This window comes from Lepus europaeus, chromosome 2 (assembly GCF_033115175.1).
Source record: "Lepus europaeus isolate LE1 chromosome 2, mLepTim1.pri, whole genome shotgun sequence".
NCBI lineage: Eukaryota > Metazoa > Chordata > Mammalia > Lagomorpha > Leporidae > Lepus > Lepus europaeus.
Window position 1 is genome coordinate 105,865,083 of NC_084828.1, and position 1,153,433 is coordinate 107,018,515.

General features: G+C 37.0%; 1 protein-coding gene, 1 non-coding gene and 1 pseudogene across 7 annotated transcripts; 2 read left to right on the forward strand and 1 right to left on the reverse strand.

Moving 5' to 3' along the window:
* Nucleotides 1-10,701: 10,701 nt before the first annotated feature.
* On the reverse strand, nucleotides 10,702-752,558 carry NLGN1 (neuroligin 1). 6 transcript variants are annotated; one of them, XM_062177868.1, is made up of 7 exons: nucleotides 752,066-752,558; nucleotides 751,569-751,628; nucleotides 536,192-536,251; nucleotides 527,662-527,814; nucleotides 17,121-17,306; nucleotides 12,640-13,429; nucleotides 10,702-11,524 (listed from the first exon to the last, which is right to left on the reverse strand). In XM_062177868.1, the coding sequence occupies exons 1-7, from the start codon at nucleotides 752,556-752,558 to the stop codon at nucleotides 10,702-10,704; spliced, it is 2,565 nt and encodes an 854-aa protein (XP_062033852.1). The 6 variants fall into 6 exon arrangements, with proteins under 6 accessions (XP_062033852.1, XP_062033870.1, XP_062033861.1 ...); XM_062177886.1 differs by lacking the exon at nucleotides 751,569-751,628 and having other exon boundaries at nucleotides 17,094-17,306; XM_062177877.1 differs by lacking the exon at nucleotides 536,192-536,251 and having other exon boundaries at nucleotides 17,094-17,306.
* Nucleotides 752,559-826,382: 73,824 nt separating this feature from the next.
* Nucleotides 826,383-826,443, forward strand: LOC133752838 (U7 small nuclear RNA). Its single transcript, XR_009864981.1, has one exon. It is a non-coding gene; the product is annotated as a U7 small nuclear RNA (small nuclear RNA).
* Nucleotides 826,444-947,597: 121,154 nt separating this feature from the next.
* LOC133752466 (U2 spliceosomal RNA) lies at nucleotides 947,598-947,769 on the forward strand (annotated as a pseudogene).
* The last annotated feature ends 205,664 nt before the right edge of the window (nucleotides 947,770-1,153,433 follow it).

Genomic DNA, 1,153,433 nt, shown 5'->3' on the forward strand with positions numbered 1-1,153,433 from the left:
CATATTAGTAGTAAACTTAGTTTGCGGCTGGATATAAAAAAAATCTCTGGGTTACATCCTTCAGTATCTTACATATGCTATTTTATTTTCTTCTGGCATAAAGCACTGCTTTTACGGTCTACTGATAATCTAATTATATTGTGAAAGAGTTTCCATTTTAAAGGGACTTAGTCTTTTTACCTGAAATTAAAGGCCCAAAGGACTTTATTTTTGTTATTCAATAATCCTATTAGAGTATGTTTTGGAGTTGGTCTTTTTTTTTTTTTTTTACTGTTTTCCGAGATACACAGTATGCCTTTTCACAATCGAATATCAGACTTTTTCTAATACAAGTGTATTAGGAAATATTTCTTGCATTATGGATTTTGCTATACTTCTGTTCTCTTTTCTTTTTTGATGATTCCATATATGCATGCTGCGTCATCTATGTCTATCTTATCACTGATGCTCAAATTCTTTCTCTTCCACCCTCCTCCTTCCTCCCTCTTCTCATTTTTGGACTTTTTCTCCATCTTCTGTTTCTCTTCAGGAATTTTCTAGGTCTCTTAAACCATTTTTTAGTCTTCTGTTTATTTCAGTTTATTCTTTATTTAAAGTTTTTTTCTTTTATTTATAATTCTTGGTATTTATTAAAGTATCTTTCCTAATTCTTATTTATGTTATTTCATAGATTGTATTGCATTCTTAATGTTACTTAGTTTATCTAATTTGTGTTTCTAAATACTTATTAGAACTTCTTTATCCTTTTATATCATTTTTGTTTTTATGAGTTTATACATATTTCAATCATTTTCTAATATATTGTGACAAAGGGAATGAAAAGACATGTTTTCAGTTCACAATATTTAATTAGCTCCACTTTTATCATAGGTTTGTATTGCTAGAGTTTTCTATCTGACTCATTAATTAATCTTATATTGCTTTTATATGCTGTACATATTTACTTCCAATTCGTGCTTGTCATCATTTCAAAACTGATGTATTGAGTTTTTAATTTCAACTTATATTTCCTTTTTTAAAAAAACACATTTATTTATTTTATTTGAAAGTCAGAGTTACACAGAGAGAGGAGGAGAGGCAGAGAGAAAGAGGGAGGGAGGGAAGGAGGCAGGGAAGGGGGAGGGGGGTCTTCCATCTGCTGATTCATTCCCCAAGTAGCCACAACAGCCTGATCTGAAGCCAGGAGCTTCTTCTGGGTCTCCCACATGGGTGCAGGTGCCCAAGGACTTGGGCCATCTTCTACTGCTTTCCCAGGCCATAGCAGAGAGCTGGATCAGAAGTGGAGCAGCCAGGACTCAAAACCGGCACTCATATGGGATGCATGCCAGGGTTTTACCCTCCATGCCACAGTGCTGGTCCCATCTTTTCCATATTTTTGTTTTTAAATTTATTTATTCACTTGAAAGTGTTACAAAGAAAGAGGGAGGGAGGGAGGAAGGAATGGAGGGACTGAGACTGAGACTGGGTCTTCCATCACTGGCTCACTACCCAGGGGGCCACAACTGCCAGGACTGGGCCAGGCTGAAGTCATGTGCCAGAAGCTTCTTCCATGTCTCCCATGTGAGTGAGAGGTACTTGTGCACTTGGGCTACTCTCCCTTGCTTTTCCCAGGCCATTAGCAGGGAGCTGGACAGAAAGTGGAGCAGCTGGGACTGGTGTTCAAATGGGATGCTGGTATTGCACACAGCAGCATTATCAGCTATCCCACAATGCTGGACCCCCTGTTTATTTTTAATGCTATTTTTTGCCTTGTTAAATAATTTTTTCTCACTTTAAGGGCATGATATTTTTCTATGTGTTCTAAAAGACTTAAAACTTGCTTTTCTTATTTATATTTTTAACTTACCTGGCTTAATTTTTATATGGAGTATCATATAGGGTAATCGCCCCACTACCAATATAGCCATTTTTAGGTAGCATTTATCCTTTCCTCTTGGTTTATAACACCTTTTTAGCATTCACCAAATTCCCTCTTCTTAATATGTCCTTTTATGAGTTCAATACTGTTCTCCACTTTATTCTTAGTGCATTGATCATTGATTCCATACTTTTTAAATTATAGTAGTTTCATAGTGATTAATGAAATATGGGAGATGGAGTAGTCCCTCTTTATTATTTTGATTCAAAAGTATCTTGATTATTCTTGACCCTTATACATTTATGGTTTGTAAGTAAACAAATCCTGTTGGAATTTTTATTAGAATGACATTGAATTTAAGGTAATAGGAAATGTCTCTGGGGAAGAAGACTAAGGGATTGGGATCTGAAATGAGAGAGGTATTTACCTTGCACTGTAGACTATTTTTATTTTGTGCATGTTGTTACTTTCTCCAGCCAGGAGCCTGGAACTCCTTCTGGTTTTACAAGTGGGTGGCAGGGGCTGAAGTGCTTGGGCTATCTTCTGTTGCTTTCTCAGGCATATTAGCAGGGAATTGAGTTGAAAGTGAAGCGCCCAGGACTCGAACCAGCATCGATATGGGATGTGGGTGTCATAGGTGAGAGGTTGGCTTTGCCTGCTGTGCCACACTGTTGGTCCTAAGAGCCTTCTTATAGTTCCTTAATAAGTCTCTTTAAAAAAATCAATTAGTAGAGGGAGATGTTTAGTACAGTACATAAAATATCAGTTAATATGTCATATCTGGTATCAGAGTACCTAGGCTTAATACCTGGCTCTGGCCCCTGACTCTACCTTCCTCCTAATGCAGATCCTGGGAGATAGCAGTCATGCTTCAAGAAATTGGGTTCCTGCCAGCCAGTGTGCAATGTGGATTGATTCTCCTGCTTCCATTTTTGATTCAGTTCAGCCCCAGCCATTACATATATTTGTGGAATTAACCAGCAGACAGGATCTCTTTCTGCTCAAAGATTTAAAAAATTAATGGTGAATAGGAACATCAACAGGGTTAATAGATATTTTGAGGATTGTGTGTAGTGGTTTGTTGAGGGTTGTGATACAGAACCTGAAAGATAGTAAGTGCTCAGTAAATGTTAATCATTGCTTTTCTCTGTATTATACATACAATCTGTGCCACTATTGCTCTATTGTCTTCAGCCTGATTCTGCATGGCATTTTTTTTTTTTGGCTAAAGACTTGGGCAAAGACAGAAGAGACATTTCTCATTACTCTGAAGTAGATAGAATGGTCTGCCTATTCTGGAACAATGTGCTGATGAGGTAGAATGAGGAAGCATTTTATAGTATTTAATATCCTGAACATAAGGGAAAACTCTAATGATGAATGGTAGAATGAAGGCAGAATTTTCTTAATAGCACACATTTGGAATTTTTAAAGAGTTTTAAGAGGAAGTAAGTCTCAATCTTAATTACTAGTATGCTGTGACCACAAAATATGTAACAGTATCATATGTTATATTAAAATAAATAGTTTTCACAATGAGAAAGCTGTTTGTGGTACTAAATTAGGTAGATATGAACTGTACATGCTTATTATGGTCAATCTAGACATTACGCTTCCTAAGAAATTCAGGCTTGGGAGTATATTAGAAGAACAATAATCGAAATGGTGAAAGCATTCAGCTATTTTGTTTTTAAATGGAGATTTTTTGCTTTGAGGAGAAAATGACACATGGAAGTTAGGGTAGCTATCTTCAGATATGTGAAAGCAACTTGGTTGATAGAGATTTTAGGAACATCAAAACAAAAAATAGAATAATCAAAATAAAGAAGAAATTCAAAGCAATTAAAGAATATAGCCAGCTGTTATTAGAATTCCATACCCATGTTGATGTTCAATGATAGGGTTCACAGCCACATTTGGGATTGTGACAGAAGAATAAAAAAGCAGTTAAGGTGCTTGGATCAGATGAACTTGGAACTGGAAACTTTATTTCCCTGATTTATGTTGTTACAGTTAAGACTTCAGATATGGACATATTCTTATTGGGTTAGATTGTCCTTCCTATCTTGATTGATGGGTTTGCTTAATAGAATTCAACTAATATGGCTGTGAACTCAACAAATACTGTTTTATGTTTGTATTTTAAGACAAATAAAATAGTCAAGAGAATTTTGTAATGGTTTGCTGTAGCATATAGTGTGCAAAATGATCTGAATGAGTCAAAGTGTGAATCTATTCCAAATTTGGCAATACTTGTATATTAGTGGCTAAGTCATAGTTGGCCCTTGTGTCTACCACACACCATGTTAGCAGACATATGGTGGGCATCATTTGTTGAAGGGATGAATGACTAATTCCGCTCATTGCTTGATTGATGTTCAATCACTTCTAACCTGCTGAGGAACAGAGAAACCAATTCTCAAGTTTCGGTTAATTAGATCATCTTCTAACAATTTCCTTAGAAATTCTATGCCCTTAGAGAAGAATGCATAATAGTAATGAGAGCAGTAACTGAAAGAGAAGCTGCAGTAACTGGAGAGAAGTTCCACTGTAGTACAGAGGAAGGGAGTTCTGAGCATGAAATTGAGTACAATTAGAACAGAAAGAAATGTTTATAACAGATATATAAGGCAATGCTCCCAAATGGGGGCAGTAGGAAGTACATCAAATTATACTCCTTGAAAATATGGTCATTTGCAGAATATATTTGAGTCTTTTTTAAATGCAGAAATGCCCTTCTGTAAGCCGTAAGAAAATGCAATTTTGTAGTGAAAAAATGTAAGCATATTAAATAAGACTAAATGTAAGCATATCAAATAAGACTAAGTCCTATAAAATATCAAGACCCTTCTATTCAAAGTGCAACACCCAGAACATGTCTTTCAATTGGTTTCTTTATTTGGTACTGATGGACATATGTAGCCACATTTTGCAATTCTGAAACACTGATCCTTCAGCCATGTATGGGGAAATTCTATGAAGTCCTATTTGTTTGCTGTGGTCTTATCGTGGGCTCTATGGAGGAGAGATGGCCATACTTCATGTGGTATTCTCTAGCACTGTTGATTAGATAGTAGGATAGAAATAGATCACTATAGGTTTTGTTTTTGTTTTTAGTTTCCCAACTTGACCAAGACTTGGATCAAAGGTTAAATTTATTATATTTTCTTATATGTTATTAATCACTTTCCAAAATCAATAGATTTATGAATCAAATGGATTTATTTAAATCTCTTTAAAATATCACACATCTCCATTAAACCTGATTTAGAGTAAAAGATAACAATACAGAACTTTTTCTTCCTTTCTTTCTCTCTCATTCCTTTCATATTCTATTCTTTTATTTCTTCTTCTTTTCTATCTCTTTTCTGACAAGCTGTTCCAAGCTCCCAAACTCCACAAATCTTTCCCTGCATTCACCAAGAGATGAACAGACCATAAAATATCATTGTTTCCATCAAGTCAGAATTGTCAGCACATGTGTGGGCAATAAAAAGAAGCTTCAAGAGAACATTCATCTTAGAAATGTTTTCATGTGTGCCAAGCAGAGAAGAAATTATTTCCGAGTTTAAGAATAGTCGACACAATTCGGAAAACATAGTAATATTTATTCATGATAATAAATGCACTTTAATGAAAGCCATGGATGTCCAAACACAAACTGAATCATGACTATCCAATGGCATTTTTAAATAAAATCTAGGACCTATGTCCATTAATTTGCTAAGTGAGGATTATGAAGAAAGGATGAATCAAAAATACTAAAATCCTTTTTGAAATACCACGTACTATAGATATTATCCTTGGAAATGCCATAAGAAAGTGTTCCTTTGCTTTAACTTCATCTGCTGAGTTTTTGTTACTGTGCCTTCACACATTTCTATAAACAGCAATTGTTATCATTCATTTCAACATAATATTCCTAGCACTTTGACTTCACTTTTCATAGAAGACTAAATTCAGTCACATTAGCACATAGGTAGGGAATTATACAAAGTCAATACAAGGGTCTGAAAGAGCTACCATTAATATCCTATAAATCAGACAGTAAATATGGTCTATGTACCATAGAGTAGTTACAATGGCCAGCTAGAACAAATGATATAGCTATGTTATTTATGTTTGCCTCTAACAACTTCATACTTCTTTTAAGTAATACTTACCTATTTGGAAATATTTTATAGTATGTTAGAGATTTCACTTTCCATTCTTAAGTACTATCAAATAAGATGCCTAAAAAATTATCATTTTCCAAAAGTCCACAACATTCTTTCCCAAGAGTTATTTGCACCTATTTGTTACCATACTAAAATCAAATTAAGTATAAGAATTTCTAAATAAATTTTTCTATTGGCAATTTATAATAGAGTCATCCTATGCATTTTTTAAATTAAAAGATCAAAATCTGAAAATTGAAAAATTTTAAAAACAATGATAAGTTTTATAAATGAAATCTCAGTAGGAAAAGGCACTTAAGCCCTGCACATAATTAATCAGTCTGTATTCTCCACAACTCTTTTCAAATGAAATTGCTTACTGGCCTGCATGCAAATATAGAAAAGTGCCAGAATAAAACCAAACCCAAGTGCTTATGAAAAAGAATCAAGTTGATCACCAATTGTTGCATGTCTGTAGGAAGTTTCTTTAGAGACTGCTGATGGAAATCTGAAGTGTATGTTGTTACATTTCAAGTGCAGGAGAGGTATAAGGCTATTGGAGAAATTCCCTTAGTTTATTGACTAAAAAGCCCAAACAATTGTCATAACAGTAAAGCTTGACAAGGTAATTAAATGAATGATAACAAAATCTCAGCAGGGAAGTGCTCATTAATTGAATTTATTTGGGAGCATGTTTTCACAAGTATAACCAAATTATCTAATTTTCACTCACATTAAAAAGTGATAGTCTATAACAACTAATTACTGGAAATGAAGGAAAAGGCCAGTACTTTGAACCAATAACACAGAAGAAAACAAAATTACTAACATCAAAGGACTGCCATGATATTTGACAGCTTCCTAAAAATAACATTCATCATTTTGTCCTGTGAAAATATTGCAGTGAAACTCGCCAAATAAAAGAATCCCAGTAATTTCTATGTAATAGTGTTTTTAAAGCTGGAACAGATTTCCCACATTCTTTGTATCTTTTCTTGTTATTAATATGTGTCAGTATGAGTATACCAACAGGTAAAATAACTGTGGCTAAAGAATATATTACAGATATAACAATTGAATTTTGGCATTTCTTTTCTTTAAGGAACAATTCCATCCTGTTTTCTACCTTGGTATTACATATGATGGATAGCTAATTTTTTTAACTGCTTTCACGTTGTAGAGATCAAGAATTGAAGTTTCATTTTGGCTTTTAATTTTGAAAAGAAGAATGAAATAATCTATACTCAGATTTTTTGCTTGGAGTTGCCAGCAAGATATCTTCAAATTGATATTGTTCATGTTTTACAAATCTAAATTCTGATATGTTTAAAAGTTAATGCTGAACATGTTAATGTACTTGTGATTATCAGCTAAATTTTGTTTACAGTCCACATGTTCATTAGAAATTTAAAACTCTGAAATTTCTTTTATATTTCCTACTACATAATCTAAAACAACATTAACCTGTTGATAAACATTTTGCAAAAATTTATTAATAGCAAAACAATGGATCAAAGTTTATTTTGGCTTAATGTTTATATAAATTCTAAGCAACCTTGCCTACTTATAGCTTAATTTGAGACAGAAAAATTTGAATTAATTAATAAATAATGCCAAAATATTCTTTAAATTTTGTTACTTACATTTGCATAAATATATCTTAAACATGGTTAAAATTTAGTGACAATATTCAAAATTTCTTGCATTTTTAAAAAGTACGTTTCAGCTTTAAAAACAGTTCTTAATGTTCTGTTTTATGTGGGACATCATCTTACATTCAGAATATTAGAGGTTGTAATTAAAAAGCTAGCAACTAACACTCATTCACAATGACTTTTTTACATGACTTGGGAACAGTGATAAAAACTGGCTGCTTTATTTTTGATGAAGTTAATACTAACTTAATTTAGAGAGAATAGGGTTATGTTTTGCTTTTCTAAATCATTTCCCTAAATTAACATAAAGTAGATGTCAGTTAGGGTATAGTTAGGCAGGTTGATAGATAAATATAGAGCAACAGATGGGTAGGTAGACAAAAATACGGGCATCATTAAAAAATAATAGAATATCTGATTTTGCCAAGTGAAGTAATGCTATGAGAATACTAATTCATATCTTATTCTGTTGTCAGTTCTTGTTTTTCTGTTTGTTTACTCAATATAGTAGAAGACAGCTTTATGATTAAACAATATTTCAGATGCTAAACAATTGTTTTTACTGGTTTATGTTGGCAGTTCACGGTCTAAAAGCATAAACGCATCAGGCAGAAATTGCATGTAGACCACTCTGGATTTTTGAAGACTTTTTGTTTCTAACAGAGGCTTTATTTCAGATTTTGGAGTATCTATATTTTACTGATAGTTAATAATTGGGAGGGGAAATTATAATAAAATATATTTCTTAAAACAGATTTTTATCTTTTAATGTTAGTTTAACGGCTTAATACTTTTAAGTCTCTTAGAAGGATAACTTTATATCCATTACTTTATGATAAATTAATCACTCTTAGATTGTGAAACTAGGTATTTTTATTTCATGAAATATTTCATGTTTGTTTCCAATAGAATTCTCCCTTGATTATCAGAATTGGAACCCGTGTTTCTAAGTAAAAACAATTGGCACTTTGTTTCTACAACACTTTCACATGAGAGGTATTTAAAAATACAAAGCTAATATTTTTCATGAGTTCCTGGAGATATAAATTCAAAATGTTAAAGTTCCATGAGCTCCATAACTGATGAGACTTGCCTTCAGATACATAGTTGTATTTACTGTAGGAGTTACCTCATGTCTTCAAAAACCCGACTGGTCTAGAAAAATGACTCTTTGAGACAGTCATGTTTCTTTTGTTGTTTTTTAAAAAAAGACAAAACAGCAATAAACATTTTAGCTCTTTAATGAGCAAAGATCATGTCTCTTAGCATTGGACTAATAGTCATTATCCAGATTATCTTTATTTCACGCAATGACCAGTGACATGGCCAAGATGTACAAAGTTGTTTCCATCAAGTAGTATACAATTGTTTTTCTTTTGTATAATAAGCTTTCATTCTTGAAAAAGAGTAACTGAAAAGAAAGGTTTCTGTTACTGCAGTTAGTTTGTCAGAGAAAGTTCTTTGCATTATCTTACAAACTATCAAAATTGCTAGTCATCTGAAAAAATGTAAAAAAAAATCACATAACTTTAGTCTAATAGAAATATAGTACACGTAAGAGAGAAAGTATTTATCAGGATGTGCTCTTTAAGTCCATCTCATTTTTTTAATATAAATTTACATCTGATTACATATACAAACATTTGGAAAGGTCTGTGATATACTGTTACTGGTAAACAGGGGGATGAAAAGTTTCCTGCAGTCTCGAAACATTCATTTAAAATCACACATATGTGGAAGACTAACATCCTCCAGGTGTTGACTCTCCTAGGTTCTGTATCTAAGTCGTACTCTACCGAGATTGCGTGAGTAAATTGCAGTGAAAGGACCTCTGTGAGAAAGACAAGTGATGTGAAGAGGGACATAACTTTATATTGAATTACTATTAGTAAACATCTTGTCATGCAACATGAGTAAATTAACTGAGAACTGTGATCAGAATGGTGATACTGGGGCATCCTCATATCATAAAAGACTGTTCAAGTAACTCTTTGGACACACTTCACCTTACCAAAAGGAACAACATACAGAGTAACAAAAACCACAGCAAATTATAGATCCTGTAACACATGTCCAATTAGGGTCTATTTCTCTAAATTATTTAGATGGGAATGAAAAGAACATTAAAAACACAAGAATTTTTTTTTCTGGGATTCATATCCGCGAGTATTCACCACTATACCTATAGTTTCTTCAAATACCTTTAATAACTAATTCCTTCTATTATTTAAACTACTGTGGATTATTTTATTGTAATTACTTTTGCCCCTTAAAATCTTCTTTAGGTTCTGCCAATTGATAGAGGAAGCTTCTATTAAAAACTCCAATGGGATGAGAGGAATTTTAATTACGGCTTAATCAGCAGCACAGCCACCAAGCATATAAATTATCATGCACATCGTGCTAAAAATATCCAGTTTCCTTTATCCCCACAACTTTATACTGACAGCACTTATGTGATAATGTTGTACCTGCCAGTCTTTAAAACTTGTTTGTTTTACTGGCAAATTTCAGCATGAGCCTCTGCTAAGGCCATTAACAGCATTGGTGCTTTGTGTACTTATCCAAATATGTAAATATGGTCTACACAATAAAACGGCTCCAAATAAAAACTGGTGAAAATTATCTGACATTCCATTGGTGTGTCCCTTGTGCATATTCATAGTTGTTTTTTATTTTTATTTTTTATATTTCAGACATAGTTCTTTCCTGTTTGGTGTTCCACATGCCTAATTCCATTATGTAACTTAAATCTTCAAAAAATTAATTCTTGAATGTGAATGAAAAAGTATCATTCAGAACAATTGCTTCAAGCAATTGAAATTTGTTTTTCAAGTTGATTTGTGTATATATATATTTATATATATACAATTCTTTTTTTTCAAAACCCCCAAAGTTCTTGATATGTATATTCACATAATATTCCTTCTTATTTAAATAGTAAGAGTCTTGTAGCTTGAAAGCCAAGGAATCTTCAGTAATCTTTTACTGCAATCCATCAAAAAAAAAATAGTTTGTTTCTCTTATCTGGCTATACCCTGGTTGTTGAATGTGAATGGGGGTGGGGATGGGGATGAGGCAGAGTATTGTTCTGTCCTCCAGTAAATGTATTGAATGTGTGTAAGGGCTGAATCCCTGGTATAGTGTTGGGAATCATTGTGATGGTGTTGGGTGTCATTAAGGGAACATCATCAGGTGACCGCCTCATAGCTAGTGTGTAATCTGGGGGGCAGGCGGTCCGAAGAACCACCTCATGTGGATGGATGGACTCACATTCATGATCCAAATCAGTGTGCTTCATTTGGAGGGACATGATTTCCTCTTCTTGTGCATGGGTCAGATCGTTGGTCGTAGTGCGCTGAGGGCTGCATCTCCTGTGAACATCATGTCTCCTCTTATCCTTTTTGTAGTACAGGGCTGCAAAAGCCAAGATGTTCAGAAACAGCAGTGATGCTCCAACTGCGATTGTGACGCTCAGCTCTGTTGAGTAGTCCCTTTGATCCACAGAAAATGGACTTGGTTGCTGTTTGGGATCATCCTGCTTGGCAGTGGGAAAGGCTGATGTGACAGGTACGGAATTTTTTCTTGTAGGTCTGAAAGTGATGTCCGTTGATGGCACTTTAGTTGTTGTCGAGGTATACTGAGAAATGTCATTGAGATTATGCAGATGGGGTACCAGCTCCAACCAGAGGTTTACCTTATTGGCTCTGTAATGTTCTTTAACTCTTGGTTTTAATCCAATATGGAGATAAAGTTGATCCTTCTGTGAATATCTGGTCCATGCTACCTCTTCAAAGCGGTTGGGTTTGGTATGAATGAATTTTGTGTCTTGAGGAACTGGTTGATTTGGGTCACTAGGAAAAAAAAAAAGAAATTATAAGGACAAAATCATTTTATTGATTTTTTTAATCACAATGGTATTGGTTTAACATCTCATTGGAAGATTTTGTTTTAACATTATCTCAAGTTAATTTAGAAATTTAAATCTCCTAACAGGTAAATTGTTAGATGTAATGCAAGTAAGTCTCACATTCTTGTTCTCTGTGCATTTCGGATGGCCTATGTTCTACCTGAAGATTTGAAATCATTTAAATATTCATAAACATATGAGTTAGCTCATACTCAAAGAAGCAGATTTAGTATTGGAGAGTGGAGATGTCTTGGAATCTGGAATTGACATAATAAAGATTTGAGTTCTGGAACTACTGTATACCAAATACAGATATCAATATGAAACTATCAAGGCCTCAGATCTCTGTAAAATGTGGTTAATAATTGGGGCCGGCGCTGTGGCACAGCGAGTTAACACCCTGGCCTGAGGCGCCAGCATCCTACATGGGCGCCGGTTCTAGTCCCAGCTGCTCCTTTTCAGATCCTGCTCTCTGCTATGGCCTGGGAAAGCAGTAGAAGACGGCCCAAGTCTTTGGGCTCCTGCACCCACATGGGAGACCCTGAAGAAGCTCCTGGCTTCAGATCAGCGCAGCTCTGGCCATTGTGGCCAATTGGGAAGTGAACCATCGGATGGAAGACCTCTCTCTGCTTCTCCTCTCTCTGTGTAACTCTGACTTTCAAATAAATAAATAAATCTTTTAAAAAAATACCTGACATGTCTACTTCACAATGTGCTAGAAAGGACCAAAGAGCATACAGTATTATAAGTTGGAAAGCACTATAAATTAATATTTGTTTATTATTAAATAACAAGTCCAATGTAATTAACAAACCAATACCATATTTAATTGTTGAGTAATGCAGTGGGAATATGAATATCAACCTTTCTCAAATGTCTAAAAAGCAAGAACTAAGAAAGTCTTGAAACAATAATATATAATTAATTTTTAATAAAGGAACTTAATATATTGCTGGTATTAATCCATTAAATTATTTGAGCATAAAATATGAATGTTTTAAAATACTTATGAGGGTATTTTTATTAACACCACAGCCAACATCATTCCTTGGTACATACCCAGTTTTAGCAAAATTTGTCCAGTATGTCATTACGACTGCACTCAGCATCACATCATTTTTGGAGAAATTGCAAGGAAACAACTCTGTAGGGCCAATCATGGGAATTCCCAGTACATAGGGAACCTCATCTCCATGGGCTGCATCAGCCCAAGCAGGAACCTGATCTGTTTGGCAGTGATGGTAAAAGGCATAGAAGTATGTAGGTGAACCAAAATTTGAGTGAAGATCTGCTGTAGCTACAGCTGGCGCCACCCACTGATGGTCTGTAAACAGAGCCAATAGTGTCTTCCTTCTGGTTTCGGGGTTATGACGGTCAGCCCAGTCAGTGTACATGAATTTAATGGTTTCTCTCAAAACATCTTTGCCTTCAGGATATCCGTATAAGTTATCAACAAAATTGGAAACAGCAAAGTCAAAATCACTAGCTGATATACCATCATCACTATCTACTATATTCTCCACAAATTTTAACCCTTCCCCTTGGTTAACTCCTAGCATTATATCATAGTTGAGAAACTCTCCTTGCTCCATCAATATCTGAGGGTCATCTGGAATTACATCACCATCAATCACAGGTCCAAAGGCTATGTGGTATCGAGCTGGTTGAATATCTTGGTCAACAAGTTCTTTGTAAGGCTTCTTCTGGAGGCATTCCACTAACTCTACTGTATCTGAAACATTGCATCCAACTTTTGTGGCCAACATTCTAGCATACTTTGCAGGTTGAAAACTGACAGCCCAGCTGGAAAGGGCTGTTCCACTTTGAGCTATTGCTCGTTGGAAAAGTCCTATGGAAAATCACAAAGAGTTTCAGATGACCTTTGAATAATGTGGCAGAACAATAACATCTGATAGTTTAGACATGTACTCATATATAAATTCCCATACACAACTCAATAAACAGGAAGATAGAGACATTTTGCCTAAGAAGAGATACACAAAGTCATCCCCAGGGTATAGTGAGTTAGAGAAGTGGACCTAAGTCTGGTGCTTTGAGTGGCATATATTTTAGGGATCAAGTTGGTTAAAATTATACTGAGTCCCAAAGGGGTAAGAAGCAAAAAGAGGAAGAAAAGGCATAAAAACTAGTGGTAAAAAGCTCCAAATATTTTTTCAAGGAGCTCATAAATATTTATATTATCATCTGTGCCAACCAAATAGAGCCAACGCCCTTGCCTTCAACAGATTCATATTGTTGATTTGGGATATATCTGTCAATTTGACTGCATCTGTCTTATTTCAAAATGTTCTCTATATTTTTTTAACCAGATAGTATCTTAAAAAGGATGATTGAGATTTTACACACCTACCAGGGCTAGGGATTTGTTCATACCCTGGGGATGGACACAAAACAGAATATCACTTTAGACATACTCTTTCCAGATCTTCATGTCAGACATAGTATGTTGAATATTCATCTTTCAGAGGAAGACAGAATATCTGAAGTGCCTTCACTAGGTTAAAGAAAAAATCATCAGCAGAAGGATTTAGTGGGGAGTGACTTTCCACTGTTAAATGTGTGCTGCTATATTTATCATAAAATATGAAACATACATGGTCCATTGCTTTTCACTTAATTGCATTTAGAACTGTAAATTATGGCCCCATATACAATTTGATAAGGCCTGTATGTCATTCAAATTCATAAATGCACTTTATCTCCTTATTACAGTATTTTCTAAATTCTTTTTTTAAAAATATAGTTTGCCTATTTTTAAAAATTTTATATTTGTTATCAGTTTTCAAATACAGTTATGTAGTTCAGTCATTTAAACACATGATTAATTATTCATGTGTGCTAATGCGATAAGAACTCTTGTTGGCCGGCGCCGAGGCTTAACAGGCTAATCCTCCGCCTTGTGGCGCCGGCACATACCGGTTCTAGTCCCGGTTGGGGCACCGGATTCTATCCCGGTTGCCCCTCTTCCAGGCCAGCTCTCTGCTATGGCCCGGGAAGGCAGTGGAGGATGGCCCTGCACCCTCATGGGAGACCAGGAGAAGCACCTGGCTCTTGGCTTTGGATCAGCGAGATGCGCCGGCCGCAGTGGCCATTGGAGGGTGAACCAACGGCAAAAAGGAAGACCTTTCTCTCTGTCTCTCTCTCTCTCACTATCTACTCTGCCTGTCAAAAAATTAAAAAAAAAAGAACTCTTGTCATAAAGGTGCCAAAGCAGTAAATGAGTGAAAAGTAAAGTTTTAGATTTTCTTGCAAACAGGCATATATATTAAAATGTCTAAAATGTGTTCCTAGATCATTCTAAAAATATTCAGAAAGCCAAACAATACTTATATGAGTTTGGTTTGGTTTTCAACATCTTTATAAACATATTTGTAGTTTGCAAGAGCAGAATATGCTACAGAAAATATGTAAATAGTAGTTTACAAGATTATATGGGCTATTGGCCAACATTTGCTCAAAGAAATATTTTCCTAATCAAAAATTTTACAAGTAAAATAAACTTAGTGTTTTCTATAATATTATTTATCATCTCAGGAGTTCAATAACATTAAATATACCTAGAAGATATTGGTGGGAAATGTACATTATGTTAAATATTGCCTGAAATATGCCATTTAACTTGTATTGGGAAAAACACATATCTTATCACAACTGAGCGATTTTGTCCTGTGTATATGGTATGTACTGAGTTGTGGTTTATTCAGGACTTAGGGCAGCTGCACACCTGATGGAGTTGACAGCTTTTAAAGCCTGTCTGCATTTGAAGCAGAATCAGTCTGATGTTTTCAAGCTATCTTCTGAGCACCTCCTGGTCTAATCAGGCAGCTCAGTCTGGAGATGGGGTTAGGACTAGACCCAGCCTGTGTTTATGTTTCTGGCCAGAGGCAGACAGATTTTCCTGAAGAGTATGATGGAATATTAAGTTTTCAACTATTTTTGTAACTATTTGCCACTATTTTCCACAATCTCAATTAATGAGCAGCAATGTTAGTCAGTGAACAACCTAACTTAACACTTCATCCAATGCCAGCTTGGTACTGGTAGAAACTAGCAGTCATGCCCAGTTACGATCAAATGACCCTGAGATGTCTATAAAGATTGCCTAATGTAAACCTAGCTAAATATTGGCATTAGTATGGTACTCAGGCTAGAACAACTTAATCCATTAAACTAAAAACAAAACCAAACAAAACAAGAAACAAGCAAAAAAACCCAGATCTTATTATTTAAAAATAAGTCATTTCAGTACAAACAAAATTATCTATGAGATTAGAAATATTCTCATCTCTGTCATTTTGTTGTCTTGAATTAGAATGCTACTAAAATTAATGAGATGATATAAAGTAAATTAAGTCCATAACAATACATGATTTGCCCAGTATATAAGTACTCATTTAATGATTGACGATTCTTTTACAGTTCTGCATTAATGTATTTTTGACATCAAAACCAAGTATTCTAAGTCTGGTTCTCATATGATAAAATTGTTTTACAAATTAAGGTGCTGCATGAATTATATTTGACAGAGTATACTTTCTTCATATGTGTAAAATGACAACAAAAAAGCAGAAAGTACAAGATGGTCTGTGTCGCTGCTTACTTTCTGTCTTCCTCTCTATTATATATAAATAATGGAGAGAAAGTATTTGCTTTACAGACTTTAACAAAACTTCTTTTGTGGATATTTTAAATTAATAATGCAGTTAGAATGGGTGATTAAGCACATGGTAAGATGGAGTCCATAAAGAACAACATGGTGAGCCTTAGGCACTTTGGAAAAAAGATGTCAAAGCCACAAAATGGAAACAAAGAATTTTTATGAATTTCTGAAGCCTGAGTGCTCCATGATGCTTTGCCAAACTTTAGGGGGTGGGAAGGGAAACACCTTTGGCGTTACAGATTGAAAAAGAATGAAATCAAAAGTATTTTTCCTTCTAATAAAAAGTTCCACTAGTGACCTTGATGCTTTGACAATTTTGGATCATGCATGCAAAATAATCAATATCCATTCTCTACTCAGACAACAAGTGAAATCACAAGTTTCCAGACAAACTACCTTAAGACTGTTTCATTAGCTTCTTACTAATTAAGGGTTTAAAATGTCTATTATCTTAAAAATAGATTTTATAGAGTCCCTGTGATAGTCTTGTCTTTGATTTTGATTACTGAATAAACAGATGGCAGAACTGTGAATGTCTTTGTCTGATTTACCTGAAATCACCCATTGAAAGCAAGAAAAGCAACTGTAATGCTAACTGTTCTGAAGTGTGCTTGAAAGGGCATTCTTAAACCAAGCTCCACAGGAGACAATGAAAAGAGTTTGACAAAAATTTAAACATGCACAGAAAAGCTGAAGAAACATAGTTTTAAGCAATTATTGAGTTCAACCTAACACTCAGTTTGAACAGAGAGATAGTACAGAGCATCACATACTACTGATGGTGGTGGCATGCAGACACCAAAATTGTCAAAATTTGCAACCTGCATAATACCTTTGGTTGAATTGCTCCAACGGTTACCTTCAGAATAATGGGATAAAGTCAGCAGATTGACACATGAACCCCCAGCGCCAGATCCAAAAACAGTGATTCTTAAGGGGTCACCACCAAAGAATCCAATGTTTTCACTAGTCCATCGTAAAGCCTGTATGAGATCAAGAAGTCCATAGTTTCCCTTGGCAGCCTGATCCCCTGTACTCAAGAAACCTGAAAAACAAAAATGAAAATACACCTTTGACACTCATTTGAGTTGACATGAATCAAAGAGATATCAAGTTTAAGTACAAATGAATCCTGTGTTAATGAATGTAAGCACAGCCTGAGTTCTTTAGTTAAAAAAAAAAAAATCCCCACTAGGATAAACAAATTTTCTTGAGGAAGAATAGTAGTAGATGAGAGCTATAAAATGACATTTCCCTTCCCCCAGTGCTTCCCAAGTTATCCAAGTAACAGATGACAGTGGACAGATAAGGGAGAGAAACATTTGAAAAACCTCAAGGAAGACTTTCCAGAAGCCAAGTTACTTGGTGGAGACATTTGTTTAGCATCATGTGGCATAGGAGAATGTGTGTTTTACATATAGCACCATCAGATTTCAAGTTGTTTACGGCTTAACATGGTTAAAATTCAAGGTAAATGTAGTAGAGTGGCAGGAAATAAGTGTATGGTGGGTTATTTTTCTAAGTCTTGAGGAAGAATGGCTTTTTAAACTGTATATTAAATTATACACAATTCTTTGCATATATATATATATATATATATATATGCTCATTTTTAAAAATCAAGTGATTGCCCAAGATTAAGAAAGAATCACTGTCTACAGGTAATTTGGGGCCATATTTTAGAATACCTTAAAAGAAAAACTGGTAAGAGTTGCTCAATTAGCAAATACTGTAGAATTATTAAAAGTTTCTTAAAAATTCAGGCTCCTATCATTTTTGAAATGCTTAGATCTTTGCCTTATAGTGACCTGGATGATCATGAGGAATAAATGTAAGATATCAGAGGAAATGGAGATAGAGGAGAAGTTAAAGGATCTAAAGAGAAAGAATGTCAAAGGCAGTTGAAAAAAATAAATGCTTAGGAAAAAATATTGTGGCAATAAGAGCTAGGTGACTTTCTTACATATGAGCATGGAAGCTGAAGAAGGAAGAGTCAAAGATTCTATTCTAGCATATTCTAAAATATTTATATTTAACATGTACATTAGCATACTACTTTAAACATTCAGTCATGTTGCTGACTTAATACCTTTTATAATATTTCCGCATTTGGTATAAATAGAAAGGCAGAGGTGTTTCATAAAATATTCAATTTTATGAACTATTCATATATTATATTGAAAATACTTAGGGCCATATTACAAATAACTTGATTAATTATACTAATATATATAATTTTCATTCTGAAGTTTACATAACTAATTTTAGAGAATTCTCTTATTGCATTCTACTGAAGTCCAACATAATGAGCTGAGATGTATGTGATAAGATTATTTTATTCCACTTGAAATATACTTCTATATTTTATAAAGTAAGCAAGGAATGCAATTGCCTTTAAGTCAGACTATGATAATAGTATTTATAAGCGGAGTATTTAAATATGTAGTCAAAATGAGTATGAGGACAAGAAAGTTTTTGGGATCATTATAAGAAGCAATAGATGAAGAAAAATATTCCTGGATGCTTACAAACATTTTTAAGAAATCAGTGCTTTCTTCCTTATTTTCTTACAAGATCAAAAAAATACTTACAAGGCCTAAAGCCCATCGGATTATTATCAAGCCCCTTCTATCAGGTTCTATTTGCCTCTCAATCAGAAAACTTAATTGTAGCTTAGACAGCACCTTTCTTAGCTCCTCTAATAATGACTCTGTCCTTTGTTCTAGACCCTGTCTAGCGTACTAGGGCCTCATTTCTTTGTAATCATAACCTCTACTCTACCACCAATGGCTCTACTCCCAACCTGTGTGTACTGATGGTCCTCTTACCCACTTAATGCTGTATAATTGTTCAAACCTGGTAAATGCCACTCTTAGGATCATTGGTTACTATCCTCACTCTGTCTTTTATGACCTTGTCTAAATATGATCAGAGTCGGCAAACTTGGAAGGCTTCCATAGCCTTGGCAACTCATGACAACAGCCTAGGGTGGTTACTGGCACCATAAACTAGAGTGTCAATTTGTTGGGTCAACAACAAGAGCCACTGTGCACTTGCTCCTCATGTGGGATCTCTGTCCTTAATGTGCTGTACATTGTGATTTAATGCTATAACTAGTACTCAAACAGTATGTTTCACTTTGTGTTTCTATGTGGGTGCAAACTGTTGAAATCTTTATACTAAACTGATCTTCTGTATATAAAGATAATTGAAAATGAATCTTGATGTGAATGGAAGGGGAGAGGTAGCGGGAGAGGGGAGGGTTGTGGGTGGGAGGGAAGTCATTGTAATCCATAAGCTGTACACTGGAAATTTATATTCATTAAATAAAAGTTAAAAAAAATTTAAAAAAAATTCTAAAATTATACAACTTCTACTCCACTGTGTGTGTGTGTGTGTGTGTAAGCCATCTTATATATGGAAGCATTTTCAAATGCTTAATCTTCATGCAAACTGGAGCATAATAAAATACAAAACAAAACATGGCAGAGTATCCTTAACTTTATTTGCTATTAAGTGGAATTTGTATAAGAAAGAACCTTTAGCTTAAATTCCTTAAAGGTTCTATTACAAATAGGCAGAATCCAGACATGAATCCTGAAAACAATATTATGGAAGGATTCCCTGCGCCTGAGAGAAAAAGGACTTTTGAAGAATAAAGGTGTAAGGAAAAGGTATGTGTGTGTACACGTGCATGAAACAAAGAAAGAATGACAGAACAAGAATACAATATTATAGCTATTCCATATCACAGGTATACTCAGGAAAAAATCTATTTCTAAATATAGCATGTTATTCAGCAGAAAACAAAGATTTTTACACATTTAATTCTTCTTGAAATAACATTAACTCAGTTGTATCCAAATGACTCTTTACATCCATACAAAATTGCTGTGCTAATAAAATAACTATCATTCAATTTGTAGCACATGAACAACTATCATAATAAGGCAATTAACTCTAAATAGTATTCCTTCAATAATTCCAGTTTTAGTTGTACTATTTTAATCACTATTCAGTTGGTAAAATAGTTTTATGTTTAACAATACTATCTGAAACACCATGGGTGCTGGTGTTGTAGCACAGTGGGTTAGGCCACTGCTTATAACAATGGATTCCCATATTGGAGTTGCAGTTTGAATCCCACCTCTTTGACTTCCTATCCAACTTACTATTAATGTGCCTGGGAAAACAGAGGAAGATGACCCACGTATCTGTGCCCCAGTCACCCACATTGGATACCATAATTGAGTTACTGGCTCCTGGCTTAGGCCTGGCTCAGACTTGGCTTTTACAGCCATTTGGGCAATGAACCAGCAGATGGAAGGCTGATAAATCAATTGATTTATTGATCTATCTATCCCTCTGTTGCTGGGTCTTTGAAATAAATAAATCTAAAAAAGAAAATCTTGTAGCATTTAAAAGCCTACTTTTAAACAAAATCAATTCAACTCTGAAATTGCACTAATAAACCATAGCATGGAACATGGAGCAAATCATCAGGTAAAAGTTATTCTGTAATATAGTTGCAATGTCAGATTACTCTGCCAAGCCCCATTTTTCTCTCCAGTGCTGAATTGTCCTCACTGTTGATTCTATTTCACATGTATGCTGAAGTCTCTCTCTCTTACTCTCGCTCTAATGTATCTGAAACCAACTGATAATTAGAGTGAATTCAGAGAACCATTTTGAGTTTTATATTAGGGAAAAAGGATAGCAACTGTCTTCTTTTTAAGGCCAACCAACCAATGAAATCGTATTTTTTCAGACCTGCTAAGTTGATGCATGCTTGCCTGAATTCTTTGATTCCTGGTACTATATTCAAATAACATTCCTGTAGTTCAGTGAAGGGCTAAAATGAAGGAAGTTGAAAAATTGCTACCCTAAAAAGACAGTTTGCTAATGGTCCATTGGCAGCATTCTTTTACCTCACTGTCCAGTGAAGTATTCATTTAAAGTTATCTTTTAATTGACCTAGCTGCTACCTTCTCCACAGCACAATCATTTCAGGACAGTGTTGCCACAACTTTACATTGAACTGCTCTATGCTAGTCTAGCCACAGGAAAACTCAATTTTGTTGTCCTGCTTTCCTTCACGAATACTTTGGAAAAAACAAGATTATTTCCCTTACGGCCACTTGAATCATTTTTGGCAGATGGTAACTAACTTCGGCCTTTCCTGGCCTTCACTGTAAACTCCAATATGAGACTAATTGATAACCTAATGTTAACATATCATTTTTGTTACACAGAATAATGACTATCAAGGCAAACTCCTTTTTTCACAGGCAAGCAGCAAAATTTTCCAGTAGAAAATTCAGCTCTTTAATTTACTTGACTCATGAATATAAAGCCTTAAAGAAACCAGTGCTTTTAATCTGAAAGGTAACTCTCACAATTCAGTTATGCTGAAAATTATTTCACTGTTTCATGTATCTAGGACAACATCATTCAACTATTTGCTCAAATAGTTGAACAAATATCATTTAATAGCATCCCTGCCACCTAAAAACTCATTCAATCACCAAACATTTCCAACTGTTGTTCCTACATGGAACTACTAGTTCTACTGGTCTGATTAAATCTACTGGGCCAACTTAGCTTCAATTCGCTATTTACTGAATCTGGCAACTGTGATTACTTTCAGGTGTTACAGAGAAACTAGGCAATTGAACATGGATCCACAGGCTCTAGGAAAAGAAAATTGAGATCTGGCCTAAAATAAATTGGGCAAGGGGAAAATAAATAAAAGCAGATAATTACTGTAGCAAAGGTATTGACTTGAGCTGCTGATGGATACCAAATTCAGCTATCTCTCTGACAGGCAGGCCCTAAGTTGTGTGGGTGGAGTTAAGTCTAGTTGCCTAGCAGCAACCTTGTACAGTTTTGGTTGTTCTAATCTCTATTCAGGTCTCTTATAAAACAACAATATACATATCTTTAGAAAAGATAGAAGAAAGGAAGTAGGGTGCCTCTTAGAAAGAAAAATCTAAAAGTGTTCAGGGAAGAAACACATTACACAGAGTGTTTACATATGAGATGACATCTAGAATGTCAGGAATTTGTCAGTGATTCTGTGCTGTGGATGTTCTTTCCTCTTTTTAGGCATGCCTGAGGGCTACAGTTCATTACATTTATAGTGCTTAATTTCCAAAAACTTTAAATACAGCAATTTTTTGGAGTTCACATTCTGGAATTTAGGCTATAAAGAGATAAGATAGGCCGGCGCCGTGGCTCAACAGGCTAATCCTCCGCCTTGCGGCACCGGCACACCGGGTTCTAGTCCCGGTCGGGGCACCGATCCTGTCCCGGTTGCCCCTCTTCCAGGCCAGCTCTCTGCTGTGGCCCGGGAGTGCAGTGGAGGATGGCCCAGGTGTTTGGGCTCTGCACCCCATGGGAGACCAGGAGAAGCACCTGGCTCCTGCCATCGGAACAGCGCGGTGCGCCGGCCGCAGCGCGCTACCGCGGCGGCCATTGGAGGGTGAACCAATGGCAAAAGGAAGACCTTTCTCTCTGTCTCTCTCTCTCTCACTGTCCACTCTGCCTGTCAAAAATTAAAAAAAAAAAAAAAAAAAAGATAAGATAAAAATTTTCAGTATTTGTCAATATTGCTGCCTCATAAAGATGACTGTGTTGGCTCTTTGAGTCAAATTGATAGTTACTTCAGAATAGAGGCCACATGAGTTTTAAAGAACCAGGATTTTAGATATGAGACTTTGAATGATAGTGAGACAGCCTTCTAGGGCCTAGGGAATATGGATCAGAAAGACAGCTCATTAAGGTTTTTACATCTTTCATGTGGAAGGATTTATAACTGTAGGATTAAAACCTCACATCCTTCCAACTAAAAACTCCAACTGGAAGTCCTGTATGCTAACTCCCCCTTTCTTTTCAGAAGCTAGATCCAGTCAGCTCCTCCTCTGTGCTCTATTTCCAATTCCTTCTTTAAACCTCAAGTCACTGACTTATTCTAGGTTCTCTTCTTCTTAAACTCTCGAAATCCCTCTAATTGCCTATTTAACCTCCAAACTTTCAGCAAATAAGTCTATGTTAAAAGCTTTCCTTCTAATCAGGGGATGGGAGGTAGTAGCGCGGCTATTTAAAAATAAAACCCTTATGTTAAAACTGGGTAGTTTCCCTTTATTTTTTAGTTTGAGTAAAGATTGTGTAAAACATGATGTTTAGGAGTTGGTACTGTCTATTTAAGTTTTCTGCTCATTTTATAAAATTTTTATTTATTTAATTTGGAAAAGGCAGAGATCTCCCATCTACTGGTACAGTCCTCAAATGTCTCCAACAGTTAGGGCTATACCAGGTTGGAACCTAGAGCTTGAAATTCTATCTGGGTCTCCAAGGTGAGTAATGAGGACCCAACCACTCCAACCATCAATTACTTTCTCCAAGGTGTGCATTAGCAGGAGGAGAGCAGATCTTGGACTCAAGTCCAGAAACTGATATGGGATGTGGGCATTTTAACTGCTCCTGCACACATGTGGGAAACCCAGAAGAAGCTCTTGGTCCCTGGCTTTGGATCTGCTCTTCTCCAGCTGTTGTGGCCATTTGGGGAGTGAACAAGCAAATGGGAGGTGTCTCTCAGCCTTTCAAATAAATAAATAAATCTAAAAAAATGATGTTTAAAAATTCTCCAAATGGTATCTATGGTCAAATGATTCTCAACAATGGTACCATAACTGCAAGGTGGGGAAAAAGGACAGTCTATTCAAGTGATGTTGGGGAAACTGGATATCGACATGCAAAAGAAGGAAGGTGGATCTGTGATTTACCAAGATTAATTCAAAATGGAGTGAAGATCTAAATGCTAAGATGTAAATGCATTAAATTCCTACAATAAAACATAGGAGAATGGCTTTAGGGTATCATATATATTAATGATTTCTTCTATAATACACCAGTATAATTTGTCCATAGTCTATCTCTTTCTGGGTTGAGAGCTCCAGTCACTGTACTTGCTCCTAAAGAGCCCCTTAATTTGCAGAGTTAAGGAAATCATTAATGTTACAGTTCTCTGTTGCCATGTGGAGATCAATATGAAAGGAGTCTACATGACTTTCCTTGATGGCAGCAGTGAAGCAGAAACTTAGGATACAAACATCTCAGCTGCCAATCTTAGGGGAAAGTTCTGTTGGTCCCAGAATGGGTGGCAATAGCTTTAAAGAGAGAAAAAAGGGCAGCCCTTGGCACACATGGAACAGCAGCTTAGGCCAGAATACTGGGCCAGGACCATAAAGTTTGAGAGACTTTTGCACTTTCCCCAACAATGTGCCTTATGGAAACAGCACTACACCTAGGACAACGTGTGTAAGCAGGTCACTGTGTGAGCTAGTTGTAAGTCTCTGAGTCTTGTTTTCCTAACAGAAAACAACAGTACCTGCCCTACAGAATTATCATTTTTAAAAGACATAATGTTTTTGACATACAAGAGGGCTTAATATGTGTTGGGCTGAAGTACTTTTCGGTTAATCCACTAACTTTGACATATTCCTCACTGCCTTCTATTTTATTTTAAAAACTTAAACAATTCTTGTAGTTTTTATTCAAAAGAGTTTGAATCCAAAGAGTTAAAAGGAAAATATTTGAAAAAAAATGTTTAAGTAAATATGCATAACATAAATAACAGGGTTAAATTTATTACAGAGTTTTAAAACAGTTCTATCTAGAGTACTTGGAAAGACATTTCAAAATACATGTTACCCTCTTAGTTTTAACTGGAGTGTTGTTATAACATGAGCAAATTTAAGAAATCCTATTAAGAGTAAAGAGCATGTTTGTATTCATGGTTGGTAGTTCCTTGAAATAAAAAAAAATTAGGTTATATTGTCATAGCAACCATTTTATGAGTCAACACTTATGAGGATGAAGAAGACATTGTGTCTTGATTTGCTGACAATTCATGATTTTAGAATATTTAACAAAATTGCCTACACACATTTTTAGAATATAGGAGAATAGGAAGAAATAGAGAAAATGAGAGTGAAATTTTGAGAGAGATGTCATATGAATAATGTGACTATTGCAAAATGGGCTGCAATAGTCAACTGCACATAGCTGGGGTTGAGGGGGATGCAGAGGTACTGCGTTCTTTAATCTCATACTAGCTCTCAGTGAGTCTGTACTCAATATGTCTTTTTGTTGTTCTCATATTCTGATCAACAAATGCTAACTATTGAGCATGTGACTAACCAGAGTGTGTATTCAAACAAATAAATAATGCTAGCTTGTGGCCGGCGCTGCGGCTCAATAGGCTAATCCTCCACCTTGCGGCGCTGGCACACCAGGTTCTAGTCCCGGTCAGGGCACCGGATTCTGTCCCGATTGCCCCCCTTCCAGGCCAGCTCTCTGCTGTGGCCAGGGAGTGCAGTGGAGGATGGCCCAAGTCCTTGGGCCCTGCACCCCATGGGAGACCAGGAGAAGCACCTGGCTCCTGCCATCGGATCAGTGCGGTGCGCCGGCTGCAGCGTGCCAGCCACGGCGGCCATTGGAGGGTGAACCAACGGCAAAGGAAGACCTTTCTCTCTGTCTCTCTCTCTCACTGTCCACTCTGCCTGTCAAAATAATAATAATAATAATAATAATAATGCTAGCTTGTGAATTCCAGACACTGGTGTTGAGAAAGCAAGCTGAAGTTGCAAAGTAATTTGGCCTTCCCTGGTCAGTATATCCAGAGGATTTAATCTGTTGTAACAGATTGTAATGGGGTACAAATCACTAAGGGTATAAGCATAGACTCTAGGCTGAGTGGGCCTCATCTCAGTTGCTGAAACACTGAAATCCCTTAACACAATACTTTTTGCTTCTTTCACATCCCAGACACATAACATTTTGTAGCTGCTTCATTGTGCAGAACAACTTTCTATGGCCTCCTCAAACCATCAAGAAAGTCAAACCATCAAGAAAGTTTGTCAAGGAACTGTGTTGCTATCTGAGATTGATAAGACACTCTGTTATCAAATTCTAAACCAGCTTGAGCACCTGTCTGTCTACTAGTGACTTGCTATTAGTCACATCCTCAGGAATCCAACCTCCCTGTTGCACTCCTTAAAAGCCCAAAGCCACCCTTGCTGAGCAGGATGGTGGTTCTTGAGAACCCCAGTCTGCTCCTCTCTTCATTCATCAGTGGGTTGACCATCTCTGTTATCCTCAAATCGTTCTTGCTCTGATTAGGCACTGTTGACAAGGACTGGACTTTCAGTAACAGGAGAAAGACATATACAATCAAAAGAGAGCAATAGGAAATAAAGTCTGGGCAATAAATACAATGACAAGACAGTTTAGCCAATTTCAATGGGTATATTGATGAGACTAAATTATTTGTTTAGGATTTTTTGAGATGATAAATATCACCCTAAGGTATGAGCAGTGAAAATCTGGTTTTCATTAAATGCTGCTTTATCATATTCTTCTCTATTTTTTTTTTTTTACGGTGGGGGCAGGGTGCTGCTGCGCTTGCTACATGACTCACAGCATAACTTGTTGTAGCCTGGTATAGAGCAGTACCGAGCCAGCACCTCCATTTGACAGAATATGGACTTGTCTCCCAAGCATGGCTCATCATATTCTTCTCTATTAAAAAGCTAATCTGACATAGTGAATTTAAAATTTTTTAACTTTTGAATATTTTCTATATTACATAAATATTTCAAAAATAGCACAAAGGACAACTGTATATGCGCTTCAACCAGTTCTCCATCATAGTAAGTTTCTATTCTATTTCTTTCTCTCCTCCTTTTCTTCCTTCTAACAAACCTGAAATCACATATTGAATTCAATTTTCTATTTAATTGTCTAAATTTTAAAGTTTGTTGATCTTGTATTTCTTGACCTGATTCTTTTGAGAAAACTATGTTTTGTCTCATATCTCTTCCTGATTTTATTTGGGTCATGAATTTTTGGCAAATGATCAGGGAAGTAATATAATGTCATCTTAATTCTTCTTAACAGCAGGCACATCATGTTGACCAATTACCACTTGGTTAGGGTGATAATTTGCCAGGTTTCTTCACTATTAAATTACTGTTTTTCCCTTTGATGAGAGTAAGTATAAAACAAACAGATATAATGAGACTGGGTAAACATTCTGTTTCTCATTGCATTCACACACTTATTTCAACATCTTTTTGGTTCTTACCTCAACAAATATTAATTTCATTATTTGTGTTATTAGTTGGCTGGACCAAAAGCTTTTCCTCCTTCTCAATTTTATTCACTCACCCATTCATTCATTTCCTTCATTATGGACTTATCGGTTGCTATTTTATTCTTGAGGTTATAATCTTTTACTGTCATTATTTAATTTGCTGCTTAACTTGTCCCATATTTGCCCACCGGGAGCCTCTCAAAGTGACTCTAGTGTAATTTTTTTTTTTTTTTTTTGACAGGTGAGTTAGATAGTGAGAGAGAGAGACAGAGAGAAAGGTCTTCCTTTTTTCCGTTGATTCACCCCTATGTGGCTGCCATGGCCTGCGCGCTGCGCCGATCCGAATCCAGGAGCCAGGTGCTTCTCCTGATCTCCCATGCGGGTGCAGGGCCCAAGCAGTTGGGCCATCCTCCACTGCCCTCCTGGACCACAGCAGAGAGCTGGACTGGAAGAGGAGGAACTGGAACAGAACCGGCACCCCAACTGGATCTAGAACCCAGGGTGCCGGCACCGCAGGCGGAGGATTAGCCAAGTGAGCCGTGGTGCCAGCCTCTAGTGTAATTTTTATAGCCTCACCTTAGAGAACATTCTTACTTCTCTTTGGTATGATAAAAACAGCTTTTTACAATCTCTAACCGGAATTTGAGGTCTTTGCCTTTACTTCATCTAGTTACAATTTTCCAATGATTTTCCATATTTGATTTCTGAATTTTTAGTTATTATAAATTAATTACATTTATGAAAGTAATTGAAAGTGCATACATAAAAATTATAGTCATTTCAAAAGTGATTTAAAAAATTTAGTAATTACAAAAAAGCACAATCTTATTTGTAAATTATGTCAGATATCTCAATTTTAAAATAACAGTATAAAATAGACTTAAAACCACTAATCTGGAACAACAGGAAATAACTTCTCAAACACTATAAAAAGTACCAAAGGTACACACACCAACACACCAGTACACACCCACAAATGCAGATGTATGTACCAAACAGGACCAGAAAGCAATAATAAATCTGTAACTCATTCTAACTAAAAACATTTTAGTGACTTCAAGTCTGTGGATTATGCAATTAATATGATGAGTTATCTATATGATGCCACAGATGAAAAGAAAGATAGTGAAAGTGGCAATGAATATTTCCTTCCTTGAATGCTTCATATATTCTCTGAAAACTAGGAAAGAAGAGAAAGATGTAGATAAAAGTATTGGCTCTTAATCTTAGGGTTTGCCTCCATCTGAGCTTTTCACATATTTGTCTGTCTCCTTGAACAAACAGAAGACATCTTTGAATTTCTGACACAGTACTTAGTTACCATCAAATAAAGTATCCATGCACTATGTCAATACATTTAGAACTATTGTAATTATTGAATAAAAATTCTCAAGAAAGGGCCCAAGTGCTACAACAATCTCAAATACAGATAACCCTCACTTTGCAAAGAGTTGTAAACCCCATGGTAAACCAACTGCAAGCTGAAAATACTAAAAACCAGAAATATATTTGAACACCATTGCTTAGCAACACAGCGCAGTCTGTATCCTTTTTACTTAATTATTTGAGAGACAGGATATGAATGAATGAATGAATATGAATTTCTGCTGGTTGGGGTTGGACCTGCCAAAACTGGGAGCTGGGCACTTTATCTTTATGCTTCTGGGCCTAACCGGGAGGTATGGCTGCCATCGTCTAATATAGCAAGAGAGAATTGTATTACTAGCCTGGGAAAGATCAAAATTCAAAATTTGAAGAAATTCTATAAAATGTCTATCACTTTGGTGCCACTATAACACTGAACAATATTAAGATGTACACTATATTCTTAAATTTCAAAAGTCATCAGTTTAGTCTTTGCAATGACAGACTGGCTAACTGCATCATTTCATCACTCTCATTCACAGACTTTTCTCTGCAGCAGGTCAGTGCTTTTAGGTTTGGTTAACTGATCAACTCCGCCCCAGTCTCTAAAGCTGAGCTTAAATGATGTTGTTCGGAGGACTTTAAGCACAGTTATCTCACCTTCTGCTGAACAACCAGTTGAATCCATTCTCTTATAAGGATGTATAGACACTGATGTATAATTATTTGTTCAACTCTAGCCATAGATGGAGCACAGTTCCTCTCATATAGTAGGGTGTATAGTAAATGCATATGGAGCTAAAGGTAGCTATTTCTAAGCATCTTGATTCTGGAAAAAGACTATATATATATAATATATAAATAGATATATCATACATAAATTTAGTTAATGACTTATTTCTGTGTACAGCCTAAGTATGCATGTAGATAGACAATCTTGTGTTTACAGAAACCAGAGGAATCCAGAACTGTTCTTAACATTTTGTAGATACAAGATAATAGGTTTATATTCATTTAATACAATTATCCATGGTTATGGACACAATGGATACATTCAAAGGTGAATGCCAAGAATAGTACAAGTATTCTGTAACAAATGATCTAGAAACACACATGCAGAAAAGCATCAGATTAGGTAGTAAATACTATTTCAAAGAACATTTTATTAAGCTACTTTTGAATAATCAGATCTCTGATGAAGCTTGAATAATAATTCAAGTTTCTCATCCTCCAGCTCCTATTTTATATTACAAAGACATTTGAAAAAAAACTTTTCCTAAGAAATTCTTACTTGTAGCTCTTAAAGTATAAGTGTGTGGACCCTCTATTAGGGCCATATGGTATGCATTAGGGTGCAGCTGCTAAGTGCACATAAAGTCCCCTGAATAGGAACTGAAATATCCTGAGGCAAATGAAAAATTCCAGCCAGTATAGCAACATCCAAGCTGGCCTCAGGAAATTTTATTGACTGATGCCAAAGGGATATATGATAGCTCTGAACTAGCTATTAACAATCAATCAAAATGATATTGAAAATTGGAATACATTTCTGCTTTTGAGTTTCCTCAAGCTTAAGTAACAATGTGATATTGGTCCCTGCAAGACACTGGAAGGATTGTCTGAAGCCCCAAATCTATTGCTGTGTTAACTAGTGAAAGTTCACCAAGCAGAAAATTATTCATGTAACTTGGCCTTCAGTTAGAGAAATTCTTCAAAAGTTTTTGGAGCTCTGCAATTCCTGCAGTAGCTAATATGGATCTTCAGCTTAGAGGGTCATGGAATGCTGTTCAATAGCGAAGGAAATATTGAAACAAGTAGAAGGTCAATTTAAAAGAAGCAGTGATCTGAATCTCCCCCAGGGTGCCCTCGCATTAAGCTCAGATTTGTAATTGAAAATAAATCTTTCATGTCCGGGTGACAACTCTGAGGTCCTGTCCTGGGTGCAGTTTTCACTAAGCATTATATTTTCCAGCTTGAAGTCACTGTCCTTTTCAGCTGATGTGACCTGTAATGCCACAGTTGGATGTTGGCTGCCAACTGATTAGCTATTCAAGAAAAAAGTGAAACTAATCTCTGTATTAATATACATGAGGTGAAATGAGAAGGAATCTGAGACTCGAAGGCACAGAGATGGATGTTGCAAGCTGTGCAGTGAGGCATACTCCCCCAGATCCAGTAGCAGAATCAAACCCCAAAGAGGAAGGGTGACATTTGGCAGAGGTGATGCAAGAGACAGCTGTGGGTTGAAGTGACAGTTTGATTTGCTAGCACTTTAATGTAAAGAGTGAGTCCTTTTACAGAGTAAAAAGAGCATCCTGTTATCATGGCACTTAGAAAACACATATAAGAGCAGAATTCCATTTTTTCTTTTATATTGAGGACTACTGGGGAGCTACGATAAAGAGAAGGCATGATTTTGGTTTTCTAAGTTGCCAATTTTATGAAGCACTTCTATAACCATTTGTAGCTGCTGAGGAATATAGCCTATCTTCCTTCTGTTAGAACAACTTCCTTCTCTTAGAGAACCTTGTAATGAAGATCAGTTAATATAATAACTAGGGAAGAATCTTTCAATGAAAAATTGTTCATGAAATAACACTGGTTTGGTATCTACTTTTCAACAGGGCCTCTGCTAGTGACTCAACCCACAAAGCCAAATGAGAAACATGCATTGTTCACTTGAGGGTTAGGTTACATTGCATTGTTCCTTTCATTTTTTAAAAGATTTATTTATTTGAAAGGCAGAGTCAGAGAGGGAGAGACAGACAGAGAGAATTATTCTATCTGCTGGTTCACTCCCCAAATGGCCACAATGGCCACAGCTGAGCCAGGTCAAAGTCAGGAGCCCAGAACTCCATCCTGGTGTCCCACCTGGGTGCAGAGATCCAAGTACTTGGGCCATCATCTGCTGCTTTCCTAGGCGCATTAGCAAGGAGCTGGAGAGGAAGTGAAGCAGCTAAGACCTGAACCAGCACCCATGTAGGATGCTGGCATTGAACACTGACCCCTCCATTTTTTCTTAAATGTATGCTGTTACCTTCCTGCAATCTCACCATGGAGAGAGAGTGTGAAAAACAAGTCTTTGGATCTTACCTACTTTCTGGAGAGGTTCTCATTCTCAGAATCTCTGGGGCAGAATTTAGACTAAGAAACTGCCAGGTGATTTTGATGTACACTGAAATCTGAGAATCCTGATGTCTTAAAGAATTTAAGGAATTCCTTCAAGACATGATTAGGATTGGGGGGAACTTGAGTAGCTAGAGTGACAAAATAATTTCAGAGATGAGTCAACTGAGGATCAGAGAGGAAACATAAATTACCTGATGACCCACAGCTGGTTAGAACCCCAGATTTTCTGTCTACTAGTCCAGTGCTCATAAAGGGAAAGAAATAGGTTGTGGATTTTGTTACTCAAATAATTCACTGCACTTTATATATTCCTTCCCCCTTACTTCACTAATCACCTGTTTCTCTATAATGATAGTGTGTGTTACAGGACCACAATGGCGAAATGTTGGTGTTTAAAACTACCTACTCTGTTGAACTTTTATCCACCCTTAACTGTTGTAGACAAGCAGGGATATTTTCAGTGCAAAAAATCCATTCTTCCACAACAAATGAATGTGTGAGGCCTATTCTATATACCTCTATTGATTTTTCTTGCAGTTAAAAATGCTGATTCTATCTACAAATTATCCTTATATCTCTAAAGTATAAGAAAAACTGGATTTGAATATGTGGGCCAAAGCAATTATTAATCTTGGTTTTAAGGTTCTATCTACCTTGAGAAAAAGTTCTCTTATAAATTAATTTCATGATTTTCACTGCTAGGAAATTCTTCCAAGAGTTTAAATATCAGTGTAACTTAAGCCAGTTTGCTTTTTTTTTTTTTCTCTCTTTTACTCGGAAAAGATAGAAAACATCTGGCAGCTTCCTCTGGCAGGATATTCAAGGAATCTACTTTCTTTACTCTTTGGGCAAAACAACCTAATTCCTTTTTGTCTGCATTGTATGGAACTACCCTCCAAATCTTAAATGAATGTATAAAAAATGATGTAGAAATATATTTATTGATCAGAGCCAAGTTATAGTAGTTTAATTTGCAGTTTATTTAAATAAAGTTAATTATAACAAAAGCAATGTTAACATTTCTACATAAAATAATGTGCTCCTCAGGGTTCTTACCTGTGATCCCTGCCAAAAGAAATATCATTGTGTGGCATACTAAAAAACTTCCTCGTTATCTGGAAGGGGAGTTCTATATTACAACCGATCAGCTTTGTCCAGATGCTATAGGGGAAGTCAGCCTACAGGGGGTGCTGTTTTCTAATTTGCACAGTTACTTCATGCATTGATGGCAGCTCACCTAGAGGTCAATAACATGCTTCAACCACATGTTCAGGATTAAATTTTCATTGTGCGTTCAAGCTTAGAATCTTTTTTCAAGATGCTACAGGAAAGCAATCCAATTATTTCTTACAACTACCAGTTATATATTGTACATTTCAAATCAGTCCAATATTAAGTGAAGATTATTTGGAAAGCTTTCATTTCTTTTTTATGATCATTTTAGAGTTATAAATTAGCATCTTCCTACCTTTATTCATGATTTCTTTTTTTAGTTAGATATTTCAACGATCAAAGCTGAATTCCACCAGAGCACAGTTGGTGTGTTGAGTGATTAAAAATGGTCAAGCATCAGCAAGGTGCAGTTTTGACAATCAGAGCAAACCTTGATTTCCTACTGAGCTGAGCTCTTACAGTTATACTGTACTTCATGATAGTAAAACAAAGCATTTCCTTATGAACACAGCGTGGCAGACTCTGCCCTGAGAAATCTCACTTGGAGGAGCAAGTAAGACTCCAGGGGTAGAAAGAGTGATCACTATTTGGTTATCTATGTATCCTAGGTAACAGATGCTCTTTTCTCCCAAGCTGGGACATGGTTCTTAAATGGTTAATGTCCAGGAGTAAAGGATGTTAACTTCTCAGACTCAGCTTAAATGTCCAGCGTTAGTCTGTGTCCTTAGTACTCAACATCAGGGAATCTCCCTTCTGTTTCCTCTGTCTTTTTGATTCAGGCAGGATAGACTTTGTTACTTCCTTTTCCAGACCTGAGAGTTTTCCTCCGGGTTTCCCATTATGCCTGCATTCTTCTACTTTTCTCCCTTTGTCATCTTAAAGTTCCTCTGCATCAGCTTCTCACTCCTCTGATTATTTTTTTACAACCCTTTTCCTCTCAAACACAAATATCTTAAATAAAATTCAAATAAAAGTGTTAATATATACATTTCTTACCCTTTCCAGAATAAAAAGCCATTACATAATTTTAGCAATGCCCATTCTATTATATGTCAATTAATCATTAGGAGGATTGGGCTAGTGGCACGGGACTTCAGCTGCTGCTTGGGATGCTCACTCCCATATCGGATTGTTGGTTCAATTCCTGGTGATTCTGCTTCCAGTCGAGCTTCCTGCTAGTGTGCCTAGGAGGCAGCAGACGATGACCAGAGGACTTGCCTTCCTGCCACCTAGTTTGACGAAATCCAGGCTTCTGACTTCTGCCAGGCCCAGATCTGTTTGTTGCATGAATTTGGGGAGTGAACAAGTGGATGGATGATCTCTCTGCCTCTCCCTCTCTGTGTAGCTCTGCCATTCAAATAAATAATTAAATAACACAAAATAATAATACAAATGAATTTTATGAATATAACTAGAATTGTTGAGAGCTTTTTCTATGCTTGGCACTTGGCTAACTACTTTGCATGTCATATTTGATTTAACCTGTATAATATCCCTGATTAATAGATAAGAGTTTGATATTACCTAGGCAGTTAATGACAGAGCAATATTTAGAAATATCTGGTACTGAAAAAAATATACACCTAATTTTTAAATAATGAAATGTGGCTTTTATATAGCCATTTTTAAAAACAATATATTCCGCCGGCGCTGCGGCTCACTAGGCTAATCCTCCGTCTTGCGGCGCCGGCACACCGGGTTCTAGTCCCGGTCGGGGCACTGATCCTGTCCCTGTTGCCCCTCTTCCAGGCCAGCTCTCTGCTGTGGCCAGGGAGTGCAGTGGAGGATGGCCCAAGTCCTTGGGCCCTGCACCCCATGGGAGACCAGGAGAAGCACCTGGCTCCTGCCATCGGATCAGTGCGGTGCGCCGGCCGCAGCGCGCCTACCGCGGCGGCCATTGGAGGGTGAACCAACGGCAAAAGGAAGACCTTTCTCTCTGTCTCTCTCTCACTGTCCACTCTGCCTGTCAAAAATTAAAAAAAAAACAAAAAAAACAAAAACAAAAAAACAATATATTCCTCTGCTGTAACAACTTAAAAGTCAGCTTTGCCTAAACTCCTAAGCAGCTCCCTTCTGAACACTTAACTTTTTTCTTCCTTAACAAATCATTCAGCCTACAACCTTCTACTCCTTGATAATACAATCTTCTCTTCTCCAGAGGTCACACACTGGAACAAATCCATGACCCATTTGCGACAATGAAACACAGCAGCCTCCTTCTTATAATACAAAGGCACAATCAGAGAAGAGAAAAATAACTAAGCAAAAAAAAAAAAAAAAAAAAAAAAAAAGAAAGAAAAAGAAAAAGAAAACTCCCCTGGTCTTAAACATAACTCAATAGGAAATTTGTCTTTCATCAAAAGTATTTCCAGGATAATGACTTGTGGTTTCTTCAGCCATCATTTTAGTAGAATAAGACCCACTTTTCATAAAGTAGGTGAGTGGATTAAGTACTCATTCAATTCTAGATTAATTTTAAAGGGGATGTGAGCTAGTTTCAGTTGCCATGAGCACTCATCTCAAAGAGAGCCAGCTGTCAGTTACAGCTCCTGGGGACAGAAATGTCTAGTGTTACTTCAAGACTGGGCCATGCTTCTGGTCATGCAACTTAAAGAGACTGACATTGGATCTTTGTCCTGAGTGCTCTGTTCTTCCTGTCTTCTGCTGGTATTGTTTATTTCTAATGGGGATGGATGTAAGAACTCTCTTAATTACATTCAGAACTATCTTATATTTCAAGTCAGTGGAAAGTTTACTGGCAGCCGGTGACAGGCACTACCCAAGAGAATCATGGGAAATAAGCAACATGTGAATGAAAGCAATCATAAGATGAAAGGATAAGTGCAATTCCTGGCTTATCACTATCTGTAACTTAAGTGGCAATATAGTATAAATAGTGAGGAAGGAGCAGAACCATAATAGGAAATTTTTTTAAGATTTACTTGAAAGAGCCATGGGGTGGGGGCAAGAGAAAGAGTGAGAAAAAGAGCGAGAAAAAGAGAGAAAGAGGTCTTCCATCCACTGGTTTGCTCCCCAAAAGGCAGCAATGGCTGGAGCTGAGCTGATCCAAAGCCAGAAGCCAGGAGCTTCTTCCAGGTCTCCTGTGTGTGTGCAAGAGCCCAAGCACTTGGGCCATCCTCTGCTGCCTTGCCAGGTGCATTAGCAAGGAGCTGGATCGGAAGTGGAGCAGCCAGGACTCGGGCTGGTGCCCATATGGGATTCCAGCACTGAAAGCTGAGGCTTTAACCTACTGTGTCACAGAACAGGAAGGTTTTTTTTATTTTTATTTTTATTTTTTTATTTTTTTTTAATTTTTGACAGGCAGAGTGGACAGTGAGAGAGAGACAGAGAGAAAGGTCTTCCTTTTGCCGTTGGTTCACCCTCCAATGGCCGCCGCGGTAGGCGCGCTGCGGCCAGCGCACCGCGCTGATCCGATGGCAGGAGCCAGGTGCTTCTCCTGGTCTCCCATGGGGTGCAGGGCCCAAGGACTTGGGCCATCCTCCACTGCACTCCCTGGCCACAGCAGAGAGCTGGCCTGGAAGAGGGGCAACAGGGACAGGATCGGTGCCCCGACCGGGACTAGAACCCGGTGTGCCGGCGCCGCAAGACGGAGGATTAGCCTAGTGAGCCGCGGCGCCGGCCACAGGAAGGTTTTTAGTATCTTGAAAATAGGACTTGAGGTGTGGATCATTTTACTCAGCCTAAAGCTGTATCACTAAAAGACAAATGCACAATAGTGACATTCCCTGGAGTGTTCTTTCCAACTCTCATCTGAAACTTTTACACATAGAGAGGAGAACCATAAACCTGGTTGTGCAGAAGCTACAGATTAGGAGGCAGAGTAGCAAGAGTGGAAGATGACAGTCTTAGAAGTAATGTGAATAACTCTAATATGAATTCTGAATTGTGTTGTAATGCCCATTTTGGGTTCTGATCTACTACTCTATAATACACCATACAGTATTTATTTAGAGTTCTTTATTATATAGCGTGTCCCCAGCAACCTTCCTAACACATAGAAAGTGCTACATAAATGTTTGATGATTGGTGACTATACATATTTACATTTATGCATGTGTGTGACTCTGTTTCTTATTAGAATATAAGCATTTGAAGAGTATGAGAAGAGGGTAAAATATTTTTCCCTATATCTCCTGTCACCTCTAGTATGCTCTGGGCTATATGAAAACATTCACAGAGTAAAAGAATACAAAAGTAAATCTGGTATCATTTCTCCTAAACTAAAGTGTCATCCCCTCCACAGGCCCACTTATGTGATTGTGATCTAACTGTGCTCCATTTGCAAATCTGAAGGTGGAGGTAGAAGTCTGGCGCCTACCACTGCCTAGCTGAACTGATTGCACAGTGAGCCACATAAACAGCTAACACAGCCATATGAATGAATTAGTCATGCCTGAGGTGCTTATTTCTTGAGTACAGACGCAGGCTAAAAACATGTCCTGTCAATTATTGTTTCTTTCAAGAATGTGTAGTTCACATACAGCACACATCTGCTAAATTTCAGGCAGATTTACAGACACACAGTCTTTATTGCGATGAGATCAGACACTGAAATGAAAAAGAGAATACCCATCATTGTAGAGCCTGAGAATGCATGGTCCTCACAGCTGGGGTGGTTACCAGCTGAGAAGGCTGTTAGTGACTTCCTGAGATAGCTGTAATGAACTTCTGGCTTAGGCTTTCTATCTCATCTCTGAGTTCAGAGGCTTGATTAGTGAATGATGAATGCAAGTTTGTCTGGCTGACAGCTGTCAACTACCAAGGAGCTATAGATAACCGTAAGTAAAGTTGAAAGACTGAAGATTTAGCTACACTGATAATATCATTTAGAGGAGAAGTCTGAATAGGAGGTAGAGTAGTGAGGGATATCAGAGACAAGAAAAACCTATCATAAGGCCATCTGCAAGGGTTTTAAGAAACAGACTCTTAGCAGAAAAATGGAGGTGGGTTTTTCTATCACAGGAATTCAGATAAAGAAGAGAACTGATGTTCAAAGTGATGAGCCTGTTGAGGTTCAGGACTATTTTATTTTGATTCCAGGAGGTGGGTGTCCTAGTGATGTAACATATAATAGTCATTCAATAAGCTTATATTAACTTCAACTGAAAATAGACAAAGTTTTGTGAAGGCTTGAGAACGTACTTTGATGTGGTTTCTGAGTAACACCATAGACAATGAAGACTCATACATTTTTTCTTGGCATTATAAAGAAAAAAAAATCCAATTATACAGGTACCTGTGCTATTCATTCTTCCTCAGTTGTGTATGTCTTCATGACCCACAACATGATGAGGCTTAGGATCAATGGATGTTTAGTTGGATTAGCTGAATTTACTGTTCACTTTCCAACAGTAGACTACTTCTTCTCCCTTTGGTTTATGGTGATTCAGTCATCAGCAGGGTCATCTGCTGATTATCAAGACCCATTTTTCTCAATTGCAAACCACTAACCATCTATTCATTCATTAATGATTCACAAATCTATTTCCTCCAGAATCCAGAAGATGGCCTTATTAAAACTGGATTAAGGTCATTCTAGTGAGTTTTTCCTTTTTCCTTTTAAAGATTTATTTATTTATTTGAAAGGCAAAGTCACATGTGCACATGAACATGGGCAGAGAGAGATATTTTTCATCTGCTGTTTACTCCCCAAATTACCATTATAGTCAGTGCTGGGCCAGGCTAAAGCCAGGAGGCTGGAACTCTCTATCCAGGTATCCCATGTGGGTTGCAGGACCCAAGCACTTGGACCATCCTCCATTGCCTTCCCAGGCACATTGGCAGGAAGCTGGATCAGAAGCAGAGAAGCTGGGATTCAAACTGGCCTCTAATATGGTATGCCACTTTCACAAGCAATGGCTTAACCTACTTGTACCACAATGCTAGTCTCTTAAAGAGATTTTTCTAATGAAGAACCTTGCTTACTCTTCCCACAAAATCTTGTCTGTGTGGTAAACTGGATGTGCAATGATAAACAACTGGATTTGGAGATAAGAGCGTATAAAGAGTCACCAATATACTGAGAGATCAATGATTTAATTTTTATTGAACTTGACTTAGGCAAGTTACTTAAGTAAAATATGGTGGAAATCTTGCCACTTTCTTAAGATCTTTCTGCTTGCTTCTATCTTCAGTAATTTCCCATTGCTTTTCAATGGGTCAATGCTACCATTTCATTTACAGAATATTTGTTTTCAAACTATATAATCTGACTTATATGAACTTATGCTAAATTACTATTGGATGAGTAAGGGCCATTTATTGTATATTCCTAGGACTTGTCATATAATAGGCACTCAAAATATGAAAATAGTTCTGTCAAGTCTAGATAATCATCTTTTGCTATAGTCTCCAAGTGATGCCAATTTGGTTCTTTACGAAATTATCAGGTTATCATTGCAGGTAATATTTTTATCTAATATCAGAGGTTTGGTGACAACATTCAGGACTGTAGGTCTTAAGAATGTGAAAAGTAATTGGGAATAATATTTAGCTAAAATAAATTTATTAATTTTTATTATAGATGCCTGTAAATTTTATTTTTAGAAAATACCTAGAGTTAGACATAATCATTGATACCAATAATATTTGATAGTAATGTCAAGAATTGGGGAAAGTTTCATCAGTACTTTATAGTCTTGGTGGGGGTCATTTTACCTGTACATGTTCGGTTACTACACCATTAGAGAATAGTACTTTTCATGATTTTTAATTCCAGGTAAAAACCAGTAGATCAGGAATATTTTCATAAATTATATTTATTGAAAACAGAATAAAATATTTGAAATCAATTACCCATTAATATTTGATAGCTATGGACAATATGTTCTTCTAACAGATCTTAGAATTGGTAATGAGGAATACACAGTAATCAGTTTACTCATATTTCCCCACCCCATAATTTAGACAAAAAGCACAAGTCATCCTATATATATTAAACAACAGCATCTATGTAGGAGAATTAGTTAAAAAAAATAATAAGGGTGGTTGCCTTTTAAATTAAAAATCACAGAGACTAAATGCCACTTTGAAAAAAATGAGTGCTATTAATCTCCACTTCCCAAATGGATTTTGGGGAGATTAAGCTACTGCTGGCTGCACATCTGTTACACAAAACAGCTGCATAAAATGGGTATAGATTAAAATAGAAATAAGATTGTGTAGATGCATTTTGGCTACAAAACACCTAGTCACACACAGTCTCCCTCTAATTTTCCAGCAACAATTTAAATAAATACAAGATGTCAGACAATAGTCCCAGTTCAGGGAAAAAAGGGCTTCAATTCCACCCAAGTTAATTGAGGCTAGAATCATTCCTGCGACATCTATGGCAATTTCACATTGGTGCACTTCAATTAAGGAATAATAAGAGTGCAAAGTAATTTATACTCATAGATTAGATGTCGTCTGTGAAAAATTACCGATTAACTCAAAGGCAGCCTCTGGAGTGCTCACCAAGCATTTTAATGGGGGTCCCTCTGTCACCTCTTGTCCTCATATCTGGTCAAAAACTAGCAGTGCTCTAAATTTGCCTTTCAAAAGATTCAATATACCTATTTTACACATCTGTGACTTCCCCTTTTTAAAATTCTCCAAGCCACAACTGTTTCACAGTAATAATCAATTTTAACCATCTCCTATTTTTCTATTATTTTGCCTATAATTTTTTCCTTTTATTTCAATTCTTGCACTTAGCATTAAAAAGCATTCTGTTCAATAAAGTAACAATAAGAAGGCATTTTAGGGGGATAATAATGTTATTCAGGTGTTCTGCATTGTATTTCCACCTCAATGAACACACATAACTCTCAACAAGGAGAAAATGTAGTGTTTGTATTTAAGAGAGAACAGATTCTTAATTACTGTTTTCCCAAAACTAAAATTTTCAGTCTTAGTAGATGACAAGCATCATGTGGAAAATTGTGTGCATAATGTTTGACCTTTTTAAACTCTCTGCAAATTAAGCAGGAGGATTATCAGTTGATTACCTGTTCTCTAGTACTTTCTACTTTCAGTGTCTAGCAGACATTGCTAAGAAACAGTATATTTTCAAGAAAATACAACTAAAAATAGGTTTATTGAAACTATTACTCTTTTTCCCCTTTAGTTACTAGCAGAAGAAAAATGAACTGGAACATAAAGAAACCCACATTTATTTTATGAAAAGGAAAATAGTCTACTTTCAGTATGAGTTATTTATTCTTAGTGATGAAAGACCAAAATGAAGCACAAGTGAAGCAAGTTCAGCTTTTTCCCTTTCTTTATAAAGATGGAAGTGTCTGATACCCTGGGCCTAAAAAAAAAAATAGAATATCCGAGTCCAAATGTGAGTTTTGTCCCCAGACATCAGTGTGAATTTTGGGTGAATTTTTGACTTCCATAAAATATTGTTCTCTGCAGAATGGGGCAATACCTCAACAGCTTGCTCTTAAGAACCAACTGTGTTAATATGCATTGACTCTGTATACTCAGGGCAGTTGTCATCTTTGTAGGGTACCATTCAAATTGGACTCCAGAATTCTGGATTCCTTTTCTTAATAGTAAGGATTTATATACAGTTATGAGTCACTTAATAAATGGGATTGGTTCTAGGAAATATGTTGTTAGGTGATTTCACCTCTGTGAAACATCACAGAGTGTCCTTGTACAAACTAACTTGGCTATGACATCAGTAGGTAACAAAATCTCATGGGACCACCATCACATATGTATATGCTGCCTGTCATTGACCGAGATGTTCTTCTGCGGCACAGGACTATCTTACCATTGCTGAGAATCTGCAGCATGAGTGACTTTCTTCAACTTTCAGAGAACATACTAGAAATATTTAAAAGGAAGTTAGAATAGAAAAATAATTGCATGGCGGGAGATTTTAAAGAGATTTCAAGAAAGAAAGAAGTCCATAAATAGGAACTAGTTAATTTAATAGTAGGTAAAAATTTCTGAGCTTGCAGTCATTAAACTGTGGTTCTGGGTTTGGTTTGGAAGCCTTGCTTTGTGGCAGCAGCTTATTTATATTGCTGACAATGTTTATTTAAACCTGTCATTGCCATGGTGACTAAGTCTGGAGCCTGCCCACCCACAAGCCTGAAAAGCCACCTTAAGTCATTCTGTGAGCCCTGGATCTGAGAAGTAAGAAATGTTTGAAAGGATGAATTTAAATATGATCTCCTACTTCCTTGAAGCAAAGGGTTATCAAAGCAGTAGGCATACTTAAGTCATACTTTAGAAATATCTATAAATGAACATTTAAATACACAGAGTGGGGTGGGTGTGATTAGCCACCCTATTCAGCTTTGCAAGACTTGTGCTTAGAAAAGGTACCCAAATAAATAAGCTCAGTAATGCACTGGGCTCTCATCTGTGCTGGGAAAAAGGTAAAAAACACAGAGAAAATATAAAGCCTGAAATGACAATGAAAATCAAGGCTGGCAGTTAAACTATGACAACAATCTTTAAGGACATGAGAGTGATCTTAAAATTGATTATGCTGATTTTGTTTAACAACTATGGGTCATTTATAGTGTATCAAGCAGGCTATGCAATAACAAATGCAGATTCATTCAATCCTGATTAACCTCATTAGGCTATTATTATTATTATCCCCAGCTTAAAAATCACAGAGCTTGTAAATAGTGGAACCTGAATTTGAATCCTGACTCAGACTCTAGAGTCCATGCCAAAATCTTTTGTCCTATTGTCTTGAGAGACTAGGTCAAGGATTACTTTATAAAACAGTGGCCTTGATATTGAAAGACTTTTGGGAATAAAGATCATGTGGATATTTTTAATCTTATGTGAACTAAATACCAACTAGGTACTCTTCTTTTTGTATGGATGAATAAGTGCATGCCTAAACAATAGCTAGAAATCTACTTCCAAGTCTCTTGGCTCAAAAGTGTTAACTAAACACTTGGTTGGACATTCATTTTTCTAAAAGCTACCTTTTAATAAAGTCTATTACTTTAACTATAAAGAATTAAACTAATTAAAATTTGGAATGAAAATAACAGTAAAAATATAAAACATAAAAATTACTCCTTTCACATCAGAAAGAAAAACTGTTGTGGACATTTGGCATAACAATTAAGACGCAACCTGGCATGCCTGCATCCTATATCAGAATGCCTTGTTCAAATTCCGGCTCAGCTCCCCATTCCAGTTTCTTGCTGTATGCATCTTAGAAGGTAGCAGGGGATGACTCAAATAGTTGAGCTTTTGCTACCCATTTGGGAGACCTGGATTGAGTTCTGGGCTTCAGGTTTTAACTTGTCCTGGCCCTGCCCTGACTGTTGTGGGGATTTGTAGATGAACATCTCTATCTCTTGCTTTGTTTCTTTACCTTTCAAGTAAATAAAATTAATTGAAAATTAGAAAGAAAAACAGTGATACCGTTTATAAGACTCCTAAGTTGGCTAAAGAGGGTGCAGATCCACTAACTTCAGCTGCTCTGGGATATGAAAACAAGAAAGGAAGGACCAAATTTCCAGGGGTTTGATTGATAGAAATTTTCAGCCAAGAAGTAAAAGAATGAAACAAAACAAAACAAAAGGACTCTGTGAGACAAGAGAAAGGAAAAGAGAAACACTGTTGCAGTTAGCAGTAAGATGCACCCAGCTGCTGGCTGTGAGCTGCCATTTTACCAGTCAAGGTAGGAAGAAATTACTGCACACCCCGCCACTCAGTTTTAGTGGAGAGGGAATTCCACAGTCACCCCCTGACTTTTACCTCGGCCTGGGGAGATAACTGGGGTCTCAGCAACCGCTGAGTTTGCAGGAAGGACGCTGCCTTGCTTCCTTTTTCTCCCCTATTCCTATACAGCACCATCCTTGGCAGGGAAAAGTTGGGTAGTCAGGAGAAAATGCAATCTTATTGGAGAGAAGTGAAAGAAAGTGGCACTCTTGATATTGTGTCAGGGAGAGTGTTGCAGACCACACTGACTTTGAGTCCAGCCTGGAGCGCTAGTAGGGGGCAGGGTGCCAACTAACCCCATGAAGGGAAAGAAATTGCCTGCTTCACATCCCCACCACTGGCAACAAGCAGTGCCGAGGTGCCATCTGATAAGGGGAGTGCAGGAGGCAGGCAAGGCTCTTGTACATGCAATAGGGGATTTTATCTGACGGAAAAATCTGTGGTCCCTATTGACTTTGAGTCTGGCCTGGCCTGGAGGATTGGCAAGGGGCAGGGTACCCAGTTAAGTTTGTGATGTGCTCCCCTCACCCCACTCTATCTCAAACTGCCAAGATAGGAATACTGACAGGCAGAAGGAACTAGAAACGTCTTTGCTCTCTCCATGGAGTGAATAGGCTCACAGGTCTGAGAGCAGACATCCTGCTCCCTGTGACTGTGGGAATTCTGTGACTACACAATAGAGTGTGGGTGTAGCCGGGTTGCTGTGCAATCACTGTGTGGCTTTGGAAACTCAGAGTTCCCTGAGTGCTTGGGGTAGGTTATTGCAAAGCGGTCTGTTTCACCCTGAGAACCACATAGATGTTTTGTGCAGTTCATACATTGGTGTAGGTAGGGTGTGTAGCCATTGTGGGCTTTCTCTGGTCATTGATCACCTTGGCAGAGAGGAGGTGAGGCAGTGATCACACCAGCTGATGTGATCAAACCCTCCCCCTTTGCTGATAATAAAGGAGATCTATCTTGCCCAACTTGAGTATCTCCCTGGACTCTTGCACTACTTGCATGTATCATCTGGAGCTCCCTGACCCCACCCAGCACACACTCCTGAATATCCACTCAAAGAGCAGACACTCTACTAGCCCACAGAGGTATATTTCCAAGAAGTCATCATAGGAGAAAACAAAAAAGTAGTTCCCACAATATTTTTAAATAAATATAGAAGTACAAGAACCATGAACAAGGAAGATAATATGACTTTTCCAAAGGAACACAACAATACTTCAGTATTAAAATGTGAAGACAGATTGATGAAATGCCTGAAAAGGAAATCAAAAGAATGATCATAAGATTACTCAAAAACACAGAGAAGTGAATACAAGAATTAGATAAATCCATAAACAACATGGATAAAAATTTTGCTGATACTGAAGAGAAATCAATATAAACTATTAGAAATTAAGAATTAAATAAGACAAATAGAAAATGTAGTGGAAAGCCTTAACAACAGACTTGGTGAGGCAGAAGAAAATATATCTGAGCATAAAACAAATATTTGGAAATTTCTCAGACAAAAATAAAGAAGAAAAAATTAGGAAAAACTGAAAAAAGTGTTTTAGACTTATATAGATATTATCAAATGACCTAACATACAGGTCTTAGGCATTTCTGGAGGTGTGGAAAGAAAGAATGGATTAAATTCCTATTCAATGAAATGATAATAGAAAACTTCTGTAATTTGGAGAAACAAAGGTCATCCAAGTACAAGAAACACACAGAATTCCTAATAGACATGACTAGGAAAGATCTTTACCATGACACATTACAGTCAAGAATTCAACAGTAATGCATAAAGGAAAAATTCTCTGATGTGCACAAGAGCAAAGCCAGATTACTGTCAGAGGATCTCCAATTTGACTGACAGCTGATTTCTCATCAGAAACCCTACAGGCTAAGAGAAAATTGAGAAACAAAGTCCAAGTCCTAAAAGTAAAAGACTGTCAATCCAGAATACTGTACCCTGCAAATCTCTCATTTACAAATGCAGGTGAAAGAGACCTTCCAAAACAAAGAGAAATTGAAAGAATTTATAATCACTTATCCAGCCTTACAAATGATACTTATAGAGATTTCACACAGAAACAGAGAAAGACATCATTATGAAATAATGTGAAGGCAGAAAATCTCCTAGTAAATGTACAAAGGAAATTCAAAGCAAACAACAGAAATATTTATGGAAAAATGGCAGGACCAATTAATTACTTACCAATAGTAACCTCGAATGTAAATGGCCTCAACTCTCCAGTTAAAAGATGCAGAAATGGCTGAATGAATTTATAAGCAAGATCCATCTATTTGCTGCCTACAAGAAACACACCACACCAACAAAGAAACGCACAGACTGAAATTGAAAGGACAGAAAAAGATATTCAGTGCTAACAGAAAGCAAAATCAGATGTAGCCATCCCAACTTCAGACAAAACAGATTTTAACACAAAAAATTGTTAAAAGAAACAAAGAATGGCATTATGTAATGATTAAGGGATTAATTGAACAGGAAGATATGACTATAATAAATGTATGTGCACCCAATGCCACGGTGCCTGGCTATTTAAAACAAATCTTAATGGATCTAAAGGGAGATATAGACTCCAATAATAATGAGTGACTTCAACACACCACTTTCATCAATGGACAGATCAATTAGACAGAATATCAACAAAGAAACAACAGGGCTAATCCACACTGTAGACCAAATGGATCTAATTGATATCTACAGAACATTTCCTCTCACAGCTGCAGAATAAACATTCTTTTCATCAGTGCATGAACTTTCTCTAGGATAGACCATACAGTAGGACATAAAATAAGTCTCAATAAATTAAAAAAAATTGAAATCATACTATGAATTTTTTCTAACCATAAATGAATGGAGCTGGAAATTAACACTTAAGTAACTCTAGAAAATATGCAAATATATGGATACTGAAAAAACATGCTCTTGAATGAACAGTGGATCACAGAACAAATCAAGAGGAAAATTATAAATAGCTGTGATCACATTTCCTGGCAGTTAAAATTATTATAATGGGATTTCATGACCTCTGCTTTTCTGGAAAGCCATAAAAATTTCAGAAGGAAAATCTCATAGTGTACTGAGCCATCTAGAACTCTTGAAACTTAAATTTTGCTAATGTTGGCAAGTGTTAGATGGAGCTGGTGCATGTTATTTTATGTGGTTATCAAATAAATTAAGAGAGACCATCTTCATGGTAAACTATAAGATGTGGCAAAGGGAACATATTTTGGAAACTGGTGAAGTGTGGAAGCAGCACAGAAAGAATGGGGAAAACATCACAGCCCAGTATTACCTCTTGGTTGTGGAAATGTCCTGACAGGAGGTAACACTCAGATTCCCGAGTTGGGGTTGAAGTGTGAACATATCTACAAATCCTCTTACATTTAATCTGTTCTTGAATTCTTACTTTGTTTTAAGGTCCTTGAATGTTGCAGAATAGAAATTATGTTAAGTGTAATATCCTTGGGTTGTGAGACTTTTACCTAAATCTTTATGAATATTATGTTGTTGCCTTCTGAAATGAAGTTGAAGAGAGGGCTAGGACTGTGTGACTTTTGTTCCTTTCTAGGGATTCTGTTGTTCATTTTATTTTTTCTCCATGAAATTTAAAAATTTATTGCCCAGATAATGAGAGTATGTGTTTATAATCAGAGCATTCAAAAAAAAAATTTCAAGATTTGCCTAAAATTTGGTAAATCTTTTTAGTCCTTGCTTATTACAAAGAGAGCTCTTTCAATCTGGACAATTTGACTAATTTTTCAACTCAAGAAAATTATTTCATAATATATTTCACTATACTTTCATTCAAATTTTATCTTTCTCTGAAAATGCTACTATTCTAAACTTAGATTTTCATGTTTTTATTATCATACCTATCATTTCAAATCTAATTTATTTTTTCCCACATTATGGGTAAGCTTTTTAAGTATGGCCCCACAGAGTGAATTAGCTTTCTACTGTATTAATTTTATTCTTTACAAGCATCAATCATTTGAATTTAAAATCTGCCATTATTATATATTTCTCTTGATATCCTTCCATGTTCTACCTACCCATTTTTTTATATCAGCCTGACGTCTTTTTATTTCAATCTATTTTCTTCAAGTTGATTTATACCTCTGTCTCAGAGATAATGTATTATTTATTCTATGAAGAACATCAATTTCTAAAATTATATACAGATATCTGTATCATTTTCAGAGGCCTGTTTTCTCTTTGATGATATTTTTAATGTTTTTCTTTTTCCTTAAGCATTTTATCCATACTTGGAGGCTGTCAAACTGTGAGACTAACTTATTCTGAATCCTACTAGGTCACTTGTCCATTGGCCAAACTCACCTGTTAGATCTAAGTGGGATAGCTGGTTGACACACACTATCTCTGACTCAATTTTTAACAGCTGTAGTTTAATTGAGTACCTGTCTTTTTAACATGCTAAAAGACACATAAAGGAGAAATAACTGTTTTGAACTGTTATTCTTTTAACTCCTAAAAGAGCACCAGTTCATAACTTGTCAAACAAACAAAAAAGCAACAATAACAAAATTACTTTTTGGGTCATATGATAATATACATAAGATGGCATTAGGCATGGCTCAATCCAGGTGTTCAAACTCTAACATCATGACCTACTCATCTGTAAACTGTAGACCATAGTGTGAAGAGAAGTTAAGTACAGTACAGATCAGTACACTGCAAGCCTGAGAAGTATAAACATGTGAGGTTCTCAGATCATTCTGCCCTTTGGCTTGTAGGTATGAAATAGGTTTCTGATCAGTTCCCAGGAAGTCAATTATCATGGCCAATACATGTCACCAACCTTATTGAAAATAAAACATGAGAGTAGATGAACTTTCATTTGAGGATAAGTAAATAAAACTAAAGATAGAAAATTATCTACAAAACTTAGAATGAGTACTCATCTCTTAAAATAATTTAGTTCAGGGATTGGGAAATACTATTTTGTATCTTCTGTAGAGTACAAAAGTACCTAGTATATGAAATCACACTAGGAATCATAAGGAAATCTGAACTAAAGATAGAGCCTATAAAGGGGGAATGGGAAGACAAAATTTAGAAACTTTCATAACTTGAAGAAAAGGGAAAAGATATGAAACTGAAGAACAGAAAGTGGGAATTTGGAAAAATGGATATTTAACCTCAGAGCTATAGCTACACATTCCAGTGGAAGACATCCTCAGGGTAATTACAAAGGATTCAATTAGCAAGTAAAATTAGCAAGGTCAAAAAGAACCAAACAAAATAACTCTTTGAGTTTAAAAGAAAACAAAGGAGTATAGAGGTTAAAAGAGCTCTCCTTATTCCAATGTACTAGTAGGAAAAGGTACAAGCAAATAGATGCCTCCTGGATCGAAATATTTGAGTCACAACAATGTCTAATACACCTGTCATTTACATTAGTAGATGACTGTCATTTACATTAGTAAAAAATGATTTCTCAAAAGAAATAAAAGTCGAACTAGAAACTGATTTCCTTGAGACACAAATATCTGGAGACAATGGAAAAAGTGTTACAGAGCTTTCAGGGAAGAATATGAAATCATGGCCTAGAAGTATTATAATAAGATATTTATTCAGATACGAAAACAGCAGAATGATAATTTCAAATATACTTGACTCAGAAAATGGTGACTAATTTGCAGGTATTACTTGAAGAGGCACACCATTTGAATGATGAATCAAAACAAAGAATTTAAAAATAGGGAACTTATGTCATTAAATTGGTGTGGCATACTGATAAATATAGTTGAGTCTAAGTATTTGTAAACAAATGAATAAAAATACATAGGACTGGAATAAAAGTTGTTTAATTTATAAGTAAAAATGTAAACTGTCAGCTCTAAATGTGTAGTTTTTTTTTTTTAACAAAGGTTTTAAATTAGAAGAGCAGGGAATAAAAGTGAAGACAATGTATTTATTATTCCTTCCATTAAGAAAGCAAAAATGGTGGCTTGCCTTGTTGTGTAGCAGATAAATCCACCACCTGCAGAGCCAGCATCCCAGCCAGGTACCGGTTTGAGTCCTCAGGTTTGAGTCCTGGCTGCTCCACTTTCCATTCAGATCCTTGCTAATGTGCCTGGGAAAGCAGTGGAAGATGGCCCAAATACTTGAGCACCTGCACCCACCTAGGAGACCCAGGGGAAGCTCCTGGATTTTGGCTTTGTAACAGTCCAGCTCCAGGCATTGCAGACATTGGGGAAGTGAACCAGTGGATGGAATATAGATAGATCTCTCTCTCCTTTTCTCTCTCTCTTTCAAAAATAAATAAGTCTTTAACAAAAGTAAATCAAAATGAATATAGTTTTGTTACTTCATTAAGGATTAATAATATGAAAGAAATCATTCCTAATCTAAAAACAACTAAAAACACAAATTTCACATTTTGTGATTTTTAAAACTTTTTATTTGTTTTACTCATTATTTGAAAGGCAAAGAGAAAGACAGGAGTGGGAAAGACAAAGACATATACAGAAACAGTAACAGGGAAAGGGAGCAAGAACTCTCATCTGCTGATTCACTCCTCAAATGGTTTTCAAGTGCTGGGGCTGGGTCAGGCTGAAGCTAGGAGCTTGGAACTCAATCTGGGTCTCCTAGGTGGGTAACAAGGACCCTAATATTTGAGCCATCATCTGCTGCCTCCCAGGGTAAACACCTAGCAGGAAGCTGGAGTCAGGAATGGAGCTGGGACTAGAATCCAGGCACTCCAAAATGGAATGTGGGCATCAAAAGTGGCATGTTCACTAGTGTACTAAATGCCTACTCATGCTTTGTATATTGTTCCCTGAGACATTTTTTTTTTTTGGACAGTTAGACAGTGAGAGAGTGAGAGTGAGAGTGAGAGAGAGAGAGAGAGAGAGAGAAAGATCTTCCTTCCGTTGGTTCACCCCCCAAATGGCCACCACAGCTGGATCCGAAGCCAGGAGTCTGGTGCCTCCTCCTGGTCTCCCATGTGGGTGCAGGGCCCAAGAGCTTGGGCCATCCTCTACTGCCTTCTAGGGCCACAGCAGAGAGCTGGACTGGAAGAGGAGGAACTGGGACAGAACCGGCACCCCAACCGGGTCTAGAACCCAGGGTGCCAGCGCCGCAGGCAGAGGATTAGCCAAGTGAGCCGTGGTGCCAGCCCCTTGATATATTTCAACTTCCTAAAATATTTCTTAATGCATAGCAGGTGCTCAATATATATTAGTGGATAAATGAATTAATAAACTTACTTTTAGAGTTAGAAGTATAATGTATATGTGTGTTTGTGTGTGTGTATGTATACTTGTATATTTGGAATAGTTATACTCACTGGGAAAATAACTTTAACCCACAGAATATATACAATAAAAATAAGCAAAATGATATGTTCAAACTAAGATAAGGAATAAAAAAACTATACAAAAGTGAGAACAGAGTATTGATAATAAATACAAATGGTAAATTTCTTCATCAAAAGATAAATTATTTCTAACTGGTGAAGAAACAAAATCTAAATGCATGCAGATTGAAAGCAACACATTCAAAACATGTAAAAATCAATGGGTAGAATTTTACAAGTAGAAATGCCCCTCAGTTCATGACAGGATTACTTCCTGATAAACTCATCAGAGGTTGAAAATAAAGTTAAATCTAATATGCATTTAGTACCCCTAATCTACTGAACATCATAGCTTAGCAACACTTAGGGCATTGGTTGTTCATCTTCGTGTTTACAGAATTGGCTGAGTTGTGTCTTACTGCCCCTGCCCAGCATAATGAGAGAGTACCATATTGGGTATGTACGGCTAGCCAGGAAAAAGATTGGAACTCAAAATATGAAGTATAGTTACTACTCAATACATACTGCTTTCTTACTATCATAAAGTCAAGAAATTGCAAGTTAAACCATTGTAAGCCAGGGAACATTTATGAAATAAAAAAATAAGTACTAAGGGCAATATTAAATTTAGAAAAGGTAAACCAAGAAATAGAAATGTTAAACAACTTAAATAACTGATTTCTAAGAGGGATATTTTTGAATCAGTATTACCATCTTTAATGAAAATAAGTCATAAATCTTTGCCTGGCAAAGAGAAAAACATTAAAACATGTAAAACAAAAGTGTATATACAATATTTTTAAAGTGATAAAAATAGAAATAACCTGCAGAAACATTTTAAATAACTTTAACATAATTCTTTGAGCCTTTGACAGAATATGTAGGAAAATACATGTAAGCACAGAGAATTTTGATTATATGATTTTAATTACATGTTGTTTGGGTTACAGGGTGAATGAATATGCCTATACTGAATCATTTTTTTCTATAGGGAATGTAAGTTATTTTCAAGCAACCATGCCATATTTATTAAAAACTCATTATATACCAGGCCTTAACTCTGTATAGATTAAAAATATTATTATCATTCATTTGAAAATCTATTTGTTAATATTTATTGAGGAATCAAGTGTCAGCACCATCCCAAGTACTGGAAATACAGCAATGAATAAGACCCCAGCTCCTCACTTTCTTGGAATTTAAATTTTAGGTGGAAGGAGACAGAAATAAGCTAATTGCAGTAAATACATTTATATCAGACAAAGTGCTACAGAAATAAAGCAAAAGATTTTGGAAGGGTTCAGCTTTATTTGGAAGGGTTAACTCTATTTCTTGCTTTTGAGAGTGGCAATTTCTCTCAAACCTACTGGAAATTTGTGCTATTTTTAGTTCCGTACTTTAAGAAGAATCTTATTTAGAATTAGGCTTTGATAATTTTTTATAAGCTATAACACAGAATTTAACAATCCATACTTTTAATAGAAAAGTATCAAATATAAATCCTATTTGTAGCAACATGGAACATAGATAAAATAATAACAGACCTTTAGAGAGGATTCTCTGCTTCCCATTAGAAAAGACCCTTTGTTTTACATTTCTGGTTGTTAAGAATCTGAAATGATGATTCACCTGACTAGTATATAAGAAAATCCTTGAGTGACATATATTTAAAAAGGTTTGTTAAACCACTGACCTAAAGTCCTATTATCTCACATAGATGTAGAGAAGTACTGGATTGTGAGCAAGTAATGGCACTCATAAATATGTGCTCTCTGCTGTTCCTTCTTCCTCACACCAGCCCCAATGAAATTAATTAGGATCACTCTTTAGAGCTGAAGCCCCAGTACAAAGGAAAAGTTCAGGGGAGCAGAAATGAGGAAAGTAGGAATTCTATACTTTTTAACCACCAAGGAAGGGTAAATATATGGCCAAATTATTTTCCATTCCCTGTTTCTTTGGATTAAATGTTCTCAGGAGTACATTTTAAAATAATTTTGGAGGATAGCTTCAAACTTCAGTACAAATGAAATCTGAATTCTCATCCCAAGTCAGTGACCAGGTTGAAAGAATGTAGGTAAACTGTTCTACACATTGGTTTGATGCTGCGTTAATATTGGGTAAAATGGCTATCCTTAGAATATTGAGAGCAATGATTCCCTACTTTATGAAACCTAGAAGAAAAGAACATAGAAACCTGAATCAAGAGGAAGACTTATAAAGAGAAATTACTAAAGCATTCAGGATATAAGATACTGCAGGGAAAAGAAAGATTTTTTATATGTTTTGAAATCGAGGTTATAAATTACATATTTTTATTTTACACTAATTTGGTGACACAGGCATAACTGACTTAGCAAGGAATGATTAAGCTGCATATTATTTCATTCATGTGAGATTTAAAGTAGGAGACTAAAAAGACCTATAGGAAATTAAAGTTAAAATGCTCACATAAAGAATAAAGGAACAATAAACTACATATCAACATGTCCTGCATATAACCAAAATAATTAGAAATTAGCCTGTAATACTGAATTTTCATTTTTATTGAAGAATTACATGGTTAGGAAGGTAATATTTGATGACTACTATTCAGAGAGCTTGCAGTCAGTGAGGTAAATTAAATGCCATCTTCACTGTACTACTTCTACTGAAACTCTCACATTGGCAAATCTTTCCTTTGGCTCAAGAAGACACAAATTTAAATGGGAGCTATGCCATAAAGTCAACAAATGTGCAACGTCATTATCATATAGTGTTTGTTGTAGCAGTTAGATGTTCCATGGGACCCCTTCATCCCACACTGGAGTGTCCGGGTTCAAGTCCTTACTCTACTTTCAATTTCAGCTCCCTGCTAATACATACCCTGGCAGGCAGTAGATGATATATCAAGTACTCATTTCCCTGCCACCTGCATGGGAGATGTCAACTGAGTTCCCAGTTCCTAGTTTTGGACTGGGTCAGCCCCAGCTATTTTGGGCATTTGGGAAGTGAACCAGTGATAGATAATCTCTATCTGTGTGCTTCTGCCTTTCAAATAAAATGAAAATAAATAGAAATATCTAGAAAACCGATCCAGGCTTAGAAAATCAAAACAATTCTGCCATATAACCCCCATGAATGGGAAAGCTTGCTGGGTAAAGCTAATATGAGAAAGGGAATGATTTTGAAACCCTATCAGTACTGCCAAGGCTGACTTGGCTTGGAGCAGAATTCCAGACTAGAGTTCTGGGTTAACAGAAAGGCATGAGAGCCCTACAGAAGTCATGAACCTGGAGACACCCAGATTTGGAAGAGTGCTGCTACACACAGAGGAAGTGCTAAAATCCACTCACTTTACCACTCCTCCAATGGCAGTCCTGATACCAATTTGCAATTTTGAACTCAGTTACAATGCTTTAGAAAATGAGTAGCCAGGATTCTTATGTTCCCTTGCTTCTTACCATCAGCACTTCTTATATATTCTGAACTAATCATCCACATTTCAGGCTCTCTCTCAAGGCTCTAATTTTCTCCATTCCCTATTGGAAACCCATCCTGAGCAAGCTGACCTATTAGACTATAATAAGCATCAATCCGAATTAAATGGAATTCAATTAAATATACATTTTGAGCAGCTACTCCTAAACACATGTGGAGTACAAGAAAAGTAAAATCCAGACTTTTCAGGTTAATAGAGACACAGAATTCTAACAAAATACAGTGTGAGAAGTAAAATGATAGTGTAGTAAACAAAGATGGCTCTGGGAAAGGCTTCCTGGAAAATAATACAGCTGGCTTTTGGAAGGAATAAAAATGTAATAATAAGGAAATCTAGCATTTATTAGGCATACTCTATGCCATCAGTAAGAGCCTTATTAGGAAGAATCACATATGCCATGCTCAAAAGCTTATCGTACAACCTGTTCCATGAGAATTTAATGCAAGGCTTTAAGATTCAGGGAGAAAAAGTTGCTATGTGGGTCTTAAACTAGCTTGCCAGCTGTATGTTTGGTGTGTTGAAGAAGTGTAAGGCTAGAAGTATGGAATTTATTTTAAAGACTATTGTATTATGCTAGTGTATGATCTTTCCAAAGACAAGCCATATTAGTGAGAAGAGCCATGAGTAGATTTTTACAATCTGTTTAATCTCTTTCACTTCAAAGTATATTTGCATGACCCCACAGATGAAACTTTTACCAAGTCAGGATATTTTTGGACCTTAAAGGGGATGCCATTAAAACTTATATGTAGGGAGCAGATGTAAACCAAGACTATTCCAGGTAATTTGGCTAAAACAGTTTTAAGAAGAAACTAGTTGGGGCCGGTGCTGTGGTGCTGTGGATGCGGTGCTGTGGTAAAGTCACCACCTGCAGTGCTGGCATCCCTTACGGGCACCAGTTTGAGTCCTGCCTGCTCCACTACTGATCCCGCTCTCTGCTATGGCCTGGAAAAGCAGTAGAAGATGGCCCAAGTCCTTGAACACTTGAACACACATCGGGTACCCAGAAGAAGCTCCTGGCTCCTGGCTTCGAATCAGCCCAACTCTGGCCATTTAGAGTGAACCAGTGGATGGAAGACTTCTCTCTCTGTCTCTATCACTCTCTGTAACTCTTTCAAATAAATAAAATAAATCTTTAAAAAAACACACTATAATGAAATGGGAAAAATGTGATGAAAAGTAATTTAAGGATTTGTCTGAACATTTAGTTCATTAATCCAGGATGAGTGCATTTCTCCTTAATGTCACACAAGAATTTGAGGCTCAACTGTTATGTAAAGTTAGCCTAAGGAATTACAATTCCCTTCCCACCAAAAGAAATCCTTTCAAACACAACTTCAGGTAATCACAATTACAATAAACTAGAAATTTATTTTATTCTCTTGCTGTATTCTTACTGTAAACTTCCTTAATTTAGTTCACCAAAATACTAATCATACCTTAAAGATATAGGAATTCTACATTTATGTGCTTGATTTTATTTTAAACCTTCATTAGCTGGAAACCTTTTCCTAAGACAAAGACTTGAAAAAACATTGTGCGATGCTTCAACCCAAGAAAACTAAAATAAAAATTATTATTTCACTTTATTAATTTGGATATGGTATAATTTGATGTTGGTACAAGTAATAATGTTTTATAAAATAAGAGTTTAAGAGTATGTGAAAGTGAATTGGATTAATGTGTATTATGAGCTATGCTTGATATGTATCTCAGTCTCATATTTAGATGAGAAACTGAGACTTGCAAATTTTAGAAAACTTATCTGAGATTATAATTAGTAAATGGTAGTATAAATATATGTATATTTCTTCCTGGCACCCAACTCCATGTTCTTTATATTTTAACTTTCTGCAAACCAGATTCTAGGTTCTTTAGAAATAGTATCCTATCGAATTTTCAATATCACAGTGAGAAAATTAAAACACTCAGAGTTAATAAAATTTTCCTGAGATTACATGGCCAGAAAGTAGCAGATTTGGGGATCTGGGTAAGAACCAAGCAGATAGAGACTAGGGTTAGTACACGTAACTTCAAAACCTTGTTACCCCATGGCATGGATTGGAAATGGATTGCATCACTGATCTAAACTTCAATGGGACACTGACACATAACTTAATTTCTACAAAGTGATAGTCTAGGAAATTATCAATTTCTATTTTATAATCAATATAATACAACAGTCTATTTACATGATGAATATTTGTACTATTTCTAGGTTTCCACAGAACGCTGCTAGATTAGAAATATCATATCATTATCTTGTCACTAAATTCATTTAAAAATGCTTATTTAGAGGTGGGACATACACTGAAGATGATTTATGAAAAGGATGGGCACATTTCATGCTGTAGTTTGAAATAAAACAATTTTTCATCTGATGTAGATAAAGGGAAAGTGGAATTTTATTTGCAGGAACATATTAATGTGGAATTACATTGGCAATTAGGTATTTGCCAAATGCTGAATAGTATCCATGTCACACTTATTTTCTAAAAGATGCCTGCTGCCTCCCCTACAGATTCACAATGCTGCAGAAAATGTATTGTTGCATCTAGTTTTATTTCCTTGGCCATTACCACCTAGTAGGCATCCAGCAAATACATGGATTTGAGGATGAAATGAAGTGATTTACAGTAACAGAACTATGATTGAACTCATAATTGAGCCAAATCTCTGTTATGTAGAGTTGCATGACATTTGATTTGCAAACGTTGTTCCTTCTTACTTTACAAGAAGATACACTGATGATGTATCATTTTAATTTCTTTCATGAGCACTCACTGGAAAAAAGCGAATGATGAGATTGTTTATTTGCTACAGTAGTGCTCCATCAAAATCAAATGAACAAAAGGTAATCTTAATTTCATGAATCAATTATCTTAATAAATACGTACATAATTAACTGAAGAACTCTCTTTGGAAGAGCCAAGTGAGAAAAATCTTTCAGTTTGAGAGTGTAGAGAGAGAAAAGCACAGTGAATTTGATCTAATATGATATTTTCTCAATACCATCAAATTTATGAATTTTTCTAAGTATAAAGAGATAACAAAGAAGGTTGCTATATAATGATAAAGAAATCAATTCAAAAAGATATGGCAATTGTAAATGTATATTCATCTAATGTTAGTGCATTCAATTTTATGTGCACAAGTATATACAAAAAAATCACTGAAGGGGGCAAGCATTTGATGCAGCAGTAAAAGACCACTTGGGAGTTTGCATCCCATATTGGAGTGTCTGAATTGAAGTCTCTCAAACAAATAAAACAAATAAAAAATAAAAATTCTTTAAAAAACTACTTCATTATATAGAATATGCAAACAATATATCTCATTCAGCTATTTGGACTCATATAATAGTGAATTTAAAGACAACTTGCCAGATTACATATTTAATATCGTTGGTATATTTATATAAGTAAAATAAATGTTATATTATGCTAACATTAACTTCTTTATTCATCATCTATACTTGAAATATACTGCCACTTTAATTAATTAAATAATGCTATTTAATAGATATTTGAGAAAGATTATGAAAAATCTAGGTCCCAACATGTGACACATTCGCTACCAGACATCTTTGCTGCCTTAGGAATTTCTTTGCCTCTTTTGGTAACAGTTTTACAATCTCTAAAATACAAGGATTGAACTAAACAAACCCTGATGCCTTTTTCTATTACAAAAATTATACAATACCTAAAACTATGATTACCATGACAATTATTAAATAGTTGGAAGGAAAAGCTAAATCATTATATTAAGTAGTATGTCTATTGTGTGATATAAAATATAACCAAGAAGAGATTAAAGAATTGTAGAGAATTGCTTGCATCCCTGCTGTCTCTCTTATGAGTGCTGTGATACTCAGTAACCTTTGTGAGCCTTATCTGTAGAATGGAAATGGTAGTAAAAACTCTATTTTTTTCCTTTACTACTTAGCAAAAAATAGCTGCTTTTCAGTCTTATAATTTCACAGGAACTAGTATTAATGAAATGAATTCATAGTTTTTAAAACTGTCATTAAGTGTGTTCATTAGCTAATTGTGCTGGTGAATAAGCATGGCTTTTTATTTTTCAAATAAAGTCTATATGAACCTGGGAAGCGAGTACAACAGTTACTCTTTCCCATTTACAAAGTCATGTAAAGTCTACATTACTCATCTTCATGACTCTTACCAACCCAACTATAATAAACCTTACTTGGCTGGGCCTAGAATTATTTTAAGTATCAGTATCTCTAAAAGTCAAGAAGCCTATGTCTATTGGCTTTCTTTTCTTATATGTTAACGACAAATAATCGGGTTTTTTAAAGACAGCTCAGTGAAACACAAGCACCCCTTTGCAGCTGGGACAAATGGGTAAAGTCATCACCTGCAGAGCTGAATATTTTCTAAACTGCCATTTTGGACAGAATGGCCATAATCAGGCAGCCAAGGAAGTGGGGAAAATATTCACAAAGGAACATTTCAGCAAGTCATTTTTTCATTTTAGTGTTGTTTTAAATTTTAGTGGATAGCATATAGCCCTTTTTAATTAAGTAAAGAAATATAGCCCCTGATTCTTACATTGCACTTAGAAAGTAGAGGAAGTAACAATAAAATTCAGTGTATGATGAGTCTTGTAAAAGCTGAGCTCAATGAAACCTTGCCTAAGAGCTTCTTATATATCGTTGTTAATAACAACACTATATTATAGCAATATTCAAAGTCATATATGGGATTATAATTTAGAAGTAATACTCCAGTGTGTATTTGTTAATTAAGCCAAATATACACATGCACACACACAAAACAACTCTGAAGAAAATCTGTTTTAAATGATAACCTATTTAACTAGAATTGGTGATCACAACAGTGCTTTTTAACTAGTAAGGAATAATAGTTAATAGTCTCTTTCACCCAAGACTCAATATGTGCTCTTTGCTGTTAACTATGTACTTTCTTGCATTCACAACTACTTGCTAGCTATGCTCATAAACAGCTTCCATGATTGCTTCATAGGTGAGACAGTTCCAGTCCTCTGCCTCTTCATTATTTCTTTGGTCCGATTTTGGTGCTCTAAGGCAAAACTGACTCTTGGTGGCCATTACCATACAGGAAATATCACATTCAGTATGTAAGAGAAAAAAGAAAAATCTGAGATTGTTTCTATACAATCTCTAATAAAATAAGATCGTGTATTTATGATGATGTTCTAGAAATCTTGCTTCTTGCAACTCTAGAGTTTTATTGTAATGGTACAAATGCAAACAAGTCCCCCCCCCCCCCCACCAAACTCAAAGAAGAGTTTCCTAATCTGCTTTACAACCCTTGTTTTTCTCCCTCCTTATACTCCTGATTTGAAAGAATAATCTAATAATACAGGAATAAAGTAATAGTATAAGTCACATTATATAGCTTTGTGTATTATTAAAAGTGGGCTGGATCGGGGGTGAACCAACGGAAGGAAGACCTTTCTTTCTGTCTCTCTCCCTCTCACTGTCTAACTCTGCCTGTCAAAAAAAAATATTAAAAAAAAAAAGTGGGCTGGACCAAATCCTGGCTGTTGGATTTTTTTTTTTCTTCCCTGTCTACCACAGAAAATAAATGTCCTATGACAGTGATTCTTCATATGGGATCTCTAGGGATGTTTATTCAGATCAGAAAACCATTTCAGTCATATTTTTATTTACCTGCAGGAACTAGCTATATTTTTTATTAACATTTCAGTCAGATTAAAAATTCCTATCCTTTTTTTTTTTTTGAGAATACTATACTGTAACCCACTTCTCTGGCTTTTCAAGGCATGCCTTCTGAACCCAAGTGTGGAATTACTAAGATACTTAACAGAGTTGTGTTTGTCTTTTACAGGAGATGGGAGAATAGGAGGGGCAAGCAAAGAGCCACATCAAACCCAACAAGAAAACATGATCTATTACTCTAAAGGGGTGAGTTTTCCTTTTGATTTAATAGCTGATGGGCTTCTGAATTTGGATTTATCAATTTGACCCCATCCTGGCCTCGGATTCCTCATCTCTTAACTAAGCATGCTGTACTCTATCAGCATTGTCCAACACTTGTTTCTTAAGGTCCTGGGGATTCTGGGAAAGTATTTCTATAATGTTTCCAAAATGAAGGACTAGTGCAAAAAACAGTTCAGTTTGTGTCCTTCACCCCCTAAAGTGAAAGGTAGACAAACAGAATGGCAAGTATATAGATTCATGCCTTCAAGAGAGTCACTTTAAGTTATGTTATGTTATTATTGTTCCTTTAAATTTCCATGACAGTCCTTCCTTGAGATGCTAAAATTATTCAAACCTCTGTGAGAATGTTTTCTCTAAGGTATGGGAATAGTTACCTTGTAGTTCTATTGTCTCTACTGGATTCTAAGCAATTCAGAAGCATTTTTCTTCACTATCCCTAAAACTTAGAAAGTGATTGCTATATGACGATTAAAAAAAAATAAGGTGATAAAAACTAATCTATGCATTAGTATGCAAGATTGATAAACATTCAAGACAAATGAGAGGTGAGCTGACTTATCTAGATTATCATGTAGTAATTGTCCATGTCCTTGCAGAGGGATAGAGAATTGGGTTTAAGCTAAGAGAGATTTAACAAGTAAAATTCTTGAGATTTGTAAACATCTTGGGGAGAAACAGTGGAGAAAGAAGAATTCAAAGTAACTTTCAGACTTCTATATTGGAGTCACATTAATCTAGAGAGAAAACTCAGAAGGAGGAGCAATTTGAGAGGTAATGATTGGTTAAATTTTTGTAAAGCAAAATAAGAGCACCAAGTCACCTGGACTTTTTGTGCCTTTTCATATACTTGGTTATTTGAAATGCAAAATTATATTTATCTCTGTGGGTGGCAGCCAACAAAGTTCAAAAAACATTTCTTTAAGAGGTACACCTAAGATACTTAAGTACAGTTTGTCAGCAAAGTTCTTGTTCTAGACCTCAGAGACACATTTAGAAGTCAAAAAAAGACATCTGACCACACACATTGGTATGAGAGTTGCCAGTGGGTAGATTTTAGTTGAATGCAGGAGAGTGGGTGAGATTAGCTAAAGGAAAAGTGAATTGAAAGAAATCTTAGAGAACATCAACCTTAAGGGACACATAGAGGAAAAGGAAATAGAAAAAGAGAGTGAAAAAGTATCTTGAAAGATGAGAAAACATTAAGCTTGTCAGAAATCTAATTGTGACACATCGGTTTGTTTCATACTATGAAATGTACAAAAACATGTAGTTTCTCTATAGGAATACATCAAGTAGCAAAAAGATACCAAAAAGTTTATGGACAATACATATTATGAAAAAACTATGCATGGGTTTCAATTTCTTTCGCAACAAAATAAACTTTATCTTTTAATTCCATTGTTACGAACGTTTTGAAAAAGCCTCATTGATGCAATTAGCAATAAACATAAAAAAGCAGAATTGGTACACTAGTTGACACAAACGGAGAGGAAGCTAGATAAAGTGTGTGAGAAAGGAAGCAAGGGCATGAAGGATTGTGGGAGTTGCTACCCAGGATCAGAACAACATGACACAGTCAGCCCTCCACTGCTCATTGTGCAAACCCTGTTGGGAGAAGGGAGAATATGCTCGGAGATTTACAGAAGAGACCTATAAAACCCTTGACAGTGAAGATTGGCTACTCCCCACTCTGGTAGCACAGAGCATGTAAACATCTAATGGAATAAATCCGAGGAAGTATGAGAATTGACTTTGAAAATGTGAAAAAATGATTAGTAGCACACTTTAAAAAAGTAAAATATAACCTCAGACTTGTAGAAAATACAGGAAAAAGTTACATTTTCAAATAAACACTTTCACTTATGTGAATTCAACAACTCCATACTGTGCATTAGATGCAAGCAGCAACTGGGATGGTGTAATCAACACCTGGGAAAAAAACAGAGGAAAGAAATGAACCAGGAGTGTGGAGAAGGAGATTACATTTGCATGTGTCTTATGAACCTGAAAAATAGAAGAGAATTGCAAACTCAGAGAAAAGAAAATTTTGCTTGTCCGAACAAGAATCTTATTTGGTCAGATATATTGATTGAGCCGTATCTAATGGTTCTTGTGCCAAGAAAAAAATGGACCCCAACCATACACCCATCTTTTATTCTAAAAATTAGAGACATAACAGTGTTCATTGAGAAAAAAATAAGTTATTTGCGTCACAAACAACATACCATATGTGTTTACTCTATAAAATGATGTGTTCATTGAATCAGTTTTCTAAACTGTTTGAATTAGATTAACATCTACTTCTCAAGTCTCCATACAGAGTAAAAAAATCAGTTCTTAACTATAACTCTTCTGAATTGAAATATCTGCAAAATAAAGTACAAGAAATATTTATATCATTTGTTTCTATTGTAACTATAAGAGTTTTCAAGTTAACAATGCTTGCTGCCTAAGTTAGCATGACATAAAAAAACAATAGATTGTGACTATGTATAGTACAATCATACAACGCATTCATGGAAGACTCATGACATAAATTATTTTAACATTCATGATTATGTATCTAAAATATTCAAAGGTTTATGAATATACAATTTCATTGTACCACTGAAATGAGTATTGTTTCCCCAAAAGAACTGCAGAATGTTAACTTATTTGAAAATAGTATCTTTGCAGAAATAATTAGTTAAGATAAGGTCATGCTGTATTAGAGTGGGCCCTAAATCCAATGACTAATATCTCTATAAAACAAACAAACAAATAAAAAAGAGGCAGCATTCAAACACCCAGGTAGGAAGTCTATGTGATTGATGGTTGCAGAGATAGGAACTATGCCTCTGCAACCCAAGGTGTACATCAAGGGTTACAGGAAGCTATCCAAAGCCAGGGAGAGTCAAGGAGGGATTCTTCTCAAGAACCTTACAAGGGCCTATGGCCCTGCCAACCACTCAATTTTGGACTTTAGCCTCAAAAAGTTTCAGAAAAAATAAATTGTTTTAAGCCACCCAGTTTGTAGCAATTTAGTACAGGAGACTTAGGAAATGAATGTGCAATCTGTCTAGAAAAAAAACATCTGTGTACGGTCTACGGTAGGACCCTTTATCCAGGAATCTGGTTTTTAATAAATGTCAAGGCTTGTTCATGACACCAAAGAGCTGAATGTCCCAATGTTATTTGGTACAGCTATCTTTGTTGTAATTGGAACTCAAAACCTGCATCTATTTGGAGTCTGCTGTAGTCACTGTCTCTTGCTGTCCCTAACTTTATGAGGATAATTCTATAGAAAAATGACTCCTGTAAATTCTGCTGTCACTCAGTAAGAACTGGCAAAAGGCTCACACTGATGGCTTTCTTGATTAGAATGCAGGGCAAACAGCCCTACACTCTGGCTTATAAAACAAGCTAAAGTGTCGCCTGCTTCCTCACCTCATCATTTCTAGAATGGTACTTATCTTTCAAGCCACAAAACAGTGCTGATGCCAAGGTCATAAAAAGTATTATATGGTGCCGCCTGCCATCTTTTCAAGGTGGGCTGGCAAAGCAGAGGACCACAGACAGAAAAATGGAGTAATAAAGTATAAATAGTAGGTAATAATATTAATCTGCTGTGCTGCAGTGCCGATTAAGAGATTGAACCAACTCCCTGCAGTTCTAATTGGATTTTCCTGTGTTTTCTAAAACCCTTAGGGCTCTACCCTGATAAATCCTATTTTTGCTTGCCATTTATTCTCTGCGAATGACTCTATGTAATGGACTTATCTGTAAAAACACACAGAATCTTGTATTGCAATAGAATTCTTTTTGTGGTTCTCTTTCTCTGGCAGGTTACTTTCTAAAAGGCAAATAATTAATATACTGAATCACTGGACTAATTGCTGTCTAAATATTTTATATGCATAATAAGATATAAGACTATAACTCAGGCACCAGGAAAGTACTACAATGTATAAAATGATGCCCTAGTAATGAGTATTATATTAGGACTAGGAAAATAGACCCATATATTCTTGCGGGTATATTAGAATCATCAAGTACAAAATGAAACAGGAGTAAAAGCTTACTATGCACATGTCATATGTACATCCCAAATCTGTAAGGTCATTTTCACATAGTCAATTCATCATTATTTTTTGGAATAATACTACCTTTGTATAAGTTTGCCTTCACATGTGTTTGTGTGTAGCCAAAAAATATTTTCATCAGGATATTATTCCAATAATAGCCATGTTAGCTCCAGTTACAAAACATTTATTTGTATATAATGTATATATATATAAATTTATATATATATTCCTAATACCAGATGATTGTATAGAATAGGGTCCCAAAAGGCAAACTTCTGCAGGATGTCTCTATACTGATCCAGAGCCAAAACTTTTATCCACTCTATCTGATTTCAGTATGGAACCAGGGAAACTTCTATTTCACGTTGCTGTATTTTGAGTTTTCTCTTAGTATAGTGCCACTCTTGAGACTCCCTGAATTTTCCTTCCAGTGTCCCAAGCACAGCCAGGCACTCACACGTTCTGCTGAGACTTTAGGGCAAGGTCTCTGTTCTCCAGGCTGTGGTGGCTTAACCTTTAGGCTTTGTGTGCATCTTAGTCCTGACTGCCAGTGAGCTGTATCATCTGGGATGCATGCTAAATCTTTAACATTCTGGGTCCCATTCCAGATTTTTTGAGGGATGGGCTCTAAGAATCTGCCTTAGAAAGCAATCCCTATAACTACATAACAGATATTCTGAGGCCTATGCCTGGAGAACTATTAACAGGAACTCCACAAATTAGATTTAATAATCCCCATTTTCCAAAGATATTAAGGGACTTGAAAGTTATATTACTTTCCTAAGTGAAGAGATTAAGAAGCAGGGTCCAAATCCAGTCTATGTGGCTTGAAAAATCCTTTCCATTCTATCCTTTGGAGAACATGTTACAGGTGTCTTCCATGAGTCCCTGGATTCAATGCCATTAGTATATAATTCTGGCAATAGCTGTTGCTACTGACAACATTTGGCAGTATTTTAGAAAATAGTGAACAAATTTTTGGATATCTTGACAAGTTGCCTGAAATATACTTGGATTTTTGTACTTATTTTGAAAAGGGAAGACTGAGCGTGAACAAGTATGATACAAAATGATCTAGGTCAGAATGAATCATCAGCTGAACATAAACCAGGATTGTTCCGTCAGAACCACAGGATCATCCCAATCTTGATAAATTGCAATAACAACCTGAGGCAATCCTCCCACTGGAGGGAACTCATGAAATGTCCCCAGACAATCGAAAATGGGCTTGTATCAGCTGAATTCCTGACCACAGTGGGAAACTTGGAGAATCAAAAAGCCAAGCCACAGTGAAGTTTATGAGTGAAAAGGAAGCTTGGGAAATGTGGGAACTTATCTGATATAAGGTTCAAAGAGTAAGGCCTTGGTGATACTGTTCTGATGGGCTTCTTTGCAGAGCTGTCTCATTTGAAGGATCACCTTGGTCCACATTCTAGAGATTCCTAAAGATGATGATACCTTGTTCTCAAGGAGGGCCACAGCCTGGACCCTGATTGCAATACTCATTATGAGGTGAGGTGAGGTTCTCAAGAACACAAAAGCTACTTATGGAAACAGCAACTTGTGCTGAGGCAAAGAAAAAATATTTGTGGTAGGACAATTTTGAACTAAACCAAGAAAAATCGATTATTGAGTGAAGTAAGGCAGCATTGTACTTAATTCCTTTCCTGATCATCATCTTCCTATTTCTTAACCTCACTCAAGGAAAGATGATACAGCATTACTAACAATAAAAAAAACAAACAAACAAAAACTGAGAACATTTTTATTCTCTGCCTTAAATTCTCCTTACTGCAATTTTACCTTATCATTCTTCCAAAGGTAAGGGGTAGTCAATGACTGACGTTACTCAGAGTTTTCTTCCTAAGCTAGAATCTCCTGGTAGCAGATTCTATTACCATGAATACTCTCCTTTTGACCTTGCTTGATTATTTAAAGGGAACTTAAGTGGTATGGATTCAAATTGCCTAAAGCATTATTTTTTCCCATGAAAAAAAATGGTATAAGCCATAAAAGTGTTGTGAGAGGGCCAAGACAATTTTCTGAGGAAATTATTCATTGACTTAATTTACTTTAAATTGCAAAACTCTGCTTCTAAAGTTCATTTATTTTCTGGCCCAGGCAAACTTATGAAGTAGGTGAAGTTTGTCTTCCCCAGTCCTCTCACTTCCTCTGTTGGCTTATCCTGTTGGTGCACTCTTCTAATACTTGATATAATTATTTAGTCTTCTGGTTGAGCACGGATTGCCAGCCACACTTCCCTCCAATCATCTCTCACCCTGACTCCTCCCTTCATCAAGTTTTAGCTTCCTCGTTTATCATTTGTTCAGGCTTCTTACCTCTTGATAGGTGAGGTTTAGCTGATTTGATGAACAACTTCATGTGTTAATGAAAATTGTAATTGCTTGAATGTCTCCTCCCAAAAGATTTGTTGAACTCCTAACTCCCATGCTATGGAGTGAATGTTTGCATCCCCCCAAAATTCATTATGTTGAAATTCTAGCATCAAATGTGGTATTAGAAGTGGCATCTTTGTAGGATAATGAGGTCACAAATGCAAAGTGGAAAATAGAGATTTCTCTCAGAGTCTTTTTTGCTATGAGTACAAAATGAGAAGGCAGCAGTCTGCAACCTAGAAGAGAGCCCTCCCAAAAACTCAACCATACTGGTAGAACCCTGATCTTATAATTCCAGCCTCTGATCTGTGATACATTCTGTTGTCTATGAACCACATAATCCATGAGTAGATTTTCACTTGGAAATAGGGTCATTGCAGATGCAAATATTTAGCATGAGTCACTGACTTAGGGTAGGCCCTAAATCCCATATGCCCATAATCATTGTAAAAGGAAAAGAAGGGACAGTGATACACAGGGAAGCACAATAGGTGACATCAGAGGCACAGACTGGAGTTATGCTGACATGAACTGGAGAGCATCTGAGACTACCAGAAGCTGAAAATGCAAGGAAGGGTCCTAGGCTGGAGGCTCTGGAAGGAACATGACCTGCCAGCACCTTGGTTTTGGACTTCCTGCCTCCAGAACAGTGAGGGAATAAACTTCTGCTGTTTGAGTGACCAGGTTTGTTATACTGCATCACAGCAGTCTTGGGAAACTAATGCAGAGACTAAATTGTAAAACTGATATTTCTGAATAACTTATACATATCTATTATAATATCTTCAGTAGACAGCGACCTAGCAGAAGCGGTACTGCTAATGATGCAGCTCAGGTACCTGACGGGTCAATAGGAAAGGTATTTTGAGATGGAAAATTGCATGTGGCACTCATCAAGTGCTCATGGTAGATCCCAATGTCAAGATTCTCTCAGCTGTCCCACCATTAAAGTCTGACATCCAAACTGTCCTGTTTGGAGCTTTAATTCCTAGGTAATGCGAATACAGAACAGGGCACCGCACAGCAGTTAGTTACTGATTGAAACTTGAAGTATCACTACTCTGGTAAATACTTCACCTTCTCCTCCAAGTTTTGCTTTTGTACATTCTTTTCCATCTTGGAAGTAGCACCTCTCCTTACCTAGTTGATCAAGGCCAGCGTAACTGGAACATGGAAGAACTTGGATGTTGCCCCTTTGAGTTTTCAGCACCTTGCATAGTTGATGGTATATAGCATACGTTTGAAAACTTATTTGAGGGGCCGGTGCCATGAAGCAGTAGGTTAATCCTCTGCCTGCAGCGCTGGCACCCCAAATGGGTGCCAGTTCTAGTCCCGGCTGCTCCTCTTCCAATCCAGCTCTCTGCTGTGGCCTGGGAAAGCAGTGGAAGATGGCCCAAGTGCTTGGGCCCCTCCACCCATGTGGGAGATCTGGAAGAAGCTCCTGGCTCCTGGCTTCGGATCAGTGCAGCTCTGGCTGTTGCAGCCATTTGGGGAGTAAGCCAATGGAAGAAAGACCTTTCTCTCTGCTTCCCTCTCCCACTGTCTGTAACTCTACCTCTCAAATAAATAAATAGAATGTTAAAAAAAAAAAACTTATCTGAAAGAATGGATGAAGTAATAATTGATCTATTATGCCTAAACTGGTTTATCCTTATGACAAGGAGTAACCATAGTTATGATTTCATAGCTGCTGTGCTGGGGGACACATAGTCTTCCTATTTCTCTCTCGCTCTCCCCCTTCCCCACTCCATCTTTCTGTTCTGAAGCTTTCTTTCAACTTGGAATAAAAATATATTTGTTCATGCCACAGTGTATAGAGGGTAGTGGTAAAGAGTAGTGAGAAAGTGTCCAAATTCTGGCCTTTGCTTAGCTACTAACTAGATAACCAAACCTAGAAAGGGCACCATTTAACAGGAGTTATTAAAGAACATAGTAATGCAATTGAAAGTAGATTGAAAATCCAGTAAAAATTGGATTTCTAATCTCTATACTGCCAAAAACTCACCCTTTGGGGTTGTCATGAATCTCTCTGGGCCACATTTTCCTGCTTGGAATATTAAAGAGATTTGACTATTTAAGAGAGAGCAAGCATAAAGCCATTTGGCTCTGCAGGATAAGAGGGGTAGAAGGGTGAAAGGAATGGAGGGAGGAGGATTGTCACAGTAGGAGGCTGCAGTAGAAAAGATAGAAACATCATTTTATTTGGAGTCAGTGATGAGTATGGAAATAATTTTCTTTTACTGTCCTCAAGTATATTAACTGGCAACACACTGCCCTTCTGTCAGATTTCCATGGTTTTCTGTGACCTACATTTACTGTGATGTTTTACTGACTCCTTCATTTGGATTAGCTACTTTTTCTGCATGCTTCCAAATGTCACTATGATTTACTGAAGCTCAAGAGCATCGATCACAGTTACAAGGCATATAAAAACTGACAATCATCACTCAAATATCTTCACTCCACCTGAAACAAAATTTTCTCAGTAGAAAATAAATACTTCCCCTCCTGCTGGATTAGCCAAGATTTATAATTCTAATATGCAAATGGCCCCCCAATTTTCAAATGAAGGGAGGCACTCAGCTTCTGAGCTCAGTAATGGCAAGAAATGTGACTTTAAAGAAGTACTTCTACTTTGAGCTGTGCCCACAGGCTTCTAGAAGTGTCAGGTTTTTGTTAGTGGGATAGCACGTGGCACTATACGTGCACAAATATTTCCCCAGAAAATTCTCAATTTATGTCTTAAGCATATCAGAGATAAGGAATAGTAAATCTGAACATCATTCATGTCTTAGGCTAAGAAGAATATACAAATGTTTTTAAAAAGAGAATCATAAATATATACAACAAATTGTAAAGTTACTGAAGTTTTAAAAATTGTTAATTTTTATTGTCATATAATAACTGTATAAGAAGAGCACCCATGAAACCACAACTTATAATAACTCCCTTTTGGGGGTACAGTGTGATAATTAATTGAGAATATACAATGTTTAATGATCAAATCAGTGTAATTAACATTTCAATGTCCTTAAATATTTATCATACTTTTGTGTTGGAAATCTTTGAGCTCCTCTTTTCTAGTTGCTTATAAAAAGTGAATAAATCGCTGTGAACTATAGTTATTCTACTGTGCCATAGAACATTAAAACTTATTCTTATATAACTGTATTTTGGTGCCCGCTATGCAATTGCCCTCTAATCCTCTCCCACCTACACTCCCAACCTGTAGCAATCACTATGCTACTCTCTGCTTCTGTGAAATCAATGTTTTTAGCTTCGCTATATGAACAGGAACATTGGGTATTTTGCTTTCTGTGTCTGGCTTATTTCATTTAATGTCCTCCATTTCTATCCATGAAAGATCACTAAATTTTTGAACTGGAAGATACCCAAGATACATTCATTGTTGAGTCAGAAATGATGATCTGAGGCTCAAAGTTTATGTAACTCAACCATGGAAGACTTGTTTGTAGCAGGTGGACCTGAAATTCACAAGTTTTGACTTTAATTTTAGCTCTGTCAATTCCACAACAGTTTCTAATTGTTTAAATAATTAAATATGTATGGCAGAAATAATTTATTACCACTGAGTATTAATTTTCTCTCTTGTTTCTGGATTTTATTCTGGGTCGCATCCAACCAAAAACAAAAACAAAAACAAAAACATTTCTCAGGTAGGTTTTAGAAAATACTATGTAAGCATTTGGTGAAAATTTCAGAAAACTGCTATCCTTGCCAATAAGATTGGCCATGAAGAAGGAACTTGGGCAAGGACTATAGGATCTTAGGTCACTGATGACATTAATTCACCCAACTGATCATTGTGAACTTCTTTTACTTGAGAAACTATATTCACCTATGGGAAAAAATGCTTTCATTTTGGGTTTTCTATAATATACATAGATGAATCTAATTATTTCTGCAGACTGGCGATTGCTATATTTAACACAAGCAAATAAACAGCAACAAAAAATAAGCTTTTCTAAAAACTAAATAATTGGATATTTTTGTATCTGCCATCATTATAGCCAAAAGCAGTACCAAAGGGACTTCTGAGTATGGGCTCATTTTTAAAGATACAGTCATTATTTCTGAACATTAAATATCTTCAAAAACATTTGTGGAAACTTTTTAATGATTAAAAAAAACTATGCATAGATTTCAAAAATTTTTGCAATAAAATAAATATCTTTTGATTTTGTTTTCCACAAACTTTTTGAAGTTCCCTCATACATCCAGTACTTAAAACTTTTAAGAGGAAACATTTTTGTTGCATAGACAAAGAAGGCTTTAAATTTACTAATAATTCTACTACAATTTACTAAGCAATTGAAAAAAATAATGCAAATCCACATAAATTACTGCATAATTTGGAACTACTCATGACAAACAAAGATTATAAACAATAAAAAGAGTGATAATGTTTAAATTCTGAGAATATTGCTTAATTTTATTTCTGATAATCCATATTCTGGTTTGTATTAATAAAATAAATTGCAAATATGCTAAAAAATAAGGCAATGAATTTAGAGTAACATCAAAAAACCTTAGAGTAAGTCAAAATTCTTTGAGTAGTAGTACCTTAAGTGCTTTATTGCTAAAGTGCTAAAACCACATTTCACTCCTGTTATCTTAATTCTTTGGAGAAAAAAAGTTCTTTAACCAAATAATTGTAAATTAGATACGGTAAAACAACATCATGACACTGGAGTTTGTTCCTAATCTTAAATTCAAGGGGAAAAAACTCTGAATTCTTCACTAAATTGCAACCTTAGAATCATGGATAATACCTAATCCAGTGATCTTACTCTTATAATTTACGTTAAAAATTAAGAAAAATTATTTGAAACTTGGAAATTAGGGGAATGCATGCAATTCTTTTCAACATCACTGTTTCAACAGATTGCTTTCTTGGATTAAAAAATTGTCTAAGAAAATGTACAATGCAGGCATTGTGAAATTACACTTTAACTAGAAAACTGGTAGAAAAAGTAAAGAGTTTTATGGTCACAGAACTGTAAATTGTTTTGGTTCTTAATATTAGCAAAATTATTTCAGCATTTCTTTAAATGATCATATAAATCACTGATCCTAATATACTCCCTTGAGCCAGTCTTACAATCCTGGTTCCATTGTTAATTATATTTAATAAAGTCTTTAACATATATGTATCAATCTTAAACTTAGAATCCTGATTTTAGCTTTCAGAAAATTACTCTTTAACAACAATAAAAAATGGCTATGGGTGTGGGCAACTAATTCAGCAAAATTTATTGACAACAAAAAGTTCCTACAACTCAAAGGATAACATATACTCCAAAATGCATACTACAGTCTTGGAAGAGAGAAACTTATACAATTTTTTCGTGTTGCTCCTGGTGGTAGGCAGAATAAAGGCCTCCAACAACGTCAGCATCCTAATTTTCAGAATTTGTACATATACTATAATTTTAAGATTTTATTTGAAATGCAGATTGGGATAGACAGAGATGCACAGGGCGGGGGGCGGGGAGGTGGAGGAGAAAGAGATCCTCCAACCACTGATTACCCCAAATCACTGCAATGGCCAGGGGTAGGCCAGATTGAAGCCAGGAGCCTCTTTCAGGTTTCCCACATGGGTGGCAGGGGCCCAAGCACTTGGGCCATCTTCCAATGCTTTCCCAGGTGCACTAACAGGGAGCTAGATTGTAAATGGAGAACCATGGGACTGGAACTGGCACTGGTATGGGATGCTGGCATCACAGGTGGTGGTTTTACCCACTAAGCCACAACTTGGCCCCATATTGTACTTGGCCAAAGAGAATTAAGATTGACAATAGAATTAAGATTTTTATTGAGTTGACTTTCAAAGGAGGACAATAGTCTGGATTTCCTAGGTCGTGTGATGCAATTAAAATGGTCCTTAAATGTCAAAGAGGACACAGCAGAGGTCATAGTGATGTGATGTGAGAAGAACCTAACCACCATTGCTGACTTGAGGAGGGAATAAGGGGCCAGAAGCCAAGCATGGTGGGCAGTTTCAGGAGGTGGAGAAAGCAAGGGGATGGGTATCCCACTAGAACCTCTAGGAGAGAACACAGCCCTGCTGATATCCTGTTTTATCCTAGTAAGACCAGTGCCAAACTTCTGACCTATACAGTTATAAGAAAATAACTTGGTGGCACCACAGCTCACTAGGCTAATCCTCTGCCTGCGGCGCCGGCACCCCGGGTTCTAGTCCCTGTTGGGGTGCTGGATTCTGTCCCGGTTGCTCCTCTTCCAGTCCAGCTCTGCTGTGGCCCGGGAGTGCAGTGGAGGATGACCCAGGTCCTTGGGCCCTGCACCTGCATGGGAGACCAGGAGGAAGCACCTGGCTCCTGGCTTCGGATCGGCACAATGCCAGCCATAGCAGCCACTTGGGGGGTGAACCAACGGAAAAAGGAAGACCTTTCTCTCTGTCTCTCTCTCTCTCACTGTCTAACTCTGCCTGTTAAAAGAAAAAAAAAATAACTTTATGTCACTTTAAGTTATTTCATTTGCAGTAACTTATTATAAAGAGACTGCTCTATATTTCAAAACTGTGACTCTTGATGAAGCCAGTAGGAGAGTACAGCCCCATGCATTGGAGATGAGGGTCAGTAGGAACAGGGAAAACAGGAGTAAGACTTTGTATCTATCCCTGTCCTGCTTATTAATGGATTGAAGATGTCATTTGTTGGGCTTCAAGATCTTTGCAGCTACTAAATTCTGTGGTATTTTAGGGTTTCAGAAAAATCTAAGTATTGTAATATGCACTGAGTCACTTCCCACCTGCTTTTGTCAACATTAATTGCCTCTATTAATCTGTTCTGCAATGCTCTTTGAAGGACTCATTTATTTACTCACAAATATTTACAGCATACCTTCCATATTCCAGGTACAACTCCAGATGCTGGAACAATACAGAGAACAGACAAAGGTACTGATTTCGTACATCTTTCACAGTGGAGAGAGAGAGAGAAATAAATAAAGCAAGAGTTTTCAAGCAAGGGGGATGTGACAGAGGAAAACATATCAGGTGGGAGAATAGGGTTGGAGGATATAGAGGATGTGAGTTTGATTGAAGTGGTGCTAACACACTCAAAATGTAGAAGGGGAGTCACCATGTGAAAGCCTGGGGAAGCCCATTCCAGGAAACGGTAACAGAAAGTCCCTAGGAAAGCTAAAGAATGCTGTTGTGTCTAAAAATTGATATCTGGATGAGGGAAGTGACAGTTGAAGGTAGAAGATGGACAGACTCCTGAGTATAGACTGGGTATAGACTATTCCAGTGTGGTGAACATCATTCTCCATAGTGAAAGTCAGTATGTCTATTCCAATGAATAGACTGCTCTATATTTCCAATTAATAGACTGTCATATTGTCATCTGACCTAACTACTTTATTAAACATTCACCTGCAGAAATTTGCTTGCCACTGTGTGCTGGAAGCCTAACTGAAAACTGAAAGATTAATATAATTTTAATATATATATATAATATAAATTTAAAAAGATTCATTTATTTGGGTCCAGGGCTGTGGTGTAGCAGGTAAAGCCTCCCGCTGCAGTGCCAGCATCCCATATGGGCGCCAATTCGAGTTCCCAGCTGCTCCACTTCCCATCCAGTTCTCTGCTTATGGCCTGAGAAATCAGTGGAAGATGGCCCAAGTGGTGCTTGGTCCCCTGTACCCACATGGGAGATCTGGAAGAAGCTCTTGACTTCTGGCTTCAGATCAGCCCACTCCAGCCATTGTGGCCATTGGGGGTGTAAACCAGCAGATGGAAGATCTCCCTCTCTCCCTCACTCCTCCCCCCATAACTCTGCCTTTCAAATAAATGAATCTTTAAAAAGATTCATTTATTTGAAAGGCACAGGTACAGAGAAAGAAGGAAAGAGAAAGAGAGAAGTCTTCCATCTACTGCTTCACTACACAAATAGCCACAATGGCTGTGTGGGGGCCAGGCTGAAGCTAGGAGCCGTGAGCTTCTTCTGGGTCTTCTGATGTGGGTGGCAGGGACCCAAGTACTTGGACCACCTTTTGCTGCTTTCCCAGGTGCATTAGCAAGGAGCTGGATCAGAAGTGGAGCAGCCAGGACTCTAGCAGGCACCTGGCACTGCAGGCAGAGGCTTAACCTTCTATGAGACAACACCAGCCCAGATTAATATAATTTCTACAGCTAACAAAAATTGGGTTAAAAAAAAACTTGCCATGTCCTTCCATACATTCATGTGAAGTATGAATAAGGTATAATGCTAAGGATCATAATACAAAAGACATAGAGTAATGTTGCAATCAGATGTAATGATGGAAGTACAATTTAACAAGTTAACCAAAGTAGCCATACGTAAGTTAAAAATACTGAATTACTAGTACCTGCGTATGTCACTAGGCTCTCTCACACACACTACTCCTTAATGCATGAATACTAAAGTTCCTCACAAACACAGTAAAAGGAAAAAAGATGAGCAAAATTTTTGACAGGCAGAGTGGACAGTGAGAGAGAGAGAGACAGACAGAGAGAAAGGTCTTCCTTTTGCCGTTGGTTCACTCTCCAATGGCCACCGTGGTAGCGCGCTGCGGCCGGCGCACCGCGCTGTTCTGATGGCAGGAGCCAGGTGCTTATCCTGGTCTCCCCTGGGGTGCAGGGCCCAAGGACTTGGGCCATCCTCCACTGCACTCCCTGGCCACAGCAGAGAGCTGGCCTGGAAGAGGGGTAACCGGGACAGAATCCGGCCCCCCAACCGGGACTAGAACCCAGTATGCCGGCGCCGCTAGGCGGAGGATTAGCCTATTGAGCCGCGGCGCCGGCCAGAGCCTTCTCTTCTTGTAGGTCTGCTGATAACTTCCTTTGAACTGATTTGAGAATCTAGGCATTGAGCTTACTTTCTGTGCTCTTGTGATTTATAAATTATCACTTTCCTTTTTCTCCATAATGGCATTGACTTTTAATAATGGTGCACCTTTGAAGGCAACATATGGATAGGCTGTCATATTTCCAAATGCAGCTACACAAAGCCAGCTGTATGCCAGCAATATGAGAAAGGGTTAGTGAACTTCCAATGAGCCTCTGCCCTCTCTGATTACAGACTTAGCTCTGTAAAGTTATGCTGATCAGATTTAAATTGAGTGTTTGAAATGGGGTTCATGTCAGCTACAGTAGTCCTGAGTCATCTACCATCAGCTACCATTTGAATAATTTGAATACCCACCTGTTGTGTCTTGTGTCTGAATAAATGCACTGTTAAGCTGTGGCAGCAAATCAGATAACCCTTACCCTTGCTAAGAGAAACAGAGTTTGACCTGACACAATTCAACCACATTTTCCCCATTCCACAGACTATTTTCTGTTCAAATTGGGAATGCACAGTCAGACTGCTGGTTTCCTTTGGGTGGTCTTTCAGGAAACATAGAAATGGAAGTGAATGATAGTTTCATGATGTGGAAATAATGAGGAACAGATGCCCTTTTTATATCATTCATCCATGTCACCAAAAGGCATTCTTAAGAAGTCTCTATTAAAATAAATTGATTTGCCTTTTGCTAAAGCCCTGTTTTATAATGTGTCAAGAGGTTTGAAAAATATAGGCTGCATTCAAAGAAAGTAAGGCAAATGCATGCAGTGCTTGCAATATTTATCAATTAAAATTTGGCAAGTGGTTTCAGTTTGCATATATTTGAATTAAGAGAAATTCATTTGTTAATCTCTAACAAGAATATTAATTCAACTTTTACTGAAGGCCCAGTTTATGCAAATTTCTGTGCTTGGCATTGTGAGAGGCTCAAAGAGGAATCTGAGATTTTAGTTTGGTGAGGCATTAAGATACACGAACAAAGAATTATTAACAGCTATGAAAGGTATAAGAAAATGTCTTTGGGGACAATTTCTCTTACTGTTTTATTTGGAGAATAGGATAACAAACGTATTCAGGGGCAAAAACATCTGAATAGTCAAAATGTCTCACAGCCTGTGGCATCCACATGTAGGAGCCATATACATTGGGCTATGACAAAATCCATTCAGGTCACACACTTGACTTGGCAAGAAAATGTGAATCAATTTCTTTATAAAAGAAAAAAATACTTTATTTCTAATTAAGCTGAGACCAGATGTGCATCCTGTTTTCTAGCACTGGTACACTCATTTAACAGATATGTATTGAGTGCTTCCTAAATGCCAAGCCCTGTGCCTGTGGCCAAACAACCTGCTAGGGTCTTGACCTGTGTAGGATCTGGACAGGGCCATTACATGGGATACAATGAGCAGGACACTAGCCAAATATCTTGTGTTTATTCTCTTCAAGCACTTTTTGTTCTGAAAACTTGCCTGTTTCCTCATGGATGAGCTCAACAAAACATTCTCCCTCACCCTCCCTGTCTTTAAAGTATTAAGAGATGTAGTCTGAGCACCCAGATATTTCCGGTCTTCTCAGAATCCACTTCATCCTTCAGAGGCACGAAAACTTAAACATGATCCAGTTTCAGAATCTTACTGCTCTAGAAAAGGAGAGAGAAAGAAACCCTTTAATAGCCCTTTTCATTTCTGCTACAAAAGGCCCAGCCAGCAGTCAACTCTGGGGCCAAGTGGGGCTGTCTTACCCATTGTGAGCCTTTGATTGATGCTGTGTTTCCACTGCAACACTGACACTAGTCTTTAGAGAGGGAAAAAAAAATGTGGGCTAAGGCAAGCACGCAGATGATACTGCAAGCTTCCGAACAGAAACACGTTCTCTTTGACAATCCAACAGAATCATACTAGATTTTGCTGAGTAAACAAAAGCATACACACTCCTGACTCCAGGAGTCTACCCACCTCACAATGATAGACACTTGCTGTGGTGCCGGGGTTCTAATACTCTTTTCCTCATTCCACACAGGACTTCAGAATGTCAATTATAATAGAAAGCACAGCGAGCTATTCTCAGCAAAGAACCTATCATAAAGCAGTTTAGTGGGAGCTAAAAAGAAAGCCTGGGGAGACCTGGAGCAGTCCCTTCTGGAGAACAGTCAAGTTTCTAAAGCAGGTGAAATGAATAGCAGTGGCATGCATCCACTGAGCTCCAGCACTCCGAGTGTGGCTGGCTCAGCGGACAGCAGTCGTGAGCAACAAAAAGTGAGCAGGGGCAGCGAATGGGCCAAGGGAAGTCAAGAGGAGCTTCTTCAGGAAAGAAGCAGATGCGATCGCCCATGACACACAGTGCTGCCAGGGACAGTGCTGCCTCCCTGGTGCCTTGGGCGATCTCCCTGAGAGGTGGCTGGAAGCTGATGTGCATCCTGAGCCCAGGGTCTGACTTCTCTACTGCTAGCACAGACACAAGGAAACCCAACAAAAAAGGAACATGATGCCTCTTCAGGGCCTTCAGAGGTATCTGCTCAGGAATTTATACGTGAATATTTTGAGAAGGCATGCTGCACTTTCTTCATGTGAAAAGAGAGCACATGTTCTTGGTCTTGGTTTGAAATATTATCACATGCAGAGTTTTGCCAGATTCACTTGGACTTTAACAACTGAGGCATTTTTTTTTTTCAGCTCATTAATTTACTTTTTATGTTCTCTACTGACCAAATTAAACACATAACTTTCATATTCACTTCCTTTATATTGATTAAAATATTGAGGAAAAATAATAATGGCTGCTGCCTGTTGGGCACTGGGGAACAGAAACTGCACTGAGACAGTTTACATGTAGTTGTCTCCGTGATCCTCAGGAGAATCTTGTAAGGCTGAACTTAGAAGATCTGGGTTGCCTTCTTTTTTCTTGTCTTTGTTTGTACAAACATTTCAAATAAGAAAAGTGTAAGGAAGCGCTCAGTAAGCAAGGATATATTTAACAATTTTTAATATTTTGTCATGCATATCTCATATACAAACATTCTACATTATATGTGTATATATACAAGCTATTTTTTAAAAGCAGCCATGGGCATATTTATATCACATAATGTGGAGTTTATGATACATATCATAAAATGAGAAAATAATGGTCTATTATTAATGTAAGGAGTATGATTCAGTTTAGATAACATAAGAAATAATATCACATGTACATATTTAAATGTATATATAAATTTCTAAATATGACAGAAATACATAGTATTTGTCTTTCTGTGCCTGGCTTATTTCAGTTAGCATAGTGATTTCCACTTCATCCATTTTGTCAGGGTTTCATTCATCCTCTCCCCATCCTGCCCTCCCACATACCTCTCCTTGGCTGCAGTAATGACTATTCTATTCTCTACTTTTCTGAGGTCAATTTTTTGTTTTCCACTTAGAAGTGATAACATGTGAGACTTATTTCACTTAACATAATGTTCTCCCATTACATCCATGTTTCTGAAAACCATAGAATCTTCGTTGGTTTTATGGTCAATGAGTATCTCATTGTGTATATGTACTACAATTTCTTTATCCATTCATCCATTAATGGACACCTAGGTTATTTCCATTTCTTGGCTATAATGAATAGTGCTGCAAGGAACAGCAGTGCAGATGTCTCTCAGACTGCTCTCCTTTCCTTTGTTAACATACGCAGTAGTGGGTTGGCTGGATCCTATAGTAAATGGATCCTATGGTAAATTTATGGTTTATAAAGAACATCTATCATGGTTTCCATAAAGCCTATGCTAATCTGTGTTCCCACCCACAGTATTTGAGAATTTACCTTTTCTCTATATCCTTGCCAATATTTGTTAATTTTGTCTTTTCAATAACATCCATTCTGGGGCCTGCACTGTGGTGTAGCGGGTTAAGCCACTGCCTGCAGTGCCCCTATCCCATTTGGGCACTAGTTCGAGTCCCTGCTGCTCCACGTTCGATCTAGCTCCCTGCTAATGTGCCTGGGGCAATAGTGGATGGCCCAAGAATTGGGACCCTTCACCTACACAGGAGACCTGGATGAAGCTCCTGGCTTCAGATGGCCCCTGCTCTGGCCATAATGGCCATTTGGGGACTGAACCAGTGGATAGAAGATCTCTCTTTCTCTAACTCTGCCTTTCAAATAAATAAATCTTTGTAAAAAACTGGCATTCTAAAGTGAGATGATATCTCATTATGGGTTTAATTTGCATTACTTTGATGATTAATGTTGAACATTTTTGATGTTGTTTTAATGTTGAACATTTTTTCCTTTACTTGCTGGCCATTTGTATATCATCCTTTGAAAAATGTCTATACCACTTATTCATCTGCTTTTTAATCAGATTATTTCTGCAGGTTTTGTTGTTGGGCTGATAATCAGCTCTATTTTCTTTTTTAAAAATTGAAATGTTATAATATTTAGCTTTAACCTTAGGCTAATTTTATTCTGAAAAGGGAATATGCATAATCAAAGTTAAAACCTCAAGTGCTTTGTTTTGAATATTTTTGTTTTCTTAAGAGGAAAATTTAGTACATTCCTAAGGATAGCATAACCACAATTATATTTTCATATCACTTGAGATATTTGTTGGACACACAATTGCTTTTTAGTTTCAATCATACTGAAGCTAACAAAAATGCCCCAGCAGTTTGATAACTATTTTAAGTACAATTACATAATTTCTGGATCAAGAGAATTCACGACTTCATGACCATGTGGTTAGTTTTCTAAGTTCTACTTCTGCCAACTCATCGCTGACTATCACATTTAAATCCTTCCTTAATAAACCCCTGCAGACTAGGATATGATATTTGGAAATGAGTAATCCCGAAGGATTTACAGGTGGCATCTAGAACAAAGAAACTGTTTGAAGTTTAGTTAATATGCATTTTAATGTTTCACCTGCCTATATATTCAAAAGTTGGAAAGTTGTGGTAGATGATATACTAAGCTGTCTCAGAGATGAAAGAGTATCTATGTTAACAACCATAGTTTTCATCTGCATGGCTTTTCTAGGGTATTAGCTACGGAAACACCACAATCTCTTATAATTTGCCATACATTGATATAAGCCCTGCTAATCAGAATACATTTTTTTTTTTTTACTTCTTCATGAGCTTATGCTGTCTCATGCTGTTTTACCCCAAACTTCATTATTTAAAAAATATGGTTAGTGGAGCAAATGCCTACAGAATCTGACACATTCAACTGGGAACACATAAGTACTTCAGTTATGACTTTATTTTATGCACTACATCAGTGACTCATGATCTGGTAGTTTCAATAGAGATTTCTTTACATGAACAAAAGTATAATTAATCCATGTTTTTGTATAAATTTTAAGTTAATTTTTGAGTTTCAAAGAAAATTTCTTCCTCTAGAAAGCAGTCTAGAGAATTGTAGAATGATAAAATACCTTCTCATTCATTGTTCTGAAAGGGCACCAAAATGACTTTGGCATTAGAAGTTGTCAAATAAAGAATGGGCACTTACATGTTAATTTTATGAAATTGGACAAAGCAAAATAAAAAAAAAAACACTGCATGGCTTTAAAGGAAATATTAGATATTTGGAAAAATGGTTCCTAGTTCATTAATAATCATCCTTTGACTTAATTTTGCTTATGTAGATACAGGTCTCCTACATTTAGTAGAAAAACATAAAATATATTTTTGCCATAAATTTCTTTCAAAAATGCTAATATTACACCGAGAAAAATATCTGTACAATTACTATAATTTTAAAATAATGACTCCAATAGAAGTTCTGTATTATGTGAATCAAATTACAATATCTACCCAGGAAATGTGTTTTGTGTCTATGTTGCTATGGAAATCGCATTTTTTTAAATCAGGAATCATTGGATTAAGTCTCTAATAATAAGATAGCCACAGTTATCACTCAAATCCAGAAATTCTGTAGAAGTATACTATATGCAAAATCTGCTTCTTTCCAAAAGATCCCACTTTCTGGAATACAACTCCACAATTCTTAGTCAATATTCACATAAGGTGGTTTCCTATGCTGCTGATACTGGAGGGGCAGTGATAGAAGAGTGTTCCCTGGTTGGTCATCCTTTTTCTCCACCTATTTGGGCATCCTGGCTGGATCACATCGCTGTCTGCCTTCTGAAATTGAAATAGCATGGTTTATGACAGAATAACGGTGCCATGGGCAAGGGAAGAAAGCCATCGGACAGAGCACCCCGCGGCATCAGTGTTTACAATGGATTCCTTTTCTCCTAAGATTCATCTGCCTTCAGGTGTCCAAGAACAAGCGGATACCAGCTCATCTGGAGTGGGGAATGCCTACATTTCACGCAGTACTACCCTCATTTTCTGCCCACCCCAAGGTGGGCCTTACAACAAGAATTTTAAATGCGTGTCAGAGAAGGAAATCTTCAGTAGTAAATGGAATAGGAACATTTGACAGACTGTCTAGGTCTCTGAAACTTCAGGGAATTTCTGCTAGTGTCAGGGATGGGAAATGGTGGGTACACATGGTCCACAACTCTAATGATCACAGAAGAAGAAATCTTAAGTGTGTGCTTCCGTAAGCATGCATATCACACAGACATATCTGTTCTGGTCAGATACCTTTCAGTGACATGTTTAACTCTGTCCAAAAAAAAAAAAAATACAGCAAGAAAAAGATTTTCCGTTTTATAGAAAAATAGTCCAAGATTTTAACAGAAAAATAAGGATGATTTACTTGACCAGCAAGTTTCACCACTCATCAAGGCTTATCTTCCTGCCTCCCACCACCTGTGTGCAGATCTGATTGCTGTTGGGGAGAAGAGTGTCACCCCTTATCATTTCTACTGCAGATGTTAAATAACAGATCTTTTGTATGAGTCATACACAGGTTCTCCCTCACTTCTTCCCCACAGTAAAACCAGAATTCTTTAGTTGCATATCTGTTGCCATGGAAAAATGAACATTATATAAAGCAAGCAGGATAACAAGTTCAAGGAAAAATCTTAATAGTATGGGGTAGAGAAAACCCAGGTTGAAAACATATAAATATCACATCTAATCGTACAGAAAAATGGTAACTGAAACAGCAAGAAAGTAGAATTCCATTGAGCAGCTTAACTTCTGGACAATATATTCTTAATTTCAAAAGTATTTTTCAGAATAGCTTTTTTTTTTGTTTGTTTAGTAGAAAAACACCCTCATGCTTAGGAACAAAGTAGCTGTGCTATTTTCACCACCTAGTACATGGCTGGCAGACACAAAGGCCATTGTGCACCAAACAGCAGATAATTGGTTCTCATCTAAACTGGGAACCTGCTAGGTCATTACCAGACTTTTAATTTGGACATAGACATGGCTCTTTAAGAGGAGCTGAGAAGAGAATGAAATACCACCCCTTCTGTGTTTAGCTTAGTTAGGCAAGAGGGTTTATGTTTGTATCTAGATTATTGTATCCCAAGTTCCTCAAATATCATAGGTACTCTGTACAGAGGACATCTTTCAAGGGAGAGAAATAAAAGGTGGTGACATAGGACGATATTAAGATGGAAAAAAAAAAAGATGTGGAGAGCATAGAGGAGAATGGGAAAAAAATTGGGAAGACAGGGAAGCTAAGAAAAGAATCATCAAAAAATAAGTAGAGAAAGAAAGTGAATGGGGAGAAATGAGAAATTTGAATGAAAAAGCAAAAACAAATCTACAACAAGAAACCACCTAGAAGATGTGGGCAGATTAGAGAAAGGAGCACCATGGCAAGAGGAAGGTGTGCAGTTGAACAGCACCACCATTCATAGATTCATGATACTGTCCCTCTACTTCTTTTACATCACATGCTACACATAAGCTTCCCTTGGGAAGAGATTCTGCTGAGAAATTATGGGGGCAATGGGAGTGGGAAACATTTATAAGAAATTTACTTCAATATTGCCCTCTCTTTTTATTCTTGGGCTCTGAGAAGAACTTGAAAGTTTTCTGACATCTTGATTCCTGGTACTGGTTAGAGCACATTCCATTCAAACTTGTAATGTCTGGATCTCCAGACAATAATTTTTAAGCACTCTAACCACGGGGTGAAAACGCTAAGTGACCTGTCATGCAGAGGGGAGGTGGTGTGTTACAATAAACAGAAGGTAGGGATGAGAGATGGGAAACCTGGAATCAGTCTCAGCAATGCCTCTAAGTAAAGGAGACTGTAGGAGAAACCAAGAACAAACAGACTACTCAGTGTAGTCTCTGGAGACACCCATTTTCTAGAGTCAGAGGAAAAGCTTAGCAGTGCTTTATACTCCATGTGATCAAAATATTTTGTGTCTGATTAAGGCAAGGAGAATAGAAAGCATGGTTGAACTGATCTGTTTGGGTCAAATAAGACAAAGTTGCCCACTCAATGTCTGGGAGGGCAGAGATTCATATTTAAAAGTAAAGGTGCAATATTATAGTCTTGATTTATATAGTTGAAATATAGGAAATTATCAATATACTTTCCCTGTAACCATTCCTAAGGAAGCCTTTACCACTTTCTACTCTGGGTTCAAGTTATTAATGGTCATGCATCATCTTATCTAATAGAGAGCAAGGTGCTTCAAAAAAAATTTTCCGATTATTCTTGGTTCTTTCTAAAGCACCTAGACAGTGCCTTGTGCTTAATGCTCAATTTACATTTGGTATATAAATAACAGCAGCTAGAAAGGACGTCTGTTGTGAATGAAGACTTAAGCTTCGGATTTATCTCAGAGCAAATTCTGGGGTAATTGAATTAATACAATTCAATTCAAGCCTTAGGAGTTGAGTGACTATTAATAATAACCATTAATTACTCATTGCCTATTCTGTGCTAGGCATTTTACAGAATTTATCTTTACTTCTTGCTTTAGCACTATTATTATCTCTGCTGTATAGATGAGGAAATATGGGATTAAGTCATCCGTCCAAAGTGATGAGGTGGGTAAAGAGCAGAGGCACAGGGTCTAAATTCAAACTCAGGGCTGCTGGGGCATTAGTGTTGAAATAAGGCCCTTTGCTGATCAAAACAGAAACTATGAAACACCCATTAAATCCAGTCTCCAGGGTGAGCTTTCCATACCTGGAACCCTTATAAGGCAATTGGCAAGAAAATGATGCCAGACTAACTTGATTGGAACTGTGGGCTTTTGGTAAATCACTAAGCTCCTATAATTTCTCCTTTGCAAATAATACTAATGTGCAAATCCTAGTACTTCATCTTAATGGGTACATTTATATAGAGAGTAGAAATGGAATGTTTGAAAAACTTCTAGAATTGTGCTTGGCACATTGTAAGTACCTAATAACATTTGAACCTGAATTTCTATATAAATTTGTGATACCTCAATGATAATGTGGAGAGAATTTCTTTCCTAAAGCCATTGGGAGCATGTATCTGACTACTCCTCCACCTCAGGCCCTAACTGCAAGACAGACCTCTTCTATCCACTATATACTTTCACTAATGCTGGTATCTGCTCAGTGAGAAGATCATCCTAAAAGGGACTCCCACAGAGTTTGAGGTCAAGGAGAACCCTTCCACCCTATCCAGACTGGTTTCCTTCCATAAACTAGCCCAGATTTCATATAATTAGAAAATAGTGGTTTTAAGAAAAGATTAGGTTGGCCAGATAACCACCCTCAGGTTTAATACCATTGTCATTACTACTACTGAGAGTAGCTAGCATTTTATCAAACATTGTGATTCAAATATTGTCCTAGATATTTTGTGTCTTCTTGCCCTTTTATGTAACACACACACACACACACACACACCGGCACCCCGGGTTCTAGTCCGGGTTGCTCCTCTTCCAGTCCAGCTCTCTGCTGTGGCCCAGGAAGACAGTGGAGGATGGCCCAAGTGCTTGGGCCCTGCACCCGCATGGGAGACCAGGAGGAAGCACCTGGCTCCTGGATTCGGATCTATGCAGTGCGCTGACCGTAGCGGCCATTTGGGAGTTGAACCAACAGAAGGAAGACCTTTCTCTCTGTCTCTCTCTCTCACTAACTCTGCCTGTCAAAAAAAAAAAACAAAACAAAACAAAAAACAAAAAAAAAAACACACACACACACACAAAAACAAAAACAAAAAAACATTCAATGGTCTTGAAGACAAATCATGTGCAGAAATAATAACCAAGTAAAAAATTGTAAACCATAACATTACTAGAATTATCTTATGAAATATTCATTAAAAGCACAGAATCTAGGGCTTGAGAACTTGGTTTTAAGTCCTGTGCCTACTACCTGCAAACGGAATGATCTTGGGGAAGCTGCTGTAAAATGGAGATAAGAACAGTTCCTTCTCATAGGATTGATGTAAAGATGAATAAGGTCAATATTAGAATAGAACTTGGCATATACTAAGTTATACATAGCTTCTATTTTCCCACATATTGTAGAATGTTAAAACATTAATTGTTAACAATTATTTATTATTTAACTGACATATTACAAATAGGCAAGTGTCATATGAACGTGTTAGGTAATAAATCCAAGGGTATTTTTGTGTGATTTTTGATCTATGATCACTGGAAATGTAACAGAAAAGGTCCATTCTGTAAGAATGTACCAAAATCCTAATGAAAAAGCATTTCTGTGTGGGAAAGTTAATGTTGTCCATGGTAGATTGCTGTAATAATTTTCTAAAAGTATGCTCATGTTAATTGATCGTACTATTCCTAGAGAGCATTCAGGGTGAACACAACTAAAAAGGAGAAATGTGAAACGTATATCAGCCTTAGTTTACGAATGAATGCACATGAAAATCTAAGTAAACATAATTTTGCATGGCTATTGGGAGGATCTAAGATTTAATCTTCCAATTACCTACACAGTAGAAAAAAATAAGAGAAAATTTTGATGAACAGACTTTCTCTCTGATTTAACTGTAACTGTAAAGTTATATTATCACAATAAAATTCAGTATGACATGTTCTGGATTATGCAAAATTCATATCCTACTGACATTATTGAATTAAATGATACTATTAAGGTAGATGTGTTCATCTACTGAAGATATTGCTAGGCATCAGTTTGAAGTTTCTTAGTGTCAGTATCTGTGTCTATAGTCTATCTATAGGTTACCAAGAGTCAATTTGCAAAGATTCAGTTTCTGCTACCTTTCTGGTTGATCTGGATCAATCCTGGCAGAGTTTTAGAAGCCGGGGCTCTTTAGTGACTGAAGTTTTGGGTTTAGTCTGTAAGCTTGACCCTTGATGAGCCTGGAATGAGCCAATGAAACTGTATCTTATACCCAAATTCATATGAATTTTTGAGCAATCTATATTAATAAATTTCCACCTTGACCTGTGATCAAACTTCATTTCCCCTAGACAAAGTAATTGTGTATAAACTTCAGCATAGTTGAATGATGTTTTCGAGAAATGGAACCATGATTCCTGTACATCCTTGCTTTTCAGTGGTATATCTCCCAACGCAGATGAAACATGTGGAATAAAGATGATGTGGCATGTCAACTGAAGGGTACTGTTCCTGCATAGACAATGGTTGCCCTGTACAACCAGTGGGTTGGGCCTCTAGTGATTTCTCTAATCCTCCACCAAATCCAAGTACAAATTCAGAGTAAATTTGACTTGAGGGATAATCTCATGTACACATTAGCCTCTAGCATCTGCAACTTCTTTCCTAGTTTATTAATATGTTTCTTTAAATTAGCTTTTTGGGATTTAATATAATGACACCTCAATTATTCATATGTTTACTGATACATTAATTAATATTAAAATGATGCCTTCAAAATATCATCAAAGCTATTTTTATAATATTCTATTTTCAGAAAAGAATCTTGCTTTTATTCTTTATATTGAACATAACTTTCCAAAAATTACTATATATGATGGAAAGGAGCTAGTGTAAAAGTCAAGACTTTTGTGTCTGGGTTGAGCTGTGACTGTGAATATAAAAGGTGACACTGAATGAGTCACTGAGCCTTTCTGGGCATGATTTCCTTTATTTTTTAAGTGAACAGGTTCACTTCATTTTCACTGATATTCCTTTTGGATCCAAAAGATAAAGTTATATCTCTATGTTTATATGTATTCTTTTCTTCTTAAACAATTGGCATTTTTTCAGAGTTATGTTTATCAAAATTTAATTCTTCCTCTCCAAATACCTTTCTAATTTCACAATCTGGGTTTGTATTACTTTAGACATAAATATAAATAATTTCAGTAACATGGAAACCCTGAAAATATATATGTGGAATATAAAATGAAAGGGGTTTTTCTCTAACTTTGTGTTTTTTTTTTCTTCTGTGTTTCTATATTTATTTATTTGTCAGGCAGAGTTAAAGACAAACAAAGAGACAGAGGCAGAGAGAGAGGTCTTCCATCTGATGGTTCACTCCCAAAATGTCTCAATAGCCAGGTGGAAGCCAGGAGCCAGGACTTTCACCCAGGTCTCCCACACGGGTATTAGAGCCCCAGGCATATAAGCAGAGAGCTGGATGGGAGGTGGAGCCACAGGACATGAATCAACACCCACTTGGGATGCCAGCTCACAGGCGGCATTTTATGCCACAAAATCCTGGCCTCTGTTCTTGTATTTTGATTAAGACTTTGTTTTGGGGAGAATTGTAGTGAATTTTACAGATTTACAGGTAATTTGGTGTCTTTAGTAATAAAGTAGCAAAAGTCTAGGAGTATCATGATCTAGTTATGTCACACACTCTCATTGGTAAATTTAGATGAAGGAAAATGACAAACTGTATGTTTTTGGATGACTATTAGCTTTTAAATTAATTTTAAAAAATAAATTAACAGAGCAAATGAAAAATGTTATAGCAGATACAGAGGATAATTTTCACTGCATGCTTTCTGGACCACCAATTAAAACTAGTAATTTATACAGGACAACACAGAGATGCTACTTGTAAAAAGAGGGATGGATAATCATTTTAATTTTCTCTTCGTAAAAATAATTATGTACTCAGTCTTCCCATATGGTCAGCAATAATACTTTTCATGGTAGGATGGAATCTTAATCATGACTTGTTTCCCATATAAAATCAGTTTCTTCACCTCTCATGGAAACATCAGAGGATTGAAAGGCCAGTGGGGTATTAAGAAGTTTCCAGATTATCTCATTGGGCCTCCGAGAAAGTTACTATGTACCTCATTTCTGCCACTGCTTAAAACCTCACAAATTAAAATTTCCTTCTTTGGTTTAGGATAACCTACACCGTTTGGACGCAAGCTATCCCAGAAGCACTATTATCATTAGACCTTAGATCATGGCAATTTTCACAATTTTGGTGTGCACAATTTTGAGGTGAAGGACTTTTGAGGTAGACAGTAGGAGGAAAAGGATCTTTGGGAAGTCTGAAGAGCAGAGGTCTGAGAATAAGGTAGTCAGCAGCAGCCACAAGACAGGATTAACCTACTAAATAGTATAGACATGACCAATTCTTAGACAAAGACTGAAACGTACTCATATCCTGTTAACTATTACACCACATCCTATACGATCCTTTGTACCAACTGCAAAGATGTCACCTTATAAATGTTTGTACACATGTGGCAGGAGTATTTTGACATGGTAATATGAATGAGGCTATGTGAAAACATAATCCGCCCATTTGTCAATAATTCTCTCCTTTGCCACCAATCCCCTACTCACTTTTTTCCCAACTCTACCTCATCAGTTATTCCATCTTTCAACTTATCTTGCATCAGGAGTGAGGGTCATTGATAGAGAGAGGATCAGTAATAAAATATGGATTTATTTATTTATGTATTTATTTATGAATGAATGAAGCAGAGAGTTTGCAGCATCCACCCACTGGTTCACTGCTGAAATGCCTTCAGTGGCCCAGAGGGAAGCCAGACTGAAGCTCAGATCTAGGAATTCGATCTGAGTTTGCCAAATGAGTGGCAGGGACCCAACTATTTGAACCATCAATTTTCCTACTTCCCATGGTGCACCTTAGCAAAAAGCTGGAATCAACCACAATGTCAGAACCCAAACCACCCTGATGTGAGATGCAGGGGCTCCATCCAGTGTCTTAATCGTTAGGCCAAATGCTCACCTCAGAATATATGTTTTTGTAGACTACTTGGTAAGTGAAAAAGCTGAAATTTATTACTTATCCTCTAGATTGCTTAAGCAAGACACTGGAATAAAAACAGCCTGTTTTGGGGTTGCCACTGTGGCGTAGCAGGTTAAGCCACCACCTGCTGCACTGGCATTCTATTTGGGCATTGGTTCAAGTTCTGGCTGTTTCACTTCTGATCCAGCTCCCTGCTAATTTGCCTGGGAAAGCAGTGGAAGATGGCCCAAGACCTTAGGCCCTGCACCCAAGTGGGAGACCCAGAAGAAGCTCCCAGCTCTTGGCTTCGGCCTGGCCCAGCCCCAGTCATTGTGGCCATCTGGGTAGTGAACCAGCAGATGGAGGATTTCTCTCTCTATTTTTCCTTCTCTATTTGTAACTCTCACTTTCAAATACATAAATAAATCTTAAAAATAAAAAAAACAGCATGTTTCTCATGGTGGCAAATAATAGATGCTCAATACATTTTTTTAAAAAAATGTATTGAAGGGTAACTATTGTGTTTCATAAAGTGGATTAAATTCAATACATGTTAATTGAATGCCTCTTAATTATTAGGCATTTTCCTGGGCACTATGGATTCAAACATAAAAATAAAGGAAACATACCAAACTTACAATAGCTTAGCAAAAGGAGCCGACAGTTATAAGTTAATGCAGTAAGTTTTATAATTGTGGAATTATTTTAAGTGCAATTTCTTCTGCTTGATTTTGAAGGAGGAGTTGGTTTGTGGGCATATGGATACAGGATATATTCTTTGAGCATAATTCAGCAATAGCGAAGTCCCAATATGTGGAAGTGCTACTCAGTGGGGAATAGTGAAAAGTTCTGTGTAGATAGAATGGGAGGTTTCTAGGGAGAGGGATTGTCAAGAAATGAAGAGAGGAGGATAGGTCATAGGGTGTGCTTCTCATTAGAAAATCTTGAGTTTACTAATCAGATTCTTTGTGGGAAACACTAGCATTTTTCCCAGATAAGACGACATAATTGTGGCCACAACGGCCGGAGCTGCGTCGATCCAAAGCCAGCAGCCAGGAGCTTCTTCCAGTTCTCCCACGTGAATGCAGGGGCATGGACTTGAGCCATCCTCCACTTCCTTCCCAGGCCATAGCAGAAAGCTGGATTGGAACTGGAGCAGCTGAGACTGGAACCTGCACACATATGGGATGCTGGCACTGCAGGTGGTGGCTTTAGTTGCGAAGCCACAGTGCTGGCCCCTAGATTCATGTTTAATATCTTGAATTTTTTAAAGACAAACTTTATCTACTGTGTTTCAAAAATCCTATTGCAGTACCTCCCAATCCTTTAACAATAAATCAATGTTTTTTCACCCTTCTAACACTACCAAAAACCAAAACAGATAACTGCTCTGGTTATGCTATAACATACAATGGGATGCGATGAAACTTCAGGTGTTTAGGCTTGATAGATTAGTTAAAATAGAATTTATTGAGGTAGGTGTTGTAATGTAGTGGGTATAGCCACCACCTGCAATGCTGGCATCCCATATAGGTGCCGGTCCAAATCCCTGCTGTAATGTTCAAACATTCATATGATTTTATTTTATTTCAATATAGATTTTTGAAACCAGAAGAAAATGGAGAAAAAACCCTGAGAATCTGAATTATAAATTTACTCCCAAAAGCTTGGGATTCAGAATCTGAGTATTCATAATGATCCCACTTCTTGATGAGTTGTTCCAGTTGTAATTTTGCAATGCAGACACCTGTCAGCACTTTCTTCATAGCTTGAACAAGGTGGCCTGTTCAAACAAGTCTAGGATTATGATCAAACAACATATGATTTGTAGTTTCATTTTGGCAAGAGACATGCTTTTCACAGAATGACAAGCCACAGAGTTGCAAGCTAACCTCCCTCTTTGATCTTTATCATGAACAAAACTGGGAGCAAAAATAACTTTGCTGGTTTGTCTTTGACTTATTAGCTGTACAAGTTGACTAACAGTTTAAAAGGAAATATAGTTGTACAACTCCACTATTACTAATAAGCAACTATCTGCTGTACTTTGATTACAGGCATAAGAGAACAGTGGCTGTGACATAAACTGCTAATTGCCAACAGAATGTGGAACTTTGATAGCGCAATTGTGTTAGGGTGATCACCATACAAATCTGATAATGCAAATAAGAAAATCTCCTTACACTAAACTTCTGGAGACCAGAGAGTGCTTTTCTAAGGAAGACGATCTGTGAATGGGTCTGAGAACCTCGGGTTCCTTTCACAGTGCATGCCATTTGTACCATATACAAAGGCTTCTGTTAACTGGAAGGACAATTATAATATATTGGGTGTCTGTAGGAAAATTTAAGTTACACATACACACTGCCAACAGAAAGAAGAAATAGACTAGTGTATCAGCCATTAAAGATCCCTGCCCCCAATCAAATAATTTATATTTTCCTTGGAAAGATAGATTTTCTAAAAATCCACTGGCTTTGGCTATATGCAATGAAGAGTAAAATATGACATTTCCTGATAGCAGTATGTGGAGAAGCCTCTGTTTGTGAACAAAGGAAGCATTCTAGAGTGTGTGGCTAACACTAAAGCGATAAGAACCTAGGAAGGGAACTTGTTTAGTAATGGCTATAGGCCGCTAAATTATGTATATATGCACAAACCAACATCTACACAAGAATACTTCAAAAGGTTTATGGGAAATGAATGTTACAAGAAAGTATTCATATATTTCAATTTCTTTGCAACAAAATAAAATTACTTTTTAAATCCATTTTTCCATTAACTTTTTGAAATAGCCTCATAAGTCATTGCAAAAAAAATTCTTAAATGTGCACATGCATAAATTAATATCTCATTTATTTGAGTAAAGTGATCTTGAACATAATCTATATAAAAATGCTGGTGTCTTTAAAATTTAGAAAGCTTGTGTTTTTATGTTAGATACATCTCAAAGGACAAATGTACTTCTCTAAGTAGCTTAAATGGTTGCTTATTTTCATTTATTCTAAAACTAAAAATGAAACACTGGTTGTCTTTTCTAATATACAAGGTTTCAAAATAGGTGTCATCTGAAGAGCAGATTCATGTTCTTTGCTTTTTAAATCCTATAAAACTCTGAGAGATGATATTGCCACACTTAATATGCCCTCTCTTTAAAAAATACAGAGCAAATACACCTTTGAATTCTCAAACACAAAGTATAAAACTCCTATTCACTGTGCTACTTAAATACAACTCAACAAAATAGGAAAGTACTTCCCAAGTTATATAATAATTCACTTTAAAAAACTGACTTGCAGCATAGCGCTCAAGCACTGTACCTTTCCCACCTGTAAGTCCTGAGTGGCATCATGTTCTTTCTCATTGATTGAATGCCCCTGATATTAAGTCACCTAGCTGTAAACTGGCTTCCCTCCCAGCCTAATAACTTGGAGACTTTTTGTAAAACAATTGTAATATTAAAATTCAGACAAGTGACCCAAAAATGGCCCTAGAGGGAAGGCCTGCAATTTCCTGATTTGCACTTTCCTTATTCCCTCATTTGTTAAGTTTCTCAACATCAATTTTTACACTGTTGCTGTTTTACCCTGGCCAAATGTTGTTGAATTTTAATGAACTGTCTCCCTTTGACAAATGAGTTATTGTTTGATATATTACATTAGGGATATAGAGAATAAACTACTTAGGGATACTAGATATTTGGATAAAATACATTTACATAATACTAAACTATTAGTGTAATAAATTTTATTAATTGTAAAACTATAATACACAGCAGATTTTGAGACTTGCTGAACAATGATGGACATATACTAATTTAAATCCTAGTACCTCAAATGAAATGGCAAGCATTTTCTCTTTATATAAGTTACTTTTTTTTCCTTATGCTGTTACAGAAAATTTCATCTTCATAGAATGTAGTTGAAGGATGGGGAGGCTTTCTGTGATAATTATGAAATTACACAGATAGGGTGGAAGTTGACTTTATTATCAATGAAATGAAATGGATATTGATGAGTAATTAAAGACATTGGAAACATGGGATTTAGTCTCCGCTTTCTCCATAATTCTATCTCACTGGAGAAATATTTCTTTTCCTCTCACTTAAGGTTTAGGATTTGAGTTGTTAAGAATATTCTTTGATCTTTTTTTCCATTCAGATTTAATTTCCAAATAATTTACCTAGACATCATGACAGTATTAAAGTAAACTCCCACATACTCATAAGTGGCCCAAATGTACAAATACCCACACTTTAAAAATATTATGACATGCTAATTAAGTTCATGATAATGAGGTACTTCAAGATTCTGAAATCCCTTCCTAATCATTGTGGAAAGATGAAATTATATTTGGTTCAACTTTAATGTCAAGTGTACATATGCTATTTTATTCTAACTATATTAAACACATAATCTGGATATAATTACCTCATTGTTAACATTGATAGAAAGTGGTGATTAAAATTCTGCTGCCTCTTTCAAGTGAACTTGTGTCCATTCCTTATTCTGTCATTTCCTACCTTTATAAACATGGGCCAGGAGCCAAAGACCATTTAGGCCTCAGTATTCTCATCTAGAAAACAAGATAATTAAGCCTTTGACATCCCATTGCTGTGTTGAGGATAACTGATAAAGAAAATCCAGGCCCTGGAACAGAGGATGGGTTTACAAATAGTGTCAGCTGTTGTTACTTAGGACTGAGAGGGCAGTTTAGTGGGGGTGGTTAAGAACATGGACTTTGATACCAGACAGACATGAATTACAGTCCTGGTCTTCTCTGAGCTCTATGTTTGAGTTTTCTCTACTGTATCAGCAACCTTGCACCAGTTTCTATTTCATAGGATTGTTAGGAGCACTGAGTGAGTTGATAGATGGGAAATACAGATTGCAGTGACTGGAGCACAGCAACTACGCAATGAATGGTAGCTCATATTTTCATCACCATTTGTATTATTCTCACTATGTTGTCTAATTTGTGCTGCTACAGCATGCACTATTACTAAATTGTCTATATCTTTTCATTTCTCCAAACATGCTGGGTAAATAGACATGATTTTAGACAAACTTAAATATTTTAGACAAATATAAAAGATACAAATCTAAAAACCAGGAAAAAAGTCCAAAAGAGCTACATAAGACTATAAAGTACTATACAAACATGCAGTAATAAAATCATGAATATTATTTTTATTATTAAAGTCATTTAGCACATGTTAGTTCTCTTAAAAACTGTATTCTCTTTAATAAATACCATTTAGTTATTAACATTATAGAACTCAAATAGCCATTTAAATTAATTTTGAACAGTCTTAATTGTGCTACTGAATAAGCTTCAGAATACATTAATTTGATAACCTGTTGCTTCATTTTTCAACTGCAGGGTAATGAGTGCAGTAGTCCCCTTTATCCTCAGATTTACTCTCAGTAATTTTAGTTACCACAGTCCACTACAATCTGAAAATATTAAGTCTTCCAGAAACAAACAATCCATAATTTCTAAATTGCATGCCATTTTGGATGGTATGATGAAATTCTGTGCTGTCCTGCTACATCCTGCCTAGGAAATGAATCATCCTTTGGAGCAGTGTATCCACATTGTATACACCACCTGTGCTGTTAGCTACATGGTAGCCTTTAGGTTATCAAGTTAACTCCTGTGCCATAACAGTGCTCCTGTTCAAGTAACACTTATTTTTCTTAATCATGGCCACAGAGCACAAGAGTTGTGATGCTGGAAAGTCTAGCATGCTAAAGAGAAACCACTAAAGTGCATCGTTTAAGCAAAAAGTGACAGTTCTTAAGACAGAAGGAAAATCATCCTATGCTAGGATTGCTAGTATCTACAGGAAGAACAAATTTTCTATCCTTGAAGTTGTGAAGGAAGAAAAAGAAATTGAGGTTAGTTGTGCTGTCACATTTCCAAATTCAAAAGCTATAGCCACAGTGCAAGATACAGAGATTGGGCACCTCTTGTAGCACTACCCCACACTTTTCCTTTTGTAAATTTAAAACCATGTTGAAATAAAATGTTTTTTAAAAGCCTGAAAATGCCTTAATTTCTGGGAAGAGGACATGAGCAGAAAATGTGTTCCTATTGATGGCAACATGTTGCATCAGAAAGCATTGAACCTCCATGAAGACTTTAGCAAGGGATCCATTTACTGCAAATAAGGGATGACTACACAGACTTGAGAATAAGTTTTAGACAGCCTAATACAAAAATTACTGTTGAGGCAGCATCTGTCATTGAAAAAGCTACTCACATTTCTGGCAGAGTTGTAGAAGACGATTAAGGAGAAAGGATTTCATCAAAAGCCAATCTTCAGGTTTTTTTTTTTTTTTTTTTTTTTTTTTTGACAGGCAGAGTGGATAGTGAGAGAGAGAGAGACAGAGAGAAAGGTCTTCCTTTTTGCCGTTGGTTCACCCTCCAATGGCCGCTGTGGCCGGCGCGTCTCGCTGATCCGAAGCCAGGAGCCAGGTGCTTCTCCTGGTCTCTCATGCGGGTGCAGGGCCCAAGCACTTGGGCCATCCTCCACTGCCTTCCCGGGCCATAGCAGAGAGCTGGCCTGGAAGAGGGGCAACCAGGATAGAATCTGGCGCCCCAACCGGGACTAGAACCCGGTGTGCCAGCGCCGCAAGGTGGAGGATTAGCCCGTTAAGCCATGGCGCCGGATGCTAATCTCCAGTTGTAATGAAACCTCATCCTTCATAGGTTTATAAGTATGTACATATAAGAAGAAAGCACAGTGTGTATGGGGTTCAGTAGTATCTGTGGTTTCAGTCATCTACTAGAAGTCTTGGCATGTATCGCCTGCAGATAGTGGTCATTACTGTCCTATTGTGTGTTGACAGTTGTGCATAAGGTAGAGAAGCTGCAGCTAACTAAAACAGTCCCTGCTGTCCAAGAGACCATGGTGCCAAACCCCACAGTATTACTATGACCAATGAAAACCACGGTCTAAATTAGAGACAGGGAATGATTTTTCAGGAACTCAACAAATCAAGGTGGAACTAAGAAAAATTAATCCCATTCTGGCTTCTGAAAAGTTCTCCATTAAGAGGATCCTAAATTCCTCAGGCTTTTTCAGGACTTTGTTGAATTTGGTAGACTGACTGCTTTGGTTGCTGACTTCCTTTAAGCAGCTCTGTGCATACAAATCTCCATTTCTCAGATCTGAGAGAGAAAACATATATCCAGAATGGGATTGAAAGTTGTTTTCCCTAGCTGATGATTGGGTTCCTAGGTGAGAATTAAGTGATGCACAATTAACCATGATAAAGGAACTGACCTGATTTGGGGTATTGAGCATGGTTACTGCCATACTTAGCTCTCACTGAATACTCTCCCAGTAGCACCTTTCCCTTTCATCCATCACTGGGACTAGTTTATGTTTTCTGTACTGGATCAATGACTGTTGTGAGGGTAGAAACCATTTCTCTTTGTGTCATTCCTCTCTAAGGCCACTAGCATGGTGCCTTATACATTGCAGGCACTCAATTTTTAGATCTATATAAAAAGAAAATTAATTTTCAATCTCTTGTGTTTTGAATTATTGTAGAGCCCATGCCCTTTTCCAGATATTTTATCTTTGCACTTCTTATATTTAAATCCTTCCAGTCATTCAATATCAGATGGACTGCATAAAGGCAAGACATCTCTCTGTCTGGATGTTGAGAACATTTTGCTTTGCAGCAGGCATTGGCTCAGTGTTTTATATGTGTGCCAGGGATATAACAATGTTGATATGAAAATGCTGGCCCTCTCTCACCCTCTACCAGGAGATTTAGTTTTATTCAGATCGTAGTTCAATAATCCAAAGCTAAAAAAAAAAACCAGTATTTTCTTCTGCAAATGAGGAAAACAGAACTCAGAGAGGTTACTCATCTTATTTAAAGTCACCAGTTCTCAATATGGAAGCCAAAAAAAAAAAAAAAAATTCAAGGTTGTTCTAAGTCATTATGCTATATTAGTAACTGGTGCTTTGTAATTATTGTATTCATTTCTTCCAGAAAAAGTCCAGAAAAGACTGTATTGTTCCAGATAAAGTTCATGAATGATGTATCTCTATGTCCCTCTAAGCATATATACAAGATCTTGCATAGTGAATACTCAATAAATGTCTTTGGAATGATTGAGTATAATTTAAACACCAACAATCAAGTAAAAACTTGCTTTCTTATCGTTTCCTGAGCTACCTGGGGAAAGGAAAAAAGATAAATATAGTAGCCAAACTTGGCATTTCTCAAAGGAGAAATAAAAACAATCTGTCTGACTTAATAGGGTAAAAAACTATATAAGAGAAGCAATACTGGCTGGCAAATAGAAACCAGACCCTGTAAACTATCAGAAATGATTAATTGGACATGCTATTCAGTGTGGTGGGTCTGAAGCAGAAGCATTAGGCAAAACGACTGCAATTTGTTCTGATTAGTCTTTTGTGACATTTTATACTTCTGTACTCTTAACCACCTACGATGAGAATGTAAGGGAAACTCCACAACACCCTTTTAAGGTCATGGAAATATTTTTTAAAATATAGTAGAAGTCAAAGAGGTTGAAATAAAATTTAAAACTAAGAGAATGTGCTGGCATTTTTGCATAGGGGGTAAAGTTGCAGCTTTTGAGGCCAGCATTTCAAATAGGAGTGCTATTTCTAGTTCCAACTGCTCTGCATTCAATCCAGCTCCCGAATAATATGCTAGGAAAGCAAGAGATGATGGCCTGAGTACTTGGGTCTTCTGCCCACATGGTAAGCCCAGGTGGAGTTCCAAACTCATGGTTTCAGCCTGCTCAGCCCTGGCTGCTGTTGCCATTTGCAGAGTTTACCTACCAATGGAAGAAAAATCTCTGTCTCTACCTCTCTCTGTCACTCTGCCTTTCTAAATAAATAAATAAATAAATCTTTAAAAAGAAATAAAAATTAAAACTGAGAGCAATGTATCTGTATAGAAGGATGTGTAAGGGTTAGGGAGAATAAGATACTAATGATTTTGCTTTAGGAAAATGTCAAAATAACAAAAACTTCTTAAACACCAAGTGTAAATGCACACATAAATCTAATACTGCAGGATAGTTTATTGTTCAGAGTATCTTAAGGCCTTTGCAAGAGCTATCTTTGTTTTTTGAACATGAGTTGTGCTAGTTTTATTAAATGTGTATTTCCTTATTTGTCACTCATTTCATTTATCCAATAAGCATTCACCGGGTTCTGTTGTGTTACGGGTTTATGTTAGAAACTGGGGACACAGTGGAAATAAAAGTCCATGATCTCAAGGAGGTCACAGTCTACTATGTAAAGACATTATAATGTAATGGGTAAAATGTAGTATAAAATAATGTAAAAAATACAGAATCACAATTTGAACATTTTTTGGTTATTTTCTAATCTAGGCCATCATTAGGAATATTTTTAAAAATAACTGCATTTATTCTATATTATTTTTCTCTTCTCATTTTTCAATGATTATATTTAAGTAGCATTAAAATGTACATTGTTACATTCTCAGATATACAATGTGATCCATTCAGATTTGGATCACTTTTTCACTCAACAAAAATTTATTTAGCACTATTTAGCATTGACCACAATTGACAACGTTCAGATACCTAGATGATAGCATACGATGTTTACCATCAAGAAGCTCAGAGTGTAGAACAGTACTGTCCAGTATGGTAGCCTCTAGCCACATACAGTTATTAAAATTTACTCTAAGTCCATTAAAATTAAATAAATATTAAGTCAGTTCCTCCATAATATTAGCCATATTTCACATACTTGGTAGAAACATATAGAGACTTTTGTATTGAAAAGTACAGAAAGATTGGCCGGTACCGTGGCTCACTAGGCTAATCATCTGCCTGCGGCACCAGCAAAGCGGGTTCTAGTCCCGATTAGGGCGCCGGATTCTGTCCCGGTTGCTCCTCTTCCAGTCCAGCTCTCTACTGTGGCCCGGGAGTGCAGTGGAGGATGGCCCAAGTGCTTGGGCCCTGCACGGGCATGGGAGACCAGGAGAAGCACCTGGCTCCTGGCCTGGGATCAGCGCAGTGCGCCGGCCGCAGCAGCCATTGGGGGGGGTGGGGGGGTGAACCAATGGAAAAGGAAAACCTTTCTCTCTGTCTCTCTCACACTGTCCACTCTGCCTGTCAAAACAAAACAAAACAAAACAAAACAAAAAACAAAAAAACAAAAAACAACAACCAAAAAACAACAAAAAAAGAAAAGTACAGAAAGATTAAATTTACTTCATCAAAGAAAGTTCTAACAGTCACAGACTGTATTAGAAAATGTGTAGGTAAATGTAAATTAGTGGCATGAAGATTATAACAATTATATGTAATTATGCATATGTAACTAATTACTAATAGATGTACGATGGAAAGTTGGGGATAGTGAAAGACTTCAAAAAGGCAGTAGTATCTGGATCTCAAAGCATGGAATAAAGTGAATTCAAGGTGTCTTATGACAGAACATGTTCAGAGAGCTATGCAGCAAACAGGGCCACTGAATATGGTTGTACAAATTACGCCTGTTGCAATTCTAAAGGGTCCCATTCTTAGTCGTGTTACAAGGGCCTGGTTGATTACTATATTGCATTCCTGCCTCTGGATTTGTGGTCATGCTTCTTCCTGAATCTGAAGGGTTTCACACCCCATCATGTATCTTCACCTTGGACTTTACTGTTTGTGTAGTTCCTCTGAATATCTTTTTAACCTTTGCATCCCCAATGCAGAACACCCTGCCTTAAGTTTAAGATTTCCAGGTCCCTGCAGCAGTTTCACTGTGAACTACATGATATGGCTTATTCAAACCTTTATTCTAAAGGCTCATGGAAAATGTGTATTATGAAAAAAATTTATGGATTTCAAACGTTTTTGTATCAAAATAAGTTTTTGCTAACTCATTATAACAGTACTGACCAGGATCAATTTCAATGCACTAAGGACAAGACATTAGTATGAAAAGGATCCCCATCTAAGCAACATGAGTTCGGCTCAAATTGGAGCAAGAACTACTATTGAATTTACGATGAACCTTAAGCGGATGAGTGGTGAAGTAATTGATGCTTTACAAAAAGTTGATGGGACAATGGTCACTAAAGAAATCAGGGATATACAAAGAATAACTTGTTTTAAGAAGGAAAAGAAAGGAAAAGACAATGTTGAAGTTGAAGGCCACAACAGTAAACCATTCACACAAAGTTGTAAGGAAAAAATTAACTTTGTTCATGCCCTAACTGAAGAGGGATGAGGATTTATATCAGAAACAATACTAACACCATAAATGTCTCAACTTGTTCTACTTTTAGAGTTCTGATTGAAAAATTAAAGTGGGCCCAAATTTCTCCTTAATGGGTGTCAAATCTGTTGTACCTGGATCACCTGCAATATCAGAGCTTTCAAAGAAAATTTTCAACAAGTGGAATCAAAATGCCTAAGTATTTCTTTGAAGAACTATAATGAAAATGAACCATGGTCTTACTAGTACAATCCTGAAGAAAAGCACAATCATAGCAATAGCAACAAACTGATGAAAATGGTTCAGTTAAAGCAAAAAAAAAAAAAAAAGGACAGTTAAGAGCAAAAGTCAACATTTTGGGCATTCTGGGAAATGCTGAAAGCATTTTGCTTACTGATTTTTTTGAAGATCAAAGAATCTGCTTATTACAGGATGTTTTAAGAAAGTTCAGCAATGCTTTAGCAAAAAAAAAAAAAAAAAAAAAGTCCTGGAAAGCCTCTCCAGAATCCTTTTCTAGCAAAAAAAAATGGCAATTTTGTGCGTTTTGATGAAAAATCATTAGGCATTCACCTTGTGAGGACTTTTCAAATAGTTCTTAGCAAGTGTTTATTATGAAAGCACAATGCATAGATTTCAAATATTTTGCACCTAACAACTGTCTTTTAATTCCACTATTTGCATAAAGTTTTAAAAAAAATCCCTGAATTTTTTTGAGGCAGACAAGCAAAGAGACACAGCCAGAGACAGATAGCCCATCTTCCGGTTTTCTTCCCAAATACTTGCAATGGCCAGGGCTGGACCAAGTCAAAGCCAGAGCAAGGAATTCAATCCAGGTCACACAAAGGTGGTAAAGACCCAACTTCTTGAGCCATTACTCATGTTTTTCAACATCTACATTAGTAGTAAGCTTGAACAGGGAGCCAGAATTGGGAATTGAACTGAGGTACTGTATTATAAGATGTGAGCATCTTAACAAGTATCTTAACAAGCTAAATGCTCATCCCCTGGCATAAATTTTTGAAGTATCCTTGTATGAAAATTTGGTACCTTCTGACAATTTTTTTGTTTTTTGTTTTCCAATCTTACAAAATATCTTTAAAAGGCACCCATTGTTATTCAGTTAATTATGTAAAGAAGATTGCATTGACACAGTTGAAATCAGGACCTTCAGTTCTTTGGAGAGTTTGGACTAAATTGTTGGTTATCATCACTTACAAAGGTATCTTAGCTTAATAGAGGTTATGTTGGAGAATACAATTTGTGTTTTTTATTTTTGTCTTTTAATTCTATTTTCCAAGAACTTTTTGAAGTCCCATAATAGACTGACTTCCTCATTTCCTCACTGATCCAGTGTTAGTTTTTTCTCTTGACTACATTTCTATGCCTAAGAGAGTAGACAGAGTTCATGTCCTTTTCTTCTGTTTCCCTCATAGTATTGCTGAATTTATAGGCAGATGTTCCAGAAATTCTAATAGAATTAATGACTAATAGATATGGTGGTTAATTATAACTCATTTGTATTCCACTTCAATATGTGTTCAACTTAGAACTTTGTAAGCACTGTAAAGTACTAGGGATAAAATGATAAACACAAAGGATGATTTAGGAACATATTATACATTTGGAGGGAGCTATTAAAGTTAAGTCCCATGGAAGAATGATTTAAACGGCCTGAAGTTATTCTGTATGTAATGTAATACTGTTCTTTTTGTTTATCTATCTATCTATCTATCTATGTATCAATCTATCTATTTATTTGACATGTAGAGTTATAGACAGTGAGAGAGAGAGAGAGAGAAAGGTCTTCCTTCCATTGGTTCACCCCTCAAATGGCCGCCACAGCCAGAGCTGTGCTGATCCGAAGACAGGACCCAGGTGCTTCCTCCTGGTCTCCCATGCGGGTACAGGGCCCAAGCACTTGGGCCATCCTCCACTGCACTCCCGGGCCACAGCAGAGAGCTGGAGTGAAAGAGGAGCAACCGAGATTAGAAACCGGCACCCATATGGGATTCTGGAGCTGCAAGCAGAGGATTAACTAAGTAAGCAGTGAGCCATGGGGCCGGCCTGATACTGTTCTTTAAAATATGAATAATTGACCATTGATATTTCTATTTACTCTAATATTTAGTTTAGTGGGTTTTTTTCCCCTGGGGTAAAATTCACTGAATAAATTAGTTTAATCAATTTATTCATAATAATTTTTTATTTTAATGGTGTGGTATTTCTGAGTAATAAGAATTCTGATAATGTAACTTAGTAACTGACAGGTAGTCTTTTAAACCTTTTATCTGTTTGATTGCTTGTTATTTTGTCTTGTGTTTTTTGCTTTTAATCTTTTTTTGCTACTCAATGGTTGAAAGAAAATTCTAAAGATATACTCCTCTTTTGCTGATATGATCATTTACTTAGTTGTCTCATAAGTTATTATGGGGCATGCTTTAGTTTTATTCAGAATCATTTTGGAATTGCTCCCTGACATTCAGGGTTGAGCCTCATTTTCAGTTGAAAAATAGTAATTCACATATGCTGTCTATAAGCACAGTTATGCCATGTGTACCTAGGCAGAACATTGACTGCTCTCACCGTGAGACCTTTCGTTTCAGCTCAATCCAGTATCCAAAACAGAACTCCTAGTACCCAGGCAAATAACGAAGTGTCTTTTTAGGGACCATTCACACTGCCCTGGCTTGTCTGCTGTGCTCGGGAAATGGGCTAACATTTGGTAGATTTTTAAATGAAAGTTTAAGTTATGAATATTGTGTGGGTATGTGTTGACGTCTGTGTCTGTTTGCACATCCGCACATATTTCATGAATTATCTAGGGAGCAGAAACCTAACATGTGAATAGTAAAAATCTGCTTTCCTCAATGCAATGTTTCTTAGCATATTCCTCCTCTATCACCTTTTTCACTTCCCTCTCACCTTGATATTGACTTCTGTAGTGTATTGAAATGTCATCACATTATGTATTTTATTTATTTATGCTATCGTAGATATTTAGCAAACAGGGGAGCTTGTGTAAATAACTGGTTAGGACTTATTATTTTAACCAACAGTTATTAAAGAATTCTCCATATTTTAAACATAGACTCCTGGATAGAAGATCCAAAGAATGATGGTATTCAGATCTTTCCAAAACAGAGGTCCACAGGGGAGTGGTAGAATCAGTGGAAATAAAGAGAAGAAAACAATGTTTTATATGCTATGGAACTCAAAAGAGAACTGTGGTTATGAGTTATGCCTGTTAGGTCATGGGATGCCCCATCTAGGAGAGCCATTTAAGTTTCTGTTGCAGGATGGGTGCACTTTGTCCAGCAGTTAGCAGGAATGGGGCAATCCTGGCAAAGGCAACAGCCTGTGAAAAGCAGAGGTGAAAAGAGTGTGGTGAAGGCTGGGTAAATGCAGGTTCCATGGGGTGGAAATGATGGAAAGTGAGGCCTTCAAAGTTGAAATTAAAATAGCAGGTATTGGAAAGAAATTACAGCACGTTAAGCCTAGGAGTGGCAAAGTCAGATTGGTATTTTAGAATGATCTCTCTGAATGCATTTTAGAAGATGAATAGGAAGGGTTTGGGAGTGAGAGCAGCACTAGTGGGATGGTGCCAGGAAGATTCAGGAGGGCTTTAGAGAGGAGGTGAGAAGTGAGCCAAGTATTAAAAGCTGACTAGGAACCAGGGCTTGGCTTGCAATTTCTCCGTATATATTATTCTCTCAACGTGGAGAATTATTTATTGCATCATTGGCTTCCTTCATGAAGCCTGCTCACCTTAGAATCCTTACTGTGAGCTACACTGTAAGGCATTTAATGGGTTTAGTTATCTTTCTACCCAAAGAGTGGTCCACAGACCTGTATCACCTGGAGAATTCAACAGAAACACAAAATTTCAGACTTCACTCAAGTTCTGTGAAGCTCATATTTTGGTAAAACCTTCAGGTGATTTGTAAGCATAAAACAACTTTGAGAAGCATTGTTTCACAGCTATCCTTGCACATAGTACATGTCCTCAGGATAAAATGGAACTTCCTACGCTCTGCTTCTCCTGACTCCCCCATAGCTCATAATAGAACATATTGTAGGTGGGAAGCACAGGTACTTGCTAGCTGATTTATTTTCAAAATAAGGAGTGTTACTTTAAGCAATCCAGCATTTCAATTTAATAGACATTTATTGTAACTGGGAGACCAGTTAAAAGGTTATTGCAATATTGTCCAGGTGAAAAATGAAGTCCTTCATTAAGGCAATGAGAATGGGGATTAAAAAGTGGAAATCGAAAAGAAATATTTAGAAAAAAATTGGTAGGCTCTGTTAATTAAGGATATGAAAAAAAAAGTGAGAGACAAGTACAAGATACGTGCGTGAAGAGCACACAGGCACCTACTGATTTTTTTTTTTTTTGTCTAGTTGAAGACTGGCTGATATTTCAAATATTAAGAGAACTTCTGTCTAAATTTTTTAAAGTTGCTTTTTCCCAGTCAACAAATACGGAGTCATTGCCTTCTATTGGGAAAGCTCTGTGCTAGGTGTTATAGTCTAAAAAAGGACATGGAAAACTAACCTGTAACCAAAACCAAAATTTAAAGTAAGTGACATGATAAAGGCAACAGACATGGGCAGTGTGGCCCTGAGGAGAAGTGATTAGTTTAGCTTTGAGTTGGGTGGCACCAAGCAATGCTTCTCAAAGACAAAACTCCCACAATGAGCCCTTGAAGCTTAATGCACAGCTCAGTGTATGCAGAAATGTTCTGGGTATAAGAAAGCAGGTAGGGGTAGACGTCTGGCCTGAAGGTCAGAGAGCCTGGGAATGTGAACACGTATAATTAGTTTAGTGACTTTCTGTTGTTCCTTGTGGCAATAGTACCTGGAAGAAATTTGCTATATTGGAAAAATACAACTAAATAATATTATAGAGTGTCTCTGATCTGGTTATTGCAGATCGAGGTACTTAGTAATTGCAACTTATGCCTCATACATGGATAGCCGGGAAAAATTATTACTCTTGCTCTGTGTCTGCAATGATGTAAATTCAATTTAAATCAGTTTTTTCCATACTCCAAACACCTGTATGCATCCTAATGCTCTTTCAAAACACATCTAAATGCCCCTCTGTTTTCCTCCCCCACGAAGACTGCATATCCCTTCAGTCCTTTCTAAGTTCCACAGCCTTTTGTTCCTCATTATTCGGGGATCGCCCTTCCTTTTCTCCTCGTCTGAATTTTCTACTTGCTTATGATATGCAAGGTGACAAGAATTTTATCTACTACTTAATAAACATCTTAGTTGATCAACCTTGGCACAGATTAAACATGCAAAGAACATAAGTGTCGTTTCCAAAAAATTAACTAAATTCTTAATGATTCAAAGTATTATTAGTGAAAGTGAGATTTAGCTTTAAAATAATGAATTCGAAAGTGAGTTATTTGTTCAAATTTGCTTCATATGTGTGAATCATTAGTAACACAGAACTAGAGTTTAGGGGCAAAGATTCACAACCATTTTGCCCTCATTAAAGCCATTTGTCCCCTATGAAATACTTCTGGATTCCACATCTGCTATTGCTATAATTACATGACATTTTTCTACAAACCGTTCAAAAATAAAATTGCACTAGTTTATTCGCTTTGTTAGGTAAATGCAATCAATCAGCTAGGTCAGTCTCAAACTAAAATGGACAGCACATTGTAGCCTACAGGAAAGAGAAAAGAAACTGATGGAGCTGCAACCCTTCCCTAAATTACTTGTTCTTTTTTGTGAGGGACCCATTGTGTGTAACCTTGGGGCCTTGATATTTTACTCTTATCTCTCATTTATGCTAAAGGCACTCTCATCTTTGCATTCTGTTTAATTTTTCTTTCATCTGGAACTCTTCTTTGACTCTTGCCTCCTTACTAAATTAAAGAAGAAGCTGAGTTCTTTTCATATAGAAATGGCAGCAGGGGGCATAAATAGTGCTTGACAGCTCTTTTATTTTGTTTTATTAAAGAAAAAATTGATGGTTGCACTGCATCAGTTTGGATTATATTGCAATAATTCTGCCATTTTTTGGAAAGAATGTCCCTCCCAACCCCAGGCACCATTGATGATTAACTATGAGCACAGATCAAAAGCTGTCACTGTGTAGTTTCTATGGACGAGGTCACAGGTTAAAAGAATTTATCAGAGGGTGGCCTTGTGGCTTACTTTTTAAAGATGAATTTCAAATTAAAGCTCTATTCTTAATTTATTAAGGACCTATTGAGAAAGCTGAACTCATATGGATAGGAGTCTTGGGGTATAAACCCCAAGAGATGTTCAATTTTTCTAGTGTTCAAAGATACTCATTGATCTAAAACTAAGTATACCATTCGAGTTTTGCAACAGATTACATATTTTCTCCCTTGCAGTCCAATGTTAACACAATTTTCTTTTTAAAAAAAATCTATGAAATAATATCTTATGCTTAAAAATACACTTATATTATAGTAAATTCTCTTCTTGTAAATGTTCACCACACAATATGAAGGTGGTGCAATCTTAGTTGGGAAATATGTACCATCAGACACCAACCAATGATGTTCCCCAACACTACAATATATTTTCTCTACCACTGCATCCGTTACTTTTTCAAACACACATTCAATTTCACCTATTCACTCTTTTCTGCAACTTCTCATGTTTCTAAATATTCCTACAGGTAAACATAGACCATGGAATTTTTTTGTTGTTGTTTTTAAGATTTATTTATTTGTTTGAGAAGCAGAGTTATAGACAGAGAGAGGTCTTCCATCCTCTGGTTCACTCTCCAAATGGCTGCAATGGCTGGAGTTTGTCCAATCTGAAGCCAGGATCCAGCAGCTTCTTCTGGGTCTCCTATGTGGGTTCAGGGGCCCAGGCACTTGAGCTATCCCCTCCTGCTTTCCCAGGTCATTAGCGAGGAGCTGAATCCGAAGTGGAGCAGCCAGGACTTGAACTGCCATCCATAGAGGATGCTGGTGCTGAAAGCAGAGGCTTAATCTATGCCACAGCATGGGCCCTAGAATTTTTTCCTACATAATCAAGAAAATCAGGTAACCTGCTATGTAGCCCAGAATTCAATTTAGTCTTAAATAATCTTTAACTTAATAGTTTGAAACTGTTATTATTTGAGGGAAACAATTCATTTTAAAATAAACAAAACTTTTCTTATTTTAATCTTCATCCAGTGATAGCTGGATACTTAAGGAATCCAATGACAACTTTTGTTTTAGCACTATGATTATCATAATCTTCAATGGTAATAACCTACTGACATAAAAAGATGATCTGGGGGTAGATATTTGGGGTAGTGGTTAAAATGCTGATTAAGATGCCTGTGTCTGGCATGACAGTGTCTACACTCAATTCTTGGCTCTGGTTTCCAATTACAGTGCTCTGCTAATGCAGACCCTGGGAGATAATAGTGGTTGGTTAGACAACTCAGTCCTGCCACCAGCATGCACATGCGAGACCTGGATGGAATTCCTAGATTTTGGCTTCAGAAGGCCCAATCTCAGGGAGTGAACCAGCAGATGAGAGTGCTTCTTCTCTTTCTCCCCCTCTCTCTGTCTCTCAAATAAATATTTAAAAAAGGGAAAAAAGAGTCCGAACAAAGAGGATGTGGTGGTTAACATGAGTTTGGATCCTATATTCTTTATTTTCTTCCCAGGGCTACCACAGAATGATTTCATAACCTTGGGAAAGTCACCAGATCTCTGTATGCTTCTGCTCTCATATCTTTAAAGCAAAGATAATAACTGCACCTTATGATCTACTTCAGTAATGAAGGACGGAAGCCTAATAACCATAAAAAGCACATCAGCTTTCTGGACTCAGTATAAATATAAAACATTTATGAAACAGAGCCCACTACAAGTTGGTAAATACAAAGAGGAAATTTTATAACACATCTTGAATAAAGGAAAATATATAGGCAAATAAATCATACTTCAATATTCAACTTTCTGAGGGACTCGGTGTCCACCATATCCTCTATATTATTCATCCAAAGGAAAGACCTGGGGGAATTTTTATGCCTTTGCACTTAGCATTCAGCTATGTCTTCCCATTGCTAGGCAGTGAAATACTCATCTTCTACTTTAAGCACGGGATTTACTGCTCCTAATGGGAGATTTGCATTTGTTCTAAGATTACAAATAACAATTATGCCAAAGCAATTACTCTTAACCTCAATTTGTAGCTCTTGCTTGCAGCAGGGCACTTTCATCTGTTCCATTTATTTTCATTCTCGTTTTGGCCTAGAGGTATTTTGAAATAAATCAATCACAGTAGATGTTGGAACAGGTCTATTGAATAACACCTAGGCTGACTACACACACTGTGTGGAGAACAGAGAAAATTATAACTATAATTCAAGGGAGAAAAAAAAAGAAAGCCTACTTCTGGGGTCAGTTATCTGAATAAATCAAGGGTAAAAAGCTTTTGCCCTAGATTAGCTGGATACACTGCTCTCCTTTCCACTTATTCTTGTAAGCACAGAGAAAGCACTTCACATAGCAAATAAAAAACAAAGGCAGCACTACTTCCTTTATAGATAATTTGAGAAGACCTCACAGAGTAGGCACAAATTGCCTTTATCAGTAATAATTAATAGCAATCACTATAGTATTGTAACCATAGCAACAGTTGATCTTCATCATGAACTTTCTACTGTGCCAAGTATTACTGAGCACTTAATGTTTGTCCCTATTTTAGAGAAGAGAAAACTGAGGCAAAGGAAGACTTAAGAGTTTGCTCAGATTCCTAGAGCTAGTTCAGAGCTAAGCATATGTATCAGGTCTCATTGCAGAGCTGTGTTCTCTTCACGTCACTCATCTGCCTTCCCCTGAGGAGGTATCTGCATCATCGAGAAGAGTTACTGTCCAGGTGATTATGACATCATGGATAAAGACTAATTTAAACATGAAGAATTATGTCAAAGTTTACTTATTTCTCAAGGAAAACAGAACACAAGGAAAGGCTACGAGTAAATGATTAATTATATGTAGGTACAAATGAATAAATCTGTTAAAGGGCCAGTGTTTTGGCACAGTGGGTTAAGCCACAGTCAATGACACTGGCATCCCATATGAGGTTCAAGGCCCAGCTGCTCTACTTCCAATCATGCTCCGTGCTAATGCAGCTGGGAAAGCAGTGCAAGTACGTGGGCCCCTACCACTGATGTGGAAGAGCCAGATGTACATTCACACTCCTGGCTTCAGTTTGACCTAGCCCTGGCCTTTGCAGCCATTTGGAGAGTGAACTAGTTGATGGAAGATCCCTTTCTTTGTCTCCATTGCTTTCTTGGCAATTCTGCCTTTCAAATTAATTAATTAATAAAATGTATACATGCTAATCAAAGAACTATTCCTTAGTTGGTGTCCAAATTATTTTCCTCTTTTAAAAATATTTTTCATTTTTTATTTGAAAGGAGGAGAGACAAGAAGAGAGGGGAGTTCTTCCATTGACTGGTTCACTCCCGAAATGCCCACAACAGCCAGGGCCAGGCCAGGCGAAAGCCAGCAGTGCAGAACTCCATCCAGGTCACCCACATGGGTGGCAGAAAATCAACTACTTGTGATCCATCACTGCTGCTTCCAGGATGGGTATCAGCAGGAAGCTGGATCCAAGAACAATTAGCTGTAATTCAAACCAGGCCCTCAGATATGGGATTTGGGTGTACCAAACAACAACTTAACCATTGTGCTAAATGCCTGCCTCCAAATTATTTTTTTCTCTTAACTTTAAAACTGAAAATAACTTTGTTCCATAAACTATTTAAATGTTCCCCCTTGTTAAAGACACTGATTTACAGTTATTTCTTCATATTTTTATACATGACATATTCAATATAAAATGAATAATGGAGCTCAGTAACAAAGGGATTAGGCAGAATTTATCATCAATCAATATAATCATTGCTTCTAATTAGAATACTAATTTTTCAGTAGATATTAAAATTGTGTACTCAGTCATTTGCTAAATAACTTTCTTCCTAAAGATTTATTTATTTGAAAGACAGAGTTACAGACTGAGAGGAAGAGACAGAGAGAACTTCCATCTGCTGATTTACTCTTCCATCTGCTGGTTCACTCCCCAAATGGCTGCAATGGCTGAGGCTGGGCTAGGATAAAGCTAGGAGCCTGGAATTCCATCTGAGTCTCCCACGTGGATGGCATGGGCCCAAGCACTAAGGCCGTCTTCTGTTGCTTTCCCAGGTGCATTAGCAGGGAGCTGGATTGGAAGTGGAGTAGCTGGGACTCAAACCAGTACCCATAAGGGATGCTGGCATCACAGGCAAGGGCTGTATCACTATATCACAATGCCAGCCCTCTAAAGTAGCTTTCTAAAACTTAAAATGTATGCCCAATATAGGAAATTGAGGAAAATCCAAATTCCAAAAGAAGGAAATCATCACCTGTGACATCTACTGTTGGAAAAAAACAATGGGTTGGCATATTTCCTTCCAAATATTCCCATGAATATTTTAGTAAGAAAAAGTTTCTCGTTTTGCTTATTTTGTAACAAAAACTTTAATCTCACAAATTTTTACAAAGCATTATCAATGTCAGCATGGAAAAATGTAGCACAGTAATAAAAATTCAGTTCTACAATATACCCTTAAACTGAAAGGATGTTAGTATTTATAATCTCAAATTTCCAAAAGACTGTTACAAATGTATCCATATACAGCAATCATATAAATAATTTATGACCTAAAGAAAAGATTAATTTTCCTGGAGTCAGCACTATGGCATAGCAGGTAAAGCTGCCACCTGCGATGCCTGCATCTCATATGGTGTTGGTTCGTGTCCCGAATCCAATATAGCTCCCTGCTAGTGGATCAGGGAGAAACAGTGGAAGAACGCACAAGTTGTTTCAGCCCATATCACACATGTGAGAGACCCAGATGAAGCTCGTGGATCCTGGCTCCTGGCTTTAGCCTGTCTCAGTCCTGGACATTGCAGCCATCTGGGGAGTGAGCCAGCACTGTCTCTCTGTCTCTCTGTCTCTCCCTCTCTGTAACTCTGACTTTCAAATAAATGCATAAACTTTTAAAAATATTAACTCTCCTGAAACTTACCAGATTTTATATCAGAAAAATTTTTCTTCTTGAATATGAATATCTATACAGCCAAAAACACAAGCATTTCCAAATTTTGAGTATAATGTATACATATAAGCACATTGGAATAATATCAGTATATTTTCTCTTCTAATTCAAAAATTGGTTTTTATAATAACTTTATTTAAAATTAGATGTTTAACTCTTCAGATTTAAAAAACTCTGTGCATCTAGGTCTAACCAGACAAGTCTTCATTTCATGTGTTCCACAGAATTTGGCACTGCACAATTATGAGCATGCGTGAATTAACTTTGAGGGTTATCAAAACTAAAGCCACCACTTGTTTGTTCCTTTCAGTTGAGGCAAGTCATACACATTATTAGAAACTCTATTTTCTCTATTTTCTATAAATATACACATAGTACACATATTTTATAGCTGTATTTATAAAACCAAGTGATTTGAACTGTGAGTGTGTATGAGTGTCTCTGGTTGTATGCACATACACTTAAAGATGTATGTTTCTGATTTTTAGGTCCAAAATAAAATGATGTTATTAGCGTCTGTTCTTGTTGGACAGCAATCTATAGTATAATCATTATGTACTGTTCTGCTTTGAATAATCAGAACAATTTACAATGCTTTCCATAAATATATACATATGACCATGCATACATACATACATACATACATGAGTGCTATGCTTCAGTGGCTCCTTCTTCCCCAAGGAGGCAGTTGGTAAAGAAAGGGACTCCCGCATTGATGGCCTGCCTAAAAGCTATTCATTGTAAATGCACAGCTCTATTGTTTCAACATACTCATATATCATGGTTGAATATTTTTAAAACTGCCATTGGTGATTTATTTAATTTGTATCTAGTAATCATACAAAAAACTGTAAGGATTTAAACACTTCTTGAAGAGTTTTATTGTAAAATTCATAAGTGTTGGTGTATGTAACAGGATTAGGGGAACTCTTGTTTGGATGACTCCTATATTTACTTTATATAAATATACTTGGTGAGTCCCAAATTACATACTCTTAAGGTAAAGGATCAAGAGTATTTTACAATAAAAAATGCAATTGTAGGCTCCAATTACCCAACATCACTAGTAAATCACTTAGTAAAACACAATGTTCAACAAGCTTAATTTTAGTGTCAGAAACCTAACCTGAAATCAAAAGTCAAGGATGCACATTAAGTGTAAAATCCTCCTACTGACATAGTCTTGAGCTGTGCGTGTATGTGTATGCAAATTTAATATGGCAAACCTAAACTAAGTGTGGTGAATGGGTAGCACAATTCTATTATTCGCACCATAGTGGGTGGAAGAGAAATGACCCAAAGACTTTAATAGAAGCATGCCAATGGTGAGCCATATAGAGTTAGGAAGTGTTGTTAGACCTCAGAATGGAGCCACCCAGAATTGCCATAGCTTTTGATGATACACCAAGATCATGTTTGTTTGGTCAAGTTTTTTTTTTTTTTTTTTTTTTTTTTTAAAGATTTACAGAGTTACAGAGACTTGGGCCATCCTCCATTGCTATCCCAGGCCATAGCAGAGAGCTGGACCGAAAGAGAAACAGCTGAGACTTGAACCTGTGCCCATATAGCATGCCAGTGGCACTCCAGGCCAGGGCATTAACCCGCAGCACCACAGCGTCGGCCCCTCAGGCAAATCTTTTAACATCCTTTGGGTCTCATTTTCCTCAGACCAGAAATTAAGAAAAAGTTAGTGTTATCTCACAATTATAATAAGTATGGAGATGCCTTCTAAATGGTAATGCCATCTGCAGATGTGAAGTGAAGAGGGTTCTTAGATGCTACTGGGTTCAATAAGTAGAATTTTAATTATTTTTCATGTAAGATACACGCCATTAGAATAGAAAATAGGGATTTTAAAGGTCAAGAAAACTGTAAGAGATATTTGGCATGCAAGACAAAATCTTGGTAAAAACTCTTCACATTCAAGTATCCAATGATCTGAGTTTAAATCCTATCTGAGGACTATTCAAGAAGAAATTGATTGATATTACTAAATCTTTTACAGTTTGAGTGTATTAGGATACCTAAAGTATAAAAGTATGATGTATATCTCTGGTATTATAAGAACTGAGCAAAAATGCTTATCAACTCGTACTGCCTAATTTTATTAGCAGGCTGAGAAACAAATTAATGACTTTTAACAATTAATTTTTCAGAATTAAAGATCTCTTTAAGACATTAAATGAGTTACAGAAAAGGGTAGAAACTAGGTTACAGTTCATACTCTAGATAAACTTTCTCTGTCAATATCATAAAGTGTGCCACTATTTAACAAGCAAATTCTTCCATTTGAAAATATAGCAGAAGGGGTATATATTCAGGATAATAGACTTAACAGGCTTTGTTCTAAAATTAATTTTGTTTATGAAGCTGTTTAATTTAGTAATAAAGAAGGACAATGCAGGCAAAATAAAATATGTGATGTGTCTTTTAAAGCTCATGTTTTCTCTAATCAATTATATAACTAGCTTTAAATTATTTTCTTTAGAGTTACATACTTACTTAATTTGTTTGCAAAAATATTTGACTTATTTCTCTCAAAATAATGACAGGCTGTATATTTCAAACTTTTTTTCCAAAGAAAGAAGTGAACTTAATTTTAAACATTTGCCTATCTGTTCTTTCAAGAAACTTATTAAAACTCTATTAAATGTCAACTATCAAATAAATAGATGATAGGGTTCATGATTGTTTTCCTTGATAGGAATGAAAAATTTCATTCCACATTTTTCTGAACAAATATGCAAATGACTACATTCAAGTTAGTGATAAGTCTAAGATCTAATGAAGATACAAAGGTAGAATGTGGTTAGTTTAACATTTGGGTTAATAGAGCAACAAGATTCATTATTAAAATATCAAAATGCACATTTTATAAAACCTACACTGATATTATTATATCTTTGTTTAAGTTGACCCCAAAATTCCTTCAGAATGTTGTAGAATATCGCAGTCACTGTTAAGCACATTAGCTGGTATTATACATTTAAAATCAAAAGAAAATTCTGTGTTGAGAACCAAGAACATTTTCATGGCTGCTCTCCCATGAATATAATTCAATGCAGAACTGAAAGGTATAGCGAATTTTCCCACTCATCCATACCCTTTCAAACCACTTTTTCTTTCATTAGGAGTAAAACAATTTATGAAAGAGGCCTGTTTGAAGCACTTTCTCTTCTGTCAGCCCTTGGGCTGATGATGTAATACAATAATCCATCACGGAGCCAGGGAGCCCTGCTGATGGATTACAGCAATGGATCACCCATGCACTGGTATGCTCTGTATAACACCATTACCAGGACACCAAAGTAAAGCAGCTGTAAAGGAACTAAAAATTCCAGGAAAAGCTCTGTTGGGAATTTTTTTCGAAAGATATCAAAAAGTGAAGGAGGTCTGAAATGCTGATCAGCTAACTGAACTCAAAGGATTCAGAGAAGGGAAAGCAGCAAGTTTTCTATGTTCTGATTCACATAGAAATTTGCTTTCTATGTTAAAGTATCAAGAGAAAGTTGATGAAAGAGGTAGGTTTAGAACCATCCATGAGTAGTGAATTACGAACTCACGAAAAGAGCAAAAATGTTAAAAATGAGTCAATTCCTAACATGCACCAAAAGGTTGATGGTTTTTTCCTTTCTACTTAGAAAATACTCTAGTCTAATAGATAGCAGTATCCCATGGTTAGTAATAACCTTAATATAGGCAGTAATTATTAATAAGAATTCTGTTAATAAAATTTAATATCTTCTCTAAGACAAGATTCAGGTAATCTATTAACACACAACTAACATATAGTAGGAAAAATTTGAGTCTCAATCTTTGGAACTTAAGCCCAGTTTAGTAGTATATAAAGAAAACAGATTTTTATGTATCTTCCTCTTAGGATGAGGTGTCAATAAAAAGTGATAATCCACAGACCGAATCCTGTGTCTAACAGCAGACACACAATTAAATTAATGTATTTTCTTTCTTCTTTTCCTCATTTTATCAACTTTCTCTTCCTTGAATCATATGCTATCATAACATACTAGGTAATGAACCCATGGAAAGTTCACATATTTATAAGATAAACAATCATGAAAATATTTTCAAAGTGGCCCATTTCTTAAAGTAAATTCATGGTCAAAATCCATAGCCAGTCTCTACTTGAGGGTGATTTAACAGGTTCTTCACAAAAGCAATAAAGACAAAATTTTAAAAGTCTAAAATCTTGATTAAATTTAAGAAATTGTATAATGCAGGTTTTTTAAGAAAAGATTTATTTGCTTATTTGAAAGGCAGAGTTACAGAGAGGTAGAGGCAGAGAGAGAGAGGTCTTCTATCCACTGTTTCCCTCCCCAGATGGCTGCAATGGACTGAGCTACGCCAATCTGAAGCCAGGAGCCAGGAGCTTCTTCCAGGTCTCCCATGCAGGTGCAGGCAGGAGTCCAAGCAACTGGGCCATCCTCTACTGCTTTCCCAGTCCATAGCAGAGAGCTGGATCGGAAGTGGAACAGCCAGGACCCGAACTGATGCCCATATGGGATGCCGGCACTGCAGGCAGTGGCTTTACCCGCTATGCCACAGTGCTGGCCCCAATAATACAGAATTAAACATAATTTAGTTCAAAGTAGAAGTAAAGCCAAAATGTTTTTATTGATCACTGTCTTAATGAAAAATTGTGAAGCAACTGCTTCAAAAGTTAACCAAAAGGCCAGTTTCTAAGGTTGTAGTCCAACCAAAGTCCACACTTGAACAATTTGGTTTGGGCTTGGATATCTTCTTTTTGCAAAATAAAAAAGTCATGTTACAGTCTGAAAATCATCTCATATTAGAAAAGGACAGAAGGGGGCTGGTGCTATGGTGTAGCTGGTAAAGCCACCGCCTGCAGTGCCAGCATCCCATACGGGTACCGGTTCAAGTCCTCTGCTATGTCATAGGAAAACAGTAGAAGATGGCCCAAGTGCTTGGGCCCTTGTATTTGCATGGGGGACCAGGAGGAAACTCCTGGCTCCTGGCTTTGGATCAGCTCAGCTCCGGCCATTGTGGCCATTTGGGGAGGTGAAGCAGCAGATGGAAGACTTCTCTCCTCTCTTCTCTCCTCTCTCCTCTCTCCCCTCTCTTCTCTCTTCTCTCCTCTCTCTTCTCTCTTCTCTCCTCTCTCCTCTCTCTTCTCTCCCCCTCTCCCCTCTCCCCCCCCCCCCGGCCTCTCTGTAACTCTGCCTCTCAAATAAATAAATAAATAAATATTTTTAAAAACTGGAAAGGAAAATTCAAGCCCAGAAAAGAAGGAAAAAAAAATGAAAGAGGAATATGAGAGCTGCTTTGTGTTTGTGATGAGTAGGATATAAACATGTTTATTTTGCTTAACAAGTCATAGTGAGGACATATGATCACAGTATTCTGAGGCACAAGACTGTTCCCCATTCAATAAACCAAACTGTTCAAAAAGTAGGTTTTGTTGCTTTTTAATATAACTCAAGGTTTCAACTCTCATTGTTGAATTAAATGCTGGTTGGCGATTTCTGAATTGGATGGATGTTATGGCCAGCGATCCAAGCCCTTCAACCCTAGAATCCTTGCTTTTGTGGGGACAGATGGAAGTTGAGGCTCACAGGATGAAAATCACAAATCGCAATGAGTCAACTTTTCCACAAACACATATAAGCACACAAGCTTGTTGAAAACATGGCAGGAACTCAATAAACATTTTTGCTCTCCTGATTCCCTCTGGAAACTTTATGTAGACATACCTAACTCTATGTGAAACCTAAATAAAATAACATTTTCCTTTGAGAAATACTGTAGTTCTGACTTGTGAAACTCTGACAATGAGTAATGGCTTTCAGGTGAATTGTTTTTGTTGTTATTGTATTTCTAAGCTATGACCCATTAGCCTAAATATTATTCATATAGATTTCCATCACAGAATTGGAACTGATTTCACTGTGCTTTACTCAACTGAATAGAGAAAAATGAGAAACAGAAAGAAAATGCAAAACTACATTATCAGGTTATTTAAAAATGGGTCAATATTTTCTTCATGAAAATGGAAGTGATATCAGTTTCAATAATTGACATTTTGTTACATTAACCCTTCAGGACACACTGTTTTTAAATGCTAGGAGAATGTTTGAAGATTAACTTTCCTCCTAAGAATTAATTAAAAACCAGAGATGTATCCCACATTGGACTTTATAGTCTTGAAACTATATTAACATTTAATGGATAGGTAGAATAAAATGAGAAATACATCTCAGTCAACAGGACTTCTTGATGATTTGAAAATGCTTTGGAAGATTGGTGTGTTTTCAAGTAGTGTTGGGTGAGGGTAGTTTGACAAAGTGATACAGAAAGATTGAATTGTAGGAGAGGTCAAGACTAGAGTGCTAATGCTACCATACAGTGATGATGTAAAGGGGCCTGGCCCCAGGAGATGGCTGTAAAAACAGGAACAAAAGCAATTATAAAATCAGAAATAATTTGGATAGAAGTAGGAATGAGGTGGCTGGGGACAGGAAGCAATGTTAATGGTCATGCCAAAATACTGATTTTTTTGTGGTTAAGATATAACCATGGATAGAAGTTGGAAAATCATAGCAAGGGAGGAATATTTGATACAAAATAATAATGGCAACTCAAGGGCAACGCTTACTATCAGCCTAGCATTGTTCTTTAATTTATTAACACATGTAATCTTCACAACAGCACTAGGTGGTAAACTTTCAAGTTGACAGGATTCAATGAAGTTAGAAATGCCAAGTGTTGTTCCAGATTTTGACATTTACCAAGAAAATTAAATGATTTCCACTAGATTCAATTATTAATTGTGTTACTATGTTTATGGAAAAGGATATGGAAATAAATACTGAGTGGAGAAGCAAATATTTTATATTCAAAGTCCACAAAGTATTTTGATGAATATCAAGAAATAAGATGGCAGAACTCAAGACAGCTCTTATAGAAAGAAAAAAAAATAAGTAATAAAGATGTTTATTAACTCTCCTTTTATTCAAATGAGGAATTTATTGTCAGAATATGTCAAATAATTTCAATAGCCCAAGCAATATTTAAATAAGTGATTACTGTGATTATGTATAAATGATTTTATTTTTCTTTTCTTTCTCTCTCCCTTCCTCCTTTATCTTCCTTTTTCTCTCTTCCTCTTTCTTCTTTGAGAGAGAGAAGACTAACAAAGCATTTAGGATAAAGGGAGCATTAGGATCTATGGGCATACAACTTCCTCACAAGTGGCTCAGTAAAAAGACAGAATGCAGGGGCTGGCGCTGTGGCGCAGCGGGTTAAAGCCCTAGCCTGAAGCACCGGCATTCCTTATGGGCGCCAGTTCTAGTCCCGGCTGCTCCTCTTCCGATCCAACTCTCTGCTATGGCCTGGGATAGCGGTGGAAGATGCACAAGTCCTTGGGCCCCTGCACCCACATGGGTGACCCAGAAGAATCTGCTGGTTCCTGGCTTCGGATTGGCAAATCTCTGGCTGATGTGGCCATCTGGGGAGTGAACCAGCAGATGGAAGACCTCTCTCTCTGTCTCTACCTCTCTCTGTAACTCTTTCAAATAAATAAAATAAATATTTTTTAAAAATGCAAATATGACAACATAGTAACATTTGAAAAATCTTGGTTAAATATTTTTATAATTCCTAGAACTCTTTAGTAAGTCTGAAACTATTTTAAAATATAAGCTAAAAGACAACAAAAGTAATAGATTCTGATTTTAGAGCTTTTAGGACTATGTGTGTGTTCATTTGAGATACTAGAGCTGGACAAAAGGAAAAGAGTCTATAGTGAAATCCGAAAATAAACAGATTGTATGCTTTGCATGACAAAGAAAACCTATAAGAAATGGATTTCATCTACTGTATCTAAGAGGTTGAACTCAACCCCTGAGGTAGTCGGTCATGGCATCTTGCTAAATGCTCACTGAAGTTTAAACATAATAAGAATAGTTGAAGTACAGTGAGTAGCAGATAATTGCTAAAAATCTCATTGGAATTTCAAAGGGTAAGAATAACTTTGATGACTGCTGTACAAATAAACTATGGAATTGGACCAGTCACCTAGCTTGATTAACACATCAACCTCATAGCCTAGGGAATGTGTCTCGTGCTGCCTCTCAATTTTTTCTGTTTTGCATGGTCTTCTCGTTATAAATACGTCTTGTCTCTCTCCATCTTTTAGAAAATCTCTTTCATTATAGGCTTCTTTTTCTTTTATAGCCTCAAATGTTTCACTAGATCCCGTTCCTCTTTCTTATCCATTACTGATCATAGATTCAGTATAAACTGTAGTTTATAAAATTGAGTTGTTGCACTCAGTGACTATAGTGATAACTATATTAAATTTAGAGCTGAGTTTTTAAAATATTTATCTCACTCAAAACCGCCCTCAAACTTTTCTTTCCATGGATTTTGCTTTTATTGATTTATATATGTATTTGAGTGACAATTAGTTCAAAGAACTGAATCAAAATTCAGCCTTAGTCAGCTAGATATAAATAAGAAAGGTAAAAAAAATCTCACAAATACCTTATTTCATACTTGGCTTTCAGAGTGCCATGAAGTCAGACAACTGTGGATGAAGAGTAAGACACCTTGCTTCTACAAAAGCACCTGTTCCCTAGGGATCTAGTCAAAGCATTTTACAACAGATACACTGCCGTTCAATGCACCCAGGAAGAGGATCAGTCTGGCTACTCCTGAATTGATCCAGGTGTTACTCAGTCAACCCCCTGTACCCTTTCTCTTCAATGACATTTTGCAGACTTCAAAACACAATTTTATAAAAGTGCACTAAGGAAAGATGAGGGCATCCTGTGATTGTGAAGAGCTATCACAATGGCTGGATTGACACAGGAGGTGATGGGAAAGGCCTGGAGAATGAATGCAGATGGGCTATAAGGTGGAGTTCATGAGAAGCTGATGTCTACAGTATGTCTGGGCTCTTTGTGTAATGATTTTTTTTTTAAAGGAAAGGGTTTATTGTCAGTTGGGGGAAGCCTGACGGGCCAGAGAGAGAGGGCAAGAAGGTAAGCTAGAGGAGGAGAGTGTAAGAGAGAGAGTATGTGTTCCAGAACAAGTGTTATTAACCTTTGCTGGGGGGAGGGGAAGCAGAGAAGTAGGAGCAGTGAATCCCATTAGGGTGGAGGTGGAGCTGACACCAGTTGTTGGGCCATAGGGCTCAGGACCTAAGCCTACTACGGAAGTAGCACCAGGCTGCCCTCCTGTTTTTATCACGGCCCTTGGATGCTCACCCAACACATTTGCACCTGCACAAAAATGCTGTTCTAAATAAATACTTCCCTAACAATAATGCACACACAAATTACACAAATTGTGAAAGTGCAAATTGTGATTCAATGGATTTCCGGCAGGGTCTAAGATTCTACTCTTAAAATAAGCTTAGATCGTGTGGCCCAAAGGCCATACTTTGAGTAGCAAGGCTAAACACCACAGTAAGTCTCTGATTAATTTCAATTATTCTATCTTCTATTATCTCTAATGTTTACGTAGTTGTAAACGTTGTCTCTCCTCATCCCCACATCTGAGATGTGTATTCTACCTACATTATATTCCCACATAACTGTGCATTAGAATTCCAGATATGTAGTATCTCTTCACATAATATTTGAATAAAAATTCTTCCATAAGGAGAAACTGTGTGAAATGTATTTGGTTTGCATCTCAAAATAAAAGTAGCTTACCATTGATTTGAGGAGAGAAAACACACTTGTCAAGGTAAGTGTGTACAGCACATACTGCTATTCTTTTGTTTCACTATAATGCCATTTAGACGCAGTGCTCTGTTTGGCAGATACATCCTCTCCCACTCATGAGCTTTCTGAGGTCCTATCACAGAAGCAACCAGAGTGCTGGACAATGTGCATTTTAAAGTGGTGCCAAAATCTTAGACTGTTGTTTAAAGCTTAAGAGTATTAAACAAAGACTGTGTATATGTAAGAACAGTATTCTAAATGGAGAAAGGAAAAGGAAGGAAGGAATCTATGAAAATATCTTATATATGTTTATCATGTTTCTATAAAATGTTTTCTCTCTTTCTGGCCCCATTGTTTTCAGTCTCCCTACACAACTCTTTATTTTAATTATTTTTATTTTTAAAATTTTCTAAATGATTTATTTATTTGAAAGGCAGAGATAGAGATATAGAGAGATAGAGAGATAGAGAGATAGAGAGCGGGGGAGAGAGAGAGAGAGAGAGAGAGAGAGAGAGAGAGAGAGAGAGAGAGAGAAAGAATGAGAATTTTTCATCTGCTGGTTCACTCCCCAAATGCCTGCAACAGCTGGGACCCGGACAGGCTACAGCCAGGAGCTTCTTCTAGGTCTCAAACGTGGGTGCAGGGGCCAAGTACTTAGTTCATCTTCCAGTGCTTTCCCAGGTACATTGGCAGGGAGCTGGACTGGAATTACAAAAGCCATGACTCAGCCAGTACCTTTAAGTGATGCTGGTGCTGCAGGTAGGGGTTTAACCTGCTGCATCACAGTGTCAGATCCTGCACAACTCTTTCCTCACTTAAACCCTAGGCATGGAGAAGAGATTACTGGAAATCATGGCTAGAATGACCTATTCACAGAACGTAAAGCACTTTGCGTTGTAAACCAAAATTTCAAGAATGCTTTCAAAGCTAAAAGAGACATTTGCAATTACCTCATCCAAACTCTTTCACAGTGAATATCTAAGGATTATTGAGCATCAGCAGTGCATTAGGCATTTTGTCTCCTTTTATTGAGAAATTAAAAGCATATATATTTTAATAGATTTACAAATTATCTAATTCTATTGCTAACAGGAAAGAAAATGTTGTTTCAAAACATTTTCAGTTCGAATGAGTGGTGGCTTAGAAGTAAAGACACTTGTGTCTTAGGGTTGGCATTGTGGTCCAGCAGGTTCAGTGGCCACTTGCAATGTCAGTATTCCACATGACTTTGGTTCAAATCCTGGTTCTCCACTTCTTATCCATCTCCCTACTTATGCACCAAGGAAAGCAGTGGAAGATGGCCAAAGTGCTTGGGCCCCTGCACCCACATGGGGATTCAGATGAAATTCCAGGCTCCTGGCTTCAACCTGGCCTAGCCCCAGCTGTTCAGGACACTTGGAATGAAGATCTCTCTCTTTCTCTCCCTCTTTCACTCACTCCCCCTCTCCCTCCCTATCTCTGTAACTTTGCCTTTCAAATAAATGAAATAAATCTTACAAAGATACTTTAGAGTACCTGGGTTTGATTCCCAATTTCAGGTCTTTACTCCAGCTTCTTGCTAATGCAGATCCTGGGATGCACTGGTGATGGCTTAAGTAAGTGGTTCCTGCATGCATGTGGGAGAAATGGTTTGAGTTCCCCACTACTGGCTTCAATCCCAGCCTGATCCTGGCTAATGCAGGCATTTAAGTCATAAACCAGTGGAAGGAGCTCACTTTCACTCTACCTCTCAAATAAATAGTGAATTTCTTTTAAAAAGTCTTTAAGCAGGACCAGGAGTGTAGTACAGTGGGTTAAGCTGCCATTTGGAATGCCGATATCCCACATGAGAGTGCTGGTTTGAGACTCAACTGCTCCACTTCTGATTCAGCTCTCTGCTTATGCACCTGAAGAAACAGTGGAGGATAACCCAAGTGCTTGGGCCCTGCAATCCTTATGGGAAATCCAGATGGAGTTACTGGCTCCTGGCTTTGGTCTGGCCCTTCTCTTGCTGTTGTAGCAACTTGGGGGAATGAACCAGCATATGGAAGAGCTCTCTTACTCCCTCTCTCTCCCTCTAATTTTCAAATAAATAAAATATTTTCTAAAAAAAGTAGTAAACCAACCATATTTATGTATGAGTTTTAAAATTTTTAGTAAGCAAAAGAATGTACATCATACAAAGTGTTATTTACTATGTAATTTTCCTTAAGTTGCTAATACACAACTGTGTAAAAGGACAAAAGAAAAGTATCTTAATATTACCAATTAAATCGTTCCTTGTATCTATGTTTGTAGTTAAATAAGCATCTTGTTAAGAAGCATCCTTGAATATAAATGATATCAAAACCTTGCTCACAACATTTAGGTCAAATTGGCTTTGCAGCAAAACATACATTTTCTCATGTCTACCACATACCAAGTGCTTAAGAATTTCTTGTCTTAATGTAATGTCTAATTAAAGTACAGGACATTTGCATTTTACTTAAGGAATATAAGATCCTTAAATATAACTACATTTATATTATATATAAAATTATACATACTCCTGAAAGAAATATATAGTTTAATTTTAAAACCCCTGAAGTTAAAATGAACCTTAAAAATGACAGTGAGATATTTCTAACTACTAGCAAAAGTGACACTATAGTAAAGAAATAGAGTAGTATACAATTAACTTGGCTGCCAAGTTAGCTTTGATGAGGTTTTAGATTGACATTAATTACAACTTTGTGTAAGCTTTTTGTTGATATTGTCAATATAAACAGCATTCCTTTTCACATTTGCATGCTAACAAATGTACTTGTTAAATTTTAAGTCTTCCTTAAGCAAACTCTTATGTTTTATGTTAGAGTATTTTTAAATTAATATCACTCTTAAAACAATTGCCATCGATACATTAGGCACAGACTCTTCTTATTCTCAAATGCACAATGTAATTTTGTAGGAAAACCTCACTCTTATTGATAAATGACTAATTATGTAAAGTCACTGAGTGAAAGGCATTTCTAAATGTTCCATCTGAATTACATCATCCTGCTTTTATTTTTAAAAAATGAGGAGCATTGAAAAACAAATCAAAGGAAAGCAAACATTAGGTCAAAAAGAAAACACAGGCAATGGGGAGAGCATTTTTCTGGGAGCCCAGATGACCCTTGCTCAAAAGTCTGCAGACAGCTTTCCCAGAGAAATAAACTGTTCTGGGAATAGGTGTTGTTAGTTAAAAACACTTACTATGGTACTGAGGCAGTCTACTGGCTTAGCTCATATTAAAGTCACTATCCAACAAATAACATATTTCAGCCACCTTTATTCCATATAGAGTTTGAAGCAATAAGAAGCAGAGGATGATTCTGTTTATTTAAAAAAAAAAAAGCAACTTTTCCTACTGCAGCTTTTTATGCCTTGACTGGTTAAAGCCAGTAAATTTTCTTTTCACAGCCTGTAGATGATACTGCTTTAAATAACCAATGTGTGCCTTCAATTTGGTTTCTTTCCAGTTTGTGTTATCACTGAAAGGTGTTTTAAAGTATTATAACTAGATTACAGATGAAGGCAGAAACACTTGTAAGGGGGGAAAATTAAAAGAATGACTTTCTTTTCTTTCTGTAAGGCATATAATAAAAGGGATTTCACTAAGATGTACTTTGCTTTCTGGAAACACTGCAAGCTCCCTTTACATCTCAAAAAAAAAAAAAAATGTGAACACATGCACACTCCACTCCATGCCACCCTTCTTGCTTTATTCATTTCATTTTAATACTTCTTTATTCACTTTGCATGCTCTTGCTTATTTTTGTCACAATTTAAGATAGATACTGTTTCTGCAGTATAAAGCAACGTAAGCCAGAGATACATTTGCTTTTGTCTGAAGATGAGAAGCAAATGGAAAAAAAATCTATTACACCTATTGTAGCTATATTATTTGACATGTCATTGAAACCTGCAAAACACACCAGTAAGATTTTTTTAGATTGTCTAATGAAAAGTTTGCAAGCATATTTCCACTCTATATTGTTCACAAGTGCTTCATTGTCCCCTGACAAATGGTCTGTAGCAAATCTCTAAAATCTTCTTGCGCAGTACTACAGCTTAAAAGATTCATACCATCAAACACAGCACCTCAAAGGCTAATGTCTACTCTCCAAATTTCAAATACTGTAGCCTAATAAAAATTTAAAGAGTCCGATCTCCTCTCCAGGGAGTAGCTGTCAAGCATCTCTTGAAAGAAAGAAACATAAACAGCCTCTACCTAGAGTACCAATGCCTTGTCTTTGAGAAAAGACATAGTAAGGGCAAGTATTTTTTAACAGAAAAAAATCCAAGTTATGCCATTTGATGTTCAAATTATGGGCTTTTGATCTCTCAATAACTATGTAACAAAAACATTCCAAATAGCTCAGATACATTTGTGGAGAGAAAATGAACATAATACACTTACAAATATGAATATAAATGCTATATATGAACACACACGCACACTTCATTTATGAGGCTGCAGGATTTTTTTTCTCTTTAACTGTTTTCATCATCCATTTTCTGTGCAAATGATTTATCCCGCTTACAGCCGTATTTTGTTGTCATGGCTGTCCCTGAGACCAAACGCAATTCATTTTAATTCAGTAAGATTTTATATTTTGGAGGCTGGTATTATGGCACAGTGGGCTAAGACACTGCCTGCAATGCTGGCATTGTATATGAGTCCTGGCTGCTCCACCTGTGATCTAGCCCCCTGCTAAAGCACCTGGGGAGGCAGCAGAAAGCAGCATCCATGTGGGAGACCCAGCTCTGGCCACTGCAGCCGTTTGGGGAGTGAACCAGTAGACAGATGGCTCTCTGTCTCTATCTCTCCCTCTCTGTAACTCTGTCTTTAAAATAAATAATTAAGTCTTTAAAAAAATTCATATTTTGTTTTTTTCTCAACAGTTTCATCAGTGATCCTTCATTGACACTTTCTGGTTCAGTAAAATTCCTTGTAGTAACATTCTTCCCTAAGAGCTTCATCTAAAAATTCTGTGTAGAAAGAATCAACCCACTGACTTTATGTTCCCTGCCAAAAAATTAATTTGTGTACAGAGCTCTAGATTTAATTGGAAAGATGGCCACTTGCTTAGACTGAAATGCCATCTCATGTTTTCTACTATAGTGTCTTCAAGTACATGGATATTCTCACCCTAACAAGTAAAATTTATTCAAAATTAGTCTATTATTGAAGTTTTTGTAAAACAAAATGTCAGTGATCACTTTGTGATCCATTTTCTGTCCAGGATGCCTTCTTATGACATCTACTTTGAGACTAAAATGCCTATTTTTAACAATAACAGTAGTTTTGACTATTTCCTGGTCCTCAAATAACCTAATATAATTCAGTGAAAATTGGTTGCTTTCCAAATTTTTCCATGGGACATTAACCACATATGGAAATGAGTCACATTACATTGTATTTTTGTTGTGTTGTGGTTCATTGCTTTGTGAATGGAAAAGATAATAAAATAAACAAAGAAAGAAAACTATGGACAGTTACTTTGACCTGGGCAGTGTTTGGAAAATTACTAACTGCTTAAAGGGAAAAAAAATCTGTTGAATTCACTTAAATAATTTGTATATATAATTTAAATGGATAAATTCATATCTGTCATAGGTCTTATCCAAATTATTTTGTAAGTTGATGGTGTCCCAGGATTATGAAGCATTAGAAGCCTGTATTCTTTTTTAAAATCTTTAAAATTTATACTTGTTCATTGGAAGTTTAAATGTGAATAATTAAAAAAATTTCAATTAAAATTTGAAAAGCGTTTAGGTTCAAAATGTAGCTAATTTTTAAAAAGCAGACCACAATATACTATGGTTTTATTCTGTAATGATGTACCAAATTTAGGTCAATTTAAATTCAATAGAACCATAAGCATTTCAAAGATATTTTGCATTTACAACTCAAAAAAATTAAGGATAAATATGAATGTAATTACTAGTTTCAGAGTTGTTAGAGACCAATAGTATTGAGGCCTCCAGCCAGAGTATATACAATTTTCAAAATTATTTTCTCTGTAAGCAAAATGCTATACACATCATACCTACAAATATTTAAATGTTTGGGAAAGTGAACATCACCATATCTACCTTTTTTAAAAAAGATTTTATTTATTTATTTGAGAAGTAGAATTATAGACAGTGAGAGGGAGAGACAGAGAGAAAGGTCTTCCATGCATTGGTCCACTCCCAAGATGGCCTCAATGGCTAGAGCTGTGCCGATCTGGAGCCAGGAGCCAGGAGCTTCCTCCTGGTCTCCTATGTGGATGCAGGGGCTCAAGCACTTGGGCCATCCTCCACTGCTTTCCCGGGCCATAGCAGAGAGCTGGATCGGACAAGGGGCAGCCGGTGCTAGAATAGGTGCCTATATGGGATGCGGGTGCTTCAGGCAGAGGATTAACCTACTGCACCATGGCACTAGCCCCACCATAATCTACCTTTATATCTGTTTCAAGCCTGAGATAAACTGAGGGTAAAGTCCTTGGAATATTACATTGCTTACGTTAGATACAATCATCACACAGATCATAGTCCTGTAACATAGAACTGTCATGACTTGGCAAAATTATAAATTATTGGAAGATCCATGGGGTATTGAGGAAGAGATGAATACAGGAGTGACATATTATAGCTAAGCCTCTTCAAGGAAGTGCCATTTAAATTAAGACTTGAGAACTAAGAAGTCAGTGATGGACAGCCTAGCTATTGGCCACAGAGAGCACCTAAGCATTGTTTTAAGGCTGCCTGGAGGATAGTGATAGGTGGGGACAGGAGGCAGGGGAGAAATTCATAAAGGCAGACAAGGGCTAGACCATGCAGAAGTTGGTAGAGACTGATGGGGAATGTACATGTTATTGTGAATACAAGAAAAGCTATTATATGAAGCACAGACAATATATGGCACCCACCCAGAAGTGAATGGTTTACCATTATTGTATATATGGTTTTATTAGTTGGAGGAAAAATTAACAAAAGTTTTCACTTTATTTTGGCAGTACTCACTGTATTCTCAATGAATACTCTATGTAGGTCTAAATGATATTTCCTTTAAACTAATATATTTGATGAACAAAGTATCACTAATACTTATTTTTATCATTTTATTGTATTTGAAAACATTTGCTTTCTCCTTCTCATGAAAAATAATTCTAAATATGCTATATATGTAGTTCCAGAGAATTATTTATGAGGATATATGGATAGATAAGTAAACACAGATACACCCATTTGTAAACTTTTTAAATGGACATGGTATGATATGGGATAATTCTAGGTGAAATTTAAAAAAATGTTTAGACTTTAAGTTTTTTATTTCTTATCATTGTATTTTGCAAATACAAAGCTAGACTTATTGTGGTTGAATCCCTTTGAACATGGTTTCTGGAACTAATACACATAGATACTTTTGCATCCATGCTCTTTCCCTAATGGCTATTTTCTATTCATAAAATGAAGACCAAAAAAGGTCTATGAATGTTCATAGTATTTTTCCTCATCTAGCCTTCAATATGGAAATAAGATTTCAAAATAGATCTTTTGTCCATCTGTAGTGTGGAAATCAGATAAAAGGCAGCAGAAGAACTCGACTTTTCTAAAGACTATAGAATTATCTGGATCTCATTTAATACACAAATGATGCAAACAGCACACTTGGTTGAAATCTATTACCCAGCCCCTAAAGCAGAGAACTTTGTAGAACTAGGTTGCACAGGCCGGCACCACGGCTCACTTGGCTAATCTTCCACCTACGGCGCCAGAACCCCGGGGCTCTAGTCCCAGTTGGGGCGCCAGATTCTGTCTCAGTTGCTCCTCTTCCAGTCTAGCTCTCTGCTGTGGCCCGGGAGTGCAGTGGAGGATGGCCCAAGTCCTTGGGCCCTGCACCTTCATGGGAGACCAGGAGGAAGCACCTGGCTCCTGGCTTTGGATCGGCGCAGTGCTGGCCATAGTGGATATTTGGGGGTGAACCAATGGAAAAGAAAGACCTTTCTCTCTGTCTGTCTCTCTCTGACTCTGCCTGTCAAAACAAAACAAAACAAAACAAAACAAAAAAACCAAAAAAACAGGTTGCACAAAAGAAACCCATCACCATAACAGAATGATCTGAATAAATAAGCACGAAGCTGTGCTTGTTTTCTGAAGGCTATGTAAAGGTTTACAAAGAACAAATATTCTAAAAATTCATGGGAACTTAATCTGTCTATGATAAGTTCTTATGAGAAGTTTATTTGCGAATCTAAGTACTCAGAGGCCTGAGGACAATTCAACTTTGCAGAGAAATGCAAACCAGTATTATAGCAGAGATGTCAAAAGGCTTAAAAATTGTGCCATGACCGACCAGCATGTTCAATGTGACAGCAACTTTTTTGAATATCTACAAAGTCAATCAGGAGATAATATAGGTAAAAAGTAAAATTTAAAAATGTTAACAAATTTAGATCAATCAACTGGTAGTAACATTCAATTAATGGACATACTAGAATTACAAAACAAAAACAACTCCGGTATAACTGACATTAATTAAAGAATTAACTTTTCTCATATAACTCATTGTTTCAAAGTGAGAAAGATAATTTTTGTTATTTCCATGTGTAAAGGCCACCACTAGGTACGCTACTAGGTGAATCATGTAAACAGTAGAGATGTTTCTGGACTTCAGTGAAATGTCTGTGATTCTGGGAATTCAAAGGCAGAATGTTCTCAAATTGGAAAAATGCTATTGAGGACAATAGCCTGCTAGATTGAGTCCTACTAGGTGTAGCACCTATATTTGTTGGTATAATTATTGTACTACAATGCAAGCATGCTATAGAAATTTTGCTTTAGAATTTTTATTAGTAAAACATTAATCTTGGATTATTTACCCTTTTCCTATGCTACTGTATTGAATTTTAGGACTTTCCATTCTTGCCACCCCTTTACATTTTGATCCAAATAAGAAGTAGTGATTTATCATTAGTTCCTAATGCATTAGGTCCAGAATTTCCTTTTTAAATATTTATTCATTTATTTGAAAGTCAGGGTTACAGACTAGAGGGAGGGAGAGAGGGAGGGAGAAAGAGAGAGAGAGAGAAAGAGAGAGAGAGAGATCTTCCATCCCACTGGTTCACTTTCCAAATGGCCACAATGGCCAGGGCTGGGCCAGGACTGGGCCAGGCCAAAGCCAGGAGCCAGAAGCTTCATTCAGGTCTCCCATGTGGGTGTCAGGACCCAAGCACTTGGGCCATCTTCTGCTGCTTTTCCAGGAGCATTAGCAGGGAGCTGAATTGGAAGTGGAGCAGCTAAGACTTGAACCAGCAGCCAAACGGGATGCCAGCATACAGATGGTGGCTCCTATATCTGCTGGATCCTGGACATGTCCTTTAACCATACCAGTGACTAGATAAGACACTTCCATATTCACATGGTATCACATGTTGTGTGTTTCCTAGCTCTGGGTCACTGCAGCCCCTGCTCCCAGCATACCATGAGCATACAGGATTGGCTCTAGAGCAGTGGTTCTCAAACACAAGCTACTTCCCTCCATATCAGATACATTTTTCAGTGGCTAGGGATGTTTTCAGTTGCTTCAACCCAGAGGGTACAGAGGTCAGCAATGCTGTCAAATATCCTACAGTTCAAAAGACAGATCCCCTTTCCCCATCCCCCACAACAGAGTCCATTGGTCATAAAATGTCAATAGTGCTGAGGTGAAGAAACTCTGTGCTAGAGGTATTTGTTTTCCATGGAGGCATTTGTGTAGCAATCAACTTGGCTGAAACACAATCATCTCTATACAAACAAAGAGGGACAATTAATTTTTGTAGGTATCAGTATATGCAAGTATTTACATTGAATATATTAACAATGCCTCTAATGTGGGCTTATTTCTGATACTGTAGGGGACTAACTAAATTTCTATTAAATTTTCTAGTCTATGTATGGTCTAAGCTATTAACCTGTATGTGTTTCTATATAATAGTAAACACATTGGGAATATTTTTCTAGTTTTCAGTTGTAGAATATAAAAAAAGACAAGTACAAACAATGCTTTTAACTTATACTGGAAAAGGGGGTAAAACATTAAAGATCATAAATATTGAAATTTATCCACTTGCTAAATATTCATGTCTTGAGGTTATATATAGGAAAACATGAATGTATATGTCACATTAGACAAGATGCAGCAACTGTACAATTCAACATGCTTTCCTTTTCTCAAATAGCTTTACAGAGGCTCTCAAAATATTTTTAATACTCAATCAATGATGTATTTAATCCCAGATTTCTCTGGTACCTAATTTTGTTTACTTTAATCTCTATTCTGTTTTATTATTATCTGTCATACTTTGTTTAGTTTTTAACTTATAAATCACTTCAAGTATTTTAGACAAAGTTGTTAAAATTTTTTTATTCAGTTTATCAAAATTTGTTCAGTAACTACTTCATTTAAACAAACTGGTGATAGGTTTGAAGACCATAAAGTAAGAATCTAACTGTCCTTATTTTCAAAGACATTTACAATTTTATATCCAAATAAAGAAATAATTATTTGGAAATAATTATTAAACAAGCAGAAAGCTTTGAGAATAAATGTACTAAATACATAATTTCCTCCACATTAGGAAGAAGAGTTTGAAAACTTCACAATGATGTTGGCTACTGAAATGTAGGTTCTTACCAGGTGGAGAATTCTAAAGCAACAGATTTCAAAGGAATGACAGGAGGGGAAATGTAGACTGAAGAGAGAGTGATTATGCTGGTTTACAGTAAGTGTCTTTGAGACTCTGTTGGTAGCTTACTGATGGTGACTTACTGGTGATGACTGTGTGACCAATTCTGGCCCATGAAACCTCGGGGGACTACTCCGAAAGTGTTTATTTTTTATTAAATGTTAAAGTATGAGAGCTAGATAAGACAATGCCTGCTGATTACGACTTAAGAAACTTGTTGTTTACTTGCAAAGCACTTGTTTTCTGTGTCCTTGTAAATAAAAAAGTGCTTTAATAGATAATTTGATCATTTGTGACTCCTCCATTAAAACACATGAAAGAATGGGTGATTATATAAAAAAGAGATTGTGTACTTTTGAAAAACATTTTGAATGGTATACTGTCACAGCTTATACTTCCTGTAGTATAACTGAGGGAGGTCTAAAATAGCTGAAGATTATAACTGTGAAAATGTGTAGTGCAAGTAATAAATGCTTTACTTTTTTTTTTTTTTTTTTTTTTTAGATTTTTTGACAGGCAGAGTTAGACAGTGAGAGAGAGAGAAACAGAGACAGTTATAGACAGTGAGAGAGAAACAGAGAGAAAGGTCTTCCTTCTGTTGGTTCACCCCACAATGGCTGCTATGGCTGGCACGCTGCGCCGATCCGAAGCCAGGAGCCAGGTGTTTCCTCCTGGTCTCCCATGAAGGTGCAGGGCCCAAGGACTTGGGCCATCCTCCACTGCACTCCCGGGCCACAGCAGAGAGCTGGACTGGAAGAGGAGCAACCGGGACAGAACAGTGCCCCAACCAGGACTAGAACCCGGTGTCGTATGCGGAAGATTAGCCAAGTGAGCCGTGGCACCGGCTAGTAAACTAATACTTATATTTAATTATGCACCTGTAAGTAACGAATATATCACTTAGATATAATTTCTAATGCCTTACTAATTCTACAGGTAATATAAAACTTCCATAAGATTTGTATCTATGACACATTGTGTCCACTTGTCAATGTAATCTAAGCTCCTGAAAGCTCATACTTTGAACAGAAAATTAACACATTTGTTAAGTGCTATTTTTTTTTCTAAAGCTCTCCTTGTTTATTTGAGACCAGAAAAATGTTGCAACATCTACTAAATGGGAAAACATCCATATTCCTAATCAACTGGAGAATGGTTAATGTTTGTCACTGACACAATTAAAAATTCATTGTGCAGTTTAGTAACTTGAAACTGTGTTCTTTCCCATTCTTTACCGAATAATACAAATTCTTTTGGAGATGTGTTCTTTTGCTAAATGCACACCAGAATGTTGGTAATTGGGGCATGCAAATTTGTTCTGCAACTTAGAACAAGAGGAGGATTTAGAAGTTATTTTAATGTGGTAGTACATTTATGTGTAAAGTATAATAATATTCATGTCATTATCATGTATTATTCATATGCAGTGTTTGAAGTGGAGGTCTTTCCAAATATATTAAGAACTCTTATTCACAATAATCTAATTAATTCCCACACCCTCCTTTCTTCTGGTTTTGGAAAGTGTGAATCTTCAAACTATATTACAGGACCTAAACTGGCACCTCATGGGCCACATCCAAACAGCCACGTGCTTTGTTTGGCCACACGGTTTAATTTTTAAAAATTATTTGCCAGAATCTAAAAATAGGGAGCTATTACACAAAAATATCTGGATTTTCAGCTCCCTTTTTAAAAAAAACAATAAATCAGAAGAGCGGTTCATAGCAAACCTCCACTTCTGCATAGCAACAAAATGATGGAGCTGGGAAGATCTGGAGGAGGGGCACAAGCACTGACTCCACACAGGCACCTGTGATGACCTGTCTTCCACTGTCCAAATAGGACTTCTACCAGTACAAGGAACACCTAAGATGCTATCTATCATGGCCTTTCATAAGCTCCTGTTCAACTTCACAATCTAGGCATTCGCTGCAGTACGGAATCGAACTAGGATGCCATTTCTGTAATGGGTTAATTAGGGAGGCTGATCTCAACTCTCAGGAGAATTCAGGGGTATTTTTATACATAAATCATAATGAAGAAAAGTTTTCAGCTCTTCTTGAAAAGTGCTTTTTTGACCTTGTTAAAGCACAGTTTTCCTGAACAGAATTTCCTTCTTATCATAAACCTATTTTATGTAAACAGTACTAAGAAAAATGGTATACTATATTATTCTTAACAGTCTACTTTATGATTCTGATTCAAGTCAGGTAGTTTATAACAAATTTTACTTGAATTATCTTTAAATTTTCAAAAGTTTTTTTTTGCTTTAAAATAAAAGTACTAACATTTTTACTGATGGTTAATAATTATTCAGCAGTCACTATTGATCATAGAGTTTTGCAGATTACTTTATCTTATTAGACATTATCTCATTTAACCACACATACAACATATAAAATATTCATTATTGTTATGCCAATTTTATGCTTAGAGATTAAATTACTTGCCTAGAGTTATTTTTTATCATATTGAACATATTTAGTTCACAGATAAGAAGTGTATATATTTAAGCTATACAGTGTTGTGATTTTATATATGTATACATCATGTTTAATGTCATATTCTTAACTATTTTAACAGTATGGAAGGAAGAGAAGTAGGGAGGGAGAAGATTAGATTAATGTAATAGATAATATCTAGGTACATTAATCTATCAATGGTAAATTCTGATTCTGAAATTTTTGATGCAGTTATGTTTGTGCACACGTTTTGAATGTGCACACATGTGCACAACAGTAATAGTAATGTAAAATAGTATTGTTAAAATGTCAAAAACAATTCAAAACTGCACTGTGGTACCTTGCTTCCTTATATTAGAGTATCTAAAATTCAGTGGGGCCAGTACTGTGGCTTAGGTGGTGAAAGCCACAGTCTGAAGTGCTGGCACCCCAAAAATGTGCTCATTCGAGTCTCGGCTGCTTCATTTCTGATCCAGCTCCCTGTTAATGTGCTTGGGAAACTGGAGAAGATGGTCCAGAGACCCAGAAAAAGCTTCTGGCTCTTGGCTTTGGCCTGAACCAGTGGATGGAAGATCTCTCTATACATATCTCTCTATTTCTCCCTCTCTTTCTTTGTAAGTCTGTCTTTAAAGTAAATAAATAAAAAATAAATAAATCTTTTAAAAGGCTTAATGAAATTCTGTTAATATATTAGGTAGAAGTGAAGTTTAGATTTAAATCTCTTTTTAAATACATCATGTTTCTTCAACTTTACACTGTAAAAATTCGCTACAAGTTATTGAAAATAATGAACAGGTTCTAGATGTTTAGTACATTTTATTTAGTCTTCTAAAAAGGAGAATTTTATTTGAATACAATCAAATGTGCTACAAAATGTAAGTAGCAATGTCAGGGAAAAGACGGATGAGTCATTTAAAGAAACAACATACAATATGTTTCTTCAGTGCCTTTTTGTTGAACTATTTTGTCTAACTATTTTATCTTAACAACCTTATTTTGTTTTATAGATACAAAGTGGGCACACTAATTAATCAGACAGCCTTGCTTTATTTGGTTTTGTAGATGTTGTTTAATCAGTAATTAATGTCTGCTGTAAAGAGTTTGTTAGCAAATCCTAAACTTGTGTCTTATGGAGGAAAATAAGCACATTGGAGGCTGCCATGACCAACCAGGGGATTATATTTAGACTGGACCTCTGCCGTACTGAGGAGAGCATTATGGGAGGGATTTTAGAACCCAGAAATTTCTGCCAGCATTTTACAAACTCAACCCTAAATAAACCAACCTAGCCTTTAATGTGATACAAGTCTCTTCTGGTTGCTACTTAACTAACCCGGACAAGACTCAGGCCTAGCACCCAGTGAGATCATTTGAAGTACAGAAATTATAAGAGGTGACCTCGAGGGAGGTAAGTTGCAACTTATGTTGGAATAATATTATCAAGTTATAGCCAAACATCAACCACAGCACCTTTGCTCTCTGTTATTCTCTTCAATCTTGTTTTGCAACTAGTAATCTTTTTTTTTTTAACTTTTATTTAATGAATATAAATTTCCAGTGTACAGCTTATGGATTACAATGGCTTCCCCCCCCCCCAATAACTTCCCTCCCACCCGCAACCCTCCCCCCTCCCGCTCCCTCTCCCCTTCCATTTGCATCAAGATTCATTTTCAATTCTCTTTATATACAGAAGATCAATTTAGTATAAAGATTTCAACAGTTTGCACCCACATAGAAACACAAAGTGAAACATACTGTTTGAGTACTAGTTATAGCATTAAATCACAATGTACAGCACATTAAGGACAGAGATCCCACATGAGGAGCAAGTGCACAGTGGCTCCTGTTGTTGACCCAACAAATTGACACTCTAGTTTATGGCGCCAGTAACCATCCTAGGCTGTCGTCATGAGTTGCCAAGGCTATGGAAGCCTTCCAAGTTCACCGACTCTGATCATATTTAGACAAGGTCATAAAAGACAGAGTGAGGATAGTAACCAATGATCCTAAGAGTGGCATTTACCAGGTTTGAACAATTATACAGCATTAAGTGGGGAAGAGGACCATCAGTACACACATGTTGGGAGTAGAGCCATTGGTGGTAGAGTAGAGGTTATGATTACAAAGGAATGAGGCCCAAGTGCACTAGACAGGGCCTAGAACAAAGGACAGAGTCATTATTAGAGGAGCTAAGAAAGGTGCTGTCTAAGCTACAATTAAGTTTTCTGATTGAGAGGCAAATAGAACCTGATAGAAGGGGCTTGATAATAATCTGGTGGGCTTTAGGCCTTGTAAATTCAGAGGCCCAGACCTATCTATCTCTTCACATGGGGTATATCCTAAGGGAGGTGTGAACCTCCTAGGGGAAGGCACTCTGTTGACTTTCATTACTTGGCTGGCCTGGGAGGAGAGCTGGCCAGGTAAAGGCAGGTGGCATCTCTAACAAGAAATTTACAGTTCTGCCTGCAATGTTGCTGACCCTACTTGACCATCCCCTCAGCTGCAGTGGTCACTTTGGAAGTTGGGCTGAGTGAAGGGCTTTTCAGCTTAGAGCCAATAAGATCTGTGGCTCTGACCTGGGCATCCGTCGAAGGATGTAATCTTTTTTTTTTTTAAAGATTTATTTATGGGGCCAACACTGTGGTGTAGTGGGTAAAGCCACCACCTGCAGTGCTGGCATCCCTTATGTGCGCTTGTTCAAGTCCCAGTTGCTCCACTTCCTATCTCTTCTCTGCTATGGCCTGGGAAAGCAGTTGAAGATGGCCCAAGTCCTTGAGCCCCTGGGCCTGTGTGGGAGACCTGGAGGAAGCTCCTGATTGGTGCAGCTTCAGCCACTGTGGCCAATTGGGGAGTTAACCAGCAGACGGAAGACCTCTCTCTCTGTGCCTCTCCTTCTCTCTCTGTGTAGCTCTGACTTTAAACAAATAAAAAAGATTTATTTATTTTATTAAAAAGGCAGAATTACAGAGAGGCAGAGGCAGAGGGAGAGAGAGAGAGAGATCTTCCACCCACTGGGTCACTCACCAGATAGCCGCAATGGCCAGAACTGTGTCAGGAGCTTCTTCCAGGTTTCCCATGTGGTTTTTATGTTTTCTTTTGTTTTTAAAGATTCATTAATTTATTTGAAAGTCAGAGTTACACAGAGAGAGGCAGAGGCAGAGGCAGAGGCAGAGGCAGAGGCAGAGGCAGAGGCAGGCAGAGAGAGAGAGAGAGAGAGAGAGAGAGAGATGTCTTCCATCTGCTTGTTCACTCCCCAGATGGCCACAGTGCCTAGAGCTGGGCCAATCTGAAGCCAGGAGCCAGGAACCAGGAGCCAGGAGCCAGGAGCCAGAAGCTTCTTCCAGGTCTTCCATGCAGGTACAGGGGCCCAAGGACTTGGCCTATCTTCTACTGCTTTCCCAGGCCATAGCAGAGACCTGGATCGGAAGTGGAGCAGCCAGGTCTTGAACTGGAAACCATATGGTAAGCCAGCACTGCAGGCGGTGGCATTACCTGGCCCCAAGCTCTTTTTTTTTTTTATAAGATAAAAATCTCCTTCTGTTCTGTGTAGTCTGTAGCAATATGTAGACTTTTTATTAAATAGTATTTATGTAACAATATTTAATTTAAATTATATTGATCTAAAATAAATGTATATACTTACAGGGTCCAATAATTTGGGATAGTGCTTAAAATCATTTTCTCTTCACCCTGATGACTCTTTAAAATGTCCTATAAGGTCCTATCTAATTTAATTCTTTCTTAGTCTTTAAATCTTTTGCTTTGTGTTGACTTTGCTACATACATTGTGATACATTCACATAATGCAATGGCATGTGTAGTATTGAACTTAAATGAATATGCACCTCTATGGATGAATGTCAGAAAAATAATTTAGACCCCAAAAAACCTGGCTACAAAAAACCCTATGATTTCATTCATACAATATACCAAACATACAAAACTAAACTATATACTATATACTATAAACTATTTTTAGTTTCAGATGTATGTGGCAAAATCATTAGGAAATCTAAGCAAATGATAAATACAAAACTGACACTGTGACAACTTGGCAACCTCTGAAGGAGGAGGTAGAGGGAAGTTGATATCAGGAAGGTACAGGTATTCACAGCCCTTAAATGTTTTTTTTCTTTCTTTCTTTCTTTCTTTCTTTCTTTCTTTCCTTCCTTCCTTCCTTCCTTCCTTCCTTCCTTCCTTCCTTCCTTCCTTCCTTCCTTCCTTCCTTCCTTCCTTCCTTCCTTCCTTCCTTCCTTCCTTCCTTCCTTCCTTCCTTCCTTCCTTCCTTCCTTCCTTCCTTCCTTCCTTCCTTCCTTCCTTCCTTCCTTCCTTCCTTCCTTCCTTCCTTCCTTCCTTCCTTCCTTCCTTCCTTCCTTCCTTCCTTCCTTCCTTCCTTCCTTCCTTCCTTCCTTCCTTCCTTCCTTCCTTCCTTCCTTCCTTCCTTCCTTCCTTCTTTCTTTCTTTCTTTCTTTCTTTCTTTTTTTACAGGCAGAGTAGACAGTGAGAGGTAGAGACAGAGAGAAAAGTTTTCCTTTGCCATTGGCTCACCCCACAATGGCTGCTGTGACCAGCATGCTGCGGCCAGTGCACCACACTGATCAGAAGCCAGGAGCCAGGTGCTTCTCTTGGTCTCCCTTGCGGGTGCAGGGCCCAAGAACCTGGGCCATCCTCCACTGCACTCCTGGGCCACAGCAGAGAGCTGGACTGGAAGAGGAGCAACCGGGACAGAATCCGGCGCCCCGACCGGGACTAGAACCAGGGGTGCCAGCACCACAGGAGGAGGATTAGCCTAGTGAGCCACGGCGTTGGCCAAATGTTTTATTTCTTAAGCTAACTTTTAAAAGCTTATTTTAGTTTTACATAAATAATAGTATTAAATGACACATTTTCCTGTGTTCAATATTTAACTTAAAAATTAAAGTCCATCAGTCCTTGTGTGTCACATACAATGTAATTTTGTCATAATTTATCACCATCTAAACTTACTTTATTAACTTACGCTGATCTATGTTTATTGTTTATTTCTCTTTCCTTCTCCACCAGACTGTCAGCTCCACAAAAATTGGTACCTAACCTTTTTGGTTCAATAAGAGAGTACCTAGCAAGTAGTAGACACTAAGCATTCTTATCTGCCGATGTAACAAGTCTCCAGTAGATATATATTACAAATAGACCTGCAGAAGATGTGAGATAGACACCTTCAGGTACATTTACAATTCAACTTAAGGATCTTAGATTTTAATTGGATTTCTTCAATTCTATGTTTTCAATGAATCGAACCATTTTCTTCTCAAACTGAGTTTGATATGTTTACATGCACCTGTTGCTCTTCCACGTATAGCTAACCAAAGACTGGTATGGTTTTATTTTCTTCACAGGAGTCACTTTTTTTTTTTTTTTTTTTTTTTTGACAGGCAGAGTGGACAGTGAGAGAGAGAGACAGAGAGAAAGGTCTTCCTTTGCCGTTGGTTCACCCTCCAATGGCCGCCGCGGTAGCGCGCTGCGGCCGGCGCACCGCGCTGTTCCGATGGCAGGAGCCAGGTGCTTCTCCTGGTCTCCCATGGGGTGCAGGACCCAAGGACTTGGGCCATCCTCCACTGCACTCCCTAGCCACAGCAGAGAGCTGGCCTGGAAGAGGGGCAACCGGGAGGAGTCACTTTTGTGAAGGCATTAAATGAAGCCTAATGTGACAAGACGAAAGATGAAGTACACTTCAGCCACCCTCTTCTCATTTATTCTATCACTGGATAGGAAAATCACTTGTAAATTTCCTGGAAAATGTAATCTTACTCCTGTTAACTGCCCGAAAAAATAATACACTTGTATTAACAAAATGTCTTTTTCTTGTTAATTTCTTAATTTAAAACAGCATAGAAACTATTATTTAAATGGCATAGAAAAGCCTGAAGTACTTAATCTAAAGGAAGAGCAGGAAGCGTTAAGTGAAGTGTAACAACAATTACAAAATGAGCTAAGAAGCCATTAAACAACATTTAACATCCACATTTTAAAATTTCACACTTGCTCAAATTGTACTTTCTGGTCTTCAATTATTTTAGAAATAACAAATGATATTATTTTAATGTAGAGATTAAAAATAAATTTCTAACATCATTCCCAAGAATTGAGTCATTAGCTAATATATTTTTTTCCTGAATCGCAGAGTTATAAAAAAAAATCATTCAACTTTTGGCTATACAATTTATGAATGACATAATTGGAATTGTACTTTTCCTCTTCAAGTCATTCCTCAAAACTTAATCTTTGTAAAAATCACTGATTTGTTTTAAAGAATACTAATCTGCAAAATAGTAAATTGAAGAATATCCTTTCAAGCAAGAGCAATTCATGAACTTTAATGTTTGGGAAAGGAGGACTGTGGCATATCACAATCTAGTATAAAGCATGAACTCCATTGAATCACAATGCTTGGGAACACCACTTCTGCCACCCACGCATAGGGTTATAAGACATTCAGAATTTATTTCATCTTTGCCTCATTTGTCATTCATAAAATAGGGAAAATAATAATACATTCCCTGGGTTTTCAAGGTAGAATTAAATAATATGTATAAGATATTTAACACATACCCAACATGTAGTATATACTCAATAAATTTTGTCACTATTGATTTAAAATATGGACCTTTCAGTGTAGAGAATAATCAACTTAATTCTTGTTATGTGTGAAAAAAAAATAATGGATGTCTTCAAAATATCTATTAAAACCTAACTCTAAGAGATGAACCTGCCTAAAGGAAATTTACAAAATATACTGGAAATATTCAAACAAGCACAGAAATTCACCTGACAAAATATCCTGGATAAGTTGAATATTTAGGGCCTTTTTTAACTTAAACACATAAATTTTATTTTTTCCTGGAAAACTTTTATATAAGGTATACAAACTTCATGCATTTCATAAATAAAACTTTAAGAACATAGTGATTCTTCCTACCCTACCCACCCTCCCACCATTCTTCCTCTTCCCTCTCCTGTTCCCATTCTTATTTTTACTAAAATCTAATTTCAATTAACTTTATACACATGAGATTAATTCTATACTACAGTAAAGAGTTCAACAAATAGTATGGAAAAAAAAAAAAAAAACACCTGTTCCTCAACAGTTGAGACAAGGATTGTTCGAGGTTATTGCATCTCAAAGTGTCAATTTCACTCCTATAGATTACCTTATAGGTGCTCTATTAGTTATCACAGATCAGGGCAAACATATTGTATTTAAGTTCAATATATAATATATAGCAAGGCAGCTTAAAGGTATAATATTTATAGATAAAGAAAAGTTTCTGGCTAAGAGGAGTGTGAGAAAATAGTTGCAAAAGACATGTCTGATAAAAGGCTACTATCTAACATATGCAAAGAAATGTGAAGCTCAACAGTAAAAAAAATGAACATGATTTATTAAATAAAAAAGCTTGAAAAGATACCTCATCAAAGAAGATACACAAATGGTGAGAAAGCATTTTAAAGGATTAAGGAATTACAAAGTAAAACCTCAATTAGCTACCACTGCACACCTATTAGAACAGCCAAAATCCAGAACACTGACAACCGGAAATACAGATGAGAATGTGAAGCAACAAGAACCCTCATTCATTGTTGGTGGGAATGCAGGTGATACCACTACTTTGGAAGACATTTTGGTGATTTCTTACAAAACTAAACATATTCTGACCCTAGGATCCAACAGTCAACATCCTATTCATCCAAAGTATTCTCCCAAAGGAGTTGGAAACTTAGGTCAACACAGAAGCCTGCACACAGACATTTGCAGCAGCTTTATTCATAACTGCCAAACTTTGAAGGCAACCTAGATGTCCTTTAGCAAGTGAATGGATACATTGCAGTACATGTAAACGCAGAATTTTATTTAGTGCTACAGAGAAATGAGCTATCAAATCATAAAAAGTCATGAAGACGACACATTAGGGACAGATCCCATATGGGGTGTAAGTACACAGTGACTCCTGTTGCTACGACTGGTACTGAAACGGTATTTTTATACTTTGCGTTTCTGTGTGGGCGCAGACTGATGAGGTCTTTGCTAATTATATACTGAAGTGATCTTCTGTATATAAAGAGAATTGGAAATGAAAAAAAAAAAATAACCTGGTGTTAAAATGGAAATGGCATAGAAAATTAATTAATTTGAAAAAAAAAATTCTGTAGGATCTCTGTCTTTAATGTGCTGTACATTGCTATTTAATGCTATAATTAGTAATCCAATGGTAGTTTTTTCACTTGATGTTGCTATATGGGCAAAAAGTTGAAATCTTTACCTAATATATACTAAACTGATCTTCTGTATACAAAGAGAATTGAAAATGAATCTTTACATGAATGGAAGGGGAAAGGGAGCGGGAAAGGGGAGGGTAGCGGGCGGGAGGGAAGTTATGGGAGGGGGGAAGCCATTGTAACCCATAAGCTATACTTTGGAAATCTATATTCATTAAATAAAAGTTTAATAAAAAAAAAAAAAAAAAAAAAAAAAAGTCATGAAGAGAACTTAAATGAATGAATGAAACAGGCTTCATAGTCTATGATTCCGGGAAAAGTAATAGCTATGGAGACAATTAACAGATCTGGAATTCATAGAAGTTAAGGAAGAACCATAAATAGGCAAAAACGGAATTTTCAGGTTAGTGAAACTTGTCTATATAGTACTTGAAGGTGGACATATACAATTATCCATTTGCCAAAATTTATAGAATGTACTTTTTACTACCCAAAGGTGAACCTAATGTAGACTCTGGACGTTGGTTGCTAATGATATGTCAGTGCAGGCTCATTAATTTTAACAAATGTACCACTGTTGTACAGGATATTATAGTTGGGGTGGTTATGTCTATATAAAGATGAGACTATATAGAAATTTCTGTTTCCGCTGCTCAATCTTACTGAAAAAAAATTCTAAAAACTAAAGTTTTTTAGTTAAGAAATTATCTGGGAGGTGGATATTGACTAAGCAAAATATAGTTAATAGAATCTAGATTCTAATTTTTCTACAAAACAGTCTATCTGTGTATTAAATGTATGCCTATACAAAAGAGTCTTCAAACAGTTCTTAGAAAATGTTTATTATGGAAAAACTATGAATGTATTTCCATTTTTTTTGCACCAAAATAAACCTGTGTCTTAATTCCATTTTCCAAACCTTTTGAAGCACCCTCGTATTCTCTCTAGCTATGATTACAAAATAGCCAGAGAATTAAAAAATTTCAAGATGTACTACCTGGAATTAATTTAAAAAATATTTTAAAATTCCAAATATACTACCTGGAATTAATCAAAATAGAGGATTTATTTATTTTTTTTTTATCTTTTGCATGTTTCCCCTCTTTTTTGCCATTTTGTGAACAGCCAAAATGGAGGAAATAAAGACAGGTAAGCGAACCATTATAGTCAGTATTTTATTATAATATCTAGACCTATAGATATTCGTAGAATGAACTATATCTTAAGAATACTGGAAATATGTAGAATAGAGAATAAATTTTAAAATAGTTAAAGTAAACCTTGAGAGGGTCAAACAGCTTTATTTACAATAAGTTGTATATATTTTGTAAGCAACATTTGTTTCTAATAACTTGAGGGGACCTACCAAGAGGCCCTGTTTGCTGGAGACAAAATTTCTATGCCAATTTTCAAGTAAATGCTGTACACTATATACAATGTACTAGAAATTCCACTGAGATCGAACATGATGTGAGAGTATTTACCCCAATATCAAGTTGTTTACATTTTACCTTAATCCTATATTAGATTTAAGGAACCTGAGACTTCCTAACGTCCAGAACTATGCCTATAGGTTAACCGATGAAAATTGTTGGGAAACAGTGCCAATTCTATTTTTTAATCAGATGGATTAGCAATGAAACCAGAGTGATCAATCTCTTCTATGCTAATAGTGTTAACAAGTAGAGTGACACTTGACCAAATGTTACCACATAAATGGTTTCTGGAACAGTTTGGGCACCATATGTGCAAATAAAGTTTGTTTTTGTTTCTTTCTAGAAATCAGGAGCTAGAATAGATAATATTGCCCCTTTCCATCCAATGAAACCAGAATTAGTATTTCTACTTCATACTATTTAAGTTTCCTCAAATGAAATGTAGCTGAAATGATACAGACTTAGGGTTATTTTTTCCAAAGAGATGTCAAAACTAATATGACCATGTTGATTCCTGACGAATATACAATCTTTTGTTATCTCTGATACTAAATGAGACGTGGTATTTCTGATACAGCATAACAATGATCCTTTGATGTGAAATGTTTAGTTGTTTTATATCTGTGATGTCATTTGAGATTTTCAATGATCCAGCAAGTTAGCCAAAATATATTTTAGCATTCTCATAGTGAAGATGTTAAAAATTGAGATTCATAAAGCTGATAGTAGCTTTCTCAAGGTCATATGGCTAATTAGTTAAGGAAAATATATATTAAAACCTACATTAGTAACATCCAAGCCAATGTTCTTTACTATAAAATTAGGTTGTATCCAATCCTGGTATTAGAGTTTAAAGTTTAAATAGCCTTAGGAACTGTCTAGAAATTAGAATAGATAGTTATGAATCTGTGTGTTTTGCTTGCTGATATATTTCATTTCTTGTAGATAAAAACAAATGGAAATATATTCTAGGAAACATGCAAAGAAATATAACGTATGAGAATGTTTCCAGAACGTATGCAACAGAATTCACATTCCGTGAAAAAAAAATTCTAAGTGTTTCAAAAGAAAAGATTCTACAACCAAGTTAATTCAGAAATCCTGGCCAATTAGCATGATTTAAACAGTAAATATACAAGTAAATTCAGCAAAAAAAGGTAACTTTTATACCTTGTTACATATTCTCTTTATATATATCATAAATTGATTTGACCATCAATTCTATTTATTACAGATTTGAATTAGTATATATTTGATCTTGGAACAGTTTGGTAGAGTTACTTCAGTGAAAATGTATAAGTTATTGCCAAGTTTTCTTTAACTTTACTTTTACTGATTAGAGTGTTGATCTTTTCTAGTTTTAATGATTAAATTGTCGTCACTTTAATACCTAGAGGGCAATGACTATATATTTCCATTCTGTAATCTCCTACTAATAATTGATAGATACATAGAAAGAAGTTTCATATGGAGATTATTCAAAAAGTTCATGGAGGGCTGGCATTTGGGGCACTGGGTTAAGCTATTGCCTGTGATAGTAGTATGCCCTATGGGTACAAGTTCAAGTCCCAGCTGCTCTACTTCTTCTTCTTCAAAAAGATTTATTTACTTTTTTGAAAGCCATAGTACAGAGGAGCAGAGAGAGAGAGAGCGAGAGAGAGACAGGTCTTCCATACACTGGTTCACTCCCTAGATGTCTACAACAGCCAGAGCTGTGTTGATCTGAAACCAGGAGCCTGGAGCCCAAGGACTTGTGTCATCTTTTACTGCTTTCCCAGGCCATTGCAGAGTGCTAGATCAGAAATGGAACAGCTGGGACTCAAACCGATGCCCATATGGGATGCCAGCGCTTCAGGCAGCTTTACCTGCTATGGCACAGTGCCGGCCTCTGCTCCACTTCTAATCCATCTGCTTGCTAATGCACCTAGGAAGGGATTGGAAAAAGGCCCAAGTACTTAAGCCCCTGCCACCTATCTGAGAGACCCAGATAAAGCCCTGGGCTGCTACCTGACCCTGCCCCAACCATTGTGCCCATCTAAGGAGTGAACCAGTGGACAGACTCAATCTCTCTCTCTCTCCCTCCCCCACTCTTTCTAGCTTTGCCTTTCAAATAAATCTTAAAAAAAAAAAAAGTTTGTGCACATGATCCTTTAATTACATTTTTCCCTAAATACTTTGAAGTATCTTTGTATGAATACAACTATTCATGAAGAAAATACCATTGCAGTAAGAGTAAACATAAATCTATGACCAATTTTTAGGAATTTTCGTAGTATCTAGTAAATTGATGATTAAGGAGAAAAAGGCTTGGGCTATGAAAACATTCTTCTCCTTTCAAATGGAAAATAAAAATGCATCCTGCTTCTTGACAGAACAAGAGAACAGCCAACAATGCCAATTCCTCTGTCACACCTCCACTTGAAACTAATAGGAACACTGGCTCCATTGTTGACAAGATCAGCTAGAATTACAGACACACACACATTCACACAAACAAGCACACACCCTCTTTAAGTAATAAGATGAAAGCAAAGGATAATGTATCACAGAGGGCAATGTATCGATTGAAGAATTTTTTTTTTTTAATTTTTGACAGGCAGAGTGGACAGTAGAGGGAGACAGAGAGAAAGGTCTTCCTTTTTGCCTGTTGGTTCACCCTCCAATGGCCGCTGCGGCTGGCGCGCTGTGGCCAGCGCACCGCGCCGATCTGATGGCAGGAGCCAGCGGCTTATCCTGGTCTCCCATGGGGTGCAGGGCCCAAGAACTTGGGCCATCCTCCACTGCACTCCCGGGCCACAGCAGAGAGCTGGCCTGGAAGAGGGGCAACCGGGACAGGACCGGTGCCCCGACCGGGACTAGAACCCAGTGTGCCGGCGCCGCAAGGCGGAGGATTAGCCTACTGAGCCATGGCGCAGGCCTGAAGAATATTTTATGATAAAATGTGTGTGGATCTTCAAATACTGAGTATAAAGTTCAGAATATCTTTATTATAAGTTTATCAATAAACTCTAACCTCCATGAAGACAGAGACTGCATTTTCTTTACCACACAGCATTTGGAAGTTGGCTGAGAGATAATATATCAATGAAGGAGGAATGAATAAGTGTACAGTTGTTCTTGCCCTTCTCAATATAATTTGATGAGTTTGTCGTTGGGCATAAAACTTAAGTGTTCTTTCACTTGCAAATTCCTTACTATTTTCATCTCATAGTTTGATTTCATTGAATAAGTTTGCAAAATAAGAAAATAAAATACTTTGAAGAGTTGAAAGCAGTGACTTAATGCACAATAATGTGCATCCAATTAAATCCTTGGGAATTGAGTTGCATAGGAAGATAATTGCAAGGATAGATCATCACAAGCTATGATCGTGGTCAGTCTGGGCCAGGTCCAGAATACTTGTTAGTTGCTATTGCCATTAGGAATGATGGCCCCTCTCTCGCAGCATCTGACTCTACAAGAGAGAGCTCAGGAGCCTAGAAGGGGTTGTCATAGCATCAGATCCCAGTACCTGGTTCTCAAGTATCACGCAGAATATCAGGCCTGCCTGCAGCAGACATGTTTTCCAATGGAAGAGGCCTGGATTACGCTTACTAGTTGTTTCTCTTGAACTTTGTGAAAAAATGTTTTGACAAAAATATCTCTTCCTTGTCTATTATAACCAACTTCCCAACTTCCTCTTGATAATCAAATGGTCTGTTCCAGGCATGCTTTTCTTTTAAAAATTAGAATTTGGTAATTTTCACAGTTAAAACCTTCTACTCTGCCCATCTCAATACCTGCCAAATTTCCTCGGTATCTTTCACAACTTTTTGGCTTCACAATACAATGACCTAAATCCAAATTTGATAACATTGAGACATATCAGTTTATGGTAAAAATTCATGAAAACAGGCTTGAATATTTTCTTAGACTTAGTTTTTTCTTACAATATCTAACATGGAGGTAAAGCAATAAGATTACATGTATGACTAGATTCATGTTAGCTTCCTACACATGAATGTCCTACATATTAATGTGAACATCCCAACTGATACATGAGCTATATATTTTTAGAGCTTATGAACATCTGCCATATGCCATGAGCTGCAGAATTTTCAGTTAATTGAAGACTATTCCGATCTTGCAATTTTTGAAGTATTTCCAGATGAAGCCACAAAGCTTTCCACAGGTGTGCGTAGCGTTAAATATTTTAGAATAGAAACAAAGTCATGTTTGAGGAGAAAACAGAAAGGGTAGAAGTTTAAAACTTAAAAACAACAATTTGCATATAACAGTCACCTTTAATTTTAATAAGTTTTTCCCAATCAAATAATCATTTCCATCTCTTTGTATCACCTGATTTGATCTAGGTCTGAATCTTAAAAATGAAGATTTTTCCCAGAAGCTGCTAGTTTAAGATAATTTTAAAATACTTAGGATAATTATTTATCTGTAAATTTTATGCTAATCATAGATAAAACAGCAGTTTCCATGTTAAATGAAGGTAAGCATGAAATAACAGTGATGATTGCACCACTGGGCTCTGGACGCCACAGCATCCTTTCAGGGTGTTTTTTTAAACCCTAAATGGACATCTTGTCCCATGGAAGATTTGGAATCAACAGAATAGATGTTTGGCATAGCAGTTAAGGAGCTGCCTGGGGTGCCTACATTTTATACTGTTGGAGTGTCTCAGCTCAAGTCCTGGCTCCACGTCCCATTCCAGCTTCGGTTAATGCACACCACAGGAGACAGTGGTGACTACTCAAGCACTTAGGTCCCCGCCATCCCCCCAGGAGACCCAAATGAAGTTCCACAGCTTGTGGCTTCAATCTGGCCCAGCCCTAGCTATTGTGGCATTAGGGGCTGAATTGGCAGATGGAATATTTCTCCCTATCTGTATCTGACACTTTCCTCTCTCTCTCTCTCTCTCTCTCTCTCTCTCTCTCTCTCTCTCTCTCTCCCCCCCCCTCTGCCTTTTAAGTAACTAACTAAATAAAATTTAAAGTCAAAACTGTTTGAAATTTAAATCCATTTACAAAAAAACTGAGTGATTAATGAAGTAAGTTACTTCAAAGCTTTATTTGGGAATCATCAAAACCTTCTGAGGATCAGAAAAATATTCGCTTCCAACTAGATACTGCCCCTCTCAGCATATTTAACATTGCATACCTTGAAATATGCCATACCTTCTCATCATCTGCCTGTCAATAGGATGTAACAAAAAGCAATCCTATTACATGCTTTAACTAACTACTCACGATTTCATTTAAAAGAAAATTAAAATAAAAATTTACTATATCCATTTGTTCAATATTTTAGACATATACCTAATCAACTATTAAAAATAAAGGTTCTGAGAAATATAATCTTTGTGAAATTGCCTCAAAAGCAGTTAGCTTAGAAAATCACATGTCTGAATAAGATGCTTTAGAAATCTTAAGAAACAATACTGTTGCAAGAAGGATGATCAGAATGATAGCTATTATAATAAAGACATTAGGGACATGTTTTAATAATCTCAGAACTTTGGCAGAACATTAAATTGCCTTTTCTATATCAGAATAAGCTGTAATTGGTTCTGAAAAGAAAGCATAAATATCGGGAAGAGTGCCAGCTGCTCCAGGAATGCAGGAGGAAATATGGCTGTACTTCCTTCTTGCACACTCCTCTGAGATTCAGCCTGATGTGTGAGCAGGCAGGATTAGACCCCAGCCTCTGCAATCAGCTGGCCCACCAGCTGCATCTCTACCATCTGGGTAGTATTACCCTGTGCATGGTAAAGGGATCCAACCTTCACTTCCCTGGTGGCACAGGTGGCACAATTTCCTCAAAATTGGTGGGGTCCATATCATCCAGCTTCAAACATTTACTTAGAATCTGCAGGTTCCTTTGAGGTTAGGTAGAAATATCAGGATGAATCAAATTCCTCTTTCTATTTTACATGCCTCTGTTTATGTAATGTCATGGGGCTGATGTCTTAGCCTCTTAATACAAGGTGAGGAAGGGGACAGTACATTTCAGTCAGAATCACAAAGGAATATAGAGTTTTTCTCTCCCTAAAGCCCTACATATAAATATAATTCTTAAATTTAATCTTTGACTAAATTGGTTCACGTACATAAAATTGCTGAACTGACAACCAGCCATGATGGGTCATGTTGCTTTTCCATTTCTTTCTCAGTTTCACCCTCAGATTTCATGAAAGCACCAGTAGTTTTCACCTAAACCATTCCCCATGAACTCATCACTCCTTAGTGTTTTGCAAACTGACTTTCACATCCATCATTTTATAAAATGATCCTTGGGATTCTCTTCTTACTCTGTTTCCATGGTCAGTCGCTCCCCAATTTCTGTTTTTAATTACAACCATTCCTGTTTGGTCTTATGGTTACAATAAAACACAATTTGTCCTCGCCCTTCACCTTCAAGGTCAGCACTGAGGAGGAGGAAGCCCTGGCCTAAGAATTTATGAGTGTTAACAGGGTAAGACCTTATTAGCTGTGCCTTCAAACTTGTCTAGAAACTGAGTAACGAAGAGTTATTCAGCTGTATTTCTCATTCTTAAAAAGGCTGAAATTTAAGAATATGTGTGTGTGCATGTGTATCCATGTGTGGGTGTGTGTGTGTGCATGTGCTATTTTTGGGATATGGAAGGGTAGAGATAAAGGAAAGGCACATCACTTTTTTATGTGATAACAAAAAATACATTTGTCCTCAGTACCCGCAGAGAACTGACACCAAGATCAACAGATGCTCAGGCTCCTTGTATAGGATAATATAGTATTTCCATTAACCTATGCACATTCTCCTGTACACTATAAATTATGTCTATGATTACCTAGAACACTGAACACAAAGTAAATGCTATGTAAATAACTGCTATGCTGTATTGTTTAGGGAATAATGACAAGAAAAAAGTTTGACATGTTCCGAACAGATTGAATTTTTCTTCAAATTTTTGCATCTGCTGTGGGGTACATTCAGGAATGCACAGCCCATGAATACAGAGAATCTCCTGTACTCCATTATGAGAAAGAGTGTCTTGCTAATTAAGAAGGCATTTAGGAAAATGTTTTCTCTCATGAATCTGGGCAATCCCTTCCAAAAATGTACTGTTTGTTTTGCAGAAATGTGTGAGTTTGCTCTCACAGTCAGAAATAATTAAGACTTTAGGTCACTTTGGAAAAGAAAACTCCAAGGAAACCAGAATGGAATATTTTGCCCACCTTGGACTACTTTGCATCACTCAGAGTGCCACAGCTTCTTTCCCAGCCTCTACCTCCTTAGCATGAGACTATCCACTTTGTTCCCAACAAAAGACAAAGCTGTGTCTGCTGTAAAAGTGGAAAATATCCATTAATTGACCAGTAGGTAACCAATCTAATAATTGAAATGGATTTCTAAAAAAATATTTATATACTTGAGAGGCAGAGTCTGTCTCACACACACACACGCACGCACACACACACACACAGAGAGAGACAGAGAGATCCTCCTTCCTCTGCTTCACTCCCCAAATGGCCACAATGATGGGTGCTGTGCTGGGTGCAGGGGCCCAAGTACTTAGGCCATCCTCCCCTGCTTTCCCAGGCACATTAGCAGGGAACTGGATTGGAAGTGCAGGATCCGAGGTTTGAACCGGCACCTGTGTGGGATGTTGGCACCTCTGCAGGCCTCAGCTTTAACCCGCTGAGCTACAGAGCTGGCCCCAAGATGGCATTAATTAACTTTAAAATAAGTCTATATCCTGAAGAAGAGATTAAATGGGTGGATTTTTGAGAAAGACATTGAATGTTTAGACGTCAAAGGCTAATCCTTTTTAAATACAGGCTTCACATGAACACAAGGAAATGGGTTAGGAAAGAAGCTTTCCATGAAAGAATGAACGACCTGTTAAGTTTTAACTTCTGGGCTAATTTTTCTGTGATTTTATTCCTCTCCCCTCCCCACAGACCATTGGTGTAATTGGCCAAATGATCACTCAGAAACTTTTACAAAGACAAAGTCCTTGTGGTTTCATCTGAAAAATCAATAAATGGGGCCAAGTTGACAAGGAAGAAAGAAGAACTCAAAGGCATTATGGAGAGATGACCATCACTGAATTTATTTACTGACAGTAGGTGTAAGTGGCCTGAGGTGGCCATAAGAATCAGTGACACCAACGAATTCAAACCACCTTTGGGAAAACAAGGGACTTTCCAAAAATCACCAAATAGGAGTTGAGCCTGATTTATCTTTGGCTGAAAAACAGGGTAGGACGAACAGTTTTTTGGATTCTATGCTTAGTAAACATTCCTCATGTTCTTTTCAACCTATAGGCCCTTTCAACAAGCTCACCTGCTCCTTTGGCAGATCAGTGAGCCTTATATCTGAGACATATTCAATTTACTGGATCAAATTTCCTTGTTGAGATCACATAAATAATCTCATCACTGGATAAAGAACAGAAGCATTCTGCTTACACCTAAGGCAGTGACCAAGTCTACCCTGAATACTGTTAAGCCTACCGTGACTACCTGAGTACCTTGAACTCTGGAAAGTGCTTAGTGAATGTTTATTGATGATTAACCCAAAGGGTCGCAGAAGCTTTACAAGAGGTTATAAACAAACTAAAAAAATCCATAAATCTCTCAAGTCAGGGCCAGACTTATTAGAGTATTCAAACTGTTTTCTTTGAAGCAATTTTATAAGAAAAAAACCATGAAGGGAAACTTCTTAATATCTTACCTGTATGATACAGGTTTACAAATGTAATCAGACTACCATGTATTCATATAGAGGGCTTGGCTGTTTTGTTTAGCCTTCTCTTTTCTCTTTTTTCATTATGAACAATTTCAAACAACAGAAAATTGAAAGAATAGTGAAATGACAGAACTTATATTGCTACCACCTCAATTCAATAACTATTAATATTTTTCCATAATGCATTCTCTATCTCTGCCATAGGCCATTTTCCCTCTCTCTCCCTCCCTTTCTCATTGTGGAAGGTAGCATTTGAAATTAAATTTCTCACATTTTTCCCTCAAAATCATTCAGCACTTGTCTTCTAAGAATAAGCATATTTCCTATATGACCAAAATATCATTATTACACTTAAAACATAGCAGTTCTCTAGAATCATCTGATAAGTTCATAATCGGTTGCTCTCAATTGTTTTTAAAATATTTTATAGCTGTATTTTTTCATCAAACCAAATGTAATAAACTTTCCTATCCTGCATCTATTTGTCTAAATCAGTCCTCTACAAATTTTTACTTCATTGCATTACTTTTTGAAGAGCCCACGCCAAGTGTTTTTGTACAATGGCCTACACTCCAAATTTCTCTGATTGTTTCCACTGGTATTAATATGGTCATCTGTCCTCTCCATCACTTGTGAACTGGAAGTTAGATGTAAAGGCTTGGTTAGGTGCAAGTTAAACATTCTTGGCAAAAAAAAATACTGCATAAGTGCTATTTTGTACATCATATTGCACAAAACAGAAGGTAAATAATATCAAGCTTTCTTACTGTTTCTGAAGTTAAATTTGATACTTTGGTTAAGATGGTTGTTACCAAATTTCTTCACAATACAGGTAAGTTTTCCTATTTGTAATTAACAACTAATTTGTCAAAGAATGTTTTGAAATCTTGCTATTACTTAGCTTTTCCCCCAGATTTTCACATAATGGCACTTGTAATTACTATAATAAACATATGATAAGTGATATCCCAGGGAATATAGGAAAAGAAAGCCAAAGTATAAGTTTTTCTTAGAGTCATTTGAAAGCTTCCAGGCCAGCGCCGCGGCTCACTAGGCTAATCCTCTGCCTGCAGCGTCGGCACACTGGGTTCTAGTCCCGGTTGGGGCACCGGATTCTGTCCTGGTTGCCGCTCTTCCAGGCCAGCTCTCTGCTGTGGCCTGGGAGGGCAGTGGAGGATGGCCCAAGTCCTTGGGCCCTGCACCCGCATGAGAGACCAGGAGAAGCACCTGGCTCCTGCCTTTGGATCAGCGTGGTGCGCCAGCCGCAGTGGCCATTCTGGGGTGAACCAACGGCAAAGGAAGACCTTTCTCTCTCTCTCTCTCACTATCCACTCTGCCTGACCAAAAAAAAAAAAAAAAAAAAAAAAAAAAAAAAGAAGAAGAAAGCTTCCAGATCAGTATTACAATAAATAGCAGATAGGATGTTAGCCATGTAGAAGGATTTCTTTGGAAAAAACATATGAAGAATCTTCAAAAAGTTGATGGAAAGTGGATATTATGAAAAAAATCTTGTTTAGATTTCAAAATTTTTGAATTGAAATAAACATCTTTTAAGTTCATTCACCACAAACTTTTGAAATACCATCACCTATAAAGTTTTGAAAGATTTAGGTAAGTTTAAAGAGGATAATCTCATATACCATGATGGTCTTTGTAACTTTTTACTTTCATTAAGAGAATCTGACACAGTTGAGTAACAAACACATTAGGTTCATCTTCCAAGAAATATAGGGGTCAGAGGAATGATATAAACAGTAGATACTTCAGAAGTTTGAATAATAAAATCCTGCAAGTGGCTTCAAAACAGTAAAGTAAATTACAAAGACCAAGGATACACGAAGGATAGGAAGAATCCTTTGATTTCCCTGGAGTAGACCATTTCCACCCTTAACCACAACTAAGAATGGAGTGAGCCCAAAGGAATGGGAGTTCTTTGAGTCATTAAAGAGCACAACTTATCTGAAATCCTGAGCTTGTGAACAAGAATCTCCTGAGTGGTTTTGTCAGCCAGTGATTCTATAAACTTATACATAATTAGCTCCCTGCTTAATTTTCCTTTGTCCAAATCTATTTATGTTACCTGAATCTAGTTCTTAGAACACTCTCTCAATATATATTATTTCTTTAGATTGTACAAAGTTAGAAGAAAGGTAGTTATAATGTCATTCTCTCTTGTCTAGTTGTTGGGTGAATATCTAAGCCTTAAGTAACCAGGAGCAGGTGGAATGCCATGCATCTCTGGGCTGCCAGGTGGTCTATTACAATGAAATCGAGTTTTAGATCAAATTCTTTTACAAAGATTAATTAACTTTTGGAGTTTTTCAGGAGAGAAGCAATGATGATAGTTCTAGAAAAATGAAGAGAGCATCGGTCCATAACTATTTCATATAAAGTATAAGCAGCATTGCATTTGGGCACATGAGAAGAAAGCAACCAATATTGGCTCCTAGCATTGGCTTTGAACAACAAGGTGGATAATGTTGCTATTCACCGAATCAGAGGCAATGGAGATAATGAATGGGCCTGTTGGGCATGAAAAATGAAAATTTCCATTTTGGACATATGACTTGGAAAACAATCCAGTACTGAGTCTGTCAGAGAGTTAATATTAATGAACATGAGGAATCAGCCAAGAAGACTCATAGGGAAGAGTCATTATGAAGAAGAAGAAGGAAAAAAAAAAAAAACAGGTGAATGGTGTGTCCCCCAAGCCAACAAAGGATATTATTTCAAGAAGTAAGACTATAAGTTGAAGACAAATAGCTGGCTGGATGTGGCATGGGCAAATTATTGGTGATGATGACAAGAGCAATTTTAATAAAGTGGTAGGGCTGAAACTGTGAGAAGTAAATGAAAGGAAAAAGGTAAAGATATGTGTAGACAGCTCTCTTGAGAAGTTTACTCAGACTGGGAAGGAGACTTTGCTTTTGTTTACGACAGGAAATATTACAACATACTTAAATACTATTGGTGATAATCTGGAAGGAAGTGAAATAAAATGATGTCAGAAATTCTGTCATCAAGGAATGAGGAACTTGAGAAGGAGTTCAGAGGCAAGGTCAGACTTTTGGAGCAAAGAGAAATAAAAAATTCTCTGTAAGGAAGAACTTGGACAGCAGCACAATGAAGTTTTAGATCTGGAGGAAATAAGATACAAAATCAATGTGTAATGATATTTTTTTCCTTATTTTTAGTCCAATTCTTCCAAAGAGTTTCACAGTTAATTCTTCATCATCCTAACTTGGAAGATTGGCTAAAGAAACATATAAAACACACATCAAAGGTAGCATTCAATCTCCACTGTGGCCATTACGTGAGAGATTTTCTCAGAGTACAAATGAATCATTATCTTTACAGAAAATTATCCAATATGCTATGATAGCACCTTAAATTTTTCTAAAGAAAATTATGGCCCTAATAGTACCCAACACACTTTTCTTTGCCACAGACATATCACATATTATCACACAAACATACATGATGGTTATCTGTCTCATATATTAAAGAAAGAAGCACATATTTTGTTTTTATTTAGTTCAATCTACCTAGATGACATAAGACTGCAATATTGTAATGTTGTTAACAGTATGGATAAGAGAGAGGCCATGTCAAAGTAAAAATCACATGTCTCATGTACAGGCATCCTATCAGTCAAGGGCTGAATCAACCCACTTTTCAGAAGGCCTTTCCCAGTGGTCCACTGTTGTATGAAACAAATGGGACCATCCCCCAAAATCTAGGAACCTTGGGTCCAGGGAATAGGGTGTAATATCCAAGAGGATAGGTGTGTGCTCATAAGATTAACCCTACTTTATACTCATAAGATTAACCCTACACTCAGTAGACTCAACAAATAGTAAGAAGAATAAAACCAATGTTTCTCCACAGCAGAGACAAGGGCTATAAACAATCATTAAAGCTCAAAATGTCAATTTCACTCTTATACATTATGTTTTTGGAACTCTATTAGTTACCACAGATCAGGGAAAACATAGTATTTGTCTTTTTTGAACTTGCTTATTTCACTGAGTATAATGGTTTCCAGTTGCATCCATTTTGTTGTAAAAAATGGGATTTCATTCTTTTTTTATGGCTGAGTAGTATTCTATAGTGTATGTATACAATTTCTTGATCCATGAAGATACCCTATATTAGCCCTGGGGAAAGACAAGTTCAGCATGCTGTCTAAAGGGCATGGTGATATTTAAGTGGTTTCTGCTGATCTGGAAGTTTAACCAATGAATGGATAATTAATATATTGATAACACTAATCTTTGTAGGTAGTGAGCATGAGGAATAAAAGTCACATGAAGATCTTTCACACACACCAAAAATACCTACATCTCTGTTACATGTATTTTAAAATATTGTCTCCAGGGAGTACTTTGCAGAAACTAAATGCCAGACACTATAAAAACACAGTTGCCAGTACGGAGTTTCAGAGTGTTCTCTGCTACTGACTGAAGGATGTGTGCATGCTTTTAATTTTCAGTGTAAAAAAAAAAATCTAATTTCTAAGCTATATTTTAATCCTATTCTCTCAGTTCTCTTCCCCTTATATCCTTTTCTTCTGCCATCCCAAATAACTGCAGCTCTCCCAAAGGACTGCTCTATTACTTTCCCTTTACTCTTGCTGCCCGCTCCACCTGTCTGACCCTCCACATGTGCCCTCCAAACCACCATCTCCCAACTAGTTCTTCTGTTTTTGTATTTCCTGCACACTGTTCTGCCTATCAAGCTCTTCAAAACTGGGTGGAATGAATAAAGCTATGAATGCATTTATTCATTGTATTGTACCTGGATTCCCCAGAGTTTAAAGCTGTCAGCAAGGAAAAAATCTGTTTGGGGAACTGGAAAAAGGTTTAGAAGCATGTGGGTGGGTCCAAAACAAAGTGATTTGATCTCGGGATAGTACTGTTTGCCCTCTGCCCTGATGTGCATTCAATCTCTTTCCTGTTGCAGGCCATAGCTGCATTCTGCAAACTAGCAACAGATGAACAGATGAGAGGAGTGGATTCAATGACCAACACAGCCCTATCAGTAGGAAATCTAAAGACACTGTCTACTTGAAAATTACACATTAACTTCCAGTGACAAATGTGTTACAGCAGATGGGGAAAAAGTATGCTTAAGACCCAGTTTACTTATATTTAGGTAAACTGTTTTAAAAAGTGTATTAGCTACATCATCATTGTAAGCTTTTTACTATGTTTATTTTTGTTTGTTTGTTTTGAGAGGCAGAGACAGACAGTTCCCAACTGTTGGTTCACTCCAAAAATGCCCACAAGGGCCAGAGCTGGTTCAAGGTCAAAGCCAGGAGCCAGCAACTCAATCCAGAGTCTCCCACTGGGTGGCAAGAATCCAGTTACTTGATAGGACATCACTGCCTCCCAGGGTCTGCATTAATGGATAGCTGGAGTCAGGATCCATAGCCAGAAACCGTAACCAGGTACTTAGATATAGGAGGCGGACATCTTATAAACTAGACACCCACTCCCCTCTATGATATTTAAAAACCATTTTTTTTTATTTGACAGAGTTAGACAGTGAGAGAGAGAGAGAAAGGTCTTCCTTCCGTTGGTTCACCCCCCAAATGGCCGCTACCGCCAGCGGCCAGCACGCTGCGCCAATCCGAAGCCAGGAGCCAGGTGCTTCCTCCCAGTCTCCCATATGGGTGCAGGGCCCAAGCACTTGGGCCATCCTCCACTGCCCTCCCAGGCCACAGCAGAGAGCTTGACTGGAAGAGGAACAACTGGGACTAGAACCCGGCGCCCATATGGGATGTCGGCGCCGCAGGCGGAGGATTAACCAAGTGAGCCATGGTGCCGGCCCTAAAAACTATTTTTAAATACAGATTTCCCTTTACATATGTAATGGTATGGATTTACTAAATTCCAAATACTAAGTTCAAGATACATTGTTTCATGGCTTTGGGTATGCCACCCAGCAACACAGTAGAAGTCTAACCACTGCAAATGTTAAAACGTCAAAGTTCTCAAAGAATCTAAGAAGCCCATCTTAATTCCGTATGCATATTAACTACTAAACTCACCTTTCCTGAACTTAGGAAAATTCTCAGCTTTTAGAAGAATAAATGCAGAGTGTGACCATCAATCTTTTCAGTCCCATTTACTCTTACTGGATACAGTGGAATGAAAGAATGTGTTTGTGTTGTATGTTTTGTACTCCTCTGGGGGGGAAGGAACAGCACATTTTCTGAAATATTCCACAAGAGCTGCCTGAAAATTTTATCTCTTTAATTTCTGAACAAAAAGCCAATTGCTTGGATTCCAACATTTTTAAGTCTTACACATAGAGGAAAGAACATTTCCCTGGTAGACTGAGACTTCTGCAATGATGTAAGGGTATCCTAGGGAGTGCCAAACATCCGTTTTATCTAATACTTATCAGCTTGTATTCAGTCTTTCACCTCCATCCTTGACAGTAATTAGCATGCTCAGAGTGTTTTAAGATTGCTAGAAGTAACGTCTAAGTAATGATCCCAAACACATATGTTGGTTTCTTTGCCCCCTCACAAGAAAGGACACTCTCTGGAAAGAATTTTTTCTCTGTCTCTCTCTCTCTAATTTCCTTTGTTTCCCATTTCTGTTTTGATTTCCTGGGTCTTCTGCATTTGGCAGGCAGAAACCCTTCCCAGAAGAGGCAGCAAGGAAGGCAACAATCAGGACATGCTTCATGATGTTCTTTTCAGGTTGCTTTTGCCGTACCGTGTCTAAAGAACCCAGCTTTCTTGAATGTCCAGGCAGGTGGCTCCTTTCTGAAGCCCACTGAAATAGCTTGTCCCAAAATGGACAACTTCCAAACGACCAACTGAGCAAGTGAAAACACCGCACTATGAGTTCTCTGAGGTTAGTCAGTCTGACTAAACGCACAAAGACGAGAACTATACGGAGTTGGGGCTGCTTTTAAAATGGGTCAATAAATAATCACCGTTCAATCAGAATAGCAGTTAAGAGATGGGACGGAGTCAAAGGCAGTCACTTGGAGGTGAAAACAGTTTTCTCCCCATTTAACTGGGCTCTTGTGAAGATCAAGTAAGAATTCAATTGAAAACGATTCAGAAAACGCTATTGGTAATTCCTATCTGCCCTATACGTTATCTTTTTTATTTTTTATTTTACTATTTTTCATGATGCCAGCCAGAGAAAGCTGTAAGTAAAATTTGAATTATTATCCTTTACAAACTTGTTATAAAAGACTGCCTCTTTAAAAAATGAATATAATGTGGGTCTCAGGTCAAAATGGTAACTTTCTTATTAAATTAAGAATTGAGAATGTGTACAACAAAATTTAGTATTTGTCTTTTTTGCTGAAAAAATAGAAAATTTGGCAGCAATGGTCTCTCATTTGGTGTTAATTCATTTAGTCAATCAAAAAACATGCAACAAATATTTATTGAGAGACACGTACTCTTTATGCATTCAGAAAACGCATCTGGAAAAATCTGGCAAAAAAAATCAGCTAGAACTAACAGGGACTGCTTCCCTATACCATTTTTCCATTCTACTTTATAACAAGCCCAGCACCCCTGTATTATATTCTGACTACCAAGCCTATTGCACTCCTTTTTTAAAAAATATTTTTAAAACATTTATTTTATTTATTTGAAAGACAGAGAGAGAGGGAGAAACAGAGAGAGAGTTCTTCCATCCTCTGGCTCATTCCCCAAATGGCCGAAATGGCCAGAACTGTGCCGATAAGAAGCCAGGAGCCAGGAGCTTCTTCCAGGTCTCCCATGCAGATACAGGGGCCCAAGGGCTTGGCCCATCTTCTACTGTTTTCCCAGGTCATAGCAGAGAGCTGGATCAGAAGTGGAGCAGCCGGGACTTGATCCAGCGCCAATATGGGATGCCAGCACTGCAGGCTGGGGCTTTAACCCACTGCGCCACAGTGCCAGCTCCTGTACTCATTTATTTTAACTGTCACATTCCTATACAAATTTGAGCTTGTGATGCCTGGAATATACTTATAGTGTGTACATATTCATTCATATCCTAGAAAGAGACTTTAAATGGACCTAATTTATTGTATAACTTATAGTATATGAAGGATTAAGTTGGGAAGGACATCACTGGCTTTTCAACTCAAGCCTCTAGTGAGTACCTGTTATATATAACTTCTTTTAGGGGACAGTATTGTAATTTAGCTTTGAAAAACTTAGAGTATCCACAGTTGAATGTGTGGTGAGGGTGTGATTTTCCAAGGGAGTGTAGAATAACCAGTGTGAGGTGAGAATATTGAAGAGTCCAGTCTGGCAGGAGCACAGGATGAGGGAGGGAGAGAGTATTACTCTTTCACAATCTTCACTTGATACAAAAGGTCTGCACCTGTTGATAATATACCCAAATATTTAGCTATTATAGGCAAACAAATCCTCTGGAAATTAACAGAAGGATAATATAGAATCAAGTGGTTTTAAAATATTATGCTTTTATGATGCCTAAATAATGTCTGATCACACTATCAAACAATTTGGAAGATTTTAAATATGCATATTATTTGATCTTATCAAATTTTATATACTTAGACAATATTCTAAATAAAGATTGCTCACATAGTACTTAAGCCTGATGAGCCATTATGGCAAAAAATATTTATTAAGCCTTGGTTTCAGTCTCAAACACCTCTTTAGCTTCTTCATGTGTCACACATGACCTCTGAAATCATATTGTTTCCATGACATTTTTGAAAAGGATGGTAAGATATATCTTATTGCGTATGCATATAAACTCTATATAACTCTATATATAACAAACAGAGTTGAGAGCAGTAGTTGAAAAGTTAGAATGCCATGCATGCAGATGACATTTTGTAGTTCAAGAAAGCAAGCTTCTAATGTCTTTGGAGGCCAAGAAATCTCCTCTTCATCAACATGAAATTTATTTATTTAATTTTAGTAAGTACTGTGTAAATACCATGTGCTTGGTGCTAGATTAGGTACAATGGAAATGGCATCTTAGAAAAATCACAGAACTTGTCCTCAAGGAGCTCATGATTTTCAGGGTCTGGTTTTCCAATGTGGCATTTGCACAGGTTTAAGGCAAAGGAGAGTCTCTCATTCTTTTATTTTCTCTGTCCCAGGGAAAGGCAAATTTTCATTACTCTGGATGGATTGACTCCTAAACTATATTAGCAATTATGATGGCAGCAATTAACTAATGAAGAATTTATTATCACTTACAGCATCCTACAAATTAAATCTGATAAATATTTATTCAATCTTACTCTCTGCAGTGCATTGGATGAAAGGAATACACAGAAATAATGAAACCCACTTTCATGCAACTCTTGCTCATCTGTACCTGTCACTCCACCAGACACTTCATGGACATTATAATTTTTAAACTATGACCCGAGTCTGTCAGGTTGCAAAGTCTATTTTCTTTCCTCTACACTATGCTCTGGTGCTTGCCCTCAATGAACTCATAAATCTAATGGGAGAGACAACACTACCACACATAAAGCAGTAAGAAAATAAGCAGAATCTAGTTTCATACTCTTGATTTTAATGGCCTAACAAACAAACAAACAGCAACAACAAAAACATTAGCGAGTCCAGAGAGGAGAGAGGTGATGGGGACTTAAGCAACAGAGTTTAGCTTACACAGATCCATCTTTGCAGCTACCTAAATTTGAAACTGGATTTGCCCCTTTCCATTTTCATGGATGATCTTGTACTCTAATGTTCATTTTCTCCATTGGCAACATGACGTCAACATTTACTGTATTGTGAAAATTAAAACAAGATGTAAAACATATTGACTGTGTCTGCTGTGTTTGTGTTAAATTTAATATGGGGGCTGGCGCTGAAGCCATAGCAGATAAAGCTGCCACCTCTGGTGCCTGCATCCCACATGTGCATGGGTTCAAGACCCTGGTGCTCCATTTCCAATCCATCTCTCTGCTATGGCCTGGGAAAGCAGTAGAAGATGGCCCAAGTCCTTGGGCCCATGCACCCACAGGGGAGACCTAGAGGAAGCCCCTGGCTCCTAGCTCCTGGCTCATGGCTCTTGGCTTCGGATCAGCACAGCTCCAGCCATTGCGAACATCTGGGGAGTGAACCAGCGGATGTAAGACTCTCTGCCTCTCCTTCTTTCTCTGAGTAATTCTCGCTTTCAAAATAAATAAATCTTTTTAAAAATTTAAAGCATATTTTCTATTTCATAATATTGGATTTCATGGTAGACTTCTACAAGGTGACTACTCTATTGAACTCCTCATGTTTGCGACCCAACAACCCAGTTTTTGAAGTTCCCCTGCTATCTTTTTGACTACTTCTTGATTTCTTTCAGGGCTCATCATGGAGTCTTACCTGCTTCTTTAATCACTGTACACACTCTGTTTGAATCATCATAAGATATACAGGTATATTTTGTCAACTCCCCAAGTGAAATGTCAGCCTTTGACTTCTCTGTTGAGTTCCAGACAGAAATATACAACTCTCCATGCCAAATCTCCACTCATTGTCTCACCAGAACCCCAAGAAGAAGAGTCCACACCTGACTCCCCGGATCTCACAACATGCCCCAACCAACTCCTTCTTTCTCCACCCTCCTCAGTGAGCTAGTGGCACCACCATCCTTCCAGTTATGCAGGCCAAGCATCTAGCTGTCATCAATAGTGAACATCCTTTCCTCCATATCCCAAACTATTTTCATGATTTCTTCTAACTATAATTTAAATCAAACCTTAAATGTAATACTCCCTTTGGGCATCCTGGGAAAAAACATTGACTCCAAACTGAACTATGGAATTAACCTTGTTTTTCTTTATCCAAATTATCCTAAACATATTCATCAAAGAGTACTTTTAAACCAAAAATTTACTCATACCAGACCAGTACTTTAAGCCTTTTAAGAGCTTTCTGTTGTTCTCAGAACAAAGACAAAAACCTTGAATTTTTCCCTAATTTTAGTTTGGCAATTGATTATTTCTCCAGAGTTAAATCATGCCATTATTTAACTACAATCAATATATTCCAGTCCAGTTAGTCTAGCCCCTGTTCCATTCTTCAAATGCCCCAAGATTCTTCCTACACTAGGTTCTTAGCATTTAATCTTCTACTGCTGCCTACTCAATACCCAAAATTCATGCATGAATTTTTTAAGATTCATTTATTTATTTTAGAGGCACAGTTACAGACAGAGAGAGGGACACACACACACACACACACGGTGGGGAGGTATCTTCCATTGACTGGTTCACTCCCCAAATGGCTGCAATAGCTGCAGCTAATCAGATTAGAAGCCAGGAGCCAGGAGCTTCTTCCAGGTCTCCCACATAGGTGCAGGGACCCTAGCACTTGAGGCACCTCTTGCTGCTTTCCCAGGCCATTTGCAGGAAGCTGGATTAGAAATGGAAAGTGGAGCAGCCGGGGCTTGAACTGGTGCCCATATGGGATGCTGGTGCCTCAGGCAGAGGTTTAACATACCATGCCACAGCACCTGCATCTCAGCATAAATTTTCTTAAAGAAACTTCTAGGAACCTCCATACAAACTTTTCCTATTGTAATAATTATTTTACTATCAGCTTTCATAGCTTAATAAGCTTTCAAAGCTTAATAAGCTTCCATAGAACTGTATTTCTCTGTCAAAACCCTCAGCATGCACACACATACACACTTTTAAAAACTTGAGGAAAGAAGATGTCAAAAAGTTCATAGCAACTAGAATTAAAATATAAACTTATTTTGGTATAAAATGTTTTAAAATCTATACATAAATAAGTCTTCAAAAAGTTCATGGAAACCATGGGCATCATGATACAGCTGGTTAAACCAGCCCTTCGGAAACCCTCATCCCATATCAGTGCTGGGTCAAGTCTTGGTGACTCCATTTCAGATCCAGCTCCCTGTTAATTCTTTGGGAAATAGCAGATGAAAGTTTAAGTACTTAAGTCCCTACCACCCACATGGGAGGTCCAGATGGACTACCTGGCTCCAGGCTCCAAGCTGGACCAGCCTTGGATGTTGTGGTCATTTGGACAACAAACTAGAGCATGGAAGATCTCTCTGTCACTCTGCCTTTCAAATAATAAATAAACCTTTTTTAAAAAAAAAAAGTTCATGGAAAATGTACATTATAAAAAACTTCCTAATTTTATAATTTCATATCAAAATAAATTTATTTTTTATTTTTTGATTAACTTCAAAATAAACTTAACTTTAATCCAATTTTTCCATGAGCTTTCTGAATTTCTCTTACACATACCCATCTCTCTCAGGAGACTGACTCATTCAACAGGGACTGTGGTGATTTTATTTACCAAGGGCTAGTGTATCCCCATTACCTAGTGTCTTATACAAAGCAGGTGCTCAAGAAATGTCTTTGCTTGGGCTGGCACTGTGGCACAATGAGTTAAACTGCAACCTGTAATACTGGCATCACATATGGGTGCTAGTTAAAGTCCTGGCTGCTCCACTTTCAATTTAGCTCCCTGCTAATGCACCTGGGAGGGCAGTAGAAGATGGTATAAGTGCTTTGGCCCCTGACACCCACATGGGAGACCAGGAAGAATCTTCTGGCTTCTGTCTGGCCTAGCCCCAGCTGTTGTGACCACTTGGGAAGTGAACCAGCAGAGGAAGATCTCCATTTCTTCTTCTCTTTCTCTGTAACTCTGCCTTTCAAATAAATACATAAATCTTTTAAAAATGTATTCATATGTATCAATATTTAAAGACTTGTTAGGGGCAGCACTGTAGCATAGCGGGTAAAGCTGCTGTCTGCAGTGCTGGCATACCAAATGGGCGCCAGATCAAGCCAGGCTGCTCCATTTCCAATCCAGCTCTCTGCTATTGCTGGGAAAGCAGTAGAAGATGGCTCAAGTGCTTGGGCCCCTGTACCCATGTGGGAGACCTGGAGGAAGCTCCAGGCTCCAGGCTTTGGATACACGCAGCTCTGGCCATTGTGGCCAATTGGGGAGTGAACCAGTGGATGGAAGACCTCTCTCTCTGCCTCTCTTTGTCTCACTGTGTAACTCTTTCAAATAAATAAATAAATAAATAAATAAATCTTTAAGAAAAAGAAAAATTAAAAAAATAAAAATAATGTTAGTGAATTAAAGTTCAATAAATGGTAATTATTAATTAACAATACTAGGGACCATGTAGCTAATCGCTTTGGGCTATCCCAACAAACACCAGAGCCTGGATATCTTTACAAAAGAAAGAGAAAACAAACTTACAACTGTTTGGGTAAAAAGAGCACCATAAAATTTAGATGGCTGTGTAGGGATTTTTTTAAACCAAGGAAGAGATTCCAAGGCAGGATTGTAAACACAGCAAGACAAAACAAAACAATGAATTGATGACAAACTTAGCATTGATCAGCTCTCAGGCAGAGACCTTTGCCACAGTGGCTGCATGGGCTCTCTGCTCTCTGCCTCCTGTAATTCACCAGAAAGAAATCCCAGTGCTCTGCTGACTCAGGTGACTATTATCATTATTATTATTATTATCATCATTATTGCCTTTTGTCTCTGGTTTCCATCTCCAAACCTACTGCAAATGGCTCTGTGCTCTTTGCTTTGGGAGTCCCACTTATGAATCCTGACAAGCTGTAGTCTACATGAGACAGCCTCATGCTAGATGAACTGACCTTAACTTAAGCACCTATGATTGTACTTGCCTTGCCCTCTACCTAAATGCATAACTGGTAGCATTGGCATCCACATCATGCTGAAATATCACACAATTCAAGCAATATATGCTTGCCATCTTAAAAAGCTTTCACTTATCTTATTTCAAAGCTACTTTATCTTCTTATTTTTAAGTAGCATTCCGCCAAAACAAATTGTACATTTATGACTGGCAACCAAATACAGGACAGATGTGTACAGCAGATCTAGATATGAGGAAAAAGAAATCCCTCTTGTCTCTGCTATTTAAAAACTATAAAATAAGCGTGAGTAGAAATGATTTTACATGTGTGGAGGAAGCCAGAGGGAACGATCTCTGCTTTGGGAGGTCTATCTCTGGGTATCGGCTTAAAAACAAAGTCATCGTTAAATCTGAAGGGCGAGTTTGCCACACGATGATCATGAGGATGTCGTAAATTGCACTCGTTCCTGCTCCCTGAAGAGGTTATTATAGAACAAGAATTATTTTGAAAATGTCATCAGAGAAGTGGAAAAAAATAATCTCCCCCTCTAGGTAGAAGATAATAAAAGACTAAGGGATCCTGGTGGATTTTCTGCTAACAGAGGGCACAACCCATCTTTCAGTTACAGCAAGAAAGGATGCAGCAAGGTTACATTTTCTTTGTATGACCCTGTTATTTTTACTATATGGTTATTAAGCCTTTCCTTCATGCTAGCTGTATATAGAACATGCAGAAAGTCAGCCTCCAAAGTGGATTAAAACTTTAAGTGAAAGATTTTGCTCTCAAGGAGGCTCCCTCCTAAAAAGGGTGGAGTTGGGAGGGGGAATAATTAAACAACATTTTTAGGGAAATTGAAAGTGGGTAGTATGACTATGCCTGGGAAATATGCTTACTCATTTTTTCTTTCATCTACTTCCTTAATTGCACAGGACATTTCAAGGCAGTATGATTGAGAGCCAGTCAAAAGGTGAGGGGATTTCAAAGCATGCAAAGAGAAGTCTTTATTTATGAAAGATGGGAAAATTTTCCACATATAAGACATAGGATAAAATAATAGATGGAGGAGAGCGTGGGTGTAAATTAGACGCAGAAAAATCTGCTAGATTTAAAGAAGAAAATGACAAGTGCAGGAATAGAGTTTAGTTTCTCTTATTTATATGCGCATGTAGGCTCTGCTCTACAAAGTAAAGAAATTAGAAACATATGTTCTGGCAGTGCCTTCTAGTTATGATTTTGTTCTCATAAAATCCTGTGTACTTTAAATGATGGGTGCTTTAATATATGGGTGTATGGTTCTGTTTGTGTAAGATCCTGGAAGTACAGGCATTTGAATGTAGAAACTAGTTGTTTATATTTGATGAAAAATTCAGTGGTGAGGATTGGATATTTGAGCATCCAGAAGTGACTCTTTTCAGAACTAAATTTTATTCTCATAACTACGGAGCAAAGGTGTTCTTTTTCTTCCAATGCTGTGCTGGAAGCCTACCTTTGAATTAATTTCTAGGGCTACTTGAAGCTCATGCCCAGATCACTGATTGCATTAGCTAATTTCATATACACGCCAGCTCACCTAGAATACAAATGTAGAGCAATGTGTCAGGGTTTACCAGACTACTACATACAGTATTTTCACACAAAGTACAGGTCACTCTGTTGGGAGGAAAAGAGTCAGGTCAGTGTTAAAAAAAAAAATAATGCTGCTGTAGACAATAGCTCTCTCAAGCACATGCATTCCACTTAGGACCTATGGACAGAGTGGAGGCCAAGTAGAGTTGAAAAGGTCAAGTGGCTCTCAGACAGAACTCACTGCTTTTGTTCTTTCACATGTTGTCACTAGTCACTGCTCTAAAGCAGCAGAAATAATGAGTGTATGTGCCTCGCCTGAACCCTCGATGTTTTACCAACTGTAGGGCACATGCAAGGCTACCCGGTTGACTCTAAAGGTATCACTCAAGTTGAACTTGAATTTCTCTGGATCTGAGATCATTTCTAGTGCCTAAGTTATAGGAAAGCTGCAGACTATTAGGTTACTGAAGCAAAGGGCTAACCCAAGACTTACAGCTCTGCAGATTCAAGTCTGATTACAATTTCTGGATCTCATTTTTGCCAAAGCCAGGAACACTGCAAGTTTACTAGTGCAGAGTGAAGCCTGGATTCAGGCTTAAATAGAGCTGAGTTCTAGTCTCGATTACACTGAGCAAAATAAAACACCGCTGTAGACAGTAGTACTGTTGAACACATTTGGTTGTGATATCTGGGACAAGGAATTATCCTTTTCAGACTTTAAACTTTGCCTTTTGGGGGCTTAAATTTCCTTTGCCAATCAACTTTCCCTACTTCTAATAAAAAGAGAAAGAAATGTTTTTCTATAAATGGACACTGCCATGTTGTATCTTGGTTGAAAATCTCCAGACATCTCTCTGTACCACAAAGTTAAATTCCTTTGAGAGGCAAAGTAGTAAATCTTTCTTCAGAGTCAAATTAAAAAATGAATCAGTGTGAAGACCAGGTAGGTGGAATTAGTAAGATAACTAAGCAATTTTTTGCATACTTGCTATACACTTATGCCATGTTAATTGTTTTACATTGTTATCTTATTTAACCTTACAAAAATCTGTTATTTCAAATGATATGTCTAGCTCTATTATTTTATATTTGAACTTTATTTTGTCAGTGATTGGTATTTCTCTTGTCAATGGACATTTTGTGTAATCTCTGAGAAGCCAGATTAGAGGTTTTCAAACTGCAAATAGGGGTATTCATGAGAAGCATCTATTACTTGAAAAGGAGTTTAGTGTTCATATTAAGAAATGTTAGGTAAGACAAAGGTAAATATGTTTCCTTAGTACAGGAACTTTCTGACCATTAATGGAAGTCAATGCACCATGAATTACAAAGGGAAATAAGGTATTATTTGCCAAAATAAATTCTTCATGGGTGTGTTCTTTGGCACATACCAGCTAATCCACAGAGCACAGTTTTGGTAATTCTGATCTACACAAATACTAGAGAGATAGCAAATACTCTGAAAGCATATCTCAAGCCTAAAGGGACTTGCTACTACCTGAGGGTGCAACTTCTAAGTAAAATAGTAATGCTGTAGTCCTTTCAGGACAAAAAAACCAAAAAACAAAAAACAAAACAACAACAACAACAACAACTTGATTATGAAGTAGCTTTAAAGCCCCCAGCAGTAGCATGTGGTATTGAACAGATTAGGTACATGACAAAGATTTCATGGAATCATATTAAGTTAAAACATTAAGTGGCCGGCGCCATGGCTTAACAGGCTAATCCTCCGCCTTGCGGCGCCAGCACACCCGGTTCTAGTCCCGGTTGGGGCGCCGGATTCTATCCCGGTTGCCCCTCTTCCAGGCCAGCTCTTTGCTATGGCCCGGGAGTGCAGTGGAGGATGGCCCAAGTGCTTGGGCCCTGCACCCGCATGGGAGACCAGGAGAAGCACCTGGCTCCTGGCTTCGGGTCAGCGCAATGCGCTGGCCGCAGTGGCCATTGGAGGGTGAACCAATGGCAAAAAGGAAGACCTTTCTCTCTGTCTTTCTCTCACTATCCACTCTGCCTGTCAAAAATAAATAAATAAATAAATAAATAAAATAAAATAAATAAAACAGTAAGTATAGTTTAATGGATTTTCACAAAATATTAAGTCTAGGGAAATTTAAAAATAAACTATTGTAAATCCAACCTATGGAGTATTTGAAATGATTAAAAAGAATGAAGCACACTCATATGGACAGTAGAAGTTGTCTGCGACATATTATTAAATGAAAAAGAAATAAATTGCAGGAAACACTATATAAAGACATCATTTATAATGCTACAAAGCAAGTACATCCAAAAATAAATAGGAATGGGTCTGGAAATACACATAACAAATTCACGGTGCCTAACTGATGAAGAGAGAGATTGTGGGATGATGAGTTGTGGGTTAAGGAAGACATTCCATTTTTACTCCACTACCCTCAGAATTTGAGATTTCTATATTTATATGTATTACTTTTATAATTATTTTATTTTAATTGAACCACACATATTTTAAGAATGAAGGGAAAAAACATATTCCATTTTTTTTTTCTGTTTCCTCTCTTAGCAAGAGATGAAATACCAATTATCATTGCTTTTTTTTTTTTTTTTTTGGACAAGCAGAGTTAGACAGTGAGAGCGAGAGAGACAGAGAGAAGGGTCTTCCTTTTCTGTTGGTTCACTCCCCAAATGGCCGCTAAGGCTGGCGCAGAAGCCAGTTGCTTCCTCCTGGTCTCCCATGCAGGTGCAGGGCTCAAGGACTTGGGCCATCCTCCACTGTACTCCTGGGCCACAGCAGAGAGCTGGACTGGAAGAGGAGCAACCGGGACAGAATCTGGTGCCCCAACCGGGACTAGAACCCGGGGTGCCAGCGCCATAGGTGGAGGATTAGCCAAGTGAGCCAAGGCACAAGCCATATCATTGCCTTTTAAAGAAAATAACAGAGAATAATGAAAGTGCATAGGGCCATTTGGTATTTCATTTTTTAAATTAAATTTTTATTTAATGAATATAAATTTCCAAAGTACAGCTTATGGGTTACAATGGCTTCCCCCTCCCAAAACTTCCCTCCCACCCACAACCCTAAAGTATCAGGCAATGCTCATACTCAGCTATGTGAACTATGAAAGTAAGGATGCAAATAGGAAAAGCCATATTTTGTCTTTAATATGGAATCCAAAACTACTTATATGTAACACTTCTACTCCAGAACCTGCCTTTCCTTCTTATGTCTCTTTTAATAATGAAGTTTTGAGGGTATAGCTCAGTGGTAGAGCATTTGACTGCAGATATTGAAGTTTGGCAAATTCTTCAATCTCCCTTGTTCCTGTACTTCAACTGACTCCTGACTCCCGAGGGACTAACCCATATCTGAGGATCCTTTAAGAATAACTTCAGGATTTTACTCTCCCATGGAACATTTCCTCACTACCTCCTCCACCACAAGTGAATGTGATACTTTAAAAAATTTTATACTTTAGAACTTATTATAATGCATTGGAATGGCTGTATAACCTTCATTTTATCTCTTCATCATCTCCCTCTTTTTCTTGTTTAAATTTCTAGAAGCTCCATACATCATTGTTCATCAATGCTCAATTAAGTGTTTGGAAAACAGACAGCTTTGGTCATAGAGTTTGGGTGTTAAATGCAAGATATTAAAATAAGTCTTCTGATGGCTCAGAAACTGATTCAGGCATGAATGTTCCACTACAAAAAGAAGTAAAATGAATACAAGTAGGTATAATACTAAGAAGCAAGTTGTGAAAGTTTGGGTAATATCAGAGAAAATTATTGCTGCCCACTCCTCTCTGAAAAACAACCCTGAATAGTAATGTTATGCCTAAATTGATCATTTTAAAATAAAAATAAATAAAAATGAAGAGTTTTTAAAGAATATTAAAAATCAAAAAACAGACATTACTAAAGTAAACATCAATGGCAGGACCCCAATTAACAAAGGAAAAATAATCTCCTTGTGAAACAATTTATTCCCTAGCATATAGGATTTCTTTGTTCTTTCTGAAGACACTGAGTAATTCGGATCCTAAAATAGAATATTGGATTTGAGTGTCTATTAAGATTATATGTTAAATACAAGACACTTGTAATGGACAATACAAGGGGAAAAGAAAAACACTATCCATAAAGGTGAAAGCAATAGAATTGGCGTCATATCTTTATGGGTTTCAGAGCTTCCCAGTTGGTGGGCAGCAGTACAATGGTATGTTGCAAAGAGGTTGCAAGTGTAGTAGATATTGACCTCCTGCAACCCTCATGGCCATTCCTCACCAGCCATAAGCAGGCTGGCTCGTTTATCCTAGTGATTTTCTTTCTGTGCTACAATACAAAAAAAAAAAATTGAGAAGCATTAATCTACTGTTACTTGAAACCTTCCTTCTTTCATATAAACCAACTTTTTGATTAATGCTTATTACAGATGGTAATGTAATTAAAGGGAATGATGATAAAATAAAATAGGATTTAAACTTAAAAATATCATTGTAATAATAATTACTATCATAATAATTAGTTATTATACTTAAAATTATCTGTGTTCTTGAAGAAGAGATTGAACATCTTTTATCCTTAGTTTTCTTGTTCATAAAATGTATAAAATAATATGTCAAGCCTACTTTTATGATTGCTTCAAATATAAAATAAAATAAAATAAAATAATGGATATGAAAGTGCTTTGAACCTTGTATATTATTAAATTATAAAGCCTTCAATGCCTGATATACTTGCCCACCCCACCCTTCACGGAATAGAAATCTCTTCACAATCATCAGTCTGTTAATTCTTCTAAGAATTGAAAAAGATAGAATAAATAAATGTCATTCAAGACTGAAATGAAATTTAAAATGAATATGGCTCATCAGCCTTCCATTTCAATTGCCATTATCTAAGAATATTTGAATTCTACACTTACACTGAGTTATTATTGAAATCTAAAATCAACATTCAATTTTATGGTAGGTGAGTGTATATATATATATATATATATATATTTTTTTTTTTGACAGGCAGAGCAGAGTGGACAGTGAGAGAGAGAGACAGAGAGAAAGGTCTTCCTTTGCCGTTGGTTTACCCTCTAATGGCCGCTGTGGCCGGCGCGCTGCCGTGGGCGCACCGCGCTGATCAGATGGCAGGAGCCAGGTGCTTCTCCATGGGGTGCAGGGCCCAAGCATTTGAGCCATCCTCCACTGCACTCCTGGGCCATAGCAGAGAGCTGGCCTGGAAGCGGGGCAACCGGGCCAGAACCCAGCGCCCTGACCGGGACTAGAACCCGGTGTGCTGGCGCCACAAGGCGGAGGATTAGCCTATTGAGCCACGGCGCCGGCCAGTAAGTATATATTTTTAAATGCTGTCTTGGGCCTGTGAGTTTTAAAACTCTTACGCTGCACAATTCACAGTGCAAGATATAGAACTGGTTTTCATAAATGTAAGATGACAGTGATGTTGATGATGATGGTGGTGGTGGTGGTGATTATGGCTAAGAGGATGGGGATGTTATGAGTAAAACTTGTTTTCCAAAACCCTATATTATCCAGGATAGCATTTATAAAGGTATGTTATGCAAGTTTGTAGAGGCTTTTAGTTTGGGAATTGATAGGTTAATATATATTTTTTTAATACTAGACTTTCCAGAGGTTTGAGATTCACAGAGGTTTTAATTGTGAAATTTTAGGAGGTTGATGCTACTTGCATAATTCTGTATGGGAAAAATTTACCCGATCATTCCAAAACATCCAGTGAAAAATTACTGCCTAATGGAATATATTTTGAGATACTCTAAAGTGTACATTGTATAGACAGAAGTCGCCTTGGTAGCAGAGGTAATCACCACCACATGTCATCTATCAGAGAAGTTAAATGAAATCTTTAAGGCTGCCCCACAAATTAGTACTACAGGACAAATTACAACCCAAAAGCCTAAACCTTAGAGTACTGTCTTGTTCATTATGAAATGCAGAATCTAAGACTATCTCTAGGCTTCATTTATTTCTATTCCATCATTAAGTTAACTCTACTGCCCTTTCCCTTGTCTCCTACTCCAAGATTCATTTATACCTTTCATTTCTTGAATCCAGATTCCTATGTTCTCCATTACCTCAAGGCTGTATGGTTCTAAAGATATTTCCATGGTCTGCATGAATCACTTAGCTTTATATGGATTGTGAAATATGACCTAATATAATATTTGACAAATGAAGAAAATAATATCCAGAGGTAAATTTGTTTATATTCAAGCAGCAGTCAATGACATCAAGAACCAGGGCTGCAGCCTAAATAGTGCTTGATATTCAGTCCTACTTTCTAACATATTTTAATTTTATAATAATAATGACTATTATTTATTGAACTTAGCTATCTACCATTATGCTTAGCTAAGTACTGTAGTTACCTCATTTAATCTTCTTTCTCATTTGCAAATGAGTAAACTCCAGCTGATTATTACTTGCCAAGATCAGAGGTGGCAAGCAACCCTACAGAATTTGAACTCAAGTCTAACTTCAATGTTTTCTGAAAATATTCTACTGCCTTTGATTTTTAATTTGCAAGTACAAAAATCAAAGTATTAGTTATAAAATAATCAGTCTACAATCACAAGGCCATCTTTCATTTCCATTTAGACAATAGTCCTTCCATAACTACAAAGCATGAATATTTGTATCAAGGTTTCAATCAAATTGTTACTTTTGACATGCTATATAATCTTAGGCAAATCACTCTGAACCTCAGTTCACTTGCCTTTTAAAGGACATTGATGTTTAACTAGGCTAATTCTATAAGATAGTTCCAAGATTAAGGAACTTGAAGAGTGAAGAGTCTTTAGACTCAGAACATCTAGTTTTTGGGAGAGAAGAGGAGATCTCGAATTCCTGCTAGGTAAGAGCCTTCAGCCTGAGGCAAAAATGAACCCTAAAACAGGGTATGGGTTTTCTGCGTACTTCCAAGAGGTAGATACTCAAACAATGCCTTGCAGATAATGTAGAAGAACATATACACTGTGTAGCGTTGTATAAAGATGGCAAACATAACCAAAAGCTACGTGAGTAAAATCATGTTCACCAAATATACAATTTCAGAGGAAATAGTGAAAGAAAGAATGTTCTTTGGTTTCTGTTTCTTTTGACAAATTAATTATTTCTGTGACTTGGTCTAGTTGAAACGTAAAGGATTTTTGAGTGAGCCATCAGATAAACTAGCATGGTGCATCTACTTTACAATATTTAGAGCACTCCTGGGAGTTTTGAAATTGTTTATATGCCATTTTAAAACTGGGGATTATGCATAATGAGGGAAGAGATCATTTTTACAACTTCAATCATATTACTGGGGGCTTTAACTTGATATTCATAGACTGGTATTTTAATGAATTGCATAAAGTCTCTCCCTTAATGTTTAGAACATATGTTTGTTACTACAAGCTGTGTTTCTAGGAACTGAAATGCCTAAATACTTCCAATATTCTAAAAGCCATGTGGGTAAAAACAGCCAGGAAATACAAGCAGGCTGCATCACATGGCATAAAAACTGAAGCCTGTTCACAACCCTGAAAAATTAACACCAGTTTTTCAGCCTAAATAAATATAATGCAGAAACCTATTTTTGCTACACAAGAGTAGTTTCATTTAACATATGTTGGACATTTCTAGCTAATCTTTGTACCACTTAATCTAAAAATAGAAGAGAGGGAGACAGAGAAGAGAGCTTCTGGTAAAATGAGAAACTATCTTTATTAGAGCAACCTCTACAATTGCTGTATTAGAGCGAAATTCCACCTGTGCTAAGGTTATGAATCCTTTTTTCTAGAGATTTCTAACATGACTATAAAAAGGATTGATACATATATTCTTCAAATTTTCTCTCAATATTTAAGTTGATTCATCTATGTCCAGGCATTCATAGATAACAATTTAATCATAGACTAATCAAACTATGAAATGGTATATAAATGATTTTCCCCAAGTATTAGGCACTGTCCAAAGATCCATGTAAGAATTGTTTTACTAAATCTATTCCACAGGTCTATGACATGAATGCTATTTGCATCCACTGTAAATCCAGACTCAGAGAAGTTTAGTGGTAACATAGCTGATAAAATGAAAAACCAGATTATAAACTCAGGAAGGCTGCCTCTCAGCTGCAAGTGTTTAGCTATGCAGAAATTAGGCTAATTAGTTCTGATTACCAGATCTGTAACATCACAGAGCATTTCCAACAATGGCTGCCATGATAATAATGGTTGCAAAGGCCCCAGGATAATGAATTCAAGTAAAGAAAATGTCAAAGTACTTACTCATGATACAGAACATAAAATATAAACAGTATAATCTGGTATGAGTGGTAGATTATTTTTACCTTGAATATGCTCTTCTTTGATTACTAACTCTCATTTTGTGATAATGAAAATATTCCTTGAAAACAGAAATGTAGAAATTATGGAGGATATTATATCCATATGAGTATATGTGTAATATTTATATTCTATTTTACAAAGAATTTATACCCATGCTTCTGATTAGTTATAAAAATTTCTGGTTTGTATGAAGTTGTCATTAACTCATTTGTTCAATGACTGCTTATATAGTACCTACTATGTACTAATCATTGTGCCAAATTAAAGATAAACCAATATTGGGCCCCAAATAAAAATAAGTCATATTTGTGTTTTATTCTGACATCTTTTAAAATGTGAGATTATTGGGTTATAAATTAAGCACTTCTAAATCATCAGATCTTCTAACTGAATTCATCATTTTAACAAATAAGCAGAAGTAATGAGTGACATTTCAAAATGTCTTTCAGTACAACTGAAGACATAAAGCAAACTCTGCATCTGACCTAGGCAGTTAATCTGTGTCATAGCTCTGTTGAATAGTGAGCAGAATAGAATGGCATTAGGAAGTATCACTGAAATGGCATTGAAAAAGAAAAAATAGCAATTGTTGTGTTTAGTTTGGAATAATAGCAATAGTAGTGAGTTCTCCCAAGTTTACTTTAATGACTGTACCCATGGATTTTGAACTCTAACTTTTGAATCAGTTATTATTTTGATAACAAAACTCTGAAGCATAAGGATTTTTATATTTATAGATAAAATAAAGGAGAGAGAAAAATTTGGATTCCATCTATCTATGTCTTTCTATTTAACTATTTCAATATCCAAGTGATTTCATTTTTATTTATTTATTTTTTTTGGCTTTGAAATTCATGTTTATTTTATTTTATTTTTTTTTAAACTTTTATTTAATGAATATAAATTTCCAAAGTACAGCTTATGGGTTACAATGGCTTCCCCCCTCCCGTAACTTCCCTCCCTCCCGCAACCCTCCCCTCTCCCGCTCCCTCTCCCCTTCCATTCATGTAAGGATTCATTTTCAATTCTCTTTGTATACAGAAGATCAGCTTAGTATATATTAGGTAAAGTTTTCAACATTTTGCCCATATAGCACTACAAAGTGAAAAAAAACTACCATTGGATTACTAATTATAGCATCAAATAGCAATGTACAGCACATTAAAGACAGAGAACCCACATGATTTTTTTTTTCAAATTAATTAACTTTCTATGCCATTTCCCCTTCAATACCAGGTTGTTATTTTTTTTTTTCATTTCCAATTCTCTTTATATACAGAAGATCACTTCAGTATATCATTAGTAAAGAGCTCATCAGTTTGTGCCCACACAGAAACACAAAGTATAAGGATAAAGTATTACATTCTATATCTAGAGTCAGGACCTAAGCTGATCAGGTCATTGTTTCTTATAGTGTCCATTTCATTTCAGCAGGTTTCCCCTTTGGTGCTCAGTTAGTTGTCGCCGATCAGGGAAAAGAAATGATATTTGTCTCTTTGGGACTGGCTTAATTCACTCAGCATGATGTTTTCCAGATCCCTCCATCTTGTTTCAAATGACTGGGTTTCATTGTTCCTTACTGCTGTATAGTATTCTATGGAGTACATGTCCCATAATTTCTTTATCCAGTCTACTGTTGATGGGCATTTGGGTTGGTTCCAGGTCTTAGCTATTGTGAATTGAAGTTCGAAATGAAGGTGAAAGTTGAAGTGAACCTTGTGAGTTTCCATCAAATAAAGCACTCATTCATTAAGACTCAGTTCTTACCTTGTATTCAGAAATCATTTTGAGCCACTAGAACTACTTGATTCATGTCCTATTGCCTACGACCTATATATTAATTTGGCAATGATGCAGATATTACTATGTGGCACTTTTTTAAAAATCAAGCATTTCTTTTATTTGAAAGGCAGAGTTATGGAGAGAGAGACAGAGAAGGGGGAGAGTGGGGGGGGGAGGGGAGAGGAGAGAGGGAAAGAGAAAGAGAAAGAGAAAGAGAAAGAGAAAGAGAAAGAGAAAGAGAAAGAGAAAGAGAGTCTTTCATCCATTAGTTCACTACACGATTAGCCACAAAGGCCAGGGTTAGGCCAGCCCCAAGCCATGAGCCAGGAGCTTTACCTGGGTCTCCAACATGGGTGCAGAGCCTCAAGGACTTGGGCCATCTTCCACTGCTTTCTCAGGCCATTCGCAAGGAGCTGGATTGTAAGTGGAACCACTGGGACTCAAACTGGTGCCCATATGAGATGCCAGCAATGCAGGCATGGCTTCACCTGCCACAATGCTATCCCTGTGACATTCTTGAGTTATTCTGTTGAACTATTATTTGTTTTAACTACCAACTTTTCATCCACAGAATCATCTTGCTGGCTGGGTCATTCTGTTAGAATAGAGGTAGAAAATTGCTGATTCCTGAACTTGGTATACTGGTAGATCCAAGAATCAATGTGTCTAGCTAAGTGTAATGTACTTTTTTAAGTGGATTTAATGTATATATTAATGACATATTCTTCTGATAAGTTCATGTTTGGCAATCATTTAATTGGGTCTCATTATAGTAGTTGTTTTTAATAATGTAATAGCATTTAGATATCCTCTATTTAGGACTATGAGACAGAGTTTTTCTAATAACCAATGCTTAATAGTTCATTCCTTTCTATCCCCCAACAAATAAAATTATCATTGTGTATCCTTGTATTCATTATTCCTTTTATTTTCCCTAGAGTTTCACTGCACGTACACGTATTCATTCAAAGTAGCTTTTTTTCCTTGTTTCAATATAGTACTGGAAGTTTTAGTGAGAACAATTAGGAAGAAGAAAGAAATAAAGCTAATCAAAATTTGAAAAGAGGAAGTCAAATTATTCATGTTTCTAACATGACATGATGCTGTACATGGAAAAACCTAAACACTCTACCACAAAGCTGTTAGAATTGATAAACCAATTCAGTAAATTTGCAGGTTACAAAATAACATTCAAAAAACAGCTTTTTTGTATGTTAATGATGAACTCACAGAGAGAGAAATTAAGAGAGAACCCATTTATAAAAAACCCACCAAAAAATAAATATTTATGAATAATTTAATGAAAGAAGTTCTCTACAATGAAAATTATCAAACATTGATGAAAGAAATCATCAAGGGTATAAAAAATGGAAAAATATTCCTTGCTCATAGATAATTAAAATGTCTATACTACCTAAAGTAATATAGAGATTCAATGAAATCCCTATCAAAACACCAATGCCATTCTTTACAGAACTAGAGAAAGGAATTCTAAAATCCATGTGAGAATCACAAAAGACCCAGAATAGCCAAGTGGTCCTGAACAAGAAAAATCAAACTGGAGGCATCACAATACTTGACTTCAAAGCATACTATAAAGGTATAGCATTTAAAACAGCATGGTACTGGCACAAAAACTGATACATGGATCAATGGAACAGAAATAGAGAGTCCAGAAATTAATCTACATACATACAACCAATTGATTTCTTTTAAATATTTATTTATTTATTTGAAAGGCAGAGTTACAGAGAGGCATAGGCTGAGAGAGAGAGAGAGAGAGAGAGAGAGAGAGAGAAAGAGAGAGAGAGATCTTCCATTCACTGGTAGACTCCCCAAGATGACCACAGCGGCCAGAAGTGTGCTGATTCCAAAACCAGGAGCCAGGAACTTCTTTCAAGTCTCCCATGTGAGTGCAAGAGACCAAGAACTTGGGCTAGCTACCTTACACTGCTTTCCCAGGCCATAGCAGAAAGCTAGATCAGAAGTGGAACAGCCAGGACCTCAAACATGCCCATATAGGATGACACCATCATATAGGATGCTGGCAACTGCAGGCATTGGCTTTACCCTCTATAATACAGCACCAGCCAATGATTTTTTGACAAAAGCACTCAGGCTATACAGTGTAGTAAGGACAGTCTCTCCAACAAATCGTGCTGACAAAACTAAATCTATATATGCAGAAGAATGAAATAGAGCCATACCTCTCACCATATACAAAAATCAACTCAAGATGGATCAAAGACTTAAATTTAAGACCTGACACTATGAAGTTGCTGAAAGAAAATGTAGGGAAAATATTCCAAGACATTGGTATAGGGAATGACTTATGGGATAAGACCCCAAAAGCATAGGCAAAAAAAGCAAAACAAATAAATGAGACTATATCAAGCTCAGAAACTTTTGCAGAGCAAAGGAATCAATATAGTGAAGAGACATCAAAGAGAATTGGAAAAACATTTCCAAACTACCTATCTAAAAAGGATTAATATCCAAAATATATCAGCAACTTAAAAAACTCAACAACAAAAAAACAACCAATCCAGTTGAGAAGTGGGCAAAGGATTTCAACAGACAGTCCTCAAAAGATGAAATACAAATGGCTGACAAATATATGACAAAATGTACAATATTACTAGCCATCAGGGAAATGCAAATCAAAGCCACAATGAGGTATCACCCTATTGCTGTCAAAAATGTCTAAAATCTAAAAACACAGAGAGTAACAAATTCTGGCAAAGATGTGGACAATGGAAATATTAGGGGAATGTATACTGGTGCAGCCACTGTGGAAAACAGTGTAGAGAGTTCTTAAAAAAGCTAGAAATTGCCAAGAGTTGGATCACTGGAAATGGACCTGCCCTGGAATCGAAGGATGCCCAGGTCAGAGCCACAGATCTTATTGGCTCCAAGCTGAAAAGCCCTTCACTCAGCCCAACTTCCAAAGTGACCACTGCAGTTGAGGGGACAGCCAAGTAGGGTCAGCAACATTGCAGGCAGAACTGTAAATTTCTTGTTAGAGATGCCCCCTGCCTTTACCTGGCCAGCTCTCCTCCCAGGCCAGCCAAGTAATGAAAGTCAACAGAGTGCCTTCCCCTAGGAGGTTCACACCTCCCTTAGGATATACCCCATGTGAAGAGATAGATAGGTCTGGGCCTCTTAACTTACAAGGCCTAAAGCCCAACAGATTATTATCAAGCCCCTTCTATCAGATTCTATTTGCCTCTCAATCAGAAAAATTACTTGTAGCTTAGATAGCACCTTTCTTAGCTCCTCTAATAATGACTCTGTCCTTTGTTCTAGACCCTGTCTAGTCCACTTGGGCCTCATTCCTTTGTAATTATAACCTCTACTCTACCACCAATGGCTCTACTCCCAACCTGTGTGTACTGATGGTCCTCTTCCCCACTTAATGCTGTATAATTGTTCAGACCTGGTTAAGGCCACTCTTAGGATCATTGGTTACTATCCTCACCCTGTCTTTTATGACCTTGTCTAAATATGATCAGAGTCGGTGAACTTGGAAGGCTTCCATAGCCTTGGCAACTCATGACGACAGCCTAGGGTGGTTACTGGCGCCATAAACTAGAGTGTCAATTTGTTGGGTCAACAACAGGAGCCACTGTGCGCTTGCTCCTGATGTGGGATCTCTGTCCTTAATGTACTGTACATTTTGATTTAATGCTATAACTAGTACTCAAACAGTATGTTTCACTTTGTGTTTCTATGTGGGTGCAAACTGTTGAAGTATTTATACTAAATTGATCTTCTGTATATAAATAGAATTGAAAATGAATCTTGATGTGAATGGAAAGGGAGAGGGAGCGGGAGAGGGGAGGGTTGCGGGTGGGAGGGAAATTATGGGAAGGGGAAGCCATTGTAATCCATAAGCTGTATACTGGAAATTTATATTCATTAAATAAAAGTTAAAAAAAAAAAGAAAAAAAAAGAAACAAATATAAACTTAAAAAAAAAAAAAAAGCTAGAAATAGACTTTTTGTATGACCCAGCAATCTCATTACTGGGTGTATACCCAAAAGACTTGAACACAAATTATCAGATAGCTGCACCATGATGTTCATAGCAGTCCTGTTCATAAGAGCTGAAATTTGGAACCAAGCAAGGTATCCAATCAACAGATGAATAGATAAAGAAAATGTGGTATATACACAATGATATTATTCAGGTATAAAAAAAAAAAAAGACTGAAACTCAGGGGCTGATGCTGTGGTGCATTGGATTAAAGCTTCAGCCTGCAGCACCAACATCCCATATGGGTGCTGGTTCGAGACCTGGCTGCTCCAATTCCAGTCCTGCTCTCTGCAAATGCACGTGAGAAAGCAGTGGAGGATGGCCAAAGTTCTTGGGCCCTTGCACCCACATGGGAGACCCAGAAGAAGTGCTTGGCTCCTGGCTTCTGAATGGCTCAGCTCTGACCTTTACAGCCATTTGGGGAGTGAATCAGCAGCTAGAAGACCTCTCTCTATGTCTCTACCTCTCTCTGTAACTCTTCAAAATAAATAAATCTTTTTTTTTTAAAAAAAAGAATCAAATTCTACCAGATGCAGTTAAATGGACACAACTGGAGGACATCCTGTTGAGGGACTTAAACCAACCCCAGAAAGCAAATACCACGTTCTCATATGTGGGAGTCAAAATTTAAAAAAAAAAAAAAAAAAAAAAGGGGCCGGCGCCGTGGCTCAACCAGCTAATCCTCCACCTTGCGGCGCCAGCACACCGGGTTCTAGCCCTGGTTGGGGTGCTGGATTCTGTCCCGGTTGCCCCTCTTCCAGGCCAGCTCTCTGCTGTGGCCAGGGAGTGCAGTGGAGGATGGCCCAAGTGCTTGGGCCCTGCACCCCATGGGAGACCAGGAGAAGCACCTGGCTCCTGCCTTTGGATCAGCGCAGCGCAATGGCCACGGCGGCCACTGGAGGGTGAACCAACAGCAAAGGAAGACCTTTCTCTCTGTCTCTCTCTCACTATCCACTCTGCCTGTCAAAAAAAAAGGAAAAAATATCGTGTGTGTCAGTATTGCTGTAAATATAGTTTTGCAAAACTGTTTTATACTTTTGTGAAACCAATGGTTAAGAATGTTATACTACTATAGTTTTAGTGATCTGTAATTACTTTAAAATTTACTGTATATGGATGAAGTGCTCATTTTTCCGTTTAATTATCATTTATGGCTGCTGTCTATAATCCCACTAAACTGGGGCCTTTTTGCTTTTTAATTTTTAAACTTATTATTTGGCAAAGTATTAAGCCTTTTTACTGTAATGTAAATTTAAAATGTTATCTCAAAAACTTAGAAAAAAAAGGAAAAGGAGGGAAGTGAGAGGAAGAGAGTAGGAGGGAAGGAGGAATGGGGATATTATTATGTTCTTAGAACTGTACCTACAAATCACATTGAGTCTGTTAAAAACTAAATTTTTTTTTTCTTAAACTTTTATTTAATGAATATAAATTTCCAAAGTATAGCTTATGGGTTACAATGGCTTGCCCCCTCCCATAACTTCCCTCCCGCCCGCAACCCTCCCCTTTCCCGCTCCCTTTCCCCTTCCATTCATGTAAAAACTAAATTTAAAAAAAAAAAATGAAATAAACAATAAAAATAGGTTTTGTAACTTTAAACTTTATAAAAAGTAATAGGTCAGTTATAGCATATTATTATTTTTCATTTAATATAGTATAAATATTCACATATATATCTATATATAGCATATTGTGATTTTTGATTCAATCATCCTGGGCTTAAAACCACATTAAAAAAAATGTTAACATTGAAAAATAAGTAGGGGAGCATTGGAGAGGAGAGTTCATGTAAAATACAAAGTTCCAGCTTCCTCTGAAACAGTTTAAGTTCTAGAGTTAGTCTGCGTTTTCACATATGATTCATCCAAGGACAGAAGCAATGCCTGCTTTCCTTGGGGACTGGGTTTTCCAGGCCACATCAGTTCTTATATTCCCACTCCCTGCCCACGCCACAAGTCTCCTAACTAGACTATGGAATAGGAGTTGGTACCAGCAGTTGGCTGATTAATAGTTCACAAAAAATGCAAAAACCTAACAGTTATGGAAACTACAGAATCTCAATTCTTCCAATTTTTAAAATTAAGGTGATAATTTAAAAATGGGTGATTCACAAGAGAAAGTTGATGCTGTTCTGTGCTGGGTGGTGCCACAGCATGTAAAAGAAGGATGGAGACAAAATATTTCTCAACACTTGCCTTGGGTATTCCTGCGTATGACCTTTAAAAAGCAGCAGTAAGTTTACAAAAAGTCACAGAAAGATTGCTCCCCAGATAATGTATTTCTTGTTTAGTGCTTTAAATTTGTTTAACCCACCTACATTTTACCATGGGACTCCTTGTATTAAAATGAAATGCTCTAAAGCACTATGTTTAAAAAGCCAAATATATTAAAAAAAAAAAAAACCTGAGACATTTATTCTGATAATTTAAGCAAACAGCCAAAATATTAGAAAACTAATTTCTTAGTCAAAATTACATATTTTTGATTGTCTGTTTCAAGCAAACATTTTCTCTTATAATTATTCATTTGTTGATATGTTAGAATGTTTTCTGAGGACGTATTATGTGCTAGGTATTGTCCTTGGGACATCCTATGTAACTCTTTTGATAACATTTACTAATTTTCACTATATATATACATATATATATACATATATATATATATATTTACTATTTAATTATTTATTTGAAAGGCAGAGTTACAGAGAGGCAGAGGCAGAGAGAGAGAGAGAGACAGGTCTTGTATCTGCTGGCTCACTCCCCAGATAGCTGCAATGGGCGGAGCTGCGGCAATCGGAAGCCAGGATCCTGGCTTCTTCCAGGTCTCCCACTTGGGTGCAGGGGCCCAAGGACTTGGACTATCTTCCACTGCTTTCCCAGGCCATAGCAGAGATCTGAATTGGAAGTGGAGCAGCTGAGACCTGAACCGGCACCCATATGAGATGCCAGCACTGTAGATGGAGGCTTTACCAGCTACGCTAAAATCCCGGCCCCTACGATATATTGAAACTCAAACAATTAGTTAGGAATAAATATATTTTACTCCCATCGGTTTCAGGTTTCTGTCCTTTTTTCTAATTGTCATATCCAAGTGATAACAGGTATGATATCTAACCTGACCTAAAAAAAAAAAAATGAAAATAAACATTCCTTTAAGACAGGTAGAAAGATATAAAACCCAGATAGGGTAATAATGTAAGTAACAAAACTGAATGCCATGATTAGCTCATTTAAAAGGTAGAGTTGTAGAAAAGTAAAGTAAAGCACAGTACTCAACAGAATACAGAATTAAATAAATACAAATCAGAGAAATGTTCTCCAAAGAGAAGCCATCCGAGTGAGCATCTGCAATTTCGAGCTTTAACAAGCCTGGGGAGGTATGCTTTGGCATATCGTTCACTTTTAAAGATGACAAATCAGGTGTTTACCATTCTGAAAACTAAAAAATGTAGAACATTCCACAGGATTCAATGAAGACAGCATTACAGCTTTCTGCAAGTTCTTTAATACGTCTTTCACTCACAAAAGAGCCTTTTCCTCCACTCCCAATTTGACAGCCCAAGTCAGACACCGTTTAGGAACTTGTGAACACCTACTGATTTTACTTTGGACAAGAATGCTATAGCATCCGCATACATTGACTCTAAATTTACATTTCAAAGGGTTTGTTCCATAACAGCAACACTAAACTTAACACTGGAAAGAATATTTAGATACGTAAAATATTTTCACATCTTTACTTATCATATTATTTCCATAAGGTATAGCATATGACTGGCTAATGCTTTCGTTTACCATGAGGAAAAATTCAACCAAGCCAAAATACAGAAGATTGAAAGAAATCTTTTTTTAGTGTGTTAATTTCTCTTTGGAGTCATAAGGTCAGAGATGGAGAAAAATATTATTAAACCAAATAGAGACAACTTGTTTGGTAATTGTAGGCCAAATAAAAATGTTGATGAAAGTTATGTTGGATAAAATATGCACTTGTCAAACAAGAGGATGGAGTCCTTATAAGTGAGGAACAGAGCATGGAAATTGAGAAGCAACTGCAAATGAGCCATAATAAACATTATGCAGTATATAATAGTGACTTTTTAAAGACTGCTAAATCCAAACTAGAAAGTTCTACCAAAGAAACCATGTACAATCAATAAAAGACCGAAAGTAGATACAGGAGAAAATGCTCCTGAAATAGATAAGAAAGCCTATGATGTAAAAAAACAAACCCAAGATGATAACTTGCCACAAAAGTATGATGTTAGCTTAAAATTGTTCTAAGGCATTTGTTTTTAGATTATATTATCCTATTAATTGTTTTTCATTCATTTCTTTCTAAATAAGCCAGTGAATTCTGTAAGTTTAGCAGAAGAAAGCTTTAGTAAAATGATTCACCATAAAAGTTATTTGAAATATTTAGCATAAAATTGTACAAATAGCTCTTTGAAATTTACAGTACATTTTTTGCTGTGAATAAATCTAATACATTTACCAAAATATATAAATTTGTTCAATGTTCGTGATACTGCTTACATTACAATATGCAAAAAAGCAATATATATAAGAAAGGTGGAGAGCAGGCATGCCAGCTGAACAAAGGAATAGTCCAGTAGGGACAAAGATGCTCTCCCTGACCAAACCTTAGTCAGGCTCTTTTCAACTTCTGCACTAGGTATCCCTTGGCAAAACTTGTACCACCTGTCTTTTTTATTTTTACTTATTTGACAGATAGAGTTGGACAGTGAGAGAGAGAAACAGAGAGAAAGTCTTCCTTCTGTTGGTTCACCCCCCAAATGGCCACTATGGCCGGCGCGCTGCGCGGATCCAATGCCAGGAGCCAGGTGCTTCCTCCTATTCTCCTATGCGGGTGCAGGGCCCAAGCACTTGGGCCATCTTCCACTGCCTTCCTGGGCCACAGCAGAGAACTGGACTGGAAGAGGAGCAACCAGGACTAGAACCCAGAGTGCCGGCGCCACAGGTGGAGGATTAACTGAGTGAGCCACGGCGCTGGCCCCTGTACCACCCATCTTTAGCCTGAGTCCTGCCAAGTTGTTTTAGCCAGAATTAACTTCTATTCCTGATGTTTCCTCTTAGTCACTTTCAGTTACTGACCCCTACCCTGCTCTTTGATTATAAATTCCTACTTGTCTATGCAGTACTCAAAACTGAACCCAGCTCTACTCCTGGGTTTCTTTTTCCCTATTGCAATAGTTGCTGAAAATAATCTACTTGTTTTGTTACTACTTTACTCTCTAGCTCTCCTTTTTTCTAACAGTGATGAGTCTTCTATGTTTTCTCTATACCTCATATTTTCCAGGCTTGTTGCTGAAAACATGGGCAACCCCCAAACACTGTGAAGCCTGGACAAAAACAGTCCCCCAAATGCCTGCTCTCTATAGTCAAAGGACCAGGAGAGGTACAGCCCAGGGAAGAACAGAAATTTCAGTTTTACATTGTATATAATATATTAACTCAAATTTTGTTGCTCACTTAAATGTAAAACTATGAATTTTTTAGAAAATATGTCAGGATGCGGGCTGAACAAATATCTCTTAGATGTTACAACAAAAACATGCATAGAAGGAAAACGAGATAAAACAGATTTTATCAGAATTTACAAATTTTACTCTATGAATGATCTAGTTAATAGATGAAATGACAAACTACAAATTGGGAGGAAATACATGTAAACCACATGTCTGACAAAAGATTAGAATTTAGAGTATGCAAATACAAAGAAATCTTAAAAGCAAATAATTCTACCAAAAAATGTACAAGAGGTACAAAGGTCTGTTTCACCAAGAGGATTTGTAGGAAGCAAATAAGCCCATAAAAAGATGTTCTACCATCATTAGCCATTAGAAAGATATAAATGAAGATGAAATATTACAACTGCCATCACAATGGCTCTAATAAAAGTCAAAACATCAAATACTGCTGAAGACACTGAGAAACTGGATCACTCACAAATGACTGGTGGAAATGTATAATAGTCCATTCAGGGCCAGCATTGTGATGCAGCAAGTAAAGCTGCCACTTGATATGCTGGCATCCCATATCTGAGCACTGAGACTTGACTACTGATCCAGCTCCCTGCTACTATGCCAGAGAGAGTAGCAAACAATGGTACAAATCCTTGGGCCCTTGCCACCTACATGGAGTTGCTGATTCTTGGCTTCAGCCTGGCCCAGACCTAACTGTTGAAGCCTTTTGGGGTTTGAACCAGCTCTTGATCTCTCTCTCTTTCCCTTTCTCTGTTACTGTACCTTTCAAGTAAGTAAGTAAGTAAATAAATAAATCTTAAATATGTATTTTATTTAAAAAAAAAGGTTCATCCACAGGTAAAAACAATATGGCAGCTTATTAAAAAAATAAACAAATCAATTATAGTATAACTCAGCAACTCACTCTTGGGAATTTTTCCTGAAGAAATAAAGACTTATGTCCACAAAAAAAATGTGCATAAGAATGTATTCAGCAAATTAACTTGTGATAGCTAAACTAGCACCCATATGGTATGCTGGCGCTGCAGACTAAGGCTAGCCTACTATGCCATAGCACCTGCCCCTGTGTTATTTCTTACAACTGCATGTGTATCTATAATAATCTTAAAATCAAATGTTTATTAAAATATATGGCATAGATAAATATGTAGCTTTTAATTACTTTGAATAAGTATACTAAATAATTCTCACAATCATCATAAAGTCAAAACAGAATATTTTGATGAGGAAGCCTAAGAATGGATGGCAGGAAGATGTTTATATTTGATTCTCAGTCCAGAGATTTTCAGAGAAAAGACTGAATAGAAAAGTTGTAGATTTAATTCACATTGGAAAAACGTTGGCTGGCGCCATGGCTTAACAGGCTAATCCTCCGCCTTGCGGCGCCGGCACACTGGGTTCTAGTCCCGGTCAGGGCGCCGGATTCTGTCCCGGTTGCCCCTCTTCCAGGCCAGCTCTCTGCTATGGCCTGGGAAGGCAGTGGAGGAGGGCCCAAGTCCTTGGGCCCTGCACCCGCATGGGAAACCAGGAGAAGCACCTGGCTCCTGCCTTCGAATCAGCGCGATGCGCCGGCCATTGGAGGGTGAACCAAGGGCAAAAAGGAAGACCTTTCTCTCTGTCTCTCTCTCACTATCCACTCTGCCTGTCAAAAACAAAACAAAACAAAACAAACAAACAAACAAAAAAAAAACAAAACCACGTTAACCAATCCTAAATTTATGAGAAAGTACTATATACGAGTCATAATGCCATATTCTTGGAGGAAAAAACAGCACATATGAAAGTTTTCCCTATTCTTAAAAATGTAACCATGTAATTTAGAAACTTTGCATTAGCTCTGGCTTTTAATATAGGTTAAAATCTGTGGCTCACTAGGCTACTCCTCTGCCTGTGGCACCAGCACTCCGGATTCTAGTCCCGGTTGGGACGCCGGTTCTGTCCCGTTTGCTCCTCTTCCAGTCCAGCTCTCTGCTGTGGCCTGGGAAGGCAGTGGAGGATGACTCAGGTCCTTGGTCCTGTACCTGCATGGGAGACCAGGAGGAAGCACCTGGCTACTGGCTTCGGATCAGCACAGCGCGCCAGCCGTAGCAGCCATTTGGGGGGTGAACCAACGGAAGAGCTTTCTCTCTGTCTCTCTCTCACTGTCTAATTCTGCCTGTCAAAAAAAAAAAAATTCCTTCTTCCATGATTCTAGTTGAGATTTTGATCAAATGATTTTGCCTTTTGAACTTCATTTTACTCACCAGTAACAGAAGGCTATGTTTCCTATCAAAGAGTGAATGAAATGCTTGGTTAAAAGTAGTCACTGGTCCAGGTGCAATACAGATTCTTGATCAATGGTACTTGCTACATTATTTTCAGGGATTCTAGCTTGTTTGAGTCCCTGCTGCTCTACTTCCAAACCAGCTCTCTGCTAAGGCCTGGGAAAGCGGTGGAAGATCGTCCTAGTCCTTGGGCCCCTGCACCTGCATGGGAGATCCAGAAGAAGCTCCTGGCCCCTGGCTTTGGATTGGCCCAGCTTTGGCAGTTGCAGTCATTTGGGGAATGAATCAGCAGATGGAAGACCTCTCTCTGTCTTCCTCTGCCTCTGCCTCTTCGTAACTGTGCCTTTCAAATAAATAAATAAATCTTAAAAAAAAATAAACCAACATTGCTGATAATATGTATATCCATGATCCCCAAAGTGTCTTGTATTCCAGTATTTTTTTGTTGGAGAAAGTGATATGAATTCGTTGAGTAAAAATGAAAAGGGAATTAATGCTAGATGAATCAGAAGGAATTATGAATATCCAAGCAAGAAAATAATCCCTCAATGTGGTGAAGACACCTGTTTAGAATGAAAGATCTGGGGTCACCGCCTTAATTTAACAAGAAAATCCTTTGATCCAAGTAGTAAGGCGAGAAACTCAGTTTCAATTCCACCCCTTCCCTCACCTTCCAAATCCAGGCAGAACTTAGATCCTATGAACTAAAATTTTCTAACTTACTTTTTGGTTTTTCTTTTCCCTTAGCACTACCATGATTGCCAAAACACAAGTATCTGTTATTCACACCTGCACTTAAGCAACAGCCTCCTCACTGAACTCTGTTGCAGCTTGTTTTATTTCCACAAACACCTATTAAGGTACTCATCCTTTCCTAAGCTTGCCATTGGCCAAATGCTGAAAACTCACATCAGCCTCCTACTTTTGTGATCAGAAGAAATCTTTGGTAGGTTTTCTTTGACTCCAGAACAATGTCTAACCTCCTCAACATGGCACTATACACTCTCTAAGATCTAATCTTAAAGTATTGCCTGCAATCTTAAAACCAAAAGGAACCAGTAACCCTGACTCTGCTGATTCACAGAAGTCCACAATCATGAGTGTCTCTCCACTTCCACCTTGCTTACCAAAACCCTACCCATATGCAACTTGGCACTCAAACACTATCACCTCCCTGAAGTCCCTTTTTATTCCTAACTTAGAACAACGACAACAAACAATCCTCAGCTTTTTCTATGCCAATACAGTTCATTAAATATATGTTTATTATATTCTTTCATCCTTATTTAGGTTATATTTAATTTTATGTGCATCTAAAGTATACTATATGTTGGATTTTTATAACATATGGGTATTATACTTCAAGGCAAGGTCTTGGCGTAATATGACAGTATTTGAATATCCAGCAGGCTTCTTGGTGTTAAGCACATACAGAACACTCAATGGAAAGATTTTTTTTTTTTTTTTGACAGGCAGAGTGGACAGTGAGAGAAAGAGACAGAGAAAAAGGTCTTCCTTTTCCGTTTGGTTCACCACCCATTGGCTGCTGAGGCCAGTGCGCTGCAGCAGGTGCACCGCGCCGATCCGATGTCAGGAGCCAGGTGCCCCTCCCAGTCTCCCATGCGGGTGCAGGGCCCAGGGACTAGGGCCATCCTCCACTGCACTCCCGGGCCACAGCAGAGAGCTGGCCTGGAAGAGGAGCAACTGGGACAGAATCCGGCTCCCCGACCAGGACTAGAACCCAGTGTGCCAGCGCAGCAGGCGGAGGATTAGCCTACTGAGCCGCCGTGCCAGCCTCGCTGTAAAGCTTTGACAGGCATTTTATACAAATGAATGAATGAATGCATATATTTGTACCATTGTACATATACACCCCAGTGCAATATATCTAATAAGTGCACAATGAAAGCTATTTTAGCAAAAAAAAAAAAACAAAAAAACAAACAAAAAAAAGCCTTGAGTATAATATTGTAAGATTTTTCATTGACCTGTGAACTTTAAAGTTATTACTGCAATACTTTTGAAACTCAAATAACCAAGCCATAGGACATGGATAGAAGGACAAATAACCAAATAACTGCAGAAGAAATCAGGAAATAGCAAGGGCTTAAAGAAGGATGATTTGTAATCTGCAGGAAGAAATGAGAAGCCATTGTTCAAGACTGGGAAATAGAAAATTGTATTACACATATTAGAGTAAACAAAAGATAAAGTAACCATCATTATTCTATGAGATGAGAAGAAACAGCCAGGTATTTTATCTTTCTGCCTTCGCACAAAAGATAAACTAGAAAATGTTATCATTAAACTATACGTAAGAAAAGAAAAACAAAAACAACAAATATGAGTTGTGTAAAGTACATAGTGTTGGTATCATGAAAAAAATGCAAAAGAAGAAAAGAAAGACATTTTATCCTGGCCATTTCCCCTCAAAATCTTAGGACATGTATAGATATTTAACAGGTAAATGCATGTCTGTGCCATGCAGTATAAATTAGATTCAAAAATGTTGGTGGTGAGAGAGGTAGGTGAACCCTAATTAGATAATAACATTTTTATATTTTACATGACTCTATACTATAGCAGTAACACACAACACAACAAATTGCCTCTGATTTAAAGGTGTATTTTCTTACAAGATACCACTGAATGACATTATTTTATTGTATTATAATGGTATATTTTAATAACTGTTCACTAGAATATTTAATTACCAATAAAAACCCATTCTCTCATTATTGTGTTTGTGAGGTGAATTCTGTGCCATTTCTGAAAATTCAAATGGGAAGATTCTCTAGCTCCATGTGATGATCTTTCATATCAGAATTTCTAACTTGAGAAAAAACTGATACTGGGATAAGCAAGAATAAACCCTTATCTATTAAATTAACTACTCTGAAATATTTTCAAAAAGGATGTTTAAAATGCTACTGAAATTATCACTCTTTAGAATATTCCCTTTTTCCATTCCAAAAGTTTTGAGGAAATTGCTTTTTATCTCTGATCAGTTTTATGCTTAATCAAAACCTTTCTTGAAACATTTCAAAATAATTGTGACACATCAGGAAGTTCTATCTAAAAAAATGAAATGTTACTCACTATAACTAACTTCCAATGCAAATAAACCCAAATGTCAAAACAATGTGGAAGTTATAAGTACAACTGCAAGCTGAAAAAAAAAATTTACAATTCTTTCTAGTCCCCCATTTATTTTATAGCTGCCATATGAGATTTTATTTCTGGATGAAAGTTGCATTGATAAAGAGGTTTAATTGTCTGTCAGTATGCCTTATGGTGAAGTTGCTTCATTTACTTCCAGTCTGAATCTCATTACCAGTTCAATTCTCCAGGCTCCCCTCCATCTTAAGGCTGTGCTTAATTAGTGTAGCTGTAGCACTGAAGGCTTTCTCTCTGTCTCCCTCTCAACCCCCCTGCCCCAGTCTCCTGACGAATCTAATAGACTATTGATTTTCCATCCGCAAATAGATCAGGCACCATTCAGTCATGATATGAGCCGTCCATTAACCTGAATTCTCTGTTTTCATGGGCTGTCAACACTATCAAGGCCATCCAATCAACCAATCAACAGCCACACAGTGCCTGCAACTGTAGATCTCTTTGAAAACCAAACCTAAAATTCTGTTCTTTGTTATTTTTCCTTCAGGAGATTTTCTATTCCTATCATCATTTTTCTTATTTAGCATTTGAATAAAGCTTTCATTTCCTAACAACTATACTTGCAAAGAGGTGTTTGCATTTTGAAAGGTTGATTGTGTTATCTGCCGACAAGCCATAATTTTACTCAAAACTAATTCTACCCCTTTCCCATATCTGTAATATTTTGAAAATTATCTGACACTATAAACAGTTAGAACTTGTCAAAGCAAGTATATCCTTCTAATTGTAGAAAAAAAGATCTTTGTTAATTTCAGCTGTGGTTTTAAGATATGATTATCATATTAGAAAAACAAAGGAGGAATAAATGAACACCTTACACCACCCCTGCCACTACCCCCACCACCCACACACATGTGAAAGTGCAAAGTTAAGACAGGAAGGAGAAAAAATGTCCTGCCTAAGACATTATAAAATTACACATCAACTTAAGGGGAAGCACACTCAATAACACTTTCTTGACTGAAAAGAATGGCAGCCACAAAGGCCTCTTTAGAGAATGGAATGTCTTAACTTCTGCACCTAATTTTAGAAAAGCTTTCATTATTTTTTAAAGTTACAGTACACATTATTTACTAAGATATTCATTGTACAGTGAAAATATGGTGATCGTGCAGTCTACCTGAGTGCCATTCCTTCTGACATTTCCTCCCTTGTTAGGCCCTGGTCAAATGCCAATTGCTTTATGAATATTCTGTGATGTTCCCAGTGGAAACAAGATGTTCCCAGTGGAAACAAGGGTGGCTTCTTTACTATTTGCTTTGCCCTTCAATTATTAGGGCACTTCTGACATATGGTATGCTTTTTTTTTTTTGAAAATGCTTTTCTTCCCTTAAGGACTGGTAACACATTTTCATCCATTCTTCAGTCAGTCAGTCAGTCATTCTCACAGCTATTCACCCTTTTGATAAACATTTATTTAAAATCTATAATGTGGCAGCTGTTGTATGAGGATCCAAGAAAAAATAGACTAAAGACATGTCTGTCTTTAAGAAGGAAGCAGTTAGTGAAGGAAGTAACATTTACTTATAATACGGTGCCATGATTAAGTTAAATAAATTATTGAATGCTCAAAAAAACAATTACTTGGGAAGCAAAGAGGCTGAGACGACTCCAGCATTTGGGGTTCTGATATAAGTAGACAAAATTCCAAATCAGCATAAAGATTAAAGCAAAAGTTATGTTTAACCCATCAGAAATTGCCAACTAAACTCAAACTAGGTATGTTACGGCTACTTTTCTCCTTAACCAATCAAGTATTTTCTTGGTCTGGTTTCTTCACATACCTCATAAAAGTTTTCCCCTGGTGCACTCTCTCTGTAGCTCAAATGGCTTGCAGTTTGATGCTGCACAATTCATGAATCACTAACTGCTCAAAAAAAGCCTTTAAAAGTTTAATGTGCCTAAGTTTACCTTTAATAAAGCCTACAACCTACCAGGCACTAACACACCAGCACAAGTTAGAGATTATGGTCTTGATTTTATAGGCAAGAAAGTTGAGGCCGAAAAAGATTCAGTAACTCTCTGGATTCAAATTATACAGTTCATATAGTTCATAGATGGTAGCAGTAGGTTTGGAAAGCAGACCTGGCTGACTCCACAACCGTCATACCCTTGGCTTCTTACCTGTTCCACGGAAGAGGCATTACCCAAAACAGAACAAGCAGCTCTATATTGTGAAGGAAAGAGTGTACACTAGCCAAATGAATGCTGAGAAAATAGATCTATTGGAGCTGTTCCTGGTAAGCCAGGGAAAATGGTCACTCTGTCTAGGAGAACCTTCCTTATCCCTTGCGGGGATTTTAGACAGTAGGAATCAGAAAGTGACTTCTTCAGTGAAATTGAAGAGTTTTGAAGAAAGAAGTGTATTTGCTTTCTAGCCTCATAAAATGATAAGTAAAATGAGAGCATTAGGGGTGCACATAAGACACCACTTGGGATGTCTGCATCTCGTATCACAGTGCCTGGCTTCTAGTCCCGGTTCTGCTTCAGATTCAGCTTTCTGCTAATGTACACTCTGGGAGGCAGCAAGTGATGGTTCAAGTACTTGGGTCCCTGCCACCAAAGAGGGAGACATGGAAGGAGTTCCTGGTTCCTGGCTTCAGCCTGGCCCAGCCTTGGATGTTGCAGGAGTTTGGGGAGTAAACCAGTAAAGTAGATGGAGTCTCAGTCTCTCTCTCTCTCTCTCTCTCTCTCTCTCTCTCTCTCTCTCTCTCTCTCTGTGTGTGTGTGTGTGTGTGTGTCTGTCTGTCTGTCTCTCAATCTGTCTCTCTGCCTTTCAAATAAAGTCAATTCTTTTAAACCATGAGAACATAAGATTATGTGGGCTTTAAGGAAAACCCTGAAAAACTTTCAAGATATTTTTTCTTTCATATTTTACTCAATAAGGAGCACACACTTCACATTCAATTGATGTAAACCCTAAATACACTAAATGATATCTTCCATACAATTTCCATAGAAAAGCCTGAGAGCTATTAGGGTCATAGCAACTTTCTGAGGCATATGTATAAAGAGGATGCCTCAAAAGGGACAGCTGCCAAAACACATCAGGATTGTAGCCTTCCAGATATTTAACAAAAGTCCATTGTCCAGGGGGATTAACTCCCTAGATATTTTCACAGCTTATAACTCTGAGATAGGGGAATAGACTAACAGTTTCTCTGCACAAGAGAGTCTACTCTATGCACACAACTTCTGATTTCTTTACTTTTGAGATTAACGAAGGCTTCCCTTGAATTTTTTTATGTCATTTTACTAAATGGTAAAAATTATGGCCCACATGTTGCAAGTTACCATAGTCCATGATACCAATCACTAAATAAGCCAAAATCACTTTCTGTAGCTTTTTACCCAGATAGGGAATTCCTTTCACTCCTTCAATCCCCAGAACTCCAGGGAAAGCCTTTAATGAGTACTAATAATGTCACCACACATTTAGATGGATTCTGTGCAGAGGGAAACTCTAAGCACATTCCCAGGTGAAACTATGGCATTTTCCAAAGTGTAATACTATTTGCAATTAACCACTTTATCCCTTGCAAATCTTAAAACCTGGAGATCATAAACAAATCCTGAGAAACAGCATTGGCACTGGCATAGCCTACATCATGGCCTGGTACCTGTAGCAGAAAGTCCAATTTCCAATTAGCAAATATCTTGGATATAAGTTATAAATTATTTCAGAATGCTTACATATGAATTGTCATGTTTAGGTATCATTATATCATAATATGAGATTTGAGCAAGGTATTTATCATTCTTAATTTATAAATAAAGAATTCTTATTCAATGACAAAACTGGGACTAAAATGTCTATTTCATAACTCCTAATGTTTTGCCTTGGACATTCACATTTTGATTTATACATTTGTTTTTAAAAACTGCTTTTAGTTTTAATGGAAATGTCCAGTTTTAATAAAGTAATTTATCTGAAATATGACTAATCCTGAGATTTTCACAGCAGGGAGCTTGATGTAGTTGATATCTTCATTTTACAGCATTTCATTCACTTAATGAGATCTTATTTAAGTTAACAAAACTAAATTTCCCCATAAATGTATAACCAGGCTCTATGTGATGAATTTTCTAATGGCTTGTGCATTTAAGGCATAACTCACATTTTGTTCTTTAGTTACAAGACAAATTTGCTTTATATGCAGATCTTTAAACTGGAAGTGATTCTTCTTGGAGTAGTTTAATACACTGTACCCTTGCTACTCTAAATGTAGTGGAATAGTAGACCAGTAATCTGTTGGGCTTGGATTGGAATGAACAGATAGATGCATACCTCTCGCTAGACTAACCAAATCAGAAGCCTAATCTTAACAAGATTCTCAGGTGATTTCAATGTACATAAAAGTCTGAAAAATACTATTTCTATACTCTATTTAGTGACTGTCTCCTGAGTAGGATTGCAAAAGCTGAGCCTATAAGACCCCCAACCTTTTATTCTCTTACTGCCACACTTGGGAAAACATTTGAGGCAGCAGATTCCCTGAATTTGCTAAACATGTCCTCCACTGCCCCTCCTTTTACCCTCAATACATAATTGCTAGGCAAATGGACACAGACATATGTATATTATATACAGAACATTCTGATCACGTGTAATTACTCTGAATTTTTTCCTTTTATTGTAAGAACAAATCTTTCATATTTGCAAAGCTGTGAGATGCAAAATAAGAAATACAAATGATCAAATATAATAAATACATAGCTACAAATGAAGGAAAAACGTTCAGGGAGTCAAATGAAACTCTCAATGGAAATAAGCCCAATCCTGGATAATCTCATTAAGAGCTTTACTGCAAGTAGCAACAAATTAGCCACATTATGAAGGTGATTTGTATGTAAATTTCCTTTTTATTTTTCCCATAAATGTGTTTCCTTTGGTCCAGCTTTTCTGGGGAAATACTTTGATTTTATCAGATGAATCTTAATACCACCTTAGTGATATGCTGCAGAGAAGGTACTTCTGAGGACTGACTGATGAAACAATTAATCCAGACACAGATTGGGAGCTACTTCAGTTCAACAGTGGGCAGTTATGCTGCTACCTATGTACCACTCACCCACTGACAATGAATCACCATCTTATTAGAGGGAATTGATATGGAGGAATAATGAGTGGGTACCCTTGTCACTGATTAGAGGCTTTGACACACCTCTGACCACTTTCTTCAGAATTTGATCTCTCTAGAAAACTCTAGGAGCTACTCCAGTAACTCTGTAACTATTTCCTTTGTAAACTAAGGGCAGAGATTTTCCAATTGTACACTACGTCTTACTCACAAGGACATATTGACTCCCAAAGTCTATATAACCCTACCTTGTATTGGTATCAATTGAAATAATTTTGAATTTAATGATGGACTATTCAGAAAGCTGAGTGAGTGACTGGAAGAATTATCTGATTTTAGCACAAACTTGAGAGAAATGACTCACAAATGTTATATTACTACATTAAAACAATTCTTTGCAGATCTAAATCCAAATAATTTTAAAGGCTCCCTTTGGGGCCATGAATATTCCATTTGGCAAATTACACTGATCAGATAAGTTGAACAACTGCCAAGTTTTCAGTTTGCTATTTCATGTTTGAACAGTCCAAAGTTATTCATGTCCAGTCTCTCATTCTTGTCCTGAGAGATAAATATGAATGATTCCTAAAAGTGATTTGAGTTTTAAGTAGAGTTATACATAAAATTCTTAATAGTTACAAAAATGAAATGAATAAGAGTTTGAAATTCCTTGCCCTGAATAGAAATTTCCCATATGCATATTAAGAAAACATTCAGAAAATTGGGTAATTATAGACATTCATATGTAGCTAGCAGCTTTCTCCAGTGGTACTCACAGAGCCATTGTCACGTAAGTCCATTAGCTCTCAAACTGAAGCCTTTCAAATATTCAGTGATGGAAAACTCAGAAGTCATTAATTAAGACAAAAACTGTATACAGGATCAGATATCTACATTTCTTTACATATCTATATGAATTTCACTCTCCAATGTTAACTCCAGAAATTTATCCACATTTGGAAGTTTCAGAGTTTATATATACTATTGTAATGGCTTCTACAGATTTACTTTCCTTTTAAAAAATTCTACCCAATATTCTTAGTAAAGAAAATGTTGATAGTGTATCCTAGAATTATATATTCCAATTAATTTCTCAAAAATGATCAGTTCTAATAAAAACTTAAAAACATAAAAAGATACCAGATAATTTTCATTGTTAAAAGTTATAAATTATCAATTATTACAATTACAAAATATTATCAAGAAAGCTTATCTCAAAGTTTTATTCTTAATAATGTTTTTTTTTTCAAAAAATGTAAAACTTATTCATTTTCCAACTTACCTCCCATCTACTTTTGTCTTCTATCAGTAGAGATACATTCATAGTCTGCCTTTGCCTCCCATTGGCACCTGGTATCCCAGGTAGGATTTATCCTGATTAAAACATTGCCTTTCAAATCATTTTTTAAAGATTTATTTATTTATTTATTTATTTGAAAGTCAGAGTTGCACAGAGAGAGGAGAGGCAGAGAGAAAGAGAGTCAAATCATTAAGTGCATGTTTACCACATAAATGAAGGAAACCTTGGTACTAAGCTATTCTGGTGAAATCAACATCTTATTATTAATTGTTGTGTATTAGTTTATCTGTTAAACTGACTCATCTGGAAATCAGCATTGTCAAAGAAAAAGAAAGAATATGGAAAAATAAGTGTGATGGCATGAAGGATCAATAAGTGGCTTCTACTGATGGTGGTTCTTAGGGACAAAATAGAGGAACTGTACCATCTGTTTTCCTGCTGTCTCATCAATATTTGAGGATATCATTTAATTAAAATTACATACATAAAAGACTAGTACCATCTTGTTCAAAAGGAATTTATTTACATATTTATTTGTCAAGAGTGCTATTTGTTGGCATAATCTGAGTTTACCCTTTCATAAATTAATGGTTCTATATTAATATAAAATGAAGTGCTTCTAAAGAACCAGAGTCTGTGCTAGATTCTGAGAAAACAGTGATGATCATAAAGAATCTCTGCTTTCAAGACATCTGTATTGCTCCAGGGACCCAGATACACTACCACGCAGCTCCTGGACCATGGAGAAGCACTATGATGGAATCAGCATTAGAGATATAGTTGGAGAAAAGAGAGGCATCTGACTCCACCTGGGGAAATCAGAACGTAAATAACAAAAGGAGATGGGAAGAGTTCCTAGTTTTATTAACATGATCAGGCAAAATTTCAATAGTTATCTACACTCACTTGGCTATTTGTACTCCACAAAGTAGAACAAATGATAGCAAACCAAGAGTTCCTAGATCTCTGATGGTTCTTTTATGTTCCAAGTCAGTTTTCCTAGTTTTTACTTAATACCCATTCACACAGGAGGTAGAGAGGAAGAAGGGAAGCAGTCCTTACAGTATCTAACATATTCCAGGCTTTTGTGAACAGGTTAAAGGAATTTCAGCCAAAGAATGCTGCAACCAGGCACTGCAACCATGCCAGAAGAAGTTAATGGTAATGATACATAGGAAGAGGGTTTTTTTTTTTTTAATGACTTCAAATTGTTTTTCTATAATCAATAATTTCCAGGAAAGGGAAACTTATTAAATAACTGCTATGAAGCAAAAGGAATGAATAATCAATATTCATGTCCAACTTTCATATTAACTTTGAAAAGTCACATTTGTATCTTTTTTCATAATGATGATGATAATTGACAATAATTATTCATCTTTGTCACTTCGGATTTACTTCTCATTTTCATAATGCTTACAAAAATACATTCAGTATTTTTTATTATGGATACATTTTCAGTATGGATACATTCAGTAGCCTTTCTTTTAGGATACCAGGATGAGGTACTGATAGCACTGATTGAGAAAAGAATTGAGGTCCAAATCTCAAGCAAGCCGCCCATTTTTCTACCAGCTTTCTAGAGCCACAGTCTAGACTACTTTCTCCCAGAATTCATCTTTGGAAGATCAGTAATGAATTCATATAAGGAAATCTCTATTGTCTACTTCATTTTTAAATGTAAGGATAATTTTCTATCGTGAAGCTTTTCCTAAGTAAGATTGATTCCAGGAATCTTCGAGTCAAAGTTTGGCTAGTTTGGAGACTGACTTGAATATTCTACTTATATTAGGTTTTCATTACTACAACTAAGTTCTTAAGACAATCTATTATGAAGGAAGGAAAGTTATTTTGACTCCCAATTCTGCATGTTCACGTTCCAAGATGGGGTGGCCCGATTGGTCTGGCATCTGATGAGGCTGGTGGAACATATGCAGAGGAATGATTACCTGATAAGCCAGGAAGCAGAGAGAAAGACTATTACATCTCAACTTTTATAACCAAACCTCTCATGAGAACTTCTTTCTAAGGCCATGACCTCAGTGACCTCAAGTTGTATCACTAGGCTTACCTAGACAACACAACTGGATTAAGTTGCCACCCTGAGTCCATTAATCATTAACATAAGTCTTTTAAGGGCCAAATTTTTAATACATGGGTCTTTCAGAGATACCCAAACTAATATCCAAACTTCAGATCACCATGTTATCCTTTTGCCTACTTACACCTTAATTCCTGAAGCAAAGGATCTTCCTAAATCTTGGACATGAGTCAAGGGATTTACCAAGGTACCTCACAAGGTTTGTGGAATATAGACTTAAAAGATGTTTATTTTGGTGCAAATCATTTTTGAAATCTATGCATACCAGAGGTCTTCAAAATGTTCAAGGAAAATGCATATTATCTAAAAATATGCAATGATTTAAAAACTTTTTTGTAGCAAAATAAACTTATCTTTTAATTCCATTTCCATGAGCTTTAAAAAAAAAGATTTATTTATTTATATATTTGAAAGGGTTACAGAGAGAGGAGCAGAGATGGAGAAAGATAGAGATCTTCCATCCATTGGCTCACTCTCTACATGGCTGCAATTGCCATGGCTGGACTAAGCTAAAGCTATGAGCCAGGAGCTTCAGCTAGCTCTCCCACGTAGATGCAGGGGCCCCAAGTACTTAGGCCATTTTCTGCTGGTTTTCCCAGGCCATTCAGGAAGCTAGATTGGAAGTGAACCAATTGGGACACAAACCAGAATCCATACGGGGTGCCAGCATCTCAGGCAGTGGTTCTACCCACTACAATAAAAGATTCCCCTTTGCTCTCCACCCTGTAATTTTGATGTACCAGAATATTTGACTTTTATCCTCGGGGTGTAGGTTATGAAACTGAATTATATATAATCTCCTTCCCAAATCTAAAGTGTATGCCAGTTTTGCCATTTGTACTTTTAGATGTTAATAGAAGTTTGCTTTGGTAAAATTTTCAAAGAACTGTCTATATGAGTGTTCACAAATTAATTCAATATAGATAACCACATTGATGAGCTTAAGAAAAACAGTACTCTCCTATTGTATGATTTGGTTTTCTTTTGTCTTCTCATTCCAGACTATTCTGCTTTGAGGTCAGTATGAACATACTGGACTCTGTCAGAACACCTGTGATATCTTTGTGACCTTTATGATGACTAACCCATAAATGACTATGTTGCCATTCAAGTTTCAGGAAGGAGAATTCTAATACCAGATGCAGAGAAACATTTTACCCTTTTCAAAAATAGATTTATGGATTTTAATGGTAGAGTTACAGTGAGAAAGAGAGATCTTCCACCTGTTTGATTCACTTGCCAAATTACAATAGCTAGGGCTGGGCCAGGCGAAAGCCAGGAGCCAGTAGCTCCATCCAGGTCTCTCACATGGGTGACAGGAACTCCAGTACTTGAGCCATCATCTGCTGCTTTCAGGTACATTAGCAGAGAGCTGGATCAGAAGAAGAGTAACCAGGACTGAAAGTAATACTCAGGTATGATATGTAGGCATCCCAAGTGAACACTTACCCTACAGTACCATAATGCCTACCCAAGAACCCCTTTTGATTTTAATGCCATGTCTTCCTAGAAACATTTACAATGATGCTAAAATCATTGTGATCCTTACTTTTTCCAAACTGCTTGCCAAATTTAACTCAAATAAAAACCTTTCCAAATTCAGTAAATCTTATGAATATATTTATTAACTTTCTGATTTGCTACTGCCAAAATAATGTAAGAGACATAATTTTATTTGTGGAATTAATACTTTATTAAGTAATAGCTCCATGATTATGTAGTTTGTTAAAAACAGTTTGCTATAAAAGTGTTTGAAAAATCCCTCTTTGTATATTGTGCTTAGAATAGTGCCCATAAAATTATATACATTCATTATATGTGTATTTCTTGTTGTGCAAGAAAACAACTAACCTATTATGAGTGTACAGTCTGATTTAGCTTACTTCATTCCAATTGCTAGTGACTTTCCAGGAAGATTATCTCCAAGGTGTTGGAGGACTGCCCTTAATTTGATTTTTATTGGCTACCTATTTGTTACCAAAATTAGATTTATTTTACTTCTTGAACTAAATCCAGCTTCACACCCACGAAATTTATTTTTCACAAAGCACCTTCTGACTTTTCCTTTTGAAACTTCTCCACAAGGTCACAATGTATCTGTCTATTTAACAGCTCTTTGGGTTATTTTACATCAGTCTGGGAATAAATACCTTGGGAAGGATGCTGAGACAGGAAAGTGCTTATCCAGCTCATCCACATTTTTTTCCCCATAAACGTTGCCAGTGCCCAGGACATTTGATATGGCCACTGCATGCCTGGTGAGCCCTTTGGCTTTTCCAGGGCAGAGAGGATAGGTTAAGGTGCTACCGGCAATCCTTCAACCAGCTTGATCCCTATGCTTCTTTCTAGCCTGATTAGTTCTGTCTCTTCAAAAGGAGTCATGGCTGTTCAAGTCCCAAAACTGCTGGAAAAAAATTATTTTTTCTGACTAGCTCATGGAGGCTTCCTTTTCTAGCTGGAAAGATATTCTTCAGTCTTCTTTTCTGTTTTGTTTGAAGGGCCAAGGAATGCTAAGCAGGAAAGCAATTTATTTTTCCTAGAAACATAGAGGAATATATTGACCAAAGTATAATAGGGTGTAACAAGTGAGCCCTAAAGAATAAATGATAGGTAGATACTGTTGTTTGATCCCTCAGAGCAGACTGCCTAAAAGAGAGAGGAGAATCAGGTTTTTCTATGACAATGAGTGATTACCAGATTATAGCTAAGCTATAAAAAAAGAATCTGAAGATATTTGGGAAGGCAAAAAGACAAACACTCACATTTCTTCATTTTTAAAAAAATTGTAATTTGGTTTTATAAAGATATATAGAAATGACCAAGTCTTGGGATATTCAATAAGCACTTTTAGTATGTATTGACCATCACTATTTTAGGAACTGTAAAAATTAACATAATTCCCACTGTTATGGTTGGTTTGTGTTTTGCCCTCTGAGGATATGCAAGAATCTTGGAAGCTTAGTCCCTGGTACTACAATGTTAGGAGGTGCTGGGACCTTTATTGGGGGAGGTGCTAGTGAGGGGTTCTTAGGTTACTGAACAAGCCTTTCATGGAAGGGATTATGGTACTTCTCATGGGACTGTGGTTAGTTCTTGTAAGAGGGTTGTTCTAAAAAGAGTAAGCTTGACTCCCTGCTGCTATCTGGGTTTTTGTCTCACATCACATCTCTCTCTCATATACGAACTCTTTCTAGGATACTATCCACCTTGTGTCATATCCAAGAAGGCCCTGATGAGAACCAAACCAATGTCATTGCCAAGTACTTAAACATCCAGAATTGTGAGCTAAATAAACATCTGTTTAAAATAAATTATCCAGCTTTTTTAAAGCAATAAAATCAGACAAATATAGCTACTCTTAAGATTTTTATAATTGTATAGGGGATAGAAGCATTTGAAAAAAAAATGGAGAAACTCAAAGAAGCATGGAGGCTAGTGAGAAGTTAATATAAACTTCCAGGTAAGCAATCAATGAACATGAAATAAGAATACATTTCCTATTTTAGAAGAGGAAATCTATTTGTACATATAGAGTACAGAAGATAAAGGACCTAAACATGATCCCCAAGATTACTCTTAGACTAAGAGATGGATGAAGTCAATACAGGAAACAGGCAGAATATAAGGATGAGTTGCTTAATTGATATTGCAGGGAGCTGGGGCCAGCATTGTAGCATAGCAGATCAAGCTGCTGCTGGCATCACAAGCATCCCATCTGGGCACTGGTTCATGTCCTGGCTACTCTACTTCCAACCTAGCTCCTTACTAATGTGCCTGGGAAAGCTGTGGAAGATGGCCCAAGTGCTTTGGCCCCTGTATCCACATGGAGACCTCGAAGAATCTCCTGGCTGCTGGCTTTGGCTTGGCCCAGCCCCGGCAGTTGGGTCATGAACCAGTGGATTAAAGATATTTTCTCTCTCTCTCTCTCTCCCTCCCTCTCTCTCCTTCCCCTTCTTTCTCCCCTACCCCGGTCTCTGTCTCTCTCTCTCTCTCTCTAATTTTGATTTCTAAATAAATAAATAAATCTTTTCCAAAAAATTGCATGAGGTATATTGAGTTTGAAAAGTTCCCAAATGTCTACAAGAAGATGTTCAGTCAGCAATTAAACACACCCAATGTCATTTTTGAGATGGTTATGCTGGGTAAATGACATTTACATGAAGATCCCTAAATCACAATTTCTCTGTTCTTTTTATTAATTCATTCATTTTTTCTGTAAGTTTTTATTGATTGCCTTCTATGTATTAGATGATTTGTTAGATACATAATGATGAACAAAACAGACATGGTAAACCTCTGTCATGGAGTGCACAGCAAATTGGAGGAAACCAACAACAAAGCAAGCAGATACAGAATTGCAAAATAATACAAATGCTTTACAAGAAAGGGAAGGATAGGAAGGGGAGAACCTGGTTTAGGATAGGTGGTCAGGAATATCCTCTTCAATGAGGTGATCTCTAATCTAAGATCCAAAAGATTAGAAGGATATAAACATACAAATATTATTTTAATTAAAAAGTATAGTATGTATAAAGATGTTGGGAGCTCACTTGGACTTGTCTAATTTAGGAAGTCAAGAAGTGTGCATTGTGATATGAAATTGACAAATAGGTTAGGTTTGCCATAGTAAACTTCATCTAAATGCAAATGTCAAGTATATGTCAGATAAGCCAGTGGCCACAAGGAGAAGAGAAATGTACTAATAATGGAGGTGGACTTTGAAAAGATAACATATTTTCTGGTTTCATTTAACTGACATCACATCGTTGCCCATTTTAAAGCATTTCAGTAAAGTACAGCAAAGGATTAATTGAAAAAAATGCAGGAGAAATTTTCATCATAAAAGTGGGTCTTTGCTTTGAGACAGGGAGAATGATGTGAATATGAACTCTGGTGATAGGAAAGGGGGAAGCCAAGTGGTTAGAAATATCACCTTTCAGCCAATGTGTATTTTTAGGATTTGGTATTTGTAATTGAGTGCAAAGTTTCAAGCTCATTATTTAAAACAGAAAACTCACAATAGAAATTTTCACAGTGATATTTGGAAGAACCAACATAGACCACAATTTATAAATTCCAAAGAGTTCTTTACACATCCATTTATTTCACACAACAATCCAGTGAGATAGATAATTATTTTTTTCTGTTTTCTCAAACTGGAAACAGTCTGGGCTAGCATGCATAGGACATCATAGTAGTAAAGGCATAAAAGCCAGACATTCCCAGACTCCCATATTTATTTCATGAGCCAGTTTTGTTTTATAATGAAAGTTTCCTGGAGAATCTCTCCCAGTGATTTACTGTGGATCATTACTTCAAATGTGTGCAACTCAAAGCAAATACTATGGATACCTATTCAACATTCATGGCAAATAGTGGCAATAATAAGTCCCATTACACACAGGGGGAAACTAAGGCAAGAGCCATGCTATAGTCTAGCAGGCTGCAAGACAGTGACTCACCCTATAGCTCAGGGCTCTACAATAGGTAAGAAGTCTGTAAAATATAATGTTACAAGCATGTTAGATGTAAAACAAAGGGTGAGATCTTTTTACTTATGCCTCAACACTATGCCATTTTGAGACAAAATCTAAAATGTTTTTTTGACCATCATTAAAATACTATAAAATGTTTGAGAACATATATAAAATCACCCTGTTACCTGTGTTTTGATTGAGGCCACTACTTTGCATCTGATCATACTCCACAAAACCTCACAGTACAGATATTTATTCTTTTGGCTAGTGTTCATATTTGCTGATTCATTTAATGAAGACAAAATTATCAAAATTAAATTTTGATGGAGGGGCTGACACAGTGGCATAGTGGGTAAAGCTGCCACTTGCAGTGCCGGCATCCCTTATGGGCGCCGGTTCAAGTCACGGCTGCTCCACTTCCAATCCAGCTCTCTGCTATGGCTTGGGAAAGCAGTGGAAGATGGCCCAAGTCATTGGGCTCCTGCACCCACAGGGGAGACCTGGAAGAAGCTCCGGTCTCCTGGCTTCGGATCGGCCCAGCTCTGGCTGTTGCAGCCAATTGGGGAGTGAACCAACAGATGGAAGACTTCTCTCTCTCTCTCTCTGCCTCTCTCTCCTTCTCTCTCTGTGTAACGCTGACTTTCAAGTAAAATAAATAAATCTATAAAAAAAATTTTTGATGGAGATGCTTTCTGTGTTTGAATTCCAAAATCATAATATTGATTTATTATATTTTTCATAATGTATATGGAGATATTTGGAAGAAATATCACCACATATAAAGAAAATTTATTAAACATTTTAGATATATTTTGAAGGAATACACTCAATCTTTATATTTGCAATAAATAGTATTAACTACATTATACCGACATTGGCTAAAAGGATTGTCTAAATATTAAGTGTTGACCAACTAGCAGGGAAAAAATTATATTTGGAGTATGAACAATTTAATTATGAGGACAAACTTGAGAAAGACATAATCACCTTGTCAAATTCACACCTTACGTAAGGGTTTCCCATGGTTTCATTTATATCCAATAGGTTGATAGGCAGAATTAACCTATTCCTAGAAACTAGCACTATTCATGCCCTTCTATATAGCTATTATTCAGTGTGCTTCAGAGAGATAAACTACCATTTTAATTCTGTTTTCCTAATATACTGAGATATGCCTTTACTTACTTCCTCTAAGTAAGATCTCTTGCACAGATTTGGTGTGCAATGCAGCTGCCTAGCTGGAAGCTATGTGCCTCTAAAATAGCCTTATCTTTTAATCCGCTATATGGGAACTTATTAAAGGAAGCACTATTCTGAAAATGTGTATCTTTATTGCTTGCACTTATTTAACCATAACTGGATCCCTGTATCTGGTTAAATTTATTTCATATAGGTACCACAATTCTTTCCTTGCCTTCTCTCTTAGAAAATTGTGCTTGCTGAAAAAAAGGCTCCAAGTTGGCACTATGCCTTTCTGGCTAATGCAAATAAATGGAAGATTGTATTCCTTTAGATCCCTGATGAGCCAGGCAAGGTTAAAGCTTCATTCTCATAAGAAAACTAAGCTTTTTAAAGCCATCCCAGAGTTTGATTTAGTCTTTGCATTCACTGTTGTTAGGTAAGGCCCATGGGACCAACTAGCTCAGGGGAATAACAATGAGCTGTGGGGTTGCTCCCATCTACAGTCCTGGTATGGATCCAGTTCATCTTGATAATGGCTTAGAAAATTTAAAGCCTTGATGGATTAAAGATTAGGGGGAAGGGAGATAGAAGACAGATCTGGAGTTAGAATCTATGGTCCACATTTGAATTGGCAACTGTCCATAACTTTTGAATAACAATAAAGTTGAATGCTAGTATTCTCCTTAGGGGCACCAGTAATGGACTGACTATACATCTGCATGTGGTAACCAGTATTCTCACGCTCCAAAGTGCTTATGTGGTAACAGATCTGGCCCCTGGAGACCTACTTTCCTCTCTAAAGTGAAATAAAGAAAAATAAGAAACATGTCAATGAATAATGTCACTCTTGGGTTGTCTCAAAAATGTGAAATGGGATTCTGTCATTGGTATCACTTCCATTTTGTTTTACTAAATTACGAATTGGCAACTTATTCTGATAGCAATTTTTAATAAGAAACAAACACAGCTCTTCGAGTACATATGGATAAATGATGCCTACTAATGTAGTAAAGTACTCTTTTCACCTCCCACATTTTCTCTTCTTTTGGTAATTGACAACCATTCTTATCTGACTCTATGATGTTGCCTATCTTCCACTGCTTTGTGAAATTATTCTCTCTTCTATTAAGCTTGTTCAGTTTCCCCCACAGGTCCCCATCTTCCTGTTTATGTCAGATGTCTCTTCCTGACTCAAAGCTTCTCCTTCCATTTGCCATTTGAGTAGTTTTACTTGCACAAGGAATCACCCGTTCTTGGTGGCTTCTCAGAACAACTCTATTTTATATCACACATCCTTAAGGCTAATAGGTATGAATATATGTTTCACAAAACATATTGCTTTAATTTCTCTCTTCATATACATAGTTATATTCTATGTATATTTATCATTGGATTTGAGGTATATTTGCCTCTCCTTTAGTATGATGAAAGATGGTTAGAGAATTATTTTTAACTTCTTTGCTCTAAGATTTCTTTAGTTCAGTTCTATTAAAATAGATTCAATAGATTCATTTGCTATTTAGGACTTAGCTATTTGAGCAGGCACATATTAGTGGCCAAATTATCAAAGTTTACAAAGAAAAAGTGTCCAGCGCCGTGGCTTAACAGGCTAATCCTCCGCCTTGCGGCACCGGCACACCGGGTTCTAGTCCCGGTTGGGGTGCCGGATTCTATCCCGGTTGCCCCTCTTCCAGGCCAGCTCTCTGCTATGGCCCGGGAAGGCAGTGGAGGATGGCCCAAGTGCTTGGGCCCTGCACCCGCATGGGAGACCAGGAGAAGCACCTGGCTCCTGGCTTCGGATCAGCGAGATGCGCCGGCCGCAGCGGCCATTGGAGGGTGAACCAACGGCAAAAAGGAAGACCTTTCTCTCTGTCTCTCTCTCTCTCTCTCACTATCCACTCTGCCTGTCAAAAAATAAATTAAAAAAAAAAAGAAAAAGTGACAGAGAAACAATTAGCAATTAATTATGTAAATTCTAAAATATTAATAGATAATTAAACATATTAACATACTTAACTATAATTGGGTAAATTTTATAAAGCTTTATAAAATTTTAAATTTAAAAAATCCTCTCCAAATATATTAATTTCACAATGAGTCTTTAAAAATTTCATGGAAAATGTCTATTATGAAATAAATATGCATGGATTTCAAATTTTTTGTACAAAAAATAAACTTATCTTTTATTTTCACCTTTCTACAAATTTTATACAGTTCTTCCTTATAAAACCAAAGTCACTGTCACAAAAATGCATCTCAGTTCCCCAGAAGAAAAATAAATGATTCATTGATATAGTTTAAAGAATGATATGTCAGGATTAAAAATCATAGTAACAACAGCTTGAACTTTTAGTCATCAGTTTTTTTGTTTTTGTTTTTTTTTTGACAGGCAGAGTGGACAGTGAGAGAAAGAGAGAGAGACAGAGAGAAAGGTCTTCCTTTTGCCTTTGGTTCACCCTCCAATGGCCGCCGTGGTAGGCGCGCTGCGGCCGGCGCACCACGCTTATCCAATGGCAGGAGCCAGGTGCTTCTCCTGGTCTCCCATGGGGTACAGGGCCCAAGGACTTGGGCCATCCTCAACTGCACTCCCTGGCCACAGCAGAGAGCTGGCCTGGAAGAGGGGCAACAGGGACAGGATCGGTGCCCTGACCAGGACTAGAAGCCGGTGTGCCGGCACCGCAAGGCGGAGGATTAGCCTAGTGAGCCACGGCGCTGGCCTAGTCATCAGTTTTAAAGAAGAAAGCACCATAAATGATCAAACAATAGCTCTGAATCTATTTTGGAACTAGGAAGGTTCCTAGCTACATGGAATATTACACTAACTAAATAAAATATTTGCCTAATAGGCAAAGTTTAAAATCAAGCTAATTATTAATTTAGGTTTTTCAGTAATTGAAAGATATTTATCAAGAATTTTTAAAACTTTTTTAAATTTATTTTTTTTAATTCACTGTGAAGAATAATCTCTATAACTGTTGAACACACACAGAAACCTGTTGGTGATCAAAAGCTATAAAAACAAATAGCTGTTTTTAAAAGGTTTAACTAGAAATGCCTAACACTTAAGCTCTTGAATCATCTATTTGCCAGATTGATTAGAGATCACCTCAAATTTCATCCTGGCTTCACAGTCCCAGGTTAATTTCCTGCAGGCACCAGGTCATCCAAGATCAATCACTGCTCTGGGCAGGTCAAGGCTGTCAGGTAAAGAGAAATTTGACCTCACAGCTTCAGCACTGTACTTCCTCAGGCTATAATGGCTGATGGTCTAGCAATGCATCAGTGTCACAATGTTATTTACAATTGTGCAAAGTCAGGGGGGGTGGAAAATATTTTTGAATGCAAAACATCACTTCTCTAACTTTACAGTGAGTAAGAATCACCGGGATGGATCAAACAGAGGCTTAAGATTGGCATTCTAACAACTCCCTACAAATGTCTATGCTGCTGGTCTGAGAATAACACTGAGTAGCAAGGGGCTAAATGATCTCTGGCCTTTCTGGGAGACTGTTATAATATTCTAAAAACAAAACAAACAGGAAACCTTGCTCTCTTAAATCTTAACATGCCTTTCATACAAGTGTAGGCACTTCTCTTAGGTCTTTGATTTTAACATACTAACCAGAATCTGCTTAACTTGATATAAAGAATTCATTAGAGTTTGGTTTTCAAATGACCAACTATCTCACCCCATTTTTATAGTTACATGTAGCATTTCTCCCTGAAATACCTCTGTGGTCCTTCTAGAAAAAAAAAAAAAGTTCCTTCCTTAGTCTGTTTCTTTTGTTCTTCTTTATCTTTAAAATTCTAACACAAAATAATTTTCATTATATAAATAGAATATCTTGCTAGTTCACACACACAAATGACATGATTACCATAGGAACATATGATTTGCTTTGAATAGGCAGTGCCTCTGAGCAGGTGGATTTTCCTCTACTTGTACAGTTCTGATCATTTTTTTTCCTGTCTTTACTTCAAAATTAATAAGTAAGTCTCTATGTTATGAGATAAATTGTGGTAGATCCTTAATAAAAAGCACATCATTATTTATTGAACTGCTTTAGACTGATAAAGAGTTATTAGGTTAAAGAAAACTATAATAAATTAAGTATACTGAATGTACTACCATAAAAAAAAATTTTGATCTGCCACATACTATCTTGAAAGAAAAAAAGTAGTCTATTTCTATAGTCTCCGAGGCAAGCACATGTGTTATAGAGCTTATTTTGCCCTCTGAATGCATTTCTGAATTTGTTATAGAAATTCTGGATGCCTATCAGGGAGAGAATTACTTCTTGAATTTAATTGGATTAAATGGATCTGCAGCATACTCTATGTGAATACTGCAGAACTCTCTTGAATGATTTATGGTGGCCTCACCCTGTATAATAAGACTAAAAGTGCTGCTGAAAAATCTTTTGCATTAAAATATATCACCTTTTTTTTTTTTAAGTAGAGGTTCATTCTACCTTAAAAGCTTATAGACACAAAAGGTAAGAAATATTTTCAGGTACTTGGGGAAAGTGTGTATGCTTATTAATTAATGCTATTCTTTAAGCATATGCAAATCTGAAAGTAAAATTTGTACCTTCTCTATTTTCAAATGAGGCTGCTGTTTTCGTGGTATCCAGGCTACACGTGCTTAAACCTGAGGCAGTGACCACAATTTCATGAGAGTCTGTCTGCTCAAGTTCTAGTTGAAAGAAGAAAAACAGTAATAAAGAGCAGGCTAGTAGAAGAGCCACACACTGAGAACTGCTAGATAAGTTTCCAGGGAAAATATTTCAAGTAAATGGCACCCAAGACAGGTTATATGTTTATTTATAGGAAAACCTTCCACATCTTCCATTATGCTCTGAAGTGAATGAATGCTGATCATGTTCCTGTCCCTGGAACTATATGCATTTAAATTAAAAATATAGAAAGTACAGTATACACTCAGGTGGGATCTATTGACTGTGTCAGTAATAGCAGCATTTTCATTTTTCCTTTTGTAATAGAAGTCATTGTATGTGTTCAGGATGAATTCTTGGTCTTTATTAATCTCAGCAGTGAGAGCATTTGGGATTTTAAAAGCTATTGACTTTTTAAGGGATTGTTATCCTTTTCTACCATATCTTCAACTTCTGTTTCAAATTGGTCATAGAATGGGTACTCTGGGCAGAAAAGACCAACATTTGAGATTCATTTGAGGCACTTCTTTAATATGTCTTGAAAGATTTGAGTTTTTTTTTTTTTTAAGAAATAAAGAATCTTGTTTTTGGTTAATGATTTTTCTTTGTTCTTTGCTCTTGCATTTCTTTGGACATTTTGATAAACAAGGCCCTCAACTGTGGCAATAAAGATGAAAAATAAGAACTTTTAGTATGTCCTCCATATGCATAATTTTCACACACCTCTTCAGTAATCTATTTTCCTCTTTAGACACCTTTTAATTTTCACTTGCCACTGAATCTTCATTCTTTTCTCTTGAAGTACCTGAACCTTTGTTGGCCCCTGTAATGAACTGCATTTTCTTCTTCAAATTCAACATTCACTTGTGTTACTAATGTCAATAGAAAATGAATCTTGAAGCAAAAATGGATCTTTTATACCATTATTCTATGATATTACCTTACTTTATTCCTTGATATTCAATGGAAAAACACAAAATACAATGAATGTGAAATATCTATCATGAAGCAAAACCTATTAAAACTTTGCTTTCATTCATAATGATTTAAAAGTCTCTGTTCTGTGGAGCAAATGGCATTATACTGCGGGAATACAAAGTAAAAAATGACAATAAAAATATTTCTAAAACAGAGAACCCATTGACTTTCCTTTTTTTTTTTCTTTTTCTTTTTTGACAGGCAGAGTGGACAGTGAGAGAAAGAGAGAGGGACAGAGAGAAAGGTCTTCCTTTTACCGTTGGTTCACCCTCCAATGGCACTGCGCTGATCCAAAGCCAGGAGCCTGGTCTCCCATGCAGGGTCCGAGCACTTGGGCCATCCTCCACTGCACCTCCTGGGCCACAGCAGAGAGCTGGACTGGAAGAGGGGCAACCGGGACAGAATCCAGTGGAGGATTAGCCTATTGAGCCACGGCGCTGGCCAAGAACCCATTGACTTTCTTTCCCTAACAGGTAACTTGGGTCTAAGAGATAGTCCCTTCCATGACCTTGATTTTCACTCATAATTAATTATTAAAATGAGAGTAGTATGGAGGGAGAAATTCTTATGATTAATTATGAAGGGTAATGTAAGAATATGAGCAAATATGTGCATATTACATTTTGTAGTGGCCATGGAGGTAATTGCAGCCTACAAGTTTACATTCTAAAATCCAGGCTAAACTCTTACCATTACAAAGAACATATGTGTATACACTTCATGACCCTAGTGGCTTAAGATAATATAGTTATGAAAGCAGAGTTTATGTATGCATTGTCAACTTTGTAATTTTTCCACTAACCATTCTAGAAAGGCTCATCAGCTTGCTCTTACTAGGATGGATATAAATGTCTAAGACAAGAGCACTTCAGACAGCCTTCCAAATATGTAAACTACTGCTTTGTTTAAGAAAAATATGATAGTGGACAGATGCTGGAGAGAATGTAGGGAAAAAGGGACACTAACCCACTGTTGGGGGGAATGCAAACTGGTTAAGCCACTATGGAAGTCAGTCTGGAGATTCCTCAGAAACCTGAACATAACCCTACCATACAACCCAGCCATCCCACTCCTTGGAATTTAACCAAAGGAAATTAATTTGGCTAATAAAAAAGCCATCTGCACATTAATGTTTATTGCAGCTCAATTCACAATAGCTAAGACCTGGAACCAACCCAAATGCCCATCAACAGTAAACTGGATAAAGAAATTATGGGACATGTACTCCATAGAATACTATACAGCAGTAAGGAACAATGAAACCCGGTCATTTGCAACAAGATGGAGGAATCTGGAAAACATCATGCTGAGTGAATTAAGCCAGTCCCAAAGAGACAAATATCATTTGTTTTCCCTGATTGGTGACAACTGAGCACCAAAGGGGAAACCTGTTGAAGTGAAATGGACACTATAAGAAACAATGACCCAATCAGCTCTTGTCCTGACTCTAGATGTACAATGTAATACTTTATCCTTTTGAGTATTTGTTGTTGTTGTTGTTCTAGTACTAGTGGTTGAACTCTGTAATTAACACACAATTATTCTTAGGTGTTTAAATTTTAACTGAAAAGTGATCCCTGTTAAATTTAAGAGTGGAAAAAGAGAGGGAGGAGATGTACAATTGGGGACATGCTCAATCGGACTTGCCCCAAATGGTGGAGTTAGAAACGTGCCAGGGGATTGCAATACAATGCCATCAAGGTGGCATGTACCAATGCCATCTCACTAGTCCATGTGATCAATTTCAGTTCACAACTGATGGCTCTGATAGGTCTAAGAGTCAAAGGGATCACACAAACAAGACAAGTGTCTGCTAATACTAACTGATAAAATCAAAAAGTGAGAGAAGGATCCAACATAGGAAGTGGGATACACAGCAGACTCATAGAATGGCAGATGTCCTAAACAACACTCTGGCCTCAGAATCAGCCCTTAAGGCATTCAGATCTGGCTGAAGAGCCCATGAGAGTATTGTAGGCATGGAAAGCCAAGATACCATGGAAAAGAAAAAAAAGAGAAGACCTAAATGAAAGATCTCTGTGAGTGAGATCCCAGTGGAAACAATGGGGCCATCAAAGAAGGAGGTACCTTTCTCTGAAGGGAGGAGAGAACTTCCACTTTGACTATGACCCTATCGGAATAAGACCAAAGTCAGCGAACTCTAAAGGCTTCCATAGCCCTGGCAACTCATGACTAGAGCCTAGGGAGATTACTGACGCCATGAACAGGAGTGTCAAATTGTTAAGTCAGCAACAGAAGTCACTGTGTACTTATATCCCATGTGGGATCTGTCCTTAATGTGTTGTCTAATGTGCAGTGATGCTGTAACTAGTACTGAAACAGTATTTTTACACTTTGTGTCTCTGTGTGGGTACAAACTGATGAGATCTTTACTAATTATATACTGAATCGATCTTCTGTATATAAAGATAATTGAAAATGAAAAAAAAAACCTGTGTTAAATTGGAAATGGCATAGAAAATTAATTAATTTTTTAAAAAAATATTATGTAGGATCTCTGTCTTTAATGTGCTGTACACTTTTATTTAATGCTATAACTAGTACTCCAACAGTATTTATTTTCATTTCGTGTTGCTATATGGGGGCAAACTGTTGAAATCTTTACCTAATATATACTAAACTGATCTTCTGTATATAAAGAGAATTGAAAATGAATCATGATGTGATTGGAAGGGGAGAGGGAGCAGGAAAGGGGAGGGTTGCGGGTGGGAGGGAAGTTATGGGAGGGGGGAAGCCATTGTAATCCATAAGCTGTACTTTGGAAATTTGTATTCATTAAATAAAAGTTTAATAAATGAAGAAAAAGAAAAATATAATAGTGGGGCCAGCACTGTCATTCAGCAGGTTATGCCACAGCCTGTGATGCTGGCATCCCAATCACAGTGCCAGTTCCTCTGCTTCTGATGCATTTGTGTCTGCAAAAACAGCAGATGACGGCCCAAGTGCTTGAGTCTGGGAGACCCAGATGGAATTTAAGGCTCCTGTCTTAGGCCTGTCCCAGTCTAGGATATTGCAGCCATTTGGGGAGTGAAATAGAGAGTGGAATTGATCTCTCTTCCTCTCTCCCCTCTCACCCCCAGATAGATCTATCTCTTCTTTTTCTCTGTTAATTCTGCTTTTCAAATTTTGAATAAAATAAGTAAAAAAAAAAGTGTTAAAAAAGAAAACATAACAATATCCTTTAGAAAAGATTTTATACCAGATCTCCATATTAATTACATTTTAGATGCTAAAACAGATTTGTATCTTGTTTTGGGTGATATACATATACATATATATTATGTACATATAATACATATATGTGTATATGTATACACACACACAAAGAATATAACAAGTTTAGAAAATGCAAACTGAGTTTTTAGAGATTCTGCTATTATCTTTGGATCTATGATAACAAAAAGTTCATTCTTATGTATTAATTTATGTTGCATCACTTATCTTTGAGGTGAGTATTTAGCCTAACAGCTAAGAAACCCACCACCCATACTGGAGTAACTGGAACTGATATCTAGTTCTGGCTCCTGACTCTGGCTTCTTGCTATTGATGATCCAAGGAGGCAGTGCTGATGGCTCAAATAATTAAGTTCCTGCCATCCATATGGAAGACCTGGATTGAGTTCCTGGCTCTTGGATTGGGCCCAGTCCAGCTGGTCTTTGAGGGCACTTGGGGAGCATGAATCAGTTGATAAGAGAGCTCTGTCATGCTCACTCTCTCTCTTTCTCCATCTCGCTGTCCCTGAGCCACTCAAATTTAAAAAAAATTTTTTTAAATGAAATATATAACATTTTGAATATTTTGAAAAGCTTTGTGATTGCTTTGGGTGAGCTAAGAGGGAATACATTCCATGAATTTTACCATAAAGTTATAAAGACAAATGTCTTAATTTTTATAGTAAGTATATGATTAATATGGTTATTTACATTGAGTTATACAATCTTTAGAGTTTTCCGAACTTAACATTATGCTATATTCACTTTTCTATGTTTCAATTGAGGGTTTTTATACTCTCATTAAAAAATATAATGGGTTTTTTGCACATGATTTTTATTAAGTCTGCATATTAAAATTATTAAAAATTAATGTCTTAAGGCTTAGAAAATAAATTAAAATTCATTGTTTAACAACTACAAAATATAATCTGAAATTGTAGAAATTCTTCTTATAGATTCTCATCAAGTGTTTCTGAAAGGAGAAAATAATTGTGGTTGCAGTATGAAGTGTGACATGATTGGATCATTTGTTATTAATGGTTAGAAATAAATTATGATCATAAACATGTTTTATTATTTCACTTTTTAAAAGTCATGAACAAATATTAGTGATTTTTATCCAATGAATTTCATTAAAAATTATAAAATTGATCATTAAAATCCATTGAAAATCATTAAATCATAATTAAAATGTTCTATTACAAGGCTTGTTGACTATGATAGGAGTTCAAATAATGTAAATTTAAAACTATAAAATGATTTCTTAAAAAAAAAACCTTGAAATTGGACTCTGATATATTTTTAAATCTATTTGCTGCCAAGAAATTTGATACTTCATTTTCTAAGAAGTTGTTTAGGAACAGATAAAAATGAGAATTTTACTTATTCAATTTAAAAACATATCATATATTTTCATTTATTTAAAAGGCAGAGAGTTAGAGAAACAGACAGAGAGATAGATGGAGAGAGATCTTCCATCCACTGGTTTACTTCCCAAATACACGTAACAGCCTGTGCTGGGCCAAGTCAAAGCTAGGAGCCAGGAACTCCATCTGGGTCTCCCACATAAGGGTGGGGTGGAGAGGGGCAAGTACTTGAGCAATCACCTGCTGCCTTCCAGCGATGTGTATTATCAATAAGCTAGATTGGAAGAGGAGCTGGAACTTGAATCAGGCAGTCCAATACAGGATTTGGGCATGCCAGCGAGATCTTAACTACTACTGTGTGTGTCAAATGCCTGATCATCACTTTTAATGCATACAAGAAAAACATGCCCTCTTTCCTTGCTTCCTTGGATTAATTTTTTTCCACTGTGTAATCCTCTGCCACAAAGGACAAAATACGAAGGATTCTCCCTTAAAATGTTTAAGTCAGACACAATGACCACAGTTCAAGGTAGAATGTAAAAATGCCTTACAGGGAAGAACTTACATGCCATGGAAATTCTTTGTCATAAGATTTTTTTTTACGATTTATTTTATTTATTTGAAAGACAGAGTTACAGAGAGAGGTAGAGACAGAGAGAGAGGTCTTCCATTTGCTGGTTCACTCCCCAGATGGCCACAATGGTTGCAGCTGCGCCGATCAGAAGCCAAGAGCCAGGGGTTTCTTCTGGGTCTCCCACATGGGTGCAGAGCCCAAGGACTTGGGCCATCCTCCACTGCTATCCCAGGCAATAGCAGAGAGCCAGATCAGAAGAGGAGCAGTGGGGACTAGAACCGGCACCCACATGGGATGCCGGTGCTTCAGGCCATGGAGTTAACCAGCTGTGCCACAGTGCCAGCCCCTGTCATAGATTTCGAGTACCAGGAAGAAGGGTGCTTCAATAAGACAAATGGATTAGCGTAAAATAATTTATATGACTTGTATTATCTAAGAAATAACTTTCACTTACACTCAATTTGTGAGGAAACAGCTTTATGAAAACATATTCACAGATGAGTGATAATAGAAAGATAATTCAGTGAAAGTAATTGAAACCCTAATAAGTGCTGTTTTGTTCATTACAGTAAGGAGTTCTTAACTGCTCTAAGAAACATAGCCTTCCCAACACATTTGTGGAAAATTGTCAAATATACAGAAAAATCAAAAGAATATGGTATGTTTTCATGTATAAAAATCAGAATTTTCATTTTATTACACTTGCTTTATCTTTTCATCTCCAAGAAGTAAATTTTAATGTGCAATTTTTATAATTTTATAATTTTTAAAAAATGAATCTCATTTAACATATATGTTTCGAAATGTGATTCTTATTTCCCTTTCAAGTACTGTTTCTAATTTTGTAACGATTCTTGAAATCAAAGATATTTTATAATTGAGGACATATAGTCTTAATTTTGACCAAAAAAAGAAAAAACATGATTCAGTATTTCTATTAAAATTAAAAAAAAAAGAATTTCACACAATATAAATATTTGGAGTTAACTTTATTTTTTAAAAAGATTTATTTATTTATTTGAAAGTCAGAGTTATACAGAGTGAGAAGGAAAGGCCGAGAGAGTGGTCTTTCATCCGCTGGTTCACTCCCCAATTGGCTGCAACGGCCCGAGCTGGGCCAATACGAAGCCAGGAGCCAAGAATTTTTTCCGGGTCTCCCACAGGGGTACAGGGGTCCAAGGAATTGGGCCATCTTCTACTGCTTTCCCAGGCCATAGCAGAGAGCTGGACCAGAAGTCAAGCAGAGGCCGATGCCGCGGCTCAATAGGCTATCCTCCACCTGTGGCACCGGCACACCAGGTTCTAGTCCCTGTCGGGGCGCCGGATTCTGTCCTGGTCGCTCCTCTTCCAGTCCAGCTCTGCTGTGGCCCGGGAGTGCAGTGGAGGATGGCCCAAGTGCTTGGGCCCTGCACCTGCATGGGTGACCAGGAGAAGCACCTGGCTCCTGCCTTCGGATCAACGCAGTGCGCCCGCCATAGCACACCAGCCGCGGCGGCCTGTGGAGGGTGAACCAATGGCAAAGGAAGACCTTTCTCTCTGTCTCTCTCTCTCACTGTCCACTCTGCCTGTCAAAAAAAAAAAAAAAAAAAAAAAAAAAAAAAGTCAAGCAGCCGGGACTCGAACCAGTGCCCATATAGGATGCCTGCACTGCAGGCAGAGGCTTTACCCACTATGCCACAGCACCATCCCTTGGAGTTAAATTTAGAAAGATATCATGAATAGGGCCAATATTGTGGCACAACAGGTTACTTTGCTGCTTGTGAGGAAGACATCTCATATGAGAGCCAGTTCAAGTTCCAACTACCAGTCCAGTCCAGCTCCCTGCTAATGCACGTAGAAAATCAGCAAAAGATGGCCCAAGTTGTCGGACTGCTGTCGCCATGTGGTTTGGCCTGGCCTAGCCCTAACCATTGTGGCCATTTGGTGAGTGAATCAGATTACTGGAAGAATCTCTCTCTCTCCCCTTCTTTTTCTCTCAGTAGTTCTGCCTTTCAACAAAAATAAATCTTTTACAGAAACAAAGATATCAAGAATGAAGTTCTTCATTCCAATATAAAAATATGAATAATGATTAAATTACAGAACAGTAGAATTTTATGGCATATAAAAGAGCTGGACAAAGATTACAGGAAGAATTCGGAACATTAAATATCAGAACAGCATTTTCTTAGGGAAGTTATTAACAGGTTGACATCACTATCTGTTCCTTTAGCCCAGGATAATCCCTTTTCAGGATTCCTTGATGTTTGCACACTGATAAATACAACCATAATCTCTCCCTTGTTTTGGTTATCAGGTTTCTTTTTTATGCTGACCTTTTAGAGTACAAAGAATGTAAAAATATCCTTTGCATGTTCAATCTGTTGATGTCCTTACCCATTTTTCACCTTGTAATACACTGTCAAAGAACAGCAAGGCCCATCTTTTTTTAAAAAAGTAAAATCTGGAGAAAATGTTCTATGTGAAGATATGTAAATTTCCATTGCAATCTATTCATTAATGGAACTTGTCCTTCAAGAACTATTTTATTTAAATTCATTCACTGTAGCTGTAATTAGAAAAATACGTCACATGAGAAATTGAAAAGCAGAAAATTTAAAAGGAGATTTGGAATTTCTATATTGGTTTTCAATTATCTGAAATCATTAAAGAATCAGCTATTTCATGCATTATTTCTTTCCATAGCAAATTCTATATGAAAGTACTAAATTAAAAAAAAAAAAACCTCTGGAAGTGTTTGAAAATATGTCTGCTTTTGAAATAGTAAATTCTCATCAAAACAATAACAATAATTTAGCCAACACATCACCTTTTCATATTATACTGCAAAACACAAAATAGTATTTTCCTACCAGACTCTGTCCCCCACCAAATGAATGACTCTTGGTTTTGTTGCCATTGTGTCATTTTGTTTTCATAATGCACAGCTGGCTGCATTTGTCTCTGCTATCTAGTGAGTGAACCTTGCCTCTAATGAGTGCCATCTTTCCTCCTTTCTCTATTTGTTGTGACTATAGAGGAAAAACTTCCCTATATGAGGATATTAGCACTGAGTGCAAACAAGCACAAATTGTCTGAGAGCATGAGAGTATTTAAAGAATGGATGACAAGAGCATCAGTCTAACTTTCTGACATCCCTTTTTTAAAATATCCAGAAGTAAAAAAAAATAATTTTTCACTATGTTCCAAATATTAAAGGATGTTAAGTGAATGATCTCAATATATCAGATGCTGCTGCATATTTTAAATTAAATCTGAGGGTTTAACCATGTATTACCAAAAAACACCAAATGTTAGATCAACCTAAATGTGAAATGTGTTTTTAATTATAAATTTAATAATAATAGGTAGAATGTATCAGCTATCTACTAGGTGCCAAACATTAGTTAGTTATTTTATATATATTAACACATTTGTTCTTCACAACAGATTTAACAATCTTAACTCAAAATTAATATTCTAAGTTTGCCCATTTTATAGATAAAAAAATAGAGGTATAGAGAGTTGAGATTACTTGCCAAAGAGGAAATGCCATTTAAGTATCATCAGTCTGAGTCTAGGATCTATGTATTTATCCCCTTTGCTATGTTATGCAATTTCATCTTATTATGTTCATTAAAAACATATGTGATTTTCTAGTATAAATGATTATGTTATATATAAAATTATATATTATTTAGCATTATTCTCTAATGTACACACTATTTAAGAATATAACCTATGTTCATCAAAGAATATGAGATAGAAAAAGTAGAAACAAAAGATCAGATATTCTCTCATATACTTGAAAAACATACCGCTAAAATTTTCATACAGTTGTAATTTTTAAAAACTCATAGCTTTCAAAGCAAAGTTACAATCTTATTTGATGATTGTATTCTTTACTAATACGCCTTCTTTACTAATATGTTTTCTCCAACAATTTGTTTTGCATATCTTTATTATTTTTATTGACTGAATAATATGCCACCAACTGATTATATTTAAAATGGTCATATTTTAAGACAAAAATTCTAGATAAATGACAGCTGAAGCTAATATCAATAAGCAAGAAAAACTATCTACCATCATTACTTTGTTTTATAATGAAATTTTCACTGGCCCAATGATCTAAATAAGGTCTAAGATAAAACAATATTAGAATATGCAAGTAGCCGGCACAGTGGCTCAAGGCTAATCCTCCACCTGCGGCACCGGCACACCAGGTTCTAGTCCCAGATGGGGCGCTGGATTCTGTCCCGGTTGCCCCTCTTCCAGGCCAGCTCTCTGCTGTGGCCAGGGAGTGCAGTGGAGGATGGCCCAAGTGCTTGGGCCCTGCACCCACATGGGAGACCAGGAGAAGCACCTGGTTCCTGGCTTCAGATCAGCATGGTGTGCCGGCTGCAGCGGCCATTGGGGGTGAACCAATGGCAAAGGAAGACCTTTCTCTCTGTCTCTCTCTCTCTCTCACTATCCACTCTTGCTGTCCAAAAAAAAAAGAATATGCATGTAAAGAGTGAGATATCAATACTCATCAAAAAAAGTATTGGGAATATTTGCGTGTATATATTTATACATATACACACACATCTCTTATAAATGTGTGGTTTGCCTCATCAGAGAATGCTCACATGGAAGGCTTTATTAAAATTGCTTCATGTTTTCTCTTTAAATAGAGAAGTACAAAAGTATACTTGTTAAAAAAAGGTTTATATATGTATTTGAAAGTCAAAGTTACATAGAGAGAGAAAGAGAGGCAGAGAGAGGGGTCTTCTATCCACTGGTTCACTCCCCCGTTGGCTGCAACGGCCGGAGCTGGGCTGACCCAAAGCCAGGAGTCAGGAGCTTCTTCTGGGTCTCCTACATGGATGCAGGGGCCCAAGGACTTGGGCCATATTATACTTCTTTCCCGGGTCATAGCAGAGTGCTTGATCAGAAGTAGAGCACCCAGGACTCAAACCAGTGCCCATATGGGATGCCGGTACTGCAGGGGTGGCTTTACCTGTTAGGCCACAGTGCCGACCCCACAAAAGTATACTTTGAATAATGAAATTTGTTTTTATCTTCACTCTAATGCATACCACCAGGTAAGCAATAGTAATACTGTAGCCATTGTGTTTTTTTCGGTATAAGTTGCTCCAGCTGAATATCTCATATTGGGATTTTCAAGTACCTTGTCATATGGACAAACTGGATAGCGGAAATGCCCTTAAATTTGATGAACTATTCCAAGGTGAGTGAAAGTTGGAATGCTCATGTCTTCTGCATACTACACATGTTTTAAAACCTAATCACCCATGTGATGACATCAAGTTATGGGATCTTTGGGTGTGATTAAATCAGAAGCGGGGAAGCTCTCATGAATGGGATTATGTGTTTATAAAAAAATTCCCCAAAGACCTACCTTTCCACTTGCTATTGAGCTGTGCTGTGTATTGTGCAGATTCGGGGAACTATGCTCACAAGTCATCATGGGATTTTTTTAAAAAATCTTTTCTCCAGAAGAGATGAATCTAACTTATCCATTAGTCATTCTCTTGCAATGTTTCATGCTATAAACTAATTAGCAAAATGACATCATACTTATGCTGCTTTCCTTAAAAACCTCACTAAGTTGTAGATTGTTTCTAAAAAGAAAAAAAATCAATCAAATCATCATTTAGCTGATTTTGTTTGTTTCTTTGTTTATTTGACAGGTAGAGTCACAGAGAGTAAGAGAGAGAGACAGAGAGAAAGGTCTTCCTTCCGTTGGTTCACTCCCTAAATGGCCGCCATGGCCAGCGCTGTGCCAATCCAAAGCCAGAAGCCAGGTGCTTCTCCCTGGTCTCGCTGCAGGGGCGGGCCATCCTCCACTGCCCTCCGGGGCCACAGCAGAGAGCTGGACTAGAAGAGGAACCGGGACTAGAACCCGGTGCCCATATGGGATGCCAGCTCCGCAGGTGGAGGATTAATCAAGTGAGCCACGGCACCAGCCCTTAGCTGATTTTTTTGAAATATTCTTCCTAAGAAGTTTATTTGTGGCTGGCATTGAGGCACAATGGGTAGAGCTGCTGCCTGCGATGCTGACATACCATATGAGCATCAGTTTGTATCCCAACTGCTCCACCTAGGATCCACATCCCTGCTAATGCTCCTGGGAAAGCATAGGAAGATGGTCCAAGTGCTTGGGTCCTTGCTGTGCTTAGGAGATCCGTATTAAGCTCCTGGCTGCTGACATTGGCATGGACCAAACCTAGCTGTTGTGACCACTTGAGGAGTAAACCATAGGATGTAAGATCACTCTCTCACTCTCACTGTCTCCCTCTGTATATAACTCTGCCATTCAAATATAATAAATAAATCTTTTAAAAAGAAAAGTTTTTGTAAAATTGAGAGTTTTCTCTCTTTGTAGCCAAAAGGTTATTTATCATAAATAGATGAATATTTAGCTGCCTGGTTTTGCTCTCCCATTTCCCAAGCCCAGGGGATCAATTTTAGGAAACAATACTGTAATTCAGGGTAACTGCACATCTGTGAGATTTATCAGGTTTTCATTCCCTCTAGAGAGCAAATTTTTGATATTTTCACTGGTACAGAAATGTGCCTTCCTTGCCTGGTTACTGTTACAAAGGAAATTGAGCAACAAAGATAAAGATATAAACATACAGACTTTCTTCACGTTGCCTGCATATTTTCTGAGCATCATTTGCAACTATCTATGCAATTAGTTTTGCATTACCTCCTCTATTTTCACAACTTTAAAAAGTAAACTACTTCCCTTAAATAAGACAAGTTTCACTTAAAAACCAAGTTAGTGCAGCTATTCCACAGATTTCAATGTGCTTGTAATGCATTAAACTCCTGTAAATTAGTCAGGGTATCTCGATTGATGCATTTGGATCTTAATGGAGCATCACTTTCTAAGTAGTGTAGTGCTTCATTTCATCCCACCATGTAGTTGACAGTATCTCATTTTAAAAGTGGGAATACTTTTTTTAAAAATATTTTTCCCTCTGTGATTTTTTACTTGATATGTCCATGACTATTGATTTAGCATCAAAATATGCATGTAAAATACATAAAGCAAAATCCCTCATGAGAGTCATTTTCAAACGTCCAGTTATTTAAACAAATTAGCATTTATGAAAGGCTGCAGAGAATTCTTTAGGTTAATTATTCATAAGCTGGATGTACCTGGAGTTGCTTTGGCTAGAAGAAATTTGACTTATGTAGGCAAGACTGTCAGTGATTTCCAAGGGCTCCAATGTCAACCACTTTAAAAGTAATGGGGACACAGACTATGTCAGCCTTTGGAAACAACCACAATGCACCATCATCTGTACAGAAGAAATTTTATTAAATAAGACATCTTGTCTCTCATGCTTCAGTTTTATTTTAAGATATTCTGTGTCCTCTTATAGCTTCCTCCCTGGTATTTTTCTCAGAGTGAAGCAATACTTTCAGCCACATTTTTCTCACAGTAAAATAATACTCTGAGCTAAGGTCATGTCTTTTTCATCAAAAGGGAGTTTGGTGGTCCTTCCTTATTGGAAATGAGGCTACTGGTAATCAACAAAGTTGTGAAAGGTATACTAACTCCAGGCTGAGTCTCTGCCATGGTTCTGCTTGTGAGAAAGAGACGACTGGGCACAATTTTCCAAAATACTTTTTGTGAGGGAATAAAAAATCCCAGTGATTGTGTGGAGATTTAAAAATTTTAAAAATATCACCTCTAGTCTTCCCCAAACTTTGCTAAGTTGATCCTCTTAACTGCCTTACACAATGTGAAACAAGATCAGAAATTTTGCATTGGTTAATTATGATTACACCTTCTAATAAAGCCTGGCTTAAGACTTGAACTTTGAATTTTGATCTCTCTGATTTCAACATGTTCCTTTTTTCTCTACTACAATCTTATGTTTGGGACTCCAGCAACTTTACCTTGTAAACAATCACATACAAACAGAAAACAACAAAACATGGGAAGAATTTTATGGTCCTCATAGGAGACCTCAGCAGGACCCACAGTGACCTTATTGAATGCAAATCCAATGCTAAACTCAATCCTAGTTCAGCGATTTAGTCCCTGAACTTTTATCACAGTTAGGAAAGAAAGGTTAGATTATGTGGGGGCGTGAAATTTAAACAAGTGGGGCACCACCTTTAAGAAACAGAATATAAATTTGAACTAAACTTGGTGTAAAAGAAATATTTACTTACGATGAAAAATAACAAATATCAAAGAAGTAAATCATGGGTATTCAACCGCCTTTCTTTGGAAATCCCTTTAGGCATCTTACCAGAAACAGTTACAGTGTATAAATCTGCTCACCCATTTCAACATAGAATACTATATATCTTTGGAATAACTCCCAGTACGCAAAAGGGCCCTGAATATTTGGATTTTCTAACATTTTGTACGCTGCCTTGGAGAGTAGATAACTCAAGTCTACATCAGTAATGTTGCAGGATATTTCTGGTAATGAAACTCTGGCCTGTCAACCTCCAAATCTACAATCACCCAGTAGTTTTAGAAACACAGGCAAGTACATGCCTGCATGCATGCACACACACACTATGCTACTACAGGAAAGGGGGAAAATTAACTCTCATTGGCAGCTTCAGAAAGTTTTCATGGAAGATAGCAATTAGATTGTAAGAGATGCACACAAGTGTTTTAGGGAAAAAGAATATGGAAAATCATTTCCAAGTGAGATGAACGTTTGACTAAGCATGGTGGAGTACTGTCTGGGCCTCTTCTGAGCCATTCTGAATCACAGGAATCTGGTGAGGATCTAGACCCCCCCACCGTGAAATTTTGTGAAATCTTAGAGGTTTCCATAGAATGTTGGGAAGAAGGCTGTCTTTATTTCCATATACAAATAAAGCAGCTAAAAAAATAAAGGGTCTGATGGTTAAGTGGCAGATCTTAAACCCATTTTAAAATTTAAAATTATGTAGCTGCCTGGGTCACTTTGAAAAAAAATAAAATTTATTTGAAAATAAGGTATTTTTTGAAAATGACAAAAATTGCTTTAAAAATTACTGCTCAAATTTTGAATATAAAATATAATATAATTAGCAAAATAATTAATAGAATTTATAATTAATTGAATTAGCAATTGCAAGCTAATTGAATGACATAGTTCGAGCAGCCATGCAAAATAAAGTACTGCTGCTTACTTTAATTACTAAGTCATGTCATTAAATGTACAGTGATTCTTCATAAAACAATATAAGATGTGTACTTTTAGTATTAAATTAGCTATTTCTATGCATGATTTGATACTGATAAAGTTAATTAAAGCAACAAAATTATAATATTAGTAGCTTATTTTCAGTTCCACTGACATTTATATCTAAATACTAATATTTGCCAAAAGTGATAATCTACATATGGATTATTTTTATGTCCTCTTTTTTCTTAAAAATAAATGTCTTTAGGTAAATTTTATTTTTCCCTAAGACATGTTTAGTATTGGAATGTTTGCCAGGCTCAATGTTAAAAATCTGAAGAAAGTTTCAGTAATTTGCAGAAATGTCTATTTTTATGTGGCTCCATCATACCCTTAATTAGAATATGTCATTCCTGGGAAGCCATGCTGTCAATCTGAGCATCAGAAGTAAATTCTGATACATTTTGTGACATTTTCAATCATGTCTGGCATTTACTTTAAAGGACCATTTAAATTATTTCTAATTTAGGAGCTCTGATTATCATTTAAATTGATGTGCTATTTATTGATTGATTAAGGATCACACTAACCAATATTATGTGATTCAAAATCATCTTCATGTAATAACTTACCCTGACAGCTTCTTTAAAATCATTATTGGTTATACCATAGGTTTCCCATATGTTATAAGACATGGAAATAGACTTCTTTTAAAATATTAATGAATCTTGGGACATTCAAGAGTGGACAATTAGAAGTTTATTTGGAATGTAGTGAACAAGATGACCATGGACCCTGGTAACTGTACTGTGCACTACACAAGCCCAATGCTGCTGAGTCCCTACCTAGCTCAGGTACATTTGGGCAAGCCTATAACCCAGAATGCTTTTTAAGACTAGACTCAAGTGATAGTTGAGCTTTCAGAAGGTCTGGCGTGACCCTCATTCACTGATAATCATTCACAATTATATTTTCACTAGTGACTCACCAAAGGAAGCCAAGAAATAATTTGCATCATATGCTTCCTGCAATAATGTTGTGGTTTCTTTGTTGACTGTCCCTTAGAAAAGTAACATCTTTGTCTGACCTTAAATATTATGACTTGTTCTTCATTCCAGGTGTTCAATATGTTCATAACCAAAATGTAAGCAATGCCCCAGAAATTAAATCCAGTGTTTTTTTTTTCAGTTAACTGGTAATAACTCTGAAGAACATTTTTGAATGAAATATTTCTTTTTCATGTTTATGTTTCTACTAAAATGAACATCATTTAAGTTAATATAAAACTATACTCACAAACAACCCCTAAAGAAGCCTAACCACAAATATTTTCATCTCATTTTATTAATTATTCTCTTAATTATTATTCTAGGCATTTAAACTGGGCCAGATTTTAACAGAAATGTGTGAATATTATCATTTATACCCTCAACCCTCCAATTGGAATCATACCTTGTATTTTGAGATGCTGTATCTACACTGGATTATAAATAAGTTTATTATGCAAGCATTCCCCAAAAAATTCTTCTCCCATTATTATTATTATTATTATTATTATTATTTTTGACAGGCAGAGTGGATAGTGAGAGAGAGAGAGACAGAGAGAAAGGTCTTCCTTTGCCGTTGGCTCACCCTCCAATGGCCGCCGCGGCTGGTGCGCTCCCTGGCCACACTGCACTCCCGGGCCACAGCAGAGAGCTGGCCTGGAAGAGGGGCAACCACAGGGACAGAATCCGGCGCCCCGACTGGGACTAGAACCCGGTGTGCCGGCGCCACAGGCAGAGGATTAGCCTAGTGAGCGGTGGCGCCAGCTCTCCCATTATTTTTACTCCTCACCCTGCTTTCTGCTAACCGATGAGGCAAAGTCTGCTTTTATGTTAGGTGGGAGCTGACGGTTGGTTTATTACTTCATCCCAGGCAATATTTACATTTATATCCAGATATTCTTAGTACTTCGAAAATAGTATTTACCATTAAACAAAGATACTAAGAGAATCATTTTATCATCCCCCTGTGGATGTTATGTTTTGAAATATCCTGACGATTATTTTGTGTTTTTGTAGGAATAAGCATTTGATGTGGGCAAAGTGCTGAGCAGGCATGTGGCTCAGGTAAGCGCATCTGCCCCATCAATCACATACAAGAAGCTTTGGTGATGTTACTTGTAGTCTGTGCTTCTGATTAGCATGAAATTAAGACTGTGATGTTGTCAACTCAATGTGAAGACTTAAGGTTTTCATTGGGATTCCCAAATACTGAAAATAATCTTTCAGGCTTTACTGTATACCTACTTCTAGAAGAAAGGAAAATGAAACAGAGAATCAGTTTCTTAATTTACAGGGACATTTCAAGGTTTAGAATTTTCTACCAGTGGAAGAAATTAAGCAAAATTCATGAGCTGTTCTGAGGAGATAAAGTCTTGAGTTTTTATAATGAAACTATTTTGATATTCTAATATGATTGCCAGGGTATGTGGTTACCTTGTTTACTACATCCTAAATAAACTTTTAATTTTCCACAATCTTAATCTCCCCAATATTACCCTATGTGGATCAAGCACATCCCTGAATTTGGTGCTGTTGAACCAGAACAAGGTTTGTTTACCCAGATATCTTGTGGGATGATGTTCACAGAATCTTGGATGCACTAGAGGAACTAGCAAACTGCCTTGCTAAAATTTCTGAAATTTGATTTTTAAAAAAGTCATTGAAATATGTGCAGTACAAACTATTAAACCTAATTAAAATATCCTGAAATACACAAATTTTACATATAAATTTTATGGTTAAATATAATATTTTTTGGTATTAAAGGAATCCCCACTGTATCCCTAACATGACTTCATTCAGTTTCTTTATTTGGAAATAATTGAAAGATTGGATTAAAATTCTCTAAGTGCAAGTCTGACAATCTGTGATTCTTGATGTCACTAAACCTAAATTTTACTTTTACTTTTACTTTTACATTACATTCCTGAGGAATATGATGGTTATGTTATGTACCATATATTAATACCACACAAATATAACATATGCAGTTATTTAGGTAATGAGTCACTTGGTACTTACAGGAACCTCAGCTTGAGAAAATCCCATGGAAGAAAGCTCTTTTTACTTATTCATCCAGTTTAAAAGGCAATGTGATGCTCTTTACTTTGGGAGTAGAAATATATCGTAGTGTGCTCATTTGAGTCAGTTATGCTTCAAGTCCACTTTACAGACATAAACACATCAACACTGGTAATGATCCACTCAGCCATTCCCTTATCACTGGTATACAATTAGCTTCCTCATGCACACTCTGCCCTGAACTCATTTTAGATTCCATGGTCAGTTCCCCCTGGAGATGTACAAGGCTAGTTCTTGACACTTTACCTCATGTTAAAGCAGCCCATACTGACACCTTCCTATATCAGCCAGTGCCTGCTTGATCTGTTTCTGCCCTGGACAGCACACTTCAGAGGAAGCAACCAGACAGCTTTACAGCCCAGACAGCCTGGAATTCATGCATGCCACCCTATTTCAACTCAGGCTTCATCACTGTATCACAATCCTGTTTTGCCATCAGTGCCCTTGATGTGCCCCTACTTTTGTAGTCTTATTAACATCATTTATAATCCCTGAATCTACATTTTCCAATTGTAATTAGGATGTCCTACTGGTACCTCTTACAAAACCATCTCAGAACAAACTATCAATCCTCATGCCAACGTTGGGTTCATTGCCAGTTTCTCGGTCCTCTTATAATACTCTCCTTCAGTTCACCCAAGAAGAAAATTGCCTCATCCTTTGCTCCTTCCCTAAAGGATTATAAACCCTCATCTTGGAATCTGGAGTCTTCACATCATACTTTTTGGTTAAACAATTTTAGGCAATCCATATATTCTCTGGTTCTCAATTTTTTGATGGCAGAATGGAAAGAGCAAGCAATACTTTGTAAGGATGTATGCAATAGTGCAAAAGTACTTTCTTACCTTAGACCTGCTTTCCCAAAATTCCCCACAATTTTGTCCTTTTCCTGAAGTCAGGTAGTATAATTACTTTTACTCCCCTGTTAGCAACTGTGCTCCTCTTCCACCTTTTACGCATTCTGGTCCGTTCCACGTGGAGAGAGAAATCTCTGCCTGTTAGATTCTTTCTTCCTGAAGGCACTCAAAAGCAAACTCCTTCTGGGAGCTTTCCTGATTTTGCAACTAGATCTCACCTATCTGCAAGCAACTTGAGAAAGAAAACTGTCTCTGGGCCCTTGGAAATACTTAGTTTCTTATCACAGAAAGCATGTGCTTAATAAATAATTAAAAGAATATTTCCTATCTACTTGAAAGGCGTTTCCAATGTCCATCTAACACTGTAGGTGGGATTTCCTACTTCCACACAACAAAACTAAACTTTCATGTTCCTCTGTTTGATTCTGCTTCCCTACTGCATGTGTCTTGTATATTCTATTATCATAGTGGACAAATGGCAAAGTAACAAAAACCTGAAAGCTGCCTTAATCCGCATTATTCATCTCTTTGATCACCAAATAACTCAAATGTTTTCCTATGTAGTTTAATTTTTCAAAAAAATTATGTCTTTTCCTTACCTCTTACTCTATGAGTACACCAACTGATAGTAATTTATCAGTAATTTCTGTTCTAACATTCTAATAAAATAGTTTTAAGCCCAAAGTGGTAATGTTTAATATATGAACTTTTATATTAAAATGTCATGGATTATGAGGCATATAAGTTATGTAGCAAATAATAACCAACTACAGTGTAGTTACAGGCTTTTATAACCAATTTAATAAAAAAATCATAGGTAATGAAATATTCTAAATAAGTTACCTATACTTCAGCCTTTCAAAGCCTTAGTTTTCTTCTGGAGATGCAGAAAAAAATAATCAGACTTTGAACACTGCTTGTAAGTCTCCCCATGCCATTGTTACATGCTCAGTTGGCCAGTTTGTAACTACACAATCACCACCACCATCACCACCACAAATATTTATTTCCTGACTAATTACTACTAGATGCCAAAAACTCCACTAAGTATTGTGCATTACCTGTCTCATTTAATTCTTACGATCACCCTACGGAGGTGCTCCATTCTTTCCACTTAAAGACAACAGTACTGAGATTTAGTATGAAGCTCTTCAACACGTAAGTTTTAGAGCTAGAACTCAAATCATGGTGTTTCTGACTGCAAAGCCTGTGTTAATAACCACTACAATATAGCTTTTCCAGAAATAACATCATGATTGTGGATCAAATTACTTTCCTGGCACATATCTGACATCCTGAGATGGCTTTTTTTTTAACTTCTTTTGACCTCTAGGCCAGAAGCTGTCTAGACAACTGAACAATCAATGAACTCCTTGCACTGTCTTCTGTGGTCTGATTTCACACGTCCATACTTTACTATCTATAACCCAATCAGCCAGCTTCTTCTCTACCCAACCTGAAACTGTTCTCTTGCTCTAAGAAATATATACTTAGATAACATTGGTTTTATTTTTATCATTCATAGGGGAAAATGTATGACATGCATCCAGCAGAAGGTCTCATTAATCACTTTTTCAAGTCATCTCCCGGGACAATCCCTTCCTCTTTATTTCCACTGTGATCTTCTGTCTGGTCACTGCAATAGCCTGTTTAACTGTTCTCCCTCCCTCTAATCTAGCCTGTGCATAGCGTCACAGCTACATTTCCAAAATACCACTTTGATCATATCACACCAAGATTCACAAACCACAGGACAAACCTTCAGTTATTTAGCCAGGCATCTGTGTTAATTAAGTTCTTCTGCACATTTAACCTCACTTCTCCATTATGTTCTGCTACAGATCACATAATACTTTTTTGATGCCTTTTGATGTTTAGAATCAGGTCTGTTCTGGCTTTTGAACCATGGGGCTTCTCCTTGCTCTTCCAGAAACATGAACCCCCATTCTTTATACCCTCTAGAGCCTATGCAAGTCTCCTCCTTTATAATATGACCCCCTTCTTTGAAATTCTGTTAACCATCCTTTACTCCTGATCCCCCTTAGTTTAGCACAGAATTACATACTGCTATGTATAATAGTACCTCCTTTTCCCCACTACTCACTTCTGTTCACAAGGCTTATTACAGGTGTTATAATTGTCTATAATCACTTCCCCCACAGTAATGTGGAAAATATATGTTATTCAATAAAATGTTTTCAACTTGAATTTATATTAAATTAAAATTAAAAATATGATTTTAACCTATTGTCATGTTAAAAGTTAAAAAATGAAGCAGTATGTGATTAAAATTGACTGAACTAAAATTGTGACCCAAATAATTTCTATATCAAATAGATGTTGTTTTTCAGGTATATCAACACTTTTAAAATCCATAATATTCGAAAGTAGATTTTAAAAACCTACAAATAAAATCAGTCACAAATAATGTTTTCCTAATTGTGAGCGCAAGATGAGTTTGCGAGGTACAAGTCAAGTGCATGTTTGGCTTAGAAAGCAGAAGCGTAAGAGTTCAGAATAGCTACTGTACTGGGCTCTTGGTAACAGATAGGAAGAGAATGGGACAAACTCCAGCTTTTCATTATTTGCCCATGAATTTCATATAACATTTGCATTTTCTACAATATTTTTGCTGTGCTACCCAATGGATTCTCAAGATTCTAAGGCCCTAGAGTGCTTAGAATCAGCAGGTAACTGTTTGTTGAACCTAGAGATTCTCTAAAAGGCTACTCAGAAACACTTTTCCTCTTAGCTATCTTCACAGTGTTTGAAATGCCAGTTTCCAGTAGTTAGAGCTAGGAAGCCCAGTTAAAATGCAAATACACATTCATTGCTGCAAGGAATGATACAAGAGGGAAAGAAACCTACTCAAACCTCACCTACTTCGGAGTTCTGCCTGAGGCCAGCCTGCTGAGAGGAAACCTTATAGAGCTTTAAAGCGAAGAACTAGGGTGTGCTATTCCTTGAACAAATACTGGAACACTTTTGTGTCTTGATACTCAAGACAATTCTCTGCACTTGAACATTCCACATTTTACTTTCCTTAATATTTATGCTCCCCTTGAGTTTCCCCACAAATGCCCCAAACTATTTTCTTCAAATAAAGGAAACTGATTATTCCATATTTTAAAGCATATCTGAGTATAGTCATCTGGGGGCCGCTGGCATGGGGTGTAACAGATGACTTATACTAGGAAACGGAGCTGGTCTGCACAGATTTATAACAACTTTGCCAAATGAAAATCCTCCCAGCGAACACTGGATGACAATCATAGTAGAGAAGACCTGGAAACAATTCTTTCCTTACAAATCTACTCAGATTTGCCTACCCTAACAGCAATTAAAACTTCATCTGACTCAGTAATATCACTGTGAGGAAAGGTAACATTGACCTTTCATGCAGACTTTTAAGCTGTACTTTCTAAACAAATGCCACTGTAAATCTCTTCTCCAATTTAAAACAGAAGAAAATCAATTCTGGATATTGAATTTGCAATTATTGATCTACCGTTTGCAAATATGCAGTAGAACTAAAAGTTACTACAGTTCAGATTGCCTGTACAACTGGCAATAATGCACCCCAAAATACATTCTAGTTTTACTAAATTCCCATTTGTATTTTGATTAATTTAATGGAGCTTCGGAGGGGGAAAGGTAAATTTATTAAACTGATTTCATTCTGTAAGCAGCAGAAAAACAAAGATCAAGATTTGCCAGCTGTGCCAAAGTATCATTTTACTTATTTTCCTTTCTGATGTGTTTCTGAATTTTCTTTTTCTTTAGGAGTTGCTTAAGGCAATTTGTCTTAGTGAAACAACGAGATAATTACGCTTATCAAGCAAAGAACTCAGAAAGAAAGGAAAGCAAAAGGGTCTGGGATTAAGTGTGTCAAATAACTTTCCCTGTTATATATTGTTTTCTGAGAGTATCACAGTTTGAAAAAAACACATTCCCTTCAGTGAGAATATCTGAAGAATTTCCTTGCTGTTAAATCTTTGTTTTATTAACAACAGAATAGACATTTGAACAGATTGCTGGTTCTGATTCTTTGTGTATAGGTCAAACTCTCCAACACAAACAAGTCATTTGGCCTGAAGCCACTTGCTCCTAACAAGGACTCATTTAAGTTTAGCACTTAAAAAAGGGTATCACAAAGACATGGTATTACCTGCAGACCTTATATTACATCCTGTTGACAAGGGAATTGACTTCCCTACAGTAGTAATATCTGTAACCTAAGAACAACCCAAATCAGAAGATTCAAACCCTCCCTTACCCCTCACCCCAGATCTGTCTCAGAATCCATCTACAAACTGCATTTAGATAGAATTAATATGTGGGTCAAAAGTGAAAACTAGATGGGAAGAGAAACTGCTTTATTTGAAATAAATTGACTCGACATCAAATATTCTATCTTGATATAACTCCAGGTTTTTTTTTTTTTCCCCTCTGAGCCAGATAGTTTTGGAATCCTTAGGAAAAAAATACAATTTTCAAGTTACTTTAATACTAGATCATCTGTTCTAAATGAGGGAAAATGAAGGGAAAAAAAAGAGAACTACTTCTGTAAGTTTGTAATAGCAAGACCATGAATAATTAGCCTACAAATCATTCGGAATAGTGGTGAAGTTGGCATTAAGTCTGTTGTAATGACCCTTTTAAGATCTTGAAAATGTCATTAAGGTATCTAGCTACTCAAATTTGCTTAAAAACAAAACACTCTTACAAACTCAAGTGCGTTAGTAATGGTGTGTAACAAATTAACCCAAAACTTGATGGCTTTAAACAATGATATTTACTATCTCCTAGAGGTGGTGGTAACCAATTCTAGAACTCCTTGGCTGGGCCCTCTGGCGCATTGTCTCTAACAAGATGGCATCACAGGTAAGAACCAGGGAGATCTGCTTCCAAGCTAACTCATGTAGTTGTTAAGGCTCAGTCGTTTGCAGTTGCAAACCTGAGGGCCTCCCATCTCCCTGACTATTGAGCAGAAGCCTCTGTTCCCTATCTCATGCACTCACCCATAGGAAAGTTCAATGCCTGGCAACTAGCTACTTTAGAGTAAATACGGGAGGAGAGTCCCACACACCGAGAGAATGTAAGGAGCAAGCCAAAAAGCTTACTTTTTTATAACCTAGTCCTAGAACTGATAATCACTTACCCACTTTCTGTTCACTAGGAATGATGTTCAGTAGGGGCAATGCTCACACAGGAGAAGTGGATTACACAAAAACATGAATACCAGGAGGCAGGCATCACTGGATGCCATTGTAGAAGCAGCCTATACCATGCCACACTGGAGGCTAAAATCCTTGCCTTACGATGTTTAAATCACACCTGAATTATTCTTTCATACTAAGAAAGTTTTTGTTCCAGAAGCCAAGGTTTAAGTATTATATGTCCCAAATATATTTCAGAAGACACATTCAAATAATGGACAAATGGTGAATTTGTAACAGACATTAAGATCATTTTTAAAGCTCTTTATTTTAGGACTAGGGATGTATATCATGCTTATTTGTCAACTATTTAGACAACTCATTAAATATGTGATTTTCTGTGAAAATGTTTTATAATACAATGCCACAAAATCTAACACTTTCAAGTATTTTCTGAAGGTTTAATGGTTTATTTACAGAGAGAGAGAGAGAGAGAGAGAGAGAGAGAGAGAGAGAGAATTTATATGAATCTTCCATCTTCTGGCTTACTCCCCCAAATGACTACAAAGCTGGAGTGGTCCAGGCCAAAGTCAGGAGCCAGGAACTCCCCCCTGATCTCTGACATGAGTGGCAGGAATCCAGGAATCCAGGTGCTTAGACCATCATCTGCCATTTCTCAGGTGCGTTAGTGGGCAGGTAGCTGTACCAGATGTGGAATAGCCAGGACTTGAACTGACACACTGATAAGAGATATGAGTATTCCAAACAGTAGCTTAGTTCATATACCTTAACTGTCACCCCAGTTTTTAAGTATTATAAGAGAGGAAGACTTCAAAATTTCACAGAAAAACTGGAATTAAAAGATAAGTATATATTAGTGCAAAAATTTTTGAAATTATATTTTCAAAGGTCTTTAAGAAGTTCATAGAGAATGCTTATAAAAAAAAACTAAGCATGAATTTCAATAGCATTTTGCATCAAAATAAACATCTTTCAATTTCATTTTTACAAGACTATTACAATTTTTAATTTTAATTTACTTACTTGAGAGGCAGAGAGAGAGAGAGAGAGAGAGAAATTGAGTGCAGCCGTCCATTGATTTACTTCCCAAATGGCCCACCACAGATAGGACCGGGACAGGTTGAAGCTGGTAGTTGCCAGCTCACCCCAGGTTGCTCATATGGGTGGCAGGGACCTAATTACTTGAGCCATTACCACTGCATCCCTGTCGTACATAAACATACTTATATCTTCCTTGTGAGTATGTGCATATATAGCTATTATAATTACTATCACTATAATCAGTAAGCATTGCAATTGAACTTATTAGGCACTAAGGCATAGTGGAGGGGTCAAGTAATACATCCAAGATGACCAGCTAGTTAGTAGTAGAGTCAAGGTTGAAACTCCAGTTATGGATCCTGCTCCAGAGTTCCTGCTTCAAAGTTCATATAATTACACAATGGGTTACTACTCAGAATTGTGTGCTTTCTGCTTTCTATTCTTCCATCTCAGGTTCCTGTGCATTACCAATCTATCCAAAAATATTTCACACCTGTTAAAGGGCATGTTAAAGGATCATGCCTTGTTTGTTTCTGTTTGTAATTCAAATTTACCCAGGTATTGATTTTTGGAAATTGCTATTCTTTTTATTTCTGACCCTTTTATTATTAAATATTTCAAAACTTTAGAAAAGTTAAAAGACTATGCAGTAAATACACATAAATGTTTTTCCCAAATTCACCCACTGTTAAAATCTCACCACAACTTTTTGTTTCCCTTAATCTGTTTCTGCCTCTCACTTTGCCTCTCTCTCTTCCTTAATACACACATTATTGCTTTTGCTTAACTATTAGATAACAAATTTTATTACTTTACATAAAATAGGAAAATCTCAAAGTATAATTTCATTTATTTTCCAACCCTCTGTGCTAATGTTATTTCATCTACAACATGAAAAAAATCACACAATACATTGTTGTTATAATTTTGAAGAGCAGTCTTTCAAAAAAAGTATTTATTTCTTCTGTTTATTCCTAAATTTGTCATTTTCAGTGCTCTTCATTCCTTTCTGTAGGTCAGAATTTCCATTAGTGTCATCCTTAGCCTCACCAACTTCTCTTAGCAGGTCTGCCAGTGATGAACTTTGTCAGATGTTATTTATCAAATAATGTATTTGAGGTAGGCATTTGGAGCAACACTTAGTGCCACCTGAGACCCCCACAGCCCATATTGGAGAACTTGGCTTCAAATTCTGACTCTATGTTCCTTCCAGGTTCCTGCTACCCTGGGAAGCAATAGACGATGGCCTGAGTAGCTGAGTCTTTGATACCCACATGGGAAACTTGGATTGACTTCTGGGCATTTGCCTCTGCCTGGCCCAACACTGAATATGACAGGCATTTAGGGAGTGAAATAGATTATTTTCTGCCTTTCAAAAAATGAAATAAATAATAAATGAAAATGTATTTATTAAACACTTAATTTTGATAGGTATTTTTACTGGAAATAAAATTCTGGGTTCAGTTTTTCTCCCTTTCAAAATATTTTAGGTATCAATCTGTTGTCAGCTATACTTTGTTACCTTGACACTGTCATAAGTTACTTAGATTTTTTTTCAAACTTGCTCTCTGTGTTCTTTGGATCAGCTCCTATCTCCCTTTATTTCCCTTTAATGTTTATATCATGCTTTAAAAACTTTTTTATTATATATTGACAAATTATATTTGTATATATTTATAGGGTACACAGTAGCATTGCAATTTTTAATACAAAGTGGGCAGCTTACACTAAATTAACTAGTATACTCGTCTCCTCAAGCATTTAATCTTTTTGATGATGGGAACATTAGAAAATTACTCTTAGTATACAGAAATGTACAGAACTTAATATTAGCCATATTCACCATGCTATGCAATTGATCTGAGCAGAATCATGTTTACTCCTGTCTAAATGAAACATCATGTCCTTTGACTATTATCTCCCCTCTCCTTCCATCTCCTGGACTTAGGAAACTATCATTCTACTCTAGTTTCATGAGGTCAATTATTTCAGATTCCACATATAAATAAGAACATATGGTATCTGTTTTTCATTTTAGACTTATTTAACTTAGCATAGTTTTCCAATGCTATCATGCTGTCACAAACGACAGAGCCCGGATAGCTCAGTCGGTAAAGCATCAGAATATTCTTCTTTTTAAAGACCATATACTATTCCATTGTGCATATAAACTGCATTTTCTTTGTCTATTTTTTACTTTATGAATACCTCAGTTGATTTCATAACTTGGCTATTGTTAGTAGTTCTGCAATGAATAGGAGAGGACTGACATCTCTTTGACACATCGATTTCAAAACTTCCAAATACATACATATAAATAGATCTGAAATACATAAATAATTATATAAATAAATTTCATTTAAATAAAAATGGGATTGCTGGATCATATAGTAACTCTATTTTTAGTTTCTCAAGGAAAATTTTTTTTTCCATAAAGGTGGTATTTATTTACATTCCCACCAACAGCAAACAGGGTTCATTTTTCTCCATATCCTCATCAACACTTGTAGTTTTCCTTTTGATTATGACTATTTGAACAGGTATAAAATGGTGTCTTATTGTGGTTTTAACTGACACCATCCTAATTATTAAAGACCACTTTTTCATATACCTGTTACCTTTAATGTGTCTTTTGAGAAACATCTATTCAGGAACCTTCCCAATTCAATTATGATTGAACTGGTATTTGTTTTCATTCAATAGAGTTGCTTGATACTAATTCTTTATGAGAGGTAATGGTTTACAAATATTTTTTTTTTCTCAAGCTGGAGGCCGTCTCTTAACTGTTATTTGTTACTTTGATGAGTATTGGGTGAATACACTCAATTGGTTTGTTTTCAAATTCTCTTTGTCTTCTGCACTCTATAATTTATTTTGATCTTATCAATTGATTTTTAAAACTTCAAATATTTGGCCAGCGCCGTGGCTTAACAGGCTAATCCTCCGCCTTGTGGCGCCGGCACTCCGGGTTCTAGTCCTGGTTGGGGCACCGGATTCTATCCCGGTTGCCCCTCTTCCAGGCCAGCTCTCTGCTATGGCCCTGGAAGGCAGTGGAGGATGGCCCAAGTGCTTGGGCCCTGCACCCGCATGGGAGACCAGGAGAAGCACCTGGCTCCTGCCTTTGGATCAGCGAGATGTGCTGGCTGCAGCAGCCATTGGAGGGTGAACCAACGGCAAAAAAAGGAAGACCTTTCTCTCTGTCTCTCTCTCTCTCACTATCCACTCTGCCTGTAAAAAAACAAAAACAAAAAAAAACCCCTTCAAATATTTTAAGTTTTAGTGTAAAATTTTCATCTGATTCTTTTTTTTTTTTTTAACAGTTTCTACCTATCTGCTAAGATTTCACCACAGATTAATTCATGGTGAACACACTTTCTTTTAAATCTTTGAATACATGTGCAATAGTTTTAAAGTTTAATTTCCACTCCAAAGTATGAGTCACCTAAGGTCTGTTCCTAACAACTTCAGTTTTTATAATGTATCATACTTTCCTGTTTTTTACATATTTATCATATTTAAAAATTTTTAAATGCTGATTAGTAGAGATGATGTATTGCTTGGAGTGTAGATTTTTTTTAATATAGAGTTTTTAACTTTGCTTTTTTTAAATTCACAGTATCTTCTGGAAATCATTCCATATCTTTATATTGAGATATCTCTCACTATTTTTCATGGCTGCATACTATTTTACTTTGTGAATGTATTATAGTCATTCATGCTTTGTTTCATAGGAGATTATTCATATTATCTATTTTTTTTACATTTTTTATTAAACTTTTATTTAATGAATATAAATTTCCAAGGTATAGCTTATGGGTTACAATGGCTTCCTCCCTCCCAAAACTTCCCTCCCACCCACAACCCTCCCCTTTCCTGCTCCCTCTCCCCTTCCAATCACATCATGATTCATTTTCAATTCTCTTTATATACAAAAGATCAGTTTAGTATATATTAGGTAAAGATTTCAACAGTTCGCCCCCATATAGCAACACGAAATGAAAAAAATACTGTTGGAGTACTAGTTATAGCATTAAATAAGAGTGTACAGCACATTAACGACAGAGATCCTACATAATATTTTTTTAAAAAATTAATTAATTTTCTATGCCATTTCCAATTTAACACCAGGTTTTTTTTTTTTCATTTCTGATTATCTTTATATACAGAAGATCGATTCAGTATATAATTAGTAAAGATCTCATCAGTTTGTACCCACGCAGAAACACAAAGTGTAAAAATACTGTTTCAGTACTAGTTACAGCATCACTGCACATTAGACAACACATTAAGGACAGATCCCACATGGGATGTAAGCACACAGTCAGTGACTCCTGTTGCTGACTTAACAATTTGACACTCCTGTTCATGGCATCAGTAATCTCCCTAGGCTCTAGTCATGAGTTGCCAGGGCTATGGAAGCCTTTAGAGTTCGCTGACTTTGATCTTATTCTGATAGGGTCATAGTCAAAGTGGAAGTTCTCTCCTCTTTGTAACATATTTTCAAAGATTTTGACAAGGTAGTTTCATGATATTTAGTTGCTTCTGTTTTGGAGGTATTAGATATTTCTACTTTAAAAGTTTTAGTCTCTTTTTTCTTGATCAGGATAGAAATGATTTAATTTGATGATATCTCAACACGCCTATCTTTTTATTTCTGTTTTTCATTTTATATTTAATTAACATGTGTCTTTTCATTATTTATTTCTTTCTGCTTTTAGCTTAATTCATTGTTGTTTTCTACCATTCTGAGTTGAGAAATTAATTTATTCATATCATTTCATACATATGAAATTTGATCATTGTTTTATTTGTATCACATAGGATTGAATATGTTATGTTTTAGCATTAATTGTTGAATATGCTGAAATTATTTGTGTTTTCCCTTCAACAGTTGTTTGGTAGTGATTTCTAATATTTTCAAGTAAAGAACTCTTTTAATTAATTTCTATTTTGCTGTGTATTGGTAAGAAAATGTTGGCACTACTGAAACTTCATGTAACATACTAAGATTTTCTTTATAACCTCTTAAATCATCAAATTTCATCAGTATTCCAAGCCTACTGGAAAAGTGTATATGCTTTATTATCATGATGTAAATTTCAATATATATAAATATTTATAATATCTACCATATTATTATTTTATTCTTCTATGTCTATTTCACTTGGGCCTACCTTAAAGTGAGATTTATATATTATAGTCTTTTACTTTGCCATGACATTTTATATCTGGAGCAGTATAAATTAAACTGAAAATCCTACGTGCTTCAGAAGAGTTTCTATAGTGAAATGCTATGAAGTTTTGTGGTGAAATTAAGCTTGCATATCTTTTTAAACTCAAGTTCAGTGTCTTCCTGAAATCCATACTCTAATATTGGATACCCTCACCAGGCCCTTTCAGAATATTAAACTAGTGTATTTTTCATTACTACTACTTGGATAGACTTGCCTTGCCAAACAATTCTCATTCATTGACCCAAGCTATTTTTTTCTTCTCCCTCTACTATTTCCCTTCAGTGAAATTTTCCCACTTCACTTAAGAATCTAATTAGTTCCTCTACTCCAGATTGCTAAAAGCATTAGACATAGTTTTCTTAAAGTATTTATCATACTGGATTGTAATTATTTTATGTCCTCTATTCTGTGGCCTCCTATACTTAGCAGCCAGCTCTGTGAAGGCAAGAAGTTTGCCTTCTTCACTTTTACCTCAGAAAAGCCTCATATAGTGAGTGGCACATTGAAGAACCTAAAAAAATATATATCTGTTGGGTAGTGGCCTCATTAACTTTAAAGGTCCCAAGTGGTTACTAAATAGTATACCTTTAAACATTCTGACTTCCTATATATTATCAAGTTCTCTTTTGGTAAGGACTCAACTTGCATACATGTACTACCATTATATACACTACCATGTTAGATTACAGTTATTTTCCTACATACTTGGTGCTTGGCAGGCTCACTGAATCTTCTTTCAGAGGAAACTTTAAATAGTTTGGCATGGAGCAGCTGCTCAGGGATTGCTTGTTGGCTGACTGACGAGACTGAATGAATGAGACAGGTATCATTGTGAGAGAGACTCTGATTGCTATTATCGATATCTACTGCGGTTATATCGAGGAGAAAACATAATAAAAACATTTATCTCACATAGATATCATTTTAAAATCATGGTTAAATTAGTAACCTTGGTATTCTGAGTATATAAGTTTTAATGTTTCTGGGCAATAAAAGAAAACAGATTAATAAATTATTATGCGTCTTTCATCAAAATGTAGTGCTTTCAACCATACTTTCATTTTGTAGAAAACATAAGAATGATAGTATTTTCCTCCAAAAATGAGGCTGTAGTAATGAATATGTAATATATAGCAACCATTCTAATTCTAAAAAAAACAAACAAACAAAAAAACTATCATGTAACATTCTAGTATGTAGAATTAGTGTCTTTTTTAGAAGGAATATTTCTAAAACACTGACTTATATGGTCTTTTTAAAAGATCTTTATTTATTTTAAAGGCAGAGATAATATAGAGAGAACAAGAGCAAGAGAGGGTGGGGTGGTGGGGGAGAGAGAGAGAGAATGAATCTTCAATCCGCTGGTTCATTTCCCAATTAGCTGCAAAGGCCAAGATCCAAGAGCTTCTTCTGGGTCTCCAACATGGCTATCAAGGGCTCAAGTACTTGGGCCATCTTCAGCTGCTTTCCCAGGTGCATTAGCAGGGATCGGAAATGGAGTAGCAGGGACTCAAACCAGCACCCATAAGGGATGCCAGCACTGCAGGTGAGGCTTAACCTTTTCTACCACAGCACCAGCCCCTGAATTATATAATCTCCACAGCTGACTTTTAGTCAGTCAGAATTTTTGATAAAAAATTAAGCCATAGTGGGAATATTAAATATCATTTAGAACAATAGATAAACTTGACTTGGCCCAAGGAGGAGGTAATTTAACAGGTGCTGATGTAGAAAATATATATTTTCTTTTTTTTAAACACTTATTTTATTTATTTGAAAGACAGAGTTACAGAGAGAGGTAGAGACAGAGAGAGAGGTCTTCCTTCCCCTGGTTCACTCCCCAGATGGCTGCAATGGCCAGAGCTGAGCCAATTCAGTCAAGGAGCCAGGAGCTTCTTCCATGTCTCCCACACGGGTGCAGGGGCCCAAGGACTTGGGCCATCTTCCACTGCCCTCCCAGGCCACAGCAGAGAGCTAGATTGGAAGAGGAGCAGCCAAGACTAGAACCAGCACCCATACGTGATGCCGGAGCTTCAGGCCAGGGCTTTAACCTGCTGTGCCACAGCATCTGCCCCAAAAATGTTCATTTTCAAAAGAAAGTGAAGTGCTATCTATTACAAATAGAAATATAGCTACTCCTCCTACCTTATAAAATATGCCTTAATACATTAACACTTGATAATATAACACAAGCTTAGAATAAAAATTATCAGCAATCCATTATCTCTCACTCCCAAATCTCAAAATCTTTCTAAAAAGTCTCTTATCTAATACCTTTAAAACAATCAATTTAGATCAGTGGATCTGAATCGATTAGAAATTCTTAGTAATAGCATTAACTTTATAAAGTTAATGCTATTACTAAAGATGTGCCTTAATGACTATCCTCTAGAACAAGCTTCATTATCCCCTCTTCCAACATACATACACCCCTTAAACCCATGTATGAATTCAGGAAACACGTGGAACAAATCTTGGGGAATAACTGGGTTTCCAATTAATTTCCAAGTAAAATTTATAGAGTCGACTAAAGTTAACAGATGGTTTGGGGCTTGTTTAAAGAAGAAATAATCTCATTCCATATGTAAGCTTGTGAGACATGCAATCAACTGCTGCACATTTACACATCATTTCTAGATTCCCATTTTAAGAAACTGAACCTAGGGAATATTCAATGGAGATCCAGCAACAGCACAGTGTCTGCCCAGTGTAGAGTAGCCAAGCCGTTATTAGCTTACCTTGCTGATCCTTTCTAAATGAACTGGCATGAGGCAGCTGCTATTTTCATGTTGTTTTTCTTTCAAATCCTTTAAATTAATTCTGTTGATAGCTATTTGAAGCATTTTAATTAGCTATTCTTACACCTCTGAACCACAGAAGCTCACATCCCTAAAAGAATTGAAGTAATCTCATAGGCAAAGTTCTTCTGAGATTGTTTTTCATATGGGTTGGCAGTACTTCTTATAATGGCAACCAAGTAGGCTGACATGCTTTATCCCTCTAGTTCTATTCTTCTTTTGGCTAGCCCATCTACAGGGCATTTACCAATTCCATTGGCTTTCCTGTGAGTGTAATGACTTTCCTTGTACTCTGTTAAAAATATATCCTCACAAATCAAGAAGAAGCAGATTCAGACTAAGTGGCTGAGAAGATTTACATTCTATTGCTAACCCAGTTATTACTCTGCTGAAAACCCCATAGCATCAATATAATGAATCCCTCAACTTCTGCAGCAAGCACAATTTTTCTTCCCAACCTCATTGGCTCCCAACTTTCTGCTTGACCTTTTACAATCTGTGTGCAGCAGAACTTCATTACAACCTTTTAATGATGCACAAATGGCACACAACACCAAGGTCACAGAAGATCCCAAGTGAAAACTTTTCAAACAGCATCAGAATAGATATTAAGGCTTCATTTAAGAGGCAGAGTAACTTCATGGAGAATTCACACCTTAGGATTCAGTACATTTCCCAAGGGCAGATAATGCAAAATATTGACAATGTGGTAAGTTGAATAACTACCCTCAACAAACCTTTCTTAAGAGGAAAAGAAGCTGATTTCCCAAGTTATAAATGGCTGAGTTTCTAAAAGGCTCCTTTGGTGTCCTATCTCCGTGCTCGAAGGATAATAGCTTTAGGATTCCAACCCAGACAGGTTTCATTATATAACTCACAACATTGATGTAAGCTCAAGAAGCCAACACTCTTATATATTTTTTCTTATCACCTTGAGCCAGCAAAAAGCACCTCAAAATCCCATTGTAACATAAGTTGAGGATGTGAAAAGCACAAAATTACAGCATGGCTCTTCACATGATTGATTGACTGGAAGTGGAGGAATCGTGAAAGCACAGGAGTAATAAGCAAGTTGAATTGTAGGGAGGGATAGGATGTGGCGAAAGAGAGGAAGGAAGAGTTTGATTCTGATCAGCAATCTCTTTTTTTTTTTTTTAAAAAAAAAAGAGTATTTGCTTGGGATGGAAGAGAGCAAATGGAAAGTTTTAGTTCCATTTGCTTTTAATTGTACTGGTCAAGGAGAGGAAAGAGATACACATGCTTCAATTCTTTTTTCAGCAGTTTTAAATTATTTCCTGAGAAGTTTCCCATTTTCCTTTTTCCTGTCCTACCACTTTTTTCTTTTTCCCTGTTTTTCACATCAGCTTGGAAAGGCCAAGTTTTTCATGGTTTGGGCTGTATGATCTGTTCACACATATGATGATGTGGTCTCTTCAGGTATAGTGGAAAGGAAGAAGCAACCTAATTCACTGTTCTCCCTATCATTTTCATCCTTAAATACCAGTTTTTTTTTTAATTGCTCATTTCTTTGACATCAGAGTTGCACAGATAGGGAGAATGATAAATCTTCCATCTACTGGTTTTTTCCTCATATACTCGCAACAGCTAGTACTGAGCCAAGAAAAAGTTGGGAGTAAAGAGTTTCTTCTAGGTCTCCCACATGGGTAGCCAGGGTCCAAGCATTTGGGCCATCTGCTGCTTTTCCAGCACATTAATAAGAAGCTGGAGCAGCCAGGACATGCACCGGTGCCCATACCAGATGTGGTGTCACAGGCAGCAGCCTTACCCACTATCCCACAACACTGGCACCCTCAATAAGTTTTTAAAACCTATTTTTTATTTAACATTTTTATTTGAAATACAAAGTATACAATAAGTACTATGTGGATGCACAAATGGAAGAAAATCTGAAGACTGCCAGTCGGACACTGTTGGTACCATGAAGATTGTCGTCAATGTCCTTAGAACAGCTAAATGATTTCTAAAGCTACCCCTCCTCCAATTTCCATATTCAACTCTAGTTTTTAAAAGGGAAAATATGAGAATCTATAATCTACAGAACTTGATTCCAAATCCATGAGGGCTTTGGGCTTATGTTGCCACTCACAGCCTAGTTCAAATCTCCAGTACTTAAATTTGCTAGCTGTGTGAATTTGGCACAATCACTTAACTCCTCCCATAACTCGGTTCCTCCTCATCAATGTGTAATAGCATCTAACTTGTGGAGTTATGAAAAGAAATGATACCATATAGGGCTTCTTGCATAGACATTGCCATTTAATTCATTTTTGGTAAATGGTTATTGTGGTCATTATTAGACATAGTTTGCTTCACATATTATAAGTCATGGATGTCCATTTTCACTGGTTTTCTCAAGGTTTCTTCAGAAAAGGCCATCTGGTTTAGCTTAACACACATGTTTGATAAGGACTAAAGTTGGGAACGGTGGCTTATTTACATGCTTTCTATAATTTTGATTACTTGGGTTCCTCCCTCCCTTCCCCACCACAAGAATTTAATCTGCAATTGTTTCACACTAAGCCATTCCACACCACTGGCACTGAAAATATTGTTAAATAGAATTCTATTACATGATCCTTTCATGCAAAGTTGTGTTTGAGTTTGTGACAACCCATGGTTTTATTTCATAGTCCAAGGCAATGCTGGGGACAAAGTGATCCATTTACGAGATTAACTAGCTTGGGTTGCCCAAGAAGAAATGCTACATTGCTCCATTTGCCCTGTCAGGCTCTCTGCCATGGGCTTCAGGGCCCTAGCAGTATGATGGCTGGCAGCTTTGGTAGTGAGCACAGATGGAGAATAATTGAGGTGCCCAGTTAGCACCAGGCTCATTGTGAAAGCTCAGAAAAGTATTAAATAGCAATGGGAAACCGTTCATATTCTGTCTACATACAGCTGTTACACACATTTGTGAATGTATTTGTAGATCAGATTACTCACATTTCATCCTCAAGCCTGCAGGGTTGAATGTAAAAGAACTGGCATTTGCTTTAAGAGTTCTCAATACCTCGCTGAAAGAAATGCTGAACCTTTGGCAATAGAAATTATCTATAGACAGGGAGGTACTTGCAATTTACTGCTTTACACATTTATGCATAGAAATTTGCCTTTTAAAAATCTTTAAAAATGATATACATTGCTATAATGAACAAGTTCTTTCATGGCAATTATACAAAGCTGATGCCTGATGCTGTACTATCCTCATATGTTCAGGCAGAGGTAGGTGAAACAAAATTAATAATAATGATTAACATTTTATTCATTTACAATATATATGCAGGTTGATTCATAACACAAATTCTTTAAGTAGTTTTTAATTAGCATTCATCTTTGTACTTATGATTATATATATGTATACACACATATATATTTTTATATGCACACACACATATACACCCAAGCTACTATGTTTCAGGCAATTTGATCGATACTGGAAAGTGACAAGAAGGAAGCAAGATGAAATATAAGAATTGCTAGTTGCATTGTAACATGGCATTCTTAATGTTCTTTTTCTACAATCTGTTAAGTGAAATTTATATACAATGGAATGGGAAGTGTGTCCAATTCATGCACTTTTATCTAATTTAACTGAAACAGTTACTCTCCAGTATAAATGCTTTACCTTGCCATAAAATTTCATTACAGAACGTGTCAAAACAATGTATAAGCAAATGGAGTTAAAGAACTTTGGTTTTCATAATTCTAAAAAGTCAACTGTGAAAGTAAAAATTGCCTCTCTGGTGAATTCCCCATGCACAGACTGCTTATACATGAATAATGACATAAAAGGCTATGAACTCATTCACTTGACAAAGGAAGCATAAAAACTACTGGTAAATATATTCTTACCTGCCTTGTTACCACTTACTATCTATATTGTTGCTGGATTTCTACAGTCATTTCATTGCAAAGAAATGATCCTGGCTATGACTGTCTCTTCCCTGAAAATCATAACCAATGCACTGAGAAAATGTCAATCTCAAATCTTATTTGCTTCCTTCTATACGTGACTTTACAATGACTACTCTTCAACGTCTAACATTATTTCTCGTCTACTGTGAAAGGAAGAGAAGGTCTTAGAAAATAAACTAAATGTATTTAAAATTACACTCTAGGAATACAATAGCTTGAATTTTCTTGGCTAAAGATGATTCCTGTTCTATATAAGAAAGTCTCCCATTATTGATCAATCTGGAGAAATGTGGGTGGAGGGTTAAGAAAAAAAGGGACCCCATCTAGTGGGTCAGATGAGCAAAAGCAACGCTGGAGAGCCAATGAGTGATAGATGTGGCAATCAGATGGTCCCTCATTCTCATTGACATTCACACCAAAGGCATGGCAGGCTCAGTGCTACTCAAAGCTTGAGCTGGCTACTGAGCAATAAACACACATATGGAATATTAGGAGACCTTATGCAGGGCATTTCTGAACTCTAAATGCAAAGCAGTTCATTCCAGTGCCCCTGTCTTGCTGCAGGCCTTGTTGACATGTCAAATACTGCTTCCACCTTCCTGTCTGGCCACCCCCAGCCCTGGGGCTGTGCTGCTAGTATGGGATTTCCGTGCTGCCAAATTCAGGCTCATAAACCTCTCCATAGATGCTGGTTTCTTTTCCTACTAAACATTACAGTAGCATTCACATGAGTCTAATTACTAGGAAGTTCCCCTTCCCCCCATCAAAAACAGAACCCTGCCAGATCAATGCCTCTAAATTTGTTGTGATAAAAAATACTTAAGTTATGACTTACTTCTCTTCTCCTCTAATTACAATTTAAGGCCAATTTAAAACCAATTAAGTTCTTGCGTTGCTTTTCTCCCCCCTCAGTCTGCCATTAACAGGCCCTAAATTACAAGAATGTAAAAAGCTGTGGAACATCAATCTACAGTCACAATACTTCCAGTAGAGTTGTCATGAAATTACAGAAGGATAACAAAATGATTGGATATAATCAGGTGGGAGGGGAAAAAAGACCCAACTCAAGTGTCAATCAGCAAGTAATTAATCATAATGTAGAAAAATGAAATATATAAATGTGTGTGTGTCTTAAAGTTAGATTGTAAAAGTGTATTCTCTAGGGGAATAAGAGCATCCAAAGATGAATTAGAAGATCTTTATTAATAATTTGATTGAGTTCATGTTCACCATGGTAAGTGACAAGGCTTTCCAATTTATTAAAATTGCCTGAAAGGAGAATGCTTTTCATAAGTCTGAAATATAATGCTTGTGCTTATTTGAAAATGACATACAGGAATTTAATGTTTTATTAAATGGTTCATTACAGCAAAATAAAAACAGAAATGGCCATTTATCTTCAATGAGTGATTATAAAATCTCATTAGGTATACCAGTTTCCGAGAACCTTTATGGTAAGCCTGCTCCAATGAGAAATTCAAAGTTCACTTATCTGGGGGCTGGCATGTTGGTTTAGTGGGCTAAGCTTCTGCCTGTGGTGCTATATCCCACATGGGCACCGGTTCCAGTCCCAGCTGTTCCTCTTCTGGCCCAGCTCTCTGCTATGGCCTGGGAAAGCAGTAGAACATGGCCCAAGTGCTTGGGCTTCTGCACCCACGTAGGAGAACCGGAAGAAGCTCCAGGTTCTTGGCATCGGATCAGTCCCACTCTGGCAGTTGAGGCCATTTGGGGAGTTAACCAGTGAATGGAAGACCACTTTCTCTGTCTCTGCCTCTCTAACTCTGCCTTTCAGATAAACAAATAAATCTAAAAAAAAATCCACAAAGTTTATTCATCTTACAAAGAAATTGTTATGCAGAGCTAGTGGGGAAAAAAATGAACAGACCTGTTTGTTAAAATCACATGAGCATGGGGGCCCCATTGCAGCACAGCAAGTTAAACCCCTGGCTGCAATCTTTGCATCCCATAGGAATACTGCTTTTAGTCCTGGCTGCTCCACTTCTGATTCAGTTCCCTAACAATGTGCCTTGGAAAGCAATGGAAGATGACCCAAGTGCTTGGGCAAATATACCATGTGGGAGATCTGCATGAAGTTCCTATGTCCTGGCTTTGCCCTGTGCCAGGCCCATCCATTGAGGCCATTTGGGGAGTGAAACAGCAAATCAAAATCTCTCTCAGTCTCTTTGTCTCCCTCTCTCTGTCACTTTGTCAATCAAATAATAAAATAGCCATTTAAAAAATGACATAAGCACAATTTTATATTACATGTAATTCAATAGAGAAATAATTATTTTGTATCCTGACCAAAGAGATTAAGAAGCTCTTCAAGCCTATCTTTCTTCTCATAAGTATGTAATGCTTTCAGATCCCTAGAACCTGTGCTTGAAAAAGAAAGAAAAATTACCCCACTCTCAATAAGAAAGCACACAGGAAGGAGAAAAAAGCATAAAGTAAGTATAAGGAAAATGCAGCCACAAGGAAGTTCACAACACAATCATTATATCACTAAAAATGTCTAAAAGGTATTTCTAGAAAAATAGGCTAGGTGATTTCATGATCAGGAACTACACTTCTTAGGAGAGATATGTGCTCAAATTCCCTTGGGCAAGTTACTTAAGCCCTCTAAGTGTTAAGTTCTTCGTTTTAAAAAAGGGGATGATAGTATGTGCCCTATGGAGTTGTGAATATTAAACAGTTTAGGTAATATACTGAAAGCCCCGAGCACAGTGCTCAGCATAGAAACTTCTCTCAAAATACATGACCTCTTATTGGAAATCACAAGTTATCTTACATTCTGCTGGAGTACAGAGACAATGGGCTATCATGTACTTCTAGAAGGAGCAAACAGAACAAATGCAACGTCCAGTTCTACTGGATAGCCATCCAAGACATTAACAATGGTATAAATTTCTTTATAAGATAAAGAAGTCAGATATGAACAATCATTGTAATTAACATTAATTGTTTACAATGAGCCAAGCCTTGTTTTAAGTGTTTTATGTGCATTGTCATTTATTTCTCACCAAAAATCCTGATAGGTTCCAGTGTTGCTTCTCCATATACTCCACTAGCTGTTTGAAGATAGAGATTATGTTATAGATGCAAGACTGAACATAGTTGTTGTTGATTGGCAGCTGTGGACTAAGCACATGAATGAATCATCTCCAGAATACCCAAAATCTAAGGATTTCACACATCCTACAGTCCAAATACCTCCCTCTCCAAATGTCTCTCCAATTAGATCCACCAGAGCTCCAACATTCTAATTACATAAGACAAGCTATTCTTTCTTGGTCAGATCATGATCCAGTATCTTTTATTTTTTCTCGATGACTTTTGTGTAGTCTGAAATATGTGGCTCTTTCCTATGCCTGTCAACTTCTTTCCAGGGATGGCTCACATACTGCTTTTTAAGTGATACTTCTCAGTTCCCTCAGCCAGAATCAGTGTCTCCCTCCTTTGTGTTACCATAGCCATTTACATGTGTTTCAGCTATTTGATGATTCATTTATTCAGTAACAAGATATTGAATTTCAATATTAACCATCATGCACTTTGAGTTACTAGAGAGAAAACAGATGCCTTGCCTTTAAAGAGCTCATACTCAGGAAAGTAGATACACATGTTCAGATGGAAGATATGAGTGCTGTGATATGTGCAGAAATGAGGCTTTGAATCATGTCTTGCAAAGTTTTTGGAGAAAGGGACTCAACTCTTGTACTGAATCTCAACAGATAAATAGGGGGCACAGTGAGGAGAGGTAGCCAAGGTCTTTCCAGGAAGGAGAAACCACAAATGGAATGTAGAGAACACCACTTGGTTTGCAAACTGCAGGTGAGTTAACAGTGTGTTGCTTCCACATGTGATATACCAACTCACTGACAGGCTGTTCATATGAGATTAATTCAGAAGTTGGGACAAATATTCAGAAACCATTATGGAAATCCGACACTGCTATGACATCAAAGACATGGTGGGCTCCTTATTGCTATCTGTGCAGTCTAGAGCAGCTTTTCTATCATCATGGGTATGAACACCACACCAGTCACATGAATGCTGAAGGGCCACGTGTTTTTCTACAGTGAACCAGAAAATAAGCAAACCAACAAAAGCAACTGGTCCCTTAACACAGTTTGAGCTGCACTGGTTTGGAACATCCAAAGTTTAGGAGGAGGCAGGGCAAGAAACTAAGAAGAAAGAAGAAAGAGGGTGATGTCTGGAAAGGCAATGTGGGCCAACACAACAAGTGTTTGTTAGAGAACTCATTTAATTCCTTCCCTTGAAACTGTAAGCTATTTGACAATAAAATGGCTTTATTATAGGTATCTTAGTATTCCTCACACCTGCCCAGTTCTTTACTGCAAAACAATTTTTGAGTAAACTTATTTGTGTGTGTATGATTTACTCCATAGCAAGAGTCTAGTTTGACTCCAGGTAGCAATTGAGGATTTCTTGATGTGTTCACATTGCTGTTTTGAAACACTAGCTTAGGTTTGTACCAAATCTGTTCATTCCCATTTTGTTTAGTTACTCCGAGCTCCAAGCTAGGGACTGGGGACATATTCATGAATTAGATAAGTCCCTGCTCTCCAATTTCTCTTTACTCTGTCAGTAGGCATACTTGAAGACATTACTCCTGCAGTGCACAGCCAAGGTATATTTTGCACAAATTAGCTTTTTTTTTTTCAATAGTTTGGCAAATTGTTATGTTGCTAAGACTATTTAAATGTTAGGAAATAGTACACCTTTGTAGTAGATAGAAAAATATTCAAGAAACTTGGCATGAATATATTTTCTATGATAGAATTTTAAGAATTTTTCAAAAAAGCCAAGGAGGCCAAATTTCTAAGGTGATCAACTTAAGACAATGCAGTGAGATTCTGTAATAATCAGACACTGAATGATAAGGTAGTAAAATGAAACTAAGGAGGAATTGAAGAGTATAGGTAGGTAAAAAGTAAAAGGGTTAGGGAATAGGAAAAGGTCATAGAGACCAGCTGGCACTAGCAAGGAAGAAAGCAGGGAAAGGAAGAGCCAGTCACAAAGGGAAACACACATTGTGAAAGTGACCACCTAGAGGTCCATGATCATTGAGCTTCACCCACTCAGTATCGCTGGTTTACAAACAGGCAAGCAAGCCAATGACAGTGTAGTGCTGAAGAATATGCCCACAACTTGAAGTAAAACAATTAGGTGAGACTCTTGCTTTTGGGACTTAACGTCATGGGACTTGAGGACAATCCCTCAATAACCCTGAGCCGCAGTGAGTTTGTAATAGAGTATGGGTTTAATTCTTGTTCTACTGTGCTCTCAGGACTGTTATGATGATTAAATATGATGATGAAGGTATAGTGACCTCCAGTGTATGTCAAGGTTTATTTGGAATAGTCCCAAACTAATATAAGTCCAGCAAAACCAATTAAAGTATAATTAAATATGGCAAAACAGTATATATAATATGGAGTCAATTTTCAAATGGTGCATTTATAGTTAATAAAATTATATATGCAAGATCACCACAGAGACTTCTAAAATATAATAATGGCCATTTGTTTATTGCCTCACATTTTACCACATTCTTTTATCTTCATCATCAAATTTAATTTATCCTAATATTCCTGAGACCTGAGTAGAACAAAAGAATTTTACTCCTGTTTGTTTGACAAGCACACTGAGGCTTTGGGATATTGATTGACTGGCCCAAGTCACTTTATGTTAAGTCTTGAAAGCAGGAGACTTGCCTAATTTTTTGCTTTGAATTCAACTTGTGGGCACTTTCTTCACCATCATACTAGAACACTAGAAAACCTTGCTCTAACACAACATATACACATAACACTAGAAAAGATAGCATTGCTCCAACAGAGGTAATAATTCTAAAAAGCCCATCCATGCATTTGGGGGATGGTACAAAGACAAGCATGGAGTGCAAACAACCTTGTTACAAGATGGCTGTCCCTGGCTAGGGCAACTATAGCACCTCTACTGCCACTTCTATTTGTTAGAAGCATTTTTGACAGAAAGAACATTGCTGCTACTTGTACAAAGAAGTTGGCACTGTAAAATAATAATCTCTACTGATTAAGGCAAATTGAGAATCCTCTTAGAAGTCTATTGATTGTAATTTTTGTTGTCAAATTTGCAGTAATGAAAATCACACAGGTCCTTGCCATTAGTGTCAGTGACAGACTATTGGATATGTTTTAATAGAAACACCTAATTACCTCACCTTTGTCCTACTAAAAAATAATATGATGAGAGTTTAAATAAATGATATAGTAAAATATTAGCCTCAAGGCTGCCATCACATAAATTTGGTTGGTTCCATTTTATTTTTACTATAACATTTAAATACACCTGTATATCACTCAATTATGTGCATTGAAATACATGCTACGATAAGAAATATGACTGTTCATGGAAATGTTTGCAAGTTTAAAAATGAGCAGATTACAATGAACTTTGCTTCATGGATTTTTAAAGTATGGACACTTATTTACTATAAATTATGCATTTTCAAGTATATTCCTTGCTTATTTAGAAACATCTCATCAATTGTCATGCTAACTGTTCAATGAAGTCTCTAGAGAATATGATTAATATTCTTATGAAGCAAAAGAAAAAGTAGAACAAACTCTCAAAGGGTCTGGGATCATCTCAGATCATATCTTACATATGTATTACAGATTGATGCATTGTGTCATTTGTTCCTATCCAACCCATGCCCTGCCTTTCTCCCAGATTGAAATAATGATCTCATTTTATATTTCCTACCAGGCACATTCAATAAACGGTGCATGGAGAAGAAAGCCCAATGACATCTCAATGTGAGTATGAGGCTGCAAGTAAAACAGGAGATTAATATTTCACTGAAGAATTGCTTGGAGTTTGTGAGCCCCGAGCTAAGTTTTAAAGCAGATTATGCTACATGAATAACTAAATTTTCCCATGAAGGAGGGGAAAGAGCCTTTTATTGGTACTGGAAAGGCAGAGAACTCAACTGTCTAGAGCTATCACTGTCAAGCACAGAAACCTACATCTCTTTTCAATTGTAGTGTATTTCATCTTTATTCAGACAAACAGAAAATTAGATACAGCAAAAGCATATGAGGCCCATTTGCCTGCCAGGGTTGTACATTTCACTTCTGGGTGGGTGGGGTAAGGATTTTAAAGGCACAAAACATAATTCTGCAGCTTTTTGAGGCTCTCACATAAGCTAACACCACTTGTTCATAAGAAACATCTGCTTTTATGAGTTTGATCCCATTACTCCCCACCCCCACCATAGCTCAGACTACCATTATCCCTCCCTTCCCCCAGTTTTTATCACATGCCCTCTTTTTTGAGCTTTTCAGTCCCATTCTTGTCCTCCAAAACCTTGAAGCACCCTCCAGGCAAGCAGGGAGAGTTGATTGCCATATATAAGGATTTGAGAAAGTCAGAGCTGTCCCAAATTCATTGTAAGAAATCTGCCTTGCACAGTTTGTACTGTTACAGCAAAAATCAATTCACAGAAGCAAATGGTATATGTGGCAGCTGACCCAGCATACAAAGGTGACAATGGAATGGTCTCATCAATGAAAACCTGGGCCTGGCAACCTTTCCAGTGTGTCATGCCAAATCTTCTCTTAGCCACTTTCATCAACTAGGGCTTTAAAATAGAGCTTACTTGGGAGTTTCTTCACAAATCTGCTGATAACACTTGGGGTGGCACTCTGGAATGGGAGACCAGGGGAAATAGATGAGTTTTGCCTCACTTTGCCTCCCTGAATCCCTATTACATTATCTGAGAAAACACTTTATAGGAGCAGAAAATAGAATTCCAAATATATTTATGCCTGGCACACCATTATATAAAACAGGTAAAAGCAAGGTTGTTATGGTAGAAACTGAATCAGGAAGCAGGAAGACCTTCTGCCTGGTCCCTTAGAAGCACTTGTGATAAGATCCCTTGGCAATGCTTCACTGGTTGTAGGATTTCACAGTGAGCTACACCTCTCCCCACAACTAATCTCTAGTACTCCCTTTTCTGTATGGCTCAAGTCATCACATTCAACTGGCCAGACAGAAACAAGAGATACTTCTTGTCCTCTTAGGAATAGTGCTAGTCTCCATTTCAACATTATAACTTCACTGCCACGATTCTAGAATTTTCTTCAGCATTCATGAGTTCACTTTAATCATACAGATATTGTCAGCTGACAAGACAAAATGCTTTAAAAGTTCTCGGTGGAAAGAAGCCAAGGAATTGTTGTAAAGTTCTGATAGAGGTGGAGGCAAGACCTAAAAGACAAATAGATGAAGTCTTTTCTGTATTCACAGCAGAGCCTCCTCTCTGTGCAAGGTCGCAGCATTTGTTATCAATCAGCAATGCAGTGCATTATATCCTTAATAATAGACTATTTTCCAAGAGTTTACCATAGACTCCCAATTTGTGGTACAAAATAGGTCAATCTGGCCCACAATTCTGGAGAAGAAAAGGAAAACAGAACGAGGTTTCAAAGTTTTACTTTCACATCTAAAATTCCTTATTTTAATGGATATTGATACAGGTATCAGCTACAGTCATTATCCTTGAGAGATTTCTTGGCTCTCCAAGTGTGTGTCAATACCACAGTGGCCCATGATTGTGCTCCTCATTTAATCCCTTGACAATTGTTCAATTCAATCACTTCAGTTTACATCTGTGGTGACTTTGCTCACTTTCGATGTTAATTTCCATATACACACCTGTATACACACCTGTTTTCACATCTCTTTTCATGAGTGCTACAAATGACCTATAATTTTCAATGTTTATTACTTCTTAATATTGAAAGCAAATTTTAAATACTAACTTTTCCTCTTGAAATCATTTAATGCAACACAACCCTATTTTATGTCTTAACTCTCCAGTGCATTATTCTCCTCCACTTATCTTCCTTTCACTCAGTATCCTTCTATCCATGTCTTTAGCCCTACACATTAAACACTGTATTGATTATCTAGCTTCTTCCCTTCTCAATATTCTTACATAGTTCTCTCACGTTGGCTAGGCACATCCATCATTCTGCATTTCTCTTTTATACATAATGAATAATTGTGCTTAGTGTCCAGTTCCAAAGAATTAAAGCACTTTAGATTACTTTGGGGAAATATGAGTAATCAATTCTGACAGCATCTCTTAGACAGGTAAAAGCAAAACACCATAATCCATTTTTACTAAATAAGAAAGATGGCACTGGAGATAGGGAATTAGCCTTAGGGCTCGCCGTCATTTACTGGTAATTACAAACTGACATTCACTTGCTGGCCAAGTGTGCTAGTCCTCTCAATCTACCAATTTCCACTGTGATGCCCTCAGTTTAGGCCAACTACTCTAATGCTTTGATTTGATTTCCTAATGAGGACACCCATCCCAGCTTCTTCTTTCTCTAATTCTGCTCTCCTTTGTCCCATCCATGACTGTCAGCTGTGGCCTCTTAAAGAATATATCTGATCACGCCACCCAATGGCTCAAAAAAATCATCAAGGCCTTTCCATCATCCAACAAATATAACTTTTCTTACTTCAGCATTTGAAGATCTCAACATAACTTTTTCAAAAATATCAATAATTGTTGCCTTACATATACACTATATGTCCAACATAGTTACTCTTCGTTCCCCAAAATCTTGAGTGTTTCCATTTCCAAGTGTTTGCCCACAATGTTTCTGAGGTTCAAAAATATTTGCCACTCTCTCCAATTCTGCTCTTTGTTCTTTGGGTATCATTTTGTATTTTTTACTACATTATGGATCTGTAATTTTTCCAAAGTTCAGAAACTTTATTTTTGATATTGATGTATGTATTTTTGTTTATATTTTGATATCAATATATACTTTGATTTTGATATACTAACTTGTTCTCTGGTTATTTTTTGCTCAGCACATTACTTTTATAGAATTTAAGTATTTTTAGAATAATAAATATATCAGTATTTTAAAACCTTCTCCAGTTTGTTTAACATATATAGTTACTTATTCAACAAATATTCATTATGGATTTAATCTGAAGTCACAAATTGCATTTCATCACAATTTTTATTGTATCTAATCCTCAAGTATCATTTTTTCATTTTAATTCATAAAAGTACCACTTTTCATTAAATCTTAAATTTTTGATCTGTTTTTCTTTGTCACTGTGTTGGTCCCTCTTTCATCTCTTGACCTTTAATACTGTAACTTCCCTACATATTCCCCTGAGGAGGACTGCTTTTCTTGTACCCCTAATTTGTGACACATGACCCTGACGTACAATTATTTGCAACTCAAATCACCCTTTATTGCCTTGTTTCCAACTGTCTTAATGTTTCTGCAAGGATGTCAACTTATCTATGAGCAAACTTAATATGTCTCCTTTGAGCTTCCTTGGCCATCATTCACACCAATGCTTTCATCTATCAGTGGTACTTAAACTACAATTTCTTGAAATGATCCACCCATTCTAATGCATTGACAGGGAGGAAAATAAAATGCAGAAAGTACCAGCATCTCATCCAAGATTATAACTGATCTCCAGATCTGATTAACATTAACAGAGTAGCCCATAGAGGGATGTTCTTAAAAAAAAAAAAAATCCTATTAAAACTTGTTTTTATAGTGATGATCTGTTGACGATGTTGTCTCCCAGACTGCTTTCTTTTTGAGCACAGTTACAAAATATTTTTGTCTTTTCTGAGTGCTGAGACTGGTGTGTTTCACCTGTACAACTGCTTTTAGGACATCAAAATGACAAATCTGATGAGATCTTATTGCCTTCTAGATAGCTCATATTCAAGTTTTTGATCTACCTATGGAAGTGGTTGAGATCTCAGAACACTCATTTTGAAACATAGTATCACTTTTGACTTTATTTTTCTCCAGAAAAAAAACTTCCTTCTGTTAATTTCCATAAATTATCATGGTCTTAAAAATACATGTGAACTATATATCTATATTTTGGACTACTGGGGGGATAAACCCAGGTAAAAATATTTAACCAAGCAAATAAAATAGTGTTAGAAACAGGACTAGATCTAAGATCCCAAGACTCCTAGCAGCACACGATGTCTTTTCTGGCTGTTATTTATATTTAGTTGATACATATTGTTATGTGTAACTGTAGGATGTGTGTATGTGTATTTAATATTTACTCATTTCTTATTTCTCCTGTCAAATTACAAAATCTCTAAGAAATTGTCTTCAATGCTTTTGAAATTTTCACAAGTAAATACAATAGTATGTGCAAATTGTAGCAATTCAATCAATGGATTTGGATGATCCTAAATCAATCTATTACTAAACCCTAATTCACATCTCAATTCTCAGTCACCATGTCACTCATATATAGAATTGTCTATCTGATCTATTGGCTAAAACACAGTCCCTTACTTGACAGAATAGGTATGAAATCTCAGGCATTGCTGTAAAATGAATTTCTGTTAATGGAATTTTGTCTTCTCAATAACTTGGAGAAAATGGGAAAGTGTACAATTCATAAAAATATACTTATAATGCCACCAATATTTAACATTATAGGAAAATAAGAATAAGCAAGTGAATTTAGTATTTATAATAGAAGCAATATTTTTTTGTGTTTAAGATAAGGATATAGTAACTATGAGCAGAGACAAATACAAGAATCTTTGCCCTAATAAATGTATACATTATTCCATCTTAAGTACTGATTTCACTGTGAATATAGCAATATTTAAACTTTTAGAAATTCCAACTATTCTTCATTAATAACTTCCTTTAATAATTTTAATTTTACAAAGAATATTTCTAATACTTAAAACCTCTTTAAAAAATTCCCTGAACTATAGTGTACAACTTTCATAGCTATTCAATAATGAGCCTAATAAAATTTGTTGCACTGGTGATATAGTACTAAACAAAATTAAGGAATAGGAAAGCAATTCCTTTTTTATCCACCCCCTGATACTTCAAAGATTTAAATTTATCTAAAAATTTCATTTGATTCTCACCTCAATTTTATAAAGCATGCTATTTTTAAGGGTATAGGTGGCCCCACTGTGAAATAGAAGTAACTGGTACTTCCTAAAGTATAATCCTTAGGAAGTAGATCCAAAGTTATGTTGGGACTCTTACATTTATTCCATGTGAGCACTGAAAAGTGTTGAATTTAGCAATGTGGAATCAAACACGGAGACTGAAGTCCAACAAATGTCACACAAGAAGGAGGTATTATTCTGCATATAAAATCAAGAGCAAATCTCACAAATTCATCACAGCCCCTTTCTACTGCATGATGTACGGCTATAGGAGTCAAAAACAAAATAGAAAAAAAAAGTCTGCTTCTGTTAGAGGCAGTATTGCCTATCTTTAATGAACCAACAAGAAATATATTATTTAAAGATCAAATCCTTGCATTTCAGTCCATTTGAGGAAATACAATTGTCATCTTCTGGTATATAAAAGCAATTTCAAGTTACTGCTAGATTGCCTTTAAGAAAATATACTATGGAGCCTCAAATTTTTCATGTTTTTGCAAAATAGTGGGTATAGTTTTCCTTACTAATATACTTGCAATAAATCTCACATGTACTGAGATAGCACCTTTTTCTTTAGGTTACTGTTGAAGCACTAAGAGTATAATGACCAAATATTTTCCAAATATATAGACAGGTACTTTCTATCCTGGCAGTGTTCTAAATTACAATACCTTTTTTTTTTTTCCAGACTTCTTGAAACTAAGAAAATCTTATTTAAGATGAGAACTGTCGTTAAAGAAATTATTTCAGAAAACTGAAAAGTCTGCTTCATTTCAACTGATTAGGGAAAAGAATTTTAAAAGCTTAGCTTTCCATACTTACTTTGGGATACACTATTTTTAATCACATTTGCAAGCAGATGTATTCAAATACTGTCACTAAAATAAAAAGCAAAGGATAAAAACATAAGTCACTAAAGACAGCGAGTTACCATTTGAGGAAATGTGGTTGGAAATTTGAGTTTCTTAAGGTTGTTTGCCGGTTCAGATGTGCACATTTTCTATGTAGTAAAAACAACCTTAACTAATGTCTCAGTCACTTGCCAGCAGGTAAAACATATTGGTACATTGATTTTCATTGCAGGGCAATATTGCACGCTGGTTGAGAGTGATTTTCAGATTCAGACAGAACTGGGAAAAATTTTGGTTTTGTCATCTATGAGCTATGTGACCTTGGCACACTATTTTAACACTCCAAACCCATTTCCTTACCTCTAAGTGGGCATCAAAAAATGTTTATTTAGAAAAGTCATTTTCAACACAGAATGAAAATATCTATGCTGAGACATTTAGCGCAGTGACTCCTAATTTTTGGTCAGTTTTACCATGTTTTCATTAGTCACAAATCCAGAGAGAAAACAAATGGTCTTTTCCAATGACATGTGAATTTGTGCTTCCTCGGCTTACTAACTGTAAAATCTTGTATGATTTTTAAAATCTTAAAGAGAGTCAAATCAATGCAATAGAGAAAGGAAAAGTCTTTCTAACAAAGGGTAGTAGAAGGGAGGGCATTGAGGTGCAGTGGGTATAATATGGCTTCAGATGCTTGCACTCTATATAGAGCAGGTTCTTGTCCCCATTGTTCCACTTCCTATCCAAGCTCCTTGTTCAAGCACCTGGGAAGTGACACATAATAGCTTCACACCTTGAGCTCCCACCACCTATGTGGGAGACCCAGATGTAATTCTTGGCTCCTATCTTTTGCAGGTATTTTGGGAATGAACCAGAGAATGAACCAGAAGATTAAAGATCTCTTTTGTGCTCTCTCTCACTTTTTTTTTCTGTCTCTCTCAGTCATTCTGCTTTTCAAATAGACAATTAAAAACAAACTAAATGGCAATAAAATAATAAGCTATCTATAAAAACAATCTCAATATCTACTACACACACACAAAAATTAATTTGAGCATTGACACAATTATAAAATCTAAAACACTAGATATTTTAGAGAAAAATTCAGATGGCTGTCTGCCTGAATTAGAACTAAACAATTTCTTAGACAAATCATAGAAAGCAAAAATACTATAACAAATAATAAATTAAAATGTAAAAGCCCGAGCACCAAAAGCACCATTAAGATAATGAACAGGGCATCTACAGGGTGAGAACAAACATTCGTGAAACATCCAATAATGAATAACTATCCAATATATAAGTAATTATAAAATTTGATAAAAGCCCAATAAACCAATTTTAATAATGGGCAAAATATTTGTGATCTTTCACCAAAAAAATATAAAAATGGCTAATAGAATGAGTATACAAATACACAATAGTACATGAAAACATACTCCTTAGGGAAATGAAAATCAAAATCTTGATAAGATGCAACTAGAAGCACCACCCAAATGAATAACATTAAAATATTTGTAATATAGGGGCCGGTGCTGTGGCTTAGCGTATAACGCAGCCACCTGTAGAGCTGGCATTCCATATGGGAGCCAGTTTGAGACCTGGCTGTTCCACTTCTGATCGAGCTCTCTACTATGGCCTGGCAAAGCAGTAGAAGATGGTCAACTGTTTAAGCCCCTGTACCTGCATGGTAGACCTGGAAGATGCTCCTGACTTTCTATCGTCTCAGCTCTGGCCGTTACAGCCATTTGGGGAATGAACCAGCAGGTGGAAGATCTCTTTCTCTCTGAAACTCTTTCAAATAAATAAATCATTCTTTAAAAAATATTTGCCACATCAATTTTAGTAAAAAATGTGGAATGACTGCAACTCACATATACTGTTTGTAGGAATGCAGTGGTATAGTCACTTTGGAAAAATATTTCACAGCAACTTCAATTCTTGGTGTTTATACAAAGTAGAAACACATATTTACAAAAGTGTACAACAACGTCATTATAATAAATATGCCATGCTATAGTAATTCAGTAGATACTACTAACCAATAAAAAGGAAAAATACTAACAATATGGATAGATTCAAAATATTTATGGTGAATAAAAGTTTTACAGGAAAAAGTACACACTGTGTGATCTCATCTCTAAGGACTTTTAAAAACCCAAAATAAAGTACATAATTTTTTAAAAAAATATAAGAAAAGTGACTGCCTCTTGGGGGATATGTGCTAATGGCTGGATTGTAGTATGATGGCAATGGCAATGTTCTGTACCTGAATGGCAGCTTGGGTTAATCAGGGATGTTTGTATTTGTCAAATGCAGTGAATAAACACTTAAGGTTTGTGCATTTTATTGTATACACATGGAAATACATATGTGCATATATATGTAAATTGGGAGAAAAATAAATCAGAAAAGATTGAATCCTAGTTAATGGTATGTTTGCTGTTGTACTGGGGAGAAATTTACTCATATCTGTAAATTACTTTGAGCTAATCAAAAAATAATATGGATTGCTGGGTGTATAGATGGATGAATATTTAATAAAGTAAATATAATTCAATGTTAATGACAGAATTCCATTAGTAGACATATAAACATTTACTGAAAATTCTTTCAATTTTCTGGAAAATTTTCATTAAAATATTGAAAAATTAAAGCTGTTTGATGTTCTCTTATATTCTAGAAAGAGAGGAAAACCACAATTCCCTTCTAGAGATTTTTCTGAGCTGAAATGAGACAAGGACATTTCAGATAAGTGTTTTCAAATACTTTTTCTCACCTGGTGGATTGCCTATTCATTTTCTCAGTGATATCTTTGATGAACAGAAGTTTTACATTTCAATATAATTTATATATTTTTCTCTCCTAATGTTTGAAATGAGGTGTCCAGCACCAAATTGGTCTTTGATGAGTGTCAGCTATTTTATTCTTTACTGTACCTACATTGGAGGGTACAGAAATTTCCTTTCAGAAGGTTCTAGTGTTCATTCAGATGCTAAATGAACTCTAATTTCTCATCCCTCTTGTATATAGGCTGGCTAACTGTTGCTTGCTTGGACTTTCTTATGAAAAGTGTCCTTGAAATAAGGACATTAGCAATAGATTCCTCATTTGGTCTCTCTCTCACAATGCGTAGAGCTAATCAGCAGGGCAGCCATGGAAGACATTCAGCCATATTTAGCCCCCAGCACCATTCCTTGAGAAAGGAGCAGGCAAAAAAGATGAACAACAGAAAATGCAGTATCCTGGATGTCAAATTAGAGATAATCATAAAAAGTGGGGAACTGGCACTGGATGCTATGAAACGTGGAGCATGACACTGGAATGTACCTTTGAATTATGAGAATCTCAAATACCTCGACCACAAAAGATCATTCTCAGGAGAGTTGTTGAGTATTCAGAGTAATGGCTTTATTTCTCTTCTGGGCTTATCGTAGCTCAATTTTAATAAGCTTTCCAGCAAACCCTTCCTGCAACATGAAGATCCTACTTCCTTTAGTTTCTCACATTCTCAGGCAGAATATTGTCACTCCTTGGTGTTCGCTGTCTTTGTAAACATAGAAGGCTCAGGCCTACACAGGCAACATGGACAAGAATGATTCCCACTGCCAATCCACCCTCAATGTCAGAAATCTAACTTGCCTTGTCTGTGGACAAGACTAGTGCTATTTTCACTTTTCAGGTGTACAGATTTTGTTCTTTGCAAGGAGTCAGCTCCAATAGCTTTACTAACTCACTAAGTAATATCTCCCTTACCTGATGCCTGTAAATGTCACATGCTCAAAGGAAGAAAAACAAAACCCTCGCTGAGAGCTAATGGAAAGATTTTGGAAACACAGTAATTAATCTAAGGATCTTGGACAGTCTTTCCTACAGATGACTTTTTTAGGTAAACATTGTGCTCTGACTGTAAAGGTAAAAAATTATAAAGTAACAAGGACCTAGTTTTTGATGCCTTCTTCTTAAAGGAAGTCTCTCTTGTTTGTTGATGCTCAAGGAGGCTCATGCTATGTAAACCAATTGGGATTGAAATTAGAGCTAGATAAATGAATTACTGTTATATTCAACAAGTAAATTTTGGTCTACAAGGGGTCCTGTGGAGCATATCAAAGCAAAATTCCACAGGTTGTTTCCTCAAGCGTATGTACAAGAAGCAATTAAAGAAAGACTCAGACCACAACTTAGCCAAGCAACTCCAGCTATGGTGTGTGTAGAAAGAAAGAGAAGGGAGACTACTTTGAAGAACATGGAAGAATTATGAAAGTATCACCTCAACACTCAGGAAATCAGGTGCATGATATTTAGGAATATCTTAGAATTGGAACATATTTTTTAAACATTTAACTCTTTATAGTAGCTAAGAAAGGAGTTTAGTTAAATGAAGCAGGGATGGTCTCAGCAGGTAACCTTAGGGGAAATGTTCCATAAGATGCGGCACACCGAGAAGCTTTCTGAACAGCCTTGTAGAAGGAATATTTAGGAAGTTTGCCATTGAACTTCATTTTTAGAATAGATTGAGTAATCCTAATTGGAAAGTCCAAAATCTAAAAATCCCCCAAATCCAAAACTTTTTGACTGTCAACATGTCACCACAGTGGAAGATTTCATACCTTGCTGCATGTGACAAGTTGTAGTCAAAAAAGGTAAGAAAACATCGTGCATGGTTACCTTCAGGTTGTGTGCATAAGGTATATATGATACATAAATGAATTCTGTGTTTAGATTTCTATCCCCAGGATTTCTCATCATGTATGTGTAAATGCTGAAAAATCTGAAAAACGTGAAATTTGAAACACTTCTGGTTCCAAGCATTTCAGGTACGTGGCCCTCAAGCTGTATGTACTTAGATGATCTCAAAATATCCTTAAGATAAGTTACAGACGTGACTTGTTGCTGAGAAAATTTTCTGATAAGGTATTTCCAGTAAAGTCCATGTCTCACAGCATGAGGAGACCCAAAAGTATGCATAGACTCCTCATCAATATGGCTGTGAGAGCCAAGCAAGCACAGGAATGGCTGATGCCTTAGTACAGCAGCCTGGACACTGAGTAATGAAGCTTGTCCAGTGACTGCACAGAAGCAGACATAACTTTAAGAAGTTTCAGTTTTGACCTAAACCCAACAGTTTAGTGGGGTAGTGAAGTTTCATGAGTCGCTCATAGAGACGAAGTGATATTTACAGAGTTGGAAAGGAAAAACCTGAGAATTGTGTTATTTGGATTCACACTAGCTGTCACATTCTCTTTTTATTACCTTATTTTAGTTAATATTCTTCAGGCAGCTTCATGCCTCATAACATTCCTTGAATAAGAAACATAATTTTCTAGATTTGCAAATATATTTGTGTCATAAAACTCATTCAATATATTTTTATCATTACCGGAGGCATTAATAACAGACACCATCTCTACCTTTACATTTGCATCAACAAAATTTTCTTTCATCCTATTAAAACTACAGTGTTCATAGCATCCTTCTTTGGCAATCTGTTTCACTACACTGTCAATTGTATTTTTTATTGTTTAAATTACCATCTAACGAACACACACAAAGCCACTGCCTTAACCTTCATCTATTTCTATTCACTTTCTCTTTTCTTGAGCTTACTTTACAGCAAGCAAAAGGTGCTATGACACGCAAAATAGCAATACTGGTATTGTCCTTTACAAAATTATTTTGAAGGCCAGTGATATGATTCAGTAGGTTAATCTGCCTTTTCCAATGTCAGCATCCCATATAGAAGTGCTAGTTTGAGATTCAGCTGTTCTTCCAATTCAGCTGCCTTTTAGGGTCCCTGGGAAAGCAGTATAAGATGGCCTACATATTTGGGCCTTTGCTACTCAGGGAAACCAGGGTTGAGTTCCTGCTCATGGCCTTTACCTCTCCAGCATTGGCATTGCAGTCATTTGGGAAGTAAATCAATGTGTGGAAGTTCGTTCATTCTCTCTCTCTCTCTCTCTCTCTCTCTCTCTCTTATGGTGCCTCTCAAATACATAAATTCAAAAGAATTTTAAAACTTGATCCTGAATTAAAATATAAAATCAAATCCACCCTTAACTATCAGCCTTAGCTAATGTCTAAATAACTTTGCTTGTTCCTTCACTGTGCATGTTAGTAAATTGTATTTTATGTTTCTGTCCTGGTTATATGTAATTGCTGCATGGTGCTTTACATTTTCATGGCTTTTGCTCAGAGGGATTTTTCAAAGCTAGTAATTTTGTCAATATTTTTGAAGTAGGCAGGCATACAGGTTGGAGTTGATCGGATTTGTGAACTGGAAGACCACGCCCCTGTGTGACCTCATGCTCCTACCTGATGCCTTGGCCACGCCCTTGTGTGGCTTCATTCCCCTACCTGACCTTACCGGGGTGCCCACCAGCCAATCAGGTTAATTGACCACTCCCCTTTGGAGGGGGTTAAAAGCCTGGGGCACAGTGTGCCCGGCCTGCTCTTTTTCCCTGGTGTCTTGCTAGGAAGGGGCTTGCTGTAGCCCCACGCCTCCAGGGCGCATGGCCTTCGGGCCACGTGCTCTAGGCTTCCTGGCCTAGATGCTCTTCCATGTGGCTGGTTCCTGGTGCTCGGTATGAACCCCTAATTACCTCTTTCTCTTAAATGAAGCTCTTACTCTCCTATGCACCTTTCTTACTAAATAAAAGCTTAAAACATACCATGCTCTCTTGTTTATCTGTGCCGGTATTTAGAATTCTTCTCTAAATATTAGGCAAGAACCCTCTTGGGCTTATTAATATTGGGGATTTAGTAATAAGCCCGTGGCGAAATTGTAAGGCACCCCAAATTTTGGTAGTACATATGGCACCCTGGCTAGCATTTCTATGGAATTTTAAGGGGCCACATTTTAGCGTGAATTTTAGGGGGTCTTGTCCGATATCATTTTGATCTCTAACATCAAAAGTTTTCTTCCATTTAGTCACAGTGGTAGAGAGCAGGCCCCTTGACAGTAAGGTGGTGCACTGTTTTCTGAATGGAACATACATAGACAACATCACTGTTAATACTTAGTTTTGAAACATAAACAGAGGTAAATGAAAGCATGCCTATGTAAAAATTGTTTGAGTTTTGGTCCTTAATTTTCTTCTCAGTCTTCAAGCTTGTAATTTAAATTTCCCATTCCTAGTAAATGTTAAAATTATACTTTTGATTTTCATTTGCATGGAAAGAACATGTTGAAAGAGCCAGCTGAAAAGTAAGGTTCATCATATAAAAGGAGGTATGGAGAGCTTTTCTCATTTTCTTTCTTAGTCAATGGTTTAGCCTGCATCAGAATCACTTGGAAACCCTGTTAGATCACACAATGAGCACTGCATAAAATGTGTTAAATGAACTCAAGTTATAACAATTTTGATGCAAATGATAGGATTTCATTCTTTTTCATAAACTTCATAGCTGAATAATATTCCATTGTGTAAACACACACACACACCACATATCACATCAGATTATCTTTATTCATTTATCCGATCACAGATACCTTGGTTGAATCTATATTTTGGCTATTGTGAACAGTGCTGTTAAAAATAAGGTTGTACACATATCATTTTGATACAATGTGATAATGTCTTTTGAGTATATCCAGTAGTGTGATCTTTCTATCATATGAGTAGCCTATTTCTAGGTTTTTAAGAATTTTGCATACTGCTTTCTATAGTGACTGCAATAATTTACATTCTCACCAACAGTATATAAAAGTTCCATATTTGCCATATCCTTGTCAGCATCTGTTACTTTCTCTCTTTTGGATAATATCATTCTGACAGGGATGATATGATATCTCATTGTGGTTTTGGTCTGCATTTACCTGAGAGTTGATGTTAAGCATTTTTTCATATATTTGTTGGCCATTTGTAATTCTTCTTTTGAGGACTCTCTATTCAAGTCTTTTGCCTCTTACTTAGCTGGACTGGTTGTTTTCTTGTTGAGTTTTTGAGTTGTTCATCTAGCGATGACAGAGTTAGACAGTGAGAGAGAGAGACAGAGAGAAAGGTCTTTCTTCCGCTGGTTCACCCCGCAAATGGCGCTATGGCCGGTGCTGTGCTGATCCAAAGCCAGAAGCCAGGTGCTTCCTCCTGGTCTCCCATGTGGGTGCAGGGCCCAAGCATCTGGGCCATCCTCCACTGCCTTTCTGGGCCACAGCAGAGAGCTGGACTGGAAGAGGAGCAACCGGGACCAGAACCAGTGCCCCAACTGGGACTAGAACCTGGGGTGCCGGTGCCACAGGCGGAGGATTAGCCTAGTGAGCCTCAGCACCAGACTATCTAGTCAACAGATTAATCCTTTGTCAGATAGGTAGTAACAAACACTTTTTCCCATTCTGTTGGATATCTCTTCACTCTATTGACTGTTTAATGTGCAGAAACTTCCAAATTTCACAAAATCCCATTTGTCTAGTTTTTTTGTTTGTTTGTTTCCTGTGCTTGGTGGTCTTATCCAAGAAGTTGTCCCCTACATTTTCTTCCAGCAAGTTCATAGTCTTAGACTTTAAATTTAGATTTTTGATTCAGCTTGAGTAGATTTTATATATGGTGAGAGGTAGGATTTAATTTCATTCTTCTGCATATGTAAATTTAGTTTTGTCAGCACAATTTATTAAAGAGATTCTTTTCTCAAATGTCTGGGCACTTTTGTCAAAAATCAGTTGGCTATGTATACATGAATTAGTTTGGAGGCTCTCTATTCTGTTTGATTGATCTATGTGTCAGTTTTTGTGCCTGTATCATGCTATTTCAATTACTATAGTTTTGCAACATGCTTTGAAGTCAGGTTCTGATTACTTTTGCTCAGCATTGCATTGGCTATTCAAATTCTTTCATGAGTCTATATGAATTTCAGAACTGTTTCTTTTCTAATTCTGTAAAGAAAGCCATTGGAGTTTTCATAGAGATTGCATTAAATCTACAGATCATTTTATATAGCAGAGACATTTTAATGATATTTGAAACTGCAGGCCATCATACTGAATAAAATAAGCAGGACACAGTAAGACAAATATCACACATTCTGCATTATATGTTGGAGCTAAAATTTAAAGAAATCAAACAGAAAGAAAGAAATGCCTGTGTGTATAAATATCACTGCAAATAGTTTTCTAAAATTTTATTTTATATCTGATATGAATCCCATATTTATATACTTTTAATGACCTGTGATTATTTTAATACTGTTATGAGTAAAATTGATATATTTTCATTTGGTTATTGTCTATAGCCCTAGCCTATATTCCTGTTGAACTGTGGTCTTTTTACTTTAACTTGTAGAACTCTGGAGGGGAACATTAAGTCTTTGACTATAATATGAAAATGTTATCTCAAAAATTAAAGAAAGGAAGAAAACAGATGAAAAGGTAAGAAAGAAAAGGAGGAAGAGAGAGGTAGATAGGTATTATATTCTTAGAATTGTATATATGAGCTATATTAAGTCATTTCTGTTTATATTAGTATCATAGCAAAATTTGAAAAAATAAAGTAATATGTATAAAGTAAGCTTTGAACACTAGGAAGTATGAGAGAGGACTTTGGAATTAACATCTATGTTAAACTACTTGTTTTATTTTGTTTTAAACTTTGATCTTGGGGCAGGTATTTTGCACAGCAGTTCAGAGGCCACTTGCAATGTCTGCATGCTATCTTGAAGAGCTTGGTTTCCAGTCTAGGCTCAGCTCCTGATTCCAGCTTCCTGCTAATGAGCACCCTGGAAAACAGTGAGTGATGCTTCAAGGAATCAGATCCCTGTAACTCACCTGGAAACCCGTTCAACTTTCTGGCTCCTGGCTACCAACTGGTCTTGCCCTGGCAGTTGCAGACACTGGGAGAGTGAATCAGCAAATGGAAGATACCTCCCCCCTTGGTATGTGTATTTCGAAAAAGAAAAAAAAAAAGGTGTGTTTAAAAGTTTGATTTTTAGTTTTACTTGCTAAGGTCCTCAGTTGATTGACAAGCTTTAAAAATAATATCTATGAGATAGCATTGATGCTTGGGTTTCTTGCATAAATTAATTAAATTTTACGTATATTAAATTTAAAATATAGCTCTTTCGTACAATACAAAAAACATAATTTCCTACATCAGACTAAATAATATTTTTGTAATTGGAGCATATATGTGGTTGGTAGTGTCATGTAAGGGTCACATAACCACACAGGATGTCTATGGCTTAATCACCGATATGCACAGTGGTGATAATCCATTGTGGAATTGTTAGCAGACTTCAGGCAGTTTCCCCAGCAACACTTTCATCCCTTTTTATTATTAAACAGAACAGTAGATCACTGGCAACAAGGCCCTGGATTCCAGCCAGCCCAGCAGCACTGAAGCCAGGCTCCCTCCAGCTCTGCTCTGCAGGATGAGATGTTTGTGGGTGATAAATGGTAGCAGAACTCTAATGCAGGAGCTGCCTTAAGTTTAGGAAACCCAAAGTTGGCAGGCAGATGAATATGCTTAGCATATACCAAACGCCACCTGAAGCCATGTGGAAAAGCTGTGAGACACTGGAAAGTAACAGGAATTGCCACTGGGATTGCCTGTGGCACAGACTGCAAGCATCAGTAGCCTATGAAATAAAATGGTCACAGATTACAGACAGCACTGGCTGATGTGAAAGGTTCTGCTGGCCACACGGGTTCGGGGATCTCCTGCCTACCCAGGAAAAGCAATGTAATTTATTAACGGTTGATTAATTTGTTACAGTGTAATATATCACACTGTTTTAATATAATTAATGGAAAGATTGATGCACACTTCCATTTTTCACATCTCAAAAATTTCCTTATACTCAAATATAGAGTAAATGCCACCCACCAGTTGGATTTTCATGAGCAATAAATGAGATAATGTAAATGAAAAAAATCTATCATGTTTTAGACACACAGCAAATGAATCACATGAAGTATCTTTCTTAATTCTCAATAATCTCCTTTATTCTGAAGTTAGCTCCTCTGAAAATACCATAGGACTCTTTTTTTTTTCTTTTTTAATTGTCTTAAAGGTAATTTGGGTAACTATGGCATATCTTTGCCCTCCCTACATTTTTTTTTCTTCCCTTTACTTTTAAGCTGCACCTTTAAAGTGTCTTACAGACACATATATTTGTCATTTTATGTTCTACCCTCACACCTCCGTCTATGATTATTCATCATGAGTCGGCATCTACCTAGCTTGTAATTCTTTCTATATGTAGACTCCACTTAAGATTTTGTCCCTATCCCCTCTCTACTTCCTCTTCTCTGATTTTAAACAAACATTTTATAGGATTCTGTTTTATCTCCTCTTCTAGTTTATCAACGTGTCTTTCAAAATTTTTAGTAGCTGCATAAAATATATTAATGTATATTTTAAACTAAATACACCTTCAAACAACATTATACTACTTTAAAAGCAGTGCTAGTGAATTACCACAAAGTATCACCCATTCCTCTTTCTTGAGGCTGGTGACATTGTTTTCAGTCATTTTCCCTATTCATGTGCTATCATTCAATGCATTTTTGCTGCTCTAAACAGTTCCTCTTTAGATAAATTAAAAATGGGCAAAATAAAAACCTATTTTATGCTCATTTTTTCTTACTCTGGTGCTTTCTCTTTAGGTAGATTCAAGTTTCTGGTGTATTTCAATTCCTCAGAAGAACTTCTTGAATGGTTAGATCGAAGATGGTGGAATAGGAAGGGAGCACATTGATAGTTCAGCAAGACACACAGGTTAATAAAAGTGGAGATACTGCAGGGTCAAGGAAGAGTAGGGGAAGAAACAGCAGCGGAAACTCTTCCGGAACTAGTGATTCACAGTGGAACTGCGTGGAGAGCGTGGGAGCCCAAGTTCGGGACACCAGTGGCAGACTCAACGCACCAGCGCTGGAACACAAGGTGAGCCGAACCTCAATAGCCCGAGACACCAGCGGGCAAGCGGAAAGAGGAGGCTAGAGGGAATGAGGCTTGAAACTCCGTGAGGAAAAGTTCACCAGGCTAACTAGAAGAGAGAGAGGGAAAAAAAAAAGTGACCGATACGGACACGAGTTTCTCTCTCTCCACTCACCTCTCAAAGGCGAGCAAGACTAAGAGCAGGCGCCATTTTGGACATACGTCATAAGCAGGGCGACCTCAGGTCTGCACCGACCCTGAGCCTAGCAGAAAAACCTGACTCTGGAGGGAGGGGTGAAATAACAGGAGATTAGGATCTAACTTGGCAACCCAGTGGGAGACTGCAGGAGAATTGGAGCCCACACCGAGGGCAGCAGAGATTCCCTGTGTGGTCCTTGGGAAAGAGCTTCTGATCTCTGGCTCCTGTGGGTATATCATTTGCCTGCTAACTACCTCCAATTACATTCAGCTGTGCGGAATTACTTCCCTTTTGAATAAAAAAAAAAAAAGAAAAAGAAAGAGAGATTTACCACGCCTAACCTGGGAGTGTCATCTTTGACACACCCTCAACCCTGAGGAACCAAACACAGCTCTCAGGCCACACTTATCTCAAGCCTCTAAGGCTCCACCTAAAGCAGACAGTCCACTTAATATGGAGCCATAGTGTAACAAGAAAAAACACCACAGTGAAGAAACCAAATATCTCCAACATGCCAAACAACAAACGCAAAAACCGAGGTAACAAGAACAAGGAAGACACTATGACGCCCCCAAATGAAAAAGACACCCCAATTCAAGATTATGAAGATGATGAGATAGAAGAAATGCAAGAAATGGATCTCAAAAAATTGATAAGAACATTAAGAAGTTCTCAAAAACAAATTTTTAACATTTCTTATAAAGCAGTTTACTAAAAATGAATTATCTCAGTTTTCACGTGTTTGAGAAAGTCTAGTTCTTTCTCCTTAAGAGAATAATGTTGCTGGCTATCGAAACCTAAATTGGTGTTTTTAATTTTAAATATTTTACCCCATTTTCTTCTGGTTTGCATGGTTTCTGATGAGAAGTCTTATGTAATTCTTGACTGGTTTTCTCTATATATAATTTGTTTCCCTGTGGATTCAATATTTTCTCTGTTTTTTATGTTTTGTTTTTTCAGTTTGACTATAAAACACCTAGGTGTTTCACTTATTTATTTATAGGCAATTATTTCTTTACTGGTATTTATCCTGCTTGGTGTTCTCTGAATTCTCTATGTCTGTGGTTTGGTGTCTGTCACTAATTTTATAAAGTTCCTAATCATTATGACTTCCAAGGTATCTTCTATTTCATTCTCTTTCTTCCTCTTGTACAATTACAATTATATACATGTTAACTCTTCTGAAATTGAAATTGTTCCATGATTTCTTGAATGTTCTGTTTTATTCTTTCTTAAAATTTATTTTGAGGAGGGAGAAACAGAGAAAGAAAGCTAGCTTCCATCTGCTGGTTCACTCTCCAGATTCTTGCAACAGCCAGACTGAAGCCAGGGACACAATCTGCACTCCCATGTGAATGGCTGAAATCAACCACTGGCGCCATCATCATTTCCTCCAAGAATCTGCATTAGTAGGCAGCTTGGGCTGGGTATTAAACCCAGGTACTCTGATATGTTACTTGGGGCATCTTAACCTCTGAGCCAAACACTGTTCCTGCCGTTCTTTTCAAGTTCTCTTTTCAATTTGAAAAGTTTCTATTCACCTATCTTTCAATTTTTTAATTCTTTCCTCAACTGTGTCATCAACTAGCAAAGTTATCAAAAATATTTTAATTTCTCATGTGGTCTTACAGATTTTAAGCATTTACTTTTCGCTTTTTTTAGAAGTTTAATTTCTTCATGCTTATGTTTTTCCTAGTTTTTATTAAATAGTGAAATAAACATTATACTGACATCATTTATAGTCACCAAACTATGCAATAAAATCCCAGAAGCTCTTATTCATATCTAACAGTAGGCTAGTATACATTAATCAGCTTATCCCTACCCTCCCTCCTGAGCCTCAGGTAATCAGCACTATATTTTAAACATCTGTAAGACCATCATTTTTAAAACTCCATTTAGGAGTGACATTATGTGATATTTGTTTTTCTGGGTTTGGCTTGTTCTACTTAATATAGTGGCCTGCAGTTCCATCCATATTGCTGTAAATGATAAAATTTCATCATTTTTTTACGGTTGAGTAATATTTCATTGTGTGTATGTACTACTTTTTTTTTAACCATTCACAGATGATAGACACTTCGGTTCCATTTCTTGGCTATTATGCCCCTTTATTTTAACTATTTTCTTGTATCACCTATTTTTTTTTGTCCTTAAGAGGAATTACTATAATAAGTTATTTTAAATTCTCAATCTGATCATTCCAACACTTAGGTGACATCTTAATCTTGTTTTGATGAATGGTTTATTCTTACAGTTCTCCTTTTTTCTGTAGGCATATCCTGTACCTTTTGTTCAAAGCCAGATATGCTGTATCAGGTAATAGAAACTGAGTTAACAGGTCTAGCATTAGGATTTGTGTTACTTTGTCCAGAGTGAGGGGTGTTTAATGTTTGAATGTGTTTTTGTTCACAGTTTGCTGTAGTCCATGCCAAAGCTTTAAATTTTTCCCTGCTTCATCTACAATTTTAACTTTTGGTGTCCCACCTTCTTTTCTGCAGCCTGGCTGGTGTGGTGAAAAAAAAGAATCATTACATTTCTACATCTGTATATATGAAATGTATGAAATTTTTATACCTTAAATAAAACTTTAAAAAACAATTCTTAGTCTGCTAGGGCAAGGGGCTGTGTCTCAAAGCTGTGATCTTCACAAGTGATTCTGCAGTGGATTGGAAGTTTTGCTTCCGTGCCCTGTTCCTTTCCTTGGCACCAACATTCCCAATCTTTTTCCTTGACTCTTGTGACTGTGCTTTCTTTTCCCCTTCGCCCTCTGCCCATGAAATGGGAAAGCTAGCTTGACCAGAGTAGGAATAATGGCCTTTCCCCCCTGTAATAATATTCTGTCAAAGTCTTTTACCCCAATCTGTGTTACGAAGGTTTGGGTGTATTTTGCAATGATTTTTCCTCCTCCCTCCTGCCAAAATCACAGGGCATCTTTCTTGGATCTTCACTTCTTAAAGTGGTTCCAGCAAGTAAAGCCCAGGAAAAAATTAGGGGACTTCTCCAGGACTACTGCTCCACAAGCTTTTCACTCTCACATTATATCCACACTTAGCCTCCAACCTAAAATTACATTGAAGTGTTTATACCTCTCTGGAGACTGTGTTTCTAAGAAGTCACCAGATTACTCTTTGTGTAACCAGTCTCTTCTCTAAGGGTTTTCAAACTGGTCTATATGTTGAAATCACCTGAAAAGTCTTGAAAAAGTTGATCAGTAGGCCCCAATGACTCACTGATTGTTTTGGTGTGTAGTCTGGTGTTTTCCAGAGTAATTCTTTTTTTTTTTTTCATGCCTTCTTTTTTTTATTTAACAAATGTAGATTTACAAAGTACAACTTTTGCATTGTTGTGGCTTTTCCCCCCATAACCTCCCTTCCACCCACAGCCATCCCATCTCCCACTCCCCTCCCATCCCATTCTTCATCAACTGAAGAATCATCAATCTTCATCAAGATTCATTTTCAATTATCTTTATATACAGAAGATCAACTTAGTATATACTAAGCAAAGATTTCAACAGACTGCACCCACACAACCGCATAAGATATAGAGTACTGTTTGATTAGTAGTTTTACCATTAATTCTCAAAGTACAACACATTAAGGACAAAGATCCTACGTGGGGAGCAGGTGCACAGTAACTCCTATTGTTAATTTAACAATTGAAAATCTTATTTATGACGTCAGTAATCACCCGAGGCTCTTGCCATGAGCTGTCAACGCTATGGAAGCCTCTTGAGTTCACCAACTCTGAACTTAGTCAAGGCCATATTACAGTGGAGGTTCCTTCCTCCCTTCAGAGAAAGGTACCTCCTTCTTTGATGGCCCATTCTTTCTGCTGAGATCTCATTCACCGAGATCTTTCATTCAGGTCGTTTTTGCCACAGTGTCTTGGCTTTCCATGCCTGCGAGACTCTCATGGGTCTGAATGCCCCAAGGGTAGATTCTGAGGCTGGAGTGCTTTTTAGGGCATTTGTCACTCTATGAGTCTGCTGTGTATCCTTCTGCCACATGATCATTCTCTCCCTTTTAATTCTATCCTTTATTATTTGCATACACTGGTCTTATTTGTGAAATATCTTCGACATTTAACCTATCTTTTTGATCAATTATGCACTTAAACTTATCACTTTAACAAGTGAGATGGCCACCATAATGGGATTGAATTGGAATCCCCTGGCACATTTCTAGCTCTACCATTGGAGGTAAGTCTGAGTGAGCATGTGCTGAACTGTATATCTCCACATTTGGAGATTCCTCAGAAACCTGAATATAGCCCTACCACACGACCCAGCCATCCCACTCCTTGGAATTTACCCAAAGGGAATTAAACTGGAAAAAAAAAAAAAAAGAGCTGTCTGCACCTCAATGTTTATTGCAGCTCAATTCACAATAGCTAAGACATGAAATCAACCTAAATGCCCATCAACAGATGACTGGATAAAGAAACTATGGGATATGTACCCTATAGAATACTATACAGCAGTAAAAAAAAAAATGAAATCTGGTCATTTGCAACAAAATGGAGGAATCTGGAAAATATCATGCTGAGTGAAATAAGCCAGTCCAGAGTAACTCTTTCTTTAAGATGTCATTAAGATACTGCCTTCTCAGATTCCCCTTCACATTAAACTGGATGCTTTTGGTCTCCTTCTATCGCTGGATGTTCTATTACTGGACCCTAGTTCTGTGTATTTCTCAGTTTGCCTTCTTGTGTTATTAGAGCACTAATTCTGGGCACTTCTTGCCAAAGAGTGCTTCTGAACTACATTTTTTAGGTTCTGTATATATAATATATTGTATTATGTATTTAATTACTTAACTATCTCAAATAACTGAAACTATGCCTGGCTATAGAATTCTAGTTTGGATGTAGCTTGTTTATTTTTACTTTGATTTTTTTTTTAAATTTTGCAGTCATGCTGAGGAAATGTGTAACAATTTGTTTTATTTTTGTTCATTTTTTGTATTTTCTGTAAGTTTTTATTTCTTCTATTTCTCTCTCAGTGCTTTAAAATTTTATAATAGGCCTAGATAGATACCTATTTTCATCCAGGATACCAGGTACTAGATGGTTCTTTTTAATGTTAAAACGTATATCCTTATATACTAGCAAATTTTCTTAAGTTATTTATTTGATGTTTTCTTCCATTTGTTTTCTCAGTTCTTTATGGGACTCCATTGCTAGACTTTTTGAAAAATTTTCTTAAATATATATTCTCAACTTATTAAATTTTTCATTTATTTATTTCAAACAATTTTTTTCCAAGTGGGATTACTCTATGAATTTTTTTTGTAGACCATAGTTGTTTTTGTTAGAGGATCATCATAATGTCTTTATCCTTGAAGATATCAACAAGCTTTTATGGTTTTCTTTTTAAGTTTCCTTCAATTTGCCCAATGCTTTTCTGTTAATGTGTTTATCATCCAGCCTAAACTCAATGTCTGTTGTTGGTCCTTGGCTTTCTAACAGTTACAAACAGAAAGTAAATGGTGCTAGAAAGGTCAGTGGGCTGACAACTATGGGCTTCTTTTTAAGATGTGTCACTTCAATGAAAAACCCCATGCTCAGTATCGTTAAGTCTTTTATTCTAGGACTCCTTAGATTTCCCCCAAAGTAGGGTTTTCCACTCTTCTCTCTGGTTAGGACTCTCATTGACTCTTAATGCTGGAAACAGAGCAAATTCAATGTCAGTTTTGGTAGTCTATATGTAAGCTTGCCCTTAATCGTCTTCTTCATCATCAAACAAGTTTTATACTGGGGGCTTGGATCAAAGGGTTCAGGTACTTTCGACACGTGGGAAAAGGAAAGCTTTCAAAATACTGTAGAGTTAACCAATATCTCCATTTATAGTTCCAGTTATATCCTCACTTGTAGAGATGCCTAGTTTGGTAACTCTCTGAGCATTCTGAGGATTCTGCAATGTAAACTGGGTTGCTTCCCAGCTTAGAATTTGGTTCCCTTTGTACTATTTAATCATTTGTAAGTTTTCCATCTGCTTCACAACTTCTAAAGTTTGGTGCTAATTGCTTCTAACCCGCTGCTCTCACCTCCTGTACCACCACCACCATATGTAGATTAAGCATTTCTAAAACTATTCCTTTTACAGTTACTTCAGTGAGGTTTTTTTTTTTTTTTTGAGGGATAATAATTAAATACAGGGTTCAAGGTGTCGTCTTTAACCAGAAGTCAATTACTTGAGATCAACAGTCAGAATATGATTAGAAGCACATGATTTGAAGTAAGCGCACCTTAAATGAAATTCAACTTAGCCATAAACTACCCAAATGTTTTTGGAAAAGGTACTAAGTCTTTATTGTCTTCTTCTACAGAATGTAATAAGAATACTTAGCTTAAAAGAATGGTTATTAGCATTAAATGAAATAATACATGCATCATCTAGTTTCGTAAAATTGTATTAATCATGATCACACCCAATATCCATTATCATTTCATCAAGAGTTATGCACTGATCCATGAGTTTTATGCAAATTGCTTATAGAGGAGGGTACTGAATTCAGGACCATATTCTCTCATTCTCAATTTCATAATCAAAAAAACTCTAAAACTGATCTTCTGAAAATTCATTTGAAGCAAAACTCAAGCCAATCTGAATTCATTTGGGAGCAAAGGTTGACCTGACCTGAATATCCCATATTATGTGAATATTTGTATGTTTTCCTACAGAAATAATAATGTATTATGTTTGCATTAGTGCTGCTCAGTCCCTTCAGTGGTATTTATTATGCACCAAATTACTTTCTAAAATCTGAAAATTTAGAATTCTGAATGAATTGTGGACTTGTGTATATGTGTGTGTGTATGTTTCCTCTAAAGCCTACCTTTGAACCTTGGTAATTAGTGTAGTGAACAGAGTTTCAGAGCTCAAAAATATTAAACAGTAGTAGCTGTATTGGGAAAAAGACAACCAACCAAATTTAAAAGTTGATGAAGATACGAGGGAGAAGGGTAGAGTTTCTGAGAGAGTTCAAGAAATCAAATTTTCAGGACAGCACCAGGATGGTAAAATTTTGGGCAGACAGATGAATAAAGAATATTTTTAGCAGTTCCTTCTGTGTTTTATACTATGGCAGAAACTTAAGTAAAGCCTTATATTGCTTTAGAGACTTAGAAAAGATGGATTTCTGTTTTCATGAGGTTTTTTTTTTTTTTCCCTTTGTTAAAGAAAAATAAATTGGCACTGAACTTAATTTAGCCCAGCCATATTTGGCTTATACTTCTAGCTATCTTTTCTTTGAACACAAGACAATGAATGTCTTGTACCAATTTCTGAAGAATAATGTATTTTCATTGAAGCACAATAACTTTTATAGCGTACATGAATTAAATAAATAGTACAAAAGCAATATGCAATAAAGAAGATATGATTAGGAACAGAAAATCTTGAACCTTTGCTTCAAGTTTTGCCTTTCCTGTTAACATGCTCTACAACCAAGTGTGCCTTGGTCTGTTGGAGTTCCAGTGCAGAGAACTGGGTTAATCCTTCCTAACAGTTCTTAGTACTTCATCATGATAAATATTCTAAAGGCCTGCTCAAACTTTATTTGTTGCCACCCTTTTATTCCTGACCCTCTCGTTCATTCAACCTCTCCTGATCTCACACTGTTATGCTTGATGTATGTCCTGAGTTATGCTCTTAAAAAATGTAGAGCTGTTGTATGTTCACTCAGTTTTATTTATATGAACAATGTTTGGGCCTCATTCTTCATTTTTATTGTTTTTTACTCACTTATTATTTTAGTTTTATCCATGCAACTCTTATGTATATGTGGTATATTAGCACTCTTATAATCATCTAGATTATTGTTTAATTTTCATATTAATCCAAAATTATTGATTGGCATCAAATATATCCAAAGCACAATAATGAACATAGTTTTCAGCCTCTAGGAATTGAAGCCTAAATTATCTATATTTGAAAACAGGAAATTCCTAATTTAAATTTCTAGTAAAGGGTTTAAAGCTACTGAAACAATAACCTCCTTTCCTTCTTTTGTTGTAAGAAAATATTTTTCACAAAATACAACTTCCTTGTCTTTGTGAATTTTTACTCTTATTTTTAGCCTTTGTTTTAGAGGGAGGGAGGTAAGAAGGGGGGTGGGGAGAGAAAGATCCCACCCACTGGTTCACTCTCAAATACCTGCAGAAGTTTGGCTTGGCTGGAGCTGGAGCCAAGATCTGGGGACTCATTCTGGGTCTCCTATATCAGTGTCATCATTTTGTTAGCTTTGCATATAATGTCCTTTGTTGAACAGAAAATTTTAATTTCAATTTCATCTTTGTTATTTTGTTCTGCCATTTTTGAGTCTTTTTTTTTTAAGATTTATTTTATTTATTTGAAAGACAGAGTTACAGAGAGAGGTAGGGACAGAGAGAGAGGTCTTCCATCCACTGGTTCACTCCTCAGATGACCGCAACAGCTGGAGCTGCGCTGATCCAAAGCCAGGAGCCAGGAGCTTCTTCCAGGTCTCCCATGCGGGTGCAGGGGCCCAAGGACTTGAGCCTTCTTCTACTGCTATCCCAGGCCATAGCAGAGAGCTGGATAGGAAGAGGAGCAGCCAGGACTAGACCCAGTGCCCATATGGGATGCTGGTACTTCAGGCCAGGGCATTAACTAGCTGTGCCATAGCACCAGCCCCTGAGTCATGTTTAAGTCATACTTTTGTATTTCTAGTTCAAAAAACTCTCAGGCTATAGACTTATCCCTTCATAGCTCCAGTGACCTCATCTGAAAAATTTATGATTGGCCTCAGTGTTTGTTAATCAGGCATTCAAAGACAAATATTTAAGAAACTCTAGATAATCTTACAATTAATCAGAACTGATAAGTATAGTGAAATAGAATAATATGACTAAAGCACTTCTAATTCCTGACCCACATTAGACATGCACTAAAGAGCAGTTGTTACAATTACTACTATTACAAATAATTAGCCAGAACAGCTATAGAAGGATCAGCCTGGGCTTATGAAAAATTATGGGTTTGATTTAGAGGAAAACATTAATTTTTATTTGTTTAGCTTGTGCAGTTAAATTCTGATAAAATTTAATGTGTTTATTTCCTATTTTAAGGATTTTAAAGTGAAAGAAGCCACAAAATCCAAATGGCATCACTACAGTGCCAATTACTTAATGATATCTAGATTGACAGTACAATCACCATTTTATGTCATCAATAAGCAGATAAAAGGATATAAGGAGTCACTGGTATTTATGAAACATTGTGCATTTTCTGGGGGCAATCTAACTTTTTACTTGCCTACTTAATGTTTCTGATAGAAGATTGCAAAGACCTCTGTGGCTCTGAATGATTACTGTTTCTCATATTATTTTACTTTTCCAGAAATACCTGGGGGGAGATCTGTGGGTGGACACATACAAATGACTATCTTGTGTACAGAACATTTTTCTCAATGGGATAGAAAGTTTACATCTGTGAGTTGTTATACATGGGTAATAAACCTGAAGTATTCCCAGATGTAGCTTCTTTTTCTTTCTTTAAAATATAATTGATTCTATCCAGCATATCACCTATTCTACTGGAGAGAGACATAGTATTCCTATAGTCCTCAGTGCTATATTACTCAAGTGGCATGCTAACTCTTACAGTATTAAATTCTTAATTATTTTTATCGACAACTATAATTTCCTTAAATAATCTACAAACTCCTTATTGGCAGAGATCAAGAAATTTTTCTCTAATTGCCCAAATACCTAACACTCCTAAAAACATAGGCTGATTTACAGACAGTTTAACTCTGGCCCACTCCATGATCTTTTTTTTTTTTTAGCAACACTAAGAAAACCAGGAAGATATGAAATAGATGTGGTGGACAAAGTCCCCATTCTCTGTTCGGATGCTTGCAAGGAAAGCTAGCTCTCTTCTCTGCACCAGCATCCTTGTGCCCTTTCTTGCACCCTGGGTTGTTACAAGTGTGTTGTATTTCCTAAGTATCAGCACAAGATGGGGTAGAAAAGGAGCAGGGAGATGCACCAAACAAACCCCCCTGAGGTGTTTTTGGCAGTCAACTCTTCCCATTTCTGGCTTGATCTGCCCTTCACATAAAATCCACAGCTGCTGGCTGCATGTCCTGTCAAAGTTACCGGTTCTGCCTCTTTATCACACAGTCAGCTTGACTTTTTTGCTCAATCAAACTTAACCCAACTTGGATTGTTCCATTGGAGTGGTCTGGTTGCTGCCGCTGCGATTTCCCAGCTATTAACATAGAAATTACAGTGCTCTAACCACTCAGAGACTGCAGCACCACAGACAGCCTGGACAGCGGCCACTTCAGGGAGATCTCTGACAGATGGCCATTTGCAGAGGGCAGAGAATTTAACAGCAGTGCCTCTCCACACCGCAATGATGGATTTCCACCTCAAAGGAAGCAATGGACATTCACACTCCCTTGCGATTTCCCAGCACTCATTCTCTGCCTCTCTACCCATACTGATTGCTCTCCCTTGCAAAAAACAGAGCCAGGATTTTGGAGGCCTGAGAAGAGGGAGCTCCTATGATTACCAATCCTGAGAGAAGCAGCTCTCTCCAGGAGACCCCCCAGTTCCTGGAGAGACTAAGTTTGTGATCACATAATTTTGCTTAAGTCCTAAGTGTATTCACCTTTAAAATGGAGTTGATGCTATATTCCTCCCAAGATCTGGGGGAGAACTAAGGGAGGTGTCATGCATAGAGCGCAGTCTTTCGGCTTGATGAATGAAACCTGTAGTGGGAGATGTAAAGTGGCAAAAGCAAATTGCTTTTCTTGCCTCCTTTTTGTCTTTTCTTCTTTGTCTCGCAGTGACTCTCTCTTCCAGTAACATCTGAACTGTTTTCTTTGGAATAGGTAGAATTTCCTTTTAGTTTTCATTTCCTTTAAAGTAAAATTGCATAACCTACCAGAGAAAAGTGCCTGAAATCTACATTTACAACTTCATGAAGTTTCACACAATGAAACGCCTGTGTTAACAAACCCGAGATCCAGCAGAGAACATTGCATACCCTCTGGAATCCCCTTTGAGTCCCCTTCCAGGACCTGTAAGGGTTGAAGGACAACAGTGAACAAGAGTGGGCAGATTCAAATGATCACCGGCAAGGACAAAAAGCATATCCCATATCAAATGAATGTTCTTCCAGAGGAGAAAATGTAGAGCTATGATTTTCCAAGATAATGTCTAGCTCTGCCTCAGTACTTGTCCACAGCTGTGTTTCAGCATCTGATCTCAGGACTGCCACCCCAGAGATTTCATGCCGGATTCTCCCAAGTCAATATTCCTGGCATTTAAAAAAGATGCTCTCTTTCACTTTCCCTAAGATATTCTGTCATTGGTGTCTTGGTACTGGGAAGTTTGTCATTTGAGAGGCAAGATAACCTACCACTAGCCAAGTCTGTTGGCCTCATGCCATTCATTAGACATGGATTCTGATGTGACAGTTTAAAATAGTTAAAAAACAAACAAACAAACAAAAAGTCTGACCAGCAGGATTTATTTGTGAAGACACTCTTAAGATTTTTATGATGGGTAGACTAAAATATAAAGACACAATTCTATTCAGTTCAATTTGAAATATGGTCAATAAGAGTGACTTAAAATATTAATTAATACTATGGTGCACACATCATTACCAGTTTGTTGTTGTCAGATTAAGGTAGATTAGAGAATAAATCTGAATGTTCAAAAATTAACATATTAATTGTTTGCATGCATATGCACAGATTTAAAGTGCTTCAAAAATTAGCTATCACTTTAATGATTGCACCTATTAATTTTTACATAAAAATTACTCATTTATCAAGGTAGAAATACATAAATTTATAATCAATTCTCTACCTGATTTACTATAAATTGTTTATTACTTGAATCAGAAGAAAGGAGGATTTATAATTTATCTGATTTAAAAATACTAGAAACATAGGGACTGTATCTCATTAAAAGAAAAATGGAAGGCAGGGAAAAGGAAAAAAAACAAGGTATATTTTATAAAGAATTTCCACATGATTTCATACAACTACAGTATATGAAAATAAGGTATGAAAATCAAACACTCCCATTATCCTAATTTCTATACTTTTAGTTTTTAGATAGTTAAATGCTTATGTAGTCTCTCTCACTTTGCAGTTCTGGGACTTAGTGTTTACATCACAATGGTAGACAAACTCACTCACTAAATTTCAGCTCTGCACAAAGCCAACTGGATAAGCAAAATAAGTTGCTTTATTCAGGTTGAGGAGCGGTCCAAGGTTTGTACACCAACTTCCAGGGAGAGTTAGACATTAAAAAGAGGTTTATTCTAAGAGAGATCAAACTAGCCTGCATTGAAAAACCCAGATAGATAAGAGAGTATCAGAAATTTGAGAAGACAGCATGGATCTCCACCAATTGGAGGCCCTCTGCAGAACACCAATGTGCAATGTCCAGGGAAGGGGAAGAAGCCACAGCTGAGCCCTCCTCTTAGACTTGTGCCACCTTAGCTGGGGTCACTCCTGTATCCCACTGCAGCCTTTGCTTTTGAAAGAAAATGCTAGAGCCAGCACTGTGGCGTAACGGGTAAAGCCACCACCTCCAGTGTTGGCATCCCTTATGGGCACTGGTTTGAGTCCCGGCAGCTCCACTTGTGACCCAGCTCTCTGCTATGGCCTGGGAAAGCAGTAGAAGATGGCCCAAGTCCTTGGGAGACCCAGAAGAAACTCCTGGCTCCTGGCTTCAGATCAGCACAGCTTCTGCTGTTGTGGCCACCTGGGGAGTACACCAGTGGATGGAAGACCTCTCTCTCTCTGTAAATCTTTCATATAAAAAAACAAATAAATCTTAAAAAAGAAAGAAAGAAAATACTGAAGGGCCTTTCACACAGAGCTGGAAGATTCCTTTTATGCAGATACTCTTATTTGTGGCAGAAAACCAGTGCATACTCTTCCATGCATAAAGGAAATGTAATAGTCTATGTAACTATAACCAAGAGAAGGCCGGCGCCGCAGCTCACTAGGCTAATCCTCCGCCTTGCGGCGCCAGCACACCGGGTTCTAGTCCCGGTCGGGGCACTGGATTCTGTCCCGGTTGCCCCTCTTCCAGGCCAGCTCTGTGCTGTGGCCAGGGAGTGCAGTGGAGGATGGCCCAAGTGCTTGGGCCCTGCACCCCATGGGAGACCAGGAGAGGCACCTGGCTCCTGCCATTGGATCAGCGCGGGGTGCGCCGGCCGCAGCGCGCCAACCGCGGCGGCCATTGGAGGGTGAACCAACGGCAAAAGGAAGACCTTTCTCTCTGTCTCTCTCTCTCACACTGTCCACTCTGCCTGTCAAAAAAAAAAAAAAATAGTCTATGTAACTATAACCAAGAGACAATAACAAACAAAAATGCGGTCACTTCTAGATATCTCTTTTTGTTTTTTCTGATTCTGTATGTACAGCTTTATTTTCTCAGATCTGCCTTATCCACAAAGTTAGGACCCCAGTGGCTGGCGTCTTTGCCTGGATGCAGAGTGGAACTGCCTTTCTTCTCTTGGGCACTGCTGTGTTGACTTCCAAGATTATTGTGCTTCTATAAAACAGTAGAATAACATAAACACTACATATTTAAGAGCTGAATCATAATTTCTCTTATTGCTTTGCCCAGAAGGCATATATATGTACATATGTATTTACTACCTGTTTATAAAATGATCAACCACCTTTCTTCTACCAACACTATCATTTTATTTTACAAAAGAATATCTGTAACTAAAAAAAGAGAGAACATTATAATCTGAGAATAAAGGATGGTTCCTTAAATTGAATATAGTCAGCTTTGTGAAAACTTATTACATTGCCCTTAGTTTTCCATTTCACCCATGAATGCATCATCATCAGTGCTATTCCTTAGAACTCATCTTTCGAAAATACTAAGACATAAAAGATAAATGTTGTAGGGACTTGTGGTACTAACAGATTTCTCTTTCCACACAATCTTAATTTCTCATTTTACCATCAGCCACCCTGTTCAACCCATGTGTTTACCAGAGACCTAGGCCAATATAAGTTCATTCAAAGCAGAAAATCAAGAAGACAAAGTAAGAATTGGGCAGTAATCAAGTAATACTCTTTCAAAATTATTTACAGGAATTCAATGAAACATCTCATCTCTTTCTAGTCTATGTACATTTAAGTTTTTTCCTCTCTTTGATTCTTCTACACACTATAAAAACCCAGGCCACAGCCCTAAATTTTTTGCTTTTAGCACCAAATATAAGATACAAAATTACATTTGGATTCCAAATAGTCATGTATGAATATACACTCTAATTTGTTTGCATTGTTTTTTAATTGCATTTTATTCATTCCTTCTATATATTCATAAACATAATGAGATCTCTAAATTGAAGATTTTTCTCTACCATTAAAGAGTGTAACACAAAATGTTCACTGAAATATATTCAGTCATTCAACAACAAGCTAAGCTTCCAAATTAGCATTTGCATTAGTGAATGACTCAAATATAATATCAAATTAATCCTTTACAAATTTATACATGCTTCCTCCAGCCATTACTGTAATACATTTTCTTATGAAAGCATATTTAATTACATCTTTTAGGGAGAGTAGTATATCAAGACCTAGACATCAATGTTTAAAAAATTAGGCATTTCTAATGAGAAAAAGAAAGTAAAAAGTCAAACAATACTAAAATAACATATATAACTTTTAGCCTTCACAAAGAGCTGATACACCCTCCCATCAATCACTTGGTGACAGTTTTGGCAGGAAAAAAATTTGTCCTTCCAAAGCAACGCACTTCTTGCTCATTCAGACCTCAACCTAAAAATTTTGTCTTTGACAAAGAATCATATCATATTCATTTAATTTCCTCAAGCATTTATTATAGAGAGAATCAATTAACAGTAAAGCTAATTGCAGACTATAAAATTGCTAATTGAGACAAATTACACATGATGGCTTTGTAATTTGGGTAAATGAAGGTTCAGATGGTTATGTGACCTACAGATTTATGTTATCTAAGATACTTGTCTTTAAGAATTCTTTTCAAAAGAAACATGTGTTTTAAAAAAAAAAGGAACAGCAGAATCTACTAGGATACAATATAGCAGAGGACAAATTCAGTTACAGGAAGTCTCTAGCCCAGAGGCTTTATTACTCCAAGTTCTAGGACCAAGTCATTGGATACTGCTAAACCTTGTGACATAGACCCTGAGGCCTGAATTACAATGACTGTCAAGGGACTGTTCCCATGGTTTCTATCACACTGGCTATTCATATATTATCATTCTAGTTACAAGTAATCTTTTGTTCCAGTGCATTCCTTTGCTTAGAGAAAATAAAGCTCTTTAGAGTATTTTCTCTTTGGGAAAGCTAACCTTTCCCATTCTCCTTTGGAAAAAGGTGATAACTTCCTTGTAGAAAACTGGAAGGATCCAAAAAAAAAAAAATCACCTGTAATTTTGCCATCCTGAAAGCTTCCCTCTTAAGATGACAGTGACTTTTTATTTCTCTCTTGCTGTTGTGGCATAGTTCAGCATTTGCTTGTAACAAAGTATCCCACTATAGAAATAATTTTATAATCTGCTTATGAATATATCAATATACTGGGAGTAAATCTGTGAGTTCAGCTATATATACATTTATATATATGAATAGTTATACAATTATTTAGTGGTCTTGAATACATGATTTCATTAATACTCCATTTTTTTTAGTATTCGGAAATTTCCATTTCTGATATAGTATTGGAACTAACACACAAAGTTCATATTGTGGTATCTAGCTTATTTACATAATGTTAGTCTACTTTAATCAAAGGTAATATTCATTTGTGTACTTTCTAGCCTGACATTGAGGTTTCAGGGGAAGCTAACTTATGGAAACCAATGGACATCACTTAACTGTTTCATGATCTTGAAAGGAGATCCCTAGCAACTAAAATCTTCTAAAGGCAGTTTCAGTTTTGACTGAATAATGTCTCTACGAACCTATGGAACCTCCCTACTTGAGAAGCCTTGTATTATCTTCTCAAGAAATTAATTCTAAAATGATCATAAACTTGACAAATCCCTATGCTTCTAGAGACAAATCATGTAAGTGGCTGCTAATTCACATGGAAGCAAAAACAGGCATCAAGGAAAGTATTTACTGTATACATATTAGCATTGAAGGTATATAAGCCTGCCTCATAAACCTGACCTTGAATAAAATGTTTAAAAAGCAACCAGTGACATAAATCCCTACATAATAGTGCAGAATAATCAACTCTAGACCCAACATCACGCAAAGGGGGAACAATGCTAAATACTGTATTAACAACTTAGAATCATAATATTAAATACATTTATTCTTCAAAATACAGTTTTTTATTATTTAAGGTAAACAGATTTCATGTATTTCATATATGCAGATTTATGAACACACTGATACTTCCTACCCTCCTCTCCCTCCTGCCCATGCTCCTGCCCTTCCTCCTCCTTCATTTCTTAATTTTACATTGATTTTATACTAACCCTACACAATGTATTTTACAATGATTTTATACTAACCCTACACAATGTATTTTACAATGATTTTATACTAACCCTACGCAATGTATTTTACAATGATTTTTTTAATTAAACTTTTATTTAATGAATATAAATTTCCAAAGTACAGCTTATGGGTTACAATGGCTTCCCCCTCCCAAAACTTCCCTCCCACCGGCAACCCTCCCCTTTCCCGCTCCCTCTCCCCTTCCAATCACATCATGATTCATTTTCAATTCTTTTTATATACAGAAGATCAGTTTAGTATATATTAGGTAACGATTTCAACAGTTTGCCGCCATATAGCAACACATAGTGAAAAAAAAAATACTGTTGGAGTACTAGTTATAGCATTAAATACAGTTTTACAAGGCCTCTAATATGGTGTAGCAGGTATGCAACAGTTAGTTGGCTGTTGATTAGATTTTGTCCTTGTTACATAGTCTTTCTGTAACATTAGCAATGATCATGTAGTCATGTAAAGAACCTAATCTTTTGTTCTTAGATTTTATCAACCATTTTCCCTGTTTACCACACTAAATCAAGTCATGTTGTAGCTTTTTTTTTTTTTTTTTTTTTTTTTTTTTTTTTTTTTTTTTTTTTTTTGCTTTGCTATCCTTTATCTTTCCCCTGTTGCTCCCCTTTCTAATCCAATTCAATGCTGCTGGCAAAGTAAAGCTCAGGAATGATTCCTCTCTCTGAGGCTCAGAGTCTCTCCTGCTCTTTGAAAGAAAGTCTTCCTGGCTATTACTTCCCCCTGTATTGCTAAGGCCTGCAATAGCAACAATCTTTGTGGTTTCTTCTGCCAAAACCAGCTGCTCACTTACATCAGTATCAGGAGAGAGTGCTGCCATTTCTTCTGGCATCTCCTTTGTCTGCTGATTTTGGATACCAAGGGTGTTAATCTCTAAGATGAGAGAACCAGCTCCAGTCATGGTTGTTAAGTCTCATTGCTGCTGAAGTCTTGTACATTCAATGTCCCATGGCATGGCCATTTTAATGAAACAGCTCTTTCTTAGATTTAATTACTCTTTCATTATATAGTTGTTGTTACTTGGGCATGAATTCAAAGGGAACTGGTTATAAGATGCTCTGAGTAAAGGTTGATGATCTGTGTTTGGACTTGTACCCTTAGATTCCAACCCATGTACATCCAATATCTTTTACTTTAGGAAAAGGTTACAACACAAAATTTCTCTAAATAACTCAAAATTTCCTCTGGCTAACCGACATTTCTTTTTTTTTTTCTTTTCTTTTTTTTTTTTGACAGGCAGAGTTACAGACAGTGAGAGAGAGAGAGACAGAGAGAACGATCTTTCTTCTGTTGGTTCACCCTCCAAATGGCTGCTATGGCTGGCGCGCTGTGCCGATCCAAAGCCAGGAGCCAGGTGCTTCCTCCTGGTCTCCTATGCAGGTGCAGGGCCCAAGCACTTGGGCCATCCTCCACTGCCTTCCCAGGCCACAGCAGAGAGCTGGACTGGAAGAGGAGCAACTGGAACAGAACTGGCACCCCAACCGGGACTAGAACCCGGGGTGCCAGAGCTACAGGTGGAGGATTAGCCTAGTGAGCTGCGGCGCTGGCTGCTAACCAACATTTCTATGCTTCCTATTAGCTTGGATCTTGCAGTAAACAAAATTTAGATACAAATGGGACCATTTGCTAGCTATACAGTTGCTAGTCATTATTCAGAACACTTGGGAACATGTTATTAGAACCCAATACAATATATTATTTTATTTTATTTTATTTTTGACAGGCAGAGTGGACAGTGAGAGAGAGAGACAGAGAGAAAGGTCTTCCTTTACCGTTGGTTCACCCTCCAATGACCGCTGAGGCCAGTGCACTACGGCTGGCGCCCCACGCTGATCCGAAGGCAGGAGCCAGGTGCTTCTCCCAGTCTCCCATGCGGGTGGGTGCAGGGCCCAAGGACTTGGGCTATCCTCCACTGCACTCCCGGGACACAGCAGAGAGCTGGACTGGAAGAGGGGCAACCGGGACAGAATCCGGTGCCCCGACCGGGACTAATACCCGGTGTGCTGGCGCCACAGGCGGAGGATTAGCCTAGTGAGCTGCGGCGCCGGCCTGAACCCAATACAATATATTCTAATAATTCATATGGTGTTAGATATGTTGTTGTTTTCTATAGAATGATGCCTCAGCTGCTATTCTTTCAAGGCTAATACTCTGTCCTGTATTCCAATCTCCTGCCATTCTGTTGAGTAACATTTTCAGCCACCTTTTTATTTTTTGTCTTCTAAAAGTTTCTGTTCTGTTTTCTTTCTTCTCCCTCTGCATATGATTTTTTTAGTGGTTTGTGCACATCTCTTTACTGCTATTTATATACTAAAAAAACTAGACAAAAAATCAGAATCTGAGTTCAACTTCAATCTTAACTGTTGATTGGTATTATGACCTAGGGCAAGCCATCTAACTTTTCTGTCTTCAATTTTCTCTCATTTAAGGTGATGAGCTTCAGCTATATGAAAACTGTGTCCCTTAAAAACTATAGTTATATAAGTCTGGGATTAAATATTCAAATCTTGCTATTCACATTGCTGTGGGACTGAATTATGCTCTCCTCAAAATTCATGTTGGAACCACACTCCCCATGAGATGATATTTGGAGAAGGGCCTTTGGGAAGTAACAGAGGCCAGTGCCGTGGCTCAACAGGCTAATCCTCCACCTAGCAGCGCCAGCACACCGGGTTCTAGTCCCACCGGATTCTGTCCCCGTTGCCCCTCTTCCAGGCCAGCTCTCTGCTATGGCTCAGGAGTGCAGTGGAGGATGGCCCAAGTGCTTGGGCACTGCACCCCATGGGAGACCAGGAGAAGCACCTGGCTCCTGCCTTCGGATCAGCGCAATGTGCCGGCTGCAGCACACCGGCCGCGGCGGCCACTGGAGGGTGAACCAACAGCAAAGGAAAACCTTTCTCTCTGTCTCTCTCTCTCACTGTCCACTCTGCCTGTCAAAAAATTAAAAAAAAAAAAAGTAACAGAATTGGAAGAGGTCCTAAGCACGGGGCTCTCATGATGGGATTAAGCTCTTAAAAAAGCAGAGACCTTGCTGTCTCTCACTGTCACAAGAGACACAGCATGAAGGCAGCAGTCTGCAAGCTAGGAAAAAAGCCTTTCCTAAAACTCAACCATGATGGCACCATAATTTGGACTCCTGACTCAATTACTGCAGTAAATAAACTTCTGTTGTTTGTATCACCCAGTCTATGGTATTCTATTATGGCAGCCCAAGTTAACCAAGATATGTGATATATAATTTGATAATATATGCTGTAAGAATATAAAGTGGAGTGGGGCCGGTGCTGTGGTGTAGTGGGTAAAGCTGCTGCCTGCAGTGTCAGCATCCCAGAAGGGTACCAGTTCATGTCCCGGCTACTCCACTTCCAATCCAGCTCTCTGCTATGGCCTGGGAAAGCAGTAGAAGATGACCCAAATCCTGGGGCCCCTGCACCCATGTGGGAAACCCAGAAGAAGGTCCTGGCTTCGGATTGTTGCAGCTCCAGCCATTGTGGCCAACTGGGGAGTGAACCAGTGGATGGAAGTCGTCCTCTCTCTCTCTCTGCCTCTCCTTCTCTGTGTAACTCTGACTTTCAAATAAATAAATAAATCTTTAATAAAAAAAATAATATAATGTGCTGCTCCTTAATTCAAAGTCATAAATTAACACAATGGTTAAATGTGCTTTTATCAGAAACACTATAAGAATAAATATATCAAAATATAATTCATCAAGGTAAAATCACCTGTAAGTGACACAAAATAAATAAGACTATGGTTTGGTCCATGTGAGAATCACTCAGATCTGTGAGTTGCACAGCTTCACTCCAGCTACTGCTTGTCCCTGTTGCCCAGTTCTACTTCCATCACCACTCAGATGGACTTGAACATGATCTTCCTTCCCAAATCCCTCCCTCAAGTGTAATGATCACTATTTATTAAGCCTCTGCTCAAGGTCACGGATGGTGCCCAGTGCTTTTACGTGGTATGCCTTTGAATTCCTATAATAAGCTTACGAGGAAGGTTGTCACAGTCCTCTTTCAGATGACCAATCAGAGTGTCAGAGAGACTGAATGCCTTGCTCTGAACACACCACTTACAAACTAGGATTCAAAATCCTATCTTGTTTGTCTGGCTCTAAAGCCTCTATCTTTTGTGACATGCTATTAGGAATAGAAGAGGCAGGAGGAAGAAGGGTGGGGGTGTGGGCAGGAGGGAAGGTAGGGTGGGAAGAATCACCACATTCCTAAATTTGTATATGTGAAATGCATGACATCTGCATACCTTAAATAAAATTTAAAAAAAAAATCATAAAAAATGAATAAGAGAGAGATGAAATGTGGTTTCTTTCTCCTGGAAGCTAACAATTCACTAAGTGAGATGTATGTCAAGTGTGCTGTGTAATCAAATGGGTAGATGGTAATTGATATGTAATAGAAGAAGGTAGCAAGTGTATCCAATGAGGGTAGGTGATTATTTATTTTTTAAATGATTTTGTGTATTTGAGTTGAAATGCAGAGTGAGAGAAAATGGAAAAAAAAAGAGAGAGATCTTTTATCTGAGGGTTCACTCCCTAAATGTTTGCAGCAAGCTGCTTTGAGCTGTGTTGGAGCCAGGAATAGGGAACTTCATCTCAGTCTCTCTCATGTCTGACAAAGACCCAAGTACTTGGGCCATCTTCCACTGCTTTCCCAGGCACAAGTAGCAGGGAGCTGGTTCCAAAGTGCCAGGACTCAAGGTACTTCAACTGGCACTCAAATAGGGGATGCCAGTGTGAAGTGGAGTATTAACCTGCTGTGCCAAAATGTCTTCTGATTATTTCTTCTTAAAGCAGTACCTTTTAAATAGGGCCTTGAAGAATAAATAGAACAACAGATATGAAACAGGAGAGAACAATACAGTTGGACCCAATGACAAGCAATTGCCAGATATGGTTACAGCTTAAGCAAAATATGGATGAATCTAACAAGGCAAGATGGGATGATATATTAAAAGATCAATAAGGGGCAGGAATTTGGCCTAGCAGTTAAGATGCCAATTAGGACATAGGCATCTCACCTCAGAGTGGCTGGGCTGGACTCCCAGCTACCTGATAATGCAAGAAGTAGTTGGGTTGGGTTCCTGCCATTCACAGGGGAAACCTGATTGAAACCTTGACTCCCAGCTTTGGCCTGGCCTAGTCATAGCAGTTGAGGGCATTTGGGGAGGAAACCAGCAGATAGAAGAGCATGCGCTTGCTCACTCTCTCTGTCACTTTGCCTCTCAAATAATAATTTAAAGAGATTAATATGTTATGCTAAGAAGTCTTGTGTTTATTATGTAGGGAAAACAGGAGCTCAATCAGATGTTTGCTTATGAACGTACATTAATGAAATTTATCTAGCCTAAGATAGTTGAAGGTTTTTTAATTATCTTTTAGCTTCTTTTTCTCTCTTTACATATTTCATAGTGTTTTGGTTTTTTTCTCCTTTTTCTTTCTTTCTTTTATTTGAAAGGCAGAGTTACAGAGAAGCAGAGATAGAGAGAAAGAGGTCTTCCAGCCCCTCGTTAATACCCCAAACAGCCACAACAGCCAGAGCTGAGTGGATCCGAAGCCAGGAGCCAGGAGCTTCTCCCAGGTCTCCTGTGTGAGTACTTGGGCCATCTTCTACTGCTTTCCCAGGCCATAGCAGAGAGCTGGATTGGAAGTGGAGCAGCCGGGACTAGAACCGGCGCCCATATGGTATGCCGACATCGCCCTGCAGTGTCTTTACTCGCCACGCCACAGTGTCAGCCCCTAGATTTTTCTTTTTTCAATGTCAAGAAATTTTATTAACTGTCTTGTTAAATCTTTGACACTTGCAAAATGTTGGAGGAAGTTTTAATTGGCTTGAACCATGTGATAGGATCAACCTTATATTTGTACTAGTAGTATCATTAGGAAAGAACAGATTTAAGATGAGAACAGAAAAATGTAAACTTCGTTGAGGGAGTTTGTCAAGTTTCTGTTCATGATATAATTTGTGCCTAGACCAGCGTCTGGCACAATATTAGCCTCAGTATTTCCAAATACTTGATGTCTTATTTCATTCTTCCCATGACTGTGAAGGTAGGTATTAGTATACCCATTTATAGATAAAGAACTAAGATGTGGAGAAAATAAGAACTGCTGTTTTCCCTACATTTTGAAAAAGACAAATAAGCAGAGTCTACACTTGAACCCAGATCACTTCTTTCAATTACACAGTTGCAACCCTTTCAGCAAAGCTATGCATCCAAGAAATAAACTAAAACTTGGACGATAACAGAAGCATTAAAAGTCCCCAATGCTAGTTTCAATTTTGTGATTATAGTCACTGTTCCCAAGGAAATGGAAATAAATGGGTCACATTCACTAATGTGCAATTGGAAACATTTTCCTGCAGTCAGTTAAAAAATGAAGGCACATTATACTCACACAATACAGCAAAGCAGGATGACAAAAGGACGGGAAAAGCCAACAAAACTAATGCCAATTTATTACTTCAATAAATGTCAGGGCAGTAATTGTGTGGGATGTGGATTAATACTGAAAAGAATAGATTTGTGTCATTCTTAAAATATAAATATGAATGCTCTGACCACAGAGTTAATAAAAGTATGTTGTCCACAGTGACTGGTAATTGATGTGAAACAGTTACCTTTACTTTATCCTACAAATGGAAGAAACAAAGCTTCCATAGAGGGGGCTATTCACACGTAAATTGTGTTTAATGGTTTCCTGTTAATGTGTTCTATTTCTATAATGAAAGTCTAGCCGAATTATAGGAGAGATGCTCTTAACTCCTTTACGGCTATCAAATTGAGCAGTAATTGAATCAGGCAAGAAATCTCTTTTTGACCTTGAAGGCTGAGATTTAGATTTTTCTCGTCTTCTCCCATCACCAAACCTGAGAAAGACTTAGTATTAATTTTTCAAGCTTCTATATTTTATATGATAACTCCACAGCACTAAATAAAATGCTTCCAGGTGGAAAATACAAATCATCAACAACTCCTCAATTTTCATGCAGAGGGGCTAGTGCTGTGTCTCAGTGGGTTAAAGACCTGGCCTGAAGTGCCAGCATCCCATAAGGGCGCCCGTTCGAGACCTGGCTGCTCCACTTCCAATCTAGCTCTCTGCTATGGTCTGGGAAAGCAGTAGAAGATGGCCCACGTCCTTAGGACCCTGTACCCACTTGGGAGACCTGGAAGAATCTCCTGGCTCCTGGCTTTGGGTTGGCTCAGCTCCAGCCCTTGTGGCAAACTGGGGAGTGAACCATCAGATGGAAGATTTCTCTCTCTCTTGCTGCCTCTCCTTCACTGTGTAACTCTTTCAAATAAATAAGTCTTTAAAAAATTTTTCATGCAAAAATAAGATATTTTGATGAAGTCTAACTATAATTTACCAATTCAAATTTTTCATTCAGCATTTTATCTGCTTTTTTTTTTTTTGGACAGGCAGAGTTAGATAGTGAGAAAGAGAGAGAGAGACAGAGAGAAAGGTCTTCCTTCTGTTGGTTCACCCCCCAAATGGTCGCTATGACTGGCGTGCTGCGCCAATCTGAAGCCAGAAGCCAGGTGTTTCCTCCTGGTCTCCCATGCAGGTGCAGGGTCCAAGGACTTGGGCCATCCTCCTCTGCACTCCAGGGCCACAGCAGAGAGCTAGACTGGAAGAGGTGATGCCCCAACCAGGACTAGAACCCGGGGTGCCAGCACCACAGGCAGAGGATTAGCCAAGTGAGCAGCGGCGCCTGCCTGCTATCGGACATTTAACAAATGAACAATTCAGATGTTATGTAAAATCTGTTACAAGAAGAATGGATTATATATAGGACATATAGACAACTAAATCAGAGAGAAATGTAATGTATACAATAATATTATATGTAGATGCCTTAATACAATTATTTCTGAAGCATGTCAATATTTAAGAAATTGAAAAACTTTCATGTGTTTGTATCATTATGTAGAAAAAATTTAAGAAGTCAAATATTTTAGAGGAAAAGTATGAATACTGGGGATTAACATGTTGTAAGGACAGTCCTTTTATGTAACTGAAGTGGTTTTTGGGCAAACATGATTTACATGCAATTGCCAAATTACAAGCTACATTAGACAGATCCACCCTCATTTTAAGGGAGCAAATGGCTAATTGCATTCATGCTCATTTGAACTTCAGAGTCAGAATTGGCCTAAAGCATTACAGAATTTGTCTTCAGAGGTATTACGTTTTGATTAAATTTTTTGAAGTACTGTTTTTAAGCCATCCTTAAAGCTCCCAAGCTGCCATTTCACATGACCTAGAATGCCCATAATAAGTTGATACTGATTTAGAAGGGAAGTATCTCCCTACTGTTTTCCCAAAGTGTCCAGATTATAGTAAGTATAGTTATTAAGGGCTTTTGTGACTCCAACCTTCTCTCTGACCTTCTTGCTAGCCTATCCTTTTCCTGCCATATCACCTAGGCCTATGTCCGGTTCCCTATGCATGGACACTTCTTTCTGACTTTGCTCAGGTGGACATGCTCTCTTCCTGTTGAAAACGTACTCCTTTATGCTCTGGTGAGCCTTTGACCTCCTACTGAAGGCTTCCCATATTCCCCTTCAGTTGCCCATTGGAACTAGTCACTCCTTTTCTTCTGTGGAACTCACAGTATAAATATAATAGTTTTGTTTTCTATCTTGTATTTAACCCACATATTTAGAAATTCTATCATCATTCATTTGCCAATTAGATAATATATTTCTTGAGGGAATATACCACTTTGTATACACACTAAGTGGTTATTAATGAGAGCTCGGAAATAAAGACCAGGATCCAAGCACCATCTCCACCAAGTTTTGACTGTTATATAGCTTATCTAATCTTTTTCCTCCTCCCTTCACACCTTTTAAGATTTTGTAAAGATGAAAAGAAATCATGGATCTCACAATGCATCAATCATAATATATGAAACATACTAAATAGCTATTAGATATTTCCATCATTACTTAGAATGGACTGAAGTTCATGTCTTTCTCAAATTCATGTTAAAACCTTGCCCCATAATGTGATGAAATCCAGAGGTTTGGTCTGTGGAAGGTTATTGGGATTACATGAGGTTTTGAAGGAGCTCTCATTAATGGGATTAGTGATCTCATAAGAATTATAAGAGAACTTGATTCTTCTTTCTGCGATTTGAGGATACAGTAATTGGATTAGAGTTCTGTCTATAACAAATAAGCAGGCCCTCACCAGATCTCAAATCTGTCAGTCCCTTGATCTTAGACACTGAACCTTTAGAACTGTGAGAAATACACTCTTGCTGTTTAATTCATCAGGGCTTGGTATTTTGTTGTAGCAGCTTGAATTGAGACAATAGTAATTTAGTACTGTTCATAGCCAAACAGTAACACAAGACAGATGCTTAATACCGTGAAGTAAATAACTGAATAAACACAATTTAAATCAATGAAAAAGATAGTCTTATTTGAGATGTTTTTCATTTCTTTCCAAGAAACACTGTATATCCAAGACTGTAAAAGGACTCTAAGTTTTATAGACATTTGCTTCTTTACACTGTATATGATTGAGAGCTTTGTCCCTGATCCTACTATCTTACATTACTGTGCATTTCTCCCTAACTCCACAGCACGATCTGTACTGTTAGCATGACAATTGGTCTTCTCAATACATTCTGGATGTGTTCTCCTCCTCCAGTGATGGGATTTTTTAAAGATTTATTTTATTTATTTGAAAGACAGTTACAGAGAGTGGTAGAGACAGAGAGAGAGGTCTTCCATCTGCTGGTTCACTCCCCAGATGGCCATCGCCAGAGCTGCACTGATCCAAAGCCAGAAGCCAGGAGCCTCTTCCAGGTCTCCCACATGGGTGCAGAGGCCCAAGGACTTTGGCCATCTTCTACAGCTATCCCAGGCAATAGCAGAGAGCTGGATCGGAAGAAGAGTAGTTGGGACTAGAACCGGCACCCACATGGGATGCTGGAGCTTCATGCCAGGGCTTTAACCCGATGTGCCACAACGCCAGCCCCCAGTGATAGGCTTTTGCTTGTATATACATACCTAAATTACTGTCTGAAGAGCCAAGGTTGAAGTACTCTTGCCATGGTTGGGCATGGGGCTAAGTTAAGAGCAAATGTAAGAGGATATGGAGAGGGAAATGATGGAGTGCAATGGAATGGGAACTTTGATGTCATCTGTACTTGCCTTAACTTTCATACATTTTCCTCAAAAGTAAGAAACTATTGATAAAGCCCCTCTCCCACCCCTGGGTGAGGAAAACTTAATTTTCAGCCACTGGGAATCAGGCTTGGCCATGTGACATTCTTGGGCCAGTGGGATGCAAACAGTAACATCTTCTACACCCAAGCTGAGTTTTAAGGATTATTGCTTGGTTTTTCATCGGTTTTTCTCCTCTACCCAACATTTGCCTGGTGAAATGAAGAGGAAATATATCAGAGACACAGCAAGACCACAACTTTTAATTTTGTACAAATGGAGATTTTGGATGTCATTTACCACAGCATAAGCTCGCAAAAGCAAAGTGACACGGAACTCTTCCAAGAGTTCCTTCTTAGGTCAACTATATCTTTCTACAAAACCATACAGAAGCTTTCCCTAATCTCTGCTCAAGCCTCCCCACCCCACACAATCACACAAAATCAATGAACTCATTCTGGAGAACTCAGTAGTTACCAACTGTTGCCCATCTAACTGGTTTCATTGTATTTGTTCATATGCACTGTGTTAAGGCAAAACTACCACTTTCTAGGGTTTACAATACTGATGAGGTTAAAGAAATGAAACCCTTAGAACATGAGATAGCAGTTCTCATTCCATTATACTAAGCATGCATTCTCTCCTACCACATGCTAATTATAGAAGACAATACACACACATGATGTTAGATGTGGCTCCTGTTCTCAAGAAGACATCTTACGTGGGAATATGAACGTACACACAATCAATTATAACCTATCCTAAGATATACTGCCAGAAGGGAGACTAAACCAAAGTGCTACAGCTGGTCACAGACAGACTGGGTTTGGGTACACCCTAACAGCCTTATTATAACTTGATCACTTCTTTAAAGATTCTTTAGAAACAGTGACATTCTGAGGAACCCATGGTTAGGGTATCAGCGTATGAATTTTGAACACAACTCAGTCTTCAACAACAAGAATAGATAAGATAGCATTTGATGGTAAGTAAAATAACTGAAAATCTGCAATCAAGAGAGGGACACACAAGTAGAACCAAGATTTAGAAAGAGCATGTCTGTGTATCAGGTGCATAGGAGGAGGGCAGACACTGGACAGAGCTTTTCAAATACAGGCAAATGATGACTTGACTAAAGAGAGTATCAGTGGGAAGGAGAGACAGGGACATGTAAAGAAGAAAATGTGAGACACAGAGAACAATTGTGGATGGGGCACTAAATCAATAACATACAACTACAACTAATTTTATTTTTGTGTTTAGATGACTAAAAGAGTAAGACTTTTGCAAATAGTAGAAGTGAAAGTCTGGAAAACAAAAGTAGAGTGTAGAGGATAGAAAGATGTTCTGGAGCAAGCAATGAAGTTGGAGAAGGGTGATTTTACAATCAGTAATGGAGTCTTTATGACTAACTGTTGGTGGGGCAGTGAGTTTGAAAATTTTGAGGACGATCATTGTATTTGGCAATCAGGGCAATAAATATTGGTAAAATTATCAAATAGTCCAGGTAATATTAGAGATAGGACCCAAAGAGAAAGAAGCCAGAGGCAGGAGATGGCAACATGACTGCACATCACAAAGGAGTATATAAGCAAAGTCTTAAAAATAATGGAAAATATAACAGTAAACTTAGTTTGATTATTCAATCATTTGATTTTTATGATACCCTAAAAGGTAAACACTATCATAGTACCTGTTAAACAGGTGGGGAAAATGATACGCATCTAGGTGATATATAGCTTTTCTACTTCTACATGATTGATAAATAGAGTTAGGTATGATTCCAGTTAGTTGATTCAGGAATACACATGTTTGATCACTATCCTTTTCTTTCTCTTTTTAAATGTAGTTTGGTAGAAAAGAATAAAATCCATTTAAGATGGTAAGAAAGCACAAGCGATTGCATGTGTAAGCATGGCCTGTGGCTGGGTGTGTGAGGGACTGGGACAATGAGCATGCTAAGATCAACACAAACCCAGCCAAGGGCTTAGGCTGAGTACCCAAACTAAGGGAGAAGACAGCAGATTGACAGAATAACTAAAGCTTAGCTTATGCATCTGAATTTAGGAATAGGAGACATTCCCTAAATGAAAGACTCATATATATTATACTTCACTGGGACGTTCCTTCAGTGAATTGTTACTGAATAAGTAGTCCATGCCAGACATTTACATCAGAACCTAGAGATATGATGGGAAACAGGGCAGGCACAGTCCCAGAACTCAAGTATTTTCCAGTTAGTGACACTTAATTGGATCATCAGCAGTTTGATAAATAATGGAACTAGCTATCTGATATCAGAGGTCATAGATTACAATAAAACCAGCTTCATAATTAACAGGATATACAATTCAAGGAAAGTCATTACACTCCTGATATCCCAGTTTGTCCATCAATGAAATAGAGATCAAATTACAACAGACTATAATACCCTTGGATAAAGGTACATTGGAGAGGCAAAGTAATATTAATAATGAAGAGAGCATATAACAGTATTTAATAAGAAGAAATCTTCATTTTATTTTCATTAGGAAAATATTAATTATTGGATTTAGCCCAAGCAGACTTGTTATTTTAAATATATCGAATAATCTTTAGAGGCTTTTATCATTTTCTCAAGAAGTAATAAAGGTATAATTTATAAAATCAGAAGTTAATCAAATAAAAAAATCTTACAGCAAAATGGTGTTATGATGGTGATTTAACATGAAAGCAATTTAAGACATTGTTATGACTCCCACAGTAACCACACCTGGCACCCTGCCTCCACTATAAATAATCTTTTAGTCTGGTTAAACAATAGATGCTAACACTTGTACTGAGATGTTCTGTGACAATGCAGTATTTATACATTTTAAAATCTGACAATTTTTATTCCATTGTAAAGGTTAAGTAGATAATTGTTTTTCCTACTGCTTATCAAGTTAATATTATTTACATTCAGAAAATAACAAACTGAACAGAGGAAGTCAACATAGATTCACACAGAACCTTGTTCTGAACTCAGTCAATTCTGTTAATATAGTTACTATGTTGTCAGAAACCAAGGATATGTTTATTTTAGCAGAGGATGCATATGGGTTTGAACATCTTGATCAGTTATTTAAATAAGTACAAAATAAGATTTTAAGCTGAAATAAAATGTAGAAGGACACCTGACATGATACATGACAGAATCAGGATTCAAATTTACCTTGACAAATACTAACAGGCTAATCTAACGCTAAACAAAAAATCACTCTAAATGATGGTAATAAAGAAGCAACAATAGCAGAGTTAGCAAGATTTTTAAGCTACACAAATCAAAGTGTGGGTTCCAGACCCCTGGAAATGGGCATTCCTGATGGGTCTGGTAATGGATTCGATTCTGAAGATTACATTTTAAGTGACACTGATAAGAAAAACTCCATCCACAGACAGGAAGGAATTGCAGGATTGGATGTGAGCTATTTTAGGTCACAAATAAAGTCTATTCCAGCCCTAATATTCTGTGATTCCATGTAACATATAAATTATGGGTAGCATGTTTATATTGCACAAATTCCATTAAATGCAGCAATATAATTTTTGATTATATATTACAAATACTTTTAAACCTGAGTTTGCATTTAAATTATTCTTATTTTGGTAAGTGCAAAACAATGCTAGTTCTTACATTAATTCAGGAGAGTCTAATTATTTAGGTTTTGCAGGAAAAAAAACAAGGATTTTTCCTAAAAAGTATAATTTTTCAACCAATTTTTTGAACAAGGAGAAATTCTATATTTACAATAAAATTTACATAGAGATATGGTACAATTTAAAAATATTATTTCCATATTCTCATATAAAACATCCATGGGATAAAAATATTTTAAAATTGTTTCCAGGATAAACAGGATTTAGAATACAAAATAGAGGGTTTCTACAGATCTTTTGGCTTGAATTTACATCTAGCATCAAAAGTTCAATGCCATAATTTAAGGCAGGGCTTCTCAAATGTTAATGTATGTACAACACAGCAGATCTGGCCAAGACTGACTGCACTTCTGCCAAGCTCCCAGGTACTGTTTTCAGCTGGTTCACAGACCACTCGTGGATTAGCAAGCATTTGAGTTTTGCTGGTTGTATCAATCACACTAAAACAATTCCCACTAAATATGTCAGTTAAAAGAAAAAGTTGTTTTCAAAAAAAATTAAAAAGGAGGACCTTTGTCATGTACATTTCCTTGCCAAGTCCTTACTGATTCCGATGCTATTTGTCTAAATGATGTTATTCCTTTGAATGTGAAGGAGGCCCACAACAACCTGGGATGGGCTGGGCCAAAGTCAGGAGTAGAACTCAATCCGAGTCTCCCATGTGGCTGTCAAAGACTCAAAGCACTTGATCCATCTTATGCTATCTCCTAAGTGCACATTAGTAGGAAGCTGAAATGGGAAGCATAGGGGGCTTTGAACTCAGCTGCTGTGTTACGGGACACAGGCATTCCAAGCAGTCTCTTAACCCCCTGTTCCAAATGCTTGCTCCTCTATAGGCCTTTGAGGCTGTCTATCTCTGTCTCTGATTTCCTTTTACTAAAGCATTGCTAGTTTGTGGTTAAATGAAGTACTAAAAAGACTTTTCCGAACCTACCTTAAATCCTTATTAAAAAACTTCTGTTCATTATGAATAGCTTCCAGGTACCTGACCCTAACAGAGCCATGAAGGAGAAAAATTGGAACAGCAGTATTCTGCTTGGCTACTTGTTTCAATTGGGGAAACTGACTTGTTTCAATTGGGGAAAGCAGAGTGATTGTTTTTTGGGTCAAAATATTCCATCATCATCACCATATTCATTAAGGCATTCCATAGGCTAGACACTTGTCTCACTGCTGTGTACACAGTATCTATTTCATTTAATCCTCAAAATACAGTTATGAGGCAAATGTATCCCTTACTGAGGTAACAGAAGCTCAGAGATTGAGATGGTATAAAAATTGTTAGAGATTCCAGTCCTGGATACAAAATACAAATTTACTACTCTTTATGTCTGAATAGGGAGACCGAGCTCTAATGCTAGGATCCTTATTATTATTATCTGAAAGGCAGAGTTATAGAAAGAGAGAAAGAGAGAAAAAAATCTTCCATATGCTGGTTCACTCCCCATATGGCCACAACAGCCAGAGCTGGGCCTATTTGGAGCCAGGAGCATCTTCCAGGTCTCCCAACAAGGGCACAGGGGCCTAAGAAGTTAGGCCATCTTCTGCTGCTTTCCCAGGCACATTAGTAAGGATCTGGTTCAGAAATAGAGCAGCTGGGACTTGAACAGGCGTCCATATGGGATGCCAACACTGTAGGTCACAGCTTTATCCACTATGCCACAGCACTATCTATCTCCAGCTACAATTCTTTTTATTTCATTGACTCCTTAGCTGATCCCTGAAACCTGCAGGTTTTCTGTAGCTCATCTTATAAGGACTTATCCTCATTCCTCAACACAAACTAGATACTGAGTTACATTTATCAAATTAAAGGGTGTCTAAAAATGAGTTTGTGGTTTTTATCCAAAATGTATCCCATCCCCAATTTTCTGATGTTTTCAAAGGTATCCTTGTCTTTTTATTTTATTTTTTTGCCAGGCAGAGTTAGACAGTGAGAGAGACACAGAGAGAGTTATAGATAGTGAGAGACAGAGAGAAAGGGCTTCCTTCCGTTGGTTCACCCCCAAAATGGGCGCTACAGTTGGCGCTGCGCCGATCCAATCCGAAGCCAGGAACTGGGTACTTCCTCCTGGTCTCCCATGTGGATGCAGGGATCCAAGCACCTGGGCCATCCTCCACTGCCCTCCTGTGCCACACAGCAGAGAGCTGGACTGAAAGAGGAGCAACCGGGACCAGCACCTGGCACCCCATCCGATTCTAGAACCCGGGATGCTGGTGCCGCAGGCAGAGGATTAGCCAAGTGAGCCACGGCGCTGACTGGTGTCATTGTCTTCTTCTCACTCTGGTATTGCATTGTCATTTGTCCTCCTGCATTCTCTCAATGTTCAGTCTATTTTGAAGCCCAAACCCTTCCTGGTGTCCATAGACCTGGGTTTTTCTGACAGCAATTTAACAATCCTCCCTGGTTCCTATGCTTTGCTCTTTAAACACATAATATAGTTGAATAAAGATGAATCTCTTTAAAGCCTGGATTTTAAAGTCATTAACTATCCAGTACCATTCATTCTACCATGACCTTTAAGGATAAACCAAAAATTTTTAGCCTGGCAGTTTGAAAACATATTTTAATTTTCTTCCATCTGCTGTTCCCTTTTTGTTCCATGGAAGATATTGGATTAACATGCTTTTCAAAAGTCTTTTGCTGGAAAACCCTCTGTACAATTAAATCTTGCTTTTTGTCTAAAATGCAAAGTAGAATTGAACTGTATGTTTATGCACATGTATGTGTGTATGTGGAGGGACTGACAGGTAGCATGTTTTCTGCTGGAGTACCACACTGCAGAAAACACACAACCAGTCCTGATGGGGTTCCTGGAATATCCTGATATTCAAGGGATACCAAGGGAAGGCCAGCAACCTTCCATCTCCTCACTCGGCCCAATTTAATTCCGGCCCACACCTGACACATGTCTGGATTTGTACACATTACCACATTGCTCCTCTCAGTTTGTTTCACTCTTTCTCTCTTCACCTTACATGTATACTTTAATACACCCATTATTGAGGTTTTGCTAACTCCCAGAATCCTTTTATAAACATCTCCTTTACATTCCTGTCCTCTGCATGTGACTCTTATGTTGGGCACTTAAAGACATTTTATGTTACACAAGATGCAAAGGTAATTTCTTAGTTAACATGCTAGAATTTTCATAGCTAACATGGATTTAACTAATTTCATTGATCAATCAAGCTAGTTATCTTTGTAAAACTAACTTCTTTATAATGCCTACAAAATGTGGGTAGTGGAGGGTGGTAGTGTTGGTGGTGGTGATGGATAAGATTCACTGGCCAGTGCCGTGGCTCACTGGGCTAATCATTTGCCTGCGGCGCTTGCACCCCGGGTTCTAGTCCCAGTTGGGGCGCCGGATTCTGTCCCAGCTGCTCTTCTTCCAGTCCAGCTCTCTGCTGTGGCCCGGGAGGGCAGTGGAGGATGGCCCAAGTGCTTGGGCCCTGTACCCGCGTGGGAGACCAGGAGGGGGCGCCTGGCTCCTGGCTTCAGATTGGTGCTGAGCCAGCCTTGGTGACCCCAATGGTGGCCATTGGGGGAGTGAACCAACAGAAGACCTTTCTCTCTGTCTCTCTCTCTCACTGTCTAACTCTGCCTAGCAAAAAAAAAAAAAAAAAAAAAAAATCACTGACTCACTTTTCACTTTTGCTTCAATAAGTGGAGGTAGTTGTATGCCAAACTACCTGACAATGGCTATATCAGTTGAATTTGTTTACATATGTAAATTAATTACTTCTAATGAAGTTTAATGTAAATGTGAATTGAAAACATCATTGTTCCAAAAATGAAGTTAAATGTTAGAGAAAATTTCTAGTTTCTGGAAATTAGGTGTGGAGGTATAACAATTAAAAACAGAAAAAGTTATTGATTGTATTTTTCTTTCAGATTTTGCTCCATTTAAATAAACAGAAGCTGGAAGTCTATAGTGAGAGTATTCTTGATGAGAAAGAATGAGAGGAATTACTATTTACAGATAGTAATAGAGTTCATAAAGGAAGGTCCTTGGTCCTACATAGAAACTTGGTACAATAATGTAGATTTACATGTCTAGGGATAATAAAATGCTTAAGCATCCATACCATTTTGATTCTGGTTCTCTTAGTAATGAGCTATTTAGCCATAAACTAGAGTATCAATTGTTAAATCAACAACAGGAGTCACTGTGCATTTATTCCCCATGTAGAATCTCTGTCCTTAATGTGTTGTACAATGTGAATCAACGGTATAACTAGTAATCAAACAGTACTTTACACTTTGCATTTCTGTGTGGTTGCAAACTGTTGAAATCTTTACTTAGTATATACTAAACTGATCTTCTGTATATAAAGATATTTGAAAATGAATCTTGATGTGAATGGATGGGAGAGGGAGCAGGAGATGGGAGGGTTGCGGGTAGGAGGGACATTATGGGGGGAAAGAGTCACTGTAATCCAAAAGCTGCACTTTGGAAATTTATATTAAATAAAAGTTAAAAAAAGAGAAAATGCACTATAAAAATTATAATAAGGATTGTAAAATTGACATCTGGTTGAATAGAGCCTCAATTCTTTCTTATTGTATAACACCATCTTAAAAATGTTTGACTCCTTAATTTTTACAAAGATTTTTAGAAGCAACTTTTTAAAATTCAGGAAAAATGTTCTGTTTCCATTTTTTTTTACTTTCATTGGATTTGTAGGTTAACATGAGGGAGAGACGTCATTTTCTTATTATGAGCCTTTCCATCCATGAAAATGATATATTGAGATCTACTTAATGCATGTGGTAACATTTTATAATTGTCTCCTTAAAGATGTTGCACATATCTTCTTAAATTTATTCATTGTGCTTGCTAAAAGTGTTTTTTCATAAAATATATTTTATTAGTGCAAAAAAAAGTAAGGAGCTGTGTAAAGATTTTGTCATACCAAAAAAGATACTTTCTGTTTATTCAAATTAGTAACTCTAGAAATTTAGGCAATTGCCACCTTGCTTCAGTTTTGCTTTGCCTTCACACTTTGAGTTGCTTTGCCCTGTGTACTTATTAATGTCATGTTTTCATTCTTTAAGGGTGGATTCAGTCCTTCGGAATCAGTTAAATGTTAACTGAAACTACTTCTGTGAATAAAGTAGTGATCACACTGGGTAATACCAGCTTTGGGCAAAAATGAGGTATACCTAGAAAGGAAATTGATCTCTTTGTCTTATAAATTGGCTCTGAGAGCAAATAAAGAGGGGAGTTATTAAGATCTTAAAAAGGGGAAGTGGTGGTAGGAAAATAAATGTATCCTTCAGCTATAGCTCATAAAAATTATATGAATTTTTAACCAGGGATTTCTTTGTCGAATGTATTCCATGTAATTTCCATTATTTTCACCATGTTATTCCCAGTAATTTTCTATTATTACAATATGTACAGTTGAAATTATATTTCTAACTTTTTAAAACACAGCTTCAGCAGCATCAAAGGAAAAATCATCTCCTGGAACCCATCTAATGTTATTTATGATCATGTACTTGAAATGAAATTCAGTCCTAGGATTTTTAAAACCTTGCAGGATAGAAGTTGGAAAAATATGTCATCTAAAAGCTTTTTGAAAACTCCTTAAAATCCCCTTTGGGGCATATTGTTCTTATATTCTGGGAAAACCACCAGAGATCTTCTGTTATGAGAATATAGGAGTCATCCTTTTTGGAAATAGATATGACTAGCTAATTGTAGTTCTGAGGAGCTCAATTGCTCTTGCAGATATCAGAGGGGTTATTTTATGGTGTATTCAGAGTTGAATTCCATTTCTGAAGATATTCATTCCTATAGAGAAAAGTTCCCTTGCATGAAGGAAGCATGCTATGTTGCTGACCCCTGTAGAAGCAAAGGCACTGCTGTTGGTGTGTGTAGCTACTCCTAAGAATTCAGGAGCTGAAAAAGAGCAGCAGCTGAAGGAACTGTTTGCAAAGGATGTTTAATAGAATGTGTTCTGGGTGACAGTGCTTTCAGATCCAACTGAGCGTGTTGGGCAGGGAATTGGAGGGAGCATGTCAGTGAATGATGCTCCTTTCACCTTTGTCCAGAGCCCAGAATCACACCAATCTCTCAGAGGTTGGCATCTTTGAGAGAACTGAAATCAGAATGACCACTGGTGTTGCAAAGGGACCAGGAAAGTCACTGACTTCCTGATGAGAATAAAATTGTGTAAGTAGACAGAATTCTCAACATGTCACTGTTCTGGAACCTACTTAACAACTGAATCATAGGTGACTAAATTCCTAGTGGGCAAGGAAGAGATTAAAGGACCATAATTTGCTTCAATATTTTTTTAAGATTTATTTTATTTGAACATCAGAGTTACAGAGAGAGGGGAAGAGACAGAGATAGATAGCTTTCACCCTCTGATTCATTTCCCAAATGACCACAACAGCCAGGGCTAGGGCAGGCCACAGAAAGGAGCCAAGAACTTCATCTGGGTCTCCCATTTGGGTGGCAGCAAGATCAGAAGTGGAGCAGCTGGGACTTGAATTGCACACGGCAGCTTTAACTGCTATGCAACAATGACAGCCCTAATAATTTTTTTTTATTTGATACACATAATCAAATGAGGCCTGACTCTGAAGTCACATTTTACAGTTTCTTAATCTGTTTTAGCCACTGGATGAAGGGGAATTGTTACATTATTGACTTTTAAAATACTTATTTATTTACTTGTGAATTACAGAAAATCGAAGGGTAGACAGAGAACATCATTAACTATTTCTTTTCACTGAAACACTCAAGACAAATGGAAGTTTTCTTCTAAGGTGTCTTAAACTTGGATAAACTTCACTTGAATGGATGAGCTGCCTATAAAGTATGCTATTATGATCCTAAAACCAATGTGGCAGTGGAGAAACTGGCAAATGAATCATCAGGGAGTGAAGGGCGTGGAATGGATGCTTCAGAAGCAGACTGGCTAGGTGCTAAAGCCTGCCTATGGATCTTACTCAGAAAAGTGCTTGTTGGGTTTTACTTTTATTCTCCAGAAATCTGCTAAATAAGAGTACCTATAAGGAATATTCACAAGTTGTGAATATTAGCCCACCCTTCAGCTAATCTCAAATATGGCTGAACCCCCAGAGAAATGCTTGATCTTTTTACATTGGCCACACTGCAGTAACAATGGGAGATGTTTTGTCAAATCGTTGTTCAGTTCCAAACACACTGTGGTCACAGTTTTAGTACTGGATCTGCCGCAATTACAGAGCCAGGTTCTAGTATTTTATTTATTACATTGTAAATGCCTGCTCCTTAAATTAAGTAGCTAGATTAGATCAGGATCTTTTAAGAATAGGTTTGTTTGTTTTGAGTTCTGGTGGTGGTGTGCTATGAGAAACAGCTATTTGTAATGGTTATGAACACAATCTGGATCCTTGGGCAATTTATTTGAACTAACTGCAGATCAGTTTCCTCAAGTGAAAAATGAAGGTAATAATATTACCATCTTCCTAGGATGGTATGAAGTAGTACAAGACTTACATTGGTGCCAGAAGCATGGGAAGAGCTCAGTTAACACTATTAGTCCTGGAATCCATTTGATAAAGGGATTTAATTGAAGCAGGATAAGGACCACAAGCCCTGGAAATCTCCATAACATTTTTAGGACTCTGGAAACATTGTTTAAAAATACTGTAACTGATTATTCTCTATGTTCTAGCTGGCTCAGAAGTGCTATGACTTTTGACATATTTGAAAGATGAAGGTTTCTATCAATTAACAAGGAACTCAAGCACATCTTCTGCTCCTGAACTAACCTCCAGGTTGACTGTAGGATGGGAATATTGTTTCTCCATCATTACCATTTTGTATAAATTTCTGAAGCTCCATCCCAACATAACCAAGTTTTTTTTAAAAATTAAAAGAAATACAAGAAAGGAAGAAGGAAGAAGAGTGAAAGTGAGGGAAGGAGTGTAGGGTGGGAAGTATCATTACATTCTCTTTGTCTTTTTAAAGATTTATTTACATTTGTAAGGCAGAGGCAGAGAGAGAGAGAGAGAGAGAGAGAGAATCTTCCATCCACTGGTTCACTCCTCAAATGGCTGCAACTGCTGGGGCTGGGCCAGGCTGAAACCAGGAGCCAGGAGCTTCCTCCAGGTCTCCCACTTAGGTGGCAGGGGCCCAAGGAACTGGACCATCTTCATCTGATTTGCCAGGCACACCAGCAGGGAGCTGGATTGGAAGTAGAGCAGCTGGGACTTGAATTGGTGTCCCAGTGCTTTGGGTGGTGGCTTAACTCACTAGGCTACAACACGCTAGTATTATTATGTTCTTAAAATTGCATATATGAATTACATGAAATTTGTTACCTTTATATAAATAAAATTTTGTAAAAAAAATTATCTCATGTGCTTTTAAAATTTATTTAATGCAGTTTAAATTTGTATGACCATGAAGTTTCACATATAATATTGCTGCTCTGTGTATAAGATTCACTCTGATACTATCTGCCATATTCCATCCAAGAATAGATGACATAATGTGCTAAGTTGATTTCATCACTCATTATGTTGCCTCATCCCACCATTTGGAAAATAGCATCATATAAGGATTTAGGACCTACACCCCATCAGGGTGGTTTTGCCTGTTGTCCCCCCAGTAAAATCACATTGGTGGTTAGTGCAGAAGTCATTTGTGATGATGCTTCTCATCCTCCTCTTGTTTCAGCTGAGAAAAAAATAACCCCAAGAGTCTAGTTTAGATTTTTTTGTGGCATACTCCATACTCTAAAATTTTCCCTTGACTCAGAGTGATGCCTTGTTTACATGGCTAAGCTGGCCCAGATAATGTTCCTAGAAATGAAGATAGAAGTTGGACCATAATGTTAAAGGGTATGCTTAGAGGCCAGTGGGATAGTGATGATGGAGTCAGTAAAGGGGTCTTTACAGAGAAAGTCAATCTCAAGGGAACAGTGGCTAGAACTAAGGCTTTAACATAGAGAATACTATTTCACTGGCCAAATTTAGAGGAGTTGGATTTAATTTTTATTTAAGAGAAAGGGCTCTCAAAGCGTGTCCAGGAATAGCATCCTCAGTACCGACTGGAAACATTTCAGAAATGCACATTTTGGGCACCCCACTCCAGACTTATGGTTCAGAAACTCTGGGTATCAGGCTGAGCTACATATGTTTTAACAAATTCTCCAGGTGACTATGATGCCCCGGAAAGTTTGAGAGCCACCAATTCAAAACACCAACATCTCTTTGTACTACATATATAATAAGGATCTTAAGACAGAAATAGAATTACAAACCTATGGAGTGCAACTACCACATAAGTTATAGATGCTGAGCCACAACCATTGAACAGAAGTAGAAATTCAGAATTTTCTACATGATACGATTTGTGACTGTACACTTTACTTTAAATTTTAAAAGGTGAAAATATACAAATACATTAGTGTTTATACTGACATTGAACACACTCTTCTTATTCCATAAATATTTCTTGATATTCTGAAACTAATTAAGATTATTTTTATGATTAAAAAGAAAACACAAAATTGTCAACCATTAATTGGGCACTTTGGAGAATTGGATCAACTCACAATAATATTTTCCTACTTCCACCTACACTCATGGCAGAATATTCTTTGCAGCCATTTTGTACAGTGGAATGCCATTTGGACACATTTGATTGGCTCAGGATAGACATCTGGCTTACTTAAGTTCAGTCTCCCTTTTAGGAATTTGGGATTGAGGTAGAGATTCATTCACTGTCCATTTGTGTAACTGGATGTGACACTTAGAACTCAGGAGCTGAGATATGGCCATGTGTTTCTTTCAGAAAGCTGATTGACAAAGAGAATGGAGATGAAAGACAGTTGGAGTCCCTGGCTCCAGAACAATTGCATTCTGGCCCTTAGGTTTCAGGACATCGGAAAACTCTGCTGGTAAGACATCTTCCCAGCCTAAGCCAGCTCTAGTTAATTTTTCTCATAAGCAAACATCGGGCACTAGGAGTTGATCATAAGACTTTTTTTTAAAAGGAATCAGGAGTAGAAAGAATTCTTTAGTCTAGGAGGGATCCCTAGAAGTAGGCACGTGAAGAATGAGGGACAAATACAAACAGAAATTTTCACTGAAAATCATTATTTTTTATATCTAATAGCCTTTGAAGGTTTGCTGCCTAACTCCGTTAGCTTTCATCCTCTCCTTAGGTTTCCTCTTTGCAAGGGCAGAGTTTCAAACATTTTTTTCTGGAAAACTGTTGATGTTGGCCTCGCCTTCTGCTTTGTATTACAGTAATTATTTGACATTTGTAAAGTGCTCATGGTGTTCCAAAACCTGTTCAAAATTTTAAAAACAAAAATATCAGTTCTCATCAGGCAAAGCACATGTCCCAGTTCTAACCTAAAGCCAGAGAATTAGAAGCTGGTAGAGAGAAATAAAGAATTAATGCTGTCACTAATTTTGCCTGGGTCTTTGCTAAACAAAATGTTTTATGGCAATGAATCATGCACAAGCTAAAAATTTTGCCATCAAATGTAAGCTCAGGAAGTAAATTTTAATGGATTTTTAAATAGAAGTGATTAGCTCCCCTTTTTGGCCTTTTTCAAGGTTAAAATGAAAATTTTCATGTGAAAGAAAATTTCTCTAGAAATATCTGCCAATATGTCATGTATATATTCACAATTTTAAGTTAATATAAACCCTTTGATCTTCCTAATTTATTTTATTTTTTCCATAAGAGTTAAATATTTAAAATCCTTATGGCAAACCATATATTGACTGATCTGAAATAGTTATCTACAATAGCATGAAACAAGACTGTTTGCTTTTAATTGGTTAACTAGTGATTATGTATATAAAAATATACACACACATACATATTTCACTACTAAAATTATTGAACTGAAAAATTGAACTATTCTTAGTTGGTCCTTAAACCCCCCACTCCCACTCTCTCCTCTGTCTTGAAAAGATCAAAGTATACAAAAAAAAAAAAAAAAAAAAATGAACCTGCCTGGGACCTGGAACTCCATCTACTGACCAAATATTACCTTGGCATTCCTAGGGACACACAAGGACACACACATTCACTCTTAACACTTGACCTAACTACTGGTAGCTCTGTTTATTTCAGGCTATGATAACCTCTGTCTGTTCTGCAACAAGGAGAATGAATCATACATCCAAATTCAATGTTATGTTTTGCTACAATACACTTAGCACAGAATGGGCCATTTAGTACACACGGTATAGCTTTTGCAAACCACAAATAGCAACGTGAATAAATGAATTGGTGAATAGCCTTGGTCACATACAAGGAAATCCACAAAGCACTGATCTTTAAGATGGTTTGCATGCTCCCATGACATGTGACAGGCATTTCAAGAAAATTTTATATCTCTGAATATGGAATTCTGACTATGCATAAGTCACTCATTATGAGAGTATTAACTGTGTCCCAATGACATAAAAAAGCCTATGAAGTGTCCCTTTTCTATTTATTTACAAATTTTAACAAGAAGCAAGGAAATAATAAATGAATAATGAAGAATTATTTATCCCCCTGGGATTGAATAACCTCTTGTTCTATTACGCCACACAATCATTACTTTTAATTGTTTCATGTTTATAACCTACATGGATAAAATTAAGAACCATTCCAATAGGAGAAAAAACAATCCACAACATTAACATAAAGACAAATCTCTTCCAGGTTGTTTTTTAAACAAATAAGTAGAAATATTGCTGTATTGTTTGGCATCAGAGCCTATAATAGATATTTAGGTTCATACATTGACTAGAACTAAAGACCATATCTGTGCTTTTCTCTTTTCTGCATTTATAAACATGAAAGAAAATATAACATACCCTGAGAGTGAGTTAAAACTATTCAATTTCAGCATGAAAAGTCACCACAATATCTACTTTTGGACAAATTCAAAATCATTCTTTAAAAAAGAGAAAACTATTTTACTGATGAAAATAATTCTTTCATGGGACATTTGTGTTTGATTTTGTAGCAGTTAGTCCATAAGTATGCAGTTCATTCTTGAATAGCTTAGAAGGAAAAAAAAAAAGAGTCACTGGTGCATTTATTGAATCAGAAATTTTTTAGCCATGGGGAGAGATGCTCACATCTTAGGGCAAGGTGGAGCAAAAATGACTTTTTTCAGTAATCTTTTCTGTGTCCCTGCTCTGAAAAACAGTGTGTAGCTTCAGAGTCTGAATCGTGACTATTGAGCACAATGTTTTTCACTTGAATTTTGACATATCATAGATTCATAAATCAATTAACTGTGTCATTTACAGTTTTAATCAATGAAACAAAGCAAAATATAATTTAAAAGGTCAGGGTTTACATAAAATAACATACATATATATGATCATATATATATATAGACTATATTTACCCACATATATATACATGCTTATATATGTATATATACTATATATTCATGCTCACAAATATAAAAAGTATTTCAAAAAGTTGTAGAAGATGGAATCAAAAGAGAAGTTTATTTTGGTGCCGAAACATTTTGAAATCCATGCATTTTTTTTCATAAAATACATTTTCCATAAGAACACCCCCCATGCATAAATTTCTATCTTCTAACACCAAAATAAATTATTTTTAATTGCATTTTCCATGAAATTTTCAGTGTACTCTTTTATATATGTATGCATGTGTGTGTTTTTACATGTATGTACAGAATAACAATAAATTGATCTATAGCTAAGTTGTGGATCAAAATTAAAAAAAAAGTCATTGAAAGTCACTACTAATCTAGTGAGGGAAGCTGCTTACCACAGTCCTTATGGATAAGCAGAGGAAAGAATTGAGCAGTCTTCAGATCTCTGTCTCTCTCTCTGTCTTTCTCTCTGTTATGCTCTCCTACTCCTTCTTTTCCTTCTTCGCCCCTTCCCTCCAGTCTGTCGGGTTTCTCCCAATAAACTCTTTCCCATTAAAAAAAAAAAAAAAAAAACAAGCCCTGAAAGAATTCCTTTTCTCTCCTCTATAGGTCCTTTTACATCTGTGCTACCTCCTACAATAACTACCTAGATATGACTATTTAAGTTATTTGAAACTTACTAAATTATGAAATAAATTCTCTAGTCATACAGATAACATATTAAGTGTGCAATGGGTGCGGGTGGCCAGTAACACTGTATTTAATAGGCCACACGATGAACACTTCCATCATAAATGCTTGATTGGATAGCCCTGCTCCAGAGGTTTTCAAGGAATCTGGCATGACATGTATGACCTTGCAAAAATTAAGAGTGAGAATAGGAGAAAGAAGAGGAAGAAGGGTGGGAACATGGATGGCAGGGAGGGAATGGTGGGAATTGTCACTATGTTCCTAATCTGTGTACATGAAATACATGAAATTTGTATAACAAATAAAATTTTGAAAATAAATAAATTAAATCCAAATCTTAAAAAAAATTGACCTTGAATACATTCATAGTAAATGAAGGATATGGGATCACATGTATTTATAAAATGTATGTAGATCATATAGGAAATATTTTAAAATCCATTTTAAAGATAGTTTATTAGAGTATATAAATTATTAGGCTATTTAGCATTTCAAAGTCACCAGGTAAAGAGGAGGGAGGAATGAATAGGTGGAGCAAAGAGTATTTTTAGGGCAGTGAAACTGCTCTTATGATACTATGATGCTGAATACATGTATACATTTGTCCAGAACCACAAAATGAACCCTAATGGAAACACGGACTTTGGGTGATAATGATTTGTCAAAGTAACAAAGACCACACTTTGGTGGGGGATATTAATTATGGGGGGGGATTCTATGGGAATTCTCTTTACCTTCCATTTGATTTTGCTGTGAGCCTAAAACTAAAAAAAAATTCATATAAGATTGAATGAATGCTTAGAAAAAATTTTAATGAAGTGTAAGCTCAAAAAGCAAAGTATTTTTACATTCTAATGCCATTACCATTTTAAAAAGTAACATCAGTATCCATTTTTAGGGTAAAATATTTATGAATATTCACAACTACATAGGCATATTTTATATCTAACCAGTGGTGAGTTGTTTACTAAGTTTCCCTTTAATTCTAATGACATTATCTCAAGAAGGCACATATTGCTTGAACTCCCTTATAATTATGGAATCATCAAGTTTCCAATAACTAAACAGTTTTTAGGATACTAGCTGCATCAAATAATATTCAAAACAGATTAATACAGTCCTAAAACTGAAAATTTGAAGAAATAGGACATTATTAATCGGAATTGTTATGCTAGTCATATACAAATTTGCATAAAGTTTCAAACCAGTTGCAACTTTAAGTATATTTGCATCAGACACAACGAATCTTTTGTTCCCTGTTGGGGGAAGTGAGAGGGGGTGGCCAATAAGAGTTTTTTAAAAATTTTAAAAACTTTTTCATTAATCTAAAGAGAACAGATTTCATGCATTTCATAGGTGTAGTTATAAGACAATCACACTTCCCTTTTTCCTCTCCCCTTCAATCCTCCTCCCCCCATCAGTTTTTGAAAAGACATAATTTTAATCCACTCCATATTCATAGGCTTAACTCAGCACAATACATTTGACCCATTCCAATTTTAAATGACTTCACCTAAGATAAAGAAAATTAGTCAACAAAATCTATGCGAGATAAAGGCAACAAACCCAACATAGTACATGGGGAAAATTGTGAGGCTGGTGAGCACTTGGAAATAAAGCAAGTTGCATATAGTCACCTAAGGGTATACCTATACAATCACCCAATGGCTGGTATGATGTGGCAGTAACTGTTGATGATCTATTTAATACCCATTTCTACTTCTTGCTTGCTAAAAGAACCTAATCCTCTATCACTGCCCAGGTCCATGTGCCTAGCTGCTGAGGATGGACCATGCTTATGCTAAGCCAGTTATGCCTATTTGGTTCTTCTGTGCTAGTCATTTATCTAGAGGTGAGGTCATGACCCAGGTCTGGCCAGGAGAAGTCAAGCGGAAGGAAGAGCATGGCGATTCAGGGAGCAGGAATGGTTCTGACAAGACAGTGCTTCAAGAACAAAGGGTCTTTCTCTCTTCCTTCACTTCTTGGTTTGTGGGTTGTGCTTCATGGAGCTAAAGTGATGAGAATTGTGAGATCCAGTGCCAACACTCTGAGCAGGCAAGAAAGGAATGGTGGGAAGGGAAACCCTATGATGAAATCCTTGAGCTGCTTGCTGCACCTGCCCTGAGACTGCAGACTTTTTTTTAAACATCATTATGGTTTAAGCCTCTGTGAGTGTATTTTCTGTAACTTTTGACTAAACACTCTACCCATTATAGTGTGTGATATCAGAGATATACATGCAAAGTTATCTTAAAGGTACAGAAGATTCCTAGAATAAACTATATCTTGAAAAAAAGAAGGTTCCAGTGCTGATGGAAGCTGCTCAAAGAAGTATACAAAAGGAAACAGCAGAGAGAAAAATAAACCTCGATTTTACCCACTTAAAGGCTGCCCATGAAAGAGGGGATTTTGGTGGGAAACTTAAAATATTATGATCCTGTTGTCAAAGCTACCTTTAGAGTGTACAATAGCTTTTCAAGCTCTCTTAGCTGAGGACCATTTCTTAAGAAACATTGACACAGGTTGCTTTCAGTTCAAATGTGATTTCCTATAGATTTGCCCAAAGGTACGGAATGTGTGAGTCATGCTGATGTCATTACAGCAGCTGGTATGGCTGTGAGGTTTCTCATTTTAAGATAACAACTGCCTTATAGTTCCAGCTCTATGGCTAAGTTAATGGGTGACAACATGTGAGAATGAAGTTAGCTGAGCTACAGCCTGGTGAATTCACTTAATGAAGTGACATCTCATGAAGATTCTTGCTAATCTTCTAACTGGTCTCTCTTACTTTATCCTTTTTTCTTCAATATCCTAAGTCAGAAACACAAAACTGGATTGGAGAAAGTGTGTGTGCATGTGTGAGAGAGAAACAAAGGGAGATGATTACATAATATCACAGAGACAGCAGGTACGGATGGCAGGGAGGGCGATAATAAAGTATTTAGAAGAATGCAATAATATAGAAGGGCAAGAAAGAAAAAAAGTTATGAATGTAATAGGAATATTAAGGTAGGATCAATCATTATAACTGAAAAAATACTAGATAAAAATAATTGAGGGCTAAATAAATAACACATTTTCAGAACAGGACTATTTGTGTAGGGAATTCAGGAGTTGAGCAGGGCACAAAAAAAATAGAGCTGAAAAAAAATAATTTCTGCCTGGAACAACAGTGCTTCCAGAAAGCATTATTAATAATTATTGGTACAAATATTAGTATTTCTCAGAGGTCATTATAAACAGCCTTTTTGAAAAACAGATAAGGCCCCTTCACCCCAATTCTCTCAGTTAAGGTCTGAACAATCTGGAATTTAGCAGCTATAAGAAACCCTAGGAACACACACTGGATTATTTCGCAGGATTGGTGATAAACTGAGCATAACAGAAAATTGAAAACTTCACTTTTCATCTGTTTTGAGAGAATGATCTTGTCCCTAAGCCAAACTGAAACCAGATCCAAAGAAAGAACATTTAAACTAAGACCTCCCATTAGTTGTAATTCCTCTCCTCTTCCATGGAGAGAGATGAAATAGGTGGCTTTCAGTCCCGGAGCCCTGACGAGGCTATCAGACCAGCCAGAATATAACTGATGGACTTGCTCCTGTTAACATTGGTGTTAGTGTCCCCAGACCTATTATGTCTTTGGAAATGAAATAATGTACTCAAGTACATAATGCTATATTTCAAAAATGAGCATATTCAGTAATGGGTATCTTTTCATTTTGGTGATAGAAAGAAAAAGTGAGATTTCCTAAAATGCAACTGTATAACTTCATCATTTTTCAAGATCCTGAATAGAGTAGAAATTACTGGTTGTAATATAATGAAAATACGCTTTGAAATACTGGCATTGATGAGGCAAGGCATTTAGAATATTTGACAGTAAAGCCACAACTATAACTGACTTTGATTGTTACTGTATGTGAGAATTAGGAAGATTTTCCTTTCTTAAAAAAACATAAAATAAAACTAAACCTTCTTCCAAATCAGACTGAATCACAGTATTTCACATTCTCAGTACCATTATAATCATGTGCATGTCTGAGCTCAGCCTAAACAGTGCCCTTTGCACAGGCTCAGGAGCCATAGCATTGACTCACTCTTTTATTGATGAAACTGAAGTCGATCATGGTGGTGGTGCAGATAATGATATTTTTCTATTTAGATGAGCACGATTAACAGATAAAGAAAAGAAGTATAAACGGGAAAAACAGCAAACAGTGGTGACAGTATCCACAAAGATTCAGAATCAGGTCTGGGTATCTTTTCATATTATGATTACTTCCATATTGTTGTTAACTCCTATGTTGAGATTAGTGCTAAATAGAAGTTAAACATGGACACTGAAATCCTTTTTCATCTACAAAATAAAATGGTGATCTAATTTTCTGTTATTGGCAGCATTCTCACAGTCAATTCCCTCAGATTTGGATTTCTTAATTCAATAACATGGCCAAAGTCAATTTGAAGTAACATCTGAACTAATTAGTGACAAGAGCAATTTGACTCTTTCCTTTGCTGCAAGTGCCATTTAAAGCTCTGACCTCTCAGTGTTAGGCTGAAGAGGTATAAATTGCATTAGGCCAACCCTCAAAGAACAATGGTAATGCTAGTAGTAATTTCAGGAAAGATTTGCTTCAATTTTCTGTATTATCTGAGTCTGACATCCACTTTAAAAATTTAGGCAGTGTAGCCAAAAATATTGTTTGGTAAACCTTACAGAACTGTGCAAAGTGGGTTTCAAAGTACTTTCATTGCCTTTTATCTTCCCAAATATTTGTAATTTTTATCAATCTTTGCTTATTATAGCTTATTATAGAGTAAAATACACTAGAATACTAAAGGAAGGGTCACCAAAATGTCATTAAGGATTCTCCTCCAGGACCCCCAGGACTTGAGCTAAAGCAATGATTCCAAGGTACAGAAACCTGTGAAGGAGGCCTGAGGAAGACTGCTCGTGGACTTGCTTTCTCATTCCGATGGGACCACTCAGGCCATTGGGGTTTGGAAGGAAGAATTCATCTAGCAGCTGGATAGTTATCCAAATAGAATCCAGAGTCCTGATTCCAACATTTAGAAGCTATTTAGTTTGCTAGGACTGCTAAAACAAAGCACCACAAACTAGGGGGATCAATGAATAGTTAGGTACTGTTTCACACACAGAGGTTAGAAGTCCAAAATCCAGGTGTCAGTCAGCAGGATTGGTTCCTTCTAAGGGCATTGTGGGTACAGGCCTCTCTCCTTGGCTTGCAGATTGGCCATCTTCTCTGCACATCTCTCCACACCACTTTCCTTCTGTGAGTCCAAATTTCCCCTTTTGTAACGACATCATTCATATTGGACAAGAGGTCAAGCCTGCTCCAGTATGATCTCATTTCAACTTAACTAATTATATCTGAAAGGACTCCATTTCCAAATAAGGTCACATTTTGAAGTACTGATGCATAAGGCTTCAACATATGAATCTTGAGAGGACACAATTCAACCTACAACAGTCCCTCTCTAAAAATCACTTTATTACCAAATGCATGACCTCAGGACTCCAAGAACTGTCTTAAGGAGAATTTTCTATATGGCATTATTTTGTGAAGGATGATGGTCAAAGGGAAGCTACACACTCTCTTCAAGTTACCTCCAGGCGTTCCCACCTAGGAATACATTCCTACCACCACAATAACATTCTCTTGGTCTGAACACCTTATTCTTTGCTCAGCTTATGAGACTCAGAACTCATCATGACAAAGCAGGGAAAGGGTTGAGCACATACTCTAATAGAAGGGATCTGATTTCACCCAGGATGGCAGCAAGCCTTGAGGATGGTGACAAGGGACTCTGAGCATGGAAAGCAGAAATGTTACTGTACAATAGTTCTCTCTTACTGCAGATACGAAGGCATCCTCATGAAACTGCAGAGTTTCAAGAGTGTCCTTAAAATACAGCACAATTTTGGGCCATCAAAACAAGATCACTTTGGGATCATCAAGTCCAATATTTCTCATTCTGAATTTTGTTGTACTGGGGTTCATAGCTGCTGCAGGATAAAAAATAAACTAAGGTCAGATAAACTTGATGAAACATGGGACTGTGAGCAGATTCACTTCCTGAAGGATTTTCAGTATTTTAAAACTGCAAATGTGTAATTTGAATCTGCAAGGAGAAATGGTAATTTTAATTTCCTACATTTTTGAATATGCAAGCTTTTGAGATTTTTTAGATTATTTTAGTGAGCCAATATTTAAGTTGTAATTAATTAGCATTTCTGTACAACCTAGAATGGGAAACACTATGTGGTCTCAGTCTCTCATTTCAGATACACAGAAATTTAGGCCCTGAAATTTAAAACATCTTGGTCAAGTGTCTGTATTCTATGATCTTTGGTTGCTTGAGGCAACAAAGACACATAATCAACTAACGGAAGCAATACGTAAAACCAAGGTCCTGATCTTAGCTCAATGAATTTTCACAAGGTCATAAGCTTTCTCAGTGTTCCTGAGTACTCTTGGGGGTTTCAGTTTGATATGACTTGCCTCTGAGAGGATCTGCATATCCAAAAGACCTGAAATCAACTGAGTTATCACATTGCTTTGCTTTAATTAAGAGATATGTGCTAGTCATGAGAAATTCTCTAACTTCCCCAAGGTGTCAAATTTGAGAGTATATGTTAGTCACCTGACTTTTGTTAAAATCAGTTATTCATTCCATAAGCATTTATTGGAGCCCTCTCTACAAATACAATGCACAAGGTGAATCAGGCACAGAAAAGCTCCTGTGCTGGTAGAGTTTCAATTTTATTAAAAATATACAGGCACTAATTTTTAAAAATCAGTCAGTGAAATGTGTCAATGCTAAACACTTTGATGAAAATAAAACATCTGAATGAGATAGAAAATGCTATAGCTTAGACCTGGAACCAACCCAAATGCCCATCAACAGTAGACTGGATAAAGAAATTATGGGACATGTACTCTATAGAATATATACAGTAGTCAAAAACAATGAAACCCGGTCATTTGCAACAAGATGGAGGAATCTGGAAAACATCATGCTGAGTGAATTAAGCCAGTCCCAAAGGGATAAATATCATATGTTCTCCCTGATTGGTGACAACTAACCAACCACAAAAAAGGAAACCTGTTGAAGTGAAAGGGACACTATGAGAAACAGTGGCTTGATCAGCCCTTGTCCTGACTGTTGATGTACAATTTAATACTTTATCCTTTTTAGTTTTTTGTTCTAGTTAATACTATTGGTTGAACTCTGTAATCAACAAACATTTATTCTTAGGTGTTTAGATTTAACTGAAAAGTGATCCCTGTTAAATATAAGTGTGGGAATAAGAGAGGGAGAAGATGTACAATTTGGGACATGCTCAATCAGACTTGCCCCAAATGGTGGAGTTAGAAACGTGCCAGGGGATTCCAATACAATCAAGGTGGCATGTACCAATGCCATCTCACTAGTCAAAGTGATCAATTTCAATTCACAATTGATCACACTGATAGGTCTAAGAGTCACAGGAATCACACAAACAAGACTAGTGTCTGCCAATACTAACTGATAGAATTAAAAAGGGAGAACAATCCAACATGGGAAGTGGGATACACAGCAGACTCGTAGAATGGCAGATATCCTAAACAGCACTCTGGCCTCAGAATCAGCCCTTAAGGTACTCAGATCTGGCTGAAGAGCCCATGAGAGTATTTTAGGCATGGAAAGCCAAGACATTCTGGCAAAAAAACAAAAAAACAAAAAAACAAAAAAAAAAAACAAACAACAAACCTAAATGAAAGTTCTCTGTGAGTGAGATCCCAGTAGAAAGAACAGGCCATCAAAGAAGGAGGTACCTTTCTCTGAAGGGAGGAGAGAACTTCCACTTTGACTATGACCTTGTCTAAATAAGATCGAAGTCAGCAAACTCAAGAGGCTTCCATAGCCTTGGAAACTCATGACTAGAGCCTAGGGAGATTACTGGCGCCATAAACAAGAATGTCAAATTGTTAAGTCAACAAAAGGGGTCACTGTGTACTCACTCCTTATGTGGGATCTCTGTCCTTAATGTGTTATCCAATGTGAATTAATGCTATAACTAGTACTGAAACAGTATTTTACACTTTATGTTCTGTGTGGGTGCAAACTGATGAAATCTTTACTTAATGTATACTAAATCGATCTTCTGTGTATAATGATAATTGAAAATGAATCTTGATGTGAATGGAATGGGAGAGGGAGTGGGAGATGGGAGGGGTGTGGATGGGAGGGAAGTTATGGGGGGGGGAAGCCATTGTAATCCATAAACTGTACTTTGGAAAATTATATTTACTAAATAAAAGTTTTTTAAAAAAGAAAATGCTATAGTGAAAACAGGGGGTTATTTTGGCTTAAGTGAAGTCTGGTCTATGGAGGTGACAGTTGAACTGAGACTTGGATGAGGAAGAACAACTACAGAGAAAAGTCAGAAAATGAGAAATGAGTTAGAGGAAGAGCTGTGCATGGCTCTCCAATGGAGAAATACTTGGCATATGTGAGAGACAAAAAGAAACTGGGGCAAAGGGACCAAGGGTGAGGCAGAGAGATGGCATTGTGTTGTGACCACCGATATTTTGATTCCAAAGTTCTGGAACAGACTCACGGATCTGTTTTCAAAGATTCATGTGTTTCTGATTCAGAAGTCCATGAAAATACTTAAGGAAATGGAACACTAGTCTTTTATGCATATATTGAACTGAACAGAGAAATTCAGAAGCTTTTACTGAAAAGAGCGGGGACAGTATTCTTTGTTTACACCTCATCTACTCAGGGCAACTTTGGAAAAACTCCCTAACTGATTTGGGAAAATACATGGAAAGGGTAGCTCTGAGTCATGCTATCCATAAAATAGCTTACCAGTTGCCTCTACCATAGTCATTTGACATTGACTAGTACATGCCAATCACATCCTGACATGCTCAAGTAAGACAAACTGATGTGCTGCCCTTCATTTAGGAAGATGAAATAAATGAAAATTAACAATTTTATGAGAAATATACTAAGGAGATTGTCTAAGATAATAAAAGCAAAAACAGGAAATAATGTTATTAAGTTTCATTATTCTGTATGTAATAGTAAGCGATATGAAAAAATATTTTATGAGGAAAAATGCAGAAACCCAACATTCTTTATCATGATGATGCACATTCTACCTGTCTAAAGAGCAATACTCTTGTGTGTTTTCCTGAATATGGAGTTGCATTGTGTTTCCATGCAACAAAGCAAAGATTGTTGGCTACAGGGAATGTAATGCACCATCTTGAATATTATAAAGTAACTCCAATTAAAGTGAACTTCAAAAAGAGATTCTAATTATTTATAAGATACTTTTATCATCTCGAGACATGTGAGCACTGTAGTCACTAAAATGTACAACCACCATAGATATAAAAACTGTACCAACCTTACCAATACGATAGATCACATTTTGACTCAGTAGTCAATACAGTGTATGACTGGCTGTGAATCTAAATCAATCCAGTCACTGGTTTTAATTCCTAAATTCTCTTATTGTTTAGAATGACCAATATTCCTTCACATTATAGAGTTAACTGTCCTTATTTTAAGTTTACTGTGTGTGTGATATCCTCTGGCTCTTTACCTGTGGGCTCTTTTTTTTTTCCCCTGGGGACCAGGTATTTATTGATCCAGGATAGAATAAGTGCAATAGAGCTATGAGTAGAGCTGCATTTTTCTCACCTAAGAAAATGTTCTGGGTTTTCTTATTGGGCTTATTCTTTGAAGGAAAAAAAAGTACATATGGAAATACTAAATATTGAAAAAATAATTTCTTGATTTCCTTCTCTTTTATCATCCTAGATAATACTCTGTCATGTTTCTCAACAGGATTATTTCTCAGGGACCAGGGTGGCTCTCTCTTGGCATTTACATTTATAATATCCAAAGAATGACACACATGAAAGTTTAGAGTTAATGATTATGGACATCATTTCTAGCCTTTATTTAACACTGTGTTCATATGATCAAAGAGAATATCACTGAATGCTTTGAAATCTAGGTTTCTTATCAATGAGTTAAGGATACTAATATCTGTTCACTTTTCCTCACATAATTGAAATAAACATCAAAAATTTTTTCAACTGTAAGAGTGAAGTTATTTCCAAAATCATAAATATGGTACAAAAATGTCAACTATTAAAATCATCTTATTTGGAGCAACAAAGAAAGCAGCATGGCAGTTGATCACTGTATTATGATTCTCATGTATCACTTAAGTCATGTATCATGCATTAATAAAACAGAAAATGAAGACTTCTAAAAGGCTTTTCTAAATTGTAAAGTACTATATAACTATGCAATAGTATTGGTAGAATATGAGTATACATAAGACAATATGTTTAATGTCATGATTACTTAGAAGAGGTATGCCTGCAAAGAACTGAGACTTTTATATCAATGTAAGTATCTATACTTATATGTTTTTAAGAGGCAATCCAAAACATTAAAATAACAACACATAAACATGCTTTTAAATAACAATATTAGAAGCAGGATACATATTTAGCTGGTGTCAATGAACAATACATGTAGCCCACTGGATATAGAAGATCTATGCTTCAATATAATAGAGAAATAGTTTGAATTATGTGGTATATCAGTGATAGCTCTGAACATTGGCCTCAACTCACGAGCACTTTATGCTCAAGCAACTTCACATGGAAATACATATTCTTACTAATTTTTTTTTTACATTTTAGCATTTTTCTCTGCTATGAAACCATCCAACTATGATTAACTCAAATATTTGGTGAATCTAGAAGAGGATGATAACAACAACAACAACAAAAATAAAATCAGTTATCCTAAGATGACTGATAATCTAAATCAGGAAATATTTGAACTTTGTTAAGTAAAATGCTTAAATATATTGTGTCCTCACACCACTGTCATACTTTCATTATTTTTATTCTAAGATAAGGAAACCAGAGGTTCAATTTACCAGTAAGAAAATCAGAGAGACAAGAGTTGAATTTCAAATGTTTCATGTGACTCCAATTCCCATAGCTTCAGCCTCTAAAACATTCTTAAGTATAACTACAAGGACTGATTTGATGTAATGTTACTTAATAATTTGGACATAATTATATATAATAAAACAAAATAATGAGGAAAGTCTAGGAAAAACACATTCATTATAACATATTTATTTCTCCAAAAAGAACTAAAACAAATTGAAAAGGTATAACTGATATTTCTCAAAATATAAATTAACTAATCTTAGATTTCAAACTTTAGAGGATTATTCACACTAATTTGAAATAATTCTCACCTCCATCTAAACAAATTAAAAAAGAGGTGCCATTCTATTTTTGTACCTGATACTGCCAATGATGAGTCCGAAGAATCAATAATTGTGGTATTATTTAACGGTAATTCAAAAAGTTCATGGGAAATGGAATTAAAAGATAAATTTATTTTGGTATGAAAATTTGTCCAAAATCCATGCACAGTTATTTCATAATATACAATCTGCTTCAGCTTTTTGAAGACCTCTTATACAACCTTTTGAAAACATATCAATATTCCTAGATTTTTATCTTTGATATAGTAATGCCAGTCACAGCTATATATCCTAAGGAAACAATTCTACAAGAAAGAACTATATTCCCAAAGATGTTCATTAAACTATTTTAATGAGGGAAAAATAGAAATAAACTAAATGTCAAACAAAAGGAGAATGGCAGAGTAAACCATAATGCATCGACCAGCAACATTTTGTGTAGGCATTATAAATTATAAAGATTATACAGTAACATGAAATGATTTTATGATAAAACAAAAAAGTGAAAAAAGATGTAACAGTTTATAATACTATGACTAAATAATAGAAAAGTATGAACAAAGGAAATTTTAAAAGGACATATTTTAGAGTAATTTTATTTTTGTTCATTATATACATTTGTTCCTTTTTGTTTAATAGATAATATTTTCAATTTTTAAAAGATTTCTGGGCCTGGGGTTGTGGCGTAACAGGTTAAGCCACTGTCTGCAATGCTGGTATCTACTAAGGGCACTGTTTGAGTCCTATCTGCTTCACTTGGATACAGCTCCTTGCTAATACACCTGGGAAAAGCAGCGAAAGACAGAACAAGGTCTTGAGCCCCTGTGCCTTCATGGGAGACCCTAGTTCCTGCCTTTGGTTTGGTAGAGCCCCAGCCATTGAGACTATTTGTGGAGTGAACCAACAGATGGAAATTCTCTCCTCTCTCTAACTTTTCCTTTCAAATAGAATAAAATAAATCTTAAAAAAACTTTTCTTTCTTTCTCTTTTTGAAAGGCAGACTGATAGGGAAAAAGGGAGAGGGCGGTCGCCGCGGCTCACTAGGCTAATCCTCCGCCTGTGGCGCCGGCACCCCGGGTTCTAGTCTCGGTTGGGGCGCCGGATTCTGTCCTGGTTGCCCCTCTTCCAAGCCAGCTGTCTGCTGTGGCTCGGGAGTGCAATGGAGGATGGCCCAAGTGCTTGGGCCCTGCGCCCGCATGGGAGACCAGGAGAAGCACCTGGCTCCTGGCTTCCGATCGGCACAGTGTGCTGGCCACAGCGTGCCAGCCGGAGCAGCCAATGTGGGGTGAACCAACGGAAAAAGGAAGACCTTTCTCTCTCTCTCTCTCTCACTGTCCACTCTGTCAGACCAAAAAAAAAAAAAAAAAAAAAACGAAGAAGAAGAAAGAGGGAGAGACAGAGGAGAGAGAACCATCTGCTGGCTCACTTCAAATGGCCACAACAGCCAGGGCTTGGCCAGGCCAAAGCCAGTAGCCAGATACTCCATTTTTATATTGAGTGAATTGGTTTGGAGAAGGGGCAATGCTACACTCCTTTTAAATCTTTGTATACTTAAGCCATCATGCCTCAACCTGGAAGGCATGATGGCAACAAATTTATGCTGTTACTATCTGGGAATTTAGCATCAACTGCAAAAGTGAAACCGCATTAGGGAGCTGAATGGAAAATATCCTCTCAATATATTAAAAATGCTGTGATTATTTTAAAAACAGTTTGGCATGATCAAACACAAGATGGAAAGGAGTGTTCTAGGAGCTCGTGAACTAGACACACTAAGAGCACTCAATAAGAGGAGATGGCAATAAAACTACCTTAGAGAAACAAACAAACACAAAAAAATGCCACGGTTTTATGGAGAGATAATGTGTCTCTCTGGTAACCTTGGAAAGACTTTCAGTTCCATGATGATCTTGGAAGACTCTGCAAATGCAACAGATGCACCAGGCTTAGCACCTGCTGTTACAATAGGACACTTTAGATATTGGTAGTTAATTACAGTAAGTGCAACTGTTGTTTTACTTACCAGGACCTTTACATTGGCCCTTCTTTTTACTTATTACTACTTTGACAATCCACTTTTCCTCAGTTGCTGTTGCCCCATTTCCTTTAACTTATTCCATTCTGCCTTCCTCCTCCCCACCCCTACCTATCCCTCTAGAATCCCAGTGGAACCACTCCTGATGAGATCATATGGTTGCTAACTAAAATGAATATTTTTGGTCATTTTATTCATTCTCATTTTTCTTGAGTCTTGGGAATGTTTGACAAGGTTGGCCACTCCCTGTTTCTTAAATGCACTTCTTCCCTTGGTTTAATTTCCCTTTTTCTTGCATGCCAACTTTCTTTAAAAAAAATTGTTTATTTTGAAAGTCAGAGTTGCAGAGGGAGAGGCAGAGAAAGATTGAGAGAGATCTTCCATCTGCTAGTTCACTCCCCATATGCCTACGACAGAGCTGGGTCAAGCTAAAGCCAGGAGCCAGGAGCTTGATCCAGGTCTCACCCATTGGTAGTAGGGGCCCAAACAGGCCATCTTCCTCTACTTTTCCCAGGCCACTAGTAGAGAGCTGGATGGAAAGTGGAGCAATCAGGATATGAAATGGTGCACATATGGGTTGCCATCATTGCAGCCACAGTGCCAGCCTCTTGAGTGCTAATTTTCATTTCTTATTTGTTGGCTATTCCTCCTGTGTCTAATCTTGCAGTCTCTCAATGCTAGTAACCAGGCCCTCTTCAGTTTCTTCATTTATTTTATAGGCAACTCCATGAGCTTTCAAGACTTCACTTGCCACTTTCTTTCTTTAATTCTAATTATCTCATCAACATCTGAATTTTAGATACATCACAAGTTTCTCAAGCCCAACACACCTGTAACCAAAGTAAATATTTCCTTCCAAAACTACCCTTCTTATATTACTTATTCTAGTGAATTATGCCAATATATGAGTGGCACAAGGTGGAGGCTGGGATCCATCATTAAATTTCCCTTACCTTTCATTCCCTCATCCAATTAATCACAGATTAAGATGGGGCCAACGCCAATGAAGGCAGTGGGGAGAAATGACCCTAAGTAACAGTGTGTGATCAAAGTTCATGTGATGCCAGATTTATGATGGACATTACAAATATCAGTAAATTCTACTGATTTGTTACTTTTAAAGCAATAAAGTCCTGATTTGTTATTTTTTTCTCAGTTTTCCATAAATGTTGATATCACTGATACTCTTTGTTCTCTTGGCTTTAAGACACATCTATCCTGGTTTTCATATATATTTGCTTCTTCTTTACACTATTGGCAAGTTCATCCTCCTTCCAGACATAAGATGTCGATAATTCTTCTAAGATTGCTCCTCAGCTCGCATTCTTGTTGTCTCACTTGATATTTTCTCCTTGGGTGATCTCATCTATGCTCACAGATTCAATTATCATCTAGTCATAACTGATTCATACAATTATATCTCTAGGCCATAATGCTCTTCTGTTCCAAATTGGTATAGCCAATTTTCTACTTTACATCTCCTCCCGAGTATCTCAAAGTCATCTCAAACTCAACATGCCAAAAATTAAATGCCTGATGTTCTTTCCTTCACTCTCCCAGAGTTTGAACTCTTCCCATTATTCCCACTCTCCATAACTAGCACTTCTAGACTTCTAGGAGCCTAATCCAGGTTTTAGAGGTCACCCTTGATACTTCTTATCTTCTAGCACAAAAACTTTAAAATCTCGCTTAAAACCTTCAATGGATGCATGTTTCTTTTGAATTTAAGAAACCTCTTAACATGGTATATGAGTCTGCATGATCCCATATCTATCCACCTTGTCAATTCATATAAAGCTCTCCTTGACTGTTGCACCTGCTAATTTCATTGTTACATTGCTGCATACTTTTCTATCCTTTGCCATGATCCCTCCCAATACAGATTCTTCACACATGCATACCCCCATCACCACTCCCATCTGCCATGCTTCCCTCCCCTATTAGCCAAATTACCATCTAGCCAAGCTTCAAATTTCAAGCTAAACATTATTTTCTAAGAACATCCTTTCTTGACCTACACAGTAATGTCAAATAGTCCTATCATAAGTTCCTCCAGCATGGGCACCTTTCCATTGTGGCATTTGTTAGTTGCAGCTGTGTATATGTGTATGCCTCCCCTCCTCTGAAAACTCTGTAAAGGAAGGAACTTTGCTATATTTGCCGGCCTAGGATTGAGCTGTATACTAGGTAGACATTCATCACATTTCGTTAAATGAAAGCATGCATGAAGAATAAATGAGTGACACAATTTCTTTACTGTTGTGCTCAAATGGTTGAGATCACAGCATCATGTTTGAACATGAACACAAGTTAGGAAATCCAGTATATACACCAGATGAATTGTCAAGTTGCTAAAAATACAAAATTATTAAGAGGTTTTAAAGGCATCTATGAGTAAAGATGAACAGAACTGTCAATTTTTACTTGAGAAAATGATAGTTAAGAAATATGAAAGGTCACAGATTTCTTAAGGGCACATGTTGGGGAAAAAAAATCATTGGCTTGTAGAATAATGCTCTTCAATATGCCTGGAAAAACTAACTGAAATGAAGAAAATCAGAGAAATCAATTCATGGTAAGATGTACTTACTTATGACACAGAAATACCAACTAGAATTCTTAGGTGTTTACAGTAGAATAATTGCTCAGTGAGAACCAGAAAACCTGGGTTCCAGTTCCAGCTCTACTGTCACCTCACAGCTTGGTTTAACACTAAAAATATGCTGCAGGAGATTGTCACTGATAGCTCTAAATTTTTTATTTTGTTTTTCCAGAAGAGTTTTACAACCAATTAGTCTATTAGCTACCGAAAGGAAGTGATTGTATCTTATTCTCTGTTGTACTCTGCAGTGTCTAGCAAAGAACATTGTACTTAAACAGGCTGTGTCATTAAGCCTCTTAAATATTTTATCCTATATATTAGGTCGATATATCTCTTATAAAAGTCTATGCAAAACTTATGTGTGTAGTTTGGATGTACATTTTTCATGAGAGCAAAAATTCTTGTCATGTTTTTCTCTCCTTCCTGTAGAACCCTTCCTCCAATAGTTGGGGAGGAAGGCAGCCAAAATGGAGTGGCAAACAGAAGAGACTGAGAAAAGATTCCGAGTGTTGAGCCTCATCTATCAAATATCCACATAAAGTCTCTCCATACTGTTCCTGAAGTCCCACACTGGTGAGATATAAACTAGATTATATATTTCAGAAGGCATCTAAAAGAAATGAACAATGTTTCATCTTCAGAAAGTGGTTACAAAGTATTTCCATGATGCTGACAACACTTCCAACACCTCCCCCGGAAACAGGTATATTCCATTGACCAGTGTTCATTATCCAGAGAGGCATGACCTTGGGTCACTATTATATTTTGAGCTCATTGAACCTAAAAGTAAATATATTCAGGGTGGCATGTGGAAATAGGTTTATTGGTCCTTGAATCAAAATAAGAGTTGAAGGCCTAATATTTATGATTTATAATCCATGGCTTTACTTCTAGTTTCATCCATCTAGGAAATAAGACAATGAGACTATAAAATAAAATATACACATTCAATTATAGAGATTATATACCTGGACTGACAAAATATAAAATAGGGCCCAGTCTGGGAAATATTGTAAAACAAAGCATCTATAAATTTGTGGAACAAATTCTCCAAACTCTTAAAACTTAAGGAGCAATTCTAACATTTTTGTTTAGAGTCCTCAGAAACATAACCACTTCTTCCCCTTAATTTTGCAAGTATTTTATCCATGTTTTTCTAAAAAAAAAATTCTCTCTCTCTCTCCACTTAGAGTCATATGGCCTTTTTTTTTTTTAAAGAACATACTTTAGTCCTCTACCAGAGTGTAATTTCAAAGGCAAGGATTTGTGATTGCTTTACCCCTTCACTATAGTTTTTATTTTGAAATTCATAAATAATAAGAATATTGTCAGATGAATGAATGAGTCGAAGATGGAGAATTGATTTGAATTAGTCCATGTGTTATAAAAAAATACCAAGACACTGTGAAGAGTACTAAAATAAATGTTTCTTAAGCAATGTTGAAAAAACATAAATTAGAATCCTCTTAAAAATTATTATTACATGATGAAAATGATTATTACATGATGAAAAATCTTTCTTTAGGAATGAACTAAATCTTTCATCAGATAACCTCCTAAAATTTTACAGTTTTATCTTTCGGCCTCTCTTAATCCTAATCGCACAATGAGACTTTTATTAACTCTAATTGCTCTTTGATCAGACTTTTGATTATTTACCCTGAGGCCACATTGTACATTCTAAATTTTTCTGCACAGTTGTAATTACCATATGTTTTCATTAATCTAATTCTGTTAGCTGGCTGTTTACTGAGTGGTCTTAGTGTCAATCAATTATCCTGCTAGCCCATGCATCAAAGCAATTAGAATAGGGTTTAGTTCTCAAGGTGTAGTCATTACAGTATTTCATTACACATTTGCAGCCTATTAGAGAGTAACCTGAAAAAGATAAATAGAAGAATTTAGTATGTGGTTTAATCAGTAATACTATACATGCACAGAACTACTTCAGACTCATCTATATGACTAACAGCAAATAAAAGGAAATGGCTTTTGGAAAATATTATTAAACACTTGAAAAACAAAGTCTTATAGATCCAAGTCAGTGAAAATATAATCAATATAAATTGATATTTCTTTCAAAAGCACTGGAAACATCTTTAGTAAACACAAAAATTGTCTTTCACCAAACTACTACATTTGATAGTAATAGTCTTCAAAGAAATACTGAGTATTTCCAAAAGTAATCAAAACATAATCCTATTTCTCAAAAATTAGTTACATTTTACTCTAACAGATTTTGACAAATTTTATATGTATTGTATTGTATGCATTATTTCAGTCCTCCCTGCATTCCTTCCTCTCTTCCTATCATCAAACATCATAGGCTACTGAAGACAGTAGCAGCAAAGGGAAAGACTGCAGAACTTCTGGACTAAAAAGTCAAATGGCAAGCAACTCAAACAATGAGTCTCTGCCACCATGTGGCCAGCTGTCATCGAGCATATCACATTAAACTAGTCAGAGTGACTTCTTACACATATGAGATGACTTCATAAAGTTCATGGGAAATGTGCATTATGGAAAATGTTATGGATGGATTGCAAAGGTATTTTATTTCAAATTAAACATGCATTAAGTCATTTTCGATGAATTTTTATAAAGTACTTTTGTATATTTAGCATTTTACTCCATTTCCTCATAACAATAAAGAAAAGTGGTTGAGTACTTTAAATACACCAGACTGTCCTAAACACTTCAAATGTATCACATCATAAAGATTTTAAAGAATACTCTCAGTAGATTATTATTAAGTATCTTAATTTAACAGATGAAGAAACATACTCACAAAGATTCAATCATTTGCAAAAGGCAATAACTGACAGTGCTGTTAAACATGGAATGTGTACTTTTAAACTGCTAAGATCTTCCAGTGGGTCTTAGCTCCACAGTGTGCCTGAGAACCACCAAAAAAGTATGTTAAAACAAAAATAACAAATTATTCTTGTTTGCAAATGACATGATCCTATGTGTAGGGTAACCTATTGAGAGACTATTGAAACTAATCAGAGAGTTTGGAAAAGTTGCAAGAAATAAAATACACACACAAAAATCAGCAGCATTCATATACACTATGGGTGTGAAAGAACTTGTAAGATCAGCACCATTCTCAATAGCTACCAAAAGATTTAAAAATCTTAGGATAAAGTTAACCAATGATGTGAAAGATCTCCACAATGAAAATTACAAAACATTAAGGAAAAAAATTAGAAGACACACACAGAAAAAATTGTAAGATCTTCCATGTTCATGGATTGTAAGAAATATCATCAAAATGTCCATATTATGCAAAGTAATTTACAGATTCATTGTTATGCCAATCAAAATAACAGATGTTCTTCTCAGATCTTGAATAAATGATGCTAAAATTCTTATGGAATCATAAAACAGCTAAAACAATCCTAAACAATAAAAATCTGGATGCATCATAATACCTAATTGTAAGACATATTAGAGGAAAGTTATAAAATAAACTGCCTGATACTGGAACAAGAATAGACATTTCAATCAATGGAACAGGCAAGAGAACCCACAATTTAATCCATGTATCTACAGCCAATCTCTGACAAATGAGCTAGAATTCACTCCCTGGAGCAATGCCAGTCAACAAATAGTGTTGGGAAAATTGGATCTCTGCATGCAGATATATGAAACAAGACCACTGCCTAACACTCTATACAAAAATCAGCTCACAATGGGTCAGAGATCTAGATCTAATCCTGAAACCATCAAATTATTAGAGGAAACCAGAGAGGAAGATACTATAAGACATTGGCATAGGCAAAGACTTCTTGGATAAGGCCCTAGAAGCATAGGCAATAAAAGCAAAAATAGACAAATGAGATTTCATCAAGCTAAGCAGCTTCTGTACAGCAAAGTAAACAGTCAACAAAGTAAAAAGATAACTAACAGAATGAAATATTTGCAAACTATACATCTGATAAATATCTAGGATATGTAAGAAGCTCAGTAAACTCAACAACACAAGAAACATTACAGTTAAGAAACAAGCTAAAGTCATAAACAAACAGGCATTTGCCAAAGGATGAAATACAAATGGTCAACAGACACATGAAAAGATGCTCAGGATCACTATTCATCAGGGAAATGTACATAAAAACCACAGTGAGATTTTACTCCACCTTGGTTAGAATGGTAATTATTCAAAACTCAAAGATACAGCAAATGCTATTTTGGTGAGGATGTAGGGAAAATGGTGCACTATTACACGGTTGGTGGGAATGTAAACCTGTGCAACCATTATGGAAAACAGTATGAAGACTCATCAGAAATCTGCATATGCCCCAACCATTCCACTCCTGTGAATTTACCCAAATGAAATGAAATCAGCATATGAAAGAGTTACCTGTACCTCCATGTCTATAGTAGCTGAACTCACAACAGCTAAGATATGGAACCACCCAAGATGTCCATCGACTGATAAAAAAAATTGTTATATACAATGGATTACTACTCAGCCATAAAAAAGGAATGCAATCCTGTCTTTTGCAACAAAATGGATGTAATTAAAACCATTACACTTAGTGAAATAAGCCTGTTCCAAAAAAATCTTAAGGAAATAACATATAGGAAGATAAAAGACTCAGGATACATGAGAAATGAGGACCCTATGCATAGGGAAAGGTTAGAGCTGCACATTGAAAGGAAGGTTTGAGAATTTTGTTTCTAATGATTCTTCCTCTTATAATCAATGGAGAAGATAACTTCATATCTTCATCATTACTTCTGCCTTACCTTAACAAGAGGTTCCTTATTGTCTACTCAGCTGTTCTGACACCACAAGGTGACTCTCATCTGCTCTGTCACCATAAAAGTCAACTTCCTCAAGCTATCTTTTCTGCCTTCTGCTTCTTAGCTCTCTGATGGTCTCAGATTAGAAATGAATAGAGAAATGGAAGAATAATAAGATCTGTTTTTAAAAGCCTAGAATCTTTGTTCCCAGTTCATAAGAAGTTTTCATGGGGAAAGGGTTTTTAAAAATGAATTTGGGCTTTGAAAATCAAACATAAGACTTTGGTTTTATAGCAAGATGAAGTTTAGAGTACATACTATCTGCCTTTGTCAAAAGAGCAGAATTTCATCCCACAGTCAGGCAATTGGTATATTAGGCTTAGTCTAGGTGTTAGGTGAGTTTTATTATTTCTGTATCTTCAGAGGCATTTTAGAAGTCATTGTGGGGAGAGGTCAAATGAGAAGCTTCTTTGTCAAGTGCCATTTTAAATTGGAAGCCCCATAAAGAGAGAATTTCACCCTCTCTTTTATAATACCATGTATTAGGTCAAATGCCCATTTCAGGCTGGGCTTAGTCACCCTGAATGTATGCTTGGTGAGAGCCCTACCGGAGGCTGTCACATTTTAGTTAAAGCTTTCAACATGGACATTTCATTTCTCTCTTTTACATGAACACATTTGAACTTAGTTGTGAATTCTAAAATAAATGTGACAGTGACTCAAATACTTCCTAGTTATTTCTTATTGAAAATGGGATATTCAGTCCCAAAGATTAAAGTTATGAAAGGATAGTGAATTTACTATGTGGGAAATTTTCTATTAATAAACAGATATCAGTTCGTTTCATGAACTAACAGTCTTGGATTTGAGTCAATAACTGCAAAGTTATCCTGATACAGAATAGCACAAGAGTATTTTCTAATTAAATTTTGAAAGGTGATGTTCAGTATGCCATATCTGTCTGCAATTCTATGGTAAACTGGAGTATCTTATGTTGTTAGTCTATAACCTTTCCTTTCACTGCTATGTAGTTGAAAAACATACTAATTTAGAAAATCAGATCACGTTCAATAAAACTTATAGCTTTAGCAAATAAAGTTAGTGTTGTCTGTAGTCTAGTTGCAATTTATACAACTTCATAATCCTACTGGTAATAAAAATAATAATTCCAACAATAATAATATTGTGTCATTTGTCACACCCCTGCTGTGTTCAAGGCCTTTTAGATGTATTATCTCATCTGACTCATAGCACAACTGTTTGAGGAAGTTATTGTTTCAATTCCACAGTTAAAGCAGCTGAAGTTCAAAAAAGGGTAATTTTAACTAAGAAAGTATTAAGAGACAGGGCTTTGAGTGATTGAGTGAAAGGGGCAGTTAGAAAAGAGGATTCATTAATGAGCTTATAAAATGTCTTATGTAACATTTCATACAGGTTTTTAAATTGCCGAACTAGTACACATGTTCTTCAAATGATAAGGAAAGATAAAAAAGCACACACAAAAAATGACCAATTCTACATTATATACATCACACTTAACATGAGTTGGAGACTTCCAGAATCTTCCTACCTGTTAGATATAGGGGTCTGGAGTCAGGAATGAGGTCTGGGTTATAGCTTTAGAAATCATCAGTATGATAGAAGCTGAAGTACCAGGTGTGAATAAGACATTTTGAAAGAGCTTTTTAGATTGAGAAGAAGTAAGGAGAAAAAAAATAGGATTTTAAAGAACATTGATATTTTAAAAAAGCAGTGACAAGTAGAGCTGAGACAATAATCAGGGCAAGGTATTATTACTGAAACTAATAGAATGGAGAATATACAATATAAGGAATGACCAAAAATGTTGACTTCTGGGATCAAGTAAGATTAGACTTGAGAAGTGTCGAATGGGTCTTCCAGTTATATGGAAACAGCAATTCCATGTGCACAATGTGGAGGTAGGCATGCTGGAAATTTAGTACTCAGGAAGCAGCAACAGATGGGTAGGTAAAAAAGTGAATAGGAACCCCTAGAAGCCAGGCTGTGTAGAGATTAAGAGGTCAGTACCCAGAATTCAGGAGAAGGGTTTTATTAGAGAAGTGTAAACACGTTTATCTTTGGAGAGAGAGAAGACAGAGACATAGGGCAGGAGGATGAAATGGGAATGAAGTCTTGAAGGAAGTCTGGTGCATTTGTCTCCACAGGCTATTTGGGTTGGGCTGCTGCAGATGGGTGTGTGAAGAACTAGGAGGAGGGGAGACAGGATGCTGAGGTCCGACCTGAGACTTGCTTACCAAGTCAGCTTAATAAAGAAGATGGTGATTTTTTTGTTGTTGTTTTTGTTAATAGTCCCACCAAACTAGACATCTTTATATATTTGATCTACCAGGAAAGGATATCATTTACAATTCATTTTTTCAGAAGAGATTTTTTTTTTCTAATTTGCACAAGTACTTGCTAGTAACAGCCCAAACTTACACGTTAGGCCGCCACTGGGAGACAACACAAAGATCTGCAGTTCATCTCATTACCATACAATACTGCACAATGTCAGTAATGGAAGTGACCTTAAGGTTATTTACTGCAGCCTGCACCTGTTATACTTGAGCAACTGAGGAAGAAAAGGGCTGTGCATGGTCAGATAGCTTCTCAGGGACAGAGGGAAGACTAGGATTCTGTTCTGATTTCTATTTCAGTGTTATTTCCAGTACACCAGAAAACAAACACTAAAACTGATGCTTTTTCATTGTTGAATGTCAAAGCAATTCTTGACAACATCCTTTGTATTAAATTCATCTTTTATAAAGTGGGAACTGAAAAAACTGATTTTTCTTGCTTTCTAAACTTGCCATACTGCTGAAATCTGAAAGAGCATCTATAAATCTAACTTTAATCATTAATAATATTTCTTAAGGTATACTAAATTAAAACAGTTTGATTTTGCATGATATACATTACTGTACTCAGATCCAGTTAATATTTTTTTTAATTTTTTTGCCAAGAATCTTGAAAAGGAAGAATAAAAACTAAACATTTTCAGGTAATACATAAAGATGGGATTGGAACTCACAGAAATTAGGGTTTTGAGGTTTAGGGTTTTATGCAAATTGTTCAGATGGAGTCTTCAAAGCTTTTTTAAATAATTGTTTATTTATTTCAAAGGTAGAGTAACAAAGAAAAAAGGTAGGAGAGAGCAAGCAAGAGAACAATCCCCCTTCTGTTCATTCACTTTCCAAATTTGCCACAACATCCAGCATTGGGTAAGGCTAAAAGCCAGGAGCTCCTTCCCAGAGGGGTAGTAGTGACACAGGTATTCAGGCCATTTTCCACTGCCTTCCCAAGAGCACTAGCAGGGGGCTGGATTGGATGCAGAACAGCTGAGACTTAAATTTGGGATGCCAGTGCTGCAAGGAGCAGCTTAACCCATTGAGTAAGAACATACAAAGCCAGAGAGGGCATGCATGATGACTCTAAGGAGCGGTGTCCTGATCTTGGTTGACATTTTTCATCTCTATTTTTCAAGCTGTGTTTTCTGTGTTATTCATAGGCCATTCTCTGAATAAAGAAATCTTTGGTCAAATGGTACCATAGTTTTAATGATGTCATCACTGTCCCTATTTGAAAATTTATAAAACAGTTAAAGGCCTAAATACTCCTATAGTCAGAACCCCCATTAACTGCTTAATTCATGTTTTGCAGGGTTTTGTTTTGTGATTTCTCCCTCCCCCCCCCTCCAGATTTCCTGAAACATCTGTTATCATCCTAAAAATCAATGCATTTAGGTTGTGGGAGAAAATTTTCTTAGGTTATCCATCTTTTTTATAATTGAATTTTGAACATAAATGTCTATGTTCCCCTGAAGTAAAGTTGCATTTGCTGCACTAACGTACCAGTTAAGCTAAACAGCTAGAGCCAATGTTGTGGTGTAGCCTATTAAGCCCCCACCAATGATGCCAGCATCTCATATGAGCATAAAGTCAAGTTCTGACTGTGCTTCTTCTAATCCAGCTCCTTGCTAATGTGTTTGGGAAAGCAATAGAAGACCCAAATGCTTGGGCCCCTGCCACCAACAATGCAAGACCTGGATGGAGTTGTAGGCTCCTGGCTTAAGGCCTGGCTCAGCCCTGGCTATTGTGGGCACTTGGGGAAAGAACCAACAGCAGGAAGCTCGCTCACTCGCTTGTTCTCCCTTTCTCCCTCTCTTTCACTCTGCCTTTCAAATAAATAAATAAATAAACAGATAAACAGATAAATAAATAAATCTTTGGGTAAAAAGCTGAACAGCTAAAGAAAAAACAAGACTGGCTACTAATAGTAAATATTCATTTTATGAGTTTTGACATTGTAGAAAATTTTAAAATCTACAAATTTTACATTATGCATGTATATGTGCATGTGTATGTATTGATGTCCACATACTGAAGAGCAGAGGATATCTGTAGAACTATCTGACTTCTAGTCCTATTTATGCATATTTGAGAATGCTTTAATTTTGTGAAGCTTATTCATATTCACCTTGTCTTCTTTATGAGAATGAAATGTTTTAACTTTGGAAGGTATCAACAAAACTTCAAGATAAATATTATTTTCATAACAATTTTATTTCTTATGCCTTCCTGTAACAATGAAGCCATTGACTTCTTGTCTAAAATACCCATTTTCCATGCTTACTATCTGACCCAAAAAGAACAACAACAAAAAGATCCACTGCTCTACCTTTCAAATCTCACTTCGGTACATCTCTCCTGCTGGTGATTGCATGTTTTCCTGAATCCTAAAACTATGTGACATGTGGCAGGTCTAAAACTGCCAACAGGGATTTCCTTGCTTTTGATTTGAAATGTTACTGTGAAACAGAAGGTCAGTCTTTGGAGACTCTATAAAATAGATATTATTCTGTTATCAAACAAAGGGCATAAAGATAATTGAACAGTAAACTAAGAAGGTACATGGACTATTTCCACCATTCACTGTTTTCCATTACACAGAACGTAGAAAACTGTGCATATGAAGATAATGATGTTCAGATGCCCCACCTTGTTGCTGAAAGCACATATACACTCTACATGCTGACTTAATCTGCCAAATATTGCCATTTACTGATAACATTTGATGAGTTGTAATTTTTGCCTACTCATCAGTTATCAACTTTGACAACTTGATAACTCTAAAAAGATCATAGTTAAACAGGGAATTATATAAAAATAGACAAAATCATCCCTTAAAGTATTGTCACTCACCATAAGTCATTACAGACCTGGTCATCAACTTTGGTAAACCCCCAAATTGAAAGGTATTTTGTGCATCACAATGCAGTTTGGGAGGGAAATACCAAGTCCATGACATGAACCAAGCATCTAAGTTTATTCAAAGAGAAAAGTCTATAGCTAAATAATAACAGTGCCCAAATTTCTTTGGTAGATGAATTGAGAAATAAAATCTGAAAATAAATATATAGTTTCTGGAACAGTTTCATCAACTTTGCCTACAAGTCATACTTAGCATCTAATGGCAAGACAAGGTCAACAGCAGCAGGATCCTGGGACATCAGCACAGAAGTCAACTCACTGAAATTCAGATTTACTGGGATGGACATGTATAGAAGATGGATAACAGCAGGGTGGTGAAGCAGCTGATAGACTAGCTGAAATGAAGTGATTGTAAGCACAGTAGGCAAAAGAAGTACTCTAAGGCCTTTAAGCAATGTGGTGTAACTTCTAACTGCTGGACAGTGATAGCAGCAAACAGACCATGCTGTTGCACAGCCATCAGAACCTGTGTGGCTCCCTTCCAGTGACTGCGCTATGCATTCTCTAGGACTTTGCCTGAACTGTAATAAGGTAACTCTGTACAGATGCATAAAGGCATGTTTCCTTTTTTGAAATAGATACAGCTGAGTCTTTATGGCATTGATATAAGCACAATTAATATTTTCACTGAAAAAAATTTTTTTCCCAAAATCTATCTTTCTAATATCCTCACAACTGCCTTTGTTTCACAGCTAATTAGTTACCCGAGACTACCTTATACCTTCTGGTTGTTTTTATATTACAACATAATTCAGTTTCTCAGAATTGTTTATTCTATTTAATTATCACCCTCTTTATAACCTTGTTATTTTTAAGATCTATTATTATTATTCTCAATTGTCCCAGAAAGCATTTCTTCTCATTTCTTTCTGCTTAATCCTGTTGATGGATTTGTCAGTTTCATGAACCTTCACTTTCGTATGAACTAAGATAGAAATAAGAGCTCCAGTGAATATATACCTAATTTCACCCACACTGTCATTTCCTTTAATACTTTTTTTGCTTACTTAGAAACTTAATATAAAGCTTAGCACCAGCATAAATTCTTCCCAACTAGCAAACTTGATTTGAGTTTTTAAGCTTAGCTTTGTTCCTTAAAGGTTATATAGTTCACACTTAGGTTTGTTTTTCTATCAACTTTAATTAACTGTGATTTATTTTACAGTCCTTGAAAATATTTTGGAGTCCTTCAGTTGTAGTTTTAGAATAGTTTATGTAGCCCATATTTTACATTGCTCAAGTCCTCAACACTTGATCTGGTTTAGGTACTATCAAGAGCATCTTTTCACCCTACAGAAAAATGAACCTTTTAATAATTACTGAATTTTTAATTGCTGTCATACCTTCCTCAAAAGCTATGTGATTATTGGAGTTTTGCTTTTCAGAAACAATATAACCTCGTTTCTTTTTAACCACTGATATTAAATGTATCCACATCTATACTTCTTTCTCCCATGAGTGATTATGGATCTGTATAAAATTTTAATAGTTCTAAAAAATGGGTCAATGGAAGTTGTTACTTTTTGGACAAAATACTGCTAGTCATTATAATAAAATATTAAACAGAAAAATTAATTAACAACCAGATTGTATACATTTTTGAATGCTAGGCTTTCTGGCAAATTATTACAGCATGAACTGTGATTTGTTCATTTTCTATAACATCCCACAACTATTGAAAATAACCTTTAATGTTACCAGATTGTTATTTGAATAAGACAAGTATATGCAAGGAGATTTTTAAAAGGAAATTTGTTTACTTAGTGTTAACATGTTGACATGTATTTTTTCATTTTTTGATTTTTATATCTTACTTATTGTCTAAAAGAAAAAAGCTTTGGGACTGAGTTGGACATCCACAATGTGATCAAACAAAAAGAATCAAAATGAATTAGAACAGGTTTTGATTTTCCTGCAATTAAACTACAAGCACAATGTACCCTGTAATAGGATTTTAATCGTTTGATAAAGGAGGTATATACAAGTTCATCTGGGAGGCAGACTAGTTTCCAAGTACTGGATTATACATGGAATTTATCACATGAATCTACCCAAAGAGTTTTTAAGCAAGAAAATTGTCAAAGCATTTTGCAGAAGAAGGAAAAAAAAATCTTCAGTTATTCTAATATCAATAATTTACAAATGCCAAGTCTTAAAGATCATTAGTGAATATATTTGACACTATTTAAATTTTAGAAAATATAGATCCTAAGTTAATGCACTGGCAACATACAGAAAACCAGAGCAAGAATCAGCCTTTTCCTTTAGCTGGCTGTCTCAAATATCCTTGACTTGAGCGAACTTGTTTGAAGAGCAGGGTACAGTCAGTTCATGACTAGATTCTGCAGTGTGTCTGAAGGGTAATGCTCTATTCTGTTGATTGAGTAGTGATCCACAGTCCTTAAATGTGAGAGAAGTTAGTGGCAGAAGTAACATTTTGTTAATAGAATGTGACAACTTAATTTTTCTTCTCACCACATTTGCATACATATGTGTCTAAAGGTAGAATCAGAATCATAACCAAAAAGATTTTTGAGTTATCCCAAGTAATTGGCCACTTATTTATCTGCAATCTCAGTGTTCAGCTTCATTAAGCATGGAGAAGATATTTGGGCTTAAAGAAATCTAACCATAAAATAAAACCTTTTAATTGCCTATTTTCATTACATCACTATAATGTTTTAAGTGAACTATATACTATTGTGTTAGTGCATTAACTAGATGCATAGCAAGTGTTGCATTTTTGACAGTCACAGTTTCTCTTGTAACTTTTCATATATTTGGCATCTGAATCAGAACAATTAAGGCTGGTATTTTCCTAATACAGATCAATAAAAAATGTTCTGTGGTTTATTGAACACCCACAATATGATAAACACAGTCCTTGTTGCTAAAGGCTACCAAAACATTTGTTTAATGGAAGGTAACACAAGTAAATATTAGTAAGACTAGTTCTTTTTTGTATTAAGTGCTATAAGAAAACATCCAGGGTGCTTTGTGAGAGCAGAGGAGGGGCATTTGGTTGTTGGTCAGGTGAAAGGCATTCTAGCTAGAAGAAAAGGCATTTGAAGGAGAGTTGAAATCAAATATAAGAATTTCAGTGTGGCTGCCATCCAGATGTTTTATGTGTAAGTAGGAGGAGACTAAGTAGGAAGGGGTACAGAACCCAGATCGTAAAGGCTTTGCTTACAGTGGAAATGAATCTGCATTTAATCCAATGTGATAAGGCATGAATTAAATCTTGAAGATTTATAGAAGGGATAGATTCCAGAGCTATTAGAATACAACACAGCAAAGTAACTAAAAGGACCTTCTAAGACCTATTGTTAAATATTCACCTTGAAAACCAAGAGTTATGTAGTTTGGGCAAGTCATTTAACCTCTAAACCTAAGTGTCCTATCTACAAATTACCTGCCTGATACATTGTTATGGTGTAATAAATGGTAGTTGTTGCTGTTGATGCTGGCTACTACTTTCACTTCTTGAAAAGTGGAATTGAAGAAGTAATACTGGGGGGAATGGAGGAATGAGTATATCACTACTAGAGAATTGTCTGAAAATAGAGGCTGAAAAGAGGGTTTGGAGTTTGCAGTTCTAGACATATTGAATTTGAAATGGGAAGTGCAGAATCTGTGGAAACTCCCTCAATTTGTGAGTTACTGGCATTGTTGTGTCGAATGGGGAAACTAAATGTGAATGTCAAAACTGTCTAGGAAAGGGATATAGCTGAAAATATGTCCAAAATAAAAACCTGGGATACTAATATTTGAAGAATGTTATGGGAAAAATAAAACCTCAGAATGAGAGAAAGGGAATCAGAAATGGAACTAAGACCAAGTGATGTCACAAAAATGAAAGGAAGAATCTCAGTAAAGGAGTTTACACCACTGATTGCCAATGAAAAGTCAGTTTCGATGAGGCTAGAAAGTATCTATAGGTATGAGGAAACAGGATGTCAACGGCAGCTTCCAGAGGTAAAAGGCTAACATCAAATTTCAGTGAGATAAGAAGTGGTTGAGACAAGAAGAAAAGGATAAGAGTGGAAAGTTTTGGCTGCAACCAGATAGACAGGTCTGATGCTGAGAGGGGAGGTTGAGGATGAGTTTTTTTGTTTGCTTTTGTTTTTGTTTTTGTTTTTTGTTTGTTTGTTTGTTTGTTTGTTTTAAGAATATTTTCATCCCACAGAGAAAGAGCTGATTAAGTACTCAAGTAATGCTGAATAATTTTGTATCACATTTTTGTTGAAAATTTACCCACAGTCCCTCACTCCCAAAAAAGTAGATATGAAGTTTTAAAGCAAGGATAGAGAACCTTGTTTTCTGCCGAGGGCCGTCTCAATATTTATAACCTCATTCATGGGTCATACAAAATTACCAACTTAAAAATAGGCTGCTATGGATTCGTTGAATTCCAAATCGTACCTGTGGTTGCCTTTGCATGGCCAAACCAGATGATTTTGCAGGCTTTATCTAGCCCACAGTAGATATTCTGCACCCCTGCTCTAAAGTGAAGCACCAGATCATAAAGATGACTGAGGCTTCAGGGGCCATGACAGGGGTTTCCTGGAGGCACAGGGAGGAGAGGACTGGCACCTAACTCAAATCAAGAAAGCTGAGACTTCTATGTGCACAATTGGAAAGGATGTGCTCTTCCAGAACTTTCCAGGAGCAAGGGTTTGTGAAGATTTCCTCTGAACCAGAGATGAGCTACAACCCAGAACTGCATGGAGTTCTTCTAACTCTTGCTCAAATGGATGGCCTGCAACACTTAATGAAACAGAGGGGTCTGTTGGAAGTGTGGACTTTCAGGAAACCAGAGGAGCAATTCAAGCAGGACCAATCATTGGCCACATCATAGAAGAGAACATGAATGTTGCCAGGCAGAGGAGCTTCTGAAGAACTCACAGAAGTCTCCATGAAGAAAGAGTACATTTCAAGCATGGAACAGGGCTAGAGAGCATTAAGCATCTTCAAAGATCCTTAAGCTAAAATGCTCAACACTCCCTTTTTATTTTTTGTAGTAGAGAGAAGTGGAAGTAAAATTCCCATCCCTGAAGATAAGAGACCTCACTGCTTGTTCCAGGGCCAGCTTTAACTTGAGTAAAGATTCAGAGTATTGATGATTATTTTGGCTGCTGCATTATTTTGTGATTTATAATATGTGATTTAAAGTGATTGGGTTTTTCAGCTGCCTATACGTGACCAGAAAAATCACAGGATTGCTTGGGTCTCTGTGGCGTTGGTGGTGGAGGGTAGGAACTCCTCCACTGAATAAGAGAATGAAAAAGTTTAATACACAACAACCCATTCTTAATTGTTCACAATAATAGATATGCAGTTGAATGAGATCTCATGGGAATGAGTGGATATTATGTACACTTAGGAAAACTGACCTTAAGTAGCAAATTCAGACAAATGAAGGAGAAGAGATAAGACTGAGAGAAGAAAATCATAAGATTTAGTTTGAGGTGTAGATGAACACAAGTACATTAGGGGAAATTCAACTTGCTAGGACCTATTTTCTCTGGGACTGATAACCTTTCTTCTGAGAGCTGAGAGTAGTAGTGAAGTGGTGATTAGATTGGAAGGCTGAAGAGGCTGATAGAGGTTTGCAATCAAGTAGACCAGTGGTTCTCAAAGCATGGTCAGAGACTAGCAGCATCAACATCTCCTGGAACTGCTAGAAATGCAGATTCTCTGGACCATCACTGTGGCATAGTAAGTTAAGCCACTGCCTGTAGCACTGGCATCCCATATGTGTCCCTGTTTGATTCCCGGATACTCTACTTCTGATCTAGCTTGCTGCAAATGCACCTGGGAAAGCAGCAAGAAGATGGTCCATGTCTCTGGGACTGATGTGAGAGACTCAAAAGAAGCCCTTGACTTTGTCCTGGCCCAGTTGCGTTCATTGCAGCCATCCGGGGAGTGCTAGCAGATGGATGACTTCTCTCTCTCTCTTTCCCTTTCTCTCTTTCTCTTCCTCTCTTTCTCTCTCTGTCACTCATTCACTGTCTCTCTCCCTCTATCTCTGTATCTCTGCCTTTCAAAGAGGTGCTAATAAGGCCTACTGGCTTATAAACACTAGGGGTAAAGCCCAGTAATTTGTGGTTTTCTTTTTTTTTTTTCCCAAAGAAAAAGACCACTGTTCAGGAGCAATGCAGACTATAGGGCTATAAACAATATTCAAATCCCAAGATATCAGTTTCACTCATATACATTGTTTCTCTTTTGTACTCCATATACTAGTTACCATAAATTAGAGAAAACATAATATTTGTCTTTTGGGGTCTGGCTTATTTCATTAAGCATAATGGTTTCCACTTGTATCCATTTTGTTGCAAATGACAATAGCTGCTTAGCTATTGTGATTGAGCTGCTATAACCATGAGGGTACATATAACTCTTTCCTATGCTGATTTGGGTCCATTCTCAGGATTGGGATGGCTGGATCATATGGGAGATCTATTTTCAGGTTTCAGAGAAATCTCCATACTGTCTTCTTTAATGGTTGTATCAGTTCACATTACCATCAACAGTGTAATAGATGACACTTACATCCTCACCAGCATTTAAAAAAAAAAAAAATTTGATGATAGCCACTCTAACTGGGGCGAGGTGAAATTTCATTGTGGTTTTTATTTGCAATTCCCTGAAGTCTAGTTATCCTGAGCATATTTTCATATGTCTGTTGCCCATTTGTATTTCATCATTTGAAAATGCCTGTTTATGTCCTTTGTCCATTTCTTAACTGGATTGTTTGTTTTGTTGTTGTTCAGTTTCTTGACTACCTTATATAGGTTGGGTACCAATCCTCTATCAGATGCATAGTTGGCAAATATTGTCTCCCATTCTGTTGTTTGCCTATTCACTTCGTTGAGTGTTTCCTTTCTGTGAAGAAACTTCTTAACTTGATGTAATCCCATTTGCCTAGCTTTGTCTTTATTTCCTGTGCTTCTGGGATCTTACCCAAGCAATATGCTAATGTGATGTGTCACATTTGTTGACTTGTATGTGTTGAACCACCCTGCATACCAGAGATAAATCTCACTTGATACTGGTAAATGATCTCTCTGTTGTATTTTGGGATTCGATTAGTTAGTATTTTGTTGAGGAATTTTGCATTTATACAATTTAGGAATATTGTTCTATATTTCTCTTTACTAAACTAATATAATTCATATTGATATAAATAACCTAAATGAAATGATAATGAACTGAATTTATTAGAAAGCTAATCATGAGGGATTATTACAAGATTGCACAATGTTCATTTATTGAAAGTTAGAATTCAATATTCAGATAATTCTTTGTATCACTAGGTAAAGAAAAGAAGTCTGATTATATAGACAGGAAACAAAACTGACAATCTAGGTTATAAGGAAAAAGTTTGCTTCTCACTCAAGTATCAATGTAAATATTATTAGTCTAGGATTCAAATGGTAGCTCACAGGTTGGGGGACCTGGATCATGCTTTTCTTTTTGCTGGGCAAAAAGCCGTTGTTTCCTGCTTCTGATTGGACAAAGGTGCTGACAACCACACCCACATTCATGCCCACAGGAGGAGTGCCTAAAGAACTGGGGAGGTGTGTCCCTTTATTAAGGGCTCAATTCATAAGCAGCACATGACACTTAATATTTTTGTTCTAGTAGACAAAAAGCATGCATGTTCCATTTAAAAAAATGTGCAGCTTTCTAAAAAGGATTATCTAGGAGTTTAATAATTTTATTTTATAATAAAAATTTCTAGCTGTACAAGAAGGAAAAATTGGATATTAGGGAAACCCAGTTTTAGATTTTATGCTTCCTTTGTATTTCTTTATTTACTTTTGCCCAGTGAGAAGAGAGTAAATACAGAAAGATATTTCAAAATTACTCAATAGACTATAGCTATCTAAACTATAATAAGCATTGATATTTATAAGTACATTATAATTTGCAGAGTTTGAGCATATGTTTAGGGTGGGAAAAATTTATAATTTTGGCCCTTTTTGCATTATTATAGACAACAATTAATTAGTGATGATTTAATATGAAAAACCTATCAATATAAGTATCACATTTAATTCTCTCAGAAAAACATATTTTTAATGCTACAACATTTTAAATTTGGTTTAAATAGTATTTGATTCTTGTTAAATCACTTTACTTCCAAATGGTTATTTTTTCTGTAATTTTTAAACTAAGATTTATTTGTTTGAAAGTCAGAATTATGAAAGAGAGATAGAGATAGAGAGATGGCCACAATAGCTGGGGCTGGGTCAGGAGCCAGGAACTTTCCTGAGTTTCCCATGTGGGTGGCTGGGGTCCACTTTTGGTTTTCCCAGGCCATTAGCCAGGAGCTCAACCCCAAAAGGAGCAGCCAGACACAAACTTCACACAATTGCCTTAAGTCACTGCTTCATGATGCTCGCAATATTATCAACTCATTTAAAAACAAGCAGCTCTGTAGAAAATAGCAAACTCTCTGATGGAAAGAAAAATCTGCTCTGATCAATGGGGAAAATGCATTCTCCCATCTCTGTAATAATCTGCGAGCTGTTTACTCTGCAGAATTTTACTAATATTTCTTAGTATGAATGAACAGGGAACCATACTTAATGTTATTTATCAATAAGAAATTTCAATGCTGAGTCATATTGCCATACTTTGTTTTATTGAGAAGGTTTACACTGGCAACTGTTGAAGAATGATCATTTTAATAAACATAAGCCATAACTTTATTTAGAAAGTCAGGAGTACTCAAATATACAATCAGAACAAGCAAGCAGGACTTAATGTTTCATAAGATACAATTTAATTGATAGCAATAACAATTAAAAAAACTTAATGAGCTTATTAAAAGAGCAGAGCAGCAGTGGAAGGAGGATGAATGAGAGAAAATTATGACAACAATGAAAACCCTTTGTGTCAGCTGGAAACATTGTGATTTTCTTTCCTCAGTTAATAAGCTGTATTTCTCTTGTTTTATTTGGTTTCAGTATATTGTAATACAAAATAGTGGGTATCACTAATTTTCAGGGTAATCTTAAGTAAGTAATTTTGTGTATCTGTTAATTCTTGGTTCTAAAATAAAAGACTTGGTGAGAACACATAATGTTATGCAGCATTCAAACCCTACATTCTCAAACTTGGGTGCTTTTATTTTAACATTTTTTAAGTTCTACATAAACTCCAGAAAACTTATTTTATGTAATTTTAGAAAATAATTCACTCGCAAACACATGAAAATTTTATTTATTAAAAATAATTAGTATTAGATTATGATTTCCTTTCTCATATGGTAAACTATTTATTCTTGAATATTTTGGATGGTCTCTAACTGGATTCAAGATACTTAGATATGTAATGGTAATATATTCATATGAACTATCTGATTAAACAAGAAATTAAATGATATAATTTTTTTTCCAAATTTCTTTCTCTCATTTGAGCTCATATCTTGGCAGTTACAGAAGGAACAATTTTAGGATAATTCCTAATACATGCAAAGTTGGTATTATCACTTCTCTTAAACTTTTTTTTCAGCTAAAGTTTAAGTCAAACAATTATCTTCCAGTTCTCTGTTTATATTCTAAATTCCTCTCCATCTGCCAAAACTGTTATTATGCCCAGACATCATGTCACACCTATCTATAGTATTACTTGATTGGCAAGAAAGCTGGTTACACATGAAACTGATATCTCTGCATAATAAATCATTCTTCTTACAGTGTGTTTGTCATGGACGATATGTAAAAACTAATTAGAAATTGCTGTTTTTGTAGTTTTCCTAGTACTGTAATAACCTGTATTATGCCAGGAAAGAAAAAAACTATACTACTTCCTTTCAGACATGTTAACAACTACTTTGAAACCCATTGAGGAAAGCTACCTGAGTGTCACACACAATTCTTTGTTTTCTTACTGTTAGGGAATAGTATTAATGGCCGATGCTAGGAGTCAATAAAATATGGCGTGCAGCCAAATGCAGCACATAACATGGCTTGTGAATTTAGAATGCTTACCATTTTTTAAAAGGTTTATTTATCTATTTGAAAGTCAGAGTTACACAGAGAGAGAAGGGGAGGCAGAGACTGAGGTCTTCCATCTGCTGGTTCACTCCCCAAATGGCCCCAAGGGCCAGGGTTGGGCCAATCCAAAGCCAGGAGCCAGGAGCTTCTTCTGGGTCTTCCAAGCAGGTACAGGGGCCTAAAGACTTGAGCCATCCTCTACTGCTTTCCCAGGCAATAGTAGAGAGCTGCATTGGAAATGGAGCAGCTGGGACTTGCACCAGCACCCATATGGGATACCAGCACGCAGGCCACTGCTTTACCTGCTATGCCATGGCGCTGGTCCTGCTTATTGTTTTTTAAGAGGTTGAAATAATTCGAAAGGAGAATTTTATCTCATCACTTGTGAAAATTCTATGAAAATTACATTTCAGTGTGCATGAATAAAGATTTGTTGGGACATAGCTATGCCCATTTGTTAACATTTTTTCTATTACTGTTTTTCTATTACTATGGCAGAGTCAAATTGTTGCAGCCATGATCTTAAGTTCCATACAGTGTAAAACATTTACTATCTGTTTTTTTACTTGGAAAATTTGCTGGTCCCTTTTGTATGATTTTTTTCATACTTAAGGGAGAGTTCACTGATTCTATAAATATTCAGCATTAATCGGGGGCTAGTCTTGTGCTGTATTGGGTTAGGCCATAGCCTGCAATGCCAGCATCCCATACTCGGGGCACTGCATTAGTTCAAGTCCCTGCTGCTCCACCTCTGACACAACTCCCTGTTAATGCATCTGGGAAATCAGCAGAATATGTCCCTAGTGCTTGGGCTCCTGCACCAAAGCTGGAGACCCTGGCTTCTACGTGGGAAGCTCCTGGCTTGTGCCTGTCCCAGCTCTGGCTGTTGTGGACATTTGGGGAGTGAACCAGTGGAGGGAGGATTTCTCCCCCTCTAGCTCTGTTTATAAAATAAATAAATATATCTTTAGAAATATTCAGCATCATTTTCAGGTTAATAGACAATTCCAATACTTACAAGCTAGCCCATTGTACGGGAGTGTCACAGAGGGGTCCTCAAAAGTCGGTGGAAAATTTATATCACTGTGTACTTACTCCTCATGTGGGATCTCTGTCCTTAATGTGTTGTCCAATGTGAATTAATGCTATAACTAGTACTGAAACAGTATTTTACACTTTATGTTCTGTGTGGGTGCAAACTGATGAAATCTTTACTTAATATATACTAAATCGATCTTCTGTATATAAAGATAATTGAAAATGAATCAATGTGAATGAAATGGGAGAGGGAGTGGGAGATTGGAGGGGTGTGGATGGGAGGGAAGTTATGGGGGGAAAAAAGCCATTGTAATCCATAAACTGTACTTTGGAAATTTATATTTACTAAATAAAAGTTTAAAAAAATTTATATTGTGAAGAATTTGTGCATGGATTTCAAAAAATTTGTACCTAAATAAACTTATCCTATAATTCCATTGTACAAAATTTTTTTGAAATATCTTCATATGTATATGTGGCTATATTAAGTAACCCAAATAAGATTATGAAAATAAATTAAAAAGGAGAGTTTAGAAAATCAGCCTTTTCTATGGCCGTACCACCCTGAACGCACCCGATCTTCTCTGATCTTGGAAGCTAAGCAGGGTCAGGCCTGGTAAGTACTCGGATAGTAGAAAAAGTAGCCTTTGTTCCAGTTTGTCCTGTGTGTCTGACCCTATTAATGGCCATATGAAAAATAAATAATTAATTCTAATTCATTAATAATTACTGGTTGCTGCTCTTATTGCTTCAGAGATAGATTGTGTCGACTGAAAGAACGTTCATGATGAGGGTGTGACACATCAAAAACATCAAGAACCGTCACACTGAAAGGCTGGCGGACAGAGTGAAATGCTGATTTTACTTGAACCTCACAGTTTGTTCAGGAAGTTAAGAATGAAATTCATTTTGCAATGCAAAACCTATAAATTTTAAAGGCAAGCTTCCCAATGATAATGGTTGTATTTCTTTTTGTTGATGTTGTTAGTGTGCCGATAATGGTTATATTTCTGTGCACTTCAGTGATAATGATAATATTTTATATTTCTTTCAAGTTTTACAATTTAGAAAGATCTTCTTAGTAACGACTACTGATGTAAATGATAAGAGAAGCATGTTTTACCTAGCACAGAATTGTGCTAAAGGATGCACTGATGCATGTGAACCGGGTACTCCCTTTAACGATTTGATTCCAGTACTTTGAAGGTGAATGAATAGAGCAACATTCAGCAATAAGCATATACATTTCTTTCATTCTCTTTGTCAGTAAATTATGGTAGTACAATGAAAATAATATTTAACATTTTACTTTAGACTTTACATATTTTTAGATACTATTTGTAGTTACACAGTATCTGTCATATACCTCATCTCTTGGCAAAGGGCTGCTAATTTATCACTGAGCCCTTTTTCTTTTTCTCATTTTTTTTTTTTGACAGGCAGTGTTAGCGAGAGAGAGAGAGACAGAGAGAGAGAGAGAGACAGAGAGAAAGGTCTTCCTTCCGTTGGTTCACCCCCGAAGTGGCCGCTACGGCTGGTGTGTTGTGGCCAGTGCACTGCGCCAATCTGAAGCTAGGAGACAGGTGCCTCCTCCTGGTCTCCCATGAAGGTGCAGGGCCGAAGCACTTGGGCCATCCTCCACTGCCTTCCTGGGCCACAGCAGAGAGCTGGACTGGAAGAGGAGCAAGCAGGACAGAATTCGGCACCCCAACCAGGACTAGAACCCAGGGTGCCGGCGCCACAGACGGAGGATTAGCCTATTGAGCCGCGGTGCTGGCCTGAGCCCTTTTTCTTTACCATTTGGTTTTCGAGCATATTTACTGGTCATATATGGGTGACTAGAAATTATTTTCTCAAAATTAAGACACTTTTGAAAGTAAAATAGAGGTCTACTATTAACATCAGGAAAACAGGTATAAATTTAAATGGTTCCAGGTAATCCAGGACTTCTATCATTAACCAGAATATATGGACATCTTAGTTTCATGTCTGCCTGGATGATCAGCAGCTCTAAAAGTTAATAAAACTTAATTATCTTACCACTTCAAAATGACAATTTTTTTTCTTTTCAGTGAAGCTCTTTCAGTAAGACAATAAGTAGTATATTTTTTCTCATACAAAGTCAGTCTTTTGGAATAAATAACTTAAGTAATGACAATTCATTGGTAAGTGCAATAAAAAAAAACCTGTGATATGTTTTAATACAGTCAATTGCCTTCTATTTTTAAATAAGTCAAGCTATTCTGGATTCTAACAAATAGAGTATATAATGAAACATTAAATGATATTGAGGTTAAAAATAAATTTTAACTGTTTTAAAAATTAGTACTAAGATAAAAAATAAAATGAAGGAAAGCAATAAATACTTATAGTTTATCCTAATATGATATACACATGGGCTCTTTGAAACTAATTCCACATGACTGTACATACAGGAGGATTTCTGAAAGGAATATTATGGCATTTATCTATTTCAGTCTCTGATTTATAGGTAAAATGACCACCGCACAGATTACTATTTTAGTTAGTCTTCTTTCAGGTGCCAGGGATATAAATCCACGACAAATAGGCTTAAGCAAAAATAAGGCCATTTATCAGCTAATACAACTACAAAAATTAGCAAAGCCTTAGATTAAAAGTTGGTAGCATTCAGGAATCAAGGATGTCAAAACACTATACCAGGTTCCATCTCTTTTTTCCATTCTTGGGTAAGATCTCTCTTGAGAGTCAGAGCACTTCCAGCAGCTCTAGGCTTACATTTCCCATCTCAGTGATGCAATGGAAAGATCAAAGTCTGAGACTCAAGGCTCACAGGCTCTGATTCAGAACTGGGTTAATCCTCAAACCTCTGTCTGTGGAGTAGAATGGACTGATTGGGAGGTCTATGACACATGTTCATCTGTGGCCTTACAGGAAGGAGTTTGCGATGCCTGAAGATATAGCCTGGTGAGGTGCATAAAAGAGTATTTTTTTCTATCTTCATCTTCAACTCAATCCCAGACACAAAAACCATGTCATAAGAAAAAGAAAGGAAAATAATGCCAAGGACAATAGAAGTCAACCACAATATACCCTTGTTCACAGACTTGCACCTTCTGTCTCACTGTGTACAAATTATATTGTGAAAGAATTGTGAAAGATGGTTTAACAGTGACCCAAGATGAAATCATGTGAATATCCAAGGACATACACTATAATTCACAGAACTGCAAAGAAATATATAAATGAAATGTTTTTACTCTTTGAAGGACACTACAATATAGGATACAGAATATAAAGGTAAGAATGATACCTGCTTTTACAGAGGTTACATCTGGAACCAAGAGGAAGATACAAGACTGATTGTTGTGGCTTCAGGATTATGAATATGAGGGCATCTCAAAAATTTCACGTAAAATGAAATTAAAGATAAGTATATTTGGTGCAATAAATAGAAATTCCTGTAAAATTTTTCACAATGCATATTCTTCATGAAGCTTTTAAAGACCTCTTATACATTAACAAATACTAATCAACACTGTTAAAATGCTGAGCAAAAAATCTTAGCTATAAACTGATTTTATCAGAGACCACATGCATGCATTTGAGTTATTTATATATTTTAATTTTATCTTATATGAAAGATAGAAAGAGAGATGGGATAGGGAGAAAGAGGGAGAGAGGATCACTCTCTAAATAGCCACAGAAGCTAGGACTAGGCTAGGCCAAAGTCAGGACAGAACTGAGGACTCAGTCTAGGTCTCCCACATGGGTGGCAGGAACGCAATTTCCTGAGTCATGGTCTCTGTCTCCTAGGATTTGCATTAGCAGGAATCTGGAATCAGTAGCTAGAGCTGGGAATTGAAACCAAGTATTCCAATACAGAACATGGGTATCATAATCAACATCCCGAATACGAAGCCAAATGCCAGTCCTTTGACTTCTTTTAATGAACCAAACGACTACCAAACAAGCATCCAAAGAAAATTTTCTCCATTTTCATTGTTTTCAATTACACAAAAATTTAATTCCCTTTAAAAGTCAGGAATATAATTAATCACATCTTTTTGTATTATATCCTTTTAAGAATAAGTTGTAAAATTAGTGTATTCATTCAAATTCTCTTTTGCACAAAAGCATATTTATGTAATAAGATTAAACTGATATGTGCGTGTGTGTGTGTGTGCGTGTGTGTTTAAGCATTCCAGTACTGGATTTATTTTTTAACTATGAAACAGTGCATAGTTCCTAGTAATTATATTTTTATATCAGCTAATGCTTACATAATACTTTTAAGTGAGACAAAATAAACTTGGATAAATTAAAGTTTTACATTCACATAGACAAAATTTCAAAGTATTCCCAGTCATTGGGTCATAGTTTAAAAGTTTATTCATTGTTCTTTGTAACATTTAAGAATAAGGAAAAGCAACAATTTTACCAAACTCCCTTATTTTTCCCAGCTATTTAAGGATACGAAGTTTGAAGTTTGAATACAAAGTGGCCATATGGTCACAATGTTTGGGCCATAATAACCACACACCAACTTGTTCTATCTTTCAATTGCTCACACTTAATAAGTACTGTGTTGAGGCATTTTTCAGGTATATAATTAGAAATCTCTTTAGAAGCAGATGGTTAAACATCCATCAAACTTGGAAAATTTATTAGAAGCCACAATGGTAATTGATCCAGCAATCCAAGACATCATCATTTCCGCCTCTGACACCTTAAAGTCTAGCACTGCTGGTAAGCCCACGAAAATAAAATCCTATAAATTCTAGTTTTATTTAATTTTCATTTTAGGATCATTAAAATGTGATGCTTCACTTTTGATATAATATTACACAGATTTTTTTTAGTACCTTAAAACTGAATGTTTATTGGATGTGTTCATTTTTTAAGACTTGGTTTTCCCAATTGAAGATTATTTGACAATTTATCATATTCAGCAGGAAAGTAGTAAAGACAAGGTCTGTAAAGCTCAGCCACATCCCACTTTTACCCCAGAGTCTATAAATCGTCATTCACAGCATTGGCTATTAGGAAAATTTTTCTGAAAATATAAATAAGCAGATGTAGAACTTGCAGAATGCCCTGAGTCATAGATGAAGATAAATCTTTCTAATTATGTCTTATTTACAGTTTTGCTCCTTTCCTCCCTGTAGATTAAAAAGTTTTATATTTCTTAAATGTATCACTTTGGCTAGGAGAGAAAAATGACTAAAGGCTGCATCATATATAAAGTCCCTTTTTTTTGGCAGCCAATTACTGAAGTAAAGAATATACTCAGAAAAAGTAGGTATAATTATTTGCAAGTATAATAAAAGGCATCTATAAACATACTATCCATATATAAAGGGAACTGTGGGTCCAGAAAATACTCAGCAGTTTTTGCTCCCAAATGTCTATTTATAGTTATTAATTGTTTAGCTGTTTCTTTTTATAATCAAAAAAATTATATATAATTTTTTTACATAGGTCAAATATAGTTAGAACACATTGAAAAATGTAAACCTTTTTGGGGATCGAAAAACATTTTAAAAACTTGACCCAACTGTTCTCCAACTTTTTTTTAAAAGTCTTTAATAATGTACTATTAAAAATTTCCCCAAATCCTTTTATTTAAACGAAAGGCTTTCTAAATTGCCACTGAATTTGAGTTTATCAAAATTAACTCAAACTTCCAGTCATAGAATAATGCTAAAATAAATGTTTGGAAATAATGAGGAAGAAAAGCATGAATGCTTAACTTTCATCAGTACAAGTCCTGCATTTGAGAAAAGTTTAAAGAAATGTAGTAGTTTTTCATGCCACCATGTATATCCACTGTTTGCTTCCGCTCCTCTTACTGTAGTGTACATGTCCCTCTTCCTGTGTGCAGAATCTGATTTCTTTCCATGCCCTAATCACTCACACTATTTTAGGTCCCATCTTTCTCTTAAAATTTTCTACTTCTGTCTATTTACTCACTCATATTCTAGTGACCAATTATTTCTCAAACTCTAGTCTGTCTTCTGAGGTCCAGGCAAACAAAGCTACTTGTCTTTTCACCAACTCTAGTTTCTTGGTTCTGCAAACACCTTAAAATCAATCTTGGCACATCAAAAAAAAAAAAAAAAGTATGTTAGATGATCTGGCATTGTCTCTTGTAAATTAGCATATGAAAGACTTATCTGTACCCATATGTTTGCAGCTCAACTGCCTATAGCTAAGATATGGAATCAACTCTGATGTCCATCAAGTTATGAATGGATAAAGAAATTGAAATTGTGGTATATATACATAATGGAATACTACTCAGCCAAAAAAGGAATGAAATCCTATCTCTCACAACAAAATAGATGCAATTGCAGGCCATTATGCTTAGTGGAATAAACCATTCCAAAAAACACAAACATGTTTTCTTGCTTTGTGGTAACTAACATACAGAGTACAAAAAACAAAAACAAAAACAAACCAGAAATGTAATGGGAGCTTGTGCTGTGGCATAGTGGCTAAAACTACCACCAGCATCCTATATGGGCTCTGGTTCGAGTCCTGGCTGCTCCACTTCTGATCCAGCTCCCTGCTAATGTGCCTTGGGAAGCAGCAGAAAATGCCCCCCAAGTACTTGGAACCTTGCACCAAAGTGAGAGACCCAGAAGAAGCTCCTGGCTCCTGGTTTCAGACCAGCTCAGCTGTGGCCTTAAACTCAAATCTTGGTACATCTGACCCATGCACTCAAGTGGGAGACCTGGAAGAAGCTCATGGCTCCTGGCTTCGGATCAGCCCAGTCTATGCAGCCATTTGGGGAGTGAATCAGTGGATGGAAGATCTCTTTCTCTTTCTCCCTCTCTATGGAAAGAGGTTGGGAGCATGGGCCGGAAGGAGGAAATGGTGGGAAGTATCATTATTCTCTTAAAACTGTAAATATGAAGTATATGCAATTTGTTCCTATTATATGAATTTTTAAATCAACAACTAACACTTGAATTATGTATTTTGTGTTACATACCCTATGCTACAATCTTGATCTTCTTTCTCACTTAATTCAAAACATTAAATATTAAGGTAAATACCTTCATTTCATAAATAGGTCATTACAGGTAGGTGGTGTTCTTAAGCTGCCACTTGGGATCCCTGCATTCTATATCAGAGTACACGGGATTGAGTGCTGCCTCTGTTTCTGATCCAGCTTCCTACAAATGTGTACCCTGAGAAGCAGATGATGGCTCAAATTCTTGGATCTTTGTCATACATTTTGGAGACCTAGAAAGAATTCCTAACTCTTGTCTTCAGTCTGGCCCCATGCTCTCACAATTTTGGGCATTTTGGTGAGTGAACGAGCTGATAGCCAAATAAATAAAAATAAACTTGAAAACAATAAATGAAGAAATTAGGAGATGGAACATTAAAGGAGTATCTTCAGTGCCTCTTACTTTAAGAGGCAGATCTCAGCTTTGATGATAGGTTTTCCTGACAATAAAGTACATCCCCATATAATTTCCCACATTGTCTCACAGAACCCTATATGTTGATGCTCATGATATGAAGCAGTAACTCCTCTCCATTTAAGCCATGTATTAGGCCACTGAGAAACAAGGAGACATGGCTAACTATTTTGTCTTTCAGTTGTTTGTTTTGTTTTGGCAGCAAGTAGTAAAATTGAGTTGAATGGAAAAAGAATCATAATTTTTTGGTGACTACCAAATGGATCACCTATAGTGTTCCAACTAGCTAGATTTTGCTTGAACTGTATTCTACACTTCACTTAATTTCTTTATCCCAACTGGAGTAATGCATATGAAAAGGGATATTGGCACTTGGTATTTTAATAACATATTTACAAATCAAGTTTCTAAACATCAGCCTCATAATTTTGTGTTACATTAAGCTAAAAAAATTCTAAATTGCTAGTTAAATATTAAATATCTATATTGGATATATTAGAAGGATTCTACATCCATGATTTGAAAATGGTTTGATATAGTTACTTTTCATCCATGACAATTAGATCATGTGCTCTTTTGGCAGCACACACCATAGAAAAACAGAATAATTACAAAAAACAACAGTTAATATTTACTGAGGGTTGGCATCTACTAAGCCTTGTGCTAAGAGCTTTAAATACAGTGTAAAATACAGTAAAAGTTTTCACATACTTAAAGTGCTAAGAACAATGTTTGGCACATGTAATTACTTTGAAGATATTCATACTATTATTGTTCTCACCATTACTGTGTGTAAGGATTTGTCAATTCCAACAACTGCTAGATTAACCCAAAGGCACATTCTACTATTGACCACATTATTTATAGATGGGTTGAGACATTCTCATGCCACGTGACTTAGAGGAAATATTGTGAGAGACCCAATCATCCAAGCCAAGAGAAATCTCCTATAAACATGACACTGAGATGCTTCCTAAGTTGGGTTTTCCTTTCTAACTGAAATAACCATTGAACATATGATAAGCATTTTATCTTGCTAATGTAAATTAAAAAATTCTACATTTCACTTGACATTGACAATGATTAAAGATAATTAGTCTCACCGAGTAGGGGTCAGAACATAGGTATTGTAAGAATAGGTAATCTTTTTGCAGGGCAATTTGTGTTTGACATGAAAGATCCAACACGTACATAGTCTTTGATGCAGTAATTCTATGTCTAGGAATCTGTCCCAAAGATATTATCCAGGTCATTCACAGAAACATTTTATAAGGGGCCAGTGTTGTGGCGTAGTGGGTAAAACCACTGCCCGCAATGCTGGCATCCCATATGAGTGCCGGTTCAAGTCCCAACTGCTCTATTTCCATTCCACCTCTCTGCTATGGCCTGGAAAAGCAGTAGAGGATTGGCCCAAGTCCTTGGGCCCCTGCACCCACATGGAAGATCTGGAGGAAGCTCCTGGCTCCTGGCTTTGGATAGGCACAGCTCCAGCTGCTGTGGCCAATTGGGAGTGAATCAGCGGATGGAAGACCTTTCTCTATCTCTGCCTCTCCTACTCTCTCTCTGTGTAACTCTGACTTTCAAATAAATAAATAAATAAACTTTTTTTTTTAATAAAGGAAACAGTTTAGGAAAAAGACATTGAGAAATAAGCTAAGAGGCATTTAATAGTGGAATGGTTCAGTATGTCACTGTGGGCATGAGGGCAGGTGCTTGGTGCAGCAGTTAAGTTGATGCTTTGGAAACTCACATCCTGTAATGCAGTACTTCGTTCATGTTCTGAATACATGGCTTTCAATACAGTTTCTTGCTAATACAAACCATGTGAGGCAGCAAGTGATAGTTCAAATACTTGGGCACATGAAGAAGACTTGAATGGTGTTCCTGGCTCTTGGCTTCAGCTTGGCCCCATTCTGTCTTTTGCAGTCATTTGGGGAGTCAAACAGGATGAAAGATTACTCTTTCATTCACTCTTTCTCTTGCAAATTAAAAAAAGAAAAATTGAATCATGCTGTCATAACGACTATTCATACAAGAAATGTTGATATGCTATTCCTAAATAAAGATGTGTGCTACGAAAGTAATACCTAAAATGCTATTTTTCTGTGGATAGAATGTCTTAGTACACATACATACACACACACACACACCATATATAGACTATATAAATCCCTAAAGGAATGAACAAAAATATTAAAGTGGTTGCCTCTGAATGATGTTAACAGGTGATTTTTGTATATTTATAAATGTTTTTGAATCATTTACATTTTTCCCATTGTATATATTCTATGATTAGAAAAAAAATGAAATTGTTTCTATGTGGGTGCAAACTGTTGAAATCTTTATTTAATATATACTAAAGTGATCTTCTGTATATAAAGAGAATTGAAAATGAATCTTGATGTGAATGGAAGGGGAGAGGGAGCGGGAGAGGGGAGGGTTGCGGGTGGGAGGGAAGTTATGGGAGGAGGAAGCCATTGTAATCCATAAGCTGTACATTGGAAATTTATATTCACTAAATAAAAATTTTAAAAAAAAGAAAAAAAATGAAATGTTACTGTAGAGAAATCCATTTAACAAGTGGGAAAAAAAAAGTTAAGTAGGCTCTTTCCTATTCTACTCAGGTGGGTCTATGTGGAAGAAGATGCTGATTTCTCTAAGGAAAGGAGCAGATGATATAGATACATCCATATGTGTTCCACATCAGTTTATAGCACTAGTCACAAATCCTATTGGGTATGACTCCAAGCTGTGGTGCTAAGACCAACCTTGACAGCCTGGAGATGCCTCTCTTAAGAAGCAGAGTACTTTCATAGGGAGATTGCAACCCATCCTGTCCTTTCCTTACAAATGCAACATGTACAGTAGAAGACTGACAGCTTGTTAAAAGCTAATTAGGAAGAATAGGAAAGAAGCAAGCCTTGTGCAACCAAGTGGGTATATTTTCCTCCCTCAATTATGCTGAAGACTAAACCTCTGGTAAATTCAAGGGCTGAAAAAGTACACTTTACACACTGAACATGTAATGTTAATATCAGTTAAGAGTAGAAATCCTGGATTCAGAAAAATAATATATGTGCAAAATAAACAACTTTTCTTTGGCATTGAAAATATGGGCATATTTCTTACAGGGGGAAATGGCATTCCAGCTCATTAAATTATGTCAAGAATCATAGCTAAAATTCAACACAGACTGTCACCAAGCATCACACAAATAATATGGCAAGGGTTGGCAGCTGAGTACTACAGACTGTGCAAATAATGACAAGGAAAGCCTTTATTCCCAAACCACTTACTGCTGATTCCAGCCAGTTCTGCATACTCCAGAGGCATTAACATTATGCATAGAGAAATTGGGTTTACACCCACATCAAAAAATGTATTTGTTAGGTAGAGGTGGAGGATGAAACACTGATAATTGCACAGACGCAACCAACATCACCAGAGTGCAGGTTCTGTTTCCTTGTTCCATCCTGCCCTCCTAGATGAGCCTGACATGATAGGAAACACCCATCCTTTTTAAAATTTCCAAAAGACTCCAGAAATCAAGCAGGCGAGGCATAGATTACAGCCTTCTATCAGACCATGGCATTGACTTTCAAAGCAGGTCAAATGAAGCCCAGATTGGATGAAAGTGATCCAATCAAATTTCCATTTAAGTCCAGGTAAAGGGGGCTTAAGGGCCTAAATTATTCAGAAAGTGCCCTCCTTCTCATTTTCTTTTCACCACCAAAGTTTTCAAATATAAGTCACCCAAAGAATTCTAGCCAGACAGCACAAATAAAAATCTGTAGTCAAACTCTTCTCTCTCTCTCTCACTATATATATATATCTTTGACTTTACAAATAATGTCTATGAAATACCAACTTTGGCAGACCATTTCCTTCAAGCATCCAGCAGGGTAAACACCGATTTGAAACAGGTAGCTAAAATACAGAGTGTCAAAATGTCATATGAGAAATCAATGGAAAGGAACAAATATGTAGTCAAATAGGCTAGTGATGATGTGATAGACAGGGGAGTTTCACACTTTCCTGCTGCATCTAAACTGATGATAGGAAAAGACATTGAGAGACCTGATTGGAAAGCATCTTCCTTTTCAACTCAAATCATAGCCTTCCCTCCCCTTAGCCTCGCCATCCAGACTCCACCTTTGGCAGTGAATATCCTGGGTGTAGGAGAGCAATATCTGCTAACATTTCATTCCCACAAACCTTTCCAGGACCAGAGTAGGCAGTCCCTCCCAATTTCTCCATATAGTGCCAGCACAGAGGATCAGGTATGTGCCTCTAAGAAGGTTTCTATTGACTTCACCTTGCCTGTGTAAAAAAGGCTTCAGGTAGAAGCTCAACTCTTCTCCTCTTTTAGTGTGGTACTTCTTTTCCATAGGCACATTCATGATTCACTTTAAATAGGCTCACTTTGCAACTAACATTAAATAAAACATGAACATAAATGATATTATAAGGACTAATTATTTTAATTTCCCTTATACAGGGACCAAATTTTTCAAATACAAACTGGACATTTGAAGTCAGTTTTGTTATCCAAAATTATAACATGGCTCTCTTCTTTGTTTTGCATTTTGCTTTGTCTATACTGGCTGGCACACTTGTATATTTCTGTCAAATAGTCACTCATTATCTGTGTTTTTTGTCACTTCCCTTGGAAAATATAAGCAAACATTTATTTCTAATGATGTTAGGAAAAGATTGACTTCCCTGTTTTACTACTTAGCAAATAATTCTTTAGCAGCTGCAAAACATTAAATGTTAAGTAGAAACACAGCGTTGCTTCCTGAAGTGGTTCTGAAATAACAAATATCACAGCTTCACACTTGGGAAGCTTTGTTGGGATCCCTTAATGCTGTTCTCATTTTATAGGCAATAATACTAGGAGATGTGAAAAATATCAGATGATGGGAAGGAAATTTGCCTATGAAACAAAATCTCAAACTACCCAACCCTCAGAAGCCCAATGTATCCAAAAGCTTTTTTTGGCCCATGATCAAGTCTTAGGGTTCCCTAACAACAGCAGATGAAACCAAAAGTTGACAAACTCAATGGGGGAGTGGAAACATTTCCAACAAAGAGGAAAACACTCAAATGTAACCAACTGGGATGGACAGTCACTGACGTTGAAGTTCTAGATGCTGAGTTGGCTTGTTATTCAGGTCAGAGCTGTGGGCACTATAATGGAGCCTAAAGAGCTCTTGGGTTCTAAAACCCAAAGAAATACATGGCTCAATAAGCATTATATTGGTGTTGTAAAAGAGTTATAGAGATGCATAAGGTCCCCATAAAAATGAATTGATACGGAGCAGGCATTTGGTACAATGGTTAAGATGCTTCCTGGTATACCCTCAACCCATACAGGAGTGCCTCACTGGCAACCTGGCTACTACACTTCCAATCCAATTTCCTGTGCTGTGCACCCAGGGAGGCAGCAAGTGATTACTCAACTACTGGAGTCCCTGCCACTCACATGGGAGAACTGGATCAAATTCCAGGCTCTGGGCTTTGGTTGTTGCAGGTGGTTGGGAAGGGAATCAGCTGATGGGAGATCTTTCTCTGTCTCTCTGTTTTTCAAATACAATAAAAATAAATAATAATAAAAAAAAGAAATTGATACTGAACTGCTCTCAAAGGACAAATATGCAAATATTTGCATATTTTATATCATTAATAACTTTCAGAACTAACACTATGTTACACTTCTCAGTCCACAAAGAGAATATAACATCAATAAAGTGCATTTTCAATTATACATTATTTAATTTTGTCAGTTACTTATAAATCTGTACTTTAACATTTCCTGTGTCATGAATATTATTATTTCAATGGAAAATTTAGACACGCAAAATACTATTTGAAATTAGTATAAACGCTAAAAAAAGGAAAATACAAAATCATTTTTTGACTGCAATTTGCTCTTAATGAATAAAAACATATTTTCCTCCAGATTGAAAAAGAAACCTTGAAACTAAACCTTAAGCTATATAATTCATACCAGATTTTCAGTAATTGTTGGTGAGATTTTGCAACTAAGATATATTTGCTATACAGTAAAATCTCAATCATATCACAATTATGTGAACTAGCTTGAGGTGCATTACCCTCATGCAATAACAGCTACTAAGCGCATCCCAACTGAGCAATTAACTACAGGTTTACATTTTGAACCTGCTTCAAGCCAACTGCATTAGAGTGTGTTTCTGTTTCTGAAGTGACTTTTATGAGTTAATTAAGCAGATGTGACTTTAAACTTGACTGACCATAGTTCCCGGCTCTAATAAAACTGTAAAGCAATCTTGTACTGCCAAAAACACAGGCATGGATTTATTATAAACTGCCAAAAATGCAGGTCTGGCTTTCACACATATTTATATATAGTTCTCCCAATATTTTTGACCATGATGTTTCTTTGGAAAAAGTTTCCAGTCCCAAGAATATGCTTAGTAGTAGACAGAGGTCATCAACAATCTATAATTGGGAAGAAGTGGGCATCTCTGTGAGAATCAGTTTTTCTAACCAGTGTCCCACAGCATCTCCAAGTGCCTTTTCTATAAGGAGAATGTTTTTAAGATGGTTAATGTATATGTATCCATTGGTATGGTGTACTTAGAAGCTCATGATGGTGAAATAGTCCAAATGGGAGAGACAAAATTCTAAATAATTCAACTGAAGAGTTTGCTCTGAATAATCCGAAGATGACTGCAGGACAGTTAGTTCTAAAAATTTCAGCTTGATTTCCTTTGAAAGAAATAAAGAAAAATTCTAACAAGGCTGCACAATCCCAAATACTTTGTAAGCAAAACAAAATGAACTATCTATCTATCTATCTAATCCATCCATCTACCTACCTACCAATGTCCATCTAATAATCTAAACAAGCCCTCAAAAGCATTTTGGCTTTTGTTTATTTGAACATCCAGCATAATAATACATTTTGATGTGCTTAATGTAGTGCATGGAAGTAAAAGTCATATCCAGTCAACCTTTTAAGTCAATTGTTTTGTTTTAGGCTCCAGACCATTGTGGGGTCCAATAGGATGATCTCAGCTGTCATTCTAGAACATTTAGAGATGCCTAATTCTAATTAAGCATATCAACTCTGATGCTTGACTTCAATGAGACAAAGGGTGCCATCAATTTGATAAGACTCTGCTAAGCAGGGTTTAAAATTAATTCATAATTTCTTTTATGTTTGTCATGTGTTGTGAAAATGAACTGCCATTCAATTTTTCATAAGCCATGCATAAACAGAAGATTTAATTTCGGTCAATGTTTTGGAAGGCCTGGGATTTCATACTGTGATCTTTGGATCATTGGAGCAGCAAGGAAAATGCTCTGGCTTTTGCAGACACTGATATTTACTCTCCACGTTTATACACATGTACACAATTAGAGGACTTCTATCTGTTCTTCCCTCATACTTAACTCCTGAGAGCCCCCCTATAGCCCCCCTATAAAATTGTATCCAAGTAGCACTTAAAATATTTTAAATTTTCTCTAATTATGGAAAGTGTGATAAAAGTCACGAAGTTCCAAAAGCAGAGAAACTAAATAGTGACTGGAAAGCAATTTATAGTCAGCATTCATATAATACTCATATGGTATAAGTTGGTATTTGCTATTTAGTCATAACCAAATGCAGCTGGTATCAACCCTGTTGATAAATGCATACAAGATTTAATCACCTGAAATGACATCTAAGAGTCATGTCACAATCAATATCACGTAAGAAATTATAAGGCAACTTTTTGAAATCAGGAAATAATAGGAACTGACTATTGGAAGAGCACAAGGACTTTCCAATGAGATACGCCAATGAGATACGTCCTTGTTGTTATTGGGACTTGGAGTAAAAGCTTCATTTCAAAATTTAATGTTTTTATGTCAGATTTTCCGAATAAAGTATATCAAATCTACAGTTTTATGTAAGTTCTAAAGGTTTCAGGACAAAAGTCAGGAAAGACAGTCATGTTGATAAGGTTAATGGGTTCCATTATTTCCTCAAATGAGAACTATATAAAATATACACTATACACCAAGAAATTTACAAGACATAAATACTGGAGTGTGAAAAACTATTTTTTTTTAAAAAAATCACTATTTAAAAAGTTTAATATTTATATTTATTTGAAAGCCAGAGACAGCGAGCAGAGAGAGAGAGAGAGAGTGATCTTCCATTTGCTGATTCACTCCCCAAGCACCTGCAGAAGCTGCGGCTTGGCCAGGCTAAAACCAGGAGCCAACTCTATGTGGGTCTCCTATGTGGATGGCAGAGACCCAAGAACCTGAGCCATCACTTGCAGCCTCATAGGGTGTGCATTAGCAAGAAGCTGAGTTGGAAGTCAAGGTGGAACTGGAACTCAATCACAATATGAATGCAAGCATCATAATCAGTGGTTTAACCTGCTACACTTCAATGACTGCCCCAAAGTGTGATATTTTTAAAGGTGAGTTTTAATTCATTCATGGTTTTATTTTCTGTTCATAGTCCAGTGCCTGAGATGTAAGTTTAAAATATATTGTGCTTTATTATAAGCAGTGTGCATCTGTTTAAGACCAAAGGATTATTTTTGAATTGAAGAGGCACTGAACCACTCTCAAAGATCCTAAGCTAAATATCATCCAGTTTCTCTTAGATGCTAAAAATGATCTCCTGGCTGGATACTTTAGGCATTAGCACAGAAATAAAATACCAGCAATATTTCAAAGGTGACAAAAGGTATGTGTCATGATTATTCGGGCAAATTTGCAAAGCAACAATTTAATTCTCTGATAAAAAGAAATCTTGATTTTTTTTCATTTTTAACATATTATAGTGCAACAAGAAAAGTGGATATGAAAACCAAATGTTAAAAACATTTTTCTGCCAGCTGGAAACCCTTATGTCTGTTTTGACAATCCTATCACACATATACAGGCTGTCACAAAGGGAAAATCTTTCAGTTTCCTCTCAGGAAGATCATTATGAGCCTTTTTTATTGATTGCTTCCTGTGGTATGTATAATCCTCCTTGTGGTTTTGTGCTATCCAGGGAACATGTTGTGTGTAAACAACCACAGGTGATTAGCGATCAATGAATGATTTTAACCTACGAGATAAATGCAACAGGACACAGACCTTCACGTGAAAGGCTGTTTAGTTTTCTTTCCCAACAGATTTAACTTGATTCTCTTCAGCTGAATGGAGGAAACATGGAAAATCAATGTTGCTGGTTGAGTGCAACACAGTTGAGCTGTGCTCATGAGTCCTCTATTAGATGGACATTTCCAGCTGAAATTTTACTTTATGCTGCAGACAGTAAGTTTTCTAACAAGTATATACTTGGCATTTGGGGCATGCTTTTATAAAACTTTATAACATTCATTTACATAAACCCATTTTGCATAACACACATAGTCTTAATAAAAATGAGAGAGGCTAGCTCGATGGCACAGGTTAAAATCCTTCACCTTTGGCACCGGCATCTCATATGGGTGCCGGTTCTAGTCCTGGAAGCTCCTCTTACAATCCAGCTCTCTGCTGTGGCCTGGGAAAGCAGTAGAAGATGGCCCAAGTCCTTGAGTCCCTGCAACCACATGGGAGACCCGGAGGAAGCTCCTGACTCCTGGCTTCAGATCGGTGCAGGTCCAGCAGTTGCAGCCACTTGGGGAATGAACCAGTGGATGGAAGACCTCTCTCTCTGTCTCTGCCTCTCACTGTCTGTAACTCTAATTCTCAAATAAATAAATAAAATCTTTAAAAAATTTTTAAAAAATGAAAGCACAGAGATCTGAGGCCAAAGTTGCTTAATGACAATGATTAAATAGGTGGTAATTGTTTGAAGAACCAATAAATATGCCATAATTTTATATTTTTTGTGGACAAAATCTTGGAATCACAAACTCTTAGAGCTGAAAGGGATCTCTCAGATCACCTGTGACACGAGTTCCCAATAGGACTGATCACTGAAATTACCTGGAGAGTTTTCTAAATACAAATATTTCTGGGGTTCGCCACCAGATATAGTCAGTCATACTAGTAAAGAACCAGTAATCTGCATTTGTAAAAGGTCCATATCTAGAAAACTATTAAGAAAAATAGGCCGGCGCCGCGGCTCACTAGGCTAATCCTCCGCCTTGCGGCGCCGGCACACCGGGTTCTAGTTCCGGTCGGGGCACCGATCCTGTCCCGGTTGCCCCTCTTCCAGGCCAGCTCTCTGCTGTGGCTAGGGAGTGCAGTGGAGGATGGCCCAAGTCCTTGGGTCCTGCACCCCATGGGAGACCAGGAGAAGCACCTGGCTCCTGCCATCGGAACAGCGCGGTGCGCCGGCCGCAGCGCGCTACCGCGGCGGCCATTGGAGGGTGAACCAACGGCAAAAGGAAGACCTTTCTCTCTGTCTCTCTCTCTCTCACTGTCCACTCTGCCTGTCAAAAAAAAAAAAAAAAGAAAAAAAAAAAGAAAAATCAATATGTATAGAACTATTAGATACAAGCCTATTTTTGAAAAAAAAGTATACACTGTACACTTATGCACACATACACATATATGTCTCTCCATGTACTATAGACCTATATATACACATTGTACATTTCTAGAAACATGCAAAAACTTTTTATACTAACTCTTTCTTGGATTAAGCCTTACAGTGATATGAGAAATGATTTGTGGTTTCTATTTTGTAATCTTTGGGTACAGCTTGCATTGGTCTCATGGGTCCATTAATACCCTAAAATTATTTTAGCATTTGAAATAGGTTTCTTGGGCCATTGCATTGACCAGCTAGGTTTGAGATATACTGATTTACTCATTCCACTCCCCAAAAACATCCCTGACTCCGTTAAGAGCCAGACTATTTTGAGGAGAGTAGACCACCGACACTATATTTTGTTACCAAGGGCCTCTCTTGTACATCACTGACACTGGGAACCTCTGACTTGATGCCTAATCTCAGTATTTCTCTCTGTAGGGGTTGACCAGAAAAATATGCAGAGTAGAAAAGGAGGGATAGGAGGCTCCCCCAATCTGGAAGGTTTTATTCTAGGCCCCTGGTCAAGACAATGGAATTACAGAAACCCAGTTAATGGTTTCTCATTTCATCCCATACAAGCTGGAACGGAACTCTCAATTTCCTCCTTTGCTCTCCTTGACATTTTGTATATAACAACATTAACTGTCAGCATGGGCTGATATATACTGTAGTGAAAAAGAACACCCAAATCTCAGTGGCTTAAAACAACAAATACATATTTCATGTTATGCATGTGAAGTACAGATATTCAAGTTCTCTTCTCATTCTGGTATCTGTGGCACTAAAACTGGAGGTCCATGCAGACACACATTTCAGTGTTCAACATTGACAATGGGAGGAAAAAGATTGTTTTGAATCCTACAGTGGCTCCTGAGTTTTCTGCTGTGGAATAACACTTACTCCTAGCCAGCTTAAGGAATTCAAATGGTCACACCCTACTACAAGGGTCTGGGGTGTGCAATTCTACTCTGAGGCTGGATAGAGAACTGGAATTCTTTTAATTTTTTTTTTTAATTTATTTGACAGGTAGAGTTGGACAATGAGAGAAAAGTCTTCCTTCCTTCCTTCCCCCTAAATGGCAGCTACGGCCAGAGCTACACCGATTCAAAGCCAGGAGCCAGGTGCTTCCTCCTGGTCTCCCACGTGGGTGCAGGCACCCAAGCACTTTGGGCCATCCTCCACTGCCTTCCTGGGTCACAGCAGAGAGCTGAACTGGAAGAGGAGCAGCTGGGACTAGAACCCGGCGCCCATATGGGATGCCAGCGCTGCAGGCAGAGAATTAGCCAAGTGAGCCACGGTGCCCCGAGAACTGGAATTCTTATGAATGGCAAAGTGTCTACCAAACTCCATGAGACTAGACTCTAATATAAAGGGTTTTTTTTCCTCCTGTTTTTCATGCTAGAAAGTTAGCTGCTCCTTAAAGACAAACACCTTCTCTCAATCATTTTTGTATCTTCAGGGTTTGATTAATTAATAGTTGCTCAATAAATATTTTTTTAAAATTTATTTGACAGGTAGAGTTAGAGAGAGAGAGAGAGAGAGAAAGGTCTTCCTTCCGTTGGTTCACTCCCCAAATGGCCGCCACCATGGCCGGCGCTGCGCCTATCTGAAGCCAGGAGCCAGGTGCCTAACCCTGGTCTCCCACATGGGTGCAGGGGTCCAAGCACCTGGGCCATCCTTCACTGTCCTCCTGGGCCACAGCAGAGAGCTGGACTGGAAGAGGAGTAACTGGGACTAGAACCTGGCGCCCATATGGGATGCTGGTGCCGCAGGCGGAGAATTAACCAAGTGAGCCACAGCACCAGCCCCTGCTTAATAAATATTTAATAACAGACTATTTATATTTAATTGCTATGTTTCATATTTACTTAGTGTGAACCCAAGAAGGATTATATTTAACATCAGAACAACTATATTATTGGATCACATTTAGAAATATTACATGTAAAGTTTTAAAATTATTAACAGAATATGTAGGTTTAACTTTGTAAAATGTAAACACTAATATATCTTATTACAGAATTTTTAAGAGAAACTACTGTAAAATTTTGATAGACGACATTGGCCTCTACAATTTCATGTTGAGATAATCATATTTTAACAATGCAAAAACATGTTAGAGTGATATAAGTGTCTGTAAACAGACACTGCATATAACACAAATCACTTTGCAAGTAATCAGTAGTTATTCTATTAGTTGCTTAGTAATGGATATGGAATAGATAAATCACAGATTATATGCTTTTTCCTGTATGTGAGCCCTTTTCATTCAAATTAACTTTAAAAATTCACAAAATTTGGATACTTAGAATTCTCAGTATTAGATCACCTGCAATATAAACATTTGATCAAGTTAAACCTGTTGTTTATAGTAGCATCATTTTCTTGACTCAATGATAAGTCACATTTCACAATGTGTGCCATTACTAAAGTTCACAAAGTGTATTGATTTTGTTCTCTTAGCCATTACATTTGTTTCTTTTGTACACATCTCAACACTTTTCATTGATAGATGAATTACTTTTAAAACTCAGTAATATGAGGTCCAGTTTATAGTTAAGAAGGAAACACAAAAAAGTAAGTTAATATAGTCACCAAGTTCATTAACTGAAGATTTGTGCTCATCGTTCATGCCCTTATTCAGAATCAGTGTGTTCTAATTTTGGTCATATCTCTAACAATCTTTTTGGTCTGGCTGCTCACCAAAGAGTCTGGAAGCTGCATTATGGAATCAGAGGAAGCAGATGGAAATAGAAAAATGAAAGTTATTAGTTTCATCATTTGAAATTTTATATTACCAGTTAATCCAGGAAACTGTCACTGTGTTTTCATATATACATCCCTGAGATCACATGAACTTCACTTTATATAGCTTTATAGCTTCCTTCTTTAGTTAGAAAAAAAAACCACTTATTTACCATTTGGTTTTTAAACAATGAAAGAAGATATATTAATCCAATACAGAGACAGCAGAAGTAGAGACATTTCAATATCCTCTAGTTTGTTAATACAAGTATATTCACTATTTGGCATGGGAGTGAGTATTAAATCAAGAGTACAAATTTTAGAATGAAAATATAGGTCAGAAATTCTCCCTTTGCAGGCTTTAATGTTATAAGAGCATGGTACAACAAAAGAAAGGATATACCTTTTAGACCTCAAACATGATAGAATCAATATAGTAATTGAAGAACTTCCAAATGTTATTTCATTTTAAAGGTCCTCTCTTCAATCTTGTGGTACCCTTTCAGCTGAGAATTTCAATTTAGAAACTTGTGAAGATGTTATACAATAACAATAATAATATCCATTGGTTACCATCTGCCACTATAATACCGGTCATCTACTCAGATTCACAATGGTGTCACATTGCTTAGAAATGATTACTATTATAATGCTAGGGAAATAATGAGAGAAGTTATTTTTCATTGTGTTTATTAACCTGAAATGTCTCTAGTCTGTGGGGAATCTTAAAAAATTAATTAAAAATGTGTTTTGTGAAAAAGATTTTACATGGATTTCATTTTTTTGCACCAGAATAAACTTATCTTTTAATTCCATTTTCACACAAACTGTTTGAAGTACTCTCATGTAAGTACCTGAAATAATGCAAATTAAACACACTGTAATAAACATGAAATGCATGGTACTTACAAGGAAGTGTAGGAGGTAGGCACCTATATGACCAAGATTAGTATGAAAAATGGCACCCTTAAGAAGAAAGCAAATGTAGAGCAGGATTTATATACAAAAAACCGAAATAATGTTTGAGATATATAAACACAGTATGAAAACCAACTACTTATTCTTTGGCAATGCTCTATGAGCTTTGGCTACATAGAATTCTAGATCTGATTTTAGGCTTAAGACAACTGAGAGCCCCCTCAGTATTTGGGTAAACACAGAAGGCAGAGATTAAAATGCATTGACTATTATAAGCTAGAATAATATGTTCAAAACTTAACTCACTATAAAATATACACTTTATAACAAACCCAGGAGGTTGCTATAATTACCTCCATCCAATGTTTAAAACAGACTAAATATCTCATCCAGGAATTTGAGTCAAAGTTTATATTCTTTGGATTATAACATGCACACTGAAGAAGAACAACTTGTTTTCTTTTAAAAATAAGATTTCCACCTTTTAAAAAGCTATATAGGAAATTTTGTCATCTTCAACAATAGAAAAGGAACTGGAGGGCATTAAGTTTAAGTGAAATAAGCCAGGAGCAGAAAGATACATACTGTTTGGTCTCATGTATATATAGGATTTAGAACAAGTTTCACAGAAGAATATAGAAAAGCGGTTACCAGGAGTTGGATGGGGAAGGGTAGGGATGGAAAGAGAAGATGTTGATCAAAGGGTACAAAGTATCAGACTGGTGGAGAAAGTTTTAGAGATCTGTTGTACTGCATGGTGATCATAATTAATAATAATTTGTAGTACGGTCCATTTCAAAAATGCTAAAATCGATTTTTAATATTCTCACACAAAAAAAGATCAGTGAGGTTATGGGGTATGAATGGGTTTGACTGAATCTATGATGGATACACAGATCACAACATCAACTACACATATGCTATTTTTCTCTTTTTTGTATTTGAAAGACAAAGATGCAAAGAGAGTGGCACAGAGAGCGAAAGCTAAAACAAGAGCGAGCAATCAATTTTTCTGTCTGCTGCTTTATATCCAAATATCCACAACAGACAGGACTAGTCCAGGCTGGATCCAGTAGCCAAGAATTCTGCTCAGAGACAGGGACACAAGCATTTGAGCCACCTCCTGCTGCCCTCTTTGGTGTGGCTTAGCAGGAAGATGGCAGAAGCAGAGTAGCCAGGACTCAAACCAAGCACTCTCATATTGGATGCAGGTGTCTCAAATAGCAACTGAACCTCTGCACCAGATGCCTACAGCACTATTATTATTATACTCTCTAAATGTATACAATTATTGTTTGTCAATTAAAAATAGATTTTAAACTATGAAATTTCCAGAACCACTCATTCAGCAGAGACCTGTGTTTAGGAACTTGTACTCTCAAGAAAATTTTTCTGGAATTTAAGTGTAATAATCTTGATGGCTGAAGTTGAGAATATTACCAAACATTCATGTGCTGACCTTGAAAGATTTTTGACACTTGTCAAAGGAGATTCATATGTATAATAAAAAGGAAAATTTAATTTTCTCAGCTGAACATAACTTTTGACGACTTGAAGATCATTATCTTAGATCAGGATTTGGCAAATATTTACTGTAAAGGTCCAGAAACTGAATGTTTTAGGCTATCTGGGCCATGGGTCTCTTCTAATCACTCAGTGCTACCACTGTAGCTGAAAAGCTTCCATAACCAGTAAAAAGACAAATCAACAAGGCTCTGCTCCAACAAAATTTATGTATCAACACTGATATTTGAATTTCATATAAGTTCACATGTCTTGACATAGTCTTTTGATTTTTCCCCCTTTTTCCTTTTAGTTTGAGAGCCATAGAAAAACAGGCATGAAACTATGTTTGGCCTGTAGGTTGTAGTTTGTCTTGATGATCCTTCTTCTAAAATGTCTGTACCAGTTGCAGGTGAGAATTATAAAAGTTTAAAAAAATAAGTGACACAATGAAAAGAAACCATTTCTTGAAAAGAGTTACATTTCTGACAATAAATACTACACTAATAATGGCATTTTAAAAAGCTAATATTAATATGCATATCCAAAATCTTTACGAAAACAGTTATAACTTGCACAATGGAATCCATATCTGTGAGAAGTTTTTGTAACTAGCTTAATATTCTCTATAAGGTATTATCCTTGAAACTATACTTAAGAATTTTTGACTTGCCCTGAACAGTTTATGCTGTAGGCCTTATACTGTCCATGGGGATTGGTTTGTCTTATAGTCTCTATTAGCTAGCAACTTCCTTCATGGTATAATTGAATATTTTCTCCCGTTTTTAAGTCCTAAGAATTTTTGAGTATCAGTACTTAAAACACTGTTTATTTTTATAAAAATCAAAGACTAAAAGATACATACATACAAAATAAAAATGTAGACAACCTAGACTCAGCCTAGTCTAGATGGATTTTCTTTCCTTGTTCTCAGTCAAGTTTAATATTGGTGTGTGTATGAGTGTAAGTGTGTGTGCGCACAAGTCCATCTGTATTCTATATTCGCATGACAAATTGTATTAGCCACTCTGAACTTCAAGGGACTGACACTTGGCTAACTTTGTGGAGGAGTGGCATTATTGGATTTTTTGTTTCTCTTGGATTCCAATAAAACTGGTATCTATTGACCTTCAGGGCAAGGAAAAAAATCTATATTTTCATGCAAGACTACATAAAAGAAAAGTTTTAGATTAGACCTTTATTATTGATTCTTGTTCCAAGATTTTAACTAAGAATTGTATCTTTCATTTACTATGTGGCCAATAAACCCCATATTTGGTATTTTTAGCTATTTAACCATAGGCAAGTCCCTTAACCTTTGTGACACTCAGATAGTTTAACTGTAAATTAGCTGACATGGGCAAGATCACAAAAGGGTTTGCTTTTTAGAAAAATGTGTTAGAATTGATGCAAAATGATGAGGACCCGAGCTCAGGCAGGGCGATTACAACGAAGAGGACTGCAGAACTCCTACAAAGATGGATTTGGCATAAAATTTATGGACACTATTCAGTCAGAAAACCTATTTTGCTTGTAAACAATGGAATAGTCAAGGACAGGCACAGTACCTCTATCACCTTCTGTGCAATAGACAAACACCTACCTCACAAGTTTGCCATGAGCACTCAAGGAAATCCCAAAACAGAACACCTGGCATAGGAACTCTTCCACTGGGGAACTTGCCATGGCCATGCATAATCTCTGTCTTTATACAGGTATCCCTGAGCTCTTAAATCAACCTCAGCAGCTTTTAAGTAGTGATGTGCTGATGGTAAAACTATGACCTCAGTCAGCCTTGTGATTTGACCCTTTCTTAAAGGCTGCTCTTGTGATCCAGATGGATGTAAGAGGTTTTCTGAGAAAACACTCTGCATAAACTGATGAGAGAGACAGACATTCATTTATTGAAAATGTTTTCCAGGGTGTAAAATATAGGAGGAAAATCTTTGAAATAAAAATAAAGTGTACAAAATGATCTCTATTTAAAGAAAAGGCAAGAAAACTAAGGGGTCTGGATGAGAAGTGAATTGCTAGTTGAAGTAATTTGTATCCTACATTTAAAAAAATTCCCAATACTGTAACATTAATGCAACATGTGACTGGCATGAAATCAACAAAAATATTTGCCAATAACTCAATGCAAGTCTTCACTATTAACTTTTCCTTAACAACCATTTCATTAAATAGCAATGTGGAATGAATATCTTAGAAATTAAGTGTTTTATTTATCTGCCATAGGACATAAAACATCCATTTTTATATTTAATGTTTCTGAAAAATCAGATGTTATTTAAAATTGTTCATTCATTCATAGATGCTTACCTGTACACGTGGTTTTTCTCTACTTACACTATACAGTTTCAAATATAATCTAATATATTTGCACTACTCTTTACACTGATAATTGTGTTGTACACCATTCAGATCTTAAACAGTTCTTCAATGAGAATATTTGATTCTATTAATATTCATAAAACATCCTTGTCCAATATTACATATACTAGTATTTACAAAAAGGACTGTGATCTTACAAACACCTTAAGAAAAACAATCTATCAAAACTAAGTGAGGCTTTGAGATCTGGAGATTAAAGAAGAGGTTAATATTTATGGAGTTCCCTGAGAGTAGGCTTGATATTACTCAGAACCCAGAAATAACTTAGCAACTGCCCGTCACAAGTGGGATTTGTGTCTAACTGAGGGACAAGTAAATAAAATATTATGAGAAAGCTCAGATGATTTACCTGATAGTCATTATCAGTTCATCAGACATTGCTGAGAGAGGAAAAAGAAAAGGCCAGAAGAAACAATAACTGCTCCTGTCGACCTCCTCCCAAAGTGATCAGGCTCTTTCCAAACACCAGTGGATCTGAGTCACTTGTAATTTTGTGGCTAAAAAGCCTGCATCTTCAATCCTTGCTATCTTTATTCATCACCCAAGATGGCCATTTCTCTGGTCATTTTTCTAACCTCTTTTTTCTGTTGCACTCTCTCTAGAATCTCCATCAGTCACCCTATATCCACACATCATTTTCACTTCTGACTTTGACTGACGTGTTTTATTGTGAAGTGTTGCACTAGTGGAGGCTCATTTTTACCTTACTTGAAGATTTGGAGATGGTAACCAGGCCCCTCTTTCCACATGAGGCTTCTGAATTATCACTTTTCTAACCTCCAGGCTCCTACTTGGAGCACCATCATCACCAAAGACTTGAGTGCCCACTTCCTGGTCCTTCCTAATCCTAGCACAATTTCTCTGATCGACTCCAATATCTCAATGTTTCTTTCCTTTTTCAACCTTCTCATCTCACAGTTGAGTCCTGCTTTTCCTATTCAATCACTCATTGACTTCTAAGATGTGATTTTTCCCATTGGAACCTCACTGAGACCTCTTGTGGTTATGCCTAAGATGCCCTGAGCTTCCCTGCTGCCTTTCTCAAGGTTTGTTGTTTCAGACTTGTGATTCCTGGAGCCTCCCTCCAATAAATCCCACCCTCATCTACCACCACAGCCACGTTTATGTTTATCACAATGTCTTCTGATTTCAGATGACTTACACCAATAGACCCTAAGCAGACACTCCCACACTTACACATGAGCTAAGCTATAACCCAGCAGCTTCCCGAGGCAGGCAGCATCTGGGATGAGTCACATCTACCTGACTCATCATAAATGCAAATCAATCACTCCCTGGCCCTCAGCCAGTCACCCAGACAGCCTTGCAGAATGCTAAACTCCTTAATTCTTTTTAGCCTCTGAGACATTTTGTGAGATCATCACTCTAGTCAACACTAACACAGAGCATTTTGTAACTCTTATCAGTTTTGCAGAAATCCCCCACCATATACATCCTCAAAGACTCTGTTCAGACAGTAATCACCTCAGTTGCCATGAGTGATGTTATTATTAACAAATCTCTTGGAGCTAATTGTTTGTTTTATTCTTTTCCCAGATTTAATTTGCAAATACACCTTACCAATTTTTTTAAAGATTTATTTTATTTATTTGACAGGCAGAGTTACAGAAAGAGGCAGAGATAGACAGAGGTCTTCCATCCGCTGGTTCACTCCCCAAGTGGCTGCAATGGCCGGTGCTGTGCCGATCTGAAGCCAGGAGCCAGGAGCCTCTTCTCCCTGGGCCATCTTCCACTGCTATGCCAGGCCATAGCAGAGAGCTGGATTGGAAGAGGAGCAACCAGGACTAGAATCTGGCGCCCATATGGGATGCCAGTGCTTCAGGCCAAGGCATTAAACCGTGAGCCACAGCGCCGGCCTCAGCCTTACCAATTAAAAAAAAAAAAAAAAAATATATATATATATATATATATATATATATATATATATATACTTTCCTTTTCTCTTCCAGATAGATTTCTTAGTTGACAACGGATTCATTTTCTGGTTAAACATAATTCATTACTCTCCAGTATACTTTAATTAATCATAACACAATAGACTATGCTTCCAACACCTATAGTTTAGTGATAAGTAACAAAAATGATAGAGAAAGAGGAGTTATAGCTTCTTATTAATCTACTTAAAGATGAATCTATTACCACAGTGATGTGATCAGTTTGAAATAGTATCACCTTTAGTTTGAAAATATTAGGAAAAGGACAACTTACTACAATAACTGGATGAAAAGAACTCATCTAATGTTACCTGTGTGCCCACATGTTTACTCAGATACAAATACATTAAAAGAAGAAAGGAAAACACAAATCTAACAAAGTATTCTTTCAGTAAAGGAAACACAATCCTTCCATTTCCCAGGAAAAAAATCCCTGGAGTCATTCTGATTCACTTTTTCCATCATGTATGAACCTTCAAAGACAACTGAGACTCCTAATAGTTCCTGCTCCTCTCAGTGCTACCACCCCTTCCCTACTTGCCATCTTCTCACTTGGATTACCACAGTAGTCTCTTCACTGGTCTCCTAACTCTTTTCCACAAGTGTCAGATGCTCTTGTTAAAACATTGGTCAAAACTGTCACATGCTGTCTCCGCACCCTCAGGTGATTCCATTCCATCAACTCATGCAGGTACCTATGAGTGTGGTATCTGGTCTCCTACCTTCTGACTCTATTTTTTCTTAAGATTTATTTGTTTATTTGAAAGTCAGAGTTACATAGAGAGAGAAGGAGAGGCAGAGAGAGAGAGAAAAAGAGAGAGAGGTGCCTTCCATCCACTGGTTCACTCCCCAGTTGGCTGCAATGGCTGGAGCTGCACTGAACCAAAGCCAGGAGCCAGGAGCTTCTTCTAAGTTTCCCACAGGGTGCAAGGGGCCCAAGGACTTGGGCCATCTTCTACTGCCCTTCCAGGCCATAGCAGAGAGCTGGATTAGAAGTGGAGCAGCGGGGACTCGAACTGGTGCCCATATGGGATGCCAGCACTGCAGGTGGCAATATTACCCGTTATGCCACAGCACTGCCCCTCTGACTATTTCAAAACACTCTTTCTCTCATTCACCTTTTTGAAATTCCTCAGGTGTTACTGATGCTCCCATAACATCCAGGACACATCCATACCACAGGGGCTTTTTACCTGCTATTTCCTCTACCTTGAATGCTTTTACCTACTTAGCCATAGGACTTGCTTCCTCACTTACTTCAAAGTAGTTGCAAAAGTTATTACCCTCTTGAACCTTCTGTGACCAATCTCTTGAAACTGTAATACCTAGCACCCCTCAATCTCATCATAGTCCATATCCCTTATGCTACCTCCACTTCTCACCACTAACAATTTCATTTTTATGTAGTTTTTTATGAGGTTGCTGATTTCCCCTATTTAGAATATAGGCTTCATGAAGAAGGGTCATTTTGTCTTGTTTATTGACTTTTCCTGGGCCCTTAGAATGATGCTCAGGATATCCTACGTTCTCATTTAATATATATTGAGTACATGAATTTATTTTTAATCTATTTTTTTTTCAAGAAAGAGAAGAAGGTAATGAATGTAAAAATGTCAATGTAACTGAGCAATCTTGGAGGTATGAGCTAGCCTCGCTAAGTATACTGAAATCAACTCTAGAAAATTACAGCCACAGAGTGTTTATATACGTATAATTTACAAAATACCTCTTTATCAACACACTGTTTCCTTAACAAGCCATGTCACTGAAGAGGTAGTACCATTTTCACTTTCTAGGTAGGACACATCAGAGAGCCTAGAGAATTATCTGAGTCATGCACAGATTCTAAGAGGGAGTCCAACCTTGAATTCTTGAAGGATGGTATCTTTTGAAGTGGACATTTTACTACCCCTTCCCAAGGAACTCTTTGAACCTTCAAATCAGTTTGAAAATTCATATGATAGGCCTTTTACAAAACATGTATTCCCCCTTACTACAAAGAGGACTTCAGAAGCACCAGGATAAACATGACAATTGAATTAACACTCCAGTTTCTTGATTTGTATTTTGAGGTACAAAAAGGATGCTCTAAACTCCATTCTTCTTTCTTAGATTATCTCTTTCTATCCTGTTTCCTTAGATGAGGTGAAATAGCTGTTCACCTCCTTGTATTGCATTACCTTAAGTACTCAAATTTCATTTTCAATGAAACCCCGTTTAATGAATATTTATGAGTATGTCCCTGCAGTGTTCATTCAATGCATAGACTTCCCTTCACAGCAGGCTGTGGTTTTACATTTTGCTTTTTATTTCTAAAATGTTAGCTATACAAATCAATGGTACTTAGGAAATATGGAAATAACATGTTCTCACAGCAACTTAAATATTTTCCCCAGAGTCACCAACACTGATGGTGCTAAAAAATTAATAATAATTACAATAATTGGCTGTAATCTGGAATAATGTACATTTTTGATAGATGATATTGAAGTACAAATCTTCTAGTAGATGCAGTTTCCTGGTTAAAACATACATCATTTCTAAAAGTGTTGAGTGTAGACTCTTACGTAGATTCCCTCTTCTCAATTTGAGTATCATCTATTAGTTTTGTCATCAGGGGAAGTTCTAGGGAGGAACTGATTTGAAAAAGTATATTGAGTAGACAACACATTTTTGAAGAGATATCTTCCTTCCAGAAAACATTTGGGAAATTTCATTGCTCTTTTTTTCTTCTTTTTCTTTAAAATAAATGATAGTGATCATCTATAAAACATCCCCACATCCCACTATAACTATGGAATCAAAAGTCACATAATACCTATATACTCAGCAAAGGTAATTCCAATTAAAACTCTCAGTGGGTGGTCTGACTTCTGATACTGTGTGGGCAAATCTGACAACCTGCCATCTACTTTGAATTCCTTTACAGTGAACATACAACTTAGCTGGTAATTTGCAAGAAAGAATTTGCAGGAATGCAAAATAAATGACATCAACCATATGGTACTCAGATTGAAACCCCTGATGACAAGCAGATAGCTGATCATCTTGCAACTGTTACATGTCTTTGTATTTTTTTTCCATCAGAAGCCACCATGAACCATTGAATTATCCAAGGAGCATTTTGCTCCTTCAAATCACGGAAAAGTTAGATCGTTGTTTAACTATATATGAAAGCACATTAAATGGAATGTATTTAATTTGCATTGAAATAACTTCTGAAAATTGGGTTTATAGGACTTGACCATGTCACCTGAAAATTTATAAAATTTTAAATACATGTTGCTGTAAGAACGGGACATAAAATAATTGACCTTTTCTTTAAAAACTTTAATCTTCTCAAAAGTTAACTATGTATCATCTATTTAGCAGTATCAATTAATGCACTTCAATGATGAGAGTCGGAAGGATTGAGAGAGAGAGAGACAGAGAAAGAAAAGAGTGAGAAGGGTTGAACATTTAAGTCCTCTTATTTAGATTTGGGGGATTCAATTTAATTCAACCAATGTTAAGTACCTTTTATGTGTTATGCACTGTGTGATATAGTTCCTGCAGTCAGGTACAGTAAATCATAATTGTCCCAATAAGTCTGTGAGGCAGGTATTACTTATTTTATTTTAACAGGTAAGATAATTGACACTCAAAAAGTTCAAGTGGTTTGCCCATGATCACAGAGAGTAATGCACAAGTTAGCTGGGGCTCACACCATTCCTTTCAAAGTAAAATGGAAAGTTACCCAGGTTCAATTGGCTTAATTAAGAGGCTGTGGTGATGGCAAAGAACAGATGTGACTCTGGGTGGGTGACTCTGGGGAAATTAATGAACTTTTCCAAACCTGGGTATCTACATATAAGAGAGAATATGAATATGAAAACTAGCTAATTTGCATGGTTAACAGTAGGGAACTTATAACTCATGAGGTAAAATCAGACATTTTATATTAAAGTTGTTCAGAATAATAAGTCCTTCGTGATCATGGAGACCTATCTACACGTGCCATGTTTCTGAAAGTCTGTATGACACTGAACGCTGGAGAATTTCAACTACCCAGGAGTGGTTCTACAATTCCTATGTACAAGGTACTCTGCTGGACATGACCAGGTCTTCAGAGAAATGTGAAATTCTTGGGGGATGCGCTGTGGAGCAGTAGGCTAAGACTCTGCCTGTGGCACCAGCATCCCATATGGGAGCTGGTTTCAGTCCCAGCTTCTCCTCTTCTGATCCAGCTCTCTGCTTATGGCCTGGGAAAGCAGTGGAAGATGGCTCAAGTGCTTGGATCCCTGCACCTGTGTGGGAGACCTGGAAGAAGCTCCTGGCTCCTGGCTTCAGATTGGCCCAGCTCCAGCTGTTATGTCCTTTTGGGGAGTGAACAAGCAGATGGAAGATCTTTCTTTCTGTGTCTCCCTCTCTCTGTAACTCTCTCAAATAAATAAATAAAAATCGAAAAAATGAAAAAAAAAATGTGAAATTCTTAGAATCCCTCTCTGTACCTCTGCAAAAGCTGGGTACATGGACTTTTTTTTTTTTTTTTTTTTTTGACAGGCACAGTGGATAGTGAGAGAGAGAGAGACAGAGAGAAAGGTCCTCCCTTTTGCCGTTGGTTCACCCTCCAATGGCCTCTGCAGCTGGCGCATTGTGCTGATCCGAAGCCAGGAGCCAGGCGCTTCTCCTGGTCTCCCATGCAGGTGCAGGGCCCAAGGACTTGGGCCATCCTCCACTGCCTTCCCGGGCCATAGCAGAGAGCTGGCCTGGAAGAGGGGCAACTGGGACAGAATCCGGTGCCCCAACCGAGACCAGAACCTGGTGTGCCGGCGCCGCAAGGCTGAGGACTAGCCTGTTAAGCCACGGCGCCGGCCAGTACATGGATCTTGTTGGGCAGGGCCCCTCAGCAGTGGCTCCTTGGTTCAGAATGAAGAAAGGCAAATACTGCATGTTAGCTGCCATATGCAGCAATTTAAAATAGTCAACTGGAACTACTAGTAATGATTAGTAGAGGCTGCACAGGGTTGAGAGGAAGGAACAGAGGAAGTTTAGATAACAGGCACTAAAACACAATTAGAATTTTCTAGTGTTCCACAGCTCAGTAGGATAACTATTATTCATAATAATGCATTAAATACTATATACAGAAGTGGGAAAGATGAGCTGGTATTCTGAAAACCTGAACAGAAGAAATGGGAATGCTACTGGCCCAATTTAGTCAGGTTATGCTATATATATCTATAACACTGCACACCCAAAAGTACATGATATACATAAAATAAAATTTTTAATAAGAAAGGAAGGAAGAAAGGCAGACAGCCTTTGACATTTCTGTGCTAAAGTGTTTGTCTATAGATGCATCTGTGTGTGCGCTTCTGTGTGTTTATCTATGTGTATGTACGTGTGTTTTCAACTGCAACAATAGAGAGTTGAGGTCAAGGACCACCCAACAGTCTCCACTGTCTCCACCAATCCTAAAATGAGGATATTCTTTAAAAATATACATGTTAACAGTGCCAAAATAAGTCTAATTTCATGCCCCTTTATTCTCACTCACTTGCTCTTTGGAAAGAACCAGAAGTAGCACAGTCAATGAGGAGTGTTGTGCAGCAGCCAGGAAGAGCAAGAGAGAAGACTACCTGTGTCTTGTTTAATCCAATAAGTTGCTTATAAAAGGCTTATTTTGGAGGTTCACAGTGCAAGATTGGTTTGGCCATCTGATGAAGTCATAGGATGGCAATCATGGAATGTGTGTAAAAGAATCATCACATGGCCAGCCAGAAACAGAAACACCAACCAGGCTCAACTTGGCTGTTATAAGAAAACTCTTACAGATCTACCTTTCAAGGACTTGCTCCCAATGACCTAAGGACCTCCCCTAGTCCCACCTTAGAGACACCATAATTGACTGAGTTTCAACCATCTTAGTATCATCAACTTATGACATTTGGATTTAACTGTCTGCCTGAGTTCAGGAGTCATATCCTACTCCAACCATGTCATGTTCCCACTCCCCTACAAGTTTCTAGGTCAGGTCTTAGGTGAAAGGAGGAATTACATTAGATGAGAGATTTCAGCTTTGATATCAGACTATACTAGATTTTTAAATACTAAACTATGAGACAATTCATTGACTCAAAAAGTGTCCAAACTTTGAGACATTTTTAATTATGAGAAGAAAAAATTATTTGCTAGAAGTAGCTAAGAAGAAAACTGATAAGATTCATTTTGTTTTTTGCTTCTAACCTACAAAGATCATGCTAGGCAATAAAGCAATAATACAACTATGAAAGCATTTTGAAGGTGGTACTGGATTGCTTTAAGATTTAGTAACAATGGGTTGAGGCTTACATTAACATTGGTACTTTTAGTAAACCCTGCACTCCTCTCATTCACCTGCAAACATAGCTTCTTAAAATTTATAACATGTGGGGCAGGCACTGTGGTGCAGTGGGTTAAAGCCCTGGCCTGAAGCACCGGCATCCCATATGGGCGCCAGTTCTAATCCCAGCTGCTCTTCTTCTGATCCTGCTCTATGCTATGGCGTGGGATAGCAGTGGAAGATGGCCTAAGTTCTTGGGCCCCTGCACTTACATAAGAGACCCAGAAGAAGCTCCTGGCTCCTGGCTTCGGATTGGCGTGGCTCCAACCATTGCGGCCATCTGGGGAGTGAACCAGAGGATGGAAGACCTCTCTATCTGTCTCTACCTCTCTCTGTAACTCTGTCTTTCAAATAAATTAAATAAATCTTTTTTAAAAAATTATAATATGGATATAACCCTTGCCATCAGGGATCATGTTGCCACATATCCATATGGAATGTAACAGAACATTACAAAACACAACATTTTATAGGGACAGTAATAAACACCTCAATGAGAAAAAAAAAAAAGAGGTTCCCTGTGTTCTAGTTCTACAGAGGAAATTGTTGTAAGGTAGATAGAGTATGGACGAGGTAATAGAGAATGACGGGAGTGTTGATATACCAAATGGGTAAGTTTGTCTGAAGAAAATTATTTGCAGAAGTGAGTGAATGATGCTGGATAACTTTATTCCCTATGGCCAGCAATAAATTGTTTTGAGTTTTATGGTTAGGAAGGGAAATGATGAAATAACACAGTATTGTCTGGGGAATCTAGACCTGGAGACACAGAATTCTTATGGGATTTCACAATATACTTAAGGTTAGTAAACTTAAGCTTTTTTTTTTTTTTCTTTTTAAGAGTGAAGAGATTGCTCTTTTGTAGTGAAGAGTGGCAGTCTAATCTACCACATATCTTTATGTAGGTAGCATATAAACATAAAACACATACCATTTAAAGCTAATGGAGTTATGAAGTTATGTGTGTGTGTGTGTGTGTGTGTATCCTTAGACCTGAAGGTCTAAAAGTATTTTATTGCACAATTAAAAATTTTTAAAATGGAATTAGAGAGTAGTAAGATCTTAGGGTTTTTCGTACACCATGATTGTGTTGAAAATGACAGAACTAAAAATAAGAATGAATGACAGTTAAAGAAGCTTTGAATGACACTAATAATTTTTGAAAATCTTTGCCTCATAATTGGAGAGAGAGAAATCAGAACAATGACATCGATGTTATTTTAAAAAGAATTAAATGCTATAATGGTACTAAAATGTCTTATTTCTTAATCTGGTGCTGATATTATTTAAGCCATGAATGTATTTTTTCATACTTTTTATCTATGGTATACCTTAAAAATAATTTTAAAGAGAGAAACATACCAAATAATTGTGGTTAGAATACATATGCATTTACATATGCATATGTATCAACAGATCCATTTTTATGGGAAAAATCCAATGTTATCTTCCTATACTTTACTGACTCCCCTACCTGCTCTGGGAACAGGCTCTTCGTTTCTATCCTTTGTTTTGTACCCACAAACAGGACTGTAATTTCTCCAGCTCCTTGTTAGCAGCAAATAGCACACTGGTTCTGTAAGATATGGAACTAGAGGAAACATCTGGACAACAATGGTTGCTCTACTGTACACTGGGTCTGGATAGACGTCTCTGAAATTGTGCTGAACTGGCAAAATAAAGAAGTAGCCACAGCAGAAATTCCTATGCTGGTTCTCCTATGCACTGGGCTAATTTGCCAGTGAGGAGTTCCTAATCTGTTTTTTTTGTTTGTTTGTTTGTTTGTTTTTTGTTTTTTTAGTGAACTTTAAAAAAAAAATATTTGTTTAATTGAAAGGAAGAGGGGCCGGTGCTGTGGCGTAGTGGGTTTAGCTGTCATCTGCAGTGCCAGCATCCCACATGGGCAACGGTTCGAGTCCCGGCTGCTCCACTTCCAATTCAGCTCCCTGCTATGGCCTGGGAAAGCAGTAGCCCCAGCACCCACGTGGGAGACCCAGAAGAAGTTCCTAGCTCTTGGCTTTGGATTGGCGCAGCTCCGGCCATTGCAACCATCTGGGGAGTGCACCAGTGGGTGGAAGACCTCTCTCTCTGCCTCTGCCTCTCTGTAACTTTGACTTTCAAGAAAATAAATAAAATTTAAAAGGAAAAAAAAAAAGAAAGAAATGTAGAGAAAGAGATTTAGAGAGCTCCCATCTACTGGTTCACTCCTGAAGTGCCTGTGCCTGTACCTGCAGAGGTTGAGCCAGGCCTAAACTAAGAACTTGGAACCTAATCCAGGTCTCCCAAGTGGGTAACAAGGAACCAAGTACTACGAACTGTTTTCCAGGATATGCATGATGCACTGATGGAAAGTTAGAGGAGCCCAGACTCAGATCACACACTCAAAATGGGATATGGGCTTAACAGTGAGCCAAAACCTGACCCTGTATTTTGTACATAAACATTCTTTCCTTTAAAATGTTGTTAGTCCACAACTTACATCAAAATACAAATATCCCCAAAAGAACCCAAGTAGCTTACTTTCATTATCCAGGTACAGCTTTCGAAAATGTCACTTTTTAATTAAGTACTTAAAACAGATTACATTACTAACATCTACAAAAGGGAATTTTCCAGTACACTACAAGTGTTTTAATTAATATCCCTGTGTTTTCCCCTTCCACCCTCTTCCTCTGCCAAAAAAACCAAAGGTTTGGTCCATTGTGTGCTTCTATGTATGTGGTGTTGCTTTTTTTTTTTTTTAATCTTTCATGAAGAGTATCCAGCTGCCAAATAATATATTCACAGGGTAAATACAGAAACCTCAAAATAGGTTTTTAAAGATTATACACTAAATATTTCTAAAGCACATCTGGATAAGAATTTATAACAAAGATAGCTTTTAATACATATCTGTATATATGAACCTGTATGTGCATATATTTAATTTTTAAAAACGTCTTTAATAATGAGATTATAATTCTTAACATATTTCTTCCAGGTGATTGATACACAATTGATCAAAATAAATATTTGATAATTACTAAATATTAAAATACAAAATAATTTGGAAATTAATTTCTTAGTGAGACTGATTACCTTGTTTTCCAGTCAGTATTTATACTCATGGCTAACTTTTTATTGCTACAATAACATGGTATGAAATACAAATTTTATACTTGGTTTTTATTTTAATAGATGTCAATTCTGAGAAAATTAATTCACATAAATTAAGAAATAAGAATGAAAGGTGTTTTGTTACAGAAATGTCATTCAGTTCTTTGAACTCCTTCCAAGTTAGTTGCCAAAAATCACATAGAGGTCTTTAATAAAAAATCACTGTTAATGATCCTTTAGCTGACAGTTCAGTTAACATAGCCTTCAATTTTGCTGAAAAAAAAAAAGAACTGAAAATTAACTGACTTGTAAGGGATTTTGTTATCCAGTCATTGTTTTTTGCAATATAATCACTGACATTCTAAATTTTCTCTTTGCTTAGTGGTCTTAGGACCTTCTGCTTGAATTTAGGATACTTAACATTGAAGATTTACATAGATCTGAGAGAGAGAGATGGCATCATATATTTATCACAAAACATTAAAAATATGCCTTTAAATTTACTTCACTGAGAATATGTTTAACCCAAGTTTGAGGCTTTGAAACCACAGGGCTCATAATTAAACCTTGGGAAAGGAGATCATGTGTGCCATTCTTTATGAAGAGCTCCCCTCAAAGAGAAAGAGAAAGAGAACCAGTGAGACTCCAGTGAAGGGAGCGTTACCATTCAGGAGGTTGACATCTTGTCAACTCTTTAGAACTGACTCTGAAACACTGAGAAGTTCTTTTGAAGTTGCAGTAGCTTCCCCGTTTAGTTTGAAAAGAAATTACAATCTAATAGGACCCTCTACTAAATACCCCAACCTCTACTTGTCTCTCTCACAGATCCTAGCAACCATGGTACTGAACTGATGTTGTCCTACTTCCCTTCCTCCTATTTCACTAAAATAGCCAAATAAGGCTTGAAAATCTTGGATTACAATATCTATATCCTAATTTATTGCTTTCTGTGTAAGACTGCTGGAAAAAATTACAGAACATGATAGGAAATCATATTAACGACAACAACTATCTAACAATTACTATGTTCCAGTTATTGCTATAAAAACCTTCAGATACGGAGTTATTTAAATTTCAGAACAGGCCTATGAGCAAAAACCATGACTCTTCCCATCTTGCAGATGAAGAAAACTGAAGAATGAAGAAGTTGATCTAATTGCTCATGGGATTTAGTCCTAAGCAGTCAATTTGCTATGCCTGTTCCTCTAACACAACCCCATTAACAACAGTAAAATTGCTTTCAACAGTTACATGGCACTAGAAAAAAATACACAGCATTAGACATAAAGACAAAGTGTTTGATTTTTCCCAATAAAGAACTTCTAAATTTTTGTTCAAATTCCTTTTACCAAAAATGCCATCTCATCTATTCTGGAAAAAAAAATGTAGTTTTCTTAAAGTATAAAAATTAATGCAAAGACACATACAAAGCCCAATTGGATTAAAATGTTTAAAAAATTATAAAATAATGCATTTCCTAGGAAACAACTTCATATATAAAGAATGTGAATAAGTTTGTATACATTAAGATAAATGTCATTTTCTAAAAAATTGGCTATATTCCCTAATAAACTTAACATTACCTGTGGAAGTTTATTGAGCAATAACTATCCATAGCTGCTAAACTGTGAGTTGATTGGTTTTAGAGTGAATGATGTGCTACTTGCTGCATATTCAATTTTCTTCATCAATTTTAATTGGACTACATTTTCTCTCAATATTCATGAAGGAATTACAATTAATTGAAACTAACAAAAGGAAAACACTGTGATTTTGTCATTGTTAATGACCAAAGAAATATATGTAGCTTCTCATACAGCAGTTTTATTTTGAATATATTATTAAATACATGAAGGAAAATGTAATAAATACAATTGTTTATGTAATTATGATATGAAACATTTCAGAGTCATTGTTAACACACAAACTATAATAAGATTAACTTTCTTATGTCCAAATTTTGATTTAATTATTCTACCACATCAAATAGTAATGAAAATCTGTATAATATGATCAATAAGATTTATTGATCAGAAATTTTTTCTTATTTGCTTCTATTGCTATATTGTTATATGCTAATACTTACAAGGAGGATAGCCCTAATTAAAATAACTAGATGAAAATTTATGCTGTGATAGTAATATTGTATATTTTGTATATATTTGTATATCTGTATATATTTAAAATAATGTGTATTTTTGGATATTTTGTGAAAGGAAGTATGATCCAACAGTTGTTAGAAAATCCAGGTTTGTAAATTTTTTCATGTTTTGCTGAAGTAAATTATATTTTTACTGAATTTAACCAATAGTTTATCTTAAAAGCAAAATGATAAGAAATTAAAAGGAAGTGATAGATACACAGTATCAAATTTTAAAATATTGCTTAGAATATTGAGGCTGTGTGGTGTAGTAGGTTAAGCCTCCACCTGTGTCTCCCACATCCCTTATGGGCACTGGTTTGCATGCCAGCTGCTCCATTTCTGATCCAGCTCTTTGCTAATGGCCTATAAAAGCAGTGGAGAATGGCCCAAGTACTTGGGTCCTTGCACCTATGTGGCAGACCCAGAAGAAGCTCCTCAATTCTGGCTTCAGATCAGCCTATCTCTAGCTGTTGTGTCCTTTTGGGGAGTGAACCAGTGGATGGAAGACTCTTCTCTCTCTCTCTCTCTCTCTCTTTCTCTCTCTCTTTCTCTCTGCCTCCTCTTCTCTCTGTGTGTAACTGTGACTTGCAAGTAAAATAAAGTAAAATAAATAAATCTTAAAAAAAAAAAGGATCACATCCACAAAGTCCTCAAACACAAAGGCTTACAGTGGCCACTATGATATAAGTACAAAGTGGACCAGTGTTCATGCCCTAAGAGTCAGCTATTACTCAACTACAGCTAACTGTTGTCAGAGCTTTACATAGTTCAAGGGAAGATGGAGGTAAGAATTGTCTTTTCATGTAAAGTCTTCCAGTTTTTCAATATTGACCATATCCCCATTTCTTTATAAGGCACCGTGATAGCTTATCTCTAAGATGGCCATCATCTATTCCTTGTGCTTTACATGCACATGCCAAAGCCCCTTCAGGAGTTGGTACAAATGATGCTTGGCTTTAGTAGAGCCAAGGCCAGCCTTGCAGACATATGACCTTGTGTACTCACACAGAAGCCCATGTTTACAAGGGCCTCAAGTTTGGCTGAGTGCTCTGTTCCCATTGTCTGGAAATTTTTAATAATTGTACAACATGGGATGTCATATTTTTGTTTTTCACTGTGCTCTATAAATTGCAGATCTGGCCTTGAATAGGCAAGATATCTCTGCTTTTTCACTGTAATGTAATTTAAAAATATGTTACTTCAAAAACTTAAAAAAAAAAAAAAGAGGGAAAGGAAAGAGGATGGAAGGGAGACAGAGGAAGAAAGGGATGGAAAAATCATTATGTTCTTAGAATTGTATCTAAAATCATATTGAATCCATTAAAAACTAATTAAAAATTAAAATAAAAAAAGGAAATGCATGCTACAGTGCTGCAAAGCTCAGCTTTACAGAGGATGAGAGACATCTGACACACGAGTAAAGAAGCCATTATAGTTGGTGAGTCTAGTAAAGTCTTCAGATGACAATAGATAGCTGGTACCATCTGACTGAAGAGACCTGAGAGAGTGCCATTCAGTTAAGTCCAATCAACCACTGAGCCAAAATAAAGTATTGTTCTAAGCCACTGTGATTTTTTTTTTGGTTATGCATCAATTAATAAGCAATAGTTTGGCCATACAAACATGTATCTATGGGCTTCAAGTTTGTGACCTGTGGTTCATTAGTCCCTGAGATATTTGAGAGGTCTTCAAAATGCTCATGGAAAGTACAAATTATGAAGAAACTATGCTTGAATTTCAAAAATTTTTAGACCAAAATAAACTGAACTTTAGTTCCATTCTTCCATGAACTTTATGAAGTCTCTTCATAGTAATTAGTCCCTTCATCGTAATTAGCCCTTGGGCAACCATGGTGATTTGCTATCTAGAAATTTTTGCCAAAATGTAGCTGTATTTGGGTGTTTTTAACTGGTTTTATTACTCTGACTATATTGTTTGAAGGAAGAGTTTGGGCAGTGGATTTCATTTTTCTCATATTGAGCTGCTTGCTAGATCAAAAACACTAAATGTGATTTATATAATCCAAAAAATTGACTAACTTGCTGGCTACCTGAAAACCATTTGATTAGCACAAATTCCCATTTCAAAGGTTTTTTGTTTGTTTGCATCTGAAGATAACAACTTGAATTGAAATAATTGGCTTAAATTGAACCTCATTCTTGAACCTACATACCTTTCACAAACATATGCCTAACAAGCCATCAAATCATCTGCTAAGTTTCCAGTTCCTATAAAACATCTGATAGCATTGCATTCTTCCATGAGCTCAGCCTTCCAAACAGGTGAGCCATGTGCCACAGATCATTTATTTGGAAGAGCCTTGAAAATAAATGACTAAATAATTCTCTTCTAATATTTTATACTAACAATGCTGCTGGAGGTACATTACCTGAACATACCTTCATGTTCATTAAAAATATAAAATTTATAAAATTCATTATAAACATAAACATATATATATTTTTTTCTTTATTTTATTTGGAAAATAATCTATGTTTGCCTTCTCCTTAATATTTGAAGTTTAAGGAGATTATCTTCATGAAAATTGATCAAAAATATAAAACCACAAATACTATATAGTTCTTTATAAATTTGATTTTTATTCCAAGTCAGAAGGAAAATCTATTTATATTTTTCCTAAAGATTTCTAGTTTTATTAGTCTGGATCAATGTGGCTGTTTCCTGAAGACATCATTTTATAAGTGATAAATTAAGCAAATAACTAAGGAACCATTCCATCACCACCATCACCATGAAAAAAACTCTCGATCAGGTTTTGGAAGCATACAGTAGTACCTAGGTTGCTGAGGCCCTAAATTTGGTCCTACTGTAGTTGTTGATGTGATGTAATCAATGGTATGAAAAATATATTCTGCTTAAAAATTGGTGGCAAGTAAAAATAGGAATGTCCTATCGGTCCTATGGGTCTGTTTCCATAATCAAGTGATTCAAGTATCCCCAACTATTGCAATTAGTAATGATAACCATTAAATAATTTTTAATGATGTCAATTTCTGACACTTGCATTGCCAAATCTTTCACATATAAAATAAGGAACATCATGGAAAGAATACATAGTAGTTGCCAGGAATGTTGAGTTTCTGTTCTAGTTTTGATACTCATTTACTGCATGATTTGGGACAAGTCACAGAATTCATGTACGTTTTAACTGCTTCCTTCAATGAGGATAATGTAGTTTGTTGGAAAAATATCAGTAATTTCTTAAGTGAAGTGAAAGTTCATATTTATTAGTTCAATTAAATTTGAGTTGCTGAAGAATGATTTTTTCCCAGGGCAAAATAAATTAGATTTGAGCACAATTAAAACAAACAAAACAAAGCCTTTAGATGAATGAAAGAAAACCATCCTGAATGTCTTCAAATGCATTTCTGATATCAAGTGAACTTGAACAGTGAAAAAAAATAAATGACTACTATTGAAAGGACAGATTGTTAAAGTCAATTGTGTTATTTTCAACTATATATACATTAAGCATCACATTGGAATGGAATCTACTGCTATGAACTCTCCATAAATTCTAAGTTGCTTTGGAGGTTGTTATAGGTTTAACTCATTCAGAATCTCAAAATTTACAGGCATCTAAGAAAATAAGTCAGCAACAGCTCTTGAACATGAAACACACACTGAATTTCAATTTGCTTTTATATTGTGTTGCTTGAATTTAGAATTTAATATCTGAAACTGCAAGCTTTTAATTTTAAGTATGATTCATACACTTGTCAGCCAACTACAGGATGCTAGAACAGCAGGTTTTTTTTTTTTAATACCTCTCTTTCTCTCTCTCTCTCTCTCTCTCTAATCAATCAGTTGATCATTAAAACCAAGCTGAGAACTGAAAAGCTCTGATTGACAAAGGTAGGGTTGTCTAGAGTACTTGAGTCTTCTGTTACTAATCCTTCCTCCCTCACTGGGTAGCTATAAAGTAAATTTGAAGCAGTTTAAAACTTAGAGACTGAGCTAGAAACTGGCAAAATTTTAAAAATAAAAAATGTGATGAGCTAATGGTTTCTACTTTGAGTTTCAGAGTTATAAGAGAATGAGATGGCACGAACATTCCCACAAGTTTAAATATGGCTGTGATGATAATAGTCAAATCAGCAGATTGATAGGTCTGTAGCTCCAACCAGGTGCAACATCACCTGTGACAACTGAGTGACTTCTGTACTAGATTGGATCTTCTATTTTTCTTCTATCATAAGACACAAGATTAAACCCAAATCCAAAGAAAACAGACAGTTTCAAACTCATGGAATTATCAGACTTTTCACTGCTGTATGAGCGTTCTCAAAGGCAAAATAAGGTATACATTTTCACTGTATTTCTAAAACACCTGTTTTAGGAATTAACGAATCATGCAATCCAAAGGGTCATTCATGCATTAATTTGAGGAGAATATTATTAGACTGTGGTATACATAGAACTCTTGATAGCCCAAAGCAATGATCCAATCATCTTCTATTTTATTTCCATTCCACCTTAGAGGCCTTAAAGTATTTATTTATTCTCTTCATTCAGCCTAGAGATCAATATTGGAATCGCTGGAGTCATCAGAGAAAACATTTGCTACTCTTTTTTTTTCAAATGTCTCATTCCTGCAATGGGTAGTTTGTAGTCTAGGGTTCTTTGATTAAAACACATAAAAATAGTATACCAGTATGCTTATTTGATCAAATGAAGTACAAAGTCTTTTAGCATCCACGTTAACACAAAGATTCTACAGATATTAGAAAACTGTCTGTAGCAACACTGTACATTTGGGTACCCATGTATGTATTACAAATTTTTTCTGTTTACATTTTTTTTTTTAGTTTAGTAGAAGATGAAATCAGAAGTAAGATACATAAGCAATTAGTCATGTAATATAATATAGGAATCTTTTTTGTTTTTATTTTTTTCAATTTTTTTAATAAATATAGATTTCCAAAGTACACCTTTTGGATTATAGTGGATTTCGCCCCCATAACCTCCCTCCCACCTACAACCACCCCCTCTCCCATTCTCTCCCATCCCATTCTTCATCAGGATTCACTTTCAATTATCTTTATATACAGAGGATCAACTTAGTATATACTAAGTAAAGATTTCAACAGTTTGCACCCACACAGAAACACAAAGTATAAAGTACTCTTTGAGTAGTAGTTTTACCATTAATTTGCATGGTAAAACACATTAAGGACAGAGATCCCACATGAGGAGTAAGTGTACATTGACTCCCATTGTTGATTTTAACAATTGACACTCTTATTTATAATGTCAGTAATCACTCAAGGCTCTTGTCATGAGCTGCCAAGACTGTGGAAGCCTCTTGAGTTCACAAACTCCAATCTTATTTAGACAAGGTCATAGTCAAAGTGGTAGTTCTCTCCTCCGTTCTTTCTGCTGGGATCTCACTCACAGAGATCTTTTATTTAGGTCATTTTTTTTTTCCCACAGTGTCTTGGGTTTCCATGCTTGAGAAACTCTCCTGGACTTTTTAGCCAGATCCAAATGCCTTAAGGGCTGATTCTCAGGCCAGGGTGCTGTTCAGGACATCTGCCATTCTATGAGTCTGCTGTATATTCTGCTCCCCATGTTGGATCATTCTTTCCTTTTTTAATTCTAATATAGGGATCTTTAAAGCTTTTGTTTATATTTTAAGAACCCTTTTAAACAGTTCAAATTAAGCTACAGTGAGTTATAGGCAAAGTATGACCCAGTTAACAGTGTGGATTATGGAACTGGCTAGGCTTATTCCAAATTCTTTATTCTACCATCACCTGGGTGACTTTGGATACACTGTTTTAGGAATCCTGTTTTCTCTTCTGTGTAATGTGAATAATGCAACTTACCTTAATAAAGTGAATGTGATTTAGACAATTTAATGAAATGTAAATTATATTGCACTTTTTTTAAACTTTTATTTAATGAATATACATTTCCAAAGTACAGCTTATAGATTACAATGGCTTCCGCCCATAAATTCCCTCCCACTCGCAACCCTCCCCTTTCCCGCTCCCTCTCCCCTTCCATTCACATCAAGATTCATTTTCAATTCTCTTTATATACAGAAGATCAGTTTAGTATATATTAAGTAAAATTTCAACAGTTTGCACCCACATAGCAACACAAAGTGAAAAATACTGTTGGAGTACTAGTTATAGCATTAAATCACAATGTACAGCACATTAAGGACAGAGATCTGACTAGTGTCTGTGAATACTAACTGAGAGAATCAAAAAGGGAGAGAACGATCCAACATGGAAAGTGGGATACACAGCAGATTCGTAGAATGGCAGATGTCCTAAATAGCACTCTGGCCTCAGAATCAGCCCTTAAGGCATTTGGATCTGGCTGAAGAGCCCATGAGAGTATTGTAGGCATGGAAAGCCAAGACACTCTGGAAAAAAAAAAAAAAAAAAAAGAAGACCGAAATGAAAGATCTCTGTGAGTGAGATCCCAGTGGAAAGAATGGGCCATCAAAGAAGGAGGTACCTTTCTCTGAAGGGAGGAGAGAACTTCCACTTTGACTATGGCCCCGTCGGAATAAGATCGAAGTCAGCGAACCCTAAAGGCTTCCATAGCCTTGGCAACTCATGACTAGAGCCTAGGGAGATTACTGATGCCATAAACAGGAGTGTCAAATTGTTAAGTCAACAACAGGAGTCACTGTGTACTTACGTCTCATGTGGGATCTGTCCTTTATGTGTTGTCCAATGTGAAGTAATGCTATAACTAGTACTGTAACAGTATTTTTACACTTTGTGTTTCTGTGTGGGTGCAAACTGATGAAATCTTTACTTAGTATATACTGAATCGATCTTCAGTATATAAAGATAATTGAAAGTGAAAAAAAAAACCAACTTGGTTTTAAATTGCACATTTTTTATTACATGATAAAATAAAAAAAATTCTGCTGCATTCCCTTTGAAAAATGCTTCTGTCTAAAAGAAATATGAACAACATTAAACTTGAATCTTCCCTTTAATATGTCCTTTTTGATTGTAAGGGAGATAAATAACTTTTTCCTTCATATTCTCTGTAACAGATAGAAGATTGCCTTATCAAGATGTCCATGTCTCAGTCCTCAGAAGATTGTATAAGTTAACTTATAAGACAAAGGGGATTTTACAGGTATGATTAAGTCAAGAATTTTAAAATGCAAGGGTTAGCCTGGATTATCCAGGAAGATTCAACATAATCACAGGAGTTCTTATAAGGAAAAGTGGAAGGCAGGGGAGTGAGAACCAGGAGTGGACATAGCATGACTGAAGAACAGAGAAAAGAAAAATGAGATCTGAAGATGGTGGTTTATTCAAGACCAGCAGAGGAAGAGGCCTTGAGCCAAGAAATGCAGGTCACCTATAAAATGGAAAATGCAGAGAAATACATTTCCTTCTAGAGCTTGCATAGGAATGCTGCCCTGAAAACCTTGCTATTTTGCATTTCTGGCCTCCAGAATTGTAAAATAAGAATATATGTTGCTTTAAGACACTACATGTAGGGTAACTTTTTATAGCAGCTATAGCAAACTGCTAGTCAGTGGAGACAAGAAATAGATGAAGAGACATTACTAGTGCATGTATTTTAAACTTCTGATGTCTGATATCCTTTGGAGATGAGTTCCAAACTACAGAGAATTGTGATGAAACTTGACAGTTTGTTTTATGGAACAACGAATCATGAAGCAGTAAATGGGTATGGTTAAGATCCCAAAACTAGTATAGCCATTATGGAAGACAGTATGGATATTCCTCAGAAATCTAACAATAGGTCTATCATATGACCCAGCCATCCCACTTCTGGGAATTTGCCAAAACAAAATGAAATCAGCATATGAAAGAGTTATCTGTTACACCTATGTTTATTGCAGGTCAGTTTACTGTAGCTAAGATATGGAATTCACCCAGATGTCTAGCAACGATGACTGGATAAAGAAAATGCAGTAAATATACACTATGGAACATTACTCAGCCTTCAAAAGAATGAAATCTTATTTTTGCAACAAATACATGCAACTGGAAGCAATTAAGTTTTGTTGAGCAAGCCAGTCTCAAAAAGACAAATTTCATATTTTCCCTTATCTGTGGTAACTAATAGAGTAAAAAAAAATATAATGTATATTGAAATTGACATTTTTAAGATTTGATTATTGTTTACAGTCATAGTCTGTATTGTTGAGGCACAGTGTTTATTCTTCTATTTGCTTATTTGCTTAGTTGGGGGTCACGCTTATGATTATAAAATAAATTAGAAGTAAGTCTTTGTAAAAATTAATACAAAAAATAAGAAAGGATGGTGAAAGGAAGATAGAAGCATAGGTGGCAGGGAGGGTAGGATAGGATATATCACTATGGCCCTAAATATTTATTTATAAAATACATGAAATTTCTTCACCTTATATAAATAAAAAAGTAAAAACAAAAATATTCCAAATAAAATATACTTAAAGGATTATAAACCCCACACATTGGATGATATTATCAAGGTGTTATTATTAATAAATAATAAAATAATAAGAACATGCAATCACTATAATTGGCTGAACACTTAATATGCACCAATTTGATATGCATTTTACATATATATTTTCTCATTTAATTCATGAAGCAACCTTAAAGGTATGTGTTCATAACCACAGTTTATAGATGAGGATTAGCAATTACAAATTTTACTTGCAAAAGGACAAACTAAAGAGAAATGAAAAGATTTGGATTGTATTCTCTTGATTTAAAGTCACATGCCATTCACCAAAGATACATTGTGGTAAGGGACAACACACGCATGCACACAAAATAAGGACCATGAGATTGCTTTGCAAGAACTCCAGGCTGCCTTTTAGACTGTAGATGAAATGATTTCTCATCTTAGATGTGAGACTTGTGTCAGGTAGAAGCATTCAGACACTGGCTACTGGTGACTAATTTGTCCAGAATTCTTGGCTCATGTTTGGTTTGAACATTCTCTGAATAGGGAACAATTGATCTAATCATTATGGAAGAAATCAAACCTGGCCATTTTAGGACAGAGCTTAGAAAAATCAACAGGTAAAAATGGGTATGTTTACTTCTTATCTTGTTTTATTTGAAATCTCCTTTTGTATTCAACCTATGTCTTAGTCTTGTTATTTACTATGAAACATAGTAAGTGAAACATCAATATTTGTATAAAAATTTAAACTACTCAAAAATTAAACTAACATTACCGAAAACAACTTTTTTTCCTGGTATTGGATCGGTCAACATCATATCCATTTTTACAAAAGGAATGACTAAAGCTTACAATATTTGCTTAAAATTATAGTCAATTTAAATTTTGCTGTGACTAATTCCAAAATAAAGTGTGAGTGTAGAGAAATATAAAATAATCTAAGAACCATTATTATTAGAATAATGTTTGTAATCTCTTTTTTATGGTAAAATCCATGAACTTCCTCCTCAATCAATACCTGATTCTGGACATAAAATATTTAAATTTGTCACTAATTTTTGTGCTGCAGATTATCAAACTGCCTTTGCGGTGCACTCATTTCAATTTTATTGCTAGAACTAGCTGTTTTCATTTTTGGTTTTTTTTGTTTTGTTTTGTTTTGTTTTGTTTTTGTTTTTTTTGTTTTTTTTTTTTTTTTTTGGTTTTCTGTTTGTTGTTTGTTTTGTTTTGAAAGGCAGAGAGAGGGAGAGATCTTTGATCTGTTGGTTCACTACTTAGATGACAGAAAAGGCTAGGGCTTGGCTGGGCCAAAGCTGGGAGCCAACAGCCCAATCCATTTCTCCCATGTGGGTGGCAAGAATGCAATTATGTGAGCAATCCCCCACTGCATCCCAGTGTGTGCATTAGCAGGAAGCTGGAGACAGGAGTGTGGGGGACACTGAACCCAGATACTGTGAGAAGTGATATGGATTTGGACAAGCATCTTAAAGCAGGCTAAATGCTTGCCCTCAGAATTAGTTTTTAAGCAATGTGAACCTCCTTTCCTTTAAAATATTTATTTATTTATATTTTCCTTTACTTGAAGGGCAGAAAAATAGAAAGAGACTGATTTTCCATCTGTTGGCTCATTCCCCAATGCCAGGAGTCCAGGACTCCATTAGATTCTTGCACACAAATGCCAAGGCCTTATGTATTTGATGCATCATCCGCTGCCTCTCAGGTGCATCAGCAGGAATCTGGACCAGAAATAGAGGAGCCATGACTTGAACCAGCACTCCAATATGGCTTGTGGGCTTCCAAATCAGTGGTTTAAACCACTGCACAACAACGCCCATCCACTTCCTTCCTTTTCTAAAGCAATCGCACTTGATTAAGTAACATGTTGAAAATGAGCTTATTCAGCAGTTGTGTTCTGAAGTTGAATAAAAAAATTGATACAAAATAAGATGGCTCACTTGTTCTTTACCTCAACAGTTTGATCCATTCATGACAAAACACCACAAAATTTCATCTACTCTTATTATATATATATATATATATATATATATACACTTACTGAAGCATTTTAGATTTGTTCTCAGCATTTACTGAGAACCAGTGGCTCCTCCACCCTCTAATACTGGGATATCTACATGGATCAACTACAGCACTCATCCTATATTCCAGGTCAAATTCAAAGACTTTTCTAAAAGGTGGTCTTATCTCCATTTTTCACATATTGTGTGCAATTCCCACTAAAAGGTATATCTGTTTAGATTTTACAAATAAATAGCCATTTCATTGAAATTGCTGACTTGGAAGAAGTCACCAATGATTAACTGGTCGCCAAATTTTATGGTTTTCAGGCAGTCTTTATTGCTAATATTATGACAACATTTGTAAAAATTGTTATATTTATGCAATACTGATACTAAATATTGTAATTATATTGCATTGATATAGTATCTGAATATTTCCTTAAGCCAGGCCTTATTTTTTCATTGCTGTTCATAAGTATCCCTGCCTTTATGGTGATAAGTGTGTGAGTGAAAAAAAATATTTGTAATATGGCATAGGTATGTTTTTCCAATTGTGGTTTTTTTTTTTTTAGTTCCATATACACTTAAGGTTACTCATTAGCTTTAGCAATAGTGTGTGTCTGAAAGGCAACTGGACTCAAACATCTCAAAACCTGATGCTCATAGGAGATCTTAATCATGACTTTTACTGTGTACTATATGCTTGTATTATGATACTTTATACAATGTACATATCTGATCTCATTCTAACAAGAAGCCTAAGATAAGTTGAATCATTACCTAAGTTTTACAGATATTAAAACTAAGGTTCAGAAGACTAGAATATACTCAAGATGATCCATTTAGAAAGAGGCAAGGCCTTCTTGGAGCTTCTCATGAAAGTCCGCAATCTAAACTCCTGCTGCCTTTCTCATACCTTCTTAATTCAGCCTAAAACAATGTTATTATCCAAAGAAGAAATCAGAAAAGAATAAAGTTGATGTGGGTATGGAAATTGAACATGAATTTGACTAAAGAAAGAAGAAAGCTACATGGGCCTTGAAAATAAAAGAAGATAAAAACACAAGCACTTGCTTCTTGAAAAAAAAAATAATAATAAAGGGTAATTAAGGCCTAAATAGGGAAGCAGCAGATGACAAGGAGGGTCACTTGACTGAGCCTCTGAAACTGCACATCCCCATGACTACATCTAGCGGGTTACTGTGATTCACAACAGTATCTAACAGATGGAAGCAGCCTTTCTGGATTACTTTAAACAGATTGTATCATCGATGGTGAAAATGATTCTAGAAGTTACCTGGTTACTTGTAAGACAAAGAACCCATAGAACACACACACACATACACACACATATTTCCTTCTTCGATGCTTTTGGAAAGTGGTGAAAAGTTTAACTGGATATTATTCAAGAACAATAAATGTTCTGCCTACAGTTGTAGACTTCAGTCTACTACTCTGTCAAGATTAAACAATATTTTCATGTAAATTTGTTTTACCCTGACATCTTGGTGGAGCGCTCCATTTGAAGATAAAGAATTAATTATGTCTTCCATATGTAAAGGTGCTGGTTACTCATGAGATGTAGGTCATAAAATTTGAGTTTTCTCCAATGGGAAATCGATTTCCATTGATTTTTGCACATGCTCTTGCAAAATACCCCTTGAGGCCAAAGGAATGCATTTACAAAGTGACAGGCTGGGGTTACATGTACAATCCGTAATCACAGAATCATAGAATGGAGTCAGGCTAGCCTAGGCAGCTCCACGAAATTCATGCCTGTGATCTTGGCCCTCTTAATAGGGTGCCCGAAGCCGCTAACATAAACGTGTAAATGTTAAGAAAAAAAAAAAAAAGACAAAGAAAAAAAAAAAGAAAAAAAGTCACAATTTGTGCTATAACTAATTCCAATGATTATTTTAAAGGCCAAAATGCTACACAGTATTCCTAATGAAATTCCATGCCATATTCAAATATGGGTGTATCATCTAATGAACACCACCATACAAGGTGTGGTGCTTTTTATCTTCAAAGTCTAAATAAATAAAGTTGAAACAGTTATCGATTTAAGACATAGTGATCTCAAGTGCTGAACAGCATTAGTGTGAGGGGCCTCTATCAGGGAACTCACACCGTTATTCTACTGAGCCTGGCGATTTTGTTATTATTGATCCATGTTTGCTGGAGTCTCTCCCTGTCGTAATGTCTCTCTACCTCTGTGCTTTCACTTTTGCCTGTGGAACACCACTCTCTGTTTTCTTCTTTCTCTTTACCCTATTGAAGTAGCTTCCATGCTTCACTGCCTCTCAGGAAGTATCTGGCTGACCACAGATCAGGCCCAGCTTAAAAGTTTTGCTAGCTTTTGTGAAACAACAGCGCAAACCCTTTGAAGGAGAAGCAAAGAGAATGCCAGCGTTTGAAGTGGAGCAGCAGAGGCATCTTTCAGATTCAACAGTGATTTCCCCAAGGATTCTGGAGAAAGGGGACATCTGTGGCTAAAACAGCAATGGGAATTTAGTCACATGCTAGAGTGAGACCTCAGAGAGAGATTCCAGCTCTTGGGGCACAACCGCAGCACGAAGTGGTCATCCATGCAGCACAAAGAAGCACAGAGCCAACAAATTTCATGAGAACACTTTACCTTGCTAATAAGCAGATTAGCAGCGACCATGCTTGAGGAGTTTACACACTACTTCCTTGATCTGAGTATACCCTGTAACAATATTTTTGAGTATTTATTTTTCTGCTTTAAATGAGCAACCATAAAAGTTAACAGACTCTTCAGATAAATTAAGAATCATCTCACAATTACAAGTAGAGCAGTCGAGATAAGAATGGTGTAAAAAGGGGTCAATCCCTCTTTTCTGGCTCTTATGAGTTCTTCTGATTGACATACTTTTTGCTAGTGACATGTGGCCTGTTTTGCCAGAGGAAATAGCAGCTCCTGGACATTAGCCAGGTTAGGTAGAAAGTTGAGAAAGGACAGCACGTCAGCGTTCACTGTGAGATTTAACCAGCGGCCTCTGTCAAGGCCTTACTCTCTGTCTTGCTCTTTCCTGCACTGTCAGCACTGGACCTGGCACTCAATGACCTGAGACTGCCACTTAGGAAGACTCAGCTAGAAAATCATGTGTCTCTTAGTTCCCGCGGCCGTTAGGTCGAGGCAACACTGGACTTCTAATCCTGCATAAAAGACCATCGAAGTTGGACTTGACAGCTACTCTTCCCATAGGCTGGAGTATCAATCATCTAAATACTAAATTTCAACAAATATGTATTCAAAAATGCAAACCAATCCTTTTAATCCATCTTGAAAATTGCTGTCACTTTTCTTCCACTTTCTCCCTTGGGTGCAAAACCTGGAGTTCTTTCACACATAGATTTGTTCTTATACACTCTTTTCTTGAGACAGCACTGTTTAGGGAGCATAAAGGAAATTCACAAAGGTGTGAGCAGAAGCCCAGTTGCCTCTGCCTGCCATGGACTTTGGGTGAATGAGTGTTCCCAAGCATATGAGGGAGAGGGACTTGGGGTACATTCCAGCACTGGTGTTGCTGGAGGTACTGAAGGTACTCCCCTCAGCACTCAAACGTGCACCCTCTTTCCCTTCATTGTATTTTATAATGGAACAGACAGTAAAGCATATTAAAAGAGATATTCTCTATTAGTACAGTGATCCCTTATAATCATTTTACATATTTTATTAATTGGCAAATTCCCTAATTCAACAAATATATTTATATAGTGATAGTATATTATAATATCTGTAATTTTACTTCTGCTATTTGTAATATTGTTTTTTACTATAAACTTCCTCAAGTTATATTTTAAAAGATTTATTTATTTTTAAATAAATTTTAAAGATTAATTTTTTAAATAAATATTTTTAAGAATTCATTTAATTCTATAGTTTCTTTCAGAGAGAGGGAGAGACAGAGACAAAGGTCTTCTATCCTCTGATTCACTTCCCAAATGCCACAAAGACCAGAGTTGGGCTGGCTGATCAAAGCCAGGAACCAGGAGTTTTCCAGTCTCCCACACCTGCAGGGGCCCAATGATTTGGGCCATATGCCACTGTCCTCCCAGGCCATTAACAGGGCTCTGGATTGGAAGTGGAGCAGCTGAGACACGGACCAGTGCCCATATGGGATGTTGGTATCAAAGGCAGAGGCTTAACCTGCAAAGGTGTAGCGTTGGTCCCCAGTTACACTTTTTTAAATTATAATTTTAAATGATTAATTGCTATTTGATTTTTTGATACATTATGGTTCTGAATATAGGATTTATTAATTCATATTTTTAGTTTTGGGTATGACTTTCCAAGTGTGTTGCTTGATAGCTGCTGCAGCTATCAAGTGAGGGTTCGGATAGTTCCATGGGGTATATGCCAGACCCTTAGCACGTATGATTTATGAGGTTCCCAGTGATCACTCAGGGTGGATACTCTTCTGTCTGTTTTACAAATGAGGAAACTTGAGGCTCTTAGAGTTAGACTACTTCCCCAAGAGCACTCAGAGAGCAAGTGGCAGAACCAGAATTTGAAATGCATATCTATGACTCCACATCTCATTCCTTCTCCCCTATGTCATAGAACAATTTCTTCAGTGAAATTTCCTGAAGACAAAATCCTGAGAGTGGAATTGTTGAATCAAAGACTGCGCCTTTCTACACAGCCCTCGTTACTTATACATCAATGAAAATAACAGTGAAAAGGAGAAAAATAATGTGCAAAGCTATTGTCTACCTTCCCTAAAGCTCTCATGCTTGTCCTGATTAGAGGGGCACACTGTCTGGCTCTGTTTCTTATAATGGAGAAAATTATAGACAAGGAAATTTAGTGACTGGTTTACATTCTATGCAACTAGATTTCTGGTGATCATCTGAAAAATATTAGCTAAATGCATTCAAAATTTAGCATATATTAAATAAAATATTATTATGATCATAAAAGATTCAAATACTTGTTCACAGCTCTATTGGCATAGTGGAATTCTTAGTAAACACAGGAACACATATTTAATCTGTGAATAAATAAGGGGCCTTTGTGTAACAAAAATTGGAGGGATCCGTTTAGCCAGAATAAAAATAAACATCAGGGAGACAAAGAGATGCTTTCATGGTTTGAGATACACTATTATTATTATGCCTTTTCACCAAGTATCAATGCTCTCTCTTCCTTTTCACTGCGAACAGTGGAACCTTTGCTGAACTGACAGTCAGCTCGAGCCAGTCAACAGAAACTGCTTTGGGTCACATGGCACAAGAACTGTTGTTGCCATCGCAACTGCACTATGATAAATTAGCCTGTCTGCACTAAGTGTTTGGTTTGCCTACATGCCCTGGAAGGTGCCGTTTTGATATTCTCCTTGACAGTTCTGAGCTAATCTGTGATTCAACCATTCAGCAGGCTAGCTAACATTTGCATACATTGAGGGAGAGAAAGAGGAAATTAATATTTTTGACTCATTTGATACATGTGTCAGTGTTTTTAAATGATTATTGTATTTAAAGAGCATTTCTGCACTCTCATGAAGTTTGATCGTTGTTTTAGAAGCCATTCTATGCAAGGTTAATATGGATTTATTTCACCTTTTAGATGCTTACATATTATTGTCACTTAATAATTAAGATAAACTACTAGATTTAGCAAAGCTGGAAGAAAAAATGTTAGCTATAAAAGCAGTGGAGCTTGTAATAGCTTAAATAATTATTTCTCAAAATTACTACACTTCTATTGTTTGCAGATAACTTTCTGAATAAATTCTGTGTGTATATTATAATAAACTGTTTTCTTTTTAGAATTATAGTGAGTTCTGGGTGTTTTAAAGAAAACATACTATCCTATATTGTAATTTAATGAGGCTCATAGATATTGGCATATGAAGTGCAATAAAACATATTGTGGTTCCAGTCAAGGTACGAGAAAACTTAATGAATAATATTTAACAACTATGTACCCTATTTTCATTTTGCAAGATGTTTCACATACATTTTTTTCTTTAAGTCTTCAAAATGCCACTGATATTGTTAGCATACCCGCTTAACAGATGAAGAAGGACATCTGGAGAGGATGAAGAGAAAATTGCCAAAACTACAATGAAGCTAAAACAATCCAAGCTTAAAAATGAAGCCTTATTCCTCCAAATTAGAGATTCTTTATGCTACATCATTACCAAATAACTGTATTTCTCTTTTCTCCAATTAGGCATATAGCTATCTAAATAATATACACATTAGCTGAGAGTATAATATATCATTTATAAAAATTTTATACTTTCAGAATCTTTTGAAGTTGCAATAGATACATATATATGCTTGATGTTGCATGTAATTCTGCACACATTGTATAGAATCTAAATAAAAAAGATGTCAAAATAGTTTAAGTTATCTTAGGGAGTTATCCACTTTATTATTTCCATTTTATCCTGCGAGATAAGACGAGAACTGGAGTCATTTTAGAGCAGAATGAAAGCTGGAACATGTTCACATTTCATACCTCAGACAGGCACATGGATTATGGAAGTAGGCAATGAATGGATTACGGAAGCAGGCAATGAAGACTGATGCAAAGATCATATTTTCCATCATATTGTATGGAAAGGAGGCTTTGGCTCCTTCTCTAGTCCCAGGACAGTCAAAGTACAACCCATAGACAAGCAGCACAACCAGCATCAATTAGGGCTTGTTAAAAATGCAGAATCCAAATCCACACCCAGTTCTGTGGAATCAGAAGCTGTATATTAGTAGGTAACTGATATGTTCATTAGTATTTGAGAAGCATTTTATCTACTTGAACTTCTACCAGTGATGAGAAAGGAGAATAAGGAAAATGAACAATATACCCTATAGTTTCTGGTGCCTGGAATCAGGGCTGCAATGACTATAGGGATTAAAGCCAGCAGACCTAGATTGACCAATCTCACCTATGGACCTATCATGTCTTCACTACCAGAGATTCTAAGGGGACATTGAATAAATGGAAGCTATGCCTTGAGAATTCATTTTTAAATGCAAATACCAGAAGATGACAATACACCAGTCATCAGCATCTTCAGGTAAATTGATTGCTCAATCATGGAGCTTGAACAAGTGTATCTTGATTTGATATTGTAATACCTACGGTGCCAAGGACTCTACCTGACACAGAATAAACACCCCTCACCTCCCCAAGAACACACACAAAATATCTTTTGAATTAAATTCTATTCAGGGTAAAGTCCAGAGAATGAGAGGCGCCTATATGGGAATGTCTCATGATAAAGGATGATCTGCAGAGAAGAGCTCTGGGAGCAATTTATCACAAAAGGATGTTAGAAGGAACAGAAGCCGCCCGCTCTTTGCTTACTATTCAAGTCCAAAGTTAAATTGAAGTTTACCATGTTTTTCTCTTCTAGGTGCCAAATATCATTGCCTGGACATTTGCTACACCTTAAAGGGACCTCTCTCAACTCCCTAACCAAATCCTACTTGCCTTGAATCATCCCCTAAAGACTTTCATTCTGGCTAGCTAATATAATAAAATGCATGTGCTAGTCTTTTCCTGAAAATGAATAATATTAAACTTGGAAGATAATGTTCTAATACAAATGCATGCCAGTAACTGGAAGAATGATGCACTGCCCCATCGCATTGGTAGGACAAAATATTTTGTGATAGTTAAGACAAATGGTGATTCTTAAGGCACTGAGTTGAAACTACTTGAATCTGGCCAGTTATTGTATTTTAATCTTCAGATAAATTCATAAAACCATAAAATATCTTCAGCCTGCCAATAAAGCCCATTAAAGTGTTTGTATAGATCTTAAAATTATGTTAACAGAATTCAAAATGAAAGAAAGAAAAATAATTATTGCACAATCCAACTATTTCAACAAGCCAAGTCAATTTCCATTTTTCTCCATCTTATTATATGGTCATCTACAAGTAGTATCTTTTTTAAAAATATAATTTTAAGCAATGGCTGAAAAAATATAAATTCAGTAATTTCACTGCCCCAGATAGTCAGTCCCACTAGAGTCACAGCTGTCTGCTAACAATAGGTTGCATCCTGCAGGGCTTCAGAACCAACTTGGTTCTATACTGATGGGTGTGGGGTGATAGGAATGGGAATTACTACATTACCCATTGAAAGTTAAGACTGCTTAAAATTTTAAGTACAATAAATAGCTCAGCTCCTTTCATATAGATTGCACCTTACTCTGAACTGTTTCTTCGAGATCATTTACCAAAGCAAGATCATGAGGTTTGGAAATGAAAGCATTTTGTGTCACCCTTTAAATGTATTATTCAAACTACTTTCAAAATGCACTTGGTTTTTACTCCATTACTATGAGTTTTGATGGAGATGGAAAATAACGTGCATAAACTCCCCAGGTAAGAACACCTAGTTGAGAACCACTAGATATGGGTGTTGTTTTCACTGAAATCAAACCAGACTTGCTACTATCATTTAAATACATTTTTCTAATTTAGTACATATAAATGATCCCTTATTATTCCCTCTCTTGTAGAGTTTGAACTAACCTATAGTTATTGGCATTTCTATATAAGGTATCCTGTTTTCTTTTTTAGCTCTTCAGTAGTTAAAAGGTGAACGAGATAGTTAAAGCAACTCTAAGTTACAGCTCTAGGATTATTCTTATTCTCACAGTCACATTCAACTCCTAACTCTCTAGGAGAGGACTCAGCTTGAAGGCAGAAATATAGGGAAGTGAGAAAATAGGAGGAATGTCCTTGACTGTAAAGAAATTCTCTGAAGAATTTTGGACTCTGGAAATACCACAAATGAACCATTCTCCTCCATCCTGAAGTAGCTGTACATAATTTAAATGGTGCCTAACAGTGAAAGGATATCAACCTGACACAACATTTCATGCTGAATAACAAGGAGTTGCTGGGGGAAAAATCCCCTTCCACTTATATCCTTTCAGAAAAGAATGTGAGAAGTGCTAGTGGTGGCATTTCTTTATAATGAAGCAGAGCTTTAGGCTTTCTGGGTTTTGAATCTTTCCTGCCTGCTGAGCTTGACCAGGGGAAAGTGATATATAGATACATTTCATGCTACCAATTCGGTTTCCTTAGTTTTTAATGATGACTCAGCCCAGAAGATTGGAAAAGACCTTCAACTATTCCTATGGGAAGAAATGCCAAAAACTGTAGGAGGAGATACTTACTATTTGTTTATCATTTGATGCTTTCAAAGAGTTTACAAGCAATTATTAACCAAAGAGCACCTTATAAAGGTGGATATTCTTGATATTTAATACAAAGATGAGGAAAAAAAGGAAAGAAAATACTGTTTTACAAAAGAGGTAGATTTAACTATATTTATTTAAAATTTATTTATTTAAAAGAGTGACAATGATAGAGAGACACAGAGTAAAAAGCTCCCAACTGCTAATTTACTCCCCAAGTGACCACAATAGGGCCAATGCTGTGGAGCCAGGAAGCCAGTTCAGATCTCCCACACAGCTGCCAGGAATGCGCTCACCTAAGCCAGCGCCATTGCCTCCCAAAGTCTGTTTTAGCAGACATAAGCTCATATCAGTGGCTGCTGCACATCAAACACAGGCTTTCCATTGCAAGTGTGGTGAGCTTAATCACTAGGCTCAATGCTTGCCCCAGGAGTAGAAGGTTGAAATGGCCCAAAGAATTGGCCATTCTTTTGCCTCCATGTTGGGAATGATGGAAAAATATAGTCATAATTCTATCACAAATTTACTTGTAAAAAAGTGATAGTGTGGGGGTGGACGTTGGCACAGCAGGTAATTCTGGGCTTCTGATGCTGGCAACAGAGACAATGGTTCAAACTCTGGATACTCTGCTTCTGATCCTGCTCCTTGTTAATGTACATCCTGGAATCCATATGGGGTTCTAGGCTCCTGAAAAGGGCCTGGCCTAACCCTAGGTGTCATGGGCATTTGGGGAGTAACCCAGAAGAGGAAAGATCTCTCCCTGTCTCTCAGTCTCCCTTTTTCTCCCTTTCAAGTAAAATGAAAAAAGGAACAATAGGCTGATTAGATAGATGGTAGTGCAGTATTTTCCTGGAGCTTTTAAAGAGTAAGGTGATATCTCTTTTATATCCCCAGAAGCTATTACAAAGTAGATACAAAAGAAAGGTTATATTGCATCAAGACTTATCAACTATTAATATGTCATAAATTAGTTTATCAGGTCCTTCCCAAGTCCCAAACAGCAGAGATTAGATTTCAGTAGAGTAAGATATGCAGCACTTGAATTGGATAGGGAAGAGAATGCATGATTAGAATGATAAAGAAACAAAATAGAGCCAATATGAGCTCATGCAAAGAGTATATAGGTTTAGGAGCCAGACAACATTAGATTCAAATTCTGACCGTGCTTCTGACCAAGTTGGGGGATGTTAAATACATTATATAAACTTTCTACTTTCCAATATTCCAGCCTATAAAACAGTTGGTAGTAACTAGTGAATAAATATTAGTTTCCTTTCCCCTTGGAATCAGAGACCCACTTGGTTAAGGTGCTTCGGTTTCCTCCACAAGAAAACAATAGTGTTGGAATCAACAACCCTCATGTCTATTCTCACTCTAAAAGCTCTTTAATTCTACATTTTATTTACATAGTGGAACTCAATCTCCTTAGTAAACTGTAACAATACATTCCCCGTGATTAAATTTCAAGAATCACCTACAGGCTGATGGAAAGCATTTTTATTTCTGTTAGAACAAGTGTTCTTAGAACACTACAAATCCTACTATGTCAGTGACATCCATTTTGCTTCAAAGAAAGGCTATGCCCTGGAACTTCCCTTGTAATCATACGGCAAAACTGCTAGACAAAATGCTGCTGGGTCCATGTCTTCTGTTCTTTTGACCAAACATTTCTGGGCTTGCTGAAGTGCCCTGAGTGATACACATGTCATCCCATACATTGTCACTGGCAGATCTGGAGATATAACTCATGACCAATGTCCAACAGGCCATTGTATGCCCAAGGGAGGGCCGCATGAGAGGTCTGTCTTCCTCTCTTGAGGATTTAGGATAGCACTTCCTGAGTAAAGGGAAATGTCACAAACCCCTGCCATTGTTCCCCTCCCTTGATGATGGAATATGTCCCTGAAGGACCGCAACTCTTTCTCCCTGAACCAGCATGAAGTCTTGGAATCTTCCTTAACATACTGCCCTAAGCAGGCAGTACAAATTGGGGTGGGAAGTTAATAAGAAATCTTTGGCTTCCTTCACTCTAGAGTCTTTTCTAACAATTGAGCTGAAGTTGCAAATTACACTGTGGAAAGTAAGAATAAAGGAAGGGCCAAGAAGTTTGCAGGTCATTCATCTGTAAATAATTAGTGGAACTCAGACCTTGCTGTACCAGACCTCAGGCAGGCCTGACACCTCTCTCTGTGAAGAGGATGGCCTGGGAAACAGAACTCAGCAAGCCTGCAGAGAGAGAGATGCTGACACAGTTACCAAATATTTGCATCAGGACTGTATCATCAGGAGAAGTCACCCCTCAGGATTCCAAACCCCATGAAATTAGGGGTGGGAGGAGGATTTTACCTCAAACACATGGGAGGAGTAGCAATATCAGAGTTTCTGAAGTGCCTGGGAAGCCAGGCCAGTCTGGCCCTCTCAACAGGAGCATTGTCGAGTTGGCAGCTTGATGTAGTCCATGTGTATTAAAGTAAGCTTAAGCTTTACCTGTGTTGGAGCTCATCCTCACCTGTATCTGATGTCATTTTCTGCCAAACCTTACCCCCCACCCCCGAACCATAAAGGCAAACATTGTGAGGATGTTCAGAGCTGGCCCAAGGCATTCCCTCGTAGAAGGCCTCAAAGAAGAAATGAAAAGGTGACACAATCCACATCCCCCTCCAGCTGCGACAAAGAAAATGAGAACAGTCAGCAGGCCTCACGTCACAGATCTGTGCTGGCCTATTTGCAACCAGATGAAAAAATGCTTTGTTCTCACATATAAATACAAAGGTATAGTGCAGTTAGGAGAAAAGAGGCTGAAATGGAGGGAGGGAGGGAGGGAGGGAGAGAGAGAGGGAGAGAGAGATGGAAAGAGAGAGAGAGAGAGAGATGGAGGGAAGGAGGGAAGGAGGGAGGGAGGGAGGGAGGGAGAGAGGGAGAGAGGGAGAGAGAGAGAGAGATATGGAGGGAGGGAGGGAGGGAGAGGAGAAAGAGAGTCCAATCTCTTGACAGTAGACAGCCTCTTATTCTCATTGTGTTTCCAGGTCTATAATAATGCCTTAAACATTATGAAACCCAAAATTAAATTAGCTCCCACATAAATACTTGCTAGACCTAAGGTGAAAGGAGAAAAAATAGGCAGAAAGAAAATGAGAAAGGAGAGTAGGCATGTGGCACAGCAGTTCAAATGCTTCCAGGAATGTCCACATCCCATACTGCAGTGTCTGGGTACGGGTCTCAGCTCTGCTTCTGGTTCCCAGCTTCCTGCTCACGTGCACTTTGAGAAGTAGGAGGCGATGGCTTAGTAGTAGAGTCTTTGCCACCCATACTGAAGGCTCACCCTGAGTTCCTGTCTCCCTATTTTGGCCTGACCCAGTCCCAGATATTGTTTGCATTTGGTGAATTACCCTGAATATGAGAGCACACTGTCTCTCTAGCTCTCTTTTTCTGTATCTTTCTACCTTTCAAACTTAAAAATAAAAATAAAAAACTAGAAAGTATTATTTTTGCATCATACTTCTTTTATTTTAAAAAGGTTAAACAAAAATGAAAGAATATGTGATGCCTAAAGGAACCCGCGAAAATTTATATGCGAACTAAAAACCTCCAATAGTTTGACTTTTCAAAAAATAAAATAAAATTGGCAGCCTAAAGTCACATAAGTTAAATATATTACAAAGTTCTTAAAAGTTTAAATTGTACTGTCAGATAGAAGTCCTTCAAAATTTCTTAGCAAAGTAAATCTATACTTCAAAAGTAAACTTTGTAGCTGCTTGGAAATGGAAAAGAAAAAGAAGGGTTTTCTGAGTCTGTTCAGGGGGAAAAAAAGACTACAAGAATTTTAAAGCCAACTTCTAGAGGGCACATCAGGATTTGAAAGGATGTAATAAAAGATCCCCTTACAGCTCCCTGAAATATATGACAGTATTTCAAGGAATTTGGCTGAGACTGACACTGACTCTCATTTGAGACTTTAAAATAGAAGACAAACCTTCCCAGCTTTCAGCAATCACTTCATTGTTTTAGGAGGCCCTTGATGGCTCCTCATCTGCAGGTATCCATCCCTACCTTCCTATCTATACCATATACTGAGAAAGCACAAACACATAGATGAGGCAGCCCCCCCAATAGATAAGCTCCTGTTTTTCTTTATTTATTTGAAAGGCAAAGTGACAGAGAAAGATAGCATTATCTCCCAGGCTGGTTCACTCCCCAACTGCCTGCAACAGCAGGAGTCAGGACAGGCAAAAGCCAGGAGCCCAGATCCCCATGGAGGTCTCCCATGAGGGTGGCACTGAGTCATTATTTTCTGCCTCCCAAGGTGCACGTTACCAGGAAGCTGTATCCAAAGTGGAGGCAAGATTCAATCCTAGGGCCTCCTTGAGATACGGACATCCCAAGCAACAGCGTTATGTGCTACAACACAATTCCCACCCCATTGTCACTTTTTAACTACCTCTTTTCAATCTCTCCCTGCCATCTGTCCCTTTCAGTGAGCAAATAGGTCAATGCAGGGATAGAGAGTTTTACTTGTTAAATATGCTTATTTTTTTTTTTTTTTTATTTGACAGGTAGAGTTATAGACAGTGAGAGACAGAGAGAAAGGTCTTCCTTCTACTGGTTCACTCCCCTAATGGCCACTTCGGCCAGCGCTGCACCGATCCGAAGCCAGGAGCGGGTGCTTCCTCCTGGTCTCCCATGCAGGTATAGGGGCCCAAGCACCTGGGCCATCCTCTGCTGTCCTCCCGGGACACAGCAGAGAGCTGAACTGGAAGAGGAGCAACCGGGACTAGAACCCAGGGTGCCGATGCCACAGGCAGAGGATTAGCCAAGTGAGCCACGGCCCTGGCCTGCTTATGTTTTATATGTGTATTTTAACACATTTTGAAAACGTCCACAAAGATTAAATCATCTTTACCATGTAAATTTTTTAAACACGAGCACACATGTGACCAAAGGTAAGGGCCTAAATCATGTGTTCATGATATTATTAACCTTGATTCCTCTATTTCCAAAACTCCTCCTTTCAGTCATTAGTCACGTCTGGTCTGGCCTGTTCTCTCTCTAAACCTCTCTCTTCTCTCCAGGCTAATCTCTTTTCCTTAGTTCTTGCCTTGACTGCTGCACATCTGATCTGATAAGGGCAAAGCTCTTCTGAAAGCCCATCAATGATGTCCCTTTGTCCCCAGAATGAATTACTAACAGAGCACATAATGCCCTTCCTGACCCTTCCACAGTTTATCTTATAAATCTCTTCTCCATGCTAAACTTTTCTAGACGTTTACATGTGCTACTCTATGTAGAATGCACCGACCCACCAAAGCTGTTAAGTTACAAACCCCAATGATTTTAATTTTTATTCTAGCTCTAATCACATGATACTATCTATGCTTCTAGCTTGTACCCCAAGAGAGCTCTTTAATACAAACACAGAATCTCATTTGTGTTCTGTTCTCCATACCAGAATAGCACCTGATACACTTTGCTATGTGGATGCTCCTGAAATACCTTTACAATTCATGCTGTGGGTTCACAGAATAGCTATAGTCTCATATAATTAGTCATATTCTCAGTGGGCCCAGGCAAACCAGCAAACAGTATTCCATATCTCATCAAAGATCAACTCCAAGTAAATAAAAGAAAGAGTATGACTATATGTTGGGGGCCAGTGATGTGCCATGATGGGTTAATCACTCACCTGCAATGCTGGCATCTCATATGGGCACTGGTTCAAGTCCTGGCTGTTCCACTTCCTATCCAGCTCCCTGCTAATATGCCTAGGAAAGCAGTGGAAGATAGCCCAAGTCCTTGGGCTCCTGAACCCATGCCAGTCTGGCCATTGTGGCCATCTGGGGAGTGAACCAGCAGATGGAAGACCTATCTCTCCCTCTTTCTAACTCTGCCTTTCAAACAAATAAAATAAATCTTTAAATAAAAGACTATATAAACTGTTGAAAGAATCTATGATCACAAATTAAAGTATAGCTGCAGAGGCTTGTCAACTTGAAAACAACATTGGGTAGCCATTGTTGACTCAACATTTATGTGTAATAATAAACAAATTATTCCATCTTATAGAGAGTAAGTATATGCAATAACTGTCATGGGATACTGCTATATGAAAACAGAATCATCTGTGACTTTAGGATGTCATATTTTCCTCCAGCTTCACACAATCTCTCTTAAAAATCATATTCTAGCACCAAAAATCAGCTACTACTATGTCAATTCTTAAACTTTCACCAGTTGAGCGGAGAAGTGAAGACCTGGGTCCGCCATGTGTCTGCACCCATGTGAAAGTCAAGACCACACACAGAAGTTGTGGTCCTTAGGTAAACTCAGTTCTCTTTAGGGAATCTATCCGAGGGTGCCAGGAAAATAATGATATTTGGAAAAGGTAAAGCATAAGGCTAAAAGAAGTTAGGGGTATGGAATACGGCAGAGTGTTGGGGAAATTTCTTGAGAAAGTATGAGCACCAACTAGGATCGTCAAATAACATTCCAATAAAAATCTATTTGTAAGGAACCAAATTTTAGATGCCAGGCAAAGTACAAACTTGTTAAATAATAAAATCCACATCAGAAGATCTGATCATTAGTTTTTATACTAGCTTGCCATTAAAATGACTTAAATATAAAAGCTGTACTTTAGACAAGCAAAATGTAGCTGAAGTCCTAATATATACAGAGTAATGTTGTGAGACAAATGGCTCTGATTCTGACACAGCAACTGCAGTATGTCCTTTCCATTCAGCTCTGATATCTTGAAGGGCAGTGCAGTGATTCTCAAAGCAAATCGATAAAATTCCATGGTATTTTAGAGCCTATACTAAGAAAAGAAATTAAGCCCTCTGTAAATTCAGATCGTCTCCCAATAGCATTTCCAAACTGAAATGATCAAATCAGAATGGCTAGAGTACCATGAAAAGAGATACCCCTATTTCACACTTCAGTTTTGCAAAATAGGATCCTCTATCACCTTGCAAGGAGTCTTATAGATGAGGGTCACTTATCTCTAAGGTTTACATAGAGCACATGCAAATCCTGAATAAACAAAATGAGAAACATTCTTTAAGGCACAGTTAACAAATGGAATAAATTCTAAAATGAGATTGCAAACAGATTTAAGTGTAATTTTATGTTAATAAAACCTAATACTTATTATAGAGAAATGCTGCTACTAAAAGAAAATAAATTTTGTTTTACATCACACAAATAACCTCTCTCCCGTATAATAGTAGTTTCTAAATATTTTGTTTATATTTCTATTTTTTAGCTACTGGTTTCATAAACAAATATTTGCATTAATTGTGCTGCTCTTCCTTCCCCTCCCCAAACTGTGGGTCACACACAAGACATGCACATATCAGTGAAAGCATATATGAGAGAATTTCTAGAACAGAATTTGTTCTTGGTCACAATGCCATGTTAAACACCAGGACACTGAGTGAGGGAAAATAAATTCAATTCTAGATTTTGACTGATCAAATGACAGTAATGGAGTATTCTTTAGATGATCAAAAAGTCTCTGAGCATTCTTAAATATTTTTCTCAACATGCATTCCAAAAGATACGAGTTTAGAGCCAGAACACTTGGCCTTAAGCATGGCTACTTATTTTTTTTAAAGATTTATTTTATTTATTTGAAAGAGTTACAGAGAGAGGTCAAGACAGAGAGAGAGGTCTTCCATCTGATGGTTCACTCTCCAATTGGCCGCAATGGTCGGTGCTGCGCCAATCCGAAGCTAGGAGCCAGGAGCTCCCTCCAGGTCGCCCACGCAGGAGCAGGGCCCAAGGACGTGGGCCATCTTCCACTGCTGTCCCAGGCCAAAGCAGAGTAGCTGCCAGGACTAGAACCGACATCCATATGGGCTGCTGGAACTTCAGGCCAGGGCTTCAACTCACTGTGCCACAGCGCCGGCCCCAAGCATGGCTACTTATTTATTACTTTTGTGACTTTAAAAATGTCATTTAATTTTCTCTGCTGCAACGTGGGGAAAATATCACATGATTCCCTATCAGGGCTCCTATCAGGAAAAAAAAGCTTTAACACATTAAGCTGATAATTAAGCCTAAATTGTCTTAGTGATAAACCAGGATTACTCTATTGGTGAAAAGGAATGTTGCCCAATCCCAGTGTCAATAGTTTTCTCTGGATCTTTGTACTTGGCAAGTCTGTTGTCCCTTGAAGCTCTGAAGACGTCCAGATTCTTTGGGATTTGGACAGATAATCCTAAATAAACATTGCCTATTAAAATGACAATTTATATTTCCTCTCACTCTGTCCCTTGTACTTACGAAAACCTAAACAAGCCAGAAATGGACACAGTTACTCAAAATCGCACTTAGTAATGTAAGACAAGTAATAAAAAGGGATTGGGGAAAATCTATGATTTTTCAGAATCCACGTTGATACGTATTTGGCAACCCTCAATCTAATTACATTCTTTTCATCTGGTTGGTTATCTACATTGGCATATAAACAGGGTAAGTGACATTAGGGCATATTCATATCTATGCTGTGACAGAAGCACCCAAAGCTATGGTCAGGCTCTGGGAAGGTCCAAATATTCCTATCAATCTGAGGCTATTGTTATTAAAAAATGAAATGATGCCAAACTGAGTTTATGAAACTGGGATGCATTTTTGAAGTATAGACATGGCAAATTAGTGTTTCTAGCACTCTAAAAAACTGAAACACAATATAATTACTAGATCTCCTCTTTATTTCCTTTGTTCTGGGTATTAAACAGCTCCAAAGCAGTGTCCGTCTGTCCACTGTATTCTGGTAAGGAGGGGGCATGAGGATCCTCAGATCTACCAGCTGCTCAAGAGCCACTGGCTGGAAATGATTAAGAGGAAAAGGGAAAATCTTTTACATAATCTTTTGCAAATTCAGTTGATTGCATATGCATCATTTACTTTCTTGTTTACATGTTTCATAATTAACTTACGGAGCTATTTGATATCCTTAGGAAAACTGTTGATGATGAATTTGATTCAAGTCAAAAGAATGAAATTAAAACCTCAAATAAAAAAAAGGTGTTGTTCAGTCCGTGGTCAAGCTAACTTTTTTCAGTAAAGGAACAGATAATAAATATTGTAGGCTTTGTGGCAATTACTCCACTCTGGCCTTGTGGCCTGAAAGCAGCCATGGAAGATATGTAAAAGAATGGCTGTCACTGTGCTCCAACAAAATCTTATTTATGGAAATTTAAATTATGTTTAATTTCCACTTGTCACAAAATACTTTTGATTTTTTTCTCAACCATTTAAAAAGGTACAAAAATCATTCTTAAGTCATGTATAACCAGGGGGCAGCATGTAGTTTTCCCAGCTCTGGTTTTTCTCTCTTGTTCAGTTTACTTAGAAGCTGAAGAAAAGGCATCTAAAGATCATCTACATTCCCAACTAAGGAACTTCTTAAATGAAACATATTTTTGGCTTATCCAAGATGTCTCCCAAGAACATTAAATAAATTTAGTCTATTAATGCAAGTTACTCTGAAAATTGTTTCACCAATTAGTTTGAAAAACTTTCAATATGTTAGTTTTTAAAAAACCACAAAAACAAGTCATCAAGGCAGATTCTATTGGAGCCAGTGTTGTGGCATAGTGGGTAAAGCCACCATCTGAAACATAGAATCCCATGGAGGTGATGGCTTGTGTTGTAGCTGCTCCACTTCTGATCCATTAACTCCCTGCTAATGTGCCTGGGAAAGCCGCGGAAGGATGGTTCAAGTGTTTGGACCTCTGTCACTCACGTGGGAGACCTGGAAGAAGCAATAGCTCCTGACTTCAGCTTGGCCCTATGCTGGCAAATGTAGCCATCTAGTGAGTGAATCAGAGGATTGAAGACCTCTATTCTCCATTTCTCTCTCTCTCTCTCTCTCTCTCTCTCTCTCTCTCTCTCTCTCCTCTCTCACTCTCCTTTCTCCTTCATCTCTCTGCATCTTCCTCTCTGTAACACTTATTTTCAAATAACAAATCAATCTTTAAAAAATTCACAAAAGTCATCAAGGCATATTATACTCTGTCTATATGATGTTCAGAAAAACTTGTCATCCGAGACCATTCTTTGGGTTATTTAAATATATGTAACCTCAAGCCTCTAAAGCTATCTTCCTCTGAAAATATAGAAGAAACCTCAAGTTTGATTAGGTTGGAATATGGCACTGGAGGAAATGTAGAAGGAACAGAAATGTCTTGTTGCCTATATTATTTTCCCAAAATATTCACAGATGTGTCTGTTTGTCATTCTTTGTTTCAACTGGATTACTGTTAATTAACCCTTAACATTTTTCAAATAATTGTATTATTCTTGGAAACCACTGTGATTCTTAGCCCACTGGCCAAACATGATCTTCATTGCTACTAAAGTTTTCAATGTTTCTTTAATGCTCTGTCTGAAAGGCCCATAGGACAATTTCACTTTTCCCTTAAAGTTTAGTTTGTTTAAAGTCATTGGAGCCAACTTTAATTTGATGTGTTTTTTTGAGGTCTCTTTGAAATCATTTTTATTCTGTGGCTGATAGTCCATTTATTACAGAGACTGCTTGAGGCTAGTACTTTGTCAAGGTAGTGAACAACCCTTCACTAAATAAGGATTCACAGTTCATAGTGACAGTTTTATTGCGGAAATGGGTGAGTCCCTAGTTAACTGTAAAACACACACACACACACACACACGAGATATAAATACATGCACATACACAACAGCAATAGCAAGAAGAAGCAATCCCCTTGGCCTCCCAAAGCTAGCCGCTAACTCATTGTTATAGGAGCTGCATGTATGCTAATACGCCATAAGTAAAGATAACCAGTAAGGCTTTAAAACTGGCTTTCTGGGGAGAAAAGGCCTGATTTGAGGTTCTGTGGTGTGATTCCTGTCACCCTGTTCCATTTCCAGTTACCACTGTGACATTTCTGAATGCAGAATGCGAAGAGATGTACAATATTCAGTCTTTATGCCATTATGAGATGCTTCAGAATCTAAGCAGTCATTTTTCTCCTGTTGTACAACAGAGAAACTGAAAATTAAAACTCCTTCTGTATTTAATTTCTATAGCAGTGTATATTTCTACAATAAAGCCCTCCAAATGATTAAAATATTACAAAATGTTGGATTTAAAATACATCTTTGGAATAACTTATAAACTAAGGGCTTGACACTAGTAATTTGCAAATTGTTACATCTAATGAGTGAGACATCCAGCAGAAAAATGATCATTTATAAATATTAGTGAAAGCTAATTTTTAAGACATAACCTTTTATTAGTTTTTTAAAATTTTTTCCTATCAAATCATAGCAATTCAAGTACAGTCTTAAAATGTGTTTCTTCTAAGTGTGGCTTTTAAATTCCTTTTATTTTTCCAAAGTTAACTTTTACAGTACACCATGGCTTTTATGAATGCAAATCTGATTGATTATAATGATTCATGTAGTCTAAAAGGGCCAAGGACAGATGCTATTCTATTAGTATTGATTTGTAATGTTGAGTGGTAGATGTTCATGGCAAAGAGAAAAGAGATCTATGATTTACTTGTAGATCTGAGTCCCTAAATGTTTTGTGGTTCAGTGAACAGGACTCTTTTTTTTCTACAAATGTCTGTTGTTTATCTTGCCTTCATTAGTAGGAGCAAAAGTGTTTTACAAGTATTACATGCAAATGAAGGTGTCAGCATAATATTTTACCTAACCTAAATGTAATAAGATCAAAATGTCACTGGATTTGAGGTGTATACTAGAAAAACAGAATTATTTATTTTGTAATGAACCATACCTATTGGTGAACAATTCAATGCTTAGTAGCTCTATAACTTTTCCAACCTTGGAAGTTCACATTTGGATTACAATTCCTGGTTCTACAAAGCTATAGAGGACACTGGCAGGGGATTGGTGGAATGCTAGACTTACAGGAGATTAAAAGGGTACAGGGTAAAATCATTATGGAAACGTAGCCTTTGAAGGAAGATAACAAAGTTGACTACCCCATTTAACAAGATGACAAAATGGGAAGACAGTAGGTGCTTTGTGATTTGACTGCAAAGGCATCAAGTTACTCATCATGTAGTTATTATCAGGATTGCACAGAAAGGAAGCCAATAAAGTTGAATCTTGGAGAACATCACGGTGAGGTGAAGAGTCAAAAGGATATATATTTAAAATATGTGGAAACCAGAGGAATAAAAACATTCCTGGGGTCAATGGAATAGAGTTTCCAGAAGAAAGTAGTTAGATACAAAATGGAAGTAAGATAATTATAAACGAAAGAACCTTTGACAAAGAATATATATGGGGACCCTGGAAACAGATCGTGCAAGAAACAAAAATAGTTTATGGTGAAGTGTTGACATGATACATGAGGATAATATAAAAAGTGTGTGCAAAATGGAATTAAAAGATAAGTTTATTTTGGTGCAAAAATTTTATAATTCATGCAAAGGTTTTTTTTTTTTTTTCACAAGACACATTTCTATGAACTTCAAGGACCTCCTCTTTTTTAGTAGAAGGTTTGAGAATCTAGGCCACTTGAGTTCACTAACTGATAGTAAAGTTCAAGGAAGAGGAACAGGGAATGTTGCAAGGGCATGGGTATTTGAATGAAATGATAATGCATTGTCAAGGACTCTAGCTGAGGAATGAGGTAATGAGCTGAGAAGAGGGAGCAGCAGTGGCACCAGATAATCAGGCTGCACTGGGAGAGCTGGGAATTTCAGGGCTGATGGCACCTTTTAAGGGAGCATGTGTATAAGGTGACTTTGAATCGCAAGAAGAGGTTAGAAGGGAAATGGGAATAAAAAAGCCCAGGCAATGTCAGAGAATTTGAGTAACCGCCAATAAATCATACAGTGAGTTTGCCTCAACTATTTATATTTTGTAAGATCAAATTAACAAATGTCCAAAAAGGTCCTAATTTATACTGAAGTGAAATGACTTTTCAGGGAGTGAGGAATTAATCTAAGCAATCTCCAAACCTTACTTCACTAGAAATGCAAGTCTATTTCCAGTTTTCAGGTAACTTCCAACATGGTACTCAGAGCAGTGAGTCCTAAAGGAGATGGCATACTCCCCAAATCAGAGACTTCTATTCTGCATACTGGGAGCCCTCCAGTTCCCAGAAGGATCAGCTGGATTGTTACAATCTGGTGCTTTGTACGGTAGGAAGGATAATTCCCTCCAAAGACAGCCATATCCTAATCCCAAGAATGTTACCTTGCATGCTAAAATGGACATTGCAAGGACAGGCATTTGGTGCAGTGGATAAGGTGACACTTGGGACACCTGTATCCTTTATTAAAGAGTGTGGGCTTGAGTCCTGGCTCTGCTCTCAATGTCAGCTTCCTGCTATTGTAAATCCTCGATGGCAGCAGGTGCTCATTCAGATATTTTGGTCCCTGCCACCCATGTGGGAGACTGAGATCATGTTTCTGGCTTTGGCTTGGTCCAGTTCCAGATGCTGTGTGCATTTGAGGACTGCATCTGTGAATGAACATGCACATGCTCTCTCACTCTCCCCGTTTCCTCTCTCTCTCCTTGCTTTTTCTCATTTTTTCTGCCTCTTAAATTAATTAATTAAAAATAAGGTAAAAAAATGGAGTTTGCACTGTTGAAATCTTTACTTAATATATACTAAACTGATCTTCTGTATATATAGAGAATTGAAAATGAATCTTGATGTGAATGGAAGGGGAGAGGGAGTGGGAGAGGGGAGGGTTGCGGGTGGGAGGGAAGTTGGGGGGGGGCATTGTAGTCCATAAGCTGTACTTTGGAAATTTATATTCATTAAATAAAAGTTAAAAAAAATAGAGTTTGCAGATGCCATACTTGGACAGATGCAATCTAATTACATAACTCCTTAAAAAGGACTGTGATGTCTGAGAGAAAGGAGAGGAAATAACGGCAGGAAGGATCCAAAGTGTTTTTCGGGAGGTCTCAATAAGCTGTCAATAGCCCTCAGCTTCACAAATATAAGAAACTAAATTCATTCAATAAACACCCACTCCCCCCTAAAAATCCAAGAAACCAAGACATAGATTCTTCCCTAGACCTGTGTTAAGGAAAGCAGTCCAGTGGACACTCGGATTTTATTTATCTTTCAGGAGATTTTTTTTTTTAAATTTATTTAGTTCGCAGGCAGAGTGACAGAAACAGATACACTCAAACACACATACACATAGAGAAAGAGACTGACTTTCCACACAATCGTTCATTTTCTAAATGATTGCAAACGCCAGGGCTGATCCAGGGCAAAGCCAGGAGCCTGGAGCTCCATATGGGTCTCCCAAATGGGTGGCACTTGGGTCCTGTCATGTTGCTTTCCCATGCACCTTAACAAGGAACTGGATGTAATGCAGAGCATCCAGTACTGGAACCCATGCTCTGATTGGGATGTGAGCATTGAGACTGCGGCTTAACCCATTGTGCTACAATGCTAGCCCCTGACACTGTGAATTTAGCCCAGTGAGACACCTATGCCAGAATCTGCAAGTATTTAACTGTAAGATAATAAATACATTAAATTGTTTGTGTTAATTTGTATAGTAGCAGCAGCAAATTCATACACTATGATCCTGAAGTATCTATGAGAGTATATCTTCAGTAAACATCAAAGAAGAATGTGTCAATTTATATGATCTTACTGAAGAAGACTTGGAGACTCCTTGCCCAAATGCAGTTGGCTGGAAAACTTATCAGCTACCATGACTATTTTGTTTCTATAAATTGGGGTCTCTAGACATGAACTATGCTTGGCAATTAGCTTGGTGGACTTCCTTTTACCTTTGTTCCATTGGTTCCCTACATTTCCACTCAAGTTTTCTGCTAGATTGTGTGTTAGATGTTGGCATTCAGTAGGACTCTAGTGGTTGTGTAAGAATAACAATAATTGCAATATTCTGGAAGTCCAGGGCAAGTTCAATGTGGTGTAAAGAGAAAGTAATCATCTTACGCCCAAACAATGGTTGGAAAGTGGAGGTGGAGATATGGATTTGAAATAGTAAATAAGAGTTTTGGGCTTGGACAAACTGGCATGACATTTCAGGCAGAAGTAATGGCACAAGTAAAGGCATTAGGAGGTGAAAAGTCTTTGGCTCTTTCTCATTCACAAATGAATGAGAATAAAGTGTGTGAGTGGCAGAAGTCCAAACATGTTGTGAGATAAATATTCAGGGTTCATATCTGCAAGACTTGCTATGGGATTCATAAACAATGGGAAAGGTACTACAAAATTTTAAATAGAAGACAACCAAATTATGTTTAGGCTTCTGGGACAAAGTGAAGGACAAATGTGAGGTGGGTAAAGCAGGAAATAAAGAAACTGGTTAGAGGCTCATACAAAAATAATTGTGCAAAAATTAACTAGGCCTAAGGCAAAATGATAGACTTGAAGTGAATATGGAAAAGTATTTAGTTAAAATGTACAGGATTTGATGACCTTTTGGGTGAAAGATGGTAGAGGAAAATGTCAAGGATATCATTCATCATCATGGTCATCACTATAATTAATTTTTACTGGATCTTTTTGGGTTAAAGACTTAGACTGTGTTAAGGACTTAGATTCTATTGTGTGAGACACAATAACCCTATGAGAAAGATAAGATTGTATATCCATTTTATTGATGAAACACTGAGACTTCATAAAGTAAAATGCATCCTTAAAATTACAGTATTAGGCCAGAGCTGAAATATAAACCTGGCAGCTGACCTCAAACACCACTTACTTAACAGCTATACTCTTAGCCACCATGTCCCATTTCCCCATGCTTGGCACCCATGTCTCTGGCTTGAGGGGCTGGGTAGAGGGTGTTTTCAATTAGAAAAGTCAAAAAAAAAAAGGCTGGATATCAAACACTGGAAATAAATACAATTTGCAACTTGTTGGGTTGAGATGTTTATAAGACATGTAGGTGCAGAGCCAAAAGGCTCCTGGTTTTCTGGAACTAGAATTTGAGAATGGTGTGAATAGGAGACACGTTTTTCCTATTTGTATTTCACACATATGCAAGAGACAAGGTTCTAGAAAATGTGTGGCTACACTGCAGGTTAATTTCAGAGACTTAACAAAGAAGAAAATAAATACTTCGACTAATCACCAAGGTAGTACAATATCGCCACCTACTGCAATGGGTGTCAAGAACAGTGTATCTTCCAAGTCAGTTTCAAACCCGTGTGTCTCCTGTACCCTCACTCCCCCTTCCCCTTCCCCTCCACCTGCAACTGATAGCCTCCTCTGCTTCCACATGTGTTCCTGCTCATTGGTTCCTAAACCATAACTGGATGCAGGACACAGTAGGAATATGTCAAGTGTCCAGCCATTGCAAATCACGGCAAAGATTTCGGTCCATAGGGTTAAAAACATGACTTCAATATTGGGAGTTTCAGAAAGTTTATGCAAAGATGGAATTAAAAGATAATGTAAATTTTTCATGAACTTTTTGAAGCTCCCTTGTATAATCTCTTGTTCCTAAATGGTTATTTGTCTTGTCTTTTCCTGAATGTGAATTTAGTACTAACACTTGTTAATCTATAAGAAGCTATACATTTCTCTGAGATTCAGTTTTGTCATCTCTAAGCTCTAAAATCTACTGATTTTTTTTTAACCCAAAAGCGCTATGATGAAAGTCAAAATGAAATCATATAAATGAAACACTTATAGGAAAATCTTTTTTTTCAACATTTAATAAATATAAATTTCCAAAGTACAACTTTTGAATTATAACGGCTTTTTCCCCCATAACATCCCTCCCACCCACAACCATCCCATCTCCCTCTCCCATCCCATTCTTCATCACAATTCATTTTCAATTACCTTTATATACAGAAGGTCAACTTAGTGTATACTAAGTAGAGATTTCAACAGACTACACCCACACAAACACACAAAGTATAGAGTAATGCTTGAATAGTAATTTTACCATTGACTTGCATAGTACAACACATTAAGGACAGAGGTCCTACATGGGGAGCAGGAGGAAAATCTTAACATATTATTCTTCCTACCCCACATTCAGAAAGCATACAGCGTATCTGAAATATAAACCGCACAGAATGAGAAAGGAGAACAGAGGTGGTAAGATCTATTGGGGGGATGAAAAAAACTTACAAAAATTAGTAAGCTTTCAGAGGCCCAGAAAGAAAAAAGGAACAAATATGAAAATTCATAAAACTAAGGGAATTGAAAAATGTATTTAATTGTGCATGACAAACTCTTACTGTTTTACTGAGGTAAGACATATTTAACAGAAGTAAACATTAGGTAGAGATAGATGATTTCTCTCAAGTATCAAGCTTCTGTGATAAACAAAACCATTTCATTTATGAGATTTAGCAGAACAGAGATTTAGGTGAAGTTACTTTCCTGTGACTCCTACTTCCTGAAACAAAATTGCTCTGACCTCGGCTGTACAATATGCATTCTGCCACTTAGTGCACTTTCTTGGATACCCATTCATCAAGTATTTATTACTCACTGCAAAGGTGTGAGACAGTGTGCTAGAAGCAATTTTATCTTTTCTGCATGATGGGCATTATTGTGACTTGATTAGGGCAGAGCTAGAAGGTTTATTTAGGGACTATAGGGTGAGATTTTTGTGTAAGCATAGGATTTGCAGAAGCCCCTACCTTTCTAGATTTTATTAAGTTAGATTAGAGAAGAGTCTCAAGGATCCCTCCGTGGTAGCCATTCATACCTGCTGCCATGACAAGTTTTGGGACTGTGCTGGGGAAGTTGGATAATGGCCATGGACACTGGCCAGGAGTAAATCATCTCTACTGCTAAAAGTTCATGGTACTTAAGTTGGGAAAAAAATGGATTCAAGAATTTTGGAAGAAGAGATAAAGGTCAAACTAAGCTGCATACAGGAAACAGAGGGTCCTAAGCAGAGGGCACAACATAGATGGAAAAGAGGACTGCTCTCAGACTAAATGCAGTAGAGTGGACAGATCTGATCATCTTCTGCAGTGTGGATACCTTAAATAATTTTCTGAAGGGAACCTAAGGAGATATAGTCAACCTGTAAATACTCCCAGCTGGGAGCTGAAAGATCATAGCGTGTATTTTCTATTTTTTATGATATAGACTCTGCGTGTGATTAATAGTTCAACTAATATGCAGAACACAATATTACTATTAGATTCCTATTCTGAGTTCATAGTGCTTTGCTGGAATTATCAATCTTTGCAACATCTCTGTGTTAGGTGGAATATGTGTTCTTGCGTCATGCCTTTTCATCACATAACTAAACATGAATGGAGCCATGTCTTGCTTAGATAAGGAAAATTTTGCAATGAAGAATAAACCCAAGCGAGGTCATGTCTACTGATCTTGACTATTCTCTCCTTCAGGCCATCTGTCACTCTTTTCAAGATAAACACTCAGTGATGAAGGATTCAATATTTATTTTCCTTCCAGCTTTTTCCCAAGGTCACTTAATTGAACTCTCATTATAGGTGCAACCAGTTCCTTTCCAATTGTAGCTGAAAATTGCCATAGCACAGATTCTGACCATATTATAATGAAGACTTTTATTAGAGCAGTGGCTCCTATTGCCATGTGTGAAGGAGCTCTCAGATTTTCTATTAGAGGCCACACTTTGGATGGGTTTATAACTTGGAAGTAAACCTTTTTCGTCAGGTTGAAGTAGGGCAAAAAAGGTTTTAGCCTTAAGAGTACTTTGTTATTTCATAATAATAAATCAATTTTCCTTCAAGATCAGAGTGCAATAACAATTTTCTTCCAATGCTATCTCCTTGTATTTCTCTGGGTTTATATAAATGACCACCTTTCACACATTTATATCTCCACAAAGCATCTGTTTGGGGTCAGGGAAAAGAGTTCAAGAATAAGGCAGTTGAACATTTTGTGCACAATGCTAATGCAATATCCATAAAAGCCAGTTAAAAGTTTGCAGGGAAGAGAATCCCTTTAGCAAAGGTAGAAATGGCACCTCTGATCCCAGAAGCCTTCTCATACATGCACTATCTTGGTCACCAAAGAACTAGACAAGTGTGTGTGCGTGGTCCTGGACAAATCTCATCATTAATGGAAACCACTGAGAGGCTAAGCCCCAATAATTAAGATGTTATTATTCAGACACATGAAAAACAGTCCCCAGTGTAAACAATAAAACTTTCATTTTTATAAGAAAAATTCCTCTTCAAGGCCATGTTAAGACACATAGAGTCTTAAAGGGAATGGCTTTTGACTTTGGATTTACACTCTATACCCTTTGTAGCTAGCAAAGTGACTAAGAATGACTGCTGGGTCCTCAGAAATGCTGCCGGGCCTAAATGAACTCAAGTAATTTTACTTAATTACAATACACACACACAACACTAAGCCTTTTATTTTTGGCAAAATCTCTACTAATTTCCAGAATTTGTAACACTTTTCTGCATTTATAAGCTTGAGGAATTAATTTTTTTTCTGAATCATTCAGGATTGGAGTGGTGGTGGAGTGTTTTAACGGATAAATTTATGCACCATATCTCTTCTGAAGGATGTGTGTTTCATTGAACACATCTGAATTAAACAGCTTTCTCAATCACTACAACTAGTCCTTGTTACTGCAGTTGGCAACCAAACCACTGACACGGTCTTTGCCAGACCTTAAGTTTGCTGTGTTCTTATCTGTTTTCACCTAGCACTGTCTCAGTTTCAACTATCACAGGTACCTTTTTTAACATAAAAAGGATGGGATTTTAAAACATCATTCAACATAACAAAATCCATTTTTTATTTCATGACAACCCAGAGAAATAGATTCTTCTAGAAGGAAATAGATTGCTTTAAACAGGACATGTCACAACTAAATCGTCATGACACAGGCTTTATAACAAAAGTCACTATCTCCTTGGGGTTCATACACTGACCTCTATTTTGCTCTCTTTGTCATAGTGCCTGTGAAAGCAGTGGCAGGTAGCTGGCTAGAGGCTACAGTAATACAGAAAGGAAGGTCATGGGCAAGATGGCTGCAAAGATGGGAAACTCACACTTCCCACCCCGCTAGAAACATCTTGTCATTCCGCCTACAAGCAAAGCTCCTTTAGCTAGTAGGCAGTTCTGAAAATTATGCTTATTATTGCCATGATCTCAAAAAGGCAAATTATTATTATTACTCATTCACATGGCCTACTTTCACACTGAACAATTATGACTTCAGATGAGAAATAAGTTTCATGTCAAAATGCTCATACATTTATGGAAATACATAGCTGTCATTCTGTGTAAAATGAGAAGCCTTCAATTTTCATTTCAAAATCATTCTGCATGCACATAGTGAAAACAAACAGAAAACTTGTACAGTTGGTTTGAAATGTAATATTCTATCCTAATAACAGAAAGTTTCCAGCCAAAGCAGTTAATTAACAAGTAAATCATGATAACTCTGTCGTTGTACATGTCATGTAAATGGTGAACCGTCATTATTCCATATTCAAATGACAAAAAGGGTAACAAAATGAGGACTGCTGGGCCTTGGCTTTAATTGGGACACTGCAGAGATGATATTCTCCTAAAACCTTAATGCTTTCTTCAACACTTAAAAAAATTCATGTGGATACATAACATAAGGCAAAAATACACCTCACAATAAACTGTTCCTAACTATTATTTGAGCTACAAGTCCTGGTGAAATGAATATTCATTCATACTAATAAAATGTTATAACATACTGTGCATTCATCATATATTCAAAAGATTAGCTTACATTAAAATGAACATAATATGTTCACTGTTATTTATGATACATTGGAAGCACTTTAGTATCTTATTTTGCTTTAGGGTATCTGTTATTAAATCAATGAGTTTTGGCCTGGGAGGCTCAGTTATGCCTGTAAGTGAGAGTAATGGGAATAGAACAAAGAGTATTCTGATATACAACAACTCCATTACCTGCCTCATTTGTGAATCATATATACAAGGGTTTTTCAATAAGTTAATGGAAAATGTGCATTATGGAAAAAACACTACATATGCATTTCAAACTTTTTGCACAAAAAATAGACATATTTTAAAACCCATTTTAGAGGCTGGCACTGTGGCATAGCTGGTAAAGGTGCCAGCTACAGTGCTGGCATCCCATACGTGCACTGGTTTGAGTCTCCACTGCTCCACTTCCGATCCAGCTCTCTGCTATGGTTTGGGAAAGCAGTGGAAGATGGCCCAAGTCCTTGGCCCTTGCACCCGCATGGGAGACCCAAAAGAGGCTCCTGGATCCTGGCTTTGGATCAGCCCAGCTCCACCAGTTGTGGCTGTTTGGGAAGTGAACCAGTGGAAGATCAATCTCAATCTCAATCTCTCTCTCTCTCTGCCTTTCAAATAAATAAATAAATAAATAAATAAATCTTTAAAAAAAAAACTGTTTTCATCTATTTTCATTTTATTTGCAAGGCAGAGAGAGAGACAGAGAAAGAAGAGAGATTGATCCATTGGTCCACTCTCCAAATGCCTGCAAATCCAGGTCTGGGTGGCTGAAGCCATGAACTTGAAGCTCACTCTAGGTCTGCAGCCTGGGTGACAGGGACCCAACTTCTTGAGTCATCATCTGCTGTCTTCCAGAGTATACATCAGCAGAAGCTGGAATCAGGGGTGCGGTGGGACTCAAACCCAGCCACACCAATATACTGCTTGGGCATCCCAAGCAGTATCTTAACCACTGTACCAAATGTCCTCTGTTAAAGTACCTTTCAATTCAGAATTTCCATGAACATTGTGAAGTACTCTTGGAAACCAACATGTTTCACTGTCACTTGCAATAACATTTGTATTGATGTAAAATATCTGTATAATGTTATAGTATACAATTAAAAGATGAGTTAAAAATCCTTTAGGAATTCTCTATTAAAGTTAAGAAATTATTTCCTTGAAAAGGACTGATATTTTACTGATGGTAAAAGTGGCAGAAAATCTTAAAAAATTATCTATGTGTCATTTTGTTACTGAACCTTCTGAGTGAAAATTTTGCAAGCATAATTTACAATACCAGTTATAAAGATTGAAGATTCCTTTCAGGGCTAGATATTTTTTATTTTTTAAAAGATTTATTTGAGACAGAGAGGGGAAGGGTGGAAGGAAGGAGAGCATGAGATGGGGACAGAAAAAGAAAGGAAAAGAAACTTTTATCCACTTTTCACTCTCAAATGCTCACAACGGTCAGAGATTGGTCCAGACTGAAGCCAGGAGCCAGAAACTCAATGGAGATCTTCCATAAAGCTGTCAGGAACATTTGCTTAAGTCATAACCATTGCCTCCAAGGGTCTACATTAGCAGGAAGCTGGGAGTCAGGAGCTGGTGCAGGGAGTAGAACCCAGGTACCTCATTGTGGAACATGCTGGCTTAACCTGTGTCTTAACCACCTACATCAAAGTCTTTCCCAGAACTATTTTTAGAAAGCAAAAAAAAAAAAATACATTTCACTAATGTTTTTTAAAAACGATTATGTCTTAAGACATTGTAAAATTAGAATTAAAAGTGTTCTAAATAACAACATGATGCATTGAGTAAAGTTAAATGGAGAGAGTGCAACTGTGACAGAATTGTGAAATCTAATGAGAACTGTATTTTATAAATCAATTTTTCCATGAATTCTCTTATTTTATTTACAAATGGCATCGTGGTGTGGAGCGATTAGAAACACATGGTATGCTGATGGTTATTTTTATTGGTTTTAGTGGTTTCTGCTCATGTACAACATTATACCTCCTATGGATCAGGAGATTACTCTTTTCTCTTTTCTAGAATTGCTGCACGTGAAACACCAGGGCAATATTTGTATCATTCAAGAAATTTGTTAGTTATTTTAATTTTTATACACATTCATGTTTTGTAAAATGTAGAATGCACATTAGAGTATGTCTAATACTAAAGAGGCAAACTTTATTCTTTTTTCTTCCATTTTATTTTTTTATTTGAGTGAAGGGGAGGGAGAATGAGAGATGGAGAGAGAGAGAGAGAGATGAGAGAGGCTGTGTGTGTGTGTGTGTGTGTGAAGAGAAAGAGAGAGAGAGAGAGCCAGAGCCAGAGCCAGCGAGCAAGATTGAGCAAGCTCCCGTCTTTTGGTGAACTCCTGAAAAATCTGCCACAGCCACGTGGAGGACCAAGGCAAAAGCCAGGAGCTGGGAACTAAATCCAGGTCTCCTACCTGGGTAGCAGGAAACCAATCCCTTAACCATCACTGCTGCTTTCAGTTCAGGCATTAGGATGAGTTGGAGTAGAGTCAGAGCCAGGTATTGAACCCAGGCAATTCAGTGTAAGATACAGATGTCTTAACCTCTAGGCTTAATGTTCCCTTCCTTCCTTTTCTCTTTTTACATCTTTGAACATCTTAGCTTCTTAAAAATTATTATTTAGAAAGTAATATTGAAAATGAATCTTGGCCGGCACCGCGGCTCACTAGGCTAATCCTCTGCCTTGCGGCGCCGGCACACCAGGTTCTAGTCCTGGTCGGGGCACCAATCCTGTCCCGGTTGCCCCTCTTCCAGGCCAGCTCTCTGCTGTGGCCAGGGAGTGCAGTGGAGGATGGCCCAAGTGCTTGGGCCCTGCACCCCATGGGAGACCAGGAGAAGCACCTGGCTCCTGCCATCGGATCAGCGCGGTGCGCCGGCCGCAGCACAAGGAAGACCTTTCTCTCTGTCTCTCTCTCACTGTCCACCCACTCCGCCTGTTAAAAAAAAAAAAAAAAAAAAAAAAAAGAATCTTGATGTGAATGGAAGGGGAGAGGGAGCGGGAAAGGGAGGGTTGTGGGTGGGAGGGAAGTTATGGGGGGGGGGGAGCCATTGTAATCCATAAACTGTACTTTGGAAATTTATATTCATTAAATAAAAGTTAAAAAAAAAGAAAGTAATATTCTCATAACAGTAAATTTTAAGACTAGAAAAACAAGAAAGATTTATTCTTGATCCCTCCTTCATGTGTAAATATTTTATAGTTTTGAAGAAGTTTTTCTTTTCATGAGTGTCCTTCTTTAGCATAGCTATAACAGTACTGATTTCCTGTCTTATATGCTGACTTTTCATTTAATAGTATTCAATAAACATGTCCTCACAATCATTATTTGTAGTAGTTGCATCATATATTAAGCATTTGTCCAAAAATGAGCAGAAATCTAGGTGGTGTGGGTTATATCTGTTTTAAGTAACATTAGAACAAATATTCCCATTATATAATTTTGCACATTTTGAATTTCTTCCTATTAGTGGGTTTTCGTGTGCAGGGTTCCTGATACATATTTTCAATTACTTTCTAGATTTTTTTCACCAAGTAAAATGCAATCAAAAGTATAAAACTAATTGTTTAAACATTGTAAATTTCTTCATGGAAATATATCTTCATTATCATTTCAGTTTATATTTCCTTAGTAAATGAAAAATGTGTTATAATTTTATTAGTTAAATTTCCTCATTACTATCATTTTACTTTTGTGTCCATTGATCTTCTCAGTTTTAACATACTTACAGTGTTTATGAATGCTTTAGGTAACTAAGATTCATATTGCTTTTCATATTTGCTAAAATAATCTCTTAGAAAATATTTCTTAAATTTTTTATTTATTTGAGAAGTAGAGAGGCAGAGAGAGAATGATTCACTACCAAAATGTTCACAATAACCCAGACTGGACAAGGCCAAAGTCAGGAGCCTAGAACTTAGTACAGTTCTCTCTTGAGCCCTCACCTGCTGCCTTCCAGGATACATGTAAATACAAAGCTGGAATTGGGAGTAGAGCAAAGACTTGAATACAGGCACTGTGATAAGGGGTGCAGGAATCCCAAGTAGCACTGTACCAAATGTCCATTCTAAGAGAATATTTTATCTTTTATTCCCTGCAATTTATTTTCCTTGTGTTTGTTTCTTGTGCCTTGATGTTTAGTAACTTTAAGACATCCAATGTTTGACTGAATATTTAGGGAATTGATAATGACACTGTAGATTTTATTTCCTCTAGACATCTACCCCTTAGCCACTTACTGAATGACCTTCCTTTTCATTAAAGATTTGTAACTCATATTTTTCACATATTTAGTATCCAATTTATCAAATTCTCATATATTATAGGATCTATTTATAGTCTACCTATATGACAAGTATTTCAGTTTCAAAGTCTTAGAGTGTTTTCTTTGCCTTTATACACTTATATGGAGTGAAGATAAATGACATAAAAGCAAGTCTTTGTATTTCTCAATCATCTGCACTATTTAGCAAAGTACTTCGGGTTCCATTTATATAAAGTGCCTCAAATGAGCAAGACAGAGATAATGTATTTATGAAGAAATTAACAGAATACTACATATTAATAATGTTTTAAATTGTGGAGAATTGACTATAAGACCGAGGGCAGGGAAAAAGCACTCACCTTAATCCCAAAGTGAAATGTTAACATTTTTTGGATCCCTCAGGATCCATGGAGACAGGGAGATCTGGGCTGGCTCTCAACATATTTGTTGCTGTGGTCTGCTTGTGTGGCCCCAAATTCATGGATGTAAATATAATTGCCAATGTGGCAGTATTAAAGAGGTAGTACTACCTTGGCAGGTAATTAAGTCTGGAGATCAGAGACCTCAAGGATGGGGTAAATGCCTCATCAAAGAACTTGAGGGTAGAGTCCCTGCCTTCCATCCCTCCTCCAGGCAAGGACACCAGGTGCCAGAAGCAGTAGCAAGATGGGTCTGTGGAAGTTGCCCTCATCAAACACTGAGCTTACTGAAACCTTGGATCGTGGACTGCACAGCTTCCTGGACCATGAGAAATAAATTTCTGTTGTTCACACATTTACCCAATCTGGGGTATTGTGTTTTGCTAGTGCAAAGTACTGCGACAGTGAAAGAATATATATGTGCTCAGCTGAATTTAATTCATATGATACTAAAATAAGTATGTAGATATAGATGGAGCCCATGCCCTATGGATATGCATAGGTAGAAAACTTCTTTTTTAGAGTCTCAATATACTATGGGTACATTTGGTTGTAAAATTTCAACTCATCCAAAAGTGTGTAGGTCTTATTAAGTGACCTACATTAGTACCTTCCATCACTCACTGTCAATAATATACTAGCAGATATTACAGAAACTGTTATATTTATTCTTCTTAGTTGTAGATCACCATGAGCATATGTAGGCCACATCATAAATCTAAAACTACCTACACTCTACTGTGTCTCATTACAAATGACACATAACGATAAAAATTTAGGACCAGGTCAGGATATTTGAGCATGTCCCAGAAACAGGTGTTAGGTGCTAGGAAACAAATTTGAAATTGTAGTTCACCCCTTCTACTTGATTTTTCTACCTTCTTAATTTTTTTTTAAAACAATCATTTACAGTTTTATCTCCCCCAGAGAATTCCTGTCAGTTACAGAGGAGAGAATTCCTTCCACAGGCAATATACATTAGTAAAGCATTACAAATAAGAGTTTGGGGTTAGCATTATAAAGGGCAAGCAAGATTCTAAGATGATTTAGTTACTAATGGTTCTTTTCATTTTTTTAAACAAGGATATCAGTAAAGTAAGTAGAAAATCTTTAGTTTGGCCTATCCTAAATTCAAAAGGGAAACATATATTCATGGGACAAATACTTTTTTATGATTAAGCATTGCAGTTCAAAGAAAGCGTGGGGGCCAGCGCCATGACTCACTTTGCTAATCCTCCGCCTGCGGTGCTGGCATCCCATATGGGTGCTGGGTTCTAGTCCCGGCTGCCCCTCTTCCAGTCCAGCTCTTTGCTGTGGCCTGGAAAGGCAGTGGAGGATGGCCCAAGTGATTAGGCACCTGCACCTGCATAGGAGACCAGAAAGAAGCACCTGGCTCCTGGCTTCAGATGGGCACAGTGTGCCAGCCATAGCAGCCATTTGGGGGGTGAACCAATGGAAGGAAGACCTTTCTCTCTTTTTCTCTCTCACTATCTAACTCTACCTATCAAATAACTTAAAAAAAAAAAAAAAGAAAGTGTGAAAACAGTGGCACAATTTGTCATGTGAAATATTAATGTGTTTTGGTATATAACTAAGTTGGAAAAAAATTGATCTTTAAAGATCATAGGGGTTTTCCTTTAAGCTAAGACTAATGAAATAGTTATTTAAATTTTTTATAGCCTTAAATATCAGCACAATTTGAATTGATAGATTGAAAGGGAGTAAATCAGAAAGTGGGTACATATTTCAAAAATCATGTTATATATGATAACATATAGAATTTTATTGATTAAAATAAAAGAGCTAATAAATTACAAAAAGTTTATTTAGATTTTTTCTTTCAACGTAGCTTGTACAGAAAACCACATGATGCACACATAAACTCTCTATTTCTTCAGTTATGTATCATCCAAATAACATCATCTAAAACTGTGGGTGGTTTAGTTTAAATTAGTTATTTGCCCAAACTTATCATTTTTGAATGTTTACTATCATCAGCAATAACCTCTGTGGGTTATCATGTATATGAATAGGTTTAAAATTTGAGAAAGAAGAAAAAACTATATTCAATTATAATATACAGCTACACGAAGTAATAAAGTTTAATCAAAATCTAGAGAATTTGTATGTCCAAATAATGGTCTATCTACAAATTAATACTCTGATAATCAAAGCATTTTAAAACACACTTGAGAAATGCTTTCAAAAATCAATTTACATAAAATTAGTTTTCTCTTCATAACCAAGTGGTTCTCATTGGAACAATTGTCACATAAATGACAGCCATACAAAATCTGGAAAACATGCAAAACTGTTTAAAGATACTGGACAACAACCAACCACAAACAAGCAGATTCCAGAGAAGACACACAAACATTTGGAAGTACAGACAGAAAATAAAGGCCCTAGAACCATAATATTCAGGATATAATCCAAATTACATTTTAAAAAAATAGAAAAACATGATCAATATTCCATAGAAAAAACAAGTAATAAAAACCGATTTTAAAGTGACCTTGATTTTGAAATTTAGCAGTCAAGGGCCTTAAAGAACTGCAATAATTTTGCTCAAGGCTGTAAGAAAAACTGTTCAGCATTAGTGCCATGATAAGATAGGCTACTTGAGAAACAATCTATTCAAAACATAACTCTTTTAGAACTGAAAAATATATCTGAAATAAAACTGCAGTGATTGAAGTTAAATAGCAGGTTATCAATGGCAGAAAACCAAGTAAACTTGAAGATAGATCAAACAATTATTTAGTTTGGAAGAAAAAAAAATGAAATTAGTTTACCTTAACTCTGTAAAACATTTCTGATAGGACTGCCAGTTACTAAACTTCCTTAGGCAACACCATGATGAGCATGTTAAAAGTATATATACCCATAGGTATTTTAATTTCTGCTGTATTCTTAGTACCTAGAACAGTGCTCAACACACACACACACACACACAAACAAGGTCTTTAAAAGTTTATGGAACTACATATTATGAAAAACCTTTATATTTAACCTTTATATTGGTATGCATGGATTCCAAAAACTTTGCATAAAAACTCATTTTTAATTCCATTTTCCATGAATTTTTGAAATATCTATGTGTATTTGTATATACTCATATATGTATATATGCTCATATATATATATATACACTCATATATGTGTTTACAAGTATACATTTGTATGTGAATAAGAGATAGGTGAATGATTATATAAATGGAAAATAATACAACAATGTATATAGAAGGATCTTCCTAATAACATTCATTTACTATAGATGTGTTTGTATATATATATATATATATACATATATATGTATATATATAAAGATGTATACTGGATGCTATATGGATGTTTAAATAGAAATATAAGTGGAAAATGACATAAGAATTTATATACAAGGATATGCATAGCCATAAAGATTTTAAGAAAATAAAAAAATAGAATCAATTGCCAAAACCTAGAAATTTGATTATATGAAGTCTAACATACTCATAGATTTAAATATTATTCATGTTAAAATTATAAAAATTGGATATGGACTGATATTCATGGTATAATATTTAAGTAAAAAGGCAGGTGCAAAACAGTATTGCATGTCATATATTTTAATAGAGTGCTATGGTTAAAACCTTTTCTTTAAAAGTTCAAAAAAAGAACAAATAATAAGTCACAAAAACTGCTAGAGCCATTGTTCTATGACCACACCTTACTTTCAATTTCTAATTAGGTCTCTTACTCCATCTTAGGTGATTTTTAATAACTGATCCATTCTCAAAGGGCAACAACTGGTAACACTAGAGATATCCAAAAGAATATGCTATACACTCTCAACTGGATTCCTGAGTTGCTTATAGGTACCATCAGTATGATAACTATATTCGTTATATCACTTATAACATACCATTAACCAGCAGTGTGACCTCAGGGAAACTTATCTTCTATTTGCTTCATTTTTCTTATATACAAGATTATGCTAATAGCAGCTACAAGATAATATTGTAAAGAATAAGTTAATCAATATATGTAAAAAATTTAAAACAAGTATATATATATATTTTCTTTTTTTTCATTTTTTTAACTTTATTTAATGAACATAAATTTCCAAAGTACAGCTTATGGATTACAATAGCTACCCCACCCACAACAAGTATATATTTTTATATTCATTAATAGAACAATAGGACGCATTCATTTTATAGCAGCTTTTTAAGAAAAGAATACTTTTTATGTTAATATAATTTTAGACGTAATGGAAGAGTTGCAAAAATAGAGTTCTCACAGATCCTTAATCTGGGTTCTATGTGTCTTAACATCTTACATAACCTTAGCCCATTCATATTTATTTTCCAAGACTCGAGGGCTCTGTTTATGGTTTGTTTGTTTGTTTAAGGGAAAGGGTTTATTGGAGAAAACCCAGCAGGCTGGAGGGAAGGGATGAGGAAGGAGAATGAGAGAGCAAGAGAGGAGAGAGGAAAGGAGAGACAGGAGCGAGGAGAGAGGAGAGCAAGAGGAGAGAGGAGCCAAGAGAGAGAAGAGGAGACTAGAGAGGAGAGAGCCCAGAGCACAGAGAGCGCAGAGTTCAGGAACAGGCAGGGAAGCAGGAGCAGTGAATCCCTTTAGGATGATGGTGGAGCTTGACACCTGGCTTCCAGCAATGGCAGCAGGGGCTAGAGCCTAGGATGGTGTCAGGGTGTAGATCACTCCATGGATAAGACTGCAAAAGGCCGGCCAGTTATTTCACAGATGGTGCCATGTTTGGAGTCTGTCTAATACTTTTTTCGTTAGATTGACTTGAGGTATTACTGAGAAGGAAACCAGGAAAGTAATGTATCCTCAGCACATCGTACCGGGGGGGGGGGGGTATTTAATCTTCAGGTGTTACTGATAGAATGCTAACCTTGATATGCTAGTTAATGTAGGGTGTTCGAGGATTCAATATTGTAACATTCTCTGCCCCTTTGTAATTACACATTTGGGGAGGCTAGAACTTTGAGACTATGCAAATCTCCTATTTCTGTTTAACCTTTTACTCATCAATTTTAGCATCCTTTAGTGGATCTTGGCCAAGCAAATATTGTTTTGGTTTTCTTCTGGTGATTTTCTATATCCTTTGTTCTATTACAACCCTTCTGTAATGAATTGCTATCATTTCAACCCCATTTGTCAATTTCTTCACTTGTCTGTGTCAGTATAGAATCACAGATATTTATTTTAATTTTGGTATAATAAAAAATATCACTTAATGTGTTTATTTATGATATTTGTATTGTTATATTGTTCCAAATTTTGTTACTTTTTCAGTTTTGTGCTCATGCCTTTTTGAGATGCCTCATTTTTATCTTTTTAGCATGTTTTTATTTTCTGGCAGCACAAGATGCCACAGGCTTATCTTATATTTTCCTGCCATAGCTCTGTAATCATAAAATAGTTTTTAAAATCAGCCTAATTTTAGCAGTGTCCATATTTCTCTAAACAGCAATGTAAGCCAACAATATCCCTTTGTTAATCTCTAATTATTATTTAATGTTAGCTTCTTCATTAATGGTTTTGAATTGCAAAGACTATTGTTCAATTTGATGAATGAAAACAACCCCATGGATATTAATTAGGATACTTGTGAAATTTTTAAAAATAAAATGGAACACACCCAAAAGTTTTAAACTATGATATATAAACACTTAGTCGTTAAGTTTCTAAGGCAAAAAGCATTTTGTGATAGCTAATTGACCTGTTCTGACTTGCAAGCCTGACAAATGCACTGTCAAAATTACCACTACCACAGCTGTCACAACCTACTGTTCAAAAATTACACATCTTGTTTCCTCCAGGAACCCACACCATCCTGACATTTCTTAATATGCTCCTGCCTTCCAAGGGAATCAGTTTGATTTTTTCAGCTCTTTATCACTGTTACTATACTTAGAAGTTTATCACATTCATCAATCACTATCGTCAGTTTAAATTTTTCTCAGGGATTTTTCATGAGAAGCTTTTAAGGTATGTGTTAAGCTTTTAAAACTCTTATCTACCACAGCCTGTCCTGCACTAAATTCTCTGTAAGCATCTCCTAAGTTCTTGCTGGGTAGTTAGATTTCATTTACAAAGTCATATCTGTGGGTAGGCTTACTAAACATGGGAAAATAAAAGTCATTTGATTAGATAAAATGTTCAACTGAAGTGCTGAACTCCAACCAGAACCTGAGAGAAACAGCAGTGTCCTACAGCTAGGGACTTCCTTCTGTAAATATTGTAAGAACAACTGAAAGCATAATTCTATAGGAAAGCATGCTGTTACAGGATGTTTTTAAACCAGAGTTTGAAATTCATAATAGATAACAATCTTAATAGTGATAACTTTTTAAGTTTGTTTTGAATAAACAAGAAGTCTTGCTACATAAATCTGCAGTAGCTAGTACAATCTTCATTATGTTTATTTTTTACTGTCATAATATTGCCTATGTTTGCATTGCATTTCACCATGTAGATATAATGGATTTTTCATATATTATTACATCTGATGCTTTAAATAGATCTTTTTAAAAGATAGAACAACAATATCATTCTACTCCCTTCATAAATGAGTAGACTAGGGTGAAAGAAATGCAGCATCTGCTTCAAAGTCAAGACTTGAACACAGACTTTATGACTTAAGGCTTCAGCCAGCAGTTCTGTCTGCGGTTGGAAGGGCAGCCCAGGAGAGCAGTACACCAGCGTCATATATGTGTGACTTCATCAATTTCTATATTCTCCCACCAACATAAAAACTTTTTGTCAGGATCAAACTCTTAATATTGTTCCTTGCAGTGGTCTTGTCCTGCAAAGCAAGTCTAACAGGAAGTTGTGAGGTTTAAGAAGATAACCTGCAGGAATAATGAAGGTGATGTGGTTTATACCCCCAATACAAATTGCCTTTGAACATCTAAAGCCCAAGGACCTCCTAAAGTTATTAAACACAACTAATTGCACTGCCTACAGTACACATCTTTCCTTGATCACTTGAAAAATCCATTTTTTTCTTGCAGTGAAACATTTCATTAAACATTTTCATTTATATAAGGCGAACAAATTCCATGTATTTCATATATACAGCTTACAGCCTTAGGGATCAGGCTGGGATTTCTCTTATTATAAATTACTCCCTCTTTTCCTCCATCTTGCAAACACACACCACTACTCACAAAGAAGAGTAGACCAAGAGATGGGATGCATTTGTGGAAACTGATTACCCCAAATGCACAGCTAACTTGGCAGTCTCAAGTCCTAAGCCTTTCATATGTTATTGTTCTCAAGAATTCTGGCTGGCGCCGCAGCTCAATAGGCTAATCCTCCGCCTTGCAGCGCCGGCACACCGGGTTCTAGTCCCAGTCGGGGCACTGGATTCTGTCCCGGTTGCCCCTCTTCCAGGCCAGGTCTCTGCTGTGGCCTGGGAGTGCAGTAGATGATGGCCCAAGTGCTTGGGCCCTGCACCCCATGGGAGACCAGGAGAAACACCTGGCCCCTGGCTTTGGATCAGCGCAGTGCACCGGCTGAAGCGCACCGGCCGCAGCGGCCATTGGAGGGTGAACCAATGGCAAAGGAAGACCTTTCTCTCTCTCTCTCTCTCTCTCACTGTCCACTCTGCCTGTCAAAAAAAAAAAAAAAAAAAGAATTCAACATTCAATCTGCAGAAGTGCAGGAGGAAAAACAATACAGTTTATCATCACAAACCTCCAACTGAAATTATATATTATGTTTTTAATGTAGTACATAAACCCAATCACAAATATTTTCATACTACATTACAATAATAGATATCCCAAAATACATCATTACTCTGACATTAGACTGCAAGCTTGATTTTAATATTCACTATCTTAATAAGGATGCCCATAAAATTGAATTTTACATGTAAAAATTTTTGATAAGGGGTCAGCCTCATGGTACACTGGATTGGACTACTGACTGTAATGTTGGCATCCCATACAAGTGCTAGTTCGAGCCACAACTGCTCATCTTCCAAACCAACTCTCTAATAATGTCCCAAGTACTTGGACACTGCTACCCACAGGAGAGACCTGGATAGAGTTCCAGGCTCCTGACTTTGGCCTTATCTAGCCTAGCCTGTTGTAGCACTTGGGAAGAGAACCAATGGTTGGATTATCTCTTTCTCTGTCTCTCCCGCTGAGGCCCTGCAGCTTGCTTCAAGGATTTTGGTGTTCAGTTTCTATTTGTCATCACTAAATGTAAAGTTGTGGAGTGGGATTTAAAACTTTTAATATCACTAAGTATCCATAGTTTATTTCCCAACACAAAGGGCCAGTGATTAGAGCTTCAACATATAACTGGAGAAACAACTCAGCCTATAAGAGTAAATGTCCAAATTCTGTGACCCAAAACACAGGATATGCAGCCAAAGGAAGAAAACATAATATCTGAAGCCAGGTGATTGACAATAGACCAAGTACTTGCATATAACTGGGCCATTGCAACTTGGCTGAAAGACTATCCCAAAAATATTTGTCAATTTGTAAACAATTTCCTACTAATAAAAAATTTCCTCATTGAAATCCAATAAGAATTTTAAATAATCTCTTTTGATAGACTTTTTAAAATATAGATTTACAATTGGCTGACATTTTAATAATTTGTTTAAAACTCTGAAGTTATAATTTTCATTACGCAGATAAAATACATTTTAAAAATCATCTTTTTTTATTATTTTTTTAACAATTTATTTATTTATTTATTTGAAAATCAGAGTTACACAGAGAGAGGAGAGGCAGAGAGAGAGAGGTCTTCCATCCAATGGTTCACTGCCCAGATGGCCGCAACAGCCGGAGCTGTGCCGATCCGAAGCCAGGAGCCAGGAGCTTCTTCCAGGTCTCCCACGCGGGTGCAGGGGCCCAAGAAGTTGGGCCATCTTCTACTGCTTTCCCAGGCCATAGCAGCGAGCGCCAGAGGCAGCCGGTCTCATGGTCCTGGCCAGCAGGGCCGGGGAGTACAACATCCACACACCCGGACCATTCTCTGGAGGCGCTCTTGTCTGCAGGATAAAATTCAAATGCTGCTTCCTCTGAGCATGGCCTGCCTGCGCACAGCTGTTCAGCAGGGTACCGTCACAGGCACTGCCTGTGCTCATGTTGTCCTCTCTGCCTGGTGTCCCCTCACCTGGTGCATCCTGGTCTACCTTCCAAGAAGCAATACAGACTGCACAGACTTCCCTGCCTGCTAACTGCCCATGCCTCCCCCAGGGAATCTAGGCACACCTCCTGGATGTCCCATGCTGCCCCGCACACAGCTCTGTCATCGAAGTTAGCACATTTCATTACGGTCATGTGTTTATTTACCTGCCTGTCCTACCAGACTGTGCAGTAGGGTCCTCTGCCAGCCCCTCAAGGGCAGGCACCTGATCTTCACCCCCTCCTGCTTCTCCAGGGCCTCATCCTGGGCCTGGTTCGTAGCAGGTGCTCAGGGTTAAATAGGTGACTGAATGCTTCTGATGAAGAGGAAGTAATTCTCATCTAAAGCCCTGTGAAACTCTAGGTGCTCACTGGTTCTGCCGCTCGATAGGCGACTTAGTGTTATGGAGGGAGCTCTTCTGAGTTCGTGTTTCTTTTCCTCTACCTAGGGCAGCTCGTGCAGCTGGAAGAGAAGGGGCAAGGTTCAGTGCCCTGGTCGGTGTACGGTGTCTACATCCAGGCTGCTGGGGGCCCCTTGGCCTTCCTGGTCATTATGGCCCTTTTCATGCTGAATGTGGGCAGCACTGCCTTCAGCACCTGGTGGTTGAGTTACTGGATCAAGCAAGGAAGTGGGGTAAGGTTACTCATCAGTGGGAAAGTTCTAAGACTCTGGCTCTCTCCCCCTTATTCCCGGGCTGCTGTTCAGGACACTTTGCACTAGCAAGAAGCAGTGAACATGGATTTTCCAAGATGAAAAAGATGAACCCCTAATGTGGCCTCACAACCCCTGACCACCTATAGGGCACCTGCAAGCTCACTGCAGGAGGGCACTTGCTGGCTGAGCTCCCATCTGTCAGAAAAGAGGAGATGGGCAAGGTCTGCCTTGGCCAGGTCCCAGGGTCATTATCCCTTGCCCTGCCTTTGAGTGGAGAATGGCTCTTGGCAGCATCTTGGGGTCTTGCTCATGGAGCCTTGCCTCCCAACAGAACAGCACAGTGACTCGAGAGAACAAGACATCCGTGAGCGACAGCATGAAGGACAACCCTCTGATGCACTACTACGCCAGCATCTATGCCCTCTCCATGGCTGTCATGCTGATCCTGAAAGCCATTCGGGGAGTGGTCTTTGTCAAGGTATGCGGTAGCGGGCAGCCTCTGCTCCCCTCTCCCTGGCAGCCCGAAAATCATATCATTTTAAACTTACACACGCATGCTTGTATTTAGCAGGTGGTTATGGAATTCCTTCATGTACCAGCCAGTGTGGACCTTTGCATTGGAGACATTTCACTGTAGGGACAGCATCTATAACATCATGTCATCAAATACCAAGATCATTTCACTTGTTTCACCTATTTTTCCCAAATCTCCTCTGTGTATCTCCATGTAATAGAGGTCAGAAATGAAAGGTACAACAGGGAGGAGAGGAGAGGTTCCAGATATTAATCAAATGAAAGCCCTTTGTGTTGGGAAATAAACTATGGATACTTAGTGATATTAAAAGTTTTAAATCCCACTCCACAACTTTACGTTTAGTGATGACAAATAGAAACTGAACACCAAAATCCTTGAAGCAAGCTGCAGGGCCTCAGTGGGAAAGCAAGGTTATCATTCTGAGCACCCTGAAGCCACTTCCAGGGACCCCCAAGCACTAATAAATTCTATGAAGTTGGGCCTCTGTTTAGCCTGAGGGAGCTAAGTTGTTTCAGGGGGCTCACATGCACATGTGTGTGTGCATACACACACACACAATCCAGGTCAAAAGACTTCTACACTAAAAATAGCAGAAAGAAAAAGTTTCTTAAAATAATTGTTTTATGATGACATCTTTGGACAATCCCAGTGGTCATTTGCCATTTTCTCAGTGCCTGCAGAGATAAAGTGAAGATGGCAAAGGAGCCATTTGTAATTCTAGAGTCTTTTGCTCTATATTAGTTATAACTACACTGCAGTCTAAATAACATTTGTTCAGTAACTAGGATACACTGGACACACATTAGAGACCCTTCCACTGCACACACACTCAGTTTAGACTAAAGAGCTATTCAGTCAATTAAATAAAATTGTCTTCCTGCCTGTTTTGCTTAGACACATCCCAGCCATGGGCCAGGGATCTTCCTTGTCGCTTAGTCTCTCTCAGACCACCAGAGGGAATCAGCTTGCAATGCCCTTGCCCAAATGGCACACACTCTTCTTTCTCATTACCACCTATTCTCATGGCAGCTGGCATTGCCTACCTCCTGGTAGTGGATCATCCAATCAGTCTTCATTTTTTAAAGTTATAAACCCAAGGTGCTATTCAATAATTTATTTCTCATGAATTCCAGTTAACTGCCAGGAGTGTTGAAAATGGAAGGTCCTATGGATAATAAATATTTCACGTGTTATTTGAATGTCACCCAAGTTTTTTAAAATTTTATGTCCTGAACAATGACTGAAAAGGGTCTGGCCGAAATCAGGACGATGATTGGACAACTCACACACTACCTACAGCACCGAGGCATCCTCCCAGGCTTCACCTAGACCATTCTTCTAGGTGAAAGTAACAAAATCAGTAAGACACAGGCTCCATACAGTTGGGAGCTTATCCTGATATATTATCAAGATTGTATTCTAGCCACCTGCAGTGCCAGCATCCCATAAGGGCACTGGTTCAAGTCCAGGCTGCTCCACTTCCAATCCAGCTCTCTGCTATGGCCTGGAAAAGCAGTGGAGGATGGCCCAAGTCCTTGGGCCCCTGAACTCATGTGGGAGACCCAGAAGAAGCTCCTGGCTCCTGGCTTTGGACCAGCACAGCTCTGGCCATTGCAGCCAATTGGGGAGTGAACTAGTGAATGGAAGACCTTTTTCTTTCTCTCTCTCTCTGCCTCTCCTTCTATGTGTAAATCTGACTTTCAAAAAAATATTTTTTTAAAAAAAGATTGTATTCTAGGCTTGGCTTTAAACACAGCATTCCTGGATTTCTGGTATTATATATACATTTTGCCACTATATAGATCTGCATCATTTTTTAGAGAACTAAAATCAGTGATCAACCCTCAATGCAACTTTTAACTGAAACCAAGACATATTAATTAAAGCAACATTAACTAAGACCCTGTTATGTGCTAAGCATTTTGCTAATTCCTAAGAAAGAAAGATCAAGACTGTCTTTCTACTCTGATGGGACCTCAAAATAAAATCCTCACTGAATAAACTCTTATTGCCACACTCTCCCCTGTCATTGAGGCTAATACAAGAAATATGAAAATTGTTTTTGTCCCTCTTGAAAAATTATATGTATTCAACTATATTTCAGCTTGATATATTCTTAAATTCAGGATCAGATGAATCCTTCATCCGGGTGCTTCTTTTGTTGGGCAGTCAAAACAAAACTAAAATACCCCCCCCCCTTTGTGAGAACTGTCAGCTATACTCAGAGACAAATTTGTTATCTAAAATCAGCTTTCGGGCTCCGTTTTCTTTAGTTCTTTTTAATTTCCCAAGCTGCCTCAAACTAAGCAAATATCCATTCCACCAACAAGTAGTTACTAAGCATTAACTAGGTGAGATAGACTTTATTATGTTTGTATGAAAAGGCAGTCCCATATTACAGGGAATCTATCATTTTTGGTTTTGAAAGCAGGAGTAAATATTAAAAAATAATTTATTTTAAAATATAATTTTAAATAACACAAAAGAATGGCCAAATACCATTACACAACTCCATAACAAGTCTGAAGAGATGCATAGTAGTTTGCATATTAATTATCTGATGCAAAAAAATAAGGATTTCTCTGAAAACCACGAGAACTTCTGTGAATATATATTCGGATAATCTAGTTTGCCTTATACACTAACGAGCATTTGTACTGGTCAGCATTTTCTTTCATCCAGCCCCTGGATCTATTGCTGAACATCACAGCTAGCAATGAAGTCAGCCGTGTCTAGAATAAAAGATTTTCTTTCAAAATGTGTGCTCAATTTAACTGAATCAGATATCTTGCCTGCTGGAATCCTTGATACAGTCTGAAACGATAATTTGTCCTTCATCGAGCATCTGATGCAAACAGCAGCAACAACAAAAATCCAGTCAACAAAACAATGCATGAGAGCTTCATATGTATATGTATAGATATATTCTCTCTCCTCTCTCTCTAAATACGTGTGTCTGTGTATAATATTTCCAGTAAAATTCAGGATACAATGAAACGTAGAAGTGGAAGGAAAGGCTCTCTTTTGTGCTCTCTGCATTCTCCCATTGTCTTTGAGGGCTTCACTGTATTTGAAGAGCTTGTTTTCCGGCGGATGCAGTCAAGTGAAGTTGCTGAAAAGAAGCGATTGTGACTTTCTAAAGACAGATATTTTCTTCTACTTTCTATTTTTAAGATAGAAAAGTTGTCCTTTTAAGGGTATATTCTGAGTATGGATTTAAAGAGATCTTGATTTTTTTTTCTTACAATGAAAGATAATATATTTCTAATGTGTGTGAATAAAACTGAACAACTTTTCCATAGGTCATTAGTATGTATACATGTGCAATCCTAAATAATGTCATTTCAGTAAGCTAAATCTCAGTTATCTTTTTCATTAGAATTAGGGCTATAATGTACTAATATTTTTATGTGTAGAACTTGTTTGAAGAGCATTTATTAATTCTATATTGAGAAAAACTCATTTTAATCAAATATAAGCAATTACTAATTGAAAGGAATTCTTTATTTCTTCTCAAATCTGATAACAATTTCAATAGCAGTGTATGATTCTTCCATTTAAATGACATACATAGTTCAGTTTCCACACTATACACCATTTCTCTGCACTTTAAAAAAGTAATATGTAGTCGAATATCATCCATAGTTGGATCTAACTTTTGCTGATCTATTGCTGTGTTCCTTAAAAGTCAGAAATATCACTCAGTACAAATATTCTCCAAAAACAAAAAATGGCATTTAAGTTGAGCGGAGACAATCTCTTCAGCTCTTTGATAATCTAATGATAATTTGTGTCCTTCACAAGTTCAACTCATGATACATCCATGATTTTTCTCTTCCTTCTGTCTTTGCTTTCTTCTCTCTCCCTCTCTGTTTCTTCCCCCGTCTTAACAACTCATGCAAATAGTTTGGGTTTAAGCTCAGCTAGAGAATGGAACATAATCTTTACATGATTTCCATTTGAGGTGCTTGTTAAAATGCAAGTGTGTGCCCCATCAGATTAAGTAAAAAAATTTTTTAGCCACAGTGCCTTGATAAGTCCAAAATTTTTTATCAGTGACTGATGTGTCTAGCACAATGTTTCAGAGCCTATTTGCAATTTATGTGGAAGTTTCAAGCATTCTAATTCTGCCCAATTCTTGATGAACTTCCACCTTTTACTTAACTGTAACTATTTTTAAACTCACCAAAAAAAGTGTCAATCATGATTAGAAGGCACACAAGGTGTCCAAGGGCCATACAGGCCCACAATAACTACTTTGTGATTTATGGTATTTTAATTTTTAAAAACAATTCACACAAAACTTGTAGGGTGTCATATATACCAAACTCTCTGGGGAGCTACAGCACAGTTTTTGGCCTCAGAATTATATTGATATTGACATGACTGTTTACAGGAGATATGTATGTGTATGTGTGTGATAGACAGATAATACAATTACAATATTACTGCCTTCAATATATTCCCTTAACCTCTTAGTGATCCAGATCCCATAGACTCTCACATTCACTTTCTCAACTGCCCACATTCACCCACTTAACTGAAATCTTCCTCTGTTCATTAATCAGGCCTCTGGGATTATGTAAGTGATGAAAAGGTCAGGACTCCTCAACTGTTGCACTTTGACTAACCATCTACCAATCATTAATGTGAACAGAAAGCCCTACATATGAAGGTCATGATATTTAACCAATGTAGCAGGGAAATACTCAAAAGCTATAGGTTTGCAGCCAACATGAAGATGCTAAGACATGTAGGAGATATGGATGAGTGTCTTGCAATGATTAAGGTTATGAACAGCCATTTTTTCAATGGCAATAAGCCACATAAGAATGTTCTCTAGTGCTGTAGGTAGTCTGCTTAAAGTGAATTCAATTCTCAGTACAAAAAAAAAAAAAAAGAATCAGTGACCCACCTCACTTTTAAATATATATATATGTATGTATATGTATGTATATTTGCATATATATTTAAAATCTTTCTCTATATATGTATATATCCATTTAATTTTGGAACTGAATATGAAGCTTCTCAATCTATCACATATCCTTATCAAAATATTTACATTTGCAGGTGATTTTTCAAAGGGTCGAAGTTCTCTACATAGTTACAATTAATAGTTACTGAAACGTTCTCCCAATCATTCTCACAGAATAATGATGACCCACTTTTGTTTAATGTTCCATTGATTATCAGAAGTTGTCCAATGACTAACACTAATTACTAATTAACTGACATTTTAATTTTCTAACAAGGCATAAGGTTAGTGGATGTATTCATACTACATTTTTTTAAAGTATACTCTCTTTAACTTAGCCAAAAGAATTTCCTAACACTGAGATTTTAAAAAGTTATTTGAAAAGCAAATCACCATAAAACTAAATTTACCTATCAAAGCTAGACAAAAGGCAAAAGTATCTTTTAAGTGGTGCCAATCCAATGACAGTGTCAGTAATAAATTTTCAAATACAGACAAATTCATGATTCTCTTCAAAGAGCATCAGTTTACCAGATGTATGAAATCAAGCTACAGGCCAAGACTGTCTGCTTTCTAGTTCAATAAAGGGAAACATTTGCTGCAAAGTTGAAACTATATTCAGGAGAGACAAGTGACTGATTGTTGTAGTTGGATCTGATATCATCTCTACAGATTTTGGTCAGGAAGTTGTTGCATTTTAAAGTTTGACAGTTTTCATAGAAATAAGTTTTAAGAATTTTTAATTGATCAGAAAAATGATCTGTAGCATTCCACTCAGATCCTTCTCAGTGCAGACAGGTTGTGCTGTGGTTAGATAGTACTATGGCATGTATGGCTTTTTTAAAAATTTCTTTTTATTTGAAAAGCAGAAGAATAATGTGAGAGGGACATAGAGAAGGAGAGAACTTCCATTGCTGCTTTATTCCTCTATTATCTGCAACAGCCAGAGCTGGGTTAAAGTTGGGAGCCTAGAACTTTACCGAGGTCTCACATGCTGGGGTGGCTGGCACCCAACTACTTGAGCCTTCACCTGCGGCTTTGCAGGATACATATTAGCAGAAAGCTGACACCAAAAGCAGAGTCAGGACTTAAACCAAAGCACTCTGATACAGGACATGATTGTCCTAAGAGGCATGTTAACCACTTCACCAAATTCTGGCTGCTGTTAATGGTTATTTCAAGTCATAAACACTTGAAACTTACAGAATCAAACTCTCAGTTCTTAAAGGAATACATTTGTAATTCTTAGCTCTTCTCCATTTTTACCTCTTTGTCTCCATAAATACATTAGAAGTGCCACATAATTTTATGGAATAATTTAAGCCCTATTATATCTAATTATGTGAGGATGACCATTCCCAATATGTTGCTATCTAACTAACAGAAGCACCACATAAATCTCAACCTAATGGATACAATATTCAATCATAAGATGCAGTTTTACTGAAAAAGTGGTCTCTTTAGTTGTTACATGTTTACAGAGACATACGATCTTCCATGAGATTCATTTTGGTTTAAAAACTAATAAATCAAAAGGATGCTGCTGATGATTCAAATTTAATACTAAAACTTAATTGAAAAAATAAAATCAACTCTAAGTAAATGGTCTAAAATTCAATTTCTAGGGGTGGGTAATGTAGCACAGAGGATGAGATGCTCTCATCTCATATCAGATGAGCCCGGGTTCCACACCTGTGCCTGGCTCCTAACTCCAGCTTCCTGTTAATGTACAGCCTGGGAGGTATGTAAGAAGTCTCAAGTAATTAGAGTTCTGCACCCATATGGAAGCCCTCGATTGAGTTCTTAGCTGCTAACATTAGCACAGTCCACACCACTCCACCCTCACTGGGGTCATTTGGGGAGTGAAATAGTAAATCAGAGGTGTCTATTTCTGTCTCTGTCTCTCAAATATCTTTTTTAAATCAATTTCTAAAATAGTTTTACTCTGATTATAACAAACAGGAGATCAGGTTCTCAACAAAATGTCACTTTCAATTATTTATTCATTTACTCATAAAGAAATATCTATTATCCCCTAAGAGGTAAATAACACAGGAAAATAACTGGAATCATACCATGTGTATTTTTCTAGCCACAATGGAATGAAGCTGGAAATTAACAACTTAAGAAACTCTAGAAAATATGCAAACACTTGGAGATTGAGCAACATGCTCCTGAATGAAGATGGGTCATAGAATAAATTGAAAGTGAAATAAAAAAATTCCTGGAAACAAATGAAGTTGACAATACAACATATCAAAACTTATGGGATACAGAATAGCAGCATTGAGAGGGACATGTATAGCAATAATTCCTACATCAAGAAAATGGAAAGGCCTTAAATAAATGATATATCAATGCATCTCAAGGACCCAGAAGAACAAAAGAAACCAAATCCAAAATTACTATGAAGAAAGAAAGAATCAAAATTAGAAAAGAAAATTTCAACAAAAAAATACGAAAGATCAGTGAAATAAAGAGTTTTTTGAAAATTAAACCAAACTGATACATCATTGGCAAAAAAAAAAAAAAAAAGGAAGAAGATGCAACTTAATAAAATCAGAGATTAAAAAGGAAATGTAAATAAAAAGAATCATCAGGAATTACTGCAAACAACTATATGCCATCAAATTGGAAAATCTAGAAGAAATGAATACATTTATGGACACACACAATCTACCAAAATTGAGTTGTGAAAACAGAAAACCTAAATAGACCAATAACTAAGATGGAGACTGAATCAGTGATAAAGGCCCTCACAACAAAGAAAAGCCAGGACAGATGGCTTCATTGTTGAATTTCAATTCTTCTCAAACTATTCCACATAATTGATAGGGAAGGTATCTTTCCAAACTCCTTATATGAAGCCTGTATCACCTTTATTCCAAAACCACAAAAAGATACAACAGAGAAAGAGAACTATAGATGAATGTAACTGTTGAATATAGATGCAAAAATCTTCAGTAAAATATTAGCTAATTGAATCCAACAAAACATCAGAAAGATCATTCACCTGGACCAAGTGGAATTTATCCCTGGTATGCAGGGATGGCTCAATGCATAAAAATGAATATGACAGAGCACATTAACAAACTGAAGAATCAAAACCATACAAATATCTCAATAGATACAGAGAAAGTATTTGATAAAATACAGTATCCTTTCAATGTTAAAAAAAAAAAAAACTAAGGAAATTGGGTTTAGAAGGAACATTCTTGACACTCCTCAACACAACCAAGGCAATATATAACAAATCCAAAGATAGCATCAGATTAATGGGGAAAAGTTGGTAGCATTTCTATTAAGATCTGGTAACAAGATAAGGATGCCCATTTTCACCACCGCTATTCAATGTAGTTCTGGAAATTTTAGCCAGAGCCATTAGGAAAGAAAAATAAATCAAAGGTATACAAATTGGAAAAAGAAAGTAAAATCATCTCTGTTTGTAGATGACATGATTCTATATATCGGGGAACCAAAAGACTCCACTAAGAGACTACTGGAACTCATAAGAGACTTCAGTAAGGTTGCAGAATATAAAATCAACACACAAAAATCAGTAGCCTTTGTATCTACAGACAATTCCATGGCTGAGAAAGATCTTGTAACATCAGTACCATTCATAATAGCTACAAAATAATACCTTGTAATAAATTTCAAAGATGTGAAAGATCTCTACAATGAAAATTTCAAAATATTAAAGACAGAAATAGATTACACCAAAAATGGAAAAATCTTCCATGTTTGCAGATTGGGAAAATTAATACCATCAAAATGTCCATATTACTGAAAGCAATTTAGATTCAATGTGATCACAATCAAAATACCAAGGACATTCTTCTCAGATCTCGAAAAAATGATGCTAAAATTCATATGGTAACACAATAGACTCTGAAGAGACAAAGTAATCTTAAACAATAAAACCAAAGCTGCAGGAATCATAATACCAGACTTCAAGCCATACTACAGGGCAGTTATAATCAAAACAGCCTGATACTGGCACAAAAATAGACACGTAGACCACATGAACAGGATAGACAACCCAGAAATCAATCCATGCTTGTATAACTAACTAATCTTCAATCCCTGGAGAAAGGACAGTCTCTTCAACAAATGGTGCTGGGAAAATTGCATCACAGCATCAGAAATATGAAGCAAGACCCTTACCTTACACCTTATACAAAAATAAACACACAATATATCAAGGATCTAAATCTATGATCTGATATACTATCAAATTACTAGAGGAAAACATTGGAGAAACTCTCCAAGCCAATGGCATAGGCAAACAATTCTTGAGAAAGATCCCAGAGGCACAGGCAATAAAGATAAAAATAGGCAAATGGGATTATATCAAGCTAAGAAATTCCTGGCCTGCAAAGGAAACAAACCACAAAGTGAGGAGGTAACTTGTAGAATGAGAGAAATATTTGCAAACAATGCAACTGATAAAGGATTCCTATCCACAATCTCTAAAGAACTCAAGAAACTCAAAAACAACAACAAAATAAACAATCCAGATAAGAAATAGGCAAGGACATGATCAGGTATTTTTCAAAGGATGATGTATGGTCAACATGAAGTAGGCAGGCATACAGGTTAAAATCCATTAGGTTTGTGAGCTGGAAAACCATGCCTTCTCCACGCCCCTGTGTGACCTCGCCCTACCTGATACCTTCACCACACTCCTGTGTGACCTCATCCCCCTACCTGGCCACACCTGGGTGCCCACCAGCCAATCAGGTTAATTAACTACTCCCCTTTGGAAGTGGGTTAAAAGCCTGGGACAAGGTGTGTCCTGGCCCTTCTCTTCTTCCCTGGCTTCTTGCCAGGAGGGAGCTCACTGTAGCCCTATGCCTCCAGGGTGGGTGGCCTTAGGCTTCCTGGCTTAGATGCTCCTCCATATGGCTGGTTCCTAGTGCTCGGTATGAACCCAGATTTACCAGTGTCTCTCTTAATAAAGCTCTCACTCTCCTATGCATCTTTCACACTAAATAAAATCTAAAATGTACCATGCTGCCTCATTTATCTGTGCCAGGAATTATAATTCTTCTCTAAATATTAGGCAAGAACCCTCTTGGGCTTATTAATATTGGGGATTTATTAAAAAGCATATGATGAAATTGTATGGCACCCCAAATTCCAGTAGCATATGTGGCACCCCAGATAGCACTTCTTGGGAACCTTAAGGAGCCACATTTTTGTATGAATTTTAGGGGGTCATCTCTGATTTCAGACACATGAAAAAATGCTCAGGATGATTAACCATCATGGAATTGCAAATAAAAACCACAATGACGTTTCACCTTACCAGACTTGGAATGGCTTTCACCCGAAAATAGAAAAAAATAAACAAATACTGGTGAAGATGAAGAGAAAAAGTTACTTAATCCACTGTTGGTGGGAATGTAGACTAGTACAACCATTATGGAAGATAGTATGCAGATTCCTCAGATATCTGAAAATAGATCTACCATATGACCGAGCCATCTCCTGGGAATTTACTCAAAGAAAATAAAACTAGAATATCAAAGAGTTATTTGTGGGGCAGGCACTGTGGTGTAGGTAGTTAAGCCTCTTCCTGCAGTGCCCACATCCCACACAGGTGCCAGTTCAAGTCATGGCTGCTCCACTTCTGACCCAGCTCCCTGCTAATGTACCAAGGAAAGCAGCAAAAGATTGTCCTAGTTCTTGGGTCCCTGCACCCATGTGGGAGACCTAGAAGAAGTTCCTGTCTCCTGGCTTCAGACCAGACCAGCTCCAGCCATTGTGGTCATTTGGAGAGTGAAACAGCAGATGAAAGATCTCTCTCTTTCTCTCTCCCTCCCGCCCTCTCTCTCTTTAGTAGAGCCTTTCAAATATATAAATAAATCCTTATAAAGAGTTACTTGTACCCCCTTGTTTATTGCAGCTCAATTCACAATAGCTACAATATGGAATCAACTCAGATGTCCATCAACTGTTGACTGAATAAAGAGAATGTGGTATATATACACTTTGGAATACTACTCAGTCATAAAACAGAACGAAACCTGTATTTTGCAACAAAATAGTTACAACTGGAAACCATTATGCTTACTGAAATAACCCAGTTTCAAAAAGACACATATCATATGTTTTCTTTGATATGTGGCAGTTAATATAGAATATAAATAATATGTACAGGGATAAAATGGACATTTTGGGATATAATTATTATTTTTAAACTTTGTCTCTACTCCTGTGGAACTGTGGTCATCCTACTTTTTACTTCTTGAATATAATTAAGCTTGTGAATATTTAATGGACTAATATTGTCTTTATAAAAACTGATGAAGAGAGGAGAAGGAAGGAGGAGGATTGGTGGGAGTAGGAGAGTGATGGAAGTGTGGTTGTCTTCTTGGAAATGCACCCATTATGGAATGCATAAACTTTGTTCTCTTTATATTAATATAAAACCTAAAAATAATTACTAGCTATCTAATTATGGCGACTCTGTTTTCAAATGCCTACCCCTATCATCAGAAATTCTCAAGGTAATGAATTGCCTTTATTACCCAAAGATATAATTGCGACTAGATTCTCCCAAATTAAACATCTACTCTGAGGCTGGCAATGTGGCACAGTGGGCTGAACCTTTGCCTGAGGATCATGTCCTAGTTTTTCTACTTCCAATCCAGCTCATTGCTATGTCCTGGGAAAGCAATAGAAGATGGTCCAAATGCTTAGGTCCCTGCACCATGTGGGAGATCCAGAAGAAGCTCCAGCCTTCTGGTTTGGATCAGCTCAGCTCCGGCTGTTGTAGCCATTGTGGGAATAACTAGCAGATGGAAGATCTTTCTCTCTGTCTGTAACTGTCTCTCAAATAAATAAATAAAATATTGGTGGGGGGTTGGTGCTGTGGCATAGCAGGTAAAGCTGCTGCTTGTAATGCCAGCATCCCATATGGGCAGTGGTTCGAGTCCCAGCTGCTCTACTTCCAATTCAGCTCACTGCTATGGCCTGGAAAAGCAGAAGAAGATGGCTCAAGTCCTTGGGCTCCTGAACCCCCATGGGAGACCCAGAAGAAGCTCCTGGATCCTGGCTTCAGATTGGTGCAGCTCTGGCTGATGAGGTGAACTGGAGAAAGAACCAGCAGATGGAAGACCTCTCCCTTTCTGTCTCTCCTTTTCTCTCTGTGTAACTCTGACTTTCAAATAAACAAATCTTTAAAAAAAAATTTTTAAGTAGTCTTGTGATGGAACAGTCAGGAGTTCCAAAACAAAGAAGCCGAAGTGGCCACAGAGGTCTGGTTTATTTGAGAGGGTTTTCTCAAGTGCACAAGACTAATGCCGCTGATCTACTGTCAGTTTAACTGGGAGCCTGCTGCTGCCTACTTCCCATCCTTTAGGCCCACAGTGATAACAGCGGAGGACATCTTTTGAACAATTTCTAGCGAAAATTGTGAAATAAAGTTCCTTATTTCTCAGTTGTCAAGATTAGTTCCTGTTCACACAGAGTGCTCTCTCTTCCACTATGAAGCTTATGCTTATGAAAGTTTGCTTTCAAGCCATTCATTTTGGTACAGATCATGTCTAATAATCACATTTCAGTCACCCTTCCAAGGGTCATCTGCATCTTTAAATATCAAAGCTCTATGATTAATCTTTAGAACAAAAGTCTCTGCAGTAAAATTATTGGTTGTAAACACCTGTTTCTGCAAGTCCAAGTTGTGCTACCTCGGTCAGGTTTCCTTCTTTCTCTGTGTAACAGGTCTATCTATAATATTGTGAATATAACAGTTCCTATATCACAGGGATATACCAAGATATGAATTACTTAGTTGACACAAAACATTTAGAATGGTCTGGACACAAGCCATGTGCAACAAATGTGCTGGTACTATTGTATGCATAGGAGCTGAGCACAACCTCTGGTGAGGTGAGCATTTCGAAGGTCTCTAGAAAATGACATGGAAATGAAAGTACAAAGGTGAGTACATGTTGTTCTTAAATTTTAGGAAATCAAATGGTTAAGTTGCTTCAAACTTGGCAAATTTTTAAAAAATGAACTCCATGAAACAAACATGAAGAATGAAAGTGAAGAATTAACACATCTTAGGTCAGATTTACTTGACACTGAATCTCTATAACAAAGCTAAAGTACCTCTTAATATGGAGTGGCATTCACATTGGACAAATATCATACTGAATTTAAAGTTTATCATGAGATTAGAAACAAAGATATGCCATTAAATTGACAATTGAGAATTGTTTCCAAACAGAAACAATTCAACCAAAGTTTCACTAAGCATCACCTGTATATACTTTCTTTCACAGTCCCGGAAGAAGCTAAAGGAAAGGCATCACATATTCAGTCAAAACCCCGTGTTCCCTATTGCCCCCCCACCAAATAAAAAGACAATTCAGACTTTATGACTTTTTTTTTCCCCACCTTCTTCCTCCACAACTCAAATTCCCAGAATTCTTATACAATCACTCCTTTTCATCTGAGGAACTACTTGTTTAACTGTCCTTTCATGGGTAAAAAGAGGCAAGTGCTAGTGTTCAAACTATAGAATTGACTCTTTCCTTCAGAGCAGATTAGATTGTATACATAAATGCTATAAATTTACTTAACTTTTCATGCATGGTTATAGAATTAATGGCAAAATAATTACATATTAATGACAATCAGAAAAAGATAATGTTTTTGGAATGCAAATATCAGTCACCTAAAATATTTTTATTTTATTTATTTCAAGATGCCAAATAACCTGAAATTCAAAAGTTAAATGATTCCAATTATAGTTTCTCCTTCTTCTTGTAACAGTTGTGATAAAAATTGCCTTATGATAAAGATTTTTCTTAAAGCAAATAAATTTGTCATCCATGATGTAAATAGATTAAAGACAATGGAAGATCAGATTCTAATTAAAAACGTGACAGTAAATGATAATCTACTAAGCAAATTGCCAATATGTACATCTATTAACTGTCACATCCATGAATGAGGACATATTTATACTACATTACTTATATCTCATTTCTAAAATGGAGACAACAAGTTATTTTTCCTGTCATATTATGCTTGTGAAACTAAAGGGTTTATTGTCATGTTTCATGAGTCCTACACTGAATTGTCGCATTCCAACAAGCCATTCAACAGTCTATTATTGAGTTGACAACTTTATTTATAACAAAGTAAAAATGCTTAAATTTTTCCTTTTTGATAATAAATTTTCTATTTGAGATAGTTTATTTTTCTTACAATGTTCTTCTCACCTCCATCATCCAAATACAGGAAGCAGTGACATCAGGTTGTACTTTGGGTCTGAAGGGGGAGTTGTCTTACTCTGTTCATTAATAGAAAAGGCAGGCTCAATAACAGCCATCCAAGCCCTCTTCTGCCTCAAGACTTGCAGAGCCCAGGCTATGAGCTTCTGAATTATGATCACCATCATTCAGTGGAACGCTAGTCTTGTCAGTGTCACCACTGATTTGCATAAAGCAAGTCAGAGCAGGGAGGAAACACGAACATTTTGAATTTTCCTTTGCTTTATATATATATATATATATATTTTATTTGTCTTCTTAATTCAAACCCAGAGGGGAAATGGAAACTAATCGGAAGCCATAACCATCAAATTAGCCCATGGCCATGGCCTCTTTTTTCCCATTCTGGTCATAACTGAGGCTTACTGTCTATTAAAGACACACAGAATGACTTCATTGACACGACTTCTAGTGCATTCACAATGAAACTAATTGAGGAAGTAAATGTCATTATACACTCTTGTACTCAAAAGGATTTTATTGTAGATAGGACTTACAGGAAAAAAAAAAGCACCTTTATCTGCTGCTTTACTGAAATGAAGGGAGATAATGAAAAAGCTTTAGAAAATTTATTATCTATTTTGGAAAAATCTGGATTAAATATGAGCCATAATGAAAGGCTGGCTTATGCCACGAAGGAAAATCTAAAAGGCACAAAGACAATGTTCTGGTTTTAGCCTTGAGCCAACATAATCTGGAGTTAACCTTTTAATAGCTTTTTAATTAAAAAGATGCCATATATATGTATATATATGTATATATACACACATTTTAAAATTACAAATATGAAAATCAAATAAAGAAAAAGCTTTCACACAACTAAAACTAGCACTGCTATCTCTGAATGATTTTTAAAATTTAATTATTTAAAGCTGTTCATTCATATTGGTTCACATATACAATGTAACAAAACAAAATTTTACTATAATGCAGAAACTATCTGCCATATTATATTAAGCACTTTGTTTACATTCATAAACTTATTTCAGAAATTAAACTTAGAGTTTCTATTATGGGGATAGTGACCAGCCTGAGCTGGAGCAGGGAATAGAGCCATGAATAGGGCACAGAGAATTCCTGCACCGACAAAACTAATCACTCAAACACTGGAAGTTCAGGCTAAATTAAACTTTTAGCTCTCTTGTCAACTAAGTTACTCTAGAATTTTAATGCTTTTACTTGAATTTTCACATATTCACAATAGTGAAATATTTATATATACAATATAAAGGCACTTATATAAACAATACAAAGAAACTGAAAATGAAGCACTGCCTAACTAGTCACAACTATTAGTATGGTCTCTGTTTTTCTAGATATTCCCCAAGCATTGATTAATACATATAAGTATATGTACATTATTTTTACATACTTGGAATCTATAGATATAGATATACATTATAATTTTATTTTACTTATAAAATTTTATAGTTCTTTTTCCATATCTCTACATACATTTGTAACTAATTACTTATCTAACTGGCATTGTTTTGCATAAATATCAAAGTTTTTAAACTATCATAAATCATACCTATGACTAATCATTCTCAACTACATAGACGGGTGTAAAAATAAATGTTCAGCACCCACACACACATAATATATATACATCTCATTTCTACACTTCACCCTCTAAAATTTTTTATTTCTTTTTAAAAAAGGTTTATGTATTTATTTATATGAAAGGCACAATGACAATGATAGAGGGAGAGGGAGAGAGAAACTCCATCTGTGTCATCCTTGTGGGTGGCAGGAATCTAAATACTTGAGCCATCATCTGCTATTTTCTATAGTGTACATTAGCAGGCATCTAGAATCAGAAGCAGAGGTAGGACTTAATCCCAGGCAGTCTGATATGGCTCCAGGAAATCCCAGGTAATATCTTAACCTGCTGTGCCACAACAGTTGCCCCATAAGTTTCATTTTTTATTTTAAAATTTTTATTGCTCTAAGGTGAACACATTTCATGTATTGTATATATACAGATTTATGAGCATAATGGTACTGCCCACCATGTCTTTCCTTTCATTCGTGATCACATTCTTCCTCCTCATTCCTTTCTAATTTCTTCCTTTTAATTTTTACAATGAAATACTCTCAGTATATTCTATAATCACAAGTTTAATCTTTCACAAAGTAAGGAGTTCAATAAGCAGAAATAAGTAGAAAAAACACTGTTCCTCCAGAGTATAGAGAAGGGCTTTAACAATAATCAGATCAAAATGTCAATTTCACTCATATGCATAACCTTTTTTGTGCTCTGTATATTAATTACCACAACTCAGAGAAAACACATATTTGTCTGTTTAGGATTGGCTTGTTCACTAAACATAATTCTTTCAGGTTGCATCCATTATAGACAGCTAAGTAGCACTCCACAGTGTATACATACCATATTTTCTTTAAGCACTGTCATTACTATTATTAAATATTATAATTACTGTAATTGCAATTTCCAGAGGTACCAATGCCTAACAATATTTACAGGTATGAATTTAGCAGCTCAGATAGTAAGAAATTTGGGAGACCAGTCTCTCTTCTCTCTTCCAGCTGAAGATTCTGTTATTTCTTTTGCTTTATCTCATTTTAAAAGATATTTCTTGTCATTGTCATAAGGACTTTAAAGACTGTATTTTCATCCATTTTGTTGATTTTTGATTTATGCTTTTATTTTTTTATATAAGGAGAATAGATTTCATACATTTCATATGTCTAGTTTTAAGAACATCATGGTACTACTTCCCACCCTACCTCCTCCCTACTTTCTGATTTTTCTTTTACTTTTTGTGATGACATACTTTCAATTTATTTTATAAATTTAATCCTCCACTAAATAAATAAATCAACAAATAGCAAGTAGAAAGACCAGTGTTCCTTGGGAGTATCGATGAGGGCCATAAAAAACAATCAAATTTCAAGATGTCAGTTTCACTCATATACATTATATTTTGATATAATATATCAATTACCACAAATCAGAGAAAACACATATTTGTCTTTTGGGACTGGCTTATTCCACTAAGCATAATGGTCTCCAATTGTATATATTTTGTTGCAAAAGACAGAATTGCATTTTTATGGCTGGATAATTTTCCATCACATGTAAATACATTTTCTTTACCCAGTCATCAGTTAATGGACATCTGTGTTGATTCCATATCTTAGATATTGTGAATTGAGCTGCTTTAATGTGGCACATACAAATAGATAGCAGTTTCATATGCTAATTTCATTTTGTTTGGGTCAATTCCCAAGAGTGGAGTGACTGGGTCATAAGGTAAATCTATTTTTAGATTTCTGAAGAATCTCCATATTGTCTTCCATAATGGTTGTACCAGTTTACATTCCCACCAACAGTGTTAAGGTGGCCTTTTCTCCACATCCTCACAAGCATTTGCTATTTTTTGATTTTTGGATGACAGTCATTCTAATAGGGGTGAGGTGAAACCTCACTGTGGCTTTGATTCATATTTCCCTGATGGCTTAGCGAAATTAATTTGTCAAGAGTTCTGGTAAATAATTGTGAAATAGAAAAAAATGATAAATAGGAAGAAGAGATAAAGATAAAAATATAATAAGCAATAAGGGCAAAGAAACAAAATGGTGAAGATTAATAAATCTGAAAGTTGACTTTTGGAATGATTTATAAACTTAATAACTTAGGGTAGCACTGATCAAGAAAATAAGGCACAAATTTTAATTAGTTAGGAATAAAAAGGAATAAGAGCAATATAACAACAGATGAAATGGAACTTAAAAATATTGTGAGAATATTGTGGAAACCTTCATGTTCAGGGGCCGGTGTTGTGGCATAGCAGGTTAAGCCACTGCCTACCATGCAGCATCCAAGATGGTCCAACTGCTTGGGCTCCTGGACCCATGTGGAGACTCAGATGTTTGTGGCCATTTGGAGAATGAACCAACAGATGGAAGATCTCTCTCTCTCTTTCTCTCTCTCTCTCTCTCTCTCTCTCTCTCTGTGTGTATGTGTATGTCTGTATCTCCCTCTCTGTAACTCTGCCTTTCAAATAAAATAAATCTAAAACAAATTTATATCCAAATTTTAAAATTTAGATGAGATAGACTATACTTATCTTGTATAAGAACTTTCATAAAACAAGATACTATATGTAAACATCACCCAGCTTAACTTTTTTAGTCCATAGATGAGAAAACTGAAGTCTGGAGAGAAAAAAATTAGTTTTTTAATGCAGGAATAAAGTCCAACGAACTAATTTTACTATATTAATTAAAATAATATTATCAACCTATCCCTTAAGCTGATGTTGTTTAGTTCATATCATGTAATAGTACAGTTTCCTAAAGAGGAAAATAAAGGTCCCTAAAAATGTTTTCCTGGGCTCCTGAAAACATGGTGCTCTCTGACTCTACTGGGTGTGGCCTGTGAATTATACAAACAGAGCAACAAAAAACAACTTTGCTATTGTGAGATATGCCTGAGAGGCAGAAAAAAATGTTAGAAAATCCCAAATGTGTGTTTCTTACAATGCAAATAGGAAGACAGGAATTACTTAAAATTATAACTGGATTCTAAGCTGTTTGCGATCATGATGCAGTCTTCATGGTGTTCTTAGCAAGAGGCTCAAAATACTTCATTATTTTACTTTCAGACTTGCCAAGAGTACCAAAACTCTTGAATTGGGAAAACTTCCTTTCTTTCCTTTGTTGTTGATTTTTTTTTTCTTTCCCTATCAGATTTCAGGCTTTACAACTATGCAAAGTGAGGCCAAAAAAGCAAAGAAAATTTTAATTAAGTCATATTGAAATATACTGAAGCAGTATTAAGTATATGTATGTTAATAAAGGGCCAAATGCCATTAATTTATATTACAATTTTCTACAATCCAAAGCCTTAGAAAGTTTTATCTCAGATAAAAGCTATACAGAAATTTTCAAGCTAAAACATGATCCATGATTTCAATTAACCACTGACATTACTAGGATGAATTCTATGGTTGTAAAGATATGAATAAATGATTTGAAGATCATTTTCAGACCTAGGATAAGTATTTTGCAGGGATGTGATAGTAATGAAAAATCCAGAACTACCTGTATGAACTACCCATGCAATTTATTCCTAATGATGAATAAAGAGTCTCATATAAAAATTTCATTTGGGCTCAGCACTGAAAGGTTTAAAACTGACTTTCCAAATGAATTGAAATCCAACTATGTGTGGGTTCAGAATTATCATGGGAACCATCCACAGACTCCTTTTGATATTAAAGTTGTATGTTTACAATGGGATAACCAGTGATAGAAGTCATGACCCATTTTAATCAAGAACTATGAGAATTCAGAAATCAGAAACTTATCCAAATGGCATTGCTCCCTGAAATTACATTTTAGGATTTTACCCAGTGTCTACATAGTCCTGATTACTGGATTGTAATTTTAAAATAGAAGGTAACTTGGAAAACAAAAGGTGTCTGATATTAAGCATCCCTACACAGGAAATGACAAATCATTCCATCCTTCTGTTTTGTCTGGTATATGGATACAGGGAAAATATGACTCAGTCCAAGGCAGAGAATCCTGACAGAGCCTCATTTTTCTTCACTCATGCATCTTTTAACATCCAGCAAAATATTATCCTCTGAGAATTCAAAATGGAAGAAAAGAAGCTGGAAATCTCTTTCCTAGCTCCCTGTGCATTTGAAGATGAGAACCAAGAGCTAATGGCTCAATAAGATCATTTGAAATAGTGAAATTTAAAAATCTATGTATTTTTTCTTACAAAGAGAATTGTTTTTTTCTAGAGAGGCTGTACTTAGATTTAAACAATGTTCATTTATTTTTTTTTTGTTTAAAGAATTATTTATTTTTTATTTATTTGAAAGACGGAGTTACAGAGAGAAGTAGAGACAGAGAGAGAAGTTGTCCATCCATTGGTTCACTCCCTAGATGGCCGCAACGGCTGGAGCTGCGCCAATCCAAAGCCAGGAGCCAGGAGCCCCATCCAGGTCTTCCACATGGGTACAGGGACTCAAGGACTTGGGCCATCCTCTACTGCTTCCCCAGGCCATAGAAGAGAGCTGGGTCAGAAAAGGAGCAGCTGGGACTAGAACCGGTGCCCATATGGGATGCCAGTTACTCAGGCCAGGGCTTCAACCCGCTGTGCCACAGCGCCAGCCCCTAAACAATGTTCATTTCAATAGTCTTTCTAGTATTTTCTCTTAGTCATGCTGATTTAGTAATTTTGTTTAAATGTGCTTAGGATGGGAAATAAGGGGCCTCTAGAGTTCTTAGACAGTTAAATAAGAAAATAATACCACTTTCAGGATGCCCAGTATAGATCAATAAGTTGAATCTATTTCATAAGTCATAGTTTTTAAGCAGTATTTTATTCTTTTTTCCTCTATGTAAGGGGTCAACATGAATTTCTTTTTTTTTCTTATAGAGCAATTATAAAAATGTATTCATTATAGTTATTGCCAATTCAAAAGGTATTTATTTTGCACCCAGAGGAATTTGGAATCAAGAGCAGACCCATGACGAGAACCCAGGAATTTAGATAGTTGAGGATAAACACTTGCCTGGACGAGAAATTATTGATGAAAGAATCCTATGTGTGTCTTTCTTCCATTCTCATACCAACAACATTACTAAAAATGAAGCTTGTGATCTCTAGTCAGGTAGTTTTTTTCTGAGACAGCTGTGCCATATATTCTCAATGTGACCATGTTTTTAAACTTCTGATTTATGATCTTTTAACTTCTTTAAAGTTCAGATATGTCTAGTTGTAAAACATAAATCATACTTCTGAAACCATAGTTTCTTAATGATTAAATGAAATAATTTGAGTAAAGGGCATTCCACAGTAGTGAATGCACAGAACAGCTAGTACTATTTTATTAGTAATATCATTAGTGTAAAAGACTGATGATCTAAGAACACACCTTAAAGGTAGGTACAGAAGACTCTGCAACATTCAGTAAATGTTTTTTGTATTTTACCCATAGTAAAAGAGGAATGCTGCAATTTCCTGATCCACAGATGAATAACCTAAAATGTAATTGCCAGAGTGTTCAGTATTTGCTTCTTACTCTCAGAGAAATAAGAGATAGTAATGGACATCCAGGGAGGTGGCAGATTTTAAATAACACATTCTTTCATCACAAAGTGAAATGCTATGGAAATCTGAAACTAAACAGTTGTTTAGAGGCTGGTATCAATGTGGTGGAGTGTGAGCCTGAACTTGCCACTTGGCCAGGATAGTAAGATAAATTATTAAAATGTGGTATGCTTATAGAGTTGAATTTAGAAGCTGCCTTGCCTTTACCATGAGTGATTGGCAATCATCAGAATTATTTAGAATCTGATGTTAAAATTAATTAGAGGACTGTTTGACATTCAGATCATACATGATGAATAAGAGAAGTCTGTTAGAAGAGTGGGTAATGGTGACCCTCTTTGAACAGCTGTGGTCATCTTTTACATTATTTATGACAAGTCTCTTGGGTTGCAAGACAAAAGATAGCAGGATGAGGCACATCTTGGAAGAATGTAAGAATAAATTATGTTGCCATAGAAGCAACTAAAATTAATATTTTAAAATATGTAGGGCTAGGTGCAATTTTTTTTCTTTTTTTTTTGCTGAGTACATCTTCTCAAGGAAGTCAAGAGCATTTTATTAGTTGTCTTCTAGTTAATTTACCAAAATGGACATTTATAAGCAACTATTTAGACTCTAGCTACTTCCAAAAATTACAAATATTTTCATGAATATTTTAAACCTATCATTTTATTTATTTTGACATATAAACTTGAATAACAACATATAAACATTCAGAAGAAATAGTACATTGGCTGTGATTATTCTTCAGACAATTCAGCTGTAGTCAGTAACTCCGAATTACACACAGGTCAGAATTATGTTCATGTTTACTTATTTTTAATTCACTAATTAAATTAATTTGAAGAGCTACAAAGAAAGAGACCGATCAGTGTATCTGGAATTCTAACTGGCACTAGAATATAGGATGACAGTGTTGCAAGCAAAAGCTTAACCTGATGTACCACAACGCCAGCCCCTGAATGTAAATGTTCAATAGCATCCTTCTAATGAAAACTATAATCAATTGTTAATTGTAATGTTCTTATGGTAAGTATTTGCTCTAGCTGTTAAGATATCAGTTAGGACATCCATATCCGATATTGTGGAATGACTTGATTTGACAGCCAACTCCAGCTCCTGATTCAGCTTCCTGCTACTGTAGACCCTGGGAGACAGCAGTGATGGCTCAAATATTTGGGTTTTGCCACCACTGGGGAGATTAAGATTATATTCCAAGTTCCTGGTTTCAGTCCCTGCACAATGCCAGCTGTTGTGGGGATTTGGGGAATGGACCTGCAAGTGGAAGCGTGCACTCTCTCCCTTCCTTCCTCCCTCTTTCACACGTTCTGCCTTTCAAATAAATAAAAGTCCAAAGATGATACTATTAGTAAAGAATTCACCAACATTTTGGAAGTGTTAAATTTAGCATCTAAAATGACAGACTATGTGGCATTTCATTTTATTCCTTCTTTTTAATAGTGACACGTGTGGAATAGTATAAAAGATCATAACTGATATACTTTGTTCTACCATAAATACTTCTTTAGGACTTTATTTTACTTAATTTTCATTTAAGAGTGTGGAGGAAGAGAGAGAAAGGGAGGCAGTGTTCCCATCTGCTGGTTCCCTAAATACAACCTGAGGTTCGGTCAGGGCTGAAACTAGGGCTGGGAACCTAGTCCAGGTCTCACCAGACTGTGGCAGGAACCCAATTATTTGCACCACCGCTGCTATCTCTGAGGTTCTGCACTGGCAGAAGCAGGAGTCAGGAACCACATTCAGGAACTGAATCACCTAGTCTAGCATGGGACATGGACATCTCAATCACTATGCTAAGTGCCCCTTTCTTCATGATTTTAAGCAAAATATTTCTTCTCTTTTGCTCATGGGGTCTAATTTTTTATCTGGTAGTGTGATTCATAAAATGTAAATAGCCTGGCAATAATTTGAGCTGTTTCATTTTTCCACCCACTATATGTAACTAGGGTTGTAACATAATTTTGCTGAACCTCACCTTGCAAAATAGGCATAACACTTTTCTCCTCTCTTCTGTCACTTCAATGTTGTAAATCCTTCAAGCTCCAGTTTGAGTATTAATTCCTTCATAACATTTTCTTCATGAATAGCATCATTATTTTTTTTAACATTTATTTAATGAATATAAATTTCCAATGTACAGCTTATGGATTACAATGGCTTCCCCCTCCCATAACTTCCCTCCCACCTGCAACCCTTCCCTCTCCTGCTCCCTCTCCCCTTCTATTCACATCAAGATTCATTTTCAATTCTCTTAATATATACTAAATTGATCTTCGGTATATAAAGTAAAGATTTCAACAGTTTGCACCCACATAGAAACACAAAGTGACATATACTGTTTGAGTACTAGTTATAGCATTAAATCACAATGTACAGCGCATTAAGGACAGAGATCCCACATCAGGAGCAAGTGCACAGTGGTTCCTGTTGTTGACCCAACAAATTGACACTCTAGTTTATGGCACCAGTAACCACCCTACGCTCTCGTCATGAGTTGCCAAGGTTATGGAAGCCTTCCAAGTTCGCCGACTCTGATCATATTTAGACAAGGTCATAAAAGACAGGGTGAGGATAGTAACCAATGTTCCTAAGAGTGGCATTAACCAGGTCTGAACAATTATACAGCATTAAGTGGGGAAGAGGACCATCAATACACACAGGTTGGGAGTAGAGCCATTGGTGGTAGAGTAGAGGTTACGATTACAAAGGAATGAGGCCCAAGAGCGCTACACAGGGTCTAGAACAAAGGACAGAGTCATTATTAGAGGAGCTAAGAAAGGTGCTGTCTAAGCTACAATTAAGTTTTCTGATTGAGAGGCAAACATAACCTGATAGAAGGGGCCTGGTAATAATCTGTTGGGCTTTAGACCTTGTAAGTTAAGAGGCCCAGACCTATCTATCTCTTCACATGGGGTATATCCTAAGGGAGGTGTGAACCTCCTGGGGGAAGGCACCCTGTTGAGTTTCATTACTTAGATGGCCTGGGAGGAGAGCTGGCCAGGTAAAAGCAGGTGGCATCTCTAACAAGAAATTTACAGTTCTGCCTGCAATGTTGCTGACCCTACTTGGCCGTCCCCTCAGTTGCAGTGGTCACTTTGGAAGTTGGATTGAGTGAAGGGCTTTTCAGCTTAGAGCCAATAAGATCTGTGGCTCTGACCTGGGCATCCTTCAACTCCAGGACAGGTCCATTTCCAGTGATCCAACTCTTGGCAGAGCTGCCAGGGCTCTTCACAAGTTGACTTCTGCTGAAGCCCAGGCTTACCACATTGAAAGCACTGCAGTGGACTGGCCTGTTGGGTCTCCTTGAGGGCAGATCACTGTACAGATTAGCCATTAATAGGCCTGCCACCCATTGCTTCTGATACCTAGCTTTCTTTTCCTCCTGGTTTGTGTTAAAGCAGACCAGAGGATGCAAGTCAAGGGAGTACCCATGTCCCATCTCTAATCTTCGGTGGCCTGAACTACAAGTCTATAGTCACACGCATGTTCTGTAGTAGTTTTTCTAAGGTAGACAATGCCCATGAGGAAAATTATATTCTCACTTTAAAACTTTCTTTCCCTTTGGTCTGAAAGGGAGGTTTTTTCTACTTACTGTTTACTTTGCTGATGGCAAAGTAAATCTAGCTATGAGATTATTATTTAAGCTCTTATTTTGGCTATGCTATTACAGAAAAATGTTAGCCATCTCTTTTATAAGGTTTAAAGATTAAATTGTGTGTCCTACAGATTCCTTTATAATAGAATTAGTTCCCTACCTTGAAGATAATAAAGAAATGAAAGAACAAGTTGGGCTTAGAATAGAGAAATGAGGCAGCAAGTCCTAGATCGCTTGCTGACAATAGCAATATCACATGAATACTTAGCAAACCGTTTCAACCATTAGATAACAACTTAAGAAAACATTTACCAGAAGGTCCAATGCCTTCTATAAATTTTAAGAATCATGTATTTGAAAACACCTCTTAAATATCAAACATGGTGTAGTTTGTTTAACCAGTAAACTTAAGCACAACCATATAAAATGTTTTTAGTTTCTTTCTACCAACAAGTATAAAACATATGATACAGAGATTCAGGTCACACAAATTAAAATGTATCTTTGATTAATTTTAGCAGCTTAAATTTATGGGCAATCTTATCTATAAGCTGATTAAAATAAAATTCTTAAAAAAATTTTCCCATGTGGACATACAATATGTACACACATATAACATAACATAATAGACCAATATAGCAATTTTAATAATAGCTTTTAAAATCTTTAACTATTTTTGTAGATTGCCAATTGATTTGAATTGCTTTTTGTTTTTAGTAACCTCAGTTAACCATACTTTCTCTCAGTTGGTACTATTAATACATTATTGGCTTCATCTGTTTACAGAGCCATCCCAAAGTACTGAATACAATAGAAGTGGCTGGAAAAAGTCCATAGGAACCTATAGGAGGACAGCTAAACACAGAACCAACAACGCTTTAGTTTTATGAGCAGCAAATCATATATAACTGTGGATGACAAAAGACTTTAAGTTGCCATATTTAAAATTATAAACTCATCAACCAACAAGAGGCACTTGCTTACTTCACAGTATTTTTGAAAGCACCTGTAGGATTTTACAAATATTTAACCCTTTAGGCCTCTGGGGCTTTCTCATTAAGATAACTATCATGTCTAGTAACACAAGATCATTAGACTTCTTAATTCTGAAACATTTGTATTAATAGCATTTTCCATTATAGAAAATTAAAATTTAGTACCACATCACATCTTGACAGTACTTCTAATATAATCCAAATAGCCTGATTAGTTGGTGTCTCTATGAGAGACATAGGTCCTTCGATTTTTTCAGTTGGGCCCAAACTGGAAAAAACAAAGTCCAAGATTTACTGGAAATTTTAGAGTCCAGATTGTATGGAACGTTGATTTTTTGAATGCCTGTCAAGAATGCCAAGAAAGCTCAAAATCCAAAATATCTGGTTGAAATAAGGTTCCTTAAAATCATGACATATTATAGACCAAATTTGATCGTTGTTACAAGGTGATGGGGAGGGGAAGCCATTGTAATCCATAAGCTGTACACTGGAAATTTATATTCATTAAATAAAAGTTAAAAAAAAAAAAGAAAAATACATTAAAAAAAAAACAAGGTGATTATTCAAATCTTTGAAAATAAGCACATATTTAAATAACCCATAGCTCTTAATAAAAATTCAGCTGTTTTTGAACAACTAGAATTTAACAGACATCAAGAGAACATAATAGATTACTTTAACACATTGATTTAACAGAGCATCAGAGTTTAATTCTATGTCAAAGAGAAATTGAGCTTCCTGTGATCTTTTGCTGTGAGGTTTCCTTCCTTTACCTTCTTTCATATTGGTGACCATGTTTCTGTGTGTAACGCATCTTTAAGCATCTTTTGCAGGGCAGGATGAGTGGCAACAAATTCTTTCAATTTCTGTTTGCTATGAAACGTCTTTATTTCACCTTCATTCACAAATGAGAGCTTTGCAGGATATAATATTCTGGGCTGGCAGTTTTTTTCTCTTAGTACCTGGGCTATGTCTTGCCATTCCCTTCTAGCTTTATGTTTCACTGTGGTGAGTTTGATTACAACATGTCGTGGTGAGGATCTCTTTTGGTCATGTTTACTAGGGGTTCTATGAGCTTCCTATACTAAGATTTCTCTGTCCTTCTCCAGACCTGGGAAGTTCTCTGCAAATATCTCACTAAAAAGGCCTTCTAATCCTTTCTCTCTCTCCATGCCTTCAGGAACTCCTAGAACCCGAATGTTGGGTTTTTTAATAGTATCCTGTAGATTCCCAACAATAATTTTTAGATTTCTAATTTCCTCTTCTTTTCTTTGGTTTGACTTTATACTTTCCTGTGCTCTGTCTTCTAAGTCCGATATTCTCTCTTCTGCTTCACCCATTCTGTTTTTAAGGCTCTCTAATGTGTTTCTCATTTGATCTATTGAATTTTTCATTTCATTATGATTTCTCGTCACTATCACAATTTCTTGTTCTACTAGTTGTTTCATTTCATTTTGATTCCTCCTTAATATTTCATTTTCATGCGAGAGATTTTCTATCTTGTCCATTAAGGATTTCTGTAGTTCAAGAATTTGTTTTTGAGAGCTTCTTAATGATCTTACCAATTTTTTTAGATCTGCTTCTTGCATTTCTTCTATCTCATCATCTTCATAATCTTGAATTGGGGTGTCTTTTTCATTTGGGGGCGTCATAGTGTCTTCCTTGTTCTTGTTTCCTCAATTTTTGCATTTGTTGCTTGGCATTGTGGAGATATCTTTGGATTTTTTTGCACTCATTGTGGTGTTTTTTCTTGTTATACTATGACTGTATTAAGTGGACTGTCTGCTTTCGATGGAGCCTTAGAGACTTGAGATGGGTGTGGCCTGAGAGCTCTGTTTGGTTCCTCAGGGTTTAGGGTGTGTCACAGGTGACACTCCCAGGTTAGGCATGGTAAATCTCTCTCTCTCTCTCTCTCTCTCTCTCTCTCTCTCTTTTTTTTTTTTTGATTCAAAAGGGAAGTAATTCCACACAGCTGAACGGAATTGGAGGTAGTTAGCAGGCGAATGATATACCCACAGGAGCCAGAGATCAGAAGCTCTTTCCCAAGGACCACACAGGGAATCTGTGCTGCCCTCAGGGTGTACTCCAATTCTCCTACAGACTCCCACTGGATTGCCAAGGTTACAGAATTGTAGCGTCTCTGGAGAGTACTCACGTGAATTCTCTCCCCCACTGTCTCTTTTTTCTCAGTCTCAGTTCACCAGCACCACACATTCATTAGGTCCTAATCTCCTGTTATTTCACCCCCCACCCCCCCAGAGTCATTTGTTTCTGCTAGGCTCAGGGCTGGTGCAGACCTGAGGTCGCCCTGCTTATGACGTACGTACAAAATGGCGCCTGCTCTTTGTCTTGCTCGCCTTTGAGAGGTGAGTGGAGAGATAGAAACTCGTGTCCGTATAGGTCACTTTTTTTTTCTCTCTCTCTCTTCTAGTTAGCCTGGTGAACTTTTCCCCACGGGGTTTCAAGCCTCCTTCCCTCTAGTCTCTTCTTTCTGCTTGCCCGCTGGTGTCTCGGATTATTGAGTTTCGGCTCACCTCACGTTCCAGCACTGGTATGTTGATTCTGCTGCTAGTGTACCAAACTTGGGCTCCCACGCTCTCCACGCAGGTCCACTGTGAATCACTAGTTTCAGAAGAGTTTCCTTTGCTGTTTCTTCCTTGAATCTGCAGTATCTCCACTTTTATTAAATTGTCTCTTCCCGGACTATCAGTGCGCTCCCTCCCTATTCTGCCATCTTGCCGCTCTCTCTCAGATTATCTTTTTTTTAGTTTTTTTTTTTTTTTAATTTATTTACAGAGTTAGTGAGAGAGAGACACAGAGAGTAAGGTCTTCCTTCTGTTGGTTCACCCCACCAAATGGCCACTATGGAGCCAGGAGCCAGGTACTTCCTCCTGGTCTCCCATGCAGGTACAAGGGCCCAAGCACTTGGGCCATCCTCCACTGACTTCCCAGACCACAGCAGAGAGCTGGACTCATGAATAGCATCTTTAAAGGTATTCTATCCTCTGAACTTCCATACTGCGTAATCAGTTAAGAACTTCATATGTATCAAGTAACTTTGAGGCAATTTATCATGCCAATAGAAATAGTAAATGCAAATATGGATCTTAAAATGTTAAATGAGTTATTCTTTATCTTGTAGCTAAGAGAAGAAGTCATTCTTCCCTTCCTTGGTTATACTATAACTGGACATTATGGACATGCAGCTACAGAAACCTTAGAATGGACTCACATTTATACAACGGACCATTTTCTACTATTATGTTTGCTTTAAAGGAAATGATTTTCCTGGATAGAGTTAAAATGAAGTTAGGTTTATAGTTGCCATTCTTGCCTTGTTTTCCTTTTTATATATTTAAATGGTAGAGTGGCTATAGGACATTTAATTCAGGTAGCAAATATAATGATTACTTTAATTAAAATGAATTCCTAAGTAGGTATCATTTCAAAAAGATATTCTGAAGTTCATTACAAAAGAAAATGGTTATTTGAATTATGGATAACTTTTTTCTATGTTAAAGGTATATTTTGCTTTAAAAAATTAGCATAAAATCCTATATATTTGATGAGAACTTGTTATTTGAATTATACAATTTAAATTATAAAATTTAACTACTTTTAATTTTCATGGTTTAAACAGAGTGATTGATAATTAGTGATTATAATTAACATATTCAAATACACTAACCATAATTACATTTTTACATTTAATTAATGAAAATATTTGGAGGAATAAATCAATTATATGAAAAAGGTAGAACCCTACCAGAAACACATACATTTTGATTAATATGCTGTAAATGATTACCACACTAATTTTAAAATATATTCATTATTAAAAATCTACTAATTATCACTGACCAGGAATTCCTATCACTGCTTCATTGATTAATTTGGCATATAAATCATGACATTTCCGAAAACACAAGCAAAAAAATGAGACATACACAACTGTTTTTAAAGTAATACTAATTTGATGACTGTTGTAGTTTTTCAAAAGACATATATTTAGTGCAAATTCCAATACAGTTAGTAAAGACACACAATACACACACACACAGATAAAATATGCCAGTTTAAATCTGTGCTTTGTAAATTTCAGTTACTCATTCATGATACAGTATGAATGCACAACTTTTTTTTTTTTGACAGGCAGAGTGGACAGTGAGAGAGAGAGAGACAGAGAGAAAGGTCTTCCTTTACCATTGGTTCACTCTCCAATGGCCACTGCAGCCAGTGCACTGCGGCCAGCATACCGCGCTGATCCGAAGACAGGAGCCACGTGCTTCTCCTGGTCTCCCATGGGGTGCAGGGCCCAAGCATTTGGGCCATTCTCCACTGCACTCCTGGGCCACAGCAGAGAGCTGGCCTGGAAGAGGGGCAACTGGGACAGAATCCGGCACCCTGACCAGGACTAGAACCCGGTGTGCCAGCGCCGCAAGGTGGAGGATTAGCCTATTGAGCCACGGTGCCGGCCTGAATGCACAACTTTTACAATGTTACCAGCCATCTTGGGCACTATGTGATATATTTACTGTACTTATTTTTATACTAAATCTAATATTTAAATTCAGAAGTACTTCACCTGAAAAGGTGGCTCAATTTGCAAGAAAACAACTGATGTCTAATTTTTTAAAAACCTATTATGCATAAAAATAAGTTCATCCTCTTTCCTAACATTGCAGATGCAGTAAAGCTAACTTATAATTTCCTCCTTAAACATAGAGTCTTTAAGCCCTATAAACATCTTGAGCTCCACAGGCATCATCAATGGGACCATCATTTGTGCATAAGGCAGATAAATATGTTTCTGTACTCTATAAATAGTTTGCTGCCTGCCACCCTTATAAAAGTATCATTTGTCATTTAATCCTGTGTGTGCTGATGCCACCCTGCTGACATCCTACACCCAAATACCTGAGAAGTCTGAGCAGCTGACTAATGAAGCAGGTTACAGGTAATGATGGTCGAGTTTCAAAGACAGAATAGTGTGCAAAGTGAAAGAGACATGGGTATAAATTTGTAGAGGAGTCAATGCATTTCTCCTAAATCAGTGATCAGCAATGATACTGAAGCAGCAATAACATAGGTGGATGCAAAGACCACAAATAAAGCCACTTGAGAGTATCTGGAAACATCTTTATCTTTATGCTCCATCAACATCAGCATGATGAGATAAAAGCATGTGTTTTTTTTTAAAGTAAAATTATATTTTTCTTATTTATGAGCATACTTTGGTAGATCTAGTCAGATTGTTATCAGTCACTTCAAGAATATAAAAGACTTTTATAAACTTAAGCAAGAACATTAAGCTCCACAGGAATAGAGAAAATTTAGAGGACAAGGACATTTCCCTTTTTATTTTTATTTTTTTACAAAGCCAACATATCAATTTACATGAACAGGAATGCAGAAAACCACAAACATATTAATTACAAATAAAATCAGCAAGCTATTTAATACATAGTATGTCATGACCAAATAGGGTTTGTCTCAGAAATATGATTAGCTAAATATTAGAAATCACCTATATGTCTCTACAAAATAGATTTGTTCTAAGTCTGGTGAAAATTAACATCCAGTACAGTTTTTCTCTCATCAGTCCCTTCCATGGTAGCTTTTATTTTCCATTCTAGCTAATTGTTCTCTTTGAGTCCCAACTTCGTATTCCCAATTCTGTATTTGTTTATTAAAGAAGGTCCTTTAAATTGTTATAGTTTTAAAAAATTTTTAAAAGAATTATTTATTATATTCATTTTTTTGAAAGGCAAAGAGAATGAGAGAAATAGAGAAAGAACCAGTGGTTCACTTCCCAAATGCCTGCAACAGCCAAGGTTAGGCCAGAAAAAAGCAAGGATCACAGAACTCCATCAAGGTCTTTCCTATAGGGAACCAACTACTTGGGTCAACACCACTGCCCCAGGTTATGCATTAGCAGGAAGCTAGAATTAGAACTGGGACTCGAGCCCAGACGTTTTGTTATAGGACACAGGCATCTCAAGTGGCATGTTAACCACTTCACCAAATGGCTGCTTGTGATTTATATAAGTTTTAGGTCCATATAAACTGGAAACACTCTGATTTGTTAGACTAATAGGCTAAAAGGAAAAAAAATAAGCCAAATGATATGACACTTAAAAGAAATTTTAACTATTTTGTTAATAAGACTCATAGTATGTAAGAAATGCATTGGTGTTCTTAAACATTTTTACATGAATATGTTAAGACTTAACTAAAAGAGAGGGTCTGGCTAATGATAGAATTCTTCAAGCATTCTAACAAAGCAGGGCCAATAGGAGGTCCATTCCCTTTTTCATTTAAAGCCTAAAGCAGTACTATCATATTAATTTTAGTAATATTTTCTCAGATAGTCAATGAGCATCATCCATGTACCCAGCAGTTGAAGGTAAGGGATAATTGTAGTTAGCAAAAGCAGACTTCTCACAGAGTTCAGATAAATGTAGAAAGAAGGGGATAACATTATTAGCAGTTTCAAATAACTCAGTTCTTATTTGAGACATTTAAATTATTAAGTTATTAGAAAGTATAAGATAATCCAGTAAGGTGACTGGTTAAGAATCACTTCCCAGACTTTTGGCTAAGATCAAGTGAAGAATCACTTCAAGAAAATAATTATTTGTAAAATGTAATTTAGAAAACAGTCTCAAGTGTGACTGTTACAAAAATTATCAATATCAAGACTAGATGTTGCCACAAATTGATAAAACCTACACATGTGTGTCTACTGAACTATATTCTTAAGAGCTAAAAATAGGTAAGATCTTGTTCTTGAAGATGCACTACTTAACACTGTAGATATTGTTTATCTGCATGATAATCCTGTCATGAATTTCAGAGTTTGTATTTGATCAGATATTCTAAAATTTTCAAAAAAGAAAAAAAGTTGTGAAAATGAAGAACAGATAAAGCAATGGGGTGGGATGAGGGGAGGCAGCTGCTCTAGTGGTTACGATGCTGCTTGTCAGAATCCTCACATGCCATATTGGAGTACCTGGATTGAATACCTGGTTCAGTTTCTGACACCAGATTCCTAAGGCAGACCCTAGGAGGCAATGGTGATTGTTTAAGTCATTGGGTTGCTGCCTCCGAAGGTTAGGGGACCTGGATAATTTCCTGGATCAGGCTTTGGTACCAGTGAGGGCTGTTGGCATTTAGGGAATGAACCAGTGGATGGATGATTAATCAATAAGTTGATCATTCTCTCTGTCCCTTTTCCTCTCTCTGCCTCTCCAAAAAAAGATAAATGTAGAGTAGAAAAAAAACATAGAAATAGGTACAAATAAATATGAAAAAAATTAAATTTAATATGTGCTTCACAAAAGCATTTTAAATCAGTAAGTAATCAGTAAGTAAAACATTTGCTCCAACAAAAAGATTAAAGTAGCAATTTACTTTTAATTGACTTGGAAGGAGTACCTCTAATTATTTATACTAAATTCCACATAAAATCAAGAAATAAATATTACCAGGAAGGAAGGAAGGAATCCCACAAAGCAAGAACTAGAAGAAGCTAAGTGTAGATATGTTTTCGATTGTATGGAAAGGAAGGTCTAAGTATAATCCAGAAATCACAGAACAGTGATTCCTAAAAATAGGGAACATTTGTACCTGAAGGTCGAACTGTAATCACCCTGGGAGGTTATTTCATGTTAATTGATATATTCACTACTATAGAGAGATGTACTAGCTGTATTGTTAAATGGGGCACACACAACTATATACTCATATTTATACAGATATATACATGAATGAAATGCAACTTCATGAAGTATTTCATATTACTTCTGTATGTATTAATTCAAGAATTGATGCTGAAGAGGTTGGCAGGGGCAATGTGGTATCTCAGCAGGGTAAGCCACCATTTGCAACACTTGCAACCAATATCAAAGTCCCAGCTACTCCGTTTCCAATTTGGCTCCAGGTTAATGAGCCTGGGAAGGCAACACAAGATGACCCTAGTACTTGAGCGCCTGCCACCCACTTGGGAAATTCTGTGGAAGATCTTAGCTTCTTAGCTTCTTAGCTGCTTGCCACTTGGGGAATTAATCAGTGGATGGAAGATATTTTTTTTTCTTTTCTTTTCTTTTCTTTTCTTTTCTTTTCTTTTCTTTTCTCTCTCTCTCTCTCTCTCTCTCTCTCTCTCTCTCTCCCCCTCTTTCTCTCTCCTTCTCTCCCCACCCCCCTCTGTTGTTCTGCCTTTCAAATAAATACATAAAGATTCCACTCTTCGTTATATGTTTTTCTGTATTACTCAGGTTTTCTATAGAAACTGTTATATTTATATAAGGCATTGTATATATGTAAGTATTTCAAAGATTTGTGAAAATGGAATTAAAAGGTAAATTTCCTTTTGTGGAAAAAAATTTTTGGAGTTCACACAGACAGGGGGTGATGAGAAGTTTTTTTTTTTTTTTTTTTTGGTAAAGATGTATTTATGAAAGGGAAAAATTAGAGAGAGAAGAAAGAGAAAAGAGGAGAGGGGAGAGAGGAGAGAGAGAGAGATTTTATATCTGCTAGCAACAGTTGAGGCTGGGCCAGGAGCTTCATCTGGATTTCCCACATGGGTCACAAGCACTTGGCTCATTTTCCTCTGCTTTCCTAGGTATATTAGCAGGAAGCTGGATCAGAGGTGGAGCAGCTAGGACTCCAACCTGCTACACCTCAGTGCTGGCCCTGGAAATCTTCTAAAGCTTCAATAAAAAGGCATATTTTTAATAAACTATGCAGGGATGATAATTTATTTGCACCAAGGTAAAACCCTACTTTTTAAAAAAAAAATTTATGGGCCCGGCGCTGTGTCTTACTTGGTAAATCCTCCACCTGCGGCACCGGCATCCCTTATGGGCGCCGGCTTCTAGTCCCGGCTGCTCCTCTTCCAGTCCAGCTCTCTGCTGTGGCCCAGGAAGGCAGTGGAGGATGGCCCAAATCCTTGGGCACCTGAACCTGCATGGGAGACCAGGAAGAAGCACCTGACTACTGGCTTCGGACTGGAGTAGCTCTGGCCATGGCAGCCATTTGAGGAGTGAATCAACGGAAGGAAGACCTTTCTGTCTCTCTCTTACTGTCTAACTCTAGCTGTCAAGAAAATATATATATTTATTTCATTTAGATGAAAGTTAGAGTTAGAGTTAGAGTTAGAGTTAGAGCAAGAGAGAGAGTCTACTATCTGCTGGTTCCCTCTTCAAATGACTGCAATGGCCAGAGCTAGGCCAGGCTGAATCCAAGAGCCAGTACCTTCTTCCAGGTCACCCACATGGATAACAGAAGCCCAATCTCCTGGGCCCCCTTCTGTTGCTTTTCCTAGGGCATCAGCGAGGAGCTGGGTTCTAAGTAGAGCAACCAGGGTTTGAAGCAGAGCCCATATGGGATGCTGACATTACAGGCAGCAGCTTAACCCACCATGCCACAATGCCAGCCCAGGTAAACTTATCTTTTAATTTTGTTTTCTTTGAACTTTCTGAAGTACCATCATTTAGGCAATACATTTTTACTAAAGCAAATGCATTAATATAGAGAGAGCATCTTAGATAAATATGCTTTATCTTAGTATATATGATTCTATTACACTTGACTTGAAATACACTTTGTGTATCAGTGAACTATGAGACATTTCTGAAGAGAGTATGTGTTAAATGATCAGATTTTTCTTTGTCACATATGAAGAAAGAACCTCACATAGTTTCAATGAGTTATCTAAATCCACAGGAGAATTTAAAGTCAGAGCAGGGATAACTTCCAAACCAACACCCTTTTCATCATATTCTACTATTTTCTTTCTGTGTTCCTACCACTGCTCCATCATCCTCAACTAGGCAAAACTAATTAGCATTGGCTTAAGCAGTATTTTAAAACAACATGGAACTGATGCTGCATTACTAATGCTAAAAGGTACTCAACATTTTGCATCCACAGATTTTGTATTAATAAACTAAAATTATTTTTCAAACAAGTTCCTACTAACATGTGACCCCTACTAATGTTTGCAGGGTATTCAAATATATTCAAATGAATGACCTACTGTTACTCTGCAATCACTTGCTTTGCCTAATTTGTCCTGTGATTTTTTTAGATGACTGACACACGTGGAAGCCTGATTTCTTTATGACTCATATCTCAGGAATAAATTTGTTCAACACTTTATCCCTTGACATCTATATAGCTCAGTAGAAACAGAAATGTGACTAAGCAAACCAACAAATATTAAAATTGCAAGCAAATCTATCTGGTATCACATACAGAGTCATATAAGGCATGATTCAAACAAAATAATGCCTTTATTGATTTGAAGGGAAAGATAACATGACCCTCCAAGGCAAAAAATGTTCTCTTAACATTATTAAGTTGCAAACCTTATATAATACAGGTGGAGTACACTTTTTTGGAAGCACTTCTTATCAGAAATATTCTGAATTTCAGCTTGCTTTGGATTTTGGAATAGGTATATATATATGATATGATATATGTCAGATGAAGTCAAGTTTAAAGAGGAAATTTGTTAATACTGCATGTACATTTTATACATATATCCTGAATTTAATTTTAAATAATAATTTCAGTATACATGGTTTTGACTATGACTTGCCACAGATGTCACGTGTGGAATTTTACACGTAGGTATCATGCTGATGCTCATGATTTTGGATATAGAGCATTTTGGTTGGATTTTTGGATCTAGAGCATTTTGGTTGGATTTTGGAGCATTTAAAATTTCATATTTTCAAAATGGGTTGCTCAACCTATGTTAGTTTTAGTCCACAGAACATTGTGAAGAGCCACACATAAGTTGTTAGCTCCATTTCTTATATTTGAGCATTTCAGAAGGATAGTGGCTTCACTGGGTTTCTTATATATGTCTATCACATACCTTATATCTAGAAAATTGCTTTGCAATTTATGAATTTTGTTTAAAAAGAAATCTTCAGGTAATAATAATTAATTTTTAATGTTGATAGATACTATTTAGTCTAATAACATCTAGGAAATAAAATAGTTCACATATCATTAAAACTCAATGGGAGGTAAATCAATTCACATCAAGATTAAATGAAATATCCATAAAAGTAGAAAAATTAGCTGAGAAAATCAACAAAGCATTGCAAATTGGAAGGTTACTGTCCAATAAACACAGCACAATATTCTAAAGGGTCTATATTATATTTCACATGTTTCCTTTCTTAACAGTTCAGGAAAAATGTTCTATTATTCTTGCTATTTCAATGCTAAAACCAATGGAAGAGAAAGACTTTTCATTAACATAGATGGCATTTTCAGTAAAAATAAATGCCAATATAATTTAATATTATCAATATCTAAGATGAAAAGCTTGAAGATCTCTGAATATTAAAGTTAATTTGAAGACCAGTCTGAAGACCAGTGGAACTGGGGATCTGTCAATCTGAATTGCGATGGATAGTTGCTCTGTCCACTCTGGGAAACAGTCTGGGGAAAGTGGCTTGAGGTCATTAAAGTCCACTGTTAGACAATACAATACCTACCACACAGAGATGGAATGAGGACTCCAGTTATTAATAGCTAATATTGATTTCATGCTTGCTGTGTGCCAAGCACGCTTTAGGGTCTTTGTCTTATCAGTTAATTAAATTACCATTATACGCTAGATAATATAATTATCACTATCTTACAAAAGGGAAACAGAAGTTGAGTAACATGCTCAAGGTCTCACAGCTAGTAATTAGAGAACCTATAATCTGAACCCAAGTAATACAGCTTCAGAAATCACAAAACGCCTGGCACGGAGTAAACACTCGTTGGACTGTGAGTTTCCTAAGACCACAAGGCTCTATTGTATTCAGTGACTTTTATTCATCCAGTTGATATTATATTCATGGGGCCAATGCTGTGGTGTAGGGAGTAAAGCCATCACCTGCGATGCTGGCATCCTATATGGCCGCTGGTTCGAGACCTGGCTGTTCCACTTCCAATCCAACTCTCTGCTATGGCCTGGGAAAGCAGTAGAAGATGGCCTAAGTGCTTCAGCCTTTGCACTTGTGTGGGAGACCCGGAGGAAGCTCCTGGCTCCTGGCTTCAGATAGGCCCAGGTTTGGCCGTTGCAGCCATTTGGGAAGTGAACCAATGAATGAAAGAACTCTCTGTCTTTCTCTGCCTCTGCCTCTCTGTCACTCTGCCTTTCAAATAAATAGATAAATCTTTTAAAAAATACCATATTCACCTGACACGTTTCAAATCTTCAATCAATAAATGTTGGCTAAATTATAGAGATGCATAGCAATGATGGTAAGCTTCTCTTACCATCTTTCGGTTGAATAAAATAACAATAACTTAAGGGGAATAACCAATATTGTTAACTTTATTCTTAGTTTTCCAAATTTTTACATGCAGCCAAGGCTGTATTTTAGAGATATAAAAACAGAAAAAAGTAAAAACACATGAAATTCATAATATAATAAATTTCACGATATAATATGCTTTTATCTTTTGGTTATGAAGACAACTTTTAGGAACGCCTAAAGTAATATAATAACACAGCCTCCCCATTTTCACCTCTCTTTGGAATAAATCATGTCTTTAAAGCTAACATTTTTGAATATAGTTAGTAGCAATCATTGTTGAAGGCATTTATTTTAAGAAGTGAGGGTTTGATCAAATGTCTGTTTTATCTTTGTGTTTAATTTGCATTTGGTAAGTAATATAAAAAAGCTCTACCATATTTAAGATGTGAGAAAAATACACTGAGGGAACTGAACAATGTATAAACAGTTTTCTGGTTAAAAAAATAGTGAACAAAACAAAACTATTCATCAGTTGTCGTCTCAGAATGCAATCCTAAGATATTTTTTAAAAAACCTTCTACATTGCACTATTTTTTTTAAAGAAGAACATATGTAACTGTCTTTGGCAAGTTCATCATTTCACACAGTGGTTTTTTAAACATTTAATATATATATGAAAGGCACCTTTAATACACTTTTTAAAACAAGTATTTTATAACATTATTAAGCATCATGGATAACCGACCATTTTATTTTTTTAGGCACTCATAGAAAAATGAAAAGAAAAAGGTATTAAGATGTAATGGATTTTAACTATTAATGTTAATGAGAGTATCTCTCTTGATTCATTATCAATGATTCACATGACAGTTAAAGGAAAAGCTTACATTTAATTGCGTACATAGAGGGCAGGAAGATCCATGGTGTGAATTCAGTAATTCACGCAGAAGGCAGTGTGATACTTGGTGTGAGTGCTATAAGCACACGCAAGTCCTTTCACCCTTGAACAAATGATTTAATTTTCCTGTTGGGCATTGCCTAAAATAGTCCCTAACAACATGGCGCCTGGCAGATGATCAGGGGGCGTGTCTGCGGTCCCTGCGGTTAAACCATGCAAGATGAGACCACTTGCAGGGATATGTCCGATTTAGTTCCGGACACGTGGACAGTGAATGATCCCTATACCTCGCTTAAGGTGCCCCTGTGTATGCCCTGTGTATGGTCCACCCATGCCTGCGTGATCTTTTATCTGATTGGCTCCCCTACTGCGTACGTCCTTTGTAAGCTTTATAAGCCTGTACACTTCCTCAATAAGGCGGTTCCTGCTTCAACAGAACTCTTGGGTGCTTGTGGTGTGTTCATCACCCATCGACCTCACCATTCACGTTCACCTTGTAGGAGAGTGTCTGTACTGGCCCCTGCTGGTCAGGGGCCAGCCTCGGACTTGAGACCCCGACATTTTCCCATCTCAATTTCCTCTTCAGTTAAGTAAAACATCCACACCAATCTCTCCAACATGTTGCTTTCTGGTTCAGTTCCAGACTTTGTAAAAATGAGGGTGGGAGAGCCTACAGCACAAAGTAAAACCAGATTCTCATCTCTACAGATGCCTGCAGCATCAATGGAATTAAGCACTTGCAACTTATTTTGGTGGAATCTTCATCAGGGTTCCATCTTCCCTGACCCCAGGCCATTCCATGGCAATCCCCACATATGCTCTTAGCCTCCATGTGACACCACTGGGATGTGTGCCCTTCAGAATTGCTCCTGAAATGCCAGGGCCAGCTGGCTTAACATGAAAGCTATGAGCACTAAGTTACCTATCATTTCCTGAGAATTTACCCTTGTAAACCTGAGAATGTTAGGGGCCGGTGCCTTGGCTCACTTGGTTAATCCTCCGCCTGAGGCACCGGCATTCCTTATGGGCACCGGTTCTAGTCATGGATGCTCCTCTTCCAGTGCAGCTCTCTGCTGTGGCCTGGGAAGGCAGTGGAGGATGGCCCAAGTCCTTGAGCTCCTGCACCCACATGGGAGACCAGGAGAAGCACCTGGCTCCTGGCTTCGGATCAGCGCAGCTCCAGCTGTTGCAGCCATTTCGGGAGTGAACCAACAAAAAGAAGAACTTTCTGTCTGTCTTTCCCTCTGTCTGTAACTCTAACTCTCAAATAAAAGAAATAAAATATAAAAAAAAAAAAACAAAACCTTAGAACGTTAACAGTTGAGGGACAACATTTTGTGTTCAATGAGGCTCCATTTAGTAACCACAGATGGGGTTCTAGGTGGAGAATTTACAAAACATGACTCATTCATACTAGCACCTGAAAGCAACCCACTATGTTTCAGAAACTGTACTCGTGCCGAGGACGCTAAGCAGCTGAGTACAGTGCCTGCCCATCCTGAATGCTACCACCCCAGAACTGAATACAAGGCGTTATGGATTGAGCCAGACTTTGCTCTCCAAACTCATGCAGACGTTTAAACCCCAAAGTTGTATGTTAATAGTTGAGGTATGAAGGGTGCAGATGTGACCTAAAAATGGCCTCTGCTCAGTGGGTCTGGTAGAAGGTCTTCTGGTTAGGGCTTGCCCCAGGAAGGTAATTATCCAAAAAGGATTGGTTATATGAGCTGGACAAGTTTCTTGTGTCTGTTTCCTGGCTCGCCACATGACTGTTTTTCCACACACATCTACAATTGCCCTACCACCAGATGCCAGACTAGTAGGGCCAATCATCTTGAAATGTGAACCCCCAACTGTTAGCCAAAATAAATTTTTCCTTTCCCAAGAACATCCTCTCAGGTGTGAAGTATGAAAAGCTGACTGATATACAAGGGTACCTCAGAAACTGTGAGGACAAAAAAAATTAACATTTATTTTGGAGCAAAAATTTTCAAAATTCATCCATAGCTTTTTCATGATATATGCATTTCCATGAACTTTTAAAAATACCTGCCTAACCAGATGCTTATATGACAAGTTACTGAACACTATGAAATCAAGAAATTTTAATTTTTTAAAATTAAGTCCGAAGTATTACTGAAAACTATGAGTGATACATGAGTCAAGAGTCCTATTTCTGGCTGGCGCCACAGCTCAATAGGCTAATCCTCCGCCTGCGGCACCGGCACCCCGGGTTCTAGTCCCGGTCGGGGCTCCGGATTCTGTCCCAGTTGCTCCTCTTCCTGACCAGCTCTCTGCTGCGGACTGGGAAGGCAGTGGAGGATGGCCCAAGTGCTTGGGCCCTGCATCCGCATGGGAGACCAGGAGAAGCACCTGGCTCCTGGCTTCGGATCAGCACAGTGCGCTGGCCACAGTGGCTATTGGGGGATGAACCAACAGAAAAGGAAGACCTTTCTCTCTGTCTCTCTCTCTCACTGTCCACTCTGCCTGTCAAAAAAAAAAAAAAAAAAAAAAAAGTCCTATTTCTTCCACTAACACTTTGCCTCAGTTTTTTTCCTATTAAATTTCAGGAGCCAGACTAGATAATTTCTGACCAAGCTCTCATTTTATATTTTCCATCAAGTTGCTCCAAGTATAGTCCATCCATCCATCCATCTAGCTACCTACCTACCTACCTGCCTACCTACCTATCCTACAGGAATGTTACTCAGTGCCAAAGAAGTGTGAAGTGCTGGGGCTGGCGTTGTGGCATAGTGGGAAAAGCTGCTGCCTATGATGCCAGCATCCCAAATGGGCTCCAGTTCAAGACCCAGCAGCACCACTTCTGATCCAGTTCCCTGCTAATGCACCTGGGAAAAGGAGTGAAAGGTGGTCCAAGTACTTGGACCCCTACACCCATGTGGGAGACCTGAAAGAAGCTCCTGGCTCCTGGCTTCTGACCAGCCTAGTTCATTGTGGCTGTTTGGGGAGTGAAACAGTAGATAGAAGATTCTATTTCTCTCTCTCTCTCTCTCTGTGTATCTCTCTGTATGTGTGTCTCTCCCTTTTTCTCTGTAAACTCTGCCTTTCAAATAAATAAATTCTAAAAAAATGTGAAGTGCTTTCAAAAATTGCATGGAAAATAGGTATTATGAAATAACTATGCATAGATTTATAAAATTTTTGCACCAAAATAACTTGTCTTTTAATTCCATTTCCATGATCTTTTTGAAGTAGCTTTACATTTAGAAATACAAAATTATACTTACATAGTAATAGAAGTTTTTCATTACATTAACATCTTACAAATTATTTTTATTTTTATTTTGTTTTTATTTAAAGAGAATAATTCAGATGTTCTGTATTAAAAAAAATAGATAGCATTTTGCCTATTGGTGCCCAGCACACATAAGCTGTATGTTGATGGTCCAATTGAACAGGGCAAGGAATTGATGGTGTAATAAAATTGTAAGGTTTGCCCAGTGAGGCATACTCATTTTACCATTATGACACTATCACAAAAACATATTTGTTTCTCCATAAATAGTAAAATAAACCTACAAATACATTTAAATTTACTCAATAGTATCAGCAGGGGTGGCAGAAACACTGAAATAACAAATTAAAGCATGAGATACCGTTTTATGGAAATCACTAATTTAAGAACAATGGTAAACTTTTTTTTCACCTGATCAAGTAGTCTCTTCCCAAACCCCTTTCCTTCCTAGAGATACCATTTAAAATGTATGTATTTAACCAATTCAAAGAACTTCTGCAGATCATAATAAAATGTCTTCATTCCTATGTCAGAATTTTCTTTGCATAGGAAATGTTTTAATCTTAAACTACTGAAGTGAACTCCTTGAATTCAGCAACTATGTCTTCTCTTTCCAGTACAGTGTAAACCATACCAGAGGCTCAATAAAAATTACCAAATGAATGAGAAAGCTAATGCAAAGGAGGTACTGAACTATACTTCATCTGTTAAAACCTCTGCAGTGAAAAAAATCAAAGTATTTACATGCAGATGAAGTCAGTTCAATGTTTTTCTTTCACTGTTGAGAAGACTGAGACACAGGTATTCTGATTCCAGACTTGGGTGCCTCAGCTTCTGCCTTATGTTTCAGGACCTTGTTGAATCAATTAAACATTTCCCTGTTGTTTTCTCATTCTCTTTTGTTTCCATATTCCCTTCTAAATTTTTCTTGAAAATAAGCATGATCAATCCTATAAATATCCTCACTCACATACAAGCAAACCCATATACTCCACCAATACACAGAAAAACAACAACAAAAAACAAAGTAATTTTCTTCAAAACTTTCCCTCTAGTTTTTTCACTTTATGTTGCTATATGGGCAAAATGTTGAAATCTTTACCTAATATATACTAAACTGATCTTCTGTATACAAAGAGAATTGAAAATGAATCTTTACATGAATGGAAGGGGAAAGGGAGCGGGAAAGGGGAGGGTTGCGGGCGGGAGGGAAGTTATGGGAGGGGCGAAGCCATTGTAACCCATAAGCTATACTTTGGAAATTTATATTCATTAAATAAAAGTTTAATAAAAAAAAAACTTTCCCTCTAAATACCAACAAACTTCTTGAAAACAACAATCTACACAACAGGTTTTCCTTCTTTCCTCCTTAAAAAAATATCTCTAATAGTTTGCCATTTACATTCTGGCCTTTTAATTCTACAAGCACTGCGTTTGCAAATATCACCCATGATCTTCAAAGTCAATAGCCTCCCAGAAGACTCACCACATTCCTTTTCACCCAATTTTATCATTTGGTTCTTTTGTGCTGTTTCTTATCCCTTCTGTGCTTCTCTGTCTTATGCTGGTCTATCTTTTCTATGATTTGCTACTTCTCTGATGTTATTCAAAGTTTCTGATTTTTACATTCTGTATTCTAGTCTTTCTCCCTTGACATTTGCATTTGCACCTGAGACTTCAGTTACCCTCTCTATGGATGCTGTCCAAATTCATAACATTCCAGGACTTCATAGCATGCTTTGTTGTTGCTCATGAGGTATCTCCACCTCAGTATCTTATTACAACTTCAACTTAACAACAGGTAAGTGGATGAACTCATCCTCTGTCCAACATGAACAATCTCCTCCTTCCTTGCATATTTTGTGAATGCCAAGTCAAAATCAATTATATTTATATTTATCTATCTATCTATCTATCTATCACATCTGTATTTCCCAAATGCCATTCCAATGTGACAATTTCATGGCAGACCATAAAACTACTCATTGCAATTCTTTATTTCTAGTTTACACATTTACCCCAAATATGGAGGATCTGGTAAGACTGTCTCTTTCCTCTTACATGAAATCATGAAATACAAATGTATTTGTCCTTTAGGCAGATTTGACTAAGTTTTGAACCTAGCACCTGGAATAGATGAAACTTTGTCCCATAACATACTACAGTGGTAATTAGGGTTATATAGAGAATGCCTTATGAGTTTCTTTGATATGTTGATTCTGTAATTTATTAAGCAGTGTAGTGATGAGACTGAGTCGCAATGTCTATATTCATTGTTTTCTAGTGGTGGAGATGTTTCAAATTAGTAACATTTCTCTGTGCCTCAGATGCTCTTAAAGTGGGGAAAATTATAACAGGGGTGTTTGTTAATTTTTTTTTTTTTTTTGACAGGCAGAGTGGACAGTGAGAGAGAGAGACAGAGAGAAACGTCTTCCTTTGCCATTGGTTCACCCTCCAATGGCTGCTGCGGCCGGCGCGCTGCGGCTGGTGCACCACTCTGATCCAAAGGCAGGAGCCAAGTGCTTCTCCTGGTCTCCCATGGGGTGCAGGGCCCAAAGACTTGGGCCAACTTCCACTGCACTCCCTGGCCACAGCAGAGAGCTGGCCTGGAAGAGGGCAACCGGGACAGAATCCGGCGCCCTGACCAGGACTAGAACCCGGTGTGCCGGCGCCGCAAGGCGGAGGATTAGCCTATTGAGCCACAGCGCTGGCGTTTGTTAATCTTTACCACACGTCCCCTTGTGACCCTATGGTTTTGCTAGGACATCTGAATTTTCTACTCTTTGATTGCCATTAATGTATGAGTGATTTAAGCATAATGTATACAGGCCTTTAATTAAGGGTTTGAAATGCACATCAGTCTTGTGTTGTTCAGAGTCTTCTCTCTCTGATGTTTTGGCCTACTTCACTATGGAATGAAAACTGATTATTTAAGAATATAACAGGGACAGGCATTTGACCTAACAGTTAAGACACTCTACTTGGGATGCCTGCATACCACATTGGAGTGTCTGAGTTAGAGTCCTGGCTATGCTCCTGATCCCAGGTTCCTGCTAATGTGTACCCCGGAAGGTAGCAGGTGATAACTCAAGTAGTTGAGTCCCTCACATTCACTTGGGGGATCTGGATTAAGTTCCTGGCTCCTAGCTTCAGACTGGTCTAGTTATAGACGGTGCATGCATTTAGAGAGAAAACTAGTGGGTGGGAGATCTCTCTCCCAGACACACACTCCCTTTCTTTCTCTTTGTATTTCTGTTTCTCTGCCTCTCACTTAAAAAAAAAAAAAAAAAAAGAATGAAAATCCTACATGCCCATTGACATTCTGAATGCCTTCTAAATTAACTTGACGCTAAATATAGTAGGGAAATGACAGAATGACAATTACAACTTTTGTCTGATGTTAAAAAATTAAAAAAACGGTGATGGATATTTGTTCTATTCACATTAACTGTCATGAAGTTACCTGATGGCTTGAATCCTAACCTGTTAAAAGATTATTCATGCAATTCATGACACTAAAGAATAAGTAATATGAGGACCTGATTTTTCCCTTCAAAATTTGATTCTTGATGAAAAAAATAAGTCAAGAAAATGGATTTCTGAATAAAAATAACTCATGCATTCTAACATCCTGAACTATTTGAGTATATACAGAAGAAAAATATAGTTCAATATCACTAGGACTTTTCATGTGAAGCATCAGTCAAAACTAGACTGCTTGCTCATCACATTTTTATTCACACACTCTCAGGATTCCAAACATAGAGACCATTTCACTCTATGAGTACAGAATCCTTTGCCTCAGCAATCATAAGTCCCAATTTTTTTTCTCTCTCTAAGCAATTCAGAAGTTCTTAGAATATTCTGAAACTCTACCAAAATCGTTGCCCACTATTATTTTCACAAGTTCCATAGAATATCAGCAGTGATTCATTCATTCATTCTACAAATATATCTGGAAAGCTTCTTAGATGACAGGCAGGGATTTAAGAGCAGGGAACCCAGCAGTTAACCAAGCAAACAAATCCCATGCTTATATTTAGCATACAGTATATTGCATTGGGATGAATTTAAAACTAGTGTGGGTAAACATTATTTATTGCACTAAACAAAGAACTTGTATTTTCAAGGGTATACAAAAATGACTAAAATTTCATGTGATAAATGTGATCAAAATCAGTAACTGTACAAATCATACTATGAAAGTTACATGTTAACTTCCAAGATAAATTATTTCAATGAATTCACAGTGGGTCAAACAAAAAACAATACAAGTATGAGAAATACAAATTACCCCAAATTTTTGGTTCCTATTCTGTTTTACATGGCTGGCCACTTGTCCAAGTCTGTCGTGAACATTGATGAGATGAGCAAGCAGTCTAGTTTTGACTGATGCTTCACATGAAAAGTCCTAGTGATATTGAACTATTTATTAAACTTTATACTAATATAGTACATTTCCAAACTCATTTTTTCCAATTTTTCCCTGCAAAAAAGCAAGTTGACCAGGTTACATACAACTTAGTGTTCACACTATGCAAATTACTAGACAAATCATGTACTATGCAAAGAAATAACTCTTCAGAATTAAATATATTTTATCCTAGACTCAGTTCTACCACCAATTATTATCTTTTAACTTGGAAATACTGTTTGCTATTCTACAAGTTTATACCAATTTGTATTTCAGGTATAAATGCACTATTTATAAAATTTCAAAAATAAATGCTGATTTAACAGCTTTTGAAACTACATGAGAATTTCAGATAAGGAATACCTATTGACTAGAATCAAATATAGTCTCCAGCTGCCCCCAGTACAAATGAACACACGTCTTCCCATTGCACAGATATACATTAGAGTCACATCTGAACATCCTGGCAAGTTATTCTTTCCTATTTTTATGCTTTACCATCATTGAAAAGAAGAATAATTTAAATGTATAAAGTATCCTGGGAAAATGCTTTCAGAAGACAGTTAATTAGCAATTTAATCTATGGATACAAGTAAGGAACATCTTACAGAGTGGAATTTGAATGGAATGTTCAACATGTCACTGTGTTTGTTTTTCCATGGAAGACTCAGATAAAGTCTACCTCAGGTGATGGGCAGTCCTTTTGCTCAATGTGTTGTACATTAATGAATTCATTATGGAACAAAAGGCTTTTCAGAGACTGCAGACACTTTTAGAATAGATTTTTTGGGGGGCCAGTGCTGTGTCATAGCAGGTAAGGCCACCGCCTGCAGTGCTGGCATCCCATATGTGTGCTGGTTCAAGTACGAGCTGCTCCACATCCCATCCAGCTCTCTGCCATGGCCTGGGAAAGCAGTGGAAGATGGCCCGAGTTCTTGGGCCCCTGCACCTGCATAGCTGACCTGAAAGAACCTCCTGGCTCTTGGCTTCAGATCAGCATAGCTCCGGCCATTGTGGCCATCCGGGAAGTGAACCAGTAGATGGAAGACTTCTCTCTCTCTCTCTCTCTCTCTCTCTCTCTCTCTCTCTCTGCGTAACTCTGCCTTTCAAATAAATAAATCTTTATAAAAAACAGACTTTTTAAGAGTCAGATTGTCGAAGAGGAATGATTTGTCAGTAATTACTGTCCTAAAACTGATTCTTCTTTATTTTATAATTACTATGAGTGCATTCAAATATAGATAAAATATTTCTAATTAATAAATGTTACTATAAAGTATATGCATAATTTCCTTAATTTTATATTTATCATGAACATTAAAAACAACCTTTGTCTCTAAAATTGAAGTATCTATTGTCTGAGATGATAAGGAGATGAATTAAAAATAAAAATAGAATATTCTTAATTTCTTATCAGTTTTATGTTTAGTTTGAGAAAAAAGAAGAAAACTGCTTCTTTGAACACAATTTAAAATCATGCATTCCATTCTGTAAATATGTAAAAGTGATTCAAAAGTTCTAAAAGAGATATTAACATCTATTATGGAAATATATTTCAGATGATTTTCATAACACATATTACAGTGTTTTCCAAAAATGAATTTCATGTTACCCAGTAGATCAATATGGTGCCTTTAGATCAATTTAGAAGTAATTATGTAGCAAAGATCCCTTTACCCATATGAGCATTCTCATTTTGTTGACAGCCTCAGAGACATTCAAACCAGAAATGCTTATTTTAACTTGAAGTTACATGAATGCTATATGGTTCCAACTTGTGATGCCACTAAATGGATTACAGTAACTGTCCGAATAGAAGGGAATAAGGACGCATGCAAGGTGATGGCATCCTGAAAATTATTTCTCAATAATGGGAAAGATATAAGTTTACTTTCAAAGGTCTAGAAAATCCTTTGCAAATCCTAGTATCATATTAAAATGAGAAACAAACAAAGCCAACTTGATTTATGTTGCCTGAAAAGACTTTGCTAAAGACAATTCCATGAAATCATAGTTTCTTTTTTTCAATTTATATTGCTCCATTGGTGAGAACATATTGCTTGGATTTTGCACATTTGAATATAAAATGTAAAGTTATAAAATCCTCTAAGTTGCATGTTCAGTAGAATCTATAAATCAGTTAACCATTATTGTTACGGTTAGTGTTAAGACTATTATTACTATGGAATTAGTGGTAATAATTATAGCACCAGGAATTGTATTAATATGATGCTAACCCCAAGGAATAATCTTAGTATGAATAACTCTTTAAAACTCCAATTTATATCTTATAATAATGTTGTAAGACTGTTAAACCATTACAGAATTTTCATAATGGTTGTGTCTTAACTGTTTGGCATCAAAACATTAGGTTTATACTAAGACATTCTGTGCTTTTAGTATCCCCTATAGTTATGATGGTATAGATTTACATTTTAGGTTCATGTTAACCATTTTGAAGTTTCACTTTTATCCCAAATGAGGATGCCTGGTTGCAAGTTCTAGTTCTGACACCCAGTTAACTGTAAGTGGAACAATACCTAACATTGTTGAGTCTCACACATTTCACACATAAAAAGTACTTAATAGTTACCATACTAAAAACCTTGAGTTCTGTGAACCTGTTATACAAAAATTATTTTAAACATTCTTTTAGACGTATGAGGACATATGAATGAAAATATATGTGTATGTGAGAATGTGTGTGTGTGTAGGTTATATTCATATGTGTTATATATAATATGTGCATTGTTCAATATACGCAAGGAAAATTTTATCTACTATCATTTACAAAGCCCAAAGAAGTTATGGAGAATCTCCTTGTCTCCTGGTTCTTATCTACTCATTATCAGCACTTATAGTTTTCTCTATGATATTATAACAAACAATAACTACACTTGAAGGTGTAGAAAACATTTTCATGTAATGTTTAAAGCAAAGTAATACATTTATTTTTAAACATTAATTTATATGTATTTGTTTGAAATGCAAAGAAGGAAAGAGAGAGACAGGTAAGCAGAGACAGAGTTTCCATCCTCTGGTTCACTCCCAAATGCCTACAATCTCATGGTTAGTGAGAAGCCCAACCCAGGAGCTGGGAATTCAATTCTAGGCTTCCCACATGAGTGGCAGGAATCCAATCACTTGAGCTGTCACTGCTGCTTCCCATGGCCTGTATTAGCATGAATCTGGGATCAAGTGTCAGAGCCTGGAATTGCATTCAGGCTCTCCTGTATGGGATGCCAGCATCTTAAATGAGTTCTTAACTACTGGGCCAACTGCCCATCCCAATAACAAATTTTTAACAAAATATAATGCTCCCAGGCTACAGCAAAAAATCACTACAAACTTCAAGTGCAATTATGCTTGTACAAGGAGATAAGCATAGTAGAGGAAAATCCTATTTCATGTAATGAAATGTTTACTTATGTGATACATTTAATGGGATTATTATTTATCAGAAAATTTGGGTAAGCATACAACAATTAGGCAGCTGACGTAAGCTTATTGCCCAAGAGTTTTGTTGGCAGGTATGATCAGAGCATAGAGACAGGCTTCTTTTTACCAAAAGCCCACCGGATTTCTCTTTTGCTATATCCTCCATTTAGTTTCATAGATATTATCTCCCCTTCTTGGTAAATAAGACTGATTAAAAAGAGATAAATATAGTGTAGAACAGTGAGAGTTACAGTGAGCCTTAACTTCAGGTAGAACGGGATTTGACAATCAGTGATACCTTCTAACTCTGAACATACATTGTTCATTAACGTTTATGATGCTGTTTTCTCAGTTATCTGAGTGCATAAGGTGTGAGAATTAAATAAGGTAATACATGTAAGTTTGTAGCAAAGTTTGTAAAAGTTGTAAAGTTTCTGGCAAATCAGTGTTCCTTAATCGTTGTCATTAATATTATTACAAAACAGACTTTTGGGTCAATGTGCGTAAAAATTTACTAAATATTTTTGCCTGAATAAATGGAAAATGTCATCTGTTTTCTACATAAAATCAACATTATTGAAGGTCAATTTTCTCAACAAAAATAGGGCAAAATTTTAAAAGTTGATCTGATTCTAAAATGCATGTAGAAAAAAAAATACATGGAAAAGGCAGAAACTAGCCATGCTCACATTAATTTGATATAGGCATATGAATATATAGTTAATTTAAAAATACAAAGAAAGTCTAGAATATGTTTATGTATATATAATACATGTTAGGGAATGAAAAATTAACATTTAAAATTAGTGAGAAGTAAATGGCTTGCTCAATAAATGATAATTAGTTCAACCATTTAAGGAAGGCAAGGTGATGAGAGAAAAAATTATCTTAAAAGTAAATCACTATGTTCCTAAATTTATAAATGTGAAATGCATGAAGTTTGTATTCCTTAGCTAAAATTTTTCAAAAAATTAAAATAAGAAATCCCCCTTAAAAGTCTGTCTCATTTCTTATATATCAAAATAAGTCACAGAACAAGTGTATGTTTAGTGGGAAAATTATTCCTAAGAAGAATAAAAGAAAATATTTAAATATACTCTTACATGGATTTCAAAAGACCAAATCATCTTGGTCTTTTGAAGTGGGACAGAATTTTGAAGCCATAAAGGAAAACAAAATGTAAATTTGACTATATAAAAATTTTACTATTCTGATGTTGGAAAATATGCCATAAAAATTAAAGATAAATTGTGAATAATCACAGAATATATGGACAAAGGACAAAAAAGCTGATATATTTAGTATAAAAATTTTCATTTTAAAATTCTTAAATAAAAGGCAGTTTATAGAAGTGAAATTGGCACTTTGAGATTCGATGAGATTGAACATCCCTTGTCTCAATTGTTGAGGAACATTTTTTTAAAAATACTATTTGTTGAACTATTTACTTAGTATAGAGTTAATCATACTTGTATAAAGTTAATTGAAAATAGATCTTAATAAAAAAGAATGGGAGTAGGCGAGGGAGGAAGAAGTATGGGAATGCAGGTGGGAGGGTAGGTAGGGTAGGAAGAAATACTGTGTTCCTAAAGTTGTATTTATGAAATACATGAAGTTTGTATACCTTAAATAAAAGGTTTCTGGGGGGAAAAAAGACTCACAGGAGTCCAAGTAGGCCAGTTGAGTATTTTGTCCTGATGTTACCTTAATGGTCCAAAGCCTAGTGAGGACTGCAAATGTGAAGAAAGCGGAAATTCTTTGTGTGGGTTCAGTGAGGGCAGAGTTGACAGAAAGTATTGTGAGCCTTCACAAACTACGTAGGGAATACGTACAAGGAATATGTACAAGGGGAAATAATAAAGGTCATTTATTTCAAATGCTTGGTGTTTGGGAGAGTTTTGTCATATAGTTAAGCTACAATTTAAAAAAAAATCTGGGATTACTTGGGAAAAACGTTGTACTGTATATAACTCGACTTTGTACTTTATACTCTGAAATCAATCTATAACACTCAAGTGTTTCCAAAACAATGTGTTTCTTGAAGGTTTCAAGTACATGACGACCTTGAGCATAGATAGAACTCTAGTCACCTACCACAACACTGTAAACAACAGCCAAGCATCAAAAGGAAAATTGGAATTTCATTCCTTAATAGGGAGAAAATGTTCTAGACTCCTCTGAACAAACCATTTCAACTTATCTATTTATGCTACATTTTATAGAAGGATGTATTAAAAACACAAATAATACTGAACTCAAAAAAAAAATGCCACATAGTTTGTACAAGCAGATCATGGAGGGAAATGATGTTAAATTCTACTTACATATACAATTAAAGAATTGCAAATTAAATTTAAATCAAAGTAGTGAGGTATATAAAGAAAATACATATTAGAAGGGCTTGAGGAATTAGGTCCTTTCATGTATCATTGAGAGTGTAATTTGCTTCAATTTCTTTTCAAGGAAATCTGCCAATCTCTTAATATTGCAAATATACATAATCTGCAATCCATTATCCTACTTCTAAATTTTGTGGTAAACTCATTTGCATAAAATGCAATATACAAGAAAACTATTTGAGATCATTATTTTTGTAATGATCTAAAATAACCTAAATACTTAACATCTGTGACCACATTTGTTCTCATCCACTTATGGAATACAAGTGGAAATGCTGACCAGAAAACATCTTCAAAACACTTTAATTGTAAAAAATTAGGGGCCAATGCAGGGGCACAGTTGGCTAAGCCTTTGCTTGCAGCGCCGGCATCCCATATGCTTTTCCACTTCTGCTCTAGCTCTCTGCCATAGCCTGAAAAAGCAGTGGAAAATGGCCCAAGTGCTTGGCCCCCTGCACCTGTGTGGGAGACCTAGAAGAAACTCCTGGTTCCTGGCTTCAGATGGCTCAGGTCTGACCTAAGCAGCCATATCGGAAGTGAACCAGCGGATAGAAGACCTTTCTTTCTGTCTCTCCTTCTGTCTGTAACTCTACCTCTCTTAAAAAAAGAAAAAAGAAAAATTAACAAGCCCCATTTGCACAATAATCTTTGGACAGAAATAAACAATTTTTGTCTATGGAGGTGAAGACTCTGCATATGGGTAAATGGTAATTCACTTTTCCTCCAATCTTTTATTCTATCCTTGATTGATTAACTATAAACATGTATTACTTTCAAAACAGAATGAAACTTACATATAATGCTTTTAATGTGAGCTAGGCATTTTTATATTTTCATAAATAAATGTAATTCAAGAAATGTTAGCTTTGTTGAAAAATGGTAGTCCTCCTTGTATATGTGTGTGTGTGTATGTTCTTTAACTAAAGTTAAATATTTCATAACATTTTTGTTCTTCATGTTTCTATGAACTTTTTAAGCAAAAACCAACCTCAAATTGAGTGATCTATTTTTGCTGATGTAAAAATACAGGACTTAGCATAATAAAAGACATGAAATAAAGAATAATCAATATTATGTATAAGAGAATTGAGGAAGGATGATGTAGAGAAATATGTAAGGAACAATAAATTCAATAGTCAGTGTAAAAGAAGTTTTCATGTATTAGTAGAATATTAGGTAAGTATTAGAAGAAACAGGAGAACTATAGTGATTCAACATGGACAGGAGAAATTTCTTTTAATAATAAAGTAGAATACAGAGATAGCTACTGGAAAAAAAATATTAAAGATGGGGTTAGTTGTTCAACCTGAAAAGGAAATAAGGAAAATAGAAGAGGGAGAGTATTTCTCACCAGATCATGTGTGTTTCACTGTTGAATTATAATAAGTGGTTGGATCAAAGGCTCTCAATTTTAAAAGTTAAAAAATAAGCGACTATACTTTTAACTGACATAAAGTGGGCTAGATAGTTATGCAATTCATGGGTCATGAAAATTGAAAGATGTTTTCCATGCAACAAATAAAAAATAAACAATTTTGACACTTTGTACAAAGTATAAATATTGTATTTTGCTTTATTTGAAATTTTATCAAGATGTTCATAATCCAAAGATGTAGCATAATCCAAAGACAATGCCTGTGATGGCAGCTGAACTTGTAGCACAGCACACCAGGGTCTGTCAGCCTGCCTTTGCAGCTGCGATGTTCACTGTGGACCTAAGCACAGGGAGACACATTGGACTGCTTCATTTCACCTTGTAACACAGTCTTGATCCAAAACTTGCACTTGGAAATAGACCTTTTCTAAAAGTAGTTTTCTGCTTTGCTTTTCATTGATTTTACAGATAGGCACTTTCTTACATGTAGCCACATAACATAGTACTGAACATTATTATTTTCAGGATAGTTAAGAGGGATTATAAAATGTTACTTTTTTTTTTCTTTTTTTTGACAGGCAGAGTGGACAGTGAGAGAGAGAGACAGAGAGAAAGGTCTTCCTTTTTGCCGTTGGTTCACCCTCCAATGGCCGCTGCAGCCAGTGGGCTGCGGCTGGCACACCGCGCTGATCTGAAGCCAGGAGCCAGGTGCCTCTCCTGGTCTCCCATGGGGTGCAGGACCCAAGCACTTGGGCCATCCTCCACTGCACTCCCGGGCCACAGCAGAGAGCTGGCCTGGAAGAGGGGCAACCGGGACAGAATCCGGCACATCCGGCAATCCTACCGGAACTAGAACCTGGGGTGGGGGGTGGGGGGAAGGCCGGCGCCGCAAGGTGGAGGATTAGTCCATCGAGCCACGGCGCCGGCCCAAAATGTTACTCTTAAAAAGGGATATTGAGGTTGACGTAGTTGAGAAGTATTTTGTTGGAGAAAACTAGAAGTCAAGCATATTCCTCATTGATGTTACCCTGAATTAGTCTCCTCACAAATTCTGAAGTTCTGTCCCTATGTGTAATTAAGAGTTAAAAAAAATCTTCATTAGGAATTTCAGGTAAATATGCACTAGTTTTTCACCTGTGTCCCCAGAGATTTTGCTGTAGTGATCAATATTTATAGCCAATGCATTCTATGACGGTTACTTCACCATGGGCATCATTTATATTTACAACATACATGAATAACAGTAATATACATTATTTTGAGTTTTAAAAAATCATATTTTTATTTTTTATGGAATTCTAAAAAGCTAAATGCTACAACAAAGATTTTTTAATGTTATGGGCTCCATTTACTAAAAGGACTAGGTTTTCTCAATATTTCCTACCTATAGAGTGTCATCATATTTTAAAAAACAATAAAGCAACCATGTGTTCTAAATAGATGGATAATGCCAATTTATTTTGTTGGAAAGGACATAGAAATGAGATTCATATTATAGGAGCCATATATTTTCAAAAGGCCCATTTCATAAATAACTTGCCTGTTGTGCACTGCAATTGGTGCTGTGGGCATATCAAGGCACTAACCTATTGTTTATTATAGACCTATTTTGTCATTTTGATGGTACAGATTCAAGTATGGCAATCTTCTTTCCTCTCTCTGCTTCACTGACTACACGACTTCCCTTAGCAAAGACCTTATCGAAACATACACTTGAATGTCATAAGTTATGACAGACTGGGAGCTGAATGGGAATCTTATTAACTGACCTATGAAATTTGAGAATTATAAATCTGAATGCATACAGGTTGGGCTGTCTGCATAGCTTACTATATTAAATAGGTATCTCTTTATCATGTTCAGATAAGACCAAGTGAACATAATTTAAAGGCACCGAAATATATTGATAAATTGATTGAATATGAAATCATTTTTTAACCACACACGATCCACCTGTATTAATTCCACAGGATGCTAAAACACATCTGGAAAATATTAAAGCCATTCAGTGGGGTACCTTGGGATCAATTAGCTCCTAATATATTGGGAAAGAAGCAAGTGTTACAGATAGTTTTTTAAACATTATAGACAAGATTATACTCAAGGCCAAAATTCACCAAGATAGGCTGAATGTTAACTTTTAGAAAACAAGAGAGCAGAATAAATCAAAGTCTAAATGGAAAGAATTTGAGGAATCAAATCAGGTGAATGATACCAAAGAATAGAGATTGTTCAAAGAGGACAGACTTTAAATTATAAGAAGAGTAAGGAAGCTGGCGCCATGGAGTAGCAGGTAAAGACGTCACCTACGGTGCTGGCGTCCCATATGGGCACCAGTTTGAGTCCGGCTGCTCTGCTTTCGATCCAGCTCTCTGTGATAGCCTGGGAAAGCAGTAGGAGATGGCCCAAGTCCTTGGGCTCCTGGACCCCCATGGGAGACTCTGAGGAAGCTTCTGGCTGCTTGCTTAGGATCCACCCAGCTCTGGGCATTGAGGCCATTTGGGGAATGAATTAGTGGATGGAAGACTTTCTCTCTCTCTCTCTCTCTCTTTCCCCCCTTCTCCCTCTCTCTCTCTTTATAATTCTGCCTTTCAAATATATAAATAAATCTTTTTCTTTAAAAAAAATGGTGAGTAAGTTCTGAGGCTCTTAGGCACAGCATCATAGCTATAGTTCATAATATTGTATTGTTTACTTGAAACTATAAAAAGGTAGATTTTTAAATGATCTTATTATACCCCCTACATATAACATAAACAAAATAGTAACCACTGGTGGGGAAGATGTGTTAATTTGACTAAGGCAATCAGTAGACAGTGTCTATGCATATCAAATCCAAGGCTTAGGGGCTCAGCATTGCTATCACAGTGGGTCAAGCCACCAATTAAAACACTGGCATCCTATATTGGAGTGCTGGTTTGAGTCCTAGCAGTTCAGCTTCCAATCCAGCTCTCTGCTATGGGAGTGGTAACACAGCAGAAGATGGCCCAGGTACTTTCCCTTCGATAAATGTTGTACACCAGGATGGAGTTCCTGGCTCCTGTATTCTGCCTGGCTCAGACCTAGCTGTTGTAGCTATTTTGAGGAGTCAATCAGTGGATGAACAATCTCTCTCTGTGTGTCTCTTCCTCTCTCTGATTTTCAAATAAATAAATGTTTTTTTTAAAAAGTCATAAATTTTTATACTTTGAATATATATACATTTGTCAATTACATATTTTAAAAATAGTAATACAAACTTAAAAGCCATGCATATTTGGGTTACAAAAGATTTCTCATTAGCCAGGCCTTCTCTAATCTCCAGAATTAGTGTGTCTAATTACCAAGTAGAAATCTCAACTTTGATATGCACTAGGCATTTCAAAATTCATATATCCCCAACAGAGCTCTGTCATGGCACCACAAATGGCTCCTCCAAGTCTCTTCTCAGAATAAGGAAGCTCACTCATGTAGTGGCTCTCTCTCATGCAGTTTTTCTCATTGACCTCCGGCTCTGTCTGTCCTTAAGATAACAGAACCAATTTGATGCCTCATTATCCTATGGTTATTTATATGTTGTTGCTAGAATCTACACCTCACTCTGTAGATCCCACATAATCTGGATTTTGCCTCCTTAAATTCATCCCTTTCCACTCTACTCCTGACACACTCCACCCCAGTGCCATTGTTCTCTGTATAATCCCAACAGAAGAAATGTAGCCCTTTCTGGTTTTCTTCTTACAACTCACTGTTGGTAGAACAGATCTTGGAATGGCCTTATGTCAAGGCCATCTTTTCTGATCACCTCATGCAAAGTAGATTTTCCAGCTTCATCTCTGGCCATCTCAATACTTTATTTACTCACTGTACTTCTCTCTCTCTGATGTAACTTCTTCTGTTTGATGTGGTGGTTTCCTACCTGTCTCTTTTTACTCTGATCTAGAAGGTAATCAATTCAAACCAGATAATTTTTCCTGTTTACTATATCCTGATCCTGGGTCCCCATTACAGGACATGCCATCTAGTAGGTGAGAGTAGATACTTGTAAAATAGATGGGAGAATGTGCTTACTGTATGTTTATGTGACTTTTTTTTTTTTTCAAATTCTTCAGTGAGCTATTTTTAGAGTATAAAGTCTATACCTTGCCCTTTCTTGTATCCTCAATATCTAGCCTATCATAATATTTAGTAGTTGTTTCTCAAATGAATGAATGAATCATTACCAACACTCTCAATAGGATCTTATTTTTGGCCGACGCTGTGGCTCAGTAGGCTAATCCTCCGCCTTGCGGCGCCGGCACACCGGGTTCTAGTCCTGGTCGGGGCACCAATCCTGTCCCGGTTGCCCCTTTTCCAGGCCAGCTCTCTGCTGTGGCCAGGGAGTGCAGTGGAGGATGGCCCAAGTGCTTGGGCCCTGCACCCCATGGGAGACCAGGAGAAGCACCTGGCTCCTGCCATCGGAACAGCACGGTGCGCCGGCCGCAGCGCGCCTACCGTGGCGGCCATTGGAGGGTGAACCAACGGCAAAAAGGAAGACCTTTCTCTCTGTCTCTCTCTACTGTCCACTCTGCCTGTCAAAAAAAAAAAAAAAAAAGAATCTTATTTTCAAAAATTTTCAAACTAGCAGTTAAAAAGCAAATTTAAATGGAACTTCAGAATGAATCTCTGAGAAATCAGACCCCCAAAGTTCAACATCGTGCTTATGATCAAGGCATTGAGGCTGAGACAGTAATGCTCATGACATAATCTATTTGCTTTTTACCTTGCCCAGTCTTCTTGCAGTTAGGTGGAGCATACCAGTATTTTTGGCCAATGCTGTGGGTCATGAAGGGCTGAAACAATGAAGAATCTGTGTACAACCTTGTGATTTCTGTTTCTGTACCTCAGGAAATGAGGCCAGGTACTATGCTGGGAGACACAAAGTCATGATCAAGGCCATTTGAGTTAAAGAAATGTTATGCAGCGGCCAGCACCATGGCCCAATAAGTTAATCCTCTGCCTGCGGCGCCAGCATCCCATATGGGCACCAGTTCTAGTCCTGGCTGTTCTTCTTCCAATACAGCTCTCTTCTATGGCCTGGGAAAGCAGTAGAAGATGGCCCAAGTCCTTCGGCCCCTATACCTGTATGGGAGACCTGGAAGAAGCACCTGACTCCTGGCTTCAGATCGGCGCAGCTCTCGTGGTTGTGGCCACCCGTGGAGTGAACCAGTGGATGGAAGACCTTCCTCTCTGTCTCTCCCTCTCACTGTCTGTAACTCTCTCTCTCAAATAAATAAATAAAATCTTTAAAAAAAAAAGAGAAATGTTATGCAGAATACAGCTGACCAAGAGAGTTCTCTGTATCTCTAGAAGAATTTACCATGAAATAGCTTTGTCATATCAATTCCTCTTAGAATTCTCTGTTGGTGGAACAGATCTTGGAATGACATCTCCTGGATGGTCAAAATGAATGGCCTATTTCAAGGCCATCTTTTCTAATCATCTCATCTAAAGTAGATTTTCCACATTCCTCTCTTGCCATCTCAATGTTTTATTTTCTTCAAAGTTCTTGTTTCTCTCTGATGCAACTTTTTCTACTTGTATATTTTCAGTTTTTTAAAAAGATTATTTACTTGAAAGACAGAGTCACAGACAGAGGGAGAGAGAGAGTGGAGATGGAAGACACACACACAAAGACAGAGAGAGATCTTCCATCTTTTAGTTCACTCCCCAAATGCCCACAACAACAGGGCTGGGCCAACCTAAAGTCAGGAGCCAGAAAATCCATCTACATGGATGGCAGAAACCCAAGTACTTGGAATTTCATCTGCTGGCACATTAACAGGAAGCTGGATCATAAGTTTGGGAGGCAGGACTCAAACCAGGACTCTGATATGGGATGTTAGTGTCCCAAGTGGTGGCTTAACCTCTTGAGCCATGATGCCTACCATGTATTTTGAGTTTAGTAGTCCTGAAGGAGAACTTAGCCTATCCTGAAGAGTGATGAAACAGTCTCCGTTTACACATACACATACACACACACTTTTTGTTTTAAGAAAATAGTACATTTATATTCAGTACTTAAATAGTGTTAACTATTTTTACATGAATTTTTTTTTTTACATGAATGTCATTCATGGGTGCAGGCATGTAAGAAAGCTCGGGAGTAAGCAACCATTTGAGGCTTGACTTAAACTTTGCTCTGCCACAAGACCTGTGTAAGAAACCAAAATCAGTTTAGGATTAGGCTCTCTTAGCTATTTAATGAGGATATACAGAAGAAGATCACTCCTAAGAAATCTTGAGTACCTTAAGATACAAAACAAAAGATCAAAAAGAGGGCATGACAATATCAATTGTAACATTTCTTGGATCTGATCCTCTCCAATCTATTTCTCATGAGTGGACAAAAGCATATCAAGCAACTTGTAAACTAAGTTCAGGTTTAATGGAGATAAGGATCCTGCTCATTTTGCTGGTAACCCCTTGTGCTTTGGAGAACTGAGTGTAAGCATGAATTTTACTAATAAAAGGCCTTATATAAGGGGTAAAACAGAATAAAAAAGGAAAAATCTTAAATAGCAGATTATATTTTACTAATATCAAACACTTTAAATATGACAAAGCTGAACAAAAGATATGAAAATTACAATCAAGATAAACAGGAGGAGGGGGATGGAGGAGTCAAGATTGATAAACAAGTAGCAAGTCAGCTAGATGGAGAAGGAAACTCCTGGGTCTACTGCATAGTGTAGTAACTACAGAGAATGATAATGTATTAGATATATGCTTTAGGAAAAGCTAGAAAAAAGGATTGTGCATGTTTTCCCCACATTTGAATTAAATTTTAGGAAATAGATGTGTTTAACCTGATTTGAACATTGTAAAATATATACATGGATGAAAATATCACGTGTTACAATATGTACAATTTTAATACATCAGTTAAAAATTAAAAGCAATTTATCAGCATATTCTTGAATTTTTTCCCTACTTGGAAATGTGAAAAAATGCTGTTTTCAGTGGCTCATTATTGTCATGACATTTTAAAATATAAGACCAGGCTTGAAACTTATTTTTAAAAATAAATGAAAATTAATCATGTTATCAACATTTTAAAACATCCCTTTAAAACGTTCTTTGCTAAAAAATGTGTCCCAATTCCTTTCAGCTGAGTATCATAGCCTGATATGTGAAAAAGCTTAATTTAAATTCTTAAGAACTTTGTAAAAATAGAGATCATAATTTCTCCACTCTTGCATTTGTTCCTTGGCTGGCACAGTTTTCTGTAATCTTCTCATGGGCACAACTTGAGGAGGTCTAAGTGGCTATTTGGGCCAACTTTAAGGCTGCCAGATTGTTGGATAGAATTTTTATATACTCACAGAGCTGAAAGAACCATGTAACATTTCAAATTTGCTTTAAGACAATCATGTAATTCAAAGATTAGTCAATGAAAGATATTTCTAGTTCCATATTTTAAATACATTGAAAGCAGTGCAATGGTCAGTAAGAGGAAAATCCTCAAACCTTAAGAGCAGTTCACACCATTATCAAATCATACTCCTGATGATGAGAAACATTTTAACATAGATAAGTAGTATTCACAAGGGCTAGAATGCACCTAAGGAAGACACAGCATGATCCACAAGAATGTGGGAAGAAAACAGCAAAAACTATATTAACATTTATCTGTTGCAAAGAAAAAAAAAAACTTTTACAGATACACAGAGTGACATTGCCGCCCTCTCCAGGTGCTTAATTCCATCTAAGGGCACATCTCACTAGACACTTGTCATGCACAGTGCACCAGGGCTTCTGAGGGCACGCAGGATGCTGCCTAGCAGCCCAATGCCGCTTTTTTCATGTTTGTTATCCTAAGGTGTGTTCCAGTTTTCATGAGCCCCATGAAGTGGACCTACTGGCTACATTATCTAATTTTAATAAAGCTAAAACTTACACACATGGCTTCAAAGGATTCCTGCAAATAAACCACAGACTGAAGATTTTTCAAGTACCAATGAAACATATAAAAAAGGCAAAGCTGACATTTGTTTTCTTTTGGCTCTTAAGATTGAGCTTGGAGCCAACCATGTTACAAAGTAGAAACCATGACAATTTAATCCTATTTGACAAGAACTCAGCCCCCAGAAGTTTCAAAACTATTATGTGGATTTAAATATACTATGATTAACAGTGAGCTGCTCTTTAAATGTGTTATTGTACTTTTGTGTTTTGTGAATCATCTTTTTCAGCTGTAACAAGCATTAGAACCAAACATTAAATTATCTAAGAAACAGTTTTCCAGATCACTAGATGATACAATGCAAGATGCAGATATTAAAATAGTTGTTTCTAATATATATATATAACTTTTAAAAATATAACTTTTTAAAATAATATACAATATTATTTTAAAATACTGAATTATCTTTAAATTTCTTTTATGTGTGAGGAAATGCAGAATTAAAAGATAAGTTTATTGGGATACAAAAATTTTTGAAACCCATGAATAATTTTTTTCAGAATACATTTCCACGGATTCTTTGAAGTATTTTATTATATAATACATTGATACTATTGTGTGTGTGTGTGTATATATATATATATATATACATACATACATACAAAATTTATAAACACTCTCAAGAAGGGAAGGTTCTTGCGAAAATATTTCTTCTAACATAAGGTATGTATAGGCTCTCCATTTATAGATTAAAAGTGCTGTATTAGTCTAGTCTTGAAATTTGTATATGCTATGGGTCTAATCTCTTAAGTGTCCCTTTTTTAAATCACTATCCTCTATAATGCAGATAGGTTTAATTATGCTTTACCAATCTTAAATTCAAGTGGGGTTTTCAATGATATCATGTAAGATATTTTGAATTGTGTTTTACTTCTATGTAAATAATGTAGAGATATTTTGTGTTTTGCCAATATTAATGGAAGTATGAATTTTCAATAGCATCTGTTTCCAATAACATCTATCTTTTAAGTCATATAGAAACGTTACATAGAATTAACATGGCATTTAAATGTAGTGAACTGGTTTTCATTCTACCCCCCCCCAAAAAAAAAGCATTTTTTTAAGATTTATTTGAAAGAGAAGGAGGAAGGAAGAAGGAGGGAGAGGGGTAGAGATAGAAAGAGAGGAGAGAGGGAGAGAGGAAGAAAGGAAGAGAGGGAGAGAGGGATACAATGAGAGGGAGAGGGAGAGAGAGAGAGAGAAACAGAGAGAGGAGACTGGACTTTTTGAGGGTCTCCCACATGGATGGTAGAGGCCAAAGTACTTGGGCCATGTTCTGCTGCTTTCCAAGGCACATTAGCAGGGAGCTGGATGGGAAGTGAATTGGCCAGGATTCAAACCGGTGCCCAAATGGGATACTGATATTCCAAATGTGGGCTGTGCCACTCCACCACAATGCCAGCCCAGGTTTTTTTTTTTTTTTTTTTTTTCCCTTCAAACTATGATTAAAGAATAAGACAAAAGAAGTAAAGGACAAGGAAAAAAAAAAAAAGATAAGATAGCCAGTAGATCTTTTAAGGAAAATGATAGACAAGAAACACTGGAGTTTCTGGATCATATGATACCATTTTTTAAAATGAAAACCAAGTAAATCATCCCTTCTTCTTAAGGATAAATGATGAAATAGGCCAGACATAGGGAAGCTTTTTAACAGAAACTCACTAATTCAGTCCTCCCGGGTAAATGGGGCAAAAGAGTGAAATAATCAGTAGTTTTCCTCGCACAAAACAAGTACCAATTAGAAAATTTAAGTACAGAATACACACATACATGAAAACCACTTCCTTATAATGATTTCTTATCAATTTCCCATACTGTTCTGCCCACCAGAATTCCCGAGCATTTGGTAGCTGTTCTGGGACTAGGTTGAAAAAGACATAGATTCGGGGGTTTCCAGAAAACACAGCTGGTCAAAGCATAGATAAGAATAAGCTTAGACTATAGGTTTTGGCTATTCCTATTCCAAAGTATTTTCATCAGAAAATTCTATTTTTATAATTGTCCTTAAAACATGAAGTCCCACATGAGAAATTTCTTTTGAAAAACTTAGTTCCTAGAAAATCTTTTATTTCTCTGAGTGATTGTCATATTTCAACAGTCCTTATGATATTAAGAACTAAAGAAAACTAGATGGAGTTTCAGTTCAGAGCGTAAACACAATAACTCTGTAATTGTTTTGAGACTTTGTATTATTTGCTTTTTCAAGTCGTATATTTTCCCTGGATCTGATTCACTATTTATATCACACCATTTTATCATATACCCTCTCACAAAATTACTTCTAGTACTTTCTAGAAAAAAAGAATTGTAAAAACAGGTAAATGAATGACTTCTTTAATTACCTTTCTAAATTTCAAGTGTATATCAATTATTGTGAAATATTACTATGGGAATGTATGGATTTCTTCATATTAAATACAGATCAGCCTAGAACAAGAGAAAATTTATATATAACAGATGCATGGGGCTCCTAAACATGTTCTTCCAGGAAAAAACCCAAATAAGAACTACATTCTATAACCTGGTTTAGTAAATACCACAGATCAGCTTAAAACAGAAGGGCCAAATACACACATTGAAAAACAAATTTCTTGTGATGTGAAACAGATAAAACTATGTTATGTTTTAAGGGAAAACACTATCAAGTCAATCTTTTTATTTCCATTAAAAAACAATAATGCATATTTGTTGAAGTTTATTTCCTTACAAAATGAAAATTTTAAATAATTGTAGCATAATTAAATAGCATGTGAATAAATATATCTCTTTTATAGTCAAGAGAAAGATTGCTCCTAATTATCACCAGTAAGAATTATTTTTAACAACTTACTTGTGTTTAAATGTTGCATATTCTCTAAGAGAACTGAATTCTCTAGAAAAGATGTCCTTTTTTCAAAGCTCAAATGGGGAACCCAGCAAATATAGAGAATAGTATTTCTCTCAACTATGTCTCCTCTCAGGCACATGCATGTTTTAGAAATGTTTCCAAATGGAGACTTTATCACTTATAAATTAGTTGAAAAATATCACTAGTTCCATAACCGAGAAATTTCCTGAGAATTCTTAAACCAATGATCCTAATTGTATTACCTATAAAAAAAGAGTACATACATAATTGTAAGTCATTTTTTTATTTTTCAAAGTTTTTCGTTTAAATTTAAATATACTTATTTGAGAGACTGATAGAGCTTGCATCTGCTGGTTCCTTCCACAGATGCCCATAGCTGCTTGGGGGCTCAAGCCAGAACTTGGGAACTCAATTCAGGTTTTCTATGTAAGTGGCATGAACTACCTCCCAAGGTCTGCATTACGAAGAAGTTGAACTCAGGAAATAAAAACAGGTATTCTAATGCATACAGTAAGCACCTTAACCACTAAGCTGAATGTCCCAAGTGACAGTTTGAAGAAGGAGACTGAAATGCTAACATTTCTATACACAATGTATATCTGTGTTGAAATATACACTGAGCCCCATAAGTATATACAGTTATTGCAGGTTAATAAAAATTCCAAAGTAAAATAATAAATCCACATTAGTGAAGGGAAAAAAGAATTTAAGTTCTCTCACTCTAAAATTTGTCAACTTCTGACAATGGTTGAATACCTATTATCCAATTAATGATAGATCAAGTATCATGAGACATACTTAAAACTACAGGATTTTTTCTCTATTCTCATTATCTTTAGAAAAAACAACCTCCTTAAAGTGAGCATGAAAAGTCTATACATTCCACAGCCTATTACATATATAGGTCAAGAGTTATCCATTTTGCAATCTCCTATGTATTTTTAATACAAAGAATCATATCTTGACACTATTCTCATGTTTATTTAATGTTTGTGAATACCAGTATTTTCATTTACGACATGCTGAACACAAACCAGAATAATGAAACCATTAAATTAATGGGAAATACAGAATTCACTAATTAGTTGAAAATAAATTATACATTTCATGCATTATTGTTCCAGCCCATGGGCATTTCTCTAGAGAATCCAGGGCATTTCCTTGCCACTGGTTTTGGGGCAAGGGATTGCTACCATCAGCAAGACTTCATTCCATTCATAGGGGACTCACCATGAGGCTTGTGTGGACATATGATTATGACTTCTTACTGCCCACATTCTCCACCCACTCTGTACATGTAGACATGCACATTCTGAGAGAGAACATGGTGGATCCATTTACAAGTTAATTGATGACTTTTGGTTATATATGCAGAAGACTCTGTCACTCTTAAGAAAAATGCAAAGCCATATAAGAGCCAGAATGTATTTTCAAATTTGGGTGGCAAGACATTTACTGGATTTAGCAGTTCATGTATATGTAACCATAACAAACCAAATTGGCTTTTTGCATGCTCAAGGTGAAGACTAGGTTGCCTATGTGGTAGAAGCAGAGAGAAGAGAAAGATCAGTCTTGCCTAAAAGATTGATGGTATGGTGATGACAAGGCTACAAATATTGGGCATGATCAAAATATGTGGCAAGTGAGGTATTGATCATGATCTTGGTAGGCAGTGAGGAAACTGGCCAAACCTGAGAAGACACATATGGAAGGTGAAGTTTGCTATGACAGCAACATAATTCAGCAGGCCTGGGAAGGCAGGAAAACTCTGGAATTGATCCTAGGGCCAATAAAAGTCAGCAGAGATACAGAGCAGACAATGGTAAAGAAAATACTTCATGTGCTCTACTTTTAATGTAATTTGCCTGGTTGTGATGCGGGATGGAATGACATGTGAGTCTGGGTTGGAGGATTGGGAGCACCTGAGAGTCAACCTGGTAACCCAAGGTGGTAGCAAGAGGAATCGAAAGAAGGAAATGAATACAGATACTATAAAGAATTTAATCATGCCAATTAAAAACTAAAAAGACAAACAATACCGAAATGTCTGTGGAGTAAGTAGTTTAAGAAAATAGTTTATAAGAGAAAAAAATGTCCTAGCAGATAGAGTTGAGGTCTATTTTTAAGACACATCGATGACCACAGGGAAAGAGCACACTAGGTCATTGGAAGGAAGGGGAGGACTACCTTACTGCTTGCTGAGGAAGCAAGTATGGGGGAAGAAAAACCTACTCAACAGCAGAATGAAGCTGAAAAGCAAAATCCAAGTTTTCTTTGTTTTTCTGGAAGACAGAAAGGAAATTGACCCTGGGTGAATAAATGATACATATCTCCCTTTAAAATGGCAGCAAAATGAGACAGACATTTGGCCTAGGGGTTAAGTTGCCAGTTAGGATTCCCGTGCCACACGTCAGAGTACCTGGGTTTGACATCTGGCTCTGTCTCTTGATTCCAGCATCCTGTTCACGCAGTACCTGGGAGGCAATGGTGATGGCCCGGGAAGTTAGTTCCATGAGACTCATGAAGGAGATCTGGACTGAGTTTCTCTTTCCCAGTTTAAGTCTCTGGCCTTGGGCCATTGCAAGCTGTCAGCCAGTAGTGTGATTATTTTATTAAATTTCAGGGCCTTTCTCAAAGATACAAGGTAGGAGTGAAGGGGAACCTTCCTGGTCTCAGAAAGTCCTAAGGGTACCCTCCTGTCCTATAGAGCCAGTATCTAGCTAAGGGCTAGTCACTGCCTTGAGATTCGTTCCTTCTATATTCTGTATTGTACAAAGTAGTTGTGCTCATTTAATTCAGGTAGCTAACTTTGCCTGGTTGTTTGTAGGTGGTCTGTTTGTTGAGAATTTGGCCACAGCTGCATGTTTAAACTATTTGTTTTTCTTCTAATTATCTTACATCTTCTAAATTAATTTCAAAATATTTATCTTTTAATATTCAGTTTAGTAAACGCAAGGGGGAAAAATTCACGATACTGTTTTAGCATGAGTTACAGAGGCCTTTTTCTGACACTACATTTCAGCTTCACCAACAGCTGACAAATATTTGTGGGGTAAATATTTTTCTTGGCATCCTATTCTCTTAGAAATGAAAATTATCTGAATTTCTGTTAATGTCATTCGTGTTAATGACATTTCATTATTCTCCACTCATTATGAAGTAGAGAGGAAGGTGGAGTCTGAATTTTTTCAACATTGCCAACACCAGCCACTAGCAGATTTTAGTGGTCCCTTCACAAATGGCAGTAGAATGAATAAGTTCAGAGGAAGACTTTTGTTCTGAAAATGAAGTTAACAGCTCTTGATTACGGTTTGGCTAGTTGACTACCTGGAAACAGTTGTTCAATTCTGGTGCCAGGAGAAAGGCTTTACTATGAATGAGGGAATTGTGCCCTATGTTCTGTGGTCTTATTTCAAACCATGATATTAATGACTCAAACTCATAAAACACATACTGACAACTTCTCCTCAAAGCTATTAAAAAGAATGCAAAATACATTATTTTGGGACAATTCAGAGCTTGAGTGAGGTCGTACTAGTAACATGGGCACAATAAAAATGTGATATACAGCACCGTGGCATAGTGGGGTAAGCCATGGCCTGCAGCACCAGCAACACATATGGGCTCCAGTTTGAGTCTTGCTGCTAATGTGCCTGGGAAAGCAGTAGAGGATAGCTCAAGTCCTTAGGCCCCTGCACCTGGGTTTAAGACCCAGAAGCTCCTGGTTCCTGGTTTCAGTCTGACCTAGCCCTGGTTGTTGTGGTCATCTGGGGAGTGAACCAATGGATGGAAGATTTCTTTGTTTCTCCCTCTCTCTGTAGCTCTTTTAAATAAACAAACAACTAAATAAATAATACAAATTACTGTATTATGATTTCTTATATTGGTCAATCTCTAGAATAATACTGATCATATTCATTCATTCTCCTTGAAATCAGGAACTTAAAGAAGCTCTTCATAATGCTGGTTTGATAAATTACATTACAAAAATATTGAAGCAAAATTGGCAAATTGTCCATGCTACTCTTTGTATGAAAGACAAAGGCTCATAATCATCTGAGTCAGCCATGGCTCAACTGGTCCATAAAATCTAAGAGCAAAATATGTGCTCAAGACGCTGACCACTAACCATCACTTAAAGAGGTACAGGCCATGCTTTCAGTATCCTTAGTCAACTTTGATCAAGGTCCAGGCCAACCCAAAATGTTTTTTTAAATGCAAATTGAGTCATGTCACTTAGCCGCTCAATGTGCTATAATTGTCTCTCATGGTTCTTAGAAGTTCTAAATTTTAAACACAGTGCTGTACAGTCTGTTCCCCATGTTTTCAATTGCATTTAACACTATTCACCTTTTCTCAAACCAGTCTAGCTGTGTTTGCTCAGTGCTGGTTCTTTAACATACCAAGCTTCTGCTTTCTCCTGACTTTCACTCTGACCCTCTTCTCTGCCAACAACTCTGCTTCCATGTGGACTGGCATGCATTAACCCTTTACATCCAGTTTAAATAATAGTTTCTGACAAATATCACATTAGCAACTATTTTAAGTTTGGAATGCTATATGATGATAATAATAAAAATAATCCTAACATAAATGCAAAATAATCAGGTCATGATAAAAATTTTAAAAAGGAGATGACTTGCAACATGGTTGCTTCTTTTAGATTGATGAACATGGTGTACTCGCTAAGTAGATGAAATTTAAATCAAGATCAGGAGAGTAATGAATTGCATCCACAAAGATATGGGGCCAAGGGAACATCAAATATAAAATCCCTAAAATGGGAATGCACTCCATGTGTTAGAAAAGAGAAATATATGGCTGGAGCAGAAAGGACAAGCATTTGAGATGAACTAAGAGATACAGGCCAGGACCTGGTCATGCAAGGTTTTGCCATTTAAGACAGGGAGTTCAAATTTTATACTAAGTGAATAATGGGAAGCCATGGGAGGGTGTTAAGCAGAGATGTGAGCTGGTATAATTTATGTATTTAAAATACAGTAGTGCTTTGCAGTGTGAATAACAATAATGAAATGATGTAACCTAGAAGTTCAGGAAAAATTGACTTAGATTAAGGAAAAATGAAAAAGGAACCAAATTCAGGATGAATTCTGTAAATGTTCAGTAAGAAAATGTGATGAACTGTATGTTGCACACAAAGGAGAGAGATGAATCGGGGAAAATCTGGAGCTTTTGCTTGATCATCCAGATTAATGGCAAGGCTAATGCCACCAGTACAGTATTCTGTTAACACATTGGCTCCACCACTTAATACCACTTGACCTGTATGACTATAAATAAGTTATTTAGCCTCTCTACTCTTTTGTTTATTCATTTATAAAAATTTGGAAAAAAACAAGCCTACCTTGTGGGGATTCAATAATGTATTGTGTATGATCTATTTAATACAGGTTTTACAATGTAAGTCTTCAATGAACAGGCAATTATTATTTCTGTTGTTGCAATTATTATTATAACCTAGATGTGGAAGACAATGAAATAAGAAGGCTGTGAAATTCAGCATATGTTAGCCATGTTAGTTGGAGATCATCATTAGACATACACAAGGAGAGGTCAATAGATTCCAGAGTTCAGTGAAAGGGTAAACCTTAAAGACACATTTTGGAAAAATCACTCCTATGCAGAAACCTTGAAGTCCCCCAGGGAGGCATTGGAGAAGAAGAGAGACAAGGGTTCTGCTAATGACACTGAAATATTTGGAGGTCCGGGTAGGAGAGGAGGAGTAAGCAAATGAGACTAAGAATCAAGCAGTGCATTAGTATATATCGTGGGGTGATGCCAAGGAAGAAGCAAACCAAGAAGGAGTAATTAACTATCTACTGTGCTAGGGAGAGATCAGGTAAGAACATAAAAACAAATGGGAAGTGGAACTGATATTCTGGAAGTCCTTGGGAAGGACATGACAAGGATTTTCTCAACAGAATATAAGAAAGAACAACTTTGATGTCATCTCAGGGATACCTTTTCTGAGTTCGCTGGGATAAAGTAATCACATACTAATTGCATTTGTCATTTCTCAAGCACTTTTAGAGGTACTTTCCTATGTAAAGTTTATCATTTTATGAATTTTCTATCTTCCCTAAAGCTAGTAATGTACTGGACAGTCATATTCTATCTGGTTTTTCACAATACACTCAATAGTGGAATTCCTCACACATAATTGTTCAATTTGGAGTGAATGAATGGATAAATACTGAATGAATAAACAAATTAATGACCTTATATGAATGTAGCCAAAACATATTTGCTTCAACTAACACCTGCATTTACTGGCATGTATACTCTCAGGTTATCTCTAAGTTTTTGGCATAACTAAATAGGTGTTTTAGTTCCAAGCCACCAAAAATCATTTTTGAGAGGTGGGTAAGCAAAAATAGTGAATTGTTTGCCCATTTTGCATACTATAATTACAGATCTATTTTTTCTCCAAAGGAACTGCTCTGGTATTTTATTTTAGTGAGCAATCTAAAAGGCATTATCATCTCATTCTTATTAAAGCCCAGTTAACACAACCAATATTTGAGAAAAGAAATCCATGGTTATCTATACAAGATGCCCAAGCATTGTTCCAAACTGACATATAGCTCTACCCTATTCTACATGAAATCTTCAAGTATCTTAGTTGTATTGCATTTGGCTATGACTTTGCTGAAGTGACACTATAAAAGTTGTAAGCATTTGTTATTATGTGTATTATTTTAATAGAAGTTTACTGCAAATAATAGCAATGATAAATTTCTCTACCTTCTACCAATATGAAGATTATCACACAATTCCTATATTGTTTCATGTTCCGAAGTAAAACAATACAATTCATATAGCAAGTTTCTCTGTAATATAGCATGAGAAAAATGTATTTACATATTTATTTCTGATGAGTATATATGTTCCCTTTTTGATAATGATAATTTTGAAATCCTTCATTTTTTTTTTTTTACTGTTCTCCTGGAAAGTGATACATGTATTTATGGCCTCCATATCTTTATTCAATATTCAAATGTAATCTTAACCATCTGTTTATATGTGTGCATTTTTTTACAAATTATTTTTACTTTTTGAGGTACAAAGATTATGAATAAATTAAAAGGATTCTTTCTTTTCTCTTTCCTTAATCTCTGGATGTGGTCTTGCTAAATGCTATCTATTCCATGAAGATAGTCTGGACTCAGAAAACAGATTGACTGCCTTTCCTTCTATTTCTGAAAATACATTTGGACATGTAGTAGGATTTTAATATAAAATGTAATATTTTTTATATCTTACACTTAAATATAAGCCACAATTGAGATTTTTTTTTCTTTTAGAGCCTGGCAGAAACAAAAACAATTCATGAAATAAGAAAAACAAAGACAAAACAGTGTACTGCTTGAGGAACTAACATGCTCTTTAAATCATGAACATAACAAAGACTTTTAGAAAATCTTGCTCCTGGACTTCTTAAATGGAAATATAAAATCTCAGTCATTGAATCCTTATTAATCTATCTAATATTATACATTTCCTTCCTTTTTCTTTTGTTCTGATTTTTCTTCTTATATATCAAGTGAATCTATGTGTAAATCAATTAATAAAATTTATTATATAATATAAAGTGGAATATCAATTATTATTTTATACTGTTAATTTCTCACCTCAAATCAAAATCTCTTTATAGATTATATTGTCTTTACCTTTATCCCTCATATAACATGCATGTTGCTGGAAACAAGCTTGATGATTGGCCATACCAAAGTATTTATTCCTGTCATTTCTCTGACAGTATGTGAAGTCTTATTATTGTACACACAATCTAGTTTTAATAATCAAGAAATCTCATTAACAAAATCTAATAGAATATAAATAAATTTAGGTGTTCATTAAAATTGATAATGTAGTAAAGGTAACAAAAATGTAAGTAATTTAGCTTTATGTGGCATTATAAAGCAAATTAAATGTAATTCTTCAAATACAAGTAAATGGGCTATGTTTCAAAATATTTTTTTCATGGTTGGGTAGTATAGATATTAGATTTCTAAGTACTTAATTAGATCATTTTCCCAAAACTTGAGAAATACAAACAGAAACCCACACTTCTGAAATATTTAACACAAATTTTCCTACATTAAATCACATGGACTAGAATTATCAGCTGCATAAAAGCGTCCAAAATATCCACATCTAGATAAAAGTTACTTATTAAATTTCCATCAGACACAATCTTATGCTTGCTAAAGTTAAATTTTCATAGTAGTGTTAAAATGTTTCTTTCACCTAAAATGTTAAATTATGAATATACTCTAAATTTAGAGAAATGACTAAAGCATATTTAAATGCCAAATTGCTTGATGTATTTTTCAAGGTTTGAAAATACATTATTGTTTGCAGTTTCTATTTTCAAAAATCCATAATGTACAATATCTCATCCATACAATGAATGATTTCATATTTTTTTTTGAATTCTTGTCCATTAGAACACACATATAATCTGAACATTTAACACAGGTTTTCTCTTTAAGACATAAAATTCCAACATTTCTCTGTTGGTTTCCAAACTGGTAAGTTTTATTAATCATGCACTTGGTATTAAAAGTTACTAATAACTCTTATAAATGCATTTTTGAGGTCTTTGTAACCATGTATTTAATGACAGATGTTGAAGAAAGTAAATAAGGGGAGTTATGTGAAAAGTACCTGAGGACACAAAAGGTATACAGCCAGAATTGAAGGTCTAAATGTGGAGTTATAATCAGGGTCACTAAGAACTTAGGGTAAAACAGCTTAGCATACAGCTTAGCATACAGAGTACTTTATGGCTAGGCATTTTTGTCAGCTTTCTTAGCAGTTTTTATAATCACCATCACAGCATTTCCAGAGAGAAAATCATTCACAACACAATAGCCAAAGTCTGTGTTACCTCTCCTAAGTAAACGACCGAAGAGTTGGTGGAGGATCTTCCTCTGACCCATCACTAGCTTGTTGAGAGCAATAGCATTAGAAGGGGTACTTGTTCCTTTCTACTGCTGCTCTTTTTTAACAAACAAAATACTTTTTTATAACATCAAGTGCTTGAAACTGGACCCTTAGGCCCTGACTGGCTACATGAATATTGATTGAAACATCATCACAGTTCTACTTATTACTACAAACAAGAACTCATAAAGATCTCTCCTGCTCATGATGGCAAATTTAAACCCACAGCAACTGTATTGCTTGTTCCAGACATTCTCCTTTTTGCCAATCACCTCAGAATAACATTATTAATAACTAACAAGCTTTGACTTCGGACCCTACAATTTACTTCCTTCACACCAAAATACCGGCATCAAAAGACAGCTCAGGATTTTCTCTGATGAGAGTTTCAATATTATTTCCTACATTACCCAAGTACAAACTGTTACTGTTAGACAAATTAGTCACAAGAATCAGCTCAGAACTCTATGTTGGTACTGGACCAGTTACTGATCTGCCGGTGATGTAGCCCTCCTACATTGTGATAAACCATGCCTAGGAATGTCTTTCTTATGAAGTGATCCATTTAAATATCTTTTCAGAAGGCCCAAGGAAAAAGGTTACCAAGATAGATCTGTTCTAGAACTAACATTCTAAGATGCATCTGAAAATGTTTTGCTAACAACACCACCCTGTCCTATTGAGAAGCATTTCTCAATGCCGTCCCCTATAGAACAAACTTGAGTTGATTATTATTTATGTTTATGAAGACTTAAGAACCCAACTAAAGCTTAAAACCTTTAGCTTAAAACCTTCCAGTAGCCAGAAGAAATATCTGACATCAGGAAAACTGTCCTTCATCAACACCAACATGTTTGTCAACATACAAACGTAGCAATTGATAGAGTTCTTGATTTTTGAGCTGGTCAATCTATTGTCCTGTAATCCAATCATACAATATATACTTTAAAGACAGGATAAGGGAATGAATATAAGATTCAGTCTGGATCAAAGATAAGTGTTCACCAGTTTTGAATATTAAAAATTGGACATTTATATTAATAAAGTGATTTTATGACATCTTACTTCATGTGAGTATAACCAATAACACACAGAGGTGTCATAATATGAGGCTGGAAGATGCTTTTAACTAATCACAAAACTTACAAGATGTTCAATTGCTCAAGAACACTGTTACCACATTTTGGCATTTAGTTTTAAGTTTTCAAACTGCAAACTAGTCACGGCTCAAGATTTTCAATTTAATAAATTCAAAAATATATGAGAATCATAGTCAAAAGGTACAACTGTGCTTAAAGATTATAATTAAATGCATTAAAGATACTGAAGATCCTCATATTCAAATGTGACAACATTAAGATTTTTAAGAATAATTATGAGCATTTCTTTACATATCTTCCAATATAGAGTTGCAATGCATGATTAAGCACAATGGAGGAATTGAGGTGTACTTAAACAATGTTCCAGAAATAACTGATGCTTACACTGATGTAAAGTATATGCTGTATCATCCAAATTTCAAAATAGCAACTAGAAAAAGATCAAAATTTCAACTTCACTTTGTTAAACTATCTCCTTCTCCAAGATAGCTGAACTTGAGGAACAAATACTATCTTATTTTTTAGCTTAGGAGTCTGATGTTACTAAGTCTGATGTTATAAAGTCTGATGTTACAAAAATAAATAATTACTAAACCTGAAAAGAAAAAAAAATAGATTCTCAACATGGTATAAATATATATTATATATTAATAGTAATTATGGAAATGAATAATTCAAATTCATTTTCCAAATATTTTAAAGAATAAAAGAGGTGCCTCTTTTTATCTGAAGAAAATTACAAATTGTATTCCTGTAAGTCTATAGGATATGATAAAACTTAGATAAAAATTACAATTACAAAAATAGATTATTTTGTGGATGAGTTGTGCTGCTTTAGCAAATTCTGTTACTAAAATACCATGGATAAAGATGCATGTGGAATTACAGAGTAATTTTACTCCTGAAATTGTGATAACATCGTAACTTTATACTAGTACTAAATTTATCTTTTAAAAATTAATTATCACATGAAACGTGCTAATTTCAGACTACCTGACAAGTTACTTTGTAAATAATATTTCTCCATATTTTGTCTTTAAAACCAAGGATCTCTACTTGGGTTTTATTTCCTAATTTTTGTGGGATCAGTACACATTACTGAACTGACATCTTTGTCATCTTATGAAACCATTATATGATTTCTAAAAATAATTTAATCAAAGGAAATTCAAAGAAAATATCCCTAAACATATGAGACTCCCCCAACTACCCTCCCCCTGCTCAGTAGAAAAAACCAAAGACTACACCACAATCACTCCACCAAGCCAAGCCAAACACATATTGTAGATGATTACATGAAGTTATTTAGCTCATGGCAAACCTTAGGCAACTTTATAGCATAGTAAAAAAGAAAAGAAGAAGAAGGAAAAATCTGTCCAGGAATTAACTCATCTTTAGGAAGGCCCTGCCATTGTTGTCTTTCATAGTTTCATAAAGCCAAACTAGGACATACATTCCTTAACAACAGAAACAATTTTATTACCATTTTGTTTCAAATCTTAAGCCCTAGCTGTCCATTATCAAATACTTTTGAATGTTAGTAGTCTTCACTTACATATTTAAAAAGCCAACAAGCACAGAACAAAGAGTGGAACAATAAGAAGCAAAACAAAACTATCACATACTTCATGGATTAATGCTGAAAAACAAAAAAAGACAAAAGAAAAAAAAAAAAGAAAGAAACTTCTTACCAAGTACTCCAAGTCGATAGTTCACGGTGATGACGATCACATTGCCATAACTTGCCAAGACACTGCCATCGTATAAATTTCCAGTACCTTCCATGTAGGAGCCACCATGGATGTATACCATCACTGGTTTGGGACCCCCACTGTCCCGAATATCTGAAAAACAATTAAGTGGCATTGTTCTTATCCTCAAACAACATACAGAATGGAACAGAGTACATTTTCCAACTGCTATTTTATGGACAATAGGGCATGATTTTAATATACTTCCTTAGATTGCTGTTTTGTTAAAGTGTTTCTTAAGCAATTCGTATTAAAAGCTATTGCAGGAAACAGCAATAGGCATCCATTACTTTCTGTCTAAAATTTTGTTTATAAGTCATAAACTGAATAACAATTTTTGGACAAATTGATAGGTGTGCACTTTAGTGCATTTTGATTGATTACTGAAGTGACAGTAAAACTGAAAGAAATAATAGCATGAAAATGACTCCTAGTGCTACTTTTAAAAACTGTTATAGACCTTACATAGAATTTATGAATCATAAACTAAAGACAATAGTATCATTGTTATTTTGAATAAACCTGTTCTATTTTTTATTGATGGAAAAGTTTTGCGTCTAATGCAATATGGCTACATTAAGTCATTTATGCTTGGATTTGTGAACATAATTACAGTATTATTCATTGCACGCAGTGTCACTTCACTATTTAAGCACTGCCAGATGAATGCTTAGGCAGTAAAGTCATGTGCATCCGTGCTTTTGTTTTTATTGCTTTTAAGGGAATGTCATTTAAATGATATTATTTGCAAAGTCCAGGCCATCAACTCATTCCACATTCTACTTACCCCTACCTTTGGGAAAAGAGAATAGACTAAATTATATATTTCTTTTATCTCTTTGTATAGCCATTGTACTCTTTTTAACCTCATTTCAGCTCTATGTTTTATCATATACATAATGAGACAGGATAAAGTGAAGTTCAAGTGTTAAAATTTAGGGTAATGTTAAGGTGATTTTTTTTTATTGCTCTCAATTTTACTCAACTATTTTTGCTTATCTAAAATTGTTTCTGACCACTAGGTCCCTTACAACAAGGAAATATAATTTGATTGTAATCAGTATTTAAAATCTACTAATTTCTATAAGTTAAAATGCTAAACTGTACACATCAAACATGATTTTAACTATTATGTAATTATGTATATATAAATATGACTGGGAATATACACAAGCAAAAAGTATTATATAATAGCCTATAATCTTTTTTACCCATAATTAAAGGAAAATGGCATCCAGTGTATTATCTTTCCCTTTGAATCCAATATTGAAGAGTACAATTTAAAGGTATGGTTTGGTTCCTTTGCATTTGGTATCTGTTTTATCAAACTTAATTTTTCCACATTTTTACAGCTTAGGTGCCAGCTTTTGAAATGGATTCATATGATACAAATTCATTGAAAGAACTGATGATTATTTTGAGACTGCTTTACATTTACTGTAAAAAGAAAGGCTAATGTAAATGGCTAGACTCTTCTCTAAAGCTAATCTGATTTCTTTAAATGAAAAATCATTTCAGGATCAGGAATTGCAACACAACTTCTTGTCAATATTTTCAACTTGGGGTAACATCTCATTGTAGAACTTGGAGACTTTTTATGACATCATTATCATCCCAGAATAATCTAGACCAAGTACACTACATCTGTGACAAGCAGCTAGCAAAGTCACTGGTCTCCTTCTAGGGCTAGCTGATTTCAGGAGCCTTCAAAGCTGATCATCTTTCAGGTGCCTGATCACTTCTCAATGGGTCATTTCCAAAAGAAAAGAAAAGAAAAAAAAAAAAAGTCTTTCCATCACAATCTGTCCTGTGAGTTCATTCTAGAAGTTCCTGGAAGGCAGAGGAGACATGGACATGGGGCCTGGCCCTGAGGTTATAGCTGGGCATTATTAGGCTTAATGCCAACAGAAACTACGGAGTGTGTGCCTGTGTGCCATGTGGAGATGGGCCTGTCATTCATCCAGTTCAGTGACAAGGTCTCCATGAGAGCCAGAGTAGACTGAAATGACAGCTTTTAAGTGGTGCAGGCCACAGGCAGGGTGAAGCTGGGAAGAGGCAGAGCTGGGGAAACAGGACTTGGGAGTGTCACATTGCTCTTTCTGCTACAGACCGACTGGTCCCCACTCCCTCTTCTGCGTGGTGCTGAAGGCTTCTGTTGATTTTAAAGGTGACCTCAAAGAGTATCCTGCCTCTAAGCTTCAAGCTGCCTACTCTGTCTGACTGGGACAGTGGAGGGTGTATTTGTATTTATTGTGCTGTAATATTTTCACATCCTGTGACATCATACTCGAAATTTTTTAATGTCTACAGAACTTTTTTGTAGAATCATCAACTAAAGCACATCTGAATATCACTAAAATCTCAATTTCATACTTTCATACAAAAAAGACTATTATAAATTTGCCTTAATTTCATTGTATAAACATGCTAGCCTATCTCACTCAAGAAAATGTCTTGCTTTGTAATAATAAGAGGAGGATGCTTTGACATAGAAACTATCAGCTTGATACAGGGAAACTTACACTTATTTTTTCCTTGAATGTTTGGGAGAGAAAATGGTATTCATTCATTCATGAAGATTTGGGGGCTTGTGGGTTTGTGGAGAGATTAGACATACACAAAGAATTTGAAATTGTTAAATTATGCACATTAAATGCCTGCTTGCTACATATAGTTTTAGCTGCTTATTTATTTTTTTAGTGTGGTTGGCAATGAAACAGCAATAATAAATTATTAAACTGAAATCATTAACTGACTGTTCACAGCAGACACTGTACTCTGCTAATTGTATGCTTGGAGGTAGCACAGAGGGCGGCTGTTTCAGAATTCTTCTTTAATTAAAATTACATAGAATTACAAAGCACCAACTGTGAACAGTAATGAGATCTTGGTAAAACCATTCTGTTCACCTGGAAAACAATGCAGGCCCACATCGAGAAGACCTGCCACATTTTATGCTAATAACACAAGGAAGTGGACATTGTTGAGAAACAATGAAAATATGACAGAGGATTCTAGGAGCTATTTTGAGTGGAATCTCTTTATTCTTTGATTCTCAGACTTAAAAGATTACAGATATCTTGAGTTGATGCTAATTGCCAAACTGTGTTTTCAAACTTTTCAAAGATTTAAACCTTGATGAAGAACTTAATTCCAGAAAGTCAAAATTCTGATGCTTTGTTGTCAAAAACATATCTTTAACTTGAAATAAAGCTGAGGTTAATGCTAGAAGACATTTAATTATTAAAACACCTACGATTAATGAACATATTTTTATTGCTTTAAAATTGGGAAACTAGAAATTTTCCATTACAGAACAACTTGAATTCTTTAGCTCATCATAGATTTAACTTTTTATAGTATTTTATATTTATTATATTTATTTAGACTTTACAGAGTATAGGTCTTTATGATATTAACAGTAAATATAAGCAGTTTATAGTTATTTACTATGTTTTAAAAAATAATTAGCATTTTGAGGTCCGCATTGTGATATCTCTCTCTGTAACTCTGACTTCTTAAATAAATAGCTAAGTCTTTCAAAAAATAATAAGGATTTTTATAAATGAAAGTGAAATAGGCTACCATTGAGTAGCCTCTGGTAAAGCCATCATTGTAATAACAAAGCTAAGCATGGTGTTATGTATGTGTAACACAAATCCATTAAATGCACTCTGATAATATGGTTTCGATCTAAGTCATACCTTTATAGCTTATTTGATATTTAACCACCTATAAATAAGTTGAAACATGTAAACCACATGTAAGCCATTTCTGACTTTGCCTAAAAAAATCTGCTACTGACTTTACAAAAATCATCAGAATACTGTTAGATACTTCAAATCGTTAGTGTTTGAGTGAAGCTACAAATGTTCATAAAAGCTTTTTCCATTTTATTATTTGCAGTGTCTTTATGTATCGAAAAGCACATGGGTCTCTGAAGAGTGGAATGATAAAGGGGAAAACCACACAGTTATTTTTGGCTAAGCTTCTAGGAAGTATATTAATTTTTTTCAAGCCAAAAAAAAAAAAAAAAAAAAGAGAGACAGACAAACTTGAAATCTGGGTAGGCTCCTTGATTTTAAATGTCAGTATTTTTATCTTTTTGTGGAAGGTATCAAAATAATCTAGAGTAGTTAGTGGGCATTTATCTGTGCCGAACCACCAGAGTGGAGAATACAACTCCTTTTAATGGTGTTAATGACAGTTATTAGTTATATAACTCATTAAAAAATGTTTGCTGGTTTTTTCCTTCTTAAAGGACTATGGAAATATTTAATTGGCCATATTTTAAAGTTTTGGAGATTAAACAGTTTTAAAATTGTGAAGCATTGCCTCTATGAAATCTTTCTCTGATATGTAAAATATGTAAAAAGAAGTTTCAGGATATTTTTTATGTTTCCCGTCATTTTTCTGAACCTTAGTTACCATTAAGAACCACCAAAAATATTGAAATGTTGGCTGGAATTGTGCTTCTTAAACTGGACTTAACACAATTGAAGGTGTATTTTTAATGAAAATAAAAATCTATAAAGAAAATATTTTAAAGGTTTATTTTTCATTTATTTGAAAGGCAGAGTTACATAGAGAGGAAGAAAGAGACAGACACCTTCCATCTGCTGATTCACTCCCCAAAGGGTGACAGGGTCAGGGCTGGGCCAGGCCTAAGTCTAGAGCCAGGATCTCTCTTAGGACCACCCACATAGGAGGAGGGGCCAAAGGACTTCTGGTATTTCGCCCAGGCACGTTAGCTGGGGTCTGGATTGGAACTGGAGCAGCCAGGACTCAAACTGGTGACCATATGGGATGCTTGCACAGCAGATGGCAGCTTAATCTGCTATACCACAATGCTGGCCCCTAAAAAGATACTTTTAAAAAGCTGTGTGTAGGATAAAAACTTGTATTTGAATTATTCTTAGCACAATAAAAAATTTTAGATGTATCTTAAATTTCCAAAGTGAATTTGTAGAAATCTGGATCAGATTAGCATAGCAGGTAATGCCTGCATTCCATATGGGTACTGGTTTGAGTCTCAGTTGCTCTATTTCCCATCCAGATCCCTGCTAATGCGCCTGGGAAAGCAGAGGGAAGATGGCCCAAGTGTTTGGGCCCCTGCACGCATGTGGGAGACTTGGAAGAAGTTCCTGGCTCCTGGGTTCAGACTGGCCCAGCTCTGGCCTTTGGAAACATTTTGGGAGGTGAACCAGTGTGAAGTAGGCAGGCATACAGGTTAAAATTGATCAGATTTGTGAACTGGAAGACCACACCTTCACCACACCCCTGTGTGGCCTCATGCCCCTACCTGATGCCTTTGCCACGCCCCTGAGTGGCCTCATTCCCCTACCTGACCACACTGGGGTGCCCATCAGCCAATCAGGTTAATTAACCACTCCCCTTTGGAGTGGGTTAAAAGCCTAGGGCACAGTGTGCCCAGGCCTGCGCTCTTCTTCCCTGGCCTCTTGTCAGGACAGGGTTTGCTTAGCCCTACGCCTCCAGGCTGGTTCCTGGTGGTTGGTATGAACCCCCATTCACCTCTCTCCCCTAAATAAAGCTCTCACTCTCCTATGCATCTTCCTCACTAAATAAAAGCTTAAAACGTACCATGCTGCCTTGTTTATCTGTGCCAGTATTTAGAATTCTTCTCTAAATATTAGGCAAGAACCTTCTCGGGCTTATTAATATCGGGGATTTAGTAATAAGCCCGTGTTGAAATCGTAATGCACCCCAAATTCTGGTAGTGCATGTGGCACCCCGGATAGCATTTCTAGGGAACTTTAAGGGGCCACATTTCAGTGTGAATTTTAGGGGGTCTTGTCCGATTTCAAGTGGATGGAAGATCTCTCTCTCTCTCTTTCTCTCTCTGTAACTCTTTCAAATAAATAATAAAAAAAAATCAAGATCATTACTTTGAACCATTTTTATCAATTCAGATTAGTCTTTTTTAAAACTATGTAAATAACTGATAAAAATACATAGTTCTTTTAATTATTATAAAACACAAATGAAAAATGATACAATTCTGTCTGGCCTAAAGATGGCCAAAGAGAAATTGCCAGGAAAGGAAGCAACAGAGCAGGGCTCCACTGGGAAGTTTTCCATTAGGTTTGGGGAAGGGAAACTCCAGTCAACTTCACAGGTAGCCTGAAGACGCAGTGGCAGGGATAGGAAGTTGGACATCATATAAAGTATAGGAGTATTGGGAAATAATTCCACAAAAATCGTCAGATAACCTGACTTCTGACTAAAGTCAAAGTAGTAGTTTATCAAGCTGTTTATATTTCTTGTTTTATGTACAATGTTGATTCAACATTCAGAGCAAATTAAATGTGCGAATTGGACTCAATTCTCATTTATACCCCTATCTATAGAAAATTTGCAAACAAAATGGAAAACAGGATGCTCAGACTATCCTAACTTTTTTTTTTTCTTTTTTCTCCTAGGATCAAACTGGAACAGAAAAGTTTTACATTCTGTACTTTTGAGCATTTAATAATATTTATTGGTAACTCCTGTGATTGAGTAGCTTAGTACTTAACTTGAATACTACCTGCCAATTTAAGTAGGAGTTTAGAATATTTTTAATGGCTGTTTAAAAATGTTAACTGTGCTTCAAAACAAGTCTATAAAACAGATTTGCATTCATAGGACTTAGCTCACTGTGGTCACTCAGCAGGAATCTATTCTAAACATATTAATGTCTTAATTGTTACTGTTTTAACAGAGAAAAAAAGGAATCATTTTAAATCAGCTATCAAGACTTTTTAAAATAGAAAGATACACTAACCTACATTTGGAAAATTTGGAATTTCTAAAGATTCACACTAAGTCCTTTATATTTTATGAATTAGATAACAAATATCCAGAAGTTAAAAATTTTCAGAGGGTTCAACAAATTCCAAAGCTGAAAACTAGAAGCAACATTCTTGAGAGCATTGTGAGGAGTAACCCATACCCTGCCCAGGAACAAAAGATAACCTGAACGTTTGAAGACAACAGTTTTCCAAGAGAATTTCATAGATGACAATCTGTATTTGATATTTTAAGTTTATTGTTAGTTATTTAGTATTCAAAGTGATGACTTTCAGGCACCTGTAATAATTTTTAAAAAATATTAATGAGCATTTTGTATGTAATCTTCATTCTACTTCTGGGGTTCATAGTAAATTAATTTTCAATGAAATGGCATAAACAATCTCATCAAAATAATTCTTATGTTATAAAATTTTAACAAATGTAAGTTAAGTGTCTAATACTGCTTTAATTTTCTAATGTGAAGGAATATTCACATACATATGTCAATGAATACAATGTAAGTTGATTCATTCCTTGCACTTCAAGGAGCTAGTTCTTCTGCTGGCCTGGCTGTATGTTATTTTATTTTGGAAAATAGTTCAAACCATATTATTAATATCTTGATAGCTTTGTTCTTGGTTTCTGAGAATCATTTTTAAACTGAGGGTTATGTTATTTATCTCCACAAGTGATATAACTAGAGTAAAATTCAAACAAAGAAAAAATTATGACTCCTGAATGGAAACAAGATGAACGGATGAATCAAAGAGCTTCTGTAATACCCAATTTAACATAGAATAGGAAAAAGATCAAATCAATCTGGTAAGCACTTAGGTTTGCAGAGGAAATAGAACTATATGTCATAAAAATGAAAAGAGAAAACAATTTTGATATTAATGAAGTAGGAAATATTATTGTTTAGTGTGGCATTCTTGGAAAAATAAGAATGTATTACCTATAAATCTAGAAATTATGTCCTTATGAATTTATAAAATATATGTTTAATCTTGTTTAAAAGAATACCTATAAACTTTACCATAAATAATATTATGAACTGGAGTACTAAATGGTCTCACAATATTTACTCATTATCTCAATAGGTGTAATATCTTCTCTTATCTATATAATTTCATTTTATTTATATGATATTTAAGCAAATCAAGAAAAGAAATAGTACTTTTTAAGTCTAAATATATTGCTCAAGAAACACTTCAACTCTAGCTTGTCTTCTTTTTATGGAATGTGGGGTTCTTTTTAAACAAATATCAAATGTAAAAATGAAACACATTTTGATATTGGGCAAATATTTACAGAGATTAGAAAACATGCAAAATGGGCACAGAGAGACTGCAAGGGAAAGATTGTTAGTTCAAAGAATGTGGACAAATTTGTCAAAACGTGGGATGAAACAGATCAAAAGTCAGTTCAAGAAAATAAAAAAATGCCCCTCATTTTAAAACATTGCAATGGTTGGCACCAAAATGTAAAACTTAACATTCATTTTTTTAAAAAATTAAAAATGTATATTTATATGTAACAACAAGCAAGAAGACAAAACACATCAAAAACGGGAATTAAAAACAACTCTTCAAAAAAAGACAAGAAGTAAAAAAATAGAAAGTGGTGGAAAAAGTGACCGAGGCCTTTGTCATGCAAATAGATTTGGTGGAAAAAATACCTTCATCTTCAGCACCGTCATTATCACCTAAATCATCTGTCTGTTTCTTTGTAAGGGGACCTAGGATCGAGAACGGAGAAATGGAGGGAAAAAAAAAAGACAATTCAAGAATAAACAAGACTGAGGGGAAAAAATAAATGTAAATTCTAAAATTCTCAAGGATATTTCCAAAAAGAGTGGGGAAGTAGCAATATCATCATTGAATATCTATTTTCTTTAAGGAAAAAAAAAGCTCTTTCCCAAAAATATCTCACTGAATATCTAATTTTTGAATATTTTTTGAATTAAAAATACGCTATAGTTTGAAAATAAGTAATAACCAAAGCAAATGATTTCTCAAAAACACCCACTTCATACAAAAAGTAAAAAAGGAAAAAAAAATCAGTTTTATTAGCTGAAAGAACTTAATTTATTCAGTGTCTTTTCTAATTTAAATTGGTGAAAACAGTAAAGAAAGTAGTTCAATTGCATTCTTTAATTTGGGATAATAAAACAACATTAGGGAAAACAGATAAGAACATTTTTAGTTTTTTTCTTTTTTTCTGTTTTTTTTTTTTTGTCAGTGCATTAACACAGACTTTACACATTTTTAATTCATACATTTTTCAAAACAGTGACTTTTTAAAATTACTTGTCATTACACAAATATTTCCCCATGCATTTTTATTTAGATATTAGCTGTGGCTTCAAAACATTTGCAACCTGCACAAATTTATCAATAGAAAATCCCACCTTTAGCAAAGCAAAGATGCCATCAATAGAAGTTATCAATAGAAGGTAGTTGCCGAGTCAGGGCTTATATTTCATAATCAATTTAATAATATAATGGAATTATGCCCTATTGCAATTTCAGGCCCAGTGTAACTACTTTTAACAAGAGCATGCTTAAAAAGAATAAATTTATTAAAAACTATGAATGCTTAATAAATGTTTTATTATATTTAACAATGCTAATTTGCTACAATAGAGGAGCACACCAACGGGGAAAGTCAAAGGCCATATGAAAGTAATTTTATCTGTCACATAAATGACATATTCAGCACACAAAAAAAGCAAGTGAAGCCCCATATTCTCTTTTTGTTTCCACAACCATTTAATTTGTATGACATTTCATAATCCTCATGCAGAAAGCAATCACTACAAACACAGGACAGTCAAGTTAACGAACAGCCAACCACATAGCAATAAGCAAGAGATTTTTGTCATGCATAAAATAACAGTCATAAAAAAGGAAGAAAGAAAAGGACTGAAAGTCATATGTTGATTTCAACAACATCAGTAGTAAAGAAGCAAGCATTAACTTTAAGCCCACTTCATAGCAAAGGATTGTTAAACATTTTGATAAAGACCTCTAAGTCTTTTCGGAGATTACTGTGTATTATATTTGCAATTCAATACTAAACCTACTATTACAACTCTCAGAGAATGAAAAACATCATACCAGAAAACAAAAGACAAAATATGAGATATAATATGGTATTATTTCATCAGCTCAGAGGCAGCCTTGGAAATAGTAATAACTATCAAAGGTTAAGAGGCCCGAAAAGTAAAAACTGATGACATAATTGAGGGGATCCAATGATTACCACAATTAAAATGTCATGGTTGTAAGGTCATTCTTATCCAGATAATTGACTATACACAACAAATTGATACCCTTGTATAGTTACACCTTCAAGCAGTCAGTCCATAAGAGAAAGCCTGGATGAAGCAATGATATATGTTAATTGGCACTCAGTTGCATATTCACAGAAATCTATATTTCTTTAGTATGATCCTGTTTAAATAAAAAATGCACTCTTCAGATTATCTGATGTTCACACAATGATGTGGTTAATTTTGAAGCTTTAATTTTAAAATTACTGAATCAGAATACTATATTTGAAATATTTCTGACTTCAAATATAATTCAATATCATAGATTTAGAAAATGATATGTCCATGCTTCTTATTTTTCTGTTATAACCTAATGGCTGCAAAATATACATTTTTTCCACAACCCTCTTTTCCAGTGTATATATTTGCTATGGTTTTATGTGCTAGTTAGCAACATAAATTAATAGTAGCATTATTTATTGCTGCCAAAAGCACGATCTACTTTCTAGTTTGGTTAGATTAAGAAATCACTAAAGTGAAATCAAAATTTTTTACAGAATCATTTGAATATTTGAAGGCATATGTAAAATCTATCACAAATCATTCTCTTCAATTTGTTTAGGGCTCCATAAGATATCTCTTGCGGATAACATAGGTAGAAATATATTTCTTTCCCACTTAGAGCGCCAAGGCAATTTAGATGATTTCTATCGGAAATCAATCAGGTTTTGCAGCCACAAGCCAGTGATTTTATGGACATTACACACATACAAAATGGCTAGCTCTTGGATGTAAATGAAATGAGTGGTGAGAGAGTTTTTACTAAACATGATCTCCGCTGTTTTGCATGTGGGCACAGGTCTTGATCACCATTTGACACTGAGTTGTCCAAAGCAGTGAAGTCATGGAAATTATAACTGCAGTTATATAAAGAGAGTTTTTCAGTGGAAGGTTTGATTGAGCCTTACTATATTATTATCATTGTCAGGAATCTGAATGGCTCTAAACCAAATTAGGGTAACTAATGATTGCAAAAATGCATCTTTATCATTGTAAACCTGAAGAGTTAGGAACAGATACTGATATTCAAATATGTGGGAACATGATTATCCTAGAAGTTTGAGTTGAGTTCTCCTATCTAAATTATTTCATTTATTGATACTATATAACACTCTGCTGTCAGGTGATATTAGATTACTCCTATAGTATGGATTCCACTGGTATTTAGGGATTGCAGCATAAATGGTTTTTGTTAATAACAATACTTTTTTACACATCTGATTTTGTAGGTTCCCTGGGAAGAAAAGGATTAACAATTTTTTGGAAAAACTGACTCTAAGAAGAAAACAGACTTCTCTTATGCCCTACATCTAAAGGCACTGAGAATAAATATCTGAGAGTGTCTAGGGTTGCGAACAGAGAAACTCAACTTTCCTTTCTCTGAGGATGTCTCAATGGAGTAAGAGATGCTTCTGAATCAAGCCAGAGAATGCTATATGATCCTAAGATTCCTTATTCCCATGCTGCAGACTTCCTTAAACTCTCCTTTGCTAGCACATCAGCAACTGTGGCTCACTTTTCCTTTATTCTAACCTGTTAAATTTGATGTAATCACTGGTGTGAAAGAACTTTAGAGACAGAAAGTACTGTCAAAGTAATTGGCATTTATTTTCTTATGACAAGCAGATAATCATATCTTAGGGGTGCAATATGCCTGTTAATTGAGAAACATGATTTCCTCATTTACCTTTAAAATATGAATAACAATAATTAACAATATTCCAATCAGTTTATGCTTCTTTTAAATGACAATACTGCATTTTCAATACCAGCTGTTAATAACAGGTATCTCAAAGCACCAAAATGTGAAGCAAAGGAAACCACTAAAATCTGAGTATAGAAGTGATTTACTCTACCTTGAAACTCCACTGGGTCTTTCCTCCCCAAGGAACATACAGAACTTTAGATTTAATAGGAAAGCAGACCTCCTGTCATTGGAAAGGGAGTAAGAGTAATTACTATACTTTATGTCTCCTACAGGCAATGAATGGATTCAGTGAGACCACCAGGCTAAGTGAGGTAAAGGGAACACCTAACCATGAACTTTGAACTCATTCAATCCTAAAAATAGTTAATCTGTGATTAACCTAAGCATAACTCAAAGTATCACTTTACAGAGCACATGTGATACAGTCTTAGATTTTAGAATCTGACCACAGTGCATTTTATTTTTTAAAAAGGGGGAATAAAAATATCAGCATTTCTCTAACTGCAGAATAATTATGAGCTCTGAAATAATTACTATCCACCCATATTAATGCTGCTTTTTATCATTCTCTTTGATGAAGGGCTAATACACTTTAGGTCTCAAATACATTAGAACTGATTATAAATTCCTTCATTATGGGTTCAATCCAGCAGAAATTATCTGTACTTTGTGTCACACATATCTGAAAAAGGCAAGTAGGTTGAGGATATTATTAGCTCCTGACTTGGAAGGCTGGCTATGAGAAATGTGTCCTTCTTATGGGAACAGGTTTCTGGAATTTTTAGGTTTCAAGTTCTGGGCTCCAGTGAGTCCCACCAAGATAGATGGGAACCCCGGGCTAATGGCCTTGCTCTACTCTTATGCCACACTGTCTTGATCCTGCAGTCACAGAGGTGAAGGTCATTTCCACAGAATGAGAAGATTTAAGGAGATGGCTGTTGTGCTGGAGCGATTGGAAGCAGGCTAAGCATTTGCAGAGGTTGTTGCTCCCTCGGGACAGAATTTAGTTCATAAATCTTGGATTAAGGATGTGAAAAATCTGTATTTTACATGGATGACAAGACCAGAATTCAATGCATTTTAAATAACAACATGACCTTACAAGGTACTTCAAAAAGTTCTTGGAAATATATATTACGGAAAACTGCACATGAGTTTCATTCTTTTTAACCACTAATGAAATTTACCTCTTAATTTTATTTTCCATAGTTTTTAAAGTCCCCTTTATAGGTGATTGTTTCCAAATTGATACACATTAAAAAAACAATGAATTTAAAGAATTAGATACTAGTGCAACTGATGTCATGGTAAAGCTATTAAATTTTACTCATTGAAATGTAGTTGAACGAGAATAAACACATGTTGGGAATGCAGAAACGAATAAAAGTGACGATTTGGAATAACATTAGTTGGTATCTATTTAACAAAAACATAGTCACACTTCTTTAACCATCAATTGTTTGGGCAGATATAAAGAAATCATAGCTTGGGGGCCAGTGTTCTGGCATAGCAGGCTAAGCTACCACCTGCAGCCCCAGTGTCCCATATGGGTGCTGGTTTGTATTCTGGCTGCTTCTCTTCCAGTCCAGCTCTCTTTTTATGGCCTGGAAAAGCAGTGGAAGATGTACCATGTGCTTGAGCCCCTGTATCTACATGGGAGACCTCGAAGAAGCTCCCAGCTCCTGGTTCTTGGCTCCTAACTTTGGATCAGCTCAGTTCCAGGTATTGCAGCCATTTGGGGAGTAAACCAGAGGACGAAAGACTTTTCTCTCTCTCTCTCCTTCTCTTGGTCTGTAACTCTGCCTCTCAAATAAATAAATAAACTATATTTTTTAAAAAAATCATAGTTTAAAAATAATTTTCTTACTGAAAAATTTTCCAGTTAGATAACATTTTAGAACAATGTGATCTATCTGCATTAGGTTAAAATATAAATCTCCCTATGATGAGATACTGAAAGCAAACTTTGAAATAATTGATATTTAAAAAAAAAAAACTTCTATCTGCACCAATCCCAATGGCTGCATTTTGCAATCCATGAAGATGTCAGGGTGCACTTTATGAAAACTGTCTGAACAGGCTAATGGTTTATATGGAAAGATGCTTTGGGAGGAACCAGATTTCAAGGGCCTGAAAGCAGCAGGCATGCTCTATGTTTATCTTTGTGTTGGAAGAAAACACCTACATGAACACAAAATATACTCCCTCAGACAGTTTCCTGGAGGCAGAGCAGCCCTTAAAGCACGACTTTTGTGAACGGAGTTTCTGATGTGAAAGTCAGGAAAGGAAGAAAAAGAAATTTCCTCCAGTCTAGGACACTGAGAAGAGCTCATCTGTATTTATAAGAAAAATAACTTTTTCTTCTTAAAATTACCTTGATTATAATACTTTGAAGTCAAAAACAATCATGTCAGAGTAACATGGATAAGTTCTGGTTGAAAAAAACTAACTAGATTAAAAGTCAAGAAAATAGGCTACCCCTAATGTGAGCATCATCAAATGTACAATCTCATTATTTTTGACACTATTTATTTTTAATTCTTAGTACAGAGGCAGTATTTGCACAGCCAGAAGCATCTCAGAAATAATGTTCCATTTCATCTGGAGAAATACTGTTGTATGCTGAAATAACCTTTCGGGACTTAGAAGATTCTACATTGCCCTGACTTTCCATATATTACCTAGAGACGCACAGAGCAAGAGTGTGAGGAGGACATCACTGTCACCAGATGTACAGAGCTATTGGGATAAGGATGGAACTGAGAAAGTATCAACAGTGCAACCTCCCTGGCATGTCTTCATTACTCAGTCATCCAGCCATTCAACAGAAGCACATTGTGCTACATGCTTAGGACTCATGGTGAGCAAAACAGGAAAGATCACTTGCCCATGTGAAAATCACATCATGTTGGAGAATGAAACATAAAACAAGTAATCACACACATAAACCTATTGTTACAAATGATGATGTGTCAAGACAGAAGTGTTTTGATGCTATGAAATGTTAGACCAACGACCTGGCTGAGCTTGGGAGGTCTTCAGGAGTAGTACAATGTGGCCAGAGAACTGAGAGAAAAGTAGACACCAAGCAGGCCAAGAGGCTGAAGATGGGGCAGTGGAATCAGGAAAATATTCCAGCCGGAAAAAATAGCATCTAGAAAGGCTCTAACAGGAGAGGGAGCCTGAAGGTCAGTGTGGCGGACATAATCAGGAGAGAACAGAGTACTGGTAGATGAGGATAACAGCCATCAGTTGGAGCGGGCAATACCTCCAGCCTGAGGATATTTGTCTTAATCCTAAAAGCAATGAGAAGTGATTTGCAGGGTTTTAGCACACACTTATAGACTGTGCTGTATCTGAATCTTAAACAGAAAATCAGAAAGAGGAAATACTTCTAAGAAATATGGTAGTTAATATTTTATACAGAGGCCTGCATTATCATCTCATCAGGCAAGAATACCCTTATTAGAAGGAAATTAGCTAATGGAAAAGGAGCTTATAATGTTTTATTCCATTTCTATTTGCAAATAAAATGGAAATTATCCCCAACAGAAAGGTAAGATTCAAGACTCCAGCACTTCTGAAATTTTATAACTGTTCTTAAAGTTTCTATCAAAATGTAGGAAAAGTTAAGTTGATGTTGCCTGAGAATGAACATGCCAAGAATTAACATATCATAACTGTAACTGAATTCATACAAAGAATATTCTCAAGTTCTTTCTACTTGATAACTCACCAGCATCTGGGTTCGACATGCATGCCCATCTTCTCCACTCTCAAAGCAGATTTACCTTCCAACACAAGATATGTTTTCAGAGATTTAAACCCTCCCTCCATCAACAAACTCGAAATCTGGAAGTAACCTTTATTTCCTCTTCCAGGTCTCAAATTTCACCAATTTTCCAACAGAAATCCCATTCCTACAACTCATTCAATCCTCTCTATACTTGGTCTAGCCAGTGGTCTCATTACTACCCATCTGAATTAGTAGAGTAGCCTCTTGGTTTGTTTCCATCATCATCCAAGACTCTAGATCTTCCAAATCAATTTTTTACTAAATAAATTTCTAAAGCTACAGAAACGAATGGGGGAAAGTTCAAAGAGAAAACAAAAATTAACCAACATAAATCAGTATCTACTAAGATGTGCACATATTGGGGGCCAGCATTGTGTCTCACTGGGTTAACCCATTACTTGCAATGAAATTGTAGGAAATCCTACAGCAGAGTGCAGTATAGCTGCTTCACTTCCCATATACTTTCCTGCTAATGATCTAACGGCTTTGGCCCTGACACCAAAATGGGATATCAGGATAGAGTTTTTGGCTCTTGGCTTCACCTGACCCATCCCTGGCTATTGTGGCTATTTGGGGAGTTGACCAGCAGATGGAAGGTCTGCCCTCTCTGTATCTCTCTGCCTTTCAAATAAATAAATCTTTTAAAAAATGTACACACATTCAATTCCTTCAAAGACTAAAACTGTAAACATTTTAAAGGAACGAGAATTTAAAAGCATGAAGTTTTATGTAGATCTGGTGAACTGCAAATTTTAAAATAGCTATAACAAGACAGATGAAAACTAAATATGGCTTAACACTAGTTTTGATGTTTTAGAAATTCAGGAGCAAAAATAAGATATTTCATATGCCAAATGGAAACAAGTCATTTAAATGGTTTTATTTTTCCAACTTCAGTGAAAATTAATGTTCCTTAGGCATTACTTTCATTGTTACATTGTTCTTTAAAGGTCTTTGCTGTCTACTTATTGTCATTCTTTCTTAAACTAAAAGTTCCAGCCTGAACAGTAAGATCCCCCTGACTATTCCAAGTTTTCTTCTCAGTTCCACTGCTTTCCAAAATATACCTCTTTTCATTGTGAGTCTTGTCACTTCTGTGAAAAATAGTGACCTCATGTTCACATTTTGTTTTATTCTAGGTAGTTAATTACTTAAAATTAAAATCATAATGAACTCATCTTGGAGAGGGAGAAAGGCATGAGCATGGATGAAGTAGAGAATCTCCCCTAGAATAATATGTAACAGGGGCCAGCACTGAAGCATAGTGAGCTAAGCTTCTGCCTGCAGTACCGGCATCTCACATGAGTGAAAGTATCTTGGCTTCTCCTCTTCTTATCCAGCTCTCTGCCATGGCCTGGGAAAGCTGTAGAAGATGGTCCAAGTGCTTGGGCCCCTGCATACGCATAGGAGACTGGAAGAGGCTCCTGCTCCTGGTTTGGATTTTCCCAGCTCTAGCAGTTGGGGCCATTTGGGAAGTGAACCAGCAGATGGAAGACATCTCTCTATCTCTCTATGTCTCTGTGTGTCACTCTACCTCTCAAATAAATAAAAAAAATCTTTTAAAAACATCATGTGCAACATATTTTAACACTATCAAAAAGAAGTATTATTGTGTGTTTGGATCACAGAATAATAGGAGAGGTAGTTCTGTATTGCACAGAAAGATTTGACTGTGAAAATACCTTTGCTCTTCAGCAGTACTAAATTTATCTCCATAAGTGAGATGAAAAATGGAACCATTAGTTAGTAAGGTCCTATTTTCTGAGTGGGTGTTGGTGGAAATGAGCCCTTGAAAGCCCAGTTCCCTGATGCCATTGTCCCCGGGGGAGCTGGATTCTTGACAAGTATATGTTCCCCTCGGATGACATCTTGACAGTGTTTGGTCTCATACATGCCCTACCCTGCTAAACATTCTTGGTCCTCAGGAAGCAGTTTCACTCTTTCTGTGTCCTGTGTACTACTCCACATATCTTGATTCTCTCCTACCATACAGACTAGAGAGAGGGTCAGGGACACAACTTGGTGCTCTCGCTCTCTCATTCTCCTTCTCTCTTACCTGAAAGAATAAATATCAAGACTATAGAAACAATTGTTACTATGAAGGTTATGTGCATATGACATTAGAGCCAGAAGGAGATTCACTGAGTGACTATCACTCTCTCTTTTCACAGATGAAAAAAACAAAACTACAGTGGTTAAGTTGCTTTTTGGCCAGCACCAATAGCCAGTCAAAAGCAGGGTGACATTCATCACTCAGTCTAATTACCTCCTTTAAAATATGTAATATAGCAGCAAGAAGCAAGTAGAGTAAGGGAAAGACTGGATGTGGGGGTATCTAATGCAACATGGATCTGTTTAAAACAAACCATAAATCAATAGATCTATGGTAATTATAGTTCAACTACAAAGCCTTTAGTATACCCCTAAGCAACATTTTATTTAAATTTAATTAAAGTTAAATTCAAAATAATAGGACATATTTATTGAAGTATCCTTAAAAGGAAAACACAACACAAAAAGAAATTACAAACCAGCCAATGGACTTCAAAGGACAAAAATTCCTACAATTCAAATCAAATAAGTAATACCAGTTAAAAGGGATAGTTTCTCAATAGTGTCTATTATTAAATTGAGCAGTATGTGGAATAAATAAAGCTTTGAAAAACTAAGTAATTAAACAGATTCAAAACTAGGACAAAAAGGGCATGGGCTACAAAATGTGGTTATATATACACAGAGGATTAGTAGTCACCATGACAAATAATAATAAAATTCTGTCATTTGCAGCAATAAAGGTGGGACTAGAGGACAGTATATTAAGTGAACTGAGACACTCAAAGACAAGTACCATATGATATCACTTATGTAGTAACTAAAAAGTTGGGCATAGCATAGCATAGCATAGCATTAGATGTTACCAGAGCTTGGGAAGAGTGTTGGAGGAGGATAGCAAGTGGACCATGAATACGTACATGGATACAATTGAACAGGAGGAATAACTACGAAAATTCCAGAGCATAGTAAGATAATTATAGTTGACAACAGTTACTTGAATATTTCTAAATGAATTTTGAATGTCCCCAGTACAATGAAACGATAAATGACTGAGGTGGTACATAAGCCAATTACCCCCATTTGATAATTACAAACTGTGTACAAGAATTGAAAGCTCACACTGTAACCTTAAATAAACACAATTACCATGTTGCAATTTAAAATCAAAATACATTTAAAAATTAAATCTAACATGTATGTGATATATTAAGAAGCCTAGATATTTAAAAGTAGCAATCAAAGGATATATGAATCTTTAAGTAATGCAATCTAATAGAAGAATAAAGAGTGACTAGATTTAAAAAAAAAAGGAAATTAGTGCTAATGCTCATCCATACAGATCAGTGGAATACCGAGAATGCCACACACGTTAGGATATAACTATTGCCCAGAACCACTAGAGGGTTTATACTCCAGCACTGAAGATGCTTTGTTTTGGGTCCCTTTTCCAACAGCACTTACTATAGCATGATTCAGAATTAAGACTTCAAGTTTGGCATATCAGAAGGCTCTTAGCACCCAGCCACAGTGGTTTATGCTGATATGCTTTCCAACTAAACAAGTTATACTTTTAATATCAGTTCTGGATACTCACAAAGACATTCCCAAACCAGAAAGTTTGAAACTCTAAACTACATTTCCCTAAATATAAATTAAAACTAATTGATTTAATCTATGATATATATATATATATATATATATATATATATTTGGATAATATTCTCTTTCATGTGTTAGCTGTATTTGCTTGGTCATGTTATTTTCATTCTATAAAGTCTCAACAGACAATATGATATCACCTAAAAATACTGCTGTAATAACTAAAATTCTCTAGTACAAGGCTCTGTAGTAGGCATAGACAAGTTAATTTTTTGTTTTACCCATCACCTCTCTTCCACTCATTGTTTGAAGCCAAATTGTCCGTGCACACACATACACACACATTGTACATTTGAAACTCCCTAATTACTAGAAGAAACCTATGCTGCTGTTACATGGTATCAGGTGCACTGAAATGAGAAAAAAATAAACAAACAATTATAGATATCGATGGAGGAGAAAGGACAAGATAAGCTGATCTATACTATTTCTCTACATGCAAGGAAAGAGAGGCAAGATTGTGTGCACTGGAATAAAATAAAAGCACATGAGTTAGTTCTGCACTCTACAGCAGGGTTAAGTTTCATAGATACCCATCACCAATTGGATGCTACAAAAACAATCCAGGATTAACTTCATGAAGATAAAGCAGTCTGAAAAAAAGTAGAAACCCTGGGATATTCAAACAGAGAACTTCAAATCTGAACCTGAGTCTGATGCTTAGTCTCTGTTGGGGGTGGGGGAGGGAGAGGGTGGAGTCTCCACAGGTTCTCTAAGGCACAGACTCAGGAAATTTGAGTTCCATTCCAAGTACACAATAGCCTCAGAAGCAAAGAGATAATTCAACTAAAAATTACAGTTGCCAGAGAGGATGCCATCTTCTTGGAGCAAAGCAACTAACAATCAGTAGGGAAGAAATGCCATCTTAATAAGGGGAATAGAGGCTGCTCTTGAATTCTACCAAATGTTTAAAGAAGAACTAATTCCAATTCTTCTCAAACTATTCAAAACAACTGAAAAGGAGGAATCCTCCCAAATTCTATCTATGAGGCAAGAATTACCTATAATTACAAAACCAGAAAAAGATACAACAAAGAGAGAGCTATACATCAATATCCCTGATGGACATATAAGCAAAAATACTCAACAAAGTTCTAGATAATCCAACAGAAGATCAGAAAGATCATTCACCCACCTCAAGTGGAATTTAACTCTGGTGGGCATGGATGTTTCAACATATGCAAATCAATAAATGTGATACATCACATAACAAATTGAAGAGCAAAAACCAGATGAACATCTCAATAGATGCCTATGAAAGCATTTGATGAAATACAACATCTTTTCATGATAAAATCCTTAAGCAAATTGGATACAATACAATTAAGGCAATATAATTAAGGCAGTATATGACAAACCCACAGAGAACATCATACTGAATAGGGAAAATTTGAAAGCCTTTCCACTAAGGTCTGGAACCAGACAAGAATGCCCACTTTCACCATTGTTATTCAATTTAGTTCTGGAAGTTTTAGCTAGAGCTATTAGGAAAGAAGAAGAAATCAAATAGATACAAATTGGAAAGGAGGAAATTAAATTATCCCTATGTGCAGATGACATGATCCCATATATAGGGGAAACAAAAGACTCCACTAAGAGATTACTGGAACTCATAAGAGATTTGGTAAGTTGTAGGCTATAAAATCAACACACAGAAATCAGTAGCCTTTGTATACTTAGAGAATACCATGGCTGAGAAAGAACTTGTAACATCAGTACCATTTATAGTAGCCACAAAACAATTTAAAAACCTTTGAATAAACTGTATCAAGGATGTGGAAGATCTCTACAATGAATATTACAAAACATTAAAGAAAGAAATAGAAGAAGACACCAAAAAATGGAAAAATCTTTCATGTTCATGGGTTGGAAGAATTAATATCATCAAAATGTCCATACTAATGGAAGCAATTCATGCATTCAATGTGATCTCAATCCAAATACCAAGGATATTCTCAAATCTAGGAAAAAATAATGCTAAATGCATATGGAAACACAAGACAATGCAAATAGCTAAACCAATACTAAAGAACAAAAGCAAAGCAAAATGCATCACAATACCAGATTTCAAGACATACAATAGGACAAAATTAAATAGTCTGGTACTGGAACAAAAATAGACATGTAAGCCAATGGAACAGAGCAGAAACCCCAGAAATCAAGCCATGCATGTACAACCAACTAATCTTTGACAAGGGAGCTAAAATCAATCCCTAGAGAAAGGGCAGTCTAAACAGATGGTGCTGGGAAAATTGAATCACTGTATGCTGAAATATGAAACAAGACCTCTACCTTACATCTTATATAAAAATCAACTTACAATGTATCAAGTATCTAAATCTATGACCTGACACCATCAAATTACTAGTGGAGAACACTGGGGTAACTCTGAAGACATTGGCATAAGCAAATGGAAGACTCCAAAAGCATAGGCAATCAAAGCCAAAATAGACACCTGGGATTATAGCAAGGTAAGAAGCTTTTGTACTGCAAAAGAAATACTCAACAAAGTGAAGAGGCAACTAACAGAATGAGAGAAAATATTTGCAAACTTTAAAATTGAGAAAAGAGTAATATTCAGGATCCTTAAAAAGCTCAAGAAATCCAACAACAACAAAACAAATAATCCTTTTAAGAAATGGACAAGCATCAACACTGTGGCATAGCAGGTAAAGTCACCACCTGCAGTGCTGGCATCACATATGGGTGCTGGTTCAAGTCCCAAATGCTCCACTTCCAATCCAGCTCCCTGCTAATGTGTCTGGGAAGACAGTAAAAGATCCCTGGGCCCGTGCATCCACATGGGAGACCCAGAACAAACTACAGGCTCCTGGCTTCAGATAAGCTCCGCTCTGGCCGTTGTGGCCATTTGGGGAGTGAACCAGCAGATGGAAGACTTTGCTCTCTCCTTGCCTCTCTGTAACTCTGCCCTTTCAAATAAATAAATAAATCTTAAAAAAAAAGAATGGACAAAGGACTTGAGCAGGAATTTTTTCTAAAGATAAAATACAAATGGCCAACACATGAAAAAAATCCTTGTGATCACTATCCATCAGGGAAATGCAAATAAAAAACACAATGAGGTGTCACTTCACTCCAGTTAAAATGGTTCTCATACAGAAATAAAAAAAAAAATAAATGCTGGTCATGATGTGGGGAAAAAGGTACCCTATTACATTGTGGGAATATAAACTCGGACAAACATTATAGAAGGTAGCATGGAGATTCCTCAGAAATCCATTTATAGATCTACCATTGGACCAAGCCTTCCTACTCCTAGGAATTTACCCAAACAAAATTAAATCAATATACAAGAGTTTTTTATGCTCCTATGTTTATTGCAGCTCAATTCACATTAGCTAAGATATGGGATCAACCCAAATGTTCAACAATTGATGAAAGGATAGAGAAAAATGTGTAAACACTATGGAGTACTACTCAGCCATAAAAAGAATGAAAATCTGTTTTCCACAACAAAATGGATACAACTGGAAACTATTTGCTTAGTGAAATAAGCCAATCTCAAGAAGAAAAGTATCATATTTTTCTATGATATGTGGTAGTTAATATAAACTACAAAAAAAGGTACAGGTGTGAGAAACATCTTGTAATTTGATTGTTGTTTTTAGCCCTTATCTATACTCTTCTGGAACTGTGACCTGTTTATTTTTCACTTGTTGAATATTATGGTTAGTGGTACATTAATCCTGTGATTATAAAGTTATGTTTTTGCAAAAATTCAAGAAAAAAAAAAGAAGGAAGGAGGGTGATTGAGAGAGAAAGATAATGAGGGAATGAAGTACAGCTAACTTCTTAGAGTTGTGCTATGAAATATGTGAAACCTATTCTCTTTATATTAAAAAATTAAAAACAAAAATAATTAACAAAAATTACCTTTGAGAAAAAAATTACAGTCCCCATATTCTGTGGTCAAAGTGTCCAAAATGATAACATAGTCCAAATTGAGTTATGATTTGAGCTCTGACTTTTAATTAGAATATATGAAAGAGATTGCTCATACAACTTCATATCTTGAAGCCTTCATTTATTCAGCTATAAAAAGGGAAGGACAGGGGCCAGTGCCGTGGCTCACTTGGTTAATCCTCTGCTTGCGGTGCCAGCATGGCCCAAGTGCTTGGGCTCCTGCACCCGCATGGAAGACCAGGAAGAATCACCTGGCTCTTGGCTTCGGATTGGTGCAGCACCAGCCATAGCGGTCATTTGGGGAGTGAACCAACAGAAGGAAGACCTTTCCCTCTCTCTCTCTCTGTCTATAACTCTGTCAAATTAAAAAAAAAAAAAAGGAAAGGAAGAATCTTCTATTTATACTGGGAGTTTGGATGGGATCAAATACAATGATGTTGGTGAAAGTCTTCACATTGTGAAAGATTTTTACTATTGGCATTCAGCCTAACATAGCAGGGGGACAACTAATTACAATGGACATGCTAATGATCCTAAGGCCTGGCTGCATCATATATTCAGGACAAGAACATTCGCATTAACATAAAGAAAAAGGTACACATACACCTTTTTCATGTTTTTTTTTTTTTTAATTAAAACATTCTTCTTCCTTATCTGCCTATTAAGAAAACAGGTTCTGGAATCCAAATTCCTGATTTTGCAGTCTAGCTCCACCACTCTATCTGCTGTTAGTCTTCTGACTTCTTACTTAACCCTAGCCTCTGACTGAGCCATTATCCCAGCTTCATAGGATTGGGTGTAATATTAAAGGTAGTCATAATTGTGTAGCCTTTAGAACAGAGTCTGATACATATTAGGGATACAATATTAAGAACTGTTATAACATAGTAAATGAAAAACTAAAAAAAAAGTTTACCTGACAATAGGGTGAAGATTTTTGTGGCATCTTTTAAAGAGCGAAGTTTCCAAATAAATTTAATAAAATTATTGTCTTTGTCAGTTACTACTTACTATTTAGGCACTATAAATTTGAAATAGATTACTAACAAAAGAAAGAGCAGAATGTCAGATCTGAGTTGACAACATCAGCAATATATAGAAAAACAGAACATTTAAAAGCAAAATGTCATAGCGAGTTTTATTTCCTTTGTAATAATACTCTTTATGGAAAGAGCTGACAGATGAGGATAAACTAGTATTTTTAATGCTTTATACAGTTAAAATGCCAATCATTTTTTGCAGAGAAGTAAGAATGACATTTCGGATAAAGTTATTCTTTAAAATTATTTGAATGCTTACATATTTTGCTAATAGCATTACTTGCCAACACTGAGTTTCTAACTCTGTTTTCATGGATTATGATAACGTTTAAAAGGAATGTATGTTCATCAACACTATGGAACCAACGGCCTGAGGATGGTCCTACTCACAGTGTTCAGCTTAAAAATATCTATATTAAAAAACATGGCCACTGAAAGTTTACCTTCTATCTTGTGTATGAATTGTGTTTGGGAAACCCATGAGCAAAATTAAGATATTTGATCTTCAAAATATAAACATGCCATCTTAAAAGAGGCTTATCGCTCAAGTATTTAATGGTTGCTGGATTATAAGAATCAATATGGGATAAGAGGCTCCATGCTTTATTGATTTCTCTTTCCTCACACTTTCATTCTACCTTTTAAGCTTTTAAAATGCCTAAAATCATGCTACTTTTTATAAGAATACAGAATAATGTTTATCAAAGGTAACATTCTTAATACTAACATTTAGCTACTAGCAGTCATGATTGCCTTTGAAGAAAAGTATCTTTACCACTATGAATGTTTTTCCACTTAGTCTTTAGTATTTCTGCAATGAAATCAATTTTACAAAGTATATGGATATCACACTTGATTTTGTGAAATATTACACATTTAGATAAACATCTTTGTCCCGAATATCATAGAATATTTATTTTAATATAGAAAGCAAGAGACAGCTGCATCAAAATTTAAGGCAATAAAAATATGCAATAGACTTCAGGCAAGAGATGTTTTTCCAAAATTTGCACATGAATCAATACTTGTAAATTCTAAATACACTAAGAGAAGCTGCAATGTCAAGCACCCTGTGGTGAATTATTTGGATAAATAAATACATCTAATAAGGGGATAATTATCCTAATATCTGTTTATTAAATTACAATTTCTTTTTTTTTAAACTTTTATTTAATGAATATAAATTTCCAAAGTACAGCTTATGGGTTACAATGGCTTCCCCCTCCCAAAATTTCCCTCCCACCCACAACCCTCCCCTTTCCCGCTCCCTCTCCCCTTCCAATCACATCATGATTTTAAATTACAATTTCTACATATATTTCCTTTAGATTTGGATGCCTCTGTATAGCAGTCACCTATTCTGACACATATTAAGAAACAGTATTTAATATAATTAGATCAGAATCTGCTCATACAATATTACACATGACAGTGGTGTTTGATTTATGACTGTGCATACTGTATATAGTTTTACTCACACATGTATGTGTATATACATACACATATGACACAGGAGTTCACTTTTCTGTGATTCACCTAAAGATAGCTTTTCATTAGGAATGAATGATTTTCAACACTATTTTGTTGAAATATAAATTTGTTTCTCCAGCAGCAAACTTATTCTGGAAATTCTTTGTTTAGCAGAAGGGCAATGACAAATCTCATAAGATAAAAGCATCATAGAAAAGTCACAACAATTCAGCATTATATAAATAAGGCAGAATGAAAACTGAATACATAGGTATATTCAGGGAAATGTCAATGGATAAAATTCACTTCTAAAATAATTTCCCACACTGATTTCATTCTGTATTGCAATGCATCATTCAGAATTAATCCCCACACAAAAATCAATAAAATTTTAGTTCTCTGGTCAGTGCTTCTGCAACATGGACATGCATAAGAAATACCTAGGGAGCTTATTAAAAATGAAATTGCTAAGCCCCTGTCCCTTTGAGATTGGTCAGGATAGAATTCAGCAATTTAACTATCAACGAGATCTATGGACCATGCATTGGTGAAAACTTGGGATGCAGACCCTTTTCCAAATTTTAGGATCTTGACTCTTATTTTAACTCTACTGGGGAGCAAAATGAGAAGTGCTATAGCTCTACATAAATATGCAAAATTGACTACATTGTGTACATTCTTAGCTGTGACACACATCAGCTTGAAATATTTGCATGACTATAAGCTCAATTCAACTGAAATCTTCTCTTTCAGAAAACAGTGTCCAGAAGTAGTAGCACGGCCAACTCCCAAACAAAGCTTTAGCTTGTAAGAATACTGTAATTGGATGATGTGTAACAGACATATACATATATATAGAAACACACACATTATAATAGTAGCTCTCTTCCTGTGCTTCCATATTTAGAAATTTAGTCAAGAAATAACCTATATCACAAAATGTTTCACACCACAATGTTTTAAAACTTATTTAATATTGACAATATTCTAAGGTTATTTGGGGTCTTCATATTACCAAGAAAATCTATCTTAATATCTTGCATAATCAAACTTCAGTGAAAGTTTGGTAGGAAGGAGGAACATAATTTTTAAAGAAACCAAAGAATCTAATGTGATGCAATTTAGGACATACTTTTAGGAAAATTAAGGAATGTAATGTAAGGAAGATGTGAAAATTATCAGCACATATTCATGGATAATAATAAGCATCAAAGAATGAGAGAAATTTGCTCCCTAGAACATAATGAGACAGCAGAAGTAGAAAAATGCAAGAACCAGGATCCAAGGGTGGTGGTACCATCTGTGGCCTGAGAAACAAAGGGTTCTTGGCATCCTCCAGAAAGCTGAGAGAAAGGACAGCTTTTGAACTATCACCATAGCAAGAAATAATGTCTTTTGTTTTGTCTTCAGGCTATAGGCATCTATGTCTCCTTCTGGAGTAAGTGTATGCCTATATTTGTGTGTGTGGATGCCATATCTCCCTGTGTTTTTATTTCTTTGTGCAAAAACTTGTGTGTATTTTTTTTACTAGTAAATCATGTTTAATTCTTCCTTTAAAGAGGTACATATCACTCACTTTGTTTTTTGTGTAAATGTGTTTGAATGTATGGGATTCTGCCTAATTATATCTCTCTGCTGTTTATTTGATTGCCTTACTCTGGTGTGTATCTCTGAGCAAATGTCTGCAGGATTTGTTTTTCCTTCTTCTATCTGTTGTAAATGTGTATGTGACTCCATTTGAGAGTCTCTTTTATTATGTTTCCAAATGTCCTTGAGTCTCCCTTTTTTTCTGTTTCTGAATGTATCTGACAGCATTTGTCCCATTCTATCTGTATTTCTTTTTGATACATTCCAGATCATTCCATTGTATCAAAGCCTCTAATGGCAAGTTTCTCTGGGTTTCTCTCCCTCTGCCTCTGCATGTGGGCATTTTTGGTGTCTCAGTGTGTACACTGCCTTCTGAATGTCTGTTGGGTGTGTGTATGTGTGTATATATATGTGTATGTGTATATAATATATATATGTGTGTGTGTATGTATATATATATATATATATATATATATATATATATACTACTCTCAGATCCAGTCAGTGAAAATACTCAAGGGAATTACCAAGTCCTTTTATTGCTTTTAGTTACAGTATTCCATGGAGAGATGCTAATATTAATCTTTCCTATCAACTCTAATATATTCCATGGACATTCAACTTTTATTCTGAAAATATTTATGCCATGATCTAAAAGGTCCTAAGCCTTATTTCCTCAAGCAATAAAGGGGATAAAATCATCTTTAGAATTGGTGTGACAATTATAGATGTAAACTTCCTAGTACATTATCAGCACATCATCAATGTTCTAGTCATCTTATTACCTTTATCAATACATTTTTCTTTGCTAACACTGTGTTAAAAATCTGAATTCTTTTATGAAAACTTTCGATCTCTGTTAAATATATGAGTGGGATAAGAGAGGGAAGAGATGTACAGTTTGGCACATGCTCACTCGGACTTACCCCTGATGGTAAAGCTAGAAAGATGCCAGGGGATTCCAATTCAATCCCATCAAGATGGCACATACCAATGCCATCTTACTAGTCAAAGTGATCAGTTTCAGTTCATAATTGTTCATAATGATATGATTAAAAGTCAAAGGGATCACATAAACAAGACTAGTGTCTGCTAAAACTAACTGATAGAATTTAAAAGAAAAGAACAATCCAACATGGGAAGTGGGATACCCAGCAGACTTATAGAATGGCAGATGTCCTAAACAGCACTCTGGCCTCAGAATCAGCCCTTAAGGCATTCAGATCTGGCTAAAAAGCCCATGGGAGCATTTCAGGCATGGAAAGCCAAGACACTCTGGAAAAAAAAAATTAAAAATGACCTAAATGAAAGATCTCTGTGAGTGAGATTCCAGCAAAAAGAACGAGCCATCAAAGAAGGAGGTACCTTTCTCTGAATGGAGGAGAGAACTACCACTTTGACTATGACCTTGTCTAAATAAGGTCGAAGTTTGTGAACTCAAGAGGCTTCCATAGCTTTGGCAGCTCATGACAAGAGCCTCAGGTGATTACTGACATCATAAATAAGAGTGTCAATTGTTAAATTAACAACAGGAGTCACTGTGCACCTACTCCCCATGTATGATCTCTGTCCTTAATGTGTTGTTCTATGCAAATTAATGGTAAAACTACTACTCAAATAGTACTTTATACTTTGTGTATCTGTGTGGGTGCAAACAGTTGAAATCTTTACCTAGTATATACTAAGCTGATCTTCAGTATATAAAGATAATTGAAAATGAATCTTGATGAAAAATGGGGTGGTAGAGGGAGTGGGAGATGGGATGGTTGTGGGTGGGAGAGAGGTTATGGGAGGAAAAGCCGCTATAATCCAAAAGTTGTATTTTGAAAATTTATATTTATTAAATAAAAGTTGAAAAAAATAGAGGGACTTCAACAATCTTAAAAGAAAACTTTTATCAAATAAATTTTTAAAAATTAAAAAAAGAAAACTTTTTTTTTTTGACAGGCAGAGTGGATAATGAGAGAGAGAGACAGAGAGAAAGGTCTTCCTTTTTGCTGTTGGTTCACCCTCCAATGGCCGCGGCGGCCGACGCATCTCACTGATCTGAAGCCAGGAGCCAGGTGCTTCTCCTGATCTCCCATGGGGTGCAGGGCCCAAGCACTTGGGCCATCCTCCACTGCCTTCCTGGGCCATAGCAGAGAGCTGGCCTGGAAGAGGGGCAACCGGGACAGAATCCGGCGCCCCAACCAGGACTAGAACCCGGTGTGCCGGCGCCGCAAGGCGGAGGATTAGCCTGTTAAGCCACGGCGCCGGCCAAAAAAGAAAACTTTCTATATAACTATATGTTTTGAGAGAGATTATTTCATGCAATATTCCTAACTTCAAAAGTACACCTAGGAGAACATGATAAAACAGACCACTATAAAGAAATGTTATACAATGTTTTGTATTTCCATGCTTCCAGTGGCCTATGACATTAATCCAGTAACTTTAGATCGTGTACCATCTTTGATCAATCAAAACAAAGCTCCAAATGACATCTAGGGCATGAGAAAATCTGCAACCTCCTCATCTGGAGCGGGTGAAAACACGGGGCCCTGGATACCGAGAGTCTCAGTGGAGAGTATCAGTGACTTGTTCCAATTTACAGGCAACAGTGGCAAATATGCTATAAAAAAATCCCACATCCTTCAAGTTTATAGCCTATTTTGTTTCTACTGCATCCTTCTGTCTGTGCTACAGGATTTAAAACATTTTGTTTAAATGGAACAATGTTTCAAGTATATAATTCATTCACAAAGTTGAAAAACCAAAACAATAAAAATCATGTTGTATGAAAAAAATACATGCTTGTTTCTCATCCATCCTCAGCTCCCTTGTTTCCGCCTTTTATCCTGCACTTTATTTTTCTGTGTATCCTTTCCATGTTCTCCGTGCAAAATGAAGGAAATTATTCATGTAGACATGAGCAATTATAGATAACATGTGTTTTTTATTCCTGCTTTTTTATCAAAAGCATTCTATATTTACTGTTTTCACCTTGCTTTTCTTAATACTATATCTAGGAGGTTTTTTTTAAATCAATATATGTAAATTTCATCCTTTATTTATAGCTGCATAGTGTCTTCAGATGTTTTAAAAAATTAATTAGCTGTGAATACTTAAATCAAAGGGGGAAAATAAAGCATAGTAACAACATATAAATCCATGGTTTGAAAATTCCCCGTGCCAGTTTAGTTCCTGGGTGGTTAAGAACAGTATTAAGAAAAGCTTTGAACACACAATAAAAAGCTGCCTGGTCACACCTGCTCCCTTTCTTTTTTTTCTCAGGAGCTGCCAGAGGCATGGAGTGAGTAGATAAAATACCTGCAGTTATTTTACTATTTACTCCCAGAAGCAAAAGTCCACAAAATACAAATGTTCATAAAATAAGCGCTGTTATGGAGGAAACAAACTTTTAAGAAATATGCAGTGCTTAAAACTTCGCAGTTTACAAAAGTTACCATTTTACAAAACACACATGTGCACATGCTCAGGTTTTCAAAGTTTTACAGTAAAAATATCATGACTTTTATTCTTTACTATAATTCCATTACCCATTATTGTCATCACATTCAAATTAATTTGGTCATGTATTTATTTACAGGAAACAGGTGTTGTATGTGCCTTTTCCTGGTTAGCTCCCTCAATTGCCCCACAGCAACAAAATTAGATTCCATGCCTGATTGACCTCATTCTTCCTTGTCCATAATGTCTATGAGACAAAGATAACTGATGGCTTTCAAAGCCTCCCTCTCAATAAGATTGCTTTGGTGGGACCCACAGGCCAGGTATACTACCAGTAACTATAACAACAAGGAGAGACAAATTCATCTGCTCTGTCTTGCTTGTTGCCCAGTGGGAACTTAACCTTCCCGTAAATTTCAGATCTAGTAAAACCTAATAGATAAAATATCTGTTAAGTTTTTTTTTTCCATGACTGAAGTATATAAATTGGTCTATGATTGAGCTAATATTTTGGCTCTAAGAGACTACATTTAAAAAAGAATTCATCTTGGGTCCAGTGTTACACAGCTGTGGGTGAAGTCATGCTAGCTTTCCATATTGGAATGCTGATCTGAGTCCACCTGCTCTGCCTCTGAAACAGCTTCCTGCTAACACACCTGCAGCGGATTAGAGCCCAAGTGCTTGGTTCCCTGCCACCCATGTCAGAGACTCGGATGGAATATCTGGCTTTTGCAGTCATTTGTGAATGAAACAGTGAATAGAAGATATATTTTCTCTCCCCCCCCCACTCTGCATTTCAAATAAACAAAATTTTAAAAATTTGTCTTATTTTTCAAAATATTTCAATACATATTGTTTCTCTATATTCTCCCAATCACCTTATTTGCAAAGAGTTAATGTGTCTGTTATGTAAATTTATTTATCCTATGATCACTGAGGCAGGGAGAATTGATCCTCTTGTCCAAAGTCAGATAAATGTTTACTGCTGGCAACTCCAGTGATCACGTCCCAGTTCAATACTTTCCATGGAGATCAACCTAATCTATCCTCAGATTCAAATATGAGTAACTGACTTTGATAACAAAATATTCTTAGATCAAGCAACAACTGAGTATGATAAAGCCAAAGTAACAACTAAAATATTTAACAAAGTTCATCCATAGAGGTGAACCACTTCATTTTTTGTATTTGTTAATATGAATTAATTAAATGCTTAGTTCTGATATGAAAAGCTATATGACATGATTAAGAAAAAGAGGAAAATTGCATGACAATATGAAATGTACCATTCTAGTTATACAGAAAAAAGGAACACTCAAACCATGCTTAAATACACAGACACTTCCTGGAAAGATAGCCAACAAAATACTATAAATTATATTCTGTAAACTGTGAGTACAATATGAAAGTATTTAAGTTGTGTGGAAAAACTGAATGAAAAGTTTATTTTACTGTAAATATTTTTGAAATACTTGCAGAGTTTTGTCATAACATTCCCTTTTCATGAATTTTTAAAGAAGCCCTTAAATGCAAGGATTTCACATTTTTTGCACCAAATAGACTTATGTTAAATTTAATTTTCATGCATTTTGTAATGGTATGGGAAATGGGCTGGCTTTTTACATTTTTACTTACATTTTCTTCAATATTTACATTTTCAAAGCCACAAAAATGTACTATTTTTACTTAAAATATATGCTGTGAAACATGATACCAATCAAGTCACTACTTTGGTCAGATCTTTAGTAGTCGTCTTCATAGATTACTTCTTGCTCTATGACTTTTGAAATAGCCATTTAATTTCTCCAATTAATTTTGACTCCACTTGGGTAAATGTATTTGAATTTTACCTCATCAATAAAGTGACCACTAAGAATAATATTCTGATTGGCTTAGCAGGACACTGTCTTGATTGCCAGTATGCATGTCTGTTGAAAGTAAAGATGGACAAACTGAAACTGTGTGCCTTTTAGGAACCATTCTCTGAAACTTAAGTTATTCCAGTTATTTGTACTTGTCATTGCAATTAGTTCAACTGGTAAAATACTGAGTTTGATTTGAGATTCATAATTTTGGCAGGATGGTAACATTTTAAACCACTATTCAGCTCACTGAACATGCAAACACACATGCACGCATATGTTTATGTATCATACAGGGAGAAACATGTCTGAATCATTAAACACGTGAACCCAATGACAGCAGTAACAAATGCAGATTACTACAATCTTTATCTCACATTATTATGCAGGAAGAGAGAAGCACTGCAGCACAAACTAAGGACAAAGTGTCAGACTTATGTTTAAATATGGACTTTTCAAAGAGCAAATTACATATTCCATGGACAGCTGTCTAGAAACCGTGTAGATTTTTATGCATGCAACTTAAAAATTCTACTCACGTAGTTTGATTCCCTGACTCACATACCTTGTAGGTAAACGGATTGCACTTTTTGGTAAAACAGAAATAATAGCATTGAAAAAAATGGGGAAAAAAGTATTAAAATGAAGATTCAATTTATGAAAATTTCATAAAATCTTGTAAAAATAGTAGCTGATTGTAGGAATTAGTTAAGCCATATTTTCCATTATTTTACACCATATTCTGTTACACATCTTTAAGGACTGTTACTCAGTGCATGGGTGCATGGGACCTGTAAGATTTGCAAAATCTCAAAATCCAGTTAACTAAAACACAATGAGTTTTATTTTCTCACTTTTGTAATATCTAGATTTATATATTTTTTAAAAGATTTATTTATTTATTTGAAAGTCAGAGTTACACAGAGAGAGGAGAGGCAGAGGAAGTGAGAGAGAGAGGTCTTCCATCTGCTGGTTCACACTCAACTGGCTGCAAAAGCTGGAGATGTGCTGATCTGAAGCCAGGAGCCAGGAACAACTTCTGGGTCTCCCACATGGGTGCAGGAGCCCAAGGACATGGACCATCTTCTACTGGTAACCGAGGCCATAGCAGAGAGCTGATATCCAGATTTATATTATATGCCATAGTAGTTACTTGAAACCATATTCATGGTCCCTGTCACACTGCTTTCATTTAGTTTCATGTTTGTCTGTTTTTTTTTTTTCTGATAGATTATGAAAATTCTACAGAGAGAGACACCATGTCAAATTTAAGTTTAAACCTGAAGTTGCTGCCCAGGGGTTGATACTTGTAGACCTCAATAAGGGCTTGTTAAATAAATGGGAGAGTAATGGTTGTCACAAGAAGTGACTTGAGATAAAAGAGAACCCTCACCTATACTCAGGAACCTTCTAAAAATTCAGCCAAACCCCTTCTACCTATGTATTTGTAGGTACCATGTGATAGGATTGTAATTATAATTCAAAATATTTGTGTTGAGGCATTTAAGAATTCTAATAAGAGAAAAGAAGCAATAAAACAAAAAATGCAATTTGTTCAATACAGCACACTAACATAGAAAAATTAAGTATTATTTTGTAGAAATTGTTCTAATAGCAAATTAATCAGAAAATAAAATCTTAGTTATCCAACTTATCAAAATCTCAGTTATAATCCGATTAGTTATTTTCTGATTTTTATAACAAGTACAATAAATATTAATTAAGGAATATTTTATTTGTCAATGTATTTTTTTTTAGTGACTAAAGAATTCAATGTGACATTCTCCTATTCATCTTGTTTATTGTGCCAGGGATATATGCAAATTAAATTTCATAACTTTGTATCTACTTTAACTCCAAAATACAAATTTTACAATTGTTAAACATTATCCGGTGCCGGCGCTGTGGTGTAGCGGGTAAAGCTGCTGCCTGCAGTGCTGGCATCCCATATGGGCACCGGTTAGAGTCCCTGCTGCTCTACTTCCAATGCAGTTCTCTGCTGTGGCCTGGGAAAGCAGTGGAAGATGGCCCAAGCCCTTGGGTCCCTGCACCCATGTGAGAGACCTTGAAGAAGCTCCTGGCTCCTGGCTTCTGATCAGCTCAGCTCTGGACATTGCTGCCAATTGGGGAGTGAACCAGCAGATGCCTCTCCTTATCTCTTTCTGTGAAACTCCAACTTTCAAATAAAATAAATAAATCTTAAAAAAACATTTGAAACATTAGTCAAATTATATTACAATGTTGTTTTATCGAGATTAATTTTTTGAAAGGCAGAGTTATAGGGGTGGTAGGAGAAGGAGAGAGATTGATCTTCTGTCTAGTGGTTCACTCCCCAAAATGGTCACAAAAAATCTGGGGCCAATCCAGGCCAAAGTCAGGAGCCTGGAACTCCATCCAGGTCTCCCCTATGGGTGGCAGAGTCTCAGGTACTTGAGCCATCTTTTATTGCTTTCCCAGGTGCATTAGCAGGAAACTGGATCTGAAGTGGAACAACCAGGATTCAAACTGGCACTCATATTGGATGCCAGCATCACAGTTAGCAGCTTAACTGGCTGCACCTCTACTTCAGCCTTATATCACAAAGCCCTATATCACAATCTTTGTGCATCTCAATTAATTTCTCTTATTATTCTTTGTAATATATTATCTGAAGTTCTAATTTACTACTTTATTTGAAAAACATGAATTTCTGGTATTTAAGTTACTTGTTGAAAAAACAGAAACTTTCAGTTCAAATGATTTTTGCCATTTGTGTCTGGAACATTATTGTTAAGAAAGAAAAGACTGAGAAACAAAAAGCACTCAATAGTCCTGGACACATTTTTTCCCATAAAAAAAGTCAAAGTCTAGAAGTTAAATATAGTCTTTGCCTATATCCTTAAAAGATATAAACAAAAGGACACATATTAATAGAGACTTATGGCAAAAAATCATTTTTAAGAGCAATATGTTTTACTATTCATATATTCTTTGAGAATAGATGGCAAATTTATTGGCTTGTCTCTGCTCTTATCTTCGCCAGTGAGAGCCATCTGTAATAAGATGGAAACATTGGCACAGACAAAAGAATTCACTTCTGTTTCCTAAAACCATTGCCTAATAAAAGTCTGCTGCATATTTTCCAAACTTCTAGTCTTTTCCATTTTTCTTAATTTTCAACAATGGTAGGATCAGATACTCCTTTTTTAAATTTGTAGTTTAATTTAAAAACTAAAAAGAGGCCTCTAAAACTATAAAGTGCACCCATGTGAAGATGACATTACTATTTATAAAAATGAGTATATAATCACAACATTGAAAAATGAGATTTTAAAAAGTAACACTAAATAAAATTTCTGCTACTTTAAAATACTCTAACAACCCAGTGTGTATATAAAATAGCTTTTCAGGATGAACACTTAGGTTGAAAATTAAATTTGATTAATACTTTATAGTACTTAAGAAATACACTGTAATAGAGGAAATAATATTTAATAACTGGAGCATGGGGCAGGCTCTGTGGCATAATGGCCTAAGATGTGGTCTATGACAGCAGCATCCCATATGGGAGGGGTTTTAAGTACTGGTTGTTCCAATTTGATTATAGTTCCCTGATAATGTTCCTGGGAAAGCAGCATAAGTTGGCCCCAGTCCTTGGGCCCCTGCATATTAATGAAAGAAATAGTAGGAAACACACACAAAAAAGGAAAAATCTTTCATGTCCATGGGCTGAAAGAATTAATAGTAAAATGTCCATACAACCAAAAAGCAATTTACAGATTCAGTGTGATCCCATTAAAAATACCAATGACATTCTTCTTATATCTAGAAAAAATTATGCAAAAATTCATACAGAAATGCAAGAAACCCTGAATAGCTATTGCAATCTGAAAAAAACAAAAACAAAACTGGAGGCATCACAATACCAGATTTCAAGATATAATATAGCATAATTATAAATAAAACAGCCTGATACTGTCACATAAATAGACATATAGACCAACTGAATAGAATAGAAACCCCAGAAATCAATCCATGCATGTACAACAAGTAGCTCCTTTAACAAAAGAGCTACAATCAATCCATGGAGAAAGGACAGACTCTACAAAAAATGGTGCTGGGAAAATTGTATTTCTGCATGCAGAAGTATGAAACAAGGACCCCAACCTTACACCTTATATAAACATCAACTCACAATAGATAAAGGATTTAAACCTCAGACGTGATACTATCAAATTTCTAGAGCAGAACATTGGGGAAACTGCAAGATATTGGCATAGGCAAATATTTCTTGGAAAAGACTCCAAAAGCACAGGAAATCAAAGCCAAAATATACAAAGAACATTACATCAAGCGAAGAAGCTTCTGCACTGCAAAGGAAACACTCAAAGAGGCAACCAACTATGAATCTGATAAAGGATTAATAACCAGAATTCATAAAGGGCTTGAGGAAATCAATAAAAACAACACAAACAATCTAGTTAGGAAATAGGCAAAGGACTTGAACAAGCCTTTTTCTAAAAAGGTAATTCAAATGGCCAACAGATACATGAAAAAATGCTTTGATCACTAGCCATCAGGAAAATCCAAATAAAAACCACAATGAGGTTTCATTTCACTCCAATTAGAATGGTTCTCATACAGAAATAAAAAACAAACAATAAATTCTGGCAAGGATGAGGGGAAAAAGTTATCTTAAGATGCTGTTGGTGGGAATATGAACCAATGTGGAAAACAGTAAGGGGATTTCTCAGAAATCTGAAAATAGATCTACCCTTTGACCCAGCCATCTCATTCCTAGGAATTTACCCAAACTAAATGAAATCTGCATATGAAAGAGTAATTTGTACCCCATGTTTATAGCAGCTCAATTCACAACAGCTAAGATATGAAATCAACCCAGATGTGTATCCACTAATGACTGGATAAACAAAATGTGGTATGTAAACACTAAGGAATACTACTCCACCATAAAGAAGCATGAAATCCTGTCTTTCACAGGAAAATGAATGCAACTAGGTACCATCATACTTAGTGAAATAAGCCAGTCCCAAAAAGACAAATACCATATGTTTTCCCTGATCTGTGGTAACTAGTAGACTACCAAAAATGTATCGTAAATGAGCGAAATTGTCATTTTGAGATTTGATTATTGTTTAAAACCTTTGTTTCTGCTGTTGAAGAATAGTGTTTTCTGCTTCTTGAATTCATTACTTAGTGGAGGGTTAAGCCTATGATTATAAAATAAACTGAATGAATTTAATTGCAAAATATAAAAAAAAGACTTAAGAAAGGAAGGAGGGAGGGAGGGTAGGAACATAGTCATGAGGGAGGGTAGATTGGGAAGTATCACTATGCTCCTAAATTTGTACATATGAAATGCATGAAATTTGTTCATCTAATATAAATTTTTAAAAAATGAAAAAAAGTTAAAGCACTCACAATAAACTCTTAAGAGGAATGAAGAATATAAAGCCATGAAATGACCTATCTTATATAATTTGAATATATAATATTTATTTATCTTTTAATGATTTTAAATCCCCCAATTTTACATTTTAATGATTACAAATTCAATATATAGTTAACTAATTACTTGTCACAAACCCTTAGAAAATATGAGCATATTTGATGATACTAGTTTTCATCTGGATGAAGATGAAACAGGAAATTTAAGAAATGAAAACTATTTTGTTGACTTATTGGCTGGTTATTTTATGCATTGATAAAAATTTAAATATTAGCTTCAATACTTGAGGGATATGCAATCGTAAAATATCAAATCAGAAACATTTTCAAAACTAGTAGGTACTACTAAAGTACTTTAATGGGTTTAAATGCTATAATGATAAAAAAAAAGCACTCCACATCAAAGTGGTAGAATATAATCTCTGTGCATTGCTTATGTCAGTGTGTTTGGAGGGAGGGTTGTAGCAGAGAAGTTCTACATCCATGCACTCAGAAATATCAAGGCTTTAAAGCCATTCTTCTTCTAAAACACTACAACTTCCCCAATGAAATAAAAACAGATTTTCCCCTTGGTCTGCCACTGTGTACCACTACCTGCCCTCCTTGCTCATCTCCAGATAGACTCTCCTTCTTTCTGTTACTCAGACATCAAAACATTATAACCTTATGCCTTCACACGTGACTTTCGCCACAACTGTTCCTCACATGACTATTTCCATGTTATTATCCAGCTTAAATGCTCTGATTTATCTAATTTCAAACATCATCTATTTTCATACATCGGTCACCTGTCACATTGCCATGTTTTGTTTACTGGATAGAATTTCTCAAATTCAGAAATCATGGTTTGTATTTACCAAGGCAATTACCTATGAGCTTTGTAAGTTTTTGAATTTTCCTGTTCTCATCCCTCAAACAGACTCTAGAACATGAGAACCAAAGGTTTTCTCTTTCCTAGCCTAGCAGTTAACATGTTTGTGAATCGTATCTGAGAACTTGGCTTTGTTTACTAGTTCTTGACTCTAGTTTTCTGCTGATGGAGACCCTGGGAGGCAGCAATTATTGATCAAGTGACTGGGATCCTGTCACCTACATGGAAGACCTAGAATGTGTTTCTAGCTCCTGTTTTTGACCTTGGCCTTTATGTAATTAATTCCATCAATCCAACAAAACTGTATTGAGTTATTATCAACTTGAAATCTGTAACAAACATCCTATTAAATAATAACATATCATAACCAGATCAGTTAAAATCAAGAACGGCACAGGGATTTCATTAACAAGCCATTAATATGAACATTTACCTTAGACAAGGTCAAGAACAAAACAATTACAAGTAAGGCTACTCGAAAACTTACATAGAATTTGCAAAGCATATGACCAAAGAACTGTCTTGTTATCTTTGCACATTTCAAATCATATGGAAATAAAAGATTTGTAGAAACATGCATTTTGGGAAGAATATCATCAGAGAATCTATATGTTAAGTTATAATCCGTCCATTCCCTAGGAGAGAGAGATATGCTTTACTTTGCTTCTATGCAATATGAATAGCTTCAAGACAACTTGGAGATCCAAGCTTTGAGGTCCATTAGCACAATAGAGAAATGATACAGACAAATGTTCCATGAAGTGACTGATGACAGTGCAACACAGGTTATAGCATGGTAACAGTAACTGCAGTGTCACTATTGGAAGATCAAACATAATTGTTTCCAGCAGGATGAAGTGGAATTCAGGATAGGAATGTCATCAGAGGGTCATTTGAAAAGTAAGTCTTCCCAAGTAGGATTCTGCTAGAGTCAGGCTGTTTTTCCAAGATTTGGTTGATGTGATGTCCCTGCACCCCCAAGAAAGGGGAATCCTATTTTGATAGCTCAATGAGCCCTCAACCAAATGTCATCAATGCTCAAAATAATCAGCCAATAAAGTCAACAAAATATCATACTTAGGGAATAAGGAAGGTGGATCTGAGCCACTGAGGAGCAGGAATGGGAAGAGAAGAAGGCCAATATATCCCATTGGTGCAAGCTTCTGACTACAGCAGTAGCAAGAAAAGAGAGAAGAGAACCTGGCCTTTGAATAAAATAGGGGATTTTCATTATTGAATATTGTTGTCTTGATACTCAAATTTTGTTGTTATCTAACTGCAACCTGCCAAAGGTTTTATTCAAGGGGCAGAAAACAGTTTATCAAACAGGTTAAGGTTCACTGATAGGAACAACAAAATCATTCTGTTATGATTGCAATGTAATGAATCATCTTCATCATTGATTCCAGGCTATACTAAAGAATTTTATGCAAGAAAAAAAAATTAGGAATCCTCTCCCAAAGTAGAAAGAAGGAAGATGGACAGATAGTGGGTGAAGAGACAACATTTCAAGATCTGTGGAATAAAAATTTATGTAAATGTTTCCATAGAATCAATGTCAAACTGTTAGAATGAGTTGAACAGATTTCATACATAAAAAAGCAAGATTCCAAATGTAACAATAATGAGCCATCAGAAAACATTATGAAGAAGAGTCCATTAAAAATAGAAACATCACTAAAAGCTAAACTTAAATATATTAAAAGTTTTAAATATATCACAGATGAAACTCTAAACTTACTAAATAAGACAAAAACAAAAACCATAGGGTGGTATGTATGAAATAATTTTAATACATGTAAAATACTATTGCAATGGTTATGTGTAGGCCCGTACGAGGATACTTCAAAAAGTTCAAAGAAAACTGAAATTAAAATATGCTTTGGTACATAAAATTTGAAATACATTCGTAGATTCTTCACAATATACATTTTCCATTAACTTTGTGAGGACCCTTCCTCTGCATGGATTTTAATATTTTTTGCATAAAATGTACACCTTTTAACTCTATTTAAAATGAACTTTTTAAAGCACTCTCATAAATGTACAGGAAATGATGGTAGATATAATGGTAACAATATTTGTTTCTGGGCCTGGTAAAGAGATCGAATGGTGGTTAAGGTAATTCTTTAGGGTTGGAGTGTATATTACTACAACCTAATCATATTTTGTGAACATATTATATTATCTTAGCAAAATTAAAATAAAACATTCTACACTTCAGAGTGAATTGTGCTATTAGGAAATAAATGAAATTAAATATAAAAGAAAATTAAATTTTGTATATACTTAAGTACAGTAATTGTAACCTTGCCTTATTAATTTTTCATATTCTATCTTAACATGAATATATTCTAAAATTTCATTACTCAATATGAAAATATGTGAACAAATTTAAGTTTTACTTCATTGTGTTAACAAATGTTCTTTCAAAGTAAGAACAAAACTCTACCATACACTATTTCAGAATAAATGAGGGGGCTGTTATGGCTTAGTAGGTTAAGCCTTTGTTTATTGTGTAGGCATCGCATGTGAGTTCAAGCCCTGACTGCTCTACTTCTGATAAAGCTCCCTGTTGACAGCATGAGAAAGTAGTGAAAGATGGCCCCAGTTCTTGGGCCCCTGCACCCATGTGGAAGACTTGGTTGAAACTCCTGGCTTCCGGTCGGCCCAGCTCCAGTGGTTCCTGCCACTTAGGGAGTGAACCAGCAGATGGAAGATCTCGATCTCTCTCTCTCTCTCTCCCTCTCCTTCTCTCTCTCTCTCTCTTTCTTACTTTGCCTCTCAAATAAATAAATAAATCTTTTAAAAAAGAATTAGTCAAACTTTTGATAACAATCTCAAGTGAAAATGGAAATGAAGTAATAACTTTTTAAATGTTTTCACTTCTTCCTTTATATAGTGAAAAATGCGTTCACATTATTTCTAAAAATGCATAATGGATTTTCTTCTCTCTCTGTTCAATAATAATGACCAGCTCTTTCATCAAAAGGAATTGTAGAGTTTTAAAAAATAGTTATTTTTCTGTTTTTGGCTTAAATTTGATAGAAAAAGTTTTGTACAAGTTAACTACAACATTTTAAAGTTAGAAAACTCCAATCTTTTGAGGAGTTATAGATATATGTATGTATGTGTTTATTATTTTTAAGTTGTTTCCTCTCTTCTTTGTCAAAGGATCCCATAGCATAATACAGAATATAAAACATAAATTTATTTTATACACAGCAAAACAAGTTTTAATTAAAAGCATACTAAGGCCGGTGCCATGGCTCACTTGGCTAATCCTCCGCCTGCGTCGCCGGCACCCTGGGTTCTAGTCCTGGTTGGGGCACCGGGTACTGGTCCCGGTTGCTCCTCTTCCCGTCGAGCTCTCTACTGTGGCCCTGGAGGGCAGCAGAGAATGGCCCAAGTGTTTGGGTCTCTGCACCCGCATGGGAGATGGGGAGGTTGGTGCAGTGCCGGCTGTGGTGGCCATTGAGGGAGTGAAACAATAGAAGGAAGACCTTTCTCTCTGTCTCTCTCACTGTCTATAACTCTACCTGTCAATAATAAAAAAAAAGCACAAATCTAACATTGATATCATGTTTTAATGGTATTGAGTTCTTAGAGACTAAGGCCTAATAATCTTTTAATTTCTGGAGTACTGATAAGGGTTCAAAAATATTTGTAAAATAAATGAAAGAAGGAAGGAAGTAAGCATCTATTTACTTGTTTGCCAGCTACTCTTTTTAAAACATAGTGCTCCATAGAAGCCTTGTGCAATTCACATTGTTAGCTATTCCCTGGAGTACTTAAGTCATTCAAGCAGTATTTATTTGGACCCACCAATTAAAAATGAGTGAACTTATTATTGCTCTTCAGTCATGAAAACTACTTCCTCTAAATATTTCTCAAATTATGATATTCTTCAATGTGCTCAAATACCCTAATCATCACTTTCAATGTTTGAAATCATGATTTCATTTTATAGACTTGATTTTAAATGATGGCATATGATTGCAAAATTAAGGTGAGTCACAAAAATAATGGAGTTCATCTTCTATTCAGTTTAGTCTGAATCTGCAGACTCTTTTTTTTTTTTGCAATAACTTATTTGCGCAAAATTTGTGCTAAACATTCCACAAATGCTCACAGATCTCATCATATAACGAGAAGACTGACAAGCACAAAATTTTAAAATCAGGATGATGAAATATATGGTTTATACATGCTAAAAGCAAAACAGCATGGGAAGAGAAACAAAGGGTATATTAAATTTTTCTGTGAGGTCTCCGTGAAGGATTCTTTGTGGAAGTGCATTTGAGATAGACCTAGGACAAATCAGATTTTTGTGATATGAAAGGTGGAAAGAACGTTACAAGTTGAAGAAACAGGGTGGGGAAGGATTTCTACCGATACACCAAATGAACTCTGTGATCATTTGTGAAAGGCTGTGTTATTGTTGCTATGGTTTCTGGTTTACAAGCAATAAAACAGAACTCTTCATGGCAAAATGAAAAAATGGTAGGCAATTAAAATTTTAATTAAGTACTTAGTATACTTTACTTGAATTATGCAAACCATCTTATTCAACTCCTTTAAAAACCTTTTATGGGAGGAAGACTACCGTTCCCATGTCACAGATGAGGAAATGGAGATTTACATAGAAAGGTCAATTAACTGGCCTGAAGTTGTATTTCTTGTAACTGGAAGACCAGAGTCATGAACCAAGTAATCCTCATTTCAAAGCTATTCTTTGTATCACTGTCCTATTTTCTCTCTTTAAGGAATTAGGAATATATGAGAAATAGTACTGAACTAGAAGCACAGATATAGTTCAATATATATTGAATTACTGTTATACGAAGTAAAAGGGAAAATGTAAGGGGGTAGCAATGAAATAATTTAAATATCCTTATATGACCCTAACATACAAAATTTCTTAAACCTATTAACATTAGAAAGAGCAAAGAACATTAGTTAGGGTAGATAATTTGTACCAACTCCTTATGTGTCTGACATGTAGTTTTGGGACAATCAACTCTCCTCTAAGCCTTAGACCAAGTTTTAGTAAGCGTTTTACACATATAATTATTTTATTATATAACACTATTTCTAACTGTTCTATAAACCACCTGAGGAACAGCATGCTCACTTACAGATTGAATGAATAAGCAAATGTTCTTCAGTAAAGAGTAGCTCTAAATCTCTTAGCTTCTTAACAGCTTAGGAATTGGCTATACTTAAAGTATGCCATTTTCCAGAGTCCCAGGAAGAAAACATAACTTCCAAACTTTCTGTGTCTTTGGAATATAACAGAAACGTGGCTACTTCCATGAATTGACTTGAGCTTGGAAAACTATAGATTCTAATTGTAGAATACATACACGACAAAAACATTCGACATTTTCCTAGTGTTCGGTAGAGGAAATAGCATCTTTGAGATATTTCCAATGGAGTTGGTGAGATGACAGAAGTTTTTATCAGAAGCTGTGGACTCTAAACTCTTTTATATATAGCTCAAATAAATCACAACCAGGAAGACCCTCCCTATTTCTTAATTGGCATGTGAGTAAAGGAAGCTGTTAAGTAAATGAATTGAACTTTATACTCTTCCGTATTTTCAGTCAGTGCCTCTTTTCCAGACTATGGTCCATCTCCATCTTGCTGTCTATTACTTGTGTCAAGTGCTGGGTGGACTGTCAGAACATTATGGTGACACAAATCTCCCTAAAAGAGGTACTCTCCCAGAAAGACAGTTGAATGTATTGCTTGCATTACTGAAGACATAAACATGATTTTTCAGGAGCTCATATTTTGAAAAGTTCAAAAGGGATCCCCAAGGTAAGTGCTGAGGAAGAATATGGCTGGTAAGAAAGTTAAAATGTGTATCTTGAGCAATGTTAGGTGATGTAGTGTGGGTCTGAAGTCCAATAAATGTAAGTCATTTGGAGCTCAGATCATAATTCAAGCATGGTGAAGAACATGGTGTGCCTTTGGAAATCATGTTCAGTAGTTTCACCTTTCTCCTGGAGGAAACAGTGAACCACTCAAGGATTTTTGGCAGAGAAGTATCATAGCAAATATCACACTGTGGCAGTTATGGAGATGATTAATGTAAATGATAAATAAATAAATGAATAACTCAGTGTTAATACCTCTAAAAACTATACTTTTTGATTTGAATTTTCTGGGCTTGAAAATTCTCAAAAAGTAATGGAGACAAAACTCAGTCAACTGAAATGTTAGTTTCGGCTTGGGGGGCTTTTATTTTTATTTTGATAATGATTTAGTAACAACATTAAGCATTTCAAGCTTATTTCTGATTAGTCTATCACATGTGTTTGATAAGTAGAAAGAGGAAAGTTAATAAAAATATATGGAATTTGATAGATTATTTTTTTCATACAAGTCGCTAGGAAGAAATAATTAAAAGGTCGCCTTGAGAAAATATTTAGCATATTTAATTTAAAAATATAAATAAATCGTGAACATTCCAAGAATGTCAATGATTTTGAAAGAGGTACTTTTTGAGATGAAACTCAAAAGATCCTAAGAGGCAACTCTATACAGAATTCTTCACTGTAATTGTGAGACAGAGTTACTGACTTACTAATAATCTACTTAGTATATGAATTCTCTCAGCTTCTATTAAAAATCTCAAGCAACTGACAAAAGTTAACTCAATGTCTTGATTAGAAAAGAAAGGCTTCACATATATCAATACAAAAGCAATCAAATACCTTGAAATAAACTTAACCAAGGACGTTAAAGATCTCTACGATGAAAATTACAAAACCTTAAAGAAAGAAATAGAAGAGGATACCAAAAAATGGAAAAATCTTCCATGCTCATGGATTGGAAGAATCAGTATCATCAAAATGTCCATTCTCCCAGAAGCAATTTATACATTCAATGCATTACCAATCAAGATACCGAAGACCTAGTTCTCAGATCTGGAAAAAATGATGCTGAAATTCATATGGAGACACAGGAGACCTCAAATAGCTAAAGCATTCTTGTACAACAAAAACAAAGCCAGAGGCGTCACAATACCAGATTTCAGGACATACTACAGGGCAGTTGCGATCAAAACAGCATGGTACTGGTACAGAAACAGATGGATAGACCAATGGAACAGAATAGAAACACCAGAAATCAATCCAAACATCTACAATCAACTTATATTTGATCAAAGATCCAAAACCAATCTCCGGTGTAAGGACAGTCTATTCAATAAATGTTGCTGGGAAAATTGGATTTCCACATGCAGAATCATAAAGCAAGATGCCTACCTTCCACCTTACACAAAAATTCACTCAACATGGATTAAAGACTTAAATCTACGACCCAACACCATCAAATTATTAGAGAGCATTGGAGAAACTCTGCAAGATATAGGTACTGGCAAAGACTTCTTGGAAAAGACCCCATAGCACAGGCAGTCAAAGCCAAAATTAACATTTGGGATCGCATCAAATTGAGAAGTTTCTGTACTTCAAAAGAAACAGTCAGGAAAGTGAAGAGGCAACCGACAGAATGGGAAAAAAATATTTGCAAACTACGCAACAGATAAAGGGTTGATAACCAGAATCTACAAAGAAATCAAGAAACTCCACAACATCAAAACAAACAACCCACTTGAGATGGGCCAAGGAACTCAATAGACATTTTTCAAAAGAGGAAATCCAAATGGCCAACAGACACATGAAAAAATGTTCAGGATCACTAGCAATCAGGGAAATGCAAATCAAAACCACAATGAGGGCTCACATTCAGAAATCTACCAACAAAAGATGCTGGACCGCCTTGCGGCGCCGGCACACCGGGTTCTAGTCCCGGTCGGGGCACCGATCCTGTCCCGGTTGCCCCTCTTCCAGGCCAGCTCTCTGCTGTGGCCAGGGAATGCAGTGGAGGATGGCCCAAGTTCTTGGGCCCTGCACCCCATGGGAGACCAGGAGAAGCACCTGGCTCCTGCCATCAGATCAGCGCGGTGCGCCGGCCGCAGCGCGCCTACCACGGCGGCCATTGGAGGGTGAACCAACGGCAAAAGGAAGACCTTTCTCTCTGTCTCTCTCTCACTGTCCACTCTGCCTGTCAAAAAAAAAAAAAAAAAAGATGCTGGAGAGGATGTGGAGAAAAAAGGACACTAACCCACTGATGGTGGGAATGCAAACTGGTTAAGCCACTATGGAAGTCAGTCTGGAGATTCCTCAGAAACCTGAATATAACCCTACCATACAACCCAGCCATACAACTCCTTGGAATTTACCCAAAGGAAATTAAATTGGCAAACAAAAAAGCCGTCTGTACATTAATGTTTATTGCAGCTCAATTCACAATAGCTAAGACCTGGAACCAAACCAAATGCCCATCAACAGTAGACTGGATAAAGAAATTATGTGGCATGTACTCCATAGAATACTATACAGCAGTCAAAAACAATGAAAACCAGTCATTTGCAACAAGATGGAGAAATCTGAAAAACATTATGCTGAGTGAATTAAGCCAGTCCCAAAGGGACAAATATAATTTGTTCTGCCTGTCGGCAACAACTAACTGAGCACCAAAGGGGAAACCTGTTGAAGTGAAATGGACACTATGAGAAACAGTGACTTGATCAGCTTTTGTCCTGACTGTTGATGTACAATGCAATACTTTACCCATTATAGTTTTTTGTTCTAGTACTTTTGGTTGAACTCTGTAATTAACACACAATTATTCTTAGGTGTTTAAATTTTAACTGAAAATTGATCCCTGTTAAATATAAGAGTGGGAAAAAGAGAGGGAGGAGATGTACAATTTGTCCATGCTCAATCGGAATTGCCCCAAATGGTGGAGTTAGAAATGTTTCAGGGGGTTCCAATACAATCTCATCAAGGTGGCATGTACCAATGCCATCTCACTAGTCCAAGTGATCAACTTCAGTTCACAATTGATCACACGGATAGGTCTAAGAGTCAGAAAGATCACACTAACAAGCCTAGTGTCTGTGAATACTATCTATCTGATAGAATCAAAAAGGGAGAGAACGATCCAACATGGGAAGCAGGATACCCAGCAGACTCATAGAATAGCAGATGTCCTAAATAGCACTCTGGCCTCAGAATCAGCCCTTAAGGCATTCGGATCTGGCTGAAGAGCCTATGAGAGTATTGTAGGCATGGAAAGGTAAGACACTCTGGAAAAAAATTAAAAAAAAAAAAAAGACCGAAATGAAAGATCTCTGTGAGTGAGATCCCAGCGGAAAGAATGGGGCCATCAAAGAAGGAGGTACCTTTCTCTGAAGGGAGGAGAGAACTTCCACTTTGACTATGGCCCTGTCTGAATAAGATCGAAGTCAGCGAACCCTAAAGGCTTCCATAGCCTTGGCAACTCATGACTAGAGCCTAAGGAGATTACTGACGCCATGAACAGGAGTGTCAAATTGTTAAGTCAACAAAGGAGTCACTGTGTACTTACTCCTCATGTGGGACCTCTGTCCTTAATGTGTTTTCTGATGTGAAGTAATGCTATAACTAGTACTGAAACAGTATTTTACACTTTGTGTTTCTGTGTGGGTGCAAACTGATGAAATCTTTACTTAGTATATACTGAATCGATCTTCTGTATATAAAGATAATTGAAAATGAAAAAAAGAAACCTGGTGTTAAATTGGAAATTGCATAGGAAATTAATCAATTCTTAAAAAAATATCATGTAGGATCTCTGTCCTTAATGTGCTGTACATTGTGATTTAATGCTATAACTAGTACTCCAACAGTATTTTTCACTTTATGTTGCTATGTGGGTGCAAACTGTTGAAATCTTTACTTAATATATACTAAACTGATCTTCTGTATATAAAGAGAATTGAAAATGAATCTTGATGTGAATGGATGGGGAGAGGGAGTGGGAAAGGGGAGGGTTGCGGGTGGAAGGGAAGTTATGGGGAGGGGGGAAGCCATTGTAATCCATAAGCTGTACTTTGGAAATTTATATCCATTAAATAAAAGTTTTTTAAAAAAAGGAAAAAAAATGAAGGGAATAGGAGGAAAGAGTGGTAAATGGCAGAAAGAAATGATGGAAGTGACCCTCGGACCAAATAAGTATGAATAAAATGAGCTAATAGGAAATAAATCATTTCACTTTACTTTCATATTAAAGTCGACTAGAAATTCTTGAGAAAAAAACTTTCCTTGGTATTCTTCCTGCATAATATAACTTAGGGCATTGCACATTGATAATGGTCATCCCAAAACGCCAGAAATGGAAGGAAATCAATTTGGTTTATAATAGAGTTTGCAGCATTGGGATGGAGAGGTATGTAAAACTCTCTAAAGAATACTATTCTTCCCAAGACACTAGCTGGATCTTTCTGGTTTAGAAAAAGGATAGGTGTACAATAGGAAATATTTCAATTTCAATACAGGAAGAACCAGGTTTTCTAGTTCGTTTTCCTCCTTCTGGCTCTATTGATAAATCTTCTCTGTTTCTTTGTGTATCATTTCAACATCTCTCCAGAGAGATTATCATTGAATTTCTCCTAGTCTGCTTAGGACACAATGCAAAAACAGCTCATCTATCCGATCAATTACCTTTTCTTCTCAGGCCAAAAGAACTTTCCCTTATTATATTAAATTCTAGCAACACATTGTTCTGGGTAACTTTCCTCACTAATTTAGAGTTTCTCAGTTTCCTCAACTTTCTTGTTTTTCTTTTTCATTGTTATGAAACAGAAAGAATTCCATGAACCAAAAGGAATTCTGCCTCTGAAAACCACCTCACACACAAATATACGTGTGTGCACACATACCCAAGTGCAATATCAGGCATATTTCTTCAAGTGAACCATCTTCAACTCCTAATGGTGGACATAAAGATATTTTGTAGTGAATACTTAGAAATTATTCAAGGAGAAACATTAGATGGTATTCATGTAGTAGTACTGATATAATACAAATGTCTGATTTATATATATATATATATATGGTAGTAAAATTAATTTATTCTAGGGAAACTGTACTAACATGTTTGTTAATAAAATATCTTTTGATAGGACTGGAAAACTGTATTGTTTTCCATTGCTATACAGATAATCTTGTTCTATTGTAGAAAAGATGCAGACATCCACTCATTCAATCACCAATTTGAGGGGTAAAATTTTTCAACAGTATTCATACCAGGTAGTTATCTAAGTTATTCTAATTATGACTAAAGGTAATGTGGAATACAACTTGGGAGGGAACCTGACATATTATTGGCATCTGTAACTGTGAGAATTCCTTCTGAAAAATGAGCTCAGATAGACTTTCTTCCTGGCCTAACTCCTTGTGGCCACAAGAACAAATTTACTTCTCCCACATGACTGATCTTCAGAAAAGTGAATGCAGCTGTTCTGTCCCAGCTGGTTCTGGTCTGATTTGATTAATCAAAGGTAAACCTCACAGGAGGCAATACCTCAATCTCTGGGACACCACCCTTTCAATAGTTTTACTCTTTGCATGGAGGTCCAATCACAAGGATTACACATTGCATTCCCACAATAGTTAAGATCACATTAATTTTCCTGGTGACCATATCCAAGCTTTACCCCCTTTTAAAGTTTCCTCTCTTCTGTAAAATTGTCTGCTCCACCACAAGCTCCTGTTAGATTTCTCTCCAACAGGAACTTTCAAATGCTATTGCTGTTACTGTTGTTGGAAATTCATCATTTCACAGGTAACTTCAAAGAGTGATAATGTCCAAGAAAGACAGTTAAAATCAATGAATGGAACTTTGTGATTTCATAAATTCAAAATCTCATATCTTTGTTAGCTGATTACACACACTGACGATTTTGCTATAAATGTTTAGATACCTATCGTTCATTTCACAGGCAACAGCAAGTGACTGTATTCAATGTATATATTCAAAGTATGAGTGTAGAGGTTGCTTTTTTAACATTTCAAATGTTGCTCCCATATTTTAGAGTGCTCTTGTCTTCTTTTGCAAACCCTATTGTTTCTATTTTTCATATCTTTTCCTTTGATTTTTTTGTTTCCTTTTCAATTATTTCTTTCTCATGTCTCTCCTTTCTTCTTACACACCTAGGAAGTGGAAATGAGGAGACTCTTCTGGGACGTCAAAGGTGTGGGGCAGATCTAGTCCTGATGAAGAGTCTCAAGTTCTGCTAGTGCTGCCAAGTATGATAATAAATGAAGAACTTCATGCAATCAAAAAGGAAGCTTCAAACTTCTAGGAAAAATTCAAAACAAGTAAGAAATAAAGTAAACTCAACAATCATGAATATACTATCAAACTGAAATTCTATTTCTTATGAATAAGCCCAACTCTTGAATTTCTATTATGTTTTCTAATTTTGCCAAAAGGACATTAAATACTTCTATTTTTTTCCACAACCCCTTGCATAGTGTCTGCATGCAGGTAAAGTATATGTCAAATAAAGGAGTTACTTTAATCAGAGAAATATGTATCTATAAATTTTATTGGAGTTTGAGATACATAAGGTGGCTGGAGAGGTGGGCACAGCAGGTTAAGCCACAACTTGGGACACCTGCATCCCCTATGGAGTATTTGGGATCCAGTCCTGCCTACAATTCTGATCCAGCTTCCTGCTAATGAACCTGGAGGCAGAGATGATGGCCAGTACTTAGGTTCCTGCCACCTACTGGGAGACCTGGATGGAGTTGTTGGTTCCTGGCTTTGGCATGGCCCAGCCTTGGCTGTTACAAGCAGTTTGGGGAGGGAACCAGTCAATGGATGATCATTCTTGCTGTTATTCTGCCTCTCAAATATTTTTTTTTTTATGAGGAACAGTATTTGGGATTTCCTTTACATCATATGATGGGATAATATACATTAAATTACCAATAATCACCTCCAGTTCATGAGGTATTTATACATTTTCTGACCTAATAAGTGTAAGAACTTGGGGAAGAGAAAGAAAAAAATAGGCTCTCAAGTCTTACCCATTTCTCTAATTGTTTAATTGTTAGCAGTTGTAGCAGGTGAAAGAGTATTCTAGAGCAACAAGAAAGCATGTGACTCATGCCTGTCTCAAGTGTGGCGTGTGTGTGTATAAAAGACAAATTTATATATTTCCATTGCTTGGTATTCCATAATATTTCTTGAAGCACATCCCAGGAGTGTCATAAAATTAGTGATTGGAATTTCTGCTTTGAGGAATTTAACCTTTTCCCATCTTTTTCCTTTTATGGTCCTAGACCATACTTTATCCTAATTCCAGCAGAATCACAGTCAATGAATAAGCAGTCGCTTTCAGTGTCTAAGATACTCTCTGTAGTGAGCTAAGCACTTAAAGAGATACATTAACTTTCAGGCCACTTGGGTACTATTCAGAGTAATGGTTTATAACAGTTAATAATGTATAACATAACTAGAGAATGCCTTAGGCAGGCTCATTGTGTAGTAAACATAATAAAACAGTTTCTTTTTAGTATCAATTGGAAGTACATTATTTCCCTCACCATTAAGATACAATAAATGAAGAATAGATCACATCACTTGTATGTTTTATGTAACTGATATATTTCAACTCATTTAGATTTGAATCACCCAAATGTTTTGCTGTCTATTTCTTGCACTTAGTATCATTTTAAGAAAGTGCAAATATTTGGCGGAATCATTTTTATGATGAACCCATTTTTAGGAAATCTACTGTTATAATTAACTGCTCTTTTTATTAAAACAAAAAATTACCTCATTATTAAAGGCAGTTAGTTAGATAAAATGTGCTTCTTATCAGAGAGCATGATTCTCTGGTGTGTAACCATCAACATTGTTCTTTTTTTTTTTTTTTTTTTTGACAGGCAGAGTGGATAGTGAGAGACAGAGAGACAGAGAGAAAGGTCTTCCTTTTTGCCATTGGTTCACCCTCCAATGGCCACTGTGGCCGGCGCATCTCGCTGATCTGAAGCCAGGAGCCAGGTGCTTCTCCTGGTCTCCCATGCAGGTGCAGGGCCCAAGGACTTGGGCCATCCTCCACTGCCTTCCCGGGCCATAGCAGAGAGCTGGCCTGGAAGAGGGGCAACCGGGATAGAATCCGGTGCCCCAACTGGGACTAGAACCCAGTGTGCTGGCGCCGCAAGGCGGAGGATTAGCCTGTTAAGCCACAGCGCCAGCTCAACATCGTTCTTATGACATTTATTATCTTGTCAAGAGAGCCAGATCTGATTCTCACCTCTAAGCTCTAACCAGCTAAACCACTTTTTTTTTTTCTGTCCATAAGAAAATCATGAAATAACCACAATAAATTAGAATAATGACCTAATAATACTAAATGATACTAAAATTACTATGAGACATAAAGTTTCTCCCCTACTATTTCCTCTTACTCCTTAACTATTGCCTTGGATCGTTCTTTGCTTCACTTCAATTTAGGTGAATACTTTGAAATTAGAATCATAATGCTTTTTTTAAAGGGTTGGTCTTCATAGATTTGTTCCTGGTAAAAGTTTACATTATTTATCACAATTGAGACATCCAAATCAAAGAAAAGTAGCAAAGACAAAAAACATACAATGCATACAATGGTGGTCAAGGCCTTGTTTTCTCATTTTGCTAATTTTTAGAGCTAGGAGGCTAGAAGAAATATCTCTGTAGAAATTTCAAGTCATTAAATGAGGGCATTTTTTAAAAATTTTTTATCTTATTTGACAGATAGAGTTAGACAGTGAGAGAGACAGAGAGAAAGGTCTTCCTTCTAAATGACCACAACGGCAGGAGCTGTGCCGATCCAAAGCCAGGAGCCAGGTGCTACTTCCTGTTCTCCCATGTGGGTGCAGGGGCCCAAGCACTTGGGCCATCACGAGGACATTTATTAAAACAGTAATGGACAGCCTCAAATCTCATAAATATTATGTTGTATCTAATAAGAAATTCAGAAAGAGATGAACTAAATATCCATCTGTAAAAGGTAACTATGTTCCACCAACTATGTTAGTCTACCTGCCTCATCTTTATTTATTTATTTATTTATTTATTTTTAAATTTTTGACAGGCAGAGTGGACAGTGAGAGAGAGAGAGACAGAGAGAAAGGTCTTTCTTTTCCGTTGGTTCACCCTCCAATGGCCGGCGCACTGCGCTGATCCAAAGGCAGGAACCAGGTGCTTCTCCTGGTCTCCCATAGGGTGCAGGGCCCAAGGACTTGGGCCATCCTCCACTGCCTTCCCGGGCCACAGCAGAGAGCTGGCCTGGAAGAGGAGCGACCGGGACAGAATCCGGCGCCCTGACTGGGACTAGAACCCGGTGTGCCGGCGCTGCTAGGCGGAGGATTAGCCTGTTGAGCCACAGTGCCGGCTTTTTTTTTTTTTAAGAGGTGGAGTGGACAATGAGAGAGAGAGAAAGGTCTTCCTTTGCTGTTGATTCACCCTCCAATAGCCGCCGCGGCCGGCGTGCTGCAGCCAGCGCTCCGCGCTGATCCGAAGGTAGGAGCCAGGTGCTTATCCTGGTCTCCCATGGGGTGCAGGGCCCAAGCACTTGAGCTATCCTCCACTGCACTCCTGGGCCACAGCAGAGAGCTGGCCTGGAAGAGGGGCAACCGGGACAGAATCCAGCGCCCTGATGGGGACTAGAACCCAGTGTGCCGGTGCCGCAAGGTGGAGGACTAGCCTATGGAGCTGCAGTGCCTGCCTTACCTGCCTCATCTTAACCTCTCAGCTTTTGTACTTGTTTGGCTATACTTCTGATTCACACTTGGTTGTTGACATTGTTCCCTGACTATTCTGTCCAGCTGGTATAGCCATTAGGTACAGCTTATTTGACCAGTCTGTCCTAGTTTGAAACATCTGCCAACCACCAGGGAGACAGATATTTTTCTCTCCAACAGCATAGAAAATAATGGGTCACTCCAGTGGGCTTAGAGTTCTCTAATACAACAAATAGATTAGACTTCATTTTCTTTGTTAAGGATATATTTTTCATTTTTTGAGATAACATTTTAGATTTACATTATAGTCAAAGACTTAATGTTCCACTAAAGAAAGAGTTCAACAGGTAAAAAGTAAAAAGACCATAGTCTTGTTTTGTTTTAAACACAAGGACTAGATCTCACTATTCTTTTTCATTAGATACCAGTTTGCAAATTAAAAGATATTTGAATACTAGCCTATACACACTTTAAATGTTGAATATAGAGAGAAAGCCTTATAGCAAACTGAGCAAAACTGACTCAGCTTTCAACATTTCTCAATGTGCTGCACAGAACAGCTGGAAATGAAACAGAATTTCCTGTTTTATTTTACCCAGAGGCTACCACAAACAGTAACTATACAAATTGTTATAGGCACAGAGTTAAAGTTGCATGATTTTAGGTAGCTCTAGGTAAACATCTGCTAATTGCTTTATTGTGCTGACTTGAATATCATGATTTGTGTGATAGGAACACATTAATGACTTAGAAATTTCAGTTGCAATGAGAGTTCTCTGGGTTATTGTATTACAGCAAAATCTGCATTCAAATGTTGTAATTAAGAACAGAATAAGAATAAATTACCTCTTATATGCTATTCTCTGGTTTGGATTAATATTATCAACATTTCCTAGATCTTGTACCTAAGAACTCATCCATGTCATCTATGGCTTTAGTAAGTAGAAAGAGGTACTAAATAAAACTAAGCTAGCCTTAACTACTTACTAAATGTTCATATAGTACAATTAACTATGCTTAAAAGAGTAGCATGGACTTATGAATTAAGAAATAAGACACTAAAAGGTTATCTAAATTAATTTTTTTGGTTTAACTCCATTCACTGTAGCAAACTGAAATAAAACAATATAATCCTGCCAAACCTTAGCCAGAATCAACACTCATTTCAGCTTTCTAGAAGTGTATGAAATTATAATTTTCACAAGTTTTTTTAAGTATTAGTATATTCATTCAACAAATCATTAGCATATTCATTCATTCATAACTACATCAGAAGTTTCTAAATTGCTCAAGGAACTGTGGAGGCTTCACAGATGAACTAGATACGGACTTTTCCCTTCAACATTCAAAATTAAACCAAGGTGTACATACATACATACATACACACACACACACACTCACTTATATATTATATATATAATTAATATCATTAGTATATGTTTTATATTATGATTAGTATTTTATATAGGTATACATATATGAATGTTTAAGTGTGTGTGTGTATATATGAATTCAACATGAAAGGTCGTAAGTGTCCATTTTTTAAGAGAAGTAAAAGTAGAAGAAGTTGAAGAAGACAGAAGTAGAATAAATACGTGGAAGACAACTTCCAGTGGGTGAAAGATCTTTACGTGAATGAAAAATAAGCCACTGACAGAGAGTACACATAGCTCAGAAACAGATCACAGTTTCTGTTATGGATTGCTAAGGAGGTACTTTAATTCATTTGTAAATGATGGTCTAATTTAGTAAATGGATGTTACAAATGACTATCCATTGGAAGAAAGTATATTAGATCCCTGTCTCACCCAGTTCCAGTTGATTAAAGGTGTAATTATAAAACAATAAAAACCTTAGAAGACAATATGGGAGATTATATATTCAACCTAATCTATTATAAACAAGACAGAAAGTAAAGAATCTGTGAAACAAGACATACATATTGACCATATAAACATTTCAAATTTATGTATAGAACATATTTTAAGCAATCAACAATTAAATAATAGCTTTGGAAACAAATATATGTAATTTAGATAACAAAAAGTGCCATTGGCACATCTTAAAAAGGTTGGCATTTCAGTAGGAAAAAAAATGGGCCAAGCAATAATAATAGACAGTTCACAGAACAAATCAAAATGGCATTAGAATTATGATGAACAACTCCAGGGAGTGAGGAGCAGAGTGAATGCTTCCCCATAGGAAATAACCAAGCAAATTATGGTTTATCTTTGCAGAAAACTATTATGAAATTATTTTTCTTTTTGACAGGCAGAGTGGACAGTGAGAGAGACAGACAGAGAGAAAGGTCTTCCTTTTGCCATTGGTTCACCCTCCAATGGCCACCGTGGCCAGCGCGCTGCGGCCGGCGCACCGCACTGATCCGATGGCAGGAGCCAGGTGCTTCTCCTGGTCTCCCATGGGGTGCAGGGCCCAAGCACTTGGGCCATCCTCCACTGCCTTCCCGGGCCATAGCAGAGAGCTGGCCTGGAAGAGGGGCAACTGGGACAGAATCCGGCGCCCCAACCGGGACTAGAACCCGGTGTGCCGGCGCCGCTAGGCAGAGGATTAGCCTATTGAGTCACGGCGCCGGCCATGAAATTATTTTTAAAACAAATTGAATCTCTATCAGCAGATGTGGAGATATCTCCCTACTGATCTAAATTAGAAAAAGCTAGATATACATAAGTATAGATGAAATATTGTTTTTAATAAAAAACTTGAAGCATGTGTGTACATATGTGTGATTACATGAACTCAAAAAAAAAAAAGAAGAAAAAAATGCATATTCCTGTTAAAACTGCATGAAAAAGAAAGTGCTGGAAGACAAAGTGAGAACACATACTGGCTGAAAATCACACAAAACTAAGAATTCATCAATAAACACAATGGAACCACGAAGGATGCTAGCACCAATGGGGTTCCTGAGATGAGAGACACAGAAGAGGCTCTACTGCAAAAGCAGTCCCTCATCCATTCTATTTAGAGGCTATTATCAATTCCCTACGAAGGAAAAATAGAGGGCTAATATCAAAACCTAAACGGTCTTAATTTGTTTAGTTGCATGAAATGTGATAGAACTTTTGAGTTTTTCATTAATTAATATAAAAATTTGACATCTTAAAGAATCATTATAAATGTAGGGGAGATAGTTATTTTTGTTGATTCAAAGTTGGTTTCTATTGGTTGAGATATCATGTTTTCTTTCTTTCTTTTTTTTTTTTCTGACAGGCAGAGTTAGACAGTGAGACAGAGGGAGAGAGAGAGACAGAGAGAAAGGTCTTCCTTTCCATTGGTTCACCCCCCTAATGGCTGCTACAGCCGACGCGCTGTGCCAATCCGAAGCCAGGAGCCAGGTGCTTCTTCCTGGTCTCCCATTCGGGTGCAGGGACCAAGCACTTGGACCATCCTCCACTGCACTCCCGGGCCACAGCAGAGAGCTAGAATGGGAGAGGGGCAACCAGGACAGAATCTGGTGCCCAAACCAGGACTAGAACTCAGGGTGCTAGTGCCGCAGGCGGAGTATTAACCAAGTGAGCCGCGGCACCGGCCGAGACATCATATGTTTTCAAAGCAGAGAGAGGAATTTCTGGAAAGATTCATTTAGATATTTGTTATGGGAGAAACCAGCTAGTTAAGTGCCTTGGGCTTTCTCTTATAAAATACTTATAAAATACTTATAAAATACTCTGGATGATACATTAGCAGAAAAGTTATCAGAGAACGATTAGGGTTAGAAAGCTAAGAGTAGAGAAATGAAAAATTTAATTTCAAATAACACTGCATTTTTATCAACATGCTCAGAAATTTTCATCAGAAGTGTTGTTTCTCCAAAATATGTTCAAAGTAAATATCCTAACACAGTAAATTTTCATATATCCTATCTCTCTCTTAGTCTGTTAGGGCTGTCATAATAAAACACTATAGATTGGGTGGATTACACAATAAACAATTTATTTGTCACAGTTCTGCAAATTAGGAAATCCACTATCAAGAAGCAAGCCGATGCAGTTTCTGGTGAGGGCTCGCCTGGTTGGAGACAATCACCTTCTGACCTTTACTCATTACATGCAATGAAGAACAGGGAGGAATGTCTCTCTGTCTCTGCCTTTTCCTATGAGGCTACCAAAAGCATCAATTCAGGACCCTACGCATATGAGCTCCTATCATCTTGATTACCTACTAAAAGTCCTAATTCTAAACTCAGTCATGGTGGGGTTAGGGCTTCAACCTATAAATTTTGGGGAGGGGACATAATTCCAAGCTATATGAATATCAAGACTGGACCACTCTTATATCATGTATTCTATTACTTAATTTGTTATGAATATTTTGTAGCAAGCCCTAAATATCATGTAATGTTTACATTCTTCATTGTGTAATTACTAAATATATACAGTTTCATAACATAACACTTGGTCATTTTTTACATCTAATACAATTAATAATAATTCCTTGGTATCATCTAAAAATCATTCCATTTTCAAATTTCTTTTCTCAAAATGCCACTTTCCTATTGTTTTGTTTAAAACAGGACATAATAAATGTCATAAACCTTAAGATACTTTTAACATAATCCTCTTCATCCACCAAATTTTTGTTTTACCATTAACTTAAGAAGCTGAGTTAGATTTTTCTATAAAATCTCAGATTATCATATATGTTTCCTTTAATATAATTCTCTTCACTCGTCTACCTTTTGTTTTTAGTAATTTTTTTTTTGGACAGAAGAGTGGACAGTGAGAGAGAGGGACAGAGAGAAAGGTCTTCCTTTGCCGTTGGTTCACCCTACAATGGCTGCTGCGGCCAGTGCGCTGCTGCCGGCGCACCGCACTGATCCGGAGCCAGGAGCCAGGTGCTTCTCCTGGTCTCTCACGGGGTGCAGAGCGCAAGGACTTGGGCCATCCTCCACTGCACTCCCGGGCCATAGCAGAGAGCTGGCCTGGAAGAGGGGCAACCGGGACAGAATTTGGCACCCCGACCGGGACTAGAACCCGGTGTGCTGGCATCACAGGTGGAGGATTAGCCTATTTAGCCACGGCGCCGGCCAGTACTTGTTTAAATATGAAATTGAGTCAGATGTCTGGCTAGAATGTCCTATATTTTAGATGTATCTATTTTATGTATTAGAGTATCATTTGATATGTTCCACAATCACCTCTATCTCATGTAAACTATTAATGCTTTAGACTTGATTAGATTCATGTAAAACTTTTAAATATATTTCTATGAGAAGACTAAAGAAGTGATTCTGTGTACTTCACTTTCTATCATATGAAGATCCATATGTCTAAAATGTTGGGTTGCACTACTTTTAGTGATTCTTTGATTGAACAGTGGTTTAACCCAGGATGTCCGATTTCCCACTAACTTTTATCCAATGACTTCAATCATGAAAGATTTTGCCTGAATTATTGATTTATTGAATATGCAAAAATATTTTTCCATCAGATATTATTCCATGATTCTTTTATAAGGAAGATATTTTTCCCCTCTCTGTCTCTACCTCTCTCTGTAACTACGTCTTTCAAATAAATAAAATAAATAAAAAAACAAAAGGGGAGGCCAGCGCTGTGGCACAGCAGATTAAAGCCCTAGCCTGAAGCGCCGGCATCCCATATGGGTGCCGGTTCTAGTCCCGGCTGCTCCACTTCTGATCCAGCTCTTTGCTATGGCCTGGGAAAGCAGTAGAAGATGGTCCAAGTCCTTGGGCCCCTGCAACCATGTGGGAGACCCACAAGAAGCTCCTGGCTCCTGGCTTCGGATCTGCCCAGCTCCAGCTGTTCCAGCCATCTGGGGGGTGAACCAGCGGATTGAATACCTCCTTCTCGGTTGCTCTCTCTCTCTGTAACTCTGGCTTTCAAATAAATAAAATAATTTTTTTAAAAGATATTTTTCCGCCCAGCTGTAATGTTTAATTCTTTTCTGCTATTTGACAATTAGAGAAGGACTTGATGTCCTAGATACCAATATGTTAGTATCTGTTTTTGTTTTGCTTTCGTCTTTGGCTTTCTGTTATTTAGCATTATTATCAACTTCAGTTTTTATGTGTTTGAATTACTCACATCAATTTTCTTTTTGACCCACAAAAAGCATTAGCCAATATGATTCTCTTCATAGAGGTATTGCTAGGATGCTTTTTACTGTAGATTCTATTTTTTTTTATATTTTTGCATGTAGTTTTCTGTGTTTTTTGCTTTTATCTATTAGCCTTTGATAGCTTCTTCGCTTTCTGAAACAGTAAATGCCCTTGGTTAATTCTGTGCATTTGTTGACTCAAAAGTGCAATCAGTAATTTTCCCAAGAAACTGTTTCTTAGTAATGGGAAATAGCACTTAGATGCCACAATTTTATGGTCACTACTGCTTCATCATCATTTCTAGGCTTTATTTAGTACCCAGAACTGGAATATATCCTTTTACACACACACATACTTATAAACATACAAATGTACATATATGTGCTCAAAAATTCATAATGATTTTTGTAGTTGTGTAGTTTTCTCCACTGGAAAGATTTAATTTCTTATACTTGCTTATTATTTCTATACTAAATATTCTGCATTAAAAACAGCTGATGAATCTATAAAGTTTTTGTCCTCATGCCAGGAACCTTCAAAAATTCCATGGAAAAAATGGAATTAAAAGGAGATATTAGTCCCATGAACTTTTAGAAGCCTTCTTGCATATGTAGTGACAGAAAAATAAAAATAATGAGTAACATTGATGCTTATAATTCAAATTACATAATTTTTGCTTGCTGGATTTTTATGTTTCTATAACATTTCTCATGCTAAAATTGTAATATATAAAGAATTAACTATTTGGCCGGCGCCGCAGCTCACTAGGCTAATCCTCCGCCTTGTGGCGCCGGCACACCGGGTTCTAGTCCCGGTCAGGGCACCGATCCTGTCCCGGTTGCCCCTCTTCCAGGCCAGCTCTCTGCTGTGGCCAGGGAGTGCAGTGGAGGATGGCCCAAGTGCTTGGGCCCTGCACCCCATGGGAGACCAGGAGAAGCACCTGGCTCCTGCCATCGGATCAGTGCGGTGCGCCGGCTGCAGCGCACCTACCACGGCGGCCATTGGAGGGTGAACCAACAGCAAAAGGAAGACCTTTCTCTCTGTCTCTCTCTCTCACTATCCAGTCTGTCTGTCAATAAATAAATAAATAAATAAAATAAAAAATAAAAAAAAAAATAAGTGCAGATATTAACAAGTTTGAATGAGATCCAAGATTTCTTTGTTCTAAAAAAGGCTAGTTAAAAAAAAACTACACACTGTATGAAACACAAAATGCCTTCATTATTCTAATATTATATTTTACTGATAGAACTGATGTTACAGTTGAATCAAAATATCAATATAGAAGTGGTGTTTTAATTACACAATGTATCAGTAGAAATCTATAAGAAAAGCTGTTAGTACACTTTAATATACCAAACACCACATGTCTTCACTGGGCATCATGCACTACAATAACAAAGAACTAAGAAGTGGGCCTGAGAAAAGAAAGCCATGGCAATTTTATCAATCTTATGCCACCTTCTCCTACTCTGTATCTATTTTACTAAATATTAATTAGCCTACTCCTTTTAAATTACACACTCAGACTGGAATAACACACTTGTTATTTGAATAATAAGCCACAATTTTGCACCTTAGTCTTATACTAACTATGTTATCTGGATTTGGTAGCTGTCTGCATTCCTCCTTCTATCTCCAAAGGCACACCATATTTGATAACTGACATGGGCCTGCCTTAAAGGCAGCCCCAATGTACCTATAGCACATAAAATGTCAGGTGAAATGGGGAATTATTTTAAATTGTATTTCTTGTCCTTAAAAAATACAGACATTCAAACAGTGATACCTCTGCAGTATTTTGTATAAAAAGGGCTCATGTTTTAGCACAATAACTCTTCATAAGCAAGTTGATAAGTAAAATTACATTTTCCCATAAGAATGATATAATATCTTTTGTTCTCCAGACATTGGATTCGGTAGCCTATAAGATTAACATCATTATTACACCAATAATTTATCAATGTATCAGAATATTGATAAACCTTCATATAGATAGTATAATAACTCTAATTTTTATCAAAAGGTAATTCATCTGCTGCACACACCAATTAAACAGAATCACAAAACTGCAGTAAATATAATACATGACATTTTTTTCCTGATTTTAAAGATTTTTCTAAAGCATATATTATCAGGGGAAATTTAAATTAATGTTCTTTCTGTTTTATACAATACTTTTCTCATAAATAAGAAAGTTAGGGCTTTGTGTGATATATCTTTCAAAAAGAAATTGCAAGTCCTTTCTTTCACCCTTGAATAGCATTTCATGGTAAATTATATAAAGTGTGATTGATGGCGACAAATACTGTAATTGATGTATATTTTAAAATATAATTAATAGACTGTTGACATAAAAAGTTACACAAAGATTGACTTTATGTGCATGACATCAACACTATTGAAGTAAAGAATGAGGAAAATGGAAAATATTAGGTTAAGTTTAAGGAGATTTGATACCATCTTGGATTAAGACACGGAAATACATTCAAGTGCTTACCTTTCTTCATTAATTTAACTTGTAACATAATTATTCATTTTCCTATAGATGTGTTCATTCATTCATTAAACATTTATTGTATACCTACTACCTACTAAGTTCTTTTCTAACCTAGAGGTTATAACAGTGCACAAATAGTGAAAAATTCCTATGCTAATAGAATCAATACTGGGGGCACTAATAATAAACCAAATAAGGGCCAGTGCCGTGGCTCAACAGGCTAATCCTCCGCCTTGCGGCGCCAGCACACCGGGTTCTAGTCCCAGTTGGGGCACCGGATTCTATCCCGGTTGCCCCTCTTCCAGGCCAGCTCTCTGCTATGGCCCGGGAAGGCAGTGGAGGATGGCCCAAGTCCTTGGGCCCTGCACCTGCATGGGAGACCAGGAGAAGCACCTGGCTCCTGGCTTCAGATCAGCGCGATGCGCTGGCCGCAGCGGCCATTGGAGGGTGAACCAATGGCAAAAAGGAAGACCTTTCTCTCTGTCTCTCTCTCTCACTATCCACTCTGCCTGTCAAAAAATAAAATAAAATAAAATAAAATAAAATAAAATAAAATAAACCAAATAAGTAAATTATGCAGTATTTACACGGTGATAAAGCTAAAGAAAGTAAAGTAACAGAGAAAGGAGGACATGGAGTGCTGGGTAAAATATAATTGTTATTTATTATATTTAGAGAAAGCACTGCAAATATTAGATGTTTTAGGGAATATGTGAAGAAATTGAGAAAGCACATCACGTAGATCCTAGAGGAACAATATTCTTAGCAGAAAGAACATTAAAAGAATGTCCTCAAGCTAGAGTATAACTGTTTAGTTTGCAGAAGAATGAGGATGCTAGTGTGGCTGAAGCTTGATGAGAAAATAGAGAAGAGCACATAACACAAAGAATAATGGGAGCTAGATTTTGTGGGGCCTTGTGGTTCACATGTAGACTTTGGAGCTCTAACTGGATGGAAAAGGAGCAAAAGGGAGGTTTCTGAGGCAAGAGCTATAGGATATGACTTGTGTTTGAATGTAATTATTCTGGCTATTAAACTGAGATTAAGCCTAGAGTTGCAAGGATAGAAAGAGGGAAACCAGTTGGAACTGTTGCTTTAATCCATGTGAATGAAGACTTATTTTTGTCTAGGGTAAATATACAACAGGAAGAGAGTATATCCCAGATATATTTTAAAGAGATAGCTAAAATAATTTGCTGAATTATTAGATAATGAGATATGAAAGGAAGACGAAAATCAAATATAATTTTAAGAATTTTGGCCTAAGCAAAATGAAATTTCTAACTGCTTTTAACTAAGATAGGAAAGGGCATGCAATTAGTACAGAAGGAAGAACAGTTTGGAAATGTTAGGTTTGAGATGGCTATTGGGTATTCAAGTAGAGATGGAGAATAGGCAATGAAATATTGAAATGTGAACCGCAGGAGAGGCTTAGAGCAGCGATTTAGATTTAAGCTTCATAAATTCAGAGAAAGTATTTAAAGCCAGGAGACTGGATAAAATAAATAAGGAAATGAAGATAGCTTTTTGAAAAAAAAATGTAGTTCAAGGATTGAGCACTATAGCTTGTTACATATTGATGAATAATCTAGTAGAATTGAAAATGGGGGTGGTTGGGATCTTCTGGAGCAATGCTTTCAAGTAGGCAAAAAGAGATGGTGTATAGTATGCAAGTTTGGAGTTAGACCTTTCTCAGAGTGTAAGGGTAGGAATAGGGGTAAATGGTAAGTAAAGAGAGGGGTTTGGATATTCTGTTCTAATTGCTTCTCTTTTGTCACTGAAACAGGAAGCATAATAATCAACAAGGAATGTTGACTGCAGAGCAGCTACTGAAGATATGAAGGAGAATGACAATGACAGTAGAAGAACAATAGAATTACTGGGCAGTCCAAGAGCCACTGGAATTCTCAATATACTCAGAACATTAGGTCACTCAGAGTGGTTTGGCTTTTCCTCTAATGTTTAGCAGAATGAGTTGAGAAGCTACAGTGAAGGTCTAGGAAAACAGGGGCAAAGGCATTGAGAATGGCTGTGGGTAAGCTGCCTAAATACCAATAGGATGAGAAATAAGGAGAAGTGGTTGGATCAACAAGTGCATTACTGAGTAGGATTGAAGAACACCCTAGAACACCTTGGGCTCTGAGCATTGAAGGTATTCTATAAAAAAGTAGTTGATGGCTGCAGAGTGGAATACTGGAGAGCAAGACCATGGAGTCATTTCTGCTTATGACAGGTGTAAGTTGTGCTTGTGGGAATGCACAGCTGAGAAAGGCAAAAGGCAAGACAAAGGAAAAGAATTCAGGACTTCAACAGTTTATATGCTAAAACGAAATGCTTCCCATATTATAAGAATTCAAACCAACAATACAAACTTGTATTTTTAAGATAATAGAAGTCTTTGTTATTCACCAAAGTCTGGAAGAAGACATATTTGTCATTGCCATAATCTTAGAAATAATTTACTTTCATGAATAAAGTTTTGATGAGTAGAAAAATACCATGGACATTTACAGCTTGGTAAAGAAATCAAGATGCTGGCACCTTCCCCAGAACCTTCTTCTGCACTGTGCTAAACTACTCATTTAATTTAACAATCACAGGTCTAGGAGTCAGAACAAAATTCAAATCACACTTCCATGACTTGCTATTTGTGTCAATTTGGTTAATTTTTTTTTAAAAAATCCCTAATCCTTAGCTTCTTATTATAAAATAGGGAAACTTAACTAGAAGGATAGGTGTAGGAACACTGTAAGAAATGTAAAGCCCTGGGGCCGGCGCTGTGGCGTAGTGGGTAAAGCTTCCACCTGCAGTGCTGGCATCCCATATGAGCCAACTGGAGTCCCGGCTGCTCCATTTCTGATCCACCTCTCTACTGTGGCCTGGGAAAGCAGTGGAGGATGGCCCAGGTCCTAGGGTCCCTGCAGTAGCATGGGAGAACTAGAAGAAGCTCCTGGTCCCCGGCTTCAAATCGGCTTAGCTCTGGTCATTGTGGCCAACTGGGGAATGGAACAGTGGATGGAAGACCTCTCTCTCTCTCTGCCTCTCCTCTCTTTGTGTAACTCTGACTTTTAAATAAATAAATAAATCTTTAAAAAAATAAATGTAAAGCCCTTAGCATAGTGTCTGGAACCATTCTTTAGTGGTATCATCATATTTTATTCACAACCCTCTTTAAACTTTTACATTTTATGACTTTGGTTCTGTTCTTTTTGTGAATATGCCCTCCCTTTCTTGTATGCAATATACTTTCCATTTTTTTGCTTATAGAAATTGCTGATGCCTGGCTAGAAATCTCTATATTACTCAAAGTCTGATAATTAGCACAACAGCTAACATGTAATAATTTAAATTAGAGTAAATAGGTTATAATAATGGAACATACCTGTATTTAGAGAAAAATATATAAATATATATTATATATATATAAAATATATCAGTATAACAGTATAATATATAGTATTATAGTATAATATGTCAGTATAACATTATACTGACATGCTTTTAATTTTTCAAAAATATGCAGAAAATAAAGGATCAATGAAGTAAATTTTTGTAAAGTCTAGAGAATTAATAAAGAAGTACTAGATTAAATCAATGTTATACTCAACATTTATTTGAGGAAAAAAATCAATAAACACCCCATATATATTTATGAATCTCTGTGCCAAGCAACAAACTTAGACAAAGACTATCTGGGCTATTTGAAATTGGATCATTTCAGTATTTCCTCCTCAAAAAATAGTCTGTCCTTGCAGAAACATTTTTGTAACTGGCATAGTCCTATTATGCATATGCTACTGCTCTGGTGATCCACGAATCATATTTTGAAACTTAAGCTACGTTTTTATAGTTAGTAAACAATTCACAGTTTCAAGGAACATATTTGTCAAATGATTAAACACCTAGCCTTGCAATTGTTTTATTTTTCTAAAGTTTTTTTTTAATTATTTGATTTTATGTACTTGAATGGGTGGGACAGGAAGAGAGAGATAGCAGGGGGTTGGTGGAGAGGGAGAGGGAGAGGGAGAGAGAGAGAGAGAGAGAGAGATTGGTTTTCCACCTGCTGGTTCACTCTTGAAATGCATGATATAGCTGGGGCTGGTCCTGGACGAAGCCAGAAGCTAGGAAGTCAAACTGCATTTCCAATATGGGTGACAGAGACACAACCAATAAAGCCATTGCCTGCTGGTTCCAAGGTCATGCATTAGCAGGAAACTGTAATCAGAAGCACAGTCGGAACTCCAATATGGGATGTAAGCACCTCAGGCGGCATCTTAAAGACTACACCAAATGCTGCCCCACTCCCAAGTGTTTTCTGAAACATTCTTCAGGAATTATTATGCTTAATGTGGGTATTTTTGCACTAACCACTATGTATAGCTCATCTAAAGCACTGCCCTTTTTACCAGCAGTTAAGAGGTATGGGAACATTATAATGAGTCCAGGGTCAAAAGCATAACAGAGTTTTTTGAGGTTTTGAATTTCTTTCCATACATCATAAGTCAGTTGGAATTTAGACCTCAACATAGACTTCAGGAAGACCAGTATTTGCATAATAGGATTGTCTACCATCCTAAGAATTAACTGCAGAGAAGTTGATTTATCTGCCCTTTTATCAAAAGAAAACTCCACTAACCACCATTTCTGCAGGGTACAACAATAATTGAGTGTAGTGATTCCTTTGAGGAACAGAAGTATGTTTGGAATTCTCAATAGTTATAAAAATAATTTGGTACATATCCACTACCGCTAATGCTACACTGTGTTCTAGTTCTTAGAAAATCTGTAAATGATTGTTTTGTTAATTTTTGTAAAGTGCAAAATATAATACTCTGACTATGCCAAGGAAATGTGTTTTCTGTCTTAGGTCAGTAATTTCCAATTTGCAGACGCAATGCAATCCAGTGACATACTCTTATCAGAAACTTTACTACCCGAGTTAAAAACCACTAAAGGAGGGTGAGTGTGTGGCGCAATGGTGAAGACACTGCTTGGGACATCCACTTTCCATAACAGGGTGTCGGCTCGAGTTCCAGCTCTTCTCCTGTTGACAATATCCTGCTCATGCACATTCTGGGAGTACTCAAGCACTCAAGAACTAGTCCTGTCTCTCACTGCAGGACTTGGTTTGGGTTCCAGGCTCCCAAATTCAACCTAGCTCAGCCCTAGCTCTTACAGGCTTTTGGGGAATGAATCAGTGGGTAGAAGATATTTGTGTCTGTCCGACTGTCTGTCTCTCTTTCTAACTCTCTACCTGAAAAATAAAACAAATACAGAAAGCATAAAGGCATGGTACGAGGCATGAGAAAGGTGTTGTAGCAATAAATTATTATTAAATGTGCAACAAAATAAAATCAAACAGACTTAAAACTTGAAATAGGCTTAGCAGAAAGTCCACAATGGTGAGCAGGGCTACACTAATAAAGAGGAGAGAACAGGTCTGTGCATACGAGGAAAGACAAGCAGGAAAGGGAGATTTCTTTGGCACAGGGCTAATCAGGACAGTGCAGGTTCCACATTCTGGAAGAAGCCTGTGAATGGATGACAGAATTAACTCCATCTAGGTCTATAGCTTTCCAGCTGGATAGAAACAAAGGACTGGACACACCATTGTTTTAATTAGTTTAATCACTGTTTATCTTCATCTGAAAATGAAAAAATGGAAAAGTATGCAAAATTTGTCAGGGACATTTTCATTGCTCAGACAATTTTGCCCAATTTATGGAGATTTTATTGCAATGTGTTCACCTAGTTATGAATGGACTTATTTCTGAAAGCCAAATAATGCAGGAATACTTCACTGTATTTTTGTTAATATGTACTTGTCATTACTGAAGAGTGACAGTGACATCTCATTGGTTAGAATAATCTCTTTATGAAAGAGAAATATCTCAGAATGCACATAATATCATTTCTTTTAAATTTTGTAGAAACCCTAAAGAATTAGTGTCTTACGTGAAGAATAAGGATTTCCAGTACTGATTCAAATTGGAAATCTCTCATTTTATCTTGTAGAGGGAGTATATGTAGTTAATGAAATTATGTTGTAGTTTGATTTATTGACATTCAAATTATTTGTTTCTTTTGGTTAAATTTAGCAGCACCTAGCAGTTAATAAGCTGCTTGGGATGCCAGCATCTCATATTTAAGGGCCTGGGTTCAAATCCTGGTATCACTCATGATTCCAACTTCCTGCTAATGCACCCCTTAGGGGGCATTAGGTGAGGGATCCAGTGGTTGGGTCCCTGCCACTCATGCAGCAGACCTAGGTTTAGTTCCCAGTTGCAGGCTTCAGCCTTGCCTAGTCCTAGCTACTTCAAGTATTTAGGAAACAAACCGAGAAATGGAAGATTCTCTCTCTCTCTCTCTCTCTCTCTCTCTCTCTCTCTCTCTGCATTTCTAAGTGAACAAATATTTTAAAAATAAATTTGCCAGTAGAGTGATAAAATATGTGTAATATAATTGGAAGAGAACCTCTGAAATCATTCAAACTAGAATGACCCATTCATTTTACAAATGAGGTCACTAAGGCTTGGGAAGAAAGACTGATGCATACAGGTTCAATAGCAATCTCAACACCTGTTCAATACTCTTTGACTCAACTATTTGATCTCAAAGAAAACTATCTTTGTACATCTAGCAGACCATAAATCTTATTTTACATTGTGACTTGGTGCCAAATTTCTTTTCTAAATTATAGCAAAATGATGTCATTTAAAGAAAGAAGCCAGTGAGGGAAACCTTTCTGAAGAAAAGTTTGCATATTTAACCCAATTATAGGGTTCTCTGTCATGTATTTTTGCCTTCACTTTTTAATCTTTGAATAACTAGCACAAAGTAGGCATGAAATAAAATATAATCCATGTAAGATTTTTCTTTCTCTGGTATTGCTTTTTGGTTTCTTAAAGAAATCAGATAAAGTAATAGAAATGAATAAAGCAAATGGAGTAAAAGTAAAGTGAGCATGCCCATGGGTGTGACAAGGAAAAAATGACCACAGGTTCATTTACAGTTTGGAATACAGCCAGAAGAATGCAATCATGTTCCAGAACATCTGAGTATCCCTGAATGATACAGATATTTGCATATATGTGATGGCATCAGGCACACAGATGATGCCACATATATGCAAACAAACTGTATGCATGCATTTGTACTGATCTGCTTTACTCATTCACAATGCACTCCATCATGCTAGATGCACATCATGACTTCACAAATTCTTGATCACAAGACTACAAACTACCTAAATCCTCCATTCCCACAAGCAGTGCCAAGGAGTCATCATCTTATTTTCTCAATTTGTCTCTCTTCGCAATTTAAAACTCACCAAATACACTATGTTATTCAGACAGAACGCTTGATCTACAAATGTTCTCTTTCAACTAAGTTAGACACAAGTCTTCCACAATTATAGACAAGTAGATGTCTACATAACTGAATATTCCAGATGAGAAATATAAAGCACAAGGCTGTATTCAAGAAGTTTTCAATAGTTAGTGGATGATCTTCTGGAGAAAGGTGATTTAACACTGTACATAGAGAGCCAGTCACCGTGGGGCCAATACCTCACGTTCACCCTTTTCTCATTCTCTTTAGTTATAGGAAGGCAAACAATCCATGTTTACAAAGAGGGAAAAAAAATCCAGCTAGCTTTTCTCATACACATTGCTGGATAGCACTGGGGGAGACTGATCCCACAATTGCATTTTCTTCCCAGAAGTTGTCACCAGGAATCAGTGATAGTTTTGTACAAACTAGGAAGCTACTGTTTCCCCCATTATAACTTCCCCTGTCCCTTTGTGCTCAAATATAATGTTCTGTCCATAAAAATAGGGAAGTCAGCAGCTAGAGTAAATTTAAGGGATAAACTGTTTCCTCTCTTCTGAACTGGAAATTTTCTATTACTTGCATCCTTCTAGATGGAATGCTTCTTGATTCTTACAACCAAAGTAAAACAACGCAGTTATTTCTGGATCAGTATTATATCCACAAATAGTATACCTTTATGCCCTTAAGTATAAGTTTGCAAGAGAAAGAGATTTTGTTTTATAGCCTTCACATCATTCTTCAATGTTTGCACATATCCTAAGAATAGACCCTAAATGAAAAAAGACTGTGCATTGCATTGGAACAAAGTGTGTAGTATTTAAATACTAAGTCTTAGTAGGTAACAAGCAAATTTGTATCAATGAGTGAAGGAGTGTATAAAGAGATAACTTCTAATGGATTTAGGAGATATTATGAGAAAACGTACACTTGAGATTAGACCAGGATTCTACCTTTACAATAAACAGCACAGAGGTAAGCCATTCTAAGATTCAGTCAACTTATCCAGACATTTACCAAATAACTGTTCATAGCCTAAAACAGAGACAGCTATGTTCCATGCGCTGTGAGTGATATACTGAAAAAAAGGACATGCTCCCTGTCTGATGGGAATTATTCCCTACTTCTGGTGATGAAGACTGATCATGAGTAAATAATGATAGATAGACAGATATACAGACAGACAGACTGACTTGCAATGTGACTACGCAGGATACATAAGAACGAACAATGAGCGCACATGAGAAAGTAGACAGGCTAGGTAGATCATCAGGAACAGTTTTCCCAAAGGGTGTTAAGACTCACACCTGAAGAACTAGTCCAAATTTCTAGTACAGAACAACAGCACGCAATACAAAGAAAGGGACAAGAATTGTATGACCTAAGCCCAGTAAGTTGAGGGGCCCAGTGTTAAGAGATGATTAAGAATTGTTAGAGAGCAAAAGCCTAACTCTAAAAGACCTTGCAGGTTCCAGTTGAGAATTATGAACTTTATTTTGATATTACTAAGAAAAAGGGAATAATTTTAACCATGCTCCTCATAACATGAGACCAATTTTTAGTGGGTGGGTATCAAACTTCCATTCCTTCTGTTGCCTGGGAGAGAAGGTAACAAGATTTTAGTTCTTTGGGACCAAGTCCTTATAACTATCTTCCTAACCCACCACTTAATGCTTCAAAAAGAGAAGGTATTCAGCGAATACCAACGTGGTTTTGAGTTAAGTCCAGTAACCTGGATGCAAATCAGATATACACTCTTGAGCCACAATGTTGTGAGCCTCACTGTCCCCATCTGTAAAGTGAATGTGTACGACTCTTTTCCCTCTGAGTTTCCTTTTGAGCTAATAGCCCATGATTCCTATTAGCCTTTGTCAAAAGTAAGTAAATAAAGATACATTAGACCTCTTCTGTCCAGACTAGTTTTTCCTGGAACTAGGTTACCAATATCTATGTCACCCCACATCCAAGCATTTTGCTTCGTGTTTGGAGATGACCCTAAATTCCTGTCATGTGATCTAAAGCAAGGCACGGAATCTTAATAAAAACAGATTGTGATTTGATGATCATTAAATTCCTTCCAATGCTCACATAATACATACATATTATTTCCCTCCCTGTTCATATCACTGATAAAACCCAGATCTTCCTAATTTTGATTATATGTTTATCTAAATAAAAACTCATAATCAACTATTTCTTATAAAAGAACTTTAGATGTATCTATGCATAAAATAAGCTAATACATTTAACTAAGTTATAGGTTAGTTTATGATAATCCAATTATACAAACTATGTAGGCTCTCCAAGGATCTACTATAAAAAATTTCTGATGACACATTTGGATGAATACATGGAAATTAGAAAGGGAAAAGAATGCTCTTTCAGTGGATGTGGAAAGTTGTCATCTGCCCCCTATTTCCCATTGTTTTGTCATTAAATTTGTAACAAGGACATGAGTCAGAAACAAGGCATCTCTGAGCAGAGAAAATATGCTAAGGGATGACTTATCAAGTCACTACGACACATACAGACATTTCACAGTAGATGATGAGAACAACTGCCATTGTGCTGTTTGCCAGACAGCCCCTTAGGGCTCATCTGTTCTGGTTAGGAATGAGCCATTAAAAATGTGCACCACTGATCCAATGATACCTCCCAGTTTCAATTTAGCACTAGCAAAGACAGGTGGCCTGTTAACAATGCTGGGAACATCTGGAGTTGCCAACGTGGACAAAGAGTGATTGATGTGGCTTTGCTGAAGGATAGAGAGATTTTTAATTGGTCCATTAGTAGTGGATAGAGATACATCAGATCCACCCCAACAGAGTAATGAAGAAACCAAAAGATGAATAACAGTCTCTTCGGTACTACTGCCAACCAGTGGTCTCCACAAGAGACAAAAGGCAAAGACACACATTGTTGAGGTAGAATAAAAGCCAGAGATGTGATGCACGACAGAATTCAATGATTTACAAAACTGGGTGGGTTTTACTTCTATGGACAAACAATTAAAGGTGGCATATGGTTCATACCATCATGTTTTATAATAGTGGCAGTGTTGATTGCGATCACCCTTCATTTCCCACTTCACCTACTTAACTCCTAAACCATTTTGGATCTCAGCTCAGTTGTCATCCTTTCACAGAAATCTTTCTAAATCTTTGTGACAGGCTCAAATCCTTCTTCAATATGTCTTCACCTGTCTCTGCCTTCTGCAGCATCTGTTCCCATGAGACTGTGCCCCGATTTGTGTGATTCCTTCTTTACTGCAGCTTTACTCACTGGGTAATGTGCTCCTAATGAGTGGGTAGTACACCTGCCGTAAACCCTAGACTACAGTCTGGGGGCTCAATCATTGGCTGTTTAAAGGAAGAGAAAGAAAAGGAACCAAGGGAAATAACTACTTTTTGAGCACTCATTGTGTCTTATGTGTTATATACTTATCTTGACAACCCTTAAAATTGAATCTTATTATTTCCATTTCACCAAGTCTCAGAGGATGAAGTTGATGGTCTAAGATTCCATAACTAACATGAGTGGAGTACAGAGAGTTGATCAGTTTGACTCCTAATCCAGGTACTTTTTACCATTCCTTACCATTTCATGCTCTCTGTTACATAATTCTTAACTACTTTATTTAAAATCATGAAATTGGTAATGAGAAACATTCAGGTATCTGGCAGTTGACAACTACCTCATCTGACAAGTATTAGTATGTGAAACATAAACTTGTGATAAGTAATGTCTGAGGGTTCATCTCCAAACATCAGATTCTGTAGGCAGTTATATCAGTTGTATAGACTAAGTTAACTCTGAGTGAAAAACAGAGAGCTTAGGACCCAGTGAATCAGAGTCAGTTCTTAAACAATTCCTACTTTCTCTCCATCAAATGTTGCAATGAGAGGCCAACAGCTCACTGTTTCTGTTATTTCATAACTGAAGTCTCAAAAAGATTTAATGTTTTCCCTGAGATGCAGAAATCAGTGTTAGCAATAATGTTTCTAAATTAAAAAAAAAAAAAAAAAAGAAAGTGAATTCTAAAAAGAAGGTAGTCATGGTTTTCTTCTCGAAAGCTAGGTAAAGAAAGCAAAGATGTAAGTATGAGCTACATTTCATAACACAAATAACTGACATCAAATATGAGGAAGGAGCAGTCATTCAAAGAAGAAACTATAATATGATAGAGTAAATGGTGTACTTGTCCCTTGAGCTGATGTGTACTTTGTAACTACAAAATTATTCTCACGGAGAACATAATTTAGACCACAGTCCAGGACCAGCTTCCCAGGTATCCATAGATGCCAACACTCACTATATATCTGCATAATTTTAAAAATTAAGTATATTATCAATGTTAATAATAAAAATAAATTCAGAATGTTGAATCCAATAGTTGCAACCTACTGCTGAAGTGTGGGTATATTTGGAGTCCGGAAGGGAAGGAAGGGTTGCAGGAGGGTTGTGAGAGAGAGGGTTGGGGAGAGAAGTGCCACTATATTCCTAAAACAGTAGAGGAAATATATAAAACTTGTATAACTTAAATTATATATTTATATATGAGAGAGAGAGAGAGAGAGAGGGAGATAGTCAACAGCAGAAAAGTTCCAGATAAATACATGTCTCAACAAGTGTTCTATGCAAGTTTTCTAGCCACAGAATATTTAGAGAACTGATGTGTACCCTGCGTTGCTCTGCTGTAGTACAGCAACTACCATGAAAATGTAGGTATAGCCAGACAACCTCTATACTAAAATTTAGGGAGACATGATCTGCAAATACATGCAAATACTGTGATAGACATAATATAACAATTCTCCTAAATTTAGAGAAAAAAATTTTCAAAATAGCAACAAATAAATTACATTCTGCCTTTCTTGTGTGAGTGAGGACCAGTGGACACATATCACTAAAACTAAAACAAAGGAAACCAGGAGCTATTTTCCCAAGAACAAAATCAGAACTTTTGCTCACTTCCAAGAGTCGAGCACAAATCACAAGTGAAGAAAAATATTTGCCTGAACTCTCAGGTAGAATTTGTTATCTTACTATGTCATAGAAAATGATGGAATCTTTTATTATATGGGCAATAATATGTTATAAAAAATGATGTGTGTTTTGAGTTTTATGCATTATGTGTCTGGTTACAAATTTAAAAGTCTTTTCAGCACTCAATTTCAACTCTAAAATGAGAATACATGAGGAATCTTCAAAAAGTTCATAGAAAATGCACATACTGAAAAACTACACATGAATTTCAAAATATTTTCACACAAAATAAGCTTATATTTTAATTCCATTTTTCTATGAACTTTTGAATGTACTTTCATACTAGTTACCTAAGAAGATCATTGCAAAGATTAAATAAGACATTGCTCATGTGTAAAATATGCAGCATAAACTAGGAGCTTCAAAAATATTTTCTCTCACTGTTTTTATTAACAATAAAAAAGTATTCTGGAAAGTTACATTTACATTTAAACAATTAGAACTAATAGAAAAATTACATGGCATCAGTTCTAATATTGAGAGAATCTAATTTCTCCTAATTTGTTCCCATCTCTTCCTCTTCAGTGTCTTTAATGATGGTATCATTGTTGAGTCTTCAACTAAAATTCCCAGAAGACTTGAAAAGGGAAAATAGACATGCTACCCATTGCTAAGCAGATGCAATATAGTTATCTCGGAGAGGAGGCAACAGAATGGGCTGCTGCACACAGGGAGAGAAAAATGAATCAAATCTTATTTCTCAAATGATAGATAGAATTGACATCTTTGTGATTTGGTTGATGGAAAATTTGAAGTGGGATTTGTTCTACTTGCTCAGTAGTGGGGTTTGAAAGAGTGAAGATTCCAGATTTCATCAAGGGAGCAAGAATTAGAGAGATGCAGTGTATGGATGCATATTTAGCTACACCTGGGATAGAAATGCTCTTAATATTCTCAGCCATTGGTAGCTTAGATTTTTTTTAAAGAGCATCATGAATATAATTCCATGAGTTAGAGAACAGATAGAAAAGATAAATTACAAAGAGTATCATTCCCTTGGAACATTGGTATTTCCCCCTCATCTGAAATACAGTAGGGATATAAGAAATTTTTTTCAGGTCAATAATATTACTTGGCCTCTGAAGACACTAATATATAATTTATTACAAAGGGATCTTCAAAACTTTGTGGAAAAAGTGTATCATGAAAGCGCTGCATGGATTTCAAAACTTCTTGCACTAAAATAACCTTATCTTTTAATTTGCTTGTCACAAACTTTTTGAAGTATCCCCATACATAATAACTCAAGAAATAGCTATTGATTCCCTACTATGTGCCAGATACCATGCTAAGCTCCAGAATACAGTTAATATTACTTAATTAAAGTCAAATAGCAAGTTAATGGATGATTAGTGCATTGATTCTTACATTTTAGATATAATGTCAATATCCTGATAACCGTCTCAGACTCTGTTCATTTATAAAATGTTGAAGAACACCGATTTCTGCTTATTTAGTCATTTTCATAGATAATTGCATACCTGTATTCTGGGCATTTTATAAATCATGTATCATGCTTTGGCAGGCTAATCACACATTACGTGTTTCACAGGGTCAAAACTGTTTCTTCTGTAGGTCTTGAAATTGTCAGAGAAGATGATTGGACTCCTCCTTGATTTCAAATCTCATTTACTTTCATTTGGTTCTTGTTTGTCAGAGCTGCTCCCCAGCCCTTATCTTTTCATCCTAATGTGAAGCTCCTCTACTTTTTGAGAACAATGTATTCTTTCCTTTTCTCCTTCAATTCCAAAATCTACCATTATCCAAGAATAAAACATATGGGTTGCTTCCTCGCCTAAGAATTATAGTGTGTGCAAAAACAAGCACATTTTCATTTTAGACGTCATTGCCTGTCACCATGTTTTCCATATTCTCAATTTTCTAAATTTCACTGTTTTTATTCACTTCTATCCTTGAAATTTATTTTTGTCTGTAATTCATTTTCTTCTCCTTTCAATAGCAGACTATAGAGAATTTTGACATGCATATGGCTTTTACATTGCAAGTTCCTGACTTTATCAACAGAGCCTTACTGATTCTGTGCAAGATATTATCCTCTAACGTGCCTGGTGCAAAAGACTCTTCATTCTTTAACTGCTGAACTAACCAACGCTGGGGATGAAACTGGGAGTCCACTGTTAATGAACAAAGCAGTCCTAGTTTTTCAATTTTGGATCATAACAGTCTCTTCACAGATTATACAACCAAAAGTCAAATTAGGACTGCTTTCTCCCTTCTTTTTGAAATAAAGAAACTAAATTAGGGAAAGTGGGGAAGCAGTTCTGATTATTTCATCTCAATCAATTTTAAACTGTTAGAAAACAAGTCACTGATACACGAATCTGTTAAAGTTTCTCCAGTCCATCAATTCAGAATTTGAAACTTTCCACACGTATCTAGGCAAGCACCACTGAAGTGCATTCACTACCTCTGCTTTATTAACAAATAGTTTATTTCCTGGACTGATTGATTGGAAGTCCAGTTTACTAGGAAGAGAGCCAGTCTTTTTTTTAAAGGTATAAAAATATTTTGACCAGACATTCATATTTTCCATTTTCCAAGCAGAGTCATTTTTTTCTTCTACCTCTGCCATGATGTGACATTTAATTATGGATTCCCCAGAAACCTTTCCCTGAGGTCTTTTACATCAGAAGTACCTTTTTCTGGGACGACTCCAGTGGCGTTTTTCTTCATGACAGCGGCTCCCTATGGCTCAGCTCGCTATTAAATCCTGAATTAATACAATCAAACCCCTTCCGTTGACAACATAAACAATGTTTCCCTTTGTTTTCCACAAGAGGATCTACTAGGCTTGGTGTCGCAAACTGGACCTTTAGTAGACAGCCTTTTGTTTGGGCTAAAACCTCTATAGATCCTTGTGCTTTCCATGTAACAGATTTTATGAACTGTATTATTACAGCACGTCCTCAATCAAGACACTACAAAGCTTCTGTTCTGGTTGCCACTAAAGGTTTAACCTCCTGGCCCCAACAATATGATACCCCTTACTGACTTTCCTAACTGAATATTTGACCACCTTTTTCATGGACCCTAATCTCAGAGTAACTGTATTGCTTGATGTTCCCTAAGGATTTTAATGGTAAAATATAGGAGGTTTTATTCTTGTTTTTCCCTCTTGAATTTCCTCACCAATGCCCCTCTCTTCCAACACAGCCTAATAGAATCCTACACAACCTCACAGTTTATATCTGATTCCTTGAATACTCTCCTCCAGGAATAGTCTTTCTCATTTCTCACAAAAAAGTCTCCTTATTTTGTGAACTTGCAAAGGGATTTCATTATATATCTTTTATGTCACTTATCATAATTTGCATTGTTGTCATATTAAATGTTGTATCTTCCAGTAGAATATGAGTTTATTCAAAGCAGACATTGGTTTTAAACATTCTTTATTTCCATGCAAGACCCAGAAAATATTATTTCTTGACAAATAAGTTGTGATTTTTGTGGCAACAGATAAACCGACATAGATAAGTCCACATATCATATCTAAATTTACATGGTTTTCCTGTCTTCACAATGGAGGCAAAGAGATGTTTATTCTTGAACATGTGTGAGTATATACAGATATAGAAGCATTTTATTCTGGCTACACCCTGGTGCTTAGGATTGGAATGATTTGGGTGTACTAAATTCACAGATGTAATAAAATCACCAAATATTTCATATTTTTATCTACTGACTTTGGTGTTAATGTAAAACTCATGGAATGAAAATAAGGTATGGGTGGATGAGGTCTGTTTTTTTATCTTTCAGCATGTTTTTTACAAAAGTTTTACAATGCAAAAATGTAGATGCTTCTAAATAAAAAATAGCAAAGCTTATCTAGAAGCATATAGAAAGGAATATCTAATAAGACAATGTGGGATTTATCCCAAGAATGCAGTTAAGGTATTGCTCGGGACCCCTACATTTATTTGGGTGAGTCTGGTTGGAGTTCCAACTTCTCTGCTTCCATTCCAGCTTTCTGCTAGTGCACACCCTGGAAGGCAACAGATAACGGATCAAGCAGTGAGTCCTTGACAGCAATGTCAGAGAGCCACATGGAGTTCTTTCCAGGGTTGGATTGACCCAACCCTGGGTGTTGCAGGCATTCAGGGAGTAAAACAGCAGATGGAAGATCTAGTCTGATTCCCTTGCTCTGACTTTCCAATAAAATGAAAACATAAAACTTTAAAAAAAACGATAAGAACCATATAACTTCTTCAATATATGCAGAATAAAAATCTCTAAAAGGCCCAGACTTCTTCATGATAAAAAAATACTCAACAAGAAAGAAAAGGTACTTCTTCAATGTTATAAAGGTTATCTATTAATAACCCAGAACTAATGTCATTAAATTTAATGGTAAAATACTGAATGCCTTCCCCATAAGACCAGAAGCAAACAATGATGTCTGCCCTTGCTAATTCTATTCAACATTGAACTATAGATTTTGATATTATAATTATGCTAGGTAATGAAATAAATGGTACTCATATTAAAAGAGGATATTAAATTGCATCTATCTGCAGGTGATATATCTTAAAAATTCTAAGGACTTCATTAAACTATTTGGACAATGAACCATGTACACCTGTATTAAAAGAGCACATGGTACTCTATAAATATGTATAATTTTAGGATCTGTTAAATTTTTAAGATATTTATTTATTTATTTGAAAGGCAGATATAAATAGAAAAGGAGAGAGAAATAAATCTTGCATCTGCTGATTGACTCCTCAAATGTTTGCAACAGTCAGGGCTGGGCCAGGCTGTAGCCAGGAGCCTGGACCTCCATCCAAGGGTGGTAGGGATCCAGGCACTTGCACAATCTTCCACAGCTTTCCCAGGCACATTAACACGGAACTGGATTTTAAGTTGGAACTTGAACCAGTGCTCTAATGTGGGGGACCAGCATCATAAGCAGTATCTTAACACATTGTGCCATAGTACTGGCCCTTGTTAATTTTTCTTTAGTTTTTAAAAAGATTTATTTATTTGAAAGTCAGAACACACAAAGAGGGAGAGAAAGAGAGATCTTCCAGCAGCTGGTTCACTCCCCAAATGGTTGCAATGGCCAATACTGGGCCAGGCCAAAGCCAGAAGCTTCATCTGGGTCCCTCATGTAGGTGGGAGAGGCCCAAGTACTTGGGCCACCTTTTACTGCTTTTCCGAGGTCCTTAGCAGGGAGCTGGAATAGAAGTAGAGCAGCCAAGGCTCAAGCCAACACCCACATTGGATTTCTAGCATCTCAGCCGGCTCTTTATTTCATTACATCACAACAGCAGCCCCCAATTCTTTTAACTAAAAAGTTTTTGTAAAAACAACAAAAAAAAAATAGGAGCCAGCATTGTGGTGGAGCAGGTTAAAACCCTTGCCTTGGCATCCCATATGGGTGCCAGTTCTAGTCCAGGCTGCTCTTCTTCCTATACAGCTCTCTGCTGTGGCCTGGGAATGTGGTGGAAGATGGCCCAAGTCCTGGACCCTGCACCTACGTGGGAGACCAGGAAGAAGCTCCTAGCTCATAACTTTGGATCAGCTCAGCTCTGGTTGTTGCAGCCACCTTGGGGAGTGAACCAGGGGATGGAAGACCTCTTTCTCTCTGTCTCTACCTCTCTGTAAGTCTTTCAAATAAATAAAAAATAAATCTTTAAAAAATAATTAAAATACACAAATTAGTTTGTTATAAGAGCAACATATGAAAACAAGTTATATTTCTATACACTAGTAATGTGTATAGAAAATGAATCTAAGATAATAATTTATAATGGCATAAAATAACTCTAAAATACTTAGGAACGAACATAACAAGTACAAAAATGTAGTCTGCAAATTATAAAACACTGTTAAAAGAAATTAAAAATCTTAATAAAAAGAAAGATAATCCATTTTCATGGATCAAAATACTTAAATATTTTTAAGATAGCAGAATGCCCCAAATTGGCCCACAGGTTCAACACATTCTTCACCAAAATATATTTTCTTTGTACAAATTCACAATCTTTTTTTGTAAATTCATATGGAAATTCCAGAGAACCAGAATAGTAAAAACAGTCTCAAAACTAAATGAAGTTGGGAGATTCAAAATTCTATTTTCAAAACCTAATATAATGCTACAGTAATTACCATTGTGCAGAAGGATAGACATATAGATCAGTGGAAAAGAACTCAGATACCAAAAACAAGACCCATAATTTATAGTACCTGACTTAACAGAATTACAAGACAATTCAATGAGCAAAAGAATAATATTTTAAGTAAATGACTCTGAGTACTGGAAAGTTATTTATAAGAGAATGTATTGGGATCTTTTCCTTACACAATACATGAAATTAATTTAAAATGAATCATTGACCTAGAATGTTAGGCTAAATTTTGTGACCTGGTTAAGTAAAATATAGCATAAAGTACAAATAACCAGAGAAAAGTTAATAAATTGGACTTCATCAAAATTTAAATTTCTTTTGCAAAGAATATCACAAAGAAAATGAAAAGATCACCCACGGTATGGAAAAAATTACTTTCAACTTATCTGCCTCCTCATTAGGGACATCTAGTGGAATATATAAAGTTCTCTTAAGACTTAATAATAAAATAATTTAAAAAGTAACAAAGGACCTAAACTGACTTTCTCCGAAGAAAATATGCAATGGCCAATAAGCACATGAAAAGAATCTCAACATTATTAGTCATAAGGGAAATGCAAATCAAAACCATTAAGAGATGCAACTTCATATCTACTAAGATGGGTATAATCAAAAGAAGAAATAATCAGTGTTCATATAGATAATTTAGAACCCTTGCACACTCCTACTTAGAGTGTAAAATCATGGACCCACTTTGAAAAACAGTTTGTTCATAGCTCAAAATGTTAAAAATAGTCAAGAAAATGAAGAGGCAACTGACAAAATGGGAAAATAATTTGCAAATTTTGCAACTGATAAAGGATTAATAATCAGAATCTACAAAGAGATCAAGAAACTCCACCACAACAAAACACAACCCACTTAAGAGTTGAGCCAAGGAACTAAACAGACATTTTTCAAAAGAGGAAATCCAAACAGCCAACAGACACATGAAAAAATGTTCAGGATCAATAGCCATCAAGGAAATGCAGATCAAAACCACCATGAGGTTTCACCTCACCCCGGTTAGAATGGCCCTCATACAAATATCAACAAATAACGGATGCTGGCAAGGACGTGGGGAAAAAGGCACACTAATGGACTGTTGGTGGGAATGCAAACTGGTAAAGCCACTATGGAAGACAGTTTGGAGATACCTCAGAAATCTCAATATAGCCCTACATATGACCCAGCCATCCCACTCCTTGGAATTTACCAAAGAGAAATTAAGTTTGCAAACAAAAGAACTATCTGCACTTCAATGTTTATTGTAGCTCAATTCACAATAGCTAAGACATGGAATCAATCTAAATGCCCATCAAAAGAAGACTGGATAAAGAAATTATGGGATATGTACTCTATACAATACGATACAGCAGTTAAAAACAATGAAATCTGGTCATTTGCACAAAATGGAGGAATCTGGAACACATCATGCTGAGTGAAATAAGCCAGTCCCAAAGGGACAAATATCATATGTTCTCCCTGATCTGTGACAACTAACTGAGCACCTAAAAGGAAACCTGTAGAAGTGAAACTGACACTATGAGAAGCAATGACTTGATCAGCCCTTGTCATGACTGTTGAGGAACAACTTACTATTTTATTCTTTTTAGTATTTTCTTTTTCTACTTAATACCATTGGTTGAACTCTTAACACAATTATTTTTAGGTGTTTAAATCCAATTGAAAAGTGATTCCTGTTAAAAATAAGAGTGGGAATACGAGAGGGAGGAGATATACAGTTCAGCACATGTTCCCTCAAAATTACCCCTAAGGGTAAAGCTAAAAATTTTCCATGAGACTCCAAGTCCCATTAAGTTGGCAGGTACCAATGCCATCTTACTACTTAAAGTTATCAGTTTAAATTCATAACTGATCATAAAGATAGGATTAAGTGTCAAAGGGATTACATAAATAAGACCAAGTGTCTGCTAATAATAATTGATAGAATTAAAAAGGAGAGAACAATCCAACATGGGAAGTGAGATACACAGCAGACTCAGAATGTCAAAGGCCCTAAACAGCACTCTGGCCTCAGAATCAGCCCTCAAGGCATTCTGATCTGGCTAAAAAGCCCATGGGAGCATTTCAGGCATGGAAAGCCAAGACACTCTAGCAACAAATGACCTAAAAGAAAGATCTCTATGAGTGAGATCCCAGTGGAAAAAGGGGGCCATCAAAGAAGGAGGTACCTTTCTCTGAAAGGAGGAGAGAACTTCCACTTTGATTACGGCCTTGACTAAATAATGTCAGAATCTGTGAACTCAAGAGGCTTACATAGCCTTGGCAGCTCATGACAAGAGCCTCGGGTGATTACTGACGTCATAAATAAGAGTGTCAATTGTTAAATCACAACGGGAGTCACTGTGCACCTACTCCCCATGTTGGATCTCTGTCCTTAATGTGTTGTACTATGAGATTAATGGCAAAACTAGTCTTCCAACAGTACTTTATACTTTGTGTGTCTGTATGGGTGCAAACTGTTGAAATCTTTACTTAGTATAGAGTTGATCTTCTATATATAAAAATAACTAAAAATGAATCTTTATGAAGAATGGGATGAGAGAGGGAGTAGATGGGATGGTTTGCAGGTGGGAGGGTAGGTATGGGGGGTGGAGAAGAACTGCTATAATAATAATAATTAAAAAAAAAACAGTGGGGCCAGCATTGTGGTAGAGTGGATAAAGCCACTGCTTGCAGTGCTGGCATCCCATATGGGCACCAATCCCAACTGCTCCACTTCCAATCCAGCTCTCTGCTATGGCCTGGGAAAGCAGCAGAAGATGGCCCAAGCCTTAGGGCCCCTGTACCCTCATGGGAAACCCAGAAGAAGCTCCTGGCTCCTGGCTTCGGATCGGCACAGCACCGGCCTTTGCAGCCATTTGGGGAGTGAACCAGCAGATGGAAGACCTCTCTCTAGCTCTCTGCCTCTCCTCTCTCTGTGTAACTCTGAATTTCAAATAAATAAATAAATCTTTTTTAAAAATGTTAAACACAGTTATCATTGACTCAGCAAATTCACTCCAGGTATATGTAAACACAGTATTTTGTACATGCTTTTTTATAGGAACATTAGTTATAGTATTAGAAGGAGTCCAAAAATCCATAAACTTACAGCTAAATAAAAAATTTGGTGTTTGCATACAATGCAATGTCATTAGGCAATAAAAAATAAGTATGCATTGGTACATGCTACAACACTGATGGATCATGAAAACATGATTCATGAAAACATAAGAGAATGAAGCCAAAAGATTAAACATTGCATCATTCTATTTATGCCTAGAAGAGGCAAATCTATAAAGACACAGATTAGTTATTGACTAAAGCTGGAATATTGAGAAGAAATGAATAGTGACTGCTAAAGGGTATGAGTTTTCTTTTGGAAGGAATGAAATGTACAAAAGTTTCTTGTAGTGACGATTGCACAGCTATGCAAATATAGTGAAGCCCCTTGAATTTTGTGAGGGTACTTCAGAAAGTCCATGGAGGAAGGAATTCAATGGTAAGTTGATTTTGGACATAAAGTTTTGAAATCCATGTGTATATTTTTCATAATACACATTATCCATGAATATTTGAAGACCCTTCATATGAGTAATTTCAATTTTTTGCACCAAAATAAACTTATTTTTAATTCCATTCTCCATAACTTTGCTCTGTGATCTACTAATTCACCCAGATTCTGTTGTAATATGCTTATGATCTGAAATATTCTTTGTAAAAATTAAGTCATTTCATAGTAAGTAAAATAAAATCATAAACAGGTCCTCTGGTTTACTACCAGACATTAAATTTCAGATAAACTTTTAAATTAACTATCTATTGCAATATTGTTCATTATTAAACAGAAGTATCCTACAAGTGCTTACAGTTTTAATTCATCAATAATGATATTAAGCTAATCTAGGGGAGATGTACTTGGAACACATAATGTGGATTTCTACACTGAACTTATATCATAGAAGAAATAGGTTGAGATTTTAAAGTTAGTTCATAGTTTAATGGTTCACTAGCACCTTTAAATATTGTATAAGTACTTGAATTTCCAAATGAAAATGTATTCTGTAACTGCAAGGGATCTTTTCTCACAGTGAGTCCTCCCCAAGCTTCAAGTTTTCCTCCTAAAAAGGGGAGGATTACATGAAAAGTGACAAAGGAACCTTTTTGTTAGGTAATTAAAGCAAAAAGCAGAAGTTTTCATCATGTAATGATGTCCTAGTCCCTTTTGTGTTTGCATTTACTCTGCATTCCTTTACCTGTCCATAAAGCATGCCCCTGGATCTTACACATCCCAGAACATCATGTACAGAATCTTCCTAAAGAATCTATATGCCTTCCCCACACTCAGTGATGTCTGCATGGCTGGTAAAAGGAAGGGAGAGGAAAGAAAAAATTTCCTTCTTGCTCAAGAAATCAATGAGGATTTAACCTCCATGGATGAGAAGGCAGAGCAAAAATAATCCAAGATAGGTAGGAAGCATTCTCACTTTTATATTGTATTAAGTAGCCAAGATAAAGCCTACAAATGAATCAAGTTGAATTCAGTTTTACACTATTTGCACAACTGTGTTACCGAATCCTTAACTGAGAGTTACTACTTCCTTCATTCTGTGCCTATTTCCCAAAATGAAGTCTTCCAAATTTTCTGTTCTTCCATCTGTTTGGTGTCTGCCTGACAGAAAAGTTTTTATGAGCTACTCCAAAAACCAAAATCACCCTAAAGGAAAGTATGTGGATACAAAGATAAAATATATATTTTTATAACATGTTTGAATGACTCACAACATAGAACAGCATTTCAAAATGCCACCTGTAATTGGAAAAATAATATTTATATGCAAAGCATATTTTTAAAAAACCATGTGGATGTCATCATTCCCTTGTGAAATATGAGTCAACTTGGGCCCTGAGAGTGACAAGCCTAGCAGAATTGTCAATCTTTAATGTTATTTCAAGACCCTAGAGCAGAAAATTATTATACAGCCACTTGTGTAAAAGGAATAACAAAAATAGCAAAAGCAAATTTCATCCCCAAAGGGACTCTGCCCCTCTCAAAACTTATCTCTATGTAGATTTGAGACAGAAGAGTTGGCTGGTGCGCAAGGAATCAGCCAGTTGACAACAAGCTCTCTATGTTGCATCAATATTAAGAAGTTTATATTTCGTCAACTGATAGGAAATGTAGTCTTTCTTTTAAACTGGTAAGTGCAATTTCTTTCATAATCCTTTGAGTTTGATTTGCTGCACTGGAATGTGACATAGTACTGCTTCATTAGTGTTACCTCCTCTTCTCTGCTTTCTCACTTTCCAACAGATTCAAATGGCCAAGGATGAAGTGGGAAATGAGAAATTTGTTTCACCAGCTCTGGATGTGCAAGACCCATAGGGAGACTAGGCAAGAAAATGAGCTCCTATATATAAATACCAAAAAATAATAATAACTTACCCATTGGATCCAAGATAGTTAGCACTTTGTATTTTGGCTGTTATTTTGTTTTCAATAGCAGTTGGAGTTAGAACGAATCTTATATACCTTTTTATATTATATCCACATGTAATCACGAGAACCTGGAAACTGGATTATTAATGACTTGCTAACCACTGGCATGCATATGGGCAACAGAACATCATTCTCTCCAACAGAGCCCTAGCAGATAGAACACTACTGGCACAGCACAACTTATGACTGAAAAATCCCGTATTAAGCTTAATTCTTAATAGGCAAATAAAAATCTTTCTGAGAATGATATGATAGCATGTTATTCAGATGGAACTCTGAACATAATGGAAGGAAAGGTCCGTTTTATGACTTCTACTCTGCTATTGCCAATACCAATGGGCCTAGTCCCTCTGAACCAGAGTTCAGGAAAAAATCATTACAATAATTGTTTGAAGATATTAATTCTGGCAGGGAGAATTCCTACTGAAGAAAACTTGGAAGAAAAAGGCTTTTTTAAAGAGGGAAAGGTGATTTATTCAGATTGCCCATTAAAATAAATTAACTATCCATACAACTGAATTATCTGATACAATTTACAATACACTGAGAACACAGCACATCTACCACTCTAGGAATCTCAAGCGGTTATCATAATATATTAAAGCATTGTATATCTTACTATTTCATAAATGAGACTCTAAAATTATAATTCTAAGGCTAGCATTATAAAAATTCATTAAAAACCAATAAAAGAATTTTATAAGGTAAAGCAATGCAATTATAAGCTGATTTCTGATTATTTCCTTGGGAAAAGTAGACATTCCAGAGTTTTTCTAGATTTAACATTTAGTAATTAAAATCTAATAGTAAAGTGTATGTTACGTACTCATGGAATGAAATTAATAGTAGAGAACCAGTGGTACAGTGTCCTTTGTTATTTAGGTTCTATGCTCCTTCATTAAAATTAGCACATCTAAATAAAAAAACATTACTACTGCTCAAAAGCAATAATTTTCATATACTTATTGAATTTAGTGAATAGGGAGCTCTTTTCCTGGAGGATTTTATACCTAAATGTGGAACCTTAAAGACAACAGCATTTCAATATCAAGTTGGGATTTTGCTTGAACCTCGCCCGGTGAGAAGGTAGTACAAGGCAGGCAGCACACCTGAAGATCTCCCTGGATCCCTGACTGTAAAAACAATATATTCCCACTCCCACTGTTCAGGTGCTCTGCTTTGGAGAATACGTCTTTGCTTTTTCCCTGACAGCTGCAGAAAAATCTTATAAACAAGGAACAGTGATAAGAGAAAAGGGGAGGAGAGTAAGGGAGAGACTGGGAGGGTTAAGTTTATCAATTCCAGTGCCAACTCAGAAGCCCTAAATACATTTAAAATGTTTTCCCTTCTAAAATGTAATAATTGGTATAGAATAAAAGACCAAAAGGATCGTTCCTGAAGGTGTTGCAAGATTTTCAAAAATCTCTATTTTAAATGCACTTAAAACTCAAGCACCACCTGCTGGTTCAAACTGGTTCTTCCCACTCACTCAACAATCCCGATTTTATTTGCATTCAAATTAGCCAAAAAGATTTCCCTAGGAATAAGGCAAAAGAACTAAGAATTTTTAAGACAAGACAACCTAATGCTTTGCTAAAATTTATAGGTAGCTTTGCATTTTCGTCTCATATTTAAACAAAAACTTTGGTGAAACATGAAAAATGAAGTGTGACAGGAATTGAAAGATAACTTGTTGATCTGAAAGGTTTAATAACCCATACATAAAATATTCAAATTTGTATATACAGTATTTCTGCGGCTAAGCACAAGACTCTCATTAATTATTAAGTTAAAACTATTTTGCTGCTACTTTTTATTATAATAATACTTCCATGACAGTGTGCATCTTAATCATCTGATTAAAAACAAACTTTTTCATGACACAGACTAAATAAAAATTTACCAATTAAATGGAGTACCAAATGGAAAAGCTTATAAAAGTGACTGAGATTTAGTTAGTTATCTTTTCCACTACCTCAACACTGACAAAAATTATACTGTTTGAAAATGTGCCTTAGGTCACTGACTCAATTTTGCATTTGTTTTTAAAAGTCACTTTTTACTTCTCTCACAGAAAACCAACCCAAATTTAAAAACAAACCAAAAAACCTCAACTCTTTCAACGTAACTACTCAAAAATACAGTTGGTTATTTCATTAATCAAAACACATCCTCCTCAAGTGTCTCTGTTAAATTTTCTAATTTATTAAAAGCAGCGATGTGCAGCACTTACAGACATGGCCTCAAAGCCTAACTGGTAGCAGCATCTTAGGGCTACATTAACTGTGTATCCTAGGCAACCAAGTCATGGCTAAAGCACCACAGTGTTTGTTTAAAACGTGATGTGGAAAGCAATCAGAGGAGCTCCAATTCTAAGGAAATCCCTTTTCACTGTAAGACTGAAATGAAAGTGGTGCTATTTGCACCATTATAATTAAGAATGTGTCACCATATTCATTATTTTCAAGGGTTTGTAATGGAGCTGTAAAAAAAAATTAGTCATAGTAATTAAAACAGGGAAAGCATCTAGTTGTGCTAAGATGTCTTACTGAGGCATTTAGGGTCCTGGGGGGGGGGGGGAGTGCTAAGCAATTTAAATCACAGATAATATTTTATCTTAACTAGCTTCAAATACTATCCTAACCACTGATATACTGGAGGTGTGCATTTAGTCTGTATTTTTCTTGATAAAATACCCATCAGCTAGTTTAAAACTATGATTATCCTTGTATGACATATATATAGTTAGTGAGTTTTTCTTTGGATTTTATTGTTAGCAGAGAGCAGTGTGTTCACTCAAAAATCTTTTTTTGATTTTTTGACTACTTCAAGTAATCGGACATGACATAGCAACCCAAATCCATGATATTTTGCAAATCTCATGTTTACTTTCTCACATAAATTATAGATTCAGGATTTTGTTCTAGGTGTATATTTTAGCCAAGATTTTTTTTTTCTCTTAACTCTTTCCTTAAGGAGGAAAGAAAATGTTCCTTCTGTTGTTTTTCATATTGAAGAAAGCACTTGACATATTTTAACAGAAATAAGCAGTAATCAGTCTAAGGAGAAAGTGTACCTGACCCTTACTAGGAGCTAGATGTACTATCCACACCGCACTTCATATTACAGATCTGTTCATTGAATCCTCTCAACAGCTCTCCAAAGTAGGTAGCATTGTACCTGTCTCACAATAAAAGAACTCATAACCCTAATGGGACACGGAATCTAATTGCCATATATTTTTCACACCATTTGTGCATCTCACAAGTAAAAATTTAAAATTTAATAAATTCAATTTATACTTAAATAATTTTAGAAAATATTAGAAAAAAACTATACAGTAACTTCACCTGTCTTTTCCATTTCCAGATTCATTGCTAGGTTCTGTCATATTTAATTAACAACTATATAAAACTCATCAGAATTGAATAATAAAATGAAACTAAGTTGCAAAAACCTATTTCCTTTTAAAATCTGCCTTGTAATAACACAGTTTAAATTATGCACAAAATAGTACTGCATTCTGCCAGAGAAGAAAAGAAATTGTCATCTGAGACTCAACATGGATGATGCTGCAATCAAACTGTCAAAGGTTATAGGGCAATATTACTGCAAAGAAACACTCCAAGAGACAAAAAGACTCCCAGGTCATGACATGGGGTCTCTCAAGTTGCACATTATGGCTTCGTAGAGGACTTCCCAAATTTATACATTTGATTTCCTATAAATTTTTAACCTTAGAAAACAGAATTTCTATTATTTTCAAAAAGAATATCCAATAGATTTTGCTATCTCCCCTGGTATCCAAATTGGATGTTGCTATAAGTAACCTCTGAATATTTTTTCATATTTTAAAAAATTTATTTTAATAAATAATTTTAATAAATAATTACATTTTGGTTTTGTACTTGAATACTTAGAAAATAATTGAATCTAGCTATACTTATTTTACCTAAGTTCTTATATTTGCATGATATGGGACTGGGAAGATATAAATTAACAAATATCCCTATTCCAAAAGAAGAAGGCAAGGAAAAAAATCAAGGCATTAGTTAAGTCTCATTTATTACAGTAATCACTAGCCATATGTGCCCACTGATGACAACCTAAAATGTGGTTAGTCTGAAATGAGTAAATCCCACAGAATTTCAAAGCTTAAAGAATGTAGAACCTCATTCACAATTTTTACATTAATTGCTTTTTGAACTTATATTTTTGAAAATTGGTTAAAAATAGGCCGGCACCATGGCTCACTAGGCTAATCCTCCACCTGCGGCGCCGGCACCCCAGGTTCTAGTCCCGGTCGGGGCACCGGATTCTGTTATGGTTGCTCTTCTTCCAGTCCAGCTCTCTGCTGTGGCCCAGGAGTGCAGTGGAGGATGGCCCAAGTGCTTGGGCCCTGCACCTGCATGGGAGACCAGGAGGAGGCACCTGGCTCCTGGCTTCGGATCAGTGCAGCGCGCCGGCCGCAATGTGCCAGCTGTAGCGGCCATTTGGGAGTTGAACCAATGGAAAAAGGAAGACCTTTCTCTCTGTCTCTCGCTCTCAGTGTCTAACTCTGCATGTAAAAAAAAAAATATATATATATATATATATATATATATATATATATATATATATACTATGACTGTTTATCTTATTGATTTCTCTTCAGACTTTTTTAACATGCATAGTAGAAAATGTAAAATTAGGGGCAGCTGTTAGACATAGCAGGTAAGTCACAGGTTGGGATGCCCACATCCTATCAGAGTATCTGGGTTTGAGCCCTGGCTTTGCCCAGATTTGAGCTTCCTGAAATGTGCTGATGATTCAAGTAGTTGGGTCCCTGTCACCTGTGTTGGAGACTTGGACTGAGTTTCTGTCTCTTTGGTATTTGGGGAATGAACCAGAAGTTGGGAGTTCTTTCAACTCAATGTTTGAATGAATGAATGACATGTCACATGCAAAAAATGACAAATTTAAAGCAACATATGTGGCCCAAATATACAGCTCACATTCCTCTTTGGGGAACTGCACTGTGTCAGGCCATATTCAACTAGGAAGCATGACAGTCTAGATCTATCATTATTGATATCATCTACAAGATATTTCCTATAACAATTTCAGTTTACTGTCACTCTTATATCCTAGTATTTCCCACAACATTGATAAAACAATGTATATCTATACATACTTATACATGTGCACAGTTTGTACTCTCCTCTTCAATGTTGCACTGTTAAATCTAGAATAACTTCTGGTCAATGGTAGGTAATCACTAGGTAATTGTTCATTGTATTTTGAAGTAATGATTTTTTTCCAACACTAAATATACCTCAGAGAGGGAAAGTAAAAAGACAAGACTTTCCCTCATAGCATTATTTGGATATTCTATGTCATTCATAGATGAAATTTTTAAAATAAAGAAGAATGCAAATTTAAAATGGGAGTTCTGTGGCATTTAAAATAATATAGAAATTGTCAATACCTAAATTTTTATGGTAATATTATATAGCCACTCATTTATGCAACCAACAGAGTATATATTTATATTGTGAATAACCTAGAAATTTAAAAATACATTTACATTTAATATATGCAACTATATCTATAGAAAATATTTTTAGCCGGCGCCGCGGCTCACTAGGCTAATCCTCCACCTTGCGGCGCCGGCACACCGGGTTCTAGTCCCGGTCGGGGCACCGGATTCTGTCCCGGTTGCCCCTCTTCCAGGCCAGCTCTCTGCTGTGGCCAGGGAGTGCAGTGGAGGATGGCCCAAGTCCTTGGGCCCTGCACCCCATGGGAGACCAGGAGAAGCACCTGGCTCCTGCCATTGGATCAGCGCGGTGCGCTGGCCGCAGCGCGCCAACTGCGGCGGCCATTGGAGGGTGAACCAACGGCAAAGGAAGACCTTTCTCTCTGTCTCTCTCTCACTGTCCACTCTGCCTGTCAAAAAATAAAAAAGATTAAAAACAGAAAATGTTTTTGAACTTCATTTCAATATTGGCAATATTTCTTTTACAAAAACTTTGCTTGCCAATGTTCATTTTTTATCACCTGCAAAATCTCCAAGGTGCAGAATTGCATTCCATCGAAGGCATTATGATAAATTAAGAATCATTAGACAAGCCTAAATATTTTGCATATGGCTTTACCATGTCTTTAACTTTATGAGAGTATGTATATTTTAAACCACCCACATAGCTTATGTTCCTGGGTAAAATAATTTTAGAGATTATAAAATCTGAGTTTTGATGATTATAAAAGTCTTTAGATACCAAAACCCAGGAAACTAGGGGAGATGGATACAAAATGAAGTTATTATAATTCCCAAATGATAAGAGGCACAAAGGAGGCACAAGAATATCAGCACAGGGATGAGACAATATTGTTGGGGTTAGAAACCTTTGATCCACTGCTGAATCTGAATTCAACAAAAAAGTTTTCCAGAGAACTTGAAAGCTTAAAATATACTTATATTTCCTAGGATTTTCCCAGCAGCTGAAGTGATGGCTAAGATGTAACTTGCTGGATGGTTCTTAAGTCCAACTGTTCTAAGAATCCTGGCTCACCAATTCCTACAGTACCATATCATGCAAGGAAATCCCTTAAAGCCTCAATTTTCTCATTTGAAAAGCATATAATAACCTACAACATAGGTTTCCATAAGCTCATCTGAATTAAGCAGTACAATATCTGGCACATACCAATGATTCACTAAAAGTTAATTATTATTTGCTATAATTCAGATACTTTCTTGTTCCTGTAGTAACACATTTTCAGAAACTCAGTGACGTCCAATGAGAGAAAAAAATGTATTCTCTCACAGTTCTGAAGATTTGCAGTCTAAAATCAGCTGGATGCCTCAAAACACTCTGGAGAAAGAGTCCTTCCTTATATCTAACTCACAGTGGTTTCTAGTGACCCTCCATATTCCTTAACCCTTAGCTGCCTCACTCCAACATCAGCCTGTCTTTCCATGTTCTTCTTCCATATCTATCTGTGTGTCCCGTGTATCCTTTCCTCATCTTATGAAGACACCGTGGATTCAAACTCCACGCTAATACAGCGCAATCTAACTACTTGCCTATTTAAAGATCTGATTTAAAACAAGGTGGCATTTTGAGGTTATAGATGGACAGGAATTTGACAGGGAGCACTATTTAACACACTACAGATCCTTAACTACTACTAAAGCACATGTGGCTGTAAGCAAGGTGATTAAGTTCACAAAACAATGGAATGTGAAAGAGATAGTCACCTTTATTCTATACTGTCCTCTCACATACATACAATGGAAATCTGGACCTACAGTGTATACATATTGTCATCCCATTTTTTCCAAAACTTGCTCTTTGAAAGGTTCCAATAACATTTGGTTTTATTTTTCTCAAGACTCGCACAGCTCCACCACAACTGATTCATTTGTCAAGGGCATCTTGTCTGTATGTCCAGTTCTTTTTTTCTACTATACATCTCTCCCATCCACCATTCTCTTTTGTTTCTAACTCCATCCCAGTGCCTTATATGAATATAATTACCTACAAATCAACACCTACCTTGGGATTTTCCAATAAATGGGCAAACTTCTAAGAGATTGATTTTTTCTAATTTTTCTGGATCATCATGTAAACCATCAAGAACTCCCAATTTCTTTAGGGAAAAATTCAGGTTCTTTTTACCAGCTGCATAGACTTTTATATACTGACCCTGTTCGCTTTCCTGAATATACTTCCTTCTATAACTCGGCAGGAAGTCTTCTCTCCAGTAAATTGGGGTTCATTATGTCTATCACCCTCTTTTACTCCTTTTAGTTTACAACAGAAAGAAATTACAGATTCCATCTCAGCAGAATCAAAAAAAGAACAGAATAGTTCTGCCTTCGTCCAAAAGGCTCTTCCTAGTTCTGAAGGATAAAGGATTTGTAAATGGGACAGAATGCCTTCTGTGAATGAAGAATACAGAGGTTGGATATACATTTGTTGTGAACTGGATGCCCACAGCCCATGCAAGGTGTTGATGCTCTTGTGGAAATCGAGGGAAAGTGGTCTGGGAAAGAGCTAGGCTGAAAGGTTTTAAATTGGCTTTTGCTAAAGTGAATTTCAATAGAAAGAATATTCATTTAGAAATCCACAGTGGATGTGAAAGGCAAGCCTGGGCTTTGTCAATATCATTTCTGGGAGATCAATTGAGGTGTTAGAGGGGCATAAAACTCTAACACTGGATAGATCCGTGACAGGCATAAGTAGAAGATATTGGCAAAGCTCTATTATTTTAAAAGCACAGCATTGAAAGATGTGTATGATAAATGTTTTTCCACTTTTTAATAACTGCAGACTAGATATTGGTCTTAAAGAAAAATATGTTTCTCTCCTGGGAAGTCAGCTCTGTACATATTACATAAGATTTCTGGTTTGGTCACTTAAGCTCGTCACTCACCAATTGACTGGTTCTGTGAAATACTTGTGGTACACAGATTTGCTGTGACCCAAAAAATATTCTCCTCCTGCTGTTTCACTGTTGCTCTCTATTCTCAAATATGGTTCTGGGACTTCTGATGGTTGAAGAACATCCAAATCTGTTCTCGACTGATGGATGCTTCCTTAACTCAAAAAGTTTTTATTTTTTACTCTCTTTTTTTTATAAATCTCATGCTAAAACCATTAGAAAGTTTTGGAGCCTTTATCTTTATTATTTTTTTAAGTAAGGAAATGGAAAGAGAGTTGCTTCTGGAGAAAGGAATATAACTTTTATTATCCCTATTCCCTGTTACTCACTGTTATTAATTTTAAACTTTTGTTGCATTTTTCAGGTAATAAAAAAAGCAATAAAGTAGTCCTTTAGTACAAACTGTGCAACTTGTGGTTTGTTTTAAAAATCAAACATACTTCACAAAGGAAGGTAAAACTATGTATGGCTCCCAAGATGAACAAAACTAGTTATAAACCAAATGGAGAAAAATGTGTGATATTCATTCAATAAATCTGAGAACTTTATGTGGAAAAGTTTAGAGCAAGGAGAAAGGCCCAAAGCTATTCATAACCTCAGTGATCCCTCACAGTCATAGAAAACTCAGAACCAGAGTATAATCATCATTATAGCAACAATCATCATGGGGCCAATGTTGTGGCTCAGAGGTTAAGCTGCTTGCCATGCATGCTTCTCACATTGGAGTGCCTGGCTGAGTCCCACCTACTCTGCTTTTGATTAACCTTCCTACTAATGTGACTGGGAAGGCAGCAGATGATGACCCAAGCCCTTAGGCCCCTGCTGCCATAGGGGAGACCTGGATGGAGTTCCAGGCTCCTGGCTTCAGCTTGGTCTAGCTGTGCCTGCTGTTGAACCAGCAGATGGAAGATCTCTCATCTCTTTCTCTCTGTCTTTCCAATACATAAATACATCTTTAAGACTTGTCATAATAAAAGTATTGTCACCTTATAAACCACTTAATAACTTGAAATTCAATTTCCCTAGTTTGTAGCATATTCATAATTCTATGAGGAAAGATGCTGGAAAGACACAATCAACCATCTCAAAGATGGGAAAACTGAGGTTATGAAAGATTAATTATCTTTTCGGGTTCTTGTGATACATATGAATGTATTAAGAATCATGTTCACATCTTTGTTTCCTTTATCTGTGCTATCCTACTCCATGACCACAAGTTCCATGCAGTGGAGAAAACCTAGGATAAGAAGAAAAGCCCAGGGACACACTTAAGGGGAATCCCCAATAAATCAGAACTTGCATGATAGAATCCTCTCTCTTTCCTAACGGGCATAACAAATGACTTGCTTCTAATAGGTGAAGGAAGGCAAAAGTAATTTTGAACCTTGATTGTTTTGCTATATGACAATGATGGAGATTTGTCATCTAATGATTGTTACATTTTTCAAAACTACATCTTAGCACACTGGAGCTGTCATTGAAGTAGCAGGAGGCCATACAATAAGCTTTTTAAGGTGAGGGTCTCAGATGGCAATGAATGGCAGGTGGCACCAAAGAGCTGAGAATGATCTCTCATCAAAAACCAGCAAGAAGGTGGGGACGTCAGTCCTACAAATATAACAAAGTGATTTCTGCTAACAACAAGGGAGAGTTTAAAATGGGATCATCACCCACTGCAACCTCTGCTGAGACCACAGCCCCTGGATTCTGACAGAATTCTGACAGAACTGAGCTAACCAGTACCTGATCCCAGAATGACTGCCATCATACATGTGTTAAGTTGCTAAGTTTGTGGTGATTAGCTGTGTAACACCAAAAACGAATACAGGACTCGTTTCTTTTTATGTATGCTATAGTCTGAGCCTTTTAAGTGTAAAGCTGATAAAAATAAGAAATACTGCGGAGAAGCAAGGACCTTTCAATTATTAAAAACTAATATTTTGGAGCATTTAAGGGATGCTGAGTATTTCTCAAGAGCTTTGAAAATATCCCTTGAATCAGGGAGCATTCTTTTGTAACTCATCTCTTCCCAAGCTGTATTGCCACTCTAACGTCCTTCCCTCTAAACTGGCAGTAACTTCTGCTTTTTAACAAAGAGAAAACAGATGAGACAAGAAAAACAAAACATATCACGCATCTAAGATAAAGTTACATGAAGCAATATGTCTTTTGCCAGTGTACACTGTGCTGGGCAGTGATATGATGACATACAATGTTATTTTAAGTGTGAATAGTGGCCAAAAATACTGAGAAACAGTGATGTAGGCAATGTTATCTTATGCTGTAGTATTAAGCAGCATCTACACTGATCTGAAGCCATTTTATGTGAACTTTGTATCTTCAGATTGCACCTCCAGACTCATCTCCATTTGGTTGTAAAATAAGCAATTCAAATGTGCCACAACCAATTGCAGATTCCTGACCTCTATGTATCTGAACCTATCCACCCACAGTGTTCCCCAACACAAACTAGAAACCTGGGAGTCATTTTGACTTCTATCTTTCTGCTTACCCACAACCAATTATCAGTAATCTTGTCAGTTCTACCTTCAAAATATATCAGAATCTTGCCATGTCATACCATTCCTCAGCTACCATTATGAGCCAAACCACTATCATTTGTCTATATTATTATTACTAAAATAAATTTCTGGCCAGTTTTCTGCTTCCATTCAGTGTCTCCACATTTCATGCAGCAAGAGCAATTCTTTAAGTAAATAGCCCTTTTTCTCAACATTCTCCTCTGTCTTCCTATCTCCTTTACATCCAAATTTAACAATAATATGCATCTATTTTTATATATGAAATACAAAGTGTCTTCTATTCATACTCAGCCTGGTGGCATTTGTGACACAGTGATCACTTCTTGTTATATGAACCAACTTGGTCATAGCTGTTCAAAGTGTCAACAATTCAGTTGAATTGTAGCCACTGCTGAACCATAAGTACATAAGTAAATATACATATGTATATATGTAATTATATCAGTATATATAAATATAGATATAAAAACATCAATAAGTATATAAGATTCTACCATGAAACCATGATTCAGCAATAAAATGAGAAATAAAAGAAATAGAGGCAGATCAGCATAGTATACAAATAATTTTTGTCTAATTAAGACCAAATGAGCTCTTTGAGTAAATAGAAAACATAATTTTATGTAACTACAAAGTATCATGGCATTCTTTCCATGGCAGATTTTTTTTCTTAGTTACTCTTGGCAGTAGGATGAGGACAACAATCAAAAGTGTGTTAAATTCCATAGAACACAGTCCTTATAATGTTCTACAAGACCCATACATGCTCTTAACCTCATGATATATTTGGGAATTTTCAGAGTTAAATTCATAAATAACTCACTCAGGTCTATGTTCAAACATCATGTCATCAGAGAGGTCCTTTAGGAATCTTCTATTTAAACTATTCTCCCCATCTCAAATTAACTTTCTGCACGTTTTTGTTGTTCCTTTATTGCCATTTTTCTTACATTGGAACACACTGCAGTGCCTAGCACGTATTAGGTGTAAAAACTGATACATTAATAAATGGAACTTCACAACTTTATGACAGTTATTAATGTTATCTCTGATAACAGTAATATTACGATTCCTAATGTGCTGATGAGAAAAGTGAGGAACAGAGACATTAAGTCATTTGGTCAAGGTAATGCAGGTAGTGCATGTGACAGGCCCTGGAGCTGGTGTGTTTGAAGTATTTGCACAAGGAACCTTTCACTATTACTGTTTCTCATATCTTAATATATGAGGGCAGATCTGAGGTGACTGAGGAAGAATGAAAATTTGCACAGGTTAAAGACTTTCACAAGACTATGGGACAGCTTGTTACTGAGATACCAAAGGCTACCAATCCAACATGTGGAATCAACTTCAGAGTGATTCTCTTGTTCTACTAATTCCTCAGAACTGTCATTGTTTAAGGAGTTTTTCCATGTTAAAGATTACACAATTTCGTGACAGACTCTTGAAACAGACTCTAAAGCCATAATCATTTAGTATCTAAATCGGGTCCATTGGGATTCCTTTTTGACCCAGTAGATATTTCACATTGTCCATTGTGCCATACCAGGTTTCTACTCCACATCGAAATATGTCATGTACTTATGCCTGGTCAAAGCTTTCCCAATCTGTTAAAATGAATAACTGGCTGTGCATCACAGGGAGCAAGCCATGTTTTAGTGGCTGTAACTGTGTAGCAGAAATGACACAAAATTATTTTCTCATTTTCTTAGCAGCAATAAACATTTTTTTTTTTTGCTTTTAAAATTCCCTACAATCCTTAGGTCTTCTCTAATAAGCTCTATAAGCAATTACATAAAATTTACATAGGATGTTTTTCCCTTAAAAAACACATTGGGTTTTTGTAAACAAAATAAAATAATCCATAAATATGTTATAAGCAGTACCTGGTACAGAGTAACCACACTGAACACATTAATTATTAGTAGTGGTATTATGATTATAAATTATTACAGGTTGACATTTTACCTTTTCTGACAAAACCTGAGGAATTTGAAAGCAAAATGTCAAGAAATTATTATGTGCAACAAAAACTCTAGAATTTATTTAGATAGGACCTTTAAATGAACCTTATTCAAGATATTAGACAAACACTCAGGTCAGCCTGGGTATCTTTTTGGATACTGGAAATAACCAGTGATGTCAAGTTTTTGTGATGCATTTTTTATTACAGGCAAAGTGACTTGTGTGAAGGCAATGAACATTAAGCTCATTTTTACCTGGTGACTGAAGCCATAATGTAAAGTATTTGGTTTCTAGAATTTTCCCTCTAAAGTTGTAAATTTTTCAATAATTTCACTGACCATAGTCCTGTGCTGCATTTGAATATTTAAAAATAGTCTTTTATCAATGAGTGGACAGAGTCTCTGCTATGCTGCTCTTTCTATCTTAAGTGACCTTTTGCCTTGTCACCCATCTCCATTCATTCTTGAAGATTATGCCAGGCTTCTCTGAATCCCATGACTGGGTCAGGAGCCCTAGTTTACCTGTCATGTACATTTCACTTATCTGCAATGCAATTCTACTTCAATAAAATTAAAAATCAATTTTACAAAGATTCATCTTCTTGGAGTTATCAAAAGTACATGAGAACAGGCAGTGAATCTTAGCTATTTGGTCTTCAGATCTCAGAAATATACCTGCTATAGGATTTAAAATAATATTGGTTTAAAGAATATATTAAACTCTCAATTACTCTTGTTAATAGATAGTCTCAAATGGAAAAATCTAAAGACTTACAATAGCTAAAATGTTACTTTTGATATATCTCAATAAGCAATCTTATTCCAAGTTTCTACTGGCTAAACTTTGTTTTCATGTCATATGGATAAGGAGAAAGTGAAGCTTAGTGTCAAACAAATGATCACAGATACTTTTTGACATGAGAGAATATCTAAAATTTGGATCTTCAACTTTACAATGCCTGAGTGTCATTTGAGAAAATTTATTTCATTATAAGCATTTCCGGCTGTCACATTTGGGAACCTTTATTTAGTTGGCCTGGATATGACTCATACGTGGATATTTTTTCGAAGCCTCTCCAGATCCATAAGCAAAATTTGATGAGATGTTATCTAACTTACATCACAGAAAGGCCGGAAATACATTCATAAACATGCTGGCATTTTTAGGATTCCTCATAAAGCTCTGTCCCCAGCGAATCTCAATATAGCCTAAGGAAAGTTGAAACATCAATGATATGAAATCATTTGTGGGATACTGATAATATATTTAGTATTAGCTTCCTTATATCTTTTTTCAGTGCTCTTAATTCTACCCTCCAATAAGGTGCCTTGTCCCAAAGACTCTGGCTGCAATGTAAATTATTTTGGAAGTAGTTATGCTATAAGCATTTAATGAGATTTATCCATGAATTAATCTGGGCATAACTAAATAATACCAGAGGAAACAGATATTGAGCAAGTCACTTTAGTGAGGAAATTGTGAAAAAAAGAGAAGCGTGCCGAGCTGGGGGAAGCAGGAAGGTACTCATAGAAACCCACTTAGGACAAACAAGAGTTAAATGTGTGCAATTATTGACTCAATGACCCAAAATCAGGAGAGACTTACACAAGGAACACTAGAGAAAAAGATATTTTTTAAAAATTTCCCCAGGTATGTAGACTAGGTCTTGTACACTCATTTATCCATGCATTTATATTCAAAGAATCAACAAAACATCTATTGAGTGTCGGGGGACTGGGCCTAGAATGGTGCTTTGAGGAAAACTTGTGAACACAGCTACAAGACACATCTGGTCCTCATTCTCATGAGGGCTCCATGCAAGCCTGGCTCACCTTGGGGATAACCAAAACAGAAATGGCCTGAAAAATGAGCTCATTATCTAAGTCACTTTCATCTGCAGCTCCACAGTGTAAGACATTATTTTACTTAATGTTTTAAGAAGTTTGTACATTCAGTTCACCATTCGTGATATGTATACATTATTGTGTAACAACAGGGAAGTTTCTGGTATGAGTGTAAGCATTTTTTGCTGATTATGGAAAATGTCCCATAAAAATTCTTGCATGACATCACCTGTTTTAGAACAATTTGTATCACAGAGTCATGCATTAAGTGAGGCCACACAGGTCAATGATGCCTGTTGGCCTAATCAGAATATTCACAGAATTGGATCTACCATAAGACACTTGAAAATTGTGATCTGCTGGATTTTCTAGTAAAGAGTCATAGGTTTTTTCAGCTGATGGGCACTTCTAAACATTTGTTGTGTACCTTTCTCATTTTCAAGGTCTGTAATTTGTGGGTGTAAGCAGTGTTTTAAAATTGAGACCCATTCATGGATTGTGAGCACTTCTTTCTAATGAAATAATATAGAATAGGAAATGAAATGCAATGCCTGTACTAGGGCATTATTTTGTGAAACTACAGTTCAGTTTTGAACCTACTCACAAACATAAGTACATAATTAACTGCTCATAGTTGAACTAGTTTGAAAGCCACTGGTCAATTGTTACATAGCGAGGCTAGTGTTGTGGCATGGCAGCTTAAACTGCAGCTTGTGATGTTGGCATTCTATAACGGAGCTTCTTCAAGTCTCAGCTACTCGCTTCTGTTTCGGCTACCTGCTATTGCACCTGGGAAGGCAGAATAAAATGGTTCAAAAGTACTTGAGCCCCTGCCACAAACATGAGACACCAGGATGGAGTTCCTGGCTTCTGGCTTCAGCTTGCTCCAGACCTCCTGGCTGGCTATTGTGTCCATTTGGGAGTTGACCAGTGAATAGAAGATCATAAATAAAAAGTTTGTCTGTCTCTCTCCCCCCACCCCCCATTTCATTGTTACTCTGTTTTCCAAATCAATTAATCAATCCTAAAAAAAAAAAAAAAAAAAAAGACTTGTAATATATCAAGCTGGGAACAACACCTCCAGTTCCCTATCTCTCTTGCACTCCCAATATTGGTTGGTTAAATATACATTTTCTGTAAAAATGGAAATGAAAAAATGTCAAGTCAATGAACTACACATAAGAGGTCTAAACAGCTGAAGAACAACAATTTTTAACTTTATTTTCTTCCATAAATTTTTCAATCATATTAAAGCCTGGGAGAAGGTTAAAATCAACATAACCATTTGAAAAGATTACATCAAAATTCTATTAAAGACCAAACTTAAGTCTTAGAGTTCACTAACTTTAACAATGTCATGGCATCATCATACCATCTGGCTGAAATTTATTAGGTGTTCCCTTGATCAGCCTATGATAACACAGTGCAAGGATAGGCTTAGAAGTGGTTAAAAGCCATCTGTGAAGAGTAGAGTAACTTTTTCAACAGTAACTTGTAATGGTTGCGGGGTGGGGGGGTGGCTAGAATCTAATACTAGAAATGAATTCAGGTGCTGGGATCAGAGCTGCAGTTTCATTAATTTAACACGATAAACTGGGCATATGCCACACCCCTGCTTCTATGTACTCAGTGTTCCAGTTGCTATCATATCTTCAGGAAGATACAAGGCAATTATTCACCTCAGAACAGTAGGCAATAAATGAGTATAGAAGAGAAAAAAATCTTAATTAAAAGGCCAATATATCAAATAATAATCTAAGCTACATTATTCTTCACCCTGATTGCCACGTTCTCTCTTGGACTTAAGGATACATTTGGCTTCCAGCAACACTAAAGCTCATTATAATCATCATTAAAATAACACTTTTCTCAAGCCAGCAGGAGTTGGGTGTCTTGCAGAAGCTATGTGATCAACCCCTAGGAAGAAGAAGTATCAGGCAGTGCATCAACTGACCCCTCAGGATAAACCTGAATGGGCTCTGATGAGCTCCAAAGGGGTTTAATCCAAAGGTCTTCTGGAGGCGAACCCTGCTGCCTCTCGCTTCCTGTATATTAGTAGCACTTAGGCTTCAGCAAAAGAGAGACTGCAGTTTAAATGGATCACGTTCTTGGAGATTATATATATGATGCTTTAAACTGGAATGTGGCATGATGTGTATGTGGTATTTCATCCTATTGATAAGCACTCATGGATTTAAATAAAATGAATATATCTACAAAATCTGTGACTCATCATTCCAGAAAATGAAAAATAATTTAGTTAAGGTCAGAAATTAGAAATGACTATAAAGATGAATGCCTTTAAATCTCTTTTCTAAAAGTACAAATTCACTGTCAATACCAGCTCTTACATGCAAACAGTTATGACAGGAAACCGAGTGGTAGACTTGCTCAATTTTGTTTTGTGTAGTAACTCAAAGCTTTTTATATTAATGGTAGAATTGTTTTATGAATATTTCTGGCTATTGTAAACATTCTTATTTATTAGGCATCTTAAAAGTCCTCCGAATAATTCATAATACAGCTTGGCACTAATTTATTTAAATGTTTTCTGTTCAGCAAGAGTTGAAATACAATAATCAAAATCTAAAGAAATAAATTTTTCCAGAAATCTGAAATGCTGTTTTCCTAGTGCCATGCATAAAAAAATACTATAAACAGGACAAGGATTTAATTTTTTCATTTAAACTATCAAGCAAAGCAGAGATAGAATGCTTTATATATTACTAATAAACTTTCTATCTGCAAAACCAATGGATGCTGTTTATTTAAGTAATTTATCACCAATGTAATATCAAGAAACACAATGAGAATTTCTATACACTATTCAATAGGCAAAAAAAAAAAAAACCAGAAAACAGTCAAGTTTTCTTACAATAACAGAAATAGAAAACCTTCTTCCTGACACAGAGAAACAGTTCACCTAGTCCCTTTTTTTGTGACTTTCATTCTATAACAGTGCAAAACAAGACCCTCAAACATAAAACTTATTTAACAAATGTGATAAATCACATCCAGGAAATAATTGATCATTTATGGAACATAGAAAAGGAAAGTGACATTTGTTTTCTCTTGGTATTGGAGTCACAGAATTGCCAGTGGGACTATCTCACATAATAGTGGTTTGGGCATGAAAGATGCTTATACAGAGGCTATTGAACATGGGTATTGTAAATTCTTACTGGACACAAATCACAATGTCCAGATCTGCACTCTGGTAGTCAAGTTGAAATGTGTATAAAATATTGAATTAAGTGAAGGCCTGAATCCCAGTTTATAGAAGTTAGGAAACATCAAATCCTCTTGACTCCAGCTTTGCAGAGTCTCCTATTTTTCTCTCCCTCAACAGTCACTCTGTTTTTAGGGGATTACAATAACCTCCTGATGTGTTTCAGAAAGCACTGCCAATGTTGTTGCCTTGCCAGAGACATTGCCTTCTTCACTCTGCTCTCCCTGTTGTATCAAAGGAAACCAAAGGAAGGAAGTCTACAGCGTAGAAGCCATCATGTGATCAATCCGAGGAATCTGTAAGGGTAACTCTCTGAACACCTACTGAAATCTTTTGATCTTATCCCATTCACATTATCTTCTACCAATGCTAGAGACTTAAAATTCCTGAAAGTATCATGGTGTCATGAAGTTTCCTCAATTGTTGATAGCCTTCCCCGATCCCTTTTCAAGTCAAATCTCTCAGGACCCATTATGTAGATCACTTTCAGAAGGGCATACTTCATTCCCTAGGGTGAACAGGTCTCCATTATCCTTTAGTCTACCAGCCCCTGTGCATACTTCTCTCAGCTTCAGAACAGCTACCAAACCATACATGACAGCCTATTCATATTGTAGTCTTTTCCAATCAACGTGCAGTCTAGAGACCAGGAATAGCTGACTTTTCACTAGTTTTTCCTCCTAAAGATCAATTACTCTTAGTTATATTTATGGAATGCTAACATGACACCAGGCACAGTTCTAAGTCCTTTACCTACATTAATCCAATTAATCCTTCACCAACTTTTATGACAAGTGTTATCATTGGCCCTATTTTCAAAATGTGGACAGCAAGAAGCAGAGAGGTTACCAGAGTTGAAATGGTCAGTTCTGGAATTTAATTTTGAACACCAAGTCATCTGACTCCAGAGCCCATGCTTTTAAATACTACATTTAAAATATACATAATGAAGAATTTGTAAATAAATGAATGAAAGTTTATATCCAGTGAGCTATCAACACTTGCAGTGCCACTTCCAAAACATTCTCAGCTGAGCTGGCAACATGTGAAAAACAGGATTATTTTCAGAAGTTACTGTTATAACCAATCATTACAACCAGTTTAACGTTATTTGAACCTTAACAAGCTAATATCCTCAAATGATATTATTTTATTATAATGTAGCTTCTGGTTGTAAATAGATTCCTATTCTTTGCACATTTAAACATTTATTTGCCTTTCCTTTGTCTAGTTTTTGCTTCATTTTTCTTATTTTTTGGATCCTTGGAGGAGAGCTGGCCAGGTAAAGGCAGGTGGCATCTCTAAAATTCTTCAATTATTCTCATTGTACACCAAGAAAACTAAGATTCCAAATAGTAAAATAACTTGTTCCAGGGCATACAGGTGAGGGGTGCAGATTAGAGCCAGAATTTGGGTTCAGGCAGCCTTGAGTAGATCCCAAATCTTAACAACTGCACTAATGTTCCAAACAAACTCAATGGTTGAGAACCATGAGCATAGCTAACTCAACTACAACTGAGAAAAAGTTGTACAGCCTAGGATTTGAAGTTAAATGCAAACTGACTTAAATCGCGCTTCTACCACATTCTGGCTAGCATCTTAGTTCTCTGAGTTCTGGTTTCCTCATCTGAAAATCTGAGTGTAGCAGTTACCTCACTGAATTACTGCACGCGTAAGTAAGAAAGCCCACCCAGTGTCACGTACCCCACACATTATTATCATCAAGCACAGGCATGGAAGTATTCCCTCCCATCTGTATTCAGTTCACTTTTTAAAGCTTCCTGCAAACAGCAACCAAATAACATGTTATGGCTCTTTACAAATGTCAGATTGAAAAGTCAAATGACCTGCATTGCTCTGTGCCCTCCATTTTCTATTGCTCACTGTGACCCACTTAGCGGTCAGCCGTGGTCTCAGTGCCACTTCAGACTTAGAACAAGTAGTGTCTCTACTCCAGGGAAATGTAAAAGGCTGTTGCTCAGTGTGATGAGAGGCATCTAGATGGCCTCATTACCAGTCAGATTCTGGTCTCTAAACTTCTCTCCATTAGCAGCTGGGCTGCTATTTCCTCATGACTCTTCACCAGAACAATTTCAGTAACAAGCCTAAGCAGCCACTCTACTCAGTGAGTGTCCCTTAAGAGTAAGTAAGAGATCAGGATGTGGAAGCAAAAGAAGTCCCTTTCACTCCCTTCCTTGACTTTAACCCTTTGGCTGACCTGAACCTAGAAATATGAAAATAATGAGCCTTGCTGATTTCATGATTAACCAAAGAAACACAGAGGTGTAACAGGAGGAGGCTTTACCAGTTTGTGTTTCACTGGGGACTTGCTATTGTAGTGCTTCATGTTTTAACTTAGGAGATTATCCTTTTGCTCTCGGGCCTAATGAGCAAATCACATGATGATTTTCTCCCACTGTCTCCAGCAATAAACAAGCCCACTGTTGCCTCTTAATCAGAAAACATCTAAATTGGGATAGTTATAAAACATTATACTGATCAATTAAGTCCAAAATGATGGCCAGATGAACTCAACAATCAGAAATCTATACTGCTATTCTTCCTGGGAATTTTTCCAACTCATTTTTTTCTTCTCATCAATTCTCAAGTTGATGGAATTAATAAAGATAGAACAGATTGCATGATACAACTGTTGATTGTATATGTTTTCCTATTTGTAAAATTTAGAAAATAGAAAAATTTGGTCCTCCTTGTCTTCATAGATACATATTGATGAATAAATATGAGTAATTGGCAAGGATCTGAGATCTAGTGTCTCAAACTGAGAGCCAGATACTAAAATCTCAACCATAATTATGTTTAATTTTATTACCATAATACTTTAATATAGTACTCTTTTTTTAAAAAAGATTTATTTGAAAGGCAGAGTTACAGAGAGAGGGGAGAGACAGACAGACAGAGGTTAGTCGGTCTTGTATCCACAGGCTCACTCCCCAAATGGCCACAATGGTTTGGGTCTAGAGCTGGGCCATGCCAAAGCCAGGTGCTTCTTCCTGGTCTCCTACATGGGTGCAGGGGTCTAAGAACCTGGGCCATTCTCCACTGCTTTACCAGGCACATTAGCAGGGATCTGGATGAGAGGTAGAGCAGCTAGGACTCAAACCAGTGTCCATATGTGATGCTAGCTGTATACTGCAGCTTAACCAGCTACGCCACAGTGTGAGGTGCTTTGATAAAGTTCTAAGTGAATACTTTTAAGAAGAGCGTCACCTAGTCACCACAGAAACCATGAGTCCCTATTTTTATGAATACCCAACAGACACTCATGATACTTGATTGGTTCTTCTTATGCTTTGGATTTGCCAAGCCTGAATTAGATGACTCCACAAGCATGTATTGCCTCCAAAGTGTCCCTAGCTTCATTGTTAAAAGAGTCTCAGTTGATGAAAAATTTATAAGTCCAATTAAAAATTTAGTTATTAAAGTTTTGTTAATTTAACCAAACTCTTGCTATCAGAGACTTTGCAGTTGTGTGCTGTGGGGCATTCAATGGTTGTTGCAAGCACAGACTTCCCAGGTATGCATAAACGAAACGTGAGAAAATTACATTACTTTGAGGCAGCATGTTTCACTTTTAGTAGGTAACAACAGAAAATAACACTGCATTTAAAGCTTAGTTATATAGTTAACACCTGCAAACTTAGACTAAGACAACCAACTAAGAAAGACACATGTGACTCCTAAGAAATCTACATAGAGACTTTGGTTTTACAAATGTAAGCAGGAATCATCTGATAATAAAGTATAAATGAAATGTTAAATATTGTAGCAGTGAGGCTCTAGAATCTGCACTCACCCATAGAAGTAAAGAACAAACTGAGTACCTTGTTGCTCCTTTTTTTATTGTGTATAAACCTAATATCTTTTACTGTATCTTTTAACATCTTCATTCTTTCACTGTATCTGAAATGCACACACGCACACACACAAACACACACACATACACATACACACAATCCATTCCACAACATTTGAAAAATGCATGTGCTTGGGGCCAGCGCTATGGCACACTGCGTTAATCCTCCACCTGTGGCAACGGCATCCCATATGGGCACTGGTTCTAGTCCCAGTTGCTCCTCTTCCAGGCCAGCTCTATGCTATGGCCTGGGATAGCAGTGGAGGATGGCCCAGGTGCTTGGGCCCCTGCACCCACATGGGAGACCAGGAAGAAACACCTTGCTCCTGGCTTCAGATCGGCGCAGCTCCAGCCTTCCTCTGGGTGAACCAGAGGAAGGAAGACCTTTCTCTGTCTGTTTCTCTCATTGTCTGTAACTCTACCTGTCAAATAAATAAACAAAATCTTAAAAAAAAGAAAAAGAAAAATGCATGTGCTTGTATCTACTGAACCTCAAATTTAAGGCATGTCCATTATCAGATTAGCATGGAATGAAAGCAAAACTAATGTTATGTGAACACTATATTTTAATTTTCAATATATAGGTATTGTGCTTATACTGTTAAAGTCTACTTGTAATGTTAGCTTAAGAAATATTGCTAGAGGACTGAAAATAATACATAAATATCCTCACTGTATCCTGAAGGAAATCACTATTAACAAATTGGTACATATGCTTCCTGATGTTTCTTATGTTTATTATATATATATGTATATGTCTGTCTCTCTAAATAAATATATATATAGACAGACAGACAGACATACCTACAGGATCAGTTATTAATCCTGCCCAATGGATAAGTTAGTTTTATCTCTTTCTGGAAGACCCGGATCATTGTAACTGATTTTTATCAATGGGTTATCGTCAGAAGAAATGTGTCACTTCTGATCTAAGCACATAAATGGTAACGCAGAACTTGTCATTGTTCTTTCCATCTTCACTACAACTTTTAAGACCAAAAGAGTGACTGTTCCATCAGGCAGAGTTAGAACACAGCCCTGGGTTGACTCATGAGAGACATGGTATGAATAAGAAATAAGCCTCTATTGTTTCGAATCATTGAGTTAGTGTGATTGCCAACACTGCAAAACTTTGATTCCCTTGACCAATGTATATATTCATGGCTGCAGCTATATTTATAATTTTTTTTTGGTATTCTTTGTGTCTTTGACATATGGAACTGAGATTTCCCAATAACTAAATGCTCTACAAATAAGTTAAAATAGAAACAATACTACAATACATCAGAAATTGTATTAGGGAGAATCTTTTTAAACAAAATTAATATGCCAAACACTGCATTGTTTAAACACAAAGATTTGGTTTTTTTCCTAAAATGCATATAATTTCAAATCAATGTATTAGACTTATTAGTAACTTTGGGATATTTGTGCCATTAAATAACAATGTATGAAATTTATATAGGTACTTAATATCTGATTAGTACCATCTTTACAACTAGGCAATGGAGGGTCCTGGGCCCTGAACTTTAGAAGGCCACGCTAGGGCTCTCTGATATCCTGTATCCCTTCTCTGGGGACAATGTGGACCAAAAGGATATATCCACCTGTAGTTTACAATACCTTTTCCAGGTTCTGACATTTCCTACTCTCATAGTTCTAAGCCCAATCCAAGGACTTTGAAAGCTTCTTTCATGGTCCATCCCCCTAAATACAAAGTGCACTATTAGGACAGGCATCCCTAGACCAGGAATTTGGCAAAGACACAGTGACAGGTGACTGGGAGATGGTGGCGACTGGCATTTGAAGTATAACTCACTAGAGGCCAAGCACAAGATCCTTGTGGAACAGCATTGAACCAGGGGAGAGAGGCAACTGATGAGGCAGCAAGTAAGGGGTTGAGCTCTGCTGTCCAGGTGTGGTATAGAATTTTAAGCCTAAACCTAGGCGTTTTGATTTTTGCTAAAGCATATCTATCAAGGTCAGAGGGCATGACACATTTAATAGTTTGTTATCTTATTTCATAAGTTTTATATATTTGTCCAAGTACTGCAAAATGCTGAGGGCAGGACTACTGAGGATAAGTATTCTTTGCCTCAATGTAAAACCATGCTGATCAAAATATAAATTCTTATATAATTGCTAATATTAATTCAATCTGACTATAAAGCACTTTACCTGTCACTGTTAATTAAAACTGTGCTTTGTCACCTGTGATGATCTATTTATTACAGTAAAAGCTGTTAATTTTTTAACCAATAATGAATTACCAAATGCAATTGCAAGGGCTGTTTTCTTTCTAAGGATAGGTAGCAAAATTGCCTTAATATTCAACAGCAGTGAGGCAATTTTTTAGTATTACCATATCCCTATCTCACAGTCCACTGGGTTTAGTATTTGGTTAGCAGGATGTAATGTAATTTTTCAGTTTCTTTATTGGATTTAGCCATTAATTTAACTATTCCATAATACAGGAGTAAGAGTATAACTGTATTTGTGAGTTTTCTTTTTGCTCTTACTAAATAAGTTCTGATGGATGCATATGGTCCAAACATTTACATCAGGAATCTTGTTATCTATCCAGTTACCTAAGATTCATGTCATTGGGTGCACAATGAGACAGTGGAACTTAGTCTTATTTACTTTCTAATGACATAAAAATGTTGAAATCATAACTATAATAATATGTTTATAGAAAAACTTACAAAGCAATTGTCGAGCCATTATCTTTATTCTTCATTACTACATTGTGATATGCCTACTACTTTGTGAAGTATGTTATTATTCCCTTCATTTCACAGATAAATTAAACTGAAGTTCACAGATGATACAAACATCCTCAATGTCACACAGCAATTAAGTGGCAAATTCTTTTACTCTAAGGCTCATGTTCTTTTCCAGAATATATTTCCCCAAAATTATTCCTTTATGGCATGAAACATTTGGGAATCCACATGTTTACAGTAGTAACTTAGAATCTTCCACAAATTAATACTTCAAAATCATAAGGTGTCTTATAAGATAGACAACACAGTCTCTACAGATAAGGAGCATACCTACAAACACAGAGGCTGATATGAGCTTTAGTCAAATTAAAGAGAAAATGGGATGAGTGTTAGAGAGGAGTACTAGGCGCCATGCAAGTTCAAGGGGAGGAGATAAGATATCTGACGGGTATTTCACCAGCAGCAATGATGCCTGAATCACACACTGGAGTCATAGGGTTGAGTGCCTCGTCCAAGTTCCTGACTCCAATTTCTGACTCCAGTTTCTTGCTAATTCAGATCTCAGAAGCAGAAGTGATGTCTCAAGTGATTGGGTTCCTGCCCCACGTGGGGAGACAGGGAATGAGTATCAGATTCCTGGATTTAGCAGTGCCTACCCCTGGCACCTTAGGCATTTAGGAAATGATGAGTAGATTAGAACTGTTTCCCTCTGTTTCTCTGCTTTTTGAGTAACTAAATTAATTTAAAAATGAAAAGATTTCTCATAAAAACAATAAAAAGCAGCTATGGCTCAAGAGAGAGAATGGAATCTGAGCTTAGCTTCTCAGCATAGATCAAGGTGAATGTAGAAAAATCAGTGTTTACAGGTTGATAAATAGTTTAAGCAAGGATTTTAAGATGGGAAGACATGTGTGTATGTGTGTGTCTATGTCTATGTATATATCTACATACATGTTTCTAACTATATATTAATATGTGTAGATTGATATCTATAGGTAGATGGTCATAGCTAAAGTTTGGGCAATGCTGGTAAATCTGATGGCTGAAAAGAAGACTGACCTACTGATAACTAAAGACTTATTCAAAAACCAGTTAGATTTCTTCAACCTATCAGAGTAACATAGTAAAAAAAAATAGTTAAGGATAATGTTACTGCAGAAACCAAAATGTTCATACATTTGGTGATGGGAAAGTAAAATGTGATTATCTGCCTGTATACGGTGAGCTAGTAAATCTAGTTCCAGGATTTAAACTAGTAAGATAACTGGAAAGATATATGAGTAAGTGTATTGGTTATGATGAAGCTTGTAATGAAGTAATGTGAAAACAGTCCAAATCTTAATCAGATGGTATTGTCTGAATAAATCACAGTATATTCATTTATTTAAAGTGGTAGGTTTATTAATATTAGTAAGTCCTCATAATTGTGTTAAAGAATAGAAGAAATGATAGCACTATAAATGTAGTATGCCTATATTTAGTAGGTAAAATATACTTACATAAGCATAAAAAGTATGGAAATATATATATCAAATCACAGGCAATTTTTATCTCTGAAAATAAGATTATATGGGACTTTCATGTTCCATGTAACACTAACATTCTTACTGCAAGGAACATACAAATTATTTCTGTTTTAATTCTTTGAAGCTTAATCATTTCATTATTTTTTAATTTAATTATTGAATTATTTTAATTATTATAAGTTGTCATAAACTCAAACACATATTTCTCCAAACAATGAACTTAGGGATAATTTAACCAAATATTCTCAACTTTTTTAAAGGCTACATGTATGCGTGTGTGTTCAAAATGTCCAAAACACCATGAATAGGTATAAAGGATCATGTTATAAATGTAAAACACTGTTGCATATTAGAAAAATATGAAAAGAAACCATAGGCTGGGGTTTTTCTGTGATGACGAAATAAGTGTTTCCTTATTGTTTTTAATAATCAAATTATTTAAAATAAACTTTCCAGCTGCTCAGATCATTTTTGAGTTTTCTATTTTCTTCCAAATCTTTTCCATAAAAAGGAATAGTCCCTTTCAGCAATATTTTAATTAACAAATTTCTTAAACAATTATGGAACCCCTCCTAAGATTTCAAAAGCTTCTAGTTCTAAGCAGTAATATGCATTTTTGTCTGTCTGAAATACATTATCGAATCTTGCAAAAAATGGAATCCTGCAAAAAAAATAAATAAATAAAAGCATTTTCCTATTCTTCCCATTCCAGGGGGAAGAATTAAAAAAATTTCAGGAAATAAACATACTTGTACTGTTTGTCTGTTTGTTGCTATGCAAACATTTTCACAATGACCTAATTTTATATATCAAAAATGATACCCTTCCACCAGTATATTTCATTGTGGATCCTGCAACTTCATATGACATTTTTCAAACTTAGCTTCAGTTTTGCCACTAGATGTAGGTCACAGATTCATCTAGCTTCTGCTAGTCAGTGAAAAATAAAAAAGGATTCCAGAAGTGTATTGGTTGGAAAAGAAGGTATTGATTTTACATGCATATTTCTGAGGTTGTCATAGTCTTTGGAGATTGATAATGCCTAACACTGTAGATCTGAATGAAGATGGCTTGTCCACTCAAATGGTAAAAAGCCTATGCAAAGTAATTTTCCACCAAAGAAAACTGTCAAGATTAAGTGTAACCTGACTGATTGATTACTAGGTAGCAGGAATACAGTTGCCTCAGCAAATGGTAACTGGCTAACATGTTGATGATGCAAAAAGGACAAAATTGTTAAGCTCAAGTCACATGGAACTATAACTTGATGAGAGCATGCTGGAAAAGTGACTACCAACTCATCACCAGAATGTGCCAAATAACTTCAGGGTAGAAGGCAGTTTATAAGGTTATTCTAATATAGAAATGACAATAATTTTTAATCATAATTAGAGTATTCTCCTTGAGTTCTTTTATCTTGGAGAAGATGTATTAGCAAAATGACCCAAATGATTAAGCCAGTGTTTGCACTGATGAGACCTTTGACAGCACTTCTATCAGATCACACTAGCTGAGTTGCTGACTCAATTCAGAAACTGAACTCTTTCAGAATGAGATTTTTACAGCTGTTAGGAACACTGCTGAAAAGAGTTCCTGTTATTTACCTCACTGAGCAACAAATAATTCCTGATTGACTATGGGAAGCAAATCAATTATTCTGGTTGATTAAAATCTATACATACCAAAAGACTACAGCTTGGTCACCAACTCTGACCATTTTCATTTTAAACAACAAAACCACTGTGTCACTTTGGTTACAGACTTGTTCTTCTACAATTGAGAACATAATTATTTTTGGGACAGTGGCAGACATAAGGACATTGTGCCATGTGCCAGACTTGTATAATAACATGTTCTTCTTTGTAGCTTATGTCTCCCAAACCAAGTTTGTGCATTAGCTACCAATTAGTCTGTGTACTTGCAAGTAACTGACGCTTCTGCATCTGCTACTGCAGGTAAAAAAAAAAATAGAAGACAATAACACAATATGTGTGTGATTTAAGGAACAGCTTCACCACGGCCTCTAATTGCTCTCAGGATCGAAATTGGCAAAACCATAAGACATTCAACAAAAGGCTCTATGCAGGTAGGCCTATAAAACCTAATTATTTCTCACAAAGAAGACCATTCCATTTAAAATAAAAGAAAGCTATGAGCAATAAAGACCACGCCATTAACAATTAGTCTTCTGCACACATGATTAGACTCGGAGAGATAAAGAAGCCTGTAAATTTAATGACGAAGCCCATATTTCTGGCGGGGTTCAATATTTTGTGCTAATTATGTTGAGAGACCTTGTGCCGCTTAAAAGTACTTAGACCACAAAGTATGATGCTGTCTCCATGGAATCCCTGTTAATACTTAATATTTAACTTTGATATTAAAATACACTTAAATGTATGAATTCAGAAGTGGTTTTTATGTTTTTGATTTATTGAAACTATTTTTAGAAGTGGTTTTGAGCTGTTGCCCACTGTAATATTTACTGATAGGTATATAATTCAGCATCTATAGGACCTGAGGAAAAAACACCTTAGTAAGGCAAGGAATCCTACTTTAGAGGGAAATTAAAATGAATCAAAAGATGTAATCAGTAAATAAAGCCAGCATAATAAAAAAGAGTTCAGACTAGGGAATATTGTCTGTTGATAACTACATATTAAATATTTATGTTTCATGTTTATTTAAAGCTAATATACATATATTTATAAATATAATATATTTACTATGAAAAAGAGGGCAGAATGGGCCCATCAGAATCCAGGAAACAAACATTTAATGCAGAATTTCTTTGTTAAACTGAATTGCCATGGCTCTCCTAAGTAGAAAATGTTTGTTCTGTCCCATGGCTTTTCACTAATTTGGTTCTGTAACGAGTACTTTCCTACTAGCATGCAAATATAACTTCAGTTAATAGACATAGAAGTTATCTACACACCACAGCTGTGCAAAAGACTGAAGCTGAAGTTATTGGTGGTGTTTAATGTGTAAGTTATTTTTAAAAATCACAAGCAACATAATACCGAAATATTCCAGATTTAGGCTTTACACAGAGGCAGCACTATCTTTGTCACTAGAAAGGGATGGCCAAAGAAGATCTCATTTTCTGTCGGACTGCATGTAATTCATAAATGTTTATAGTCTTTGTGAAACAAAAGGGAATTCTATTGACATACAAGTAATATTTCCTGAAAAAAAATTGTAATTTCATTTCTGAATGTGTGGAAGAAAAAGACAAGTAAAAACTGTTTTAAAGCCACAGGGAAGCCAAGCAGTCTTTTTTCCCCTCCTAGCTGCACAATAGTTAGGATCTCCATAGAAACTGACAGCATTGCAGTGGAGTGTTATCAACAAACCTGGGTTTGTAAGATGTACACAAGTATGTTTCCAATGACATGAAAAGCACATGTACACATCCTCCTCCAAAGGTGCTCATTACATCTTTACAGAATGAGACTAAAAGCTCCAAAACCTATGATGATCTCTTAATGAAAATCAGTTATTTGATAAGTTTATTCATAGTCCTTATAGATTAAGAAATTCCTTGCATATGATTATTAAAGCCATCTTTTTATATATTTGCAAATATTTTATTAAGTTATATGTATTTATGCTTCTTGCACAGGTGCTAATAAAGGAGAGACCATGCCTAATTGCTTCACTACCTATTGTCTGGGTTCAATTTGGCAGGACATATACAAATTCTTGCTGTGAAGTACTATTTCCACCCTTTTCACACTCATTTTTACCCCATTCTTCATCACAACATTTGAAAACACATCTTAAACACTGACTTTTTATATGAAAATATTTTAATATCAAATAACACAGGCAGTGTAGTAGAAATGAAATTCAGTGATCTGAGAGTCTGATGTGGCTCTGAATTTGATCTCATCTTTGTCACTAATTAGCTGTGCCAACGGGAGCTAGTCATTTATCCCCTCTGACATTAGTTACTCAAATGCAACAGACTTGTATCACTATGATATATTCTAGTGTGTCTATTTCGAGGAGGGGATGAATAGTGTGGCCATGTTCTAATTTAAACTTCAGAGTTTTGTAATCTAAAATAGAAAAGTCAAATCTTATCTTATATGAGTACAGTTATTATACTCTCACATTTGGTTTCCATTTGCACGTATCTATCTTTTTTTGTCCATTCACTTCAAGCCTACTTCTTGTTGACAGAACTACATTTTCTCTGATGCCAGTGGTTAATCAGTTCCTGTCCTTGGGGTTTCCAGAGGCTGCTCCAATTCTTTGGATTGTGGCCTCATTCCTCTGACCTCTGCTTCCGTCATCACATTTTCTTTGTTAACTCTGATCCTCAGGCCTCCTGCTTATAACCACCTTTCCAAATACATTAGGGCCACCAAGATAAACCAGAATAATGTTCCCCCATCAGGATACTCAATGTAATCACACCTGCACAATCCCTTTTGCTATGTTGGGTAATATGTTCTTCAGAACATAGACAACTTGGGAACAATACATTTCAGAAAACCTTTAGATAGATGTTAGAGGGATTTTCTGGCACCTTTGAGAGGTCTGGAGCTTAAGATGTGTACTGACTGCTCCCAACTCATCTACTCTAGCTTCTGCACAGTTGACTTGCTGCCATGTCTTACTCTATTTATTTAAAAAATCAGGCCAGCGCCGCAGCTCACTAGGCTAATCCTCCGCCTGCAGCGCTGACACCCCGGGTTCTAGTCCCGGTCGGGGCACCGGATTCTGTCCCGGTCGCTCCTCTTCCTGTCCAGCTCTCTTCTGTGGCCCAGGAAGGCAGCAGAGGATGGCTCAAGTGCTTGGGCCCTGCACCCGCATGGGAGACCAGGAGGAGGCACCTGGCTCCTGGCTTCGGATCAGCGCAGTGCACCGGCTGTAGCATCCATTTGGGGGGTGAACCAATGGAAGGAAGACCTTTCTCTCTGTCTCTCTCACTGTCTAACTCTGCCTGTCAAAAAAAAATCATTCACATGCAAAAATAAATACAGAAATTACAGTCAGGTAATAGTTGGACACCACAAACACAAACGCAAGTTTCTGCCCAAGGATGAAGCTTCAGAAGGGAACAAATAGACATTTAATTATGTATGAATGCTATAAAAACTCCATGAAAACATGATAGAAGTTCCACATTCAGTACAAGAAACTCATGATGAAAATATAAACCAGTGCTGTTCAGCTTTCTTTATATAGTCTTAATGATGGTGTATTCATTTGTTTATGCCTATGGAGTACAAAGTACATTATAGTAATACAGAGATCTGGGTATATCTTTTCTCACCTTGAGAAAGTCAGCAACCAAAGTTCACCTAGATAATGAGGCAGTTTTTTGTAACATTTAATTAAAAATGAACTAATCAGTTTCTTTTGATTGCTTTCAAAATTATCTTGTATTTTTCCAAGAAATGGAATGTTATAAAAAGTATGAAAATATAGCACTACTGCAATAGTGATTAACAAGATTGCATTTATAAGGATTTTTGCAGATATACAATTAACAATAATATTTTAGTAAGTTTCCCCCGGAGCCTGTGGTTTTTGGCACTTAGGGAATACATTTCATTTTGCTGATTTACTCTATCGCCCATATCCTACCCAGTTATTTCCCAAAAGATGAGTAACTAACCGTGCAGGGTTTCATCCATCTGAAGGGGAGAATGCAAATTGGCTCAGTTTGGTGGGTAAATTAGCTCTTTTTAGCCACAAAGGTCCACTTAAATTATGCTCCAGTGCGCTATGCAAAATTACACTTTATGGCCACCAAAGTTCTTTTTTGTATTTCCCTTTTTCTTTTCCTCTCTTTCTCTCACTTTCCAACGGTGGGCAGCTTTCTTGCTGCTGGTGGGAAAGGAGAGATCGTTATCTGTGAGGCATGTTCCAGCATTTCCATTAACAAGTGCTCAAAAATTATTTCTGCTACCCCTATACGTTCTACATCATTCTCCCTCTCAAACTTCAGAACATGAAGTAATATTTAACAGTGTAATTCCCATGCTCAGGAGTAGAAGCCAAGAAGTCAAGGCCAGAGGAGATGCATGGGGCTCAGGATTTAGCTATGGGGACTCAGACCTGTGCTTTGTAAAACTCCCATTCTGTTGATTCAGTCAGAGAGACAGGGAACTTACATTTGCACTCACTGGGGGAGCGACATATTTCAAATGATCCACAAGAAAGCAGGATGGCTTTTACTGCTGCCCTGGAAAATCAGGCCATCTGGCTGCCCTCATGACACATTTTAATAAGAATTTCAGGTTGGAAATTTAGGTCAAAACAAACCAAGAGAGAAGAGTTTGACAAGAGTAGCCTAACATATTTAATGTCAAGTTGGTCTTGAATTCCCCTAAAACTTGAGATCTATGCTTTACAACAGTTTTGGTAACATTTAGTTTTGATTTCCTTATGCTTTGTAAATCATCATAAATTTCGAGTTTGGAAAGGGAAAAATAAGAAAGGCAGATCGAATACTGAACAAAATTAAGACGAAGGTGATGCCTACTTCTAAATTTTCCCTTTTTTTTAGAAAGCTAAAGAAAACTGACTATTAATACTATGTAAATAAAAGTCAAATTTAGCAGTTTAAAACATAAGTTATTGAAAATATTATGTATGTATAGATATGTGATGCATGAATTATCATACAGTTGTAAATGAAACATATGATAGGTTTTCAAAAAGCTCATGGAAAATGGAATTAAAAGAAATTATTTTGGTGCAAAAATTTTTAAAAATCATATATATCTGGTGTCTTCAGAAAGCTCATGAAAAATGATTACTTAAAAGCTATGCAGAGATTTCCAAACATTTTTTGCATCAAAATAAATTTATCTTTTATTCCACTTACCATGAACTTTTTGAAATCACCTGTCATGTCCATCTTGAGGCCATTTTTGTAAGAAGTTTTTCTAAATAAGACATTTCAAACCATATTTTAGGAGAGGGAAATATTTTACTATTATTTTATTTAAACTAGACTTAAAATAGGCCAGAGGGTACATATAAATGCAAAAATAAAAGTAGTTATGTTACAGGCTACAGTAGTAAAGTTGAATTAACAAATTATATAATCTTAAGTCAAATAAAAGAAAGCTTAGATTCACTTAGCATTAATCCTCAATTTTTAAGAAATATTTTGACAAAAGCATACATGTTATCATCAAAGTATATACACAGGACGAGTGAGGTAACTCTATAAACCATGTGAAAACACATATTCAGCCTTCTCACTGTATAAGGTAATTCATATAAAACAGTTATTTATAACTGGAATTAGGCATTTGCCTTAATTGTCCCATGTTTACACAAGAGTACAGTAAACAGATGTTCCTAAGATTGGCCTTTGAAGGTTTTTGGATGGTCAAGTAGATCAAATAACAACTATTTTTGCTGTAATTAAGGGAGAGTAAGGGGTCCTAGTCTCCTAGTTTTAAGAACCTAGTGCTTTTCAAGTGTGCAACATCTAACATGTCTCTTGATTTCTTCACGGATATTGTCCAAACTACAAAAAGGCAAATAAAACCACAAAAGAAGAAAATAAAGGCTAATTTTAAAAGACTTTTAAATTATTTATTTGAAAAGCAGAGATACAGAAAGAGAAGGAGAGAAAGATTTTCCCACAGCTGGTTTGTTCCCCAAATGGCCACAACAGCAGGGGCTGGGCCAGGCCAAAGCCAGGTCTTCCAGGTCTCTCATGTGGGTACAGGAGCCCGAGCACTTGGGCCTTCTTCTACTGCTTCCCCAAGTGGATGGGACATGGAGCAGGATGCAAACCATTGCCCTTATAGGATGCTGGCACTGCAGGTGGAAGCTTAACCTTCTATGCCACAGAGCCGGCTCCCAAAATAAAGATTATTAAAAATGTATAACTGATTTATATGTGAAAACTTGCCTTGTGTATGTACAAACAACAGCACTAAAATTTAAGGCTTTTTTCATAAAATAGAAAAAAAAGTCAAGCAAAATCTTACTATTTGATGACTTTTTTGTTTTTTCAAGAAAACGTAACATACAAGATAGATTCTGAGAACTGAACAAATAAGTTGGTCAACTGATTCATCATAGTAAAGCAGTTTACCATCAGTGGGTAAAGCTTTATGCATCAAACAGGAATATTGATTGTTCTCTCATTAGATGTATGAATCTACAGGTTGACCAGAATCTATTTAATGTAATGGTTTGAGAAGTCTCTTATCTCTTATCAATGGAAGAATAGATATTTAGATGAACACCCTAGGAAGTGCTGATTTTGTTTTCACTTACATAAAGAAAAAAAATCTTCTATTTGATAATTCACTATTGCAATGTACTGCCTTTTTCCCTGAATTTTCATCTCTTTGAAAAAAAATAGCACCATCATTACCATCAAGTAGCATTTGAGACTCTAATAGCTGCAAAATCGACTACAGAGCTCCGAAAATCAGTCATCTTCTGCAACAAAGCAGCAATTCTCCAAAGAATTTATGGGCTTGATAAACTAAAGTGTAGAAGAACATAGTTTTAAAGCTATCTTGAAAATTGAATATAAAGAAAGAAGTTTTTCTCATGTTTTAAACCATATCTTACTGCTTTTAGGCCACTGATTTGATTACCATTCAATCCACAGGAGAATATACTTTCAAAATGACCCCAGTAATCGGAAAATAATTAATGGACCACTATAAAGGTAAGAGATTCACCCTCTAGTCACAGAAAGTGTCTGACCTAAAAAGAATATGCGTGAATATAGTATTAGAATCAAAATATTTTTCGCCCTCTTTCTAAAAAGCAATACAGAGACTTACACATTGTTCTCGATTGTATTAAATATTACATGAAATCAAAATTAAAAATGCCTACTAATGTATTAATAATCAGTTCTCTCATCACTAACCTCTATTGAAATACTGTGTACTATTAAACACTGTGTACATTATGTATTGAATTCTTATGGAAGATCTTAGGAGGTAAACGCTGGTATTATCCTGTTTTCTTTTTTAACAGAGATAGAAACTGAGACTTCAAAAGGTAATGTAATTTCCTAGAGAACACATATCCTGAAAATGCATGCCTCCCCCAAATAAACCTGTGCCACAAACCTGTGCCTCTACCACAAAACCATGTTACCTTTCATCAGGCTTTTCCAGTAATTGAAAAAATTATCCATATGTTAGTCACTAGAAGGCAACATAACAACTGCAAACACTTCACTCTCCCAAGGATAAAAACTCAAAAGGCAATATTCCATCTGATGATGTTTTTAAAATGTTATGAAAAGTGTAGCATCAGTATTAAAAACTAGATAATAACTATTATTACTTGATGGCTTACTCTGTGATTGTTTTCCAAAGGGACATAATTTTTTTTTCCTTATGAAAATTCTCACCTTATCTGGCAATAAACATCTATGAAACTTCTGCTCAAGTGTTTATACTATGATATCTGCAGAACACCTTGATAAGAATACTGAAGATTGTGACTTAATTATGGACGTGTGGTTAGTTTACAGAAATTCACGCAGTCTTGTATATACAGGGCAATCTGTTTATTAGTCATGGTATAAGGAAACAACCATAAGTGGTATTTTTTTTTATTTTTCAGTGGGCCAGATTCTTCTTGGGTAAAAGAAAAAAAAAAAAAGGGATGGTGAAGAAAAGGAAAGAAACAGCCTAGCAAACAGGTTGTTTGCCCCATACTCTTGTATGGAAACTTCAGTTTCTTCACAGACATTTGCTACGTGGAGCTCTACTTTACTTCAGAAATATTCCATTAGTGAACCACAAATAACTAGTAGTGAATTAACACAACCACTCAAAGTCCTCTCCAAAGGTTTAAAGAAATGGAATGATGAAAGGAAAATGCTTATGACCATAGCTGTAAAATATAAAATTTGCCAAGTAAAATGACTGTTTTCCCACCATATAACAGGGAGAGGTTAGGATGCTCAGGTAAGCAATGAAGTCAAGATGTTACCCACAGAAACACAGGTATTACTTTCTCATCACCACATTTTACAGGTAGAGAAGCAGTGAAAGAAATGGAGAGCAAATTGCCAGAGGTTTTACCACAAGAAGTGAAGAAGACATGGTTGAGATATGCTTGCAGAATTTGGAGAAAACTCTATAGACTGCTAACAGGTATAATATTTAGAAAACAAAAGAGAATATAAGCAAAACCTTGTAGAGTTGGCATCAAGATGCTGAATATGAACTAAAGTTTGAATATAAATACACTTGCAACAATAAATGGGTGCTCAAAAAAAAAAAAAAGCCTCTGTATGAATACAGCCCTGCATGAATATAGCCCTGTGTACATATGTACTCTACTCTAAGGGTATTTTTGGGTCAGTACAAGAACCTAACCACGATTTCCCACATAAAAATATGAGTTTTCTTTCCCAGCTATCAATTAACAAGGGAATGTCAGAACATAACTGCTTTGAAACTTGGGGACTGACTAGATTAATAATGTTCAGTTTGACAGAATATTTAAAATTAGATTACCGTATCATCAAAGTATTTCCCAGTACTAAAGATAGACATTCTCTTTTTCCCCGCAACAAGCAACTTTTATTGAAATAAAATACTGATGACTTTATTTGGGCCATGAAATATGCATTGTAAAAAAAATTAAGTTGATAAGCCAGTGCTGTTCTAACAGGTAAAGCTATCGCCTGTGACACTGGCATCACATATGTTCCATTTCTAATCCAGCTCCTTGCTAATGGCCTGTGAAAAGCAGTGGAAGGTGGTCCAAGTTCTTGGGCCCCTGAAACCTATGGATGAGATCTGGATAAAGCTCATGGCTTTGATCTGATCCAGCCCCACCCGTTGCGGCCCTCTAGGGTATAAACCAGTGGATAGGGTATCTCTCTCTCTCTCTCTCTCTCTCTCTCTCACTGTAGTTCTGACTTTCAAATAAATAAAGAAATCTTTAAAAAATTAATTTGAAAGTTCAACTAGAAATCCATGTCCAAAGAGCCTTATATATGTAATTAAAAGTCCCTAGGAAAGTCTCAAATACTAAACCTTAGTGTCTCAATGTGATTACTGGAAAAGCAAAAATAAATGCAGATAAATGTGCATTTTATTGGCCAAATCTGATAAATCTGCAAGTTTTCAACAAGTCATCTATTTGCCAACCCTTTAGTTAAGTGCGGACAGTAGTCCATATTTCATCCTGGCCCTTGGGAATTCATTTGTTATTCTTTTTAGAAATGTATTATACATATACTGTATTTGTGTGCTGTGTCAAAAATGCATATATGAGTAATCTTCAAATTAAGAGATTGCACAGATATGTTGTGGGTCCCTGGTTTATAATCTTACTTTTGAATCAAAGCTGCAACCTACAATGCAAATAATACTTTCAATGGAGTCTACACAAATGATGAATATTTTACTCTAGATACCAGAAGAGATGAACAAAAGCAAGTCTTACCTGCCCAAATGTACAATCTGACAAACATAACTTTGTTCAGTTTTGCCTCTTTTTGTTTCAAAAGGCCATATGATAGCAAAATATGTCCCACTGAATGAATTTATATCTTCATTTATTTGAAACCCTCAATGATGTATATACATCAATATATTTCAAGGAACCAAACACAAGAAGCATTAAATGGGACACTGTCGTTGTTCACAAGCTTTCAGCACCACAGTTGGCTCCCATCTGTCCAAACTGTTTTCAGTTATCTTAGCACCTCTACATTATGTAACATCATATTTGATGCCTCATCTTGTCATATCTTAGTCTAAGTTGCCTGTAATGCACAACTGACTTAAACATATAGAAGAAGAATTATGATTGACAATTGAGCTTATTTAATGCAAAGCACAAAAGCTGAGTTTCATAACAACTCTAGCCTGTAACAACAATATATGTCACACAGAATCACTAATGGAATCACCCTGTTTCAAAATACTCTTAGTTGATACTTTGGGATTCAGTCTTCTGTGAGATCTCATGCTTACCAAGGATTATTTTCTCCCTATTATTTTTCTATATATATTCTCATTGTATTTCTTGCTGTCATCACCAGTATATTATCCCTAAAGTGTGTTCTCTCCACATTTCATTTTTGCAGCATTAAACTAAAGTGTCCATATTAATGGCTTCTAAGTCCTTTTAATCTTCTTTCCCAATCCATCAATTCCAACTTTCTCTAAAAATATTTGCTCTGGATATCAGAGACTCAAAATTAAAAAAAGAAATGGATTCTTTTTTTTTTTAATTTTTTGACAGGCAGAGTGGACAGTGAGAGAGAGAGAGAGACAGAGAAAGGTCTTCCTTTGCCGTTGGTTCACCCTCCATGGCCGCCACGCTGTGGCCAGCGCACGGTGCTGATCCGAAGGCAGGAGCCAGGTGCTTCTCCTGGTCTCCCATGCGGGTGCAGGGCCCAAGGACTTGGGCCATCCTCCACTGCACTCCTGGGCCACAGCAGAGAGCTGGCCTGGAAGAGGGGCAACCGGGACAGAATCCGGCGCCCTGACCAGGACTAGAACCTGGTGTGCTGGTACTGCAGGTGGAGGATTAGCCTACTGAGCCAAGGCGCTGGCCAAGAAATGGATTCTTATCCTGGTAAATTTTTGGTAAATTCATCCTTTGATTTTCATTCTCCCTACCAAAGTTTTATTTTCTGTACCATTTTCTCCCACCAAAACTATTTAGTTGTGATTCTTTCCTACAGCAAGTATTATAGAAAAAAAAAATCATTCATGTTATAAAATTTAAAGAGTAAGGGTAAATAAACTACAGTTGTAATTAAACATGAACATGACCACATTATCAATGTGATGCTTAGGAAGGGAAATTCTCTCTGATGAAAAAGATCAATTTAAGAATATAATCTTTATGCTTTAAGTAATTCCTTATGTGTTATTTGAAGGTACTGGTAAAATTTCATCTTGTTTCCACATCACCTATTATTTTTCACTGTTATTCACACCCACAAGTTACATTTTCATGCTACCAGCCTATCTGTGAAAGAATTTGATGTTTTCCATTATTGATAGGTAAATGTTATTTCAATTCCTCTAGAATTTCATGATTAAAACAAACTCCCACATTCCACAATGTTTTGGAAAAAGTGTTCCAGATGATCCATCCACCCATCATCCAGAATAATGCATCCAATATTACAGGGTCCTTGGCACTTCATTTCACTGTATTTCGAGAGGACAAAATCATTTGTTCTATTATTTTCCCACAAAACTATGTTACAAAGATCCCTTACCCAGTTTCTTACAATTCTAATTCATGTTCTCACTCACAGTGTGTTCTTAAGGAAACCATGTAACAAAGCTCTTTTAGCCTCACATTACAACTATGCAAAACAGAAAAATACTTCATTTGATTGAACTCTCCCATCAGCAGGGAAGACATTTGTGTGATCGGCACTTTCTGAGATCCGGTGCCTGCTTTTGATTCTCTACCATATAGGGATGAAACCTATCCTTATTTTCATCAATGTTCTTTCTAATGCATTTAACTCTGCTATCACACACTATTTTCACATATGTACTCCAAGGATTAGAGCTAATGCGCTAAAGATTTCTAAGAGTCTTGCAAAAAAGTTAGCTTTTAAGCATGAGGTATTATCATTTTAGTTCATATTAAATTTAAGCAGCTCATCTTTGCCTTCAGGGCTCTGTAGCTTTCTGTGCACTTCCAAATCTCAACTATCAAATGCATTCCTAAAATACTCAATATAAATGTGAAAGTAGTATGTTACCAAGGATTTCGACACCACTGCAGATATTTGATAAGTCCAATCTTACCTCTGTATTGCAGAGAAATGCAGTTGAAAAATCATTTTGCATTTATATTATATTTTATATTTGCAAATGCATAACTGATTACTTGCTTTATTATACATCAGTCACAGGGCATGGGGGGGGTGCTGAAGAGATAATTATCAGTTAATCCTCAAGCAACAAATGTGAGTAGATCATTGATTTTTTTAATTGAGTAAAGATGGACTTCTGCCATGCACAGAGAAGTGATAACAGCCAAACAAGGTTTATAGCTTATTCCTTTTATATTTGAAGAACCAGTGATGTCATACCAGAACAACTTCCTTCTTCAAACATTAACAGGCTTCACAAAGTGTTGATTTCAAATGAGAATTTCCTATGTCTAAAAACTAAATATAAATAATAATGATATCATATGTGATTAGTATTATACTGAAGTTTATTTCCTGGTTACTGTTGCCTACAGAAGACTGGTTATTGGATTCATGGATCCAAGATATCTATTGTACATAAATATAATAAAGGAAATTTGTATTTTTACATAAAGGTAACATTGAGCTATAATCTTGGCTTTCACATTTCTAACATCCTTCCAAAAATGATGATTTAGCTTATATTTTGTTATCTTACATAAGTCAATAATTGTCTTTCAAAAATCTTTAATAGCTAAAATATTTCACTTAGAGGAAATATTTCTTATTGCTGTTAACTGTTTAATGTTATATTTCTTTTGAGGTAAATCAATATCATTAAGAACCAATGTGTTAAATATAGTACATGATCAAGCTAGAAAACACTACTGAGGGTCAAAACTATTATTTAAACCATTAGTACTGATTTCATATTTGATTTAACTTTGGAGAGGACCTCTGTGGTTTCTTCTAAAACAAACTTTAGCTCTGAGTTGATACATGGGTCATAGGTTTTTCTACTTTAAGTAAGATACAAAACAAATACACACAAACCCAGACCTTTGCCAGACGGGGTATACAAGAACATAATAAACAGTCCCTGACTGGAAAGACATTATTTTACATATGATGGAAATAAGAACCTCCGGAATACAAAACAAGACAGCAATTTAAAAATTATATTAAACAGTGATAAAATTTTAAAAAGAAAAAATTGAGAAGTGTGATAATTTTGTTGTGAGAGCAATAAATACTGAGGGTGTTGAAAGAGAGAGAAAGAAAAACATATGCATTGACTGGATTCACAGGAAAGTCATGCAAGATGGAGGGACATGAATTAATCCTTTAAGAAATGGGCTAAAGAGAGGTTGGGAAGAAAGGAAAATAAATCTTCCAGATGGGAAAACAGCATGAGCAAAGGACAGGAGTAGGAGTATTCCTTAAATGTTTTTTCAAGTTCCCCTTCTTAGGAGCCAACAATGGCTCCCAATTATACTTTGAATATAATTAAGACTCCTAATCATAGGCTTCAAAGCTTCCACTCCCCTATTTCTAGATTCCCCAGCTAATACTTCAGTCAGACACATCAAGTTAATATACACTATACAGAACTGTATTCACCCTTCTACAACCTCTGCAATTTCTACAGCTTCTCCTAAGGCACTTTCCCTAAGGCACCACAACCTGTTCAGCTTGTACTTCAAAAATGGTTTAAACTGAAATCATTGTGCCTTTGGCTCCCTTCACTAAACACACTTGGCTCTGATCTCCCCATATACAAACTGTAATTAGTCCCATGTCTGTTTCTTGTGCTTTGTAATCTTTTTTTTTAAATCTATGCTTCATTGTACTTTTATTCTTACATGCATTCAGTGTTGCTGTAAACAGAAGCAGAAACTATGCCCTTCATTAACTAGATTAGATTGTGACATCCTTGAGCCATTTATACACTAGGAGCTTCTACAGAATCTAGAATCTTGGGCTGTCATCAGTATTTCATGCATTATCCATTCACCAAATATTTACTGATAACTGTGAGCAGAGCACTATAAAAATTTATAGAATATACTATTTGGACCACAAGAAAGGTTTCAAATCAGTGAAAAACCAAAAAGTAATTTCTGTAGCATGTGAAAAATGCCACAGTAGGTCTCTGCACCATTCATTTGGAGGTATCAATTACTTTTTAAAATCATTTAGTATGTAGTCCACCAGGAAATCCAAAATAGAGATTTGAAATGACTTGTAGAAGGAAACAAGGGTCTGACTTCCAAGTGCATGAATGAGGCAAAAGCAGCCAGTGACAGATAAGGGTTCATTAGAGCAGGACAGAAATCAGCCAGATTCACTAGAGATGTTAGCATTAAATAACTGGTATGGGGCAGACATTGGGTACGGCAGTTAAGATGCCAGGTAGAGCGTCTGCATCCCTTATCAGAGCGCTTGGCTTTGAGTCCTGCCTCCTGTCCTGGTTCCAGTTTCCTAATATGCAACCCAGAAAGCAGTAGGTGATGACTGTAATACGTGGGTCCATGCCACCCATCACATGGGAAATTGCAGTTGAGTCTCTGGCTCCCAGCTTCATCCCAGTTTATCTCTGACTATTGTGGATATTTGGGAATAGAACAGAAGACTGTGAAGTTTCTGTTTGTTTCTCTTTATGTATTTGTCTTTCTGCCTTTTAAATAAATAAATAAGTGATTTTAAAAAGTAATTGGTACCTCTAAATGGATGGGGCAGAGACCAAATGTGATAACAGATGCTGAAACAGACAAATGCAACAGCTTACTGCAGTTTCATAGGAACTCATCCCTTGATACCGTTGGCACCATTTTAGGGACAGAGACGGTGGTACTGGAGGGTATTTCAGAAATAACCAATTTTGCCCATGTGACTTTGAAGAATAGTTTTGAATGCTAAGGCTTGTGTATATGATCATATTTCACCTAAACTTGAAACTAGACTGGATACTTAATTTTAAGCCATAGAAAATGGATCAATTTTCCTACATATGGAATTAGAGTAAGAACTAGACGATATGACTTGTCCACAATATCTTCATAACATAGTGCCTGGCATTGGCTTAAATAGGTTTATTTTAATGATGGAGACTATTAAAAGGCTTTCTGATTAGCTATGATTCTTTGATTCTGGTATATTTTATGATTAAAAAGAAAATGTGTATGACTTTTTAGTCACTCCCTACTACCCTGTTGTACAGCACTCCAAAGAATACAAAGTCTTAAAGACAGGGTATTGTTTGGGGGCTAAAACCCAAGACCTCATGAATCAATAACTTTGCCTAAGCTTAACTAAACTTACTACCTCAAGGGAGCAAATGAAGTAAGAGGATCCCATTGCCTTCTCAGGATCTATTAACACATCTTTGTATCCATATTTAAGGAAATCTCCAAAATAGAATCGATAATCTTCATAATTTACTCAGCAGTTTATGAAGCATATTCACACACCCTGTGCCATGGAGTCACAAATAGGAAGAAAATGTAGCATTGTTTAACATTTGAAAACAAGGGCTTTGAATTTCAGGGTACATGACCTGCAGTATCTCACTCAGTTGGAATCCACAACTCAAGTTAATGTATACATTTTTCCATAAGTACTGCACAATGCCCATGATGCAAGGCATTTAGATGTTAGCATGTCTTATTACTTCTTAGTCTAAAATTCTAAATGATGTTAGGCTTTTCTTAGCGAATGAATATCTCCTGAAATTTAATCAAGATTTAAAACCCGGTACACAACAGTTCTCAGCTGCAAGCTTTGCTTGCTTGCTTGCTTGCTTTTGAATTTGTTTGGCTCTTTCATTTATTGTCAGGTACTACTTGCTAGCTGTTCTGCATTCAAAGAAATGTAAATAGAAAAACTCCCACATCTGATATAACATTCAAATACCTTGATGGGCATATATATAGGTGGAAAAAAGCATGCATAGTTATATGAGCCCATAATCCAACTCAGTTTATATATCAATATTTAAACATTTTTATAAAAACAACTATGTTATAAATCCAGGGAAGTTTTTGCTTGTTTTTCAGAACTCTATTAAGAATTAATTATCATTTTGGAAGACCATGATTGACAAAAGAGATGTTCCTGGCATTGCAGTCCCCAACACAGCACTCCTATGTTGTCTACATTTTAACCATTCCATCTTAGTGATTTTAGGTATAGGTTAAGCTTCTGACTACTACTTCTACCTTCTACTGAAGTCATATCCATTCATCTACATAATAAAGTACACTATCATTGTTAAGTTACTTTCAAAAATTTCATGTGTGGAAAAATAATATTATTAGCTTCCTTTTAATCAAACTCATTGTAAAAGATTCTGGACCATCAAAGAAGGAGGTACCTTTCTCTGAAGGGAGGAGAGAACTTCCACTTTGATTATGACCTTGTCTAAATAAGATTGGAGTTGGCAAACTCAAAAGGCTTCCATAGCTTTAGCAACTCATGGCAAGAGCCTAGGGTGATTACTGATGCCATAAACAAGAGTGTCAATTTGTTAAGTCACAACAGGAGTCACTGTGCACTTACTCCCCATGTAGGATCTCTGTCCTTAATGTGTTATACAATGTGAATTAATGCTATAACTAGTACTCAACCAGTACTTTACACTTTTTGTTTCTGTGTGGGTGCAAACTGTTGAAATCTTTACTTAGTATGTACTAAATTGATCATCTGTATATAAAGATAATTGAAAATGAATCTTGATGTGAATGGAATGGGAAAGGGAGTGGGAGATGGGAGGGGTGCGGGTGGGAGGGAAGGTATAGGGGAGGGGGAAGCTACTGTAACCCAAAAGTTATACTTTGGAAATTTATATTTATTAAATAAAAGTTAAAAAAAAAAGATTCTGGACCAAAAGTTACCAGCTCTATCATATTGAGATCCAGTATGTTAGGGGAATCCATTACTGTTCTACAAACATACAGTTAAGGCCAAAATGGAAGGCGGATCACCTGACTGTGGGTTCTTTCTGGGTTTCAGTTATAGCAATAGGAGAACCCAACAGGTATAAACTACTATAGTCTCAAGAATGCACATTTTTCCCATCCACAAAATCCCCCTCACAGTTCTATACACAATTCAGATTTAACATGAAGACCTTGTGAGTCTATCTACATTCAAGGTATTAGGTTTAGAGTTACTGGTTTTGTCTATATGGCTGGTAATATGTGGTAAGCAATGTTATATCCATGGTTAGAAATTGGTAAAGATTCATTATAGTATGAAAACCAAAGTTAACCATACTTAGAAATCTTTAAGGGACATGGTTTGATTAGTTAATGAAGAAATGTCACCACCACCCCTTTTTTTCCTTTTAGATGTGGTCTCAGAATTTCAAAAACTTTGACAGAGTAATTATGATTTGGAAAAGTACAATAAAATAAAAGGAAAGTTAAAAACCCCTTTGGAAATGAAAGAAAGGAGGAGAAATAAAAATAATTTCCATTCATTAAGCAATTGGAGTTATTATGTTTTTTGTTTATTTTGACTTTTTTTTTTTTTTAGTCAAATGCCTCCTCATCTTGAGAGCTCTGAATTCAGCAATTCAAAAATGATTCAAAATTCCTCCAATCCCTCGGTTATCTCAGAACTGTTTCATAATTATGCTATGAAAATCAATTGTGTACTGTGACCAAAAGAACAAGTTCTGACCTTGGCTGTTGGCTCAATGCATTTCCTATAAAATCTTTTAAATTTCAAAATAACTGGAAGTCATTGGTTACATTCACAATAAGCTGTTCAGTCATTGATGGAATCTGTCATGTATTTTCTCCTCTCTTCCCTTTATTCTTCTTGTAGCTCCTATAATCCATTACTCCCACTGCTCTACCTCATGAGTTCAGGTATTAATCCTATCATGAAGAGGAATATTAATTTATTATAATTATATGATGATAACTGAGGTTGAAGACTAGTAGTTGATTTGTCCAAGCTCTCATTAAGATCTCTTCATGCTACCTCCTTGACACAACATAACAAAGTCTGAGTCTCTGCTTCAATATACCCTGCATGCCCAAAATTGGTATTTTTAGGATAATTTTACTTAGTAACAGAAAGATTTTAGGATTTTAGTCTTTTTTGGGCACAGCTATCATCTTTCCTATCAATTTACAATCTTACATACAGCATCATCCACTTCAGCCTATCTTAGAGAATTGGAACCTAATATATTCTCTTCTTCAGACTTAATGACTGTCTGGTACGACTTGTCATATATAGGGGTTGAAGGATGACAGTGATAGCTCTTTTTCTTTTTTATTTGACAGATAGAGTTATAGACAGTGAGAGAGAGAGAGAGAGAGAGAGAGAGAGAGAGAGAGAGAGAGAGAAAAGTCTTCCTTTCGTTGGTTCACTCCCCAAATGGCCACCACGGCCGGCGCTGCGCCGATTTGAAGCCAGGAGCCAGGTGCTTCTCCCTGGTCTCCCATGCAGGTGCAGGGGCCCAAGCACTTGGGCCATCTTTTACAGCTTTCCCAGGCCACAGCATAGAGATGGACTGGAAGAGGAGAAACCGGGACTAGAACCTGGCGCCCATACGGGATGCCAGTGCCGCAGGCGGAGGATTAACCAAGTGAGCCACGGTGCTGGCCGACACTGATAACTATTAACTCAAAGCCTCAGAAAACATTCAGCAATACTTTTTTGGGTGGGAATTTTGGGGAAATTTAAAAATAATGTTTAAACACTTTGAATTATTTTGTATTTCACACTCATTCAGCAATTGATTTTCATAACAAATTAGTAACCCCAAACCACATAGCTCATAAAAACCAGAAACATGACTTAACCACATAAAAATATTCAAATCTCTTCTCTTGTCCATAGGGTTCTGAATGATTTTATATCATAATTAGTAACTACTGGTAAGCTTTATTTGGTGGCTATTATAACACTTGAAACAATTGATTTAAATTATTTTTCAACTAGAGTAAATACTAGGTAGCCTATAATTACCCTGAATGTAAGAAAAACCATATATTGTTATGAGAAATTATACAATTATGTATTTTCATAAAGAGCTCAGCTTAGCCTGGTACAGGCATGACACTAGGCCTCAGCAGCACATAGGATTGGAAGACATAAAAAACCTCAAAATAGGTTAACTTCTCAACTGGCTTCACAGGCCCTGCACCTTGTTTTTTGATTTTGTACCCAATGCCCCCAGTTATGTCTATAATCAAAAACCATAGGACCTCTTGCTTGCCTGTGTTCCCAGTATTAGTCTGAATCAACAGTTGTCAGAATATTGTTTTTCTTTTAGAAACTGGAGGTGCCCATGTGCTAACAGGAACTCAGGTATGAGATGTAGGCCTTGAGCGTTTCAAATGGTACCTTAACCACTGCACCAAACACATGGCCCGCTGTTCATACTAAACCTAATGTTCTGTGGGTGGGAGAAATCTGGAAGACAAGAAGGGAGGAGGGGGAAATCCTGGTCATTCATGCAGATTCATGCTTGATATAGTAATTTGTTGGGATTTGGTGTTCTCTCTCAAGTTCAATTGTCACATCATCTGATATGCTCACATAATAATCCTCATAATACATAAAGAATATTTTACATAAATAAATTTGTAACTGTAAGAATCAAGGCACAAATGGAAAGCCAAGACTCTGGCAGAAAAATATCCTACACGAAGGATCTCTGTGAGACCTCAGTGGAAAGAAGATGCCATCAAAGAGAGATGCACTTTTCTCTGAAGGGAGGTGAGAACTTCCAGTTATGGCCATGTCCAAATCCTGATTGGGTCTATGGTCATAAAAGGCTTCCATAGTCTTGGCAGCCCATGGCAAGAGCCTCAAGTGATCACTGACATCATAAAAAAGTGTGTCAATTGCTAAAGGAACAACAGAAGTCACTTACTCCCCATGAAGGATGTCATCCTTAATGAGTTGTACTATGAGAATTAACTACAAATATTGTTCTTAAACTGTACTTTATATGTTGTGTGTGTGTGTGTGGGTGCAAACTGTTGAAATCTGTACTTAACATAGAGTTGGTCCTTTGTAAATAAAATCAAACTAAAAATGAACCATAATGAAGAAGGGGATGGGAGAGGGAGAAGGAGGTGAGATGGGAGTCGGGGTGGGAGGGTGGGTATGGGGGAAAGAACCACTATATTCCTAAAGTTGTACCTATGAGAAATGTATTCATTAAATAAAAGGTTTTTTTTAAAAAAAGGAATCAAGGCACAAAGGGATGCTGCCACAGGGTTTAGAGGCCAACACTAACCAAGAAGATGGAGATGGTTTCCCGCAGAGACATGTACAAATTATCTCAGGTTAACCTATGTAAATAAAAAGCATCCAGAAATTATATTACATGTTGCTAACTAGGCAGTTTTCATTGAAATCCTCAATATCACATGTGAAAGAATGCTTTTAAAAGGTTACCAGAATGTTTGGCTCGAAGGGAGCATTTTCTAGATTCTGTGGTCACAGTGGCAGGTGCATGCTACTGTGCTTTCCGAGCAAGGAGTGGGGCCCCACTTGGTGTAGATGGGAAGAGGCTCAGGCACAAGTGCAGATGTACTCCAGCAGCCAGATCAGGTGCCCTGGGACTTGGACAGGATTGTCCCAGTTCCTCCCCACACCTCAGACTACACGGCTGAGCTCAATCCCCTTGCCATCATGGTGGCAACATTTAGCCAGTGCACAATTCAGAAGTCCCTCCACCTGGATATTGCTCTCACCACAATTTCCTTTTCCTATCTGCCAGCAAATAATCTAGGTACCCACCTCTCTACCACCCTAGCACATCTTAGGAGGCCAATGGGTCTAGACTACACTTTCCATGTTGGTTCCTCTGCATGAGTCAGATAAAAAAAAGAGCTGGATTTCTGAGGGCAATGCCTGTTTCTACTGCTGGTCATCAGTATGGGGACCAGGAATCAATAAACGCCTCACTTTCTGCTTCCTTTGTGTTTCTAAGTCAATTTTTTGGTGGGTTGCTGGGCTCATGTGGGTTATTTCCCACAATGTTAAATAAGTTACCATTATTAAAGATAAAAGCTATTGGGTGTCCTATTATTGAGTACTAACATCATTTTGAGAATCATCTGGCACCATACTGGGGCATGATAAAATAAAGTGGTGGCATAAACTGTATTCAATCTGTATGAAAGAATGTATCATCTACAATGCAAAAGGACTTTACTAAACAATAACTTCTGAATCATTAGATACAGGGTGAAGATTACGTACTATAAGCCTTTTGAAATAATATACCCGTGTTCATTTATTAAGTTTTAAAGTAGGTTACTTATGATTTAATTGCTGTAGTAAGAAAAACACTAATATGAGATGAACATATATATAATCCACCAAATAACTGTATAATTTTCAAATTTCAAATATCTTCACCATGGCACACCTGCTTCATGTAACTTAATAATATATTAATTTAAACCAAAAGCAAACAAAAACTTGATTCAATAACTAACAATTCCAGTATGTTCTACATTAGACATCACATGAGCTCAAGGATCTAGTGGAACTATGTCAACACTTTTCACATATGGGGTTCTTTGGATAACCCAAGCATCTTTTCCTTTGGTCTAGTTCTTCTAAGCCCAGATGTGTGAAAGCTAATGGTTTAGAAGTAAATTAGAGGCCGGCGCCGTGGCTGAACCGGGTAATCCTCCGCCTTGTGGCGCCGGCACACCGGGTTCTAGTCCCGGTCGGGGCACCGATCCTGTCCCGGTTGCCCCTCTTCCAGGCCAGCTCTCTGCTGTGGCCAGGGAGTGCAGTGGAGGATGGCCCAAGTGTTTGGGCTCTGCACCCCATGGGAGACCAGGAGAAGCACCTGGCTCCTGCCATCGGAACAGCGCGGTGCGCCGGCCGCAGCGCGCTACCGCGGCGGCCATTAGAGGGTGAACCAACGGCAAAAGGAAGACCTTTCTCTCTGTCTCTCTCTCTCACTGTCCACTCTGCCTGTCAAAAAACAAAACAAACAAAAAAAAAAAGAAGTAAATTAGAGTAACGTCTTCTACATCTATTACCAACATGTTCCTGGATAGTTGTGTAGAAATCGGTCCTTTAAATGCAAATTGTATCTGGGGCCAGCACTGTGAGGTACCCAGTTAAGTTGTTCTTGCAAAGCTGCATCCCATACCAGGATGCTGGTTCAAGTCCTCATTGCTCTGCTTCCCATTCAGCTTTCTGCTAATGTCCCAAGTAGTTGGGTTCCTTCCAACCATGTGGGAGAACAAGATAGAATTCCTGGCTCCTGCCTTTGGCTTAGCCCAGACTTGACTGTAGCAACCATTTAGGGAATAAACCGGTGGTTGGAAGACTCTCTGTCTCTCTTTATGTCTCTGCCTCACCCTTCCTCTCTGTTACTCTACTTTTCAAATAAATAAATCTTTCAAAAAATTAAATTGTGGCCGGCGCCGTGGCTCAACAGGCTAATCCTCCGCCTTGCGGCGCCGGCACACCGGGTTCTAGTCCCGGTCGGGGCACCGATCCTGTCCCGGTTGCCCCTCTTCCAGGCCAGCTCTCTGCTGTGGCCAGGGAGTGCGGTGGAGGATGGCCCAAGTGTTTGGGCTCTGCAACCCATGGGAGACCAGGATAAGCACCTGGCTCCTGCCATCGGAACAGCGCGGTGCGCCGGCCGCAGCGCGCTACCGCAGCGGCCATTAGAGGGTGAACCAACGGCAAAGGAAGACCTTTCTCTCTGTCTCTCTCTCTCTCACTGTCCACTCTGCCTGTCAAAAATAAAAAAAAATAAAAAAAAATTAAATTGTATCTTAATTACACTAGAAAATGTTTCTATTTAAAGAGACATTATCAGGTCTTCAAAGCAAAGCAAGGGATTCTTTTGAAAAATTAATAATCAGTCCAAAATACTTTGTTTTAGCACTTTGAATTTCAATTTACTCAATAAAATACTGATATATAATATGCACTTAATATAATTAATATCTTATATTTTCAGATTGTGATTTATAAAAATTAAAATCGTTAGGATCCACTGGATATAGGTTAAAATCTAGCCCCAAAACAAATTTTTCCATTTCTTATCTTAAAAATAGCAGTAATATGCATCTCCTAGGGTCACTTGACATGGCTCTCCCAACTCTACAGTTTATCTTGGGCTTTAATATTTTTTCTTCTTTGCTGTGTATATGCAATCTCATGTTAAGTGAGAGTAATTTTTTTTTTCATAGTAAGTGGTTAACTTGAAATTAAGTAGTTAAGCTTTTTTAATACATGAAAATAGTGAGGAAGACACATTTTGAGTTTTAGATATACAGTATCTAATCCAGTCTTTTCTATAATTTACACATCTCAGCAATGGTTATCGCTCTGTTTCTTGTAGATCCACTGATCTAGAGTCAATTCTACATTCTCAACAGTGACAGTCAGAGAAGAGCTCAGTAAGATCTGGAGAACTTGAACTCTGTATCCTAGGAAGATAACAGCAGAACCACTAAGCAGGTTATTTCCAAACACAGAGTGTGTGAGACAGTATTCAAGCCATGGGATCAGGGAGACAGAAGGGAAGGAAGATTTGAAATGAGTAGGAATGATAGTTCTTCCACTGAGAACACATGGGAATAAAAATGAAAGAAAAGCAAATCAAATGAAATTTCGTTATTTTAAAAGGAGCAAAAAATAGCTACTTATACATTTATAAATACACACCAGCTGCATATTAATACTAAATGAGAGGAAGCACCATTTAAATTTATTTTTGTGAATCTAACCAAGAAATACATGCTGTATACAGAATGCCCCATTGTGAAAAGCACAGCTTTATTCTCTATCAACAGTTGCAAGAGCAGCAACTTACAGAGGATGACAATTTAATTTTAAAAATCCCTAAATATTCTCATGCTGGAGTAAACTCTTTAAATTATAATAACTTTGGTGGCCTTATTCAACTAAATAGACATCTAAATTTGATAGAAACCTTGAGTTTAAACATCCCTGACTACCTATATAATTCATTCACATCTCAGGCAGTAATTGTAAAACTATTTTATCAGAAGATTTTTTTTTTTTTTGAAAGTCAGTGTTATGGGGAGGAGAGAGGAAAAGGGAGGGGGAGGGGGAGGGGGAATTAGAGGAAAGAAGGGAGAGGATGAGGCTGAGAAATCATCCATTCTCTGGTTCAATCCCCAAATGACAGCAATAGCCAAGGCTGACCCAGGCCAAAGCCAGGAGCCGGGAGATCCATGTGGGTTTCCCATTTGGTTGGTAGGAATCCAAGTACATAGGCCATCTTCTGCTGCCTCGCAGAGTAGCAGGGAGGTGAATCCAAAGTAGAGCTGCCAGAACTTGAACTGGCAATTATATGGGATAGAGGCATTGCAGGTGGTGGCTTAACCTTGTATGCCACAACACCAACTCCAGATGTTAAGTTCTTAGATATGAAAAAATCACAATCGGCTGGCGCCAAGGCACACTAGGCTAATCCTCCGCCTTGCAGCGCCGGCACACCGGGTTCTAGTCCCGGTCAGGGCACCGGATTCTGTCCCAGTTGCCCCTCTTCCAGGCCAACTCTCTGCTGTGGCCAGGGAGTGCGGTGGAGGATGGCCCAAGTGCTTGGGCCCTGCACCCCATGGGAGACCAGGATAAGCACCTGGCTCCTGCCATCGGATCAGCGCAGTGCGCTGGCTGCAGTGCGCAGGCCACGGAGGCCATTGGAGGGTGAATCAACGGCAAAGGAAGACCTTTCTCTCTGTCTCTCTCTCTCTCACTGTCCACTCTGCCTGTCAAAAATAAAAAAATAAAAAAATAAAAAAAAGAAAGAAAAAATCACAATCATGACTTATATAGCATATATATAGCAATAACTTATATATAATATAAATATAGCACTTATATAGCAACAACTATTGTTACTATAGGTAGACAGAGACAATTTTATAAGGAGAATAAAAACCATTAAATTAACACTGATCATTTATTGAATTCAATAGGCAGGCTTCTGTATGAAAATATATATACATATGTATTCTCCATTTATTCTTTTGAAATCTAAAGTGGGTGATGCTATTATTCTCAGCCTTTTGAAAATGAGAAAACAGACCAAATTTTTTTTAATTGCCTATCAACAAACATTGGTAAGTGGTATGGTCAAGTTCAAACTGGGTCTAACACACTTCACAACTCACATTCCTACTAAATAGGGCTTATCCTCTTTCAATTCTTAATTTCATGAACCTCAGAATACTCTACAAATATTATTTTCAAGCTTTCTAGAAATAAGAAGATCAACTGTTATAGTTCAAAGAATTCCCAAAACATCAAAATAAGTATGAATACAATAGCAGTACTTACTGAGCACTTATTAGCAATCTACTGAGGACATTGTAGTCCTGCTCATTTAACAATGTTCTTATGAAGTAGTAAGTTATTGCCCATCAGTATTTCCATTTGCACTGGAGGAAGCTGCCCAATCATACACACCGAATGAGTAGTTATAAGCAATCTAAGCCTAGAGTACAAATGCTTACTGAGAGCACTAAAATGTTTCTTGTTGAGAGTTTCTCCCCATAAAAACAGTACCAGTGAGATACTGCAAGTTTCAGCCTGAGACGTAAGAAGTACATAGAGGCAAACCTCAAACACACCAGCCAGGAAGGACAGGGGAGGCCAAAGATGGATTCATCACAGAAGCTCCAGGGGGCTGACTGTTCACAAAAATACCTACTTAACAATTACCAATAACAGCTTCAGAAATATGTTATTTAGAATTACAGCAAGGAAGCATCAGTACAAATCTATCCTTGCCTTTAGAAAAGTGATAACAGCTACGAGTCAACTATTATCCATCAAAACATCAATCTTCTATTCCTCTTTCATATCCAAACACTGACCATAAAGTTATTTTGTTACCTTGGCATGAAACATTTTATGTTTTACTTCCTTATCATATTAAAAAAAAAGTGTTCAGCACATAAAAGAACTTTGGCTTATCTCACGGGACAGAAACCATTGGATATATTTTTTTTAAAAAAAGGAAATAAAAAACTTTATTTAAATAAGTGAAAATGACAAATAACAAATCAAGAGGTGTGGGATACAACAAAGGGAGTATTAAAAGGGAAGTTTATAGCATTAAGTGATTGCATTAAAAAGAGAGAAAGGATATATTTTGAAAAGAGAATAGACTGAACATGTACAAAGTCAATAGCCAATCTCATCATCGTGTATTTGAGAGTCTACAAAATTTCAAATATTATGTAGCTAAAATTCCTACTGGTAAATATTATCTTCTTGAAACACACAGATTTTACATGAAATAAATGACAATCTTTAATATTTAATTGTTCTAGCATTTTTTTAATACAGTCTGAACCAGAAAAGATAATCTGACCAGTCTTCCTCATCTCAAATTGCAATGCCTCAAATTGCATAAGGGAATCCTAGAAGGAATACATTTTCTAACGTTTTCAGGACCAAATTCAGAGAGGCTGGCTTGATTCTTCTTGCTGCTGGCACTCACAGAATTGTAACTGAAAATGAATTATTTTCTTAGAATTTGAAACTCTTACCACCTTCATAATATTGAGAACATTTTTCTAAACACTTATTATGGACTATACTTAAAATCAATGCAAAGATCATATCACTGTCCATTAAACTTTGTTTTCGCTTGGGGATTTTCTAGACCCATAACAATGCTGGTTTTAATATTAAAAGGATATTTCTGATCATCTCTAAAATTATATCTCCTTTTTAAAATTAATATAAACTTAACTGTTTTACAAATTACTTCAACAAGAAAAAGTATCTGTTAATTCCTAAGAAAGCTTCAATATAGTAACATAAATTAGCTCAAAGCTCAGCATTTCTTAGTGGATTCTTCTTGAGTTCTAACTAAAATATCTCACATGCTATTATACGTACTACTATTCCCAACATGGCACTCCTGCTAAGAAAATCAAAGTAAAAGATTTTCAAAACCGTTGTTCCTACAGGATAAAGTCTTTTTATCTTCATTTTTAAAAAACTATAACCTTAAAAAATTAGCTGTTAAAAATATTTCCTCTGTACTCTTTTCTCTTTTTTCCCTTCTTCAAAACTTTATATACCTTCATTCTAGTATTTTTATTTTGTAGAACAGCCTGTGAATTTTTCTACTAAAATTAATTATTACACTAGAATATACTTTCCAAAGAACTTCTAACATAAGACAGACTATATTATTCAGGCCATAGAGGAGATTTGCATGTCTCATTCATCCTTTGCCAGTGTCTAGTCACGTGCATTTACTTTATTATGGTATATAGCAATTACTGAAATCAGTCAGTGAACTGATATTTTTCTGACTGCTCATTCCAACTTTAAGAATGTAATTAATGGGCCAGGCATTGTGGCATAGCAGGTAAAACTGCTGCCTGCTATGCCAGCATACTGCATGGGCACAACTTGTGTCCGGCTGCTCCACTTCCCATCTAGCTCCCTAATGGCCTAGCAAAAGCATCGGAAGATGGCCCATGTATTTGGAACCCTGACACACACATGGGAGACCCGGAAGAAGTTCTTGGTTCCTGGCTTCAGCTTGACCCAGCCTGGTTCGTTGCAGCCATCTTGGGAGTGAACCAGAGAATGGAAGACTTTCTCTCTCTCTTTCTGTAATTCTTTCAAATAAACAAATAAATCCTTTTTTAAAAGATTGTAGTTAACTCATTCTTAAATAAGATTTCCCTGAGATCAACATTATTTTACTATACCACTACCGATCTCTATATTTCTTCCACTGATATCCAGGTCATTCTACATTCAAAGGAAAAAAAAAAACAAAAAACTTGGCTTATAGTCACCCTCTGCAACCTAACTCATTTAATAATATTGATGATTGCACACAATTTCCTAGCTTCTATCTTTGTTTTTTAATCTCCTCCCCTATAATAACATTTATCCTCAAACCATTTCAGCAACCCACTTATATAATCCTAACCTATGGAATGCTGTATAACTCAGAATTAGTTGGACCTATAAAACTTTTAACCTGTTTTCAGGCCCTTAACTGTTTTGAAATCTTGGAGCTTTTAATTTATCGACCAGCTTATTTTCTGCCAATTTATCAGATGCTTCCCAACCTTCCTCATTTTTACTAGCCATGATGAATCACTTAGCTTTTTCTCTTACCAGAGAAGTCAGGCAACTCATCTATGTATATTTCATCAATGTATGATCACTGTTAAACTCTCCCTGTACATTTTTTGCACATAGACTGTGTAACAGAATAGAACAAAAATATTTATACTAAAAGACTTGCTCAGCTGTTATTGGAGGTTTCCAGAGTACATACAAATGGCAACATAAATAAACCAACTCATTGCATTCCCGGCTACATCCTACTCCACTTATTATATTGTCTCCCTTAATTAATGGGACCACTCAGTTATTATATCCTTTTCAGTACCAATATGTTGTAAATCAACAAGTTCTGCAAATCTCTAAAATTGGACCCTCTTTCCAATTCCCACTATAACTCCCTTATGAGGCTCTCAATATTCCTCATCTAGATTAAGCCTGTGGCCCCTAACTGGTATGGTTTTCATATTTTTTTCTTTCCAAATCTACTTTCCATTTTATCAAAGGGATCATATCGAGATTCATATGTGACCATATTACTTTCCTAACCAAAATAAAACTTCTTAAGTAGTTTTCTTTAGTAAAAGACAAAAGTCTAACTCCCTGTCTACTGTGTAATTCTTTTAAAATCTGACCTCAGTCTATTTCTCTAAGCCTTACTTTCAGCTACTTGCTCAACTGCTCTATAATACAGTCACCATAGCAATAATAAACTATCTGTACTACCCATAAAACCCCCATAATATGGGCTTTCCCTGTTTCAGAATAAGCTTCAGCCTCTTGTAATTGATAACTCCAACCACTTCTCAATGGGTTGTGTAGCTCAAGCATCACCTCCTTTTAGAAGGCTGCACCCTAGCTTCCTGAAGGCCTCACAGTGACTAAGCAAAGTTAAACTCTTCCTGCTTTGTACAATGAATGGCCTTTTCTTTTTCCTCTACTGCTTCACAGAATCACTCTCTGTGTGGTCCTCATTTCTTAACACATCTTACCAGTCCATGCATTTCTTAAAAGCAGGAACCAAGTAGTATTCATTTTAGTTTTCCCAGTAAATAAGACCAGTCCTGCTAAACAGCAAGCCCTTAGTAGGTGTATTTTGAATGCTTATATCAGAGACACTTTGAAAATGAACTGCCCTTATCATGTCAAATGCCTATGACCATTCAAGTTGACTAGATGTGTTTTATTTCAATTCAGAAACTGTTTGCATATATAGGAAGATAAAGAGCAAACTGTAGAAATTACACATACGTAATCACACATACACAGAACTGGAGTGAAATAAAGAAAATTGCATCAGAAACTGTAGATAACTGAAAATTAAATTATATGACACTAGGACTCTTTTTTTCCTTTCATTCTGAAAATAGCTGTCTGCTTGTCGCAGAATGATTAGGGCTTTGTCAGCCTTCAAATTTAATCCAATCTCCAGTATTTTTGTGTGACTTTCAGTCAATTACTTAATGTTTCCAAGGTTTGATTGCTGTACTACCAAATGTAGACATTAATATACCAGGCAGGTAGGATTGTTACAGAAATTATGTGACCCCTTAACAGACTGCCTGGTTGATTGTAGATAGTCTGTTTATGGTAGCTGTTTTTTCCATTCACCATCCATCTACCAAACTACCTACTTACCTACATACCTATGTATATATCTATTTGTATTTAAAATAGTTTATTTCAAATTTTTTCAAATTTGAGATGTATAAGCTTCATAGATTATCAAATCTATATGTTATCAAATAAATGCTATCAGCTGGTCCACTTCCAATCTAGCTCCCTGCTAACATGTTCTGCCACTCACATGGGAGACCCAGATAGAGTTCCATGCTCCTGGCTTTAACCTAGCTCAGCCCTGGCCCTTGTGTGATTTTGAGGAGGGAACCAGCAGATGGAAGATGTATGTATGTATAAATATATACATATATACAACCAGCAGATGGAAGATGTATGTATGTTTATATGTATACATATACACACACACACATATATATACATATCTCACTCTGTCTTTCAAATAAATAAATCAGTAACAAATAAAATAAAAATGTAAAGTGATATAATAGAAGGATCACAGAGCTTTTTCTTTCTTGTTTTCTTAATGAAACAAGTTTGTATTCAGTTCCAAGATGTGTAACCTTGTAAAAGTTATTTCACATTCTTTTCATGTGTATACCAACCTGAAATGATTTTTGGAACATTAAATAAGATATTTACCAAATGTCTATCATGATTCCTGACATCAATAAATGGTAGTTAACACAGCATATTAGAATCACTAAAAACTATTGGGTAAAGTGACATTTTTCTTGCAACCACCTTCTCCTTATTTACCTATTATTTGATATTTGGCTATTTTTTTAAATGATTTATTTTATTTATTTATTTATTTGAAAGGCAGAGTTACACAGAGAGAGGAAGAGACAGAGAGACAAAGGGGAGAGAGAGAGAAAGGGAGAGAGATCTATCTTCCATCCTCTGGTTCAGTCCCCAAATGAATGCAACATCAGGGTTGGGCTGTGTCAAAATCAGGAGCCAAGAGCTTCATCTGGGTCCTGCATGTGGATGTAGGGGCCCAAGTACTTGAGCCATCTTCCACTGCTTTCTCCGGCACACTAGCAGAGACCTGGATCGGAAGTGGAGAAGCCAGGGCACAAACCGATATCCATATGGGATGCTGGTGACATGGCTGCATTTTAATCCACTGTGTCACAGCACCAGTTCCCAGATGAATTCTTCTATGGAAGGACATCTCAGAGCTGTTCTTATTTGTTTGTTCTAATAAATTCTTAGTTTATATCTCCTACCTGAAACCCAGCATTAAAATGATCCTTCCTTCCTTCCTTCCTTCCTTTTTTTTTTTTTTTTTTTTTTTTTGACAGGCAGAGTGGATAGTGAGAGAGAGAGACAGAGAGGAAGGTCTTCCTTTTTGCTGTTGGTTCACCCTCCAATGGCCGCCACGGCCAGCGCATCTCACTGATCCGAAGCCAGGAGCCAGGTGCTTCTCCTGGTCTCTCATGCGGGTGCAGGGCCCAAGCACTTGGGCCATCCTCCACTGCCTTCCCAGGCCATAGCAGAGAGCTGGCCTGGAAGAGGGGCAACCGGGATAGAATCAGGCGCCCCGACAGGGACTAGAACCCAGTGTGCCGGCGCCGCAAGGCAGAGGATTAGCCTGTTAAGCCACGGTACCGGCCTTAAAATGATCATTTCTTGAGACTGATCATTTTGTCATTGAGGAACATACACGTAATGAAATGAGCCTTGGATTTTGGTATTTTGAAAATCAACTATTTTGGGGGCCTAAAATGTTATATTTTTAATGATTAATTAACTCATTTATAAGCAGTGTATGTTATAAATTCAATAAATTGAAAGCACATACTTTTCCAAACAAAACTTCTGGTCAGCATGGGAGAAATACTGCTACCACATTGATTTGTGGAATTTGAGAAATAAACAAAGAAATTTAGTTAGGCTGAATAAATTCATCATGTAGAAACCTGGGAAAATATTAAATTTCCTCAATAATAAAAATTGTCAAGTACCTATGAATGCAGTGAAGGATGCCTGGGGGACAGAAAATCTGCCTTGGCCAGAATCATTTTCTCTAAATTTATCAACCTATGTCTCCTCCTGATAGAAACTAGTAAACTCTCTCCATATTTTATTTACTTCAAATTGGTTTAGAAATCACTTTGGGATAGGTCTTTCCACTAGAAATTGTAAAGTTACCTAAATAATAGCTTCAATATTTAACATACTATTGTCCTTCCTCTTTAGTAGTGGTTTCTTCCATAGATACAGGCTTCTATTCATTTTTGAAAAGATAATCTCCATTTCTTTAACAAATTTTCCAGTAACTTCAAATAACACATCCCAAACTCAGCAGACTTTTACTGTTTTCCTTTTATTTTTCCTACAAGATTTCCTCTTCAGCCTGATATAGCACAGTGGTCAGGGGCATACACATGGAAGTCATCAAATGCTGGTTCAAATGATATTTTTTCACTTGGGCAAGTGAAGCCTCAGTGTTCTCTTTGGAAATGTGTGAGTAATGTGAACGCATAGCTCTTGCTACACTAGCTACAGGAACCAAAACAGAGGAAAATTTCAGACAAGACTATTCTAGCATTACTTTCCTTGTATTTTCTTTCAATTTTGCAGAAATATAAACGGAAAATTATAGTTTCATGTATTTTCATTCAGTTCTTCAGAAAATTAAGCAAAGCTTCATGAACTTAACATAGATCTCTAGACAGTGGTGACTTGATGACTGCATGTAATAACATTTTTTTAAACATACTTGAAGTCTAGCTAGTGTGTGACATTAACAAAATATTTATCTTCTCCATGCCCCAGCTTCCTCATGAGAAAAATGGTATACTACCAATGAGCTTAGAGGGTTATTTTAAGAACTAAATGCAATCATGTAGGTAAGATATTTGGCACCACGTTTGATACATCCATTTCTGCAAAATTTGTATTTTGTTAACACTGCAAACAGTGTTGGCACACCAGACCATGAAAGCAGACCAGGATTTCTAAAGTAGTGCAACAAGAAATATTTTAAGGCATCTTCTCTTAATATATACCATAATTCTCTTGATGCTGACTTCAGGATGAAGGCACAAGTATAGGTATCACAGCAAAAAGGAAGGCAATATCTTCCTCTGTGGTGATGTTAATACCATATTACTATGTATTTGGAGTTTCACCAGGGATTACATAGAAATGATACCTAGTTATTGCTGAAGGAATGTCTTAACATGAAATATGATCAAGCTATTTTAGCATTTTACTATTTTCCCAGGGGTACATTTCACAGCATCAGGAAAATGCTATTCGATCATGTGCAGTTATTCCAGATTATTCATAACGGGAAAAATGACACTGTTAACATAAATTTTCAAATTACTTAGATAATTTCCCCTCAAATTCTCTACTCAGAGCTTTAAAATATTCTAGCTTTATACCAAACTAGCTCCCTTGTCATACTATTACAGTTCTTTTAACTATAACTCAGTCATTCCAAACCCCTTTACTCTGAGTGATCAACTGCTTTTGGACAAGGCTTAAACCAGCAAAAAATCTGCAAAAGGTCTACTAAAATTTTCCATAAATTATGAGTAATGTATATAATCATTTGTCCTGTAATAAAGTGGCATTGACCTCTATTTCTCAGCAAGGAGAATAAAACAATACAGTTGAAACAGGTATATTTTAAATGGCTATTCAACTTGAAGAAAAACTGTAAAATGCTATAAATATGGTAATGAGATAAATAGTAACCAGGTTTGATGGAGGCTACCTAAGCTGAAATAATAAAGTGCCCTGTTTGGTAATGAGCGAAGAGGGAGGGGAGATTGTGTTTTTTGAATATGTCAGGCTTCTCTTAGGCAATTAATATGTCTGTCCCACTTAATCCTTATGTCAACTCTATTTAAGAGGTGTTACCAGCATCCCCATCATACTCAGGAGGCACAGAAGCTCTAAGAGGTTTAATAACTTATCCAAAGCCATGGAGAATGCAGCCAGATTTAATCTTCACCTATACAAGGATTTAGTCTGCATCATCAGCAATCAGAACAGACCCCGTTGTAAACAGTGACTTTATGCAGATCCCTTAAGCATCTGGGCCAGTCTTCATCTGCTGTGATGGCATCATCTGCTATCTCAAAGGTATATATTAATAATATTTGAAAAAGTCCTATATTTTCTTTGGAAGAAAGGATACAAATCCCAAACATTACTCTGCTAAAATCATGATTGCAGTCATACTATCCCTTTCTTTTCTGACTCTGGTAAAAACATTAACATTTTATCCTACTTTAAAAATATCATTTTGGGGACACCTACTTCTCCAGCTCCACTTTTTTATTTAAGATTTTATTTATTTATTTGAGAGGTAGAGTTACAGTCAGTTAGAGGTAGAGACAGAGAGAAAGGTCTTCCTTCCATTGGTTCACTCCCCAAATGTCTGCAGTGGCCAGAGCTGTGTGGATCTTAAGCCAGGAGCCAGGAGCTTCTTCCTGGTCTCCCACGTGGGTGCAGGGGCTCAAGAACTTGGGCCATCATCTATTGCTTTCCCAGGCCATAGCAGAGAGCTGGAACAGCCAGGACTAGAACTGGCGTCTATATGGGAGGCTGGCACCACAGTCAGAGGATTAACCTACTCCACTACAGCACCTACAGCACCGGCCCCTCCAGCTCCACTTCTGATTAAAGCTTCCTGCTATTGCAGCCATGGATGAAACTGGTGGTGGCTTATATACTTGAGTTCCTGCAATCTATGTGGGGGAGCTAGACTGAGTTCCTGGTTGCTGGCTTCAGACAGACCATGCCCCTGCTCTTGTGGCATTCGGGGTAGTAAACCCAAGAATGCCAGATATCGTTCTCTCTCTCAAATATAAAAAAATACAATAATCAATGATTATTATATTATTGATAATAATTATAATGAACCATTTTATCAACAAATCTGTGCAATGGGGCATTGACTTCTGGAAGACTCAAATTCTAAGCCCATGGTTTTCAAGTATTAGCCTGTGTTTTCCCTTTAGTCTTAAAGTAGCCAAGCCTTGGCCGGCGCCACGGCTCATTAGGTTAACCCTCCACCTGTGGCGCCGGCACACTGGGTTCTAGTCCCAGTCGGGGCGCCGGGTTCTGTCCCGGTTGCTCCTCTTCCAGGCCTCCTCTGCTGTGGCCCGGGAGTGCAGTGGAGGATGGCCCAAGTCCTTGGGCCCTGCACCCCATGGGAGACCAGGAGAAGCACCTGGCTCCTGGCTTCAGATCAGTACTGTGCGCCGGCCGCAGCGGCCATTGGAGGGTGAACCAATGGCAAAGGAAGACCTTTCTCTCTCTCTCTCTTTCACTGTCCACTCTGCCTATCAAAAAAAAAAAAAAAAAAAAAAAAAAAAAAAAAAAAAGTAGCCAAGCCTCAATGCCCTCATTTGTCAAATTGGAGTTCCAATTTGGTTAATCATTTTAAGACAAAATGATCCAATTCCTATGTGATTTCACAAAGCTTTATGCTTCTAGTTGCTAATAATCTTGTCAGAAAGCAAACCTATACTTATCCAGTTATATTAATAGTCACATATACACTTACAAGTGCCTAGCATGTGTGTGAAAAACTAGTAACATCATTCTTTGAACTATGGTAATTAAAAGACAACACAAACCATTTTATCAAACAATTAGGAAATCTGCCACTATACTGCATAAAGTTGTTTGCTACCTATATATATCATTCTTCAGTAATGTTATTTTAGTACTTTTCTAATACTTTTTAAATACTGTGGTTTGTGTTTGTACATCTGGATTTACAGCACAATAGATGCTTAATTTTTAGCTTCATTGGTATGCTAAGAACTTCTGACATTTTAAATCTCAATACTAATCATTAACATCTTCACTTTATGCCAGAAGCTAAAAACTGATAGGCCTCTGCATCTAGTGACACCTTTCAAGAGTCACACACTCCAGCAGTTACTAATTTTCCAACCCAGTTCCTGAAGATGACATTTTGATAAATTTGAAAAGTACTTTCTGAACTATTTATTAGTTCAAAATATGAAAAAGTATACCTTCAGTGCTGACATTTTGTTCCCTAAATAACTTCATATATTTTGTCAATTTTGTATTTTTAAATAGAGCTACTTGCAGAAATTCTGGGGAAAAATATCACCAGTAATTCATAATTAACAAATGGTACTCTTTTATTTCTCATCACACTCAAAAGAACTACATTTTTATTATGTTTAAAATTATTTTTCCATAAAATAACCTGCCATGATACTTCATACACCTCCTGTAAATTAATAAGGTGAATATCATTTCTCCATCTTTCCTCTAAAAACACAGCTAAGTGAGGTTAAACTTAACTCTCTCAGCATCAAGAAGCAGGCCAATGTTAACAACAAAAATGGCATAGATTCAGTACAGATCAGTGCTCTGCTCACTTTCCATGCCACATGTATCATAATAAGTTACTAAGAACTCAATGCATTCTCTATGTGCTCATAATATTGATAACAGTTTTCAAACTTCATGGGAATTAAGACCTAGGATTGAAAGCATTCAATCAATCAGCTGACATTTTAGATTTATCTGGTTTCCCCTTATTTACAGGAATATCAGCTTAAAGACATCTGGAAAAAAAATCATAATGTTACCACCGCTCCTTTTTATTATGTATGTGAAGTTTCATGTGTAGAGATGCATGTTCCTTACATGATTCTAATTATGATGGAACAAAATTTTGCATTTTGTTTTTTGAAAACTGTGTATCTTGGGAATTTTTTTAAAAAATGCCTTTAAGAATAAACACTTAAGTAAATAGAAGTTATAACTCGCACACCTGCCTAGTATTGGAAGGTGGGTTGGTATGGATTAGTACCAACATTCCAAAGCTGCTAGTTCTATTATAAAACTCCTAACTAAAGTGTAGTTAAAAATCTCACCTGAAACAGTTTCCATGATGCTGGGGATACTTCTAAAGCACCATCTAAACTGACATCAGAAGTAATAGTACCATGGGTTGAACTATGTTCCCCCAAAATGTGTGAATTTGAAATCCTAATGCCCTGTATCTCACCTGTACCTCAGAATGTGACCTGATTCGGAAATACAGCTTTTACGGATTCAGTGGTCCAAATTAAGACAAGGTTGTATTGGAGCAGAGTGAACCCTTAATCTTATGGCTGATAAAAAAAAAAAAAAGTGACGCACACAGTGAGAACATTATAGGAAGACTGGAGTTGAGCTCCCACAGGCCAAGGAAAAACCAGCAGTGAAAAGAGAGGCCCAAAGAGATCCTTCAGAAAGAGCCCTGCCCTGCTACACCTTGACTACAGATTACTGGCCTCCAGAACTGTGGGGCAATAAATCCTGTTGTTCTAAGCCACCCAGTTGGTAGTATTTCATTACAACAGCACTAGGAAACTAATAGAGAGATCAAGACTGTACTACATCACCGTTACACACCCTCACAATGTAACACCTTCCTAAAAATTCCTAGTGTCTCTTAAATCCCTTCAGATCAATCCTGGAACACATACCACCTATTTCCAAAATTAAGAATGTAGAGATTAGTGGCTAAGACATGAATCCCACATCAGAGGACCTGGATTCAATACAGGGTTTCAGTTCTGACTCCAGATGCCTGCTTATGCAGACCCTGGGAGGCAGTGGTGACAGCTCCAGTGATTGGATTCCTGACACCTATTTGGGAGACCTGGGTTAAGTTCTTGGCTCCCTGCTCCAGGCTCAGCCCTGTTGTAGCCATTGCAGGCATTTAGGGAGTAAATCAGCACATGGGGCAGTTATCAGTCGGTCTCTCTCCCTCCCTCCCTCTTTTTCTCTGCCTCTCAAATAAATTTTAGAAATCAGTTTTCTTAAATAGGATGTAGGGGTAGGAGTTTAACTTTGCAGTTAAGACACCTGTGTCCTACATCCGAGTACCTGAATCTGATTTCCTGGACTTGGCTCCTGATTCCAGGTTCCTGTTAGTGCAGATTCTGAGTGATCCATGGAATGGATCGAGGAATTGGGTCCCTACCATCCATATAAATAACCTGGATTGAGTTTGTGGCTTTGATTTGGTTTTGGCCTGGTCCTGTCTGGCTGTTTCAGGCATTTGGGGAGTGAATCTGCAGAGGGAAGCTCTAGCTCTCACTCTCTGTCTCTTTCTGGCCCACCACACCAAATATATACATTAAAAAAATTATTGTAACTATTTATTCTCCTGCTTATAACTCTGCCAGGACTACTTAATGTTCATTAAAAAAATTAAAAATTGCCTGCAAATAGAACAATTAAAATTTTATCATTTATTATAACTACTATGGACTATACCTGGAGGTTTGTCATGTGTATTACATAGTCATAGAATCCCTTTGACCTAAGTATTATCATCCCCACATAAAATACAAAGAAACTAAGCGACAAGGAATGGTCAAGTCAGAGTTTCCTACTCAGCATTGTCTTCCTGGAGGGCGTACAGAGTTAGCTACCATGTGAAAGCCACAGTAACTCCAAATGCCTTGCAGTATGCATTCCATTTGTGTTGCAATTCACTATCATGTCTTCAATTTGCAACAACCTTTCCCACCATTGTGTTATCCTAAAATGTACCTGTTTTGAATTATAAGCCTCTTAGTTTAGGTGGGCTGGCATTTTCTTATATATTAGGAGGTTACCTTAAAAGGCTCATGAAAAGAATAAAAAGTTATTTTGCTGTAAAAAAATTGTAATCCATGCATAGCATTTTTTATAAGATGCCTTTTTATAATACACATTTCCCATGAACTTTCTGAAGACCCTGTGCCAGCACCTTTCTTTGTTTCTGCTTCCAATCAAACTAGTAACTACATAACTACTTTTCATGTTGGAGACTTGGCAACTGTCTTCTCTCTAGTGAAGTCTATTTAGATTTTGTCTAGGAATATTTGAACACTGCCTCTTTTGTAAATTCATGATTATCTGGAAAGACGCCAAATGCAGCATCTGGTCAGTCATACTAGTCACAAGTCTAACTCTTCCTACTAGACTGAAATCTTCTTAAAGAAAGCACATTACATCCCTTGTGCTTATACCATGATAAAAAGGCATTTGTGGGTTACATGAATAAATTAATGAGATATAAATTACTAAAGAAGTTTTATATGCTTCTAGGCTTCTGCTATAACAATCAATGCTGAAAAATTTTTACTGAAATGTAAATCCTCCTTCTCTTTAACAGATCATCTCAAACTATTTCCTAGCCTAGAATAGTTGCTCAATCAATGTGCTGAAAAAATGTTGACTCTTCCTTGAACTTTTAGAATATTGCCCAACAGTTAAAACGAATATACTATACATACCAATATTGAGAGATCTAAAAAATATAATATTAGTGTTGAAATGTAAAAAACTAGGAAAGTAGGGGCCAGTGCTGTGATATAGTAGATTAAGTCTTTGCCTGCTGTGCCAACATCCAATATGGGCGCCATTTCGAATCCCAGCTGCTCCACTTCTGATCTAGATCCCTGCTAGTGGCCTAGGAAAGCAATGGAAGATGGCCTATGTGCTTAGGCCCCTGCATCCATGTGAGAGACCTGAAAGAAACTCCTAGCTTCCGATGGGCTGTTGCAACCATTTTGGGAGTGAAACAGTGAATGGAAGCACTCTCTCTCTCTCTCTTTCTGTCTCTGTCTCTCCCTCTGTCTGTAACTCTACCTCTCAAATAAAAAATCTTTTTTTTAAAAAAGTAGGAAAATAAATCAACAATGCATATGATTTAGATAAAAATAATAAATCCTTATTTTGTTGTATGTACAAGTACATACATATGCAAGTGAATAAGTAAAAATCCAGAGAATGATAAAAATAACTTCCCAGAAAGAATGGAGAATAAGGCATAGGAGAAGGGAATTGACTATAACTGTTGTCTTCTTTCAGAGTTGGGGAACCTTTTTTCCTACCAACGCCCATTTGGATATTTATCTCATTTGCAAGCTATACAAAATTATCAACCTAAAAAATATGACTACTATAGATTTATTGAATTTCTAGTCCTGCCTGTGGTTGTCTTGGCAGGGCCAGAGCAAATGATTTCACAGGGTTTACACAGCCCACGGGCCAGATGTTCCCCAGTCTTGAAAGAAACAGCAAAATAAAAATGCACATATAAAATTGGAGATCTGGAGTTAATATACTCATTGTTACCATCTATTATAATTGAGTGGTAGAATGCATAAACATCTATTTTTTATCATATACATATATATAATTCTATAATTAAAAGCAAATGAATTTAAAAGTATAGTGTCAATGTAGAGAAAAAAAAGAAGTGTCTTAATAGCACCATTAGGTAGACATACACTAAAGATTGATGCTGAGATTTGCTTTGGATGTTAAAATGAGTGGACAAAAGATGAGGAGAAACAAGATAGCACAACATCAAACTACCTCTTCTCCAAGTCACTGACTACTTATGTAGGGAAACACAGCATCTTTGCGTTGGGTAAATCAAGCAGTTACTACCTTAACCACATATTCAGGCTTACTATCACTATTGATAAGACATGTAGGACTCACAAAACCATAGATGCTGTGAGCTGTGGAGGAGGTTACAAGATTTCTCTTCTATCTTGCTAAAAATGGATCTCATTGGAATCACTGGACAAACTCAAACTAAGGGAAACATTTTATAAAACAACTGGTTTTTCCTCTTCAAAAAGTATCAAAGCCATGAAAGCCAAGAAAGAATGAAGAATTGTCATAAATTGGAAAAACTCAGGAAAAAATAGTAACCAAATGTAATCATGGGAAACTATAGAATCCTGGAACAAAAGCAGATACTACAGAAGTAAAAATTCTGGAATTTGATTAAGTTCTGCAGTTTAGATGATAGTATTACATCCATAGCTTAGTCTGGTTTTGATCATTGTAATATGGTTATATAGATATTAACATTAGGAGAAGCTGGGTGGTAGGTGTCGGGAAATCTGTATTATTTTTGCGATATTTCTGTAAGTCTATAATTAGATATTACATAAAATGTTAAGAAGAATGATACACCTATTGATGTCTCAATTTTATCTGCAGAAATTTATGCTTAGCAAATAATCATAAAAGCCCACAACTCTTTTCATGCATTTGTGTGAATCTGTGTGTGCATGTGTGTGTGTGTACTGTATTTTTGCACTGTTTAAAAGTTAAGTAGAAATAATCTCAATGTCCAACAAATAAAGTTGTTACATCTACACAAAGCTATATGAAGCCAAAAAACTGGAGATCCTTTTAGATTTACTGACACACAAGGATGCTTGCAATCTATTGCTATGTTAATAAAAGCAGATTGAAATACTTGAAAATTACAACCTACTATTTCATGTGCATATATTCTGTTTTCACTTTTGGATTTTAATATCAAAAAGTTTCTGTTTCTGTATATGCACATAGAAATTGATCTGAACTAATATACAATTAAATGTTCATATCTGCTTTTCATGTGAGTTAGGATAATGAGTGAATTTTAATCTGAATTTTCAATCATTCAAATACTATAATTCAACATTATGTTGTTTTCTGAATTTAGGAAAAACAAACAAAGTTTCTTCCAATCTTCACTGGCATTTTAGTTAGTGTTCATGCAAATGATATTTTTGTAAAATGTGTAACTAGAGCAGAGTTTCACCCTCCGGACAACAATGAAGCTATGACACATCCAAAAAGACCTGGGATCATTTTCAAAGACAGAGAGCATCATCAGGAGAGTCCCTGTTACAGGATGATTGATCTGTTAATCATATCTCTGTGCAGGAGGAAAGATCCTTAAACTCCAACATCCCCTGATTAAAACATAACTGTGTTATTTTCAACAACAAATTTTCCTTCAAAAACAGTTGTTATAACACTGATGCATTATGTATGCTTTCACCCCTCTCATAACTCTGTGGCTTTTAACTCTCACACAATAGAACTTGGTTTTTAAAAGAATACACATTTTTGGGAAAATGGATCAGGGCTTATGGTTTAGTCAGGAATTACATCAATAGTTGTCTATTAATAAGAAATTTGTTTTTTAAAAGAGGATTCTTATACTGTGTTTCTCTATGTCAACAGAATATCATTGTTAGGAGTGGAAAAAGCTCATGCTGTTGTTTATTATTTTTGAGGGATTTAAAATGAAGAGACATTTAAGAAATTTAGAGCTAGAGCTTCTATTCCAGGTATATTTGTTTTCTAAATCAGCATCTATTTAACAAGCTTTTATACTAAGCACCAACAAAATGCCAGTCACAAATATGGAATATTCACAAGGTCAGTGATTAAAATTTGAATTTAGACCACCCCACACACACACATTGTTCTATGAAACACCACATACAACAGTAAGATTTAACACATGTGCAGTGATTAATTTTTTAAACGGTATAAATAACATTTCTTTGGGGCTTGTATTCTCATTAAACTTTAAAAAATATACTGGGGCCAGCATTGTGACATAGTAGGTCAAACCAACTCTTGCAATTCCACATCACATATGGGCAGCAGTCCGGGTCCTGGCTGCTCCACTTCCAATCCAGCTCCCTGCTAATAGCCTGAGAAAAGAAGCAGAGGCCAGCTTGGCTAATCCTCCGCCTTGCGGCGCTGGCACACCGGTTTCTAGTCCCAGTTGGGGTGCTGGATTCTGTCCCGGTTGCTCCTCTTCCAGGCCAGCTCTCTGCTGTGGCCCGGGAAGGCAGTGGAGGATGGCCCAAGTGCTTGGGCCCTGCACCTGCATGGGAGACCAGGAGGAAGCACCTGGCTCCTGGCTTCAGATCAGCACAGCACGCCAGCCGTGGCGGCTATTTAGGGGGTGAACCAATGGAAAAGGAAGACCTTTTTCTCTGTCTCTCTCTCTCTCGCTGTCTAACTCTGCCTGTCAAAAAAAAAAAAAAAAAAAAGCAGCAGCAGAAGATGGACCAAGTGTTTGTGCCCCTGCCACCCATGTGGGAGACACAGATAAATATCCTAGCTCAAGGCTACAGGCTAGCTCAGCCCTGGCTTGTTCTGGCCATCTGGGGAGTGGACCAACAGATGGAATATCTCTGTCTCTCCCTCTATAACTCTGCCTTTTTAAATAAATAAATAAATGCTTTTAAAATGGAATATTCATAGAGTGTAGAAATGTGGAAATTATTACCTTTGACATTGAAGAATTAACAGAATTCAAAAATGTACAGAGGAAATATTTAAACAGAAAAAAATCAAATAATAATAAATAGTATAAACAGTGAGACTTAGAGGGAGGATCATCAAACTGGACACTCACATCTGGATTCAAACTCAGCTTCTCCTACTAGTTGAATGAGCTTAACCTTCGGTAACCAGTCTCCTCCTCTACAGCACACGCAATATAGTTCCACTCACCCTGCACAGTGGCTCTGAGGGCTCCATGAGAAAACTCAGGAAGGCACTAGAAGAGTGCTTCACCTACAGTAGGTACTCAATGAATGGCAACTCCCTTCCCCTTTGCCTTAGTATCACAGCTTGGAGAACTATGAATTCTGATTACTATAACTTTTTACTTCTTAAACTGTTATTTCATCTCCCAAATTGTCCATTTCATCATCATAAGGGGGATACTCAGGCCATACTTCTTCTATAAGAGTTTTCATGGATGATATAATGAGTCTTCATTTCTAAAAATCGGAGGCTGTTCCACTTGGATGTTCATTTCTAGAAAGAACTAGCTTAGTTAAAAAGATGAGAGATGGTAGTTACAATCTGTTCTACACAAATGTGGTGGATCATCAGAAAATCACTAAAAATTTTCAAGAGTTCATTTTAGGTACAACTGGGAGAATAGTCCTAAAAAATGTACTAATAAATATTTTTAAAAGTGTTTTGCTTTTCTAAAAGGGTGTGATTTTTATTATTCAGAAAATACCATTCTTTTAGCTAAGATATGTGCATAATTCAATAGGGATTCAGTCCAATTGTTTCATTTTGTAGAGAAGTACATTTTTTAACAATTCATATTGTTTTGGCACAGAAATAAATTACAGTGCTGAAAGGCCCAGAATAAAAATATAATGACAGCATACCTCATGCTGAACACTCCTCCAAGTTCCCAACAGTTAGCTAAATGGGAAAAACACCTAAGAAGTACTTCTGTGGTTCTTTCAAACAACGTACTCCTACTCATCAGGCAGGATTTCTCTGGGAAAAAGAAGTTCGTATCAGTGAAAGGTAGCACCCATTTAAATTGATTTCAAGGAGCTTGGCCTTCAGATGTCATGAATTCACTGCACTATAATTGACCATTTTCTATCATTATTGACCCTACCAGACATATTAGTGTAGAAACAATGGAAGGCTTAGAAATGGGGCATGTTGAAAACTGCTCCCTGTTCAGATATCAATACATTTCTAGTCTTTTTTTCAACTGCAGCTTTTTTTTTCTGATTCATTTGTGGGTGGTTTTAATATCTTTAGGAGCTTCTCTTGTTCAGCACAGTTCTTTACAGTATCTTTCCAATGCTATTTATTATTTTGGCACCAGTTTCTATATATGCAAGTACTTTCTTTTTTATAGCATATGAAATTGTTTTTTCCATATATATATTTTTAAATGGGAGAAAAGTTCTTAAAAAGTTGTTCTTGTCCTATTTTCTTCTTGTTTCAAGATATAGATCTCAGTATTTCTTTTCTTCTGTAAATCCTTAACAATTTTGTGCAAAGAAAAATTTAATTCATAGATTTTTAGCAAAGTAGTCAAAAAAACCATACTATTCACTAAAATTGTCATTACCATAATCATTGTCAGTTTTAAATAGCTCTTGGTTAGAAGCACTTATTGTTCTATTTTAAGTCTTACAACAATGAAAGGAAAATATAGTTGTACATCTTTTGAGATGAGAGAATTGACTCTCAGAAGAAAGAAATATGTTGTCCAAGGTCACACAACTACTAAATAATTATCAAATGATAAAGCTTGGATATAAACCCAAGATGCCTAGCCCCAAGTCCATGCCATTACCTGCTATCTCACTGATTTTCAAATATCCCTCTGTAGAAATTAAAATTATTTACAATTGTAAGTTGATGTTTTTAGAGTACTGAATAAAATGATTTATGTATTTTCTATGTAGTGTGTTTATAATATTTAGTTCAAAATATTAAGACTCCAAACTAGTTTCCCTACATTTAATATTGTATATATTTAGGTTAGGGTTTTACTCTCTAGCAAGATAATTACTTGTTGGAGCTATGGGGTTATCTTGGGAATTCTATAATGTAAAAAAACCACTCCTGCTCTTTACCTATTAGATATCAGTGGCATCCCCCAATCTGTGAAAATTAAAAATGTTTCCAGACAATGTGAGAGATCTCTCATTAAAAACTACTGATGATTGAATTAACTAATGAAATTATAAAAGAATGACTGAATGAGACTCCAGTTCTCTATGGAGACTTAAATATCTATTATTTCAAAAATAATAAGTCAGGATAGGAAAGAAGGTAGCTATCTTGAAAGAAGAGATATCTCCAATAGATTAATTCTGAGTCAACCTGCAACTGCAGAATTATTCTAATAATGTCAATATATTTCATGAAATAAACATAGTTCAATGAATAAGTCTTAGGATATCAAGACTGAAAAGTATAAGTTGTAAAGATTTCATTTCATATGTGAGGAAATTGTGATAATGTGACGTGGTCCCGGTTGAAACTTCAAGAAAATGCAGTACAACTATGCTTAGAAGCAAATGATCTGTTCCCATTAAATATTCCTTTTGTTACATTAAGTTTAGAATTCTATAAATATATAACTATCCCTTCAGTGGCCTTCAAAGGCCTATTTCACAATAGCATTTCGCAAGATGCCATCATGTTCTCTGCCATGAATGCAAGTGAGCTGAAAGGAGGCTTCAGCATCAGGATCAAGGGAAAGGTAACAGACATGTGCTTCAGTAGAAGGTAGCAGAATTATGAGCCTTGCAAAGAAGACTAAAACGGATAAGGAATTCACCAGGTACAAACACTTGCATGAATCTTATCATTTGAGTTCTGACAACCAATGCCTTCAGTAATCAGTGCAAATCCAGATGCTTTGAATTATGAATCACAAAGTTCAGAAGCTGACCTGAATTCCTGCATCTGAAAAATGTAAATAATACCATGCACCTCTTATTAAGACACATTGTAATACACTTTTAATAACTGTGAAGTATTATGATTTTCATAGAGTCATCCACAGAATTTTATCTCTTAGATTACTAGAGAATTAAAAACATTTCAACTCATTCACTACTCTACTTTGAATTTCCTAGTTCCTATTCATCCATTCATCTTAATTTTATAATCAGGTGATGTAATTCCATCTCTGTTGCTAGCACCCCCACTGCAAGGCATATTCTCACATGAACTATTCTACAGACCCTCAACTAGACAATGCTTAGATTTGCTCTCTAGTTGCTTCAAATAATGCATTTTTTTTGTATTTATTTTTTATTTTTTTGATAGGCAGAGTGGTCAGTGAGAGAGAGAGACAGAGAGAAAGGTCTTCCTTTGCTGTTGGTTCATCCCTCAATGGCCGCCACGGCCAGCGCGCTGCGGCCAGCGTACCACGCAGATCCGAAGCCAGGAGCCAGGTTCTTCTCCTGGTCTCCCATGCGGGTGCAGGGCCCAAGCACTTGGGCCACCCTCCACTGCACTCCCGGGCCATAGCAGAGAGCTGGTCTGGAAGAGGGGCAACTGGGACAGAATCCGGCACCCTGACCAGGACTAGAACCTGGTGTGCCGGCGCCGCAGGCAGAGGATTAGCCTATTGAGCCACAGCGCCAGCCATCAAATAATGTTTTATGAGCACTCCCACACTCTCCTGGTTTACAGATGAGGAAACTCAGGTTCAAGAGTTTATTAACCTGAGATCAAATAAAGAATAAATGGCTGAGTCTGAAAATGAACCAGTTATATTTCCAAACCTGTGGCAATGTTTATTGCAGAGAAGATAGGCTGAGGACACTGAGATACAATGTAAGCTAGTATTTTCTCACAAAAGAAACGTTAGATGGAAACATTAACCCATTTGGATCCTCATTTTTCATTTTAAACTAATAAGGTTTGAGCATTTTAACCCTTGTGTCATCAATAACAAATTTATGTAGTTTTGTCCTATAATTTGTTTGGGTTTTACTTCCAGTTTTTAAAGCTGAGTTAGTACATAATGCAATATTTCTGAAAGGTCACTTAAAATGTCATTGCATATTAATTGCAGTGCTTTAATCATTCAGGGATTTTAGTTGTTTCAATAAATTTTAGAGATTAAAATAATGCAAATATTTACATAAGTTTATAACACAACATTTGAAAATTGGGGCACATGAATTTCAATTTGTATATCCAAAAATGCATTAAATGATTTCCTAAGTATATTTTCCACTTGGAAAGAAAATAAAGGGATAATTGGTCCAATGTGGTATCCTGACTTTCTTTGATAACCAGCCTTTCCTCCAATTGCTGTGATAACTGAAACAAGTGTTCCATGGATGTCAATTGACTTTAATGAGTGATTCATTGCACAATGGAAACTACTTTGCATTCCCTTTAGATGTCTTCACTGTGTGGAAAAGATAAAGCTCTATTTAGCTTAGGGCTGACACAGTGGAACATAATTCACCTGCCTGCACTGACTCTATGTCATAGAAGTTTCTACAGAATGGCAAGAATAGCCACTCATTTTACTAGATCATGTACCACATTTTTTTCTGCATGTATGTTTAGGACAGGAGATCCACAGCAACCAACAGAGCAGAGGAATAAGAAATCTTATCAATTAAGAACAAGTAAGGGAATTCAGAACAAAACACATAAGACTTTCAGGTACCACACTTACACTGAAAGGTGGATATTGGGGTGGATGACTACAGTGGTAAAGAATTTTGATAAAATATAGAATCCCAAATACATAACTCCTAACTAAAAACACAAGCAGGCAAATGATGAAGGCCATGAAAAAACTACACTTTAAAAAATCACACTTAGATGCCCAGAGAGGCACAAACAAGGAACAATAAGTCACATATCAAGATTTGAAGCATGCAATGCTCTGAAAGTTGTGAATCAGGGATCAAGGCAGCACAATATTTCTTCTATATAATAAACACAATAAGTTTTCCAGCAAAGATGACCCTGTGGTCCAAGGCTAATTTTTTAAATGGCTGCTCTGAAAGTTTCTAAGTATTAAATGAATCTGGTCATACTTACTCGCTTTTAAAATGACTCCCACATGGTTAATATTTCTGACATATCCTTGTACACACTAGGTAAGATAGTTATGCCACACAGTGATTGTCACTGCTGCTGTCAGAGAGAGTTGAGACTTCCCAAAAAGAAGAGTCAGCCAATGGAGTCGTCTTAGAAGTGACAATTTCATTTGCAAAAGACTACAGAAATTCCATTTCTTTAATCAACTTTATTTTTAAGTGATCCCTGTTAAATATAAGAGTGAGAACAAGAGAGGGAGGAGATGTACAGTTCAGCATATGTTCAATCAGACTTACCCCAAACGGTAGAGTTAGAAATGTGCCAGGGGATTCCAATTCAATCCCATCAAGGTGGCATGTACCAATGCCATCTCACTAGTCAAAATGATCAGTTTCAGTTCATAATTGATCATAATGATAGGTTTAAGAGTCAAAGGGATCACATAAACAAGACTAGTGTCTGCTAATACTAACTGATAGAATTAAAAAGGAGAGAATGGCCCAACATGGGAAGCAGGATACTCAGCAGACTCATAGAATGGACAGCACTCTGGCCTCAGAATCAGCCCTTAAGGCATTCGGATCCAGCTAAAAAGCCCATGAGAGTATCTCAGGCATGGAAAGCCAAGACACTGTGAAAAAAAAAAAATGACCTAAAGGAAAGATCTCTGTGAGTGAGATTCCAGCAAAAAGAACGGGCCATCAAAGAAGGAGGTACCTTTCTCTGAAGGAAGGAGAGAACTTCCACTCTGACTAGATCTTGTCTAAATAAGATCTGAGTTGGTGAACTCAAAAGGCTTCCATAGCCTTGGCAACTCATGACAAGAGCCTGGGGTGATTAATGACGCTATAAACAAGAGTGTCAATTGTTAAATTAACAACAGGAGTCACTGTGCACTTATTCCAAATGTAGCATCTCTCTCCTTAATGTGTTGTCCAATGTGAATTAACGGTGTACTAGTACTCAAACAGTATTTTACACTTTGTGTTTCTGTGTGGGTGCAAACTGTTGAAATCTTTACTTAGTATATACTAAATTGATCTTCTTGAAAATGAATCTTGATGCGAATGGGATGGGAGAGGGAGCGGGAAATGGGATGGTTGTGGGTGGGAGGGAGGTTATGGGGGGAAACAGCCAGTGTAATCTAAAAGCTGTACTTTGGAAATTTATATTTATTAAATAAAAGTTAAAAAAATAAGTAGCATAACTATGATAAACTCTCCATTTGTAGTCCTTGCAACTCCCTGAGTTTTCTCTATCAACAACTGAGTGAATCCTTCACTGGTTTGTTCTCTTGGCACATAAATAAAATTAATTTTCTTAAAAAAAATCAACTTGATTTTTAGTGTCTTACACATCACTAAATATATATATATGTATCTCAACAGACAATTTTCTGAACTCCAAAATTTCACAATCTACTTTGACTGGATAATTTACTATTATTTGCACAGGATATTACCCACAATGATGCTCATGATAAGCCAAGATTCACTGGAAAAAAATGTAAAATCAGAAGCAATGTAAGTTAAGGAACTTGCCTGCCTACTAAACGTTAATGTAGGGTTCCAGTTCTTGAAGCCAAGCCACTGTACAGTGCCTTGAATGCAGACACCAGATACCATCAGCAGAATTAATTCACTGAATTGAGAGAGTGGTGTTGTTGGCCTTACAAGGTTCTTAATCACCAGCCCTACAACATTTTAATCACAGGACGCACGAAGTCATTTCTTTCTCCAGCAGACAACATTTTGATGTTCAGTCTTGTTTTGAGGGGTTTATTTTCCAGTATCATCAGGTCCCATGCAAAATGTAACTTCCAGCTGCATGAAGTCCCTAGACTGACTAGAACCCATTATGCTATCCTCAAAATTCCCTAAAGCACATGATATTGCTGACCAATTGATGCAGGGCCACAAGCACTGCAGAGCAACTGGAAACTTGGACATGAACAGAATACATACCTCCAAGTACCAGTTTCAACCTATAAAAAACCTTTACTCTTAACCTCTAGGGGATCCCTGGAATTAACCGACAGCTGCATGGGTCCTTGCTCTGCACTCTACAATAAATACTTCTTCCACAACTTAGATGTCAGTGATTGGCTTTCTGTGTGTTAGGTGAGTGGACCCAGTTTTGGAGTTTATAGCAATTCCACCAATCAGTTTTGGAAGTTGTTTTGTCTCATTCATGGAGTTAGCTTACTCTTGGAGAATAGTACATTACATAATTCCATGCTTGTCTTCACAGAGCATCAAATAAAACTACTTGGTAGATTTATTTTTCTCTTTGAATAACCACCTTATTTTATAGAATAGTTTTACACACCATCTGAGGATGAACTTCCAGTCGATGTATGTGTATAAAACATTTTGATGCAGCACTCCAAAAGTAGCCAATAATATACATCATAAACCGAGCAAAGATATTTTGTCCCAGTGAATCATCTGGGGCCTCCACTTACATTCCCTGGAAATAGAGCCCTGGGGAGGGACTAGCAAGGTAAACTCACACAACAGTCTTAGGTTAAGTAGCACCATTAGCTTTGAACCAAGAAAAGGTGTAAGAGAGTTTTAATGCCTGTTTCAACTTGATTGATTGTTGCGAGTTATGAACAATCAAGGTGATCACATCAGAAATTACTTTAAGGAATGTGAGCTTTCTATGCTATTTACAAATTAAGGTTGGAGTAGCCATAATGCTTTGCTATGGAGATTATAGATAGCATTGCCTTCATAAATAAGTAAAAATTTAGAGTATTATTTTTGTATTCCAATATGCTACATGCTATTACAGCCATAGATTGTTTTTCTTGTTTCTCATCAAAACTTGTCTATCCCAAGCTATTTTCTTTCTTCTGTGAAGCAATTACATGCAATACACAGTCAGGGAAAGTATAATTTGGATTATTATAGTTTCCTAATCATACACTGGATAATAACAGTACAATGGAAAATGAGAAGCTGTCGAGACATGTGTCTGCAAAGGCCCAAGATCTTCCTGATTACCAGCAGTTACATTAGGTGGCATGTCAGACTTACAAATATACATAGCCACAGCACCTACTAGTAATATGATCTGGCACTACAATCTATAATCTATTAAATCCCTCTAGATATACAAGTTGTGTCATTTTACTTTCCTTCATTATATATGCTTATTAATAAGGTTACTAAAACCTAATGGTTTTCTAGGATTTTAATTGGCTAGACGAAAGTCTCTATGCACTACACACTTAGGTTTACAGTGTAATCAAGAATGCACCTGTTGTCACCATTTATCAACATTTTTTACGAAACAATGTAACTTCATAGGAAACTTCTGGGAAGAACAAGAACCTTCCTTGCCAGTAAGAATCATCATCCAATGCTTTTGAAAATTAATATCTGTATTCAAGATTCCATGGCCTGTTCTTATTTATTTATTGTTACTGAGAACGAGGAGGAGACTGGATAAGGAGTTTTTGGAGTGCGTAGGAGGATGCTGATTTTTGTAACTCAAGGTAAAATATATGTACCACAGTTTAAAATAACCTTAATTGAGAATTTGAATTAAGTTCCCAACTAATTTTTTTTTTTTTTGGACAGGCAGAGTGCACAGTGAGAAAGAGAAACACTCATAGAATGGCAGATGTCCTAAACAACACTCTGGCCTCAGAATCAGCCCTTAAGGCTTTCGGATCTGGCTGAAGAGCCCATGAGAGCATTGTAGGCATGGAAAGCCAAGATACCATGGAAAAGAAAAAAAGAAGAAGACCTAAATGAAAGATCTCTGTGAGTGAGATCCCAGTGGAAAGAACAGGGCCATCAAAGAAGGAGTACCTTTCTCTGAAGGGAGGAGAGAACTTCCACTTTGACTGTGAACCTATCGGAATAAGATCAAAGTCAGCGAACTCTAAAGGCTTCCATAGCCCTGGCAACTCATGACTAGAGCCTAGGGAGATTACTGACGCCATGAACAAGAGTGTCAAATTGTTAAGTCAGCAACAGGAGTCACTGTGTACTTACATCCCATGTGGGATCTGTCCTTAATGTGTTGTCTAATGTGCAGTGATGCTGTAACTAGTACTGAAACAGTATTCTTACACTTTGTGTTTCTGCGTGGGTACAAACTGATGAGATCTTTACTAATTATATACTGAATCGATCTCCTGTATATAAAGATAATTGGAAATGAAAAAAAAAAAAAACCTGGTGTTAAATTGGAAATGGCATAGAAAATTAATTAATTTTTTTAAAAAAATAATATGTAGGATCTCTGCCTTTAATGTGCTGTACACTCTTATTTAATGCTATAACTAGTACTACAACAGTATTTTTTTTTTCACTTTGTGTTGCTATATGGGGGCAAACTGTTGAAATCGTTACCTAATTTATACTAAACTGATCTTTTGTATATAAAGAGAATTGAAAATGAATCATGATGTGATTGGAAGGGGAGAGGGAGCGGGAAAGGGGAGGGTTGTGGGTAGGAGGGAAGTTTTGGGAGGGGGAAGCCATTGTAACCCATGAGCTGTACTTTGGAAATTTATATTCATTAAATAAAAGTTAAAAAAAAAAAAAGAAAGAGAAACAGAGAGAAAGGTCTTCCTTTTTCCATTGGTTCACCCCCCAATGGCCGCTGTGGCTGATGCGCTGCGACCCACGCACCACATTGATCTCAAGCCAGGAGCCAGGTGCTTCTCCTGGTCTCCCATACGCATGCAGCGCCCAAGCACTTGGGCCATCCTCCACTGTACTCCCAGGCCACAGCAGAGAGCTGGACTGGAAGAGGAGCAACCAGAACAGAATCTGGCACCCCGACCAGGACTAGAACCCGGTGTGCCGGCGCCGCAGGTTGAGGATTAGCCTAGTGAGCCGCTGTGCTGGCCTCCCAACTAATTTTTAAAGAGAAGACATTTACATTTTAAAATGAATAACTTCAAAGCAACAACTTTGCATTACTTCCCCCTCTACAATCTTCCCTTAGCCCTAGAATGTAAGGTCCCTGCTTCACATACCATACTGAGTGGAATCCAAGAGTCAAATACACCAGGAGTTGCTAAAGCTCCTATTCTGTAAAACCTCTAGTTAATGAAGGGATTTGTTTTCCATGGTAATAACAAAAAACAATTCTCATGTTTCATTTCATGATTTCTAAAGTGTTTTTACATTTGTTGCCTAGTTAAGTTCTTACAGCAATTCTCTTTGGCGGGTAAGACAAAATTATTTTAGATGAGGAAGAAACTGAAATGAAAGCGTCAACTGATCAGTTGTAAAACCTTGTGTAGTGTTACTGAAAAGCTTCAAATCTTAAGTTCCTTTTAGCTTAGTTTGCCCTTTGATACCTTCTTAAAATTCTACTTTGCTAAAGGATTTACCATCTTCTTAATAAGGCCTTCAGGTCTTTGATTAAAATAACCCAATCTGAAAGATTCTCATTAAGACAGAGGTGAGCCCCTTGGAATACACATTTTAACAATTTCTTCAGAGGATTCTAAGGCAATTTGTATGGGTCTTAAAAAACACTTCATTAACTATTCTAATTGTCACTAAAGCAGAGGCAAGATATTTGGACCCTGTTGGCCAAATATCAAAAACACTCAAAATAACTTAAAACCAAAGACACACTTCTACTTCCACTAAATGATATTGGCAAGATACACCTTTGACTTTTATCAAGAGCAGGTTGGGATATGAAGAACATCTCTGAATCTTTTGCAAAACCTCTGTAGAGGATATTGCTTTTAGACAGGAATCACACAATAAATTCTATTTAGAATGCTGAACAATGAAAAGAAAATAGCAGTTCTAAATAATTAGCTTTTGCCGGTGCTGCGGCTCACTAGGCTAATCCTCCACCTTGCGGCGCCAGCACACCGGGTTCTAGTCCCGGTCGGGGCACCGATCCTGTCCCGGTTGCCCCCCTTCCAGGCCAGCTCTCTGCTGTGGCCAGGGAGTGCAGTGGAGGATGGCCCAAGTCCTTGGGCCCTGCACCCCATGGGAGACCAGGAGAAGCACCTGGCTCCTGCCATCGGATCAGCACGGTGTGCCAGCCGCAGCGCGCCTACCACGGCGGCCATTGGAGGGTGAACCAACGGCAAAAAGGAAGACCTTTCTCTCTCTCTCTCACTGTCCACTCTGCCTGTCAAAAAAAAAAAATAATTAGCTTTTAATCACTGTTCCATTTATATCTTGACTATTAGGAACTTCTTAAAAATTTTTTGAAAGATTTATTTGAGAGGTAGAGTTGCAGAGAAAAGGAGAGACAAAGAGAGAGGTCTTCCATCCACTGACTCACCTCCCCAAATGGCTGCAACAGCTGGAGCTGGGCTGATCCAGAGTCATGAGCCAGGAGCTTCTTCCGGGTCTCCCATGCCATAGCAGAGAGCTGTATCAGAAGAGGCAAGGGATACCAGCACTGTAGGCAGAGGATTAACCTATTGTGCCACAGTGCTGGCCCCCGGCTACTATGGACTTTAAAACTAAATTTATGGGCTGGCATTATGGCATGGAAGGCAAAGCCACTGCTTGTGGCACTGGCATCACATATGGGTGCCAGTTAAAGTTTTGCTCCCCTTGACCCTGATTCAGCTATTGCACCTGAAAAAGCAGAAGATGGCCCAAGTGCTTGAGCCTCTACACCCACGTGAGAGACCCAGAAGAAGGCTCCTGGCTTCAGATGGGCTCAGCTCCAGCTGTTGTGGTCATTTGGGGAATGGACCAGTGGATGGACACTCACTCTCTGCCCCCACCCCCACCCTCTGTAACTCTGCTTTTCAATAAATAAATAAATAAATCTTAAAAAAACTAAATTTGTTCATGCCTGAATTTTATGCATATTCACCTTTCCACTGAAAACCTTGACTTCTCATATACTCATATACATGTGAATTTGCACTATTTTTATTTTAATTGTCCTATTATACATGACTTTCACAAAGCTATCTTAAAATCATTTGAGAAGTAGGCAAGGTAAAACTTAAAATTAGTACCCCTGAGAAATATGAAGTAAACAAATCCATGCAGGAATAATTTTAACATGAAGAAAGGATGAAGAGTTGGAGGTTTGCAGTGATAGAATTTTTTTTTTCAAAACATAATTCTTTCAGGCACAGTTGGTAAGTACACCTGTCATATGTGCTTCCAAAAATGTAGCTTAAAATGATAACATACTGAGAGAAAAACAAATCTCAGGAATACAAAATTCATTTGTTATAACCAGTTTTGCTTACACGCTCTCAAAATAGCCATCTGTACGAAAATGTGTACATAACAGAACAACTTGCTGCAATACTGCAAGGCTCATATATATTTAGGATTTGAAACTTTCTAAAAGCTTGAAAACTTTTTCAGAAACACATATCACACTTTCATTCAGAGTCATTACATGTAAGGGAACAGAGAAGACACAAAGGAACAGCAGCTACTTAAATAAAATCTGGCTTCAGTGTGGCGAGTCCTGTTTTTCTTTTCTTTCTCTTAAAACACTTAGCTATTTTTCCTCTTCTCAGATCCTCCACTCCTTTTGATTTTAACAAACTGTTTACTGGTGCTTACTATATGCAGTTACATTTCTGTGTGCTTTATGAGTATCAGCTCATTTAATACTCATAGCAAATTACTGTGTAGGCAAAGTTCGCTAAGGTCACACATTTTCCAGTTGAAACAGCTGGGATCAGAATCCAGTCTGGTTTCAGCATCCACAACCGCTATACACTCTGCTGACTCTATGCTAGCTCATATACATCTCTGAAAAAGTCAGTGCTTTAGCAGGGGAAAATGACTAGCGCCATCCACTAATCCCTTACCTGCTGTGTAAATCGGAATGTTTAGCCATTGACACTGGTCATGCCTAAAGAATAGTTTTGTAGTTGTTGCACATCTATCTATAGATCTAATTTTATTATAGAAAGAAAAGAAAAATACTTCAAGATAATCTATATAGTTCCATAATCATGAGGGTTTTTTGATTATTTGAAAAATTTTTGGAGGGAGAGAAACACTGCATCAAAAATATCTTAATCGCAAGGAGCATCCAACCAGATAAATATTAAATTGCTAAAAGGATATCACTCAGAACTAAGAAAAACAATGTAACAATTTAACCCATATTTCTTTGTAAAGCTTTCTATTTTGTTATAATAACAACAAAATGAATCTTTTTATAGCAGTCTCGTATTTGTTTATAACAATACTTATTTTAAGTAGGTAAGACAAATGTAAACAAATTAACTTTAATCATTAAAAGTATTCATTGAATTAAGACAATTCCAATGTTATATTATTCAGGATCAGTGTTTTATAAGATATTACTAGTGGGACCAGCGCTGTGGTGTAGTGGGTTAAGCTGCTGCCTGCAGTGCCAGCATCCCATATGGGTGCCAGTTCGAGACCCAGCTGCTCCACTTCCAATCCAGCTCTCTGCTATGGCCTGGGATAACAGCAGAAGATGGCCCAAGTCCTTGGGTCCCTGCACCCATGTGGGAGACCTGGAAGAAGCTCCTGCTCCTGGCTTCAGATCTGTACAGCTCCAGCCATTGCAGCCAGTTCAGAAGTGAACCAGTGGATCCAGTGGATGAAAGACCGACCCCTCTCTCTCCTCTCTCTCTCTCTCTCTCTCTCTCTCTCTGCCTCTCCTTCTCTCTCTGTGTAACTCTGACTTTCAAATAAATAAATTTTTTTTAAAAAGATCTTACTAGTATTGTGATGTGTTTAAGGTAAAATGCTTATTTAAATACACTGCACTACAATCCTCTCAACATTTTTATTAGAATAGGTCAGGTTAAAAGTGTGTAAAATTGACAATGACATTTTAGTGTGAGGTGGGAAGTTAAAAAGTTATCTATCTGGTTTTAATTCCCCTAAGGTAATTTATCTGGCTTAAAATTAACAGTCATCTTCAATGTTCATTTACTTTTATCACAGATCTCAAACTTGGGTAGGACTTAGTATGGATGAGACACCTCTGCTCCACACAGCATCAGCAGGAAGCTCCACTTCCAGGCAAGGTTGTTGTTGAGGAGCTTTTGTTCTCCTCAGTGGAGTGCTTCACAGGACCATCTGGACTTCCTCACAGCATGAGTGTCCAGGTCACAAAAGACTTGGGAAGTATCTTTGAGGCTTCTTCTGCCCTGGCATCTAAATCCCAGAATGTCCAACCTGTATATGTCTATAGACAAGTAAGTCACCAGCCAGCCCAGATTTAAGGGAAGGGAAATTGGACCCCATGTCTCCATTCTGGGATAGCAAAGAATTTGCAGCTATTTTTAGTCAACCACACCAATATATAAATTGAACAAGACGTTCATTAAAATATCAAGTTTTCATTTTCTTGAGCTAAAAATGTTTACATAAGGATATGCATATAAGAATACCTGGAAAATCATTTAAAAAAAAAAAACTGTAACAATGGGAGTACCAGTCCTGCCAGATAAGGATACATGCTCCGAAGTCTCTATAACTAGAGTCATCTGATACCGCTCCAATGGAACACAGTACAGGACCAGAAATGTATTCATTAATCTGTGAACATTCAGTGTATAGTAAAGGTAGTATCTCAAATCACTGTGGGAAAGACATATTTTTGTCATAGATTATGTTAAGACATTTGGATACCATTCTTAAAACACACTAGGTCTACTTATTATTCACTGTAATACACAGCAAATGAAAATAAAAAAGTAAAGTATAGAGACGCTAGGAAGAACGCAGGAGGATAGATTCCTTGATAAAGTATGTATGAAAAAAGTGCTCTTAAACATAACTAAATATATAGAAATAATAAAACTTTGATGAGTTCAACTACCCTAAAAAAATCAACCTTGTTCTAGAATATCATATAAGCAAAAATAAAAGGCAAATGACATCTAGAATAGAATATTTGTAATTTCTGTTATAGATAATCATTGTAACTAATATATAAACAAATCATAAAAAATGGGACCAGAGTTAGAGAGACAGAGATGAAACATTGACAAAGAAAAAGACCAATAGTCTTCAAACATAACAAAAGGTGTTCAACCTCATTATAAAGCAATTAAAAATTTAATTTACAAAGCAATACCATCCCTAATCTATCTGATCTGCAAAACTTCAGCATCTCAACAGCACTTTTGTAGGTGGCATAACAGGCTCAGACAGCTGGAGAAAGCATCAACTCCTCAACATCAATTGAGACCAAACTGGCAATAGCTTTCACTCCATAAAACTCATTTCAAAGCTAAGAATTTACATTGAAGATTAGCCTCCAAAAATATGCAAAATTGTTTTTCATTGTGGTATTATTAACAAAGGCAAATAGTGAAAACTATTCAGAAGATGCTTCCATAGGAAACTGACCTGGCTAAAAGAAACCTGACAGAGAAGTATGCACATGAAAGATGAATAGGAAAACATCTATGAATTAAATGTAACACAGAGGTATACATATACTACAGAATACTACTCACATGTAAAAAAAATGAAATCCTGTCTTTTGCAACAAAATTTGTTGCAACTGGAAGCCTTTATGCTTAGTGAAATAGGCCAATGTCAAAAAGATAAATATATTTTTCCTGATTTGTGGTGTATATAAGTGAAATTGATATTTTGAGATATTATTGTTTACAGCCCTTGTCTGTACTCTTAATGAATAGTAGATTTTCTAATTACTACTTGTTGAAGTCTGTATTTAGTAGAGAGCTAAGTTTATGATTATAAAATAAACTGAAGTGAAAGTGTGGGCAAGAAGGAGGGTAGAGTGGAAAATATCATTATCCTCTTAAATCTGTATATATGAAATGCATGAAATTTGTTCAATTTATATAAATTTTAAAAACTTTTAAAAAAGAAGATTCAGAGAAGCAAAACACAAAACTCAATCCAAATGGAAGTACATTTTATCTAAATATGGCACAGAAAGAAAAAAAAAATAATTTGAGTAATGTGAACACAGCTTTCTATATGAATACTTTTAGTGTATTAATAGCACATTTGTATTTCTTAGTAAATACATAGTACAGATATCATCTTAAAACTAATTCATGCTCACTTTTCCTCCCTCCCCTCCTCCCTTTATCTCCCTGACCCTGTCTCTCCTTCTCACCCCCAAGGGCACTGTGAAATAGAATAAAGAGTACATATTTGCATCTTGTTAGGAACCAGTTTTTACTATGAGAGGAGGACAATACAATTGCAGAATGTGGGAAGCTGAGAAAGAATCAAAGAATCGTGTGGCAATTCTTTATTTCAAATAACAATGTGAACTCAATATTTTTAACAGTTTTGTTGAGGTGCAATTGGCATACAATAAATATCAAATACTGAATATGCATAATCTGTTTTGAGATACAGAATCATGAACCACACTCAAGCTTGTATATGCATGTCTCTCTCTCAACAGTTTTCTCAGACTTTGTGCAATCCCTCTCTATTGTAGGTCCTCTCCAGTATCCTCTCCAGTATCCTCTCCCAGAAACTAGTCATGTTCTTTTCTAATTATAGGTCTATATCTTCTAAAATGTTATATAGTTATTTATACTACTTCTTTTTTTTTTTATCAAAAATAGTCTTGCTTCTTTCATTTAGTGAAATTCATCCATGCTGTGGCTTCTATCAATAATTTATTACTGAGTAGTATTCCATTTTGATTCTACAATTTGTTTATCTGTACATCTATTGCTTGATATTTTGGTTGTTTTGGATTTTAGGCTAATACAAAAAGACTTTACAAATAAATGTTTGCATGTGAGTCTCTCATTAGATATGTGTTTTATCTCTTAAATATCAACAAATGGGATGGTTTAATTATATAGGCTGTATCTTAAGACTGTTAAGAATCTGCCCAGCTGTTTTCCAAATGATTGTGTAAATTTACATTCCTATCAATATCCAAGAGTTTGGATTTCCCACAACCTCTTTTGGGTTGGTATACTTAGTATTTTTGTCTCTTCTAATACCTGAGAAGTGGTATCTCAATTTGTCTCCATTTGTATTTCCCCAGTGACTAATGATATTGAACATCTTCACAAGTGCTCATTTCTCATTCTTTATTAGCTTTGGTGAAGAGTTTGTTCAGATATTTTGACAGGTTCTGATTTTGTGTCTTGGTTTCTATTATTGTGCTTTGAATTTTTATAGTTATTCTGGATATAAATTCTTCCCAGACATACACTTAAGGAAATGGTTTCCTGGGTCTGATTTGTGACACAGCATGTAAGGCAGCTACTGGTGACACTGGTATACCACATGAACACCGGTTCCTGTACCAGCTGCTGAGCTCCTGCTGTTGATGCTGGGAAGGCAGTGGCAGATGACCCAAGTGGTCAGGCTCCTGCCACCACAAGGGAGAACAGGATGGAGTTCCTGGCTCCTAGTCTCAGCCTGGCCAAGTCCCAGCCATTGCAGGCATTTGGGGGGTGAACCAGCAGATGAAAAATCTCTTACCTGCCTCCCCTCATTAACCCCTCTTTCTCTTAATATTGCGGCTACCTTTTCATTTTCCTCATCAGGAGCATTAATGAGCACAAGTTTTAAATTTTGGTGAACCCTGATTTATCAAACTTTTCCTTGAAATCAGGTAGTGTTAGTTATTCTACTTTGTTCTTTTTCAAAATTCTTTTGGGAATTACAGAGTCTTTGATTTTCCATATAATTTTGAAGGTATCAGTTTCTTTAAAGAAAAAAAAGTCTGGAGACAGGCGTTTGGCATAGCAGTTCAGATGCCTCTAAGGATGCCTAAGTCCTGGGTTGGAGTACGGGCTCTGCTCCCTATTTCTGCTCTCTGCTAATGTGCACCCTGAGAGGAAGCAGATATAGTTTGTCCCGGTCACACATGTAGGGGGTCAGACTGAGCTCCTGGCTCTTGGCTATGGCCTGGACTAGCCCCATTTGTTGCAGGCATTTGGGGAGTGAACAAATGGATAGATATCTGTCATTCTCTGTCCCACTCTATCTTCCAAATAATTGCATATCATTTCATTGCAATAGCATTGAATCCGCAGATCATTTGGAAAAAAAAATTGACAAGTTAACAATGAATAGTTCTGATCAATGACTATGATAATCTCCAATTATTTGTTAATTTTCTCAACAATGGTTTTCAGTTTTCTTAATAGGGGTCTTCAACATCTTTTGTTAGATTCATTCCTAAGTATTTCATGCTTTGACAAAACACAAGTAAAATTTACACCTATTTTTCTAGTTTCATAAAGTATAAGCTGGCATCTTGGTTTGAGACCTTCTTTTCTACTATAAAGTTCAGTGCTACAAATTTTACCCTATAGTTTGTGTTAGGGTGTGCACAAAAATTCTGATATATCTTCATTTTCATTCAGTTTAGAACACTTATGAATTTTCATTCTGATTAGCTTTTGAGCTATGTCTGATTTAGTTTCTAAACATCTGGGAATTTTCCAGAGCCTTTCTTTTATTGATTTCTCATTTAATTCCATTAACATCAGAAAAATATACATTGCATGGCTTGAATTTTTAAATATATTGAGACTTGCTTTGTGACCCAGAAAATATGGTCAATTTTTGTTAATATTTTGTGTGTGCTTAAACAGTATGTCCATTCTGGTGTTTTTTTTTGGGGGGGGGGTAGAATGTCAGTTATGTCAAGTGGTTCTTATTAAAGTTGTCTTATCAATTATTTGAAGAATGTTATGATTTCTGACTAAAATTTTAGATTTATCTATTTCTCCTTAAAATTTCACATTTTTGATTTATGTACTTTAAAGCATAATTATTATAGGTGTAAATATTCAGGATTCATTTGTCTGTATTAACACCATCATTTTGAAATGAACTTGTTCATATAGCCAAAGTAGTATTCTTTGTTCTGAAAATAATATTGGTGATGTGATGTAACTGGCATTAGCAAAGCTATCAGATATTTTCTGTGATTAGTGGTAACATGGCACACATGTATGTTTTCCCATCCTTTTAGTCTACATGTTTCTATATTAAAATGTTTCATCTAGGCAGCAAAAATGTTAACTTTTTTATCCAGTTTGATGAGCTATGCCTTCTTAATAGAAAAATCTAGACCATTTGTCTTCAATGTGATTACTGATACAGTTACGTTCCATTCTTATTATATTTTCTATTTGTCCCATCTGTTTTGTGTTTTCTTTTCCCTCTTTTTCTGCCTACCTTTGGATTCAATGAACACTTTTTTTTTTTTTTTTTGGACAGGCAGAGTGGACAGTGAGAGAGAGAGAGAGACAGAGAGAAATCAATGAACACTTTTATAATTCTTCCATTGGTTTGTTAAATATAACTGTTTTGTTATATTTAACATTCTTCTATAAATCTTTCTTCTCTTTCAAAGATCAGCAATCTGCAATTCTTTGAAAAATTCTTTTTTGTCTGTTTTATTTCAAGTGTTTCTATTTCCCATCTTTTCTTCTGCAATGCTTGCCTGACATAATCACAACTCAATTTATTTTCTTTCTTATTTGTTGCAAGTTTCACGTTTAGATATTAGATCTAGACCTTCTTATATCTTCTGTGTCTGAATTTAATTCTTTTAACATTGCAATACAGTTATAATAAGTACTTTAATGTCCTTATCTGCTCATTCTAACATCTTTGTCACTTCTTTGTATACTTGGTAACCTTTGATTGAATGCCTAACATTTTAAATTTTACGTTACTGGGTGTTGAATCTGTTTGTAATTCTATAAATATTCTTAAGCTGTATTCTGAGCTTGGTTTTCTGGGTTTCACTTCTCCTGAAAACATAGCAGAGCTCCATCTTGGACTAGTGCTTTCACACACTGAAGTAGAATGCACTCAGTACTTTGGCAGATACCTCATAAATTTTGAGTTTATGGGGCTGGTGCTGTGGCACAGCAGGTAAAGCTACCGCCTGGAGTCCCAGCATCCCATATGGGCACCATTTTGCGTCCCTGCTGATGCTCCTAGAAAAGCAGCAGGTGATGGCCCAAGTGCTTGGGCTCCTGCACTCACATGGGAGATACATAAGAAACTCTTGGCTCCTGACTGACCCAGCTTTGGGCAATGAGGCATTTCAGGAGTGAATCAGAGGATGGAAGCTCCCTGTTACTCTCCCTCTCTTTTTCTCTTTCTCTCAACACTGCCTTTCAAATAAATAAATAAATCTTAGGCCAGTGCCACAGCTCACTTTGCTAATCCTCCACCTGCAGCGCCAGCACCCTGGGTTCTAGTCCCAGTTGAGGCGCCGGATTCTGTCCCGGTCGCTCCTCTTCCAGTCCAGCTCTCTGCTGTGGCCCAGGAAGGCAGTGGAGGATGGCCCAAGTGCTTGGGCCCTGCACCCGCATGGGAGACCAGGAGAAGCACCTGGCTCCTGGCTTCGGATCGGTACAGCACGCCAGCAGCTGTGGCCATTTAGGGGGTGAACCAATGGAAAAGGAAGACTTTCTCTCTCTCTCTCTCTCTCTCTCTCTCTCTCTATATATATATATATATATATATATACACACACATACATATATATGTATATATATAAATAACTCATTTTATATATATATATATATATATATATATATATATATATATATATTAAATGAGTTTACCTGTTCAGCTTGTTAGGATTTTACACTGGTTCTTGTCCTATGTATGCATCATACACTGCTACTTCTCATAATTTTGGCCTCAGATGTTTTTCCACTCCCATATTTAAGTCACAGTGCTGAATGCTCCAGGGAGGTCCCCTGAAGATCTCTGGGCCACTTTGTCTGAACAGCTGTCTGACCTTGTGCTGTACGGCCACCACAGTTTCCAGGACTGCATCTCCCCAGCTCTGAAAGTCAGACTACATCTGGATTTCTCTTCCCTAGGCTGCTATCTGGAAATTCTCTCAAGGTAATAAGCCAGAACCCTTGAAGAGGTTACTTTGTTTTCAGTTTCTCTTTTTCATATTCATTGTTTCCCATCCATTGTCTTGAAATCTCTTGTTTCACATGCTTTATCTAATTTATTATATTTAGTTCAGATTTTGTGTGTGGGTGGGGGGGTATTTCAAGCAGGAATCAATCAAGTCAATGTTACTCTATTTGACCAGAAGAAAAGTGACTTTATGAAGTTTTTTTTTATGATTTATTTATTTTATGAGAGGTAGAGTTATAGACAGAGGGGGGGACAGAGAAAGAGGTCTTCCATCCAATGGTTCACCCCTCAAATGACCACAACAGCTGTTGGGAGTTGTTCTGGATATCCCACACAGGTACAGGGGCCCAAGCACGTAGGCCATCTTCCACTGCTTTCCCAGGCCATAGCAGAGAGCTTGAAGAGGAGAAGTTGGCACATGAATGGGAGTCCAGATGGGATGCCGGTGTCACAGGCAGAGGTTTAGCCTACTATGCCACAGCACCAGCCCCTTCATCAAGTTTTTAAAAATATATTACTATGGCCGGCACCATGGCTCACTAGGCTAATCCTCCACCTGCAGCGCCAGCACCCTGGGTTCTAGTCCCGGTTGGGGCACCGGATTCTGTCCCGGTTGCTCCTCTTCCAGTCCAGCTCTCTGCTGTGGCCTGGGAAGGCAGTGGAGGATGGCCCAAGTGCTTGGGCCCTGCACCTGCATGGGAGACCCAGAGGAAGCTCCTGGCTTCTGGCTTCGGATTGGGCAGTGCACTGGCCATAGTGGCCATTTGGGGGGTGAACCAATGGAAGGAGAACCTTTCTCTCTCTCTCACTGTCTAACTCTGCCTGTTAAAAAAATAAAAATAAATTAATTTAAAAAAATGTATTACTAATAGTCCATGGAAAAAAATCTAGATAAGAGACTGTCAATTTTTTTCTTTCTGTACAGGTTATATAGTACATATTTTTGGCACTATAGGCCTTGTGGTCTCTTCTGCAACTACCCAACATTGCCATTGTGTGAAAATATGAAACAATCATATATAAACAACTGAATATGACTGCTCCATAAAAATATTACTTACAAAACCAGGAAGGAGATAGGATTTGACTCACACACCTAGGTTTACCCATTTCTCATCTAGATAAATGCCTCCCCACTAGCAAGGATCAAATCTAGCATGAATATTTTAATTTCAAAATGTTATATACCATTTACAGAAGTGAGAGTTTCTTTAGTAGTGCTTTAGTTTGGTTTCATGCAATTACTCCCAGAAGACATACTCAGAAATTAATGGGATTAAAGGACATGTAAAAGCTTAATTGAAGGTGCTTCCAGTGGCCCATTTTAGAATATAAGAAAGCATAGTGATTCTAATTTACTACAATAAGATTGAATGGCTCAAAAAAAGAATCACAAACACAAAGGGATTCACAAATCAACATTGTGACTCCTCTAATGTAAAGATCTGTTTACTGAAGGTTATCAAGGATGCTAGGAAACAGAATATCCACCCTATCTTAAAATATCCGGAAAATTTCACTCCAGTTAATTTATAAATTATTAAGAGAAAAATGTATATGTTCAAGGACAAGATATGATAGACATTGGCTTACCCAGGTGTTCAAGTACATATTATCATCAATAATAAGAAATATTGATATTACTTGCCTCTAGATAAAAGTAAGTAGCGCCACCTAAATAATACTCTTGCCAAAAACATTTGACTTGATCTTTGAGAAGATGATCCAACAAGTATAGAACGATTATTAGGAAAAATACAATGAGTGTCATTGAAATATGTCACTGTCATGAAAAATAAAATAGATTGTGGGACAACTAAGTTAAGACTTAGAAACTATGAGGGTACTTCAAAAATTACACTTTTATTTCAAAAAGTTTTGCATGAAAATAAACTCACATTTTAATTCTACTTTTCCACAATACTTTTGAAGTACCTTCATAAAATATTCATGATTTTTTAAAATTTTATTTAAGGTATATCAATGTTACGTATGTCATATATACAGATTTAGGAACATAGTGATACTTCCTACCCTACCCTCCTTCTCACCCATGCTCTCACCCTTACTCCTTTTCCCTCTCCTATTCCCACTCTTAAACCTTACAAAAACCTATTTTCAGTTGACTTTATACTGAAAGGGTTACACTAAGTAAAGAGTTCAACAAATAGTATGAAGAAAAACACTGTTCCTCAACGTAGAGACAAGGACTGTAAACAATCATCAAATTTAAGAATGTCAATTTCACTCTGATACATTACATTTAAGGTACTTTCAGTTATCACAGAGGAAACATATAGTATCTGTTTTTGGGACTGGCTTACTTAACTAAGCATAATAGTTTTCAGCTGTGTCCAAATGAATTTCGATTAGTTCCTGTATTAAAAATTCAAACATTGACATTTAATCATTATTGGGGTTAACTATGTGCATATACATATAAAATATGAGTACACATTAGATGATTTTACTGAAGTAATATTAATTTTCTTAGCATGATGACAATAGCCTTATGGTGAAAGTTATTATTCTTAAGAGATACACATTAAACTATTTTGTTGTGAAGTGTCATGTATCTGCAAGTCAATCTCAAATAATTCATAAAGAAAAAATTATCAATAGATATAAATTATGTATATAAAATACTAACAATTGGTGAATTTAAGAAAAGAATAAAAAAATTTATTTTACTCTTTTGTAGATTTGAAAATGCCAAAAGTTACAGTTTTTGAGAAATGTAGACCTTGCTCACAAAATGCAACATTTCCTTCCTTAATAACAAACATGATTCAGGTGACTAACTTTAGAGTTGATCTGAACACTATAGACTGTTTCACCAAATAATTATAGGGAGAATTTTGGGAATAATGTGTAATTCATCCTTTCTGTATAAGGTATCTAGTGCATTATGCATAACACTACACGTGTTGTACTAGAAAGACGACACAAAAGGCATGACGCAGGTAGAGGATTTTAAATTTATGTTTTTGAGATTAAATTAGAATATTAGAGTTTAGGTCACCACTAAAGACCAACATGGTAGGAAAAAAGGAGGGAAAAGAAGGAAGGAAGGAAAGAGAGGAAAGGAGAGAGGAGGGAAAGGAAGGGAAAGAGAGGAAGAGGAAAAAAGAAAGCAATTGGAAGGAAGAAGGAAGGAAACCAAACAAGAGAAGGAAGGAGGGGCCAGCACTGTGGCACAGCAGGTTAACGCCCTGGCCTGAAGAGCAGGCATCCCAAATTGGGACCAGTTCGAGACTTGGCTGCTCCACTTCTGATCCAGCTCTCTGCTATGCCCTGGGATAGCAGTAGAGGATGGCCCAAGTCCTTGGACCCCTGCACCCATGTGGAAGCCCGGGAAGAAGCTCCTGGCTCCTGGCTTCGGATCAGCGTAGCTCCAGCCACTGCAGTCAATTGGGGAGTGAACCAGGGGATAGAAGACCTCTCCCTCTCTTCCTCCCCCCCCCCAACCTCTCCTCTCTGTATTACTCTGACTTTCAAATGAATAAATGTTAAAGAAAAAAAAAAAAAAAAGAAGAGAGAAAAGGAAGGGAAGGCAGAGTTGCACAGGACCAGAGACCAGAAATGCCACCCTGCAGCTCTCCCAGAGTTCAGTGATGCCTCAACAGCTTGTCTGTAATGTGCATACAGCCAGGAGAACTTCTGCACCTTTCACTCCACTTCATGATCCATATTAGCCACCAGCATGATTCAACTTTCAGGGCTGGGAGAGCCCAAACGATGGCCCTGTTCCACTGTTGCCTGGCACCATTTCCCCAGGAGACAACTCAAACTCAACTGGAAAGAATACATAGGCCAGGAAAATTATTCTGATTAGATATTTTGTCCTGAATGCTATGTTCAAGTATTGAGTGAAAAAAATAAGCACAATGAAATAAAATTCTAACAGGTAAAGCATCTTAGATTAAGGATCCAAGCTCAGGTGTACTCTACCATTCCTAAGCTTGCCTACTGTCCAGCTGCACAAACCTGGCTAGAAATAATATAAAATCATTACAACTACTCTTTTAAAGTTGTGATTGTTTTTCCATTTTTGTCAGCACCTCTCCCTTACTTATTCAACAAAATAATGGAATCCCTTAATTTTTACATGAATGATTCATCTTCGGTCATGACATAGTTAGTATGGTATATATAGTGTAGAATTTAAAATAATGGGTAGTTTTAAAACCTGGAGCTAAATTCAAGCTTTTCCCTTCATTTTCACTTCCTCAAGATTTTAATATTATCAATATACTTTTCTAATTTGTCTAACATTTCCTTCAGAGTGTGATAATGCTGTACCCATACTGGATTCTCATATTCTATAACCATAGAAACAACTGCCTAATTTGTACATAAAACCAACTCCTCCTGCCAAAGTTACTCTAAGTACTTCTTATCATGTTCCTACAGGAAAGCTATTACATAACCATGAGATTATAACTCACCTTTTTATAAATTGATATTTACCTGAATACCACTCTGATAAAATAAGTGGTCTTAGAGTTAAAAACATTCTTACATTCCTTCATCAAATTGCTCATGAAATAGTGTGGTAGATATTATCCTCATTTTACAAATGAAGAATAAAAATATCAAAGGGAGAAAGGGTATTATGGTTACACTGAGTTAAGCCACTGCTTGGTCACCTGCATCCCACATGGAAGTGCTTATTTGAATCCCAGCTGTTCCACTTCTGATAGAAATTCCTGTTAATGTGCCTGGGAGGGCAGCAGATGATAGCCCAAGTATGTGGGTCCTTGCCAATCACATGAGAGACCCAGGTAGAGTTAAGGGCTCCTGACTTCAGCCTGGTCTAATCTCAGCCGCTGAAAACATTTGGGGGAGTGAAACAGTAGAAGGAAGATCTCTCTTTTTTCTCTGTCTCTCTCTCTCCCTCTTTGTCAATCTTAATTAATATTTTTCAAATATAAGAGTGATTGAGAGACCTAACCTTATATACTTAATGGGTAATGGAAGGGAACTATAGAAAAACATAAGAATGTGATTTTAAATTTTATTTTAAAGTTCCCTATTTATAATTATTTTACTAATGCTTACATGCCTTCAATTTCATCTTTAATAATTTTTTGCATAACCTTTTCCCATTAAAGGATAAAAATCAACATCTGTCTGCTCATGTTGACTGAACCATCAAACTCAATTTACTCCCACTTCATTTCACAACTACAATTAGACTTTCTCAGACTGCAACATCAAAACAGAGGTACAGCCAAGCTTTTTCACATTTGTGGCTACACAAAATAAATATTGTAACAAGTGCCTTACCCCATCTATTAATTGATTAAGCATGAAAATAAGAACTGGGTATCAGAGGAAAGTACACAAAGACAGAGTTTTATACTTGGTGGTGGGGGGGGGGGTGGAGTCTTACATCACGTTTCAGATCTCTGAGACATGTAGCAAAATCAACTATCTCTATTAAAGTCTATCAATATACCTAAAACATACATCTTCAGCTGCAGTGAGTAATTTACCAAAGTTTCATAACTTTCCACTTTCAAAAGGTCAAAGGCAAGGAATGAAACAATGTCTCTGGTTATTTTTATCCACGTCCAGAGCAGAAATCCAAAACACAGATACTAAAAATCACAAATACCCATTTGATATCCTAATGACCTATATGGCATATTAGAGTGGCCACAAAATGTTCATGGCTCTGAATGACAGCACAGCTGCCCCATGTACTTCTCCCTTGGTCTTCTCACCCACAACTTAGTTCTGTATTAAAGGCACCATGGGTGCTTCCCTGAGCTAAACCTTCAGAGAATGAACATTTGAGCTTCATAGTCATGCCTCATGTCATATTATCTCACATCACAATGATAAAATAATGCCTAGGAAATAAAGCAAGGATCATACAAATCAAAAATACTGATTACACTGTGGACCGTGGATGAATATATTGCTATCTGACTAGTTTCTTCAATGTTGACTTTCATCATTTTATAGTAACTAAAGAGAGTATCAAATGCCTGAAAGAAGAAAAGAGTGATAAAAATAACTTTCTTTATGACTCACAAGAAGGGTAGGTCATTCAATGTGAATGTTACTCAGATACAAATAATGGACCACTCTGTCAACTATTTCCTTTATGTATCACAGATATAGTAGGACAGATGAAAAAGCAGGAGAAACTAAAATTATTCTCAATATGTTAAAGTTGAATATTTCCAAATATATTTTATCTCTTAGATACACTTACTACCTAACCTCTCTATGTATAATAGATAAGAAGACTCACATGTCTCTTTCATTATTTTTTTGACCTTCAGATGTTGAGGGTGGGTGAGGCCCAAACAATCAAGTTACATCTTGATGTATAAAGAATGTTCTGCATCACCCAGCATTTGCTCTCCAGCCAAGGTAACACTTTTGTTAAATTTATCTCAATGCAACCCAGATTATCTTTTTCATTGTTAGACAAATAATATAAAGAGACAAAAATTCTCAGAACTTACATCTATTTGCACTTTGGACAATAAAGTTAACAACTGAGAATGTATAACACCATCATTGCCTCTTCCTTTCTTCTTCTCACTTCTAGTAACATTCATCCAGATTCTTTAGGTCAGATTTCTAATTCTGTTATTATCTTTTAATTATATTTATTAGTGTTTCCAGGAGTGTATGAGAGTCATTGTGTTACCTAGAAGAAAAGTCTCCTATTCATTTGTAAATTTGAGTCAAATTAACCTTGAGTCCCCTTAGTACTATTTCCCCCAGCTAGTCCCAAGAGTGTTTAAAACAATTGTGTGCTGCAATTTCAGATCAGGAACTGAATTCATTTGGCTTGGAAAATTTTGGTTATAACTTACCAAAGAATGTCCAAGTGTGAAGAGCAAGAAAAAGAAAAAGAAATAAAAAATGATACACTAAGGGTAAAATGAGGGATGCTCTTGTTAAAAAATATATATATAAAATGAAGCAATGGAAAAAAGAAAATGTCCCCAACAAACTCAACCTAGGGAGGAAACCACTTCTGAGCTTCAAATCCTTAATCTGCACATCAGTGATAATTTCCTTGAAGGAACAGAACCAGCTTGATGTCTTATTAGTTATACAGTGCAAAAGGCACTGATAAAAAACTCTTCTTTTAACTTTTCTATGCACTGATGAAAATACCAAAAGGAAATAACCACAATGGACCTTCAGCAAGAATGTAGTCATGAGGAAAGAGGAATGATAATTTATATATGTCATTTTCTTCTTCACACAAACTATGTTCTACTAAACAACAAATTGGCAGATGCCCTTGTTAAGTACTTTTCCTACTCTTTAATAGAAATATAAAAATGAGGATAGGCAATTTACCAAATATGAAATTAAGATCATTTCTCCTCTGTTATAGAATTACAAATCAGGAGCCTGCCTAATGTCCTTGATCACTATCTTCTTCCATGTCTATTTATTAACAGACTCAATAATAAAAGAATTCAATAGAAATGTGAGTCTCATTTTACTAAACACAAATCTCACTCCTTTCAAAAATGTTTTATCCAGTTAAATCCTCATAGACAAACCTCTAATCATTTCAAGGTAAAAGAAATGATAATTTAAGCTTTTCACTGACATAAAATATATCTTCTAATTAATAACAGTAATGATAAAATTAAGATAATAGAGGTAAATTATTTCTCAATATTGAAAGCACCTCATGCACAGGAAGAAAATTCAGATTTAGTCAGCTCTTCGAATGGTCTCATGAGCATATGTTTCCCAAGAAGTGACTTCTAAAGTCATTTTCATTAGAAAAGCCTTACATGTTTCTATTAGAAATTCAGTTAAGGAAAAGGCATTTGGCATAGTGGTTACAAAGCCACTTTGGATACTTGCTTCCCAAATGAACTCTTAGCCCCAGGTTCTGATTTCAGCTTCCCACTAATGTGCACCTTGAAAGACAGCAGGCAAGGATGGAAGTAGTTGATGAGCCTCTGCCACCCATGTGGGAGACCTAGAATGAGTCCATTTCTCCTGGATGCAGCCTGGCCCAGCCTGGCTGTGGTGACTATTTGTGGAGTAAACTAGTGAATGGCTGCTCTATGTCTGTCTGTCTCTTTGCATCCCAGGTTTGTTTCTTTTTTTAAATACAGTTAAAATAGTATTTTGATCGTTTTACTCATCTGATTGCTTTTGTGACCATTTTACTCTTCTGACAAACAGTGGGCCCATTATTAATTCAAAGCACAACAGAGGAATAATACTTTTTTCTTTTTTATTTATTTTTTTTAACAGGCAGAGTTAGACAGTGAGAGAGAGACAGAGAGAAAGGTCTTCCTTTACTGTTGGTTCACCCTCCGATGGCTGCTGCGGCCGGCGCACCGCGCTGATCCCAAGCCAGGAGCCAGGTGCTTCTCCTGGTCTCCCACACGGGTGCAGGGCCTAAGCACTTGGGCCATCCTCCACTGCACTCCTGGGCCACAGCAGAGAGCTAGCCTGGAAGAGGAGCAACCAGGACAGAATCTGGCGCCCCGACTGGGACTAGAACCCAGGGTACCAGCGCCACAGGTGGAGGATTAGCCTATTGAGCCCGTGGCACCAGCACTTTTTTCAAAAATAGAAAGTGGATGACATGGTAAAGCTGCTAAAGCCATTAGCTTCAATGACAGCATTGAATATGGGCAGAGGTTCCAGTCCTAGCTGCTCCATTTCCAATCCAGCTTCTTGCTAATGTGCCTGTTAAAGCAGCAGAAAAGCCCCTACTACCCATGTGGTAAACTCAGAAGAAGCTCCTGGTTACAGCCTGGCCCAGCCCAGGGTGTTGCGGCCATATGGGGAGTAAACCAGTGAAGGGCAGACCTCTCTGTCTGTCTGTGTCTCTCAGTAACTCTTTCAATTATGTCTTTAAAAAAAAAAAAAAAAGGCAGCTCTGTTGTTATTGTCAATACATCTAATATCATACTAGCTTGAGAACGAATGAGAATATAATGGAGAGGAGCTCCCTTATCTTTATCTATAGAAGCAATATAGGTCCAGAGAGAATCAATCCTTATAAACTAAAAATTTGCAATATTCCTGAGCCACATGTGTAAAATAAAATAGGAATGGCAATGACTGTCTCTCAAAGAATTGTAGGATGTGCACAGTGTTTGTATAAGAGAACAGCAGGTGACAATATGTAATAACTTGTGAATATTTTTATTAGGATTCATGTTGTTAATGTAACTATTAGTGCATTCTAGGGAAAACAGATGCTCATATATCTGTAAAAAGTAAAGAACTTTTATTCAACAACTTTTAAAAAAATGTTATATTTGAGAAGATATCCAAAATAAAATCACCTTTCTATAGCAGAGGGCTCTCTCTTGTTTTTCAAAAATAATCTATTTATCTGAAATGCAGAGAAACAGGGAGAAATGTCCCATCTACTGCTTTACCCCCCAAATGCCTACCAACAGCTAGGGCTGGGCCAGGCCAAGGACAAAAGTGCCAGAAATTAAAAGGTGCAGGGACCCAAGTACTGGAGCCATTCACCTGATGCTTTCCAGGGTGCACATTAGCAGGAGGCTAGAATTGGAAGCAGAGCCAGGACTTGAGCCCAGGCACTTTGATATAAGATGCAGGCATCCAAAGCTGTACCAAAGGCCTGCCCCGCACTTATCTTTTGTATGTCTACTGGAAAGTTCGATTGTCATCTAAGGGGCCCTTTCGCTGACTGCACTTTCTTTACCTCTGGGCCTCAGCCTTCCTTTCTCACATCCTGCTCATTCCTTCTTCATCTCAGATTTGAATCATCACAGAAAGAAAAATATCTCACAGTTCTTCCCAGTTCCAACTCTTCCTACAGGCTGATGGCAGAACAATCTTTCTAAAACAGTTCTCATGAACAATGGCAAATAAACTGAATTACAAATGCAATTAATGAAGTTTAATATGTATTGTAAAACTAGATTCTCAGCGGGGGGATGATTAAGTGAACCATGGTACATTCTTTCTACTACAAATGCATTAAATATCAGTAAACATATGCATAACTGATGTGGGAGGAACTCTATGGTTTCTCAATATAAAGGAAACAACTTATTGAATAATATCTATATTATGTCACCTCATTGCTAAAAAGTGGTAAAAATTATATACTGTTACATCTAAGTATTTGAAATATGTATGTAAAAACACTACATGGGTTACTGTAATGTATTAGAGGAAATTGTGAACTTGTTCATACTGATCACATATCTGGGATGGAATTAATGGAATAGGTAGAAAGAGATTTTATTTACTCATTTCCTTTATTGGGGATATATGGGTATTCTAACTTCCTTTTTTGCTTTTTAACCTTATTGTTCATATATACTATCATGAAATTATCTAATGAATTTGAAATCAGTAAGGATTTTTCATTTGTCTTATCCAACAATGTATTGTTTGTTTTTATTAATGAACATGTTTTTAATAATTGGAAAAACTTAGAAATCCATGATGTTTTTAATTAAAAACACAGACGTATGCAAGTTTACCTTTATTGACAGCTGCAGCCCTGAGCAGATTGTTTGTATTCTAGAAGGGAATTAATCAATCAAGTTTTCATTTATCACATCATCTCAGAATTCTATTAAAAAGTGTACCAGAACAATGCCTTGCAGTATTGTAAGTATAAGCCAATATAAGTAGATTAGAAGTAAGAGGTTTAACAAGCCATGGGGATCAGAAAGTGTTATAGAAAAAGAAACCAGCCCAATATATCTTCTGTTCCTATAAATACTGCATGCTAAATGAGAATTAGAAGATATGGAAAATCAGGAATCATCTTTTTTTTTTTTTTTTTTTTTTTTGGGCTGGCCCCAGAACTCTAACAATCTTTGCCTGTCTGATGTCACAAGCTAGCTATTTCTCAGAGAAGTTCCCTGGACCAGGCTACCTCCACAGGTGGCAAGTCCTCTGCTCATCACTACGTAGATTTCATGTAGCTGCTTTTTCATCCTATGGCAAGATGTTTGAATCATATACCTTCAGAGTTCTTCCCACATCTGTTTCCGGATTTCAAAATTCCTCTTTTCAGTAACTTACAAAAATCCCATTTCCTATCATTCCAGATAAACTCTCACCTGCTCTTAGCTCTATGTGGCTAAGAGCATGCAGAGAGGAAGTAACTATAGCCCAGACAGCAAGATGTGAGTGTGGAAGCCAATAAAGCTAGATGAGTTGGCAGAGGCCAAACCCTGAGAGACCTCAGATGCGGAGCAACTGAACACCTCAGGCTGTGGGGTACAGAGAGATGGTGAAATGATCAGAATCAAGATGGAAAACATCAATTCTGAGAGCAGTGTTAAGAACAGACTGAAAGAGGGCCAACGTTAAACCAGCTCATGTCAATCTTTGGCTCACATCACTTCAAAGGATCCTCATTTCAAAAGTGAACACTGAAGAGCTTAAACATCTCACCACGTTGTCTATGAACTGGCCCCCTTTTCTCATATTTTAGTTTCCACCAACATCTTCTACACAGCAAATATTTCATGCTATTAAAAGTAGAAAAAATAATATTTTCAGAGCAAACTACTGTTTGGCCATGGAGATAGTTTTCTTGAAGGAATTATACTCCTAGTGTTTTCAGAGAGCGGGTACTCAAGTAGTTTTATCCCATCCCTTGGTTAAACACACAACTATTAAAACACTTCTCAAGAAGGACTCTGACTGAATCCATTTTATCTACAGTTCTAGAAACATAAATGTCTGGCTGTTTTTCCTGACTCCTAACCTCAAGAAGGTAAGATTGGAGGAGGGAAATCAGTCAGCTATAGGAACTGCTCCCTGGTTAACGTTTTCAGGTGATGCAATTACTTGAACACCCGGCAGGCATTCAAATATCTCAAGATTGATTGACTGAATTCTCTGAACTTCACCTAAATATAAAACATAAAATGACAGAGCTAAAAGCAAACCAAGGTCATCTTTTTTTCTGCTTCGCTTAGTTTATGGGCATTCTTTGAGTGTGCATACATAGTCCATCAACACAAGCATCCCTTCTGATAAACTCACAGTGACATCAGGCATTTTCCACCAGACTTGGATGCACCAAAATTTTTGAAAGAGAAGCAAGATGAAATTCTTCATGCTATTCCTGGAAATTTCAAAGCTACTTTTTACAGACACTCTGGAGAAAAATGAAGCAGAACAAATGTTTGCACAACCACCATTTGGGAAGCTCTATGTTGCAACAAAAATATCAAACAAAATTCGAGAAGTACTAAATGGTATGTACAGCATCCTACACCCATTTCCACTGATGCTGCCCTCAGCAAAACGAGTATGTCTTTTGTCCCATTAATAGAGGAAGACACTTCATTCCCTACAATCTGGAATGCTCAAGATAGACATTGCAGATGTATCTGAAAACAAACTTCCATGTTGTCAGCAAATCGGGAAGATTGAAGGCTGCCTCTTAGCACTGCTAGATTTAAAGCTATGGCAGCATTTCTATGATAAACACCGTTTTACAAGAGTTTATAACCCAGCTATAAAAAGTATGCTCTAGGATCAGGTTTTACAGATTTAAGAAAAAAGCAAAACATTAAACTTCCTTATGAAAAGAACTTTATAAATTATTTGTCTCAAAATTTTAAATTACAAAACACATAATTTGGTGCCACAATTTTAACAAGTAATGCAAAGGAAAAAAATATCAGAAATTTATGGGATGGAAATCCATTTTTCTGTATTCTGAACATATATTGGTAAATAACTTTAGAATTTTTGAGTACATTCAGCCTTGGAAAACCATACTTATTCTTGTAGATACGGTTATAGGTGATAATGAATATCTATACTTATTGACTTCACAAATAGTGTTAAGCTTCAAACACAACTCTAGGGCAAAAACCTGCAATCATGAAGTACAAAGATAGAAGCGGAAACCTTGCTGCTTGGAATCTTTCTTACATATGCACACAAATTCACACAAACAGTTGCCCTCTTGCTGCCATCAACACTCAAATATCCACATCCAGACAGGCACATCAAGCACAATGTGTTATGTTACTATTTGCTGTTCAGAAGTAAAGGGAAAGGAAAATCCCAAAATAAATGAAGATAAGGAAATTAAAACTGATCGGATGGGCAAAGGGTATCATAAACAATTCTTTCTCAAAACAAGAGGTAGTGTTCCCCACACTAGAGAATCCTCTCCCTGCTTACTTAGCAGGATGCGCCTTTCTTGGTGTCATTTGGTGGGCAGTTGCTAATGATAATGATTTATTTAAGGATCACTCTTCAGAGTAGACATATCTTACTTAATGCTAAAAGTATCAACAGAGTTCCCATCCCGAAACAATCGTTAAGAAGACAGCAAAGCTCCCTGAGAAGACCACTTACATTCTGGCTCTCATCTTGGGACTTTCTCTGGAGCTTCCCCATCTGGACTGATTTCCTCCAAAACGCACCTCTTGCTTGCTTCACTTTCTTACTGCATGACTCAAGTCTCATCTTTTTCAATGTTTCTCCCTCCCCAAACTCCAATCACTCTAGTATTGGAATCCAGTGTTAATTGGGATAACTCAGTCAAGAGGTTCAGGGTGCTTGAAAGAAAAATTCAGTAAGGCAAGATAAAGGGATATTGTTCTGCATTAAGAAAAGATGTTAAAGGGGGAACTTGTAAAGAATGTGGATATGTAGGAAGAGATTTCCTTGTGGTGGTAATAAATAGGCCTCATAAAGGACTGAGCTTTTGTCTCTGGAAGAGAAGACATTTTGAAGGATGATGATATTAATAAGAATGATGTTTAAAATGGATGACTGGGGGAAAAAATCTAATTTTAAAAGGTCAGGAAGATTTGCCTGAAAGGAAAATACTGGACCAGTTGACTTTTAGGGAAATGCAGAACATGGCCATCAACACGTGCATTTTCACAAAGCTTTTCATTATTTTTCCCATTTCTTAGGTTATACCCAATTTTATTTTGAAATGTTCTTTAGTTTCTGTCTACTTAAATGTAACAGACTTACCAGCAAATTTAAAGAAAATCAGATAAGAATGTAACTATTATAGTCAGGGATTCTAGAACTTAATTTTAATTATTTAAAAACATCATTATTCACTGTTCATGATGAGACCTTGAAATTCTTCCTCATATTTTAGGGAGAATGTCAGCCATTTAAGCACTTTTTATAAATACTTTCTCTTTGCTGTGTATACTTGGAAATAACTTCCAGAATAGCTAGGATTCCCAATTACACTTCACTGGCTCTGCCTTTGTTCACTGTCCCAGGCACATCTCATAAGTAATGGAGAAACATAGTTTATTCTAAAGGCATGCACTTTTTTTCTTTTCCTTTGCAAAATAGAAAAGCCTTCTAAAACAACTGGCCTGCGCTGCGACTCACTAGGCTAATCCTCCGCCTGTGGCGCTGGCACCCCAGGGTTCTAGTCCCGGTTGGGGCGCCGGATTCTGTCCCAGTTGCTCCTCTTCCAGGCCAGCTTTCTGCTGTGGCCCAGGAGTGCAGTGGAGGATGGCCCAAGTGCTTGGGCCCTGCATCCTCATGGGAGACCAGGAGGAAACACCTGGCTTCTGGCTTCGGATCAGTGCAGTACGCCATTTGGGGGTTGAACCAACAGAAGGAAGACCTTTCTCTCTGTCTCTCTCACTGTCTAAATCTCCCTGTCAAAAAAAAAAAAAAAAAAAAAAAAAACCCTCCTGCCTTCTTTAACCTTTAGCATGTTTTTCAGGGTCTCCTGATTTTTTGGTATGTACTCTGAAGAAAAAAGACTTTGCTATAAAGGTTAGAAAAAGGCTTTTTCAACTAAAATTACACAAGTCTGATAAATTTTGAAATGGCCATAGATTTCTTCAATGTTTTGACACAGTCAAGTCTTTTTTTTTTTTTAATAAGCAGTGAGCAGACACGCACTTTATGCCAGCAATATTAACCAACACGTCAAGAAGCTGGACATAAAGGAATTAGTTATGCATACATGATTCAAAAGGAGTTGCCTGATAGAAACTTGATATACAAGTTGTTAAAATCCCTTTATCTAAGGGTTCCCAAGTTTCAAATAACCTTTCACCAGATAGTTTATAATCTGTTGTCACATAGCTCATCCTTCAAATATAAACTATGATTTCCTTTTTTAATGACAATTAGAGTTAAGCCTCCAAATAAAAAATGTTTTCATAATTTTAAAAGGATGAGTTAAGTAATAAAAGTAATTTTCTGCTGATCATTTTACTATTCTTAAAGTCTAATTTTTTAGGAAATTCGAAATGGTATCTGCTGACCTAATTAAGATTAGATCAACTCCAATCTGGGAATATGGCCCATGTATAGGAAATAATCAATCCTCCTCTGTAGATGGCTACACGATCTCCTCAAAGCCTCAAGATATTCTAAACTGCAGGTATATCACTCCACCACTGCCATTAAACTGGAGAACCAAGAAACATAACGGAATTACGTATCATCTAAAATTGCTTATACAGTAATATCTGCTATTGATATATTGGGTCAGAAGGTCAAAAGTGCTTTATTCTCATTGAGATAAGTAACTAAAATATTAGTTTGTTAGGGTAAAATTTTAAAGACACATCAGACATCAAACAGTAAGATTCATCCCGAATTTTTCAGACACTAATGTTTTATATATCCATTGTATATGTTTATATACTTTTAAATTTATTTTCATTTTATGAGAAGGGTAGAGAAGGTGAAAGAGAGAGAGAATGAGAGAGAGAGAATGAGAGAGAGAGAGAGAGCGAGCAATCGAGAGTTCTTTTACCCATTGAATCACTCCCCAAATGCCTGTAATAGCCAGGGATTGGCCAGATCAAAGCTAGGAGTCCAGAATTCAATCTGGATCTCCCATGTGGAACTTAAGTCCTTTGAGCCATCACCTGACACTTCCCATGGTGTGCATTAGCAGGAAGTTGAATGGGAAATGGAATAACCAGAATTGGAACCAGGCACTTGGATAGGAGATGCAGGCGTTCTGAGTAGTAAAGTTAGCTGCTGCTAATAATATATAGCATCCTCTTTCTTCTTCATGTACATATTTATACTGACTTCTTCATTTTTAACCAATCAAAAGACCAATAAATTTTTGTGCACAGCTTAAATGCTTAATGACTGCTATTAAAAGGCAAAACTTAAGTCATTCTCACTTGCATTATAGGCAGAAAAGCCAGTAATAAAGAATAAAACAGGATTATATACTTGTCCATCCTCACCCCAGCAACTAAGTGAACTCACCCTAAGGTTAATGTCAAATGACATTCTCAGCCCTAGAAACAAGAATAGAAAACTGTCTCCACTAAGCAAAACATGTTACAGAGCAAGGTCATTGCAGAGATGAGGAATTCAAGCCCTTTCAGATGACCTCAGGGCTGCATGAAGCTTGTTTGCCCAAGCAGGCCATGCCCAAGTAGCCCAGAGTATTTTTCAGTGCCTAAACCCTAGCTGTGAAAATAATGGAAGAGGAGAGCAATAGCCAACAGGAAGAGAACCAAACATTCACACAAAATAGAAAGGTTCAAAGAAGAAAAGTTCAAGGAACAAATACTGGGATCAGTTTCAACATGAAGATAAACCTCATGGGGAATGCAGCACAAGAATTCAGACAATGCATACAGATTTTCAGGAACGAATTCTTTTGCTGAACAGGCAACATCTTAAAAAGTCTCACAGGAAGGAAATATACTGTCAGCTGCTTGAATAAGTTAAAGCATGAGTCCTTCTAAGAAAAAGTATATAAAGAAAATGACAAGTGCCTTTCTAAAGATTAGGAAAAACACAAGCTGCTACTTCAAACATTATTAGTAAAAGAGTAATTGTCTTCAAATTAAGAGGTTTCACATCAGAAGCTGAAATGAACTCATTTGCTACAAGCAAAAAGCCCAACACTAGGAGAAATGATGCAAGAAGTAGAATTTGGGCTCATGGGCTAATATGTTGGAAAATAACAAATGTCAAATGTTTATTTATATGCAATATGTTCAGTTTAAAAACACAGCAGATTCCTCAAAAAATTAAAACTGAAACTACCACATGATCCATCAATTCCACTTCTGAGTATATACATCCAAAGGAAATAAAAGTGATATCTACATTCCTATGCTCATTATGGGACATCAATAGACAAGATAGGAATCACTGGAAGAATTCACAGATTGATAAATGGATGAAGAAAATATTCTACATGCACTCCCCCCCACAGGAATATTATTCAGTCTTAACAAAAAACAAATTCTGTTTTTTTGCCACAACATGGATGAGCCCAGCGATTACTACAGTCAACGTAAAAGGCCAGGCACAGAAATACAAATGTTGCATGATCTCACATATACAGGGAATCTGAAATAGTAAACTCATGGAAGCAGAGAATAGAGAGGTGGTGCTAAAGGAGGGGTAGGAATAAATTGGGTAAAAGAAATTTTCAGTTATGACAGAAGAGTAAGTTCTGGAGACCAAAAGAACAGCATTGTGAAATTTGCTGAGAACTGATCTTAAACATTCCCAATACACACATACAAGCACAAACATACCCATGGTGTCATGAATATGCTAACTAGCTTGAGTGTGGGAATCATTTTAAAGGTATCCATAGGTCAAAACATCACATTGTACCTCTTAACTACATACAATTTTTATTTGGTCAATTATGCCTCAATAAAACCTGAAAAAATAAACAATCAAAAAAAAAAAAAAAACTCATGGGCACAAAAAGGGGCAAGAAAGAAGCCGTCACTTTTGATGAGCCAGTCTCAGGAAAATGTTTTTGCTTCCCAGTCACTGACTTTCAAGAGATCCCAGAGGGAGTCTCTACCTTTCCCTCCTGTGGGGCAGCTTTGCCATTTTTGACAACAGCTGGATTTTGAAACAAAGAATAGATTGAGTCATCAGCACAATCTTAGAAAATTATGTGAAAGTCAACAGTTTTAATGGCCAATTTAACACCTCCCAATACAAAAAGTGTGACAAGTTTGTAAGCCAAGAGCCATGAGAATGACTAATAAAATATTTACATGCGGTAAAATCATTTTTCAGAGCCCAGTTCTAGAGCAGCTGGAATATGTGCCCTCCACTGCCAGAAGTCTCTGAGAGGAAATACGGTGAATGCTAGATCTAGAACATAAATACAATTTTATCTACACTATCCTTCTGACAAAAGTATTTGCAACAGCATCCTATACAGTTCAGTCCTCGATGAAACAGACTGTTCTAAAGGCTTTTGCTTAATTTTGAAACCCTGATGATACAACTTCACCAAAATTTTCTTTAAAAGACAGTTACAAGAAATTTTGTATTTTCTTATTCTAAAAATGCCTGAACATAAAAATCAAGCATACTTGGCATATTGCATTTGCACAAGTACTTTTCACATGATCATATCTAAGTAATATCTTATAAATAAAAAAAAAATATCAAAAATGGGGACATTGTGGTACAGTGAGTTAAGCTTCTGTTTGGTACACTCATATCCATTATCAGAATGCCTAGGATTGAGTTCTATCTATACTTCCAATCCAACTTCTTGTTATTGAACCTGAGAGGCAGCAGGTGATGGCCAAGTACTTAAGGCTCTGCAATTCATGTGGAGGATAGAGATGGAGGCCAAAGCTCCTGGCTTCTAACCCAAGACCTAGTTGTTGCAGGCATTTGGTGAGTGAATCAGTGGATGGAAGCTCTCTATTTTTCTGTCACTCTACCTTTCAAATAAATAAAAATGGATAAACAAAAGGTTTTTATTTATTAAAATTTTGAAACTAAGGCTTCATTTTTATTTGACAATCAGATTTTTTTTTTTTACTTCCTTTCAGCAATACTATGTTTATCTTTAGTGGCACTGTCCAAAATCGTAGTAATTAGCCGGCGCCGCGGCTCAGTAGGCTAATCCTCCGCCTTGCGGCGCCAGCACACCGGGTTCTAGTCCCGGCTGGGGCACCGATCCTGTCCCGGTTGCCCCTCTTCCAGGCTAGCTCTCTGCTGTGGCCCGGGAGTGCAGTGGAGGATGGCCCAAGTCCTTGGGCCCTGCACCCCATGGGAGACCAGGAGAAGCACCTGGCTCCTGCCATCGGAACAGCGCGGTGCGCCAGCCGCAGCGCGCCTACTGCGTCGGCCATTGGAGGGTGAACCAACGGCAAAAAGGAAGACCTTTCTGTCTCCCTCTACTGTCCACTCTGCCTGTCAAAAATAAAAAAAATAAAAATAAAAAAAATAAAAAACAAAATCGTAGTAATTAATCATAGGTAGCTATTCTAACTTAAATTTGTATTAGTACACATTAGTCTCTCAGTCACATTAGTCATGTTTTAAGTGCTTAATAGCCACACGTCCTATAAACTACCAAATTGGTGAGAGCAGATATAGAACATTTCTCTAATCCCAGAAAGTTCTGTTGGAGAGCACTGATATGCAGATCATAAACAGAAGGAGATGTTACACATTTGCATGTCTTGTGATAGAGTCATTAACAAAAATTCAATTACCAAAGCTACATATATAGGTATCAGAAAAACTAATCATACTAAATTTCAAGGATGTTTTATCATCCTTTAGGTATTAACAAAGTACACATTTCTAACAATAAATGTATTTCCATTCTACACTGAATTCTTCAAACCAGAAAAATGTTAGAAGTCAATTGATTTGTATCTATAGACTCCTTAAAGACATCTTTTATTCCAATCAACACTGCAAAATGTTCTAGGCAGATTCAAGTGAATAGGTCAAGCAAATTGAATACAGAGAACCTAATACAATTATTACTTTATTAGTTACTGTCTCATGATGCTCCATCTGTAACTATATGCATTTATTAGCTAATCCACAAATAATTTATAATAGGTATTCAATAAGCAGTATTGCAGCTTGAGACTAACATGTTTTTTCTGTCTTCTCCAAGAGAGAAGGAAAGATCAAGTCTTTCCAACCATCTATCCATTTGGAAATTCTTGGAAAAAGATTAAGCATGAGCAAATGTACTGATGTCTCTACTTAACCAAATTTATCAAAATCAATTAGCAAATGCAAATCTGCTCATTCATCTGCATTGTGAATGGAAGTATCAAGGTGGTGGTAGTGGAGTGGTAGTGAGTGTGTGTGTGTGTGTGTGTATTTAGGGTGGGCGAGTATAATCTTTATATGTAACATCACAAAGCACTTACACACGTCAGCAAACAGTACACAGCAGTTTCTTTCTAAAACCCATACCAAAGTATTTTTTCTTGAATTACATAATGCCATTCCTTTCCATTATTCTGTACTATACTTGTTCATCTGCCTGATTTTCTACAAAATTAAAGAAGACCGATACTGTTAAGAGTGGTATACTCATTTACTTTATGACTCAAATTCTGTTTGCTGAATATTGTTTAAACATAGGACAGTAAGTCTATAAACACTTGATGACTCCCTAGTAGAATTTTAGTGAAGTATATTTGACTCACCCATTCTCTACATCTATTTGACCAAATGACATGAGTGAAATATTTGATGACTACTGTCAAGTGCATGGAGATTCCCATCCTCTTGTGCTGTTATAACCATCTGGAACCCCCAACCCACCCCCAGGACAGCTGAAAAGAGTAAACAAAAGAGAATTATAAACTATATTATCTCCCTATTTTTTTTTAATCAGGCAAACTGTGTGCTGTGTGAATGAGTTGCAAAAATGTTACATGAGTTGCTTGATACTCTCTACATTCAATTAGAATTAAGTAAATTAATGGAGACAGCTTCTGCTCATGCTTACTGCATGTGGAAGCTGTCTTGCATTCATTTGTAAACCACTACAAAGTACAGCTCGTGGATTTAAATTACTCCCTGACAGCTAAAACTAAGATATAGCAATATCACACCACAGCTAATTTGTTTAAATTGGTATTTTAAGTCTTCTTATATATAAAGAAGAAAATGTCTCCTTAATGACTCCTTAATTCACTGTAGGACATGGAACCAGGCATCTGCAACAGTTTAATTTCTTGGGAACACAGGGAAAAACACCGACAGTAGCATGACAAGAAAACATTCACAATGGAATTTAAACTGTTGCAACAAATGAAACAAGCTCATGCTACATTAAATCCACGCATGAAATCAGGTCTTCAAACTCATCCTCAATAGTATTCTTGGCAAGTCAGTGAAACAGGCTGGAGAAAACAGACAATAAAGCTTTTTATCTATCACAATGCATTGTATTCCTATAGAAAACCTGGAAATGGGAAATCTGGCAACCACTTTGGAAGCCATGTAACCCAAGTCCTCTTTTCACATAGGTGAAAATGACTTGTTCAAAGTTACACAGCAATATAATGACAGAGTCAAGAAGCCAGAAATGTTTCCATAGCTGTTCTGCTGGTGTGAAGCCTGAGAACTCTGTCCTGTTACCAGAGAACCATCTTTCACCTTATGTACATCCTTCCAGTGTACCTATGTTTCTTTGAAAAAAACATTAATAACACTATTTTTATCATCTTTTGCAGCCTTTTAAATAGATGTCAAGAGACTGCCAAGAAATTTAAACATTTATATTTTTTAGTCATATAAAGAGAACAGATTTCATATATAGGATTTTAAGTCCATAATAACACACATGCCTCTTTCCTTCAATTTTTCTTTTTTGCATTAACATACTTCAAATTACATAGACACAGGCCTAGGCCAGTGCTGTGGCTTAACAGGTTAATCCTCCACCTTGCGGCGCCAGCACACCGGGTTCTAGTCCCGGTCGGGGTGCCGGATTCTATCCCGGTTGCCCCTCTTCCAGGCCAGCTCTCTGCTATGGCCCGGGAGTGCAGTGGAGGATGGCCCAACTCCTTGGGCCCTGCACCGGCATGGGAGACCAGGAGAAGAACCTGGCTCCTGGCTTCGGATCAGCGAGATGCGCCAGCCGCAGCGGCCATTGGAGGGTGAACCAATGGCAAAAAGGAAGACCTTCCTCTCTGTCTCTCTCTCTCTCTCACTATCCACTCTGCCTGTCAAAAAAAAAAAAAAAAATCCATAGACACAGGCTTAATTCTCCACTAAATAAAGAATTCAACAAGTAGAAAGTAGAAAGATCACTCTTCAACAGAAGTACAGACAAGGGCTATAAACAATCAAATCTCACCAATCAATTTCTCCTTAGAGGACAATGGCAAAAGTCTACTACTATATTATTCTAAGTCTCAGCCTCTTACAACATCAATGCTACCAAAGATGACTATCAAATTAATCTTCCCAAAACAGTTTTAATAATGTTAATCTCATCTACAAATATCTGGTAACTCCCCATTGCCTACCAGATTAAATGTAAAATCTTCACACTGACATTCAAAGTTCCTCATAGTATGTCCCAATCAATCTTTGCTTCCTGGTACTGGTTACCTCTTCCACAGCCAACCCTAGCCAGTCACATGATGGTCACAACCCTTGTTCTTCCCTATTTTCCACCTTCCCTTGATGCATGCTGTTATCTCCTATTGACACACATCCTCTCCTTTCTTATCTACCTACCCAAAGTTCCTATTGCTCAAGATCAACTTAAGTACTATCGTTTTATGATTGTTTGCCACAAACTCATCCAAATCATACTCACAATTAGATATCACTCGTTCTGCCTAATAGCCTGCAAAGACCTGTATTTTAAAATTTCATGAAAATTACCACACTGTCTTCTATTGACATTACATATGTATTGGTCCTTACTTTCTTTCCCATCTTATGAGCTTCTTAAGGCTCCACTTGGGGAAAGCATTCAATCATGATCATTGATTTACATGACAAAGGATTCTGAGGACAGAATAAACAAGACTGATTTAACCTTCACTAAGGCTAATCTTATGACTAATGTGGAGGCCATCATAGATGCAGGTCACCAACAATGGATGTGACGCACAAGGTAGACTGACAGGGATATGTTGCTATAGCAAGGTGATGGAACAGAGACAGTATGTTGGCATTTCTTGTCTTGAGGAATAGTTACATTCAAGTTCTTCATTCAGCTAAGGTTTCCTGAGAATCTACACTCCCTTGAGGTATGAAATGCATTTAGAAGTTAACTCTTTCAGCATAATTAGTGCACTGAAGTCATTTGTGCACTGATCTGGCAGGTAGCCTATAGCTTCCCCAAGGCTAGCATCTGTTATTGGGCAGGAAATATGGCAACTTACTGGGTTTACTAATTGAGTCAGTTAGCAACTTTGCACCCCACCCCAACAAAAAAACAAAAGCAATTACCTTATATGAATCATGGTATGAAAACTGTTGCCATATTTTCATAATTTGTATCTCAAAGATCATTCTGAACAATGTTAAATACCATCACTGTGATATTCACCCCTATAGACTGCTTACATTAAAAAAAGAAAAATTCTTCTGATGCAGTTCTGGAATGAGCATGATCACATGAAAAAAATGTAATCTTCCATCAGTTTCCTAAAATCTCAAAATGAGTTTGATGGTTTTCCTTTTTTTTTCCTGGGACTATTTCTGTTCTTCTAGAAAGTCATCAAAAAAGCAACTTGAGCATTCTATCATGCTTTTATCTTTCTAGATATTCCTGTCATTACTTTAGATAATATTCTACATCATCCATATTGTCATTTTCTGAGGTGTATATGGCTTTAATGATTAAGTATACGAATCTCAGGGAAAAGGGAAACAACCTCCCAGTTCCATCTGTACACCTCACAGTAAGACACGTGGCTTCACTGCTTTTAAGTTCCTTGGGCTCATTCCATTTCCCTGCAAATAAACACAGCACTCTACGGGAACAGCTAAATAGCTGGAAAAACAGGCTGAGTCTGTGCAATTGGCCTTGTATATGTTCCTCAATCTTGGCTTGTCAATGATAATTATGCTCACATAGCCTATGGCAGTGGGTGGCCTTTTTTGAGAGAAGTTTTATGTACCATATTCATTTCTCTTTTCCAAATCCCCAGATATACACAGCTCAGAAATGACAGCAATAAAAAAATTTTAGTATGGAAGATGCATCATTTTTCTCCTCTCTTTGGTAAAAATAAATGTAGGATTTTTCACAGCTTTGCATTGATAAGGTTAATATTTTATTTAAAAACATTACAAAGGCATGAATAAATTTTCTTCTTACTTCATATTCATAGAAAGAAGGACAAGGGGGCCAGTGCCATGGCATAGTGGGTAAAGCCACCTCCTGAGATGTCAGCATCCCAAATGGACACTAGTACGTGTCCCAGTGTCTCCACTTCTGACCCAGTTTCCTGCTAATGGTCTGGGAAGGCAGTGGAAGATGTCTCAAGTGCTTGGGCCCTTGCACCCATGTGGGAAACCTGGATGAAGCTCTTGGCTATTATGGACACTTAGGAAGTGAACCAGCAGGTGAAGATCACTCTCTCTGTTTCTCATTCTAATTCTGACTTTCAAGTAAATAAATAAATAGCTCTTTAAAAAATAAAAAAGCACAAGGATGGTAAATTCATTCACATAAATTTTGCTAAAAATGTCACAAGTTCATCTATCCTGGAATAGGTTTGACATTAGCATTATCTTCCTCCTCCCAGCCTTTCTGGCTCTAAAATGTAGTTAACCTTGCCAAGGCCTCCTTGCTTACCCCCTACCACTGCATGAAGCCACTTTCCAACTCCACTCATTTCTGCTATATAATGTCTCTCAAATTCATCATCTTTTCATTTCCACTGTGAGCCACGTTGTATATCAACTATTGGGCCAATACCTCCTATCTGGTCTCCTTTCCTGTCATCAGTTCTCTACTGTGCCCATCATGGCATACCCTCTCCTGCAACCACACCTCTTTTTATCATCATCCCTTGCCTAAATCTCCTCAATGCATATATGTTGATAGTAAAATCCTTCATCTTGGCTTTAAAGGCCATTGAATATTTTGCTACAACCAGATTTCATCACATTTTGACATTTTCTGTGACCTAACCAACTGAACACTTACTGGCACCAGACTTGACCATCGCCTTTCCCCCTGCTAGACCAAGGACCTTCCCTATATCTTTGCCAATAAAAAGTCTATGCATTTCCCTAAGTTTGATTCAAATATCATTCCTTTAAGAAGCCTTTCTCATTCATCCCAATCTGGCCAGTAGTTGCATTCTTATGAAGACCTATGACATTTCTCACCTCCTCCCCAAATGGCCACTCTACTTAGAATACAGATATTTATTTGTAATTTTCCTTCACACTGTGTTTTAAGTACCTGAGTGCAGTATTTGAAAGTCTATGTGTCACTAACTCCTACAAATTGGATTTTTAGTTCAACAGCTATCACGAAGCCTACCATACAATAAGTGCTCAGAAAACACATATCGAATTCAATCAATATGTATTCTCTGAGTTATTAGTGTTATGAGAAATTATGTTTGTCTAGTCACTAATACATATCTACATAAATTATGCACCTGCCTGTCCTTTTCGGAAATTTACATTAACTATATAATTTTTCTTTCTTGTTGACAGCTTGTGATTTCCTGTATATGTGTGTTCTCATTTTCTAGGGTGCCTTATCTAACAGTAGGTTATAGCATTCATTGCCATGCTTTCCTCTCTTCTATTTCTTTCCTGGTCTCATCTCATTCCCGACTCCCATTTTTAAAATATGGCTTAGTAAAGTAAATCCATACTTTTGGCATTATTTCCAAGAATTTACCTGTTATCTGGCATATGGCTGTTTAAACATCTGTTCAGTATTCCATGCTACCATTCTGTTTATTTTCTGGAGTTTTTCCCTGCTTTTCTTCTCTGCATGTGATGTATTCCATTTTCTCTACCTTACTTTTTTATTCTAACTCATTCTCTGTCCTGTTCTCCCTTCTTCAGTCCTGAGGAGGAAGCCATTTTAGTGAGGGCTAGTAGGTGAAGGGCAATAGTCAAGGCAGCAGGTGCTGGGCAGTGAGACATTCAGAGTTCTGAGACTGGCTTCCTCTGCCCTTTTTTAGCAACAGCCAATCTTCAAATCCTATCTTGTGGCCAACAAACATTGATTACCTTTCATTACTTCCTTTCTTACTCCAGAACTGTAGCCTTAGACAAGACCCTCATTGTTACTAACTTTATTTTTGTAAGGTTATTTATTTATTTGAAAGAGAGAGAGAGAGAGAGAGAGAGAGAGAGAGAGAGAGAGAGAGAGAGAGAGAGAGAGAATGAATCATGTTTCCAGTGGTTTGCTGCTCAAATGTCTGAATTAAACCAGGTCACAGTCAGGAGCCAGGAAATCCATCAAGATCTCTCATATGGCACCTAGATCACCCATGTGGGTGACAGGAACCTAAGTACTTGAGATGTCAGTGTGTGCATTAGCAGGAAGCTGGGTCAGAAGTGGAAGCAGGACTTGAATCCAGGCACTCTAATATGGGACTTGGGTATCCCAAGTACCAGCTTAACTTTAGCGTCACAATACCTGTCCCTGTCACTGATATTTTATTAAAGATTTATTTATTTATTTGAAAGGCAGAGTTATAGAGAGGCAGAAGCAGAGGCAGAGAGAGATCTTCCATTCACTGGGTCACTCTCCAAATGGCCACAAGGGCTGGGGCTGGGCCAATCGGAAGCCATGAACCAGGAGCATCTTCCACGTCTCCCATGTTTGTGCAGCAGCCCAAACACTTGGGCCATCCTCCGCTGCACTCCCAGGCGCATTAGCAGAGAGCTGGTTCAGAAGTGGAGCAGCCGGGATTTGAACTGGCATCCATATATTTGCCAGCACTGCAGAATGAGGCTTATCCTGCTACACCACAGTGCCAGCTCATGCTGCTGAATTCTTATTAGGTCCTAGCTTGACTTACCATCCTTGGACTCCATCATTTGTGCTGTTGCCAGAGAGAATAAGCTACAGTGCTTATTGGATTACGCAAGCTTTGACTTGAATCAGTGATGAACTATCACATACATAGTAACTCCAAGCTCCTCAAGCACAAAGGACTGGATTCTGCCTGTTACTCAGCTCATCCCTCACTGTACCTTCTGATCACATATTCCCTCCCTAGTGAAGCCCACTGCTCTTTATCCCTGCGTATCCCACTTCTCAGTGGATGGTCCACTGCCTCTTGTTTCACAGTCCATTCCAAGATTGACTACTATCACGCAGCCTTCTTCTAAGACGCAAATGGCCACTCTCTCCCTCAGATATCATCCTATCCTACATGAACTTTACTTTCACCCCTCATGGCACCTCTAACACTTGTTATTTGTGGTGACTAAAGGCACAGTCAATGGAGTTAGATTACAGGGCTCTGCCACTTAGATGCTGTTGATTCTTGTACAACTGATGTGACTTCTCTGTGCCTCATGTTTCTCTTCAATAATGTGGAGATCCTTGTAGCAACCATTTCATAGATTTGTTGTGAGGGTGCTGCTAATGTATCAAACCATGGAAATGGTATCAAATTTCTGATAGGTGCTGTGCAAGACATAGCTATTTTAAGAATTATTTTTGTTGCCCCTTGATTGTTATGGACAAGTACTATATCTTGTTGTTTCTGCCTTCAGAGTCTAGCACAAGCCCTAAGACTTATTAGATGTTCAGTAACTGATCAGAGAATGGGCAAATGCAGAAGAACAGGCCTTCACTTCACCAAGTTACTTCATGTCCCATTTTCCTTGTTCCCCTGGAGTGCAGAGGGAACTGCACAGTACAAACACAAGTGGTTGTACTGTTTGGTTGAGGGCGTTAATCTGACTATGAGACACACACAAAGCATTTCTCTCCTGTCTCTCAGGATAGGGCGCCAGTCAGTGTCATCATCTGCATGGGGGAAAAGACAGCAAAACCAGGAAGCAGGATTGGCTGCATAAGTTACGAGAACCATACAAAATGAAAACACAGGACCCCTTTTCCAAAAATATTATAAATTTCAAGAGGTGTCCACAGACATCTTAGTCAAATATGGGGACACTCTGAGTGCAGGAATCAGTGTGACTGCATAGATCTCTGGCCTATGAAGTTGATCCTATCAGGAGCCTAACACTCTACCCTCCTCCAACAGCTCTGGAGTATGTTCTGAGACACAGATCTAGTCTATCTTACTGCCAGATTTATTTTTATTATCATTTTTAAATTTACCAAACTTGTGAGGAAGTCTATGAGTTCCCATGTATCCCTTACTCTGTATATTCTAAGATCTCATATTAGTATAATTGTCTCCATTAATGAACCACACCCAGCATCTTTTAACTGCCAAATGTATTTGTTTACAACTAGAGTGAGAGGTTCCACATCTATGATGTTATTACTGCTCCTCTATACCCACAGCTGTCAAGAACTCAGACGCCACCATGCTTAGAAAAGCAACTTGTCTCTAAGATCTAACAATCTATCCAAAATCTAAGACTGCCTATTATATATCATGCACAAAATGCTCTTTTGATTATCAACCATTTGTTAGGCACCTGCCATGTTCCAAAAATTCTGCCTATGGTGCTACATACCCAATATATTCTCACCTTCTAGTTTTCCCATTTTATCATGATTTCTGGCTTTTCCTGGGAAAGCTTACAGTTGCTAACATCTAATAAGGAAAAAGAAAGCAAAATAACACTGAATGCATTTACAGTTTAATATATCAACAAAAGGCCCAATGGTAATGAATGAGTTCCCTAGCATGGGTCACTGGAAGAACTAATTTAGGCTATACAGTAAACTTTTTAAATCAATCCAGCTGGACCCCTCCTTAGATCATTTTGTACAATACTCCTGCCCTGCATCTTCTATAACCTCAAACAAAATGCCTCAGAGGAAATAGTGGCAAGAAGTCCTATCATAGGGATAGATGCTAGAACAAGGAAAAAGAAAAGAAAATAATTAGAAGGGAAGATATATTTGCTAGGAGAGGGAAATCAGGATTGGATGAGAGTAAAAGGAAATTAAAACAGAAGGTAGAAAGGGAAAATGAAGCTTCTGGCCTGGAAAAGGAATATCATTCTCAGTGCTCCTATTACACAAATGCATTGCTGGCATACTCTATTAAAATATAAATTCAGTGAGAGGCAATAAGGCTGGCAGTAACACGCATGGGCACAGAGCCAAGAGCCTCGGCTGTTGGCAGCCACTCGGCCTCGAGGGCCCCTGCGACAGAGTCCAGGTTATATCTGTCAGACACTGAACCATTGAACAGGGTTATTTCTTAGTTAAGGACTCTGATGTTGGCATTGGAACTTTCTTCATTTGGACAGCACTGCACCATAAACAAATAGTGATTACATACCAGAAAGGAACAGAATTTACTAGGTCTGGTGAGAAACAATTGCAGGTGTAGCATTGCCTATATAATTGCAGATAGTGGAAGAAGAAGGTTTTCTCTAACAAAGTGTGTTGTTTCTTAAAGTTGTTTATGATTGTGATGAATATTTTTTAATCCCCTTTAAGTCCTGGCAATAAAGCAGTGAAAGAGAGAATGTCTTTTTGGGGCAAGTAGAGGCTAGAAAGATGACCACATAAATGAGCAAGGTAATTTCATTTGGGGAAAAAATAATGAAGAAAATAACCAAGGTGAGGGAAAAGAATAACTAGTAGAAAAGGGTGAGGCTACCGTTAAGAGTGGTCAGCAAAGGCTGCAGAGATATGTGGGACTTTGTCAAGACTTGAACTGTAAGAACACTAGACCCTGTTAGACATGAAAAGATATTTACATATACATTGATGGTAAAAGGAACGGCAAGTGCCAAGGTCTTGAGCTAAGGTAGAGGTTGGCTATTCCAATAAACAGAAGATCAGCAAGGCTGCAATGTATGTAGGTAGAGAGATTCATGCGAGGGAATTGCAAAAGTGTGTGAAAATCATCATACAGGGTCTTGTAAGCCCAGGTAGGGAGTTCTACATTTATTCTACCTGCAGGGCTAAAACCAGAGTGTATGGTTTGAGTTCAGGTTTAAAGTCAAGATCACACCCTCTGCTACATGTGCAATGGATTACAGAAGCAGGAATGAGAAGTTGGAGGCAATTATGGCAGTTGAGGCAAGAAATGACAGTCTGTAGATCAGGGGAGGGAAAGAGAGGAGGAGGGAAGGAGGGCACCAAGGTGGAAGGATAGTGTCTGCAGGTGTCACTGAGCATGTGTAGGCAACAGCTCTAGACACCCTGAGAGACCACCTCACAGCAGAGGCGGGGCTACTCAGCTCCTCAGTGAGCAGACACCTCACTCACTTGAAGGCTATCTCTTCAGCAGCTTCAGTGATTCAGAATACAAAACTGACAAAAACAAAAAGAGCTTAACACATCTTTATACTTAAGTTGCCATGGGTTACTCATAGCAGACACTGTCATTATGATCCTATTTGCTTTATTTCACAAACAAGCTTGTTTTTTTATATATAGTGTGGGTGCTCTGTTTTCCATCTCCTGAGAGATCAGACCCAGCACTTCAGAAGTAGGCATATATATTCTGAAAGACCAGCAAATGGAGAGCACTAGGAGGAGACAACTGATATCTGGGGAGAAAACGGAGACGTCAACACACAATCAAGCAAATATTGTAAATAAGCATTCAATAATAGTTTCTTGTCAGTTTATTGCTGAGCTCATTGGTAATATGGTCCCACAGACTACAGCAGCCTTTGAAAGTACTACAAGACCATTCATTCTTGAGTGCTAAGGTCAAGGACAATTTTCCCAGATACTCTCCTGGGTGTTTCCTTAACGCCCCCTTGCGTTCCCTTCCCTGGGGGCTCTTAAGATATCATTATTTCTTCTTCCTATATGTGTCTCCCTCATGAGAGTACGGGCAGCTCTCTGATGCCTTTCCATTCCAGTATTTCCAGGGCTCTGCACAGAGTAGAAACTCAACAAAATCAAGAGAAGAAATGAGAGCAGCAGCTGTTAATTTACCTTTGGAAGCAACAGCCTATAATCCAGCCATTCAGCAGCTGTTCAATCAGTAGCCTAAGCATTCCTAAGCATTAAAGAGGTTTGTGTAGGTTCAGCATAGGATGGATGGGAAGTTTTAAACCCCTGCTTTTCGGCAAAGCAGGGAAAGTGGGCCCAGGCGACAGGGCTGATATAATTACAGTTTTGGTTATGCCTGATGTGTTTTATTCTGATGTGCATATTTTGTACTCTATACACATTTAAAGATTTAATTAAATGTTTTATTATAGGGAACACGGTGCCAAATATCAGCATCATTACTTTTTTTTTCTTCTGCAGATGAGCAGTTTCCCCTGCATTTGGTTTTGAGATTTTAATACTTATCATTTACTTAGCAATGTTGACATGGACATGAATAAACACATCCTGCCTCTTGCTCCTGGCAGACAGTGCTTGCAATGGCAGCTCCCAAGGTCAGAGAACTGGGTCTGCCCACCGAGCCTACAGCAGTGCCTGATGGCACACATGCCCCTCGTAGGTTTTGGCTGGAACACAGATGTTCTCACCCATACCAGCAAGTATGAAGCAGCTTCCAGAATGGACACAAAACAGAGGAAGGCAACATCAACACCAAAAGAAAAATTGCCAGCAAAGAACATAAGAGTCAAAGCTTCCACCTCATGACCATCTGAGGGGCCAGGAAACCTTCTGCAAGGTTGTCCAGCATTTTTCTGCCTTCAGAAAAGCCCTTTCAAACCTGCAAAGGTAGCCACAGGTCTTCATAAAGTGAAGCGAGATACACAGCAGATTCATAGAATGGCAGATGTCCTAAACAGCACTCTGGCCTCAAAATCAGCCCTTAAGGCATGCGGATCTGGCTGAAAAGCCCATGAGAGTATTGTAGGCATGGAAAGCCAAGACACTCTGGAAAAAAAAAAAAAACTAAACTAAATGAAAGATCTCCGCGAGTGAGATTCCAGTGGAAAGAACAGGTCATCAAAGAAGGAGGTACCTTTCTCTGAAGGGAGGAGATAACTTCCACTTTGACTATGACCTTGTCTAAATATGATCAGAGTTGGTGAACTCAAAAGGCTTCCATAGCCTTGGCAACTCATGATAAGAGCCTAGGGGGATTACTGATGCCATAAACAAGAGTGTCAAATTGTTAAGTCAACAACAGGAGTCACTGTGCACTTACTCCTCGTGTAGGATCTCTGTCCTTAATGTGCTGTACATTGTGATTTAATGCTATAACTAGTACTCCAACAGTATGTTTCACTTTGTGTTTCTATGTGGGTGCAAACTGTTGAAATCTTTACTTATTATATGCTAAACTGATCTTCTGTATATAAAGAGAATTGAAAATGAATCTTGATGTGAATGGAAGGGGAGAGGGAGCGGGAGAGGGGAGGGTTGCGGGTGGGAGGGAAGTTATGGGGGGGGGAAGCCATTGTAGTCCATAAGCTGTACTTTGGAAATTTATATTCATTAAATAAAAGTTAAAAAAAGTGCAAACAGAAAAAATAAATCTGATCCCTGTCCTTTCAGAGTGAATTGGAATATGAGATATTGTAAGTAGTCCTTATAGAGAAAATGTTCTCAGAATCCAAATTCATGTTTGATTCAGTTTTGATTGAAATGAAGCTACTTCCTTCAATAAATGACTGCATTTTTTTTTCTTTTCTTAAAGCAACAGAATCCTCTTTAAAGAAAAAGAAAGTGAAGAGATGCTGCCATTGCAGGATTTTCTCCTTGCCTGAGTGAGGGAGGGGAGCCAGTTGTCCTGGTGATGTCAGGTGTGTGAGGGATGGGGTGAGGGGATTTGGGAAAAGGTTAGAAGAGGCACTGGTAGCTCAGAAATCTCCATGTCAGCCTGGCTTATAAGTTACTAGACCAAAATAATACACTAGTTCTTCTTAATGTACCTAAAAGATAATCTATGGGGGTGCAATTGATATTTTGAGATCAGAAGATTTTTAACAGCCCTTGGCTTGACTATTAAGGAACAATGTCTTTTTTCTTCATACTATCAGTTGAACTCTTTACTTAGTGTAGGGTTAATTTTAATGAGTATAAAGTTAACTGAAAATTGATCCTTGTAAAAAATAAGAGTGGGAATAGGGGAGAAGGAGGAAAAAGGGTGGGAGGGTGCGTTGGTGGGAAGTATCAATATGTTCCTGAATCTCTATATAGGAAATACATGAAATTTATACACTTTAAATTAAAAAGAATAAAACAATAAGAAAAAAAAAAAACTTCTTGATGCAAGCTGAGTGCTGCAAACAAAGGCCTGACCTGCTCGTGGCCAGGAATGATGGTGAGCCGAGGAAGCTGGTGAAAACTCAGGGAATGAGAAGCTGGAGCTCCTATAGGGGACATATGTATTCATGGGAGGTCTAGGAGTCCAGGTCACCAAGCACATACCTGTTCTTAATAAATGCAAAAAAAATTAGAAGTATATGTTTGTTCTTCATTTTCTGGGAGAAGCTTCTAGTTGGCAGGGTTACAGTGTTTGTAATGGTGTCATCATTACAGGCTCATCATCCCCTGAGCTGTTCACATTTATCCCTCTGCCACTTCTCAACATCCTTTCATTCTCACTTGGAAGAGTGAGGAAAGAAGATTGTAGAAGAGGAAATTCAAAGGTTTTGGGAGAAACAGAATGGGATCTCATCATGAGAGAAATAGAAGAAAGGGAAGGAATTCTGCATCCTCAGTCTAAGACCAGGAGACAGCACATGACTTCCTTTGTGTCATAACTACTCCAAAGATGGGTGCTTCAAGGAAAAGTGAAAAGGAAGAGACTGAAGACATCTTCAGTCCTGATTGAGAAGCATAAAATGAGGGTTGTTGTTGTTTAAAAATCTTCTGTTTTTCAAGATAATAATTATAATAGCAGTAACTCCAGATCCTTTTAAGATTCATTTTTCTCATTGTTTAAATCTGATTTTTGCAACATTTTACATGCTTTAATGAAAATCACTGCTATAATTAAATTGTTCTAATGGTACCATTACAAAGATACCAGATGAACAGAATTATAGTAAACAAAGAAATATATCTCAAATTGAAAATTATTTTAAAATAACTTTGTTCACTTGCCTAAATGTGACAAGTAAGACAGAATTGGAAATCAATGCAACCATGGTTTTAAATTGCTAGGATTTTAATTTTAACTAAAACTCTGTTTGCATGTAAGCAACCATCTGGATAAAATGTTTAAAATTCAAGAAGTATATAAAAAAGGAATTTTTTTTTCTATACAAAGTCAAACACTTGGATATTTAAAAGCATATGGACTAATGCATAGTATCCTGCCTTGATAGAAAAATATTTAAAAACAAACCATCAGCCCTTAAGACATTCAGATCTGGCTAAAAAGCCCATGAGAACATTTTAGGCGTGGAAAGCCAAGACATTCTGGCAAAAAAAATGACCTACATGAAAGATCTCTGTAAAAGAGATCCCAGTAGAAAGAAGGGGCCATAAAAGAAGGAGGTACCTTTCTCTGAAAGGAGGAGAGAATTTCCACTTTGATTATGGCTTTGTCTAAATAAGGTCAGAGTCTGTGAAATCAAGATGCTTCCATAGCCTTGGCAGCTCATGACAAGAGCCTTGGGTGATTACTGACGTCATAAATAAGAGTGTCAATTGTTATATCAACAACAGGAGATACTGTGCACTTACTCCCCATGTAGGATCTCTGTCTTTAATGTGCTGTACTATGAGAATTAATGGCAAAACTAGTCTTCCAACAGTACTTCATACTTTGTGTGTACAGTACTTTATACTGTGTGGGTGCAAACTTTTGAAATCTTAGTATAGAGTTGATCTTCTGTTTATAAAGATAATTAAAAATGAATCAGTGAAGAATGGGATGGGAGAGGGAGTAGGAGGTGGGACAGTTTAGGGGTGGGAGGGCGGGTATGGGGGAAAATCATTATAAACCAAAAGTTGTATCTATGAAATTTATATTTATTAAATAAAAGCTTTATATAAATTATATTAAATAAAATAAACAATATAAATTTATATATTTATATTATTTATAATAAATATATTTATATTATATATATATTTATATTAAATATTATATTATATATATTTATATTAAATATATTTATTATAAGTAATATTATATTATATATATTTATATTAAATATATTTATTATAAGTAATATATAATATATATAATATATAATATATATAAATATATATAAATTTATATTAAACAAAAGCTATATATATATATATATAAGAAAATTCTCATGAGACTAGAGAGGAATGCTTGCAGTAGTAAACATCACATATAATTTGAGTCTTGATTTGCATGGAGCCCCAGCATTCCTAAAAGTCCTGTGGCCTTGGCCAAATTATTTAGCTTCAATATGCAAGAGCTTCTCAGTCTATAAAATAGGCATAATTATATTTTGAAATGATTCCCACATTCAGTTTGAAAAAAAAAGTATCCTTAGCATTACAGAGCATGTACACCCACTGGAACCTCAGAATGTGCCTGTTATGGATTAAACTTGGTCTCCCCAAATTCATATATCCAAGTTCTAACCTGGGAGAAATACAGAATCAATTCCTCTCAGTGCTCAGAAAGAATCCTCCTGCTGTCAACTTGATTTCAGACTTATAATCCCTAGAACTGTGTACCTAAAAATAAAAAAAAATTGTGTAATTTAAGCCACAAAGTTTGATATTTTATTATTGAAATCAGGAAAATTGGTACAGTGACAAAGTAACACAGGGGTTTTGCAAATGTAACTAAAATGAGGCCATAATGAATCGGGTGAGCCCTAAATTAATGCCTGGCATCCTCAGAAGAAGGCTATGACGGGACAGAGACAGGGAGACACACAGAGAAGAAGGCCATGGGGCAAAAGAGACAGAAACTGGGGTGATGCAACAGTAAGCCAAGCAACACCAAGGACTGCTGGTACCCAGCAGCAGCTGGGAAGAGACAAGGGAGCCTGCAGAAGGAACCAACCTTGCTGACTCCTTGACTAACTCCAGAACTGAATGAGAATAAATCTCTATTGTGAGGCCCAGTGTTGTGGTTTAGCAGGTAAAGCCATCACCTGTGATACTGACATTCCATATGGGTGCCTGTTTCAGTCCTGGCTGATCCACTTCCAATCCAGTTCCCTGCTAATGTCCCTGGGAAGTGCTTGGGTTGCTGCACCCATTTGGGAGTCCAGGAAAAAGCTCCTAGCTCCTCGCTCTGGTCTGGCTCAGCCTTGGCTGTTGAGGCCATTTGGAGAGTAAACAAGTGGATGGAAGAATTCTTTCTCTCCCTCTCTCTCTTTCTAACTCTGCCTTTCAGATCAAAATAAATAAATAAATAAATAAATAAATAAATAAATCCTCTATTGTGTTAAGCTATATAGTTTGTGGTAATTTCTTAGGGCTTCTGTTGAAGAAATGAGCTTGGGAAGGTGAAGTTAGCAAGTTCTCATGCCTTCTATCCTTGCCCCCTTATCTCTGTTCTCCTGTATCTCTGTGCCTCTATGGTAACTGGTGTCATGGTAACCAACAGGCCTACCTGCTTGGCTAGCTGCCAATTGCTCTGTTATGTAATAGTTTGGCTCCAGGATATTATTTTCTGTAAACCCATAGAAGCTACTCGTGGGGTGGGGTGGGGTGAGGGGGTGGCATGGCTAACTATGGCTATTGGTGAATGTGGCTGCTGTAGATGGATGTGAACATGTGTATGTGCCTATTGGCAGATGTGGCTGTAGGTGGCTATGTGTAGGTGTCTCTGCATGTGTTGCCATAGACACAAAGGCAGATATTTCCTGTGGCCCCATTGCCACTGGAGCAAGTGGCTGTACCTTGTACATTTCTACTGCCACCATAAGTAAAGGAGATATAAACCCACAAGCAGCTTCAATTTGTTCTCTGACCTATCAGAATTTGAATCTGCTTGTTCTGGGCCCCTAACCCCAGGCATACACATGCCCTAGGCAATGGACACAAATAAAATCACATAAGGTACTCTGTCTAGTTATATGTGGTCATGTGAAGATGGATAATTAGAAAGTATGCTTCCACATCTAGTCTTGAGGTTAGAATGATCAAATCCAAAATGAGTTTGTATGATTATAACTAGCAAATTTATATTTGGTGTGATTTTGTTTTTCAGAGAGAGTGTGTTTGACAGAGCTCACCCACCTGCTGGATCAATCTCCAAATGCCAGCAGTGGGCAGGGTTTGACTGAGACCAAAGCCAGGAACCTGGAACCAATTATAAGCCATCACCACTGCCTTGCAGGGTTAGCATAGGTTGGAAGCTAGAGTCAGGAGTGGAACCCAAGTACTTTGATGAATACATGGACATCTTAAGTAGTATCTTAATCATTAAGCTAATCCCTGCCCCTATAGTGTGATTTTTTTAAGATTTATTTATTTTAGGCTAGAAACAGAGTTACAGAGAAAGGGAGAGACAAAGATAGGTCCTCCATCTGCTGGTTTAGTCCCCAAATGGCCACAACGGCTGGAGTTGAGTTGATCTGATGACAGGAGCCAGAAGCTTCTTTCTGGCCTCCCACATGGATGCAGGGGCCCAAGCACTTGGGCCATCCCTCACCATCGTAAAGAGATGGATGGGAAGAGAAGCAGCCTGGACTAGAATCAATGCCCACATGGGATGCCAGCACCACAGGTGGAAGCTCAGCACACTACGCCGCAGCACCAGGCCCTATTGTGTGATTTTTGAAATAGGTCACGTCGTAAACTAGGTTAGTATGCATCAACATTGGAGGAGGAAAAATGAGAAGAGTATTCACAGGGCTATGCTAAAGGCTAAATGATATTCAAGAAAATTTGTAATGTTAATACAAAACTCAAAGCAAAAATCGCATCATAATTCTTAAACTCATGGCATGTTCTATATGTGAAAATAATACACAAGCAAAGGATATTATATTGGCTAGTAAAAAGGACAGCGGTTTCTACAAAGGATTTATTTTATAGCATAACTCTTTTTTGCTGGAGGTATAAGTCTTAAATGTTTTCAACTTCAACCCTAGTTTCTATAAGTAAAAAAAGTATTTATTCTCTGGAAAAATTGAGTTGGACAACTGTAATGGTCTTTTAATCATCTGCTTCAGGAGACTTTCTCTGCCTGTCAGTAAACAATGAAACAATTGATGTTGTCCTTTTAAGACTTTACAATCCTTTAGGTCTACTTTGTTTCAGGTTCTCAACTTAAGCTGCTTAGAAGACTTAACCACATATGTCCATAGCCACTAATTCAAATATAAAGTCAAATCTCTGGTTTAATCTGGTTTGCCATTCATATTCAAACCTCAAATGAATGAAACATTATAATTATTTCATTGAGTGATTAAAAAAAAGTGACCAATTTAATTTTCTATTTGATCTGGAATCCCATACAGACAGGCTGGCTATTGTAATTGTACTGCTTTGGATGTTTTAGATCCTACATTCTAAAACAGTCCATTCAAAAGAAATTTAGTTAGTTGGCCACCAAAATATTATGAATCCTTGGTCAAGACATGTAACCTCTTTATTCCTTCATAGTATTAATTAATTCCATAGTATTACCATATTAAATAAATCTATATGGCCAAATGTCTAGAACATATTAACTCACTGATGTTAATTCTATCTCTATCTCCCCTTATATTACACAAACAATTAAAATAGAAATAATCAAATGAGAGTAGAACCTCACTACCATTTCTACTCAGGTACACAAGCCCATATACTCTCTACCTACAAATTAAATTATAGAATGGATTAAGCTGCTGCCTGTGATGCCAGCCAGCATCCCATATGGGAGTCAGTTCTGAGTCCCAGCTGCTCCACTTCCCATCCAGCTCTCTGCTAATGTGCTTGGGAAAGCAGCAGAAGATGACCCAAGTCCTTGGGTCCCTGCACCCACGTGGGAGACCCAGATGAAGCTCCTGGTTCCTAGCTGGCTGTTGTGGCCAACTGTGGGGTGAAATCAGCAGATGGAAGATTTCTCCATCTTTCCCTCTCTAACTTTGCCTTTTAAATAAATAAATCTCTTAAAGAAAATTATGTACTCATATTTTTTAATCCCAAATTTCCTATTTTGTTAAAATTCTCATCTTTCTTGCATACTCAAGGATACTGCTTCAGCAGCTCTATCACCCTTCCCTTAATTAATTGCTCCATTGTTATTACATGAAAATATTCTGTTATTTCTTCCACCCTAAAGTACAGCAGCAAAACAACCATTGTCATCCTCACTACTTCATTTAGTTCTATTATCTTTTAGAATGAAACTCCTTTAAGATAAATATTTATGCACAATGCTTCTAAATCTTCTCCCATTCTCTCTCAGACCCACTCCAGTGTGTGAGATCCACACCAGCACCCACACCGTCCCACAGAAGTTCATTTGGCAGAGTTGATCACTGTCTACTTTGAAGCATTTGATAAACTTCCAGGCCAACAAAAGATTCTTATTTTACCTTATCGCTCACATATAACTCATTTTCAGTATTCATTGCCTGTATTTTCCCCCAGATATTTAAATGATATGATGTCTTTTGGATTAATCCTTGGTCCCTTTTACATTTCTCTTTCATTTGATTCATTTTATTTTCACTTAACCTCATGACTTTAAAATATTTACTTTTATATGCAATGACTCCCAAATTTCTAACTCTACCTAGACTTCTCTCCTGAGCTTTGTTCAGGAAACTGGATCCTTGATGTCCATACTGGGATGTCCAAGGGTTACATCAAATTTAACATGTCCAAAAATAAACTTATCATCTTTTCTACTGTGCCTGTTCCCAAGCCATTCTACACTCTGCTTTTCTGTCTTAGTTGATGGCAAATTTATGCTTTCGAGTATGAACCAAAAATCTAGAAATCGTCACTGACCTGTTTCTCTCTTTTGTAACCCACAACAAATTTATCAATAAACATTATCTTCAAAATATATACAGAATGCATCATTTCCCTTTTTACTATCCTTGTCTGACCCTGGATAATGCTTATGTCTTAGCTGGGCTACAACAGCCTCCTCCTGCTCTGCCCATTTCTTCCCATTCTCCAACAACCTATTTTCAATATATCAACTAGAACGATCATTTCAAATTGAAGTCAGATCATTCTATATCTCATTGCTTTTTTTTTTTTTTTTTTTGGACAGGCAGAGTTACACAGTGAGAGAGAGAGAGAGAGAGAGACAGAAAGATCTTTTTCCGTTGGTTCACCCCCAACTGGCTGCTGCGGCCAGTGCACTGCGCCGATCCAAAGACAGGAGCCAGGTGCTTCCTCCGGGTCTCCCATGCGGGTGCAGGGCCCAAGGACCTGGGCCATCCTCCACTGCCTTCCCAGGCCACAGCAGAGAGCTGGACTGAAAGAGGAGCAACCGGGACTAGAACCCCCGGGGTGTGGGCACCACAGGCGGAGGATTAGCCTAGTGAGCCTCGGTGCTGGCCCTCATTGCCTCTTTATTTCTCTTGGTTCTAGAAAAGCTATTTCCCAATTATCCCTTAAATATACAATGATGACTTCCACTTTAATGCCTTCATATTAATTCTTTGCTTTACTCTTTCCCTAGATATCTACCTCAACTCCTCCAGCCTTTGCTCAAATACAAAGTGCTGTGATCATCTTATTCAAAAATAAACTTTGAGCTTTCTGTCTGCTCCTCTGGTCCTCCCTTCTTTGCTTCTTTCTCCCCTTCATGCATTTTCTTAACTTAGGTGTTTATTGTGTTTATTCTTTACAACCCATCTCCATGCACTAGTATATAAGCTTCAAGAGAATGGGATTTTCCCCCTCTCTTCTTCACTGATATATCACTTGGATCTGGAATATTAATCAGCACAGGGAAAGCAATCAATAAATATTTGTTACATAAATAAATACATTAGTTAGAAATATATGGACCAGAAGGAATTACATTCTGAAATGTAATCCCCTTTTAGAATCCTAAACACATTGACAGTGATAGGTGTCAACATTGCACATATTTAATTAGGGAAAAATCAATCCCTCTGTTAACCAACCAACAAAACATAAAATTGTGGGAAAGGCTCTTGGATAAATTTAAGGTTACATCAGGCAAAGACTATTAAACACAATATACAAAAATGTTTTTGAAATTTAGGAACAAAATGCTCAAAGAGTAAGAAATTGTACCAGAACCATCTGTAAAGATTGTAATCTTCTGCACAGTAAAAATTGTGTTAAATAAAAAAGACTGACAACGTCTCACAAGTGCATAAATTAAAATGAATTCTGTATTTATCTTAGAAGAGCTATGCAAATAATAATTACAATGAAGAAGATGTACAAGGCTACACAATTCTGGAGTATCCACGAGCCAATCAATGTGTTTGTGGATTTTCTGGCTACATTACTCCTCCTTTTTATGTTCATTGCCTAATATGTGACCACTTTATTGTTTTTTGGCAATTCTCATAAAAGAGCAACCTAGACAAAGGGAAACATAAGCAAATTAAAGCTACTCCTTGGTAGCAACCAGTAGAAATATATTGAGATCTTAGTCTGGATAGCAAGAAGTATCTACTATTAAAAGTATTCACTAAAGCCGGCGCCGTGGCTCAACAGGCTAATCCTCCGCCTTGCGGCGCCGGCACACCGGGTTCTAGTCCCGGTCGGGGCACCGGTCCTGTCCCGGTTGCCCCTCTTCCAGGCCAGCTCTCTGCTGTGGCCAGGGAGTGCAGTGGAGGATGGCCCAAGTGCTTGGGTCCTGCACCCCATGGGAGACCAGGAGAAGCACCTGGCTCCTGCCATCGGAACAGCGCGGTGCGCCGGCCGCAGCGCGCCTACCGCGGCGGCCATTGGAGGGTGAACCAACGGCAAAGGAAGACCTTTCTCTCTGTCTCTCTCTCTCTCTCACTGTCCACTCTGCCTGTCAAAAATAAAAAAAAATAATAAAAAATAAAAAAAAAAGTATTCACTAAAATGAGTACTGAGTATGTTATTGGAAACTGGTAACATTGGCTTGACCCAATTCAGTCAAAGTGCTCAATAAGTCTCACAAAATATTGAGAATTCATCAAAAACAAATATAATGACATATTTGGATGTGTATAAAAAGGAAGATAGAGAAGGGAGAAGAATTGAGACATAAAAGCCTCTGCTACAGAAATCTTGAACAGAAAGGAGATAATTTATCATAATGAAAATTGATTCAATGTAAGAACTGAAGCCACATCTGTGGCAGTAAAAACAGAGTCTGCACTTCTAATTTCTCAGTACCTGTTTCCTTGTTTGCAAAAAAAAGAGATGGTAAGGGACTATTCTAATAAAATTACTGTGATGATTAAATGGACACACTATGCAAAGTACCTCAAAGCAAACACCTGCCCTTCATACTCAAATTCTAGGTTCTGCATTTTATCTTCTCTATTTCTCCAAGTTTGGACAGTTATCTCATTTTAAGAATTCACTCTTCTTTTAAATTTTGCAAGGATAAATCTTCAAGAAATAGATAACAGAATAATTAACATATGGCTAAATCTATCATTGGAAATGTAAAAAGTTAGGTTAGGAAGTGCAACTGGGAATGGTTTTAAAACAAGAGGCAGACTATGGATAAAAATGTACATTTTCTGCTGGCATTGTTGCTCACTTGGCTAATCCTCCACCTGCGGCGCCGGCACCCCAGGTTCTAGTCCCAGTCAGGGCACCAGGTACTAGTCCCGGTTGCTCCTCTTCCAGTCCAGCTCTCTGCTGTGGCCCGGGAAGGCAGTGGAGGATGGCCCAAATGCTTGGTCCCTGCACCCACATTGGAGACCAGGAGGAAGTACCCGGCTCCTGGCTTCGGATCAGCGCAGCGGCCATTGGAGGGTGAACCAACGGAAAAAGGAAGACCTTTCTCTCTGTCTCTCTCTGTCTATAACTCTACATGTCAAATAAAAAAAAGTGTGCATTTTCTTCATATACATAGTATATATTGTAGAAGATCATTTAAAAATTACAACACAAAGTTTCTTGAAGGAAAGAGAATAGTTTCTTCCTTTTATACAGACTAAAGTGCAGAAACTGCTTCATTCTTTGTATAGTCACTTGAGCACATTTTTATGAGAAGAGGGTTCTTTTTTTTTTCATTCATTACTCCCTTGAATAGTATGTGTCTTATAATTGGCAATTATACAATATTTCTCAGTGAATACAGTATGTGCAGATTATCATGTACCTAGCACAGGTTTAGCGTTCATCTGTCTCTGCAGGTGATCATTCAATTTAACAGAGGTAAATAATAATAAGTCAAATGTTTATTAGCATTTCCCTAAAGGGCAGCATGACTAATCTCACAGTTCCTGAACCATCATTTATAAACCTTTGGAATTCCTCTGAAAAAACGTATAGTTCCATATGCAATATGCTAGTATATACTAAACAGATATAATAATTTCTAATATTACTTCTCGAAATGATCATAATAGACCCTTCACCATAGAGAATGACAAAAAATTATACTTGAAAAAAATTCTATTATTTCAAAGACAAACTAAATTTTAGCTTTTGCTTAATTAAAAATACTACTTATATAGAAAATTACAGTTGAATTATTGTTCAGATTTTGGGATAAAATACAAACAGCTAATAAATGAGTAGAACTTACTTAATAATATCAGTTTTATTGAAATCCCAACCAAAATAATTTTTGGAGTGTTTCACTAAGGATATGTAAATGCACAATAGGTTTGGACTACAAACCATACTGGCTCAAATGAGTATCTATAGAGCTTTCCTCTCTCTCATTATGAATCAGTTCTTAGTGTGCCAAGGCAAACAGTATGGACTACACACCTCTTTGCCAACTCTCTTATAAAGTGGATGGAACCAATAATCCAAAAAACAAAGAGAATTAATTTTCTAACAAGTTCATGTCCCTTTGAAGTTACATGATAAGAAAGGTCACTTTCTCACTAACTAGCTTATCTTTTGATACCTTTATCTTTTTCTTGATCATACATATTTTTCAGTATTATGATCTATTTATGCATTCTTCTACAACATCTTTATTTATGACTTTGCGAATCAACATCTTTGTGATAGGAGGCAAAAGTCACTTAGCTAATTACACATACTTGATAAGCTGCATAATAATAACCACTGTAAAACTGCACATTAGTGGAAGGCATATAAATTACTGCAGTTATTCTCATTTATGGACAAACAAAACACTTTTTTTAGTTATTTAAAAACATCTTTGTTGCCTCCATATCCATCTCGTTAAGTACATTGTGTTTTTAACCCAAATCACGGCATCAATTTTAAAAAATGGGGGCTTAATCCCATTATACCAGCGTCAATGAAATAACAGAAAAAACAAAAAAAAAAGTCAGTTTAATCAAATACTTCTAATCTGCAGTTGAGAATTCTATTATAGAAAATATTTTCCTTATACTACAATCTCAAGTATAACAGAACAGGTTAGACACATCCCACAAGGATGTTGTAGTGAAATCTGAGTTGGTCCAGCCAAAAGATTAGAAGCACACACACACAGAGAGACAGAGACAGAAACAGAGACAGAGACAGAGAGACAGAGAGAGAGAGAGAGAAAATGTACAGCACTAGAATATTAATATGACTTCTGTATGAAGATTGGAAATCCTACAAAGTAATAAATAAGGTCAAAGTAACACTAAGATGATTTAGTACCATAGAAAATCATACTCCCTATGAGTGATTTACTGAATGTTATATAAAAATGCAGTGTGGACAAGCTACATTCAGATGCAAGCTTGCAGCTGTCAGTATCTACATTTGCTCAATCTGGCTAGAGGATGATTTGAAGGTTGATTTAATTGTAGCTTCTGAATCATGTTCTTCCCTATGTTTTAAGTTGTTTAACATAAATATAAAAATGTTAAAGTAATTTTTAGTCTGTAAATATTTAGTATAAAATCTGCAAAATCTTATTCTTTTCTGGAAGACAGAACTGAAAATAAAAAGACTGCCTGAGAAATAACATCATTACTTACTAATGGTTATTGTCCAATAGGTATGGCAAATTACCCTTGTGATAAAAAATTTCAATAGAGAGTTCAGTAGGAGAAAAAAAAACAACAAACAAAAAATGACTCAATTGACTCAACTGATCAATTTTAAGAGGTACACAAATCTCATGTGTAGAAGAGTTCAATTTCAGTTCTTTAAAGGCAATATCATAGCCTAAGTATCTTCTCCTTTAGATGCAAACTCAAAGTAGAGATTCACCTCTTGCTTTTGCTACCAGAGCTAGAACACAAGGCACCACCAATGAACCTTGCTGATGTCATCTACTCAGCCAGAGCTCTCCTTGACCATCTTTCTATTCCTTGATACACTTCATCACATTTTAGATTTCACCTAACCATTCACTTTCCAGCATCAGCAAATAATCCTTAGGGAGAGTATCTTGTTCTTCCTCTCCAGGTTTTTTTCCCCCAGTTTTATTTTCACTTTTATACATACCTCCTTTTCTACATATTTTCTTGCCGGGTTTTCTGGCACATTCCTTGGATATTCTTTTTACTGAAAAATGAATAGAAGACTAGAAAATAACATGGCGCTCCATCACAGACCGCCGGAACATGCAATACCACTGTCTAACTTAAACGCTTCTGCATTTACTGAGTGCGAAAGATCCCCAGTTCGTTGAGCCTGCACATGCAATGAGGAAATGTTGATGCGTCTTCTCAGAAGTCATTTGGTAGGAAATGGAAAATAGGAACCCATTTCTACCTAAATATACGTGCTGTGGAGGGAAGAAAATGAGTAGGCACAGGAAAAAAATAGATACACTGACACACATAAATAAAAAGAGCAGCATGCACGCATGTAAAATATGTCTACATGCCAACAGGAAAAGCCATGCATACTACCAGTACACATGAATTAATACTGTTAGAACTTAGAATAGAAAATAAATCTATAAATATAGCTCCTTTTTTTTTCTGCAATAAACTCACCATCCTCAGTTGGGACATAAATGTTTAAATACAGGCAGTCTTCACTCTGATCTTGTACATACGATGAAACCACATCCAGGTTGTTAGTAAACCACACAGGAAGCATGACTTCCGGCAGTCTTCCATCAATGATATTCTGGGGACACACAGGAGCAAACTGAGTGGCATTCCTGATGTCTGACCAGGGCGATGGTGGTTCTGGAGGCTGAAAACGATGTTCTCCTGTTGGGGGAGCTGCATATGGAACCCCGAGAAACTGAATAACAGGCCCCAAAATTTCATTATTCAGTTCTTTCTTAACCCCTCTTATCTTGCCGAAGTTGGTAGTCACCAGTGGGTCCATATCATCCAATTTTTGTGAGAGCACATGGGCAGCCTGAAGCAAACATCCCAACATAAAGAGAGTCAATGAGGCGCCCACTCCCCTGTGTACCAAGCATGACATCACTGCTCTCCAAACATAACTGAGCCGTGTGCACCTGGGTGGTGCCATGGTCCCACATTAGTTGCCTGGTTTCAGTGAGGCAGATGTATTTATATCCACTTCAGAAAGAGTGTATAATGGCAGAATATGCTTCCAATTGCTCAAAGGTGAGCTTGTTGAGAAAAGCTCAGAAAGATCTTTATGCAGCAAGTATTTCCCACTGATTTCACTTGTATTGAAGAAACATCTTCAATCATCACTATTTACCAGACCGCATCCTATTGACCATTCTGTTTCCCAGAGTAGCAATGCAGCAAGAGAGGCCATTGACTGTAGACTTCCCTCTTATAAATCAAATCCAGTTAGCTGCAGGTCTATATCCTAGAGAAAATGAAAATAAATCATTAGTATGAATAAGAAGAAATAGAGAGATAACTAGCTATTTTACAAGCTGCAGAAATACATTAATAGCAACTAGAATCAGGCAAGTTACATAGTACCATAGAAAAATTATGGTTTGATGTGAGATGACAAGTGAAATAACAGACTATTGGATTATTGAGAAACTTGCCTGCTGACTTTATATATATTTAAGTGGAAGCAGGCCATGCCAAAATATGTGGTTTCAGGAACAACTCATAGTAAAGTATTTTTTAAATGCAGAAGGTTGTGTGTGAAATTTCCCTTTTATTGAGTTTTCAATCACTTCAACTGACTACAGAATTAATCAACAAACCTACTCAAAATTAGAATCTAATAGAAAACCTTTTAAAATAATTGATAGTGAACTACACAACTCTTTAAGAATGACTGTATATATTGAAAATAAACAAAAAGGGAATTCTCAATCCTACACTTCTATGCTTATCCAAAAAACAAAGGTAAGGTTAGAGCAAGAAGACTAAAACTAGTTCAACTATCATTATATTAAGTGCAACTACCACAGAAACTCAACTTCCTTGTTATCCCTCAAAAGTTTGCATAAAACTTTGGCTATAGATCCCCCACTTTCAATTAAGACTCAAAAATTTAAAGGATAAAATGTCTTTAGACACAGCTTGAAAAAGAGGAAGAAGTTGGCATCTGCTTTGCAAAGTTATTTTATCTCCTAGTTGCATATTTTAGATATCAATAAATTTGCAATGTGAATTTCTGAGTCAAAGTCAATATATTTTAAATTACAAATGTTGTCTCATGGTCTGGTAGAGATCAAAGGAAGAATACAAAAAAAGAGTATGGTAATTTAAAAGAACAATCATAGCTAATCATGGCATCTCGCATATTTACACTAATCAAATATCTAACACTGTTGACTCAGTTCGACTTAAAATGCATCAGAATAAGCTGTAACATTCAGTGCAGTGCAATTCTCAGTGTAATTTTAAATTAACTGCCAAATAGCATACAGCTCAGAAAATTTGTCTCTTCTTGTTCAAGCAACCTTTTAACGTGTTCCCTTTGAAAATAATCGTGTTGATTTGTATTAGAAATAGTTCTATCCTGTCATATTACAGGAAGATTCCTGAAGAAGTGCTGCTCTGCCAGCGAGACTGCCCTGACTTGCTGTTATTTAAAAGGAGATTGTAAAAACTATATAGGGCAGCAGGAGATTTGGTTCTGGGCCGGTGTTCCTTTAGCTCTGAACAGTCCATCACAGAAAGCAATAAGGAGATAAATGTCTATATTCTGAAATACTTCAGTCTGTGAATTCATATATGTTTGCTGTGAAAGCATATTATCATACATAAGACAGGCGTAATCCCATCCCTTGAATGCCCTACAACTCTAGCACTTATCTAAGACTTAGCTACACAAACCCATTTCTATAAAAAGTATATTATGCTTATTCTTGTACAAAATCATGGTGGGCCAGAACGTAAGATTAAATCTTTTTTGGTTGTCTTTTTACAAGAGCCCAATTTTGACACCTCAAATGGAGAACCTGAGGCCAGGCTTTCAATGTCTCAAACACCAATTTTTACTTAGCCTAATTTTCAAGCACGACACTTCGCAAAAGTTCATCTTCGCATAACTGATACCTTATTAATACAAAATATTTGGTTATTTGTTAGCAAAATAATGCTCCTTTTTTATACTCACAAACCCTTAATTGTGTTAATAATAAAGTGGCTCCTGTTTCCCACTAATGTGCTATTTTAATACAAATTGCAGATGATTGCTTGCCATGGTGAATGTTCAAATTTTAATGAGGTTTAGTTCCTGATGTTACAAAAATATCCCACTTTACATGTATGCAGGTATAATAGTATCTATTGTATTGACTCAGATCTTTCAAAAGTCATTATAATAACAGACATCCAAGTCTAATGTGAAAAATACAGCTTGTTTAGATCACTTGAAAAATGCATATATGTCTCAATGGAAAGGCTCTCAAATTTGTTGGCACATTTCCCCCCACCCCTACTTTCTGATGCTTCCTTAGTATGTGCCAAACCCTTCACACAGTTACATCTACTGACAACAAGCCTATAAAACAGGTTCAACAGTTACACCCTTGTTACTCTAGAACTAAGACCCAAAGCAGTAGCATCTCCTGGCCATAGCTCTCAGAAAACCAGGAGCCCACTGCTGTCTGGATTAAAGACTACCCTCTTGATCGATGATACAGACTCTCAATTCACAATTACCACTTTTTAAAAGATTTATCATAGTGTATTTTAAATTGGACTATCAAAGTGTTTTATATTTCTTCAGGAGACAGAGTAAAAGCTCTGACAGTTTCACAGAAACAGAGAAATTGAAATGATCTACCCTATTGTTATTGGAAGTTTAGATTTTATTTTGCTACTCTCTGTTAAAATGTTTCTTTGTCCTCCAAGCAGTGATCCTAAAGGCAGTTGTTACACAATTATACAGATCATGTTAAAGCAATGATTTGTATAATTTGTCACTAAAAAGAATAAAGAAATCTTAAGCCAACCTTAGTGTCTACTAATGGATACTGATAAATTATGATATATTCACAAATTAGAATTTAAAAAATCAGTAAAAATAAAGGGCCTATAGATATATCAAACATAAACCAAAAGTTTTTTTTTTAACAAAATGAATCATAGAAAATTAGATACAGTAATATACTACTTAAATAAAGCTAAGATACATAAATACATAGTAGCTGATAGTTATCACCTCTGGCTAAAGAGAAAATTAAAGAACTTAATTTCATGAATTAATTAACTCCTAAAATGGATAATCTGTGTTGAGATCTTAAAAGATCAGTAATCAACGACAAGTTTAACAAAATCTTTGTATTTCAAAGTATTGGGTGATACACACACACACACATACGCACACATTTTCATTGTGGAATTCTCTGTATGCTCCAAATATTCTTAAGTAAATACACTGAAATAACAATGTCAGAAAACTCGCATTCAGCAGGTCAAGCCCATCATATCTCCTGTAGATTAGCCTATCTACTGATCCACACAGGGCTGCCCCGCCAAGTCTACAGTTAGAGGAGATACTAGATCATCAATTACTCTATGAGGAGATAATAGCTCATCAATTCTTCTATCATTTCTAACTTTGAGTTAAAGAATGTATGGTTTCACAAGAAAAATAAAATGAATACTTTTTAAAAGCACATCATAAATGTAATATATTTTGTCTCTTGTGTTAATTCATCAAAACAGCTAGGTCCTCATGTACTTTGCTCATGAGTGGTTCAGTTCAAGAGAACTGTCTGGGATATTAGGCCATTGCACTGGGTGGCCATTTCTTCCAATCTTTCATTCGATATTTATTTGGTGTTTACAAAATGCAAACTAATGTGATAACTGCTGTGGAGAATTTAAAGACAAGTACATTCTACTCATTGCTCCTAAGCAGCTCACAATACTGTAAAGAGATAGTTCATATGTTTTTTAAAAAAATGGCTCTACTGCAGTATATAAAGTGATATGTGTTTAATAAATATATAAAGAACAGGGGACGAGGGCTGGTGCTGTGGCATAGCTGGTGAGGCCACCACCTGCAGCACCGGCATCCCATATGGGTGCCAGTTCAAGTCCCGGCTGTTCTATTTCTGATCCAGCTCTCTGCTGTGACCTAGGAAAGTAGTAGAAGACAGCCCAAGTACTTGGGCCCCTGCACCCACATGGGAGAACTGCAGGAAACTGCAGGTTCCTGGCTTCAGAACCCAAATTCCTACTACAGAATTTCCTATTTGAAAGCAAATAGTGCTTTCATGAGTGTGTGTATAAATGCACTTCAGTATCTTTATATCCATCATACAATCAATATAAAAATCCTTTACATAATGCAAACTTGACTAAATCTCAGCTTATTTGGATTGACTACTAGAGCTTCCAAGCTTGACGGTGACCATTAGTCATTACTAGAACAATATGCAGTCAATCCTTGTTATTCATGGCAGATGTTCTCTAAAGTCACCGCAAACACTAAATTAGGTAACACATTTATTTATTCCAGGGACACATAAATATATATTTTCCATGATTACACATTGTAAACTTAAACCCTTAAAACAATTTATCTTAGTAGATTTTATTTTCTTTACAGGAGAAAAACTGAGGCTCAGAACCATGTGCCTGAGGCTACCTCACTAATAGGTGTCAGAAATGGAATTTAACACCCATATTTACTGGTCCCACAGTGGAGTTTCTTGTTCTGCACAGTGATACCTCTGCCAGCTCCATACTGTTCTAGAGCTGAAGCAAGAATGCAATGTATTGGCTTGTTTGATCAGCTGGAAACGTGCTCACAGAGCAGCGAAGGGTTTATACTGCACTGGTTATGTCTGTGGAATGACTGAGAAAGGGCTGATTTTGGAGTTATGAATAAATTCTAGTGAATAAGTAAATTTGCAAATACAAAAATCAGGAATAGTGAAGAACCACTGTGATAACTAAAGAAAAATGTTTTCTGCTTATGGGTCTGTGAGTTGTTTTGAAGTCATGCCACACCAGTTGTCAATAATGCTTAGTAATGATAATCGGACTAATTTGATTTAGTAATGACAATTTAACAAATAATTTGATTTAATAACAACTGTGTGGCTGTTTTCAATGGCTGAGACTGGCTGTGTATCTGGAATGTACCCACAGGGCCAGCTCACTGCAACAGAATCTGACCACTAGCAGACTCCAGGCTTCCTCTATGGAGATATTTCACACTGGTTGTGGTTCAGGAACTGCAAGCAAAGAATGTCCTGTGTGACCTGGCAGTGGGAGAACAAAGAAGTGTGAGTATGAGATCTTCAGACCCTATTTAATGCATATCCTTCCCCTGTGGTTCCTGACCTATATTCTTTCCTTATAATAAACCTGTCTAATATCCATGAGCTATTTGGGTCTTTTCAGCAACTGAACCCTTAAAGTAACTAATGTGTAACTCAGTTTTTCTTTTTTTAAGTGAGATGACTAAACAAATAAATGCAGTCATACAAAACGTTTCCAGACTCTCAAAGAAGAGACAGGTCAACCTCCAGGTCCCAGATTATGAAAGAATTCATAAATCAGAGGGAAAATGAAGTGTGCTTCAAAGAATAAAGATGATCTGGACAAACACCAATGGTAACAGAAGGAATCACAGAGGGCACATCACATTCCAGGAAGAGTGTGAGGAATGCAGAGTGGACTCTGTGATGGTTACCGCCCCCGGGGGCCACTCACACTGCAACGACTGCTGCTCCACTACAGGATCCAAAGGCAGAACAGCTGTGAGGAGCCATCCCAAGCCTCAGAGCTTCTGTGAAGCCAGCAGAGGGAGGAGCTGAGGCAGAGTCCCTCACTCCCTTACAGGTGTTGTTCCTCGTGGTACATCCCACTGAACTTTTTACACGCAAACCTCTATCTCAATGCCTTACCCTTCGCTAGGAAATTTCACAGAAAGGAAAGAAAATGTCTTGTTAAGGGGAAGTACAGTCTAGTTGGGCCAGAGCCCTGAGTTCTTGAGGATGGGCATTGAATGAGGTTCAAAAGCCAAGCTAGAAGCAAATCAAGCAAGTTCTTCAATAAGATCCTAAAGAGTTTGAATTTTATTTACTGGGTGATGAAAAGTCCCTAAAGATCCCTAGCTAAGGAAGAGTTTTATCAAATTTATTCACAGAGAAATTAAACTGGCCCTACTATGAAGCATGGATCTCCCAAGCAGTGTGTTCATACTCCACAAACGATGATCAGGTGAAATGGGGAAGTAAGTATTTGAACCACATAAAACCAAAAGAGTAAGACATTGAGTTTTGCTAGTATTTAATACCAGTGTCTTCAGGTGGTTCTATGAGGCACAGAGCACCTGAGAAAGGTGGATGGTTACATAATACAGTTCACTAGAAGCAGCATTTTGTTGTTACTGCTCATTTTCAATGCCTAGTGATACATTAGTGTCCATATCACAGATAAATGATTTACACATTTTATCAAGTTGAAATCAAAACAATCTTCACCCAATGGACTACTATATGAAGTTTTTCCCACAAGGTAAGTATGGATTAAAGGCAATACTAGTAAGATATTCCTATGTAAGGAATAAGAGGACAGAAACAAAACTTCTACTTTTAATACAAACTGTTTATCAGCTAAAATATTTTTGAAAATGGTTAACTACATGTAATAAAAAGTTTGACAAAAACTTTTTATTGTTTGCAAACATCAGCAAGATAACTTTGAGTCTGGATTGATGTTTCATTAGCTGTGAATTTTATCCTGAAAATATCTAATCTCTGTGTCTCGAAATACTCTTGAATGATAGAGTGAAGGCATCAGATTTATAACAACTCCAAAATATTGATTTTATTTTTATCATTTTTTTAAAATTTCAATCTTGGTGAGTTTTTCCAATCTGGTGATGGTCATAGTTAAGTGGAATTCTATGGATATGTTATATACTTTCAAGGTTTGTTATCAAAAATGCAGAATGTGTGATCCCAAAGGTGATAGTTACCATTAATTTAGTGAATGGACTGGCAGAGATGAAACCAGCACAACTTTACTTTTATATTCAGTTTGAAATATCAGTTGGAGTCATTTACAATGAGATGAAAATGACAACACAAACAACTGATATCACAGATCACCAACTGCTCACCAGCCCCGTTCAAAACAATTCATGTATCATAACACTGAGTTCTCACAACAGATTTGTAGACCAAGTAATCTTATTTGAAGTAGAGAAAATGAGGCTTCGGGTGGCTAAATAATCTCTGAAGACAACAAATTCAAGAAGATAGACAGACCTAAGAAACAAACCAAAGCACATGCCCTGAAACTTTCTGACACTTTTTGCACTGCTCTCCAACAGCTTAACCTGAGCCAGATGCTCAGGTTAAGGATTAGAGGAGATTGAAACACACAGAACACCAACAACAGGGAAATTAGGAGTTGCTGATCAGCTTGCTTGAGTTTATTAACAGGCACCATTTATAGCAGCTCCAAACAATGTGGTATTTAGACTTTTGCTAATAGCCTATCATACTCTGGGACACAGAGTAAGTGATAGAAGTCAACATTCAACCTAAGAAAAGCAAGAATTGTAGAACTGCCAGAAACAAAGATCATGAAAAATGGGAATTCTAGTGTTGAACAGCTTAACTGATTGAATATACTGATAAGAAGTTATCAGAAGACAACCAAAAGAAAATGTTAGTGATTTAGAACCAGTGATTTTGTGTTGGGAATATAAAATTCTAAGACCTTGATCATACAAAAGCTTAAGGGATGCCTTGCCCTTATTGTGGCCATATCAATGTGGAGCCATTGAGAGCTGATGTGGCAATAAGGACATTCTTTCAAGACCATTATTAAGCAATAATCGGATTAATGTTAAGCACCAAATGAGTCAGTACTGTGGCTACACATGGAGATAACTGCATCATCTCATTTAATTGTCTCTAAATATCCTGAGATAGAGGTCATTATCATCTCCTTCTAGAAGATAATTAAATTGAAGTCAGAAAGACAGTCACAGGGACATTCCTCAATAAAACAAGAGTACAGTTTATGGAGGTATCAAGCATCAACAAATAGGAGATAAGGCAAAATAATTAACAGAGTGTAAAGACAAACCTTGTCTCTTCTCACATTTGCCCACTGTTCTGAGAGAAAGGTAGGCTAATCTCAACTGTTTCCCAGAGTTACACCTCTTGCTCTATTCCTCTGCAGAAAATGTAATTGGTCCTATTTGTTCCCTTTTCCCTTGGGCTACTTCCACTTTCAATATGCCTCTTCAATGATGGTAAGAAAATCACAGAATATAAAACATGAGGAAGATAAAGTAAGCTAAAACTTGAGAATCACAAGGAAAAAAATACAAAAAACAAACAAAAAAAAAAAAACAGGTTCTAGCTGGTAGTAAAGTATCTTTGCAAATAAATAATACTAATGGGAGGTAGCACACAGCAATGGGGCCAGTGCTCAGCAAATTGGGCCCAACTTGTTTCATGCAAAGTCTTCTACATGGATAATGCTGCCCCCATCAATTTTTGCCTGGGGTGACTCCAGTTAGTACTCCTCAAAACCTAGCTTAAAATACAGTACATTATTCGTAGTCATGAAAACAGTCCCTTCTTGGAACTCAAAATAATGCGTCAGAGCTAAACCTACAGTGCTTTGTATTTGTAATCGCAAACCCATCTTTGTTCTTACATCTGGTAAATACTTACTGCCAACTATTAGAGAAGTCAACATGAATAAGATAGAGTTGATTTTCATGGAGACTAAAGTTCAATTAAGGAAGAAAAACTTTAGTAAATCAGTCACACAAGCTAAACATGCAGCTACATGATCCAGAAAGGATCATGTAGGGTACTCTAAGGCAAGATTCAAGAGTCTGGAGTGGGAGGGATGACCTTCCTGAGGAAGTCATCTGTAAACAAGGTTCTGAAGAATGAGAAGTTGGCAGAAAAAGGCTAGAGAGAAAAATGTATCAGAGGGAGGCATGAGGAAACCTGGCTGCTCTAGAACCTTGGTCTTTCCAAAGAGACCACTGTGATGTGAGGGAGGGTAGAGCATCGGAATGGAGAGGAGAAAGGAGCTGACAACTCAAGAGTTTGTAAGCAATTTTCAGGGTGAATGAATTAATTTCAGGTATGGCAATAATTGTAATCACTCTTGATCAGTCTTAGTCTTCAGGCACAGAAGCTAGATCCTATAAATTGTGGGATTTTTTAACCATCCATTGAACAACATGTTACACTGTAGCTCTTTGGGCAATATTTCTAGAATGAATGACCCATTCATTCATTATATTATTTTTCACCAATTAACACATCCCTCAGGTTTATCCATCTGTGATGCTGAACTCTTGCGGGGGCATTAGCCTAATTAGACTTGCAGCAAAAGAGGTTAAAAAAGAGATAGAAACAAATTAAAGTACAATGAAAACTTCTCATCATGAGGGATGTGCATAAGATGTGCACCATATAGACTGGTGGCTAATTTTATCATTATGTGGACAAAAATGGGATTCTAATATGTCATAACAGATTTTCTGACAACACAAAAGAAATTAAAGTGACAGCAAACCCTTCTGTAGTACACAACTGTGTATCTGTGTTATAACAGTCATTACAACAAATGGCTAAGTATTGGAGAATTTGGTTGCGTGTTAATTGCCTTGGGAGGATGCTAAGAAAAAAAGGCATTTAACATTAATGATGTAAAATACGTTTTACTTTCTATTTACCTTGCAACAGCTCTCAGGTGGATTTTCAAAATAGTTATTGTTAAATCTAGAATCTACTTAGGAGCCCTGACTTCCAAATGATCAGGAAGGTGATGAGAGTGAGAGGAACAAGAATCGATGAGACAGGATGCTTTTCAAAAAGTCCAGGGCGATAGTTTTAATGTGTATGTAAAATACTGCAGGACACGTTTTTAAAACCAATTGGTGACCCTGTGATCTCACAGAAGAAAATGAATAATCACTCAAGAGCTTAGGAGAGACAGCCAGGTAGAGCTGATTACTTCCCTTGATATTAAATTGATGCTTTTGTCTGAGAGGGGCCACCTTTGGGTCACAAGTCATTGCTTCCAGAAGCAACTTAATTATGCCTGCCAGTGTCTTTATAGAGAAGCCAGCACTACCTAGGAGCACTGCTACATTCTCAGTTCACTCTGGAAGCTTATTTTTATGTCTGGTGAATTGCTGGTGCCTGGGAAGAGTGGAGAATTGCCATTCCTGGTGCTCTCCTTTAATTAAAGTCCTCTTTTAAAAAATCCCTTGTTGCCAGAGAATAGCTCCAACTTTGGCAGTTGCCATGCTAGGTTTCTGGGTATGGCCCTGTGCCAGGGAGTGTCAATCTTGACCTCTTAGGGGATAATTAGCAGAGAGAGGGCACTTAAACCTTTGTGCCCATTCAGTCCCAGGCTTCTGCGGGAATTGGCAAACACTATGGTGCCTATTGTTTGAAGCATAACTGTCTACTAGGAACTGGACTAAGACCACCAACTCCTTTTGTGTAAGGCATCAAATAACAAAATGGCTTCCTGTCACTCCTGACCTGGCTAAGAACTCAACCAGCTGCTGAAACAAGAAGGAATATTATTCTAGCAATCTTCTTCAGATATTTGCATCTTTAATTCTGTTCTTATAGTTCCACCAGTACTATTAACAATAATACCGTTCAAAACAGTGTCCTGTTCATGTCCCATTTTGGTAACATGGCATAAATGAATAGAATATAACCAAGAATCTAAATATATGTGTAGGGTGTATGTTGCTAAGTGAATAAGCCTTTTAAATCAAATTATAGAATTGAGAGGCTGGCGCTGTGGCATAGTGGGTTAAGTTGCCTCTTGCATTACTGGCATCCCAAATGGGTATGAGTTTGAGTCTCAGCTGCTCCTCTTCTGATCCAGCTTCCTGCCAGTGTGCCCAGGGAAAGCAGTGGAGGATGGCCCAAGTGCTTGGACCTCTGCAATCACATGGGAGACCTGGAAGACACTCCTGGCTTCAGCCTGACCCAGCCCTGACTGTTGTGGCCATTGGGGAGTAAACCAGTGGATCAAAGACTTCTCTCTCTGCCTCTGCCTCTCTCCCTCTCTGTAATTCCACCTTTCAAATAGATAAATAAATCTTTTTTAAAAAATTTAAAGAATTGAGAGCTTGGAATCACAAAATTTCATACTTAAAATAAAAATAGCAAAAATAAAAATCTTACACAATGGCCAAATCTCCAAATTTATTATGTTTTAATTCTTTTCTTTATTGTTCATGTTGTACCTGTCTGAAATAACCTTTAGTAACTCTAAAGTTCCTTGAATTGTCATATAGCAGAAAATAACTGAAAGGGGCCTGTAAGTAAATTATAACAAATAATCCTATAATACTTATGAGTCTTTTTAAATAACAGCAAAATAAACTCTATATGTGAAATTCAATAAAATGCTATAGTTCTTATTTATCTTTGATTAAAATTCAATCTTTTAAGTATAATGTGGTATTTTGGAATATTGCATATTACTTCAAAATGTCTGTCAATTCAAATAATACTGATTGCATGTTTTAAAAAAGGCAAAAACATAGAGATCAAATATCAGTTAAGTAAAGATACTGTACTTAGATGTTTAATTTCCAACATCTAAGGCTAAAAAACAGGTCTCTACACTCATTCAGCAAATTTTATTTATCCCTAGTAATGTGCTAGGCACTGCTCTAGGTGCAGCAGTGAAATTATACCCAACTTTGAACAAGACAGACCAAAAAAGCTCCACCATCATGAAGGATACAGACAACTATACTACTCTAGTATTTTTCCAGTGTGTAAAAAATAGTTTCCTCCTCAAATATTATTATTAAAGACTATAGTTCCAAGTACCAGGAACATTTTGGCATCAATCTCATAGTATCATATATGTTAAAATAATTGCCACAAATAAAGATCTAATGAAACTGATTATGTCTTTTACCCACAACAAATTGGATAGGTAACACTGCCTCTTGTGTGTAAAGTTTTGGACAGCTAAGTAATACAGATTTAAATTTAAAATGACAGATCCACTGACTTGAAACATAATGGTTGCTGAAGTAGACTTTTATTCCTTCTAGCACTGTGGTTAACTATTAAATAGCTCAAATATTACTTTCAAGTGTGAATATTGTGACATCTCTTGGTCAATATCCTACTTGATAATCAGTGTTTTCCTGTTCAGTTCTCTCATGGGAGCAGGGTGTTGTCTTATGGGGAAATCTCATACTAGTGAAATCACAACTTGGTTTTTATGAAATCAATATTCCTTGATTTCATGTTTGACCTTATTGAATTTCCATGCATAGTGAGTATTCCATGTCACTATGAAAGTATTCACCATGCCTTTAAAAAAAATTTTCAATTCACTTTAACATACCACAATTAATCTTTTTCTTCTGAATACCCAACATTCACTGGGTGTGTCAATAACGAAACAAGAATCACTAGTGCTGCATGTAGCTGATGTCAAACATCTGTATAAAGAGTGAATCAGTGTATTAATTGAATGTTTCCAAAATGGCAGTTGTTGAGGAACATATAGATGCCTTTATATAACTACCTCGGTTTTTCAAACTTTCCAGAATGTATTTATTTTTTAGAGACAAGCAAAATATAAGAAAAGCACCTTGCAAGAAAACATTTGCCCAATATGTTATCTACTCAACTTATGTTCATTCCTGCCACAATGCCACCACAAAATAATAAGCAAAATAATAAGAAAACAAGTAAATAAGTCTAATTATGTTCTAAATTGTGCAGGATCCAGCACTGTGGTATAGCAGGTAAGAGCCACCCACTTGCAGCACTGGCATCCCATATAAGTGTTGATTAAAGTCCCAGCTGCTCCACTTCTGATGTAGCTCTCTGCTATGGCCTGGGAAAGCAGTAGAAGATGGCCCAAGTGCTTGGGCCCCTGCACCTGTGTTGGGGACCCTGAAGAGGCTAGCTCCTGGCTCCTGGCTTTGGATTGGCTCAGCTCTGGCCCTTGCAGCCATTTGGAAAGTGAACCAGGGTATTGAAGACCTCTCTTTTTCTCTGTCTCTCCCTCTTTCTCTGTAACTCTGCCTTTCAAATAAAATAAATAAATCTTTAAAAAATAAATTGTGCAATAAGATACAAAGAATTATATGTACAGGCAAATTGGTAAACACATAGTTCTCTTATTGAAGCATCACCCACAGTACCTGCAAAGGAATGACATGAGTGGAGCAGAGAACTCTAATTGTGGCCGTTAAGTGGGTGTTAAAATAACTGTAGAAAAGCAGGCTACAGAGAAAGGAAAAAAAAAATTCTGTGTGGCTTGCCCCAAGCAAACTAGAGTTAAGTTCAAGAACTGTGGCTGGGTATATAGTTCAATACTAAACTAAAATTGTTCAAGAACCAGAGAAAAGTGAGAACACTGTAAAAAAAAAAAAGCATTCTTTTACATTTTTCATAAGTCAAATCTAAGCACATGAACTTAAAGTTTAGTCCTCAAATGTCAACTGCATTAAATAGGTCTAGTTTCAGCCTAGAACTTTATTTCCTATGATGTATCTCTATGGTTTTTTGATTTTACATCTGCAGAAGTAACTTAACTTGCATTTGTTCCAAAATGAATTTCATGCTCAACTTATTTTTCTTAATTAAACTTCCTTTAGCAGTTCCTAATATGTGTATTATTAAAACTCATTAGTCCCATTCACGCTTGCCTGTCATTTTTTTGGCTACACATTCATATATTGAAGTGCTTTGTTGCTATATATAGGAAGAAAATTAAATAATAAATATGGGGACTTGAACGTTTTATGAGTGTCAGGATGAGAGAGTGCCTGCAAGGCCCATAAGGTTTCACACAAAAGAGGCATTACTGCTAAAGCCAACATGCTGACACATCTCTGATCTATAAAGTCTGCAGTAATGGCAGCAGTAAAGCGTTTTGCCATTGACTAGAATTTCTCTTACATGCAACGGAAATAGGCGCAGAAGAGATTATATTGACTGCTATAAAAAGAATTCACATAAAAACCCACCAAAAGTTTAATGTCTAATGATATCAAATGCCTGGGGGTGATTTACAAGTTTTCTCTGACTTCAGTTAAGCTTAGAGTTGGCAGCCTTCTTCTTCAACAGCTTTGCTACCAAATGCATGAGCAGGATTTTGTTTTTTGTTTTTGTTTTGTTTTGTTTTGTTTTGGGGGGAGGAAGGAGCTGGAGGGTGGTAGTTTAAAGGCAAGGACGATTCCTATTTTTTATAGTAACATAACAAATTTGACAACATGAAATTCATTTACAGAACAGCAAGCAATCGAACCTTCTACTATTAAATAATCATTCTTCTTCAAAACAGTTGGGAATATTGCTAATCTGCAAGATTAAGAGGTTAGTGACCTCAAGATCTTTAAACTATCTTTTAAAAAGTTTCAAAAAGTCTCTTTTAGATCTTATGAGCACTCATTATTTTTTATTGCTTAGACTTTGGAAATTTGAGATATTGAAATTAAAATTTTAAATTCACTGAAAGCTGGGGATATTTTTTCACATTTTAATTCACTAAAAGTTGTTTTCAGTTTCATTTTACACTTATCTGCAAAGCAAAAGACAAGGAAGATTTACATTGTGGGATACCATGTGACAAATTTCAACAAATCAGGAAAAAAGAATTGTCCTTTACATTTTTCTTTCCATTAAGAGTACATAGTAATTTCATTTAAAAATCAGATAATGTTAGATGACACTGAATGTAGTCTTCTTAAAATCATAAAATGAAGCTGCAACACACGTGTTATCTTTGCCTGGATGTTAGGCCAGTTAGAACACATGGAAGGTTTTTGAGGGACAGGTGCAGCTGTCAAGCAAATCTCCAGTGAATGCAATATCAGGTTTTCCATAGTGATAAGCTCTGAGGAACCCAATGCTATTTCATGTCATTTATATTGGGATCTGTGCTTGCAATTTTCAGGACTGAGAGATTCTACTCCTCTATTTCAAACTTCCACTCTGCTGCAAAACTAAAACAGCTGACCAAGGCCATCTTGTTCTTTTTAATAATAATGACCAAAACCACATATTTGGATAATATATAGCAAAATGTAATTAATTCCCTAAGTGAATGAGTCAGATTTTCCAATAGTTCTTAAAGTAATCTACTCTATTCAGGAGAACATTTATCTAACTTGATATCTTGCTCTTCAGTTACTGGCTAGATCTAAAAATTTAATGGTGTGTAATTTCATAATATTGATATTGGCTTTCCAAAGTGGATTTACTGCCTACTAAGTTCACTAAAGTGAAGGAGCTTCTTGGAAAACAAAGAATCTGGCCCCCCAATAGACGACAACAAAGAGTAGGTCAAAAGTTTCCACTTTTCATTTTTCACTACCAAGAAATAACACGATGAGAGAGTAGCAAACATCAATTATTCTTGACACAAAAATATTTTGTAGCCACTACAAATGCAAGTTCAGCTAACTCTTCCATTTCAGTGCTATGGTGCAGGCAATGAATACTGGTTCAGTGGTTCCAAAACAGGCAAATTAATTTTTAAAGAGACCTCCTTTTCCATGTTTCAAATTCTCCATCTACTTTTATATCGTCAGTTATATCCTGTAGAAGTAGAAATCCAAGTGCATGTCTCATCTACGTTCATTATTTATGTATTATTAAACTTGAAAGGAAACATTAAATATAATGGACTATGTGGCTGGGATCAGTGACTAAGGTATCCTTACACAAAACATCCATTCTTCTAGTTCTAGTGTGCTCATGAACCACGAGTTAGACTAGACACATGGAAAGAGACAAACCCAGCCTCTCATATGTTTCCTTTAACCTAACCATCAGGCTTGTGAAAACTACTTCTTGCTATGTCCATGATTTTTAGAAGAGCTTATAGAGAGACTGCAGAAAAAAGAAACAGCTCACTTTTCTGCTTTAAAATTCTTGAGAGCCAAAGTTTCTATTTTGCTATTTCATCTTGGAAATGCAAAATTCATGTGCCTGCTTCAGAATTAGGTTTAAGAAACAGGGATGCACCTGCAAATGCAAGAACAAAGTTTGGTGAGACTCATCCTTGAATAACCAGAAAGTCTGCTGTGTCTGGGCTCCCTGAGATAAGGACAGGAGGATGAGTAGGCTTCAGTGACATTGAAGAGCCGCCTTTCCACGAGTTCACACATCCTGGAGAGACTTCAATGCTAGCACCCTAGTGGTATCTGCATTCATTTCATAATCTGCCAACAGAAACCTCTGAAAAATATCTAATACTTCTCTTCAAAAGATCGAAATGTACAGTATGCAGTTTTATGTTTTAACAATTATCCATCTCCATTTTGTCCCCAAGTGTCAAATATCTAAAAATTTAAAATGTAACAAATTGGTTTACAGAGGAAAAAGCCCACTAAAATTATGATACCACCGAAGTGCCAGAAGATACAAAGGGGGAGGGGGATGTCAGAAACCTAACACATCTATACTCAGCTCTTCAGTCAATCATTTGTCAGATGGAGTTGTTCTGAAGCCATGAAGGCTCCAAAATTGACTCAGAATACTAGGCTTTTCTGGATTCCGAAACAACTTTAAGTTTCCTAAGTCAACTAGGAGGCATTCATTTGAGTGATTAATTTTAACGATAGCTGCGAAAATCGATTTTCTTCTGCAAATAAAGATGAGGTTTTCTTGGGAGTTATAAAAATTTTTAAATTGTACTGGAATAAAAAAAACATTTCCCCGAATTCAGCGGCAAGAAAATGTCTGAGGACGCGCGCACAGGGCTCAGTTCAGTCCGAAAGAAAAGCCAGTCAGTGGTGAGGCAAGATAGGCAGGGATGCATCAGAAATGCAGCCAGCTGCCTGGCGCACTCCCCAGCCTGGGCCCTGGGCAGCAAGGCTGCGACGCCAACTCTGGCTCCTCCAACTCCAAGAAAGTTACCTCCAACTGTATTACGGAAAGTCGTGCAAGTGAATTGCAAGACATGTGTGGCCAGTCACCCACTTGTACTGAATCCCAGGCGGTGACCCTGTAACCCTTTAGCGTCCGGATGAGAGAAAGAGGTGGCAAGAACAGGGAAGGAAGAAAGAGAGGGAGGGAGAAGGAGAAAGCAGGAACATGGCCAATCCTCCCTGCAAAATTCCCCTGGAAACCACAGCAGCCGCGGCAAAGGCGGCCGAAGCCACAGCGATTTCTACTTGGGCATCGCACTCCCCACGCAGGTTTTGCACGGCAGCGCTGCCTTCCCCTCCTTAAAGTGTCGGTAGCAGAAAGCACCGGATCCGGGAAGGAATCTCCCAACGGAGAGATCCTCCAGGCAAAGTTGAGAGCTTGGAGGGTTGCTTGGCCTCCCCATCGAAGCTACAACCAGGGTTTGGAGCTCGTTCTCGGCAGCTCCCCAGCGATGCCCACGGAGATGCGTGAGGTGGTTTGACAACCCCCCAGCTTCTCTCTGCGTTCGCAGGCGCCGTGTCCGCAGCCCCTTCCGCGCCGTGGCACACAAGCCCCGACAGCCCCCTCCCCACAACACAGCCGCAAACTTACCCTCGGTGAGACAGATCCCCGGAGGGAGCCCCTCCGCTTCCCCCAGTCCCCTTCCAGCAATGCAAGGAGGCAGTTTCTACAACACTTCGCCGTCAAATGCAAGCCTAAATGGGCAAAGTATTTACCAGTTTCTGGACGCTTGTTTTGGGAATCTCGAGCACCCAGGAATTCTTGTTTCAGGATTCAAGATGCTTCGTTTTGGCTTTTTTTTTTTTTTTTTTTTTTCCCTTTAAGCAGCCGCAACCTCAGTTATACCCCCCTCCTTTTTTTTTTTTTTTAATTCACCCACGGACACTTCCAAAACGTGTCGATTGATCCTTTTTTCTTTCCAGATGCAGCCACGATCCAGATTCCCGGGGACCCAAAGGCACCTCCATGTAAATCCGACCATCAGGCAAGAAATACAAACGATCAAACGTTACTTCTTTCAGCTGCAATCAGATAATCCTACTAATCCAATAGATTTATCTCGATTGGAAATTGACCTCAAAAATGAATTCCCGGTGCTGATGTCCAGTAGAATGATTTCGTAGCCTGGTTCGGGGGGCCCACAGAACTGTGGCTTCTTTCTTTCCCTTTTTAAAAAATCTTTTTGGATTCTGGGTGCACTGCTCGCAAAAAACGCCGAGGACCCTGGTTTTCCCCTAATATAGGTTTCTACTCCAAATCAGTGCAGGATGAAAAATGGTACAAAGATACCCCTAGTGGCTTGAGGCGATATTGCAGGGATCGCACTTCTGTTTCCCGCCCCCGCCCCCCCATCCCCTTTCCTCACCTTTTTTTCTCCCCCTGTAGATAACTGGCTGCTGTAATAGTTAAACAAGGAGGAGGTTGCACCGAGATTGACATGAATAGTATGTGACTACCTGAAATAAGTTGTCTGATCTTTCTTCTGTGTTTTACGCTTAAAGACTGAATCTCTGGGCTCTGTCTCCTCAGTCTTTTTTTTTTATTATTATTATTTTTTCTGTACACATTTTCCCCCAATGCCATTTAGTAGCTACAGTATCAGTTTGGAGGAGTGATTTCAAAGCCAGTGGATTTTCTTCCTGAGTAACTACAGATATCCAAAGAAAATTCAGTCTTCCTAAGATAACGCCGCTTTTAGACAAACTCAACATTTAGTCTCTTTTTTGGGGATGTGATTATGGAAATACAGTTTTGGGGCAATCTTTTCTAATTTTGGACTTTTCCATGTTCATTCAGCAAAACAGGTGATGGTTCCTGTAAGCCTGTTGTCAAAGAGCAAGGCCTAAAGGTCTTCCCAGGAGCCTCAAGGATGACCACCTGAAGCCTGTGGAATTCAATGACCTCAAGATTGCTGCTAGCATTTTTGACAGTGTCAGGGAAAAGGAGACTGGCTTGCAAGCAATACTTCACAAATGCCTGCAAACTGTGTCTAGCAATCTTTTTAAAATGAAACTCTGAGTCTGAAGGATCAGGGAGGGGCTGAGAATTTGCATCTCTAATAAGCCCTTTGAGCACTCATTGATTATCTAGGGCCTTGTAAAATAGAGAAGGTGGACTCACTTTCATGCTGATGGGTTCCCTAGCTGCAAGGACTTCAAGATCTTCTTTCTTAACTCACTAATTAAGTCTTTTTAGTGTATGAGCTGCTAAACAGTTGAGAGACTTTCCTTCTACCAATAGTTCTGCTATTAATTGGCTGTGTCACTTTGAGCAATCATTTCTGGCCCATGGATAATTTATCTATTAAAATAAAGGGGTGAGTTCACATAAACTAGCACATACACATGTTCCTGGATGGGAAGCTCAATATTCTAAATTAACCCATGAAACTACTCTATTATTATTAAAATCTCACTATAGGTTTTCATGGACTCTAAAAAGTTAATTCCAAATTGTGCTTGTGAGAGCAGAGGATAAAAAACTGTCAATACCATCAGAAGAACAAGGTTGAGGGAGTTTCCATATGAAGTATTAAGTCTTAATACAAAATGACAGTAATTAACACAATGAGCTTTAGTTCAAAGAGAGAAATTAGCCCAACAAAACAGGATAGAAAGCCCAAAAATATATTCACAAATTTATGGAATAACAGGTGGCATTAGAGAGCAGTGAGGAAAGATGAATTATCCAGGCAATAATTATGCATATGAAAAAATGATAATTTGGGAAGGTTAAAGACCTAAAGAGGAAACTATCTGTGATTTTGAGTAGATCGGAAGAGTAGTATTTGTTAAACAAGAAATAAAAAATAAAGTACATAAAATCTCTCATAAATATATTTAAAAATGTAACAAAAATAGTCTAAAGATATGAACTGTCAATTGGCAGGAGAGGATTTTAAATGATCAATTAACATCTGAAAACCATTTAATCTCCTTATTTTAGAGAAATGCAATTTAAAATGAGGAATTTAACAGTTCTGAAATTGGCAAACGTTTATAAATCCAAATTTACAATACCAAAAACTGGTGAGTATGTGGAGAAACTATAGAGTGTATATAATGATACAACAGCTTCAGAAAGCACTTTAGCACATGTTGAAGATTCTCATCTACTAAGATCCTTTCCACTAAAAATACCCATTGCAGAATTTCTTAAAGGAGCCGAAAAATGAGAAACGATCTAAACACTTTCGGATAAATAAATAAATGAACAAGAACTTTTTATTTATTCACATACAGCAATGCTAGAAACAGTACAAAAGAATGAGTATATCATAGCTACTTGAGTGTGGGTGAATTTCAAAAGTATAATGTGAGCACTCCCCCAAAAAAATCATGCTACAGAAAAATGCCTGTAAGAGGATACCACTTATACATAGTTTTAAAACATGCAAAATACTTCTATACATACACTATCTTTCAGCATATGCATATGTAGCAAGCGTATATACATGATAATGAGAAGCATAAAATCAGACTCTCCTTGGGAAGGGAAGCAGCAATGGAATTGGGAAGCCATCATGGGAAGCCTCCAATGAATCTGCAGCACTTTATTTTGCCAGCTTGAGTTCACAGATATTTATATATCACTATATAAATTGTTAGCATTCCTGAAATGCTTCATTAAAATGAAAGATTTACAGGATGATTTTCGTTAACTCTAAAAGTGTTATAAAAAATTTTAATTATACTAATGATTAGGTGACGTGGAAAATATTATGGGAGTTTACAATTTCTTATAATGCTTTTATTAGAGAATTTTTAAAAAAATCTATACTACTGCATTTTTCAAGAAGTGAAATGAATTGACATTTATTTATTTCTATAATGAGTATTAGAATTTCCAGCTAGTAAGCAAAATCACCAAATAAATGAGAAAAATGTGGCTGAAACAGGAAAAAATTGTAACCTCAACTAGCTCTTTCTTGTATTTTCCTTTGATCTCACAAATAGTAATAGGGCCTCTGAAACTGTGAGACAGACAATCAAAGGATCATGTTCAGTCTGAGCAGTTAAGTAGAAACTCCCAAAGCCACAGCAGCCCTAAACCAAACTACAATGAAATGAAAATTCTTCCAGAATAATTAAAATATATATGTATGTGAATTCTAATGGGGGGGTTGTTGATATGAAATCCAAGAATTGGAGTTCTCACTTCAAAATTTACTAGAAGGTGTTTTTAAATATTTCATGAGAAATAGAAGACATTAAATATTAGGAAAGAACTTTTTTTAGACCCCAAACTCAGATGTACAATGAGCAGCTAACACTACTCAAACTCATGTTGGACTCAGGAAACAAGCCTAAGTGACTGGTCAAACAATGCTTTGTTCAACCACTCAGAACAGAGTTCCTGGCAAATAATCAAAGCAGCTTTGTAATAAGCAAACAGTGATGAGAATTTAATTTCTTCTGATGATAGAACACACAAAGGGAGAAAGTAGAAGTGTTATTTTTGAAAATTGGAGAGACAGGATCTTGAGCAACCACTCACTGAATACTTCCTTTGAATAGTGTGCACAATCCAGAACCGTATCATCAGAGAGTTGACTTTGAAACAACACAGCATCATAAAGCCTCATTTTACTATTGTTAAATGATTTGTTGATTATAAATGTTTGGTAGATAGCATTTTGAATTAATAAATCAACATCCATACTGAACAGGTTTGAGCTATTAATATAAAACCGAAGGTCCATTTTCAATGTGTTTAGGTGCAAACTGGGTTGACAGGTTAAGGTGGTCCATGAAGGAAAAAGAGTAAAAATAGCAGTCGAAAGATAAGCAGGACTAGAGGAAAAGTAGGCTGAGGGGAAAAATGACAACCAAACTCATTTTTCTCCCTGGTGATTTATTTTACAGACCAGAAAGAAACTTAATATTTGTGTACCTCATTATACAAATGATTATTAGCAAATGATGACTTACATGCAATGATATAACCAATGGTATACAAAGAAAACAAATTTATTTTCTGTATTGAGTGGGTTTGCTAATCTCTCAGAAAATGCAATTACTAGAGAAGTGAAAATTACTATGAGTAATGGGAAATGAAAAGCTGACATCTGCAATCCTGGTACTATAGGGATTCCAATTTGTATCTATGTCTCTAAAACTTCACCTGTGGTAAAAACAGTGGTAAGATTAGAACTCCTGTTTTGATTTCCATCCCAGATAAAAAGCAATTGATTAATTCTGAATGGATCATGTGAAAAAACTGCATGATTCTGCTAACAAACAGAAGAAAAAGTACTTATTGTTTTAATACAAAGGAGTTGATATGAAAAGAACTAAGAACTTTTTGTTGATAAATAACATAAATGTTTATCTTTTAGGGCTGGATCAAATCAATTACATTCTGGATCGTAGTAAATATTTTAGGATGCTGTGAAACACTGGTACTCAATGTCTGAAAAACAGAAGCAACTTGTAAAATATTGTAAAACAGATTTCTAAAGCACGTCTGGAGAAAAATTTTTTTCCTTTACTGTCTTCAGCACTTCCCTGATGTAAACTCATATTAAGTGCTCAAGACTCGAATCTAAATGAATAGCAATTGGGAATTTTCAAAGGCATAAAAATAAAAAGTGTTGCAACATTACAAGGCCTAACTACTGCGAAGTTGGCTGTTTATGAAGAGGTTCTTTCTACAGGGAAGAATCTGCTCACACGATCCTGCTTAATTAGAAAACACTACTTAAAACACTTGACTGATACTGAGTATTTCAGGTATGTACTGGGAGAACACACCTGCTAGAAGCTAAATATACCAGATGCATCTTTAGATTCACAGACTAAAGACTGGCAATGGAAACCAAGGAAGTAATGATCAAGACTGGATATTTTGGGGTGAGAATGCCACACTTAGGTATGGTGCTTCTTCATCAGGGTTGTGTTGAGATCGCAATACATCTTTTCAAAGAACTCTTGAGGGGCTGAGGATGGAAATAAATCCAGGTTTTCCAAAACAAATGCAAGTCATTTTGATCTGTTTAAAACTTCCAAATACTGATGCTATTATGCTAATATTTAATGATCTATTTTCTTTTTAAAGTTCTTTTTCAATATCTGTAATTTATACTTTAGTTTGTATAATTATTCTTGACTTAAAAGTAAATTTTCAGTTTCAAAGAACTTAGCTGGTAATAACACATTATTATTTTGCAAAATATTTCATGTATATTTGGATGTCAATTTTTGTGTAATATTTTTGAGCTAGAAGAGTACATATACTGTCCTCATTAAGAGAAGGTTCTCTTATTATTTTAGCTGCTTTGGACACTATCATGACAGGACTGATTTTAATCCATTACAACATTCTGGAATAAGTTAAAATTATATAACATTATCTTAAGTATTCCTCTAGTAATGAAGAAACAAAACCACAAAAACGTCCTAGTGGACCTCATCCATTAGAATTTACTGTAGAATACTGGTATATTTGAGTCTATGTTTCCAGTATTAGCAAAATTTGCAGTAAAATTTGACCTAATTATGGGAAAGCCATATGAAAATTAATGTTCTGTAGTTGAAGCTGGGAAGGAAAGTTTAGTTATATCCCATAGGCTTTGCCATCTCATTGACTTCACAGACATAAGATGCGTACTGTACCTTTTCTAAATAGGATTTTATGCTAATTACACAACTAAAAGTAAATACTAGCCTGGCTTTTCATTATTGTTCAATTAGTGATTTAATGAGTATCTTTTACCTGTCCCAAAATACTTAGCTTCATCATTTTCTAAAATATTAAATAAAGGAAACCTTAAAATGAAATTTCCCAAAGAAATGGATCTTTCTCTGTTCATCTATCATCTACCCATCTATGAACATATAAATCTGCCTCTTTATATCAAGATGGAGAATTAGGTCATGAATGTATAAGGATAAATTTTTCATAAAATCATTTGTGTTTAGTTTTAGAGTTTGTCTTCTTTTTACATGTAATTAAAATTATTTCTGATGACCTGGAAACAAAAACCAAGCAGAAGCTGTGCAACCCTTCAACTGCTAATTCTAACATTCAGAGGCTTCATTCAGTCTGAGAATTGTGTTCTTTTCTCTAAAACTTTTCCAAACTTCCCTAAAGATAAGCAAGCTAATAAATGATGTTTTCTTGTAAAAAAAAAATGAAATCTCAAACTTTTATTTCTAATTTATACTAAGGAGAAGGGAGAGACAGAAAAAGGGTAATAGTGACTTCTAAAAGGTAAAAGTTTAAGTGGATTACATAGAGAACATAAATGTCAAAAAAGTTCAGAGCAAAATTTCTTGTAAGTTACAATTGACAGAATACCAGAATAGATACTTTACAATTTAACAGAAATTTTACCTAATTATATGATGGATTGAGAACATAAATCTTGGTTATATATTATACATTGAAACAATTCACAATTGATTCTTTCATCATTCTTAAATTTGGTGAAGACATAAGAAACATCTTAAAGATGCAACTCATGTTACCAGGCCTCAAACTAACCTAAAACAATAAGAGTGTATTTGAATGATAGCCCAACGAATTGCATTTTTATAGAGCTTTTATAGACTCCAAAGATCTCCTTTTGCTAAATAAAGCAAGCCCAAGAACATAAATGACTTAACTAAGGTAACACCAAGGTCAGTGGCACTGCTAGATGGAAAGCCCTTTTGCCAGGCTATTTCCAAATGGTTGCTTTTTAGCATTGTCAGATGGTTTCAAAGCTTCAAAGTGCTTAAAATATTTGACCACAACCAATTTTTAAAAATTGTAATGAACCAAGAAACTAAGAGAGCACAACACTAGGTACATGTGGTATGGCAATCAGAATACTGTCTGCAAGGATGTCCAGACCCTAATCTCGGGAATCTGTGAGTATGTTGCTTTACACGTAAAAGGGACTTTACAGATGTAAAGGATCTTGGGCTGGGGAGTTTTGGATCAGTCAGATGGATCTAATGTTACTATAAGAGTCTATTAGAGGGGGGCAGATGGGGCATACTCAGAACAAGAAAGGCAATAACGGAACCAAAGATGAGAATGTGGGGGAGAGGAGAGGGCCAGCCAGAATGAGGGAGATGCAGATTAGCAAACCTCGAACACCTTGTTTAGAAGATGGAGAAAGAAACCAGAAACCAAGAGCAACAACGCAGTCATTGCCAACCAAGCTCAGGTTTCAGACTTCCTCATTTCTAACTTTGTGAATGTTAACTTCATAAATTTATGTTGCTTTACATAAATTTGTTACAGCAACAACAGGAAATAATTAAAAATATTTAAAACATTCTTTGATTAATCAGTGTTTCCCATAGAAACAATGTTAGATACCCATGCAATTTTAAAAGCCCTAGGATCTATACCTAAAAAAAAAAAAAGTCAAATTAAATATAATATTTTATTTAGCCCAAAAGTAGTAAAATATCACTACAACATGTAATCAATTTCTTTTCTTTTTTTTTTAAAGATTTTTTATTTTATTTATTTGACAGGTAGAGCTACAGACAGTGAGAGGGAGAGACAGAGAGAAAGGTCTTCCTTCTGTTGGTTCACCCCCCATTTGGCTGCTACAGCCAGCGCGATGCACTGATCCGAAGCCAGGAGCCAGGTGCTACTTCCTGGTCTCCCATGCGGGTGCAGGGCCCAAGCACTTGGGCCATCCTCCACTGCCTTCCTGGGCCACACCAGAGAGCTGGACTGGAAGAGGAGCAACAGGGACTAGAACCCAGGGCCCATATGGGATTCCGGCGCCGCAGGCAAAGGATTAGCCAAGTGAGCCACTGCGCCATCCCCCAATTTCAAAATTTATTAATGAGGCATTTTAAACTTTTTTCAAATACCTTCAAAATCCTTTGTATTTGTTGCACTTAGAACACATCTCAATCTGCACTAATTCCATTTTAACAACTCTGAAGCCACATGTGGGTAGAGACAACAATCTAGGATTGTATAGCTTCAGGTTGTAAAAAAACACCTAAAGTGAAAATTTCATATATTATATTCTAATGTCCTATCACCATCTAGATCAGGAATCATAAAGACAGCTAAAGAAATCAGGATCATTGCTGTGATAATTTTCTGATAGCTTTGTACTTCAGAATTATATTTTAACAGAAAAATTAGGAAAAAAAAAACAAGAACACAAAGAAGGTATTCTTAGCAAATGACAGTGAGTTAGCTGATGCTTGTGAAAAATGCTAATGCTAATACAAAGGACTTTCTCTGGTATTTTGACAACAAAATGATAGCCAAGAAAGCATAAGAATAACATTGCTTGAGGTCAACTACATAAAATGAACAAATGACCAAGAAAAAAGCAGAACTATTAAATTGCGGCTTCCAATTTCTCCATTGAGAAGACTGATGTTCAAACTGGAGAAGCATAGGATGGCAAAGAAATGATAAGAAAGCCTGAAGGTGATTTAAATTAGTTTTAGGATTCCAGGACACTAAAAATACTTGAAGATGTGTTTTTAGAACTAATATCTTTAAGGCAACATGGAAAAGTGTTAAGGAAACAGTTAAATGTTCTGATTTTTTTTTTTTAAGATTTATTTGAAAGACAAAGTTACAGAGAGAGTCAGAGACAGAGAGAGAATCTTCCATCCTTTGGTTCACTTCCCAGATGGCCTCAATGGCTGGATTAGGGCTGAACCCGTTTGAAGACAGGAGCCAGGAGATTCTTCCAGGTATCCCATGTGGATGAAGCGGCCCAAGTACTTGGGCCATCTTCCATTGCTTTCCCAGGCGCATTGGCAGGAAGCTGGAGCAGCTGGTACTAAACCAGAGCTCATCTGGGATGATGGCACTGCATGCATTTACCCACAGCTTTACCTGCGATGCCACAGAGCTGGCCCCAATGGTCCTGATTTTCAAGCAGGATTCTAGAAACTAAAGTCTATTCATCTTGACATTAACTGAAATTCTAGAACTAATGCTTACTTGTATAGGCTAAGTATATGTCAAATCAACATAAACATTTTTATTAAAATTAGTGGAATGGCAGATCAAAAATATCATCGTCATTGTTCATTTTGACTTTATCTAAGTCCTTTTGTAGAAAACACTCATTTTCTTGTGGACAAAAACGTGCTCTATGGGCTGAATAATGGTGTAGTTGAATAGATCTTCTGAAATTTGAATCAACATTGTATTGTAGCATTCAATGAATGTTCTTTGATGTCCTCTTTTTCCTTTCTTGAGGATTAAAATTCTAATGAAATTTGTTTTATAATGATCTGTCAATTAAGCAAATTAGTCTAATGGTGAGTATGAATGAGAAGCTGAGGCAGGAGCCTGAATGAAATCAGAGATTTCTAAATAGATTATTTAGAACCATTAACTGTTTTTGCAATTGTTGTTTCCAATGACGCTTGCTCAAATTATTAATAAGGAGTTTGATCTAAATTATTTAAATACTAAACTTTAAATTAATTCAATTTAATCACTGTTATCAAATTTCTCTCTGTGTTCCCTGGTGCAATATAAAAATCAAGGTCTCCTTATGTTTAACTTACTCCCTGTTATACAAATACTTCTGTATAATTAATCAACTATGTTTTTGTTAATCATAAGTTACTTATCATTGCTATTATTTAACTGTTACAAAGAACATTGCATTAAATATAGTGTGCATTCAATAAAATTTCAAAATTAGTCTAAATTTAAAACAAATTAATCAAACTACAATTTAACATCAGTCTTAAGTTTAACAGCATCCATTTAAAATGAACTTCTATTGTATAAAGGAAATGTTCTTTCAGCTTTTTTGATTTCTAATCTTGGCAAAATCAGAAAATCTTTCTCTACCTTGTCTCATGCCAAATACCCAAATACATTAAGAACCAGAGTAGGGGAATGAGGAGAGAAGTCGGCTCACAAGGCAGGCATTTGGGGCAGCAAAGTCACTGCTTGGGAACCCTACATCCCATATCGGAGTGCCTGGCTTCAAATCCCAGTTCTGTTCCAGATTTCAGCTTCCTTCTAATGCATTCCCTGGAGACATCCGTGATTCCTCAAGTACTTGTGTCCCTTCAACCCACGGGGGAAAACCTGGACTGAGTCCCTGGCTCTTGGCTTTAGCATGTCTCAGCCTTGCCTGTTATGGGTACTTGGGGAGTAAACCAGTGGATAGGAGACCTCAGTTTGAATACTTCTATGACTTTCAAAATAATAAAATTGTAAAAGAAGCACTAGACTAGGAAGGAAAGGTAATAGACAATATCATAAGAAAGAGTAAGAACCCATGATAGGCTGCCTCCTTCCTGTTTTTTCTCTCACCCTCTATTTAGCTTGTTTTAATGTAATAGAATATACATGAAGTATGATGACAAATCATTATATATTAAATATATTGAATTAAGTGAATATATTCAATTTAGAAAGTGCATAATATAAATAGCAATGCATGTATCTCATTTGGCTATTAAAAAGACTGACATTTTTACCTACTGATTTGCTCTCTCAGAAGACTTGAAAGAATGCAAACTTAACAGAAATGTTATCTTCATTTGTGGAATACATTCCCTGTATCAATATTGTACTTGATTGTTTTACTTATGTGTATCTTTCAAGTTTAAAGGGTACATACAATATTTTCTATATTTATATCAGAAATCTGAAACCCAGTAACACTAAGTGATTTGGCACTAATAATAACAGATTAAACTGAGGTTGGCAATTGAGTTTAAATCCAAGTCTCCTGTGTACCTTGTTCACTGTGATGGATGGTAAACTTAGAGCTACACAACGAGATACGAAGGAGCGCCTCAATGTCCAGGAGTTAATATAAACAGAACAGAGCGTTGAGTTGCCTTTCTAAAACAGAGATCACCTCCTTGAGATGGGCTGCCCCAAGCACTTCTTCCAGGCAACAATAACACCAGGATTTCAGTTCACATTAGCTACCTTGCCTGCCATAGGGCCAAGGCTGCTGAGTGTTCTGAGGAGCAATAGAAGGAGAGGGTATCTCCTTGTTGAGGAAGACAGTGGTTTTACCCTTAAGTGAAACTAAGCTATAAACCGAGGCAAGAGGGTACGGCACTGCAAGATGAGGACCCTGCTGAGAGTGCAACTTAAGAGCAGCAGATTTTTCTAAAAATCTTCCTGAAATAAGCAGTCAAGTGGAAGACAATGCCCAGGCTGCCTCAGTCGGGATTCTAGGTTCTCAGCAGGCACCCCTGGTTATCTGTGTGTGAAATCATAATGAGAACAACAGAGAAAGTTGCAGCGAGAAGCACCAAGGGAGTGTGATCAGTAGAATAAAACAGAAGGGCCAACTAAGGTCAAGAAAGTACATCAGAGAGGAAGTGGTAACCAGATTTACCCAGGAATTACAAGCAATACTAGGAATTTCCAACAAGGACTCACGTTGGTTTGTACCTCCATGGCTCCTCCAGCCTCCTCACTGGCCTCAAATCTCTATCTAATTTTCCTCCAATCCATTCTTCATGTTGACTCCAAAATAATCTTTGATAACACAAATAAAAGGAAATCATTTCTCTGCTAATTATTACCAGGACTGGTGTTTCTCACCATGGTTTTTTACTAGAATATCACAGAGGACAATTAAAAATAACAATGTTTGTCACCACCACTACCATCACTACAATGCAAAGACCAGTTAAATTAGAATCCTTGGAGCTAAGTCTGGGTCACTAACATTTTTAAAGCACTCATAGAATTTCTGTGTGTAGCCACCATTAGGGACATGGGTCCAGTAGGTGCATTTTAGATTCCATACAATGATAGCAAATTAAATATGAAACTATCATGGAAATACATGCCCTGGATTTGCTTGCAGAAGAATCTGGGAGATACTTAATTAACTTAATTATTCTTTGTTATAAATCTCAGAGGCAGAAAAATATTCACTTTTCTCACATGCAATTTGGACAGGTCTGCCATCTCTGTGGGAAGAATGAATTATCTGTTTCCCTCATCCTTGATTCTTTCCCACTGTTTACCCTTTGTAGAGAAAGATCTTTTAACCAAAAACATGTCTAGTTTTGAAATTGGGAATAATCAGTATTGAAAAACAAATTGGTGCTGGGTTTGTCAGTGCCATATTAAAACAATACCCCTCACCCCCCTCAAAAAAAAAAAAAAAAAAAAAAAAAAAAAAAAAAAAAAAAACCACAAATGCCCAGACCTACTCTCTAGAGTACTGGAAGGAACATACTATTAAAGTATACAGTATTCTAACCCAATGCATGGTCCTATTCTAAGGAATAACTCCAGGACACATCTTGGAGATAATATTGCCATCACCTTGCAAAGAAGTATAAAATGATCATTAACAGATTAGTATTTGGCTATTAGGTAAGTGGTTATTGGAGGGCCTGGTTCAAGTCACACCTCCACTGCTTCTGATTCAGTTCCCTCTTACTGTGCACCCTTGAGGCAGCAAGTAATCACCTGACTACATGGGTCCTTGCCACCTACCAGCAAGACCTTCATGGAGTTTTGGTTCTTGGCTTTAGCCTGGCCCAGCCCTGGCTATTGCACAGGTATGGGGAATGAACTAGTAGACTGAAGATATCCTGTCTCTTTCTCCCCTTGACCTCTCTTTCTCCGCCTTTCAAATAAAATGAAAATGAAGTTTTAAGTGACCACTAATATCTATTTTCTTCCTAATAAAGCTCGTTTTGATAAGTCTTGAAAGCTAGAGAGAAAACTGTCCAGTATACAGATTTTTATCTCACTTCTATGTAGGGGAACTTGAGCTAAGAAAAATGTGACCCAAGAAGTGTGATTGACACCTTCATCAAATAATCAAATCCATCATACCAAGGGCATCTTTTATATAAGAACTTCTTATACATAGAAATACTTTTCAGCTTAGGTAATATTTTCCTCAAGAATAGCAGTAATTTGTAAAGTACTTTACTATTCACTAAGCACTTCAATATATTTAATTTGACTTTTAAATTAAAAAAAAACTTTGGAGACAAGGACAGGTAATATTCCTTTTTCACATAATTGAGAAAAACTGAAAAAGGAAGATTGACTCCCTAATGACCACACAGAGGGCTGTCAACTGTAGACATCAGACCTTTGGTCCACTATTCTTTCTAGTAGTAATTATTGATATTTTTCCTAAATTGGTATGGGATAAAGAAAGGCATAAGATACTGAAGTATTAGTGGCTGCAAATACTAACGGATAGAATAAAAAAGGGAGAGAATGATCCAACATGGGAAGCGAGATACACAACAGACTCATAGAATGACAGATGTCCTAAACAGCACTCTGGCCTCAGAATCAGCCCTTAAGGCATGCGGATCTGGCTGAAAAGCCCATGAAAGTATTGTAGGCATGGAAAGCCAAGACACTCTGGCAAAAAAAAAAAAAAAAAAACAAAAAAAAAAAAAAAAACAAAACCCACAACCTACCTAAATGAAAGATCTCCATGAGAGAGATCCCAGTGGAAAGAACAGGTCATCAAAGAAGGAGGTACCTTTCTCTGAAGGGAGGAGAGAACTTCCACTTTGACTACAGCCTTGTCTAAATATGATCAGAGTTGGTGAACTCAAAAGGCTTCCATAGCCTTGGCAACTCGTGGTAAGAGCCTAGGGGGATTACTGATGCCATAAACAAGAGTGTCAATTTGTTAAGTCAACAACAGGAGTCACTGTGCACTTACTCCTCATGTAGGATCTCTGTCCTTAATGTGCTGTACATTGTGATTTAATGCTATAACTAGTACTCCAACAGGATGTTTCACTTTGTGTTTCCATGTGGGTGCAAACTGTTGAAATCTTTACTTAATATATACTAAACTGATCTTCTGTATATAAAGAGAATTGAAAATGAATCTCGATGTGAATGGAAGGGAAGAGGGAGCGAGAGAGGGGAGGGTTGCGGGTGGGAGGGGAGTTATGGGGGGGGGGAAGCCATTGTAATCCATAAGCTGTACTTTGGAAATTTATATTCATTATATAAAATTTAAAAAAAAGATACTGAAGTCTTGTATCCTTCAAATATGATTTGTTAAGGTGTTTTAAACAACATGTCACAACATTTTAGAACTGATGTAGTGGAAGTGAAGACAGAGACTGAGAGCCCTGTCCTCCACAATCCTTCCTTCCCACAGGTAACATCACGCTGGGGTCTCCTTGCAGCACCATTTGAAAAACCACCTGCTCCTTTCAGACATGGGAAGCAGAGGCCCCAGGAATCAACTGAATCTGCCAAGCTAACTCAGAGATTTCAGGTCTCTGGATTCCTAATCAAATGCTCCTTCTGCTGTGTTAAAGTGTCCCCTAATCACCCGGGTGTTGACAGACTCAGCTACATCTCCAGGCTGGCCACCTGCTTTCCTGTCCAGTCATCTCTCCTGCCACACACTGCTTCATTAAGCGTGCTGAGCTACTTGTGATTTTGCAGATCTGCCATGCTTTCTCTCAAGTATTTGACCTTTACACATGGTTTTATCACCGTCTAAAAGGCTCTCCCTTAGGGGTTCCCCCTTTCCCAATCAATTTACCTTTCCAACTTCCAGAGACCCATCAAGTCTCAAGCTAGAGCATGGTCACTATTGTAGAATACTCAGGTTAGATGCCTTTATGAATTTTGATATATGTTCTGGTGATGCTCCACACGGAATTTCTCCTACAAACCATAAAACTGAGTTTCCAGAATGAGTTTCAACATATTGTCAGATCATATACTGTACCTGACATTCAGATGGTTTTTCCCAGTAAATTAATCTATTTAAATAAATAATAAAAATAAAAATCCCTGAAGTTAGCCAGCAATGCTTCCATGGTACCACACATCCTACTCCACTCCTCACTGCCACTCCTCACCCTTACTGCTCCCTAAACTGGGGTAGGGGGTAATTTCCGAATATAATTTGAATATCTCTTGTAACACTCTTCACTTGATGTTAGCCAAAAGGCCAAGATGTGATTATTAACACACTCTTATTCACCACTGTTTAAGGGAGTCTCAGCTTCAGCTATATTTTCTGTTTGTTCCCTAACACTTTGAACCTGTTCAAAGTCCCAAAAGAAAATTGTTAAAAGGAGAAATACAAAAAATGAATGAATGCTATTTTTAAAGTAATTTCTTACAAAAAGTGTGAATGTGGGACATTACAAGATACGATACATGGGGACCAGCGCTATGGCACAGTGGGTTAACGCCCTGGCCCGAAGTGCTGGCATCCCATATGGGCGCCGGTTGGAGACCTGGCTGCTCCACTTCCAATCCAGCTCTCTGCTGTGGCCTAGGAAAGCAGCAGAAAATGGCCCAAGTCCTTGGGCCCCTGTACCCACATGGGAAACCCCAATGAAACTCCTGGCTCCTGGTTTCAGGCTTCAGATCAGCGCAACTCCAGCCGCTGTGGCCAACTGGGGAGTGAACCATTGGATGGATGGAAGACCTCTCTCTCTCTCTGCCTCTCCTTCTCTTTCTGTGGAACTCTGCCTTTCAAATAAATAAGTAAATCTTTAAAAAAAAAAAAAAGATATGATACATGAAGTGGATCTTAGGGGTTACCTGCTGTATATACTGTACCAGACTGCAAGTGTGAGTGTGGCTCATTATGATAAGAGGTTCAGGAAAGTGCATACCACAACACCAGGAAACAGGAACAGCCATGATCCTCAACAACTTCTGACTGTCAGCCCTAAAAGTTCCCATAACCATAGGAGAAAAGGCTTGCCAGATACTGAAATTAAACAATCTAACAGAACACAAAAAACCCCAGCATTTGATGAAATCTAATAGCACTGCAATGAAAGACAAAATACATACAGAAAATGAACCACGATAGGGGAAAAAGTAAGGAAATGAGAAAAAAACTGTTTAAATTTAACTTTTAAGGAGATTTGAGGGACTATCGTTATAAGAAAATAGTCTTATCTGAAAACATGTCTTATAAATGGTTTCTATACTACATGGATATTCAGACAAAACAACTGATAGAAGCCCTGAGTAGTCAAATTCACATGACTGTAGATTAATTCTTAAACAGAAGGATAAGGTAGAACTCTCCCACTCAAGAACTAGCATATAATAGACCATGAAGAAATATTTACATGAATTCTGACAATCTTGAATTTTTCTTTGGTCACTTTTGCTTCTGTTGCTTTTTCTTTTTTTTTTCTTTTTATTTATTTATTTATTTATTTTTTTGACAGGCAGAGTGGACAGTGAGAGAGAGACAGAGAGAAAGGTCTTCCTTTTGCCGTTGGTTCACCCTCCAATGGCCGCCGCGGTAGCGCGCTGCGGCCGGCGCACCGCGCTGTTCCGATGGCAGGAGCCAGGTGCTTCTCCTGGTCTCCCATGGGGTGCAGGGCCCAAGCACTTGGGCCATCCTCCACTGCACTCCCTGGCCACAGCAGAGAGCTGGCCTGGAAGAGGGGCAACCGGGACAGGATCGGTGCCCCGACCGGGACTAGAACCCGGTGTGCCGGCGCCGCAAGGCGGAGGATTAGCCTAGTGAGCCGCGGCGCCGGCCTGCTTCTGTTGCTTTTAAGGAAAACAATAAGTTTATTAAAATTATGTACACTATAGCATATTTTAAAATAGTAACATGTTTCTATCATAGAATTGAAAGCATAAATTCATGGTTGGTATAATATCATTTTATACATTTTTTAAGAACCATAAAATTTGCATTGTACAACAGGAATTTCTTTTTTTTTTTTTTTTTGGTCTGATGTAAAAACAGAAAATACATAATGTTGAAGAAATAAGTTCTGGAAATTCCTTAACCATCTGAAATTATCTTGTTTTGCCTGATTTTTTTAACAAGTTTTCTAATAGTTGAAATCACTGTAAATTACACTGTAAGTGTAAAAATTTCAGTTAGAAAAGAGGAATAAACTAACCTTATACAACATAGTGATTGTAAAAATAAGATTCTCTAAAAACATATCTGTACCTATTGTAAATATATTAAAACAATGGTTTATATAAGTGAAAACTGCCAACAGATTTTAAATGTTCTTACTTCAAATAAATCCAAAGTATATGAAGTAATGTATACATTAATTAGGTTTATTTTGCTATTCTACAATATGCATATTTCAAAATATATAATCATAAAACCATACAGCATAAAGACATGTAATCTTTGTCAATTAAAAATGAAAAACAAGAGAACACTGTTTTGATCATTCATGAAATATGGTAAATCAATAATTGTCATTATTTCAATTTGGCTTCAGAGTTTTTCGCTTAGTCTATTTCTTTACTAGAAGGAAAATATTTCTTCTTTCCTCCATAGGTTTTTAACAATTTATTCTTTCACCAGAAATTTAATGCAAAGAACTAGTTCCAAAGTAGAAAATCCTATATATGGGGAGATGCTCCTTGCAATAATCTATAACAAAACTAGAAATAATCAAAATATACAGAAGTGCTGGAATATTTAATTAAAATATAATATACTTGATAAATATTTTAGGAGATTATGTATTAACACAGAAATTATATAGCAAGACAGAAATTATGTATAAATTAAAGAAATAGAATCGGATATTGTGCTATGATTATATGAGATAAAAATGCAGGAGTGAGTGGTGTAGCGGATGCCTCTTGGCATGTTCACATCCCATATAGAAGTGTATGAATCTGAGTGCTGGCTCCACCTCCATTTCCAGGTCACCTTGGAAAGCATCAGGTGATGTTGCATGTGTCTGAGTTCCTACTACCCATGTAGGAAACTTGGATTGAGTTCCTAGCTCTTGGCTGTGTGAGGCACTGGGGAGTGAATCAAGGGATTGAGGAGGGGGTTGTCTGTCATCTGTCTGTCTCTCTGCCTCTGTGCTTCTCAAATAAGTAAAAAAAAAAAAAAAATCATTCGTTCAAAAAGTTTGAGATTTTACTTCTCTGAATGTGTATATCCCTCTCTTATTTCTATTTATATTAATGAAGCCACTGCAACAAAATAAAGTTTCCATTAATACCTCAATTTTACATGGGTTATGAGTACTGTGAACTCTTTCCAATTATTATAAAAAAAGTAAATATGGTTCATATATTCATTCAGCCCTAACATCAAATGAGGGTTATCAAAATTGATGAATCTGCCTTCTCTATACTATTTTAGAGAAGCTGACCAACTTTAATGTAGTAATAGAAACTATAATATATTTTAGTTTACACACACACACACACACATCTTTCTTTCTTTTTTAAATCTTCCAATACTTTATTTATGAACAATATCAGAGCTAAAGAGTAATCATTTATAAATTCTTAAATATACCATCTAACAGTAAGAATTACCACACTTAATATAGGGTAGTTCCAAGATGGCGAAGTATGGAGGGAGCTTACTGCTCCAGCCCAAGAGAATATAGTTAAAAAAAAAAGTGAAGCAAGTGTAGTCTCATGGAAGAGTTAGAGAAAAAACAACAGAGGAAACTCTACCAAAATTAGAAGAACATGGTGGACCTACGTGGAGGGCGTGGGAGCCCATGGCTTGGGACTCTAGCAGCAGAAAGCCTACACACCAGCGTTGGAAGGCAAGTTGAGATCAGACCCTAGCAGTTCAAACCTCTGCAAAAAAACTGCAGGAAGAGCCTAAAGGGAACCTGGCTTGGAGCTCCGTGGGAAAAAAGTGTACCAGCCAAACTAGAAGATAAATAGGATGGTCTGGACACATTTATCTCTCTCCAATCACTTTATAATGGCATCCTATAACAAGCCAAGAGAGTGGGCACCATTTTGGACAAACATAACAGTTGAGCCAGCACATATCTGTGGCCAGCAACCAGAGGAGTGGAGACTCTTGACTCCTATAATGAGCCAAGAGAGAACCCTGGAGAAATTAACAAAGCCTTCTGACCACACCCACTATAAGATATTCACTGAAAGCAGACATTCCACTTATCTACAGTCACAAAGATAAAACCTGCCACAGTAAAAAAAGAAAAAAACCAACGAGTATCTCCACAAATGCTGAACAAATGCACCAATTCAAGTAACAAGAATAAGGAAGACAACATGACACCCCCAAAAAGAACATGACACTTCAATATTAGATTATAAAGATGATGAGACAGAAGAAATGCAAGGAATGGAATTCAAAAAATTGATCATAAGATTACGCAAAAGTGGGGCCGGCACTGTGGCATAGTGGGTAAAGCCACCGCCTGCAGTGCCAGCATCCCATATTGGCGCTGGTTTGTGTCCCAGCTGCTCCACTTCCTATCCAGCTCTCTGCTAATGGCCTGGGAAAGCAGTATAAGATGACCCAAGTCTTTGGGCCCCTGCACCCATATGGGAGACCTGAAAGAGGCTCCTGGCTCCCAGATTCAAATTGGCACAGCTCCAGCCAGTGCATGGATGGAAGGTTGATATCTCTCTCTCCCTCCCTCCCACCCTCCCTTTCTCTCTCTCTCTCTCTCTCTCTCTCTCTCTCTGTGTGTGTGTGTGTAACTCTGACTTTCAAATAAATAATAAATAAATCTTTAAAAAATAAGGGATTGCTGCGGCCGGCGCTGTGGCACAGTGGGTTAACGCCCTGGCCTGAAGCGTTGGCATCCCATATGGGTGCTGCTCCACTTCCTATCCAGCTCTCTGCTGTGGCCTGGGAAAGCAGTAGAAGATGGCCCAGGACCCTGGGCCCCTGCATCCACGTGGGAGACCGGGAAGAAGCTCCTGGCTCCTGGCTTCAGATCGGCACAGCTCCGGCCATTGCGGCCATCTGGGGAGTGAACCATCAGATGGAAGACCTCTCTCTCTGCCTCTGTCTCTCCTCTCTCTGTTAACTCTGACTTTCAAATAAATAAATAAATCTTTAAAAAAATAATGGATAGCATATTTTAAAAAATGATTACACAGAAGTAACCAGAAGCAAATGCACGAACTATTGAAATCCATACAGGATATAAAAGAAAATTTCTCCCATGAAATTGAGATCTTAAAAAGAAATCAAAATGAAATGAAAAATTCAATAGCACAAACAAAAAATGCAGTGGAGAGCCTCAGCAACAGAATTAGTGAAGCAGAAGAAAGAATATCAACTTAGCAGACAAAGCACAGGAAACCAATGACAAGAAGAGGAAATTAGAAAACAAAAAACACTGTTGGGAATCTAGAGGATACTATAAAAAGACTCAATCTATGGATTCTGAAGGCATGGGAAGAGAGAAAGGATTAGAAGGCCTTTTTAGTGAAATAATACCAGAAAACTTCCCTAGTTTGTAGAAAGAGACATCCAAGTACAGGAAGCATACAGAATTCCTAATAAACATGACTACAAAAGATTCTTGCCATGACACACTGTAATCAAACTCATCACAGTAAAACTTAAACAGAAAATTCTAAAATGTGCACGAGAGAAATGCCATATTACTTTCAAGGATCTCCAATTAGACTCACAGCAGTCTTCTCATCTGAAACCCTAAGGCTAGGAGAGAATGGAGAAATACAGACCAAGTCTTAAAAAAACTTTCATCCTAGAATATTATACCCTGCAAAGCTCTCATTTATGAATGAAGGTGAAACAGATATTCCATAACAAACAGAAATTGACATAATTTGTTCACTTGTTCAGCCCTGCAAAAGATGCTTAAGGATGTGTTACACACAGAAACACAGAAACATGGTCATCATTACAAAGGAAGGTAATAGAACAAAATCTCTCAGTAAAAGTTCAAAGGAAATTCAAAGTAAAAAATAAGAATATTTTTGGAAAACATGGCAGGGTAAAGTCATTACTTATCAATAATCACTTTGAATATAAACAGCTTCAATTACCCGGTTTAAAAACACAGATTGGCTGAGTGGATTAAAAAAGAAAACCTATCTATTTTCTGCCTACAAGAAATGCATCTCACCAACAAAGATACATGCAGACTGAAAGTGAAAAGATGGAAAAAGATACTCCATGCCAACAGCAACCAAAAAAGGGCTGGTGTAGCGATCTTAATATCAGACAAAATAAACTTTAACAAAAAAACTGTGAAAAGAGACAAAGAAAGGCACTATATACTGATTAAGCGATCGATTCAGTAGGAAGATGTAACTATTATAAATGCATATGTACCTAATTATAGGGCACCTAGCTATTTAAAATAAATGTTAAGGAATTTAAAGGGAGACTTAGATTCCAATACAATAGTAATAAGGGACTTCAATACTCTACTTACAGCAATGGACAGATCAACCAGAGAGAAAATCAACAAGGAAACAACAGATTTAATCAACACTATACACCGAATGGACCTAACAGATATCTACAAAACTTTTCATCCTACAGTTGAAGAATACACATTCTTCACAGCAATGCAAGGAACTTTCTCTAGGATTGATCATCTACTAGGCCATAAAACAGTCTCAGCAAATTAAAAAAAAAAAAATTGAAATCATACCATGCATCTTCTTGGACCACAATGGTCCAAGAAATCAGCAACTCAGGAATCTCTAGAGCACATGCAATCACACGGAGACTGAACAACATGCTCCTGAATGAACAGAGGGTCATAGAAGAAATCAAAAGAGAAATAAAAAAATTTCTGGAAACAAATGAAGACGACAATGCAACATACCAAAATTTATGGGATACAGCAAAAGCAGTGATAAGAGGAAATTATAGAGCAATAGGTTCCTATATCAAGAAATTGGAAAAGTACCACATAAATGAGCTATCAATGCATCTCAAGGATCCAAAAAACAAAAGCAAACCAAACCCAAAACTAGTAGGAGAAAAAAAAATTAAAATTAGAGAAGAAATTGACAAAACTGAATCCAAAAAAAATTACAAAAGATCAGCAAAGCGAAGAACTGGTTTGTGAAAAACTAAATAAAATTGACAAACCACTGCCCAACTAAGCAAAAAAATGAGAGGGAAGAACCCAAAGTAATAAAATTAGATATAAAAAATGAAATTTAACAACAGACACCACAGAAATAAAAAGAATCATTAGAAATTACTAGAAAGAGCTGTATGCCAACATACAACCTGCCTAAATTGAGCCACGAAGACACAGAAAACCTAAATAGATCCGATAATAAAGACATAGAAAACCTAAACAGACCCATAACCAAGACAAAATTAAATCAGTAATAAAGGCCCTCCCAACAAAGAAAAGCCCAGGACTAGACAGATTCACGGCTGAATTCTACCAGACATTTAAAGAAGAACTAACTCCAATTCTTCTCAAGTTATTCAAAACAAATGAAAGAGAGGGAATCCTTCCAAATTCTTTCTACAAGCCAAACATCACCTTAACTCCTTAACCTGAAAAACATGTAACAGAGAAAGAGAATAACAAGACCAATTTCCCTGATGAACATAGATGCAAAAATCCAACAAAATCTAGTCAATCAAATCCAACAACACATCAGAAAAATCATCCACCCAGACCAAGTGGGATTTATCCCTGGTATTCAGGGATGGTTTAACATTTGCAAATCTATCAGTGTGATATCTCACATTAAAAACTGCTGGACAAAAACTGTATGATTATCTCAATAGATGCAGAGAAAGCATTTGATACAATGCAACACCCTTTCATGACGAAAACTCTAAGTAAACTGGCTATAGAAGGAACATTCCTCAACACAATCAAGGCAATCTATGACAAACCCACGGCCAGCATCCTATTGAATGGGGAAAAGTTGGAAGCATTGACACTGAGATCCAGTACTAGACAGGGATGCCCACTCTCACAACTGCTGTTCAATAGAGTCCTGGAAGTTTTAGCCAGAGCCATTAGGCAAGAAAAAGAAATCAAAGGGATACAAATTGGGAAGGAGGAAGTCAAACTATCCCCATTTGCAGATGACATGATTCTATATATAGGGGATCCAAAAGACTCCACCTAGAGACTGTTTGAGCTCATAGAAGGGTTTGGTAAAGTAGCAGGATATAAAGTCAATATACAAAGGGAGTAGGGGTGGGAAGGATGGTATGGGAGGAAGAACCACTATATTCTTAAAGCTACACCTATGAAATTTGTATTCATTAAATAAAAGCTTTCTTAAAAATAGGTAATATGTATTTTAATATAAACAGGTATTATCCTTTTTTAGACAGGTAAGTATGAAGTAGTATGTGATGTTCCACAGGGGCACAGAATAAAACCCAATTCCAATTCTTTGTTCTACATATGTGTGTCATCACATCATTATATGTTAGAATAATTCTACCAAGTGCTAGAGATAAAAATGTGCAAATATATAGTGTACCTTTAAAGAATTTCCATTCTCAGAGAGGAACCACATAAAAATAGATAGATATGATTAAATGTGATAACTTCCAAAGCAGAAGTACTGATAGAACATAGACAAAGAAACATTTAATCATTTGTGGATGCAGGAATTGAGAGAATAAGAAAATAACTTAAGATAAATATGGAAGATGAAAAAAATTGTTGTGATATAAGATGAGGCAGAGACTATTTTAGAAAGTGAATACTATTTCAAAACTAAGTATCTCACCAAACTTTATTAATCAGTATCATCAAATAATCCACACTTGCAAGCCATATTCAATTCCCATTTCATTGTCTTTAATATTGCAAGGTTTGTCCAACTACAGATGTCTTGATGACATACTAATCCATAAAAATAACCAATTTGTGTGAATGATGTTGAAGTTGAGGTTAGCAAAATCAAGAACAATGACTACAAATGAAAGCCTCAGTTAGGATTTGTAACTTCAATTCTCATCCTGAAACTATATCCTAGTAAAGTTAACCCATTTACAAATCAGATATGCTATTGGATATTTTCAAGCTCTCTTTATTAATTTGAAATAATACAGCATAACTGCTTAATAACTACATGACATTAGCCACTCTGAGTGCTAATAATTATATGCTTACATCCTCCCATTACACGTCACTTCTTAAAGACCATTTTTTGTCTAATCCCTCAACTTTTATCCCCTTTTCTTCTGTGAATAGTTCTGTTTACTTTGATTTGAAGAGGATGAACATAGTGAGGGATTAAATCTCCATTCACAATTGTAAAATTGGTTTAATTCAGTCAATTCAAATATGTCTAAAACAGCTTTAATTGGTATTATTTTCTCTCATTCAAAGAAAACACTCTTCAATACATACATCTACTGTCTTATTGAAATTCCCATTGTAACATCTGCTTCATCTTCATTCCAATTAACTCTGCTCAATTTGAAATTGTCAGGTTTGTCAGAACATTTCTTTCTGTCAAAGCACCTTGGTGGTAGTAGTGTAAATTAGTTTTTATGTGGTAATGCATATACTATGAATTCAAAGACCTATATCTGGAAATGCTCCCTATTTCTCTATGGTAAGAAATATTGCACCACGCCCTATGCAAAGTGATAAGCTTAGCTCTCTGGGGAATTCCGTATGTTCATATGTCATCTTTTAATTCCTCTTTTTTTTATTTTTATTTTTTTGACAGGCAGAGTGGACAGTGAGAGAGAGAGACAGAGAGAAAGGTCTTCCTTTGCCGTTGGTTCACCCTCCAATGGCCGCCGCGGCCGGCGCACAGTGCTGATCTGAAGGCAAGAGCCAGGTGCTTCTCCTGGTCTCCCATGCAGGTGCAGGGCCCAAGCACTTGGGCCATCCTCCACTACTCCCAGGCCACAGCAGAGAGCTGGCCTGGAAGAGGGGCAACCAGGACAGAATCTGGTGCCCCGACCAGAACCCAGTGTGCCGGCGCCGCAAGGCGGAGGATTAGCCTATTGAGCCGCGGAACCGGCTTAATTCCTAATCTAGATCTGATAGATTGTTTGAAGTAGGTATCTAGCTGTCTGAATGCACCATAGCTCTTCCCTTGGCTTCAGCAACTAGAACAAGTGGGAATTCAGGAGACTGGATCCTGGAATTATCAGGATTTGGGAAACAATTTTTGTTGCCCAGTCCTTAAATCCCAATCATTTCCATCCCATATTCAAGCAGTATACTTCTTCCCACTCGCATTTTCCACCACTGGAAAACACTTGTTATCTCCTTCATATCCACTTAGTCCTGGAAGACAGGACATCTGTAAGACAGTCTGTCTTCCTCTATTAAGTTTATTCAAGGAACCTGGAGGTAACTATTATATTTTTCCATTGTCTGCTCTCTTCTTCATTCTCACCAGGCTCACTTCTCAGAACTGACTCCTCTACTGGTTCTCTACCACTTTCCAGCTTATGTATTTCCTTCCCTATCTTCTCTAACTTTTCCCAAAAGTTCCCATGTTCTTCCATCCTTATCATCCTGGCCTAGGGTTTCCTTTTGGCAAGAGGTTGTCCCCGTATTTCCCTCGGCTCAACACTTGAACCCAACTTCTAGACTGTCAGTTCCATGAAGACAGGAATTTTTGCTTTTTCCTTGTTCATGAAAGGGGGAAGAGCATCAGGAATTTTAAATTGACTTTTAAATGTACAATCAGTATATATATATATATTTTTTTTTTCTCACATGGGCAAAGCTAATTATATGGTGACCTCGAACTTCAACATAGCCCTGGATGGAGAGGGGACCTGGTCATAATTGCAAATACTAATTATGTTTTATAGTTAGTAATATATTCTGATATACTTAAATATTCATTTCTCAGTAGGATCAGGATAGTTCTACTAAAATGTTTTTCAACTTAAACACGGTAGATGAATAAAAATCTACATTCTTTGTCTCTACTATTTCCTTCTATTTTCCCTTCCCTTCTACCTACAAAGAGCATAGAGAAAAATATGAAGGTATAACAGAAACCTGTGCCCGCAACAACTGGAAAGTGTGATAATTTATTTTAAGAAAAGCATTCTAAATAGAATAGCAGGCACAAAAGCCCTGTGGCAGCAGTGTGTCTGGTGTTTTCACACTGCACCAAAGAGATCAGTGTGGCTGAAACAGTGAGGGAGAAAAGAGAGGCAGGAAATGATACAAGACAAGTACTAAGGACCGTATCAGGGAAGATCAAGTCTGCTATCTTAAGGATTTGGGCTATTGTCTTGGGAGAAATGGAAACATGTTGCAGGATTTTGAGAACAGTGGAAGAGTAAAAGCATAAATTTATTTTATAAAAATGAATTTTGACTACTAAATAGAAACTGGTTGTAGAGGGGCATAGGTGGAAATTCCACAACCAAGAAAGAAGCCTATTGCAGAAATTCCAATAGAAGATGCAGAGGGCACTAAGTGGGATGAAAGGAACAGAGCTGGCAAGCAAGGGATGAGATCCTTAGATATTTTGAAGGTAAATCTAATCTTCTTCTTCTTTTTTTTTTTTCTTTTGACAGGTAGAGGTAGAGAGAGAGAGAGAGAAAGGTCTTCCTTCTGTTGGTTCATCCCCGAAGTGGCCGCTAAGGCAGGTGCAGTGCGGCCAGAGCACCATGCTGATCCAAAGCCAGGAGCCAGGTGCTTCTTCCTGGTCTCCCATGTGGGTGCAGGACCCAAGGACTTGGGCCATCCTCCACTTCCATCCTGGGCCACAGCAGAGAGCTGGACTGGAAGAGGAGCAACCGGGACAGAATCCGGCACTCCAAATGGGAGTAGAACCCGGAGTGCCGGTGCCACAGGCGGAGGATTAGCCTATTGAGTCGCGGCACTGGCTGAGGGTAAATCTTAAAAGATAGCTTGACTATATGAGGGTATGTAAAAAGGAGATGGCCCACAGATGATTCTAAGTTCCATTTCCTTCTGGCAGATCATTACTGCATTTTCAAAGATGTCAGTACAGTGTGAATCTGAACCCAAACAGATACAAGCCCATCAAAGAGAACTGGGAATCCTGGCAATGCTGGGGCTCCAAAGTCAATAAACTTGTTATTTTCTTATCTTTTCAGCAATAAGTTTAACTGTGCTACTTCTTTTTATGCCAGACAAACTTAAATCAGTCTTTGGATGTCAAGGCAAATCTACCTAAACTTAATTTCCTTTAGATTTTGCAACAGATGTAATGGTTTATTTTGGTATTTTTTTCTGATCCATTTATTCTGAATTTCTCATTGGAATGATTTTTCAAGTGGGGGTGGTGCCCACTTGAATGCCCACTTAAATGGCCAACTGATGCATATCAACTAGCAAGTACATGCACATTATCAACATTCCTGTGATATTTCTAAGCTTTCTAACAATAATTGCTCTGAGTAAGTACACTGCATTCTCATTATGCAATATTTGATGACTGGAAAGTTGCAGGCTTGCTCTCCGAGCAGCTCACATGTCCTCAGGTGACCCTGTTTGGAATTGGGCTTTTCTGTCACTTGAATAGGGGACTTCCTCCTTTTTGTTTTGTTTTGTTTTTAGTTTTTGTTTGTTTGGAGGGAGTGGAGTACAGACAGAGAAAAAATTCAGTTTTGGCGTTAGTAACTCTTGTGTCTTTGAATACAAATCTGAAATTCCAAAGAGTTTTCTGGTATACAAATGTGACTTTGAAAAACAACATACATGGAATTTGCAATAACATTGGATGAAATTACCAAGGTAGTGAGAATAAACAGATATGATGAAACTCAAGAATTGGACATCAGAGTACTTGAACATTAATAACATTGTAAGCTACCATATGCTATGTAAATTAAACTTACTATTGTCTTTAGTGGTTGAATTAAGCCAATTTACAGCATTTTCCATTGCCAAGACATGCATACACACAATCTGATTGCTATCACTTGTCTAGGAATTTATCTCTAGCTATACACCTCAACATTCCGTGACAGCTGGTCAAACTGTCTTCCATTCCTTGGGCATGCCTGCCAATCAGTCTCCTTTATTTCTTGGACACCTTCCTAATCTCTCAAAAACCGCGGCGGCCATTGGAGGGTGAACCAACGGCAAAAGGAAGACCTTTCTCTCTGTCTCTCTCTCACTGCCCACTCTGCCTGTCAAAAATAAAAAAAATAAAATAAAATAAATAAAATAAAAAATAAAAAAAAAAGCCCAACAATGGTGATGTTTGACAGTCCAACTCCTCCAATTCTCTTTTTACATCATTCAAAAAATATTAAAGCATTTTTCCTGTAATTCATTTTAGACTTCTGCAGATTATACCCTGTAGTATTCTTGTTAATGTTCTAATTTTCTCTCTCCTTACTGGATAGTGAAATTTCTTACAGACCGATAATGTCTTAAGTCATCTCTGAATTCTTCACAGTATCTAGTTTAATATTTGGTATAGCACATGGGCTCAATAATTATTTTGTAATTAATAAGTCATTTGATAACTAAGGTAATAAATATACAAGGGTACCTCAAAAATTTCGTTGAAAATAGATATAGAAAAACCACAACTTTTTTGTACCAAAACAAGTTTGTCTTCTAATTCCATTTTCCACAAATTTTGAAGTACCATTGTGTATTTATTTTGAGCAATGCCACATTTGTTTTGCACAGATAAGTTTAGTAATTTTTTTTATTATATAGTACCCAACTTCTAATTTCAACTTATCTCATACTGACATTTATTCAATGTCTTCTATTGTGTTTTCTAAAATGAAGGTCGAAGCCCCTGTGCTGTTTGTGACCTCTGGGAATCTTGTCATGAGAAAGATGTCCATAGCCACCATGGCCTCTGTTTCTGTATGAAGATCATAAAGCTTTTGTATGGAGTGTTGAGTTAGCATCTGGATAACTATAATATCTGAAAACAGAGTAGGAAAATGGCAAAGGGAGTTGACAGAAAGTAGGAGTCAGCATCAAAAGCACATGAGCAACCCATGCCTGCTGTGTCAGATAGAAGGAGCTATGGGAGAAAAGGCAAGGCTTCCACACTTCCAAATTCTCAGCACAGGATCCAGTGACAGCCTTTCTAGAAAATATGGCTATGCTGAAAATCTGGAAGGCCTCTGCAAACTCCAGGCCATTAATAACAGACATTTCACAATAGTTACAAATGAAGGAAGTACTTGTTATTTCCGGGGTTTTGAGGACTAGGTTAGAAATAATCTAGGCTTCTATTTAACAGAAAGAAAAAGGCGAAAGGGCAAACAAATCAAAACAAAACAAAAAAATAAACCTCACCAAAAGATGATAGTTGATACACTGCCATATATTTTCTCATCTTTACTAAATAGTCCATAGCAACATATGACCATCTATTCTTTTTTTAATTTAATTTTATTTGAGAGGTAGAGTTACAGACAGTGAGAGGGAGGGACAGAGAGAAAGATATTCTGTCTGCTGGTTCACACCCCAAATGGCTGCAACAGCTGGAGGTGTGCCAATCTGAAGCCAGGACCTTCTTCTGGGTCTCCCATGTGGGTACAGAGGCCCAAGGACTGGGGCCACCTTTTACTGCTTTCCTAGACCATAGCAGAGAGCTGGATTGGAAGAGGAGCAGCCAGGGCTAGAACTGGTGCCCATAAGGGATGCCGGTGCCACAAGCAGAATATTAACCTACTGCACCAGAGTGCCAGCCTCAAACATATATTTGTTTTAATCTTTTATATAATAAATATAAATACTTTTGTATTATAGCGGTTTTTCCCCCCATAACCTCCCTCCCACCCACAACCATTCCATCTCCTATTCCCTCTTCCATCCCATTTTTCATCAAGATTCATTTTCAATAATTAGTATATACTAAATTGATCTTCTGTATATAAAAAGTAAAGATTTCAACAGTTTGCTCCCACACAGATACACAAAGGATAAAGTACTGTTTGAGTACTAGTTATACCATTGATTCACATAGGACAACACATGAAGAACAGATGTCCTACAAGGGGAGTAAGTGCACAGTGACTCTTGTTGTTGATCTAACAATTGACACTCTTATTTATGACATCAGTAATCACTGAGGCTCTTGTCATGAGCTGCCAAAGCTATGGAAGCCTCTTGAGTTCGCCAACTCTGATCTTACTTAGACAAGGCCATAATCAAAGTGGAAGTTCTCTCCTCCCTTCAGAGAAAGGTACCTCCTCTTTGATGGCCTGTTCTTTCCGCTGTGATCTCACTCACATAGATCTTTCATGTAGGTCTTTTTTTTTTTTTTTTTTTTTTTTTTTTTTTTGGCCACAGTGTCTCGGCTTTCCATGCCTGAGAAGCTTCTCATGGGCTTTTTAGCCAGATCTGAATGCCTTAAGGGCTGATTCTGAGGCCAGGGTGTTGTTTAGGACATCCACCATTCTATGAGTCTGCTGTGTATTCTGCTTCCCATGTTGGATAGTTCTCTCATTTTTAACTCTATCAGTTATTATTAGCAGACACTAGTCTTGTTTATGTGATCCCTTTGGCACTCAATCCTATCTTTATGATCAATTATGAACTTAAACTGATCTCTTTAACAAGTAAGATGGCATTGGTACATGCCACCTTGATGGGATATATTTGGAATCACCTGGCATGTTTCTAGCTAGGGGTAAGTCTGAGTGAGCATATGCCAAACTGTACATCTCTTCCCTCTCTTATTCCCACTCTTATATTCAACAGGGATCACTTTTCAGTTAAATTTAAACACCTAAGAATAATCGTGTGTTAATCAAAGAGTTCAACCAATGGTATTAAGTAGAACAACAAAAAAAATACTAAAAGGAATAAAATGGTAAGTTGTTCCTTGACAGTCAGGACAAGGGCTGATCAAGACATTGTTTTTCATAGTATCCATTTCACTTCAACAGGTTTCCTTTTAGGTGCTCAGTTGTCACAGATCAGGGAGAACATGTGATATTTGTCCCTTTGGGACTGGCTTATTTCACTCAGCATGATGTTTTCCAGATTCCTCCATTTTGTTGTAAATGACCGAATTTCATTTTTCTTTTTACTGCTGTATTCTATAGAGTACATATCCCATAATTTCTTTATCCAGTCTCCTGTTGATGGGCATTTAGGTTGATTCCATGTCTTAGCTATTGTGAATAGAACTGCAATAAACATCTACAACCATATATTCTTAAACTTAAAACATCCTTTTTGCCAATGCAATGCAATTCTGATATCTATGAAATAAATAATTCCCAGAATATTCAGTATGGAACTGTTTTAAATAAATCGATTTTCTGGAGCTAAAAAATAAATACGTATATTGTTAATTGCAATTAAACCTTTATAATTTTAATGTTCTGGAATACACCTTCAAGTCTAGTGTAGAATTTTTGGTCTGCAGATAAAGTTGCACTGAACTGAATTGGCTGGATATCTGAACCTAACACAATGGAAAGAAAATTCTGTATTGTCATAATTCTACATGAGTAAATAAGTAGTTAGTATTCCCTGCACACATTCCTTCTTTTGTCCCCTACCTGCTTCCTTTATTCCTTTCTCTACCCTTCCTTCTTCTCTCTTCCTATTTTCACTCAATTTCCTTGTTCAAATTCTACATTTGTAGGGCTAGCTAAAAGAAGTCATAATACAAAGATTTATCAAAAAGTAGACCTAGACAAGGTAATATTATCACTGAAGTCAAATAATTATCTACATTACTGTGTTTCATTAATGACCAGATGTATTCTCTTCATGAGTGAGAAGACCTCATATACTTTTTTAAAATGTGTTAATATATCTTTCATTTTACTAGCCATCAAAATGTATATCAAGGCCAGCGCTGCGGCTTAACAGGCTAATCCTCCACCTTGCAGCACCGGCACACTGGGTTCTAGTCCTGGTTGGGGCACCAGATTCTATCCCGGTTGCCCCTCTTCCAGGCCAGCTCTCTGCTATGGCCCGGGAGTGCAGTGGAGGATGGCCCAGCTCCTTGGGCCCTTGCACCTGCATGGGAGACCAGGAAAAGCACCTGGCTCCTGGCTTCGGATTAGTGAGATGTGCCATCCACAGCAGCCATTGGAGGGTGAACCAACGGCAAAAAGGAAGACCTTTCTCTCTGTCTCTCTCTCTCTATGTATTCTGCCTGTCAAAAAAAAAAAATGTATATCAAAGTCTTATAGCAGCCATATAATATTAAATGTATCTTGAGCTAACTTTTCTTTACATTCAATCTACTTCTCTATTATCCTTTTAAAATATGTATTGAAAGAGAGAATGTTGAAAGTATTTACTGCTTACTGATTTTTCTGCTCAAATATGGTCTTTTTATTTGTTGATCTTTTTATTTAGTAATGTTATTAAGTCTTTCACTATAATACAACTTAAAAGTATGTTATCTAAAAAAAACTGAAAAAAGAAGGATAATTTTTTTTAAATTAAGTTTTCAGGGTCTGGCATTGTGGCATAATCGGTAAAGCTGCCACCTGCCATGCTGGCATCACACATGGGTGCCAGTTCAAGTCCTGGCAGCTCCACTTCTGAGATAGCTCCCTGCTAAGATGACTGGGAAAGTAGTGTAGAATGGCCCAAGTGGTTGGGCCCCTGCACCCAGCTGGGAGATCCAGATGAAGCTCCTGGCTTCTGCCTGGCCTAGGCCTGGTCGTTGTGGCCATTTGGTGAGTGATCCAGTGGATGGAAGATTTCCCTCTTTCTCCATCTCTCCCTCTCTCTCTAACCATGGCTTTTCTAATTAATAAAATAATCTTTAAAAAAATTAAGTATTTACTGGCTGATGGGTTTTCTATTTCTAAGATGTAAAGAAATAGTAAAACATCATCATTAACATAGTAATACTTAGAAAATCCTGAGCTACCAAAAAAAAAAAAATCAAATCATAATATCCCGTGAGGTTGGTTAAGCATAGTAGATACTAGGGAGCCTTGATGAAGCAAATTCCAAACAAGCACAAGCATTTAACAGGTGATCCATGAGCATAGCACCTTCCCCACACTGGGTCAAATGCTTGGTCTAGTTATGAGCAGAGAAAAGAGTGAGTCTTCCACAGACAAAGAGACTTCTCAAGAAGAAGGACAAATTGGGCATCTCTTACACAGCAGTGCAGGCCAGCTTGTTTTTATGTGACCTGAAAGAGATCCAAATACTAAATAAATTGTTTGGGGCATCAGTTATTCCCTCTTGAATTCTGCAGGCAGCTATGGAAGAGGAACTGGAAATTGAGAAATTATGCCATGTTTCCAGTACATGAGATTCTGCAGCTTGGCTAGAGATGAATACAAAGATAAACCAAATATCTGGAACTTCAGCCCAATCTCTTCCTAGTTGTAGTAGTGTAAGAGCAAAAACGTAGAGGCAATACTGACAGTGGTTGGTACAGCTAATGACCAGTGAATTAAATCTAATTAAATATGACTGTTATTATCAGAACAACCCAACTTAGGAAGATCCTCAAATAGCATTTCCCTATCTTAACCACCAGGCAGAGAAAAGAGTTTAGCTTGTCTGAAAATTACCTAATAAAGACAAAAACTTTGCTGTACTATTCACTATTATATTTGATGCCCAGCATACAATAAATAATTATGACATATGAAGATGAAAATGTGACCATATTCAAGGAGAAATATAGTCAACTAAAGCAGATTCAAAGTGATCGAAGTTATTAAAATAGAAATAGATCTTAAAATAACTACTATAACTCCTTTTTAAAATCAGGGAAGACAGATATAATGAGTCAATAATGCAGTACATGAAAACATAGATACTCTAAAACTAACTAAATAAAACAGAATATAAAGAGTCACCAGGAGCCGGCGCTGCCGTAACTTAATATGCTAATCCTCCACCTGTGGCGCCGGCACTCTGGGTTCTAGTCCAGGTCAGGGCGCCGGATTCTGTCCCAGTTACTCCCCTTCCAGTCCAGCTCTCTGCTATGGCCCGGGAGTGCAGTGGAGGATGGCCCAAGTGCTTGGGCCCTGCACCTACTTGGGAGACCAGGAGAAGCACCTGGCTCCTGGCTTTGGATCAGCGCAGTGCGCCGGCCACAGCGGGCACTGAGGGGTGAACCAACAGTAAAGGAAGACCTTTCTCTCTGTCTGTCTCTCTCTCACTGTCCACTCTGCCTGTCAAAAAAAAAAAAAAAAAAAAAAAAGAGTCACCAGATGGGCCAAAATGAGTAGGCCCTGTAGAAAAATCAGTAAACCTGAAAGTAAGTCAATAGCAATTATCCAAACTGAAGCAAAGAAAAACTGTTGTAAAAAAATGCAATTAGGAATGGATGTTGTGGCATACAAAGTTAAGGTGCCTCTTGCAATGCCAGCATCATATGTGGGCACTGGTTCAAGTCCAGGCTGCTCCACTTCCGATCCAGCTTCCTACAAATGCATCTGAGAAAGCAGTGGAAGATGTTCTAAGTGTTTTGGCCCCTACACCTACTTGGGAGACCCAGAACAACCTCCTGGCCCCTGGTTTCAGTCTGGCTCAGCCCTGGCTGCTGCAGCCATTTGAGAAGTAAACCAATGGATGAAGACCTCTCTCTCTCTGTTGCTCCCTCTATCTTTCTCTGTAAGTCTGACTTTCAAATATATAAAAATCTTAAATGAAATTATTGGTTGAGTGACCTGTGGAATATTAATCGCTTAAGCATGCAAATATCTGGAATCCAGGAGAAGAGGATACATAAAATGAAAGTAGTGGAAAAATGAGGAAATAAATACCAGCTACTTTCCAATTTGATGTCAAATGTACACTCACAGTAAGTTTCACAAACCACAAGTAGGATGAACACAAAGAAAACCACACCTAAAAATATAATAAAGTGATGAAAATCCACTATAAATAGAAAATCTTAAAAGCAGAAAAAATAATACATTTCACTTAGAAAAATAATAATTCAAAAATTAAAACTGACATTCTATCAAAAGGAATATAACCTTGGTGGCAATGAAAAAATTTTAAGGTTTTCAAAGAGTCAAACAGCATAACTTTTAAGCCAAATTATATATTTAAACAAAAATACTTTTAAGATAAATTATGAACAAAGATAGCTTTAGGAAAATAAAAGTTAAAAGAACTTGGTGCTGGTGGATATGAATTACAAAAATTTTAAAAAGCTTTTCAGGAACTGATGACAGAAGGAAGTCAATTTAGTGAAATTATATTGGTTAAATACATAGGACTTCTCACCTTAATTTGTTTAAAACGCAAGTGACGAAAGCAAAATGACAATAAATTGTCATGCGATTAGTAATAAATAAAAGCAATAGCATGAAACACAAAGAAGCATGATTTGCTGTTATATGTAGAATGCTAAGGTTTTAATTCTAGATGGTTTGTGATTGCATCGGGAGCAGGCGTTTGGTGCAGATCCTAATATACTGCTTGGTTGGTATGCTCATATCCCATATAGGAGTGCCTGGTTTCAAGTCCCAGCTCTGCTCCTGATTCTCATTTCCTGCTGATGCATATTCTGCAAAGGAGCAGGTGACAGATCAAGTAATTGGTTTCCTGACTCCCACATGGGAGATCAGTCTTAAGTTCCAAACTGACTTCACTGTTGTGGGCAGAAGAGTGGAAGAGTAGAAACAATTTTTAAAAAATCAAGAAAACCCGCCAGTGCCATGGCTCACTAGGCTATTCCTCCGCCTGTGGCGCTGGCACCCTGGGTTCTAGTCCCGGTTGGGGTGCTGGATTCTGTGTCCCAATTGCTCCTCTTCCAGTCCAGCTCTCTGCTGTGGCCGGGAAGGCAGTGGAGGATGGCCCAAGTGCTTGGGCCCTGCACCCGCATGGGAGACCAGGAGGAAGTACCTGGCTCCTGGTTTCAGATGGGCACAGCATGCGGCCATTTGGGGGTGGTGAACCAACGGAAAAAGGAAGACCTTTCTCTCTGTCTCTCTCTCTCTCACTGTCTAACTCTGCCTGTTAAAAAGAAAAATCAAGCAACTAAAATTTGCGTTTAAGTAAGGATTTTCAGCATTGATAAACATTTGGGGGGGGGGGGGGGCGGCGCTGTGGCGCAGGGAGTTAACACCCGGGCCTGAAGTGCTGGCATCCCATATGGGCGCAGGTCCTAGTCCCGGCTGCTCCTCTTCCTATCTAGCTCTCTGCTATGGCCTCGGATACTGCACCCACGTGGGAGACTCGGAAGAAGCTCCTGGCTCCTGGCTTCAGATTGGTGCAGCTCCAGCCGTGTGGCCAACTGGGTAGTGAACCATCGGATGGAAGACCTCTCTCTCTCTCTCTCTCTCTCTCTTTCTCTCTCTGCCTCTCCTCTCTCTGTGTAGCTCTGACTTTCAAATTAATAAATAAAAAAAAAGAGAAGAGATAAACGCTTATGCTTAAAAAAAAAAAAAAAGAAAAACACTTAGGAAGACTTGGTGGGCACAACTACCACTATAATGAAAGACAGATAATAGACCAGTAAACCATCTTTCAGATAACACAAGGAAAATACATGAATATCAGGAACTTTATGAAAATAAATGTGACAACTTTAAAGAAAGACACATTAATAGATACAGCTTATCAAAATTTAAAAAATAGAAAATCTGAGCAATCTTACATCTATTTCGAATGTCAACAATAAAAATCTTCCTAAAACAAACTATAGCCCTGGATCCTTTTGTTACATTTGTAAGCATGTAAGGAATAAATAATGCCAATCTTCTAAAAGCTCTTCCAGATCATAAAAGAGTATAGAACACTTCCCAACCATTTTATTCTACATAATCCTGATAACAACCATAAAAGTTATATTTCAGGAAAAAATATAGACATCAGTCTCCTGAACATATACAGAACATCCTTTATCAAATATTAGCCAACAGCTCCACAATACATAGAAATTGTTATACTTGCAAGGTTCATCCTACTAACTTAAAGGAGGCTGACCATTAAAAATCATTCAATGTAATTGATCAATTAAAGAGTGAAAATCATAATCATCTCATTGGTAGAGGGAAACAATCTTACAGAAACCTATATCCATAACCATAATCTATATCCTATAACTATTCATGATTTCAAAATATATTTCAGGAAACCAACAATAATGGAATTTTTGATCTGATAAAGGAATTATTCCCAGAACATATCAATAAATAAATATATAAACAGCTCAAAAAGAAAATGGAAAATATTTGGGCAGCTCACTAAAAAGGACATCAATGGAAAATTATGCAAAAAGAGTATTCAACATCTTTAGTTTCCATGCAAGTTAAAACTACAATGAGATACCATTTCTTATCCCCTAGGTGGGTAAAAGTTAAAAATGTTCCAACTATCAAATATTGGTAAGAATTTGGAGCAACTGGAACTTTAATGCATTCCTCATGGGAATGGAGAAAACTTCAATTATGAAAAATAGTTTTGTAAGCCTTTTATCCTATGAACAAATTCTACTCCTAGAGATTCATCTGAGAGAAATTTAAAAAATGCATAGGAGTTCTATTCACAGGAATCAAGAAAACTGCAAACAAGCTAAGTGTCTATCATCATTTGTACTGATTCAACACACTGTGAAATACTACATTAATAAAAAGGAACAAACTACTGATAAGCTGAACAGCCTAGTGAATCTTTCAGATCCAAAGAAACCAAAGTTCATTTACACAGAAGTTCAAAAACAGACAAATGAATCTATGATGATTGAAGTGTGACTAAAGTCAGAAATATAGTTTTCTGGTTGCATATGTTTTGGAAATTGAACAAAACAGTGTAACAGGAGATACTGAAGATGAGAGAAATGTTCCATTTCGCACTAAGGAAGATATTCTGTAGTGGGGTATTTTTCATGCCCATCCACTACATTCTTCTTCACTATTACTGCTACATCCTGAAAACAATAGCAATTTAATGTGCATTGTTGATTCAGTCATAAACAAAGTTATTCTAAACATATAAAATAGTATTTTTTAATATTACTTATTTTGACTTTAGAGGCAGACATACAGCGACAATGAGGGCAGATATTCATATGTCTTCCAAAAACTCTGCTGGTTCACATTCATATGCCTGCAATAACCAAGATGTGGCTGGGCCAAACCTGGGAGCCAGAAACCAAACTCTGTTCTCCCAAATATGTGGCAGGAACCCAAGCACTTGTTGTCTACTGCCATTGGGATGCACATTAACAGAAAAGCTGAATCAGGAATTCAGCCAGGACTCAAACCCAGGCACTCCAATATGGAATGTGTGCATCTTTACCACTAGGATAAATAACTGCCATGGGAGAAACTCCATACAGGGTTGCTTCTCTTGTAAAGTAATTCTAAATGATTTTTCATTTTTAGTTTAGGAAACTGTTATACTATTTCAAGGCTTTAGAGAATTATAATTCTACACACAATTTTTGAAAATCAAGTTGTTTTACATATTGAAAAGTAAATAAAATTGTTTGCTGGTGTTGCTATATAGCCAATTGAATCAACTGCTATTACAAAGATAACAAAAATAAATTTCCCAGAGTCAAGTAAGTTGCAGCTCTCATGAGCCATCGGAATCAACTTACCCCCACTCTTTCACACTACCTCTCCTTCACGTGTAAGTAACACCAGTGTTTGGTCCCCTTTCCTATCTAAATATCAGTGCTGCCCTACATATCAGCCAGCAGAGGGCTCAATGAGTGAATTTCAAAGTCCTCACAAAATAGCTAAGAGCACCTTCGTTAGCTGGCTTTGTTAAACATGTAATTTGTCTCTTGAATCTGCACAGGCTTTGTGGCTGATTATTCTTATTAGCTGTTAAACCTAACCACTACTTATGCTCATTCAAACAGTTCTCTTTTCCCCTGTCACATATATCCAGTTACTCACAGGCATTTCTTAGTCCCCAAGTGGACAGATCCTACAACTGTAAGGTTGAAAGCATCATTGGAGGTCACTTCTCTAAGGTCTTTCAACTTAAACCTCATACCTATGAAGCTCTTTCAGCATTGCCCTTCACATATATCTGAGTAACCTCTGCTTGTGGAAGGGAGATAAATAGATATTACTTGTAAGGAAATGCACTGCATTTATGCACAGTTCGATTAACTGGCACCAAAATCTTTCTTCCTGTAAATTCTATTTGTTGGTCCCAGTAATTCTCTGCAGACTTACATGGAGTAATTTCGATTCTTTTTCTGGTGGACAGCCCTTCATATATTTGGGGCCTCTTCTTGACATTTCTTTGGATGGTGGAATCAGACTCAGTAAACAATATAATTTTCTTTTCACATATATACACAGGCGATTCTCTTTTCATTTGGATTTATTTATTAATGTGCTGGTTAATCATGATAATCTAACACTTTGGAAATTTGATTTGCAAAGCTAATCCTCCATATATTTAAAATGTGGAGGTATATGAAGTTCTAGTATCAGAAATAGCTTTGTAGTCTAACCCAATGCCTCTCAAACTTTAATGTATATTGTACTACCTGGAAATAAATAGTTCTAAGGCAGATTCTGAGAAAATGCAGTTTTAACAAGCTTCAATGTTGCTGGTCCACAGATCACACTTTGGGTAATGGGAACTGATTAGAATTTCTTGCATGAATATTAGTTTCAAAACATTTTTCCACACCATTGTATTTATATGAATAAATAATTAAGGCAAGATATTAAAATTGCCACACATGGTTGAGGGCACCTCAAAAAAGTTCATAGAAATAAAAGTTCATTTTAATGCAAAAAATTTTGGAATCCATTTATAATTTTTCATAACTTGCATTTTCTATGAACTTTATGAAAATACTTTATATGCATGGATTTCAAAATATTTTTCACCACCATAAACATATTTCAAATCATTTTCTATGAACTTTTGAAGTACCCTCATATAAATAAATGATGATACTTAAGAACGTCAAGGGGTCAGTGCTGTAGAATAGCGGGTGAGGCCGCCGCCTACAGTGCCGGCATCCCATGTGGGTGCTGGTTCGAGTCCCAGCTGCTCCACTTCTGATCCAGCTCTCTGCTATGGCCTGGGAAGTCAGTGGAAGATGGTCCAGGTCCTTGGGCCCCTGTACCGCATGGGAGACCCAGAGGAAGCTCCTGGCTCCTGGCTCCAGGTCCATGTAGCTCCAGCCTTTGTGGCCAATTGGAAAGTAAACCAGTGGATGGAGGACCTTTCTCTCTATTCTTCTCCTTCTCTCGGTAACTCTGACTTTCAAATAAATAAATAAATCTTTTTTAAAAAAGGTCAAATTTATAGAAAAATTAGAAGCTATCACATCAGTTCTCCACCACTAACAATTATCTAACATATAGATCCTTTGAGTCAGGAAAATATAATCTCTCAAATTATCTTGGCTTATTTACAGGCCAATAATTGCTCAAAACTTGTGCTTTAATTAAAACCACCATAACTTCTTCTGACCCGATGCCTGTTAATTAGGAGTCTGATTTCCATGGGCTGACTTTTTCTCCTCCCTGGTGGCCAGTGCTCACTATTGCCATAAAAAGGACTTCTACACATTTTCATGAGGGTGAAAATGAATTGCTTCTCCAGAGATTTAGGCTCACATACTGCAGAAATTTTCTCATGTGTCACAGCATAAATTTTCCACAGTGAGTGCATTTCAGTAAGAAAGAAGTAATTTTCTCTTCTCAAAGAAAAGGATCACCCACTTCTTAACAGTTGTCATTTCGTGGATAGCTTAAAAAGAATATTCTCTACCACCCGGGTCTGATTGTTTTACTTAGCTTTCAATTATATCCCAATCAATGCATAGAGGCTACATACACAGCCTTTAACAGTAACAACAAAACAATAGCAATTACCGTAAGTATAACCATTTACTGAGTGCCCACCTCATGCAAAAACACTGACATCATTCATGCTTACAGAATCTTGAAAAGGTAAGAATTGGTACCAGTATCTGGGTCAAGAAAGAGAAGTTCCTAGAAATAAAATAGCTTGATTTGTAGACCGCATGATTAGTGAATGATTAAGTTAAGGTTTAGAACCAGGTGACTGGACAACAAAAAATCATGATGCATAAAGCATGTTAAGGTATACAAGGTTTTTTTTTTTTTGTCAAAGAATTCAATTATAATCACCTTTAAAACTGAGAGATTCTATCATACTAGATCCAGAGTATACGTAAAAGACAAAAGGATCCCTTTCAAAGTGGAATATTCCCAGGGCACAAATGTACGCCTTTCTAGGATCAGAGATCATTCTAAAGAATTCACGTCACATGATACCTTTAAAAACACAAAACAATAATTTCTGCTCTTAAGTTGTTTAAAGTCACATCTTAACTAAGTGGCAACGAGTATACAATCAATTTAATGAGTCCACAAGACAGACATTAGCAGGATTAACAGTACCTGTGTTTAAACAAGCACTGAGGGGCTTAGCATTGTGGTTTGTTTTCCAAAGTGCAATGACTTACTTTTGAGTCCCTCATTTTTTTCCATTATTTTTGAAAAAACTTTTGTTAAAACCCTGAAAATCATACCATTTATCACTGACATTACTCTAATTTTTGTAGAAAACTTACCTTATCTCATTTCTACCACTTGAGCCCACTCCACCTGTGACTTCACTATTAAAGTCACGTGTGAGGGTTAGGTAAAAGTGGTAGTAAACAGAAGAACCTGAATGGCCTTTTCCAGGAAAAGTGAGAGTGCAGTAAAGAAGGAAACCTCGCTATATCTAGGAAGGCTTTTGAGATGAGGAAAGACAAGACATGGTAATTGTATGGCGATTTTTTTGGAGGAAGGAGAGCTTAATAAAAATGTATTCCTCATACGATATAGCCCAAAGTGACCTGATCATAGTGCATTGTTAATGAGTCAGAAACTCTCACTGTCTAAGATGTTTCTGGACAGTGTCCTAGCTTGCATTCTCCTGTTGAAATCACTGGTCTACCATTGATACCTAAGTTACTGAATTAATTTCATTGAGAAACTGCATAATGGTCTCAAAAAGGACATTACTGCTTATAAATATGGATCATGAATTTTCAAAATGTTTAGCAAGTGAAATTTTTTTCAGTAGCTTTAGAAAATATACTTAATATCAAGTGGCCATTCTGTGATGCCTTTGTTAAAGGGAAATGTGAGATAAATATCTGGCATAATTCTTAACAAATACTCATGTAAGTCCTTTTCCTCTAATTTGGTCTCACGTTTTTCCTGAACTTAAGCACTTTTTGAGTATTTATAGACAGCATAACAAGATATTCTTTAGGCCAACATGCTTGAGTGCCTAAACATAATATTTACTGAAACATTACCTATACTGTACCCCTTAATATTAATAAAAAATTGGAATCAGAAGTGGAGCCAGTAGTAGAAGCCATGTAACTTTGATAAAGGAAGCAAGCATCTCAAATTGTGTCTCAACTACTAGACCAAACACTTGCATTGGGATTTAATATTTTTAAAGCAGTTTTGAATTTTTTTGATAAGTGTCACAAAAAGAAATATATGTATTTTATATTACAGTCTAGTAAAAACACATTGACAATATATGAACTTTATTCTCAGAAGAAAATATTATAGCTTATTTTGGTTCTATCTTTGTATACATTTATTGAAATATATTTCGATATATATTATTTATTGAAAATAAAAGTTTCCATCTTAACTACCTAGATACAATTCACATTCACATTTCCCCTAGAAAAAAATACAAGATTGCTAAATAAAAATTTACAACAAAATGTAATCCTGTTTGGGAACGGCAGCATGGAAAAGTTCAATTGAGATATTAAAAGTCAAACCTTGACAGAACCAGCAATACAATTCCTGACATCTTTCCAGCTTTCAGAGTCTAACTCAAGTGACACAGATCCTCATAATCTCCTCATAACCTTCTGCATTTTGAAAACCACCACCTGCCAGTGACCTGTGGAATTCACCACTGAAGTAGAAGATAAGGTTATGTCACCAATCATGGCCCACTGGGAAAGGTTAGCTTTTAGGAGAGACTCGGTGACTGACTTTTATAATAGAGTGAGCAATGCAGGAAGACTTGCAGGCAGAGGAAATCCAAGATAATTTACTAGGGACTGGCTTGTCCAAATCCTAACGTTATCAGCTAAATAAATTTGGTTCAGAAATATGCATGGTCATCTTCCATCCTCGTTCAAGCATAAAAAGGACTGGGTCAAAGAATTTTTATAAGAAGCATAGCTGGATTTAGCATCCTTCCTATAAGTAAGTTAATTTAATTTTTAAAAAGAGGAAGCAAGCATTGTTTTCATTCAGGGAGAAGGTAAATTTAGCCTAAAATGAGAGGCAATTTTCTTTATTGACATAAGAGAATGGACCCATAAATAGAGAAAAATCTGTATGGCAACAAAGTAAAATTTAAGTAGATTTACAAGGGAAAATATACTCATATACTTTGCTTAACCAAAGCTTGAAATGCTTTCTTTTGCATTTTGCTAAGAAATAGTTAGAGACTGTAAGTATGCTGTGACAATTCTTTAGGGAGTGATTTTTTTATTTATTTGGGGAACAAATGAATGTGTGAATGAAAGTAAAACTCTTGATATTTGCTTTTAAAATATAATTTATATGTATTTACTGTGAAGTTGTGTTAAAGAAGAATAGTTATAGACTATTCCCATCTATAATGATGGTGAACATGTTTGTAGCCTCACAAAATATGATGCCATTAATTTAACAGAAATTCACAGTTAGTAGTTTAAAAATATAGTCCCCAATGCATAAACATAACTTGTCACAAATCTTTTTCTGAAATGAAAGCTATTGTAGAAGGAAGGACATGGTATAGAAATATGAGTCACAATAGATCAATGTTTTTCAAACTAAACTGCATGACCCATTAATCACACATGAAATACATCTAATGGGATGTAAGCAGTGATTTTTTTAATGGTATAGTGTAGAATAAAGACTAATATATCAGACAGCATTATACGCAGTAAAGCAAGAATTGCTCAATGTTTCATATCATATACAAATATATATATAACATGTATATTTACATTTACTCCATATCTGTCAATGTGCTTATATGTACTAGATATAAAAAATATTTCTTTTTATGGTCCCTGATAAAAACATTTAAAACTGCTTTAATAATATCAGTGCCCAGTGGCAAGTACTTGGTCTAGCGGTTAATACACAAGTTGGAAAGCCTATATCAAAGTACATGGGTTCTAGTCCTGGCTCCGTTCCTGAGTCTAGCTTCTGACTAATGAGCACCTTAAGAAACAGCAGGTGATGGCTCAAGTACTTAGGTTTCTGTCTCTTGCATAGGAGAGCTGCATTGGGTTCCCAGATCATAGCTTTGTCTGTCCCAACCCCAATCATTGCCAGGATTTAGAGAGGGAACCACTGGAAAGGAGTGCTAGCACTACCTCTCTGTCTCCCTATCCCCCTCCCCCGCCTCATCCTATGTCTGTTTCTTCCTTGGAAATTTAAAACAGCATTTTTAAAAATGAAATCCCATCTACTAATTCTTTAAATAGAATGTCAAACAGCAGTTTATTATTACCAGAATGAAATTTTATGCTGTATTTCCTTTAGAAAACTTAAAACTCACGGGCACCCATTACCCCTGCACAGAGATCTCAGGGCCTCCACGACCACTGCAGAATCATCACATGAACTACAAAGAAAAAGTAGGCTCTGAATATAAACATTCTGGTTTCCCAGCACCATTGCGTTTATTCAACTTCTGCTATGCTTTATCTTTAGCCTTTTATTATATTAAGAAATGCACAATTTAAAGGTTTGCCTGATTAAATTGGAAACATTTGAATATAATTTAACATATATTTTGATCCTAGTTTGACTTAATCAAAAATCTACAAACCTTCCTGGTAATATTGACTACCAAGACATTTTAGAAAGACAGGTTGGTCATACAGCTCCTGTTTGAAAAATTGGTGAGTGGTGAGCTATAGAGAAATGATGCTAATAAGGCAGCAGTAGATGTTAAATGCAGGCAAAAGGTGTGTGGATTTGGTGGGCAGTGATTTGAAACATGGAAAATAGAAAACAATCCCAATGAACTTTTCTAGCTTTTGTATGTTGGAGAAAGCAGTAAATAAGTAAATAAACTAGTAAATTACTAAAGTGAGAAAAAATGATTGAGGGGAGGGAATGAAACACGTTACACTATTCCAGGGAAAGCCTTTTGGGGGAAAAATTAAAATATGTTCAGGTTTTGTTCTTATGAACTATTGAAAGGAGACATCTGGTCTCCTAGCCAAGACTTCTGTTCCAGCCCTCAGTGATAGAAATCATACTGCTTCCTGCTGGCCTGGAATTATAATCAGACCACCTTCATTTTATATAGGCCTCAGGAGAGTACTAACAACTCTTGATTGCTGATAGCCTGGGAAGAATTCAAACCACTAATCCATTGTCTGTAAGTACTTTATTCTCCTACCAATGCCATAAACAATCCAATTCTCTAAAAGCTGACACATAATACCTTGTATGAACAGGAGAACTTAGGTTTAGTAGCAACCTGAGGAAAAACAAGTACATAAAATCAACAAGGAAGCATCAGTGTGGCTCACTGGAGATCTGGGACTGCATATCTGGATATAATATTGGATAAATTGAGAAATTTAGGGCAATCATGGATCAAAAGTTGTAACGCAGCATTTCTGTGCATCAGAGAGACCCTTCAGGGAAAATCCATGGCTCTGCAGTGAGTCCATTTTTCAAAGGGATAATGACCCAAAAACATTCTTCTGGAGACACTGTAGAAACTATTTCCTTTCGATAAGAAAGGCACCTGTGGAACTAATTAGAATGAAGTACTTCTTTCAAAGGTTCGTCTATAATCCTGGTGAGTGAATAAAAAATTTACCAGACTATAGTTGTGAGTGAGAGAGAACTCAAATGACAAGTGATGGTGGTCTGTGAACGAAATCAAGGAGGTTTGGAGAAATTCAAGTTGACACTGCCAGAGACAGTCCTCAGAGAAAATATTTATTGTACCCAAGAATGATTTAAATAATGCAAATGATTTTTAACCTCAAGTTTAATTAACAAGTGTCCCAAAGTGGGTAAGTCACCCATAAAATGCCTATCTTATATACAGATTCAGGAAAAGTTCTGAAACCATGGGGTCCTCCGGGAAGTGAGCAGGGAGCATATAGTAAGAGATTATTTTTTAAATGTCTTTTAATTTGTCACTGTTTGCTTTTTTTAGCATGCACCAGTATTATTTTTCTAACTGAAAAATAGCATTGACACAGTGTTGCTCATAATGTTAAGGAATATAAGATATTTAACTATTTTCTTCTCCATGCAAGAAGGAAAGTATTTGTGGAGACTGTTCAAATTGATATGAATAGGTACAAGCATTTGTTAGAGAGAGATATCGAGCACTTATTTCATTGCCAGTTAAACAATGAATTTAGTAGTACATAGGCATGAATTTAATAGCACAAAATGAATGTCAAGGCTTATCATATCTATGTGAAACAGAAGAAACATAATGGAATTTAAGAACTACACACAGAAGGAATCAGGGACATTAGAGATCTAGTAAAGAATCTAACCACAAATTTTTATTGTCATATATGGAAGAATATCTCCAATTTTATTCAAAATTTATCTATTTTTCAATGTAGCAAAATCCATATTCTATCTTAACAGGGTTTCGAAGTCCATTCCCACATACTTTCTTAGAGTTATAGATCTTCTAAAATCTCTGCTTTTACACCACCTCTGAGGCTTCAGTCCATGTTTGACAATAAAAACTTTGCAGAGTCATCAGTGACCTTCTTATAGTTAAATCTGCAGATAACTTATACTTTTTTCATATTGTGAGCTCTAAGTAACATTTCAAATTCTTGATCACTTACACCCACTTTCCTGTAGTAATTATTTCATTGCTCCTGTGTTACCACGTCCTCCTGTTCTTTCTCCTAATTTTCAAGGTTGGAGTCCCTTTGATTTCTCTCCTGAGCCCTGTTGATTTCTACCCTATTGTCTCTTTCCAGATTAAGTCATTATTTCTATGGCTTCGTTTGCCATTTATATTCTCAACAAATCCAAATGTATATATTGAGGCTGAATCATTTATTAATCAGGTTTTTCTTAAAAGCTATCACATATTTCTACTTGGATATCCCACAGGCACTTCAAACTCAAAGTATCTCCAATTTGAATCAATAAATTTATTCAGATTGAATTCTTTCTTTGTATTCCCTTTTCTAGGGAATAGAACTCATAGTTACTCATTCATTATATCCAATTCATTACTAGCATGCTCAAATTCTAAGACATCTACTTTTTCTGTCTTCATTGCCAGTTCTTTATATCCTCTGCAAATAAATTCATAGCTTTCTGTCTCCCTGTCTTTCCATGCTGTTTCACTCTAAACCCTTTTCCATACAGCAGAGTAATTAAAACACACACACACAAAAGCTGGATACCTTCCTACTTGAAATTAGATATGAGTTCCTCACTAATTTTAGAAGAAAACAATGTGTTTATTATGATTTAGCATGCTATTATGTCCTACTACCTTATTCCACCCTCATTAGCCATTAAGCACACTACTCCAGGCACTGAGAAAATTATTGATACCATTGTCCTACCTATGCTTCAGAATTTTCCATGTTCATCTTCTCTGAAAGACATGCATTTGACTTCCTAAATGCCATCTAATGACACTTGATTTAGATCTCAGCTAAGATACTATTTCCTGACTTCCACTCCTCCTCCCATATCCTTGATTGTCACACACCTATGTCCCCATAACAAAGCTATTTTGTTGTGTCTGCTTTCTCTATTTTCTCTATTTTGTTTGTGCCTTCTAATGCAGCGATCAGCACATATTTTGGGTTCAACAAGTTCATATTTTTAATTGCACAAAAATGAATCATCATTAATCATATAGAAGTTTTACTCTCAGAAATTCAGAGATCACTGGCTACCCCATAAGAACTTCATTTGTTTTTTTTTTAACTTTTATTTAATGAATATAAATTTCCAGTGTACAGCTTATGGATTACAGTGGCTTCCCCCTCCCATAACTTCCCTCCCACCCGCAACCCTCCCCTCTCCCGCTCCCTCTCCCCTGCCATTCACATCAAGATTCATTTTCAATTCTCTTTATATACAGAAGATCAATTTAGTATAAAGATTTCAACAGTTTGCACCCACATAGAAACACAAAGTGAAACATATTGTTTGAGTACTAGTTATAGCATTAAATCAAAATGTACAGCACATTAAGGACAGAGATCCCACATGAGGAGCAAGTGCACAGTGGCTCCTGTTGTTGACCCAACTAATTGACACTCTAGTTTATGGCGCCAGTAACCACCCTAGGCTGTCGTCATGAGTTGCCAAGGCTATGGAAGCCTTCCAAGTTTACTGACTCTGATCATATTTAGACAAGGTCATAAAAGACAGGGTGAGGATAGTAACCAATGATCCTAAGAGTGGCATTTACCAGATTTGAACAATTATACAGCATTAAGTGGGGAAGAGGACCATCAGTACACACAGGTTGGGAGTAGAGCCATTGGTGGTAGAGTAGAGGTTATGATTACAAAGGAATGAGGATCAAGTGCACTAGACAGGGTCTAGAACAAAGGACAGAGTCATTATTAGAGGAGCTAAGAAAGGTGCTGTCTAAGCTACAATTAAGGTTTCTGATTGAGAGGCAAATAGAACCTGATAGAAGGGGCTTGATAATAATCTGGTGGGCTTTAGGCCTTGTAAGTTAAGAGGCCCAGACCTATCTATCTCTTCACATGGGGTATATCCTAAGGGAGGTGTGAACCTCCTAGGGGAAGGCACTCTGTTGACTTTCATTCCTTGGCTGGCCTGGGAGGAGAGCTGGCCAGGTAAAGGCAGGGGGCATCTCTAACAAGAAATTTACAGTTCTGCCTGCAATGTGGCTGACCCTACTTGGCTGTCCCCTCAGCTGCAGTGGTCACTTTGGAAGTTGGGCTGAGTGAAGGGCTTTCCAGCTTAGAGCCAATAAGATCTGTGGCTCTGACCTGGGCATCCTTCGACTCCAGGGCAGGTCCATTTCCAGTGATCCAACTCTTGGCAGAGCTGCCAGGGCTCTTCACAAGCTGACTTCTGATGAAGCCCAGGCTTACCAGTTTGAAAGCCACTGCAGTGGACTGGCCTGTTGGGTCTCCTTGAGGGCAGATCACTGTACAGATCAGCCATTAATAGGCCTGCCACCCATTGTTTCTGATGCCTAGCTTTCTTTTCCTCCTGGTTTGTGTTAAAGCAGACCAGAGGATGCAAGTCAAGGGAGTGCCCAAGTCCCATCTCTAATCTTCGGTGGCCTGAACTACAAGTCTATAGTCACAGGCATGTTCTGTAGTAGTTTTTCTAAGGTAGACAATGCCCATGAGGAAAATTATATTCTCACTTTAAAACTTTCTTTCCCTTTGGTCTGAAAGGGAGGTTTTTTCTACTTACTGTATACTTGGCTGATGGCGAAGTGAATCTAGCTATGAGATTATTATTTAAGCTCTTATTTTGGCTATGCTATTACAGAAAAATGTTAGCCATCTCTTTTATAAGGTCTAAAGATTAAATTGTGCATCCTACAGATTCCTTCATAATAGAATTAGTTTCCTACCTTGAAGAGAATAGAGAAATGAAAGAACAAGTTGGGCTTAGAATAGAGAAATGAGGGAGCAAGTCCTAGATCGCTTGCTGACAATAGCAATATTACAGGAATACTTAGCAAACAGTTTCAACCATTAGATAACAACTTAAGAAAACATTTACCAGAAGGTCCAATGCCTTCTATAAATTTTAAGCATCATGTATTTGGAAACACCTCTTAAATATCTAACATGGTGTAGTTTGTTTAACCAGTAAACTTAAGCACAACCACATAAAATGTTTTTAGTTTCTTTCTACCAACCAGTTTAAAACATATGATGCAGAGATTCAGGTCACACAAATTAAAATGTATCTTTGATTGATTTTAGCAGCTTAAATTTATGGACAATCTTATCTATAAGCCATTTAAAATAAAACTCTTAATAAAATTTCCCCATGTGGACATACAATATGTACACACATATAACATAGCATAATAGACCAATATAGCAATTTTAATAATAGCTTTTAAAATATTTAACTCTTTTTGTAGATTGCCAATTGATTTGAATTGCCTTTTGTTTTTAGTAACCTCAGTTAACCATACTTTCTCTCAGTTGGTACTGTTAATACATTATTGGCTTCATCTGTTTACAGAGCCATCCCAAAGTACTGAATACAATAGAAGTGGCTGGAAAAAGTCCATAGGAATCTATAGGAGGACAGCTAAACACAGAACCAACAACACTATAGTTTAATGAGCAGCAAATCATATATAACTGTGGATGACAAAAGACTTTAAGTCGCCATGTTTAAAATTATAAACTCATCAACCAACAAGAGGCACTTGCTTACTTCATAGTATTTTTGAAAGCACCTGTAGGATTTTACAAATATTTAACCCTTTAGGCCTCTGGGGCTTTCTCATTAAGATAACTATCATGTCTGGTAACACAAGATCATTAGACTTTTTAATTCTCAAACATCTGTATTAATAGCATTTTCCATTATAGAAACTTAAAGTTTGGTACCACATCACATCTTGACAGTACTTCTAATATAATCCAAATAGCCTGATTAGTTGGTGTCTCTATAAGATGAGAGACATAGGTCCTTCGATTTTTTCAGTTGGGCCCAAACTGGAAAAACCAAAGTCCAGGATTTACTGGAAATTTTAGAGTCCAGATTGTCTGAAACTTTGATTTTTTGAATGCCTGTCAAGAATGCCAAGAAGGCTCAAAATCCAAAATAACTGGTTGAAATAAGATTCCTTAAAATCATGACATAACATAAACCAAATTTGATCATTGTTACAAGGTGATTATTCAAATCTTTGAAAATAAGCACATCTTTAAATAACCCATAGCTCTTAATAAAATTTCAGCTGTTTTTGAACAATTAGAATTTAACAGACATCAAGAGAACATAATAGATTACTTTAACACATTGCTTTAACAGAGCATCAGAGTTTAAAACTATGTCAAAGAGAAATTGAGCTTCCTGTGATCTTTTGCTGTGAGGTTTCCTTCCTTTACCTTCTTTCATATTGGTGACCATGTTTCTGTGTTTCTGTGTGTAACACATCTTTAAGCATCTTTTGCAGGGCAGGACGATTGGCAACAAATTCTTTCAGTTTCTGTTTGCAATGAAAAGTCTTAATTTCACCTTCATTCACAAATGAGAGCTTTGCAGGATATAATATTCTGGGCTGGCAGTTTTTCTCTCTTAGTACCTGGGCTATGTCTCGCCATTCCCTTCTAGCTTGTAGGGTTTCTGATGAGAAGTCTGCTGTGAGTCTAATTGGAGATCCTCTAAGAGTAATCTGACATTTCTCTCTTGCACCTTTTAGGATCTTTTCTTTATGTTTCACTGTGGTGAGTTTGATTACAACATGTCGTGGTGAGGATCTCTTTTGGTCATGTTTATTAGGGGTTCTATAAGCTTCCTGTACTAAGATGCCTCTGTCCTTCTCTAAACCTGGGAAATTTTCTGCTAGTATCTCACTGAAAAGGCCTTCTAATCCTTTCTCCCTCTCCATGCCTTCAGGAACTCCTAGAACCCGAATGTTAGGTTTTTTAATAGTATCCTGTAGATTCCCGACAATATTTTTTAGATTTCTAATTTCTTCTTCTTTTCTTTGGTTTGCCTGTTTCCTTTCCTGTTCTCTGTCTTCTAAGTCTGATATTCTCTCTTCTGCTTCACCCATTCTGTTTTTAAGGCTCTCTAATATGTTTGTCATTTGATCTGTTGAATTCTTCATTTCATTAAGATTTCTCGTCACTATCACAGTTTCTTGTTCTACTAGTTGTTTCATTTCATTTTGATTCCTCCTTAATATTTCATTTTCACGAGAGAGATTTTCTATCTTGTCCATTAAGGATTTCTGTAGTTCAAGAATTTGTTTTTGAGAACTTCTTAATGTTCTTATCAATTTTTTGAGATCTGCTTCTTGTATTTCTTCTATCTCATCATCTTCATAATCTTGAATTGGGGTGTCTTTTTCATTTGGGGGTGTCATAGTGTCTTCCTTGTTCTTGTTACCTCGGTTTTTGCGTTTGTTGTATGGCATGTTGGAAATACTTGGTTTCTTCACTGTGGTGTTTTTTCTTGTTACACTATGGCTCTATATTAAGTGGACTGTCTGCTTTCGGTGGAGCCTTAGAGGCTTGAGATGAGTGTGGCCTGAGAGCTCTGTTTGGTTCCTCAGGGTTGAGGGTGTGTCAAAGATGACACTCCCAGGTTAGGCATGGTAAATCTCTCTTTCTTTCTTTCTTCTTCTTCTTTTTTTTTTTTTTTTTGATTTAAAAGGGAAATAATTCTGCATAGCTGAACGCACAGCTGAAAGTAATTGGAGGTAGTTAGCAGACCAATGATATACCCACAGGAGCCAGAGATCAGAAGCTCTTTCCCAAGGACCACACAGGGAATCTCTGCTGCCCTCTGTGTGGGCTCCAATTCTCCTGCAGTCTCCCACTGGGTTGCCAAGTTAGATGCTAATCTCCTGTTATTTCACCCCTCCCCCCAGAGTCAGGTTTTTCTGCTAGGCTCAGGGCCGGTGTAGATCTGAGGTGGCCCTGCTTATGACGTATGTCCAAAATGGTGCCTGCTCTTTGTCTTGCTAGCCTTTGAGGGGTGAGCGGAGAGAGAGAAACTCGTGTCTGTATCAGTCACTTTTTTTTTCCTCTCTCTCTTCTAGTTAGCCTGGTGAACTCTTCCCCACGGAGTTTCAAGCCTCGTTCCCTCTAGTCTCCTCTTTCCGCTTGCCCGCTGGTGTCTCGGGCTATTGAGGTTCGGCTCACCTCGCGTTCCAGCACTGGTGTGTTGATTCTGCCGCTGGTGTCCTGAACTTGGGCTCCCACGCTCTCCACGCAGGTCCACTGTGAATCACTAGTTCTGGAAGAGTTTCTGCTGCTGTTTCTTCCCCTACTCTTCCTTGACCCTGCAGTATCTCCACTTTTATTAACCTGTGTCTTGCCGAACTATCAATGTGCTCTCTTCCTATTCCACCTCTTTTGGCTATTCTTCAGAAATAATGTCAGAATATGATTGCTATCATCTGATAAAATTTCCACTCAGTGGACATTGTCAAAGTCATCAAAAATCTTCAAGACAATTATTCAAGAACTGCTTTATCCCAATGGGTATGCTCATAAGTATACGTCTAGAGTTTATGTACTGCTTTAAAAAGACAGAATTTTGCTAGGAATGAATCATTATCTTCAAAAAGCTCAAAGTTCTTTACTAAGTTGCATCAGGGAAGCCCCATATCAAAGTGACAGATTTCATTAGCAGTACATCCGTTTTTGCTATCTTTGTAGAACACTGTTAAGTGCTATGCTAATAGACAAAAGTAGAAAATCAGAACATATGTTGTGAAATTAGCTGGAAGCTATAAAAGTAACATTTTTTTCCTGGATGAAGAGTTCTGATTCAAAGATGTATTTTTCTGACATTTTAATGTGTAAGAAAATAACCAATATTGTGGTCCTGGAATCGAACAGCATTAAGCAAGATCATATGCTTATCTGAGTTGTATAAACGCAAGGTAGCAAGAGAACTACATAAAATGCTATAAATAGAGTTTTCTTTAGTATATTCTACTAGGCCATCTACTCTGAACTAAGAGTTAAAACACATCACCTGGGGCCAGTTGTGACATAGTGGGTAAAACTGCCATCTGCAGTGCCAGCACCCATATGGGCACTGGTTCTGGTCCCAGCTGCTCCAATACAAATCCAGCTCCCTGACAGTGCACCTGGGAAACTAGCAGAAGATTGCCCAATTCTTTGGGCCCCTGCATCCATGTGGGATACCCAGAAGAAGCTCCTGGCTCCTGGCTTAGGATCAACCCAGCTCCAGCCATTGGAGCCATTTGGGGAATGAAACAGCAAATGGAAGATCTTTCGCTGTCCTCTCTCTCTCCCAATCTGTAACTCTACCTTTCAAATAAATAAATCTTTTTAAAAAAATCATCCGGCCATAATGTGGTAGTAAAGTTAGAAGAAATATTCAGAGGTCTAGAGAGAAATCCCACCAGCTACAACCAGTGAAGTGCAACGATTCTACAATAATGGAGAACTGAAGGGATGACCTACATGTTGCATCCATTTTCAATCACTTTCATTAATATTTCAAAAGATTCAGGCCAGTGCCATGGTTCACTTGGTTAATCCTCCGCCTACAGTGCCAGCATCCCATATGGGTGCTGGGTTCTAGTCTCAGTTGCCCCTCTTCCAGTCCAGCTCTCTGCTGTGGCCTGGGAGGACAGTGGAGGATGGCCCAAGTGTTTGGGCCCCTGCACCCACATGGAAGACCAGGAAGAAGCACCTGGCTTGTGGATTTGGACTGGCGCAGTGCCGGCCATAGCGGCCATTTGGGGAGTGAACCAACAGAAGGGAGACCTTTCTCTATGTCTCTCTGTCTATAACTCTACCTGTCAAATTAAAAAATACATATTTCAAAAGATTCATTTTATTTGAAAGATAAAGAAACATCTTCTATCTGCTGACTCATTCCTAAATGCCTGTAACAGCCAGGACTGGAGCAAGAGTCAAGAACTCCACCTAGGTTTCCCACATAGGGAGGAAAGATGCAAGTACTTAGGACATCATCTGCTCTTAGCAGATGCATTAGCAGGAAGCTGGATAAGAATCAGAGTAGCCAGGACTCAAATCCACACTCTGATATGGGTTGTAAATGTCCTATGTAGCAGTTCAATTTGCTGTACCATGGCACACCTTCTAATCAACCACTTTGAGTAATAATTTATGCCTTTAGCAACACGATTTAAAACATAAAAGACTAACAGTATATAAATAATACCAGAGTTGGGATATGAGACATGGGATGGGAAAAGCAGGTATTAAATGGATGGCTCTCATCAGAAATCAGAAAACTACCTAGGAGTGCAACACTTACACCAGATTAAAACAAAACAAAACAGAAAGCGGAAGGCTCTTTAACTAAAGCCTATGTAGAAAACTCAGTATCTGACATTTACAATCCCTCTTCAAGAGAGCTAGCTTCTTGCCTGTTCATCATAGAGAAAAGACTACTAATCAATTCTGACCACCTCTATAGAAATTCTAGAACCTTTTATGCACTTCATCTCTAACCCTAAAGCTGAGCAATGAGTAGTGGCTATGGGAGGAAAGCAGGCAACAGGGAAGCAACACTAAGCAAACAGAAATGTCAACTGCAAAAGAGACAAAAGGAGAGAATGGAATAAGACTTTTAAATAGTCTCTTATTGGTATATTTAGAGAACATTTGATAAAAGTAAGCATGAATAAAATAAGAGGGGAATTGACAAAAATGGAGTAATTAAAGAACAAGATAAGGCCTTTATATACAGAAATAAAAAAGAAAATTAAAAAGAAATTAAAGCCACATTTAAGAAAATATCCCAGAAATAAATATGCAAAATGATGAAAAATATGAGAAAATATTTAATGCAGGTGTCAAAAAAAGGTGCAATAACTCAGTAACCACAGTGCAATGAGAAAATAAGGATAAATTATATGGGAAAATTATTGAATTAAAATTAAAAGAATTTCCTGGGGTGTGAAATACAGCTTTTTGGTTCAAAGGCTCCAGCAAGTAATCACCAATAAGGACAGAGACAAGAACTACACGGAGACACAGCTTTGTAAAAATTAACACTGAGCTCAAAGATGATATCACAAACTCCTTTAAAGACAGAGAAAGAAGTCTCCAGTGAAGGAAAAGGAATCAAACTAGTCTCCAGAATACTGGATGTATGAATACAAATGGACCAAAGCCTTCAAGTAATGGACTATTAAAAAAAAAAGATTTATATGTAAAAAAAATGAGACTATCACCTGAGTGGAAGGGCAGAACAGAGATCATTCTAGACAGGTAAAGAATAGCACAGTTTGCCACACCTATTTTCTTACTCAGGGAGCTAATTTCCCCAATCACATATAATTAAACCATAATCCTCAGTCCTTCAACTGATACCTGTACAAATTGAAATAGCAGAGCCACACTGTCACTTAAAACTCCATGAAGCACAGATAACATGTACTGACTCCCCATTTTGTACAATTAGAAAGGATATTAATATTACTGCTCTCTCCTCATCTTCTCTTTTTTCTCTACTCATATTTCTTCTAAGAACTTTAAGCACTACTTTTCATGATTATTCTGAATATGTATCTCTAGCTAGACTCCTCTAAATTCCAAATATTTAATTCCAACACCTTTTAGATGTTTCTACTCAGTTGGCTAAGAAAGCACCTCAATTACATCAAGTATTTAGTTTTAGTTCCTATCTGTGATAATAGTTCTATCATCAATCCAATTTATCAAGCATGTGCCTCTTTCAAAAGACTGCCAGACTCTCAAAATTACCACTCAAAAGTATGAATCTGATAATGTCACCCCCCTGGTTAAAAACTACAAAATGCACACAGTGTTATACCTTTTTGAGTTTGTCTAGCAACTTTTCCAGTTTTCACTGGAGAGACTCCAGTAAAAAAAAAACAAACACAAAAAATACAGAATGTTATTAAAGTCCCACAAAACCTGTTACAATCTGCTACATCACTGTTATTTGCCCTTTCTTGCTCAAAACCACATACAAAACTATAGTTTAAGTGCCATTAAGCAGTTCAACCAGTCTTATATTCACAATACCATACCTCCATCTATAGTTTACACGTTAGCTTATTTTCCATTAATATCTTCTTTCTTAACTACTTGCTGAACTCATTCTTCAAAACCCAGCTCACGTCTCAATTCTTTATATACCCATCCCCAACTCTTGAATCAAAGTTAGTCTTTCCATCTTTTGTGAGCCCCAAGCTCTTTAACATAATGCTATATTATCATGCCTTCTTAAATATCTTATTTTTTTTATAATTGACCTGTGAATTTCTTGCAGTCGAGGAATTTTATGTTCCTACTAGCTTACTGATTTTAATATTTCTATCATTTTATATGTCAACTAACTACTAGAATATAAGTGGATCCTTAAAAAGTGTTAACAAATATATCAATAAATGTTTACTTCTGCGTTGCCTAAAAAAGTTAAGAAAGGGAATAGGAGAAGAAGGGGGAGGAAGGGTGAATCATGGGCGGGCAGCAGGGTATGATGGTAAGTATCACTATGTTCTTAAACCTGTATATATGAAGTCTGTATACCTTACATAAAATTTTAAAAATAACTTATTTTGTATTTGTTTTGTATTTGATTTTTTATTTTGTTTTGTTGTTTGAATGGCAAAGTGACAGAGAAAAAAATCTTCCATCAGCTGGTTCACTCCCTAAATGTCTGTAACAGCAATGGATGCTTGAGGCAAAATTCAAGAGCCGCGAACTCCATCCAGATCTCTAATATAGAAAGGAAAAATTCAAGTACCTGGGCCATCATTTGCTTCCTCCCAGGTACAGTAGTAGAGAGCTGAATTGCAGAGGATTCTATCCTAGTCACAGGGATGCAGGTGTCCCAAAAAACAGCTTAGCCCATTGTGCCACAACATTCACCCCTCTATCCAAATTTTGAAACCCCTAAATTGATTTTTATATTTATTTTAGTTTCAAATTTCCAAGTCTAATATATATTATCATTACAACAATGTGGGACCGGTGCCATGGCATAGCATGTTCAGCTACTACCTGTACTGCCGGCATTCCATATGAGTGCCTATTTGAGACCCAGCTGCTCTGCTTCTGATCCAGCTCCCTGCTAATGTGCCTGGGAAAGCAGCAGAGGATGGCCCAAGTGCCTGAGCCCCTGTACCCACCCACGCGGGAGACCTGTAAGCGGCCCTTGGCTCCTGGTTTTAGCCTGGCACAGCCACAGCTGTTGTGACCATTTGGGTGTGTAAACCAGCTGATGGAAGATGTCTCTCTCTCTCTCTCTCTCTCTCTCTCTCACCTCTTTTCTCTCTCTCTCCCTCCCCCTCCCGCATCCCCTCCCCCCCTCCCCACCCCTCTGTCACTCTCTATGCCTTTCAAAAAACAATCTTTTTTAAAAATTGATAATATTAATATAGCTTATTGTAATCTTGAGTCATATGCTAGGATTTCTATATGTTTTCCTATGCTAATTTCCTAAGAGCTCCTATGCTTAAGAAAAACTCTTCTGTGTCAATTTATAAAGAATTTTCCTTTTGGTCTCTGCCAAATGACTTTACCATATTCTCAACTTTGTATAAGCTGTAAATCATTCTTTATGTATTATATATCCCCCATTATATTTCTCAGTGTCTCCCATCCAAAGTCACTTGTTTTATTGTTCTGCAAGTCAGCAATATAGCTATCATAGTGAAATAGCAAGTCACCATGATCAAGAATATTTCTTGATATATACTATTTTTACACAAGTACATCTTCAATTAACTTCCCAGGAAAGCAAATAGTAGAGTAGAAATTTCAAATTCAGGAAGCAGGAAGTTGATGATGTGAATGAATTAAACCTCTTCATATACAACAAGAAGTCAATGCATAGTGTCAATATATTTTAAGATATGTATTGGAAGAACTAAAGTCCAAAATAATTTTATTTATCACTGGGGATAGAGCCTAAACAATTGATAACAAAAGCACTTTCTTTTCAATATAACTTTATTAGTGCTGTTCACCAAATATTCCCAGTTTCTGCCCCCTGAAAACAAGACATGACTGCAATCCTGACCAATTTAAGATCACGTGGGCCTATAGAAATAGACATTGCCAATGACTACTGAGTGAAAGTGACATATGTCACTTCTTGTTGGAGACGTTAAGAGCCACAGCACAATTTACTACCCTCTCTTGAAGAATGAATGTCACACACGGTCCCTAATACAACCACAAAAAAGGCATGGTGCCCCACTGGACTTCTTTTTGTTTTGGAGACAGCACTTTCTTCATTCATGTGCATTGTTCCAGTCCATTTACCAAGTGACTCAAAAAGCTCCTGGCTTTGAATGGGGCCTATGCTCATGGAATGCACTGGTCTCACCACATTTCCTATTATCATGAAGCAGCTGGTTTAATAGAATGGCGAGGTGTCCTTTTGAAGGCTCAGTTACAGTGCCAGTCAGATGGCAGTATCTTGCCTGCCTAGGGCAAGGTTTTCCAGAAGGCTGGACTGTAGACACTCCCTCCTTGTTCATGCTTTCCCTTTTTGTGATTTCAGTTACAGTCACCACTTTCCAAAAATATAAAAGGGAAAATTACAGACATAAATGATTCATAAGTTTTAGGTTGTACATCATTCTAAGAAGTATTATGAAATCTTGCACCATCTTGTCCAGGCTGTGAATCATCCCTTTGTCCAGCGTATACACAGTGTATATCCTACAATAGATGGGTGCCCATTAGCCCCTTAACCATAGTCCTCTATATCAGATTTATTGTCATGGTAACACAGCACTTGTGTTCAGGTAACTCATTTCTTTTTTTTTAAATCATGGCTCCAATGCACAACAGTAGTGATGCTGGAGATTCAGATGTGTCACAAACAAGTTGCAAAGTTCTTTTTTCAGGTGAAAAGGTAAAAGTTGTAATAGAATAAGGAAAAACAATCCTATGCTACAGTTGCTAAGATCAATGGTAAGAATGAGCCTTCCATCTGTGAAATTGTGAAAAAGAAAAAAAAAATGCTAGTTTTGCAGCTGCCCCTCAAACTAAGTTACAGCCACAGTGTATGATGAGTGCTTAGTATTCATCTCACACACAGGCATGGTGTCACCTACATCATCACAAGAAGGGTGAGTACAGAAAAATATGTTGAGGGAAGGCAATTCCACATTCTGATAATTTTGCTTACAGCATATTGTTACAATTATTTGAATGTATTGTTATTTTGTTAATTTCAGATTGTACCTAATTTCTAATTAAATTTTTTATCATAGGCATGTATATATAGGAAAAACCACAGTCTTTTTAAAGTTAAGTACTATTCCTGGTTTCAGACACCCCCTGGGGGTCTGGGAAAGTTTCCACTGCACATTAAAGGGAGACTACATGTATAACAGCTAAATCATCATCCAACACATAGTACTGTTTCCCCATAGCCAAGATCCATGGGCCCAGGAATCAAAGGCAGATATGGGAGTAATGCCACTCTTCACTACCCTTAGTGACCAACCAGCAATACTTTTTTTTTTTTTTTTGCTCCAAAACTTTATGTTGGCCTAAAGATCATAAGTCCGAGGGAGGAAACTCCCACCAAAGATACAACCATGATTTCACTGAACTGACTGTTGAGACTTGTACAACCACTTTAGATTTCTCAAGCATCTGAATCAACATATTAAAAAGTGAATTTACTATGCTTGTGGGGCTGACTGATCCTAACCACTAAGGGATAAATATACCACATTAGAAATAAAAAAAAGCCCTGTCTAGTGCAATTGGGCCTCATTCCTTTGTAATCATAACCTCGACTCTACCACCAATGGCTCTACTCCCAACATGTGTGTACTGATGGTCCTCTTCCCCACTTAATGCTGTATAATTGTTCAAACCTGGTAAATGCCACTCTTAGGATCATTGGTTACTATCCTCACTCTGTCTTTTATGACCTTGTCTAAATATGATCAGAGTCAGTAAACTTGGAAGGCTTCCATAGCCTTGGCAACTCATGACGACAGCCTAGGATGGTTACTGGCGCCATGAACTAGGAGTGTCAATTAGTTGGGTCAACAACAGGAGCCACTGTGCACTTGCTCCTCATGTGGGATCTCTGTCCTTAATGTGCTGTACATTTTGATTTAATGCTATAACTAGTACTGAAACAGTATGTTTCACTTTGTGTTTCTATGTGGGTGCAAACTGTTGAAATCTTTATACTAAATTGATCTTCTGTATATAAAGAGATTTGAAAATGAATCTTGATGTGAATGGAAGGGGAGAGGGAGGGGGATAGGGGAGGGTTGCGGGTGGGAGGGAAGTTATGGGAGGGGGAAGCCATTGTAATCCATAAGCTGTACACTGGAAATTTATATTCATTAAATAAAAGTTAAAAAAATATAAAAAAAAAGAAATAAGAAAAAGCACACTTGAGATGTGAGAAACACCCTAGGGCATCTCTTAGTATTACCATGTCCTGTGATTAAGGGCAATATAAAACAACAACAACTCAATCAATTCAGGAAGACTAATGGCCTGGGTCCTTTAGAAATGAGGGTTTTATACACTCTACAAGGTAAAGAACCATATTCAGTGAAGGAGCCTGCCAAAGGGAAAGAGAATACAGAATGAACAGTGGAAGAAAGTCACTATAAATAATCGTAATAATGAAATGTTCATATATGTATATATACATATAAATATTTATGCAAAACCTGTAAGGTTTAAGTATTATTAATTTTACATAATAGGATTTAAATTATGGGATGTCAAATAGAAGAGTAAACATTACTCAAGTACATTATCTACTCAGTGTATTTTCAATTGCATGCAGCATTGTTTATCATGTTAGGTGGACCTATGCCCTGTTGTTTGTATTTATTTGGAAATTACAAACCGCTTAGAAAGAATACGGATGCCAAGTTGACAAAGGGTTGGCTTCACAATGTTAATTTTATATGTTGACTTGGCTACAGATTGCCTAGATATTTGGTCAAATATTATTCTATGTGTGCGTATGAAAAAGCTGGTAGATAAGATTAATTTAGAATCGCTGGATTACAGCTTCTCCTACCCAATGTTACTGGACTTCATTCAAGGCATGCAAGACCTGAATAGAGAAATAAAAGGTTGAAGAAGGGGGTATCTCTATATTTTCAAGCTGAAAAATTATTCTTCTGTTACATTCAGACATGGATGGATTCAGGTTGGGATAGAATGTCATTAGTTCTGGTGTCACAATCCTCTATACTCAGACTGGAACAATATCAACCCTTTTACCAGGTCTCCTGTTTGCTGACTTTAGATCAGCAACTTCTCAGTTCCATAATCATGTAAGCCAAATAGCTACAATCAATCCATCAATCTCTCCTCCCCAACATCACTGGCCATCAGGGAAATGCAAACTAAAACCACAATGAAATATCACCTCACTGGTCAGAATGGCTATTATCCAAAAGACAGAAAGTAACAAATGCCAACAAGGATGTGGCAAAAGTGGAAGTAATACATTATTGATGAGAATCTAAATTAGCAGAGCCACCATGGAAAACAGAACAGAGATTCCTTAAAAAAAAAAACAAAAAACTAGAAATAGGGAACATAGGGAACACTGCTGCTGTGGTGTGTGTGGGGGGGGGAGTGGGTTTTAAAAAACTGCGTGCAAAGCCAGAATCCCATATGGGCACTGGTTCTAGTCTCAGCTCTCCACGTCCAATACAGCTCCCTGTTAATGTGCCTGGAAAAGCATAAAATGACTCAAACCCTTTGGTTCCTGCATCCACGTGGGAACTGCAGATGAAGTTCCTATCTACGAGCTTTGGCTTGACCCAGACACAAATGATGCAGCTATTTGGGAAGTGAACCAGTGGATGCACAATTGCTCTCTCTTCCATGTGCGTGCTTGTTCTTTATTTCCCTGTCTCCTCGCCCTTTCTCTCTGTAACTCTGCCTTTCAAATAAATAAATCTTTAAAACAAAACCCTAGAAATAGGTGAGCCATATGATCCATCAATCCCACTGCTGATTGATTATACACTCAAAACAAATGAACACATTGTATCAAAGAGATTTCTGCATTATGATGTTTACAACAGGACTGTTCCCAATAGTCAAAATATGGAATCAATGATGAATGGATAAAGAAAATGTGAGATACATATGAAGTAGGCAGGCATACAGGTTGGAGTTGATCGGATTTGTGAACTGGAAGACCACGCCCTGTGTGACCTTATGCTCCTACCTGATGCCTTGGCCACGCCCTTGTGTGGCTTCATTCCCCTACCTGACCTTACCAGGGTGCCCACCAGCCAATCAGGTTAATTGACCACTCCCCTTTGGAGTGGGTTAAAAGCCTGGGGCACAGTGTGCCCAGCCTGCTCTTTTTCCTTCGGGCCATGTGCTCTAGGCTTCCTGGCCTAGATGCTCTTCCATGTGGCTGATTCCTGGTGCTCGGTATGAACCCCTAATTACCTCTCTCTTAAATAAAGCTCTCACTCTCCTATGCATCTTTCTTACTAAATAAAAGCTTAAAACGTACCATGCTGCCTCATTTATCTGTGCCGGTATTTAGAATTCTTCTCTAAATATTAGGCAAGAACCCTCTTGGGCTTATTAATATCGGGGATTTAGTAATAAGCCCGTGGTAAAATCGTAAGGCACCCCAAATTCTGGTAGTACATGTGGCACCCTGGCTAGCATTTCTATGGAACTTTAAGGGGCCACGTTTTAGTGTGAATTTAGGGGGTCTTGTCCGATATCACATACACATATGTATAAAAGAATATTATTCACCAATGAAACCAAATGAAATTCTACAATTTGCATCAAAATGAAAGCAACAGGAAGACATGGTGAGTGAATAAGCCAGATACAGAAATACTACCTCTATCCCTTTTATGTGGAAGTTAAAATTAAAAAGAAAATCAACAAAAAAGAAAATGCCTGAGTGTATCAGTATTATTGCAAATATAGTTTTGTCAAACTATGATTTATATCATTGTCAAACCAGTGATTGAGTATGACACAGCACCATACTTTTAATGATGTGTGATGATTTTAAAATTTACTGTATTTGAGTAAAATGAACATCTTTTCACTTGATTATTGTTTATAGCCTTTACCTATATTCCTGTTGAACTAGGGCCTTTTTACTTGAACTCTTTATTTAATGGAGCATTAAGCCTTTGATTATGACATTAATTTAAAATATCTCAAAAATAAGAAGGAAGGAAGGAAGAAGGAAGTTGGAGATAGGAAAGGAAATATCATTATACTCTTAGCATTTTACCTATGAACTACATTGAATGTTTTCTTTGTACAAATATCACATTATCATGAGAATTGTATGGTAGTAATTATCATGCATTGGCTGCGAACCTGAGAATCTAGTGTATTAATAAAGTCTTCTTATAAGCCCATAGAAAATGGAATTAAAAGAACTAAAAGATAAGTTTATTGTGGTGCAAAAAATCTTTGAAATCAAATTTTTTATAACACACATTTTCCATGACTTTTTTGAAGGCCTCCTTTATTTAATGGAGGTGATATTTTCACCATACCAAAATTTGCCTATGTACTTTAATAAATTTTACTTGAGCAAATAGTCTTTTCCATATTAGGAATATTAAATTTTGTAACTGATCTTATTTCTATTTTCCTTTAGTGACAAGATCAGTATGAAATCTTCAGTCTTTTACTCTTCACTTTCCAAGGGTCTATTTTGTATCCTTGTTAACTAATATTCCTGTAGTACCTGTTTTTTCTACTTTTCCTATACTCCAATTTTTCATCTATTATTCCTTTTTTATATGTAATTTAGAAGCCGCATCAGCAGGACTATGAAAACATAAGTAGACAAAAAATGAAGAAAAAGAGGACAGAAGAGAAGACATTAAGCACAGGATAAATGAGCTGTGCCTAGAGGGAGGATCAAGACTACATACAGCATTGAGGCTTATAGATCAGCCAGCAACTGCCCGGTCATATAGGCCCTCTCTCCTGGAGGAGAGGGAGAAACTTTCTACAGGTTGTTAGAGCGTTTGCTCCCTTCAGTTTTTGCCAATTACACAACTTACCTTCTAATAAAATTAATGCTTAATAAAATTTGAATTTATTTTTATCAGTTAGAAGCAAGTATCAAATTACTATGCTGAATGCTGTGGGAGATGGAAACACAGAAGTTGGGCAGGATGAGGAGAGCAGATATGCACAGGACTTTCAAACTCAAATTTCAGGAAAAGAACAACTTAGATTTGAATTCTGGGTCTGCCACTGCCAATTGGTGTGACCTCAGGTATTTACTGTCTTAGCCTCAATTTCCCACATGTATAAAACAGAAATAACATTAGCATCCAGCTCCTTGTGTCCTTTAGATTTTTAAATTGAGATAAACTAGAGAACTTAGTATTGAATTTTTTAATATCCATTTTACCTGATTCCTATTTTAATCATTGCTACTCCAAAGAGCCTACAATTTAGAAAACAGTAAGTGATACATAGCAAACTATAGCTCAAGGACATATATAGCAAACTCCATGAACGTGGCATAAGCAAAGTGTTATGGAGCAAAGGAGAACATGGAGAGAAATGATAAAAGCTAGAGACCCAGCTGTGGCGGCAGCTTAAAGAGGACCTTCTATTGATTTAACGGAAAGGATACTACTAAGTTGGAGAAGGCACAGTAAATGCACATTAAGACTCAGGGTGCAAGGACACATTGCAACAGGCTGTACAATTTCAAGGTAAAATGAAAAAGATATCAAAAACAAACTAAGAATGAGAACACTTTCTTTTCCAAAGGAATCTGTATGGAAGGTGCTTTGTCCTTAATATTGCCAACATTTACGATATGATGCTACATTACAGCTCTTTCATAATAGCAAGCATTTACTATAGAATTATGTGCCAGGAGTCTGTTAGGCACATAGCAATCCTAAAGGGCAAGAATTATACCCATATGCCAGAGCAGGAAATGAGTCTTTCTAAGTTTAGGTACTTTGATTAAAGGTAGTTAACAAGTAGTGATGTGGAGATGCTTCCTGTCTACAGAGTCCATGTTCCAAAGCCTGTGACTTTTTTAAGTAAAAAGATGACAATGATACATTGTCTTTCTAAATAACTATAGCTTATGGGAGCTTATGTGATGATTGTGGCAAACAATGAGGTCTGATCATTTTTATGGAGAGTGGGGCCCAACTAGGATTTCCAAATCATTTTCTGACAGATCCTTAGTGAACTTGATCAAACAGTATTACAGGCTTCACTTTGCAGAGGAAAAAGTTGGCTTGTGGCTGCAATACCTCTAAAGACTCAGAGAAATAGTGGTAGTGTTCGTGGTCCATAGGGCAATAAAACCCAATGTTTCCTGTGTTTATTTTTTAGTGATTATAGCTGAAGACTCGTTCAGTGCTATGAAATTTCTGCTACACTGGAAACACATCTCTGTAGTAATCAGAAGAATCCAAAGTACTTCCATTTGTGGAAAATCCATGAAGGAAAGAATCCATAAGCAAAGAGGGTAAGTGAAAACCTCCCAGTGAAAACACTAAGCAAACTGGGTATGGAAGGAACATTCCTCAACACAATCAAGGCAATTTATGAAAAACCCACGGCCAACATCTTATTGAATGGGGAAAAGTTAGAAGCATTTCCACTGAGATCTGGTACCAGACAGGGATGCCCACTCTCACCACTGCTATTCAATATAGTTCTGGAAGTTTTAGCCAGAGCTATTAGGCAAGAAAAAGAAATTAAAGGGATACAAATTGGGAAGGAAGAACTCAAACTATCCCTCTTTGCAGATGATATGATTCTTTATTTAGAGGGCCCAAAGAACTCTACTAAGAGACTACTGGAACTCATAAAAGAGTTTGGCAAAGTAGAAGGATATGAAATCAATGCACAAAAATCAACAGCCTTTGTATACACAGGCAATGCCACGGCTGAGGAAGAACTTCTACGATGAATCCCATTCACAATAGCTACAAAAACAATCAAATACCTCGGAATAAACTTAACCAAGGACGTTAAAGATCTCTACAATGAAAATTACAAAACCTTAAAGAAAGAAATAGAAGAGGATACCAAAAAATGGAAAAATTTTCCATGCTCATGGATTGGAAGAATCAATATCATCAAAATGTCCATTCTCCCAAAAGCAATTTACAGATTCAATGAAATACCAATCAAAATACTAAAGGCATTCTTCTCAGATCTGGAAAAAATGATGCTGAAATTCATATGGAGACACAGAAGACCTCGAATAGCTAAAGCAATCTTGTACAACAAAAACAAAGCCAGAGGCATCACAATACCAGATTTCAGGACATACTACAGGGCAGTTGTTATCAAAACAGCATGGTACTGGTACAGAAACAGATGGATAGACCAATGGAACAGAATAGAAACACCAGAAATCAATCCAAACATCTACAGCCAACTTATATTTGATCAAGAATCTAAAACCAATCCCTGGTAAGGACAGTCTATTCAATAAATGGTGCTGGGAAAATTGGATTTCCACGTGCGGAATCATGAAGTAAGACCCCTACCTTTCACCTTACACAAAAATTCACTCAACATGGATTAAAGACTTAAATCTATGACCTGACACCGTCAAATTATTAGAGAGCATTGGAGAAGCCCTGCAAGATATAGGTACAGGCAAAGACTTCCTAGAAAAGACCCTGGAGGCACAAGCAGTCAAAGCCAAAATTAGCTTTTCTAAATTTTCTAATACATATTCAATTGAAATATAACAGTGGCTTATCCAATATTGATGTTTTAATCAGAAATTTAAAATAATTTAAGGTACTATTAAATATGAAATCTAACAATGATCACAAATCTGTAAAAATGGTATGATTGCCAAAATAGTGTTTCCAAATAACCAAGAAGAAAGCAGATAATCTAGGCCATTTTGCTGAAAGAGACTATATTAATCAGGAAATCAATAAGAAAAACAACACTTTCCAAAGACTATGTAGTATTCATTAGGCTATTTGCCACGTGTTTTCCGATCCCTATCTTTTTGGTATATAGTAATACTTTATTTCTTGACCATCTTGTTGATGTGTCGGACCATGTGACTGCTTCTGATCAGTGAATCCAGAATTCAAATGTGGAGTGAGTCACTTCATGGCTGAGCATTTCATTACTATTGTACAACACCAAGAGTTACCATTCCCTGTATCCCACTGCCTATCAGACTTTGCAATGGTGGCTGCCAATCAACTCAGACCTGGGAATGGATGAGTAGAGAGCAGAACTTTCAGTCAACCTTCAGGGAGAATTAAACCTTTATAGCTATGTATCACTAAGATTTGGTGGCTGTGATTATGCTACAACATACCAATATTGTTCAGTAAACCTATCCCTAGCCCCAAACCTAGTCCTAACCCAATTACTAACTCTACCATTTATCTCAATCCTAGTTCCAAATCTAATCCTAGTTGTAGGTCAAACCCTAGCAATAACAAAATGTCTAACTCTACCCCACCAATACTACTCCTGAACCAAACTGTATCCTGAACCATCTGTAGTTTTAACTTTTCTAGTAGCTACATTTTAAAATGCAAAAAACAAAGCGAAATTAAGCAGAAAGTATATTTCAAATGCCCAGTAGCCACATGTGGCTAGTAACTACCCTATCAGACACAGCCAACTTTGCTTATTATGATAAAAATAGACCATATATCATAATAGAATCAATCACTAAGACCTCCTCAAATGCACACATAAATATAGGAATGAAAGTAACTTAGAAATAGCAGAGAGTTGCTAAATTCTAGTTTGTTTTAAGATGGCAATGAGTTATACAAGTAGATGTATAAACCAGACAGTGAGGAAACTTAGAACCAGTTAAGCACAGAGCATTAAAAACATATGAATTCAGCTCCAATTATACTTTATTTTTCAGTCCCTAAAAACAGAAATGTAGAATGCTCAATTACACCTTGAAATACCTACAGCTGTAAGAAATCATATAAGTGATTATTTAAAAGTTTAAAAGACATATCTTGAAGAGATAGCATTAAATATCTACTGTCATGGGGACTTGGAGCTGAGAAAACATGTAATAAATGAAGACAGAGTTTAAAATATATCTAAAGTAATCAAGAGTGAATGATAGACAAGAACAGAATAATAGCTTTGGGCTTTTAAGAATAAATGGTTATTAGTGACATTTGGGCTTATGGTTATGTTGAATTCATGAGCTAAGAGACTGAAATAAGGGAAATTCAATGGAAACCTAGTGAACAGAAAATTGAAGCAATGAATGAAAGGAAATAGTAACAGTATGAGGAGAAATGAACTTCTGTAAAATGGAACTCAATTTTAACTGAAAAGTTCAGGGAAACATAATGAGAGAAAACAGCCATTTGTAGGTCTGTGTAAAGTGAATAATGAAATGCAGGGTTTTACAAGGAGATGAGTGGCATGAGGGCAAAAAATAGAAGAGGACTCACACAAGGATCAAATACCCTGTCTAGAGGCTTAAAGGAATGAAATGTAAGATAGAGCTTTGGACTGGCTGCCAATCAAAGGTGAAATCCTTGATCTGCTGAGAATTACATGTTTAAAAATAATTGGTTACCTTGTCTTAGAATAAAAGGAAGCATAGGATTTTCAGACTGTTGGAAGTACAGCTGGAATAAACAAATGAGAATTTGACTAACAACATTATTTCACTTGAAATGTGTAAATATTTCTTTGTATAGGAAAAAATTAATAAGATTTTAGGAAAAATAAAAGTGAGTCAAAATCAAGTCCATAATATGAACTAAAATTAGCTTTAAAAAAACCCAGCATTTAAAAAGAAATGAAGAGTTTTTTTCCACTTAAAATTCAATGCAATAAAGGCTTATTGGACTTTCAAGCATTCTAAGGAAAAGCAATACTATGAAATTATATAAAAGTTTTGGCAATGCTTACCACAATGCAACAATACTTTATGAATGTATGATGTACCAAGCCTCGAAGGTCTCAAAAAGTCAAAATCCCAAAGGTATATAAATCTACATATTCTTATTAATTTCCGTAATTCTTGGCATCAATGTTTTCGAAATTAATAATAATAAATAACAATGGAGGCATAAGACCGGCGCCATGGCTCAACAGGCTAATCCTCCGCCTTGCGGCGCCGGCACACTGGGTTCTAGTCCCGGTCAGGGCACCGGATTCTGTCCCGGTTGCCCCTCTTACAGGCCAGCTCTCTGCTATGGCCCGGGAGTGCAGTGGAGGATGGCCCAAGTCCTTGGGCCCTGCACCCCATAGGAGACCAGGAGAAGCACCTGGCTCCTGCCTTCAGATCAGCACGGTGCACCAGCCGCGGCGGCCATCGGAGGGTGAACCAACGGCAAAGGAAGACTTTTCTGTCTCTCTCTCTCACTGTCTACTCTGCCTGTCCAAAAAAAAAAAAAAAAAAAAAAAAAAAACTGTTCTAAAAATGGAGGTATAAAACAGTTCCACAGATTTGAATGCCTGAACATAAAAGTTATGTTAGTTTCAAGGATAGTAAGTATCACACAGATTGTCTTGCAATTTTCCTAACAGGACAATAATATATGCTAAAAGTGAACAGCTTTGTAGGTCAAAGAAAATTGAAAACAGCAGCAAAGATTTGGGAAGAAAAAATATTTTAAAAGCTTCAACAAATTGCAAAACTGGAAAGTTACATCAACTAAAATGGAGCCTACGACAATCAAAAAAATACTTAAGGGAACCTAATTTAAAAGAAAAAAAATGCACTGTTGCATTAGTGGGTTAAGCTGCCACCTTAAGTGTGTTAAACTGGTTCAAGTCTTGGCTGCTCTACTTTCAATCCAGCTCCCCATTAACGGACTGGGAAAGCAGTGGAAGATGGCCAAAGTGCTTGGGCCCCTGCAGGACCAGAGTAAGGTCCTTGCTCCTGGATTCAGCCTGGTCCAGCCCTGGCCATTGTGGCTATTTGGGGAATGAACCAGCAGATGGAATTTCTCTCTCGCCCTCTGTCTTTGTCTCTCCCTCTCACTCTGTAACTCCACCTTTCAAATACCTAAATAAATCTTAAAAAATTTGGGGGGTGGGGTTAAGTTGCATTAGTCCAAGCCTAGATTCAGTAACAGAGGGCAACTTTTCAATTCTGGCATGTCCACTTCAGATCCAACTTCCTACTTACGTTTCTGTAAAGTGGCAGATGACAGCCCAAGAACCTAGGTTTCTGCCACTTACGTGGGAGACCTAGATGGAGTCTTTGGATGGCTTGGGCTGTTGTAAGAATTAGGAGAATGAATCCAGGGGATGGAAGATCTCTATTTCTCTGTTGCTGTCTTTCAAATACATAAACATTTTTTAAAAACAGCATTAAGAAATATGAAGAATTTCAACTAAGATTAAGTAGCATTTGATCCCTAAGCAACTGATAAAAGAAAAATAACACAATATAAAAAATCATCCATGAAGAAATTATTTAGATTGTATTTTCAGAATTAAAGCAAAAGAGCAGGATTCACATCAGATCAGATTTTCAAAAAGGTGAGAAATCAAAGAACCAGCAGATTAACACCTTAAATAACAATTAGCTCAATAATGTTTTTTCTACTGATAGAAAACCAACACCAGCAGCTCTCAATAAAAGTCTTAAATTAAATAAGCATGATGGAAATTCTTAATTCATTAAGGTGTTTAAGTATATGGACTTAACACAACTAAATTCATATCAGGGAATTAACCAAAGAGCTTCTGTACGTGAGGCTATTGTCGCTGCTGCTTTCCAGCAGATGGTGTAGTTTTCGCCTAAGTAACTTCCACTTCTGTCCATTCATCCCTCCACTATCTATCCTTAATATCCAGGCTGACAAGAACTCTCTCATCAGCATCATTTATTCCTTCCGCTCTCTCATGACCCAGCATGGATGAGGAGGGCTCAGTCAGTGTGGGGTAGGCTTTAAGCCTAACTGCAGGGAGGTAGCTCCAGAGATTTTGGAGACAAATAGACCTGGACCTCAACTATCCTAGCTCCACCAACTACTAGCAAGTAGTTGAATTTCAATGGTGCTTACCTCCCTCACTCACCAAATGGAGATCAAAATACCTACCTCGGATTTAGAGAGATTGAAAGTTAACAATGGTAGGAAAGCATTTACTCTGCCACACTGGAAGACCTTAGTAAGTTTAAGATCTGACTCCAAATCCCACTCTACCATTAGGAACTACTGATTCAGCCCCTGCTGCCATAGCACCCACCTCCTAGTATAAATGTGAAGATTAGATAACTTGAACCACATAAAATGCTTAGAACAGTTTCAAGCAAATGAGGCACACTACAAAACTATTAACATTATTATGATCAATAATTTCCAAATCCCTAAAAACTCAGGGATATCACAAATAATGTTAATGGACAAGAGACCAAATTTTCTTTGGGGGACAGGCACAACAAGGAGATTAAGAAAAGACTCATAGTGACATTACCAGTTTGCATTCCCACCAACAGTGGATTAGTGTCCCTTTTCCCCACATCCTCACCAGCATCTGTTGTTAGTTGATTTCTGTATATAAGCCAAATAACCGGGGTGAGGTGAAACCTCACTGTGGTTTTGATTTGCATTTCCCTGATGGCTAGTGATCTTGAACATTTTTTCATGTGTCTGTTGGCCATTTGGATTTCCTCTTTTGAAAAATGTCTATTTAGGTCCTTGGCCCATATCTCTTCAGTGGGTTGTTTTGTTGTGGAGTTTCTTGATCTCTTTCTAGATTCTGGTTATTAATCCTTTATCAGTTGCATAATTTGCAAATATTTTTTCTGATTCTGTTGGTTGCTTCTTCACTTTCCACTATGGAAGTCAGTTTGGAGATTGCTCAATATTGCTGAATATAGCCATACCACACACCCAGCCATCCCATTCCTTGGAATTTACCTAAAGAAAATTAAATTGGCAAATAAAAGAGTTCCTGCACCTCAATGTTTATTGCAGCTCAATTCACAATAGCTAAGACATGGAATCAACCTAAATGCCCATCAACAGGAGACTGGATAAAGAAATTATGGGATATGTACTCTATAGAATACTACACAGCAGTTTAAAAAATGAAATCCGGTCATTTGCAGCAAAATGGAGGAATCTGGAAAACATCATGCTGAGTGAAATAAGCCAGTCCCAAAGGGACAAATATCACATGTTCTCCCTGATCTGTGACAACTGAGCACGTAAAAGGAAACCTGTTGAAGTGAAATGAACACTACGAGAAACAATGTCTTGATTAGCCCTTGTCCTGACTGTCCAGGGACAACTTATTATTTTATTACTTTTAGTACTTTTTGTTCTACTTAATACCATTGGTTGAACTCTTTAATTAATACACAATTAATCTTAGGCATTTAAATTTAATGTGATCCCTGTTAAATATAAGAGTGGGAATAAGAGAGGGAGGAGATGTACAGTTTGGCACAAGCTCACTCGGACTTACCCCTAGCTAGAAACGTGCAAGGGGATTCCAAATATATCCCATCAAGGTGGCATGTACCAATGCCATATTACTTGTTAAAGTGATCAGTTTAAGTTCATAGTTGATCAAAAAGATAGGATTAAGTGTCAAAGGGATTACATAATAAGACCAGTGTCTGCAAATAATAATTGATATAATTAAAAAGGAGAGAATGATCCTACATGGGAAGTGGGATACACAGCAGGCTCATAGAATGGCAAATGCCCTAAACAGCACTCTGGCCTCAGAATCAGCTCTTAAGGCATTCGGATCTGGCTAAAAAGCTTATGAGAGTACTTCAGGCATGAAAAGCCAAGACATTGTGGCAAAAAAAAAAAAAAATACCTAAATGAAAGATCTGTGAGATCCCAGTGAAAAGAACGGGCCATCAAAGAAGGAGGTGCCTTTCTCTGAAAGGAGAGAACTTCCACTTTGAATATGGCCTTGTCTAAATAAGGTTGGAGCTGGTGAACTCAAGAGGCTTCCATTGCCTTGGCAGCTCATGATAAGAGCCTTGAGTGATTACTGACATCATAAATAAGAGTGTCAATTGTTAAATCAACAACGGGAATCACTGTGCACTTACTCCCCATGTAGGACCTCTGTCCTTAATGTGTTGTCCAATGTGAATTAACAGTAAAACTAGTACTCAAACAGTACTCTATACTTTGTGTGTCTGTGAGGGTGCAAACTGTTGAAATCTTTACTTAGTATATACTAAATTGATCTTCTGTAATAAAGATAATTGAAAATGAATCTTGATGAATTATGGGATAGGAGAGGGAGTGGTAAATGGGATGGTTGCAGGTTGGAGGGAGGTTATGGGGGGAAAAGCTACTGTAATTCAAAAGCTGCACTTTGGAAATTTATTAAATAAAAGTTGAAAAAATAAAAAAAGAAAAAGCTCAGAATTCAGGACTTGAAAAATTAGTGAAAAGCAAGAGACTAGCCTATAATTTCAGCATCGATACTTTACCACTCTTAGAATTACTGTGCACGTGGGTATTCCACACTGACAGGCTAATGATGGCTAGAGGAAGTAGAATTGCACTGATCAATTTGTAGGGATAGAAGGCTAGTCTCCCCAGAGAGGTCTTCCACTTACCTCCACCTGACCTCTGGTTTCATAGTTTCACACTACCATAGTCATACATTGCAATGTGATATCCTAAGGTATCACTTGGTTTGGTAATGTGTTTGCAGCTTCTGTTCTCTGAGTATATCCCAGAACCACGTTAACCAGGGTTTTTAGCCCTGGTTCGCTCATTTACTAGCTCTCCCTCTTGGATAAATAGCTGTTGAGTGTATGAAATACTGATGGCTAGGAATTACTGTTTGGTTTGGGGAAGTCATGTGTTCCCTATCTGCCATACATTCATCAAGTATATTATATACTAGCTAGAGTCTCCTTATCTGAATTCTTTCTTAGAGCTCACAACATCAGAGTGTGTTTATTTTCAATGCTTCTATCTTTATATCTTTGTAAAGGACATCCCTAGAATGCAGTAGAACTTCAATAAACTCGTGTGCACCTTGATTCCCATCATGTCTTGTTACATATTTGTTCCCCTCTGGCACCATCTTTATTCTGCTTTCACACTAGATATACACAAATGAGGGCATATACAAATGAGATGAGTTCTAAGTTTTCTTTCACCTTTTATATTTGACCCTTCTAGATGCAAAAATCAATTTATACAATGTTTTATATTCAAGTTAATATTTTATGTACCCAACATCTCTTTTTATTTCTTTTCTAGCAAATTCCATCCAAGCACTGGTCCCAATTGCCATATACCCAGGGAGTATCTTTTCAACCTCCAGCATGACATCATGACTACAAGTTTTGCAACATGCCATCTTCTGCTTGGAATTTCTCTGCTTCTACTTCCCATGGCAAACTTAATCTTAACCTTCCAAATCAGATCATAGGTCACCATTTGTGATACCTTCTCTACTCTCCCAAATATCCAGGTATCCTGGCCCCTGAATTTCCATAGCCTTCTCACTGTGAAAGCACTGGCCATACAGCTTTATGATTTTTTTGAGGTCTTTCTTAACCCCAAACAGAAATAATTTTCATTCCATGTTCTCCACTCCAGTATTAAGTGTAGTACTTGGTTTCTAGTGCAAGGTTTAAAAATGTTTAGTGACTGGAAAAAAAAAAAAGATATCCTCTTTTACTTAAGTGAAATGATAAGGGTTATTAATAAGTTCACACACTTGTTCATCTTCATCTCAAAATAATCATACTAGTCTAAGTAAAAGAGAATTCAGCAGCTTATTAAAAAACAAACATGATTTTCACCTAGAAATGTAAGTAAAGCTAAATATTAAGAAATATATTGGGGCTGGCACTGTGGCGTAGTAGGTTAAAGCTGTCACCTGCCATGCTGGCATCCCATTATGGTGCTAGTGCAAGTTCAGGCTGCTCCGTTTCAATCCAGCTCCTTGATAATGTGCTGGAGAAAGCAGTGGAAGATGACCCAAGTGGTTGGGCCCCTGCACTCCCCAGGAAAAACTGGCCCAGCTCTGGTCGTTATGGCCATTTTGGGAATGAACCAGCAGATGGACATCACTCTGCCTCTGCCTCTCTGTAACTCTGTTTTTGAAATAAATAAATCTTTTTTTAAAAAGAAACATATTCCTTTAATTCACCAAAATAAAGGTAAAATATTATAATTTTAAAATTATACAGTTATGTATAGATATGCGGAAAGATTTGATATAAATCAAAATCCACTATTTCTTAATAACAAAAATATGAAATTATTTCATTAATATGATGAAATGTTCACCTGGAAATGTTACTGGAGAAGCAAAGGGTCCTTGTCTTCATGCAAGAAAGAATTCAGGCGTAACACAGAGAGCAGTGGAAAGCAAAACAGCAAGGTTTATTAGGGCAGGGACATCCGTAAGAATGGATGGGCACCTCTCCAGACAGAACCTGAGCGAGAGTGCACAGTTCACATTTGGCCTGGGGTTTTTAAGGGGATGGGTCTTGCCTTCCCACCTTTTCTCTCCCCCTCTCCTTCTCATCCCAAACAAAGGACTTGTTGGGTGTAAATATGAAAAATTCCTTTCTGAGTTTTTCCCCTTGAAGTTATCAGAAAGGGGAAGCCTGGCTGGCATTGCCCCGCCTTAGAAGAAGGATGTTTATCAGGCCAGGTAGAAGGGGCAGGACCCCCTGGAAGGTCATCAGGATCTGGGCAGCACTTTGAAGTGCTTCTGGAGCTTCTGCAGTAAGTGCTGGCCTTTCTTATCTACACATAGGCTCAATTTCTGACTTCCTACCTAACACAACCATAAATGCATGACACACTTAATGACTTTATACTAGAATCACTTCCATTACTGCTGCAAAAAAGACAGTAATGCACACTTCACACATTTTTGTTATAGGTAGAATATTATCTAACATAATTAAGGAAAATGAATAAAAGATGAAAAGGAGGTGGTAAACTCATTTTCTTTTATTTTCCTGCCTATGGTCATAGCATTTATTATATACATTTATATTTACATATATAAATTTATATTTATATATTTAATTTAAGGGATATAAACTTCATGTATTTCATATATACAAATTTAGGAACACAATGATTCTTCTCACTTTTCCTCCATCCTCCCACCTATATTCCCACCCTTCTTCCTCCTCCCTCTCCCATCCCCATTCTTATTTTTCACAAAGATCTATTTAAAGGTTAACTGTATACTCCTAAGATTAACCTTGGGGCTGGTGCCATAATGCAGGGGGTTAATCCTCCGCCTGCAGCACTGGCATCACATATAGGCGCTGGTTCTAGTCCCAGCTGCTCCTCTTCCAATCTGACTCTCTGCTGTGGCCTGGGAAGGCAGTAGAAGATAGCCCCAGTGCTTGGGTCCCTAGCCCCCACATCGGAGACCAGAAAGAAACACCTGGCTCTTGGCTTCAAATAGGCATATCTCTGGCTATTGCAGACATTTAGGGAGTGAACCAATGGAGGGTAGACCTTTCTGTCTCTCCTTCTGTCTTAACTCTACTTCTCAAATAAATAAAATATTCAAAAAAAAAAAAGATTAACTTTACACTAAGTGGAAGTTCAATAAATAGTATAAAGATAGTATCAAGAAAGAAACATCAAAAAACGTGTCCCTCAAAAAACTTCTATTTTATTTATATTAGCAGCAATTAAATTAAAATAAAGATTAAAATAAAAATAAGATGTTTTATCTTGGGCCCTTGCACCCACATGGGAGACCAGGAGGAAGCACCTGGCTCCTGGTTTCGGATCCTTGCAGCATGCTGGCCGTAGCGGCCATTTGGGGAGTGAACCAACGGAATGAAGACTTTTCTCTGTCTCTCTCACTAACTCTGCCTGTCTAATAAAAAAAAAGATACTATCCTATCAATTTGACCAAAAAATCTTGCTGAGTTACATACTGCATTGGTTTCATTGCCCATAAAGGCAACTGAAGACCCAGCTGGTGGGAGTGTAACCAGGACAGCTTTTAATGAGGGCTGCTTTGTAAGATCTTTCAAGATTAAAAATGTACCTACCCTTTGATCTAAAATTTCTAATTTTAAATATTTTTTCATATGTTCAAAAGGATGGTTATAATTTATAATGATATACATTGCAGTGCTATTTTCTTATTGCAGAATAAAAGCATAGTCTAATGGTCTATCAGAGTGGAAAAGATTAAATAAAATACAGCACATTCATATAACAGAACTCCTTGAAAGTCTGAAAGAATAAGGCAACGCTATACCTGCATTACTGATATGAGATACAAACATGGCTAGATAATTACAAAAACAAAGTGCAGAAAGGTACGCATCATGCTGCTCACTGAATAAGATATTTTAAACAATCACAAACATACATATATAGATGTTTAAAAACACATTCTGTAGATGGGAGGATAAGAAGGAAACTGATCATAGTGATTGTGCTACAAAACAGTGGGAAAGAATGCTTGGGTGACAAGGGTCACAAGGCAATTAACTTTTCACTGTTGTATATTTGAACATTTTACCATATGTATACAACAACTGAAGAAAATTGCAAGAAAAGCTATTTCAAAAATCTAAAGTAAAAGATAGCCCTTTATTCTCTCCAGCACTTTTATTCCCACCTCTTTTTACAAAAGCATCCTTTAGCTATTTCTCTTCATTTCCTTAACCTCTCCAAATATAGCTTCTCCTCTCTCCATTTAAATATCAATAATCTTGGTAGGAATGAATTGCAAAAAATGGAAACAGACTAAAAAAGAAACCCTTGAGATCATTGTTTTTTGGTCTGCTCTCTTCCTTTCACATCCCAATTAAGAAAATATTTTAAAGTACGTGCTCCACGACACGCATTACATTAGATTCTAGGAACACAATATGAGAGTGGGCTAGCATCTGTGTTCTCATACAGCTTGAAGTCTAACAGTGGGAAAACTAATCAGGCTCTCATGTGACAAGGTTTTTGTTTGTTTGTTTGTTTGTTTTTTTAATTTTTTGCCAGGCAGAGTTAGACAGTGAGAGAGAGAGAGAGAGAGAGAAAGAGAGAGAGAGAGTATAGACAGAGAGAGAAAGGTCTTCTTTCCATTGGTTCACTCCCCTAATGGCCACTACGGCTGGCATGCTGCAATGATCCAAAGCCAGGAGCCGGGTGCTTCCTCTGGTCTTGCATGCGGGTGCAGGGACCCAAGCCCTTGGGCCATCCTCCACTGCCTACCCGGGCCACAGCAGAGAGCTGGACTGGAAGAGGAGCAACCGGGACAGAACTGGCGCCCCAACCGGGACTAGAACCTGGGGTGCCGGCTCCGCAGGCGGAGGATTAGTCTAGTGAGCCAGGGCGCCAGCTGACAAGTTTCAAAATATAGAAAATACATGACAATAGAGGAGCTTATGGGAATGGCACCTTTCTCACATGTTGAATGCCTACTAAGTGATCTTCAGAGACAGTAACATTTGGGCAAGACAAAAAAGATGAAAAAGAGATAATGGGAATGGACTCCAACCAATGAAAATAATTAGAAGGTATCCTTACTCAGGAGAGAGATCCCTTATTGGAAGAAAGTTTGAAGTCAAATTGGGAGATAATGATAGAATTCTATACAAAAATGACAATGATGGAGATTTTAAAAGATGATAAATATTGAACAGATACATAATCCCTTAACAAGTGTGATTACACAAGATTTGACAATTGATTGGATTTGGAATATGAGAAAATGGTAGAAGTTAAGAATTATTCCAATTATTTACCAAGAGCTACAAGGTATACATTCATTGAGATAAAGAACACAGAAAAAATACTAGAGACAGAAACATCTTTGAATTTGACATTCTATACTTGGATTCTGGGGTGTCTAATGATATCTGGAACTATTCAATAAGCCTTTGAATATGCTGGCCTGAACTTCATGGAGAATGACCTAAGCTGAAAGCTCAGAAGTGGGAAGGGTAGAGAGGAAGTTTTAAGGAAATGTCATGGAGGAAGTCAAGATTTATACAGTAAGAGAGTATACAATACCTAAGAAAAAATAAAGAATAAGGAGAATATATCATCACAGGCAGCAAAAATAAGAGAATATTTCAATAGGAAGGGATTAGTCTATGTATGTCAAAAATAGCTGAAAGATTCATATGATAAACACCAGAATTAGTTCATTGGATGAGGGCCAAGTAATTTTATCAGTAAGTAACATGTTCAGAATTCATACGGTATTTGGTTGATGAATAAGTGAGGGTAGTGAGAAATAGGAAAAATGAGAGAAAATTTTTTAAGAACTTTTCTGAGAATGAAAGAAAGTAAAGATAACAACACGTATGACTGAATTTCCATGATTCATCTGTGTTTGTCCTTTCTTTTTTTCCCCAACTAGAGCCTCCATAACTTTCCCACACCTATCTTCTAATTACTTTAGGATCATATTGGAAGCAAGTAGCTAGAAAACAATAAGTAAATACACCTCTTAAGACAAAATAATTCATCCCATAAACTCATTAACAGAAGTCGGAAGGTGTTGAGAGCATAAGAAAATAAAGAGTAATTATCTAAATAAATTTATTGATTGCCAACTAAGTGACAAATAAAAAACTTAAAGTACATTGGAGGGTGAACCAACGGCAAAAAGGAAGACCTTTCTCTCTGTCTCTCTCTCTCACTGTCCACTCTGCCTGTCAAAAAAAAAAAAAAAGTACATGAAGAGAGTGGTAATAAATTAAGTAGACAGTGATGATACATAAACAGAGCATTTGTCTTTAAACAAGGTATTTTCATCCTTAGTATAATTCTATGAAGTTGGTAAGTTTAAAATTTTATTTCATAGTGTTTGTGACCTTTTAATTTTTTCTCTTTTTTTAAACTTTTATTTAGTAAATATACATTTCCAAAGTACAGTTCATGGATTACAATGGCTTTCCCCCTCCCATAACTTCCCTCCCACTCGCACCCCTCCCATCTCCCGCTCCCTCTCCCATTCCATTCACATCAAGATTCATTTTCAATTATCTTTATATACAAAAGATCGATTTAGTATATATTAAGTAAAGATTTCATCAGTTCGCACCCACACAGAAACACAAAGTGAAAAATACTCTTTCAGTACTAGTTATAGCACTACTTCACATTAGACAACACATTAAGGACAGAGATCCTACATGAGAAGTAAGTGCACAGTGATTCTTGTGGTTGACTTAACAATTTGACACTCTTATTTATGGCGTCAGTAATCTCCCTAGGCTCTAGTCATGAGTTGCCAAGGCTATGGAAGCCTTTAGGGTTCGCCAACTTCAATCTTATTCTGACAGGGTCATAGACAAAGTGGATGTTCTCTCCTCCCTTCAGAGAAAGGTACCTCCTTCTTTGATGGCCCCGTTCTTTCCACTGGGATCTCAATCGCAGAGATCTTTCATTTAGTTTTTTTTTTTTTTCCCCAGAGTGTTTTGGCTTTCCATGCCTAAAATACTCTCATGGGCTCTTCAGCCAGATCCGAATGCCTTAAGGGCTGATTCTGAGGCCAGAGTGCTATTTAGGACATCTGCCATTCTATGAGTCTGCTGTGTCTCCCGCTTCCCATGTTGGATTGTTCACTCCCTTTTTGATTCTATCAGTTGGTATTAGCAGACACTAGTCTTGTTTGTATAAATTTGTATAAATCACAGCAACAAAAAAATTAAAGAAGGGACCACAGTTGTACAGGTTAAGCAGCCATATGCAGTGCTAGCATCCCATGTGAGCTCTGGCTCAGATCCTGGTTGTTCCACTTCCAATCCAGCTCCCAGCTGATGCCCCTGGGAAAGCAGCAGAACATGGCCCAAGTAGCTGGGCATGTGCAGCTACATGGGAGATTCAGTGAAGCTTCTGAGTTCTGCATGGCCCAGCCCTCACCATTGCAGCCATTTGGGGAGTCAGCCAGTGGAGAAGAGATCAATCAACTGACATCCGACATCTCAAAATCTCTCTCTCTCTCTCTCTCTCTCTCTCTGTAACTCTGCCTTTCAAATAAATAGTTTTTAGAAGTTAAAGACACAACAGACAGAAAATATCCCATGCTCATGGATTGGAAGACTTAATAGTATTGATATGCTGTACTATCCAAAGCAATCTATATCCATTGCAGTATCTATCAAAGACCCAATAGCATTCTACAAAAACAAAAAATGCAATTCTAATATTCTTATGAAACCACAAAAGACCCTGAAACATCAAAACAATGTTAAGAGAGAGGAAACTTTGTGCACGATACTTTCTGACTTCATTAGATATTATAAAAGTTACCATAAAAAATAAATGTATGCTACTGGCATAAAAATATATAGAACAATCAAACAGAACTGAAAGCCAAGAAATAATTCTACACATCATCTGATATATTATATTATCTCCCTGCAAATGTCAGGGGTCCAAGCATTTTCGCCAATAACTGCTGCCTCCCGGGCTGCATTAGCAGGCAGCTAGATTGCAAGCAGAGTACCAAGAACTCAAGCAAGCACTGTAATGTGGAATGTGGACGTCTTCTGTGGCAGCTTAACCAGCTGAACCACAACCCACCCCCAGGACACTTGTTACAAACACTGATGATATTATAAATATGATATGATATTATGAAAACTGGAATCCTTAAACACTATTCAGGGGAAGGTAAATAAATTTAACTATTATGAAAAACTATATGGAAGTTACCCACCACCCAAAAAAAATTAAAATGGAACTACCATATAATCTAGCAATTCCACTCCTATTTATTCAAAGTATATAGGATTAGAATTTAAATGAGATAATAGCATTCTGAAGTTCATTGCAGTACTAGTCACAATAACCAAAATGTTGCAACAACCTAAATGTTTGTCAATATATAAATGGATGAAAAGTATTGACAAGTGCATACAATGAAATACTATTCAATGTTAAATAAGAAAATCCTCCTGTTTGTGACAACATTGATTAAACAGAGAACATAATATAGATGAAATAAGCAAATAAGAGGAAAATTACATGAGATATAGTCAACCCCATGGAAGCAAAAAATAGGGTTATGGTTGCTGGGAGCTGCAAATCTCTTCCTGAGGACCCCTTAAATGTAGGGATTTCAAAAAAAAACAAAAATGCACCCCCAAAAAACTAATCTTTTCATTCTATTTTCCATGGACATTGAGTTACTCTCAAGTTATGAACAATTTTATGCTCAAAAACTTGATAACCTAAAACAGTCTGTCAAAACTTTTGTAACAATAAATACACAGCAAGAATAAGCTCATAACCATTAATTTATAGTGAATAACTTTCCAAATCTCCAGGCATAAATGGGTTTCCTAATGAATTCTACAAACATTTAAGGAAGAAATGATCTTCATCTTCTACATTCCCTTTCAAAAAAAGCACAGAGACCTCTTCAACTCATTCTATAACATCTGTGTAACCCTAATAAAACCACAGACACTGCAAGAAAACTATAGACCAGTATCTGTTATGAATATATATGCAAAAACCCTCAACAAGGCATTATCAAACCATACCATATATAAAATTCTTATACACCAAAACCAAGAGGAATTTATCCTATGCAGGCAAGGTTGGTTCAATATTTGCAAATTAATTTATGTAATATCCACATCAACAGACTAAAGAAGAAAAATCATATGATCATATCAATAGATGAATAAGCCACATATCACAAAATCCAAAACACATTAATCATAAAAACTCAGCTAACCAGGAGTGCAAAGACACTTTCTCAACATGATAAAGACATCTACAAAAAAAAAAATCTACAGTTAATCTGCAATTCTCATGAGAAACTCAAAGCTCTTACACCAAAATCACGAACAAGGCAAGGATCTCCCCTCATACCACTATTTCCAACAATGTAATGGAATTTCTAGATAATACAATAACAGAAAAAAAAAAGTACATAATGGTGACAAAGAAATAGTAGTGTTTGTTCACAGATTTTCTTATGTGGAAAATCCAAAAGAAGCACCAGCAGCAACAAGAACTGGAACTAATAAGCCATGATACCAATGTTCCAGGTTAGAAGTTAATACTCAAGTCAATCAAGTTCCTATATACCAGCAATAAGTAAGTGGAATTTGAAGTTAAAAACACTTTAGCATATAAATTAGAAATCTGCAAAAATAAAAAAGTTTTTAAACACTTGCTTCAAAAACCTAACATGGGTGAATATTGTGGCACAGCAGTTTAAACCACTTGGGACACCTGCCTTCCTTGTCGGAATGCCCACCTCCACTTCCACTTCAAATTCCTAGTTATGTACATCCTTGGAGGCAGCTGATGAGGGCTCATGTACTTAGGTACCTTCCAGCCACATGGAAGACTCAGAACGTGTTCCTGGCTCCTAGCTTCTTGGCCCAGCACTGACTATTGCAGCCTTGGAAAACTGAACCAGTAGATGGAAGATCTGTTTCTCTCTCTCTCTCTCTCTCTCTCTGCATTCTAAGTTAAATAAAATAAAAATAGAATCAATATACCTGTCAAAATATGTGTAAAATAGGTAACAAAGTGCATACAAGTTCACTACAAGAAAGACTACAAAACTGACGAAATATACCAAGGAAATACTAAATAAATGGAGAGATATTCCATGTTAATGGATAGGAAGATTCAATATTTTTAAGATAACAATTTTTCCCAACTTAATGTATAGATTCAATACAATCCAAATCAAAATCCCACTAATTTATTGTGTAGATTGGCAAGCTGATTCTAAAGTTACATAAAGAGGTAAAATATCCTGAGTCAATTCAACTTTGAAGAGAACAACATAATTGGAGAACTGACACTACCTGACTTTAAGACTCATTAGAAAGGTACAGTAATAAAGTCAGTATGAGACTGGTAAAAGGACAAATAAATCACCAAAATACAAAGAACTCTTAAAACTCAACAATAAGAAAAGTATTCACCCAATTAAAAAGTGAGCCAAAGGGGCCAGCCTTGTGATGTAGTAGGTAAAGCTGTTGCCTGTGATACCAGCATCTCATTTCAGTGCCAGTTTGTGCCCTGGTTGCTCCATTTCCAATCTAGCTCCCTACTAATGTACTTGTGGAGGATGCCACAAGTACTTGGGCCCCTACATCTACATGAGAGATCCAAAACAAACTCCTGTATCCTGGCTTCGGCCTGGCCTAGCCAAGGTTGTTGAAATCATTTGGGGAGTGAACCAGCAGACGGAAAATCTCTATCTCCCTCTGTCTCTGTTACTCTGTTTTGCAAATAAAAATCTTAAATAATAAAATGAGCCCAAGAGCTTAACAAAACTCTCTTAAGAAGATATTCAGATGACAGTAAAGCATATAAAAATGTATTCCATATCACACGTCTTTTAGGGAATCAAAATTAAAATAAGACACCATTACATATCTACTAGAATGGCAAAAATGCAAAACACTGACAACAGCAAATTTTGAAGAAGATGTGGAGCAATGGGACCTTTCACTAATTTCCATTGGAAATAAAAAAAGAGTATAGCCACTTTGGAGGACAACTGGGCTTTTTCTTTCAAAATTAAATATACTCTTAACATAGTATCAAGAGATCATAGTCCAATGAAGTTTTATAGATACTTTATATTCATAATCGGCAATTCTTGAAATCACCCAAGATGTCTATCACCACATGCTAGATAAATGGAAAATTTATTCCTAGTTACCAAACCATGAAAACATATTGTAAACTTTAATGCACACTACTAGATGAAGAAAAAATTTTAAAAATCTATGTTGTATGATTTCCTGGAAGAGGAAAAGCTACAGAGACAGTAAAAAGATCAATGGCTACAGGAATATTGGTGAAACAATTTTGCCTGGCACTTTTATTGTGGAAATGCATACATCTGTTCAAACCAATAGAATGTACAACACCAAGAGTGAACCTTACTGTTAACTGTGGACTCTGATGATGCTATTTCGATGTATGTCCATTCAAGGTCAGAAATGTACCACTGTAGTTTAGGATGGTGGTCAACAATGGAGAAGACTTGGAATATATACAAGAACCCTATTTACTTTCTCCTGAATTTTCCTATTATCCGAAAACTGCTCTATATAATAAAGTTATTGTATTAATGAAAAATAGAACAGCAAAAGCATTTTTAACTGAAAATTTTGATATATTTGGTGGAAACATGGTGGTTTTATGCAGTTACTGGGCTTTTTATCTTTAATACATAATGATATGCCTTAATACCAAATATTTCCACGAATGTGTCATAAATCATAAAAGTATTGATATTATTTAGCAAGTTAGAATTTTAAGCTTTCTTTTCCTTTCCAAAGCATGTACAAAAGTGCATTTGTCTGTGATACAATTGACTTATTCATTTAAATAATTTAATATGGGTAAAAACAAAGGTTTAAACCTACAAGTTTGGAATAATCTATCATATACTAAATAGTAACTATGGCTTCATCCCGGGTGCTTTCCATATTTATTTCCAGACAGGACCCACAGCCTACATGTTACATTTGATTGGTCAAAGTAAAAATTCTCTCTCCAGGGCCTTCTCATCTCCTGCCAGGCTAGAGAACAAGATGAGTTTCTTTTTATAACGACAAGACACAGAGATAATTTATCAACTAGAGAGCAAAAACAATCCTTTATTCAACAGAATGACAAAAGGTTATTTAGCTTCTGGCATCTACTGTCGTGCTTGCAAAAATCAGGCCCAAGAGCCAATATGATAATTAATAAATTTCCAACATCTGGGCAGTAAAACGATTTTTTAAATGAATGTTACACAATGCCAGTAGCAAATGAAAAGCTTCCCTTTTCATATTTATCTATCTGAACCTTTCACTGAAGATCCAAATTCACCCATGTTCTGGCTATAAAATGAGGATAGTGATGACATACCAGGAAGATATTACACAATTTGGGAAATCCATATTACTAAGTGCCATTTAATCATATAGGCAGTGATATCACCTACTGAGTCTAATGGAAACTAACCCTTGCCAAGAGTAGAGTATTAAGTTTAATGGCAGATGAGTGATATCAATCATCACACTGAATAAGAAGCCAAGTTTAAAGAAAGAGTTAGGGTCTCAGTTTCTCTAATTGTTTTCCAGAAGCCTTGTATTGTTTCTATAAAAAAGAGAATTAACTATATTACTTAGTTATGGTTTTAATACATTGAGAAAGCTGACTGATATAGCTTGAATGTTTGTATTTCCTCTCAAATTCATACGCTCAATCTTTGCATTCCTCCCAAAGTCATGTGTTGAAATTCATCCATAATGTGATGGTGTTTGCAAACAAGGCCTCTGTAAGGTGATCAGGTCTTGAAGGAGGAGCCTCATAAAGGAGATCACAAAGAGCTCCCTTGCCCTGCTCATATGTGAGGTTACAGTGAGAGCGTAAACTTCCCAGGATGCCGGTTGTCACCAGACACATCCGCTGGTGCCTTATTCTGAGACCTCTCAGCCTTCAGAAATGTGAGAAATAAATCTGTATTATTTGTAAGCCACCAGGTCCGCAGTAGTTGTCTAAAACAAATCGGTGACTTTCAAGACCTTTTTAAGACTTTTGCCTTCATAAATTGAGAGGCAACAGATGTTACAATCAAACTTACCCCTAACAAAAGCAAATACATGATTAAGAGTCTGGTTGGCCAAGTTAGACAATACAAGCTATTAGAATCTATAGGAGGAAATAAATGCAGGTTAAAGTATTTAAGATATTTTATGAGACAGTACAAACTATACAAATCATTAATCCTGTGTAGTATGTGTTGCAATTTATGGAAGAGCCAATAGATGCAAATTGGAAACAACTTATCTCAGAATAAAATGTGATTGTATTTGATTGACCTAAAATAGACTTGAAAAAGGAAAACTTGCTCAAACTCTTGAAGTCTCCCATGTTAATTAATTAATGTGTCTAGAGATGACAAACATCCCTCCCCTCACTTTGATTAGTATCCATCATTAAGATTTTATACAGAAATTATTTTTATTAGATTATTTAGGAATCTGAAAGGCAGTTATAGTAAGCTTTCAGTTGTTTGAGACAATAATTCAACTGGAAGTAGTATTTTACAAAATGAGTTGTACATATCCCAGGACACTGATAAAGGATACATGAACTCACAAGAAAAAGAGGGGAAGAGAGAAATTTTTCTATTACTTGATATTCTTGTATTTTTATATTGTTTTACTTTACCTATTTATACATATGTTAGTATGATAATAAAATGCAAGTTATAGCAAAATATTTACCTAGATGTGTCCCTTCAAAAATGTTTTATTGGTAGGCATACATGATCAAAAGAAGTTGGAAAGCAATTTTTCTGAGCACCAAGACTAAGTATACCGTGTTGTCAAAACTCCAAATTATGTGATAAAAATCCATAGGGGATAGGCATTTAGCGCAGCAGTTAAGACTTTTCTTAGGTTGCCAGAACCCAGTATCAGAGTACCTGGGTTCAAGTCCCTACTCTGCTTCAACAGCAGATTCCTGCTAATGCACACCCTGGCAGCAGATGATGCATCCAGAATGGGGGTCCCTGTTACCCACGTCAGAGGCCAGGATTGAATTCTGGGCTCCTGACTTCAACCTGGCCTAATTTCAGCAGCAGCAGGCCTTTGGGGTTGAATGATCTTTTTCTGTCTTCTGTCTTTTTCTCTCCATCACTCTGCCTTTCAAACAAAATGAACAGCAGCAGCAGCAGCAGCAACAACAATCTACACACTATGATTCATTTCTTCATTCAACAATTCACATTGAATCATTTTATCACTTCTGATCCCAGGTAAACAAGAATGTAGATGGTTCAGTATAATATTTACAAAGTACCTTTCAGGTGTTAGGATCATGTTATCTGATGCTATGAACATGAAAATAATATCCCTCATAAAGATTATGTGGGTTTATAAAACTTGTAGAGAAATAATATTCTAAATTTCCAACTTATTGCTTATATCCTTGTTTTTGTTGTCGCTTTCTTTTCTGGATTGGACCAATGACTAATATAGTACTGAAGAAAATTAACACCTTGTTCAAGCCCAAAAATCAAAAGAAGAAAATGGGGCACTCCCGAAAGTTTCACCATTGTGGAATGGCACCAGCCTTGTTGACTGATCTAATAGATGTGAGGGAGATTTAGAGACACGACAAAACAGTTCTTAATTAAAATAATTTATCTGTTTGGTTTATGAACATAACTATGCCCATGATCAAACTTATAAAACATTCTGAACTTTTACCTAAAAGTAAATACTAATAAAAAATATGTGTTTTTAAGCTCTTCAAGATCTGCTGGATTTATCATAAAAACACCTTTCAAATTCAGTTAGTTTTTGTCCAAAATGACACAGTGGCAAGAGCAGGCAATTAAAGAGTCCCTATGTATATTGAGCCATGTGAAATGTCATGCTTATGTTTACTAGATGGATTGTCTGGGAGTTACATATGAACATGGGGATTAAAGCTGCATTTCTTCCTAATTTTAACTCATAAATGTTAATGGTTTCTGGAATCCTTCCACACAGAACAATTTTTCCATTCTCTGACTTGACTTCATACTGTACTAACAAAAGCAACTATGACATGGCTGCATTTTTCACTTAAGATAGTTTTCAATGTTTTTCATGTACTACACTTGAATATGAAAATTCACTCTGTCCTGACAATCCATATTATTCGAACTCTATTTACTGAATGCCAGATTTTAGCACCCATGATCACATCCTTTCCCCAAGGTTCTGCCCATGAAACCAATACATAACCTTCTCCATAACAGGCTTGGCCCTGCCCCTCCACACCTACACCACAGCTCTCCTTGCTTATGGGTCTGCACAGAATAATTATCTGCGTATCTTTCTGCTCAGTAGGTTAGGAGCTGCAGCAGGTTTGGAATTTATTCACTTCTGTGGCTCTGTAGAACCTGAAAAATTTCTTATACATTTGGCATAGAACAAAAGTTTGTGGAATAAAATTGTGAAACATTAATGAAGAAACAAGCAGCTTACACAAATAATAAAACAAAAACAAGAAAAACCCAGAACTCTACTTCATAGACACACAAAAATAAGTCACAGAAAAGAATGACGTTGAAATAACAATATTGCCAGTAAACTGGAAGATATTTAAATCCTTTGTGCATTTGCATTCTGAAACCTTATGTGAAGAATTTACCTTGCTATGTTGCTCCATATGTAAATTCCTGTTACAGCAGAATATGTATCAAATCTATTCCTAACACTAAACTCTGTTTTGTGTACTGGCGCATACTGCATGTGCTTACTGCCGTCAAGTCATGGGTCATTTGAACATTGAAATTAGATATTTCCCACAGTTCACAAGCAAATGCATTCTCCTAAGATTAACTTGTTGATGAAAAACACATCTATGCAGTCAATTCATAAGTCTAGAGACAAGGAAACTATAAAACAATATCTTGAAAATTCAAAAACATGTATTACATAAATCTGATTTTCCATGAGTTATAATTTTTGATGTTTTCAAATTTATTTAAGAATTTTGCACTGTGTAACTTGGCTGTGTTATTTAAATATCCTGACCTATAAAAACTGTGTGAAAATAGTAAAAATAGCATGAAAAATCCATGAAAATGGAAACACTATAATTTAAATACATTTTTGAGAGAAAATATTTGGAGACAAAACGCAAATCTAAAAAGACACGATAATAGGAACTGTATATATGCAAAAGCATATAATGGGATGTAAACAACTTTTAACATATTTCTTTAAAATATCTAAATGTGAAAAACATCAAGATTTTACATATAGATACTTACTTTTCTAACATGTTTTGGCTTAGCCAGAGCTAAATAGGTTATAATTTTTCTTATTGCCTTGGCTTTTTGATAACTGAAGAATATTTGGTGAACTTCCTATATCCAAATATTCTTAAATACAGACTTTTGTATTAAAGAAATTTGAATCTATTTCACAAGTGCCATCTTTCTGATGGCACTTGGGATGACAGAACCATGGCTTTGGCTGACATGTCAGAAGACCATGAAAAATCTGAAAGAAAACTGTTGCATTGGGTCAAAAGACACCTGGCAGAAATGGGCTGGTTTGACCTGGAGCAACAGAATGAAGGGACCAGCTGAACAGTTCAACCAACCAAAGAAATGAGGGTGGGTTGGACACACAGGAACTGACTTGCCTCTTACAACCCCATTCCATGGCTGTTAGCCATGGAGAGGTGAGTATGAAACAACTGGATAACTGTACTTCCGGTGGAACAAACTGAGGAGCTATAAACTTCTCTCTTAAAGGCAGGACAAGGACACTACATTGCTCAACTTGGAGGAGCCTGGCAAATGTCCCACAGCTCCAGCAGAGGGAAAGCAGGAGCAGTGAACTCCAGTGATGAACTAGGGAACTGCAGGCACTTTCTCGGGAAAAATTGTGTTCCCTTCCCAACATACTATGTCCTGGCACTCCTGATGAGATAATGGTATGACCTTAGATGCATAATCTGGAGAGCCTAGGAGATATGGAAGTTAAACAGGGAAGCATCTCTGGATTACAGATGCTTTTTCACAGTAGTTTCCATCATCTCAAACAAGACCAAAGGGAGGAGCCAGCGCCATGGCTCACTAGGCTAATCCTCCTCTTGCGGAGCTGGCATCCCATATGGGCGCCAGTTCTAGTCCCAGCTGCTCCTCTTCCAGTCCAGCTCTCTGGTGTGGCCCAGGAAGGCAGTGGAGGATGGCCCAAGTGCTTGGGCCCCACACCCGCAGGGGAGACCAGGAGGAAGCACCTGGCTCTTGGCTTCAGATAGGTGCAGTGCCGGCCATAGTGGCCATTTGTGGAATGAACCAACAGAAGGAAGACCTTTCTCTTTCTCACTGTCTAACTCTACCTGTCAAAAAAAAAAAAAAAAAAGACCAAAGGGAAAGAGAAATTAAAGTCCCTGAACAACATAAAATCACATAAGACACAATAAGATCTCTGAGAAAAAATAATCACATGCATCATACTATAATGAGCAGGCAGTGACAACCCAGTCTATGAAACAAAAGAACTATGAATAATACCAAAAATTATCAACCAAAATTAGAAACAGAGGAAGAGGCCAAGGTAAAACTAAGGAAGAAGCCATAAATTATAATACACTTTCAGCAATGATATGCTAGCCACTGAAAGCAGGCTAAAAACACTAATGTAGATCTTTAGTATAGGAAAAAACACTATATATTCCATTGTCCTGAAAACAAAATTTTATAGCACATTAAGTCTGTCACTACCATGTATTAAGTACCTAACATGTACCTCTCAATGTGCATCTACTATGCCATTCAATTAATGAGGTAGCATGTAGTAGTATCAACACTCTCATTTTGTAGTTGAGTAATCTGAGTTGTAGATAAATTGTCCATGGTCACAGAATTGCCTGTTGAACATTGGAGGCAGAAAGTCAAACCCTGATGTGTTGTTTCAAAAGCCAGTGTGCCCCAAACTTCATTTTTTGTCACCTAACACACGTTGGAAAGGTTCACTATAATTAATGTAACATAATACTATTGTCATGATTACATTGTTTTTGAAATGTAAATGAGAATTCTCCTCTCTCTCTCTCTCTCTCTCTCTCTCACACACACACACACACACACACACATACATACATATATCCCTACTGCTTAGGAAAACAAAGACAGAAGAACTGTATTTAGGAATAACTTTGCCAACAAAACACATGAAATAAAATTTCTTACATTTATATAATCAAAAATTACCTGAAAATAATTCAGAAAAACAAATGGATAATTGCTAATTTAAGGCCATGACCAATGGTGGATATGCTGAGTGGAAACCTAATCATTTCAACAGAAATACCAGAATTCAAATGTTATCTCTTGTTGGCAGTTAATAACTGACCATAAAAAATGAAAATTTCCATAGACAACAATAAAATCTAGTGAAAAACAGAAAGTTAATTGTGCTTTTTTTTTTTTTGGTTTTTTTGTTTTCTTTTCTTTTCATTTTAATTGGGTGGATTTCATTGTCCTTAAGGTCTGTGAAAAGGTTCCTCAAAGAATTCCTCTACTCTCAGTGTGACAAAATGATAAGGGCGCTACTTGGATCCTCCTTCTATTCAGAGGCATTTGATGTGGCCCAGAATAGAGTAAGCCTGAGGTTCATTCTTTCTCATCATCTGCAAACATGTATTTATTCCCTCTGTGGAGGTGGGAAAGTGTGAAGTAAGGCCCCAGTTTCAATTTCTGTCTTAAGTTAGAAGGGTTTGGGTACAAAGCAGGAAAAGCATATAAAAGAACGTTACATAGTTAAGCAGACAGTTTATAAATCCATCCAGGAAACTAAGAAGTTTTATTACTTAATTTCAATGCTGGGCTTTTGATTACTTTTCCACAGCAATTCTATTATTTTTAAAATATTGATTGATTGATTTGAAATGTAGAGGGAGAAAGAGTACTTCCGTCCTCAAACACTTCCCCAATGGCAGCAACAAACTGTGTGCCAAGCCGAAGTCAGGAGCCAGGAAGTTCATGAGAGTTTTCCCTACAGTGACAGGGACCCAAGTACTTGGGCCACATTCCACTGCCTTCCCAGGCACATGAGTTAGAAGTTGAATTTGAACCACTGCTCTGATATGGGATACTGGTATTGCAAGCTGAGGCTTAACCTGCTGCACCACAAGGCACCTGTGACCTGTGTTTTGTTTTGTTTTGTTTTGTCTGACAGGCATATTGGACAGTGAGAGAGAGAGAGAGAGAAAGGTCTTCCTTTTTCCATTGGTTCACCCCCAATGGCCACTGCGGACGGCACACCACACTGATCTGAAGCCAGGAGCCAGGAGCTTCTCCTGGTCTCCATGCAGGTGCAGGGCCCAAGCACTTGGGCCATCCTCCACTGCACTCCTGGGCCACAGGAAAGAGCTGGACTGGAAAGGAGCAACCGGGACAGAATCCAGGAACCCGGTGTGCCATCACTGCAGGCGCAGGATTAGCCTATTGAGCCGCGGCTCCGGCCCCTGTGACCTGTTTTTAAAACTAGTCTCCTTCAGAGGGAAGGAGGCTGGGAAGGAGGGGACAGAGAGGCAAAGATGGGGGAAGGATCATTATGTTCTTAGAAATTATTGGCAAATCACATTGAATCTGTTAAAACCTAAAAACCAAAACATATAAAAGTTTTTCTAATGACCACCAAATACAATAAACGATAAAACTAAAAAAAAAAAAATAGCATAGTACAGGGACTCCTATTATTAAGGACCTCTTGGCAATGCTGTGAAACCAATGTGTTTTTCTCTGAATAATGCTTTGGAATTCATTTTTTTTTAAAAAAAAAAAAGGTCAAAGTTAGTATTTCAGAGCAACTAGTCATAGTTTACCAACATTATAACTAAATAAATTTCTACTATGATACTTCATGTGCCTTTTAGCCAATTAAATAACAAACAGTAGGTCTAATAACATGATTTTACAGTAGAAATGACTGAAAATATTTTGAAATGTCCACAACTATAAAAAATATGAAGTGTTTATGATTTTTAAGTAATGAAATCACAATTATAGCTAGTACTAGTGTGGCATGTTGCCTAAATCATAATTAAGATAAATTCACCATTCAGCAAAACATGATATTTTTTTCAACTAAAAAGAAAATTTAGAAAAATATGATATAATTAAATTTGAAAATTGCAGAAAATTTTGATAAACTTTGTCTTATCTGAAGTATGTACACTTTAATAAGAACAAAAACTCCTAAATATAAAATGATTGCCATTAATATATTGACATCAAAGTATGTCCAAACATCTTCTCTGATAAGTATGTTTTCAAGAAGAGAAAAAAAAATCACCAAAGTAAAAGGTAACAAATTTCATTTTGAAAATAAAATAGATAGTTCAAATTCTGTTCAGGGCAAAAGGCTTTTCAGCAACATTATTTGAGCAAAAACATTTTTTTTATTATGCTAACTTATTTGTAAACACTTGTTAGAGTGCTGGTGGTTTTAGAAATGCCAAGTATCAGTTATCATTAAAATTGTTCTTGTTCATTTCATTATTCATTCAATACATATGCATGACACTTCTGTCATGGGAAGACACTTCCGTCTATGTGAGTGTGTGGCAGCAGTGAGCAATATAAATATAGTTCTTTAACATATGGAGCATAGAGTATAGGAGGTGAAAGTCTCCAACCAAGTGGTTAAGGCATTATTTAATTACTGTGCAAAACACAACAGCCAAGAGAAACCACCTGTTGCCGAGATTTCAACGCAAGAGGATGCTACGTGATCAGGAGAGATTTCTGTGGAAGTGATCATTTGGCCGAATTTTGAAGAGCACGTAGGTATTCCACAGGTGAAGCGAGATGAGATAGAGTCCAAAGGGTGCAGAGATCATTCAAGATTGAGGAAATGGAATATGCTGAAGTCATGAGATAGAAAGAAGCTTGGTACATTGAAAAAGACAATAGAAGGAGAACGGTACAGAACAAATCTGGCGAAATAGCCAAGATTAAATGCAATCACACATCACGGACTATATTAAACCTTCTATCCTATGTTAAGAATTATAGGAAATTAATGAAGTTTTAAGTACAGTCATGTGACTGGTTATGCTCTTAAAAGTTCACTTTGGCTGCAATGTGGCAGCCAGATTAGGCATAGGGGAGCTCCGCTAGCTCCGCCAAGGTATTGACCTAGGTAAGTGAGGAAAGGGATATGAATTCAGGTTATAGCAATGGAAACTGGAAAAAGAAAAATTCAAGGAGGATTCATGGTTAAAATGTGCTAACTAGGGGCGGATATTTGGCACAGTAGTTAAGGCACTCACATTCCATATCAGAGTGCCTGTGTTCAAGTCCTCTCTTATATTCCAATTCCTGCTTCCTGCCAATGTGCACCTTAGTTGTCAATGAACCAGAGGCAAAGTTAGAAAGTACACAGTGGGGTGTTTTGGAGCAGCGGTTGGGACACAGCTTGCATTGCACATCAGACTATCTGGGTTTGAGTCCTAGCTCTGCTCCTGACTCTAGCTTCCTGCTTATGCACACTTCAGGAGGCAGCAGGAGATAGCTCCAGCACTTGGGTCTCTGCCACCAACACAGGAAACCTGGATTGAGTTCCCACTCCTGGCTTCAAGGAGGCCCACCTGGTATCTGGGAAATGAACTAGCAGATGGAAGATCTCTGTCTCCCTGCCTTTCAAATAAAATGAAAATAAATTTTTTTTAAGAACTGCACAAATCATTTACAGTTGTCTCGATCTTCTGAAAAGAGGAATTATGGTAACTAAAGTTGACTAAAGTTGATTACTTCTTATCAAGATTAATTGGTCATTCATAACACATATGTGCTATTACAGGCCTCCTAATTACCACATTTCTGAAGCTGCTACACTCAGATTTTGCCGCCAATAATTCATGTGTTTTTTTCCTCTTCAGTGAGCAAAGAAAACAATAAACAACATACTTTTAATGGGGGATAACAAAGCAGAAAAGGGCCCCAGTCAAGGCTTCCCTCTGAACATGCATTCAGAATTTCCCACAAAAGATGTCATCAAGTGAAAATTACCAGCGAGGATCAGCTCTAGAGTCTGCCACTTGCAGCACCTTTGGAACTAGCATTCAGTGTTTCAGGATAATTAGAGACTGGTAAACCAACAAATTAATAAACTCTCCCCAGGAGGCCTCAAGCACATGATGGCTCCTATCATGCAGCAAGCATTTCCAGGGAGAACTGCAGCCATTGGGAATGTCTGCCATTGGTAACAACTCCGAAGGCCAAATTCATCAACAGTCTTAACATATAAATGAAAACAAATAATTCAAAAAATAAAACTTTTTACAAACGATTTTTCATAAAATGTATTTATAGAAATTTTTCTCATGGACAAGTTCATTTTTATAAATTAGGAGATGACAACAATAAGTCTTTGCACATTATCTTATGCTGCTCAGTATTTGGCTTGAAGCCCAGAAGAGGGTCATGCCTTTACAATGATGGAAAATGCAACTATAAAACAGCCTAGCTGCTGAGGAACAGAGGATCCTCCACTGTTCTGCACATAGTAGGCACTCAGCAAATATTTGCCAATGCATTTGTTCTATTTGTTGCCTTACTGCAGCATTCTTACATGTTTACTTGGTACACTTTAAACAGAATTCTAACATTCTATCTAGGTCATTGTATACAGAACTTAAACATAAGGTCTCAGGTTATTTAATGTCATTTGTGAAACAGAGTTAAACCACACAAAATACAAGTGTATTTCAAAAAATCTGTGGAAAAATAACAGGAAAAATAAGTTCATTTTGGTGTAAAACAGTCTGAAATTCATGCATTTGTTTTCATAATACATACTTCCCATAAATTCATATAGATACATATACATATTTGTGCATATATCCATGTATATAATATACATATTATATAAAATTCATCAATATAATATACATATATAATTCATCTATATATATAATTCATCAACATACTGTAGCTAATATATAATTATATAATATCTAATTATAGCTTATATAAACTATAAACAGCAATTCAAATATATGTAGGTACTAAGACCTGGAAATGTATTTTACTCTCTGCTGCTAGCTTGATTCTCACTCCTTCTAAATACTTCAATGTAAAATCCCATTGTGAAGGTCATATAGGAGTACGGCTAGGAGTGCGGGTGCTGATTAAAATTCGGCAATGTATTCCATTTGCTATTTCTCTTTCCCAGTTGTTCAACACATAATATTTATATGCTGAATCAAAGTATTAGTATCTTTCCTGCAGGTGAATAATTTTATAGAAAAAAAGAAACACTATATACACATTTCAGTGTAAAGAATAAACTTAAGTATTCGGTAAAAGAGACACACAAATAAACTTGAAGCATGTATGCACATAAAGAAAACATTAGCTAAAAAAACCTCATACATCCCTCTTATTAAAAGCAGAAAACAGAATTGTGGCAATTTCAGAGCAGAGTCTTATATTTTCTGGAAGCATTTATTAAATCCACAGCTTGATATGGCACAAATCGCAAATCAGCTTAATTTGTGTCATCTAAGAGTTTGCACACGAATAAAGGTATCACATTTCAATGAAATTACTCCATGAGACCTGAAGATTTATTTATATACTTTAGGGATTTGGGGACATTAGATACTCTCTTCCTAAGACTCCAGGAAAGTTGCCAAGAACTAGAATGTAATGCTTATAGCCAAAAAAAATTAATAATCACTTCTGAACACTGAAAAATAGAATATCCACTCCTGATAATAGTTTGATTGCTATCAAAATGAACTATGTATCACTGGACATGTCTAAACTCGCAAAAATATATGTGGAAAAATATAGCATGACTTAAAATACAGAGTTGTAAGTGTCTAGCAACCTCAAAGAGAAGGTTATGACAAGTAACATTAAATCAAACATGAGGAAGAGGATAACGTGTTTAGATCTGCTAGGACTTCAACACTGCTGGTATTCAGATAAACTATCTTGTTGTCATAACCAGCTTTCCAACCACGGTGCATTAAATGATTGTTCAACAGTTATGTAATGATTGAGAGAGAAAGTGACTTTGACTTTAAAAAAATTTTTTTTATCTATTCTTCACACTGTTAATTTTTTAACATACACTGAACATAAAAATAAGATCTTAATATACATGGACTGATCTCCCATTTTATATTTCCCTTCCTCCATCTCCAAACCAGACCAAATCATTCAAAATCACTATTAAGAGCAGTAACAGCAATGCTATACAGTAAATAGAACTACAGTGATGTAACAAAGGAGAATTTGTATGTGAAATGCAGTTAAGAAAAATTTCTAATTTTGGACTTCAGGATTTGCTCCTGTTTAGTTGCTTATTTTAAATATTTTCTAGGTTGTTAGAAAGTAATTATTACTAGTAACTATGGAAGCTAGGAAATATACCTTTATAGCTCATCTCATTACCCACTGACAGATCTGAAGGATCTTGTTAGGAACAGTTCAACAACCCAAAAGGATGTCAGCTTGGAAGGTACAGACACACACTCATTAGATCACTACAAAAATAAATCAGGTGTTTTCTTAGTGTTTACCATGTGGCAAGTAAAGGGGCAGGTGCTGGAGTAAAAGAGAAACCCTAGTGTGTGCTTTCACAAAGTTCACCACATGGCAGGGACAGAGACAAGCCAAGTGATACCATTAATGTGCTGGGAATTCTGAGCAGAGAAGTATAAACCAGGGTATCTCAGGAGCTTGTAGGAAGGGAACTAAACCCACAGTCGGCAGTTATCACTGTGAAAATGAAGTTTTCACTGTGAAAATGAAGCTACTTAAAAGAAATATGGGCATTGTGGCACAACGCTTGCAACACTAGCACTCCATATCAGAGCTCCAATTTCAGTCCTGGCTGCTCCACTTCCAGCTCAGGTTCCTGCTAAGGTGCCTGGGAAAGCAACAGATTATGGTCCAAGAGCTTGGGTCCCTACAACCCAATGGGATACCAGGATGGCATTACAGACTCCTATTGCAGCCCTTTGGGAAGAAAATTAGCAGACAGAAGATAGATTCATATTCTCTTTCTCTCTCTCTCTCTCTCTCTCTCTCCCTCTTCCTCTCTCCCTCTCTCCCTCTCTGTTTGAAAATATACAAATAAATCTTTATGAACAACAACAAAAAGAATGATCCTACTGAATTCTCAGAAAACTGGCACCACTATACTGCAGGTTGCAGTGTAAATAAATAAGAATTTGAGAGGAAGCAAGCTGTTAATCATATTTTCTGGGGGCAAGAGTCTGGCTTACTTCACTTACTATAATAATCTACAGTTGCATTCATTTTGTTGAAAATGTCAGGATTTCCTTGTCTTTTGCAGCAAGATGGATGCAACTGGAAACCAATATATTTAGTGATATAAGCCAGTCCCAGAAAGACAGATATTACAGGTTTTCCCTGATCCAAGGTAACTAAGAGTATCTGAAATGTAATGTATTGGAGTGAAATAGACATTTTGAGATTGGGTGATTGCTTATAGCCCTTGTCTCTTCCATGGAAGAATAGTTGTTTGTTTTTTTTCTCTTTGTACTATTTGTTGAACTCTTTTACTTAGTGCAAGGTTAACAATATGATTATTATTAAGTAAAGTTCTAAACTTACAACAAAAGTATTTCTGTCCATTGTGGTAAGTAATGTCAGTTAGGCTAAATAATAACATGCCCCTGGTGGGAGAATCCATGTCATTGATTTGCATCAAATGAGAAGTTATTAACTGACCTAACTTTTGCTTTTCCCCAGGTCACCAGATTACTCTAGAAGCTTGCTACTCAAAAGGTGGTTCTTAAACCAGGAGAACTGTCATCACTCAGGAGCTCCTCACCCAGAAACCTGGAGCCATGCTAGACTTTCAGAATTGGAATCTTCTTCTTGGCAGGATCTGCAAGTAAATCATATTACTTGAACATTCAAGTTTATGGAGCCATGTTATAGAACTATAAATATTCCTATAAATAAACTATTAGTGGGATATTTACAACTGTCTCCTTTACCAGGTTAAAATAATTCTCCATGAACTGCTAGAAGTAAAGGTGGTTTCGATTTAAACAGGAACTTTTTTTAAATAGTTTTATTTATTTATTTGAAAGAGTTAGAGAGAGGGAACAGAGAGATCTTTCATCCACTAGGTCACTTCCCAAATGGCCACAATGCCCAGGGATGAGCCAGGCCAAAACCAGAAGCATTGTACTCCATCCAGGTCGCCTAGGTGGGTGACTGGTACCCAAGTACATGGGCTGCCATCCAGAGCTTTCCCAGGCACATCATCAGGGAGCTGGATGGGAAGTGAAGCAGCTGGACTTGGTCCAGTGCCCACATGGGATGCCAGCGTCGCAGGCCATGGCTTTACCAGCTTTGCCACATCGCTTGCCCCAGGAGTAATTTTTTCTTAAGATTAATTTCAATTAATTAAGTCTAGAGATCAAATTTTACATAAGCAATAATCTAGCATGTCCTTGAAAAATATGATAAAAAGTTTTAATGAGGCTACACCTAGTTATGGATTATAGTATTTACATGCCTGATGCCTATTCAATTCAGTAAAACATGGTTTATTTTATGGCAGAAAATGTTAGGGACTGATAACAGTGATGGGGATAAAGAATAAAGGACTTTGTATCCCACAGAAGCAAATATAGGAACTGTATCTTCACATTCTACATTCCCACAAAAATATAGGACCAGTACATCACTCAATAAAGGATAGACTGAAAAAATTATGAAGACATGACCACTGTCTCAAAATGAGCTTTGAAGAGAATAGAATCCTCCTACTGAGAAACCTAAGAAAAAGCATGGAAATACGAACATCCAGCTCACTATAACTGATAGCACAAAATCAATAGTAGATGAGGAAAGATGAGAAGACGACTAGATAAAGTCAATCCTTATAAAACAAGGAGTTGAGAATTGTGAACTTTGAAAAAAGCAGGTAATTTTACATCCAGAATCAGCAATATGAGGAAATAACAAAATGGGCAATGGGTAATAAGCAATGAAACTGCATATTTTTTTAATTGGAAATAGAGCAAATATAATGAAGAGAAAACTAAAATGAACAAAAGAGAAAGAGTAAAAAGGGGCACTGAATACAAAATTTTGAAAAGACAGGGGTACACATAAAACTGAATCAATAATGCAGATGCAACAAAAATAAAAGGGAAATTATTTTATTAGTTATCATTCAGAGACAAAAAAGAGTCTGACTTTTTCATTCAAGAAAAGCTAATTACATAGTTAATTATAAGCCAAACATCCTCCATAATCTAATAATTTGGTTGTTGTTCATAGCAAGAGGACTATTTTAAGAAGTAAAATTCCAAATTTTGTGTCCAATGTAGTTATAACAATATTCAGAATACTATGAAATATCTTATAATTAATCGTATTCTGATATCATACAGTAGCCATGTAAGCAAATATAGAAACACCTGTCGAACCAGCAATCTATCAACAAGGTCTTAGAGGAGCACATTACAGCTTTAGGTCCTATACCATATATAAAGAAACAAGGCCTGTAGCAGGGACTCATGTTTAACTCTGCCATTTCTGACTGGGCAAATACATAAGGAACTTTGCCTGAATTTCCCCAATGATGAGTATGATATGAATATCCAGATAATGATTCTGCAGCATTTTTTTGCTGATTGTTGGCCTAAGTATTAACTGAGAAAATATCCTTAGTTGTAAACTTTCAAAAGTATTTAATAAAATCCATAGTTGCCAGTTATTCTTAACTCCCATAGTAATCCTTTATTATTATTATTTCATCTGAAGAGTGGGAAAGATCCGAGGATCTCAGGTTACTGCTTTAACATTTAGATTGGGAAGGAAGGGAAGCACTATGGCAAGGTACAAGTGGGATACCTAGGACGTGTTAAGAGGAAAATCAGATCAGAGAAAAGAAGTACCAATGGTCCATAAAGAATGAGAGGGAAGCTGAAGCCTAAATCCATAGTTGACAATTTAGGAATTAAGTCATAAAGGAAAAAAAGACATTAAACAACAAAAACTAAAGTTTTAAATACAAGTAGCTTGTTAGCAAAACCAAGAGGACAGAGTCAGAAAACTGAAAACTATTACAGGAGTGGATATTTTGAATAGAAACCCACATCCTATCAGAGTGCCTGTGATTGAACCCTGGCACGGTTTCTGACTTCAGTTTTTGATTACTGCATGTTCTGGGGGGCAGTAGTTGATGGCTCAAGTACTTGGACCCCTGCCACTCATGTAAGAAACCCAGATTGAGTTCCTGGCTTCAATCTGGCTGAACCTTGGCCAGGAGATTGCAACCCTCACTCTTTCTCTGCCTTTCAAATAAATTATTTAAAAATTTAAAATGTATTTAAAATAAAGATGAAAAGAGATAAGAATTATAAAAAAGCAATAAGTAAAATGTAAATTGGAAATGATTGTGACAATATAAATGAAATAGTTAATATAGATACAGGGATTCGAGGAAGAAATAATACATAAGCAAAGCTATTTTATTATCAAATAATTTACAGAACTGTGAAATTTATGGGATTGGTATTGTGACATAACAGGTTAAGTCACTACCTACAATGCCAGCATCCCATATGGATGCTAGTTTGAGTACTGGCTGCTGCACTTCCAATCCAGATCCCTTCTAACGTACCTTGGAAAGCAAAAAAAGATGGCTCAAGTGCTTGAGTCCCTGCAATCACATGAGAGACCTATTTGGAGTAACAGGCTCCTGATTCTGGACTGCCCCAGCCTCAGCCTTGTGACTATTTGGGGAAGGAACCACTGAATGGAACATCTCTCTACCACTCTGTAACTCTTTTTTTAAAAAAGAAGTTTTAAAAAAAACGAAAGACAAGACACTTCATAGGTAAAAATACAGACAGCCTGAAAATGAAGGTTTGGGAAAAGATTATATCACGCAAATGGAAACCAAAAGCAAGCAGAGGGAGCTATATTCATATTATGTAGAAAAGACTTTAAGCCAAAACTGTAAAAAGAGACAAAGGACATTATATATTGATAAGAAGACTCAGGTTCCATGTATGCATGGAACACTAGAGCACTCAAATATATACAGCACATATTATTAGACCTAAGTGGTAGAAGACTTCAACTGCCTACTGCCATCAATGGACAGATCATCCAAACAGAAAATCAACCAAGATACATCAGAGTTTAACCATGCTGTTGAGCAAATGGACCTAAGATATTTACAGAACATTTCAACCAGCAGCTACAGAATATACACTCTTCTCATCAGCACATAGAAAATTTCCAGGAAATACCATGTATTAGGTGACAATTCTTTGAAAAGATTGACATCAAACCACATATTTTCTCAGTTCATAAACAAAGCAAAATATCAATGACAAAAACGATAGGACATGTACAAATATATGGAAATTAAATGTCTATTAAATAACCAATGGATCAGTGAAGAAATCAAAAGGAAATAATTTCTTAAGGCAAATGAAAATAAAAACACAATGTATCGAAACCTATTTGATATAATAAAAGTAGTATTCAGAGGAAAGGTTATAGCATTACGTTCTTACATTAAAAAATGAAGATTTCAAATAAACAATCTAAAGATATATATCTTAAGAACTTAGAAGTGAACAAAGCAAACTCAGAATTACCAGGAGGCAATAAGATTTGGAGCAGAAACAAATTACATTGAACCTAAAAAAAAAAAAAACAAATACAAAAAAAAATCAAACAAAAAGCTAGGTGTTTTTTAAGAAGATAAACAAAACAGACAAATCTTTAGCCAGACTTCCAAAGAGAAAAATTAAAATCTCAAGTAAAACTAGAGATGCAAAGAAAAGCAATTAAATGCACAGAAATCATAAGAAACTATTATCTATATGCTAAAAAGTTGGAAAAGTTTGAGGAAATGGATGTTTCTGGATACATGTAATGACCAAAATTAAATCAAGAATATATAGAAAATCTAAACAGATTCATAATAAGTAATGAGACTAAGCAGTAATTAATTCCCCCATTAAAAAAAAAAAAAAACACCTCTTGGATCTGGTGGCTTTACTGTAAACTCTACAAAACATTTAAAAGGAAACTAACCTCAATACTTTTCAAACTATTCCAAAATCTTGAAAAGGATGGAACTCCGCCAAAATCTTTCAATGAGGCCAGCATCACTCTGATATCAAAACCAAACACAACAGAAAAAAAAACAAACTACTGACCAATATCTTTTATGAACATAAATGCAAAACTTCTAAGCAAACAACTTGCAAACTGAATCCAACACTACATCAAAAGATGATATATCATTACCATTTGAGGTTTATTCCAGAGATCAAAAGGTGGTTCAACACTTGCAAATCAATGTCATGAATCATATCAACAGAATAAAGACCAAAACCAATATGGATCATCATAATAGACGCAGATAAAGCATTTGATAAGATTCAACATCACTTCATGAAAAAATTCTTAAGAAATTAGATATGTAAGGAACATGTCTCAAAATTATCAGAAAAATAGACTTCAAAACAAAGAGTATTATTACATACTTATATATATATTACTATATTATATATTACTATATTATATATATTACTATATATTACTATAGATTTCTATAAAGACAGGCTGAGCCTCATAAATCTTAAAATACATGAAACAAAGATAAATAGAAGTTGAAGGGAAAACATGCATTAAAACAGCAATGGTTGAAGATATTGATGACTTTTTCTCATGAATATATAGTAAGCTCATGGACGATGTAAACAGTACTATTAAGATTCTGACTTAAGTGATATTTATATTTACAGATCAGAGGGTACAAATGTTGAGAAAGGCACATTCTCTTCAAATTAATATGGTGTATTCAAAGTACATCATGTACTTGGCCATTGAAAGCAAAATTTCACTATTTTAAAAATTGATGTACAATGTTCTGACCAGAACAAAACTGCATTACAAATGATAACAACACAATATTTAAAAATAACAATATTTGAAAATTAAAACATTCTAAGAATCCACAGGTCAAGGAAGAAATCAGACAGGACATAGAAAGGGCAATAGGGGAATAATATGAACAGCTTTATAACATTTAACAACAGATAAAATGGAAAATTTTGAAGAAACACAAAAATCTATCAAAGGTCAGTCAAGAATAAACAAACTAAAATTGAAATAATCAAAAAGTATCCCAGAAATAAAACTGCAGTCCAAGATGTCATAACTCATGAATTCTACTAAACAATTATAAAACTCATATTAATCCTACAAAAACGTTTTCAGAGAATAGTGATCAAAATTTTACCACTTCCGGGGCCAAACTTACTGCGATATCAAAACCAAGAAAAACATTCTGTAGGCCAATACACTGATGTATAAGCTCCTTAGTAAAAAATATTATATAATTAAAGTCAGCAATATGAAAAATCAATATTACAACTTGATTCAATAGGGCTTATTAAATCAGTGTGTATTTCACCAGATTAACAATGATGACTAAGAAAGAAAGCCAATATGTATCTCTCAATATTTTTCCAAACCATTTCACAAGAATAAGTACTCATTTATGATTTTAAGAAAAAAAGTTTTAGCAAATTAGGAATATAGGGAAATTTGCTAAAACTGATGATAAGCAGCTATTTGAAAAAATAAGCTTGTGGGTGAAAGCAAGTATGAAAGGTGGGTTTCTACTGAAATCCTCTTTGGAAATCTCTTAGACTGTTCAGACAATATTTATGAAATTGAATGTACAGTGACAAAAGCTATGGCACAGCCAACCAGCTAAACAAATGCCAACAGATATCTTCTTATACATTTAAAACAGTAATAATGAATTCAATGAGTAAAATCTTCTTTAAAAATGATAGTAATGAGGCCAGCGCTAGTAGGCTAAGCCTACACCTGCAGTGCCAGCATCCCATATGACGCCTGGTCTGAGTCTCCGCAGCTCCACTTTTGATCCAGCTCCCTGCTAATGGTCTAGGAAAATGGTAGACAATGGCCCAAGTGCTTGGGCCCCTGCACCCACATAGGGGAGCTAGAAGAAGCTCCTGGCTCCTGACTTTGCATAAGCCTACCTCTGCCAGTGCAGCCATTTGGGGAGTGAACCAATGGAAGGAAGACCTTCCTCTCTGTCTCTCCTTGTAACTCTGCCTCTCAAATAAATACATAAAATCTTTTTAAAAAATGATAGTAACAACACTCACCAGGGTGCACCCAACCATAGCTAGCAAACCACTTAAATTGTTGAAAAATTATGAAAGAGAGAATGTTTTCCCTTAAAACTGAGAACAAATCAATAATATCGGCTTTCATTGTTTTTATGCAAATCTGTGCTGTAAGTCCAAATCAGTGCAACAAGGTAAGGAAATTAATACCAGACAAGAAGGAGGAGAGTTACAGAAACTTAATTTTTGTGGGTAATGATCATTTGCATAGAAAATCATAAAAAAACTGCTTAATATTAAATTGAAACAATGTGCTTTTAAATAGCAGAATATATGTTCAATATGAAACAGAACTTCTACGTGGACCAATGGCAAACTACTATTAAAATTAAAAGCTGTTTCATACATTATAGCATCACTACATGAAGGGGTAAATTTAACAGAGGATGTGAAATATCTATGCAAGACACTGAAAATCATAAAACACTACTGACAAACGTTAAAGAAGACCTAAATAAATGGAGTAGTAAGCCATATTCTTAGGTTGAATAATGCTTATTCATCCAAATTAATCTTTAGATTCAGAGCAATTCAGAATAAAATCCCTGTATGCTTTTTTGCAAAAACTGACAGGTTGTAAAATGTCTATCTACATAGAAAGGACCTTGAACAAATAAAATAATTTTGAAAAAAAAAATGGAAGACTTATCCTACCTGGTTTTAAGACTTACTATAAAGCTATAATAATCAAAAGGATGTCAAAGCAGCTTGAAGCTAGACATATAGGTCAATGAAGCAGAAAAGTGGTTTCACTCATTTATGGCTGATTTTTAACAAAGATGACAAAGTAATTGGATGGGAGGGGTGTGAGTAGACAGTTTTTCAAGAAATGAAAATGGAATGTCTATATGTTCAAACAGAAAAACTATCCTAAGCCAATTTCTCATAATAAATATGAAAAAATTCCAAGTGGTTCATAGGTCAGAGCACATGATATTCAGAACAAATCTTACAGAATACAACATTAGATAAAGTCTCTGACTTTATATTGGAGAAATCTTATTAATATTAGTCACTAAAAGTATAAATTCACAAAAAAAGTGATAAATTCTACATCCTCAAAACAAACTGGAAACACCAGTTCAAATCCCCACTGCTCCACTTCTGATCCAGCTCCCTGCCAATGCACTTGAGAAAGCAGGAGTTCCTGGCTTTGGCCTGGCCTTTCCAAATGTGGTCATTTGGGGGAATGAACCATCAGATGACTCCTGCATCTTGAAAACAAATGAAACAAAAGAAGCAAACTGATCAGTTGAAAAGAGTAAAACATTGCTAAAAGAAATTAAAAATGACATAGTTATAATCTGCTCAAGGAATGAAACAGCAAATAGTCAATATAGCAATGCTCCTTGAATAGGAAAATATACAATAACTTTAAAAATAATTCCAGCAGCTAGTATATAGAAACAGAGAGGACATATAAAAGGAACATGGAAATGCAAAGTATCTAGAAGATCAAAGCAATTTAGTAAAAAAAAAAAAGAAGAAGAAGAAGAAAGAGAATTTGTACTAACTGAATTCAAGAGTTGGTATAACACTACTATTAATCAAAACTTTATTGCAATGGCTTAAGAACTGACAACAGAATAGTAAGCACAGAAATTAAATTCTTAGTTATTTTGTTACTGATATCCAACATATATGCAAAAGTACTTAAATAAGCAAAGGCTTGTCAACAAATGGTGCTAGAATACCTATATATCCATATAGAAAAATATGACTCACTCCCTATCTCATATCAGAAAAGTAAGTCAAATCATACATTTAAACATAACACATAATGAAAAGACCCTACAGAAAAACATAGAATGTCTGCATAATTGGGAATAGAGTTTCTTAGGCAGATCAGAAAAAGCAAGTCAAGGGAAAAATACATATTAGAATTCAGCAAATCAAAAAGTTCTACTAATTAAAAAAAAAACTATCAAGAAAACGAATAAGGGGTTGGGGTTGCAGTGAAGCCACCATTTGTGAATCCAGCGTTCCTTATCAAAGTGTTCGTTCAAGTCATGGCTGTACCACTTCCAGTTCAGTTTCCTGCTAGTGTGCCTAAGAAGGCAGTGGAATGGCACAAGTACTTGGGCCTTTCCACCCATGTTGAAGACCCAGATGAAGTTCGAAGTTCCTGGCCATGACTTGGGGTTGCGAGCATTTGGGGAATATAATAGAGATCTTTCAACTTTGTTCAGTTTTTTCAAAATTTTTAAAAGATTTATTTATTTATTTGAAAGCGTTACAGAGGTGGAGAGAAAGGGTGGAGATAGAGATAATCTATCTGCTGGTTCACTCCTAGATGGCTACAATGACCAGCACTGGGTCAGACTGAAGCAAGGAGCTTCATCTGGGTCTTCCACATGTGTGGCAGTCACCCAAACACTTGGGCCATCTTCCAGTGCTTTTCTTAGGCTATTAGCAGGGATCTGGGTTGGAAGTGAAGTAGTCCAGACATAAACCAGAGCCCATATGGGATGTCAGTGTCAGGCAGTAGCTCTACTCACTATGCCACAGTTCCAACCCCAAGAATTTCTTCTTTCAGTTTAATAAGAATATAATTTCCATATGGTTGTTGTTCAAGATCCAGCTGCTCCACTTCTCATCCAGTTCCCTGGTAATGGCCTGGGAATGCAGTGGTGCAGTGGAAGATGCCCAAGTGCTTGGGCCCCCACACTTACCTGGGAGACCCAGAAAAACTCCACTCCATATATATATATATATATATATATATATATATACACACACACACACACACACATATATATGTATGTGTGTGTATCCCTCCCTCCCTCCCTCTTTTTCTTTTGTGTATCTTTCAAATAAATAAATCTTTTTAAAAGAGTCTAAGTCCTAAAGAAACACTATCTACACCCATATTTTTTCAATTACATCACTTACTGCACATGTGCTAAATATGTCTGATTTGTATTTGTTTTATAGAGTAGTGGGAGTGGTGTCTAAATTCCTAAGTTTCACTGCCTGACTTTCATGAGCTTTTCTCTTTCTGGTTAGATGAATGTACACAAACTAGTCAGTGTCTCTGAGCTTCATTTTCCTCACCTGTAATACTCAGGTAATAAGGGTATGATTTCCACGTGGCTGTGGTTAGCACTGGAAAGGATTCTGCATGTAAAGCTCTTGAACTTCCACCTAGCACTTGATACATCCTTTAAAATACTAGCTCCTGGGTTAAGTCACCAATTGTGGCACTGGTACAGCCTGAGTCTTGAGTGCTGTTTCAGATTCAGTTCCCTGCTAATGATTGTACAAAAGCAGCAGATAATGTTTCAAGTACCTGGGCCCCTACCACCAACATGAGAGACCAGAATAACATACCCACTCGTGTTGTGGAGTAACTAATCCCTGACTTTATTAGCAAATTCAAATGATTAAAGATTTCATCTGTTATTAGAGACTAAAATTATGCCATTATATATTCTTTGGAGTGTGGAGCATGTAAAAATGAATCCCTTCGCTCTTCAGGCAGAATATGGCATGTGTTCAGAAGGCATAGACTGTGGTTCATACCTCATAAACACGCCTGCATTGAATTCTCAGACAAGTGACTCAACAGCTGTGTGACTTGGGGCATGATATTTAATGTTGCTGAACTTCAATTCCTTCATTTGTAAATGAGGTTGATAATACCCTATAGGCATACATTAAGGAACATATGAAATTTACTGTATGTAAAATTTTAATACTAAATATGGCCTATAATATAAACTCAATAAGCAGAGCTCTTTTTTTACAGCTCAAGAAATATTTATTGGTATTCAATAGTAAGATGTCTCAGAGATCATTTATAATTCATCTGCAGTTAGAGACTCAAATTCCAGAAAATGCCTTCTAACAGAACTCCCAGGGAAATTGCCACATTTGCCATGTTAGAACATCAGTATTCCAAATGTTAAGCCTAAAGCAGACAGTTGTGCTAGCACAATTTGTTATATCATGTTCTTTAATACTTCACTGCACCTAATATAATCAAAGGTTATAGGTTCATTCATCTTTCTTTGAAGTTCTTCCAAACTATTCTACTTCTCTATTGGCCTAACACAGTGAACCATTTCATTTGCAATAGATTTTGATTACATATGTTTAACATATCTTCCCTTTTAAATTATTATGCAATTATGATTGTCATTATATTCTAATATCTTCATAATTTAATTTGATTAGAAACATGAATTGTATATATGCACAGTTGCCCAGAATATATACAAATACATGAGACCCTAAGTTAATTAATGTTATCATTTATAACTTTCATCTTTCTGCATTCAAATACTGCTTGATTGACTTATAAGAATTATATGTTTATGCAGAAATATTGTACATATAACAATTATTATACTTAGTTTTCTAAACCTAAGTGAATTAAGCATCATATCTAAGAGAGCTGTGTTCCAAGCTTAGTGTTATTGGTGATTATATATGACAGCTCCACTTTACACAGAAGTATTGTTGGTAGAATCAGGCAGACCTACTCATAGTAGGAGTTCAAGTTACTAGTCATTGATGACTACCATATGACAGGTGTTGCACTAAACACTTTCTTCACATTTTCCTATTTAATAATACAGCAACTTCATGATGTGATTGTTATTAAACTGCATTAAATGGGAAGACTGAGACTTGGAAAAATCCTACAAAAGATCACAGGGTAAAGTCAGAATGTACTTCAACCCACTCTGCCTTGCTACAAAACTTGTCTCTTATCCATTCAAGGAACTGCAGAGGTCAAATAATAAATGGTGAGGGCTAAGGCACTGGGAGCTTAAAGGTAGACCACAGTTAAATAGTAGATTGAATATAATTTTGGTAAGGGGTTTTATATAGTGTAATTAATGACATGGTTGAAGAATTAATGGCAATTTAGGATGACTTCTCAAACTGACTTCAGCAAGTAGTTTTACAGAGAGATGAAATGAGAGCAAATTTAGGAAAGGAGATGATGTTCAGTTTGAGAGCATTTGAAGCATCAGAAAGACACTCTAAGAATCATCCTTGAGAGACAGCTATAGAAGTCCTAAATATGTGTGAGATAATTGAACCCTGGGACTGATAAAACTGCTAGAAACACTATGAGCAGCAATGAAACCTCAAAGACTAATATGTGAGAGCTATGAAGAAAAAGGCTGATAGAAGAGTAAACAGAAGGTTACAAGGGAAAAAAAATCTATTTAAGTATTTAATATATTTAATATTGAAACTTTAAATATTAGTGAAATTAAAGTTGAACAGAAAGAATTTACCCAAATAGAATGCAGAGAAATATAAACAGAAGAAAAATGCTGAAAGATCACCTAAAAGAAGTTCCAGAGAGGAAAAAAAGAAAACAATTGTGACTTAACAAATTTTTAAAACAGTGACTGAAAATTTTCCCAAGATAGGTAAAATATATTTTATTCTTTGTTAATTTTCTATATAATCTAACAATAGCAACTATATAATCTAACAATCCAACTCTATTGATCTTCATAAATCCTATCTCTATCAAGTCATAAAAGGCCAGAAAGAAAATTTTACATATCTAATGGAAAAAGGATGTGCTAAAATTTAAGAGTTAGAAGTATAACCACTATATCCTAACATGGGAGTTAGACTCTCTTTGGAACAGTTTTTTACTCTGATTCTATCCCTCTCTTTACACAGGCCTCTCTATCTATTTGACATCTTCTCAGGGCCATGGTTCCTCAGCACAAATCGAAAATAACATCCAAGAAAAACACTCAAAAATGAATATACATATTCAAAACTCCAAAAAATTAACCAATTTTTAAGTTGAAATTCCTCTATGAAATTAGAAAGATGTTCGTATAACTAACAATGGCAGAAACACCTAGCCAGGAAATTTTGATGCTACACCAGAAGTGTGGAAATATGGGTAATGCACATAGACAAGAGTTTAATGGTGCTGAAGTCAGAAAAGATAGATAGATCCATACGAGGGAAAATCAAGTTAAAATTTTTATTTCAAAAATACTTCAGAAATAAATGTTGAATTCCTCCCCACACCTTATATAAAAGAGAAACTTTAATTGTCAAACTTTAATAATTCAGAGGGAATACACAAAGCACTAGAAGGCCATACATATTTCCATAATCTTAGAATGTAGAAAACATCTCCATATATAGCTTCAAAATAAAAGTAACATGTAACAGACTGCTTGATCTGATTATAAACATCAAACACCACCACAAACAAAATTGGGAGATCAGTGGCAATTTAGAAAGAGTACAGAGGGATTTGAGAAACAAATTCCCTATATATAAATTATTAAGAAGGAATAATAAAAACATTTCACCAACTGATAAACTCACCAAAATGTTTCATCTTACTAATAGCAAACACATGAAACTTACAGCACAAATGAAACTTATTTTTGTCACTTATCAAAGTTTCTTTTTATTTATTTATTTGACAGAGTTAGACAGTAAGAGAGAGAGACAGAGAAAAAGGTCTTCCTTCCATTGGTTCACTCCCCAAATGGTCGCTACGGCTGGAGCTACGCCGATCCAAAGCCAGGAGCCAGGTTTTTCCTACTGGTCTCCCATGCGGGTGCAGGGCCCAAGCACTTGGCCCATCCTCCACTGCCTTCCCGGGCCACAGAAGGGAGCTGGACTGAAGAGGAGCAACTGGGACTAGAACCCAGCACCCATATGGGTTGCCAGCACTGCAGATGGGTAATTAACCAAGTGAGCCACAGCATGGGCCCTTCAAAGTTTTTTTTTAATGAAAACATTCATCCTAGTTAGCACATGATGAGGTAGGTACTTTCACATTTGGGTGAGAATGTACATGGGCATAATAATATTCCTGGAGAGCAAATTAAGAACATCTTTCAAAGAGCCTAAAAATCTTCAGATGTTTTAATTGAGCAATTCCACATCTAAGTGATAGAGATTGGATTAAGATGTCAGAGAGGGAGCTTAAAGCTCTAGTCTAGGAGAAGATAGTTTAAAAAAAGTGGAGACATTTAGGTCTTTTTTTTTTTTTTTTCCACTGGGATCTCACTCACAGAGATCATTCAAATGAATGATCTCTGTGAGTGAGATCCCAGTGGAAAGAACAGGGCCATCAAAGAAGGAGGTACCCTTCTCCGAAGGGAGGAGAGAACTTCCACTTTGACTATGACCCTATCGGAATAAGATCAAAGTCAGCGAACTCTAAAGGCTTCCATAGCCCTGCCAACTCATGACTAGAGCCTAGGGAGATTACTGACGCCATGAACAGGAGTGTCAAATTGTTAAATCAGCAACAGGAGTCACTGTGTACTTACACCCCATGTGGGATCTGTCCCTAATGTGTCGTCTAAAGCGAAGTGATGCTATAACTAGTACTGAAACAGTATTTTTATACTTTGTGTTTCTGTGTGGGCACAAACTGATGAGGTCTTTACTAATTATATACTGAAGTGATCTTCTGTATATAAAGAGAATTGGAAATGAAAAAAAAAAAAACAACCTGGTGTTAAAATGGAAATGGCATAGAAAATTAATTAATTTGAAAAAAAAAATTATGTAGGATCTCTGTCTTTAATGTGCTGTACATTGCTATTTAATGCTATAATTAGTAATCCAATGGTAGTTTTTTCACTTTGTGTTGCTATATGGGCAAAATGTTGAAATCTTTACCTAATATATACTAAACTGATCTTCTGTATACAAAGAGAATTGAAAATGAATCTTTACATGAATGGAAGGGGAAAGGGAGCGGGAAGGGGGAGGATTGCGGGCGGGAGGGAAGTTATGGGAGGGGGGAAGCCATTGTAACCCATGGGCTATACTTTGGAAATTTATATTCATTAAATAAAAGTTAAAAAAAAAAAAGTGGAGACAGTGCAGAATCAAAGAGTTAGGGAGAAAACGGCAGAGAAAATTCCATGCAAATTAGAGGGACATAACAGACCTACGTGGAGAGTGTGGACATGCACAACTCAGGACCCTGGCATCTGAGAGCCTTTGCACCAGCACTGGAGAGTGAGGTGAGACCAGACTACAGCAGCCCAAGCCACTGGCAATAAAGCTGCAGGAAAAACCTGGATGGAATCTGGCTTGAAGCCCTGTGGGGGATAGTGCACCTGCCAAACAAGAGGGAAAAAAAAAAAAAAAGAGGAAGCATGCTTCTCTCTCCTCTGTCACCCTGCAACAGCTCCCTGTAACAGATAGAGAGTTGGTGCCATTTTGCCCATGCCCAGCAACCAGCCAAGTAGAGACTCCTGAGTCTGGCAGAGAGAACTGACATGGTGCTGGGTGCTCATGACTGTGGGAGGCTTGTGTGCAGGACTGTGGAAACACTGAGGCTGCATGGGAAGGCTCAGGGTGTGGCTGGGACTTCGGGCAGTCACTGTGGGAAGCTCCAGAAACTTGGGCTCCCTGGGTCCCTGGTGAGGGACATTGCTGTAGAATCTGCTTACACCAAGGACTGTACAGATCCTTTGTGTGGTCCTTGTGGAAGTGCAGATGATTATTACACCCATTGGGGCTAGTGTTCAGGCACTGGTGTCCTTTAACGAGAGGAAATGAGCAGAGCCTACTTCAATGGAGCAGAACAAACCTTCCCTCTGAAAAAAAATGAGAGAGATTTACCACACCCAACCAGGATATCACCTTAACACCCTGGAGCACTGAACAAAGCTCCCTGTCTACACTCACCACATGCCTCTAGGTTTTCCCTGAAAGCAGACACTCCACTAATCCACACATATATAGTCCAGAGATAAAAGCCACAAGAAAAGAAAGAATGAAAGAAACAGAGGGGGGGGAGGGAGGGAGGGGCGGAGGGAGGAAGGAAGGAAGGAAGGAAGGAAGGAAGAAAGAAGGAGGGAGGGAGGGAGGGAGGGAGGAAGGAAGGAAGGAAGGAAGAAGGAAAGAAGGAGGAAGGAAGGAAGGAAGGGAGGGAGGGAGGGAGGGAGGAAGGGAGGAAGGGAGGAAGGGAGGAAGGGAGGAAGGGAGGAAGCAATGAGTATCTCCACAAATCACAAATGCTGAATAATAGACACAACAATTCAAGGAACAAGAATAAGGAAGACAACATGATGACCCCAAAAGAACACAATATTTCAATACTAGATTGTGAAAATGAAGATACTGAAGAAATTCCAGAAATAGAATTCAAAAATTAATCATAAGATTACATAGAAGTAATCAGAAGAAGACACATGAACTCATGAAGTCCATATATGACATGAAAGAAAATTTCTCCCACAAAATTGATATCATAAAGAAAAAGCAAAATGAAATCTTGGAAATGAAGAATTCAATAGAAAAAATAAAAAACATAGTGGACAGCCTTAAAACAGAATCTATGAAGCAGAAGGAAGAGTATCCAACTTAGAAGACAAATTCCAGGCAATTTTACAGTCAGACAAAAAATGAAGAAATGAAAAACTAAAAAACATTGTTGGGAATCTACAGGGTACTATCAAATGACCCAACATATGGGTTCTAGGAGTTCTTGAATGTGTGGAAAAAGAGAAAAGATTAGAAGGCCTTTTTAGTGAAATAATAACAGAAAACTCTAGTTTGGAGAAAGAAAGGGACACCCAAGTACAGGATCACAGAGAACTCCTACTAGACTTGACCAGAAAAGATCTTCACCACGGCACATTGTAATCAAACTTTCCTCAGTAAAACATAAAAGATTCTAAAATGTGCATGAGAGAAATGCCAGATTGCATTCAGAGGATTTCCCATTAAACTCACAACAGGCTTTGCATCAGAAACCATACAGGCTAGGAGACAATGGTGAGATACTTTCCAAGTCTTAAGAGAGAGAAACTGCCAACCCAGAAAAATGTACCCTGCAAAGCTCTCATTTATGAATCAAGGTGAAATAAAGATGTTCCATAACAAGCAGAAATTGAAAGAATTTGTCACCACCCATCCAGCCTTGCAAAAAGAAGCTTAAGGTTGTGCTGCACACAGAAACATGGTCATAACCATGCAAGAAGGTAAAGGAAGAAAATCTCCCAGTAAAAGTACAAAGTAAATCCAAAGTAAAAAAAAGGAATATTTATGGGAAAATGGCAGGGCAAAATTGTTACTTATCAATAGTAACCTTGAATATAAATTACCTCAACTCTCCAGTTAAGAGACACCGACTGGCTGGCAAAAAAAAAAAAAAATCCATTTGCTGTCTACAAAAAACACATATTACCAACAAAGATGCATGCAGACAGAAAGTTAAAGAACAGAAAAAGATATTCTATACTAACAGAAATCAAAAAAGAGATGGTATAGCCATCCTAATATCAGATTTAAAAAAACTTTAACACAAAAACTGTTAAAAGAGACAAAGAAGGGCACTATGTAATGATTAAGGGATCAATTCAGTAGGAAGATGTAATTATTAAAAACATATATGTAGGGCCAGCGTCGTGGCTCAATAGGCTAATCCTCTGCCTGTGGCGCCAGCACACCGGGTTCTAACCCCGGTTGCCCCTCTTCCAGTCCAGCTCTCTGCTATGGCCCGGGAGTGCAGTGGAGGATGGCCCAAGTCATTGGGCCCTGCACCCACATGAGAGACCAGGAGAAGCACCTAGCTCCTGGCTTTGGATCAGCGCGATGCGCCAGCCACAGTGCGCCACCTGCGGCGGCCATTGGAGGGTGAACCAATAGCAAAAAAAGGAAGACCTTTCTCTCTGTCTCTCTCTCTCTCACTGTCCACTCTGCCTGTCAAAAAAAAAAAACATATATGTACCTACTTACAGGGTACATGGTTATTTAAAAGAAAGTTAAGGGAAAAGAGAGACATAGACTCAAATACGATAGTAGTGGGTGACTTCAGTACCCCACTTTCAGCAATGGATAACCAGACAAATTCAGCAAGGAATAGCAGAGTTAATCAACACTATAGACCAAATGGCCCTGATAGATATCTACAGAACTTTTCATCCTACAGTTGCAGAATGCACCTTCTTCTCAACAGTGCATGGAACTTTCTCTGGGACTGACCACATACTAGATCATAAAAGCAAGTCTGAGAAAGTTCAAAAAAATCAAAATTGTACCATGAATCTTCTTGGACCACAGTACAATGAAGCTGGAAATTAGCAACTCAAGAATATCTAAAACATATGTAAACACATAGAGACTGAACAACACACTCCTAAATGAACAGTGGGTCATTGAAGAAATCAAAAGATAAATCATAAATTTCTGGAAACAAATGAAGATGACAATACAACATATCAAAACTTATGGGACACAGCAAAAGTAGTATGGAGAGGAAAGTTTATAGCAATTGGGAAGGAGGAAGTCAAACTCTCCCTATTTGCAGATGACATGATGCTATATATAGGGCATCCAAAAGACTATACCAAGAGACTATTGGAACTCATAGAAGAGTTTGGTACAGTAGCAGGATGTAAAATAAATACACAAAAATCAACAGACCTTAAAATAAATAGAACAAAACATACACAAAAAAGTGAAAAAAATAGTCCATGCTCATAGATTGGAAGAATCAAGATCATCAAAATATCCATACTTCCAAAAGCAATTTACAGATTCAACACAATGTCAATCAAAATATCAAGGTCCTTCTCAAATCTAGAAAAAAAGACACTGAAATTCATTTGGAAACACAGAAGACTCCGAATAGCTAAAGTAATCTTATACAAAAAAAAAAAAAAAAAAAAAAAAAAAAAAAAAAAACACGGAGGCATCACAATACCAGATTTCAAGACACCCTACAAGGCAATTATAATCAAAACAGCCTGGTCCCCCCCAAAACAACAACAACAACAACAACAACAACAACCAGATGGATAGACCAATGGAACAGACTAAACAGATAAGCAGACTAGAAATGGCAGAAATCTGGTAAAGTGACTATGGAACACAGTATAGAGAAACCTCAGAAATCTGAATATAGACCTACCATATGATCCACTCCTGGGAATTTACCCACTGGAAATGAAATCAGCCTATGAAAGAGTTATCTACACCCCCATGTTTACTACAGCTCAATTCACAATAGCTAAGACATGGATTCAACCCAAAAGCCCATCAACTGAAGGCTGGATAAAGAAATTATGGGACACATACACAATGGAATACTACACAGTGGTGAAAAAAATGAAATCCAGTCATTTACAACAAAATGGATGAATCTGGCAAACATCATACTTAGTGAAATTAACTAGTACCAAAAGGACAAATACCATGTTTTCCCTGATCTGATAACTAATAGAGCACCTAAAAGGTAATCTATAGATGTGAAATTGCCACTTTGAGAAGTAATGACTTTGAACAGTCCTTATCTCAATTGTTGAGGAAAAGGTTTGTTTTTTCATATTATTTATTGAACTATTTATTTAACATAGAGTTAATCATATGTGTGCAAAGTCAATTGAAAATAGATCTCATTAAAAATAAGAGTGGAAATAACAGCAGGAAGAGGGGTGGGAGAATGGGTGGCAGCACAGGCATGGTGTAAAGAATCACCATGTTCCTAAAGTTGTAATTATGAAATGTATAAAGTTTGTTAACTGTAAAGCAATATAATTCTTCAAACATTCCTATGGACTTACTCCTAAGGGTACAGTTTAAAACTTGCTGTGTGACCCCAATTCCCCTTAGGCTGGGTGGTAAAAATACCATCTTAAGTGTTAAAGTGATCATATAGATAGGATTGATTGCCTGGTAATAATAATAGAATTAAAAAGAAGTGAATGCTCAACATGGGAAGCAGTACACACAGCAGACTCAGAATGAGAATAGCTTTAAATAGCCCTCTGACCTCAGAATCAGCCTTTTAAGGCATTCTGGTCTGGCTGAGCATTTCAGTCAAGAAAAGCCAAGACCAAAATGCCCACCATGAAGGACCTCAGTGGGTGAGACCCCTTTGGAAAGAAATGGCCATCAAAGAAGGAGGTACTTTTCTCTGAAGAGAGGAGGGAAATTTCACTTTGCTTATTGCCTTTTCTAAATACTGACAGAGTTTGTGGATCTCAAAGGCTTCCCTAACCTAGGCAGTTCACGTCAAGAGCCTCAGATGATCACTGATGTCATATATAAATGTGTTAATTGTTAAATTAACAACAAGAGTCACTGTGCACTAACTTCCCATGCAGGATCTCTATCCTCAAAGATTTGTATTATAATTATGTCTTAGTGTTCACAAAAGATGTACGATTCTTTGGTGCTTCTTTAAAGTAAGGTTTCATAAAAAAAAAAAAAGAAATGAAATTATCTTCAAGAGGCAAAGACTTTTAACAGCCCTTGTCTTGACTGTTGAGGAACAGTTTTGTTACTTTTTTTCATGCAAATTGTTGAACTCTTAGTATACAGCTGGTCTTTTGTCTATACAGTTAAGCAAAAATGGATCTTAGTGGAGAATGGGACTGGGAATAGGAGAGGGAAGAAGTGGGATGGGAGGTGGGTATGACGGGAAGAATCACTTATTCCTAAAATGCATGAAGTTTGTATTCCGTAAATAAAAGGTTTCTTATGGGGGAAAAATAAAGAAAGAAGATTCATGATAATAATTATTACATTATTATTTAAGACACAAATGACTGGGCCTCACCAGGTATTCACTAATAAGTCTTATTTAATGTATTATGATATAGTCATATGAAAAGGTCATACCTGAAAACAAATAATTTGCAGAATAAGAGAAGTGTTGAAGAACATGGGCCTCATTGAATGTTAAATGAAAAAGCAACATACAAAATTTTATCTTAAATTTGATCCAAATTATTTAAAATAAAAAATTAGGGGCCGGCGCTGTTACGCAGTAAGTTAATCCTCCGCCTGCAGTACCGGCATCCCATATGGGCACCGGTTCTAGTCCTGGCTGCTCCTCTTCCAATCCAGCTCTATGCTATGGCCTAGGAAAGCAGTAGAGGATGACCTAAGTCCTTGGGCCCCTGCATCCACATGGAAGACCAAGAAGAAGTACCTGGCTTCTGGCTTTGGATCGGCGCAGCTCTGGCCATTGCGGCCATTTAGGGAGTGAACCAACGGACAGAAGACCTTTCTCTCATACTCTCCCTCTCAATGTCTGTAACTCTACCTCTCAAATAAATATTTTAAAAATAAATAAAAATAAAAAATAAACAAGTACCTTAAAAACAGTAGAAGCAAATGATCTAAAATTAATAATCTATCTTAGTTCTTCATTGTAGTGTTCATGCAATAGTTTTTTTCGATATTTTCCAAAGTGATTTATGTTTAATCAGAAAAATAAATTTGGTTTTAAAATGGGAGATACTGTACTATGATACCTGTTTTTCTTTTCCATAGCTATTTCTTTAAAAGAGTGGCATAGAGAGTAACAGAAAAGGAGAGAGAAAGAGACATCGTCCATCTGCTGGTTCACTCCCCAAAAGGTCACGACAGACGGGGTCAGGCTGAAGCCAGAAACTCTATCAAAGTCACATGGGCATCAGAAGTTCAAGTACTTGGGCCATCATCTGTTGCCTTCTAGCAGGAAGCTAGAATGGAAGCAAAGCAACTGGACCATGAACCAGAACCCACTGTGCTACAATACTGTTCCCTCAATATTCCTTTAGCTGTTATAAATCACTGCCTAATCTAATCTATTCCAGAAAAGTGAAATTGTGTGTAGATAACCTCTCTAAAATAGCATGCACTTACAGCACAGTCATTATATCTTTATGAGCACAAATTCTAAAATAGGACTGCATTGATTTGAATGCCAATTTTCTGCACCTCAATCTCCTTATCTGAAAAATCAGTATACATCTACTAGCCTACTAAGACTAATGATATCTATTTTAAGGCATGTTTGTGAAGATTAAATGAGGCAACATATGTGAAATTTTCAGAATACCTGACATACAATCAATGCAATTTCAGGGTTTATGTATGTACATATGTCCATATCCATGCACACCCCACAAACTCATTTGCTCATGAAACACTAATTACTCAATATACAGTTGATCTAATTTTACTTTTCTTGTGATAATCAAATGAGCTATACAGCCTGGAGTCTGGCTGTCATCTAGGAATTTCAAAGACCATATATTTCTAAATTCAAGTAACATTTATCTGAAGAGCTTGGAGACTTAAATAAGTGATTGACTAATTAAGTGGAATAATTAAAAAGCAAGAACTATCACCTAGCCAAATTATCCAGAGATTTTCTATTGATTAATTAGAAAATTTACTGCATTCACTACCAATTTAATCAGACTAAATCCAGTTGATGTCCTTGATCGGGTAATTATATAATGAGATACAGAAACTAACTACTATAAATCTGTCTTAGTATCAATCCAGACCCCATGAGTAAAATCTTGGACCCAATCCTCTTATATTCTCAATTGGCTTATTCAAATCTGAGTGTATATACTCAGAGCATCACCAATATGTCAGATTTATCTTTAATATCTTTTGAAACTCAAGAAGGGGAAAGTGAACTTTGGTTTATTTTACATTTTCTGTTCAGTAAAAGTTAAAAATTAATTCCAAATGGAAACCCATTCTTCATTCATTTCCCAAGAAATTTATCTCTTCTAGCACTTTAAAGTCATTCATTTGATTCTGTGACTCCGAATCCACAGTACAGTAACTAGTTCAAATGCTTAGCAAATTTAATTGGTACAAATAAAAAAAAAAGAAAAAATAGAGGAACAGAGACGAGTTGCCTAAACTCACACTTGGAGCAACAGAATGTATTCCAATCCCTCTGATCCAATTTGAGAGTCTTTTTAAGCTTCTTTGATAATAAATGTCCTACAAGATGCCCACCTCTTTACAAATACAGGTCAGCTTCCTTTTCATTTCTCTTCAGTTCCATTTGGAAATCATCACCAACTGCAATTTCCGAAATTGGCTTTAATCCTCCTCACTTTTACAAGTTCTCTTCTCACACATACAAACACAAAAATTAAAAATAAACATGATCACATATTCACATGCTCAAACTTCAGGCATCTCAAATCATTCAAAATTTTCTGCTTTGCTGGGGACAGCTGCTCTTTTGTCATTGTCCCACACAGTTTTCAATGGTCTTTTCTCAGCTATCTGCATCCTCCATGATCTTGGCTGGGTTACAAAAAGTTTCCCACCCTCATCTTTTTCTGTAATCTGGGAACTATTTAAGCTTCACAAATGTATCTTGGGATAGATACTGTTTTTATTAGGCTATAAGTAGTATTCTGATTTTTCAGATGATAATATTGATGTATAGAAAGGTGTCATTCAAAATAAGGTAGCCTAGTTATAGAGTCTGCTCGCAAAGCTACAATCATTACGCTATATGTTATCATAGAGAGGTTATATTCACCCAATATCACTTTTTCAGGACTGAAAAGATTTGGTAATGATTCATAACTACAATTCGGGAAAGGCCAGGAAAGGTTAAGCAGAGAACTTCTTTGGATTCCTATGGAGAATAGAAAAATCTTTCCCTGTGAAGTAAAATGGGAGGACTAGAACCTGGGCCTCTCAATGATCACCAAGCTAATGGAAAAACAAAATTAATCCAGCAGCACAAGAACCCCAGATTTCACAGTTGTAATGATTTTTGACAGCTTTGGTTCTAGCTTTATGGATGCCAGTTTCATACCTGAGCCACCCAATCATGAGAGTTCAGAAATTCCCTTATTTGCTGATGATATTTTGTATCTAGATTCTATAATTTGTACCAGTTCCATCATGCCCATTCTGTTCCCTTTGTTTCTCACTCCTTCCTTCCTTCCTTATCTGGATTCTAGCCAAAGCTACATAAAAATCCACTTGTATTCTGGATCTCATTCTTTCCATTTTTTTAAATTTTTTTATTTGACAGGTAGAGAGAGTCAGACGGTGAGAAAGACAGAGAGAAAAAGGTCTTCCTTCTGTTAGTTGACTTCCCAAATGGCTGCTACTTCTGAAGCCAGGAGCCAGGTGCTTCTTCCTGGTCTCCCATGCAGGTGCAGAGCCCAAACACTTGGACCATCCTCCACTGCCCTCCAGGGCCACAGCAGAGAGCTGGACTGCAAGAGGAGCAACTGGGACTAGAACCTGGTGCCCACAAGGGATGCCGGGGCCAGAGGCGTAGGATTAACCAAGTAAGCCACGGCGCCAGCCCCAATATTCCCCTATTTTCAACTCCTGGTATTAGTGCCATCTCTAGAGGGCACAATTTCTGTTCAGACTATGTTGTTCTGGTCAAATAGAACAATAGCTTGAATCCAAGTAGAGTTCTATCTTTGTGGCCAGTGCTGCGGCTGAATAGGCTAATCCTCCGCCTGCGGCGCCAGCATACCGGGTTCTAATCCCGGTCGGGGTGTTGGATTCTGTCCCGGTTGTTCCTCTTCCAGTCCAGCTCTCTGCTGTGGCCTGGGAAGGCAGTGGAGGATGGCCCAAGTGCTTGGGCCCTGCACCCGCATGGGAGATCAGGAGAAGCACCTGGCTCCTTGCTTTGGATCAGCGCGGTGCACCAGCCGCAGCAGCCATTGGGGTTTGAACGAATGGAAAAGGAAAACCTTTCTCACTGTCTCTCTCTCTCTCTCACTGTCCACTCTGCCTGTCAAAAAAAAAAAAAAAGAATTCTATCTTCAGCCCACGGGGTCTTGGTTGTCTTCTTGACCTTCTCCTTTGGTAATTCTCCAGCTTGTCTCACACTACTCTTAAGTAGTCAGTATTGTAGAACACTAGAAGCAGAGACCTACAGTCAGAAATATGTTTTGCTACTCCATTAATTTCTCAGTGAAGAAAATGATTTCCTTCCTTCCTCTCATCCAATTAGGTTAACTATCACTACACGTAAATTACAAGCTTATTCCAAGTGATATCCTGCATTTCAGTTAAACCATAATCTCTTTTACAATGAAACCTACTCCATAAAGAAGAGACAAGTATATTGATGGGCAGATTGTCAATGAGGGATTGTCAACGAGGGACACAGGAGACATGAAGAAGCAAAGTGGCATTATGCTTCCAAAAGAACACAATACTGCTCCAGAATTAAGATCCTGAACTGAAGAAAACCTATGAAATGACATATATAGAATTCCAAGTAACTCGACAAGATGCAAGAGGATACAGATAAACAGATTAAAGAAATAAGGAAATCAAAGAAATGACATGAATAAAAATATTACTTAGCAGATGAAACTCATTAAGAACCAACAAACAGAATTTTTGGAAATGAAACTTTCAATCAGTGAAATAAAAATATAAGTTTTTTTAAAGTTTTTTTAACTTCCCTTTGTATTTGAGTATATACATATACACACATCATACACATGTATTTACATAAAGAGATTTTATATAGTCATCTTACATAAGTGATTAATGGTTCATTTAGGGAAAAATCTAAAGGACCATAAACATGCAAGTCCTTGGGCCCTGCACCCCATGGGAGACCAGGAGAAGCACCTGGCTCCTGCCATCGGATCAGCGTGGTGCGCTGGCCGCAGCACGCCTACCGCAGCGGCCATTGGAGGGTGAACCAACGGCAAAGGAAGACCTTTCTCTCTGTCTCTCTCTCTCACTGTCCTCTCTGCCTTTAAAAAATAAAAATAAAAAAAGTAAAAAAAAATTTAAAAAAAATTAAAAATAAACATGCAACTTGTTACACACCTATACATAGCATTGATTACACTAATAAATCATTACATTGCCTTATTTTACCAAGTATATTTTTCAAAATCTTCAATGATTAGGTGATGAGTTGAAGATTTATAAGAAAAAATATAGTTACATTATTTTCTATTCTTTATTAGAAAACTTATTAGCCAAGGTATAAATTTATTTCAGTAAATTTAATAATTTGAGCAATCTTCAAAACATTCATGGTTTCAATGTAATTGGAATCCAAATACCAAGGATGTTCTTCTCATATCTAGAAAACATGATCCAAACATTTATATGGAAACATAAGAGAACCAAAATAACTAAAGTAAACTTGAGCATAAAAACAAAACTGGAGGCTGGCACTGTAGCTCAACAGACTAATCCTCCGCCTTGCGGCGCCAGCACACCAGGTTCTAGTCCTCATCAGGGTGCCGGATTCTGTCCCGGTTGCCCCTCTTCCAGGCCAGCTCTCTGCTGTGGCCAGGGAGTGCAGAGGAGAATGGCCCAGGTGCTTGGGCCCTGCACCCCATGGGAGACCAGGAGAAGCACCTGGCTCCTGAATTCAGATCAGCGCGGTGCGCTGGCCACAGCACGCCAGCCGCGGCAGCCATTGGAGGGTGAACCAACGGCAAAAAGGAAGACCTTTCTCTCTGTCTCTCTCTCTCTCACTGTCCACTCTGCCTGTCCAAAAAAAAAAAAAAAAATGAGACCTCACAATACTAGGTTTCAAAATAGCCTAGTACTGGCACAAAAATAGGTCTGTCAATCAACTGAACAAAATAGAAATTCCAGAATTGTTTTTCAACTATTTTAGTAAATATAATTTTCCAAAGTACAGTTTATGGATTACAATGGCTTCCCCCCCCCATAACTTCCCTCCCACCCGCACCCCTCCCATCTCCCGCTCCCTCTCCCATTCCATTCACATCAAGATTCATTTTCAGTTATCTTAATATATACTAAATCAATCTTTTGTATATAAAGTAAAGATTGCATCAGTTTGCACCCACACAGAACATAAAGTGTAAAATACTGTTTCAGTACTAGTTATAGCATTAATTCACATTGGACAATACATTAAGGACAGAGGTCCCATACGAGAAGTACCCAGTGACTCCTGTTGTTGACTTAACAATTTGACACTCTTGTTTATGGTGTCAGTAATCTCCCAAGGCTCTAGTCATGAGTTGCCAAGGTTATGGTAGCCTTTAGGGTTCGCTGACTTTGATCTTATTCCGACAGGGTCATAGTCAAAGTGGAAGTTCTCTCCTCCCTTCAGAGAAAGGTACCTCCTTCTTTGATGGCCCCGTTCTTTCCACTGGGATCTCACTCACAGAGATCTTTCATTTAGGTTTTGTTATTATTTTTTTTTTCCCAGAGTGTCTTGGCTCTCCATGCCTACAATATTCTCATGGGCTCTTCAGCCAGATCCCAGTGCCTTAAAGGCTGATTCTGAGGCCAGAGTGCTATTTAGGACATCTGCCATTCTATGAGTCTGCTGTGTATCACGCTTCCCATGTTGGATTGTTCTCTCCCTTTTTGATTCTATCAGTTAGTATTCGCAGACACTAGTCTTGTGATCCCTTTGACTCTTAGACCTATCAGTGTGATCAATTGTGAACTGAAATTGGTCACTTAGAATAGTGAGATGGCATTGGTACATGCAATCTTGATGGGATTGTATTGGAATCCCCTGGCACGTTTCTAACTCCACCATTTGGGGCAAGTCCAATTGAGCATGTCCCAAATTGTACTTCTCCTCCCTCTCTTATTCCCACTCTTATATTTAACAGGGATCACTTTTCAGTTAAATCTAAACACCTAAGAATAATTGTGTGTTAATTACAGAGTTCAACCAATAATATTAACTAGAACAAAAAATTACTAAAAGGGATAAAGTATTAAATTATACATCAACAGTCAGGACAAGGGCTGATCAAGTCACTGTTTCTCATAGTGTCCATTTCACTTGAACAGGTTTCCTTTTTTGTGCTTGGTTAGTTGTCACCAATCAGGGAGAACATATGATATTTGTCCCTTTGGGACTGGCTTATTTCACTCAGCATGATATTTTCCAGATTCTTCCAATTTGTTGCAAATGACTAGATTTCATTGTTTCAGAAATCTACCAACAACAGATGCTGGAGAGGATGTGGGGGACAAGGGACACTAACACACTGTTGGTGGGAATGCAAACTGGTAAAGCCACTATGGAAGTCATTCTGGAGATTCCTCAGAAACCTAAATTTAACCCTACCATACAACCCAGCCATCTCACTCCTTGGAATTTACCCAAAGGAAATTAAATTGCCAAACAAAAAAGCTGTCTGCACCTTAATGTTTATTGCAGCTCAATTCATAAGAGCTAAGACCTGGAATCAACCCAAATGCCCATCAACAGTAGACTGAATAAAGAAATTATGGGACATGTACTCTATAGGATACTATACAGCAGTCAAAAACAATGAAATCCCAGAATTAATCCACACATATAAAACCAACTAATCTTTGAAAAACAAGATAAACTTACTCCACAGAGAAACAATGGTCTCTTTAATTAATGCTTTTGGAAAAACTGAATTTCCACATGGACAAGTATGAAACAGGAACCAACCCTACCTTACACTCTATACAAAAATCAACTCACAGGCCGGCGCTATAGCTCAATAGGCTAATCTTCCACCTGCAGCGCTGGCACACCAGGTTCTAGTCCCATTTGGGGCGCCGGATTCTGTCCCAGTTGCCCCTCTTCCAGGCCAGCTCTCTGCTGTGGCCCGGGAATGCAGTGGAGGATGGCCCAAGTCCTTGGGTCCTACACCCACATGGGAGACCAGGAGAAGCACCTGGCTCCTGGCTTCGGATCAGTGCGGTGCACCAGCCACAGCGGCCATTGGAAGGTGAACCAACGGCAAAGGAATACATTTCTCTCTGTCTCTTTCTCTCACTGTCTACTCTGCCTGTCAAAAAAAAAAAAAAATCAACTCACAATGAATCAAGGACCTAAAACTCAGACCTGGAATATTCAAACTACTAGAGGAAACCATATGGGAACTACTGCAAGACATTGGCATAGGCCAGCACCGCGGCTCACTAGGCTAATCCTCTGCCTATGGCACCGGCACCTGGGGTTCTATTCCCGGTTGCTCCTCTTCCAGTCCAGCTCTCTGCTGTGGCCTGGGAAGGCAGTGGAGGACGGCCCAAGTTCTTGGGCCTTGCACCCTCATGGGAGACCAGGAGGAAGCACCTGGCTCCTGGCTTTGGATCGATGCAGCGCGCCTGCTGTAGTGGCCATTTGGGGGGTGAACCAATGGAAGAAAGACCTTTCTATCTCTCTCTCTCACTAACTCTGCCTGTTTTAAAAAAAAAAAAAAAGACATTGGCATAGGCAAAGACTTCTTGATAAAGGCCCCAGAAGCACAGGCAATCAAAGCCAAAATTGACAAATGCAACTACATGAAGCTGAGAAGCTTCTGACCTGCAAGACAAACAATAAGCAAAGTGAAGAAGCATCTGACAGAATTGGAGAAATTATTTGCAAACTATACAACTGATAAAAGGTTAATATCCAGAATCTATTAAAAAAAAAAAAAACTGAAACTCTACAACAAAACAATCCAGTTACAAAATGGGCGAAGGACATGATCAGGCAATTTTTTTTAAGAGGAAATTCATATGGCCAACAGACACTTGAATAAATGATCAGGATCACCAGCCATCAGAGAAATGCAAATCAAAACCACAATGAGGTTCCACCTCACCCCAGTTAGAATGGCTCTCATACAAAAATCAACAAACAACAAATGCTCTTGAGGATGTGGGGGAAAAAGTACTCTAATTCATTGTTGGTGGAAAAGTAAACTGGTCAAACCACTGTAGAAGACAGTATGGAGATATCTCAGAAATCTCAATACAGACCTACCATATGATCGGCCATCCTACTCCTAGGAGTTTACCCAAATTAAAAGAAATCAGCATATGTTAGAATTTTCTGTACCTCCACGTTCATTGCAGCTCAATTCACAATAGCAAAGATATGGAATCGACCCAGATGCCCACCAAATGAATAATGGATAAAGAAATTATGGTATGTACACACTATGAGTACTATTCAGTTGTAAAAGAAAAATGAAATCCTGTCGTTTGTGTCAAAATGGATACAACTGGAAACCATTATACTTAATGAAATAAGCCAGTCCCAAAAAGACAGATATCATATGTCTTCCATGATCTTAGGTAACTATTCAAGTACCTAAAATGTAACATTTTGGAGTGAAATGGACATTTGGAGTTTCAATGATTGTTTATAGCCCTTGTATCTTCTGTTGAGGTACAGTGTTTTTTTCTTCATACTGTTTGAACACTTTACTTAGTGTAGGGTTAATCTTATGATCATTAAGTAAACTCAAAGTAGGTCTTTGTAAAAATTAAGAGTAGAAATGAGGGATGGAGAATGAAGAAGAGTTAGAGCAGGAGGGAGATTAGGGTGGGAGGTATCACTATGTTCCTAAATCTATATATATGAAATACATGAAATTTACATAACTTCAATAAAATTTTTTAAAAAGAAATACAAACAGCCAAGAAACACATGAAAAAATGCTCAGGATCACTAGCTATAAAGGAAACCCAAACAAAATCTACAGTGAGGCTTCACCTCATCACAGTTAGAATGGCTCTCATCCAAAAAGCAAAAAATGTTGGTGAAGATGAGGACAAAACATACCTGATACATTATTGGTGGAACTGTAAACCAGTCCAACTATTGTGGAAGATAGATCTGAAAATAGATCTAACATATGACCAAAGGAAATGAAATCAACATATGAAAGTCTTATCTGTACCTCCATTTATATAGCAGCTCAATTCACAATAGCTAAGATATAGAATCAATCCAAATGTCCACCAACTGATGACTGGATAAAGAAAATGTGGTACATATATATGATGGAATACTACTCATCCATGACAACTAACAGAGTCTAGTTTATTTGCAAAGAAATGGATGTAACTGGAGGCCATTATGCTTAGGTAATAAGCCAGACCCCAAAACACAAATACCTCATTTTCTTTCATCAGGTGTAGCTAACATATAAACTACAAAATGAAATTAATGTATATTGAATTAACTTTATGTCTTGTGATTTGATTCTTGTCCACGACCCTTGTCTGTCCCCATGCAGTACAGTGATCTACCTTTTACTTGTAGAGTTCTGCTTATAGGAGCATTGAGCCTGTGATTATAAAGAAGGTTAAAGAAAACAAAGGAAACAAAGGAAAAAAGAAAGAGGGAAGGAGGGAGAGAAAGAAGAAAGGAAGGAAGGAGGGAGGGAAGAAATGGTACTGGAATATTAACTATGAAATTCAAGAAATCTGATCTCTATATATAAATGTGTAATTAAAATAAGTAAAAGTTAAACATTCATAGTCTTTAACAATATCTGCATCAAAATACACTTCTTTTGATTTCACTTTCCACAAATTTCAAAATACTTTATAGTAAAAGTACATTTATACATCCTTTAATGTTGGTGATATAATCTGGAAAATGCATCCTCAGGCAATTTCACTGTTTGCAAACATCATAGAGTGAACTTACACAAACAAGTGATACAGCCTACCACACACACAGGTTACACAGTGTGACCCTGGGTTACAGACCTACCTGCACAACATGTTAATATACTGAATACTGTATGTAACTGTACCACAATGCTACTGGGACATCGAAACACAGAAAAGTCACAGTAAAAAGATGATATAAGATTTAAAAATAGTACACTCGTTTCAGACATTTACTACGAATGGATTTTATCCTTATTCATTACACTTAATTTCTGTTTTTAAAACACTTTACTTTCGCTTTTTAAACATTTTTTGGTAAAACCTAAGATGCAACAACACACAGATTAGCTTAGGCCCATACAGGATCAGAATTATCACTGGCACCATCTTCTACCTCCATATCTTGTCTCAGTGGATGGCCTCAGGGACAGCAGTACACATGGAGCTGTCATCTCCTACGATAAAGATTCCTTCTTCTTGACATCTCCTGAAGAACCAGCCTGAGACTTCTCTTGAGGAGGTAACTCTCTCCTCAGAAATAGGTCTGTGGCGGTTTCCCTGTTTTTTTTTTTTTTTTCCTCATGAACATTTATCTCTATTGATGAAAACCTTTTGGTGCAGGGATCCATGTTCTCAAACTTTTCAAGGTATTGTTGTGCTCTACAAAACTTCAACTAAATACTATGAACCTTCTTGGGCTTTTTTTTTTCTCCTCTTGCAATTTATTTTCTTTATTCATTTACTAAGCAAGAAGAATTCCTCAGTGTCATTCATCTTAAGGACCATAATCATATATGAGGTCATCTTTGACTGAAACATTGTGTGCATGACTATATTTTAGATTATATTTAATATCAGAATATCAGAATCATATTAGCATGTTATGGATAACTGGCTACTTTGTGAGAATGTATAATAAAGATGCACATTTTATGCTGAAAGCACCCAAAGAAAATTGTGACAATCAGTATATATGTACTAATCAAACTGTGTATCAGAATAACTCAGGCAAGCAGCTCTCGGGTGTTTCTAGTCTCACTATTTTAGATATCTCATTTAAAGGATGTATATTTGAAGTGAGAGATATGTTATATAAAATGCATATAAATCAATACACACAACATGTATCTATATAGAGATGCTGTAAGGCAACTGATAGGAAAGTTATGGTTTTGAACTTTTATTTTTTGGGTTTTTTTTAATTTGAAAGACAGACAGGCATAAACAAAGAGAGATCGCATCCACCAGTTCACTCCCCAAATACCAACAACAGCTGAGGCTGGGTAATGCCAAAGTCAGAAGACCAGAACTTCACTCAGTTCCCCCATGTGGGTGGCAAGGACCTAAGTATTTGATCCATCAACTACTGCCTCCCAGGATTTCCATCAGCGGGAAGCTGGATCTGATGTGGAGTAGCCAGGACTCAGATGTAGGTATTTTGATACAGGATGTGGGCAAACCAAACAGCAACTTAAACCACTAGGCCAAATAGTTGCCCAGAGAGTTACCATGTTTTAGAAAAATGCAAATTCCCACAGATTAAGTGGCACACTTCCAAGATATGAAGTCCTGACCTGCTTGTTGATTTAGGTTTACTTTGTTTGATTTTTTTTAAGATTTATTTATTTGAAAGTCAAAGTTACACAGAGAGAGGAGAAGCAAAGAGAGAGAGAGAGAGAGAGAGAGAGAGAGAGAGAGAGGTCTTCCATCCAATGGTTCACTCTCCAATTGGCTGCAACAGCTGAAGCTGTGCCAATCTGAAGCCATGAACTTCCAGGTCTCCCACACCGGTGCAGGGGCCCAAGGACTTGAGCCATCTTTCACTGCTTTCCCAGGCCATAGCAGAGAGCTGGATGGAAGTGGAACAGCTGGGACTTGAACCAGCGCCCATATCGGATGCTGGCGCTTCAGCATCTGATATGGATGCCAAAGAAAAACAAACTGATCTTCAGAAGAAAGAGATAAGGAAAGAAGAGGAAGAAAACTTACACACAGTCCTATAAAGTTCACTTGAGAACCAGCCTGGCCTAACAACATATTTCACTTGCAGTTTGCCCTGGGTTTGAAGCCCCCAGTGGCACTCTTTCTATTGCTACCAGAAGACATTTCACAAGAGAAAGACAAACCTGTGCCAGATTACTGTGGAGACCAACATTCTTAATTTTCAGAGGGAAGAAATCTGCCCCCTCATTAAAGGGAGCACAGTACGATTAGCCTGCAGGCATCCAGGCAGTTGTAAGGCACACAACAGGCTTGCCCCCTGCCCAGCAAAAAGAAGCCAAGAAGCTGACTCATTCATATTTCCTTGGGGGCTGAACAGGGATCACAGACTTTCAAATACACTAGAAATTATTTCTCAGTGCAAACAAAACTATTACTTTATTATACAATATTTCTGGTTACAAGCAGACTTTTGGGAGTGAAGGGAGGGACTAAGAGAGGAGAGAGAAATAATATTCGGTACAGCCCATTTGTATTACTGTTGGAGAGAGCCTCAGCCCTCAAGGGGCAATTACTTCCCTAGAGTGTAGTATTTATTGTTTTTTTCTCTATAGAATTCTTCATCCATATTTGGAGGTAAAATCCATTCTAAGCATCTTTTCTACCAGTGAGCACATACGGAATTTCAATGCTTATTTTCCTCAGTGGAGAATTAATCTCTACTTTAACCAATGGTCAATGATCTAAATGAACAGAGAAAATAGTGTTTTCTTTGAAGTTTTATTTCATTACTCTAGAGAAGGCCAGGTTCTCTTGCTGTGACAGTTCAGATTCAAAATATTTCCTGTATATCTTTTACTTAGTAAAAGCTAGACTTCACAAACTTAGAAACATAGTATTTGTATTCTTATTGGCAATCAATATGAACCTGCTAAAAGTAAAATGCATCCTTCATAGATTTCTATTGTATGATTACTAACACTTTGTCTATTGAGGATTTTGATTTCTTAAATAGAAAAATCTTTATACTGAAAATAAATGTACATATAATTGACATACTCTATCTTTCACAATATCTGCCTCTTGTGAAATAAATATGCATCTCTGTTTTACTGTGTTTCTGATGGAATTTATAAGCCAATGCTGTTTAATAATTCATAATGTGACATCTATGAGAGTACAGATAAACACAACTTGCTTACCCCATCTGGGTCAAACCTTCTGAGTTGAACAGAAATGTCTTACACAGTATGAGCAATAGACTATTTTGGGGAGGTTGGTGACCAAAAAATGCTAAGAATGACAGGCAATAGCCACAGTAATTAAATTCTCCAATACCTTGTGTCCTCATGGTATTTTTTTTTTTAGATTTATTTGAAAGTTACAGAGAGAGGTCTCTCATCCCCTGGTTTACTTCCCAAATGGCTGCGACAGCTGGACCTGAGCCAATCTGAAGCCAGGAGCCGGGAGCTCCCTCTGGTTCTCCCACACGGGTACAGCAATGCAAGGACCTGGGTTATCCTCTGCTGCTTTCCCAGGAGCATCAGCAGGGAGCTGGATCAGAAGTGGACCAGCAAAGACTCAAAGACTCAAACCAGCACCCATATGGGATAGCAGCACTGCAGGCCAAGGCTTTAACCAGCTGCGCCATAGCGCTGGCCCCCTCTTGATATTTTTTATGTTGCTGCTCCAGGTTAAGAATATCCCTTTATTAATAATGATAAAAGAGCAAAGTATTAATTTTATTCAAATATATTAAATAAAGGATCATTTTGAGAAATCCAAGGAGGTTCGTGTTATTAATAAATTCCTTCCACTCAAGGTGCAACTCAAGACACTGGGCATTCCACAAGGTTAATGCAAAATGCAACCTGCTAACTAAAACCATTCTCCATTTTAACTGTTTAACATAATTGAATTCAGCACATTTTACTTCTGAAATATACTAAGCAAGAAACATCATTTCCTGCATGTGTCAAATTTAAACTTTCTATATGGGCAAGATTTAGGGGAGTAAAATAATGAAATCACTTGTGAAGATGCTATTAAAAAAGAGAAATAAGTTTAAAACATGGCAGATTTTCTTCATAGGCAAAATTTTAAAAGGAAGGAAGAAAACTAAGACAGTAAAATGCATTTATGGTCAAATTTTAAGAGATACTACCACTGGGCACAGTAAGAAGGTAAGCATTCTCAAATTGATCTTGCTTTAATGTAACCAGCAATGTATGAGTGTTTGAAAATTGAGAATACTGTGTGCTTTACTTTGGATATAATTACTTTTTCTTAAGAGAAGGATTATACATTCCCCAAGTCCCCAAATTCTATGATACCCCCATGGATTTTCTAAATATTTCACTTCTAATGAGTTTAATATTAACTGTAATACTTTTACTTTCATAATCGGGTCTGAATTTCTAGGTTTCATTACCTCCTTTCTTTGAATGTCAATACTAAAATTTGCAAACCTGCCTGCTTCAGCAAAGTTCAGGTTCACAATCTCTAAGCAACCATAAACCCATCTATTTGAATAGGAATTTCTCTAGTGCCCAGGAATATCAAGCATCATAGATCTAAATTTAGAAATATTAAGCATATTTCCTCTTAGCATTGAGGTTCTAAAAAAGCATCATCAGAAAGTTTCATTTGGAGGCACAGAGAAAGAACAAAAGCACATAAATATATCTGCCTTTAATAAATGGTAAACATATTTTCTAAAAGGCTATTGTTACAGGTTTAATTATGTCACCTCCCAAATATGTTGAAGCCCCCAAACCCAATATCTCAGAATGTGACCTTATTTGGAAATACTGTCATGAAAGATGTGATGCATTAGAATAAAATCATAAAGGATAGCATGATGATATGATCATATAGGATAGCATGATAGCATCATAGTAGGATAGGCTTAATGCAATGACTTCTTGTGTCCTTGTAAACAGGAGAAATGTGGACACACACACACTGGTAGAGCGCTACATGAACATGAATGCAGAGAGGGCTCATGTATTTACAAGACAAGGAATACCAATGACTGGCAGCCAATTACCTGAAACTGCAAGGGAAGCAGGAAAAGACTCTTGCTAATAGCTCTCAAGAAAGGACCAGCTCTACTGATAGCCAACGTATACATCTCTGAAAAATTTCGACCCCTATTAGCTGGCTGATCCTGAGACACTACTGGCTGATTGTGAATTTTATGCTAATAGGTACGTTTCTTTGTAGGCCATCTCCTTCACATTTCTGTTACCTTCCAGACATTACAGTCATTTCCTAGATATTGCCTGTATTTCCTTGAGGCTGACCTAAATCAACAGCATCCCACAGTGCAATGTCTTCCTTCAATGAACTGTTGAAAGGAGAAAGGTTTCTGTGGTTTGCTCTTTTCTTAGAACTCAACTTATTATTTCATTTCTGTCCTAGGAAAAAAAAAACTACAATTTTTATTCACTCATTATGAAGCACACAATCAGTTTTGAGCTAGACTTCTCACTCAGATTTCAGCTCCAAAGTGAGTCCCTGTGAAATGCCTTCTGTAATCCCTTCTGTTGAAAGAAGGGTATTACTTTTAGGGTTAGTAGTATTTATTTTTGAAGGATAACCTCTACGTGAAGCTAGGCTGGAGATTTTGAAGATGAGTAAACAAAGACCTTCTCAATTAAGAAGCTCATTACCTGCCTTGGGATTCTGATATATAAACAGCTCCTTACAGTTTACTCAGCTGCATCCTGCAAAATCTGTAGTTAACATGTAATGAAATGCCCTCAGAATATTTTAGGCACAAAAAAATAAGAGTTAGGCATCATTATGATTCCTTTATAGATGGAAAATATAAGAATATATAAGGAAAATGCTCAAATTCCCCTAACAAGAGAGATGCCCAGGATTTGATCAAAGCCAAAATCTTAGTCCCTATGCTACAAATGCATGTATATTTTGTGGGTCAGGGAAGAGATTAAGGAAGCCAAAGTGAAAACACACATTTAAACTCGGTAAATTTGACAGGAGATGGAGATGGATATATCTGAAGCTGTAGACACAGACATCAGATCAGTACCAGAGGAGCTTATGACAGATAAGGGAAGAGTCAGAACAGGAAGGTGGAAATAGGATGTGGAGCACACTGAATGCCGTGCAACGCAGTTTGGACATTTTTCTGTATAAAAAAAAGAAGTCCCCTTAGGGTTCTGAGCACATGAAAGGCACAACCATGCTTGTGTTTTCTATGTACCCCTAGTGGAAGAGGACAAGACAGTTCCAAGGTTGAATCTGAGAACACACATCAAGGGCATACAGATATCTGAAACTCACTCTCAAATAATTTGTTAAATAATTATAAAGTTTAAATTATAAATTGATAATTAATTGAATGCATATGGAATTATACATATAATTAGCTATAGCAGTTATATTCAATAAATACATATTTGTGTGTGGGTATGTATGTGTGTGTGTGTATATATATATATATATATATATGAGAGAAGTGGGATAAAATGTTAGCAAGCAATGTTGTAGATGAAGTGTATATAGGTATTCTTTGTAATATTTTTATTTTGAAAATTTGAAATTATTTCCAAATAAAATGTTTTAAAAAGCACAAAATGAAGACAGGTGATTGACATAATCTGAAAGCAGGATGAAATCAAGAACTGCTTGCCATGTATGGGATTTTCCTCTCCAGTGACAAAACGTTCTGTCACTAGATTGAGTTGGCAGTTGCACAGCACTGTAAATGAACTCAATGCTACTGAATCTATTATAATTAACAAAGTATTCAAGAATAAGTTGAATAAAATAGATCCAATCAGCCACAACTACAAAAAAAGATGATTTTGAAATTAAGGTATAAATAGTGTAGTATTTAAAATACAGACAATTGCTTAAGTTCTGACAATAACTTTATTTCCTCTGAACACTTGATCTCACATAAGGCTACAACCTTCTTACGAGACGACGGAACAGGTTACTGTGAAAACTTACTTTGCAGGCAAAGGCCGCATCTCACAATCAGAAGCTGCTCTTTCTACCATACTGTATGTTGTCTTATACCCAGTCAGATCCACTCCTCACCTCCACAAGACACAGTGAATTTCCACACTATACACTGGCTTCTAGCCCAATTCCAGCAGCAGATAACATTTAGAAAAAAAATATTATTTATGGCTTTTATTCAAACATAATATGAAATTAAGTAAATTCAACTCACTTCTAATAGAGGCACTGTACTTTGAAAGTCATGAAATGCAGTCGTCTTGCTATCCTAAATCAAGGGTTCTTTGTTTTCTTTTATTCCCAAAAAGACACTGCTGGGAAACATAAAACACAGGCAAACACTGAATTCAAATATGCCAAACACTGCTGCTGAGAGCAGAAGACCATTCATCATAGGAAGATAATGCACATCCAGATTTTAAGGTAATAGAGTATCTGCCCACACTGATTTATAAATGCACCCAATTCATTCAGACTTATTTATCTTATGGCCTCAGTTACTCAGGACTGAGGAATAAACAGTTGTCATTTAAATAAATTTTTTAAAAAATATTTGTTTGAAAGGCAGAGTTACAGAGAGGCAGAGGGAAGAGAAAGAGAGAGAGAGAGAGAGAGAGAGAGAGAAAGTTCTTCCATCCGAGGTTCACTCTTCAGATGGCCACAAGGAACAGAACTGCATTGATCCAAAGCCAGGACCCAGGAACCTCCTCCATGTCTTCCTGTGTGGGTGCAGGACTTGGGCCATCTTCTACTGCTCTCCCAGGCCATAGCAGAGAGCTAGATCAGAAGTGGAGCAGCTGGGACTTGAACCAGCCCCCATATGGGATGCTATTTCTGCAGGCAGCAGCTTTACCTGCTACGCCCAGTGCCTGCACCATTTAAAGTAATTTTATTGAAACCCTCTTAAGTGTAACTTCTTGAGGCTTTTTTTCAGGTCCACAGAGTTTTAATGGTCTATTTTAGGTGTACCATCCCAGAAACTTTCCAGTGGTTTGAAGATTCGGAGAACTGGCTGAGAAAGACACTGAAAGGACATATGGCCACATAGATGAGTCCATAAAGAAGAATTACGAAAGCAGGCAGCAGACCAAAAACTACATGTTAATCTAGTTATTCATCCATTGGTTCAATCATCATTTACTGAACACCTGTTATGTGCCAGACAAAGGCGAATAAAACTCAGCTCCCTCCCTCAAGGTGTTTCTAATCGAGCAGCATGACATGCAACAAGCAACCATGAAGCAGTCTGAGTGTGTGAGAGAATGTGCTACAGCAATGGCAGGTAGACATTCTTTAGTGAATCACAGGCACATCTCTGCTACCTGAATAAAAAAACGGCCTTGATTTAAATAGTTAGGACTGAGACTGCCTGTGGTGACCACTCATCAAAAGAGGGTTTGGAAGGAAGAATTCTGAGGACTTAAGTGATGGTGGAGCAAGTGGGTGGAAGAAGCCTGGAAACTGGAAGGATTACACAGACTCCTCATAGACCCATGATGAAGTGTGGATGAGAAGCCACCCTTCATTGCATTCATGTACAACTGAGCCCTGTGTAGATTTGTAGATAGTGACTCTGCGTGGAGTATCCAGGTGCTTTGCCTTATGCTACCTCGCCTACCTCCCTGCCATACATGATAATGACTCTGAATTATTATGTCAGGCAAGAAACACACTGTGTGCAAGCAAAGATAAAGATGACAGAGCCTCTTGGTGACAACAACACAGAGAGATGGGTGCTCTCATATATTTCTAGTGGAAGTTTCATTCTCTATTTCTGAAGGCAAGAGTTGTCCAATTTGCACTAAAATATGACCAGTTGCACTACAAGTCTAAAACAATCAACTTATCTTTTGACCCAAAAATTCTACTTCTGGAAATTTATAAAAATAAAATATTGTATATCAAAATGTATGAGCTTATTCTTTGCAATTCACTCTAATTATCAAAGACTGAAACTTATATTACTAAAAATGTTATATATTTAAAATATTCCATTGAATCCATTTGATGAAATATTATACAGCCATTAAAATCATATAGTTCTATAATATTTAATGATGTGGAAAATGTTCAAAATTCCATGAGACAAAAAATAGACAAAAAAATTAACTTTTAAAAAAGTAACAGGTGGATAAGAAAATAAGCCAACATTACCACTGGCTATCCTTAGAAGAAGAAATTAAAAGATATTTTATTTTCTCCTTTATATGTCTGTATTTTAAAGTGTTAATCATACATTATTTTTAAACTTAAAATGTTATAAAAATAAAGAGGGCAAAGAATTTTCTAATACATTTTTGAAAAGTTTCCACATAAATTTGTTAAAATGAAAGCATGTAACTGCTTAAATGCAAATTTTAGTTATTAGGAAAATTCCCTTATATGAAACAGCTCATTTCCTGATGTTAGATAAGTGAGGTGTTATTGCAGCATTTCTAAAAGCTGTCGACCATCTGTGAGTTTATTTTTTATTGTGCATGGCTTTTTTAATCTAAATTTAACATTGTTTTCACATATAAAGATCCAACTATGACTTAAGGTGATTAATTTGATAGCTTGCATATTTTCCCTTTTTTGGTTCCACTAAAACTATCCAACAGTAAACAATTTTTCATAAAAACTACAAAATACCTTCCCCATTTTCCAGGTGACTCAGTGCAGAGGCATTTAATATACCAGAATAAAAAGGCAAGCCATGCCAGGACAGTGTGCTGCTGGAGATGGCTCTGGCTCTCAAAGCTCCACTCAACAGTGGTGTCATCTCAGTAGCTGGACATTGACAAGGGTACAAATGTCTACATCTAGGATGTCCTCAAACAGTCTATCAGGGCTTTTGATGCTTTTATTTCATTTCCCCCAGTAAGTCGGATTACCAGCATACCACACATCTAATTAAAAAAGTAGATTTCTTCTTGCGGTGCTGAATTAGCCCAGGGTCAGAAGCCTATCAAGTATTCAAAAAGTATGCCAACCTTTCAGTACAGAGCTTGTGGTTTAAATTGTTCACAGGGGAGTTAGCATTTAGCCTAATCATAAAGACATCCACATCCTATATCAGAGTTCCGGAATCTAATTACTGTCTCCAGCTTTTTTGTTGTTTTTGGTTTTGTTTTTTAGATTTATTCATTTATTTGAAAGAGAGAGAGAGAGGAGTGATCTTCCATCCACTGTTCACTTCCCAAATAACTACAACAGTCAGGGTTGAGCCAGCCCGAAGCCAGGGGCTTGTTCTGGTCCCCAACGTAGGTGTAGGGGCCCAAGGATTGGGCCATCTTCAGCTGCTTTCCCAGGTCCTAGCAGGGAGCCAGATCAGAAGCAGAATAGCAGGGACTAGTACTGGCACCCATATGGGATGTTGGCACTACTGACGGCCGCTTAACCTGCCGTGCCACAGCAGCAGCCCCAGTATCCAGCTTCTGACTCTGGATTTCTGTTAATACAGACTCTGAGAGGCAGCCATGGTAACTGAAGTGATTAAACTCCTGTCACCCATGTGGGAGATCTGGATTGAGTTCCCAGCTTTAGTCCAGGCCCAGCCTCAGTCTTCTAGACCATTTCCGGAGTGAACCAGGGAAAAGGAATGCCCCCTTGCTTGCTTGCTCACTCTTTCTCACACACACATTCTCTCTCTCCCTCTCACTCTCAGATAAATAAATTTATTTTAAAAATGGGGGATGGTACTTATGCAGCAATTGAGACACCACTTGAGACAGCTACATGCAGTACTGGAGTGCCTGAGTTCAAGTCCTGGTTCTGCTTCTGACTCCAACATCCTGCTAACGTGTACCTGGGAGGCAGAAGGTGATGGCTCAAGTACTCATATCTCTATCACTCACGTGGGAAGCCCAGATAGAGGTATGGGCTCCTGGCTTCCAATTAGCCCAGCCCTGGCTGATAGTTACTTAGGGAGTGAACCTGAGGATGAAAGAAATCTGTGTGACTGCGTGCACCTTTCAAGTAAAGTGCAGAGAGAGAAAAATAAATAATAAATCCTACATTTGCAAAAGAAAAAAATCCTTCACTGGTATATTCTAGCATCTAAGATAGTGCCTGTATATCATAATTGCTCAATGAATATATATACCCTGTTTTTACTGAACATAAAGATGAAATTTTCTCTAAGTTACTCATGCATTATCCTAACTATGTCTTTCAACTCTCTCTAGAACTTTGTCTTTTTCTCACCACCCTGTATTTATAATTGTTATCTTTCTACTAATTCCTTACACTAACATTTCACTTCTACTCTTAGATTTACTGGCGTATGATCTACCCGTCACACCAACAACACCCAAGTCACGAGTATCTCCTACTACCAAGACCAGTCTTGCCTTTCTCCTTATTCCACTTTGTTGGAATATTTGATCCTGTGGATGCTATCTTATTTCTTTCTAAATCCTGAAGGCATATTCTAATTGCATGTTCTACTGTATTTTTCTTTTCCATTTTAATATTACTTCTTGTCTTCCTCTCTCAGTTGAACAATAGGATTTAAACAAAGTTTAGCAGTCATCTCTTTGACCTTATTTCTTTGTGATTTCCTTTCAAAAATGTATGATTTCATCTCTCACCTCTAATCTAAAACATTCACTTCTGTGAGTTCAGTCTTGTTCTTTCTCTAAGCTCAGTCAGAGATTTCTAACTACTTGCTTGACATTTCCTTTTAAAATGTAGCCTTTATATCAAATTTCGCTAAAACTAAATTTATGATCTTTCTTACAAATTCCCTTTCCAGTGTCACTCCTGTGATTGTGAATGCTGGAGTTGGGGTGGGGGAGGGCTCTCTAACCCCAACTGCCACAGTTGGTCTCACCTACCAGGGCCTCTTGGAGCAGGCGCTTTCACGTTGCTACATGATGGGTCAGTTGTCCGGCAAAGCTCTTTCCTCCAAGAAGTTCTCAGGAACAAATGAAATGAATTATTCATTTGCGGTTTTATCCTAAGCTTTATATCCTCAATGTTGGCTCAGTCTACAAAAGCCAGCATCCTCTGTGAACTGTGTCAGTTTCCTGAGTTGCAGGACACAGCACCCTGCAAGCATGGCAGCAGGCCAGTTAATTGAACAATGCCTAATTATGTGCTGATAACTTTGAAAATCTTAATTCCTCTGTGGAGAAATGACTAAGCATATTATCGAGAAATGGAATTATGAAATGTTTCCAGATAAAGTTAAGCATCTACAGGTGATTTAATAAGAATTAAGCTTAGGAAGCTTACTTTAAGTATTTGTTGAATGAATCCTGTTCTCTCCTTGAGACCTATTGATTTGCAAAACCAATATCCCACTGACTACAAGAGGCAATCTGAACTGAAAATAATGTAGGAAAAATAGTTCTTAAGAAAAATATTTCACCTGAAAATCAGCCTTTGCCATTAAGGGCTTCTAAAAGATAGGCTGACATACCTAATCAACTGTCTTTTTATTAACTCTCTTCATGTCAAATTGTGACTGATAACATGGGGGGTGGTTTTAGGAATAATATGCATTTAAGAAAGATAGCAGAAAATAAGAAATTCCAGGGCCTTAGAGCTAAGCAGTGGCCTACCTCTACCACTTAGTTTATGCAAAAACTTGGGGGATTTCTTAATTTCTTTCAACCCCAATTCAACCTCTTTAAAACCAGAATAAGTGACCGAATTTACAAGTCACTGTGTAGATTAAAGATAATAGAGGAAGTTTCTCTTTAGTAGACTTCAGTAAACAATCATACTATTATTTAAGGTAAAGAGAAGATATATAGTAACAAAATACCTCCTATATCTTTTTGTCTAGAGTTGTAACTCTTTTTGATCTCCCCACTTCTTTAAAAATTAGAGAACTCTAGTTTTTCTATATGTAGAATACATTTGTGGATATTTACCATAATAAACAAAATTTTAAAAAATTTATTGTAGTTATGTGTTAATACATCTATAAGTAACTATTACAAACTGATTACATATTAATATGTGTTTTATGTAAAATAATATTTTCAAAAGCAAAACTAGTGATAACAGTTGCGTTATTTTAAATTTCTGAATTTTCTTTAATGCGGGATTAATATAAAAACAGCTGGATTGCCAAAAATGTTTCTACATTCAATCTGTCATGATACATTATTTTGCTTGAAGTATTAGAAGAAAATCTGGCCACACACAGATGTGTAGTTGCAACGGTATCAAGAACCCTGGGGGAGTCTCAGATCACACTTTGAAAATTGCTTGCCTTAAGAAGTTAGGCAAGATAACTTCTTGGGAAAAAGTGACCTATGAATTCTGTGATGAGAACACTAATAACAACAACAATAAATGAATGATAATTGGCATAGTAGTTACAAGGAAACACCCCAAGCAATGGTGGTATCTGTAGGTGAGGTTGGAATAAGCAACTGGATATGCTGCATACAAAACAGCAAGAGAGGCCAAGGCCAGCAAGAAAAAAATCTGTACAGAAGAGAACAAGACAAAACTAGGAGATAAATTAGGGGTTTCAAAGGTGGGGAAACCTAAGATGTAAAGACTTCTGGACTCAATAGCAAACAGGCACACTCTGATTTTTATTTTGTAATGATTTATTTTCAAGTTATCTGAATTTAGTTATTTGCTAATGTTTTCCAATAAAATGATCCATTTTAGTTTTAATCATTCATAATAGTTGATACTGATGCTTGGAGGTACCTATACAAAGACCATTTGCAAACATTCTAGCATTCCCTGGGATCTTCAGCCATGGTCTGGGAACTACTGGTGTCTCTGCAGACAGAGCTAAATACGAGCAAATAAATTGCCCCAGGGAGATTAGGACCAGATGGAGAGTGTACCTCTCCTCTAATAAACACTTCAGCACCCTCAGTTACAAACCGCCTTCACAGAGGATATGAGGAATTAAAAGTAGATGGTTGAAGGAAGCTAGGAGACAGAATGAATGTTGACTAGAATGGCAAGGTAAAGGACTTTTACTGCTGGAGTTACATTTAAGGAGGAAATAAATACCTCATCTTGAATTTGGTTGGTATTATCGAGCTATCAGCTCCAGACAGAAATTTAAAAAGAAAACAAATTATTGGCAATCATTTGAATCTGAAGGGGTTATTTCAAAAGTAAATAATAACTGCATGAAAATAAAGTTGAAATAGAAAGCAGAAGATGGTGAGGAGAGCAGGAGGAGGGACTCACATTCCTCTGGGAGTGAAGAAAGAAGGTGAGAGGTTTAAATCCCCAGGGAGGCAGAATTAAGTGAAATGCAGAATGGCTTGGGGGCCCCTGCAGCCAAATGGGAGACCTGGAAAAAGTTCTTGGCTCCTGGCTTTGGCCTGGCCCAGCCCCAGCCATTGCAGCCATTTGGGGACTGAACCAGTTATTTGGAAGAAATCTCTCCCTCTCTCCCTCTCTTTCCCTCTCCCTCCCTCCCTCTTTCTTTGTAACTTGGCATTTCAAATAAATTAAATAAATCTTTAAAAATATAGGGGAGAAGGTGGTAGAAGCAGGGAATATATGATCTTCTAATGAAATTAAGAAGAAATACATAGAAAAAAAGAGCCTTGATTTTTAAACACTAAGGAACATTCAAAATAAATCAGCAAGTGCAATAAAGGCAGCATGAAAGATACAAAGTGGTAAAACCTAATAGAGAAAATTTTGAGCGGAGTGGTATGGAGGACAAAGAAAAAAAGTTTTGAAAAGGCCATTACTAACAGTGTAACTTGTCCCTTTGCTATTTTCCAATGGAAACGCTAATATTTATTGAGTATCTAATATGTGTTATCCACTCATTTGGGACATTACCTAAGTGCTCCCAACATAGGCCAATGGGCCATTGCCACTGAGCCAACTATCTGCTATCAGTTTACAATGAGATCAGTGCAGAAACAAGAGTAAACTTTGAAAAACTTTTATAGCAATATATTAACATGGCTGAATACAATAAAAATTGTTATTTTTCATTTAATTTCTCTTGTAATTCAATTTTGGTACTTTTTGAAAGTATTGGTTTGCAATTGATGATGACTGATAGAAAATTATTTCCTCCATAGATCATCTTGGAAGCAAAACTTCATATGATTTATCTGATTTTCACAGCTACAGCATGAAATGTTATTCTTTTGTCCACTTCACAGGTGAGTAATGAAGGCACTGAGCAAACTCACATGGATACAAAGTAGTCTGAAATTTGCCAGTATGGTGCCACACCTGTAATGATGGCATCTCACTGGAGTGTGCTGGTTTGAGCTCCACTGTCCCTCTTCTGATTCAGCTCCCAGCTAATGCAACTAAGAAAACAGCGAAGAGAGCCCAAATACTTGGGCCCCTGCCATCCACATGGGAGATCGTGATGGAGCTCCTGGCTCCCAGTTCCATCTGGTCACTATAGCCATTTGGGGAGTGAACCAGTGGATGGAGTACCTCTCTCTGTAACTGCCTTTCAAACAACTAAATGTACCTTTAAAAAAAAAATCACAAATCTTTGTAAGACAATGCCAAAACCAAGTTGGAAATTTAAACAATGGTATTAATGTTAACTTATACATTATTATTCTATCCCTTATATATGCATTGAGGGCTGCTATACGTACTACATTGTAATATTCAGACAGAAAGACACTAGGGTCAGGGGATGTTCATATTTGGTGAAATTAAACATCTAAGCCTCAGTTTATATATCTCATATATAATGATAGTGATAATAGAATCTTCCTCATAAGAGAATTAAATAATGTGATCCATGCAAATTCAGCATAGTGCCTGATTAATGCAAGTACTAAAAAATGGAAATAAAAATAAACAGGAACTAGTGGTGGGAACTAGTGCACTCACATGGTTGGCTAGAGTGTAAAATTCCCTTAGTGCTCACTAAAAGCTCTAACTGAATTTGGTACTTTACCACCCTTTTAATTCAGAATCAAGGATTTCAGCCATGTGTAGACAGTTCAATCTGTTTGATTGATTTCCTTACATCAAGGCTCATATAGGTGTTAATTGCTTATACTTGACTGGGAGATGTATCTGACTTTCTTGTAATGGACCACCCTGGCAATCAATAATGTCGAGAGTAAACTGCTGTCTCTACATACTGCTGTCTCTACATACTATCTTCCTTCCTGTGTGAGATACTGTCTATCTGTCCCTGGGGAAGTGGTCTAAGTCCCCCATCAAACCGATCCCTGCGAGACGGTTGCATAGTGGACAGATCTGTGCTTGGAGAAAGAGAATTCTCTAGACAGTTCTTTGTGGGTACATCAGTCAACTGAGATTTGGGCACTAGATCCAAAATCTGTATACCAGGTTTATATTTGAAAATCTCTTTTGTAATTTTGTAATACCCCCAAAATATATTAAAACCAAATTAAAATTACTAAGAATTTGTGGGCCCAATTTTCATCTGGGTTGAGAAAATTAAAATTCTGGAATATATATTACATCTAAATTTTGGCAAGCAACAAACTTTCAAAGAACCCAGACAATCAAATACTTATCATATTGATTGATACTTTTATCTGTATTTTGTACTGGGAAGACATTTTTTAAAATATGCATTGGGTAGAGTAGAATTTGGATCACAATATCCAACACTTTATTAATTTAATCTTAGCTGGCTTTTATAGGAAAATGGCATTCCAGAGTTCAAAAATGCCAAAAAATAGTTTCTTTTAACTTTTCAATGTTTTAAATCATTTTATAAATGTCTGCTCTCCTCAAGTAAGACTTAAGCCTTCTGAAGACTTACAATTTTCTGGCAGCAATGTTAATTTTATTAATGATAAAGCAAGTTGCCTCATTTAATATTCTTTTTATTTCTCTTCATCTACTTTCATTCATTTTTAGATTATTTTACAAATAACTAAAAAGACTTATAATGCACTATTATAAGTCCACAGGATAATTATACCACATAAAAATTTATATAACTAATATAAAAATACCTATTACAACTCTGAAATTTGCAATCAGCTCTTATTAGCACAGTGTCTGACCTGTATTAGTAGCTCTCTAAATGTGTGTGGATTAATATGCTAATATTGATTTTAAAAAATTACTGTTTACAGTATGTATCTATGAATCCAATTCTACATTGCCAAACTTCATCCACATACACTACAAAAATAACTGCTTCTCATACTATTCTTGTTTTAAGTTTTAAAATTGCTAATAGCCTTGGATAACAACTTCATAAATAAGGTCTCTGATTATACTTTAAAAAAAATAAAAATTTGTATCTGACACACAAAAAGTGCTATTAGGCTGTTTAAGTCCAAATTATATAGGATTTGCCTCTCACTCAAACCTCTTATAAGGACTCTTGAAATGGTTCTACGTACAGTTTATTATTGTAACACAAAATTAGCATAAGATACATTTCTGGCAATAGTTTTATTTTGCTTCTTTAAGTGAAACAAGACATTAATTCCTTTCAGATTCTTTCAAATACTGTTAGGAAAAGGTGAGCACACAAAAGTCTGCCATGATTTCCTGGGATTATGTTTTCAACAAGAAATAAAATAGGATCTCACTGATCTAGAACCCAACTAAATGTGTATCTCTGCTTACATAGAAAATTAGCATGTATGGCCTTTCATTAATGAGTCAAACAAATGTTGCAGACTTTATACATCCATTACAAGAGAGTGGTCAGCCATTCTTTGTGAGCCTGTCTGCTATGAAATTCACATGTGCACCCATGTAAACATACAAGTGCACCTGAGAGGACGGGGCCAGTGGCAGGGGGGAGTGTTTAATTCCCAGCAAAAGTAGAACAGGAAACTGCAACTGTTGGTGTGGTTAACTAAGACGACATGCTGAATTCTGTTCATTAAACATAATAGTTTAAGTGAGCTTAGCACTAAAGAGAAAAAAAAAAATGAACAAAACAGACACTGTTGTAAATTTAGTATAGTAGTGGATACAGGCCATAAGCTGAGCAGTAGGACTAAAATTCAATCATCTTTCCTATTTAAAGAACTTGACTCCTATGGCTGAGGCTACTGATGCTATATCCTTGCTATATTAACCTCTCTCAGAACTAGAAATTGAGTGCTACCTGTACAGATAGGGGTGGCATGTGTTCCATTATTGGCCAATGGAAACTGAATGATATCAGCTAGTATCTTCTTCAAAGATTTTTTTCTTCCTTAATGAAATGTTAAGCATTGAGAAATAAACATGCCCTATGTGAGGACCTAATCCTTAGAGCTACTATAGCTGCCTTGTGACCATGAGAAGAAAGTCAAGAGGACCTCAGAGCTTTAACTTGCCAAAATTACTCATCTAAACAATCCCAAAGCTTCCCTATATAGAAAAATAAGCAACTCTAAAACTTTAATAGAAAAATAAACCTTGAATTTCAAGTCAGTTTTAACTAGGCTTAGAGTAAACCACTAACAAAAGAACTGCAATTAATTAAGTGGATTAATAAATGAGGCTAGAGAACTGAAAACAGGTTTTAGACTACTCTTAGAAGACATTAAGGAAAGGAACTGTTAGATTGGGAACTTGCGGAAGTGTTTGAGGTATTTTTTTCATTTTGTTTGACTCTGGTTTTTAAGAGTGAAAGGATTTAAGCATAGTTAAGTGATGACTGGAAAGATCTACTAGGGGAACAGGTAAATGATACAGAAACAGAATTACCTTTAAGTAAGATTCTTGATACTGAGAGAAGTTGGTGGTACATTCAGCCCCACAGAAAACTGGTGCTTACTTTCTCTCTTAAAGCACTTTCTGCTTTTGGTACTCACGACACAAAAATACTAATGTTTCCCTCTTATCTCACTGTCTTCTCATTTTCTTATGCTTTTTCTATGTTTGCTGGAACTCCTAACATTGATGCAGACCTTGGGGTCTCTGTGCTCAATCCTCTTTCATTTTCCAGTTTGAAATATCAACTTGATGATGACACCAATATATATTTCAAGCCTTAATTAATCCTGAACTCTGGACTGCTTCCTTAATATGTCTTCTTGGATGCCTCCCAAAATTCTCAGAACTCTGGATTCTGCAAATGCGACTTATCATTCCCCCTCACCGACCCATCTACTCACACAAGCCAAACACATACCTTTCTTGTTCTTGCAGGCTTTCCCTCTTGATAAATTCCAATTTGATCAATTTAGCTATGTAAGTCAGACTTGGAATCATCTTTGATTCCTCTTTTCTCATAATCTCACCTCCTCTTATAATCAATCCATCCTTCATAAAGCATATTGGATTTAGTTCATATGTACAAATTTCATTCCCTGCTATCTCCACTTGACTTTAGATTATGCCACCATTATCTTTCACTGAAACTATTGTGAAAATTTCCCTGCTTCTACATTTTTCTACCTGTAATGCAATCTCCAGGCAGCACCTAAAGTAGTCTTTTATAAATACAGATCAGATCAAACCTACTCCTCATTCAAAACCCTCCTGTTACATCTCAAATAAAATCCAAACACCTCAGCAAGATTTATAAGGACCTAAATGATGTAGTCTTACTTCTCTGTCCAGTTGCATCTCTCTCCCATTTCCCTTATATACTTTATTCATATCAAACTTGTCTTCCCCATGTTATGAGTATAAGCTTCTGTGTTTACCACCTCCAAGAGCCATGTAGCAGAAAATCAGCACAACCACATGCAACAACTTGATCCAGGCCCTGGCAATCACTATCTTCTTTCTGCTATTCCCTGTGAACAGGGATGGCTTTACTTCTCAGCTCAAATACAACTTAATAATGATGACAATGAGGATGAAGACAGCTCATTGTGTACTGTCTCCTCAAGTGATTCTCCAGCCTTTTCTGCTTTGCTCTGGGTCTTGGGAGGTTATCCTCCACTGACCACATAATATAGACGCCCTTATGCCTGAATGCTGTGCTGTGTGCCAATAGTAGGCATTGCTGTGATATTGAAGAGTAGCAAGATAGAAGTCAAGATATTACCCACCCAGCTCCTCAGCTTTTTCCCAGCCAAGCCACTCTTCTGAAAATGTCCATGTTTCTCCATGACCACAGCTCTTTTCAGGGAAACCAATTCAGAGGAACAATAAATGACACAGAAAAGAAGCCTCTTTAGAGCACAACTCCTGGGACTGAAAGAAGGTGGTAAGTCTAGCTCCACATGAAAATAGTGATCCTTCTCTGCAGCTACTGCTCCCACTGGGCTCTAGTAAACATCATTCTCTCACTTTGTCCCTCCAGCTTAAAGGTAGTAATGGCTTCACACTGTTGCTATTACCTAGGTGATCTTCCATTTCCTGTTCGTGCTGTCAGTTAAGCTCATACGCTGTAAATGGTTCCTACATTCAGTTCTTTTCAGTTGAACTATTTTCAGGTGATGACTGGTCTTTCACAGATTCAACAGCTCTAATCATTGAATACTTCCTAATCCAGGAACTCTTCTAAATATATTAAGTATTTATTTCACATTGTTTAATTCACCTTGGCACTATTGTATAGGTCCTGTCAGGACTCCACTTTTATAAATGAAGAAGTTTGGAAACATGGTCAATAAGTACCTCAGCAGGGTTACCCAGACAATAAGTGGTGGAATCCATATCTCATTCTGTGCTTTCAACCACCGTGCTAACTTGCTTCCTAAGAGACATCTTTCCTTGTCACCCAAGTGCCTGCTGCCTTCTACCACCCCCATTCATGCTTCATGTCACCTCTTTATTCTTGCCCTAAAAATCAGTTTTTAAAGTGACATTCATGTTTATTTATTGTGATGGTTAACATTATGTGTCGACTTCATTGGGACACAGGATGCCTGGATATCAGGTTAAATACTGTCTCGGGGTGAGTCTGTGAGGACACTTGCAGATTAGTACTCTAATCGCTGTCAGTGGGATGGCCTTCCCAACAGGAATGCACACCATCTCATTTGTTAAGACCCTGAATAGAACAAAAAGGAAAAGGAAGGTACAATTTGCTTTCTGCCTGACTTCAGAAGCTGGGGCATTGCCCTCAGCATTCCTGGTTCTCATGCCTTCAGTCATAGACTGGAGTCTGCACAGTTGACCCCCCAGCTGTCATGTCATCAAACTACAAAAGCAACTTTCCTAGGTCTCCAGCTTACAAATGGCAGATCATGAGAATTCTGAACCTCCATAACTGCATAGGCCAATACATACAATAGAGCCTTCACATATGTACATATGTATATTAATACCTGATATATCTATCATCTGCCATCTATCTAATCTTCTATTAGTTTTCTTTCTCTGAGGAGCCCTTAACACATTTATATAGGAGATCGCGGTCTCTTGACTATACAGCCATGCCTAAGATGAGAAAACTAGCTAGCTTGTTCGTATCTGTATCCAAAGTACATAGAATAAAGTCTATGGGGCCGGCGCTGTGCTGTGGGGGGGTAAAGCCACCGCCTGCAGTGCCAGCATCCCACATGGGCACCGGTTCAAGTCCAGGCTGCTCTACTTGCGATCCAGCTCTCTGCTATGGCCTGGGAAAGCAGTAAAAGATGGCCCAAGTCCTTGGGCCCCTGTACCTGCGTGGGAGATCCAGAGGAGGCTCCTGGCTCCTGGCTTCAGATCGGCACAGCTCCAGCCATTGCAGCCATTTGGGGAGTGAATCAGCGGATGGAAGACCCCTCTCTCTCTCTGCCTCTCTTTCTCTGTGTAACTCTTTCAAATAAATAAATAAATCTTTAAAAAATAAAGTTTACATATTAAGTACTAAAATATGATTCATTTTAATGCAATAAAATTCTGAATATCAATACTAGCAGGATTGTTGACAGTATTTATATTATCTGATAGTTTTTATTTTCTCTCTAAATCAGAAGGAAGTGTCATTTGTTCAGTTAGGGAAGGGCAGATGAATCAAAATGTCTGCTAAAGATGCAGAAGCTTTGAAATCTTCATTATATAGAAGCAAGAGATCAGACAAAGGTGGTAGAATTGTCAAGCTCTGCTAAGGGCTCATCTGAATTCATTAAATTCACATCTGGCCAGGGTGAATTTAATATGTTTCCAACCTTCCCTGTTTCTGATGTCCTCCAGCAGTGCTCAGCTGCCCTAGTACAAGAACAGAGAAAATCCTACTGGGGTCAGCCAGGAGATGGGAAGAAGGCTCTTAATCTGTATAACACACAATGGCTCCAAAGTTTCAGCAATCTGAAGCCATTTGGCCTGAAAGCCAGCCATCTGATATAGCTCTAGAGCATTAGTATCATATAACAACCAAGTCCCCTGCTTAGAAGGGCAACAAGCTCGGGAACTGGAGTCAGTTTAGCAATTTGCCAGCTATGTGATTACTGGAAAACTCCCTCGTCTTTTCAAGTCTCAAATTCTGCTTCAACCATTTGAACTGTCTACCTTCTTTAAAAGTTATTTCAAGCCTGGAAAATAAGCTTTAATAAACTTAGCCATGTAGTACATAAGGAACAGGTCATTCTACTATAATACCAAATAAAACAAAAGGTATAAGAAATTATGATTCTTCACAAAATTTTTAAACATATTTTCTTGTGTTTCTGAAGTAGCAGGACAAAATGCGCCCTACAATTTTTTATAAAATTAAAGTACTATTAAATACATATGTATATGAAAACATAAATTGGGGCCCGTGCCGTGGCTCACTTGGCTAATTCTCCACCTGAGGCACCGACATCCCATATGGGTGCTGGGTTTTAGTCCTGGTTGCTTCTCTTCCAGTCCAGCTCTCTGCTGTGGCCTGAGATTGCAGCGGAGGATGGCCCAAGTGCTTGGGCCCCTGCACCAGCGTGGGAGACCAGGAGGAAGCACATGGCTCCTGGCTTCGGATTGGCGCAGCGCGCCAGCCATAGCAGCCATTTGGGGAGTGAACCAACGGAAGGAAGACCTTTCTCTGTCTCTCTCTCTCACTGGTTGTAACTCTACCTGTCAAGAATTAAAAAAAAAACACACACACACAAAAATTAATTCTCTGAGTGTGATTCTGCGGTCTATAGTTGCAAAAATCCAGCCGAGGGGTTATGGAATATAAAAAGTCAAATTATATGGTAAGGGCATTTTAAAATTTTAATTTTTTTGGACGGTGCTCAAATAGAGAAAATACGTTAAGATTTTTATTTTACTTTTACAAAATAAAAATATTCAGGAAAATGTGGTTTTAAAAAACCAAATTGTATGCATTTGTTACTAAAAGTGACAATTGTAATTTTCTAGCTCATAAATCAACGATGAAAAAGTTGCCTAGTCAGTATTTGAGGAAAAAGATGGCAAAAGTAAAGGTTGAATAAATGTATACTGCACCTGCATGAAATTACATCAGTAGCTCATTTAATTCAACAGAAGTCTGTTTTGTTTTTTTTTTTTTGTCTTAAAGAATTATTTTATTTCTTTGAAATAGAGTTACAGAGAGAGGTAGAGACAGAGAGAGAGGTTTTCCATCCGCTGGTTCACTCCTCAGATGGCCGCAATGGCTGGAGCTGTGCCGATCCAAAGCCAGGAGCTTCCTCCAGGTCTCCCACATGGGTGCAGGGGCCCAAAGACTTGGGCCATCTTCCACTGCTATCCCAGGCCATAGCAGAGAGCTGGATCGGAAGAGGAACAGCCGGGATTAGAACCGGCACCCATATGGGATGCTGGCGCTTCAGGCCAGGGCTTTAACATGCTGCACCATAGCGCAGGCCCCCAGAAGTTTGTTTCATCTTCCATTTTATCCATATTAGAGCCTATCCATTGATATGCAGTGTTACCTGCTCTCTTCCTGTTATATAGATAGGCAGCCAGTGAAATTCACCCACTCTTTTATTTTAACTAGGCATACCAACATAATATCAAAAACGGAATATATTTTTATAGTAGCCTTTAAAAAACACTGAACTTTCTTTATGGCAGTTTTATGAAGTAGTCTATAATTTAAAATTTCTAGAACATTAGTATTGTATTCTAGTAGTATTGGCAAGACTTTAAGAAATGTACTCAATATGAGTTATATTTTTCAAGCTGTATTTTTTGTAGATTTTTCAAATATATATAATCACAAACAAAAAAGTGGAGAAAAATTATGCACAAATTTATGCCAAAGTGTTGATATAATCTTGTACAGTTTGTTATTCAAGAAAGTCTGTTCACTGGTCAGGTAAGTGTGTCATTATATTACATGCTGTCAATGAATAAGTATGAGTAGGTATAAATTATCTGTTTAAAAAACTGTATTACCATGAAAGAATTTGATCCCTTCTATTTTTCTTTACAGAATTACAATTTTCAATACCTATGATTATGGATTTAAGTTGCATACTGGTCATTCTAATAAGAGAATACAATGATATTTTTCTCTAGAAGGCAATTCCAGTTTAACAATAATGTTTATATGTTTTTCCTAAAGCAACAAAACTTCATACATTTCCAGATAACATGGCTGGCTTTGTGGCATAGTGGGAAAAGCCACTGTCTATGGTACTGCCATCCCATATGAGCACCAGCTATTCTACTTCTGATCCAGCTTCCTGCTAATGTGCCTGGGAAGGCAGTGGAAGAGGTCCCAGTGTTTCAGGCCCTGCTGCCATACGGGAGACCTGGAAGAAGCTCCTGGCTTTGGACTGGCCCAGCTCCAGCCATTGCAGCCATCTGGAGAGTGAAGCAGTGGCTGAAAGACCTGTCTCTCCCTCTACCTCTGTAACTCTGCCTTTCAAATAGATAAATACATCTGTAAAAAATTTCCAGAAAACCAAATATTGCTGAAAGTTAAGAATTGATATCCAAAGTCCAAGTCTGAAAGTGAATTTCAAGTATCTGCCAGGGAAAAGCAAATATATGATAGTTTTCAATGCAACCATAATCTATAGGGACTTAAGGTCAAAATCTTATTAATGCTGCAAGCATAAATATGTTTACTCCTCTATTATTAAAAAATGTTTCCTAATTTTGAAAGCATTTAAAATCTTAAGGCAGCAGATCTCATAATCAACAAAGTTGTATAAAAACAGTATTAGGAGTAAAGTTTATTTTAAAAAAAACAAAGTATTCACAAAGAGTTGCAACTTATTTTATGGTAAATGCTAAAGGGGAAAAATTTGACATTCAACTTTAAATCTTGTGTTTCTACTTTAGAATGCATAGTGAATCACTTCTCTAGAAAGACTGGTAATGTAAATATCTTTTTTTTTTTTTTTTTTTGAGATTTATTTGAAAGGCAGAGTGACAGAAAGAGAGGGAGAGACAGAGAAAGAGATCTTTCATCCACCGGTTCCCTCTCCAAAAAGTTACAACAGCTAGGGCCAGGTGAAAGCCAGGAGCCTGGAACCCCATCTGAGTCTCCTAACTGAGTGGCAGGGGCCCAAGCACTTGGGCCATCTTCTGCTGTCTTCCTAGGCACATTATCAGGGCGCTGGATCAGTACTCCAATTGGGATCTCTGATATGAGATGCTGATCTCATAGGTGTGGCTTATTCCACTGCATCACAATGCAGGCCCTTATGAATGTTTTATGGACATCACCTGGCTTTCAAATCACTGTTTTCTTAAGTACTTACACAGTGTTATATTTATCTAAAACTGAAGGTTGCTGGCTTACTTAAGGAGATATATATTAAATATGTGTATCTTATTTGTTTTACCTATAGTCATACTCTAATTAATAAGGCAGAACAATAAATGTTAAAATGTGTCTAACTTCTACAAACCAGACAAGTTATTAATATTCTTAAATTCAGGAATCCTGTATAGTTATATCATCTATCATAGTGTCTATCATCAAGTGTTGCAAAATTTTGATTAATAAGATTAATCAAATACTTTCTCCCAAATTCAAAATTTTAAGTGCTAATGTAATTTTGAAAATATTTATAGTTGTTTCTAGTCTAGTAAGATGTGGAAATCACTGAATATATAAAATAAACTAAAGCAGTCCCAAAGAGACAAATATCATTTGTTTTCCCTGATTGGTGACAACTAACTGAGCACCAAAGGGGAAACCTGTTGAAGTGAAATGGACACTATAAGAAACAATGACCTGATCAGCTCTTGTCCTGACTGCTGATGTACAATGTAATACTTTATCCTTTTTAGCATTTTGTTGTTGTTGTTCTAGTACTAGTGGTTGAACTCTGTAATTAACACATAATTTTGTTAGGTGTTAAATGTAAGAGTAAGAAAGAGAGAGGGAGGAGATGTACAATTTGGGACATGCTCAATCGGACTTGCCCCAAATGGTGGAGTTAACAATGTGCCAGGGGATTCCAATACAATCCCATCAAGGTGGCATGTACCAATGCCATCTCACTAGTCCATGTGATCAATTTCAATTCACAATTGATGACTCTGATAGGTCTAAGAGTCAAAGGGATCACACAAACAAGACTAGTGTCTGCTAACACTAACTGATAGAATCAAAAAGGGAGAGAACAATCCAACATGGGAAGCGGGAGACACAGCTGACTCATAGAATGGCAGATGTCCTAAACAACACTCTGGCCTCAGAATCACCCCTTAAGGCATTCGGATCTGGCTGAAGAGCCCATGAGAGTATTGTAGGCATGGAAAGCCAAGACACTCTTGGAAAAAAAAAAAAAAAAAAGACCTAAATGAAAGATCTCTGCAAGTGAGATCCCAGTGGAAAGAACGGGACCATCAAAGAAGGAGGTACCTTTCTCTGAAGGGAGGAGAGAACATCCACTTTGACTATGACCCTATCGGAATAAGATCAAAGTCAGCGAACCCTAAAGGCTTCCATATCCTAGGCAACTCAAGACTAGAGCCTAGGGAGATTACTTACGCCATAAACAAGAGTGTCAAATGGATAAGTCAGCAACAGGAGTCACTGTGTACTTACATCTCATGTGGGATCTGTCCTTAATGTGTTGTCTAATGTGCAGTGATGCTATAACTAGTACTAAAACAGTATTTTTACACTTTGTGTTTCTGTGTGGGTGCAAACTGATGAAATCTTTACTTAGTATATACTGAATCAATCTTTGGTATATAAAGATAATTGAAAATGAAAAAAAAAACTGGTGTTAAATTGGAAATTGCATAGAAAATTAATTAATTTTTAAAAAATAACATTTAGGATCTCTGTCTTTAATGTGCTGTACACTGTTATTTAATGCTATAAGTAGTACTCCAACAGTATTTTTTCACTTTGTGTTGCTATGTGGGGGCAAACATTTGAAATCTTTACTTAATATATAACTAAACTTATCTTCTATATATAAAGAGAATTGAAAATGAATCTTGATGTGAATGGAAGGGGAGAGGGAGCGGGAAAGGGGAGGGTTGCGGGTGGGAGGGAAGTTATGGGGGGGGGGGGGAAGCCATTGTAACCCATAAGCTGTACTTTGGAAATTTATATTCATTAAATAAAAGTTTAAAAAAAAGAATCATAAGGAAAAAATGAGATTTTTTTAAAAATGAAAAAAAATAAAGCAAATTTAAACCCTTTAATACATACATTCTTACGTACTCATTTATATGCCAAAAAGAGTTATAATAATCATCCTGTAGGAACCTCTTTCCTTGGAGAATATTACATATTTTGAGTTCACACATTTTTTGGCTGGATACAAGAAAAATGTGATGTACTTCATTAAAAGGAAAGACTAAGTCAAGTTGTTAATTCAGGGCAAAAATACGAAATTTGATGAGAATGTGATTAGTAAATTTACCAGAAAAAATAAAATTCAATGCATTTTAAATAATACCACATTAACTCAATATTTTCCATACATCAACAATCTCTAATAGTTTTTATGTCATTAAGATTTTCAATATTTAATGATCATAAAATAATAAATTGCCAAAGTATTTAAAATAAATTACTGGATAGGGAAACTAGGTAACAGGATTAAGTTCCTGAATATTGTTGGCATTTTTTCAACCTGTAAGAACACTCTCACATCTTCAAATTTAAGTTAATTGGTATTTGCATATATTTTTAGATAATTTGTGTGCAATATCATGGTTTTGAAGTTAAAAGGGGGCAACATGCATCTCAACTTTCTATGAAAAATTTCCTCAAGGTTTACTTCAAAATGCAAAAATTAGACTAATACAGAAGGCATTCAAGCATTTATCTCCCAGCCTGATGGCTTAGCAGATTTAATATACAGTTTTATACATTTTGCAGGTGAATGGATACTACATGCAACAGTATGAAATAAACTTCAGCTTCTCCACATTTGTGGGACAAGCACGTTTTCCCTTGTGTTCTCCATGCAGAGACATATTTCATGGGAATAGAAGCATAAAGCATTTATAGGACCTCCAGGCAATTCCTCTGTATGGTTTCCTACAGTCTTCTAACTTGATTCCCATTCGTTCAGTGGATTAAATTTTATGAATTCATAACCATTTTTAAAAATGAACCTCAATAAGTTTGGAAAATCATTCTCCCAGCAGTAAATGAATGCTTTTTAAATAGGTGTTAAGAGAAACTAAAGGATATGATACATGCCTTGGGGAAAAAATCTTCCCCTGATCAAATAAACTTGCTTATCTAAATATTAAAACGTCAACAAGTTTTTTTTAAGGATTTTCAGAGGCTTCAAATTCAAACGGATATCACTAAAATCCATGAAGGGAATTTAACATACCACATTTTGCAAGAATCATTGACCAAAGAAGTCTTAGAAACATGAGTATCTCTTATAAACTGTGTTTGCACTAAAGAAATAGAAAAAAAAAAAAAAAACCTGAAGTTTTTCAGATGAGCCTAATTTTTAAGGAACTTCAGAAAAAGAATTCTAATACTATTGACACTGAAACTATGCTTTTTACTTTTCTTACTAACATATATTGCCACACCCTCTTATGTTAAATGAATAAAAAGAAACATAGAATGACTATTAACTCCTGAAGGCCAAGTATCTTCATCTTCATTCTGCCTACAGAATAATTCCATTTAAAATATTTGTTTAAAGAATAAAGAATTTTAAAAATGAGACATAGACAGAGACAGTGATATCTTCCATCTGTTGGTTCACCCCCCAAATGCCCACAATAGTCAGGGTTGGGCCAGGCAAAGCTAGGAGCCAGGAATTCCATTCAGGTCTCTAGTATGGGTGGCAGGGATCCAAGTACTTGTGCCAACACCTGCTACCTTCCAGGCTCATTACCAGGAAGCTGGATCTGAAGTAGAGACAGGATAGGATCCCAGGCATTCCATATGGAATACAGGCATCTCAAAGGGCAGCTTAACCTACTGCAACACAACCCCCGCCCCTCTACTGAATAATTGTAATGTCTTTAAGCTTTCTTTAGAAGTCCCATTTTTAAAACTCATGAGTCATTTTAATGCTCCCTAAATCTTCTACAGTTTGTCTATAACTTTCTTAATAATTTCAGCCCTGAACTTTTAAAGTAAAACTACCCTCAAAACAAGTGAAAACTTTTCTCAATGATTCACAGTCATTAACATATATAAAGATGAGGGTCACATTAATTTTTAAACCTTAGAGTGCTATATTACATACTGCTTAGGAAAGACTGTACACTATAACTGTGATACAGCAATAACAGGATAGCCCAGAACCTAAGAGGAAATTCTGAAGAGTTGGCAAGTCTCTCTCCCTGAGACTTTTCTTCATTTCAGCCTTGTTTTCGCTCATCCAGTTTTAATAAGAGACAATATGGAAAAGACTCAATTTTTCATCAGTTTTAAAACTGTACTCATATCTTAACTAAAGAATTTCTGCTCTAGAAACATTCCTATACACAAATATTTATGCATTCAGGATATAAAATGTTCTCCATTGTCAAATGAAAAGGACTTTGATTTGGAAATAAGTCTAAAGGAAGAATAAAAGACCATTAAAATAAAATTTATCTAAAAATAACTAAATCAAAGGTGAATTCCTTTTTCAAGAGAAAAATGCATTCATTTCTGTTATGAATCCCAAGTAAATGAATCCCGCACGACTACCCACTCTTTATATTAAATCTGCAGTGTTCAAAACAAAATCCAAAGTACCGAGCTTCATAATCTTTGCAGGCTTAGATATTTGGAAACTTAGTTAAGGATTTAAACAAAGACTGTTGAATTGCAGTTGCAGAAAATACAGTTGTTGGTTCATCTGACACTGGCAGTGGTTAAAGGGCAACTGATGGCAAAAATGCAGGATCAAGAAAGCAAAGACAGTAGATTAAGAATTTGGATGAACAAGGTGGGTGGACAAATGATAGGAAAATAAGTCCACAAAGCTAAACAGTTAAACCACAGTAGGGAGAATCACCTTCAAGTCAAGGAGAAATAACATGATATTCATCAACAGGAGGTCAAGGAGCCTTCAAGGGGTGTTGAATAACTTTCAGTCTGTATATTATTGTAGCTTCAGTTTTTTACTAATGTTCCTGAAAAAATTATCTTTTATCCAACCTTAGAAGGCTTCTGATCACTATAGGTCTTTTCTATACAGTGGTTCCTCCCAAGAGGAGTACAAATGAAAGAAAGTTGGCTGTGTTAAATGAGAAGGCAGGAGCAGAGGATGGAGTAACAATAAAGCTGTATCAACTATGAGGTGCATCAAAAATTTGTATAAAATGGAATTAAATGAAAAGCTTATTGTGATGCAAGTTTGAAATCCATGATTTAGTCTTTCTCATGGTACCCATTTTCCATAAAGTTTTGAAGACTCCTGGCCTAGGTACTATCAAGGCAGATCATGTCTTGGGAATCTTTAGCTTTCTCACCTAGTTTCTATACCTCAAAATTAAATTTGATAGTCAAATGTGTTATATAATGCTTCTTACTATTTTTACATGGCTGCGTCAGTACACAAAAATCAGAATCCATTCAAGGCATTTGAATAAGGATGACTTAGCGTTCTGGGCCAAGTTAAGGGGAATGAAAAGGAATGTTTCAACACCCAGAGAATAGGAATGGAAGAAAGTTGTACTGGTCTAAAGGCAAGAGGAAAGACACAGCTAAAGGTAGGGAGGAAGGTCCACCCAACATGGGTTGTAGTCATGGAAGGATGCAGTCACTGCTATAAATCATGGCCCAGAGCAGGAAAGACTGAAGGCGTAAAAGGAAACCAAACTCACTCCTCCATCCTTGGTACTCCTACCATTGACTGGCACCTATGGGATTTCAACAAGAAGCTAGTTGTCAAGGCACGTTGGATGGACAAAGATCATGGAAGTCAGAATCAGCCTCCTCGGGCACAGTTCAAGAAGGTAAGAGCAGCACACAGGTGTAGTAAAGCAGTGATGGGATATATGGTTAAACCATGCCCAGAAATCAACTCTCATGGCCACAAATATGAAGTCTTTACCATTTGACATCCCTATAATACAGGGTTCCTAAATAATGAGATGGGTAATAATTAGTAGAGAATCTAGAAATAAAACACACTGTAGAACTCCTCTGTTGTGCAGGGGCCCAAGCACCTGGGCCATCCTCCACTGCCTTCCCGGGCCACAGCAGAAAGCTGGACTGGAAGAGGAGCAACCCAGACTAGAATCGGGCGCCCATATGGAATGCCAGCACCTCAGGCAGAGGATTAACCAAGTTACCATGAATTATTCGCAAAGAATGTGAGCCACTACCTAGAGCAAACAAAATATGTGCTGTGTAGCAGTTTTCTGTTTCTAAATAATCTAAAATAATTGACATTACAAAATGTATCTAGATTGTTCTTTATTAGCATATCTGAATGATGACAAGGAACTATTTTTAATGCTGGCCACTTTAAACTGACTTAATTTCTTAGTAGAAGCTAAATAATAATTTATTTTTCCTCCAAAAATGGCAGATTCACTTACATTTAAATGGGGACTTTTGAGGGCCAGCACTGTGGCGCAGCAGGTTAAAGCCCTGGCCTGAAGCGCTGGCATCCCATATGGGCACCAGTTCTAGTCCCAGCTGTTCCTCTTCCAATCCAGCTCCCTGCTATGGCCTGGGAAAGTGGTAGAAGATGGCCCGAGGGGCCGGTGCCTTGGCTTACTTGGTTAATCCTCTGCCTGAGGTGCTGGCATCCTATATGGGCGCCCGATTCTAGTCTGGGTTGCTCCTCTTCCAGTCCAGCTTTCTGCTGTGGCCCGGGAAGGCAGTGGAGGATGGCCCAGGTGCTTGGGCCCCTGCACCCGCGTGGGAGACCAGGAGGAAGCACCTGGCTTCTAGTTTCAGATCGGTGTAGCTCTGGCCATAGCAGCCATTTGGGGAATGAATCAACGGAAGGAAGACTTCTCTCTATCTCTCGCTCTCACTGTCTAACTCTATCTGCCAAGTTAAAAAAAAAAAAAAAAAAAAAAGATGGCCCAAATCCTTGGGACCCTGCACCCAAGCAGGAGACCCTGGCTCCTGGCTCCTAGCTTCAGATCTGCGCAGCTCCAGCCGTTGCAGCCAACTGGGGAGTGAACAAGCGGATGGAAGACCTCTCTCTCTCTCTCTACCTCTCTCTGTAACTCTTTCAAGTAAATAAAATAAATCTTTAAAAATAAATAAATAAATGGGGACTTTTTAATGAGAGACTTTTATACGTTTTAAAATTATTTAAAGGGAGACTTTCAGATAATATCTAATAATATAGATCATACATTGTTTTATTTGGTTCCTGCTGCTGTAAGGTTAGGCAGTTTGTTTCTGGGTATAGTCACAAAGAGCAGAGAGTTAAATACAGGTAGTTCCGTTTGACCCAAAGGCCATTATTTTCTCATAAAATCCTTCTCTTATTAAAAATGATGTTACTAATGGATGGCATAGACGTTTACTACACTTTCCCCTAGGAATGACTTTCTGTTACTGAACTGATGATAAAATATCACAAAATAATGCTTCCGTGAGCAAAAGAGATTTATTTATCTATACTATTAAAAGAAGTCAAGTTTTATAACAAAAATATCATATACTTAAAGTGAAAATGCCAGCTTTGAAATGGTAAAGGAATTTTCAAAAACTAAAATCAACATTTCTGCGGCAGATGATGGGATAGATGGAGAATGTGAAAAATGGTGTGTAAAACTCAACACTGTTAAAGAATTATGCCAGCTGTGAAAACTATACTACATATTATATAGAGAAAAGTATTAAAATTATTCAACAAAAAAAATCCATGGAACAAAAGGGATAAGTTGTGACTATGTCAGATAGTCAGGAAACAGAAATGCTGTTTTCCACAGGGGTCTTTGTTGCAACTTATTCTAACACTTCAATGACTGAAAGGAAATCAAACTGGGAGAACTTACTGCCACTCCAGTGAGCCCTGGGGGATTTGTCACAAATTTGGAACCTGAGTGGCCTCAAACTTCACAGCTCTTATCCTGAAAAGTGACAAAAGGCGAAAGTACCAACTGAGAAAGTAGAGCATTAGTTACGCACAACTGAACACCAGCGTATTTTCAACCACTGGACAAACTTCAAGCCACCTCTTTAGTTTTACATTAGAGCAAATGACCAAATAATTTCCTCCAACACATGTGCTTTACTTAGGAGTTTCCAACAACACTCATTATATTCCAGCTATTCACTGATTATTCTGGACTTATTTTTGCCTCGAAAAGGTTTCCTAACCACTGAAAATTGCATAAATAACTACACAGCAGCTTTGCAGCTCTTTTCAGAGTACTCTATATGATGTCACTTTACTAAAAGTCTCCAAACATTCAAGGAACTTTGCTCCTGATCCCAAAGAAGTGGTGAATATTTACAGTCTTTAAAAAATGATTCATTTACTTGAAAGTCAGAGTTATACAAAAGAGGGAGAGTGAGATCTTCCATCTGCTGGTTCACCCCCAAGATGGCCACAATGGCCAAGAGTGGGCCAGGCCAAAGCCAGAAGGTTCCTCCATGTCTCCCAAATGGGTAGCAGGGGTTGAAGCACCTGGACCATCCTCCGCCACTTTTCTAGACTATTAGCAAGGAGCTGGATCAAAAGGGCACCCAGGACACAAACTAGCACTCATATGGGATGCTGGCATCACAGGCAGCAGCTTGATCACTATGCCACAAAGCCAGCCTCCAAAAGGCTATAATGAAAGTAGATTTATTGACTCTTGCTACATCATGGCCTCTATCCCCCCAATTCTGATATTCTCATTGGAAATAATACTTCCACTCTTTGTCCATAACTTGTACAAAGATATATTATTTGGAGTAGGCACCTGGCCTGGAGGTTAGAATGCTGATTGGGATGCCTGTATCCCATACTAGAGTGTGTGGGTTCAGATCCCATCTCCAAAATTAAGCTTTCTGCTGATATGTACCCTGAGAAGCAGCAGGTGATGGAGCAGGCGGTTGGGACCCTGCCACCCACAGGGAAGACCTGGATTGAGTTCCTGGCTCCTTGCTCTGGTCTGGCCTAGCCCAGTCCATTGTGAGCATTTGAGGAGTAAGCCAGCAGATGGGAGCTCCACTGACTCTTTCTCTCTCTGCCAAATAAAAAAAATAAATAAAACTTTTTAAAGTAACATATTTAAACATTCTCACTCTAAATCAATGTTAAGTGAGTCCAAGGATAGTAATAACCTGGATCCTTTGATAAAAATGCAAAGTGCTAGCCCCCATACCCAGGGGATTCATATGCATACTAAAACTGAAAAAATCACTGCTATAAAGTGCTCATGTATTATTTCAGGAACAAGAGTCTGAACAATTAGAATCTACGTTAGATACATTTAGAAGATTGGGGGGGATGAAAACAAGAATATTTGATGTAATTCAAGTAAGTCTAAAAATCATCTAATATGAATCAACCATAATAGTTTTAGTTTCATAGTCAACACCCTATCCAACTTCCACGTTCTGGCTGAGGATTTAGGATTAATGTCAGTTCTAGAATTCTGTGTTATCTTGTATTTTCTTTCACAATACAAAAAGAAAAATCCTAAGTTAAACATTAATCGGTATTTTGGCTTATTTGTAAGTATTGTTAAAAGATCTTCACTATTCTAAATTTAAAAATTTTAGAAACTGAATCAGAAATGAATCAATTCTAAGCAGTGAATTGTTAGAAACACTTTTATTTAAATAACTTTTCCTACAGATACATATTGCACAATCTGAGCTCCAAATAACATCTATCAGTTTAATAAAATGTCCGTTAAGCATAAAATGATAGGGAAGATAATGCTGTGGGAAAAGTTCAGATTAAATACACGTGAAGGGGGGACACCAAAATGATCATTATTTGAAGATGAAATTATGATTCCTAAGCTGAAAATTATTAAAGCTACATAGAAAAGCTCAAAATCTGAGTTGGTTATAAATTAAACATTCGACCTGCAAATAAAAGCTTTTCTATATGCCAACAATAAAAAGAAAATAGGAAAAAATAGATATGCATGATATAAACAAAAATATAAGATACCTAGACATCTAAGAGAGCTAAACACCAAACTATAAATTTTACAGAGAGGGGACAAAGAGAACTGACCCTCTTTCCCCTCCCATTTGTTTTCCTTACTAAGCAACTAAGTCTAAGTCATTCACTAAGGCCAAGGGAAGGTAGGCATCTCTATGGAGGAAGGTGTTGACCCATAATGGCCTAGAGCAAGGTGGTCAGAGAATGAAAAGGGTGAGGAGGGGGTCTCACAGGAGGAGGTGACCAATGGTGGGGAGTCAGAGGATTAGCAGCATGAGAAAGCATTCAGAGAGAATATCTAGACACAGGCTATTAAGGACCGAAGAGAAGGAGGAAGGAGTTCCCCTGGGGGACAGGGAGACAGCCCTCTGAGGAATATCAGCCCAAGGTGTGCTAGTAGGACACCATGACAGAGAAGGGGAAGTGACAATAATAGGAGAGGGATCATATTCAGAGCAATTGATCAAACAGGCAGCTGTCTTCAGAATAATGGAAGTCATGATTCTGACTAAATTATAAAAAACAGTTGCAAATATTGAAAGGGAGAATTAATTGTGTGGTGTTTGGTTAGAATTTGATGTGTTAGTGTAAAGCCATTTTAATAGAAATGCAAAGCAACATAAACATGTATAAACATATATTCCTTAGCTCTCTCCACCAAGAGAACATGATGGGACCATTATCAAAATGTACAAAGAACTCTTGAAACTCAACAATGAGAAAAGGATCAACCCAAGTTATAGTGAGGCAAAGTCAGTAATAGACTCCTCATCAAAGAAATTACACAGATGCAAATGAACATAGGAAAAGATGCTCCACATTGTAGGTCAATAGGGAAATGCAAATTAAAATAGTAATGAGATGTTTTTATATATAGTCATGAGACTGATCCAGATCTAAAAGAATAGATTTTAAGAAGGGAAAAAAGGAATTCCAGGCCTCCTCAGAGAAATGACTGGTTCAGGGCTGGAGAAAGAAAAGCACCGATGAGCCTGTAACATCTCATAGTGCCAGAATGTAAGGGAATAATCAAAGTACAACACAAGGCACATAGAAAGCCATGTGATCAACAACAATGTGCTCTGACTCGTCAAAAAGAGGAATTTTTTTTTAATCTTTGACAGTCTTTTTTGCAGACTAGTCAAGATATATCAGAAGAGAAAGTGAATAACTATGCAAGCCATATATTTGAATATTAAATGTTATATGCAGAAATTTAAAAAGGAGAATATTTGAACATGAAAATGACAGTAATAAATTGTAATACATTAAATAAAATAGAATATAATGAATACATATTGACAAAAGATAGCCAATTAATTAAAAGTTAACTGGCATGATATATCTACACAGTGTTAAGATATCTGCCCAAATAAATATTAATTATAAAGGGGGAAATAATGCCTTTGCAGAAAACAGGCAAATAGCACCTTAATCAATACCTGCCTCAAATGATGCAATGAGAATGGTATAACATCACTGCTGTGATATTGCTCCCAAAGAATAAAGCTAATAGTGAAAATATATCAAACCAACTCAAAATAAGGGACTATAAAGTGTCAAGGTATGAAGTAAAAGAAAGTAATTATATCAGATTGAACAAGGTTAAAGAGACACAGCAATTAAACACAAAGCATGATTCTTCATTAGATCTTTTTGCTACCAAGGACAGTGTTGGAATACTTAGTAAAAACAATGGGTCTGGGAATTTGTCAATGTCAATTTCCAAATTTTCATGGTTACTGTAATTAAGAAAGACAATGTCTTTATTATTGAGATAGGCAAATTACTTTCACATGGCTTGTGAAAAAAAATAGATATTCATAATTCTCTAACTTTTCTATAAATTTAATATCAATTAAAATGAAATGCATATGAAAATTATTTTAAACAATGATAGCTTAAGTTCTTAAGTTTGAGAATTTGAGTAGTGTTTATTAAAAATTTGACAATAGGCAACAAGATGTCAGCTAAGAAGTTCCAATGATCATCTCCCCAGAGACAGTTTTTTATACACCAAGTCACTCTCACAAAGCTAAGGAAATCAGTAAATTAATGATGAAACAGCACAGAAATTCCATAAACTAGCAGAGCGACAAACATGACACTTGGGATGCTGGTCATGGCAACTGCAGTTACAACCTTACCAGCTCCCTGCTGGAAACACAATCCTACCCTGGCCATGGGAGAATTACACGGACCTTTCTTTCTTTAAGTCTATACTAGAAATGAATCTCTGTGTTCTAGTGGGGCATACTGAGCCCCACAGGTTTAGCTGGGCCCAATAGAGAACCAGCAGCCCCCAACCCAGTGTCCACACAGTGCTCTCCACTGTGTGCCAGACAGTGGGGGCAGAGTATCTGGGATATATAGCTCCTAGAACTCTGGAAATAGGGAGGACCACTCTGTCAGAATTGGAAACCATACTCATCACCACTGCTGCCCTGCCCTTACCACCCAGAAAATTGCAAATTGTGGCTGGTTCCTGTGTACTCAACCAGTGTTAACTGCAGAGGCTCTAGCTCTGGGGATACACACTCGGGATGGATCTCTCAGGAGGATCAGAAGGCACAATACAGAGCGAGTCAGTGCTCTGGATTTTAAGCACGTATGGGTGGGTGAAGGGACTCTAAAGACATTAATCACCTCTAGTGGAGGTGTATCACATGTAGTACCAGTTTTTATAAAACAAATTGTTAATAGATCCAAAGGAGACATAAGCACTAATATAATAATGGGGGGGGGGGGGCTTCAACATCCCACTTTCATCAATGGACAGATCAACCAGACAAAAAAAGTTAACAAAGAAACAACAGAGCTAAACTACACTACAGATCAAATGGACTTAGTATCTCCACAGAAGATTCCATCCCACAGCTGCAAAATACATTCTTCTCATCAGCACATGAAACATTCTCCAGGATGGATCATTTACTAGACCATAAGACAAGTTTCAGCCTATCTTTAAAAATCAAAATATTATCATGTATCTGTTTTTACCACAATGGAATGAAGCTGGAAATTAACAAAAAAGAAACTTCAGAAATCATACAAACCCATGAAGACTAAGCATAATACTGATTGAAAAGAAAACAAAAAAAATTTTTGAAACTAATGGAAATGAAGACAATATTTCAAAACTTACGGGATACAGCAAAAAGCACTGTTAAGAGGAAAGCTTATAGCAATAAGTGCCTACATCAGAAAATTAGAGGGGCCAGCATTGTGGCAAAGCAGAGTATGCCTCTGCCTGCAATACCAGCATCCCATATGGGTGGTGGTTCACGACCCAGCTCCCTGATAATGCACCTGGGAAAGTAGTGGAGCTGGCCCAAGTACTTGGGCTCCTGCACCCATGTAGGAGACTCAGATGAAACTCTTGGCCTTGGACAGCCCCAGCTCTGGCTGTTGCAGTCATTTGGAGAGTGAACCAACAGGTGGAAGATTTCTCTGTCTCTTCCTTTCTCTGTAAACTCTACCTTTGAAAGTAATAAATCTTTTTTAAAAATTAGGAAGATTCAAATAAATAATCTAACAATGCATTTAAAAATGCATATTGTTTTATAAAAACAAATCCAAAATTAGGAGAATAAAAATAAAATAAACAATAGAAATTTAAAGAGCTATATAAAAGATCAGTGAAATGAAGAGCTGGTTTATAGAAAAAAAAATAAACAAAATTGATAAACCACCAGTCCAAATAACCAAGAAAAATAGAAGACTCAAATTAATAAAATCAGAGGTGGAAAAGAAGCTGTTAAAACTGATACCACGGCCGGCGCCGTGGCTCAACAGGCTAATCCTCCGCCTAGCGGCGCCGGCACACCAGGTTCTAGTCCCAGTCAGGGCGCCGGATTCTGTCCCAGTTGCCCCTCTTCCAGGCCAGCTCTCTGCTGTGGCCCGGGAGTGCAGAGGAGGATGGCCCAAGTCCTTGGGCCCTGCACCCCATGGGAGACCAGGAGAAGTACCTGGCTCCTGCCTTCAGGTCAGCGTGGTGCGCTGGCCGCAGCGCTGGCCGCAGCAGCCATTGGAGGGTGAACCAACAGCAAAAGGAAGACCTTTCTCTCTGTCTCTCTCTCTCATTGTCCACTCTGCCTGTCAAAAAAAAAAAAAAAAAAAACTGATACCACAGAAATACAAAGGCTTATTAGGAATTATTACAAACAACTATTGGACAGTCTGGAAGATATGGATAGATTTCTGAACACACATAATTTACCAAAATTGAGTCACATAGGCAAAGAAAACCTCAATAGACCAGTAACTACAGCTGACAATCAGTAATAAAGAACCTCCCAAAAAAGAAAAGGCTAAGACCAGATAGGACCAGATGGCTACATGGCTGAATTCTATCAAACTTCTAAGAAAGGACTAACACCAATTCTTCTCAAACCATTTGAAACAATTGAAAGAGTGAGTAACCTTCCAAAATCAAAGATACAGCAAAAGAAAGAGTCTTCTAACTCATGTGGGGCAGATCATAGGAACTTATGTCTTTTTGGCTTTTTCCTAAGCAGCTTGCCGACGAATGCAAACATACTAGATAGAAATTTTGAGTCCCTTACATGTCAATTAGAAAGGTTATGAGTACTAGTTTTGTCAAAAGAATTTCAATAAAATAAGTAAAACAAAACAAAACAAAAAAATGGGTTGGTGCTGTGGCATAGAATGTAAAGCCACTGCCTGTAGTACTGGCATCCTGCATGGGCGCCAGTTCGAGACCCAGCTGCTCCATTTCCAATCCAGCTCTCTGCTACGGCCTGGGAAAGCAGTACAAGATGGCACAAGTCCTTGGGCCCTGCACCCACATGGGAGACCCGGAAGAAGCTCCTGGCTTCAGACTGGCTCAGCTCTGGCCATTGCGGCCAACTGGGAAGTGAACCAGCAGATGGATAACCTCTCTCTCTCTCTCTCTGCCTCTCCTTCTCTGAGTAACTCTGACTTTCAACTAAATAAATCTTTTTTAAAAATAATTAAAAAGAAAAAAAAAAGAAAGAGAACTATAGACCAATATCCCTAATGCAAAAATTCACAACAACATCTTGACTGATTAAGCCCAAAACACATCAAAAAGAACATCTGCCTGAAAAATTGGGATTTATCCACAGGGATGTAAGGATGGTTCAATATATGTAAATCAATAAGTATGATATCTCATGCCAACAAAATTAAGGATAAAAATCATGTGATTAATACCAACAGTTATGGCCGGCGCCGTGGCTTAACAGGCTAATCCTCCGCCTTGCGGCGCCGGCACACCAGGTTCTAGTCCCGGTTGGGGCGCCGGATTCTATCCCAGTTGCCCCTCTTCCAGGCCAGCTCTCTACTATGGCCCGGGAGTGCAGAGGAGGATGGCCCAAGTCCTTGGGCCCTGCACCCCATGGGAGACCAGGAGAAGCACCTGGCTCCTGGCTTCGGATCAGTGAGATGCGTTGGCCGCAGCCGCCATTGCAGGGTGAACTAACGGCAAAAAGGAAGACTTTTCTCTCTGTCTCTCTCTCTCTATCCACTCTGCCTGTCAAAAAAAAAAAAAAACAGTTACAAAGAAGAAAACATTTGATAAAATACAACATATTTACATAATAAAACCCTGAATAAACTGCATATAGAAGGAATATTCCTCAACACAAACTCACAGCCAGTATCATAATAAATAGGGAAAAGTAGGAAGCATTTCCACCAAAATCCAGAACTAGAACAGGTTATCCATTCTCACCACTTCACCACTGCTACTCAGAACTATGCTACTCAATATAGTTCTGGAAATTTTAATTAGAGCAATTAGGGAACAAAAAGAACCAAAGGGATACAAATTACAAAGGAGGTTGTCAAATTATCCCTGCTTGCAGATGAGATGCTCCTTTATATAGGAGAACCAGAAGACTCAACTATGACAATTTGAGCTAATAAAATAATTTGGCAAAGTTGCATGATATAAAGCCAACACACAAAAAACAACAGCATTCTAATATACCAATAATGCTTGGGATGATGAAGAACTTGTAGGAGCAGTCTCATTCACAATAGACACAAAAAGATTTAAATATCTTAAATAAATTTAACCAATGATGTGAAATATTCCTACAATGAAAATTACAAATTATTAGTGAAAGAAACAGATGACACCAAAAATGCAAAATCTTCCACTTTCATGGACTCAAAGAATTAACATCATCAAATGTCCATACTACCCAAAGCAATTTACAGATTCAATGCAATCCAAAAAAAAAAAAAAAATAGAAAAAAAAAATCCTCAAGTTCATATGGAAACACAAAAGACCCCAAAGAGCTAAAGCAAACTTAAGAAATATTAAAAAAAAAAAGCTGGAAGCATCACAATATCAAATTTCAAAACCTGTTACAGGGTAATTATAATTATCACAGCTTGGTATTGGCACAAAAATAGACATGTAGACCAATGGAGCAGAATAGAAATTCTAGAAATTAACCCACACATCTACAATCAACTAATCTTTGAGAAATGAACTAAAATCATTCACTGAAGAAAGGATAGTCTCTTCAAAAGAATAATGGTGTTTGGAAAAATGGATTTTCACATACAGAAGTTTAAACAAGATCCCTACCTTATACCCTATATAAAAAATCAACTCACAATGGAACAAGGATCTAAAACCTAAGAACTGAAACCACCAGATTACTAGAGAAAAATATAGGAGAAACATTGGATGACATTGGTCTACACAAAGACTTTTTTTATAAGACCACAGAAGCATAACAATAAAATAAAAGAGAGAGAGAGAAATGGGATTACATCAAGCTAAGAAATTTCTGTACAGCAAAAGAAACAAAGTGAAGAGGCAAATGATACAATGGGAGAAAATATTTGCAAACTATGTACCCAATAAAGGATTAAAATCTAGAATATATAAGGAGCTCAAGAAACTCAACAACAATACAAACAATCCAGTGAAGAAATGGGCAAAAGACATGGACAGGAGCAGGCGCTGTAGCATAGTGGGTAAAGCCACCGCCTGCAGTGCTGGCATCCCATTTGGGCACTGGTTCTAGCCCTGGCTGCTCCTCTTCTGATTCAGCTCTCTGCTATGGCCTGGGAAAGCAGTACAAGATGGCCTAAGTCCTTGGGCCCTTGTACCCACGAGGGAGACCCGGAAGAAACCTCTGGCTCCTGGCTTTAGATAAGCGCAGCTCTGGCCATTGCAGTCATCTGGGGAGTGAACCAGCATATGGAAGACCTCTCTCTCTCTGCCTCTTCTTCTCTATGTAACCCTGACTTTCAAACAAATAAATACACATTTTTAAAAAAAGACATGAATTGACATTTGTCAAAGGATGAAATACAGGTGGCCAACAGACAGACAAAAAGATGCTTAGGACCACTAGCCAACAGGGAAATGCAAAAAAGGTATCACTTCATTCTAGTTAGAATTGTTATCATCCCAAAATAAAAAAACAGCAAATGCACACAAAGTGTGCACATTTGGAGAAAATGGTATCCTAATACACTGGTAGTGGGAATACAAATTGGTATAACCATTATGGAAAACAGTATGGAGATTCCTCAGAAAACTAATGTATATCATGACTATGTAAGAAGTGAATTGACAAAATGTTGAATTTTTTTTATTTTAATGCCAAAATGATACTTATTTTAATAGTTACCTAATTAATTCAGTATGGCCTAATTGCATACTTTAAAGTTTAATTATATATTATTTAATTTTATCTGAAAGGGAGAGACAGAGATACAGAAAGATCTTCCATCTACTGACTCCCTCCCAAATGCCCACAACATCTGGGGTTTGGTCAGGCTGAAATCAGGGCTTGAAATTCCCTGCAGGTCTCCCACATGGATGCACATAGAAGCACTTCAGGAATCACCTGCTATCTCCTAAGGTACATGTTAGCAGGAAGTTGGAAACAGAAGTAGAGCCAGGATTAAAACCCAGAGAGTATGATATGTGATGGCTGTACCCTAAGCAGCATCTTAACCACTGCACAAACACCCATGGAACTAAAAAAAAAAAAAAAAAATTTATCTTTAACTTCATGTTAACAAGCAGAGGACAAGGATATAAGAAAACACATGTAAAAACAGAGCAATACACAGGGTCTAATATTATTAAAGTATTAGATATACATAATAAATTTTTAAAATATAATCTTTTCACCAAATAAGCAGATAAATTAAACTGAATAGTAAATACAGAAGATGCAAGTGAGACAGGAATTTTGTACATGATAAGGAATACATTACAAATTAGTGTGTAAAGATGGCTCTTCAACAGTACTGCTTAGATTTTTGTATTATACTTCACAACAAAACAGGTTCTGCAAGAAATAATAATTGTAAAAAACTCAATCCAAAACTGTCCAAAGAAAATATAAGATAACATCGATATAATCTGGTGTTCAGAATTTATAAGCTTGATGTCAAAGAAAGAAGCCTTAAAGGAGACCTATAATGTCTTCATAAGCAGAATAAAGAGAGAATACTTTGGACAAATTAGATAATCTTCAAAGGTGAAATTCATTTGGCAAATGATATATATGAAGTTTTTTTATTTGAGAGGTAGAATTACAGACAGAGGGAGCGGGAGACAAAGAGAAAGGTCTTCCTCCACCTACCGGTTCACTCGCCAAATGGCCGCAAAGGCCAGAGATGAGCCAATCCAAAACCAAGGAGCTTCTTCTGGGTTCCCCAAGCACTTGGGCCATCATCCTCCACTGCTTTCCCAGCCCACAAGCAGAGAGCTGGATCCAAAGTGCAGCAGCCAGGATATGAATTGGCACCCATATGGGATGCCAGCACCATAGGCAGAGGCTTAGCCTGCTATGCCACAGTGCCAGCTCCCAAATAGATATAGTTTAAAAACTACATCGTAAGTAACCAAAAACTTGTCAATTGAAGCAATGATAAAAGAGATCATACCTATTGGATTGGAAAACATTAAAAATAATATAATATCCAGTATTGAAGAGGGTACAATTAACCTCTTCCAAAGGGATGACATAAAGCGACAACCTTTAGGGAGGCCACCTTATAAATACATGGAAAATCAAAAATGTGCATATCCTTCACCACAAAAAAATAAATTTCTCAGCCAAAATTTACCCTAATAATCAATTGTGCATTATACATGCAAGACTCATTAAAAAAAGAATGTAATCAAAATTGTCAAGCAACAAAGTATTAAAATATAGCATGGGATGAACCAATAATGAATAATTTGTCTTGTAATATTTCATATGTAAGTAAACTCATAATTATGAACTAATAAACTATTAATAATTATGCCTTCTAATATTTTACATATGAAAATGTGAAACAAATATGAGAGTATTAAAAGACTATCCTTTTAATACATGCACGTACACATACAGGTACTTCAAAAAGTTTGTAGAAAGGTAAAATTTTAAGTTTATTCTGGTGCAAATTAAATCTTTGCATAGTTTTTTCATAATATGCATATCCATGAAGACCTCCCGTGTGTGTGTGTGTGTGTGTGTACTTTCAAATATTACACAAAAAAAAAGAAGAGAGGGAGTCAAAAAAAGGAAAGAATGGATGGATAACAGTTTTCTTGGGGGACCAGCACCGTGGCTCACTAGGTTAATCCTCCACCTGTGGCTCTGGCATCCCATATGGGCGCCAGTTCTAGTCCCAGTTGCTCCTCTTCCAGTCCAGCTCTCTGCTGTGGCCTGGAATAGCAGTGGAGGATGGCCCACGTCCTTGGGCCCTGCACCTGCATGGGAGACCAGGAGAAACACCTGGCTCCTGGCTTCATATCGGCGTAGCTCCGGCCATAGTGGCCAATTGGAGAGTGAACCAACGGAAGGAAGATCTTTCTCTCTGTCTCTCTCTTTCTCTCTGTAAACACTACCAGTCAAATAAATTTTTTAAAAAAAGTTTTCTTGGGATGATAGGATTCTAAGTTTTTCATTTCTATCTGTTAAAACTCTTTGATTCTTACCATTATGTATCTCTAACGTAATTAAAGCAGTAACTGCCACAAAACTTGTGAGTAAAATTTAATCTGATAAGGAGACAAATTTTAGACATTTAAAAAAGAAATTAAACATCTAAAAATGCAGTTTACTAAATTTTCATGTTGCACATTTCCTTGAGATTTGTATCACAATATCTATTATCCAAGTTAAATACAGACTGATAGGACTGATAGAGCTCCAGACATCATAGTTTTGAAACTGCAAGTCATGGCTGTAAGCAGTTTCTTTTAAATTATTGTATTTCTGTGTGGTGTATTATGTAAAACCAGGCAACCTAAAATAATTAGTATTAGTACTTGGCACATATCTTCTAAGAGCATATTTAAGTGTAAATATAAGGCAATGTTTATTGCTAAGTTTATAAAGAAAATGTTAGTTTTATGAAATTGAAATGCTTACATGATCAAACAAAATAGAAAATACTCTTTTTCAATAGAGATTAGAGAATTGAGCTAAAGTATCACTTCAAAATCCTGTTAATTGTAATTAGTGAAATTTTAAAAGATTATTTAATCCTATACTCTCAAAACAGAAAAAGACATTGCTTTAAAAAAAATCAGAAATATTGTTTTTAATTTACCTTTAAAGGCTAGTTGCCTAGTTTGATTGATTTATACCATATATTTATGTTGGAGTATTACACTGTACCCCATAAAAATGTGTAAATATTCCCTGCGCCTAAAAATTTTTAAAAAGAAAATGATTCTTAAGAGTAAATGCCACTGCTGGCGCTGTGGCTCAATAGGCTAATCCTCCGCCTGTGGTGCCGGGGCGCCGGATTCTGTCCTGGTTGCTCCTCTTCCAGTCCAGCTCTCTGCTGTGGACCGGGAGTGCAGTGGAGGATGGCCCAAGTCCTTGGGCCCTGGACCTGCATGGGAGACCAGGAGAAGCACCTGGCTCCTGGCTTTGGATCAGTGTGGTGCGCTGGCCGCAGCGGCCATTGCAGGGTGAACCAACGGCAAAAGAAGACCTTTCTTTCTCTCTCTCACTGTCCACTCTGCCTGTCAAAAAAAAAGTAAATGCCACTGACTAGCACTATGGTGCAGTTGGTAAAGCCATTGCCTGCCATGCAAGCATCCAATATGGGCATTGGTTCAAGTCCTGGCTGTTCCACTTGCTGCCCAGCTCCCAGATAATAGTTTGAGAAACATAGCAGGGGCCCGTGCCGCAGTGCAGTAGGCATCCCATATGGGTGCCGGTTCTAGTCCTGGCTGCTCCTCTTCCAGTCCAGCTCTCTGCTGTGGCCTGGGAAGGCAGGGGAAAATGGCTCAAGTCCTTGGGCCCCTGCACCAAGCTTGGGAGACCTGGAAGAAGCACCTAGCGCCTAGCTCCTGAACCAACAGATGGAAGACTTCTGTATCTCCCTCTCACTGTCTATAACTCTACCTCTTAAATAAATAAATAAATTTTTTAAAAAAAAAAAAAAGGGAGAAACATAGCAGAAGATGGCTTAAGTGCTTGGACCCCTGCCACCAAAGTGGGAGGCCCAGGTAAGGCTTCTGGCTTTGACCTGACTCGGTGCTAGCCATTGCAGACACTTGGGGAGTGAACCAGCAAATGGAAGACCTCCCTATCTCCCTCTCTGTCATTCTTCCATTCAGGTTAATAAATTAAATCTTTTTGAAAAAAAAAAAAGAAATTAAATGCCTATTTCACATTATCCTTTTATTTATACATTTGATTCATTTGTATGCAGCCAATATCTCATCAACACTGTAACTCCCTTCTTCACCTGTACTGGAATTAACACCTGCTCTGAGACACCCTACATTTGAAAGCCCTCTAAATCTGCTTCAGCTCTAAAACACTACCAGGCCTTTCTACAGGTAGACAATTTCATCACGTTGCTTGAACTCTGTATCTCACACCAAGCTGACAAGTCCTCACAACTCTCATAGCACAGATGTTCTCATCATCCCACTTGGGCTATGCAACATGGTCAGCCTACCATAAACATTGTCACCTAGCACCAATATCCACAACCAATCCATTCAGTATGTGAACACATTCCTCAGCATGTGCTAAGATTTGAATGTGTACATTCTTCCAAACTTTATGTTGGAACTTAGGCTCCAATACAAATTAAATTAAGAGACAGGCATTTAGGAAGTGATTAGGTCATATGGGCTTCTACCTCATGAATGGAATCAAAGTCTTTATCAAAGAGCCTTCACATATTGCTTCTCGGCCTTTTGGCTAAGATCAAGTGTGTAGAGTATTCACAGAGCACTCATTTCTTTTTTTTTATTTTATTTATTTATTTATTTTTAATTTTTTGACAGGCAGAGTGGACAGTGAGAGAGAGACAGAGAGAAAGGTCTTCCTTTTTTGCCGTTGGTTCACCCTCCAATGGCCGCCGCGGTTGGCGCGCTGCGGCCGGCGCACCGCGCCGATCCGATGGCAGGAGCCAGGTGCTTCTCCTGGTCTCCCATGGGGTGCAGGGCCCAAGGACTTGGGCCATCCTCCACTGCACTCCCTGGCCACAGCAGAGAGCTGGCCTGGAAGAGGGGCAACCGGGACAGGATCGGTGCCCTGACCAGGACTAGAACCCGGTGTGCCGGCGCTGCAAGGCGGAGGATTAGCCTAGTGAGCTGCGGCGCCGGCCACAGAGCACTCATTTCTATTTTGCCTTTCTGCCACTCTCTAAATGAGAACACAGCAACAAGGTACCATTTAAGCAGTAGCAGCCCTCAGCAGACACATTATCTGCCAGCATCTTGCTGTTGGACTTTGCAGCCTCCAGAAATAATTTTCCGTTCTTTAGAGAGAGGGGGAGGGAGGGAGGGATGGAGGGAGGGAGGGAAAGAGGGAGGTGGAGGGGAGTAGAGGGGAAGGAAAGGAGGAGAGTGGAGGGGAGAGGGGAGGTGGAGGGAACGGAGGAAGAATTTACTTTCTATTGCCATAAACTGTCTAGGACTTGCAGGATATTTAAATTCAATGACATGAATAACTAATGTATCACATGTAGTACTTTGTTACATGAGCAAAAATGTTAAATGTCATAATATTAAAAGTGGATCATGTTCTATAAACAAACAGTACAAAAGTAATGGATTCCTTGTCCATTAGTTTGTATTCTCAAAATCTTTAATTCTGCTATTATAAGAGTATATATTGCTATAATAGACCTTGAGTTGAATTAAGAGACAGGTAAAATATTATAGTTCAATACATGGTAACAAAGATTTATTCTCTATAAAAATTCCAAAAATTATAGAGGACCTCCAAATAAATAGTTGGGATTACCTATCAAGTGCAGTAGATTCATTTCATTGATATATTTTAAAGTGATGACATCTTTGGGCTTGGGCCTTGTCAACATCCATTTGATCACATTAAATTCTAAAGGATGCAATTATGGAATGCAATCATCTCTCCTCACCTTTCATTTCCAACCTGGGTGCCCACATGTTCTAGAATGATATATAAGTAATGAACAAATACATTGTTTTGCATCTAAATTTGTGTATTTCTTTAAAAGACTTATTTATTTGAAAGGCAGAGTTACAGAGAGGCAGAGGCAGAGAGAGAGAGAAGAGGGGGGAGAGAGAGAGAGGGAGAGGGGGAGGGAGATTGTTCATCTGCTGGCTGACTCCCCAAATGGCCTCCATGGCTGGAGCAGGGCTAATCAGAAGCCAGGAGCTTCTTCCAGGTCTCCCATGCAGGCACTTGGGGCCATTTTCTACTGCTTTCATAGGCCATAGCAAAGAGTTGGTTCAGAAGTGGAGCAGCTGGAACTCGAACCGGCATCCATACGAGATGCTGTAACTGCAGGTGCAGCCCTATCCACTATGCCACAGCACCAGCCCTCATATATGGTTTTTACTAGGCAAAAGCTTCAGGATTGTATGTGACAAAAGTCAACTTTGTAATCAAAAGCAATGTTTCCTAAACTCACTGGAACAAAGAGTCATTTAGAAAATTGGAAAGCCATCACTTCTCGGCTTTTTGGCTAAGATCAAGTGTTTGAAAATTGGAAAGCCAAAGAAATGTGAGTTAAGAAAAAGAGCTCACACAGTGAAACTCATCAGAAGGAGCTGCTCCTTGTTTGATATTTTCCTTTAGTCTTTCAGGGCCATGTTGCTTTTCATGTAAGAATGAAATCAATCATATGTTCTACATATACCAATTCATTATGTCCTCCTGTTCTGAGGGGCTATCATCTATGTGTTACATATAAAGAAATAAGACTCAGACGAGTAAGGGGCTTGCAATGTTACACAGTAAGTTTTGTGGATGGAATGCATATCGTCCTTCTATCAGTGTTTATTCTCTCGGTGATCTAATCCAATTTCATGCTTAAATACCACCTCTACGTTCTCCTCTCTTAGGACCCCTCATCTGATTCTGGATTCCTTTTCCAACTGCCTACCGTACATTTATACTTGTACCACTGAAATACCCACTCACCCTTGACATGTCCAAAATCGAAATCCTGATATTCACCTCTCTAAACCTGTTCCTTCTACCATCTCAGTTGCTGGCAACTTCCTCTTTCCATTTTCTCAGGCCAAATCCTTGGAATCATCAGAATTCACTTTCACCTCACCAGCAAATTCTGTAAGCTCTATTATCAAAATATTTCCAGAATCTGCTGGCTCTTTACCACCTTCTTTATATTAGACCACCACCCTGGTGAAAGGAATTAGCATATCTCATCCAGATTACTGCAATGCTGCCATAAAAACCTGCTTTTCCTATACTTTATTATCAATAGAACAGCCATAACTATGTTTTGTAATAACATCACCCTTCTGATTACAAAGCTTCAGTGGACTCATCTGAATCAGAACAAAATCCAAAAATCTCTACAAAGGACTTTAGGCCCTACATGATTTGTACCTCTCTAGGTTCCTAGAATACATCAGATATGCTCTAGCCTTAGGAATTTTGCACTGACTGTTCCCACCACCTGAGGCTTTCTTCTCCCAGGCACACAAATGGCTTGCTCTTCTATCTCCTTGTTTTCTTAGTGAGGCTTACTCTAAGCATCGTGTTCAGAACTGAAATGATACCTTTCCTACCCAAATGCCTTCCACACTTTATTATCTTCCCCAAAACACTTATCATATTTTTAAACATTATATAGATTATTTATTTAAACCTATTTCCCCTAAAGTAAAATGTGAGTTTCCATGAACATAGGAATTTTGTTCTGTTTAGTACTCTATTGTGGTCCAGGAACCTAGAACTGATTTGAACCAGAAATATTCTTGAACAACTAATGAATTAATCTATCTTTAAATTCTAGCCATTTTCCACTATCTGTCTTGTATTACTCTCCAGGAATTAGAATATATAGAACCAAAGGAACAAAATCAGCAAAAGACAAATGGTTTTATGAAAGAATCTAGTGAAAAAATAAAAGCACTAAAGATAAAATATAAACATGAGCCAGAAAATTTACAAAGGCACATTCACAAAGACACATGACCATGACTCGGAATAATGTTTCAAGATCTGTAATACAGAAAGCATCTTTACAAAAAAAGTAGGATATAAGAGTAAAAATAAAATGTATATGTCACTTGTATTAATAAGCATATCAGTGTACAGGTGAAAGGTGTCAGACTTTCAACCCAAGACAATATCTGCCCAACAAAAGAATGAAAGGCTACGAAACTTAACTGAGCTCATTCTACATCAGCATAATGGGTAACTACCAATGTAAATGAGTTATGACTTGATGCTCAAAGAGGATGGTTAAGTCACCTAGATCATAAAATTTCAGAAAAAAAATATTGGATTAGAAAGCATTTCAATCTAATTCAAAAGTCTGATAAAGAATTTTAGAAAGTAATATCTTCTTTCTGCTATAGATGAAAGTTTTTAGAATCGATTAACAAAAATAACTGGGTGGGTAGGTGTGAAGGGCGATTAGAACACTATCATGCCATATTATCTACAGATCCCCAAAAAGCCATTTTTCTTGACTTTATTTGACTAAATACTCAATTTCAGGAACTTAGTATCTCCTAAACTCCTAGTCTTCTTTTTCAATTTGCTTATTTACTTGAAAGGCAGAGTTAGAGTTAGTGAGAGAGAGCGGGAGAGTAGAAGAAGGGGAGAGGAGGAAGGGGTAGGGGGGAGAGAGAATTAATGAGAATCTTCCATCTGTGGTTCACTCCTCAAATGGCCTCAATGGCCCAGGCTGGGCCAGGTCAAATCTAGGACCTTCATCTATATCTCCCACATGAGTGCAGGGCCCCAAGTACTTGGGCCATCCTTTGTTGTTTTCCCAGGAATATTAGCAGGGATCTAGATCGGAAGTGGACCAGCCAGAACATGTATCAGTGCCCTTATGGAATGCTAGCATCACAGGCAGTGGCTTTACCCACTATGCCATAATGCAAGCCCCCCTATTTTTCTTGAGAAACTGAATTCAGGTGCTTTTTTTCAATTTAATGGATCATAAGCAGATAACATTTACTGCCCTATCAATGCAAACCTTGCAGCAGCTGTTGAGAACAAAGCTATCTCAGAAGCATATTGGAGACAAACTATCGAAGATAGCCTCAAAGTTGTCCACCATTCTTCCAAACATTTACTATGAACACAGCAGGACCAATCCCTCAGTCTATTTGATACTAGGAAACCTGAGCTAAAAGCCAAAGGTCTTCTCTTTCAAGATCTTTTTGATAGAGTCCATGAAAGAGATGGTCATAGGTAATAATGGCACAGAGTGATATTATGGAGTTCAGTGTTGAGCATGGGTAAGACAAGGAGGGAATCAAGGACAGACATAGTTATGAGGCTAGAAGCATTAGCATCACAAAGAGGAAGAAGTGACCTTAGGGGGTGCCATGAGAGTGGGTGTCAGGACCCACATGTTTCAGGCTAGACTCAGGAGTTCAGTCCTTATCAAATCCACCAGATATATATGTACCAACCAAAGAAGGGTCTCAGAAGTCAAGCAGAAGTAAAATTTCAGTAGTGTATTGCATCCCAAAACTCTATAGCTCTTCTCTTTTTTTTTTTTTTTTTTTTTTTTGACAGGCAGAGTGGATAGTGAGAGAGAGAGACAGAGAGAAAGGTCTTCCTTTTTTGCCGTTGGTTCACCCTCCAATGGCCGCTGCGGCCAGCGCATCGTGCTGATCTGAAGCCAGGAGCCAGGTGCTTCTCCTGGTCTCCCTTGCAGGTGCAGGGCCCAAGGACTTGGGCCATCCTCCACAGCCTTCCCGGGCCATAGCAGAGAGCTGGCCTGGAGGAGGGGCAACCGGGGCAGAATCCGGCGCCCCAACCGGGACTAGAACCCGGTGTGCCAGCGCCGCAAGGCAGAGGATTAGCCTGTTAAGCCACGGTGCCGGCCTTATAGCTCTTTTTTTAAGGTTTATTTATTTGAAAGAGTTAGAGAGAGGTAAAGCCAGAGAGAGAGAGAGAGAGAGAGAGAGAGATCTTCCATTCTGCTAGTTCACTCCCCAAATGGCTGCAATGGCCAGAGCAGAGCTAACCTGAAGCCAGGAGCTTCTTCAGGGTCTCCCATGTGGGTGAAGGAGCCCAAGGACTTGGGCCATATCCTACTGCTTTCCCAGGCCATAGCAGAGAGCTGGCGGAAGTGGAGCAGTCAGGTCTCGAACCTGCACCCATGTGTGATGCCGGCACTTCAGGCCAGGGCGTTAACCCACTGCGCCACAGTGTCAGCCCCTATAGCTCTTATTTTTAAGATAGATAGATAGATAGGTAGGTAGATCTATCTATCTATTTGAAAGACAGAAATACAGAGAAGGGTAGGGTAGTCCCCTATCCACTGGTTCACTCCCCAAACAGCCAGGCTGGGCCAGGACAAAACCTGGTGCCCAGAACTTCCTTCAGGTCTCCCACGTGGGTGCAAGGACCCAAGGACTTGGGCCATCTTCCGCTGCTTTCCCAGGCCATAGCAGAGAGCGGTCAGGTCTCAAACTGATGCCCATATGCCCATATGGGATGCCAGCACTGCACACAGAGGCTTAGCCCTCTATGCCACAGCACCAGCCCCAACCTCTATAGCTTTTTAAGTATCTATTTTATGTCACTGTGCTCTGAAGAAGTGAGGTAGATCAAAGCTGCAACTTAGAGCTCCATTTTTGCTAGTGACATTTTGGGAAAGAGCTGAAGAGGCTGTGAATTAGGCAGGGCCAATGAAGATAAGAAAAAAATTAAAGATAAGAAAATTAAAATGTTTTTGTCATGACTCAAAGAATGTGCAACCTGTCAAGATGTAAAGGAAAGAAAATACCTCAACACCTGGCAAAAGTACAAGTTACAAATACTATTACAATGGTTTTTCACAGGGAATTACCTCTGTTAGTGAAAAAGAAAACAGAGAGGGTCTGAGAAGAATGTGAAAAGTGTCAAGTAAAGGGTAGGAAAGAACACGAGAAATGAAAACTAAAGGAGGAGCACCCAGGGCAGGCATTTAGTTAGATGCTGGTTGGCGTGTCCATTTCTCAGGGTGTCTGGGTTCAAGGCCTGTATCTGCTCCCTGTTGCAGGAAACTGGAATATATAATCCAGGAAAAAATATATATCCTGTGGTTGGGTCCTTGCCACCCATACATGGGAGAACTGGGTTGGGTTCCCAGCTATTTGCGGCCCAGCTGGGGCCCACTGCAAGCATTTGAGGAGTGAACCAGAAGATGAAAGATCTCTCTGTATCTCTTTTTCTTTCTCCCTCCCCTATTATCCCTCTGTCCACCTCTCTGTCTCTCAAAACATATTTAAAATTAAAAAAAAAAAAAAGACAAACAGGACTGGCATTGTGGTGCAATAGGTTAACTGCACCTCACAACCCCAGCATCCCACATCAGAGTCCCAGATGCTCTGTTTCTATTCCAGCTTCCAGCTAATGTATCTGAGAAAGCAGTGGAAGATGGTTCAGGAACTTGAGCCCCTGCCACCAACCTGGGCAACCCAGATGGAGCTCCTGCCTCCTGGCTTCAGCCTAGACCAGATCGATCCACCGATCAATCAATCTCTCTCTCTGTAAAAAAAAAAAACTTTTCAGACTTTGACTCCTTTGATTCTTATAACTACTATATGAAATAGGCAGGAATGTGTGAGCTTTCCCATTTTACAGGTAAAAAACATTGTGACTTCACAGGGTAAGTAGCCTTCATCAAGCATTAACATATGATGAACCTGGAAATTCCTACATCAACTTACCTGTAAATCAGTCAAGTTCAATGCCCCATTCATTGCATCCAGCCCTTTTCCATCCTACTTCTAGGAACCAGAAAGATTTATTTTCATACTGCTGAACTACTGGTTGAGAACTTAAAACTAAGCATCAGACAGGCAAAATGCTTGTTAGTTGACTTAAATTATCACTCCTCCTACTCCTGCCATCTCAATATATAGCAGTCCCTATATAATAAGGAGTTGTAAATTTGTCTGTTTTTCACTTGACAAAAGGAGATCTTTTGCTGAAAGCATTGCTCTAAAGTCCAGAATTTAACCACACGCAACTGAGTTACTATAATAATTTGGAGAAATACTAAATCTAACACATTTGAAATCACCCTTTAATCACAATTAGCTTGAACAACGAATGTAGTTTTTAAGATATTGCAAGTGTTCTGACTGTGCTTGGTAAACACTGAAACAAAGACCACAGGAAAGTTGGGTTTGCTTCTGTTTCCACTAGAGCTGCTTTGTCTCCTTGAGCAGTTCAATATGACTTCTTGTTGCAACTTGTTACCTTAGGGGTTTCAGGTGGACTTCTCTGATAGTGCTACATATGGACATCCCTTTTTTGTTCAGGCTATTTATTTCCTGTAGTTTGCTTTTTTACACTCTGCACTCTCTTGAGCCTGCTCAATGCCACTCATTCCCCCCCTTGTGGGATTGCTCCTCCAAAGCTGACTTCCGAGTGAGATGTTGCTCCCCAAATCCTCCTTCCTTGCTCTCCTCTAGGCCATCAGGGTTCAGCTCCACTTCTTTTCAAGGGCTTTAGTTCAAACACCAAAGGGTGAGACTATCCATGGACAAGTTATATAACATACAATACATTGTAGTTCCCGCCTCTGATCTACTGCTCTGAAAAGATAAATTGAAGACTCCTTGTGCCTACTACTAACAAAACATACTGGCTATTCTGGAAAGATTGCAAAGAAAGGACCACTGACCCATTAAGTCCATTGGTCACCTAGCCCTGTAAGGATTGCCCCTGCATAGCTATTAAATCATTCTTGAGCAGCAGTCTGAGTCCTCTGCTCACCCTGGGCCCTGTACTTAGCTTTCTGTATACTATCAACAGGAGTACTGTAAACCAACTATCTCCCGCCTCACTCTCAAATCAATGTCCATGCATTCCCCCTCACTCTCCCTGAAGTCCATACTTTAGCTATCAGGTTGCTTGTAGATGTAACTCAGGACAAGAAGCTGTAGGCTGATGATCTCAGGTCCTACACATGCCCCTCTCCTCTCTGGGCACTCAGTCTTGTTCCCATACGTCACACATTCCAGCACAATGTTTGGGTGGAAATGTCACTGAACCAGTTTAGGAGCACCTACTCTGTGCAAAATTCACATCAACTTTTTTTTGCCATTTAACACCCCACCATCATTGCTGTTTTTCCCTCATGCTATTCTCAAAGAGAAGAGGACTCTGGAAACCTGCCTCTGTGGCAGGCAGAACACCTGATGTCTTTAGGTCCAAGACTTCCCACTCAAGCCTAACCAGACTTCTCTAGACATCTGGAGACCAAAACTCCTGGAGAAAGAACTACTCAATGTTTGCCAGACCCCTGGATGTCAGCAAAATTCCTGCAGATCCTTTCCTCAGTAGTGGTCCCTCTTTCTATATTGAGTACTGTTTTAAAAATTAAGGTACAATAGGTGGATGGATAGGTACACACATACACAGGCCACAGAAACAAAGCAACAAGGGCTACCTTCCCTTTCATTCACTTTTGTATCTTAAAGTCCCACTGGCAGAAGGATACTTGGTCAAGGTTACGTTTCACCCTTGGAATACCTTTCCTGACAGTTCCCTCATGGATGGAGGAGATATTGGCAGGTCGTGAGGGGAGAGGCAGGCCAGCATGGACAATGCAAGAAGACAATAAAAAACTCTCAGAAAGAAAGAAGCACAAACACAGCCACATAGTCAAGTACATGAATCCATACTCTCCTTTTCCCCCTGCCATCTGTAGCACAAACCACAAGTAATCAAGTATGTTCTTGAAGAAAATGGCTATTACAAGAAAAGGAACCTAAGGAAGTGAATGACACCTCAGAAAGCTTTTGTTGTCAGCCTCATGCTCTGTAGACCTTACTGTAATCAGGTCAACCAAGGACCATTACGTGAGCCAACAGAGATCATTTTACTTTGGAGACTGTTTCTTGTGATTGTGCATTATAGGATTTACCTGAAACTTTCAAAGCTGGGATGCTGCAGAGTATTAGGAATAAAGCCCTTTGGTTCAAAGAAAATATAGCAATTCTGCCTTTTCAGTCTTTTCATGATTTGGCTTGGAGTTGGGAAGATAAAACAAGAGAAGTGTTAGAAACTTCCCTTCAATACATTTTCCTGAAATATTTTGTCAGAGTCAGAATTAAAATAGTTTCATTTAAGACTGTGTGCATTTGACTGTGTCTTCATGAAAAAGGTTAGGGTACTAATAAAGATATATGCCTTCTATTTTTCTTTTGGTATACTGATTTTTCTCTTGCTGACTATAGGAGTTGAAAGCAAGCTTATCTGATTTCCCTACAGTAAACCTGATTCTAATGCTTTGTGACATACACCTGTGCAAGTGTGTGTGCAAGAGAGGGAGGAGAGAAAAAGAATGTATTTGAGCACTGGTATGTGCATCTAAGAAGTTTTATTCTTCATTCATGTTGCATCTCTATTTCTGGTAGCATCATTTACATTACAAAAACAGTAAACTGGCATAAGTTTCAAACACACAAACTTGCTAATAGTGTTCTGCAGAAGGACAAAGCCGGGATCAGAAAGAAAACCTCTTGCTCCAAATACAATTTCACATTTTGAAATATGATTTACTTTCTGGATTGTGGCCAGGCAATTACCATTCGCAAATATTTTGAGAGAGATAAATGAAGTGGTGGCTACTAGTCCCATAATTTGGAATTTCTGCTAACAGATTTTATGTATCATCTTTCCTGCCATTCTGTTTTAGAAAATACAATAAAATCTTAATATTTCTGCATTTCAAGTCATCTTGTTGGCTTCGCTGGTGCTGTAGACAAAACTGTGTAAGTGGCTCCCTCTGGTGCTATCACTAGGCTTAGTTTTCTTTTTTCACCACCATAGATGCAAACCAGATTAGCAGGGAAACGTAGGCAGAAGCCCTGCATTACCAGAAATGTCGCTTGGGATACAATTCCCCATGGAATAAGATGAAAGCAAGCTGCAGTATTTGGGGGTGGGGGAAGTGTGATAAGGGAAACAGACAATATCTTCCTTAGCCATTTTTGGTCACTTCATATCTACCACAGGAAACTGCAAAGGTAAAAAAAACGTGTATTCATCAAACCCTTGTCAAAGTCTTCCATTCTTGTGACTGGAAATACTAATGCCTTAAGAAAGTACTTAAGGACTTCTAATGGACCTCAAGTCAACCATCAGTCATCAGCCTAGAACAGCACTCTGACCTGTGGCCTACATCTCAGTGTTTAGGGCAAATTGGGGTCATAAAAAGTCTGTTCTGACTGGCAACTGAAGGCTCTGGAATGGCCTTTTGGAATGGCAGTGGTGTAAGACGGCTGGCACCAACGCCTTCAGTGGCTGTGATCCACAGCTGCCTCTGATGAGCACTCTTTTGATATAAGTCCTATCCACAGACAGTCCATGTTTGCAGTTCAGACTCCATAAAGGAATGATAGGGCTCGTGGGTCTGGCCCCATAGTTTTAAACCACAGTTAATTAGTCTAAGGCAATCTGAGGACTCTCCCATGTCGGTCTTGCCCTCCTTTCCACCCAAAAGACAGCACATCTTCCCCAAGATATTTCTCTAAAGCACAGCACAGCCTCAACCAACAGCCAGAATGTTAGTGCATTATCACCCTGTACACTGAGAAAACAAGTGACCATATGTAGCCCATGCCAGCGGAGCTGTAACTGTGAAGAACAATGGCTCTGAGTCAACAACAGAATTAAACTACTCCCTCTTGTGAAGCTCTTCTGAATATTTTAAGTGTTGCCTTGAAAGTGTGGGATTATGTGCAAGCATAAACATTAGCTTAATGCATTTTTTTGGTACAGAATATGCCACAGTTTAAAGAAAATCAGAATTGAAATGCAGAAAATAACTTTGGGATAAATTTGATTTTTTTCATATGTGATTAAAACATGATTGAAGAGGCATACTTTATGTATCATTAAAGTTGCTTTGTAATTAAGAGATTTAAGCATGTACAGAAAATGATCCAGCTTAGTTGGGAGATTTTACAAAGGTACCAATTAAACACTCACTCCTGAACAAGCCTATGTCTCAAAGGTTTTCCCATTCTGGTGCTGAAAGACTCCTCGCATTTCTTTTAAAGCTGCCAATTTCACCATTTCTAAATGCTTTATCCCTCCTTCCATGTGTGAGCAAAATAAAAAGCAGCCCTGGCTACCCTGCATTGGCCACAACAGGGAGATACAGCACTCTATGGAAACTTCAGAAGCTCCTGGCAAGAGAGGGTCACACTAACCTGAGACAGTGTTTCAATGTTGCATTCTCCAGGAAGTCTAGCATAGAAACCAGGTAGTAAATGGCTACCAGTGTGTGAGCAGAGTGCATCTGTGTATATCAGTGGAGGGTTACCATGATAAGGTGAACACTTCTGAACATTTTTTTTAATGGTACAGGCAAAAGGCTGTGATGTACTGGTTCATTTTTTACATATTTTTATTTATTTAAGAGGCAGAGGCAAATAGAGAGGAGAGGATAGAAGAGGAGATGATACATATATATAGAGAGAACTACCATTTATCGGTTCACTCTCCAAATGCCCACAATCTCCAAGGCTGGGCCAGGACTGAAGCCAGGAGAAAGGAACTCCATCTAGGTCTCCCACATAGTGGCAGAAACGCAATGACTTGAGCCATTGCCACTGCCTCCCAGAGTCTTTATTGTCAAGAAGCTGGAGTCTGGAGTCAGAGCCAGTAATCAAACTTAGGCACTCTAATGTGGGACATGGGCATTTTAACATAGCTTAGCCACCTGGTCAAATGCCCACCCTCCATTGTTTCATTTACTCTCAAAAAAAGCAGATAGAAAATTCTACCACAGAAATTGAAGGCTACACCAAATCATGCATCTTAGAACAAACTCAGCAACCCTCCTACGTGCTGAGCTAAAGAGTGAGGCAGAACAAGTTCACTTTCCTCAGTCTTGTTCAATTTTGTCCACCTCTTTCTTACTCCCTGATTTCTCATTCCACCAACCCTAGGAATTGCCTTTGTCCTTCTTATAGGTCCCTAAATCATTCTTTCAGTAAACACCTGATATGAACCTAGACTTGATCTCACTGGCACAGTCTTGATTTAAAATGAATGATCTTCCTGGCCTCTCCCATCAATACTTGTCTATTTTATGTTTCATTCTTCTTAACGGAGTATCGCATGGAAGAGGAAAACATTCAGAAAAACTTATTCAGAGCAAATGTTGGTTGCTGAATTTGCAGTTCAGAAGTTTTTTGCCATAGTCCAAAGATGTAATGGCTAATTCTGAATTTGGGTTTTGCATCTGGGTACAGAAAGGATGTATCTCAGAGAGGATACAACTGACCACCAGGATCAGGAGTGATGGAGATGGAGAGAAAGAAATTATGTCCATGATGATAGGGAAAAGGTATATGGCATGATAAATGGATGCTGAATATATTTTCCTGCTGCCAGAAACATTTTGTAGCCTTCTCATCTTTGGAGTTTATGAAAATTAATAACTTTTCCAAGAAAACTGCTTGCTTCTTCTCATGCTTTCTCATGTGGGGCATTCATCTTTAATTTCCAATTAGATTGGATGGATATGGATGGACACATTTACATACATACGTATGCATAGATTGCTGCTGTGCAAGCTTGAGTATAGAAGGATATTTCAATCTTAAAGAAGCTCTTCATACTATCTCTCCAAGAAACTACCTCATTCTTCATGATTGCAAATTCTTTCTGCCCAGCAGCATCACCTCCCCACTCTGCTGTTCTCCTGTTTGTACTGCAGAGAGGATGCCCCATGAGGAGCTGTTCTGTGAAGCCTCATACTTCTCAGAACTTTCAGAGAATGCTGGAGAGCAACTGCATCTAGGAAATTCATGAAATCTGTTCTCTATATATTAATAAAAAAGCAATAAAAAATGAACACCAGGACTATTCACAGTGTAAACCTGACTAGCATGCTTGTAACGCTCCTTCTCATGAGAAATTCTGCCCATGTTTATGTAGTTCTATAGGAAACAAGCTCATGCTCTTCCGATGCCCAACCTGTTCCCTGGGTGCAGGTTATTCTAACCACTGACTCCCAAAATGAACTGATGTTTTTAAGGAGAGTGGATTCAGGGTCAGAAGCTGATAACTGGAGGTACTTTTTATATATATTGTTATATCAATTAAATCAAGCTCAATGAAATGAATGGAACAGTAGCTGGCATATAGTAATTAGTATTAGCTATTATTTGTTATTAATAGAAATTTGGGTATTTACAAGTTATACTTATCACACTTAAGGAGCCCCTTGCCGAAGTCATCTTAAGAGATTAAAACAAAATTTAAAGCTTTGGAAAATTCCACTTTATATGTGTTGTCTTGCTAAAGATTATGTTTTGCCTTTGGGAACATGAATTTTACCCTGTTAAAGAGAACATAAACAGTAAATATTAAAGGAAAAAAAAAAAAAAACAGCAGGCTGGGCCAGCGCCTTGGCTCACTTGGTTAATCCTCCACCTGCAGCGCTGGCATCCCATATGGGCGCCAGTTCTAGTCCCGGTTGCTCCTCTTCCTGTCCAGCTCTCTGCTGTGGCCCGGGAGGGGAGTGGAGGATGGCCCAAGTCCTTGGGCCCTGCACCCGCATGGGAGACCAGGATGAGGCACCTGGCTCCTGGCTTCGAATCGGCGCAGCACCGGCCGTGGCGGCCATTTGGGGAGTGAACCAACAGAAGGAAGACCATTCTCTCTGTCTCACTCTCTGTCTATAACTCTACCTGTCAAATAAATAAACAGCAGGCAGGGGAGAAGACTATTTGGAGAGTTATAGTGTTCCCACATCTCCTAAACAGAGTACACCCAGGTTAGAAAACCACACCTAAGCAAGCTTGTGATTAGAATCTCCTAGTGATGATAATCCGATGATCAACTTGATTTTGGATCAACCAGTTATATGAAGAGACATGTGATCAGAAGTTGTATTCTCATGTTAAATGATTTTCTACTTCTGATATGAGTAATATAAACCATTTTTCTGACAAACATACATTTTTCTGAAAAAAATATATTTCTAATCTGCAGAGGTCCTAAGCCAAAATATTAAACACAGAATGAGATGTATCTTTTTAAAAAGCACCTTTATTTCCATTTTACAATAGTGTTTCTTAATGAGTTTATGCATTTACTTCTGAAAAACTTCAAGAATGGCCAATTGTCTCTGCAATATGTGCCCATCTTGATTGTTATTGCTTTTGTTCAGGAAATGCTTTGCCCTTCTCCATGTATTCATATCCCGATTTCCTTCAAGTAATAGCTTCTTCACTAAACCTTGCTTCTTTATCATCTCCAGCAATTACTGAAATACTAAACTTCTAATAATTATTTAATCATGATTATATACAATATATAGTGCTGCTATACATATTACTATAAAGTTGATACATGAAGCCATTACACACATTAAGGTAAGAATGTTCAAGTCCAAGCTCTAGCATTGAATTAACCAAGTGATTTCTCTCTGGGCTCAGTTTTGTCACATGTAAACTGAGGAATTTGGCCTGTAATTACCTGAAAACCACAATGGTCTCTTCACTTGAAAGACCACTGGAAATGTACTGAAGTTTTTAGAAATTAATTAGTCTTATTTACAATATGTTTTTAGAGTCAAGAATTGTGATCTTTTTTCCCCCAAGTCATAAAAAATTAGTTGCATGTAGACGTTGGGAGGCTATGATGTTAGCTCATGTGAATGGGTTCCTGCCACCCATATAGGAGACCTGAATTGAGTTCCTGGCTCCTAGCACCAGCCTCAGCCCAGTTCTACCCATAATAGGCACTTGGGCAGTGAACCAGCAGATGGGTAGGACCTATCTATCTCTCTATCCCTCTCTATCTCCCTCCCCTTTGTCTCTCTGCCTCTCAAAAAAAAAAAAAAACACTTTTTAAAATGATGGTAATATTCATATAATCTCAGATCCTTATTTAATGGTTTAAGACTCAATTAAGTAACATTCTGTATCATAAAAACTACCATCTTGAATATTTTTCTTATGGACAAAGTTGTCCAAATAGATAATTAAGATAATAATAATTCAAAAACCTTACTTGCAGCAATATTATATCGGCACCTTATGATTTTTAATACTGTAATTCTACTGAAAGGGTGCTTAATGAGTATCTAGTCAAAATAAAAAATAAGGGGAGGTTATCTTCTTGCTCTGTAAGTCAACTCATGTTTTATCAAGGCAGGTAGGGAAGAGGCAATGCCCTGTTCTCTCTGTGGTGACTACAGGCACAACAAGAGAAAGACAAGTGCACACGTCTGAAGAGCTTGTTATTCATCAGAAACTAAGTGCCCAGCTTTCTGACCACTTAAGAGCAGTGGCAATTTTCAAATACAATACTGGGAAGAAACACCATCGTCTGTGGAATCGTACAGTAAGAACTGTCAAGATCTATCCACAAATAGTGCCGTCTGACTGATCCAACCACAGACTCCTCTTCCTTTTATTCATATTTTTTTAAACAGTGGTACGTGGCTGAGTAATGATGAAATAAAAAAGGGAAACCAGTTTTACCTGCCAATTTTATCTGGCTTTTTACTGATGACTCTGTTTTTATGCAGAACATTTATATATAGTGATAGTTAACTCCTCATGTAAGTTTTCTTTGTTCTTGATGGAAAATGCATTTTCTTCTTGCCTCTTCCCACTTTTATATTCTTTATTTGGCTTTAATTTATTCAGTAATCTTCCTCATCCAGTATGTTTGAAGAATTCCTAAATCCTAACTCTGTTCTGTTGAACCTTCTGCACTGCTTACAGTTGTTTTAACAAACAATTAACATATATATGGATAAGTCTCTCAAAACCTTAATGCTGGAAAATATGCAACAAGTCTTAAGGCTATACACTATATTATATATTTAAGCTTATCAGTATAAGGTAACTTGTCTCCACCATTATATGTTTATCTTATACCAGCTTAAAATGTGCAACATATTATTGTGAGCACTTCTTCTTACTGACCATCTTTAGCTAAAAAAGATTTGAAAGTCAGAAAATGCATTTAATTTTTACTAGTCTAACCATTCATTTTAAATGCAGAAACCAAGGCCCAGAGAGGTGAAGGGAATCACAGGATGTAACACAGATACCTATTAGAAGAATCTGCTATTCAAACATAGATCTCATGATTATGGTTTAATTTTTTTTTAATCCTACCATTAACTCCTAGTGGGAAACTAGCTACATCTTAAATACTGCATGATGGGAGAGAGTGGAGAACAAAAAGAGACAGAGTTAAATTCTAATTTTACTAAGAATTATGTAGTGATCTTTCTTATCCTAATGTTTGGAGATTAAACAGTTTGATTAATTATCATTGCATTAGCATGTTTAAAAATAAGGAGATGTACATCATTAAAGTTACAATATTTCATTGATTTTGACATACTCTTAAAAAAACCTTTAATACCTCTGATATCAGGATGCCTTTTATAATTCCTCATGGCCAAGTACTAGTGGAGACATAGTGGCCCTGAACCGACTATCTGCAATCATTGGCTGTTTCTCTTCCACAGCCAGACAACTACTACTCTCACCATTTCAAAATATTTAAAAAAGCAAAGTTAATCCCGGTGGCTGTCTGAAAACATTACATTGTCCCATTTTAGTAAAGTAAGCAAAACATCAACTTTCAAATCTTCTAGCTGCTTGGAACAAAATCCTGAAGACAGTCATACAGCCTTCTTAGGAAATGATGCATCACTGGCTGGAGTGTTTGCCATAGCTGCTAAGACACTGGTTGAGGTGCCTGCCAGTTTTCCACACTGGAATCACCAGGTTCAACACCCAGTTCAGCTCTTGACTCTACCTTCCTGCTAATTCCCACCCTGCAAGCAGTAGTGGTGGCAGCTCAAGTGATTCTGACATTTTCTCTCCTTCCCACCCTCTCTCATAAATACAAAATTTTTTTTAAAAATATGGATGGAAATAGAGGACATCATGTTAAGTGAAATATGTCAGACACAGAAAGACAAAAACTGAAAGTTCTCCCTCATAAGAAGGAACAAAACAAACAAACCAACCCTCTATCTGAACCCTGTTGATTACAAGAGTATGGGAGAGGTGTGAGGCATACAGGGAGTTCAGTTTTTAAAAATAGGGAAAGTTGGATGTGGTTCATTAATTGTGACAAACATACTAATATGAGATGTTAATAATAAGGAAATCTGGGTGTGGTTTATAGATTGTGACAAATAAATCATGTTAACAGTAAGAGAAGCCAGGCAGGGGATTTATAGGAATTCTTTATACTACTTCACAACTTTTAGCAATGCTGAAATAAAAGTTAAAGAAATGGTCCATCATCAACACACAGTTGTACTGTGTGAAAACCGTGGTTTGGGTAATCGAGTCAAAGTCACAACTTAGCAGAGTGAGATTCGGAGTTGACATTTCCTTTTGATTTCTTAAACCAATGTATTTGGCTAATAATATACTTTTTTAAATGTAGAATACTGATGTGTGATAAAAACATATCAAGGCCTAATCTTACTCTTTATAGAAATATAAAAATTTCTAAATGATAACAGAATGTTGTGGGATTATATGAGTGGTGTCCTCCCTCTAGATTATACAGAAAATGTTGCATCCTATAATCAGTGTTCCTCTGTTTTGATGAAATACAGTACATTAAGTTTATTTTCTGGGAGCGGCTTCAGGAACTTACAGTACCCTAGGTTCAATGTTGTGGACTCTATTTTATGATGGAGCTGTTGAAGTGCAAAGTAGTGATAAGGTCTAGAAGAGAGAAGCTCAGAAAGGCTTAGAAAAATGCTCCCCTGATAGTCCTCTCTTGATATAGGATTCCTCACTAAAGTTTAAATCTATTTAAAACTCAATTTCACTGTTTCCATTTTCAAATGTACCTTCTATTAAAACAGAAAAGAAAAACATCTGTTTCTGACCCTAACCACAGATGGAGTTACTAATTATCATTTTAAGTTTGATTAAAACATCAGCTCCCTTGGAGGCAAAGAGCCCAGTTCAGAGGCGGTTGCTGTGGTATAAACAGCTCTGGCCACGGAGCTGAAAACAGAACAGTAGCAACGGATCCATGAGATGCTCTAGAGGCACACCCTGACATACTGAAGGTAAAGCAAGGACACAGCAAAAGTCCACCACAAAATCTGCTCTGAAAGAGAGAAGGATATCAAACCCATCCCTCTTCTAGTTCATGGCTCTTCTAGATGTGATTTTGGGGCTAAAGCTTATTTGTTCCTTTATACTGTGGAGACAGCATTGAGGTTACTGAGATTCTTCTGCTAAAGAAAGCTGAAAAACAATTGTTATCTGATCATAGAACAAAATATGTATGAGTCCACTTATTCATACTTTCTCTCATCAATGCTGCTTTCAAGTTCCACTTGTTTGCAAACTACAAACTATATCTCCATTAAAATGACTCAAGCACCACCAGTACTTCCTTCCCCTGAAACCCCCTTGCACCAACCATACTGTGCTCATTGCACGTCTTATAGCATAAATCCAGCAGGTTATGGTACAGAGTATTCTCAATTTCCAAACATATATCCTTTGGAGAAAAAAAGACACTTACTGAGATGTGTGGCAGCACTCATGTTTACACAGGCATTCATATTTTTCCTCCTCCCCAAAATAAAAGGAAGTAGCTCATGATTAAAAAGGTCCCCAAACAATTAAATCTTTAAATGAAGACAATGGACAAAGTTTTAAAATAGATTCTAATAATAATTATAGCAGGGTAAAGTTGATGGCTAAGGACGTCTTTTTCAATTGAGTACAGAACTGGCTCTGAGTTTCCATGAAATCAGGCAAAAGAAATAAAGCATTCTTTGTTTTTTGTTTGTTTTTAAGGCTCACAGTATTCAATGAGAAAGATGCTCACTGGCATGTGAACTGAAAAATCAGACACTGTCCTTGGAAACTCCAAGTAAACAGTTATCAAAAACAGGGGTAGGAGCCAGCCAGCATTATGGTGTGGTTAGACTGCCACTTGGGACACTCACCTTCCACATCAGAGTACTTGCTGGAGCCTCGGCTACACTGCTTCCAATTCAGCTTCCTGCTAATGTGCCTGACCTCTCTATGTATTTCCCTTTCACACTGTCATTCTGCTCTCAAGTAAACAAGTCAATCTCTCTCTCTCTTTTTTTTATATAAAGTAGGAGTAATTTTCTTTTGGGCTTAAGACCAATGAGGTCCAGTCATTCCACACTATTCAAACAGAGACGAGGGCACATGATCTTTTTGGTAAGGAGGACATGCTATGTTTTAGCTTGGTTTATACAGAAGTTTAAGAAGTAGAGATTTTGATCTAGATATTAATGCACCATAATTTAGTGTTTCCTATGCTTCTCTCATGAAGACATTCCTACATATTCCAACCCCCCAAGGAGTGGTTAAAAGTAACTAACAGACTTCAACATCAGGAAACTATGCATTTTACATCAGAAGAAAGTAGCCTGGCATGTATACAACGTATGCCTTTGGAGTCACAGAACAGTTATTTTTTATGCACTACATTTTAATGCAGGCAGCCCATGCTGTAAGAGACCTGAGGATGGCAGCCCTGATGTTTGTGGAACATCCTATTAGGAGTCTCCCTTCCCCCCCAGTTAATTACCTGCAAATGTGACAATGCCATGCTCAAAAGGAAAGCAGACCTCTTTCCTCCAACTCCCAATGACTAAACAAAACCAAGTATGCAGTGTATCCCCTCTTGGCCACTTACTCATTAGGAGTGGTATGTGACACAGTTTTGGTCAGGCAGACATAAAGGGAAGTCTGTTGGTAGCTCATGTAAAAAGTTTCCCTTTTGATAGACAGGCTTCTGGAAAAAGAAATCTTTTTGGTTTGTGTAGGGCTGTGTGGAAAGGTGGTGTTTAGCTCTGTGATAACCACATTGTTTATCTTGTTTCAAAGATGGTGAGTCAAGGGATTTGCAGTGAGTTTGAACCAGAGCCAGTATGTCCTTGAACTGCTGAGTTAGCCAACCCTGGATCCGCACACCTCCAGAAGCCTTGCTCTCTAAGAAAATAATGAATGTCTACTTTGTTAAGGCCTTTAATTGGGTGGGCAAAACTTCCTAACAGATACTAGGCTTTGTATTTCCATATTCAAGACAGAGCTAAGGAAAAACTGACGTTCAATAAACTAACCAAGGACGAAAATCAGAGGGTAAGAGGAAAGACAAGACTTTTGGCCATCCACAGCAGTGCCAGTATATTTTTGTAAGGCAGACTACTTCCCTACTATTGTACACAATAGTACTTATTATCACACTGCGGGGAATAATTGAGCAGCCCCCATTGAAAGTTACTACAGTCCATTCTAGCACATCATATTAGAAACCATTATTTTACCAAATGCCATCACTACTCTATGATATTTTTCTAAATGCAGGCATTAGAAATAAAAGATATGCTTTCTTATCTCCTTTGACAACACTACTTTTTAAGTATGAGTAACAAGCTTGATTCAATAGACTGGAAGAGATGGGGTGCCATCTGAAAAGAAAAATGTTATGAAGAGTAAGATGCCTCCATTCTGCCCTGTTATTTTCCAAGTAAAAGCACTCATGTATTATCACTGTTGTTTTTAAATCAGCATTTAGCATGTGAAAAAATTTTATATACCCTCCTTTAGGAATATGCCTGTTGATCTTGTCTTTCCTTTTTCTCCTCTCTGAAGTATTTTGGGGAATGTTAACTACTTATTTATTTTGTGATAGTGGTCAGTCATCACTAGTTTTCAATTCCAAATATATTTCCCCTTCTTTTCTCACAGGTGGACTTGGTTTAGAATAGCAGTATGCACACCAAATTATACAAAGGTGCTGAATTTCCCAACCTCTCCGGTACCTAGCAGGGACTATCAGACACATTTCTGGAGGGAAAACAAGAATGGAAGTCTATGGGGAGAAGGTCTCCACCACAGGAAAGACACAGTGCTCAGAGCAGGTTTAGTTGGCTCCTTCCTTTTCCATTCTTTTTCTCCTCTGTAAATCTCATAGATGGTCCTCTAACCATTTATTAAGCAAAAACCAGATTCTCACTAGCAGTGCAATGCAAAGAGAAAGTAGGAAATGGAATTTTTTAAAATTCTAGAGCAATGGTTCCCAACCTAGGGTGATTTTATCTCACAGTTATGGCAATTGATTCCTATGATGGAATTGGTGAGTGGGGTATGCCTCTGGCATCTAGAGGGTGCAGACCAAAGAAACTGCCACATATCCCACAGTGTTCAGACTACTCCCCCACAATTAACATAAGGACTTTCCTAGGTAAAAATGTCAGCAATGCTTAAGTCAAGAAATCCTGAACAAAGAGTACTCTTTGTTATCTTTTTCTTACCCTCCTTCCTTGGACTTAGAAAGCAGAAATGAGCTTGATGGCACAGCAGTAACCTTGTGACCATGAGAAGAAAAGTACCACAATGAAGGAAGAAACCTGATCCCTTGATTAAATGTTTAAGCAACTGTCTTCTCCTAACTTAATATGTGAGCTAAATAAAATTGTTATTCTTAACTCACAATCAGGTTATCTGTTACTTCATAGCCAAATGTATTTCCAACTAATAAGTTTCTTATTCATTTATGGTCTACTTTATGTTGAGATGCTTAAGACTTACTTCTTAAGTCAGTGCAGAATCAGTTTGGTTTTGACCCATGGAAAGTCACTATCTAGTTACATTATCAACCATAAAGACTGGGAAAAGTGGGCACTCCTGGTACAGATAACTTGTGACGGGAGCTCCAGGTAAGGATAAAGAAAGGAAACAAGAGGAGAAAAGCTCACCCTAAGGAATTAACATGTTTTCTTATGCAATAGTTGGATTGAGGGGGTGTGGAGTTTAGCGAGATGGATCCTTGAAGAAAAGTTAATATAAGCAAAGTGCAGAAGCCTAAAATGGTAGATAACACTGCGGTAAGTAGCATGTTGTGAATTGGTTGAAAGAGCAGATTGGGGAAGAACCAGGTGGAGGGTGTTTTAAATGAAACCGAAATCTGAACAGTTGAATGTCATTGGGCAGTTGAATGTCCCTGCACGAGGGCCACAGGAAAGTCAGCTGTTTGTAATTTGTGATCCATAGGCTCAGACTCATGGTTCAGATTAAATAAGTCTGGTGATGCCCTTGGATCATTCCATTTACAAAAAATTAAATCATAACTGGGAATCCTATCATTCTAGTTATAAATCAAATAAAATGGGGAATCTTCAAACTTCAAAATGTTGCAAAAGTGTATGGTTAAATTGTCAGTTTCTAATCCAATTAACAATGTTATTCATTCCAACTGTGTTATACCTGCAAAAATTACAATTAGTATTCAAAAGAATTCCTTTGTGTAAAAAGAATTAAGATGAACCATTACTATGCTTTACTAAAAATTGTTTAACATACAGAACTTGAGAAATGTTTATAGATGGTACCTACATGTCTAATGTCCCACCAAAAGTCGTCAATAACATTAAAATGTGTGTGAATTTTTTTGAAAACCTCCAAGATCTTAAATTTATAGCTATACTGTCTAGTTCTAGCTAATAAATTATTCCATTTTAAAAAAATCTCCAAACAGCTATTTCAAGGATATTTGAAAGAAGATCTAGAGCCCACCACTGGATAGCCATGTGGAAATCATAAAAGTGGAACAAAACTTGAGAATCCCAGAGTTGGAAGAGACTGCAGATAGTGAGCCAGGAAAGTCATCCAACTGCACCCCCATGGAGTCCTCAGGCCTGCCAACACCTCAGGAACGGAGGGAGTTCTCAGCCTACCTTCTGGTCGCATGGATTCCACCTTCCATTTCAAAACACTTCAAACGCTTCTGTTTGAAAATACCTCACAACTAAATATAAGTGGCAATTTTCACAAACTGAATCCCCACAGAAGAAATAAAGACTGAGAGAAAGCACTTTGGGGGTTGAAGGAGGGATACAGTGCGGGGAGGGAGGGCACGCAGCGCTTCTTACCCCACGCTCCAGGAACTCTGGTCTGGCCTGCTGCAAGCCTGCCTCCCTCCAGGTCGCCCTAGGAAGTGGACTGGGAAGACTAAGCGCGGGCTAGCAGGCTCTCAGAGAACAGTTACTTCTCTTAATCACACCATGTGATGCAGAAGGCCTGAGTAACGCTTCACTTCCTCTTCCTGGTGAATCACTCAATCACCCAGCGGCGCAGCACAGGTAGGCTTAGCCCCCTTCTCTGCCAAGGGCACTGTAAACTTCGTGTGCTTGCATTTAACATTTCTATTTTAAATACATGCATGGCCCTCGCGTCTGAGCTCATTTCACAAAGCTGGTGTTCTGCTCCCTTACAATGGCTGCTGGAAATGTCGAGACATTTTACAGGATTTAAACCCTCACCGAGATACACACGCTTTTTCTCGGTTAACATTTTTGTATCTATGATCCTATTAATTGAGCACAATTAATTTTCTGAGAAACACTTGAAGACCCTATAATTGTCATGGACAGCACGAGGATTCAATTTATTTTTTTAAAAAAAAGACCTACTGTAGTTTTAGAATAAAAAAGAAAGAAAATGAGTATATTAACTCCCTGTAAAAATGCAGAGTAAAGATACAGAGTTAACCCTCTGAATTCATGTTTCCTAAGTCCTAAATGCATCACCATAGCCCTGGAAATGGAAAAATAATAATTCTTTAGAGGAGGCCAAGTGTGCGTGATTTAGAAAAAAAATCACAAATGAGTCAAATCCTGAACACATAATTTCCCTCACCTGTGTAACTCACTAACAATCTCCTCTGCGATAAATGATTCCCCACTGCAAATCGCAGCCTAAATAATGTTAAATTCACTGCAGGTGGTTTTACATTTCTCCTCACAAGGCATTGCGCTAAGGCAAGCAGGAGTCGGTGGAGAACTGAGCGGTTTAAATGTTTGCGCTACCTTCTCTTCCCAGGAGAGTTTATCGCCCAATAATGCATAATATATTACTTGCTCATCGCGGGCGCATCTAGGGAGTGACATCTCGACTCGAACCACGCAGATCTGAAAACCACTTCTCAGGAAACCTTCTGGGGAGCAGGAGTAACTTTCTTATCCCTGTCAAACTAAGAGGCGGAACCGACCCCCAAACCCGCTGAAGAGCCTGGGGAGGGCAGAAGCCTGCAGGCGGCTCCCGTGCGCCTCGCCGGGGGTTCAGGCAAGGGCTCGCTTCTGGAGGCGTCATTGTTCCTCCATCTATCTGCTCGGCCCCGGGATTCGCCAGGAAACCCTCCCCGCGCTCTCGCAATCGGTTCGCTGTATCTCGGGTACCTGTCTGCTGATCTCCCGGCTCTCGGTTTCTGTGGTCCCAGGGCACAGCTCTAGGTAGAAAAACTGCAGTGACCGGGGCGCCGCTCTAAGGCTTTGGAGACCACTGCGCTGGTCCGCCCGGGCTCGGGCAGCGTGCACGCCGCACACTCGCTCCCTCCGGCTCGGACGGGCTCTCCTGGCCTCTGAGCACCCACTCCGGCTCGCCTTTCCTGCCGAGTCTCCCCGCTCCGCCGCCCGGTCCTCGGCGCCCCCTGCCCGCCGGGCCTCGGGATGGAAGAGCGGTCAACCCGCGGCGGGGCGGAGCAGCCGGGAGAGCCGGGGCAGGTGGGGGAGCCGCGGGGGGTAGCGGGGAGGCGGCAGAGGGAGCCCAAAGCCAAAAGGAGACGCATCTGCTCTGCCCGCGCCGGGGAAGAAAGGACGGAGGGCGCCGGAGCGGGGAGCCGGCGAGGACGCCCACCGCGAGGGGTGGGCAAAACGGGCAGTTTACAAACTGCCAGGGCGAGGGGAGCCGAGCGGAGGAGGGAGGCGGCTGGGGGAGGGGGGGAGAGAAGGGAAAATAAGGGGGTGTTCCCAGCACCCCCCTCCCCAAAGGTCGGCTCTGGAAACGCGTGCCACGGCCCACGGACGGCGGAGTTAAACAGGCACTGGCGGAGGGGCAAAGGGTGGGTTTAAGGGGAATTCGGCCGTCACACAGTTTCTGCTACACCAGCTCTGCTTCCCCTCGCTCAACTCTGGGAATCGGCCTCCAAGCAAAATGGATCGGCTGCCTGCGGAAACAGAAGCCGAATTTCCTCCGCGGTGGACGCCTCCCGAGGTGTGGGTTTCTTTGCGGTGATCTTGCTTTTCTACATGAAAAAGAAGCGTTTGGGAGGTTCCGTGGATCCCACGGCTGGAAAAAAAAAAAGCCACCCAGTTCATCAAAGTTCTTTCTGTTTTATTGTGTTTGTGTCAGAGGATAGGGTTGAGGGTTTGGCAACAAGAGAGGTTTAAAACAGTTCATGTAGATAGCTTAAAAAAAAAAAAGCAAAATTCATTTCCTAAAACCTCTAAAAGGGAGACTGGGAAAGTCATTTACTAGGCTGGGGGTGGGGTGAGAGAGACAGAGAGAGAGATAATTCCAGCTCCAACAGACGATGCCACCTCCAGCACGCCGCCCCCCACCCCCGTGTAACCCAGTGGAATTGGGAAAGGGTTGAGCTTACGGAGAAAGCGAGCCGGGCAGGGCTGGGGGCAGGTGGGGAAGGCGAGGGAGAGGCAGGGAGTAGGAAGTTCTCGCAATCCCCAGAGCTCGGCGGACGCTGGAAGCTCCCTTACCTTTCTCTCTAAGCCCCGTTTGCACCTGATCTGCAACCATAAATACTTCGTGGTGCTTAGTGTGCAGCCAAACGATGGCCGAATGTTAAACAATTCTTCACGCTCCCTCCCCTTTGGAACAGCCAGGCTCAGAAGAATGTTAGTCCTGTGCTCGTGATCCATCGGCTCCAAAACATCCCGCTTGGTCGCGGACCGAGACGACAACCAGGCGCTGGGACACGCGGGGACGTATCTAGATACTGTGCGGTCGATATATAAACATATATACGTTTTCTGCATGTAAATCCAGAAAGAGCACCACAGATGCCTGTGAGAGCGGGAGGAGACGGGGAAGAGCAAAACTTGGCAAGCCAAACGGATCCAAAGATTTCGTTTCCAGGAGCCACCTGCTTCAAGATGCAGAATTCCCAAGAAGATTTACAGGGAGAGATTACCAAAAAAAATTTTTTTTAAAAATAAAATAAAATACCCCAAACACACGCTTGAAACTGGAAGACGCCCGAGAAGCGTGGAAATGGAGAGGATGAGGAGAGCTCTCGGGGCTAGAGATCCGTCTGCTAAGTGAGCAATCGCCTCCGAAAATCATGGGCGGGGAGGTGGCAGCAGACGCGTTCCCTGCTCGGGTCCCCGCCGCCGCCGCTGCCGCCGCTGCTACCTGTAGACACGCGCACACACGCGCACACACGCGCGCACACACGGCAGCCTCCCCGCTCCCTCTCCCCGTCTCTCCGCCGCGCAGCCGGTGCAGGAGTCTGAATGCAGCCGGACCCGTCCTCCAGACCCCGTCCGTTCTGCCCCCCTCTCGGCCTCCACTCCCTCCCCTGCCTACCCCGCCCCGCCTGCTTTATTGCACAGCATCCCCTCCCCCGGGTCGCAGCCGCGATCGTGGCGGGGGTGGGTTCGGGGGCGCGGGTCCGGCGGTGCTGGCGGCGCGGTGCCTCCCCTTACAAGTTCCGCCCTCCGCCCTCCCTCCACCCGCGGCCGCCGAGCAGCCTCCGTCTGCAGCGCCCGCAGAGCCCGAGGCGGTAGGAGGGGTGCAGGGCCCCGGGCGTCACGTGTGACGTTCGCCGAGCCCCTCGCAGGAGCGTGCGAGTGAACGGGCACAGCCGCCCCGCCGCCAGGCCTCCACGCTCCCAGTTTTTCCCGTTTGCGGGCGGCTTCATCTTGGAGACCGTGAGCTCTGAGTTGAAGGCAAGAGCCTCCCTGAGCCGCTTGCCCGCGCCCCCCGCCCCGCCACCAAACTCTGTTTCCTAGGTTTCCTCCAGCTGGAGGCAGAGCAATCCCGGAACTGAAGCGTTGGCCGGGGCCCCGTTTAGTGGGAGTGGAGGGCATGCATCACCCTGCTGCCTTCGGCCTCTGCCCCCGGGACTGCGCCCACATCTTGTGCCCATGGAGAAGCGATTTTCCAAAAATTTCATCCTAGCTTATCATTATTGGCTTTTGTGACGGGCGTGACTCACTACAGTGCATTGTTTATACCTACCCACCTCCTCCCAGCGTCTCTGTGAATTTTTCTAAATGCAAGTGAGTTGGAGCACAGGGCCCTGCAGATAGAAACGTTAATTGATTGCCACGTGTGATAATCATAACCAGAAAGGAAAAATCCACAAGCACTAGACAGATGTTTCTGCTTATTGTTTGAGGGCTTGCTTCATATTTCTCCATCAGATGTAGGTTTTAATCTCTAAAATTCGAGTTAAAGAAAGGAGCTTTAAAATACCCAACACTTAGAATTCACTTGCCCTGAAAGAACAGTAAATAAGCGACCGAAGTTTCTACCACATCTAATCTGACTTGAAAAAACAATCTTAAATGGGTGGCATGTTCCTTCATCTTATGAGGAATCCAGCACCACATTTTCCTCGCATAGATGTACAATTCATTCTGTTTTTCCTTTTTAAAACAAGTAACGTTTAGGTGATGTGTTGCCAAACCCAACGGATTTCTATAATATTCCAAGAAAAATGAAATGTCATTCTAATAAAACCTATATCCTACTGTTAGTAACAGGTCTACCCTAACCAAATTTGTGTAATCCAACAATCTAAAGTCTTCTTTAGAAACTTCTCTAGGAATTGCCTACCTGGAAAAATTGAGAAATAATTATTCAAATTTACTTAACGGGATCCTTTTCATTCTCATCTGACAAAGTAACTGTATAAAGGATAGGATGATGACAACTGCAGAATCAAATTTACAAAAAGAATGATTAGATGAAGTTGTCCATTGTAATCTATATCATGTAACATCATGTAACATTTTGTGTACTCTCTTGCACCTCACATGGCTGTAGGTACTGCTTTCTAATTGTAACTGCAGAGGCTAATATCAGATCCCTAAAGATAATGACTGGACATTTTTCATTTGCATTATTTGTATTTATAGCATGAGATTAAATAAGTTCTATTGTATATTATCATTATTCTTATCATGGCTACACTTTATCAGCTAGGCATTATTACCACATTTTTATGGGTTAGTCTTACAAAAAGAGCACAAATTTTAACAAAATGGAATCGTCACACAATGTATTATCAAAAAACTCTAAATGAATCAAATGAGCCAAACTTGTCTTACCAATTTTTCTCCGCTTTCTCAATCCAGCTTTTTCAAGGAAATAAACCATCCTGTATCGGTTGATCTCAATTACACATAGCAGGAAGTTTCATGGTGTCTTGTTTTGTCTTCTTCTGGTGGGATGCAGTGAAGAGCTGAGTCTCTGGGATAAATTGTTGGAGTTTGAATCCTGGGCCAACACTTCATTTCTAGTTGCCTGATGAATGCTACTTATCTCTTTATAACTTGATGTCTGCCTCTGTAAAGTGGGGATGAGAATGGTGCTTGCATGGTAGGAGGGGTGTGAGGATTTTGCAAAACAACCCATTGACACACTTGGCACACAAGTAATTCTTCCTGTTGCTATTTTTAGTATCTGTGTGATAGGTTTTCTGTCTGATTCAAGCACCAATGTATGTAGGGACATTTGACCTTAGTGGTTAAGAAAAAATGATTTATTATGTCTGATCAAAATACATGGTAGAGGGGCTGGCGCTGTGGCATAGCCGGTAAAGCCGCCACCTGCAGTGCCGGCATCCCATATGGGCTGCTCCACTTCCAGTGCAACTCTCTGCTATGTCCTGGGAAAGCAGTACAAGATGGCCCCGGTTCTTGGGCCCCTACATCCACATGGGAGACCCGTAGGAAGAAGCTCCGGCCATTGCAGCCAATTGGGGAGTGAACCAGCAGATGGAAGTCTTATCTCTCTCTGCCTCTCCTTCTCTCTCTGTGTAACTCTGACTTTAAAATAAATAAGTTTTGCCGGCGCCGCGGCTCACTAGGCTAATCCTCCGCCTTGCGGCGCCAGCACACCGGGTTCTAGTCCCGGTCAGGGCACCGGTCCTGTCCCGGATGCCCCTCTTCCAGGCCAGCTTTCTGCTGTGGCCAGGGAGTGCAGTGGAGGATGGCGCAAGTACTTGGGCCCTGCACCCCATGGGAGACCAGGAAAAGCACCTGGCTCTTGCCATCGGATCAGCGCTGTGTGCCGGCCGCAGCGCGCCAACCGCGGCGGCCATTGGAGGGTGAACCAACGGCAAAGGAAGACCTTTCTCTCTGTCTCTCTCTCTCTCACTGTCCACTCTGCCTGTAAATAAATAAATAAATAAATAAATAAGTTAATCTTTTAAAAATAATGCATGGTATCCATACCTGGAAGTTATTGATTTGAGAGTAATTTCCAAGCTTCCCTACCTTCCCCTTTTTAATGACATAAAACCTGTTTCCTTTAATGTTAGTATAGAAGACCCAATTAAACATGAATGATAAGATTAAAAAACATTAAATGCATGAATAGATGATGAATCTATCAATAAAATGTAAGGAACTGGATTCAAAGTACAACGCATATCATGTGGCCTTTTAGCTTATGACTCTAACTGCTTGGAGTGAGAACTGGAACTCTGTAAAGTCAAGTACAAACAAAAACCCCATGAAATTTCCCTAAATGCATCTGGTCACCTGTGGTATGGAAAGAAACTGGAATGTCACACATATGTGTATAATTAATACTTTCTGAAAATATTGACATCAAAAAGCCATGGTATAAAAACCAATATATTGGATGAGAATGGGAAAAATCATTAGAGAAGGAGAGCAAACAACTTTATGTATTATAATATTACCTCATTATTATGATGTTGACACTTCTGTCCTCAAAAGAACGAAAATATTGGAAAAGAAAGTGGGAAGATGTTCTCCCCAGTAACTACACATATATAAATTGTAAATATCATGTTTTCCTAGAGTAAAGAAAAAGCAAGAGTACTTCTCATTTTCTGGAAAATCCCAAAGAGTCACAGCAGGAGATTAGCAGGTTTTTTTTTTTCCTTTCCAAGGGGTTTAGGGAGAAAAACTATTAATAAAATGTTATGCTTAAATGAAATTTTACTGCAGCTCTCCTCATAAATTATCTGCATTTTACTTAAAATGGGTTAAATATAAATAATATGCTGAGAAAATTTACAGGAGTAATGACAGCTCATATTTCTTCTCTGAGGGAAATAAAGGAGAGTGCCTAATCATCTATTGAGCTATGACATTGCCAAGTGGCCCCTGCACAGCTTCCTGACAATGCTTCCTTATCCCCCCGGGTAGAAGATAGGGCTATTATTAGTACTGACAAGACAGAGCCTGACTTCTGGGATCACTAGTACAGTCTGGTAGCAAATGGTGTCCAGTTGCCAGTAATCCACATGGTCTCCAAAACTAGTATTTTTGCAAACCATCTCTCCACCCCATACAGTCTCTACAGCATGGCCAAATGCATCCTCTTCTGAGCAAACTCTGTCAAACTCAAACTATCTTTGAAAATCCTCCATGAGCTTGTTTTCCTAGGATCCCAAACAGACTCTCAGTCCCACCTCTCCTTATTAACTTTCTCTCTCACTACACTGCTTCCTCATTTGTATTTCTTCTAAAAGATACCACCCACTGGCCTTCAAGTACAATTGTAATGACTGCTTTGCTTGAACTATGTAAATCACCACCCTACCCCCTGAAAAACTAGCACAAATACAAGTTTGGAACTTCCTCAGCCAGAAATTCTTTTCCCCTACTCGAAAGTTACTAATTTGAACCTTCCATCCATAATTCAATGACACAGTCTGTCTGGTGTTATTATTCCTGAATCTTTTGTTGCCCTTAACTTGTTTACAAGATACCAAATAAGTTCTCACCCAGGACACTGGTAGTTACCTCTTCCTCTACCCAGGCAGCTCACTTCCTCATGATAGTTAGAGGCTGTTTCCCTCATTCATATATATGTCTGCTCAGTTGTCGCCTTCAAAAAGAAGTCATCCTTGACTCTATAAATTATTATCCTTCTCACTGTTCACCTTTATTGCCTCTCTCTTTCATTTCTTTTTTTAAAAATGATTTATTTGTTTATTTGAAAGAGTTACACAGTAGGGGACATGGTGTGTGTATGGGGGGAGATCATCCATCCTCTGGTTCACTCCTCAGATGGCTGCAACAGCCAGGACTGGGCCAGGCCCAAGCCAGGAGCTTCATTCAGGTCTCCCACATGGGGCCCAAACACTTGAGTCACCTTCTGATGCTTTTCTCAGGGCACTAGCAGAAGCTGGATCAAAGGTGGAGCAGTCAGGACACAAACTTGTGTCCATATGGGATGCAGGCATCACAGGCAGCAGCTTTATCCCCTATGCCAAAATGACGGCCCCTCATTTCTTATGTTTGCTTCAAAGTACTACAATGACCAGATTGCATTTGTTTGTTTATTTGCTTCTTATCCCTACCAGAAGTTAAGTGACATAAGATCAGGGGTTTAGTTTAGTCTGTATTATTTACTGCTGTTTGCAGCTAGGAGTATGATGATTCACTGTGGTATTCTATTGGCAGTTGAATAAATGAATGAAAGAAGTTAGTTTGATTCACTAATATCAATTTCAGAAGAATAATACTAGGCCATCTCTAACTTTAGCCATCAGTTGAGTATAAAGGCGTAAGAATTTGCTCAAGTGTTCTTGAAAGACAACTTTTTAAATGCCTGTCTTATTTAAACTACTTTAAGGCTGTATTTTTAAGAACTGGGCCCCGCTTTTTTGGCATAATGTTTAGAGTGAGCATTTATTAGCCCCAAATGTATTCATAAAGTAATGATACCATACTTTCAAAGGTTCATTTAAGAGCCAATCGTACTTTATTACCTAAGACTTAGTTTTCATATTTGCTCATTTCCTAGACTTTAAGTATTTTAAAACATATATCTAGGTGATGTCCTTTTTCTTATGTTCTGAAATTCTTTGTTCTGGTAATTGAAAGATTTGACATTTACAGAACCAGTTATCAGAGATATAATCACATTTAGAATGTACTACACATCTAGCTCTTAAGTCAGGATTGCTGTGGGGGGGGGCACGCGTGCATGTGGCTTTATGGGAGTATATGTGTGCATGCATGCTGGTGAAATTTATTTACATTACATTCTAAACTGTCAATCACATTTAAGTCCTAGAAGTTTGTGTTTACATGCAGAATCCAGTACATTCCTGAGAGAATATAATTCAGTAAATGAGCTCTCACCAGTCCTTTGAGTGCCTATCTGTTCCTATCACTTCATTATTGAACAATCAAAAGAACACTGAGACATGATCCCTTCCACTTGAAGAGTACAGTCTGTCTGAGGTAGTGTCTTAACTACACCACTTGATGCTCTTATGCATTACACAAAAAGACTTCCTAGGAGGGACATTCTGAACAGAGAAGTAACCATATAAAAACACAAGCTCATTGAAAACCAAACTGTGTTCCCACCAAGCAGCTCAGTTTATCTAGAGGAAGAGGAGGCCAACAGAGCAGTGGCAAGAAATCAGCCTGTACATATGCAGGGTCACAATGAAGACTGGACCTGGAAATGTTTGAGAAAGGAAGTAGTGTGATAATATTGTCCTTTTAGAGAACTCTGTTGGGGCCAGCACTGTGGTAGAGCAGGTGCAGAAGTGCCGGCATCCCAAATAGGCACCAGTTTGAGTCCTGGGAGCTCCTTTTCCAATCCAGCTCTCTGCTATGGCCTGGGTAAACAGTGGAGGATGTTCCAAGTCCTTGGGCCCTGAACCCTAATGGGAGATCTGGACGAGGCTCCTGGCTCCTGGCTTCGGATTGGTGCAGCCGTTGCAGCCAATTGGGGAGTGAAGCAGCAGATGGCAGACCTCTCTCTCTCTGCATCTCCTTCTCTGTGTAATTCTGACTTTAAGATAAATAAATAAATCTTTAAAAAAAAGAGAAAAAGTCTGTAGCAAAATAGGGAATAGATAGCGGAAGGAGAGGTAAAACCCAAGTCAAGGAAGCCAGTTATGAAATTATTGTAATAATACACAAAAGACTTGAAGGGGGTCTGATTTGTGTAGCAACAGAAATAAATTGATATTTGGACATTACTACTTTTCTGAAAATGTCCAATGGTCTTCCTTCTCATAATACAAATGCAAACTGCCTTCCAACATCATCCAACCTCTTTCTAATGCATCTGAAAGAAATTCAACTCGGGCTCATACAAGCAAACTCCCAAGAACCAAAAAAGTTAATTTATTTGGTTAGCTATCTGAGAAGTCCAGGGTGCATTCAGCTCTCTCCATGACTGTATTCAGAGGCTTACCTGAGGTCATTGTGTTTTTCTGCTTTCCCTTTTTTCTTTCCTTGACTTGCTTCAGCTTTATTTTCAAGAAGGCTCTGTCAGCAACTCTAGATATACTCTTCAGCCCAGCATCCTTGGGGAAAATTACCTTGTTACCTGCAAGAAAGAAATCCTATTGAGGACTTTAAATGATCTTGCTTGGGTCACTCACTCCTTTCTGTGACTGGGGATGGAATTAATTTGATTTACCAAACCCAGGACAAATGATCTACCAGGTGAGGCAACCTACCAAGATTTACACGTACAGTGGAGGCCAAAGTATGAAGGTCCTGGGGTACTTACCCAGACAAGAGATGGAAACAACCGGCAGAGCTTGCACCAGCTACAACCACCTGCACCAAGTGCCACTCCCTGTAGCTGCCTCCGCATTACATCTTTCCCTTTTCTTCGATCTAGCAAAAGTGGATTAGTGTATGTCATAACATCACCACTCATGGTTTTCCACCTGTGAGTTTTTGTTCCGTTTATTTTACTTTGAGTTTCTTCTCCACCCCTGTCCACTGAAACGGAAATTTTAGAAATCAATGGCTTGTATTTATTGGGTGCTCCATGAGTGTTCATTGATAAGAATCAATAATTCATTAGACTTCAAGATTCATGCAGATAATACTAGGCGGAGTCACTACCCTCAAAGAGCTTTTAATTAGAAGGTTAGCAAACACACATGCAAAGAACCAAAATAGGAAATGAACCATGAAATGAATGAAACAGAGCAACTGAAATTGAGAGAAAAAAATGCATCGATAACTGATTAAAATGTAGTGCATATTTGTTTTGAAGTAATAGATGAAAAAATGAAGCAAAACTGATGTAAATGACTAAACAGAAAAAGCATATGCTTTTATATCATTCAAAAAGAAAGAGATATTAGATTTTTAACAAGAAAAGGTAGAGGAGTCAAGATAAAGATAACTTTATTTATTTATTTGAGAGGCAGAGAGAGAGACATACACAAAGGCACAGCTCTTATCCTAAATACCAGTGATGGCCAAAGGGAATCAAGCTGAAACAGGACACCTGGGAACACAATCCAGTCCTCCCACTCAGCTGACAGAAAGGCAATTACTTGAGCCATCACCACTACTTGCTCCCCTACTCCTTAGGTGTCCGCATTAGCAGGAAGCTGGAGTGAGAAACAAACCAAGTGGGAAGTAGGCATCTTAACCACTAAGTTAAAGGCTTGCTCCCTGTTTTGAATTTAGAGAAGAGTATAGCATCCTTGAGGAAGACTTGTATGCAATAATATATACTATATATTTAGTTCATTAAGAAAAACAAAAATAGATATGCGATTTAGATCCAGACAAGTTGAGAAGAATGAGATCCAGAAAATAAATTGAGTTTAAAACCAATTCTTTAAGAAAGAGAATATTAAATCAATTAAAGAAAAATGGCAAGAAATGCTATAGGAAAATTTCTTCCTTTAAATAATTGGCTCACATTTAAAGTGGTAAGGAGTTAGTTCAGGGTGGATTTCCTGGGCTGTAATGAGTAACTGTATTTTGTTTTAAATATGCTCAATTATAATTTATGGACTACATTAAAGTAACAAAATACTTCCTTATACAATATCAAGTGCCTATTCCTTAATAATCTACTTCAGTTGAAAGTATAAAAGTGTTCTTCCAGTCATTTATATATAAATAGAGGTGTTAAGTGTCCCTTACAATATTAAGAAATCAATATAAATATTTAATGCAAAGGAAACAAGAGATGATTTAAGTATCTTAGGATTCCAGCTGGAGATAATTGCCCTCTCACATTTCTTTCTCATTTTCTCTGTTTCAGAGAAATAAAGCACTATATTTGATACCTAAAATAATAATTATGATTTTTAATTCATGCACTAGGTTGCAAGCCTCACATAACAGGTTCATATTTATTCTAGCACTCTCACAATGGAAAATATATTAAAATAACTCAATATTATGATATAATTGTGAAAATCAGCATTTTAGACTTTACCTTATACCCATATTCTTAAATTCTTAAGATTTCTATTTATGCGATTGCTGTTTAGAGGTAACTAAAACATTTTGATCACTGGAAAGTGAAAATATTTGTTTGTTCTGGTACAGGAAGACAATTTTCCACCTAGGAGCATTCCCTAATACAGGTGCTCTCTTCTGTGAAGATCACTTACGCAGGGCAGGGCCACATGACACATGGCTCTGCAGTGGTCCAAGGTGATGAGCCATGTGCACATGGAGGGCCACTGTCCTTGAAAATGGATTTCCTCCCAGTGGATCTCCTCCCTCTTTCCAATTTGTTAAGATTTTCAAACAAGATCCTTTCTATTCTTTATGTTCCTCATCAAATGCATTGTACAATGATGTGGGAAAGGAGGAAATAATGTACTCCCATGAATTATGTTTTTATTTCTCCACCTCATTGTCTATGGAACTCATTCACACACATTGCGTGGTAGCCAGATCTAATGATTTGTACATATTCCCCCTACAGATCTTCCATACTTGCCTTACTGATTTCATCTACTTTCCCTTCCTGAGTCATTCCCTTTCCTAATACTTCCTTCCATTTAACATTTTCAACCCAATACTCTCAAGCCAAAATTTGTATAGTTCACCTCAGTTGTCCCCTCTTCTGAGCAACCTCCTTCCTTTTCCTCCAAAGTGGAAGGAATACATTTTCATCTCTGGCACTTTGTCTGTTGATTCACAACAATGTTTATGTATGCATTTCTCATCTACTGTATTTGAGAAGTGAATCACAAAGTTGTTTGTTTTAATTCATTAGACTGCCTGGCACTTATGTTATCTTGCACATGTAAATATTTTAGAAACATTTTAATGTAAGAATGAATGAAAAATAGATATATAAGAAAGAAATGCACTTAAGTGTTCATTGCAATCATTCAGTGGTATTCACCATATGTACCAGGATAGTGATGATATAGACAAGGGAGGTAGCACTGAAAATGGATATAGATAGAAAATTATGAAAGCTACTAAGGATAAAGAATTGATAGGGCATACAGAAGAAGGTGAGGGAGAGGAAGCGTTCAAAGATCATTTCCAGATTTCCTACTTAAGGAAATGAACAGCTGATTGTACCACTTAGTAAGAGATAGAATTAGGATGAAATATCAGTTTGGAGGAGAAAATAAATCATCTTCTTCGGCTATTTTGAACTTAAGCTGTCTGGGAAAGATCCAAACAGACAAAAACAACTAGGCAGTGGATTATACATCTGGAGGTCAGGAGAGTACTGTGGATATTCTCAGCACATGCATGGTAATTGACGCTGTGTGAGAGAATGGAAAGGGTCTGGGGGAATGTGAAACAAAGACAAGCAGGCCCAGGATACAGACCAGAGAAACAACAGCATTTGGGATGTAGGTAAAAACACAAAGGTAATCTGTGGAGATTGAGTAGGGAAGGGAAGGAGAGGTGGAAAGCAACAATAATAGTGAGAACTATAGAAAATGGAAAGCAGTGGGTGAGGGGAGATGTCAGTGGCCTCCCAGAGAGCAGTTACTATGGAATACTCAGGACAGAAGTGAGATGCAAGTGTGTTTAGCAGTCAGTGAGAGGAGAGGAAATGAAAACAACAACTAAGACAAATTCGTTGAAGTTTGGCTATAAAGAGGAAGATAAAGATTTGTAGCTGAAAAGGGAAATTGGGTCACAGGAAGTGTTTTGTTTTGTTTTTAGTTTTTATTATTGGAGACATTAATTCTGAGATGTTGGTAGAGAGAGCCTGGTAGAGTGGGGTCAGGTTTATGATAACAGAAAAAAAGGAAGATTGATGTAGTGTCTTAAGAATGTAGAAGGTTCTGGAAACTAAAGGTAAGAAGAAAGAGACCTCCTTTTAATGAGAAAAGTATACATATGGGTATCTTATACATTGGATGAAAAGTTGAAGCAGCTTCTATCTGATAGTTTCTATTTGCACAAGGACATAAAATTCAAGGTCAACTATAAACTGTGAGTGTCAGTATGTGGGTGTGTATATTTGCTTGTGTGTATTGTAGAGAAAAATAGAAGGTTGAAAGGAACAATCAATACTTAAAACAGCAAATCTATATACATTTATATATGTGTGTGACTATATATATGCTAGCCACTAAAACTGGAAACTAAACATGGTATTGTTAATAGGTATAGTTAAAATTCCCTGGTGCCTATGTGTGTGAATGGACTAGACCATCAATTTATGTAGATATATTTATAAGGCTAGTGCTGGAGTGCCTGGACATGTTTGTAACCAATCTAGCTGGCTGGAATAAGGAAAATAAAGGTACAGGAGAAAATGTGTTAGTCTATGACTGTCCAACTCTAATTCTCGTGCCCTGGGAATAAATAACCAAGTGCAAAGGTAGACATACATTTCATTTAATTTTGCATATGTATACAAACAGAAATAATACTAGTCACAATAATTGATAACATCTATTAAGAGCTTTCCATGTGCCAGACATCATTCTAAGCTATTTACATAATGTGTATCAGAATCCAGTGAAATAGATACTTACTATCTCCACTATGTAGCTGAGGAAATTGGGACACTGAGATTAACGAAGTGGAAAAATTTTGAAAATCATGAACTATCACACAGCTGGTAATTTCTGGGCCCCAAATAGTAGCATATAATACATACATTCATGATATTTCAGTAAAATCCATTCATTCTTACTAACCACACACTATTTACAATGTACAGCTACCCAGGTTGGATTATTAAATGGAAGCGTAAAATTTATTTGATTTGGATTGTCCATCAAAATGGGAGTGTGAATTCAGTGTTTCAATGCTCTTCTACACATCAAACATTTTTTTCCACTAACAACAACAAACATTTTAATAAAACTGAAATGAAGTGGTTGTAATGGTTAATTTTATATGTCAATATGGCTGGCCACAAGGTGCTCAGTTGTTTGGTTAAAAGAATTCTGGATGTGTCTGTGAGCCAGAGAATTGATGGGATTAGCATTTGAATATGTACCCTGAGCAAAGCAGATTACTGACCTCATATGGGTAGGCCTCATCAAATCTGTTGGAGGCCTAGGAATAAAACAAAAAGTAGTGTAAGAGAATTCTGTCTCTCTGCCTAACAATCTGTGTGCTGGGACATTTGTCCTCTCCTGTCTTTTAAACTTGGACTTGGACTGTAACTTACACCACCAGTTCTCCTGTTTCTTGGCCATCAGACTTGGTCCAAAACTTTACAATTGGCTCTCTTGGGTAGACCTTATGACTGCAGATCTAAATACTTCTCAGCCTCCATCACTGAGGCTGTTCCTTATATACGTTACTGAGAAAAGTTAGATATAGCTCTGCTGACTTCTATGTATGGAAGAATAAGAGGCCATGAGGAAGTCAACTGCTGCAAATAATACTGGGATAATCCCATATATGGCAAGGGGCAGAATCAGGTTCCTTGGTGACATCAAGGATTGGGACTGATAAAAATGGAGACCTGTGCCCAGGTCGTGGGGACAGGCAGCGGCTGATGCCACCTGGAAATGGGTCATGTCACTCACTGGGTTGAAGATGATGTATGCTGTATCATCACAAGTATGGCAGAGAGGTAACTGGCATAGAGACAGATAGATAGAAAGAGATCAACTAATTTGAAAAGATCACAAAGTATTATTCCAAAGCATAAATGAAAAACTTCTGAGAAAATCCATTAACAAAAAATCAATCCTAGACATGAATTCATTCCCACTGAACTGAAAATATCAGAGCAACCTGAAAATGACTTTAACATAAAATAACATAAATGTATTTAATATTGTCAAAGAGAGAGAGGAATAAATGGCACCCATAAAATATGAAAATTAGAAATAACTAGATACAAATCAGGAACAGAAAATGTGAAAAAACAAATACTCCTGGAAGTTCTAATTAATAAAAGTAACTAAAAAGATAAAATTAAAAATGCAGACTGCATAAAGTCAAAGGTGGTATTGAAGACCTCATTCCAAACATAGGAGGGAAAGAATAAGATGATAAATGTTAAACATGAAAAGAAGGTACAAAACTTAGTGCTTCTGTCTAAGGTGTAGAGAAAATTGAAGAATGTTGCTCTGACCTTGAGAACAAGAAAAAGCCAGATTAATGGCAGAATCTTGTCTTTTCTTGACCCCATCAGAGAGCTAAGTTCACAGGACAGCTAAGTTGCTGAAAGTTCATGGAAATGTGGGTCCCTTTAAGCGGAGACATGACAGTAATGTGCTTTACCTGTGGTTGAGAGTGTGCAGAGAGATGAATCTCAGGGGCACACAGGCACTTAGAATTCAGCTGAAATGTTAACGACTTGCTAAAGGCCTCCTGAACGGCTGGCGGCTGGCGAGGATAACAGACTGCCTGAGAGCCACACATGCAAGTGGGATCTACATCCACTTACTGTTTTTCTCTACAGGCTTCCAGTGGGTGCTAATGACCAGGATTGCTGGCATGGCTGGAGACAACAAAATGTCTTTCGATGGTGCAAACCTGGAGGAAGGAAGAGGCTCTTTCTGCAGGAAAAGTGGGAGGCCCCACCTGGGCTGTCTGTCATTTGGAACAAGGCCTCTACCCCTAGGAGGATGGGCAGCAAACTACTGACCCCACAAATGCAGTTAAAAAAGACTTACTGTGGGAGCTGGCACCGTGGGGTAGCCTGTGATGCCGGCATTCCATAGGGTTGCCAGTCGGCGTCCTGGCTGTTCCACTTGTGATCTGCCTTCTGATAACGGCCTGGGAAAAGAGATGGCCCAACCATATGGGCCCTTGCCACCCTTTCGGAAGACCTGTATGAAGCTCCTGGCTCCTGGCTGCTGGCGTTGGCCTGGTTTAGCTATGGCAGTTGTGGTCATTGGGGAAGCGAACCAGGATGGAAGATACCTCTCTCTCTCTCTCTCTCTAACTTTCAAATAAATAAATGAATAAATCTATCTTTACAAAGAGAAGAAAAGAAAAAGACCTATTGTAACTGGGAGATTAAAAAAAAAGAAAACTGCTGCCTACCTACATTGCAGGTGATGACAGATGTAAGTCTGATAGGTTACTGGTTTCCCCTCTGGTTGTCAGATTTAAGGTCTTTTGCTCTTTCATAAAATAAATAATGCATAAAGCTGAATAACTTCTTTGGTGGTTTAACTTGAATTTAGTTACCAAATAAAAGTCTAAACAGATTTTTCCAAGTGGCATTGTTGTTAGTCTCCACTGTTGCTATATAATCCCTCTGACTTTTACAACTATCTTTTCAAGATTTATTTATTGGGGCCAGTGCTGTGGCACAGTGGGTTAATGCCCTGGCCTGAAGCGCCACCATCCAATATGGGCGCCGGTTCTAGTCCCGGCTGCTCCTCTTCCCATCCAGCTCTCTGCTATGGCCTGGGCTAGCAGTGGAGGATGGTCCAAGTCCTTGGGCCCTGCACCTACATGGGAGACCAGGAGGAGGCTCCTGGCTTTGGATGGGTGCAGCTCCGGCCATTGCAGCCATTTGGGGAGTGAACCAGCGGATGAAAGACCCCTCTCTCTCTGCCTCTCCTCTCTCTCTGTGTACATCTGACTTTCAAATAAATAAATAAATAAATCTTTTAAAAAGACATTTGAAATTCAGAGTTACAGAGAGAGAGAGGAAGAGAGAGATGGCACTTCCATCCTCTGGTTCACTCCCCAAATGGCCACAATAGTTAGGGCAGGGCCAGACTGAAACCAAGAAGCCAGGAGCTTCTTCCAGGTCTCCCACATGGGTGCAGGAACCCAAGCACTTGGGCCATTCTCCACTGCTTTTCCAGGCCCAATAGCAGGGGGCTGGATTGAAAGTGGAGCAGCCAGGGCTCTAATCAGTGCTCCTGTGGAATACTGCCATTGCAGGTGGCAGCTTAACCCACAACACTGGCCCCAACAATTTTTTTTTAAATTATGAATCATTTTAATTTTGAAGATACAAGGGCCATATACCTCCTTATTAGCTTATCTGCTTTTCCAAGTGTATGTTTTCTGCCATGAGCATGAAAACAACATATTTCTCATTGTTCCAGAAGCCTGTTAGTATGTTCATAAAGAGTGTATTCCTGAACCATCAAAGCCTTGTTCACGTTCTGACCCTCTTCTCTATATTCTCCCTACATCTGACTTTGAGCAGCTCTCGAGGCCAGTGTCAACCTCCTTAGTGTTTTCCTTCTGTTGAGAAGAGAGGTTAAGGATGTCTTCAGGCTTCTCCTGATGAAACAGTTGTTTTAGCTTCATCATTAAATTGGGTTATAGTATATAAGTTGCTGGCTTGTTGAGAGGCTAGATAAAATAATGAGATAATAATTCAGAATCAAACCACCACCCATAAAACACTGTAATTAAAGATTATTTTTATCCTAGTAACTTCAATGCCTTCAGTTGCTTGTTCAGAGTATTGAGCAAGTGGGAGTATGGCAATACACCCTGGGGGTTAAAAAATTTCAAAAGCCAGATATTTGTCTGCCATTGCCTATGAAGACTTCACCATAAAATAAATAAAATTCAAAAAGTTCAAGCCAAAACTACAGCACCTCTGTGCTTATAATAGCTCTACCCCTCTTTCCAGGATGGAAGCCTCAAATATTTTCTGTATGACTATGGTCCCCATCCCTTTCATTCTTGGACACTGGATACATGCAAGACATTAGGGTAAGCTGCTCTTTGAATCCATGGACAATGCTATGATTTCTTGTTTGCCTCTTTTTCAAAGTGATGTTTTCTCTGTGCATCCAAGTAGTCTCTAAATCCTTGTCTTGTATCTTTTTCTCCTACTGTTTTCTCAAACTTCTTACGCTAGCCAAAACCAAGTTAGGACACAGGTCCCCCTGAAAACCATTCAGGTAGTGGTTGTTCATATTCCTGTACCCTGTGCAGAAGGCACACAATCTCTGACCTCATATTGACTGCCCCCCGATATAGTACATTTTGTTTTTTCCCTTGAATGCACATATTTCCTCATTTGATGGTCAGTAGTTGGTACCACTGCTCTTTCCTACTGTCACTCATTGACCTTCTGGTCGCTTCCCCTGTGTGTGTTGAACATTTTCATACAGTAACACATGATTTTCCTTTCTGTTACAACCAATTCCATCATCATGGGCAACTTCAACTTTCTCAGGAACAACCAACCCTCAAGGATCTTATGAATAAATGCTTGCCATAATTCCAAGTTCTAGGATAATCATATTTTCTGCCAACTGCCAATAAGCTTATGGAATTTTGAATTATTAAATATAAAGAGGATAAATTTCCTCTTCGTCTTTATACCAAAACAAATGGTTTTAATTAGCATTGTAAAAACTGCTCAGCAGTTGGAATGTGCTTGGGTAAAGTATAGCACATCCAGCCAGGACCCAGCTTTTGAAAAGTAATCATCTATTTGGAAATATATGAAGAAACAAAAGGATTAATATAGGACAACAGAACACATGGACTATAAAAGGAGTCATATGAAGTCTAAAAATACGATGAATGTGTATCAAAAGCTACAAATAATGGTATTTTATATGTTCATTCCGCTGGAAACCCTTTGCCAGGAGAGACCACAGGTGATAGTTCTGCTTCTGCCATAAGGATTCTCTTCCTCATCATCTAGTGCTGCCATCTGCTGACTTCTTCTGCAGCCCACACTTTGTGTGCCATGTTCCATTAGAACCGAAGTTATTAATTTTAATGGTAGAGAGAATTCTCAGACTTTCTTGATACACCTTCCTTACATTCAGACTCCTTGGAGACCTTATCAATTGTATTTCTATAATGTGTAGCTACTCCATTGTCAGCACAATCCTGGGATTTAAGAAGATTTCCTCTTCTTCCGAAAGCTCTGAAAAATGCGAGGCTCAGCCACTTACGGCCTGGGAATGGCCTTTCTGCTCCGCATGCTCTCTGTTGTGTGCCTTCTGACACTTTCTGGGCCCCTATAAACTGTGCTTCACTGCAAGAAGCTGGATTATTAAGTCCTCTGGCAGGAATAGGACAGTTCTGTCCATTTCTATTCAACAAGAGCTTATTGGAGCTTCCAGGTTGAAGCCTATCTCACAAAGGCTCTCTCTTTGCACAGAAATCAAGGAATCCAGATTACTTGATTGTAACATCTGATATTGCTTCCAGCTTCAGTTACTTCGAGTTTGATTGCATAGCTTTTGTGCTCACTTTCTGTGGGCTATCGACAGAAATGACATGTAAAAGAAGAAAATGCCACAACTATTAGAATCATGCTGTTCTGAGTGATTTTGACAAGTAATATCTGACTTTTTTGAGCTATGTATCTGTTTGAACTGCTGAACAATCCTTTCCAATGTCTCATGGCTTAATCAACATTTTCATTAAAATATTTTACCCTTCTAGTGAGTATCATTCCTGTCCCTACTGCAGGTCCACTGAATCACCAGCACTGTGGAACAGGACCTGGGAACCTACACTTCCAATGTGCTAAGCCGATGTTCCTATGCTTGGTTAAGTTCAGAACCATTGTGCATATGAAGATTTGGCAATCCCTATCTTGGTCTTACACATCATCTGCAGAGCTGTTAAAATGTATAAATGCCTGTACTCCATCCTCAACCTACACCTACTCAGAATCTCAGAATTAAAGCATGCTGAATGCTTCTGATAGCTAGAATGAAGAGGATCTGTGTTACAGAATTCATCGCTTTATAATGACAACCATTTTATTAAATACTTGCTAAGCAAAGTACATGTTAGCATATCACTGAATCCTTGCAATGACCCCTTGAGGTTGGTACTATAGTTAACCATTTGTTACTGCTTTTCACTAGAGAACCTAAAGAAGCCACCCAATGAGGAAGCTGTCAGACTGGGATTGAAAGCCATTCTGTTTGGCTCTGAGGTACTGTCACACCTGGAGGGTGCCTCCTTTATACAGTTACTGTTTTACATGTGAGAGCAGATTTTCTTTCAGCCTTTTGTGTTTTGAGATTAGCACATTCTTTTTATGTTGCAACTCTTTACTTTTCTATGTAATTGTTGATGTGGAATTAATTTTCTGAGACACATAATATACTTCAATGGTGCTTTCGCACAGAGCATTTATGAGGGAGGTGGGCTTACTATAAAGTATCTTGGCTAAATTTGTCAATAGAGAAACAGTACTTGCTCACAAGAGGATTCTTCCTTTGATTTATTATGCCTGGTCTGGTGCCTTGGATAGGGTCCTCTACATGTGGGCTCCCCTTAATAAGCTTGCCTTAATTGTGTCTTACCAAGTACCCCCTACTACTATAACAGTATGGTTGGACTATTCTAATAGCCTATGAGCTTCTCAAAGAAAATGCTGTATCTCTTATTTCTTCATGCATCAAACTAATGGACTGAGGACCTCCAGGACAAGGTTTATGGAAGCAAATAACTCTGTGTTACCACCCACATCATAGTTCCACCATGCATAAGAGCACACATGTCTTCTCAAAGCCTTGACTCCTTCATTTGTAACATAGGGACAAAATTGCACATCTGAGCGGCTTCTTGGGAAATAACATTCACAAATCAATGTGGTATTACTACAGACACATAAAGGTACTCTACAAAGAGTGGCTATTACTGTAATTGTATTGTACAATAAAATATTCATGCATCAGTTTATTCATTGAGTGCCAAATACTGCAGACTACATTCTAGCAATATAGCAAGGAGACAGCTTGTTATGGAACATTGATTTAAGTAAAATTATGCAATTTTAAATTAATTTTATGGGTGGAAAGAATGGAAGAGAAGAAAGGGTGAATTGAAAGCATATAATTGGAGATAATCTCATCTTAGTCAGAGAGATGAGGAACACCCCTCCATCATAGATGCTTTCACACACACACAAAAAAGTTGGTCCTTTTTTTCCAGATGAATTAGGAGACAATATGAATCTTAAAGAGAAGGTAGAGGAAAGGGATTCAGAGAATTGAAATAATTATTCCAAGGAATGGAAAGCGATCTGACTATGAAAGCATAATAGAATCCCTGGGTGGTATTGAGGAATCAGTCCATTTTAAAATATCTTAAATCTGTATTTTTCTTAACAGGATTCAATAAATCAGAAAAAAGGAAAAGATGCTTAGCATTCATTCGGGTATGCAGACTGAGTGGGTAAGTGGCGTGAGAAAAGGTGATTGAAATTTTGGACCATGGACTCTGAACTAGATATGGAATTGGCAACAGAAGGTGACTGACAGAAAGCACGCAGAGAGAGCTGATGCCTGGGAATTCTGATGAAGTCAGAATGCTTGTGGCAGAAGTAGATGAACAGGTAGCTGTCATCTGAGAGTGAGATGTTTGAATCAGTGACTTCACTAATGGAGCATTTGTGGGAAATGCAAATCAAGACTGTGACCATGGTGGTTGGATGGCTGAGGTGGAAAAGTAGAGGATATCACTGGGTATCTGGTGGTCCTGGAAGCTAGAGAAAGCAGAGGAACCAGGATTTGGGCAATATGGAGAAGGAAAAAGGGTATGGAAGCAGCTCATAAGAGCAAGGAGCACACCCATACCACCTGAAGTGAGTAGTTTATGAAAGTATAAATGTCTTCCTGTGACAGTTCTGCAGCATGTGTGTTGTCTTCATGGAATAGCCATTTTTCAGTTTGCAAAAGAAATTTGAGAGAATATTCTAAGAAAAGGTTCAGAATATAAAAGAAAATTTTGAGCAAGGAATAACAAGGGCTCAGAGAAGGAGGAAATGGAAGAAAAATTTGGTCTGAGGATAAACACACATCTTTGTGTACTTTTCTATATGGAAATATGGTAGAAGAAAGATATATGGACTAGGGCCTTACTAGACAAATCAGAACATTTTGAATGCCAAAATGGAGGGCATACAAGGAGTGGTAAGTGTAAAAAGACAAAGTCTAATATAGGGTTGTCAGATTAGGAGTCAATAAGATAATTATGTTGGAATAGATGATGAAATTAGCCAGGTAAATAACCAAAGGAGGATCATTGGAGGCAGAGAAATAGTCGGATGCAAAGATTCTAAAGCAGCAGTGTCCCTAGAAATGTTTTAGGAATAACCAGAAGCCATTGTGTATAGAACAGAGTGAGGAAGAGAGGTCAAAAGGTTGGTAGTTCTCAAACTTAAAGGTATTATAGAATCCCTGGGTGATTACCTGGATTACCTGGGATAGTCGGGAATGAGGTCCAAGATTTTACATTTTTCTCCCAAGTGCTGAAGATACTACAGACATATGGCCCATGCTCTGAATAGCAAGAGTTCAGATGGTTCTCACTTTGGAAAAGAGGGAGTAATTACATTAGAGAAGCATAGTATTATTGCATCATGAAATTAAGAAGATGCTTGAGGTTTGTAGGCATGAATTTAACAAAAATTGGCTATGCATTTCTCTAATAACATTCAGCTGTACAGATAGAACCAAGGAGTTGACAAAGAGTTGGACTTGACCAGGGTTATACGCATTTTTTTTTTGTTTTGTATTTAGGATTTATTATTTATTTATTTACTTACAAAGGCAAAAATCATAGAATCATAGAAAGAGAAGGAAAGGCAGAGAGAGACCTTTAATCCACTGAATTATTCCCAAAATGATCACAACACACAGGGATGGACCATTCCAAAGCCAGGAGCCAGGAACTCCTATTCTGGTCTACCATATGGCTGGCAGGGTCCAAGTAGTTGTGCCTTCCCAGACACATTATTAGGGAGCTGACCTGGAAGTAGAGTAGCCAGAACTCAAGTCATCAATCTAATATGGAATTCCAGAGTCCCAAGTGGTGGCTTAACCCACTGTGATACAACTCCTGCACCCCCAGAGTTATGTTTTCCCAAGTGTCTATGAAGAAGGAAAGAAGTCCAATGGAGTCAAACATGTATGCAAGGAAGTAGGATGAAGATTGACCCTGAGATGTAATACGAGTAATGACACGGACTGAACGTGTGGATGGAAGATATAAGTCAGCCTTGTGGTCCGTCAAAGATAACAGGTAATGACTTTAATTCATAGTTACAGAGCATGTTCTCTCACCCTTCGATGGGTCATGGGCACATGTGATAGGTGGTTTTAACCTAACCTTGAGGTGTCAATGGTGTCAAGAAGTTTTCAGTGTTGATGCACAGATACTGTTAGCACACACACACACACACACAGAGTGAATCCTATACTGTTAGGAAGCTTCCCATCATCATCATCATCATGTGACAAGCACCATGTAACTAATCTTGTCTTTGTATTGCAGCTCTGCTCACCTCTGTTGTCCAGTTTTCAATTACTTCAGTAGCATTTAGTTACTACTGTGGCTACAGGTAAACCAAACATTGACTATTTGAGCCATACATTAAAAATCTTATTACTCACCCAAAAAGCAGATGCAAATACTGTAGAGTTCCAAGCTTTTTCTCAGAATTCTTTTCTCCTTTGCTTTAGCTCACAGTTTGCTTCTATTGTATCTTGCTCTGTGGTCCCAATACTGATGTCCATACTAATTTTGATCTTGGCCTCTGATCCCTTAGAGATTGGACATTTTTTCCTAATTCTCCACTCACCCTCACCATCTGGACATTTTGTCCTACAGATTTCCTCGGTTTGCTTGCCCCTTCAGGTTTACTATATTGTTTTTAATTAAGACAGTCTGATTCCGTTACTGGTCTCACTTCTCCTCCCTCTCATTTCCCCAACCTCAGTAATAAAACTAAATGCTATGAATTTCCACTGCTCTTTTCCTTCTGTCTAGTTTCTCCATTTTTGCCACTCTGTTTCCTGTCATGTACTGCATAATATCTGCCCCCCTTCTCTTTCTCTGTTTCTCTCTCTCTCTCTCTCTCTCTCACACACACACACACACACACATAATCTCATTTTATCTGGACTTTATTCTTCTTTTCTTCCTCTTCCAGAACAATCAGTTATGAGCATAACATGGGGCTGTAACCTTAGGGTCTTGATTTTGTATGTTTTTTTTTTCCCTTGTTATTTCAGATGGCTACAGGAAATAAGCAATGGACAACCAAAAAGAAACGGACAGAGGTAACTGTGTGTGCATGTTTTCTCTAATTTTCTCAGATCTGGATCTAAGCCTGAGGTTTTAGGATGTCTGGTCTCCAGATAGCCAAGATTTACTGTAATAAGCAAATTGTACATAAAGATTAACGCTAATAGCTACAACGGGAAATAACATTAACACTGCAATTAAGACAAAAACTATATGCACAAGGAAATGGAAGCATTCTTCGTGGAATCATAACCTCTTTTAGAGGTGGATGACACTGAGATCCTTCAGACAAATTTTGGGTAAGAAAAATAAATATGATATCAGTAAATGTTGCCAGCTTCATCTCTTGGAGATGTTTTACCACAAGCTATATTGGAATGACAGAGATAAAATATTCACTAATCTGCCTGTATCAGTTGAGATCTTTAAAACAATATTTACACCTCTCTGTTTCATTTCTACTTGACTCACACCTTTATTATTCTGCTCCTTATTCAAGGCATATCTGGAAGGATAAGAAATAGAACCAAGGACATAAGCTTTTTCTCTAAAAGTTTTGAATATTTAAATTAACACATAATTTATAGAGACAGTTTCCCATTGAAAATATATTCTAGTTTAATTGGGAATAATAATACAAAAAGACTTTTTTATTTTTATTAGTTTCTCCCACAGGCCCTTTATGAAATATAACATAGATATATCAGCTTTTTCAACCAAACTGGACTCAAATCCCAGCCCTTTCATTTCCTGTGTATTGGACCTTAGGCAAATTATTTTACCTCTCTATGCCTCATTTTCTCCACTTGTAAAATGGAAATAATATTTATATCTCATAAGCTTGTGTTGAGGATTAAATGAATAAATACAAAACCTACAGTGCAATCCACAAAGACCTTGGAAATATTCTCGATAACAGGAAAGGAGAATGACATAGAAACAGAATATGAATATTCTGACTTTGACCAGAGAACATCTTCAATGATTTGTCCACTGGCAAACAGAGATTACTTAATGTTTTCTTGTCTGAGAGGTTTATCATATCCCTTGAGAGCATTGATAAGGCCTAGCGTCTGGACCTGCAAGTGTGACAAACACATTTGGGACTCTAAGTTGGCCCCTTGCCATCCAGTCCTTTGAGAGGCTACTTGCCTGCTGTCTGCCTGCCTGTTAAAGTTCTTCCTTTATACACACACACACACACACACAAACATTGGAATTCTTATTCATTTATCTGCCCTTTATGTTAGATTCTGAGTTCAGAGGACAGGAACCAGACTTACTTATGTTAGTATTCTCATTGAGCAAAGAGAATGTACTTACATTTGAATAAAATGTGAATGTTTTGCTGAAATATAAAATTATTGCAAGTAGATTATATATCTGATCTATATTTACAATGCTATCTCTATTTATTTGCTAACTAGTATAATGCCTAACTCATAGCAGGCACTCTATGGATATTAGTGGAATCTAACTACATAGATGTTGACATTTTTATGAGGAGTCTAGACAAGGTCCCAAGGGTCTCAGGTGAAAGTATTGGGGTTTCAGAGTGTTCAGCTGTTTAGAGCTCATTGGCAAAACAGCTCACAGAAACAAGTGTGAGGGTTTTTTTTTGATAAAGTTTTTAGACATTTAATTACAGATGCCCACCATTTTATTTTAAATGTTAGAAAGATGAAAATGAAATGTTTATTATATTTTTAAAGAAAAAATTATCTTCCTTGTTTCTATAATAAAAATTCTTCAATGATTGCCTACTAAAAATATGAATTTGAAATGTCATTTTACAAGCTTAAGTGAAGCAAGTGTTGGAGCACCTGAGGAATGCTCCCTTTGTTTCATGTTTTCTATGCAATTGGAATAAAAACAGATCACTTCTTAAACTGCACAAAAGTCCACACCATGGCTGTTATATCTCATAACTTCTACCCTCAAAATCTTTCAGTCCATGTTTTGTTTCCTGATGAAGAATTCACAACAATCATGAAGGACACAGAATCTATTAATCTTTTATGCAACATCTCGTGAATGACTGAAGCTACCTCTGGCCAGGAACTGAACAGATACAAGAACCTCAGTGAATGCCAGCTTTGATACAGCCTCAGGGATGCTTGGTTGGCAGAAACAAAATGACCACTTAAGGGTCTTGCTTAAGAACAGATGGATTTCTTCCTCAGCTCTTGTCGTAGTCCATTTTGTGCTGTTATAATAGTGTACTAGATAATTTATTAAAAACAAAAGTTATTAGTGGTGGTTATGGAGGTTGCGAAGTCCAATAGCATGACACGTGCATTTGGTAAGGATGTTCTCACTGCCTCATCCCAAGGAGGAAAGTAGAAGAGCAGCAGAGGGAGAAAATTATGGGGGATAGACTCACTTTTATAAGCAATCTACTCTTAAAGTCTAGAACCCATTCTTGTGATAAAATTAATACATTCATGAAGGTTCCACTTTTATGACAACACTTCCTACAAGCTCCACCTTCCAGTTGCACTGGGGATTAAATTTGTTTTGTTTTGTTTTGTTTTGTTTTTATTTTATTTATTTATTTGACAGATAGAGTTAGACAGTGAGAGAGAGAGAGAGACAGAAAGAAAGGTCTTCCTTCCATTGATTCACCCCCAAAATGGCCGCTACGGGTGGAGCTGCAACGATCCGAAGCCAGGAACCAGGTGCTTCCTCCCAGTCTCCCATGCGGGTACAGGGGCCCAAGCACTTGGGCCATCCTCCACTGCCTTCCTGAGCCACAGCAGAGAGGCTAAACCGGAAGAGGAGCAACGGGGACCAGAACCTGGTGCCCATATGGGATGCCAGCACCGCAGGCGGAGGATTAACCAAGTGAGCCATGGCACCAGCCCCTAAATTTCCAACATATGAACTTTGGGGTACATATTCAAACCACAGGTAGCCTTAAATGGACTTTGGGAGGTTTGGTGAAAGCAAGACCAAACATCCGTGCTGCACTTCCTGTGTGCCTTTCATTGGACTGTTATGTCCAAGTAATTCCTAAAACACATGTAATATGGACATAAAATTAGGAAACATGCCATACTGAATCCTTATGTAGTCTACAGAGATCATCTGTTTGCTGGTTTGCTCCCCAGAGGGCCCCAACAACTAGGACTAGGCCAGGCTGAAGCCAGGAACCAGCAACCCCATCTAGGTCACATAGATATCACATAGATAGCAGGGACTCAAGTGTTTGAGTGATCTTATGCTGCTTCCCAGATGCATTAGCAGGGAGCTGAATTGAAAGTAGAGCATTCAGGACTCTAATCAGCTCTCTGATACACAATGTGAACTTTCCAAGTGGCAGCTTATCCCACTGCACCGCAATGCCTGCTCCATTTTATGGTTTTAAAGTAATTTTCATTAGTGAATAGAAAAAAGGCTGAAGACAGGAAAAACAAAATATTACTTAAAGTATTTGGTTTATATTCAATTATTTTATGCCATGCATTTGACATAAGAGTAGGAAAGAAGAGAATAGAAAGATTGTGGCAGAATGAGAGTAATTATGTGGGGAGGCTTTGAACTTATAACAACGTTATTCCTCTTTTGCAAATTGCAAACATGTTTTTCCTGTAATCTTTACCACTTAGTCTTTTATATATATAAAATCCCAAATAAAGGATATTGCTTTATATAATATAATGGCCCCTCCAAAGACATTTATAGCCTTATCCCAGAACCTATGAATATTCTACCTTACATGGTACAGAGTCTCTGCAGATGTGGCTGATTTAAAGATCTTGAAATTGAGGGATTATTCTGAATTGTAGGTGGGACCAATGTAAATATAAGGGTTCTTGTACCAGTCTATTTTCTGTTGCTACAACAAAGTCCCTGAGGCTTAAAGTCCAAGAGTTACTAGCCTCATCAGTTCAGCCTTTGGTGAGGGTCTCCTGGTGGCAGAAGCACAACGTGGAAGAGATCACATGGAAATGGAGGATGCCAAAGGGATTCAGGGCCAGGTGTGCTCCTATAACTCACTCTCTTGGGAACTACTGGAGGTCCCAAGAGAACTACATTCATCTGTTCTGAGGGCAGGCTCCCCCAATGACCTAATTACCTTCTCTTAAAGGTCTCAATTCTTAAAGGTTCCACCGCCTCCTAGCATCAAAATACTGAGGACTAAGCTTCTAACACATAAACCCTGGGGGACACATACAAACCATGTCTAAGCCACAGCCTCCCTTACATGTGAAATAGTCAAGAAAACCACGTCAGAGAAGCAGGTGTAACAATGAAAGCAGAAGTTGAAGCAATGCAGCCATGGGCCAAGGAATGCAGGAGGACTTTGGAAGCTGGCAAACACAATGAACAGCTGGCCCCTAGGTTCATTCAGAAGCAATGCAGCTCTCCTGACACCTTGGTATCACCCACAAGGTCTACTTCAAACTTCTGACCTCCAGAAGTAGAAGATAATAAATTTATACTATCTTAAGACCCTAAATTTGTGGCAATATGTTGAAGCAGCAATAAGAAACTAATACGAAACAGTATTTACAATTTAGGTTTCTGGCACAAAATGAGTCCATCAACCTTGGATTTATATCCTAGCTCTTCCACCTATAATACTTTGCTTATATGCCCTTGTTCTTCTTAACATTTGCATGTATTACTTTCTTCATCTATAAAATGGTGATATTAATAGGACCCATCTCATCACGTTGCTGAAATGATTGACTAAAAATAGGTATAAAACACGCAGTAGAGAGATTAATATCACCTCAATTAGAGGTGGACAGTATTTTCTTTCTTCAACATGAAGACAGCTAATTACAGAATGGGCATTTAGCCTAATGGCTAAGATGCCCATATTCCATATCAGAGCACTGAGGTTACTTCTAACACTAGTTTCCCATCACCCTAGACCTTGGGAGATAGCAATGACAACTCAAATAACTAGATTCCTGCCACCCATGTAGGAGACCTGGATTACATCCCTAGTTCCTAGATCTAGGCCCAAGCCTACACCCAGCCAAGCCTACACCCAGCCTTGGCCATTCCAAGCATTTAGCTAGTAAACCAGTGTATGGGAGATCTCTGTCTTTTTCTCTCAATCTGCCTCTCAAATAAATAAAAAATAATCAAGAAATGCTTTTTAAAAAAAGGTAAATGACTAAGAACTATTCATTATATTCTAGCAATAAATTATTAAGCAAGCGTGTCTATGATATATTTTATTAAGTTTTATGATTCTGGGGTCTGCCAGTCCCTCTTGCCCTTAATCTAATATTTGGCACAGTACAAAACAAAGTAAAAGAATATTTACAGTACTCTCTCAGTTCTCACTGGAAAATTGTGGTTTTTTTCTGCAGCTCAAACATGTTTCCTTTTTCATATTTTTATCACAGTTTCAGTGATTTGCCAATGTGAATCTCATAAGGAATTCACTAGATGGATTTGTTTCCTGACTGCTTTGTATTTTCACAGTCTGTTTCTGAGTCTTTTTATCCTTACACTGTTTGCAGTGATGGTATTCAAGGTTGCTCTCCCCAATTAAACTGTTTGCTCTTTGAGGGAAGACACTGTTGTTATTTATCATGAAATGCCCTGCATACGTTAGGCCTCTAAGATCTGTATTATTGAGTAAGTGAATGAAAATTATAAAACGGTCAGTTAGCATATTCTGAGCCATATGTACAACTAATTCTTGAATGGTAAATCTCAGTTGTGAGCTTCTTTACTCTGAGCTGAAGCAGTAATAGTTTCTGCTCTTCCTGTGACTTTCTCAGTGAAAGACAATCAGGGGCACTTGACCATTTGTTGCAAGAAATACATAGAAATTAAGAATTAAAATAAACAGGAAAAAGCTAACTATCTCTGATTTATTTCTTTTACTAACTGATTATATATGTTCAGACTACAAGGTATCAATATTATAATCATTCCCACTATAAACAATAATTATGAAGTATTGTAGCACGAAGTATATATATTTCCTTCAAATACCACAACCATCACCTTCACCCCCAACCCCCACTCCCTGCCAAATGCCTTCCATTAATTTGAACGGTCATACTCTTGCTTCTCTGAGAAAAAAATCAACCTGAAGCTGATAGACTTTCAATAAGCAACCCAGTGAAAAACAGGAATACATTTTCAGTAATTGCACTGTAAAATTGTTGAGCTATAGCTTTCCATTGACATTACTCATGTAAATAAATTTACAAGTGTTATAAAGAAAGTTAACAAAAAATGCCTTCATAATTTGTTGTCCAACAACTATTAAAACACTCTGTCATAAAAGGGCTATGTTCACTAAAGTATTTCTACATGATTTTGCAAAAAGCACTGAGGTCAATGCATTTTTAAAATAGAGTTATCAATTACCAATAAAAATCTATTTCATTTAATCACCCTATCTGTAAATTGAAGTTTTAGCGAATCAGCAAGCATGCAGCAACTTGCTAAGTGGAGAGAAAAATTGGAAAGTGAAAACCTTTGCGTAAATATCTTCATCTTGATGCAGACAAGAAAGAAACTATGGTTGCTAAGGGCAAAATGCATAAAACTGCAAGTGGTTGAATGCATAATAGACTTCAACAATGCCAGCTATTTAAATAACAACTTTGAAAACATATTAAAAAGTAGAAGAAACAAAAAAACTGTTTTCCTGCTTTGAAAACTACCTAGACCACACTTTTCTTGTAGAAACAGTGGAGGGTATGCTGCCAACTAAAATGAAAGCTTCATCTCTTCTCTTTCACATATGTGCTCTCAATTGATATATAAAATATTTTGGGAAAAAAAGCATAAGAGAGTAAAAATTACCAGGTTGATTTTGCTCTCACAAACAGCGTTCTTCTACTGTTCTGTAGTCTGCCAAGCTTATCATACTTTTGGCAGATACATGGCAACCATTTCTGAATCAGTCTCATGAAGCTGGTTAATGCCTCTAGCAGCCACTGTTACCTGACATTACACATCAGAGACGTTGATTATTGCCATTAATCAATGAAGTGAACTGACATTTAGAAAGCACATGTAACAGATGTAACTGGCTTTTTCTCATATAATCAAAAGATTTTAAAGGTATTGGAAGTTGTTTGAGGAGGACTCTGGTTGTTTAACGAGGCAAGGTTTTAGGATCAAACTGTCTTCACTATTTCATTGATTAGATTATAAGCTGATAATTTTTTTTCTATAAAAGAATGCATAGTAAGTTACACTTTCCATCTCTTACAGCCACTATGTCCATTGCTACAATTGTGCTCTTGCTTCTCCTTGTCCTAATCTTCATCCTCAGTCTTCTTTTCTCCTTCTCCTTCTTCTTCTCTCTGATCCTTTAAAATAAAAATCTCTTGGCATATACTGCAAAAAAGCAGATATGAATGAGTTCTTGTCCACAGATATCATTTGCTTAACCCTGAATCAAACTATTCATCATGTTGCTTTAAGCAATACAGTTGCTATCCCAATAAAATCTGCAGTCTTCCAGCAGAGACAGATGGATGCAAAAGCAGTTGTACCACAGTATGTCTAATGTCATGATGTAATATAGTTTTCTTAAGTGGTGACATCTAACCCTAACTTCAAAGTGGAGGTAATTTGTAAATCAAAGATTAGTGGATAGTAACCAACCACCACTGAGTTGGGAGATGAGGTGAACTATTTCTAGCAAGAAAGAACAACTGTGAAAAAGCTTAAGGAAAGAAAAAGTTTGGTATACTTGAGAAATCATAACATTTTTATGTGGCATGGAATGTTGAGAGAACTGGAGAGAGGAGCGTAAGAGACTTGGAGTCAGAGGCTGCAGGCTTTACCAGCCACGTTAGGGAGTTTAACTTTAAACATACAGGCAATGGCAGGCTCATGTACATTTTAATAAATAACATGAAGTGAGAAAATGTGAATGTTTAAAATATCTCTTTGGTTGCAGATATTGAATTAGAGACATTCAAGAGAGGAGGGAGATCACCAATGAGGAATTATGATAGCAAGACATAGAAAAATAGCTAACTTTATGTAGCAAAGTATGAAAACATCAAACTTGAAATATTATTTCTAAAAATCGCTTGCTATGTTGGCATCTACAAAACTGAACTAATGATATTTCCTCATATACTTATACCAGAAGGTTTTTGTGAGGCTCAAGTGAAATGAGATCTTGGATAAGCTAATGAGAAATGAATATTATTAAAAAACATGTAGATTTCAAAATGTTTTTTGCACCAAAATACACTCACTACATTCACACTGACTCGTTCTAACATGTCTGAATAACATCTGGTTTGAGGCACTGAGAAGGATAAGACAATAGCTTGAAAAGAACCTCTATAGAACAACATGAATTCTGCTAACATTGAAACAAGAAGAAACATCGAATTTACGATGAAGCATGGGGTAAGAAATGGTGAAATCATTGATACTTGACAAATGCCTATCAGGAAAATGTCCCAAATATGTCAACAGTTTACAAATGGAAAAGTCATTTTAAGAAGTGTAAAGACTATCTTGAAGAGGAAGCCAGTAGTGGCAGGCCATCCACATCAATTTGTGAGGGAAAATTAATCTTGCTTATGCCCTAATTGAAGAGGACTAACAGTTAATGGCAGAACCAATGACCAAAACGTTAGACATATCAGTTGGTTTAGATTATACAATATTGTCCAAAAGATTACAGTGGAGCAAACTTTGTACTTGTTGGTGCCCAAACTATTGTACCCAGACCAGCAGCATTCAAAAGCAAAGCTTTCAATGGAAAATTTGAACAGCAGGATCAGATTCCTGGGATATTTCTTTGAAAGGTTGTAATAAAGTGATTCACGACTTCATCACCATGATTCTGAAGACAAACCACAAAGCAATGGCTACTGAGAGTTGGAAACTGTCCAATCAAAGCAAGGTCTGGTCAAAACCAAAGGGCAAGGCAATCGTTTCTTGGGATGTTGAAGGCATTTTGCTTTTTGACTTTGTGGAGGGCTAAATGATAACATCTGCCTATAAGAGAGTGTTTGAGAAAGTTAACCAAAGCTTCAACAGAAGAGTGCCTGGGAGAGCTTCACTACATCAGTGCTCTTGTTCAGGAAAACTCACAGTTTAAGACTTGTATCAGATTGCCAGGTGTATAGCTAAGGTTTGAAAGCTCTTGATGTGGTATATTTAGAGACAACCAACTGATGGATCAAATGAATTATGAGAGAGCTTATTCTTTTTTAAAGAAAGCTTTTATTTAATAAATATAAATTTCATAAGTGTAACTTTTCAATTATAGCAGTTCTTCCTCCCATACCTGCCCTCCCACCCCCAAACCATCCCACCTCCTACTCCCTCTCCCATCCCATTCTTCATAAAGATTCATTTTTAATTATCTTTATATACAGAAGATCAACTCTGTACTAAGCAAAGATTTCAACAGTTTGCACCCACACAGACACACAAAGTATAAAGTACTATTTGAAGACTTGTTTTACCATTAATGAGAGAGTTTATTCTTCACACTTCACTTCATATTAGTAGTACAATCTATTAAATGTCTAGATAAACTATTTTCAAGTCAGTCCATGCTTTGTGTTTGAAAATTGTTTGTTTCATCTCTTTCTTGATGTATAAAAATGTAAAATATTACTAATATATGATATATTCTCCATGTGATCATTTAAAAATTACAATATTTATATGACTTCTGGGAAAAAGATATTCGTTTTTCTGCTATATTGATGGAGCAATGAAATACATAAAATGTTAATAGCTGACATAACACAGTGATGTTATAAAATGTAGTAAACTTCATAGCCCTTTCTTTCATGCCGTAACTATAAGCCATCTATTTTAGCATGTAAATGATGGATTATATATATAAATGACAGAGCACTGGATTAAGCCCCCAAGATTTAACTATTGGGTCTACCCCCAGAAAGCTCTGAGAATTCTAATAAGTCAATTTACTTCCCCAAGTTTTTGTTTTCTCATTGGTAAAGAGCTAGATGTAATGATCTTTAAATTTAAAAATTCCATAATTTTGTTTGTTTATCAATTGTAATAGAAAGCCTAGAAATTTACTGTGTACTTGCATTATTGTCTTTATGACTGTGAGAATTGTTTTTCAGAACCACACATTCACAGAAATGTAGATGGGTTTACCTATTCATCCATGGAAGTATTTTTTTTTTAAAGATTTATTCATTTATTTGAAAGGCAGAGATACAGGGAAGGGGAGGGAGAGAGAGAGACAGAGAAAGAGAGAGAGAGAGAGAAAGAGAGAGAGAGAGAGATCTTCCATCTGCTGGTTCACTCCCCAATTGGCTGCAACAGAATGGACCAGGCCAGACCAAAGCCAAGAGTCAGGAGCTTCTTGCAGGTCTCCCACATGGGTGCAGGAGCACAAGTACTAGGGCCATCATCTGCTTCTTTCCCAGGCACATGATCAGAGAGTTGGATCAGAAGTGGAGCAGCCAGGACTCAAAATGGTGCCCATTTGGGATGCTGCACTGCGGGCAGAGGCTTAACCTTCTGTGCCATAATACTGGCACTTCATGGAAATCTTTAGGTCATAGAAGAACAACACCATAAGGGACCTCTGACTGCATTCTATCAAACTTATACTTTGGTACAATATGATTAATATATGCCCAAAGTGGTCTTTCTTCTGGAACATCTCCCAAAACAGAGAATTCATTAGTATAAGAGGGTACTTCAAAAGGATATGGAAAACTGAATTTAAATAATTAGTTCATTGAGGTGCAAAATATTAAAATCCATGCATACAAGGAATCTTCAAAAAGTTCATGAAAATTTTGTGAAGACATCTATGTGCCCATTTGGTAGCATGATTACCTATCACTAGTTTGAAACACTTATTTTGATGTCAGTTACAGATGATAATGGCTATTAGGAAATTATGGTAAAGACAATAAAATTTTCTTCTTTCCATCTGCCCCATGATTGCAAATGCAAACAAGAGGCTATTTTCTCTCTTTTTAAATTCAATTAGTAACCTACCCTATTATTTTTATTTCTGATTTTTACAAATCACATACCCACCCATACATACACCACAAATTTTTCCCAAAATCTATCTTTTGGGGAGACCTTCTAATGCTAATGCAGAAGGGCCTGGCTTCTATCCATCTGTACCTAACAAGGCATTGGCAGGCAGAGTTGGATTCACACTTCTTTTATTTTGTCACTCCTAATGTAATACTAGATGAGAACACAGGTATAAGCATTTCAGTTGTAAGATGAAAAGAATCTTTGAAACATCATATGCATTTGTTTTAAGAAAAAATTTTAAATAACAGGCTCTTACCTTTACATAGATGGTATCATTTTGAAATTGCAAGCAACTGTTTTTTGCCTTCATGCATAAATATATTTTTGTAGCTGTAACTAAATGAAAGGCGTAAAGCTCAATGCTCTCTCTTTCCCTCTCTCTTTCTTTATCAGGGAAATGCTGAAAGTGTACTCACGGTTCAGTATGAGAGAGGTGCCGAATAAGTGAAAGAACCAGTTTTGGAGGAGAAACAGCAGAGTTGGGGCAATTTGCCTAAACGGACAGTTGGGTTCACCTTCACAATGAAATTGAAAATATGAGTAACTTTATCTTCATTTTTTTTTCTGAATTTCATCAATGAAAACAGTCTTTGAACTTAGGTTACTTGTTTTTCTGCCATGGCAAAAAGAAGCCACAAGAGAGTGAGCTTGAATCAGAAAGCACAATGCTTGAATCCTAGCACTTCTATTGGTTTGTTATATGATCTTTATGGATTAACTTACACAGTTTAAATTTTAATTTTCTTATCTGTAAATTAGGTAATAATAATAACTGCCTTATAATATTATTATGTGGGTTAAGTAAGAAAATATCTATAAATGGTGTACTATATATCTTGCATACAGACATTCTTTAACACATTATAGCTAATCTATATTGAATACATAGATTGAACTTCATTATGTATATTCATGAATCACTAAATAAAATCAAAAGACAACCCCTAATATCTGGATTTATACCATATCCCTTCTATTTTAGTTAATATGGGTGAACAGATAGCCACAACTATTCTGACACTCTGTATTTTCAAAACTATGGAGTTGCACAATGGCTAACTTTAGCAAATGTTGCTGAATGTTTAGACTTGCAAAGGAAATTAAGTCAGAGAATTTAGTCCAGTTTATGAGAATAACTTCCTAAGCAGCTAAGATGAAAACCACACCATCCATTATGATACCCTCTGTATGCCCCCTAAAGCAATCTTTCTGCCCTCCCTACTGGGCTTTATATCCTAGGAAACCAATTTTCTATATTAGCTACTAGTTCCCTTGTCCAGTAACTGGCTTGGGTTCAACCAATGGGGACCACTAGCAGGCGATCAAAAATGCAAGAGAAATTCAACATCTGGCTAAGATGTAGGAACAGATCATGTTTAACTGCCTCCTGGAAAAACACATGAATGGATTATACAAATATCTAAAACATGGATTTCAGTCACTGAACATGATAACAATGGTGCCTGAGAGGGAAAACAAGGAGAGGCCTGAAATTTCACAGATTACTGTCAGGACAGTTCCTAGGCTCCAGTGCAGGACGTCAAGATCCCTCCGTGTTGAGGAGATGGAAGTGGGAATTGAGTAAAGCCAAGTAGCTGGAGCTTCGCAGAGCGGGTTCCCTGGAGTATTTAGCTAAGAACTGATCAGGCTATATGTTGTAAGAAAACTACCGAATGCCTAAGAACAGCTGAAAAGAGCTGGCAGAACAATCTTTGTAGCTAATACAGGAACAGTTTGTATTCCTACTCATAATTCACGAGGCGTTAAAAAAAATACTCAAAATGGTATTTTTTTGTAGTAGAAAAAAATTGACTCTAAACAAAGACTCTTCAGTTTCTACCTAACAAAGCTTAAATTGCAGGGATCAATGCATAACCTCGTAATTTAACTGCTCCCTAGGAGATGAAAAACAAATCTATTATGGATATATATGGGAATGCAAATACATCCTGTATTTGACAAGGTGAGATCCACAATGTCTATCAAGCATGAAAAAAGCAGGAAATCCAATACATCTAAGAGAAATAGTCAGACAATATAAATAGATTATGAAAACATAATTTCATAAACAAGGATGTGAAAACAGAAGTCATTTAAACTGTACTTCATACTTTCAAGAGTAGAAAAGTTGAACAGGTTAAGTAGAGGTATGGGAAGTTCTAAAAATTTGTAGAAAGATGGAATTCAAAGACAACTTTATTTTGGTTGGAAAAAATTTAAAATTTGTGCAGTTTTCCATAAAATATATTTTCATTAACACAAGTTTTAAAGGCTCCTTGTGTGTGTAAGTGTGTGCATTTGTACATAATACAGGATACTTTCTTAATGTTCATGGAAAAACAATGAAAAATTGAGTGAAAAAAATTGAAAAAAATCTGCTTAGATTTTTCATAATATGCCTTTTCTGTGTATTATTGAAAATGCCTCAATACTGAAAAATATTTTAATTCCATTTTCATGAACTAATGTACTCTCATGTGTGTGTTATATAATATATTGTATACATTACATGTTATACATATATTATATATACACATATATGTTCAGAAAGGGAAGAGAATCATTTTCCTTTGTCTTATTTTCTTGGTGTGGTGAATTATCAAATGTATTTCTTTGTGCTCATAATTGTTTTTGGGGGGAAAGTCCTTTTTCTGCCAGTTCCTCAACACAGTAGTCACTGTGTTATTATTTATGCTAGAATGGATATGTTAATTTACTCATTTGCATCATTTACGACACTGTTTCCAGAAAGAGAAAAACATCTTCACATCTGATTAAACACCTTGTGTGATTTAAGAGCAATCTTTGAGCATATTCTCCATCCTGGCGTTATTTTCTAGCAGTTGTGTTGACCCTGACCTCTTTCATGTAAAAACAGAGAAAATCAACTTCAGCAGCTGGGAAAGAGAACAGTTTTCCATTACCATTGTAATGTGTGTTTGAGTCAATTGACAGTTGTTTTAAGAATCCATCCAAAATGCAAGATATTTTTCTGCATTAAAACTATACTCATTGTTTGGGTTTGGTTTTGCATTTAATTTCTTAGACTTTGCTTTGTCTGTCACTATATCACTGTAATGACTCAACATGAGCTAACAAAAACCATTTATAACACTTACACATACATATTCCTTGAACCATCATAACTATTTGCATAGCAATTATTTTTGCACTGTCTTATGACAGTTCTTGTAATTCCTTTAAAATATTTTTTGATTCCCATATTTATGCCTTCATTCTTTAAACAGTTTCTAGAGTGGACATCACAAGATGAGGGATTAGCACATACCAGTTTTCATCCTCCCCCAAAAGAAAGAAAGAAACACTTATCCACAAACCATGATAGTCCAGTGAGAGTCTTGGGATCCATTACAGAGCCTGCAGTAACAAAAGGGAGCAATAAAAGACAGAACAGCCACATGGAAAAGACCAGAGTGAGAGCAGCATACTTGAGACCCAGGAGACCTCAGGGAGCAAAGAAGAAAGGCAGAGTCTATAAGTGTCTGCAACATAGCAGGAACCACAGTGGCCTTCAGAAACCTATTCCGTAAACACTGGCATCTTTTGCCACTGAGGTTACAAATGTGTGTTCCTGCTGGGAAATCCCTGGAGAAAGAAATCTACACACCCTCCCCCACACAGAGTGGAGGCAGTTGAGCTGTTTAGGAGAGTCACCATCATCCATGACCACACCGTGCTTCATGAGTTTCCACAATCCAGTACCAGATTCCGAGGCAGCACTGGGTTGCCCATGACTCAACACTACAGCCACGGCCATAGAAAATTAACTCAGATTCCAAGCCCTAAAGCCAAACTCTCACAGCACATACCCACAGTCCAGTTTTCAGCACAGCCTTCATATACAATAGGTCCAAGGTTGAACTTGGAGACACACAATTCTATGCAAATCATTATGCCTATTCCAGCTCCCTGGCTACTTCACAGCCACCCATGCCTCACATTCTATGGTCAACATTGGCCAGAGGGTGGTAGTAGGTAGTGCCAATAGCTTGAGCATAAGGACCATCACTTCCTACTCCACAGAGTGGTTGTTCCTTCTCATGTTTCAGGCCTCAGCTCTGCGGTTACTCCAAGGGAGCTATGTATCAGACACCTGTTCCACCACCACCACAAGTGGATGTACAAGCCAGACCCAGCATCAGTAGGAATACTCTGAGCCACTCCCACTATGGGAGAAGGAGAAATTGGGAGGAGCTTGGCAGCCATCACCAAAGAACCCAGCAAGCCTCACATCACTGCGGATATCCACAGCTTTGCTGCCAAAGACTTCTGAAATCTTTGTCAACACCAATCTCAGGTAACAGAGCTGCACAGAGACTACATAGCTCTACCCTCATTAATGCAAGAACCTCTCCACCCCCCTCCAGAGACATCTCCCCCAGAGGAAGGTCTTTCCACAAAGAAAGCAACCTATAAATCCCGGAAATGATGACTGCTACGGGAAATGTACAGATATCAGTGTAAGGCAACAAGAAACATGAAAAACCAGGGAGGCACACATACCCCCAAAAGAATACAGTAATGTCTCATTAGCTAACACCAAAGGTAGGAGATAATGTGCCTAATAAAGAATTCAAAATAATTGTTCTAAGGAAACTCAGGAAGACACAGAGAAATATTCAAAGAAGCCAGGGAAACAGTCAAAGACCAAAATGTGGGTTTCTCAGCAAAACTCTTACAGTGCAGGAGAGAATGGGATTATACTCATATATTCAAAATGCTGGAGGGAAAAACTGCCAACCTAGAGTGTTTCATTCTATAAAGCTGTCCTTTGGAAATGAGGAGAAAGTATTTCCTAGACCAACAAAAGCAGAGGAACAAAATCACCACCAGAACTGTCTTACAAGAAATGCTAAAAGGAGTTCTTCAATATGAAAGAAAAGGGTTCGAATTGGTAGCACAAAAACATATGGACATATGTGAATCACTGCTAAAATTAAATACACAGTGAAATTTAGAATACTCTAATACCGTAATTGTGTTATATAAATCATATTTTTAGCATGAAGGTTAAAAGACAAAATATTAAAAGTAATAATAGCTGCAATAATTTGTTAAGGGAAACACAAATTGCAGATATATAAATTGTGATACCAAAAAATGAAACATGGAGAATATGGGATAAATGTGTAGGTTTTTTTAATGTAAAGGTAAGTTCTTAACAGCTTATAACCTGTTATAACTATCAGATGTTTCATATAAAACTTATGGTAACTACAGGGCAAAAATCTATGGTAGAGAAAAACACACACACAAAAGTAAGGAATTAAAGCATATCACCAGAGAAAATCACCTAATCACAAAGACATCGAAAAAGGAAGAAAGAAAAAAAAAACCAGAAAACAATTAACAACAAAAATAATAATAAAGGTAATAAAATTACTGTGAATATAAATGGATTGAAATTTTGAAGCAAATGACAAAGTGCCTGAGTGGATAATAATGCAGCATGCAACTATATGCTGCCTACAACAAGCTTCGAGTTTCAGGAGGAGAAACTTTTATGCATTTAAGAAGCACCTAAATACATGGAGTGAATACTAGTAAATCTGAAGACAGAAATAGAAAATACAGTGGTAGAGGTCCTCTGTACTCCACTAGCAAGAATGACTCATCCAATCAGAATTACAAAAAAGAAATGCTGGACATGAACTGTAAGTTATATCAAATGGACCTAACAGACAGCAGCATAATGCACTTTCTTCTCAAGAACACAAAGAGCATATTCCATTGTTAAATAATACACTAGGCTAATAAACAAATCTAAACAAATTTATGAACATTGAATTCAAAATAAGTATCATTTCTGACCACAATAATATGAAACTAGAAATAAATAACATGAGGAATTTTGGAAAAATCATGAATATGTGGAAACTAAACAACATGCTCTAAACAAGCAATGGATCAAAGAAGAAATTGGAAGGAACATTCAAAAATATCTAAGCCAAAGGAAAAATGAAAATATAAAATACTAAACTTGGGAATACAGCAAAAACTACCTGTAAGAGACAAGTTTATAACAATACATATCTCTGTAAAAAAGAAAAATTATCCAAAATAAATAATCTAATGTAACACTTCAAGGAAACATAAAAAAAGAAAAAACGAAGTTCAAAATTAATAGAATTAAGGAAAGAATATATATCAGAACAGAAATAAATGATGTAAAGATTAAGAAAACAGTAGGAAAGATGTACAGAATAGCTGTTTATTAAAAAGTTAAAGAAGGGGCCTGTGCTGTGGTGCACTAGGTTAACGCACTGGCCGGAAGTGCCGGCATCCCTTATGGGTGCAGGCTCGAGACCCGGCTGCTCCACTTCTGATCCAGCTCTCTGCTATGGCCTGGGAAAGCAGTAGAAGATGGCCCAAGTCCTTGGACCCCTGCACTCACGTGGGAGACCCAGAAGAAGCTCCTGGCTCCTGGCTTCGGATCGGCATATCTCTAGCCATTGTGGCCAATTGGAGAGTGAACCATCAGATGGAAGACCTCTCTCTATCTCTGCCTCTCCTCCTTGTGTAACTTTGACTTTCAAATAAATAAATAAATAAATCTTGAAAAAATAAAAAAATAAAAAGTTAAATAAAATCCAGCTAGATTGAGAAAATGAGATTCAAATATGCAAAATCAAAAATAGGCATTACAAATTTGCCATAGAAATAGAAAGGAGACTAACAGACTGGCAACATATACTAATTTTGCATACTATTTAAAGCAATTTACAGATTCAGTGCAATACCAATAAAAATGCCAAAGACATTATTCTCAGATATAGAAAAATGATGCTTAAAATCATATGGAACCAGAGGAGACTCCAAATAGCTAAAGCAATCTTATACAACAAAAAACAAAGCCAGAGGCATCACAATATCAGATTTCAACATGCTACAGGGCAGTTATAATCAAAACAGCTTGGTACTGGTACAAAAACAGATGGATAGACCAATGGAAAAGAAAAGGAATACCAGAAACCAATCCAAACATCTACAACCAACTTATCTTTGACAAAGGAGGTAAACTCAATCCCTTCTTAAGGACAGTCTCTTCAACAAATGGTTCTGAGAAAACTGGATTGCCATGCAGAGGCATGAAGCAAGACCCCTATCTTACACCTTTCACTAAAATCCACTCAAAATGGACTAAAGACCTAAAGCTATGACCTAAATAGCATCAAATCATTAGAGAACACTGAGGAAATCCTATAAGACATTGGCATAGACAAAGAGTTCTTGGGAAAGACCCCAGAGGCATAGGCAATCAAAGCCAAACTGGACAAATGGGATTATGTCAAATTGAGAAGCTCTGCATTGCAAAAGAAACAGTCAGCAAAATGAAGAGGCAGCCGACAGAATGAGAGAAACTATTTGTGAATGATATAACTGATAAAGGATTAATAACCAGAATATATAAAGAGATCAAGAGCCTCAACAAGAACAGAACAACCAAATTAAGAAATGGACAAAGGACTTAAACAGATATTTTTATTTTTCTTTTTATTTTTCTTTTTGACAGGCAGAGTGGACAGTGAGAGAGACACAGAGAAAGGTCTTCCTTTGCCGTTGGTTCACCCTTCAATGGCCGCGCGGCTGGTGTGCTGCAGCCAGCGCACCGCACTGATCCGAAGCCAGGAGCCAGGTGCTTCTCCTGGTCTCCCATGGGGTGCAGGGCCCAAGGACTTGGGCCATCCTCCACTGCACTCCCGGGCCACAGCAGAGAGCTGGCCTGGAAGAGGAGTAACTGGGACAGAATCTGGCGCCCGACCAGGACTAGAACCCGGGATCCGGTGCCACAGGCAGAGGATTAGCCTATTGAGGCACGGCGCCGGCTTAAGCAGATATTTTTCAAAAGAGGAAATCCAAATGGCCAACAGACACATGAAAAAATGCTCAGAATTGCTAGCTGTCAGAGAAATGCAAATCAAAACCACAATGAGGTTTCACTTCACTCCCATTAGAATGGCTTTCATACAGAAATCAACAAACAAATGCTGGTGAAGATGTAGGGATAAAGGTAACCTTACCCACTATTGGTGGGAATGTAAATTGGTAAAGCCACTATGGAAGACAGTATGGAGATACTTTAGAAACCTGAATATAGACCTACCATATGACCCAGCCATCCCACTCATGAGAATTTACTCAAGGGAAATGAAATCAGCATATCAAAGAGCTATCTGTACCTCTATGTTTATCACAGCTCAATTCACAATAGCAAAGACATGGAGTCAACCAAAATGCCCTTCAACTGAAGACTGAATAAAGAAATTATGGGATATGTACACCAAGAAATACTGCACAGTAATAAAAAATGAAATTTGTCATTTGCACAAAATGGATGATGCTAGAAAACCTCCTACTTGGTGAAATAAGCCAGTCCCAAAGGGACAAATACTACATGTTCTCCTTGACCTGTGGTAGCTAATAGAGCACCTAAAAGGCAACCTGTGGAAATGAAATGAACACTTTGAGAAGCAATGACATTGAACAGCCCACACCTTGAGTGTTGAGGAACAGTTTTTTTTTTTAATTTTTTTCCTTTCTTTTATTTTATCTTATTTTACTTACCCAACTCTTTACTTAACATAGAATTAGCCATATATGTATAAAGTTAATTGAAAATAGATCTTAGTTAAAAATAAGAGAATAAGAGAAGAAAGAGAAAGAGGGGGCAGGCACAGAGAGAAGAAGCACCATGACCTTAAAGTTGTAACTGTGAGATATGAAGTTTGTCAGGGTAAAGCTGTATAGTTCTGCATATATTTCTATGGACTTACTTCCAAGGGTACAGCTTAAAAAGTTGCTATTGGACCCCAAATCACCTTAAGCTTGGGGGTAAAAACAGCATTCTAATGTTATAGAGATCATACGGATAGGATTAATTGTTAAAGTGATCATATAGATAGGATCAAGTGTTAAAGTTATCATATGAATAGGACTAAGTGTTTGGTAATAACAATGGAATTAAAGAGGAGTGAATGCTCCAACATGGGAAGCAGTAAACTCATAGGATACAAAATCAACCTACAAGAATCAGTAACATTTCTATACACTAACAACAACTATTGGGAAATGATATAAAAAAATCCCATTTCCAATAATTACAAAAATATGTTAAGTATTATAAACGATGTGAAAAACTTAACTACTAAAAACCATCAAATATTGATTAAATAAATTGAAAAAGTCAAATAAATGGAAAGATACCCCATGCTCATGAATTAGAAATACTAACATTGTAAAAATGTCCATATTATCCAAAGCAATGTACAGATTCAATACAATCTCTGACAAAATTGCAATAACATTTTTCCACAGAATAAGAAAAATAATCATAAAATTACTTGAAACCACACAGAGAAAAAAACAAAATGGCTAAAATAACCTTGAACAAGAAGAACAAAACCAGAGGTGTGATCACTACCCAATCTAAAAGTCTATTTATAATGTTATAGAAATCAAATAATGTTATAATGTTATAGAAATCAAAACAGCACTGCAACTGAAAAAGATATAAATGCATGCTTTCATGGTCAATTAGTTTTTTGACAAAGACATAAATAATACAAATAGGGATAGGGTACTCTTTCACATAAATAGTGCTGGAAAAACTTGATATCCAACTTCAGAACAATGCAATTACACCCATTAGGCAGCACAATAAACAAAAGTCAACTAAAAATGTGTTAAAGATTTAAACATTAGAGCTGAAACAGTAAAACTATTAGAAGAAAACATAGATGAAAACCTCTCTTACAATGGCCTGAGGAACTGCTTTTTGGATATGATCCAAAATATATAACAATCAAAAATGAAACTTGAAAATGGTGTTATATCAAATAAAAAACTTCCACATTGTTAAGAAAATAATTGACAAGAGGGACAAACAATCTAAAAGATGGAAATATATTTGCAAGCCATACATATGATATGGTTGATATCCAGAATACACAGAGAATTCAAAAATGCAATACTAGCAAGAAAACTAATTATTCAATTATAAACATGAGCAAAGGAACCAAACATTCTTCAAAAGAAGTCATACAAATGATCAAAGGTATATGACAAAAGTGTTCAGCATCACTAATCATTAGGGAAATTTCAACTTAAGCCACACTTAAGTATCATTTTATATCTGTTAGAATGACTATGATAGAAAAGGTAAAAGTGTTAATGATGATGTTGATAAAAGGGAACACTTGGGTACTATAGATGAGAATGTAAACTGGTACAGCTATTATGAAAAACAATATGGATATTCCTCAAAAAATTGATAGTGGAACCACCATATGATTCAGTAGACTAGAGTCAATAGCTATAAAGTTGTATACGTGCACTTTGCTAAGAGTAGATTTAAAATTGTTCTCACTACAAAATAATGATAAGCACATGAAGTAATGCATATGTTAAACAGCTTGGCTTAGTCTGTTTTAGTCCATTTTCTGTAGCTATAACAACATAACACGAATTGGATAACCTACAATGAATATAAATTTATTTAGTTCATGCTTCTAGAGACTGAGAAGTTCAAAAGCATGGTGTTGGCATCTTGTGAGGGCTTTCTTGCTGCATCATAGCATGGTAAAAAGAGCATATGGTGGGAGAACAGCATGCTACCTTGGGTGTCTCTCTCTCCCTCTCTCTCTCTTTAAGATTTATTTATTTATTTGAAAGTCAGAGTTACACAAAGAGAGAGATGCAGAGAGACAGACAGAGAGAGAGAGAGAGAGAGAGAGAGAAATCTTCCATCTGCTGGTTCACTCCCCAATTGGCCAAAATGGTCACAGCTGCACATATCTGAAGCCAGGAGCCAAGAGCTTATTCTGGGTGTGGGGGCCCAAGGACAAGAGCCATCTTCTACTGATTTCCCAGGTCATAGCTGAGAGCTGGATCGGAAGTGGAGCAGCCGGGTCTCGAGCCTGCACCCATATGGGATGCCGGCACTGCAAACGATGGCTTTACCTGCTATAAAAAGTGCCAGCCCCAGGTCTGTCTTATAATGCCACTAATATCATCAATTTAGACCTCACATTGTGACCTCATCTAATACTAAATACATCTGGAAGTCTCTGTTTCCAAACAAAATTAACATGATTTTGGAGATTAAGTTTCCAACATGTAAATTCTTTTTTTTTTGTTGACAGATAGAGTTATAAACAGTGAGAGAGACACAGATAAAGGTCTTCCTTCCGTTGGTTCACTCCCCAAATGGCCACTATGGCCGGTGCTACGCTGATCCAAAGCCAGGAACCAGGTGCTTCCTCCTGATCTCCCATGCGGGTGCAGGGGCCCAAGGACTTGGGCCATCCTCCACTGCATTCCTGGGCCACAGCAGAGAGCTGGACTGAAAGAGGAGCAACCAGGACTAGAACCCAGCACCCATATGGGATGCTGGTGCTGCAGGTGGAGGATTAACCAAATGAACCATGACACCGGCCCCTCCAACATGTAAATTCTGAGGACACACTCAAGTCACAATGTTCCACTGCAGCCCCAGAATTCATATCATTTCCACATTAAAAATACAATTATTCCATCCCTACAGACCTATTTTCTTAACTTATTCTTTTTAAAAAAAAATTTTGACAGGCAGAGTGGACAGTGAGAGAGAGAGACAGAGAGAAAGGTCTTCCTTTTCCATTGGTTCACCCCACAAAGGCTGCTGTGGCCGGCGTGCTGCGGCCGGCGCACTGTGCTGATCCGAAGCCAGGAGCCAGGTGCTTCTCCTGGTCTCCCATGTGGGTGCAGGGCCCAAGGACTTGGGCCATCCTCTACTGCACTCCTGGGCCACAACAGAGAGCTGGACTGGAAGAGGAGTAACTGGGACAGAATCTGGTGCCTGACCGGGACTAGAACCCGGTGTGCTGGCGCTGCAGGCGGAGGATTAGCCTATTGAGCCATGGTGCCGGCTAAACTTATTCTTTTTTTAAAGGACTTATTTTATTTATTTGAAAGACAGTTACAGAGAGAGTTAGAGACAGAGAAGTTCTTCCATCTGCTGGTTCACTACCCAAATGGCCACAATGACCAGAACTGAGCTGATCCAAAGCTAGAAACCAGAAGCCTCTTCCAGGTCTCCTCCTCCTCTGCTTTCCCAGGCACGTTAGCAGGGAACTGAATCAGAAGTGTAGCAGCCGGGATTTGAACTGGTGCCTATATGGGATGCCAGCACTGCAGCCTGGGGCTTTAACCCACTGTGCCCCAGCACCTACTCCATTCTTAACTTCTAGCACCAATGCAAAAACCTGAAGTCCAGAAACTCACTTGACTCAGATAGAGGTGTGTTGCAGTGGATTCATTTCTGGGAGGAGGAGTGTGGTGGGGGCAAGAGGCGTGGAGTCACCACACAGACCCCAGGAGTCCAGTGAAAGCAGGCCTGAGGCAAGCAGCCTATAGACTTGTTTATTTCAGTTGTTGCAGCAGCTTATGTAGCCAAGGTAGCCAATCCCGTCAAGGGGTGGTCTATGCCCTAACCAATCACACCCTGTTGTCAGGCAGTTTCTGAAGCCATCCAATCACAGCCTGTTGCCAGGCAGACTCTGTTGCCAACAGCCATCTTGGCATGGCCTTCTCATTCCACCACAGAGGTGAGATTCAGGTATATTTTATGCTATGACAAAATCACCCTGACTGTGAGTCTGCAAAATCAAAACAAAACTAATTACCTGTTTTCAAAATACAATGGTGAGACAGGTATAAAGGAGATATTCCCATTTCAAAAAGAAGAAATAGATAGGAAGCAAGGAATAATAATTTGGAACCCATCAGAATACACAATAAAACATGCCTACAGAATAATCCTTGCATTCACGTGCTGCCTCTTCGATATACTGATGTGTGGTTTGGGTCCCCAAAGCCTGGGGAAGCTCTGCTCCTATACCTTCTCTGGGCTCAATCCATACAGCAGCTCTCACAATTTACAGTCTCATGCCTGAATTTTTCTAGAATGGCAATGCATGCTGATGGTCCCATAGTTCTGGGGTGTTGAGGGCAGCCCTGCCCCTGAAGATCCTTTGGGCATTGCCACTCTTTGCAGTAGCTCTAACCTCACGTTTCTGCTTGGCGTGTCCTAGATTGGGTGTATTAGTCAAAAGGTTGCTACTATAGAGTAATAAGAAAAGCTGACTAACTTTACAAAGAAAAGAAATTTATGAGTATTTCCCATCATGGTTCTAGAGATGCGAGATCTGGTGATGGTTTTATTGTGCAGAGTCCCAAGGCAATGTGCAAAAGACTGGGAATGTGCATGGCTGTCTATATCCAGGTGGTTTCATTTTTTTTTTCTATAAATCCACAAGGATTCAATCACTGGGGCTCTACTGTAATGATATAATCAAATATAATTACTGTCCAAAAGCCTTACCTCTAAGTACTAAAATCAGACTAATTTTCCACTCTCTGGTGGAGGACATCATAAGGTGAGACAGAGTAAGTGTGCCAGCCAAGATCTCTCTCTTCTCATTATGTCATGAACCCCATCATAGGGGCCCCACTTCATATCCTCCTAATCACCTGATTACCTCCTAAAGGTCTTATTTTCCAAGTTGAATTAATGTATGAATTTGGGGATTAAATTTCCAATGCATGAATCCCAGGAGACAAACTCACACATAGCATAGCCATTCTACAACATGTCCACATGTAAGAACATCATATTGCACAACAGAAATATAATTTTTGTCAATGAAAAATTAATTAAAATATTTCTTTTCTCTGATAGTCCATTCAACTATTCAGTATTAATAACAGTGTTTTTCCTAGCACCTTGACCCCGAAGATCCTTAATATCCCCAAAACCAATGTCTTTCTTCCCTAAGTATCATTTTGAATATACATGGTCCTGACTCCCTCAGGAAGATGTTATCATAGAGGAGGGATTTGCAATTAACATTAAATATGTTCTCTTTATATAAATATCACAATAAAAATTTTTAAAACCAAGAATAATAATATTATTCCTTAAATGAAAATTTAAAAAAATAACAAATTATCCTTCTTCAATTCATGAAAGCATTACAGGTATTCCTAGTAGGTACATCCATTTCAATGTGTCACTTACTCTTAAAGCTTAACATGTTTAGAACAAAACATCCTCTACTCCCCTCTTTCCAAATCAGGTCTTCCTATCAACACACCTGTTTTTGTTAATGTTAATTCTCTGACTCACTGGCACATTAAATCTTGGAGAAGATACAATTTCTTTTCCTTGTGTCCATTTTTTTTTGTATCTCTGTTGTTTGTATTTTGATAGTTTTTATGACACATCTACCCACTAGATCATAAGTGCACTGAGAATAGAGTACATATGTTAATCATCTTTTCTTTATCTGCCAAAATAGCTAGCACATGTGCAATAAACAAGATGCATTCATGGGGTGATTCACAACTGTTTGTTTTGTAAAAATGACAGCAAATTGGTACTCACTATTTAATACTGTAGAGAAAATGTTACTTATACAACCTGAAATGTTTATATTATTTGCAGGAATGAATTCATTATTTAACAGAATTATGAGTTTGTTCATGAGCTTTGTTCATAATTACAATGTGATTTCAATTATCTTTGAATTTAATACTGCTGTAAAATACCAATATGATATGTATTGATAAAACATCAATATATTATTACATGGGGACCTCAGAATCTGCATGGAGCATGTATAGAATGCACTTTGTTAGGAGGAACTGCAATATTTGCCAGATAGTTTAAATTTTCATTAAGCTTTTTTGTATCTATTTTTGTGCCCCTAATTAAAATAGCTCTGAATCCTGAATGCTGGGAAAAGAATTTGCATAGACATTAGAGCCAGACCCTGCATTAGTTCAAAGCAGAACATTTCCAATCATACAGTAGTGTTGTTTGAAGAGAGTTGGTCATAACTAGGGTCATGAGGTCGTGACAGGGAACAAATAGGGAGGAGGGAAGTTAGACCACAAAGCTACAGACTGACACTTGCTCTTAGATAACACATTCTGTAGGAGAAAGAGGTGAAGGAGCAGTCAAATGCCAAGTCTTTCTTTCTTTCTTCCTTTCTTTCTTCCTTTCTTTCTTTTTTTCTTTCTTTCTTTCTTTCTTTCTTTCTTTCTTTCTTTCTTTCTTTCTTTCTTTCTTTCTTTCTTTCTCTTTCTTTCTTTCTTTCTTTCTTTCTTTCTTTCTTTCTTTCTTTCTTTCTTTCTTTCTTTCTTTCTTTCTTGTTTTTTTTGACAGGCAGAGTGGACAGTGAGAGAGAGAGACAGAGAGAAAGGTCTTCCTTTTTGCCGCTGGTTCACCCTCCAATGGCCGCTGCGGCCGGCACATCACACTGATCCGAAGCCAGGAGCCAGGTGCTTCTCCTGGTCTCCCATGAGGGTGTAGGGCCCAAGGACTTGGGCCATCCTCCACTGCTTTCCTGGGCCATAGCAGAGAGCTGGCCTGGAAGAGGGGCAACCGGGATAGAATCCAGCACCCCAACCAGGACTAGAACCCGGTGTGCTGGTGCCACAAGGCAGAGGATTAGCCTGTTGAGCCACGGCGCCGACCCCAAGTATTTCAAAAGGGAGTAAGTGTAAGTGCAAAGACAAGAGTACTGTGTTGGTTGTTGAGAAGCGATACGATCTTGATGCAGAACATATTCTGTGGGAGTAACAAAGTCACATGCAAGATTCCCCCTTTGCATTGACTGCATTGGAGCCTGAGCTACAGGACCTTCTACCTGTTTTAGATTCATTTTTAAGGAACAATTTTGAGATTCTGAAATGATTACCTTTACTTGTTACTCTACTCTGGGGCTACAGGAAGATATTTTACCCAATGTTGTCTGAATAGCTAATGGTGGTTCAGTATTTCCTAATCATTTAAACTGATAAGGAAATATTCCATGAAATTCCTGGTGCGATCAGTTAAAGTTGTGCATTCATGCAGAGAAGTTGTAGTTTACATCTTAAACAAGTGCATGTATTACATGTTAATCTATAATTTAAAAATTAAAGAAATGTAACTATTGCTTTTCCATTTATTGTATCAAAACCATTTGTAAATTTGAGTTTAAACCTTAACATTGCAAATATGTCCACAGTTAAAATTAGTTGTGCTATTTTGACTATATTTTTAAAATAAAAAATCTAATATTATCTTAGATCAGATATCCATTCATATTTAGAATTTTGGAATACAGGTTGGAATTATAAAAATTAAATAACTTTTTAAAACATATTTCAGAGGCAAAGAGAAACAGACAGAGAGAGAAATGCATCTTTGCCTGGTTCACTCACCAAATACTCACAATGATCAGGACTGAGTCAGATCGAAGTCAGGAGTTGGTAACTCAATCTAGACCTGGCACATAAGTAGAAGAGACCCAACAACTTGAGCCATCACCTGCTGCTTCCCAGGGTGTGTATTAGTAGGAAACTGGAATGAGGAGGAGAGCCCAGACGAAAACTCAGGTTCTCTGATATGGGATGCAAGCGTCTTGACTGACTTCGTCACTGCGATGTCAAGACCCTGTCCCAGAACTTTTTAGTTTATTTAATTCCAACAGAAATAACCTAGGGTTTTGGTTTTTTTTGTTTTTTTTTTGTTTGTTTGTTTGTTTGTTTTGTTTTGTTTTGACAGGCAGAGTGGACAGTAGAGGGAGACAGAGAGAAAGGTCTTCCCTTTTGCCGCTGGTTCACCCTCCAATGGCCGCCGCGGTAGGCACGCTGCGGCCGGTGCACCGCGCTGTTCCGATGGCAGGAGCCAGGTGCTTCTCCTGGTCTCCCATGGGGTGCAGGGCCCAAGCACTTGGGCCATCCTCCACTGCACTCCCTGGCCACAGCAGAGAGCTGGCCTGGAAGAGGGGCAACCGGGACAGGATCGGTGCCCCGACCGGGACTAGAACCCGGTGTGCCGGCGCCGCAAGGCAGAGGATTAGCCTACTGAGCCACGGCGCCGGCCATGAAATAACCTAGTTTTTATTTCTGGATAAAAATCAAGAATGAGAACACAAATACTATATTTAAATTTTGTAATGTTTTGGTGATCCCTTTAGTAATAATTTTTAATAGGTAGTTTGGAAAAGTTTCATGCTATTAAGAAGTGAAAGTCTTTTATTCCATCAAAAAATTTATTATCAAATGTGTTCCAGGTACAATATTCTAGGCATCTATTGTGTATCTAATATTCTCCAAGTACATGAGAAAGAAATCAACTACACAAAACATTCTAGTTAATGTTGGATGTGAGTTCCTTCTGGAAAAAGTAAATTTTTATCCAGAGCATAAGAAAGAAATTTGATCAAATTTTATTCATTTTTTCTTATTATGAATAGAAGTGTTATTTACAGCTACATGGCAGCACACTTTAAAAAATTTATTTTAGTTAGCATCCTTAAACAAAGGTACAAATAAAAACAAAGGGTTTGAGAATTCCTCAATTGCTGAAATATGGATAAAATATAAACAAAGGAAGCAGTTAAAGGAATTAGATTCAACTTCATTGCAAATAGATATGGGACAATTACATAGTTTCAGTCCATTTTAACCATTGTTCCTGTACTCTGGGAGAGGAAAACAGTTTTCCTATCTGGGGACTGGGACTTTATCTCATTCTATCCCTCTCCTTCTATCGCTTTCACCACGGGCCTAGCATTGCCATTGCTCTTCTTAATTCTCCTGAGACGTCGTATATCTCATCTTTCAGTATTATGTTTGCAGTAACTTCTGTTCTCCTTCTTCAAGTTACTTAATGTTTAAGTAAATGAGAATTTCTAATATATACACCATATTATTGGACTTTTTCTTTTTTGTGCTTCTCTTACTTTTCTGTTTCTGTGCTGTTGTCTTTTCTGTGATTGTCTGATTCCCTTGAACTTTCTGTTCATGCTACAGTTTCTTCCTTTAGTGCTATGGCTTACCTATATTGTAGGTAATGTCTTTTTACACAGACCCTAAAACTTCCACCTGGATGTTTCTCTTTGTGGTTTGCTTTTGCATTGATGATTTGAAAGATAGAACGGACTATTTATCTGCCATTCAGTAAAGCCCATCATTCTTATTTGAAGAGACAAGCTTTCAGGCTGTATTATCAGAAAGGTACTTGTAATGGGGGAAAGCACACTGTTTCTGTAACATGCCCATAAGCCTTCATGATAAAGCACCTGCCACTTATCAAGGCCTCCAGTTGAAACCAGGAACTGAAAAATCACCACCTCTATAAGTGGACGTGTAATCCTTCATACTTGCTGGGGTAAATAAACACGTGTGTTGACAGAAGGAGATTTTTGGAAACATCAGGTAATTTCTAAAGAAAGATTCTTTTCCTTCCCTTTGTAACTCACTGTGAATAAATGATATAGTCCAAAAAGTTCAGAGCATTTGTTTAAGAGTGTAAACTGGTCCAGCATTTCCTGGAATTGCTCTTGATTGGAGGGCATCTGGTTTATAATCTTTGCATTGCAAACAGGCTCAGAGACTCCAACTGGAGCTGGCAATTCCGTTTCAGTAAGTCGTGTTTGGAAAAGTCTCTGCTGTTAGAACAGTAAATGCTACAGGGTTTTTTTTTTGTTTGTTTCTTTTTTTTTTTTTTAATCAAGTTGCTTTTTGAAAGCAGGCACTGATGTGTTTCAGGGTTTCTTGGACTTCAAAATTCTAAGAACATGAGAGGTTATCCACAATAATTTTTGTCTATAGACAGAAAATTGATGAGAATCACTGTGAAATTCATAAACCTTCTATAATAATTAATGGATCTCGGGGTCATCATGGTATACTGCCTAATGCAAGAGTAGTCTACTTAATCATTCTTATAAACTTGACAAATAGTGTTTATTACAAGAAAAGTCTCTTCTGCGCATTGCACATACATTCCTTATTCTTCAAATGAGTCTCCTTCACAAGCTTGATGGGTTTCAAACAGTAATAGGATACATTTGACTTGATCCATTAGAATTGTTTTCAAGGTTTTTTTTTTGTTTTGTTTTCTTGTCTCTCCAGAAGTCTAATATAAAAAATAGATGAAAATGGATTTGCTGAAGTTGAAGAAAAGGAGATGTGTCTTGGGCCTCATTCACTCATCTTCCCTTTATTCGGTGTTCTAACCCCGGGGCAATTCAACAGAACTGTTAATACCCTGTAAGGTGCAGATCAGAAATCTCCAAACCAAAGCAACAAGTCTCAGCTCAGAGCCAGGACTCAGCCCTAGTTTTGAATCTTATGAAGATATAATTGCAGTCACAATATTTCCTAACTTTCCCTTTTCAGGTTCAGTAAAAAGTGCAGAGAATTAATATTTTTAGGAAATAATTTTTATATATCCTACAATTATGTTTCATGATTTTTCATATTTCTTTTTTATAACTTTTGTATAATATAAGTGATACATAGTAATGTAGAAAAAACAAAAATTAGAATTCCGAAAATACAGAGATAGAAGTCATAAATAATGCTCGTAAAACCCTTTGCAGATGTTGCCAGCATTTACTGTTTTTATATGTAATAACTCATCTAAATCTCTTAATAGTTGCATGAGATAATTATTATTATTTTCCTTATTTTATAGATGAAAGATCAAGGAAGCGAGGGAGAAAATACTTTTCTCAGTGTTAGATACCTAAAAAACTCACTGGTGTCTGAATTTTTTATGTATGCATACAGCCTCAATCAAACAATATTGTTTTCTTCATTTGCACATTTCCATGTTATTAAATGTGATAGTGAATGGTGATTAATTCTACATATACACAGTCATTCAAAAAGGAACCCAATTCTTTTTCTTCCTTTCTTCCTTTTTCTCTCCCTTCCTTCCTTCCTTCCTTCCTTCCTTCCTTCCTTCCTTCCTTCCTTCTTTTCTTTCTTTTCTTTTCCTTTCTTCTCTCTTCTCTCTTCTTTCTTCTCTCTTCTCTCTCTCTCTCCTCTCTCTCTCTCTCTCTCTCTCTCTCTCTCTCTCACTTTAGAATTAGGGGAAGATATTGAAAGGTGATTCAGCCAGAGCAATTTAAATTTTACCTACTCCAAAATTAGGACTCCATGTAAGATTTTGTTCAAAGAAAGGATTTTACAGAATTTTTTTTAACATAGAAAGTTTAGTTTCACTCAATAGAAAAAACGTTAGCAGCATATGAAATTGATTCCCAGTGCTAATAAATAAAATATTGTAATCATATAATGTCAGATGCCAAAAGAATATTATCTCAGCCACAGGCACTGTATTTCAATTCCTGTGGTTGATAAAGGCTTGCAGATAAGCCAACTAAGAAGCACTCAAGATTGAGTAAAAGAGGCCATCACTGTGGTGCAGCAGGTTACCACGTAGGGGATGCCTAAGAGGCTTCTGATTCCTGGCTTCAGATCAGCTCAGCTCAGCCATTGCAGCCATTTGGTGTTTGGACCAGTGATCTACCTCTCTGTAATTCTGTCTTTAAAATAAATCTTTAAAAAAAAGAAGACTCAGTAAAATTGGAGAGTATCATCAATTTAAATTAGCACTGGAGGCTTTATTGCTGAGAGGAACATATAATAAAAGAAACTGAAAAGGAAAAGGCAAGGATGTTGGAGGGTGTTCCACATAGAAGGTACCATGATAAGAGTCATAAACAAGTGAAAAGGAACAACTAATCAGATTGGTATTGTACCAAAATTTTTATATTAAGATACTGAAAAATATATAAAATATGGCTATTCATATATAAGCAATTTGATCAATATAAAAGGATAACATGGTCTCATAAAAAATAATCATACTGAAGACTAAACTAAAACACATAAAATGCATAATAAGAAGATAGGGTTAAGAAAAAAATCAACCCAAATGAATCTATCAAGTTCTATTTCAAGAATTCTAGTAAAAAATGTTTTATTCACAAAAATTAAATTTTTTTTTCAGTTACTGGGCAGAGAAAATGAGATGTTTTCTTTTTCAACATTTAAAATTAATGATACCCAATGCATATATATTTGGAAACCAAAATGACAATTAAGAAAGAAATGAGGTGATGGGGCAAATTTATATTCATTAAATTGCATTGTATTCATTAAAATGCATTAAGTTCAAGGATGAAATATAATGAGTTTCATATATTTGCCACAGGAAAATGCTTCTTGAAATTTCATTGTTATGAAAATTATTTAAAATTTAAAAATGTTTGTGATAGACCACTACCTTTAAATGATTTTAAGATGTCAATTTATTTTTAGTTAATGGATAAATTATGAAATATTTTATATCTACTGCTAATAATATTCCATTGATAATTCATTTAGAATTTTTTAATCCCATAAGTCACTTACTATAAATTTCAGTCATTCAGTGTACTTGTTACTGGAATTATTAATGTTCCTATCATGGTCTTTTTCCAGAGACATCCAGAAGTATAAAGCAAAAGGAGGGAGAAAAAATATTTAAATATTTTGTTGAACTTTTTGATGAGCAACAAATTATACTGACTTGACACCCATAAATATGGGAAGTAAAATGCAGATATGTTGTATAGTCATTAAATGAGGTCATCTTGTAATTGGACTCATTTATCATGCAAAAATAATGATTAATGGCCCAAGAGGAGCATGTGCATGCAGCTTATAAAAAGTCTATTCACTAATATTAAAAAAAGGTTCAATCTGTAGATCCTTTGTGTTAGTGGAAGAAAGTTGAATTTTTATGTATCCATGCTTAGAGGAATATTGAAACAGATCAAAGTATCAGAAACATAAATTATAACATGATAAAAGGGGAAAGACAAAGAAATCTAACATCATATTCTTTGTCAACTGGTGTTTTTTCAACTATTGTAAGTTTTAAAACATAAGAATGCATGAAATGCAATTATGAGCAATGAGAAGACATATTTTAACATAAGTAATTAATAATTAGAGATTAATTTTGAAGCATAATTAATAACAAGGGAGTGGATAATTTTGAAAACTATTGCATATAGTCTTGTATGTATCTTAATTAAACTGTATTAGTAGTATTGGGATAGCTGGGATAATTTTATTTTTGTTTGGTACACTGTAAAGAGTATAATATATAACTCAATGTCCTGCAAATAAAGAAAAGCATCATGATCTTTGATGCTCATCTTTTTTTTGTCTTTTTTGAATATTTATTTATTTATTTGAAAGTAAGAGCTGCACAGAGAGAGAAGGAGAGGCAGAGATAGAAAAAGAGAGAGGTCTTCCATCTACTGGTTCACTCCCTGTGCTGATCCAAAGCCAGGAGCCAGGAACTTCTTCCGGGTCTCCCTTGCAGGTACAGGGGCCCAAGGACTTGGGCCATCTTCTACTGCTTTCTCAGACCACAGCAGAGAGCTAGATCGTTAAGTGGAGCAGCCGGGACTGGAACCAGTGCCCACATGGAATGCTGGCACTGCAGGCAGCGGCTTTACCCACTACACCACAGCGCTGGCCCCCAAGGCTCATCTTTTTCTAAAAATCAGTATTTCTATCATCATTACATTTTCTACAACCACTGTAAATAATGATGTGAGTACAGAAAGATATATCAATAATCAAAACAGACTTACTACAGAAATATGAATACATACCTCAGCTACATTCATGGGAGGTTTAGTGCATGAAATCCCAGTAAGGAAGAATGTCAAAGAAAAGTTATATGTTCTGATTCTAAAGTTCTACAGAAGGAGACCGAACTGAGTACCTGTCCATAATGCTATTGCGTCATCAACAAAACCTTTGTAGCAAAAGAAGGTTTTCAGATGAGAATTCATCATCTTTTTTGTAGTCCAGAGTACCTCCAGAGAGTATCTAAAGCATATTTCAACAATCACTGTTTGGTAGGAAAGGAAATCATAAATAAATGATTTTTAGAAGTTGAGTACTAAAAGAATGCACAGGAGGTTGTGCTGGAACTTTTTAAATAATGTTCACAGCAGTTTGCCTTTAATTTGCCTTACAACTTAGTAACTTGTTCCTGGACTCAATGTCTTAGCGAAAAGACAGTATTCAAATGTTAATTCTGGTGTTCAAAATGAATGCTTCTCCCAAGCTGGATTACCTGACTGAATAATTGATTTTACTATAGTTTCTAGAGATATCTTATCTGTGAAGCGTAATTATGAGGATGAAGTGACACAACACATGTGAAACACCTGTAACAAGACACCACTTCCTCAACTATCACCAGGATATAAGCTACTGTTTCATCCCCAGACCATTGCAAAATCTCTTCTATTTCCAACATGCTCCTCAGATGTCAGTACCTCCAGAGTGACTCTTTAAAACACAGATAAGATTTTGTCACTCTTCTGCTTAAAATTCCCCTTGGCTTTTCATTACTGGTTCAGTGAAAGCCCAAGTCCTTGAAATGACCACAAGCGCCTCTGTGATCTAGCCCCCCTATCATGGACCCTTTCCCCCTATCACTCCACACATGAAGTCTTTTCAAGTCACTGTGGCTGCCTTGTTCTGTCCTTTCACATGTTCAGTCTGCCTAGAACACCTTTTGTTGTTATTGTTTTTAAGTTTATTTTTTATTTTGAAAGGCAGAGTTGCAAAGACAGAGGGCAAGATAAAGAGAGAGATCTTCCATCTACTGATTCACACCCTAAATGCTCCCAACAGGAGCCAGGGGTTTCATCTGGGTCTCCCACATGGGTGCAGGGAACCAAAGACTCAGGCCATCTTCTGTTGCTTTCCCAGGAACATTAGCAGTTAGCTGGATTGGAAGCAGAGCAGCTGGACTTGAATTGCTGCCTGCAGGGGATGCCAGGGTTGCAGGCAGCAGCTTAACTTACCACACCACACCAGCCTCTGCCTAGAATACTCTTGCCTATGTATATAGATGACTTGCTCTCACCCCTCCTTTTGTTCTTAGCAGTGACCACCTTATTTAAGAACATTTCCAAGACCAATCAATTCTCACTCCTATCCTCCCGCCTTTATTAGCTTCCTAACATGGCTTTATTTTTCACTATTTGTCATACCACACATGAAATAATCTTTTGTCTATAACTAATCTTTTTTCAGATATTTTCTGTGTGGGCTCCCAGAGACATCCCCAACCTTCCCTATCCTGAGGTACGTTGAGATGCATCTGTGTTAACTACAAATAAATTCTCTTGTCCCCTACATTTGATTGAGTTTGACTAGTGGGGATTTTCAACAATATAAAGAAGACAGGGAGAGGAGAGAAATCAGACTATTTATTCCCTTGCAGCATTTCAGGCTGATTGATGAAGATCACTTCAGGCTCATTGTTGTCCTTCACTGAAAGTCACTTCCTTCTCAAGGAGGATCTCTCCTACATCTGTGCTACTCCATGTGTTACTCTAAGGAACCCCAACATTGGCATCATCTGGGAATTGAGTAAGTAAACATATTCTCACATCCTAACTCAAAGTTACAGTTTCAAAATCTGCATTTTAGCATAGGCTCCATGCGGTGAATAGACATGCTCAAGTTAGAGAATTGATGCTTTTCTGGGCTCCACATAGAAGCGATAACATCCTCAATTCTAGAAAAGCCGGTTTGTTGTATTGCTCCCTTGTGCTTCTTCTATTTCTTGCCAACAACTTTGTGAATAGTTTCTTTTTAACAAAATCCTTCCCAAACTATACTAATTGATTGTGTGCTTGTTAGCTACCTGGCTAATCCATTTGACCAGGTTTGGGGAGTGTCCAGCGTGAGAGCCATATAAGGCCTGCGAAATCATTTGGTCCAGCCCTGCTAAGGTAACTATAGGCTATACTCAAAATTAATAAACCTAGGAGCTTTTTTCATAGCATCATGAATTTATACTAAGTGAATCAGAATAGTAATGTACATTTTGATGGACAAGCAAGGAACATCCATTACAGGATAGGCAGGACACACATGAGTACATGATGAGACAGACACATATGCTCCTGGTTGGCTGCCTTGGTGATTCAAAGGACAGTCAGTGCAAGGCAGACTAAGAACATTATACATTGTGAAAGTGTTCATTCACTGCAGCAAGACTACAGAAATCCCGTGATGGTGTGAGATGTGATAAGATGAATCCTTGTGATACTGATGACTTTGCCACCTATGACAGTTGTCAACTTCTTTGTCAACACAGATATTAACTCTAATCCAGCCTTATCCACATGTCCACAATCAATAATCCTTGCAAAAACTGAACCTCAGATGAAGATTAAGGAAATTATAGTATATAGAAAAGACTTCAAGAGTTGACAAATACAAATGTTGGAGATTTTCCAAATCCACAATGCTGTTTTAGAATGGTATTCCAAGTAAAATAATCATGTCATTGATGTCACATCCTGGATATTTATCAAAACTTAAATGATGTGACATCCTAGAAGTGGTGACTACAAGGAAAATATACGTATGTGCAGAGTGTGAATCTTTCCAAGAAAAATAGATAAATGATTTTTTTTAATTAAAGTCAAAGGCAAACCTATGTGCCTAGTTTGTGGTGATAGGTTATATTAATGAAAAAAGCCAATCTCGATTGTCACCACAGGTCAAAATATGCTGAATTCAATAAACTGGGAGACCAAATGTGTCTTGGTAAAACCAATGTTCTTCAGCAGAGTTTGGATTCACACAAGCCATTTTTGCTAGGCCTTGTTGTGACAGACACAATGCTATTCGGCTAAGTTATGTAGTGAGTAAGTTAATGGCAGAGAAGTTGACAGCTCATGTAGAGGGAGTATTTGTGAAAGAGTGCACAGTGGCTGCTGTAGAGTTTTTAAGCACTAGACAAAGTAAAATTGTTTCAGAGTATTATTTGTCTCAGAACCATCTCAGATCAGGATACTGACTTAGCACAACATATTGAAAAAACACTTTCAACTTCTTCCCACTCAATATGATGCATATCCTTGCATACCACAGATAAAGCCCAGTTGGTATGGGTGAATGATCTTTCTCATATGTTGTTTGATTCTATTAGGTAGTATTTTGTTGGAGATTTTTGCATCTATGTTCATCAGTGATTCTTTGTGGTATCTTTTTCTGGTTTTGGAATTAAGATGATTCTGGTCTCATAGGATTTAGGGAGGATTCCCTCCATTTCAATTGTTTTGAATGGTTTGAAAGCAATTGAAATTAGTTCTTCTTTAAAGGGTTGGTAGAATTCATAATAAAGCCATTTGGGCTTGGGCATTTTTTTTCTTGGGAGGATCATTATTTTTGATTCAATATCTGTTTTGGTTATTGATCTGCTTAAGGTTTCTATGTCTTTGGGGCTCAATTTTGGTAGATTACATGTGTCCAGCAATCTATCCAGTTCTTCTACATTTTCCAATATGTTGGCATATAGTTTTTTGTAGTAATTCTTGATGATTGTTTTTATTTATTTATTTTTTTTGACAAGCAGAGTTAGACAGCAAGAGAGAGAGATACAGAGAGAAAGGTCTTCCTTTTCCGTTGGTTCACCCCCCTGATGGCCGCTACAGCTGGGGCGCTGCGGCCAACACGTTGCAGCGATCTGAAGCCAGGAGCCAGGTAATTCGTCCTGGTCTCCCATGCAGGTTTAGGGCCCAAGCACTTGGGCCATCCTCCACTGCCTTCCTGGGCCATAGCAGAGAGCTAGACTGGAAGAGGAGCAACCGGGACAGAATCCGGCGCCTCCACTGGGACTAGAACCCAGGGTGCCAGTGCCGCAGGCAGAGGATTAGCCTAGTGAGCCGCGGTGCTAGCCCAGGATTTCAATTTTTTTTAATTCGTTGAGATTTGCTTTATGGCCTAACATATGATCTACCCTAGATAAAGTTTCATGCACTGATGAAGAGAATGTGGACTATGTCTCTCCATTCTCTTAGCATGTAGGATTTCTGATGATAAATCAACTGGTAGTCTAACTGGGGAGTTGCTGAAGGTAATCTGGCATTTCTCTCATTTACATTTTAGAATGTTTTGTTCATGTGGAAAGTTTTACTATAATGTGTCATGGTGAAGATCTTTTCTTATGTCTATTAGGAGTTCTATATGCTTCCTGTATTTGGATGTCCCTATCTTTCCCCAAATGAGGGGAGTTTTCTGCTATTATTTCACTGAATAGGTCTTCTAATCCATTCTTTTTTCACACCTTCAGGAACTTCTAAGACATATATGTTAGATTATTTGATAATATCTGATCAATCTTGGACACTATTTTCCATTTTTCTCATTTCTTCTTCTTTTTTTTTTTCTATTTCCAAGGATTTGTCTTCTAGCTGAGATATTCTTTCTTCTGCCTTATGAAGTCTGTTATTAAGGCTTTCCACTGCATTTTCTATTTGACATATTGAATTTTTCATGTCTAATATTTCAGTTTTATTTCTTTTCTGTATCTTTATCTTCTGGCAGAGTTTTTCACCCATGTCACATGAGGATTTCTTTACCTCATGTATTTGCTTCTGTGTTTTTGAGTAATCTCATGATCATTATTTTGAATTTCTTTTCAGGCATTTCATCAATTTCTTTGTCTTCATATTCCAATATTGAAGTGCTTTTGTGCTCGCTCCTATAGGGGAGTCATATTGTCTTTTTGTTCATGTCTATTGTATTTCTGCATTTATTTTTAGGCATCTGTGGAACATTTGTTGGGTTTCTCTTCTAGTGGCTTTTATCTTTGAAATATGCTCTGTGGCTTAGTGGAGTTTCTGCTCCTTCAGTGGATATTCAGATGCATGTGCTGGGTGGGGCTTGAGGATGGGGCAAGAGTCCAGGGTGACACTCAAGTTGGGCATGATAGATCTCCTCTATTGTCAGTAGGGGAGAGCAAATGATCACATCAGCTGCCATGATCACAGTCTCACCTTCTTTCTGCAATGGTAATCAATGCCCAGGGCTAGTCAACAGTGTCTACACACTCTACTCATATAGGCTCATGAACACAAAGGATCTGTGCGGTCCTCATTGTGAGCACAGAACCCTCTGCAGTGATCCATCCCAGGCACTCAGGGAACTCTAAGTTTCTGAAGCCAGACACAGCAACTACCAAGAGACCCAGGTACAGTGCACACCCTACTGTGCAGTCACAGAATTCCCATAGTCATAACACACAAGGCTCTGTTAGTCACAGGGAGCAGAAGATCCACTCAGCTCTGTGTGCCTGTCCTGTCTATGGAGAGAGCAGAGGCATTTCTAGGACCAGCTGTCTGTCAGCACTCCACATTGGTGGTTTGAGTCTGGAACCTATGATAGAATGTGAGACATGGAGAGCCTTAAAGTCTTAAGTGGGCACCCCACCCACTGCCAACCCTTCAGGACAGTCTCTTAATCAGTGGGGACTATGGATTTATCTTTCTGATAAAATTCCATAGTTGTGTATGCACATGAGGCACAGCAGCCTCTATTACATTATTAAGATGGCAATTCCTCACTGCTAGTCACTAGGTGTCCTTGTGGGTAAGACGGGGAGAAAGAAACGTGCTCTCCATTCATGAGATTAGATAGGCACCCTCTCCTTGGCAAGGCCAGACTCAAAAGACAGTGTGGTTCACAAGGTTCTCCCTCAGGTAGTATCATTGGTGACACAGGCTGCCGCCATCCCCTCTTACCTCACTCCAAGGAGATGGTGTCTCCCCTAACCCCTTTCCACGGGAGACACTGGTGGTAGCCCCACTCACTGCTGCATGTTTGTACTATCCATGCTGTTCCACAGAGTCTCCCTTCTTTCTGTAGAATTTTCATCACAAACTTCTTTCCAATTTTTCCCCAGGGAATGCATTCTCAGTGGTCAAAATCAGTGTATCTTTTCCCTATCCAGCCATCTTGGATTCTGAGAGACTAGTTCACTAGTTTTATCAATGAAAAAACTTGAGTAACATTTGAAAAGTTAAATGGTCTTACTACAGATAGAGCTCCAGTCATGGTTAGCTTGCAAAAAGCGTTCATTGCATTTGCCAAGAAAGAACTGAATTGTCTCAATCTTGATCTATGTGATTTATTTTTATGCAATACATCATACACCAAGAAAGTCTCTGTTCATAGTCACTAGGCTCAACAATGTGATGTCAACAGTAGTGTCACCCATAATTGTTTCAAAGGCACACAGTTTAATAGCTACCATTAAAGGAGTTACTGAATAATCTTGACTCTGAGTACAGTGATCTTACTTATCACTGTGAAGTGAGGAGGCTGAGTCACCTCACCTCACTAACGAGGTGGCTCATTAGGTTTTACAAACTTTGTGATCATGTCAAACAGTTCATGGAGATGAAGGGAAAATGATCATTTCTGAGGGAACAAGAATGAAATCAAACTAGTTAAGATCTTTAAGTGGCAACAAAAAATTCAGAAAATAGAGACCTGGACTTTGTTGGCAAAAAGGTAAAAAATACAAGAAGGGCTTGAATTGTTTAATAGAACTTGGTGACAGGTAATATTGGGACAGAGAAAACAAGCAGAGGCTGACTTTAAGGTTTCTAACACATGTAACTGGGCAGTGTGTGCCATTTCCTGCACAAAGAAGAGTAATTAAAGATTCATTTTGGAGAAACTCAAGAGTTACGTTTTTGATATATTAAGGTTGAAGTACCTGAACATATCACATGGAGATTTGGAAACTAAGAGTGGACTAGAAATATAAAGTGATGGGTTATAAGCACATAAATAATATTTAAATGATAGTATTTCTTAGGAGCATCAAGAGAAAGTATGAAAGGATATCAGAAGACTCATGGAAAAATGAAATTAAGAGATTAGTTTATTTTGGTGAAAAACATTTGAAAATCATTTATAGACTTCATAATACACATTTTCCATGAGCTGTTTGAAAACTCCTCATGAATAGAATTGGGATATATCATTAAATAACTCTAACATTTAAAAATCAGATACAAGTGAGTACAATAGGGTCTAAACAGAGATAGGAGGAAAATAAGGATAGCACAGTGTTACCAAATCCGAGAGAGAAAAGACAGATCATCTCCATTAGAATTTCCACAGACCTTCTCTAGACATAACAGAAGCTGAGAGAAAGTGAGATGATATCTTTAAGAGCTGAGAGAAAATAACTATGAGTTTGGAATTCTATATCTGCAAAGCAGTAATTCAGTACTAAAGAGAAAATAAGAAAAGTTTCCTCCAAACAACAAAAATGAGAATACATTATTAAAAGATACTCACTGTGCTTTAGAAAATGCTGAAAACTATTTTGAGCAAGCTTTTGGACAAAGCTTAACAGTTAGTGGGTTATAAAATAATGATAAAATAATTATAATGACTTATTAAAGGGCTTGGAAAATAAAGCAAAAAGTACTAAATATTACACAACAGTACATACTAAATGGGAAATGGGTATGTGTATATAGACATTCTAAGATCCCTGCATTGTTTTTAGAGTAAGGTAGAGGTGATTCAACTTCAGAACATATTATGCAAATCATGCATGTTGGAAAGTTAAAGATAATACTAAACAAATGGGATTAGAATATAAACTTCCAATCTATGAGAAAGCAAACAGTAAGAGGAATCCGTGAAGAGTAGAAAGCACATGCTGAATTTGTACAAATAAATCCATGCTATTGGTAATAACAATAAACGTTAAAGGAATTAATTTGTCTTTAAAAGAGATCAATTATTAGAGTTGATTATTAACATAAACACTAGATTACACAGATATATTCTAAAAATATTGCAGACATATAAATACAAGTAGATATACTACATATGGAAATATACCTAAAATTTAAGGATAAATAAACACTTGAAATTAAAGTAATGTTTCCTCTAAGTAGGACTGCATATGGCACCATGGGAAAAGCTTGAAGCCCTAGACAACTGAGGAATACAAAAGATTAAAGATAAATGTATAAATATACAAAACAAATTTTGTTGTATATAAATATCTAAAAATCCTAGATTCAACATAACAAATGTTCTTTAAAATAATTATCTTAACTTACAAGAAATAGAGATCTCTAGGGGCTAAGAACAAAGCAGTTTTAGAAGCCAAAGTTGTGTGCTGATACTAAATTTGTGACTGATTCTGATAATCCAGAACACTGATTCTTACAGTTACATGAAGAAAAGGATATAAATCCCTGGAAATAGAAGACATGAATTTTGTGATTTAGGTATCCAACTAAGACCATGTTACAATCCCATGAAACAGTAGATACAGAACATGTGTACTTGCTTGCCTGGCACAGATATCAGATCTTATGCAAGCCAGGAAGAAGATATTCAGTTAATATTTTTAGTGAATGACTATTAGGTAAGTGTGAGCCAGTTTGAAAGTTTATAACCACTTGGAGCTATACACAAAAGGGGTGGTTATACCCTCTTTAAGGTTTTCATCAGAATCTCATTGGTCTTCATGAAAAAGGCTGAAGACATGGCAGAAACTTGGTAACGTAAACCTGAGGGAGAAATCTAGCACTGCAGAAATGAAAATAGTGGGGCCAGCACTATAGCGTAGCATGTTAAGCCATGGCTTGCAACCCCAGCATCCCATGTGTGAGCCAGTCGGAGTCCCTGCTGTTCCACTTCCTATCCAGCTCCCTGTTAATATGCCTGGAAAAGCTGCAGGGGATGGCCGACGTGCTTGGGCCTGTGAATCATTGTGGGAGACCTGGAAGAAGCTCCCAGTGTCTGGCTTTGGCCTGGATCAGCCCTGGCCATTGCAGCCACTTGGGGAGTGAACCATCTGATGGAAGATCTCTCTTTCTCTCTCTCCCCTTCTGTCTCTCTCTAAGTCTGCCTTTCAAATAAATAAATCTTAAAAAGAAAGAACTGAAAATAAGACTGTTAAAAATGGCATGTTTGTATGTGTGTGTCCCCTGCCACAAACCCTAACTTCCAATGCCATAGTGTTAGGAGATGAGATGTCTAGAAGGTAACTGGGTCATTATGATAAAGTCCTCATGATGGGATTAGTGCCTTTAAAAGAAGAGATATAGAGAACTGGATTCCTCTCTATTCTCTCCACCACACGAGGCTGCAATGAGAAGGCAGCAATCCGCAAACCAGGCAGAATGCCCTGACCAAACAGCAGATAGGCCAAAATGCCTAGATTTGGGGCTTCTCTGTCTCCAGAGTTGTGAGAAATAATTTTTTTTTCTCAAGCTGCAGATCTACAGAATTCATTTTTTAGCAAGCTGAACTGATTTAGACAAAAGTTCAGTCAGAATTTTCTCTCCTGTCTCTTCCACAGGGAAAAGGATTTAAGTCACTAAGACAGGGGCTGATAACTTTCACCTTCAGGCAACAGGAGAAAGTCCTATATCACTAGATGAAAGGAACACAAAATATCCCTCTAGACGGAAGAGATGAAGAAGAAAACATCCTGAACCCAGGCCAGCCCCTGCCGCTGAGAAAAGTTAGGGTCACTGAGAAGATTCCTGATTTCCAGGGACAGAGCATCTGCATAATACTAAGGCTGAGCTAGAGCAACCGAGATCACCGTTCCCCTTCACTAGGTAACACATCTAGAATAGGGAATAACAGCACTCAGCGCTGGGGTTCAGGGGCAAATGAAAGACTTGAAGGTGGAATCACATTTTGAGAAAAGTCCTTGACAAAGCAAGCAGCACCCAAAGCACAACATAATTCTAGAACTGAAATCGTGGTGCATTGAGAGTAAACCTTGCAACAGCAATACCTACAGCTCATTCACATTCTAGTTAGAATAACTCAAACTCTACACTAGAAACCTAGTTTAAAATAAATAAATGAATAAATTAATATCCATTTCCAGGAGAAATATGCTATATGCTACTATACACTATAAAAGGCTACTATATTACTGTATAATATTATATGTTGTGTATAAATACACAACCGATCAAAAAGATAGGGTATGTGTCGAAGAGATTTCACAAATAAGACCAGTGTAAGCAAATAATGAAGGATAGAATTAAAAGGGAGAGAATGATCCTGTGGGGGAAGCAAGACACACAGCAGACTCATAGAATGGCAAATGCCCAAAACAGCACTCCTTCCTCAGAATCAACCCTTGGGACATTCGGATCTGGCTAAAAGGTCCATGAGAGTCTCACAGGCATGGAAAGCCATGACACGATGGCAAGAAACAATCTAAATGAAAGACCCTGGTGAACAAGACCCCAGCAGAAGGAACAGGCCATCAAGGAGAGAGGTGCCTTTCTCTGAAGGGAGGAAGGAATCTCCACTGTGATATGGCCTTGACTAAACAAGTTCAGAGTCGGTGAACTCAAGGGACTTCCATAGCCTAGACAGCTCATAGCAAGGGTCTTGGGTGATTGCTGACGTCATAAATAAGAGTGCCAATTGTTAAATCAACAACGGGAGTCACTGGGTACATGCTCCCCACGTAGGATCTCTGTCCTTAATGTGTTTTATTATGAAACTTAAAAACACTACTACTCGAACAATACCCTATACCTTGTGCAGTTGTGTGAATGCAGCCTGTTGAAATCCTTGCTTAGTATATACTAAGTTGATCTTCAGTATATGAAGGTAATTAAAAATGAAACTCGATAAAGGGCGGGATGGGAGAGGGAGAGGGGAGGGCCACGGGAGGGAGGGAGGTTTGGGGTGGGGGGAAGCCACAACAATACAAAAGTTGCACTTTGTAAATTCACATTTATGAAATAAAAAATAAAAAAAATTATATGTTATACAGTTCTCTTCAAAGATGACAGTTCTCAAGCAAAAATTACATGACATATATACAAGCAAAGTGAAAAAATAGCACCCTATTAAGAAACAAAATTGTCAACAGAACCAGATTCAATTACAAGTTAGAAAATGCTAAATAATTATGAATAATATCAGGGACCGGCCCTGTAGCACAGTAGTTTAATCCTCTGCCTGTGGCGCTGGCATCCCATATAAGTGCCAGTTCTAGTCCCAGCTGTTCCTCTTCCGATCCCACTCTCTGCTATGGCCAGAGAAAGAAGAAAAAGATGGCCCAAGAGTTTGGGTCCCTGCATCCATGTGGGAGATCCGGAAGAAGATCCTGGCTCCTGGCTTCAGCTCAGCTCAGCTCCAGCTATTTTAGCCATCTGGGGAGGGAACCAGTGGATGGAAGACCTTTCTCTCTGTCTCCCACTTACTGCCTATAACTCTACCTCTCAAATAAATAAATAAAATAGTTAAAAAAATTATGTTCAATTTCAAATCTTTTGCCTTAAGAAAATAGAGAGAGCAAGTTAAACCTAAAGAAGAAAAAAATAAAATAATGAAGAGTAAAAAACTACTGAAATTTAAAACCAAGTGACAGAAAACAAAATAACATGGCCAGCGCCGTGGCTTAACAGGCTAATCCTCCGCCTTGCGGCGCCAGCACACCGGGTTCTAGTCCCGGTCGGGGTGCCAGATTCTGTCCCGGTTGCCCTTCTTCCAGGCCAGCTCTCTGCTATGGCCCGGGAAGGCAGTGGAGGATGGCCCAAGTGTTTGGGCCCTGCACCTACATGGGAGACCAGGAGAAGCACCTGGCTCCTGGCTTCAGATCAGCTCGATGTGCCGGCCGCAGCGGCCAATGGAGGGTGAACCAGCGGCAAAAAGGAAGACCTTTCTCTCTGTCTCTCTCTCTCTCACTGTCCACTCTGCCTGTCAAAAATAAATAAAAATAAAATAACATAAAATCAACAGAAAATTGATCTAAAGATCAACTAAATTAACAATGTTTGGGGCTGGTGCCGCGGCTCACTAGGCTAATCCTCTGCCTGTGGTGCCGGCACCCCGGGTTCTAGACCCGGTTGGGGCGCCGGATTCTGTCCCGGTTGCTCCTCTTCCAGGCCGGCTCTTTGCTGTGACCCGGGAAGGCAGTGGAGGATGGCCCAGGTCCTTGGGCCCTGCTCCCGCATGGGAGACCAGGAGGAAACACCTGGCTCCTGGCTGTAGTGGCCACTTGGGGGGTGAACCAACGGAAGGAAGACCTTTCTCTCTGTCTCTCTCTCTCTCTCACTGTCTAACTATGCCTGTCCAAAACAACAACAACAACAACAACAACAACAACAAAAAAAAAACGATGTTTGGGCAGACTGACCAACATCAAGTATATTAACTAAAAAAAATCCACAAAAATTAGAAACATCAGAAATTAAAGAAATATCAGACTGGAACTATAAACACTAAAGAAAAGCAAAATAATTTTAGGAACAATTATCTGTCCGTAAATTCAACAACTTGGTTAAACAAATGAAGAAACTCTTTGAAAATGATGAAAGCTCAACCAAAACAGATAACTGGAATGAATCTAGGCCTATTAAAGAAATTAAATTTTCTATTGAAAACCTTCCAGCAAACAAAATTACAGTTCCAGATGACTTCACTGGCGATTTCTGTCAAGTATTTAAGGAATAAACGATGCCAATTTTATCAACTTCTTCAGGATACAAACAATTTCCCAAATTCATTTTATTACTACAGATATACCTTGATATGACAAAAAGGGGAAAAAAGTCACAATTGTGAAAATGTGAGCTCTTTGTATATATAGTTTATCATATGTATATACATATGTATATTATTTATATATATACATATATATGTTAAAACATCAGGACCAATTAGAATCTATCCCTTAGATCAAGGATGGTTCAAGATTCAAAAATCAATGTATAAAAACTGTATATATGAAAAATCCACAGTGAACTCTGCATTCAATGGCAAGCCTGAAATTTTTTCTTCCAAGGCCAGGAATAAAGCAAAGGGGCCTGATTAAATATTTTCATTCAACACAGGACTGGAAAGCCAGGACAGAGAAATTATGCAAGAGGAAAAGACAAACATCTAAATAGCAAAGGAAGAAATAAAAATTATCTTTGAAGATAATATGATCTCATATCCAGAATTTCCTCAAATCCACACTCAAAGTATTAGCAATAATTTTGAATTCAACAAGGTAACAAGATACAAAGTCAACACACAAAATTTGTTTATATTTCTTTTGTTTTCTTTTCAAACTTTTTACAATTATTTTTCTAATCCCTTCGCTCTTTCTTTTTAAAATATTTATTTATTTATTTACTTGAAAGAGCTATAGAAAGAGGCAGAGAGAGAGAGAGAGAGAGAGAGAGACAGAGGTCTTCCATCTCCTGGTTCACTCCCCAAACGGCTGCAAAAGCCGGAGCTAGACCAATCTGAAGCCAGGAGCCAGGAGCTTCTTCTGGGTCTCCAACACCATCTTCCACTGCGTTCACAGGCCGTAGCAGAGAACTGAACTGAAAGTGGAGAGGCCAGGACTCATGTGGGATGCGAGCACGGCAGGTGGCAGCTTCAACCACTATGCGACAGCACCAGTCCTTCTTTTAAAACTTTTAAGATTTCTTGATAGTGAAAACCTCTAAAAACCCTATCGTCCAGTTTTGATAGAGAAATACATGATGAATTAACATTGTCTATCTTCACTCTATTGTTCAACAGAATCCCAGAACTTCTTACACCTATGTAGCTATAATCTAATACTCATCAATCAACTTTTTTCCATCCCTTCCTCCTCATGTCAACCAATATTATATTTTTAGCTTCTATGAGATCATCCATGCTTTTAAGCTCCACATGTGAAAGACAGCATTTGATATTTGTCCTTTTTTGTTTTATGTATTTCACTAAACATAGTGACTTCTAGTTCCATCTATGTTGTTGCAAATGGCAAAGTACTATTCCATTGTGTATATATACCATGTTTTCTTTATCCATTCACCATTGATGGACACCTAGATGGTTTTCATTGCCTGGCTATTGTGAATGGTGTTGCAATAAATATGGGAATTCAGATGTCTCTTCAACAGATGAATCTAATTTTCCCTGGATATGCACGCAGAATTTGGATTGCTGAATCATATTGTAGTTTTAAGTTTTAGTTTCTTGAGGAACCTCTGTACTGCTTTCCACAATGTCTATAGTAATTTACATACCACCAACAATCTTTGCCAATACTTGTTATCTTTTGTCTTTTTGATAATATCCAATTTTATTACTGAAATGGGGTGATATCTCATTGTTGTTTTAATTTGCAATTCCTTCATGCACCTGTTAGCAACTTATGTGTCTTCATTTAAGAAATGTCTGAAGGGGCTGGCGCTGTGGCATAGCAGGTAAAGCCACTACCTGCAATGCTGGCATCCCATATTGGTGAGGGTTTGAGACTCAGCTGCTCCATTTCCAGTCCAGCTCTCTGCTATGGCCTGGGAAAGCAGAAGATGACCCAAGTCCTTGGGCCTCTGCACTCCTGTAGGAGACCCAGAAGAAGGTCCTGGCTCCTGGCTTCAGATCGGCGCAGCTCCGGTTGTTGCAGCCAATTGGGGAGTGAATCAGCTGATGGAAGACCTCTCTTTCTCTCTGCCTCTCCTTCTCTCTCTATGTAACTCTGACTTTAAAGTAAATAAGTAAATAAACAAATCTTAAAAAAAAAAAAAGAAATGTCTGTTTAGGGCCCTGTGTTGTGGCATAGCTGGTAAAGCCATTGCCTGTGATACTAGCATCCCAAATGGGCACCAGTTTGAGTCTCAGGCTGCTGCACTTCCCAATCAGCTCCCTGCTATTGTGCCTGGGAAAGCAGCAGAAGATGGACCAAGTGCTTGGGCCCCACCACCCACATGGTAGACCTGGAAGAAGCCTCTTGCTCCTGGCTTCTGACCAGCCCAGTTCCAGCCATTGTGGCCATTTGGGGAGAGAATCTTCCCTCTGTCTCTGTCTCTGTCTCTCCTTCTCTCTGTAATTCTGCCTTTCAAATAAAAATAAATAAATAAATCTTTTTTTTAAATAAATGTCTGTTTAGATCTACTGCCTATTTTTAAATTGGATTGCTTTCTGTTATTGTCATTTGAGCTCTTTATATTTTCTGGATATTTATCCCTTTTTAGATGTATAGCTTACAAGTATTTTCTCCCAACCTGCAGTTTGTCTCTTCATGTTTTGACTGTTTTCAAGCTCTTTAGCTTGAAGAAATCCCATTTGTATGTTTTTGCTTTAATTTCCCTTGCTTTTGGGGATGATCCAGAAAATTCTTCACATTTATTGATTTGCAGATGTTGAACTATTTTTTTATCTCTGGAATGAATACCACTTGATCATGGTGAATGATTTTTTTTATTACTCAATGTTTATCCTTTTATTTTTCTAATTTTTTTTACTATGATGAGAACAGATTTCATATATTTCATATGTTCAGATCTAAGATAAAAACCATATTACACCCCCCCCTGCTTAATCTCCCTCTCTCCTTTCTTTTTTCCTTTAATCTTTGCAAAAATATAATTTCAATCTCCTCTATAATTACAGGCTTAATTCACCACCAATCAAAATATTCAGCAAATGAAAAGTAAGAAAGCCACAGTTCCACAGGAGTATAAACAAGGGCTAAAAACAGTAATCATAACACAACATGTCCATTTTATTCCTATACATTTTTCCCATCCTATTTTAACTGACAAATAAAAGAAAAAACATATGAAATTTGTCTTTTTGGGCCTGGTTATTTCACTAAGCATAAGGAGTTCCACTTTCAACCATTTTGTCACAAAAGTCAGGATTTCATTCTTTATTATGGTTGACTCTATTCCATTGTGTATATTTACCACATTTTCCTGATCCTGTCATGAGTTGATGGACATCTGTGTGGATTCCATATATTAGCTATTATGAATTGAGCTGCAATGAAATTAGTGACACAATTTACCATTTAATGCTTTCTGTCTAGAATTTTGACTGGTTACCATTTTTACAAAATCTATTCCTGCTGAATTTCCATTTTCTGATGAATTTTTTGTTATTTTTCTATTTAAGTGGACATGCACACACAGAAGAATAAAACTAGTTCCTTATCTGTCTCCATGAAAAAAAAATGGCTCAAAATGGACTAGAGACCTACTCATAAGAAATAGTGAAATCTTGTCTTCTGAAACAAAATGGATGCAACTGTAAATCATTATATTTAGTGAAATAACCCAGTCCCGAAAAGACAAATATTATGTGTTCCCCGATCTGTGGTAACTAATACAGTACCAAAAATGTGATGTATAGGAGTGAAATCCACATTTTGAGATTCAATGATTGTTTGCAGCCCTTTTCTCTACTGTTGAGGAACAGTGTTTTTTAATCTTACTATTTGTTGAACTTAGTGTAGGGTTAATCTTATGAGTATAAAATAAGCTGAAAGTAGATCACTTTAAAAATTGAATGGGAAGTAAGGGAGGAAGAAGGAGGAAGAGAGGGAACATGGGCTGGAGGAAGGGTAGGATGGGACAAATCACTTTGTTTCTAAATCTGTGTATATGAAATACATGAAATTTGTTTACCTTGAATAAAAAATTAAAATTAAAAAGATGCAAAAAAGTTACTACAGGACTTAAAAGCAGACTTGAGTCAATAAAATATGCTTAATTATTTAGTAATAATAATCAATAAAAAGACTTAAGTGTGATATCTGAAAACTTTGGAACTATTTGAACAAAACATGTGGCGAACACATCAGGAGATTGGATTGGTCAAGAATTTTCTATATCAGACCCAAGACATAATAAATAAAAGCAAAAATAGACAAATGAGATTTCATCAAACTAAAGCACTTTTGCACAACAAAGGAAACAATCAACACAGTGAAGAAACAATCTACAGAATTAGAGAAAGTTCTTGCAAGCAATATACCTAACATTCCAGAATATATAAGGAACTCAAACAATTCAATAGCAAAAATGAAACAATCAAATAAACATAGGCAGTGAATTTAAAAAGACATTTCTTAAAGAAAGAAATACAAAAAGCCAATAGATACCAGAAAAAAAATGCTCAATGTCACTAATCAGAGAGATGCAAATCAAAACCATAATGAGACATAATCTGAATCCAGCAAGTTTGATTAGTGTTAAAAAGACAAAAGGAACAAATATTGGTGAAGGTGTGGGTTAAAGGTAAGCTTTTCACACTGTTGGTGGGAATGTAAATTAGTATAGCCATTGTGGAAACTGTATGTATGTTTCTTGAAAGCTGCAAGTAGATCTATCTACCAAATAATCCAGCAATTGCATTACTGAATATATATACAAGGAAACTGAAATTCATACGTTGGAGAGGTCTGTTGTTGTGATCTTTGCAGCCCTGGTCACAATAGCCAAGAAATGTAAACAACCTAAGTGTCCATCCACTGAGGAATAAATAAAGACCTATGATACAGATACATAATGGAAGTTTGCTTAGTCATAAAAAAGAGAAAATCATATCTTTGCAACAACATAGATGGAACTGGAAGTCATTATGTTAATTTAAAAAGCCAGATACAGAAAAAACAAGTATCACATGCACATATTCATATATAAAATTTAAAAAATAAGTGACCTCATAAAAGTTAAAAATATAATGGTGGTTGCTTAGAGGTTGATGAGGTAAATGCACAGACAGGGATGAGGAAGGGTTGGTTGATGGACATTAGGCTATGGCTAGATAAGAATAAGAATTTCTGGAGTTCCATTGCACTGTAAGGTGACTATAGATATTGTTAATATAGAGCATATTTCTCTCTTACAAAAAACATCTAGATGATAGGATTTTTGGGTGCTTTGAACATAAAGAATGCTAAATTCTTGAAAGGTTAAATATATTTACCCTGACTAGATATTATATAATATATACTGGTAGCAAAGCAGAACATAGTACTCCAAAATATGCAAATATTTGTCTATTAATTTTAAAATAATATACATAAAAATAAAGAACTTACATAGATATTATTTTTGTGCCAAAAATAAACATTATTTAATTCAATTTTCCATGAACTTTTGAAGTACTTCATGTAGAGTAGTTTGAGGCTTATGTTTGAGTGGTAACATTGCCGATTTCTAACAAAGACATCTAAATTGTGATGTCCTTATTTCTTGTATATTTGGAGTGAATGATGTTTTTAATGTGCTATTGGATTTGATTTGATAGTATTTTGTTGAGGATTTTTGCATCTATTTTCATGAAGTACATTAGCTCGTAGCTTTTTGTTGTTGTATTCTCATCTGGTTTTGTCATCAAGATAATGCTGTTCTTAGACAACGAATTGGAAAGAATTCCTTCTAATATTTTTTGAAATATTTTAAGAATGATTTATGTCAATTTTTTATAAACATTTATTCCTTTTTTTTTAAGAAAGGCAGAATGATAGAGAGGGAAAAACATGGAGACAAAGGGAGAAAGATCTACCATCCACTGGTTCACTCTCCAAACACCTGCAACAGGTGGAGCTGGGCCAGCCCTGAGCCAGAAGCCTGAAACACCATCCAGATCTCCCACATGTCTTGCAAGGACCTGAGTATTTGGGTCATCACTCACTACATTCTTAGGTTCATTAGCAAGAAGTTGGATCAGAAATGGAGTAGCTGAAAACTGGTAATAAAAAGTGATATCCTATCCTTCCTTCTTCAGGTTCAACTGATTTTGTGTATAATTTAACTCTGTTGTTTGTTTTTTCTCTTGAGAAAATCTCTACATTTCTGAAAGCGGGATTTTAAAGACCTCTACTCTTATCATACTAAACTATATCTCTTCCTTTAGGTCTATTAATATCTATTTTATGTATTTGAATATTCCAATATTGAATACATATATTCTCACAAGAGTTATTTCCTCTTTATTGAGTCCCTTATCATTATATAGTGATTTTTCCTAGTTTCTTTTTAATAGCTTTATTTAAAATCTGTTTTATGATAGAAGTATGACTACTCCTTTGGGTTCTATTTGCATGAAATACTTTCTTCCATCCTTTCACTTTCAGATTATGTGTGCACTTAGAGGTGAAGTGAGTTTCTTGTAAGTAGCAAGTAATTGGGTCCGTTTCTTTAATCTATGAGTCATTTTATGTCTTTTCACTGAAGAATTTAGTCCATTGACATTTAAGATAACTTTGGTTAGGTAAAGTCCTGTCACTGCTATTTTGATATTTGTTTTGTATTTTTATTGTAGTTTCTTCCTTTCTGTGTCCCTAAATTACAATCTTTACTTGTGGTTAAATGATTTTTCCTATGGTATTGTTGATTCCTTGCTTATTATTTCTGGTAAGAATATGCATAAATTTTGTTTTGTGGTTACCTTGAAGCTTACAAAAATATTTTCTTTTGACTATACAAACTTTCTTGAAATGATAATAGCTTAACATTGATTATAAAAATGGAAAATGAAATAAACAAGAAACACAGAGGTAAATAATTCTAATAAAGCACTCTACATTTGTTCTCCATTCCTCCCCTCATTTAGAATTTTGATGTTACATTTGACCTCACTACATATTACCTATCTTCATATTTTAGTGCAGTAATTAGAATTTTTAATCTTCACAGTAAATATATAAATAATTCACATGAGTTTGTTGGTGTAGTTACTCATACCAATGAGTTTTCTGCCTTCTGATATTTTCTTCTTACTTGTTAGTATTTATTCTTTTCAATTTAAAGAACTCCCTTTAACATTTCTTGTAAGATAGGTTTGGTGGTGATAAATTCTCTCAGCTTCTTTTTGTGCTATGAGAGTCCATTCCATCCCCTTAGTACCTGTAAGATTTCTGTTGAGAAATCTGTAGTTAGGCAAACTGGGACCACCTTTATATGTTATTTGCTTCATTTCTCTTGCAGGTTTGCGAATTTTCTCTTTAATGTTAACCTTGGAAATACTGATTATAATATGTCTGGGGGCAGACTTAGTTGGATTGATTCTAACTGGTGACCTGTAACCTTCCTGGACCTAGAAAGTTGTATCTTCCTCTAGGTTTCATGTCTCTTCGAATATGCTTTCTGCTCCTTTGGCCTTCTCAAGCCCCTCTTTAATCTCATAAACTTGAACATATGCTCTTTTCATTGCATTCTATAATTCCCATAAGCTTTCTTTATTCTTCTTGATTCTTTTATTCTCCTGCATATTACCTTATAATTCTATTTTCCCAAAAACTTTTTAAAGTACACTCATGTATATGTGTAAACCAGTATACAAACACGTGCAAGTGTCTTTAAAACATTCTTGAGTCTGCTGTGTATCCCACTTCCCATGAAAAATGGCATTAAAAGATGAGTTTAGAGAGCAGGCATTTAGCCTGGCAGTTATGAAGCACAGATTCTCCACATAGTGCCTGGATTCAGTTCCCAGCCCAAGCTCCTCATTCCAGCTTCCTGCCAGTGCAGACCCTGGGAGGCAGCAGTGATGGCTTACGTAATTCAGTTCTTGTTACCCATTTGGAGACCTGACAATTATCACCTCCCAGCCTTTGCTTACTCCCTGGCCATTGTGGGCATTTGGGGAACAAATCAGGGCATGAGAGCTGTCTATCTCTTTCTTTATCCTTCTGCCTCTCTAAGTAAATAAATTATTAAATGTTTATTTTGATAAAAAATAAATTTGAAATTTAAACTTCCATGAAGTTTTTGAAGACCCCTTGTATATATAAACACATACACACAATGCTTGTTATAAATATTGTCATTATTAATTGAACAAAAATTATTGTCTTTGAAAGTTACTGACAAAATTAAACAAAAATCGAATCTCCATATGTTGTCAAAAACGTTCTGAAATTGACAAGGAAGGCATAGACACAATTCTTGCTGAATTTTTACTTAGTGTAAGATTAATCTTATGAGTATAAAGTTAACTGAAAACACATCTTTGTAAAAAATAAGAATGGGAATAGGAGAGGAAGGAGGAAGAAGGGTGGAAATGTGGACAGGCGGGAGGTTAGGCTGTGAAGAACCACTAGTTTCTAAATTTGTACATCTGAAATGCATAAAGTATGTATAACTTAAATAAAAGGTTTCTAGGTTAAAAAAAATCATGGAACCTAAGGCTTCCAGATAAAAACTACTGAGTAAATACCCATCATCTTCACTTTTAAAGAATTATAAAAATAAAAAATAAAAAAATGCACCAAAAATAATGCCCTTGGGAAATGATTCATTCTCTCTTTCATTCAATAGTTCATTGATTTATTGCATAAATATTCATCTAACACATGCTCTAGACCCAGTGCTTTGCTAAGTACTGGTAGACAGTGTCCAATCACGCAGGCCCTTGGTATCTCTCTGGCATTTTCAACTAGGCAGAGTTTAACCCACGTTACTCTAATGTCTCACAGTTCTCTAATCTGCCCTCCTTTTAAGAAACTATCTTGGTTGTTTTGAGGACAGATAACTGCTAACTCACATTGACTTTTCTGTGTGACTAATTTTTCTTTTCAAATAAAATGTGACAATTGTCTGATATTTCTAAAAATTTGGCTCTGCTGGTGACTCTCTATGCACCATTCCTCACCCCTGCTAGATGGTGGACATATGACAAATACGTTCCTGAACCCACTTGATCAAGATAGCGACCTATCAAAACTATCTCTGCCTGCTTGTCCACAGAAATGCTTGCACTAAGTTGTGATTCAGTGTCACACACTGGGCTGTTATCTTAGGCTGCCATAAGAAATCACCATTTACACTACGTTACTCTATTTTCTATAAAATGTGAGTGGAAGGCATTATCTGTCATTGTTACTCAACAACTATGCAATAAATTTCCTCTAGAATTTAGAGACAAGAAAGTATTTGTCTCTCTAGATAAACTTTTATGTTTCCTATAATCTGACAAAAGTAGTATAGCACAGTAGCAGTTAAGATGATGGCTTTGGAGCCCAGTAGATTTGAATTTAAGACCTTGTTCCTATGTTTTCTGACTAGAGAAATTATTTAATTTTTAAAGTACTGGCTTACTCGAATGTAAAAAGGGATCCTGTTTTCATTTTTTTTTCTGAGAATTCAGGATGTAGTGCATTTTATAAAATCTCGTATATAGTGAACACTCAATTAAATTATCTTATATCTTCACCATGATGAAAATATATTCCCATATCTTTTCTCTACTTCCCTAATCTTTAGATATAACTTTTCTACTAAACTGCAATGACAATCTTCTACAAGATTTGATATATTTTTATTTTATAAGCATTTTAAATGATTCTTTATTTACATGTCTTCCTAAATACATTCAGTATTGAAGATGACCTAAATTTTTTTTCAAGTTTATGGATATAGAAGTATCTAAAAAACAGAAAATAATCAAAGAAAACCTAAATCCTATTTTGTGTAATAAATTAAGATAATGCAAACTAGCCTGATTTGTTCATTAGACACTATATACATGTATCAAAGTATCACGCTACACCCTATAAAATGTATAATAAATAATAATAAAAAAGTTGGGAAAAATAAATGGCATTTCAAATAAGTGAAAAATAATTTTATTCAGTAAATAACATATAAATCAAAAAATGTTATATCCCTATTCTGAACTTTACCTGGATATAGTAATAGGTAATTATACATGTCCATGCATAAAATGGATCTTCAAAAATTCTACAGAAAAGTATATTATGAAAAATTCTGCCAGGACTTAAAATTTTTTTGCACCAAAATCAATTTATCTTTTAATTTTACTTTTCTATGAATCTTTGAAAATGCTCTCTTATGCATATATATGTACATAATTTTAACCCTTCAAATATAGAATAAATCTTAGTTGAATGCCTGAAAAATCTCAAAGTTTTTCCTAAAAGAACAATAAAAAAAGATCAATGTCACATAGGTTTAAAAATCTACAATTTAGCAGCCAAAATTTATGAATGTGAGAGCTAAAAGGCAAAATAGATACTGAAGATTTGCAATAAATAAGAATAAACTTATAAAGTTACTCAAAATATTAAAAGAATAAATTAAAAAATATTCTAACCAATCAATAAAAAATGAGAATATCCAATTAAAAATGGAACAAAAGAGATTAACGGACATCTTCCAAAAGAAATAAAACAGACAAAAATATAAACAATATCAATTTCACTAACAGTAAAATATGCAAATCAAACATAGTTATAATTTTTGAACCACCAAATTGGGAGAGTTTAAAATGATTTCACCTGCTCTGTATACTGAAAAAGATATTCTCATACATTGTTACTGAGAGTTTTAATTACTAAATGTGAAAGGAAATGAAATACTAAGTGTGAAAACCTTGAAAAACATTTCTTTAATCTGGTAGCTTTCAGCTTAACTTTAGTAATTCCATATTCAGGAATATTCTCTAAGAATATAATCATATTTTACAGTGAAAGATGTAAATATAGGATTATTCTGAATACTGTAAATTAGAAACAATCAAAGTATCTACCAATAAGTGAGGAAATGGTAAAATATAGTGTGAACATACACCAATTTGAATATTCATCAAGTTGAATAGTATTTTATTACTAAAAATTATGTTTAAATATATAAGAAACCATTTTGACATAATATTATGAAAACTAGAATAAAACATTAAATTTATCTATGCCATGATCTTGCTTTTATATATGTAAATATATATTCTCTTCAAATATTATACACATTTAAAAGTATATGTGTATTTTGAATATATAATTTTAAATAACTGTAGATAATACACAAACATAATTGATAAATATACATTTGCAAGCAAATCTTTGGCACAGTGGTTCAAATGCCTCTTGGCACATCCACATCCCACGTTAGAGTGTCTGAGTTTTAGTCTAGGCTCGACTTTCTATTCCAGGTTCTTGCTAATGCACACCCTGAGGGGCAGCAGGTGATGATGGTTCAAGTAGGGTTCTTAGCACTCATGGTTTCCCATGGGAAACCAGAATTGAGTTCCAGCCTCATGACTTCTGTCTGGCCTATCCCAGGCTATTGAAGTATCTGAGATGTGAACCAGCTGGTAGATGATCTCTCTTTTACTCTCTCTGTTTCTCTCTCTCTCTGCCTTCCAAATATGTACCTTGATCAAACTCAATCAGGACTGGCAGTTAACTATGTAATCAAAAATCATTAGTGAGTGCCATGACAAAGAAAAATGATAAAGGTTCTGTTCTTACCAGAATTGCAGATTAGTACTCCCTGTCCCCAAACCACCTCTGGAAAAAATGACAAAGTGTGAGGGAAAAGTGCAATTCATTGTTATCAACTCTGGGAAAACCAAAGTTGCAGTGAGTTCTGTATAGGAAGGAGTTTGTGACTTCAGCCTGGTATAAAGGCAACCTGAGTTGGCTTTTCTTATTTAATATAAGAACTAGTACACAGATAGAAGAAGGAAGTAAAACCAATGGCTTAAATTACCAAAAAGGGACCATCAGGTGAACATCACGCAGGCAAATAAAACCCAGCTAGTACCCAGAAACCTGACCACATCTTTTTCCCATCAAAGTTTCACACACACACACCCCCCACTCATCCCTCCCATACAATCTGACTACTGTTCTAACTCCCACAGCTACCAACCTTGCTCTTCTTAATGGAATTATCAGCTCAAAGCTTACCGAAACACTCATGCTGTTATTTACATTTTGAATACATTATTAAATAATGAGCTTGCTCTGGTCCATTTTATCATTGGAAATTATTTTCAATTATACATTTCCAGGAATTGTAAGGTTTCAGATTTTCTTTTCATTCCTCCTTGTGTAATCTTTCAGTCACTCATTTTTTAAAAGCTTTTGGAAATACTTTCTAAATGTAGTAAAATATGCCGTGTTAATGTACATGTGGGGTGTTTATATATTCATGTAACTATGAATAAATCAAGATGTAAACATTTTCGTCACCTTGAAAAAGCTTTTCTGTGCTTCTCCCACTCAATTCACTCCACATACATACCCTGAACTGATCCAGGAAGCCATTAATTACTTTTTACCAGAATTTATCACATTTATTGTTTCTAGAATTTTGAATTATTTGAATCATAGCATGCATTCTTTGTATCTGACATCTTTATATCAGCGCATTTCTAAGATGCAACTATGAGTATGTGTTTGTTCTCTAATATCTTGAGTTCTTAGATTTTTGATGCCTTACTTTATCTTACTTATTTTAAATCAAAGAGGTTTCACTATAGTCAATAATACAAGTAGACAAAAATTGTAGTCCATATCACTTTCATATTCATTAAAAAACAATAATGTTGAATTTTTCATCATTCATGTTCAGGATTCCATGAACTGCTGTGTCATTGTCAACTTGACTATTTTTTGTGTGGTTTGTTTGGCCTACCCCAGGCTGTTGAAGCATTTGGGATGTGATTGATGGTTTTAAGTAAAAAGTATGTGAAACTTGCAGATATGTGTGTAAAAAGCTGGTTCCTTAAGGAGTCCCATGATAGAATGACAGTTCAAGATCATTGCTAATTAGAACAGAGGCTATGCCAGATCATAACCAATGTGGGCGGTAGCTTTTGTCTTAGCAATTGAAACAAACAAAATGGAAAAACAAAACAAAATAAAACTCCAACCAAAATAGTATGGTGAAGAGCTTAGGAGAAACCATTAGAGATTCCTGAAAGCCCCTGACGTTTCCTTTTGGTCCAGAAATTCCCCTCTGGGACTGGTCAGTTCTCACAAATCTGACCTTTCTCTACCTCTTCACTTCTCTAATATACACATGATTTCTGCTTCATGTCATTTCCTCTGGGTTCTGCTGTGCGTTAATAGGTTTTAATAAGATGGAAAAATACATGCTATTGTGTTTGGATAGCAAATGATTTATCCAGGAAATATAATCCCTTAACCTAATTAAACTGCATGTCTCCACAAAGCCCTGAAGGAGTAATGTTAATGGTGGGAATTTCAGACATTGTGTAAGCCTATAGGGAGGGAATGCAGTTTTCATTACAAGTGCATTTGACATCCTTCTAATTTTACTACCATTGAATGAAAGATCAAGTCATGCTTCCAGCCTGTAGCCCAAGAACCCAGTGGATTTATAAGATGACAATTTTGTATAAGAGAAGAAAATTTAGAAAATATAATAGAATTTTAAAATTCCTAATTTGGACACATATTGAAGATACTGTAGAATACTACATGGGAATAAGAACGAAATACTTAAAATTCTGAGCATGGAGTTTTTCACTAAAACATCAGTTAATATTTCTGTTTTTTTGAAAATTCCTTAAGGGGCTGATGTTATGGAACAGTGAGTTCAACTGCCTTTTGTTATGCCTGCATTGCATAGCTCAGTGCCTGTTCCAGTCCTGGCATCTTTGCTTCCAATGCAGTTTCCTGCTAATGTGCTTCAGAAGGCAGCAGATGATGGCCCAAATGCTTGAGGCCCTACCACACACATGGGAGACCTCTGGCGTACCAGGCCCCTGGCTTTAACCTGCCACAGACATGGCTTCTGTAGCCATTTGGGGAGTGAACCAGCAGATGGAAGAGTTTTCTCTCTCTTTCTCCCTCTCTCCATCGTTTTGTCCCTCCCTCTCTCTTTGTTGCTCTGCCTTTCAAATATATAAATAAGTAACATTTTTTAAAAAAGGATTCCCAGTTCTCTTGTATAGAAAGGAAGTTTACTGATTAAAAAAACAAACAAACAAAAAAACAAGGGACTGGTGCTGTGGAGTAGCGGATGAAGCCGCCGCCTGCAAGGCTGGCATCCCATATAGGCACTGATTCTAGTCCTGGCTGCTCCACTTCTGATCCAGTTCTCTGCTATGACCTGGGATAGCACTTGAATATGGCCCAAATCCTTGGGCCTCTGCAGCCACATGAGAGATCCAGAAGAAGCTCCTGGCTCCTGGCAGTGGATCGGCACAGCTCCGGCTATTGTGGTCATCTGGGGATGACCAGTGGATGGAATATCTCTCTTTCTTTCTCTCTCTGCCTCTGCATCTCTGTAACTCTGCCTTTCAAATAAAATAAATAAGTAAATCTTTAAAAAAAAAAACAAAATTATCTTACACGTTAAGACAAAATCATTAATTTATGAAATGCCTTATTTTGTTCAATATTTCTAAATTAGTGAAGGCATTTTTTGAAAAACTGATACATTTGCATAGTTTAAAATCAAAACTATGAGAGAGATGGAAGTGAGAATTACCATGTTCTACAATTTGATATTCTAACTGAAAAAAACGTAGGAGCTGCTGCCTGTGACACTGGTATCCTATGTCGGCACTGGTTTGAGTCTCGGCTGCTCCACTTCCAATTCAGCTCCCTGCTGACATATCTGGGAAAGCACTGGAAGATGACCCTAGTTCTTGGGCCCCTGGAATCCACCTGGGAGACTCAGAGGAAGCTCCTGTCTCCTGGCTTAGGACTGGCCCAGCTCCAACTGTTGCAAACATTTGGGAAGTGAACTAATACATGGAAGATCTCGCTCTCGCTCTTGCTCTTTCTCTTTAACTCTGCATTTCAAATAAATATATAAATCTTAAAAAAGAGAAAATATAGATTTTACTCAATACTTCAGAGAGCACATTAAGAAAAATAGAATTTTCCTAAATATAGAAATATCTAGAGTAACAAAAACAAAATTAATAAACTCTCTACATTAAACTTTTAAAGATTTATTTATTTGAGAGGTAAAGTTATAAACAGAGAGAAGGAGAGACAGAGAGAAAGGTCTTCCATCCACTGGTTCACTCCTCAGATGGCCACAACGGCCAGAGATGAGCCAATCCGAAGCCAGGAGCCAGGAGCTTCCTCTAGGAGCCCAAGGACCTGCATCATCCTCCACTGCCTTCCCAGGCCATGGCTGGGAGCTGGATAAGAAGAGGCTGGCGATGCAGGCAGAGGCTTAGTCCACTAAACCACATAGAAATGAAAATTTAGACATGGAAATTTTAAGTGACTTGCCCAAGGTCACATAGCTTAATAATATTTTCAGTTGCGATTTGAAATTGTTGTGTTCTCAACCACAAGAACTCCAAGGATCATTTTCAAATAAATGTAGGTAGACAGTATCATAATGAGGATGGAAATATCAGACTGAAATCACATACAAAATTTATGACCATTCGTCATCCATATGCTTAGATTTTGATTATTGTAATGTGATTGCTCTTAAGAAAAATGAATTTGACTGGCCCTCTTGATTAGTCTAAGTAATTATATACTTTCCTTTATCTAAAAAAAACCTATAAAAGGCTATTAACTCAATATAGAATAATGGGGCTCATTTTTTATAGAAAGATAAAGGCTTGAGCCTGCCACTCTTAATCCTCAATGAATGTTTAAAACTTAAAACTATTTTCACTTAATACAAAATGATTTTATTAGAAATAATTGAAGTAATTACTCCCAAATTGATCTACGCTTCCCACTGCTTCAGATTTTTAACTTTTTTTTTCTTTTGAGCTTTTAATATTTCAAATGTAAAGTGCTTTGAGACTTGTAAAAGATGCTTTTAAAAATACACACTGTCAAAGTGTTACCAGTTACTGTTAAACTCAGTTATGTCAGGCATGGCACACATTAAATTGTTGAAGTCATTCATGTAAGATTCCTCATGTTGATTATATGACCTACAGCACAGACATAAATGGCTTTAAACTAGAGAGCAAGATATTGTCACTCTGTCAGTAAAATGACCTTGGATGAATAGGATGAACAACGAATTAGATTCTCTATATGGTTATTTATTTCCAATTTTAAAAATCCCTCTCTCTGTTTCATTCTCTCTCACTCTCTGTAAGTCTCTTCACTTGAGATTGATAATAGCCATGGAGCTCTGGGGGACTAATTGGCAAATTTAAACTAAAATCAAAAAGAATGGAGTAATAAAACAAGAATTATGAATCAGTTTCTGAACTTAAATAAATGGTAGAGTATTTCTGAATGTGATTATTATTTCTTCAAGTGTTTCTTTTAGGTAGCTGTTAAATGTTAACTAACCTCTAATTTTTGAAAAAAGACAAGCCTTGCAATGTTCTTGAAAAAAAGGTATCATTTTGAAACTTACCATGTGTATAAAAGCATGTAATTTTCTTATATTGGTGCATTTGTATGATTTACAGGAAACATACATGGTGCAGTCACAGAGTTCCCCACAGTATCCATTTCTTATCTCCATCCATACGAATGTATTTTTAGCTGACTACTTGGCTACTCTGAGTAAGACTATAATTCTCAGTGTCCTTTGCAATTAGATGGGGTATTGTGGTGGTCTTTGGCTTGTGTGAAGAGATGTGGTGAGATGAGAAATGTGAGCAGAAGCAGCTTGGGAGAGCTTTTGGGAATACTCCTTAATGGAGAATGTAATTGTACCATTTGCCTCCCCTCACTTTTCCTACCCATTGTATGGTGTAGAGGTTGGCATTATGAACCATGTGTTGGCATTATGAACCACGTGTGGCAGAGGCACTCAAGCTAAGTCTGAGTCTCCAACATCATAAAGTGTCACACTAGTTAATGGCTGAGAGATGCACCTCCTCTGAAAACAAAGTAGTTTACTAATCCTAGAGCAACCTCCAGGCCTCAAACACGTACGAGCAGGAAGTGGTTTGGCATCCTCACCAATGCCAAACATAGATCACACTACAGTGGAGATTAGATGATGACAATACCAAAACCCATTACACGGAGCACGAAGACCAATGAGCAAGACAATTCCACCAAGGCAGCAACATTCGCCTGCATGATCTAACCAAGGAAATCCTTTGACTAACAGAGAGGCCATTCTTCGTTCTTTCTGTACAGCAGAATTTGATAAATGCTTTGTTGTGGTAACTCCAATTCTCTCCTTTGTCTGAAGAGAACCTTTTAGTGGGTTATTTTCTTACTGATACACTGTGTCAATCTAAGTTCATCTGATCAAGAAAAAGAAATCACACTTATTGGAACAAGAAAAGTTTAATGTAAGAATTATTAACTATGACAGAGGATTAGAATATCAACTAATAAGAGATAAAGAGAATTTAAAGAATAGAAGAATATTCTGTCTCCACCCTGGGTCTAAGATAGAACAGCCAAGGAAGAGACCCATCAGCACAGGGCTGAGGTCCTCATGTCATATGAGAAACTGTGGCTATCGTCCTAATTACTGTGAAACCCTTGCAGCATAGCTTGCTGGAAAACTGCCATCTGGAACTTGCCAGAAGTCCATCCTCTGTTGTATCATGGAAAGTTCTTCACTGAGAGGTCTCACCAAAAACACTCCATTAAAAATCCCACCTGAGATACTTTTGATGGGGTTTAAGTGTTGGCCATTGGGTGCTGCTTGCCGCTGTGCATTACCAGAGCCTGCCATTGGAGGACGTCAGAGAGCTGTGGGACTCAGATGCCGTCAGCTTGAGAACCACCTGAGAGTGGCGCTGTGGCTAAAGAAGCAGCTGCCTTTGGGAGCTACTGGACACTGCACTGCAGGAGCAGTGGTGAGCGCCATAGGAGCTGGTACAGGAGCCGAGCAGACATGCTGCAGGAGCCCAGAGTATATGTGCTTCAGGAACAGTAAGGGACTTTTTCTCCCACAGGGTGTCTCCCAAACTTTCTGTAGACAAAGTTTCAGTGCCATCTGACAAAATAAAAGATTTAAAGGACCCACATCCATTTTCACAAACCAGGAAAAGGAGTGAATTTGGAATGAAGAATGAATACACTGTGGATGTGCACATCTACAAATGTTTGTCAAATATGTGGAATCAAATAACCCATCTGTTATATGGAAGTCATGGGAATATAAGAAAACAAGCCAGATAGAGAAAAGTACCTATCACCAGGAAATCTGGCTTTTGAACTGAATGGTAATATCTTGATGAACTTTGGGGTTCTTCCTTTGTGGGGAGTGAGTATGTTCTGTGTGTGGGGAAAACAGAATGCCCGGATATCTGAGAATGAAAAGAATGGACTAGAAGCTGATGTTGTGGCACGGAAGGTTAAGCTGCCACTTGCAAAGGGGCATGCCTTAATCCAAGTGCTGGTCAGAATCTTGGCTACTCTACTCCCCATCCAGCTTACTGCTAATGCACCTGTAAAAGCAGTGGAGAATGGTCCAAGTACTTGAGCCCCTGACACCCATGTGGAGACCAAGATGGAATTCTGAGCTCCTGGCTTCTGCCTGGTCCAGATCTCACTTTGTCAGCCAGCTGGAAAGTGAGCCAGCAGATGGAAGATTCTCTCTCTCTCTCTCCCCTCCCCAATCTCTCTCCCCACCCCCTCTTGGTGTCACCTCTGCCTTTCCAATAAATAATACATCTTTAAAAAAAGAGAAAAAAGATGGACTATGACAATGATTAACAGTTGTCTTCCATATTTATCCTCCCTTTCTTCTATAATATAGCATTCTTATCTGGGCACATGGCAGCCCAGAATAGAGGTTATTCTCCAGCCTCCACAATAGTCATGCATGGCCAATGGCAGTTCATTTCTCAGACTCGTGACTGCTGAGCTGCAAGAACTATATAGCAGCTTTCATAAGCCTTCGGTGAGGAACCGTGCACCCGATCCCTTCACACTTTACTTGGTTCCGTCCAGCATCGTTCTTCTTGAATTGTCTCTTCCTCTTGGACTAAAGAGCAAGGCTATATGCAGCTGAGTAAAAGATGGGAGCCCAAGTTTCTGACACTGTGGAATAACCTCCTTGTCCTGGAATGCTCATTCAATCTTTTCTCCATAAAATATAAATACACATTTCTACATAGCTCATCAGTTATTTTGTTTTGTTGTTGCTGCCACATTTTGTAAAAAGATTATTTATTTAATTGAGAGGTATAGTTACAGAGAGAGGGAGAGACAGATTGAAAGTCTTCCATCTGCTAGTTCACTCCCCACATGGCTACAATGGCCAGAGCTGTGCCAATCTGAAGCCAGGAGCCAAGAGCTTCTTCTGGGTTTCCCACAAGGGTGCAGGGGACCAAGCACCTGGGCCATAAACAGAGAGCTGGATTGGAAGAGGAGCAGCCAGGACATGGACTGCTGCTCATATGAGATGCCAGTGCCATAGGTGGAGGTTTAGCCTGTTACACCACTGTGCTGACCCCTGTTGCTGCCACATTTGAACTTAATTACTACATACTTTAAGTCATAACTCCCAATTGTCTACAGATAAACTACCCTCTAAACTTCTTAGTTCACCCTATTGTACATAATGCCATTTTGGCCAATTCATAAAAAATTTTATGTCAGTAAGTAGTAAATAAGTTGAACAATAAATCAGAATATATGAAACATATTTTAAATCTAGATAAAGGATTGGGGGATTTTTGTCTATTGTGGATTATCCAGGGAAGAAACAGTCTGTGTGATAGCATGGATGATAGAAAGTTGAGTACAACTTTCTCATTTTTATCATGAAGGTCTAACTAAGTCATGGGTTATATATTTATTTTACCAAATTCATGTCAATTCACTTTCCTGTGTCATTGATGGAAACGTGGGTAGGAGAGACCTGGGATTGAACCAGCTTTCTTCTCTCCCCTTTGCTACCTCACCAGCATCATAATTTTTCCACTTCAAAGTACATGAGACTCACATACAGCCAGCCAAAACAGAGATAGTCAAAGTTTCTGTTTTTAGTGCTCCCGAAATAAAGACAGACAAACAATGTGAAATGATTGTAGATAGGCTGAAAGCTTGATAGGAATTACTAAAATTCTTAACAGGGGTACTTATTGAAAAATTAAATATTTACTATTTTAGGAATACTTTGGGTAAGCACTAAATTTTAGTTCATATTAATGAAACAAGAAAAGAAATGGAGAAAACCTAACCAATGATTTTAAAAAGAGGAAAAATGCCTATATATAATATAAATAGTTGAGAATTTTGGAAATACTTGCAAATGAACAGATGATTACATAAAGGGGAAATAATAGGCAACTGAGAAAATTAGGAGAACCATGTTCTTCAGCCAGGGTCGAATTTTTTGCTATAATCTCTGTTACAGACTGAATTGCATCTCCCCATAATTCATAGGTTGAGGACCTAACTCCCGATGTGACTATGTTTGGTGATACAGCTTTTAATGAGATAATTAAGGTTAAATGAGATCTTAACAATAGGGCCTAAATTCAATATGACTGGTGTCCTTTAAGAAGAGGAAAAAACACTAGGAAAAATATCATGTAAGGACAAAGCAAAAAGGCATCTGTTGACGAGGCAAAGAAAAAGGCCTCCACTGAAAGCAATCCTGCTGATTCCTTGATCTTGGACTTCCAGCTTCCAGAACCATTAGAAAATAAGCCTCTGGGGGATGGCTCTGTGGCATAGCAGGTGAGGCCGCTGCTTGAGATGCCAGCATCCCATATGGACACCAGTTAGAGACCCAGCTGCTCCATTTCAGATTCAGCTCCTTGCTGATGTTTCTGAAAGGGCTCATGTGCTTCAGCCCCTGCATCCACATGGGAGACCTGGATGCAGCTCTTGACTCCTGGCTTCTACCTGGCCCAGCTCTGGCTGTTGTGGCCATCTGGGGAGTGAGCCAGCAGATACAAGATATCTCCTCACCACCTCGGTAACATTTACTTTCAAATAAATACATACATCTTCAAAAAAGAAGAAAGAAAATAAACCTTTGGTATTTAAGGCATGCATTCATTGGAACTTTTTCTGATAAATACAGTTTCACAATATGGTCAATAAAACAATAAAATAAATGTAATTTATTAACATCTGCTACCTACAAGGGCCCTGATCCTAGGTATTTTTAGGCTAAATCTTGTCTTCGAATGTTCCTAAAAATAATCAGATTGTTTCTAATGTCCAATGTTTCTCTGTCCTTTCCTGAATTTCTCATTCCTTTAGTGATGATAAAGAACTGTATAATAGTATTTGTTGTGAAAAGCCTCAGATCTGCTATTAGCAATTAACTACAAATAGGTAAAGAACGTATAAGGGCCAGCATTCTGGCATAGCCTGCTACATCGGCATCCCATATGAGCACCTGTTTGTGTCCTAGCTGCTCCACTTCTGATCCAGTCCTGGTAATGCACCTTGGAAAGCACCAGAGGATGGCCCAAGTGCTTGAGCTCCTTCATCCATATGGGAGACCCAGAAGAAGCTCCTGACTCCTGGCTTCCACCTGGATCAGCTCTGGTCATTGCAGCCGCTTGGACTCTCTCTCTTTCTCTCTCTCTCTATCTCTCTCTTCACTGCCTTTCAAATAAATAAATCTTTCAAAAAAAAAAAGTGTAAGCACCAATATTGATACCACACGTGCCAGGAGAAACCATACTTTATAACAAAGTTCAATGTCAACAAAAAAGGAAAACTCCTTGGCTACCATACCAAAAATATGGATAAGTTAGCTATTGTTCTATACAATCTGTATTCTCTAAATGAATCAATTTATATTTTCCTTGAATGTCTTTCATGTCCCAAGAAATTTAAAGGAAAAAATCACTTAGAATAATTTTAGGGTAACAAAATCTCACAAAAGTAACCTCACTTTTGATACTTGCATTTAAGTATAAAAGTCTTCCTCTTGTGTCACTTTGCAATTTTTATATATTCACAGAACCATATAAGACAAATATTACAGCCTTTAGTTATAAAAATTTTATGGTTTTAGATGTTCAGATTAGATGAATTCAGCTTCAACTAGCAGAGTTGGATAAAAATTATCCAAAATACATTTTAGCATGTGGAACAGGCCTTGTTCTAACCAATTTGGTACTTACATGAGCCTCAGGCATCACACATAATTTTTGGTTTAAAACAATGCACTGATTGGCTATTTGGTCTTACCAGATTTACTTAGTCTCTGAAGATCTTAATTTCCTCAAATGTGAAAACACTGAGGCAGGGCAAGGTGTTTCTGAGGAGGGTTGACACAGTCGCGCGAGCTCCCCAGTATCCTTGTCCTTTGTTGTCCCTTCTCCCATTGACTCTGGGTTTCACCATGTGATTTGCTTTGGTCCATTGGACAATGGTAAATGTAACATAAGCAGACTTAAAAAGTAATTGCACATTTGAGCTTATTCTCTCTTGCTTCACTTGGAACCCTGACATATGAACAAGACCAAACCAGTCTGCCAGAGAAGAAGAGAGGTAACAGCTAATTATCCTTACACTCATTATTCTAGTCAATAGCTGGAGAATCACTGGACCATCTGGTATTGGTCAGATCATGTAGGACCACCCAGTTCTTAATCTAAGTTGCTAACTAACTCCAGGTACATGGGTGAACCCAAATGAGATCAACTAAGACTGGATCAGACTTAAAGAACTTCAGCAGAATCAGTTAAATGACTAAAAATTGTGAAGTCACTTAAGTTTTGGGTAGTTAGAATACTAGGAGATGATATAGTTTGTAATGTCCTCTTCAGTTCTAAAATGTTACAATTGTTTTATTAGACAGTGTAAAATTACAATGCATGGTTTTTGCAGACAGTGAGCCTGTTCAAGTTTTTCCAAGTGGACAAATCTCTGAGTCTCAGTTTCCTACTCTCCTGTATAGAATACTGATCATCCTTTCTAGTTGGCCTCGGACAGTCCCATTTTCCCTTGTTCTCCTAATGTATTTCCTACTAGCACTCATTTTCCCTCTCTAAAGTGTTTCAGTTGGATGTATAAATGGCATTGTGATACCAAAATCTATTTCATAAACTTAGAGGCAGTAAAAATGAGATTAAAATAATATTATTATCCTTAGTTATTGATTAACAATCCATGTTCACACTGAGAAAAAAATCTGCAGTCTTATTGTAACAATTACAAAGATGATCTTTTAATTTATGGTTGCATGAAAACTTGTTGTTAGTGTATTCCATAAACTGGGTGGTTAAGATGGCAGCTTCTGGAAACAAGTTGCTTGTAGTCATCTTTCATATGAATGTGGCCTTCTGTACTTCAGACAACTAACACCTAATCCATCAAGATTTCTTGGGAACTAATAATGTTTAAACACACAAACACACACACTCATACTGCTCAAAATTGTGCTTAGCATATCTTGCCATTAAAATATGAAATATTATTACAGGAAAAATAGTAGAAGTGTCTTACTACTTTATGTTTTGCCAAAACAACATAGAAATTTATTAACAGATTCTTGAAAACAATGTCCTTATATGCTGCATCACTTTAATCTGAACTACCTTTGAGCTACAGAGGTGTCAAACTTCACATATTACACTCACTGAATATCTGACCTGCCAGTGTTAAAATGTGTCTCTCTCCTTTGCTGTGTCACTGTAATTGATTTGTCTAAATTTATGCTTATAACTTCCTGAAGGAAATACCTGTATTGTCAAAACAAAGTAACATTTTATGTATTCCAATGATAGGTTGCATCATTAGTTTTTATTAAATGATTAAAACATTGTATATTAAAGTTAAAATGCTAATATGCTGTGATTCTATTTTTTCTTAATTAATTTAAATGCCTTTTGAGTTGCCAAAAGTACCTGTTTCAGACAGGTACAATTCTTATTTGTTGAATGAGTAAATCATTGGTTTAAGAGAAAATATACATTCATTTAGCACACAATAATTGGCTATCTCAGAGATATCAATTAAATATATTATACACAGGGGTATAGATATATACTTCAGGATTGCTAATTGTATTTTTTATTATTATGTGTGACTTTAAGGAATGATACATACCCACTATATTTGATAAGTATTAGTGATTTTTAGCTTTGTCTCTAAAAATATACATTATCTGCTCAGTCTTTTCTCAGATTTGGCCTTTACAATAATGATTGATAAGTGCTGTACTTGTCACTGGCTGCTATTGATTTTGGTGGACCAAAACAAGACTGCATGTTTTGAATTATGTTCTATGTTGAATAGTTCTTGTGGTTATGAGCCAATATAGGAACAATTCTAGATAATTATAGAAATTATTGAAACACTGGAAGAGTAAAATCATCAAAAGTGATTCTTTTCATTTGATTGTCTATTGACTTAAAAACATTACATTTATTTTGGTTATACATATAAAAACAAAATTGGCATATATAAACATGATAGAATTATCTTTGGTGGCTTAGAAAATTAAAAGCACAAATAAAAACAAAAGTTCATAGAATGTGAACCCTGGTTGCACTGTGCTTCCCGGTGTGAGGCCTTAAGGCCTCTGCCCTGCCACTGCTCTCCTGCCTGCATGCTTGCTTCATGTGGCTCACTGGCTCCTGGCATACTCTCTGCCTGGTATGGACACTGCTTAGCTTCTAGATCTCTCTTTCTCCCCTAAATAAAGCCCTCACTTTCTTGCACATTTCTCTTACTGAATGAAATCCTAAAAAGCTTAAAAAAATAGCATGTGAATAAGAGCTCTTAAATTACAAAAAGAGCAAAAACAATAACATCACATACTTTCAATCCGTTTGGACCCAGAATAAGAGAGAACTAGTACTAAAATATCAACAGTTGCGTTTACCCTTTAACAGTCACATTTTTAGGGTTGCCTTTGTGTAACTCTTCCACTAAAGTACAGAAAATAAAAGAATGATAGCTTCTCAAAACTTGCACTTGATAGAAATGTCAGAGAAGCAATAATTTTAGTGAGGCCCCCCATATGCCTTGCTAAAGGTAGGCTTTCAAATGGATCATGTATTTTATATGTATTTCAATGAGTTCATTTTGGCTTTTCTTTAGAATTTTCTAATCAAACACGAAGAATCAAAATTTTAGAAACAAAAGTAAAGAACAACAAATGCAAAATGAATTGTTTTTTATTGCCTCCTAAACACCCTAAATATGAACACAAAACTTGTAAGAATAGCTATATGAATTCAGAGGAAAAAAGGCCATTTGATAGTCACAATTGCTTATTGAAGAGCAATATGCATATGTTTTTGAGCACACAACAAGCAGAGGATAAAACCAGTGCTTTCAGAACCTTAATGTGAAGAGAGGTTTTAGCAAATAGTACTTTCAATGAATGGCAGCAATGTATGGACTGTGAAAATGTCTTTTAGTATCTTAGGTTATACTAATAGAACCAGCAAAACTGCAGTTCCTTTCTGTTTTGTTCTGGACAGAACACATCCAAACAATTGTGTAAAGACATTGATGCCACACTTAATGTAACGTTTGCTGTGATCACACAGGAACAACAAACATGATGAAGAAATTCAGAATAATCAGTTGAAAGACCTATTGTTGCTAAGAAAAAATAGAGAAGAAAAGACTTGGAAAGGTGAAGAAGTCATGATAGCAAATGTGCAAACACTTGAAGAGGAGGGAAGAGAAACCATGATTTTAAGCCTCTCAAGTTTTCCAAAGATATTTTTGTTCTATATTAAGAACTCTAATAGACCACACTCTCTAAAGAAAGAATAGACCACCTCAAAAGGTAATATGTTCCCATTCATGAAAGTATTGATTCAGATAACACTGGGATTCAGCAGAGAAGCTATAGATTCAGTACCACAAGGGTAATTGAGCTAGATAATGCTTAATGGTCCTTCCAAGCCTAAGGGACCTTGATTTCAGGACATATAAATATACAATTAGCTAGGAGAAAATAAAAACTACTTGTTTTTAAAGTAAGGGGTATGCATATCCATGAAAAAAAAAATCTCCATTCAACACATAGTTCCAAAATCCTCAACATCATACCTTTCATAGGAAATTCTCTTTTCAAAAATAAAAGAGGCTCAAAAGGTGAGTAAAAATTTAAGTGACCAAAATGTTACTGTTTTCTGATCTGAAATTTATATACAAAGAAACACAAAGATTTAAATTTGAAGAAACAATAGCAGCAAATAGACAAAAAATTTAAAGTGAACATGGGATGCAATTTCCATAAAAGTATAAAGATTTTTTTTTATGATACACAGATTTAGAAGACAAAATGTGTATCTTTATTGTAAGGAAAAGCAAGTTGCTTGTAAAAGAATTTATACCTTCAACATTTTTAAAAGGCATGCATTGGACTAATAAACTGCTTCTGTTCTCATGGTTTCCCTAAACAAACTGCTAACTATCAGTATACTTTCAAACCCGTCACCTTCAATATCTAGCTATTGTCCGCTCTTGTTTTTGGAACCAAAGTACTAAAAGGTGAATCTAATCTCTGATTTGTAGTTCTCAGGTTATAAGATCTCTTTGATTTTCACTTGCTTTTTCTTTATGGCAGACCATTTTACATTACAAAAAAGAAGGAAAGTGTGACCTTTCTTATCCATATATTCCAGAGCATGATTTAGTTGCTGCATGTGGTTTAAAAATATCTAAGAGGGATATAATTCAATGTAAATTTATTTCTGATATTACGTCTCATAGATGTCCATGTGGCATAAAATCAATTTTGAATAATTTTGGTTGCTTTATTAAAGTTCCTCAGAAACTGTCCAAAGATGGTTCAAATATACTGAACCCTAAGGGCAATACCCACACTATTCATAAGGTGCATACAAGAATAAGGGATAAGTTATACTTTAAAACATTCATAGAATAGTGAGTTTCTTATGCTAAGAATTTCATTCTTTTTAACATTTTATATTCACCCTGACATCATTTCACTCAAGTGTTCAAATGTGCCACTCATAGACACAACTTATGTTTTCTTGGATTGCCACATAGAAATGAAATTAGAACATGGAGCTCAAGTAATTAACCTTAATCACTTTCAGGTATGGCTCCAATGTATCTTAATTTTTAAGGTGAACAAATTTCATGTATTTCATATGTGCAGACTTAAGAACATGGTGATACTTCCCACATACCCTCCCTCCACCAATGCTCCCACCCTCCTTCCTCCTAACTTCAATATCCTTTCTTTCAATTTTTACAGTGATCTACTTTCAGTATATTTTATAGTCACAAGATTAATACTACACTACTACAACAAGCAGTAAAAAGAATGGTACTGATTTTAACAACAGAGACAAGTGCTGTAAGTAATCATTGGGGACTGGCTTATTTCACTAAGTATAATAGTTCCCAAAGATAGGATTTAAAAAAAAAAAAAGACAGGATTTCATTCTTTTTTATGGCTGAGTAGTATTCCATCACACACACACACACACACACACACCTTGATTTCTTTATCTGGTCATCAGTTGATGGACATCTGGATTGATTCCATATTTAGATATTGTGAATTGAGCTTCAGTAAACATGGGGATATAGATACCCCTTTCATATGCTGATTTCATTTCCTGTGGGTAAATTCCATGGAGTGGGATTGCTGGGTAATATGGTAGATCTATTTTCAGATTTTTGAGGTATCTCCTACACAATGGTTGTACTAGTTTACATGGATTGGGCTACCTTTCTCCCCACATCCTCACCAGCATTTACTGTTCATTGATTTCTGTTTGAGGGACATTCTAACTGGGGTGAGGTGAAACCTTATAGTGGTTTTTAAAGAGAGCTTTTTTTTTTTTAAAAAAAGATTTATTTATCTATTTGAAAGACAGAGTTAGAGGCAGAGGCAGGGAGAGAGACAGAGAGAGAAAGAGAGAGAGAGAGAGAGAGAGTCTACCATCCGCTGGTTCACTCCCCAGAAGGCCACAATGGCTGAAGTTGTGCCAATCTGAAGCCAGGAGTCAGGAGCAACCTCTGGGTCTCCCATGTGAGTGCAGGGGTCCAAGAGCATGGGCCATCCTCTACTGCTTTCCCAGGCCACAGCAGAGAGCTGGATTGGAAGTGGAGCAGCCAGACTAGAACCGGCGCCCATACAGGATACAGGCACTACAGGCGCCTGCTTATCCCAATATGTAACAGTGCCGGCCCCTCTCACAGTGGTTTTGATTTACATTTCCCTGATGGCTGGTGATCCTGAGCATTTTTTATCTGTCTGTTGGCCATTTGAATTTCCTGTTTTGAAAAATTCCTGTTCAAACTTATTAATTGGAATCGCTGTTTTGCTGTGGTTGTGTTTCTTTCTTTCCATTTATCCTAGATGTTCTACTTTGTTGGCATATATCTCTTTGAAATAATTCCTGATGATTCTTTTTATTTCTGTGGTATCTGTTGTTATATCTCCTTTTTCAACTCTGATTTTATTGATTTTGGTCTTCTTTTTTCTGATTAGTTAGGCCAATGGTGTATCAATTTTGCTTATTTTTCACTCAGCATGATGTTTTCCAGATTCCAAAACATCATGCTGAGTGAATTAAGCCAGTCCCAAAGGGACAAATATCATATGTTCTCCCTGATTGGTGACAACTAACCAAGCACCAAAAAGGAAACCTGGTGAAGTGAAATGGACACTATAAGAAACAGTGACTTGATCAGCCCTTGTCCTGACTGTTGATGTACAATTTAATACTTTATCCCTTTTAGTATATTTTTTTTGTTTTTGTTCTACTTAATACTATTGGTTGAAGTCTGTAATTAACACACAATTATTCTTAGGTATTTAAATTTAACTGAAAAGTGATCCCTGTTAAATATGAATGGGAATAAGAGAGGGAGGAGATGTACAATTTGGGACAAGCTCAATTGGACTTGCCCCAAATGGTGGAGTTAGAAATGTGCCAGGGGATTCCAATACAATCCCATCAAGGTTGCATGTACCAATGTCATTTCACTAGTCCAAGTCATCAATTTCTGTTCACAATTGATCACACTGATAGGTCTAAGAGTCACACAAACAAGACTAGTGTCTGCTAATACTAACTGATAGAATTAAAAAGGGAGAGAACGATCCAACATGGGAAGCAGGAGACACAGCAGACTCAAAGAATGGCAGATGTCCTAAACAGCACTCTGGCCTCAGAATCAGCCCTTAAGGCATTCAGATCTGGCTGAAAAGCCCATGAGAGTATTTCAGGCATGGAAAGCCAAGACACTCTGGAAAAAACAAAACAAAACAAAACAAAAACCTAAATGAAAGATCTCTGTGAGTGATATCCCAGTAGAAAGAACGGGGCGATCAAAGAAGGAGGTACCTTTCTCTGAAGGGAGGAGAGAACTTCCACTTTGTCTATGACCATATCTGAATAAGATTGAAGTTGGCGAACTCAAAAGGCTTCCATTTTGCTTATTTTTTTCAAAAATCCATCCTTTTGTTCATTGATCTTTTGTACTTTTTAGGGTTTAATTTAGTGTATTTCTTCCCCAATTTTAATTATTTACTTCATCCTAATAAGTTGGGCTTTGATTCATGTTTTTGTAGGTCTTTGGGATGTATTTATAGTTCATTTATTTGATGGCTTTAAATTTATTGATGTAGACACTAATTGCTTTAAACTTCCTTCTTAATACTGTTTTTGCTATATCCCATAAATTTTATATGTTGTATTGTCATCTTCATTTGTTTCCAGGAATTTTTTTTATTTCCCTCTAGATTCCTTCTATTATCCACCACTCATTCAGGAGTGTCTTGTTCATTCTCTATCTGTTAGCATATTTTCTAGAGATTCTTAAGTTGTTAATTTCCATATTTATTCCATTGTGGTCAGAAAAGATATATGGTATGATTTCAATTTGTTTTTAATTAGCTGAAACTTGTTTTATGGCATAGCATATGGTCTATTTAAGAGAAAGTTCCATGTACTGATGAAAAAAAAACCATACTCTTCAACTGTGGGATGAAAGTTTCTGTAGTTACAACATAATTCCATTCATAGTGTAGATTAGATTTGTTGTTTCTTTGTTAATTTTCTGTCCAGTTGGTCTGTCCATTGATGAAAGTCAGGTGATGACATTCCCCATTAATATTGTATTGGAGTCTATGTTTTCCTTTATATCCATTAATAGTTGTTATAAATAGGCAGGGACCCTGGTATTGGGTGTATTTATACTTATTATAGTCACATTTTCCTGTTCAATTGATCCCTTAATCATTACATAATGCCCTTATTTCTTTTAACAGTTTATGTGTTAATGTCTGTTTTGTCATATATTAGGATAGCCATACCTGCTTATTTTTGCATTCTGTTAGCATTGACTACCTTTTTCCATTTTTTCACTTTTAATCTGCATGTACCTTCTTTTGTGAAGTGTGTTTTTTTTGTATGCAGCAAATAGATTGGTCTTTTTTTTTTTTAATCCATTTAGCCAGTCTGTATATTATAATTCAGGAATTTATTCCATTTACATAAGTAATGACTTGATCCTGCCATTTTTCCACAAAAATTCCAATGTTTGCTTTGGATTTCTTTTGTAATTTGACTTGGGATTTTTCTGCCTCCACATTCTTTCATAATGATGACTATGTTTCTGTGTGTAGCACATCCTTAAATATCATTTGTAAGGCTAGATGAGTGGTGACAAATTCTTTCAATTTCTGTTTTGGAAGGTCTTTATTTCACCTTCATTCATAAATGAGAGCTTTGTAGGGTATAGTATTCTTTTCAGTTTTTTTTCTTCTTTCCTTGCCTATAGGATGTCTGATGAGAAATCAGTCGTCAGTCTAATTGTATATCCTCTGAAAGTAATCTGGCATTTCTGTTTTGCACACTTTAACAATTTTTTTCCTTATGTTTTTTTTTTTTTTACTGTTGCAAATTTGACTGCAATGTGTCATGGTCAAGATGTTTTATGGGGGCCAGCACTGTGGAGCAGTGGGTTAAAGCCCTGGCCTGAAGTGCCAGCATCCCATATGCTGGTTCTAGTCCTGGCTGCTTCTCTTCCAATCCAGCTCTCTGCTATAAAAGTAGTAGAAGCTGGCCAAAGTCCTTGGGACCCCGGCACCTGCATGGGAGTTCTGGAGGAAGCTCCTGGCTCCTGGCTTCGGATTGGCGCAGCTCCGGCCATTGTGGCCATCTGGGGAGTGAACTAGTAGATGGAAGACTGCTCTCTCTGTCTATACCTCTCTCTGTAACTCTTTCAAATAAACAAAATAAATCTTTAAAAAAAAAAGATATTTTATGGTCATGTCCATTAAGAGATCTATCTGCTTCATGTAGTTGGATGATCCTTTGTTTCTACTAATTATGGAAGTTTTCTGCTATTACGTCACTGAATAGGTTGACTAAAACATTTCATCTTTCCAAACCTTTAGGAACTCCTAAGACCTGTATGTAGGGTTGTTTTATAATATCCCATTGATCTTGAACATTGTTTTTTATCTATTTTAATTTCTTTCTCTTATTATTTTTTGGTCTGACTGAAAGATTTTCCAAGATTTATCTTTAAGCTCAGATATTTTTTCTTTCATCACATCAAGTCTGTTGTTAGTTTTCCACTGTATTTTTTATTTAAGATATTGAATTCTTCATTTCTAATTTTTCAGTTTGATTTCTCTTCAAAATCTCATTTTCATGGGAAAATTTTTCATTGATATCATGTATAGATTGCTTTAATTCATAAACTTGCTTCTGAATAATCCTATGTTCATTCCTTTGAGTTCCTTTTCAGGCATTTCTTCAATCTCTTCATCTTCACATTCCAATATTTAAGTGCTATTGTGTTCCTTTGGAGATGTCATGTTGTCTTCCTTGTTTTGTTTCTTGAATTTCTGCACTTATTTTTAAGTCTTTGTGGATGTTGGTTTTCTCCTCTAGTGGATTTTTGTCTTTGAACTATGCCTCTGTGGCTTAATAAAGTGCTTTTTCAGTTAATACACAGAGGCTTATGCTGGGTCTGACCAGGGAGCTCTGGTCAGTGCATAAGTGAAGGGTGAGAATCTATGTTGACACCTACGTTGGGCAGGGTAAGTCTTCTCTACTGTCAGAAGGGGAGAGGGTAAGATCATGCTTGTTGGTGTAATCACATCCTCACCTCCTTTCTGCCAAGGTGATCAATGAGTGGGGTTAGCCCACTGTGAGTACAACCCCCATCCATGCATTAACTGCACAAACAATCAGTGTAGTATTCAGTGTGAGTAGGGAACCATCTGCAATACCCACCCTGTGCCATCTGGAGCTCTGAGTTTCTGATGCCAAAAACAGTGATAGCCTAGAGACCCAGATGTACCACACACCCTATCAGGCAGTCACAGAATTCCCACAGTCACAACATGCAAGACTCCCAAAGTCATAGAGTGCAGAGTATCTGCTCTGACCTGTGCACCTGTCCTGTCCATGGAGATAGCAGAGATGTTCCCAGAACCAGCTGCTTGTGTGTCCTCCACCTTGGCATTTTGAGCCCCAGAGCTTGTGATATGTTGAGAGGCTAGGGGAAACTCACAGTCCTAAGTGGATGCCCAGCCCTCAGTCATTCCCCCAACCTCCCCTATACACAAAGATAGTGGGGAATGTGGAATTTTCCTTCTGGTAAATTCCTCTGGTCAATTGTGTGCACAAGAATCTCTGCAGCCTCTACTGGTGTCAGAATGGCACCTTCTCCCCACGAATTGCCAGATGCCTTTGTCAGGGGATGGGGAGAAAGAAATACCCTTTTCTTTCACTGGATTAGCCAGGTACCCTGCCCCCAACTAGGGCTCCTGGCCATACTCAAAAACAGTGCAGTCTAGCAAGGCCCTCTCTCAGGCAATATCACCAGTGGCATGGCCTGCGACAGTCTGCTTTCACCTCACCCTCCAAAGCTGGCATCTCCTCCAGTCCTTGGCTCTGGGAGTCACGAGAGGTGTCTATTCTCATGGTTGCTCATTGGGACTTTCCACGATGCTCCATGTAGTCCCTCTTCCATCTGTAGAATTTCCACTGCAAACTTTTCTTGAATTCTCCCCTGGAAATGCATTTCTTCTGCTTTTCTTCTGCTATTTTGGCCTAGATAAAAGTAGCATATATTTTGCCTATTCAGCCATTTTGAAATCTTTCACCTCATTGAATCTTAGCCTTCCATTAGACGCAGAATAAGAGTCACTTCCACAATGTTCCTCAGTGTTAGTGGTTCCATCTACATTTGAATCTGCTTGGTTTCCCATGGATAAATTTATTTACACTTACCTCAGCAGTACGTTCTCATGTGAACTCATTATCATACCCATAGGTTGCAGTTCTACATATTCTTCAATTTGTGACAAAGACAATAGTCAGCTCCTTTTATAGATGAGGGAGTTAATAGGAAATAGCTATCAATAATACCCCCAGGTTGGAATCATCTCTTTTATCTTTTTCAGTGCATAATTCTGGGGATTCAATCAAACATCTGACAATGAATTCATGTATTAAACAACAAAATCATTTCTGAGAAAAAATTTATTATGAATATCTCTATAGCAACCTATTAATGTGATACAAAATATTACTAATGCTACCTTAACAGTATAAATGATTGGAAAATGGATGTCAGAAAATGCTAACATAAATTGACCAAGACTACCAAATGGAACAAGTGGAATTTTTAAAAGTATAGACAAAGAAAGCATTAAAGATCATGCACACTATTTGTTTTATTCTGATATTTGTCTAATCCAGAAAGGAATGTCTCTAGAATGTACTGGCTTAATTCCTTGCAGAAATATCTTCAATTAATTGCTTCTATGTGTTAGGCTGTTAATTTTTAAGCAAGATTTAAGGATTTACTACTTAAGGCCAGCGCTGCGGCTCACTAGGCTAATCCTCCGCCTTGCACACTGGGTTCTAGTCCCGGTCGGGGCACCGGATTCTGTCCAGGTTGACCCTCTTCCAGGCCAGCTCTCTGCTGTGGCCAGGGAGTGCAGTGGAGGATGGCCCAAGTGCTTGGGCCCTGCACCCCATGGGAGACCAGGAGAAGCACCTGGCTCCTGCCATCGGATCAGCGTGGTGCGCCGGCCGCAGCGCACCAGCCGCGGCGGCCATTGGAGGGTGAACCAACAGCAAAGGAAGACCTTCCTCTCTGTCTCTCTCTCTCTCTCACTGTCCACTCTGCCTGTCAAAAAGAAAAAAATTTAAAAAAAAGGATTTACTACTTAGAGTGGTTTTATTTATCTTCTTCAAAAAACATGAGCAATTGTCATGTAAAACATTAGGTATATAGTAATTCTTAAAATCAGTAAATAAAACTGAAAAGGCTTATATCTGTATTATATTGGATAATTCCTAACTCCAAGTGAACTAAATATTCCAATTTTTATAGGAATTTCTGTCAGAATAGGCATCCACATACATGTATAATTAATCCTGCATGCTTAAATTCATAAGCCTCCTGCTTCTGTTTTAAATTTGAATCCATTTGTTTTATAAAGTATTCTAGTCTCCTGCAATAACTTTAAATTATAATCTTGAAATACCAAATCTATTACATTTCATGCTATCCTAAAAATATCATAAGTATTCCTCCTATCTTTTCATCCAAACACTGCTGACGATAGTGACTTGCCCAGGGTCAAGGACACAATGCTATATCCTCAATGAATACCTTTTCAAGGGCAAAGATTTGTGCTATGGGGGGAATGACAGCACAGCAAATTAATTCAATTCATTTGTAGAAAAATGTGGCCATTCAGCATAATTTCTTAATTATGATAAAGATGAAACAGCAAAGTAAGTTATTTCAGGCCAAGTAAGGGCATATAGAATGAAGATACTATGTAATCTACCTTATGTCTGTGAGAGATGTGGGCCTTTTATATTAATCACATCTAATTCTTTGAACAGTTCATCAGTATCATTTAAAGTCATAATTAGCACTAAATAGCAAGACAGGATCACCAACTCAGAGGTCATGGAGTGAAGCCAGAGTATTGAGATTGGAGTCTACTAGTGATATTTACTTTAACAAACTCCACAAGGTCTGATATGTGCAGAGAGTGGACTTTCGGGCAGAGGCTGTATGATGAATTGAAATCGAACCATTGTATAAAACACAAAGGCAGCTTGATATATGGCATTTATAAGTGAAATGTACATTTTTAGCAAAAATTATGAAACTACAAGAGGTAAAATAGAATGTCAACCTGCAAAGATACCTGTGGATAGTGACTTTAGTGGAAAACTGGTGTGTAGCTTCAATGCATCAGAGGAGGGAAAAAAAAAAAAAAACCTTTAGTAAAGGTCACAGATAGCAACTGCCTTTGCTCATATTTTCAAAATAGAGAAACAGGTCAAGTATTTGTACTTCTAATGTTTGGAATATGAACTTATGACCATTACTAAAACCACAAAGAATAAATGCAAAAATATTGTTTCAGTGTCTGTGTCTAGAGTACCACATCTTTTATTTATGTACTAATATGGAAGAAAGATTGTGCAACCTTTCAAATTATTTTCACATACACATAAGTATTTTAATTATGAACGTTAGGGAGACATAATCTATCAGAAAACAATTACTCTAAATAAACATGGCTAAATCAACCCACCAAGAGTTTCACAATAAACATTCTAAGTGCTAGAAGGAACTTATTAAGCCATGAACCATAGGAAAGAGTCACTGGGTGGCATAATTCTGGGGCACATGGATGACAGAGTAGAAGGTGGTGGGTTTTGGAATTAAAAAAGACCTTGAGTGGATCATTGCAGTAGCCCTCAGCAACCTTTTATCAGGGTAAGTCATTTAGCCCCTCTGAGACTCGGTATCTTCACATATTCAACAGGATGGTAACAACTGAGACTCCTGTGAAACCACCAGAGTGTGGTATTTGCAGTCATCATTTCCCAGATACACTATACTCAATTCCATTTGTTTGAATAAGAAACACCATCAGAATGAGGAGTTAGGAGCCGTCCATTTGAGGGATCCATAAACTAGATCAGATTATTTTTTCATTCTCTGGGACTTTACAATGGCCTGAAATTATTGAAAATTTATGTATGATTTCAGATTGAAGAAGGGATGTGTTAAATCAGAAGAACCATGTAAATAAATAAGCCTAAGTGGTGGAACATCACCACTTTGAAAAGCAGCTTGACAGTATCCATTATACTAAAGCTGAAGACATAGACTGTGACCCAGACATTATTCTCTCAGATATATACCAAACAGATGCATGCTCATGTTCACCAAAGTCATATACAAGAATATTCATAGCAGCATTATTCAGAACAGCTTTCCTCTGGAAACTGCATGAAAGATGATAAATGGTCGGTTTGATAAATTGTGATACAGTCACACAGAGGAAAATTATTTAACAATAACAATGAATGATCTACAATCAAATGATAATATTGATGACTCACAAATGTAATGTTAAATAAAAAATTAAAAAACAGAAAATATATACTATTGTAATTATTTATTTAAGGTATAAAAATAAATGCAACAAAATTGTATTGCTGGAAATCAAGATAGTGGTTACCCTAGGGAGATAAGGCATGGTGACTAGAGGTAACCACAAGAAGACTATGGCAGTGGTAGTAATTTACTATGCTTTGATCTATGCACAGTTTCACAAATCTATTAGGTTTGTGAAAATTCATCAGATCCTTAGTTACATGTACACATTTCCGTGTGTATTATACTCAAAAAGTTAAGAAATTACAATGAGATAATATTTTTTGATCCTCTACCCCATGGCCTTCAGATGGCATAAGCACACCAGGCAAGAGGGTTCACAGAGAACTTTAAACCAAAACAAGTTTCAGTGTGAATTACTCAGTTCCTGAATAAATGCCACAAATCACATTGTTTAGAGACATTATTAAGATTCAGGCAATTTAAATGTTAATGTTTAAAGCATAACTTTATGCTAGGGAAAAATGCTCTATTTGCTATTTGTTTCCAATATGTAAATTTAAAATTTACATAACCGTATCTTAATGTTTTGTTTATAAAATATTGAATTTGTATAAGGAAAGTCTTTTATATCTCCATTGCATATATATATGCAACATTAACATCTGCCCCTTCGACTCATTTCTGGACATAGTAAACAAATATATTACTACCTACCAGGGACTCCAACTGCAGCCACATGTAAAACTTCAGGAAGATGAACATTGGAACACGTATTACTTTACAATTCATATGTCTTAAAATACAAAATCACATGTACTTTTTAACATTAGTTTTTAAACTTTTTTCTTTAGATAAAATTATACTTTACATAACTGAATTTTTGCATGTTTAAATTATTGCAGTGTATCTTTGATTTAGTATTTCTTGAGATAAATTAGTCTTCATAACTTAGTTTCCGCTGAGAAAGTAGACCCTTTTGTTATCCATGTCTGCTATATAAAAACTGGTAGCAGTTTAGTGGGACTCAGGTGCATGTGACCATTTTTGATAGAATATAACCCTGGCTTTATTCAAATATTTTATTCCTACTTCTTAAGGAGTCAAATATTTTTTGAAATTGAATACAGTTTTCTTAGGGAAAATACAACTACACAATGCTCGTTAAAATCACTTGTCTTCATAACCTTCATTCAGTTGGTATTTAGACACAAATTTGCAGGAGTACACTAATTGCCATAACGGATTAATTCCCCCGAGTAATAAACATGTCAAATGTACTTCTAGTTCTATCAATTTCCGCGAGTGCCAGGACTCCAAATAGATGGTATTCTTGTCTAAAAACAGCATACATAAATGTGTATCAGTAAAAGGGCTCCCTGGAGCTTCTGCCTGCATTGTCTCCTCCTCTCCTTTGCCTTGGAAAGGAAACATCCTGACTATGACATGTTCTCCTTCCTAATGAATAATATTAGAGGAAGTCTCTCAATGGAGAAAACTTCCTGTTATCTTTTACTCTCATCATTATGTTTCACAGTATCAGATATTTTTGTGGGTCATTAATTGTTCATGTTCCCTGATTCATTTGTCTTTATCCATCTCCGTTTGTCCAGGAACATATCCTTCACAGAAGAGATTATTTACTCATCTTCTTTCTCCACTCTGCTCAAGTCCCTGTCAGCTGTCAGTGACAAGGACAAGTAATAAAGGTGTGTAAGGTACAGTTTTTACCCTCAGAGAGTTTCAAGTTAACTGCCAAGGCCTGCTTTTACCAGAGTATAGGACAGATTCTGTCCATTGCAAAAGGCTGCCAAAATTGATCAGATTATGTTTTCCTGTATAATTGACAAGAGCTAATTATAATCTGAGAGCTAACAATTAAAAAAAAAAAAGTGGGCTCAAATGAAAAGTTGCTCAATTCTCCAAATTTCACATTTGTACATAACTTGTTATTTACAAATTAAGTCTCTATGACCTCTCTAAAATGGGTGTTTTTAGATTATAATCCTTCAGTCTAACAACCATCGTATAGACTGAGGCAATCAGAAGCCTCAAAGAGTCATTGAAGACTGTATTTGAGGGGGTAGAGGGCTCTTGAGTGCTCCTGAAATCACCCCTGTAGGCAGCTTTTGTCAGCCAGCACAGGTTTATACTAGACATAGTGTTAAAAATGTAAAATGATTTACCTGAACATTAGAATCTACATTTGCATTAATGCAAAATACATATGTAGAAATTCTATTACTACAACTTCAAATTAATGTATAAATGTAGTATAGAATGCTAAATACCTTTATGGAAAACAAGTATATTTTTTGCCTAGTCTCTGCAGAAATATTTTACATGTGTATTCAAGTTGTTGTTGCTGAGATATTTTGGCTTCCTGGTGATGTATACAAGCAGAAAAAGAATCTATGAGCATTATTTGGTTTTGTATGCATGCTGTCTCAAGTTATTTGCACCTACTGTTTGGACCAATGTCCCTAAAATTCAGCCATGTTAGGCTAATATTTCTCTGCTAATAATTATGCAAAAGTAATAATTATAATTAATGAAGCATGATATGAATTTGGACAACTTCACTAAGTTATAAACGTGTATCTACCAAGTATATAAGGGAATTACTTATATAGAATTATTAAAATACACATTATAATTAAGATATGTATTTATATGGCAAACATTTATTTATCATGTACTGTTTGCACAATTTTAGCTTTTTGGAATAAAATATGAAGTATTTCTCCTCTTCAAAGGACATAGTCTTGAAAACATGTCAGGCACATACACAACTAAACACTGTGATAGGTGGACTGAAATATGTTGCCCTTTGCTCAATCTCTGTTGTTTACTCCTCAACCTCTGATTTCTCTTTGAAAGTGGTGTTCCTTGCTGTTCTTTATTCCTCTTATAGCTACACATTATTCTTGGACAATTTCTTTCCCTGTAATTGACCTCAATTATCCCTTCTCTGCTGGTAAAACCTTTATACTTCTTTGCAGGCTCAATGGCTCTTCAATGCACAGTCCATTGAAGACTTCTGCTTGGATATCTGATGCCCATCTCAAGAGAAACTTGTCCTGAGCAACGTATATAACATATTTTCTTTTCTACTCTATTTACCTATGGAAGGAGGAGGAAGAAGGAGAAGAAGTAATGGAAGAGGAAAAAAAAGAGAAAATGGAGGAGGAGGTATTATTATACATTGTTGATGGCTCAGAAACCTCAGGGCCACCCAAAGTACATCATGTGTCTTTTTCTCCATATTCAGTCTATGCATCTGTGTAGCCTGCCTATGATATATTTTGCAGCCTTGCATCTGGGTATGTTCCTTTCTCATTGTCTCAGTTCAAGCTGCCATTCACCCATTTATTTGGCAAATCTTTCCGGAGGGACTTTCTATTTCAGACCTTCATCATCTTCTTGCAATAATGTTGGTTTTTTTGTCCCCCAGTATCATTTCTGTAAAACACAGAAACTTTATTTCTTTTTTAAAAATATATTTATTTATTTGAAAGAGTTACACAGAGATACAAGGAGAGGCAGAGAGAGAGAGAGAGAGACAGAGTCTTCCATCCACTGGTTCACTCCCCAGTTGGCTGCAATGGGCGGAGCTGTGCCAATCTGAAGCTAGGAGCCAGGAACTTCTTATGGGTCTCCCACGCGGGTGAGGGGCCCAAGGACATGGGCCATCTTCCACTGCTTTCCCAGGCCATAGCAGAGACCTGGATCAGAAGTGGAGCAGCCAGGACTCGAACCGGCACCCATAGCCATGCCAGCACTGGAGGCTGTGGCTTTACCCACTATGCCACAGCGCCGGCCCTGAAACTTTCTTTATTTCTAACAGAGTAATGGTTCTGAAATGCAAGTACTATTCTCCTCCACTGAGACTTCCTCCCCTCAGCCTCTTGTGATTGTGTAATATAGCTGTCACATACTGGGGAGCAAAGGAAGGGAAGTGCGAAGAAACTGTTAAATACTAATGATCTTTTCCCCCAATCCTAAAGTGGAATTGATATAACATCAGGCAGAAAGCGGCAACTATGCTGCCCTTCCTCCACGATCTACCAGAGCCCATGTCAGAACAGCTCTGAATGCTCAGGTAATCACAATAATTGGTTTCCTTCTTGATTCATTTCCACGTGCTATGGAAACATGGACACATTATTCCATACCTAGTATACATATTTAAGTTTGTTTACTTATTTATTTACCAAGAGACCATGAGAAGTCTGATGATACCGTATTGTGGATACCAAATCTTTCAGGATAAAAAGCAAAGACAGTTGAGTCAGCAGAACATCCAGATCGCCCTATCCTCATGAGGTTCCCTCCCTTTGGTTTTGCTGTGAGTGATTGAAACGGTTGTCAGAGGGAAAAGCCATTGACAGAATACTATTGTAGTTTTAGGCTTTCAACCTGTTTGTGAATGCCTCTTTATCTATTAGATCTAGCCCAGTGACAACATGCATACAATCTGTCCAATAATACAGTTTAAGAGATTTCAAGCCAGTCATTTACTGTCCTAATTGCTTGAAGAACTTGGAAGCCATCAAGGTATGCCTTCTGGAGACAATGTTAAGAACACTTCAGCTAAAGCAGGAGTCCAATATGCCAAGCACACAGACAGACAGTGGCTTCTGTTGAAGCTGGATTGCCTTGGAACCCAGAGTGCTCCTTTGCCTGTCACCATCCTCCCTACCTCCTGGAGGCCCCTACAGCTGCTGTTTTCATCTTGGAGAGTCTAATATTAAACCTGTTAGCCTGTGAGATAATTCCTATACTCTTTAACTTGACACTCAGCTCTCCAGACTCCCATTACAAATTTTTTTATTTTGAACTATACCTTTGCACCACCCTCCTATCTGTCAATTTACCTCTGCCTTCAATCTTTCCTAAGCCATTTGTCCACACACTCTCTGCCCAAGGCCACTGGTTATGCCTCAGGCTGCCTTAAAAAATGGCTTTTGTTCACGTGGTTCCACCTACATGCCCTACCCCTCCAATCATCTTCCACAGGGCCCAGCTAATGGCTATCCATGTGAAGTGTTTCCAGATCCATCAGAATTGTCCACTTTTGGGGATGGTTTTGTGGCAAAGTGGGTTAAACACCAGTTTGAGTCCTGGCTGCTCCACTTGAGATCCAACTCCCTGCTTGTGCACTTGGGAAAGCAGTTGAAGGTGACCCAAGTGCTTGGGCCCCTGCCACCCTTGTGGGAGACCCAGAAGAAGCTCTTGGCTCCTGGATTCAGCTGGACCCAGCCCTCACTGTTGAAGCCATTTGGGGAGTGAGCCAGAGGATGGAAGATCTCTGTCTCTTCCCACCTCTCTCTACTCTGCCTTTCAAATAAATAAATAATGCTTTAAAAAAATGTCCAGTTTCCAGTGTTTTATCTTACTACACACATTTCTAAGGCAATGTCTATAAAATTGCACTGTAATGTGTATTTATTTTTCATTAGTTTCTCTTAAATATGCTGAACTTGAAAAATACAGAAAAATACAAAGATGTAGGTAACAAGAATCTAAATTCTTTTTTCCCACAATAATATTTCTTAAAATTGTTTATCTGTTTGTTTTAATACCTTTTTATTCCCTTAAAAGAAAATAATTTCTGTATAAAAATGAATTCTGCTAATTGTGGGTAATTCAAGTGGTGTTGAAAATCCAGAAGATAAAAATTATTTTTTAATCAAAAAGAAATGAACTGTATCATACAAAATATGTACACAAATAGGATAAGGAAGATAGGTAGGCTAAAATTTAATAAAATAAGGTTATACTATATATATTATTCATATTATTTTAACAGAAAAAAGAAGAAATTAAAGAACGTCTTGGAGGAACGACTTAACTCCAAGTAAATCCTTTTTTAGGATAACAGGTACTATTTTAAAGATTCAAGTTTACAAAAAGCATTAAGATACTGGATTCAGACTGGCTTTCTTTCCCAACACACCTAATTTTTAGACAGTATTAAATTCCTGTTACAGAATATGAATACCTTAGTACCTTCATAACTCTACTTTCCCCTCTACATCTCTTTAAATTATATTATTAATTATTATTATTCATAATTTAATATTTACTTTCCTTGTTTTTCTTTTAGCTTTATTTATTGGAAAGGCATAGTGCCAGAAGGAGAGGCAGAAAGTGACCTTCCATTCACAGGTTCTCTCCCCAATGACCATAATAGTCAAGGCTGGGCAAAGTCAAAGATAGGAGCCTGAAATTCCATCTGAGTCTCCCACGTGGGTGGCAGGGGCCCAAGCGCTTTGGCCATCTTCTGCTGCTTTCATGGGTGCACTAACATGGAGTTACAACGGAAGTGCGAGCAGCCGGGACTTGAACCAGTGCTAATATGGTATGCTGACAACTCATGTGATGGCTTAACCTGCTTTGTTACAACACAGGACTCTCCTAATTTTTAGGATTCTGTCTGACAGAATTTCAACCCTACAAAAATCTACAAGGAATCTTCAAAAAGTTCATGAAAAATGCATATTATGCATGGAGTTCACTTTTGCACTCAAATAAATTTACCTTTTAATTCCATTTTTCATTTGCTTTTTGAAGTACCCTCATATAACCAAAAACTAAAAAACAAAAACAACAGCAAACACAGCCTTGTATTCACCTCACAGATGCAAGAATTCAGAGATATTTATACATTCCTGAATCAAAAGAAAGAAACCAGGAAGGAAACGTTTTGGAAAATCTTCCCTGTGTACCCACTAACATATAAAACTACTGATGGAACAGGCTATAAAACAGTTCACCTGCATGCTTCAAAACACTATGGTCAGGGCTAGTGCTGTGGAACAGAAAATTAAGCCTCCACCTGCAGTGCTGGCATCCCATATGGTCACTGGTTTGAGTCCTGGTTGCTCCATTTCTGATCCAGCTCTCTACTAATGCCCTGGGAAAAGATGACCCAAGTAAATGGGCCCCTGCACCCACATGGGAGTCCTGGATGAAGCTCCTGGCTCCTGGCTTCGGCCTGGCCCAAGCCCCAGCTGTTGCAGCCATTTGGGGGAGTGAACTAGAAGAAGGAAGACTCTCTCTGTCTCTCCTTCTCTCTCTGTATCTCTGCCTTTAAAATAAAAATAAATCTTTAACAAAAATTATGGTTATGAAAGGCAAAGACTGAGCATCTATTAAGGATGAAAGGAAAGTAAAATGGCATAGCTGAATGCAATCAATCATCCTGGATTTTACTGGCCTATAAAAAGACATCCAACTGATCAACTCTGAATAAAATGTGACTATGTCATAAATGTTAATTTCCTGATTTTGATAATTTCACTGTGTCTATATAAGAAAATTTCTCATTCTGCTTTTAGGAAATACTCATTGAATAATTTAGAGGTAAAGGTGGCTTATTAAATCTGTAACTTGCTCTCACACATCTAGGGGGGAGAGGGCAGAAAACAGATAAAATGACTTAAGAAGTGTGATAAAATGTCACACTGGGTTTGAGGAATCCAGAAATACAGTGCATTGGAATTTCATGTAGGATTTTACTATGAAGGTTCTCAATAAGTTCGTGGAAAGTGGAATTAAAAGCTAAATTTATTTTGGTGCAACATATTTTGAAATCTATGCACAACTTTTTCATAATATGTATTTTCCACTAATTTTTTTGAGACTCCCTCATACTAGAGCTTGCTTCATATATTTGTGTCAGAGGAAATCTGTATTTTGGATGATTACTCCAAGTGAGTGTGAAGTTGCGGAGCCTTTATTTTCTTACAAAATATCCAACCCCTAGACCTGTCTCTCAATTGTACTTATTTCCTCTCAATTGTTCTTTTTATATTACTCTCCAGTAAGATTAATAAAAAAGATCTCTATCCCACTTAGTAACTTCTTTCCAACTTTGAGAAAATTAGTGAAAATGTGCAACACAGCATTTTGCTGGTCTACGTGTATTGTTCAGGGCCATAGAAAGCCTCCTTGTTCTGCTCCAGAATCTTGTTTCTTTTTATGGTTGCCAGTTTTCAACATTATTGCATCAGGTTTTTCTCATCTCCTAATTCTGTTTCTTATGATTATTTTATTGTTGTTACAGTGTATATTTTTCCGTATTGTGGAGTGTTGGGGAAGTGTTGACATTCTATGATGGAATTTCTGCCCATCATCTTAATCCAGCACAGCCCATATCTTTGATATGCCAACCTTTACTAACAACCTATGACTCCCAGAAAGAGAGGTTTCTGTTTCAGCTGACTCAGGGCATGGCAGACTGCCTGGCACATGATAAGCACTCAATAAGCACTTTTTGAGTCAGGTTTTCAAAGAATAATGAGAGAACGCCGAAAATTCATTTAATCCAACCTGAGGCTTTTTATTCAAGGTGTATATTATCATGTACTTAATCATCAAGTATGTGGTCCATATTTAATGCATTATCCAATCATTCTTGATCTCATCTCAACATTTGCTGAATATCACTAAAATCTTGCTATTTCCCAATGCCTACCTCAAATGTTCATTTCTTGGGCCAATAGATAGAAAGCAGCACTCAAAAGGTTCAGTAACTTGCCAAGCAACCCTCTTCTTCCACTTTCTTGGTAATCATAGGCAGATTCTTCCAGTCTTTCCAGAAAAATCATTTTAGAATTCACATCACCATCACCACCTCCCTAAACTAATCAAAACACCTTCAGGACCTGAAGACTGTGTCAAAGAAAATACTTATAAAAATTTCTTTCCTGACACCATGGGACAAAGAAATCCAGGTATTGTTGCAATCTGTACCACATTGGTCCTATATAAAGCATTACTTATTGTCATAGGATGGACACAGAGACTACATGAGCATAGAGTCACACTCATGTCTGATATGGGAACCTCACGGCACTATGTCTCTTGTTCTTGATTATCAACCCAGGTTTGCTATCATCCCATAGTCTCCCAATAGTCTGTCACTTGAAAATGTATTTACTGAATTTTTAGAAATTTACTTGTTATTCAATTTTGAAACTCTGTAAAGCTTTCTGATAGTTTCTAAAGATATTACTTTCTTACATGATTTCAAAATCTTTTCACTAAGGAGTCTTGTTAACATTAAATAAACATATAAATATAAGGCATTAGTAGAGGAGAAATGTATACCAAACAACTAAAGATAAGTATTTTACACCATTTCAAAATTCAAAACAGTCTGTAAATCCAACTTGTGGCTGTAGAAAATTGTTATAAAGTCAAGACAGAAAAGTGGAGGAACCCCAGTAAAGTTACTGGATCATAATAATTAAGATTTAATTAATTTACATTTCAAAATAACATGTTACTTACAATACTATTCAATAATTAACAATAAACTCTTGAAACCATTAGTAGGGGGTGAAATGAAATACAAGAAAGAGGTTAGGATTTGTAGTAGGCAAAATAATGGCATGGCAAAGATGTCAATGTTCTAATCTCTGGAACATGTAAATATATTACCTTATAGGGTAGAATGGATTTTGCAGATTGATTAAAAATCTTGAGATGAGGAAATTATCCTGGATTATCATGATGTGTGCAATATAATTACCAAGATCCTTCTAATAGGTAGTAAGAGGCTTAAAGTGAGAAAAGGCAATGTGATCGAAGCAGAGAAGGGAGTGATGAAACTATGAGGAAAAGAAAATGCTAGTAGCCACTAAAGTCTGGAAGAGGCAAAGAATGGATTGTGTTCTCTAGCCTCTAGAAGGAACGTGCAAACACCTTATTGTTCAATGACACTAATTTTGGATGACTGACCTCTAGATCTGTAAGACAGTTTGTAGTTTTTCAACCACTAAGCTTGTTACAGCAGCACTAGGAAACTAATGCAGGACTTTAAATGCATTCCATAAAGACCTATCTAATATCTGGAAATAAGCAAAAGATTAAATGATAAAATCAAAGGTGCAATGCTTTTTTTCCCTTTCTTAAAATAAAGAATGAAACTATTTATTTCTTATAATCATACTATAAGGATTTGGTTGTATCCACCTTTCAGAACTGTGTCATATTACTGTTGAAACTTCTCTGTGTAAATGCACAAGAGTGTGAAATTCTCCATAGCTCTTTGCAGCATAAATTAATTTTATTGTATTCTTTTAATAACAGCTTTGATGTAATTACATCTTATTGGCTTTATAAAATAAAGCTCCACGCTTGTGAAGGCAGGAGTGTTATTTAAAATGTAAGTCTCTGTGATCAAAGTATCTACTACACCAAGGAAAAGCTTCCAATTCCCAGAGAGTTTTACACCTGAAAATTAACCCAATTTGTTTTGAAAGTCTGTATTATGCAGATTACAAAATCATCCACTAAATAAAGGCCTCTTAGCAAAGGATTTTCCAAAAAGATTACAGACTCCCTACAAAGTCCAGTACCTCAAATGTCCCTCAATGTAAATGCATAAATTTAATAGATTCACATGAGACTGGTTACTAAACAAATGCCACACTATAAAAATATTTTGAAATATTTCACTTATGTGGGAGAATATACTTATCTTGTTATCACATAACTACCCTTCTTTCTCAAAGGGTGTTGATTTTACGTTTACAGACTTCTCTGGGTGGATGTCATGGTTAAGCGTACATGCTGTGGAATACAGCCAGTGTGGCTGCATGGATTGAATTCCAGTTCTGCAACTTGTGAATTCTGGTTATTCTCTCTCTACTTCATCAGGAAAATAGGGATAATAATAACATCTAGCTCATTTGATTGCTTTTGAGGAATAAATGTTAAAGCATGTCAAGTACTTATTGATAAAAGGAGGCCCTGTATCAATAAACCTTCAGTTAGCTACTATCATTAAAGTCAGGAAAATAAAATAATAGTTGATTAACCTCACACTTACCTATGTAATTCCCATTAGATAGTCAGCAAATATTTATTAGTGCCGACTATGTTCTAGGCAGTAAAATACCAGCATCACTTATTGTAAAGTGAATCTCTCTCTTAGGGCTAGTTGTTAGCTTTCTAAGATCTCCCCAGAGTTACACACATTTTCAGCAGACACAACATTAACAGTCATCAAAGTTTAACACTAAGAGATTCTGGATCAAGGCTAATGGCTAAAAAGAAGTATATCATGTTCCAAAAAGGCAGTGTTCATTCCAAAGCTGACTGTGAACTCAACGTCCCTAGGATAGCAAAATCTGTTTTAGAGAATATAAGAGGAAAGTTTTTAAAGGCAGAAGGATGAGGAAAACTTTGGTAAAAGAAATTCTACTACTTGGGATAGAAATACTAGATGATTGAACAGAATTAAACAGCTGAATCGAAGAGTTAAAAATTAGGTAAAAGGCCAATTTTCAACCCAGTTCATCTACGGAAAATGAAACGTGTTAGACAAGAACATCACTTTAAATGCAAGTACATGTCTAATGTAATAAACAACTCCAAGATAGTACTGACTGTTGTAGTGAGTATTAGCTTGCAAATAGATTGCAAGGGAAAATCTGAAAACTTAACGATACTTAACTTTCCTAAAACCAATTAAAATTTGATTATATCACTTTTAGCAGGACATCAGTATCAATCATTCTGAAGTTTGTAAGCCCATCTTCATGATAGAATTTCAAGGTTTTATGAGTATACTTGGAGTCCTCTACACTTTATTTCATACTATTTGTTGTTAAATGTTCATAGTCTAATACAGAGCAGTCTATTGTTCTCTAGCTCTGCTCTTTCCTTGTCATACATTGGGGACAAGTACTATTCCCTAAGAACCTTCAGGCCTGGCATCCTGTCTAAATAGGCATATCCATTCTGCTCTGAGATCTTCCAATTCCCTTCCTACTGCAGTCATGTGTGGAAACACTCAAGAATCAGAAGATACTTTGATACTTTGGGAGAGACTTCTGCCTCCAACTCTAATTTCTCTCCTCCTTCTGGCTAAGTGACAGAACTATGCTCTAACTGATGTGCAAGGCTTCTAACTGGAGAATATGAGGGTACTTGGAAAAGTTTGTAGAAAAATAAAACTGAAAGATAGGTTTGATTTTTGTGCAAAAAAAGAAATATGTGCATAGATTTTTTCATAATACACATTTTCCATGAACTTTTTGAAGGCCTCTTGTGCAGGTCTCAGCTTATTGAGACACAGGTGCCACCATGTTACATTCTGATCAATAGGCTGTGAGAATTTATGTTTGCAACTTACAGATATTATCCTTTCAAAAATGAGTTGTTGTTTCTCCATTTCTTTCCCTGCCTTGCACTGCCTGGGCATGGTGCTAATGATCCACTAGTATCCATTTTAATAATGCAAAGACAACACAAGAAATGGAGGAAGGAAATGGAAGAAGAATAAACAAGAAGCTGGGCTCCCAGATGACTTCATGAGCAGACAGCTATCTACTCTGAATTATGTAACTTCCAAGCAAAATACACATTTTTCTTGTTTATTCTAGTGCACTTCTAGGAGTCTGTTAGCAGCCTAGCTTATGCACTGACTAGTACGGAAACCAGTAGCTAAAAGTAGCTTAATTCATGGCCAGCACTGCGGCTAAATAGGCTAATCCTCCGCCTGCAGCGCCAGCACACCGGGTTCGACCCGGTCGGGACGACGGATTCTGTCCCGGTGGTTCCTCTTCCTGTCCAGCTCTCTGCTGTGGCCCGGGAGTGCAGTGGAGGATGGCCCAAGTGCTTGGGCCCTGCACACGCATGGGAGACCAGGAGAAGCACCTGCCTCCTGGCTTCGGATTAGCGCAGTGCGCCGGCTGCAGCGCACCAGCCGAAGCCGCCATTGGAGGGTGAACCAACGGAAAAAGGAAGACCTTTCTCTCTCTCTGTCTCACTGTCCACTCTGCCTGTAAAAAAAAAAAATAGTAGGTTGATTCCACAATAAAACCTTAAAAACTTTTGGCATTGGCATAGCCACTGTGTACTGGGTATCAAGAAAATAGACACTGTGGGCTGAAAAGTTAATGATGTTTGATATGCCATGTAGGACAAAACATTTGGACAAGTGTTTATGCTTAGTACCTCACAAGATCATGTGTTAATCAGGCCTGAATAAGTGCTTAGTGTACTGATAAACTTCACTACAACAGTAAGGGATCATAGCAGAGGGTTAAAGTTATGCAAAAATTGGGCTGGCGCAGTGGCTCAATAGGCTAATCCTCTGCCTTGCGGCGCCGGCACACCGGGTTCTAGTCCCAGTCGGGGCGCCGGTTTCTGTCCCGATTGCCCTTCTTCCAGTCCAGCTCTCTGCTGTGGCCCAGGAGTGCAGTGGAGGATGGCCCAAGTGCTCGGGCCCTGCACCCCATGGGAGACCAGGAGAAGCACCTGCCTCCTGGCTTCGGATCAGCGCGGTGCGCCAGCCACAGCGGCCATTGGAGGGTGAACCAACGGCAAAGGAAGACCTTTCTCTCTGTCTCTCTCTCTCACTATCCACTCTACCTGTAAAAAATAAATAAAGTTATGCAAAAATTAATCATTTTACAAATCTAGATAGAAGAGATAACAATTCTGCTGAGAGATGCCCCTCTCCTTCAATCTGTTATCTGATTGACTGATAGTCCAATACATTGAAGGCTGATTGGTATAAAAGCCAATTGCTTTTGAACAAGAAAGCATGGCAGACAACCGACACTTTGACAGAGACTGAGGTAGTCCACTTTCAAAAAGCAGATTACAGATACTGCCTTCCTTTTTGTGTGTTTTTGTTTTTCCCCAGCAGTTTCCATTCAAAGAACTGGGAGCAGTGAGGGTTAAGGGAAAGAACTAGCTGAGCTGATTTTGTAAAGAACATTAAATATCATGTGTTGAAAGGCTTACAGTATGTCTAGATGATCTTTAGTTTTGAACACTCATGTGAAATTTATTAGAAGTAAAGTGTTGGTGAAGGTATTGCTCATTTGAAAAACCCATAGTCTTAGCCTACCAAAGTCTGAGGCTTCATGGATATTTACAGAAGCCTAAAGTAAGTCCCAACTTGCTAAAACATCACATATAGGAAAAGACAATAGATTGCAAAATCCTAGAGAATCACAGAACAGAAATCAGAAAATCAGGGTGTGTGGATGACAAGGAGACATGATATTTACATGCCCTGTAAACAAATAAGAGAAAAATTTAACCTGTGTGAGCTACTATACTCACTACTATGAGTTTCAACACACATATGGGTTTGTGAAAAAATCACCAGAGTAAAAACACAAACAGATTTCACCAATGAAACCACCTGGATCTGGAGATGTCACTTTTGGGAAGATTTTTAAACCAATAAACCAATTGTTTTAATGGTTGTAGTATTTCTTGAGATATTTGTTTCATGGTAGTTTTTGGTTTTTAGAACTTAGTCTATTTTATCTAAATGATCAAATTTATATTCATGAAGTTATTTGTAATATTCGCTTGGTATCGTTAATGTGTGGAGATGGAGACAAATAGTGAATAGTCCTTCTTTTATTCTTGATATTGGTCATTTATATCTACTCTGGCCTTTTCATCCTTTTGCTGCCTTAACCAAGTTTTATTGACTTTTTTAAAGGACTACATTTCAATGGAGTAGCCTGTATTCTTTCTGATTTGAATTTGTTTTTTCTTATTCTTTATTATTTCCTTCATATTATTAATGTCAAAAGTTTCCTTTCTTGCTCTTTTTATTATTTTAGTTTCTTAATATACATATATTACTGAGATTTTCTTTTTCATATAATCATTTATTTAGCTGCATCTAAATATTCAGTAACAGCTAACTCAGATAGTCCTGCACCTATTCGGACAGGTCCTCACTGAGGACTTAAAGGGACTATCTCTTGAGGGGGGGTGCACAATAATCCATAATGTAGATGATTAAATGTAAATAATTTGTAGTCTGTCTCCTTTCCCAGTCTGAGACTCTAGTCTAGAGTCTTAACTTCCTAGCAAAACTAGCTACTAGGTATCTGGAGGAAAACAAAGCATTGCTAGTCCATTAGAGTGTTAAATATTTAACCCTTATTCTCTCCCCTGGGGAGAGAAAACCAGCCCCAGAGAGGATATGGGCCATGCAACAAATTCATGCCAGTTCCAGGGGAAAGTGGTCCCCTCCACTCCTGTACTGAGGCTATAGACTTGATCTGTGCCAGCAGAAGGGACCTAAAAGACAGCCCCCTGACTAATGCAAATAAAATTTGGTTCATAGATGGAAGCAGCTTTGTCAGACAGGACCTGCTTCTCAGGGTATGCAACAGTTACAGCATGGCACGTTATTGAAACATGCTCTGCCCCCAGGAACTTTTGCTCAGCTAGCAGAACTGATTGCCTTAACCAGAGCTCTAGATCACACAAGGGATTTTTAAGGCATCTTCACTCTGCATGGAAACCTTAGTCTTCTGGTGAGGTAAGAAGAGCCAACCAGGCTCTATGGAAAACATCAAGTATAAAAGTGTGTACTTGGTAAAAAAGGTTTAAAAGAAAAGAGTGTTGTTGGTAAGAAGGGCTAAAAAGGAAAGAGCTTTTTAAATAAGGAAAGGACATGGTTTGTAACAATAACTTTATCCTGATGGCTGGTTTACTCTAGACTGGAATGGAAATGGTAAAATGTTTAAAGTAAGTTAAAGAGGGTGTGTGAAAGTCACAAAAGGTTATAAGAAAAAAAAGTGTTAAACATACTAACTACTGCTCCAGGGGGTATCTGTGCCATGCTCCAGGAGGAATGTTGTCTCTGAGTCAATCAGACTGGACAGGTACAAACCCAAATTTGTACTTTTCCTGGACAATTCCAAACAGCTCCAGGGCCAGGCCAAGCAGGGCTGGGATTTCTGGCCTGAAATCTGGTCATGGAAATCCTGACTATTTCCTCTCCTTGGCCCAATAATGTCTGTAATCTTGCTGCTTCTCTTTGGACTGTGTGTTTTTAATGCCTTTGTTCCTTTTGTCTCTAACAGAGTAAAGGCTGTCAAACTCCAAATGGTCGTCAGACAAGGCTTCCAGCCCATTCCATTGGACGACCTGAGCAGCCCTCTGGACTGAGCAGGACAGTCTTTACAAGGCCACTGTCACACGCCATAAGACAGATAGCAAGAGGAAATACCCAAATCTCCCTCGACGCCCACATGCCAGCTTTGAAGAAGTTACAGAAGACGGAACTCCATCCATAATCCCCCCAAAAAAATTTTGGGTATTCCTCTTGAGGGGGAAATGTTAGGTAGGAAGTCAGTTATGAGCTTATGTGTGTGTGACAGGCCTAAAGAGGAGACATTTATATGCATCTGCATCTCAAACACCCTGCTCCCTTCCTTTGTTTCAGACCTTCAAGAGAAGTTTTTCTATTTACATCCAAAAAGCCCTTTGTTCCAAGAGGAGCAGAGGTGGGGAAGCAAGACCCATCTCCTTAAAAACCCCCAGCCTCAACTGGACTCGGACAAATACTAATGATTTCTGTGTCCTAGTCTAAGAACAGAGAAATAATAAAGACAGGGGTTAAGGGTAATCCCTAAAATTTTAAGATTAAAATTGGTCAAAAAACAAAAAGGGGGGAATGAAGGACTTCTGAAAATTTACCTGCTAAAAAACTAGGATCTTAGGGAACTCTAGTAAAACATTTCCTGGAAATTGGGTCGAAACCATAAGTCAAGGGCAGGCAGCTGTGGTTTGAGATAAGGGCGCCAGATAAAGGCATGGGAAGCACCCAACCGCCCCTTATCTGTGGGTCCCGGCAGACGGCAAAAGTATGCAAGGTATTTTCTGCATGCCCCCACCCCATTGTCTCATTGAAACCCTGTAACCACTTTTTTTTCTGCTTCTGTATCCCCCGCCCTGCTTGCTTAAGAAACTGCCCGCACTACCCCCTTCCCTAGCCCCTTACCAGTAACCATTAACATATCCAATGAAATTGTAACACGACTAAATATGCTAATGTTGTGGTTTTAAGCTTTAAATACCCTGTAAAACTAATGTTTGGGGCCGCTCTCTCTGCACTACACTAGAGGGTGCTGTTGAGACGGCCCATTTGCAAATGAAATAAACTTCCTCTTGCTATTGCAAAAAAAAAAAAAAATTTACATTTAGTTCAAAAAATTTTTCTAATTTCTCTTGATGGATTAGTTAGAAATTTTGTTACTCTTGTGGTTCTGTCTTCAGCTTTATTGATTCTACTGTTCTCTCCAGTCTACTAGTGAGCTTTTCAGTTATTTTGCTCTTTAGATTTAAAGCTCTCATTGAGTTTTTCTACATTCCTTTTTTTATTTTGACAGTTTCTACCTATTCACAATTGTTCACTGCACCATTTTAACGACATGTACTTTTAACATGTTTGTCAATTAAATTCAACATCTTTGTTGTATTAGTGTTGGCATTTCCTGATTGCCTTTTTCCTTGTAACTTGAGACAGTCCCGATTGTTCAAATACTAATACTGTATGCTATTCCTGCTATATTTAATAATTTCTTTCATCTTTTAATGATTTATTCATTTATTTGAAAGGGAGAATTAGAGAGGAGAGAGAGAGAGAGGGAAAGACTGAGAAAGGAGAGAGAGAGAGAGAGAGAGAGAGAGAGAGAGATTGATTTTCCATCCATTGGTTGATTTCACAAAAGGCCACAATAGCCAGAGCTAGGCTTATCAGAAGCCAGAAGTCAGGAGCTTCTCCCAGATCTCCCATGTAGGCGCAGGGGCACTAGCACTTAGGCCATCTTCCACTGGTTTCCCAGGCCATTAGTAGGAAGCTGGACCAGAAGTGGAGAGGCTGGGACTAGAACTAGACCCCATATTGGGTACCAGCACCCCAGGTGGCAGCTTTACTCACTACGCCACAGTGCTGGCCCCATATATTCATAATTTCTTTGAGACCATATGCCTTGTTTTAATCTTAGTAAATAGGGAAATATTGATTTTTTTTGTTTGTTTGATGGGCAGTTAACCAGATTATGTTCAAGTCCTTTAAGTTAGGGCTGTGATTTCAGTATCAGTTCAGTTTTAAAGTCACGGGCATGGAATGCAAAACTATCCCTTTGTGAGTACAATTCAATTTCTTGTCTGGGACCTTAGAATGCTCCATCACCTAGATCAGTTCTCAAAGACTTTGGCATGCTGACTACAATCAGACCAAAGCATGCACGATTTAAGAGTAAGCCCATGAGATCATACACAAACTTATTAGATTGCTTCCAGTGATCCTACCACTCTCCCTGGTCTCAGCTACACTTTCCACTTCCCTGACATTCTCTTATGTTCTGTCCTGAAAGCTACATGTTTGTAGCTTTGTTGTCATTTTGGTTTCACACTTCCACCACTGTTCCTGTATCTGGGGCCAAGTGTCAGGAGATTATATATAGAAAAAAGTCAAAAGAGTTTTCCTATATCTTTTTGTCCCACCAGTAATAGAGGAAGCTTCCATTTCTTAACATTTCAACACCCAGGGCCCTATTTCCATCACAAGATTATAGGTAGCTTTCTAAAAAATTATTTAAATTCAAGTGTATTTTTAAAATCAATACACAGTGCTTTGCCAGTGATAGAGAAATAAGGGAATTAGAGTTTTAAGAAGACAATCCTTCCTTTAAGAAGGTAAAAATCAAATGAAAAGATGTGAAAGCAAAGAGAATGGAGCAACATAATAGGACTATGAAGATCAAGGAAGATTTTTCAGTGGTACGTAAGTTTTATTCATGGGTCAAGAGGTACAATAAAGAAAATGGATTAGTTCAGATTATGGAAATATTTAGTCAGGGAGCACAGGTGTGAAAGGCAAGGGCTAACAAGAGAAACAAGTTCCAAAAAATAATCTCAATAAATGAAAATTTTCATAAGAAGAAAAACACTGGGGATGGCATTGTGGTAAAAAGGGTTAAGCCACGGCCTGTGATGCTGGCGTCCCATCCAGACAGTGGTTGGAGCCCTAATTGCTTCACTTCTAATCCAGTTCCCAGCAATGCACCTGAGAAAGCAGCAGAATATAACACAAGTGCGTGGTCCCCTTCATCAGGCGTAGGAGACCCAGATAGAGTTTTAGGGTCCTAGCTTTAGCCTGGCCCAGACCTAGCTGTTGCAGCCATTTAGCGAGTGAACCAGTGGATGGACGATCAATCTCTCTCTCTCCCCTCTCCAACTCCTGAACCCTGCCATCTCTGTAACTCTGCCTTTCAGATAAATAAATACATATTCATTTAGAAAAAGGAGAAAAACATTGTACTACTTACTTAAATAGCAAAGGCTTAATAATTAAATTACCAACTTGTGGACACATACACAAATTATATATTAGCCCTTTTAGATTCCAGTTATCACATATTTGAAAACTGTAAAGTTGTTAGATGGTTGGCCTTAAACAAAATTTGGGCATAATATTTTGTCATTGGTGGTTCCAACATCTTTTTCTCCAGTTTATATTGCTCTCATTTTCCACTTCTAAAGTCCATCCTATGTTTCACCTCTTTGTTGTTGTTGACATTAAGTTTATGATATAGTAGGGGAAATGAAATATATTTATGAGCAATTACATGGGCAAGATATGATAAGTGTTCCACAGAGGTGTGTAAAACAGATATTGAATTAGGAGAAGGTTCAGTCTGAGGGCATCAGGGATAGTTTCATGAAGGAGACGGAATTTTTTTTGAAGGTATACAAATTTCATGTCTTTCCTAAATATAGATTCAGGAACATAGTGATAATTCCCACCCTACCCTCCCTGCTTTTTACACTCCCACCCTTCTTCCTCCTCCCTCTTCTATTTCCATTCTTAATTTTTACAAAGACCTATTTTCAGTTTACTTTATACTCATAAGATTAACCCAACACTAAGTAAAGAGTTCAAGAAATAGTATGGAGAAAAACACAACTATTCCTCAACAGCTGAAACAAAGGCAACAAATAATCATTGAATCTCAAAATGTCACTTTCACTCCAGTACATTTCATTTTAGGTACTCTATTAGTTATTAGGAAAACATATTGCATCTGTCTTTTTGGGACTGGCTTAGTTCACTAAGTATAATGGTTTCCAGTTGCATCCACTTTGCTGCAAAAGATAAGATTTGGGTTTTTTTTTTTCCTGCTGAGCAGTATTCCATAGTGTGTGTGTGTGTGTGCACGTGTGTATGATAATTTTTATCCTGTCATCAGTTGATGGAAATCTGAGTTAATTTCATATCTTAGCTATTGTGAATTGAGCTGCAATGAACACGGGGGTACAGATAACTCTTTCATCTGTGGATTTCACTTCCCTTCAATAAATTTCCAGGAATGCAATGGCTGGGTCATATGGTAGGTCTATTTTCAGATTTCTGAGGTACCTCCATGTGGTCTTCCACAATGGTTGCACCAATTTACATTTCTACCAACAGTGGATTAGGGTACATTTTCCTCCACATCCTTGCCAGCATTTATTGTTTGCTGAATTCTGTGTGAGGGCTATTCTAACTGGGGTGAGGTGAAAACTCATAGTGGTTTTGATTTGCATTTCCCTGTTGGCTGGTGATCCTGAGCATATTTTCAAGTGTCTCTTGGCCATTTGAATTTCCTCTTTTGAAAAATGTATGTTTCACTTCTTCAATCATCTAATAGTGAAACAATTCCTAAGAACATCAGCAGATTACATTTTAAGATATCATTTCTTCCAGGAACATTTACATGCCAATAAATTTCTCTTATGGGATAGGTCTGCCAGACTCAAAGGAATAAATCTTCAATGTTGAAAATGACAAGTCAAGGGGTAAAGCCTTTGGAGACCTAGGTTAGCTTTGCAAGGCCGTTAGCCTCTCAGGAAAATCCTTCAGGAAGTCTGCTCTCACCTGGGACTGAGGTAAAGGTGAAAATAAGGATGACACTAAGCCAAGTACAAGCTACATAAGATGTTTCCTGCTGTCCTTCCTAAAAGTTGTTACTTAAGAAGTTTTGCTTTCCTATATGTAGAGAAGAAGGTAAAGCAATTTGCATATGATCTTATTACTTCCTTAACTGCAACTGCAACAGTGTGACTTATAAACCAATTGTGAAATTCTGAAAAAGTGTTTAAAATATAAAAAGAATGTACATATATGAGTCTACTTAGTTAATAACATTGATCAATCAAATAATTCTGTTTAATGTGAATATACTATATAATTTTATACAGTGATTAGATGATTAAATTTAATTATGGCTAAAAAATATGTTGCTTCACAAAAGTAGGACCAATATTAAATAGATACATCTGCCAGAGTGCAATATATTTTTTAAAATCTCATTTTCACACCACTTTAAATCCCATATACTAAATGAATGTGTGTATGGGTAAACATATAAGAATATCTCCTTTATTATCTATAAAATGTAAAAGATTATAATAATACAATGCAGTACCTTCACTATAATTAATATCTGTATCATAACTTTAATTCATGGGGTTAATAAAGACATAACAATACACAAAGCAAAAATTTGGAAAAAATTCACCTTAATGTGAATTTTTGGTTTTATTTTACCAAAACAATGGCATGCATTTATCTCAAAAAGTAATTTGACCAGCACACTTACAGTGACATGAACTAACCTCTGCAACATTTAATTATTGAATCATTCCTATCAGAAATTCTCATTCCTAAATATTTTATTTTGTTATTCTTATCTTCATCCCCAAATCCTATCCCCATTGAACTTCTTTCACAGGGTAGTAATTGGACCTTCTTCCTCTACAGAGGTACTTTACCTTATGCTTTGATCTAATGGGAGGAAGAAGGTGTTAATATCTGCTTAGAATCTATCTACATTTCTGATTTGGGATCTCTTTACTACATTCATTTAGAGGAAAAAGAGTGTTCCTTTGTGTCCCTCTCTGCAACCACAATCTAAGTCCTTCCTTGGGCTAAACTGTTGAATATACTGAGCTAGGAAAGACTAGACTTGTGAGGATCTGAGTCCAGTGCATAATATTGTATCCCAGTAAATTGGGAATCTTTAAATACTCACATGACATTTAGAAATAAGGCAGTACAATGACAAGAACGGATACAGAAGAAAGAGCACCTCCTTGGTGCTTGGTCTGCTCTATTTTCCTGAAAACTTCAGCTTTGTGAAAAATTCTCATATCATCATCCAGAAAAACACAAATATTTTGGTTAACCAGAGCTATTCCTCAGAAGCAGTTTATTGGTTATGTATTGCCACTCAAGCAAACTTCTTGTAATCTCTCTTTCAAGTCCAAGTGGTTCATCAAAATATTTTCAATATTGTATTCTCCCTGTATCAGTCCAGTTCCAGAAATATATTTTTGCCCATTTCATAATGTTACCAATGCCTTAGCAATGTTCCCATCTTTCTTCCACCCCTGGAGATTGCCCATTGACATGCTTATTGGGTGCATTCAGATTGGTACTTCCTTTGACTTCTCGGTTGACCTCACAGTGTTTTACTGTTTGGGGAATACAATATCATCTCATTCCACATTTATGGATACAAAACAGATGTAGTAATCTACAAAGAATTGATTTAATCTACAAAATGTAATTTAATAGCATTCAGGTCTACGATTTCAGAGACTCAAAATAAATATAAAGCCTGATTACTATCACCAATACATAGTTGACCACTCATACATTTCTAAAATAAACTATATCAGGGAAATTTATTTTTTTTAAAGTAATGGTGGGCATGTTTGAAGTCCACCATGTACTACAACATGTCTTGAACTTCTGAGTCTCAGAGCGACTGTGATGTTTATTCCTTGATGTATATGGGGAGGGGAGAGAGAGAGAGAGAGAGAGAGAGGAGAGATTAAGGGAAATAAAAGAGCCTGCACAAGGAGAAAAAGGCTATATAACAACATGATTTTATTATTCAGTCTTCAGCATATTTACATAAGGGAGAAAAACAAAGCAAAACAAAACATTTGAAATAGAACAAAGGCCCTTGGCTTGTTAGTTTTTTTAGAAGCTTGTTTTCATAGATACCATGGTGCTCTATTTGGAATACAGCCCCAAACCATCACATTCCATTATAATTAACTGGGCTACATGTGACTGTTCTACTGATTGGCTGATGTGGAGATGGAAATTTTGGAGGAATCACATCAAATGCTGGAGAATGCACACATATTTAGTATAAAAGAATTGTAATTAAACTTCAATCATCCTCTCCTACAGAGAACATTGAATTAAAGTCAAAATTGTTTCGATTATGTTTAAGTTTATCATAGGCACTGAGGGATGATCATTAAAACACTAGGGCAAAGTGCAATCTCTGAGCAAATGTTGTTCTGTTATTATGAAGTGTGGGTGGGTTCAAAGCTGGCCCTAGTGTGCATGCCAAGGGCAGCCTCCTGTGAGGATGCAAAATGTATGGCATCATTGTGCCACTAGACGAGGGACTCTGGATGATTTGGCTAAGTAACTCCTCTGTGCTGTGCCCAGCTCTCTGTGCAGAAAAGCCTACTGAGAATCAAGAAAACTAAAGAATTCTATTGAATTTTAATTGAAGTGTCCTCGATCCGTCTCTTTTTTTCCCCCACAGAGAATCAGATGAGATTATCAAAATCTCACAAAAACAACAACAACAAAAATTTTTAAAAATACCTCCCTTCCTGTGCTTTCCCAGGAAAATTTCCTGGGGAAGGTAGAGAGAGCTACCTTTCTGGTGCTAGCCCAGGAAGAATGAGCCCAACGTAATATTAACTATTCACTCTTGTTAACACCATCAGCAGAAGAAAGGGACAGGGTTTATTCTGCCCCATTCTACAAATAATGTTAACTTTGCCCTTTCTTCTCTAAGGATTACTGTGTCTATTTTAGTACTATAAATTCTATATACATCAATTATACTAAACTAGGGGTATGATAAAGAATTGCTATAGTCCCTAGTATCAATAATAAAATAATGTTCTTTGTCCTTACACAAACACACACACACACACACAAACACACACAGACTCCCCAGCTTGATCCACAAGTAAAAATCAACAGTTCCTAGTTCCTTACATCTAATTTAAAGAATACCTTGATTTTCTCACATATAGCCCTGAATAATCTCAGTTTTTCAGGTGCCAGCGCCGTGGTTCACTTGGTTAATCTTCCACCTGCAGCACCAGCAGCCCATATGGGCACTGGGTTCTAGTCCCGATTGCTCCTCTTCCGGTCCAGCTTCCTGCTGTGGCCTGGGAGGACAGTGGAGGATGGCCCAAGTGCTTGGGCCTCTGCACCCGTAGGAGACCAGGAGAAAGACCTGGCTCCTGGCTTCGGATCAGTGTAGCTCCGGCCGTAGCGGCCATTTGTGGGGTGAACCAATGGAAGGAAGACCTCTCTCTCTCTCTCTCTCTCTCTCTCTCTCACTGTCTAATTATCTGTGAAATAAAAAAAAACTCAGTTTTTCAACCACTGTTAACTTTTGATCTTTCAGTCAACAATTTCAACATATTACATATCAAACTCTGCAAAAAGACCATTAATATGTTCTTTTCCCTCAAGAAATGTATGGTACATTGTAGGACAAGTCCACAGAAAATTGTAACAGAGGAAAAAAGATGATGAAAAAGACACAGAGGAATCAGTGGGCACACAGAGGAAGGGTACTGGACCCAGACCGGCAGAAGCAGAAGTAGAAGGGAAAGATAGGCCAGCACTGTGGCACAGAAAGTTAATCTATAGCCCACAGCTCTGGTAACTTATATGGACACCAGTTCGAGTCCTAGCTACTCCACTTCCAATCCTGCTCCCTGCTAATTCTCTTAGGAAAGCAACAGAGTATGGCCTACATTCTTAGACCTCTGTATGCATGTGGAAGACCCGGATGATGCTCCTGATTCTTGGTGGTTGTGGTCTGTGGGGAGTGAACCAGCAGATAGAAGAACTCTATCTCTATTTCTCTCGCTCTGTAACTATGCCTTTCAAATCAATAAATATTTTTTAAAAAGAAGTAAAAGGGAAAAGGAAGAAACTGTGTTATATAGGTTTTGAAGGACAAATAAGAGATAGACAAAAGAGAGAGAAAAGAGCGCCAAAAACAATTCCAGTAAATACCTTGAAATTTGGAAAGCTCAGTTTCGTTATCAACAAAAAATGGATAACATTCTGCCAGAATATACCAGAGATCTAAATGTGTGTGTATGTCTGTGTGTGTGTGTGTGTGTGTGGCTGGCATCCATTTTGACTGGTTCCTTCTTTTTCTCAGTTAACTTCATCATATTGGTAAGAACGCCTACCAGAATTACTTTGTTACTTGAATCATGTGTTGATTGAAAAGGATAATGAAGGTAAAAGTTGGTGAAAGAAGGAAGAAGAAAAAAGAACAAACATTTGTGAAATTTCTATTTAAACAGAGCTTGAAACTATATATATATAGGAATATATATATATATATATATAGGAATATATATATATATATATAGGAATATATATATATTCCTGTTTAACAAACCAATCAATAAGAGTAAGATAGCACTATTTTCCAAGTGAGAGAACTCAGAAAAGTCAAAATTTTTCTCATGTGAACCATCAGGTTCCAAACTTCAGAGTAGCAGTGCTCAGCCAGCATATAGTCTCAAAGCTGAACTTCCCAGACACCAGGAAGGGGCTGTACCGGCTCTTTGATGACAGCCTGGAAGATGCCCTGGTCTGCCAGTGAGCTGGCAGGCGGACAGGGTGAGGAGCTCCCACCTGGCTATCAGCTTCCTCATCTGCTCCTAGCCAGAGGCTGCCACTCTAGCCACAGCAAGATCACAGCTGAGTTAAATCCCCAGCTCAAAGCATACCAGGACCAACGATTCTTCCAGATGTTGCTCAGGTAGCAGTCCTGGTTCTCCAGGACATCAATCACCTGTTTGTCAGAAAAATGGCAAAACCTCCCTACAGCTCTGCAACGTCAGGGCAATGTTCATATCCGTGCCTAGGACAATGTCCTGGGCCAGGCCAGGGGACAGGGCACCAAGCAGCACCAGCTTCATTAGCCCCTAGATACCAGAGTAGTGCTTTTTGGGGATATGGGAGACCTGGGGCTGGAGCTCATTGGCATCAAAGAAGCTGACACGGACAACAGGTCCCATCCGTGTGTGGAAGAACATCTCCAAAATGTTTCTGGCCATGGTATCTGTCACCAAGTAGAGCTGCAGGGACTATTTCCTATAGAAAACAGGATTTACCAGGGTGATGACTCTCGGCTGGAGCTATTCCTGGCACCCGTGCAGGCCACATGTAAGAGTTCCCTCTTGGGCAGCAGCCGAGGCTATAGGACAGGGCCTGTGCATTTGTGGCCTTGGTGGCTGACTGTCAGCAGCTCTCCACTAAGGACAGCAGCTCCCGGCAGCAGCCTGACTGGCGGAACACGTGACTTGAAGATGCAAGGGAAGCATCTGATTCCCTCGGCTCTCACACCCTAGCAGCTGTCACTCTCTGTCTGCCACCACACCACTACCAACAACAGAAAGAGTTCCACACCACCAGCAGCCCAGTACATACATGGCAGTGAGAGTCTGGGAGGGAAAAAGCAGGGTGGTTTAAAACGAGTGCAATCTGAGGCTGTGGGCACCCATAGCAGGCCCAGGCCCTGGCTTCCAGCACACAGCCAGAGTGTGGGGAACTGAGGAGACCAAGGTTATATTTTTTTTAATTTTACTTAAGGTATACAAATTTCATGTATTTTTTTTTTTTTGACAGATAGTTAGACAGTGAGAGAGAGAGAGACAGAGACAAAGGTCTTCCTTATGTTGGTTCACCCTTCAAGTGGTCACCACGGCTGGCACTGTACCAATCAGAAGCCAGGCTCTGCCTCCTGGTCTCCCATGTGGGTGCAGGGCCCTAGCACTTGGGCCATCCTCCACTGCCTTTCTGGGCCACAGCAGAGAGCTGGACTGGAAGAGGAGCAATCAGAACTAGAACCTGGAGCCCATATGGGATGCCAGCGCTACAAGGCAGAAGATTAACCAAGTGAGCCACGGCACTGGCCCCTAATGTATTTCTTTTCTTTCTTTCTTTTTTTGACAGGCAGAGTTAGACAGTGAGAGAGAGAGAGAGAAACAGAGAGAAAGGTCTTCCTTCTGTTGGTTCACCCCTCAAATGGCTGCTATGGCTGGCGCGCCGTGCTGATCCAAAGCCAGGAGCCAGGTGCTTCCTCCTGGTCTCCCATGCAGGTGCAGAGCCCAAGCATTTGGACCATCCTCCTCTGCCTTTCCGGGCCACAGCAGAGAGCTAGACTGGAAGAGGAGCAACCAGGACAGAACTGGCTCCCCAACCGGGACTAGAACCTGGGGTGCCGGTGCTGCATGTTGAGGATTAGCCAAGTGAGTTGCAGCGCCGGCCCATGTATTTCTTTCTTTTTTTTTCTTTTTCTTTCTTTCTTTCTTTCTTTCTTTTTTTTTTTTTTTGACAGGCAGAGTAGACAGAGAGAGAGAGACAGAGAGAAAGGTCTTCCTTTGCCACTGGTTCACCCTCCAATGGCCACCTCAGCTGGTACGCCGCAGCTGGCACGCTGAGGCCGGCGCACCGCGCTGATCCGAAGCCAGGAGCCAGGTGCTTCTCCTGGTCTCCCATGGGGTGCTGGGCCCAAGGACTTGGGCCATCCTCCACTGCACTCCCGGACCACAGCAGAGAGCTGGCCTAGAAGAGGGGCAACCAGGACAGAATCCGGTGCCCTGACCAGGACTAGAACCCGGTGTGCTTGCATGGCAGGCGAAGGGTTAGCCTATTGAGCCGCGGCGCCAGCCCCATGTATTTCTTATATACAGATTTAGGAAAACAATGATTCTTCCTATCTTATCCCTCCTGCCCACACTCCCACCCTTCTTCCTCCTCCCTCTCCTACTCATACTCTTAAATTTGCAAGGATCTATTTTCAGTTTACTTTGTACTCATAAGATTAACCTTATAGTAAGTAAAAGAGTTCCACGAATAGTAAGAAGGAAAAACATACTGTTCCTCAATAGTTGAGACAAGGGCTATAAACAATCATTAAGCTCAAAGTGTCAATTTCACTCCTGAAGATTACATTTTAGGTATTCTATTTAATTACCACAGATCAGGGAAGACATAAGATTTGCCTTTTTGGGACTGGCTTATTTCACTAAGTAATGTTTTCCAGTTGCAGCCATTTTGTTGCAAAATACAGGATTGAATATCTCTATATGACATACAGCAAATATAGTAGGAGTAATTAATCTTCAATCTATAATTACACTTGAACTTCTTTTTTTTTTTTTATTGACAGGCAGAGTGGATAGTGAGAGAGAGAGAGATAGAGAGAAAATCTTTCTTTTTTCGTTGGTTCACCCTCCAATGGCCGCAGCAACCAGCGCATCTTGCTGATCCGAAGCCAGGAGCCAGGTGTTTCCTCCTGGTCTCCCATGCGGGTGCAGGGCCCAAGGACTTGGGCCATCCTCCACTGCACTCCCGGGCCACAGCAGAGAGCTGGCCTGGAAGAGGGGCAACCGGGATAGAATCAGGCGCCCCAACTGGGACTAGAACCTGGTGTGCCAGCGCCGCAAGGTGGAGGATTAGCCTGTTAAGCCACGGCACCAGCCTACACTTGAACTTCTTTGTCTCTCTGTACCAATTACTTCTGAACTTGGTCTGGTTCCAAAGGCAAAGATACCCTAAAAATCTGAAAATATTTTTATTAATCTAAAAAGTTATTTGATTTCTTTGAATATATTCTAACAAATTTAGTTATTAAAAAAATACAATTATACATCAAGATAAAGGATGATAATATTTACCCATAGCTTAAATTCTTATATTTTTAAAAAATGTTGAATTTAGTACCTACAAATATGACACACATTGACTAAAGTCAGAAACAAAAAGACAAAATATGTAACTGTTATCTCATTATAAGTCTTCTTAAAGTAGCTATTCACATATGGATGCTTTTTAATGATAACATACAATTTGATTTACTTTCTACTATCTCAGAAAGCTATTAAAATTTTAGACATGAGTATGTATGTCAAATGAAGCAAGTACAGAGTGAGTAATTCATATTAATTCCAAAGACATGAGGCAGACATCATGACATAGTGGGTCAAACTAGTGCTTGAGACTCACAATCCTATATCAGAGTGCCAGTTTGAGCCTTATACCTGGCACCTCTGCTTCCAATCCAGCTTCTTGCTAATGTGTGCTTTGGGAGACAGCAAATGATGGCTCAGATATATTGGCCCCTGCTTGCAACCTGGATGGATTTCCTGGCTCCTGACTTTGGCCTGGTCTAGTCCTGACTGTTGTGGGCATTTTGGGAGTTAAACAGTAGATGGATGATTCTCTCTCTTTCAAGAAAGATGAAAATAAATAAATATTTCAAAAATTACAAAAGTCATCATTTTGGACAACATTTAAAACTACTTATCAAGCTAAGATTAAAAATTTAAGAATTACTTAATGACAATGTTATACCATAAAGTACACTACATCATTTTGTCTGTCTTTGAAGTTCCTAAGAAAAAAGATGCTGAGAAAAACAAAACGAAAAAAAGTATTACAAAGTCTACTAGCTATGTAATGGTAAGTATTTCACTTGATGTAGGTGCAATTCTAAATTTTCTTATTCATATTAAAATGAATAAAAGAGTGTTTGCATCTCATAACTTACATCAGAAAGCTGAATCTATAGATGAATCTACCAATAAAAGGCTTTTGTTATGATGGTTATCATTGTGTGACTAAATAAACAGACTTGGGTAGCATCTGAGACTGACATCCTCGGTCTTAACCACTCTGTAAACCAAATTTTCAAAATGAAACCAAAATGTAAGTTCAATCTCTAAGGTGTCAAAGAATTATTGCAAAATTCATTTTGTGGGTGGTTGTTTAAATGCATTTTATTAGCGTCATAATGATTTCCATGGTGATTTATTCTCTGTCAACCAGAGAAACAAATTTAACCCACAATATGCCAAGATACTAGAATAAACTGTGGCAAGTATAAATTCTGCATAACAAGAATTCCCAGGAAACTATAGTTAACTGATTCTTTAAGAAATGCCAGGAACACTCCTCCTGTTTCCCACAGCAGAACAGGAAATTTTCCTTCCAATCTCATGCTTAGTTACCTGGTGCTTAGAATCAACCCATCAGCTTCAGTCTGATGTAGAAATTACAAGAATTGAAGCTGAGGAAGGGAGGTTGGAAGAGATGATCACTAAGAATTAAGGCCTACTGGTGTTTTGGTGTGTTGGAAATACTTCAGTGGTCATTTACCACACACTGTTTTTCATTTTCTTTTCAGCCCAAGGACAGATCAGGCTGTAAGATGTATGACAGCGTTACCTTTGAATTCTAACCTGGATTTTTTTTTTTCTCTTTCAAATTACTCAGAAATAAAGTAACTCAGTTTTACATTTTTATTTCTATTTGACTCTTCCTAAAATAAAATCCAAAAGGATTTTTTAAGATATTTTGTTTGCTGGGGCCGGCGCTATGGTGCAGTGGGTAAACACCCTGGCCTGAAGCACCGACATCCCATACGGGCGCCATTTCGAGACCCGGCTACTCCACTTCTGTTCCCGCTCTCTGATGTGGCCTGGGAAAGCAGTAGAAGATGACCCAAGTCCTTGGGCACCTGCGCCTGCATGGGAGACCAGGAAGAAGCTCCTGGCTCCTGGCTTTGGATCTGTGCAGCTCCAGCTGTTGCAGCCAATTGGGGAGTGAACCATTGGGTAGATAGACCTCTCTCTCTCTCTCTCTCTCTCTCTCTCTCTCTGCCTCTCCTCTCTCTGTGTAACTCTGACTTTCAAATAAGTAAATAAATCGTTAAATAAAATTATATTTTGTTTGCTTTGAATTTTTTCTTCTTAAATTCATTTTTAATACAACTTATAATGAAGAAACAAACAAAATTTTCTATTATGAATCTCTTAAGGTTTCTGCTTTTCTTGTTAGTTTACTTATCTTCCAACACTTTGTTAAGCTAGCTTGTGTGTTAGAATCAGCTATGAGTGATGGAGCAAATATTTTTTATTAATGATAGTTTAATTATCAATATTTCCATATAATTTACTAATAAATTATTATTTACTGATCATTAGGGCTATAATAAATAATCTCCCTTGTATTCTGATATGCTTTGGTAAAGTGGGAGAGGAAGTGATGGGATTTCATCTATTCAAGTTGGGAAGTGGACCATGTCTAAATTTTATTTTATCAGTGCAAATACAGATATATGTCATGAGTGACAATGTGTAAAAATGTTGAATATCACCTCTGGACAGTAAGATGGGACTTTTGTAGACAGAAAGGACTGAGAAAACAATTTTTCTGAGTTAAATAGAAATGCCAGGCCTCTGATTTTCTTGGTTGACACCTTGGGGTAGAGTCTAAGGAAAAGTTATAATTGGCAAGTGCTTGGTCTGAACATTAGGGTAGGGATAAAGAAAAGACAGAAAAGCGTGTCTCATTCTTTCAGCACTTCACCCTGAAATTCTGCTTCCTATCATCCTGTTGTAACAGAAGCAAAAGGAGAAGCTAGATCTATCAGTTTCCAACAGTAACTAAGAGGGAGTTGGCTCATAAAATAAATTGCAGAAAGAAAGAACACAAAGAGTAAAAACATGAAGTGAAGTTAAAGGATATTCCCATGTTCCCACTAAAATGACAGATATAAAATTAATAGCCTATCTTTTCATTATGGATATAAAAACATATTACAATGTGTGTTAATCATCTGTTTCTGTAAAAAAAAAAAATAAAGATTTGTGGCAGGCACCGTGGCGCACTAGGGTTAATCCTCCACCTGCAGCACCAGTATCACATATGGGTGCCAGGTTCTAGTCCCAGTTGCTTCTCTTCCAGTCCAGCTCTGCTGTGGCCTGGGACAGCAGTGGAGGATGGCCCAAGTGCTTGGGCCCCTGAACCCACATGGGAGACCAGGAAGAAGCACCTGCTCCTGGCTTCAGATCGGCGTAGCTCTGTCTGTTGGGACCATTTGGAGAGTGAACTAACGGAAGGAAGACCTTTCTCTCTGTCTCCCTCTCTCACTGTCTGTAACTCTCCCTGTCAAGTAAATAAATAAATAAACTTCTCATAAAAAATAAAGATTTTAAGCATTATTGAGCATATGACCTTGACAAAACTATTCAAGTTTGTGTTCTAATAAAAAAAAGCAGCCTTAGATTATATTAAATGAATGTACGTGGGGCCAGCAATGTGGCTTAGCAGATAAAGCCATTGCCTACAGATCCAGCAACTCATATGGGTGGCGGTTCGAGTCCCACCTGCTCCACTTCCGATCTATCTCTGCTATGGCCTCGGAAATCAGTAGAAGATGGCCCAAGTCCTTGGGCCCCTGCACCCACATGGGAGACCCAGAAGAAGCTCCTGGTTCCTGGCTTTGGATTGGCACATCTCCGGCTGTTGCAACCAATTGGGGGAGCAAACCAGCAGGTGGAAGACCCCCCCCCTCCTTCTCTCCCTCTCTCCCTCTCCTTCTCTCTCTGTGTAACTCTGACTTCCAAATAAATAAATAAATCGATAAAAAATTTTTAAAAATAAATGAATAGATGTTACCAGGGTCCAGATTAGCCATACTTTGTTGATTAATGCTACAATAGATAAAGCATTAATTTAGTTTACATGTTAATTAATATATCTTAGAATCAACTTTGATTTGCATTTCCCTGATTGCTAGTGATCCTGAACATTTTTTCCTGTGTCTGTTGGCCATTTGGATTACTCATTGAAAAATGTCTGTTTAGGTCCTTGGCCCATCTCTTAAGGGGTAGTTTGTTTTGATGTTGTGGAGATTCTTGATCTCTTTGTTGATTCTGGTTATTAACCCTTTATCTGTTGCATAGTTTGCAAATATTTTTTCCCATTCTGTCGGTTGCCTCTTCACTTTCCTGACTGTTTCTTTTGAAATAAAGAAACTTCTCTATCTCAAATGTTAATTTTGGCTTTGACTGCCTGTGCTTCCGGGGTCTTTTCCAAGAAGTCTTGCCAGTACCTATATCTTGCAGGGTTTCTCCAATGTTCTCTAATAATTTGATGGTGTCGGGTCGTAGATTTAGGTCTGTAATCCATATTGAGTGGATTTTTGTGTAAGATGAAAGATTGCTTTAGCTATTTGAGGTCTCCTATGTCTCCATATAAATTTCAGCATCATTTTTTCCAGATCTGAGAAGAATGTATTTGGTATTTTGATTGGTATCGCATTGAATGTATAAATTGCTTTTGGGAGAATGGACATTTTGATGATGTTGATTCTTCCAATCCATGAGCATGGAAGATTTTTCCATTTCACCTTAACCTGTTAGAATGGCTCACATTCAGAAATCTACCAACAACAGATGCTGGCAAGGATGTGGAGAAAAAGGGACACTAACCTACTGTTGATGGGAATGCAAACTGATAAAGCCACTTTGGAAGTCAGTCTGGAGATTCCTCAGAAACCTGAATATAAGCCTGCATTAATACCCAGCCATCCCAATCCTTGGAATTTACCCAAAGGAAATTAAATTGGCAAACAAAAAAGCTGTCTGCACCTTAATGTTTATTGCAGCTCAATTCATAATAGCTAAGACATGAATCAACACCAATGCCCATCAACAATAGACTGGATAAAGAAGTTATGGGATATGTACTCTATAGAATACTATACAGCAGTCAAAAACAATGAAATTTGGTCATTTGCAACAAAATGGAGGAATCTGGAAAACATCATGCTGAGTGAATTAAGCCAGTCCCAAAGGGACAAATATCATATGTTCTCCCTGATCGGTGACAACTAACCAAGCACCAAAAAGGAAACCTGGTGAAGTGAAATGGGCACTATGAGAAACAGTGACTTGATCAGCTCTTGTCCTGACTGTTGATGTACAATTTAATACTTTATCCCTTTTAGTATATATTTTTTGTTTTTGTTCTACTTAATACTATTGGTTGAAGTCTGTAATTAACACACAATTATTCTTAGGTATTTAAATTTAACTGAAAAGTGATTCCTGTTAAATATAAGAGTGGGAAAGAGAGAGGGAGGATACGTCCAATATGGAACAAGCTCAATCGGACTTGCCCCAAATGGTGGAGTTAGAAATGTGCCGGGGGTTTCCAATACAATCCCATCAAGGTGGCATGTACCAATGCCATCTCACTAGCCGAAGTCATCAATTTCAGTTCACAATTGATCATACCGATAGGTCTAAGAGTCAAAGGGATCACATAAACTAGTGTCTGCTAATCCTAATTGATAGAATAAAAAAAGGGAGAGAACGAACCAACATGGGAAGCGGGATACACAGCAGACTCATAGAATACAAGATGCCCTAAACAGCACTCTGGCCTCAGAATCAGCCCTTAAGGCATTTGGATCTGGCTGAAGAGCCCATGAGAGTATTTTAGGCATGGAAAGCCAAGACACTCTGACAAAAACAAACAAACAAACAAACAAACAAAAAAACCTAAATGAAAGATCTCTGTGAGTGAGATCCCAGTAGAAAGAACGGGCCATCATAGAAGGAGATCCCTTTCTCTGAAGGGAGGAGAGAACTTCCACTTTGACTATGACCTTATCTAACTAAGATTGGAGTTGGCGAACTCAAAAGTCTTCCATAGCCTTGGCAACTCATGACTAGAGCCTAGGGAGATTACTGACACCATAAACAAGAGTGTCAAATTGTTAAGTCAACAATGGGAGTCACTGTGTACTTACTCCTCATGTGGGATCTCTGCCCTTAATGTGTTGTTCAATGTGAATTAATGCTATAACTAGTACTGACACATTATTTTACACTTTATGTTCTGTGTGGGTGCAAACTGATGAAATCTTTACTTAGTATATACTGAATCGATCTTCTGTATATAAAGATAATTGCAAATGAATCTTGATGTGAATGGAATGGGAGAAGGAGTGGGAGATGGGAGGGTTGCAGGTGGGAGGGAAGTTATGGGGGGGGGGAATCCATTGTAATCCACAAATTGTACCTTGGAAATTTATATTTTCTGAATAAAAGATTTAAAAAAAAGAATCGACTAAGTTTGCTTAATTCTTCAAGACTTTTTTCCTTTAGTTCCTCATGTGTAAGGTTATTTCTGTAATATACATACATATTACTCATACCCAAAAGGTGTTCAAAAAGTCTTCCATAGCTTTGGCAGCTCTTGAGAAGAGTCTCTGGTGATTACTGACGTCATAAATAAGGGTGTCAATTGTTAAATCAACAACAGGAGTCACTGTGCACTTACTCCCCATGTAGGACCTCTGTCCTTAATGTGTTATACTATGAGAATTAATGGTAAAACTAGACTTCAAAGAGTACATTATAGTTTGTGTGTCTGTGTGGGTGCAAACTGTTGAAAACTTTACTTAGTATAGGGTTGATCTCTATATAAAGATAATTAAAATGAATCTTAATGAAGAATGGGATGGGAGATGGAGTAGGAAGTGGGATGGTTTGGGGATGGGAGGGTGAGTATTGGGGGAAGAACTGCTATAATCCTAAAGTTATACTTATGAAATTTATATTTATTAAATAAAAGTTTTCTATTAAAAAACAACAAAAAAGGTCATAGAAAATAGAATTAATAGGTAAGTTTATTTTGATGCAAATTTAATTTAATTTAATATTTTGAAGTACATAGAAACAAAAAGTTGAGACAATTTTCTGAGACAGAGAAATAGAGACAGCTCCCACACAATGATTCAGTCCTCAAATGCCTGCCAAGACTGGGATTGAGCCAGGGCTGACTTAGGAGCCTGGGATACTTCCCAGATCTCCCATGTGATGAGCAATAACTAAATTACTTCAGCTACCACCATTGCTTCCCAGGGTTTACGTTAGCAGGAAGCTAAGTCTAGAGTCAGAGCTTGGAATCTTATCTACGTATACCCATTTAGAATGCAGTATTTTAACCTCTAAGCTAAATGCTTATTGCATAGTACAAACATATTTTGAAATCCATACATAACTCTTTTTGCTATATGATTTTTCCATGAACTTTTTTATGACCCTCATATAGTTATAGAAAATATATGATAAATTTGCATTTTACAAAACAGTCTGTATATGTTTTGCATATGCTTTCCATAAATATTAAACCTGGCCTATACAGAAACTGGAAAATAAGGAATAAATATATTCAGTTTATTAATGAGGTAATATATACATAAAAAATGTGATCAACAGTGAAGATGAGGTTCAAGTGCAAACGCTAAAGCTGTGGTTTCAAAATTTTGTTTATCCTTTTATAAATCATATATATGATGAATTAGGATTTTAACAAGGAGCTGGTTCTCACACCTACAAATGCATAATAATCATTTACCCTCTAAGTCCAGATGCAATTCCAGTTAGGCAAAGGAAGTTTCAGAATCTGAAGATGAGCCAAAGAGAAAGAATTAAGCATAGTTAAGCAGATTTTAAACATAGGAAGCAATTGAATTTCTTCTTAAGGATTCATAATTATAAGGAGATCATTAGGGAAGATTTAAAACAGTATTGCTGCCTTGCTTTTGATGCTGCAAAACTGTGTGTCTTTGATGTTTATGCTGCCCCTTATGCTCAGTTACTACAATTAGTTTTAAGCACCGTTCTGAACTAGAGGCAGCTTTTTATTCAATTGTTTACTCTTTCTGAATACTGAACACAGCATACTCTCCTTTCTTAACAAAGTAATTACTTGAAAATGAGATTATCATCAGGGAAGGCTACAAAGCAAATAAAACAACTCTTCAAGAGTCATTTACTCAATATATATTTATTAAGTGCTTTTTGGTACCATGCATGCTATTGAGACAGCAAATGCAATGACATTTGAAATCAATCACTAAAAGTCCTAAACTCTGCCTTCATAGAGGTTAGAATCTGATGCGATGACTTTGAGTAGCCCTTGCCTTGACTGTTGAGGAACAGTTTTTTTCATACTATTTGTTGAACTCTTTACCTTGTACAGAGTTAATCTTATGTGTATAAAGCTAATTGAAAATAGATCTTAGTAAAAAATAAGAATGAGAATAGGAGAGGGAGGAGGAAGAAGGGTGGAAGTATGGGTGGGAGGACGGGTAAGGTGGAAATAATCACTATGTTCTTAAAGTTGTATTTATGAAATACATGAAGATTATATACCTTAAATAAAAGGTTTCTGGGGATAGAAGAAATGCAAATAGATGGATAGTTAGAACTCAAGTATTAAGCATAAAGAGGAATAAAAGTACTACATGAGGACATGACCCACTTATAAAGGGTATACAGGGATAACCTAAAAGACATATAACCTGTGACTTAAGGAAGAGAAAGAACCAGATAAAGAAAAATGTAACATGAAAAAAGAAGATATGAAGTGAGGAAAAATCCTGGCATACTTGAAAAGACAGAAAGGAAGCCAGCGTGGCCCTACCTAGTGAGCTAGAAGACAGAGACACCAGGAAATAGATAGGGGCTGGAACATGGGAGATCTTCAGGTGAAGGCACACATTTGGACTTTTATTCATAGGAAAATTTTGGAAGGTTTTAAAGCAGAGTCAAAATTTTTATCAAATTTCATAGAAGGCCATCTAGCCATTGGGTAGAGAACATATAGCGTTTGGGCTGAAGAGGATGAAATGGAGAAGGAAGAGACTTAAGGACAGAAACTGATTAAAAATAATTAAATTTTGTTGTCCCTATTGAAAATGAGTCAATATTAAATTTTCTTGATATGGAATAGTGTAGATATTTCAATGGAAACCAACCAGTTAAATCAGACAGTTGAGGAAAATGTTTACGTAAAATATAGTACACATAAAATATTATTTGAGGTCCTAGTCTACAATGAAACTTTTATACCTAAATAAACTATAATCTTTGATATCTTGTATGCTAATGGTACAAACATCACATACAAATACAATGTAGAATATATACCAAAGTTTTTTTGAAATTATTTCCCCATAAGGGAAATAGTTTAAAGGGGAGTATGAATTAACACTGGTGATAGACATACTGTAAGTAACAATAGACACATTTGATAGCAGGAAACCTGAGAATAATAACTCAGAGGGTGAACATGTTTTCTGCAATGATTTGGAGATGATCTGCCCCCAGGTTTCAGGGACTAAAAACCTGACCCCAGTATAGTTATTATGTATAATTTCATGTGTAACAAGGCATAGCAAATTTTGTATTTCAAAAATTATTTTTACTTTCTATTATGAATATGTGCATATATATAACTATTTACATATATAACTCTCTCTATATATAACTCTATATATACATAACTATATATATATACATACATATATTTCTCAGAAGATACTAGTTAGTTCCTCTGAGATTGGCTTGTAATAGGAAGAATAAACCTGGTCCCTGAATTCCTCTGGCTTCCTTTCTCTCTGTGTACCCACCTCTGCATGCACAACCAACACGGTGATGCCATGTGCCATGAGGTCCTAACCAGAGGCCAAATAGATGAAGCCACCTAATCTTGGACTTTCAATTTCCCAAAGTGTGAGTCAAATAAACCTCTTTTCTTCAAAAAGTGCTCAGTCTCAGATATTTTGTTTTAGCAACAGAAAACAAGATTAGTTTATCTTTTTTCAAACCTAACACTGTCAAAGAAGAAATCTCCATTTAAAGCTGAAAATTATTTAACATCTCTTTAATATAAACTAATTTTTATTTTCTCATATTAAAAAATTAGATCTCAAGTTTCACTACTTTAGCAAGCAATGATACATTGACAGAATTTAATTATTTTTATTTGCTTCTATTGAATTAATTATTATAGTAACCTACCCATGAAAAGAGATTGTTTCCACATTTGGTGAAGGTGATAAAGACTCCTTAACTATGATATTTAAGTGAAAATGTGAATTAATTTTTAATAAAAAATGTATTAAAGACACAGCAGCCTCCAGGATTTTGCCAAAACCATAAAAATACTTCATAAATAAGTTTGGGGACATCGCTTTACATTAAACTTTGTTTCTAAAGGAAAGAATATCTTAAGAAGTAATAAAAATTAGAAAATTATCTATACAAAAGGCCAGAAAAGAATTTGCAGAACATTGCTGACTTCCCAGAGGGCTGCATAATTGTTAACAAGCAGGAGAGGACGAGATTAAAATGGTCATTGTGTGAAGGCCATTCAAGGCAGCATCCAGCCTCCTAACTCAGACATAGATTTACTAAAATAATGAAAGAGATGGAAATCTTATTCAATTTGCTATGACCTTTGTGGAAAGAATAAGTAATAAATAAGCTGTGTGTGTGTGTGTGTGTGTGTAGAATTTATAAGAGGGCAATTACTCGCAGATCTTTACAATAAAGAAAAAGAAGGTAATTTCAAACATCAACTAAATTTAATAGCCCCATGGAGGTGTAGGTGATTAAATCTTTATTTGGTATTAGATATTTGACTGACTTGGGAATAAAAAGTAAATGTATTTTCTCAAGGTAACTCAAAATCTTCAAGATCATTATATAGGACAAATCTTATCTGGACCCTTGTACAAGGTGTTGCTATTTATCAAACATAGTTATTCCAAGAGAAGATTTAATTTCATGTGAAATAATGCATGGTCAACTTCATACTCCCCAAAACTAATTATTTCACTTATGGTCAACATTTAAACATTTATTTTTCTGAAAATGCAGAAGGACCAGGTCATGTCTCTGGAGTCTGTCTAGCTCTATTATTCAAATCACTAGCTAATCCATTTATCAGTTATTCCAGCAAGAACTTACTGTTCATTTCATACCTATCACAGTGCTTTATTTTGGGCAGAAAAGGCAAATAAAATACAGTTCCTGCTCTCAAAGTGCTTAAAGTCTAACAGGACAGAAGCATGTGAACTACTGTGATGAAGTGTAAGCAGCTTTACAAGACGGTTTGCAAAGCTCTAATTTATGATCTCTCTGTGCTTGGAGCATGTTTTCTAAAGGTTGCCTCATATGTAGCCATCAAGGATCATAGAAAGGGAAGGTCCTTTCAGGAAGACATCTGGAGGCTGCCAAGCATGCTAATCCAACAACCCAATGCTCTTCCAGGTCATTAATTCCTTGTTACTCCCCCTTAAACAAATGCTAACTATTATATAACCTATGATAACCTCTGTTCCGTTTCACATTCCTCCATTATTATAATAATTATGTACTGTTTCCATCATTTTATTTGCAGAGTATGTGCAGAATAGACATTTTTATCATTTGTCTATATATAGATAATGGGGATCTAAATTTGAATTGATGAAGATGATCTACACATCTTCCAGAGATCTGGAACTTAGCATTAGATAGGAATCCACTTATCTTACTTTTTGGGCAAGAGGAAGACATTAATATAGAAATAAACATTTGAGAGGCCGGCGCCGTGGCTCAACAGGCTAATCCTCCGCCTTGCGGCGCCGGCACACCGGGTTCTAGTCCCGGTCGGGGCACCGATCCTGTCCCGGTTGCCCCTCTTCCAGGCCAGCTCTCTGCTGTGGCCAGGGAGTGCAGTGGAGGATGGCCCAAGTGCTTGGGCTCTGCACCCCATGGGAGACCAGGAGAAGCACCTGGCTCCTGCCATCGGAACAGCGCGGTGCGCCGGCCGCAGCGCGCTACCGCGGCGGCCATTGGAGGGTGAACCAACGGCAAAGGAAGACCTTTCTCTCTGTCTCTCTCTCTCTCACTGTCCACTCTGCCTGTCAAAAAAAAAAAAAAAAAAAAAAAAAAAAAAAAAAAAAGAAATAAACATTTGAGAGCACAGATTAAGGCAGAGGAATGGCCAATTCGTCTAAGAGTAATGGACAATATTGTCTTCAGATAGCAAAGACATTTCTGTATTTTGATCTGCATCACTTTCAGTCATGCTCTCGTCTCTCACTGGAGACAGTTCTGCCACATCCGTGCATTGGAGTGTGTGTGTATGCTATTCCTAATCCCTAATATTTATTTTTCTTGCCATTTATTAGGTTTGAATGTGACCTAAGCAAAGCCAGGAAAAACGAATCTCGGGTCTTGAGTGAAAGCTACTGGAAAGATTTACATTCTTTTCCACTTGGCCTGACGTTATGAACAATGGAAGTAATGACAATGGGGCAGCTATTCTGCAGCAATGATGAAACATCATGTCAGAGCAGTGAGTCAATACAAGTACGATCACAAAGCTAAGTAGCACTAAAAAATAGAGGGAACTGAATCCCATTGACATTGTGTGAATTTCACAATTCAAGTCCCATCATCTCACTCTAGGCTATTCAATTACATTAATATAGTCCATTTTGATTTGGTCAATCTTTTTTTTTCCTCCCTTGCAAATATATATATATATATATATATATATATATATATATAGGCATTCTCAACTTAAAATACTATCATGAAGGCTCTCTGAAGGCAGAAGTTAGTCCTTATGATGTTTAAGATGAGTTGTACTGTGATACTGTTCTTCTGGAGCAAAAGAAATATAATTTATTTTGTGGATATAACAATGATGGTGAATGATCACTGTAGTTTTGCAGTCTGATTCTACAGTCCATGCTCTTTCAAGTGCACCACTCTGTCCATGATCAACAAATAGTATTTTGTTTTTCTGAATATTTTATGGACAAAACCTCAAGAATATACTGTGTCAATATCTAGTGGTCCTGAAATCTTCTCTACCTTTCCCCAAATCTGTTATATTCTTAGAACCCAGAGATCCAGTGCTATAATGCTGCTGCAAAATTTCCCCTTCTTGATTATGCTGCAAAAATCTCTTGATGAGGTCTCTCTAAAAAGCTAGAACCTCTCATTTTGAAAGTTATGCAACAGAATCACTCATTCTTGCATTCAACAAATACTCAGTGTTCACAATGTGCCAGGTACATGATGCAGAAGTAAATTTAAATAATTTTAGGAAGATATGCCTCATGAAAGATAAAGCTCCAGTCTAGTGCAGAGCATATGATGTTCTCATTAATGAAAATCCACTAGAAAATTCCTTTAGAAAATATTAATATTAAATCATTAAATAAAAGTAACTCCTAGTAATTGAATGGATTATAGAGGTATCAAAAAAATAATCCATCTTTTATACTTTATTTTTCAGAAAAAGATTATTTGAAAGGCAGAGTGACAGAGAGAGAGGAAGACAAAGAAACAGAGAGACCTTTCATCTATTGGTTTACGCCCCAAATGGCTGCAACAGCCAGGGTTGGACCAGGCCAAAGCCAGGAGCCAGGAACTCCATCCTAGTTTCCCACATGGGTGGCAGTGGGCTAAGCAACTGAGCCGTCACTTGTTACTTTTCCAGATGCATTGGTAGGAAGCTGGATTGGAAGTAGAGTGTCTGGGACTCCAACTGGCACTCTGATGCAGGATAATGCCAGTATCCTAAGTGGCAGCTTAAGTTGTTGTGCTACAATGCCAGCCCCCAAAATACTTCCCGCTGACCAAAGCTCTTTTGCTCCTTTCTACTTACTAAACCAAATAAAATATAAATATGGTTATCTTGAAATCAAACAGGAAATAAACTAATACTGTCTCCAATATTATCCTCTCTTCTCACTTCCTATTTTTACAAGTTCCCTTGAAAGATAGACTAAGCCTTCTCTTCATTATCCAAAAATTATTCCTGTTCTATGGGTCCTCTTGTCCTCTTCTTCCCTTCAAATTTACTGGATACAAGTTCTCTAAGCGTAAGCTTTCAAATATTTAAACATTTAGAAAATAGTACCTTAATCTGTAAGTAACATTTTTATAAAAAGTCCACTCCTTGTTACATTCAGTCCCTCAAAAATATTATTTTTTCAACTAAATGTGATAAAAATAATTTATGCTTCATTGAATACCTTAAAATGATTTTTCAATGAGTCTTTAAAAATAATGGTGAACTTTGTCTTCAACAATATAATGGACAAGTGACCTGAAAGAACTTCTAATACAAAAGCCCAATATGTGTTGGACTAGATATAACAAGCATTTCTTAAGATTCATAACTGGGTACATGAAAAATCAATGAAATTTGAAGAGGAAAGAAACCCTGGTTAGCACAGGTTGTGAAGCTTAGAATCAGAGTAGAAGTTATATTAGCTAATTCCCATAACCAAGACCCTTAATTTCATGTCAATCCAGAAATAGGAGATATGACCTGGGACTTGCGCATGATGGTTATTAGAACTGTAGACCCCACAGTTTACATCTTAAAAAACTGCCCTCAAGAAGAATAAGCCAAAATAAACCAAAAAACCAAGAAGGCATTCAAAAAGGAAATTTTTCCTTTTTCCTCTTACTTATGACAGAAATTGACCTTGATCCATTTTAACAATGCTGCTGCCCAAGCTCTTGTTAGTTGTGCTGCAAAAATCTCTTGGTAAAGTCCATCTCACTGTTAGTCTACACAATAGGCATGTTTACTTGTACAATGAATTAAAAATATTATAAAAAGCATGATATCATTAAAGTAACATAGATTAGGTTTAAAGAAAATTTTGAAAATGAAAATATTATCATTAAGCTTAAAAATCAATAATTAGATGAATCAAAAGAACACAGGTGAGTAGAAAAATCTAAGCAGAGAGAGAGATATAAACATGTTAAACAGTGTTACAAAGGTAACATTCCTTGGGGCTGGTACTGTGGTGCAGCGGGTTAAAGTCCTGGCCTGAAACTCTGGCATCCCATATAGGTGCCAGTAGTTGTGGCTGCTCCACTTCCAATCCAGCTCTCTGTTATGGCCTGGGGTAGCAGAAAAAGATGGCCCAAAACCTTGGGCCCCTGTACCCAAATGGGAGACCTGGAAGTAGCTCCTGGCTGTTTTAGCCCATCGGGGAGCAAAACAGCGGATTGAAGACCTCTCTCTCTGTCTCTACCTCTCTATAACTCTGTCTTTCAAGCAAATAAAATAATTTTTTTTAAAAAAGTAATGTTCCTCAACACAATCAAGGCAATATATGACAAACCCACAGAAAACATCATACTGAATGGGAGAAAGTTGGAAGCATTTCCAGTAAGATCCAGAACCAGGCAAGATAGTCCTGGAATTTTTAGCCAGAGCCATTAGGTATAAAAAAGGAATCAGAGGGATACAAATTGGAAGGGGAGAAATCAAACTATTCCTGTTTGCAGATGACATGATTCTAAATATAGGAGAACCAAATTATTCCACTAAGGGACTATTGGAACTCGTAAGAGAGTTTGGTAAAGTTGCAGAATATAAAATTAACAGACAAAAATCAATAGCCTTTGTATACAGAGATAATATCATGGCTCAAAAAGATCTTATAAGATCCGTCTCATTCATAATAGCTACAGGTTTAAATATCCTGTAATAAATTTAATCAAGGAGGTGAAAGATCTCTATGATGAAAATTATAAAAAATTAAATAAAGAAATAGAAGACACACTAAAAGGAAAACTCTTCCATGTTCATGGATTGGAAGAATTTTTGTTAATATTTTATTTACTTATTTCAGAGTCAGAGTTACAGAAAGAGAGAGGGAGAGATAGAAAGGTCTTCCATATGCTGATTCACTCCCCCAGATGGCTGCAACAGCCAGAGTTGGGCTGATCTGAAGCCAGGATCCAGGAGCTTCTTCTGGGTCTCCCACATGGTTGCATGGGTCCAAGCACTGGGGTCATCATCTACTGTCCCAGGCCAAAGCAGGGAGCTGGAATGGAACAGGAGCACACAACACATGAACTGGCACCCATATGGGATGCCAGCACCGCAGGCAGAGGCTTAGCCTACTATGCCACAGCACCAGCCCCATTGGAAGAATTATTATCATCAAAATGTCCATGCTACTGAAAATAATTTACAGATTCAATGCAATCCCAATCAAACTACTAATGACATTCTTCTCAGATCTAGAACAAACTGCTAAAATTCATACAGAGACAAAAGAGAATGCAAATTGCTAAAGCAATCTTATACAACAACAATAGAAAGCTGAAAGCATCACAATGCCAGACTTCATGCTGTACTACAGGGCAGTTCTAATCAAAACAGCCTGGTACTGGCACAAAAATAGGCATGTAGACCAATGGGACAGAATAGAATCCCCAGAAATCAATCCACTTATATACAGCCAAATAATTTTTGACAAATGAGCTAAATTCAATCCCTGGAAAATGGAAAGTCTCTTCATAAATGGTGCTGGGAAAATTAGGTCTCCATGTGCAGAAATATGAAACAAGATCCCCATCTTACACCTTATACAAAAATCAACTCAAAATAGATCAAGGACCTAAAACTATGTCCTGACACCATCAAATTACAAGAAAACACTGGAAACTCTGCAAGAAACTGGTATAGGCAAAGAGTCTGTGGGAGAGATAAAAGCACAGGCAACTAAAGCAAAAATAGACAAATGGGGTGACATCCAGCTAAGAAGCTTCTGCACTGCAAAAAGAAATACTCAATAAGGCGAAGAAGCAAACAACAGAATGGGAGAAAACATTTAAACTATGTAAATGATAAAGGATTAATACCCAAGATCTACAGAGAGCTCAAAAAAACTCAACAACAATTAAGTGAACAACTCAGTTAAAAAAAACTGGTAAAGGACTTGAACAGACATTTTTCAAAAGGCAAATTCAAATGGCCAACAGACACATGAAAAGATGCTCAGGATGACTACCCATCAGACAAAAGCAAATAGCCGCAATGAGCTTCACCTCCCCCCAATTAGAAAGGTTCTTAGACAGAAATCAAAAAACAATAAATGCCAGAGAAAATATTGAGAAAAATTTTCCCTAATCCACTGTTTGTATGAATGTAAACTAGTACAGCTATTATGGAAGACAATATGGAGCTTCCCCAGAAATCTGAAAATATATCTATCATATAACCCAACATCTTACTCTTGGGGATGTACCCAAAAGAAATGAAATCATTCTATGAGTCTGCTGTGTATCCCACTTCCCATGCTGGATTTTTCTCTCCCTTTTTGATTCTATCAGTTAGTATTAGCAGACACTTGTCTTGTTTGTGTGATCCCTTTGTTTCTTAGACCTATCCAAGCCATCGAATGTGAACTGAAATTGATCACTTGGACTAGTGAGATGGCATTGGTACATGCCACCTTGATGGGATTGTATTGGAATCCCCTGGCACGTTACTAACTCCATCATTTGGGGCAAGACTGATTGTGCATGTCCCAAACTGTGCATCTCCTCCCTCTCTTTTTCCACTCTTATATTTAACAGGGATCACTTTTCAGTTAAAATTTAAACACCTAAGAATAATTGTGTGTTAATTACTGAGTTCAACCACTAGTACTAGAACAACAACAACAACAACAAATACTAAAAAGGATAAAGTATTACATTGTACATCTAGAGTCAGGACAAAAGCTGATCAGGTCATTGTTTCTTATAGTGTCCATTTCACTTCAACAGGTTTCCCCTTTGGTGCTCAGTTGTCACCGATCAGGGAAAACAAATGATATTTGTCTCTTTGGGACTGGTTTAATTCACTCAGCATGATGCTTTCCAGATCCCTCCATCTTGTTGCAAATGACTGGGTTTCATTGTTCCTTACTGCTGTATAGTATTCTATGGAGTACATGTCCCATAATTTCTTTATCCAGTCTACTGTTGATGGGCATTTGGGTTGGTTCCAGGTCTTAACTATTGTGAATTGGGCTGCAATAAACATTAATGCATGGAAAGCCAAGATACCATGGAAAAGAAAAAAAGAAGAAGACCTAAATGAAAGAGCTCTGTTAGTGAGATCCCAGTGGAAAGAACGGGGCCATCAAAGAAGGAGGTACCTTTCTCTGAAGGGAGGAGAGAACTTCCACTTTGACTGTGACCCTATTGGAATAAGATCAAAGTCAGCAAACCCTAAAGGCTTCCATAGCCCTGGCAACTCATGACTAGAGCCTAGGGAGATTACTGACGCCATGAACAGGAGTGTCAAATTGTTAAGTCAGCAACAGGAGTCACTGTGTACTTACATCCCATGTGGGATCTGTCCTTAATGTGTTGTCTAATGTGCAGTGATGCTATAACTAGTACTGAAACAGTATTTTTACACTTTGTGTTTCTGCGTGGGTACAAACTGATGAGATCTTTACTAATTATATACTGAATCGATCTCCTGTATATAAAGATAATTGGAAATGAAAAAAAAAAACCTGGTGTTAAATTGGAAATGGCATAGAAAATTAATTAATTTTTAAAAAAATATTATGTAGGATCTCTGCCTTTAATGTGCTGTACACTCTTATTTAATGCTATAACCAGTACTCCAACAGTATTTTTTTTTTCACTTTGTGTTGCTATATGGGGGCAAACTGTTGAAATCGTTACCTAATTTATACTAAACTGATCTTTTTTATATAAAGAGAATTGAAAATGAATCATGATGTGATTGGAAGGGGAGAGGGAGCGGGAAAGGGGAGGGTTGTGGGTGGGAGGAAAGTTTTGGGAGGGGGAAGCCATTGTAACCCATAAGCTATACTTTGGAAATTTATATTCATTAAATAAAAGTTTAATAAAAAAATTAAAAAAAAGAAATGAAATCAGCATATGAAATATTTATCTGTTACCACGTTTGTAGCAGCTCAATTCACAATGGGTAAGATATGGAATAAACCCAAATGCCCATTATCCAATGACTAGATAACTAAAATGTGTATATGCATTATGGACTATTTCTCATCCATAAAAAGAATGTAATCCTTTCATAATAAAATAGTTTCAACTGGAAATGATGATACTTACTGAAATAAACTAATCCTCAAAAGACAAATATAGTATTTTTGCCCTTATTTGTGGTAACTAATAGAGTACAAAAAATGTGATGTATAATTATGTAAACTGAAGTCTGCATAAGATCATTCCTGTTAAGTATAAACTATTAAGTAAAAATATCTCAAAGCAAAAATGAATTTAATTATTATCTTGTAACTACACAGGAAATATTTGGATGCTACATTGTCATTGGCTTTATTTCATCTAAAAAATCTGTAAATAATTGACCAAAAAAACTTTGTAGGGTTCAATGATCTTTTTTTATTGAATTATTATTTATAGCCATTGTCTATATTCCCATTAAACTAGGTCTTTCTGTTCTTCACTTGTTAAACTTATTTGGTGATGGACTTAGGCATTTATTGCAATGTACATTTAAAATGTGTTATCTCAAAAACTAAAGAAATACAGAAAGAAAGGTAGAAGGAAAGAGAGCGAGAGGGAAGGAGGAAGGGAATATCACTATGTTATTTTTTTAAATATTTTTATTTATTTATTTGAAAGGCAGAGTTAGAGACAGAGAGAGAGGAAGAGAGAGAGGTCTTCCATCCACTGATTCACTCCTATGATGGCTGCAACACCTGGAGCTGTGCCCATCCAAAGCCAGGAGCCCAGGAGCTTCTTTTGGGTCTCCCACAGGTGGGCAAGGGCCCAAGAACTTGGGCCATCTTCTACTGCTTTCCCCGGGCCAAAGCAGAGAGCTGGATGGGAAGTGGAGCAGCTGGGACTCAAACTGGCACCCATATGGTATGCTGGCACTGCAGGCGATGGCTTCACTCACTACAATACAGTGCCAGCCCCTATCACTATGTTCTCAGACCTGTATGTACAAATCATATTGAATTTGTTAAAATTAATTAAAATAAAAATGAAAAAAGAGAACTGGAAAACAGAATAAGAATATCCAACACACATCAAGTTAATTCGTAACAACAGAATGAGAGGCAAATTTAAACTAAGTTATAAGATAGAATTTTTTAAAAATGATGAAAGTTATAATCCACTTAATCACATAATACATGATTAGCAGAGGCTAGTGTGTGGCACAATTGGTTAAGTCACTGCTTGTGATGCTGACATCCCACATCAGAGTGCCAATTAGAGTCCTGGCTTCTCTATTTTCAATCCAACTTCCTGCTTATACACATGGGAAGGCAACAAATGATGACCTACGTACTTGGGCACCTGCCACCCATGTGGGAGACCTAAATGGCGTCATTTTCTCTTGGTTTCATCCTGGCCCAGCCCTGGCTATTGTAGCCATTTGGTGGCTGAATTATCAGATGGAAAATCTCTCTCTTACTCTGTGTGTGTGTATGTGTGTGTCTCTCTTGTTTCTTTCTCCCTTTCTCACCCCACTTTAGCTTTCCCTGTCATTCTTCCTTTCTCTTGCCCATGTTCTACCTTTAAAATAAATAAATATTTTTAAAAACATCATTAGCATACATAAAAACAAATACAAGCCCTGATGTATTGTGATGAACTTCAGAACACCAAAAAGAAAGAAAATTATATCAACTGTAATTAAAAAACAGATAGCTCACAAAAAATTGATGACACTTCAAAATTTATTTAAAAACAAGAAAAACAGATAGCTGAGTGGCATAATGAAAGTCAACTGAAAATATCTACAATTTTGTATCTGATAGAAAAATTAAAGGGAAGACTTCAGAAAGAAGAAAATGCGATTAAGCACTGAAATTACAAAAAGTGAGCAAAGATAATTAGTGAAGTTGCATAAACATATGAAAAATGCTGAATTAAACAGCATTAATAACAAATCAGATTAAGAGTTGTGAGCCAAGATGATCCTGAAGCAGGACAACTCTAACATATCAGATGGAGGAAGAAATTAGATGTGTAGTATTCCAAGATTCAAGGTGTGAGATACAGACAGAAATGTGGGTTCACTTTAGAGTTTGTTAAGTGTGACATTTGAGGACATTCACTAAAAAGTATATAAATTTCAAAACTTGAAAAAGTAGAAAAGGGAATGAAAACAAAACCAATTATCAAAAAATAGAGGAAAACACGTAGGACAGATAGAAAATCCATAATATATCAAGATATAAATAGTATACATATAAATTGCAAGAACAGATTTTTAATTATTTGGAAGGCAGAGAGACAGAAAGAGTCAGACAGTGGACATCTCCTATCCTTTGGTTCATGCCACAAATACTTACAACAGCTAGGGCTGGGCCGGACTGAAGCCAGTAGCTAGGAACTCAATCCAGATCTCCCACATGGGTCGCAGGGACCCAACTACCTGAGCCCGTACCTGCTTCCCCCCAGGAAGCACATTAGCAGAAACTGGAATCAAGCTCGGCGTCAGTCTCAGGCATTCCACTGGGGTGCAGGTATTCCACTGGCAGCTTAAGCACTCTACCAAACATCACCTGTTTCAAGAATAGACTTTAAAAAAATTTAGGTCCTTATTCATACATTAGATTCTCAGGGCCACTAAAAATGCATGATAATTACTATAACACAATTCTCATCAATTCTCATGTTAATGTGGCATTAACACAAAGAGAACAGATTCAATGTAAATTTTAAAAATTAACTTGCCTACAAGACATATGTTTAAAACTAAATGCACATAAACTGATTGAAATGTTGAAAATTATATATAAGGAAATTACTACATAACAAGAAAGCTGATGAGAATTGATAGCAAATAAAACAGACTCTGAGATCAAAAGCATTTTAATGAATTAAGAGATTTATTTCATAATTTTTTAAAGATTTTATTTGTTTATTTGAGAGGTTGAATCACAGACATAGAGAAAGGTCTTCCATCCCTGGGGTCCACTCTCAAAATGGCCACACGCCTGGAGATGGGCTGATCCAAAGCCAGGAGCCAGGAGTTTCTTCTGGGTCTCCAGAGAGGCCCAAGCACTTAGGCCATCCTCCACTCTCTTCCCAGGCCATAACAGAGAGCTGGATCAGAATAGGAGCAGCTAGGATATGAACCAGTGCCCAGATGGATGCTGGTGCCACAGGTGGAGGCTTAGCCTACTGAGCCACAGCACTAGCCCCTAATTCATATTTTTAAAACATTTATTTATTTATTTGAGGCAGTGTTATAGACAGAGAGAGGGATTGAGAGAGAGAGAGGTCTTCCATCCACTGGTTCTTTCCCCAAATAGCTGCAATGGCCTGAGCTGGGCCAATCTGAAGCTGGGAGCCAGGAGCTTCTTCCAGGTCTTGCATGTGTACACAGGATCCAAGGTAGTCAGGCCATCTTCTACTGCTTTCCCAGGCCAACAGCAAGGAGCTGGATTGGAAGTGAAGCAGCTGGGACTCAAACCAGCACCCATATGAGATATTGGGACCACAGGCAGAGACTTAACCTGTTATGCCACAGGGCTGGTCGTATTCATAATAGGAATCTATTACGGTTCTAATATGTATGCACACAATAGTATTTCTCAAAGTTGTTAAGGTTAAATTTGACAGAATCTTACAAAAGATAAACCCACAATCATGTGTGAAAGTCCAATATACTTCTTTCGATAACTGAGAGTTCCTGCAGCACACACACACACACACAGAGTTATAAAATCAAGATTTGAACTGTTAACAAGTTTTAAGTATTATCCTGCTTTGTTGTCATTAAAAAACCACAGACTGTGTGGCTTAAACAATACATTTATTTCTCACTGAACTGTTGAGATCAAGGTGCTGGCAAGGCAGGTTTCATTCTAAAGCCTTCACTTGGCTTGTAGGCTCAAACCGTCTTGCTATCTGTTCCCCTGATCTCTTCTTTATTCATAAGTGGAGGAAGAGAGAGAGCTGTCATTTCTTCTTCTCACAGGCCACTGGTGCCATCAGATTAAGGCTCCACACATTACTATATTTAACCTTAATAATGTCCAATAAGCCTACCTACAAAACAGTCGCATTAGGGGTTAGGCTTCAACATTCATTTTTGTAGGAGAGGTATGATCCAGTTCATAACAATGATGTGTAGAACCTTGAATCAAGAAATTACAGAACAAACATTACTTGTAAGTATACAGGAAACAGGTATAAGAATTGATTTTATAGAAAACAATTATTGTTGCAATTATAATCAAAGCAATGTATTAGGCTACTAAACAACATATATATATATATATACATATAATATATATTTATTATATTATATATATAACACATATAACATATATGTATATATGTTATATACATATATATAACATATATGTATATATAATATATTTATATATAAATATATATATTTTTAAAGATTTGTTTATTTACTTGAAAGTAAGAGTTACACAGAGAGAGAAGGAGAGGCAGAGAGAGAGACGTCTTCCATCTGCTGGTTCACTCCCCAAATGGCCACAATGGCCAGAGCCGTGCCCATCCGAAGCCAGGAGCCAAGAGTTTCCTCCAGTTCTTCCCACAGGGGTGTAGGGGCCCTAGGACTTCAGCTATCTTCTACTGCTTTCCCAGGCCATAGCAGGGAGCTGGATTGGAAGTGGAGCAGCCGAGACTCGAACTGGGGGACATATGGGATGCCAGCACAACAAGCTTTGGCTTTAGCCGCTAGGCCACAGCACCAGTCCACAACCAATACTTTTTTTTATTAATGGATTATTTTTTTTTGAAATAAACTCTGTAGTAACATAGTTAATCACAACTGAAATTACAATATTAATATATTAATCAGGAGAAAGCCAATCAAATTTAACCCAACATGATAATGCCTCATTTCTTTTTTTTTTTTTTTTAAGATTCATTTACTTATTTGAAAGGCAGAGTTACAGCGAGGCAGAATCTCACAGAGAGAGAGGTCTTTCGTTCACTGGTTCACTCCCCAGATGGCTGCAGCTGCCAGAGCTTCCTCAATCAGAAGCTGGGAGCCAGGAGCTTCCTCCAGGTTTCCCACGTGGGTGCAGGGGCACAAGCACTAGGGCCATCCTCCATTGCTTTCCCAGACCATAGCAGAGAGCTGGATCAGAGGAGGAGTAGCTAGGACTCGAACCAGTGCCCACATGGGATGCCAGCACCGCAAGTGGAGGTTTTATATGTTATGCCACAGCGCTGGCCCCAACAACCAACACATTTTAACAAATCTGTGTTATTCACATCGTGTTCCCTAACTGATGAGCATATAAAACAGAAATCAATAGTAAAAAAAGAAAAATAAAATATCACCATTTTTTTTAAAAATCATTTTTGAATTACTGATGTGTCAAAAGGAAAATAGGAAAGACTTGAACTTGATACAGAATGAAAACATGACTGTTTGGGTGTATAAATATATTTCAAAGAACCTTGATTTCTATAAAATCTCCTACTAAAAATAACGTGGTATGTCATAAAGATAAATCAAAGTATAAAACAACTAAAATCTACACCACACTGTAACTAGAGCACTACTAAAAATAACAATCCTAATAAAATAATACACCATTAAAAAGATATGTTTACTCTGGCAAATAAATATTAAACTTGGCCAGCGCCATGGCTCACTAGGCTAATCCTCTGCCTGCGGTGCCGGCTCCCCATGTTCCAGTCCTGGTTGGGGCGCCAGATTCTGTCCCGGTTGCTCCTCTTCCAGTGCAGCTCTCTGCTGTGGCCCAGGAATGCAGTGGAAGATGGCCCAAGTGCTTGGGCCCTGCACTGGCATGGGAGATCAGGAGAAGCTCCTGGCTTCGGATCGGCGCTGCGCGCCAGCCTTAACAGCCATTTGTGGGGTGAACCAACGGAAGGAGGACCTTTCTCTCTAACTCTGTCTTACAAATAAAAAAACCTTAAAATGTAGGAACTAGAGCAATATATCTCTTATTTACCAATCTCACATGAGCTGATTCTTAGAAACACTGCTTGCAGTAGAAAAGTCTTAAAATATATTAAAATTCACTTCTAAAAGTGGAATAATAGTTTTAAGTGTTTATTAGTTAACATGCTGAAATTTAGTTAGTATATTTATAGGCTGGTTCTGTGCAACAGAAAGTTATGACAAGTTTGATATTTTGATATAAACAATTGTTAAAACAATCATAGGAGAGTTACTGTCAAGACAGAAAGTGTACCCTAAAGGAAATTGATCCAATGACTGTGAAAGAATGTCTAAGACAGGACAAACTGGAAAAAACCAGTTCAAACCTTGTTAAATATGACATAGTTGCAGTCAATCACATAACAAAGATGTATGCTAAGTTGCCAAGGCAGAGCTGGTCCATGGTTGCCAGACAAGCAAAAACAACTTTCTGGAACAGAAATGAAGTGAAACTGATGGTCAGATGGTAGATTGAGTTGGAACATCACCGTAGATGTGGGGAATAGGGAGCTGTATTCACATTAGGAGAAGTAAAGAAAAGAACCTCCAGGATATAAGCAAGCTGGACTGACAGGTATACACTGAAGAGGAGTAGCAGAGTGGAGAGCTTGGGGGCAGCTGGGATGCAAGGAAATGAGGAGAGATGGGGAGCTGAGGGAGCAGGAAGAGAGATAAGGGAGTTGGAAGGCAGAAGAGACTGCTGAGAATGCTCTGAAATCAGGAGCTGCAGAAGCCCCTCCCTGTAGGAACCTAACTGTCTCTGCTCTTGTGTGCAGCTTGAGCTGAGTAGTTCTGGGTCAGATGTGAGTGATGAAGGTACAGTAGCAACCCCACTAGACAGCCAATCCATTGGGACCACAAGCATACTGCACATGCAGTTGAGAGGAAGGTGCAGGCAGCTGGTATTTTGGCTAAGGCAATAGTCCCGAATATTTAAGGCTATAGGTTATGTTGCTGCTGTTCAAGTGAACAGCTGGAGAAAGCATATAACAACCAAATGCTAGGGAGAGCTGATCCCTATAAGCATCTAGCACTGGAGATGCTATGCCAAGCCCAGGAATAGATTAAAATGCACATTCTCCCAGAGTCTATTCAGCAAGCCACTACAGAAACAGGAAAAAATTCATTTTACTTCCAATGCCCTTTTTACATCTTTCTGGTAGATGAGGAGAAATATTTACAAGGCAAAAATTCCTTTTCTTTCTTTTTTTCTAAAAAAAAAAAAAAAGACATGGAGCCAGCGTTGTGATGTAGCCAGATAAGCTACCAACTGTGACACCCGCATCCCATATGGGCACTGGTTCATATCCCAGCTGCACCACTTCTGACCCAGGTCTCTGCTAATGTTCCTGGGAGAGCTATAGAAGATGGCCCAAGTACTGGGACCCCTGCAGGTGGGAGATCCCATGAAGCTCCTTGTGATTTTGGCTTGGCCTAGCCCTGGCTGTTGCAGCCAGTTGGGAAGTGAATCAGAAAATGGTAGATCTCGCCTCTCCTCCCCTCCCCTCCCCTCCCGTCTCCTCTCCTTTCCTCCTCTCTCTATAATTCTACCTTTCAAATAAATAAATAAGTCTTTTAAAAATGTGAATTTCGAGCTGAGATGCAATAAATCAGAGACCATCACAACATTCATCTTAGGAAGTTAGAAAAAGACAATAAATCCAAAGAACACTGAAGGAAGAAAATAAGAAAGAAAGAAAGAATTCAAATAAATGAAAGTACAACAAAAATAAAGGAAAAACAGTAGTTCTTGGAAAGGCAGTTAAAAGAAGCAACATTCTCTCAGGGTCAGTCAAGAAAAATAACAAAGATGTATAAAATAGAATTCATAAGAAATGTGGTAGAATGACTGCAGGGACATTCAAATAAAGTGAAACTATATATAAATGTAAGCAATACATTGCTTTTCAGGAAGATATAACATACATAAGTAACAAGAAAATTCTTTTTTGTAGAAAGAAAAAGTTCTTAAAACAACCTTTTATCATTAAAGAAACTGATTCAAAAAATTTTAAAAAACCACATTCTAATCCACACAAATACATAGAAAAATAGCAAAAGAAAAACCCCTAGTAACTCTATTGCTAATTTATACCAAACTTTCAAGAAAGAAAACATGCCAAGTCATTACATAACACTGACATAAACTTGAGCCAAAAGCAAACGATAACAGTGCAAACAACAATTACAAGCTAATTTCACTTGATATAGAGTAAGGCTAGGCCAGAAAGGTCTTGCACAAATTCAAACGTTGTCAAGAATGATGGCTGAAATCTAAGTCATGGTGACTTTCCTTTCAGTTTCATGTTAAGCCAATAAAGAACTAAAACACAAAGTATATGAAATAAATACACGCGTGAGAAATTGACTCCAGACTCCCAATTCCTGCTCAGTTCCTCAGGAAGATGCTGCTTAAGTGTTATTGTCAATGAAGAGAGGACAGAGTAAGAAACCCATCCATCAAAGAAAGCTAAGTCAGTACCTTACTTTAATTTCTGCATTAGGAAAAAAGGGATCACTTCAGCATTCACAGGGCTGCCCATTACTATATAATAGTAATAGGTCTCCCTATTACTATATAAAACCATTATTTTCTATACTACAGTGAAGCAATATTGTGTCATTACTGCAATGCGTTTCTTAATGCTTTTTTGAATCCCTAGTAGACTTAACCATGATATTATAAATATACCCCAAATTCCTAAAAATGCACATTTGCAAACTGAAATCTGTAATATATTTAAAAAGTAAATCATGATTAAGTTGGGCATACCCTTGGAGCATAAGGATGATGCAATATTAAAAACTCTAATAATACAAAACATAACATTAATAGACTATGGGAGAAAAACTCAATTTTGATGTATACATAAATAATCACATTCTATAAAAGCAACTTCCATTTAAGACTCTGGGAAGCAATTTTTAGATAGAAACAGCAGAGCATTTTCTTAAACAAATGAATAGTGCAAATATTACCAACCAGTTAACCTAATACATGTTCCCAACTCCTTTCTTAATGTTTTATTTTATTATTCAGGGCTCACTTTCCCATCTTTCTTTTGAAAAGTGTTGCCCTAGGTAACCAGACTTGCTATACCCATTTCAGAAACATGAGATAAAGGTCTATATCTAGGTTTATTTTACATGGCAAAAATAAACCATATGTTTGAGACACTAGACTCTTGTCACTCTCTCATCTGCTACTAAACATATTCTTGAAATGCAGATTGATGAAAACCTGCAATGAGTCCCATAATTAATGCTGAATTTCTAACAATATAACCTTTAAGATTTTAAATCAAGACAAAGATTCTTGCCATTACTACTTTTATTTGTCATCACCTGAGTGTTCTCATCAGTCAGGATGATAAAGGCAAGAAGTAAAATCTATGGGATTTTGAAAGGTAAAAATTAGAACTGTAATTATCAAAGAAAATTCAATATCCATAAAATACTGAAGATATGCATGCAAATTACTATAATTAATATGAAGAATTCATCAAGGATGTTGGATAGAAAATTCATATGCAAAAGTCAATGATATTTTCACACTCCAGCAAGAATAAATGTGAGTTTTAAAAAGTAATAGTAACACTACTGCTTCTAGCTATGATGGTGTAAGAATCTAGACTTAAGTTCTTATCATGAACAAGAAAATTGGACAAAATATATCAAACACCTATTTTCAGATATTATAAAATATGCAGTGTTAAACTGATCCCATAAAGGGAAAATTAAATAAATGAGCAGAGTCTAAAGTAGGAAGAGGTTGTATGACAGAGTGTCAGGGATAAAGCAAATTTTTAAAAGAGCTCCAGGAATCTGCATTTGGGTCCCCTTGAATGCATAAAACAAAATTTATGAGGATGGGCAAACAATGGCCAGGTTTCTATGAACTATAAAATTCCAAGAGGGACCCTAGAGAACCACACCTTAGTAGTGGAACTAAATCATTCCTCAGAAATAGTCAATGTCAACTCTATACAAGTTTTAAAAATGAACCTCAAAAAATAAAATTGATCCACAATAATTAAAGTATCTTCTAAAAAATAAAAGTCCGACAATCTTTCAGGGAAGATTAGAATACCCAAGCACTCAACAATACAAAATCACAACGTCCAACTGCTAATCAAAAATAACTGAAAAGCCCAAGAAGCCAGGAATTACGATCTACAAGCATAAATTCTCAGCAAGCTATAATTAGAAAGTAATTTCACTTACTGGGCATCAATGAATTACTATAATTAACATCTACTTCAGGTTGAAAAACTAAAAACTTACCTCAAACTCATGCTTTTGCCACTTTACTCAGCAGTAAATGAAAAAGGCATGCATTTGGAGATCTCTGACATTAGCATTAAATACACAAAATCAGAGATGAAAAAGGGGTATAATAACTGATACCACAGAAATACAAAGGATCATTAAGGACTGTTATGAACAAATAGATACAATACATTTGTAAAACTTGATGGATACATTTCTGAACACATATAACTTACCAAAATTGAAATCTGAAGATGCAGAAAATCTGAACAGACCAATAACAAATAATGAAATTATATCAGTAATGAAGTTTCCCAACAACTAAAAGGCTAGGACCAGATGACTTCACCACTGAATTCTACCAAACATTTAAGAAACAATTAACACAAATTTTATGCACATAGATCATATGATTCTATGCGTATAAAACAACAGAAAAACCAAATCTGATCCACACCAGCAGAATCCAGAACACTGGTTTCCTGGGTCCAAAAGAGATGATGGCTAGATTGGGAAGGAATGTGAGAGAATGCTTTGGAGTAAGAGAAATATTCTTTAAGCAACACATTTTCCAAAACTCATCATGTTATACACATAAAATAACTTCAGCTTATATTAATGCTATTGAACCTCATTAAAGTTTGCTTAAAAGGAAGAAACAGACACAATAAACACAATAAACACAAAAATTTAGAGCATGTAGAAACAAAATTAACAAAACAGATAAGTGAGAACTTTGTGAAGAAAAATATAACATTTTGAAGACATTAGAAAAAGATCCATACAGGCAACATCCCTCTGTATCCAGGATTGTTTCCAGGATGCCGCAGATACCAAAGTCCATAGATATGCATGTCCCTTATATAAAATGGTTTAGCATTTACATGGAATCCACAAACATTTCCCAAAAAATTTTGTCATCTCTAGATTAATTATAATGCCCAATATAAATTCTACATAAATAGTGTTAACACTGTATTGTGTAGTCAATGACAGAAAAAACACCTGTACATGTTCAATTCAGATGCCTGTTATTTCTTAATGTTTTCTAACCACAGTTAATTGACTCTGTGGATGTGGAACTTGTGGATACAGAGGGCTGACTATTTACGATGAGTTGAAAGATATTTGTGATGCTGTTTTTCCTCATTTCAGCTCTAAATTAAATGCGAACTGCTCATGGAAATGTAAACTGGTAAAAGAGGTCAATTTGTCAGTATTTAATAGTTTTAAAGGCACATAATTTTCAAACTAGCAACTTCATTGTTATGTGATATGATCTGGAAAATTTATATATATATATATACATATATATATATGCACAATAGAACAAGCACAAAAATGTCTGTAATAATTTTGTTTCCAAAAGGCAAAACCTTAAAAAAATTCTAAATTGACAGGAAAAATAATAAACAAGTTGTGGTAAAGTCATACAATGAAATATTATACAGCAAGGTAAATGAATGGACTGATGTCATATATATATGCTCTCTCTATATATATATGTATGTACATCTAATCCAAACATAATGTTGGATAAAAGAAATATGTTTCTAGAATACACAGGATATGATACTAACATATGCAAAATGATACTATATATTATTTACACTCTAAGAGGATAAAAGTATGAAGAAATACAGAGATTAAACAAAAACTTTTGGATAGTAGTTTCCTTAAGGCATGAGCTTATGCAATGAAATCATGGGACCATACATAAAAGGACTCCATCTGTATTTGTTATGCTTTCTTTGTTAAGCTGCAGGGTAGGTATAAGGAAGAATAGTGCAATTTTTTTATTTTCCACAAATATGAACTACATCATACTATAAAGTCAGCAAAACAGCATGAAATTATACTGTCAAATAATGAAAACAATATATGGAATATTGAGGCCAACGGTGATTATATTCAGTAAGAGTTTTAAAAGATCTTAAAATAGTCAATAAAAACTCTTTCAGGAATACATGGGTAAAGTGTTTGTCACTATTCATGAATCTTTGCGTGTTCCAACTAACAAGCCAGAGGGTCTTCTCTGAAGAAGACAAACAGCTTGTCAAATAGGATGCTTTTCTCTAGGGTCTCAGTACTGCACTGCTCTGATTAAAATAATCCTTTAATATATTTTCTTCTACCCAGGATGAAACTGAATTCATTGCCTAAGCTAGACCTTGCATATTTCATCTGAGGCCAGCCTTATGTATAGCAGCATACATGTTTATCAAACATCTACTTCATTTGCAGACAAAAATATATATGCTAAGATACTGATTTTCTGCTACCCAAAACTATGGAATGGAAAAGTGTCCCAACTGGAGTATAAGGTAATTCCTGTCTTAGAAGTAACCCAATGAAGCAAGCATGCAGTCATTTCCTTCATTCCACTTTGAGATTATTTGGAGCAGAGAAGAATCTACAACAGTAATGAGATAATGCCTCCAAATTAAATGCAGACCACAGGAGCCAGCATTGTGGTATAGCAAGTAAAGCTTCATCATTATGGGTGCTGTCTTGAGTTATGGATGATCCACTTCGATCCAGCTCTCTGCTAGTGTCCCTGATAGATGGCCCAAATGTTTGGGCTCCTGTCATTCATTCATGTCGGAGACTCTGATGTGGTTCCTGGCTCCTGGCTTCAGCCTGGCCAGTCCTGGCTGTTGCAGCAGTTTGGAGAGTGAACCAGTGGATGGAAGATTTCTCTCTCTCTCTCTCTCTCTCTCTCTCTCTCTCGCTCTCGCTCTCTCTCTCTCTCTTTTCCTTCTTCTCCTATCTCTCTCTACTCTCTCAAATAAATAAAGATTTTTTTAAAAAAGTAGACCACAACCAAAATAATTGCCTTTTTCTATGTCATGTTTTAAGAATGTGTGTTGTTCTAAGTGTGAAGGAAAATATGGGATTATGCTTTAGAAGGTAAATTTTAGCTACATTGAAGTGATGATCTAATACATAATTCCTATCATCTCTTCTCCTATATACATATACATCATACAGTTCTAACTATAAAGCAATATATTTGACAGTAAAGCCAAATATTAAAACAGCACTCTTACACATTAAAAGGAAGAAAAGTGAAGAAACATGAATTGCCTTCTTTAATCCAACCTACAGAATTGTACATGACACAATAATTTTAGAATTTCTATTTCATTATTCCTAAAACTGCTTAGGAGATAGGTAATCTAAAAGCAACCTAAACAATTAACTCCTACTTATTCTTCAAAATGGAACTCGGGTAAAACTTCCCTTGGAAAGATTGCCCCAGTAGCCTCTTCTTTTCAGCCAGACAGCTCTCAGCATTTCCTGGTCCCTGACCGTCTGCTCCTGTGACACTGATCCTAGTTCTCCATAACAGTCCTCTTGTATGAGTTTGCTCATTGCCATCTGAGCACCTGGGGGTCAGATTTCTTTCAACCTAGCATTGCACCTGGCACTTAGAATCCATGCATCAGACGTTGACTAACCTAACCTTTGTGTGATATGTATTCTGGATCTGTATCCCAACAAGCATCAATCTAATTAGGGCTCTATTTTAATCTGGGGAAAATGTTCCAAGGAAACTATGAGAGAAAAAATTATGTCACTTTCCCAGCAGTGTGTTCCCACTTTGTTTCTTCCTTTTCCTCTCTTCATGCTTCTGCCATTGAAGAGCTCCCTGTGGCATGACCAGAGACAATACAGAAACAGCAGTTACTTTCCTCCTTCCCAGAACATTGTGTTTAAAATATCTTTTAAATGAAGTCAGTGAAAGATGCCAATGACATAAGCTCACTATAAAGCATATCTTAGCAACAGAGAAGCTATTTCATTCAACCTGCATTAAAATTTTATCTTGGATAATATTTGATATAATTTTCATTATATGTCTGGATTCTTGTCACAGTATGTAGAGATATGTGCAAGAACTCTCCATTTAAAAAAATGGAATAGAGGATATATTGAATTATGTATCATACCAAAAAAGTGACAGATGGTATTATAGAGCAGGCTGAGACACTGGTATTTATACAATAAGCATCAAATACATTTCTCTAGAAAAATGAGGTTATTTGCAGGTATGACGCACCTAACCCTGAAATAATGGTTTATTTTAGGTTTGAGTGCATCACACAGCTTATTTTAGAGGCTGCATGTGTCAGTATGAAACTGATGTGATGCAGAAATTCAAAAGATATAAAAAAAGAGCTCCAAGCACACCTAGCCATGTGGGAATAAAAGGAGAACATAAAACTAAAGCATAGATTTCCTTGCTGGTGGAGGGAAGATAAAATAAAACAAAATTAAACTTCAAAGGGAGCTGAGTAAACAGAATTAAAGTCATGGATGTAAGTTACTTAAAAAGCATCTCATGAATAAAGAACCCACCCAAGTACATGAAGTCTAGATTACAGTTGAGAATTTACAGTAATCTGTGGACTCAATATGATTTCTTTAATTATAAGATATCAAAACAAAGCTTTTGAGGATGCATACAATTGTTTCCACATACAAAATTTCAACCCATCACTCTTTTGTGCTTTGTATTTTTTTTATTTAAGTCATACTGGTCAGGATTTTTTTTTAAGATTTATTTGTTTTTATTTGAAAGGCAGAGTGAGAGAGAGAGAGAGAGAGAGATTCTCCATCCACTGGTTCACTCCTCAAATGGTTGCGACAGCCAAATCTGGGCCAGGCTGAAGACAGGAACCAGGAATGCCAACTGGGTCTCCCATACGAGTCAAAGGGGCCCAAGCACTTGGGCCATCATTCATTAGTTTCTCAAGCACATTAGCAGGGAGCTTAATTGGAAGTGGAGCAGCCAGGACTTGAACTGGTGCCTGAATATGGGATGCCAGTCTTTTAAGCATCAGCTTAATCCTCTGTGCCCTCAAACAAGCCCCTTATGCTTTGAATTTTGAAGCCCACCTTTTGTAAAAGCTAAGGGAAATGAAAAAGTTTCATTATGCAATGCATTTCTCACCCCAACTTCATTTTTTTTTATTTTCATAGAGAAACTAAATTCTTTTATTTTTCTTTTCTTTTTTTTTTTTTTTTTTTTTTTTTTGACAGGCAGAGTGGACAGTGAGAAAGAGAGACAGAGAGAAAGGTCTTCCTTTGCCGTTGGTTCACCCTCCAATGGCCACCGCGCTGCGGCCGGCGCACCGCGCTGATCCGAAGGCAGGAGCCAGGTGCTTCCTCCTGGTCTCCCATGGGGTGCAGGGCCCAAGCACTTGGGCCATCCTCTACTGCACTCCTGGGCCATAGTAGAGAGCTGGCCTGGAACAGGGGCAACAAGGACAGAATCCGGTGCCCCACCTGGGACTAGAACCCGGTGTGCCGGCACCGCAAGGCAGAGGATTAGCCTGTTGAGCCACGGCGCTGGCCAAGAAACTAAATTCTTACTTATAAAAAATACTCTTATTCAGCAACTAGCAGTGAAAAGGATTACCTCCAATGTAGAATAATGATCAATCTATTTTTCTCTTGAAACAACCAAGATTTTATTTGTGAATTCATTGCTTATTAACATTGACCAAAAAGTACATCATGAAAACAGTATTTTTATCATATTCTTTAAAATATCAGATTTTAGGAACAGTTTTCTTCATATGATGTTCACCCAACCGGGCTCTTTGTGTAGCTATGTGTTTGGTCTCATTCCCAAGCTGAATTACAGTTGGCTGCAGTATCCAGGGGATCCTCAACGGTAGACTCCATCCACCAACAATGGAAAATATTTCAAAAGAAAAATTACACCTATACTGGACATGTACACACTTTTTCTTATATTTACATGCTAAGCAATACAGTATAACAACTGTTTACATTGTATTAAATATTATAAATAACCTGGAAATTATTAAAGTATATGGGAGGATTATATACTTTATTTGCAAATATTACACTACTATACATTTAAAAGAGCATCTATAGAGAATCCAGGTACCAATCCCCCCTCCAATAATGAGGGCCAACTGCATAGAGCAGAGCACTCTGCCATTCATCAGCCACTCTGGTACACAGAAATCATCAACTCTTTTTAAAAACTATAATTAAAGGACTAAGTTGTGTGAAAAGTACTTTTTTTGTGTATTTGTTAAAAATTTTGTAACAGTGATTTGTAAGTACCATTATTTTCTTCTTCTTTTTTTTTAAGATTTATTTATTAGAAAGTCAGAGTTACACAGAGAGAGGAGAGGCAGAGGTGGGGGGGGGGTGGTCTTCCACCCACTGGTTCACTCCCCAGTTGGCCGCAACGACTGGAGCTACGCCGATCCGAAGCCAGGAGCCAGGAGCTTCCTCCGGGTCTCCCACATGGTGCAGGGGCCCAAGGACTTGGGCTATCTTCTACTGCTTTCCCAGCCTATAGCAGAGAGCTGGATCAGAAGTGGAGCAGCTGGGTCTCGAACCGGTGCCCATATGGGATGCTGGAGCTTCAGGCCAGGGTGTTAACCCACTGTGCCACAGTGCCATCCCCCACTATTTTCTTCTAAATATTCATTTAAGCTTTATGAAATATACTTCCAAATGCATTGATGAATCAATTTGTGTAATAACAAAGAATAAAAAATAAAGTTCATGTTTTCTTACTGGTTATCCCACTTAGATATAGGATGTTAAATGCTACTCACTGGTACCAGGAACCACAAATCCAAAGAAGAAAAGACATCGGAAAGTCATGAGTATTCAATAAAAATCTGCTTATACTCAACTTCAAAAGAAATATCATTAATACACAGACCAAGTATCTTCATTTTAACATACTTGTATTCTTTCTGTTTCTTAAATAAATAACTGAAAATGATAGCTAATGCACATAGTTCCTTTCCGCATCTAATATGTAACATTTTTTCTCTGAATAAAAATGAAGCATTAACTGTGTTCAACAAAAATTTACATCACAAGGATACTTTTTTGTCTATTTAAAAACCAAAGTACATTCTGTTTTGAAAACGACTTTATGTGACAAAAGTGCATAGTCCGAATTGTGTATTGGAAAGCAACCACAATCACTGACATGAAGCAGTTCTCTAGGATGTCCATAGAAACATAAGATAAGCAAAGGCAAGCTTTTGAAAAAATTACAAGCTTGAAAACATCCATTCCTAGATTTTTAAGAGTAGACACACCTTAGATACTGCCCTCACAGATGGTTGCTTTAGATTGTTCAACATTTTAAGAACTGAATATTTAAAATTTTGTTGGTCCTGAGAAGTCAGAAAACTGTACTGAGGCTACATTCCCAATGGAAGTAGTTGTCAAAATATATAACTGCTGGAACAACGTCGTCAGTTTTACCTGGAAATTTATTAGACATGAAGATTCTCTGCTCTCATCTCAGATCTACTGAATCTACAATACTGGTGGTGGGACAGAGCAGTTTGTATTTTAACAAAATGTCTAGTGTTTTAGATGTATGCTGACTTCCAGAACACTGGTCTATGGCAGCAAAAAGCAAGGTTTGGCTAAAAGGTTGAGTTTTATGAAATCTCTTCACCTTTAATCAGTTAACATGTGATACATAAGCAGATACATACATGAGTATTTGGCCTTCATCTCTATATCCTGGCACACAGCTCCTGAGTGCTAAGTGCCTTTTTGGATGCTGCTTTGGTTTGAATGAGTCCCTCAAAAGTTCATGTGTTAGAATCCTCAAATTTATATGTTAATGGAATTTGGAGGTAGGGCCTTTGGAGTAATTAGGATTACATGAGGCCATGAGGGAGGGGCATTCATGATGGTCCTAGTCACTTCATAAGAATAGGGAGAGGCCGGCGCTGTGGCTTAACAGGCTAATCCTCCGCCTTGCAGCGCCGGCACACTGGGTTCTAGCCCCGGTTGGGTCGCCGGATTCTATCACGGTTGCCCCTCTTCCAGGCCAGCTCTCTGCCATGGCCTGGGAAGGCAGTGGAGGATGGCCCAAGTCCTTGGGCCCTGCACCTGCATGGGAGACCAGGAGAAGCACCGGGCTCCTGGCTTCAGATCAGCGCGATGAGCCGGCCGCAGCGGCCCTTGGAGGGTGAACCAACGGCAAAAAGGAAGACCTTTCTCTCTCTCTCTCACTATCCACTCTGCCTGTCAAAAAGAAAAAAAAAGAATAGGGAGAGAGATCTGAGCAAGTATGTACGCTCTGTTATCCTCAGTAATGCCCTCTGCTGTATTATGAGGCAAGAAAAAGGTCCACATCATGTTCTTGAACTTCCCAGACTCCATAACTCTGGAGCAAATAAACCTCTATTCTCTGTAAGATAATTAGTTGCTGCTATTCACATATAGCAACAGAAAATGTACTAAGACATATGCTGAAGATGTGACTGATGGTGCCTCTCATAACATCAGGATGGGCCTGGTTGTCAAAGAACAAACCTTGTGATTTTGAGTGTTGGGACACTGAGCCACACCTGCTCAACTTCCAGTGGGTGAAGGGACCTAAAGGTTTCATGGATTGCCATTGGTCAATGATGTAATCATTCATACCTATGATATAAAGAATTCTCCAAGAGAACCAAAAGAACGTGACTGGGAGACCTCCCAGAGGGCAGAGGTGGTACACTCTGAGAGAGCATGGAAGCTCTGTTCCCCTTCCTACTTGCTTTCCTCTATGCATCTTTTCTATGTGGCTGCTTATCTGTATCCCTTATTATTTACTAATAAATCAGTCAAAATAACAAAGTGTTTGCTGAGTTCTGGGAGCTGCTCTAGTAAGTTAATCAAGCCCAAAAAGAAGAGTGTGGGAAATCCTATTTTTAGCTAGTCAGTTAGAAACACAGGCTACAACCCAGGGCTTGTGGTTGGCATCTGAATTGGGACAGTATTATAGGACTGAGTCCTCTGCAAGTTCTGACACTATTTTCAGGTAGATAGTGTCAACACTGAATTGAATTATGGGACACCCAACTGACGTTTGCTGGAGAACTGTTTGGTGTTTGAGAAAGCCTCCTGGAGCTAGTCACACAGTGTTCTGTGCTGCACAGGGTGTGTTACAGTAGGAAAACTTTTGCTTTTTCTTACCCTGTAAGATCAATTTATTGTTTTTTAGTATTAAATAATCTCTCCATATCTGAATGACATCTGGCTTGGTTTGCTAATATACTTTTAAATTTTTTCATTGATACGTAATAACTGTACATGGTTATGAAGTTCATGTCTCAATACATGCTTATAATAGTGATCAAATCAGTATAAGCAGCATATTTATGACTGCAAATACTTTTCATTTTTATTGTGTTGAGAACACTAAAATCCTGTCCTCTATTTTGAAATACACAATAAATCAGTGTTAAGTATAATCACTCTCCCATGTTCCAGAATACTAGGACATTTTCCTTCTAACTAACTGTATTTTTGCCCACTGACCATCCTGTCTCTGCCTCCTCCCCTTTACCCTTCCCAGTCTCTGGTATCCAATATTCTATTACCTTCATCTATAAAATAAACTTTTGTAGCTTTTAGTGAGCACATGTTGTGTTTGTCTTTCTGTAACTGACTTATTTCACTTAACATACCATCCTCCAATCTCATTCATGTTACCACAAATGACAGAATTTCATTTTTTTGACTAAAGAATATCCCATTTTCTCTAATCATTCATCCACTGATGGGCACTTAGGTTGTCTCCATTTCTTGGCTGTTATGAATAGTGCTGCAATAAACATGAAAATGCAGATATCTCTTTGATATATTGATTTATTTCCTTTGGACATATAATCCATACTAGGGGCAGTCAGGGCACATGGTAGATCTATTTTAATTTTGAAGGGAAATGCTATATTGTTTCCCTTATAAATGTAATAACTTACATTCCCACCAATAGTGTATGAGTTTTCCTTCCTCCACATTCTCAGTATGGATTGCTATTATTTTATCATCTAGAATTTGTTTTCTGTTACATGAAATGACCTATAACTTTCTTCCCTTATCTAATTGTATTATATGTTATAAATAACTTGGAAAATTTTCACCATTTCTATTCTCTAAAATGGTCTTATAAGATAGAAAATATTAATTTCCTTAAGGTATTTTAGTACCTTCCAATGGAGAAAAAAATGGGCTTTTAATTTTTTTATATTCAGTAGATCCTTATTATTAGTGAACTCTGAATTCATCTACTCACAAAAATTTGTGACTCAAAAAATCGATACATATTGTAATCTTACACTATTCACAAACAGTAACAGGGAAATGACAAATTTGATTCCTACAACATATATTTTCCCACTGAGGTCACCTCAAAAAGTGACCTCAAAGTGACATCTTGCTGCCTTCTTTCAGCTGTCAGACAGCTTTTGTTATCTAGTTAGCTTCATTTTTTCTCTATTTTGTGTTTTTCGTTGGTGATTTTTGGTTAAAATCCTTTTGAAGCATAGTGCTGAAGCACTGTCCAGTGTTTCTGAGCACAAAAGGTCTATGATGTGCTTAAGAGAAAAATATTTGATTAGCTGTTTTGTTGAGATATTGTAATGCTATTGTTGTGAGTTCAATATTAACTAAACCAACATAATATATTAAATACTGTGTTCTTAAACATAAATATATTATTGAAAAGGTTATTTATTGATTAGTTGATGAAAATGTGACCATAAGCTTGCAGGAACCCAATCTTTTATTTCTGCTAGCAATAGTGGTTCATATTTGCTGATTCCATGTTGGCGGTAACTTATTAGGCCATAACAGTGTAAATAATGACAATAACCCGTATTTTAAAGTACTAATTCAATGTATTTAATGTGTATAGACGTAACAAGCTCTTTCTTTTTAAATCAATTTTGTTAGTTTAAATTTATTTTAAAGATGTCCAATTATAAATTTGTTTTGTCACATTAGGAAGATTTAAAGTATTTATAATATCTGTGGTAGTGCATCTTTTTTTACTTCTTAATCTTGCCCAATTTTGCTTTTGATTTTTCTTGATCAATGTTACCAGATTATTGGCCGATTTTATTTTAAATATCTTGGTTTAGTTTTGTAAAATCTCTCCCTTGTTCCTCTTTCTTCTATTTCTTTGACCACACTCTTTCTACCTATTTAGATCTCTGTCAATTTTCCTTTCCAAGCTTAGTATCAATCTATTCAATTGTATTTTTAACATGAATTTTAATACAAAAATCATGTTCTTTAATTTGCAAGTTTTTGTTTTCTTATCAATTGGTTATAATGGTGGAACTGGGAACACATTACCCAAAGTACACATCTTGGCATTCTGCTTTAAACTGAAGGAATTTAAGAAACCTGCCCATTGTCTCTGACCTCCTGCCCTTCTCCCATGTAAGCAGGCCCTAAAACTTACAAAGAATTTTCTAATACTCCCTGAAGTAAAATAAATAAGACATTCATGTTAGAGGTGCCTACTTTACATTCAGAGGAAAATACATGCCTATCTCTGAACATGCTGAGATCCAGAAAAGATTTTGGGCAAGCAGTTGTTACTAAGGTTTACTCAGTTTAACACTTTTAGATCAAACTCCCTTTGTCCAATCATACTTCTTTATGACTGTCCACTCTTCATAAAATCTAAGCATAAAGATGCACAGGTTTCCTTTTCTTTGAGTCTTCATTACTTTTAAAGGCTCCTGTGTCACAGAAAATTCATATTAAACAAATATGTATACTTTTCTCTTGTTAATCTGTTGTTTGTAATAGCTACCTCAGACATGAAATTTATGAAGAAGGATGGAAAGAAGTCTATATCTTCCATAAAATAATTATACATAATTCACAGCATTATTTTTCGGCCTATTAATTTTACCAAATATTTGCTTATGCCTACTGTAGACTCCAAAAATATTTTTTGCCTCCAATTTCTAAATTCATTGCATTGAAGTTATAAAGTAATTAATACATAATGAGCAATTTGCAGATGCTTACTTTGGATTCTTGGATTTGGTAAGTTTTAGCAACTATTCCATGCATCCAGGCATAAAAGAATATTTTCTTAGATGCAAGGTTCAGCATATATTCATTAAACCCATTTCTCTAGTTCTATTGCTTAAATTTTTAATATCCTCAAGGATATTTTTGTCTACTTTATAGTTCATTGTCAAGTGTGTTAAAAATCTTAATGGTGGGTCCGGCATGGTGGCGCAGTAGGTTAATCCTCCTCCTGCAGTGCCAACATCCCATATGGGCACCAGTTCTGGTCCCGGCTGATCCTCTTCTGGTCCAGCTCTCTGCTGTGGCCTGGGATAGCAGTGGAAGATGGCCCAAGTGCTTGGGTCCCTGATCCCATATGGGAGACCAGAAGAGGTTCCTGGCCTCGGATAGGTGCAGCTCTGGCCATTACGACCAACTGGGGAGTGAACCAACGGATGGAAGACCTTTCTCTCTGTCTCTCCTTCTCATTGTCTGCAACTCTACCTCTCCAATAAATAAATAAATAAACTTAAAAAAATAAATTAAAAAATTTTTAAAAATATTAATGGTTAGGGATTTGACCATTTGCATTCCTTTTTCTGTGTAATATTTATGCTTTAATACACTATGTTTGAAGGTGTTAATGCTTCAGATTTATATGTGTTTATGATGTATTCTTCCTTTTTATTAATAAATTATCCCTCTTGTACCTATCTGCACATTTTATCTCATTTTAAAATTACTGCCCCTATTACTTTTGGTTAGCATTTGTTTGAAGTAGGTGCCACCATCTTTTTTTTTTTTTTTTTTTTTGTGCAAGCAGGGTTAGACAGTGAGAGTGAGAGAGAGAGAGAGAAAGGTCTTCCTTTTTCCGTTGGTTCACCCCCCAAGTGGCTGCTACAGCCAGTAATTTTTAAAAAAATTCTTTTTTTTTAATTTCTTTTTTTTTGACAGGCAGAGTGGACAGTGAGAGAGAGAAAGAGAGACAGGTCTTCCTTTTGCCGTTGGTTCACCCTCCAATGGCCGCCGCGGTAGGCGCGCTATGGCCGGCGCGCCGCGCTGATCCGATGGCAGAAGCCAGGTGCTGTCTTTCACTGCTTAATCCTATCCCTTTTATCACTTTAACATTTAAAATGCTTTTTTTACCACCCCACTTCTTGGGATTTGGCGTTCTCATGGTAAGTTTTTAAACTGTACCCTAAGAAGTAAGTCCATAGGAATGTATACAGAACTATACAGCTTTACAGGCTTCATGCATTTCATAACTACAACTTTAGGAATATGGTGATTCTTCCCACTATGCTCACACTCCCACCCCCTTTCTTGACCCTCTCTTATTCCCACTCATTTTTTTTTACTAAGATCTATTTCCAATTAACTTTATACACATATGATTAACTCTGTTAAGTAAAGAGTTTAATAAATAGTATAAAAAGCACCAAATTGTTCCTTAGCAGTCAAGATTAGGGCTGTTCAAAGTCATTGCTTCTCAAGGTGTTGATGTCGCTTCTACAGAATATCTTTTAGATGCTCTATTAGTATCACAGGTCAGGGTGAACATGAGGTATTTGTCCTTTTGGGACCGGCTTATTTAACTAAATAAGATGTTTTCTAGAATCATCAATTTTGTTACAACTGACTGGATTTCATTTTTTTCCATGGTGTAGTATTCCATGGTGTACATATCCCATAATTTCTTTATCCTGTCTTTAGTGTAAATGGGCATTTGGGTATATTCCAAGTCTTAGCTATTGTGAATTGAGCTACAATAAACATGGGGATACAGATAACTCTTTCATATGCTGATTTCATTTCCCCTGGGAAAATTCCCCGGAATGAGATGGCTGAGTCATATTGCAGGTTTATATTCAGATTTTGAGGTATTTCCCATATTGTCTTCCGTAGCGGCTTTAGCAGTTTATATTCCCACCAACAGTGGATTAGGGCACCTTTTCCCCCACATCCTCACCAGAATTTGTTGTTTGTTGATTTCTGTATGAAGGCCATTCTAATAGGGGTAAGGTCAAATCTTAATGTGGTTTTGATTTGCATTTCTCTGATGGCTAGTGATCCTGAGCAGTTTTTCATGTGTCTATTGGCCTTTTGGATTTCCTCTTCTGAAAAATGTCTGTTCAAATCTTTTGCCCATTTCTTAACTGGGTTTGTTGTTTTGTTGTTATTGAGATTCTTGATCTCTTTATATATTCCAGTTATTAATCCTTTATCAGTTGTATAGATTGCAAGTAATTTCTCCCATTCTGTTGGTTGCCACTTCATTTCACTGAGTGTTTCTTCTGCAGAATAGAAGCTTTTTATTTGGTGTAATCTATTTGCCAAATTCAGCTTTGATTGCCTGTGCCTCTATAGTCTTTTTCAAGATCTCTTTGCCTCTGCCAATGTCTTGCAGGGTTTCCCCAATTTGATTGTATTGGGCCATGGATTTAGAACTTTGATCCATTTTGAGTGGATTTTTGTGTAAGGTGTAAGGTAGGAGTCTTGCTTCGTACTTCTGCATGTGGAGATCCAGTTTTCCCAGCACCATTTATTGAAGAGACTAACCTTAGTCCAGGGGTCAATTTTCACTCCTTTGTCAAAGATGAGTTGGTTGTAGATGCTTGTATTGATTTCTTGTGTTTCTATTCTGTTCCACTAGTCTTTCCATATGGTTTTGTATCAGTACCAGGTGTTTTCATTATAATCGCTGTGTAGTTTGTTTTGAACTCTGGTATTCTGATACCTCTGGCTTTGTTTTTGTTGCCTAGCTACAAGATTGCTTTAGCTATTTGGGGTCTCCTGTGTTTCCATATGAATTTCAGCAAGATTTTCTATATCTGATAAGAATATCCTGGGTATGTTTATTAGTATCATACTGAATGTGTAAATTGATTTTGGAAGCATGGACATTTTGATGATACCGATTATTCCAATCCATGAAAATGGAAGACTTTTCCATTTTTTGGTATCATTGACATCTTTGGTTAAATTCATTCCAAGATATTTGATTTTTTCTAACTATTATGAATGGCATTGATCTTAGAAGTTCTTTTTTAGCCATGACATTGTCTGTGTATAAAAAGGCTGTTGATTTTTGTGTGTTGATTTTATATCCTGCTACTTTACCAAACTCTTGTATGAGTTCCAAAGAGTTTCTTAGTTATTTGGATCCCCTTTATATAGGCTCATGTCATCTGCACATAGCGATAATTTGACTTCCTTCTTCCCAAGTTGTACCCCTTTGATTTCTTTTTCTTGCCCAATGGCTCTGGCTAAAATTTGCAGGACTATACTGAATAACAATGGTAAGAGTGGGCATCTTTGGTTCTGGATCTCAGTGGCATTGCTTCCAACTTTTTCCCATTCAGTAGGATCCTGGCCATAGGTCTGTCATAAATTGCCTTGATTGTGTTGAGGAATGTTCCTTCTCTATCCAATTTGCTTAAAGTTTTCATCACGAAATGGTGTGGTATTTTACTAAATGCTTTCTCTGCATCTACTGAGATAATCATATGGTCTTTTGTTCTTCAGTTTGTTAATGTGATATATCACACTGATTGATTTGTGAATGCTCAACTATCCCTGCATACCAGGGATAAATCCTACTTGGTCCGGGTGAATGACCTTTCCAGTGTGTTCTTGGATTGGATTGGCTAGTGTTTTTTTTGAAGATTTTTGCATCTATGTTCATCCGGGTAAATGGTCTGTAGTTCTCTTTTTCTGTTACATCTTTTCCAGGTGTAGGAATTAAGGTGATGCTGGCTTCATGGAAACAATTTTGGATGATTCTTTCCCTTTCGATAGTTTGAATAGCTTGAGAAGAATTGGAGTCAGTTCTTCTTTAAATGTCTTGTAGAATTCATCAGTGAAGCTACTCGGTGCCAGGCTTTTCTTTGTTGGTAGGTTGTATGTATCCAGGAATCTATCCATTTGTTTTAACTTTCCCAGTTTGTAGGCATACAGCTCTTCATAGTAATTTCTTTTTTTTTTATTTGACAGGTAGAGTTATAGACAGTGAGAGAGAGAGAGAGAGACAGAAAGAAAGGTCTTCCTTCAGTTGGTTCACTCCCCACATGACCGCCACGGCCAGCACTGTGCCGATCCCATATGGGATGCCGGTGCCACAGGCGGAGGATTAACCAAGTGAGCCATGGTGCCGGCTCCCATAGTAATTTCTGATGATTATTTTATTTCTGTGGTGTTTGTCATTACATTTCCTTTTTCATTCCTGATTTTATGGATTTGGGTCTTCTTTTCTTCTTCTTTTTTTGTTAGTTGTACCAATGGTGTATTGATTTTATTTTCAAAAAATCAGATTTTTATTTCACTGATTTTTTATTATAATTTTATTTATTTCTTCTCTAAATTCAATTACTTTTTTCCTCCTACTAGTTTTGGGTTTGGTCTGTTGTTGGTATTCAAGATCCTTAAGATGCACTGATAGCTCGTTTATTTGGTACCTCTTCAGTTTCTTCAAGTAGACACTGATTGTTAAGAACTTCCCTCTTAACACTGCTTTTGCTGTGTCTCATAGGTTTTGGTATGATGTATTATCATCTTCATTTGTTTCCAGAAAGTTTTTGATTTTTCTTTCATATTTCTTCTATGACCCATTGTTCATTCAGGAGTATGTTGTTCTGTCTCCATGTGTTTACGTATATTCTAGTGATTTCTGAGTTGTTAATTTCTAGCTTTATAATATTATGGTCAGAGAAAGTGCAGGGAATGATTTAGATTTTTTGAATTTGTTGATACTTGCTTTGTGGCCTAACATATGGTTTATCCTAGAAAAAGTTCCATAAACTTATGAGGAGAACGTGTGTTCTGCCACTGTGGAGTGAAAGGTTCTGTAGATATCTGTTAGCTCCATTTTGTCTATAGTCTTGATTTACTCTGTTGTTTCCTTGCTGATTTTCTGATTGGTTGATCTGTCCATTGCTTAAAGTGGGGTATTGAATTCCCCCATTACTACTGTATTGGAGTCTATGTCTCCCTTTAGTTCTATTAATATTTTTAAGTAGCCAGGCGCCCTATAATTGGGTATATATATATATTTATTACAGTCACATCTTCCTGTTGGGTTGATCCCTTAATCATTACAGTGTCTTTCATTGTCTCTTTTAAGAGTTGTTATGTAAAAATTTATTTTTGTCTGATATTAGGGTGGCAACACCAGATTTGTGTTGGTTCCTGTTGGCATGGACTATGTTTTTCCAACCTTTCACTTTCAATCTCCATGTATCTTTGTTGGTGCGATGTGTTTCTTATAAACAGCAAACAGATGGATCTTGTTTTTCAATTCATTCAGCCAAAATTTAACTGTTAAATAGAGAATTGAGGCCATTTACATTCAAGGTGACTATATAGATAAGTAACTACTTTGCCCTGCCATTGTTTTATAATTATTCTGTTTACTTTGGATTTCTTTTGTATTTCTACTGATGGTTTTTCTGTCTTTTCATTCTTTTATAATGGTGGCTATCTTTCTGCGTTTCTGTTAAGCACCTTCATAGGGCTGGATGAGTTTTGACAATTCTTTCAATTT

Excerpts from the sequence above, each read along its gene's own strand:
- NLGN1 (XM_062177868.1), bottom strand. The coding sequence starts at position 752,558 with ATGGCACCACCCAGGTGCACACGGCTCAGTTATGTTTGGAGAGCAGTG. Across the intron at positions 751,629-752,065 it reads TTATGTCCCAACTGAGGATG|TAAAAAGAATATCCAAGGAA; the intron begins GTGAGTTTATTG and ends TTCATTTTTCAG. Across the intron at positions 536,252-751,568 it reads GAAAATATGTAGAAAAGGAG|GTCCCCTTACAAAGAAACAG; the intron begins GTATGTATAAAA and ends TCTCGATCCTAG.